Below are 1,153,433 nucleotides of genomic sequence, written 5' to 3' on the forward strand. Positions count from 1 at the left end.
ATATTCAAGCTAGAGTATCCACACTTTGAAAATTAAAGTTTCTTCTTTAATCTCCGAATTCGCAAGGCAATACCATCCTCACCATTTTGATGAAGCTTTTAGCTTACCAAGTCAAAACTGTGGCTTCGTTCAGTAAATTTCTAAGGACATAAGATTTTGTAGATATATAACCTGCAACGACGATAATTTTTAAATCAGGCATAACATGCCCAGCTTAACCTGAAACGATAATCGACAATTTAAACATGTAACAGAGCTTCTCTATCAATTTCAAGAACCTCTCTGACGATTTATCATATATCTCCTCTTACTCTTCTAACAACGAGGATACTTATTTGCGAGATTGGATACCTCGAGAACATTAGCATTATAGATACCTCTTTAAAACTAATCAAAATGCTCTCGCCACAGTTCATCTGCATCGGAAATTCAAACTGATTACAAGAGCAAATATTCGCACGGGCACCAAAAACGCATCCATATCCGCATGTCAACTCCCACAAACCAACAGAGCGCAGGGCCATAAATACCGAAACGACAAACCGCAATGTGACCACGTCACGCGCGCAGCGGACAACGCAGCAACAATAAAAAATTGTTGCTCTAAAAACTCAACAACAATTGCAGAAAAACAACAAAAACTTGCTAGCGCACACCGAAAACTAGCAAAAACAACAATGTGCGTCGGCTACAATGGAAAGAAGTCACAAAATGGATGGGAATAATGCCGCCAAGCTTGCCAAGCCGACAACAATGGCTGCGCTACGGAATAAATTTTTTGTATAGAGCAACGCAAAGCAGACCCTGTAGAGATATTGGAGCGCTGAATTTAAAAATGAACTGCACGACACTTTTTGTATAGAAAATTATTGAGAAACTGGTGAAAATTAAGAATTCTTTCGTTGTAACCAAGCTGCAGAGTTCCTTTGACTTTGATCACAGGCAAAACATATTTTTTTACACGAAGCTTTTCCTGCCGGGTGCAAACACTGACCACGTTGCAGCGAGCATGCAATTATTATTGCGGCACAAAAAATAAAGCATATAAATAGGCGCATAACTTCATACTATTGAGTTGCGTCGAGCTGAGAGAGACATTTTCAAGCTCTACACTTTTAAATCACGCACCAAATGGAATGGAATGAAATCAAAATTTGGCAGCGGGTAGGAGTGAAAATAACAAAGACATATTTGCTACATATTTAGTGTTGGCGATAGTGGTATCATAAAGCAATATAGCGCGCTTGGCAGGTTAGCTGGCAAGCTAACGTTCACCGTTACGGGCTTGGGGAGAAATTACGAGCGAAAAGAACTATTGTTGCTTCGGGCATTGTGTGGAAATAACGGCGTAAAATATGACAATAATAGAGGACAACAATAGCTGTTAAAACTATTAAAAAAGTTCATTGCATTGATCAGATATTAAATCGAATTTTTATAAACTAACCCATCCACGTAAATTAAGACACTAAAAAATCGAAAACTTCGCAGGAACCGCCGAAGCGAGCTTTTTTGGGTATTTTCTTTTTCCGCTAATCGATGAGAGTTTAATATGAAGTCAAATAGCCATCCATTTGAGCTTTCCGACGCAGAGCAGTCCATTTGAAAGTGCCAGCTACTTTCTGACCTAAGTATACCCGACATTGCAAGATGTTATGAAAAGTTGTACCCAAACCTCATGAAACTTTTGCAGAATCTATTTTCGAACGAAAATAGTCCAGACCGTTTCTGAAAAGAGCTCTCCGTCCAGCTTAGTTTTTGGCTACTGGGTCACTGCAGTGTCTTTAAGGCCGAAAGGGCTGGTATTAAGGCAGCAGTAGGTACATTGCCTTACAGTACAACCTCTTTCAGGAAAGTGAGCATTCACTTCGATATCAGAGCGGCAATATTAATACTGAGCATGCTAATGGTGCGCTCAACGTTAGTCAAGTAGTGTCTATTCTCACTAGAATTAGCCTCAAGCTGTCGGGAATGAGTTGGGTCTCTGTAGTCTTCTTTTTTCTCTTGCTTTCTAGCACTGAATATAAAGTTCTCGTGGGTGCTTAGCAGGCATAGGTCAATGGAGTAGAAGTCAGGAAATCTTTGCCCTTGGCAAAGTTCATATTGCGGCAATTGCAAGAGCTCGGAGTTTCCGACATTCATGCGGTAAGGCGAAAAATCAGACATCGTTTCTTCTTTTACTGGCGCCAATTCGAGATACCAAATGTAGTCAGGTCCTTCTCTATCACTAATCTTTCCAACGGAGTGGAGATCTTTCTCTTCCTATGCTTCCCCGACGGGTACTTCGTCGAATACTTTCAGACCTTGATTGTTTTCGTCCATTTCGGAAGACATGATATAGCCAGCGTAGTCGCTGTCTCTTAATTCGCTGAACTCTGTCTCTGTCGTCGTAGAAATCATAAAGCTCATCGTTCCATCGAAATGCGCTATTGCCGTGGCTATCGTGCAAAGGACCATAAATCTTCCGCAGAACATTCCTCTCGAAAACTCGTAACGTCGACTCAACAAATGTTGTCATCGTCCATGCCACTGCACCATATATAGCAGGACGGGACATAAGCGTGACTTATAGAGTTTTGTCTTTATCCGTCGAGAGAGGACTTTACTTCTCAATTGCCAATTCAGTCCGAGGTACCATGCGAGGCTGTTGTTTCCTTTCCGTTCCAAACCCAGCGCACAACCCTGTGGAAGGATGGTTCGCCTACTCACTTTAGCTCGCCATCAAACGGATGTATTTTGGCTACTCAGAGGTTACTTCTTCTAAGACCGGAAGTCGTGAGATACTTGAGCCACATGTAAAGGATCGTTTCTGGCAACTCCCAAGTGAATGGGGGCCATCTTGGCCGTCAAACCTTCGGCAAACCTGGAGATAAAGTCTTAATGTAAGCCTTATCGATTTCTGAATGTCTTCATAAACAAAATGTAGGCGTTTTTAGATATTACAAAGGAAGCTGTCCCAATGAGATCCCTTTAACCAGAGTTTTTTGCTGAGTTTCGTTCGAACTCACTAAGTGACTTCAAAGCTCTGGTACAACGCAGAGCATTCACTGCGCTACAGAATTTCCTTCTTCAGTGTGGTAGTGTTTTTTTTTAAATATTTTATCGGATTTTAAAGTTTTTTAAACTACAATCAAAATTGTTGCTATTATACCGTAAAAAAACGTTTCACAATTTAAAAATTGCCTTTCGTGAGACCATCTTTGGACAGATACAAATTCGGGTCTAATTGCCGTTGAGCTTTAAGGGCAAACCAAGATTATCTAGTAACAAACTGATGCTTAGTCTATGATAATTTCACAAAGTTCGAATCTCGAAGGAGCGACCGTCATCCAGTTCAGGCTTTGAAACTATAATGAGTCACCAGAGCAGCTATAAAAGATGTACGAGCTCCCTCCACACCATTCCATCCCATCAAGTAGTAGCCGGTGAACTGCCTGTCATACATGCATAATGTTTAGCTTTCAGCAGTTGAAACCCTTGCAAACGGAAAGCATTATCCTTCGAAGGGATGAGCAGCGCAGCGCACAAAGAAAGATAAAGAATCGAGCTACAGGGTAGAGTGGACGAACGAAACACAACAAAACAACAAGTAGTTAAAAGGGGAGAAAAAAACAAAAACACAAGCGACAGCTTAGCACAAGCCGCATAATAACATGGCATAGCCATAATGCCACTACCGGTGTGCCACATATCATGACCGGCACGGCGAAACAAGCGGACGCGCACTTTAGATCATCGCCACCAGACCGCAATGGATGCGAAACGACAGACAAATGTCAGTCAGGCGGATAAACACGGGACAAGCACAGCGAGATAGGGGGAAGGGTGGGAATGGCGAAACGAACGACCGGTAAATACAAACAGTTCCGACAGTTAAAGAGGGATAAGGTGCTGAGAAGCGAGGCGGGAGCTAGCGTGCGGTATTGAAAGGCAAAGCTGAGGAAGAAAGAGTGAAAAAGGAGTGAAAAATTTCGGTTTTCGTCGTGTTGAGTTTGGCTTAGGCGGGCTGTACAGGTTAAAAGTGCGACAACTTGACGAAAAGTCACGTCGAAAGACTTAGTACGTTTACAGTTTTCTTTTATATTTCTTATTTATATTTGTAATCGTGCCAAAATGGTTGCCATTAAATGTGTACATGTGTGTCTTATATAAAGACAGATATGTGAAAGTATACATACATATGTTTAGCAATATTTATTTTTGTATTTATAAAGCATGCGAGCGCCTTGAACCGCAATGGCAGCCATTTTTATGCACAAAGTTTGCCGACTGAATAAAACTGGCATAAATACATATATTTAGAGCTAGTACGCTTAGATTGTTAGGGTAAGGGGTTTGGATAAGGGAATAATTGCTGAAACACATGGGTTGCAGGTTCGACAGTTATTTAAACTTGAAAGGCGCTAAGCAGTTCTGCCATATAATGGACCACGCATGGTAGAAACACTGGGGAGAGACAGAGTCTCAGTCTATGTAAAATAGTTAAAAAACAACATGGAGAAGGGCATTCGATGTCTACATCTCTTACATTATTTCTGGGAAGTTTTAAGAATTACAGAATTCGATTTTTTCTGTTAAAGTAGAGGGAAACTACTCTACTAGTCACTAGAAGGAACTCAACTACTCTAGTAGAAGGAAGCAAAAGATAAGATATCGTACTAAAAAAATATTTTTGAACAGTTTTAACTCAGTATTGATACTAACAAAGAGAATATACGCTAAATCAATCTTCGTTAAAGACGAAAACGCATGGAGGCAGCTGTACATGTAAATAGTGACCTTGGTTTTAATACTATAACAGCCAATAAAATACATTTTCGGTTTCGTTGACTCCGTTCTGGTAACTGGTCCGTTACAGGTGACTTGCAGCAACTTCAAGCGAAAAGGGTCGTTCTCGAATCACGGACTTTCAGAATAAAGTAATCACCCAAAAGCAGACTGCTTTGGCCAGTAGGAAGACTAGTGCTATACCAGGCCACATACATCAACGCTGACTCGCCAGAAGTGCCCGGTGCTTAGATGGGGGATCTCATACAGGATTTGTCCGGAAAGTAATAGGACTGATTTTGTTTCGCCGCGACTGTACTTCGGAGCATGTGCGCACCGACTGGATTCGGTAGAATGCGTTCCTAGCTAACGAACGAGCGGCTGGTCAGTTGTTTCCGAACACCTAGAGAGTCAGGACAAACATTTTCGCGCTACGCGTTTCAGTGAGTGGAGCAAGCCGAAAACACAGCGTTCATTAGAGCAGAGGTACGCGATTAAATTTTGTGTGAAAGTCGGTAAATCTGTGACAGGGACGTTTGATATGAACAAGCAGGCTTAAACAGATGTTGCTTTTGCAAGAAGTGCTGTGTTTCGGTGGCACAAAGCCTTTTTGGAGGCCCAGGAAAAGGTCGCTAATGAATGAGCAAATCTAAAGTGAAAACGATGCTCAATATGCTTGATTTTTTGACATCAAAGGCATCGTTCTTCCTGGACAAACCGTCAACGCCAAGTTTTACGTGGAAGTCCTCCAGAAACTCAAACGAAGGGTCAATCGCGTCCGACAAGACATCGCAGCCGATTGGAAGTTGCACCACGACAACGCCCTGGCTCACACCGCCCTTCTTGTGAACAGCTACCTAACCAAGGCAGGCATCCCAACGTAGCCGCCCTATAGCTCAAATGTGCCCCCCTCGGACTTTTTTTGTTTCCATGCCTGAAAAGGCCGATGAAAGCCAATCATTTTGAGATGACAGAGGCGATCCAAGCAGCAGCACCTCGGCTCTCACGGTTATTCAAGTGAATGGCTTCCGTGATGCTTTCAATGCTTGGAAATAACGCTGGCAGCGCTGCATCGACGCAGAAGGAGCCTAAATGGCAAATCGGATCATTATAAATTGTTTTTACTAGGCTTATTGTATTAACTACCCTTAATTTTTATCATAACACGTAGTTTCTTTTCATCACTATATTCAGTTCTAATTGGTGAGACCAACTTTTTCTGAATCAATACCTACAAGAGTAACTTTTTATTCAAAACAATAACGATTTTCAACCGATTTTGACTTTTTTTGGCTATTTAAAGCAGGTTAGAGAGACAAATTAGATTTTTTGCTCCCAAGTCCAAAAAAAATTTTAACCTCATGAAACATGAGGAGTTTGCTTTTTATGGAAATATCGACATGTTTTGTTTTTCAAAGTTTTCTACTCTAAAGACACGACTATATCAAGTTTAAATACGTAAACTTATTGAAACCTTTGAAAACAAAAATCGTTATGAAAATAATAAGGAAGCTTTTAACAGACCACAGTAGCTGGATCCTGGATCAAAAAGTGCACTTAACTTTAACTTGATGTTTTAATGTTCCATTCACCTGAACTTATAATATTATATAAAATATTTATTTAGCAAGTTTGTTTCATATTTCTCACATCTTGTTCATTTTAAAATTCGCCGAGGCATTTGTGAAAATAAATGTCTATACCAAATTTCAGCTTTCTATCTCTTTAATTGTAGCTGTTACTTACCGTAAGTCAGGCGAATAGGTGGGCATCTAAGGCAAACAAAACGGATGTACATATATCTGCCTAAAAATTGTCGAGCTGATAAAAAAAACTGTTATTTGTGCAGTATACCTGATTTTCCTCCGATCTGGTTGATATTGAAATTCGTCGAGTCATATTCGAAAATAACTACATGTACCAAATTTCAGTTTTCTATCTGTTTAAATGTAGCTGTTACGTACTTTAAGTCAGGCAAATAGATGATTTTTAAAGCAACTCAAAGTGGATATAAGTATATCTGTCTAAAAATGGTCAATCTGAAAGAAAACCGTTATTTGAAAAGTAGTTGTGATTTTACTTCGATCTTGTTCATATTAAAATTCGTCGAAGCATTTTTAAAAACTAATATCTGAACCGAATTTCAGCTGGTTATCTCTTTAAATATGGCCGTTACGTACTATAAGTGAGGCAATTAGGACGGTTTTGTATGACAAAGTAAAACCGATTTACTGATATCTATCTAAGAATGGTAAAACAATAGTATTTCTCAAATATACTTCGTTATTGGAAAAATTTTACAATAACAAAAAGACTTTGGTAGACTGAGAGCGCTCTATTGGATTAAAAACGGTATTCTATCACTCTATTCATAGTTTTTGCAAGTTTAACTTCACTCTCTATCCTTCATTTAACATTTTTACCCACCAACTTCTTGGCATCATTCAAAACAGCAACAACAATACAATAAACAAGCGCCACAAAGAGTTATATGCAAAAAGTGAGGGAAGTTTGGGTTCAAATGTTGTTAGCAAAGCAGCAATCATAACAAGTAGCACTTGAATTGTGCGAAGTTTTTCGACTAACATCTTCCTACACTTTATTCTTATTAAAAGCAAAAAAAAGAGAAATATGCAAAATGCACTTTTTTACTCAATTTGCCTGCATGTGTGTGTGAGTGTCTAAGGTTGAGTGAGTGCACTCGTACAAACGAAAATCCATGCAATTTTCAAAGTCAATATTTATTTTCATTTTTCATATTGACACACCTACAAGCGCATATATGTGTGTGTGTGTATATGAGCACTTCAGCACGTGCGCCTGTGGTTGTGTGCCGAACGAAAGGATTTAGAAAGAGAAAATGGAAAACTTAGCGGCGCTTTATCATGGCCTAAGCCATATTTTGCCAGTTTGTGTGTGTCGTTATTGTTGTTGTAGCACTTTTTTCTTAGCAAAAAAACGTGCCAAGTTCAGCAGGTTATTGCTGCAAGTGTTTTTGCTGCCTGCTGAGGATTTGCTCACGCACGCACACAGTTGAAGACAATTTCTTTAATATTCTAAGAAAAATCTTGCCAAAAAAGTTTGAAAAAGTTGAAACAAATTCTCAGCTTAGATAGCGCCAATTATGCTATTTCTTATCAGTAATGATAAGCGAGAACAGCTGTGCTGCCACCCACACGCACACACACAAGCAACGGCAATTAGAGAAAAGAAGGCACGGAGAGTTTTGGAGGAGCTAGATAAGAGAAATATGTATGTATGTTTGTGTGTGTAGCTACAAATGTAATCGCACTGAAAAGTTTAGGGCTAAGCAAGAAGTGAATTGCTTAAATAATTATAGCAGAAGATTACGAAAAAATATTAAACAATTTAGAAATGACAAATTTGTTGGGGGTATACATACATATATGCGGGAATGTGCAAACTAATTGTTAACAACTTTCAAAAATTGCAACAAATGTATTTAATGGCTTCAAAACATAAAAATTAGGCATGAAAATATGAATTCAGGAGAGTTTTGGCATATGCGCCTTTGCATATGCAACAAAAAAAAATTATATTCCTTTCACATAATTTTGTTCTTTAGTTGCATATCTAAAGGCGCATATGCTGTAGAAATTTCCTGGGTATGTGTCACAGTGATGTATGTATGTATGTATGTATGTACATATGTATATGTATGTTGCGGCATAAAATCGTTATTATGCCAAAAAAGAAGCAATTTAAAAAGCAAAGATAAGTAAAAAGTCGGCCATTTTTAATATGTGACGACCTGTAATTGCTAGAGAATGTCTTCTTTTAAGATTTTAGAAAAAAAGCTTGAACAACAATATCTAGGGAGTCAGAGATACCGAAACTCATGGACAATAGAGACTATCACGTAGGCCTAAAGAGCAGGATGTGACGGTAGCCCAAACACCAGCTAAGCGGCAAGAGTCAGAAGAATATATTTATCTCGGCGTATGTTATCGTAGTAGGGCGGATGGTGCCATCTCCCGATAAGAATAAAAAAAGGTAGATTTAATATTTGTCTTCAAGGTGTCAGTGGGAACCCTGGGCCAATAGTTATAGAGAAAAGTCGATAAAAGAATCTGAAAATCAAGATTTATGAGGAGCTCAAAGTTGTTTGTGTTCGTTTCGCGTACTTTGCGATAACATTTCTAAGTCTTCCAAGCATTCATCATAGAACAAAATTCAACACGATTATGCTCATGCCAAAGTTTCTGCAGTCTAAAAACTCGATCTTGTTTAATCTATTGGAAAAAATATGTAAAATTAACCATCCATCTACGATCACAAAATGCTTGAATATTATCAATCAGCTTCATATGACTTCGGCACCGCAACTCATAAAAGTGAGCACTCATCCGCACTGGCTGACGCTGAAATCGTCTAAAATAAGTACGCTCTTCAAATTAAAAAAAAAACAACTACCAATGCAGAGCAATATATCCAACTATTTAATGACGCAGTTGAAAAGTACAAACCGGAAAAAATATAAACCGATGGAAATTAATATACGACAAACGACCAAAGTGTCACCATGACCGTCGGAAATTTGCAAACCATTATAAGGAGTACTATCAATGTGCTGCCAAAACAGCATCAAGATAATTTCTAAAATTATCCACACATAATATTGTAATATAAGACATGAAGGCCTCAGTAGCCAGCGCTTTAACTTAGTAAAATAATTATTTATAATTAGTTCTCTTGTAAATAATTAAAATTAAAATATTTTTTAACGACTATGCATACATACATTTGTATATAATAAGCTGCTGCACAAGTGTACTTAACATCAGCGAAGCAACGAATGACCTGTTGCATTAAAAGCGCTTGATATCATTTGCAGCAATATATTGTAAATGGTAAACTTAAATAGCAACGAAGGCAAAATACACAAATAAACATGACTTCATCGGTTCTGTAAACAAATCAAACAGTGCATACTCTGTTTTGTTGCTTGAAAGGCAATGCTATGTAAAACATTTCCTTTATTGGCCAGCTCAAAAGCAACGAGTAAATCATGCACTTACTGTTAAAAGCGCGTGCTGTATGTATTAAAAAAAAAATGTTAGAAAATCATTTTCCTACATTTCATAATCGAAGTGCACTAAAAACTTATTCTAAACTATAATATGTAATAATGGTGTAATTAAATTAGTCTTTATAATTTTATGAACAGCGGATGTAAATAATGTAACTTATATTATTAACATCCAAACATTTGTTTACTTTTTATTATACTTGTTTATTATTTATAGCTAATGTGCTAATGTGTAAAAAGGTTCTTACTATTGAATTTTTAATAAAGAGCCGAACTTAAATACACTCAGAAATCCAATAATTAATAACAACAATACGAACAAATTTATTACAGGAGTATAGAAAATGTTTTGTTGCACTCAATGATGTGATTTTCATTGCCTTTTTTGTCTTTTCCCTTATTGTCCTCTCCTGCAGTATTGTTTTTAAACAACAATGCTGGGAAAGAAAGTTGGCATGCATGTTATTACATGTGCTTACATGAATTGTATCGTTCGATGAGAAAAAAAAACAACATTGCAGTTTATGTTAAACGAACGAATGACTGCAAACACGCTGTAAATCGACTTGTGCAGCTCTTAAATATACTGTAAGGCAATGTAATGTTATTCGAGCATTCTCTCACACTTGCTCTTAGTTAAAAAAAATTATCCGTCGAACCAAATCTAGTTTTGGGAAAGGCCCAAAAATATGATAAAAAGGCTTATGCTAAATTATAAAGATTTTTGTAAAATTAAAAATATATTTGTTAAGAAACATGTGCAGATATGTACATGTACTCGTACATACATACATATGTATAATATACATACATATCATATACATACATATGTACCTTTATTTTAGAACATGTCAATGGAAATATCATTTTCCATTTACCTAAATGCTGTTCGATTACGGCTCTTCAATATGGCGTTCAAAAATTTTCAAAATTTAATATGCGTATACATATGTTATATAAAATCATATACATATATAGTTATGTACATACATAGGTATATACAAACAAATTCTTTGCGAAATGCTCTCTGCTACCAATCGTTGCACATCAACTTCAATTTCGTTTCCGTTTCAGCTCTAGTTTACTTGTAATTGTAACCGAGTGGCATAGACCATTCAGGACCACGTGAATTAGTCAAACAAACTTTCGCTCAAGACTGTTACAATTTGGTCGATTTTGTGTAAAATTTGGAATTTATGCTAGCTCATGGTAAGCTAGAAATATTTTGTAGTTAATAATCGTGTAAAATATTCTTTGAAATTTAACAAAATAGATATTTTTTGGTAAGCGAGTGGCAAAAGAACACTCAACTCTGTTAGAAGGTTGTAACTGCAATGTAATATATCAGTAATGAGAGGAAGAGAAGAGTATAATGTATAATAACTAATAGAATGGACTAATGGAAGATAGAGAGAGAGAGAAAAGTATAACATTTTTTTTTTACTTTTGTTTCGCTTTAGTTTTATGAAGTCTTTCAGTATTATTTTTAAACTTGCTTTTTTTAATATAATAAAACTCGCGGAACTCGGATATTAGTCGAGTAACAGTGATTTGTTTTCAGACATTTTGTTGTTTTAATGAGTGAGCCACTGATAATCTGAAAATGAACTGAACTGAAAAAATCTTATTTCTTTTGTGTTTTATTTATTTCGATTTTTTTTTATTTTAGCGTGTGTTCTTTTCATATTGGCTTTCAAAAAATAAATGTATTTGCCTTAATATAACCGTACACGTTATAAAAGAAGCCAAGAGACCTTAACATATTGCTTATTTTGCCGATAACAACCTTTTGAGTCGTATATTTTCCTTAGACTGCTGCGATTGGCGAAATTTTACTGGTTCGAGATAATAAGAAATATATAAAGAAGCTAAAAATAAACAATTCTGAGACTAAGATATATACAAACATTTGTTTTTTTTTGTAGGGTATATAATTTTTGTACCGTGGACAAGGCTCAAACACGTGCTTTATATGTATAAGTGTATGTTATCTTTATCCCCATTCAAGTTTGCAGTGCAATGGCTGTGCCGCTCATTCAATATGTACCCCAGTCAATTGCGTTTGGGATATGTTTGCACTCGTTCACACGCACACGAACATTCACATATACACACAAACATAGGCACTTGAACTTCCTCTGATTTCGTTTTGTAGTTTTTTTTTTCTTTGCTTCTGCCGCTTTGTTATTTTCATCCAGCTTATGCTTTGTAGCTTTCAACGACATTTAATGTGAGTTCTGTGCTTCCAGTCGGTTGAGCTTAGCCATCTTCTGCGTCATTCGCGTCATCTGCGCCGAGGTGCAATCCCAAGTGAGCGAAAAACATTTTTTGATTTCGTGATTTGCTGAAGGGGAATACCCAGCGCATGGCTTAAATATAACTGTATGTGCATGCAGATGAAAATGTGTTTCGAGGTGTTCGCGTAAATGCCAAGTGTTGTTACCTTTACACTTTTATTCTTCCACTTCACGTCTAAAGTTTAGCTAAAGCTTCTTTATTTTTCTTCACTTATCTTTTATTTTCGCTCTTGCTGCCACACTTGAACCCGTTGAACGTGCCGTTAGGTATTCCTTGTTGCAACAATCGCTCGTTAAATACATCAATGGATCCTTGCCGCAGGATAAAACATTTGCCGTAAGTGAGGAAATGTCAAAAGCGCAAACAAATTTAAATGCAAATTGAAAGTGAATCAATGATATTGGCTCCAAAATGCTTGCTAAATTTGGAGAAAGTAAATTTAGCAGCACTCTATGTAGTTGGGGTACCGTATTTCGTGAGCTTAAATTTGGTGTTGCTTTCTTTTTATGCCTCGCCTACGGTATAATACTGTGGGCAAAAAGCAGTAAGACTTTTAATTTAAATTTCGCGCGAAAACCCATTCGTAGGAAATATTTAACAACAAAGCGCCGGTCCTTTCCTTTTCTAATGTGGCAACTTGGAGATTCTTCTCCACCTGGTCTTTCCAACGGAGTGGACGTCTTCCTCTTTCTATGCTTGCCCCGGTGGGTCGAATACTTTCTCAGCTGGCGTGTTTTCGTCCATTCGGACGACATGACCTAGCCAGCGTAGCCTCTGCCTTTTAATTCGCTAAACTATGTCAATGTCGTCGTATATCTCATACAGCTCATCGTCCCACGAATGCGATATTCGCCGTGGAAGATTATTCCTTCTCTTTTAAGTTCTGCTGCTCGAATTATTTTCTCCAAACGTAGGTTGAAGAAGTCACACGAAAGGGAGTCGCCATGTCTGAAAACTTCCTCCTTCTATTGTAAACATAAATTTCTTGTTTTCTCTCTTTTACAGCAGGTATATTTATAATGCGGGGTTTAATGGTGTCAGTCGAATTCGAAAAATGTCACCGGAACGTAAATCTGGCTAATACCGTGACGGAACGAGCAATCTCGTTTCATGTTTAAACCGTCTTGCTAGAGTAGACGTCGCATTTTTGGTACGAGTGAAGCCTAGATCCTCGTCCAAGTCTATAAGACCTGTGTAAAATGTAATAAAGATCGGTTGAGTAGTTCTCGAGAACTTAGCCTAGCTAGCCTCGAGCGCATAAGTTCCCAATGCTGTATCTCTGAAACTATAGGGCGGGCCATCTAATGTATTGAATTATCTATATTTCGACATTGGAAACGTCAAATACCATTCGGAAAGTGACAGATATTCAGTAAAAAGTCTAAAATTTACGAAATGGGTCGCTATTCACTATTCTACAGTTCGCAGATTGGGCAGAAGATCGTTTGACCGAGGATGGTCAATTTTACCGAAAATCATCTTTTCGGACGAGGCTCATTTCCACCTCGATGGTTACGTTAACAAGCAGAATTGTCGCATTTGGGGCACAGAAAACCCGCACGTAATCGTCGAGAAGCCAATGCACCCAGCACGAATCACTGTATGGTGTGGATTTTGGTCTGGTGGAATCATCGGCCCATTTTTCTTCGAAAATGAGGAAGGAAGCGTAACCATCAATGGTGAGCGATGTCGCGCAATGTTAACCGAATTTTCTTCAAGCAAATTGAAGAGGAAGACTTGGACAGCATTTGGTTCCAGCAGGACGGCGCTACGTGCCATACAGCAAACGCTACACTCAATCTTTTACGCCTTATCTTCGAAATTTAAAATTTTATATGGCCCACCCTATATTACTCGAATCAACTTAAAGACCCTGTTCTAGAGGTATTGTAGAACTTAATAAGACAGTAAAACAATTCGACTTTTTGAAACCCATAAACCGATGTATCTTAACTTAAGATAGTTAGATCTAGTCAGCTAATTGATATAGATAATAAACCTAACCATTTTATCGTCGGTAGTTGAAGACTTCAAAGTGCAAACATAGCCTGCGCCGATCACATACCAGTAATAAGAAGTTATCCTTTTGCTCTGCGTTTGCTTGTACACATTGTAAATTGGAAATTGTACGCTCGAAACGATTTGTCTCGTCGCTCCGTAGCGATAAAGTTAAGAACGATATACTATGACATTTCTCGTATGAAAATTATTTTCGTCTTCCTTTTTGACACAAAATTTACATTTTCGTTTTCTATCCATAACCTGTTGCAGAAGTGTGTGGTACACTATCGCGTAATCCCTACATCTCCTGCCAATCCAAGTATCTACATACCTACATTACGGTACCATTAAATTATACTTGCAAAGTTATTGATTCGTGCGTTTTCGTCGAAAGCACGAAAACAAAAAACGCAAAGAATTAAAGAAGACATCATTGTTCCGGGATACGCTGGAATCGTTTTCAAATATGACGTTGATGCTGTAAGCTGCCATATCGTGATATGTAAATAAATGTACTTCGATATACGTGTACGCACTTTTCTGGGGGAACGGGAGTCGTACTTTAGTCGACTTGACGTTAACTTGGCCATTTGGAAAAACAATTCAGCACATTTCACTTTTCTCGTTACTACGTTTCAGCATTTCAACATTTTTTTTGTTTTTTATCTTTCGCTAAGAACTCACCCCCTTCTCAGTTATTGTGTGTGTGGATTCGTATTTTTGGCTTCCCCTTTAGAACGCATAGTTTTGGGTAAAAATTGGAAAAGGTTAAATGATGTGGCGTTTACTTGTCAGATTAGACTCATACGAAACTCAATCGCTTGATTTAGGGGCAAGAAAAGGGTAAGTCAAACATTTCTTCTATTTGCCGATACCGTTTGTTAGTTGGTAATGGAAAAGAAATGGCGATTGCTAAGCTTTATATGGAATACTTTATTCTTGCACGATTATGTAAAATAGCTAAATGAGGCAATAAACATGTGCATATACTTTATGTAATCAATTTTATACAATATTAAATGGCTTTAGTTTATAACCCGCAAAAAAATTTAGCAAACAATCTTAAAAGAAAGTACACCGAGACTACTCGATATACTGTAGAATTGGATATGAGTTGATCACCTACATATACCTTTAGGACTTTAGTCTCCAGAGAGGCATAAGTTCCACACTGATAACTTTAGGTACATTTAGAGCTTGAAAGTTATAAAATTATACAACTGATTTTAAAAATAAGGAAAACTATTAACTGGCACTGCACCGAAAATGTATCTAATACCCATCACAGGTACATTTCGTTATCCCAATTTCGATCGCTCAGTTTGAATGTCAGCTATATGCTATAGCGGTCCAATGTGAAGAATTTATTCAAAAGATCGCAGCATTGTCCATGCCAAGTCTAGTTATGTATCAGATGTATCCTATAGTGGTTCGATATCGGCGGTTCTGACGAATGAGCAGCTTCTTAGGAAACAAAGATTAGGTTGAGTAGGTTATGTAGGCCGATTCACGCCTTCACGCCATACATAGACTCAGTGTCCCTTAGTAATGCCAGGCGGCGGTTCAGTTTAATTTGAGCTGAAGTATTCATCAGTGAAAAGACGGCAACGCCAGTTGCGAACTTTAAGAACGACCTAATGTTTAATACTGATTTATTATGGGTTCACTGGAACTGCGAAGCTCATAGACAACTAAGACGAGTTCTAGATAATGCTGGTCAGAAGCATAGGAGGTATTCCAGCATGTCTCATGCCAACTTTCCTGTACACTCTGTATGTATCGTCGTTACTAATGACCATCCGGTTGGTATATGGTGCCAGTAAATTTTGACCTGTCAATAGGCCAACAAGCCTCCTAAAGTCCTTTCGTTAAAGTAGGAGTAAAAAAGTAAAAAGCTTAGGGTTTTTTCTTCGACACTTTGACACAAAATCTTGACGATCCTATACTTACCTATCGTTTTTGGTGACTTATATATTTCATATACTGGCTCCGTATCCAGAAGAATTGCACCTTTGAGATCTAGCTCCGAGCAATAGATTGGCTTGACTGCCGATGTGTAACACCAATGCATGGAGCCAGGAGAGAGCCCCATGTACCATAGATCCCAGTATCTTTTTACATGCATAGACGCCACCAATGCATTTTTTACTCTCTCTTCTACATTGGGTTTCCTCATCAGTGCGCCATCCAAAACTAATACCAGGTACTTGATATGCTGCTTAATTGTTAACTTAACCCCGCTGAGCTTCGGAGTTTTGATACCGGGATTTGGGACTTCCTTTTAAAGAGGAATCCATATCCTTATAGGCATTTACCTCTAGCTTAGCCGATATCGATATGTGATCCTTCGAGCGTTGTCCATCATGTTACTAATTGTGCTTAAGCACTTTCCCGTCGCTAGTATAGCTATGACGTCTGCATAAGTTATCATTTTCCAGTAGCTCATTAGCTACAAGGGATCACAGGACAAGTGATAGTAAACGACAAGATTACTGTTTATGTTAATGTGAATAAACTGGCTTCGCTCCATTCCACATTAATCTTCTTACAGTTCAGCGGGAAAGAACATGTGCATAATTTCGGATTGATATCTCCAAAAATGAGGACATTTGGTTCAGGGTATAATAATTCGGGTAGAAGAAGTGACTACACCGTAAGTCCTTTTGCCGTCTTTCGAGTATTTCATTATATAATTGGTCTCTTCACAAGACATGCTATAACAAAAGGGAACAATTCAATCCATATGAAAATATCAAAGGTGTCTTTACTCATCCCTATATAGGATACATCCCGTTCTCGGATTTATTTGTAGAGTAAAATTATTTCTGAATATGTACATAACTATGTCGGAATTGACTACACTTGTATATATTAGGATATTTCAAACATCCATCTGATATAAGATTTTAGTTTCAATGGAACAGTATTCAATTAGGACACCTATGATTGCGGAGACTAGAATCTTGGTAGGAGCTAACAGACCCTTTACTTTCCACACTGAGCTAAGTAACGTTCAAAACTCCACAGGTGCTAGTTTCTGAGTTCGCGCGATGCACATAGATCCTGTGGACTTTGGCCTTTTCTAGCAAGATCATCGACATTACAATTTCCGGACAAGTTTAATGAAGAAGTATCTTGATGCTATTGCTGGTGAGGTTATATACTCCTAAACTTCCTCACTATCAGTGAGGTCAAGGCTTATATAGCAGTTCTATTTCGCAGAACCGCATCTTCTGTTATCTTAATAGAGGCTTAGGTGTACGACTGATTCAATTGCATGTCTTCGATTAAAATATCCACTTAAATCTGAGTGATGGCTATACTATATCAATATAAAAGTTTTCGACTTTACGGTCTTTATAATTCCCTGAATCTCTCAAAATTAAGTAGTATCGACGTCCGATTAAGTACCATTTGATCAAAATTGACCCGGACTGACAAAAAACTACACTCCTACGTATTTTCATACAAATCTTTATTATCGCCTTCAAAATAAGCTCACGAACCAATACTAGTATGACGACGCGTTTTTAGAAAAGATTCAGGTCTTTTGGTATGATGTGTTGAATCGTTTCATATAAGACTATGTTGACAACATGATAATTTTCAAAAACTGTTTCTTTAACTTTTACGTGGGTATCGTCGTAACCTGGAATGGATGGATGGCTCGCATGATCATTGGATGCTTTCTGTCACTCTAATACTGGTATTCGTGATATAGTAGACTCTCCTGGGGAGGAATTGCTCGCCTTCTCACTTTAGCTCGACTTCAAACGGATGTTCTTTAGCTACTCAGAATAAATTTGGTCTAGGACCGGAAGTCGTGAGCTACATCCTCCACGCCAAATATACGTGGGCTGCTATATATGTATATTTCTGGCCTAATAATGAAAATAGCATATTTATCAACGAAAAATAGTTTTTTTTTTGCTTCGTTGGATTTGGCTCGTCTTGGAAGACCCACACGGTCGATTGCTGTTTTGTTTCGGGCTCATACGCATAGATCCATTATTCGTCATCTGTAACGATCTTATAAACGTCTTTTGAAGCACCGCGATCGTATTTTTTCAGCATTTCTTTACACCAATCCACACCAGCCTTTTTTGAGCGATTGTCAGATTGTGCGGGATCCAACGAGAACAAACTTTTTTTACGGCCAGGTGTTCATGCAATTTCGAATGTATTGCTGGTGAGAGAAATGCATAGGCATGCCTCTCTCTGAAGGTATGTTACATGACGGTCTTTGCATTATCAGTTTACGTACGGCATCGATGTTTTCTGGCACAACGGCTGTTTTTGGACGACCTTCACGAAATTCGTCTTTGAGCGAGCGTTCGACCACGATTGATTCGTTGTAGCAGTTTTTCACAGTGATTTAGGATGGTGCTTCATAGCCACACAAAGATTTTAGTTCAATCGATGCACTCTTATCGTGATAATCCAAGTCGAAAGTTGTGAAAAATGATCGCACGAAAATGTTCACGAGTTAATTCCATTTTTTGGCCGAGATGAATTTTTTAATTCCCTGTAAAAAAAACAATTCACGATTAAATGACAAAACGGTCTGAGTGATGGTGTGCTAAAAAATGTCAAAACTTTAAAATGGAAATGTCAGATTGCACCTGGCAACACTTAGTGTTGCCTAGTCCAGAAATATATATAGCAGCCTATGTAGCAACTATTAGATAGTGAGGACTAACTTGATTAATTCATGTCTTGAAATTGCTGATATTCAAACTATCAAGAAGTCATTGCAAAAATTAAATTTCGAAAATAGAGCTTGTGATATCTGCCATATACGACCACTCAATTCTCCGCATTATGCTATAAGCAAATAATCGTTTAAATTGGTTTAAAAGTTATTAAAATCTTAATTGCTTCAACATTTCTAAGGTCTTGTAATTATTAAATCCTGGCAAGACTCTCCAACTAGTCGTTAGTTAAGCTAAGAGAACACCAGTATTATGTATAATTTTGTTGATACTACCTACAGCTTAGAGCTAAAAGCAAGCAAAATGTCATTTCCAGTGGAATTGAGGCAACCTTCAAAAGGCACATGTGGTGTGTACTCTGAATATGTCTATTTTTCTGGGAAATTATGCTCCGGTTGACCTAAATTATTGCTATCTTTTGTAATATAAATATGTACGTATATATCAACTGGAGCATCATTTCCCAGAAATTTGTACACCATTTGGTCATAGTGTTATATAAAGCAATTATATATACAATACATAGTTACGAGTTTGAATATATCATACAGAAGAGCCACCTTGATTAAATCTATAAACTTACATATCTACGTAAGCTCATATTAACGGCGTTGTAAAAAATCTTCGACAACCCCCGTAAAACTATGAGTGTGTTCTCCTTTTACTGTTCACCAAGTACCGTTTTTTTATCTTTCGTGCGATATTGTTTTTTTTTGTTTTTGTTGCTTCATCCTTTCTTGTCAAAATTCCACATATTTTTTTGTGTGGCATTCCAAAAATTACGTTTCATCGCTTTTTATGCGCTTGCAGCACACCAGCTCGCTTGCACATACATACGTACACACGCGCACGGCACTATTCATCTCCCAAAGCTGCTGGTGTCACGAGCTGTCAGGCCGAGCAGGACACAGCTGTGTCAAATTCTGTTATGCTTTTTGTTGCTCTCACGTACACATAAGCACTCGTACTATATCCTTACAACCAAGCGGATATAATCCTGTTTTACTAGTGCGCTGGGAATTATGCGATTGTGTGCCCTGTTTACTTATTAAATTTATATAGAAATGTAGGTATGTAGTGGATATATTTATATGGGTTATACCATGTATATACAAATTATTGTTTTAATGTTGTGTGTTCTCCTTAATTTAGTAATAATGAGTACATGTGTGCAAGTATTGGATAAAATGTATATAAGCTGTCTTCGATTTGTCAAATCTTGGAGAGTAGTGAATCGACTTTCGCCAACCTATCGTTCTCCGAAGAGCTTGTCCTCGAACTTCCATTTTCTGGGGTAGCGGTCCTTTCCCCACCTTTATCGGTTTCCATCTTCAAATTGTCTCCTTTCTGTCATCCTTTTTTTGGTTGTTTTTAATATTTTGTCCATTTTGAATGGCTGCCCATTCAGAGCCCAATACCAGCTACGACATCTCGACGACTACACGGCAGGAATGTTCTCTAAGGCCAGTCAGAGTTTAAACGGGACGGACAGGACACGAGAGAGTTGCGAAATTAACCGTCAGCCAATTCTGTTTGATGTCATTTCATCATACTCAGATGGCGGAATGCCGAAACCACAAGCCCTGCGCTATAACAAAATCCTTACAAAACTTATACCACTCAAAAACTAATTTGAAGGATAAGGTCGAGTGGAAGAGTTAAATGCTGTGAGGGCTGCAACTAGAAGAAGATCTGTACTATATTCCTCTCGGCCAACTTAACAGGTCAATTGAAAGTACTCGGCCCAACACATAGATGGCTTTAATAGATCTAAATACAATATACATATATATATATAGTGAATTTAGTTAGCCCTAACCTTCAAAAGGCAGCTGTCGGATCATTAGATTGTGAACTATTTAATTTTGAGTTAAGCACCTTTCGCTATTGAAAAAAAAATGGATAGAAAGTTCCGTATGTTGATAAAATATTGCTCTTTGAAGAGGAAAAAATAAAGTTGAAGCACAAACTTGGCGTGTTGACGCGTTTTTGGACACTGTCACAGGAAAATCAACTGTCAAGGATTAGTATGCTAAGTTTAGATATGGTGAAACGAGCACCAAAGACGATGAAAATATCAAAAAAAGTCCTGAAAACAGTTTTGGATGACTATAAGATATCTAAAGATATCAACTAAACGTGTACATCATAGCATTCACAAAGATTTGGGTATGAAAAAGCTCTTTGCAAACTGTGTGGCGCGGGAACTGACTTCTAACCAAAAAGAACGACGAGTTGATGATTCGGTGCAGTGTTTGGAGATGTTCCAGCGTGATGAACCAGAGTTCTTCCGACGACATGTGACAATGGATGAAAAATGGCTCCATCATTTTAGTCCAAAGTCGAATCGACAGTCATCCGAGTGGACAGCATATGATGAACCCGCTCCAAAGCGTCGAAAAGCGCAACAGTCGTCTAGCAGGGCTGTGGCGTCTTTATTATTATAATTTATATTTATATTTTATTATTATAATTTTTATTGGCTACCTTGAAAAAAGACGGACCAACAATAGCGACGATTACATAGCGTTATTAGCGTTTCGAACGACGAATTCGCCGAAGAGCGGCCACATTTGAGGAAAAAAAAAGTGCTGTATAAAGAGCAAAGATAATGCACGGTGTCGCAAATCAGTGAAAACGATGGCAAGAAACCATGAATGGGGCGTCGAATTGCTTACGTATCCACCTTGTTCTCTAGATCTGGCCCATGTGACTATTTGCTGATCTCAGATCTCAAAAGAATGCTCCAGGAGAAGAAATTTTCTTTGATGGAAAAAGGTAATCGCTGAAACTGAGGCCTATTTTGAAGGGAAAAACAAATCGTACAACAAAAATGTTATCGAAAAGTTGGAGGATCGCTATAATCGGTGCCCCATCTTTGAAGAGAACTATGTTGAATAAGAACAACGAGTTTTGTCGAAAACATGTATTTTACTATTGAAGGCCGGGGACTCTTCAACTGACTTGTTGGATGTCAAACCATCCGGCTATCGTTGAACAAAGGAAGTTGTGTATACTTGAATCTAGGCGAAGTCCTCCCCGTAAATGCCGATGGACCGTAATCACCTGAGCAACATTTTAATTTATTAGACGCTTCCAACATCTGCTATGAAGCATGTTGCACGCATGTTTTCTTAAATTGAATTCTTAAGAGATATATGGACACATATAAAATCTGTCGTTAATTGTTCTTCGAGCCGGAGACGCTCTAAAAGTGATCGATGGACAGACAATTCATAACAACCACGATACATGCACTCAGTTATTCACTGCCCCATCTATTCTCTAGATTTTCCGCCGCACAACAATGCAACAACACACTTTCACTTGACGCGCAGCAGAGCGAGCGCCCTCAATGATTGAGTGTCATTTTCCTTTGAACAAACCAGTGTACCAGCCAGTGGAGACACTTCTGCCCTAAACAAATGTCCTTTTGAGCTCGGCAATAACTATGAGCCGACATACATACATACAACCACTTACAAGTATGACAGTGTCGTGCTTGACCTGCAATACATACACACCGGGCGATGCATTGTGCACAAAGAGATGGATGGGTGAAGGGGCTGCGCGGGTCACAGCTGATGGTTCAATGTGAACGACGGTTGTAGAAGTAATTGATTTCGTTGCCCAATGAGTGCTTGAGCGAAAGTACAATGGTGAGCACTTGGTGAGCCGATAAGGTAAATATACCTAGGAGGAGAGATATATGTATGTACAAGGGTTGGGACTTATATACACACACCTATGGTCGGCATATATATATACTTGTATGTATATAAACATACCTGTATGTATGTGTGCTGTCATTTGTATTTTTAGAGGCACTTCAAGTTGTTCGAAACTCGGGCAAGTCGCCAATGTTTTGCTAGTCCATTTGCCCATATAACACAAACCTATACACACACACACACCATACATTCAAACAGACTTGTATAGTTGATAGTTTATTGCAAGCTTTTGTTATCACAACACAGCACAGCCGAAGCTGCTGGCTTTTGTCTCAGTGTGTGTGTGTGTGTGTGAGCCGTTGAAAGAAGACACAATAACAAGTGCCATCGAGTCTCGAGGAGTGCATGTGCCAAGCGAACCGGTTGATTGATCTTATAGTGAATGTGAACAAACAAGGCGCTTACACATGTTCACACACACACACACACACACACACACACTGTGCGACATACATACATGCGAGTGCATCTGCTGTGAAGCACAGAGAAATAACTCTTACTTTCACTCGAGCCCCTCATACATTGTTTTAGTGCTGGCAGAAGTTTGTTTTATAAATATGCCGCATAAATATAGCTGTGTGTTTGTGTTTGTATGTAAATATGTGTGCGTAATTGAACTAGATTTGCTTGCTGCGTATCAGTAGTTTTCGTACTTATCAGTATTGCCTGAATGTCGCCCCCTTACAATTACTTGCCGACCCCCATCCCGACTATCCTTCATTAAAATATGTCAATCAAACACATACATATACCTATTTATCATAAGAAAGACGCACAGTGGTGTCTTCTAATGAGAATGGACCTAAAAAAGATTTTGCTGGGACAAACTTTGGGAAAAATTTTGTTCTTTTGGATATATTTCTGCAAAGTTTTGAAGTTCGGCGTAAGAATTTAACGAAAACACATTCAAAATCAGATGAGCTTTCAGGTAAACCGAACGATCTGTTACTCTAAAATACTTTTAAACCTCACTTTTCTGAAAAATTTCTTCTGCGAAAAATAAAGTCGGTGGTGTGACATTTCAGTCCGAATTTACTCACAAGATTGTATAACTAAAAGGTGATCCATTTCGTTCTCTAATTTTTGAAAGAAAAAACACAGACTCTTCAGCTTGAAGGAGGAATGTTTATTATCATTCGTAAGAACATTCTTTAGCATTTATTTTTGAAGAATATCTCTTTCAAATGTTGGTTGCGGCTACGTCTCCGATGGTCCATCCGTTGACTCCAATTTTCGATGACTCATTCAAGCTTTTCGATTGGTAACTGGCGAATGACACACAGTATGTTTTGCTCTAACTTTAGGCTTTACATATCTCCACAGGAAAAAGTTTAAGGGTGTGATATCACACGATATTGAGGCCAGTAGACCGACTAAAAACCTGAAATTATCTGCTCACCGAAGTGTTTTCTCAATAAATCCATAACTCATAATGGATTTGCCAAAACTCAACTCATTATCTAATTGATCCTGTTTTTCGTCATCACCAAAGACTTTGCTTCACATATCCCTAAAACGACACATTACCATGCTCAGAAACGATTGGCGCAACCAATAGAAAAAATCATGGAATAACGCCGCCTTTCTGCTCAACAAAACATTGTTGGGTCCCTAGTCAAGTCAGTTTATCTGATAATCCTTTCACTTTTACAGTATATGGCTGCATCACTATTTTAATAAAAATCCTTATTATCGCGTTCAAAATAGGTTCTTTTGCACTGGACGCTAAATCCAATACACTTGTTTTAAGCTCGGCTGGTATGGCCTTAAGAAAAATTTGTATTTTCGGTTTCGTTTCACTTTTGAAGCGCCATTCTCTAAATTATCGCACGGTTTCGATATAGCGTCATCAGTAATGTTACGTTTCATTAATGTAGGGTCCACAACGACGTTGTCAAACATTTCTTTAGCGATCTTTACTCGATGAAATTTTTGCAAAGTACTCAAGTTTTTTGGAGCGAGTCTGGCATGGAAGCGCTTTATACCCTCAACCAAAATGTGTTGACTCAATCCAAAAGAGATGTCGAGATCCCCTCTATCTTTCTGATGCCATCTCTCAAATGTCCCACGCTATAGTCGTTAAAAGAGGTGCATGGGCAACTCTTAAGAAGCAAGTTTTCGACTACATCACGACCTTCGCTGCATGTTTTTTGCCAGTCAAATACTTCGTGATAAAGAAGGCTCCCCAAAACACTTCCGCAAAATCGAGTCAATTTTGAATAGATGTTATGTAAGTAGTTTAGATTAGGTTAGATAAGGTTAAACTGGTAAATCAAAAAGCCACGCATAGGTCGGTTTTGGTCCTTTGCGATAGTGTTTTGTTCCTTAATTCCTCGGTCCAACAAAAGTAATCATCCTTTAGGATGTAGTTTAAACAAAGGATATCTCTAATTTTCTCCACTGTTCGCAACTATACTGCATTGTATTTTTTTGTATCGAATATTTCAGCTTGTATTGGAAGTTTAAAGTGAAATCAAACACTAATCAAACATAAAAAATCTATGTCAAGCTGTTAAGCAATAAAACCACATGTTTATGTATATATGTACATACTTGTATATGTATATGGATGTTTGGTATATAAGTACTTACCGCAAACTCTTAGCAGCGAGTTGTCACAGTTACAAGTGCATTGTCCCGGTATGAGCACGCTTTTGATGCGGTTGTCGGAACCAACTCGACATCTTTGATGAAAGTCAATTTCAGCGGAAACACCAACGCACTCACCAATATTTCAACATTAGGTCAGACTAGGTTGTAATTGGGGTCGACTGGTGCTTGAGTAAAAAATTTACTCAAGAAATTTGTGGTTTGCAGAAGGCTTTGAATATATTTAAGGCAGATCCTGCAGAATCATAAGTCGACAAGAATATTATATAGACATCAATGGTGGCATTACATGGACTATAAAAATGAAAACGACTCCCAACCAAAAAGAAAGGAATGGACCAAAGTCTTCGTGTACGATACAAAACATTTCGATTTCGAAGAATTAATCCACGATAGATTACCGCTTATTATAGTTAGTTAACAAATTTTAACAAGCAACTTCGTTTCTCCTCTCCTTTATTTTGCATTTACTATAAAAACACGGAGAGAGAGTGAGGTCCCCATTTCTTTTTCAGTCAAAATTACCAATTTAAAAGGGAGTTGCCACTTTACCTAAAATGAGAGAGATCCACATTTGCTTTTCTCCAAAAATTTTTTGAAATACCCAGATTAACATCTCATTTTATGAGAAAAAAGTTATATATTCCTTAAACAAGGTTGCCACCTGTTAAAAAAATTAATCAAATATATAGCTCAGTTTAGTATATAAAACGCAAAAAACGAGTAGCATGCTGAAGACGTCAATAAAACATATTTACGCTACCAGAGTTGCCACTTTACATAAAGAGAGAGAGTTCAACATTTCCTTTTCTCTCAAAATTTTTGAAATACTTGCAAATCATTGCATGAAATATAGTTTTTTATCCTTTGAATAAGGTTGCCAGCTGTTAAGAAAATTAATCAAATATGTACATATGTATTTCTGTTTGATATATAACACTCTAAAAAATATGGCAATTTTCCGAAAATTCCACACATGACTTATTTTCACTACCAATTTATAACAGAGTTGCCACCTTCCCTAAATTATACCATACATTTTAAAACAGAGTTGCCATATAATAACTAGAATAATAAGCAAAGCAAATATATTAATAAATTTTAGCAGCGTGGCCACATTTTCTACTAAATTTTCTCTCGCAAACACCATAAAAATTAATTCTAAAATTTCGAACCAGCTTAATAATTATTTTCGACATTTACCGCACATTTATGTATATATTTATACATATATACCATACTATGTACTTATGTATATATATCCGACAACTAGTGTGTTTGAAATCCACTTAGCTGGCATCTCAAAACTTCACTTCACTTGACTTGATGGCACTCAGTCAATTCAAGTCAAGTTTACTTGCCACACAAATCGCATGCCAACATGCCAACTGCCACGCGTGACACACTTCGGTAATTGGCCTAGCTGTATGTGGAGCGTAAGCGATTTTCTTTGATTTTTTCGCGATACAATTTCAAAATTTCCCCATTTCATTCGTGCGCATATCGAGTGTGTCGCTTGTTTATTGCATCGGAAACGGACGATCAGTAAACATTTCCGTTGATTAAAATATTTGCGGAATTCGGTGGAGAAGGTGCAATTACACCAACCGCAAGGTTGATGAGAAATTCCATGCCGATACTAAGTGGTTTAAAGATAGAAAGGAAGGCAGCTAAAGAACTTAGATATTTTAGAACAATTTAAGAACCCGCTTGAAAAAAACAATATTTGAGTTTTTTAATGTTTTGAAAATTTTGAAAAATAATAGAAATCTGGAATTAGATATCGCCTAATGAATGAATGAGGATCACCTGGCTGAATGGCTGTCGAGATATTTCAGCCCCAAACTAGCAAATATGGACAATGAGAAGAAACTGCTTGGTTGTTTCTATCTCACATTTTTCTCTACAACTGTGAAAACTTGATTCCGATAGGATACCGCATTGATACCTATTGGACATTATCTATGGAAAAATCCTACGATTACGGCAAGGTAAACCTTGCTGAGAGAAAATAGTCAGTGGATCTCCTGCGTTATATTCTAGGCCTGAAGGATCTCTCATTTGCACAGAAGCTGATCATCGACCAAAGTCTACTAAGCTCACGTGAAGATAGACAATGCTTGAGCGCACAGTAAACAGTGGACGAGCATAAATCTTAAATTGGTGCCCTAGTGTCGAGTTGAATGCTCACTTCCCTAAAAGAAACTGCACTTCGAAGCAACATATCTACAGATTGAAAGATACTGCAGAGATCCGTTAACTTAAAATTAAGCTCAGAGATCTCATTGCAGAAACTTCTCCTCGGAGCTTGGACCCAACCTTAACAAAGCTCACGATGCCTTTTCTCAAGCGACTTTTATGATTGTAGTGGCAGAAGTCTGCCGAGTTGACAGTCCTTGGCCAGATAAAAACTCCGGGTCCGCTCTGGTTACGTAGACCCGACTGTCGTGGGAACGATCTTCGGCGACTTTGTCCCACACGCATATCCCCGTATGTGATGCCAGAAAAAGCCATCAAAAGTAGGCTCTGCGACGCAGCGGTTGAAGTTTTCTAGGAGCAAGTTTCAGAAGGAGGGAATTTCAGCACGTCCATGTATAGATCCCTCCACGTATCCAACCTTCCTGAGTGTTAAAGCGACCTTCGCACCAATATCCACAGAGGCTTAGAATGGCAATGCGTGCCATAGTTGGTTTTGTCCGTGGTGCACGGCACATGCCCATGAGAGCCGGTCTTTGGACAAGTTTAAATTCTTACCGAGCGTTGCTTTATCAGGCGCCGTCCACCAGACGAGTGCTTCATAAAAGTTTATTGGCATAACTACGGTTTCGGTTAGCTACAACTTTTCTCACCTTGATCACGACATTTCAACATTATTAATCCTAACCGTAACGTAACCTAACCTAACTTTATTCTCCGTTTATGTTTAGCCTTAACTAGCAACACAGATTTCATAAATCACGCTGCAACAATAAAGTCATAATTGACGCGCGTATCCTTTATTTAATAGTACACTATCAACTTTTTATTTGCTTTTCTGCAGCTGCGTTTATGCTGGTGTATGTGTCTGCAAAGAAGCAGCAAAGACGCTCTCGACTTAACAACTTTTTTGTTATCCAATATCGATTATCGACTTAAGTAGATTTTTCTGAAATTTCATTTGGCGAATGATATGAGCATTTTGCAGCTGATATTACCCAGCTTTGGTGATGGGTATACACAGTATTCCGACATTGACGAGCAATGACGAACGGAAATCGCTGCTAATGCAAAGCTTTGAAAAGCAGCGATATCCGCTGCGCTCCAAACACGAACTGCCAAGCACTTGCCAATCACGCACCCACATTCAGGTCATGCAAATTGACGACTGGCAGCCGCCGGGTGGCTACAGACAGCGCCACAGCACTTCCATTGTTTCTTTCGGGTTCTTCACCGTTAGCTGATGATTATAAGCGCAAGGAGTTCGCCTTTAGCGGCATGCTGTACGCTTTGCTGGCTGCTGAGGCCAAAGGGGAGAACGAGAGGACACAAAGGATAATGTTGCTGCTGATGATATTGATGAGTCGTATTATCCGCATAATGTTGCCTGCGGTCCAGCCAATTGTCGAATCATCCATATTGATGGATTTACGCAATACCGCCGTCACGTTAGCCGCGCTCAAAGGCTACAGCTTTTTATTGGCGTTCGGCAAACGCTCAAAATGATTTTGCTTTGGCAATATAATTACCGCTAATAAATTTTGCTGACTTGCAGCAAAAAGCAATCGCGGGCGTCTCACTACTTATACGTGTACTTTTTCCAGCATCCTTTGACTACACTTTCCATGCAACTATGTAAGAGTATTCGCGCTCCCTCACACTCCCTGTGTCCGCTGTGTCTATTTGGTTGTGCGCTTCTATCACTCATTCACAAAACAGCTGATCCGCCGCCGACTTTGCCTCATCAGCTTAGCAGCGGCTATAAATTAGCGGTTTGAAGGATTTTGCGTAGCGTCCAATGAACAGTGACCGTGGCATTACTTACTTGTATTATGAAGCTGTGTTAGGGTGGTACTTAAGTAGAGAAAGAAGTTCAATAACGGTTTTTCTCAAACTCCGTGTTAAAAGTATGTATTATGGTCGAAGATTGTTAATACCTGGAAAGTTTTTATCTACATTAGGGTGGCACTTAAGTGGAGAAGGAACACTTTTACAACAGACCGTCTCAATCTGTCGAGAGTACTATATTTGAAAAGTATTATTTGATAAGAATTTGGGAATGTAAAAGTTAAGGTGGGTCCAACATACAGCTCACAAGCGAGAAGTGATACGAAAATCAATCAATCGCAACATAGTTTTCTTCTAGCTCGCCACAACTAATCCAGTGAATCTTCAAATCCATTAACATGGTTAAATATTAAGTTTTCTTCATGACTTGAGGTTAGTAACGGTATTCCCATCTTTCTCATTCTGGTTCAACGAAAGTTTTTGACCGGCGTCAAGAAAATACGGTGCTGGGGAAGTAGTTCGCGGTCTAATTCGACCATCTTGGCCGTGATGATGGCACAGCCCATGTATTTTCGTGGTGAAATAGCAGTTTATTCTTAAACAAATGAAGCCGTTTCGAATCAGCCTACTGAAACAAAACACACTGACCGTTTTAAGCTTCTCCAAATAAAGGCGATAGATCACATCTTTACAATTCCAAAAAGACCTAACCAACTCCTTTCCTATCAATAATAGAGTCTTCGTGTGCTGAAACTAAATACTTGTCGGAACGCCCTCGTTTATAATGTCCTACTCGAAATTCATCAATTCAGCCTCTAAGCCAGAAACAAATCATTAATTTGAGATTTTCGGCGATCCACCCTAGCCCACATAAAAACACTGGGTAGTGTCCTTGTCGCAATGGCGTTCGCGCTTTCATTCATTGTAGCTTACGCAACACGCCGCGCTGAGTAAATTGAAAACGTTTTAAAACTTTTATAAGCTGCTTAGCGAAATGGTCCGTCAACCAAATTACCGCTAAATGACTTTCCGATAACAAAGACGCACACACATACTCAACCGGAGATACAATTGGTGAGATATGTATGTGAGCATATTGAAGCGATATAATCAACATAATCGGCTCAAATCACTTTTCTCTGTTATTCTCCGTGTTATTGTTTGACGACTTAAATGATTGTGGTGTTAAGTAAATGCAGTAAATTCATGTTGCTAATTGAGATGCACTCAATGAGTTGAGAAATTTAATGTCACGATTGTGGTTTCGTATAATTTTGGTCTCTTTTTTTAAAGAAACCTCATACAGACCAAGATTAAGCCTGGAAACCTCTGCATTTTTAGTTTTTAACATGAAGATTTGTGTTACTGATGTTTTTCAAAGGTCAGAAAATATTTCACAAACCATTTTTTTGGAATCTTGCCAAATTGACAATCCTTATCCCAATAAAATATGTTTTCATTTCTCCATTCATTACATAAATATTTTCGATATTAGACAAATTTTATAGCTAGTCTTATCTCAAGTTGTCCAACAATGGAATATTCATTCAATATACCTTACTACTTGCTTTCACATTGCGAAAAGAGTTATGATCCACAGAATAAGTAGATTTTACGATATAGGAGAAGTTTGAGATTGATACGAATAGCTCAATTCGAAATTCGAACTTAATACATTAAATACCTTAAGATTGTTTTGAGATGTACTCCGGTTTCTATTTTTATACGTTCTAAGAAGGACTGAATACTCTTAAGAACTGATATAAATATTCGTTTGTAATCTTTCAATAATCCAGAGTTCTGAGTTAAATTGCCTTTGTGTCAACTTATTTAAGTTCAAACTATTGTAAAAATTATCTCTCTGTTCCGGACCCCATTTTAGCGTCGCTCAACAAATGGATATTTTTCTAAGATTTTTTTCTCAAGATCAGACTCACATAGGTATTTGTGGAAGTCCTATCCAGTCAGGAAACCACTCGTACCAACAAATAGTATGAGCAGAGACCTCGGGCTAGCATTAACCTATGGCCCGTTCAAGGTACTGAGCAAAGGCTGCCAATTCTTTCGTTTAAATATGAAAAGAGTAAGGGTTATCAAAAGTCAATAAAAATAGAGGATATCTTCTGAAGAAATAAATATCGCTCATAAAATATGTACTAAGTAAAAACTTGATAGACCTTTGAGGATCTGATCTTAAACCTGAATTCTATCATTAGTTCCAATTCGGGCTTAACTGACCTCACATAAACCCCCAAAAAAATAACTTAGTGGTATTAAATCGCACGATCTTGGAGGCAACTGCAAAGGAAACGACGCGAAATAATCCATTCACCAAAAGTTTCCTTCAACATATTGTTGGTTTAATTGGCTATAAGGCATGTAGTGTCGTCTTGTTGGAACCAAAGGTCGTCCATATCAATAATATTCAATTTAGACGCAACATTATGGCCAACCACATGTTAGCAGAAGTATGTCCATAGAGCACACCAAACTGTGACTTTTTGAGAACGTCTCCATAAAGACTTGTAATTAAACTCCAAAAGCGACAAATTTGTTCATTAATGTACCCATTCAACCAAAAGTGGGTTTCGTCGCTAAACAAATTTTTCTTGTGAAAAACGAACTCGATGACTATCTCGTTTTGAACCCATTCACCAAACGTGAGACGCGTTTGGTGGTCTTTCGGCTTCAGTTCTTAACCGAGTTGGATTTTGTAAGCCATCAAACCAAGATCCTTCCGAAAAACCTTGGAATAGGGTGGGCTCAGGTCCAGGTGCTCAGCGCGATGGCGGATGGACTCATTTGGATGATGTCTGTTTACATATACACTATTCGATTACTTTATCCACTAAATCAAATCGTATGTCATGAATAGCACATTTCATATTGATTTCTAAAGCTTGAAGAGAGTCTGGTTTATTGCTTAAGGCCAATCGCTTTAAATAACCCCACAAGAGAGTAGTCTAACGGTGTTAAATCACAACTTCTTGAAAGCCATTCAATGTCAAAAATTTTTTAAATAATCGCATCTCCAAACTCTTCTCGTAATTATTTGATTCTTGCACGTGCTGTGTGGCATGCTGCTCCGTCTTGTTGGAACCAGATATTTTCAAAAACAACTTCTTCCAATTGCGACTATTAACAGTTCACTTTCATCGATCTATACTCGCACTCTCCATTGACAGTAACGATGTCGCCAGCTTCATTTGCTTCAGAAATATGGACCGATGATCAGTCAATTAGGTGAATAAAATTTTTTTTTCATGAATAATTTGTGGAGTTTATTCGCATCAGAATTGACAGTTTTGTTTATTACCTCAACACTCAGATGAAACTGAGCATCATCGGAGAAGATGATTTTCTTAATAAAAATTTGTTATCGTTTTCAAGTAGTTCCAAGGCAAAATCAACGAACTCACGACGTTTTCGGTGATCCAATGGCCTCAGTTCTTCAGTGAGAACAATTTTATATGGATACAAGCCCAAATCATTTCTCAAAATCTGCCAGTTTGTGGTTGGAAATAGTCTCAATTCTTGAGAACAAATTGTGGTCTTCAGCAACACTGGCCTGAACGGCAGTATTTTCATTATTTCGGGTTCTTTGTCATATTGGCACTTTAACATTATTCGAACCCTATTGGAAAACGCAGTTGATACACAAAAATTGTATGAAGTAATCTCGTCCATTTCTTTGCTAAGCATTTTCACAGGTCAGAAGTTTGTGGTAATTTATTGTTTTACTTCTTCATTTCGAGATTTAATGCTGATGTTCTAGATGTCCGCATATAAGACGTTTTCTACAGGCCTTCATTTTCTTTGATCAAATCGTGCATGGTATCATATGAAAAAACTTTTCTCTGTAGATCTTCAAACAAAACATTTCTTTGAGAATAAAACCAGTAGCATTTATTCCAAAACAATATCCGGAGTTACATACCTAAAATAGGAATTTATCTTTTCAGGAGCTAAGTGAAATGAGAACTGTGAAGTCTTGAATCACAAAAAACTACGAAAAATGTTTCTCAAGCTGAACAAATGAACCCCTCTCCCTTTTACCCAAAACAAAACTGACAGTTGTAATCTTACATGCCACATATATAAATACATTTTACATCTCATTAACTTGACATGACTAACGGCAAAGGAATATACACACTGCTACAAGCTGAGTACCGTTATGTGGTACTAATAAACATTTTCAAATTGTATGTTTTCCATAATTTCACTTCATTTACATGCATCATTTAATTAATGCGTCTTTGAGGAAGACACAATGTAGACGCAACACAATACCTCTGAAATGGGACGACGTAAGAGAAATATATAATGTATAATATTTACATATGTATAAATATGTTTTTGTTTCAACGTAAATATTTATGGTAAGGTTCGCGTTGTCCTTTGTCAACATTTTATACGCTCGAAATGTGTTTGCATAAAAATTGGCGCAACAAAAGCTACCGACACATACTTCCAGGCGGCTTATGCTCGTGCCTAAACGCAGACAGACGGATCAAATGGCAGACATTTAACTTGTCATGTGTTAGAAGCGTTTCAAATACTATGAGTGAGTGAAAAAAATTTTATTTACCACCGATTGCGGTAGCGTCTCAGCCATAAAATGTCCGCGAATCGAACCCTAAAAGTAGGCAAAGACTTACAGAAGTGTTTATGTTTGTGTCAGTGCATATGTGTGCGACCACAATACGAAACAAAACGGAGGTAAAAGCATGAAAAGGAAATTGAAGCATATCAGTCTGACACACATACACATAAAGAGACGCACACACACAGCCTTACACACCCTCCCACATAAAACATGCCACATATTTGCCTCGTTTGCTTATTTGCATATGCCACTAGTGTATATTGATATTAATAAGCTGTCACAGCTGGCATTTATAAACGGAGTTGCGTGCTAAGATATGCGCCTAAAACGCGGCAACAAAAGCAAATCTAACCCAATTTGCCGCCAAGACCTTTAACCCTCAGCAAATTTGTTAACACAAATTGTGTGTGTGTGTATGTCTATGCATCGATTACAAATAAAATGCTAATGTGCGCTCGAGAAAAAATGGAAATTACAAGTCACAACAACAACAATGAAGCGCCATAAGCATACTCGGCGTGTACTCGTAAGTGTCATAATTTATTGCGTTGCATAATTAGAGGCGTTGCGACCCAATAACCGTTGGAGTTGTGTCAAGCAATGCTTTTAGCTTTTAGTTACCCATTTTTTAAAGGCGCTTCGCTTCAATTTGCTTCATTTTGCTACCCTTTACTTCGCACGGCCCTACCTTTTCCGGTTCTTCTTGTGTGCTTGGCGCTTGATATGAGTAATGTTTGCTTTTGTTTTTGCATGTTCAATGGTTAGCCTTTGACCAACGGTTCATTTGTCCGCTTTAAAAGGGCTTAGATTAATAGCTCTGTATGCATGTGTGTGCATTTCTACACTCTTGTACTAATGTATAAATGTATTGGTTGGCCTGCGGGCATTCGTCTCATCCGGTGCGGCTTAGTGCTTTGAAAGCTTGTGGCGCATTTCCTAATTAACCATATTCCGGTTGATGTTCAAACTCGAGCAGAAATGTTAACACTTGCTTTCGAGTGCTTAAACGTAATGGGGCGCTACTACATACATAAAAATATATCGAAATGTGTGTGCATGTGTTTGTATACATACATGAAAAGTAAGAAACCGACGCTACAATTAACTTTTATTAAATAAATAAATTTAAAATTTTACTTAATAAATAAACGAAAGAAGTTTTAGTTCACAACTTAAAACTTAAAACTTAGCACTTAAAATTTAAAACTCAAAATTTAAAACTTAAAACTTAAAACTTAAAACTCAAAACTTAAAACTTAAAACTTAGAACTTAGAACTTAAAATTTAGAACTTAAAACTTAGAACTTAAAACTTAAAACTTCAAACTTAAAACTTAAAACTTAAAACTTAAAACTTAAAACTTAAAACTTAAAACTTAAAACTTAAAACTTAAAACTTAAAACTTAAAACTTAAAACTTAAAACTTAAAACTTAAAACTTAAAACTTAAAACTTAAAACTTAAAACTTAAAACTTAAAACTTAAAACTTAAAACTTAAAACTTAAAACTTAAAACTTAAAACTTAAAACTTAAAACTTAAAACTTAAAACTTAAAACTTAAAACTTAAAACTTAAAACTTAAAACTTAAAACTTAAAACTTAAAACTTAAAACTTAAAACTTAAAACTTAAAACTTAAAACTTAAAACTTAAAACTTAAAACTTAAAACTTAAAACTTGAAACTACTTACTTATGTTTACATTAAAATTATACTTTAAACAAATTAATATTAAAATTTATAACTAAATGTAAATTAAACTTAAATTAAAATTAATATTTATATTAAAAATTTACAATTAATTAATATTCAAATTTAAATGCAAATTAAAATTAATACTAAAATAAAAATTAAACCTAAATGAAATTAAATTTGATAATAAATTAAAAAAAAATTAATAAATTAAAATCAAAACTAATTTGTTAACTTAAATTTAGACAAAATTTTAACTAACTTACATATGTACATAAAATATTCCGCTGCTTGTAGTCAAATTAGTATTGTACGTAATCTCTTACCTTTTATCTGCTTCCTTATGGCAGTCGTTTAATTATGATTGAGTTGATTTTATTTCAGCTTTGCCTTTACCTGCTGTTATATACTATCGTAGGGATACAGACACAGATTAAATGGGCATTTACAACAGTTTCATCCCTAATTCTACTTTATGGTAATCCTGTTAAGTTTTTCCCTGAAAGCCCACACCTTTCTTCTGTTCGCATATTTTTCAATTTTTTCTTCACACCACTTTCGTTCATTTACATTGTTATGAAAGCCGTTTTCTTCATTTTCCAACTAATAATTAAAGAAGTAAGGAAAGGCTATGTTCGGATGTAACCGCACATTTCATACTCTTGCAATTTTCCAAGACCAAAGCAGGGAAAAGACCAAATCTTGGAGAAGACCCGTGAAAGATCGACACACACCACTCTCGTCGATTTTAACTTGATAACACCGAAAAGCTAATACGGCGGTGTAAGCTAACGTTGAGCAGCACCAAAAGCTGCGCCAGGATCATGAGACTTCTTATCAGTTGAGTTCTTCAATCTATTGCTGGAGAAAATAATACGAAATGCTGAGCTTAATAGCGAAGGCACAATCTGCCATTAGTTCTCCATATTGAATAGAAGCGAAGCGTATGGGTCTGGTAGTGAACGAAGGCAGGACGAAATATCTCCTGTCATCAAACAAACAGGGGTCGCATTCGCGACTATGCTCTCACGTCACTGCTGAGCTTAAAACTACGAAGTCTCAGATAATTTCGTCTATCTTGGAATCATCAACACCAACAGCAATATCAGCTCTAAAATCCAATGCAAAATCACTCTTGCCAACAGGTGCTACTTTCGACTGAGTAGGCAATTAAAAAGTTTTTAGAAGTGCTCTCTCGACGAACAAAGACCAAACTCTACAAGTCACTAATTATTCTCGTCCAACTATATATCACCCTTTGCACATTGGCAACGGCGAATACCGCAGTCGATAGAAAGATGAGCTGTATGAAATAGTATACGATTACATTGACATAGCTCAGCGAATTAAAAGACAGCGGCTACGCTGGCTAGACCATGTTGTCCGGATGAATAAAAACGCTCTAGCTTAAAAAGTATTCGATTCAGTACCCGCCGGTGGAACTACGTTGGAGAAGAATCTGGCTAAACTTAGTATCTCTAGTTGATATCGAATAGCGAAAAGATGAAGCGACCCCGTAAGCGGTGTCTACGCCAGTAAAAAAGAAGAAGAAACCTGGTCTGTCCACCCTAAAAATTTAAGAGTCTGGATTTTGTTTTTGTTTTCTAATCTGGTATAAACCACTACAAGGGCAGAAATGTGGTTATAATAAAACATCTAACAATACCCTTTTATGCAGGTAATTTCCTTTATTAGAATTTGATAAGCAGTGTCACTGAATTTTGCCTTAAAAATGCTCCATAGATGTCGCCTGGCCTGAAAATATTGAGGTTATTTATTAAATGAGTTCTACAGAGAACAACGCAATTTCCCTAATGCCATTTCCAGCTCGAAAATTGAGAACTGTATATTCTCGGTGATATATACAGGGTTCGTCCGGAAAGAAATAGGACTGATTTTCTTCCGCCGCGACGGAGCGTGAGCACCCCGACTAGATTCGATAGAGTGCGTTCCTAGCTAACGAGCTGGTCAATTGTCTTTGAGTACCTGGAGAACCAGGACAAATATTTTTGAACTCTGCCCGTCGACTAAGTATTCACTTAATTACCCAGATGTTAAATTTATCAAAATCTGTGGTTCATGACATTATGACGGAGCACTTGAACATGTGCAAGATGTGCGCGAAGGTGGTCCCAAAAGTGCTCACTGATGAACAGAAATTGCGACGAGTGGAAGTGTGGCAAGAAAATTTGAACACGTGTGAAAGTGACCCCAATTTTTTTAAAACCGTAATCGCAGGGTAAGAGTCATGGATATTTCAGTGTGAGTCAAAAGCAAAGAGGCAATCTTCTGCAAGCATTTTGAGAAGAGAGAAGGCATCCAAGCAGCATGCACCTCGGCTCTCACGGCTTTCCGGAAAATGCCTTCCGTGACGCCTTCGATGCACAAAAATCGCGCTGGCAGCACTGCAACGACACAGAAGGGCCTATTTTGAAAGCTTTTGGAGAATTGTAACGATTGGTTCAATACATTTTTTTTTAAATCGAGTAAGGGCTACTAAAGCATACAGATGCCTTACAATTTAACGCTTTAACCTTCTTTTATGTTAATTTTTTAAATAAAATAATTTTCTGTCTGGTGATTAAAAATATACGGACAACACGCTAACTTTTTATGAAATAATATTGTTTTAAATCTAAAGTTTATCCATCTCCATATCTCGCCATTTTTAACACACACATTCACTATATACATCAGCTAAATCCCAACAAGCCACTCTCAAATAAAATTATTTATTTTTACTTTATCTTTTTTGTTGTTGGACGCCAACTCTTTTCCCATTCAAGTCAATGTCAAACGACAACAACAACAGCAAATTCTATCTACATAATTGGATTTTCATGCTAAAAGAAATATAATTATTGTCGTGGCTGTAGGTGTACCGTTGCTTTTATCGCAACTTTGTTTCTTTTTTCTTTAGAATAATCACACCAAACACACAGAGCTCCTTTGTCTTCCGCTTAAGCACATGTAGACAGTGTGGGTGTGCGCCTTTAATAAATGCATTTGTGTGCGAAATCCTTTTAGTGCGAATCTCATAAGAGAGTGACACCTTTTAATAGGAATTTCAGCTGCTGGCAGAATGTATAAAAAATTATAGTGGTGATTAAATACATATGCAGTTGGGAATAAGCAGAAATATACTTACACCATATACTAAGTATGCACTATGTATGTATATGTAAGTATGTGTACAATTGTCCATAGTATCCTTTGCATCAGAATGTGTTGCAATTATGCTCATACTCAGGGAGTTAGTAGCTGCCATTAAACTGATTCGCTTCCTCTTCCACACTAAGCTATCAAAACATACCGGCTAACCGCAGTCATTCACACAGACACACACATGCATACATATGTATGTATATAAATACACATTCCAGAAACACTCTTTTGTAGCTCGTCCTTACTGGCTCATTTTCAGTAAAGAGGTTCTGATTATGTTAATGAAGTTTTGTTGAAGGTGAGCCAGTATAAAGCACGAGTTAACATTCAGTTGATTGAAGAGACACACACGTACATATACATAGATATATACATGTATATATATATGTGTGACAGGAAAATGCTTGAGGAACTCTGCATAATTCATAAATATTAAATATACACATACGAATAAATTTGTGCACGTGTTTGGGGAGCTTTATATTAAGCTCTTTAGAAGGATGCTTTTATGTTCATATGTATATATGATTATATAGATAGTATGCTCGTATGCTGTAGCATGAATGTTCTGAACTAATATGTCAATGTCCGCTAGTAGATACCATATGTGACAGTTACTATAAGACTAGTCGCTTACTTTCCTCTACTCAGTTTAATCTTAAAGGTCTTAGCAGCACTCGAACGCCACTAGATCTGGACCTGAACTGTATGTCCTTGTAATCCATACCAGAATGATTATTTCTTTGACGATATTTTCGATACCGGCTGTTGGAATATACATATGTACGATTTCGTGGTGCCCATCAGATATCCTTCAACTGGTCTTTTTTACAGCAATAAGGTTCAGTCATGAACTCATGAAACACCTGACATTCGGAAGTTTTGACTACGCCAGTGTAGTTAGGGTAGCAATTATTGTAAGATTACAATTATTGTCACTGGTTTTTAAACACTGTAAAATTTTCAGTGATGGTTCGAAGCTCAATGGGAATTTGGTGGGTAAGTCTAGTTTTTAATCAAGTCTTGATTCTGCCAGACCACTGTGGGGTCTCTCAAGCCATCAAGTTAGCAGCAGTTGTACTACTCCATAGTATCTCTCAAGCACTAGTGGTAACCATCAAGTTAGCAGCAGTAGTACACTACGAAATGCAAGTACTTCCAGGAAGGTGTACATTTACTCTAATAATAGAGCCTCAATACAGACTCAGAGCTCGCCGTTACGAGTTAAAGAGTTACTTAATGCTATTACTAAGCTACTGCCATATTAGACTTGTTTGGGTGTATCGTCACAACGAAATTACAAACTCTGCAGCCGGTGATCTCGCAAGAAAAGGTCTCTTAACCCTAGTCCTACAAGGATGGGAACGAACTGGTTTTCTCTTCTCTTCATGCGTTCTGGCGCTGGAACTGTGGACCTGGCGGGAGTCTGTTCACAACGAAATTGGAAACTCTAAAGACGAAAGGGCGTCTTCAAGTGTTAGTTAAGACATGTGCGGTTGCAAAATCCATCTGGCTTATAATAGAACGAAAGAGGGTTATTGAATTACATACTCTTAACAATGCTCAATAAAGGAGTTCTAATCGAGCAGTGTCCTATTGGTACTTATGCGGGGAAACTAAAGATTAGGGCGGACGAAAATTGTGAAAATTCCATGGAGGAAGTCGAGGTGGAAACATCAAGTCGCTTTAACCTCCAATGCCCAGCTTTTGCAAGACTGAGGTCGAAACATCTCAGACTAATAGTTACCAAATTTGGACAGATGGTTGAAATTGATATTAACCGTCTTAACAAACTCAAAGCGCTTTGTCGATATGCTTTGGACTTTTTGATTCATACTTAGGATGTCTGGTAGTCACAACAGACCGACGTTTCTAAGCGCTCAGGTGGGATTATGATATATGATAGCTACACAAATATCAGCCTGGTTACTTCATCTAACCTAATCTAATTATTTAAAATAAAGGGCAGGGTTTTCAAGGAACGTATTATCTTCAAGAGCTGCCATTGTCTATCCTCCAAGGAAAATAGCTGGATTATTCTATCCAAATTTAAGCACTTACATACTCAGAGCTCCAATCTAGTACTTAAGGTCTCCTAACCCTATTGTCAGATTGCGTCGAAGCACTCTTTTTACAAGATGCACCATTGGATGATTGCAATATCACTTTTTTGGCTAAATTATTTCACAAACAGAGTGGAATTCTTTGGCAAAAGGACAGGAAGTTTTTAGTTTCTTCAAATATGAGGAAGGTTCACAAAAAAGACTAATAGTTCGTACGAGTATTACTTTTAATAAAATATCTATAGAGGGGAAAGGAACGAGACAATCTATTGTCTACAATTTATTGATTTTAGGTAGGTGTACAGAAAGACAACTTAATAGCTTGGAACTTGTTCGATCCCGTAGTGATTATGAACAAGGTTTGGAGATTGATGCTTCCTCAGGGTAGGGAAACAAAACTTTCTACTTTTGGGGAATTTTTAACTGGCATCATTCATTTGGTACATAATAAACTTTCAGTTTGTTTTTCTTAATAAAAATATCTGGGATAACTCAACGCACGCATTAGCTAAATACCTAAGTAAGGTTTTTGAACTTAGACTCACAATATAGCGTTCATTTATTCTGACCGCGAGACAACTTACAGTCATAAACGTCTAGTAAAATTTAAGTAGAGAGAATCCAGAAATCAGACAAATTAGCAAGTTTTTGTCGACAAAATATTTACACCTAAATATCCCTACTTTCTACTTCTTTTATCAGCAATATGTTGAAGAACTTCAGTTTGATGTGGATTTGGCTATATGTTCATTAACCGGTTAAATGCTAGGACTCGGCGATGAAGTCTCTCTCCCACCACGAATCCCTTACGGAATTTGCACTCCTTTATATGGTCACTGTAGTTAATGCCACAAGGACCTACTAGGCTCTGTCCTTGACCCGTCCATCGCACTTCTTGGACGGCGGTGATGTCAGCCTTTATTTTTACGAAGATATCGACCAGCTGGCAGGGGCACATTCCCAATTAAGGGACCGAACATTGCAGGTCCATGCCCTTAAATCGTAATCCTTAATGGATTTGGCAGGGTCGTCATCAATAGGTATGTCTCTCATCCGAGGCGAAAGTCGTGGGCTGCTTGAGGCATAGTTAAAAGATTGGTTCTCGCAACTCCCAAGTGAATGGCGCTCAAAGAACTTTCCTTACTTGCGTAAACTTACACACATGACTCCATCCTCTTTTTCTCTAGCAATCTCTAAGAGACCACACCCATTTCTTTTTCTAAGTAAACTATAAAACCTGACTGGCCAAACATCATGCCAAAGTATACCCTAGTCTTTTCCACCTTTAAGTTATTGAGAAAAATTATTCTAGTGATGAGCGAATCGATTTTATTGCTGGGCAAATGTGATATATGAGGATATGTGATGCATACATATGTACATATAAATTTCTACATACTTACAACTTTCCGAATATTTACTTAATGAAGTCCTTATGCTGCGTTTTGCTTTGATTTGATTTACGCTTACGCTCTTAAAATCCGTTTTACCCCTCAAGCTTTTGTCGCGATTCATTGGAATTATGTATTCACAAATATACAATTATATGTATATGTATATGGTAAATGCATTTATACTTATGTATTTGAAAGCATATTTCTGCATGTATTCGTACTTTATCACACGGTTTCCGGCGCAAATAACTTTTAGTCAAAACTTTCGCCAATTACGCTAATATGTATGGGGAGCTCTCATATACATACACATATATACAAATATATACTCGTATGCATACATTTGGCGCTTTTCTGCGCATAAAATGAATTTTATCCACAAAAAGTTTCAGCTAATATTTTCAAACTTGTTTAGCTCACGGGTAAAATCACTTCCTGGAATTATGCGCCGCAAATATGTACCAGGAAGGTGAGTGGTATGACAAAGCGATGAATCAAATGTACCAATGTGCAGTGATACAGTAATGACCGAAAGTAGAACTTCACAATTTATTCATACTTATTATACTACTGAAGTTTAGTGAATAGCGCAGAAGGCGGATTTGTAATAATAAGAAACTGAATAATGTTATATAAGTAATATAAAAGGACATGTTATATGAAATAATTTAGATGTTCGGAGATGGTTAAATTTGTGGAGCCCTCCGTGAACTCTTTTACAACATGTACCACTATGAGCAAACAATAGTAAGATTTTGTTCGTGATTTTAAAATTCCTAATTAATTCTTCAAATCTATGTTGTTTTACTCAAAGTAATCCTCCTTGGCCCCAATACACTTGTGCCAACGTTTTGGTCGGATGGAATTCGGAGTGCACCAAAACTCGATAACCTTAAGTTATACTTGCTTTGGTGTGATTTTTTCGGCTTCGGCTCACCTTTGCCATGAAATTCGGCCGGTGGATCGTCTATTTCCGGCTTGTAAGCATAGATTCGAGACACATCGACAGTACTAACACGTTCCATGACATCCTGGTAGTCGGAAAGTATTATTTTGCAGACGTTGACGCGACGTTGTTTTTCGAAAAAATTTTGTGATTTCGAAATTAATCATGCTTTCACTTTCGCTAGGCCCAAATGATCTTTCGAAATGGTTTTCACTGATCTTTTCGATATTTCAACGGTGCCTGTCCATCGTCGATTCTCAAGCACTAATTCTTTTAATTTATTGACAGTTGTTGTTGATGGGCGTTCTGGACGTGGTTCGATGCCAACACATTCTCAATCCTCTTTGAATAACTTGTATCAATCATAAAAACTTGCTCCCGACAATCTAGTCGAACTGAGGTTAATCAATAGGGAGGGAATGTAATTATTTTGCGATCTTAATCATGATTTTGATTGATCAGTCTGAGTTCGGAGATTGTAGCGGTGACTTTGACAGTAATACATGCCGAATATCTCGCCTAGAAATCCAATGCCGAATAACTCTTGCCACTTCGGACGTGAAGTCGAATACCGCAGTCGATGGAACGATGAGTTGTACGAGATATAGTACATGACGACATAGATATCGTTCCGCAAATTAAGAGACAGCGTCTACGCCGGCTAGGTCATATCGTCCACATCGATGAAAACGCTTCAGCTCTGAGAGTATTCGACGCAGTACCCGACGTGGGAAGCAGAGCAAGAGGAAGACCTCCACTTCGTTGGAAAGACCAAGTGGAGAACACTGCAATATATTTCAGCAATCAAAGCTTTAACCTCGTTTTGACTATAAATGTCTTAGAAAATGTGGCAGCTGTGGAGAGAATCGCCAGAAACAAGCGACTTCTCATCTACTGGGCTGCAAGTCACAAAAGCCTTGAGGACAATGAAGTATTTAATGTAAGAAATTACCAACAGTAATATATGACGATCACCTGAAACCATGATCAACACTAATAAGCCCTAGTCTTGGAGCATGCCAATGAAAATCTCGATAGAAAACGCGATGGAAGGAGCTACGCAAGTCATGTGTACAACCGTAGATCAGAAATATACAAAATTTCTACCGACACTTGTTAAAAGGGATTGTAATAACATGCCTGGAATACTGACTTGTCGCCGGTGGAACACCCCTGCTGAATGTGACTGACAGATCGAGACGATTGCAGAAAATGAAACTGTGGAAACAGCAGAGCATCTCTTGTGCACTTGTATCGCATTAGCAAGGCAAAGCTCTAAGCATTCTGAAGCCACACGATTTGAGACTCTATCTGGTATCGCAAAGGACCAAAACCTATAATCAAGACTTCCATCAAACGATTCAAAAGTAAATATTTAAATCTCTTAGCGTTCAGTAGTTTGATTCGATCGATTTTTCTACCGTTTTTAAAGGAGTATTTTAGTCTAGAGGCCCGGTTCTAGTTTCCTCGACCCTAAAATGACCCTAACTTTGAACATAATTTAAGTTTTGCAAAACATTTTATAATAACAAACTATCGAAATATTATATGAAAAAAAGTTCGACTCTTTCACATTTCTATACTAAAGTAAAGTAAAGAGGAAGCTCTTATTGTTATACTTATAGAAGTTTTTATATTACATTTATAAACCTCCAACTTCACATTCGATTTCCTTATCACCGGCGACCCGAACACACTCACACATGCCTACAATATTCAAGAGCATCGGTTGACAGCGCTTCAAGATGCACTCCAACTCCGACTCTAACTCCACAGTCTCGCCGCACAGGTATTTTAGTAATTTCCGTTTTCCGATTTGATTTTCTTTTTGGGGAATATAAGACGGATATGCTTGCATGATTTTCTAATTTACTCGCTTCGCCCGCCGGGCAAACGCTCGGATAAATGTATATTACTGCCATGTTAACAGAAATATGTATACCTACAGGTATATGTATGTACAGCTAATATACGGAACTATATAACCACATATACATATTTCTGTATATAAGCATATAGTTACTTATATACAATATTCAGCAGTAAATAAAATCATAAGGCACCGCAGTTGTCAGCGCATATGTACAAGTATGTATGTATGTCTGGTCTAGCGTACAGATCCCAGCCAAACCGAAATCCTTTCATTTTTTGCAATATCCCTCAAATGCCACATTTACACACGCACACACACATACTCACTTACAACTTCCCATGGATTCGCTTGGTTCTCCTCTCAACGCTGCTCTGCTGCTTCTCCTGCCGCCAGTTGTACATATTTGGCAATGCGCATTGACGCTTCACTGTTTCAGTTTTAGTTTCTGGTTTTCGGCTTTGCCATTGCCTCTGGATTTCGCATTGTTGTGCGAATTTCCGGCTTCCGGCACTCATGGGATTTAACTTTTCCGTACCGCATATCCGTTATTTCATCCTTGTTTTTGGCCTCATGATTTTCATGTGTGTGCCAGACGCTCGCTCGCTCGCCGATTCCCATTCGCAAAGGATGCGAAATGTTTTGCACAAATCTGCCATTGCTGGGTTTGCTCAGTTTAATCGTATTTTCGTAGCAGATTAGTTAGTTTTTGGCGCAAATGCGAAAACGTTGCCGTGCTCCTGAAAAATATGTATATTGGGTAGAAATTTCAATAATTTGCAGTTCCAATTCTCTGAAACCGAAAATCGACACAGTTAAAGACACTTAACTCCAGATAATAAAAGGGTAGAAAAGCATTTGATATGTGGATGTCAAATTTTGGTTTCAAAGATGGATTGCTAGTTCAAATTGCCTTAGAAAACTCCAAATTCAACCCTTTTAGAGTGGTATACCATCGGATCAAAAATGACCCGGACTGACAATAAAACTTTTACACCCATTTTAATATAAATTTTCATTATAGTCTTCACAGTTTGAGCCAAAACAAGCATACCAATGCTTAATTCAAATTTCCACACCCGTTTTATAAGCCTCGGCTGAGAAAGCCTTCAACGAAATTTGGTTTTTATGGTTTCCGCTCATTTTTGGAGTTCCATTCGCTGGTTTGTTAAACAGTTTCGACACACTTTTCAAAAATCCTCGTCCTGTTATCAGTAATGATACGTCTGATGAATGTAGGGTCTCATATACACTATCGAGAACTGTGTATTTTGGGACCTTTAACCAGCGGCGCTTTTGCAAAAGAGGCAGAAGAAAGAGCAGCCTGTTGGTGCGAGTTAACATTGACACAATTTAAATCCAAAACGAAAATATGTTGAATCAGATCTTAAGATCCTCTGCTATCTCTCTAATGTCAATACGACTATTTTCCAGCACTATTTTTGTACCCTGTAATTAAGTTTGCCAGGTATTTTCTAAACCCCAGAAGGAAACGTTGAAGACCCTTAAAAAAATATATACAAGTATATCAGCATGACGAACTAGGCCAATTTAACCATGTCCGTCTTTCCAACTGTTTGTACATATATTCTCGAAACTAGGAATCTACTCTTTTATCGGTTATTTATTTGACAAGATGTGTTCTCTAAATTTCGTTGGAATTATTATTTAAGATTACGATCTCCCAAAAAATTGTTCGGGACACTATAGCATATAGCTGAGATACAAACTTGCCGCTATTTCGAGAAAAAGGTCCGCATTGGCAACGGCGAATACCAAAATCGATGGAACGATGAGCTGTGTCAGTTATACGACGACATTGACGTAGTTCATCGAATGAAGAGACAGCGGTGACGTTGGCTAGGTCACATTGTTCGAATGGATGAAAACACTCCAGATCTGAGAGTATTCGGCGCAGTACCCACCGGAGGAAGTAGAAGAAGAGGAAGACCCCATTCCGTTGGGAAGACCAGGTGGAGAAGGATCTGGTTACACTTGGAAACTCCAATTGGCGCCAAACAACGAAAAGGAAGGCCGACTGGTGCGCCGTTGTAAACTCGGCTATAACCGCGTAAGCGATGACTACACCAATAACAAAAAAGAAGAAGGGTATCATCCTTCAGTGCAACGGAAGTTAACTCTTCTGCTTGACTTTGAGCTTTTTCGAGTCGGGGGGAAATTTACGCTCTAATACTATTATAAATAATAACGACTTTTGATTTCAATTCAAGAAAATTATTTAATTAAGAGACTCACTAACTTATCCAACAGTCCTTATTTACATATGCAGCAATCTGCTATCACGGTTCTCCTTTCTAGTTGATTCCAAAGCTTCCATTGTTTAATTCTTCATCTCATTTTTCATTTTTGGCACACATTTTTGCTTTTTCTTCTTCAATCAACTTTCATGTGTTTTTCTTCTTCTCTTTATTAGCATAATTTATGCTAATTTGCTTTTGATGTTAGCATTTTGAGTGGATGTCCTTTTGGAGCATTCACACTTGCAAGTTCATATAGTGAATGAATTTCATTGGCTGGTATTTAACTCTTCTACTTTATGGTAAGTCTTAAGTTATGTTTTTACTTTACCGTAAGCTTTTTCTGGCGACAGAAGCGTTTAAGTATAATATCCTCAGAAATGCAACGATCTAGGATGCGTTCAGAGAATATGGCTTATGTTTTTTTGGCCTTCTTATTCTTTAGTACTACCATCGCCGATCGGTCTGGCCGAGAACACAAAACTTAATCAGTTGGTTCTGTTCTTTGCGCTGTTATGAATTCCAAGTGTAGACAGGTCGATATGAATCTGCAAGTAATTCTTCATTTAGATATGCGCCTGTCATTGTTTCTGTTGCCCAGACATGGGTCTCGAACCGAATTCGCTGGCGCATTATTTTCCACCTAAACGAAATGGCCTAACCAGCTCATTGCTTGTATTTTTAAGCTTTTAACAAATCAATGTCTCCACATAGCTCTACCTGTTTGTGATTTCATCATTTTTCGATATTCATCGCTCACCCGGACTGCTCTAAAGACTGTGCGGAAAACAGTTCTTTCAAATGTTCCAAGTATTTTCTTATCTCGGCTCGTCATCGTCCATGTTTTTGCCCCTATAATAGGACGGGATTGATGAGATACTTATAGATGATTATGAGCGAGAGAAGGATCTGCTTCTCAATTGCTTACCTATCCCAAATTAGCAACTGTTGAAAAAGGGATTCTGAGCTGATTTCTACTCTTAGATTGCTGATGGAATGGAGGCTGGTCCTGAGATATAAAAAGTCCCTCACTTTTTCAAATTTGTAACTGTCCAAAGTGACGTAGTTCCCAAGAGTCAAGGATTCATCGCTTATCAAGTATTGATATGATCATTTTCTCCTATCTGGGTACCGAGGTACTCAATTACGGTTTACTGTTTCAAAAGGAATTAATACTAATTTCTCAGAGTCAAAGTGTTCCAGAAGTTCATAATGAAATCAAGAGTTGCCTGAGACTAAAGTCAGGTAGTGCTCGGCGATTGATATGAGATTGAAGATGTCAATGCGTTTAACAGCAGAGAGTATTTAGGAAAAATAGTAATATTTTCTGATCTCAATCCGGATTGTCTTTGCATAGAGCTATAGTTTGTTTCATATTCTTTTTTGTAGCAATAGTATGAAGAATATTGAAGTGAAGTCTTCATCAGATTATCAGTATTCAAATTGCGTATCATGCGTTCAGTAACACATTATGGGGTTTAAAGACCATTAGATTTATTGTTATCGGGAACAATGTCTAGTCTAACCCAGACGAATACAACAACGAGTATAATTTCCAAGTTTATTAATGGCTGAGTTCAGATAAAACTTTTTATAAGATTTATTATAGAGAAATATTTCTCCACGATCTTCACTGGACACTTTTAGATATGTGGATCCTCTTGGAAGGCCTGAAGAGGCTATTTGGCTATGTCTTTCTGTCTGTTCATCTGTCTATTTGTACGCGAACTAATCCCTTAGTGTTTCAGATATCGATCTGATATTTCACACACGCCCTTTTCTTCCGAAGAATACCATTAAACTCTAACATAACCTAAAAATCGACGTTTAGATATTTTGTTCTCTCACAACAACAGGAAATTATCTGTTTGCATTACGAATGTAGGAGGATCACATTATTCAACAGTCATTACAATAACGCAATTATTTTTAGAACATCAAATAAATGCATGCACGCACACATACACACACACACAGGCATACGCCGCATACATTTTAGCCATAATGGCAGTGGTTAGGAGAGCTTTCCACTATGCTTCAACGGCTCTGAAACTAATATTATCCGAGTGTATAAAAGTCAACAGCAGGCAGCAGGCAGCAGCATTCAACTTGCAGCGCCAACTCAATTTAATCCCGTTATAAAAATTTGTGTGCAACACGATGGTGCAACGTTGCCGTACCCACCCAGTAGCTGGCAACCCATAGCTATTTAGTGCCTTTGTTGTTGTTGTTTGTGTAAACCAAACGTTGTATCCACTATTACATTACCTTAACCGAACCACCAGCTGATAACGTTAACGGCGGTCTTGTTTGCAAGCGTGAATTTTCACAGGCGATATGCAGTGCGCCATGATAACGCACACACTTAAGTGTGAAGGAAATTCAAACTGCCCTGTGGGTAATCTTAACTTTTAAATGTGTAAAATATAATTTTCCACAATTGAACCTCAGAAAAAAATAAATCGTAATAAGTGGAAAACAGTGGTGACATCAGAGAGCAAATGCTAAACATTCTTAAGATTGCTCTCAGAGAAGGTCCAGATAGTTCGATAAACTACTGTACAGTCTTGGAATGATGTACTACCATAAAACAAGAGAGACATATTTAAAGAAGGCGTTCATTCCAAAATTTTGACCAAAAATCAAAAGCAACTATAAAAGCTACAGGTCTAGTAGAAGGTTATCAAAATAATATCTTTTATATCTACTCTCTTTCAATACAAGAGCAAACAAATTCACAAGTCTCCTTGAAACCGAAGTTGGCAGAATCTACTTCTTCTTCTACCAGTTAGTTTTGCATACGTCTTTTTCTCTCCAAAAAGTTGCTCATTTGTCAAAACTGCCGATATCAGACCACTATAGCATATGTATATGTTAGATCCCACTTGCAGTTCTTTATGAATATACTTTATAATAAGTTAGCAAAGTGGTCAATAAAAATTAGGTGGAAATGTTGGGCTCACAAGCCTTGATACCCCAAATATTAGGATGTTTCGACCTCGTCTTCTTCCAAACAGCTTCTGCATCTGGCTTCCATTAAGATTCCCAATCTTCCATCATGAACACCGATAGAGCAATGGCCTGTTAGAACCCCAAACATTAGGGAAAGCTAGCCTTAATAAGGCCAAAGAGTTCACTTGATCTCTTGCGACCGATCTTGGATAAAAACCATCTTGCGGCAGTTTATGAACCGATGGTAGCACAGCGCTGACCAAGTTCCCGTTAGACTAGCTATCTAGTAGCAGAATACATGAAGAGACAGGAGCACCGACCTCATCAACTTTTCAGTTACCTACGATTCCGCTGTGGCCTGCAACCCATGCTAGTCTTATTGTAAAGTGACCCGATGCAATTAAGATGCCGTGAACGCACATTTTGTGAGTTCAAGCTAGTATCGCCGCCCTGCTATCAGATTGGATAGTTCCTTCTCTGATGGAAGCTGCACTTCTGAGCAGTAAATCTACCGCTACCTTAATGGCACCAACTTCGACAACTTCCCTCGTAGGTATGTGGCCAGGTACAAAGCCAACAGAGTTCGGTTGGGCGACCCCATGATCCCAAAGAATCGGTAAAAAGTGAAAGCATGTGAGGATTTCCAAGTGTTCAGACTTGTCTTCATTTATGTACAAACCTAGAGTCTCTGAGTCTGATTGAAACTTTCGCGGCGAGTACACCTCACATGTTGATGAGCGCAGCTGGATGTACGCTCTCGAATTTGCTCGGAAGTATTTTACTTTCTAGAGCCCTCCAACACACAAAACTCTTTACAACATAATGGGCTTGACTATACTGTCGTAGAGCCAGAGAACCCCTTTCGGTGAGAGACCCCACCTATTGCCAATGGATCCCATGCAACAGTATATGACAATCTATGCCTTCTTTGCTCTCACTTCGATATTAGGCATCCATGAAAGCTATCTAGGAGGAGCCCTTAATTCTTCACTGTATCCGTAGTTCGCAGGCAGATGCTTCTTATTCGCAAAAGTGACGGCTTTGGGATCTTAATTTTTCTGGTAAATAAAACTGTCTCTGTTTTATTTGGGTTGATGACGAGGCCTCTTTCTGCCGCCCATGTAGTCACGACGATGAAATACCATTGATCGATGAAAATCTTTTTTAATTGAGAAAGTATGTCAAAGTGAGAACCGAACATATTACTTGGATCGGATATCTGTCATACAAACTGGATTGTTTTGGTCTCACCCAGAGTACATGGATTGCATTCAATGAATGGAGGTACGAATAAATAGTAATTTCCTACAGGGTAACACATCCACAACCACACACACACTTACACATCCATTTTTGCATTTATGTAAACACATTCCACAAACTGCCAGCTTGTCGTGGTGCATGCAACGTGCAAATGTGCCAACGCCCGCATCGTCGTTTGCATTAAATTCAATGATGTGCCACTTCGTGTGGCAGCCGCTACAGCCTATTTGCAGCCACCAACGCATATGCGCCACCTGGCGTCCCTCGGCCCTTTGCCGGTAAACTTATTTACTCAGCCCATTTGTTGGTAGGCGTGGCGAGTAGAGTGATTAAAACAATCCATACCCTCCCCACTGCCCATGCTTCCGCGCGCTTCGCCACAAATACATTTAAGCATAATGTGAGACGGAAGTGTGTAATGGGAGCTCTGTGCAACGCTGCAACACGCTGCATGCAATGCGCACCACGCAAATTATGATTAAACAAATGGGGAAACTGGAAACTGCTTTTGAAGGCGGCGCGCATAAAGCGGAATTTGATATTATGAATATTGAATGAAAATGAGTCGGTGAAATTTATACCAATATAAATAATCATAATAATAGTAACGGTAATATAATGCTTTCCATTTTATACGCTGCAGTTTAACTTCAATATGATACGGTGCTTTTTTTTAGATATTCTTTCGGTTGAAGGCGTAGTCTTTGCGTTATTAAATGATATAGACTTGTTTCTTTTAAGACCATCGCTTTTTAAGGCAGCCCTTACAGAATCACAATTATTCTTCTTTACTGGCGTAGACAGCGCTTACGCGGTTATAGTCGAGTTAACAACAGCGCGCCAATCGTTCCTTCTTTCAGTAATTTGACGCCAATTCGAGATACTGAGTGCAGCCAGTTCCTTCTCAACCTGATCTCTCTATCGGAGTAGAGATATTCCTCTTCCTCTGCTTCCCCCGGCGAGTACTGCATCGAAAACTTTCAGAGCTGGAGTGTTTCGTTCATTCGGACGACATGACCTAGCCATCGTAGCCCCTGTCTTTTCATTCGCAGAACTATGTCAATGTCGTCGTATATCTCATTCAGCACATCGTTCCATCGACAGTGGTACACGCTGTTGAAAATTCACAAGTGAAGATAAATCATCTGCAAAGCGTTTCTCTCGACCAACTCATCAGATGATGGCATCGTCCAAGCGTCTGCTCCATATAACAGGACAGAGATGATGATTGACTTGTAGACTTTGGTCTCTGTTCATCGGAAGAGGACTCATATTGACATATATTTTCCATATAGACATACATACATATGTACTCGTAAGTATATTTCCACGGTTGGAAATGGTTGTAAATGGATATGTGAATGATTTGTCATTATTTATTTAAGCTTACGCATTCGGTTATTTACAAATTCTTAAATGTTTTTTAAAGTGTTTACAATACCGTTATTTAATGTGAGATTCTGTTATTATGAATCAAAAATGATTTTTTTTTTATGGAAATATGATTATGAAAGGTAATATTCAACCATGCAGCAAAGGAAGTACTAAAGCGTGTGATTGTTGTTATTAAGGAAAGAAAAATATAACAGAAAATCGAGCTGAGCATTATTGTCTTTTTAAATTTAAAATACATTATTAACATGGATTATTTTTCGTTATGCATTCTTAATAATATTTTATATTTTTACAAAAACACATTTTCCGAACTCAAAACTGTTAAATTTCACTTTAGTTAGTCTGTTGTAAATAACCGTTAGGTAAAAAGTCACACATGGGGGGTAATGGGGTCTAGTCAAGCTTCTAGGTAAGCAGTTACAGTCATAGGGCTATACCTATTTCCTACTTAAGCTTTAAGGTTGTGTGGAGTCTCGAATCCCAGCTAAAATAGAGGAAGCTTCTGCGAAGTTTGAAAAACTGCCCGACAGAAGTAATGCTCGAAAATTGTACGAAAAAAGGCGGCGACCAAGAGAAGGACTCACGATCGGAGCATACTCTTGTTGGACCCAAAGAGGTGGTCCAGTAGCTGATGCTCAAAAAATACTAAAGTTAAAGAGGGAACACTTCTCTGGCCTGCAGAACGACAGTGAAAGTGTAAAATCTGGAGACGGTGAACCCGATTCCTCAATCAATGACGACAAAATTGGTGCTTTGCGATAAGGTTCGAATAGCAATTACCTGCTTGAAGAACAACAAAACGGCAAGGGCCGATGGCTTAACGGCCGAACTATTCAAATATTGTGACGAAGAACTGACAAGATGCATGCATCAGCATCTTTACAAGATATGGTTGAATAAAAGCGTGGAATGGAACCTAAGTATGATCTGCCCCATCCACCAAAAGGAAGACCCACAATCTGCGTTAATTACTGTGGGATAAACCTCCTTAATATCGTATATAAGATTTTACCGAGCGGGAAAAATCGACACACACTACCTTTTCGTTGACTTTAAAACCACCCTACACAGCACGAAAAGAAACTGCCTCTATGTCTGAACTTGTTATCTTCGCAAAGCTAATACGGCAGTGTAAGCTGATAATGAGCAACACCAAAAGCTCCGTCAAGATTGGGAAGGACCTCTCCGAGCCGTTCGATACCAAGCGAGGTTTCAGATAAGGAGAATCCCTATCGTGTGACTTCTTGAATCTATTGCTGGAGAAAATAATACGAGCTGCAGAGCTAAATAGGGAAGGTACAATCTTCTATAAGAGTGTACAGCTCCTGGCGTACGTCGATTTATTGATATGATTAGCCTCAACAACCAGGCCGTTAGTTCTGCTTTCTTCAAACTGAAAAAGGAAAACGAAGCGTATAGTTCTGGTTATGAACGAGGAAATATCTCCTGTCATCAAACAAACTGTCATCGCATCTTGGCTCGCACGTCACTGTTGACAGTCATAACTTCGAAGTCTTGGATAATTTCGTCTATATTGCTATCGACACCAACCAACAATATAAACCGTGAAATCCAGATTCACTCTTGCCAACAGGTGCTTCTTTGGGCTGAGTAGGAAATTGAAAAATACAGTCCTCTCTACGAACAAAGACCAAATTCTTTAACTCCCTCATCATCTTCGTCCTGCTATATGGTGCAGAGGCATGGACGATGGCAACATCTAATGAGTCGGCGTTACATGTTTTCAAAAAGACGTTTTACGGAAGATTTATGGCACCGGCAAACACCGCAGTCGATGGAACGTTGAGCTGTACGAGATAAATGACGACATTGACATAGTTCAGCGAATCAAGTGAGAGCAGCTACGGTGGGTAGGTCATGTTGTCCGGGTGGATAAAAACACTTTAAGGATAATAGTAAAAAAAATATAAAAAAAATTTCATTTAAATTTTTTTTTCTAAAGTATATACTTTTTTAAATTTTTTGTTTAATAGCATGTATGTACATATATTATTATTACATTATAGCATGTATACTTTTTTATGTTATCGATTTATTTCGTTTTTTTGTCCGTCTCACTTGTTTTCGCTACATGCGCGATTAAAAAGGAAAAAATGCTTATCCATGCATTTCCCTATGATTTGGGCAAATATTGTACTTTTTCAAATAAACGTAAATATGTATATGTGCATATACATACATATGTATTTGAGGCATTATACGCAATCAATCAAGGCGAAACCCTTACAATGTGCCGCATAATCAATCAAAGCTTCAATTGAAAAGGATTATACAACCCATACTGCGTATATTTGTAGTACATACAAATGTGTGTACATATATATATAACGGAACATTTTTAAAATATGTATATTGCATGCATATACATACATACTTTATAAGTATACATATGCATATGACATATTTCAACATTCTACGGTGTCACTAAGGCAACAGATGAGGCATGAAAAAGAAACATATTTAAATCAATCCGAACACACGTATAAAAATGCGTCCTGCGTCCTTTGATATCCTTACATACATACAATGTACATGTACACAGAGTGTTACGTACATTGGATTTTTTAAAGAATTTTTAATATTTATACAACACCACACGTTTAATAGAGTATTGTTACTTTATTTTCTCAACCGCCTACTTGTAATACTTATATGCAATCGTGTTTTGCAATCTCCGATTTTATATCACGAAAGGTTCTCGCAATCTCCATCTAATCAGAATGATTTGCATAAGATTTTTTTCAAGTTGCGCTCCTTAAAATGTTAAAATTAAAGCCCAATTGGTATCTCTGAGACAACTGATAACGGTATTAGCGAATGAATACGCAAAATATTGACATTGACGCAATCCTTAAAGATATATTCTAGAAGGTTCGTAACATAATTATTCTTTCAAGATTAACTAAAATTATATAGACTACTCTTTCAAGTTAGAAAAAAAATGCTCTCAGAGTTGCATTAAGATACCTCTACATATTGAACAATATATACTACATACATATATTACATGTAATATCTGAAAATCCAGAAAAAATCTAAAAAAAAAAAATTTGCCTCCGATTGTATCTATTTTAGGCACAAAGATACTACTACTACTCCTATACACAGTTGTGGGGAAAGAGGCACTCTCTGAATCTCATTAAGATAGAGTTTTACTTGTAGATCAGTAAATGCCTTGTAAAGTCATTGAAACTTCGAAAAATCTTCCAATAAGGTTTACGAAGCCTAAAAGCAGCATTGGCCCGATTCTACCCAATTAGGGCAGACAACCGCATCAAATCAAGAAAATAATCTCTCAATAATATATTATACAGATTGACCATCATTTTCGGTAAAAAGTTATCGCTTTACGGTCCACATATTCGGTATGTAGGGGTTTGAACAGTTATACTCCGATTTGAAAAATGTTTAGCCATGAGAAGGCAAACTTTATAGGCACAATATGTATGTATATAGTTTTGTCCTGATATATTCATTGTTGCTTGATTTGTATATTGGAAAGTGAAACAATCAGATGGAATTTATAATTGTATTAAATAGAAAGTACATTATCCGTTATCATATCGTAATATAGGAATGACAGGATAGCGTGATGTACCGAATTTGACCAAAATTGGTCGAGTATGACCGAGGATAAGGCATTTCACCTAAAGGTAGGCGGAGCCTCGCACATTGTCTTATTTCGTCACCAGTCCAGCGCTGTATGGAAGCTCAACTGAAAGCTACGTGATGTCACCGGAGACTTTATTCGGGTACCACGAGGAGCAGGAGCCCCTCCAGTTCGCTCCAACCTGGTCATACGAGCTTGCCGCTCGGGGAGTATCGCGGTGGTTGTGATTAAAGCCCGACTGCGGCAAGAACTGACATTTTCTCAGTTGAATGTGGAGTTGCATTACAATCGGGTGGCGGATTCAAAGTACGGCACAAGTTTAAGGTGAGCCTCGAACTCTATCAAGGTGGTTAGTATGTGCATTCCACATTGTCAATTGATACTGAAAAAGCGTGGCATTTTCGGGGCGCTGATCAACGCATTTATTTGATCCGTTGTGCTCTTGAAGACCATCGGGTAGTAGTCTATATAATTTTTTGAGCAGGTACCCACGTTAAACCCACCGGACGTTGTGCTATTTTGTCACTTCTCATATAATATAAGTATGTGTAGTTCAAAACTTTTGAGTTATTGCGCTTATAGTAGTCTTCAAAATAACCACTATCCGATTTCATCGTTTTGGAAGGGTTTGAGAGAAATTATCCTGAGCGAGTTATAGTGCCAAAGTATCACTTACTACCGTACGGACGGACGGATAGACAATCTTACGGATTTCAACTCGTCTCGTCATCCTGATGATTTATTGATTAGTTTTAGATGGTTATTTATATCTATTACGGGAACAAAACTATTATACTCTGTAGCTAGACCACAAGTGTCGTTAGCTTGGTTTCGTTATTCAAATTTTTTACAGAAAAATGAAAGACTCAGTTCATGTTCCGATTCTGCATTTTTTTTTTTACATTTACATATTTCAACTTTTACTACAAAAACCGTTAGTTGAACAATTTTATCTCTACATAAGAACCCAGCCATGGGTATAAAAATATCTGTAAATTTTGGTTTCAGAATCGCATTTCTTCACTTCAAATTGTTGATATCAAATCGAATTCTTGTTATGTAAGCATCTTATGCGTGAAGCCATTCAATGGCAAAGAGAAAATTTAAATTGAATCTTATGACAAATGCAAATAATCGAAAACTCATGAGCATGAACCCACACAAAGCGAGCTTCGGATTTCAGTCTGAGTCGGGTGATATTTATGGTAAATGTTTCTGTGATTGTTGCACAGAAATAGAAATATATGTATGTATATGTAAATGTGTAAGAATGAATGACTGGCGCGGTTTAAACTAAATAATTAGACCCCACAGATTGAGTTTACTTACGGTTCTAGGTCTAAGCTTATTTTTTAAAAGAAGAGATAGAGTTTTAAATTTATGGGGACTTAAACTGAGTATAATCATCAGCCTTCTTTTTCTATATTGAAGTAGACACCACTTACGCGATTATACTTACCCGCACCAGTTTTTCTTCCTTTCCTCCTCCTCTGCTTCCACCGGTGGGTACTGCGTCGAATACTTTCAGAGCTAGAGTGTTTTCGTTCATTCGGACGACATGACCCTCTTAATTCACTGAACTATGTCAATGACGACGTATATCTCGTACAGCTTATCGTTCCATCGAACGAAATAAATCTTCCGCAGAGCCTTTCTCTCAAAAACTCGTCGACTCCACAGATGTTGTCATCGTCCATACCTCTGCACCACATAGCAGGACGGAAATAATGAGGGACTTATAGAGTTTGGTCTTTGTTCATCGAGAGAGTACTTTACTTTTCAATTGCCTACTCAGTCCGCAGTAGCGCCTATTGGCAAGAGGTATTCTGCGTTGGATTTCGAGGGTGCCATTGTTGTTTTGTCGATCAGTTTAAATTGAAGCTGCACAAGTGAACAATTCCTTGGAGAGAGCAGTTCGTATACATAATTTCAGACCGATATCTCCAAAACTGAGGTTCGAGTGATTGACTCAGCTCATCACGCTGATCGTCGTCGTTTCCTTTAGAGTGTTGCAAACTTCGTGGTAAGCTTAATATACCCTATTCAGAGATTAATACGATGAAACTCACTTGAAGAACAAAACAGCTACTAAAAGTGAGAATAGTTTCTCCAGAATGTTCAAAATGTTCGCTCAAAGCAAAAATGAGAAGTGAAGTACTGATATTTTTGAACCAGTTGAGAGACTCGTTGATCTCTGGGAGACTTTACTAATCAACAAGGTCCAAAAATATATACGTTTATGCATACCTCTTCGAGAGATTCTTTAGTTCAAAATTTAGGAACCGAAATTAAAGAATCCTCATCTCTTATACATTACAGGCATTATTATACTTATACATTGCGCCAATAAAGACCTTTCTACATATTTGTCAGATTGATAGTAAACAAATATAAATCAAGCTCTGTTCCAATTATGTGGACACTTCTTTCGTAAGCTTGTCTAGAATAGCTATTCCCTAACCTTTAATATTTTCCAATTGAATTTTCGTCTTCCACTCACATTTGCACAAATACTAATATCAATCATATCCTGCTCGCAAATTCTTACCTCGTGAACTTCTTCCCAACCCACTTTATTTTATAGTAAAAAGTTTTTGTGCGATATTCACATGTCTCTTCGTCTACACAAATTCACATTAAAACATTTATGCTTGCAGACCACGCAGTGAACTTTTGCACTTACTCCCTTAGGTCTGTTATAGTTTGATTTACAGTTCCAGTAGGTGGTGTTGACTTCATTTCTTATTTTGCAAGAAATTCTTTATTGAAAAGTTTCATTTCACACTTTGCATTTCACATTTCGATTCGATTTGCAAGTTGGTGAAATTAAATTTCATAAGATTACCCTGAGGGCGTGTACAAAAAATACGAATCTATAGAATGTATGGACATAGTAGGTGTTTGTCCTATGGATAGTCAACAGTCATAATTCCTTAAGCCACCAATACACTGAAGTGAATTTGTTTGTGACATTAAAAATGTATTTGTTAACGCTATAACGGTATTGTGTGTGTCTATCTTGCGTATCGACATTTACTAAACTTTGTGTTTTTGTTAGAAAAGTTGTTCAGCCATTGAACCCAGTCAGCATAAGATTGTGAGTCATGTAGGTGTTGGAAGTTAGAAGTTGAAAAGAATTCCACTTAAGATCGGATATAAAGTATTGACAAAAAACTCACTGATACTCTGTACTACAGATTCCGGAACATGAATGATGACAAGCAAATTGTACTATTACAATATATAGCTCTCATCTAATCGATTCTTCAAATTGTCACAAGTGTTCAAGTAGTTGAAAAAAAAGTTATGAGAACCAATGCTAAGCTCAGGAAACTATTCGTTGAACCGAATTTAGTGTGGTGGAACTTAGTCTTAACAAGATCTAAATTATGATATTCAAAAGTAGAATGAATTCACCAGAATACTACACACTAAAGAGATAACAGGTTGAAGGAAGGGTATTAAATACTCTAAGACTAAAGATTACCATCTGAAGCTTATTCTATTTGATAAGTCATTTGAGAACAGAATTTGTGAGAGTGTTCATCAAGTCAATGACCCGAGAACAATGTCTTTTTTTATTTTATATTTCGAAACAATGAGGAAATATTTTCCAAATAGAGAGCACATTTCTTTAATAAGACAGCCGATCAACACCTCCCTCTTGCCTCTGAGTTCGAATACGAGCTTTGTGATTTTCAGTTTATTAGAAAAGTTAAGCCTGACAGTCGAACTTCTGAAGAGCAATTGTATATACATATTATCACCAATGAAAGGATTGATCCGATATATCAGTAAAGGTCTTATTAAGGACTTTGATTTAAAATTTTAGAAAAGACAGTTAATAAAAAACAGTAAGTTATCTTTAAAATAGTATGATATTAGTAAAGATTTTAGACTACTTTAAAGTCTTTTAAGTTCCTAACATGTTTGTATGAAACTAAGCTAACTTCAGATGAGGATAGAGCCATGTGTAAAAGTACACGCGAGTCAGGAAAGTTCTCTGAGCGAAATTTACTAGGGATTTGCCAGAAACGATTATTTTACATATGGCTCAAGCAGCTCACGTCTTTCGGTCTTATACCAATTATGCAAAGTGAGAAGGTGAATTAGCCCTTCCACGGGTTTTGTGCTTGGTTTGGGACCTGCTACGTAAAAAAAACCGCAATGAAAAGGACCAAACAGCCTCGGATAAGAGACCCCACTTTTTATGACTAACCTACAACCGCGTAAGCGAAGTCTACGCTAATGAATAAACTAAATCGAGCTTTAATGATAATTAAGTAATTTCTTTTCATATATTTTATTCCTTAGGAACCGGATTGAGTGGGGTCGAAGCTGTTTTGACTATGTTATGCATTCTTCAAAAGGTCATGAACCAGTAAGACTAAAGGTTACTATGACATTACAACATTGGTTTAAAAACTTCGCAAACCAAAAAATACTATCCTCTAACGTACTGAACTAGTTGTAACCTTATAACCACTACGAACAATAGTTCAACTAGTTAGTAATTAAGTAATGTAACTCGTATTTTGAGAGAGTGCAGTCATACTAATTCAAAGTAGACAAAATATATAAATTAAACTGAATCGTTCGTTAAGATACGAAGTAGGGCATAATAAGAATAAAATCCTAAGCACATGAGCACCAAATACGGGGTTTTTTCTCTTTAATTCGAAGCGGATTTTTTCAAATTGAATTTCTCTTTACGCAAGTTGTTAGGTCGAAGCTATAGTGGAATCAAACTGCAGTTTACGTTAGTAGAATTTTTAAAAACATTCTCCGAAAAATTTAAATTGATCCGGCAATGATTGTAATTTTTTATCTTAGTGTAACCAACTCCCAAAACTTTAAATGCTTTTTATCGAGCCGCTGTTTCAAGAGTTAATGAGGAAATTTTCTCCGGAACGGCTGAACCGATCAACTAGAAATTTTCACAATATCATTTTAGATATATCCGTCAAATAATGATTCAAGAATTGAGAGACAATTTTTAGTAAAAATTTTGTATTTTTAAGTCAATCTGAAGTGTAAATTTTTTCACAGAAATGGATTTTTTTTAGGAAACCGCCACTTTACCAAAAACCAACATTTGCTCGTATTCACCAACTATACTCGTATTCACCAACTATAGTAATACACAGATTTACTTTTGAATTAGAAATGATTTTAAGCACAAAAATCTCCCTCACCGCCAGATATGTTCTTCAGAGGTGCTCCTAGAGGTCGGGGTAGTCGAAAGTTTTTCATTATGAGTGACGAATCGATTTATTCACTATTTGTTGTTGATCTTTTTATATTAAAAATTCAAATTTTCAGTTTTTATTACTTCGTGTGGTAGAGAGATGTTCAAAGAGTATGGGTGCCATATTTCAAGAAAATTGCCTGATTAGAACTTGAGATATTGTAGCAACTTCATTGAAAAAAGTAGTTTCGAAATAATTTTTTCTAATTGTTTTAATTTCTACACCTAATACCGCCTTAAGGATCGACATTTCCTCAAAGCATAGAGACATATTTCATAAATTCTTTGAGCTAGTTGGGGTATAAGCTCCCCTTAGAATTTGATTCCAAAGAGCTTAAGGGATTAAAGAAAGCGGAAAACACAACGCCTCCAGCTTGACTTTTGTATTCACATACTTGAATGTGTGTATTTTCATCCTACACTTGCTAACAAGATTGTGGCACAGCTGAATATTTACGTAGATACATATGTATGTAGCCAAAGAGCTATATGATATGCGCAGTGATATTTTGGTACGGAAATAACCTTATAACTGTCAAAGTTGTCGAAAGTTTTATTTTCAACGTTTTTTCACACTTTGCTGGTTATTTGTTTCAACCATTCGCACTCGCACTCCCCCCACTCTCTTTCCAAAAACTCACGACGAGCAGTGTGAATGAAACTTTCAAGTGTCACATGAGCGCTTTTCGGCGCAACAACTTTGTATGTATGTATGTTTGTAACTATGTGTGGCAAGAAAGTATGCGACATTTCTAAAATACAGACGTGGTTGTCCATGTGTATATACATGTATGTGTAACTGTGTATGCGACGTGCCGGGACCAAAACCGAAATTCTATTCAAACCAACTCGAATACTTGGCAAGCGAAGCAGCAATTGCCAAAGAGAAAGAACATGGAATGGAGAAATAGGCGAAAAATAGCAGCAGTGGCAACATGTGGAATGTGGCATGGTAATATGATGCCGACGCTGCACCGGAACCGGCGATAAAACAATCAAATTCAATTGAAATTCAATAATTTTTCCAAATTTTCTCACTCTCTCGTTGCAGTTGACTCAATTTACTATCAACGCTGCTGTTGTTGTTATTGTTGCTATCCCCAGTCACCGGTGACGCTGCCACACATTGCTTCTATTTATGCCACAATCCATTGGCTTTACATTTGAGCAAGATATCGATTCACCTGTCGATTTGGTGGCATGTTGGAGTCGGGGAAGAGAAGGAGGCCTGCTGATTGCTATTCGACGGCTTCGTCGGCTACTGCCGGCTGCTGTGGCACAATAGCAAATGTTCCAACAGTCACTTAGTTGCAACTTGTTCACATTTGAGTGCCAGCAATTTTCGCAAATGTTGCTAACTGTTTGTTTGTATTTTGTCCAATGCAATGGCGAGTTCATAACAAAGTAAGTGGGAATGTAAAGGAGTTTATCGAAATTTCGGTGTTCTTAGAAAGCTTAGAATACCATCATAGTACGGATGAAGGTGCTAGGGTATTCATTTTCGAACTAACTGGGTTTACTAAACTTCATAAACGCTCTAGAGACTCTGATACCGTATAATACATAAATCCGAAGTATAAGGTCTAACAATGCTTAGAGTATGTGGAGATTAGTATGTTTAGGACATATGAAGAATATCCACCTAATTGGTTTGAAATGTTTACTCTAAAATACGAATCTATATTACAAAGGCGAATTCATCTCACTCGAAGATAATATTGTCAACAACGAAACTTTTACTGAGAGTTTGTATGGGTTCCCTCCTCGTATCAGTAAATGTTATATTCTATATGGACCACTCAAACTCATCGAGTTGTAATGAAATTAAGGCTTGTCGGGAACTCTGTGGATTTGGTAAAATACCTGCTTCCAACTGCTCAATGTCTCTTAAGTTGGAGCATTGGGAACCGGGGAATATATCCCGTCTCATCCGGCTGAGCATACGCAAAGATAATATTTCAGCATCTGATCATCCTCCGCGCATTTAATTGCTCTACATTTCATCGAATCCACTTTTCCAATTTTCTGAAGGTGAGACCTTAAAGGCAGGTGATGCCCCTTTTGCTTAATAGGAGCTTTTTGATCTGCCCACCATCAATTGTAACATTCTAGTATGCCCCGTGTGCAACATCTGAGGTGTTCCTCTGGGATTCATTGCTTCAAAGTACCCCTAAGTAACTGAATGGTCTGACCTGAAAACTGTGTTCCCAGCTGCCCCTAATCATGTCAACTCGTCTACTTCTTCATTTTTTTTCTATTCCTACCTGGCTGGATACCCAAATAATATTAACCGACTGAGGTCTAGTTATTGTCTCCTTGCATAATCTAATGCTGCAAAACTTAGTATTAGCGCTTCGGATACCCCTTAATGCCACTTGGCTGTCCCCAAGAAGGTTTTTGGGCTTGCTAGTTAGATCAGAAGCCCACTTGAAACCTTCTGTTATGCCAATAATTTTGAATTGAAAGGCATAATTTTAATAATTTAGCTTTAAGTTACAGAAGAAGCCGGCTCCTGTTTTTTTCACCCTTTGATCTGTCGGTTAATGTGTAAATTTCGCCGTTAAAACTGTGGATCACAGAATCATTGGTCCATTCTACTCCACGGAATTAATTCGTCATTGTTATCTTTTTCTTGGAAGCATTACAAATTAAGCTCGAATTCATAAACAAGTTCGAGCATGACACCTTTCACGTACTGACCGAATATGGATCGTTCATTCGTGCTTTACGTCCTTGTGTCATAGTTCCACCTCCTCCAAGGATTTAATGCGGCAATTGTTCGATAACACACTTGTATAGAGCCATTAAACCCATAAACCTCCTTTGACGCCATGGCTCTTTGCCATGAGTTTCATATGTGAAGGGCTATAGCGGACCCGCTCTTACTGTGTTTTCTTCAGCTCAGTTTTTGAGATAACTCGAAGATATTTGACAGAATCGAGAGTACAATACTTCTACCCCTTAAAGACAGGAACATTACCAATTAATATGACAAAAAATATATGGTTGCCACCTTTTTGAAAATAGTTTAGTGCAAAAAATATCACAATCTAAATAATAATATATGGTACATACATAGATACTGCAATTTTTGGTAACGAAAATATTTTTTGACAAAGGCTGCCACCTGATTTGAAATGGAAATTCAACAAAATTTATAGTTTAATCGAATTATGGAATATGAGTATGAAACCAAATAAGTAATAAGGGAGCATATTGTTGATTGTGTGTTTGTTGAAGGTTGCCACATGTAAAAAAATGCAAATAATTATAATCTAACACTTCTGAAACATATTGAATTTAGTGCACGATTTTTCAAGAAAATGTTTTTTGATAAAAGTTGCCACCTGATTTGAAAATGTCTCTCAATATAATTGATAAAATAAGCGATTTATGGAATATGATTATGAAACTAAATAAGTTTAAGATGCACATTGTTAATTTGATTTTTTTGAAGGTTGCCAGATCTTAAAAAAACATGTATCAAACATTATTTATCTTACATTCCTTAAACTTATGGAATTTAATGTCCAGCATATGGTTTGAGACGCAATTTTTCAAGAAGACTGCTATAAAAAATATATTTTCATAAATGTTGCCACCTGATTTAAAAAGGTGATTCAAAAAAAATTAGAAAATAAACGAACTATGGAATATGAGTTTGAAACTAGATAAGGTTAAAGAGCATATTTTTAATTTTGATGTTGTTGAGAGTTGCCAGATAATAAACAAAAATTAATTTCAAATAATTAAAGTCCAACACTTCTAAAACATATTTCGTATAGTTCCCAGCATATGGTTTATGGCACCAAAAAAAATTATTTTATTTTAGAACGCAATGTATATTTTCCTGCAGGGTCTCTTGAGCGCAAACACTTCTGCTATAAATGTTTATAAGTTCAAATGTCTGGGCATCCGCTGACATAGCTGTCGCTACACTTACACATGCACACGTGCACTTGTTTGCGCTTTGCAACTGCCATGACGTTCAGCTGTCGCAACTACAGTTGATAGCCTTATACTTTCAAATATTTCCTTCGTTACTATTTACATAGCTATGTGTAGATGTGTGTGTATTTGCATATCGCAAGCAATTGTCGAGCGTGTCGATTTTTACTGCTCAGTGCCACTTTACGCGTCTGCAAGTGGTGGCTGGTGCTTCAGCAACAACTTACCTTGGCACTTCTTGGCGCGGCGCGCTCTGCCGCCATGGCAGCCCTATCAGTTAACACCTTTCACATTTGCTGCTGCCATCAGCGCATTATGCCACATTCACTTTTCAGCGCATTTTTTACTTTTTTCTTATTTTTTCTTGCCGTTTGGTGCTATTTTGTGGCGCCAATAGAATTTGCATGAGTTCACAGGCGCATATGTTCACATCCATGTTCACAAGTATGTTTGTATGAATATATATGTGTGTAAGTATGTATGCGTTATCGAATATTGCTGTGAATGTTGCGTCTGATTATTGTCACATTGTCGTTATTTTCTTTGGCTGGAAATTGCAAATTTTCGCTTAGTTTTATTTCTATTGTTGTTGTTTTTGTTGTCAAAATGACAGGCAAACAAACTTTGTTGATTTTTATTGTAAATTTCTTTGTTGTTTGCTTTTGTTGACTTTTTATTTCATATCACAAGCAAATATGCCACATTTGAAATTGGCAGTAAACGAATTGCTGTCATGATGAGGCCGCTCTTCTATCTACACGCAATGTCACCTTCCACGTATCTACTTTGTTTACAGCATCGATTTCAATCAGATTATTATGAAAGGCATTTATGTTTAGACACTTATTATAAAAGTTTGTATGTATATACCCATGACAGTACGGCGGAGTGGAACGGAACCACGCTCGACCTGCTACTGAGGGGCGGCACTATCCAGTGGTATACTGACGGCTCGAAAACACCTTTAGACATTGGAGCACGCATTGCGGGACCTCATACATCTATCCATATCAATGGGATGTTTTCCGAGTATCTTTCAAGCAGAATTCTTTGCAATAAATCAATGTGCAGATATCAATCTCTACCACAACTATCGCAACCAGCGTATCGCGATAGTCAAGCGGCACCAAAAGCGATCTCAGCGTAGCCGAAGAGCTGGTCGACGAACCAAGTAGTTCGCTCTGCGGCAGCGTCCATGGAATAGAGGATGGAGGAGAACAGCATTGGCACCAGACAGCAGGCAGGAGGAATGCGCCATGCCAAGCTACTTCTGGTAGGGTACAACGTTGCAAGGTTTAAGGTAATGATCAACCTCCTCCGAGACAAATTCCGCCTTCTTGCCACGATCTATTCAAGTCACTGCAGGCTCAGGAAGCACTTGTCCAACATGAGCACAATCGCTGCTGAATCACAACAAAAGCATCTCAATTCTGAAGTGAACGCTTTGGATCATTTATGACAACATCCAGCGAAAACCTTCGTGGTCGTGTCATGGTGAGCTGGAACAAACGGTGGCAAAGCCAAGATTGACGGTCAGGACGGTTTTGCGATGTGTATGGTAGGATTGGTAAAGAATCGTATACAAATAATATACTCTACTCTATGTTTGAACTCTTAATTTGAACCTGTGCTGTCAACAATCGAACAATCTGGAGAGAGCCATCGCCAAAAAGTGTTTGCATGGGCTAAAATCGAGAAATTATGTTCCAACAGAGCGACGCTAAACCTCACGAATCGATATTGAATAGCCAGCTGCTTCGAGAACTGGGTGAGAAAGTTCTTATGAATCCATGTTTTAGCCGGGCGCCAAGTAATATATTGGTTATCTATCTATTGATATACTTAGATAGCGAATAAGTTTTCTGGTTTAAAATTCACCTCAAGAGCAGCTTTTGTAGCAATAAGACCTAATATTAAAAAAAACATGAATTTACTTTAAATTGCATCCGTACGCACTATATGGTAGTTTCTGGATCTGGCCACCACTGATTTTTTCTATCCTCAAGATTCAAAAAAATATTCGCTAGAAAAAAATACCAACAATAAAGTTGTATAATCCTCGAGAATGAGATTTGATGCAGTAAACCGAGTTAGGTCAAAACAAGTGAAGCCCTATTTTAATGGGGGGATTCCTTTATATAAACAGACATCCGTTTAAGTTTACTGAATAGACAGAAGTCACACGGAGCTAAATCAGGCGAATAAGTGTGGTGGTTACGCCACGATGTTAGTCGAAAATTTCCTTGTTAACAGTTTGGTCAGTCGGAAGGAATTCGGAGAGCACCACACCTCGATAATCGAAGAAAACTGTTAACATAACCTTAATTTTTGACTTGCGAAATTTAAATTAAAAAGTCTTAGTATTTTTTGCCCACAGTAGTATGTTGAAAAATTAGTGCAGAAAAATGCTAAAATTTGTCGCCAAAAAAAATGTTTAAATTTGCTGATTTTCAAGCAATTTTTAAAGATAGTTTTGGTTTTGAAAAAATTACATGAAGTTGGGAAAGGAATAACATATTTACTAAATCTAACTTTTTGGAACATTTTCTTATGCTTCACTTAAGCGTTATTTAAATAAAAGTTTTGCATAATAATTTAATTTAAGAGTTAAAAATATGTCAAGGAATATAAAATAAGCGCTTCCCTAAAAAATTACTCACTAACCCAAAAGCAATTGATATGCAAATCAGATATCCATACCTAAATTTCATTGACCCCTCTTTACCTCACGTACACCTACATATGCACACATCCATATAGCAAATTATTATATCCTGGTGAAATTCAAATATTTCATAAATTAAAATGTTCACGTTTCACGCGAAAAATTTTTGCTTTTAATGCAAAACTCCAAAAATAAATTGGACAACAAAAACAATTTTTTTTTGAATGCAAAATAAAAGTGGCAATGAATAAAACACCGAAAAGCACGCAGAAATAATACACAAGCATTGGAAATGTACATACGTTTGTAAGAAATGTGCATGTGTGTATGTGCATGTGGTGGTGTGATGAGCTTGTATCGCTTGAAAGTTCTAAAGCTCATAAAAGGAAGTAAACACACACTTTTGTTGACATGTGTGACTACATAAACACCAATATTAATATATGTATGCATGTATATAAACAAAAATATGTATGTCCAAATATATATGTACATATATGTATATTTATTTATGCATGAGTTATATGTGGTTGCCTGTATGTGTTTATCAAGTTATGCTTATATCTTCACCGTATTCACTATACAGGGTGCTTCATATGCCAATTACTTAACAATATTACCATATCTATTATACCTAATACATAATATCACAGCTTTTCGCCGAAAGACTCCGGCTATTATTTAGCCTTGCAGATTTCCAAGCAGATGAATTCTGAGAGGTTTTAAAAGTAGGTCAGACCAGTAGAGATCCTATAAAAATTTAATATGCGGCACTAACAAACTCTTAGAGTCCACTCAGCAAGACTTAGAGAGAACTTTGTTTATAACCAGCTTATAATGCAGAAGGAAAATATGAATAACGTTAAATAACTAGCTCATGTTCCAGTAATATACAAATCCTCAACAAAATATAATTTTAAATCCCTTGGATTTTTATAGCTCACAATTGGTAGCTCAATTATTAATAAACTTAAAAAAATACGCCATCCAAATATATTAGAACTTGGCATACATTTACTTTTCTTCACACCCATATTCCAAAAATTACGTTCTCCGTCCTGGGCTCGGATTGGTTTTATATCGTTCATACATTGTGGCAAAAAAGTATCCGAAAATTGCAAATAAAACGCAAAATATTTAACCTCGACCAGAACGAGGCATGTCATCAACCATCTCTCGACCGTCTTTGAAGACTTTGTACCACTCGTATGCTTGTGGTTTTGATAAATCTGCATAACCGTAAGCCTTTTCCAACATTCGCACCGATTCTCCTCACGAAGTTTCATTAGAAATATAAAATTTGAAACAAATTATTTCTCAGGTATTAGTTAGAATGATCCGTTCTATGTCAATTATGCACCATTTCATTGAATACCCTTCGCCATTTTAAAGATAATGGAACTTTTATAAAACCACTCGACCCAAGTTGGTAAAAAAAAAATTGAGACAATCAAAATCTACAACAAGCTGCTCTTGATGTGAAATTTTCACCAGCGAAAGTATTCACTATAGACAGAAATAAGTAGTAATCACTTGGTACCAGGTCTGGAGTTTAAGATGAATGTATTAGCCGTAGTGGAGCAGTTCATTGCAGATAATTCCCTGGTAGTAAGACAAATAGATGAGTATTGCACCGCGACCTAAGATCTGCTGTGTCCTCTCCTAAGTCACAACGACCAAACTAACCCCAGAATATTGATAAATTCCAATATATTTCCCTGGTAATCCTGTTATACATGTAGAAAAGCCTTCCTAATTGTCAGTTCTGCCTTGGCCACCATTAGCTCTGTCTCACCGCGATTCGACTATGCTTGACGTTGTCGTAAGTGAATTTCTCAAATTTATTATGGATTCGATACCAAAACTTATCAAAGTATATCGTTTTGTGTCTCTACACCCCAAACACAGAATATCAATATATTAATCTCGATAAAATTAGTTCAAAGAGAAGCGATGTCGTCCTTAATTGGAAGTTTGGATCCGAGAGCCTTTAATCAGCGTCTGCAGTCTGCTGTGCAGTTTATTAGCAGGTGTTCTGGTAGTTCAGGCTGCCTGTCGCAGAACTGGCAATTTACGCAAGGAGCTAGGCCCATGTCGTATAAGTGCTTTTTCAGCTTGTAGTGGCCAGAGTAGAATACGACAAGTAATCTGAATTTGTCCCCATATTTAAATCTACTGATGTTGCAACCCCCCATTAGCAACTGGGCATGGTGCATGCCTTGGAGCTATTGCCAATACCTCTTTCTGCCTACTCCTTCTTCCTTGCGTTGCAGCTCCTTTACGTTGTGGGGACCCATCGGCATGAAGGATTCAGTGGATGGAAGGATGTTAGTAGATGCTCTGGAACGAGTGAGCTTATCAGGCAGTTCATTCCCGACTATACCTTTGTGACCGGGCACTCAGATGAGGTGCACTTGGTTTCGATCTGATAGACTATTCAGTAGTTCTATACACCCTTGCACCAATATCGATATGATCTCGTACACAGAGATTGCTTTGAGTCGCAACCTTAGTCTATCAAATAATGGACTAAACAAGTAATTGCTAATTTAATTCCTTCGAACCAAAATGAAATGAGATTTCCACCCAATGTCATCTCAATCTTCTGATCACCTAGCAGGCATGTCCACAAATTTAATACTGTTAATATGCCTTCAATTAAAAATTCTAATGAACCGTTCAGTCGAACTTAATGCTTCTTCATTTACCATGCTATGCATCACCCTGTAACTACATACATAAACATTACCACATATCAAACCTTCATGCCTCGCCACAAATCCCAACCTTACGCTACCAAAACAAACGAAACAGCGCCAACAACAACTGCGCATGTCAGCGGATTTGCTGAAAACAGCAAAAATTATAAAAATATTACAAATATCCGAGGAGGCGAAGAGGCGAAAAATGCCAAACAAACGAAAATATTCGACACCACAAAAATCCTCACGAAATGGCGGAATAAATTAACGGCAAAGGCAAAACGGGTAAAGATTAGCATAGTGCGGAATTAAAATACACAAGAGACACGTTCTCCGTGTGTGTATGTGTGTGTGGTTGGGTATGTGCCCCTGGCTTGCAACGATAACTTTTATATCCGCGTCCGCAGTATGCGCAAAAAGTGCGCGGATCACGGCGCTGGAGGAAGACTTCAAAGCATTCTAATCGCTGTAATGTAGCTGCTTTCGCTGGCGGCTTGAACTCGTAACTAACTACCAACAACAACTTCCACTTATTTAATTCACTTGAATGGAGTAAAGGAGAAAAAGCAACAAAAGCAGCAAATATACTCCAAAAACATATTTACCCACTCGAAGTCAAATTTATACCGAAAATGCCAAGCTAAAATTGAGGTCTAAGCAAAAGTGAAGGAATGGAAGGAGCAGAGAAATGAGAGCAATAAAAACAAAAAATAAAAAATAAAAACAACAAAAAATTTGAAATTAAAACAACAAAGCAAAAACATACTACAACAACAATGAAAGCAAAAAAGAATAAAAACAATAACATGAAAACAAGAACAACAACACAAAACCAGTAAAAGCAGAAAACAACAAAAAAACGAAAAAACAACAAAAATAAACAGCCAGTAAAACCAGTCAACAACAAAATATCCGAAATCAACGAAAAAAAAACCAACAACAGAACCCATGTTGCCACTCTCGCACACAACATCAACAACAATAATAACAGCAAGAACAAAAAATAGCAGATGAAGAAAATAAAAATAAAAAAAAATTAAAAACAACAATAACATAGGCAGCAAAAGCAGAAAACAACAAAAAGAAAAAAACAACAACAACAAACGTATCCATGTTGCCACTTCAAACAAAACTTCAACAGCAATAACAAGCAGCACAACAAGAACAATAAGGAGTACAATAACAATAACAAACAATTCAATAACAAGCAGTACAACAACAATAACAAGCAATACAACAACAACGACAAGCAGTACAACAACAATAACAAGCAGTAAAACAACAATAACAAGGAGTACAACAGCAATAACAAAAAACAAAAACAAAAACAATAACAATAAAAATCAACACAGCAACAACAACATGTTAGATGTCTGCAATAACACAGCAACTTGAGCCACTAAAAACTGTGAACAACAACCGAGCAATTGAAATTGGTAAAAAGGAAGAACAAGAAGAAAATATTGAAAATTGAAACCAAAATAAATAAACAGAATTCGAACAGCGCCGCACACAAATCGACGACCAGGCAACCAGGCCGCTGCTGCTGTGCCCGGCAACCCACATGCCAAGCGCCCCACCGCTTTGTATGTGTGTGTGTGCGCGACTGTGGTGGACTGGTGTGCCGTGCCGTGTGCGGTGTGTGCTAAGTCCAGTCACCGACCCGTTTGACTGCTGCCGGTCGACCTGCCTGCTTGCCTGCCTATCGCTTTGACAGCCTAACAACCGTGCTTGCTATTATTGTTGTTGTTTGTGTGTGTATGAGCATTCTACTCCTTGGCAGACCTGTCCGCGACTGTCCACCGCAGTGGCATAACAACCACATGAGTTATAGTGGACATAAATACATACATACGTACGTACATTTATGTATATGAATATGTGTGAGCATACAACAGGCTGCAAGCGAAGTGCTAGTGGAAAGGTATGCGCTCACTCAACTCAGCGGAGCAAAAGCAACTTCAATGGAGCAGGAAAATACTACCATATGACGGTCATGCTGATTGCATGGACTGCCGTCGCTGGCACATATGAGTCGAAAAAACAACAATAACAAATGAGCACTGTCAATAATGTTTAACAACTTCACTCATGAATGCGAGGCAGCGAAGTGTGTTCTTATGCTTTTATATAACACATGTCTGTATGTACGCATACAAATACACATACATACATACATATGTACTTTTCTATACAAAGATACAGACAAACGATATGAAAGTCTATAACAAATCCTATATAGTAGTCCTATATAGTGCAGACCACTTATTTCTTCTAGTCATCTAGTTTTGATGAATTAGATACTGTTGATGTTGTTGTTATAACGTTTTAAGACAGACCTTGACGGGATATAAGTAAATCAGTGTCTGTTTCGGTCATGTGGACCTAACAGCGCTAGAAATGGTATGGACCGTAAATGACCTCCATGCTCAGCTCCACATAAGCAGCACCAAATTAGAAAATTATTTATTGCGGCCTGAAGATTTTAAGTCGGAATTGCCTCAATTATCGATTCAATTGACGGTATCAATTCAGTCAGATATCTGGGATTTGTTTTGTACACCTCTTACTTGAGATAATCCCACAAAAAATGTATGGTGCAGTTAGGTCAAGTGACTTTGGGGACCAGCGGAAAGTTTCTTGGTATTCATTTGTTTTCAAATTTTCGTTGGAGCTCCGAAATAATCGGTATGGCTACGTGTGAAGTTGCTCCATCTTGCTGGAACCAAACGCTATTGAAAAGGATATCTGTACGTCTTCGGCGCAGTTCTGGCTAAAAAAAACTCATTCAACCCATTACTGTAACACCGTCTTCTTCAAAGAATTATAGCCCGACAGTATACTTTGATGAAACTGCGCACCACACAGTGTCCCGTTGATTGTTCTGGATTTGATTCATTCCATATCCGAAAATTTTGATTGTTTGCATTTCCGTTTAGATCAACATCAGCCTCATCAGACATGCACAGGCAATTTATGAAGCTGTTGTCTTCTTCAATCGTTTCAATCATTTTTTGGCAAAATTTCAGACGAATAGGCAAATCTAGAGGGTTTAACCGGCTTGTTATTTGAATTTTTTACAGTAACAGCTTTAAGTCCATTACCGTTGTACAAGTAATAACCGTATGCTAAATCCGAATTGCGAGTTTTGGATTTGCCTGAATTAACAATGCAACAGGCGCAATTGTTTCATGAACTCCAACATACATATCTCGAGGGTACAGTCTTCTTGCAATACTTCCAGACTTTGAAAATATGTTTAAAAACCTCATAATGAGCCATCTACTCTGGGATTGCCGCCTAAATCCCATTCAAATTCACTTTGAGCGCTATGACGGACTGCCAAGCATTCATGTTTCAGAAACTTAAATAATATTCTCCCAAATAAAAAAAGAACAGTAAGTCGTTTACTCCCACATAAAAAAGTTATGACGATTTGTTTTTGTTAGTCAAAAGATTCTCTTGAGACAAATTTTTCTGCGTCAAAATCATTTGTCATTAACAGGAATAGGAAGTAAACATATGGCGTAGATCCAGATTATAAGCTTGATGCTTAAAAACCTCCCTGCCAAGCTACCGAAGCTTCTGATGGAACACATCCTCTCCTATTGATCCAAGCTGCCTTTTATGGGCGTTTGCTTCGTTCAGACGGTTCAATAGTTGATAGCACAGGTTCGAGTTGAAAGTTTGACCGTAGGGGACCAACTCATGGTAGGTAATTCCTTGCAAATCCCATCCAAACCGCATAGCAAAACCTTACTTACCGTGAATCCTTACCATCAATCCTGGCTTAGTCACTATTTAAGCCGTCTCGCCGCGATTTGATCACGACGATTTTCGCTTGTCGTAGCTGTTAAGCCATTAGTGCACCACTTTCCATCAACAGTAACAATCCACATCAGAAATGAATCGGTTTTCAGTTTTTTCGTTCACTCATGTGTCAGACATATATCGTGTTTCTTTTTGTGGCCAGCTTTATGTAAATGGTTCGAAACGATTTTTTGTGCAATCTTCAGCTTCTGGTCACCCGAAACAGTATTAGTCACAGACCAGTCTACTGGATGATGGAACCTTCTTCCAACAACAGCTAAAGGCTTCACCATAATTAGTTTTTGTTCCTTGAAAAAGTAACGATGATCTGACAGTAGAATAAAGTCTAAAGAATGTTTTTTTTATTAATTTAAGTTAGAACAGTTCTGTGTGATTCAAGTCACCTCGTTTCTGTGGAATTTTCCATTTTCCACTCCTTTAAGCTCCAATAAGAGCTATGGAAACCATTTGTGATATGTGTTTGAATTCATACCGTATGGTTTGGTTCACTACTACTTTAATCGCTGTGATCTTTTATAATTTTCTAAAGGAGCTTTAGACCGAAGGTACTACGAATTGTACGAAGCTTGATTAAGAAGTATGGTCGATAGCTCTCCTGCCCAGAGCTTTGCGCTATAAAATACTGATCAAGACCGTATTTCTCTGACAGAAGTAGTGATAAACAAAGCTATAGTGGTTTTACTGTCAGCAAAAGAAAACGAATTTATAAAATTTCCTGTCGAAAGAACTTAAGTTCTTCGCTGACCTGCAGTTAGAGATAAGAAATAATCTATAGGATACTAATATTATACTATATACTAATAATAATACTATATACTACAATAATACTACAACTTTTAATAATTTCAAAGTCTTCTGGATAAAATCATTGTGATCTTTTGTATGATGTATGAAGCATCCGAGTCTTTCAATTGGATATTCGGTCATTAGTAGGAAAGCAAAGAAGAAGAAGAAGTAGAAACTACGGAGAATTTTCGGGAGCTCAGAGTTGCCCAAAGTTATCAGTTTCGCTGTTTGCAACATAAAAGCACATATCAGAGTTTAAAGGAAAGGGATCCTCTATTCTTTGGTATAGAAAAAAGATAAATAGGACTCTCAATAATTATATTAAGCTTCTACAATGACATAAATTTATTGAAAATCGTTATTGGATCACTTTCATTTCTTTACATATAAGGAAAGAGTTATTTGTATGAACTCCCTTGGTATTAATAATAAGTTTCCAGAAAAAATTTGGCATGTACATATATAAAATCTCAATCTTTATCTAATAATCTATATATAATCTCACCAATTTCCTGCTGGGTGGGAGCATATGCATTATAGCACCTGTTACCAGCTTAGAAGAGAGCATGAGTGCCAATGATAACAGTGCACTGTTAATCTATCAGAACTTCATTATTATCAAAGCACTGATTAATTAGTAGGTACTACTGTAGGTGCATCACGCTTAATGAAGATGTACGTATTGGTGTTAGCAACAAGTAGTAGATACCTTATGAGAAATTGTGGGAAAGTTTTGGTTATATATGTAATTCATTTTCAACTTAATGAAAATATTTTTTCTTTCAATTTAAATAATTAATTACTATAAAAAAGTCAAACATTCGAGTGTATACAGAAATTTTAATGATATATAGGGAATACGATGTGAATATGGAAGAGAGTTTTCAAGCTGAATAAGCTATCTAAATTCGATAAACATCGAAATAAATTAATTGAATAAAATAGTGAACATAAAAAACATAATAATTTTTTATCTTGGAGTTTGAGCTAGAAACTCTTCAATATTCAATTTGATTCTACCATAAACTTAAACGAAACATTAGCATAGCCGGCATTACTTCGCTTGTGGTTGGCTAATAGTGCCATCATAGAAAGTGCCATCGCAGAAATCACTCTAAATATCCAAATTTCTTTAAGGTATATTTCTTGAGAAACCCTCATTCTTCCGTTCTTGAAAAACATGAATTCTCTTTGACTTTTTATTCAATCTTTTTCCATTGTCTAATTTATGTTTACTCAGAAATTAATTTCCAAACTTACGGTCAAGTTTAAACCTCCTACAGCGTTCAGAACATTTTTGTGAAAAGTTGTATTCTTGGACTCCGTTGGACATCATTTGTACATATGTGACCTAGGAAGGGTACACTCGTATCAAAATTGTCATGAAGTTTGTAACACGCTGAAGGAAAGGTCAGAGATCCTATAAGATATATAAATAGTAATTGATCGGCAAAATGAATTGAGTGATTTAACCACGCCATCTTCATATAAGACAAATACTTGTAGTCTCTTCTTTTCTCTCATACTTTTCTTCACAACAATTTAGCATTAAAATAGGTCCTTGTACGAAAAACTTTTTTATTTGAAAAGATATCTGCTAGAAATTTGGTAAAAATTATTGTCTAGGGCAACGGTAGAATCTCTAAAATCGAGTTAAAGATCATTTTGTATCGTTATATGATAAAATAAATACGTCTGTTATTGGTATTATTGCTTCGATTCGGCCAAAGTAAACTTTTTTCCTGTTTTCTCTTAACAAAAATAATTTATTTGTACCAAGATTGTAAAAGAATCGTAGGGTAAAATCTGACAACAAACTAGTTACAATGTTAACTCGTTCTCTCGGTCCCTCTTGTCCATTTTTTCGATATCGAGTATGATTGGACAAGGAAAAGTAATGATTGGCGGTATTTACTGAGGATTGTGGGTAAAAACTTAAGGATGCTTAGAGGCATACTTATATGAAAATTCTTCAATTTCCATGCGAATAAGAATTGTGGTCAGCAAGGTGACCACCAAAGAGAGTACTCAACAGGCGAGAACTTATAGTCGGCTGTAATAGATCGCTTTAGCGAAAATATGTTAATTATTTGTTTATGTAATGTATGCATTAGACCACCTACCATACATATATATGTACATAAGTATATATGTATGTATAAAAGTTCACTTGTTGGACAGCCGAAAGTTAAACTTTCATAAAAACTTCATGCGTCCGAAAAATGTAAATTAAATGCACAGATTCTTATCAAGATCAGCTGAATCACTTTAAGAAGAGGGCAAATGTCGATGATTCAACATTGTATGTACATACTTATGTATGTACTTACATATATGTATGTATATGCGAGCTACTTTATGTAATAGTATTTTAAGGTTATACATATATCACTAAAGCTCTTCCACACACAGCTGTCTATTTCAACGAATGTAAACATGTATGTATGTATGTGTGCGTGTGCTTTCAAGACGTTCAATGACCTCACAAAAAAGCAACTAAAGTAATCTCAAACATAAATTGCCCTACCTCAAACCATTAAGTGCGCAAACGCATTAACCAAATCTATGCCTGAATTAATATACATACACATACATATACATATGTATGTATATGAATGTATAACGTACGTAATATATGTATGTAAACGCAAAATATTAAAGAAGACATTAAAAATATAAATTAAAATAATTATATGTAAAACTATTTATCAACATACTTATGTAAGTAAGTATGGACGAATACACACATGGCCTATGAATACATGAGTATAACATCTCACACTACCTGGCATATTGACATAGGTATATAGCTATGCAGATATCTATGTATTACTAACTAGCTGATTTTAGAAAACACTATCCTGTTCACCAGCATTTCATATACACATATACATATAAACAAATATAGAGATAAATATTAGGGTGAGCCAAAAAAGTATATACATATTATTTTTTTCACTTTATATTCTGAAGAATTGTTTGGTAGATACTTAAAAACACGTTTCCTTTTTTTAAGAATTATAATGATAAAAATTTTTGTTAGCGAGTTCAAGCATAAAAATATATACATATGTCTTAAATTAACACTAACGGGTGATCCAAGTAGAGCTACATTTTTAATAGCTTTGCTTTTACAAATCACGCGTCAGTCGTCTTGTTAGTTTTGTTCAGTATTATTTAGCATTTCATCATGAAAATACTCTCGTCTGAACTACGTTTGCAAATAGTTCAGCCGTAGTTGAGAGTGTATATTCCATCCATAATTCTTCAAAAATGATTCCAGTGAGAACGTAACCGTCAATTTGATTTTAACAAGCCAGCGCCACTTCCCGCACATGGCATCAATCCTTGGATTTTTTGAGAGAACTCTTCGGTGAGCAGATAATTTCACGTTTTGGGCCGGTCGATTGACCACCAAGATCATGTGATATCACACCATTAGACTATTTCCTGTGGGGATATGTAAAGTCTAAAGTCTATACGGATAATCCCACTTTGATTCAGACCTTGAAGCAAAACATCACGCGTGTCATTCGCCAGTTACCAGTCGAAATGCTCGAACGAGTCATCGAAAATTGGACTCAACGGATGGACCATCTGAGACGTAGCCACGGCCAACATTTGAAAGAGATAATCTTCAAAAAATAAATGCCAAAGAATGTTCTTTCGAAAGTAAAATTAAATGGATCACTCTTTATATGCTTTTAAATAACACTGGTTTACAGTCGCTTTTTACTGTCCATTATGTTACCTAAAGCTCCTATATAATAATGTCAGTTTCTGCTTAATAGGTCCCCTGGTTCAACGGAGGTAAAACTGTCGAGATTTTTCAACCGCAGTATTGCAAAGACTGGACAATGAAGCACTTTCTCCTGCGATATTTCCACCTACCCTCCTCCATGTAAATTCGACAACCTGCGTCCGAAAAGACTTTAAGCACTACCACATGAATGCTTATTGGACAGTGTTCGGTAAGAACCCCTACAAATGCGACAATAAGAACTTTGCTCAGAACACATAGTTAAGAAGATCTCCTGCGTTCCACTTTAGTCCAAAAATAATTTGCATAATTTGTCATCGCTAGAACGCAAGACGCCAATGGAGAACCAATTAACTATTCTGCTTTGGATTTCAGAGCTGCCTTTGTTGTTGGTATTAATGCTGGTTCCAAGATAGACGAAATCATCTACGACTTCGTAGTTATGGCTGTCAACAGTGACGTGGGAGCCAAGTCGCGAGTGCGACCACTGTATGCTTGATGACAGAAGATATTTTCTTTTGCCCTCGTTCATCCATTTGTTTCGCTTCTCTGTCCAAGCTAGAGAACGCAACTAACGACGGGGTTGTTATGGCCAATGAGCAGTTTTACACTCTTGTAGAAGATTGTGCCTTCTCTATTTCGATTTGAGTTGCAGAATTATTTTCTCTACGAGGATTGAAGAAGTCCCATAATAGAGAATCACCTTTTCTGAAACCTCATTTAGTATCGAAATTTGCGCAGATTGTGGGGTCTCCGTTTTTGTGGATTGGTCAAAGGCCACTTTATTTCTAATCGCCGAGGATGCTTTCATCCGACCATATTCTACAAAGAAGCTGATGCATGCTCCTTATCAGTTCTTCGTTGCCATGCTTGAATAGTTCGGCCGGCAATCCATCGGCGCCCGCCACTTTGTTGTTCTTCAGGCGGGTAATTGCTATTCGAACTTCTTTATGGTGGGACAACGGAACGTCTGCTCTATCGACATCAATTAGCGAATCGGATTCGCCATCTCCAGATTATGTGAATGAAATTATGATTTTTTTTACACACCCTAATAAATATATATGTATGTACATACATACATATGTATGTATGTATATAGAGATCAATACAACGCCACACTTTTTCGCTCTAATTTCAACGCTTCAATTGCGGCATAACCTGCTTTGACAAGTTATCACTAACGAGAAATGTTTGTATGTATGTGCAATAAAATGTAGGTGTGTGTGTGTGAAAATTGAACATAACACAGTTATTCGGTAACTCTAGCGGTACAGTGTGGGTTTGGAATGGTATTTTGGTATCTCCCATTTTACCAATCATAAATTATACAACATACCCGTTGACAAATAAACACAAAAAAGAGACGCAAATCAATAACTACAACAACAGCAACAAAAACAAAGAATAAATAATTTTTATAAAAACAATTTGAGAAAACAAACGCTTATCAGTTGAGCATTGGGACTAAAAATAAATGCCACAGTTGATTAATAAAGGCACACATACACACACACAAGCAATGGAACACACACACATACACACACACTTTTAATGGAGCGCTGTGCAGTAAGCAAAACAGAAGCGAAATGCAAACAACCATCGAATGTAAACAGAGTCAACAAAATAGTAAGTAAACTGTGTGTAGAAGCAAAAACAACAAGTACATAAACAAAAATAAACAAACCATGAAAAAAGTGAAGTGAATTAAGCAAAGCGCGTTGCAGCAAAAACATAAAAATTCTCGACGAAAAAAAAATAAAAATCTCAACAACAAAAAGTCGGCGGCTATCAGCAAATGCGCCATTTGGACGCGCTTATCGCTCGTGGGAGAAGAAGAAGAAACAGAAGTCGCCAAGGCAACAGTGCAGCGCCGCTACTGGAGCGTGAAAATCATGAAGAAGAAGTCACTTTGCCGTGCAGCTTGCAGCCGGTCATCCATCTTGGCTCTGCAAATAAACATACACATAAGTTTACATACAGATAGACACGCTTACATACACAGGGATAACCATTTAAGAGGCCAGACGACACCAGCCACTGACATTCAAACACTCGACGGCCCACCGCCAGTAATAATCCCCGTGGAAACCAGGCATTCAATTTGTAGACGGTAATCAATCATCAAAGAACTTTATGAAAACAAGCAAATATCCTGGAGGATAAGCAAAAGTGGTGACTAAAAGGTTAGACGTAAGTCGAACGATACATAAAATAAGAAAAAATGTTAACTTCGCTTGCTCCGAAGCTATCATACCCTTCACAGGTGCATTGCTTTTTAGCATTAAAGGGTGACAAAAGATATTTTTCTTGATTTTGATGGATCAGTTTCTATGACAGCTATATAAATATATGGTAAAGCGGTCCGATTTGAAAAATTTCTTCATATAACGGGTGATCAAAGTAGAGATACTTTTTGGACAGTCGATTCGGCACCGTTCGCAGCAACTCGGACTGACGTATGGAGCGACTCGGAGCTTTTTACGTCGAGATATTAAATTGAAAACGTACACAATACAGCTTGTACTAGAACTGAAGCCGCTTGACCTCTCCAGGCGACATCGCTTCGCTATATAGGCTTTTGAAAAGTTCCAAGAAGATCAGACGTTTTCGAGCCAAATTTGTTTCACCGATGAGGCCCATTTCTGGCTCACTAGGTATGTAAACAAGAAAAATTAGCACCCTGAAGAGATTCAAGAGATGCAATTTTATCTAGAAAAAATAACGGTTTGGTGTGATTTGTGGGGCGGTGGAAACATCCGTCCTTATTTCTTCAGAAGTGATGCCGGTGTGAACATAACCGTCGATGGCGACCATTTTCACACCACGATAATCGACTATTTGATGCCTGAAATTCAAGCTCGTGATCTTGGCGACATTTGGTTTCAAGAAAACGGCGCCAATTCCCACACATCACATCAATCAATGGATTTTTTGAAAGAACACGCCAGCGAACAGATAACTTCTCGTTTTGAGCCGGTCGATTAACCATCAAGATCCTATGATATCAAACCATTAGACTATTATAAGTCTAAAGTCTATGCAGACAATCTCGCTTCTATTCAGGCCTCGGAGAAACACATCACCCGTCGAAATTTACCAGTCGAAATTTGCCATAAATTCATGCCTTGTCAACAGTATTAATGCCTTTGATAAATATAAGGTTCTCAGCAACGTTGTCAAGTATCTCAACTCCACTAAACTACAACTAAAGAATTTTAGTATCAGTCTGGCATTGACACATTTCATATCGAAGATATCAACCAAAATGTTTTAGTTGGATCTACATATGTATATACATAAGTATGTATAAGATGTTCTGATCTGCAAAACAAACTTTTCTCGTCATATAGTAACCATCAAACTAATTGACATTTGGAGATCAAATTTAACACGAACATAAAAATAAGTTGTACCGCCGTTCAGTAACTGTAAGTCTGTATATAATATATCTGGACATATTCAAAAAGTTCTTGCTTCTATTCCTACCTCATTTGGGTCATATCAGTTTAGTTACTTTGCAGTTTGTTATGGAATTCCATCTGTTAAGAGCTATTTGCTCAGAATGATTAACCTAATATAACCCATTCAAGTGACCTCGACAGGCCGCTTGGAAGATGATGCCTGAGTTTGGTTGATGGACAGAAAGAGAGATGTCAAAATACTTGAAATATATCCCCGCCCATACTCCGTAGTTTATTTTGAAGTCGTTGCTTTAGATGTTGCTTGTATTAAGTTTTTTTGGGATTGCTAGCATAAAGTTTGATCTATCATGTAGAAAACTTGGAAAATTATGAAATTTAGGATTCTTTTTGGATCCAAAGTCATATCTCGTAATCGTGTGGTTAGATATTTTAACTAGATCTTTATCAGGCTGCTCCACTCTTTTATTACATGCGACTTTATATTATCCATGCAAATGCGGAGTCTCAAGAAGTTTCTACAAGCCGACTCGAAACCTTTATAAAAAAGTTTCGTTATAGAAACGTGCTTGAAACTTTGATACTTCCTGGAGAGTTCTGATCGCTATTAGCGAAATTGTTTGGATATTAGACGGTTGGTGACTCTCTGGTTGGTTCAATAACCTGATTCAGTTTGTCTAATATTATTATGTCTTGTCTTTACAAGCAAATATGGCTACTAATATTGTATTTCAATATTTCACATAGAATCCGAGATTTTTTACGTCGATAATCAACAGGCAATATGTGAGTAGATTCGCAAAGTACATACATAGATATGTACATATATATATGTACGTATTATGCATGCTTTCATATAAAGTAGTTGCATTAAAGTACTAAGTGCTGATAAGAACCGCAACGAAATAAATATAGAAAAATAATGGACTATAAAAAGTTGTAAACAATTATATAATGGAAAATGCGTATTTATATGCATATTCCCCATAATCCATATATTATATATTGCTAGAATGGAGCACAAGAATCTAATCAAGTTATGTGGATATGTGTTTATATGTGTATGTGACTTGGCTACAAACTCCACATGTGTGGCAGTGCCACTAAAAAAGCGCTGACCCTAAGAAGCTCCCATTACCATTTGTCGTCAGTTCATGAGAACGAAGACAATCAAAACACAGAGCAAAGAACCTGTTTAAATTAAAACAAATAAAAAATAAATTATAAAATTCTCAGTAAACTAAGGGCACTCAAAGCGTTTAGGGGACTTGGACGCAATATTGAACTCAGTTGAAAGAGATTATTTTGAAGCGAGTGTGTTTTCCTGTTGGAGTGAAAATGACAGTCTTACAAGTACTGAGTGAATGGTCACTCAACAAAAATGTGCCGGTTAAAGTGCTTCGCTCAGTACTCATTTCGAAAGCACTCAGCGCTCCAGCTGGTAACCAGCAACAGAAAATAAACACACTCATATTAAATTAAATATTACTCTTCTTTCCACTCTCACTCACAAGTTAAACGCTTGACAGAGTATCTCATGAGCACTTTATCCACTCACTCATCCAATCATTTGCTGACACTCTCCCTCTCCCACTCACTCAATGGTGTCCAGTCAACAGTTCACCGCTTCACAGTGTATATCGTGAGCACATAATCCACTCACTTGCTCACTCACTCAATGGTGTCAACAACCAGTCTGCGCACATTGTCTGGCCAAGTAGTGAGCACATTTACCTCCATAACCATTGTCCGACGCTGGAATTGTACGCCACTTGAAATCAGTTTGACTTCAACGCGCTCAAACGATTGTAGTGATTCGTAATTACTTCGAAATAATTTAATATATTTTCGGTAAATTGATACAAAGAAGAAGCGATTTTTAATTGAAAATTTTAATGCAAGTAAAGTGAGTGTTTCAAACAACAACAATAAACAACAGAAGGAGCATTAATTGCGCTCAAACTCAGACACAGCATCTCTGCGCGAAAAGAGTCCTTGCTGAGCGCGACATATCCATATCCTTTCGGGAAAGCGTCTCATATCCTTTTCGGAGAGCGTCTTATAGCTGAATACCGTTATAATTGTGAGCCGCTGAGCCTAGTGAACCATTGAGTAAGCGCCTTTGTGTGGGCGTTGTTAGCCGTTCATTCGCTCACAAAAGGACTTAATAGCAATAACAACAACACTGTTCTATATCCTCCTTGAAGCTCGTGTTGAACTACTGCGTACGTAAGTGCTTATAACGGGAATTGTATGGCAAGTGCGCGCGCATAGTACTCACAAAACCTCAAATTTATTCACAGGAGAGTGCAGTGAACGCTTCATGCGCTGACAAAAAGCCAAAACTGCTCGCAAAAAAACAAAAAAAAACACGAATTAAACGCGAATAATTTCGAGAGTGACTTCGTCGTATTTGTTTATTCACCACAATTTGCATTTGTTCGCCGCTTATTCAACAAATAGGGCTTGAGTCAGCCAGCATCGCCAGCGGCATCCTTCAGCCACACAGCAAAGTAAGGGCAGCGGCAATAACAAAAACAACAAAGCAATTGGTTGCGTGCTGCGCAGTTTTCTTTCCGTTGCCATTTATTTATCGCCTCCGCTCACACACGCACACACACATCCACATAAGCAGGTAAGATAAAAAGTCGGCAAATCCGCTGTGATTATAAGTGGTATATCAGACACACACACACACGCATGCAATTCCACTTGAATGAGTCAATAAAATGTCTGTATGTATGTATCTGAAAAGGTAACAAAGCTTATCTGCATATTTTCATATGCTTAATAAAATGCAAACAACAATAACAAATGCGTAGGTGTCAAATCGATTTTTCCCTTCAGCACCCTTCATCACCCTTTGTTGGCTTTCAGCATTATCCTTTCAGGTAATTGTTAAAATAGTTGGCAACTCAAGCGTAAAAAAATAATTTTTCGAAGTCTTTTGTCGAAAATTGTAAAAAATATTGCGACCGAACTTTCTTGTTACCGCGTAATTGCCTCTTGAAGGGAGACTTAGTATTACATTACACTAATACTAAGTATGAATCGGTGCAGTTAAAATAATTTTGACCCAGTTAAAACACCACAGATCAAGCTAACGAATGCTCGAAACATCAATAGGAGTCGCTTTCTCAAAAATAATCAGCACACAACAGCTGGAACTAGAGGAGACTGGAGACTTAGAGCTATGGAAGCAGATTTCCTTCCAGAAATTTGACATCTGCTGGCAATTCAAGAGAGTTATGGAGAACTTAGAGTTTTAAAAGTTCCTGTTATACATAGTGGGTAGTCGAAAAAGTCTTTTCGTATTTCTAATCAAATTTCAACTTATTTTTTATATTGTTTATTTATAATTATAATGAACTTTAATGAATCAACTATGTGCCATTTCGGTCGACCACTTTTTGTCATATTTTCGCAAACGACATTATTCCATCATCATCATCTTTTCTGGTTTTTCGGCAAAAAACTGCGACAAGTAATTTTCACAGGCTTCTCTTGAAGCTAACTTTACTGCATTAAGGGAGTTCTGCATTGACCGAAACATGTGGTAGTCTGATGTTACAAGGGCAGGGCTATATGGTGGATGCATCAAAACTTCCCAGCCAAGCTCTCACCGCTTTTGCCGAATCATCAAACATGTGTGCGGTCTAGCGTTGTCTTGATGGAAGACGAAACTCTTACTGTGTATCAGTTCTGGTCATTTTTTTTTTTGATTGCTTGCTTTAATCTCATCACTTGTTGACACTAAAATGTAGAACCAATCGTTCGATCAGGCTGGAGCAGCTCATAGTGGTTGGGACTGGAACCAAACATTCAGCATAACCTTTCGAAGCGTCAATCCTGGCGCTGCGACCATTTCTGGAGTTTCACCACGCTTGGATCTTGATCCTTTTCGCACATTTTTGTAGTATTTGATCCACCTTTCAGTTCCTCTTACCATTCGCTTCAGAAATGGTTCGATTTCATTTCGTTTCAGCAAAGAATCGCAGATGTTAATTCGGTCCATTAAATTTTTCACAGACAATTCATGTGGTATTCAAACATCGAGCTTCTTTTTGTAGCCAGCCTTTTTTAAATGGTTCAAAACCGTTCGATGATGAATGCTAAGTTCCTTAGCGATGTCATGGCTGCTTATGTGACGATCCTGCTCAATATTTTCCATAATTTCGTCGACTTTTTCAAGGATAGATCAACTAGAGTGAGGGGCATCTTTAACTTCGAAATTTTTAGAACGGAAGCGAGCGAACCATTGTGCTACACGAACTGATGCAGCATCGTCTTCGTAAACTTCACAAATTTCATTGGTGGCTTGTATGGCATTGTTCGCTTTTTTATATTAAAATATAGCGAATTTCTTCATTATTTTCAATTATTTTTGAATAGCTGTAACTGTTTTTTCAACTTCCCCGAATTTAATTTTTTGGTTAAATGAAGCTTAAAATCTCACCTTTCCAACACTATATGGTATGACGCAATGTGATTGGTAGTACTGGAGCTAAACGACTGGAATGACATCTATTGACAAAATACGGAAAGACTTTTTCGACTACCCAATATATATAATTTTTAAGAATATATCAGATATAAATAAATTAAATCAGCATATGCATAAATATACATATGCCACTGACATGAAAACGCAAAGCAAATGGTGTGAACCAATTTTGAAATCTTCATCATCTTGCTAGTAACTGAAAGGCTTCAGTCTGAACAGTACTCTTGTACCTACCTAGCTATACATAAGTACGTATGTAAATACGTACATTTATACTTAAGGTGCTACACAATATAGTGAAATATAGTATATTCTGAAATAATTCAGAATTTTACATGAGCCACTGAACCGCTCTCCTCTATCTAACGACGTTAGGAAATCCAAATTACAGAGTTATTTTCTTAGTTTATAGGTTATAAATTAAGTCTAAATTTAGTTTACGATTGTAATATTATTTTGAGGGCATGTTTGAACAGAATTCCCTTAGGTTGATAGTTCCCTTTTCTAATTGTGAGAATATTCACCAAGAATAATAACAAACCAAGAAAACGTTTCATAAATATCAGAAGCTTAGTGAATCTAAGAGTCGCTCGAGAAACATAAGACACAGCTATAGCTAACTCCTCCATCTTTCTACAAGCAAACTTGACTACTAAAACCAAGCGTAAAAAACTCCAGGGATCCCTCATAACCAGTTCACAATAGAGGAACCTTTTTTGATATTTACCATAGATACCAAATTAAGGTGCCTCATATGAAGATCTCCTACAACTATATTAATTGCGCGATAGTCAAATTATCAGCAGAAATCTACGCAAAAAAAGAAGTACTGAGTCTCTAGGCATAAAATTCAAAGAGAGCTTTAATTTTGATTTACCAGCTCGAATAACCGCTTTATCACTGATTGAGGTGGTTGAATGCTCATGTGACTATAAGTAATTTTATGCGCGGAAGTTTGATAAACAATTATGGATTTTCATGAAAGGGATTGTTACTGGAGCGTTCAGATATATGAGCCATGCAAAAGCAATGCTTGAAATAAGTATACATATATGTTTGTGTGTGTGAGCTTGATTGCAACGCGAGCTGCAAAAATACACTGCACTTAGTGTTGTTGCCACTGCAGATAGTTCAAATTGCATTAAAAGGAAGTGATAGCACAGATGATTACATACTGCATATACATACATATGTATATATATGATAAACTGTATATATATGTATGCATTTATGTTTGTACATATATATGCCGTAAGTGCTTCTTTTATGCATAGCAAATGGCATAAATACAATTTGATGCATTGTAAACTCATTACACATACTTACGGTTATAAATATGTACATATGTATGTATGTATGGATGTCTCTTCGTAATGCATAAAAACAATTCTCATATTGCAGCGTTTAAAGATAGTCGTTAATTTCCGTGATATGCTGTCATTATGTGTGAACTATAATAACCCAATGACAGTGTGCTTAAACACACACATGCATATAGTATGTCTATACATGTATAAACACATATGAATATAGAAAACAAGAAAAAGCATTAACTTTGGCTGTAATGAAGCTGAAATACCCTACATACATAGGTGTATTTCTTAAAGCACAAAATTAAAAAAAAAAATGTTGATTCTAATTTTGATCGTACAGTTTGTATGGCAGCTATAAGATATAGTGATCCAATCTGAACAATTTCTTCGGAGATTATAATGTTGCCTTAGACAATAATTCTTGTTGAATTTTGTAAAGTTATCTTCTCAAATAAAAAAGTTTTCCTTATAAGGACTTGATTATGATCGATCACTTTATATGGCAGCTATATGCTATAATGATTCAATCTGTAGAATATATTAGCAGATTATAGCGCTGTTTTACATAATTGCTTATTCCGAATTTCGTAAAGATCTCTGCTCAAATAAAAAAATTTTCCATACAAAGACTTGATTATGGTGGGTCAGTTTGTATGGCAGCTACATACATATATGCTATAGTGCTCCGATACCAACGATTCCAACAAGTGAACCGCTGCTTGAGCAGAAAAGACCTTATGCAAAATTTCAGCTCGATAACTCAAAAACTGAGGTACTTTAGATACCCTATTTAGGGTATAAAATCATACAAATTCCAGCGCATAGAGTATATTTATAATGAGCAGACAATGCAACGACAGAGACATAATAAACTATATGAAAATCCTGGAAACAATGCAATTTGACAAGCGACAATAAAAGCCAATAATGCTCTTACACACCCTCCTTCATATGCCAGCGCATGAGTACTTACATCTAAGTGTGTGTTTGTATGTGTGTGTGTGTGCTTCATAAAAGCTGTAAATTGTGGGCGAGCAATCCGTGATACTGGTGACACCGACAATGACACTGCCAATCAAATGTGAAGCGAATTTACTATTGCTAAGTAGACGCACGCACATACAAGCATCCACATCGTAACCGTGGCGATAATCACATGGATAATGCCCGTACATACATATATTGTATGTATGTTTAAGTGTGAAAGTAGTCTCCGATTGCATTTAATACACAATCAACAGTCACAGTGTGCTGTGCATGTGTGCTCTTATTGGCCGCCATTGTAAGTCAGCGCTGATTAACACTAACGCTTCTACACACACACATGCAAACATAGATATGTATGTTTCAATACTCACGCAACTATTTAATATATTGAAATGTGTTAATTACGGTTGTGTATGCTGTTTAATAGAAATTATGACAGCTCTTGGATGTGTGGGGGTACACGTAAGCTGGAAACATAATTTGATTCACAAAGGTGAAAGTATTAATTTCATAGTTTAATCATATTCTAGACGAGAAAAAGAGCCTAAAATATTTTTATGCACTGAAGAGGGTATATTTCCTTTGAAGAAATCAATTACAGTCACAATCTCGACATAAAAGTCAAGTCATCCACTTTTGCATTGTTTTCGACCTTCTCCGTCGATAAAACCTAAAAGCAGTTGAATGAAAATATTGTCTATACAATGACCGTGGTGATAATCGTGTAAAGAGTATGCGGGGGTTCTGTTAGGAGCGTTGCTTTCCCTCTGTTAGACGATAAGGTCATTATTGATAAGGTCATCCGGGAGGGATATTTACCTCACAAGTCTGAAATTCTATAGTTGTTAATCTATTGCACTCCACTGATGAGATCAGAATGACCTCCTTCTTATCGGGACATCCGTCTCTTTCCAGTACTTAGAAAATTACATCCAGGACTCCATTTATTGAGCGTAACCCAGGTTGCATATTTTGTCTGTGACTAGGTTTCTTGCTTACTGAGCTTGAGTGCGTTTTTTCATCAGAAGCACCTAACTGATAGGCCGGGGTGTTATTCGGATAACTGAGTACACGTTATTAAGGAGTGGTCCATGTACTCACACATTAGGGATCTCGGGTTATGGAGATTAGCTCAACTAACGGACAATTGCATGTTAGCGATAGGATTTCCACTAGTCGGTATTTCAAACAGTTGGGATCGTATGTTATGCTTCCATTTGAATTGTTAATGCGGCAAAAGCGTTTAATTTAGAATTAGAGTTAGCTTTTTTTGTGAATGATCATCCTGAGTAGTTTCAGATACGAAGTATGACGGAGGACTTACTTCTGGTACAATGGGGAGCATGAGTCCTTGAAGTACACTTCAGCCTGCTCATACGGCATGGCCTTACGGGGACTATCGTGGTAGTCGTGGTTTAATAGGCCGTGGGGTAAGGCCATTGTAAAAAGCTATCCACACCGGAAGTTGTCCGTACAAAGGCTTATGGTTGAAAGAAACATAATTGACAAAAGTTAGATTAGGTTAAGTTCGTCTGGTAGTTCTAGACCAGTATGGTCCTTTGCGATTCCAGATGGAGTTCAGACACTAAATAATTGAAAAAACAACAACGTTTTTTTCAAAGAGTTAATTGGAAAGTCTCAGAAGCAATTTGAAGCCCAATTCATGGATTTTTGCCCTTCTTTTCACTGACTTGTATTACAGTGCACTTGATGAAACTGCACTTTCTTTTTTTTCAAATGTGGCCGTTTTTCCAGTAACGTTTTGTAATAGTTGCTGTCCTTCCTTTTTCAAGGAAAATTGTTTCATGCGCACCCCAAAATACAGACGCCATAACCCTGACTTTTGCGTTTTTCCATGCTCTGGAGCAAGTTCCTCGTGTGCAGTCCACTCAGATAACAGTCGATTGAATTTCAGAGGGAAATGATGGAGCCATGTTTCATCCAATGTCACACATTCGCAAAAACTCTGCTTTATTACGCTTGAACATCTCCAAACGCCAAACTTCCTTCATCAAACTTCGAATCATCAACTCGTCGTTGTTTTCGGTCAAAACTGAGCTCGCACGGCACCCATTTTGCAAAGAGCTTTTTCATACCCAAATATTCGTGAATGGTATGATTTATGGATTATATTGATATCTTTAGGGCGCTTGCCTCCTATCTCGAACAACTTCACTTTACAGTCATCCAAAATTATATTCTGGACTTTTCTGATGTTTTCGTCGGTAATAACCTCTTTAGGGCGTCCACTGTGTTCAACGTCTTCTGTGCTCATTTCACCACATTTAAACTAAGCATACCATTCCTTGATGGTTGATTTTCCTGAGACAGTGTCCGAAAACTCTTAATCAAGCCAAGTTTTCGCTACAATTGTATTTTTTTTCAAAATCAGTATTTTTTTGAACATGTGAAATTCCTTTTTATCCATTTTTTCACAATAACAAAAGTTACTTCACTCAAAATCATATAGTTTACAAACTAATGATCCGACAGCTGTCAAATTTATACAAGCGCCTTTTGAAGATTAGGGCTAACTAAACACAGTATGGTTTTTGTTCTAGTAAATCCATCCAAGTGTCAGGTCGGAGACCTCAATTGACCTGTTTACCCAAAATTTTAGTCATTTGGTTTACCAAAGTTTGATTTTTCAACAGATCGCTTCGCACGAAAACTTCGTAACTTTATTTTACGGATCGGTCATATTATACATATCCTTTAATTCACCTAGATGTCAAACCAAACTCATTGCAAATGTTGCAGAAACTTTATTACATTGAAAGCTTACGCTTAGAAGGTGAAATTCCTTGCTTATAGATTGTTTTAGTGATTATAATGTATAATTGCCTCTCAGTTGAAAGGTTTGTACTTCTCAACTGACTTATGAAATATGAAACTCATCGCAAGCCAAGCTTGCATGGCAATTAATTGCCTCGAGGCACAACTCCACACCATAAACATTTATATCCGCGTATAAATTAGCACCTGTGACATCTTGGCTGAAGTTGCAAGTTTCAGATTATGCAACATATGTACATATGTATGTATGTAAATATATGTTAGTGTCTTGTTATTGCATAATTTAGCCATTAGCTTAATTATTTTACGCAAATTAAACGCTTGTTAAATATAAATTATATGAAAAAAGTGCCAAATTATGTCGCCTAACATGACTTCCAGCTATGAGATTATGTAAGCAAGTTGAAAATGTCACTCACATGCAAGCGTGCGCTTATGCAATGACTGATGGACGCACAACAACAAAATGCATAATCATTCGCCTTTCAACAATTTCAACAGCATTGGCGTGTATGGGCGCTTAACCGTTATTGTGCATAATTACTGGTTGCACAAGCAAAAACGCTTAAATAAATATATTTATATATGTATGTGTGAGTACATAAATTTATTATTATTGTTATTATAGCTAAGCTTTATGGCATAACATTTTATTAATAATATTTATTTATGATTAGGCTGCTAAGTGATTCTAAGCCGATTTCATAACAAGAAATGCGGTAAATATGCCATGCTGTGTGTGTGTGGAGTTGCCACATGTACATAAAGCAATAATAAAATTAAAAATAACTGCCTGCTTTGCTGCATATATGCGTTTGTCACTCACTTTAAACGCTTGTCCGCCTTCATTTCGCGCGCTGACATTTTCAAAAGCAATTTATGCGCCCATAAATCATAAATCATGAATGCTCGGCACCCCAGCTTAACCATTTCTTTGCTACACTTTCGTGCCGGCTTTGAGTCGCCTTCCCGCTTTTGCTGCAAGCTTTTGCTTTCTTTCATTTTTAGTGGTCATTTGAATGAAAAAAATGCAATAGAAAGAAAAAATGAAGACAAAATTAAAAAAAATAAGAAAAAATACAAAAACAACATGTCACTTAAGGGGATTACCGTTAATCGTTGTCATTTCTTTGTTATTTTTTACCATTTTTATTGGATAATTCGAGTTGAGATTATGTAAATTATGAATGAAGAAATTGGAAACGCATATTGAGCAAGTTTTGTAGAGTGAGCGTGTGGGGAGTGACAACTCTGTCACATATTTCTGCATTTTTTGACAGCTGCACGCTGATTAGTAAATTAGACCACAAATGAGCTTTGTCTGAGCTTTTGAAAATGTCATTAGATATCTTCTTGTTTAATTAATAATAATTTATTTGTAGTGAATGGGCTTAGATTAGATCAAAGTGGAACATGAAGACCTTAATTATGTCACTAAACACTATAAGAGATAAAGAAAGAAAACAAATATATTGAAATTCGAGAAAACTGAAGGGGATCTTTTTGAACTTTTTCAAAGAAAAAACACAGAAACTTCAAATTTAATGGGCAAAGCTTATTATTATTCGAAAGAACATTCTGTGGCATTTGTTTTTTGAAGATTATCTCCTTCAAATGTTGAACGCGACTACGTCTCAGATGGTCCATCTATTGAGTCCAATTTTCGATGACTCGTTCGAGCATTTCGACTGGTAACTGTTGAATGACACGCGTGCAATTTCGCTCCAATACCTGAATCGAAGCAGGATTGTCCGTATAGATTTTAGACTTTACATATTCCCACAGGAAAAAGTGGCCAATCGACCGGCCCAAAACGGGAAATTATTTGCTCATCCAAGTGTTCTCTCAATAAATCCATTGATTGAAGCGATGTGTGGGAAGTGACGTCGTCTTGTTGAAACTAAATGTCGCCGAGGTCACGAGCTTCAATTTCAGAGCATCAAATAATCGGTTATCATAGGATCAATGATTCCACCGACGCACAAACCACACTAAAATGTTCTTTTTTCTGGATGAAATGGCAGCTCTTCAGATTGATCTACGTCCCAAATGCGGCATTTTTGCTTTCTTTAATTCCCATTGAGCCATAAATGGGCCTCGTCGCTGCCATAAAGCGAAGCGTTATTTCTTGGGACGATCGAGCGGCCTCGGTTCTTGCACAAGTTGTATTTTGTATGCTTTCAATTCAAGATATCCACGTAAAATACGACAAATCTTTCCAAACACCAATCCGAGTTTCTGTGAACGGAGCCAAATTGACTCTCCACGGTCTTCGTGTATACTCCCAGCTACGGCTTCTATATTTTGTTCACTGCGTGCTGGTCTATTCCGTCAAACATTATCCAATAATGATTTCTGGATCTCAGCATAGGTGATTGATTTCTTCGGAGATTGAACCGTGGTAATGGACAATAATTTTTTTCAAATTTGATCGTTCAGTTTGTATTGTAGCTATGTTTTATGGTGGTTCTATATCTGCAGTCCCGACTTCTTCTTGAGATCAATATCTCAAAAACTAAGGGGCTTTTTCGCATATATGCAGAGAAACGTAAATGACTAAATCGACTCAGCTCGTTATGCTGATCTTTATATATGTATATATTTTACAGGGTCTTCGACGCTTCGTTTTGGGTGTTATTAAAAAACGCTGCATTTATCGACAATTCGAACTCTGGTCTTGGGATCCTAAGCACTCACCTAGCCAATAGAGCAAAATTACGTGTTTAAGTAAGGGTATTTTTATATCTCTTACGAGGTAACGTGACATTTCAATTTCGAACTATTTAACTAAACCGATTTCAAGACCGCTTCCTGCTTCTATTACTATTATCGATTAACGTTCCTTCATATTTTCCTCGTATTCTCATTCCTTTCATGCCTCATTTGTAATACCATATGTGTCAGAGTAGCTTTGTTGTAGCTTATCTTATTTCTAAATGTGTAATACTACATATAATTCTCAGAAATGGAAAAATTATTTAAAATAAATAATAAACTTAGCAAAATTCTTTTGCCATGACCTAAACTTAGTTTACAGTGCCAAACCAATTCAAAATTATATTCAATAAGTGTAAAGATCTCAGTATATTGTATTTTCAACTTAATTTTTATCCAGTCGGTAGCAAAAACTCTAAGGTCTATTATGAGAACTTTAGATTAGGCTAGTTCAAAGTTAAGATAATTCGTAAGATTCATTAATGTAGTGACAAGACCGAATGCCGCATGAACAAACACGATTTGGATAATAGTGATGATAATTTTGTGCTGGAAGTCGCCATACAGACACTCTGAAACATTTTGTATGAACGGCCAATTGATGCATTCCCCAATCCACACAACTAAGGTTCCATCCCAATTCCAGACGAACATCGAAAAGTCTAACCGAACCTATGTATAGGCCGCCCATTGGCCGTCCGGCACAGGCTTAAAACTTCTAGGCTGCATATCACTACAAGAAGTACATACTTACTTAATCAATTGTCATAATATTCAAGTGCCAATAAGCCACGGAACCGAAGTAATGAAGATATTCCTGCAGTTCAGTCAAATGCTGCTGAAGACCGCATTTTCTCGATTCCGAAATTCTCTAAAATTGGGACTGTCTCAAACCAAAAACTGGGAGATTATGAAAGCGGATTTGTGCTTACATCCGTATAAAATTGTTCGCACTCAAGAACTGAAGCTAGTGTAATTGAATTTGCTAATTTTGCCTTGGAGCAACTTGAAAGCAATAATGATTTTTCAAGGAAAATCATCTCCTCCGATGTGGCTCACTTTCATCTGATTGAAGCGGTACATGAGCAAATCTCTTGATTTTGATGCAAAGAAATACACAAATTATTCATGAACAACATAATTATTCGTGAATTTACCTAAATTGACAGTTTGGTGTGGTTTTTGGTTTGGTGGAATCATCGGTCCATACTTCTTTCGAAATTAAGCTAATCACATCGTTACTGCCAATGGAAAGCGGTATAGATCGATGATAACCAATTTTTATGGCCGCAATTGGAAGAAGTTCGTCTTAAAAATATATGGTTCCAACAAGACAGGGCTACGTGCCACACAGCACGTGCAACAATCGAATTATAGCGAGAAATGTTTGGAGATTCGATTATTTGAAGAAAATTTGACATTGAATGGCCCCAAGAAGTTGTGATTTAACACCGTTAAACTACTTATTGTGGAGCTAGTTGAAGTGTTTGGTATGTAGCAATAAACCAGGCTCTCTTCAAACTTTAGAAGTCAATATCGAACGTGCTATTCATGACATACGACTTGATTTCGTTGAAAAAATACTCAAAAATTGGGTTCATCTGACTCGTTCGGGCAAAAGAAGTCCTGGTGGCCATTGCAATGTAAAATAAATATTTACATACAGAAATCATAAATCCGCCTTCCTCACTTTTCAAAAAGCTTTATGAGTTAAAGGCCATCAAGTAGATATTATGAAGTACATAAACTTGTTTTTCCAACTTATTTGTTTAAAAGTGTAAAAAATCTCATTAATTCGTCCTTTAAAGTAATGTATAAATGAATATAAAGCTGAGTTAGTTTCGGTAAACATTATTATAACAAAAAAAAAAATTGTGAAAGGGATAATAAAATTGTATAAAAATAAATACTTGTTAGCGAAATTCGATGAATTCAAATTAATTAAATCCGAATTTGCATGAATTTTAAAAATCAAAGTAAAAAAAAGTTTGCTTTATTTTTAGATGTGTAAAAATATAGAGTATTTATATATTAATGAAAGGATTTCTCCTATCAAAACTGATATCTACATTTGACTGTGTTCATAAAACAATAACATTAAAATTTATGTATTCATTAGGCTGATAATGTCAATTAATTTATGCGATTAGAAAAAATGAGTACGCGACAAAGCACCCAGCATATCTGTCTGTCTGCATATGCAAGTGTGTATATTTACAATATATAACTATTTTAATCCAGCTAATGAACATATGCATGCATAGGTATCTAACATACTATATAGTCTATAAAAAATTAATGCAAGCAATACTTTTTAAAACAAATTAAACAACAAACACATATGTAAATTGCATTTTAACATATAGTTCGGCATTAGCGAACAAAAACAAATATTAAGCAATGAAAATCGCTTTATTGTTTTTCAAAGATATTCTCCATTAAGATCCAAGTTACATGATACATATCGCTACCTAAAATGCAAAACAACCTATCAACAAAAAAATCGATATTGAGTTTTTTATTGCTTACGATTGACTATATCGTATTTCACATTATATTTTGCATAAAAATTTCAGCTTCCACTGGCAGATATAACCAATATATAACCATTTTATAACGAAAACTCAAGTTTGTTTCAATATGGTTGGTTTCTATTATATCGTTTTTTCTTCGCCTGTAAACTTATGAAAAGTGCATTATTTTGCATTTCTCAAAGCACTTTTGCCACTCTGATCGAGGTATCTCCAAAACACGCAATCCGAACGCATAAACTGACCTCTCAGTTTATTTTTTACGAACGGGAATAGAAAAAGTCATTCAAAGGCAGCCAAGTCAGAACTATGTTATGCGGTGACTTACTCATCCATTCGATGTTTTAAGTGTTCAAAAATGCAGTGGTTTTAGTCGATGTGTGAGAGCTCATACAGTGGTGATCCGTCATTGGTGGTTGGTTTTCCAGATTTCGTCCAAGACAACTGGCAAAAAAATGGTTACGCACCACTAATAATTTATCGTTCTGCGTTGTTCTAGTGGTATGCTTTGACAATTCCAGTTCTTCCAAACAAATGAGCAACCATTTGCTTGAAAGTGCTTCGGCTCACTTTTAAAAACCCAAACTGTCGACCGCTGCTTCCTTTCGAGCTCATACGTATAAATCCACGATTCAAAAACTGTCACGTTGTCATAGACGTACTTCGAAGCATCATTATCGCATTTTTTTAACATTTCTCTCGCTCAATCGACACGAACCTTTTTGTGAGCAATTAACATATTGTGGGATCAAACATGAACGTTTTTTAAGGTCAAATGTTAATGCAATTTTGAATCTATGCTGGTCGCACCAATGCCTAGCACAGCATCTTTAGTTTCCGGAACAACAAACTCATTTTGAACTGCAGGTCGAAATTCGTCTTGAAGTCGTCTACGTTCTGAATTGGATTCACCAAACCATCGACGAACACTGGTCATTGATGGAGCTTCTCGCCAAAAATATAATGAAATTCAATTTCTTTGGCCGAGAGGAATATTTAAAGTTACTGTAAGTGACACAAATAGCGGCCGTATGTCAAAACATTCTGCATTGATTCTTCGTGAATATTTTGCCAAGTTTTCAACCAATTTCGTGTCGCAACCACCGTAATCGCTTAATTTGGCTTCGTGTGACTTCTGACTATTTAGAAAACTCAAGCGACCGCTCCGGGGAAACCAATTTTAGTCCATTTAAGACATCTGAATCGCTACACTCATGGAAGGCTATTCGGAAAACTGACTTTAACAATTGTTTCGAGTATTGGAAAAAAAATTTACCAAAAAATTTTTAGGGTCAAGAGCGTTTACCTTGAGGGGGACGACATAGATTTTGAAAAATAAATTAAGAGTTTCAAAATAATGAACAAAATCTTAATATTTGTGCTCGTAGCAGTATATGTACATATATAAATGATCCACATTACGAACTGAGTCGATTTATTCGTGTAGTGCGTCCATGAGTTCTGTCTCTCTGTCCATATGTAAGTGAACTAGATCCTCAGTTTCTCAGGTATCGATTTAAAATTATAAAAAATTTTCGGAACCGACCTTAAGAAACCACTATGTCATATAGCTGACATATAAACTGAACGATGAAAATCAAGTTTTTCTATGAAAACTTTAATTTGCGAAGAATATTATAGCTTCGAAGAAACCGAAATTAATTTTATTTCTTGTTTCTTAACATTGGTATGATTTGATGTAAAAAATTATACTAAGCTAACGTCACTAACAAAAGTGTATAACTTTCTCTCTTTATAAGAAGCGCCATGCCAAAAGAACCAATAATAAGATCCATGAAGAATGAATCGAACAAGCCACTGGTATAAGTCAAATAGACCCATAAATGAAAAGAGATAGACAAAGGTTAAAGAAAATGTATGTATTTCTTATAAATAAGGCAACTGAACAACTTGTTGCTCTGACCTGTAAGTTTTTGGGCAAAAGAGCACAGTTCCAACATAGTGAACTAAGAAGTGACGAATCGAACATGTCATTAGATGGTGTATAATATTCAACAGGTTTTCATGAAATGAGCACATAAGAACTAAGTTGCTTTCTTAAATTAAACCAAAAGTATAATATTAGATATATATCTTCTTCTTTATTGGCGTAGTTAAGCACAGCTGCGAAAGAATTCCCATTATTTTGTGGCAAATTAGCAATATAAAATAATGACACAGTTGGAAGCAATAACAATGATAATGCGGCATTAATGTAATTAAATTATTTAATTAGTTTCACAAATTCAAAAATCAACGAATGATTCACAAACTGATTCTGTATCAAAAAAAATCGTCTAATAACGATTTTATCGCCACACTTGAACAGCGCTGGAAATTTCGCACAAATCATTGGACTTTTAATTACGAACAAATAAGCATATGGAAAGTCATATTTATATACACATATGTATATATGAAAACCTGCGAAAATTTGAAAATTTACTTTAAAAAGACACAAACAAATTCCACGAAGTCTCTAAAGACTACTTCGAGATTTGCTGGCATGGAGGTTGGCACAAAAACACATTGCCCTCGCAAGTAGAATTCATGCAAATGCTAAATAGCGCGCTATTAATCAAATCTGCAGATGAAACTGAAAAATTCACAAACGTAAAAGTTTACATTACCACAATTAAATGTTGAATTTTGTGGTGTTAAAGTGAAAAATTTATTTTTGGTTGGGTGTTTTGTAGTTTTGTTGATTAAGTTTGGGCGTTGTTATAAAGCATATGGTTGCCACATTATTCATGTGATGATAAGTACTTCTATGAATGATAAATAGATGTTATACAAACATTCTAAATGATAGATATGTATGCAGTTATAAATATGCATAAAAAATTATGAAAAATGAAAAAACTATAATTTGCTTTAAGGCGAATGCTTTCATAATATTTTCTTAGAAATATTTTTTTACCTTTGATTAATTTTTCTATTTATAAATTCGTTTGCATTTCAATCACATTACCTGTGTGATTATTGACAGATGTTTATATCGTAACATATATATATTTCTCTAGCGAAAATTAAATCGTATATATAAATTTATTTGTACTCGTCTATCTAATTGTCTGAAATCACATTAGCCATATGGCTGGCATCAAGGCTATCAAATGAGACCCACAAAACTGCCTGTTTGCAGATTAGTTGGCAACGTCAGGGGGGTAAAGGTGGGTCAGTATGCCGATAAATATTTACTTTGCAATTAAAATTAAAAATAAAATGTAAATATTGCTAAATGTCAAGATGTTTATGTTAAAGCAAACTTAATACAATCATTTCTATTTATAGGTGACAAAATGTGAAAATGGCTTAAATCGACTTAAGCTGAGATAGATATTATTACCACAAATAAGGATCACTATTAGATAAAATTATAAGAAAAATGCATAGTTTTATTAATACTTCAAAATTGTAAATCCTGAAAGATAATTATTCGAAATCGATCGCGGAACACGTATCTCATAAATTGATAGTTAAGTGTGATCAATTTCGCGGTTCTCTACTATTTTGAAGAATATCACAGAAAATTCAAATTTAATGGAAAGTGTTTGCTATCATTCGAAAGAACATTCTTTGGTATTTATTTTTTGAAATTGACTCTTTCAAATATTGGCCATGGCTACGTCTCAAATGGTTAATCCATTGAGTTCATTTTCCGATGACTCGCTCGAGCATTTCAATTGGTAACTGTCGACTGACACGCGTGATGTTTTGCTCAAAGCCTGAATCGAAGCGGAATTGTTCGCATAGACTTACATACCCTCGCAGAAAAAAGTCAAAGGTTTGATATCACACGGCTTGTCGAAATCAAACGTCACCAAGATTACGAGCTTCAAATATTGACCGATGATTCCAGCGTCTCACAAATCACAACAAACTGTTGCTTTTTCTGAATGAAATGGCAACTCTTGAATCTCTTCAGATTGCTCTTCGTCCCAAATTTTATTTGTTTTCATACACATTGAGCCAGAAAACAGAAATGTCGCTTGGGGAGGTCGAGCGGCTTCAGTTCTTGCACAAGCTGAGTTGCTACGAATGGCACTCTCCACCATCTTCGTGTACACTCTCAGATACGGCTGTCTAATCTAAAGCTAATTCTATTAGTTCGACCACAAACTAGACCGCATTCTTTGAAAAGCTCTGAAATACCACAAAGTGAGGTTATCCGCCTGGATGCAGGTCCCCAAATGACAAGTTTTGTTTCAGAAATCAAAATAATTATTTCCAAAGTGTTAAAAAAAATATTCTGCAGAGTATTTTCTTTTTCAGAAGATACCTTTGTATCAAACTGAGGCTCCTTCGCAATTTTTGTAGTACTACTCGAACTGTAACCATATAGAGTTTCATCCCTCGTTATGACATAGGTTTATCTAAACCCAAGTCTTATATTATATTACTATTTCTAAGAGAAATTTAAGGTTTGAAACTTGAAATGCTATAAGAATACATATATACGAATTTTGTATGAGTGCTTTCATAGAGAAAACTATTTCTATATTAAATATCAAATGGGTCAACATTATGTGTGAGAAGAGTTTCGATAAAAGAAAAAGCTCCCAAACATCTCTAAAATTATTTCTTAGAGTAAAATCATGTAATTATTATTGAATAGAGAATGTTAAAATAATCTCTTAGCAGACTGGCTGGTTTCGAAGTCCGTTTGTAAGACTATAGTTCGCATCAGCAGGTTTCTGAGTCTTAAAACCCAATCACAGGGTCAATATAAACCATTTTCCGTGTCGGTAAAATGCTAATAAATATTTTTGCATTCAATACGATCGGGAAATAACGAGTAGATGCATCTTCATACCAAAAAGTCACGGATAAGACTTTTTTTCATCTATATACATAAGTATAGCCTCTAACCAGCGAACCTTACCAGTCGGCTTCGCATCATTGAGTTCGAATACAGAGATCGACTTATCGAACTGCCATCGTAGATTTTGTACACCTGTGGATATGTGCGCTAGTAGATATGTATTTACTATATACATTTATATATATTTCAGTTTATTTCGTTTGCGCTGCGTGAGCTGCGAAAGCCACAAAGGCCAACTCGTGAAATGAAAATGCAGCGTTTACCACAACTTCGCAGCGGCGCGGTCGGACAAAAGAACCAAGGAAATGGAATAGCTGGAAAGCTGAAATGTTGAAATGTTGAAAAGCGGCCACAACCACATTCCTGTTGTCGATCATTTTTTCGCATATTTTTCTTGTTGATTAGTTTCCGGCTTAAGGCATACAGGTGGTGCTCGTCAAGCGGAAAACGCATGCAGTGGTTAAAGCAACAACACTAAATACATAGAAATAGCAACCACAAAGAATTAAATGTCAAGGAAGTATTAGATTTGTACACTAACAACAATAATAATAATTATAGCAACAACAACACATATATTACTTAGCATTGCATGCCACAGTCAAGACAGTCAAATAGTCGAACAGTCAGGCCACTAGCCAACCAGGAGGCAACCGTTTAACCAGTCAACGGCAGTGATTCTCGTTTTCCGCATCTTGCCACATGCGATTGCCACGCCAAAATCACACTGCGGCAGCGACAACAACAAGTTGCATGCCACATGCATACTTATAATTGTCGCTATGTCTGTCTGTATATATGTATGTATGTGGAAAGCTGTTTTCTTTGTACGTTTGTCCAGCATTTGCAACACCAAGCGGCGTGTGTATGCCACAGCTGCTGGAGCATAGCAATTTCACGTCTTGCACGCGCATACCACATGTGCATTTGCATCTGTGCGTGTGTGTGTGTCTTTGCAAGCATATCTTATCGCAATGCTGCAACGTGTTTCCCATACAACCAAGTACAATTAAAAATGTGGCATGCAACAAACGCAGATTTGTAATTGCTGTTGCACCGCCAAACTGTAGTCGACACAACACAACTTCGCTGACGACAACAACAACAGCAACAGCACGACTTCAAGCGACAGCGTGTGCACCTGTGTAAATAAACGCTTTCATACATACATACATATATATGCCGGTATGTGTGCATGTGCTTGCATAGTTGAGTGCATATGCAAAATGAAGTTGCATGCCTCGCATTGCTTGCCTTGCAGCAAACGAGCAGTGAATTGTTAAGGTAAATGCTGCATGTAATTGCGAAAACAGTACACCACAGTGTATGTATGTATGTTTGTATGGCTGGATGCAAGTGTGTGCAAAAGCGCTGAAATGCATCCACATTGGGCTGCAGTGAAATGGCAAGGCGGCTGCGCAATTGCTGACTTGGACACATTGTGTTGCAAGCACTCGTTTCTGATTGTTTGTACTCATTTGCTTGTATGTACGTATGTATATGCTCGTACATATGTATGTAAGTCTCTGCGCATTGTATATTGCAATTGTGCAACTTAACTTGCCTATTGTTTTTCTGCACGTCTTTCTCAGTGTCGGCTTCAACAGTACTTCATTTGGTTATGTCTTCAATTAACACAGAATTAAACATGTTGCAACAGCACAGCATGTAAGCAAGTAAATAAATTCCTCCATAGGTGAATATATGTATGTATACGGTTACTTCTTTCAGACCAGATCTCAGATTTTCTTAAATTTTTTTATACTACATCTTTTTCTTTATTTTTGATTATTTTCGACGGCAAGTCATCGTACAGCAATATCTTCTATAAACAGTAAAAAAAATGTACCCGGAAATTGTAAATAAAACGCAAAATATTTAATTATTCATCAATATCTGCCTACGAATTTTCCAGTCCTTGAAACACTGTTCATAAACACTTTGAGATGGCCTTCAGCTCCTTTAGAGAATTTCGTTTTATCACTTCAATCGACTAAAAACGGGTTCCATCCCGATTATTGTTGACTGTTGTTGACAGGCAGCCAATCTCATAAACCCATGTCTCATTGGTAGCCAAAAGAGACCTGTTTACGGTACTCTTTTTGAAAAATATTCGGCTTTATCGCGACGAGTCATGCAAAAACGCGTTTCATAGCCAAAATATCCACCAAAATTATTCGAACGGACTCTCGAGAGATGTCGAGCTCTCTTGTCATCTCTCTAAAACTTGCTTCACGATTTTCGAACACCATATCGTTCACTTTTATAATATTTTCATCAGTTGAAGAAGTCGAGGGTCGTCCAGAACGAGGCATATCTTCAACGATTTCTCGACCGTCTTCAAAGACTTTGTACTTTTAATAAAATGGATCACCGTACACCTTTTCCAACATTCGCAATGATTCCGCACACGAAATTTTGTTAGAAATACAAAATTTGAGGAAAATTCTTTGTTCGATATTTGTATCCATCGCAACGCCCCACTGAGGTGTGCCGCCTTAAGCAGCTGCTGTAAACAAAGATTGTCACAGTAGGTGTGCTCCTTAAGCTAGCACTGGTATCTCAAACATCCCATAAATTTCAAGTATATTTCAGAGGAATAAATTCCGATATCTATATGGATAGCAATTACTCATTTACTACAGACAAAGTTGGAAGCTGAGTATTATATTATTTGGTCATATGCCAAGCAACATGGATTTGCTACGATTTTCCGAAAAAAATAGATATAACACATTTTGACGTTCTTGATCAGATGACGGAGAAGCTTCCCTAAAATATTTTGTTCCTATCCGACCAAGAAATGTAAAAAGAAATTCCGAAATTCTACTAATTTTGAAGTTATTTCCAAGGATCATTCGAATACGGATGATCTATTTCACTTAAGTTGTAGGGGTAACGTAATCGTATCACATGAATCTGTACTTTTTGTTGTAGTGGCAGAAGAAAATTCATGGAGTAATTTGGAGCAATGCTGTCAACTTGACAATCCCTGGAGGAACAAAAAATCCGGATCCGTTCCGGTTACGTGGATCCGACTTTCATGAACGGATCACATGAATATCCTTGACTCTGATCAATATATCCGACATATGAAGTAGTAAACGCATTTAGTCTTCTGAAATGCTTCATAACTATAGCCTTGAAGGTTAATTAACTGTTTTATCGACCCTTTTGTATCTAGACTAACCCAAAAATACATTAAGATCCCCTACTTTCTTCTATTTATCATTTCCCAAATATCATCATATAACTACGTACATGTTGTGGCCTTCTAAGTACTGCTACGAACATTAGAATCAATAATTGGTAACTTCCGGTTTTATATGACAATTTTGTAGAGCTTTTATTCTGCAAGTACATAGTGGACCGCCCCAATAGATTATAGGCCAGATAATGTAAAGATCTGCACCCTTCAATGAAACGAAGATCCCGACACGGACACAGTTTATGATATTTACCTTGCCAAAAAGAGGATATATACTAAATCTGGATTGTTTCAAATATACTGAATATATAAAAAAGAAAATCATCTAGTATTACAGCCTCTAATTCAATGATATACCATATATACTTATATGATATACATACATATATATAATATTTTCTAATAGTTATTGGCATAACTTCCGTAAAACTTTTCTCTATAATACTTCTAAGCAGGACGGGAATGATGAGGGATCTGTAGAGTCTGGTCTTAGTTCGACGAGAGTGGACTTTATTTTTTAATTGCCTACTCAGTTCGAAGTAACAGTGATTCTGCGTTGGATTTCAAGGCTAATATTGTTGTTGGTGTTGATGCTGGTTCCAAGTTATACGAAATTATCTACGACTTAACTGCGAACAGTGATGCGCGAGCTAACTCGCGAGATATTTTATCTTGTCTTCGTTCGCAACCAGACCCATACGCTTCGCTTCCTTATCCAGTCTGAAAAAAGCATAACAAACGACAAGGCCAATTATATGAATATAACTGGCGTACGCCAGCAGCTATATACTCCATGAAAGATAGTGCCTTCTCGATTCAGCTATTCAACTCGTATGATTTTCTCCAGTAATAAATTAAAGCAATCACACGATTAGAAGTATTCTTGTCTGAAACCTGTTTTGGTATCGAAAGGCTTGAAGAGGTCCTTCGCAATCCTGACGGAGCTTTTGGTAAATACTAAATTCAGACATAGCGGCATAAAGGAGCTCCTTTCCGTGCTGTCAAAACCAGCTTTAAAATGGACTAAAAGGTGGTGTGTGTCGATCCTTTTTTCATGGGTCTTTTCAAAGATTTGAGGCATGTTGAATATCTGACCAGTCGTTGATGTTCCAGGCCTAAAGCCACACTGAAGAAGTGTTCCCTTTGTAACTTCAAAATGCTCTGAACATCAGCCACTAGATCACTACATTGGCTCCTACAAAGTATGCTTCGGTCTTGAAGGCTTCCGCTAATCGCCGCATCTTTTCGCAGAATTTTCTAGCATTACCCCTGTCGGCCAACTTCTCAAGCTCCGCTGAAGTTTCCTTGATTGAGGCAAGTTTTCGCTGACTTCACGACCTTGATTGAATATTTTGTGTAATTCAAATACTTATTTTCCATGGTAAAAATCGCCAAACAAGCCATTTGCTAAGGTTGAACAGTTGATGTAGCATTTTTTTCTTACAAAAAATTTCCATTAATTCTGCGCTATCCGAGGGCTGTCTGAGTTGCCTGTTCGTTTCTCACCGAAATTTTAGCTTCGTTTGCAAACAAATAACATAACGAAACCAGAAAAATTTCTTCGAACCGGCAACTCGATAATTATAGTAAAAATAAGTATTATGATACAACACAAAGTATGAAAGCTTTAATCACCAAAAACACCAAGGAAATACTATATACATATGTACATACATATGTATATACAATGTCGATTTATATATACATACATACATATGTGTATGTATCCCACAATGCCTTCTCTATTTTCATCAGCACTTGCCTGCTGCTACTTTGGCTGCCAATGATTCCCATTTGTGTCCGATTTCTAAGCAAACTTTTCTACAGAAATTATACAAATACCAATAGCAACAACAAGAACAAGCAAGGAACAAACTTGTCGACAAAAGCAACTACAGCATTAGTAATAACAACAATAATAACAACAACAGAGTAGACAAGTAAGAAACAAAGCACAATGTTGCCACAGAAACCAGCAGGCTGCCCCACCAGAAACACCACAAACACACGCACACATATGCAAGAACAACAGCGCTGCTAACAACACTAACAACACATAACAGAAACACAGAGGAAATGTGCTTGTGGAGTTATGTAGGCAGCAGGCAGCTCCAACTTCTAGTGGCAGTGGCAGTGGCAGTCATGGTCGCAGCAACCAGTTTGGCGCCGTCAGATTCTAAGATGCGCACTCAGATCTTTTGCTTCTTGGCGCTGACGTTGCTGCTCGGCGGTAGCTTGTTGCCAGCGCTGCATTTTTCCTCTATCTAAGTTTGTTTGCCACTTTTTCTACAATTTTTTTGTTGTGTTTTTCTCAACTTCAACTTTATACGCATTGGAATTCCCACATGTGGCACGAACGCCCGCCAAGCGGCTGCTGCGGCAAAGTCAGTTGGCTGGAAAGTGCTGTGTTGGAGTTTGCTTGGGAAATGTTTAACCAACATTCGCGCTTGTTGTTGTTGGTACATTTGTTATGTTTGTTGTTGGCGTTATTTTTGCATTTGTTGTGGTTGTTGTTGTCTTAGTTGCTGGCACGCATGTCATCCGAACATTTCGTTTCTCGCACGCAACATAGTTGTGATGCTAGTTGCCACAACAATTTGCTGTTGTTTTTGTTCTTGTTATTTATTGTTGTTGCTGTTACTTGTTTAGTTCTATCGCATGTGCATTGTTGTTGCGCCGCTAAGAGTACTCTGCAGGCAAAGCGCTGTCAACGCGCTGTTATCTTAAAAAGTTTCAACCAGCAACAACAACGATAACAACAACAATGACAAGAATGACTTAAAACGCAACACTTCTGCGCGCAAAACAAAAAAAAACTTAGCTGCCACCAAAGTTGCACGAAAATGTATAGAAAACATATATTTTTTCTGCGCACGTTGCACAAACGCCCATATTGCCGCATGCGCGCAGCTCCGCAAAGTGGCGAAATTTGTACACTGTCAGTCGCATTGCGAAACTAGGCGACCAAAAAACAAAAAAGAAGCGAAAAACTTTGAACAATAACTTCGCCGCGGCTGGGAAAAACTGAAGTTGCAACAAAATATATTATTTGTTGGTGTTGTTGTTGCGCTCTCATGTGCCAATGTATTTGGGTCTATTTTCAAACAAATAGTCAGCAATAATATGTTAATAAAAAGCAGTGTGTCGCAAAATCAGCAAGAATAGCAAACAATGTGCAACGTTGTGGCATGCAACATGCCTTAATATGCGCGCCAACGCAGCCAAAAAAAACAACGCAAAAGTTGTAAAAATTACGAAAGTTTCGCATAATTCATGCTGCTGGGAGATAAAGTGTGGCGTTGCCCTATCGCTTTGATGCAATATTTTCAATTAAATTTGCAGAGATTTTGCGCAAAATTATTGCAACACTTGCGTACACTCAAAAACGAGCACGAAGCTTGTAGAATTGATAATATTAAAAATTATGTAAACAACAAAATTGGAGCGCGTTTGAAAAAATTTGGCTATTAAATATTTTTACACACATAAAAATTCAATGGCAACCCTACCGAAATTTTTCAATCAAAATTCTGACGTTTCCTTGTAATTCCAAAACCTAAAATACCATATACTAAAATGTTTGTCTATAAAAATATTTAAACTTTTGTATTTCAAATCAGGTGGCAAGGTTGCCGAAAATATGTTTTCCTAATAATAATTTCAAATAAATATTTATAGAGATTTTTAATAAGTGTGGCAACTCCATTTCATCTTATAGTAAAACTTAATTTTTAGCATACATTTATGACTGCGTACAGACTATTAAGTTAATTTAGTTTGTCACCTAAAAATATTTTTCATTAAATTTAATTTTTATTAAAAAATGTGGCAGCTTTGCCTCATTATAAAACTATTATTATGTGTTTGTTTGTTCTTAATAAAATCTATTTAATGCAATTTCTTGTAACTTTATTTATAACTATATTTTTTTCATTTAATTTAATTTTTATTAAAGACATGTTGCCACATGTCCTCATAATTGCTTCATAATAATGATTTACTTATAACTATACACTTTTCTCGAAAAAAAAAACAATATGACAACTATATAAGTTTTTTTTCTCTTGTAACTTTATTTATAACTACATTTTTTTTTCGAAAAAAATTAGCTGACATCTCTATAATTTTTTGCTGTCATGCGAATATTTTTTTTTTTCAAAGTAAAGTACCAACAACTTCCCTAACATTGCCAAGTTTTTGCGCCCTCAAGGTAGTTATTACGGATATTTTTTAAATTATTATACCTTTGTTAAAATTTTATTTTAAACTTTTTTTGATCAGGTGGCAACTCTGTTGCAAAATATTTTCTAAAAGTTTGTTCCAATGCTATTACTTTGCGATTTTAAAGTTAGTTTCGCTTTCTTTAAAAAAAAGGGTTGCCACCTTTTTAATATATTTTTTGCATTTGTTTGATTTTTCAGTGAATTGAACTTTTTCACAACAACATTGTGATAAATAAAATAAAAAAAATTACAAAACTTCCAACAAAAATCCTTAACTGCCAAGATTATTGGTTGTTGGACGGGAAAATTTATATGAATAAACTTTACCAACTTCAATAACCTAATCCACTAAACCAAATAATGCATTTGAAATCTGAAATCAATTCCAATTCTTTAAATTGGTAGGCAAAACCCTTTTCTGAGCAAAATTAAAATTCTTGACAAAAGAGCATAGCTCAAACATATTAAGCAGAGAAGTGGTGAATCGAACACGACATTAGAAAAACAATGTTGATCAAACTTCCATTTTTACAACTTCTATTATCTTCCAACAATATATTACTTTTGAATGAACATTACAAAAAAAATGAATTTACATAGTGAACTAACATTGAATCAATTATAAAACAAATTTATTTCATTCCACAATCCAATCAAAATAATTAAATACTTCCACGAACCATGATATTTGTTTTGTAATTCACACTAATTCCTTTGTTTTGATTCTTTTGCAGGTGAGTTTACGGATTATACAGAAATTTATATACACACGACTCTGCTAAAGGTTGAGTACACAATTAACAAAAACAAGAGCTTTTGTGCAATTAAAGCACTTAAACTGTCGAATACTATGTAAATCCTCAACAGTGTGAGTATATTTAAATTTAAATGATATCATTTGTGAGTCTGATATTTGCCTTACTTTAAAGTCAGATTTACTAAATATTTGAACTCGTTTGAATGAGGAATTTCGCTCCTGTTTGATGTATGACCTATATTATCTTTAAAGTATAAAATTGAGCATCAAGCACAAAAAAGCGATTCTAAATTATCGGAGTCACAGCTTTTCTAATTAAAAACTGTGTATAGATTCTTGGTAAATGAAAAAAACATTAATTTCGGAGGCATAGCTTCGGTGACTATCCTTCAGATGTGCATTTTATATAGCAACTATATGAATACTTAACTAATTCTGAAACCCAATTTCTTCCCGGGACCCCTTGCCTGAAAGAAGCTTAGGTCGATTCTGAAATCAGAAAAAAATACTGTCATTAGAAATGCTCTTTTGAAGTGGTACAGTTGTGTGATTGTAGAATACATCCTGTCGTAGCGACGATGACTCTGTGATTTTTCTTTGCCGAAGTTTTAATATAAAATAATTTAACCAATAATAGCTTATTCAGATGGTGCACGAAAACCAAAGCAAGCTGAAAATGGTAACAGTTTAATCATGAAACCCCCCGAGGGTTTTTCTCGCACTAATGGCAGTTTATTCTGAACTTTTCAAAATAAAACATTCCATAAGCAGATGATGGTTCATATAAATAACCACTTCATAGGCTTGAGTGGACTCGTGCCCGCTAATAAAACCCGCTAACTGGAGAGCTGCGGTTTAGATAACTACGATTATTTCTGCGTTTGGAAAAATCTACGAATCTTAGGCATATTCCATTTCAGGGTAGCAGGGCGAGTGGTTATAATGATGGAAGAACAAAGTTCCGTATTTTTGATAAGGCTATTTCGAATTAGACGGCTTATTTTTTCTCCGATAAAGAGTCATAATTAAAAGTAAGAATTTTTACCGAAAAAATTGAAATACTGTATTTTTAATGACCACTATTTAGACTTGGAACGCGCTCTGTTGGTTAAGTCGCTTTTGAGCTTAGGCTTTTATTAAGAAATGGAACGAATCTGGGTTATGTATCTCGACAAATCACATGTCTGCTTTCGAACTTAATAAATCAAAGAAATAAAACAAAGATCGACTCGATACATTTTGGTTAAAATCTTAAGTACGAAGCGTGTCAATGCACTTTTTTCAAGTGCAGTTCTTTTACCCCAGAACCAGTTTAGCATAACCCACCTATAGCTAAAAAGTGTAGTAAAAGAATATCGAGTTGAGGGTCACAATGCAGCACCGCCTGCCAAACTGAAATGAAACCGTATGCCACCAAAAACCGGCCTGGTAACATTGACTTTAGCGTTCTACTGCTGCCAGACTCGTTGTCCAAGTAGTACAAGGTGCCTCATTATGCGCAACACTCAGAGATATGTTTTACCTACTCGTATGCACAAGTACAAGTGTTCGTTGTAAGCGCTAACAAGCACTCGGCTCAACTTACAACACTTGATATTTTGAACAAGGAAAACAAATTTCACAAAAATAAAACTGAATAAACTCTATTGTTTAATTAAATTTTTATGTGCAGCCACATCTTGTCGGTGGCTCATCATTCAAAGCACAAGCACACACATAAATTTAATACATACAGACATATACAGTTATACTCTAGCTGTCAGTGGCTGCTGCACAAAAATTATAAATTTTCACTTGCTGACTTCAAAGCATTTTATTATTTCCTCTTTTATTTTTATTTTTTTGATGGCTTAGTGCTTGTGGCAACCCTGCCAAAGGCAGCAGAAATATGGCAAAATAAATAAACAACAAATACTCATCATAATAATAACACTAAAAACCGCACTTATGGTAAAAGCTAAAAACAATCAATTATTACCCCGTAAAAGGCATTGTTGCTGTAATTTACTTAGTACTATATACATAAATACTCTTATAATATTTATGTATTTATACATTTTGCCGCTCAGCCTTTGTAAAAGTTCTCTGCATTTCTTAAGTGTTGGCAGCAAAGTTCACCTCAACGCTTGTTGTTGTAAAATGCATTCCATTTCCTCAGATTTTGTGCTAAAAATATGCATTTATTTATTTTTTGTTTTAAATTTAATTCTTTGTCTGGTTTTCACTGCACTTCACAGGCACAAAGCCTTCTTTAGTTATAGTTATTGTAAGTAGCTTACAAACGAACTTAACCTCAAAGTAGAATTAGTAGTATGTAAATATAAAAAAGCACTAACAGTATTAAATTTTCGTTTTTACTTTTAAGTTAGCAGTAGTTTCTTAAACAAAAGAACGAATATATTATTTCATCTACTTATTGAGCTTCAACGGTTTTTTTCTTAGTAAGTGGATCAAAAGAACACTCGATTAAGAGTTTTTATCCTCTCCCAAACCAGAAAAATGCGTTCTATTTGATAGTTAAATAATGAAAAAAAACTGTATATAAGCAGTGAATGATTTTCAAAAATTATGATCTTATGAACCTTGATCACGTAAGCGAACTCCAGTCGGACCTCCGAAAAAGGTGTCAAGCACGGAGTAAGATTTTTCCGCTTAAATTTAATTCAAATCCCAAATCCCCATAAAAATATTATTATAGATGAGTAGATGCACTGATCGAAAGACTAGTCAAAATTTTTATTTTTGATAAAATGGCGTTTTTGAAAAAAATGCGTTTTTGGTTAAAAATTTGCATTTAACTTTTAAAGTATACCAGGTGCTTCTAAAATAAGCGACTTCAGTAATTGTAATATTACAAGATAAAAATAATTTTACAATTTATATTTTTACGCTGCCAAATTTTCCGTCTCAGAAATGAATGAAAAAAGGTCGGACCTCCACTGCCTAGTTGCTGTTGCTTACTAAATGACTCTACCTCAAGTGGTCAACTACTTACTCGACCTAAAGCAGTCGCAAGATCCTTCTGGCTCTTGGTCTTGGAAGCTCTTTGTACGTAACAATGTTAACCTTTCCCTATATGTAGAGGTTCTAACTGCCCTACCGGTATCTACGCAATGAGGTCATAAATCTCAGCGAATGCCATTTGTAGCGTTTGCTTGGAGGAAAACGAAGAAGAATCATCTAAATACTTCTTTGGCTGTCCTCTCTTTGCAAGATCAATTCAAAATCGCCTCTCTTCTTTACTCGCACAGGTGAGTTAAAGCGAAAAGAAATATGACTCCCAAGTATATTTGTTGTGTTATATTGTTGGCTTTGGCTTAAATCTGGTGTACTAAAACTATCACGTTTTCGGCCTTCACAAAAGTCTGTCTACTTAATAATCCAAATGGGATCGAAATCAAAATTCACTTACTTTCTGAAAAATGCTCAAATAATGATCAAAGAATGTTGCACCAAGACATTGGTATTAAACATTACAAAAAGACCTTCACAAGAGGCAGTCTTTATAACCATCCAAATGAGATCAACCGCAGAAGCTAAGTAATATACGAGATCATTTCTTACGGCTGATTTTTTAGTAGAAAGTTTCACTAATTTAAAAAAAAAAAATGCTCAATTAAAGCATATTGCATAAAGGCTTTGACATTCAGCTTGTATATTCTTCTACAAATTTTGTTTCAAAAACAAATTTATGAAAGTTGAAGCCTATGAACGGCAATGCCCTGATTATCGAGGACCAAACTCAGCTTCGCGGAAATATAATATACAAGTATATCATATTTTGTGACAGAGAAAGACAGAGACTGGAGAGAAGAAGAGCGATAAAATCCAATAGATATTTTCATACCGCGATTCTGCATAGAATACATACACATATACTCCAAGAGTAATTCAGCGGTGTGTGGAAGCACATTGGAAAGATACCAATAGATCTGTAACCTCTAATGTAATCTCTAATTAACAACACCTTTTATTTTTTCGTTTCAAGTATCTAGAGTACACAGCAAAGGTTCAACCAGCTTAAATTGTAATCATCGGCCTTAAATAAGTATCCAATGTCAAAACCAATTTTTGGATTAGAAAAAACATTAACTTCGATTACACATAATTTTAGATCTCAATAACTGAGTGACTAGTTCGCCTATATACGGACAGACGGACGGATAGACAGATGGACATGGCTACTTCAACTCGGCTCGTGACGCTGATGATTTCTATATACTCGTATATACTTTATAGGATCTCTAACGGTTACATTTGGGTAGTTTAGGTTCAGGATAAAAAAGTAGTTATTTTTAAGAGTTTAAGCCAACAGCCGCCAAACACATGCTGATTGACATGTGGAAATCAACCATGACATAAAAGAGGAACAAAATTTAATCGATTCAGTATGCGCGATCACCTGAAATAGACCTGTCCATGTCAAATTGATGTCCATACGGGAAATTTTGTAATATCGAAAATTCAGATGTAAAATTTTTTAACGCAGATACTGCATATGCACATCCAATAGATTTTCAAAATTTTTTTGAATATAATTTTTAATTCTGAATTAAAATCATGCCAACAGTTGAATTTATAAAAATATAACCTTTGAAAAAACAAAGCTTAAGGGCAACCCTGCCATAAATATCAAATTTTCATGATTCACGAATAATTTTGAAAATTTTGAGAAATCGGGCAAAGTGTTCATAGATTATCACTACTCAATTTTCTTCCGAATTTTTTTACATCGCGTCAATAATAATCAAAGCACTTAACTAAATTCACAGTTACACGTACACCGTTACTCGCAGCAATTCTAATACACTTAAACAAAGTTCAAAGCATTTTCGTACGGATGCTACATGCAATAAATGTGGAAAAATATACAAAAATTTATGAACCTGCAGCCAGGCACACACACATAAACAAATACTGGAAGAAAGGTCTAGCTAAATACAATGAATGGAGGCTAAAATAAACTTTTGCACATGTGCCTCGAAGAAACTTTGCAATATTCCTTAGGCGCAAATCTCAAACAAAAAACAACGTGTTATAGTACACACACACGCACACACTCAAACACTAATTTGTGGCTCTGATGCTTTTCCTCACTTCATTGATGTGATTCTTGTTGTTCGGCGCAGCCTTTGGGGCATTTGTGGAAAACTCATTCAAATCGCTTTGCTTTCTGCTTTCAATTTGTGTATTTGCTTTTGTTTGTGTTTAGTGCTTGTACTTTTTGCTTGTGCTTGCTTCACTTTCCATGCAATCACGTACATATCCGTATATATCCATAGCGAGGTATGCACATAATTTACCTCTTTTAGTCCCGTTTATGCTCGCATAACTCGCATCTTGTAGCTCTCACCGTCTTCTTCTGCTGTGAAGCACATCACTTTGGCTGCTTGGCAGTTTCTGCTTCGTTTCTCAGCGCAGCGCAGCGCTACATTCGCACATTTGTGCCAGTGCCACGGGGCGTATGAGCAATCAAGCGTCGAATGCTTGGCGTCTGTTGCGGCGTTCGCCAGCAGTTTACGTATGAAATTGTTGCAGAGATTTGTGATTTTTGCGGTTTGTTTGCATATTTCTGTCAGTTTATGAAGGTTCGCCAGTTTTTGCAGGCAAATCTTTTGGACCGACGGTAATTTGAATATAATAATTTCGCTGGTTTTCGGTTTACTCACGTCAATTATTTATGTTTGGGTGCGTGTATTTCACATGCATAACGGGAAACTGAAACTGTTTTGATTAGTTATTTTTTGTTTTATGCGGTTGAATGGGTGTATATATTTTATCACCGGATGCAGGGGGTGTTCTTTAAAGGGAAGACTTTAATGCATTTTCAAGAGCTGAGTTAAGGAAGATGTTTATTTTCTCTGTATTGAGGTAAAAAATATTATTGTCAGCAGCTTGCTTGCCAAAAAAATGTATCTTATTTGATTTCTACCTTATATAAAAACTCTGTAACCTAATAATATTTCGATCACGTATACATTTCATTAATTTATTGAACATCAAAGCAAAAATTTAAGTCAAGGCGTCACAAGTTCGTTTCATTAACTTTGTTTTCACCACTAGCATATTTTTCGAAACTAAGCCAAATTATGTTTCTGCTTAATTTACATTCTACAAGGTACGCAAATGCAACAGCTTATTTTCCTACATGCCGAAAAAGCAATCTGCCTTCGTCTTTGCATAATATACTATATATATTACATATATACATATATATGCCTCGTATATTCATATAACCTCACGCCCTATGATGATGACAGCATATTCTCGAGAATGGCTACTGTCAATTTTAAGCTGAATCGGACTCCTAATTTTATTTCAACTGCATGTGGACCCTTCTACGGATTTTATAATATTAAAAAACAAAGATCGGTAATTCAATTCTTGTTTTTGGCAGAGAAATCGACTATTGAAATCAAAGATCAATTGTATGCTGCATACAGTGACCCTTCTCCTTCCATTGCGAGTTTCTACAGCGTACTGTGAACATCTATGAAACCTTGATCCCAGGGCAGGCGGGTCTATGTAATCAGAACGGACGCGGTTTTTTTAACCAGTCAAGGGCAGTGAACTCGGCGGAACTTTGCTGCTACAAAAACAACAACAATGAAATGCGGATCTACTGGTACAAAAAAGAGACCTAGGTACTCTTAAAACAGCGGACTTTACCCGGCGACACTTTTCCGAAAAAGATGAAGACTATTCCAACGATCAGAAAGGTAATAACCACCGTTTGCTGCGATTCATAATATGTGATCTACATGGACTATCTGTAGGAGGTCAACACGATTGAAAGAGCATCACTACGCTGAATTATTGGACCGATTCGACCCCGACCGGAAAACACAATCTCATTTAGCGAAGAAAAGGTCCTCTTCTACCAAAACAACGCATCGACTCACACTTCTATCCTTTTTACAGCGAAATTGATCGAATTCGCTTACGAACTGGCACTCCATTCTCCAGATTTAAACTCATAGAACTTCTTTTTATTTCCAAACTTGAAAAAGTCAGTCGCTGAGCAATAATTTGGGTCGAATCAGGAGAGTAGCAACTAAACCCTGCGGTGCTGACCTCCAGAAGACGTATTTTCGATTGGTAGAGCCAAATTCGAATTTTGTTTACAGCCGACCGTGAAAAAATACTATTTAAGTAGGTTAGGCTTCTTTCCAACAGTGTGTATTTTTCTTGTAATTTCTGCTCCTTCTCTAACTTCTCCTCTCCGCTGTTACGACCAAACTAATCGAATTAGGCTACGAACTGCTACCCAATCTACCGTATACTCCGAATTTGATGCATTGGACTTATTTAGGTTTCCAAGCTTGAAAAGGTCACCCGCCAGTTAAAAATTTGAGTTAAGACCTTATCCAAGTAGTTGCAATGCTGACCTCCAGAAAATGGTTTTTTTCAGGCTTAGCAGCCAAGCAGCTTGTTCACAGATTTGTTTTAAAAAGTTCTTTATAGGTTAGATTTTTTTCAAAAAATTATAATTTCTATACCCCGAACTGATAATGTTAAGATTGCCCCGACGCTTGTAACACCCAAAAAGAAAGGCCAGAGAGATAAAGAGATCGTATAAAGTAGACAAATGATCAGCTTGACGTGGTGAGTGGGCCATCTTCGTCTGTCTACAAATACGCGAACAAGTGTCTTTTTTTAATTTTGGAAATATTGACCTGAAGATTTGCACACATCATTTTCTTCTCTAAGAGCTGCTCATTCCTCAGAGTTGCCGATATCGACCAGTATAACATATAGCTGCGATACAAACTGAACGAACGTTGTCAAGATCTTGTAAAGAATCTTTTGTATTTGTGAAGTGTAAAATAGCTACGGTGCAACCGAAGTTACCGTTTTTTCTTGTTTCTTTACCTGCTGCTTCTACTCTAACTTTTATCTAAAAACGCTCAAACATATGTTGGTGTATAATGTGGGTTAACCCTTGCTCAAAAGCTTTAAAAGCACTATGCACTTTTCCTCACAACTTACGCAACTGCACTTTTATAAGATATACAAACACTCACACACACACCTACATTTTTTAGAGTTTTTCCCGCGCCAGCAGCATTTCAATGAGCATTTATCAATAGCTTTGCCGCAAAGCGTTATGACAGCTCAGCTTACTACGAATGCCTGTCAACGTTGCTGCAAGCTTTCCTGGCCATCAACTGAAGCCAGCACTCTATTGTTGTTGTTTACACTTATTTGTTCTTCGCACACATGCATTTTTCTGCACACTTTTGTAAACCTCAGTTATAATGTCAAGTGTATGTATTTATTATATATACATATATGTATGTATGCGTGCGTGTGTGTGTTAGTGTTATATGACTTCCAATCATTTTTCTAGCAGCAAAGTTATTGACTTTCATAGCTTCCTCTCAAATGCTGTCAATTCTCTTGTAACTCGCTAGCATTTTTCACACTTATGTCATTTTGCTATTACTTTTACTATTGCTGTTGTTATTGCTATTGTTGTTGTTGCATTTTTATCTACACTTTTAAAAGGGAATATGGCTCTAAGGCGTTGAAGTGCGCTTGACTTAATATTGGCCAACACTTTATGTCAATGTGCTTATGAAAATCGTGTTTGACACTTTAACGGTAAATATTGGCAAGAATATGTTGCAGAAGTTACACAATGGAAGTATGTGTCGAATAGCGGTAAATAAATACGAGTGTTTCGATTACTACTTACCTAAATCAAGTAGTGAAGCGTGAAGGTATTTTATTTTACGTCGTTTTTCTCCTATGTTTTGACCCTTGTCTTTGGCTTTGTAAGCGGATTCTTGAATTATGTTTGCATACCCAAGCGCCCAATCTGATATGGAGAGTTGACATATTTTAATATTCTGAAGAAAACAGACATGAGATTCTTAGATGATAAGAGTCTTATGAAATTGCTACCAAATTCTTATAAATATTTAATTAAGCGGTTATATCCACTTGTAATTTTCAAAGAATCGAAATATTTTTCTGACTCTGAAGTGGATAGCAGTAGCTTTCAATAATGAAGTTACTTGACTATCTTATATATAATACATATTACGTGTCGTCGTAGATCAGTTTCTAACTGTTTTCAAAATAGGCCTAACTTTCGGCGATCACCTCTTCAGGGCCGGGAAGAGCTCGTTGATGAAGATCGGAAGAATGAGCAAATCCAAAGTGAAAGCGATGCTCATTGTCTTTTTTGACATCAAAGGCGTCGTCCTCCAGGAATTTATTTCTCCTGAGCGAAACGCCAAGTTTTACGTGGAAGTCCTCAAGTGACTCAAACGAAGGGTCCATCGGATCCGACAAGACAACGCAGCCGATTGGAAGTTGCACCACAACAACGCCCCGGCTCACACCGCTTTCCTTGTGTACAGCTACCTAACCAAGGCCGGAATCCCAACGCTTATGCAGCCGCCCTACAGCCCAGATGTGGCCCCCATGGACTTTTCTATTTCTTTGCTTGAAAAGGTCGATGAAAGGCAAGCATTTTGAGATGACAGGGAGGATCCAAGCAGCATGCACTTCGGCTCTCAAGGCCATTCCAGAGAATGCCTTCCGTGACGCCGATCAAGTGTAGCCGATCCTTCTGCTCCTGGTCTTTCCAACGGAGTGGAGGTCTTCCTCTGCTTCCACCGGCGTCGAATACATATAGAGCTGGAGTGTTTTCGTCCATACGTATGACATTACCTAGTCAGCCGTTGCCGCTGTCTCTTAATTTGCTGAACTATATCAATGTCGTCGTATATCTCATAGAGTTCATCGTTCTATCCTTGAAAACTCGTAATGACGACACGTCAGATGTTTTTATCGTCCATCTCCATGCACCATATAGCAGGACTGTAATGATGGACTTGTAGAGTTTGGTCTTTATTCATCGAAGGACGATTTTACTTCTCAATTGCCTATTCGAGATTTGTTCTGCGCTCGATGTAGGGGCTGACGTTGTTGTTTGTGTTAATGCTGATTCCAAGACTGACGTAATTATCTACGACCTCGAAGTTATGATGTCAACAGTGACGTGGAAAGAACGTGTTTTACAAAAAAGATAAAAGCGAGTCAACTGCCATATTTTCCTGAAGTAAATTCTCGGACTTTAATACATGCAAGTTGCAAGAGCATAAAATTTTCGGTTACACCCAAACTTAGCGCTTCCTTACTTTTTAGTAATGCCATAGCCATTCATTAATTTAATAAATAATTTCAATGTTAGACTCCCTCGGAGATACTTCGAAAGTGTGCCTTTCACAAAGCTCTAAACATCGAACGACATTAATAATGACTCACTCTGGCAAATCTACATATTTTCGTAATTATTCGCAAAATAAAAATAAATTTAAAATTTCGTACATGAAGAGTGTGGCGAAATAGCCACTGAGATTTCGCTATCTCCGAGCAATAATTCTATCACAGAATTCGTTTTTTTTTTACTTGAATTTTGTACCAATTTTATGTTACAACACATTTACGGTTTCACACACTATGAACATACGGACTTATGCTAACTTATGTATGTAAGCATTTATATGGAAGTGTTACCACCTCCTCACCCCACACAGACCGCTTCATATTTTCCATTAATTACAGCATTCGCCAACGACGCTATCACATTGCGTCTGCTCCATTTCACGCCATTCACGGTATTCACGGCATTGTCTTACCAGCACTGCCACACAGTTCGACTGCCCTCTGCACCCCAACCGCCACCAATAAAAGCACCATCAATCCACCACACCTCCCGCTAACCATTCCATAGAAATTTGTGCAACGAAGAGTGAAGCGGGCGCTCGCGTGTGCCCCACGCACGCACACAACCATAAAAGGCTAATAAAGCGTTCAGAGCCAGTTCCCGCTGCCGGTTCAACAGCGACTGTCAACTGCAAACACAGACACACACGGACCCACAAATACACATAATATATGTATATAATAGACGTCTGCATATATTTGCGGTTGATTCATGTGGGTGGGAGCGGAGAAGCGGCTTGTATTGTCTCTCATCAAATACGCGCACAATATTCTGGTCGACGAATTTTTTTTCGGGCTCACGCTCCCCAATTTTATTCTTGCATTTATCACTTGTTCTGAAGTGTAAATCTGTGAAGTTGCCTGCGAAGCGCGACGACCGTCGAAGCAGCCGCGTGAGCTGCGTGAAGGAACGCGGCATACCATTAGTGGCAGGGGTTTCGGTGGCAATAGGTGTAGGGATGGGTGCGGTGCGAATGACGACTCGCGCACGCGAGATGTGTGCGTTGAGCTAACAGTAGGGGAGCTCCATTGAGGCGCACGCACACGCGTCAGCACGCAATCGATGCTGTTGAAATTTAAAGTTTATGTGAATTCAAATAACTGAACAACACTGGCGCTGCGGAAGTGGTCTGGTGGGTGGCGGAAGGCTGTCTGAGGATATTAACAGGGAAAATTTGACGGTATTTTATGAAGAGAGGATACAAAGGGGTTCTTGTCATTTAATTCTTTTTTTGTTGGTATAACCACAACTTTCTGACCGTCTCCATATGCACAACGATCCGATAATTTTACGTAGTAGCATCTTGTGACCATTTTTACCTTCTCCGGGTAGTTCATATAAATCTCAGAAAACGGTGATCATTACGTTTTCAGCAGATAGACAGTCTTCGCATTCTTTGAAGCAGATTCGTCAGGTGATGTCCTTTTTTTCGAGTGTTCCTTGCTCTCTGGCGTATAGCAGTGGATCCATGTTTCTCCTATGTTCTTTCGGCTTTATCGTTCGAACTGCGACGCTTATCGCGACGACGGCTGTCTCTATTTCAGAAAAGGAGGGACATCACCTTTCGGACAAATATGACAGTCTTCGTCTTCTTCAAGTTCAGGAACAAGTTCTTCAGATAAGTTCACTGTTTTGAATTTTGGAATCATATTTTTGTCTTTGTTGTTCGGATTGCCACAACGCTACAGCTTTCTCAAACCCAATATTTCAGAAGACGGTGAATATGACCTTTTCGGACAATAAGACAGTCTTCACCTTCATTGGAACAATTTTCTCAGGTGAAGTTCATAGTTTTGTGTACCATTGGATACACGTTTCGGTCTTTAATGGTTTAACTTGTTGTTTAAAGTGCTACACCGCAACAGCTGTCCCACGCACAATATTTCAGAAAACCATGGGCCTCCAATTTTCGGTAGGTAAGACAGTCTTCGTCTTCCTCGTACCAAGTTCCTTGGATGAAGTTCATTGTTTTGACTATTCCTTAGCCTCTGATGTGTACAATTCGATCAATGTTTTGGTGTTTGATAGTTCCTTCGATCTGGCTTAAACTTCGCTTCAATGCTTTCCTAAGGTTGAACTCCTTTTTTGGACTGCGACCGTCGACAGCTTTCTTACGCTCAATATTTCCTGGAGTTCCACCTAGTCTTCTGAGATATCTGTCTCATTTATTGCATGTATCTACAACCGCCTCTACAATACTAGATCGAGAACTTTTGCCGCGTTTTCCTTCATGTCATCCGGGATGTGACCGCGATGAAACCCACTAAATCAATTTTTTATTGTCATTATCGAAGTTACAGCACCCAGATCTCTTTGAGTGAGCTCTCTGTTCTAAAAATCAGAATGGTATCACGACCGATATTACTCTTTCTTCTCTCTGAAATCTGCGGACACCCCTGCTTCACATGCGTTCAAACCAAAACTAAGGGTCCGATTTGGCTAAGTTTTTCATACTAGACGTCGTCGGGTGGCATGGCTAAGTAGAAGAACCACTCTTACATATTCGATATTGTTGTGAAGCTGTACCATAAAACTGAAATACTTCTCAGGCAAAAAGGAACAATTCTTGGTAGCCTAGGAAATTTCCACAAACCCCACCTCAAGCACAGAGATAAATTTTGTAGCGGATTCGTCCTGAGAATGTTCGGAAAGGAACACTACTCTCGTTCCTGCTTAAGCCACCAGTTTGTCGTTAGCTAGCTTCTTTTTTCAGTGTATCATGAAAATATTGACAGAAATTCGGGATTACTATGGCACAGCTGATGGACCTAGTTGAGTGTTAAATTTTGATTTAACTGAAAAAAATACTCCTCCAATAACTCAGATAGACCCCAATTGAACCCATACCTGAAGTTTTAAACGAACCACTACCTGAAATATTTTTTCTCACCACCTCTCCGACTACGCCTCTGTTTATATTAATGGCAAGCCAGAGCACCGCTTCACTGTCACGCACTCACAATGCCTCTTTGCGCCAATTTACCTCTTCTCTAGGCGACTACACTCACGTCGCACGCCAGTGATTGCGATCGTTCACAAGTAAATAAAAGCGAAAAGACAGCCTAAAACAAAAGCAACTACAAAGTATGCGCATGTAAACAAGTGCAAATGTGATGGGGGGCAATCTAAAGCATGTGGATTCATATACCACCACACGGAAGTGAAATTGTGCGAAGCATATTTACGGGCGCAAAGGCCAACGCAACACAAAAGTCGTTGCTGCCGCCGCATGGTAAGCAGCCAACATAGCGGCTTTTGTAGTATCGCCCAAAATTTGGTTAGACAATGTGGCTTATTAAAATTCTAAGCTTGTCGTCACAACAAACGCCGGCAATGCCAAATACACGGCGTGCGGATGGAGTACACAAATATTTACACGTATCTAGTTAAAAATTCAAACTTTGGTGGTCTCTCATGAGTCGTGGCAGATCGCTGCCAAGTGATGCTGGTTGGTGGAATTATCACGTATGTGTGTTTGTAGGTGTGTGAGTTTGTAATTTATTTTCTGCGCGTCAGCTCACAATATTTTTGTTGTTGCTTATGAACTTTTATTATTTAAATTGTTTTTTTTTTTTTATCACACATGCACACAAACATGCGAAAAAATATAATTGCTTGTGTAATTTAGCGCTCGTGTGTTTTTCATATTTTTATAATATTTTCCAACAACAAAAAAAGATATGTAAATATTTAACTTTTCATTTAATTCATCAACGCAATACTCTTGTGTGGCACAAATTTAAATTAAATTCACCATAAAACCGAAATAAGTTAAAAATGAAAAGTTTCTTCTGGCGTGCCGAAAGTGTGGTTAGAATGAACTTGAATACTTGTGGGCTGGCGGCTGATTAAAATCACTTAACTTTGCCTAACTTTAAACAAAATACAACAAAACATTTGAAGCGCGCTTATGGAAGTGCTTTGAAGCTTTTTCCATTCCGCTTTAATGCGTCATTCGCAGCATGCAAGCCAAGTCCTGCTTTTGCTATTGAATCCTTGCTTGCTCCATGGCATTTATTTTCAAACAATGCTTGCTATATTTGTATGTCTATATATGCACACATTCACATACAAGTAAGTACAGTTTTTTATAGTATATTATAGATATTATATATATACAGTATACATGGTATAAATATATATATATATGTATATACATTCACCTTTTTATCAAATACTTTGTAATTAATTACTTTTTTCTGGCTTTTTCCTTTCTACATTTCTTTTATATCGCCTTTCTGCCTTTCCATCTGCATTCATTGTTGCATGCTTACAGGCGCACTAACAGTTATATTCACAATTTACCCGCTATCAACGACTCAATCGTTAGTAGACGTCTGCCTCGCTCTCTAAAATGCTCATATCCTTTCCAGTTACTTTATAGCATTCAGTCTTTTATGAACTGACCTTTCGTGCAGTCATTTATTATAGCATACCCTTAGGCTGCGTTAAGTACATTTAAAAATTAAAGCTCTTAAATTGCTGCTGTTGAACTGGTTTTCTAGGAAACCTATACATATGGAGACAAATATTTGAATTTTAAGTTGATTAATTTGCAACAGCAAAATCAGTTTAGTGTAAAATAAACATTATAGGCGCTCAAAAGTATGTAATGCGTTTTTAAATAGCCTGAAAAATAATATTTATTGCGTTTTTCTTTTATTTCCTTCTTTTTTAATATATTCTGTATCTAATTGCCTTCAATTAATTACATTCAAATATTTTCTCGTTCGGGGGCACAATTTTACTTCAATTTTTTTTTTATAAAATTGTTGTAAAAATTTATACATATTTGTAAATGAATTTTGATTAAAATAGAGAAGATCTGATTCAGCAGTATTCCATATGTTCGACACTAATTCAATTATGAGTATTCATAAAACTAGCGATAATACTTAGTAAGGTCATTCCCAAGTCAAATGGGTCTTCTTAAGTATAACACATTAAATTTGCTCCGTTCTAACCAAAAATACACTACATTTTTACTCCATTTACATTCACTTGTTATAAGCCACGGGTGGCATTGCCTTCACTGCCTTCAGCGAATTCAGGTTGTTTCGATTTTTGAAATATCATTCGCTAGATAGTTGGACAGCTTCGTTATAATATTTACAAGACCACTTCTCGCGCACTTTACGGTAATTATGTGTTTAATGAATGATCGGTTCTCAGCTACGTTGTCAATCATCTTTTGCGACCTCTACTCACGTCGTTTTTTCAAAATATAAAGATCATTTGGTACGAGTCTACCATAGATATACTTCATATCCGAAACATTAACCAAAATGTGTGAAGTCCATTCAAGAGTGATGTTGAGCTGCTTTGCTATCTCTACCTGTCATTAACCATCTATCTCGGTAGATGGACGAGTCGTATGGGGTCAGTTTTCGAAGACTTCACGAATTTCTTCACTGAATTCTTTGTGATACTGAAATACGTTTGTTCGAGAAAAAGTGGACTCCCCACAATATTTATGCAGCATTTTTAACAATTCCGTAGTCCTGATTCCATTGCAAACACAATATTTCAAGCAATCTCTTTTTCCATATTCAGATAAAATTTTCGCATAGTAAACAAACGTTGCCAAGCAAATCAAACTTAAGACGTACTTAAAAATATGTTGAGTCGATCAAGGAAAAATAATTCTGTCGATTCCATTTATACTCAAAGTTCTATCGAAAGACACTTAAAAAACATAAAATTCAATGGAAAAATCGTCATTTTCTTTGGCAACGAATAAAAATGAAGCATCAAAAATATCATAAAGAATATTATTTTTACTTTTTATCATAAAGATCTTGAATTCTGAAAAGACAATTTACGGAGTTTTCATCGCGATGATTCATTTTCACAATTCTTTTTAATTTAATTTAATTCTTTTAATCTTTTTAAGCGACCTTGTTTGCTTCATGCGACATTTTGCTGTATCTGAAATACAAATACTTTGATGCCTTAAAATTAATTCTCGAAACTGCAATAAAAATTAAGGTTCTTGACCGCAGTAAACGCTCTCATAATTAAGTTATAAGGTCCTTATTAAAGAAGTAATTTATATTTAGAATAATTCCGTATCCACAAATTTTATCAAATCATCGGAAGCTTAAAGTAGGTACAGAGGCTTGAAAAGCGTGAACACTTGAACATTGACGATAACGACAGGGCGATCCAAAAAGGATATTCAACTCATTCTGAATTAAACAAAGGAATAAATAGAATCCTCTTTTTTATAATTTTTCCTCATTAAAGAAAGAGAAATATTCATTTTAAGACGATTAGAGCATTATTGCACAGTTAATCAATGGTTTCTCCTTAAAAAGTTCTTTGCCGCTTTTGGAGTAACTTCCTGCCATAATTTGTATACTGAGTTATTTATTATAATTGTTGTTTTAATAACTCACATACACACATACTAACATAAGTACACTGGTTCATTATAATATGTTATTCAATCATCCATTATACTCAATTCTAAACCAATTATGTGAATACTACAGTTCACTTATATGTGCAATATTTGTATGTACATATTTTTATATGACTACTTTGTATGTATTTATGCAGGAAAACAATGAATACGTAAAATACTACAATATTTCTAAGCAATTATTATAATTATATAAATGCAAATATCGACAGCAGTCATCTAATTGAAATTCAACGATGCAGAAGCTTTTATACGCAATAATGCAAAGTCTAGGCAGGGACTCTCAAACTGTTTGAACGAATTGTTTAAATATTTAAAATCAATATAAAATATTTTTTTTAATTTAGTTGCAACTTTGCGTAGAAAATACAACTATAAATCTGCGATTATGTAATTTTTTTATAAGGTTTCAATTCGAGATTTTGGATACTTTCTTTCTCAATATTTGAATAAAATAAAAACAAATTTTTTTTTTCATAAAAAAAATATGAAATAATTAAAAGGTTTTATTAAATAAAGGTTATTTTTCGTTAGTTAAAAAAATTAATTTATAATTAAAAAATTAATTAAAATTGATTTAAAACTAAATTTTTAATTATTATTAAAAATAATAAAATAATATGATTAAAAAATTACAACAAATAAATAATTATCTCAATATGATAATACTGTAAGAATTAAAAAATTAATTAAAATTAATTTCAAATTAAGTTTTTAATAATAAAAAAAATAATATGTTTAAAAAACTTACAAAAAATAAATAATATTTTTGGTTACTCACAAAAATATTTGCTATACTTTAAGTTTTGGAAAAATCTATTTAACATTTTTAATTTTCATATATTTTTATTAAACAATTATTAGCTATTCTTAGATACGTTTTAATAATTACTTAAAATTTAAAAAGAAAAAAATAAATTCTTAAATTAAGTCAATCCTCAATTTTCAAAAATCCGCTTCACTTTTTTTATTCTTTTAGTCTTTTTATTAAAAAAAAATTATAAAAAAGGGTACTTAATTTTTTTCATTTCATTACATGCATGTAATTAATTAATTGGTAATTGGTAATTAATTAAATAAATATTTTTTTGTAAATCATTTTTTGTTTTCAATTTTTTGTATATTATTTTTACTGAAAAATAAATTAATTTTAATTTTTTGTTTTAAATATTCACAATATATACTTTTTGTAATTAATTATTGTTAATTATATTTTTATTATTAATAATTTTTTTCTTAAAATTATTTTTATTTTTTATTACAGTTTTCTTTAATTAAATTCTTATATTTAATATATTTTTTTTGAAAATGTCAATAATAAAATGAATAATATTATTTTTATTAATTTAAAATTCTTAATTAATTTTATTTTTTTAAAATATGTCTTTTTTATAAACTAATTATCTCTTAATTAAATTATTAAATTTTTAATTTTAGTCATTTTTCTGAAAATGTTCATTTTAGTACTTATTATTTTTAACTAATGATAAATTTAATTTAATTTTAATGTTATTAATTATTTAATTAATTTCATGTTATTATATATATTTTTTTATTTTAATTAATTATTTTTTAATTAAATTTTTGTTTTTATGAATTTTTTCTGAGGGTGTCAATTTAATATTTTTAAGCAAAGAAAAAATTAATTAATTTTAATTATTTTTTTTTTAATTATTAATTAATTTTTTCATTTTTTATTCAATTAAGTTTTTATTTTTACTCATATTTTTGAAATGTTAACAATAAAATGTGTTATATCATTATTTTTAATAAATGAAAAATTAAATAATTTTTAATTTAATTTAATATATATTTATTTATTTTAATTAAATTTAACTTTATTACCATTATTAAAAAAAAAATTTATTATTTTTAATTTTTTTAACATATACATATGTATGTATACATTTTTCTCAATTAATAATTTTAAATTAAATTTTTATTTTTAATAATTATATCTGGCAGTCTTAATTCTACAATTTTTTCACAATTTTTTAAAGTAATTGAAAATTTAATTCAATTTTTATGTTTACCTTTTCAATAATTTTAAATTAAAATAACAATAATATAAAGGAAAGTAAGAGCTAAAATTGATTATGAAAAAATCTACTGAAATACCCTTAAATATTTGTCTGAGAATTTGAAATAATTTTTTTCGAACTTCTTTTAATTTGTTTCTCGTAACCTCAAATAAATTTTCACACGAATCGGTGAACCCGTTTGTGCCAACCTGACCCAGCAGCATTGCTTATAAAGCCACTACAAGCTCGCATGCACACACACACATACGTGCCTAGCGCATTTCTATGCTGTAATTGCAAATAAGTTGAAATAATAGGATAACAGCAGCAGATAATGACTGGAAAACAAAAAACGAAAGCAGCAATTGTTACAACAACAATAGAAATATAGTGTAAACAAGTACTCATGGCAAATACAAAACTAAATTCATACATACAAAAAGTGATACTTAGCTACATATGTGTGTGTGCGCAAGTGTTTGTTGAGTTGTGAGGAAAAATCAACAAGAAAATTTCACTGTCAAGACACAAACTAAGTTGGTTTAATGATTGTCAGCGCGCTAGTATAAGTGCTGAATTATAAAGAATACCGTTAAGTGCATGCAACACAACAACGCTGCATAGCAACAACAAAATAACAAGCAATAGCTCTTTCAAAACAACACTTTTTGAAGGAGACAGAGTAGTGCTTCCGCCCTCCCTCCTTTTGAAAAGAAGGAAGAGAAGCTTTCAAATGCTTAGAGAGAGAGAGGGAGAGCGGTGGGGGTGCGCTTACTTGTAGACGCATATAAAATTATGGTGCATTATATAAGTATGCATATGTGTATGTATGCAGTGCCACACTTGCCACCTAAAACGACTGAATGTAACAGGAAACGGTTGGCTATGATGGTGTGAGCAACAGCAGTCGGCGGAGAAGAGAGCGGTGACAAATGGCGCTGAAGTAGATGAGACGACGGCAGATTGCCTTTGTAACAATGAAGTGTAGCAAATTGTCATGCAACATTATTAACAGGATACTGCAGCAGGCAGCGTGCAACGTGCGCGTGACGCCTGAGCCGAGCCGTCAATGTAGCAAAACTAGCAATTATATTGATGCACATCACAGACGAAAATAGAGCTTGAAGAGCTGATGTAAAGCCGTTGACGAGTAAGTAACCCAGACAACAGCTGCAGCCAACAACAGCAACATTGCATAGTGACAGCGCAACAAGACAACAGTGTGGCAAGCACAAAACCAACAACACATTTACATGAGGCTGCCTATATACTATACCTGTGATATGGAAGATTTGCCTTGTCTTACTTCTCAAATTGCCATTATATTTATGTAGGTTCCCATTGCTTCTGGCATCACCTTCTCCACTTGCGCTACTGTTGTTGCAACATTACTTTGCTGGCTTCAAATATATTCAATTACCTTTCGTCACGCGCACTTCTCTTTCATGCAACAACAAAAATAACCAGAGCAATTTTAATAGTAAGCGACAGTTGGTTAAATTATTATTGAAATTGCTTGTTGCCGCAGCACATAACTGTTTATGCAGCCGGCTATTATCATAATTAATAAAAGCCATTTGCATTCAGGACTTCAAAAGCTCACTTCGAAGGACTTAATCGGTAGTGTATGAGAAACAAAAGAAGAATGGGGTAAATCCGGGTACATGTACTGGTATACTGAGCACACCCAATCTGTGAAGAAACATACGGAACTTGAGCAACTTGTTTCACTTATATGTATCCCGTTTTTTTAAACAAAAATACTCCTTTATTCCGATTATACCACAGCCGCAAAGATATGTAAAACGAAGACGAAATACCTGACCACCGAACCGAGACTTCATTCTAAAATTATGGTAATGATGAGACAGTTGGTAAGGCACCTATAGTCTTTAGAGACCGATTCTGAGAAATTAGCAATATCTTGCGAAATGGAAAATGGCGTGTGAAAATTTCCAGATCGATTTCACACGGACTGAGGGACTTCTTCTTCTGCTTTATTGGCGTAGACACCGCTTACGCGGTTATAGCAGAGTTTACAACAGCGTGCCAGTCGCTCTTCCTTTTTTCTTGTTGGCGCCAATCCGGGATTCCAAATGTAGACACTTACTTTTCCACCTGGTCTTTCCAACGGAGGGAAGGTCTTCTTCTTCATCTGCTTCTCTCGGCGGGTACTGCGTCGAATACTTTCAGAGCTGGAGTGTTCTCGTCCATTCGTCGTAGCCGCTGTCTCCTAATTCGTTGAACTATGTCAATTTCGTCGTACGAGTATATCTCGCTCATCGTTTCATTGACTGCCAATGGACCGTGTGGTTCTTTGCTGTGGACCCCACATATTACCAGAGGAGTTACAGGAGAAGAAAAAGATTTCAAAAATTGTTACTGGAAGCAAATATCGGGGATGCATCAACCGAAGCCTTTTCTTGGAGAAGGTGTACAACCAACGAATTCTTCTCCCAAGGGAAAGATCTACTATGACCATGACGAAAACGCATTGTTCTTGATAAACCCGCAACCGCAAGAAGAAGGAATCAGAATATAGGGGCATTATATTTACTTAAAGCATCTTATCTGGTTTCGGGACGAAGCCGTTGGAAAAAGGGGCGGTAAGCTTTTTTACCGATTGAATAGAAGTTAGGGGGCAAGTTTGGGTAGCTTCAGACTAGCAGACCACTGTAGCGTCTTTCAAGCGTACGTGGCTGCCATTCAAGCAGCAGTAGATATACTCTGCAGCTTCCTTCAGAGAGGTGTTCATTCACTTGGACAGCCCATTGGCTATACTGGCTCTGAGCTCCAAACTAGTCAAGCAGTGCATGATCTCAGTAGTTTTGAAAAACATTAGTAGTATCGTATGGCTGCATGGTCACAGTGGAATCGCTGGAAAATGCAAAGCCGATGAGATGGCTGGGGCACCTTTTCCTCAAATTCATCCAGTTGGAGTCGAAACGGTACTCCAATGCCTGGTTGCACAAAAAAATTTTAAAACTAAATTTAAAAAAAAAATTTAAACAATAAATTTTGAAAAAAAAATTTTAAAAATGAAATTTTTGAAAAAGAAACTGAAAGATTTTTTTTTAATAAAATTTTTCGAAAAATAAAATTTTTGAAGAAAAAAGTTTTGAAAATTAAAAATTTTGAAAAATTAAGTTTCTAAAAAAAAATTTAATGAAATTATAATAAATTTTAGAAACATGTAAAAAAATTGCTAAAAGGTTATGTTATGCCAACTGGAATAATTTCAACAATTATTTTATTTTGCATTTCACGAATATCTCTTACCACAGAATAGATCTCTCACAAATGCTTTTTGTAACGTGGTTGTACAACAACTCCATGATCATTAAAAAGATATTTAGAATTTAAATAAGTACAGCGTATGGGAAACAGACAGATTTATTTCTATGGAGAGGAACATGCAACAGACACTGGAGCAGCAAACAAACACACCAACAACATGCATATGTGCCACAAATCTAGACGGTCTGACACAAAAACGAATAACAGGCAGACGCTGACACATCTATGGAGCGTAATTCAAGCGCCACGGCCATATATCAATTCACAGCAATTTTATTTTACAAGCGTGCAACACAAGATACAACATGCCTCCACATACACATGGAGGCATAAATGCAACAAGACAGACATATATTCATATATTTGTATACAAAACGTTTAATTAAATAAAAATAGAAGCTATACGTGTGTGTATGTGCGTATGTGTGTTTGTGGATGGAGCTCATGGAGCCGAAAGAACTGTTTAAAGTAAAGCATTATTAATAGCAGACGTTGCACGCGTAACACCCACTCCATTTTTCAAGTGTGCACACACACACATGCATTTGCATACCAATCCATGTGTGCGTGCGTCGTGTTAAAGCACCGTACGCGCTTGTAATGGGGGTTTGAGACGACAAAGTTAATAAAGCATTTAACGTGCCACATCTGGTGTGCAAATGTTGCGTTAAAGCAGCTACAGCCATAATGATCGCGCCACAGAACACATACATATATAGTACAAAGAGAAGAAAAATTAAAAAAGCATCATAAAAATGTTGAAAAGAAAGCAGTTACAAAAACAAATAAAAACGCAGCATTTGGCAGTGGCAATGAAGCAGCGCTGTTAATAATAAAATCTGTGCATCTGTGGCACAAATGTGTGGCACAGACGCGCTACATCAGCAGCTGCTGGAGATTTACTTCACATTTTTTATTATTTTTTTTCTGTTTGAATACAATAATTTTAGTGGCGGAATTTCATGCCACAAAGCATACTCACATATGCAACCATGCCACAACTGAGCGCTTTCATTATTCAATTAATATAAAGTGAATAAGCGGCGTAATAATAAAATGCATAAATTTGAAGGCAAAATGTGTGGAAATATTGATTTTATAGAGTCGAAGTTATACTGTGGGGTCAGCCGTATATAAAATTTGTACAAAACTTCTAAAGGTTTAGGTATTGATATCCGAGTCTTTTAAGTAGAAGCAGAGAAAGACGATTCCAAAAAATTGAAAAATTTTCTTCGAAAAAAGAAAGGAGAAGAAGAAAAGGAAAAAGCGTTCAGTTCTGCTGTATAACATTTCAATGGAAAAATCCATGGGCTATCATCGTAAAACCCATTTTTTGGCAAGATTTGTCTTTTTTTATTCAACTCAAAAACCCGTGATTTTCAATAAAAGCGCAATAAGAGTTTTTTAAATAAAACAAAAATGGTTTGGGATATCAATGAAATTCTTTATTCCTGTGAAAGTACATTCAATGCCATTATGTATGGAACTCGATTTGCAGAAGTCCAGACGCTGAACCCAATTTTCGAAGGTTCTCAAACATAAATCAGCCGATACTGTTGCGATACGATGTTCGTACGAAGTTCATCAATCGTCGCTGGCTTGTTAGTATAGACTATAGACTTGACGTAGCTCCACAGAAAATAGTCTAACGGCATCAAATCGCACGACCTAGGCGTCTCATTGAGTGGGCCATTTCGTGAGATAATACCTTCACCAAACTGAGTTTTCAATAAATCGATTGTGACCTTCGCTGCGTGGCTTTTGGCGGCGTCATGTTGGAACTACATATTGTCCAAGCTCATATCATGTAATTCAGGCGACAAATATTCGGTTATCATTGAGCGGTAGCGATTCCCATTCGCTGTAACGTGTCGGTCTTGATTATCACCCATACACTAATGTACTTGTAAACCGCACCAAACCGTAATTTTTTTCGGAACATAGCGGTGACTCTTGGAATACGTGTGGATTGCTTTTTGATGAAGCCATTCAGCTAGAAATGAGCCTCATCACTGAAGATGATTTCTCGATGAAAATGCGGATCATTTTCGAGTTGTTGCTCATGCTTCAGTTGTTGCGTCAATTTGATCTTGTAAGGATGTTGGCCAAGATCTTTTCGCAAAATTCGCCATAACGACGTCACAAAGATGCCCAACGCTTAAGAACGACCTGTGAGAGACTGATTTGAGTCATGCTCAATTGATGCGCTAGAGGCTGCAATATTCTCAACACTACGGGCACTTCTTTGTTCTTTCATTTCGTACTGTGCCTATGGACTCAAATTTCTTCATTAGATGCATAATTGTTGACCTGACAGGACGATTCTGACGACCATAAATTGGATGTAGCGCTCTTAAAGTTTAGGCCACAGAGTCTGAATTTCGGTAGTAAATTTCAACAATTTTGACTCATTGTTGGATGGTATATTTTTCCATGATGAATTGAACTGAACTTACTGTAGAGAACTGTCAAAACAGCGATAAAAAATATAGCGTCGTTTGCTGTCCCTATTGGTCTATATTTGTAGCGTCCCTATTGAAAAACCCATTACATTATCGAAATAAGGGAAAGAATAGATTATATCGTCATTTAAGAAATTTTGGATACTTAATGCTTCATTGCTGGAATTATACATACATTTTCTGATTTTATTTTCAAAATTACGCAAAGTTTTTCATTATTACAAAATACTGTAAATAAACTGGCTTTAAAAATATTAAAGGTACTTTTTTAGTATACTCTCTCAATTTGTAACGTTTTATTAAGGAGTCACAAATATTTTCGGATATCAATCTTAGTGAGATATCTCTTATACTGACATTTTGATTGCAATATACTATAAATACCAAGGGAAGCATATTCATTCTGAAAAACCTTAGGTTTGGCATACGTATGGAAGAGATTAATTCCATTTTCGGCGCTAGGCATAATGATCAGATGCAATTATGTATATAATATTTATCAATTATTGTTGAATATATGAAGATTTAGTAAATAAAATTATGCTAGATGCTGCGTATCCATTTTTGAATACAATTGCAGGGAGTAGGAAGAGTACTTAGTCTTAATGTACATATGTAAATTACACTCCTCTATCGAAATCTGATCATTAGGTGAACGACGCTTATATACCCTAATGGAAAATATTGTAAGGATGTAAAAGTAAACTTTAATAGGCGTGCTCTAAACTCATATATTGGTTGTCAAATATCTCCCTTCCGCCATTTTGACTTTTGAATTTCGCGGCTATGTATAAAGCGTTACAGAGCTCGTTTCTGGCAATACTATACATCTTTGAAAGGTCTTGACATAACCTACAAAACGACGTTGTGCATAAATAATTTGGATATTGCGTTCAACAGTTATAGACATAGAGTTCACTAACACCGAAATTCGCGTTTTTTAAGTTTTCCTTCATTAAAGGCAAATCCGCCAGAGAAACGTTCCGTGAGATGAATGGTGATTGAGTGATGGTACTCTATCACTTCGAACTGCGGAGAATTGTTTTCGACGATTCAGAGCGGGTGAAAACACGACACCATGGATAAGCCAGCCGGTGGAAGACCAGGAAAGAACTCGACCCATTTTTGAAGCGGTTAGTGACTGGCGACGAAAAATGGATCACATACGACAATATCAAGCGAAAACGCTTGTGGTCGACGGCCGGTGAATCGTCCCAAACAGTGAGCAAGCCGGGATTGACGGCCAGGAAGGTTTTGCTGTGTGTTTGGTGAGATTGGAAGGGAATCATCCACTATGAGCTGCTCCCATATGGCCAGACGCTTAATTCTACCATCTACTGCAAACATCTTGACCTCTTGAAGCAAGCGATCGACTAGAAGCGTCCAGAATTGGCCAACTGGAAGGGTGTCGTGTTCCACCAGGACAACGTCAGACCACATACTTCGTTGATGGCTCGTCAGAAGCTACGGGAGCTCGGATGGGAGGTTTTATCGCATGCACCATATAGCCCGGACATATCGCCAAGTGATTACCACCTGTTCCTGTCCATGGCGAACGCCCTTGTTGGTGTAAAGTTGAACTCAAAAGAGGCTTGTTTTAAAGTGGCTGTCCGAGTTCTTCGCAAATAAGGAGGGGGGCTTCTACGAGGGGGGTATTATGAAGTTGCTGTCTAGATGGAAACAGATTATCGAACGAAACGGCGCATATTTGAACTAAATCCGATCACTGTAACACTTTTTATAAAGCATTGAATAAAGAGCAAAAAAGCGGAAGAGAGATATTTGACAACCTTATATGTACATTGGTTTTACTTTGGTCTATCTATCCATCCCAGAGATTAAGTACAATAGTAACCCTCTTATCTACCTAAATAATAACACACGGGCCAGCTTAATAATAACTAGTTGGGCAGAAAAATAAAAAAACAAAGTTTAAAACCATATCTTAAAGGTACCTTTATTCAGCATTAAGCGTTTCTTTAATACTATTTCGATATAGTTATCTATCTGTCAAACCACCCTCGTCTATTTCGAAAGACTTTAAGCTGCTTATCGTAAGCAGATAGACACGCATAACAATGTGTCAATTAAGTTTCTTTTCTTTACAAAACGTTCCAATTTAAAACTTTGCCTAAAATTACAACAACAAAATTTGTGCAATGTCCACCTATGACCTTCGGAGAATTTGATTTGACGATTTTTTTGCTGCAAAGGGTTATTGTCCTTTAAGGATTTGTCACACGCCACTAAAAGCTCCCAAATATTGTCCAATTTTAAAAGAGAATATCTGCAAAAAGGTAAGCGCACAAAGTTTTTCTATTAGCATACAAGCTTGAGCTGGTTTGGTATTAAATTGTTAGGTAACTGGTTGGATTTCACAAATTTTCCGGATTTTGTCACTTTTTTCACTTTTCGTTTGTGTCCGATTTTTCCATACCATGCCAGCAATTTCGGTCAAACAACGCAAACAAATCAGTTGCAAATAACTGGACAAAGAAAGCAACTAAAAGTAAAAAGAAAGTAAAGTTTTTTTTCTACAACATACAACAAAAACAAAGACATTTTTGCATTGTGTTGAAAATAATAAATTTTACGTTATCAGGCAGGGCAAGTTTTTTTGTGCCACGACACTTTTTGCAACCAACGCAAACACTCACACACATGCAGTTGTTGTAAAGGCATTTTCATGCATAGATGTGTATGTGCATATGCATATATGTATGTGTGTATTTACAGTTGTATGTATATATGTGCTTGTATCTACAAATAGTTAAACAATCGGCAAATATAACAATGTGTACGCTCTTTATCCACACTTTGTTGGCATTTATTTGCATATTTGTTGCACAAAGTCTGCCAGCAGAAATAAATAGAATAATGTAATGCATTTGAATATAAATAAATTCAGTGAAAATGGTGGAAGAATTGGTAGACAGCAAAGAAAAAATGTGTAAAAATGTGAAATCACAATAGAATTGTACGGAAACACGAAGCCAAGGCAGAGAAAAATAAATGAAATTAGCATGAGAGTGTGGGAGTGTATGTAAATGCATGTTTGTGTGAATATATACATATTTACATATGTATGTGTTACAAGGTTCCTACACAAACACACTTCCTTGCACTCACACACATAAGAACACACAGAAACATACACATACATATACATTTGCATACTCCTAATATATTCCGTAACATTTCCGTTATCATCTCTCTCACTGTATTCTTCCCAGTTTCTTATTTGTGTACGCTCAACTGTTCGGCGCGCTCTGCTCTGCTGGTCATTTCTAAATTTAATTTTACATACATTTCATGCCGTTTTTATTGTAGCCATACACACTTCATTTCCTTTTTCCAGTTCGTCGCATTTTTCCTTTCGCCTGTTTTTACTTTTGTTGTTGCATGTAAAAATATTACCAGCATCACATTTGCTACTACCGAACTACCGTTACGCCCACAATTTGTGGATGTAACTCAGCGACATGCGCCAATGCATTTAAAGCACAAATACTAACTTTATATTGCCTACTTGTAGGCGCATTGCACTATTTGCTTTGCCGATTGTTCGCTTGCAACAGAATGCAGCATGAATGGCCATTTCCATTTACACTTGAATGGTTTTTAGTGCCAATACATGCGTTTATTTATATGTGTGCTAGCAAATAGCGAAATTAAAATACATATTTACATACATATGTGTATGTATTAGTAATAATATGCACATATGTACGCACACAATTACAGTTGTAGAATTCTGTTTTTACAATCGAGTATATAGTATAAAATTTAGTTGCCCACTTTGTTGCCTTGCTGCACTGCATTCAGAAAAGCGCGTATTTATTACTTTCTCAATAATGTAGACATGTAAAGCTAGTGTTCGGAGTCCCGAATTCTACGCGGCTTCAGATTTACAGGACTTTTGAGATTCACACACTTAATTTCAAATATGAATTCAATGAGGTACTAAAATTTCATATAACAAATATTCGGGATTGTAAAGAAATAATTTCGGGATCCCGGAATTTTAAAAATGTTAAATATGTATTTAATTTATTTAATTTAAATGTGAGTGCCGTAAGACACTAAATTAGATAAAAACAATTTTTGGTATGTAAATAATTTCGGGATCCCGAAGTTTTCAAATATATTAAAAGTTTATTTCTTTCACTTAATGCTCGTATGTTAGTCTACTGAGACTATAAACTTAATTTGAAAACTTTCGGGATTGTAAATGAATAATTTCGGGATCTCGAAGTTTTAAAAAATATTCCATTTACAAAATTTTAAGTAATATTCAGAAATGTAATAATAACATACAAAATTGAGTAGAGGCAAATTGTTATGGCAAGCGCCTGAAAGTAGACAAAGTGTTTACTTTAAAAAATCCCGAAAAATATCGGGATCCCGAAAAATTAATTTTTACATAAAAACGATATTTTATTTTTCACGAATTGAACCCTAATTTTTCAACCACAAGCATTTCCGTTGATAAAATTTTTTTAATAAATCCCGAATAATATCGGGATCCTGAAAAATATATTTTCCTCTTAAACCGAAACCAAAAGCTTTTTTGTTGATTTAAAAAAATATTAGCGAATTCCGAAAAATATCGGCATTCCGAAAAATACTGTTCTCATAACACCGAAAGACCGAAATCTTCTTATATACAAATTGTGCGCTAAATTTCCAACGGGATGCATTTACACTGAATTAATAAAAATATGTACATACATATGTATGTATATTAAAAAATAAATATAAAAAAATTCCCGAAAAATATCGGGATCCCGAAATATAAGTTTTCCCATAAAACCGAAATTTTCGTATACACTAAAATATTTCACATACCAACCCTCACCGCACACGTGCACTACTCTTCTTATTTTATGCATTGCCTACATGCCGGCGCACTACCATGAAATTCACCGACTTCACTAGCGTTCGCGTAGCAAGCCTTACATAACTGTTTATGGAAAATATTATTTTCTTGTTCTTTTTCCTGCACTGTTATATTTAGTATTTGCCTGCGTTGATCGCTCAACCATCCGACATGCGCTCTATTGATGTTGCCACATGTGCAACATCATCAATGTGAAGAGGTAATGGCTGCTGAACGGCAACGTAATGCATTTACAACTTACGGTGGGATGGTCAGCTGCACTAACATGTATACGAATTTGTTTTTTTTTTCTTTGGTTGTTGTAGGGAAATGAGTTTGTATATGTTCATGTGTGTGTATGTAAAGAAGCTGTATACCTGTATATGAATATGTATATGTTCGCATATACTTAAGTTGCTAATGGTGTTGTCCATCACTACCTTAACCTAAGCACTTCTCATCGGGCCACCTCACGCTTTTTCTCGTTCTCTGCATCTCCTCTGCCCAACTTGCTTACTCCCCACTTTGACGCTATAAATCACAGCTCGGCGACAGTTTGTTGACTGTTATTGCCTTCAAATGAAAATATGCACTAGTAATATAACCATTCTGCCGGCAACAATAACGCTGTAGTAACATCTTATAACAGCAACAACAACAAAAACGACAGCAGAAGCGTATATTGCAATTGCATTTAACAACTACTTTCCGAGCTGTTACATTGTGATGACAGCATGAAAAATGCATTTATTAAAGTGCAAAATACATGGAGTGCATGCCAGTATAGAGCGCAAGATGAATTCGCTTTCGGTTAAGCATTCGTTGCTTGCTGAAAGAATTTCCATGCCACCTTAACATTTTCGCAGAAATTGTGTAAAACTGAAAATATAATCGCATGTTAGTGGAAAGACCTTAGCTGTGGTTGCATGTGTGTAAGCGTTAAGTATTTTCGAAAGTAAGAAAAATAATTTCGGGATCGGGTTCAAGTTCGAGATTGGTTTCGGGATCGAATTGTTGCATTTGTATAAGCGTAAATTATTTTGGAAAGTAAGAAAAAAATATTCGGGATCGGGATCAAGTTCGAGATAGGCTTCGGGATCGAACGGTTGCATGTGTATAAGCATTAAATATTTTCGAAAGTTAGAAAAAAAATTCGGGATCGGGATCAAATTCGAGATTGGCTTCGGGATCGAATGGCTGCTTGTGTATAAGCGTTAAATATTTTCGAAAGTTGGAAAAAATTTTTGGGACCGGGATCAAGTTAAAGATTGGTTTCGGGATCGAAGAGTTGCATGTGTGTAAGCGTTAAGTATTTTCGTAAGGAAGAAACAAAAATTTCGGGATCGGGATGAAAGTTTAAAATTGGTTTCGGGATCGAATTCGGGACTGCTGACAAATAACGACAATAATATCAATAATTATAATTTAAACGATGTTTATTAGTTGATATAATTTTTTTGAATTATTTCCTGGCAAAGATCGCCTCATTTTCGTGATGAATAAGGAAATAAGAATAAAAATCGGATATTGAAGATACTGACAAATTGAAATTCAGTAATTCTCATAACTTTTATTGATCCAAGCAGATTTTTTCGAGAATAAAACTATCACGCGGAGCTTCTTCAAACTATCCAGTTTATTATATTTCAGAAAGAAAAAAGTTTTCTGAAGAGAAAAAGGAATTTTAATGCGTATAGATTTCCAGAAAGGATATCTAATATAAAGATATATCACCATCTTAGAACAGGTAGTTATCAGTCCAGACTATAAAGTTTATGCATAAGAAAATACAAACCAAGCTCCCGAAGTTTCTGAAGAGTGACTATTGATGTGTACGGCCTGGCGTGCTTCAGACTGAACATAATTCCTCTCCTAATGACTAAAGCTAGTCGTTTCTGAGCGACTATCTAATTGTTAACAGTACATGTCCGAATTAAGAGTGTGGACTTAGGGGAGTAGCTCATAGTAGATGATACCCTGCCAATCTCACCAAACACATACCAAAACCTTTCTGATCGTCAGTCCTGTCTTGTCTGAACGTCAGTGCTTTCTTGATCATTTCGTTGGCTCACGGCGACTGGACCATATTTATTCCCGTTTCGATTTACTTGTCATCACCAGTAACCAACCGCTTTCCAAATAAATCGATTTTGTTGCGATAATTTGTAGGAGAGAATTGCGGAATTTTGTTTGTTCAAATACCATTATACTGAATCAAGCAATCACAAAACCGTCTAAGGAACTCTTATCTCTTTAGCGTCATATAGAATAAGCCGATCGCTTGTACAAGGCGAGATAAAGATTACTAGAGCTATATATTGAAAAAATTATGGATATTATTATTCCCTTAAACCTACAGGCTGCTAAAGCTAAGAGGATTTTCAGCAATATTCTACCAGACGACAGTTCCACCTAACCTTATTTGCTTTACTTTTGTGCGACTGTTAGATGATGGAATATTTTTGCCTCATATCCTACCATTCTGATGCCAGACAAAGACTCAGAGAAACTTGCTAGACCACTTCTAGTACTAGTTTAGATACTTTAGTTACTTAGTCTTCACAATCTTAACGTTGGCTTACTTTGCACACGCGATCCGCTCAACTACAAAATGGTTATCAGAAAATTCAAGCTGACTAAATCACTCTTCAAACAATTTTCGTCACCATTACCCACCATTATTCATTCACATAAGAGCAAAATTCATATTTATGCACACTCTAATAGAGTCTTATTAAGACACCTTCAATTAAATTCCACTAATTAACCTTAATTTAAAGTTTGCGTGCAATTCCTGGAACTTCATTGCATATTTATAGGTAAATCGCTGGAATTTCCCCTTAACACAGCAACCATAAAGCGGCTGTCTCGAGCCACTCTCTAATGCATTTGACCCAAATTGAGATATTTGCTGAGATGTTGCACCGCAAGCAACAAATACCGGCGTTTCGGGGCAAATATTCACCTGCAACTCTCTACGAATGTGTGCCAACATAGTTGCACCTACGCAAACATGCCACACACACACTCAACCCACCCAATCACTCGCATCCTTAGTGCCAAATTCGCCTATAAGCTCGAAGCTATCTCCAAAGCCACCCACACCACTCGCCTCTGGGGCAACCAGAATCCACTGTATGGTACTTAAATGAGATAACTTGCCAATAAATTCTTAAACTTTGCACACAGGTCGAGCGAACAAGCAAACGAACGGACGTTTTTTGTTTATGCCACACTATGAGGCTTAAAGCCACCTATGCAACGTGGCATGCCGCATACCACAGCTGACGTGCATAGCCATGTTTTCATTGTATCCTTTGCATATTTTGGCAACGACATACATGAATACCGGCGCAGGTGTGTGCATGCATTTGTTTCTGTGGGTGTGTGTGTGTGTGCAATGCGGCAACACGACGCCATGATAAACTAACTATTAGAAAACTGTCATTATGCAAAATTTGATTACCACGAAAAGTTCATAAATGAGTTGAGCTGGTATATGAGCACATTTTACGACATGTATAAACGCCTTGTAGTGTCTGAATATGTAAATGTGAGGATTCTTTAAACTAGCAGAGATACCAGTTGAAAATACTTCTTGAGCTAGTGCCTTTTGTTCAGTGTACTGGTTCTAACTTCAACTGTATTCAGAAGTAACATTTTCATGCAGATAAAGTCCAATAATAGAGGTTGTATATAGTAGAGCACTTTCTGGTTAAGGCCAAATGGACAATTGGTTGTCCGGCACTTGTGGAAATCAAGGCAAATATTGTGAATCTAGATATAATTCCGCATATCCTCACCGGAAAAAGTATAACTGTTTGATATCTTACGATCTTGGTGGCCAATCAACTGGTCCGAATCGTCAAATTATCTGCCTACCGGAGTGTTCTTTCAATAAATCAATTGGTTGATGCGATGTGTGGGAAGTGGCGCCGTCTTGTTGAAACCAAATGTCGCCGAGATCACGAGTTTCAATTTCAGGTATCAAATAGGCGGTTATCATGGCACGATATCGGTCGGCATTGACGGTTACGTTCTCACCGGCATAATTTTGGAAGAAATATGGTGCGATGATTGAACCTGCCCACAAAACACACGAAACTGTTGTTGTTTTCTGAATGAAATGGCAGCTCTTGAATCTCTTCAGGTTACTCTTTGTCCCAAATGCGGCAAAAAATGCTTGTTTACATACACATTGGTCCAGAGATGGTGTTTCATCGCTGAACAAAATTTGGCTCGAAAAAGTTGGACCTTTTCAAGAGCTCATAGAGCGAAGCAATGTCGCTTGGAAAGGTCGAGCGGTTTCAGTTCTTGCACAAGTTACTCTTTCAATCTAATAGCTCAACGCAAAATGCGCGAAATCGTTCTATATGTAAAGCCGAGTTGCGGCAAACGGCGCCGAATCGACTCTTCACGGTCTTCGTAAACACTCTCAGCTACGGCTGCCATATTTCCTTCATTGCGTGCTGGATGTGGTCGGTGCTGGATCTCAAGATGAGCCGATTATGTTGACCATAAGTTGAGCGAAGAGCATGGATGGGCGGACCCCACCCCCTAATAAAATCGGATGATGGCCCCACCAACAAAACGGTTATGTTAAACACTACAAAATGTGCGATTAATCACTGACTAAATGCATCGCGACATAAAATTTTTCATCCAGGATGGCACAAGAATGTGCCCTCTTTTAAATAAAATCACATAACTCGGGATCTCCTCGATCCATTTGAACCGAATTCGCTATATAGCCTTCAGCTTTCTTATAATAACCCTATGCCACACTGTAAAAAATGGAGGCAATTGGATTACAACCATACCTACCTCCTATATAACACATTTGTCTAATTAATATGTCAGAATAAAACTTTTAGAAAAGAAATTTTCAAATTGAACCAAAACTGTTCAAGTCCCTAGGTACCTAGGTAAAACGTGGACCCTAGTATTTTTAGTTCATGTTTTAACGAAAATATCGGTCAATATACATACATATGAGATATATAACAGAAATTCAGAGGGAATCCTCTCCTGATGATAGTATGTCTGAATGTCAAAAATGTGCTGAATTCGCTCAACACTTCCCCCCTTATACCTAATATAAAGATTTTCGAACTCGGAATATCGGAATTTTCGAACATCCGGCTGTTTTGCTTCAAATAGATTTGAGATATTATGTGATGTAAAATAATGAAACACACGGATCATTTTATTAGTATGTGGCATGTTAATAGAATGTATTAATGGCATAAATAGATAAAATCGAGTGGCCCCTACCCCGTTATCCTATCTTTTACCAATAAATTTTGCCAGCACTTGAAGGAATTTCCCGGACTTTGATTCTTGCAAGTTTCAAGAGTATACAAGTATGTACTGTTGCACCCGAACTTAACTCTTCCTTACTTTCTTCTTTTAAATACCTAAAGTTCAAATTTAATTTACATACAATATTTCTTATACTTTTTACAATAAATCGAATCACCAATGTACTATGGTATACGCGAGTATGTTTCAACAAAATCAATTTCACGTCAATGGCATTTGAGAGGAAATCAAAATGTAAAATAGGAACTCATTTTGTATAAAATCCTTGCACTTGAAGTGTGAGCACCGTTATTATGGCGCTTGAATGGTGATATTCGCTGCGAATATGAAATCGAAAAATGTGTTGCACTGGCTGTTGTTGATGTTGTTGTAAAGTAGTTGCTACTGCCACATACATTTGTACTATACTGTGTGTTGCTACCGTCAGGCTTATTGCGAGTGATTTCTGCAATTTACAACTGCGTTGCATGCTGTTATTGTTGTTAGTGCGTCTACATAAATACATATGTAAGTGCATGCATATATATATGCATCTGTAAAAGTACATAAGTAAGCCGTTACATGTTTGAATGTAATACGATTGTGCGCTTTGCCGTCAGTTGCTGACAGTTTCATTGAAAAATTTTGACAGATGTGCAACAACAAAAGCAAGCGTGTCGAGTTATAGAGCAATTATGTATACAGTCTCTCTAAAATGCATTTCATAATGCTGTGAGCAGTAGTTATTAAAAATAAATATACTTCAGCATAAATTTTTTCGAAAATGGCATTTTAATAATTTTCTCTACGAAGACAGGCATGATATGTCAGTCAATCGAGTTTTATGTCAAAAAAGAATTTCCACTTTGTTTTGAATTTTTTTATGTTTCTAAGTCAATTTTGTGTCATTTTCATTGGGTGTGTTTTTTTAGGTGTCGAGTCCCAAATCCACTGCACAATATCTTTTTCATTTAAGCTCACCGCGTCTTAGGCTTAAAGGCCGCAGGTCTCATAATCGCCAACGTCAAATATAAATTGAGTACATTGTCATATGAAAAAGTTGATAATTTGTCTACTAATCTGTTGCTCTCGATAAAAATAATATATTCAACTCATTTGTCGGTTGCTTACTCTCCGCTACGGAATCAACGTAGCCATTCTGACCTTAATCAACTATACAAGTATTTCGTATTCACTTTCTGAGAATCAGTTATGACACATTTTATATGAGGAAATCTTTTTTTATAGTCGTTTGACAAAAATTCCAAAAGTTCCTTTTAGTTTTTTCACTAGCTTTTCGGAGCATAAACCATAAAACATTAAAATATTGCAATCTACAAACTGTTTCTATACCTTTCTCCACAATATGTCAATCTATATCTTCACGACTTATTTATTACATATTGATTTTAATGAAGAACAGTACATGAGTAGCTCATGTAATTTGTATCATATAATCTGCTTCTATTGCACAGGTATATGATTATGCCAGTATTTTTGATTTATACCAGTTGCATGTTCGATTCGCAGTATTGCAAACTTTTGACAGCTTGCAATTATATTTATAGTAATACTGAAAGCAAAATGTCAGTCTCAATTACTTATACCAGTTATTTGTTCGATTCACCACTTCCATGTTCTTCATATTTAGAACAAGAACGTTGTTACACTTTCAATTTTAATACATCAATGTACGTCTGTAGCCCATGAAATTTGTATAAGCTCCTTCTATTCCACCGCTCTAAGATTATACCAATATTTCTGATTTATGCCAGTTGCATGTTCGATTTGTCAATACGCAAATTTATTTTATTTTTTTTTTTTATCAAAGAAAGCATATTATTATATTATATTTTATATAGATATTTATTTAATATTAATTGACCAAATTTTATTTACAGTTATATATCTAAAATATTATTTTTTTTACTATTTTGCAGACAACGCTGATACTGTAGCGATAGCTGCTCGTTAACGGCGAGCATAAAACTGGGCATTCCAATTAAAAGCAAAATGTAAGTCAATTTCACAATTGTACCGTTAGTCAACAAATGGCGATTTCAAAGCAACTATCTGCTGTATGTCTCTGTGTATGTGTCAGTACTTGTACGTATTCCCTCGAAAACCGCACTAAAATGTAAGGGTTTTTAACAAGGAAATCAACAACAAAAATTCTAAAAATAAAAATTAAAAAATTCATAAAAAACATAAAATATTGCACACTAATGCGCATTCGCTGTAAGCATAGGCAGCGGGACGATCGACCATATTTTATTTAATTCTTATACCCTGAATAGGCTATGTCTATCCGTATATACGCGAACAAGTCCCTCATTTTTCGAGATATCGAACCAAAATTTTGCAGACAGCCTTTTCTCCAAAAACAACTGCTCATTTGGAAATACCGGCGATATCGAACCATTATAGCATATAGCTGCCATACAAACTGAACGTTCAAAGTCAAGTCTCCGTATGGAAAACTTTTTAATTTTATGAGATATATTCACAAAATTTGGCATAGCTGATTACTGAATACAACTCTATAATCTCCAAAGAAATTATTCATTTCGCATTACTATAGCATATAGCTGCCATACAAACTGAACGAACCGAATCAAGTGCTTGTACAGAAAACTTTTTCATTTGATGAGATATCTTCACGAAATTTGGCACAGCTTATTGCCTAAGACAGCGCTTCAATCTTCAAAGATAATGTTCAAATCGGATCACTATAACATATAGCTATCATACAAACTGACTCATCAAAACCAAGCTAAACACCTTCTGTATACCCTTTCAAACCATAAGAAATGTGCATATGAAGGGTATTACAGCTACCATGAAACCGCATTTTTCGAATTCTGATATTTTGCGCACTTAAAGGGACTGGAGTGCCGCTGAGGCGAATAGCAAACGCAAACTCCGCTGCCGCCAACTAAGCCGCTCTCAGTCAGCTGAAAAATAATTGCGTACTTCTAATAGCGTTCATGCATAAATTTTTGCGCATTTCATTTTTTTTTTACTTTTTTGGTGTTTTTGCTTTGAGCGCAACAATAATAATGGCGCTCAACATCAGACACTAGATAATTTGTGTCAAAAATGGTTTTTATGCGGTTTCTCAATGGCTTTTATACATAACCTATAAAATATGGCTTGCAAAAAATATATATAAAGTGCTAAAAATATCTACGCTATCTTATGTAACGTGGTAACAAGTAGGTGAGTCAGCAAGCGCGCGTTGCGACTTCTTAATTGCTCTTTATCCTGACTATTACCGAAGCTAGCCTGTCATCTTTTGTGCCACAAAATACGCAACAAGGCATGCTTTGGCATATATTTAACTTACCGCGCTTTTAATTATGTAAAAATGGGCTAAAAAAATTAAATTTGCCCAACTCATTTGCAGGCTGACAAAAACCGCCTTTGCAGCTTAAGCAACGCCCGCACACCTTCCTACCACAACGTCAACAAATTTGTTCTTATTTCAATAAATTCTTCAGAGGCTTTCGCGCTCAATACCCTCAACCAGCTTTTTTTGTTGTTTTACGCCTTTGTTGCTTATGCTTGCCGCCGTCTTATACAACATAATACAGCACTCCGCCACTTTTGTCTTCGTGACTTTTGCGGCGCTGCCGGTTTGGTGCTTGGCATGAAAAATGCGCGGCTTTGTCACTCATTATACAAACTAGGTACGGTTATATATATGTTTTTGTATGTGTGTATGTAAGTGCATGGCATCTCAATTAGTAGTTAACACTTCCGTCAGCCATGCCCACTTAGCCCGCCCTCTCGTGAACTGTTTGTGAGCGTTAGTTCATTTAAATTAATTCTTACCCATACTTTGTGTTTGAGCAGGCAACCACAATTACTTAAATTTTGTTTTTGTTGTTGTTGTATTGTTTTTTTTTCATTCTGCTTTCTTTGAACCAGCTTCTTGTGATTATATACGAGAAACTTGAATAAATGTACTGCAAAAACTACAACTACAAATATATGTATTCTAAATGTATGTATGTTGGCACTCAGCGTCACACACACACCCACGCACCTAAACACATATACACGCCAGCTTCGTCAGCTTCAAATTTTACGCCAACTGCCCTGCTTCTTGCGCTCCCTAACTGTTTGCTGTTCCTTTAAGACTCTTGAGTACTGCAGTATTTCATTATTTCTCGCACAACTACAACCCTTTTTGCAATAAGCACTCATTTATACTCACACAAACACACATACATATATTTATATAAGTGCTACTAAATTTTTTCAATTACTACTTTTGCGCTAAGTTGTTACTTTTTGCCATACCTTGCCACCTTCCTTTTTCATTTGCCACTTCCGCTCCGCCAGCATTTTTGCTTTGCCAAAAGAAATTTTCAACATTTCGCTTCTTCTTTTTGCCTTCTGTTTTTTACATTCACAAATTAATTTTTTCTGCTTTTCTTTTTTTCTCGTTTTCCTCACTTTTCCGTTTTTTCATTATGCCTTTTTAATTTTCTTTATTTTTTTGTACTTTTCTGCTTTTATTTTGGCACTCTCTTCGTATTTTTTAGTTATCACCAGCCATTAAAATAAGTATGTAATAACTAAAGTGCAAAAATCGTCTGTTTCGTTCAGTCATCCATCACTGGCACTCTATTTTTTCTACTAAAATTCAACTTAAGTCTTTTTTAAATATTTTTTAATCATTTTATGGTAGTTATTTTTATTTGAAAGGGTTTTTATTTTCAAGCATGACTTAAGAAAACGTTGGCTCAGCCAATAAATGGCTGAAAAGCTGAAGTAGGCATTATAATGTGCTCTAAGTGAAGTCCCTGGTACATGAGGGTAGTTGGAGCAGTCAGTGAACTTTTTGTATACTTCAGTTCGTCAAAAAGTATTTTGTTCCTCAGTGTTTCTTCCTCTTTAGCTTAGAGTATGTCTCGCACAAATGTATGTAATGTATAGTTTCCACTTTATTTACTTCCTTTGTATAAGGTATTCTGAATTCGTAGTATTATTACAGTACCGTTGTCATGTTGCCAGCATATATCTGTCGCCTTAATAAAGAGAGTATTCCGTCGCCTTCTCTGTATGAAATTTCTCTTTCCTCAATATGTACAATATCTCGGGTAATATTCTCTAGCAATTATTTTTCTAATTTCTAGAAAAAACATAGATTAAATGCGTAAAATCTTACCGAATAATAAATCGAAGAAACAACTGGCATAAACTGGTATAAGTAAGACTAGTAAGCAATTGTGTTATTAAAATGAGGTACCTTTATAAAGCCTTACATTTACCATACCTTATTGCAAACTACTAAGAACTTTCCACAGTTCTGACACTAAGCGAACAATCATTTTCTAGAAGTGATACCACATAGTATCATCGTCCGGCAATACTTGTCATCTTGACAATCAATTCACAGACCCACTTCGCTAGATTCTATTCTCCGCTCATGCAACTCTTTTTCAGTATTTGAGAAATGAATATTTAATGTTGTTTTCGTTAAAGGTACCCTTTACTTACACTTTCTAACATTTTCCAACTTTCCCTAACCTAACTTTTTCTGATATTTTGTTCTTAACAGACTAAGTGTATAAAACCATTTATGTGGGCTTTTTATCTACAATTGAAGGGATTATCTAAATAATAATGTATATTAAAACTGGAACAATCATAGCTTCATTTAGTGGGTATAAATTTCCTTCTGAATTAAATTTTAATTAGTTGAATAATTAAGTAAATTCAGATTCCTTAAGCTCAATACTTGTGTAGATGCCTCGCATTTAATTTTACAGCTGATCATTTTATTATTGTTAAATAAATTCTACATTTTCATGTATTTGTTTTCAACCTAGGCTAGTACGATCTGCAGTACCCTCACCGAATTTTGCATTTTTCAGTTTCGGCTCATTTTTTGAGCAAATTGCTGAACAGTTTCGACGTCTTATTCTCAAACCCAGGTCTTGGCACCAGTAGTGATGTGTTTGAGGAATGTAGGGTCCTTGGCTATGTTGTCAAAAATACCATACCTTTTGCCACCTCTTCTCGATGTCGTTTTTGGAAAAATATCACGGATTTTGATATTAGTTAATCTAACATTGCAACGTCTCATACTCAGTGGATTCATAAGATATGTTGTGTGTTTGATTCTAATAAGACAAGCATTGTCTTTACCTTTTAACGAGTCTATTCACAAAGACACTCATTGCTATTGATAGCGAGGTTAGGCACTATAAATGAGTTTAAGGCTAATATCGCCGCTTTACTATCCCCCCAAGCTTTGACCCATACGTAAAGAAGCTTACTGCCCCTCTCCTCCAACGGCTTCCTCCCACCCACAACTCCCTTGTCGGTATATGGGCGAAGAAGGAGCCGCCATGGTTCGGTTGGGCGACTCCATGATCCAAGTGATCCGGTATGAAGTAAAAGTGTGTGAGGATATCCGAGTGTTCAGATACGTGTTCTTTTAAAAATTCAGATTCTCTGAGTCTGATACCAACTTTCGCCGCCATACATAATGGGCTTGACTATGGTGTCGTAGAGCCAGAGGACCATTTTCGATGAGAGACTCCACCTTTTGTCAATGACTTCTCTACAGCAGCATAAGACAATCCATGCCTTTTTTGCTCTCTCTTCAATATTCGGCTTCCATGAAAGCTTCCTACCCAGGATGGGCCCTAGCTATTTCACTTTATCCGCCGGTTGTAGACGGATACTCCCATCGTTGTTGCTTTAAATTGAAAACATTTTTTAGGAAATTGCAGTACAACTACGAATCGAATGACATACTATATGTTTGCATTAAAAAAATTTATCTGAATATTTTTTCTTTGCAAAATGTTCCAGAAGCTACATTTCATATTTTTTCACCATATTATAAAACAAAAAACCGAAAAATTTCATATATCAAGTTTTTATTTTCAGGTATGTGAATCCGATTTGCAATGAAGCATTTTTTTTTACCTCCCTCACCTGTATCGTACCATAGCAAGGATAAATTTTCCAACACTTTCTCCAATATTTTCCGTTATGGCGCGTTGACTATTTTACTTCTCCCCCACAAGGTTTTTGACATTGTAATGCTGATACCTGGGTTTTTATTGCCTTTTTTAATATCCACGCAGGTAGTTATTGTACAATATAAATTCATTCATTCACACATATATACATACATACATACTTGCATACACAAACTGTGGCCAATTCAGACATTGTTTTTATTACTAGCTGCATACGATGTGGGAATTATTAGATTTTTTGTATCGGGTATTTCCTTCCCGTCCAAAAGTCCTTTATACATACATACATAAATGTGTAGTCTACAAATTCATATACATATATATATCTGCATACATGCGTGGTCACATTTGTGTGCGTATTGGAGACACCGAAAACTGTATTTCATTGCTTATTCGTTATTTTTTAATTAATAAATTGCTTTGCTGACAAATATTTCATGCCATTGTGGTATTGGTAAGGTGCAAAATATGGTATGCCATGAAAGGTAAAATAAAAATGTAACGAATTTATTGTTGCAGCAATGTTGGCTTGACAATTTGGCGTGTGGAAGCAATTGTTTGCATTGCCAACAAAACGAAAAACCAAGCAAAGATTTTATGATTAGAAGGTTTATGTGCATTTACATATATACATACATATGTACATACGATTACGGACGAAGGTATTGTTCAATAGTTTGATCAATCCCTGTACTGCACGTATTAAATGCAACACAGCATCTTTCTATAGCTAAATATAATTTTGATTTTTGAGCCTAGTATCCATAAAGATTAGGAGAAATTTTATATTTTTATGTATAAATTAATACACCAGCGATAAAAAATTAAAACTTTCGCTCATGATTAAACTTAAGAGTTGTTTAAGAGGCAACCTGAAGAGATTCAAGAACTGCTATTTCATATAGAAAGAATCATCCGTCAATGACGACCGTTATCGCGCCTTGATAACCGACTATTTGATGCCTGAAATTGAAACTCGTAATCTCAGCGACATTTGGTTTCAAAATGACGGTGCCACTTCCCACATATCGCATTAAACAATGGATTTAGCCCATCGATAGGCCATCAAGATTGCGCGATCTGACATCGTTAGACTTTTTCCTGTGGTGATATGTAAAGTCTGAAGTCTATGCGAACGATCCCGCTTCGATTCAGGCCTTAGAGCAAAACATCATGCCTGTCATTCCCCAATTACCAGTCGAAATGCTCGAACGAGTCATCGAAAATTGTACTCAACGGATGGACCATCTGAGACATAGCCGCGACAACATTTGAAAGAAACACTCTTCCAAAAATAAATGCCAAATAATGTTCTTTCGAATGATAATAAACATAAGTTTCATTAAAGTTTCTAAACTTTTTTATAAAAAAGAAGGGAACCTCGATAAAAAAATGACCCTTTATAAAAAATCTGATCCATAATAATCCATTTATCTCTGTAAAATTGTCAAAATATAAGTAACATCTATATCTTCCAGAAAGTAACAAAAATATTCTCTTATAGAAAACTCAAATTAAAAATTACTGGCAACTCTTGCAACAGTTCAATAAATGGCATGCAACAATTTTGCAATCAATATCGCACACTTATATGTATATATACATACTTGTTTATATGAACCCTCTAAGAGTAACTACATAAAAAGTATGGTTAGGTGAAATATGCCGTTTCACATCTACATAACTTTGTATTGGCAATATTTTCTCTTGAGAATCGTTGATTGGAAATTCCATATCAAACCACTTCTGAAGCGCTCATGTGCGTACAGATGAGAATTTGAATGATATTTTACACCATATCCAAAGGATATTGCTTCATGTGAGACGACGTACTTATGCCGTTATGAACTTATGATTGATTTTTATGCACATAGCATACCCAATGAACGTTTGAGAGGCACTGTGACTTCAAGAAGGTTAAATGTATGCGTTTTGTCTTTCATAAATTTAAAGATTAACTTTGTGACGAAGCGTTTGCATATATTAAATATCCTATGCAATATAGATTTTGACGATAAAGTCAAAGACATTAATTTTATTTCTTCAACATATAATAACCAGTTTTATATACCTGTAATTATAGGTATAAATTTAATAAAAAATACTATTTTTTAATATTCTTAACAATTATCCCTTTCGAAGGGATCGGCTTGATGTATATTTTGTGTGGAAGTCTTTCTAAAATTAACTTTAGTCGCTGGAGGGTTCAGTTACCTCGGGTTCTACTTCGACCAAATCCCATAAGAAAATCAGAGTAAAAAAATATATTAATGAAAAAACGGCACTGATTATTCAACTCCTCTAATGAAGCAGACGGCGATGTTTTTCTCCGACTAACATCGAAATATTTTTTCAGCTACGCAGAGTCAGCTATGAAGTAGTGGAGTTTTATCTTCGTCAAGGATAACATTGAGTAATATCTGAATCCGAATCAAAGTAAATTATTTTTACTTCTGAATATGGCTTTCAACCAATTTTTCAAAAAAAAATATATATATGTATATATCAATTAACTCGGAACAATTAAAAATTCTGAAAAACTCTTATCATAAAAACATCAAATTTTAACACATATGTTACATATGTACTTGTATATATATATATATACGTGGTACACACCCATTTCCATTTTTAATTTTAGAAATTAGAGATGACAATTTTATACTTTTAAATCGATAAATATACGTTATATCGAATAAAAAGACTTCAATAAATAATCCAAGTTTATGTCGAAAATATCAGTCAGCGACTTCTACGAGTATGGATAACAGCATGATCAAGACCCTAAAAATAAATATATTAGTAGTATTTTTAGATTTAAAAGTTAGGGTTGTCAATATTTTAATATGAAACCGATAAATGCATGTGATATCGAATAGTAAGATCTTAATGAATAACTCAAGTATATGCCGAAAATATCGGCGACTCATAATAGTGTGATCAGGTCCTAAAGATAGTTTCAACTTATAAAAATTGGAAATCTTCACTATTGACTAAAAACTTTGTACAGCAAAAGCAGTAAAAAACTGAGCTTTTATTTATAAGAAATTATTTATTTTTATTCCTACTTGAAAATCGGTATCATAAATTATTATCAAAATCGTACAACCGTAACTATCCAAAACTGAGTACAATAATCAATTGCTGAATTTGTACACCGATAACCATTAGCATCATGTCTTAGGCCAAATTCGATTAGTTTAGACCTCACAAATGGAACGTATTTGTTCAAAATTTGTCAATGTATGAGAAGAAACTCAATCTTACTTTCCGAAAAATATCGATTATTGGAAAAATTGAACTGTAATTATTTCGAAATATCCATAATTGAAACTAAGCCAAAATATTTCTTTCCCAAAATAAATCGATTCAAAATTTCGATCATAGAAAAAATCGATCCATAACTATACCGAAATAACGATTATTAAAATTAATCCAAAATATTTCTTTTCAAAAATTAATCGATTCCAAACTATCGATTATTAGAAAAATCGAAGTATAAATATTTTGGAATATCGATTATTTAAAAAAATATATACATTATTTCGAAATGTCGATTATTGAAACTAAGTCGAAATATTTCTATCCGAAAATTAATCGATTTCAAAATATCGATTATTGGAAAAATTTAATTATAATAATTTCGAAATATCGATTGTTGAAAAAACATATATGTAAATTATTTCGTAATATCAATTATTGAATCAAAGCCAAAATATTTGTTTCCGAAAACTTATCGATTCCAAAATAACGATTATTGGAAAATCGATAAATTATCATTTCGAAATCTCAATTATTGCAAGAAAATACATTTAAATTATTTCGAAATATCAATTATTGAAAAAAACCGATGACACACAATCATCCCTGAATGCTGTCGTAACAGAAAAATGCAACAACGCAAAGTACCAAATGAATAATCATCGAAAACTATTCAAAATGTAAAAACAACAATAAAAACTGTGATAAAGTCAGTTTGAAAAAGTGTCAGAAAATATTTTCAGCGAACAATCCGGCCAACTAAACTCGTTAGTGTTAGTAGAAAAGCGCATAAAAACAATTGTGCAGCAAAATGTGCGATAAATTTGCTAGTGCTTCTCATACATATACATATGTATATGTATATAAATTCAAATGTATGTAGAATAGTGTATGTGGTTGTATATCTCTCTATATTTCCGATTTAAGTGATTGTGCATAGACGGTCTATACCCAACGGCATTCATCATCCATAAATTGAGTTGTGTGTTTGTGACCAGTGGTTTCCTGCTAAACTGTCCAAAATATTTCAATATCTAGCAAATGCACTGCATGTCAATTAAGCACTTTTCCATGCATTGCTCCAAAGCTGCCAACTTCAAATTTTCTATGAAACGAAACTCGATACGATTCACATACACATATATATACATATAAATGTACAGAAATCCATTCTTTAATCTATATGCACACAAATACATACATACATCACAATTTGCATATGAAAAATGATTGACGAGGAGAGCGTAATAAATTGAAAATGGCTAATAAACAAATGACCATCGTTACGTCTCTTCTGTCTCTGACAGTTTTAAACTCTCCAATGAGTTGGAACACAAAATTGCGCTAATAAATAAAAACGTATGCAGTGATTTTTAAATTAAAATGCATTCAAATGGCAGTCAATCAAATAAAAAAACATTGTTTTTTGATTATTCGAATATCCATTCATTACGTTTTTGGTAGCAAAAGGGGTTAATGAACGCTGACTTGTAGTCATTTTTGCAGAGAAATCAGATCCGCCGGAAAGACATATCGTTAATATTTAAGCTCCGCACCAAAGTGGAGTTTATAATGGTGCTATAATGATTAAATCAAGCATAAAGGAACTTTCAGTTAATTCCACCAATCCAATATTTAAAGTTTAGGTGAGTTACAAATGAAATACCCTCTGATTAAATTAGTCTAAATCCATCTGTTTAAGCTCCTTACATAAAATAATTGGCCCAATTTTAAATTAGTTCATCCTCGCACAAATTTGAGTGAATTATGTTTAATTTTTTTTTAATAAAACGGTTTGGGATATTAATAAAATGGTTTATTCTTGTGAAAGTACATTTGCTGCCATTATGTATGGCACTCAATTTCTTTTACATGGCAACAACGGGCACGCTTGCAAAAGGCTAGACGCTGAACCCAATTTTCGACGGTTTTCAAGCATAAATTGGCCGATACGAAAATCATCAATCAGTCGCTGGCTTGTTGGCATAGACCACGGACTTGACGTAGCCCCGCAAAAAATTGTCTAAGGGTGCCAAATCGCACGACCGGCGGCAAATTGACTGACCCATTTCGTGAGATAACACGTTCATCAAACTTGGTTTTCAATAAAATAAATTGTGACATTCGCTGTTTGGCTTATGGCGTCGTCCTGTCGACATCATCCAATTCGATCTAAAATATACGGTTATCATTGAGCGGTAGCGATTTCCATTCACAGAAACGTGCCGGTCTTGATCATTGCGAAAGGAGTACAGCCCAATGATGGGATTGGGTCTCCCTCAATGGGCACTTCTTTGTCTCACTGGTACAGGAGTATTTTGAGCAGTGCCTGTGGATTCAAATTTTTCCACTAGACTATAAATTGGGCGAAGCGCTCTTAACGGCCACCGACTCCGCATTTCGGTAGTAAATTTCGAATAATTTCGACTGGTTGTTGGAACTAAAAATCGGTAATAAAAATCGATGTAAATTGATTTATGTTTGCTTTCTTCGATTTCCTAAGCATTACCGAGTAACGAATCGAACAAGGCAGTTTTTCTAGGAGACTGAATGAGAACCCCTCTCTTTGGAAGAAACACATTTTAGCAACTACTTGTTCGAGTTTTCTATAAACAATTATTATTTTTTTCAGTGTTTTAAGTTTTTAAAATAAATAAAAGTTAATTTTGAGAGTTTGAGTCAAGAAATAAAACTGGTCTAAAATTTAATCAAATTTTGATAGCTTTTATGTTTTATCGCAAACTATGTTGTTACTTTCACATGTAAAATTTTTGACAAAAGAACAGCGCTCAAGGATAGCGAGCAGAGAAATTGCGAATCGAAGATGGCTATTGTGGAGTACATTGTGGTGTTTTCGCAAGAATTGAGCCAAGAGCCTTGATTTCTATGCAAAAAATTTTAAGTAAAGATCGCTAAAAGACATTCTAACGCCTAACCAATTTATTCACCATATTTGCTTCGCTTTGAACATCTCATGAGTCTACAAGGAGCGGTCGAAACAAACAGGACTTTTTGAATCTTCATTGCATCGCATTTTGACCGAACATTTGGTCTTACGTAAGGTGTGTGCACGGTTTGTTCCGCACAAATTGACTGACGACCAAAAAATGCTCAGAATCCAACATTCGAAGGACGCTTGTGACCGATTATTTGATCAAAAATCACATTTTAACCATAAACCACTCCCCGTATTCACCTGATATAGCACAGTGCGACTTTTTATTTTCGGAAAAATGCATGTGCCCATGAAAGGAAAGCGTTATGCAGACGTAGAGGCTATTCAAAAGGATTGCACCAGCATGCTGGCGGTTATACCAGCCAACAAGCTAAAACATTCGTTCGTCAAGCTTTCGGACAGTGTAAAAAGATGTATTGAGACTATTTTGAATAAAATAAATTGATTTTGCCGAAAAACCCATTGTTCTGTTTTTTTTTTAAGTCCTGTTTACTTTGGAACGCACCCTGTATTACTCTTATATAAATAAAATTTATTAGTTAGCTTTGCTTCCTATTTATATTTGTTTGCTTAATCAACAATTCTTGAAGAGCTTACTCAATTTATTGTTTCTGCTTTTTTTTATCAAACTTTGGCTCTCTAAGTCGCATATTAACAGCTGACAATTGGAAGAATCGGGTTTGCAGTTAAGCTACTGAACGATATATGAAGGCAGAAATGACACTCGTTTATCAAAACGAACAAAAAGCACAAACTTCAATAGATGTCCACCCTAACTTGATAACGGGCATATGAGAAAACACTTAACCAAAAGTATATGTATGTATGCCAACGATGAATTTTTTTTTCACACGACCTTCTGAGGTATAATTGTCCGGTAATGATGGATATAATAAGATTTTGAATAATAATTTCGATGTTTTAAGCCACTCTTAAGTGTAAATTTTTTAAAAAAGAACAATTTTTTTTGAGAACCTTACATATATCAAAATTCTAATATTTGCTTAGCCCCTCGATCATTGCCAGTATTTATCTAAGAAAATACTAGCGCTTGCAAAGGTATATCAAAAATCGAGATCGAGCAGCGCTCGCGAGCACCTTAGTTTTTGGTATACCATATGATCAGAATTAACCCGGACTCTCAAAAAACTTTCACTTATTTTAATAAACATTTTCATTCTCGCCTCCAAAATAGGTCCAAATGGCATGTTTGTACAACACTAGGGCCGTAGCGGATTTTCCAGTTTAGAAAACAGGAAATAGTCACAGGAAGCCAAATCTGGCGAATACGGTAACTTAACGATCACTCACTTTTCGTGTTTAGCCAAAAAGTCTGTCACAATCATGCAAGAGAAAAAAATTTTTTTATTTTTGGTTTTAAATCATTTTAAGTCGAAAAATCTTCTTCGCCGCCAGACACCTTTTGCCGAAGGTGCTCCTAGAGATGTTCTCTAGAGTAAGGAATCTAAAACTTTTTAAAACTTATCACCGATTTTTATACACATTTTTTTTGGCTTGCATATGGACATAACCCCTTAACTGGTTAAGATATTTTCGAAAATAAGAATAAAACATAAAGCAGATTTTAATAAAGAGTAGATACGCAAATCAAATTAGTCTCAAAAACAGTGAAAACTTCTTATTTCACATAAAATTAAAGCAATAGCTATTTAATTTATTTCCTCCACAAACTTGCGCTCAAATGCTCACTTCAGCAAGTACGTTACGTATACGGCGCGTAGCACCGTGTGAAATACTCTAAACTTCATTGCAAATGTCAAAGTAGCAGCGCTATCTCGCTTTATTTCCACCAACTAATGCTACTAAAAATGAGAAAAGCCATTACTTGCAACAACCACTGACATAGAACCTTGTCTGCAGCGACTTTCACCGTTTATTCAGCGGCCGTTTTTATTGCAGCAAGAAAATGCGCGTTGCAACGCCTTGTTGTTGCACATGAAAATGTGCATTTTACGCAAATGTGTGCACATAATTTCGCTATAAAGTGTGGCAGGCTAGTGTAAATTGCAATTAAATGTAAATTGCAAGTGCAAATTTTTTTTTATTTTTATTTTATTTTTGCCACTCTTGAATTGGTAATTAATTAAGCGTTAATTGCCGACCACAATGAGAATGTAATTAAAGTTGTTATAAAAATTACTCACACATGCATGCACGGCATTGTTTGGTGGCTGAACGATGCTTTTGGTAAGGATGTTTGTTTGTATGTGTGTGTAAGTGATTTGTTTTTATAATTCGTAATAAAGTTCAAGAGCGACATAAATTATTTTTAAAAGTTTTCTTCACTCGTGAAACTTTAATATTTGTGAAGAGATACGGCCAATTTCATAGATTAATATTTTACTTTAAAGACAGCTAGCTCAACTCATTATGAAAGAAATATTAAAAAGCTTGCTGCCGTTAAATAAGTTAAACGGTAGCTTATACTAATGGCAGACGTAAAAAGAAAAAGAATCCATAAGCAGCAGTTTAGCCGCAGAAATAAAATGGATTTTTTAATGAGCCACCAGTTTTTGTAGAAAGCTCTCTCCATCTCCCGATTTTTAGTGCAGCAATAAAAAGCTTCGTAAAGTTCGCATTATTTTTAATAAGGTGGTTTCAACTGGTTTGAAGTGATTTGTACAGCTATGAATTTCACATGAGTAAGTTTGTACATATGTCAGTACAATTGCAATTCGCTCTTCTACAATCGAAACAGTTGTTTTTTAAGGCAGTTAAATTGGGTTTTTGTACCACAAACAAATCCAATTCGAAGCTTGAGCTTTCACTTAACCCTCCATTACTAACCTTAGGGTCGAATCGACCCAGGCACGCAAACTTTTTAAATTAAATAAATAAAGAATATTTTTTAACGCAAGATATATGTGTAATCTAAATTTGTACATATTTAAACGTTTATAAACAATAAGAATAAGAAACATGTAAAATATTATGCATAAAAAATTGTTTTAAAAAATAGCCTGGGCCGATAAGATTACATAATTGAAAAATTTTTGCATTAGTCATTCCAATTTTTCTTTTTAGCATTTTACTTTTATATTTCAGGTTTCAAATGCACTTTACTTGAAGTCAATATCTTTAAAACTTATCATTTTATGCGAAATCTGGCTGGATAACTTTTTTTCACTTTATTAGCTATGTTGTAATGAATACAAACTTAATTTCAATTTAAGTATATAAATTAATTTTTAAACACATCATTTTATAAATTTAACAATAAAATACTCCAATATACTAAAAGACGTATACGTTTTAGCAATTTATAAGTTTAAACGATTTTAATAGATAATACAAATGAGGGTCGATTAGACCCATGGTTAGTAACCATGCGACATGATTTGAGGTTAGTAATGCAGGTTAAAGTATTTACTTGCACGATATCAATGAAATGAACTAAAAAAGTTACGAAAAAAATTACCCTATATTGCCAAAAGTGTGCTCAATAATGCCAAAAAGGTCCGAATCAAATTACTCAATCCATATTTAAGAAATAAATTCGCAACAAAAGTATTTTTTCCTTATTTTGAAACCTTAACCCCTCCCTTTGCAAAACTAATCTATCACTGAATGACACTACTTTCGAAAAGGAAGTCCAAGAACTAGTGAAAAATACATAGACTTTTCTCTAAATTCAAATTCTAAAGTTAGAAAAGAAAATATTTTATCGTTACTTTTAATGTCATATTTATAAACCCTCGATACCAGCAGTGATATGTTTGATGAATGTTGGGTCCTCAGCTATGTTGTCAAGCATCTCTGTACGACCTCTACTCTATACCGTCATTGCAAAAGATTGAGGTGTTTTCAATGTATCGTCATTAACAGAAGGGGTGGACGAATCGCCTTAGGTAATTTTACAATGATCTCACGAACTTCACTGAATGTTTTCTGCCACCCAAATACGTGTGTGCGTAATAAAGGCTCCTCAAAACACTTGAGCAACATTATCATCGATTTCGTAGCCGTAAACAATTCTTAAACATTATTTAATCTAAAGATACTTATGTATGTTACTTATAAACTTTGAAGACCCGATCTTTCAAAACTAATAAATGATAAACCCAGAGCGTACTATTCGCAACTCCCTCCCCCATCTTGAAACCCAGCATTAATTATTGGATAATATTCGGCCTAATAGAACTCGCCCAGCACGCAGTGAAGAAAATGGAAAGTGTACACTAAGACCGTGGAGAGTCGAATCGGCGCCGTTCGCAGCAACTCATACTGATCTATGCAGCGTTTTACGTCGACATCTTAAATTTAAAACGCATAAAATACAGCTTGTGCAAGAACTGACGCCGCTCGACCTTCCCAACCGATATCGCTTCACTCTATGGGCTCTTGAAAAGTTCCAACTAGATTTTTTGGGCTTGTCGATTGGCAACCAATATCATGTGCTATCACACTGTTAAAAATTTTTGTGTGGGGATATGTAAAGTAAATTCCGCTTCGATTCAGGCCTTGGAGTAAAAAATCACACGTGTCATTCGCCAGTTAGCTGAGGCGTAGCTGCGGCCAACATTTGAAAGAGATAAATTAACTACCTAAAACCTAAGTAAAACTAATATCAACCAATTAAACCTAACCTAACTAAAGGTTAAAAAAGTTCTGAGGAAACTTAAGCCTACCTGTGTAATACACGATAAAGTGTTTCACTATATTGACTTACTTCAAGTTAATGCTGATACACTTTTAATCAATAAAAAACTAACCTTTTATTAAAGAAAGCGTAATTTTTTTCGAAATTATGTGTTAATTAGAGACTTTAAACTACAAGGGCACTTTTACGTGCTGTCATATACTTCAATTTTACTTAGTTAACCATAACTTAACGCAACTTAACTCCAACTTCAGCATAACCTACAATACCACATAAACTATAATCCAACATAACCTTTAACCCAAACTATCTTGCCAACTAACCGAAAACCCCTTTCACATGCATTCTTCACTATAACACTGCGTGGGAGAATGTACAAGACAACGATATCATTATTTCTGAAAATCGAATTTCACAGATAAATGAAGTTTTTGATTTGCTGCATCTTCGTGCATTTTCAAAAGAAAAAAAACGAAAGGAAGAGACTTGTTGGCAGTTGGCGCAAGTGGAAAAAACGACACACATGCTTCCGATCACGCCTTATTGATTTGTTGCGAAATGCGCGCTTGGAGAACGGCATACAACCACACACACATGCGGTAGTATATGCATATGTGTGCGTATGTGCTAAACTGCAACGAAGCAAATAAAGCAAGCGTTGCATTTCTGTGCCATCCAGGCAGCAGCTGGCGATGATGGAAAATTGGTTAGTAGCGGATTTCGTGCTATTTCACACTTTTCGTTTCCCTTTCTATGCCCCGTTCTTCGATGCTGCTGTTAACGTCGTTTTTGTTTCAGTTAAGTGTGCACTTTTTCCTTCACATTTGCTGCATTTCTTTTACTTACATATGTATATATACTTGTATGTGTAAATTATATGTTTGGAAATGTGAGCGGCTAATGTTGCGCTGTGCTTGTATTAATGAAGTTTTAAACGTTTTACTACTCGTGACTGCTGCTACACTGCATGACAAATTCCAAAACGATTTGCTTTTGCGGCCTATTCTCTTTCTTAACTTAGCTTGCACGAACAAATTTTTGTACCAAACACGACTTCATGCCAAAAACACATGAAGACTGGATAGATATAACACATCCCTAATTTCGAATTTTATGATTTTATGAGACTAAAGTGATGCCGAGTTTTTGAGACATTGTTCCTGAAATAGTTTAAATATACTACTATGAGCAAAAAATAATAAGATTTGGTCTTAATTCTAAAATTCTTAATTTATTCTTCAAAATCCATGTCACCGCCCTCAAAGTAATCCGCAAAACATTTGTGTCAACGTTTTCTCCATTCCTTGAAACAATTGTTAAAGTCAAATAATGGCTTCAATTTACTCGAAACGTTTTCCCCAGAGCGGTCATTTGAGACTGCTGAATAGCCAGAAGTCACACGGAGCTAAATTAGGTAAATTCGAATATTGGTCGGAAATTTGGCGAAAACTCCCGAAGAATCCATGCAGGATGCGATGGTACATTGTCGTGGTACAAAAACCAAGAGTTGTCGGCCTATCATTTCGACCACTTTTTACGAATATCCTTGTTGCTGATAGTTTGGCCGATCAGAAGGAATTTGAAGTGCACCACAACTCGTTAATCGAAGAAAACTCTCTCTTTGAAGTGGTTTTTACGGCTTCGGCTCACCTTTGCCACGATATTTGGCCGACTAATCGTCTGTTTCCGGGTCGTAATAGATCGATTCTCACCACCTGTAATAAAACTTTTCTTGACATCCCGGTAGTCGGAAAGCATTTTTTCACAACGTTAACGTAACGCTTTTTTTCTGAGTGATTTTGGAATCAATCATGCTTTCACTTTCTTAGACGCAAATGATATTTTGATTTTCATTAATCCTTCCGATATTCCAACGATGGCATAGATAGATCTCTGATCGTCGATTCTCAAGCACCAATTCTTCAATTTTACATGGAGGGTAGAGTATCGAACAAATTTTGCTGGCTGATTAAACAGACTGTCAGGATTTGCGATGCAACCTTCCGCTAACATGTCCTCAAAGGGTTTCGTTTCTCTCTTTGATGGAGTTATACTTATTTGCGCGTCAATTACATTTTAGTAACCTCTCAGTTTCGAGCCTTACCATTTCTATAAACAACTAAACCTCATTTCAGGTTTTAAGGCTTTAAAAAACCTTTTTCTATTTACCGCCTTACCTGAGGATCGCTACTGGCCAACAATCTAGCGAATGACGCTCCAAAAATGAGCCGAAACCAAAAGCACAAAATCCAAAAAAAGCACTGAAGGCATTGAAGGCACTGAAAGCCACCCCAGCCGAAACTTATAGCAAGTATATAGAAATTTGAATTAAGCGTTGGCATACTTGTATCGACTCAAAGAAGTCTATTTTCAAAACGAAAATAAAGATTTGTGTTAAAGTATATGAAAATTTTATTTAATGTCCGGGTCAAATTTTATCTGATGGTATACATAGATATCTAATGATTCTTTTTGTTTCCCACTCTCAGAAATTTCAAAGTAGTTATTCGGTTTCGATAGCATAGAATTTATTTCTGAATAAAGACTTCTTTATACCGACCTATAGCTTTGACCATCATTTGTCTTTTTACTATATGGCATGTAGTTTTTACCAGGTACTTTTAGGCCAAAATTTCAATGGTTTGAGTCTTTTTTATGAATCTATTGTTCTTTTTTAATCTTAACCAGGAACTGACATATACAGTTTTGGAACTCGCCAAAGCAATTTTTAGCCAATTCCACTCACAAAATATATGTTTCTTTGGTTTCCACTATTTATCTTGCACTTCAATAACTCTCCCATTTTTTTGCTCTCCTAACGTCATTACAGAGATTTCTTCTTGGCCAATAGTTCACCATCAAATCTGCACACCAACCGACAGCTACAACAACAGCAACGGCGTTGGACGACGAGAAAAACCAGCCGCAGTACACGCACTGCGATTCGGGCTAGCAACGCTGTCACCAGGGCTAGAAAAGCGACACCACTCGAGGCCGAGCAACAGCAACAGCAGCAACAAAAACAACAACACCAATCAAAGCGTCAACTCTTTGTTAAAATGAATCTTCTAATGGTCTGCGTACTCTTGCTGGTGGCATTTATCTGCCAGCCAACATTGATTTATGGTCTACGCGGCAGTCACAACTCCGCCGCCGCTGCTGTCCCCAACACCCACGGCGACCACGAGCTCGTCCACCATCAGCGTAGTATCAAAACATTTGGCGGCAAAGTGAAACGTTCACGCTCCCATTTACCACACGCTTCGGCCGCCGAACAGGCGAATGCCAAGCTTGTCATGGAGATGGAGTCGGGTGATGTATTGGTGCGGCGTGCAGCGCGTGGTGCCAATGTTGAGGGCGGCGATGACAGCGCAAGCAACGTTGATGCAGCTGCTGTTGGCGGTGGAAAGCGCAACAAGAATGGCAACAACAACAATAATAAAAAATTGAACAAGAGCTCGGATGCGTCGAACGGCGGTCGGAAACAGGACAAAAAGTTCTCAGCTGCAATTGGCGGTCAAGCACAACAACAGCATCACGGCAGTGGTAACGGTAATGCTAATGGCAACGGCAAGGGCAGACAACGCCAGCAACTGCGTTCGCAACAACATCAGGGACACGGCAAACGCGGCGGCAACGGCAATGGCAGTGGTTCGGGCGCCAAAGTACGCATGGAGAGCGTGGAGAAGACCTCAACTTCGGAAAAGTCACGTAAGTTGTGGACAAAAAACTAAATTAATCAGTTGTAGTTGGAAGATTATTAGATGTAAGTAGACAAAAATGTTGTTGGGTATACATCAATACATTTTCGAATCTCAGTTTTGGAAACCAAAAGTTCAGAGTTTACAAGAAGTAGCAGGGATGAAGACGGCGCTTTAAGATATTTTCTGTTTAGTCTACGATAGAAGTTTCAAAGCTTGCAATATATCAAATCGGAGCGGTCTTTCAGTAAGATCATGATAATTTCCTGCGAAGAACATTTGAATCTATGATTCACAGAGTTATATGTACAAAATATTAAAAGTGTTGCGTCACATTCCTTTATATCAGAACTTCCTAGTTAAGTCTATAAAATAAGATGCAGTTTAACTCAACATAAGACAAAGCCGGAAGGGGTCTTACCAGTAATATTTATAAGACTAAACTATAATACACTGGAAGAAAGAATATCAGTTTTGGCGGCTTCTGCATGTTAACGGTAAGGTCGGTGAGACATTCTGTGTGTGATCTCCATCAGCTCCCATTTCACACTTTCAGACCATTGTGGTATTGATCAAACCCTTCGGTTCGATCCGATTTCTTTGTTGGCACTGAGCTTAGTGATTATATGCTCCAAACTAAAGTGGTCCTCACTTTCGATTGCCCATATTTTCCGGTAGGTAAGGGATGTAATAATTACCATTCCATTTTCATTATTTCTAGACAATTTCAAATTTCCATATCACTAAGAAATAGTTTTTTTTCGTGCCTTTAATGTTACATGTCTTAATTTCCCATTTAGAATACATATTAACGCAAAATCACTTAACCTCAGGCAACAAAAATAGATTCAATGCCAATATTAATAGCAATACTTACAACGAAGAGTATACATGTTTATTAAAGAAAGCCGAAAGCAACGTCATAACATTAACTGGATTGCATACCCCGTAGGAAAGTACACTGCTTAAAATGGGTTGATCAAGAAGTTCTTTGCAATTACGACGATTCGCTGATCAGGATATTCTAAGTTTGCCACGGAGTTTGCAAACGCAGAAGGAAACGTCGGAGATATAATAAATTATATACTTATATAAATGTTACCTACTTTTTTAAAGAAGAAACACCTACACTTCAAACTTAATAGGGAATGTTTATGATCATTCGAGATAACATCCTTTGATTTTTATTTTTTGAAGATTATCTCTTTCAAATGTTGGACGTGGCTACGTATCAGATAGTCCATCGTGATAATTTCCTGCGATCCCTTCGATGAGTCGTTCCAGCATTTCGACTGGTAACTGGCGAAAGAAATGTTTGTTGTTCTGCTTCAAAGCTTGAATCGTTGCGGGAATAGGTTTAGACTTTATCCCACAGCAAAAAAACTAACGTTGTGATATCCCACGATCTTAGTGTCCAATTAACGGGCCCAATACGTGAAATTATCTGCTCACCGCCGCGTTCCCACAATCAATCTATTGAGTGATGCGATGTGTGGAAGTGGCGCCGTCTTGTTCCGTCGAGATCACGAGCTCCATTTCAGACAACACATAGTCGGTTATCACGGCAATAATGGTCACGATTGACTGTTACGTTTTCACCAGCATCACTTTTGAAGAAAATATGGACCGATGATTTCACCGGCCATAAACCACACCAAGCCGTTATTTTTTCCAGATGAAATGGCAAATCTTCAATCTCTTCAGGTTGCTCTTCGTCTTAAATTGTAATTACGGCTACTGAATCATTAAAATGTTGTCGGAAGTGCTTTGAGAAGACTGTTTTATCACGAAGTCAGGTATTCGAGTAAAACAAAAAATTCAAAGAAGGTCGTGAAGTCATCGAAAACTTGTCTCATATGCGAGTTGTCCATACACATTTATTAATGAAAATAAAATAGAAAAAGACGTCGGTTTATGAACATGATGTCGGCACTGTACAATAATTTAAAGAATGGGGCTCCAAAAATGAAGATAATATAAAAAATATGAAGTTAAATATTTTACAAAAGGGCAGCGAAACCAATGCTTATAAGAAGCGCATGGAAATTTACATTAAACATGGGCCTGCTTTTACTTGCTCAGGAGCCTTTTTTCAGGGGATAATAAGGACTTGTATTCAAATACCCGCAAACGTTTTTTTATTGACAGTCCAGTTTGAATTTCAACCGATCAGATATACTTATATATATACATATTTACTTTTGCTCAAAATTTTCCTGCTGACTCGCCTTGCAAGTGATATATACACATACATACCTATAATCCTTAAAGGGTGGAAACACGATATACTCAAATATTCTGTTACTGACCTCATTCGTTCAAGAAGCTGTGCATGTAAATATTTCTATTTGCGCTGGTATTGATGCCCAAGGGTGATGAGCTGCTGGAAAATTGCGCACAACCTTTTTTGCATACAAATTAGCCAATATAAGAGAAATGGTTGAGAGCATCGAGCAAGAAAATAACCAAAAGCAACTGAGCACTTTATTTTATAAATACATATATATGTAAATATACGTACATATATGTATATATACGTGCATTTGTATATTGTATATTTCTGCTCATCGATACGCGCCCTTCACCTACACACACTCAGCACTGGCCAAAGCAATTACCCATTTATTTATGAACTTAAGCAAGCAGGAAAGTAATAAGCGTAAAACACGATCCCGACGCCGCCAACTCACGCTTAAGACATGAATGTAGAAACAACAAGCCAAGCTAACTGTTTTTGCTTTAAGTTGGAGAATATTTCTATGTTGTTGTTATATTTTGGCTGAGGATTTTTGGCTGGGCGTTGTTAAGCGTTTCGTTTGTGGCTGACAGCAACAGTCAATGCGGGCAACGATTGATGAAGCTATTAAAGGCGTGTCTAAATGGAGACGTTAAATGGCCAGAGGTTCTCATAAGCAATACGCTTTGATTCGAGCCCAAATACAGACACACAGACACATAAGAATATAATAGCTTAAAAAGGGCTTACTCTTAACCCAATGAACTTGAAAGTTGCTGATAGAAACATTTTATTTGCTTGGGATTGAAAAGTGTTGAACGAAAGTAGTTGAAAATGGGAATAAAGTTTCTGGTCATTACAACTAACCTCCAGCAAATTTCACAATAAGTCATTTGGGTATGTTTGCCAAATTTTCAAAGTGCTTACTCCAATAAGGTGCATATGTGACTACTCAGAGACCTTTTGAAACAAAAAGGGCAGAAGTTTAGTACGGAAGTATCTCAATAAATCGTTGAACGCCATTAATGACTTTGCACAATTTCAAAACAATGATTCAAGGGTTTGACCAATGCTCATCGATCGAAAGTGACTCGCCAGAATCTCAAGAAACTTGGTTGGGAAGTTCTTAGCGACCAATTATTGCCTATAGCGATTGATTTTCAAAAGTCCTCAGTTTCAGTATTTTGCCAATGGGATCGAGAGTTTCTATGAGAAAGTACGCCAATCCGAGATACCAACTACAACCTGATCCTTCTCTACCTGATATGTGAAACGGAATGTCGCCGTATATCTCGTACATGTCATGGTTCCATCGACTGCGGTACTCGCCGTTACTAATGTCATAATTCCATAAATCTTCCGCAAAACTTTTCTCTCGAACACCTAAGGCCGACTCATCAGATGATGTCTTTGTAACCCCTGCGCCACATAGCAGGACGGGAATGATGAGGGACTTATACAGTTTGATATTTGTTCCTCGAAAGAGGACTTTACTTTCCAGTTGCCTACTCAGTCCAAAGTAGCACCTGTTGGCAAGAGTGATTCTGCGTTGGATTTCAAGGCTGGCTTAGATTCCCATTAAAGGAACAATGTGAACATGAGGGTTCAGGGGTTTTCAAACGTTGTGAGTCTTTGCTATCCCTCTTTCTGATCACGAAAACTATATAAAAATATTTTTCTCTTCAAAATTTTGCATTTCATCCGTTAAATTGTCTCCTAGAACTGTGAATCTCCCGCAAGACATCTTTTTCAGAGGTTCTGTAACCCCCGTAGTCAACCCAAAATTTTAAATACAAGTCGATATAACCCTTTAACACATCTTTTTTCTCTCTCTCTCTCTCTCTCTCTTTCTCTCTCTCCTCAAAAAGCAAAACAAAAAAGCTCCGAGTTCACTTGCTTATTTATACAAAATCTTGAGCCATGCACCACCGCGGTCTCCTGAAAAATGCTTTAAATCGATCCGATCCGAGTAATAGTTTCGGAGATACAGCCTTGAGAACTTGTGCGCTCGAGACTAGGTAGGCTAAGTGCGCCGTCTTTAAAAGCGTTTTTCTCAAAACTATGTTTTTGATGTCAGTTGATAAGATTTCTCGAAAACTACTCAACCGATTTTCATGAAATGTTATACTGATTGTCTAGCATTGATTCCGCAGAAATCGACTTTCTTGCTACACTCTATGAGAGGCAGGTGCTCAATGCTTTCAGTTGCAACTACACGAACTCTTTACTCTTTACGTGTATACCTTTCAAATCTTTGATACATTAACATAAATTGTTCAAATGTTCCATTTTTAATATAATTACCCTCATTACCAATACACATTCCACGTTGAATCCACTTTATCTACAGCAATAACAACGAATTTTTTCACGCAAAGTTTCGCGCCAAGAGCTTAGTGCTGGCCATTTTGTGTATTTGTGGGAAATTTTAAAATAGCAGTAAACGATTTGGCCATTATAAACATAGCCAGGGTTCATAATATTATCCGAATACGTACATATGTACGAGCGTATGAATTCCCAAGCGTACGTTTGGATAATCTCACGCGTGCATAACATAAATAAAGCGAAATCATGCACTGCATTTACGCATACGAATTTTACTACCGCAATTTATTGCCATGAGTATTCATAAATACACACATCCACACATACATACATATGTATGGACCTATGCTTGTATGTGGCATGAATGGGCGATTTTTGAGAGCTACCAGGTCAATGTGTGAATTTGGGATATTCCATTGAAAGTCTCTAAGGATACGCACAAAAATATGTTTATTGCCGTTATGTGCACTCGTATCTACATATGTATATAATAATGTATTTTCAGTATTATAACCATTTTCATACTCAACTAGAGTTATGATAAGCAGTTGAAAGCTATAAAGTGCAAAATCTTCGAGGATCGTAAAATAATGACAGATATTGGCGAACAGCATCAAATATGCACCTCCAAACATGGCAAATCAATTCTCATAAATAACTGTATAAAAAAGTACCAAGGTTTACCACTTCTAGCGTTTAACGGTATTCCCTTTCCATTTTTGCGTCAGGTTGACGTTTTTCACCTTTTTCTAAGGTATGCTCGTACAATAAAGGGAAATAAAAAGGTTATGCAAAGTATTTAAATATTTTCTGCGGTTATTGTGGAAGTGTTAATTTGCGAAGGCATTCGCCAGCCCATTTCTTATACCTATAGCTCGAGGCGGAAAGGACTGTTTTAAAGCCAAATATTTTTTTTTAACAAAATATGCGAAATTTAATGGGGGAATCGAAATTTCATGATGCAAAATTAAATAATCTCACATAACTTATATACCAGGTACGTGTATACCCTAGTAAGGCAAAGTATATATGAATGGTCGGCGCAACAAGCTTAGTCGATTAAATTCTGTCCGTTCTGTCAACATATTTTATTTTTCCATTGGAATGACGGCTACGGAATCGTTGAAAATGTTCCTGAAATTTTTTGAGGTGTTTTCATTATCATGAACATAAGTATCCAGTTCTGTTAATCTTGATATCCTCGAAAAATTTGAAGAAATAGTGCTTTAAAATCACCGTGTTGTCATCAGAAAGATACAGAGGGATCTCAAAATCTGTTGTGGATCGACTCATATGAAGCGTGTCAGTAGCACGAAACCCTACATTCATCCAAGGCAACACTACTAATGACGAGACGTACCTGTATTTATTTGCTATGTGAAATGCTCCTGTGAATGGTATTATCATCTCGGTTCAGCCGAACTAAATGGGTTATCTTGTTTTACATTACTTTAATAAGAACAAGTAAGGAAGAGCTTAGTTCGGGTGTCACCGAACATTTTATACTCTCGCATGATAAAGTGATAATCGAGATTTCATTATCCGTCATTTACATATATTGTATTATACAGAGAAGACATCAGATGGGGTTCAAAATAGCGTTATATTGGAAGATGGTATGGTTGTGAACCGATTACCCCCATATTTTGTACATATCATCAGGGTGTTAAGAAAGTATTATATACCAAGTTTCATTGAAATCGGTAGAGTAGTTCCTGAGATATGGTTTTTAGTCCATAAGTGGGCGACGCCAAGACCATTTTCAATTTTTAAAAAAAGCCTGGATGCAGCTTCTTTCTGCCATTTCTTCCGTAAAATTTAGTGTTTCTGACGTTTTTTGTTAGTCGGTTAACGCACTTTTAGTGATTTTCAACATAACCTTTGTATGGGAGGTGGGCGTGGTTATTATCCGATTTCTTCCATTTTTGAACTGTATATGGAAATGCCGGAAGGAAACGACTTTATAGAGTTTGGTTGACATAGCTATAGTAGTTTCCGAGATATGTACAAAAAACTTAATAGGGGGCGGGGCCACGCCCACTTTTCCAAAAAAATTACTTCCAAATATGCTCCTCCCTAATGTGATCCTTTGTGCCAAATTTCACTTTAATATCTTTATTTATGGCTTAGTTATGACACTTTATAGGTTTTCGGTTTCCGCCATTTTGTGGGCGTGGTAGTGGGCCGATTTTGCCCATCTTCGAACTTAACCTTCTTATGGAGCCAAGAAATACGTGTACCAAGTTTCATCATATCTCAATTTTTACTCAAGTTACAGCTTGCACGGACGGACGGACAGACGGACGGACGGACAGACAGACATCCGGATTTCAACTCTACTCGTCACCCTGATCACTTTGGTATATATAACCCTATATCTGACTCTTTTAGTTTTAGGACTTACAAACAACCGTTATGTGAACAAAACTATAATACTCTCTTTAGCAACTTTGTTGCGAGAGTATAAAAATTTCGGACGGTATTTGAATTTGTCCTGAATTATTACTTTAGACTTAGACAATATCGCTGCCATTTTACTATGGGTTAATATGAAGGAATCTAACTGTTTTACAGCGATTCTCCAACTTATTTCACAATTCTGGGAAATATTTTTTCCAAAGGTATGCAAAGTAGACCGCCGTGAATGTGATAATCTCCAAATTTCGAAGGATTTCTAACTATTCAATGTTTAGAAAAATAAAGAAGCTCTACGGAACCAAATCTTAAGAATATTCTGAATAGGAAAGTAGTTCATCCAATTTAGCAATTCCGATGCCGAAGGTGTGAGCCGATCCATAGTTTTTGGGGACCAGGTTTTCTGCAATACGACGTTGAATCAGCTAAATTCAGCAAAATTAATAGAGATCTGAGCACATTTTTTCCCTCTGCAGGCTGATTGCTGTAGATCAGACCTTGTCAATCTCGAAAAGAATGCTAATCACATTATTACATTATTACATATTATAGCTAGTTTTCGCCTTCTGTGGAACTAATTTGCCAAGTGAAGTTCACTATTTCGACTGTTATTTGATCTCATTTATGTAGCAGTTGATATATGTTTCGTCAATGGTGACGAAGCTCTCTCTTGCGCGTAAAAGGCGCGTCAAACACTGCTATGAAGTGGCCCCATCATTGCGCTTGTCGCCGCCGATGCAACGGTGGCATCCAACACGTCAACTGCTTTCTTATACCCAATATTTCATGTATGATATAATAAAGGGAGATCCATTTCTAAGTTTCCTACCTTTTTAAAGATAGTTGATGGGTAAAGACAGGTGTAAAAAAAAATGACGCATCTTGGTGACATTGATCCTGACTCTCCTGGAGGTCTGAAAAAAAATTAAAAAAAATTCTTAATCAGTAAGGATGCTGTTATAGTCCCTACCTCAGGGAACCCGAAACATTTTTTTGTTTCAAAAATGGCGACTGCCTGAAAATAAAAATCATTTTTTATGTTTTTTTTTGAAATTCCTGAATTTTTTTTTAAATATTAAAAACAAAGGATTAAGGATTATATAAAGATAAAGGATTATATAAAGAAGGTTCACACAAAGTTTCAAGTGAATCGCTTGTATAAAACTTGAGATAATATCGGTACCGTGTGGAAAAAAGTAGTTTTCAGAAAAACGCGTTTACAAAAGTGAGTCTACCTACCTACCGTGCTAGGTACTGCGTCACTAAAGTAACTGTAGCTCTTTAAATAATTTTAATTTTTAAAAATCTCTTGGAACTTTAAATATATGAAAAAAATTGAATTTTTCAAAATTCTAGAGTAGAATACCCCCTTAAGTCTGGTTTTGACCACTATTGATTTCTGCTTCCGTTACGCCTTCCTGCGATTGAAAATACCTCAGTGAATTTAGCTTTCAATTTCTTCTACTGTGGGTTTTATGAAAAATGTATAGGTCAGACAAAATCATATTACAATTAAAATGGTGAATTTATTAAAAACTTCTCAAAAACACTAACAGAAAAAAATTGAGTAGGGAAAGGCAAATAAGAAAACTGCCAGCGCTTTTTTGTCAGGGTTGCAATAGAAAATCATGAAAAAATTGTAATTAAGTGCAGAGTCGTACTAACCCGCATTTACTTCCACAAACTAGATGAAAGAAATTTGAAAAAATACCAATCGGACTCATGTCAGTAGCAGCTGAAGCTAAGGCTTAGCTGGTGTTTGCACTGTCAATTTTCTGTAGAATGACACGAATATGTATGCTAATGGCCGATGAATAATGATAATAGACCGTAATTGAAAGACTTTTATATATGTACATATGCACATATGTATACTGTCATGTAGATGTATTGACAATAATATGTATATGTGAATAAATATTCACGGTTATATAGTGTGCATATAACTTGCGCTTGTTCTTACTGACTCCAAACACAAATGCGCAGCATTCCCTACATTCCTTGCAAATTCTCTGTACAAAAGTAGAGACAACCGTTAAGTAGTTTCATGGTTGTGCGCGTATTTATATAGCAACCCGCACGAATCACTGTGCAAAACATACGAAAGGAAAATTATATTGTCCAGCTTCCTGCGGGAGTTCCATTCGAGAATAAAGTGGAAAAGATATGAAAACGAAAAACGTATGGATAATTGCTTTACGTGTGCATGCGGCAAGGTTTTTACGAATATGGGAATATATTGTGTCCTTGCGCTGACATACACAAATCCGTACTAAATATGTATATGTATGTATATATGTATATGTACATATTTTGGCGGAGAATAAATAAGCTTGAAAGCATTTGGGGCAGCTTTAATGTAACAGACAAACTACACATTTATGTTTTCCCGTTATGTACTCATTTATGGTAAAGTATTTGTATATGAATTTCAGAGTGCATTGGGTCTACACAAAAAGTTATGGCAAAGTTTTTATTTTTGAACCCTTATATCTGCAACCAAAGATATGTTCAGATAAGTAACGATGTGCAGAAATTTGAAAACAAGTATCTAACCAGGATATTTCTAAATCGAAAAATAATATCTTGTCTATTCCACACGATGAAACCTTGTTACTCCCATTAAGCGGCTACATGAGTTTTTTCGAGTAAGAAACCGCCTTTTTTCAACAATTTGCTTTTCATATAAAAAATTAAATAATTTATTAGAATTTTTTATTGTTACAAATATATGTACACTATTAACAAAGAAATTCTGAAATTTTTGGAACAAGTTTGCCATTGCGACGCCATTTCCGGTGACCCCTCGGAAAAAAGATGCGCCCGCGTCCGCAGAATAACTGCTTACAGGATCGTCCAAAGTGAAAAAATACGTGTTTTAGTTGGACGAAGAAAAAAGACTGAAAATTATATTTTTGGCAGACATTTTTACGAAATAATTAAAATTTCAGTGAAAATTTCGCAACATTTTTTTTTCAAATAGTTGTAATCCAAGTCTTTAAGAATTGCATCTTAAGACCTGTGTACAATTTCATAAAGATTGGTTAAGTAGTTCTCGAGAAATCTTGCCAACAGATTTCAAAAACACAGTTTCGAGAAAACGCGTTTAAAAACTTCGCACTTAGCCCAGCTAGCCTCGAACTCACAAGTTCTCACGGATGTATCTCCGAAACTATTAACGAATCAACTTGAAAATTTAGGAAAATATTCTAGAGGTGTTATAAAATTAATTATAATTCGATTTTTTGAAACCCGTAAACCCATTCAACCCTTAAAAACTCAAAGGCCGTGGGCCCTTTAAATTCTAAGTGGACTTCCATCGTATAAAGGAAGTGTATTAGCTTTCTTTCTTGTGAAGCGAAAATATTTCTTCTTCTTCTTAAATGGCTTGTCTTTTCATTCTTTTCTCACGGTAATTAGCATAGATTTTGGGGTCTCCTTTTTGTAGATTGGACAAAGGCCACTTATGTTCCAATCATTGGGCATGCTTTCGTCCGACCATATTCTCCAAAGAAGCTGATGTATTCTCCTTATCAGTGCTTCACCGACGTACTTGAATAGCTCGGCCGTCAATCTATCGACTCCCGCCCGCCCTTTTGTATTAGGTTATACAGACAAAATATAGCGAAAGGAAGAGGAACCGAAGAAGAGAATAGGCAGACAACTACTTGTATATCGGAAATAGATGATTTTTTTTACTTTAAGTATAATGATTAAGAAAATATGTTTATTAAAAGGCTAGGACCACAGAGTAACTAAAAACATTTCTTGAAATTTAAAAATTTTTTTTGCACTTAAAGTTGCCAATAAAATATATTTTCATTGATTTCCAACCTACCTAATGTACTCATAGTACATATCAGTTATTACGGCTATGTATACATACAATACTCTGATAAAATAGGAAAATACACACATTTATATATACACTAATACATATGTGTATGTGCGCTGCTGCGGCTGAAATTGCAATGACAAGAGTTGATGAATTTTGTGGGTTTTTGTGCGCAGTTAAAGCCAATTTGCAACTCATTTGCCGACATTGAATGGAAGTTTGGCACAAAAAAGTCGATGCTACAGCTTAGCTTAATGCCCAACAAATATACGTGCACATACGTACTCACATAGTTATATACACTTATTACTCGTACAGCAGCTGTATAGTTATTTGTGCAAATATTGCGTAGCTCTGTGTGCTTGTACGTAAGCTATGTAAGCATACTTGAGTGCAGTGAAGCGTAAAAGTTCGAAGGTCACGAATTTAAAGAAATACAGATGTCGACCATTTGTTCTCGCACAAAGGTTAGCCAAATAAATGTGCAGTCCATATAATGCTGCTTTAACTTGGAAAACTTTGAAAAGTATTTCAAATGTTAAATTCAATTTTAGGCGAATTGCCTGAAGCCATATTGCTGTAATAAAAATTCTTTGTATTCTTTGTCGAGCTTATAAAAAATGTGTAACATAAAGAGAAGAAATGTGAAAGTTTGTGGAAGTGCAAACACATGTTCGAGAAAACTGTATAAAGACACGTTTTGTACCACAATTTTACACTGAGAAATAAATGTGCGTGTAAAATAGAGATATTTTTTTATTATTCGTACTATTTGTTTGCTATTATAAACTGTTAAGTTTTAAGGAATAAGACAAATACTAATACAAACTAGAATGGATGAAGAACTTTTTATGCTTCAGAATGAAGCTGTATAGAATAATTTTTATAGCCATAACACTTAGAGAATATTCAAGCATCTCCCTCACTAAGATAAATAGATGAGGATTGCATCGCGACTTAAGATCTATTGTGTCCTGGGAATCTCCCTCACGTAGCAGTCATGAGAAAATATGGGTACAACATACTAGTATTAATATATTCTGAACGACTATATTAAGTTTACCATGATGTTTGCAACACTCAAAAAGTAACGTCAGATACCCGATAGATATAAATGATGCGCGGCGAGCTGCCATATCTACCCATCTCTATATACCATAAGCGAATTAGTCTCTCAGTGTTGGAGATATTGATATTGAAATTTTAGACACATATTTTTTTCAACAAGAAGCTGCTCATTTTTCGGAACCGCCGACATCGCACAACGTTTCATTAGACGATATGTTTTCAAGAAATTTGGCAGAGATTATTAGCCAAAACATCGCTCCGATTTCCAAACATTTTGTTCAGATCGGACTACTCTAGCTTATAGCTGTAATCCATTTACATTTTACATCTCCTTATGCCATAAAAAATGCATCTGTAAAGCGTATTGTAGCTTCGGTTAAGCCGAAGTTAATGTTTTTTTCTTGTTTCTAAGCACTTTTCCTTAGAAGAATACCTCCTTCTATTGAATTAGGTGCTACATGACCTTCAGTAGAAACTATGTCATTAACTCCATTCTTAACTTCCCTACTAAATACAGCATTTTACTTTCGTCAGCAGTTTAGATTATATGTATGATTGTTCTATGAATGGAACCAGCGTCTCAGGGGCACAGTTGGTGTTACAGCTTAAAAAAAATCGCTTTTTGGAAAAAAAAAAAAAATACTGTATCAATTGTTAAAATTTTCTAGGCATATTTATACATTATTATCAGTTTAATAAACTTTTTATGTCGCTTTTATGAAGCTTTTCAATGTATTATAGAAATAGAAAGATTTTCATTGATTATTTTATAGAAACTTGAATATATGTATTTTCATTTTAGGTAAGTTTTACTTCAGACAATTTATTATTTCCGTTCGGTTTTGTTACAAGTATTTTTCAGTTTTTATTTTATTTTTTGTTTATTTTTACTTTATCATTATTTATCTTATTTTCTTATTTTTTTACTTTATTTAAATATTATAGAATCCAGTTGTCGTTACGCGAAAGGCGCTTGGACCGATTGCGATCCCAAAACCAATGTGCGCACACGCACTTTGACGCTGAAAAAAGGCGAGGCGAATTGCTTGACCACCAGAACCATGCAAAAGAAATGCAAGAAGCGTAAGTACAAACATATCTGCGAGTAAATAACAGTACAGTTAAGAAAGCAAAATTGTTTAAAAGGGATAAATAAATACATAATCAACTGTTGGAGGCAGCATCAAATGTTGCACAGGGAGTTACAAGAAAACAAACTTCACAAACTTTAGACTCGATCTCTGAAATACATATATGTGGTTCTTATAAAGAATATTATATTAAGTTAAAACGGAGTTTTCGATATGTTATATAAAAATCACTCGCTTTACAAACCTTTGTGTTTGAAATATTTTGAGATATGTCCTGATTTCACATAAAATAAAAAGTATTTCAGGAGATTCTAAGAATCAAGAACCCAGCGATCTCTCACGAAACTTTAAGCTTGAGCATTTTTTTCCTTAAAATATAATGAAATCCAATATGTACTATAAGCAAAAGAAGCCAATTAAATCAAGCCTACTAAATGAAAAACCCTGTATATACCATATTACCGAATGGTAACAAAAATTTCATAGTGAGAATAAAATTGAGTGGAAAAGGAAATGAAAAATTTGCCGCACCAAGTTACATTCCGGAGAAAATGAGAAATTTGCAGGCAAAGAACAATGAAATATGCTGTATACAGTGTTACATAAATATTTTTATGTTAAAAGGCATGAAGTCAGTTAATTAGGCCTTTAATAGCTGATTAACCGCGCAGCTTGGATTGGAGTGAGTCAAGTTATGAAGCACAATTATGCAAAAAAATCATCGAAGGGTAGGAGAATACACATACTCCTCGATGGGAGATTCAGTAAATTATATGTTATCGAACTTGGGGTTACCTTGATGTAAATATTTGGTTAGGCTTTTAAAAAAGCTTGTTTCATAATTAAATTTGCCGACGAAATATTTGAGTCTGAAATTATTTCGAAGTTAAAAAAAATACCTCAATCCTATTAAACATTTTTTCAACTTTCCTCACAAAACCTTAATTTGTTAGTACAATTTTCATACATCCATCTTCACCAATAGAGATGAACGCAGAAAATTAAGTCAGAGATCGTTACTGACTGCAAAAGCAGACTGTGGGACCTTGCGATGGAACAACAGCGCATCTACCCCTTGATAGCCTTGCAATTACAAGAAGCAAGAATAAAATTATGTGGTAATAGGCAAGACCTTCTTCATCAATCGAAGCTGATTTTCTTGAAATATTTTTCACCAAAGCGGTGAAGCGGTCTATCTATATAACTATCTGTATATATGCGAACTAGTTACTCAGTTTTGAAATAGAAGTGAAGGTATTTCCTTTCTCGTTATAACAATAGTCCACGTACTTGTATGTTAGTCGAATCAAGAACAGGTTAACTTATATCAAGATTCTCACAGATAATTTTAAAATAACCACCTTCTCTCTTTCTTCAGGTGATAGTAATGATACGGTTTTGTCTATTTTTGCCAATACTGCATGCAGTTAAAATGCCACACTAAAAATGCTCCCTTGGTTTCAACAAGGTTCTCCACATACAATCACCAATCATATGAAGTAGGGTCCACCGGATGTTCAAATTTCTGATATTAGTTATATGGCAGCTAAGTCAAGCCCAATTTTATCTATTTTAGACACAAAGATACAAGGATATTATCTCACTTTCATTGAGATAACTCACACATTGGCCAATATGTGCGGCATAAAATCACCCCGAAGTTCGAAAATCTGTATATTAGGTATATGGGTGCTCAGTGAAGAATTAACCCGATTCAACCTATTTTTGATAAACAGAGATACTATTATCTGAAAAAGAGCCACTCTATATTTCAAGTGTATATCCCATACATTGACCTATATTTTCGGTCAAAAGTCGTCTATAGATACTGGGGTCCACATATTTGAAACATAGGAACTTGAACAATTTTGGTTGGATTTGAACAACTTTTGGTCATAAGGTGGCATACTTGGAAGACATTATTCGTGCAACGTTTTAACCCGGATTTCAACTCGTCTTGTCGTACGGATCATTTATACTTGGATAGTCTATCTCGATTAGTTTTAGAGCAACATGTTGCAAGAGTATAACATTTGCGAAAGACTGTATTATTAGAGCGATCTAGGTACCTTGGCAAAGCTCCATTAAGAATATGAACATGAACCATCCATACATAGACATATATATATTTATACATAAGCTTCTCTTGCTCTTTTCCAACTCCCAAAGCAATCAAGCCTGGAAACAATTTCCCTTTTTTTCAGTTTTTGCAATCGACAACATACTCGGACATACATATCCTCATGGATATTTTGTGTAGATTTCTCTCAATGTTCTTTTACACGTGCATACTCTACTTCCATATAATAAATGTTTATTTGTGTAATTATCCACGTGCCTGTCATTCAACGCAAGGTCAAAAAAATTGTATAGGAACACAAGTTATTACAAAGACTTCGCAGATGTCAAAAACACAAGTCATTAAGGCAGTATGTCATTTTATAAACATACATACGTGTATTAACATACATAAGTTCGCATATGTAATATTAGAGTATTACAATGATAAGCTAGGAATGCTTTGAAAGTTGTGTTCTCTTCACGAGAGATTCATTTTTGTATTTTCAAAATATTACCGTTACTTCGCTAATGAATTACTAACAAAAAAAAAATACTATTGACAGAAAATTAAAAATATTCAAACCTCTCCAATATATGATATATGTTTGTGGCTTAAAACCAACAAAGTATTATAACCTCAAATATATGCGCATGCATTGACAATAGCACTTTCTTATGGGAAACTATAAAGTCAACTTAGCTCTGCAAAGCGTATTTAATTATACCCTCAGGCCAAAAGTTATCTGTTTGTTTTTGATCCTTTGACGCAACCAGCACAGCCTCTTGACCCGCATGCTCCTTTTATATATCAAAGGCGTCTTTTTCATGTGTCCTTTTTATATTTGCAGGCGTACGGCAACAGAAAAATTTAAAGACACTCACACATATACATGCATACTAATGCAACGTACCCATCGATTTAAATTTGTTATGTGGCTCCCAAAAGTGGAGTACATGTAGCAAAATTAATTTCAGTAATCACATCAAAGTGGACGCTGTTCCACAAAACAGCGCAAAAATGCCCTACAAATTATGACGATTGTTATATTTTTATGTAAATATAGATAAGAAAATATTTACAAAGTATTTTAATCTCAAATATAATTAAAATAATTTCAAAATAATATTTAAATTAATGAAATCATTCAAAGTATAAACAGTTAATATTCTTGTTCCCGTTCATGCCATCCAAAGAAAAAGAAATCACTCATACGCCCCGTGGTCTTTCATTATTTAAATTCTCTCCAATACTAAAGCTGTCCTACTTCAGCTAAACTATTATCAATCACAGATTATAATTAACGTTAAATAATCCTTTTAGTTTTTGGAAAGCGGCCTTCTTTCTAAACGTAATTACAAGCGATTGGAGAAGTGTGTCCTCAGTTTTTGAGACATCGATCTAATATTTTGCATACGTCGTTTTCATTTTTCGGAATCGCCGAGTTCGGATAGAACGATTAAAATCAAGTCCTTGTATGGAATAAAAATTTATTTTTTATTTAGCTTGAAGTGCCGTCCCACAGTTCCCTTATACCGAGTTGCTGACGAGTGCTTGGGAGTGCAAGTCGACTAGAAACCCGTTCGGCTGTCTGTTGTGATTGCAGCTTCACAACGTCGAACCTTCCTTGTGTCTGGTTGGTGGCTTTCGATCCGGAGACAGCCAGTAGCTCGTTGAATTTTGCTATGCTGGAATCTAGAGCACATCAACCAGCTGGGTAGCGGCACCTTCCCTTTCAGATGCGTGCCCTTACATCGTAATGCTTAACGCGTTTGCCGTGGCCGTCATCAAAAGGCGTCTCTCATTCGAGGCTGTTGCTTCCTTTTCATTGGGGACGTCTTTTTCATGACAGATCCCAATCCAACACACAATCTTGGGGAGAGAGTTCGCTTCTCACTTTAGCCCGCCTCTTTGCCTAATTACTATTCACTGAAAGAAATATGGATAGATATTGATTCCCATAAATTCTTGAATGTGAAATCGGTTCGACTTACCATACTTGTTATATACCTCGACCTTTGATTTTTCCGATTTTGGCTCATTTTGGGAATGCTATTCGCTAGATCGTTGGACAGTTTCGAGTTTCGACGTCATATATAATATATAAACCCACGTCTGGTCACCACTGATGAGTGAATGTATGGTTTGCAGTTACGTTGTCAAGCAACTCTTTTTGCAACCTTTTCCCGAGATTAAAGTTTTTTTTGGTACGAGTCTAGCATTGACATTATTGACACAAAAAATTAACCAATACATTAACCAATATTAACCAATACATTAACGAATACATTAACCAAAACAGGTTGAATTATTCCATATGAAATGTTGGGATACTCTGCTAGCAGTCTGACATCGATCAGAAGACTCTCAAGCACTGTTTCTTTAACTTTTTCGATCGTTAATAACAAAGGTGGCTGCACCACTCTCTTGAGGCAAGTTTTCGATTATCTTCATTGAATGTTTTGCCGCTCTATTTACTCTTCTAACAAATACAAGCTAGTTACATCTGCTGAGTTTTTCGGACTATAGAAATTGTTCTCTACTATTTAATTAATTTCATCTTGCTATGTCTGTCTCTATTTGTAAGCGTTGTGTGATGCCATTTGAAGCCATTCTTATTCCCCAAATTCAGATTTGTTAACCAAAAGAACACGTAGTCACAAACTTATTTGGCAGATAATTAATTCGCTTAATTAAACGGCATTACGATTTATTTCAAAATTCCATATTTCCGCTTAATTAAAACTCAAACTACTGGTTTTCCAAATTGCTCACGTTTCGTCCTTGAAATTTTTCGAAAAAAAACAGCAAACTCATTGCATTTTTGCTCATTTTCTGTTCATGCAATGAACCACACCGCACCATTTGTGATTGCTTTAAATGTCAGCGCGTCCTCTTCAACCTTTTCGCTGCTCGCTGAAGAGCAAGAAAAACGTGGCCAAGTTGATGTGGCTTTGAATGGCGACGACGGCGCTGGGAAGCGGTGAGCAAATGCAGCAGCACATTTTCTTTTATCACGAAATTTCGTTTATTTTTTAGGAATTTTTCGCCCAATGCAGGCACATATATACACACATACCAACATACACACACAAAGCACTTTGCAATGCATTTCAAGTGCCACCAGCAACAAATGGGTTAGCACCTGGTGAAACAGACGCTTGACCTTCGTGTGCACTCATACTCACACAAACAGAAAAACCTGCAAATATCTTCAGTGAGTGCTAGCTTATATGTACATATGTAATTTGTGGATGTGTGTGCATGTGAAAGTAAATACAATCTTCATTCAAGTGTAACTGAAAGAAGAACGAAAGCGTGAGCGTTGGAAAAACTTGTGAAAGCAATTTATTGCATATGTAGTTGTAGACGTAATTCTATCTACCATATATATGTATATACATATATTTACCGTTATAAGCGAATGCAAGCGCATTTGGTACACGTTTGACACACTCTATTTATCACTCGCTCACTCTAACACTATCACGTTGCTATGAAAATGACTTGGAAAAAAATTTTGCTTAAAGGAAAGATTTCACTTCAATAGTTTTAAGTGTGAAATAGCACACTTGATGCGACGGCAGGGACACTAAATGCAACAACAGCACAGAGTGCATGGGAAAGTGTTGCACTTGCCACATTTTATCTGCCTTTTGTTATTCTTTGTACATAGAGTATATGCGGCGTTTTACAAGAAAGGCCAGTTAACCTGAAATTTTCACACTGACAGTTATCGCAGATCTAACCTCTATAGACCTCTACAGGGCAAATGCTTATGACTTGTACCACGTACATACGTGTATATAATTAAGACGATATATGTTTTTTTTTTGCTCTGAGAAAAACTGTTTGCAGCAAATAAGGCGCCATCTCGTCGAATTGACCGTACGTTCCTACAACGATTATCTTTATACTGGCTTATGCCAATAGTAAGGATTTCCAGGAGCGGATATTAAGATTTCTAAAATAGTAAAAAGTGATAAAAAGTAAAATTCATTGAAGAACATTTAATATACATACAATGAGCATGCGACTGAAAACGTGTGGACGCTGTTTACAGCAACTTTTCTCTTTCGATAACGATCGTCAAAATACCATTTAGGGACACAAGTTTCAACAAGATCGCAAGTCGATTTTTGTTGCAACAGTCTTAGGTGTTCCGAAAATGGTCACCACAGAGGACAAGAGTTCACGATTTGCATTACCCGATTGAGGCTGAGCGAGATAGCAGAACTGCAGGTGTCTCAACGGACTTCCGTAGTCAATTCCTACATGAAATATTGGGCAACAGAAAGCTGTCGTGACGATGGATGGCATGTTTGTTCACTCTAGAGGACAAGCTCAACCTTCAGACCACTTGATATCAAGTTAAACGCAATCCACGAATGCACACCAGAGACCAAGAAACAGTACAAACCGTAGATTAAGCCTGGCGAACCTGTTCCGAAGAAGAAGATGGTCCTACTGGTCAAAAAAATACGTATATCGTTTTTGCGACTATTTATAAACGAGCAAAACGATCTTGTTTACCAGCCCATTTTTCTAATTGCAGAAAAAACAGCCCTATTTAGCGGCCTCGAGGCTTCAGGCCGACATGGCAGACCTCCAGAAAAGTATTTTCAGACAGTTTAAGGAAGTTTGAGTAGTTGAAGTGTGTCGAGCTAAAGGGAGACTATGTCTCTTGCTCTTTTGTAGGCTAAGTATGTAAGTAGTCTTATCGTACCACACAACAGACCCTAGGTCGCGGTGCAATCCTCATTCATTTATCTATCGTACCGCCTTAGTGCTGCCATTATCAAATGAATTAAACAGTAGAAGCTGAATCAGATAATTTGTTTCAGTTTCAGATATTTAATTCTAAAATTCAGCACCACTTGAGGGAAAGAATTTAATTTTTAAACATTCCACGCAGCCTCCAATGAAATTGATGGGAATCCAACTGATTCCTTGTTAATTACGCTCGGGGTGTATGTGGTATAGTTTTGTGACTTCAGCCCAGCGACCACGTTAGCCGATGCAATCCATGGAACATCGTAGCCGCCCTTCTTTAAATTTAGAAGAAGCTCGACAGAGGCGGTCTTATTCTTGTGGAGGGGTTCACTTGGAATACCCCCAGCTCTTGGTTTTGGACCATCAGACCGCTGACTGGGTTATTTCTCCACCACCACCTCCGGTAGGACATGATCTCTTCTATGTCGAGATCATTTTCTACTTCACCCATCTCCTAAGTGTTTTTATTGCCGTCAGCGGAGTGCTGCTTCTTGAGGCGAAGAAACACGCTTCCCACGTAATTTTCCCGAACCGCGCGTACATAATATCCTCTGCCGCCTTATTGATCTGAAGGATGTAGTGGCTTTGGCCTCCATCTTCGTTGATCGATTTCGCCACGCTTAACATCCTCTAGTCGCTATTTGACACGTCCGGATTCTGGCTTTGTAGCAGTCTAACTTACCCTAACCTAACCTAACCTAACTTATCTTTGAACTTACGATCGTTGTAAAGAAAACATTTTATTAAACACTTTCAGTTGTTGTTGTAAGAACAACATTTTCCCAAAATCAAATAAATCGTTCTATTTCAATAAGACACTTTTATAGTTGTTGTTGAAATGTCAAAAGAAAGGAAAATCAAAAGAAGTAAAGAACAAACACTTGCTCGGAAGTCAAATATTTGAAAAAATGCAAAACAGGAAATGCTTGGCCAGAGCTTAAAAGACGCACACAAAACACAGCCATTGTTGCTGGCTAAGGTTACACACTTAAAAAATGCCTACATGCTTAGACCAGAAGAAATAACAGTGTCAGAAAGGAATTTCACACTTCACTATCGCTCCAACTAGCTTGCGGCAAAGTCCTAGCACCATACATACGTACATGTGTACATACAAGTATCAACTGTTTAGGTGAATATTGCATGCACTTGAGTGTTTCGGTGTGTTGCGTGCCACTTTTGTTGCATTTTATTAATGGTGGCACGTCTTCAGGCACAGCTTTTACGACACTGATTTTTTCCTACGTGTCACAACGCATGGCGAGGGAAACCTTTTCTAGTGTTTTTGCAACACTTTCCATTGGAGCAAGCACGTAACTGCATTTTTACATAAAGGAGTTGAAAGTTTTTTTTTTTTTTAAGTGCATGTTCCAAAGTGGAAATTGATAAACCAGTCATTTGACTCTAGTATATTTTTACTGGGTTTGCTAGGAGTAATTCTTTGAAGTTGAAGATACTAAATGCTGTACTATGCATAATTTTTCCAGATAACTGGAACTTTAAATTATAGTAAAGAAGGGCGAAGTTTGGGTGCATGCAAAAAAGTATACCCCTAACGACTGAGGTTAAGATTTCCTTCACATTCAACTAGCGAAACTTAATTACATAAAAATTTCGTGAATATTGACCAAAGAACTGGTCAATAAAGTCAATTTGAAAGTCTGAAATCAAAATATCAAGTCGGTATAGGGGATTAGATAGTCCCACATCATAAAAAAGGTCAACGGTCCTAAATCGCTTAATCTTGGAAGCCACGCCACAGGCAAACGACGCGATTCAAGGTGTGTTCCAAAGTAAACATGACTCTTTGAATCTATGGCCCCCTGGTGGCGCCATCTAAATGTCGACTGGTGCATTAGAATCTGCTATCTTTATCGATTGCCCAGTGAGAGTTTCATGACATTGGGCCAATCAAAATCCGTGATCACCGGAAATTCCATTGAAACTGTGAGTGAATTCATCAAAAATAAGCTGAAATCATCATTGAAATTCATGTAAATGGAATTGAACAACTCCAAAACATCGATTTATCGCATTTTGACCGAGAATTCACAAGCCACGAAAGTGTGTTCACGATTTGTTCCGCACAAATTGACTGACGACCAAAAATTGCTCAGAATCCAACATTCGATCGACGCTTGTGACCGATTATTTCACCAAAAATCACATTTTAACCCTTAACCACTCCCCGTATTCACCTGATATAGCATTTTGTGACTTCTTCCTTTTCGGAAGAATACACTTGCCCCTGAAAGGAAAGCATTATACAGACGTAGAGGCCATTCAAAAGGCTTGCACCGGCATACATACCGGACAACGAGCTAAAACACTCGTCCGACATGCTTTTGGACCGTGCAAAAAGCTGCATTGAAGCAGAAGAAGACTATTTTGAATAAAATAAATTGATTTTGCCGAAAACAATGTTCTGTTTTTTTTTAAGTCCTGTTTACTTTGGAACGTAATAAGTAATTAAGCACGAAAAAGCCTTCAACATGGCTCTATGGCGTTCTCCATTGACTGTAACATTATGGCCGATTTCAATTTTGAAGAAAGATGGACTAATGTTTATTAACGTATCCGTTTAACCAAAAGGAAGCTTCATCGCTGACTAATTTTCTTATAAAAATCGGGATCGGTGCCCATCTCGTTTGAATTTCACATTTTATGTATGTAACATCTGTCAAGAAGAAAAAATCTAAAAAAATTGTTGCCTCATTGATAAACAGGCGTCTAGAAAAGAGGATGTTGAAAAATACTTGTATTAGATACATAAGGACAAAGGGTACTATTGACCTGATTTTACCCCTTTTAATACATTTTTATCAGAAAAAGATTATCTCCTAATTTCAATAATATATATCCCACAGATTGATTGATAATTTCAGTATAATCAGACATAAACACTGGGGACCACATATTCGGTATATGGGGGCTTCAAAAGTTATGGTGCAATTTGACCAATTTTAGGTTGTGATATGGCATTTTGTACCGATATCTTCCTAAGTGCCTAACAACTTACGACTTTGACAATAATAATAAATTTGTTTGGCTTATAAAATTAAGATCAAGTGTAGAAATCTTGCTCACTTTTTCTCGGAAATCCTCCTGGAGATCGAAAAATCAAATATTTCTGAAAATTAATCACAGATTTTTTATATTATTTTTATTGATTTATTAAAAATACAATTCAAAAAAAATTACAAAAAAGTGCATTTTTTGCATTAACAAAGTACAGTTATTTTAAATTCTTTTCATCTTTCCTTAAACTATTTATCCACTTTTTCAAATGTTCATAGCACACAAGAGGTACATTACATCTTGCATAAAAGCTTTATTTCCAAAATTAAAAAAAATTGCACTTTTAAATAAAATTCATTAAAAGTTTCCCGAACTTCTTCGTAATTCAACTCACCAACCAAAGGAAACCGTCCATACACCAAAAGCTTATATGCATACACATTTTTTTTAAATATTATTAACTTTTGAAAGTACTAATCGCATTAGAGTTGCTCCGCTGAGCCACTGAAAGCAGGGTCTTTGGGGGCGTATGAGTAACAAAGAGCGCAGTGAGATACACGGCTGCTATGAGAGTTGACGTTTGCCATTTTAATACAACTATGAATGTGAAAAAAAATTAATAAATTAATACATTTTTTTGCGTAATTTCAATTTCGGCTTTTGCAAATGGCCCTTTCACATACCCTTTATTGCTTCGTAATGTGTTTGGGGTAAGCACACTGAAAAAAGTCACTCATACGCCATGGGGGTGCGCAGTATTTATGCCCGCTTTTTATTTGAAAATTCTAATTAAAATATTAAAATGCGCTTGAGTGGCACGCATGAATGTGAAAAACTGCACAATCACGAAGCGTTTTTACGTATGTGTGCGCATAAATGTAATGTGATTGCAGTTGACATTTTTAAGCCGACTGTCAGAGACCGCTGATTGCTGAATGTTGGCTGCCAAACAGTTTAAAGTCGTTTTTTTGCAGGATTTCCAGCGACTGTTTTGTGCGTTTTCACTCTCTTGAATTTTAATTATGCTTTGTGCTGTGCGCAGCTTATAACTGCATGCACGCAGGGTTGCATTTGACTTATGCGTATTCATCCCGTTGCATTTGTGCAGATATATATGCTGCGGGGGAATAAAGTAGTGCCGAACTAGTTGGGACTTTAGCCATTTTCGTGTAAAGTAATTGGTTTTTGAAAAATCGAAAAAAAATCTGGTTTAAGGTAAAAATGTGTCTGTCATACATGCTGCTGCTGGCCGACACAGGGTGCTCGAAAATTCTACGAAAAGATGCGGCGACAGAAGGTTTGAAGACTGGAGCATACTTTTGTAGAACCCCCAAAAGTGATCTAGTAACCGATGCCCAGAACATTTTAAAATTATGGAGGGAACACTTCTCCAGCCTGCTGAAAGGCACTGAAGGCATAACATCAGGATATGGCGAACCAGATTCCCCAATCGATGACGATGGAGCAGACCATGAAGAAGTCCGAATAGCATTACCCGTCTGAAGAACAACAAAGCGACTCCTTTTCGTGTGACTTCAATCTACTCTTAGAGAAGATAGTTCGAGCTGCAGAATTAAACAGAGAAGGTATAAGGCAGGAAGTAAGAAATATTGATATCATTGGCATTAACATTAGTTCTGCCTTCTCTAGAATGGATAAGGTAGCGAAGCAAATGGGTCTAGTAGTGAACAAGGGCAAGACAAAATATCTACTGTCATCAAACAAATAGTTGTCGCATTCACAACTAAGATTCCACGTCATTGTTGACAGTCATAATTCTAAGTCGTAGATATTTTCGACTTCCTTAGAACCACCATTTATACCAACAACAACATCAGCCTCGAAATTCGAAGCAGAATAACTTTCGCCAACAGGGTCTACTTTGGACTAAGTAGGCCATTGAAAAGTAAAGTCCCCTCTCGACGAACAAAAACAAAACTCTATTAGTCACTCATTATTCCCTGATCTGAATCGACGTTACAAGTTTTCGAGAGAAAGGATCTACGGAAGATTTATGGTTCTTTGCCCGTTGGCCACGGCGAGGGACTGTATGAGATATGCGACGACATTGACATAGTTCAGCGAATTAAAAGACAGCGACTTCTGGCTAGGTCATGTCGTCCGAATGGACGAAAACACCCCAGCGGTGAAAGTATTCGGCGCAGTACCCTCCGGAGGAAGAAGAGAAAGACCTTCACTATATTGGAAAGACCAGGTGGAGAAGGACCTGGAATCTCCAATTGAAGAAGAAACGACTAACGCGCTGTTGTTAACTCGGCTATAAGCACGTAAGCGGTTTCTACGCCAGTAAAGAAGAAGAATAGAAAGACTATACTAATCCGTTTAAATACTCAGTTCTCAAGTATAAAATGTTAATTTGTTTCTTTTGATGGGTTTCACAGACACTACTACAAAATTTCTCCAATAGTTTTTTGAGGTTATTATTTTTATTACACAGAGCTGAAAGAGCCATAAAAAATGAATTTTCGCGCTGATAAACTCGTAGAACTATGCCAGTGAACTGCAAAAGCCCGTTACACTGACAGGGATCCGAGTAACCGAGGTCTTCACGGCCATTTCAAAAACTATGTAGTTCCAAACTGGCTATATATGTAACCAGTTTGACTAGTTTCAGTTGCAGTGCGCATTTGTTGCAGCTCTTTCTCCGCACATTTAATATTTCTATGAATATGCAACGGTGTGTGTGAATATGTGTGTCTGCACGCGCGCTTGCTCTAATTAAATTGACTATGCTAACGGTTAGGAGCAGCCATGGCAGCGCATAGCCTCAATAGTTGTATGTGGAACCGCAGTAGCTCAATGCCTCACTGCACTTGCCACTTTACAGCTTTTGCTCACTTTACCGCGCACGGTGACACACTTATACGCTTAAAGCCTGCATGTAAGTGTGTGTATGTAAATTTGTATGTAAAGTACGCTGCGCTGCATATTAACGGTGACAAAAGTTTGCTGTATGTGTGCCATTTGTATGTGTGTGAGTGTGTGTGTGAGCGACTTTCACTTTTTGTGGCTACCCCCAATTAAAATTGTAAAATTGTATTTCATTTACTTTTTTTTAGAATTTTTTTCTGCTTTGCACAAAGGTATTCTCGCATTTTATGTAATTGCAGTAGACGCTTGACGCAGCGGAAGCTTAAGAAAACCAAATTTTTGCTCTTCATATTCGCGTTTTGTGGAATTGTGCGGCTGGTTGTGGAACTGCAGGCAGCGCACAGTTTATTTTCCTTTCAAATGTATGAAAATATGGCGCATTTCCGTTAGATTCTGTGCATTGTGGCCATTCTGCGAATGAAAAGTTTACTTTAAAGCGGATGTTGGGGAGTATAAAGCCCGCGTCTGATCAAAAATTATTTTGTTGTTTTAACTATGTAGTTATATGTATACATACTTACATATAAACGACGTAATCAAATCCTTTGTAAGGAACATTTTTTTATTTGACAAGATAACAAGTCAATTAAAAAGTCACCGGCCACCATTTTTTTTGCAAAATTTGTTTGTCTGTTCAACATAGTTCCCTTCAAGGGTGATATACTGTTTATAGTGACCCTCCAACTTATCGATACAATTTTTCTAAAGGATGATCCATTTCGAAGTTCCCTATATTTTTAAGGAAAACACACAGAAACTCCAAATTTCATGGGGAATGTTTATTATCACTCGAAAGAATATTCTTTGACATTTATTTTTTGAAGATCATTTCTTTCAAATGTTGGCTGCGACTACGTCTCAGATGGTCCATTCGTTGAGTCCAATTTTCAATGGCTCGTTCCAACATTTTGACTGGTAACTGACGAATGATACGCGTGATGTTTAACTCCAAGGCCTGAATCTATGCGGATTGTCCACATAGACTGTAGACTTTACATATCTAAACAGAGAAAAGTCTAACAGCGTGATATTGCACGATCTTGGTGGCCAACTGATCGGAACAAAACGTGAAATTATCAGCTAACCGAAGTTCTTTTAATAAATCTATTGATTGCGATGTATGGAAGTGGGGTCTTGTTAAAATCAAATGTCCCCGAGATCACAAGCTTCAATTTCAGTCATCAAATAATCGCTTATCATGGCGCGATAACAGTCGCCACTGATAGTGACGTACTCACCAGCATCATTTTTGAAAAACTATTGACCGATGATTCCACCGGCCCACAAACCACTCCACGCCGTTGCTTTTTCTTGATGAAATGACAGTTTTTGAATCTCTTAAGTCTTGCTCTTCGTCCCAAATGCGGCAATGGTGCTTGTTTTTATACCCATTGAGCCAGAGATGGGCTTCATCGCAGAACAAAATTTGGCTCGGGAACGTCAGATTTTCTTGAAACTCTTCAAGAGCCCAAAGAGTGAAGCGATGTCGCTTGGGAAGGTTGGGTGGCTACAGTTCTTGCACAAGCTGTATTTTGTACGCTTACAGTTTAAGATTTCGACGTAAAACGCACCATGTTGTTCCATGTGTCAGTCAGAGTTGCTACAAACGATGCCGAATGGACCATTCATGGTCTTTGTGTACACTCTCAGCCTCTTTTGAAATCTAAGAACAGGAAATAGTCGCTGGTTGACAGATCTCAATTCAATGGGCAATTCTAAACCCAATTCATGGATTTCTGCCATCGTTTTCGCTTACTTGTGACACGTTTCATTGTCTTGGTGGAACAGCACTTTCTTTTCCTTCAAAGGCGGCCGCGCGGCTCCCACTTTGCACAGAACTTTCTTATGCCCAAAAATACGTGAGTGATATGTGTACTCGTTTATATCTTTATAGTCCCTACTCTCTCGGATAACTTTTTGATGTTTACCTCGGAAACAACCTCTTTTTTGCGTTCACTGCCTTCACCGTACTCGATACTCATTTGGCCTCGTTCAAACTTAGCAATCTTGGTTATCTATACTGTTCAAAGCTGTCTAAGCAAGAATTTTCTTTTTTTAGGAAGACTATTTGTATTTTCAATCCATTTCCACATTTCTTTATTCCACTTTAACGATCCGTTACAACTTCCTTCTTCAACAGCTTGCCGTTATGAGAAGGGCGCCTGGTCGGAATGCACTAACGGTCAAATGACGAGACAGGATAAATTGAAATCGGCCATAACAACCAATCCGACCGTTGCAACTGACACCACTGATACCAACGCAGATTCGAGCTGTGAGCCAATGCGCAAGATCACCAAGAGATGTAATATCGGCGGCGCAAAGATGGCTAATAAGTCCAACAAGGAGCGAAAACATAAGGATAAAGGTAAATCTATAGAACATTTTTGTTATATAATAAAAAATGGGTGTACCTAACCGAAAGGGAATCGGTTTTAAATCCTGCCGCTATTGCGACATTTGTTCAGATATTGTTATTTGCTAGTTTATTAGGTTTTAGGTCGGGTTTTACGGTTGTTTACCCGTCTTTACTAAGCCATTCAGACATGTTCCCTGTTGCCTTAACTCAGGTCTACGTATTTGTAACAGACCGCGTTAAAATACGTCCAAGGATTGTCATCTCGAAGAAGATCCTTTGTAATGCCACAAAATTGCACTAAGTTCTTTACAAGTTGACTACCGGTAGTAAACCGGTAGCTAAGCGTCTTAAAGCCAATTGACCAAAGACTCAGTAAAAATCTGTAGAACTAGAAAAGTCCGTACCTAAACCGAAAGAAAGTAAGGGAAAACACTCACTCGCTTATCGTTTCAATAGATAGTGGGTTTAAGTAGGAATCACTGGTTTTGTATCATGGTCTTGTATCTTAGAACTAGCATTGCTACTACTAATTTTTTAAGGTTATGAATATCAATCCTAGACAGTTTAAGCGGTTTCCCGAAAATGTGACTACTGAGATGTTTCAATCCCAATCCGGCATAAGCTGGACAGTTACAATGAACGTTCCCAGTTGAATCTCCCTAAGGCTATAACTTGCTGATCTAAACGGAGTTAGGTCTCCGAAATAACAACCCTTTGCCGGATAAAAACTGGATCAATTACGGTGAGTAGAACCAGCTGTTGTGGGATTTGTTGAATCCCCCTCCCATACTTCTATACTGCTTTGGCTATTTGAGGTCGACAAGATATGTAGATATGAACCTATTTGACAGTGTCCAGTCAGAACGCCTACATTGATGGCGGCTAGTGCCTTGCTAAGAGCTGGTAATTGAGAGGACCTCTTGCGCTCCACTTTGGGCCAGAAGCGTATCACCGCATAAAATTTACCTTCCTAAGGAACTCATTGGCTTTGTAGTATCAGGCGAATCTGCTGTGATTAGGTCCTATATATGTCGAATAACAGCGTAGCTTAATGCTATTGATAAGGAGGTCAGACACTCCTGACTAGTCTTGAGCGAACACAAACCTGGTATTGCAACTTAGACACGCTAACGAAAAGAAACTGAATTTTGGAGCAGTACAACTACTGCTACCTCCACGTAAAAGATACCGTAGTTGCATCGTAACACTACAGTTGAAGGGGGAGTTCCCGTCTGAAAACTCCCACTCCCACCTACTCACTAAGATTTGATCAAATAGCGGATGATTTCAGAACGACCCTGCCTAGGAACCCTCAATATACACAGCTTGGCTGAGTCCTAAAGCAGTCTTCGCCTCAATCTCCCTACGAGCTACATAAATATATACATATTTGTACAGGTGTAATATCACCTACCTTAATCATGGAAGTCATTGCTGTTCCATCAATCTAAACCAGTTTAAATAGTAGTAACATATAATTTAGGTATAAGTATTTTTAACTTTAAACGCTTTGCAATACGCACATATTATATAATTATATGTATATAAATTATGGTACCTCAATTACATTATATGTACGTTTTTTCTTCTCATTGCAGGACAACGCCGAACACAACAGCAGGCTCAATGAGAAGAGATATAAAAGAGAAAAAAAATTATCAAAAATGTGCTAGATGGACAAGGGCACGCGGTTTTAAATTAAAATATCATAATTCTAACATTTATTTTTAAAAACACGAACTAGTGTATACTTAAAATACATACATATATACATACATTTTACATAATATAATAAAGTATTAAGTTCTAAATTTGTAGAGCAGAACACGCAGCGGAGGGACATGCATGTCTTTTACAAAGAAAAAACCTTAATATATTTACATACATACAACATTGTACATGTATTGCACAACAAATTAGAATAAAACAAACTTCTTTGAAATAAAAATAATAAAAATTTATTTTTCTTTCTTTTTTTTTTTGTTTTTGCTTCAGTATTTGCTGTTGTAGCTTTATTTCCATGCATTCATTTCAATTACAAATGTTTAGATGTAAAGTATTTAAAACGAAAATGTACATATTTATATATGTGCACTTCTTTCCTTTTTGCTGTATACAAAGCGATAACTCTTCTTTCTCCTCCATCTTCTTTCCCCAACGTAAATACCAAGGATTTGATGCATTAGTAAAATAGATATGCCGAAAATATGCCAAAAATTAGTAAATTCGGTTGCTGTCATCCAAAAGTGTTTAAATTCGAAAATAATTTCAGCTTACAATTGAGCTGTTGTAAACTTATGACTTGGTTTGGTGCAAATGAACATGCTGCCGTCGATTATTGCACCGCACATCAAGCACAAGTGATATGGATTTTCAACATGCGCGCTCATGCCAATTTCATACTTCTTCTTTGCTTTAAGAAACGTTGCGAAATTCGAAAATCGAAACGAAATTAATGCGATTTCATTTTATACCCTGTATATGCTTTGTATATATTAAACAAACCCAACTCTTGCAGTTGACAAGTTCTCTCCATTTTTACACAATTGTCTTTACACAGTTTGTTTGTTTTTAATGACGGGAATTGTAGCTACGCGATCTCGAACCGCCGCCAGATAAATTGCCATTCGAGTAACCACCACCTGCACTAGTACTACTATTGGCACTATAACCACCATTGCCGCTATGACTGCCAGTCATGGCAGCACCACGATAACCATTCCCGTAGCCAGTACCACCAGAACTAGAATGTCCGCTCATACCACCACCGGAGATGAATGCACTGTTATTGCCACCACCAACACCGCCACCTCGTCTGCTCGATGTCATATTACCACCACCGCCGCCACCACTATTGCCATTTCCACCACGACCGCCACGATTGCGCCCACCACCGGTACCCGAACTTCGTGCTATGTACTCCAATTCGGGATTAACATTTTGGTTAGCTTCGCGCAGTATATCGATTAAAGCACGCGCACATTTGGCGTTCTTGCGTGTGAAAAATGCATACGATGTACCTGTGGAATGTTTACGGCCGGTACGTCCGATTCGATGTATATAGTCTTCAGACGATTGTGGAAAGTCGAAATTGATGACATATTTGATGCCGTCCACATCTAAACCACGCGCCGCTACATCGGTGGCGACTAAAATATTCGAGCGTCCACTACGAAATTCGGCCAACACATTATCGCGATCAACTTGTGATTTGTCGCCATGTATTGAACCGACACGTACACCAAAACCATTGATAAAACGTGACAGCTCGTCCACTTTCTTCTTCGTTGCGACGAATATGATAATTTTACCCGGCGCATGTGACTGGTCGTAGATGTGTGAAAGTAAATCCTTTAGTTTTGTGCCCTTATCATGCTCATGGCAAACATCGACATATTGACGTATGTTGTGATTTGCGGATAACTCTAATGAACCAATATTGACCTGTAAAGTTATAAATGAAATTAAAACAAAATGGATGGTAGATTATAACTCAATGTATTTTCCACAGCAATGTGAAGTGGAAAATGCATACCTGTATGTACGAACCGAGAAAGTCCTCGGCCAGTTGTCGCACCTCTTTTGGCCAAGTGGCGCTCCACATTAAAATTTGTCTGTCAGGTCGTATTTGTCCGAGAAGTTTTCGTATTTGCGGCTCAAAACCCATATCAAGCATACGATCAGCTTCATCCAAAACTAAGTAAGTGCAGCGTCGCAAATTTGTAACGCCAGTTGCTAAGAAATCTAATAGTCGTCCCGGTGTGGCAATTACTATTTCTACGCCACGTTCCAAATCATTTGCTTGTTTACCCTTTGGTGCACCACCAAAAATGCATGTATTGCGCACGTAAACGCTCGACCCAAAATCATTTGCTACAGTTTGTATTTGTTGTGCCAGCTCACGCGTTGGCGCCAAAACAAGTGCAATGGGCCCGTCCCCGCGTTGCAATGGTGGTTGATTATTTATATGTACGATAGCGGGAAGAATGAAAGCAAGTGTTTTGCCAGAGCCGGTCTTAGCGATGCCGACGAGATTGCATCCGCTCATTGCGATTGGCCAGGATTGTGCTTGTATAGGTGTTGGCTCTGTATAACGCTGACGTCTGATCTCGTTGAGGCAATAATCGGGGAAGCAGGCTTCGTCGAAGTATTGTATTGGATTGGGTGCTGGACCACGAACCGTTATTTGATGAGCTGCGCGGTATCTTTCTACGTCTTGTGGTAGGCGATTTCGCGTTTTTGGATGTTCTTGGTAGAAGTTTTTCTGGAAAGGCGGCAGGCGTACGTCTGACCAGTTTATGGTGCGTAGTCCTAAAAAAAATAAAGATTATTAGAAGAATATTTCATAAGAATAATAAGTTTTGAAACCTACAAAAATTTAAATAGTCGATGCATTTTTATATTATTTTTTCACGGAAATTTAAAATTTGGATCTATTTTTTTGATTTTAAAAGCAAAACCTGGTTGTTACAAGAAAAAAAAGGAAAAACAGAAATCAAATTATTAATCTACTATAACTTTGGGTGAGCACTAAGTAACATAAAAAACTTTATATCGAAAACTTGATTAAAAATAACAGATCTTAAGATTTTTTAATGATAGATAACCAATAATACTAAAAAAACATTTTTTCAATCACTCGCTATAGCGTTTGTTGTGGTACACCCTGTAGATATGTACATATGGATATAAAATAGTTGTACAGTAAATTTACCGGCAAAGTCGTTGTTGTTACCGCCGCTATTACCTCCTCCACCACCCCGACGGCTACGATCATCATAGCGCTTCTCTACACGTCCAGAACGCACACCATCATCGCGTCCTCTACCACCTCCACCTCTGCCACGCCCACCATCGCGCATACCGCCACTTCCTCCACCACCACCTCCTCTGCTATTTTCTCGACGATTGCCAATTCGGCGTTGTGGCATTTCCTTTATATATTCTTTAATTTAATGGTTCGCACTTAGTTTTAACAACTTCTTTGTTTATTATGCACTCTTTATTAACAAAAAGATGAAATATTTATTGGGTTTCAACTAATTATTATTATTTTCCTAATTGCCCACAAATATCGCTAAAACGGCACAGAGAAAATATTTTGGCATTTTTTGGGAAATGTTTGGAAAGTACAAAGTATATTAGCAAAATTCGCGGTAGATGCATTCAAAAATAAAAATTAACTTAAACTGAAGCTAAAACTACAATACATGCGAAAATATATTCGCAAGCTTAAACGTGTGACATGCATTAATTTGCGTGAAATTTCCAAAACTTAATTGTAAGAATTTAAATGAGTTAAATTTTATGTTATAAAACAAAACGAACAATGTAATTATTTAAAGTAAATTATGTGTTGGTTGCATGACACGATAGCCCGATCCATTTCTACGGCAGTCGCGTCAAAGTAACCGAAACGAACCCGGTTCTTTATGCGGTCAAGAACTATTAACCATTGAATATATCTATATTTAAACTTTTAAGTCTAGATTTATACAATCTTTAATAAGCAAAATCGGATCTTCGTATTCGGAACAGATCCAATTTCAAGCGATTAGTACAGTAAACACGACAGCAAAAGTTTATGTAACAAAAATATGTGTATATTTAATTTTTAAATAATAACAATTATATAATTATTCTACTGTATTATATAAGTATGTTAAAACAATAATCTGAAAGACATAAATATGATTATGCAATTTTGTTATTCCAGAACGAATTCGCAATCATAGAAACCTACTATTGTGAATAATAAAATTATTACGTACCGGCCATTATACATTTTGCAAGTGTGTAAATTTGTAAATAAATATAGTGCACGTGCATAAACATTGCATTTTATAAATAATAGCAGTTACTTTAACTTACAACTTTGCATATGTACATATATAAAATCACATACTCATAAATTAATTTTATAAAATGTCTGTGGAAGAGCTAGAAGGATCTGAACTTGGTACCAAAAACTACTGGGATAACAGCTATGACCAAGAAATTGCTAATTATAAAAATCATGGAGACGTGGGTACAATTTGGTTTGACGAAGATTCTCAAATTCGTATCATAAATTGGATATTGAAGCAAGATACATTGAGTAATGATGTAAATATTGTGGATATGGGCTGTGGCAATGGTATGCTCTTAATAGAACTAGCTCGTGAAGGTTTTTCCAATTTACTTGGTGTGGACTACTCGGAAGGCGCTATTGAATTAGCTAAGCAAATAGCCAAAGATCAAGAGTTAAACATTCGTTATCAAGTTGTAGATTTGTTGAATACGGAACTCTGCCAGCAAGAACTCGGAACTTTCGGAATCGTTCATGACAAAGGCACCTATGATGCCGTCAGCTTATGTCCAGACAATCCAAAAGAAAAACGTGACACATATCTTAATACAGTTCATAGCATTATGGATGAGAACAGCTTATTTATTTTAACGTCTTGCAATTGGACGGAAGATGAGCTCTTAATTAGTTTAGGAGATAAGTTCCTTAAGAAATGTTCAATTCCGACACCTACTTTCAAATTCGGTGGCAAAATCGGTAGTGTAGTCACTTCCATAGTCTTTACAAAAAAGTAGATTTACATATACTTTTAAATAACGATATTTTAACATAATAATAAAAATAATTAAAAGTGAAAGTTTTTAAATTCTTTATTTATAACAAAAATTACACATGCTAAAACACACAAACGTTAACGCACATGTACATACATATACATATGTCAGTCTGTGTTCAGATGCGTCTTGTAACGCCCTTCGCATTCGTATAAACCTCAATTCGCCATAAAAATTTGACATTCCTCTTCATTTTGAAATTCTTAAAATTATTGCATTTGATTTCACAATAAAGCACTCCGATTTTCTTCAATTATCGTACATAAATTTATAGGAATTTTAGCCTTAAATAAAACGTGTTTATTTATTCATTGAAGACTTTCGGAATTCCTTTTTTTTTAAGGTAAATAAAATTTTTAAAATCATTTTTGAATTTTTACAGCTTAAAAATTTAAGAACTTTTGCGATATTTAATTTACAAATGTTAATATACTTGATTGAAAAATATTACACTAGCATTTGATAATTAAATATACAAAAATTATATTAATTTCTGTGATGAAAGCAACTCTATGGTGTATGACGTCACATGACACCTCTTCAATATTTGACGTTTGTTCGTATTCGTTGCACCTTCTGTCAAACCGAAGCAAAATTTCACGGGCGGTGGTGTGTTCGTACTCGTGCAAACGTGGAACGGACGAAGCAGAAGCAGATAGGTGGACATCGAGTTCAAGCAGAGGAATAATTTTTCCCCCGTTTTCAATTATATTTTAATTGCAGAAAGCAAGAAAAAAGTTTATTAAATAGCGCATTCGCTATAAATTATCAGTGCTAACACACCCGCTCTAAAAAGTGATTGAAAATTAAAGAAAATGAGTGGACCCGCATCGACAAGTCCAGCCACGGCGACAAATAAGGATGGTGATTCCGCGTCGTCGGCACCAAAACGTCGTGGTATTGTGAAACAGGTCAGTAAAATAATTTCAAAATCTTATTTTTTTTTACTTAATATATGAAAGGCAGGGAAATTTGAATTAAATTTAAAAGATATTGGTGTTTGAAGATTTTCATTTAAGGGACGGTAAGAAAAAGTGAATGAAATTGAGGCAGCGTGCTGACGACAAACGAATACGCCGACAGAGCTGCTTTTATGTATGTGTGAATGCGATATGTATATAGACATTAAAAAGTGAGTGAGCAGTACAAACAGCAATACATGAAATGAAAGTTTCATGGAGGTGCCAACTTGGCAGATTTTGAAATAGACTGTTGGTATTTTCATATATGTACGCGTATATACTGAATGACTTTAGCAAAGGATTCTGCGTCGAAGGCTTCAGAAACAATCATGCATTGTTAATTATTATCCATATGCACACAATACTTAATTTGCCGGTTGAATAATTGCATTATTTCTTACTTGTATTTACCAAACAAGCATATCATTGGCAGCGTCAGCTAGCGTCGCTGCCCCTAACATCGCCGCAGCAGCAAATTTTGATGTTTGCCTGCTCGCCGCTTTCAGAATTCATAGTTCGTTTATAACCTCAATTTCGATAAAAATGCTGCTACCACATACATATATCCAAGATTATAGGACTTTTCACAAGCATAACTTTTTTATGTACTTCAACCCAAACCAATTGTAGAATTTTGATGTTTCAATAGGTAACACATTAGCTATTTCAGAACCCGTTTGTCTATATACATTTTTTTAAGTTTCTATATTTAATGATCGCATTTTGTTATGCGGTTTCTACAGTTTACAAATTTACTTCACTTTTTATTCGAATAGATTGTTCGACAATGGTAGTATTTCAAAATAACACACTACAAAATTCATATTTATTTATTTATTTTGAATATAACATACAAATCCTCGGATCCCGGGCAAAGAGTAAAAACTACTGGTAATTGAAGCAGTGTTCTTAACAATAAGATATTTTATATAATTACAAATATCCATGACTTTAGTTCAACTCAAAACATTCATACAACACTAGATAAGATTAACGAAATTTTGCCTGCAATTAGAATAATGTTTGAAAGGACCAATTTAATTAATTTAAGGAAATTGTATGTAGTTTGATATTTAATAGAATTGTAAGTGTGAACTCTCGTATTTGTATTTTACTTCATGTGTCGAAGTGCAACACAACTACCGAATCATATAATTCGTTTTAGTGCTACGTAAACACTCTCCTGAACCTTTACCATTATTATTTATAATGGTTTACAATTAAGAAAAAAATGTACAATCCAAAAATTTAACACATTTTTTTCGTGCTCCTCTGTCAATCAAAAACCTCTGTCGATCTTCACTGCTTACACAGATTGAAATATAGATGGCGCAGAAAATACCTAAGCTGTTTCTTTTTTTTTGCAGCACACTTCACTCATTTCATGTTGAAACACATGTCTAATAAAGTTACAACATACGAGTGAGAAAGGCCTGTAATTTCAATATACCTGCAATTTGTATTTAATGTTCTTGTTATATGTGTATAAATAATAAATAATTTTTGTTATTAACAGGTACTTTCGGGAGACACTGTGGTTATTCGTGCATTAAAAGGCGCACCACCACCGGAAAAGCAAATTACATTCTCCTACGTTCTTGCGCCCAAGTTAGCACGTCGTCCCGGTGCAGGAGGCGATGAGACTAAGGATGAACCATGGGCCTGGGACTCACGTGAATTTCTAAGAAAGAAACTCATTGGTGAAGAAGTTTTGTTCTCGTTTGAAAAACCTGCCAATTCTAATAGAGAATATGGTTTCGTATGGCTGGGCAAGGATGCGGAATCTGGTGAAAATGTTGTTGAAACCATGGTGCGTGAGGGATATGTAACTGTACGTCGAGAGGGAAGACCTTCCAGCGAATTGCAACGACTTATCGAGTTGGAAGATCAAGCCAAAAGTGCAAATCGCGGTAAATGGTCACATGTGCCACCTGTTGAAAAAGTTCGCCATATTAAATGGACTCAGGAGAATCCCGCCCATATTGTTGAATTATATGGTGGTAAACCCGTCAAAGCGATTATCGAACACGTTCGAGATGGTTCGACGGTTCGTGCCTTCCTCCTGCCAGATTTCCAATACATAACTTTGATGATTTCGGGAATCCGTTGTCCAGGTGTGAAACTTGACGCCGATGGTAAACCAGACTTAAGCGTGAAAATTGCTTTTGCCGATGAAGCCCGTTTCTATGTAGAATCACGATTGCTACAACGCGAAGTAGAAATTCGTCTCGAGTCTGTAAACAACTCAAATTTCATTGGTACGATTCTGTTCCCAAAGGGCAACATTGCCGAATCATTGCTGCGCGAAGGTTTGGCCAAATGTGTTGACTGGTCTATGGCCGTAATGAAGAGCGGTAAGTTTTGATTGCATACATTTATTTGAAATTATGTTTATAGATAAATTTTCGCAAATTGTTAGCAACGCAAGCATCATTTTGTGTTACTAAAGCACTAATTTGTAATATCATTGAACTGCTTTTGTTTAACACAATGTGATGCTAAATTAAAGACGGACTTCCAAGATTTTGATGCTTTTAAATTTATAAGCAATAAAATCATTTCACCCCGTCGACATTCCAATTTCAACACAGATGTATGAATGAATAAGGTTTTATTATTTGTACATTTGTAAAATTACTATTACGATTTTATCTATGAATACAAGTTTACTATGTGTGTACGTAAAACATATATCATCCCATTTTAAATAGGAGCCGAGAAGTTGCGTGCTGCCGAACGAACTGCTAAAGAAAAGCGTCTACGTTTGTGGCATGATTATCAATCCAAGGCGCCTACTATTAATGCTAAGGAGAAGGATTTCACCGGCACAGTGGTAGAAGTTTTCAACGGGGATGCCGTTAGTGTACGCCTATCAAACGGACAAGTTAAGAAAGTGTTCTTCTCTTCGATACGCCCCCCACGTGACCAACGTTCAGTTGTCGGCGCTGAAGGTGAGGTTAGTGTACCTCTACGCGGTAAGAACTACCGTCCGCTTTATGAGATTCCATTCATGTTCGAAGCTCGCGAATTTTTGCGTAAAAAGTTAATCAACAAAAAAGTGCAATGTAACTTGGATTACATTTCGCCAGCACGCGATAATTTCCCAGAGAAATATTGTTATACCGTGAATATTGGCGGACAAAATGTTGCTGAAGCTATGGTTGCAAAGGGCTTAGCTACCTGCGTACGTCATCGTCAAGATGATGATCAACGTTCTTCAGTGTACGATCAGCTTTTAGCTGCCGAAAGTCAAGCTATTAAGGGTCAAAAGGGCATGTTTGGCAAAAAAGATAATGTGCCATTGCGTATCAATGATCTGACAGTTGACCATTCCCGTATCAAAGTACAGTATCTTCCTTCTTGGCAACGTGCCTTACGTACCGAAGCTATTGTTGAATTCGTCGCTAGTGGTTCACGTCTGCGTTTGTATGTGCCGAAAGATAGTTGTCTGGTAACATTCCTGTTGGCTGGCATTTCTTGTCCGCGTTCTTCACGCCCTGCTCTAAGCTCCCCACACGTCCCAGCTCAAGATGGCGAACCTTATGGTGAGGAGGCGTTAGCATTCACACGAGATCGCGTTCTTCAACGTGATGTATCAGTACATATTGATACCACTGATAAAGCCGGCTCTTCCGTTATCGGCTGGCTTTGGACGGACAATAATGTGAACTTGTCGGTTGCATTAGTTGAGGAAGGTCTTGCTGAGGTGCATTTCAGTGCCGAAAAGTCTGAATATTACCGTCAGCTTAAGAATGCCGAAGATCGTGCCAAGGCTGCCAAGAAGAACATCTGGGCCAATTACGTTGAGCAAGTAATTGAGGAGAAACCCGTCGTCGTCGAAGAGGAGAAGGACGAGAAAGTACCCGTGGAACGTAAAGTTCATTATGAAGATGTTATTGTAACTGAGATTACTGCCGATTTGACTTTCTTTGCACAAGCCGTGGAAAATGGTGCCAAATTGGAAGCGATGATGGCCAAATTGCACGCAGAATTCCAATCCAATCCACCAATCGTGGGTGCCTACACCCCAAAACGTGGAGATGTGTGCGCAGCGCAATTTTCTGCCGATAATCAGTGGTATCGTGCCAAGATCGAACGTTTGCAAGGCAACAACGCTACCGTGCTTTACATCGACTACGGCAACAAGGAGGTAAGCATTTCTAAAATTTATTAATACACGTTTCTTTTTTTTAATCTTTATATTCGCTGTCATTATTGCACGCTCCTTAGATCCGTTACCGTTTCAAAGCGTAACGTATGAGTCATAAGCTTGCTAGAGAAAATAGCGAGAAAATCGGGCAAGCCTTATCGGCATTGTTCACTGTCTAATCATTGCTTGTCGTGAGCATAAACCCTATCGTCAATATGACTGTAGCGTTATTCAATCGGATTGCTGGACGTGGTTGATGGTGTAGAAACAATATATTTTTGTTATGTAACGCCTTGACGCCACAGATAATGAAACGGTTGAACCGCCAACGGTAGATGTTAGGGGATTAGATTATGTGTACAGTCAAGCTCGGTTATCACGCAACAATTTCACTATAATATATAATATGTAGTGGCAATATATTATATTGAATACGATATCTTACGAGTTTCTACCATTTCCAGACTGTGCCTACAAGCCGTTTGGCCTCCCTACCAGCCGGCTTCTCCAGCGACAGGCCGTACGCAACCGAGTATGCACTGGCCTTGGTACAACTTCCCTCCGACAATGAAGACAAGGAAGAAGCCTTACGTATCTTTGCCGAGGATGTGCTCAATCGTACTGTTAAATTGAATGTCGAACTAAAACCTGCCACTGGGCCGGCATTGGCAACGGTGCATGATCCAGCCACCAATGTGGACATTGGTAAACAGTTGGTAGCCGATGGTTATGTGTTAGCCGAGAAGCGCCGCGAACGTAAACTCAAGGATTTGGTGGAGCAGTATAGAGCCGCTCAACAAGCTGCCTTGGCTGCTCATTTGGTCATCTGGAAGTATGGTGACATCACTCAAGACGATGCGCCTGAATTCAGCCGCTAAAACGGACGTGCGCGATAGCGTTTTTAATGTTTGTCTGCCACATACCCGCCCTACAAAAACAACAACAACATTCATAGCTACATACATACATACAAGAATATAATGGAAATGAAATTAAACTGAGGTATAGTAAGAATACAAAACAAAAAAATAAAAAAAAATACAATGAAAAGACGAGTATTGATTCAGAACATGCTCTCGAGTGGAGTAAAATCAAAAGAAAATGCGAGCAGAGATTCAGTAACTATATGTAGTAATTACATATAATAAAAAAAGCTCAGAATTTACATGTAAATTACAACACATGTACAAAAAATATAATCGATGTCGTTGTGCAAATAACAACAGGACGTTCACAGAATTTGTACACTGCGCAACAAACGTCGACAACAATTCCACTATATATACAGCTCGATATACGATCAATGTCTCATTATAGAAATGCTGAAGTAACCACACAATCTTCGCATATAAATATATATACTTCCATGGCCACGAAAATTGTAAAATAATTAATAAAATCCAAATTTTTTATGACAAAATGTTCTATTATATGCCTAAAAATATCCTTACGCTTCCCAATATATGGACGGTAATTAGAGACAATTAAAACAAGAAACAGTTTAAAGAAGCATGTGGAAGAGAAAATGAATTTCAAATACAACTTCAATGCTGCGCACTTACGTATATCATTGCTTATGTATGCTGTTACACTACAAAAAAACAAAACAAAACATACTATTAATGAAAGCATTTCAAATTTAACTACAAAATCAACTATTACAAACAAACAAAAATCCAACTTTTATGATTATAAATTTTTTTCTTTACTATGATTTTTTATTAAAACAATGAGAAAATGCTTTTTATGAATTAAATTCAGTGTTTTTCTAAATAATATACTACATATATACAGTCAAACGATAAATATATCACATTATAAAATGAAAAATATTAAAAAAAACAAATAAATAAGTACAAGGTTGAGGGATAATATGAAGATAAATGAGATTTTTTGGAACGCAACATGACAGCAAATCAATAACGTAATTTGTAAACTCAGTGGATATTCTTCAATTCCATTTGCATTGTTACCCGCAATTTCACCGCATTATATTAGTGCTGGTCACTTCATTCAACATATTTTGTAAATACCATCTGTTCTGACCCAGGTTGACAAAAAAAAACTGGACATTCTCATATTTTAATACAAATCTTTGTTATCGTCTTCAAACATACATTCATTTTTGCAGCACCTTTCGCTAGATTGTTTCACAATCTCACGTTCCAACTTGACATTTTTCAAGCAATGTTTCCTTATGTTTAACAGAGGTAGATTTACAACTCGCATGAGGCAAGTTTTCGATAACTATACAATCTTCACTGAATGTTTGTGTAAGTGATAAGGTAGTTATCCCATAAACTCTAACGAATTCGTAGCGGTTTACGTTACTTTACGACTCTCAACAAAGTCAGTTACCACAACGAGCTGGTTGGTGGTGAAGTGATTTATACTTAACAGTAGGCAAGTTCTAATATGTTATTTACGAATTTACACAATTATCACATTTCAACTTCGCGCCCAAAAACAGACTACGGCCGTTATAAGCTTCGGTCATTTTCTTCTGAACTACCTTAATTATGTCAAGGTAGGCCTTATGCCACACGCAATCACTGGGTGTACCACTACTCTTCTGTTGATTAATTAACCTTCAAAATGAAATAAATATTATATATATACATGTTATTAAATTATAAGCAATGGAAACGTACTTGCAGAGATAAATCAGCGGCGTGTATAGTGTATCAATTTCATCAGCACTGACCATTTCTTCGGCGTGTTTGGCAATCAAATTCACATCATATGCTTCTGGTTTGTCGGCGCTCTTTAACCAAGCTAAAATCATTTCATTACAATTCACTTGCATGAAAATATTGTCGGCAGATATTTGTATTTCCGGCCGCTGTTCGTCAGTATTAGCTGCGGTCTGTGTGCTAGATATTTTCTTAAGATCAGGTGACTTGCTTTTTCCCGGTAGCTGCGCATATTCCTTCTCAAGTTCCAAACGCAACTCTTGCGGCAACGCCGCTAAAAATTCCGGGTCAACATGCGGCACGTTTATCGAATTATGTTCGTATGGATGATTTTCTTGTTGCTTTTGTAATTTTTGCAGCTGTTTACGTTGTTTTCTATGTTCTGCTGCTTTGGACGTTGATGGTTGGAAATCACTTTCATTGAGAATGCTTAAATTCGAATTGTTTAGCGGTTGAACTGGCATAACGGGTTTCGTTGTTTGTTGTAAACTTTCATTATGGGCTTGTAAAATTTCGTTACGTATGTCGGCTGGTAGAGCCGCAAAAACATCTGGATCGATATCCTTCGGTATGGTATTGTTAATAGTCGCAGTGTAACTGGCTGATACAACTGGTTGCTTTTGTTTGGCCTTTTGCATCAAGTCCAATATATCATGTGTTTTTTTGGATTTCTTCTCCGAAGCGCCACTAGTGGCCTTACCCCGAGTGCGCTTTCCAATATCTTTATTGTTTTGTTCGTATTTGTGTTCATTTGATGCTGGCTTATTTATTATCGGCACATTGGCATTTATGGTAGCAGCATTATCGCTTGTGACAATACAGTCACCATTATTATCGGACGGTTCACTGATTTTGTCTGAGAAAGAGTTTGGCAAAATAATAATACGGTCTTAATGTAAAAAAAAAGTATTTCACCTTTTTTCTTTTCCGTCACTTTGCTAAACATATTCATTATTGCATTCTCCTTATGTGCTTTGCCCTCGTGAGGATCATTTAGTTTAGAAAGTTGAATGCCTATGCCACGCAATTCATTAGGTGGTATCGTTAATGCCTTCATTGTAGCAATTACGGTTCGTATGATTACTTCTACATCGCTTGTATAATCTGATAGTGAAACTGATTTTGTCACGTGATCACATACGCCATGACCCATAAACTTGGCTGCCTCAAGGGGCGCATCTTTGGCACGCACCATTACCTTTAGTGTAATGCATTTCGTGCGTCGTTTTATGTCGGTAAGGCGAGTGTGCACTTCAGTGCATAATTGTCGCAAAAATGTTTCCAATTCACTAAATTCTTTGAATCGTATACCATAATTTACTTCGGCCGAAACAGATTTGCGTATCTGAAATTATAAAGGAATGTGTACTTAATTTTTTTACGCAATTTAATTAATATATGTATATTTTCTTACTTGACCATAAGTAAGCTGTCGATTATCTATACCTCGGCAGAACTGATGAAGCGTCTCGCCAAATTTTTTGCCAACATGCATTTGTAATTTCAATAACGAAATCATTTGAAGATCTCCGCAAGTTACTAAATTATTATTTTTCAAAGTATAAGCCGTGCTACTTCCCACACCGGGTAACTCTTCGATTTTTATATTTGCCATATATTCTTCTGCAACTTCTGGTAGCAGCAAGTACTGACCGTCTGGCTTTGCTTGTTTTGTTGCCATACGTGCTTGCAATCTACAAAATAAAAAAAAAATCCAATTTATATCTCACTGGCGGACTATATTAGTACTTTGATACTCACTTATTTCCACCTACACCTGCGGAACATGGACATCCAGTTTTTGCTCGCACTTCCTCACGCACAGCACGCACAAAATCCATGGGTTCCACTTGCATCTCGTCTAATACCTCCGTTAAATCAACAAACATTTCATCGCAACTAACAGCCTCAATATTTAAGGTGTACTGTGCTATAGTATCATATAAGGTGTAAGCTACTTCACGGTAGCCTTCGAAATCATAAGGTATGGTCTTTAACTCAGGACATAAGTTCAAAGCTTTTCCGACAAACATGCCATTGCGTATACCTTTGGCGCGCGCCTCATAACTACAAGAAGCAATTTCCGAAAGTGACATTTTAGCTTCGAAACCTCCACGTACCTTCTCAGATAAAATATTGTTGTGTAAATGTTGCTCAAAACGCTTTGCAAACAATTCCATTTCAGTTTTGCGATCTGCGCTAGGGTGAACGGGCACTTCATTTGCGCTGGCTCCGCCTGTAAAAAGTTCGATATATAAAGAGTTTTTAATAACTGAAACCAAATTTATATGATGAAAACTAAAGAAACACTAAACCTTTTGAATGTGTGACAGCCACTGGTTGACCCTTTAATTCGGGGTATTTCCGCAGACCAACCGACACAAAGAAGCAATCCATATCGATATGCATTACATATTTTGTAGATGTTTTAGTGTTTACATTTCCACTAACATTTAGTTTTTCCTTTAGTTCCTTTCGTGCCGGAAAACCCTTTGTGCCATGTTGATCACGCAAATCGGAGACGTACTGCTTAAAACCAGCACCAAGTGATGCGATATGATGTAATCTCGAATTATTGTAAAATTCTGAAAGAAATTTCGGATCCACAGCAGTACGCGCCAAATCTTTACCAACATCTGTCAATGTACTTGTATCGGGCTGAACTATAGCGTTATTACATTGTGTGGCGTTGTAATTTTCTTTTTTCGATTGATCATTCTCACACACATTCTTTTTAACATTCTTAAAGACTAAGCTTGGTTGCGATACTTTTTGATTTGTATACAATAAATAACGGGTATAATCCAATATGCGCATTTCTTTTACCGAGTCGACCACCCATTGTGGGCTTATAATTTTACTGGTATTCATATTACGAACTTTTACATCTGGCAAATTAGATGCTATAATATATGTAGTATGTGAACGTTCATAATGATGGTAGGTCCCTCCATGAACCATCATGATTCGTTTTAACTCATCAGCTGAAGGATAAGTTAAACCGTTAACAAATATGGATATTCCAGAAAATAAATTAGATTTTCTGTAGGGATTGCTACCAGCGGAAAATTGTTCCTCGAGCTTTGTGATTTTTGCTTCCATATAGCCTCCCTAAATAATTCAAATTAAGTATTTAAATTTTTCTTTTGAAAGTATGCATTATATTAATGTTTACCCATTGTTCAAATCCATTTGCGTTCATACTGAAAGCAAAAATAAGAAAAACTTTGAATAATATTACACTTATTTAAAAATTTAAATAATGTGATTTCTAGAGATGGATGTTTACACATTTAGCACAAACAGTTATGATGAAATTGATAAAAATCGGCTTTTATTAAAAGTTTTACATTTATCGATAATTTATAGAAATCGATATAAAAGTGAATCTCGCAGAAGCAAATCCGTACGGTTTCGATACTACGCGCATTTTAAGTAGCCAACGCTCAGAAAAAAACTTAAGCAAGCATAACAAAAAATGGGAAAATCACTAGTTATATACTCAAGAGCGCTGTTAACGTTACTAAAACCTAAATTCAAATATTTAACTGAAACTCTTGCGCTCGTGTGATCGATCATCCCTATCTTACGCATGTTTTGGAGCTTTGCTTGTCGTGTCTTGCTGGGTACTTTCATGCACTTGAGTTTGTAAGCGCAACCAACCTCATGTTGTTTTGGTTTTTTTTATAAGAAACATTGAATTTTATTTTTTTATATCCATTTGTAGTTTGAATTCTTTCTCGAATGAAAAGTTTACAGTGCTGTAAAAAATCTGTAAAATATTATAACATTTTTTAAATTGGATTAAATAATAGGGAATAAACGATTCCAGCATTTGATTCTTCATACAGATTAATTTATTGTTTAATCGAGTATTCCCCGTGCCCGGTTTTTTGAAAACTTAGATTGCTTTTCAAACCCCGACATTTTTGAACCGTTTTTTATAAATTTGGAATAAGTAATGGAAACAATTACTTCTGAAGAAAGCTATTTGGTGTCGCAGGCACAAAAGCTCCGAAGCACTGATGCTGCATCAGCCAAGGCCTGGTTGATAACAGCAAAAACATTGCTTCCCACAAGCTTTGATATATTGGTAAGCGCAAAACAAATATGTGTACATATACATATGTATATTGTAATCAGATATAATTTATTTCTAATTTCAGTTTGAAGCATATAAACTAGAAAAAGAATCCAAAAACTTTGAAGAGGCTGCAAAATGCTTTAGCAATATGTAAGTAATATTACCGACATTTTAAAAAGCAAATTTTAATAGAATTATTTGTAGAGCGTTAAACTTTCAAAACCAAAATGCAGAATTGTGGAATGAAGTAAATGAGCTGACCAATGCTCTGCGAGCACCAGAAAATGAAATTACTCCAGCACAAGAATTCTACGTGAAAATGTTCCAGCATGTATCATATGACGTGCAGCATAAAATATTATTGCTTACAGTTAATAATGCCGAAAACAGTATCCACCAATGCAAATTATTGCTACTCATATTGAAACGCTTCCCACAAGCTGCCATCACACACTCAGTAAGCTTAGAAGTGACATACTTTGAATAATAACTAAATAATATTTGTATTGTAGCCAAGATTACTAGAGATGATAGCGGACGGCATGAAACAAAATCCTCAAAAATACCAGGAAATGCTTGTAGAAGAGGCATTACCACTGATTTATCACAAAACACCAGAGCTGCCTCCTGTACTCGTTTGCAGATTATTCACAATTTCATTAGAATATTATATACGTCAGATAATTGATGATGAGAATAAGTGTGATAACACTGAAATATGGAAAAAAATATTTCAAGTTTTGATGTTGTGTGGTAAAATTTTGCGTTGGGAAACATTTTTACCATTCAATAAAACTTGGGGCCAAAATGTTTATTGGGATAAACTTATAGAAATTGTATCAATTAGTCCTGCTGGCAGTACCCAAGTACTTTTTTATGCTACAACTTTATTTATATATTCACTACATTGTTATATCAAGAATTGTTATACACAATCAGAAGATGCTGGAATTAATCATGTTTTGGTGGAAGGCTTCACAGGTAAATTAAAAAAAAATTATAAGTTTTTTATAAACTAATATATATTCTGTCAATAAATTTCAGTTGACTGGAAAATGGAAGCACCAGATGTACAAAGTATGGAGCCTCCACAGATCTCACTAACTACACCAACAAGCAAAGATATTTCCAAAGCATTTGTGCATGCCGCACAATGTTGGCAACTTTTAAATACGGAGCAATTTCAACGTGATTTCAGCAAGTTACTACTCACCTTACCTTTGGCTGCATGGATATCGCGATTTCTCTTTGATTTGGCGATATACTTTGGCCATCAAGAAGAGGCCAAGAAATTAATGTCTGAGATGATAGTGACTAGTAGCTTGGTGCAGAATTTACAAATATTAAGCTTAAACCTATTACAAGGAAATTTGACGGTAAGTAGTTTAAACCTACATATACATTTTAATACAGTTATTTTAAAACTTAAATGCTATTTTTAAACAGCTACAGGGGTTCGAATGCATAGTCAAAATCATTGACGAATTGCCAGCAACCCCAGGACATATTTTGGAACATCTAACATTAAAGGTGCCCCGCCATATGATATTTATACCATTGACCCAGAAAGCATTAATACAGTACTGTACAAAAGCCATCATTAATACCCTTAGCGTGAGTTTTAAACACAAATCTACAACAGAAATATCATTAATTAAAATTTTTACAGCGAAAGCTTTACGAGCCTAACTGTCCTGATCAAATACTGGGTGACTTATTGGTATTATTACAACTTGAATATCCGCGTGAGACCCTAATGGCTGAGCAAATCTTTACGCTAATAACATCGCGAAGAGCTTTCGCTTATCGCTTATTTACTACGTACATAATAACAATTGATTTTATTGAAGAATTCTTGCATATTTGGCATGCACACAATGAAGACTTTGCGTTTGATTTGTCACCTGCGCAAACCGGCACAAGTGTTTGCCGCGTTGGTACCCGTGGTGCTGACAAAGGAGCCCGCGAAGATTTCCGAATTATCATAAAGCAGCAGATTTTAAGAGCAAATGAGGTACTTACAACATTAATGGCCAATTTTATTCAACAGGAACATATGCAGTTAGCGCGAAACATGTTCGGTGTTACAGTCACTGATGACGTAGGATTCTAATAGTTTGCGTACATATGTGTATTTTTTGCTAAATAATTATTGGTGCATAAATAAATATGTATAAGTTGAAAATAATATTTATAAACTATAAATATAAATAAAACACAACGCGGATTCTTCTTACAGCTACGAATAGCTATATTTTATAATAAATAAATATTTTTATTTCTAAAAATTAAATTAAAACTACATTGTTTTATAGTTATCCATATCATTAATCCTGAGCGTGATAAAGACATTCCACACCGTGAAATCGTGCTGGTGGAATAACCGTTTATTTGATATGAATATTTACAATAACAACAATGCCATTCCTACCATAAATATATTTGTGGTATAGCCTGTTACAATTTACTCAATTGCTTATTTAAAAAGAAAATTTTCTATTAGGTACGATATCACACGTATATTAAAGCAATACAGCAAAAAGTTCACATTAATAGTCATGTTTCATATATGAAAGAAATATATTATAAACTGCTGTGCATACGTTTACGAACATAACCCGATATTTGGTATCCAAATATCTAAAGTTTATATATTGTGCTGCTGGCCACATAGCCCAATCCATTAAATAAATAATTGGAAATTTGTCACACAACTCCTTATTTGTGTCTTGCACAGACCTTTGCTCGAGATAGCAAGCGGAATAAAAAAATATTAAAATGCAAGCTGGTGACATAAATATTTGGTCAATTAATATTTTCCAAAGAGTGTTTTTCACGTTACGCACTGGCATCGCATAATCCATCCACTTGTAAACATAATGGTGTAGTGGCCCTTGTAAACATCCCACTACAAACATACGAAAAACTCGCTTTGTGTCATAGCGTTCTTGCTTGATATCGAATTCATCCAACTCGTTGTGATGACGACGATATTCAATTTCTTGTGCAACCAAGTCTCCAATTACCATTAAAATACCCGAACTCAGAATATTTGTGGCTAACAAATATTTTCCGAAAATTTTGTTCCAAATATTTCGAGTTATGGTTGCATCCGTAGAAGATTCACTTCGTTTTTGATAGAATTGACGAAACTGGAATAGCGTCAGTCGTTGGCTGCTTAGTTGAGGTAACTTCTTTGTGTTTGGGCTTACATTAAGGAGACATCTTTGTGTTAACAACACCAACGACCGTCTGTATGCTATACGGGCAAACATCGCGCTTGTTCCCGTTGTTTGCGTAAGTCAGGAAGTAAAGTTAAAAACACTTCTATATCCAAACTATCACATTTTCGTCACAAGATTTTCCGAAATCCATTCATCTATTTACTTTTGGCTAAATTAACAGCTGATTAGCATGCGCAAGTAATCAGCTGATTGCAAAGACAGAGTGTTCTAGTAAATACTAAACAAAGCGATTGCTTTAAATCTAATTTTAGTTTTGGCTTTAACTTTAATCATAGTTACAAATTGCTTCGAAATTCATAAGCTAATTTTAAATAATAAATAGAAAGCGTATTATTTCAGGTGAAGTGTTCGCAATTTCGGATTATAAATCTACGAAAAACTCTTGCTGTACGGCTTACCACGGATTTTATTCCGTTTTTTGTATATATAGAACATCATTGAACACATTTGGAGGGGGTTTGTAAAGAAAATATATTTCTGATTGCTTGTTTCAGAAAAATATGCCCAAAGTTATCATTTTAAGCTATCGATAATAGCAGTGCGAGGCTAAATATGTTTATTCCGCCTTTATAAATTGGAAATGGCAACCACGTAACAACTATCGATGCTTCGTGTTCACATCGTTTGATTTCTTTTTATACAATTCCACCGTCGCGAAAAGAGCAACGTGTGAAATAAAGCTTTTGTGATTGGATCGCGTTTTTCAACAAAAGTATTTTGGAATTTTTAAGTTTGATTATAAATCTATAAAAACCAAATTCTAACGCTTAAATTGGAATTTGTTTTAATAGCAAATAAACGTAGCTTGCCTAACTGGAAAATAAAGTTTTAAACCTAGTTTTTCCATTAAGGGACTGAAGAGTTAAATTTCGTTGTCCATCCGCATTGAACGAGTAAAATGGCCGAAGTTGAGAAAGAGGTTCCAGAGAAAACCATTGCTGAAGATTTGGTGGTAACCAAATACAAATTGGCCGGTGAAATAGTCAACAGTGAGTATACATATATGAGAAATATGTGTTTGGTGCAAAATATATCATAAGAATATCAGTTTTTCTATTTTTGATTAACAATACAATTGTAAACTAAAGATATACATTATAAGTATAAAACTAAAGCGCTGACATGTACAATAAAGTGTGTAAGCAAGCCACGCGGCGCGTAATGCATTACCACTGAACATAACCTCTAAAAATTGTGAACATTACAGATTTAATGGTAAATCCATTATTAATTGTGGAAACAATATTTGTGATTATTTCTAACTTATTACTCCATTTTATATGACTAGTTTTTTAGTTTGCTTTTATTTAAATGTCAACGAAAAATAACCAAACTGGTTAAATAGAAAAAATGCCACGCATTTGTTTTCAAAACAGCCGTAAAGAGCACACGTTTTAAGTTTGTCTATTAATGAATTATAATATTTACACCTTAAACGTGAAATTTGAGCAATTTTCAATTTATATTATGTTGTTTTTTATAAAAATTTTAATTATTTCCTTGTATTTGCAGAAACACTTAAAGCTGTTATTGATCTCTGTGTGGTCGAAGCATCTGTTCGTGATATCTGCACTAAGGGAGACAATCTTATTGTCGATGAAACCAGCAAGGTAAGATTTTATTAATTTATACATATAACAGTTTTTTAATATTTACTGTTCCATGATTAAAAACAGCGCTTGAGAGCTAGATATGTCACTTGAATTAAAATAGCAGTAGTTCATTCGAGTTACTACCTCTGGTTATCGAAATTTCATATGGTAACTGGTTTGGCGCATTTTAAGGTTGAGTGATATTGATGCTCAAAGATAGTAAGATTATGAGATCTGAGAACAAAATATCTATAAGAAACATTAGTACAAAGGCAACGGCAGATACAAATACATTTTTAATTTATTTTAAGGTATACAAAAAGGAAAAGGACTTGAAAAAGGGAATTGCATTCCCAACATGTTTGTCCGTTAATAACTGCGTTTGTCACTTCTCTCCATCCAAAAATGATGCTGATTACATACTTAAGGAAGGAGATGTTGTTAAAATGTAGGTGCGATGTTAGAAAAAAAAATCAATAGTAAACTATATGTTAATTTGATTTTTTTATAAGAGGTATTTTAGATAATACAAATATGTCGAAATATTTCTAATTTGAGAGTTTCTAATCTTCCAATTGTACATTTTTACAGTGATCTTGGCGCACATATTGATGGTTTTATTGCCGTAGCAGCACACACAGTAGTTATTGGTGCATCAAAGGAGAAAAAAGTATCTGGACGCCAAGCTGATGTAGTTTTAGCAGCTTATTGGGCAGTGCAGGCTGCACTACGGTTACTGAAATCTGGAAATAGCGTGAGTGTTCAATCTTATATTAAGTAGTTTGGCCAATTTTTATTTTATATCTGAATGGAACGAAATTTTATATAATATGCAAACAAATCAAAAATATAGTTTCGCTTTTGTAGCAAAATCAGACAATTTGTTTGCAAAAGTAAATTTGTCGAGCCACAATGGTGCAATGCCCTTACCATGCATTTCTCCCTAATTATCGTCAAACATTATTAATCTTTAGTGAAACATATTTATGTACTTAAATATATCAAATTGCAAGCAAACGGATTAACTCTTGTATGCTCAATGGAAGAGTTCATCTCAACACTTGCATAAATAAATATTTACAGTCCACCATGAGAGGTTTGCGATACTGGAACCTCCCTTTTTTCGACTGTTGACACCAATAGCTTTTCGTAACATATTACAGTACAAAATATCCATATCAATATGTATTTTTATTAATTAACACTTTGCAAGCAAACGGATTAACTCTTGTATGCTCGATGGAAGAGTTCATCTCAACACTTGCATAAATAAATATTTACAGTCCATCATGAGAGGTTTGCGATACTGGAACTTCTCTTTTTTCGACTGCCAACATCAATAGTTTTTTGTAACATATTACAGTACAGATATATGCATATCAATATGTATTTTTATTAAATAACACTTTGCAAGCAAACGGATTGTCTCTTAGATGTTCGATGAAAGAGGTCGTCTCAACACTTGCATAAAAAAATATTTACAGTTATACCAAGAGAATTTTGTGCTACATATTACTGCCACTTCTCTTTTTTTCACTGCTAACATTTGTAACAATGCAGTAATTAATGTGTATGCTTTTAAAGATAATAATTGTTTTTTTAGGCTACAAGTATTTTTACAATTACTATTTTCCAAAAATTAAATAAAAAAAACTTATTTCTTTGCAGAATTATACGATCACCGACGCCGTGCAACAAGTCAGCGAATCATACAAATGCAAACCCATTGAAGGTATGCTTAGCCATGAGTTGAAACAATTTAAAATTGATGGTGAAAAAACTATCATACAAAATCCGAATGAAAGTCAGCGCAAGGAACACGAAAAATGTACTTTCGAGACACATGAAGTTTACGCCATCGACGTAATAGTGAGCACCGGCGAAGGCATTGTAAGTTTGAAAAATATTTATCACACATCTCTCATCTCACATATCCAATGATTAAAAAATAGCGCTTGAGAGTTTGAAGTCAGTCGATAAAGTTCATGTGAAAGTAATCGATTGAATTATCTCTTGATTATTTTCCAATTCATAAGCTGTTTTGCTCATTCGAATTGGCACACTTGTTCTGAATCGTAGACGGATGCTCAGAGATTGTAAGATTATGAGATCTGAGGACATCTATACAAAAACTAATTGGTTTTAAGCTTAAGAACTGTATTAAACAAATATTATTTTTTTCTATTAAAGGGTCGCGAAAAGGATACAAAGGTCTCAATATATAAGAAAACAGATGAAAATTATATGCTGAAGCTAAAGGCATCACGTGCGCTGCTGCAGGAGGTAAGAAACAATTAAGTTATGTATTAAATAGAAATATGTGTTTTGTAATTGTAAAATTTTGTTGCCTTTTTGATATTTCTTATAAAATATTAATATTTCGCCCAATTTCAGGTTAAAACAAAGTATGGAAATATGCCTTTCAATATCAGACATTTCGACGAAGAAACAAAAGCGCGTATGGGTGTTGTCGAATGCGTATCGCACAAGATGATTGAGCCTTTCCAAGTTCTATACGAAAAACCAGGTGAGTTTTTGCCGTAGCAGTTGAGTGATACCCATCTTCTGCAAGGATTAATTACGTAAATGAATTCAATTTCGTCTTACGATCAGACACCTTGCAAGATAAAATACAGTTATAAATTTTCTTAGAGCACTTATTGTTTGCTTTAAGCAAAATTTACTACTGCAATAATTTATTCAAAATTTTTATATACTTATTTTGCAAGAATTTGATTGCTACAATTGCTTCCTTAATTTATTGTAGTACAAACATTTTTGCATATATCAAATTGCGCTCTATTCGTGGATGGCATTATCTCTACATAGAAATGCCATCTTACAGAACGTATACAATTTGCTCCTCACTCTTTGATTGTTGTGCTTAAATGTGTATAGATTTTTTAAGCATTTTTATTATTTTTTTGTATTACAGCTGAATATGTTGCGCAATTCAAGCATACTGTGTTGCTTATGCCCAATGGTGTCAATTTGGTTACTGGTATCCCATTCACGGAGGAGTTGTATGTCAGTGAGCACAGCATAGCTCAGCCGGAACTGAAAGTAATTATTAAAAATATATTGGTGGATTAAAGTTTACTGAGTTTGTTTATTATTTTTTCAGGAACTTGTCGCCACACCTTTGCAACCCAGTAAGAAGGGTAAAGGTGGTGCTAAGAAGAAGGGTGGTGCCGCCGCCGCAGTCGGTGCGGATGCGGCTGCCGCGGCATCGAAGGTCGAAACCACTCCGGCAGTGGAAACTAAGGCCTGAAGTGTGGCTACCGTTACTGCCTTTTAAACAATATAAACACAACCTAACAGAGATGAAGTCAGCGAATCCAACAGCAGCAGTTACAACAATATATTAGAAGCAATAAGGTGTTAACTAAAATGGAGCAAAAGTAACAAACACAGCCATTTTCTATTAACCTCCGCTATATATATATTTTATAGGAGCGGATGTTTTAGGAATTAGTGTGCGTGTGTATTCTTGTCGATGCAGGAGCAACAATTGAAACCATCGATTAGATTTTGCACTGCAGTTAATTTCTATTTTAACTGAAAAAATAACATATTAAACTTATTATCAACAAGAACGAACTTATCGATATGCAAAGGACCTTTTTGAACAATGATAGTCGTAATTAAATATAAGAAGTTAATGATAACTACTTACAGAACGTACATATAAGGTTGCACCTTTAAAAAGAAAGTAAAGTAAAAAAATCTGCACGACTTTTATTTTATAAAATTATTAAGATTGTATATCGATAGCTAAGCAACTTAAGAACATCATATATGTGTGTATTAAAAAACAAACGCATTATATTATTATTTGCGAAGCGGTAAAAATGCAATTTGGAAACTGAAAACTAAACCTTAAATGGTAGCAGTTACACAATAAAATTAGTATTTTGTAAACATGGAATAAAATCGTTTATTATCCACCGAAACATTGCGAATCTAGCTATGCTATTCATTCGTTACATATTTGTTGTTGTTGTAGCGGGCTGCACATTTCTCCATTGGCGCTGTGGGGTCCTATAAGTTTAATGCGTTTCTAAATTAAATCGTTTAACGAGAAGATTCTTGGATAATTCTAATCTTTTCCAGCACTTAAAAGCGAGTCTTATAATGGGAGAATTTTCATTAGAACGTGGATTCGTTTGACGAGCTCGTAAATTATTTTGCGGGAAAACAAAAACCCAATACTTTCTGTTGTGAAGACTTCATTACTCACACGTTGTTGATTCAAGTCTTAATATTTGTTTAAATTAAGTGGTAATTCGTTTTGACATAATTTTATTTAATTTGCATTAGCTTTTATAAATAGAAATTGTAACATCGATTATTTTATACAAAAAAATAAAATTTTACTTTTCAGTACTAGGTGATGGGGGAGTAGCGAATTTTTCGAATTCCACTTTAGCTTTGTGCAATAATTGACCCGTATAACATGGCAACATTTCAATAAAGTGGAATGTGCTTTTAACTCCTTCGTTATAATAATGCTTAGCCAGGAAACGTACTTCTCCGGTTTCTGGTAACGCTGGAACTTCAAATGGTAATTTCTTTTCCAACTCTTTTGCGTGAGGGCGAACACTTTCTTTTAATTCATTGTATAGCTTTTCCGATTCTTCTGGGCTGCCCCATACTCCCAGTTTTTTCGAGTAATATGCAGCACCAACAACAATGCCGGCTCGTACAAGAAAGCTATAAATGTTCAGATAATTGCGATGGACATAAATGGTAAAAGGCATTACGTAAATATAGCACCTTGAAATAATTGAATTTTTAATACGTACCCGATCATTTTAAAGTAATATAACGGAATTAAGGCTGGTGCAGGAGATGTTTGTATTAGGATAGTTTTCCAAAATCCTACCAGTTCCTTTGGAATTCACGAGTTGCCCTATCCTTTCCAGCAATACTTTAAGAGAATTGCAATATAAAACAGCTGTAAATACAGTGTTGGTAAATAGACTTTCAAGCAAGAAAAACGTAAATGGAAATATACAAAAATCAAATTTTGTTGATCTCTCAAAAACATATTATATCATCGTATTTCCACAATTTTAGGGTATTTAAAAAAGTATTATTATTATATATTTTCCGTTTTGATAACAATAAAAATTTTAAATAATTAACTTAAGAAATCGGAGAATTAAAATAAAATACACAATATGGCATCTCTGAAAATTGGTTTATAAACAAATTAATTACAGCTGTTTAAGTATTTATTTTAATTGCATATCTATCAAATAAAGACCTTTTGATTAAAAATAAAAAGGAGAAAAACTAATAAAATGGAAACGCTTCATTATATTGAACTGTCCAAATGTCCGATACGATTCGACGCAGCCAGCCAATTAACAAATGTATTTTTTGATGACTCCAATTGCCAGGTATTAAAACATAACAAGTGTGTAAGAGAAATGATTCTAATTAATTTTTTTATTTAGATTTTTGCTGTGCGTAGTGGTGGCGCAACTGGTGTGATAGTTAAGGGTCCCACAGAAGATTCAGTTATATCATTCTGCATGAATGATCGTGGTACTATTCGTTCCATTAAATTTTCGCCAGACAATAAAATATTGGCAGTACAACGTCGAGAAAATGCTGTGGAATTCATTTGCTTTCAAGGAGAGCAGCCCTTACTACAAGAAAGTATTGTCCATCAAATTAAAGCACTGGTATATGGTTTCGTATGGGTTCATACGCGCGAGGTAGCAATAATTTCAAATAGTAGCATAGAGATCTTCACCGTGATACCAGAAAAGCGACAATTGCGTGCAGTAAAGTCTTTGAATATTGGCATCAAATGGTTTGCTTGGTGTACTGTATCTAATATTGCTCTGATTTGTTCAACAGACAACAATTCTTTGGTACCAATATTAATCAAACAAAAATCTATAACGAAGCTACCAAAGCTGGAAAGTGAGTATTATTCAATTCTTAAGTTAAGATTGTTATTATATATTTTTATATATAATTTACAGTGGGCAATACTAATAGTGAAGTTCAGGAGAGTAAAGTAACGCTGGGGCAAGTATATGGCACAATGGCGGTGTTCCTGCTACAAGCAAACACGGAGGGTATGATGGAAGTCGAAGTATATCTACTTAATGGACCCGGCTTAGCACCACGCAAATGTCATGTACTTAGACTTGGCCATGTTGGACGATTTGCAATCAATACAGTGGATAACTTAATAGTTGTACACCATCAGGCTTCAGCTACCTCACTTTTATTTGATATTGCTTTAAGTGGTGAGCAAGCAAATGGTGTTACATATCACACTCCCATTACGCCAGGACGATCGATTCGTCCGTTTGCGCTGAAATTACCAAGTTTATCGCCGGACGGACAAACAATGCAATGCGAATTGTGTAATGTGTTAAATAATTACATAAATAAGTATTTAATGCTACTAATAATTGGTTTTGTTTACAGATTCTATGCATTGGGTGCTATTCCAACCGAATATTGTAATTGATGCCAAGCTCGGTTGTATGTGGTATTTAAATCTTAATGTAGAACAACTTTGTACACTTATATCTGATCGCATACGGCTCACAGAGTTCTTGCTACAACGTACAAGTGGCAAACAGGCACTTTTAAAAATAGTTCACCAAATGGTAGACGAACAATACAACGGTACACTGTTGCCTGTGCTGGAGACCATTTTTAATAAAATCAATAAGGTTTATGCGTAAGTACCAATAATAAACTGGGTAATGGGTGTAATTATTAAAATTTTCTCATTAATATCTTGCTTAGCTCTTGGGTACAATTAGAACTCCAAACGCAAACTGCCCAACCATCAAATGTAAAAACAACTATAAAACTGCCACCTGCTCCGAAAGTGCTCATCGAACAGCAGGATATGTTCCAATACGTCTTCCAACCTATAAGTGAGCGCGCAAATACCGAGACGATATTAATTCTCTATTTATACTCTTTGAACAAACATAATATCGCTGCGCAAGAGGATCTTAGCAAGATGATTATAAGTGAACTTATACGCAATCGCAGCTTTGACACATTGCGGCATTTAGTCAGCTACTCACTGTTGTTGGAGTCAAAACCAATCGCGTGTTTTTTGCTTTCACATTCCGATGTTGATGCGGCTATTTCGCAAATCGCGCTCGACATGTTGAGTAAGATCGAAGCGCACGATGTAAGTACAAGTGTAATATAAACTATGCATTAGCTACACCCTAATAAATATACATATATTGTCTATACTTATATAGATAATAATCGAGGTGCTCTTGGGTCAAGGTAAAGTGGTGGATGCCCTACGATTGGCACGCAATTCGATGAACAATGATAGCATATCGGCACGCAAATTCCTGGAAGCAGCGCAAAAGGCTAAGGATGATCTAGTTTTCCATAGTGTTTTTAAATACTTCCAATTGCGTAATCTGCGCCAACGTGGCACGATGGACTTTTTGAAAAGTGAGTCAATTAAAAACGGATAATAATGTTATAAATAAATAATCTATTTTTTTTTATAGCGGAGCAATGTGCTGAATTTGTTCAATACTACAGTAATTTATATCCGAAAGAACTATCAGCGTAATGATCGTTGTTTCTTCGCATTTTAAAACACAAATAGTTAATTTTCTGTAAATATTTATATTTAACTACATTCGGTTTGTGTTTTAATTAATTATTTGTTAGTTAAGTTACAGTATTGTATATATAATTTCTCTTCAAATGCATTGCAAGCATTTTTCGAATAATTTCGATTATTATTATTATTATCGTACATACATACATATACATTAAAGCTTAAACAAAAACTTATTCGTAAGTTTGTGACTTAAACAACATATGATTTTCGCTATTTAGAAAATTGTAGTATGCAGTAAGTAAATTGCAAGGAATACTGTTGGCTTAATAATGCGCAAAAGAAAAACGAGTGCTGCGAATCAAGTGATCAACTGAATAACAAACTGTCATGATTGTGTTATCTAACTTGAAGGAACTCTTTTTGTTTTTTTTTTAATCAAATCGATTGCAAACACTGAATCACTTTCATTGAGTCTCGAAAATATATTATAAGCAGTTTAAATTGTGCATAAATTAACGTCCATGAAGTTAAATTGAAGAAAATAAGAGGAACAGAAAATCTACAAACGAGTATTAGATTTTTTATATTTTTTACTTGGTTTAATTTAAAGTACTTGCAATAGTTTACGAGTATTTCCATTTTTTAGCGAAATTTCCCGGCTGATTTTCAATAATTTATAGCATTGAAAGTGATTCAGTAATCATAGATGACGCATTTGTCTTTACAAAAACAAATAATAGCAAATGAAATACACAGTTATTTATGAGATGTTAAACGAAGGAATGCAAAATGCCATATTTAACTTGCATTATTCTTAGTTGCAAGTAAACTTTCGTGGTGGCGCTTTTAATTTCAATACACCCATTTGATTTACATTTTGTTGTTCTTGTTGTATATTAAAAGCCGCTTCACATAGCGCAGACACTGTACGCTTAGGTTCCGATAGTTTAATTATATTATTGTAAAAATTGTTTCTCATTTCCGCTGAGCAATGCGGACATGCTACATGAATACCGTTATATGCATCTTTCTCCGCTTGCGTCGTTTGCGAAATATCACCGTTATTCAGGCGCGATTGCACTGTTTCATTATATGTTGTTGCACATTTGTCATGGACAGCATGTCCACAGCCGCCAAGGACAAGTATATCACTTTGGTTATACAAACGTTGTTGACAAATGGCACAACGCATTGCCGACACTAGAAGACCGCGCTTAGCCTCGGAACGTTTACGTGCAAAAGCATTTGCTAGATCTTGACACTTGACTTGGAGCGTTTTCTCCATGGTATCTGTCTCGAGACGAGATTGCGACAGCATACTCATTAGTAAATCTTTAATATCACCGAAATTTCCCGAAACATTACGGGTGTTCATCACAAGTTGCACCAATTTTGGTAAGTCGACATACTGTGACGATAAATGTAACATATGCTTCGTGCTGGATTTGAGGTCATCACGTGGCAATATTTGCTGTAGGAGCGTAAACCAAAACTTTTCGCAATCCGCTTTTGGAAGCACATTTGTGGCACGTACACACAAGTCGCTTATTTCTTGGGCAAAAGTAGCCGCCGCTTCACCATGTAATGTAGCCAATAATTCTACGGACAACTCGAATGCATTGTGATAGTTGGCTTGCTTTTCATATAGGTATATTGCCGATTTGTTCAGTTTATACGCTAAAACTAAGCTTAGCGCCTCCTCTACACGATACTCGTCGCATTGACGCACAAATTCGTCGACTTCTTCTGGTTTAAACTTGCATAAAAGTGCTAGCAATTGTGCACTCTGCGTGGCAGTTAAAACAAATCGTCGCCTATGTAAATGCTCTAGAAAAGTTAATAATGATTGCTCATCTTCTTGCAACACTTCGAGTAATTTGTTAATTTTCGCACTGAAGTGGAAATCAACTAAGCGCGTTGTTTCCTTGGCGTTTATTTCCAGCATACGTTTAAAGTGTTTCTCAATTTGTTCGTAAATTTTACGTTCTGGTTGTTGAACATGCCGCTCCATATAACTGAACATGGTGTCATGACGCTGATCATTATTTAGATAACACTCAACAATATCATCGTAACGCTGCAGCTTCTCTAGTAGGTATTCTTCCACATAGTAGCAGTGTGCGCGTTTCGCCAGACGCAGCTGTTCCTCATCCGTACTAATTTCGTCTAGACAATTGTTGATGAGCAGTTCATGCCATGCACTTTCGCGTTCAGAATGTTGCCGTGTAGTTTCGTTAGTTATTTTTTCTTTCGCCAAGTGATTGAGCACTTTCTCCAGCAGCTGAGTGTCAGGTTTTAAACATTGTTGGGATATTTGCTGGGCGATGAAATTTAAAAGGCAACCGATCTCCGCCCACTATATATTGAAGAAAATATAAAAGAGTAGAAGTGCATATCAAAATATATTATATAATATTTATATTATATATTTAAAGACTAAGAAAAAAACATTAATTCCATATCCATACAAGAATTTGATTTTCATCGTTCAATTTCTATGACAAGTACTTATATACTATAGTAGTCCGATATCGGCGGTTCCGACAAATGCAATTTTTTTGGAATAAAACGTGTGAAACATTTTACATCGAGATCTCAAAACTGAGATACTAGTTCGCGTATTTTATAGTTTCTCCTGCGTTTCCTACTGGGTGTTACAAATTAGGTGGCAAACTTACCAGGGTATAAAAATATATATTATATTATTATCTTACCGTTGTGTTTTCAGGTGTCATTATCTCTAAAAGTATGTTTATTATGCGTTTGCGATGCGAGAAACCGAGTTCACCATTAAACTCCTTCTCCTGAAAAGCTAACGAAATCACATTTAAGGTTTCTCTTGTATCGAATTTGAGTAGCGCACGCAAGTACGGATATGGCAGTTCGTTCGGTACACTAGTATTTGAATGTAGCGAAGTTAAGCAGCGTAGGACCTCGTGTTTGACATTTTGTACCAAATCGTTGGGTATTTCCCCACTTGGATAACTACGTCCCGCCAGGCAACTTGATATGTACACGAGTAGCGCGTTCCCTAGACCCGATGGTTCTTGCGCTACTAAAGGTATCAATTCCGTAAGCGGACTGGAGTAGTCGTTAAGTGCATGTGTATTGAGGTAGATTTGTGCGCGATAAAGCTTATAACGTTTGGCTGCCTTCAGCACTTGGTTTAAATCGAGACAGGTCCAGTCAAGTTTAAGTATAATTTCTTCTAATTTTGTTGGTGATATTTCTAGCCAATGATCTACTAATGCTTGTGAAATTGTTGGGCTGACACGATGAATATTATCGTTTTCTATGTGCTCGGTGATATGTTGTAGATAAAGGCTTTTGTTTTGTAAGCGCTCCCACAATTGTGTCCATAGCAATTCCAGTTCACCTATTGTGATCAGACACTTTACAATAGGCCCCAGACAGTAGTCAGGCGCTCTAGCCGATGCAGCCAAATACTCTTTGAAAAGCATTATAATACGCTCTTTTGCTTGTGCTTTACGTCTGGGACGCTCCGCAGTGGCACGATAACCATCTAGCGCGAGATCACATGCTTCTTGCCATCTTTGATTTTTCACCTTTATATAAATAAGGAGAACTTTTAATAACTTAACTTAAAATAATTATAAATGTAATTTTCTTCTTACCAAGTAACTAATGCGCTCTGTCCATGTACGCACAGCAATCATATGCAAGGATCGTGCACCCAAAATGTACAATTGCGTGCCACGCGACATTAGGGAGTTGTAACAAGCATGTGTGCCGGCCAAAGCTAAAGCAGGTGACACATTACCGCCGGTCGCAAGTCCTTTGAATTGCGCTGAACCATATACTAATCCTGCATTAGCCATATCAATACATTCAAGTTCTTTGCTGGAACGTACATCTATTAGATGTAGTATTTCCGATATATCCATGCATGCGACACACTTTGGGCCCAACCAATGAACCGATAGTAAATTTGTCTGCATTTGCACATGCCGCAAGTACAGTAAAGAAATACGCCCATTTGCCATAAAAAGTTGATGGAAAAAAAGCTGATTGCCACGTCCTACTACAAGAACTGGATCAAAAGAACGTGTAGTATCTGCTGCTTGAATTAGAACCATTTGCCATGCCAGTACGGGTAAACAATCAGCTGGCCCCTGAAGTGCATGATACTTAATCACTTTAAGACGTGGACGTATGGTTACAATAAAGTATTTGGATAAAGTGGCGAGTGCAATAATGCAATATTGATCTAAGTCATGCGAACTATCTATCAATAATGGTTCCATGGTACAAACTTCTCCACGTGCTCCACTAAAAAGACAGCGTGATGAGCAACCACGAATGCCCAACTTTCTTGTGAAGCTCAAGGACCATACAGAACCTCCTGAATCGGAGCAGAGCGCAAGTGCCGGTCTAGAGGTCCATTTTAAATGCAGAACTCCAGTATTTGGAGTAATCGCGTCAAATAGGTTGCGTAAAACGTCGCCGGATTGTGTGTCAATCATTACAACTAGTCCACGTGCATAACCAGCTAATAGACGTGTACAGTCCGGATTGTAGGATAATGCAGACACAGCACCTTGTCCGTGCTTGTCCTGATGTGCCCAACGTAGTGTCTGTGTTATGTCAAAATTGAGAATGTGACCATGTGAGGTACCAATGCCGATTAAGGTTGACACAGCGCACGCAGTTGCAAAACCAGCATTTACCCGATCCTGAAGGTTCCATTAGTTAAAAAGATAAATAAATTAACACACTACATAAAATATTTCTAATACTTACAGCAGCTGACGCAATTTGTGCAGATACGCCATGCATCATGGCATAACGCATTATGGAACCGCCTCCGCCTGCGCCACCATTGCGCACTCCACCCTCTTCTGCTAATGAGGGCGTTGGTGTAGGTGCTGGTGCTGGTACGCCCAATTCCGAACCTATGTCCGAATCTGCTTCAAATTCACTTAATGCCGATTCTAAGGTCGGCAATTCACCACTTGGTGGAATTGAATATTCCACATCATCCAACTGAAAATTATGCAAAATATATAGCACATATGCGTATATAAATTATTAGCTATTTATTTACATCGTCCACATCAAGCAGCGATTCGGCAAGCAAACTGTCACTAGATCCACGATCCGACTCCAAGAGCGATTGGAGAGAAGGTGCTTTCAGTTCGTTCATGCTATTTCACTTTCAAACTAATATACACAAAATTTTGCTTCCACTTTTAAGTTAGTTAATGAAGTTAACTTTTCCTTTTTTCGTTATCAATTAAATTTGCACCCCCACATTCACTTATTTAATATAGTTTGTTGACTCCTCCTTCCGCTTGATCATCGTACACTTTGCTTTGTTGTGACACAATCAATTTGACAGCACAACAGCTGATTCCACAAAATATACTAACTTGCCACCTACTAACAAATAGCAAACATGTATGCGTTTGCAATTTTGGTTGAAGCTACTTGTTTAATGTATTCATGATTTTGCATAATTAATTTTTCTAGTGTGAGCAAGATTACTTTAAATTGTTAAAAATTGACACTTTCTTACAGAAAAAATTTCAATCAGTTGGTAGGTAAGCAAAATATTCGTAGTTAAATTTATCGTCCTGCGCACTGCGTGTAATTGTTATCATTTGTTATCATTTTAGAAATTTTTTTTAGACATATTCCACAGATGTTGCCTCAAAAACAACTAAATGCCAAAAAATACATCATTTTGCTGGGTCTCTGTGTGCTGGCACTTCTTCCATTTCTACGATTTATCATAACTGGTTCGTCGAATATGGGGCACTGTATATTTTGTGAGATTTCTGCGGGAAAGCAACCAAATACTGTGATTGATTTTGAAAATGAGGATTTTGTTATATTCAAAGACATAAAGCCATCATCAACTTATCATTACTTAGCTGTTCCAAAGCGGCACGTAGAGAGTTTGAAGTCACTGACAAATAATGATATAGGATTAGGTAAGATGAAATTTGCAGTACTTACTGTCTAACTTCGTTCATCCTCTAAAAATGTAAACATTTTGCATGTAATAATTTTCGGGATTATCCATAAGATTGGAAAGGCATAAGGAGACTATATTAATGATATGAATTTCTTGAACAGTATATTGTAGTCAAAATATAATTGCGAAAAAGTTTACAATAAATACATCACACCAACTTTTTGCGTTCAATTTCAGTGAACAGCATGGAACAAGGTCTAAAGTCGTTTTTTGAAAAGAATAATATCAGCACAACAGATGCTTTATTTGGGTTTCACCTACCGCCTTTCATTACCGTAAAACACCTGCATATGCATGGAATAGCTCCTCGATCCACGATGTCCTTTGTACATAGGATGATGTTCAAAACTGGATCCGCGTGGTTCAAAACGGTAAAATTCACATACATATTTGCACAATTGTTCAATAAATAAAATGCTTTATTTTAGGTTGAAGAGGCGCGACAATATTTACAAGAAAAAGCATAAATGCTGTCTGTATATACATATAAAATAAACAATGTGTATTATAAAATACAATATATATGTATGTTTGTATATATATTTTAGAAACCGGAGAGAGTTTTAAAATCAAAAAATACTTGAAGTATCAAGGAAGAATTTAATTAAGTCCAGAACACTAGGTTTAGGGTTTAATTTGACGGTTATTGCCAGTGATATATTATTTGAAACAATTATTATACATAATTATAAATAAAAATTTATTTTTTAAAGCTATGACACCAATTTTTTAATATTTGTCTATATTAAATTCTTGAAAGGTTATTCAGCCCTTATTAAATGACAGGCGCCGAATATTTACAAGTTTATTTGTATGTGTATATTTTTATACGCACAGTAAACGAATATGCAATGGAGTTGTCACGGATATTGGTCAATTTGATAATAACTGTAGTGAATTTTGGTGTGTCTACATCGAGTCTCTATGAAGAAAAAGGTGCTGGTGGTCAGACGTTGCCAAAGGCAGCAACATTTCACTTTCCTGAGTATGCTTACAAGGAGACTAGCAAAAATGTGTGAATATTGATTTTACAAATTTGACTTCTAATGTAAATTATCCAATTGGTTTTAATACTTTACATGTATAGGAAATTCTATATCACGAATTCGAGACAGCATGTGAACGGAATACTCTATGCGAAAACTTGGAAGCTGTTGTGAAGAAATCATGTGTGCGGCGATGTATTTCGTATACTTGCTATCAGGATATTTACGGATTCGATGAGGTACACAGATAATTATTGAAACTGTTACCAAATACCTTTATACGTCAAAATCATTGCTTTCAGCTTGAAGAGGGCGAGATTGACGTTCGTCTGAATTCTTTTAAGGGATGTGTAATTCAGCGCACTGGAAAAAACCACCGCCGTTATCCGAGCACACAGGGATTATTATTTAACCGCTTCGATTTAGGAGAGTTTTTCTTCAATGTGCAGTGGAAATTAACCAATTTTCTAAAAAATATGCTTTAGCAAATTTTTACATTAAATCTGGTGTTTTATATCAAAGAATAAAGGAGTAACTTATCAATTCTCATGAAAGATAAACATTGAAACCTTCATTTATCATCTGGTCTTGACTAATTGTGAACACTGTTGCTGTTGTTGTTGTTGTTTTAGCGGCAGAATTCCGAGTTGTCAGTCCTTGACCGGTTAAAAAATCCGGGTCCGTACTAGTTATGTAGACCCGACTGCTGTTTTAAATCATAATCAGCTATATAAGGGAAAAATACTGGACCACTTCACCTGCTAAAGCTCTCGGTACCGTTAAGCACGCAATTTAAAAACCTAAAACGATCATCGTTACATGAGTTACCAAAGCGAATCACGTATTACCCTAACGGTCAGCAATTTCACTTCGTTCGGTCGGTTCTATTTTAAGATTATTTTGTGGTTTAATATAATTTAACCCAAACTTTTTATATTTCCCTTAAAATCTACGAGAGTTCACTTTAACTACTGGACGTTGGAGTAACAACTCGAACTAAATATTTTTATCTATATTATAGGAGATGGAAACGTGATTGAAAGTATGTGGGGAATGGTCTAGTCTCCCTTTTATACCCCGAAAACTGTACTATATTATGTTTGTAACTCAGAAGAAAACGTGTAGAATAGATGTTATAGTTGTCCGTTATGGCCGATTCCCACAAATCATCAGTACAACATCAAAATGCGTCTATGTATCATATTTCATTCGGATATCTCAAAAACTGACAAAGATATTTTTAATAACCCCTAAAGCTAATCCTCGCCTTAAAAATCGCTGGCTCGTAATCGATTTTCGACCCGTATTTTCTTAAGCAAAGTTGTTTAGAATGATCCGTAGAAGATTTCCTCAAACTGAACCAACTGGCCAGATTCCGTAAAGCGCACAGTACTTGGCTTCATAAACGTCCATATAGCTCGTGGTCTTAACCAGAAACCTCCCTATGAGAGGGCTGTACTCGTAGCGTTGGACTTGTCATAAGGTTTTAATAATATGCTTGACAGTGTCGCCTTCTAAAAATATACCTTAATACGTCAACGAACTGGAAAAATATACCGTTCAAATTTCGGACGCGACGAATTTCTGACAGGCACTGAACGCTATTTACAGTGGGGCTATTAGTACTTTCATTGACACCCTGTCAGTGGATGGCGTATGCGGAGTCAAAGCTCCACCAGTTGCAGAACAAGAGCACGACTTGCCGCCTGAAACAAGAGCGCAACTTGTATTGAAAACTCCCTCTGGGTAGCAGGTATAACTCCTGACATACAAAATCTATGTTTTGCATACAGCTAGTCCATGCATGACACTAATAATCTTTTTGCCTGTCCTATGAAACCAACTTCACTCTACCTATGATCCGAATCCGTCGAAACAGCTCGATTCTTGGTTCTTGTATGTAAAACTTTTTTATTTGACGAGATACCTTTTCAAAATTTGACATGGATTACTATTCACAATCTCTTAGCAACTTATTCTACTATAGCATATAACTGCCTTTCAATCTGACCGATCAAATCAAAATAAATATATTTATACCCTGAACAGGGTACATTAACTTAGTCGATATGCTTGTAATACCCTGAGGGAAACGTCGGAAACTTTATAAAATGTATACCTAAATGTTTATCTTGACGAGCTGAGTCGGTTTAGCCATGCCCGTATGTCTGTCTGTCAATATATATGTACTCGAACTAGTCATTCAGTTCTTAAGATATTGATCTGATATCTTGCACATGTCCTTCTCTCCGCAAGAAGTTGCTCATTTTTCGGAACCGCTGATATCGGACCACTACAGCATATAGCTGCCATTCAAACCGAACGATCGGCATCAAGTTCTTGTAAGGAATTTTTTGTATCTGTTTAGGCTGTGACTTCGGTGCAACTGAAGTTAATATTTTTTTAGCTTTATCGGTAAACGGTGTCATGATTAAAGAATACAGACACAGTAAGTAGGAAAAAACAAAAAGTCAGTTATAAGTGATAATTTATTGCTTCGTCTTAAATTAGTTAAATTTACATAAAAACATATTTTTGACTTACTTTATAGTTACTACGTTAAATACGATGCAAATAAGTAAAATTAATATGTTTACTCACTAAATACATACATGTATGTATGTGTATGTGTAGTAGCTAAATTATTATGGCTGTCAGCGAAATCTTCGAGACTCATATCCAAAATAAACAAATTGAAAGGATAAAGGCGATTTAGGCAAATAAACATATCTCACTGGATGGATCTTCAAATATGTTATGTTTTTATACATAATTTGTTGCCCAAAGTGAAATTCAGAATCCAAATAACATAGGTGGAAAGCTAGGTTTTGAAGTAAATTCGAAAGTATCGAATAAAATATCAAATTAAAAGGTATTAAATTTTTCAAATTATAGGTTAAAATGTTTAAATTTATATACATTTGTGTACGCAAATAATATAATAAGTTTATTTACGCACATAACAAGTTGGGGTAAATATTAAAAAACTTATTGTTTTTGCATGTAAGTAATGAACAAATAGTGTGTAAATACATTAGGGTGTCTGTTATTTCTTAAGTTATTTTTTTTTTGCAAATGCCACCTGAAGTTTTAGTTATTTGCCTTAAAAGGCATCTAACGTATACATACATGTTCTTTATTTTCAATTTAAACCTAAAGTATTTAATTTTTCTATTTATTTTACATGAGATTTTTTGATCGTTTGCAATTAATCTGCTACATATCTCCAAAGAAAATATACCTTTAACATTGAACAAATATTATATGTATATAATGTAATATATAATAATATTAATATATACATATAATACTAAGACGTTTTTCCTCTCTTAAAAAAAAAAACAAATCTGTTAAAAGTTGTTTACACGCAGTTAAAACAAATGCCATACTCATAAATTCTGTGTTGCTCATACGACATGGTGTACTATGTATGTATAAGAATGCTCAGTTACCCAATTACTGAGCCTCAATATACTTGTTGTATTTATAACTGCCTATAACTTTTAAAAGAGTGGTTTTATGAAAAAATTATTTAGACCTTTTTTGTAGATCAGAAAATTTTATATAAGAAGAATCCAAAAAAATTTCGTAAATTTAATTGTTTAATGCAAAATATCAAAAAAAAAAATTGAATATCCATAGCAAAAAAGGTACGGTTTAAAATGAAAATAAAGGGCATTATTTTACATTACATTGAATAAGTGTTTTTAAAAACGAAAATTGAAACTTTAGGCGGCGTTTGCAAAAAAAAAATCAACTTTGGAAGTAACAGACACTCTAAAATATACATAAAATAAACGAATTTTACTTCGCCAATTCTTTAAATGATTTTCTTTTAACGTAATCACTGCTCGCTTGTTTCTTAAGAATATATGTCCGTATGTATGTATGTATCTCCTTCCTCCAACTATCTTACATACATACGTAGTGTAAATCCATCTCCTTACGCTCAATTGGGTTCGGGTTTCTCATGCAGCCATGGACGAAAGATAGGCAATGTTGACGGGTAATGTGTGTCCGGCTTTAGCACTGAATCCGGCCAAGTATTCGAGACATCATTGCCGTTATTGCGAAAAGGATATGTAGCTAACACTATGGGCAGCTGTAATTTGATTTCTTTCTCCAGAGATTTCGGCTCGATTACGAAAAACACATCGTAGGAGATTTTTATCAAATGGCAGCCATGCAGATTTGTTGGCGGCAACGGTGGTACATACAAACTATCGTTTTGCCACTCATCCTTACCGCCTGGACGAATTTTACCACGCGCCAAAGTGGCCAATGCGCGTTTCTCCGTTTGCACCACTTTCCCGCGTGCCAAGTATTCAATGGTCTGTGTGGAATAAGTTAAAATATTTAATTTAAAATATCTTGATAACAACTAAAATTTGTTTAATTCAATCGCACCTCGGTGAGTGAGGCCTTTGTTCGTTTAATCGTCACATTACTGTGATTCGAAATGTATGCGGTAATCAATATGCTCTCCCCCGGCACGTAGCCGCCACGATCGAGTGCCACTCGCGCAACAACTTTGCCGCCGCCCACACAGGCCACGCCAAGTTTGTGCTCGATCTCACACGTAAATGGTTGCTGAAATGAAAATATATAAAACACTAGTGTATTGAAATAATAAATTTATGCAATTGCATGACATACCGACAGAATCGGACGCTCCAAATTTAGATCGATCGGATTCATCACTATGAATACTTGATGATTTTTGTGTATCAGTCCGTTCGGTTCACGCAAGGCCGCCTTGCAGTAGTACTGTATCCAACCATAACGTCCTAAAAACGTGGACGGCAAACCCACGGGCAGACCCAACTTAAATGGAAAACTGTGTATGCCAGGCGAGAGCACTGAGGGTCCTTGATCCACATCGCCCAATAGTCGCATGCGGAAATCAATATAGTTCTCTTTGTCATAAGTACGCTCCTGACGTGCTGTACCGGCGCGTACTACACCTTCGCCAACAACGTGAAAGTGCAGACCCAACGCGGGTGTGTCATCTTGTAGTTCGATAAGTACGCGACCGGATAGAAATTGGCCAGGAAAATACAAGAGTGATGTATTATCGAAGATTATGAGGAATTTCAAGAGTTTTCGTGGCATTTTTTGTAAGTTACTGCTGCATTACTTTATGTTTCGAAAACTGTTATGGTGATTGGTGGCCAATACGGGAGTGCTATGAGTATTTAGGTAGTGTACTATATTATAGTCTGAAAAGAAAATATACAAAGTGTAAATTTTAACTATAATACTGATATATACATGCCTCTTAATTGATTAGGTTAGGTAATGGGATTGATCCTCGCTCACGAAGGATCCTACTTGAACAGCTGTGAAATCTGTTTCTCCAAGATTTTAATAATTACTAGATATAAATCAAAGAATCCTAATAATCCGAAGTACTTTGAACCCATCACAAAATTTCTTAAATAGCTACAAAATATCACTGCAACAGTGTACAAGTTTTGTCTACCGAGATGTTTCAACCTAGGTCTACCGAAAGCTGCATAGTAAAGGAGAAATGCATATTTCTAAAGAGAGCATCCACAAGATGTTTAGCCTCGCCACATGTATGTCGATTGCGGCGAAATAAACTAAAAGCAAGTAGTTTAGACAAAGATCTATTCTATCTGATCAAACTTGATCTGGACTGTCCAACTAGAATGAATACAACCTTTCTTATGTTTGACAGAAAAGTTTTCCTGGCGATTATTACGAAGAAAAAGTCGGAAGCTCTCTATCAACTAAAGTTTCCGACTTCCTGATCATTGCAGTGTCTTACAAGCCGAGGTTGCAGCTATTAAGGTAGCAATGAATCTGCTGCTCCGGAGTGCAGCCTCCTTTAGAGAAGTGATCATTCACTCAAGCAGAGCGTTGATACCAGCCTTGAACTCATTTACAGGGTTGGTCGATGAGTGCCTAACCTCCCTATCAATAGCTTCGAGTGACTTTGTGATAAGACTGGTATGGCTGCCAGACCGCGGAATCGTAGGAAATTGGAGAGGCACCCTAAAACCGTTATCGATAGAATGGGAGTGGGTCGGTGTTCCGGTATCCTCTTGGATTTTACTACTACGTAGCTGGGCTTCGCGGATATTTAGTCAGGGCTGGGTCACCTACGGTATTTGCGTTCTCCCGAAATCCTTTTGGCTAAAGATTGATCGCAGAGGATATAGTGATTTCTTTGCCCTCAGTAAGGCTAGCCTCTCCCTAATTGTGGGGCTTTTAACAGGCCATTTCCCTATGATCGTCCTCGCAGTAAGGCTGGGAATCCAACCAGACGCCATCTGCAGAAGCTGTCTGGAAGACAATGAGGTGGAAACAACTCAACACTTCCTTTTTGATTGTCCCGCGTTTGGGCGGTCAAGACTTAAGCACTTGGGTGTGCACACCTTCGGACATCCCATCGAGCTGGCGGGAGTGGAAATTAAACCCTGTGCAAGTTTGCATTGACTACTAAGCGTTTTGCCAATCTGTAAGTTCGAACACATGAGTTCTTCATTTTTATAGTTTCACAAAGAACTACACTTAGCAGTTCACGTGCGATCCCTGATTAGCCATCTAATCTAACCTAACCTACCTTGCTTCTTTTCAATGGAATAACGACAACAAAATCGTTGAAAACTCTTACACAACTATTTTAGAGGCCCGTGAAATCATTCAAAACTTGGCTCATGCGAGTCCACCTCTGTTAAAACGATAACATTAAAAAGATAAAGAAACAGTGCTAGAAAACCTTCGTGTTGACTTCAGAGAGATAGCAGATGATCTCGACACCTCTAATGGATCCACTCAACATATTATAGTTAATTTTTTGGATACGAAGTGTGTCAATGCTAGACTCCTACCAAAAGACCTAAATCTTTTACAAAAACGACGTCGAGTAGAGGGCGTAAAAAAACGACTTGACAACGTAGCTGAGGACCCCACATTCATCAAACGCGCCATCACTGCTGACGAGACGTGGATGCCGTCGAAACCAACCAACACTCTAGCGAATAAGCCGAAACCGATAAGCCAAAAATTCGCTGAAGACACTAAAGACCAGTCCAGCATTGGCTTATAAGAAGTATTTGGGAATGACATGCTTGTATTGGCTCAGGTATTTTGAAGACGATATTTAGTTTTTGTCAGCGGTTACATCAAAGTTACTGCTTTCTGCAAGCAACATATGCTTATCATTGAGAATCCACTAGTGTGCTTAAAGCAATCGAAAAGTCGGTTCATATGCGGCAAAATGGAGAATTTATGCTCGTGATTCCGTAGAACATTTTAGTACTTGACTTAGTCAATACATTCGAAACTAATTTTTTCAGAAATATTTTATGAAAATTCGAAAACTTCACTAGTGAGACCCACAAATAACTGCAATAGTTCCATTTCAAATATATATCTCTACAACTTGCGTCGGCTAACATCAAATATTTACTACAGTAAGAAGAATAAACTATTTCTGCTTCGTTGCCAGCTTCAAATAGCAAAGGTATTTGTGCGAAAAGTCAGCTCGTAATTAAATACATCCGCTGATATAATAGTTAGTGTGTTTGTTTACACGTGCGTAACGTTGTAGTCCGAGTGTTATGATGCCGTAAAACTTGTTAATTTGCCGTTTTCACTTTTATTTTACAACTATATGCATATAATAACTTTACACATACATTCTTATGTAAATATGTAGGCTTGTTTATAGACAAATGACATCAAATAGTGATGTATACCTTTGCACGCTTAATTACGAGCAATTATATATATTCTTCTAATTAACAAACCAATTTTGTAGATTTCTTTTACATATGTATGTATGTATATATGTAGGTACATGTGTACTAATGTAAGTATATTTGTTATACATACACCCAAATGTATTAGCGAAAAACTGTTTTAGTTGCTGAATCATTAAAATTAGATTTTCGTTTGGGGTATTTTAAGGGGGATTGCATTTTTGTTAAAATTGTTATATAAATTTTTACAAATTTTGGTTAACATTTTGAGAATTTAACAAAACCGAATATTATTTGAATATTTTTGTCAAAAAAAAACAACCTTCGAAAGTGGTTATATTAGTTCTAACGAGTGTTCCAAGTAGAGATATTTTTTTTTCACAGATCACGCATTAGTCATGTCACTTTTGATCAGTTTTGTTTGGCATTTCATGATGGAAAGACTTACACCTGAATAACGTTTACAAATTGTTCAACTTTATTATGAATATTGAAACTAATGGTCAACATAATTGGTACTATTTGCAACACCATCCTCCATCTTGAAAGCCAGCATTCATTATTGGATACTATTCTACCTAATAGACCACGTCCAGCACGCAGCTAGCTCAATGGGTATGTAAACAAGCAAAATTACCCCATTTGGGGCGACGAACAACCCGAAGAGATTCAAGAGCTGCCATTTCATCGACAGAAAACAACACAAAGCAGGCACACAACTTCCCTTGAAGTCAGCTTGTGACTTTCAAATCAAATCACATCGCGGCATGAGAATTACCTTAGCACCGGCCAGGCCCGATGGCTGCTTTATTTATATAGAGCCAACATGATGAGTGAGGTTACACTTATCAAATCATATCACATCGCGGCGTGAGAGTCACCTTAGCACTGGCCAGGCCCGATGGCTGCTTTATTTATATAGAGCCAGCAGGCAGCCAGCTTCCTCTGAAGTCACCTAAACACTGGCCAGGCACAGTGCCTGCTTGATTTATATAGAGAAGCACTCAGCTTTCCCTGAAGTGATATCATGCTTTTCAAATAACATCACATCGCCAAAGCACTGGTCAGGCAAGGTGCTCACTGCCAGCCAGATTTTCCTGAAGTCACTTTGTGACTTGTGTGGGTTTGTAGAATTATCGGTCCATATTTCTTCAAAACTGATGCCGGAGAGGACGTAACCGTCAATGGCGACCGTTATCGCGTCATGACAACCGACTATTTGATACCTGAAATTGATCTTTGCGACATTTGGTTTCAACAAGACGACGCCACTTCTTACAAATCGCATCAACTCATGGATTTATTGAAAGAAAAGAAACTCAGCTTAGATGGGAATTTTTAAATAAAAGTATTAAGGGGTTACATGGGTTTACGGGTCACAAAAAACTGTTTTTTTTATTAATTATTATTGTTATTATTTAAATTATACAACACCTCAAGAATATTTTCCTAAATTTTCAAGTTGATCCGAATAATAGTTTAGGAGATACAGCTTTGAGAACTTGTGCGCTCGAGACTAGCTATGTCGGCTAAGTGCGCCGTCTTTAAACGCATTTTTCTAGAAACTGTTTTTGAAGTCGGTTAGCAAGATTTCGTGAGAACTACTCAACCGATCTTCATATAATTTTACACAGGTCTTTGAGATACAATTTTAAAGACGTGGATGAAGGATTGTTTTTCGATTACAGTTATTTGAAAAAAAAATACCGAAATTTTAATTTTTTTTTGTAAAAATGTCTGCCAAAAATCCAATTTTCAGTTATTTTCCCTAGTCCAAGTTCTAAGTTATTGTTTTAACAAAAACACGTATTTTTCCCTTTAGATGATTCTGTTAAGAGTTGTCCTGCCAACGCAGGCGCAAAATTTTTCCGATAGTTCACCGGTAATGACGTCGCAATGACCGAGTTTAAAATATTTTTTTTTCAAAAATTTCAGATTTTTTTTGTTAATAGTGTACATATGTTTTTAACCATAAAAATTAATAATAAAATATTTTATTTTTTAATGAGAAAAATTGTTTGAAAAAATACAATAAAAAAATCTAATAAAGTATTTTATTTTTTAATAAGAAAAATTGTTTGAAAAAATACTGATTGATTCACTTGAGGAAACCCATGTAACCCCTTAAGCGAGCTTATTAATCATCCAAATATTTACATATGTATGTATATGTTTTAAATTCTAAATAGCAATTAAACTACCATATTTTAATATTAAAAGTTCAAAATCATTTTTTTTTTTTTATTTCGGAAAATCACAAATTAAAATAAACTAAAATCTCTCCCTACTAAAAGCCGCATTTTTGGCTTCGTCATGTATGTACTTACAGCACGCAAATAATTAATTGCTTTTCGTTTAAATAATTAACTAAATGCGAAAACTTGTAAGTATTATTCAACGAACAATCAGTACGCTGCCAAGCCCATCTCTACTGTCTTTTACGACCTTACAGCTGTTTCGCTTTTATAATATTACGGGTATTACGGGTACTCATACCAAATAAAAAGAACAATAGTAAATATGTGTACGGTATGTACATACATACATACATACGAAAATAGCTGAACACCTTTTTTGCACGTCACATACCAAACGCTCACGTAATTTATACGCGAAGATCAAATAGACATGCATACAAGCACACATATGTATATACATACATACATACATATTATATGTACGATTTTCCGATCGTGGTCGGCAATAACGATTACTGCTGCGCCGGCGTAGACTTAACTTATATCACTGCTTACAAACACAACTTTTTTGTGGTGCATATTCAAACAAATACTCGATTTAAATAAGCAAGAAAGAATAATTTCAATTTTTTATACAAAAAGTTGTCAATGTGTATGTATGTATGCATAAAATATGCCTAATAAGTAAACGCATATACGACATAAACATACATATTGTACATATATGTACACATATATTTAAATTTGTTGTTTGTGTAGCTGCATAAAAGTGCTTTAAAAGCATATTAATATACATATGTATGTATATTTGCATTTTTTAAGATCATTTTGATACATGAAATAACACCAACACAAGTACTTATTTGGTAGAATTATAAAACTGCTAGTATTTGATTTCTGATGTGGTGGGTGCAATTCACTTAAGCTCACGATCACATCACTTCTGACTTCACATATGTACATATTATGTATTTATGTAGACAAGTATTTGTACTCTACGTCACTTTAACAACTTGTCATTTACCTATTTGTCGTGAATAATTCGCAGAGAGTTTAACGCGGCTTCAAATTTTATTTTTATTATATATTTTATATATATATTCTTTGCATTTTTAACTCTGCTTAATTAATTAAATTTGTTTTTAAAGTATTATATCACATTTGAAACTTTATTCTAATTTTTAATATTTTTTTAAATTATATATATGTATATATATTGAAAATAAGTCGATCGTGCGTCTTTCCACATCCGTCGGTCATTTCAGAGTATAACAGCGCCCAACGTCGATCGTAACACAACTAACCAAGCACTATTCGGTTAACTTGGCTCAGATGTTGCCCACAGCCGTCGGTATATACTGGTGTATGTGTTTGTGTGCTTGCAATCGTACTCAACTGTGTCTCTTACTTTGGGCCAAGCTCAAAACACGTTTATATCAACTCATTTGGCCTATTGAGCGCTGAGAGGCCAACTGTTAGTCAAATCGAGCATTTTAAATCATCATATAACCACACTTATAACCATCTATGAGTGTGTGTATGTGCATAATGTTGATCGAATGTGGCGTACTGTGATTTAATTCAAGCAGAAACGTGATTAGAGCGTTTCTTAAAGCTTTGCTTGGTCTGAGATATACGTTTGTTGATAATAGTGCTGCTAATTAAAGTACTCTTTTATAAATATATTCTACGGACAGCTTATTCTTTTTTTCAGGTATAGCTGTTGATAAAAAAAAGCTCCAGAAAGTTTAAGCTCAGTTGAAACTAAATTTATAGGCACAGCTTAAAGCTTATGTAAAGCTAATTTTCGCATATAAAATTTCTATTTAGTGGAAATATAAGAATAAGAGCATCGTCGGAGACCCTATAAAGTATAAATATGAATCATCAGTGTGACCAGCGATTTAGACATGCCCGACGAACTAGTCCTCAGTTTTCTAGATATAGATCTGAAATTTCGTACAGACCTTTTTCTCTCCAAGAAGCAGCTCAATTGTCAAATTCGTCGATATCGGACCATTATTTTTTGATAAGATATCTTAACGAAATTTGACATAAATTATTGTCCAAGGCAATGGGTTAATAATCTCCGAACAAATTGCTAAGATCGGACCGCTATAGCAGCATATTTCTGCCGCTACAAGAACAACCAATCAATCCTTTATGTGAAAAAACTTTTGAATTTAACGATATCTTCACAAAGTTTGACCTTCATATTGTCAAAGGCAATGGTACATCCTCCGCTTATATTATATAGATCGAAGTACTATAATATATAGAATATGTAATATGGTTTGTTGCTTAAGTCTTTTGTTTGAACACTTTCCACTTTTGGATATAAGAAATTTATTATTCTTGCTATTTTTTCTTATTCGGTTCATGTTCGCTAGCTATTTTAACTCACCCTGTGTTTAAAAAAAATATAAAAAAAAATAATAATAAATTTTTAAAAAAGAAACAATTAATTTTTTCGTTTTTCTGATTCTTTATTAAAGTACATACATACATATGCACATTTATAACATTATTCACTTTAGTTTGTAGATAGTTAAATAGCACACTAATTTTTCTTATTTGCGCTTGTTTCTTTAAATTGCAATTAATTGTATGCAGCTTAATAAAAACTTTGTTTTTTTTCGCTGACAAATAGGATGCTATGTCTTGTTATTATTATTATATAAAATTTAATTGCATGCAGCTCACGTTTGAAATAAAAGTATTGAACTAGGCAAAAATATTTTGCACGATCGCTTAAGTAATGTAAGTGTAAAGTGCTATGTATATTCCTAACTCAGTGCATATTTAGTGTATTTACTTGTTCATGCAAGACATTAAGATAGTGCAGAGAAATAATGCTTACATTTTATATTATAAATATATTGGCCCGAGCCCGAGTATATTCTTTTTTGGTGGTAATATTTACTATTTTATGAATTTAGTTTGACTATTTATTATTGTGGCAACTGTGTTTAAGATCTCTTTGTTCATAATTTTCGCATTTTATTCTCGGCAGTTAGGTATGGAAATGTTTCAATGTACGTTTTTGTAATTTTGTTATTTTTTTTTATTTGCTTTAGTATTCGTATAATTAATATACTTTCAATCATCTTTAATTTATTTATCACCAAACAAACTGTCATATTCCACATTTAACTTTTTACTTAGTTGATCGCTTTAATATGTGCCTTCCCCTTAATATACATTTCGGTTGTTGAACGTTTCACTTATGCTGCTGCTTCCTAGCTTTTCATTAAATTCTAGGCTAACTCCAGACGTTTCATCTCTTTGTACAATTCCTTGCCCATTTGTGCTGGGCTTCTGGTTACAATAACACCAGCCTGTTCGAGAGCTTTAATTTTGTCACCAGCACCTCCCTTACCACCAGAGATAATGGCACCAGCGTGACCCATACGACGACCGGGTGGAGCGGACAGACCGGCAATAAATGATACGACCGGTTTCGCTTTAATGCCCTAAAAAGAAAAATATTTTGTTAGCAAAAGTTCGGAGTAAAAAAACATTGAAATCTCACCGTGTTATATTGTGTCAGGTATTCGGCAGCTTTTTCTTCAGCCACACCACCAATTTCACCGATTAGAATAATACCTTTAGTGTCTGGATCCTTCAAGAATATTTCCAGGCAATCGATGAAGTCGGTACCGTTGAACGGATCACCACCGATACCAACACACAATGTTTGTCCAAGGCCAACTTCAGTAGTCTGGTTCACGGCTTCATAAGTGAGTGTACCTGAGCGCGACACAACACCGATTTTACCACGCTTGTGGATGTGACCAGGCATAATGCCAATCTTGCACTATACAAAAAAAAAATAAAAACATTGTAATTCTTACATTTTACAGGTATTATCTACATAAAAGGTCATTTTTTATTAATAAAGCAAAATTCGGTTAAATAGCTGCATGTAGGTTAATTAGCGCGCTACCATTAATCTCTTGATTAATTAGCTTTCATTGTAGTAGATGTATACACCTAAAGTTTAATCTGAGCGCACTTTGAACCTTTGCTTTGTACACATATGTACATACGTATATGACAACAAGCCTTATCAAAGGAACTTTTGCTACATTAAGTAATTTCATAATTAATTGAATTATTATATGTGCATACATTCATAAATACACATAGCTTATTTTCGAAAAACCTTAATTACATCGAAGACTTACTCTTTCAGGTGCAATGATACCGGGGCAATTGGGCCCAACAAGACGTGATTTGTTTTGCCTCAATAGAGCGTGTTTTACGCGCACCATGTCATGCTGAGGAACTCCTTCGGTGATACAAACGATCAATGGAATTTCAGCTTCCAGAGCTTCCAAAATAGCAGCCGCTGCACCAGGTGGAGGCACATAAATGACAGTTGCGTGGGGATCGGTTGCCTTTTTCGCTTCAGCTACCTATAACAAATAAATTTTTAACATTATAGTCAACAGTGATATATAACATAATCCTATTAGTTACCGAAGCAAATACTGGCAGACCAAGATGTGTAGAGCCGCCTTTCTTGGGAGAGATTCCACCAACGAGTTTGGTACCATATTCCAAAGCTTGTTGGCTGTGGAAAGTACCTTGTTTACCGGTAAAGCCTTGGCATATAACTCGTGAATCTGCGGTTAATTGCAAGTTGCCACGCGTCTTGGCATATTCCGAACCAAAACGTACACCAACCGAGATACTATCTATTTGAAATTAATAAATTAAATCAATATTTTTATATTGTATATGCATGTAATAGCAGGTTATGAAATAAAAAATATTCAAAGAGTATGCCAACAGATGTTTTAGCACAAATTTATATACTCATGGGTATTACATGTGTGTATGTATGATTTTAATGCATAGTGCCGAATGATGGAAAAAATTTACTTTTCCTTTCTTTTATATATGGTCAATGCCACTTCATTGTCACATGTAAACATATTGCTCATTCGATTAGTAGAAGTATCATATAGCCTACCATGTTTCAGTATTTACTATAATAATTTTATATTTTTTATATAGTGGTAATTTTGATTATTATCAAACCACATCTGGGTCCAAGTATACTTATGTGGTGCACACAATTTGTTACTAGTTATATAATTTTCACTGTACCAATACCCATTTTAAAAGTAATTTTCTTACCTCGAAGCTTTAGTAGTGATCTAGCTGTCGCAGCCATTCCTAATTCGAATCTTTTATAAAGATGTTGACCCCTTCAAAACTGTAGAAAAGCAAAAATTAATCAGACTGTGCAAATTAATTTTTCTTTCGTTCGTTCGTATGTGATATCAGTGCCGACTTACAGCAGTAAAGTAAAATGCAGCCAGAGATGTTATTTTTCAGTAATTCAAGATACTAGGGAATATTTATTCCCTTGAATGGTATAAAATCGTGCTATAGCACTAAATGCGAAAATCAAAAAACGTAAATTACGATGGGTTCAAATTAAATTGAATAAATACAATTTAATTACGTGCATAATTCAAACAAATAAATATCAGCTATACTTCATTTTCAAAGTTTATTAAAGGTGAAGAATGATAAGTGTTACACCACTGAAATAAAAGATGCCGTAAGTAAGAAAAACAGAGGAAAATAATTATGAAATGACAGTTTGTCAGTTTACAATTCCGACCACATGATCAATGTCATAAAAATAAATTGTAATTGTGGAGTTTAAAATGACATATATTCAACTATATTTATAAAAGATCGTTAATCTTTGATTTCCTACTGAAAGTTATAGAATGCAGGTGTAGATCACCCATATCCACACTCCTTGTGCTACAGTTGTTTAAAAAACGGTTTCAGTCGTTAATGTGATCGATACTTTTTTCTGTATGTTGGAAATAAATTTACACAATTAATTAGTTTTTTTATAATGTAAAACTTTATTTAAAAATGTATTAATTCCTAGAATCTCTATTTGATTGTAAAATTTTCATAACTTAGTTTCCCAGTTTATGAATAACTTCTAGATTAATCTATTTTTTTTTAATATAAAAGACTTATGACAGTTCTGGACTTGCAAAAATGTACATACATTTATACACCGGTGGTTTAAACTTATTATTGTATAGACGTACTCATGCACACATCATTGACAAGATTTGTAAACATTTATAGCATCTGCATGTTTTCGTTTTTTTTTTTTGTTTTTTTTTAAGGTGATTGGTAATATATCCAAAGAAATAAATAAACACAAAATAAAACTTACAAATATATATACGTGTGTATATAAACATTTGAGCAAATCTGCTTTTTGCACTACTTAACTGATATATGAATGTTTCTTTGAGAAACAAAATTAATATCATCATTGAAATTTATTGTTATATTGCATCGATAGATATGCAAAAATTATGTTGGCACTAAGTGTACCGAACAATGAAGCACCCACGATTGCGTACTTCCACGTTGCACTTTTTAAAGTGTTTTTATAGTGTCGGCTGTTTAATTAAACATATTGTGTTGCTGCTTCAATTCTTCATCAGTGTTAACAGGTGTATCGTCTTTTACTTGCGATTTTTTCGGTACCTTGAAGTCATCTCTATTGAAGGTGTTTTCTTCTCCCGCGAGAAGGCGTTGATACACCAATATATTCTTACCTATGCGATTGCGTACATTTTTAAGTAATGATTGAATGTTTACGTCTTCGTCTTTCAGTACTCTTGACCATTCATCGAGTATATGTTGTGGCTGAATATTCTCATTCACCTCAGCGTTAAAGACACGATGTAAAATTTTGTAGTTAATTAAAAATTCATTTATGACCGGTGCTAGAGGTTCAAAGAGCACAATATGTGAGGGCATAGCAGTACGCGGATACGAAGGTATATGTGAGTTTAGCCAATGTACTGGTGAGCTATAAAATTTGTCAGCCTCATCGACGTAATTGGCTGTATTTTGTAAATTAGGCTCACAAGTTAGAAACCGCATGGTAATGTTTTCATGGACGTGACTGAAAAAATATTTAAAAACAATGCAATAAAAATAAATATTACAAAAAAGTATATTGAACAAACCTATAATATGGTGTAGAGTGACAAGGCATTAAAAAGAGTACGCTGGCACGATGTTCGTTTTCATCTCTGTAATCACGGGCAATTTGCTGCACATGTGTCATAACATCTATGGGTCCTTTCTGGTGTACAGTACTTAAGTACCATGCTGGGAGCGCATTGCCAACAACTATAACCAACGCAGCAAACCAAAGAACGCTCCTATAAAATAATTTAATAACTGTGAAATAAATATTAAAAAAATAAATAAATTTACCTGGAGGCATTATAACTCCATCGCGTTAATGTATCAGCAATTATGTAGAGACATAGAGGCAATAGAGACGCCACAAAACGGAACTCTTTATGCTCGATGGTACTTAATACGACTAATGACAGCAAAATGATAATAAGTAGCTGTTTACGTACAGGATAATTCCTCTTATGGCGTACGGTATCAATGACTCCGAATATAAATGGTATTGTATTAATGCCCAAAACAGTTGGTAAGCCAACGGTGAAGTACCAGTACCTTAAAAAATTGATAATATTATATTTAAGTTGAAATAACTATATACAAAAATATAATTTACCATGGATGTGAACCATAAAAACTGCCAATATTGTGAAGAATGTTATGTCTGAAGAACTCATATGGTGTAATGATAATCCTACCATGCCAGTAGGTATCTATTGCCACACAAACTGCACCAACTAACAATCTATTAAAAATTAAAGCGGTTAATATAACAAATTGATATTGTGTGTACTATTTCGGCCACTTACCCAATAACCAAAAAATGTTTGAAGATGAGTTCACTTGCTGACAAACGACTTTTACGCAAATGATAAATGCATAATGGTATCCAAATAATGGCTGAAGTAGGCCTTAAGAAGCAACAAATTGCCGCAAACCATAAATATGTGGTATTTTCCCCACTCCAAGGAAAGTAACTCAAAGCTATGGTGGTCAGTGATGTTTCTAGGGTATTTGATAAAGTTCGTGAACCGATATAGAACCAAAACCAGGGCACAAGAACTAAAAACAGGGCCCATTTCTTTTTACCCGACCACACAAAGAATCTATAGTCTGAATACGCCGACAATGTGGCCTGCAGTATGCGCGGTACAATTATCTATAAAATATGATTGCAGAATTAGTTTTATATAAGGATACATTAAAATAATAGCATACTTACCAATAACTGTACTGTATCTAAATTAAGTAAGGCTAATAATTTGTAAACACCTGCTATCAATAATGGGTACACATAGCTGCGTATTCCCTGCACCCATTCCCACGTTAGATATCCATATCTGTTTAAATTAGCATATATTGAGAAAATTTCAAATGTTACTAATTAGTTCTAAATTAAAACTAACTTACCCAAAAGTTAATTTATGGGCCACCTCCAAGCTCTGCCAATATTCATCCGGCACATAGGACGTTTGGACTACAAACACCGATGCAAGTCGTACTGCCAATATTAGCAGAAATACCAATAGCAAATTCATCTTATTCCTAATATGTAATTAATTTGTTATAAAAATTAATATTCTGAACAGTAATAAATATTTTGTATATCTAAAAACTAGAGTGTATAACTATTTACGTAAGCAATGTTAACACAATTTTTCTAAATAATGAATAAAACACATATTAAAGTATTAAAATAATAAATGGAATCACATACAAATTTTAGTTTAGTAGATCATTGGGTAATTATACAACTTTGAATGGTCTTAAACACACGCATAGAAAAAACAAACGCTAAGAAAAATATAAGAATTGCTTCATTGGTTCTCTGTGGGAGGCTTCTTCACATGAATTCTGTTTATATTGTTTGCAGAAATTGTGCGGTAATTATAAAATTTATTACAATTATAATTCAATTTTTCTAAATTCTAAAGTTTCATTGAGATGTCTAATTCCGCGCGACCATCAAACAACCATAACCTTAAAAAATTGATATACACGTCAACTGGTAGCAACTTTTACCTAGCTTATATTTATTTTCTTAAATGTAATAGCGAAACTGGTTCTGATAGCTCTTCACATATATTTATACGTTTGGCACAATTAAATTTTTTATAATTTAATAGAAATGGTCATAAAGACCTACCCGAGTTTTCACACATTCAATGGCAAAAGAATCTTTATTTTGCTCTGCTAATTCGCCGATCACAAAATGCCTAAAAATAACACAACAAAACCAGTCATGAACTCAGTACCAAAATAAAACCACTGGAAATGGTTGCTAAGTACGCCATGACGTCATCAATAAAAACGTTGACAACAGCTTACACTGGCGTTCATTAATTGTTCGCCATATGAAGTAATATTCTTCTAAATTTTTATTTTTTTATATCTAGGATATAACAAAAAAAATACTATACTTTTATATACTGAATTAATAAATTTATTTTATTGTCTATTTATATATAATTTAACTCACAGATTATTTATTTGAGTAAAAATATCTGGTTCTCAATTTCAATGTGACACAAATAAGTAGTGTAAGCACCTTGTTAATACAAAGTTGCATATAGTTTGAAACTGTAGGGTTTTCTGTAATACTAAAAAATGTGTACCCTATATAACAAAACACTTTATAATTTTAATTTACATTTTTTTTTATTTAAAAATCTTCAAATTATGTAAATAGTGTTTCTTTTAAAGCGATTGTTATTTATAAAATTCTCCTAACTCATGCGTTCACATATGAATTTGAGTAGTATCCAAATGTTGTCTAACTGAAATGAAAACAGAAACAGAATATGTTAAATTAATAACAGAAACATAATAGTTTACTACAGAAACATTCCGTATGAATAAAATACAATTGTATTTCTGTAAAAATTATTATATCCTTTATAAAGTTCACCTAACTTTTGAGTTGAAGTACGAATTTAAGTATTAACAAATTGAGGTATAACCGAAATGTAAACAGAAATGTAATACAATATATATATAACAGAAACATTTCGTTTACACTTAATACATGTACATATGTATGTTTATCGGTACGTATTGTATAAATTTCTTTAAAAATAAAGCAAATATTTATATCAAGAAAATTTTATTTTTCTTCAGAAAAGCTTGTTTTAGTTTCTGTTAGGCCATAATAAACCTTTTATGTATATCAAAAATTAAAACAGAAACATACTATTTTAAATCAGAAACATTTTATATACTCATTATACATGTATATATCGGTCATATTGAAAATTGCAAAAGCTATATAAATATATATGTGAAATATTAAATAATTAAAGAAAACAAATTTAATTTATTTTTATTACTATGAAACTAACTTTTATTATTGAAGAAAGTAATAAAATGTTTAACGGAACGCGGCTCGCAAGTTCACTTGTTCTTTATGACGTTTTAAATATTCATAGACAAAAGCACGGAAAATTTTATTAAAATTACGAATCGATGGCCAATGCAAATTTGCCGCATTATCGTTCGGTGTGTGCCACTGTGGTGGAAATGGTGTTGTTATGAGATGTAAAACCGGCACATCTGTAATAAAAACACAAAAATAGAAAACAAATAAAAGCCGTTACGTATATAAACAGAGTAAGTTCAAAGAATTTAGATTAAAAGATTTTAACTTACTTTGTTGTAAAAATGGCCTGTGATCGTCATCGATAAACCCGGTTGATGGACGTCTCATAAACATCAGATTCTTTCCTTCAAGTTTCCTGTCTGCTGACAAAGACAGTTCAATTTCCGACAAGCTATGATGCAAGCCATAAGTATTGGGATAAAAACTGTAGAATTTTGGATTGGCAGCGCCAATCAAGTCGAGCAGCACCAAGACTTCCTAGAGTACAAAAGTAAATCAATAAGTTCGACATTCAAGTGGAAGTAGTTTTCAATTACTCACAATTCGATCAATGCTGCGCCCTAGACCTCCTGAGGTACGTGTATTCGACAGTTTGGCTGCCAAGTGACGCGATCCATATATCGAATCGGTATCCGACCAATCCTTTATAGCTTCCTCACCATCGAAAAATATTAACTAAAAAGTGTTGGTATTTTTATTATAACTGTTAAACGTTAATATATCTTTAGATCACCATTAAACCAATATCACTACGATCTTTAAAATCGCCCAAAAGATACGATGATAATGTCTTAGCGGTATTCAGCATAGTGGCACAAGGCACTGCAGAATCTATAGCTGCCACGAAACCGGGATCATCTTGAAAATATTTGCTATCATAATGGCAAGCCAGTGCCAAAAAATCGCGGGCGTTGGGATTTAAGACGCCAATAATGTTCGTGAAAGTAACATTTCCGAGAATGGGGACCCTTTCGGAGAATTGGTCAACTTCCGTGCTAAAGCCGAGTGTGTTTAGTTCCCTATAGTAGTGCAATAAAAAAGTAATAAAATGACATGTAAGAAAGCTATTTGTTAGAATGGAACCGAAATAAGCCGAATAAATTGTAAGGTTCGAAAACATTCGTTATATAGAGTAATTTGTATCCGGTATAGGGTATATCATTTTTAATTTCTATTAAGCTTGCCAGCCAGAAGAAAACATCGGAGTTCCTATAAAGTATATGTATAAACGATCAGCGTCACGAACTGAATCGATTTAGTTATGTTCGCCTGTCTGTCGAACGAACTAGGTCATCAGTTTTTGAGATTAAAGTTCGCATTCGTCGTTTTCTTTCCAAGAAGTTGTTTATTTCTCGGAACTGTAGCTATTGGACCACTTTAGGATGTAGCTGACATATAAACTGATCAATCAAAATCAAGTCCTTGTATGGACACATTTTTTATTTCGCAATATATCTTCATCCAATATGGCATGGATTATTTCAATTTCTAAAGATATTGTTCAGATCCGTCCACTATAACATATAGCTGTTACAGAAACTGACCGATTAAAATAAAATTCGCTTTGGGTCAAACTAACTTTAAAAGTACCGCAGCTTCTTGCTGTGAGAGCATAAAAAACAAAATCATACAAATATATGTACGGCTTCATGATTCATAATATTTATCTTGAAAACATCATGCCGAATATTGACACTGAAAGTAATACACAGTTAAAATAAATGTAAAGGTAAGCGAACTAATCACCTTTTTATGAAATTCTCAACTTCTTTGTGGCCATTCGTACCCACCACTCTGGGTCGCATAATACCCGCCAATGTCCGGTTGAAATGCTGATTGTCATCTGGAAACTGCACAAACAAATATATGTACATACATATTAATTATAATATAATTATATGTATATTATACATATATACATATGTGTATATACATATGTAAATTGATATTTAACCGACTTGTGTGACATCCAGTGCGAAAACCGCCAAGACCAATAACTGAATGGTTAGACCAGAAACTAAAGCAGATCGCAGCATTTTGTCGTTAAAACTTATTACTTCGTAAATAAGCGATTTCTTATATTCCACCGTTAAATGGATTCACAAATATTCGCACATCACAAGATCCGAACGAAGTTTACGTGTTCACCAACATCAAAATACACCGACCAACTAAAAATCAGAGTGCCAAACTGTTGTTGATACAAGCGGAGCTTTCAAACAAAAAAATTACAACAACAAAAACTGGGAAATAACAAACTAAATTTAAACTAGCTTTTAGAGAGAAATAGCGCCCAGTTTTGGATGCAGTGCTCAAAGTGAGTCTCTCATATTTTGTAGTTCACGAGTTGTTTATATGTATATATTTACATATGAACATTAGGTTTGTAGATATACGCTGGGCATTAACTCAGTAAACTGAAGTATTTTCAACCACATTTAGTCATTGTGTTTTTTATTTTATCAAAGGTCTTGTCAAATCCGAAATTAATGGGTTATATACAGTTAGAACGCCGAAAAAAGCGAATTTTCCAAAATCTTTTTCTGAGAAAACTTTTAAATTTATTAATCCAAATATTTATACACATTTTATGGTATCTTTTAACTGTATTTTAAGACTTAGTATTAGTAGTTCCTTTGGATCAGTTGATCTCCGGCAGCTCCTCTCAAAAAGACGTTTTGCGATGACCACTATATCTCTGAACTGGATCCTTTAAAATTAAAAAACCAAACAGATTAATCGTTAAAGTAATGTTAAATCTAGTAAAGTAAATCAAAGATATAAGCAAAATAAAATTATTTGACAATATGGCGTTTCCAAAAAAAATCAAAAAAAAAAAATTGTTTGACCCAAAGTACGCGCTTAAATTGTTTATAAAAAATATTTCTCGGTGAAAAAAAATCTTCGTTTAATTACTAAAAATATATTTAAGAAGCTCGTGTTAAAATGTGATACTAATCGGTCTATCCATTTAAGAGTAATGTTGATCACCGACTTTAAGAAACTACACTGAGAAAAACGCGTTTAAAGTTTAGTCTTGTACTTTCGAACACTCTGAACGGCCTTTTCAAATTTGCGTGTAACTTCGAAAATTTTACCGGAACGATATGAAATTTTCTTAAATATAATATATTATATACATATATATTATGTACATTGAGAGAAACAATCGATTTTTTGAAAATTCTAACTGTGTATAACCCTTTAGTATCATCAAAAATGTTCATTATACAATATGTAGTGATTCTGGAAATATGAAACATTTCCTAATATTCTTCTTTATTGTTTTTGACATGATTTAAACGCTTATTCTTGTAACAAGGATTTTTTAAACTCCGTAAGTCATCTAAAGTCTAAAAAATTCAAGCTATGAAACTGGTTTGATCCACCCTCATGTGTAAATATTTATATAAGAAATTGCTCCTCAGCTAAATAAAATATTTGGAGTTATCTGCAAACAAATATAAATAGGTATTTCCCAAAATATGTAAAAAAAGTCGCGACATATTCAGAGAGAGCGCTCATATATGTACATACATATGTAGATAAACACATACGTCTGTATGCTCTCATATGTAATTTTTTGTTTACGCGTTTTGAAAACTTTTGTTTTTATTAGAAATACTTTTAACAAAGAACGTTGGTATTTAACTTTTTTACTTCCTTGTACAGAGTAAATCGAAACTGCTCATTCATGTAGATTTGTCTCATCGTATACAGGTAGAGACATACATATGTACATACATATATATGTACATATGCTTTTACTTTGAATTTCATTTGCGTGTTCTATGATAAATATGTTTATAAATTCTATTAACAGTTACGTGCATTGAATTGAAGTTTCTGCATCATAAAATATACGCATACATTTACATATGTATGTACATACATACAGTTGTGCTCATGAAAATAGTAGTGCAACAGTTTCTTATATTTAAATATCTTTACTAACATACATACTCTGACTTGCCAAGTCATCGAGCGTAATTCTTTTGGTAAAATAAACATTTCCAGTTATTGGAACTAAAAAATCTCGTTACTTTCGTTTCCACTGTCTTTTCTATAGGGCATTTTTTCTAAAAAAAAGGCTGTTTATTAGATAGTAATTGTTATTAAATTAAGAAAGTAATAGTATTAATACCCTTCACATGTACATTTTTTATATACTACAAGGGTATAAAAAGATCTTTATCTTGATTTTGATAGGCCAGTTTAAAAGAAAGCTGTATGCTATAGTAGTCTGATCCGAACTATATGTTAGGAGATAGGAGCCTTACCTTGGAAAAAAGTCTCTTCCAAATCTCATCGCTGAAGATGATTTTTCGATGAAAATCCGGATTATTTTCAAGTTGTTGCTCAGTTCAATTCACGAACATACGACGATTCTGGTAATCAAGCGGATTCAGTTTTTATGTCAATTTGGTCTTGTAAGGATGTAGGCCAAGATCTTTTAGCAAAATTCGCCACAACGACGTCACAGAAATGCCCAACGCTTGAGAAGGTCGTGTGAGAAACTAATTTGGATCTTCCTCATTTGATGCGCTAGCGGCAGCAATATTCTCGACACCTTGAGCATTTATTTGTCTCACTGGCACGGGAACATTCCATACTGTGCCGGTGCATTCAAATTTATCCACTAAACGCACAATTGTTAAACTCACAGTACGATTATGACAACCATAAGTCGGACGTAGCGCTCTTAAAGTTGAGGCCACTGTCTACGAATTTCGGTACTAAATTTTAATAATATCGACTTGTTGTTGGATTGTATATCTTTCCATAATGAAATGGCAAATCTTCCTGAAGAGAAATGTCAAAAAAGCGGGGAAAAATATGACGTCCTTTGCTGTCTCCATCGGTCTACTTTTGTAGCGTCCCTTTTGAAAAACCCATTACATGCACATTTATTGATGTAGATTGGTAATTAAATGCTTAGTTTATTTGTAACAATTAAGCTCTGTTCGTAATCCAACTAAGACTTGTTCTTGTTGTTGTATTTTAATAAAATTAATTATATTACTATTATATTAAAAGAAATTGTTAACAATTCATTTTATGCTTCAACAAATGTGTGTTCTTTTATCGCTTTTTGTAAACCTTCAGATACGCCTGTCTGTAACTTCAGTTGAGCTCAAGTCTAGCGCATCCACATTCTCCATACATTATCTCATTTTTTTCTTTTTACATTTATAATTCCTTCACATCCACTCGACGTTAGAAAATTACCATAACCACATAGCAGAAAGAAATCAAACAACCATAAATTATTTGTGTTTATTTGACAACAGTTGTCATATATTGTTCTTTAGTAGTGTTAAAAATGGTTTTTAAAAGTTATAATCAGGTACTTTAAGATTAAAGTAGCTGACCAAATAAAAAAAAACATCTTTCAAATATAACTACGTACGTACTCGCAGGCATTGGCCCTCAATCGTATAACAAACATATATACATACATACATTTGTATGTATGTGTATGTTATGATGGTTGCTCACATAAAATGTGTTCCTTCGTTAATTCTTTCAAATTCAAATTAAAACTAAATATAATATACAATTTGTGTAATATAATCTTAACGAATTTTAGCAACAATATTTCATGTAACTATAACTAAAACTTTGTTGTTGCTTAATAAATTATATGACTGTTAAAGAATTGTATATAAATTTGGTTTATGTTTCTGAGTTTTCGACTACACACTCGTTTGACTTGATTAGTAAAACTGAAATCTGCCTTAACAGCGAGACGCACTTACATACATAAATATAAAGTATACATATACATATAATTTTTTGTTTATAAAATTAAGTGTCAATTGTTGTTGCGCATTTCTCAACATTTAAAGGTGAAATTAGATGCGAAAATTACGTTGCAACTAAAATTAATTGGTCATGCTTAACAATTTTCTATTACACGCCTGAAATTTCTCATGTACACACATACCAACATATGTATGTATGTATGTACACTAAACTGAAATAAGAGATTAAATCTAAAATGAGGTATGTTACTTAACAATAATGTTGATTAAACAATTTTGTACATATGCATACATATGTATTCAATTATTTATCATGAATGCCCATGAAAGTGTATGCGTCAGTTTTTATCATTTCCATGAAACCACATTTGCCTGGAGCCAACAATTCAATATTGATATACAAATACAAATTTTTTTTGTAAGAACTAGAGCTTTGCTTGCAATTATTTCGCTGTTAATAATTGTTTAGGTAGTAAACTTTGCAAGGTCGAATGTGTTTTTTGTTTTCATAATTTAGTTATTCAACAATTGCGATCATTATAGTAAAAACTTTATTACCAATTGCAAATAAATCAATGTCAAACAATAGGTTCAAGGTACTTGTCGACTATTCAACAACAAATTTTTTGTTTACACTCAATTTGTAAGTTTGGTACTAGAGTTTTTTGTTCATAAAAAATATAAGTAAAATTTTTAACTAAATTTTTTTGTTCAATTGAAGTGCAGTGCTTGTAATAAATTATAGTTTGAATTAGATTTTTTTACTCAAAGAAAAAAATATAATAAATAATAGTTTGAATAAGATTTTTTACTCAAAGAAAAAAAATATAATAAAAAAATAATGTATTTTTAATTCCTATAAACAAAGCCAGCTTAAAAAGGTTTGGGAAATTACTTGTAAATAAATTAATATTCAAAACATAATTTTTTGGTTTTTCAAAGCTTCTTACATAATAAATATAAATTAAGCCGCATAAATTGACAAAATACATTAAATCAATCCGCTAAAAGCATTTTAAATAAAATAATAAGCAATACTTAAATCCAATCCAGTTTCGAAATATTTATAGTCACCTGCAGGGTTGGAAACATTCCATTTAAAAAATAAAATAACTAAAATTTGATTATATTTTTTTCATTTTGTAGACCGGAGAATGTTAATTAAGCGTAATTTTAAATTTTTAATCCCAAAAACCGGATTGACGCTATAAAAAATGTAATCTCAAGCTTATAATAAAGACAAATTGTTTTAGAATTCACATTTTTGCAAAGTGTGCGTATTTCGTATTCGTTATGTTTGGAAAAGTAAAGCCTATTTTTAATGAAATATCAACATAGTTTAGCTTTTGTTATGTTATTTGTACTAAATACACTTTAATTATAGTTTTCTGTAAAAAAATTGCAAAAAATTCTCTTTTCATACAAGTTTTAGTATGAAAAATAGTTTTTTTTTTATTTGTTCCTCAAATTTTTAAATTAAAAAATGTATTCTCATATTCACAATTCTTAATCCAAGATGTTCGGGATTAAAATTTAAAAATTACATTTTTTATTTTTTTTTCTTTGGAAATTTAATTTTCAAAATTTTAACTTTAAAAAAATTAAATTTTCAATTTTTAATTCAAGATATTTGAAATTACAAATTAAAATTTAATACAAAATATTTTTAAAAAATTCGCAATCTTGGTCATTCGAAATTAAACAAAACGATTCTTAAAAAAATTTTCAAAAAGCTATAAAAAAATCTTTGGAAATAAAATTTTATCAAATATTTATAAGAAAATTTGCAAACTGTAAAAACAAAAAAAAAATTATTTAAAAAAAATTATTAAAAAAAATTAAAAAAAATTATTTAAAAAAAATTAAAAAAAAAATATTAAAAAGAAATAAAAAAAATATTAAAAAAATTTACCAAACACTTAAAAAAAATTATTTAAAAAAAATAATTAAAAAAATAATTAAAAAAAAAATTATTAAAAAGAAAGATTAAGAAAAAAAAATCATTTAAAAAAATTTACCAAATGTTTTACATAAATATTGCAGTCGTTTGTTCTTGGCATGATTTTAACATTCACTAATGGATCAAAATTGGAAATTACACATATTGTCATTTAAACATTCAAAAATTTCAAATAAAAATTTTTGTTACTTTAAATTTTAACGTGGAAAAAAGTGTATGAACAAATTTTGCTTTATTTGTTGAATGCATAGCAATTATAGAAATATGTACATATGTATATATTAACAAAAGTTCGGTCAAATAAAACGGCGACGCAACTGACTTTGTTTGCACTCACAGTAATAATGCTTTTTTGCTGAAAACGGATATTGAAAAAAAAATATAAAAAAACAACGATTAAACCAGAGTTCATATGTATATATGTATGTACATATACATACAAGTAAGTAAATTATAAAGCCTAAAATAAAAATTTATATTGTATACTAAAGCTCCGCGGGGGAGTAAAGGGCCAATAAATATGTGTCTAGTTTAAGAACTCAAGTACATACATACATACATGTACATATGTTTATATTAATTGTTTAAGTTCACAATTCGATAACCAAATCATCACTATCACTGAATAAATGACAACATGGCACGCGGTTTTTAAATCAGGCCCCATAGGTGGTTTCCTAAAAATTTCTAAAAACAGCATTTTCTCTCTCTTGGAGCGGGTGTTCTGGAAATTGTGTGAGGCAGCAATTAACAAAAACCTGTTTATAAGTATGCATTTGACTATCTACGTTTGTCTATATGTTTTAGTTTTACTTTTGCATTTTTAAAACAGCTTACATTCAAAAAGTGAGTTGTTCATTTTAAAGATAAAATATGTGAAAAATATATATAAATATTTCCTTTGTACCAATGCTTGGTGCGTAAACAACGTATGTAGCACTAAGCTCACGCTCATTAAATACATACATACATATACCAAAAAAGATTCACAAAAAAGTGTACGCCATTGTACATTTCTACCATTTGCACTGACAAAATTCATCATGCATCATGCTCTGGTGCATTAAAATGGACTTTGTTGCACAGCAACTAGTCTTCTCTTCAAAATGACAAGCTGGTACAAATCTGGCTTCAAGTACATAACCTCTTTAGTTTTTTGCATTTGCAGCATTTTTTTCTTTCGTTTTTCGAATACAAATATTGATATCTTGCACTCCATGCAAATTCAATTTGCACTAGTGGGAGTTAAGATATTATGATTAACATTTTTTTTTTTCAATTAAAGGTGGGACTTAAAAGATGCACACCTTTGAACCAAAGTCAAAGGTTAACTTGGCCCACCTTACAAACAACAATTTTTTTTGGTCTCCTGCAGCCACTGCTGCTGGTTCAACAATAAATAGATTTCAAAGTATCTGCAGCACACTTAACGCTTTCAAATGGATTCCGTTTTGGAATAGAGTCGCGTGCTACTGCCACCACTACCGCTATTTCCACTCCTGCCGGAGGTACCTGAGTAAGATTTACTATTGCCATCGTTGCCGGATGAAGTGTTTGCCGCTTCATTGTTTTGCCGCTCGTGATACTCCTGAAAACATGGTACAATGCATAAATTCGTTTGGCATTCGGGACAGTGGTATTTGGTTTTGCGCCGCAAAATTCTACCATGTCCGTCTATAGTGTTCCAACAAAAATTACAGCCCAGTGCCGGACCGGGCCGTATAACTGGACAATGACTAGAACGAGGATTCTCCAAAGTGATGATCTCCCGAGAGGTCTGAAAAGAGGGATATACAATAAATGCAATTTAAAAGAAAGTTGGAAAGTCGGAAATCACTATATAGCGTAATTTGGGGGCAGAAAAAGATTTGGGATGATTGCAACAACTTTTGACATTGCTCAGTTATAGTTAAGGAAAGTGTTGGCCCCATTCAACCCATTTTTTACAGAAATGCCCGGTCCTTCTCCACCTTGTCCTTCCAACGGAGTGGAGGTCCTTCCCCCAGCGGGTACCGCCTCGAATACTTTCAGAGCTGGAGTGTTTTCGTCCATTCGGACGATATGACCTTGCCAGCGTAGCCTCTGTCTTTTAATTCGCTGAACTATCTCAATGTCGTCGTATATCTCATACAGCTCATCGCTCCGTCGAATGCGATATTCGCTGTTGCCAATCCGCAAACGACCATAAATTTTTCGCAGAACCTTTCTCTCGAAAACTCGTGATATATTCATTGCTGGAATGTGAAATATTGAGAATCGAATTTATAATTTAGTTGTCTGACTTCGTCAGGAGAATGTTATGTACCCAATCTTTGGTTGAAATTGGTCAAGCCGTTTTTGAGACATGAGATTTTACTTAAAGGTGGGTCGTCCAATTTTGACATCGATACCTATAAAGTCCTTTCGTATTTTCTTCACTGCTAAATTGTATGGTCCTGACGAGTTTATTGATTATTATCTACACCAAATTGCATTAAGAAATTCCAATTTTACGGACGGACACACAGACAGTACATGTTGTACTAATTGACTAACGTTAGTAGTAGCAATTAAAAGCACTTACTTGTGGAGAAGACACTGATCTTTGTAATTCCTCGCTCTTGACACGCAACGAAGGTAAGTGTTCAAATGAACTGCTGCCCATGGCTGCGGTTCCAGGATGCAAACTACTCATTCGTTCCGGTAACATAACACTAGATGTAGATTTCGAGCTACGAATCTTGCCTGTTGTTGCTGTTGGTGGTGGTGTATTCGACTCCGTTGAACGAACACGCTCCAATGGTGCTGAACTAATACTTGACGTATTAGTATGGACACCGCCCATGGATGAGGGAGTAGTGGGTGAATTGTTACGACCACGCGAGTCGCTGTCATCAATGTAAGTAGTGGTGAAGTGTGGTATGCTGAGCACTTTTGACGGACTGGCTGAAGAAGCACCGCTGCCTGGCTCGTTCGACGTACCACTACTACCGCTGGACACAATTTGCTGCGGCACAACATATTGCGACGAACCAACAGGTGGTGGTGAACCGCCGGACGTGTACATTGATTCAGGTAGTGATATGTGGTGTGGATGCTGTAGTGGAACGCTGGTGATATGACTAGTGCCGGCACTGTTGTTAGCGCTACTGGTTGTTGTACACGATAGTGGATGTGAATACTGACGATGCAACGGTGCGAAAGGATTTGTGCCACCAATACCACCACCACCACCAACGATTAATGCGCCAGCGCCACTAAGTGAATGTTGAGTGGGCAGTAATGGATCCGAATGCTGTTTCATCAGAAAAGGTGTACTCTGCGGTACAGAGAGCAAGTGGGGAGAGGATGGTGTTAAACTCGGAGCCGGTTCGGATGAGTGACGCTCGATACGCGGCGGCACTGTCAGCAGGTGATGGTGACTGGGATGTGTGTGCAATTGCAGTGCATGGGCTGCGATGTAGTTCGAATGTGAACTACCACCAGGCGAATTGCTAAATGGATCGAAATCTACACAAGATCCCTGATTGGGTTCGGGTGAAGCCTGAGCATTTGAAAGACTATCACTGTCGCGTTTAACACGCGGCTGACGTGTCAATACACGATTACGTTTCGTGCCCATTTGCTGTTGTTGCGAATGTTGATGTTGCAATTGCGCTGGCGAATGTTGTTGTTGAGAGAGTAGATTGCTAGGTGACGGTGACATCGCCATATTGACAGCGCGTGGTGAACATTCCGGCTGAGCGACAATTGTGGACATATTAGCGTTTGACGGCTGTGATAAATCTGTAAATAAATGAGTTTGAAAATTAGTTAACGAGAAGCGTTGAAGATAATTGAGCGATTACTAAATCGAAGATGCAGAACATGATTGCTAAGTGGATAAGTGAAATAGTCGATGAAAATGGAGCGAGTAACTACATAACGCCTGTAACTTTATCAACGCATATGGTTACAAATCTTCATATGAACATCGTATTTGAAGTTCGGCTTTAGTTTCAGGTTGCCGAAATAACACCCCGCATTCGGAATTGGGAATTGGAAAGATATACTTCGAGCCTACAGCTTAGTTGATGTTGAATATTCTTGAGTTGAGAGTCAATACGACAATGGTCTAACATACCACAACGAAAGTTGTGAAAGCTATTTCTATACATCATTTATGTGGAGTGTTTTTTGTTAACATTTTTGATTTTACAATAGCAAATTAACCGTTTTTCGCAAAAATTCGGGTACTTCCTTCAAAGTTTTCCCAAAGAGTGAAAATTTAGATTTTTACTTCAGATAATCTACTGGTAGATGGAAGTTATGAGGGGTGCCGCAATTAAATTTTTTTTCAGTGAATATCTCTCCATGAAATTTTCATAGAATATTCTTCGAATTTCATACTATAATGTACCATTAAAAACATATTTTAACTATTTCATTAAAAAGTAAAAAACATAAATATGGGTCTTGGGCACGAACTAACCCTACTACTCCTCAACCTAATACCAAACAGAATGGTCATTTTATAAAAAAAAAAAAATATATCAGTCCTTAGTGTTTAGGGCACTGCACTGCGAAAGATCTATAGTCACGGTGCAAAACTCAATTTAATTCTATCCTTAGTATTTAACACACATAGTAAAATTATACCAACTCATGTATATATTTTTTTATAAACTATTTATATTTATTTCTTTACACGTATATCGCACATTTATTAAATTTAAGGATATCATTTGTATTTATACTTTAATTCTTAATTTCGCTGGTTTGAAATATGCAATCTAGTTCTTATTTTTAGTTAAAAAAAACAAATTTTTTTCATTATAATAAATAGTTACGCAGTTAAGTCTATCAGAAGATGGCGCACTGCTTGGTGTGCTTTGTGTATGTATGTGTTTTTTATTTTCTTTTTAATTTTTTTTCACGGTCGCTTGCTTGTTCTTCTCTTTACTGTACAAAAAATTGTTTCCTAAAACTACAAAAAAATCGATCTCAAAAATTTTTCTTAAGGAACGCCTTTGTGGCATTGCTGCTTCTTGCTTGTTGAGATGTCGGTGTGTTTGTTAGAAGAATTTTAATTGCAATTTACATTTTGCACTACTGTAGTTCACGATTGCAAATAGTTATAACTACCAACACTAACTATGAATGATGATAGAACTTGTTGTTTATATAAGAAAAAATTAATTAATATACAAATTATAATAAAATGACAATTTAAAACTCAGTAATTTTTTTTCTTTGCTTGCGAACTTTACACATAACTTTAACATTATTTTAGTATATATATGTGTGTGTAATGCTTGTAAATGTATTATATATATATATTATTTTGCCAAGAATTTTTAAAAAATATTTACTTAATTAAGCTACATACGATCTTAGGGTATTTTATGAATTATTATTTTTTTCAAACAATTTCGAGTTTACGCTCTACGCGTGTGTATCTATTTCACTTTTGTTATCAATAATAGTTGTTACACATTAGTGTTTTTGCGGTGCACAGAAATGTGAAATTTTACGGCCACCTTTCCACATGGGCATCCCGATAAAATGGTATTAAAATAGGTACCACGACTTATGTATGTTATATGCCATGGCTCCGCGGGAAAGCAAACTGCCACAATTTATGTATATCGCAAAAACTCTTTGTATTATATGTGTTGTTGCTGCTTTTTCGATGAATTTGATTCAGTTGAATTATATTTCCTGTATTGCCATTTTCTGCCTATGACTATCTGTGGTTATTGGATGACCAATTTTGGTTTATTTCATTTAAGTTCATGTTATGAAGAGCGCTGTCCCAGCTGGTGCACCGCTATGAGCGAGCGCCAGTGGATGTGAGTGAGCCAATACCGTATGATTGCCACCACCACCACCACCACCAGCACCACCTACTACACCAGCCGCACCAGTCACACTAGCAATGCTATGATGTGTGGGATGTGTTGTTGTTTGTATTATGGCTGTTGTTATTGGATGTGTGTGTGTGGTGGCGGCTACTGCTACCGTTTGTTGTTGTTGTTGTTGCTGATGATGCTGTTGTGCTGCTAGGTGCATCGAAATCGTCGTCGCAGTGTTTGCACCCGAAACTGAATTCTATATTGAATTGAAGTTAATACTTTGTAAATTCATTGCAGCTGCCGGATTAACGTTGATTGTGCCCGTGCCGGTGCCCGGACCGACACCGGTCGCATCAATATATCGCTGCCTGGACACTGTATGCAGACCAGCCGCAGAGAAGTCCATATGTCGCGGATCTAAAAAGTTCATTACGCCCATTGCGGGATGTGCACCGCCGGCACCACTACCTGAGCCAGCATGGTGTGGGGTACACATCACCGATGGTGTGGGTGTGTCGGCTGGCGGCGGTATTTGCATATTCAATGCAGCTGATTGAGCAGCCGCAGCTACGGCGGCCGTTAGATGTTCATAATTTTCATTGGTCGTATCGTCGGTAGCGGTGTTCTGTGGTGGTGGTGATGGTGACATATTTGGTTCTTGTTTAACCACACGTGCTTTAATGCTGGGTCGCGATACCGGGTAACCGCGTTTTTTGTATTCCAACCATAACGTACGATTATTTACGCCGAAGAGGCGTGCAGCCTTACAGAAACCTATACCACCGGAACGTACTGCCTCTAAAGCGCGTATGAAATTTTCATCACCTTGAGGATTGACCGAACGTTTACGTTTACCACCTTGATTGCCACCACTGCCGCTAGTTGTATTTCCACCACCACTTGAGCTACTGCTGCCGCCAGCACCACCAGCGTTACCGGCACTACTACCAGCACCACCACCACTTGGCGTGGCGTTGGCGGTGGAAATGTTACTACCACCACTGCCAGAGGCATTGCCTGCCACATCGTTGGGATGTGCTGGTGATTGTATGGGCGTAGGACCTTGACTGTACACCGATTGCACCATGCTCGATTCATTGGGTGAAGTTGGTGATAGGTTTTGTGCCGCCGCACCGGCTCCACCATAATTGCTGACTAGGCTATTCACTGTGATAATCTGTGGCGAATATGTGGTTGCGGTATTTTGTTGCTGTTGCTGCTGTTGTTGTTGCTGCTGCTGTTGTTGTTGCTGATGTTGCTGTTGTTGTTGCTGCTGTTGTTGTTGTTGATAATGTAACTGTTGAAAATGCTGCTGTTGCTGTTGTTGCTGCTGTTGACCAGCAGCTGCCTGTTGAGCTGAGTCTTGCGCATGTTGTTGCCGTTGCTGTTGATCGTTATTTGCTGATGCGTTTGCTTGTTGTGCGCCAGCGCTGCCACCAGCATTTCCGCCGCCGTTGCCAATCAAATTTGGCTGACAAGTCGATAGCGAAAAGCGTGAATAGTTCGAGTCAACGACCGTCCATTGCAGACCTGGGAAGGGGAGAGAGAGTAAGAGAGTGTGAGAGGTTTGTATTTTCTTTTATTTTTTTTTTGTTTTGTTCACTAACACCACTATTAAGTGCAACTATTTTGGTGTATCGCAATACTTTATTTTCATTTTATTATATTTTCTTTTGTTTTCTGTTATTAATTTATTTTAACTAACTAGGTATTAACTACAATTACTTTATCACAAAATATACACCAACAAATTGGCTCGTCCATTGGATTGAGAGAGAAACAGAGACTTTGAAAGTAATGAAAAACAAGGAACGCTTATGCTCAAGAACTTTGTAGAAATTATTTCACAAGCTTTATATAAATATTTTTCAAACAAAAGCATTATACCAGTCCTATTTAAGTTTCGTTAATATATTATTTAGCAATGATCACACTTTGCTTGCTACAAATGAGGTAAATTACAAAATTTATAATTTTGATCAGACTCTGTGCATAGCTCTCTCCTGATCCCCAAGTACAGCAAGATAGGTCTCATAAAATATGATCAGCTTTAGGTATTCTTAAAGCTGCAGTTTTTTAATTTTATTTTTCTTACTATTATCTTAAATATATATAGTGTAAAATAAGTTATTATATTAATCATTTATTTAAATTTTACATTTTGCCGTTAGGTTACTCTCCGCCTATGCCCATTGTTATTGTTATTATTACTTTATGAATAAACCAATATTAATATTTTCAATTATTTTTTTACCCCTCCATATCAGTAAAAAAAAAATTAAAATTATTATATACATATATCTTACCGGTTTTATGAATAGAGAATGAATGATGCAACAAATCTAAATATAAGCTATGAATGTGTTATGATGCAAATTTTATATTTCAAATTAAAATGGGGTGTTGTTATTAAAGAAGAAATTGTAGAAAAAATATACCATCACATAAAAGAAAAAAAATGTGGTTGTTGTCTTTGTATCAGCAGAAATCATTTCTAAAGGAATTTTGAGGAATGGTGCCTGTCAACTCGGTCCATGACCGGGTCCGTTCCCGTTACTTAGACCCGACTGTCGTGGGAATGAATTTTGATCAATCAATTTGTATGGTAGCTACTTGCTGTAAAGGATCTGAACAATTTGTTGAGAGATTGTACAGTTGCATTGGTCAATAATCCATACATGGATTTGGCGAAGACATCTCGAGAAATAAAAAAAAAATATAGGGTCTCTGACGTTTAATTCTGTCTGTTACAAACTTCTGGGCATAAAAAATATTCTATAACAGAATTTGTAATTATAAATTTATTTACCCAAACTTAATCTGCATAGTGCAAAAACGACGTTCCATTCGTAAAAAAATGTATGCTACCACCAGCATTTATGCTTTCATACATATTTTTTCTGTAAGATTGTTTTTACCTCAATTAGTAACTACATTTTACTGACCATACCTACTTATGTATTTTCAGTTAACGTTATGTCATCCATGTTCAACTGAGTTTACTATTGATAGTTGAGGCTCTAGCGCTAAATGTTTTCAAACAAATTCTAAGCTATACAAAAGAAAATTTTCGAAGGAGATGGTATTTTTTTAAACCTGCAACACCCCACATTTGTAATTCTCGAAATTAATAACAAATAGAATGGTTAAAAAAAAGTGAGCAGCATACATTTTCAAGTGACCCAATCCTCAACAAACAGAACACTTATCAACAGTGTTAAAATATTCAGATACCTCACTTATAAATCTTTGTTTGAGTACCAACATATACGAATTGTATTCGAAGAAACTATCAAGCTAAATATTCTCACTCACTTGGCTTGAAAAAACGCGATACTAACAAGAAACACTAGAGGTAATTTGTTATGATACGCTTAAGTTTTTACCAATAATCATTTATTAAAAAAAAAAATAATTATACTAAAATTTATGAACACTATATCCTACGTCATGCAAGCTATGAAATCTAAATACAATAATTACTACTTACCAGAATGAGATGATTGAGAATTTGGTGCATCATGTTCCGAAGGTGTTGTAGCAGCAGAAATATCTAATGGCATCGATTGCTGAACGCTGCTCATGTCAACTTCAGGTTTCTATTTTAATGAAAAAAAGGTTATTTATTGAAGAAATCGATATAATGAGCCATAATTTAATTACAATTTGCATGTGGACGTGTCCATGACCATCGTCCAAGCTATCATCCTGTGGATGTGGTTCAACCTCGGTGCTAGATGATTCTTTTAACAATTTTGTTGCGTGTAGAGTGTGTGTTGGTATGCCACTGATGGAACCACCTGTGGTTCCAAACGACATTTGACTCATCTGTGTAAGACTTATGCCACCAGTATTGTTTCCGCTGTCCAAAGAAGTATTATGTTGCTCGTCCGAATTAGTGCGATCGCCAGATCCTGAAAAATTAAATTAAACATTATTATATTAACCATTAACAAACGATTTTTTCTATTAATTTAGACGTAGCAAAAGGAAAAGTATTTTATTGTTGTAACATACCGTTATTTGAAGATTTCCGAAGTCGTTTCCGTCTAGTTGCCGGTGAAGCCCCCGAACCTAATGGTGAGGGAGTGCGTCTTAATTGATGATGTTGTTGCTGCTGTTGTGATGTTTGAGTTTGGCTGTTTTGTTGTTGTTGATGGGGATGAGACTGAAACTGTGTTTCACCGTGTTGGCCATGGTGGTGCTGGGGCTACGATGACAAAAAAAAAGAAACAGATTACTTTTATATTTATCGCAATAACGAATTTTTATTTATAACTACTTTATACAAATAAATACATTTTTCGTGCGAATTGGAAATATGTACAATCTATGTACACCATTTACACATTTGGATGCACTTACCTCCCAGAGTGTCTCATTTATGCTACCACCAGCACTACTACCCATGCCACCGCTAGTAACACCACTGCTACTTTGGCCGTTACTGCCAGTACTACCGCTACCCACTAAATCGGTGGGTTCATTCGATGATTTACTTTCAGATTTAGTTAAATTGGCAGGATCGGTGGGCATTTCAGCAAGTCCTTTAATTTTAAGCATCTCAGCCGTTTTAAGAATGTGTGGTAACTGCTCTTGTGATACATTCACTTCCCCATAGTACATAAAATCAACCATAGTTTTGAGGTCATCATATTGGACATCTTTAAGTATTACAATTGGATGTTGACAGGGATTCGATGTAAATAATGTCTAAGGATAAAGGATTATGTTAGAATTCCATTAAATTTCTGATTAGTTTTTAAAACTTACTTGAAAATATGAGCTGCAAGCAGAGAGGACAATTTTGTGAGCTTGAAGTTGTCGTCCTTCTGCTGCTAAGGTAACGTCTACTAATGTTCCATTATGCAGTAACGAGGAACATACCGAAATGAAATTCGGTTGATGGTTATTCCAGCGCAAACAAAATTGTTGCACCGACATGATCAATACTTATTTGACCGACGTTGCCGGCAAAAAATCGTTGTAGTCGTCTATAAATGTTTATTTTTCTTTTATATTCACTAAAAATATTGAAGTATTTAAAAAATGTTTCTTTGTCTGTTCAGCGGTGTTTTCTAGAATTAGATTTTCCTTCAGTAGCGCATACGCATGCTGCTTCCACCACCGTACTAACGCGCAATGTTTGTTTTGATATTCGTAATTCGATATACCCGCTTTTCTTTACATCGTCTAGATAAAAAAAAGAAAACTGTAGTTATACATATATAAACTATTTTTTCGGATATTTTTTAGTATTTTGTCCAAGACATAAAACGGGAATTAATTTTAAAGCAATCCACATTTTTCGTCAATGTACAGACTTATCAAATATTTGCTCCCCGTTTTGTCATTTCTGCTGCGTATACACATTTGTTCTCAAGCAATACAATAACAATAACGACACGCCAGCTTTTATGCTATCGGTCAGCACAGCTTTCTTATTAGACGAAAAATAATAACAAATAAAGAACATCTACGTAACGAAATTTAATAGTTTTGCTAGTATGCGTTTGTGTTTTGTGGAAGACCTTGAATGACGTCATTTGCGCGTATTTTTCTTTACAATGAAAATTTTCCGACACTTAATTTTTTCCTTGCATTGGTCTTAATATATGAAATTTATTTTTATGTGTTTTTATAAATACGCATGTTATTACACATTTCCTAATTTTACGAACGTTTAGTTTTATCAGCAAATAAATTTGTATGTTATCTTAGTAACTATAGATTAATTATAGTGTTTTTTGTATAACCAATATGTAAATTGATAAATACTATCTCCTTTTGTAAGTTTTATAATGCTAATAACTAAACGAAGCGTGTTTTAACTATTATGGAAAAGTTTTTCTTCAACACTTCAGTCCTTGAACTTTGATGAATGAAAACTTAAGAATAATGGAATAACACTGTCGCACTGGCGGGTATGTACATGGAAAAGCGTACTGTATACATTATGAATTTTATAATTGTTCTCCATTTGGTTTGAGTTGTTGTTTATCACGCATATGCCAAGCTCTAACCAATATTTCTAACTATCACAAAATTATTTTTAAAATTTATACTTTTTAAAAGTTATAAGCCAACTTTAATTCTTCTATAATCCATTTTTATTTTTCTCATTCACTTTCGGCTTCATTCTACTAAATGCAACCGTGCGCAAGACGATTAAGAACACACGAAGCAGAAGGGGTGCTATGTTCGTCTTCGTCTTCATTTGCATACTTAGTCCAATGATTTTTTCATTCACACATATATTTTTTTATTTTTAAATACTTATTACATTAAGCGACTATTGCATAAACTTCATTAAACACTTTCTACCATTTACACAAATAAACACCACGTATAAATCCAGTGAAGTTTTTCCCCGACTTTACACGTTTCAGAATGTGTGGAATATGAAGAAACCAAATACAAAATGGCGCGTCCGCATAGAATTTTCGCTACATCGCAAACAGCACACCCTGGCCCGTCTTCGTATGTTTACTTTCTTTATATTGCATACCCAAAACACAATTTATTCACTTATTTCAAATGCACAACAACTGTATTTTATGAATTATTATATTTACAAATACAAAATATGCACTTTTTCAATTTGTTGCGAAGAAAACTGTATCTTACTTTGATTTTCAGAGGATAGCACAGCAAAAGAGAACTAACCAAGAGCTAACACCGAGGAACTGTTTCTTTATGTAATGAGCAGTTGCGCAGTGCTGCCTGATGTACGCAAATAACTGAATTTATAATTTTATTGTTTATTTAAAAAATTAGATAAATAAATACAATTAAATATAAACAGCATTAACTAACATTGAATCTCCTCTCCCCTTTATTATAAATTAGTAACGCTGCAACGCTGAATATTCTGATATTCACAAACGAAAATTAATTTTAAATCACGCAGTTTTTGAGCACTGAAAATATGCTTCTTCTTCCAAATATCTGCACTTTTTTAATGATCTGGCAGTATATTTTTGCACAAACGCGTCGGTTAACGGTTCGGTAAAGTGAATTAGAAAAAATTGTTTTATATTAAATATTTAAGTGGAATAATTGTGAAATGTGTAAAAAGGAAGCGCGAAACATGTTTATTCGTCCATAATTGGTGAAAAAGGTGAAATAGTGTGGTGCGATCTAAGTTATTTATGCAACTTGCAAAGTGCTTGCTCTGATGGGACGCCATTGTTTTAAGCGCGTTCATAGTTGTTGTTTTTAAATACATTTTCGTGAATACACTGTCATGGACCGCCATTGTTTTAAGTGCTCTAATATTTGTTGTTTTTAAAAATATTTTTGTGAATACGCAGTGACATACATGTAAGTATGAATGTGTCCGATACAGTTCCGGATATGAGGAAATGAATTTAAGCTCACGGTAGTAGATGAACGAAAAAATCTATCTTCCGCTCTAGACCTTGACTACAGGGTGTGCATTATAATTGAAATTAAAAGTGTTATTAGCTACGATTAGTACATATTTGAGAAAGAAATTGCAGGTAGTGAAAATTATTGTTTTGTTATTGTTGGACAAAATATTAAAATTTTTCATGTAAATAATATTATTTATAAAAGTTTTATGCTCTTATGAGAACACAATGAAATTACACTGCTTCCAATTAAATTTGTTTTGATAATATTTGTTATTGCGAATAACAGTTTGAGAGCTTTTGTAGTGTTGTGAAGAAGTATTGTGGTTATGAAAAAATGTTGCCTTAAACGCCGTTACTCCGTCGAGCGATTTAAAAAATAAAATTTAATATTTATTGTCGACGTATCTGATGTTCGCGTTCAAATATGTAAGTATGTACGATTTTTAATTATTATTATTTTTAAAGTTCCTTATGTTTTTGTTATACATTTTAAATTTTTTTTTATATAAATCTTATAAAATATAGTACTTGGCTCACAAGTTCATAGTGATTTGATTTCACAAAAAAATTATTGTTTTTAATTACTAAATTACATATTTATATAGCGACCGGTATCTGGGTGAGCAAACCGAATCGATAGGTATTTTTCACCGATATTGAGTACAACCTTTATTAACTTGTCAATTAGTGGAAAAGAATTGAACAACGTGTTTACTTGAACTTTTGCGTTTCCAATCACACTTACGGAATCGTAGAAAATGTTATTAAAGTGTTTGGTTGTCCACTTTCACTTCTGTTAATTACGATAACATCGAGCAGCCCCACTACAGTCGGGTCGGGTAGCGGATCGGACTCAGACTTTTGTATGGCTAAGGATGGTGTATTCGGCACCATTCCTCGAAATTACTTTAGGAATGTTCTCTGCCGCTACAACGACAACAACCACAACGATAACATCGAAAATGTAAAGGAAATAGTGTTTGAAAATCGTCGTCTAGCAGAAAAGAGATAGCATGTGTTCTCTTACTGAACGATTCAAAACATTTTGGTTAATGTTTTGGGTATGAATGCTAGAGAGTTTTATTGTATATTAAACTGAATGAAAATGTAGTTTTTTTTGTCAATTCGGTTCAAATTTGATCAGTTGCTATTTATATAACGACTCGCATTTACACTTATGTATATACTTCATCCAAATAAATCACATCCTTATTAAATTATTTTATCTTTATTTATGCATTCAGAACAATCATGTACATTTCGTAATATACAATAGTATACATACATAGTAACTATGCATGCACCAAAGCACAATTTCTTTGACGTACAAAAAGTAAATTTGAGAATACAGACATGAAGTGAAGTTGAAATTAAGTGAGTCCCTTTAAAAATGCTCGCACCTATATTTGCATTTGATGATGTCTCCCAAAAAGTGAACTCATAATTTCTCCTTCACTTTCAATAGGAATATACAATAAATAATAACTATTTCGCACCAATTATTATTTATTGTATTTACAATTTACATTTAGTTCACTTGTTCTCTTTTTACGTTTTCATAAATTTTGCGACATTTTTAATGTTTTCTTTGACATTTTGACATTTATCACAGATTTAATAAATAATAAACAAAACTAAAATTTATATAGTATATGATATCGAAATTAATTTTTTTTAAATATTTCAAAATTTTTTACGATTATTTTATGTCTTCTAAAATTGGTATTTATATACTTTACGTTAATATTTGCCTCCTTAATTAAAATTCTTCACAATTCATTGGTTGTAAAAATTCTCTTCGCTCGCATTTTTAAACCTCTGTGGAAAAATTTCAATTATCGGACGCAAATACATATTTATGATTTATGATTATTTTGCGTAACACATTTTCAATGAGATTACATAATCAACACATTACAATTAATTAAAATCGCTGAATGAATATAAAACATTTTCAAAAAACTATTACAATTACGTGCACATACATTCACACATAGGAAAGTATGCTGTATAAATATGAAAATTATCAGTAATTACATAAATTAAGTGATTTAGTAAAATTAGTAGTTTCGAAGCTTTCATAGCTTTGTTGTTTTCTTTATTATGATTTTTACAATTTTTTGCAAATTATGCAAATTAGCAATGCAATGCATCGCAGTTTTTTATAATTATTTTGAATTCTTCTTCTTTTTGCTCTTTGGCAACTTCGCCCAAATGCGGAAGAAGTATTCATCTCGGCGCAGCAGTTTACCGCGTGCATACGAATGTATATCCGCATCCATATTATGGTCACGTAGCCACGACGATGTGTTGCATGAACTCATTTCTGTGCGCGGTTCGTCAGGTAAACTCAAATGTCCTGCAAAGTGGATTAAAATAAATATAAAATATATTATTAAAAATATTATAGAAATATTATTTTTTATTTATTCTGACGAAAGAACAAGAAAAATCGACAAATTCGTCTGCACCGAAATATATAGTTAAAAATATGTTTATCTTGTTTTAATCGATCAGTTTATATGGGAGTTATACGCTATTGTGGTCCGATGCGAACCATATCTTCGATAGCGTTGCTTTGGACATTAAACTATGCCAGATTTCGAGAAGATATTTTGACAAATAAAAAAGTTTTTAGAACAAAATCTTCAATATGGTCGGTTAGTTTGTATGACAGCTATAAGCTATAGTGGTTCGATCTGAACAATATGCTCGGAGAATGTAACGTTGTCTTGGACAATAATCTATGTATACCAAATTTCAAGAATATATCTCGTCAAATAAAAAAGTTTTTCACATAAAAATTTGATTTTGATCGAGCAGTTTGTATGGCAGCTATAAGCTATAGGGGGCCGATATTTCGCGATTTCCACATTTGAGCAACTACTTGGGGCTAAAAGAACGTGTGTAAAATTTCAGATTAATATATTTAAAAAACTGAGTTACTAGCTCGCGTATATACAGATAGTGATTCCAGTCAGCTCGTCACGCTGATCTTTTATATATGGTACATACATATGCACATACTTTAAATGGTCTTCGAAATTACTAACTTCATGGCAAATTTAATATACTCTGTTCATAATTATATGTATACTTTTCTTACCTGCAGTGATAGCCACATATGGCTCCTCCGATTCGAGTGGTTCGCTCAAACCGATTTCATTCTTTGCAAATATACGTATCATATATTCATGATTCTCTTGTAAATCACGTATTTGGAATCTTTGCACACCGGCCGGTACACGACCCACTTCGATCCACATGGTCTTCTTCATGTCACGTATGGCAATGTGATAGCCGAGCAGTGGCGCACCACCATCTGACTCGGGTATACCCCATTCAAATACATGAGCATTGGCAGCCAATACACGCGCCTCCAATGGCGCAGTGGGCGGTGAGGGAACAGCTATACAATAAAAAAAGGATATAAATAAAAGAGTGCTATATTCAATGTCTTTTATTTGTACTCACTTGCATGTGTTTTGAGTGCGACGCTCTCGGTTACGGCTGGTGCACCTAATCCAACCGCATTTTCCGCCGACACTCTAAACCAGTATTCGCATTTTTCCTTCAAGTTATCCACTGTGTATTGGCGGCAGTGTGCGTCTAACGTGATTACCTTTGTCCATTTGGTTGATGTTGCCGAACGTTTCTCAATACAGTAGCCTTGTGTTGATGAAAGTCAAGTGAACGATAGGAAATTGATTAATTTTTATTTTGTATAAAAGTTACAAGGTAGCAAAATTCTGGCTTTTTAAGCGACTTAAATTCGATCTTTTCTGCATACTAATTGATTTCGTTTCGTAGGTTTTACAGAACCAAAGTATGAGTTCTGCAAGTTATATGGAAGTTGTTCTTTAAGCGAACTAACCTCTAAACTTCAATTGCACGGTTAAAGCGATTTTAGCAACCGGACATGTATTAAAAATGGTCTAAACTTTCTTGAAATAGTCTAATCTATCATTCGCTTAAACTTACCAGTTATTTCTGAGCCTCCGTTGTTCGCTGGAACTTCCCAGTCGAGGGTTACGCTGCGATTTGTTACATCCGGAATGCGCAAATTTTGCGGAGGCGATGGAGGAGCTGTACAATATTTGCGTACAAAAAATATTAATAATTATGAACATAAATAGCACAATAGACCTAAGGTCGCGCTGCAATCCTCGTCTATTAATCTTATGAACATAAATATGTGGTTATATATAGTAGGATTATTATAGAATAAAAATTTCGTTAGTTAGCACTTTTATAAAAGATCTAGGATTTCGAAATTTCGGTTGTTTAATACATATATATTTTGATGATACAATGATAGATTTAGATATTATACCACCTGATCAAATTTGACTCGGACTGGTCCATTAAAACATCGAAAAAATTTAAAAAAAAGAACTTTTCTTGAAAATTGTCGAATTATTAGGAAGCATCAAAAGATCTCAAGATATCTTATTCGTTACATTTAGTTTAATATTGGGGTATGAATTAATATTTAAGGCATGAATTGGTTAATATTTTGGGTATATGTTGGTTACAATTTTAGGTATGAATTGGTTAATATTTAGGGTTTGATGTTGAGTCGTACCAAAATATAAAACCGAAGGCCATCCCAGCCGAGGCTTATAACAAGTAGGTATATGGCAAATTAGATTAGGCGTTAGCACGGTTGTATTGACCAATAAGCCTATTTTGAAGGCGATAAAAAAAGATTTGTCTTAAACTACGTCTAAGTACGGTTTTCATTCGGAGTCCGGATCAAATTTGATCAGCTAGTATTGTTATATTTTACATGAAAAAGACTTATGTATGTTATTATGTTTGCATGCTCCACATGTATGTCATGTACATACCTATATTCTCCCAAGCACGTACTGAATTTAGTACAATTCATTTTAGTTAGTGGCATTATTTTAAGCGTGACAGCGTTTTGCGTGTAAGGAATTAAGCAAAGGTTTAGTTAGATAATAAATGGCAAATTTTTAGTGAAGTGATTATAAAAAAATAAATATTCTTAATAAGAGCATAATATAAGATATATTATCATAATAATGGAAGAACGTCGAAAATTTTTGATCTATTCGATTAGGTGGAATGCTTTCGAATCCCCCCAATTCCATTAATTTAGAGAGATACTACTTCAATATGATCAGTGGGTACTAAATTGTACTTCTAAAGAGTAAATTTTGGTAGGTTGAGGAATGTAAGATTTTTTAATTTTTATTATTTTCTTATTAAATTCTACAACATCTTTAGAATATTGTCCAAAATTTTCAAGTTAATCCGAGTAATAGTTTCGGAGATACAGCCTTGAAATCTTGTACGCTCAGGGCTAGCTTGGCTAGGTACTCAACCGATCTTAATGAAATTCTGATCAGATCTGTGAGATACGATTCTTAAAGATTTGGAGGAAGGATTTTGAAAAAAAATTCTAACAGAAATTTTGATTTTTTAGTAAAAATGTCTGCCAAAAATCCAATTTTCGGTTTTTTTCTTCGTCCGAGTTCTAAGTTAAGGTTTTAACTAAAACACGCTTTTTTCACTTTAGATGATCGGGCGTATCTTTTTTCAGAGAGGTACTGGTAATGACGTCGCAATGGCCAAGTTTAAAATATTTTTTTCACAAAAATTTCAAAATTTGTTTGTTAATAGTTTTTAAAAAATTCTAATAAAATAACGGGTGATTTTTTTGAGGTTAGGATTTTCATGCATTAGTATTTGACAGATCACGTGGGATTTCAGACATGGTGTCAAAGAGAAAGATGCTCAGTATGCTTTGACATTTCATCATGAATAGACTTACTAACGAGCAACGCTTGCAAATCATTGAATTTTATTACCAAAATCAGTGTTCGGTTCGAAATGTGTTTATCGACAAATTTTGTTCAGCGATGAGGCTCATTTCTGGTTGAATGGCTACGTAAATAAGCAAAATTGCCGCATTTGGGGTGAAGAGCAACCAGAAGCCGTTCAAGAACTGCCCATGCATCCCGAAAAATGCACTGTTTGGTGTGGTTTGTACGCTGGTGGAATCATTGGGCCGTATTTTTTCAAAGATGCTGTTGGACGCAACGTTACGGTGAATGGCGATCGCTATCGTTCGATGCTAACAAACTTTTTGTTGCCAAAAATGGAAGAACTGAACTTGGTTGACATGTGGTTTCAACAAGATGGCGCTACATGCCACACAGCTCGCGATTCTATGGCCATTTTGAGGGAAAACTTCGGACAACAATTCATCTCAAGAAATGGACCCGTAAGTTGGCCACCAAGATCATGCGATTTAACGCCTTTAGACTATTTTTTGTGGGGCTACGTCAAGTCTAAAGTCTACAGAAATAAGCCAGCAACTATTCCAGCTTTGGAAGACAACATTTCCGAAGAAATTCGGGCTATTCCGGCCGAAATGCTCGAAAAAGTTGCCCAAAATTGGACTTTCCGAATGGACCACCTAAGACGCAGCCGCGGTCAACATTTAAATGAAATTATCTTCAAAAAGTAAATGTCATGAACCAATCTAACGTTTCAAATAAAGAACCGATGAGATTTTGCAAATTTTATGCGTTTTTTTTTTTAAAAAAAGTTATCAAGCTCTTAAAAAATCACCCTATATTTAATTTTTTGACCCATTCGATTAGGCGACAAAAAAATTGTTGAAAAAAGGCTGTTTTTTACCCGAGGAAACCCATTGAACCCCTTAAAGCAAACGCAAAGATTAGATGAAACAGTTAGTTGAAGTTGCTGAATTTGAGAATGCCAAAGCAAGCAATTTTCAAGTTAAAGCCTATAATGTTCCTTAACTTGTCATAAAGATCCGTAAAATTAACGAATAAAAAATGAAAATCTGTTTTTATGTCTATATGTTTTAAAATACAGAATAATACAAATAGTCGTTGAGCGGCACTTACTTATTCTGCGGCCTACAACTATTTTGTCTTCAGTCTCTAGAGCTTCACTAATGCCAACTTCATTCTTTGCATAGATTTTGAATTGATATGCACGATCCTTTATCACTTCGCTTACGAGTATATTTGTAACGTTGCCGATCGTGCTGCCAAGCAGACGATATTCGGTTTCATGGAATTCTTTGATTTCGACAATATATTCGATAATCCTTGAGCCGCCATCGCTTTCCGATGGTTCCCATGAGAGCGTAAATGCTGTATCCGTCATGCCGAAGACGTCTGTAGGACCACGTGGCGCTGATGGTTTTTCTGTGACGTTATAAAAAAATATTACAATTTTATTGTAATTGTCTAACACAACTAAATTCTACAGATCTTGGTAAAAATGATATAATTACGTACCGAATTTCTTGGTAATTGTCACCGGGTCACTCTCAACTGGTTCAGATTCACCAACCGGGTTCGCTGCTACGACTCTGAACATATACTGAGAGTTCATGGAAAGTTTTTGTACAGCATAGGAGTGTATGTCTTTTTCCAAATCGGCCACCTTCATCCAGAGATTATTTTGCAAATCACATTTCTCCAACACATATTTGTTCAACTCCAGACCACCATCATCGATTGGTGGCGTCCATGCTAGTGTGATTGCGTCCTTCTTCATTTCCTTAATTTCCAGCGATTGTGGTCGACTTGGCTTATCAATAACTTGTATTGTACATTCCGTTGTCGCCGTACCCGAAGTGTTTGTCGCTGTGATCTTATAACGGCCGGAATCTTCACGTGTCACCTTCTCGAGTGTATATGTTGAGGTGGTTTCTGTGGTTTCGATTTGTACACGTTCCGTTGTGGTTGTTTGTTCGATGGTTTCTCTATACCAAGTGGTTTTCGGTTGTGGATAACCACGTACCGTGGCCGGAATGTTCAAAGTGGTGCCAGCACGTATTTTCTGTGCAAGATACTTCTCATCGATATCGATGGTCGGTTTCTCCTGCAGTATAACTCTACATGAGGTCTCCACGCTGCCCATTTCATTTTCAGCTACGCATGTGTACGTCGCTTCAGTCTCAATTGTTGTCTTCTCGATTGTGTACTTCGATACACGATTCTCATAGCGTATGCTCTTTGTGGTGATAATCTTACCATTCTTTTTCCACGTCACCTTAGGCTCTGGAATGCCACCGAATACGCAAGACAATGTAATCTCCTTGTTCAGCTCGGTTACGATGTCTTGTAGTGGTTCTTGTACTGTGGGTTTTTCCTTCTTCACCTCAGCCACAAGGCGTATGGGTGGTGAGAGTGGTGATGGCGGTGATGGTCCAACCTCATTTACAGCGATCGCACGGAATACATACTCCGTATCGATTTTCAGTTTGCTTATAGTGTATGTGGTGTCTTTGATTTTGCGTATTTCAATCCATCTGCAAATTTACGTAAAAAGAATTTAGTGTTTGTTTCCAATGAGCAACAAATTAGTTCTAAATTACCTCTCCTCTTTCACGTCTTGATATTCCAAAATGTATTCTGTGATTTCACATTTGCCATCATCTTCAGGCGCCTTCCAGAAGAGTGTAATAGAATCGTGTGTGACCTCTAATGGCTCCGGTGCACCAGGTGCCGTTGGTTTTCCTAAAAAATGTTTCGAATTTGTTATTGTTTAACCCATTTTAAAGATTACTAAAGATCGACTAAGTTCAGAAAAAGCATTAAAAAAGGAATCAGAATTGCTATGCTTCCAAAAAACTGGCTCGCATATGACACGAAGATTTAAATTAAAACTATTGGGCTCCATAATTTTAAACCGCTCTTCAACAACTAACGTATTTTCTGTATTTCTAAATTCAAGATTCTCGTGGTCCAAGCTTTTAGAAGTCAAATATTTTTCAATCTACTTTAAGTTCTAATACTTCAATTTATTGCAGGAACCGTAAAAGAAAAACTTGAAAGAAATTCTAATCTCAAATACTCACTCATTATGATCAAGTTAAGAGTGGCCTCCACTTCGCCAACTGGATTCTTCAGTCTTACGGTGTATATACCTTCGTCATCGTCCACCACCTTCTTGATGGTAAGCGATGCCGATTGTTCATCTAATGTGGGTATTAAATGCTTATTCTTGACAACAACATTCTTTGTTGTACTCCATTCGGCATCTGGTTTCGGTGTGCCAGTAAATTTGACTGTCATCGTAACATCATCATTTTCCTTAACCTTAATCGTTTGGTCCTTGTCAGTGGTGATGATGGGTAACGTTTGAATTTCCTCAACACACAATTTACTTGCTGTTGTTGCGTTAGCAGCGGTACAACTAATCTCACCGCTATCATCATCATCAGCATCGTGTATAACCAAACGTCTAACGGTACCCTCAACAAATACTTCATGCTTCTTGTTAGGTTTAATTGGTTTCGCCTTCTTATACCAAGTGACTTCGACATCAGGTTGCGACAATTCAACAGTGAATTCGGCATCTGTACCCTTCGTGGCGATAGTCACATCAGGCAATGGCAATACGAAGTTCACCAACGGTTCCTCGACGATTAGTTGTGCCTTTGAAGTTTGTGGACCCACTTGTATGGTATACTCTCCGGCATCCGATGGTTTGGCCTCAACGATTTTTAGCGTTTGTTTCTTACCATCGATCGTTAGTTGCATGTGTCCGTTGAGTGGCAGCTCTTTGCCATCCTTGAACCATTTAACTAAAGCATCACCCTTGCTCAATTCAATTTCGAAACCGGTGTTCTCGCCTTGTGTTACGGTAACATCCTTCAATGGTTTCACAATTTCGGGCGGCAATTCAATGACTGTGAGTTCAGCGCTGCATTCCTGTTCGTCTAACTTACAGGTATATTCGCCCTCATCGTGTATGGTGATTTCACGTATTATGAGTTTACGCACCTTACCCACGCTGATGAATTCTACATTCTTCTTTTCTGGTGTTATCTTTTCACCGTCCTTAAACCATACGACTTCAGCATTATCTGTGGATACTTCGACATCCAAAATTGCAGTCTCCTTTTCGGTTACTTCGTAGTCTTCGAGTATTTTAATGAATTCAGGTTTACGTGGCAAAACTTCAACTGTCGACTCGGTCTCCTTATTCTTAACTTTACAAACATAAGTACCGCTATCACGCAAATTGGTATTACGTATAACTAGTTTATGTATTTTGCCATCTTCGACGACTACACGATGATCCATACCGCTGAGTTCTTTGCCATTGAAGAACCATTTTGTTGTGACCACATGTGAGGTTTCACACTCCAACGTGAGTGATTGTATTTCTTCGATGGTTATGGTTTTCTTAAGTTTCTTGGTGAACGTGACCTCATCAACTTCGACTATAACACGCGCTCCATGTGATGTTTTACCAATCGGATTGCTGGCGATACACTTGTAATCACCGGAATCTGTGTCGGGGTTGGCGTCCTTGATAATGAGCTCAATATTCTCACCATCATACATTTGTTGTATACGTTGTGAGGGATAAAGTGGATTGTTATTGAAAAGCCATTGCACCTCAGGCACTGGATTACCGGTCACCTTAGCTGGCAAACGGATTATGCCCTTTTGCGGCACAGATTGTTCCTCGAAACGTTCGACGAACAACGGCGGTTCTGCATTGCCGGAGGAAGGTTCTGTTTGGACGTAGGAGTACAGAAATTTTGTTTAGTAAATGGTAAAGTAAACTTTTATATTTATTGAGGATTTAAGCTAAACATGAAACAATGAACAAAAATACTACCTTCAATAGTTAGGTTAGCCGTTGTTTCTACGCTGCCCAATGGATTCTCTGCCTTCACAGTATATTCACCACTTTCAGGCGCCTTCGGTGAGATCAATGTCAAAGTATGTGTATCTTTGTCGGATTTAGTATTCTTCGTGATGGGTTTGCCATCTTTGTACCAGGTCACCTTAGGACGTGGATTACCCACAATTTGTGTGGTCAAAACGACGCTTTCACCCTCACGCACAACAGTGTTACGTAGTGGTTCCAAGACTTGTGGTGGTTCTTTGTCACCGGTGCGTACTTTCAAAACAATTGGCAGTCGTGATTCGCCTTCCCGATTGGTGGCAATTACCTCATAGGTACCTTCTTGATATTTCTTTACTTTCTTAATGTGTACAACACTACAATACATATGCATATCAGATTCGGTAACAACGCGTATATTTTTGGATTCCTCAACATCGATTTCCTCGCCATTGAAGGTCCAAACAATATCGGGCTCGGGTACAGCCACCAAACGGCATTCCAATATAACATTCGTATCTTCATCAACATATTGTGCTTTCGGTTTGCGCGAGAAGGTCGGTGGTATGCCTTCGAGTATATCGGCTAGTGATGACTCACGTGACAGACTCTTACGCGATAAGCCCGTAGCATCGGAACCATGATCAGACAGCGGTGTTTCAACAATCAGTTCCGTTGTGGATGAAGTGAAACCGGCAGCATTTTTAGCCACACAAGTAAATTTACCAGCATCCTCTGGGAATACTTCGCGTATTATCAATGTAGCCACATTATCATCATCATAGTACATTTGGAAGTCTTGGGAAGGCTTTATTATGGCAGTCTCACGGAACCAAGCGATTTGTGGACGCGGTATACCCTCAACTTTGCATTCAAATTGTACGGTATAACCATCAGGCGTTTGAATGGGTTGTAATTTTTCAATGAAACGTGGCGCCAAAGGTTTCTCTTCAGGTCCGGGACCTTCAAACATTGATGTGTTATAGAAGAAACAATAGAACAGAACACGTTGTGTTAAACATAAAGTGAACAAGACACATTCTTACCAAATTTTACAAAAACAATGAACGATATTCACGTACGTTAAGAATTAGGAACATTAATGGCTGAACAGGGTGAGAAAAATTGGTGTTTCCGAACTTAATAAACCTTAAATGCGGTTAGCTTAGGAGTTTGGTAGTCAGAAAATAAGTTTATATTTTTAGGCTGGTCTTACAAATATATTATACATTTTTCTCACCCTGTATGCTTTATATTTTTAAACAATTATAGTTCTTTTTCCATTATACTTGTAATATATGTATGTATGTAATAGGAGAAACTTACGTTCAAACACTGGCAATTTGTCGATTTTCTCGTGTAGTTTCTTCTGGACATAATGTTGATATTCGACTGGTTCCATCAGATATTGCGCCGGTACCCAGCCCTCCTCCTCGGTTATGTTCTTCTTCACATACCACCATTCTGAGCTGTGCCGTCCGATCACATAAACCTTCTCACCCTCGACCAAATTGATTGCCTCGTCGTTGTCGGCGACATAATTACAAATGGAATACATGGCATTTTCGTCATCGGTTTCTGAAAGAAGGGCACACTCGTTAGTTATGAAGGCTTCTAAGTTATACTCCGTTTCAAAAACTTACCTTCAATATTCATTTCGCGTGTGATATTTAATGAAGCGCCCTCTGTTGGTGGGAAAAAGTAATAAAGAAAAGTTAAAATTAATGCCAAATGGAGAAGAGATTCATCATATTTGACAAGTGAAATGTTAATGGTGCAACAAATATTGATTATGAGTACATTGAGCATGGAGAGACACAGATGTATGCATTAAAAGCCGTTACCTCACATTACTAACGCTGTTATCATATAAGCCTGCTAAATTAAATTTACTCATTTGAAGATAAAGAATAATATAAAATATTTATTGCCAAGCAGTCAAATGATCAAATGCGATGTATATACTATAATTCAAGTGCTATCATATATCTCTTATAATAAAAGGTTTCATATTACTGACCTTCGTTGAAAATCTGTTGCACAACCTTTCGTTTCTTTTTGAATGTGAACGAGTCCTCATCGTACGTTACCGAATCGCTCTTCGGACGACGAATTCCAATCAAGAACTGCTCCTCTTCCTCATCTTGTATCGAATATCTGGGTTTAGCTGATTTTGGTTTAATCGTGAAATCGAAATCGTCAGGTGGCAATTCTTCCACTTGATATTCTTCGGGTTCTTCCACATCGTACATGGTATCTTCAATACTACTATCATCGCGTATCTCTTCAATAATTGGGCCTTCATCATCATCATAATCTTCAAAGACCTTGACTTTAACCTCATCAGCCGCTTCAGAGTATGTCTTAGTTATAGGTTTCTTCAACTTTACTTTGCCGGACATTGAGATCTCTTCCTCAGCATATTGGTCTAATGCAATATTGAATTCTTGATCGACATCTTCTTTAGTTTTTGTAGTTTTAGCACGGAATGTAACATTTTCGACATCGGTAAACTCGGGTATTTCCACACCCTTCTTGCGATGTTTCAATTTCTTAACCGTATATTCTTGTTCGTTTTCTTCGGTTATTTCCAATGGTTTTGGTTTAGGACCTCTTTCGACAATAAATTCTTCGATATCTTCACCTTCTTCGTATTCCTCTTCCCGTTTGATGGAGAGTTCTGCACCAGCTTCGTCGAATACCATTGGTCGTGAAGGACGTTTCTTCAAAACTGTTGCTTCTTCTGTCACACCTTCGTTTATGCGCCTAGGTTTCTTCAAAGACAAACTAAATTCTTGTTCATCATGTTCTTCAACTGTTGGTTCGAATGGTTTCTTTGGTTTTCTGCGCATAACGACCGCCTCTTCGACAATTTCTTCTTCCTCAATTTCAACTGGACGTTCTTCGATGACTTCTTTAGTTATTTTCAGCTCATCAGCCGCCTCTTCGACAACTGGCTTGGGCTTCTTCTTCTTTTTCAGTGCAACTGTTTCGTCCGTTGTTTCTTCTGTCGTCTTCTTTTGTTTAGGCAATTGGACGTCGACTGCGAACTCCTCAGTTTCAACTTGTTTAGGTTTCTTCGGCTTGAGCACAACGTCAACTTGCACATCATCTGGAATTTCTTCTGGCACAGGTTTCTTCAATTTCACTTCAACCTCTTCAGTTTCTTCTGCATCTTTAGGTTTTTTAGGCACAAATACCTCTTCGATTTCTTCTATTTCTTCAACAACAGGTTCGGGTACAACTTCTTCCTCAACTTGTACTGTAAACTCGGTTGCCGCTTCTTCCTTAGGTTTCTTTTGCTTCTTCTTTACAATCTTCAGTTCTTCCTCCACTTCTTCGACCTTCTTTTTAGGTTTCAATGTTACTTCCGCTTCAGGCTCTTCAACTACTTCCGGTTTAATTGGTTTCTTCTTTGGCAATGCAACTTCCTCTTCGGCAATTTGTTCGGGTTGTGGTTCAGTTTCTTTAATTTTGAACTCATATTCTTTTGGCTTCTCTTCAGGTTTTTCTTCCTTAGGCACTATCACTTCTTCTATTTCTTCCACCTCTTCCACTTGTACTAGTTCTTGTGGTACCTCCTCTTCAATTGTAACCTTCAGTTCAGCCGCAGCCTCTTCTGGTTTTGGTTCCTTTTTCGGTTTCTTTTTAATTTTAATTTCCTCCTGAACCTCCTCAATTGGTTTCTTTGTTGTCAATTTAACCTCGGTTTCCGGTTCTTCTGTGACTTGAGGAGTTGGTTTCTTTTTCTTCGGAAGTGTTATTTGCTCCTCAGAAACTTCTTCTTTTGGTTTTTCAGATTCAGTAACCTTGAACTCATATTCCTTTGGTTTCGGTTCTTCTGGCTTCGGTTCTTCAGGTTTCGTTTGGATTTCTTCCACCTCTTCAATTTCTTCAACCACTTCAGGAGCGGCAGGTACCTCTTCCACAACAGTCACCTTGAGCTCGGCTTGAGCTTCTTCAACTTTAGGTTCCTTTTTGGGTTTCTTCTTAATTTTGATTTCTTCCTGCACTTCCTCTGTTGGTTTCGTTGTTGTCAATGTAACCTCTGCCTCTGGTTCTTCAGTTACTTGAGGTGTGGGTTTCTTTTTCTTGGGAAGTGTTACTTGTTCTTCAGAAACTTCTTCCTTTGGTTTTTCAGTTTCTGTAACCTTAAATTCATATTCCTTTGGTTTCTCTTCCTCCGGTTTTTGTTGAATTTCTTCCACTTCCTCAATTTCTTCAACCACTTCAGGAGCAGCAGGTATCTCTTCCACAACGGTCACCTTGAGCTCGGCCTGAGCTTCTTCAACTTTAGGTTCCTTTTTGGGCTTCTTCTTAATTTTGATTTCTTCCTGCACTTCCTCTGTTGGTTTCGTTGTTGTCAATGTAACCTCTGCCTCTGGTTCTTCAGTTACTTGAGGTGTGGGTTTCTTTTTCTTCGGAAGTGTTACTTGTTCTTCAGAAACTTCTTCCTTTGGTTTTTCAGTTTCTGTAACCTTAAATTCATATTCCTTTGGTTTCTCTTCCTCCGGTTTTTGTTGAATTTCTTCCACTTCCTCAATTTCCTCAACCACTTCAGGTGCAGCAGGTACCTCTTCCACAACGGTCACCTTGAGCTCGGCCTGAGCTTCTTCAACTTTAGGTTCCTTTTTAGGTTTCTTCTTAATTTTGATTTCTTCCTGTACTTCCTCTGTTGGTTTTGTTGTTGTCAATGTAACCTCTGCCTCTGGTTCTTCAGTTACCTGAGGTGTCGGTTTCTTTTTCTTCGGAAGTGTTATTTGTTCTTCAGAAACTTCTTCCTTTGGTTTTTCAACTTTACTTTCCTTAATCTGAATTTCATATTCCTTTACTAATTCTTCTTCAATTACTTGAGGTGTGGGTTTAACTTCTTCTTCCTCCACAATTTGCTCTTCTACAGTAGGAGCAGCTGGCACCTCTTCAATAACACTGACCTTAAGTTCAACTTCTGCCACTTCTTCTGCTGGCTTCTTCTTTGGTTTCTTTTTGATTTTAATTTCTTCTTGAACTTCTTTAACAGGTTCTACTGTAGTCAGCTTAACTTCAACTTCAGGCTCTTCTTGAACTTGTGGAACGGGCTTCTTCTTCTTCTGTGGAAGAGTAACCTCTTCTGCAGTAACTTCTTCCTTTGGTTTTTCAGCCTCACTTTCTGTTACCTTAAACTCATATTCCTTTGGCTTTTCTTCTTCAACAATTTCAGTTACAGGTTGTACTTCTTCCACTACATCCACAACTTCTTCGATTTCCGGAACAACAGGTGTTTCTTCTACCACCGTTACCTTAAGTTCAGCTGCAACTTCTTCTTCGGCTGGCTTCTTCTTAGGTTTCTTTTTGATCTTAACCTCTTCTTGCACTTCTTCCACCGGTTTCGTTGTTGTCAATGTAACCTCTGCTTCTGGCTCTTCTGTAACTTTAGGCGTTAGTTTTTTCTTCTTTGGTATGGTAATTTGTTCCTCAATGGTTTCTTCTTTAGCTTCTGTTTCTGTAACTTGAATCTCAAATGCCTTCGGTTGTTCTTCTACTTGCTCGTCAATTTGGACTGGAGCGCTTATTTCTGGCTGCTCTTCTTCAACAGGTTTTGGTACTTCTTCAACTACATCGACCTTGAGCTCTTCTTTAGTTTCCTTAGGTTTTTTAACCTTTTTCTTAACCACAGATACCTCTTCAGTTATTTCCTCTTTCGGAGTAGTTGTAATAACTTTTACCTCTTGTAATGGCGCTTCTTCGACTGTTTCCTCTTGTTGTTGTGGGATTTCGGTTTCTTCAACAGGTACCGGTTCAGGTTTTTCTGGCATAGACTCCTTAACACCAATAACATATTCTTTGGGCTTTTCTTCGGTCACAATTTTTTCAGGAACGGTAACTATCTCTTTTACTTCCTCCACAACTGGCGTGGGTTCTTCTGGAGTTTCTTCTGTGACTTTTACTTTTAATTCAACTTCTTGTGTCTCTGCTGGCTTCTTTTTGGACTTTTTGGTCTTTATCTTAGCTTCCTCCACGACTTCTTCCACTGGTTTACTTTCTTTGACAACAAACTCAGCTTCAGGTTCTTCTCTTGGCTTCTCAACGATTTCTTCTTCCTTAACTGTGAATTCAGGCTGCGAAATTTCTTCTTCAACTTGAGATTCGACAATGCCAAATTGGTATTCTTTAGGCGCTTCCTCCTCAGCAGGCACTTCTGTGATAACTGTTACCTCTTCTATAGCTTGTTCCAAAATTTCTTCCTTTGGAATTTCCGTTTCAATAATCTTAATTTCATGAACGGCAGATGCTTCTTCTTTAGTCTTAGGTTTCTTTGGCTTCTTCTTTATTTCCACTTGTGTTTCTACTTCTTCCACAGGTTTTGGTTCGGTTAAAATTACGGAAGCTTCAAATTCTTCAGGCGCCTGTTTCTTTGGTTTCTTCTTGATTGAGAAGATTGCGCCATCTGGTTGGTCATCCTCTTCAACAACTGGTGCAGCTACTTCTTCCACTATTCCAACTTCATATTCCTTGGGCGTCTCTGCTACCTTCACCTTTTTAGGCTTTTTCTCTTTAACTTCGACTTCTTTAACTTCTTCTATAGGCTGTGGAATCTGAGCTTCTATATCTGTTGTAGTAATTTCGTATGTTGGGAAATCTTCTACAACTTCCTCCTCTACTGGTTTAGGTATTTCAATTTCTTCTTGTATTTCTTCAACCGGTTGCTCAGGCACTTCTTCAGCCTCCGTTTCAGTTATTTTAAATTTGTAGCTCTTTGGTTTCTTCTTCTTGATGACTTCTTCAACGACAACATCTTCAACCTTTTCTATTTCTGTTATTTCCTCCTTAACTTCCTCGATTTGAGGTACCTCTTCAACTTCAGTTACTTCCTCAGGTTTCTTAGCTGGTTTCTTCTTTTTCACAGTGACCTTCGCAACTGGTTCTTCAGGTATGTCAACTACTACCTTAACTTCCACCACCGCTTCTTCAATAATTTCTTCTTCTGGCTGCTCAGGCTGAGTTGCAATTACTTCCTCCACTGCTGGAACTTCCTCTACTTTGGGTTCCGTAACCGTGTGCTCATATTCTTCCGGCTTTTGTGGTTTTGGCTTCTTCTTGCGTGTAACCACCCTTTCTTCAACCACTTCTTCTACAGTAACCTCCTTTTGATCGTAATCAATAACACGTACTTTATGCTCTTCTGGCGCTTCCTCGGGCTCAATGACAGTGGTTGTAATTTTATACTCAACCGGTGTTTCTTCTATGGTTTCTTCTGCTGGAACTTCTTCAACTACTTGTACTTCAGCCACTGGTACCTCTTTAGGTTTCTTCTTTTTAATCTTGATTTCAGCAGGTTTCTCTTCAGCTGGTTGCTCTGGTACAATTACTTGTTCCTCGGTAACTGAGATTTCAAATTGTTCCTCCGGTTTCTCCTCAACAGTTTCTTCCTCCTTTTGCTGTGGTTTCTTTGCTTTCGGCTTCTTTTTCTTCTCAATTTTTTCCTCAGCTTCGATTGTAGGCACTTTTTCAACTTCCTCTTCGGTAGGAACTACCTTAGCCTCCTCTTCGGTTGCTGGTACTACCTTTTCCTTTTTAACTGGTTTTAGTTTGACTTCTTCCTTTGTTTCTTCAGGTGCTTTGCTCTCTGGAATGCGGAATTTAACCTCCTCTTCAGGTGCCTCTTCTTGTTCTTTAGGCACACCGGGCACGATTTGAGTTATATTTACTTCAGGCTCAGGTTTTGGTTTGGGTTTAGGCTTATGCTTTTGTTTGGGTTCCTTCTTGCTTGGTTTCGGTTCTTCTGGAAATTCGATGGGTTCTATTTCCTCCTTTTCGTATTCTGGATGTTCAAAGTCGGTTGGCTCAAATGGTTGCAATTCATAAGTGGGCTGTTCTGCAGTTTCTTCAACCACTGTAACTGTTGCCACTTCCTTCTTTTTGGTAACATCTTCTTCGACAACTTCAGCCTCTTTGGGTTTCTCAGGTGTCTTTTTCAATGTTACACTTTCAGGCTGTTTCTCAACAATTGGCTTCTTCTTACCTTTACCTATCTTTAGTTTAACTTCTTGTGGCTTTTCTTCTGGTTTTGGTGCCTTTTCAGGTTTCTGATAAGGTGTCGGTTCTTCTGCTTCCTCCTCACTGCTCACATATTTCTCATATGTCTCCAACTGTGGTCTTTCCAAATCATCTTTAATTGGCTTCAATTTCTTTACCTTACGTGGCTTGAACTTCAAAACCTCTTCAGCTTCCTCAATATTTCGCGTAAGCTCACCGCTTTCCCGTGTCGCACCGATTTCCGTTATTTTCGGTATCAATAATTCTGGCGGATATGTAACTACCTCCATACGACTCTTCAGCTTAAATTTAGGCAATTGCACGGTCTGTTCTTCGGCTACCTTTGGCTTGCGTTTAGTTGGCTTCAACTTAATAGATTGTGGCACCTCTGCTGCCTCCACAATAACCAATTTCGTTGGTTTCTGCTCTTTACGTATGATTTTCTGTGGCTCAATATTGGCAAATTCGGCCTTAACCTTTTCTGGCCTCTCAAACTCGAATTTCTCATATTTCTCAAGTTCGGTTTTTTCAATCTCCTGTTCCAATAGTTTTTGTATGATGAGATCATGCTCGTCGATTTTCTTCTTTACAGTCTTCTTCTTCTTTTTAGGTTTCTCCGGCTCACCCACAGTGGGCACTTCTACTTCCTCCTCCTCTGGCTGCTCCTCTTCTATCACTTCAATCGGATGGGAATCCGATACCTCGGGCACTTCTTCGATGATCCTCACCTGTAATGGACGTTCCTCTTCTTCTTCTTCTTCTTCGATTATCGTTGGTTCCTGCTCCACAATGCTGAATTCGTAATCCTTATGCACCACCGTTTCTTCTCCTAATATATAAAACATATTATATGAGTACAAAGACAGAAATAAAACAATATTTTTGGAAAAAAACGATTTTTCTTGTTTTTTTTTATCCTTGTGGATAGGCTTTTGACATATATACAGCAAAATATTATATTACTAATGTATAGTATTGGATATTTTCCATTTTTTAGCTAATGTATAACAAGGAAAACGAAGCTGGACGGACAAGAGAGGTACAAATGCAATACAGAAATGTGAAAAGTGGCTATTAATTTAGGGAGGCAAATAATATTGTTTTTGTTTTTATAAAACTTACATTTTCAACAATTAAGTATAATAGTATTAATAAGATAAAGGAACACATAAGTAGGCTTAAATCTAATTTCTTAAAGACAAACACAATTTTTTATAAAGGTTTTGAATTTTTTTAGGACACAACGAAAATAAGCGGACGAACACTATAATAAAAACGGGGAAAGAAAAAGTGCATTTGATAGTTGGTGCAGTTGGCAGAAAAGTGTTATAAGTAGATTCTGGTTTTAATATAATTGGAAAGTGATAATTTATAGATAAAGAAGAAATATATTTAGAGGTTAAGGCATAAATGTATTAGACATGGCGCATAGCTTTTTAGAAAAATATAATTTCAAAAATTCATACAAATTTCTAGTATTTTGGGTCTTTTATTTTTTATTAAATGGAATGTAATTTTAATTTCGATTTTTTTTTTGACTTTCTCAACCTTTTTTTGATTGTATAATATTATTCATGAATATTATGTATTAAAATATTTTTATTTATCCGAAATTTAAAGTATTTTGTTTAAAATTTATTATACTCATATGTATGAATTTTATAATTTTTTCTGATATTTATAATTTTTAAATTTTTTTTGTTTACTTTTCGAAATTTTTGTGATCTTTTTATGATCTTTTAATTTTTTTAAGATTTTTTTGTTATTATTTTTAAATATTATATTTTTTACACATATGTTTGTAACTATTTCATTTTACAATATTTGTGCATTCAAAATGAAAATACATATATATAGTTATTTTTTTTTGAATGTAATTTAAAAATGCAGAATGAGGTTTCTTCTTATGTAAATTTTATTAGATTAAAATTTATTATGTTTGGCATGTTTTTTTATTATTATTTATTTATTACTTTATTTTTATTTTTTAAACTTAAATGTAGCATGATTTCGGAATGTTTATCACACATCAATAATTAATTTAATAATAAAATTTATTACATGTTGTTTCAATTAAAAATTAATAATTTATTTAATAATTTTTTTAGTTTTAATAAATGTTTGATGTCTTTTTTGTTTACTTTTTATAATTAATATTAATGAAAAAACAACAAATAAGTCAAAAAATTAAATATTTAAAGTATTAAAAAAAATTAATATTATGCTAATTATTTGCAATAAAAAAATTTTCACCTATAAAATGTTTTTAAAATTGACATTTTTTTAATAAATATATTTTTTTATTTATGTTAAAAATGTGTTAAATTTTATATAAAATATTATTTTTACACTTATACGGTATATTTATAGCTTTATATTTTGTATTTGAGAAGTTAACAAAAAATCTTTTTTTTTTTTGAAAAATTATATTAAAATTTTATCAAAAATTTAATTTTTCCTAAATATTATAATTAATGAAAATAAGAATTAATGATTTTAATTGTATTGGTAAGATTTTATTTAGTATTTTTTTCATGTAATTTCCTTGATTTTATTATTTATATTTTTATTTTTTTTATAAGTGCTTACATTTAATTTCAAATTAAATTATATTCAGTTGACTTTTTTAAGTTTTTTATTTATTTATTTAGTTTTATATAATTTATTTTATTATTTTTTAATTGTAGTTTTTTATTATTTATTGTTTGCGTTATTAATTTTTTATTAAATTTTAAAATAAATTGTTTACAAGTTTTTTATATTAAATTATTTATATTTTTTAACTAATTTATTTTTTATCTCAAATTAATTTAAACTTTAATTTTTACTAATTTATTTTAGTTTTTATAATTTATTTAAGTGTTTAAATTGTTATATTAATTACTTATTATAACTCAAATAAAAATATTAACTAAAAATGTGAAAAAAAAAATTAAAAATTTTCGAATTAGTGCTCAATAACATACCATAGAGCTTCAAGCATTTATGCCTTAGCCCAGACAATTTTTAATACATACATTTTGCTTAAAAATTAATTTTATGTTTTTTATTCGCCTAAAAATATTGTGTTATGTTTAAATGTGTTGTAGGAGAAATGTTTAGTATTCAACATGTAGTATTTGGGAACTCAGTAGCAGAGAGAAAGGGGGGAATAGTAGGCACAGCAGATAGTTTTAAAATATAAAAGGCTCTTTGCTTTATGCAGTGGGGTTTTATGCGCTTTTTGTCGCAACAAATAGAAGGTACGAGTACATAAGTAGAAAGTAAATATGTGTAACGAAGGTTTTGAGCATGGCAACACTTGCTGTGGCGGCTGTGGCGGCAGCAACAAAAGTCGCAAATGCACTTACTTGTATCTTCAGTGATTTTTTGTTCTTTTGGCTTATGTTTTATTGTTTTTGGTTTTGTATCAGTGGTTTCCGATGTTGTGGTTGTTGGTTCTGTGTCCTCTAACTGTGTTTCTTGTGGCTGTTCTTGTTGTTGTTGTTGTTGTTTGGGCGGTTTACGTGTTTTGGGTTTAGTGATTTCTTCGACTACGGTAACTACCTCGTCTGTTGTGTCTGTAAGTGGTGTTTCTTCGACTTGTGTGGTCTCAGTGATTGTGGGTTTCTCAATTGGTTTCCTTGATTTTTTAGGTTTTTCTGGTTTTTCAATGTCTTCGAGTGTTTTTGGTTTTTCTACTACTTCAGTGTCTTGTGGTTTAGTGGTTTCTTTCTTTTCTTTTGGTTTCTTTACAATTGGCAAATCTGGTTTTTCGTATTGCTCAAGTTCTACTTTCGGTATTTCTTCTTCAATCAATTTCTGCACATATTCATCTAGTTCATCCTTTTTAATTTTCTTGATTGTCTTTTTAGGTTTCTTTGGTTTTTGTTCTGTGGTTTGTACAGTTTTTTCTGGTTGTTCTTCTTCGAGGATTGTGGGCGCTATTTCTGGCTCTTCACTTATAATGACAATAGCTTCGGGACTACTATCATCTTGTACAGTTATTATGTTTATTGTGGCATCTTTTTTGCCTTTTTCTTTCTTTTTGAGTACACGTTTGGTGGTGACTTGTTGAATTGGTTCTCCTTTCTGATCTGTTATCTCTTCGACTTTAATTTCAGCTGGTGTTTCCTCTGTAACAACAATTGGTTCTTCTGTTTCTATAACCTTAATTTGTGCTGTTGGTTCGTCGATATCGTCCGTTGGCTGTTCTACAATACGTACTTCGGCTAGTGGTTGTTCTTCAACGCTTTGTTGTGGTTTCTTAGGTTTAGGTTTTTTCTTCGCCTCTGGTTTCGTAGTTGGTTGTGGTGTTTCTTCCTCCACAGTGACATCGGCGATTTCTTCGCTTTCCTTTTTAATCTTTGGTGTAGTTTCAAATTCGATTTTTTCATACTTTTCCAATTCTGTTTTGGGTATTTCTTCCTCGATCAATTTTTGGATGTAATCATGCAAATCATCCTTTTTGACCTTCTTCACTTTCTTTTTCTGTGCTTTAGGTTTAGTGGTTTCTTCTTCCTTGACTGGTTGTGTTTCAATGATGGTTACCTCTGCCTCCGGTTGGTCAGCGGTTTGTACTTCTATTATTTCAATTACATCTTCTCTGGGTCCCTGTTGACGCTTTAATTTTCGTTTGGTTACTACTTGTTTTTGCACGTCACCTTTGTCATCGACAATTTCTTTAACTTCAGTTTTTGTTTCGATTTCTTCTACATGTACTGGTTCTTCAGAAATATCTTCAGGCTTAACCTCTTCTTCAACTTGTACCTTCTGCTTAGTGGGCTTCTTTTTTTTTGATTTTGTTTGTTCTTCTGTTACTGTCACTTCGAAATCTTCTACCTCTGTAATTGGTAGATCCTTAACTTCTTCCACAGTGTCTGCAACATCAACACTATCTGCAGGTGTTTCTTCAGGTTTCTCCTCTTCAATGACTTTAACCTTATGTTTGACAGTTTTCTTTTTCTTTGGTTTTTCTTGTTTTTCAGTTGATGATACTTCGAAGTCTTCAGTTTCGGACGTTGGTTGTTCTTCCACAATGTTTACTTCTTCCGATGGTATTTCCTCAACTGGTTTAGGTACTTCTTCATCAACTGTAACTATATCCGAAGGTTTATCCTCAGGTTTCTCCTCCTCAACCCTTTTAACTTTCTGTTTAGTTGGTTTCTTTTTCTTCGGTTTTTCTTGTTTTTCAGTTGATGATACTTCGAAGTCTTCAACTTCAGACGTTGGTTGTTCTTCCACAATGTTTACTTCCTCCGCTGGTATTTCCTCAACTGGTTTAGGTACTTCTTCATCAACTGTAACTATATCCGAAGGTTTATCCTCAGGTTTCTCCTCTTCAACCACTTTAACTTTCTGTTTAGTTGGTTTCTTTTTCTTCGGTTTTTCTTGTTTTTCAGTTGGTGATATTTCAAAGTCTTCAACTTCGGACGTTGGTTGTTCTTCCACAATGTTTACTTCTTCTGATGGTATTTCCTCAACTGGTTTAGGTACTTCTTCATGAACTGTAACTATATCCGAAGGTTTATCCTCAGGTTTCTCCTCTTCGACCACTTTAACTTTTTGTTTAGCTGGTTTCTTTTTCTTTGATTTTATTTGTTCTTCCTTTACAGTTATTTCGAAGTCTTTGGTTTCATCCTCAGGTTGTTCTTCGCTAATTGTTATTTCTTCAACGGTAGTTTCTTCATTCACATCCTCAGGCAGTGTATCTTGAACAGAAAGTTTTTCAGAAGGTACGTCCTCGGGCTTATCTTCCTCAACAACTTTAACCTTTTCTTTAGTCGGCTTCTTTTTCTTAGATTTTGTTGGTTTTTCAGTTGGTTTTATTTCGAACTCTTCACTATCAGAAGCAGGTTGATCCTCAACAATAGTTATGACCTCAGATGGTACATCCTCAATCTTATCCTCTTCAACATATTTAACCTTTTCTTTCGTTGGTTTCTTTTTCTTTGGTTTCTTATGCTCTTCTGTGGCTGTTACTTCAAAGTCTTCAGTTTCGGATGCAGGTTGTTCTTCCGTAATTTTTATCTCTTCTGATGGAGCTTCCTCACTGACGTCTTTTGGTAACGTTTCTTGAACTGCAATTGATTCAGACGGCACTTCGTCGGGCTTGTCCTCCTCAACAACTTTAATTTTCTGTTTAGACGGTTTCTTTTTCTTTATTGGTGTTTGTTCTTCCGTCACTGTTACTGAGAAGTCTTTAGTTTCAGGTACTGGTTGTTCTTCTGTTATCTTTATTTCTTCTTCCTGTGTAATTTCCTCAATGGTATCCTTTGGTACCGTCTCTAGCACAGTAACTGTATCAGAAGGTGTGTCTGTAATTTTATCCTCCTCAATTACCTTAACTTTTTGTTTGGTTGGCTTTTTCTTCTTAGGCTTAGATTCTTCTTCTGTAGTTGTTACCGTATATTCCTGTTCCTCAGGAGAGGTCTTATCAGCTTCAACAATTTTTATATTATCAGATGAATCCGGTACGGTTTCGATATTTTCAACTTCACTTTCCTTAACAGTTACTTCAGCCAGTTTCTCCTCTTCAGGTTTTCCTTCGTCCGTTATTTTTACTTTCGTTTTAGTGGGTTTCTTTTTCTTTGGTTTAGCCTCCTCTTCAACTGTTGTGATCTCATATTCAGTTACATCAGGCTGAACTGGTTCTTCCTCTACAACCATTGTAGTGAATTCATGTAAATTCTCCTCTTCTTTAACACCTTCATCCTCAGTTTGTTTTATCTTATGCTTTGGTTTTTTCTCTGGTTTTCTTGGAGTATCTTCAATTTCATCGTGTTTGTATTCCTCGAATATTTCTGCTGGAATTTCATCGACGATTTTGGCAATATACTCGGGCACATCTTTAGTCTTTAATTTCTTAGTTTTCTTTTGTTTAACTTTTACCTCTTGTGGTGTGTCTTTATCCTTGCTGGGCGTTGTAGCTATGACCGTGATTTCAGCTTCATCATTACTCTTATCATGTACTTCAATAATGTCGAGTACCACTTCTTCCGGTCCTTTTGTATGCTTAACTTTTTTCTTTTTAACAATTTTTTCTTTGACCTCGCCACTTTCGTCGATCGTCTTTTCCTTTTCGACAGTCTCCTCGATGATTTCTATTTTGTATTCTTCATCAATATCTTCCTGTGGTGCAGTTTCCGTAACAGAGACAGGTAATTTCTTGCTCTTCTTTGGTTTTTTAGGAATATCTTCTTCAATCAGCGTTACAGACATTTCCTCATCTGGTTGCGGTAATGATACATCCTCTTCCTTAACTACTACATCTTTGGATGGTTTCTTTCTTGGTTTCTTCGCCTTCACCTCTTCAACATCCGTAACGTCGATTTCAAAAGATTCAGGTTGCTCCTTTATAGGTTCTTCTTCTTTTACAGTGACTTTCTTTTCGGGCTTCTTCTTCTTTTTCAATTTTATTGGTTCCTCCAAGTCGACTCTCTCATATTTCTCCAATTCAGTTTTTGGTATATCTTCTTCAATTAGTTTATAGATATACTCCATAAGATCATCTTTTTTAACCGTCTTTGTTTTCTTTGGCTTCTTAACTTGTGGTTTATCTTCCTCCTTGGAATCGGGTACTGTTTCTACCTCTTGCACTATTACGGTAACCTCAGAAAGTGGTGAGTTGTCTAATTGTGTCTCAATTATTTCTATGATTTCTTCTTTCGGGCCAACGGTTTTCTTTATCTTACGTTTCTTCGTTGTCTGTTTTACTTTTTCACCACCTTCATCGACAATTTCCTGTACATCTTCTGTAGTTTCAATTTCTTCTACAACAATATTATAATCGTCCACAGGTTGTGTTTCTTCTGGCTGAGTTTCGGTTACTTGCCCCTCACGTACAATATTTTCGGGGGCTTCTTCAAACGATGAGACGCGTACCATAAAATCTGGTGATTCTTCATCTGGTTTTTGTATATCTGATTTCTGTTTCTTAATTTTCTTCGTAGTCTTTTTGGTGGGCTTTTCAGACACTGTCGACTCGGTAACACCAATTTGGTATTCGTCCGTCGTTTTATCAACTGTTTCAGTGTTTTCCTCTACCAAAGCAACTTGATCCTCAGGTACATCCTCAACTGGCTGTACATCTTCTTCTGTGACTTTGACTTTATGCTTTTTGGGTTTAGGAATACGTTTCTTGACGTCATCCGTTGGTGCTTCGACAATTTCTTCCTCATTTTCGGCGACTATTTCACGTTCTACGAATTCATCGATGACATTCACTAAATAGTTCTGTATATCTTCCTTTGGTACATGTTTTGGTTTCTTTACTATCCTTTTAATTGGCTTAGCTGGTTTTTCTTCATCAACAGTTACAGGAGTCTCGTCTACTTGCACAATTGTTATTTCGGCTATAGGTTGATCTGCTCCTTCACTTATTTCCGATATTTCGAATACAAACTCTTTGGGTCCTTGTTTACGTTTGACTTTACGTTTAGTAACTGTTTTTTCTTTGACTTCACCAGTTTCATCGGTCTCCTTGACCGTTGCAACGGTTTGTTCAATTTCTTCCAAAGTAACAGGAGCTTCTTCAATTACTGTAGTTTTGAGTTTCTTTGGTTTTTTAACTTTAGTGGGACGTTCTTCCGTTATTGTGTCATCGAATTTCATTGGCTCGACTTGTTCATCAGTCACACCAATTCTGTAATCTTGATAATCTTGCGGTGCTGGTTGCTCTTCTTCGATCACCACCTCAGCGATTGGTTCTTCAATTTCTTCCTCCTTTTCGCTGGGTATTTCTTCTACGTTGAATTCATGTATTGTAACAGCTGCTCCATCCACGACTTCAACTGTTTTCTTGTGATGTTTAGTTTTCTTTTTAGGTTTCTTTGGTGTTTTACCAAATTCGATTGGTGTAAATTCTTCCAATTCCGTTTTCGTTATTTCCTGTTCTATTAACTGCTGCAAGTACTCGTCGAAATTGTCTTTTGGCGATTTCTTCTTTTTCATCTTCTTAGTAACTTTAGTTTGTTCCACTGCAGGTTCCGTTAAATCAGTTGGTGTAACTTCTGTTGTTGAGACGGTAATTTCAACTTCCTCGGGCTTATTTTCTTCAAATGTTTCCACTACTTCAATGACATACTCTTTGGGACCTTCCTTCTTTTTGAGGCGGCGTTTTGTTGTTGTCTGTTTCGTAATCTCTCCCTGTTCGTCAACGATTTCTGTGGTCGTAACTTCGGGCAGCGATTCTTCAATTCTTACCACATATTCTTCGATCTTTTGCTCTTCTTTCGGTTTGACACGTTTCACTTTCTTTATCTTCCTTACATCCTTTTCTTGCACATCAATGGCATAGTCATCTATGATAGGAGCTTCCTTAATGTCGATTTCCTCTTCAGATTGTATTTCTATCTTTTGTGGTAATTCCTCTTGAGTGACTGGCTGTGTCTCCGTAATTTTGTATTGTTTTGGCTTCTTCGGTTTCTTCTTTTTCTCTTCGACACCTTCTTTAATAGGAGAAATATCGTCAGCTATTGGTTTTTCCGTTTCATCGCCTGTTTCTTCTACTATAGTAGTTCTGAAGAAAACATCTTCATCTACCGGTTTTTCAACTTGTTCCGGAATTTCTTCATATTCTTTAGGCTGCACTGCAAATTCTTCTGGCATTTCTTCTACAACCTTCATGACGTAATCCCTAAGTTCTTCCTTTTTGACTTTCTTAGTCGTTTTCTTAGGCACACGTTTTGGTGTTTCTGGCTGTGGTGTTGCTGTTTTCTCCACATCTTCTGTTGTTATTACAGTTACTTCGGCTTCAGGTTCATCCTTGGCCTGAGTTTCAATAACTTCTACAGTGTAGATCTTGCCACCCTTCTTCTTCTTAAATTTACGTTTTGTGACCGTTTCTTCTTTAATTTCACCACTTGGTTCTTCTTTTGTGACGACCTCAACATTTTCAGAGATTTCTACAATGCTTACCACATCATCTGTGGCCTTTTCTGGCACTGTTGGAAGTTCTTCTGCCGTTATGATTTCTCTCACAATATCCTCTTTTTCTGTTTTGCTGGGCATAGTGTCTTTAACCTCAACTGAAAATTCAGCCGCTGGCATCTCTGGCGTTTCTTCTGTCGGCTGTTCTTCCAAAGGCACTATTTTCTTTTTCGGTTTTTTCTGCTTTGGTGCTTCCTTTGGTGCAGACTCTACAACGTCAACTTCCAAAGTGTCCGGTATTTCAAGCATCGCTTTTTGTGGCACCTTCTTTGTTTTCTTTGGCTTTTTAGGTTTGCCGTCCACATCGATTTTCTCATACCTTTCCAGTTCAGTTTTGGTAATTTCGGCGTTTATTAGCTTTTGTATATATTCATCCAGTTCATCCTTTTTCAGCTTCTTCGATTTTTTCTTTTTCGGTTTTTCTGCTGTTGAATCAAAGGACGGCGCTTCTTCGGTATCCACAACGAGCACTTCGTAAACAGTTTCCTTTGAATCCGGCGTTGTTTCGGTCGTTTCGACAATTTCGATCACTTGTTCCTCGTCGCCCTTCTTATGTAGTAGCTTACGCTTTTTGCGTATTTCTGTTTTAGTTTTGCCATCATCCTTTACAATAGTTTCCTCAATGAATTCTGGCTGTAGTTCTTGTATTTTAATCTCGTAAAAGTCCACCGTATTGAAATCATAAAGCTTATCTTCTGGCGCTTCCGTCAAATCGGCGATAAAGTCATCGAGTTCATCCTCCTTCATTAGCTTGACACGTTTCTTTTTCAATGTTTTAGGCTTTACGCGCTTCTCAGTGGATTCACTGATATATGTTGTCGTTACCGTAACTTCATATGTTGGTTGATCTTCTTCATTCGCCGCTGGTATTTCAATGATTTCTATTATATTTTCCTCAGCAGGAGTTTCTTGTTTAATTTTACGTATCTTCTTTGTACGTTTCTTAACCACTATCGGCGCTTCCGGTGCCTCCGGCTGTTCAACGTCCTCTGGTGCGAATTCGAGTATTTCAATTTTATGGTATGGCTTCAGCTTAATACCTTCTTCCTCAACATCAGGTTTATCACCTTGTGATTTACGCAATTTCAATTCCTGTTGTGGAGCATCTTCCGTTTCTTTTGGTTGTTGCGGTTTGATAGGATATTTTATTGTCTCTGGTTGCGGCGTTGTCTTTTTCTTGCGTTTGTATCTAGGTTTATCTTGTGCTTGATCAGTTTCCGGTTGTGATGTATCCGTTCCCTCTGAAACCTGTTCTTCACCAAATTCCACTTCATCAAAATCTTGTGGTTCGAATTGTATGGAAGTATCACCAACACCCGGCTTACGACCTCTCTTCTTCCGCTTTGGTTTCTCTTCCGTTGGCTTTTCGGGTATTTCTTCTTCAATATCTTCGATTACATCCTTTGATATTGGTTTCAAAGTAATCTGCTCAATGTCATCCGCACTCTCGGGCACTTTTCCTTTGCCTATTTTTAGCTTCTTCGGCTCGTCAGCAGTTTGTTCCTTTGTCACCTTCTTTGGTCGTTTATATTTCTCCACCTTTTCAGGTTGTTTTTCCTCTTCCACTTTCGTGTCCTCATATGTTTCGAGATCCAATGTTTCCAATTCCTTTTCAGGTTTCTCGCTGTGTTTCACTTTAACGCGTCGCTTTTTAATAACACCCATTGCTTCTTCCATATTTCGCGATAATTCACCGCAGCCGCGTATCGGCTCCAACTCGGTTATAGTAGGCTTAAAGCAATACGGTGCAAATGGTATGAAATTGATCCAGCTTTTCAATTTGAAATTCTTAAAAGCTGCTGTTTCTTTCTTTGGCTTCTCTTCTTTAGGTTTCTGTTTCGGTTTCCTTAATTTCAACATTTGCGGAAATTCTGCTACTGATGTAATTTCAAGCCTCTCCGATTTTTTGACCTCAACACTTTCGATTTTCATTGGCACCAATTTTATGGGTTTCGGCGCAGGCGTTGTATCGCTACGCGCCTTCTGTGGCTGCTCCAATTCCGTACGCTTATATTCTTGTAGCACAGTTTTGGGTATTTCTTGTTCTATTAGGAATTGTATATATTCATCCAGATCATCCTTTTTCACCACCTTTTTCGGCTTACGTTTCTTCCTCATTGACGGCTTTTCATCAACCTTTGCCTGCGGTGTATCAACCAACTCTTCAACGATTTTAACTTGTTGTACTGTCGGTTGTATATCTTCCGGTTGCTCATCATCTTCCGAATGTACAACCACTGTACTCTCTTCTTCCTTACCTTCTTCTTGTTTAGTAACCACTTCAATAACCTGTTCACGACCGTCGATCTTCTTTTTAATCTTACGCTTTTTAACCACTGTTATTTTGGGTTCAACCACAATCGTTTCTTTTTCTTCGTCTTCGACCACAACCACTTCAACCGGTCGTTCCACTTCGTAGACCTCTTCAGGCATATACTCTATAATCACTTCTTCGGGTGCTTCGTCGATATTTTCAAATGGTTTATGTGTAGTTTTCTGTTGTTTCTTAATCTTATGTTTCGTTTTCTTATCTGTATCTGGTGTTTGTGTAATGCCTTCAAGGACATCATCTGGTTCTGTTATTGTGTACTCTTTGCTATCTTGGTCTATACAAGAGAAAATTTGGGTCTACGTTAGCTCTAAACAGTATCGGTAGCACTCATCTCTTCTTCATTCTCTATCAACTAATTAACTGTATATTTTCTATAACCTACTTAAATCTAATTAGACTTGTTGTGTAGTCACATTTATATAAATATTGTTTAATGTGCAACACAAACTGCCTGAATTTAAATACAAAGGAAAACGCGAAGACATTACTAGTCTTTTTATTTGTGGTTATGTTTTGTTTCTGCTTTAACTTTTCAAAAGCGCTCTTACGCAATAATACTTATTTTGAAATACTGATATGTCAATATGTACATACATTAAAAAAAAATGTTATGAAATTAAATAATATCTACAATGTTGAAACAACAAAAATGCCATCTTATGGCAATTTTTTTCAGTGTATAGTTTAAATTGTTTGTAAATATGTGTAGATAGGTACGTATGTAGTTTAATAATAGTATGTATAATAATTCACCTGTGTATCCGTCGACTTCTACAATTTCAACATTCTTTAAGGCAGTCTGATCATCATATATAACTGGCTCGGTATCGCTAAGAACTTCTTCGATGACGATGCCTTCCTCCTCAGTTATTTTCTTACTTTCTGTTTCAATAACTGTTTCGCCGTCTTCATTTTGTACCGATTTGAATGTAGTAACGAAAACTGGTTTTTCCGTTGTTAAGTGTTCGGGTGTGGGTTTTTCCTCTAATAAAGGTTTGTATATTGATGAAATGTTAATATCTATATATATATTTATGTTGTTCGTTTTTTTTTTTAGTTATATAAGTAAAAGTTTGCAACTGCCATTAAAAATGTTAGTTTATAAAATAATCGAGCTCATAGTGTACAAATACATTAAGAGATAGTGTAGTGCTGTAGTGTTGTATTGTGTAATCATCTTACCCTTGGTTTTGTGTAGTGTTTTGGTTTTCTTTTGTTTCGGTGTCTTTTCTTTTGGTGTCTTTTCATCGTCTAATTGACTAATATCGATTATATCAGCAATGCTATCATCACTAACGACACGTATAAGCGAATAGGGTTCTTTGCCTTCTTCCTCAATTGTTTGGATTTGATAAAATTCAGGTTCTGGCGATACTTCTTTCTTAAATGTTCTCGTTTTGGTTACTTTTTGTTTGGGTTTTCTATTTTTATCTATAATCTCCGAGACAATAATCTCCTCCGGCAACTCTTGCATTGGTGTCGGCGCAACAGTTTCACTTGTTGGCTGCTCCTCCGGGAAGGGCTCATCGTATTCTTGTACAGTCACTTTAGTTACAGGCATTTTTTCAAATTCTTCTATGGTTTCAACTTTTGTAATCTCCATTTTTGGTCCGTCAATTTTCTTAATAATTTTGGTTTTAATTACTTTTTTTGTCGGAGTGCCATCTTCCTTTTCTGACATGACAATCGTTTTTTGTTCTGGCATCTCTACGATAGATACTTCGTCGGTGGGTTTCTGCACACGAATTCTTTTCTTTAAACGTGCTTGTGATATTGTTTCGACAAACGGTTTTTCTTCAATACTGACAGTTGTTTCCGGTTGTTTATCCTCTTCTTCAACGGTTTCGATCTTGGTGATTTCCTCTTTATCACCCTTGACTTTTTTAATAACACGTGTGCGTATCTTCTTCTTCTTCGGTTTACCGTCTTCAGAGATGGTCTCAACCACACGCACCTCTTCGGGCATTTCTCGAACTTCCTCGGGTGTTTCCTCAACAGGAGTCTCTTCAACTGTGACTGTGGTTTCTGGTTGTTTGTCATCTTCTTCAACGGTTTCAATCTTTGTGACTTCTTGTTTACCACCCTTGACCTTCTTGATTACTCGTGTACGGATCTTCTTCTTCTTTGGTTTACCGTCTTCGGAGATGGTCTCTACCACACGCACCTCTTCGGGCATTTCTCTAACTTCTTCAGCTGCTTCCTCAACAGGAGTCTCTTCAATCGTGACGGTGGTTTCAGGTTGCTTATCATCTTCCTCAACGGTTTCGATCTTCGTGACTTCTTGTTTATCACCCTTGACCTTCTTAATCACACGAGTGCGTATCTTCTTCTTCTTTGGTTTACCGTCTTCAGAGATGGTCTCAACCACACGCACCTCTTCGGGCATTTCTCTAACTTCTTCAGGTGCTTCCTCAATAGGAGTCTCTTCAATCGTGACGGTGGTTTCCGGTTGCTTATCATCTTCCTCAACGGTTTCGATCTTAGTCACTTCGTGCTTATCACCCTTGACCTTCTTAATCACACGAGTGCGTATCTTCTTCTTCTTTGGTTTACCATCTTCGGAGATGGTCTCAACCACACGCACATCTTCGGGCATTTCTTCAACGGTCTCGAATGGAGTTTCTTCAACAATAATAGTGGTTTTAGGCTGCTTTTCATCTTCTTCAACAGTTTCGATCTTAGTGACTTCTTGCTTATCACCCTTAACCTTCTTAATAACACGAGTGCGTATCTTCTTCTTCTTCGGTTTACCGTCTTCGGAGATGGTCTCAACCACACGCACCTCTTCGGGCATTTCTCTAACTTCCTCGGGTGCTTCCTCAATAGGAGTCTCTTCAATCGTGACTGTGGTTTCAGGTTGCTTATCATCTTCCTCAACGGTTTCGATCTTAGTCACTTCTTGCTTATCACCCTTGACCTTCTTAATCACACGAGTGCGTATCTTTTTCTTCTTTGGTTTACCGTCTTCAGAGATGGTCTCGACCACACGCACCTCTTCGGGCATTTCTCTAACCTCTTCGGGTGCTTCTTCAACAGGTGTTTCTTCAACTGTGACTGTGGTTTCAGGTTGCTTATCATCTTCCTCAACGGTTTCGATCTTCGTGACTTCTTGTTTATCACCCTTGACTTTCTTAATTACACGAGTGCGGATCTTCCTCTTCTTTGGTTTACCGTCTTCGGAGATGGTCTCAACCACACGCACTTCTTCGGGCATTTCTCTAACTTCCTCGGGTGCTTCCTCAATAGGAGTCTCTTCAATCGTGACTGTGGTTTCAGGTTGCTTATCATCTTCCTCAACGGTTTCGATCTTCGTGACTTCTTGTTTATCACCCTTGACCTTCTTAATCACACGAGTGCGTATCTTCTTCTTCTTTGGTTTACCATCTTCGGAGATGGTCTCAACCACACGCACTTCTTCGGGCATTTCTCTAACTTCCTCGGGTGCTTCCTCAATAGGAGTCTCTTCAATCGTGACGGTGGTTTCAGGTTGCTTATCATCTTCTTCAACAGTTTCGATCTTAGTGACTTCTTGCTTATCACCCTTAACCTTCTTAATAACACGAGTGCGTATCTTCTTCTTCTTCGGTTTACCGTCTTCGGAGATGGTCTCAACCACACGCACCTCTTCGGGCATTTCTCTAACTTCCTCGGGTGCTTCCTCAATAGGAGTCTCTTCAATCGTGACTGTGGTTTCAGGTTGCTTATCATCTTCCTCAACGGTTTCGATCTTAGTCACTTCTTGCTTATCACCCTTGACCTTCTTAATCACACGAGTGCGTATCTTTTTCTTCTTTGGTTTACCGTCTTCAGAGATGGTCTCAACCACACGCACCTCTTCGGGCAGTTCTCTAACTTCCTCGGGTGCTTCCTCAATAGGAGTCTCTTCAATCGTGACGGTGGTTTCAGGTTGCTTATCATCTTCCTCAACGGTTTCGATCTTAGTCACTTCTTGCTTATCACCCTTAACCTTCTTAATCACACGAGTGCGTATCTTTTTCTTCTTTGGTTTACCGTCTTCAGAGATGGTCTCAACCACACGCACCTCTTCGGGCATTTCTCTAACTTCTTCAGGTGCTTCCTCAATAGGAGTCTCTTCAATCGTGACGGTGGTTTTAGGTTGCTTATCATCTTCCTCAACGGTTTCGATCTTAGTCACTTCTTGTTTATCACCCTTGACCTTCTTAATAACCCGAGTGCGAATCTTCTTCTTCTTTGGTTTACCGTCTTCGGAGATGGTCTCAACCACACGCACCTCTTCGGGCATTTCTCTAACTTCCTCGGGTGCTTCCTCAATAGGAGTCTCTTCAATCGTGACTGTGGTTTCAGGTTGCTTATCATCTTCCTCAACGGTTTCGATCTTAGTCACTTCTTGCTTATCACCCTTGACCTTCTTAATCACACGAGTGCGTATCTTTTTCTTCTTTGGTTTACCGTCTTCAGAGATGGTCTCAACCACACGCACCTCTTCGGGCATTTCTCTAACTTCTTCAGGTGCTTCCTCAACAGGAGTCTCTTCAATCGTGACTGTGGTTTCAGGTTGCTTATCATCTTCCTCAACGGTTTCGATCTTAGTCACTTCTTGTTTATCACCCTTGACCTTCTTAATAACCCGAGTGCGAATCTTCTTCTTCTTTGGTTTACCGTCTTCGGAGATGGTCTCAACCACACGCACTTCTTCGGGCATTTCTCTAACTTCCTCGGGTGCTTCCTCAATAGGAGTCTCTTCAATCGTGACGGTGGTTTCAGGTTGCTTATCATCTTCCTCAACGGTTTCGATCTTAGTCACTTCTTGCTTATCACCCTTAACCTTCTTAATAACACGAGTGCGTATCTTCTTCTTCTTCGGTTTACCGTCTTCGGAGATGGTCTCAACCACACGCACCTCTTCGGGCATTTCTCTAACTTCCTCGGGTGCTTCCTCAATAGGAGTCTCTTCAATCGTGACGGTGGTTTCAGGTTGCTTATCATCTTCCTCAACGGTTTCGATCTTCGTGACTTCTTGTTTATCACCCTTGACCTTCTTAATAACCCGAGTGCGAATCTTTTTCTTCTTTGGTTTACCGTCTTCGGAGATGGTCTCAACCACACGCACCTCTTCGGGCATTTCTCTAACTTCTTCGGGTGCTTCCTCAACAGGAGTCTCTTCAATCGTGACTGTGGTTTCAGGTTGCTTATCATCTTCCTCAACGGTTTCGATCTTCGTGACTTCTTGTTTATCACCCTTGACCTTCTTAATAACCCGAGTGCGAATCTTTTTCTTCTTTGGTTTACCGTCTTCGGAGATGGTCTCAACCACACGCACCTCTTCGGGCATTTCTCTAACTTCCTCGGGTGCTTCCTCAACAGGAGTCTCTTCAATCGTGACTGTGGTTTCAGGTTGCTTATCATCTTCCTCAACGGTTTCGATCTTAGTCACTTCTTGCTTATCACCCTTGACCTTCTTAATCACACGAGTGCGTATCTTTTTCTTCTTTGGTTTACCGTCTTCAGAGATGGTCTCAACCACACGCACCTCTTCGGGCAGTTCTCTAACTTCCTCGGGTGCTTCCTCAATAGGAGTCTCTTCAATCGTGACTGTGGTTTCAGGTTGCTTATCATCTTCCTCAACGGTTTCGATCTTAGTCACTTCTTGCTTATCACCCTTGACCTTCTTAATCACACGAGTGCGTATCTTTTTCTTCTTTGGTTTACCGTCTTCGGAGATGGTCTCAACCACACGCACCTCTTCGGGCATTTCTCGAACTTCCTCGGGTGCTTCCTCAATAGGAGTCTCTTCAATCGTGACTGTGGTTTCAGGTTGCTTATCATCTTCCTCAACGGTTTCGATCTTAGTCACTTCTTGCTTATCACCCTTAACCTTCTTAATAACACGAGTGCGTATCTTCTTCTTCTTCGGTTTACCGTCTTCGGAGATGGTCTCAACCACACGCACCTCTTCGGGCATTTCTCTAACTTCTTCAGGTGCTTCCTCAACAGGAGTCTCTTCAATCGTGACTGTGGTTTCAGGTTGCTTATCATCTTCCTCAACGGTTTCGATCTTAGTCACTTCTTGCTTATCACCCTTGACCTTCTTAATCACACGAGTGCGTATCTTCTTCTTCTTTGGTTTACCGTCTTCGGAGATGGTCTCAACCACACGCACCTCTTCGGGCATTTCTCTAACTTCTTCAGGTGCTTCCTCAACAGGAGTCTCTTCAATCGTGACTGTGGTTTCAGGTTGCTTATCATCTTCCTCAATGGTTTCGATCTTAGTGACTTCTTGTTTATCACCCTTGACCTTCTTAATCACACGAGTACGTATCTTCTTCTTCTTTGGTTTACCGTCTTCGGAGATGGTCTCAACCACACGCACCTCTTCGGGCAGTTCTCTAACTTCCTCGGGTGCTTCCTCAATAGGAGTCTCTTCAATCGTGACTGTGGTTTCAGGTTGCTTATCATCTTCCTCAACGGTTTCGATCTTAGTGACTTCTTGCATATCTCCCTTGACCTTCTTAATCACACGAGTGCGTATCTTTTTCTTCTTTGGTTTACCGTCTTCGGAGATGGTCTCAACCACACGCACCTCTTCGGGCAGTTCTCTAACTTCCTCGGGTGCTTCCTCAACAGGAGTCTCTTCAATCGTGACTGTGGTTTCAGGTTGCTTATCATCTTCCTCAACGGTTTCGATCTTAGTCACTTCTTGCTTATCACCCTTGACCTTCTTAATCACACGAGTGCGTATCTTCTTCTTCTTTGGTTTACCGTCTTCGGAGATGGTCTCAACCACACGCACCTCTTCGGGCATTTCTCTAACTTCTTCAGGTGCTTCCTCAACAGGAGTCTCTTCAATCGTGACTGTGGTTTCAGGTTGCTTATCATCTTCCTCAACGGTTTCGATCTTAGTCACTTCTTGTTTATCACCCTTGACCTTCTTAATCACACGAGTGCGTATCTTCTTCTTCTTTGGTTTACCGTCTTCGGAGATGGTCTCAACCACACGCACCTCTTCGGGCATTTCTCTAACTTCTTCAGGTGCTTCTTCAACAGCAGTTTCTTCAACTGTGGTTGTGGTTTCTGGTTGCTTATCATCTTCTTCAACGGTTTCGATCTTAGTGACTTCTTGTTTATCACCCTTGACCTTCTTGATTACTCGTGTGCGGATCTTCTTCTTCTTTGGTTTACCGTCTTCGGAGATGGTCTCAACCACACGCACCTCTTCGGGCATTTCTCTAACTTCTTCAGGTGCTTCTTCAACAGCAGTTTCTTCAACTGTGACTGTGGTTTCTGGCTGTTTGTCATCTTCTTCAACGGTTTCGATCTTAGTGACTTCTTGTTTACCACCCTTGACCTTCTTGATTACTCGTGTACGGATCTTCTTCTTCTTTGGTTTACCGTCTTCGGAGATGGTCTCAACCACACGCACCTCTTCGGGCATTTCTCTAACTTCTTCAGGTGCTTCTTCAACAGCAGTTTCTTCAACTGTGACTGTGGTTTCTGGCTGTTTGTCATCTTCTTCAACGGTTTCGATCTTAGTCACTTCTTGCTTATCACCCTTGACCTTCTTAATCACACGAGTGCGTATCTTTTTCTTCTTTGGTTTACCGTCTTCGGAGATGGTCTCAACCACACGCACCTCTTCGGGCATTTCTCTAACTTCTTCAGGTGCTTCTTCAACAGGAGTTTCTTCAACTGTTACAGTGGTTTCTGGTTGTTTGTCATCTTCTTCAACGGTTTCGATCTTAGTGACTTCTTGTTTACCACCCTTGACCTTCTTGATTACTCGTGTACGGATCTTCTTCTTCTTTGGTTTACCGTCTTCGGAGATGGTCTCAACCACACGCACCTCTTCGGGCATTTCTCTAACTTCTTCAGGTGCTTCTTCAACAGCAGTTTCTTCAACTGTGACCGTGGTTTCTGGCTGTTTGTCATCTTCTTCAACGGTTTCGATCTTAGTGACTTCTTGTTTACCACCCTTGACCTTCTTGATTACTCGTGTACGGATCTTCTTCTTCTTTGGTTTACCGTCTTCGGAGATGGTCTCAACCACACGCACCTCTTCGGGCATTTCTCTAACTTCTTCAGGTGCTTCTTCAACAGCAGTTTCTTCAACTGTGACCGTGGTTTCTGGCTGTTTGTCATCTTCTTCAACGGTTTCGATCTTAGTGACTTCTTGTTTGCCACCCTTGACCTTCTTGATTACTCGTGTGCGTATCTTCTTCTTCTTTGGTTTACCGTCTTCGGAGATGGTCTCAACCACACGCACCTCTTCGGGCATTTCTCTAACTTCTTCAGGTGCTTCTTCAACAGCAGTTTCTTCAACTGTGACTGTGGTTTCTGGCTGTTTGTCATCTTCTTCAACGGTTTCGATCTTAGTGACTTCTTGTTTGGCACCCTTGACCTTCTTGATTACTCGTGTGCGTATCTTCTTCTTCTTTGGTGCACCGTCTTCGGAGATGATCTCAACTACGCGCACCTCTTCGGGCATTTCTCTAACCTCCTCGGGTGCTTCTTCGACAGGTGTTTCTTCAACTGTGACTGTGGTTTCTGGCTGTTTGTCATCTTCTTCAACGGTTTCTATCTTAGTGACTTCTTGTTTGCCACCCTTGACCTTCTTGATTACTCGTGTGCGTATCTTCTTCCTCTTTGGTTTACCGTCTTCGGAGATGGTCTCAACCACGCGCACCTCTTCGGGCATTTCTCTAACCTCCTCGGGTACTACTTCAACAGGAGTTTCTTCAACTGCGACCGTGGTTTCTGGTTGTTTGTCGTCTTCCTCAACGGTTTCGATCTTCGTGACTTCTTGTTTATCACCCTTGACCTTCTTAATCACACGAGTACGTATCTTCTTCTTCTTTGGTTTACCGTCTTCGGAGATGGTCTCTACCACACGCACCTCTTCGGGCATTTCTCTAACTTCCTCAGGTGCTTCTTCAACAGGTGTTTCTTCAACTGTGACTGTGGTTTCTGGCTGTTTGTCATCTTCTTCAACGGTTTCGATCTTTGTGACTTCTTGTTTACCACCCTTGATCTTCTTGATTACTCGTGTACGGATCCTCCTCTTCTTTGGTTTACCGTCTTCTGAGATGGTCTCAACCACACGCACCTCTTCCGGCATTTCTCTAACTTCTTCAGGTGCTTCTTCAACAGGTGTTTCTTCAACTGTGACTGTGGTTTCTGGCTGTTTGTCATCTTCTTCAACGGTTTCGATCTTTGTGACTTCTTGTTTACCACCCTTGACCTTCTTGATTACTCGTGTACGGATCTTTTTCTTCTTTGGTTTACCGTCTTCGGAGATGGTCTCAACCACACGCACCTCTTCGGGCATTTCTCTAACCTCCTCCGGTGCTTCTTCAACAGGTGTTTCTTCAACTGTGACTGTGGTTTCTGGCTGTTTGTCATCTTCTTCAACGGTTTCGATCTTTGTGACTTCTTGTTTGCCACCCTTGACCTTCTTGATTACTCGTGTGCGTATCTTCTTTTTCTTTGGTTTACCGTCTTCGGAGATGGTCTCAACCACACGCACCTCTTCGGGCATTTCTCTTACTTCCTCCGGTGCTTCTTCAACAGGTGTTTCTTCAACTGTGACTGTGGTTTCTGGCTGTTTGTCATCTTCTTCAACGGTTTCGATCTTTGTGACTTCTTGTTTGCCACCCTTGACCTTCTTTATTACTCGTGTACGGATCTTCTTCTTCTTTGGTTTACCGTCTTCGGAGATGGTCTCAACCACACGCACCTCTTCGGGCATTTCTCTAACCTCCTCGGGTGCTTCTTCAACAGGTGTTTCTTCAACTGTGACTGTGGTTTCTGGCTGTTTGTCATCTTCTTCAACGGTTTCGATCTTTGTGACTTCTTGTTTGCCACCCTTGACCTTCTTTATTACTCGTGTACGGATCTTCTTCTTCTTTGGTTTACCGTCTTCGGAGATGGTCTCAACCACACGCACCTCTTCGGGCATTTCTCTAACCTCCTCCGGTGCTTCTTCAACAGGTGTTTCTTCAACTGTGACTGTGGTTTCTGGCTGTTTGTCATCTTCTTCAACGGTTTCGATCTTTGTGACTTCTTGTTTGCCACCCTTGACCTTCTTTATTACTCGTGTACGGATCTTCTTCTTCTTTGGTTTACCGTCTTCGGAGATGGTCTCAACCACACGCACCTCTTCGGGCATTTCTCTAACCTCCTCCGGTGCTTCTTCAACAGGTGTTTCTTCAACTGTGATTGTGGTTTCTGGTTGTTTGTCATCTTCTTCAACGGTTTCGATCTTTGTGACTTCTTGTTTACCGTCCTTGACCTTCTTGATTACTCGTGTACGGATCTTTTTCTTCTTCGGTTTACCATCTTCGGAGATGGTCTCAACCACACGCACCTCTTCGGGCATTTCTTTAACCTCCTCGGGTGCTTCTTCAACAGGTGTTTCTTCAACTGTGACTGTGGTTTCTGGCTGTTTGTCATCTTCTTCAACGGTTTCGATCTTTGTGACTTCTTGTTTGCCACCCTTGACCTTCTTGATTACTCGTGTGCGTATCTTCTTTTTCTTTGGTTTACCGTCTTCGGAGATGGTCTCAACCACACGCACCTCTTCGGGCATTTCTCTAACCTCCTCGGGTGCTTCTTCAACAGGTGTTTCTTCAACTGTGACTGTGGTTTCTGGCTGTTTGTCATCTTCTTCAACGGTTTCGATCTTTGTGACTTCTTGTTTACCACCCTTGACCTTCTTGATTACTCGTGTACGGATCTTCTTCTTCTTTGGTTTACCGTCTTCGGAGATGGTCTCAACCACACGCACCTCTTCGGGCATTTCTCTAACCTCCTCCGGTGCTTCTTCAACAGGTGTTTCTTCAACTGTGACTGTGGTTTCTGGCTGTTTGTCATCTTCTTCAACGGTTTCGATCTTTGTGACTTCTTGTTTGCCACCCTTGACCTTCTTGATTACTCGTGTGCGTATCTTCTTCTTCTTTGGTTTACCGTCTTCGGAGATGGTCTCAACCACACGCACCTCTTCGGGCATTTCTCTAACCTCCTCGGGTGCTTCTTCAACAGGTGTTTCTTCAACTGTGACTGTGGTTTCTGGTTGTTTGTCATCTTCTTCAACAGTTTCGATCTTCGTGACTTCTTGTTTGTCACCCTTGACCTTCTTGATTACTCGTGTACGGATCTTCTTCTTCTTTGGTTTACCGTCTTCGGAGATGGTCTCAACCACACGCACCTCTTCGGGCATTTCTCTTACTTCCTCAGGTGCTTCTTCAACAGGTGTTTCTTCAACTGTGACTGTGGTTTCTGGTTGTTTGTCGTCTTCTTCAACAGTTTCGATCTTTGTGACTTCTTGTTTATCACCCTTGACCTTCTTGATTACTCGTGTGCGGATCTTCTTCTTCTTTGGTTTACCGTCTTCAGAGATGGTCTCAACCACACGCACCTCTTCGGGCATTTCCCTAACCTCCTCGGGTGCTTCTTCGACAGGTGTTTCTTCAACTGTGACTGTGGTTTCTGGTTGTTTGTCATCTTCTTCAACAGTTTCGATCTTCGTGACTTCTTGTTTGCCACCTTTGACCTTCTTGATTACTCGTGTACGGATCTTCTTCTTCTTTGGCTTACCGTCTTCGGAGATGGTCTCTACCACACGCACCTCTTCGGGCATTTCTCTAACCTCCTCGGGTGCTTCTTCAACAGGTGTTTCTTCAACTGTGACTGTGGTTTCTGGCTGTTTGTCATCTTCTTCAACGGTTTCGATCTTAGTGACTTCTTGTTTGCCACCCTTGACCTTCTTGATTACTCGTGTACGGATCTTCTTCTTCTTTGGTTTACCGTCTTCGGAGATGGTCTCTACCACACGCACCTCTTCGGGCATTTCTCTAACCTCCTCGGGTGCTTCTTCAACAGGTGTTTCTTCAACTGTGACTGTGGTTTCTGGCTGTTTGTCATCTTCTTCAACGGTTTCGATCTTAGTGACTTCTTGTTTGCCACCCTTGACCTTCTTGATTACTCGTGTACGGATCTTCTTCTTCTTTGGTTTACCGTCTTCGGAGATGGTCTCTACCACACGCACCTCTTCGGGCATTTCTCTAACCTCCTCGGGTGCTTCTTCAACAGGTGTTTCTTCAACTGTGACTGTGGTTTCTGGCTGTTTGTCATCTTCTTCAACGGTTTCGATCTTAGTGACTTCTTGTTTGCCACCCTTGACCTTCTTGATTACTCGTGTGCGGATCTTTTTCTTCTTTGGTTTACCGTCTTCGGAGATGGTCTCTACCACGCGCACCTCTTCGGGCATTTCTCTAACCTCCTCGGGTACTACTTCAACAGGAGTTTCTTCAACTGTGACTGTGGTTTCTGGTTGTTTGTCGTCTTCCTCAACGGTTTCGATCTTCGTGACTTCTTGTTTATCACCCTTGACCTTCTTAATCACACGAGTACGTATCTTCTTCTTCTTTGGTTTACCGTCTTCGGAGATGGTCTCTACCACACGCACCTCTTCGGGCATTTCTCTAACCTCCTCGGCTGCTTCTTCAACAGGTGTTTCTTCAACTGTGACTCTGGTTTCTGGCTGTTTGTCATCTTCTTCAACGGTTTCGATCTTAGTGACTTCTTGTTTGCCACCCTTGACCTTCTTGATTACTCGTGTACGGATCTTTTTCTTCTTTGGTTTACCGTCTTCAGAGATGGTCTCTACCACACGCACCTCTTCGGGCATTTCTCTAACCTCCTCAGGTGCTTCTTCAACAGGTGTTTCTTCAACTGTGACTGTGGTTTCTGGCTGTTTGTCATCTTCTTCAACGGTTTCGATCTTTGTGACTTCTTGTTTACCACACTTGACCTTCTTTATTACTCGTGTACGGATCTTCTTCTTCTTTGGTTTACCTTCTTCGGAGATGATCTCAACCACACGCACCTCTTCGGGCATTTCTCTAACCTCCTCCGGTGCTTCTTCAACAGGTGTTTCTTCAACTGTGACTGTGGTTTCTGGCTGTTTGTCATCTTCTTCAACGGTTTCGATCTTTGTGACTTCTTGTTTGCCACCCTTGACCTTCTTTATTACTCGTGTACGGATCTTCTTCTTCTTTGGTTTACCGTCTTCGGAGATGGTCTCAACCACACGCACCTCTTCGGGCATTTCTCTAACCTCCTCAGGTGCTTCTTCAACAGGTGTTTCTTCAACTGTGACTGTGGTTTCTGGTTGTTTGTCATCTTCTTCAACGGTTTCGATCTTTGTGACTTCTTGTTTACCACCCTTGACCTTCTTGATTACTCGTGTACGGATCTTTTTCTTCTTTGGTTTACCGTCTTCGGAGATGGTCTCTACCACGCGCACCTCTTCGGGCATTTCTCTAACTTCCTCAGGTGCTTCTTCAACAGGTGTTTCTTCAACTGTGACTGTGGTTTCTGGTTGTTTGTCATCTTCTTCAACGGTTTCGATCTTTGTGACTTCTTGTTTACCACCCTTGACCTTCTTGATTACTCGTGTACGGATCTTTTTCTTCTTTGGTTTACCGTCTTCGGAGATGGTCTCTACCACACGCACCTCTTCGGGCATTTCTCTAACCTCCTCCGGTGCTTCTTCAACAGGTGTTTCTTCAACTGTGACTGTGGTTTCTGGCTGTTTGTCATCTTCTTCAACGGTTTCGATCTTTGTGACTTCTTGTTTACCACCCTTGACCTTCTTGATTACTCGTGTACGGATCTTTTTCTTCTTTGGTTTACCGTCTTCGGAGATGGTCTCTACCACACGCACCTCTTCGGGCATTTCTCTAACTTCCTCAGGTGCTTCTTCAACAGGTGTTTCTTCAACTGTGACTGTGGTTTCTGGCTGTTTGTCATCTTCTTCAACGGTTTCGATCTTAGTGACTTCTTGTTTGCCACCCTTGACCTTCTTGATTAGTCGTGTACGGATCTTCTTCTTCTTTGGTTGACCGTCTTCGGAGATGGTCTCTACCACACGTACCTCTTCGGGCATTTCTCTAACCTCCTCGGGTGCTTCTTCAACAGGTGTTTCTTCAACTGTGACTGTGGTTTCTGGTTGTTTGTCATCTTCTTCAACGGTTTCGATCTTTGTGACTTCTTGTTTACCACCCTTGACCTTCTTGATTACTCGTGTACGGATCTTCTTCTTCTTTGGTTTACCGTCTTCGGAGATGGTCTCTACCACACGCACCTCTTCGGGCATTTCTCTAACTTCCTCAGGTGCTTCTTCAACAGGTGTTTCTTCAACTGTGACTGTGGTTTCTGGTTGTTTGTCATCTTCTTCAACAGTTTCGATCTTCGTGACTTCTTGTTTATCACCCTTGACCTTCTTGATTACTCGTGTGCGTATCTTCTTTTTCTTTGGTTTACCGTCTTCGGAGATGGTCTCAACCACACGCACCTCTTCGGGCATTTCTCTAACCTCCTCGGGTGCTTCTTCAACAGGTGTTTCTTCAACTGTGACTGTGGTTTCTGGTTGTTTGTCATCTTCTTCAACGGTTTCGATCTTTGTGACTTCTTGTTTACCACCCTTGACCTTCTTGATTACTCGTGTGCGGATCTTTTTCTTCTTTGGTTTACCGTCTTCGGAGATGGTCTCTACCACGCGCACCTCTTCGGGCATTTCTCTAACCTCCTCGGGTGCTTCTTCAACAGGTGTTTCTTCAACTGTGACTGTGGTTTCTGGTTGTTTGTCATCTTCTTCAACAGTTTCGATCTTCGTGACTTCTTGTTTATCACCCTTGACCTTCTTGATTACTCGTGTACGTATCTTCTTCTTCTTTGGGTTACCGTTTTCGGAGATGGTCTCAACCACACGCACCTCTTCGGGCATTTCTCTAACCTCCTCGGGTGCTTCTTCAACAGGTGTTTCTTCAACTGTGACTGTGGTTTCTGGTTGTTTGTCATCTTCTTCAACGGTTTCGATCTTAGTGACTTCTTGTTTGCCACCCTTGACCTTCTTGATTACTCGTGTGCGTATCTTCTTTTTCTTTGGTTTACCGTCTTCGGAGATGGTCTCAACCACACGCACCTCTTCGGGCATTTCTTTAACTTCCTCAGGTGCTTCTTCGACAGGTGTTTCTTCAACTGTGACTGTGGTTTCTGGTTGTTTGTCATCTTCTTCAACAGTTTCGATCTTCGTGACTTCTTGTTTATCACCCTTGACCTTCTTGATTACTCGTGTGCGTATTTTCTTTTTCTTTGGTTTACCGTCTTCGGAGATGGTCTCTACCACACGCACCTCTTCGGGCATTTCTCTAACCTCCTCGGGTGCTTCTTCAACAGGTGTTTCTTCAACTGTGACTGTGGTTTCTGGCTGTTTGTCATCTTCTTCAACGGTTTCGATCTTAGTGACTTCTTGTTTGCCACCCTTGACCTTCTTGATTACTCGTGTACGGATCTTCTTCTTCTTTGGTTTACCGTCTTCGGAGATGGTCTCTACCACACGCACCTCTTCGGGCATTTCTCTAACCTCCTCGGGTGCTTCTTCAACAGGTGTTTCTTCAACTGTGACTGTGGTTTCTGGCTGTTTGTCATCTTCTTCAACGGTTTCGATCTTAGTGACTTCTTGTTTGCCACCCTTGACCTTCTTGATTACTCGTGTACGGATCTTCTTCTTCTTTGGTTTACCGTCTTCGGAGATGGTCTCTACCACACGCACCTCTTCGGGCATTTCTCTAACTTCCTCAGGTGCTTTTTCAACAGGTGTTTCTTCAACTGTGACTGTGGTTTCTGGTTGTTTGTCATCTTCTTCAACAGTTTCGATCTTTGTGACTTCTTGTTTATCACCCTTGACCTTCTTGATTACACGTGTACGGATCTTCTTCTTCTTTGGTTTACCGTCTTCGGAGATGGTCTCAACCACACGCACCTCTTCGGGCATTTCTCTAACCTCCTCGGGTGCTTCTTCAACAGGTGTTTCTTCAACTGTGACTGTGGTTTCTGGCTGTTTGTCATCTTCTTCAACGGTTTCGATCTTAGTGACTTCTTGTTTGCCACCCTTGACCTTCTTTATTACTCGTGTACGGATCTTCTTCTTCTTTGGTTTACCGTCTTCGGAGATGGTCTCTACCACACGCACCTCTTCGGGCATTTCTCTAACCTCCTCGGGTGCTTCTTCAACAGGTGTTTCTTCAACTGTGACTGTGGTTTCTGGTTGTTTGTCATCTTCTTCAACGGTTTCGATCTTTGTGACTTCTTGTTTACCACCCTTGACCTTCTTGATTACTCGTGTACGGATCTTCTTCTTCTTTGGTTTACCGTCTTCGGAGATGGTCTCTACCACACGCACCTCTTCGGGCATTTCTCTAACTTCCTCAGGTGCTTTTTCAACAGGTGTTTCTTCAACTGTGACTGTGGTTTCTGGTTGTTTGTCATCTTCTTCAACAGTTTCGATCTTTGTGACTTCTTGTTTACCACCCTTGACCTTCTTGATTACTCGTGTGCGTATTTTCTTTTTCTTTGGTTTACCGTCTTCGGAGATGGTCTCTACCACACGCACCTCTTCGGGCATTTCTCTAACCTCCTCGGGTGCTTCTTCAACAGGTGTTTCTTCAACTGTGACTGTGGTTTCTGGCTGTTTGTCATCTTCTTCAACGGTTTCGATCTTTGTGACTTCTTGTTTGCCACCCTTGACCTTCTTTATTACTCGTGTACGGATCTTCTTCTTCTTTGGTTTACCGTCTTCGGAGATGGTCTCAACCACACGCACCTCTTCGGGCATTTCTCTAACCTCCTCGGGTGCTTCTTCAACAGGTGTTTCTTCAACTGTGACTGTGGTTTCTGGCTGTTTGTCATCTTCTTCAACGGTTTCGATCTTAGTGACTTCTTGTTTGCCACCCTTGATCTTCTTTATTACTCGTGTACGGATCTTCTTCTTCTTTGGTTTACCGTCTTCGGAGATGGTCTCTACCACACGCACCTCTTCGGGCATTTCTCTAACTTCCTCAGGTGCTTTTTCAACAGGTGTTTCTTCAACTGTGACTGTGGTTTCTGGTTGTTTGTCATCTTCTTCAACAGTTTCGATCTTTGTGACTTCTTGTTTATCACCCTTGACCTTCTTGATTACTCGTGTGCGTATCTTCTTTTTCTTTGGTTTACCGTCTTCGGAGATGGTCTCTACCACACGCACCTCTTCGGGCATTTCTCTAACCTCCTCGGGTGCTTCTTCAACAGGTGTTTCTTCAACTGTGACTGTGGTTTCTGGCTGTTTGTCATCTTCTTCAACGGTTTCGATCTTAGTGACTTCTTGTTTGCCACCCTTGACCTTCTTGATTACTCGTGTACGGATCTTCTTCTTCTTTGGTTTACCGTCTTCGGAGATGGTCTCTACCACACGCACCTCTTCGGGCATTTCTCTAACCTCCTCGGGTGCTTCTTCAACAGGTGTTTCTTCAACTGTGACTGTGGTTTCTGGTTGTTTGTCATCTTCTTCAACGGTTTCAATCTTTGTGACTTCTTGTTTACCACCCTTGACCTTCTTGATTACTCGTGTACGGATCTTCTTCTTCTTTGGTTTACCGTCTTCGGAGATGGTCTCTACCACACGCACCTCTTCGGGCATTTCTCTAACCTCCTCAGGTGCTTCTTCAACAGGTGTTTCTTCAACTGTGACTGTGGTTTCTGGTTGTTTGTCATCTTCTTCAACAGTTTCGATCTTCGTGACTTCTTGTTTGCCACCCTTGACCTTCTTGATTACTCGTGTACGGATCTTCTTCTTCTTTGGTTTACCGTCTTCGGAGATGGTCTCTACCACACGCACCTCTTCGGGCATTTCTCTAACCTCCTCGGGTGCTTCTTCAACAGGTGTTTCTTCAACTGTGACTGTGGTTTCTGGCTGTTTGTCATCTTCTTCAACGGTTTCGATCTTAGTGACTTCTTGTTTGCCACCCTTGACCTTCTTGATTACTCGTGTACGGATCTTCTTCTTCTTTGGTTTACCGTCTTCGGAGATGGTCTCAACCACACGCACCTCTTCGGGCATTTCTTTAACTTCCTCAGGTGCTTCTTCGACAGGTGTTTCTTCAACTGTGACTGTGGTTTCTGGTTGTTTGTCATCTTCTTCAACAGTTTCGATCTTTGTGACTTCTTGTTTGCCACCTTTGATCCTTTTTATGACACGTGTGCGTATCGTCCTCTTTTTGGGTTTGCCTTCATCGGAGATTGTCTCAATGATGTGTACTGCTTCTGGCATTTCAGTGGTTTTTTCATCTTCGGTTATAAGTGTTTTTTGTTGTGTTTTGTGTTCTGTAGTGTGAGATGTTTTCGGTGTGTCTGTGTAAGAGAATGTACTTGGTTATTATGGTAATGTTGTTGGTTGTGATTTTTTGTTGTTCTAGTACTAAACTGGTGTGTAATATGTGTTTTGTTTAAATTTAGGGGCTCGATGGGGTCGGAATAAGTAATACGCCATATAGAAATTTCCCTAACATGGAATATTTTGTACTTACCAAAATCGGTTTTTACACTTAGTGTTTCTACTTTTTCTACTTTGTCTTTCATGGTTTCATGTATGTACTTAGGTTTTTCGTGTGCTACACTAATTGGTTGTATGTCATCGACATTATGATATGCCGGTACTACCTCAACAGTTATTCCCTCTACAAAATCACTAACACCGCTCGTTGTGATTGGTGTTTTTAAGGCTTTTGACGTTTTGTCTTCTGCCATTAATTCGGAGACACACTCATTTAACATTTCTTCACGTTCTGTTGGTAAAATATGATTTGGCTGTGCGCTTGTTGTTTGTAATTGTTGTGCGTTTTGTTGTAATGTTTTAAGTTGTGTTTCTTTTTCGTATTCAACCACAATTGATTGATCGAATGTGATGTGTGGCTGATAAGTGCTGATAGCTTGATCAGTTTTTGTTTTTGTATCTTCGTGTATATCCGAGTGTTCCGCTATAAATTGTGTTGTTTGCAGCGCTATTTTTCCTGTTGTTGGTGTTGTGGTGCTTTGTGGTGTTATTGTTGTTGTTGTTAGAACTATGGTTTGTGGAATCGTATGCTCGTATGTCTGCGCATCGCTACCAGCTAGCGCATACTGTGGCATAACTGTCATTTCGGCCGCAGCCGTTGTTGGTGTTGTGCTTGTGTTCAATGTGCTGAGATTATCCTGTATTTCGGTTTGTTCATGCAAATACGTACTATGTTGTGGTGTTATGCTAACATCGGCATGCTCATCGGTATGTCTAACATCCTGCAGCTTAGCGGCGTTCTCGTTAACAAGTGGTACATCGGTGATGGTTGTCTGTACGAGTGTGTCTGTCACACGCACTTGTGCCTTGCGCTCATCTACCGCCGGCTGACTTGTGATCACAGCAGCACTTTCATAGGCTACCTGCGCACTGACGCTTAAATTGTCGAACGCTGTAGTGTTGGTTGTTGCAGTTTCCTGTTGCGGCATACTAGCCGCCATGTGTTCGAGTGCCGGTTTCACGGTAACCTCATCGATGAGGGGCGCTTTGAGTTCGCGCACAACTACGCTGCTTTCTATGCCCTCGACGGTGTGTGGCCTGAAGTCGCCAACTTCTTCTTGTATACTTTCGTAAATATTTACTTCGGTTTTCTGCGCCGATTTGGTTTGTTCTGTCGGCACAGTGCTGCCGCTTGGCAATTGTGTTGCGCGCTCCTCTGTGGGCAATGTCGTCGTTTGCTCATACGATAGCGATTCTGTCACTGTTTTACTTTCATTTAGATCGGCGTGTGTGCTATGCGCTATTCGCTCCGGCTGTTGCTTCAAGTCATATGTGTCGGTTATTAGATTTAGACCGATCGTTTCCTCGGTCGTGTGCGCTATATTCTGCGCGTTGACTAAAATGGCGCTTTGCTGCTCAGGCTGTGCGCTTGTTAGGCGCTGTTCTTTGGTGAGAGTTTCCTGCAGTGTTGTGATTTGGCTGTGCGTCAATTTTGTTGTTAAGCTGGCGCTGGCATGTTGCGGTTTCGCGCCATCGCCGGTTTCGAACGGCAGCACGCCTTCGTAGGGCGTAAGCTCGGCGATGATTTTGTCATTTTGTATTGCGGCAGTTTGTGGCTTTGCCATGTACTTTGTTGGCTCGGCGTCGCTTGTTGGTGTTTCTTTTTCTAATAAGATTGGTGTGCAGATTGTTTGTGCTTGACGCAAGCTCTCCTCTACCAGTTGTTGACGTGCTGTTTTATCTGTTTTTTCCAGACCTGCTGGCAAATCGCTTAGTTGTTCTACAGCAGCCATCTCCGTGATGAGCGTTTCGTGTTGCGTGCCCTCTATATAAGGCTTGGCGCTTTCTGTTTTCACCTTAATTTCAAAGGTGTTCTCTTTGTCTAACACAACATTCAGTTGCTCGACCTGTAACTGTTGTTGTCCATCAATGGTCGGCTTGGCCGCCTTAGTTTCGAACTCTAGCTTATCTAAAACATCGGTTTTTTCAAACGCTGTCACATCACTTGTGATGGTCTCTGTGTACATACCCTCCACATAGGGTTTGGCATGCTGCTCATCGCTCTCGAAACGCTCTAAATCACCTTCTTTGGCGTAGACGGCGGTGAGGGTCTCGACCTGCGCTGGTCTTGGTATATTTTCTAAATTGACCACTGTTTGCGCGGTTGGCGCATTATCACGTGTTAATAATTCATCCGTTTCCTCGTAGGTTTGCACTTGCGTAGTCTGAACTTCGTGCTGTGCGCCGGTAAGCGTCGACTTTACTTCTGTTAAGCTTGGCACCTCCGTTGCTAGCAGGTTTGGCGCTTCCGCTGCATTAGTCTCACTGACTATTGGCAGTCCTAAAGTTTTGCTCAAGTCCGCTTCGTTCGCTTGTTGTGGCGCGACTTCTTTTGGCAACTTCAGTTTACCTTCCCGCTCGGCTATCTGTGGAGCTTGTATCGTAGGCAGTTGTTGTGTGGCGTGCCCAATGTTGGCATGTGCCGCAGGCTGTATCTCTTCATCCTGTACGGGCTTATATTGCTCGTAGATATTTTCTTCTCTAACAACATTTGTAGTGAGTAATGTTTGCTCCGTGCCCGGTTTTGCCATATCACCGAGCTCTGTGTGCGTTGGCAACGCTGTCGCGGCATCTAGTAAGCTCGTTTCTTGCAGCAAGGGTGCATGCATTTGTTGCTCGCTTGTTGCCTCGCGTGCGTGCTTTTCAGTAAATGTTGGTTTATCTTCGTAGAGCTGTGCATTCTCTATAACAATATTTTCGCTAGCGATTGCGGCATATTCGGAGAGTGTTAGCGCAGCTTCAAGCGGTTGTTCGACATGCTTTTGCAGTACCATTGCATCGGGTCGGGAGTCCTCATAAGCAATGATTTCCGAAATAATAGTTTCATTCAGGTTTTGATATTGCGAAATGGCCGAGCTTGTGGTAAGTTTCAGCTTGTCGATGGTGCCCACGCTCTCCAAGTCGTAAACATTTTCGTTTAACGGCAGTTTTAAATTCTCCGTTGGTGCTGCCGCTTGCGCGTTCGCCGCAATCGGTTGTACTTTATCGAATGTCTGCTCGCGCTCGTACAGTAAGTTCTGCTCTATTTGCTTAGCATCTTCGGTGTTGAACGTCACGGTTGCCGCAAATTCTTTACCTTTTTGATAAGGTTCAAGTGAGGTCTCTTTCTCATAGACACTTTCTTGTCGTATCGAGATTTCATAGCTGCTATCAGTCGTCGGCTTGCCTATGGTCTCCAAGGATTCCACACCTTTTAGCTCACCGGCACTCTCGTGCACGTAAGGCGCTTGTGTTATGGCGCTCTTTTGCGTCAACTCATTTATTTTCAACTCTGCTGGCCCCTTGGCGTGCGGCAGGTCAGCGCTGAGTGTTACTTCTTTCTCACTGAAGTTAGTTGTGCGTACTTCGAAGGCGTTCTTATGCGAGTCTAGCTCTACACTGGCGACGGCATCTGTGGGCACTTGCTTTCTTGTGTATTCTTGAGTACCCTCTAGCGTTACATTACTTGTCTGCACTGTCGATATGATTTCGGTGAAACCATAGTGCGCATGTTTTTTATCCAATTGTGTTTCGTCGAGCGACGTAAAAGCTTCCATGGGTTGCGTAATTTCTGTATCGGCTACTGGCAATGTGTCCGTGGTTATCGTTTGCACTTCCTTTGCGGCAGGCATGTCGGCTGGTGTTAACTTGGATTCCTTGTCGTGTATGGCTGTTGTAATGATCTCCAAGGGTTGTGACAACTCAATATCACTGCTGATTGTTTGCTTGACTGGCAATTCCTCCGTTACAAGCACATCTACGACATCCAATGTTGTTTGTTGCTGCACTTTTGTGCTACGCTGTGTTTGTAAGCCAAATTCTGCTTGAGCTGTTTGTGGTTTCATTTGCTCCTCGACTTTGTGTGTCGTATCTAAAGTCAAAATTTCGGTGCGCTCGAGCGGTGTATAAGTTTCAGGTGTAGTTTCGTGTAGAGCTTGCATGACTGGTTTTTCCGGTAAATTTAGTGCTTGATCCGTTTCCGTAGTTTGCACTTCGTAAACGGCTAATGGTTGCATTTCTCTGCCAGGCAGCGGCTGTACCGTTTTCTCCGCCGGCTGTTCCAGCTCTTTGAGTTCGGTATGTGTCTCTAGCACAGCCTGCATTTCGCTTAAACCACCATAGATGGTGTCGATTGTTTTTGTGGCGGCCACTTGTTTCGGTGTGTCTGTTTCTAATGACTCAGAGCTTGCCTGCAGTTGTACTTCGAGCACGTTCGGTGCGGTCAACTTAATTTCCGTTTGTTTGTGACTTGCGATTTGACTAATTGGTGGCAGCACAGCCTGCCAATCGCCTGCCGCTTCTAGCATTTGATCCGTTTTAATCGACAATGAGGTCTGCTCCATGTAACTGTACTTCGCTTCAGCTGTTTCGGGCTTTTGTGTCGGCAGTGTCACTTCCTTATCATGCGTTTCTACAGTGCCTATGTTAGCTACAGGAGCAGCGCCTTCATAGCCGAGTTTCGTGTGCTGCTCGCTGGGTTGTGTGCTCTCAATCAACGCAGTCGCATCACAAATTAAATCTTCGTTGCGTAACGCTACCGCATTGGCTGCGGTTAATGCAGTTTTAGTTAGCTTACCTGGTGTTGGCGTTACTTGTTCGAGTGACTCGGTGCGCTCTTCCGTTAATGTTTCACTTATCTGTCCCACAATTAGACTCTGTGTTTGTTCGCTTTCTGCCACCGCCAACTTGGGCTCTACGGTAGGTATTAAATCCGTTGGTCTCTCTTCGAGCGCAGTTACTTCCGCACCGACTATATGTATATTTTCGGTCAAATTACCCACGGCCGTTTGGGTTATCATATCTGTTTTAGGCACTTCTTCCAATGGGCTTTGCAGGTCTGGTTGTGTACCAATCAAGCTGCGTTGCACTATTAAATTTTCTAGCGCTTTGCTGGTGTCCGGCAACTTCTGTGCTTTGAGCTCTAGTACCGTTTCAGCCGTTTCGCTTTGTGTTACTTCCAATGGCACAGTTTCTGCAGTGACCTCCACGTCCGCCGTCGACTTGAGCGGTGATTTCGCTTTCTCAAATACATCCTCCTTGTCGACAGTTTTCTCTTCTTTCTCTACATATGCTAAATGTTCGACTAATGTCGGCACTGCACCCTCTTGCTTTGTATGTGGCGTGTCGTAGGTTGCCGTTGTATCCTGCGGCTGTACTTCTACCACTTCAACGCTTGTCTCAGCCATCACAACACCGATTGGTATTTGTTTCTCAGCAACTTTCTCTAGAATAATATTCTTTTCAGTAGTCTCGCTACTTACTAATTGCTCCACTATGACACTCTTATGTGGCACATAATCTGTTGTGGCATTTTCGGTCGGTTTTTCGCGCAGCACGTTCGCGGGCAAATCACCCACCGCATCGGCGGTTGTCAACTCCAATTGTTGTTGTGAAATATGTGGCACTACAGTGGGCATAGCATGTTCTTCTGGCACTTTGGCGCCTTGCAAATCTTCGACTGTGTCTTCTACTAGTGGCTTCTCCACCAATACAGTTTCGCTTTCGTCCACAGTCGGTTGGGCTTGCGCCGCTTTCGGTTTTCTTTCGCTTACGAGCTCAACTGCGTTTTGCTTCGTCTCCACTTCAGTTACTGCGGCGGCACGACGCGTGACTTCCGTTATGGTTTCGTGCAATTTTTCACTTGGTCGCCGACGTTGCGGCTTTAGACCTTCCTCCACTTCGAGCATACTCGATTCCTCTTGCATTGCCACAGTCTTGACGGGTGCGATATCGGCATGCGCCACTTTCGGCTCGGGCCGTTCAGTGGACACCTGTAAAACTTGTGTTAGCGCTGTTGTTTCGATAGTCTCTTGTGGTAGTGTTTGAATCTGTATGGTTTCGTATGGTATGTCTTCGGATTGTATGCTCGTAACTGTGTCGGTGGTGTAGAAATCTTCGAGCATCTGATGTGATTGTAAGTCTTTATGAATACGAGTTTCTTTTTGTTCTTCTTGCATTTCTACAATTTCTTGAGTTATTTGTTGTTGTTGTGATACTTTCTTTTTCTTCTTTTTAACTTTTTCGCTTTTAATAAGAATTTCTTCTTCCGCTTGTAGTTGTTGTTGTATGATAACTGTTTGTTCATGTTGTTCTTGTTGTACTAGTAGTTGTTGTTGTTGCACTTGTTGTTGTTGTTGTTGTATGATTTTCTCATCCACATGTGTGGCTATCAAAGGTGCTGTTGTTTCTGCGAATGCGAATGTAAGTAAGTAAAAAACTTGTCGTGCTCATGAGAGAATGATGGTTATGTTCATATGTACATATGTCAGTTGGTATGTAGTTGCTTTGTAAGTAGTGATGGCCCGCTATTCGCTGTGGCATTGGTTATGGTGTCAGTAGTTTGGTTTTAGAAAACTTGCAGATTTTGTTACGAGTTGTGTTCCAAAGTCTTCTTCGGTGTGTGGTTATGACATGACAGTATTAATATGTACATTTATTTTAGGAAAAAGAATGCAGACTCCTTAACGGCTAAATTGTCTGATATTTTAGTAAAATAAATTAAAGTTTATGGAAAATTCCGATTTCAGCTCTTAAGGTTTCGTAAAAAACACTGGTCTCTTATGTTTGTTTTGAAATCCAATCTTTTTTACAAAACTCTTTCCCTAAAGCTTTAAGATTTGTATTGAAAAATTTCGGTAAAGGCTTTTGGTATCTTGGGCGTTTTTGTTTACAGTTTAATTGGTCTCATTTATTGTACTTGAAACTTCGCAACTAAGATTTTTTTGGTCACTCTATGAAAACCTAACAATTATCGCTTACCAAAGAGAGTGTGAAATGGAGTTGAAAATCCTCCTGCGTGTAAGGATTCTGAATCTAAATTACTGAAATCAAGCTTCGAAAGTGGTTGGCTCTTTTTAGATCATATTGCTACTTAAGAAACTGATGGTGGCCTCCCTTAATTTCTAACAGATTAATCATATTTTATTACCTTTTTAAGGCGTTTTGAAATGACAAAAGACATAGTTCGATCTAGTTTGATATTATATTGCGATAGTTTGGTGTTTTCTTCAGTGAACCTCATATAAATTTTACTTATCAGGGAGCTTAGTTTAGTTGGCTCAAAGATTTTTTTTTTTATCTGAATACAGTAAATAGTCCTTGATTTTAGTCGGAACAAAAAAAAACTACTCCTTGTTTTATCCTCTGATGGGATGTAGAGCAGATTTGCCTCCGCGGATCTTGGGAAACGCCATGTGACTTACAGATTTTTCACCCTTTGCTCTACACGGGTCTAGCTTAGTTGGATTGGTTTGAAACCTGCTCCGATGGTCGAGGTATTCTGTAACCTAAGCTTGCATAGGTGACATCAGACTGAAATTTTGTGAATAGCAAGGCGGTCTCCGTCCCGTTGAAGCCCTAGCAGGCCTCAGAGTACGTTCTCCAGCCGTCACCATTAAGTTGGTATAGTAGGTGTAAGTTGAGATAACTTTCTCTTTTGCGCTGACCGGCTCTGAATGGACTGTCGCATTCGAAACTGAGATAACTTTGAGACCTTATAACTTATAAAGGGACTACTGTACCGCGAGGTGGAAAGCGACTCTCAGTGGGGAATCTTTTAACATAAAAAAGAATGACAATACAAAACTACAATACAAAAAAAAAAAATGGACAGTTTTTCAGATGGGACGCCATCACACACAGCCACGATACCGTCCACCGTAAAAGGTGATGGCAGCACCGAAAGATTGTGGCTTAGCACTACTTGAACGAAGCATGTGACGGCCAACAATTATTTGTGCGTGTCATACATATATGTATGTATATTATATAAGCTGTTCAGCGAAGGGAACGTGGAGGCGTATGAATTGATTTTTTCATCTTAAACTGATACTGATTGTAGTTTTGTTTTTTATTTAGACCAACCTAACCTCACTATTAACATGACAAAACCGAAATAGATTTTAACTAAAAAAAAATATTTGTTTCTAATAATATGCCAACATTGCCGCAAGGAGTCTTCATTTTTAACCACAACCTATAAATTTTCTTTGTTGTTACATACAATAAAAGCTGTGAGTTCTGCATAGATCTCGACTCATACATACATATACAATGTACTCTTGGGATACGACATACAATATAAATACAAATCGTATTTTAGGGTATAAATGAAAGTATACTTTTTTTGTTATCTTTCGTTTTTTTTTGAATTTTTACAGACAAACAATTTCGCTTACACATTTACATACACAACTACTACGCAGATTTAACCAAGTGCTTACCTTATTACTTACATACGTTTGCTTTGTTGTTGTTGTACGTGGTTTTGTGCTGTACTGTGTTCATAGCAAAGAAAATGAAGCTTAAGGATTATAAGCAAGTGCATAAAAGTGGCTTTAAAAGTACTAAATATGGAAAATTAATACTGGCAGTAAAATAGAAAAAATTAGTAAAAATTTTAAAAATAGTTTGAAAGCTTAAAATATGCTGTAGAAAAATATTATAAGCTAGAAAAAATGCTATAAAAATTGAAAATTATATGACAGCAGCGAAGCTTATATGATAACAGCGTGGCGGCGCAGGCGTGCAATGCGAGCGGAAAAGAGTAGAGCAAATGGCGTAGGGCGTACACACATTACGCTTACGGTTTGCCTGAGACGCAGCCTTCCAAAGCGAGTTTGTAGTTACTACACTTGTACACATGTGGCATAGTTGTTATTATTGTTTTCGTGTTTTTTGGTACTTAGATGCGTAGTAGGACAGTTGGTAGCAAAATTAGTAGTAATAGAGAATAGCAAGAGTAGTAAATATTTGGTATTAGCATTAGCACACTAGTTGTACGGCTGACGGACGGCAGTAGTAGTGGTGGTGGTGGTAAGTAGTGACTTCAGTGGGGAGAATTTTGTAAATATTTTAAAATTTTTCGAGAATTCACTGTGAAAAGATAACTTTCGAATTTGCGTTGATTAATATTATTGTTGTTTTTATTGTTAAAACAAATTTGTTATTAATAGTATTATTACGTTTTCTTCATATAAGTATGTATTAATGCTAAATTATTATATATGCAATTGACATAATTTTGGGTTGTTTTAACTATTATTATTTTTCTATTTTTACAATTATTTATTAAATTTGTTTTAAACATTAAATTTTAATCAGTATTTGGTTTTTGGTGGAGACATTGTTGGATTTTGGTGGCCTGCTTTGGTTACTACAGTTTTTTTTATTTATTTTTTAATTTAAATTTTTTTTATTAAATTTTTCTTTTTTTGGGCATTCTACAATTCTTCAATTTCTACAGTTTCTACAGTTTCTATATTCAAACCTTCTTCGACGACTACTGTGCGCTCCTCGACGAATGTTTCCTCTGTTAATTTGACATTTGGTTTTGGTGGCGGTTTGCATTTGGCATTTGGCATTGGTGCGACAAGCGGCAAGCAAGCGGTTTTTGGAAGCAAATTTCATTGCGCATACGTAATAAAAATATAAAAAAAACAACAAAGAAAATTTGCATTTCCATTAAAGCTCTTTACAAGTCTTAACTCTAAAGCAAATATTTTTTTTGCTTTTTAATGTTTTTTTTAGCTTTTCCTAGCACTCGCTTACCGTATTTTATATGCGTTATGGCCTCGTGACTCTCAATTATTTGCGACGTTTCAATTGTCCTCTAAATGTGCGTGTGCGAATGTGTTAGAAGTGTTAGGCGGAAAGAGAAGATTCACATATTTATATACATAAATATATACAGATAATGCATTTTTATATTATTAAGTAAATAGCAATAAGCATAAGTAATAATTTAAAGAAAAAAAAAATTATTTCCTTTCAATATCTTTAAAAGTTTGCACTCTAAAATCCTTAATTCTCTCTTTTCATTGCAGAGATTCTGAATGTCATACTCGTACCTTAAACTTTCGGTGAGTACTTAAAATTTCTATCTTTTCATACCTAACCTAACAATAATTTTACGATATAAGGAGTTATAAAATACATTAAAATTAAATCAAAAAAGCTTTATTTCGGTAACACCGCAGTTATAATAGCCTTCGTAGGTGAATCCTTATAACATAAAAGACTATAAAAAGCTCTTGATCTTGAGTTTGATTAAGCAGTTTGTATGGCAGTTATATGTTATAGTGGCCCGATTTGAACAATTTATTTGAAGATTATAGAGTTGCTCTGGAGAATAATTTGCGCCAAATTTCATGAAGATATCTTAACAAATAAAAAATTTTTTCATACAAGGACTTGAGTTTGATCAGGCAGTTTGTATGGCAGCTATACGCTATAGTGGTTCTATCTAAAAAATTTCTTCGGAGATTGTAGCGTTGTCATAGGCAATTATCTATGAGAAATTTCGTTAAGATAGCTTAACAAATAAAAAAGTTTTTCATACAAGAACTTGAGTTTGATCAGTCAGTTTGTATGGCAGCTATATGCAATAGTGGTCTGATCTGAAAAATTTCTTCGGAGATTGTAGCGTTGTCATAGGCAATTATCTATGAGAAATTTCGTTAAGATAGCTTAACAAATAAAAAAGTTTTTCATACAAGAACTTGAGTTTGATCGTTCAGTTTGTATGACAGCTACATGTTATAGTGGTCTGATCTGAACAATTTATTTGTAGATTGTAGCTGTGCTCTGGTGAATAATCTGTGCCAAATTTCATGGAGATATCTTGTAAAGTAAAAAAGTTTTTCAGACAATGACTTGAGTTTGATCGTTCAGTTTGTATGACAGCTATATGTTATAGTGCTTCGATCTGAACAATTTTTTGGGAGATTGTGGCGTTATCTAGTAAACTATTCTGTACCAATTTTCATGTATATATCTTTTGGTAAACACTATGAAACCCAACTAAAAATCTTGTTAGTCGAAGATCCTATGCAAAAGTAACTAACCTCTTAATTCCTAAATCTACATTCTATATTAAAACAAACAAAAAGCAACAAAGTCGAACAAAAACACATGCAAAGCGTGGCAAACCTCTTTTGCGGATATCGTCCAGTCTTGCGATATAAAGTCTTCCCTTACAAAGCGCCTAATCACTGTCTCAATTGTTATCTCACACGTCTCGATCATGCGTATGAATGCCTTGAAGCCCACGGTAGCGGCCAGCACGGTCTCATCCTCGGTCGTCGATTCACCCAGTATTTGTGTGATCAACTCTTCGTGACCCTCGCGTTCGACTACTTGCACTAGCGCCGCTTGCGATTCAGCCTTTTGCAAGGAAATGAAAATATTTTGCTCATACATATAGATAATCTCATAGGTTGTGCAACCGTAGCGCAACAACAGTCCAATACTGGCTAAATCACGTAACGCGGCCTCGCCGGTCGAACCAAAGGAGCTGGCATCGATAGTTTCGAGCAATTCATTGACCTCCTCGTGTTGCCGTATCACCAGCAGATCTTCAACTGTTATGATCTTCTGTGAGATCTTTTGACGTATCGTTTGTACGGTTTCGGTGATCTCAATTGTTTTGGTGGTCTTTGTTGTCGTTGTAGTGGTTGTTGTTATAGTTTTACTCTCTTGTTGTGTGGCCAACAATTCCGCGTCAGCGATTTTACGATCTTTCACTTCCATCACTTCGGAAACGCCACTCTCTTCGACCAATACCGAAACGGGTCGTTGCACCTTAACCACATTTACGGTAGTCTCCACGTCACTATCATCAGTGGGTACAATTGTTATTTCAGTTTTATGCAATTTTTGCTGTTGTTCACTGGACTTTTTGGCAGTTGATTTCTTCACAACCGTCTTCTTTTTACTCTTCACTTTCTGTTCGGTTTCGGTTTCGGTGATTGTTGTTGCCGCTGTGGCTAGATCGAATTTGCCACGCGACATGGTCATGCCGATCTCATTGATCAATTTGCATGTATAGAAGCCGATATCCTCGTACGTGACATTGAGTATTTCTAAAGAGGCTATGGTCTCTTCGACGCGCAAGCGATATTTGTTAGATTCTCTAAGCTGTACATTGTTAAAATACCATTGTATATCTAATGCAATTAGAAAAGGTAAATACATTTGTTAGTGCCACTAATACCAGCTGCCGGCATTCTATGTTATTTCCATATTTTCTATGCCCACTTATTGCATGTGGCAATACTGTACCTGGTTTGGGGTTTCCGGCAAATTGTATTTCGAATTTGGCAATTTCGCCGGTGGCTGCACGGCAATCACGCAATTCGTTTACTATCGATGGCGAGCATTTAGCGGCTACAAGCAAAGAGAATTGCAAGTTTCATAGTTTTTAGTTAAAGCTAAGCTAATATACAGCGTTCACTTACAACTAAAAGGAAAATTTGGAAGCGGAAGTGGTATACAGAAAGTGGAAAATAGGTGTCAAAGACAACAGGATGGGAGTCATAGTTGTTGTTGAGTATGTTGTTGCTTTATACTTGAATAGTTAAAACATTTTTGAAAGTGGTTTTTTGGAAAAATGCACACAAATCTATAAATATTAGTATTCTAAAGAATCCTAGAAACATGGTTGTTGTAACACAAAATGGGATTCTACACAAGTCTAGAAGGTTGCAAGGTTGTTGCAATTATTACCTTAGAAGTTAATTAATTATATATAATTAGGGGTAGAAAACAAACTTTGGGTGTTTCATTAGCTCATATATTCTTCTTGCTTCAAAAAGTTATTCTCATTCTTGAACTATGAGCAGCATTTTTTTTTTCAAGAAATCGACAAAATGCAATAAAGTGTGATGATAAATAACTTTATCGTATGTCAATATTCTTGAAATAATTTTCGAAATTTTTGTATAAAGTGTTTTCGAATACTGAAATACTCGTAGTTTATGACTTTTTGACGATCGGTTTTCTCACTTAAGTCACGTAAGGCTTAATGTTTGTTCATAAAGTATGAGAATTTTAGGATGCCAAGTATTCCTCGTCATAAATACCATAGCTCTCTTGGGACTACGTTTGTTATCCAATCAGTACTTTATCGACATAGGAAAATGAATTTTGAGGGTCTTTACTGAGTTACATATTATTCGGAAACGTATTTTTGAATAAAGCAAAACAATGTTTAACGTGAGGATCGATCCAATACAGTTATTTAAGATAAATCTAATTGGTGCAAAATCTGACAATTTTGTAATATTGGATTTCTTTTACAGTATTTGTTCTCAAAGACCATTCCAGGCTTTAGCAATCAAACGGAATGGTATCGAAATTGTCTTTATCTTTCTTGGAATTACGTTTTCTATCAAATAAGTATTTTATCTGCATAAGAAAATTAATTTTTAGTACCTTCATTGAGATACATATTATTCGAAGACATATTTCTTGAACAAAACAAGGCAATGTTTAATGTAAGGACCAAATCAAAACAGTTATATTAAACAAAGTTTCAAGTTTGTGCAAGATCTGACAATTTTGTAATATTGGATTAATTTTTAAAGCCTTCATTGAGTTACATATTATTCGAAAACGTTTTCCTTGAATAAATCAATACATTCTTTAACGTAAGGACCGAATCAATACAGTTGTTTTAGACAAAGTTTCAAGTTGATGTAAGATCTGAGAATTTTGTAATATTAGATTGCTTTCACTGTTCATACTAAAAGACCAAACTACGGCCTTAGCAGTGAAACTGCTGGAAAGGTAATGAAGTTTACCTTTATTTGGAAAGAATTATTGATTTGGGACTATATTAAAAATTTCGTTTACTCTACTGATACAGTAAGATTAGGGTATGTTCTCTTTAAGATCTAAGTTTAAGTAAGCCTGCCTAGTATTATGTATTTTTTATATAATTTATTTGACTAACTGTAAAGGTGTAAATCAGCAAAAGGTTTTCAAAATAAAGCTTTGCGTGCTGTGTTATTATATTATTTATCTCCTTTTTTGTAAAAAAATATTACAAAAAGTTGTTGGTTTTTAGTTTTTAAATATCCTTATGTTCGAGGGTACTTACATGTGACGTGTGGCAAGTCTTCAGTGTTCTGTAAGTTTCTTTATGACTAAAGTTTTATAAATATTGGAGAAAATGTTTGTCTGTTTTCAAAAAAAAAAAAATAGAATGGAGTTCACCTTTGTGTATGAGAATAAATTGTATTTGTATGTAATTATGTGAAGTGAAGCAAAATAGATGCTGAAAACATTAGTGACAATAACGAAACAATATGTATAACTGAAACACCGTAAAAGCTAGTGACTTATGTATGTAGTGTATTAGAGAGCGCTAAGTGATAAGTGGAGTTCAACAAATGTTTGGAATGGGATATATTCGGTTAAAAAGCAAAATTTTCAAAATACGACTATTTTTTTGTCTTCGCTTTTTATTTTGAATTAAAAATTAGTAATTTTTTAGTTAGGCAATTTATTTTGCTGAAATATTTTTTTCTTTGCAATTTTGATATTTTTCATTTTTTTATTTTAATTTCATTTAATTATTATTTTTTAATTTTTCATTTTAATTTCTAATTTTAATTTTTAATTCTTAATTTTTAAATTTAAATTTTGATTTAAACTTAAATTTTTTAGTAGGATTTTTATGTTTTTTTTAAGTTGTTAGTCAATACTACTTATTTAGTCTCGAATTCACGATGCCAATGTTGCTTTGATGAGCAGTGATTTAACTGTATGTATACTGTAAAAAAGATATGTAGGTATTTTCCAAAAATGTTTTGGTAATGCTAAAATGTAATCGAAAACTGTTTTATGGCGTATACTTTATTTTGTGGGGGGCTTGGGGTTTTTTTTGGCTAGTAAAGACATATAATTTTCACTGTTTAGGATGGGGCTTGGGGGTAAGCTTTTATGGCTTTATGGTGCTAGCTTTTACGTTACACACACATAAAAAGCTTTATTTATACAAAAGGAAATACATACATACGTTTATTAGTATGTACTTGTATGTATGTATATATTGTTTTAATTGAATTTTAACGGTACTTGTCGCATATAATTTTTTTCGAGTTAAGTACATATTTTTGTTGCTTGTTGTTTGGACTTGGACAAGACAGTACAGTGTAAAAAACAGATAGAAACACATAGAAAATAGCGACAGTGGGGAATTTTCAAATTTTTCGTATAATTTTTTTTTTCGAAACGGAGAAGTATTAGGGTATTTGTTGATTTTTTATTGCTAATTTGTTTGTTGAAGTAGATTAAAACACATATACACATATAGAGAGGATAACAAAACACAGACAATATTGAGAGAAATTTACAAATTTTATACCAATTCATATGAATTTGGCATAAATTTGTAGTGACTTAAGTGAATGGAGCTTACCTTTGAGCGCCTTCTGCATTTCTTCCATATGCGTTACCCATTCCGGTTTGCGGTAGTCCTTAGTTCCAACGATGCCTGAATATATTTTTGATTTTTTTTTATAGTAAAAAATAGTAAAGTAAAGAAGTTAATTAGTACGATTGCTAGCGAGTAGCTGTAAGAACCAGTGTGTGTGAATTTTCTGTGAAAAGAAGTGTCTTCTAAGCATATATAGGTATATGTATGTATAAATATAGCTTACGATAAATAATCTAAACTTAAAAATACTGTTCGGTGTAAAAATATATTATTTGATATAAAAATATATTGTCTGGTATAAAAAATACTCTTTCGTATAAAAATATATTGTTCGGCATAAAAATACTATCTGGTATAAAAATACTACTTGGTTTAAAAAAATACTGTATAATATGTATTTTTTGTAAAAAAAATACTTTTGAGGTTAGGAATTTATGTACAGTGGATTTTTGGGATAAGGATTTAATTTATAACGCTGCTAGCTGAAAATCAGAATTTTATATTAAACACACTTAATGCAATTGACATAATTGCTTCACCGATAATAAAATTTTCTACATAATACAAAAATGCTACGCCTTGCGTAAGTCCTACCTTCGACCGCAAAGAGCGCCGTTGTCACGGCTACACCCAATGGATTGTGCGCCTCAAAGCTAATGACGCCCACATCATCGGGATAGACGTGATTGATGACCAGCACTGAGGTGCCATCTTCGAAATTTTCGATTTGATATTCCTCGGAAGCGAATATCTCTTCGTCGTCGCGCAGCCATTTGACTTTGGGTTTTGGTTTACCAATAACTTTAACTTCCAATTTCGCTAGTTCACCCTCTTTGGGTTCGATTTTTTCAGGTAATTTCTTAATGATTTTCGGTGCTTGTTCGTCGATGGAAAGAGTCTGCAATGTGATTTAATAAAGAAATAGTGGTAAATAAAAATAACCTCAATCCCTAAACTTTTCTTTGCAATATACCTTATCCAGGAGATCCTCTTCGGAGCCAGTGAGTCCAGTGATTTCAGAATCGGGGATATATTCAAATGCTATAAAAAGAAATGCGTCGGTATTAGTTGGTTTTAAATATAGTTTATATTTGAGTTCAGTTTTAGGTGAAAAAACCGCTATTAGAGGTACTAAGTGAGAATCACATAATAAAACAAGGCATTCAAAAAAGAAAGTAGAAAAAGAGCAGCAAACAAAACAAGTATCTTTATTTATATTACAAACCACTCCACAACTCACAATAGTCTATAAATACGAGGTCTTATACATTTACTCAAGAAACTACTAAAACCCAGTTTTGAGTCTTCGTCGACATTCGGTTTTCCTTAAAAACTATTTATGTCCTTCTTTTATTTTAGTATTTTAATTTGGTCCCAATTCTCATAAGCTATTTAGGTCATCGATGACCTTGCTACACTAATTGTGTGCCCTCTATAACTATTTCATATAATACCAGACTCTATTGCATCAACTATGACCCATATTTTGAAATAGTTGTTACACGGATATTGTTTGTGTCACTGAATTATCGTCGTTTGGTGATCAAATCGAATCGGTAAACATTGTTTTCCTAGATTGGTACAATTTTTTTTGTTCGAGAGCAGTTTTGATCTCGATATGCCAATTACTGTGAGTTTGACAGAGGATAAGAAAGGTGTGTGTGGTAATTTTTACCATTGAAAAAAATTGAAGAAGGATTTGGCTTGAAATTTTGTATGTCCAATGGAATCGCGGCTAGGGAAGAACTTATCGCAAACATAAGTATTTGAGTAGCGCGAAGCATTCAGTAAAGGTTGTGAAGTCAGGAAAAATTTTCCTCATACCGCCTGCCTTTGTTCATGACGATCACATCGGAAAAGTTTAAAGAAAAAAAAAATGTTCTTGAAAATCGTAGTATATACTTGAGTCAGAAAGACTTCAGAGATCACAAAAGATATGCTCGACAAAGTAGCTTAGGACCTCACATTCATCAAACATATCATTTACTGATGGCGAGTCGTCGGTTTATGAATGTGACGTCGAAACTGTCCAACTATCTAGTAAATGGCGCTCCAGCAATGAGCTGAAACCAAAAAAACTAAAAGGCATTGAAGGCCGGCCACCTCAGCCGGAGCTCATAAGAAATGAATAAAAAAAGCAGTATATTTTGCAGGTGAGCCCCTTTTTTGACAGTTTTACTTCACTAATTGTTCTCAAAATCTCCGGATATTTTGCAGGTCAGTCTATTTTTTGTCAGTCCGGGTCAAATTTGATCAGTGGACAAAATAGTATATTTTACCTTCTACTTTAATTGTTCTTAAAGTCTCTGGGTGTTTTGCAGGGCCTATTTTTGGTCCAGGTCAAATTTGATCACAGGGTAAACAATATATTTTGCTTTCTACCTAACTTAAATTCATAGTTAAGACAAGAATCTAATTTTCATTGTAAATCCATCATTATAATGCCTCGCTGCTGTTGTGAGTTGTTTTCATAACTTCAAATACTAAATTCATGAATAATTGTAAGAAAAAGAATTAGTATGTAAAAAAAATATTAAGCTATTTGAAGAACTCTGAATTATTTATGTACACAGAAAGAGAGAAAAATAGAGTGAAATAAGGAGAGGGTTAAAGAAAATACAGTAGATAAACAGTTAGAGGAATGACAAAGTGGGCGTAATGGTTCACTTCCGGGAAGTGCATGCTTTTAACAAACAGACAATAGACAAAACAAAAATTACAAAAACAAAGTTGAATAACGCTGAACAAAGAGAAACAAACGTCAAAACTTCGAACTTAGAACAAGAACAAGCAGAAGTTATATACGAGTGGGACTGAAGGATACTTTGTGAAGGGGGTTGAGGTTTTGTTTTTTGTACTAAGTAGAATGCTTGTAATTTCTAATTGGTTTTAGTGTTGAATGAAGTGCTTTTGTGCATTTTGCTGCTCTACCTTGTATATTAACAAATGTCGTTGTTAGCGCTTCGCCAATTTTATTGCTGGCCACACACTTGTATTCGCCATCATTTTCGGGGAATACTTCGGTTATTTGCAACTGACACAAGCCATCGGCATCCTGCGATATTAATGTCTCTTTGGTCTCCACAATTTTCTCCTCATTATGATACCATTCGACGCGCGGCGTCGGCTTGCCAACCACTTTGCAGGTGAGCAATAATGCCTCACCGTCCATTACCGTAATCGGCTCTAACAATTCTTCAACGAATCGTGGCGATTCGAATTCTTCCACACTCTCTTGTGGACTATCTTCCAGTAATTTAACGGTTGCAGTCGATGTAACCGAACCGCCAACATTCTCCGCACGACACGTGTACGGACCAACGAATTTACGCTCGAATTTCTCGATCAGCAGTGTCGATTTGTTCGCCTGCGAAACTATACGACATTCGTTTGTACTCTTGATGGGTTCAACATTGACAAACCATTGGAATGACGAGAGTGGTTCGGATGTGACAACAGCCTCCAATATGGCAACTTCATTTTCACCAAAATACTTCGGTTGTAGCGGTTGAATGAAACGTGGTGGTATAATCTCTTTGTCGGGCGCTTGATCGGTAACCATTACCGAACCCGAAGATTTAGCTTCGCCAACTGGATTCTTGGCACATACTTCATATTTACCACTACGTTTGCGATTCATATTGATTATTTTGATTGTGGTCGTAGTCTCGGTGGTTTCTATTGTGACGTCTTCATTGATCTGTATTTCACGTCCGTTGCGCAGCCAAACGATTTCTGGCCGTGGCGTACCCTCATATTTGGCCTCGAACAACAAGGTACCACCGGTCGGTATAACTTGTGCATACAGCGGTGTTACCTTAGGTGGTTTCAATACCTCCAGTGGTGCCTCTTCGACGCGGCTAAGTATGTTGGCATTGCCAATGGCACGTCCGAAATCGTTTTGCGCTTGCACGGAGTATGTGATCGCTTCATTCGGTGTCGGATTAATGACCTCCAAAGCGACATCGCCCGTTTCTTCATTGTAGCATGTCTGTACAGTTTCGCTGGGTATGACCTCTTCGGTGCCGCGATACCATTTCACTTGTGGCATTGGCTTGCCGACGACTTGACAAGTAACAGTGACTCTCAACAATTCGGGTTCCTTCTCTTCGGTGAACTCGATCTTGAGCGGTTTTGTGAATTGTGGTGCAATGCCTTGTTCTTTTTCTAGAGTTTTGAATATTTCAAGAGCAGGTAAATTATGTTTTAATTACAAATATATTGAGTGTATTGTACATAGAGTACTGTAAAAGTGTTGTTGTGCGTATATAAATTATGGGGACACATACAATAGATAGATAGTATATTTGTACATAAGAACTATTAGATGGGCTTACAGTATAGAGTTACAATACATGTGTATATGGTAAAGAAAGAAAAAGTACTCAAAAGCCACTGCAAACAGTTACATATAATCCCATAAGTCATACGGAAAAATATCTCAAGCTCGTACCATTCCCTAAATTTGCACTTCCCCCACACGTAGACCCCGTACTCACCCAAAAAGATGTTGGCACGACTCGTTGCTACGCCGGCTTCGTTGCGCGCCTCGCAAGTGTATACGCCCACATCGCTGGGCGTGACTTTAGCGATCTTCAACTTGGCTACATCTTCCATTACCGTAATTTCGTATTTCTCCGAAGCGAATAAGAGCACATCGTTGAAATACCAGCTGATTTCTGGGAATGGTGTGCCCTCAATCTTACACTCCAGCTCTGTGGGCTCTTCGGGTGTGCACATAACCGGCCGTAACTTTTCGGTAATACGTGGCGGTTTGATTTCCTTCTTCTTTTTGCGCACCAATTTACGCTCTTGTCGTTGCACTTCGGATGTTGTGGTCTCTTCCTTTTGTGGCACGTTTTGATCTTCGATCAATTCTTCGTCGGGCAGCATATCGATACCCTCTTGTATGCGCTTTTGCGTGATTAGCTCAAGCTCGGGTAACGGTTGACTGTCGTCCAGGATGATACGTCGCGTTTCTTTCTTGACAATATTGGATGTAATTTTCATGTCGATACCGCGTCGCACATCATCAACATCGAGCTCGATCAATTGCTCTGTAGTTATGAATTGTGGTCGGTTGTCTTCAGTCTTTTTAAGTGTAATTGTCTTTTGTGAGACTTCTTGTGAAGTTTCTTGCGTTATGATCTCTTCAGCTTCAAGATCCACAATTTCGGCTTCAAGTAACTGTGGTTGATCTTCGAAAGATGCATCCTTTAGTCGCTTTGTGCGTTTCTTATGTGCCTTTTGTTTTGTGGTGATCACATCTTCGGTTGGCACGACCTCCTCTTCGGGTAAGACCTCTTCAGAGACGGCAACTTCTTTGATTTCGTCAATCGGTATTTCATCTACTTGATCTTCTTCGGTGATTGGTTCATTAAATGGTTCAGCGATTTCTTCAGTAATTTCATCAACTGATGGTGTTGCCTTTTGTAATTTCGGTTTCTTCTTCTTTTCTTTCTTTGGCTTCTCCTTTTGTGGCTTGGTCTCGTCTTCGACGGGTATGGGAGTGATTTCAAGTTCTTCCTCCTCCGGTTGTGGTCGTTCTTCGGGCGCCAATTTAGGTGCTGGTACTTCTTTAATTGGTTGCACTGGTTCTTCTTTCGGTTTTTGTGGTATTGGCTTGAGTTTGACTTCCTCTGGTTGTTCTTCGGCTAGCGGTCTTCTCTTACCTGTAGGCAATTGTTTTTCTTCAATAGGTTCTTCGACAGGCTTCTTCTTTTCGCCACGCTTCCAAGGCACTTGCGGTTGTGGTTCCTCCACAATAGGTTCCTTTTCAATATCATAATGCTCAGCTTCTTCAAGTTGTACTGGCTCTGCATCTGGTATTTCTGGTAATTCCTCTGCCTTTGGCTTCTTAACACGCTTTGTCTTTTTCTTTTCCTCAACTATGATTTCTTCTGCTTGTTTCTCGACATGCTGCAACACTACTTCTTCGAGCTGCTGCTCTTCTGGCACTTGTTGTGGACGTCTTACAGGCTTAAGTTTTACCTCCTCGATGGTTTGTTCTTCAGGTAAAGGCTTTTTAACTTTTCTTATTGGTTTCAGTGAAACTTCTTCCACCTTTTCTTCTACTGGTACTGGTTTAGGTTTCGGCTTGGGTTGTGGTACAACCTCTGCTGTTTCTACATCTTTTTCGATTGATTGCTCTTCAGTTTCTGGAGCAGGTTCTACAATTTCTTCTTCTTCTTCTTCTTCTACTTCTTCAGTGGGCTGTTCGACTTCCTCTTCCTCGTCTTGCTCAGCTGTCTTCTTCTTGGGCTTCTTCTTCTTGACACGTTTCTTCGTGACCTCTTCGATGACTTCTACGACGACTTTTTCAGGAACCTCTTCGTGAGTTTCTACCTCTGTGGGCTGCTGTAGATCTTCAGAAACTACATGTTTCTTAAATGGTTTGAGTGTGACTTCTTCTGGTTTTTCTTGCTCTGGTTTCGGTAACTGTTTGCGTGGTACCGGTTTAAGTGTCACCTTTTCGACTTGTTCAGGCTCTTGTGGTTTAATCTCTTTACGTTTAATCGGTACCTTTTCTTCTGGCACTGGTTCTTCTGGCTCTGGTTCTTCTGGCTGTATTTCTTCTTCTTCTTCTTCTTCAGGCTGAATTTCTTCAACATCGTCGGCAATTTTCTCCTTCTTATGTTTCTTCACCTTTTTGACTTTACGTTTCTTTTCTTCAACGGTTTCTTCTGCAATACTGACTTCTTCAACAACTTCTTCTGGAGTTTCCGTAACTTCAATTTCTTCTGGCTTCACTTTTGGTTTCTTGACTTTCTTAGTTTTGATTTTCTCCACAATTTCTGTTGTCTCCTCTATGGTTTTGTCTTCGTCAATTGTTGGTTGTGTCTCTTCGGGCACTTCTTCAATAACTTCTTCTTCTTCAACCGTTGGTGCTACGTCTTCAGTTTGTACTACCTCAGTCACGCTTGGGCGTTTCTTAATTTTCTTGACCTTCTTTTTCTCAACTACTTCTTGTTCTTGTACTTCTTCTTTCTGCGTTTCGACAATTTCAACTTCTTCAGCCTTTGGTTTTTTCTTACCACGTTCCCACAGTACAGGCTTCTCTTCTGGTTGCTCTGGTTTGGGCTCCTCGATTACATCAACTACTTCTTCTTGTGTTTGTGGTACGGGAATATCTTCTACCTTCTCTTCTGTAGGCTTAATAGGCTTCTTTTTCTTACCACGTTCCCACATAACAGGTTGCGGTTGTTCTTCAATTTGAGCTGCCTCTTCGGTTATTTCATCTACAGCTTCTTCGTATGCTTTCGTTGGTTCTTGTGGCTTTTCTTCAACGACTTGTGTTGGCTGTGGACGTCTAGTTGGCTTTAATTGTACTTCTTCCGCCTTTGGCGTTTCCTTGGGTTTCTGTCTTGGTGTAGGTTTGAGCACCACTTGTTCCATTTTTTCTGGCTCTTGTGGAATAATTTTACGCGCAGCCTTCTTTTTAGTTTCCTCAGCAATGGTCACTTCCTCTGAAATGTGTTCATCTACCTTTTGTTCAACCTCTTCCACCTTTTCCTCTACAGGTTTGATAGGTTTCTTCTTACCACGCTCCCATAAGACCGGTTGTTGCTCTGGTTGCTGTGGTTTTGGTTCTTCAGGAAGTTCATCAACTACTTCTTCGTATGTTTTCGTTGGTTGCTGTTGATCTTCTTCCGTGGCGTGTGTTGGTTGTGGTCGCTTGGCAGGTTTAAGTTGCACTTCCTCAGCTTTGGGTGCATCTCTTGGTTTTTGTCGCGGTGTTGGCTTAAGCACCACTTGTTCCATCTTTTCTTCTGGCTCTTTTGGTATAACCTTACGTGCAACTTTCTTAACCTCTTCCACCACCGTTTGTTGTTCAATAGTTTGCTCTTGTTGTTCAACTTGTTCTACCACAACTGGTTGCACGGTAGGCTTCTTCTTGCCGCGTTCCCACAATACAGGTTGAGGCTGTTCTGGGGTTTGTGATACAGGTTGCTCTGGAAGTTCATCCACAGCCTCTTCATAAGTTTTCACTGGTTGTTCAGCAATTACCTCCTCAACCTTAGTGGGCTTCTTCTTTCCACGTTCCCACAATACGGGTTCGGGTGCAATCGGCTGCTGCGGTACTACCTCTTCCTCAAGTGTATCCACAGCTTCCTCGTATGCTTTCGTCGGTTGTTCTTCCACAACATGTGTAGCTTGCGTGCGTTTCAAGGTCTGTGAGTGCACTTCTTCACTCCTTTGTGTTATCTTCGGACGCGGGCGTGGTGTGGGCTTGAGCACAACTTGCTCCATTTTTTGTTCAGGCTCACGTGGCGCAATTGCTTTACGTACGCTGGTCTTCTTTGTTTCTTCGACAAATTCTCTTTGTTCGATTACTTGTTGCTGCTCCACGAATTGTTGTTGTACTACTTCAGTGGCTTGTTGTATTTCAGTGATTTGCTGTTGTTGTGTTGTCGTTTTCTTTCTACCACGTTCCCACATAACTGGCGTTGGCTGTTCGGCTGGTTTTACTGGCACCGGCTCCTCAGGCAGCACATCCACTGCTTCCTCATAAGTCTTAGGCTGCTCTGGATATTGCTTAGTGGCTTGTGGTGCTTGAGATTGTGCCTGCTGAGGTTGTGGCTTCTTCCTACCACGATCCCACAGGGTCGGTTGCGGTTGTGCAAATTGTTGTTCCTCCGTATCTTGTCGTTGTTGTAATGACAATCTCGCGGAGTCCTCAGTTTGTTGGAATTCTTGCACTTGACGCTGTTGACGCCATTCTACAGCCTTCTCTTCTTGTGTACGCTTCATCATTTGCAGATGCTCGTACTCTTCGATGCTCATCATCTTCGAATCCTCAACGCTGGTGTATTTTTGTTGTTGCAAGCTTTGCTCGAACTTTTCCTGGGTCGTAACACCCGTCTTCAGTATTGAAGTATCCTCCATCGAGGTGAGTGGCTGCAATGCGGGTACTTTACGTCCTTGGCGCCAGTTTACAGCTTGCTGCTGTTGTATGATGCGTTGTGCTTCCAGTTTCTCACGTTCAGCAACACTCAGCAAGTTGATGTCTTCACTTATGATATACTGTTGTTTGTGTACCTCATTGACATCTTCATACTGTTGCAATTGCTCTTTGCGTACCACCTTCTGTATGGAGCCCTTAGAGCTCTCGTCGACCATCATTGAGACAGTGCTTTGTGTTGTCTCACTTATTTCCTGTGTAGTTGCGGTCTGTGTCGGCAGTGGGCGCAATTCTACTTCTTCTATTTTGAACTTCTCTATTTGATTAGTGACACGTTGTACACTCTTCAAATGTTGACGCATTTCCTTCCATGGTATGGCATCTTCCTTTTGATGTTTCGTTATCAACTTCTCGATTTGTTCCGTCATCTCGTTGATTTCAAAGCTCTCCATGCTACGCAGTCGCTGTATCTCTTTTGTACGTTCAATTTGTTCTTGTTGTTCTTGCGCCTGTTGTGGTACTTTCTGATCTGTTACTATTGGCTGTTCGAGTGGTCGCAGATACACTTCATCCAAATCGAATTTGTCCAATTGTTTTTGCACACTTTCGACATGTTTCAATTTATCACGCATTACGATCCATGGAATGGCTTCCTTTTCAGTCTTACCAGCGATAATTTGATCGAGCGTTGCGCCGATACCCATCAAACCCTGATTACGTTGTTCCTTAATGGATTTGAGTTCAACCTTAGCGGCTTCCATTTTCGGAATGACTTTCTTTTCGATTGGTGTCGGTTTCAGACTTATCGTTTCCTCTTTCCATGATTTAACTGGTTCCGGTTTGTAACCGGGGAAGAAGGGTTGCTTATCTAGCGAACGACCACGTCGTGGTCGCGATGATTTACGCCAGGGTACAATATTTGATTGTGGCTGCAATGATTTACTGCGTGGTTTCTTCGTACGTGGACGCCCCTGATGTGGTGCTTGCCCATTGATAGCCAAATATTGGCCATACTGTGGTGCGCCGGGCTGCTGGGTGTGTGGCGACTCAGGTGAGCTGTCTTCTTTGCCTGAGGATGAGGTCTCATCTTCCACGGAGTCTATTGGACGTAACTGGAAGGCCGAAATGCGTCGCTCTAAAAATTTTTCAATGGATTAATAAAGTGTGTTGCAAAATGGGTTCAATTTAAAATCATTTAAATAAGTTTGCGGTCGAAGCGTGGTCCATGTCTACCGTCTAAAAATTTCATTTTTTAAGCTGAGTTAAAAGCGTATGCAATGTAGAAAGCTGAATGCAAAGCGGTTGGTTTTCTAGTTCAGCAGGAAGTGAGTACATACCAGTTTTTGTGATTTCGTTCCATCTTGTTTTATATGTAAGGGTTTTTAGGTCTTCCTAATTTAAGATTTTGTACAAGTTTAGAATCTTAGAGTCGATATATAAAAAAAATTCCCATAAATCATTTAGAGATTTCAAGGTAAAAGAATTTTGTGACTTGATTACTATCTGTCGGCGCTAAGGTCCTTATTTCTTTCAAATATGACATTTGATGTGATTTTTAGAATTAAGATTTATATATGTTCGCTGTAGCTATAATGTCTGGAGACGGACCATCTAGAGAGAGAGATTAACGTACACCAATGACATCGATCTTCAGAAGCGGTCGCTATGAACCGTTTTTCGTTGGTTGAGTATACCAGCTATAAAAACATAAAACGATCATTCTAAACGCAAAGCTAACTGATCACTGTCTGGTGGCGACATACACTCGCAAGATGGAGCTGACAGATCGAGAAAACTGCAGGAAATGCCTGCAGCAGGGCACCAGGGAAACAGGGTGGAGCATCTCTTGTGCACTTGTTCCGGATTGGCAAGGCGACGCTGTAAGTATCAACGGTCCCCACGGTATGATACACTGGAGAAGGAATCGATAGTGAGGCCGCAGCTTCTGTTAAAATCGTGTCAAGCGCAGGCATTCTAAAGGATGACTACTTCTATTGGGGCTAGGAACTAAACTCCATCTGGTAACGCAAAGGACCAAAACTGGTCTATATATGGCTTATTGACTTACCAGATTAACCTAACCCAGCCTAACCTAAACGCAGAAAATATCAAAAAATACACTGTGGGCTGAGAATTTCTTATTCGTATTCATATGCAAACATGAAGTTCATAAAAATTGAATTGCTGAGAAGAGCATTGCTCTGTAGGACTCATAGCTATAGAACTAGCTTTACTATACATATTTACTTATATTTTATATTAATGGCATATTAATTAAAGCCACATTTTACATGCCTGTAAACAATTCCGCCACTTACACACGCTCTATTGAGTTCAGTGATCGTTTATTAAGTGGCGAAGGCTGTTTAGTGCCCTCTTAATATTAAAGCCACAAATTTCTTTAGAAATACATAAATATGTATAATTATATACCACAATATAAAAAATATAGTATATAAAAATGTATATATTCTACTTAAATCCCCCGCGTCATTTTATTGAATGGGCGTATTAAAGGTATTTTAAAAACTATAAATATTCATTCTGACAAGTTTTATCCAATTTATAGCCGCATTTATATTCGGAAGATTATTAATGGATATTTTGTTTTTAGTTGTTTTCCTCTCTTAAAATTGTTTTTATAGAGTATATGTATTTTTGGTCGGCAATTTACTTTCCATGACTAAACGCTTAAGAATGTATATTTGTTAGGTGTAAACAAAAATACTTAGAGTTCTCTACCTATAAGATATAAAAGCGGAACTTCAGTTAGGGAGTTTTGAATTAGTTATTGAGATAGACTATGTTAGTGTGTCTTTAATGGAAAAATGAAACCATGATTTTTTTCGTTGCTTTTAGACATTGTATTTAGCTGAATATTCAAAGTCCCAATATGATATGTGTTTTTCTGGGAATATTAGAAATTATTCATTTAAAGAATTTTAAGTGATATGTACTATATCTTTCACACTACTTTAAAATAAGACTTTATTCTCCAAACCTTTAGAAATTACTTCAAAAGTCACAGTTTCTAATTTATATTGAATTATACCAAAAATTTTAGCACAATGTGCTTAATGATGTCATAGGTGTGGCCACTTGTGGCCTACGCTCCTGGGTCTCACTTTTCTACCAAGCAACCAAAAACTTTTATCCGAATTGTAAAAATTTGAAAACTTTCACGATTCTTTTCGAAACTTTTATTTTCAACGAAGCGATATTTAATAAGTATGCTCTACTCCCAAGAGCACTCATATTATTATCACTGATGTAGTTATTTTTTTCTAGTTATATGCATATGTAGTACATATCTAACTCTTAATTTTGCGAGATTTGTGCACTAGCTTTTTATATTTCAAATTGAAAGTATTGTATAAATGTGTCCGGGAATCTATTTCATCTGTCATATCTATGAAACTACCAGTTAGACTGTGTCCAAAAGTTTTTCTAATTGGGCAATTAAGAAAATATCTGTACTTTAACAACTTATTCTCACTAATGTGCCATATATTGAAGTAGTTAACTAATTGAGTCAACTAAAAAATTGAATCAATTAACTAATTGAGTCAATTAATAAATTGAGTCACTTAACTAATTGAGTCAATTAATCAATTGAGTCACTTAACTAATTGAGTCTATAAACCAACGTTCCATTACATATGTCATTTACAATTTTTTTTATAAAATCGGAGACATCGGACGATTTTACAATGATCTTGGAACGAAACGACATTGTCGAAATTCCAAGAGTGTGTGTCAACAAAGGTTCCATATTATTTTAAAAGTTGCGCAAGTTGTCCTTTTCGTTCTAATGTATATGTAGACTGAAACAGTTCAATGTGTACCCTTGAAGGGGTATTCTAGTCTAGAGGCATAAATTTCAGATAATTTTTGAAGACTCCTAAAAAGGCAATTAATATTTTCAATATCCATTTTGGTCAGTTATTTATTGACAAGAATACAGAAAAAAGTCAAAAATGTTATAAATTAGCACTTTGATAATGCTGGGGGGTTTTAAAAATTGGCATCTTACCATACCCACGATTTCAACACTCCTAGCAAGCAAAATAGAATAATGTCTCAATGTCTGGAACTGCGGAAAAGTTTGACAATTTTCGAACCAGTTTGCTTGTCGACATACCTCTAAGTAATTAAATGTTGAAAATATGAAAAAAAAATCATTTTGTTTTCTAGTCTATAATTCAAGTTACAAAGAAAACCATTTGAAACATGTATTAAATATATTTTTTTCTCAAACCAAATTCAAACTGTTTTCAGAATGCTATCAAAACAATTTTTTTAAGCTTAATTGAGTACGTCGAGTCAATTAACAGTTTAATGGACATCAATTAACAGTTTAATGGACATTTGTTGACATTTGATGTTAAAGTTGTGGGCTTAATAGATGTCCAAACACTTTTTATCGGCAGATTCTATAAAGTCTGGTCAAAGTCGTGGTAATAAATTGAAAGATTTGGATTAGGAAGCCTTTTTTTCCTCCAAGCTTAAATATTTGCTCGTAGGGATTGGTAATATTCTACTAGAGTTTATAGATCAACAGCTCTTATGATTCAACACAAGATATTTTGGAGTTAATGAGCGTCAAACAATTTATTAATATAGAGCGCTCAAAACATGACCCGAAAACCTCAAAATTGACGGGCACTCAAGCCCATATCAGCCGAGGCTTTTAAAAGAAGTTGAGAAAGTTGCATTAAGCGTTGGCATGCTTATTTAGTCTCGGGAGCATATTTTGAAGGCAATAATAAAATTTACGTGAAAATGTAGTTGTTTTTGAAAGTCCGGTTCAAATTTGATCAGATGGTATATAACATTTTCCAAAAAAAAAATTAAAATATATTTAATTAAGCAAAGTTATTGCATTTTTGATCTCAACGAGCTGTGAATATTTATCAAAACTGTTAATCTACATATGCATGTGTGTATATACATATGTACAAGTATATTAGAAGTTCTATAGCATCATACGAAAATGTGAGAATTCAGCGACCATTTTTCGCATAGTTTAAGGTGAAAGCTTTTCAGCACTAATTAAATTAATAATTTCTAAAATTTTCTACTTTTAGCTGCCCACCTATTAAGTGTGTGCGTGTATGTTCGCATTGATTAACACATTTATATTTATATACGCTAGTATAAATGTATGTATAAATTTAACACTTAATTTGATTTAATTTTGTCTATTAATAATAATTGTCGAGAGAACTATGTGTATGTACATATGTACATATATTTTATGTATATATACATATGTATTCATATTTCTCCTGTATATTTGTATATATTTAGATATTAATATTTGCACACGCCTGTGACTTCATCATACAGCTCTGTTTGTTTGTAGAAAAATCTATATTGTCTGGCCGTAAGCAAGCATAAATTAAATTTATATATATGTAGTTTTATAAAATACATATATAAGGTACCTGCACGGGTGCAAAAATAGCAACGTGACTCTCATCATTTGCTTCCTTTTTGTTTTTTTTTTTTATCAAAAAGTAGCATTTCAAAAAACAGTTTTATGCAGATTTGTATATATGTATACATGTATATTAGGGTATCCGTTATTTTACAAGTTGATACAAAAAGGTTTTTGATATTTTTTTTTTGTAAAAATACTCCTTTAAAAGTTATACGCACTTTACGTACAAGTATTAAATGTGCTGTATTCCTACAGTACACCATGTCGTATGATTAACACAGAGTGTATAAATCACTTGCGTGAATACTCAGCACAATTGATGCCTAACTTTAACTGCGTATAATTTTTAAAGGAGTCGTTTTATGGTAAAAAATATAAGGAGCTTTTTTGTAGAGGAGAAAATTTTGTACTAAAATTTCATTTAATCAAGTTTGTAAGTTTACTTTTTTAAGGCGAATTATCACAAAATCTCATGTAAAGTATATACATGGAAAAGGAAATATATTTTAGGCACGATTTAAATTGAAAATAAAGAGCTTATTTACGCTGAATCTTTGTTTTTAAAACAAAAACTGAAAATTCGGTTGACACTTAGAAGAAAAAACAATCTGGAAGGTTATGAACATCCTAATGTGCGTATATAGTATATATATATTTATTGTATTTTGTACAGTCATCCCAGGTGAGACATTAGTACTTGTACTAAAATTAACTATGAGACATAATTATTGCTTTTTGCAGAGATATTTGTTGGTGCGTGTCATATTTAGCGATATATTTTATGTGTAGAATATATAATTTTTAATATATGCGCTCATAGTTGGTTATGTGTATATAGTATATGTATGTGTATGTATGTCTATAAATTTGTTTTTTTTTTTCATAGAAACTAAACACTCACCGTCACAGGTGGTCAATATAGCAAATGCATATGGGGTGATTTGAAATTATAATATAAAATATATATATATACATATGTACATACACATACATATATCTCTCTCAAGTTTTGCACGCTTATAATTATTTGTCTGATTTATAAACATATTTTTGCATTTTTCAAATATTTTTTAGAGTACAAATATATATATACTCCTATAAATTTATCCATAGATATATATTTTCATATACAGATATACGTATGTATATACATTTTTCTATGATTTGTTGGCAACAGCTAATTATTCCTAAGTGCATTGCATATTTCATCTTTCATGGCCCTTGATTGAGGACTTGTTGGCGAAAATTATGAATTTGGCATGCAATTTTTTCCTTTTTTCTGTGCAAAAATATGTAAACATTGATATGTTATTAAGCACATTTGCATTCAAGTTCACTTTGTTTGACAGTTGATCTTCACACTACTAAATTTTTGTATGAAGGCGAAGAAAATCTTAATAATGCTGCTTTCGAGCGCTTTTGAGGTGCAAAATTCATGGTCTAAAATTTAGCTGATTTAGCCTTAAACAATCTTTTTTAATTAGTTGAGTCAGGTGAGCAGGCATATATACATACAGACAGAGATTTTCAGATATAAATTTCTAGAGCGGATTTGTAGACACACGCCTTGATGGATGTATGTTCTTTTGTAGCTTTTCATCAACATGCGCTTGAGTATATAATTTTGTATACAGGCAGAAGAATATTAGATTGAAAATAGTGAAAATGACTGAATAATATGACTTTTTATATACTTGTATATAAATTTTTGAAATTTTTGCGTGATATAAATTTTATAATGTTTTATTAAATATAAATACATTTGATTTTTGTTTTTTTTTTTCTATAAATTTTAATATAAGATTTCGAAATTCCTTAGCAAAATTTTATAATAAAATTTTATAAAAATTTTGTTATTTTTTTGAATATAAATTTTATAAATTTTTTGTAATATACATTTTAAAATTCTTTTTTTTTAATACATTTTTTGAAATTTTTTTATAATTTAGATTTTATATATTTTTTTATAAATATAAATTAATTTTTTTTTTAATATAAATATGAATATAAAATTTCCAAATTCTTTTCCTAAATTTCGAAAAATAAATTAAAGAGGTTTTGTTTTCACGTTTTACATGAATATGCAGCTCTACCAGCAGCGTTTTCCGACCAGTTTTCGAAAAAGAAGGCTGTTAAGGTACCTATGCGCCAGTTGATAGATTTATTCAGAAACCGTTTTCATTTCAGCACTACGTTCAGGGATTGTTTAGTCATCGTGGTATTGTAGTAACCGACTTGCTACCCACTACTAAAAAAGCACTAACCGAATTTCTATCCACTTCTAAAAATATGCTGGCATCTTGAAAACATACAAACAGAACTCTCAAATTTTTACTTTTTAATATAATTTTTCATCTTCTTTCCCAATACCATATTTTTTCAATCCCACTGGGAGTGCTAACATAAAAATTTCTGCTCAGCTCATTTGCTGTAATTGTTCGGAACGCCTTAAAAATTCCTTACACCACAGAAATCTCTTCTGTAATGCAATTTCGTAGGCTACACAAACAGATGCTTACTTAATTCATCGCACGCCCCATGAAGAAATCACCCATCTTGGTGCAACATTGTTGCCATGTTGCGCTGTTGCACAGCTATGTGGTATGTGTTAATCTCTGCATTTTTAATCTACAAATCTCCCTAAACTTTGCTGATCGAAAGATATTTAGTTGAGAATTTCCTGCTCAAACTAGTAGCAGCGCAATGTTAACTTCATGGACTGCTGTTTCCTTGCCTAAATTTTAAAAATAATTCATTGACCCCATTTGCAGCTTGAAATATTGCCCGTTGCTACAGCATGCAATCGGGCATTAACATACTCACTAAGTACCATGTAGGCAAAAAAATAGTATTGAAATTTGTTCCCTTTAGGAAAATATTTTAAGCGAAAATTGTAACCTGTTGGAAAAATTTATGATGGGAATATTTGTAGTTTTGTGGTAAAATCGAAAGACTTAGAATTTTGATGAATTTTAATGTGAAAACTTAGAAGCAAGATTTCACTTTTTCTTTTTAGAAATTTTTGTACAATATTTTTAGTTATAAAACGATGAAAAATTTTAGTACAGTGTTCACCTGAAAATTGGATAGATAGATAGATAGTAAAATTGAGGTTTTGCACTGCGACCTACGGTCTATTGTGCCCTCCCCTATATCGCATATGTCATATATGATCACCAAGGTTCAGCATCCTGAACAATTACAAGAGCCTGCCGGGCGCGACTGAGGTGATCTGATGCCTGTGTACATAGATGGAGCGTAGGAATTTGAGCCTGCTTCTGCAAATTGCTGGGAAATCCAGAATAAGGTGTTCTGCGGTTTCATGATGTCGCAGAACCGAGAGTTTGCGCTAGAGACTATGACCATGTTGGACAAGTGCTTCCAGAGCCAGCAGTGCTCTGTATAGAGCGCGACAAGGAGACGGAATTTTTTTTGGGTGAGTTTGATCCTTTCTTTAAATCTTGTAAGGTTGTACCCTCCCAGAAGCAGCTTGGCATGGCGCATTTCTGCTGCCTTTAGTGCCGCTTGACTATCGCTTAGTATAGCGATATGCTGGTTGCGATAGTTGCGGTGGAAATTGAGTTCTACACACTGACTTATGCAAGGATTTCTGCTTGAAATATGCTCGGAAGCCTACCTGAGTGGTAACTAAATGTTTGACATTTTGCTTCTTTAACAAATTTTTCTAAAAATCCATCAACTTTTTAGAAACACCTGGAAAATATTGAGATTTCTTATTCTTTAAAACAGAACCTTTAAAAAAATTTTGCACAGGAAATGGGTTGAAAATTTCACAGGAAATACATATATATGTACTAAGAATAGTTTGCATATACATAAAATAATTTTTGTACGAAAGTTATATGAAGAGTAAACATCTAGACGTGAGCCAAACATTTTCCTGTCGACCCTTTCATACATAATTAATTACTTCAGTACATACATACATATATACATTTGTACATTTATACTCGTAAAACGCACGAAAGCTCATTTTATGTGCTCGTTTGCTCCAATTCTAACATAAACATTTCACACAAGTTTTGAAGTTTCTAAAAGCAGCATCCCAGATCCCACCATATTATTTATACCAATTTCATTTCCTCTTGTCGATTGTCTTGCTTACGAAATGTTGCGTTTTCCCTTCACTTCCCTTTGGGTAAAATAAAATCATTTAAAATACGTTGACCCCATTCGTTTTGAAATTGTTTTTGACACATTGACATGAGATTTTGTAGCTGGCAACATTTTGAAACATAGACAGACATACAGTATATATTCTAGTTGCTCGTAGACATATGTACATCTATATAGTAAAAATATGAGTAATTGGTCTGTTTTCACGGTCTAAAAATAATATTGTCCAGGTGCTCCATTTTTTGCCTCTGTTTTTTGAGTTGTGCGCGTATTTGAAGCTGTGCGATTTTTGTGCAAAATAGCACATATCCATTTTAGCATGTTGAGTTGCTGTTGTTGTAACTAAACAGTATACATTAGAACTAAACAAAAGATTTTGACAATTTTTGCATTTTTTTTTCGGCCATTCAAAACAAAAGTTTAGTTAATTTCCCAACTCAGAAAAGGATATAAAAACATTGGAAAACACTTGGCAACATTTCTCTTGTAATTTGTAAGTGAAGGGCTTTTAAATTTCTCAACTACCTTCTATACATGTGGACTAATTTAGCGCTAAAATTCGGTTTCTGCCGACTTTTAAGGTTCATTAGTCCAAGTGAGTTTTGGTTTCAGTCATAAATTCGAGTTCACTCGAACGAACGAAAGGAAAGCCAATATCCATCCACCTAGCTGAGCTCGAAGTACGAGAAAGGATTGGTTCGATTTAACTGAAATCTAATTTTTCCCTTTTTTCATTAAATAAATGCTTTTAAAATGAAACAATTTTGAAGCAAATAGCTCTGAAGTTCGAGAACTTTCGAGCGAACGAAAGGAATACCACCATCCATCCACCTAGCTGCTCTCGAAGTCAGAGAGGGGAAAAGAGAATAGTTCAATTTAACTGAAATCTAATTTTACTAAAAAGCTATAGTTTTTTCAATGTTTTGATCTATATTTTGAAGCCTTGTGCGAAACTTATCCCACCTAAATTCACTGTTCACCTCACTCTTCAAAATACCTGCCTATGTAAAATGGTTTATTTGATTAGAGTTAGCGGTTTTCTGAGCCAGAGGCTTTAGATCTTTGCAAAAAGGTGTCTACCTATCTCAGAAAACCACTCAGTCAAGTCCAGAACAAACCTAGATATAAGATCCAAAAAGCACTGCCAACTCTTTAGCATTTTCAAAAACTGCTGAGAAAGTGTTTTACGCCGTTCTAAGAACTATGACAGAAAATAAATGTAAATAGCTAGAAGAGTCGCTCGCTTTCTCAGCTCACAACGGAAACTCTCTTGAAAAATTTTGCGATTTAAATCATTGAAAATATCGCAGAAGTGTTTTGAGAAGTCTACTTTATCACGAACACAATTATTTTGAGTGGCAGAAAGTACTCGTATTCAGTGAAGATCGTGTGGTCTTCGAAAAATTACATCATGCTAGTCATCAAGTCATGCTTCCAGCCATGTTAATTTCAATAACATTGAAAGAATTAAAGAAGGATATAAGCAATTGTAGTATTGGCATCACAGAGATAGCAGAGGATCTCAACATCTATTAAGGATCGACACAACCATTTTAGTTATCTATTATGGATTGATCCAAGCATTTTGGTTAATGTTTTTCGTATGAAGTGTGTCAATGATTGACAGGGTAGCTAAGGCATCATTCGTGGCGACGAGATGTAGATTTATGATTATGATGTGCAAACTAACCAACAATCTACCGAATGGCGCTCGAAAAATATATCGAAACCAAAGAAAAAAAATCCGCTGCGGGTACTGAAGGTCATCCTCGTCGAGGCTTGTTATAAGTCGATGGCAAATGAGCTCAGGTGCCTATTTCGAAAAAAATTGCCTCCGGTGCCTGTTTTGAACACCTATTTGAACCCCATAATAAGGATCTGTATTAAAATACGTGAATTTTTTTTGTATTTTGTCAGTATGGGTGAAATTATGTACTCTATGCTTGAGGTTGGTTGCATTTGCTATGATTTCAGGTTTCTTCGATTTATGTAAATCTTAAAATTCAGTGAACTTCTCATTACCACAGTTATATTAGATTATTATGCGTTTGATGTCAGTTTTTTTGGGATCTATTTACATATTTATGCTAGTTTATTCATGTTATATCAAAAACATAAGTTTAGAGAGCACCTCATTTTCTATATCAAGCAGATTATAGCTGATATTAACTCCCCATAAATAAATAAAATTATAGAGGAAAATATTTTTAGATTAGCACCTCATCTCTAGATACTAATAAGCCCCCAACAATCAATTGGTATCAGAGTAAAAGTTGAATCATTTATGTATTTAGACTACAGTCTATATACTTGCTGATAGCAAAAATGCTTGCATCTCTTATTAAAAACCCAAAAACTTCGGGAAAATTGGCATATTTTTAAAACAACACCTCATCAATACGGTTATATAGATTACTAACCACATTCGAAAGCATACTAAAATAATTTTAATTAAATATAGTATGTACGTACGCTAAAAAAGGGTCAATAAAAACAAATGATGCATTCAAAGCCAATTTGGCCATTAGCAGTGAGTGCGTCACAGACTATATCGGAAGAACTGATCATCAGCTGCCACACAAGGCAGACACATGTACTATGTATTTATGCATATATTTGTACATACTATACATACATATGTACATATGCGCTCGTAGGTGAAAACAAAGCGAAAGGGAATTGATGCTCTATATGCGCATTTATCTGGTTGTTCTTCGAGATAACTCGGTGATGAGTTTTCATTGACGAAAATATATTATTCTGCATGTGAAGAACGTTAATTGAAATTGGCAGTGTACCATGTGTGCTTACTTGTTAACCACGAAAATAACACAAAAAAATCACCGAAAAAATATTTTTTTTTAATTTAAAAGGAAAAAATAGAAATTAGAAGAAAATTTATAGCAAATTGAAAGAAAAATAAATAGAAAGTTATTTAAATAAAAATAAAAGAAGGTAAAGCAATAAGAATAAACATTTTTTAGAAAAGAATTTAAAGAAAACAATTAAAAAAAAATTGAAATGAAATTGAAAACAATGACAACAATTGCTCTTGACTGCCTGATCGAGGAATTAAGAGATTGCATACGAAGATGGACAGTTCGAGATAAACGAGTGACATATGGCATTTTGGGGCACGTTGCGCTTATATGATAGGTAAGTGATTATAAGTATATGCAGTATATACATACATATATTTGTATTTCTTTATTTAAAATTTTTCTTCAAGAATTTTTAATGATGCTGACATTTGCCGAAGGACGAAGTCAATAAAGCACACGGCGGCGTTCATGGCAGGCACGTAAGCTATGCATACAGAGGTATGTATATAAATATATTTAAATATATATACATATAAATATATGTATATCTATATTTTTATAAATATATTGTATTACTGTATTTCTCATCACCTGGCATACATACATATGCAGAAGGTGTGTCGCCTTGCATACTGAAATGTTGCTAACACGCTTGTCTATATTTATACGTATGCGCAACATGTTGCCGAACATGTGTGTTGCCAGCCGATTGCAGTGATGTTGCTCACGAGCGCAAACGCTGCGCGAACAAAATCGACTAAGAAAAATTGAAATTTTCAGCGCAGTCTTCGACGACGCTTCGAAAGCGAAAGGTGTACTGTATTGAGTGTGTTTTTTTCGGCTCAGCAAATTAATTTAGTGACGCGTTCAGACGACGAAAACTTACAACTGAGGAAAGTACCAGCTTGGTTTTGAGTTTGAAATTCGTTTAATTTTAATTTTTTTCACTTACCTTGTTTGCTGTGTGCAGTGTAGCGTTAAAACATAACGGTAGTTGACCGGTTTTTTGTTTGTTAGCTGAAAAATGGCGTTTGACAGCAGCGTACAGCTTATTAAGTATAGGCTACGCAGGCACATAGTAAGCTAAAGGGTAATTTAAGGCATTTGCAAAGCTATGAAATGATAAAATTTTTATGTTTTATAATGAAAAAGTTGTTGCTAATTTTTTAGCCATGTTGTATTGTGTGATTTATTGCGTAAATTCAACGTAAATTTAAAAAAAAAAAATGAAGTTAAACAAAAATCATTAAAATAAATGTACATAAATGTTTGTATGTATGTAAAAATATATATAAGTGTGTGTATATAAACATAAACAACAATTAAAATAATATTAGTTATGCTTACAGAGGAGTAATACAAACAGCATATATGCAATATAAATATAAATTTAAATATATATATATATAAAAGTGTGATTAAATTAATTAAATAAAACACTTAACAACAAAAATTAACATCGAAGGCGCACTGAAGTCGCTTTTTTTCAAGTAAAACATAAAGAATATTTATAAATTTTTGTGCGTTTTACAAGAAAATCATACAATACAAATTAAATAGTTGAGTTGGCGTGGTTGACATTAAAGTAAACGCGCTTATAGCCTAGTCGCATGAGTGTTTTATGATTAATTTTTTAAGCCAAGCGCTTCTTATGCGTTAAAAAACAACAACACTTCAGTTTTCAATTGGAAAAAGCAATAAAGCGCTTTAAATAAACATATTTTGTAATATCTTTTGCAGAAAACAGCAAAACACGACATGAAATGTGCGTTGTGCAAACAAAATTTGTTTGGAAAAAATTAAAAAAAAAATTTAAATTAATTAAATTTAAATTAATTTTTTTTGAAAATTTTAACTTGAAATTTAAAAAATAATGTGCTCTTGAAAAAACACACGCAAAGAATAATAATTAAAAAAATTAAATAATTGAAAAAATTAGGGCTACATTTTGAAATGAAAAAATATTAAGAAAAAAAAATTTATTTGAAAACTTAAATTAAAAAAATTTAATTTTTAATTAATTTTTTTAAATTTAATTTAATTTTTAATTAATTTTTTTAAATTTAATTACACAAAAATTAAATGTTTTTCTTAATTATTGTTTTTTTTAAGTTTAACTAATTTTTTCAAAACTTTAATTATTTAATTTTTTTCCAAATTTTTAATAAATAAATTGCATTATAACAAGCAAAAAAATTTTGAAATCCAAACAAAAAATTAATTCAACGCACATTTGTAATGAAAAGTAGTATTAGTATGAAGCGTTTAGTTAAAAAAGTAATTATAAAAACTCATGCAACACTACTACAGTACAGTTATACAAAGAGAAATAGAAATTGTTTTTTCAAAACATTGTAGAAAACATTTAAGAATACACATACATATTTAGGTAGTATATAGGTAGATATGTATGTATGTATGTGATATGAGTTATACAGCGGCAAGATAATGCATAGTAATTAACATGTATAAATAAAGTAGACAGTCCAGTGTTGACAAATAGTCGTTAAAGGTTTGCATTTGACTTAACTACACTTTTAGATTTAAATTTTTTTCAAAAATTTCAAAAAAATTTTTCGATTTTTTTTTTCAAAATTTTTAAAAAATTTCGAAAACTTTTTTTTCGATTTTTTTTTAATTTATTTTGATTTTTGCCCTTCGAACTAGTCTAGCTGCGCAACATTTTGCTGCCTTAGTCAAAGTTTGAAACAATATTTTATTATATATTTTTTTTTATTCTTTTAGGTAATATACATTTTAATTATTTTTATATTTAATTTAAAACCATTAAATACTAATTCATCTCTTTCGTTTGTCAGCGCATAGCAACAACTATACAAGGCAGTGGAGCGCATAATCAACAACACATGATCACCTCGTCTATATCGTCTATGAGCTGAGCTGGCTCGAATGCGAAAACTTAAAAATAACAAATCTTATATACACGCCATATGAATCAACCGAGGAGCAACAGCAGCGTTTGTGCCGGTGACGAATATTGCTGACGATGACAAATGTAACGGCAAAGATTTAAACAACATTTGATTTGTTTTTGTATTTATTTGTTTAACATTTTTTCCTCGAATTAGCTATATGTATTAGGCTGTGTACCTAATATGTGCTTGAGCGCGACTAATGCCAACTAACCATTAGTAAGTTTAGTGTCTGTAAACTACACGCGGCTAATCATACAAATAATGATTCATTAGGGTAAGTGCCAAAAATGATTTGTTGTAACGATGAATTATGGCGCATATTGCAACATATGCTGCTGATCTAAGCCAAATTGCCGCTCGAAAACACCAGTGAAGACACGAGCAGGAAGCGCAAAGAAAAATATAAATTGCTCTTCCAACTATTTTTTTGGTGTTTTGTTGCCTCAAGTGTCGCTAAAATACATAAGGACGCTTGAAAAGTAACAATTTCCTACTTTTTTCACGGTTTCTACGGTTTTTTTGCCACACAGTGCATGCAAAAAATACTAACTTTGTTCTATTCCGCTTCATTTATTAACATATTATTTATTTTTAAAAAATTCAACAACAAATTGAAGTTGATGGAAAACAAATAAAGTGCTGTCAGCCGACAGCGAAACGATAAATAATGTCTTTTATTGTTTTATTTTTTCAAATTTCAACTTAAAATGCTGCGGCATTATTATTTTTTTTTTTGTTTTTTCCCCCATTTTTGTTTGGCAGTGTTTCAATGCACGGCGTATCGGGCAACAACAGGTGTTGTAGGCGGGTGGCGGCGGAGCGTATGGAACGCCGGCTAAAAATACAATACACTAATCGACATAATTTCAAAATAACCAAAAGGCTAATCTCCATAAGTAGGCAACCACTGTTGTGGATTATAAAGAAAAATTAAAAATAAATTTTCAAAAATTAAAATATTCAAATGTATACAAATTTGTGAAAAATTGGAAATTTTCAAAAATAAATTGAAAAATAATAAAAATAAAAACTCTCAAAAATGAAAATTTTTAAATATATACAAATCTATAAAAATTAGAAAATTTCAAAAATAAAAATTAGAAAATTTCAAAAATAAATTGAAAAATAATAAAAATAAAAACTCTCAAAATTAAAATTTTCAAATATATATAAATTTGTAAAAATTAGAAAATTTCAAAAAAAATTGAATTTTCGAAAATTGCTGAAATTTTGAAAAACACAATTCTTGAAAATTTTAAGATAAAAAAATTAAATTAAAAAAAGAAGAAATTTCAAAAAATAAAAGTTCTAAAAACTATAAAATTTACAAATATTTGTAAAAAATAATAATTATCAAAAAATAAAAAAATATGAAAACATAAAATTTCAAAACAAACTCATAAATAATAAACATTTTCGAAAAATAAATGCTTTTCAAAAATATCAATTTTCAAAAAATGTAAATGTTAAAAAATATAAATTATAAAAAACATAAAAATTTCAAAAAGAATTAGCAATTAAAAAATGAGAATTTTCAATAAATAGTAAACAAAATTCAATTCATAATTTTGAAGACAACTTTCAAAAACGTATGATTTTCAAAAAATAAAAGTTTTCAAAAAATTAAAAATTTTCAAAAAATTTAAATGTTAAAAACTATAAATTTTCAAAAACTAGTAATTTTCAAGAAAATTTTCAGAAACGTATGATTTTCAAAAAATAAAAGTTTTCAAAAAATTTACATGTTAAAAACTATAAATTTTCAAAAACTAGTAATTTTCAAGAAAATTTTCAGAAACGTATGATTTTCAAAATATAAATATTTTCAAAAAATTAAAAATTTTCAAAAAATAAAAATTTTCAAAATATAAAAATTTTCAAAATATATAAATTTTCCAAAAATTAAAAATTTTCAAAAAGTAAAAGTTTTCAAAAAATAAATGTAAAAAAAACAAAAATTTAAAACTTTCAAAAAATTAAACATTTTCAATATATAAAAATTTCCAAAAAATTTTAAATAATTGATTTGCCTTATAAACCGTTATAGCAAATCGAGCAATATTCAATTTCGCACGTACACTCAGCTACAAAGATACCTAAATACATCGTACATATGTATGTAGTATGTATCGACGACGACTTTCCTATCAGCAGCCGCACACACGGCAATATGGATGAGCTAAGAATAGCAGGCGGGCGAGCATTCATTTCATTTTTAATTTGACTGCGCGCGTTACGCTACTTCATGTCAAAATTTATGTTGTTTCCACAATATGAACGCATATTTTTATGCATGACTGTACATGGCTACATACAAAGCACACACGCGCACACTCACACACAGACATATATACCTGAACGTATGCAACTATGTGTATTTAATGCACACTTAGTGGTTTTGTGTGTTTTGAGCTGAAGCAGGAAGAGTGCAGGGGGGTGCCGCAACAACCTAAATTTTGCGCACGAAACAGTTGTTCCCCTTTTTCTGATTTTTTTTTACAATTTTGTTTGAGTGATGCACACCGTTAGTCAGGTGTGTCCAAAATCGTGTTATAATGCATATATGTATAAGTATATATGTATATTTATATGTATGTATATATACATATGTATATATGGCGTCTAGTCATTGTAATACTTAGTGCAACAATGCAATGGAATTTACAGTTATTGCCCAGACACTATACATTTGGCAATAATGTTCAATAATTGTCGGCAGTGTCATTAAAAATTATATGCCGTTATTATTATACACATATATACCTAGTTTATACATACATATCTACATATGTACAAGCATCCTGCTAATATTTCAACTTATTACCAATAAAGCGCACTGTGTGTATACATATGTGTGTAGCAAACGTGCTTATGTAGAAATGTGCGTCTCTTCGAAGTAGGTCTGTGTGTTCCTAAACATTGTAGATGACAGAAAAATGTTGTAGTCAGTCGCTTTGTATTTTTAATTTCTTTCATTATTATTATTGTTGTTGTTTTGGTTTGTTAAAATGAATGTGCGTTTTGCGCACGGCACTAAGTAAAAATTTTCGAATTTTTAAATTTCTGCTCGCTGCCCAATATTCTAATAAGCGCTTCACAATATCTCCACATTCATAAAGGAATTATGCGTGTGTGTGTGTGTATGCGCGCGCTAGAATTAGAATTTTTTACTTTTGAGTTTCAAAAGCGCGCAGTGGCCTGATATTTAGTATGTATATATGTAAGATTTTGATTTTTTGAGTAAAATTGTAAAATGTTGCTCATACGCCCTGTACTACACTACTTGAGCAAATTAATAATTCCACACCTTATGTGTGTATGCGTGTGTATATAAATAAAATTATGCTCATTCACTCGCCTGTTGTGTGTTTATGCCACATTTTAACGGAAAATACAATGTGGAATCTATTGTACACATACATTCCACAATTGAGCACTTGCTGTGGTCGCGTTTGTGGCACTCAACTTTTGTTTTCCACTAAATAAGTCAGCAATATTTCTTAAATATTTTACTTGAAAAAATTAAATTTAGTTTTTTCATTTCAATTTTCGTTATTTTTTTTATTTTTTTTTGTCAATTGCGCACTTTTTATTATTATTATTTTAATTAGTAATAAAAATGTTTTTTTTAATTTTTATAAAAATTTTTTTAAATTCGTTTTATGTTTTTTTTGTATAAATTTTACTTTTGCATAATAATAAAATATTAATATTTATATAGGTAAGTGGTTGCAGAAAAATTTTCTTAATATTGTTTCAAACTTTTTACGACTAGTAATTGCGGGTATTCTTTAAAATATGTCTCATACTACTTAAAGTGAACACTTTGTTTTGAAAGTTCTGTTTTTTGGGTTTGTTTTTTCTCTTTTCATCAACGTTTTCGGGTTTTGTTATTGTTGTTCTTATTTTGTAATTTGAGTATTTTTTTTTCTAGATTAGCTAAGAACTCCTTTCGGGTTTCGTTTTAGCCTACGTCCGTCAACGTTTTTTGCATATTCGTTCATTATAATATTTGCTTTTCGTTTGCTTGGTTTTTGTTTGTAAATTTCTTATTAATTCAATCCTTACTTTTAACAGTCAACTTAGCTGATGACTCGACCTGTCCAGTTGATGAGGTTACACGTACGGTGAATATGCCTGAGTCCTCCTCATAAGTGGTTCCAATAAGTAGTACGGCACTGTTTCCATCGAAGATCATCTGTAATTAAAATGTAAACAATATATAAATAAATAAATTTAAAAAATATCAAAAGAAAAAAAAATAATAATAATAAATACACTGGATCGTATTAAAAATATTTCTATGTATTTGATCTAATTAAAAAACTCTTCTTTTTGATACCCATATCACATTCCTGACATAAAAATTTTAAACTGGTGGCAACACTTATTAAAAATATTTTCGCTAAAAATTATTTCTAAATATAGCAACAGCTCATTTTATATAGTTTCGTTTATTTCATCAAATGAAAATTTTTCACCATAGTGGCAACATTTGTCAAAAATATTTTTGCAAAAATTATTCTTAAATATGCATATGTATTTAGTTTGTTGCCCATTCGGTACAATTTCATTTATTTATAAAATGAAAATTTATCATGCAGGTGGCAACACTTGTCAAATACATAATTTAAAAAGGTGACAACATTTGTCAAAAATATTTTTGCAAAAATTATTCCTAAATTTATTCAGTTTGTTGCTCATTTTAAACAATTTCATTTCTTTGATCCAATGAAAATTTGTAACGCAGGTGGCAACACTTAACAAAAATATTTTCGTCGAAAATTATTCATATATACATACCTATATTCAGTTTGTTGCTCATTTTATACAATTTCTTTTATTTATTTTATCATATGGAAAATTTTCACGCAGGTGGCAACGCTTGTCAAATAAATTTTCACAAAAATTTTCCTAAACATAAGCATGTATGTACATACTTTGTTGGTCATTTTGTACAACTTAATTTATTTTAATTTATATTCATTTAAACAGGTCTTATAAACATATTTTTAATAATTTTAGATTTCTTGCGTTTAACACCCTACAAAGTGAACCAATAAGAGTCCTTAATATTGTTATTGACTTAAAATTTGAAACAGGTGGCAACCCTATCACAAATGTTTTCCAATTTTTTCTTCTTACATCTGTTTGGTTTATTGTTCAAATTATACAATTTCTTTTATTTGATCAGTTGAGGATTTTCGTGAAAAATTGTAAATAGGTGGCAACTCCTTTTAAAAATAGTTTTAACATTCATAAATGTTGTTAGTTTGATAGGCAAATTGTAAAAATTTGTGTTTGCAACAATTTTGATTCGTTAAATTTTTAAACAAGTGGCAACCCCCTCCGAAATATTTTTAAATATATCATGTTTGAACTTGTTTAGTATGTATATTATCCACTGTATAATTTTATTTGTTCCACAGATGAAAGTTTTGGTAAGATTAGAAATTGTAAACAGGTGGCAATCCCTTATGAAGATGTGTTTAATTTCCCCAAAACTATCAGCTTTTATACCGATATTATATATAATATGTATATTGTTATAAATTTATTAAATTTCACAAACAGTTGGCAACCCTTTCAAAAAAATTGTTTTACCTGTTGAAATTAATGAATAATTGTTCAATTTAATTTATTTTTGTCAGATTAAAATTTTTTTTCGGGGAAATTGGTCATCGGTATTTGAGAATTCAAACTTTTAAACCACTCAGAAAAGGACGTTTCAAGGTCGTTATTATCATTAAATTGTTTGAGTTTTTATCCAAGGAAAGTATTTTCAGGAATTGCGAAAATGCTCTTAAGAACCTTTGGTATATGAGCTTGACATATTACTATGAGATTTCAATACCGAGTGAATCGGACAAAAAAATGGTATACAGATTTCCAAATTTTCAGAATTTTAAGTTGTTGAAAATATTAAAATATTCAGCAGAAGTATATACTTGTATAAGTTTCGGAGAATTCAGTCGGGTACACTAGTTTATAGAGTTTTTAATAAGAATTGTAGGATATAATTCCCGGAATTTCGGTAAGATATTTTAAATATGTTTTTTTTTATTAAATAAGGAGAACTGTCAGGAATACTTTTTTCTGTACTTAAATCCCTTAAGAGGCCTCTGGAACTTAGAACTTTATATCGTTATTCGATATTCCTCAATACTCAAAAAGAAGGATACCCCCTTAATATGTTTATCTAACTTTAATATACCTTCATATAGTCAATGATTTGCTTTTTATATGCATATTATCAAACTAAAACATAATAAAATACTCACTTGGAAGTCAGGAGTTTCTGGTATAAGTGAACCCTCACGGAACCATTGCACACTAGTCGCCTTCACTTTACCGGTAACGGTGGTCTTGAATTGTGCTGGCATACCCTCCGACACGGAGACATCCTTCAGTGCGGTAATGGTTGGTGGGGCGTCGAGATTCTCAATTGGACGCACCTTCAATTGAGCACTGGTCTGAATACTGCCCAGCTTATTCTCGGCGACACACTTGTAAGTGCCCTCATCCTCGGGGAAGGCTTCAGAAACCACCAGTTGATAGTATTCACCTTGACGTGTCATTTGGAAGTAACGCGATGGCTTCACAATATTCTCACCACGCAACCAACGTGCTGTCGGTGTGGGTTTACCCTCAATGCGACAACGGAAGATTACTTTACTACCTTCCTCCACCGATTGACTCTTCAATTTCTCTACAATATGTGGTGGTTTCTCGCTGCCCGGTGTTGTGGGCTTATCTGGCTTAGTCGGCGATTGAACAATGCAATCGGCATCGCAACGTGCTTCACCGGCTACATTAACGGCAACGCACTCATAACGGCCCGAATCTTCAGCAAATGGCTCGATAATGAGTAGTGTGTAGACATTGTCCTCTTCAAGCATTTTGAATTTAATGCTTGGCTGTACCTTTTGTCCATTCTTCAACCAATAGACATCCATTGGACGTGAGCCAGTTACCTTGGCGTCGAAACGTGCCAATTGTCCAGTGGCAACAGTGGTGCTTTGAATCACATTCACAAAGCTAGGTGGTGTTAGGCCACCTTTGCCGGCACGACGACGTTCCTCGACCACCAAATTGGCGCTGCACTTGGCAGTGCCTCCACGATTCTCTGCGATACATGAGAATACAGCCGAGTCCTCGACGAACACTTGGCGTATGATCAGTATGGATTTGCCGCTGAACGTGTGGATTTGCAAATCCGGTGAATTCTTGATGGGGAAGTTTTCACGGTACCACTTGACGGTGGGCATTGGTTCGCCATCGAATTCCACCTCAAATTTAGCCTGCTCGTTTTCGAACACACGGCATGGTTGTATTTTCTTGGTGAACACTGGTGGTTTCGAGGGTTGTACGGGTCCCTTGACAACGCGCTCTTGCACGGTGCCCTTATGCTCCATTTCCGTAGTTTCGGTAGCAGTAATCTTGCGTGTAATCTCCAAATCGCCAACAACTTCCTTCTGGGTTTGTTGTTGCTTATTCATAATGACTTCACGTCCATGCACCGAGGATTCAGCGGGTTCAACTGGTGGTTTCTTTACAACCTTCTTAGCAGCTGCTGTGGTTGTTGTTGTGGACTGCTCTTCCCTAAAAATTAAAATATATGGAAGCAAGATACTTAGTAACGCTTCATTGAAAGTGAAATTTATGTTTTGTAAACTTACAGATTCTCTTCGTAGGACTTGGCCATGCCCTTGGCAGCGGAACTCTGCACAACCTTCTCGCCGGGTATCGCATATTGATGTGTTTCCTTGCGCAAATTGGTCTCCTTCAGCAATTGCTCGGTTTCTAATTCTTGCAATTTACTATAGTAATCTTCACTGCGTTTGGCATTAACGGTTTGTTGCCATTCGGGTGTTTCGGTTTTGACTTGTTTGGGTTTCAAGTGTTCAACACCCTTTAGTGGTTTACCTTGATCGGCCAAATATTGTTTGCGCTCATCGAATATCTTCTCCAGCTCGGTTTCTTGACGTTCCTTTTGATAAGCAGTTAGCTCATAGTCATACCAAGCTGTAGGCAGGAAAATTAGTGGATACGGTGAATCAAGTAGTCGGTATATGTTTTTATGGGTATTTATAAATTACAATTATAAAGCAATACTTAGAATTACGCAAAAAGTAGTAGTAAAACTTTAAGCGAAATAAACTAAAATATACATTTTACTAATTTACGTTCAACGATCCGAGGTTGGTTCTAACAGGGCGGAGCTTACCTGGTTTAGAAACATTTGGCGTTTAAAAACTAATTTGGAACAAGCGTGCATACTTTTTAAAAATACTGTGAGCTTAAAGGCTCAAGTTGAGCTTTCAAGTTATATGTGAGAGCTTAAAATCTAGATTTGAGCTTTCAAGTTTTATGTGAGGTATCAGAAAATTGTTTTAGGTTATGGTTTTTGGATCGTGCATCATTTTTACTTTATAATCATATTAAAGTAACTTTCTTCGGATATGTATGGTTTCTTATAGCATTAAAGACTTTATGAAAGTTCTGCAAGCGACGCATTTTCTCAAACTTGAAAGCTCAACCGTTGAGATGAGATCAAAAAATAGAATAAAGCGGTTTGAATATTTTTTCGAAATAATATTAAGGATATAAATATATTTATTTTTCGGAATAATTTAGTATTTTTAAAAGTCTATGATAAGTTTAGGAGAGTGATCTGTTGATTCTAAGCATCACACGAACTTCTTAGATCGAATGTACTACTACTGTAGTAATTTCATATAGACATAGTTTAGGATATAATCTATCATATACTTTGAAAAGAACTATTTTTTTCTTGAAAAATATACCATTTGAATCTGACGACTACTCAGAACTCTCTCAGAAAGATCTGTTAATTGTTAAATACTGATATTTCTTTATCAGTTACTGTTCAACAGTTTGTGAGATAGTTCAGGCATCCCGGACCGTAGTATTTGCTGGTGTTTAGACTTTAGAAATCATCGACGTTTTCTTAAGCTTTCAAGTCGACCCTCTTACTGATAGTATTATGTAAATACTTTATATCAAGTTTGATTTGATAATGACAATATTTCTAAAGATCCTTGTTTATAATAAGGAATTAAAATCTAATTCAACACTTTTTTGATGACATCGACTTAATATTTTTATAAAACAGAGAATAGCCGTCTTCGATTCGCCATTTTTCTGCTGCTCGCTAATTTTGAGGCAATAGAATCAGAACTAAAATCAACTAAAAAGTCATTTGAGTAAAGTGTATGTGGATAATATAAAAAGCTTTACAGCTATGGTAGTCTATTGCTAGCTGCTTGTTCGTTTCGTCACTTTCCAAATGCTAGCGAATCGAAGCCGGTTAATAATAATGCTTAAATTTATCATAAACGAAGTCATGCAACAAACATGCGAATGCTTTCAAAAAATGGTTGAAACACGAGTTGTGATTTGGTGATTTATGGTTCAGAGAGAGCAAGCATTAAGCTTGAGGCTGATGTTATGATAAAGCGAGATCTTCGGGTGAACGGATGCCTTTTATAAATTTGTGAATTATAAATGCACGAAATTAAATTGAATAGTTTTGAAAATACCCAAAAATATTTAAAACATATAGAAAGGTATATCGTTCGACGGATAGTGAACGAGCACATAGTAAAGAGAGACGGCGATAGAGAGAGAAAGAGCGTTTGTGTAAAGCAAAGTGAAAGATAAAGACAGAGAGTGCATGAGCGAACTCTTGCAACATGCCTCAAAAAATTTTTGTGATTTTCAAAAATTACACAAAAAAGTAAACAACATTTTTATAAAAAAATCTCTACTGCAAAAAACTATGTTAAGCACAAAATACTCACTGATTATACACGAAACCAAACAATTATTACATAAACATTTACAAAAGTACTGCTTTTAATGACACACATATTATATAATTATAAACCTTAGCGTTGTATCGAAACTCCGCATTGAGTCAGCTATAGACGTTGCGCTCATCCAAAAGCGTCAGCAGGCTGGAGTGGTAGTACTTCGTGGATAGAAAGCAGCTTGGTCGTGTGATTTTTAGGGGATTTTCTCGGAGAAGGAATATCAGGATATATGGCATTTAGGAGGGGAGTAGGTATGGGAGAGTTTTCAGGTCTTATTGCGTGTTTGTGTGTGTTTATTTAAATAATATCTATGGTACTTAAAGGTATTGCGCTGTTTCGAGAATTGTCAGAATATTGCTTACACTCTGAGTTTTGATGTTCTTTTTTTTTTGTGGAGAGAGCGACAGTATAGTGCTACTCGTTGGTGATTATTTAGTTGTAGTTTTGAGTAGTCTTATATAATATTTGGGTATACATATTTTTTTGTATATATTATATATTCGTTTTTACGAAAATTTGTGTCGAGTTGTTGAAATTTTTTTTTTTAATTTTTATAAGGAATAAAATAAATGCGGTTCTGTCAGTACTCTGGAGTATTGTGGTTATCACAAATGCAATAATTGTTTGTGTAAATGGAAAGAGTCTTAAGCTTGTTGTTGCAAGTTTTTGAAATAATGCTGGTTTTGTGCCGTTAGCATTTTGAAAGTGCTTACATTTAGAGGTACCTATTGGTTACCTATTGCTTTGAGTATATTTGTGAGCGTTTATTTTGGTCAAATATAACAAAATATGCTTGCAGTGGTGGTTTTTTGGTTGTGGTCGTGGTGAAAATGTTTATGTATATATGTACAATGCTTAATGTATTTTTTTGTTATTGAAAAAGTAGTAAATTTGAATTTGTTTCAAAAGAGAACACCTATAAACTACATTCGTTTGTGAGTATCGAAAAATAAATGCGTATATATATAAGTAAAGTATATAAGTATGCGTATATATATATATAAGTCTTTTTGTTATTGTTTTTGGAGTGCATAACTGTCTATACTAGTGTTTAAAAATATTTTTATTTTTTACTTTTTTTTATAAACTAATTTCGTATTAGAAAAGCTAAGAGTAGTTGTGTTAATTTCTGTAGTGCTATGTAAGTAAATGTACATAAGGTATCCAGCGTGTACTTACGACGTGGTGAATTCTTCAATACACCGCGATAATCGTCTGAACGTTCGACCACATTCAGTTCGGTGGTGGCGATCGATTCGCCAACCGAATTTCTAGCGATCACTTCGACTTTGCCTGTGTCGTATTGTCGTGTTTTTGGAATATCCAAATGGAACATTCCATCGTTCGTTAGCTTGTAACGTGAGCCCTGTTTGTTGTGGGGAGAATATCCGTTAGTAACTGGTACTGATAATTATTAATCCTTTTTATTGTTGTATTGACTTACATGCACAACGGTGTGTCCGTTGATGAGCCACATAACTCTGGGACGTGGATGGCCAGTTACGCGTACACAGAAACGTGCGGGTTCGCCCTCCTCAACGGTTTGTGGTTCCAATTTGCTGACGAAAGTTGGTTTGGCTCGTGGTTTTGCATCGGGATCGACCTCCTCTGGTACACTGTCGAAATATTTTGATATCGAGATTGTATAAATTTAATTATGTTTGTGAAATTTCAAAAATTTTTTTCCATTAACTAGCAATAAGCTTGCTAAGCTGCTTCGAATGATTATAACTCAAAAAATTCTTAGGAAACTAGTTTTATGGAAATGAATTTTTCAAAATCTATCGAATAATCGAAATCTATTTTTTAATATGGCAATATTAAATTTAATTTCTATCAAAGAAAATATGCGGCAACACTGGTCTAATATCCCAAATTATATATAACCACGGCAACCCTTTCTTAAAATATATTTATATCTCCTTATTTTTTATTATACTATGTATTATTTTCTAAAAATTTGGTGTAAAAAATTAAGTTTGTCAATTTTTGTTTGAAAAAATATGGCAACTCTGCTAAAACAATTATTGTTATTGAAAATACTACATATTATTTTCTTAAAATTTGATTCAAAAAATGAAGTTTTAATTTTTATTTTTCAAGAAAATATGGCAACTCTGTTAAACGATTACTGATATTGAAAATATTTGCGAAAATTAGATATTTCTAATTAAGGGAATCAGTATTTTGTATAATTTGATATTATCAACTAATTATAGTTGAAATTTAAAAAAAGTGTTGCCAGACCGAACAATTTTTTTTAATTTTGTAATGAATTTTATTGGTAATGAAATTTAATGTCTTAATTACTAAAACAACCCATACTATAAATTTGTATTTAAAATATGGCAACACTGTTTGCTAGTTAAATGCTTTAATAATATAAATATTGATGTTGTAACTCAATATTTGTATATTGCGAAAATGTTTAATAAAGATAAATGTAAATCTGTATTAAAATAGTTAAAATGGCAACCCTAATCTTTTGGTTGATGAATTACAAAAATTTTTAAAAGATTTTTCAACATCAGTTATCAAAAAACCTCATTTTACAAATGACTGCTGCTAAAATATAAATCCGATAAATTTAAAAAAAGGTGGCAACGCCTAACATCCATACTGCTTATTAACTACCGTTTATTATAAAATTATTTATTGATTATAAAAAAAGTAAAGCAGTATACTTACACTTGCCAAGATGCTTCCATTTCGCGAATGCGCTGAATAGATGTCTCCTGCATATGAGCTGGCAACTGTGAGTCGTAGACAATGCCAGGCTTTCCAGAGACCTTAATGATTGCGCGAGTCTCATCCTTGCCATAGAGATTGGTGGCACGGCACACATATTCGCCGCTGTCCTCTGGATAGACCCAGCCGAAGTTCATGGCTACATAACCGAAATCGTAGATGGGTTGGAAGCGATTCTCTGCGAGATGCAACGTAAAATGTTAGCAAAAACGTATGGTTTTTGAATGCTTTCGAGAAAACTGATACTCACTGTATAACAAGGGCTTGCCGTTGAAGAACCATTCAACCTTCATGTTCGGATCACCAACTGGCGCCAATTGGCATTCAAATTTGGTTTTTGCCATCTCGGTAAGCGTGGTCTGTTCCTTGATTTGTGTAACGAAGCGTGGTGGTTGTTTGCGATCCGGATCGAAGAGATCATCCTCGGTCAAGTGCACCTCTGAAGTATATTTCTTAATGGTGGCCTCCATTTGAGTGAGTGTTTCATTGGGTTTCATGCCACGTGGCACTTGGTTTTGCAGCATAATTGTTGGTAGTTCTTTAAGCAGAAAATAAATGGTCAGTAACAAAAATTTGGGAATATTTTTCTAGCTTGTCTACTTACTCTTGCATGAAATTGTCGCCTTGGTGCGCGCCTCGCCATGTTTGTTCACCGCACGGCACACATATTCGCCAGAGTCTTCAGCGTAAACGTAAAGAATATCGAGTGACACATAGCCCATATCGAAAATGGTTCTGTAACGGTGACCGCTGGGCAACAACTTGCCATTGCGATACCATTCCACACGTAAATTGGGATCTGTCTTCGGTTCCACTTGGCACTCGAAGCGCATAGCTTCGGATTCCTCAGCGGTGACATTTTGAATTTCCGTAATGAATTCTGGTGGGCCGAAATCGGGTTCCTCAATCCTGGGTACATCGGGTATGCGACCACGTTCGAGTTCCTTCAACTTCTCGGCCGTCATGCCATCAGGCAATTGTGTATCGTACACAATGCTATGCTTACTCTTGCAAGTAACCTTGGCAGTGGTGGTAGCAGTGCCCCATTTGTTGGTGGCGCGACAAGTGTACTCACCAGCATCACGTATATAAATGTAATCGATATCCATAGCGATGAAGCCAAAATCGTTGAGCTGATGTACACGAGAGCCAGTGGGCATAGGACGTCCATTGTAGAACCAGTCAATGCGCATGGTGGGATCGCCAACAGGTTCAACACGACAATCGAAGTGTATTGGACCACCTTCGGGTACATCGAGGTTATCCTTAATTTCCTCAATGAATTTAGGTGGATTCGGTTGCTCCTCATCGATGACGATTTCTTCACGCTTATGCATGCTCTCCTCCAATTTCTGTAGGCTTTCGGTGCCTGTGCGGAAGTTCGAAGGCAATTGTGGTTCAACGATGATGCCTTGACGGCCCTTGACTTGCAATTTGCATGAAACTGTCGCCTCGCCATGTTTATTGGTGGCCTTGCAAGTGTACAAACCGGTATCACGTTGATAACAACCGGCAATTTCCAAAATGACAAAACCAAAATCATTGATTGTCTTGATGCGCGAACCAGCCCACAAAGCTTTGCCATTGTGGAACCAATCGACGCGCATGCTTGGATCATTAACTGGCTGCAAGCGGCATTCGAAGTGCGCCAGCGAATTTTCCGTGATGACCATATCGAATGGTGTTGTAATAAATTCTGGTGGCTTGCCACTATCATCTTCAGGCACGAATTCTGTGCTGCGTCCACCAAGACCCTCAAGTTCGGCAATACGATCAATAGTACCTTCCATACCCTTGGGCAGTTGAGATTCCATGATAATGCTGCGTTTGCCTTGTATTTTCATGGTGGCAGTGGTTACAGCCTCACCGTATTCATTGATAGCACGGCAAGAATATTCGCCAGAGTCCTCGGGATAAACAGGTGAGATCTCCAAAATAACAAAACCGAAGTCGCAGAATGTGCGGAAACGTGAGCCAGCTTTAAGTGGACGTCCATTCCAGAACCATTCAACGCGCAAGCGTGGATCGTCGGTCGGTGTGACGCGTGCCTCGAAGTGTGCATTCTCGCCTTCACGCATATTGTCGATATTCTCGAGTGGTACGGTGAAAACGGGTGCTTTGCCCTTAGTTTCCTCAACAGTTTCGTCGCGTGTACGTACCATGCTGTATTCTAGGTTAGCGATCTTCTCCAAACCGCCTTCCATGCCCTGTAAAGGTGAATAGTAATACAAGAGAAGGTTACTATTTTGTCCATTTTTAAGAAATTTATATTTGAAATACTTACGCGTGGCAGTTGTGAGTCCAGAATCAAGTTGGCCTTGGATGTGCACTTCAGCGTGGCGCGTGTCACATCTTCGCCGTACTTGTTGACGGCGCGGCATTCATATACACCTGAATTTTCCTCGTAACAGTACAAGATGTCCAAGATTACAATGCCGAAATCGTGGAAGGTGCGGAAACGATGACCATGTGGCAACTTCTTGCCATTGAAATACCATTCCACCTTAAGATCTGGATCGGTGACCGGTGTAAGACGTGCTTCAAAGTGCGCACTCTGTCCCTCAACCAGTTTTGTGATATCAGCAATTTGTGTAATAAATTTAGGTGGTTCGGTGACCACTGGTGCACCGGTATCGCCCTGTTGTCCTTGTGGGCATTCAAGTTCACGAATTCTTGGCAGTGAATCGGGTTGCAAACTGTCATAGAAGACGCCACCACGACCGCCGCAGTTGAGTGTAGCGCGTGTGAAATCTTCACCATACTTATTGTAGGCGCGGCACATGTACTCACCACTGTCGTGATCTTGCAAATAAGCAATATCCAAAACAACATAGCCGAAATCGGATACGGTCTTAATGCGGTTGGAGTGGCGTAACAGTTTTCCGTTGTGATACCACTCAACTTTAAGTTCGGGATCATTGACTGGGATGAGTGTGCACTCGAAATGAGCCGACTGTCCATCCTTGAGTCCCTCCAATGATTGAATGTGTGAGGTGAAACGTGGTTTCTGTCCACGTGGTTTTTCAACGCACTCAAGAACGCAGCTAATTTCAGCGCTGCCATATTTATTGGTGGCACGACAAGTGTAGGTGCCCGAGTCTTCGATCTTGGTGCCAAGAATTTCCAAAGCTACCATGCCGAAAGCGTAGATGGTGCGCACACGATGACTAGCCTCCAAAACTTTACTATTATAGAACCATTCAATGACCATACTTTGGTCACCAGTTGGCACAAGATTGGCTTCGTAGTGAGCAATCTCACCCTCACCAACATCCTTGATGTCAATGAATTCAGTGGTGAAGCGTGGTGCCATACCTTCTTCTGGTTTCTCTGGTTTTGTGCCATCCTTACGTAGTGATTCTTCCAAGTCTTGAATCTGTTCCAAACCTTCTGCACCCTTTGGATGTTGTGTCTTCTCGATTATGCTTTCCTTGCTAGTGCAGAAGATGGTGGTAGTGGTGAAGGCTTCGCCAGCCTTGTTGTATGCCTTGCATGTGTAAATACCTTGATCGCGTTCGTAGACCTCAGTTAAGTCCATGGTGACGAAACCGAATTCACTTGTCATCTTGAAACGTGAGCCATGTTGTAGAATCTTGCCGTTGAAGTACCATTCAATGAAGAGATTAGGATCTTCCTTAGGTTCAACATTACCTTCCAAATGCAAGGCTTGTGCCTCTGAGAGATGGAACTCAGCTTGCAATGGTTTGGTCCAAACTGGTGCTGGATATTGGGTTTCAGGTTTCGAAACTTGGCGCGAATAACGATTGGCCAATTCTTCTTCAGTTTCTTTAACAGCCTCCAAACCGGCTTCACCTTGTGGATGTTGGGTGTCCAAGTAGAAGGTCTTACCGCCTGTGCACTTGAGTGTGCCAGATGTAGTGGCTGAACCCTTGCTGTTAGTTGCTTTGAGCGTGTATACACCACTATTCTCTGGATAGGTGTTCGATAAGTCCAAAGCGCAGTAGCCGAAGTCATAAATTGACTTAAATTTAGCGGCAGCTTGTAGCGGCTGTCCATTGTAGGACCATTCAATTTGCATTGTTGGGTCACGAGAGGGCTCGACCATCGATTCGAAACGTACATTATCGCCCTCCTTACATTCGATATTATTCAAATGTGTAGTAAACACAGGCAGTTCGTAAACTGGTTCTGGTGCCTCTGGGCGTCCTGGTTTGGGTGCTTCCAATTCTCCAATGCGTGGCAAAGAGTCTGGATGTAGTGACTCACCTTGCAACCAATGACGATCTTCAATCTTGAGACTGCATGTCGATACAGCTTCACCAATTTGGTTGGTGGCCTTGCAAGTGTAAATGGCAGAGTCATCCGAACGCAATCCATTAACCGAGAGTGTAACCAAGCCAAAGTCGAAGGTACTGCGTATACGGGAGCCGGTGGTAAGTGAAATACCATTTTTGAACCATTCAATACGCAAGTTTGGATCAGCACGTGGCTCAACTTGAGCTTCGAGCAGTACATGTTGACCTTCTGAGAGCTTATCGTAGCTCTGTAGATGTGTAGTGAAGACTGGTGCCTGTTGTGGTGTTGTGTCTACAAACATTTCTGGTACACGGTTCATGGCAGCCTCCTTCAGGCGAATGGCTTCCCACGATTCGGGAATCAAAGGTTCGCCGGCAATGTTAGATTTGGTTTTAACTTTCATAGCGGTAGAGGAGACAGCTTCACCGGCAGCATTATAAGCGCGGCACATGTATACGCCAGCATCTTCAGGCACCACTGCGTTAATGTCGAGTGTAACGAAACCGAAATCGTGTGTGGTGCGTAGACGTGAGCCCATTTGCAGCTCAACACCGTTGATATACCATTCGAATTTCAGTGATGGATCACCAACTGGTACGACACGTGCCTCGAAGTGTGCATGTTGACCCTCCCATAACTCTGATGGGCCGGTGAGTAATTGCGTGAATATTGGCTTCTCGAAAGCACGTTCTGGTTCTTCAGCACGTGGTTGGGATGGGCGTTCAAGTTGATGGATACGGCTGATACTATCTGGATGTTGGGTATCCATTTGAATTGAGGCTTCAGAAACTACACGCATAGATGCGGTAGTAACTGCTTCACCCAACGGATTGACAGCGCGACACATGTAAACACCTTCATCTTCTTTGCGAATATGCGAAATATCCAGAGAGACAAAGCCGAAGTCATGTTGTTTGGTGATACGTGAGCTATCCTCAATGATCTTCTCATTGCGATACCATTCCACCTTTAGATTTGGATCGCCAACCGGTATAAGGCGGCACTCGAAGTGTGCAGTTTGATGTTCATTAATGCGATCGATATTTTGCAGTGGTTGAGTAAACACTGGACGTTGACGGGTGCCAGGTGTTTCTACTTCGGGACGTTGGAATGGAGCGTTCGATTCGAGTTTACGAATCTTCTCCAAACCCTCAGGATGTTGACTTTCCGAAATAATAGTACCACGTGCGTTGACCTTCAAGCTAGTTGAAGAAACGCATTGACCCAAATTGTTGATAGCACGGACGGAGTATTCACCAGCATCTTCTGGCACAGCGTGTGTAATATCCAAAGAAACATAACCGAAATCGAAAGTAATGTGGAAGCGTGAAGCCGATGGCAGTGGTTTGCCATTGTGATAGAACTCAATGCGCAAATTGGGATCATGAACGGGCGCAACCTGTGCCTCAAAGTGCGCAGTTTGACCCTCAAAGATCTCGGTGGTGCCGCGCAGTTCGACTGTGAAGTGTGGTGGGCCGATGGGCAAATCGCCAGGTTCGGTGCGTGCCGGTGCAGACTTGGATTCCAATTTTTGGATTTTCTCCAAAGCATCTGGATGTTGGGTGTCCAGAATCATACTGCGTCGGTTCAATATACGCACATTGCAGGTGTTGACAGCCTCACCAAGCAAATTGGTAGCTTTGCACATGTAGGTGCCAGTGTCTTCACCATAGACATACAAGATATCTAAAGCGACATAACCGAAATCGTGTGTAGTTCTAAAGCGGTGACCAGTTGGCAACTGTTTGCCATTGCAGAACCATTCAATCTTTAAGTTAGGGTCATTAATTGGTTCGACACGACACTCCAGATGAGCATGTTCGCCTTCCTTAAGATGTTCCAAATTGCTAAGCGGTGTTAAGAATATCGGTTTCTGACCCTTCTCCTCCACTACGGCTTTAGTGGGTGGTGCATAATTCTCAAGTTGGCGAATCTTCTCCAAACGCTGGGCATCCATAGTGTCGAAGTCCAATGTCTTATTTGCTGTAAATAAATTAGTTATTTAACAAATTATTTGATTGTGCCTGTGATCGACACTTACCTGTTACGTTTACAGCACAAGTCGTGACAGCTTCCCCTACGGCATTCTTAGCCTTGCACATGTAAGTGCCTGTATCTTCAGCATGTGTGTATAAAATATCTAAAGCGACGAAGCCGAAATCGTATGTGGTCTTGAAACGATGTCCAGTTTGAATTGGCGTGCCATTGCAATACCATTCCACCTTCATGGTTGGATCATTCACAGGTGTTAAGGTGGCTTCCAAATGTACGGGTGTGCCTTCATTCACATTAGCATTGCGCAATGGGCGTCCGAATTGTGGACGTTCGGCCAAGAATTGATCTTCTTCAACCTTACGTTGATAGCGCGACTCATCTTCCAAGTGCTGGATCTTTTGCAAAGCTTCTTCGTGTTGTGTTTCGCGGATGATGCCTGACCTCGACTGTACATTGAGGTTAATAGAGTTGACAGCTTCGCCCAAGTTGTTGGTAACACGGCAGGTATATTCGCCACTATCCTCAGCATAAACGGTAAGGATATCCAAAGCGGCGAAACCAAAGTCGTAAGTGGTGCGGAAACGATGACCTGTGCTCAACGCCTTGCCATTATGGAACCATTCTACTTTGAGGTTGGGATCAGGATATGGTTCAATGCGACATTCGTAGTGCGCGCTTTGGCCTTCAACCAAGTTGGTAGGGCCAATTAGTTTCGTGACAAAACGTGGTGGTTGGCTAACTACATATTCTTCTTCTTCACGGCGTTGGTACCGGGTGTGGTCTTCTAGTTGATGTATCTTATGCATAGCCGCCTCATGTTGAGTTTCCAGTTGAATCGAAGTCTTCGATTGAACAATGAGCGAAGCTGAGGTGACAGCCTGGCCGAGTTCGTTGACAGCACGGCAAGTGTAAGTACCTGAGTCTTCTGGATTCACATACTTCATATTGAATGCAACATAACCGAAATCGTGCATTGTGGTGGTGCGGTTTGAAGCCTCAATCGGTTGTCCATTACGCAACCATTCAACCTTCAGGTGTGGATCACCAACAGGTATCAAGCGTGCTTCAAAGTGTACGGCTTGACCTTCGGCGACGCGTACATCGCGCACAGGTAAAGTAAAAACTGGTGCCTGGTTGACAACCTCGTCTTGTACGCTGATGCGTTGACGTTTAGCGCCATCTTCCAAATGTTGTAGGCGTGGCAAAGCGCTCTCATGTTGCGATTCCAAGTAGATGGATTTTTTGGTGTGAACAATAGCAACAGCTGAGGTTATAGCTTCACCGACAGCATTGAAGGCACGGCAAGTGTAAGTGCCGGCATCCTCGGGCAAGCACGACATAATGTCCAAAGCTACGAAACCGAAGTTGTTAGTTTCAGTAAAGCGCGAGCCAGATTTTAATGGCAAGTTGTTGTGATACCATTCGACACGCATGGTTGGATCCGACACCGGAATCAAGCGGCATTCGAAATGTGCGCGTTGATTTTCCTTGATTTCGACATTCTTCAAAGAAGTGGTAAAGACTGGCGCTTGTTTCGTGGTTTCATCGATTTCTTCACGACGCGAATAGCGCGAACGATCCTCCAAATAATGGATCTGCTCGAGACCGGCTTCATTTTGTGTAACAGTAACAATTTGTTCACTGCTGCGGCATTGCAATTCTACACGCGTCTCATCGGAGCCAATCAGATTGACGGCGCGGCAAGTGTAAATACCAGAATCCTCAGAAATCAAATCAACAATGTCCAAAGCTACATAACCAAAGTCATGAATGGGACGGAAACGATGACCGACTGTGATGGGACGACCATTCTTAAACCACTCAACCTTCAGGTTAGGATCGGTAACAGGTTCGATTTTACATTCGAAATGAGCATGACCACCCTCGCGTGTGTTGGTCAGACTCTTGGGGTGTGTAAGGAAACGTGGACGCACATTAACTATCTCATCAACGAATTCGCTACGACGATAACGTGAGGAATCCTCCAAATAAGCAATCTTCTGCAGACCAGATTCGTTCTGCGTCTCCAAGATTAGATCGCTCTTAGCAATAATGCGTACGGAGCATGAGGTAACGGCTTCACCAAGCTGATTACGTGCCTGGCAGGTATACACACCTGAATCAACGGCGTAGCAGCCGAGCAAATCGAGCGCAACATAGTCAAATTCATATGCTGGACGGAAACGATGACCAGTCTTGACGGGTTTACCATTAACGAACCACTCAACGCGCATGCTGGGATCACCCACCGGCTGCAAGCGGCATTCCAAATGTACATTGGTGCCCTCAACAGTTTCGATATTATGTAGCGGACGTGTGAATTGTGGCGCCTGCATAACGGTTATGTCTTCTTCGACATGATGGCGACGACGTGTGGAGTCTTCCAGTTGGTGAATCTGCTCCAACGACATTTCGTTTTGTGTTTCGGTCACAACATCCGAACGATCAATAATACGTACACAGGAAGAGGTGTGTGCTGAGCCCAAATGATTTGTGGCGCGGCAGGTATACTCGCCTGAGTCGGCTGCAATGGCCTGTACAATATACAATGCAACGAAACCGAAGTCATAGTAGGTGCGGAAGCGTGAGCCTACGGTAATGGGGCGGCCATTGTGGAACCACTCTACACGCATGGTGGGATCACCCATTGGCTCCAGACGGCATTCCAAATGTATATTTTTGCCTTCGTGAATCGGTTTGTGATCGGAGAGTGGTTGCACGAAGATCGGCTTCGACTTGGAGATCTCTTCGATGTCATAATGAGGCTCAACAAATGGTTTGTTTTCTAAGTTTTGAGTCTTTTCGTAAAGACCGCGGTGCATGCTAGATGTATCTATGCTGGAACGAGCTGTAGAATAATGAAAAAAGTTATTAGATCTAATGCTTCAGAAATCTTTGGAGCAGAGTTTGAACTTACTTTCTACTACCATTGTTCCTTGCAACTGTGCTTCACCTAACTTATTTCTGGCTACAACAGTGTACACGCCCGCATCTTCGGCACGTACTTGTGAGATATCTAGAGCCACATAACCAAAGTCATGATAGGTTTGTATACGTGTGGCTGCGCTAATGGCACGTCCATTATGGTACCATTCAATTTGCAAGCTAAGATCGCTTTGTGGCTCGACACGTGCTTCGAAGTGAGCTCGCTGACCCTCCAAAATCTTGTTGGTGCCCTTCATTGGACCAAGGAAGCGTGGTATTTGTGTAACCTTGGTCTCTTCCTCCTCAGTGCGTCCGTAACGCGTTGAGTCCTCCAAGTGTTGTAGCTTCTCCAAACCACCGGGATGTTGAGAATCGGAGACGATATCCTTCTTTGAAAGAACGGTCAATTGTGCGGTGGTTGTATCTTGACCGATGGCATTGTAAGCGCGGCAAGTGTAAGTGCCGGCATCGTAAATTGTCAGTTGCTTAATGGTTAGTGCAACATAACCAAAGTTGAAGAAGGTTGTGCTGCGTGAGCTAGCTTCTAGCGGTTGGCCATCCTTCAGCCATTCGACACGCATAGTAGCATCACCGATGGGCTCAAGACGTGCCTCAAAGTGAGCGTGTGCGCCCTCACGTATGTCCAATTGATTTTGGATTGGACTTTTGAATTGTGGTGGTGCGATTGGTTCAGGCACCTCCTGTACATGACGACGTTGCTGGGATTTTCTGTAGTCCTCCAGCTCTTCAACCTTCTCAATATAACGTTGCTGTTCGGGTATGCCCAAGTCGGCGGTTACTTCGGAACGTATGTTCACACGGATGTTCGAAGTACTGGTGGCTTCGCCCACGCGATTGACTGCACGCACTGTATACGAACCAGCATCTTCAGCCCGTAGGTGCAAGATGTTTAGGGAGACGTAGCCGAAGTTGAAGATTGCAGTGATTCGCGAGCTAGCAGTTATCGGACGGCCATCCTTGTACCATTCGACACGCATGGTGGGATCATTAACCGGCGTAACTTGAGCTTCAAAGTGCACATTTTTACCCTCCTCGAAATCGCCCAAATCTCTTAATGGACGAATAAAGACTGGTGCTTGCTTCATAAGTTCCTCAGAGCTCTCCTGACGCTGATAGCGTGAGTAATCCTCCAATTGATTGATATATTGCAAACTATTCGGATTCTGAGAGCTTTGCTCGATAGAGGGACGTTGGATGACAGAGAGAATTGCACGGGATTCGGCAACACCGGCTGCATTGGTGACGCGACACATGTACTCACCGGAGTCGTGTGTCATAATGCTCAAAAGATCGAGCGCTATGAAACCAAACTTAAATACAGAGGTAGCGCGTGAGCCTAGATGAAACAGAGAGAGTTAAATTAGTATAAGAACCAATAAATTCTTGTTGTAAGCTGTTAACTTACTTGCTGCCAATGGTTGCCCGTTCAGATACCATTCTACGACCATAGTTGGATCACCAACTGGTTCGATACGTGCCTCCATGTGCACTCTGTTACCCTCGACCTGTTGCACATTTTGCAATGGTATAATAAATTGTGGTGGTGGGTAGACACGGTCTTCCTCACCAGGGCGCAAGTGTGGCTTTGCGCGTTCTACATGTCGTAGGTAAATTATCTCTGGACCAGGCACGGGCCTTTAGTGTTGAAAGAAGAAAGTAATAAAATTAAGATATTGCGAGATATATACTATACGTTGGAATTAGTTTACTCACTCTGGTTCGATGACTTTCGTTGGACGTGGCAAATTGAGACGTCTTTGCTCAGGCGTTGGTTGTTCTCTGGGTACTTCTACATAGAGTCTAGCACGATTCGCAGACGAACCGGCAATGTTTTGTGCTGTGCACTGATACCAGCCGGCATCGGTGGCTTTGACGCGTGGAATTTCCAAGCATGTAGCGCCACCATCAATACCAATATAACGTTCAGCAGTCGATGTAATCTGCACACCGTCCTTTTGCCATGTAATACGTGGCACGGGTGTGCCAATGGCGTTGGCGCTCATGGTGATGGGTTCACCTTCACGTACGGTCATTGTGCTGAAGCGTTGCACAAATTGTGGTGCGACAACTTGTTCCTTCTCCAACACATTCAATTGTGCCTCGATGGCAACGTCACCAGCCTTATTGCGCGCCAAGCACTGTACTGCGCCACTGTCCAAACGGCTAACACTGGTAATCATTAGCGAGTGACTACCAGATTCGTTGACAAGTATTTTATGCGACACATCGTCTTTAACAGGACGACCGTTGATCAGCCATATAACCTCCGGATAGGGATTACCAGTCACACGGCAATCGAAACGTGTCATGCGTCCCTCAGTGACTTCGCGATCGGTGTAACCCTTAACGAAGGCGGGTGGTAAGGCTTTACCAGCTTCCAATTGCTCAGCCGTCACATCGACCGGCTTCGGTTCGTGTGAGGTTTCGGCAGCTGGTTCGACAGCCAAAACGGCCGAAGAGACTACACAACCCTGTGTATTCTCGGCGAGCAATGTATAATGACCAGCATCCTGGTAGGTGGCATTCTTAACACGCAACGTTGCTATACCACTGGAATAAGTGGTCTCGTATTTTTGCGAAGCTACCAAACGTTGTCCATTATGGAACCAAGTTAGGCGTGGCTTGGGATTAGAGCCAACCTTAGCGCTGAAAACAGCATCAGAACCTTCAATAAGTTTCGAGTTGCGTGGTTTCTGACTAATTTGTGGCGCATGTGCTGGACCCATGGTACGATCCAATTCTTGCGTCAGATATTGGTCCAGCTCGTATGCCGAACGACGTGTAATAGCCTCACGATATTGCACTTCACGTAGCAAACGATACTCAAATGTATCGACACGGAACTCCTCCTCGACGGAAGAGTACGAATAGCCGTTGGTATACAATGACTTTTCGAATTTTTGCACAGGCTGCAGTACAGGCATTGGTGCGCCCTCTGGCTGAATGTAAACACTGCATATGGCCTCGCCATATTGATTGCGCGCCGTACATGTGTATTCACCTTCATCGCCGGGTCCGATTTGATTAATCAATAGCGACACTTCACCGGTGGCCTCATTGTAGCTCATGCGAAACTTTTGCGACTCGAGAAGTGGTGCGCCTTTTCGGGTCCAAGAAACGAATGGCTTTGGATTGCCACGAAGTTTACCCTCGAACAGGGCATTGCCGCCCTGAGCGAAACGGGCGTTCTTGAAAATTTGCTCAAAGATCGGTGGTGAAATATCGCCTTGACCGTAGATGTGAGTCAGTGCGGGCGGAGTGTAGGCACCGCCTGCGCCAACATGTTGTACTGTAAGAGAATAGAGAATTAAAGAAATCAATTAGTTTTATTTAGAAATCGTGAGTTTATGCTTACAAGAGAAGCAGCTAAAATATTTTCTTAAGAATTTGCGAATAAAATGCGCACCATTTTTCATGATGGAATCATTTAACGAGCTTTGGTCCTACACTGAGAATTTGGACAAGCTCTAAAAGCTTGTTTAAAATTTTCACTGAAAATTTTTGTTTACGTGCCGGCAAATGAATGTTTAGAATAGGGGAGAATTTTGAAAAAATAAATTTGAAAACTGTCTATAAATTAAAAACCAAAATAAGAAAATTGAAAAAAAAGTTGAAAGGAAGTAAAAAATTTCGTACTCAGAACAAGAGTTTCAAAATACAGGGTACTTAAATAAATTTGAGGGCATATGTTTCCATATATATATGATATGGGATATATGCCATACATACAAGTATGTAGTATATCCCATATAATTTACAAGTATGTATGAAAATAAGAGAGTAGGGGCTCTTGAAATCTTAAAATTTTGTTTTTTAAAGTTCGAGTGCCTCGAGGCGTGTTGCTCTCGATTGCCAATGTCAATATTTGGTATCGCCATTTCATCTTGTTCTCTGAGATTGCCAACGGACGCCTCCCAAATTTATGACTCACCGCTGAGTTATTTCTGTGTTTTTTAGATTGCCAAAAAGTTCATTACAATTCGGTTCACTTTTAATGTTATTATTTTTAATTTCGAAAATATCGTTCTTAAAAATAGCCACAAATTTGCGAGAAATAATAATAAGAGATTTCGAATTCGAAACAGCTGATCTGCAATTCTCTCTCGCATACTCGCACTGAAAGTAAGCATTGCGCAGGTGCTATCAGCTGTTTGTCGCCACATAAAAGAGTCAACTACACATTTGATTGAAAATGTTTGGGAAATTTTCTGCTTCAACTAAGCGTCCGTGTGTTAGAGCGAGTTGACTATATAACACATTAAAGCAATATATGTACATAGAGCATATTTACTCTTAGTCTCTCGGCATTTTTGAAAACGCCTATTTTTATTTTGTCTGCGTGTATTTAGTGCGTCCAAATATATTGACCCACTTTTCTGATTGATGGCTTTTTGGGTGTGAAGGGCCAGGCCAATAGTTGACAAGGTACTAAAAAGCGCCAGTGTGATGAGTTTATGTGTGTCAAGTGGTTGGAGGAAAGCGTGTCGACTTGTGGAATGTGATCTATTTTTAGATACTTTTCCATGGTAATTTTTCATAGACAATTTTCAAATTTTAATATGTGTAAAATATAATTTTGAAAGTAGGACATTTTTTTGAAGAACTTTTATAGGTTTTCTTACTTTTGTGCTATTGGTATTTGAAAAATTATCTAAACTAATAAAATTATAAAAATATTGAGAGGAAAAAAAAAGTATTTATATATTTTTCAAAATAAAACGGTTTGATTTGAGTCAACGTGGGGCCTCTTGACAAACAAATTGACTCAATTAGCAATTTATATGTACGTGTTCGATTCGCCACACCACCCTCTTGCATGAGCTAATCACATACTCGCTTGGGGTTAGCATCCAAAGTGATTCATTCTGACTTGATTTTATAACATAATACTTAATCTGTAGGTTAAGACAAATTTATTAAACTTTTGAAAGATAAGCATGCTTTAAGGATTGCCATTGTTTGCCGCGGGTCGGTCGTTGAGTCATTATTAAGTCTTCATAGATTCTGTAGGTTAAATGCAAAAAATTCTTATGAAATTAATAATTTTTTTAATTATATTAAATTATATAATTCGGAACTTCAATATAATTTGGAGGATATTTTCGCAGCTTTTCTAATTACCCATTCGAGGAATATTTTCAGTCAGGCAGTAAATTATCTGCTTGAAAGAGTTTTGGTTAATTGAATCTTGCGTTAATTTATTTATAACAATATATGTAGTTATCGAGCATATTCACTCTATTTTCTGATTCGAAAAGGTTCTCATAAAAATCTGGAGTCTAATTAGGTATAAATATCAATAATATTGAACTATTAGAAAAAAATTAATAAATTTGGTATATCTTGAAAAGGGTTCCATTAACATAGTTCCAAATTGAAAAAGAAATATTTTAAAAAAATGCACCTTTCGTTTACGAAAAATAGATCGGGAAAAATTAACGTATTTCTCAAAGGAAGGCATAGAAAAAATCGTAAATATTAGGAATTTTTTTAATGAAATACTTTTTTTCGTTTACGGAAATGTTTAAAGGTATTTTTTTCGAGTTTTGAAAATTCAAAGACCATATTTTTTTTTAAATTGCGTTCGATTTTTATACAAAAATCGCTATGATAATCTCTTAATTCAGGCTGTGGTTTTTATTATGAAAAGAAATTATACGTATTTATTAACTGTGGTTTATCTTGATGAAAATATAAATTTTTAGGCATTAATCTTCACCTTAAATGCAAAACAACGTATCATCGAAAATATCGAAATTCAGTTTTTTTTTATTATTTACGATTCACTGCATCATATTACATGTATGTATGTAGCATAAAATTTTCATCTTCCACCGTCAGATATAACCAATTTATAACCGATATATAACGACTTTATAACCAAAACTCAAATTCTCAAAATTTGGTAGCATAAAATTTTCACCTTCAGCTGTGAGATATAACCAATATATGTATAGCCGATATATAACCATTTCATAACCGAAACTTCAATTTTTTTTCAATTCAGTGGTTTCTATTGTATCGCTTTTCCTTTGCCTTTAAACTTATGAAAAGTGATGTTACATTATTTTACATTTTAGGTGACGATATGAATTCAAATTCCATTATGAACGATTTATGTATATATTTATTGTCCATTTAAATATTTATTTCGAAATTTAGAAGCAAAATAATATAATTTTGACTAAATCATAGTTTAATGACACTTTCTTAACCTTAAATTAAAATAAAATAATTTTGGCAATAAATAAGATTTCTTTGGGAACTAAATTTTTATTTTAAATTAAAGTTAAGTTTTATTTCAAAAACAAAATTTTTCCAATAAATATGAATGATATTAAACTTTTATTGCATAAATTTATGACAGTGCTGCGTCAATATGCGGATTCGTCACCAATTATCCTTAGGTGGGAGCCGTTTCTAATGGCTAATCAAACAATTCATCGCCGGTGCCAAGTGTGGTCAGCTTATGAGCGCTGGGCAAGTGCCAACTGATCACACTGCCAACGACGAACAGTCACCGGCAAAATGGCAAGAGCGACCTTGTAGCGCTGAGCAATGCAATATCCGAAAAAGCTCATTGACACCAATACATACATAGAGACATTTGAGAAAATTAAGTGGTGTGAGCCATAATATTTTTCTCAAACAAGCATATATACATATGTATGTATGTACACTAGTATATATGTAAACGGTAAATATTTATGTGCCAACACACCCATGTTCTAAATTGTACATAGTAGTATGTATGTACATATTATACATATGTACAGCTTATCATATATATGTAAGTGCTGAACATATGTATATGAATCTGCATTTTTGGCAAGCTGACAAATCGCTCGGTGATGAGTGGACACCATGACAATTCACCACAAAATAAATATGTATTATACATATGTATATGTTTAGCTGCAGAGCTTCTAAATTTTCCAACTGATTCATACCACAAATGACTGTGCTGATGCAAACAACGCATAAATGCTTTTAGAGTGTGATTTTTGAGTGGTTGTGGTGATTATTTTCTAATAAAATTTTATTTATGGATTATTTGCGAAAGGAAGTAATACATATAATCATTATTTATTTATTTTTTTTTTTAATTTTTGAGACAGAGAAAGTATGTTATCAAAAATGTATATCTGATTAATTTTTCGTATTTATAATAATATATACATATTTGTGTCGTAAAAATTTAATTTTAAATTAATTTTTATTCAATATTTGCCTGAATTTATGTTTAAAATATTAATTTTTTCTTTAAACCTTTCAAATACAACTAAAATTAAAATGTTACGCCATATCCTTCGGCGCATCCTCTATTGAATTTGCACTGCTCGCAAGAGTTTGGAAGCCACGGTAGTGCTTTTCAAACTGTTACAAGCAATAAGCCGATTTTATGTGTTATTCAAGTTGAAATAATATTTCTGTCTTAAAAAAAAAAAGCCGGATAAGGAAATTTTATAATATGAAAAAAAAAAAAAAATTAAATTAAAAATAAATTTTTCTTGTTTTTTTTACTAGTTATGGTCGTAAATCTTCTAAAACTAGTAATAATGCAGTTGAAATCGGTTTAAAAGTAATTGTATATTTCACTAGTTTTTTCGTATTGAAAATAAAAATCATTGAAATTTTATTTGGCCACTGAATTATGTATTCATATAAACTAAAATATAATCAATGCATTTATTGATAATTAAAAGGGGTAATAAAGACAGATATCCTACGGTAGACCATATTTAATTTATGAACTTTGGCTTTTAAATAATATTTTAATGATTTTTAACGAAATGTTTAAATTATCATTTCTTGCATATACCAAAAATGTTTGGATGATTTTGGTTTTAATAATGGAAAATATTTAAGACAGCAAATAATAAGTTCTTTTTGTATGAAAGAAAATTTTACTTATTGAATTAATTACAACAATATTTGTTTTTCTCTAAAAATGCAAAATAATGTATCATCAAAATATCGAAATTGAGTTTTATTGCTTACGATTCAGTACATTATACTACATACATACATACACATATGTATGTAGCATAAATTTTTCAGCTTCTGCTGTCAGACATAACCAATGTATAACCATTTTATAACCGAAACTTTAGTTTTTATTCAATTTGAGTGGTTTCTATTATTCGCCTTTAAACTTATGAAAAGTGTTGTTTAGGTGCTGATATATAACATATGTATATGCATATAGCATATTAAGCTGCTGATTCTAATTAATCAAAAATAATATAAATAAAAATAAAATAATAAAAAATTAATAAAAAAAATTCTATGGAAAGAATTTGTTCGGAAATGTAAAAAATTGACTAATTAAAATTTTACTTGATAAAATTTAAAAAAAGATAAAGAAAATTTTAGTTAAAATAAAAAAAATAACATATATAATGGTATGGACATTTTATTTTATATATTGCTTTTTACTGAAATAAGGTAAAAGCATAAAATAAAAAATAATATTAATTCAAATTTGAACGTTTTAAGATGCTTAAAAAAAATAATAATAAATATGTATTTGAAAAAAGGAAAAAAAATAATAAAATAAAATACCAAATAATATGGAATTGAAGAATTTATGAAAATAATATTAAATATTTATTAAAAAGAAATTAAAGTCATAAAAATTAAATATGATAAATAAAGGCACTTAAAGTCGGTTTTCATGGTAAAAAATGACTTTTTTTGCGAATTTATTTCTTAAATATGGATTGAGTAATTTTAATCGTACCTTTTGTGCATTCGGATGATGTACAATATGTTATTTGACAATATAAGGTAATCTTTTTCGTAATTTTTTTAGCTTATAAATTTTAGACGTGTTTTTCTCAGAACTACTTTTCCAAAGACTGCCATTTCAAAACTGCTTGACAGATTCCTTTCAAACTTTCTACATATTTTTGGCATATAAAATGGCGGAACTTTTTAGTGGAAAATACTTGTAGCACTTTAAATGGCCGCCAAATTTTTTTAAATGAAAATAAAAAGTTATCATAGACGATGGGCGGAAGATTTGATTATAATAATTAATAGCATACAAGTTTTCAAAAATTAGGCAAATGCATGAAACTTGTCCGTTTTGAAAATTTGCTCAAAAAAAGTTGGTTATAAAATGCTTAAACAACATTTTTAGCTGATGGAATTCGAATTTCTTATTTGAACTTCCAGAACTAGAACTTCTATTACTCGAAGTTCTCCATAACTCAAACTCTTAAATTGGCAATAAAGTCAAATTTCATACAAATTTCTTTCCATAACTCGAAATCTCACTAACTCGCTCTAAATCGAAGTTTTTTTGTCGATTCTAGGAAATATCAACTGTATATCATTTCAGAAATATTATAATTTGTCTTTCATATGAAAGGTTTTTTTCGGAAACCATTTCACTGTTCTGAAGTTATTAAAAGTATCCTAACAACGTATTGCTGGCGAGTTATAAAGATCTTGAAAAAATAAAGTTCTCGAAAAAACAGAAAAATAATTTAGCTTATAATTTTTAATAACTTTTGAATGATGGGTTTTCGAAAATGCATACTTTTTTTTAGAAAATTTACTATCCTAAAGATATAAGGGAAGAGACATATTTTCAAATATTAGATATGAATCTATTAATTATGAGATAGTATGCATTTTTCTTTCCAATTCTTGCTCTAAATGTTAAGAGCGCATTAGATTAAATAAATAAATGAGGATTGCAGAGGTTTAAGAGCCCATATCTGAAGAGCTATTTTTTGAGGTTTCCACCAACCGATTACTCTTAGTAGAAAGTGAAAAAATTAACGCATATTTTGAGCCATCATAAGGTGTAAGCATACAAAATACGTTTTAATGAAAAATAAAAGTTGATTATAGCATTTAAAAATAAAAAAGTTATACAAATTGAATGCAAAGAAAATATATAAATAAATTAAAATTAAAAAAATATAAAAAAATAAGATAAAATAAAATAAAATAGAAAAATAATAAAATAAGGTAAAATAATAAAAAAAACTTAAATTAAAAAAATGTAAAAATAATAAAAATGACTTCAAAAAAAGAAATTTTGGAAAATTTATGAAATAGAAGAAGTGCTTTAAATAAAATAAAATAAAGTGAAATCAAATAACATAAAATAAAAAAGATAAAAAAAAATTTACTTACAAAAACAAAAACAAAATTTAAAAATAATAAAATTGATTAAATAGAAGGAAATGCTTTAAAAAAATAAAAAAAAAATAAGGAATAAATACTTAAATAATAAAACAAAATAAGATAAAATAAAAGAAATAAAATAAAATAAAATAACTTAAATTATAAATATTAAGGTAAAATTTAAAAAAAATGAAAATGACTTCAATTTAAAAAAAAAATAAATGTTGAAAGTTGATTAAATAGAAGCAAGTGTTTATAGCAAACATCAAAAATATTTAAATTCATTAATTTCAAATTCAAAAAATTAATAAATATAGCTCAGCTTTCTAACTAATTTTTGAAACCAAAAATAGTCGTTAATTCGACTAATTTATGATAAAAAAATTTTAATGATAATTTAGTCATCACTTATAAAACTTCCTCATAACAGTAAACAGCTGGAAACCTTTTTAAAAGGGACTGAATGATTACTTATTAATATTTTATACGCCAATTTCGAAATCAGAAAGAAAAGCGCTTCCTTTACGCCTAATTTTATGCACTAAATTTAGTGCATATGCGACTAAACACGCATACAAACATAGCAAACATTTCGATCAAAGCAAATCATGGCAAAAATATTTCTGGCAAAGCACAAAGTTTAGCATTTTCGTGTTGCTCAACTGACCTCTTTGCTGAGTGACTTGCTGACTCTGGACGGTGCGCTGTTCGGTGCGGCTAATCCTTTGCTGCTGCTGCACGCTCGAGAATTGTTGTTGGCTCGAGTATTGTTGTGTTTCCTGATGCGATTGCATTTGCGTTTGCTGTTGTTGCTGCTGCTGCTGCAACTGTTGCTGGTACGGATTCGAATTTTCTCGTTGCATTTTCGTTATATAACACTATATTGCATTTAAAAATGATAACTGATTGATTTTGAGTGATCTGATCGCAGCTGTAACTGACTATATATATTCGTTTGTAGTAAACTCACTGGCTGTTACAATTAATCGGATAGATTGAGACTGGCTATTTATTGGTTGGCTTGCGGTGCGATGCAATCCAACAATAATATTACCACTTAATTGTATCTATCCGATTTTAAACACTATTCGAGTTGTGGATACGACGTTTGCGATATATATTTTCGAAACGCTGCTGCTGCTGCTGCTTTGTATTGACTGATTTTTCCACTATATATATATTTATATTTGACTTTTTCAAAATTTCACTTCAAACACGGATTTATCTTGCTTTCTGTAGGCGCTAAAGAAAAGAGGAAATAGAGATTATAGTAACTAAACACTATTGTTTTTCGGGGTCAAATATGCTGTATTGACACAGAAAATAAAATTTTTGAAATATATATATTTTTTCAATATTTTTGCACTGTTATTTTAGTTTCAGTTGCTAGCGTGCGTTCGTTTCGCACATTTTCGTGCGCTAGTTTTGGCTTTCACACACTTTTGCTTGCTAAAAATATCAAATTTTCTTTTTGGCGATCACTTTTCACTTTGCATTTTTATATATCTTTTTTTCACTTCGTTATGCTCTGAAGTTTGCTCACAATTTCCGACTCGCACAAACCACCGTGTTGAGTTCGTCGCAAACGTTCCGGCTGTGCGAAATTTCCGTGTGTAAGGCCACAGAGAAAGTAGTTTAGTGTATTTTATTGGATGAAAATTTCTATTTTCGAAATATAATTTCGGCGCAGGCCGTCCTTTTCGTATTCCTTGGCGGCTAGCTATACTCCATCTCATTTGTGTACGAAAATATACGAAAATATAACACCGAACACTTTTATGCCGCACCAACACAAACACAAACAAGTGCCGCTATGCGCTCAAACATGCAAACAAATACAGGCGCAAGTGTAGCGAGCAGCTAGTGGCTTCTTATTTTTCAGTGGCTATTTTTAAAAATTGACAAACTTTTGTTAAATTTAAATGAACTGAAAACTGCTTTAAAAAATTGAAATAATTTTTTTTTTGGAATAAATTTTTTTAAGAATTTTTTTTTTCAAAAGATATTTTTTATACAGATTTTTTTAAATTTTTTTTTAGAACACTTATTTTTCATACAGAATTTTTATTTATGAAAAAATATTTTTATACAGAAGTTTTGTTTCAAAAAATATTTTTTATTCATAATTTTTTTTTTACAAAATATCTTTTATTCAGAATTTTTTTGAAAATATTTTTTATAAAGAATTTTTTTTTCAAGAACACTTTTGATAAAGAAATTTTTTTGCAAAAATATTTTTTAAACAGAAATTTTGTTTTCGAAAAATATTTTGTATATGAATTTTTTTTTTATAATTGTTATACAGAGATTTTTTTTCTAAAAAATACATATTTTTTTTACACAATTTTTTTCTAAAATATTTTTTGTACAAAAATTTCTTTACAAAAAGTATTTTATAAGCCAATCTTTTTTAAATCACTTTTATAGAGTATTTCTTTCAAAAAAAAAATTTTAATGCAAAAATTTGTATTTTTCTTTATAAAAAATATTTAAAAGCGCCTAATTTTTTAAAATAACTTTTATAATTTTTTTTTTCAAAAAATATTTTTGTTCCGAATTTATTTAATATTCCTCGTTAAAAGTGTTGTTGTTCTAAGCAAAAAATATATATCCAAAACACTGTTATCCGTTAGTTGTTGAGCAACACTTATTGTTGTTGTTATCCTTGAGCTTTGAGTAGTACTTTTATTATTATTATTATCATAATATTATTATTTTTTGTTGTTGCTTTAATCCTTGGCAAGCACAGTCATAATTTTCTTTCCACATGCATATATAAATTAATCATAGTAATTAGTCAGCTTAACTAGCGTATATATACAACATAAATATATATAAATATACTATGTATGTATATATATTTGCACTGCGCGCGAGTGCAACAATTCGTGCGACGGATCCGGATCAGCCGATCAACCGATTTACCCACAAACCGAGCGACCGAGCAACCGCACGACCCACCGGCCACACGATAGCCCCTCGAGCGCAAAATTTGACCGAAAACAACAACAAAACCACAAGCAATCGGTCGTCAGTACGGTTCGTGTGTGGCACGATCACCCACCAGCACTAACACCACAACACCGCGCGTCCGTTCGCTGCTCCACACAAGTGTAACGAATCTTTTTTTAGATATTCAGCGCAGCGAAAAATATTTTCTTCATAAAAATTTGTTACGAAACCAAAAAATTTTTGAATATTTTTCACACTTTTCAAACAGTATTATATTTTAAGCAGATTTACATTTTCAATAATTTTCACTAATTTCATGCACTTGTTCAGCCTTTTTTTATATTTTCTTAAAGAAAATTCTTTCCAACTGCTTACTTTCGTTATCCTTTGCGGCGTTATAATGTGATTGGTAACTCGTTTAAATTATATTCAAATATATATTTTCCGTTAGAAATTAACTCTCTTTTTTCACCTCAGTTATTATAAAAAAAATTATACGAAAAACTCTATGTAAAATATATATTTTTCCCTTCAAATATATATGTATTTCTTTATATATATACTATATATGTATATTTTATTGGTGCGCGTATGAAAAACTTAAATTTCAGAAATTAAAAATCTTCTGGTTTAAGTCATAATCCCCGAGACTGAAACCAAGACGTCGATCGTTTTTGAGGTGCGAGCGAAGAATGATACAAGATCGTTCCGATTGCGTTCAAATAGCTCGATCGGCGTTGTTGCCTTGCATATGTATTTTACTCTATGTATATTTATATTGCTGAATGTACCACATATGCTGTGCGCCATATGAGTAAATCACAACGCGTGAGAGTACTTTCTTCGTTCGTGAAACACTTCGTCTTTGATTCGTGGTGTGCCATTGTTGTATGCGTTGTGTTTGTTGTGCTGTGTTTTTGTTGTGTTGTGGGAAAACTCATCGATTTTATTTTTGGGAAATTCGTCGACTGCACTGCCGTCGTGGTTGGAGGCCAAATTGATGGGGTTCATTTAATGCTGTGTGCATAAGTCTTCGATTTTTGAGCTCGTTTCTGCTTGCAGATGGTGTTTTGCAAGAAATTGATGGGGTTTGTAGAGTTGAAGCGGTAAAATGTTTATAATTTATATAAGGAAATATTGAATTTAATCGGCTTACCGACTTGAATGTGAAACTGAGACGATTTTTTGTGATATTTCTTAAGTCTCTTTAAGTCAGCATAAGTTTCTAACGTTAATCTACTACAACTGTTCGTGGTACATAATTAAAATCAGTACAATTTTATTTCAGTTTTAATTTTTAGTGTCTTTTCTTCTGCCAGAAAACTTGCAAACCACATCATAAAATATAACAAAAAACGTTGAGAGAAACTATCCACAGAATTTCAAGAATATTGCTATGAAGCAAGTAGAAGGAAAGTTGATCCCTTATAGAAATTAACATTCTACAACTAAGCTCTTCTTCCTATTTTTACGACTATATTTATGAAAAAATCCAAATTTTAATAACTCTAAGCAAATTTATTAAATATTGCTCCTAAATGTATGCATCAATTAGCTTTTAGTGAAGTCGCAAACCTTTTGTTGATATTAGAAAGCAATAAGAATTTGTCTATGTAAAAGTAATCTGAAGAAGTTAACGTAATACTGAAATGCTTTCTTGATATCCGACCAATGGAATGCGAATACGATTGGTAAATGAATTTTATGATATATATTTTATAGCAAAATTAAGCTTGAAGCAACGGCAAAGCCTGTCCTGATTAGGAAAAAAGTTAATTATTGGCAATAGCTGAAGTATTTTAATTTTTAAAACCGTTAAAGAATTTGGTAACTAAATTTTGAAAAATATATTATGTTGATTCTCAAAATCGACCCATCATTTTGTCTTTTCGATTTCCACAGAGCCTACACTGGTCAGTCTGAGAAGAGATCCTATGAGAAAATTCACGCTCTCGGCCGCAGTGTGCTACTCGCCATTACTCTTCGCCTTTCTTCTAGCATTTGTAGGTGTGTATGTGTATATGGACTGTAAGATTTTTCGGTATTGAGTTGAATTGCTAAAAATAATTATGTGATTTATTTTTGAAAAATATTTTTCAATATTTGCTGGGGTAAAATAAAATAATTTCTCTTCAGCTTTTCAATTTTTTTTAAATGAATCTAAACTTTTTCTGTACTATGTGGAAAGAAGAACAGTAAGTACTGGTGATAAAAGTCCGAAAAAATTAAATTTTATTTGAACATAGTATATACTTGTAGTGATAAAATGATTTTCGCTATGTTTTTATATTTATACTCTAGAGAGTGTCCACCACGAAGTTTGTAATACACAGTCATCAGTCGCACTATAATGAAAATAGTTCCTCAAATGTTGAGATATCTATCTGAATATTTGCATATGTTCTTTTCCTCTCATTAAGCTGTTTATACATAAGATCCGCCGTTATCGGACGACTATAAGGTATAGCTGCCATACAAACTGAACCATCAAAATTTAGTTCTTGTATGGAATTTTTTTATTTAGAGAGATATCGTCATGAAATTTGGCATAGATTGTTGTCCGAGATAATGCTATAACTTCCGGTTATATAGTTCAAATCGGATCACTTTAGCATATAGCTGTCATATGAACTTAACGATCAAAATTTAGTTTTTTATAGGGACAACTTTTTTATTTGGTGAGATATCTGTACGAAATTTGTAATGGATTATTTTCTAAGAAAACGTTATAATTTCCGAAAAAATTTTCAAGATCAGACCACTATAGCAAACAGCTGCCATACAAGCTGAACTATCAAAATAAATAAAAAGATTTTCTTATACATTTTTATGCTATAAGAAATGATAGATATAGATGAAAGATATTTTTCAGTATAAAATACTAAATGTTTTAATTAACTAGTGTTTACTGTAAAATTGAGAAAATGTCGCAAAATCGCTAGAACTGTCCAAACCATTGCTTGGTACTCGCCTATGCAATCGCATATACTTAATGTTCTTCTCGATCACTCATGACTATACTATATTTCTGTATTGTATAGACTATAAGCTAAATATATATGTACATATATATATAATTATATTTTACATATACATTTGCATGTCACCTACAACATTTAGTAAATAAAAATTTTTGAAAAAATATTCTTAAATTCCTAAATTAAGGAAAATTTGCTCGATTTATTACAATTTTATATAAAACCAGAAGAAATTTGCTGCCCGTTAAGTGCATAAATATTCGAAAATTCTATTCTGAAGCAAAAAAATAAATTTTGAAAAATTCTTGTATTTCAAAAAATTTGCGTTTTGACTCAAAAAAGTTGGCTGCCTTGCAGCGCAGGTGGACAAAGCTCATCATAGCTATTTATATACATAATTTCTAACCGCAAATATATACATATGCATGTATGTAAAATAAGTAGTGCAAGTTGGTAGCATGGAAGTGAAATATTATAACAACAAAAAGTACATTTTTTTCTGTGGCACACTGGCGCACTCTCACATTGTTGCCACCAATTTACCTGCTCATATGAATAATTAAGTTTATTTTCGCTTGCATGACTTATGCACAAGCGATCATAATTTTAAACGCACACGCATACACGTATACATATACATATGTATGTTTGTTTGCACATCTGCATAGCCAGCAAAAAAGCATTAATTTTTTAATTTAATTACTCGATATGTGCAAAGTGCTTGCAACAAGCATGCCACAATAGTCTGATTCTTGTTGCTCGCTCCTAAATGCATATGCTTAACATAAACTAAAAAATATATAGTAGATATATATAGATATATACACCCATACATACGCACATCTGTGAATTTGTTGCCAGTTTCATTTTTGGCATTATACTTAGTATTATTGTTATTTTTTTGTTTGTTTGTTGTTTTTATCTGTCAACCTGCCTGTCGATTTACCATAAATGTCAAATTTTCGAGAACAAGTTTATTGGTAATAAGTTTTTATGCGCTCATTTGCACCATTGGCAATTGGAGGACGTGCAAATCGGTTTATAGTCAATCACATGTGCCCTACATACATACAAACATATATATTTTGTGGAATAAAACACGTCAGTTGTGAGTGTTAATTAATTTTTGTATTTTCATATAAAAATTTATAGTTTGCTCTTAGCATGATAGATATAAAAATTGAGGACTATATGATCGCCTATTATAATTCGATATTTATTATTTTTTGCCACAAAAAATATTTGTTTTTGTCCATCTGGACAGATTTTCAAGCAAAGAGAGTAGAAATCAGTTGTTTATCCATGAAATCCTTTCTCTAAGAAATAATTTCTCTTGTGGGCTTTTGAGGAAGATATCTTTCTGAACGAAATATTTGGGTATACTGATATTTGTGTTCAAGTATTGGTCTTATATATGTTATTACAGTTTAAGTATATCTTTCACAAGCCCGATTTTATTAAAATCTATAACTAATTTATTTTATTCAATTTGTTTATACTTCAGAATTATAATAATATCTACTGAGTCGTTTCAAGCGGACTGATCTTCACCTCGCTTGAGTTTTGTTGTGGTATTGTTATTACAGTTAATTGTCATTCAGTTTCAATTTTTTGTGTTTAAAGGCTTTAAGATTCATAAAAGATTGGAAACGACTTATTGGAATCGAATTTTATATACTTGGTTGTTACCCAATATAATATCCGGGAATCAATATTGCGTATTGTGATGACTCTTGTGCCTATATAACTAACTTCCACTTCCACTTCGACTTCTTGGATATAGCTCATATAGTAGGAATAGTAATTGTATATTAATCCAAATATACTGGGCCCTATTCTGTGTCTCGATTCGTAAATGTATTATATTCGAAATTCGGATCTACTTTATATGCGAAACTTGTACCACCCTGTGCCAGAATAAATACGTACAATTCTCGTTTTTGCTTTCTATAACTCAGAAATTAACGAATATTTTGTTTGAAAATTGATAAATCGGTTCATATGTTCATCCAATTCTCACTCACCGAATATGTATATGGGATTTCGTCCTTCTAGTTGATTGTAGCTATTCATTGTAATTTCATAAATTTCTTGTGGAAAATAATTCGCTATTCCATCAGGGGATTATTTTATATTGAAGTATTCAAAAATATAAATTAACGAAATCGTGTAAGTTGTATCTTTAGTTCTGATTAAAAAATATTTTTTTAATTAGAAAAAATAGCGAAATTGGTTGAGTTGGCCTCAGTTCCCCTATGCTTACTCTCGGCCTATTTATTACTTCATATGTATATTTCAAAAATCGTCAATATGTGAGCTAGCTTAATCTAATTTGGCGAGAATATAATAAAATCACAATCGAATTGGGTTCGAAAAGTGTATAAATTTATCTTCTAGACCGTTCATACCGGATATAAATTTTAAAATAAATATTTTTATACCAAGCACTACACTTTATACTACTTCATCTAGGAAAAAAGTACATTAAATCTTTCACTTCGTTAAAATCATATACTAATTTCCTACCAAAAATATTCTGCAATTTATTTTTCCTTAAAATATTTAGTTATTACTTCTTGCAACAAAATCGCAATGTTGATATAACCCAGTTGCCTAGACAGATTTCATTATATATATGTATATATATTTTTTTTTGTATTACTAATTAAGCAAAATAATTCAAGCTGCTTCTCTCAACAGATTCCAAATCTTATTTTCTATTTATTTATTGCAGAGATTCACAAGTAAATTGCAGCTCAATTAATTTGCGAAAATCTCTTCATGCGCATTTGATTACCCAATCGAGTGGAACAGATGTGCAGAGGTGCAAAACTAAACAAACAAATAGAACTCAATTGACGCAGTCGAATGTGGCGGAAGTTAATTCTACAATGTAAATGGAATTAAGGTAGGTGAAATTATTGCAAAACAATATTTTAATTATTATTTATTTTTAGCATTTAATTTTTAGTATCAAATATAAACATATTTAGATATATGTTTGTTATATACATGTGTATGTACAAAATATGTACATATGTAGAAATAGTTAAATAATTTGAAGCATCACAGCGGCAGTACTTGTGATAGAAAGCCCTAACGGTGCTTAGATTCGTCAAAAGAAGTAGAAAACATGCTTGTAAGAATAAAAGCATTCGCAATTATCACGGCGCATGAGCAAGCCAAGTTAAATAAACCGTTTGTTGCGACATGTGAAGGTCTCATTAAATTACACAAAAAAAAAGAAAACCAAGTTAACGGGTATAATAGCCTTCACAGGTGCATTTTTTATAGCTTAAAAGGGTATAAAAAATATTTATTTTGATTTTGTTCAGTCAGTTTGTGTGGCAGCTATATGCTATAGTGGACCAATCTGAACATTATGTTTAGAGGTTGCAGCCTTGCTTTGGACCATAATCAATGTCAAATCTGGTGAAGATATCTTGTCAGATAAAAAATTTTTTCTTACAAGCACTTGATTTTGATCGATTATTTTGTATGGCAGCTACATGCTATAGTGGTCCGATCTGAACAATTTGTTCAGATGATGTAGTGCTACTTTTGATAATAATATTTGCCAAATATCTTGAAGATATATTGTGAAATGAAAAAGTTTTCCTTACAAGATCTTGATTTTGATCAATCAGTTTGTATGGCAGGTATAGCCTATAGCCTTCCGATATGAAAAATTTATTGGGAAATTGTAGTACAGCCTTGGATAATAATGTTGCAGAAGATTTCAGATTGCTAGCTCGAAAACTGAGCGGCTAGTTCGCGGATCTGTCTGTCTGGACATGAATAAATCGTCGCGCTGATCATTTATATATAAACTTATATGTAAGTATATATTTTTTTTGTAGTATTCCGACGTTTATTTTTGTATGTTATAATTTTTTTGGTTCGGGGTATATAAAAGCAATTGTTTCCAACAAATTGTTCAACAGCGCGTATTATGTTGCTGTAAACTGTATCTTACAAGCGGAAGATCAACAGCTATGGTTTTTATTGTTGTTCTATTATTATTTTACTTCTTTCTTAGCACACAATAAGAATATTTAGCGAAGCATTAAGCCTTTTACCCGCAACAATTTTGATGAATTTCCAACTTTTGTTGTTGTTTTATATATTTTTTTTTATATTTATTACACAATAAACACGCGCGAGTGCAGCGCCGCGGCGAGGATGCTGCACAAAGCGGCGAATTGCGGAATTATTTGTTGTAGTATGTCTGTCGGTGTGTGCGCAAGCGCTTTGTAGTTGCGGCGTTCGTATGCGCGGGCACTTCATAGCCACACAACGTTTAGTTTGTCACTGACAGCTGGCAACATTAAGTTGTAGCGTTTAAGCTGTTGCATGTACACTAATAAACACTTGCAACAACGCGAAAACAACAAAAAACCGATCAAAACAACAACCGGCAATCAACGCTTGATCATCAGCAGCAGCATCACACACTCGCATACATGTATTTGTTGCTGCAGAATGTTTATAAACATTTTCTCAATGTTGTAAGTAGTTGCTGCTGCGATCGCATGTCATGTTGCCACAGTTGTTGTTGCAGTTGTGCACTATAATTTGCAATAATTAATTTTAAACGCCACATGCACGCTGAAAGGCTGCTCTGCATGCTGTTGAGAAGTTCAGTACTTCACTTTTTCTACTCCATTATAGTCATGCCTGTATGTATGCGCTGCGTGTTGCAAGTTGTTTTCGTCGGCAACATGAACGCACAGGCATTGAGAGCTATTTAAAGCCCATCAAACAACTTCTGGTGTTTGACTTAATATTAGCATAGACTGATATTCATACATACATATGTGTACACATGTATATACATAGCAACATATGTATACTTTTATATACTGACATGATCGGCAACAGCTTCTACTCCGCCGTGTGATCGATTTGCGCTACGCATACCGAACTGATACCCGAGATTTGCCAGCATTCATTGTTTTTACTTGCCTTTCAGCACACTTCCACTCAACTCTATACACATATACATATGTACATATGTATGTATATGTATAAATGATCAGCAGCACGCACATATTCGTGCAATTAATTTTTTTTACCATTAATAAGTTGTTTAACTTATTTCTTTACGCTTTTGTGCTCGTCTTCCGCTTGGAGTGTGTTACCTGTTGCTTTTTCGTATTTTCCATTTTTTGTTTGTTTTTGTTGTTGCATGTAATTGGAGCACTCTCTGACGCACGTCAGACTGCCATAAACAGTGGCATCCTTCATGCAATGCAATGCCTGCATTGTTGGTTGTTTTTTGGTTGCTGACATTAAGGTGAGCCCAATAATAACTAATTGCGCCAGAGATATTAAATTTTACCTCCGAGATGGTATGAAAGGGCTTTACGAGAGGCGATATGAAAATTGGACGATTGGCGTGACATCGCCCACTTTTTGGTGAAATCCCATATCTCGGAACCCGACCCATTGATTTCGACTAAATTTAGTACGTGGCATTATTTTTGTATACCTACAAGTATGTCACAGGTGCGAAATTGGACCGAATTGGACCAAATCGGACCAAAACCACGCCTACTTCCCATATAACACAATTTTAAATTCCACTTGATTCTTCCACTTTCAAGTGTACAATTCAAGAAGCAATTAATGTAGCGGGATAAAACTTACACGAATAACGTTTACATCCAACAAAAACTGTTCAATCCCCTAGGTACCGAATATGTGGACCCCAGTATCTATAGTTGACTTTTGGATATTGGTCATTGTATGGGATATATAATTGAAATTCACAGAAAATCTTGATAATTATGTCTCTGTGTAATACTTCCCTGAGCCCCCACAGTTACGAAATTCTGGGTGACTTTATCTCCATAAAAATGAGAAAACACGTTTTACTCATAACATTGTATCTTTCTGCTCCAAAAAGATACAATTGCTGACTTTCCTCCATCTGATTGGTGTATGTATGGGAGGTACTTTATGAAACCCAGGGAAAATGTATTATTATGTGGCATGGTAATAGTACGTGGTATTGGCAAAAGAAGATAAAATCGGGTCGATATTACCTCAAATTTTCATATAATGATCTACCTTATGTCGAAAATGTCAGTGTATGCGTTATATCTATATATACAGGGTAGGCATTTAAAGTTGACCCATCTGGCAACGCTGTAACTTTTAACAGCGCTGACAAATCGGCTAATGTCATACCGCGTTAGAAGCGTCATTCGAAGACAATTTATACCATGGAACAGTACACTCCAAAAGAACGCGCTGAAATTGTTCAGCTTTATATTCAAAATAACTTTTCAATTGTGTTAACTCAACGTGCGTTTCGCAAAAAAAATAAAGTGAAAAGTGCTCCAGTTAAGAACACAATTAAGTCTTTATACGCAAAATTTTGTGAACACCGGTAATCTCAGTAATGCCAGTCATGCATCCAGACAACGCACAAGACGTTCTGATGAAAATATCGAAGCTGTACGAGCCAGTATTGAGGAGACTCCATCGACATCGAGTTATCGCCCGCTCTCAGGAATTAGACATCTCTCGCACCACTCTCCGACGCATAATTCATAAAGATTTGAAGATGTTTCCATATAAAATTCAATGGCACAAAAACTAAACCCAGCTGATTATCCGCGACGCCTTAATTTTGGCAAATGTTCCATCGAAATGGCTGAAAACGAAAAATGGTGATGTTGACTGGCCACCGAGATCACCAGATTTGACGCCACCAGACTTTTATTTGTGGGAATTTTGAAATCCAAGGTATACGCTAATAAGCCAAAGACCTTAGCTCAACTGAAAGCCAACATTCGACGTGAAACAGCCGCCATATCATCCGAACATTGGCCAAAGTCATGGAAAATGTCGAAAAAAGAATGCATTTAGCTGTCAAAGCTAAAGGTGCTCATTTACGCGATCTAATTTTTAATATTAGCTGAAACAAATCCCCTTGGACCAAAATAAATTATTTTTGAAATGAACAAAAAAAATTTGTTTTCTTTTGTTCTTTTTTTTAGAAACAAATGGGTCAACTTTAATGGCCTACCCTGTACATATGTTTAATATATATATAATTGTTCTTACATGTATCTGGAGAAGGTACTAAAATCGAGTTCATAGTATGAGTCGTTACAGATTGCCTAGTTCCAGTCGAAACCTTCTTCCAAACTTTGAATATCTCTGGGTTAGACTATTTGGAAAAATTTGCAACGCTTGCATCAGCGCCAGAAGGCTCGATACTATTTCAGAACTAAATTGTAAAGAGCTCAATATATTTTTGAAGGTTCAAAACTTTAATAAAACTGAATTCAGAATTTTAAATGTTTGCCTTTTAAAAGTACTGGCGGATGTACATACTTGTCCAGAATTATAAAATCAGTCTTCTGAAATCTTTAAGAGCCAGTTGTTTAAGAAATATTATGAAATAATGCCTAGTTCTTGATATATACAACCGATTTTTGCATATTTTAATTATCTGAATTCAACATTTGTCTATAGAACCTTCGCTGCGTGTTTAACTGAACATTTCTTTCCGATGTGGTTGAATTAGCCACCCTAATGCAATCAAATTCAAATCTTTCTTCTGGCCATCATTGAGTTATGTTGCTTTTAGTTATTCGCTTGTGTTCTTCTTTTGTTCTAAATAAGTAATTTAAGATGCTTTCTTTTTGTTACTTTTTATGCAGTATTTGCACCTGTGTGCATATCAGTATGGCCTGCGTGAATATATAGTATTTAAAGTAAAGAGAACGCCATTAGAATATAAGTGGGATTACTGTTATAGTGTCTACCGATTCGCTTGATGGAGTATTAGGTTCTACATGGTAGCAAAAACGGCACCAGTGTTATAAAGGTGCATGCTCTTCAGAATTAATAGTAATCCACTATACATTGTTCCTTGGAATAAAAATTATATAATATGAATCTTTAGCTGAATGATCAATTTAAATTCCATTAGCAAATTGCGCTATTTTCCTATAAAACGTATTCGGAAAATTAGAAGGGATATACATGGTTAGATAGTGTCTCTTTGTCATTTGTTTCGATATATGTAAGTATGTAGGTAGATAAGCCAACAATGTATTGATGAACTGAAATCATTATATCTCCAGCAAATACCATCCCTTGCAAGTCACATCTTTCAATAATGGCACATTTGGTTTTATACTCTCAATAACGATGTTATTAAGCAAGTACATAAGTATATACGCATGATATTAACGGGTGATCCAAGTAGAGGTACTTTTTTCAATGGTCTTTTTTTTGATAGAGCACTCGTAATTGTGTCAAGCTGTCATGTTATTTTTATTCAGTTTTTTTTTGGCATCTTATCATGGAAAGGTTTACGTCTGAACAACGTAACAACGTCTTTACAAATCGTTCAACTTTATTACGAAAAATTTAGTTTCTGTAAAGAATTTCTGTATGGTCAACATAATAGGCCTACAGAGCATACTATTCGCGACACCATCACCTATCTTGTGATCCAGAATTCATTATTGGATAATATTCGATTGATTAAACCACGTCCAGCACGCATTGAAGAAAATATATAAGCAGTAGCTGAGAGTGTACACGAAGACCATAGAGTGTCGATTCGGCGCCGTTCACAGCAACTTGAACTGACGTATGGAATTTACGTCGAGATCTTAAATTGAAAGTGTTCAAAATACAGCGTTGGAAAGAACTGAAGCTTTTGAAAATTTCCAAGAAGATCCGACGTTTTGAAGCCACATTTTTGTTCAACGATGAGGCCTATTTCTGGCTCAATGCGAAAGAGCGACGAAGAGCAACATGAGGGGATTCAAGAGGTGCAATTTCATCCAGAAAAAAACGGTTTGGTGTGGTTTGTGGGCATGTGTAATCATCAGTCTATATTTATTTAAAAATGATGCCGGATAAAACGGAACGAAAGCGACTATTATCTCGCCATGATAAACGAATACTTGGAAGAAGACGGCGTTACTTCTTACACATCACATTAATCAAAGGATTTAATGAGAGAATAATTTGGTGAGCAGATAATTTCTCTTTAGGGCTGGTCGATTTACCGCCAAGATCGTGTGATATCACAGTCATCCAAGTGGACTGTATACGATAAATTCGTTCCAAAGCATGGAAAATGCAAGGTTATGACGTCTGTATTTTGGAATGCCCATAGAAAAATTTTTATTGACTACATTGAAAAAGGAAGGATCACCATAAACAACTATTACAAAGTCTTATTAGACCGTTTCAATGACGAAATCGCTGAAAAAACGGTCACATTTGAGCAAAAAGTAAGTGCTGTTTCATCAAGATAATGCATCGTGTCATAAGTTAGTGAAAATTATTGCAAAAATCTATGAATTGGGTTATATATTGCTTCGGAATCCCCCGTACTCTTCAGAACTGGCCCCCGTGACTATTTCCTGTTCTCAGATCTCTTGAAAAAAATTTTCGTCGAATAAAGAGGAGATGTTCGAAATTGAGACCATTTTGAATCAAAGGACAAATTATAGTACAAAAATGGTATCGAAAAGTTGGAAGATCGCTATTCCCTTGATGGGAACTATGTTGAACAAAAACCAGAACGGATTTTGCCAAAAAAATGGGTTTTACTATGATAGGTCAAGGTTTCAAATGAGCTGTTATTTAGTCATTTTCTTTCAATCAATCTAAGTACTGATACAGCATGAGCAAAGTTTTTGACCAACAGATGACGCCGTAAAAAATCTCCAACCTACAAAGCTTAAATATTAAAGTCGTATGACATTTACTTACAATTTTCTCAAGTTATTGGTCTCAAATGAATATAGCAATGTCTGCTAGTTTTGGTTACGATGGAAAAAAGTGAATTTTCGAAACAAATCAGTTTTGCAATACTATCAGAATCAAAATAAATATTATATTATTTGGTTTCAATTGGTCAGGTGGAAGAGAGACCTTTTCAACCGTGGCCGGGTTTGAGGTCGTCCTAAAACCTCTGCCGATCTGTGGGTCCGGCACCCGACCGCAGTGCGACTCCACACTGAACTGAATTTTCAATTCTATCTGCATTTAGGTTTAAACCACAACCACCATGAATCTTCACAAAGAGCCAAACTCATGAATTACAGCACAAATTATGCCAATAAGTTAATAAGTAAATACTGGCGTTTATACAATAACTGTTTGACAAACTGCACGGGCTTCAAAACTGTTGTCAGCCAGTTAACAGGCAACTTTATTTCGATAAAGCAATTAAGGTAAATCAAAATAAAGTTATATTGGTATTATATGGATCATATACGACTGAGTTTATATATATTTTTATGATTTTTTATTTTTTATTTTATAACGGGTGATTTTTTTGAGGTTAGGATTTTCATGCATTAGTATTTGACAGATCACGTGGGATTTCAGACATGGTGTCAAAGAGAAAGATGCTCAGTATGCTTTGACATTTCATCATGAATAGACTTACTAACGAGCAACGCTTGCAAATCATTGAATTTTATTACCAAAATCAGTGTTCGGTTCGAAATGTTTTTTATCGACAAATTTTGTTCAGCGATGAGGCTCATTTCTGGTTGAATGGCTACGTAAATAAGCAAAATTGCCGCATTTGGGGTGAAGAGCAACCAGAAGCCGTTCAAGAACTGCCCATGCATCCCGAAAAATGCACTGTTTGGTGTGGTTTGTACGCTGGTGGAATCATTGGACCGTATTTTTTCAAAGATGCTGTTGGACGCAACGTTACGGTGAATGGCGATCGCTATCGTTCGATGCTAACAAACTTTTTGTTGCCAAAAATGGAAGAACTGAACTTGGTTGACATGTGGTTTCAACAAGATGGCGCTACATGCCACACAGCTCGCGATTCTATGGCCATTTTGAGGGAAAACTTTGGACAACAATTCATCTCAAGAAATGGACCCGTAAGTTGGCCACCAAGATCATGCGATTTAACGCCTTTAGACTATTTTTTGTGGGCTACGTCAAGTCTAAAGTCTACAGAAATAAGCCAGCAACTATTCCAGCTTTGGAAGACAACATTTCCGAAGAAATTCGGGCTATTCCGGCCGAAATGCTCGAAAAAGTTGCCCAAAATTGGACTTTCCGAATGGACCACCTAAGACGCAGCCGCGGTCAACATTTAAATGAAATTATCTTCAAAAAGTAAATGTCATGAACCAATCTAACGTTTCAAATAAAGAACCGATGAGATTTTGCAAATTTTATGCGTTTTTTTTTTTTAAAAGTTATCAAGCTCTTAAAAAATCACCCTATATCTTAACGATTTAAAAGTATAACAAGAAAACCTGCTTTCTGATGGACAAATTTATTACCGCGCGTCGTCAGTTCATATGGAACGCAACGTTTATCTGAGTTACATATAATAATTCATTGTGATTAAGGGATTTTCTTAAGCTATCATATACTTATATCATCTGTCAAATTTTGGCCACACATATTTTGTTGTTGTTGTTTTTTGGATATTATTTGTGAATTTTGCACAGTTTTCTGCGATTTGTTGCTGCTTTCTTTAAACTTTTGATCAAAACCAACTCAACTAAATATTTATTTTGCATATGTAGCACAGCTGTACATACATACATGTGCATGTGTATGTGCAAATTACGGTTAATATATTGTTTATATGCTTTAATTTGTCTTACATACTCAAAACTAATTTGCTTTGCATATTCAAAACTGTTGCACGGAGCCACACTTTCTTCAACATTTTGCTGTACTGCGTGTGTGTGTGTATTGACTTAAATTTATTTTTAAATTTTTTTAATATTTTCTGTATTAAATTTTTTTATATTTTTATAATTATAATTTTTTTTTTATTATTTTTAATTATTTTAATTTTTTTTTTTTAATTTTTTTTATTAAGTTTTTGTTTTTATTTTTTATTTTTTTGTATTTCTTTTCGACTTTCTATGTACCACCAGTGCGTTTGGCAGCAACAATAATTAATTTTCGCTAGTCAAGTGGCTGCTGCCAACCGCTAGTATACACTTCAAAACAAAAAAAAAACTTTTCTTAATCTGCTTTCTTGCCGGCGTTAATTGTACTGTTGGTGATTACTTTGTTTTTCGTACTGAAATGGAAATTAGGTGAAGAAGAGCACTTAACACACGGTGAGATGTGCATTATAATTACACACATAGAAGTAATCTTATCGGTTAGTCGCCGTTGGCTTTTACGAATGAGTGAATCTCTGAGGAAAACAGCTGGAATTATGATGGAGTGGAGCATTTTGTGTGAGGCTATGTGTAATACGAGTCAGCGAATGTTTACTCTTGAATCTATATATACATACAGACATATATATACAGATATATTTATAAATATATGCGAGTGTCTTAAACTATGCGCATAATTCATACCGAAAACTGCAGCAAAAGCGTGTGAACGCAACTAATTAATTCCAGCAGGCCGATAAAAAGTATATATTAATAATAATTAATGGTTTTTATATGAATTTAGATGTTTGGTTTTTATTATTTTATATAATTCTGATTTTTTAATATTTTTTATACTTTTTTGCTATTAATATTTTTAGTTGTGACTTTTTATTTTTTTTTTTATATTTTTTTTTATTGTTTTTGCTATCTATATATAACTTTTTTCGTTTTTATAAATATTTCTTTTATTATTTGTTATTTATTTATAATTTTTATTTTATTTTTTTACATTCCATTAACATTTGTTTGCCTTTTCCCGCTTTACATTACTTTTGCTTTAGACAGCTAACTCTCATATTTTTTCGCGTTGTTGTTTTAGCCTTTGCCCAAAGCAGATAAAATTCCTCACACTTTTCATTGAATTGTGTATTTGTTGCTTGTTGAAAGCTTTTTTATTTTTTTTATCCAAATAGCTTTGGGTTTTATCTCTTCGCTCCCGCCAGCAGCCGGGAATGCTTCTAAGAGTATATTTATGTATATATATTTTTTCAATTATTCCGTGTTCAATGTCGCACTAACTGTGCTTGTTTTTTGCTAGATATTTCTTTTTCTGTCTTTGCTCTGGTATTATCTCACACTTAGCGTTGTATTTTTGCAATGGCAAATATTCTTATCACGCGCTTTATGATACATTAGGGGAAAGGAAATATATTATTCTTCAAATGAAATTCCAACGCGTCAAATAAAGCAAAAGAAAGTGACAAGGTATTAGTTGTAGAAGTTCAAAGCAATTATTTTTCTTATGCATTTTGCGCGCATTAGTCATGTGGTTGTATAATTTTGCAAAAATTTCCCAATAGAAAAATATCTGAATACATTGCGGAAGCTAAAATGTCAAAAAGCAAATATAAGAAATAAAAAAAAACTGCAACTGTAGGTATCTTCGAACAATATATAATATTTCCAAATCTGATATTTTTTAAAAAAAAACGCATAAAATTTGCAAAATCTCATCGGTTCTTTATTTGAAACGTTAGATTGGTTCATGACATTTACTTTTTGAAGATAATTTCATTTAAATGTTGACCGCGGCTGCGTCTTAGGTGGTCCATTCGGAAAGTCCAATTTTGGGCAACTTTTTCGAGCATTTCGGCCGGAATAGCCCGAATTTCTTCGGAAATGTTGTCTTCCAAAGCTGGAATAGTTGCTGGCTTATTTCTGTAGACTTTAGACTTGACGTAGCCCCACAAAAAATAGTCTAAAGGCGTTAAATCGCATGATCTTGGTGGCCAACTTACGGGTCCATTTCTTGAGATGAATTGTTGTCCGAAGTTTTCCCTCAAAATGGCCATAGAATCGCGAGCTGTGTGGCATGTAGCGCCATCTTGTTGAAACCACATGTCAACCAAGTTCAGTTCTTCCATTTTTGGCAACAAAAAGTTTGTTAGCATCGAACGATAGCGATCGCCATTCACCGTAACGTTGCGTCCAACAGCATCTTTGAAAAAATACGGTCCAATGATTCCACCAGCGTACAAACCACACCAAACAGTGCATTTTTCGGGATGCATGGGCAGTTCTTGAACGGCTTCTGGTTGCTCTTCACCCCAAATGCGGCAATTTTGCTTATTTACGTAGCCATTCAACCAGAAATGAGCCTCATCGCTGAACAAAATTTGTCGGACGTAAAGCGCGAAACACATTTCGAACCGAACACTGATTTTGGTAATAAAATTCAATGATTTGCAAGCGTTGCTCGTTAGTAAGTCTATTCATGATGAAATGTCAAAGCATACTGAGCATCTTTCTCTTTGACACCATGTCTGAAATCCCACGTGATCTGTCAAATACTAATGCATGAAAATCCTAACCTCAAAAAAATCACCCGTTATTTTCAAATCTGATATTTCTTACTGCAAGCAGGAACAAAAATTTTTGGCTTCGCTTTACAAGTCTCTGTCATCATTTGTTTTTTCTCGCTCATTTGTCAGTTTAGTGGAAATTGATCGTAGTTTACATCAACAAGCTAAGCCAACCGATTGAGATAATATTTCTATGAACTAGTTTATATTATATCCGATAGTAAAATAAATAATTCGAAAGGGAGAATGAACTCCTCTATTTTATAAAGTTCATACTTTTGAGTACTTATTGAAAAACCCCACAGTTGAGGCCACTGACTCCGAATTTCGATAGTAAATTTTAATAATTTCGACTTGCTGTTAGATCGTATATCTGAAGAGAAATATCAAAAGAGCAGTTAAATAAAAATGGCGTCGTTTGTTATTCCTTTAGGTCTACTTTTCTAGTGATCTATTGGAAACCCCTTTATAAGGCCTTGTTTAAATAAAAGCATTATTTACCCAATAGATGGCTTTAGTAATCAAGCGCGACTGAGTTACGTACTATATGACGTTAGAAAGATACTTTTTTGAACCAAAGAAAACTCTTAGACAGGTTTGTGTTTACTTAGCTCTGTACTCTTTGAGAGCGCTGCAAAGCTGCAAAGAGAAATTAAGTCATATTTTACAGTTTTTCTTCGATAAAGGCGAAACGAAAGCCAGTCGATTGAAAATATCAATAGTGTTTATGGTTCTGTTACTAACATCAAATCATGCGCAATTTTCGTTTCGCTTCTCATTCTGGTAATTTTGTTGTCAAAGTTACACCATTCTCTAGAAGGCCAATTGTCGAAAATATCTATAAAATAATGAAATTCATTAAATCCGAGCGTCATGTGATCTCTATTTCGATTGCCCAGAAGCTAAACATTGCACAAAACACTCTTTGGAACCATTTCAAAAGATAATTGATGCCACACGAGTTAACGCAAAAAAGTACTCATGGATCGAATTTTCAACTCTGAATCCTGCTGAATCCTGCTGAATCACCGTATCCGTATCTGAAGCGGTTGCTTCCTGGTGATGAAAAGTGGGCTACTTAAACTAACGTTAAGTGAAAACGGTCTTTTCGGCTTCGGGTGAGTCGTTGCCAACCGTTGCCAAGCCAGGATTGACTGTCAAGGTTTTGCTATTTTTTTGATGGGATTGACAAGAAGTCATCTAGTATGAGCTGCTCTCTTGCTGTCAAAGTCTTAATCCTGATCTGTATTGTCAATGTCTGAAGTAAGCAATCGCCCAGAAGCTAACAGTTTTGGTCAATAACTGAGGAATTGTGTCCTATTAAGGCCACACACGTCAATAGTGCTTCACCAGAAACTCGCGAGGCTTGGTTGGTAGGTTTGTATGTGACCACCTTATACACCGACCTAGCACTAAATAATTACTACGGGTGTAAGGTGAATAACGCTTCCGAAAATCGACTGTCAAAACCTTTTGTGTCCATATGGATGGAGGTTTATAGTAGTTATAAAAAAAAGTGTATTTTTGACCAAAAAGAGATCATTCTAACTACAGGGTTTCATCCGGAAAGTAATAGGGCTGAGCCGTTAAACAAAATTTATTGAACCAATCGCAATTTTTAAAAAACTTTCAAAATAGGCTCTTTCTGCGTCGATGCAACGCTGCCAGCGCGATTTACAAACATTAAAGGCGTCACGGAAAGCATTCTCCGGAATAGCCTTGAGAGCCGAGGTGCATGCTGCTTGGATCCTCTTTCATCGGCATTTTCATGCAAGGAAACAGAAATAGTCCGGGGGGCACATCTGGGCTGTAGGGCGAATGCGGAAGCGTTGAGTTGCGCAAATGTTTGTCCTGACTTTCCATGTGCTCGGAGCTTCGTAAGCTAGGAAGGCACTCTACCAAATCCAGTCAGCGCGCGTATGCTCCGAAATACAATCGCGGCGGAAGGAAATCAGTTCTATTACTTGCCAGACTCTGTATGCAATTGTCTCCGTCAAACGACATAGGCACTTCATACTGGATCATCTGTTGCGGAAGACTTTTGAGTATACCACAAAAAGATTCTGTGAAATGAAATCTGAATGATGATAAAGAACAATTGTGATTTCATAAAGCCAGAAATCGTACAATTTACAGAGTATATATGCCTTAAGGTGATATACAGTCAAATTGAAGGGACGTGAACGTTATTGCCAATGTGCTCCTAACTTGGCTTAAATGTTGTCTATAGTTCATCAACTTTCTAGCTGTGTTACCAAACTTCATCATGGGTTTAGGGTTCTCGCTGGTTTTTACAAGGTTAAACATTAACCACGAGGTTCGCTGTTTTGGAACAGCACCAATTCCTTAAGACCGAAAAAAATATTTCCCTGATACAAATACTAATATAGTGAGGATACTACTACTAATCCAGTTATCGTATAGAAAGTTCTTAGGATATACCAATATGAAGTAAGATTATCGTATCAAGTTTTACTTTGTTGCATTTCTTGGCAGCTCATTTAAAAAAAAAGCCAATAACTCATATGTATATTTCAAAAATATATTTTCACAAAAATTCGAGATTCAATCTCATACAATATTTGGACATATGTATTCCTTAGTAAGTGTGTTAGTTCATAAACTTTCTCTTTTACTTAAAAAATATTGTTTAATAAATTAAGGTTCATAAATTTGGGAACCCACTGTATATTACAACTACAAATAATATTAGTTGTGTTCGTTAATATACCTTTTATTTTATTAAAAGTTAATTTATTAGTGTTCAATAAAACTGGGGACCATTCATTTACTGGGTTCAACGTCTCTGGGACTTATACAGAACTATTTTGATAGCACTTAGTTGTGTTGTTGTTGCTGTTGGTGTGGCTTTACAATTTACAAGGGTACGCAAATTAAATACCAAACATTGCATATAACGGTTTAATATTGTAATAACTGTTTGTTGCTTTGTAGGTGTTAGGTTGACGGGTTTCACTATCGTTTTAGTTTTGGGCGCTCAAACCGCTGTAAATGAGAAGAAGAAAAGAGTACGGGGTTGGTAAGTTGTGTTTGGTAAAGAACAAATCAACTACGTTTGTGCGTATATATGTATTTACATATGTATGTAAATGCATGCATGCAGGTGGGTTTATGTATAGTATGTGGAATGTGCGGAAATCTTTCAAAGTGGATAGAAACTTGTAGTGAAAGTTTGAGAAGTACTGTAGCGGTAAATTTGTAATCTAAAACATACATTATAGTACTAATTTAAGTGATTTTGCTGAAATTTAGTGCTAAATAACATGTTAATTGAGAATAGTTTGTATGAGTTCTTGAGTTTCTGATATGTACATGCTGTTACTTATATACAGTTTATTTGAATATAAACCATTTTTTCCATCGAAAAACCTTACACACTATTTTTTTTTTAATTTTGAAAAATATTCACCAGATATAAATTATTATAATGGTTTTTTTGGAAAAAATATAGAAATTATATAAGCGCTCGATGTCGAACCGTGGTATATATGGTATATATTAATGTAATATGTAGCTTTATAAAGGAGATAGTTTAACATATATCCAAGTATGGTGATTCTATCACTCAAGTCTAGACGAATGAGAATAAAACCGAATATATATAATACCCTTCACAGGTGCATTTCTTATAGCATAAAAGGGTAATATGAGATGGTTCTGAGAAATAAATAAATTCTTGTGAGATGTTTGCAAAATTACAGATCAATATCTCGAAATCTGAGAGCCTAGTAATGGGGTTTTCAATAAGAGCGCTACAAAAGTAAAAGAATATCAATGAAGTTCTTTATTCCAGTGAAAGTACATTCAATGCCATTATGTATGGAGCTCGATTTCTTTTGCATGGACACCACGGGCAGAAGTTCAGATGCTGAACCCAATTTTCCACGGTTTTCAAGCATAAATCGGCCGATATTCGTACGAAGTTCATCAATCGTCGCTGGCTTGTTGGCATAGACCATAGACTTGACGTAGCCCCACAGGAAATAGTTTAACGGCATTAAATCGCACGACCGAAGCGACCAGTTGACTGCTCCACTTCGTAAGATAACACATTCCCCAAATTTGGTTTTCAATACGTCGATTGTGACATTCGCTGTGCGGCTTGTGTCCTGTTGGAACCACATATCGTCCAAGTCCATATCATCCAATTCGAGCCAAAAATATTCGGTTACCATTAAGTAGTAGTGATTCCCATTCACAGTAACGTACCGGTCTTCATCATTACGGAAGAAGTACGGCCCTATGACACCGCCGCCGGCCCATAAACCGCGCCATACTGTAATTTTTTCGGGATGCAATGGTGACTCATGAAGTACGTGGTGTCAAGAGTAGTTCATGTGGCCAAGCCGCTTCAGTCTTGCGTCAATTTGGTCTTGTAAGGATGTAGGCTAAGATCTTTTCGCAAAATTCGCCACAACGACGTGACGCTTAAGATCGACCTGTGAGAGACTGATTTGGGTCTTCCTCAATTGATGCGATAGCATTAGCAATAATCTCGACTACAGGTATTTCTTTGTCTTACTGCCACGGGAACATATTGTACTGTGTTTGTGGATTCAAATTTTTCCATTAGACGCTCAATTGTTGATCTGACAGGACCATTATGACGACCATAAGTCGGACGTAGCTCTCTTAAATTTGAGGCCACTGACACTGAATTTCGGTAGGAAATTTTATTAATTTCGACTCGTTGTTGGATCAAATATTTTTCCATGATGAAATGGCAATCCTTAATGAAGAGAAATGTGAGAAAAGCATTCCTATCGGTCTACTTTTGTAGCGTCCCTTTGAAAACCCCCATTACTTGTTCATCGTGATTTTATACACGGATATTATCCACACAATGAAGAAAAGTTCTTATGTTGTATTAACGCCCTTTTCATATGTCAGTACATCCTTTAAACTAAAACCTTCTTATAAATAGTTTTGGGATAATGCTTATGGGTTGATAGTTCTTAAACTTATCCTGCCTTGTTCGTTTGACCGGCGAAGCTCTTTTCCTTTCTTTTCAAAGTTAAATTCGGCCGCAAAAGAAGTTCCGACCATGATAGTGATCATTGATAGATGTCGTCATAACACGGCAAACCTGATACTGCAACAAGGTTTTCGGTTTAAACGACTTCAAGAACGGCACATTACTCCATAATGTCACATACATTTTTGAAGACCAAAACACTCTCATATTTCTTATAATCGAATGGTGTTTTTTATGAACACAATCACGTGACGACCCTCTCGAGTGAATCAATCATTACAAATAGCCGAGGATTTAAATTTATATGCATAGCAATTGTTATATGTATTGAAGAAATTTATAAAAATACAAGTACATAATTACAAGTACAATATGTTGAGGTTATGACGAGAAAAGTGATAAGTGATATTCAGCAAGGCAGACCACAAGCAAAGCCGAGTGGCGTCTGCAAGCGCAACAGAAGAAGTACGACTTTTTATGAACAAAGGCACTTTCATGCTGTACGAGGGTGGTTGGATATATCTGTGGAATTTTTACTTGAAGAAAATTCCAAATTTCTGAACCTAAATTCAAACGTAATGCTGTTTTTAGCAAACTGCGAAAGTTTTAGAAACCCTGAGTAATGACTTGTGCAAAAATCGAAATTTAAATTGCAATACTCAGAGCAATTGATCACAAAGTCTTAGGAAAGATCCTTGAGAAAACTTGAGTTTAGTAAAGAATTTGTGCTTAGCTCCGGACACACCAATTTAAGTAAGAGTCGGAATAAAGATAGTAATGAACGAGCTTTGCTTCTACCATGCTTCTAGCACCAAGAATTTATTTCAAAAAATCCTATTAAAGTTTCTTTAGTCGCTCTTCTAAAGCTTTGTTAGAAGCCCCACAACTAGGGAGAGGCTAACCTTACTGAGGGCAAAGAGATCATTAGATCTCTTATGATCGTTCTTGGGTTAAAAAGCCTGCGACAGCACATGTACCGATGTTGGCCCGGCGCTTCCAAGCTTCCACTAAGCTTAGCTATCTAGTAGTATACTAAGTATCTAGATATAATTAAAATACTATTGAACTTCTGTAACTCGAAGTTTGAACTCTTGAATTGACAATAGAAGTAAAATTTCCATCACTAATTCGATATCTCTCTAACTCGAAGTTCGTTTGTGGATTACGGTGATTCGTGTTAGGAAAGTTCAAGTGTGTATAGAAAAAAATGCTGATGGATTGAAAAAAGTCGATATTAGGTTACAGATTTTTCGAACATTTCCTTATTTATAAACCCAACTTTTATACGGCGATGCCAACCAAGAGACCACGAGTGATTCACCAAAACGCACAAGCGACGTTCAGGTCATATAGTATCTACTTATTATTTTTACAAACATACACATGTATGTAATAAAATTGCAGCATAAGAAGTCGAAGAAGAAATTACCACAAAACCACATGGGGCACGATTCAGATGCAATAAGTCTGGAATAATATTACATACATACTTATGTTTGCTTGTGTTTGTGTATGTCTGTTTTTGAAGAAATGCATAATCCATTCACATGTATGTACATACATATGTACATTGTGAGCAAACATTAATGCATAATGATGTGTTTCAACTCGTATGATGTGATCGAGATGCCTTTCGCAATACAAAATTAATTTTATTTTTTTTTATTTTTTCATTTTTTTGTTCGTTACATTCGAAAGTGCTATCGAATTACATTTTACACACAATGAAATTAATTTGCAATTTTTACTGCTACATTAAACTCCAACATCGCTTACAAATAAACGCACACACTCTCACGCTATGTAACGCATAGCAACACATATGTGTGTATGTATGAATGTGTGTTTATTTGGTGTGAATGAGATTGGATATTTCAAGAAGTTGCCACAGTGCCCCACAGACAGACAAAAGCAGAGCGCCGACCGGCATTGTGCCCATATGGAGTAATGCACACACTTGTATACATAAATACATATATACATACATACATACAGATACATCATCTAGAAATACCGTTGCGACTTGACGATTACCGACTGATTACCCACACGTATTCGTGCGTGCGTGTGTGTATGTTCATGTTCATGCATATGTATGCGCTTAATTGTCGCGCCGAATGAAGTTCGGCCCCGGAGGCTGCGTATGCCTCCATGCACACTTGTGCGATCGTCTGTGCTGTGCGTGTGGTTCGAAAATACTTTATTGCAGGTTTCGGCAGTTTCTGATTTTCTTTGTTTTATTTTACGCTTTGGTTTGCTCTGGATCTGTCGCAAGAATTTTTGTGTTTTCTGTTTTGATCGTGACGGGAACTCTACTGCGAACTGCTGTATTTAGTGACTTTACATGGGTTTGTGGCATTGTGCGCGTTTGGTGGCCGTACAGCGCGTAATGTGGTATTTAGGGATGCTGTAAATGGCTTATGATACATCTATCTTATGTTGGTCATGTAGAACTTGTCAAAATAATTACATTACCTTTGGCAGTTCTCAAAAGTTTCGAACTTACATATACCATATTGCTTTTTATGTGCCGGATTATTGAATCTGGAGATGGAACTCAGTAATACGTTGTGAATTTTACAATGTATAAAAATATCGAACAAAGAATTCGTTTCAAATTTTGTTTTTCTAACCAAATTTCGTGTGCGGAATTGATGCGAATACTGGAAAAGGCGGTGATTCGCTTTTATCAAAAACACAAGCCTGCGATTGGTACAAAGCCTTCAAGGATAGTCGAGAGATCATTAAAGACATACCCGACCTTTTAAACTGATGAAGATATTAAAAAATGACGGATATGGTGCTTAAAAATCGTCTGGAATGTGTTAAAGAGATGGCAAGTGAACTCGAGATCTCTCGCGAGCACATTCGAATGATATTGGTAGATATTTTGGGTATTAAATGAAAAGGAGTACCATAAAAATAGCGCATTATAACTGCCAATGAGACATGGGTTTATGAAATTGATATGCAAACAAGTCAACAATAATCGAAATAGAAAGGAAAAACGAGCCGAAACCAAAAAAATCACGCCATAGTCGCTCAAAAATCAAAGTGATGCTCATTGTTTTTTCGATCTTCGTTGTTTGGTGCATCATCAATTAGTTCCGGAGGGACAAACGGTCAATAAGGAGTTCTACTTGGATGGATGAGACGTTTGCGTGAGAATATCAGTCGAAAACGGTCGGAATTGTGGTAGAACAGTTCATGGATTTTATTCGATGATAATGCACAATCGCATCTAGCCAAGATTGTGACCGAATTCAAAGCCAAAAACTCAATGAATACCATCGATCAACCATCGATTTAAACCAGATTTGGTTTTGTATGATTTTCTCTTGTTCCCCAAACTAAAATTGTCGCTGCGTGGAAAGCGTTTTCAGTCGATCGAAGAGATACAACAAAATTCGCTGAAGGAGCTGAAAGGCAATTCCAAAAAGTGCCTGTGAAAAGTGTTTTGAGGATTGGAAGGACCTTGAAGGCGACAAAATAAATATTAATGAGTAATTAAATCTTTTGCGTTTAATTTACTATTTGCGGGTAATTATTTGTCACAGTGTGTTGTAAAGGTAACTTGAGTACCTTTAAATTGCATTTTTCCCATAAATTTATGTTATTGGTAGACAAATAAATGCCTCAATACCGTGCGACCAACTAATTGTTTACTCAGATCAGGTACTCTTCTAACTTATTGTACAAATTTAGTGCACTGTCTAGTCTTCTTTGAGATTATTGCATATATTTTGGATGAAAATTCATGAAGAACTTCATCACAGAAGCTGTATCATAGAAGATGTTCATAGTGATTTTGCCTTTGGCTAGATCTTGAAACATTTTTAAAAGCAACTTCTTTCAAACAAACAGGAAATGTCAATGCAAAACTGAGAGCATTTTAAGATTCACTTTTCTAACCTTCATGGCTTTTTCAAAATAATCATGAAATACCCTTGTAATAAGTATTCATTTGAAGTTGCCTATGTCAGAAAATCTTGCTTGTACATTTTGTTGGTATAGTTATTTGTTCTCTGATTAATTTTACTTTATTCGATAAGCGGTAAAAGAACTCTTCATATTTAGCTCTCGGCAAAGCGCCTTGAACCCTTAACCAAGCTGCAACGAGATTATATTCTATTTCCGCTATTTGAAATGTCTGAATGTCTAAAAGTTTGAGATCCGAGAGCGGGGCGCTTACTAGATCTTCTGCGATTGAAACGGGGCAAGACGGACTTGGCGATTGCATAGTTGATAGTATTGCTCAGCGCTTGCTGAGCTCGCTTGAAACCCACCCGTTCAGTAGTGTACCGCAAGAATTCAGTGCAGTTCCTACACGTTTCCGTTCTGCAGCTAGTCACACAGCCCGTCGGCTTTGCAATTTTCTACATTTTTTCTACGGATGGGCATCCAAATCCATTTAATCGTAAATTAACTTCTCGAGAGACATTAACTCTATTTCAAAATTCAGTTAAAGATTCTCGAATGTTTTTAGAAAGCTTGTAATACAAGCTATTTCAACTTCTTCGGAAACTTTATTTTTAGATCTACGTAAAACTTTTTAAACGTCGTTTTTATAAATAATATCAAAATTTCTTAAGGGTCAACGAGAGGCTCTATACAATCTATGACCGAAAATGTACAAATATGTATATGACGAGCAATCACAATTAAAATGAAAAATAATCAGAAAACATAATATACAATAATGAATAAGTTTGAAAATTAGCGAACAAATAAGTTTATATACAAAAATACATTGATGACTGTCGAAAAATGTACGAATGATGCCTTAAACCTTCAAGTCACTTGTGAACACAGATGAAACACACAATGAATATAGAGATATTTACGAACGAATGCGGATATGAAATGGAATGCGAAGAGTAAATATGCAGATGTGCAACTAAGTACGCCACACAAGCACACAGAAATAATAAAAATTAAAGAAATGATGTTTCACACATGTAGAGGCGAGCATATACCGAGGACAATAATAAAGACCCACACACTGGATGCATGTGGACATGAGTAAATAAATATGATCCAGAAGCCAAGGAATCATTATTTACCTACCTGTCTGTTTGACTGACAGCGGCGAACCGTTAGAAAACGTATGCAGCTTTGATGTGGGCGAAGCTGCATGACCCAACAACCCCCCATTGCCATTGATGCGACTGCACGAAGTGTTGCTACTGCTGCTGCTGCTGCTGGTAGTCGTGGTGGCTTTGTAGGTGGTGCCCAAGCCACAACTGCTGCTATCGATGCCACTGCTCGTCGTGCTGGTGCTACTAAACATAGCTGCGTTGCTGGCTGACGGCGTGGCAGTGGTCGAAGTGGTATTCCTGGCCGCCGGTACCGGTCCCGGCACGGGTGTTGTGGTTGACGAACGCGATTGTGTCGTTTGTGAATTGACTGAAACCGAGTTGGATCTAGGCCTTTCCACATCCGAGCCATAATCGGAAATGGCTACCGTCTTACGCGACACATAACTGATGGACTCAACGGTACTTTCCCACTTTTGATAAGTGCTGATGGAGTCACTCTTGAGTGTACGCGCAGCTGGACGTATTGGCGAGTAGTGTAGCGATGTGGTGGAGGTGGCTGAGCCGAGCGGTGAGGAGCCGCCCAATGAGTTGCCGGAAGATGAGGAAAAAGAGGCGGATTTGTGAATTTTGTGTAGTATCTCACGTTGCGGTGACGGCGAGTGTTCGTTTGCGCTGCGAGCGCCATCTTCACTGCACTCGCTCTTGCCGCGCGCCTGCCTGTTTTGCTCGCGCTCGGTTGTCGTCTCCTCGGTAATTAGCAGCGTATCGGTTTGTGTGCCCTGATCTGCAAGTGCAAACATTGTAATACAAAGAAACGTTATTAATCCAATTGCAATTAGCGTTATTTAAATGAAAATATCTTGTGTTTTGGCATTTCCGCGTGCGAAATTCGCCAATTTGTCTAATTTAGTGCCTTCGCAAGTGCTTGCAGCCGTAGTCTGTATTATAGATTAATAAGCAAGTGGTCTGTTGCGAATTATACGCAAATTATTCGCAATTAAAATTTAATACATTATAAGTAAATCGCAAATCCAAACGCTAATTTAGTGTCTGCAAAGTATTTTTGGCGCGCGCAAAGGAGATTAACACATTGCTTTTGGTATTTAATGATTTCAGGAAGAATTTTAGTATTTTTCGGCGATTGCCTCAGATAATGAACATTTATTTCGAGTCTAAAATTTATTTTTCGCTTAAATTTATATAACTTTAAAGCGAAATATCGACGTGGGATTTTTAATTTTATTAATTTTTTTTTCAATTTGAGATGAGTATTATATTACAGTTCCTTAACTGTTTAGAGTCCAAAATTTTAAAAATAGATTAGCAGAAAAAACATAGGTTTTCGGATTTTCGTATTTTTCTCAAAATACTGGTATATAATCTTAGGGACGACTATAAAAAATAATAGTCTAATCAAATAAGTTGAGTAGACAGTACCCTCTCTTGTAGCTATAGTTCTAGTCTCTGGAAAGGCAAAAAGCTAATTTAAACTACTCAGATTTTAAGCAAACTAAATCTTCTAAGAAAAATCAGATATTTTCCTTTAGAGCTCCAATGAGAGGTCGTTAGATTAATCCGAGAAGATCTTGAAGGCATCGAATAGTTGACTTATGCGAGTTGTCCATCTACCACGATTAATAGTGGTGGTATTAGAGAGAAATGAGACGATCTCAACATCTGTTATGGATCGACACCGCATATTTTGATTAATGTTTTGTGTATGGAGCGTTTCCATGCGAGAGTCGTGACAAAAAGGACATTCAGTAGAGGTCACAAAAGAGATGATTGCCAACATAGCTGAGAAAGCTACATTTATGAAACATATAATAACTGGTGACGAGACAGGAATTCATGAAACTGTCCATCAACCCACGAATGGCGCTCGAAAAATGAGCAGAAACCGAAGATCGGAGCTTGTAAAAATTATATGGAAAATTTAATTTAGTGTTGACATGCTTTTATTGTCTTAGGTGCCTATCGTGAACGTGATAGTTTAGTTTTGTCAGTCCGGGTCAAATTTGATCAGATATTAATTTCACGACATCCTCCGCATTCGGCAGAGGCGATCGAAGTATATAAAAGAACTTGATAAAACGACGAGTTTTATTTTTATAGGCGGCACTTTATAATGCTCATAACGCTATTATTTTAAGTTGAGCTCAGTTTTTGGCTCAAAATTAAGTTAGTAGAGCAGCACTTGTAGTTTCGGCATAAGTTTTTATGCGGTTATCAAAATTTGGCAAGTCAACCCATGTACCTGGTAATGGGCTTTACGAGACCGTTAATCAGTATCTATCAAAATGCGAAACCGATAGGATGTTTCCAATCTACGTCGCTACCTTTTGAACTCCAGCCTACGGGCATAGCAGAGAGGGTATGGGTTTTTCAGAGGTGGTCACTCCACCTTACTTCGACTTAGCTCTATACCTGAACCTGCTTTTGAAAATTGTTGAAAACCAACCGTGATACACTGTACTGCTTATTGAGCCCTCAACTTTTTGTGAGCTAATGGCATTACTCAACCATATCTGATTCAATTTGTAAATTCGATGTATAACATAACCTAAGCAATTCTTAGGAAAAATATTGACTTTTAAAGAAACTGGAGTAAGCTACGCTTTAATCTTGTTTTATACTACTTTAGAAACCTAAAGATGTTCATATTTTAAAACAACTTTGTAAAACAACGAGCTCCTTACAAATCATTACAGTTTCTTACTATCGTCTAATATCCTATCTTAAACCAAAAAATATAATAAGGAAGTAATGATTTGATTGTGAAACGTCTAAATACCCTCTTTTTTTGTTATTTGTAGAAATATTTATATGCAACCATGTATATGGTTTGTAATATTCATTAATTAATTAATTATTTATTTTCGAAAATTTTACATATAATTCTATATCTTTCAAAAATTCAGTTCAGCTGTCATTAAACATTTTTGATCGCCTTACAGAAATGCGCTTTCATTAATTAAAATACTTTGGTTTATAGTTTATTATTGTATAGTATGTATGTATGTTCCATTGAACACTTCTTCGAAATAAATTCTCTTGAAATTCTTTCACTTTTAATTATGTATACAATCGACAGCCCGAAATAAAAAATAAAACAAATTCCAACTATTTATAAATTGTTTATGCCGAAACAACGTAAAGATTTTCGATTTTGCATGAAGCGATTTTGTTGAGAAAAAAGTGAAAAAAAATAAATAAAAGGTGCCAAGAAATCAATATTTCTGATCGGAAATATTTCAAAACCATATTTTCAAGTGTTTATGCATAGCATATTAAAATTACATAAACATATGTACATATATACGTATAAGTATATACATATTTTTCGAAGGAATTTTCATTTGGAGGTCTAAAAAAATTGTTGAGTTTGCTTTATTTTATTGAAGGTTTCGGTGGGTAAAGTGTTCGGGTCGAACGCTTGGCTTGAGTTCGTCAATAGTTTACATCGATGTTATTTTTTGAGTTCGCACTGAGAAATCAGGGAAGTTAAATCTTGCTATCAATGTCATTTCATTTTGATAAATATCTTACAAAATATCTCGCTAATCAATTCAACTACTATTTCCTGATCCAGAGTGGAGCCTCCTTCAGGAGAGTCACTATTCATCCTGGGGCCAGTGTGACGATGTTAGTCTTAAGCTCACTAACTCTGCGTTCAAGGCTAGTTAACGGAAACATAACCCCGATAACAACGGATCGAGTCACTTAGTGAATATTATTATTATTATTAAAGGCTCCGTAACCCCACAATCAGTAGAATGAGAATGGGTCGGTGCTCTGCACTTTTTGTACATTCTACTATTGAATAGATAAGCTTCGTGGGAGTTTTCCCTGAGCTGAGCTAAAATTAGTTCTTTGGTCTAATGTAGATCGCAAGAGAACTCTAGTTTTTCGCGTTTCTGAGCTTTTCAACTTAGGTAAGGCTAGCCTTTCTCTAGTTGTAGGTATTCCAAATGGTCATTGGCTTACTGGCTTCCACGCGGTAAGATGGAGGATCTTACCGGACACTAGTTATTGAAGCTGTTTGGAAGAAGACGAGTTAGAAGCATCTCTTTGCGTAATCAAGGCTTTAACACTTGGGTGCTCACACTTTCCGGCATTCTGTTGGGTTGATGGTATTGAAATGAAATGCCTCCGCAGATTTGTATTTTAATCAAGGCGCTTTGCCGATACTTAAATTGCTGGAATTCTATATTGTGGCTTCCCAAAGGTATATACTCCTTAAGTATAGCAGTTTTAGTCATATTCCCATTAGCCACCGAACCTAACCAGAGCTAAGCCGACATTTTCCAGCACATTTGCTTCGGCGTGAAGCTATTCATGTTTAGAATTGCATTGATCGCTTCTAAAATATTTCTAGTTAACTAAATTGCATTGTCTCTACGACGATCTAGACAGAAGCATGGTAAAGAAAATTAAAACCCGATAAAACGAGGTATCTGGGCGCAAAACTGCAAAAGTCATGTGCGAATCGGTAGATCGGAAGTACACAAAACACCTATTGGCAGTCGATAGAAAGAACTATAGGACTATGATCGGGATACTGCCACTGTCTGTCGGCGACACAAGCCTGCAGAATGAGACAACAGATCGAGAAGACTGCAGGAAATGTCTAGGGAAAAGCACCAGGGATGCAATGGGTCATCTGTTGTGCACTTGTCCCGCATAGGCAGCACTACGCTGTAAGCATCTGGGGTCCCCAGGGTATGATACACTGAAGGAAGTACTGAGATTGAGATTGTCAACCGAAGACATCTTAAAGGTTGAGTACTTCTCATGGACCTAGTAACTGAACTCCATTTGGTATCGCTAAGGACCACAACTGGTCTATGCGTCATTGGCCTACCAGACTAACCTAACCTAACCTTTGGTTGATAAAAATAAGTTCAGTTCTTAACGCTATATATTTATTTGAATATTTTAAAAATCTACTTTGTTAACTATTTATAAAATGTTTCGGATTATTAAAAGAATTCCCTTATATAAATTTCGATGTTTTGGTATCATTAAAAATATATATTTTTTTTAGCACAGAATGTTATCATAAAAAAATTTTTTATAGCTTCATACCATACTATACCACTCGACAATTATTTGCGAAAATCTTTTACTCTGCTTATCTTATTAAAGTGGCAAAGATCAAAATTAATTGGCTTGTTTATTTTGTGTTTAATGTATCCTGCCTATCTGGCACAATCAACCCTGTGTCTTACGCAAATATTTAGCAAATCGCTTGAAAGTGTGAAACGAAAAATTAAATTGCCTGTTTGTGCAGAACATGAAAGCACCACGGTACTTTTTAAATAATGAAATACATTTTAAATTGTTTATTTAATTTTAAAAGCGCCAGCATAACGGTACATCTACGTATATATAATTGCACAAGAGCGTAATTAAAAGCATTTTTTGTTAACAAGTGTGTAAAACTGACATTTTGACACTGAAATTTCGAAATAAAGACTAAAATATATTTTTTAAACCGAATTCTATTGTTATTCATAAATAAATACGTGTAAATAAAAACAAAAAATGTTTGGCTAAGTGCTTTCTTTGCGTACCGCGATCTTGTAGCTGCGGCATATCGGGCGTTCTAAAATAAAAATTGTCATTAAAGAAATGTATTTTATTGTGCGAGCAATTTGTGTACGCAGCAAGTAACTACTTAGTACGATTTGGTGTCGTGAAACCCGTGTTGTCGGGATTTCAGTGGGACAATGCTGAGAAATCTGGTTCCTTCGTCGCTGAGAGGAATTTAACTTAAATTTTTGATATTGTTGAATCAACTCAGTACAATTATATACTCGCACTAAGTGGGGTATGTTAAGATGGGTGGGAACGGAAATTTGAAACCCTCGAAAATTCAGAGAAAAATCTATAGCTCCATAGTACAAATACAATTTAATTCAAGTGGTTTAAGAAATAACTCTATTTGTTTTAACCAATTATTACTTAGAAAGCGAAGATAATGAGGGAAAGACAAGGATTTCTCACTACCTTCGCTATAAATGCATTGTTAAATAATGCCTAAGGGCTAATAGCAACCAAGTATAAGTACTAGGGAAGCCACGACAGGATGCCGCTTGTGGTCTTCCATCGAACACCTGCATAGTGAAGCCATACACTCTCAGTTAACGAGCATAATTAACTTCTCTTCTCTCTGTAGTCACTTGCTTGGAGCGGAACCGCCTCCCAGGAGCATCAAGAGGTTATTCTTCAACTACGTTGACGATATCAAACAAAACCTCCATCAAGCAATTACCGACTCCCTCTCAGTGAATGACGTACTTGAGTTGGCGCTAGAAACTAGAGTTACCCTTGCACAGCTTCGTTATGGATACTGAGCAGGTTAAACTTCTACTTATCTAGAATATACCCTATGACAATAGCCATCTCTTTGCATGCCCTACTCATCCTGACACCCTTCTTCCTTTGGCCCGACCCCGTCGAAACAGTACCTTTCCTGGTATACCGTTGAATGGCGTCGACGACAAATTATCTAATCCTTACCATCCTAACAAGGATTATGTATCTTTTACAACAATCTTTTATCAATATCATCTGAATAAATTTGACTCGATTTGGTCCATTTAAAAACTGTCAAACCAAATTCAAAAATGATGAATGATTCAGACCGAATCATAGAAATCATAGAAAAGTCTTGAACGTAAGCTATGGTATTGGGAGGGATGTAAAATCTAAAATCCATGAATTAAAGTTCGAATTGTTGGAGCATCCACCGTACATACCAGATATGGCCCCCAAGCGACTTCCATTTGTTTTCAGAACTCAAAAAATTTATGCGTGGTAAGCGTTTTCCATCAAATGAAGAGGTCATTGAAGCGAGAGGTCTGTTGAAGCGTATTTTGCATGGGATCCGCAGATTGGAAGATCGTTGGAGCAAGTGTATTAATGTTCAAGGAGATTATACCGAATATTAGAGTGTTTTTTGAATCATAAAATTGTGTTTTTCTTATCAAACGACAAAACTTATTGAACAACATAGTAATTATGAGGGATCTCTTCATTTCTAAATCAAAACCCTGGAATCGCTATTTCGAATTTTTTATTTATAAGTTAATTGAAAGGTTATGCTTAATAGTAAAGAAAATTGAGAAGGCATCTCTGGTGTATTGGAGACACAACTTTTATGGTCTCTTTTTTGCCAATATCTTCAATATTTCAGGATTACCTATTGAAGAGTAAAATCATAATAAGTTCTCATAGGGTTCCTACAAAACATATTCGACTCTCATCAGGTTATTGGAACACTATCAGATTGTACGAGTATACAATCATTTATGATCTAGGTAAATGGACCATTCACGAATTACTACACTGTTTATTTCAAACCAATATTTAAGCAAATAAAATGTGTTTTTACATTCAAAAAGCACTGAGAAGAAGAATTTCAAAAATGTGGCTCAAATCAAGTAGCGCGTGAAGGTATTGAAAAATCTGCGTCATTTGAGAAAATCCTGCCGTTTTCGCAATGAAATGTACGCGCAAAAGTTCATACATATAGACACATAGCTACTAAGTGTGCAAATATAATACATACATATGTAGGTATAAATATTTATCGAAATTTTTATGTTATTTGTGGCAAGGTTGTTATTGTGATAAATCGTTTTCACTGCCAAGCACCCGCAAAGGCGCACCGCTGCGTACCAACGGGTGGCTTATGGCATACTTATATTGTACTAATACATAGACCCACATACAATGTGGCGTATATAAATATTTATGGATGTCAAAGCAGTTTTTGCACACTTTCAAAAGTGATTATAAAAGAAATTCGAAAAATATTGCAAACAATTTGCTTTTTTCACTTAACAATTTCGATTTCACAACTTTTTGGGGCGTAATTTTTGTCAGCCTACTTTTAACGCCGATATACGCTTCAAGATCGCCATTTCCTCTTACAAATCTGTGGGTTGAAATTTAAAATCTGTTGGGCATAATTTTAATTTAATATGCCATTAAATAAGTGTAAAGTGAAGGATAATAAAAGTAAATTAAAATTATTAACGAACACATGGCAAATTTTAGTTTTTGTAATATGAAAGAGCGCAAAAATTCAGCGTCTGGCTGGCGACAAATATTACAGTTATAATATAAATATTTTTAATAATTGAAATTTAAAATTTTTTTTTTTCATAAATAGTATATAAAATACCATTAATAAGAAAATTTTATATTTTTGGTGTTGCCACCTGTCTGAAAAAGTCGTAATTTGTAACTAAAAGTGCAGTTATTATGTTGCAGTTATTTTAGGAATATATTTGTATGTACATACATATTATTATAAAATATAAATGCATATCCAAAAATTTTCAAAATAGAGTTGCCACCTTCGTAGAAAATATATTTAAATTATTAAGTTGCTTTTCAGGATCAAATATAACAACATTAAGGTGTGTATCAAAGTTTAGGCTCGAGAAATTTTTTAACAGAGTTGCCACCTTCGGATAATGTTAATTTAAAAACTATTAAAATTCAATATAAAGGGTATTTATGAAAAATTTCTACTGCAAAAATTTTGAATAGAGCTCGAGTAAGTTTTTAACGAGTTGTCATGAAAATAGAGTTGCCACCTTCGTGGAAAATAAATTTAATTTATGAAGTTCCTTTTCCAGATCAGATCAAATGCAATAACATTAAGGTGTTTATTTAAGTTTAGACCCGAGAAATTGTTTAGCAGAGTTGCCATCTAACCAAAATGTTAAACCAAAAATCATTAATTTCAAATCAATATCCAACATGGAGATGCAGTTATGAAAATTTTCTACTCCAAAAATTTTCAATTGGGCCCGAGAAATTTTTTAACAGAGTTGCCATCTTCTAATATGTTAAATGAAAATGTATTCGCTTCAAATCAAAATTCCACATAGAGAGACATTTCTGAATGAATTTTCTGCTGAAAAAATTTTTAATCGGATTTTATTATAAATGAAACATAGTTGCCATCTTTGAAAAAACTAAAATTCTTTTGTGAAGGAGTTTTTTTAAAATCAAGTTCCAGATTATGAAGGCTTTAATGAAAATTTTCGGCTATATTAGGTGCATTTTCATCATTAAAGAAGTAGGTGCGTTTTGATATTATGTTGATCAACGCCGGTATCAGTCAGATAGGACAGCTATATCACACAACTCCCACACAACCGGTTACTCAGATTCTCTAAACTTCGCCTCAAAAATCGGTGGCTCGAAGCCTAGTTTAGACTCATAGCCACTTAAGCAAAGTTGCTTAGGATAAACCGGAGGATACTTCGCGCATACTCGACTTTATAGAAGAAAAAATCGACCCGCCTCTAATGTATATACCCACAAAATTTACAGAACAATTTTTGGACATAAAATTTGGAATTTTATACACACTCATTGCCACTTACTTTTGGGGTGGATCGACATACATAAAAAAAAGTTCTAAAATGTTGTATATTCTATGCTGTTTATGTCTTTATCCATCTCAGTTGGTGAAAACCCATAAAAAATACATGTCAATGTTCATATATTATATATATAGACAGACAACATACATATATCGCTGTTCGACTTGGCAAAACAAAACATTAGCATTCGAGAACGAAGGAGGCTACAGCAAACTGTGTCTCATCTATTTGACACCCACCAATTGTTAGACACACATATACATATATTTGTATACATACAAATATATATATCTGCCTCTATGGTATGTTTCTAGGTTTCTTGAAGTGTTTTCTATTGTGTCCATTAAAAATATACATTTTTGAGTAAAACAACATATGCATATAAGTATCTAGTTATATACATACATACATACATTTGTACATATATAAATGTACATCGAGAAATACATACATATGTATATTCACTTTAGTGGTGAAATCGAAACAAAAAAATTTCATGGTTTGTAGCATTTGGACTCGATGACTCTGAAGTGGGCACCAATTGGCTGCCACTCAAATGAGTTCATTCGATAATTTTAGCATTTGGCTAATTAATTTAGATAAAATCACAACAACAATGTTAGAAAAAATAATTTTAATTTGCATTTGTTGCTTTACTTTTACCTCACCGCGCTTAGGTGAGTCAATCTCTACTAAAGTATTTAGTGAACATCAGTATTTACAAATATACAAAATATATGTTTTTGACAATCTTACTTTGAGTGGTGGCATTTCTAGAATATTATTGAAGTGTTTTAGAATACGGTACAGTAAACAGGTGAATCCATTACATGTTGCGCTTGATGACGAATCTTTTGTTTTTAAGATTGTATTGTGAACAAGAACAACGCAAGAACGGCGTCTAAATTTTGATTCTCTTGTAACCGCTTCAGCGAATTTAAGTCCATCGCTTCGAAGATCCCGAGCGATTTTTTTACTGATAGTACTCGGTCCAAAAAAGTAATACCTTATCGTATGATTATTTTTATTTCAAACCCAACAGCGCATACAAAAGATATTTTGGTTCTAACATAGACGCAAGTGACTTCTTGAATAACGAATGTGGTGTAGGAGCCTTTCGGCGAAAATTGTTTTACTTTACTCTTGTTCGTAGTTCTTTTCTCTCAATAACTTTCCACGCCAGCACGACGTTACCAGTCGCACGTGTTCATTTTACGTGAAGCACTCAAATCCAATAGCTTTAGGTGCCACGAAAAAATGATCCGAATCGATAAGCGAATGGTCGCCACACCTAAAACGCTGAGTTTACTTCCAATGATCGATTTTTATACTCCCGCAACATGTTGCTAGAGAGTAAATGAGTCACTGAATAAATGCGCCACAAGCGTTAAATATCACAACCAGAATGGTAGGGATAGGCTTTGTAGGAGCAGGTTTAAAATTGGACAATGAGCGTTGTCGGTTGAGGCTTCCTTTGTGTGAAATCATTAATCTTAGGAATTAGCAGATCAGTTTGTAACCAAATTTAGTATGTAAGGTTGCCCAAGTATTTCTGGCACACACGGTGAATACCTCATATTTTATTTTACGCAAATTTCCGGCTGACTTTATACCGTATATATCGGTCAATATGAAAGGATTCTTAGCAAAAATTAGTGAGAATTAATGTTGGAAATTGATCTACAAATTACTCCAACTTCCATATACTATTGGCAGCAGGCAGCTGGAATGCGCCATGTATTATATATACCGAGCTATCTCTGGGAGGATACAATAATCAACCTCCCCCGAGACAAATTTCGCCTTATTGACGCACTTTAAACAGAGCACTGCAGGCTCAGGAAGCACTTTTCCAATATGGGCATGGTTTCTTGCGCAAACTGCCGGTTCTGCGACATGAAACAGGAAGCTCAAGAACACCTGATTCTGGATTGCCCAGAAACATGCAGAAGCAAGCTCAAGGTCCTAGGTTTCATCTACGTGGACAGGGATCACATCACGTCAGTCGCGCCCAGCAGGCTCCTGGAATTGTTTAGGATGCTGGAGCTTTGTGCCCTCATGTCATACAGGGGAGAAAACAAGAGACTGTAGGTCGCTGTGTAGAGCATCAATTTTGCTATCTAGATAGATATCTAGTCCTATGTACATACGAGTATAATGAATTTTAATGACGGTTTTCGCTGATTCCTGTCGGAGTCCTAATCTGAAACCATGTAAAGCTGTTTAGATGCTGTCATAAGACCATATCTATTCCTTTTCTTTTTCATCCATCACATCTCTCGGAACACATTGTGTTTGAAGGTCATTATTCAGTCAAGTTGCCATGCTAGAGAATTTTGAAGGCGTGAAAATGTAGTTTTTTCTTGTGTCAGTCCGGTTCAAATTTGATCAAATGCCCAAATCATAGTAAAGGGTGATTTTTTAAGAGCTTGATAATTTTTTTAAAAAAAAAAACGCATAAAATTTGCAAAATCTCATCGGTTCTTTATTTGAAACGTTAGATTGGTTCATGACATTTACTTTTTGAAGATAATTTCATTAAATGTTGACCGCGGCTGCGTCTTAGGTGGTCCATTCGGAAAGTCCAATTTTAGGCAACTTTTTCGAGCATTTCGGCCGGAATAGCCCGAATTTCTTCGGAAATGTTGTCTTCCAAAGCTGGAATAGTTGCTGGCTTATTTCTGTAGACTTTAGACTTGACGTAGCCCCACAAAAAATAGTCTAAAGGCGTTAAATCGCATGATCTTGGTGGCCAACTTACGGGTCCATTTCTTGAGATGAATTGTTGTCCGAAGTTTTCCCTCAAAATGGCCATAGAATCGCGAGCTGTGTGGCATGTAGCGCATCTTGTTGAAACCACATGTCAACCAAGTTCAGTTCTTCCATTTTTGGCAACAAAAAGTTTGTTAGCATGAGAACGATAGCGATCGCCATTCACCGTAACGTTGCGTCCAACAGCATCTTTGAAAAAATACGGTCCAATGATTCCACCAGCGTACAAACCACACCAAAACAGTGCATTTTTCGGGATGTGGCAGTTCTTGAACGGCTTCTGGTTGCTCTTCACCCCAAATGCGGCAATTTGCTTATTTACGTAGCCATTCAACCAGTGAGCCTCATCGCTGAACAAAATTTGTCGATAAAAAAGCGGATTTTCACATTTCGAACGAACATGATTTTGGTAATAAAATTCAATGATTTGCAAGCGTTGCTCGTTAGTAAGTCTATTCATGATGAAATGTCAAAGCATACTGAGCATCTTTCTCTTTGACACCATGTCTGAAATCCCACGTGATCTGTCAAATACTAATGCATGAAAATCCTAACCTCAAAAAAATCAATAAAAATTACAAATTTCTTGCTGCAGTGATTCCTAATATTTACATATAAATATAATATTATTCCTATAAATAATACACATGTACATTCATATGAATAGATACATATATAGTATGTAAGTTTAGTGACACACCCATAAATATGTACATACATATGTGCTATACACAACAAGGTCATCTTAAGACATAGTTTTAGTTAGTTTATTTTTTTAATATTCAACATTTCCACTTAATTTCTGTGTGCACATATGACTTATGTTAAAGTGTAGTTTTTAATATTTCAAATAATTATTAAACAAATAAATATATTAAGAAAGTAAACATCTCCATATGCCAGCTCTGGGATCGATGGAGCGCTGCATACAATTTGTTGAAGAATCACAGGAACATTGGAAGAAATGTTGCGAATAAAATTTTTAATTCAATGGCATATATGTATATATGTACAAATGTACATTTATTATGTATATTAATCTTTTTCTGAAATTATTTTTGTGAAATTATGTGTGACGCGACTTGTTGATGAGTGTGTATGAATTTCCTTTTGAAAGTTCTCAGGTGTACCGAAAATTTTCTTGTTTGCAAAGAAATTTTGAATTTTGCATTTGTTCTACTTCATTCCATGTTTATTTCAGATTGAACAGACCGTAAAAAAATAAAATGTCGAAGTTAAGTATTTTATTATGAATTTTTTTTTTATTTAAGGAATAACTAATAACATAGAGAAACACCATCTTCATTTTTAAGGCATAGTGAAATGATTTCTGAAACATATATTCTTAATCCCCACACCGCCCACTTGACAGTATTTTTATCTACGTTCGACTTAAAACGGGTTCCATTCCGATGATTCTGGTCTTGTTTCCATGTCAAACTCATAAACCCATGTCTCATCGGTAGTTATAATGCTCTCCATGAAGGTCGACCCCACATTTGCACGATTAAGTATGTAAGTCCAAAGAGACCTGTTTTCGTATTTTTTTTTTTCAATACCCAAAACATCCACCAAAATCATTCGATCAGACTGGCGAGATATGTTAAGCTCTCTGGTCAGACAATTTTCAAGCACCATATCTTTCATTTTTTAATATGTTCATTGAGGAGGTCGATCTCTGTACCGTCTTTGAAGGCTTTGTACCTTTGTTTTGAGGCTTTTTCATACTTTTCTCTAAGAAAAAATAACAATACGCTGTCAAAAATTAATTAAAAAACCGAATACTATTTCAATTCTGAAAACTCAAATCCTTATAGTATTTGTAATATACTTATGCTATAATAAATAACATAAGAGAAATGCGGTTTGGGTTATAATCTTGTGTTAGAAATGGGACGCATTATTCCAATTTCCTTTCCATCTGCAACAGCCACTGATCATGATATTTGTGTAAGAGTTATTTGTATCAGAATCAGAGGAGAACCACCCACTTCAATATCCGATAGTTGTTAGGTAAAACTCGCCTTCGGAAGGACTACGCATAATCTTCTATAGTTTCATGTCAATAAGGTCTTTGACTGTTGAAAGTCGATTGAAAATCATCAAGTACCTATTCATGTATTTTTTTGACGTGATGATTACCAGTTGATGTGGATGGCCGCCCTGGACGTGATTCGTCCATCGCGTTGTCGATCGTCTTTGAATATTTTTTATCAAACAAAAACACTTGCTTGCGACATAAAATTACCACGGAAAGCCATTTTTAACATTCTGCACGTGTAGACACCTGAAATTTTATTCTTCACAAAAAATTTAATGGAACTTCTTTTTGATCCGGTGTTCAACTTACTAGTAATAATTCGTAAGGATCATCTGTGCTATGAATGGTAGCGAAAATTAAAATATGTTTTTTGAAATGTTTAGAATAATAAAAAAAATTTTTATTTTCAATATTTATACCCTGAACAGTGTATATTAGCTTTCGGTGACCCTATAAAGTATATATGTATGTATGTATGTATAAAAATGAACAGCGAGACGAGCTAACTCGATTTAGCCGTATTCGTTTGTATATTAGCGAACTAGTCCTATAGTCACTATATCATTTAGCTACTCATACACATAAACTGATCGATCAAACTGAAGAAAAAGATCTTTTTATACCCTTCTGTGCTTTAAAAAATGCTCCTGTTGAAGGTATTTTAGTAGTTTCGGTACAGTTAAAGTTAACGCACTTTCCTTAATTTAAGTTAATGTGGGTAATTTTGAAAGATTTTTTTTGTAATTGGTTTTTTCCGAACCTAAGTGTTGTATGAGGTTATATACCACATCGAATCTCGAGTGTAGTCTTTAAGTTACGCGTTTTAAAAATTTGTGGGGAATCGAACAATCAACTGGCATAAATGCAATTGACTGGTATAAAAAAATTATGACAAAATAGCAGACCTTATTGCCACTTCTCCATACGATTTTATATCGAAATCGAATTTTGTTACAGCTGCCACATGTAAATTTGTTGACAAGAAGTACCCAAAAATTAGCGAGTAAATAAGTGGCGATTCGAACACTGCAAGCAATTCTTGCGAAAATATCGCTGCTTCCCTGAAATGCACCGAGCGCATATGTTTGCTGAAATGAGTTATCGCACGAAGCACTTGTCACATTACATTTGTTTAAAGAATATGTAAAAAGAAAAACGAAAACAAAAACAAAAATAAATCAATTTAATTTAGGCTGCCCATTTCAGTTTCAAATGTAATGCGAAGTGAATTTTCTTGTTTACTGCTCGATGGCATAGGTTCAACGCGGCGCTGCTAAATTTAAAAAAAAGTGTGTCAGCAATGAAGACCAGTGTCTCACGCAGGCAGCGCGAACACGAAAATTTCCTGTAGATAAAATTCGGATAAACAATTCGACTTTATATCTTTTGCCTGAGACTGAGGCGCTGCGAAATTTCGTTGTAGCTGAAATGTCTAAAATTACACTGTGCGCAAATAAACAAATGCATTCGCAACTTTCTATGTATGTGAGTGTGTGTGTTTTTGCCTGCTGTCTGCAGTGCAACGCAAAATATCTAAACAACCTCCGACAAAAAGGAAAATATCAAAATAAACCGCAAAGTGGAATGACATCCGTCGATGGTCAGCAATGTCAAGGATTTCAACTAAGCGTACGTGATGATGAGCGAATGCGCCCGTTCGCCGATTCTGGCCGATTGCTCATGCCGTTGTTGTAGTGACTACTAGATTGTCGTTTGTGCATATTCATATTTAGTTAGACCTACAATAAGCATTTGTAGACAAGTGCATTGGATCTTTTGGCTAACGACAAACGCGTTAATCATGTCGAGTTATTGGCTAACGGTAATTATTTTCGATTTGTAAAATAAGATTTTTCAGATGTCAGTGCAAATTGTTAATTATTGCAAAATGAAGGCGATAGATGTTGGCGTTAGAGTAGAACGAGTCAAGGCTGATTAAAAATCACCGAAAATTTTGATTTGAATGGCATATTTTTTATTGGATTTTAAAAGAGCGGTGAAAATTAGTTCGAGTATTTAAAGAAAGGCTAAGTTTGGTTGGGGCCAAATACAGATTTAGTTAAGGGAAATTCATTATTTTTGCGTAAAGTTGAAGGTTTTATTAAGCATAGTTCTAATGACCCGATTTAGGTTAAATATGTACCGTTTTCTTCGATAACCTGTTTCAGTATCTCCTAATGTCACTCCTTTTTGGCAAACAACTTGGACCGTCCTTTATCGTAAGCTTCTATTGAGGCGAATCTTTCTCCAGCAAAAACATACTCCGTAGACAGGAATAAGTAGGAATCACTTAGTGCAAGATCCGCACTGAATGTTTAAGAATCTCCTAACTAAACTCCCAGAACTTCGGATGAGGCACTGTCAGTTTGTGAAGTCTGGCGATGTCCTGATGGACACAATTCTCTGCTAATGGCCCAAGCTGATCGCTTCTGGCGGTTTTCATCTTTCAGACGGTCCAATTGTTGACAGCGTAGGTTATTTTGAAGAGTTTGATCGTAAGGGAGCAGCGCATAGTAGTTGAGTCTCTACCAATTCCCAAAAAAATTGGACCAAGATATTCCTGACCATCAATTATCGCTTAGCCACCGTTTGCGCTGAGTTACCGCTATTCGGCTACAACCTTTTTCGCTTGACTTTCTCATAAGAGATCCACTCTTCATCATCAGTAATCCAATTATGAAATGGATCGAGTTTCGTATCTAACCCTATTTAAATTACTCCAAATGTTCTTTGTGTTTATGTTAACTTTGGTTGGCTAAACCGGGTGATCTTTTTAGGGATCTCACTTGGACAGCTTAGAACGCCGGCCTTCTGTGTTACCTAAGACTCTAAGGAATAGGATCTTTGCAAATCAGTAAAGCGCTTTGAACATATCACACATTTGTTGAAACGGCTAATGTCAGTTTCGACAATATCTCGTGAACTGCTGAGATGTTCCATTCCCAACCTTGCAAAAGCTGCACATTGGAGGAGAAAGTGTTCGAATGTTTCCCCCTCACCCTCCTCCATAAAACTTTGGAAATTTGCGTACAGCAAAGATGTTTAGCCTTATCGCTTGAATGCCTGTTGAAGAAGGTCCAAAATAAGAACCCTACTATTACAGTGAGATGAACTTCGCTAAGAGCAAGCAGTTCTGAAGATTTTCTGCCCTCTTTATTTGGCCAGTATGATCTTGCAGTCGCACAGGAGAGTGTAGTCGATCAGCGTCTGCTAAGCACCTGCAAAAACTATTGGTTCAGTGCCAGAACGTAATGGAGATTGAACTCTGTCGCATTTCGTTGTGTGCGGGTCAAAGCTGCGTCCACTGGCTAGATCATCGGTTTTCAGTTGCCAGTGCTTCTGCTATGACCAGGCACCGTCTGGTGATGAAGTAACTTGATACTATTTCCAATGAGTTCATACACTGCTTGACTAGTCTTGAGCGCATAGTTAGCGAGTTCGCCGCAAGTATAGTCGCTCTCCTGTCGAAGTGAATGTTTACCTCTCTGAAAGAGGCTGCACTTCGCAGCAATATCGTCTATCGCCACCTTAATTGTAGTCACTTCTGCCTGAAAGACTCTACAGTGGTCTGGCAGTCTAAAATTAAGTCTGAGAAAGTGCTGCTTACAGAAAACTCCCCCTCATAGCTTCGCTCCATCTGTGAAACTCTCACTGCGCCTCTCCAGCGGTCTCTTCACATCCACATATTGCTCTTCGGTATGTGAGCAAAGAAAAATCCGCCACGAGTAGACTGTGCAACGTAATGATACATGTTTTTAGGATTGCATTTGCAGAATAGGATGTCGCACCCATCCCTCAAAGCTCAAAAAGCATTTTAAAAATGTTTAATATATCACAACATCCAAAAATCTTACGAAGAGTGAGCCTTTTTATTATAATTATTTTCTTAGTATCTTTTTTTCAGAAAAAGTCCACACTAAACATAAGTTAGGAAAACCGACGTCAAAGCGCCTAAAACCACACAGACAATACTTTTGAAGTGGTTTGAAAACAAATAATCCTATGTATATGGCCACACATACTCGCATAAACAGTATATACATACAGTAAGAGGTGTTAAGAACCCAGATTTCTGTGGAATTTACTTTCGTAGTTTCGTAATGATAAATGGGTTGCCACTAAATACCCGTTGACAATTGATTTTTCACGGCACGTGTCGCGAAGTGGACGTATATCTCTTTTTGTGCCAATTGAAAAACGCGTATGAAAACGTTTCCGGCGCAAGTTGCTCGCCTGGCCTGCAAGTATGTGGTAAATCGAGAGTTCAACTTGTCAAAATAATAAAATAATAGTTTCGCAAGATTTTGCCAAGTATTCGGTGGCAAAGTGCCAGCGGCAAACAAAGCGTACACAAATATACATTTCGTGGGCGTCTAAATGAATTTCGAACGACGGCGCTCTATGTAGGCAAATGAGGTGTTTATGAATTTCCCCTGCGTGTAAAAGCTTTCGAAAATTAACGAATCCGAAAAACACCTGCGAGAATATGTGTATTATTTTATACATTGTTGTTGTTTTGCTAGTTAGAAAATTCTCATTTTATGCACTGTGGCGGCATCTGTGAGAGCTTACGCGTTGAAAGCTCTTCTGGAAAGATCATAATTAATATTAAAGACAGATGGCGCTGGGGAGGTGGGCAAACTTAACAAATGTGGGACGTCAGCTTTTTCAAAAATATTTTTAAAGCTTTAAAGCTCCTTTGGGATCGTTTTTTGGAGCTTTTCGTCACTGAATGAAATTTTAAATATATGTGCTTTATGACAAGGAGGAGTAGTCTTATCTTAAACAATTTTGATCGAAACAGAAGTCTATCTATATATTTGCTTCCACTAGGAGAAAAATATCTGCAATATTTCTAAAGTTTTTTCAAATAATACTGTGATACCGGTTAACGTAGCCTATTAACCTGATATTGCCGTGTTGTTGCGAATTTTTTATACTCTTGTTAATGATAACTTGAAGTTAGACTTGATTAATATCGTTTAATTTGTATATTTTGTTTCATCGCGGCTTAAAATAAATAAAGCAAAGCGACTTGTGCTATGACTCTTGGCCTACTGGAAAGTGACGTAAAATATATTCCAGAATATTTTTTACTCATTGTACTTGGCATAAGTTTCAGTGTCTTGGAAATTTTTTTGTCCACATGTTGGACATTTCCCACATTTCGTGTTTTTTAAGGAAAAATAATCTCTATACGATTATTTATCAAGAAAACCGTCACCCTAAAGCCGGTTTGTTACATTACTTATTTGGGGAAACTTCGAAAAATATATTATTCCAGCTCAGACAGCTTAACGTTTCTAAAGTTCATAAAAAACATATATTCATGTTGAAAAGACATGTAAAGCTCATAAGCTCAAGCTTTTTTGATTATGTTATGGTGAAGCTGAAGCTAATTGTCGGCTTCAAAGAAAAAAATTCAAGATCGAAACACCTATTGTGTAAAAGTAACTAGAATGTGAGCTTGACATTTTCCTTCTAAAATATATCTCTTGGCAACTATTCCTGTTTTCGTAATTCTTATTTTTTATTGTTTTCTCACGGTCTGGCCTTTGGGCTCTTAGAATATTTCGTTTCCATTTTTCGAACTTTTGAGAATGAAGAATGTAGCACAGGAAATTTTACTGCTGTTAGTAAGTCATGTTGTTGCCATAGAAAAAGGCGCTAGCAGTTTTTAAGCCTTCAGTAGTAAAGAAGAAAAATGTATTCAAGGGAAAACGGGAATCGAGACGTGCTGTGGCGATTTAGCCTGCTCATTTATATAAAAGGAACTAGTCTCGCAGTTTTTGAGAAAAAAATCTGAAAATTTCTCCTTTTCTCCCTAAGAAGCTGCCCTATAGCGTCTAGTAATAGGAATAACGTGACATATGTACGTGAATAACGCAGCTCGCGGCAGTCATATTTGTTCACGTATTTGTCTCAAATTTTCAGAGTTTCAGTAAGGTTTGACATTTCAACATATCCGGTTGACTTTCGTACAAGGTTTGGAAATGGTGCAAGATTATTACACAAACTCAAGCTCTTCGAAAAATTCCCAAATTCACATCCATCGAAAGATTATCTTCTCAGATGAGGCTCAATGCTGACTTAATGACTTCGCCAATAACCAGTTTTGTCAATATTGGGGTGAGTCAAATCCTTGTGATTTCGGGAAACGCAATTGTTCCCAAGAGTTGTGCGCTTGGTGCGTACTATGTTGAGACGGCATCATCGGATCTTAATTCATTCGAAATGAGAGCAAATGAGCATTTTTACACTATGTTACCCTTATTTGTTTCTCAATCTCTATTTCCAACCAGACCTTGCGCCACCTCATGCTTAACGTCAAAAAATGTACATATTGCGTGTAAAGTTGGCCCTAAAAGTTCCTAAAAACTTACGCGAAAATTGCCTCCAAAATCATGCAATTTAACCCCTCTAGATTACCAACACAATTTTCACCTGTTTTCGAGCCAAAAATATTCGTTTATTATTTAGCGGTAGCGACTCTCATTCATAGTAAAGTGCCGATCTTGATCTTTACGGAAGAAATACGGCCCAATGACGCCGTCGGCTCCTAAACCGCACCAAATCGTAATTCTTTCGAGATGCAAAGGTGACTCATGAGGTACGTTTGGATTGCTGCCTGACCAAAAACGCATATTTTGCTTATTGACGAATCCATACAGCCAGAAATGAGTCTCATTACTGAAGATGATTTTTCGATGAAAATTCTTCATACGACGACTCTGGTGATCAAGCGGCTTCAGTTCCTGCATCAATTTGATCTTGTAAAGATATAGGTCAAGATCTTTTCACAAAATTCGCCACAAAGACATCACAGAGATAACAAACGCTTGACAACGACGTTTGAGAAACTGATTTGGGTCTTCCTCAATTGATGCGCTAGCGCCAACAATATACTCGACACTACGGGCACTCCTTTGTCTCACTGGCACGGGAACATTTTCTACTGTGCCTGTGAATTAAAATTTTTCTATTATTAGATGCTTAATTGTTGATCTGAAGGGACGACTATGACGATTATAAATTGGACGTAGCGCTCTTAAAGTTGAGGCCGCTGACTCCGAATTTCGGTACTAAATTTTAATAATTTCGACCTCTTGTTGGATTTTATATCTTTTCATGATGAAATGGCAAATCTTACTAAGGAGAAATGTCAAAAGAGCGCTAAAAATATGGCACCATTTGTTGTCCATATCGTTCTACTTTTGTAGCCTTCCTATGAAAAAAACCCATTATTTTAGCTGGTCAAACTGATCCATAAAAATCTTGTTTAAAAATATGTTTCCGATCCTTTTTGCTATAAGTAATGTATCTGAGTATGATAGCTTCGCTGCAACCGAAGTTTTGCTTTATTCAAATATTTTATTCCCATTTGGTAATCGTTATTTTCAGAATCCGGTTTGGAAACACTGGTTCAGAAAATATACACATCAAGTGTTGTAGTCTGCAGAAAGTTTTCCTTGCTTCGAATAAATGGCAAATGTAATTTTTTTTCTGTTTAAACTCAAAATCGGTGTTTCATAGAGTCATATAAATATATTATCCTCTTCTTGCTTCCAGACTCCGAGTTATACTAAAGTCACATAAAAAATTGTTTTCTCAAAACAAAGTTCCACGAATAATTTATTCAAATAATAGTAATAATAATAATCATAAAAACACATGTAATACTATTGTTATATAAGCATAAATAATGACAAATTCGGCACATAAACATAAATTTATATCAATTTCAAATCGGCTTAATAGCTGCGTAATACAATAGCTTCTCTGCTCGTATATGTATGTATGTATAGGTATATAGCTTGAGTATTTTTTTCATTGCAAATAAATTCGAAATTTTCCATTTGACACTAAAGAAAGAGAAATTAAACACACACATATACCTTTTCAGCAACTTATAAGGCTGTGTCTGTGCGCATGCGTCTGCGTTGAGCATGAATTTGAAGCACAATTAATACATTAACACATTTTTTTTCACTAACTGCTTAAAATATTACGAAAAGTCTGCAAAACTTTAGTATATTCCGTATTAATTATATTTAAAGATAGTTGCCACACATTTTCCAATGTGTACTTGGTCGAATTTTTCTCATTTTACTGCCTTGGATCGAATTTATAAACGCTTGGCTTGCACGAGTAGCTGTCCGGAAGTGGTGGCTGTGCCCAAAGGATTCGTGGCGGTGCAGGCGTAGACACCGGCATCATCTGTTGTGAGGGTTGGAGAGGCGGGAGATTTAATATATTTATTTCAAGAGTGTGTATGTATGTATATGTATTACCTGGATATGCCTGTGGTATGGTCAGACGACAGACACCGTTACGGTACTCAATAACATACTTGGCGCTGTTCTGCAAGGCGACGCCATTGCGACTCCATGTCACATTCGCTGTTGGATGCGATTGCACGATGCACTCGAAGCGTGCGATTTGACCCAACATAACGGCGTATTCTTTCAGTGGCTGGGGGCAAGTTAAAAAGCATATAATTTATTTCGTTTTCTATTGCAATGAAAATAATTTGAAATTAGTTCGCTTTGGCTACACTTACCGTTATGAATTGTGGCGCGCGCTTCGGGTAATCGTCGCGATTGAGGTGTGCGTTAACGGGTACATCCGATGGCAGTTCTGTTGCTGTGATTTTTGTGAGATATTTGTTTGAAAATTATAGTTATTTTTGTTTGTTTGTGATTTTTTGATGCAAGTTATTAGTTTGACACTCACGACATGAACTTTAGTATATACTTTTTTAAAAGCATTCACTGATTGTAACACAGATTAGCAGGCACGAGCAATAACAAAAAGTTTTCGTTTTTGTAATTATCGAAAATAAACAGTACAACATCCAAGCATAAACGCAAGCTGCATGCAGGCGGGGAAGCGCACCGTAGAGCAACGGTTTGGTATATGCATAGCAAAAGTTAGAAAAAATCTCTGTTTTAAAAATAGCATATGATTTTGCAGCAAATTTTAAGCGAGCACATTAAAAAATAAGTAGGTAAAATTGTACCGTTTTTCGGTACATTTTCTTTCAGAAATTTTAAAACGTAAGCGATCATTTTAAAAAATTAGTAGGCGAAATTGTACCGTTTTTCGGTACATTTTGTTGAAAAATTTTAAAATTAAGTTAGCACATCAAAAAATAAGTAGATTAAATTGTACCGTTTTTCGGTACATTTTCTTTTACAAATTGCAAAATTTTGACCGCGATTATGAAAAATAAGCAGGTACAATTGTACCGTTTCTCGGTACATTTTCATTCGCAAATTGTAAAGTTTTAAGCAAGCATATGAAAAAATAAGAAGATAGAATTGTACCGTTTTCGGTATATTTTCATTCAGAAGGCAATTTATAGGCACAACAAAAATTATTGGTACATGTTCACCTAATTTGCCACAGAAATTTTACATTAGTTTTTCGTGATCAAGAAATTTATTAACATTTATCAACAGCATTTATTAATATTTGTCGGTACCTACTTTTACTATACGCTATTCAATTTTAACCATATTTTTAAGATAGGCGATACAGCAGTTCGATAAAAACTTTAATCTTAGCTAAACATCTATTAGTTATAGAAATAATGTATACAGGTAGGTACATAAACCTGAATTCATGTGTACCGTTTATCGGTATTTGTTACCTAAATGCGTTTTAAAGTCAAACCTTCGCTAAATAATGTACTCATATACAGGTAGGTGTTTACATCCTCCTGTGACCTGTTTTTTGCATACCCACTTAAGTATTTATATTTTCCTGTCAATTTCAAAGTTTCAGGTATAAAGTGGTATTTCTAGTTAGTTAGGAAAACGTCTCCCAACGATTGAACTGATTGAAATATCATACGACTTTCATAAATATATTTGTCAGCTAATGATAGAAGGAATCATGAAGCCAAACGCAAAAACCTATTTTTTGGGTAGCCGCAATTTTATCGAGAACCAAAATTTTTACTAGTTTTTTGGTCACAGTATTTTATTTTTTCGCTTTTTTTTTTTTGAATATAGAAAATTTTTATACATGAAATTCGCGGCGTAAAAAACACTTTTCGGAGGTCTCCCTAGAGATCGGCTACGGGAACAAAAAATCCAATTTTTTCAAAATTTCTTACCGATTGTTAAAATATTGTTTTTGTAAATGCTTCTTCTGACTTGCTAATGGATATAACTCCTTAAGGGGTTTCATTGGTTTACGGGTTTTAAAAATTCGATTTTTTTTATTATCTTATAAAATTCTACAACATCTCTACAATATTGTCCTAATTTTGCAAGGAGATCCGAGTAATAGTTTCAAAGATACTATGGCTAAGTACGCCGTTTTTAAAAACGTTCTTCTCGAAATTGTGTTTTTGAAGTCGGTTGGCAAGATTTCTCGAGAACTTCTCAACCTATCTTCATGAAATTTTACACAGATCTTTGAGATACAGTTCTTAAAGACTCGAATTTTTTTTACTCGATTAAAACTATTTGACAAAAAAATGTCCTGAAATTTTAATTTTTTGGTAAAAATGTCTGCCAAAAATCCAATTTTCAGTTTTTTTCCTTCGTCTAAGTTCCAAGTTAAAGTTTTAACTTAACTTTAAACAGGTACTTTTTCAATTTAGGCAATCCTGTAAGGAGTTAACCTCCCAACGCGGGCGCATCCTTTTTTCCAGAAATTTCTTTTTAATTATGTATATTTGTAAAAATTAAAAATTATAATAAAATATTTAATTTTTTATTTGGGAAAAGATTGTTGAAAATACATTTGTGAGGTAATGATCGAAGGAATTTCTTAAGCCACTCTTAAGTGTAATTTTTCAGCGTCGCTATTTTGATACAAATCAAAATTTTTACTAGTCTTTTGACTAGTTTGGTTTTTGGATTTGAAAAAGGTTTAAACATGAAAATCATCAAAAATCACATTTGGGAGGTCTTCTTGGAGGTCGGCTACTTGAACAAAGAAATCCAATTTTTTTATAAATATAATGCCTCTTAAAAAAATCAAGACTTTTTACTGACTTGCATGTGTATATAACTGCCTAAGTTTAGAAACACACATCTTATAGGAAAATTTATTTTTTCTGAGACTAAAACTCTGGGACATGACCTAAAATAATCAAAAAATAGTGGCAACATGATAAAAATCAGCAGTCATTGAAACATCGAAATTAAAACAAACATTCAAAGCATGCAGGCAAACACAACAACATAGCACAAATTTATGTAAGCGAGCTGCAAAAGAACACGCAACTCGTTCAAAAATGTGTTCTTTTGCTCCACACTTGCTAGAATTTAATATAAATTCCATATATTAATTATGTCTGTGGTTTCTTTTCTTTTCAGGTAAGACAACAACTATTTTTACAGCATCAATTTGGGTAAAATTCTTAGCGGATCTATAATGGGGCTTGAGGATTTGATTTACCAAGGTGGAATGGGATTTGTCATATTACAACTAAAACTAGCGACGACCAATTATCATACGATGCTTATGTGATTATGGACAACTATAAAGCGTAGGTAGTTCTTTGACTAACTAATCTACGGCATCATATAACGGAAAAGTATACTAATTTTTTATCCAGTTATAACAACGATAGTTTTTTCTAGCATTGAAGCAAGTACTTTAGAGTAGTAATCATCGGAACTGAGCAGAGAACGCGACGGCTTTTGTTGTTAATTATTATAAAGTAGCGACAGAGAATGAATATTATAATGATGTGGAGTATAATACAATGATAACGGTGTATTTGCGCAGAATTCACGGCAAGGAAATAATGAAATGAAATATTTCTTTGAGTATATACAAATTTGTATATATGAAAGTAGTAGATGTGGGTGTATGAGTTCACTTAGTGCAAGCTTGGCTTGAGAGAAGAAGTGTTACGCTTGATTACTTTTAGCCGTCACTGTAATTGCTTGGTTTGTGCAAATTGCTGACTGCTAAAAAGTGCGACATTCCATATTAACCGCCATTTCATAAAACGGCGCGAATGCATAAGTCATTACAACAACAATTGGTTAATACAACATCCATTTTTGTGATTTTCTAATACGCGTAGCTGAGAGAGAGTATGATGATCGAATGAGATAGCTAGCTAGTAGTGTGAGGCATTCACGTTCGAGTGCAATCAATACCTGTATTTAAATACGATAGACGATTCAACGGTTCATTATCGTGTAGACGATCGATATTTATATGGATAACTTGTGTGTTGGGTAGGCTATAACGTTTCTTGAGTCTATGCACACCACTTGCAGCACCACCGCCGACACTGCGCACACCCGGCGGCGCTGGACTACGACGACTCGCGCTGCCGGTGTCCGAGTAATAACCGCTCTGAGCTGATGCTGGACGCGCATACGGTACACTGAGTCGCGTTGGGGTGAATGCGCGTGTCGGTGTGGCTGCGGTGGTGCGTTCATGTTGCACCGGTATGACGAGCTCATCAACGCCACCACTTAAGGGGTATGGTGATTTGCGACCACTTTGTAACAACTGTTGCGTTGGTGTAGCGGAGGCGTGACGGGGTGGCAGTGCTGACGACGAGCTATTCCATTGGTTGCTGACGAATTTGTGACCCTCGCCCGGGAAGAGTATACCGAATTCATAGCCAAAATCATATTTAAAGTAAATTAGACCGGTATTGGGATCGACACATTTTGTACCTTTTTTGTGTGGAGACAAACGTAGTTAGACACGTAGATTTTTGGATGGGGCAGTTGGTTGGTTGGTTGTGGATACAAAGTGAGAGAGAGGCAGCATGTTTTTGTTGTAAATAAATAAATATAATATAAATAATATTATCATATTTAAAATATATTCGAAAATAATTATTATATGTAAAATGGGAACAAAACGAAGCATTCCAGTTTTGAACATCGGTAAATATAAATATTTGTATATATGTATGTGTTTGTGTTAGTCGGGGGAAAATCTTAAAACTCGCAAGCTAATTTCGAATTTTGAAAACTGTAAAAAAACTGTAAAATTCAGAAACCAATTTGTTATAGTACGTACTCCAATAGACAAAAGTATTCGTCACTTAGCAATTAAAATAAAAAAACAAGAAACTTTTATGACTATTTTTGAATTAATAGCATAATATTTGTAGTCACTAGCGCTTAAAAGGGAAAAACTTATACATATTATATATATTATATATATGAAAAGGAGTCGTAATTTTCAACCGATCGCAACAATTTTTCTACACAGTAATACTAAAGGAAAAATATTCGACAGTTTCGAATTTGAACTCGGTAGCTTTACAGTTAGCTGAGAAAACCGTTATATACGAAATGGTCTCGGTATTCTACCCACCATGCGGTTTTCTTGTAGTCATGTTATTGTTTTGAATTTATCGTGATATCTTTACTGTTGCTCATACAAGCTCTGAGTGAGAAACCCGTGATATACAAAATGCTCGCGATTTTCTAACGAGAATGCTATTTTCTAGAAATAGTCGCATTACAAGGTGTATTACACTAAACTGAGTTTCAGCCAAGCCAATTACTTTTGTCTACCGATGTATATACTCATAAACATTTGCAATAGAACGCCCATTATTGTGGGCTTATATGCAAAACTCTACAACTACGGAAGCTCTCATTTTCGTTACTTACCGTATTGCGAAACGCGCGATTCGTCGCGATAGGCTTGCGGCTTGTTGTCACCCTCGCTGGGCGCACGCTTGAAACCCGGTCGGAAGGAGTGCGTAATCACTTTCGGTTCAGCACTGCCATTATATATTTTCGTGGTCTTACTACTCTTCTGCTGCAGATCATTGGTGATGTCACTGATGAACTGATGTGACTTTTGCAAGAAGGTCGAACTCATCTGCTTGCCTTGTTGATCGATTTGCGACTGTATGTAACCGTATTTAGGTGGAGAACCGACTTTCAAGTTCATATCGTCACGTGGAAAGCGTTTCTCGACAACCGTAGCATCAGGCTGTAAGGTCTGATAACGCTGCTGATAGCTGGAGCTAGTGCTGCTCTTCAGGGACGAGTGACGATTTAGCGACTGAGTACGCTGACTGGTCGCGCTGAGACTACTACCGCGTTGTGAACGCAATTCGTTAGGGTCGACTTTTATTTTCGCGGGCATTTCGGGACCGCGATCGAATTCCATGGGTGAGAGCACACGTTCGTAAGCGCGTGGCACGCTGCATGCGCGACCCATTTGTGGCGGTTCGACATGTCTGAAGCGTAGCGGACCGTTTTCGCCATGTGGCGTCCATAGCGGACGTATTTTAGCATTCTCTATTTCGCTATCATAATCGCTTTCACGGAATTCGCCCGGTACGAACTTAGTCGGTGTGGGTGGGGGTGGTACACGCGTCTGTTGTGTTGGCGTGTAGCGACTCGGCGATGGGCTGTAGGGGAACGGCTCGAGTGGTGTGCTTACTTGACGTTCCTGTTGCTCTTTCTGGCTATCGAAGTGTATGACACGCTTGGTTTGCTGCATATTGACCACGCGCTGGCAAGTTTCAGATGATTCTTTCATGTGCATAACATTTTTCGTTTCGGTCGCCATTTTCGCCGTATGAAGCGGTGTGCCGGCAATTGCGTTGTAGTAAAGCGCCGGTTGTGGGCGTGGCTCATATCTCGGCTGTTGCTGCTGCTGCTGTTGTTGCTGTTGTGTGGCAGCAATGAACTTGGCAGCGACTGGTTTCGGTTTGTACACCTGTTGTTGTTGCTGTTGCGTTTTCTGTTGCTGGAAGTATTGTTTCTGCTCCTTGGACTCGGTCTTGATTTCATGTCGTACTTCCTTCTTGATCGGCTCGAACTTCTGTCGCGGATAAGTGCTCACCGCTGGCGGTGTAGGCTCGAAATCCATGGGCGATGGTGTCACCACCACTGCCGGCGATTTATGTCCATTAGTTAGATGCGATTTTGGTGTTGGCGTTGGTGGGAAGACGACACGGTAGCCCTTGATCTCGTTGTCCGATTCTTGTGTGCGTGAGACGGAGCGGAAACGTTCCTCCACTTCACTGCTGTAGTCGCTGAATTCGGCAGGTGTCTTACGCTGTGCCGGTACGGGTGTGACGGTCGGTGTTGGTATCTTCAAAGGCACTGACTGGTATTTGGGTGCGCTAATGTTGCTGATATTGCTTATATTGGAGGCATTATAGTAGCTGCTGCTCATGCTCGATACGCTCTTATAGTTCTGTGAAATGATTTGAGAGAAATAAAGGTTAGCCATCAGCGATACGCTAAGTTTTGTTGTAAGTTGAGCTTTTAAAACGGCGAAAAGTAACAAACACCAATCAAAATGGAAATAAAAATAATAATTATTGCAAGTGTAAAAAGCGTGTTATGAGATTCCCTTTTTATTGAATACTTGCGCTGTGCTAATAAAAAATTTTCTCCTGAAACATGCAGAAGACGAAAAAGGGTCAAAATTTAATCGCTGATAACCTCATACTGAAACCTCAGTAACTGAATCTCTGAGACTATTCACATACTCCTCGAAAGCAATGTTCAAAACTGAAAGCTCAATTTTTCACACTGCGACTTGTGGTCTATTGTGCCCTCTTCTCTAGCACATATGGTTACAAAGGTCCAACATTCTGAACAATTCCAGGAGCCAGATGTAGATGGAATCTAGGGCATTGAGCCGGTTTCTACAAATTTCTGTGCAATCCAGAATCAGGTATCCAGAGTTTCGTGGATAAAAGTAACTATTAAATGAGCAACCTCTCTCTCTACTAGCTACTTTAAACCTCCAAAGTAATTCTTGACAAGAAAAAGCATGGGATGTTACCTAGAGACTAGGTTAAATTCTCAAGAAAAATATAAGCGATAAATAATTTAGTTCAAATTATTCGGCATTTACATACATATGGTAAATATGGTGGGTAAAAAAACGAATCGCTCCAAGCATGAGCTCTTCATGTATGCTCTATCAAAAGGACTCTTACTATTTTTGACCCACATAGGGGTTAAAATCTTCTAATCATACAAAACCACTTAAAAAAGGCTTCAACACAAGACAGGATTATAAAAAGTCTTAATGATTTCGAAAGTCTTGACATGGATGAAATAGGGAATTCGATTTAAAAAAAACTAGAAGCACTCAGTCGACATACGAAGTGTTTTTACTAAATCATTCCAGAGCATTTCAGTTGGCGAAACCTTTAAGTGGTACTTTCTAGTTAAACTAATTTGGAGAATATTACGGCTAGGAAGTTGATGAGAATAGTGACTATCCACCTGTTGCCGGTCTAAACTTTAAAATCGTGAAGTACATACTTTTAGTCATACAATCGAACTAGCTGAGATCACTTCAATAGTTTTCTGATGGGTTCAAAGTTTTCAGCCGAGATTTCTGTTGGGTTCAAGACTTTTAATCGGGACTTCTGATGAGTTCAAAGCTTATGTGTGCAATTTCGTATTATAACTTTTTGATACCTCAGAGAACTAATCTATAAAAGTTCAGGCGATCTTTGATCAGCCATCTAGCCTATCAATTGGTTACTTGATTTTAAAGTTAAATAAATTATTTTGCTCGCAGCTTACTTAAGCAAGTTTACTATAATAAATGATAAAAATATAAATCAAATAATATAAGTAACTATTTTCGTGATGAAATCTATTTTTACATATGATGAACTTTAAAAAAATATACGGTAACGTGCATGACATGACTTTTTGACATTCCCAACCATGCGATTTTATTTATAATTTAATGAATTACTACTTTTATATATTTATATAGATATGTATATTATATATATATTTATTAGTGCTTAATAAATGACTTTAATGAATGCGCGAATGAGTCCAATTGCTTAAAGCGGCATATTTATAGGCGTGCAGCTGCTTGCTGTAGCATACTTTTGCGCGTAACCATAAACTATTCATAATCAAATTATACTTGTTTAATGCAATGCGTGTATGATGATGCTATTGCTTGACTACTTAATATACTATATAGTAATTATGATATTTGCGGCGATTTATTGTTTTTAGTGCTTCATTTTGCGCTGTTTTCTACAATGGTTGCTATAAATGCAGTATTGATGATAATGATTGCGGATATTACGAGGCAGCACAGAACACTAAACGCCTGAAAGCAAATACAGCGAAGCTTATACATAATTTTTTTTCTAATAAAAAATAATTTAAATCAAAATTCAAAAGAAATTATAATTTACAAAAGTAAAAAATTAAATATAAACAAAAGTTTTGCTAATGATAGCTTCTCTAATGTTAATGCACTAACTAAATGCAAATAAAACTATACAAATTTACTAGTTACAAGAACAAAAAAATTAAAAATAATAACAGTTACATATTATTTAAAACGTAAATGATTCTGAAGCTGAATTTATTTAATTTTCATTTACTTTCTAATTGATTTTGCAGTTTTTAATTTTAAATGATATTTTATTATCAAAAAAAACTTGGAGCTAATTTTCATACTCCTTTGAAACATAAAAATAATTTCATATTTAATGTCATTTTAAAAATTTTTCAGTATTCTCATACAAATGAAATAAAATCAGTTTCAAAACCATATTCAGATTGGTGTACATCTTTAATACATACATACAAATTCATAAATAGTAGCACTAGTTACAATTGGCAATTCATTTTTTGTTGGCACTGAATGAACCCAGTAGAGTATTGAGAAGGTCCTACCTATAAATCACTGACTTATAAACGAAATACCATGTTACATGGATTAATGGTTTTCCAAAAATGTGCCTTGAGAACTTGTGCATTCGAAGCTAGCTAGTCTAAGTGAATTACTCAACCGATCTTAATGAAAATAAAATGTCACGAAATTATAATTTTTTGTAAAAATGTCTGCCGAAAATCAATTTGTTTTTCCATCGTCCAGTTCTAAGTTAAGCTTTTAACTAAAACACATATTTTTCACTTAAAATGATCCTGTAAGGAGTTATCCTGCCAAAGGGGGCTCTTCTTTTTTCCGAGGAGTCACCTGAATTCGCGTTTCATTGGCCGAGTTTAAAATATTTTTTTCCAAAAATTGTAGAATTTGATTGAGTTATAGTCCAAACTCGACAAAGTGTTTTAACTGTCGGTGAAAAAAAAAAATCTCTGAACCGGTCAACTTCAAATTTTCATACAACCTTCTTATTTGATTTTTAGGAATAATTTTGAATTTTTAAGCCCATCTTTTCACAAAAAAATGCTTTTTTGGGAAGCCGCAATTACCTGTACATTATCTTACTTGTATATCTCTAAGCTCTAATATCTAAGCAACAAAACCAAACTTTCATATTTATTTGCATAGTTTCTGCATTTGAGATAATTTAAAGCAGAAAAATGTTCCTTCCTGTCACATACCTATTTTCGGAGGACCAATATTATACAATTTGAAATGACTTTTTCAAAATTTTGACAAAGCTCATGGTGTGTGACTTTGATAAATATTTATGAAGTTGCCTAAATGTAGACCTTATATTGTCGAATGATAAATACATGGAAATGTGCGTTAGTTTCTGAGTTCTACGTGACTTACTTAAGAAAATAAGCGTCTAAACTGCTTTGGAGTTCGGTAATCTAAATTTCACTCTATTCCTAAAAAGTTTGAGAAAGTTCACTAACTAAGAGGTGGGTACTTAATATATGATATTGGTTGTCAAAAAAGTCTTGCGGTATTTTCGCTAGTTGGTGCTGAAAGCGCGTGGTTCTAGTTTTAGTCGTCGCATCGGCTCATGTTATACCTTTTTGGAAAGCTCATTTCACGCGCTAACACGTGTTTGATTGATTGTCGTTTCTTTTAAGTCGTTCGTGAGTTATAGCGCCGCAAACATGGAGCAAAATAAAGAGAAAATACGGCATATTTTACAGTACTACTACGATAAAGGCAAAAATGCATCTCAAGCCGCCAATAAAATTTGTGCAGTTTATGGACCCGATACAGTTTCCATTTCCACCGCACAACGATGGTTTCAACGTTTTCGTTCTGGTGTAGAGGTGGTCGAAGATGCGCCACGCTCCGGAAGGCCTGTCGTCGAAAATTGCTGAATTGGTCGAAAGAGAGGAGTCATCAAACCGTTATAAACCATTTGAAGAAGCTTGGAGTCACTAAGAAGCTCGATTTGACAACTTAATATTATAATGAAAAAGTTGGAATTGAAGTATTTTTCAGGGTTTTGAAGTTTTGAGATCTACTATATATTCATGCTCGTTTAGGTACTAACCGGAAGCTGATTCTAATGCATAACATATTAGCTAGTTAACTGTAACTTGACATAATATATTTTGAAAAACACTGTGATTTCAACACAACTATTTTTTAAAAGCTATGGGTTTCAACAAATAAATTAATAAATCCTAGTTTTGATGCACCTATGAAATTACACTCAAGACACCTCACACTTCTCCGATGAATTAATCAGTGCCAAATACCAAAATATACAAATAATAATATAAATTTAATGCGATAAACCATACACTAAGTTAAAATAAATATTAAAAAAAAATCAAAAGTTGCACGTTAGAAACAAATTGGTGGTAGCAACAGAACAACATCAATAACAACAACGATAACTAGCGAACCTTCTCCTCACGCCTGTACTCATTCTTGTCCGAGTACTCCTGCTTCTCGTGACCGCCCTCTTCCTTGCTGGTATAATAAATCGGAGCTGGCGGTTGCTTTTCCAAATGCGGTTGTTGGTAGAAAGTTTGCGCGGCCGCCGGTGCTGCTGCTGGTGCAAATTGTGGCGTGTATTGTTGTTGCTGTGGTGGCGTTTTAAACACTGATGTCATGGGCGCTTGCGGCAGCTGCTGTGTTGATTTCGAACTGGAAGTTGATTCGTAAAATGAACGACTCTCCTGATGGGTCGATTCCATTTTACGGTAACTAGAAATCTCCTCAGTATCGGCTGCATAACCGCTTGTCTTGAATGTATGATGAGTTGTGGGTACACTTGGTGCACCAACCAAACCTTCTGGTACACTCTTGCCAACCGGTCGGAATGAGGCTTCATCCGATTCACTGCCACTATACTTCCAACGGTCGCTTTCGTAATCACTCTCATAGGGTTGACCGACTGTCAGTTTGGTTGGTATTACTGGCGGTGGTGGCTTATAGGTGGAGGTTGTTTTAGGTGCGTGTGGCGCTGTTGTTGGTGTGAGTGTAGGCACCGACATTGGCAACACCTTTGTGGGGCCTTGTTGCAGATTTTTCTCTAAAGTTTTCTCCATTGTCTCGACCAAAGATTGACGACGCACCTCTGGTTTGGGTGCAAAACAAATCTCTGGCGGTGAGCCGGGCACCAAATGTATATCATCTAACGGTGTCTTCTCCCGCTGCGGTGTTGTGGGTATATGAATTGCTTTACTGATCTCTTTCACCAGATACGGTGCACTCAAATCGGGCGCTGGTGTTGGCACTTTCTGTACCCTAATCTCACGGTGCTCCACTTTCGTATCGCTCTCCGCTTCTGCTTTATACCTTTGTTCCAACTCACTTGTAGCACTCTCGTAACCACTTAAATTACTAGGTGTCCACAACTTTGACATGGCTACGCCCTCCGCGGAGGGTTTAGGCGACGGTGAACGTGTGAATTGCTGTGGTGCTGGCAGTGTAGCCGCCGGCCTTATGATCGGTTGCCCATACTCCACTTTGACCTCCTTTGACATTGTGGACTCATGTTTAAATGTCTGTGAGACGGGCAATAATGGTAGTGTGCGTATACCGCCAGTCGGTGGCTCTTTCGGTGATTGCTGTGATGCTTCTAATATTTTAATACGATCATTAATCATTTGTGGCTTGGCGCTTGCGGTGTCCAACTTCGGTATAAAGCATATTTCAGGTGGAGAACCCGGTATTAAATTCAAATTTTTGAGATCGTCTTCAAGCGTTGCTGACTGCGCAGTTGCACCGCTCGGTCTTGAGATCGTCAATGGCGTCGTGCGTTTGTTGATCACATTAACCTCTTGTTTCTGATATCTTTCGCCAGGTGGCGCTGGCTGCGTGCCACCTTGACTCTCAATTTTCTTAAAGAAATCGAAAGATGAGGATTTCTTCTCACTCGTTGTGCTCTCGTACTTGGAAGTTGATGTCGTCGTGGTGGCTGACGTCAGCAATGGCGTCTCCCCTACACCTTTGTAGCCGCCGTCGAGTTCTGTGCTTAGCGTGGATTGGAATTGTGATTGCTGGATTGTTGGGGTGGGGGCAATGTTATTAGCTGTCGTATAGGGTTTAGGTGGTACTTGCGGCGGTGTTTGTGTGGAGCCGGTTTTCGAGCGTGTGCTATCGGTGTTAGTCGATACCGATTTCAGGTGCTGCCAATCGGGTAGTTCAGTGTTGGTGCTGATGTTGGTCGCGGCGGTTGGCGTCTTGGGGCGTTCACTCAACGCGGGCAGATCTAAGTACGCTTGTTTGTGTTCTAGACGCATTGTTGCCTCGGTGGTGCAACGATGCTCAGTTACTATTTTCGACTCAGATAAGCCATGCAGATCGGATGCGTTGGAAATTTCGGTTTGTGTCGTTTCAAAGGACGGTGGCTCTTTAGCGAAGGTCTAAAGGTGGTTGGATGGTGATTGGTCAGCGACGGATATTTGGATATTCAGTGATGTTGTTACATTTTTAGTTCATGTATTGTCGGTTGGTTGAACACGTGGGTTTTCAGTTTATTGAGATTTGGTGTTAAATGGATGCATGTGAAATGGTTTTTGATGCAGAAATTCATATGTTGATGGTTTATGTTTTTGTTTTTTTGATTTTTGATTTCAACATAAAACCCCATAAAGCAATGAGAGAAGCAGTTGGATATAGACAGACATTTTTTTAAGCGAAAATGCGAGTCGAAAATCGAACAATTGAATTTTATTGGTAACGTTGGCGAAAAAACAATGAGAGAAAAAGGTTTACAATAAATTTAAAATTTAATTATATATGCGTATGTATTATAGTTATGTAATATTAAATATCAATCGATATTATTTATAAATCCAATTATTATATGTATTGGTCAATATTTCTATGCATACAAATGCAAAGGGTGACATGTTTTCTGTTTTATTAATTTAAAGTAATAAATAATAATTTAAAAAATATGAAATAAATTCAATATGAAATTCTTGTGTGAATTCCTTGTCATTTAATTATTTAGACTTTGTGAAAGTGTGTACATGCAGACTTACTTCGGTTTTCAGTTCAGCTGGCGTTTCGTAGACAATAGTCTTAACGACCTCCTGCAGACGTTCTGGCGATGGTTCCAATATCGCACAATCGGCAATGCTTTTGGCCTCGCCGCCGGCATTAGTAGCCTTCACCATATATTTGCCCGAGTCACTGGATTGTCCTAAATTGTTATATGCGAAAAGTTTAAATCAACAAAGTAGCTAGAATGCTTTTAAGAGAAGCGTCAGTAAGATATTTAAAAGATAGATCGATAGATAGATAGGCAAATAGATAGATAGATAGATAGTAGATAATTTGATTGAAATTTTAAGAAAATAATACTATTGCCAAATTAAGTCTTATGATGAAACAATTTCACTTCGATTTCATGAAAATATCAAAATAATTGAATTTAATATGAGTTTTTCGAAATTTCTACAAAGCTCATGGTGTGTGACTTTGATAATTATTTATAAAGTTGCCTAAATGTAGGCAATATTCCTCATAACTAAAAACCAGAAAAAACATTTGCTTCGGTTACATTAAATACTGTGCACGAATACCATAATACTGTCCAAAAATACCAAAAATTCCTCGGAAGAACTTTGATCGGCAACAGCTATGTGTATACATGGTGATTCCATTTAAATAATTTTTTCGGAGATTGCATAATTGTCTAGGTCAATAATACATGCTAAATTTGGTGGAGTTGGTAGTCAAATGAAAATGTTTTTCAGACAAGGTCAAATGATGCATTATATTTCGATCATTATGTTTGTATAAAAGCTATATACTAGAGTGTTTGATAAGTGAGCAACTTCTTGGTGAGAAAATGCCGGTTGTAAAATTACAGATCGATAGCTCAAAAACTGATATACAGACGGAGCGACAGAGAGACGAACATAGCTAATTCGAGTTAGCTCGTCGCACTGAACATTTACATATATACTCGTATTGTATAAGGTCTCCGACGTTCTTTTGAGAGTCTGCCACGATCTTTGTAGGCAAACTTCGGAGTGTAATTAAAGGTTCGTGACTGCGATAAATTATTTACAAAATAGCCTAAATGTAGGCAACAATCTTTATATACATTATAATCTTCTCTATTTCACATCTAAATCGACCAGCTTCGCTTCAAGTCAGTGAAATCGATCCCAATATAAACACTTAAGCCCTCTATTCACTCACCTTTCTCGATAATCAGCTTGTAGGAGTTGCCTTGCGATAACAGACGATGCTGTGACACGCCCGCTTCTTGTATGGGTTTATCGTCTTTCATCCAGGTTACCGTTGGTTCCGGTAAACCGGTTACTTCTACTTCCATTATGATCTTTTCTCCGCGTTTAACAACTTGCGCCTGCAGACGTCGCCCAAAGACAGGCGGGAAAATGGTTTCTAATAAAATAAATGGAAAAAAATATTATTGATTTCATGACATTTCAACTAGAAAAAAATCACTTGGTACTAAGATTTTGAAATATCAGAATTTTAAATACAAATAATTATATTTTCATATAATAGACCTAACAAAAATACTAAGATCTCGAATGAATTCGTGATATTTTAGACTTTACCTCGAAGTTTGCTTTTTTTGATATAAAAACTATTATCGAATGAAAAGTATTTGCATTTAAATAAAAGGTTTCCATCTGGCTTGTTAGGATTTGAAAAAAATATGAATATAATTTTGAATTTCACAATCAGGTGGCAACACCACAAAATTTTTTTTCGGAGTTATACTAACTTATAGTATACTAACTTCTTGCGTATTTGTTAACGTTTTGAATTTGCGAATAAATTTCGAAATTTCTAGAAAAGTGTTTGATAATAGTGGCAACGTTTTCTCAACTCTTACTTAAATTCAAGTTTTTGAAATGTTGATGATTAGTATACACACTAGACTTAACATCTCCAGCTTGTAGCTTTGTTTTAAATTTTAATTAAGTGGCAACATTGTAACATATTTTTTTTTCAATAAGACTGTTTACACAATATTAAATAATAAGGTATATTTATTTGGTTGGATTGTTTGCAAAGTTTTATTTTATAACATGTGGCAACCCTATTTTTTGTGTCAATAAAAATTGTGAAATTTTGCGTAATAATAGTAATAAAAGTTTCGTTTAAAATATAAACAAAATTTGCAGCTTATTTTCAATTCACCAGATATTTTTATTTTATTAGGTGGCAACTCTGTAAAATTATATATTTTTTAAATGTTGCTTAAAAAGCTCATCTAATACAAAATTTAACAATTATAATTATTTTTATAATTTTAATTAGGTGGCAACACTGTAAAATAATATTTTTTAATAAAGCCTGTTAAAACAATTTTAACTAACAATATACATTCATTTGATTGTATTGTCTGCAGTTTTATTTAAAAACAGGTGCCAGCTCTATTTTTTGTGTCAATAAAAATCATGAAATTTCGTTGTATAAAATGTTTTTGTTTAAAATAAAAATCAAATTTGCTGCTTATTTTTAATTTTGCAAAATTATTAGGTGGCAACTCCATAAAATTATATTTTTTTAATCTTGCTGAAATAGTTGGCCTACAACAAAATTTTACAAATTTTTAGATTTTGCGCAATTTTTCAATTAAAAACAAGTGGCAGCTCTTCTATTTTCCTGCTTACTTGTGCCAATAAAAATTATGAAATTTCGGTAAAATAATATTCTCGTTTAAAATACAAATAAAATATTTTGTAATGCTAAATATATTATTTGGTAACCGCGCGAACCAACCGGCGCATAACATAAACGGCTCAAAAAGACAAAAGAAAATAAATAATTTTCAATGGTGACTGATTCTGTAGAACATTGTATACTGTTTACCTCATCATCATTGCCAACAATTGCTGCACCGCCGTCACTCACTCAAACACAAATCATTCTTTTGCTTTATGAATTTTTGTTGTTATTTTTTTTGCCTTCATATATTTCTATTTAGCGTTTCTTTTTTGTTATTCACCTACATTTTGTCTTAAAATGCCAAAAATCATTAAATTCAATATGAAACGCTGAAAATGCTGCATTGCAGACTGTTATTCAGAGAATTTCAAGTTTGTTACGCTTTGCTATTTCTCTAAATTTAATAAACGCACATGTACATACATATATACAAACACGCATGCATGCATACATACATATATGCATTTGTTTGTGCTCGCTGTGCCTATTTCAAACGGCGAAATCATAGCCGTACATCGAGTGACGAAGGAAAAATGTTGGATTTTTGGCAAATCGCCTCATAAAATAAACATTTTTTTTGAAAACTAAGTGAAGAAGGAGATGATGATCATCATGATGACACTATGATATATGTACATATGTATATGCACCACCCATGTGTGTGGTCGTTATTGCCGAGCATTGATTTCATTTCTAGCTCAATGCTCGAAGTTCTAACGCTGCATGTTTTTTTGCTCAGCTGGCTGATTGTGCAAAATTTGATGCGTGTGGCCCTGAACTGTTTTCCCGCCACCCACAATCTGGCTTCCGACAAACATTCACTTGCGGAAAAGAAGCCATTAGTGCTGCTCCATATTTCCAGCAGTGCTGTTGAAATGTTTATCGATGGATTCTTGAGAAGCTCTCTCTCTAAGCAGCAAATTTCTATATTCGTACACTATGTGGCGAAAGTATTCATACTACGGATTTTCCTCACTTAGACAAAATTAATGGTAGCAGTACCAATATAATGCAATTAGATTATGAAGCTGAAAGCGGAAACTAAAATTCATTTTTCGATGTAGAACATATTCATTATTCTTCTCAACCACATTAAACAATCATTTACAGTTTCTCACTACTTTTTAGTCTCCCATAACAGAAGCTCAAACTTTGTCTCGACTTTGTCAAAGATTTAATAATGATTACTAATTCATCTTTGAGGTCTTTCACTTCCTGAAAATTCATAAAATCATTACTAAAGTGGAAAACCTACCTCTGAATCTAATTAAACCCCTCTCATAACCTTTTAACTACATTTTATAAGTTAATTAACCTTCTACATCTTACTGAAGTTGACATTAAGCCGTAACGACAGTACATTTGGAAAAATTCCATGAACTCATATCGGCTCGCTTAAATTTAATGAGTTGTTTTTAGTAGCTTTCCTGATTAAGGGTTTTACTAGGATTTAGAATACATAGAGCACGCCGCTCTGATCCCTCCAAATACGGTCTATTACCTTTGCGTCTTGGATACATATGTGACTTTGCCCTTGATTAATCTGATTGACTATTTATCCGGCTGCTTTTAAAGATTTTGAAATGGTTCTGTGAGTGACTCCAAAAGATTCTGCGATTTCTTGTGTTTGGCAACAAGGTTAAGTTAAACTGGTAGGCCAATAACGCTCGCATAGACCAGTTTTGGCCCTTTGCGATACAAAATAGAGTTTAGTTTCAAGATCCATGAGTAGTTATTTTATGGAACTCTGTGGTCTCACTTTCGATACCTCTTCCGTGGGAACCTCAGACGCTTACAATATAGTCTTGCTCATGGTGGACAAGTGCACAAGGGATGCTCTATTCTTTCCTTGGTGCCTTGCTCTAGATATTTTCTGCAGTCTTCTCGATCTGTCAGCCCAATTCAGCGGGCGTGTGTCGCCACTAGACAGTGACCAGTTAGTACTCCGATCATGCCCCCACAGTCTCTTTTGCCGAGTGCCAATAGGAATTTTGTATACTTCCAATCTACCGTTTAGCACACGACTTATGCGATACGAGGTCTATGTAAATGTTGATTCTGGAATTGCCTGCAGGTGCATTAGAGGTAAGTTTTACGGATTTCGCAATAGCAAAGACCTCAGCTTAAAATATACTGAAGTTTTCCGGCAACTTAAACTGCTACTTTATGCCTAACTCTGCACAGTATATTCCCCCACCAACTCCATGGTCTATTTTCGAGAAATCCGTATATATAGTATGTGTGTTTAAAGTGTTCCGCGTAGCTAATATACCTTTACGTCAGCCATCTTTTCTATCTTTATTCAACTTTCTTTCCCAGATGAAAGGTGGGATCATGTAGTCAGTGTTTGCCCAACCGCTATTATCCACCAAGCTATGGCCGAAGGTCTATAAGTAAATTCTCCTGCAGCCATAATCGTCCCACCGCATTTTTTAGTTATTCCAAAATATAGTACTTATGAAAGTCGAGCCCTACTCTTCGGCTATTTTAGATCCTTTTTTTTACGGAGTAACCCTTGAGCGAAGTTTGTTTTACACCTCTTCTTCTTTAGCGGATTATTTTACTAAAATTTATTTGTCCGTGTTTATGAAAAGTCTTTATTCATAGCAAAGCTCAAAAATTCAAAAACTCCTTAGCTTTATTTGTTGACAGTGACAAATCTCTGACTCCATTAAAGTCAGAATAGCATTTCCAGTGCAATACTTTTGACAAAATGGCTACAAGTAATCTTAAAAAAGTGAAAATCTTCTCTACTAATACTACTAAATTTTCAGCTTTGAATCTAACTAACCTAAAATTCGGTCTAAATATATAACTTTCGTCACCGACGTCGGTAATATTTGAATTAATCCCAATGAGCTCCCAAATTGTTTTCATTTTATTGTCACTTCAGAAACAAGTGAAGAAGAAGAATAAACAAAAGGCTGCATACTTTTCAGCACAAGTGTACTCGTACATGAGTTTGTCGGCATTTTTTGCTTTATTTTGCTTGTTTTTTGCCAAATTCTAATTAATTGCTTCCCCATTAGTGTTTTTCCATTCTATAAAGATTTTGTTTTTTAATTTTTTTAACTTTCGTTCAATTTGCTCTAATTTTGCTTTGTTTTCTACTTTTTTGAATATTTGTTTGGCGTTTAATGGTACTTACTCTTCACAACTAGATCGGCAGTGCTCGTTGATTGTCCCATTGTATTTGTGGCGGTGACTGCATAGCGTCCCGCATCTGCCACACCCACCTGCTTCAGCTCGATGCTGACGCGATTGCAGCGATTTTCGATCTTCAAACGTTGATTCTCGAACAGTTGTTCGCCATTCTTCTCCACTTTGATTTCGGGTGAGGGGAAACCATCGTAGATCGCCTCCATTGCCACATCTGTGCCCTGATCGACAATCTTACCCGTCAGCGGTGTGGTGAAACGTGGCGCTATTTGCTTGCGTAGGCGCGTCGGTGATTCAGGCACCGCCACACCAGCTGTGCCGGTTATAGCTGGCTGCTGACTCGGTCCATTGCCAGCCGATTGCACCAATGTAAATAATTTCTGTTGCACATTTGGCGTTGACATGTCTTTGCTTTTGTGCAGCTCCTGGTAGTGATGTGTCTCAATGACTTCGGGTTGTTGTGCACCCAGCTGTTTTAGCGACTGATCAATGTGCGCCGAGGAATGATGGATCTCGGTTTGCGGCATATTACCTTCGAATGAACTGATTTGTGACGTGGAGGTGGTGGTGAAGGTCTGCTTCTTGATGGTGACACGCGACGACTCGGTATTATGTTCCTGTGTAGAGGTTTGCAGATCACTAGTGGCGGGCAGCAACTGCATGCCTGGGCCGAGTAAATTCAAATAAGCCGCACAGGTGGCTTTGCCAATCTCATTCTCGGCAATGCAGCTTATTTTACCCACAGTATCAATGCTGGCCTTCTGTATGGTCAGCACTTGCCTGTCGCCACTGGTCGATACGAGGAAGTTGTGCCCATGTACCGGTTGTTCGTTGAAGCACCAATGCACTTTGGGCGTCGGTTTGCCCTTCACAATACACTCGAACTTCACCATATCGTCGGCGTAAGCTTGTTTGTCCGAGAAGAGTTCTTTGAATTCGGGACAAGTCAATTTCTCAACGGGTTCCACTTGTTGACTGCGTTGATTTTCAGGCGCATTCACACTCTTCACATTCAATTGCGAGAAGCATTTCGCATCGCCCGCATTATTCGACACTTTCACCGTATACACGCCGCGGTCGTCAGAAACAACATTTTTTAAGATTAATTTGAAACCGCCGACCGCCGGATTTGCGCTCATCGAAAGCCGTTCACTTTCGCTCAACTCCTTATTGGCCAGATACCATTTCGCGGTAAGTGGTTGATCACCACTAACACTCACCTCCATCTCGACGGTTTCGCCTTCGTCCGCCAGCACATCGGTTAGGAACTTATCGAATTTCGGCAGTGTCTCCTTCGGCACGGACTGACGCTCGGTTTGTGCGCGTGTCGCAGGCTCGGCAATATTTAGTGGCGTCACTTTAAGCTCACAACTGCTTGAGGCTTCACCAGCCGAATTGATGGCCACCACTTTATAGTTACCCGCATCCTCTTGATACACTTCTTGTATGATCAACGAGCAGCGGTCACCTTGGAAAAGCAACTGTACATCGGCTGATTCTTTGACTGGTCGCTCATTGTGATACCAAATGACTTCGGGTTCCGGTTGACCGACAATCACACAATCCAAACGCACTGGTTTACCCTCGAATATTGACACATCTTTGAGTGGCAATTGTACCGAGGGCTTAATCGGTTCCATATCGGAGGCCAACTCTGAGTCGGATGTCTCGTTCGGCAGGCGTCCTTTGACGACGACGTTACACGAACTATATGCTTCGCCTGCTAGATTTTTCGCTGTTAACACATACACTCCGGCGTCGTTGGGATAAGCTTGGGGGATTATGAGCGTTGCGCGGCCGTACTCGTACTGAAATGAAAAACGTTGCGAAAATATTGAAAACCATTAGTGAACAATCGCTAGTGTGTAAATATATATTGTCTATGCATGTATGTGTGTCTGTGTTTGTGTAAATATGTAAGCACTTGTTCATTTGAAAATAATGTGGCAAATGAAAGTCGAAAACTCGCTGTGCCGTGGTGAATATTTCGCAAAATACTTGCCACCTCGTGCGCGTGTGTGTGTGTGCTGTTGGCTGTGTGGTGGGTTGTGTAGAAAAATTTGTATTCAATTACTGTTAGTGGTATTTTAATTTATTTTTGCTTGTTCCCCTGTTTTGTGTAATTAAAATTTTATTTACACAATTTTCGACTTTATGTTTTGATTGAACAGAGGTTGCATCCGGCGGACTAAACGGGCAGCCATTTTTTATGCACTCACATTTTATTGTATAGACTTGGGTTGGCGTTAGGTGTGTGGGCGGAAAAATATGGCACGAATGTGTTGTTTTATTTGACATTGATATATGTATGTATGTTAACGTTTGCTAAATAATATTTTTGGAGGTTAAACCATTCCCTATAAATAATATTTTTTAGCTTTTTCTAACACAAAACAAGTGTCATTTAAGGAGGAGACCTAGAGTGAAAGTAAAAAAACTTGTTTTTTTAATTTTGATGGGTGCTCAACTGTTAGTTGCAAAAGCGATAAGGTTTGGCCGGAGTCTTTAATCTGGTACCATGGTGAGCAGTTAACCTTGAGAGTTCGTTTCAATTTGCTCATTGGCTTTGGCCCTTTGGGGAGATTCGTGGTGGTCGTGGCTTAAGCCTAAAGGCAGATAGAATTGAAAATTCAGTTCAGTGTGGAGTCGCACCGCGACTGGATGCCGAACACACAGCACGACAGAAATTTTAGGGCGAGCTCGAACTCGACCAAGGTAAAAAAGGTGTCCTTTCCACCTGACCAATTAGAGCCAAAAAATACTTGCAAAATTCATATATTTTTTGTGTCGCTGATTAGCGCATTGTTTTGATCTATGTGCTGTTTAGCACCGTGAGGTTAGGATGTCAATGGCAGGTACTGAAGTAAAACGCAACGACTGCTGTAAGTCATTGTATCGACAATATCTTCTAGGAGAGAACTTTTTTCATCTACGAAGAAGGCAGTATACCCTGCAGCAGTGGTCCCTCCCGTCAGAGAACGCGGATAATTCCAAAAATATTTATCTTTTTCTTCAAAAATGTCTGTATATTTTTAAAATATATATAAATACACTCTTAAAATTTTAAGACAATGGATATAAGAGCGATTAAATCTCCAATAATCGCTTTTGTAGACTTTCACACTCTTTTATAATCTGAACTCAAAACAAACCATAAATCCTGTTCTTTTTATGCACGTCACATCAGCAATCGACCGTTTAGACTTGTTCGCTAGCTTTGTACTTTAATCGAATAATATTATTATTTTTTCAATACTCTTGCAGTTGAAAAAATTTACAAAAATTAAAATTTTCCAAATATTTCCAGTTATCAATCCCTGTCATCCCGGTTTTATCATCTTTGGTTGTTATGCCTTTTCTGAACTACGACTTTAAAACTTTATTAATTCTGCTGAAAAATCAAGATTTTTGGGAAGCTCTGAGGTATCAAAGTCTAGAATGATTTCTATCATCTTTACTTCCTATTCTGCTTCTGAACCAGCCTTCATTGGAGGAGAAATCTTTAGAAAACTATTTTACTTCTGCTAAGATCTGCTCTAGAGAACTGCGAAAAAAATAATCCAAAAATCTATGAGTTCAGCTGCTTCGAGATACCAAAGCCATCCCAGTTCTATCAGCTTGACTTGATATTCTTCTTCTGAACTACGAGTTCATATGTATATTCGAAATTACCTCCCTTGAGTTGCAATTTTACCTAAGGAGATATTAATTCTGTTGAAAACTTTTTCTTTTAACAATATACTATCTTCACAAACTTTGGTATGGTATATTATCCAAGGCTATCAACGATCAAAATCAACTTCTTGAAGTGGATATATTTGTCTGAGACTCATATTCTTAAAAACAAATATCAATTAAAGGATCTTTTCATTTTGCCGATTTTTGGCAAATGATCTTGTGTTGAAAGAATTTATTTCAAAAAAGTAACGTTCCTTAGAGAGCAATAACCTCCAATTATCATTATTTTCACCTTTTATTTTTTAAATATTATAATTCTGCACCCCCAACCTTATATAAATTTCCTTTCCACATGGGTGGTATTATACATTGAGAAATATGTACTGTGGGCAAAAAATGGTAATACCTTTTCATATGAATTTTGAAAACCCATTCGTCGAAATATTTTTTTTAGTTGGTATGACTGTCTGAATGTTATCTATGTCAACTGTTACATCAAAATAACCATTAGTGTTTAGTATACGCTTGTCTTTCATAAAGTTGTTTGGTGATAATTGTTTGTCGCGAGCAAGTGTTTTTGATTGGTACAAATTAGTGAAAGAGGGTCGAGACACATTGACGACGAACCGCGGACAGGACAGCCATCAACATCAACTAATGACCAACACGTCAATAAAATAAAGAAATTGGTGCTTGAGAATCGTTAATTAACAGTCAGAGATCTAAGTAGCATCGTTGGTATATCGGAAGGATTAGTGAAGACCATTTTGAAAGATCATATGGACCTAAAAAGTGATAGAACCATTGGTTCTAAAATCACCAGGATGTCATGAAACGTATTATTACTGGCGACAAGGCTTGGAACTATCCCTATGACCCGGAAGCAGACGATCAATTTTGTTTTCTTCGATTATCAAGGTGTGGTGCACTTCGAATTCCTTCCGACAGACTAAACTGTCAACATGGAATACTATTTGCGTGTTATTCGTCGTTTGCGCGAAGCTATTCGTAAAAAGAGGTTGGCATTATGGGAGGACAACTCTTGGTTATTGCACCACGATAATACACCGACGCCTACTGAATTGTTTCTTCGTTAGTTCTTCGGCAAATTTTCAACCAGTATCGTGCCGCAACCATCGATTTGATTTGAGTTAGTTCCATGTGACTCTGGCTATTCAACAAACTCAAACGACCGCTCCGAGGTAAATCATTTTGAATCTAAAGAGGACATTAAACTTGATTCGCTATGCGTATTTCGGAAATTGACTTTAATAACTGTTTTGCATATTGAAAAATCGTTGACACAATTGTATTGGTGCCAAGGAGAATTACTTAAGAAAGCAACATAGATTTTGAAGAATAAATTTAATTCTGAAGAATTTTAAAATTATGAACAAAGCCTTACGATTTTTCGCCCACAGTGGTAAATGTAGTAGATTTGTACAAATACTGAGCTGTCTTATGTTCATGAATATCATTAGAAATTTGTTTACTGGAGGCTATGTTTAGAACGTCTAAATGTAAACAAACCTGTGGGTTATGAAAGTGCGAGTGTATACATTATGGCACAAATACTTTTTATTTATTTAGACCCTTTAGGAAAAATTAAATGTTTATGATTTTCATTTATTATTTTAAGTTTTTTCAATAACATTTCATTGAGTCCCCTTTTAAGTATATCATTACATCAGAGATAAATATGTATATAACTTAAGTATCAAAGAATTTATATTCACTTGTTCGCAACGGGAAGCAAATAGACATTCGTATATATGTATTTCAAGCACATGTGGTGGATATTGCATATTTCTCTTGATTCATTTTGTGGCTACAATAGGATAAACGAATATCTAAATGTACTGTACAAAAAATATATTATTTTGAGTTTGCAAAATATGCAAAAATAATATATGTTTACATACACATACATATATCTGTGTGTGTGGCTAAATGTTATTCGAGAAATAAAATCTTTTATTACAGAATCATTTACCGAACATTTTGCAGCGAAAGTGAATAAGAAAACAAATGAATGCACACTTGCACTGGCTGTCAAATCTTGTGCAGTGGCGAATGGAACACGCAACTGGTATAAATCTGGTATACTAGTATAATCAAAATGAGAAATAGAATAGCAAAGATAATGCCACTTTATTGCCAAAATAGAAAATCGCTGTTCTACTGGCTGAACTCGAGCGAGGCCCGGAAGAATCCCCTGTCATCGTTCTTTCGGCTTCTTGATGGAATTCGAATAGTAGATAATTTTTTATCTAATTGATATTACCCAAAGGGGATAATGAACAATGCAAGATAGCCTCACGTGTGAGTCGTGTCAAGCTGCCATGCTGTTTTTGCTCAGTAATAATTGGCATTTTCTCTTGGAAAGACTTAAGCCTGAACAACAAACTGTTCAAGTTTACTACAAAATCTTAAGTTCTATAAATAATGTGTTTCGCCCGTTTCGCTCAACTTATAGTTAACATAATCGGTCTAGCGTACTATTCGCAACACCATTACCAATCTTGAAACCCAGCATTCATTATTGAATAATATTCGACCGAATAGACCACGTCCAGAACGCAGTGAAGAAATTCGGTGCCGTTCGCAGCAACTCGGACTGACGTATGGAACAACTTGGCGCATTTTACGTCGAGGTCTTAAATTGAAAGAGTAAAAAATACAACTTGTGCATGAACTGAAGCCGACGCTTCGCTACGTTCTATGGGCTCCTGGAAAGTTCCAAGAAGATCGGACGTTTTCGAGTCAAATTTTGTTTAGGGATGAGGCCCATTTCTGGGATTGTAAACAAATAAGCAAGATAGCCGCATTGGGGACGAAGAGTAACATGAAGAGATTCAAGAGCTGACATTTCATCCAGAAAAGCAACGGTTTGATGTGATTTGTGGGCCGGTGGAATCATTGGGTCATATTTCTTCAAAAAGAATGACGGTGAGGACGTAAAAGGCATTGTCTAACAGTCAACATAATAACTGACTATTTGGTGTCTGAAATTGAACCTTTTGATCTCGGCGACATCCCACACATCGCATCAATCAATGAATTTATTGAGAGAACACTTCGGTGTGCACATAATTTCACATTTTGGGCCGGTCGATTAGCCACCAGGATCGTGTAATAATACAGGCCTTGGAGCAAAACATCACGCGTGTCATTCGCAAGTTACTAATCAAAATGCTTGAACGAATCATCGAAAATTGGGGTCAACGGATGGACCAGCTGAGATGTAGCCGCGGCAACATTTGAATGAGATAATCTACAAAAAATAAATGCTAAAAAATGATCTTTCGGAAGATTATATGCATTCCTCATTAAGCTTGAAGTTTCTGTGTTTTTTCGTTAAAAAAGAAGAAAACCTCGAAATGGATCACCCTTTAAAAAAGTATTGTAGTTGTTGGAATTTTAGAATGTGCAATATGTATATATTTGGAAATTAAATCTTTTCAGTGATCATGTAAAGAAAGATACCTATATATTGTTTCCTCTCTTGAACTTATTGTTATACCAGAGTATACTTGGTCTAAGACCGGAAGTCATAAGCTGCTTCAGCCATATGTAAAATAATCGTTTCTTACCACTCCCAAGTAAATGGCGCTCTCAGAACTTTCCTCACTTGCGTGCACTTCGACACATGGCTCCATCTTCCTGATCCCTTGTAGATCACCTACCGAATCTAAAATGTTGTATAGCTGTGGTGTTCAAGATTTTTATATCTGTGCACATCTCTCTATATCCTTCTTTTACTTCGTTTAGTATCTACAGCATTTGAAATCGAAGCTAAAGGTGACCTTTATAATAGCATTTTTTTTTTAATAAGGACCTATTGATTTTACGTTTAGAATATAACAAAAATTATTTCAAATATTCCAGTCTTATTTCTGATAAACTATTATCCCTTCTTCTTTCAGAACAACCCATGATTTTAACATCAGAATCTTCAAGTGAACGAAATTTGTGATAGTTCAAGTGAAAAGCAGAGCGGAAAAGAATACTTTCATTGTAATGGATCATCTCATGAAAGGCGTAATTTTTTTAATTTTAATAAATATGCGAAACTTGTTACCAAGATCAACTTAGCTACCAAGAAAAAGTGTTGGTAAGTTAAATTTTTATCTCATTCATATAATATTTTTTGTTTTACCTTTCATCGTTTTATTCCTTTAGTTAAAAAATGCTTATTCTCAAAAAATATTTTGATATTTGTTTTTGCACACAAGTGCCTCATAATATCTTTCTTCACTCAATTTTATAAAGGCAGCTAATTTTTCGTGCCAAAAGTCAAATTGCTTTCGACCAAACCCACAATTTATTTATGCAGCCTGCGATAGTTTGCTATAAAAATTTAATTCTGATATTTTTCGACTGACAAATTGCCGCTAAACAGTTGCAATGCTGAGAGGGAGATATGTGAATTTGTAAATGAATGTAAATATGTGAAAATGTAAGTAAACATTAGGGTTATACTTTATACTGCGGATTTCGCCGAAATACATTTTTATTTATTTATTTTCTCAAACTGTGAAATTTAAACGTGCTGAGAGGAGTAGGTAGGAGTGCAGACCTATCGGGCTCAATTAGCACTTGATGTGCCATTTTGATAGCTGATAGCAGTAGTAGTGAAATAGTTGAGCTGATGCATCTTCTTAATAAGTTGGAAAATTAAGCATTGTCAACTCAAATTTTTTCAATAGGAGCGTTACAAAAGTAGACCGATAAGGACATCAAAAGACGCCATATTTTTCCCGCTCTTTTGACATTACTCTTCATTAAGGTTTGCCATTTCAACATGAAAAGATATACCATTAAACAACGAGTCGAAATTATTAAAATTTACTTCCGAAATTCAGAGTCAGTGTCCTCAACTTTAAGAGCGCTATGTTCAATTTATGGCCGTCATAATCGTCAGAATAAGATCAATCACGTTTCTTCAATAACTTAACGTTTTTCCAAGCATAAACGTTTTTGAGGTATTTTGTAATTCTAAAAACAAAATAATGCATTTTCGTCCTTTAAGAAATATTATTCTTTTTTTCAAAACACTTTGGTCCACCCTAATATTTATTTATTACAAATTTACTAAATACTGCTGCTGGCACCGAATAGAAGCAATATTTCTTCCCCTAATTAATTATTCTAATATTTTTTAAATACTTTATTGAAAAGCGTGTTTGCCTTAAATAATTAAAATAATAATCAATTTTCAAAAATTACCACAAAAGCTGTCAACAGCAACGCCCACTATTCATTCGCAAGTGTATACATACATATGTATGTATCTATGTGCTGTCAACAATTTCCGTTTCAAGCACAATGCCCGTTTTAAGTCATTAATAATATTGCTAAAATATCACGAAGCAAACTTTCAGCTCGCCTTGACCCGCTCAACAACCGCCGCCATCGCCACCGCCACAGAAATTGTCATAACATAATTATGTCTGCAATGCGCCAGCGTTACACTTTCGCTCCTATAAATTTCATACAATTTCAATAAATATGAATATTAAGAATCTTTATCGTCGGCGGCTACGTCGAAATTCATTCAGGCCACAACAGCTACACACACACACAGTCGATCGTATTGCCACGCACTATCCTCACTGGTTTTATTTTTGGCAATCGTCTAAGTAATATCGCACCGCCTGCTCGCCATTTCGCCAACTGCCCACGCTAATGCCGCAGTGGCCCCAAAAACATATTAATGCAATTAGCTAAATTTTTTATTGCATTAAAGTGATTCTTTAATGCACAGTGAGCTATATATAGCACGATTATTTGGAATAATCGGCCGTAGTGGATATATGTAAGTAGTTAGTGCTTTTGTCTTTTTTGTTGAACGTAATTCGTTGGCGATTATATTTGTGGGTGGCATCTCGGCATAAGTTCGTGAGTTTGATACGCTTACGTACGAAGCTTCGATAATATGGTACTATATAATTCGGCTCGAAATCAGAATATTATTAGGAGAATCAAAATGAAAAACAAGAGATATAACTAGTTATTAGCCCATGAAACCAAAAGCAGTTCTGAAATAGCCTCTGCCGACAGGCTATATATGAAAAAAATAAACATTGGCCCTCTAGATCTAGATTCTGATCTCTGTATGACCATAGTCAGCTTTTCGAAATAAAAAAGCGTTCTCAGAGTCAAAACTCTCAATAACACATTGACGGCTCTTCCAATGGATCTTTACTTTAGTTTAAAAACGGTCCAAAAGTCTTTTCTTTACAAAAATTCTATATTTTTTTAATACCTAATAGAAATCATGTAGATGGTAGTAGTAGAGTAATAGTATTATCTATGAATGTGCCAGTAAAGCGTGGACGGGTCCTCAGCCGCACTTTTCTTGGAATTAAAAAAGAAAAGCAAAATTTCCCGCAAATGTCGAGAATTCGGCTCAAAAAGTGACATTTTCAGTTGAGAATAAGTTTGGGATGCAAACAGATCTCTACAAATATTTTGTTGGGTTAATGTTGATACAAATGTCCAAGATCGATATAAAACGATTTAATTTGATTTAATCAACCAGTGCTTGACATCTATTGGAAAACGGCGGAAGCAAAGTTTTAGACCTAATACTAAGTAATTATATTTGTCAACAAAAGAAGAACTTTGCCAAAGGAATGACATTTCTTGTCACATGAAAAATATCAGTGTAGAGGACAATTAGAAGTCTTCCATAATTTGTTTGCATTGTCGATGCTATTATATTAAGCAAAATTTAATTTTCTGTCTCTAAAGATAATCCATTGATCTTCTGGTTTATTTTGAGTATATTTCAAGGCTTCCTCCAATCTTCTTACAGTTTCATATTACACAAAATATTATATTTACCTTTTGAAGACTTCAGGCTTTAACTCTAAGTGTGTCGAATCGACTATCAATCATCGTGATTTGTAAAATACCGAACCCCGTTCAGGGTTAAGAACTTATGTCTTTAATTTATTGGGATTCGTATAGTATACTCACTTTGCTATCTCGTGGTACATAAGGCTTGCCATTGTGCATCCAGAAAATATCCGGTCTTGGTATACCGCCGATAAGAGCTTCAAGCTTAATTTTTTGTCCAACTCGCGCCATGGCATTGGAGAGCGGAATTTTGAAGTGTGGTACTTCTGTTGGTTCGAGAGCTGAAATTAAATTAAAAATATTATTAAAAAATATTTTTTAAGGACAAGAAAATTGATTCCAATTAGTGTCAAAATTTAGATTTAATATTTGGAATGTCGGCTTTAATAAAATTAAAAAAATGTTGCCTACATTTCAGCAAACAAATATAAATTCAGAGTTAATATTTGAAAGCCGTTTTGAACAAATTTAAAAATAATGTTGCCTACATTTCAGCGCAAAGAAATATTGTTCCCCCAAAATAGGGTATAGCATCGAATGTACATAATGTCTCACAACACAAAATTATTCTTTCAGTTTTGTGGGGGATCTCTGAGAGATAAATGGAAGCCAGATATAACATAATATTGCCTTTTTTAATTCTGTGGAGTAATTTATCTGAGATATGAACATGATCTTTCGAAAGGAAAGAATTAGCATGGAAACTCTTTTATTATATTTAAATATTGCTAAATATGATCAAAACGAAATGAACGAAAGCTTATTCTTAACTAAAAGTGGTATTCGTCGCTAGAATGACGTGAGTCAACCAGCTGGGTTATCAAAAGGGCCCCTATAGAGATCGCTTATAGGCGAACAGTGTTGATATATAAATGTTAGGGTTATGTACTCCAGGAATAAATTACTTACGTTCCACAATTAAACTCGCCGAACAGTGTTCAATGCCGGCTGGATTTGAGGCACTGCACGTGTAGACAGCGTCATCTTCCAAGAAAACCTCTTCGAAGCGCAGCGTGGCCTCACCGTTATTGTAATTGATGACGTAATCCGGTGAATCATCAATACATTTATCGTTTTTATACCATTGCACCGTGGGTAGAGGATTACCACTGACAACGCATAAGAATTCAAAAGTGCTGCCCTCTGTTGCCTTGCCACTCTCCAGGAAACGTACAATTCTAGGTGGCACCATTTGCATTTCAATGGCATTCTCGCGCACCGACAAGTTGGCGCTAGTCTCGTTGCTACCCACCAAGTTCGAGGCGCGACAGCTGAAACGCGCTGAATCGGCAGTGAAAGTCTCTTCAATCACCAAACGACAAATGCCACGTTCGTATGTGGTTTTGTAATCGGGATTATTCTGTATGGATATGCCATCTTTGAACCACTCCACGGCTGGTTCAGGGTTACCGACCACCTCACATTCGAAGGTGAATTTGTCACCCTCACGTGTGATTGCATCCTTCAGTTGACGATTGAAGCGTGGCGATGCATATTTGATTTCTGTGAAGATTTCATTCACTTGTATGTCTTTACGTATATTTTCCGTTACAATGCGCTGATGATCGATTTGATCGCGTACGCTTTGCAAGCGCGCAAACTCGTCGCGTTTCGTTTGCTCGCGTAGCGCTTGCAAACGCGCCTCCTCTTCGCGTGTGGCTTGTTCACGTAGCGCCAGCAAACGGTTTTCTTCTTCGCGTCTAGCCTGCTCGCGCAAAGCTTGGAGACGCGCTTCTTCCTCGCGCACAGTTTGTTCACGTAATGCTTGCAGGCGCGCTTCTTCTTCACGCTTTGTCTGCTCGCGCAGCGCTTGCAAACGCGCCTCTTCTTTACGCAAAGTCTCCAGTCGCGCCTCTTCTTCACGTCTAGCTTGCTCACGTAGCGCCTGCAAGCGCGCTTCTTCTTCGCGCGCAGCTTGTTCGCGTAGCGCTTGCAGTCGCGCCTCCTCTTCGCGCTTTGTTTGCTCGCGCAGCACTTGTAAGCGTGCCTCTTCCTGACGTAATGCTTCTAGTCTTGTCTCTTCCTCACGTCTCGCCTGCTCACGTAGCGCCTGAAGACGCGCTTCTTCATCGCGTTGTGCTTGTTCGCGCAGCGCTTGCAGTCGCGCTTCTTCTTCGCGTGCCGCTTGCTCACGCGCGGCTTGTTCACGCGCCGCCTGCTCACGTATGACCAACAAACGCGCTTCCTCGTCACGCAGCGCTTGCTCGCGTGCAGCTAATTCACGTGCTACGCGTTCACGTTCCGCTGATTCACGCGCAGCGCGCTCTTTAGCTTCGGCCTCGCGTGCAGCGCGTTCACGTTCTTCCTGCTCGCGCGCTTCCTTTTCGCGTTGTTCACGCAGGCGTTCCTCATTCTTGAGACGCTCCTGTACCACACTAATATCAGAGCGTAGTTTCATAAATGCCTGAAATATACCGCGTACATCGTTGTACAGCGTCGAAACTTTATTCAAATCGTGTGCGCATTGTGCGGCTTGTTCGAGTTTATCGAGCAACGGGCCTTCGCGTGTCACTACGTACTTTTCAATATCATTGACTAGATTCGATGCCTCGACAGGATCGCGTAAATATGTGATCTTATTCGAAACGCTGTTGTAGAAGTAGCTGATTTCTCGGTATTCGGCATCAATCTGTTGAGATAAACATGTAAATAATTTGCAATTGTGAAGTTTTTATTTTCTGGAGACTACTTACTTTCTCCACCTTTTCGAAGAACTCTGTTGCCTGATCGAGCGATTTGCGCTTGTTCTTCACTTGGTCCTTAAAGTGCCGCCATTTTTCGTTGAGTTTTTGTAGTTCCTCGCGCACATATGTTTGACTTTCGGGATTCGTAATCAACAGCTGTTCCGAGGTCGTCTCGGTAAACTTATCAATGCGCTTCTCAAGCAGCTGAAATGAATATGAAAGAAAGTTTAGTATTTTGTTAGAGCATGTAAGAGAAAAGGTATTTAAAAACAGCGCGTTTTGAGCTGTAGAATGTGGGGCTGTCCGAAGACTGTGTTATAAAGAGCGTTATTTGCTTTTACTGAAGTGTAGCTTAAGTATTCTTAATATTTTTTTTTTCACTTTTTGTATAAAAATTTATATGACAAAATGTTAAAAGTATAGATTTCGTATTCTTCTTAAATTCTCTTTCTTCTTAACTAGGTTTTCTTATGAGATTTTAAGTGACATGTTGTGCAAAAAGTATGCTAAGAAGAAACGGTCGTAATCGAATGAGAGTTTCGTCTATCTATGAGAGAAAAGTGAGATATCAAAGTGGAATTTTCTCTTAAAGCCTCTCCTGTATAAAGATACTGGCATACCGATTAAAATTGAGTCTTATTCCTAACACAATATAGTAGCTGTTTTTCTATGTAAACATCATGCAAAATTGGGTATCAGTATTACAGTTTTACTAAACTTTTTAATGTTCAGGATGTTGCCTTATGTGTCTTAAAAAATATTTCATTGAACTTCGTCATAATGCTCTGCTGGTTGCTTAAGTTTGTTTGTAGTATATACTCGTATTGAGACATCAAGTATATGATACCAAGTACAAAAAATATGTCTGTCCCTCAGTTAACGGTAAATATTAGAGATTTGTCTTAGTCAGGTTCCAAGTAATATCTGAAATTTTAGGGTTGTGCCCCATTTGCGCTGTTGCCAATTTTCCTCTTTTAGCTATTATCATAAAATCCTAAAAGTTATTTAAAAATTTATAAGTTGAAAAATAAATGTGGTCTTGCAAAAAATACTATAATAATAACACAGCCTCATTGACATTTCCTTGGAGCCAGACATTTACATTTCGGGTATTAAAAGTATTTGGTAAATTTATTATTAATTTACGTTTTCAGACAAACTTCATAAATTATTGGAAACATAAAGTAACCTCATCACCTCATATATCCTAGGTAGCTATGGTAAAAAATTAATCTACGACTACTTGTGCTGAGCGGGTTCCAAATCAGATATGTAGTTGAAATTTTATGACTATGCTGCATTTGCGGTGTTGCCAAATTTCCCCTTTTAGCTATTATAATAAAATCCTAATAGTTCTTTAAAATTTTTTGTGTAAATGTAATAGTGATATTTAAAACTTTATGTTTTACAAAATAAATGTGGTCTTGTAAAAACTACTATAATAAGAATACAGCATAATTAACGTGTCTTTGCAGCCAGACATTAGTATTTAGTGTACTGAAATTATTTTGTAATTTAGTGTTAATTTATGTTTTCTGACAAACTTCATAAATTATTTAAAACATGATATAACCACACCCACATAGATACCCTCAGCGGCTGTAACCGCGTAAGTGGTGTTTACGCCAGTAAATAAGAAGATTTATTTTTAAAAATGTATCTGCAATTTCTTGCTTCTTCAACTTCTTCAACTTCTACAATTTTATTTTTTTTCTAAAAATATTTGAGTTTTCGTAATTTATTTGCCTATTACTTCTACCCATAAATCTCTCGAGCATAATTCATGTATCCACAAATTGTCTACAAAATGTGCAAGTGATTTCTGGAAATTTCCTACATAAACACGCAACCAAAAATCGCCATCGCTTGGCAAATAGTCTGTGTGCGTACTTGCCACTCTATATTCGCTCGAGCATCAATCAGTCCAAAACAATTAGTGGCGCATCAAGCGATGTTGTCTCTAATTAAAAATGGCCAACAGCTGCGCTGGCTATATGTCTGTCAGTCTGTCCATCAGCGGAGCATAGCATACGATTCGCAGAATTCTAGACCGGCATAAAGTGTTGCAGTTGCAACAGATACTCGACCGGTGCAACTTGAGATATTTGGAAGATGCGCGAAATTCACCACAAAATGCATAAAAATAAAGTGTATAAGTATATGTACATATGTATGTATGTGACTGGTTGTATGTTGCCGAAACTGAAAAAAAGTGTTTTTTAAAAAATAAACGTTCCTTGTTGTTGCAAGAACACTGTTGCACATGCTACATGCATTTATTCGCTTCTATCTATGTAAGCATGCCTATGACGGCCCATACAAACCAGCCCAGTCTCGTAAATGTTTTATGTATTTGCTTGTGTTTTTGTTTTATGTCCGTATTTTGTTTCTCTTCATTTTTTTATGGCTTTACTTGCCCGAAAATATAATCAAAACATATCAACGCATGTTTTTGCGATTTTTTTCCAACATTTTGTTTATTAATTGTAGATATGGTTGTTGCTGTACAGACTTTCCACCGAAATTCATAGTCTTGGCCGCAAGACACATTAAGAAACCGTGCGCTTGTGTGTTTTTTGGGCAGCAATAAATTTCGAATTATTTTCAAAAATTCTGCATTGCACTTTTTTAGCAGACTCATATTCGAATTGCTCATAAATTAAAATGCTTTCAGCATAATTGTGTAAAAGAATATTTATTGCTAAGGTTTTATACTTGATAGACGCAGCCAAAAATAGCTCGCACGAGAGTTTTTTTTTTTAAAGAAAATTGAGGACTTCTTAATTTCGCAATAAAAAAGAACACACTGAATTTTTTTTAAGAAAAAAAGTTTATTTAAATCAGCGGATTTTCAATGCTATGTACACTTCTTCTATTTGATGTTGTTATGACTTGAAGTTTCCTCGTCCATAAAACCTTTTCCTATTAAAGATTTTTAGAAGAGATTACCGCAGTTAGTTCTGCCTTTGAACCAAAAATATTCAAACCAACTACGAAACATTGAAGATTGTTTAAACGTATCACGAAATAATTTTACTTTTCGGATAGTTTTAATGTCACAAAGCTATGGTCGATCCTGTAATATAATTTTAAGACCTCCTTACTGAGTCGTTCAAAAAGTAATTTCGTTTGATAACAACAGCTAATCTTATTTTTTCACAGCCATTTTCACACTTAACCGTGTGTTATATGAGCCGATGTAGTAAGGCTTGTTTGAAAGCCGTTAGTCACCAAAAAAACAAGTTATGTTGTCTGTTTAGTGAAATTTCAAAGGTATCGTTTATTTCCGTTTATGTCCGAATATCACGATTAGTTCTGAAGTGCACTATGTTCAACTGGACATATTGAGTAGTGCTCTCAAACAGAAGAGGCCAAAATTGATTACTAGAAAAGGTGTGGTGTTCCACCAGAATAATGCGGGCCCACGTCCAAGTTTAATGACTCGCCAAAAGCTCTTGCAGCTTGATTGGGCTGTGCTAGTACACCATCCATATTATCCAGACTTGGCACCTTCAGAGTTTTACTTGTTTCGGTATCTCCAACATTTTTTTTAGATGGGAGAAAATTCATCTCAAATCAGGACGTCAAAAAGAAGTTTTCAAATATTATTCTTTTGTTGTCACTGTTAATTTATTAAAATAATGTCCCCTAATTTTTTAATCTAATGTTCTAACACGGTGGCAACTTTCCATAAAAATTTCTTCGATAATAATATTATCTATTTGAGGTATTGTATACGTCACTTGCTTTATCAATTTATTTTAATTAAAAATATTAATAGGTGGCAACGCTTCCCAATAATTTATTTTGTAATGCAAGCCTTCCTTGTTGCTAGTTTCATACCTAAATTATACTTTATGATACTAATTTATTACTTTTATTGAACTAAAATTATTAAACAGGTGGCAACGCTTAAATAAATTATTAATGGTGAATTTTCTTGCGCTCTTCAGTTTCTTTCTTTCATCTTTTTATGTTTTTATAAAACTTTTTTTTATAAGTGTGGCAACCTTCTCACTTTCTGTTTTAAATAATATGATTATTATAGAGCCATAATATACAGATGTGTGTAAAAAATATTCAAATCGATTTAGTTATGATAACGCAACAGAAATTTTTTACAGGCTTTAGATTTTAGTGACATCAGAGTGAAATCAAAAAAAAAATAAATAAAGTAAAAATAAATTGAAAAAAAATTAAAAAAAAAATTTCAATATATAATGTCTATCACTTTAAAAACATTTTGCTTTATTTTATTTACTTATTTTTTTTAAGAAAAAATATACTATAATTCAGTTTATTAAATACCGTCAGCGTGCGTTTAACAATGTTACCGTGTGCATTTACAGTACGGGGCGTATGAGTAACATTTTGCCTGAGGCACGATTTTTGCTTTTAATTTTATGATCGGCTTATGGTAGTCTAAGTATATAAAATATTTAAAATAAATAAATAAATTTACAAAATTTGTTTAATATTATAGATATGTAATGATTTAGAAAAATTCTTAATTCGTTGATGTTCTGATCACTAATTTGCGGCACAAATGTTAAAAACCCCAATTTGAATATTTGGAAAATATTTAAAAAAAATACATATTTATTTATACATTCTCACATATTTTAGCACTTTAATAATTTTCATATTCAATAATAAATAAATAGGCTTGACTCTCTTAACGGGAAAGGTTGTATATATTACAGCCTTACCTCAAAATATAAACATTGCTGATTTCTGCCAAACGTATAGGCATCAATTGCTCTTTAAAGTTTACATTATTGATATAATTTTCTATTATATTGAAAATATTAAATTTTACAAAAATTTTTCATTATGCTACAGTATTAAATATTATAAACAGTAAATTCCCTTTTTTTGAACCAAAAGTTCATCGAAGATCTAGCAAAGATCATCAATCTTGCTCACAATTTGCCCTAAAATATCAAAAATCAATTTTTAAATTCTCCCTTTATTTATTTAATTGCAGTGTTGCATTTAAAAATAAACGCGCTTTTACTAAACTATACAAATACCGCTATACAACGGCATTGTACATCCGGATTATTTAGACAAATCTCCTCCATCGCCTGACAGCCAATTTCGAAATGTAATTTATTGAAAAGTTTTCGCACAAAATGTTTGGCTTAAACAAATGAAATGTATGTGGCATTTTGGTAGACAGTTTTTCATAGCAAATTTTCGCGAATATTTATAATGGCAAAGTGCCACAGCGCAACAACGCCCAGTTGCCTTTTGTGTGATTTTATTTTATGTGAAAAGAAGATCATTCGCAGTTGTGACGTTTGCGCTTGTATATACAATATATAGTATATATTTGTGTACATATATATTTATGTATGTATATATATTGTATAAATATGTACATATGTATATGTGTGTCAATTTGTTGTTGTTCTCATGTATACTAGACAACGCGTGGCATTTTCTTCTTTGTGTTCAGCAAATACAAACAGGAAGATTTGCGTCATGCTTATTGTTGTAACATTTAAACGCCGAGCAACGCATAAATAAAATGGAAAAACCAAAAATAAAATAATAACAACAATAAATACAAGTCGAGCAAATAATGAACTTGTCTTGTATGCGTTGACATTTACCGGCTGCTTTGGCGCCGTCACCCAACTGATGGATCGATGAACCGCAAATGATATAGAAGTGATCATTTGTATATATGTATAAAAAGAGCGCATATATGTATTGGTGTTTACATATGTAGCTGCTTAAAAGCTCTGTAATTAATTTTATTGAGTCTGGGGAAATTTAAATTGCATAATTGCCATTTATTGAATGGATAGTCATAGTAGAAAAGAAAGCACACAAACATTCAGAACGATCATTTGTTGTGGTGTTGTTGTTGAAAAAAGTCAAATTTAATGGCTGATAGTCAAATGAAAAGTATTGTTTCAGCAAAACAAAATTAGTGTATAATCTATTTGTGCATTAAATAGAAGCTAATTAATATTTAAATACCTTCAGCGGTTTGCTATTATGACCCCAACGTAGCTGATGCTTAACGGGCACCAAAAATGTTGGCATTGAGTTCTGAAAGATTTGTTTATATACAGTTTCATATGCAGCTCATTACAATAAATAGCGGTTATGTCATAAAATGCTTGTTTATAAATTTCTGAAATTATTTATTTTTCATAAAAATAAACAGTTCAAAAATCATGCGAAATTACACAGACATAAGTTAAAATATGGTAGAATATTATTTAAATTGGAGATATGATTTGTTGTTTGCATATGCGAATTTTGAAAAATATTGAAAAAAATGGTTATAAAATGCTAAAATTTTTCTTATTATTTTTATATTCTTCTCAATGAATTTCTTATTATAAAAGTCTTTTTTTATTTCGAAATTTGGCATGATTTATTGTCTAAATCAAAAATATAATATCTAAAGAAATGTTCCAGATCGCACCACTATAGCTGCCATAAAAACTAATCTCTCAAAAACAAGTTCTTTTAAGGAAAACTTCAACCTGTGCACAGCAAGGCTATGTATAGCTTCCTTGTGGCCGACGTTAACATTTTTCTTGTTTTAATATTATTTACATAAATTATTTTCAGAAGTAAACTATTAATCTTTTGAAATAATGTCCCCAGATTTCTTAATTTACTGTTCTAACTAGGTGGCAACTCTTCTTAAAAATTTTTGCGACAATAATATGGTCAATGTAAGATTTGATAAGTTATTATATGTTACTTTTTTATCAATTTATTCTAATTGCAAATATAAACAGGTGGCAACGCTTCTCAATAATTTATTTTCTAATGTTAGCCTTCTTCCTTGTTAGTTTCATACCCAAAGTGTAACTTCATAATCTAAATTATTACTTTTATTGAACTAAAATTATTAAAAAGGTGGCAACGCTCAGTATAAGTTCTTAATCGTGCATTTTATTGCGCTCTTCGGTTTATGTATTTCATCATCTTATGTTTTTTACCATACTTTTTTTCAACCTTCCCATTTTTTGTTTTAATTAATATGATTATGATTATTATCACGGCTGTGCTGTTGTCGAACATATTTTGGGTTCTACATGTCTTAAATCGATTCCGTGAGGCTAATGACTAACGTATGAGAAGGTTTTTCTTGTTCGACTTCTGCTCGGGTGCTTGAGATTGCTTGTCTAACCCAAGTTGTATGTCTTCCGGTGCGAAGTGTGGCTATGGTGACTAAATTATTTTGTTTTATTTCTTGGTCGGTATCGAGATCTTGTCTAGATACTACACAGTGCTAGTGTTTATCTCTAAACATCATACTACCGCAGTTCCTTTCTAATTATTTCCGAAAAATATTCTACGTAAAATATTTATTTGGGTTGTTGTTGTTATATCGTCAGAATTCTGCCGAGTTGACCCGACTGTCTTGGGACGGGATTTATTTGGGTCTCTGCATATGATGAACAGCCTCTACTCTAACTTATCGTTTCAGTAGATTGTTAGCAAAAACCTCAATTTTCAAACCATGTAAAACGAAAAAGAGATATGGCGGATTTCTTTAGAACACTTTCTTATTAAAGTCAAACGTATTTGCCTCTTTTTTTAAGAAAAAATATGGCTTAATTACGTTTCATTAAAATCTAAGTTTTAAAATGAAAATTCGGCGGCTGTCCAGTAAAATGTTTCTCAGAAGAATACCTTTACTACGCTTTATATTTGCGAAAAGGAATAGAATTTGCTTTCTAAAATTAAATAAAAATTACAAATTAAAGCCGATTCGAATCCAAAATAATAAAAAACTCTTGGAACATGAAATTCCAGCCTAATTTTTCGGCTACTTTGAAGGTGGTCAGTATATTACTAGGAAGTCGCAGTTATTTTGTTCGCTAAAATAAGCCTTGATTTTCATATTTAAGGAGTAAAATAACTTCCAGTTTCTGGTTAAATGCTGACCACCTTCAAAATAATAACTATTCCGATAATTTGATCTTTTGATCTTTGATCTTGAAGGCACTTTGAAATAAATACTATAAATCACTATGTTAAACGATGATAATTTCTTACCTATTGTATGTAGTTGTTGGTTGAAGATCATTTGGACAATGTTTTTTTGAGCAATTAAAACTTTATTTTGGTTTAGCTCTTTCAGCAATTTTCATCTATCATGTAAAATAACGTCTAATATTTGAAATAGAAAAGGTCACACATAAGGTCACGCTATGTCTGGCGTATATGAAGGCTGTAACATTGTTACAGTATCGTTTTTGACAAAAGGTTATCGCGTCTAACCTGAGCGGCTGCTAAGAGGCATGGCCTAAAAAATGATGGAGTAATCTAGCTGTGGTATGTAAAATGTTTAGGCTTCTACATCTCATTCCCAAAAGTCGCTAATATTTTTTTATTTATACACAAAAGCAGTATTTAATGATAAAATTGTTGCTTTTTCTCTACTAGCCCTCTTTATTCATCAATAATACAATATTTATTTTTCTATAGGACATACTTTTATTCTTCCATATAATTTTTTACCCCGAAATCTAAGATTGATTTTGTTTTATAATTTTTCACTTTTTTGGTTCGTTTTTACAGTTATGTTCCAAGATGAGTACTAAAGGGTTACATGAGCTTACAGGTTTTAAATTTAAGTTTATTAAATTAAATTTTTTTTATTGTTTCATTAAATTCTACAACACCTCTTGAATATTGTCCTAAATTTTCAAGTTGATACGAGTAAAAGTTTCGGAGATACAGCCTTGAGAACTTGTGCGCTTAAAGCACCATCTTTGAAAGCGTTTTTCTCGAAACTGTGTTTTTGAAGGCGAAGCACCTTTTTTCCGAGGAGTCACCAGAAATGGTGTCACATTGACCGAGTTTTAAATTTTTTTTCCAAAAATTTCAGAATTTTTTTGTTAATAGTGTATGTTTGTAACAATAAAAAGTTCTAATAAAATATTTCATTTCTTATATGAGAAATAGGCTGTTTTTACTCGAGGTAGCTCATGTCAACCCTTATCAAATATAATTTTATTATTTTTTAAAATCTTTTGTAGAAAACATGTTTTTAAATCTGAAAGCATACTTTTTTAATTGAAAATCCAATAATTTAAAATCAAAGAAAAAAATTCAACTTCCAATTATCTAGAAATTCGCGCAATATTTTGAAGACCACACTTATAAAAATATTGAAATTATTTTTAGTACCGACTAACACACCATTAACGACAATCCCACGTCAATCGAATCTACTCTCAATTCGAAAAATTGAAATCACTAATTTTTTATGGTGCAGATCTTATTAATTATTTTTTTATTATTTTGATATTTATTGTTGTAATTTGTTCTATTTTTTATTTTAAAATACAGTTAAGAATAAATATATAGCGAATATCTTAAGGCCTCACTGTTTAGGATGATTAGAAGTTTTGATTTAGGCTACTTTCTTGATTTCCTGTTTTCAATATTTCTCAATATTTTCATTCAAAATATTTCTTTAATTTTTTTTATGAAATTTAAATTTTTTTTCACAACATTTTATTTCATTTCGCAGATTTCTTGCTTAAACAAACAGTTTTCTAAATAGCTGGCGCACAACACCTTGTTCATTGTTCATTGAACCCATAACAAAAGTGTGTCCTACACAAAACAAAAAAAAATAAAAATAATTAAAATCCGAAAACAAAACATCTGGCTCGCGCACCTGCCACAATTCGTTACACACCCATTTTCACACACATCTAGGAAAATATACACTAGTAGATGCCAACATTTGCAAACTATAATGATTTTACCGTTCGCTTCAATACACTTGTCTTTGAAATTGTCCATTATACACAACACCGGCAGTTTTACAGCTCACGTGCCACCCTCCCAAACACACACACACACCCCCACAAAAACTCACCTCAATGGTGCGCTCAAAATACTCGAACGCCAACGATGTTGTCTTTGCCGCCGCCAAGCTATCAACACTTTGTTCATTGATCTCATGCAATTGCTTGCTAACACTATCCAGACTGCGATTAATATCGCACAGATCCGTTTTGAATTGTTCCAGCTTGCCGAGTCGCTCCAGACGCGACATTCTCTCACTATTGCCCGCCTCGAAATGAAGACGCAAATTCTCCAGCAATTTCAGTATGCGATCGGTGTCGATTTCGCGTGCGCCCGGCGGTTCCAGTGCACGCACGCGATCGATCAGCAATTCGGATTGTGTGATTAACGATCTAAATTTATCCATACAAGTATCGCGGAATTTCTCATGCTCGGTAATGGTGCGCTCAATATCGGCCACGTCACCACCGCTACCGCCCAACTGGCTCTGTTGTTGCTGTTGTTTGGCGAAAAAGTCATCGATGTTGCGTTGCAGTTCGGTGATCTCGGCCAAGAATTTCAGTATATTCTCCAGCAGCGTTTTGTAGTCGTAGCGTATGCCCTCCAATTTGGATTTCAGCGCACGCAAATTGCTAATGACCTGTTCGATTTTTTGCAATGATTCGGGATTTTTCGTTTGTATGCCGAGCGTGGTGTGTATGCGATGCTGGAGCTCATCCTGCGCCTTGTCGATGTCCTGCAGCACATGTGTGAGCTTATCGCTGGTGATCGTGTGCAATTGACGCGCGTCCAGGGAGGATGAAGTGAAAACTGGATACAGTTGTGTATCCACTTGGGTTGTCTTTGTGGCCGTCTGCAGTTAGGTTTTGTGCGTGAAATGAAAAATATGATTTTTTTTAGTGAAAATACACAATTGGCGTGAGAAGTGATTTGTTAAATGTTTATGTGAAATTTTTTTGTACGACGAATTTGTTTGTTTACTTTTGATTTGTTTAAAAAAATTGTTTTTGTTTATATTTTGTTATGTTATGGGTTTGCTTACTTGCAGTTTGTGATTTTTATTTTTATTAATAAATTTTCTTAATATTTTTCACTTTTTATTTTTGTTTTTATAACAAGATTTTAGTTTTATTTTTCAAATATTGTTGTTTTTGCGTTTGCATTTTCTTTAAAGAATTTAGTTTTAAGTTTTCTATGGATTTTTTATTTATTTATAATTTTTAAATTTTATTGTCTTTCTTTTTTTAATTTTTTCTATATATTTATTTTTTTATTTTATTTCATACTTTTTATTTATTTTTAATTTTTTATCATTTTTTGTGGAATTTTATAATTTTTGTTATTTATTATTTATTTAAAATTATTTATTTGATTATTTTTTATTATTATTTTTTTTAAATTTTATATATTTTTCCATGTATTTATTATCTTTTAATTAGATTTTTTTATACATTATTTATTTAGCTTTTTTATTTTTATATTTATTAATTTTTATTCTATAATTTAATAATAATAAATAATTTAATTAAAATAATAATTTAAATTTGTTTAATTTAATTTTTTTATTTCAATTTTTATTTTTTTATATTTCGTTTAAAATGTTTTATTTATTTTTTATTTTTAAATATTTTTCTATTAATTTTTCATTTAATATTGTTTAGATTTGTTTATTTAAACGTTTGTTTAATGTCATTTAAATTTTTTATCGAATTTTTATTTTTTGTTTATTTTTCTATATATTTATTTTTATTCATTTACTTTAATCTGAATTTATTTATCTCATTTTTTTATAAATTTAATATTATTTATTCAATATCTCTGTAGTAATTTTTATTTTATTTATTATTTGTTATTTAATATTAATTTTTTCTATATACTCATTGTCATTTTTATTTTATTTAGAATTTTTTATTTTTTTTTAATTTTTCTATATTTTTTATTTATTTATTTTTATTTTTATTTTTCTACAAATTTAAATTTAATTATTCTATATATTTGTTGCTATTTGTATTTTATTTATTATTATTATTATTCTTTTATTTTTGGCAATTTTTTCAATTTTTTAATTTTTTATTTATTATTATTTATATTTTTTAATTTTTTTTATTAATTTTTCTTTTTATTTACTTTATTTATTCATTTATTATTATTTAACTTTGTTTAAAATTATTTTTTCTATATATTTATTATTATTTCCATTTTTTCTACTATTACTTTTTTTTTCTTTTTGAATACATCTTCATTTATTTTTATATATTTTTTTTTATATTATATTAATTTTATTTATTTTGCTAAAACATTCAAACAATTCATATACCGCTCCCACCACTCACCTCCTCATTGTCACTCATGATTTTCTCCAGTATGATTTCGACTTCACGCTTCTCCGCTATTTGCGTTGTCCAATTGTCTAGACTGGTTGTTACATCGACTTGACGCTTACTGAAACCGTTGAGGATATCTTCGACTGCCGTCACTGAGGATTTCGTTTCGAGATATGGATCCACGATCTGTACGACAGCACAGCGCCAAATGCGTTAGTGTGTGTGAGCACAGTAGTTTATGCGTGTGCGCCCAGCGCCATACATATTTTGTTGTTGTGGTTGTTGTTGGTTTTTGAAATGACAGAAATAGCAGAAATGTTGCCGTTATAGATTTTCTCTTATTTTCCATTAATACTTCTATTTATACATATATATGTACAGACATACATACATACAAAGATTTATATAGACATTTTGTTACTAATTTTGTGTTTATTTTTCTCCGAACCGCAAGCATATGTATATAAGCTTATACATAAGTATATATAATATTTATATATATTGTGTTAAATGCTCAGTATTTGTTGTTGTGCTTTCAAGTGTTGTATAGCGGCATGCGCGCTGCCGAAAGCGCTTCGAAAACGCGTGCCGCTTTCAAAAAATCTCAAAATCAAAGCGAAAGGGACGGAAGTTGCACTATTTAGTGCCGCTCAGCTGGGAGTTGTATGCAGCCAGGCGCATTTAAGTGGTTTATATATGTAAATATTTAAGTAGATACAGTTGTAGCTTTTTGATATAAATATGTTCATATCTACATATACATATGTAAGTTTGTATAGGAATATATATATATTTGGTTTGCAAGTGTATAATTTAATTAATGGCAATGCTGAAAGCGTTTATCCGCTATATTTATATACTCAATTAGTTTGTTATTTACTAGCGGAGGTTGTTTTTTGCTTGTTTTTTTCGATTTATTTGTTGTTTATTTTTTGGTGTTGTTTTTTGTTTGCTGCATCGTCTTTTTTTGTTATAGTTCCTATTGAAATCTCCTCAAAGCTAACCTAATTATTAGTTCTTTAGATAATATTATAATATTATTTTATAGATAAAAAATTTTTTTCAAGCGTGTTTCTTAGCTTGTAATTATGTTCTTAATGGCGTGTTCGAGTGCACTTATGTTTGAGCAGTTCATATTGTAAAGATATTCTACCACTTAAGACTCTTATCACGCACTCTTCAATTTATTATTAAGGGCCACATAAAAAGGAAAACAAATACAAAAATTACAGTTCTTGAAAAAAAAATGAATTCTCGCTCAAAAAAAAACGTTATATGTTGTTTCCGAAAACATGGATTTCTCGTTGAAGATCGACGATTATTTTGTCACTATATCGATTTTTTGCACTGTACTTTAGCTGAAAACATTTCCTTTTAATTTTTTGGTAACAATTTAACATAACAGAACATATTCATAGAGTACACATATTTTCATACTCATTATATATGCATTAGGGTGGATAAAAGTATACGATTTTTTCTCTTTGTACATAAAAAATCTATCTGATAATATGAAGAAATGGAAAGCTGTGAAGCGGTGCACCTTTGTGCTACAATTAAGAGCCGCTTAATTGGAGAAACTATCTCAGATAAATCTAAGAATCTATTCTTCAGAGTACTTCGTATTACAAAAAAAGTTTAACGCAAATTGTTATCAAAACTTTTCGAATTAGCCATAGAGAGTTAGCTGCCAGTTATCCCCTAGTTAGACATATATTTGCCTAAAGGTCTAAGTTTTTGTTAAGAATAACACTGAAAATATCTCACAAAAGAGCTGCTTGCCAACAAAACTTAAATTTGTTAAATTTGAAAGACATAATGCTTAAATACGAAATTTCATAAAAATTATGGAAATATCGTGGATTTGGAGAGCCTAAATGTTTAAAGCGTGTTTTCTTTTTAATATGTTGATATATAAAGCCTTGACTTCACTTGACAGCTGAACTCATTGCTTACTTTGTAGCAGCCGGTAAGGTTTGGCGTGTTTTTTATGAGCTTGGCGATTTTCATAAAAAATTTAACAAATTCTTAGTTTGTGAATTTTTGGTTAAAAACAATACTGTATCGATCCCCAGCTTACTACATTCGCCGAATATGGTTTCATAAGACTTTTTTCTATGTACAAAAAAGGTCGTTTTACAATCAGAATGTACATTAAAAGCACATCGCTGAAATAGGTTATTTTGGATTAATCTGATAGGTTAATAAGCCGCACATAGACCAATTTCGATCCTTTGCAATACCAGATAAAGTTCAGTTACTAAGTTCATGAGAAGTAGTCATCCTTTAGGATACCTTTCTTGACGCGAATTTCAACAGACTCTGCTGCCTGGCTATCGATATCTTAAAGCATAGTCTTGCCAATGCGGATTAAGCACAAGAAATACTTCATGGTTGCCCTGATGCCTTGCTCTTAACATTTTTTGATGTCTTTTCGATCTGTCAGCTCCTTTCTGCAGACGTGTGTCGCCACCAGATCTGTTAGTATTCCGATCATGTTCCAAAAAAACGATAATTCTCGTTATTTTTTGAACACGTGGCGTACTTTCATATAGTTCATAAAAAGGCCCAGTTACTAATTTGAAAATATTTTCGGGGTTTTATGTTTATTATTAAGAACTTTTTGGAAATAATGAAACCGGAGCAATAGAATCGTTACATTTTCCAACTTCCCAATTTTTTAAATTTCCAAAATAAATATTTTTGTGAAAAATGTTTTTTTGCAATTTTTTTTCGAATTGAAATAAGCTTTAATATACATACCAACATTTTTAGAACCCTAATACGTTCTTCCTTTCTACTCAGCAATTTGACTATGATAAAACACATTTTTATGTGCTTGCCATGTCTTTTTCGATTATTTTGATCAGCTTATGGAGAAAACTCCTGCTTGTTGCAAGCAATTTTCGCTGTCACGCATACATACAAAGCGTGTGTATATTTGTTTAAGAGTCGAACAGTACGGTATATATGTACTACTTGTGCCTTTTCAATGTGAGATAGAGCACAGATGCCTGTGCAGCTGCTCCCTTTTAATAATTTTCGAAAAATCACTCAATCACTTTCTACACAGTAAATAAATGAATATTTAAAATATATTGTTAATTTCGTACATTATATACAAACAATATATGTATGCATGCTCTTGTACTTGCAGAACACACAGTTAGTAGTTTAAAAGATTGAAATATTTTGCAAAGTTCGCCAAGCAAAACAAATCGTGCAGTTTAACTCACATGTGTTTCACTTAATCACGTACTTACTCGCACTTTTAAGTAGGTGTGTGGGGTATATACATTTTTTTTCTACTTAGATAGTAATGAAATAGTTTCTTCATTAGCTCTTTATGCTTTATTTGTCAAATGTCGAAACGGTAAAAATGAAAGCACGAGTTTTTTAAAAATTTGAAGAGCGCTTTTAGGCGTTTTTTTTTTAATTTTTATCTTTTTTATCATTTTTATGAGCTTATGTAATTTTTAAACTATTATATTATATTTAAACTAATACTGAGACATAAAAGATGATGGAGCATGTTTTCGCTTTAGATTTGTTTTGCTTTTGGGTCTGTCTCATCTAAATTCAGCCTAAATGTAGGCAACATTTATTTTTTGGGCAAGTGTAGATAAAATATTGACTTTGGAAGTAATTTACAACTGTTGAAAATAATCAAAAAATTGGATAAATGTGAAAAATAATCGAAAATGTAATGGAAAATGGAAAATAAAAAAAAAATCACTCAGAACTGATCTAATTAAAAAAAAAATGGAACATTAGAATAAGTAATGTATATATTTCAGTTTGTTCTCTGTTTTAGACCTATTATAGACGGTAAAGCTTCAGCTGAATACAAATTTTCTAGCAAAATTACGATTTTAATATAAAATGTTGCCTACAATTGGGCGTATATGACTTAGCCATATAATTATGTTTTTTTTTGAAATATTATATTATACTACAACTAATACTGAGATATAAAAATTGTTAAAGCATGTTTTTGCTTTTGATTTGCATTGCTTAGGCAAATCAAGCCTAAATGTAGGCAACATTTATTTATTTTTTGGATAATTTAAAAAAAGTATTGACTTTGGAAGTAGCTTAAGGATAATTAAAAAATTCAAAAGTGCTTAAATGTGAAAAATAATAACAAATGTATTGGTTATAATAAAAAAACTAAAAAAAAATTAAATTTAAAAAAAAAAAATTAAAAAAAAATTATTCATAAAAAATTTACATGGAATATCATTTTTTCAATATCAATCAATTTTTGTGTGATTTTTTTGTAAATATTTTTTAAACTTTTTTGTTTAATTTTTTTTTATTTATTTATTTATTTTTTATTATAATCTTTATATTTCCTATTATTTTTCGCTCGTTTATAGAGCTTAAAACATCCGCCGTATACTAATCTTCTGGCAAAATTAAGATTTTAATATAAAATGTTGCCTACAATTAGGCGTAGACGTCTAAACTTAATCAGATCAGTCCATCTAAAAATATGTGACATATTTTGTTATTAAAAAAATGCTTGACAAAAACTTCATAAATCACTCTCTTGCAGTTTAGTTAGTAAATTTACTTGCCTTGCCACCGTTTCAAATACTCGCTGAGTTCATTAAACATTCTGCAGCCAGAAGTATATGATTACCTACACACTGTATATAGTATGTAATGTAATGCAATGTAAACTTCTACAATGTAAATTCAAATTTGATTAGTTTCGCCAGCAATTCCTCACATTTCAACACATTCGTCCAGACGTCTGTGGCATAACATGAAGTTTTAGCGGCTACTCTCATGGATCTAGCCTATTTTTAGCAAGTGTTTATTGCCTTGCAAGTCTACTGCAAGTAAAATTTCACTTCATTACTTCTGTTTGTTTGCCTTCGCGTTTGCCTAAAAATACAATATCTGCTTGCAAATATTCGCCAAGTAGATTTTTGTAGGTTTTCTATGCTGCAACTTAGTGGAAACTCTTTTAATAGCTTCATTTGCTTGCAACACACTGCAATTATACAGTTCTCTAGCAGCAATGTTTACTTTTACACGCAGCTATGCGAAAGTACGTCTATGTAAAGGGATATTTAAGTGCGTGTATTCACATAATTTCTACGAATTCTGATTTCACTTGAAATCTTCTATTTTTGTAGAGTGTGAAGTGGAGCAGTCATTAAATAAATTTTTTGTTTTGGATATGATTTTCACTTAAACAGGGAAAAACGAGATTTTTTGGGAGTATATATACACTGGTGCGAGCAGTTGTTTGTATGTATGTAAGTGGGTATAAAACCAGCTGATTAGTTTTGAAAGGGTTAAAAATTGTACAAGTTTAAATACTAGTTCTAAAATGGTTACTTCAGTACTAGTTTCTCAAATTTTTTAAACCAAAATTTAGGAAATTGCTTTAAAATTAGAAAAAAATCTATTCTTCAAATTTATATTTTTTTTTTAGTTACGGTTATCTGAGTACTAATTTCTGTAAATTTTTTGAATCAAAATTAGAAAAAATCTCTTTTACACATTTATATTTTTTTATTAAAAATTTTTGTTTCGGCTTTCTTTTACTCTTCAGTGCCAAACTCAACTAACTTCTTTCTCTCTTCTCTTTTATTTCATTTTTATTTCGCTAAATTGAAGAGCAATTGCTCACACATTTGGCCCCAAACAACTTCCACAGTCCTTACTGCAAAACTACTCCTTCATTCGCACATCTTCTATGTTCTTCTCACCACCACAGAGAAATATTTAAATCAGCAGCACATTTGTGCGTCGTCAAAAATATATCTCATGTTTGGTTAACATGTCAGAAATGGGCACTAAAAAAAATTAATTTTTGCTGTCATAATGAAATTAATTGCAAATGAGTTGAATGTAGCAAGTGCTTGTGCTGACTGCGTGACCAACCGCTCCTCAAGCATAAAGAGCTTGTTAGGTCACCTGAAAAAAAATTTGTTGTCAAGAATTTGTTTGTCATCACAACAGCACAGTTAATGTTTTATTTTTACTCAAAGGATTGAAAAATTACTTTCGGTGTTCTTTAATAAGTTATAATTAGATAAGATTTTGGAGTTTTGTCAGTGAGTGTCTTTGACTATTATATGGTCCTGAATAGCATTTTTTTCGAGTACCTACAAATTTGCATGTTTGGTCTTTGTCCAAAATACTTGTTTTGAAAAGTTTTTTTTCATCTTGGAAATATATATTGGGTAGTCCTGGTAAAAGTATTGTTCGTACTTTTTCAATAGATGGTCGTAAGGTCGATTCGTATATCTTCCAGTGCTACCCCGTACATTGGTGGTTATGCCATATAGTGTTGGACAGGTGATTATAGCCTTTCATTTAACAAAAAAAAACATTTAATGTCGGTAAGTTGAAAAAAGTTGGCAGCTGTTCAAAAATTGTGAAAATAATGAAGAAATTCCTATATTTTGGAATATTGTTGTATAAACAAGAAAAGAATGCCACGCAGGCCACCAATGAAATTTTGTGAATTTTTTACGAGACGATGCTGTATCAGCTCTGTAGCACAACAATTGGTTCGCTCGCTTTCCGTTCTGAAATTTCGATTTACACTATGAAAGTTTTAACACTGGTAGAATAATGTTCTAGCGGAAAAATCGCAAAAAGTGGTCGCCCCTAAAATGGTACATATTTGTTTGTTTTATTTATTATAAATATAAAAAAAAAACTAAGTGAAGTTAATTAGAAATACGAAATAGGACTTTTTGACTACCCATATTTGATCTGTAACTAACGGGTGATTTTTTTGAGTTAGGATTTTCATGCATTATGTATTTGGACGATCACGTTTGGGATTGTCTAGACATGGGTCAAAGAGATAAAGATGTCCTCAGTATGCGTTGCCATTTCATCATGATAGACTTACTAACACGATCAACGGCTTGCAATCATTGAATTGTTATTACCAAAATCAGTGTCGGTTCGAATGTCGAAATGTTCGAAACATCCGCTTTTTTATCGACAATTTTGTTCGCCGATGAGGCTTTTTTTTTTTTTCCCCCAAAAAATTTTTTTCTGGTTGAATGGCTAGCGTAAATAAACAAAATGGCCGCATTGTGGGTGAAGAGGCAACCAGAAGCCCTGTTCAAGAACTGCACATGCATCCCGAAAAATGCACTGGTTTGGGTGTGGGGTGTACGCTGGTGGAATCAATGGACGCGTATTTTTTCAAAGATGCTGTTGACGCAAAGTTTACGGTGAATGGCGATCGCTATCGTTCGATGCTAAAACAAACTTTTTTGTTGCCCTTAAAAATGGAAGAACTGACGTGGTTACATGTGGTTTCAACAAGATGGAGCTACATGCCACACAGCTCGCGAGTCTATGGCCATTTTGAGGGAAACTTCGGACAACACTTCATCTCAAGAAAATTGACCCGTAAGTTTGCCACCAAGATCATGCGATTTAACGCCTTTAGACTATTTTTTGTGGGGCTACGTCAAGTCTAAAGTTACAGGACATAGCCCAGCAACTATTCCAGCTTTGGAAGACAACATTTCCGAAGTAAATTTCGGGCTATTCCCGCCGAAATGGCTCGGAAAAAGTTGCCCAAAATTGGACTTTCCGAATGACAACCTAAGACCAGCGCGTCACATTTAAAATAAGATTATCTTCAAAAAGTAAATTTCATGAACTCAAGTCTAACGTTTCAAAATAAAGAACCGATAGATGTTTGCAAATTTTATGCGTTTTTTGTTGTTAAAAAAAGAGTTATCAAGCTCTTAAAAAATCACCTTTTAATAGCAGTCGTAATTTCTTTCAAAATTTGAACATCTGAAGTTTATAACATTTTTTCCAACTTTCCGTCAGTTTATGGACTCACATCTCACAAAACTGCGTCGGCTTGGGCGTCCAGAAAGATTCGAACGCCATGTTTTGATACCCTGTTTTTGATGTAACCGTATTTGGGTGAGGAAGCTCTACATCGAATGTATGCAAATGGTAGTCAGAATAGGAGCGGGCTGGGGAACAAACTTCCTCACCCGGTCTTTATAAATAATTTTTTACTGTTTTTTTTTTTGCAACATGAAGGCCGATGCGCGTCATGAAAATTGTTGAAATAAATTATTCCCATTCAAAAAACGTTTTAATTATAAAATTGTTTGATATTCCAATAATATTTTTTTCGTCGTTTCGACGTATTGTTATCTTCCAGTGGTATAAATAGCTTTATATTTCTAAAGTTAATGGTTTGCCAGTTTTAGGCAGTCCATAATACAGCCCTTGATTTTTGCTAGTGGTTTTGGATTCTACACCTGTTTTTCTGGGTTTATGGTTATCGCAATGGGATCCATTTATTATCACAATCGCTTTGTCGCGTTTCAAGCAAGCGTTTTTTGGATATTCTAAATTGTCCTTTCAGAACGTCTCCGTTGGCTGCATATCATATAGCACCCTACTTTTTGCTTCCTTTCGATATATTTTGTTGCTTTCAGACATTTGAAATGCCTCCTTAAAGTGCCCCTCAGAGATTCTGTGAGATCTTATTATGTTGGACAATGTTTTCATAAAATATAGCGTCCAGTTTTTAATCTTTAAATTTCGACACCGAGCACGTTTTTCCGTCATGGAAAGCCCAGCATAGCCCTTTAAAATCGTACAAAATTGTCACGCTAGTTCCGCTAGGTTATGTTCACCATCATCGTCACCAAAATAAATGGCTTGTCCGGGCTGAGTTTTTTTTTCATTTAATATAAAGATGACAAAGACTTATCACAGAACATTGTTCGACATATTATAATGAAAGAAAATTATGGATGTTTACGCTTCCAAATTTAATGACATATACTGAAAATAACGAGAGAAGGCACAACTTTTCACACAGGTTTGGAATATTAAAACAATGGATTAATAACAAAGTTACTTTAGTTCTTGAATAAAGATCTAATCTGTTTTTCAAACTCATTCCTATAATTTGATTTTGGGGGGGGGGGGGGGAAAAAAATTGCCCTTTGGAATCTAAATATACTTTGCTTGAGAAGAATAAGCAGTTTGTGGAACTAAACTTTGGTTCTTTTTTTTAATAAAAATTCCGATTTTATATAAAAATTGCAAGAAGTCTTGTTGTGCATGTTTTTTTACTGTATAATTGATGCAATGCAAGTGCTAACGCTCAAACACATGTGCAAGACTTCTAAAATCGAACAGAATGGTTATGCGATTCAAAACAATCGATCTGAAATAAAACTGAATAAATATATGAAGTCAGAAATTCGTGATCGTAAATTTAAGAGTTTGTTGGCATTTGGGTTTTAATTTTTCGAGGTCCGTTATGAAAAAAGAATTTGTCTGAGGCAAAATCGACCAAACAATTATAGTTTTTTAAAGTCAGTTCACTTTGACTAAATTTGAATTTGATTAGCTTGGAAGTCTTTTTCCCAGGTTATTTATTTTTTGTTAATATAGACATTGTTTTTAATTTTTGGTGTAGTTATAGTTGTGTTGTTTTTAAATGTGGGACAAATGAGATGCTCCCATATACATTATGAGTCAAAAATGTCTCCGGAAATTGTAATTAATAAATGTATATTTTCAAAAAAGAAAAATGGGAGGGATTAACGTTGGTAGGACTGTAGTACTTTGCCAAATAATGACCGCGACTGTCAACCAGAACAACATTTCCAATGAACGTGTTTCAGGACTGGAAAAAATATATATATTTAATCGACATAAAAGTACTTGCTCATGTCAGATATCAAAATAGTTAACTATTTTTAAGTTAACTTCGTTTAATATGGTCCCTTCATTTGATTTGAATAAATATTCAAGTCATGTGGTTTACTTGAAAATTAATAAATATTTCGCTACGAAAATTTATAGAAGCCGAGAACTGACCCTCCGAATATTGTGTCTAACTCTCCTTGCCTTATCTATAGTGTTGGATCTTTGCCTCGATTGTTGGACTACTTAAAGCTATAAAATATATAAGCATGTGTATCAACATTTTCTTAAAAAGTATTTAAGTATCAACTATCGTTAGTACTCGTGGTTTAACCAAGAATTGTAAAGCTGATAATTGTGAGAAAATAGGTTAGAAAGCGTATTGCAACAACAAATTTGCGTACTTAAGCATTTCCGGTGTGAGTAACGATAACTTTCAGTTATTTCGGTAATTAAAGCGAATGCATATGCCGAACTAATAGTATTTAAAAAAAAAAATATTATTAGATATAGCTAAAAGCCGGAGAATCACCACTACTACCTAAAATACCACTCCATAAATGTTTAGTTTTGTAAATATTATATAAAATAGAAGTACACACTTTCAAATTGATAAAACGTGTTCCCAAACTCTTCAAATCTGCATAATCGGCGCGTATGTGCTTCCAGTTCTCTTGCAAAAACTGTAGCTTTTGCTCATCGGCCGTTTGTTTTAGCTGTTTATCCAGATTATCTAGCTGACTAGCCAACTCATTAGCTTTCTCGAAGAACTCAATAAGCAAGGAAACACAATCGACGCGTTTCAGCACCAAATCCTTCAGTTCAATCCAATGCTTGTGCAGCGCCTCAGCTTTAGAATCGACATCGTACCGTTGTTGTGGACTTAACGATTCTAGATGCGCTTTAATTGACTCAAGCAGCAAATTTATGAGCTCGCCTTTGATCTGTAAGACAGAAGTTTGTAATTAGTTGCAGCAAATTTGCTTAAAAATCTTCAAAACAACCTCTAAATCCTGCATTAGTTCGTGGTGTTGCAATAGGAACTGTTTACTCTGTTCCAATGTGCTGCCCATATCGACGTGCTGCTGCAAATACAATTGTCCCGAAGACATCAGCCAGTTGAGCAAATCATTGTACTGCGCCAAAAAATCCGAGAGCGCCTTCTGTACGCGCTGATGGTCTTCATTGCTGGTCGAACAAATACTCTCGATGTACGTCTTACGATTCTCAATTTCGTCGAGCACACGCTTTACACCCTGCGTCTCGGGTTGTGTGCGACCGACCTCGTCTAATATGCTATAGCCGAGACGTAGGGGCTCCTCCGTAAAACTGCGTACATCACGCGTCACTTTCGCGTACATGGTGAAGCTCTCGGGCGTATTGGGCGGCAGACGCACATTCGCCAACTCCACTTCAAGTTTCTCGAGCACGCTCAACGTGTTTTCGGCCTTGGCGAAGAAGTCACGTGACTGCTGCAGCCAGTGTTCACGTTGATCCACCAGGTCCAGGTGTTCCGTACAGGCGCTCAGCACATTATAAGCGCGCGCACAAGCCTCATCGCCAGTAAAGGTGCCGGAGGCCTGTAGTTTTTCCTTGGCGCGTGTGATTTTCAGCGCACGATCACGCAGCAGCAAAGCTTGCTGTTTCCATTCACGATAGTTGTGCAGTGCGTTATTTGCTGTGTGTTCGCACTCGCCCAAACTGAAGAGACTGTCGACTTCGCTGCGTTGCTGCCGTAAGGCCGCCTCCACTTCGTCCAACTCGCGTCCGAGCAGCGCTAATGTGAGACAGTGTTCCAATTGTACTTTACGCGTTTGCCACGCTGTCTCCAAAGCATTACGACGATCGTGTGGCGCCTCCAACCACAACTGGACTTGGTGCACGGCGCGTGCGGCATCACGCTTGATATGCTCGGGTCGTGTGTCTAATGTTTCCAGATTGACAAGTTCCTTTAGCTGTGCGAGCAGCTCATTGCCATCTTTTAGCGCCGCCATTACCGCCGTGAGCATATCGATGCGTAACTGTTTGAACTTGTTGAGGAACTCTTGCACGGCCGCCACTTCTATCGGCAGCATTGTGTCGATGCAAGCGACCTCCAGTTGGTCCATGCGTCGCTGACACTGTGCCATCTTCTCTTGCAACTGTGTGGCGAGGTGGAGTATGTGTTGGCGGTCTTGCAGTAAATGCAAAATATCTTGCCAAATGATGTTCAGCGTATCGGCCATGGCGTTGACTAGTTCGGAACTGATACGCTTGCTGGCGAGTAATTTGTCTGCCTTCTGTACGAATTCGTCCATCGGGCCGGGTAGATTCTAGTTACGGAAGAATGAGAGCAAAATGTTATTACTTGTTAAACTTGCATAAGAATTGTACTAACCTGTATATTCCTAAGAGTCTCATCGTGATCCCTCTGCAAGCGTATGGACTCATCGAGATTCGTGCCTAATGTTGTGATCTTTGGCTCTAATTCAACAACCTTAATATATAATTTGTCCGGGCTCTGTAAGAAAAATCGTGTGTAAGGTTTATCCTTGTCGGTAAGCATTCATTTGAAAGTGTTTTATTGTCGTGTAGATACGTGTTCGGATACTTGGTCAGGACAGGAACTGGACGGAATATGCATTGTGTTAGTGCTGTAGAAGTGGTTTGAGTGAAAGGAAGTGTGTGGTTGAGGTAAGAAGTTATAAGGAAAGGGTAGCAGCAGAAACGAATGGTAGACCAAATCATAGCTTTGAAGAAGTTTATTAAAATATGATATTATATACAGTAATAAAACTTGCAGTACTTTTAAATAGAGTCTACCAAGTATTCTCTAGTAAAATTAAATATATTGAGGCATCAGATGGCATTGCTTTTACAGTTAAGATCCAAACATTCTTAAGAGAATATGAAAACTGGAAAGGAAAGTACCTTGTCGACCAAATATCGGAAACCCAGAGGACAAATTTTATGTTCAGTCGATCAAAACTTTGGAGGATGCCGAAAAAAAACTATTCTGAAATATTGTTGTTTTAAAACACCTCTAAGAAAGGGAAAAGAGCATAACGTTTGTCGTCTGGAAGGGCAAAATGAGTGGCACTCATATTTTCCGAAACAAAACTTTGAGGCAATCGTAGGTACCGTCTGGAGAGCTCCTCTCAATACAAGACCTTTTCCAACTTTACTACCAACATGGTAACTGTCAGAGGGATATCAATTGGTCTTTCATGTCGGTATTTTTATCGAAAAGTATCCAATTCAAGAACATTCATGTTGATATTTCGGTTAAACAACTGTAAAAATGTCCGAAGATTCTTCAGCTATTCTTTCCTTTTTGAATAGAAATCTGGAACTTCAATTACTAACTCGAGATAAGCTGAGCTTTACGTTAGCCGAATTTGTGATGCGTACAGTGCGCTGACGTAGCTTATCAAGAACCGTATCAGAAAAATCAGTATATGTATGTAAGAAACAGTATATTAACCCATTGAGAAGTACAGTTTTTCGTTCTTGATTAAAGAAATTAAAAATATAAGAAATTAAAAATAGAAATCGTTGAATATTGCTCTATATTTTTAACACACGAATATCACAGCAAGGGGACCCGGAGGACAAAAATTTCGGGATGAGATTTAGTAGAATTTTTTGGAAAATTATGGGAACAGTTATTTAGAACGAACCATTAACTAATTATCCTCGAAGATTCCTGCATTTTTATCATTTCTTTAGTAAACATTCTCAAGCTAAGCTTTCTGACGACCAAAGACAAACTATAAAATTACTTAAAACTATTTGTGAAACTTATCCTTGAACAACTAATTTAAAAATGTAAAATTGTATACCAAAGAGCTTGCTATAAATTTTTATAGCAACTTTTAGGCATCCTCATGTCGTTAAACAACAAGTTTTCTCCTTCCTTTTTAACACCTCAAACAGCATAAGACAGCATAGCGTAGCACAGAAACTTCATAACAACTAACCAAATCTGTAGGAGAATCGGAATGCTCTAAGAGGAATCGTAAACAAAGTAACGGATGCGAACGCGCCATAATTGGACAACGATGACCTTCATTGCGGACAATAAGGAAAACATATACATACACGCTCACTACTACTTCCATACATACATATGCGAGTATATGACGAGCAAATAGGAATTCCTGTTGTGAGAGAGCAACACACGCTAAATAACTTCCATGCAACTAGACATAACCACACAATAACAACAAAAGCAAAACGATCAAGCAAATGACTAACCGAACAACTGCAATAACAATGACGTATGCAGAGAAATGGCCGGTTAGACGAAGGAGCTCAATTGCGAAGCGGTACTTCACAAGTTCGCCAGTTCGTAGTGTTCGCTGTCAGTGCCACTGCCATGACCACTGTCAGTGCCATATTTGAGGCAAGCCTCGGAGACTTGACGCAAAGTTATGCAGTCGTCTTGTCATTTATGGCGGCAGTTTTGCCGGTGGTCAGCCGCGGCGCGTTGTCTGCGGCAGCTGAAGTGATGGCCGGCCACTTGGTTGCTACTTTTGAGATTTGTTACGTTTTCATTATCGATTTGCGGCTGTTTTCCATTTTGCTGTTACTTTTAACTTTACTATTCTTCTGCAGTCATATTTTATCTACTTTTACTTGTAAATATTGATTGTTGTTGGCTTTTCATTGAGATGTTTTGCTATTTGAGTGTATGTTATGAATTTGCTCTGAAAAATATTTTATAGTAAATGTGGTACACTATGACAGAGATTCTATTCTAAACAAACTCAACCTAAATTGTGTCCCTCAATTTATGCTGAATCAATATCTTTCAACATTATGACCAGTGACTGAGCTCTGTGGAGGAGAGTATAGTCGTCGAATTGTCAAACTTTTAGTATTCTATAAAATCCGAAAAAAGTTTTTCGAGCTTTTGCATACTAAAAGAATTTCTGGCTTTGAGATTTTGTGATACAGATGAAAAATGGGTACCTGAGTGTAAATGAAAGCCAAGAAGTACTTGTTATCTATAAATAGATTCTGCATTGGAACCAGTATTACGAAGTTACATGGGTTTACGGGTTTAAAAATCGAATTATTAAATTCTATAACACCTCTAGACATTATCCTAAATTTTCAAGTTAATCCGAGTAATAATTTCGGAGATACAGCCTTGAGAACTTGTGCGCTCGGCGCCACCAGGGCTAATTGCGCCGTCTTTCAACGCGTTTTTCGTCGGCATGATTTCTCGAGAGCTTCTCAACTGATCTTCATGAAATTTTTACAAATCTTTGAGATACAATTCATAAAAACTTGAACGAAAAATGTTTTTTTTTCGATTACAACTATTTGAAAAAAAAAAAATGTCGCGAAATTTTCGAAATGGCCGATTTTAAAATATTTTTTCCAAGAATTTCAGAATTTCTTTGTTAATAGTGTGTGTTTGTAACAATAAAAAATTTTAATAAAATATTTCATTTTTTATATAAGGAAATTGTTGAATATAAACATGGAACCCCTTAATATATGTAGAGAATTCGTTTCAGAACCAATTTTGCTACTAAATTTTCTGACATAAGTCGGCAATATCATAGTAATGATTTCTCTCCCTCTCTCTCTTTTTCTATGTGCGTAAGTGCTTCCGAGAGAGCGTAGAGAACCGAGAACGTTAAGCATTTACATATTTGCTATCTCTTCATAAATCAAAACCAGAAAGGAATACTTTAGTTTTCGAAAAAGTGAGAAATAGTTGAAAACGAGTGTTCTTGAATCCGATAAGGAATATTTACAGTTAAAAACGTAAGTTATACCATCGTGATCTGAATTGCAAGCTAAAGTAATGGCCGCACCTCTAATAATGTTCTATTAAATTCTTGGACCTTATATGTAGATTTTTAATAAATGTTTTTAAGGTAAAAATTATACGCGTTGCCTGCAATAATAAAAAAATAAACAAATTGTTTTCTGGTTTTTAGGATTTTGTGTTTGTTGACATTTTTATTGCTGTATTATTATCTTCGCTCTGTGAACTGTTATGGAACACAGAGAAAAGTGAGAAGCTAGCTTAAGAATCAAACCCTATTTAATATATATTTCATAAACCGAATATTTTTCCCTAAATACCGAAGCTACAAAATACGATCTCATTGTGAATTAACATCTAAAAAATAACTGTAATTCACATAACCTTTGATGTCATACATTCTATTTACATTCAAGCATTGGTTTTCATTCATAATTTTATAGGACTTCATTCGTGTATTTTCATGTCATCGAATTTATTATTGAACATTTATAAAATTAACGAAATATTTTTGTCTACATTTTAAACAACAAAAACAATTTAACTGGTTTATTATTGGTGAACCCTAACTTTCAATTAATATAATTCCATGATCTTAACCTAAAAACGTGAAACAACTTAAAATGGCTGATACCGCACAACAGTTCCAGGCCATGTGAGTCTAATTTTCTTGAGTTCCTTATCTAAAAAACCAAAGTAACAATTCTTCATCTATCACCAAAGTGACCAGAAAATTTTGGAGGAGCCCATGCTTTCCGTGCCAAAGGGTATACCGCCGACCGGCATCGACAAATTCATTTATCCAATCAAATTAAATTTAATTGGCGCTCAAATGTTGCATATTCAGGTGGGCAGCAGACAATTTTTTGATAAAACCATAAAATTTGATATTTTTATATAAATTTACATAATTTTTTGTGTTCTGCAGGGCCGGCGTCTTATGATGGTACGCCTACTGTCAGATGATGAAAATAAGTATATGCAAGAATTGGAGAAAGTTGGTCTTACGCTTTGGAGATAATAAACACATTATAAACTACTTTTCGGTTTTACGGATTTTATTCAATATTTTGCCCTTTCGGTATATATTTCAACTACTCAAAAGCTAAACTCATTAAGTACGTATATGTACCGTTGATTAGAACAAAATTTATATACATTTCTCTGTATGCAAAAAAAATATTTGATAAATTATGCATTTATATATATATTTTATAAATTGAAAAATTATTATCTATATGGCGGTTTTTGTGTATTAGTCGAAGTCGATTTTACGAGGGAAGTCGATTTTACGAGGGAAATCGTAAAGTCAATTAAATATATTGGCAGTAGAAAGCCGCAGATGCTATCCCTTAGAAAAGCATAGTATGTTTCACTAAAGTTGAATTCAGGTTTCTAATTCCCATAAGATAAATAGATGAGGATTGCACCGCGACCATAGATCTATTGCGCCTTCTTCTAAGTCACAACGACCCATCTAGCCCCAGCATATTGAAAGATTCATATATATAGTACTTGTACTACTAGGTGCTAGTGAGGCGATGTGTTCCCTATTCACGATGAAGGGTTCAGGTCTTATTATATTACTGGATGTTGTAGAGCGGCAAGCTCATCTGCTAGTTTATTCCCAGCTATAACTTTGTAACCGGACACCCAGGTGAGGTGCACTTGGATACGTTTCGCTGGACTATTCCGCCGTTCTCTGCTTATGGCAAACATTTCTGCTTGATAAATGCTCGGAAAATGGAGAGTGGTTAGTAAGCTATTATAGATATCGATGATGTTGATATCATTGGCTTCAACATCTGCGCCATTGGTTCTGCTTTCTCCAGACTGGATAAGCAAGTGAAGCAAATGGGTCTGGTGATGAACGAGGGCAAGGCGAAATATCTCTTGTCATCAAGCAAACAGTTGTCGCACTCGCGACTTGGCTTCAACGTCACTGTTGATAGTCATAACTTCGAAGTCGTAAATAAATTCTGGGAACCAGTATTAAAACCAACAAAAACGTCAGTCCCGAAATCCAACGCACAATAACTCCTCTAAACAGGTGCTACTTCATACTGAGTAGGCAATGGAAAAGTAAAGTCCTCTCTCCACGAACAAAGACCAAACTCTTTAATTCACTCATTATACCCATCCTGCTATATGGTATATAGGATGGACGATGACAACACCTGATGGATCTACTTTACGAGTTTTCCCTTTGCGCATCGGCAACGGCATCGCATTCGATGGAACGACGAGCTGTATATCTCATATGATGACATAGCCATAGTTCAACGAATCAAGAGACAGCGGTTACATTGGCTAGGTCGTGTCGTCCGAATGGATGAAAACACTCCAGGAGGAAGTCTTCCACTCCGTTGGAAATACCAAGTGGCGAAGGACCTAGCTACACTTGAAATGTACGAACAGCGAAAAGGAAGAACAACTGGCTCGCTTTCTGTAAACTCGGCTATAATCGCAGAAGCGGTGTCTACACCCATAATGAAGAAGAAGAGGAGCTTAGTATAGCTTTAAAGCAGTCGAAGTTAACGTTTTTCTTGTTTTTACCTCATTTTTAAAAGAAGCGTATGATGACATTAATGTCCTCATTAATCATAAGATAAATTGGCTACTTCCTATAATAGAAGTAAATGTGTGCTTACTTAAGTAACTATATATTTCCTAGCACTTTTTCGCTTAATATGCAAATATGTGCGTATGTGCATCATCACACCACCTAAAAAGCATCGACTCAGCCCAAATTGGTTGTGATGTGGTGAAAGCAATTTTCTCGCTTCAAAGAATTCAGACTTTTTTGCTACTTTTGTTCCTTTTTTGTTCTTTTTCTATAGCTTTTGGTGTTGTTGTTGCGTTTTTGCATATTTTTGTGCCAAAAAAAGTTAAATTTCTCGAACGAAAATTGCTGGAACACTAAAGACTTGTAGCAATGGCCATTGATTATGCACAGCCGGTCAATAAGTACAGCAACAAAAGCGAAGTAACAACAAAAAGCCGGCGCTTATGAGTAGACAAGGCAACTAACAGCATAACAACCGTCGCTTAGAGTAAAATGCTGCGGAGTCAATGAAGTCAGCAACAGCAACTACAACAACAACAGCGCCAATAACAATTGCTGTTCAGAAGCAACGCAGACTTTATGTTGCCTTGATAAGCGATAGGTGAGCAGTAAGCGTTTACACCGCCGGTAACCGATACGGAGCCGATGTGGCGATGCGACGCAGTGATCTGCATGCAAACCGGGGTCGACAGCGACAGGCATGTGTGTATATGTATGTACCATATACTAAAAGTAATATAGATTGCGGCAGACATGCATGGCCGCGAATGTGGTACCCCGCCCGCCGCCGCTGCTGCCCACACCGAAGCGCTGTGCATGCGAGCATATTTTACCGGCTGATTGCATCGCTTTTGCTCGTTGCAGTCATCTGAGATCGCGCGGTGTGCGTGTGTGCTTGTGAAAATTGCTTGGGCTAATAAGCCGCGCATGCGCGAGCACGCATGTCGGGCGACTCGCAAAACGCGCACACATGCGCACTAACATGCATATCCATTATAGGTGCTTTACGCTTTTATGTTTCGGGTTTGTTGTTGTTGGTTTGTTGTGTTCTTGTCCGCCTGACTACTTTTACATCGGTATGCACGTGACGATTGTCAAAAGATAAATGTGCTGGCGAAAGATCTCAGGTGAAAAGGTTAAACAATTATTTACGAAAGCGCAACAATCCATGTTGTTACACGTTCACCATTGAGCTTATGTGGTTACAAACACATATACATACATATATACATATGTATGCATGAAGTCCATGTACGCCTTCAAAAAATTTATGGATATATAGGTATATAGCAGGCATAACTTTCCAAGTATGTACTTTGTGCGATTTGGAATTACAGAGCTTTACTTAGACGATTTATATACTTACTTACAAATATAAAGGCGATGCGATTAATGCTTAGCCTGTAAAAATAAAAAAAAATCAAACTTTTAAAAAAGCGGCATCGATTCGCCTTATAGGCTCTTGAAAAGTTCCAAGAAGATACGATCTTTTTGGGCCAAATTTTGCTCAGCGACGAGGCCCATTTCAGGCTCCATGGGTATCTAAACAAGCGAAATTTCCGCATTTGGGACTGAAGCAACCTAAAGAGATTCAAGGACTACCATTTTATCCAGAAAAACGAAGGTTTGTTGTGGTTTGTGGGCGATGGATTCATCGGTCCATATTTCTTGAAAAAATTATGCCGGCGAGAACGTAACTGTCAACTGCCACCGTTATCGCCCCATGATAACCGATTATTTTATGCCTGAAATTGAAGCTCGTGATTTGGCGATATTTGGTTTCAACGAGACGGCGCCGTTTTCCACATATCTCATCAATCAATGAATTTATTGACAGAACACTGTGATGAGCAGATAACTTCACATTTTGGGCCGGTAGATTGGCTACCAAGATCGTGTTATATCACACCGTTTGAACTTTTCCTGCAGAGATATGTAAATTCTAAAGTATATGTGGAAAATCCCGCTTCGATTCAGGCCTTGGAGCAGAACATCACGTGTGTCATTCTCTAGTTACCAGTCGAAATGCTCGAACGAATCATAAAAAATTGGACTCAACAATTGGACCATCTGAGACTTAGGCGCGAAAGAAATATCATTCGAGAGAGATAATATTCAAAAAATAAATGCCAAAGAAAGTTCGTTCAAGTTAAGTAGTTGACGTATATTATCCAAACTTGTGAATCCCATAAAACAGTAGCCGCCATCATTTGCTCGGCTTATGGAAACGTTCTCTCCTTCACAGATTCGCTGGGTGAAGTCCCCTGTTTCACATGTTGCTTGATTTCTGGATTTTACCATGGCCAGCCAATATGAGATAGTGGTATACATAATATGTAGTATGCCATATTATCCTCCTCGTTAAATGTTTTCAGAACACCTGGACGGTGACTGTTGATATGAGAGTCTATGCCATAAAATCTTTTTAACCATTTAAATATCATTCGAAGATAAATTTAATGAAACTACCATGCACTAAATACCACGGGGTATATGAAGCTTTGTGGAGAGGTAACTCTCTGCTAGGGTGTCATTAAAGTGCTCTCAATTACGCAGGACTTACGGAAATTAAAAAAAATTTTTCAAAAAAATTTCAAATTAAAAAAAAAAGGTTTTAAACCGTTTAAACACAAATGAAAAAAGAGCTTTAAGTCCCTAAACTCATGCATTAAAACATTCATTCGCTCCTCCAGCAAGAGCACCTTGAGCCGATACATCCAATTTTTGTTGTTTTTTACTCAGCAGCATATCAACATAAGATATTCTTCGAAAATGCAACAAGTTCTACACATTGTCAGACGCATCATTAATCGTAATAATACATTGTTGCAATGTTGTTGCTTTAACAACAAGTGATGCGCATATGTATGGACAGCGGAACATCGAAAAAATTATGGGGAGAACATATGGCCCGCAGCATACACGCCGGTAATTGAAGTTTTCATATTATGCACATATATTTATGTATATGTAAATATGTTTGTCTGAAAAACATATATTGTGTGTATGTATATGGACTATTAATACTGACGCTTAATGTTGGGAAAATATTTTCGGCGTTCAGTTTCACCAGACGCACTGACCGAAATGAAAAGGAGTATAAACGTTTATAAAAATCAAAAATTGTGTTGAATGCCATCTCTTGCCATAGATTGTTTAATTACATTTTATTATTTAGAAATATTTAAATTTTTTAGAAAAATAAAACAAAAAAAATATTGTCGATATTGAAGGCGAATTTTTGGCCAATCATTGGGGAAGATGAAGGTTTGGAATGGAGGATAGAGCCATGTGTAGAAGTTTACGTAAGTGAAGAAAGCTCTCTGAGTGCTATTTACTTGGGAGTGGCCAGAAACGATTCTTTTATATATAGCTGAATTCCGGTTTTAGATCAAGTATCTTTGGGGTAACCGAAAAAACATCCCTTGGAAAAAGATAAGTCAAACCATTCTTCCCCAGAACTTACCAAATGAAAATATCCAAAGAGCCTCGGATGGGAGACCCCCCTTTTTGATTTGGCTATAACCCTGTAAGCGGTATCTGCACCAGTAAAGAAGAAGACGGTTCGAAACGGAACATTTCTAAATTACGATGCAACTGCACAAAGAAAATGAATACATTTAGTTACAGTGGAACAAATTTTATTATTTACAAAAATATTAATTTACGACGTTGCCACCTGATTTCAGTTATAGCATACTTAATATACTATATTATTTGTACTATTTGATTTGATAATGTTAATTAAATATTTTAAACAAATTAAATATTTTTATTTGTAATGGCGTTGCCACATATTTTAATTTTCTAAATTGATTTTGGCTCCAAATTTAAGAAACACATTATTTTGATTAGAATGCGATATTTAGATCGGATTTTTTTCCTGAATTGTTCTCATGAATATATTTTAGTGTGGTGTTGCCACTAAATTCTATGTAAAAAGTACTTTGAAATCTGCTATTCGCTGAATATTTTCAATACTGTGTTGTTGCACATTTTTAACGAGTCTACAGGCTAGTAATTAGATTTAAATTTGTACAGAGTTGCCACACATTTTAATTCTCTAAATTGGTTTTAGCTCACAATTTGAAGAACAACTCGTGTTGATTGGAATGCGGTATTAAGAAAAGGGGTTTAAATTAATCTGAAATGTTGTTATGAAAATATTAGAGTATAGTGTTGCCACATAATTATATGTAAAAAGTATATTGAAATATATTAATAACTGAAAGTTGTCTTTACTGTGTGGCTAAACATTTTTAATGGCTTTAAGCTAGTAAAGAGATTTAAGTTAGTATAGAGTTGCCACACATTTAAATTTTCAAATTTGATTTTATCTTTAAATTTAAGGAACAAATCATTTTGATTTGAATGGGATATTTAGTAAATCGGTTTTAAAAAATTTTTAAATTTTTCAATGAATATATTATAGTGTGGCGTTGCCACATAATTTTATGTAAAAAGAACTTTGTGATATAATATTAGCTAAAAATTTTCAATACTGTCTTGCTAAACATTTTTAATGGCTCTACACGCTAGTAATTAGATCTAAGTTAGTACAGAGTTGCCATACTTTTTTTAATTTATTTTATTCTTGCATTGAAAAAATTTGAATATTGCTGCGCTAATTGTTTTTAAATTTTTAGAAGGACTTGAATTTAAGAGTTAGCCAATACAGTGTTGCCATATTTATTTCATATCTAAATTATTATAATTCTAAATCTTAAAATAATCATGAGATGATAAATTTTGAAAAAATATATACATATATTTATTGTTGCCAACTGTTTCGTAAAAACATGGCAACCTTTGATTGCATTAAAAAAATATTTGAAACTGTGCAAGATCTATGACATAATATGTTGTTGTTTTTATAGCGTCAAAAACATTCCAGAAATGATTTCGACGAATTGACAGCTGTCGTGGAAACGGCATTTTTGCATATTACTAACTGAAATTATTTAAATTATGTACATATATTTTATATTAATAGCGATTACCAGCTATAAAATTGTACTTCCAGACGCTTATTAAAAGCACATCATCGTGAATCTAGAACCCTAATGGTGCCATAGCTACATATATCTAAATGTTTATGAGCGTATAAAAAATAAAACTGCAAAAACATTATGATATCTCTCTTAACATTTGTGTCCATACATACACAAACACATATACACTCACCTGCATAAATACTCGTACATTGCCTTGAATATATAGACATTATACAAATGACAGTTCTATCTAAATGACGGCAATTAGCCACGCATAGACGAAATTTATTTGGCTTCAACTAAAAGCACTTTCCCGATATACAAACATTCTTCGATGTAATTTCGAAAGCACGCTAATGCATCGTGGTGATAATAAGGCGTGGTAAATATGTGAAAAGAGTCATGCAAGCAGATTAAACCGCATTTACTTAAGCACACTTTGGCGATTTTGCTATTTAAACGTCATAAAATGCATTTAGCGCATTTAGATCAGGTTACCAGCGTTCCAGCGCTACAGTCTTTTCGCGCATGCGCACCCTCGGTCACAGCGCAGACTGCAAGCACATACACTAAGTGCCGACGCGTGTTGTCTGGCTGACTGTCTAACTATCTAGCAGCGCTGCCAGCTGCTAAGAGCAGCACAAAAGTTATTTGCTTTGATTGCTGGCTTTCTTTCCCCGATTTTCCCCGACGACGACGAGTGATCGCCAACAGCTATTTGCTGATGGCCGGTTTAGTGTTGCTAAGTGCGCAAACCGTTTTGTTGCAAACGAGCGCAAATGTTCTGTAAACGCTCGAGCATGAATGCTTGCTTGCTTGTATATAAAAAAAAAACAGAAAATCAATAGCTTATTTATGTTTACTCGTGGGTGTTGTGGGTAATTTAATTTCGTAGCGGCAGTTATGCGCAATTTAGTTGTCACTGTTTCGCTGTTCTTCGTATTCTTATCTTGCTTTATAGCATCTATTTCAATTTGTTCTTTTAACCACTTGACTTTGTAGCGTTTGCCCTTCTTTGTGGGTATACTTAAGTCCTTAAATGACAGTAACTCAGAATCTACGCCTACTTTTAATGGAATATTGGTTTAAATTAATTTTCATTAACCCCAATAAAACACACAAAAAATAATTAAATTTCTAAGGCCATATTAATCTCTAAAGTAATTATAGCTAATTTTTAAGCTAACCGCCCTTCGAGCCCATACGAAATCAACGCCAACAGTCACTGTCAACTTATTGAAGGCATAGCGACTCCATTGTATGCCAAAGAAGATGGCGTACACAATGCTGACTGACGTAATAACCCCGAAATATACACTTTTTTACTGCTTCGGTCATTGAAAAGTCACATCGAGCTGTCCCTTGAACATCATTCTATACAAAGAGCTCTCTAAATTATCGCTGGCAATGAGAAAAGTTTACATAATTTCAAGCCATTCTTGCTAAAATATTTTGAACACACCATCCAAGGGCACTAAGAGGCCGACCGACATCTCCCAAAAAACGCATACAATGCAGTGTTTCATAAACAGAAACTCGAGTCATTTACTAAGCGACAGTTATAACCTAATAATTTTATTCTTTTTATACAAACGGAGCCCCTCAAGTATAACTACTAACTCTCTTCCTAAAGTTGGACTCTTTTGACTAATTTGCTGAACTTTAGACTCGTTACAACCGCTGCAAACAAACACCAAAGAGCATATATTCTGGTTAGCGATTGTCTCGGGACTCGAATGCTGGGATGAGTGTGAACGGGTTTAAATTTTTAGTCTCACCCTCATAACTTTTTGAGAGCTTTACGATGAGCTCATTAGATCAATATCTACATTAATAACTCTCTCTACTGATTCTTCCAATATTCAGCTAGATATTATTATATTTTCTAGGTACAGGTCGATATCTCACTGGTTCTATATCGGTTATTAAATTTTTTGGTTTCAAAGCTTCAGAAGAGGAATATATTACGTTTACGTGCCCGTGGGGTCAAGCATAGGCTAATTTTATAAGGTTTTGTAATTTGCAACCCTTTCAAAACTATTTAGTAAGTTGATGTCAAGACATGGAGGACATGGACATGGAGACTGGAGTGCTTTCATCCAATCGGACGACATGACCTAGCCATCGTAGCCGCTGTCTCTTAATTTGCGGAACTAAGTCCAATGTCGTCGTGTTCCATCGGCTGCGATATTCCTTGTTGCTCAATGTGTGCGTACACTACAAAACTGACCTCATACATTTATACAAAAGTAAGAAATTTAACACCTTTACCCACCCAAGACTGTACATACAACTTTTTGGGTGCGGACGACGCTTGTCGGAAATGTTTTCTAGCTTTAAGCACACACTCTTTTCTGAGCCACGCGCACACAGCCTAACGAGATAATCCTCCCGCTCGTTATCTATGCGATTTAATTGTGTACCGACAAGCGAGGGGGCGTTTCACTAAGCGGGATTATTGGAATTTACGCGCAACTGCAACGGCAACCAGTTACAGAGGATGGCTGCTGCCGGCCGGTCAAGACGAGCGGCTCAAAAGCTTGGCGTTAGACCACTGCAATTTGAGACATAGATATATATGTATGTATGTATATAGGTATGTGCATGTCCAGGTGTGGTAATTTGAGCGGAGGTGGTGGCTCAGCTTGTTTTCTTTTCAACTACATAAAGCGAAATTAGTTGCTGCAGACGAAATGCTTGTATTTTCTCCTTCGACAGGCTGCCACTTTGGTGGTCATATTTTAGAGATTTCAATTATAAATGTTGAGAATTTTGTGAGAAGAAAAGGAAAAGTCGAAAACTTGAAACTTGAGATGTTTTCGGTAATTGGCGGACAGCTGTAGGATATGTCTTTGGTAGTGTGTAATGTTAAGACGACTATAGAGAAAGGAATGACCTATGTCTAAAATCTTTGGCACATTTTTACCTTGTTAAAAGGTTAAATCACCTAAAATCCAAAACTGCGTATCATCATAAAAAAATCAAAAGTCGCTGTCATAAATAATAACCAATATATAACCACTTTATAACCTAAGTACGGGTGTGCGATAACTAATATATAACTATTTTATAACCTAAATACGGGTATGTGATAACCAGTATATAACCATTTTATACAAAAATTTTCAAATGTCAATTTTAGTGATTTCTATTATATTCCTTCGCCTGTAAACGTATGTGAAGTGATGTTACGTTATTTTAGGTGGCGATATGTAAACAGTTATGTCCTGGAATATTTTTTGTGGTTCAAAATAATGTTTACTGAACTTAAGTTCTGTTGAAGCCTTGAGACAAACTCTCTTAAGCTATGGGGCACAACTCGTCGATCAGCCCATCTGATTCGATTGCTGTCCTGCTGGGCAATGTCCTGGACAATATTAGACCCCATTTCCAGAAAAAAATTATTCAAAATGAAATCAGTAAAAATTTAGCGCTTCCGAGAGAAATTTTTCAGTGTTGAGGCATTCGCCGAGAAACTTCATAAACAAATTTCTTTAGACTAAATGAGCATATGACTCTCACTTCCTCTATCTAAGGGGTTAGTCTTGCCTGATAGCAAACCTGTTCCTTGAAACTGCTCAGAGAAAGACCGAAATCTGTAGAAATGTTGAGACAAACTCTCATTAACAACCCCTCTAACTCGAAGGAAAGTAATTGCAGTCCAGCTGCATACTACGTGGTCAATTTTCAGTAGAAAATTATTCAAAAAAAAATCAGTAGAAACGTTTCAGTATTGAGGCATTCGCCAAGAAGCTTCATTAATGAACTTCCTTATGCCCCTATAGCTTACACGATCGGCAAAAAGGGCAAATGACTCCCACTTTCCGCTATCTAAGTGGTTAGTCTTGACTGGTAGCAAACTGCTCAGAGAAAGGCTGAAATTTAAACCACATTCGACAGCAAAATAATTCACATTTTCTAACAAACAAATTTTCCTGCAGAGTCCTCCATCATTATCGTTCAACTATCTCCATATACAGAATATACATGTATAAATATTATATAATTCAAGTAAGTATATTTAAGTGACCCTGCTCGAATCGTGAAATCGTCGTTCATGTAAATTTTGTAAGCTTTTTTATATTTTTTATTAGCGCTTGTGCAAACTTGATTGAGCTTTATGAGCAATTTACCTCATACAAATGCATATTCATATATGCTTATTCAAAAGTATGGCAAAATATATGCAAATTTATTATTTACTGGTTTCCACTAAGGACATTGTAATTGTAAATGATGACTAATTAAATTCTAAAATGGCTCGCACATTGAATTCAAAATTATGGTTTACTTGGCAAGAAAAATTCGCAAGCGAGTAAATCTTTAAAAATATACGCTCGCTTATGTCATACTTGCTACATGAAATGTCAATAAAAATTAAGTAGATTTTGATTAATGACGTTGCCACATAAACAGAGTAAACAAAAAATGATATGGCGCCTATAATTCGCTTGACTTAAGCCGGTTTATTTGTTTAGTTTACGTCACTATTCTTTGTTTTTTTTTTTATTTTAAAACTAAGAGAATGATCGATGTATAGTGTACTTAAATTTTAAATTTTGGGAAGCTAAGAGAGCAACAATTTGTCTTATGCTGATGTCTTTTGTAGAAGACCGATCTACTTAAGAACCACTTTTAAAAGGGTTTAGTACTAACGTGTTACAGAACCTTTGAAATTAAGGTTATGAATGGCTAATAACTACTTTTATGAGAGGACGTAGACGTATTTTTCAAAATGTTAAGACAGACGAGACAAAACTGGATTTGGACGGAACTGGTCCTTCTGTATGTTCACATAACGGCGGTATTCAAAAATGTTCACCATAAAGGCTATAACTCTGTAACTGGTAAGGTTATAAACCTCAAATTAAGTCTGGGGACTCACAGCAGTACCATAAGCACATGTGTGGTTTGATGCCCATAGGTTCTGGACTTACCAACATCAGTTTCTACGTATCTTATGGACTAATGGAACTAGCCCAAGCTTGTTCTGTAGCAAGAACGGTAGAAACAAGATTGCGACATCGTGTCGTCATACATTATAGTGGGGGCAACATAGAAATAAAAGCACTTCCTTTTAGCGTATTTTGTTTTCGTAATACTAGGTGACCAACCTAGGTAGCATAGACCGAAAACAGTTACGAAAAAAACTTAGCGTAATCTCTATTTTTAACATTCTTGGTTCAGTGGAAACATTCTATAAGGTAATCCATTTTAAGGTTCCCTACTGTTTTAAAGAAAAAGTACAGAAATTTCAAATTTAATGGGTGAATGTTAATTATCAATTGAAAGAACATTCTTTGGAATGAGAGGCTTTGCTACAAGAGAAAGTCTAACTGAGTGATATCACACGATCTTGCGATCTGTGGAAAGTGGCGCCATCTTGTTGAAACCAAATGTCGTAGAGATTACGAGCTTCAATTTGAGGCATTAAATAATCGTTTATCATAGCGCAGTAACGATGAGGGAATTTTGCTTGTACGTAAGTACCCGTTGAGCCAAAAATGGACTTTAGCTGAAGAAAATTTGGTTCAAAAACGTCGGATCCTCTTGGAACTTTTCAAAAGCCCATAGAGCGAAGCGAGATCGCTTGGAAACGTGTACAAAATTTAAATTGATATCTCGAAAATTTAGCAAGAATGTATGCAACTGACTAAAATCAGTCCATACCAAGTACAAGACCCCCCACATTTGCAAAATACTTTGTTTCAACCAGAACCAGTTCTTTATTTCAATACCTTCTGTCATGACAACCGGGTTGTATATACAACAGAACAGATCAGTGATCGCTTACACTCAATTGTATGTATCGGTGTTTGAGTCTCGCGCACGCTCGAATGCCGGTTTGTCTGTGCACGTTTCGAAAACCAAAACAAGCTCAAGTGGCGAGACCGCACACAGGTTTTAAGCGCACTAAATCAGTACTTATGTATATATGAAGTATGCAAAAACAACGAAAAACGAAAACAAAAACAAATCGAGCAATATTTATAATTTCAACTGACGAGGCTTATAACTGAAATATGAACCATTTACGGGCGGCGGCGGCACCGTATGACATCACGGCAAAAAATATTACTCAGTATGAAAGTACACAGGGCATATACATATGTATAGAGTATATACTGTATGTTTTTATATGAATATATTCATATCTGTAAAGTCACATTTGCCTCTCTGTTACCGCAGTTTTTTTCACCGTTTCCTCATTTCGCATATTCTTTTTTATTTTATTGTATTTTTTTTTTTTTTTTTATTTTTTTGTTCTTGTCTTTTACTACAATTCAGAAAAAGTGATTTGCTGGTAATTAATAAAAATGCAAATGATGATATGCAAATGAGGTTGTACCAAGCCAAGTTTTATTCACTTTTATTTTACGCTTATTTCCCCCTCTCCGCTTTATTTATGCGTCGCTTTGATTGCAGAGTCGATTGTGAGTGTTTCGGTTATATTTCGATTTTTTTTTCGAATTCAACGAAAATATTACTAAAACGAGTTTTAATCTTAATTCGCTTATTTTTGAATTATTTATTATTTATTTTGATGTTTTTAATATTTTTTTCGCATTTTCTCATTCGACTTTTATCAGCGTTTTCATATTTATTGCGATTATAAAGTAATTACCGAGTAACAAATATGGCACGACAACGCGACCGATTTGCACGTAAATGCTCGCCATTACATCTGTACACTCTTGAACATATGTATTTTCGCACTGACATCATGTCAACAACAAATATAAGCCGCTTATGGGATTTTTACTCACAATTAAATCAACGAATTTTTGAGTCGTGCATGTTTTTTACAATAAAATATTTTTTTTTACAAATAAAGAAAAATAGTCAATCAGCAAATAGCCAAGAAACAAAATAAATTCCCACCAAAGCGTCAAATGAATAATGCCAGTACAATGTCAGCATGCTTCTCAGAATGTCTTAGTGCTAATTTTTAATGTCTATTAATATTTTTGTATTATTAGCTAGCTTCAATAAGTCGCTTCTTTATCCAATTTAGTTTATTAAAACAAAGAATGTGAATAACTACTTATTAAAGTGGTATAAAGCTTGATTTTTATTGTGCTTTGATATTGCTTGTTTATTGCATTTATAACAGTTGCTTGTTCGATTCGCCCCTCTTCAAGGTATGTCGAATAGACGGCAGCTGTTATTGCTAGCACTGCTTAAAAATCTTTTAGTCTTTTATATTATGTTTAATGAGAATTTTGTTTAATTTCAATTTCTTTCAAACATCTCAGAAATTTCACTCCGAATTCCTTCCGACCGGCCAAACTGTCATAAGGAAAAACACTAATTGAGTGTTGTGTGTCGTTTGCGCGAAGCTATTCGTAAAAATAAGACGAAATTATCGGCCGATAACTCTTGGGTTTTGTACCATGATAATGCACCGTCACAAACTGCATTGATTCTTTGTAAGTTTTTGGCTAAATTTTCATCCCGTTTTGAGTGAACTGAAGATATTGAATTGCTACGTGTTTTGAAGGCTTTTCCGGAAATTGACTTTACTTACTTCGTCTTACTATTACCAGTATAAAATCTCTAAAACTTGAATCCATTTTATGTCTTTATTAATTTTTCTGTCAAAAAGTGCCAGTTTATTTGACATTGTGATAAATTTTCGGCTCTGATAAAGTTTTGATTTAAGAAGATTTATTCAAAGCATTCACCGGATCACTCACTCGCTCATTAATCCCATTAATATTTTTATTAAAATTATTAAGATTTTAGGCATTTTTTTCTACTGAGGTCAGTTAAGACTTTGAGTTAGTTTACAGAACTTTGTTCATAGTTCAGTCCGCCGATATCGATGTATAACTTGCACTATTTGTGTGTTATGCGCGATGGTATTCGTAAAAAGAGGTCGGAAATATGGGTCGACAACTCTTGCATCGTTGTATACTCCTTTGATTCTTTGTGAGCTTTCGCCAAATTTTCATACCGTTCTGAGTGAACTGAAGCCATTAAAAGCATTACTAAGGTCAGTTAAGTCTTTGAGTTAGTTAACAGAATTTTATTCATTTAGAGATCCATATGTTACTAAAATACTTTTTACATCTTTGTTTAGACGTATATTGGAATTTGGCTCTGTTGTATGGAACCCTAGTTACCAAATCCATTGTGACAAGTTAGAGTCGGTTCAAAACAATTCCGATGGGATTCTAGTTTAAGTCTTTCTCCATACGCTAGTCGTTTAAAACTTATTAATCTACCTACACTTATGAAAGGGAGTGAAATGCTTGGTATTATATTCTTAATCATGAATGGAACAATTAGCAGTTCTTTTCTCAGTAAGTACTTTCTAGTATACTCTTTCATGATTAGCATATAGTATTTTTCAAACTTCAAAGCTTGGAAAGACGCAATATTTCATTTTCATATAAAATATACATTTTTAAGCTGCATTACTCGATCTCCCCTAAACCCCAAAAAAATTATAAATTTCGCATGGACCATTTCTTTAACAGCTGCTTTGGCGGGCATCGCCAAGTTTCGGTCTTCGTGTAGATGCTATGTAACTATTACATATGTAGTAGCAAGTTTGAAACCGTCGCTGATCGCAAGGATTTTATGAGCAGACTTTTGACATCAAATATGCTGACAGAGTTTATTGTTATCACCAAAACTTATAAACCTATTGCTTTGAATGCTTATCACTTCACTTCATTGCCTTTTCCTTGGACCACACAACCTCTGGCCAATCAATTAAATAAAATTTATATTTAAATTAATAAATTTAGCTTTAGGCGACAGCGACATCCATACATATGTACATGTACGTGGGTGGCATTGGCTTCGGCGCTTGTTGACAAAGAAATATTTTCAATATTTTGCGAATGGCTTTGATGTTTCGCTTTTTATTTACTTTTCATTAACAACAATTAAGATTTTTTTGTTTATTAGATTTATTTTACTTTTTATTGTTGGTTTTGTTATTATTTGGTTTCATTCTACAGTTTCCAGCCGACGGCTTTTTATGTTTTTTGTATAGAAGCTGTTTTGTTTTCGAAAAATATTGATGATGCCATTTGTTTATGAACGATTGTTGCTGGCAAAATAAAGTGTGTGGCGGATTAACTTCAAATGTGCCAAGTGGACACATTTAAATTGTGGCTTTAACAAACATACAAATACATAAGTGAATAAGTATCGTGTATACTTTACATATTTTTGTTTACCAAACACTGGTTTCTGGTTTACGGATTACAATTACATACACTATATACATACATATGTATATGCATTATTACTCAACTTTTGGCCAAGTCGCCGCAGAGCGTGCAATGAACAAAGGAGCAATGCTGAGTGTTTTGTAATCTGCTTTACCATAATTCATCACTCAGTCTTTTGCCTTGTCTGTTGTAGCTTTGGCTTTAGTTTTTGCATTTTTTTAGGATTTATTTTTGTCTCAATGAAAGTGTGACACAGCAGGTGCCCATCATTTGTGTGGATTACATTGTATTTATTAGTGTGTTCTAAGGGTCTTTAGTAAACAAACTGAATGAGTTTTGTTGTATATATGTATATGTATGTACATATAGTATTTCTGTTCAAAATTTTTACTCAATGAATTAGCTGAAATAAGTGCTTCGAATAAAAAATATGGCATTTGTATTTTCCGAAATCATAAATCAACCCTTTGGCCTCGCAGATTATCTAGGCTAAGCTTTTTATCTCTAGGCCAACAATTCATGAAAGAGTTTTTTGTGATTGCTATAAGATAATAGATATTACTCTTTCAATAGTTTTATATCCGGTGTAACGAAAGCACCTGTTCAGATATAAATAAGGATCCGTTCTATGTATGTGTTTTAATAGGACTCTCTTCGTATATATGCCTGCAGTCGGGATGAGACTAGATCATGGAATTCATCATAAGGTCTCTTTACATATAGTATGTATGGATGTATGTAAATAGGTAGGTTATTTTTGTATCTTATTTATGTTATGTTATAAAATAAAAGGTTATAATTTTAACACATTTCTCAATCATTTTATGATACTCATTAGCCTAAATTCAATTCCCATGTGGACATATGCAAAGTTGTGTGGCAGGTAAAAGCAGGAAGAGCAGTTTGGAATGCGTGCGGCCAACAGGTGCCGGTGTCTTCAACTCATTAATTGGTGTTTCTACAAGCAAAAAATGTAAGTGATGATGCAGCCTTTTCTGCATATCTCACTCTCTCGCAAACAGAGCACGTACGGCCCACAAAACTGCATTAAATTTCGCCAAGCGCACAATCGAGTAAAAAAAATGATATTGTCTGAGATAAGTGACAGCTCACGTTCTTCATACATTTTTCTTCTTTTCTTTAAGATTTTCTCTTATAATTATTATACATATGTATGTATATACTTCAATGCATATATTTGTATGGTTTCACGTATTTGTATACATATATTTTCACTGCTTTTTCGGCCACTTTTAATTTGATTGCGAAATGTTTGCAATTAGTTATGCTTGTGCTGTGGTGTCCTCGATGTGCTACACTTTTTATTGATCATTCGCTCGATTTGCGTTTTATACTCTTGCAACATTTTGCTACAGAGTATAATAGATTTTTTCACCTAAAGAATAATATATCAAATCCACCAAAGACCAAATATTTGGACCTAAGTACCTATAGTTGATTTTTTACGACAAATATCGGTCAGTGTGTGAGATATATAATTGATATTCAGGGATAATCTTTTCCTGTATAAAATTGCTCGGGTTCCCATCCTCTGGTTGACATTCTACACCTTAAGGCATTTTCCTTGCTTTAATTACTTCAAGTTACAAGAGCATAACATTTTCCGTAGCATCCGAACTTAACCCTTCCTTACTTGTTATTATTTTATTTTTGGTCTTTACTTTTGGTTTTATTTATAAATATTCTGCGTTGATGTCATACTTTCAATAAAAACATACCCGCACACATTTTGTTGATTTGTTTTCTGAAAACAATTTGTATGTTTACTTTTAATGGCGACAGCTGTTAGGCATATATGTACGTATGTATGTATATGAATTAGTGTGGAATATATACTATAATTTATTTATCTAGTATAATTTATGTGTGGAAAATTCGTATTCTTATACAATATTTAATTACATATTATTTTTTTAAACTAATAAAAAATATAAACTCTTGTGACCCAGCCTTCTAGAATATGCTTTTAAGCCATGTAATTTTATATGGTCTAACTCAGGAACAACCTTCTCATATTATTGATATAGAATATTACAAAGATTTTATGTACTCGAAAAAAGTAGCAAGTTTAAAAAAGTATCCCTGAAATAATGATTTTATAACCGATCTACTGTATGTCCTTTGGTTATAGCTCGTTCAAAGCTTTTAGGCTTTTGTTAACTTATCAGACTCTCGATTTATAGAAGTTTCGAAATTTATGAATTAATGTTGCTTGTAAATAATTGACACTTGAGTACATCTATTTCAACAACTTTTGAGGTTTTAGCTATTTTTCACCGAAGGAATTTCAATCACCCCATCCACGAAATACTTATAACGTGCTTAAAGTTGGTTAGGATTTTCGCTCGGGTCCAATATAATTGTACTATTTACAAGTTTAGAAGGAAAATAGGTCTTGAAATGAACCCACGTCTTAAAACAAAGTTTTGCTCTAGGGATCGCGAATCTACTTCGAGAATATTGGTTACATAACCCAACTTGTTCTCCCCAAGTTTGTATAATTTAGATAAAAATATTTATGAATCCTGATTTTCTTGATCTTAGAAGGAAATTGAGATCCTTTCAAGACCTCATGACACGAAAAAAGATTTTTCAATGAGACCAAACAACAGATTTCGGCATTACGTCTCAATTCGTCAGTTGAAGTCTTCTCATAACTTGAAAATAACTCCATTACTTACAAGGTTAATAGGGAAATTGGTCTTGAAAGGAAGTCAGGTCCTAAAACGAAGTTTTGGTCTAGAGATCCCGAACCTACTTCCCAAAGATCTAGTGCAGGAATAAAATTGTACTGTTCTCTTTAAGTTTGATTAGTCTAAATGAAAATATTAATGAATTCTGATTTTCTAGATCTTAGAAGGAAATTGAGATCCTCATTGCATGAAAAAGTGACTAGAAATTTTGAATTCCTTCGGTACCGTAGCTGATCTTCACTAGAATCTCCGAAAAAAGGTGTCCAGTGAGGAGAAAGATATTTCTGTTTAATATAAACCCAGAACCAAAAACCAAACAAAATTATTATTAGTAAAGATGAGCACAGTTACTTAAGGAATCGAAGTATTAGTCAATATTTTGATTTTTGACTAGATGACGGCTTTCTGAAAAAGTTCGAGTGTTTTTTTTTTATTTAATTTACACATCAGAGTGGCTTAAAATCGCAATTAACATCAAAATGATTATTCTTTCAATTATTAACTGACGTCTAATGTATAAGAAGATCATATGAAACTTATTAGAGAATTTAGGTTTAGATTTCAGGTTTTTCGAAGTAGTTTTGCTCACCGGCTTTCGCCTGTTGAGAAAATTTGGAGATTATTATCATCATATGTACATATACGAGTATGAGAAACGAAAAATCGATTTTGAAAATTTTACACAATCATTTAAATTTACTCTCTACCTCACACATCCCCCTTTCATGCGGTATTATGCAATCTTATTGCACTTTTTCTAAATGTTTATTTTATTCACACAGATAATAAAGTCTGCAACCAAATGAATATTTTGTTGATAAAATGCAGATATTTTCGAAAATTGAAAAATCGTAATAATAATTGTTTTATTAATTTTTCCTTTCTAAAATCAGAAATTGCATAATTCTCAAATATTAATTATATGTAATGTTGAATGTCTACATTATTTACAAAAATATGTAAATATTTTGTAACTTTACGATTATAAATTTTTCAAAACAAATGTTTTCTTCGAAATCTCATCATGCTGCAACCTGCCACGAAACACTTAAAAGCTTCACTCACCCCAACCCACCCCGCTCAAGGCACACATGCAATTAATAATTTGGTTTCCGCTAAAAATAGCCAAAAATATGCCGTCGCCTATGGCCGCTAATGCAACCGTAAAAGCAGCTATTTTCGAAACATTCGCCACTGCATTTGCATTCGAAAAGGCTTGTAGCAACAAGTTGAGCGAAATAATGATGGAAGAAGACGCAGCCGAACACATTTAATTTTGCAAAGCGAAGATGCAAGGCAAAAACAAAACACAAAATATTTTGACACAAATAGCTTTTTGTCAGACAATTGTGTAAAATGCATCAACCCATACATATTTAAAAGCGAATTTTGAAACTAAACGCGCGCCACAGACGCTGTCCGTGAGCAGGCAAATTGGCAAGGGATATCCATCCGTTCGGCTATTGTGAAGTGAAAAATTAAAGAAAATAAAAAAATCGTAGCTGTTATATTATATACATATACATATATTGAGGTATAGGGTTAATCATTACAAAGGTCATTTAAATCACTGTAAACACTTTAGTTGAAAATTGGCGTAACCTGCGGTAGGCATTGCAGTTTACTCATCTCCAACGAACTCTCAGTGTCTTATGTTCTTTCCGGTTGTGCTTCGAAGAGTGTTTTGTAGAGACAAAAGCTATGCTTTTATTAGCACTATTCGACCATTCATCATGAGTATAGCCTTCAGGCGATATTTTCTTATCTATCGCTTAAAGTTGCTCATAACCGGACAACCACCTGTTTTGTCCGGTTAAGGAACATGTTCATATATGGGGACGTACCAAAAACGTGTGTTGAAGAAAACGGGAACTATAAATTGTTCCGAATTTTATGAAATCTTAACCGTTTACCAGAGATAATTTGAACGAATATCACCCGAATAGTGCCCGGTCCGTAGTCAAATGTCTAGGACTTGGTTTTGTATGAAAATAGTCATGAAAACGTTGTTATCGTTAAATTTGTCCAGTTATGGAAGATCTCCGGATATGAGGACTGTCCGTAATGGGGTATTCTACTCAATATGTACAGTATGCTAAATTTCGGGGCCAACAATGGCAGCTAAATGTCATAGTGGTTCGATATCGGCGGTTCCGAAAAATGAGCAGCTTCTTGGGTAGAAAAGTACTGTGCAAATTTTAGATCGATGTCTTAAAAACTGAGTACTTCTTCGCGTATATACAGACGGACAAACAAAAAAATTTCTGGCGATCAATCTTGGACCATGAGGATCTTGTGACAGCGCATGAACTGATAGTCCAGGCACACAAGAGTAGAACATAAAAGAGAGACCCGTTCCCATTCATTTAGCGAAGGAATAAGGTGCTTAAGATTCGATTCATCCCCAAAGATTTTAAGGGCTTTAACCACCGCCTCCGGCTGTAAATTGCTGAAGGCCCTCGATGTCACTTTCACTTCACAAACCCAGTAGTGGGTTGGGAGTGTATACCGACCTGTCTTTGATGGTCTCTCCAACGTTTTTAGCAGCCTTTTGCATAAACGCCACCTTATCTAGTCTCCGGGACTACGGAACATGACCTAATATAACACAGTTCGCGAGACTGAGAGACTAGTTCGGATATATGCAGATGGAAGGACAGAAAGACATGGCTTAATCGGCTCAGTTCGTCATGTTGATCGTTTATATACATATATATTATATAGTGCCTCCGATGTTTCCTTCTGAGTGTTACAAACTTCGTGGCAAACTTTATATAGCCTGATCCCAAATATTTGAAAAAATTATTGCCCGAGCAAATACAGTAAGCTGTTCTTGTACCCGAGTTTTGCTTGTGGATAACAGTTAAATTCTTAGACCGCTGAGAGATGCCAGATGACTGCCAGTTGAGAAAATTCGTTCAGAGCAACTTTGTCGAGTAAGTTGCCCAAAGAAATATTTGGTTGAGAAGAAAATGACCGAATATCTACCAATATAAATCCATTGATGCTCCGAACTTGAACTATAATTAATGTTTCGGGTAGCCATTTATTGCCTGCTCTCTTAAAAAAACTCCGACTACCAAAAAGCACACCCTTTATGCTTATGGTAGATAAAACACCTTATGATTTCTTGGGCATCGTCGTCACACCGCAATTAAAATAATGCAAATTGGTTGATTTCAAATGTCAACTAGTCTGAGACCCACTGAGCTTGTATAGACTAGTCTTCTAAATCATGAACACAAACAACAAACAAACAAACAGCAGTTTAAGAATTATACACCAGAACATAAACACACAACTGGATTATAAAAAAGCATAGCAAAATCGGTTCATTAAAGGTGGTTAGACTTGCTTGGCTTGTCGCATTCATTAATTTGCATGTTTCGCATTTTGGCGCTGGGGACCCGATTAAAAATAGGCAAAAAACACGAAAATTAAAAAAATTTTCTAATTCAAATGTGCGTTGCATGAAGACACATCATAAAGTATTGCATACATGTAATCTTAATTTAATTTTTTCTCTCATTGTGTTACACACATGTAATCAGAGCGCCCAGGTTCATGTGTACCTCGACGTCGGTAGGTACTCTCGAACATTTTTTTTAATTTCTTCTCTCATTATTATGTACATAAGTATATTGGTTGTATTTGTGAAACGGTGACCATGAATCAAAAAATTGTACGAAAAGCACATCTCGTCAATTTAGAATGAACTCATTCTCACTCTTTGGCGTCTAAGCGACCGAAGGGTGTATACTTTTCCACTGCTCTTTCGCTGCGGTGTGTAGTTTCGTGATATTTTATTACCGCTCGCTAGTAGTGTGCTTGACGGAATTTGTCACTTTGTTGTTTTCTTTTTTGTTTCTAATAGTATTATTTAGTGTTTTCATTTGTTGATTTTTAATTTTGCCGTAGCGGGTGCGGCAAAGGTGTTGATGTTGTGTGATGTCATTCATCGAGGGTACTTCTGCGCCATTTAGCGCTTTACTTATTTTGTTGTCATTTATATTGTTCGGTTCTTTATTCTTTGTTTTATTACACGTTTTTTAAATTTCTGAGTGTTAATTGATAGAATTGAGTTTACGACCTTAGAGAGTTGAAAGCTCACACAAATAGATTTTCATTTCAAAAAGTGCCGAAAATTATTAAATGGAATGACAGTTTAAAAAGTCGGCATGTGTTGATCTATTATATTTGAATGCAACACTGCTTCAGTTTATTACTACAGTGATCTTGTGCTAGATTTCTAGCAAGTTTTGATATACATGATTTGGTCTATGCTTTATGATCTTACCCTAACATTACCCGAGCCATAAGTTCATGTTTATACGCCAAGAATGAGAAGTTCAGATGAACTCTTACATTCTACGCCGTGCTGGAATGATCTCACACCCACATAAGTTCTAATTGTTCAACAGCGCTTGTCAAGCTTATGGGAGGTCCATACATCTGGTGCTTTGTGCAAGAAGACAGCAGAGATCAAACTCGCGCCATTTATAGCAAACTCTTCGGATTTCCAATATCCAGTAAATCCGCTGTGACCAGGCACCCTAACAAGTCGGATATTAAAGTAACTGGATGCCACTAAGAGATCAAACACTCATTGACTAGTCTTGAGCTAGTCTACCAGCTCAAAAGTTTTGCCTCTCTGAAGCTGCACTACGCAGTGATACATCTACTGCTACCTTCATGGCAGGCACCGTCGCTCGAAAGACATTGCAGTAGTCTGCTACCTTGTAGCTAGATTTGAGCTCCCGCAGGATGATTCTTTCGGGAAAAACTTTGCAAAATCACATATCCCTCCAAGGTAAGGTTCAGCGATCCAATGTTCCAAATTCTCATGAATGCAATAGAAGTGGAGGAGGAATTCAGAATGAAGGTGTACCTCATGCGCACAGCTTTCCTGAGTCCAATAGCCTAGGCCGCGAAAGCTAACATAAAACTATTCCTAAAATCTGTTAACCGACTTAAGAGATGGTAGAAAGATAGATAGTAAGAACTGAAGTTTTGCAATATGGTCACCAAAGTCCAGCATCCTGAATAATTCCAAAAGACTTCTGGGCGCGACTGAGGTGTCCACATAAATGGAACCTAGGTTCTTTAGCTTGCTTCCACAAATTGCGTTGTAATCCAGAATCAGGTGTTCTCATGTTTCATGTCGCAGAACCAGCTGTTTGCGCAAGAGACTATGCCCATGTTGGACAAGTGCTTCCCGAGCCTGCAGTGCCCTGTATAGAGCGCGGTAAGGAGGCGGAATTTGTCTCGGGGGATGTTGATCATTTCCTTAAACCTTGCATAGTTTTACCCTCGCAGAAGTAGCTTGGCATAGCGCATTCCTGCTGCCTGCCGCCAATGCGGTGATCACTCCACTCTCTCCTCCATGCGGAGCAGCTCCTTAAAAGTGTGAAACCACACTGCAATGCATGGTTCTGGCCCCATCATCCTGAACGCTGGCGGAGAGCGGGCAATTCGAGATGGTATGATCCATTTCTATGAAAAACACGGCACTCCTAAAAGCAAGCCAACCGAACTGTGGTATAATGATTGAGAGTTCTAATCGAGAATTATTTTATTTTTAATATTTTTTTTTTTTCAAAAACATAATCTTTTGGTCCAATAAAAATACAAAAATTACCATATTTAATTTCAATATAAGAGCACTATTCCCAGGCGCCGCTTTTTACTTTCATTGCAGGTCAATCTTAATTTTTTTATATCGAACTCTTACAATGAGAGTTTTTACTTTTCACTTGAATTGTCATTGAAACTTTTCACCTTGTATTGACAGTGAATAAATATTGATTGCCTTCAGCAACATATCCAAACGACCAAATGACAACTTATTGAGTTAATAGACTACATACAACATACAAACATTCATATGTATATATGTGTCTTTAATAGCCTGTTGTAGCGTAGTAGTGTCCACAAGCATAATGTTCAATGACCGCACTAATAAATAAAGCCGAGCGTATTCTCATATCAATGGATCTGCACGCTCGCTACATTTGTACATATGTATAGATATATATGTATGTACTCTACTATGTGCACATGTTTCATTTGTAGACACAATTGTATACTCCCATACTATATACATATGTAAATATGTATTTGTATGTAAGACACTTTCAAAAGCCCAAGTACTTATTTATATTGCTAAATATTTATTTTCGTCACGTTCCATTGTCCCCGGGCGCTGTCAAACCAAGGCACCGCCAGCTCTTTGTCGTAGCGCCCAAGTCTTTGGGAGTCTTTGGTTTGTCACTTGACGCGTAGTCATTATTGCATTCATTCTTTACTTCAATTTGCGTTCGCTTCATTTAACGAAACCACAAAAGTGAGCATTATTCATTGCTACATACTATACATACATACATGCATAGGTCATACATACCTCAACAATAAATACTTTCGAATATATGTACGTGTATATATGTTTGTTGTTTGTTAAATTTGCATTTGTACTCGTCAAAGCGATGACGCCAAGCGTACCTTTGTGCGTCCATATATATATACATACGTATGTATGTATATTCATGGATAGGTTTGTGTCTATATATGCTCTTAGATTAACTTTCAACGCTGTGGCGACACTTAAGGCAGCATTATGCAATTTTTTTCCGCCAACCAGCAATATCTCATGCATTTTATGGTGTTGCAGATAATTGATAATTCAAAGAAATTACTAATAAAATATTATGAAAGGAAATACTTTAGTCAATTGAAGTATGTAGATACTACATGCATACATATATATATATTAAAATGTTCTCAATTTGTCTAAATTGTTTTTGTAAGTTGATGAAAGCTGCCTTTGTATCACATGGTGTCAAAGAGAAAGATGCTCAGTATGCTTTGACATTTCATCATGAATAGACTTACTAACGAGCAACGCTTGCAAATCATTGAATTTTATTACCAAAATCAGTGTTCGGTTCGAAATGTGTTTCGCGCGCGTGTTTGTTCAGCGATGAGGCTCATTTCTGGTTGAATGGCTACGTAAATAAGCAAAATTGCCGCATTTGGGGTGAAGAGCAACCAGAAGCCGTTCAAGAACTGCCCATGCATCCCGAAAAATGCACTGTTTGGTGTGGTTTGTACGCTGGTGGAATCATTGGACCGTATTTTTTCAAAGATGATGTTGGACGCAACGTTACGGTGAATGGCGATCGCTATCGTTCGATGCTAACAAACTTTTTGTTGCCAAAAATGGAAGAACTGAACTTGGTTGACATGTGGTTTCAACAAGATGGCGCTACATGCCACACAGCTCGCGATTCTATGGCCATTTTGAGGGAAAACTTCGGACAACAATTCATCTCAAGAAATGGACCCGTAAGTTGGCCACCAAGATCATGCGATTTAACGCCTTTAGACTATTTTTTGTGGGGCTACGTCAAGTCTAAAGTCTACAGAAATAAGCCAGCAACTATTCCAGCTTTGGAAGACAACATTTCCGAAGAAATTCGGGCTATTCCGGCCGAAATGCTCGAAAAAGTTGCCCAAAATTGGACTTTCCGAATGGACCACCTAAGACGCAGCCGCGGTCAACATTTAAATGAAATTATCTTCAAAAAGTAAATGTCATGAACCAATCTAACGTTTCAAATAAAGAACCGATGAGATTTTGCAAATTTTATGCGTTTTTTTTTAAAAAAAAGTTATCAAGCTCTTAAAAAATCACCCTTTATATACATATAAATCCATTAGAAAGTGAACTTCGGAACATACATCTGCTATGAGCTAAAAATAGTAAGACTTTCCTTCCATTAAATTTTGTATGCGAAATCGAATTTCTGCTACCGATACGTCCAGGACGGCCATCAACATCAACTGATGATCAACACATCTACAAGATAGAGGAATTGGTGCTTGAGAATCGACGATTAAGAGTCAGAGATCTTACTGACATCGTTGGGATATCGGAAGGATCAGTGAAAACCACTTTGAAAGATCATTTGGGCCTAAGAAAAGTGAAAGCATGATTATTTCCAAAATCACACTATTTTTTTCGAAAAACAGCGTAACGTTAATGTATGTGAAACAATGCTTTCCGACTGCCAGGATGTTGTGAAATGTGTTATTACTGGGTCTTGGAACTATGCTTACTATCCTGAAACAGATCATCAATCGACCGAATATCTTGGCAAAGATAAGCCGAAGCCGTAAAGATCCCTACAAAGGAGGTTAAAAATCAAGATAATGTTGACAGTTTTCTTCAATTATGGAAATGTGGTGCACTCCGAATTCCTTCCGACCGGCCAAACTGTCAACAAGGAAAACTATTTGAGTGTTATGCGTCGTTTGCGCGAAGCCATTCGTAAAAGGAGGCCGGAATTATGGACCGACAACTCTTGGTTTTTGCACCGCGATAATGCACCGTCATATACTACATTGTTTCTTCGTGAGTTTTTGTTTGGCATAATTGTATTGGGGACAAGGGGTATTACTTTAAGAGGAACGACATAGATTTTAAAGAATAAATTTTAGAAATATGTTTGGTATAACAATCTTAGTAAAACTAATTTCTAGTGAATTGATCACTTTGTAATCCGCAGCTCAGACCCTTGCTTCTAACATCATGTAGGGTTTTGAAGTATCAATAATACTACGTCCAGGAGAGGTTAATACTGATCCCCGAATAGGGGAAACTATACTTTCGCAATATCATCTTTACTTCCGAGAATTCAATAGATAGAAAATAGATTGAACCGTAGTATATCATTGTTGCGCTTTGGGCACATCACCAACCAGCTAAGGATATGGATTTCAAATTTAGTTAGTCCACCCAGTTGACTAAAAGAATGACAGCTGTTGGTCTAGTTCTACAAAGCAAGACAGCCAAAGGAATGTCAAGTTGAATTTAGGTCGGCAGCAAACAACTTCGGTAGTTAGTATTCGGCAATACTTTTAGCCTTACCACCTGTTTATTGATCGGACAATGAGCATTCAGAATCTCTACTACCAAGGGAGGACAAACTTTTATGAATAAAATAAACTCACTAGACTTCTTGTACTCTATATCGATACAAACGAATCTGAGCCTGCTCAAGTTCTTGCGATAGACTATCTCACAGAACGCTGCCCAGAAAACGAAAATTCGAACAGTTCTCTTCTAATAATAATGAGATGAAAGTATTTTTCTTGCTGTCTAGTCAACACTGAAGTTCAAACAGAAAGGATCTATATTTTTATTGCTGTCAAGATCGTTATCTTCTCTTCTCAGTTGTTTGGTTCACTGAGGGCCATAATTCTCAGGAAAGGTATTGAGAATTATATTAGGATACGTTCATCAGTAAAATTTGCTTACAAACAACACGTAGTTATCTCAAAGCTATCGGAGTGTACAGCTACGAAATCGACTTAAAATAAATTTAGTTTAAAAAGACATGGTCCTACGTCTCTCCTTAAAATGTTGAAACACAGACCGTATTCGAAAACTACTTTCCCACAAACTGAAATCAAAACTTTTGCTTTCAACTCTTGCTGTAACAATTCTTTTGTTAACAGCTGACTTTCTATAAAAAATATACAAATTATATACTACTAACATATGCACTTAAATAAACATTCACATTCATTACAATTTCAAATTAATGATAGACATTCAACAATGAATTAAAGTGATTGCGATTGCGTTTGCGATGTGCAATCACTTTCCACACGATCAGCAATCGAATTAAAGAAATGCTTTGACATTAAATGTGACGATCATGATTCATGAGGATTTTCCAATTTCACTGGCGCTGCCGTCGCCGTCAAGTAAAAGCTAACATTAAAAGCATTTCTGATAAATGCGTATACACACACATACATTAAGGTGTAACTACAGCGTGCACTTGTATTTATAATAATAGCAAATTATTGGTAGAGATTGCTGGCTGGCGGGTTTAGGCCGAATAAGAAAACACTATGTAAGGTTTGGGTTATATTTTTATCTTAAATGATGAGAGCTTTTGAACAAAAATGTTGGAATGCAAAAGTTGAATAGAAAAAAAGTTTTTAATCGACTTTAAATCTTCTTCCACCTTTATTGATAACAAAAACAAAAGTAGTCGTTATATGGCCGCTTACCAAGCGTCTTTCCAGGTTCAAATACTATACTTCTTCTAAGCCTACACAAATAAGACTTCAGTCGAATATAAAAACTGTCAAACAAGTCGAAACTGTATTCTTTTCTAATCATACGAGTATATCTTCATTTTATGTTCAGGAACTCAGGCAAATAATAAGAGGCCACAATTTTAGCTTCCCTGAGGGCAATGATGCCTATGTAACATTAGAGCATAAATATCATATGATCAGTTTTCTAACATACGTACATATATCAAGAAATTCAATGTTTTAGCTGCCAGATTTCACATCTACCATGAACTCTTTAATTTTTCATAACTCAAAAACAAACATATTCAGAATTTCAGTCAAACATCCCTAAGAACTCTCTGTGAACAATTGCGTCTCTTCTGGCAATTCATTGTGAACATTAATGAAATTTGAAAACGGTTGGTGTAAAAAGTAGGGTCCTAGAAAACCGGAGCTTAGTAGAGATACAGAATGCGAGCTCTCTGATTCATCAATTATTGGAGATAAAACTATGAAACACATGCGCCGCTCTGAGAATTCCGGCTCCGAATTTTCCTCGATCTACATACTTCTTCTCTAGATCACTGATATAGAGTTATGTTCTCGACTACCAAGAAGGGAAAAATTCAGATTTATAAATTTTAAAATTACGTTGCATAAAAATCTAAAATAGTCATTTTAGTAGAAGCTTAAAGCACCGATGCAATCAAAAGCTATCAAAAATGAGGGGCAATTTCGGATAAAAATACTCTTAAACTTAAAAGAAAGAGCAACTGATATAAAATTAAGCTTTTAAGTGAAATATTTAATTTATAAAAAAAATCTGGTGGCAACACTGGCAATTTAAAAAAGATGGTAGCACTGTTAATTCAAACAAATATCAACTGACATAAAATTAAGTTTTTAAGTGAAATATTTAATTTATAAAAAATCAGGTGGCAACACTGTCAATTTAAAAAGGATGGCAGCACTGTTTATTATACCAAATATTAACTCAAATAAAATTAAGTTTTTAAGTGAAATATTTAATTTATAAAAAAATCAGGTGGCAACACTGGTAATTTTAAACAGATGGCAATACTGTAAATTGAAACAAATATCAACTGGTATAAAGTTAATCTGCTAAGTGAAATATTTAATTTATAAAAAGTCAGTTGGCAACACTGGCAAGTTAAGAAATATGGCAACACTGCTAACTCAACGAAATATTATTTAAGTAACTTTCAAAATGAGCATCGGTCGAACTTAAGCCTTTTGCCATAAGCGGCAGCTTGCCACGCACAAACGCCAATTGGTGGCCACTGTCATACTTTGTATGTATTTCTGGATGACAAATTAATGTAGAGAGTTATTTGGCGATGCCAAGATTTCGAAAAATTGCTAACATTCGGTATTTTATTATGCGAATAATAAACGCAAAACTATTTACGAGTACAATGGCAAAAAGATTAAATTTAATTTTCTTGCCACAGCTGGTAAAAGCGGCACATGCTGCACATATATACCAAAACAACAGATATACCGAAACATTGGAAAAATGAAGAAAAGTCAACAACTTAATCAAAATTCGAAAAAAAAAGACAAATAACGTTGTAGTGCCAAAGACAAACATATACAAGTTGCAACAGCAACTGCGGCTATGCTTGCAACATGACGCAAAAATGCTTTGCCAACATTGTAATGTATATCTGTAACTTCGTTGTTTGTGTAGTTTGTGTGCGTGTGACTTACAAGAAGTCATAATATAATATTAATAAGAGACAGGAGAGTTGCAACACCGATTTGATGAGGTTATTGTGGCACGAAATACGATTCGCACATTCGAATGTCAATCAGTGCAGCTGTGTGCACAAATCTAACTGTCACTTTTCGAGTGCCATCAACCTACGTGGCCCTTTTTTCATTCCCATTCAACCGCATAAATGACACGCTGTTGCTGTCACATCATAGCCGCCACAAAGTTGTCTAGCGCATGCGCAACAGCATTTCTCTGCGCATACTATTGCATGCCTTAGAGATATGTGAACCCTTTGCGAAATGCATTTGGGCACTGACGCTTGGCAAGAATTCTGAAGCGCACTCCTTCTTGCATGCGGTCGCCTTTCGCTCGCTTCAGCGCCGACTGACGGGTCTCGAGTGGATATGTCACACATGCTAGTAGTTAATCTTTGCTAGTATTCCGACTCACTGCCTCGTTCGTTATCTCGTCGCGCACTCTTTTATTTCATTGCCACAATATTTATTTATGTGTGTGTTTACATGTCACGGCAATTTCCCCGAGATTCGACTAGTCGTCGGCCGTAAGCTCAACAACAATCCACTACTTCAGCGCGTACAACTAAGCATTTCTATCAGCGCGCCACCGCCGCCCTCCTTGCCGGCTTTCGCAGCACCATCTGCAGCTTAGCGTCTGCACCCCCGCCCGCTTGTCGGCCCATTTTCCGATTTGACATGAGTCAAAACAACACACGACATGAATAGGATTTCAATTTTTAGTTTATGTTGCTGTCCGTCCGGCTGTGCGTCGTCCGCGTCGTCCGCGTCGTCGAGTTCAAGTTGAAGCAGTAAAATCGCTGAAGTTCGTTCCAATGCCGTCGTCGCGCTGCTTTAGCCGAAGTGTGTCTGCGAAATAGCTAGGAAATGCTTCAAATACAATGCAGTCTTGTCTGTTCTTCGTTATGTTTCTGTTATGTTGGCCATATGTCGACGCAAATTTATGTTCACTTGCAATGCATAAATATTTTAACTTCCTCTGTTGTGAACTCCCTCTCCTTCGTACTATATGGGAGTATTTCATGTGAGACAATACGCTTTGTGATACGTCATGCATTGAATTGTACTTTCTATTGCATTTTTAATTCGAAACTAACCCATTTTCTGTCGATATAAGAAGATATCAAAATTTATGCGTGCCCTATTAACCTTTTGCGTAGGCTCAAGAGGCATATACAGATATAATATGGGTTTAGTCTCATCTGTATTGTAATAGATTCTGTGACATGGAGTCTGAAACTCTGGATTTGTCTCTAGAATGCGTAGCTACTATGAACGCAGGACCTTGGCTTTCACGTATCTGGTCTTTCCAACGACGCAGAGGTCTTCCTCTGCTTCCCTCGGTGGATGCTGTCGAATACTTTCAGAGGTGGGGTGCTTTCGCCCATTCGGACCACAGAACCAAGCCAGCATAGCCGCTGTCTTTAAATTCGCTGAACTATGTCAATGTCTTCGTATATCTCATGCAGCTCAACACTCTATCCATTGCGATATTCGCCGTGGCCAACGCGCAAAGGACCGTAAATCTTTCGCAGAACCTTTCTCTCGAAAACTCGCAGAGTCGACTCATCAGATGTTGTCATAGTCCATGTCTTTGCATCATATAGCAGGACGGGAATAATGAGTGACTTATAGAGTTTTGTTTTTGTTCGTCGAGAGAGGACTTTACTTCTCAATTGTCTACTTATTCCGAAGTAGCAATTGTTGGCAAGAGTTATTTAGCGTTGAATTTCGTGGCTGATTATGTTGTTGGTGTTCATGCTGGTTCCAAGATAGACGAAATTATATACCACTTCTATGTTATGACTGCCAACAATGACATGAGAGCCCAGTCGCGAGTGTGACGGCTGTTTGTTTGATGACAGGAAATATTTTGTCTTGCCCTCGTTCACTACCAGTCCCATTGCCTTGCTTCTTTGTCCAACCTGGAGAAAGCCGAACTAACGGCGCGGTTATTGAGGCCAATGATTTCGATGTCATTGGCGTACGCCAGCAGTTGTACACTCTTGAAGAAGATTCTCTATTCAGATCTGAAAATTCGAATTATTTTCTCCAGGAGTAGACTGAAGAAACACGACAGGGACTCGCCTTGTCTGAAACTTCGTTTGGTATCGACACTTTGTTACTGACCCAAAAATCATGGGGAACTAAGTAACTCTTCGAAGGAGAATAAAGTTCAGAAACATCGGCATACAGACCTTTAAAAAAAATGAATTTGGTGAAGTCAAAAGTGATACCCAGTATCTCTAGATACTATTTATTATTTAACTGTATTTATAGTATATATTCACTCCTAGAATTTTCAACATTTTTAAGATGGCAATAGAAAAGATGATTTAAAATGAGAATTGCCTTGAAAAATTGAGTAGAAACGCATTGACCATAAAAATTCCTTTCAGCTCAATACAGTTTCGTAATAACTATCCGCATTCCAGTGTACCGTTAACTCTACTCACTTAATAACATGGCTAACGGCAGTCAAGTCTATCATGTTCATTAACGGTAAAGAGATAGTAATAAAAATTACTAGGCGGTTGCCAATTTTATTAGACGAAAACGACTTGCCGACATTAAGTAGGAGGCCCCCAGCAGCGGGAGAGACAGAGAAAGAGATAGAGAAAATTATTAGATTATAGCCATCAGCAGTCAAGTGCTGCAAATTAACGGCATATGAGTGCATTTTATGTGTGCGAAATGTTGCATGCAACGCATGCGAGCAAATGACCGTGAAAAAGTGGGCCAAATGAGCTGAAATGTAGCATACACATCTGCACACGCATAGAAAACAAGTACATAGTGTAATTAGTGATTCATTTGTCTGGCAAGCGTAGACATTACACACGCATTCATACATAATTATGCCAAGTTTACCTGCCAATTATGAAATTTTCGACGAGCTTTTTCAATTTAATAATTTTCTAATGAACAATTAACACGCACACATGCAAACATGAAAAGAGAATTTCTTTATTTGTGCACTTATGTATGTATGTATATATATTTACGTACATACTAACACAAGCCTCATTCATTAAATTTCACCGTATTTCAAAGCAATTTCAAAACGCTATTCAGCAGGGATGTTGCAACATGCAACCGCGAAAACGCCGCCGCACGCAAGTACACAACACTACACGCACACCTACAGCCATTGGACCACTTCATTTAGATTTCTTGACTTCTTTATCACTTCAGCGGAAATCAAGTACACAATAGCACATAAACAAATCGGAGCAAAACGTTGAGGTTTGCGGTTTTTTCGGCTCAACGAAAATTTCAATCCAAATTTTTAGCCCCACATTCACAGTTTCATACATACATGTATGTGTGTTTACGAAAAATCTAGCCAAGTGCGCAAAAGATATATATTACGCCAAGTAAACGGTAACAAAACTTTGATTGCGCCAATTTAGGTCACATCAACCATCAACCATCAGCCTAGTACCAGTGGCGTCAGCGTCTTTACTAACACGTGTAATATCAGCGATGCATACGCATACAGTGTCACCCAGTAACCATTAGGATCCAAAAACATTTGAGGTCGAGTTCTCGAGTAGCTTTTGAATTTTACATAAGTAAGACCTCAGAACTTATGTATGCAGAATTCAAAGGCTACTCAAGAAGTAAATCTCAAGATTTAGTGAAATGTTTTTGTATCATTTATTGAGAATGTAATTATCAGTTCAGTTTTGAGTTTATATATCTTTCTGTCTTTTCGATTATTAATGAGAATAATGTCTGAGGGTTTAATCTTCGCAAGAATTCAACAATTTTCTCAACATGTTGTAGATTTATGAACTTTTGAAACATGACCAGGGACCAGTAAGTAAGACTGCTAAAAATGGAAAGCATCAACCTCTATAATTCAATGTCCCGATATAATAATTTATTTCTTTTTCAAAAATTCATACAAACCATTTATATCCTAATACTGAAATCAAACGATTTTTTACTCTTCTCTGAAGCATAGGGTCTTTACTTTGTTGATCCTTTCGAAGTCCCAGTTGATTCTGAAATCGACTAATTCGCGCAGTATCGACCTTGGACATGCTAAAATTGAGTCAGATAACAGCCAATAAATACTGTCTTGAGTCTTCTTCAAAGCGCCATTATCTGCGGCTTATTTGCTTTAGTAAGAGTTCCATCATAGCGCTTGATAGTGTATATATTTATAAGCATTGTCTGTATTCTTTGCTCAGAATATTCTATGGATGACTGGTAGCTGGTAGTTTCCAAGTGTTGGGTTCGAGACCAGAAACATTTCGCTTTCGTAGGTAGAATTAACTTCATGCATTACTAGCTGTGAGCTTATGGAGATAACCAAGCCGTTCAAACGTCATTCTTACCATATTCATCCAATGGTTGGCATTCGTATCTGCACCTCACACAGTTGTTATAATGCTTATGAGGTTGCAAAAGCTATCAACAAATTTTATATACTCATTCGCCTGAATAGCCTAGCAGAACGTTACAAATGCATCTCATTTGGGTGCCCGGTCACAAAGACATAGCCGGGAATGAACTGGCTGATAAGCTTGCTCGCTTCGCAGCATCCACTAACATGGTATAACCTGAACACTCTTTACGTTGGGACCTCATACCATATAAGAGATGCTCAGCAAGGAAGAAGGAAAATCACCTCAGATCAACTGTGACAAAATATTAATGTTTCCTCTTCTTAACATTCAGAAGCAGTCATTTCGATATCTTTTCTATAACCAATTTTGTCAAAAGAGATCAAGAGAGAGGTTGGGTGTTTTCACGTTGATTTATTAAGGTCATGAGCATGAGTGTAGTTACTCTGATTCACAAACCAATAGAAAATTTTAAGCAATAACATGAAAAATATACAATCGTACAATTGTTTCGAAGTAATCTCTTTATCATTCTGGAATTATCCAAATATCATATGTATCTCATCTTGAAACAGGCCAATAATCCACGCATATACCAGCATTGGTTCTTTGTGATCTCGGTGGAGATCGGTTGCTAGGTCCTAAGGATGCCTGCTATGTTCTAGACATGGCAGCTTGTTATTGACATTTCCTACAGTCATCTCGATCTGTCAACCCCATTCTACGAGCGTGTGTCCCCACTGGACAGTGACCATATAGAAATAAGAAGTAAAAACCATTTCGGGTCGGTCTAGAGAATTGGAAATACTAACTATGGCATACTAAACAATGATCTTACTGTATTAGTACTTTCTGGTTTTGCAGAAACTTTTGGTTAGGAATCAGTATTCGATTGAACTGATGGGCAAAAGAAATCTTAAACTTCTCAAAATGATTGACAGAAATGAACTGGAGTAGAGAACAATACTGACAAAAAATCGGAGCGATTCATATGAGGTCATGTTGTTGTTGTGGCAGAAAACATTCCTGAAGTAATTTCGAAGCATGGTGCCGAGTTGAAAATCCTTCGGCGGATAAAAATCCGGGTAGGTTCTGATTGCTAAGACCCGACTGTCGTGGGAACGGCAAATGAGGTTCTCTAAGCCTTTAGTTAGTAAAAAAATATTACACCAGACCAGACAGAAATTCGAAGTTTTAAAGAATATATTTGAAAATAATTTTTGCTCATTGGGTTGTGTCTGGCAAAATGTCTCGCAATTTCCTTCAATTAGCCGCAGCCGCAGATAGTTTCGCGCCTTGCGGTTTATCTTCATTTTCGGTGCATAATATTGAAAATATCTTTAAATGCATACTGTATATAAGTACATACATACATACAAGTAAAAAATTCAATGCATATGAATAAGTGCATGCCACCGTTTGAGGCAACTTCCGTGCAGCGCCTAATTTTCTATATGAAAGCACACAAAAGTCGGCGAACACGAACGCCCCGAAGGTGTTTATTATTGTTCGCATGTTAGTATGTATGTATGTATGTATATGTATAGAAAGGTGTTTGCTTTTCTTCTGAAAAATCAGCAGCAAACGAAACAAACACGCAAAGCATACGCCTCCCTGTCGCCCTCGCCTGATTTCGTTCTACACTCTACTTATAAATAAGCTGTAAGCGCTGGAGTGCGGAATCGAGAAAAAATCGCCGCTTTATTTACGCCAGCGCACGCCACGGTCCAGTTAGAGCATTTCTTTTGGCGTGAATTTTGTGCAATATTGTTTTTTCTCCGACTTTTTGTTGTTATTTGCCAGCACAGATTTCGTTCCAGCATGCGATTAGGTGTGCTTTACTTTGATTTTGTTAATTTTGTTTTTTTTTTTATTGTTTTTTGTTTTTTTGTAGACTTCAATTGTAGCTAATGAATTTATGTTGCTCTTGCACAGCACTCAATAAACAGTTTTGAAAAGCATGAAAATCAATTGAACAGCACAACAACAAAGAGTTTGTAATGAAGTAGTATAATGAAGTGACATATTTTATGCTATTTTGTAAGCTGTTGGAGGTATATACATACTTAAATGGAGACAGTTTAATAACTTTCTGAAATTCACTACTGGATTAGATACATACAGTTTTAGCAAATATGTATGTATGTATATTAAAACTGGCTTCAGCTCAAGGTTCAACTGAGAAGTAAAATCCTCTCTCGACGAATAAAGACTAAACTCTATTAGTCACTCATTGCTACCGTCCTTCTATATGGATCTGCGGAAGATTTATAGTCCTTCGATGGGCTGTACGAGATATACGACATTGACATATTTCAGCGAATTAAAAGACACTGACGACGTTGGCTAGGACATGTTGTACAAATGAATGAAAACACTCCAGCTCTGAAAGTATTCGACGGAGTACCCGCCGGGGTAAGCAGAAGAAGAGGAAGACCTCTACTCCGTTGGAAAGACCAGGTGGGTAAGAACTTAACTCCGCTTGAAATCTCCAAACCGGAAATCAGTCTCATGCGAGTGAAGCTCTGAAAGAAATTGAGCGATAATGATCGCAGCCTAATGTAAATGTCAGTTTAACTACTTAGTAGTCTTTCATCGAAGTGATTAAGTGCTTCCAATTTCATCTGCTTTTGGTGGTCCGCAAAAATACGCCTTTGGGTATAAATAACGCTTATTAACCCGACAAAATATTAGTTAGACCACTAATGGTGCATTTGAATTGTATTTATGCTTCAACCTCCAGCAATCACTAACGTTTTCGCTGACATACTTTCAAATAGTTGCAATGATCAGTTGGTGATTGAGACATTTTGTTTTTATACTCAGTTTGGTTGATATTAATTTTTGTTGTATGGACGTTTATTAACGGTGAACTTATTGAGTTGAATCGGCAACTAAAAATATGACATATGTATAAGTTGTTGTAGAATATTCACATGTGTTTCTTTTAGCCTATTTTCCTATATTCTGAAATTTGCTATTGTTGTTATTGCATTTCAAAATTATTTTCCTTCTGCCTTTGAAATGTGAAAAATGCTCAACTTTTTCCATTTACTATAGAGATTTCTTAACAAATCAATCATTTTATCGCTTGCGACATAAGATTTTTTGGCATAATACATATCGGACAATTTTCAAAAAGTTTCAAAATATTTAAAAACTTTTCGAAAAGTTTCAAAACTTTTAAACATTAAAAAAAAATTTTTGATTTGACCAGTTCAACGTTTTTGCAGAGTTTCAAAAGTTTGCAAATGCTTTCAACATTTTTTACAATTTTTCAAAAGACTGAATTTTTGTTACATTTTTTAACATTTTCAAAATTTTTTAAGGTTTTGAAAATTTTTCGAAAGTCTTTAAATTTTTTCGGCATTTTTCATACCTTTTCAAACATATATATAAATTTCAAAAAATGTCGAAATTTTTCGAAAAGTTTCAACATTTTTGAACATTTTCAAATTTTTCAAGATTTTCTAAATTTTTGACCAGTTTCAACATTTTGAAGAGTTTCAGAAGTTATCAAAATTTTTTACGGTTTTTCAGAATACTACAGTTTATTTTTACATTTTGGAACATTTTCAAAATGTTTTAAAAGTTTGAAAATTTTTCGAAAATCTTATAATTTTTTTGATATTTGCTTTATCACACATAAAAAATTCAAAAAATGTCGAAATATTTCAAAATTTTCGAAGTTTCAAAATTTTGGAACATATTCAAATTTAATAAGTTTTTTAACGAGTTTCAAAATTTTGCCAGAATTTTAGAAATTTTCAATTTTTTTACGATTTCTCAAAACACTTAAGTTAATTTTACATTTGGTAACATATTAAAATTTTTCAAGAGTTTTAAAAATTTTCGAAAATCTTAAAATTTTTCGAGTTTATTTTTATATTTATCATACATCTGCGATAGCACATACATTTTAAGTTACTTTGTCTACAATTTAATTTAAATAAACAAAAACTTCCTCTAAACCATTTGGAATACCAAAATACAAGCATCTACATAAATATGCTTCAGAATTTCTTCAAAGCAAAATTTTGCAATGTAAATAAATGGTATTTTCAATTAAGCGCCCAAAACAGATTTATACACATGTACATAAGTATGTATGTATGTACTAGAGCACACATAAATATTTAATTCAGACATCAACAGTCTGTCAGCGAAACGTCTCCGTTCCACATTGCCACACAGCATGACATGCCGCCATGCCATCATGCCACAACAGCGCCAGCTTGCCAACTGAAGCATGGAACATTACTATACACATCTATGCATACATAGATTATTTATCTGGCATCTAATTGATTTGTAAATTCAATTGTCCAATTTCATCACCAAAATAATGCGCAAATGCTACGTTTGTAGCTTCTGCCATGTGCTGGTAGATAATGTATGTAAATTATTCTTGCTTTGGGGGCATATGGTAAACGGTACGCTATAGATATACAAGTATGTACATACTCGTTCTCCGATGATGTCATGCAGGTGTCATATGAAATGTCAAAATATAAATTAAAAATAATTATGGGTTTATTATACACTTCGGTGGTTTGTTAGCGGTTTTATCGTGCTTTGATCTCACTAAATATTTCCGCATCTTTTTTAATTATAAAATGTGTTTTGATCACATATTTACTATAAAGTTCTGTTAGTGAAACCATTTAGTTTTGTGTAAATTATATATAAGTGATCTGGAATGTTCTAAAATACATATTTACTATAAAGTTTAGTATTTAGAGGGCAAGAGTCGGTTTTTTAATATATAAATTATTTCAGAGAAAAAAAAATTGCTAAAAATTATCGATTTGATTTTCAATAATGCTCTAGATATTAAAAATACTCGGCAATGAAATCCTTCAACCTCAAGCCTGTAATTTCATTCCCATAAATTACAAAGGAAGAGAAAAAAAGTTACTCATACGACACGTATCACCGGCATGAATTCATTTGTTGTGTACGACATTATCTTGTACAATTGTAAAGTGACAGCTACCTAAAAAACGTTTGGTTTTCCACTGAATCGAATGTTTTTAAATCAATAGAATAGAAAATCCAGGAAAAAGAGAAGAATAACTTGATAGTTATTCAGTACTTCAAAAGCTGATATTTATTTCTCATTGCAGAGTTGCTACGAACAGTCGGTTTTTCTTTAATTCTCGTTTGATAAGAGTTCACTAAAAAAGGCACAGAGAAGCTGTATCTCTCATTGCGTACACCGAGTATCATATTATCGCAAATTTCCAATAAACCCATTAGCTTTAACCTTACCGAGGATGGATTGTCAATTGAGTTTCAATTAAACAATTAGTTAATTGCCTCACTCTTTGGTAAATTGAGTACAATTAATGATTCATGATCGACTTTATGTTAATTGCGCAGCCAGATGTGTAGGAGGGTAGTCCATTTCTGAAGTGGGTGGTTAGTAAGGATAAAAACCTGGTCACTTCGAACAACGTCGAGACAAGAAACGCAGAATCGCTATGAACCGTCGCAAACGATAACCAAACCAGGCTTTATAATTAAAAAGGTGTGTTCGTTGGGATTGGCACAGAATATTTTAATATGGGCTGCTTCCCTTTGGCCAAGCTCTTAATTTGGATCCGTACTGTCAACTATTGAAACATCAGAAGGAAGCAATCGCTCAGAAGTGCCCAGCTTTTACCATTAGGAGAGGAATTGTGATCCATCTGGATAACGCCGTGCCACAGAAATGTGATGGGTGGGAACTTTTTGTATCCAACTTATAGCTCGCGCCTGGAATCATGCGATTATGTCTAGTTATTCTCAATGGCGAATGAGTTTTTTAGGGAAAAATTCGCCTTAAATGATAAAAAAAAACCAAATTTTAATTGGAACTTGAAACTCTTTATACAAAAGCTCCTAAGCATCTGACCTACATATTTTCCAAAAACTAATTTATTTTAGTACTTAAAGACTATTCTAAAATTGATGCTGCGAGTAAATGCGTCAGTTTTTTTTATTCACAAAGGAATTCAACCATTAACAACATCCAACTCCACCAATATAGAGTTTAACTGTAATTACAAAGTATTTTCCCATTACACCTTTTCACGTAATTTTACTTTTACGAGCACATAAACAGTAAAACTGTGATTATTTTTTATTGCAAATGTTACAACAACATTGCACAACAAGTAATTATGACGTAATTTTTCATTAAACAAAAAGTAAAACGATACTTGTGTGAGACTCCAGCAAATGCAATGAAGGTGTAAATAAATGCCGGGAAGTATTGTGCCCCATTTTTCGTAAAATAAAACAAAATATATGAAAAACAGAAAGAAAAAACAATAACAACATGTGTAAGAGTATTTATTACAGTGTTTGAATTTCTGTCGGGGTGGCAAGTGTGGACGCACTGTATGGAGTTTTAGTATCGCTTTCAGCACTTCATATATATTTTTTATTTGTAGACCCTTGTGTATATGTGTGTTTGTATTTTTGTATACAATGCCTTGGGTGATACGACAATATAAGTCATTTGGTTATTTTTAACTCGAATAAGAAAAATTTTAGAAAAATGAAAAATGCGTCTGCGAATGTGTGAAGTCTGGCAACGTTTTTTCAACAGATTTCTAGCTCCAATTTCAATTGCACACACATAAGCACCAATTATAAAAATGCGTTGAAGCCTGCAGTGAATTGGAAAATACTTTTTTTTTTAATTTTTACACACATACATACATATTTATTTGTGGTATGTAGTCACATGCACACATACACTCATCATTTTTGTGCTATTAATATTTTTTTGAACTTTTTTGTTAATTTTTTTGAGTGCTTGATCACTCTGTTTGGAGTTGTAAACAATAGTAAACAAGTAAATACACAAACGTTTACATCTATGCATACATACATGCATCTATACATACATACCTATATATAAATGCACATAAGTAAACAAACAATAATTTTTCTCGCTTCTATTTTGAAGTAAACACCTTGAGTTACAGGTGTATAACGCGTACTACAAGTATTTAGATACATATACATATACATATACATATACATATACAATACATGTAGGTATGTAATTGATATTATTGTTCTCAATCTTTAATTGCCTGTTGCTTGTTGTGCGCGCAATTAATCAATTTCAGCGGACACACAAAGTTCGCGCCTCACAAGTGGAACGATTGGAGTAGCCAATATCAGACATATGCAGACAATAACATACACCCTTGGTCAGATATGTATATCTATATATATGTATGTACATAACTTACTTGTGTATAAGTATGTGCAAGTGTACACATATACATACTTTTAGTGACCACTCAAATTGTTGCCATTGAAAACGTGGAAAAGTAGCGGGTGTTTTGTGTTACATTCACCGCCTGCCGCTGATTGGCATAGCAGAGCACCATAGTTCTATTTTTTGATATTTTCTACAAAGCTTGCATTTATTTATTTGTTCACTTGATCGTCTTACATCTTGATGGGTTGATGTATTTTCTGGTGCCAAAGCGAATTGGGAATTTAAGAGCCTCATATATTTCTGCGTACAAGTGGAAAATATGAGCGTCTATAAGTTAGCTGGATGTATTTTGGGGTGTTTTGATAAATACAGCGATTTATAGGTATGTAAGTTTGTACTTAAGTACTAGTGTGGACAGATTTTTTGATTTTAAATATAAGATTTCAATACACTAATGACGCCACTTTAATTTGCGTCAAAAAAGTAATAAATTTCAAACATTTGGACTCAAACTACCTAAAACTATAATTGTAATTAAATTTCCCGGGTAAATTATATTTCAAATTTTGCTAAGTTGGTAAGACTGTCCTTAGCTACTATGACAAATATGAGTCAACCAGTTTGTTTATAGCAGCTGCTTAAATCGGTACATCTCAGTAGTACGTTGCGATTTTTTCAATGGAAAACATATCGAACAAAGAACTTATCTCAAGATTTATATTTCTAACAAAATTTCGTTTTCGAAATCGTTGTGAGTGTTGGAAAAGGCTTACGGTGATACAGTTTTATCACAACCACAAGCCTACGAGTGGCACAAAGTCTTCAAAGACGGTCGTGAGATCGTTGAAGATATGCCTCGTTCTGGACGACCTTCGACGCCTTCAACTGATGAAATTATTAAAATAATGAAGAATATGGTGCTACAAAATCGTCAAGCAAATGTTACAGAGATGACAAAACAGATCGACATCTCTCGCAAGTCCGTTCGATTGATTTTAGTAGATATTTTGGGTATGAAACACGTTCTTGCTCGCCTCATTCCGATAAAGCTGCATTTTTTTTCCAAAAGAGTACCGCAAACAGGTCGTATTCCGATCCCACATTCAGGAAGATAATGCTCCGCCAATGAGGCATGGGTGCTGCCGACATAGGTTCATGAGAATGACATTCAAACAAGTCAACAATCATCGGAATGGAAACCGCTTTCAGTCGACTGATGATATAAAAAAAATTCGCTGAAGGAGCTAAAAGCCATCCCAACCAGTTCAAAAAACATAGTTTTGAGAAAAACGCATTTAAAGTTTCACACTAGCGCTTTGAAGTGGCCGAGCTCTCTTTGTTATTTGTCGAATAACTCAAATACTAACTATGGGATCCACGGGAAATTTTCAGAGAATATTTTTAAGATATTACACTTAACGAAAATACAAAAAAAGTAATTTTTATGAAAATTCTGACTAACTACCCCTAACCCCTTAAGGGAAGAGAAAAAATGAAGATCGGTTGAATACTTCTGAAGAAATCATGCCAGACGACTTCAAAATCTCAGTTTCGGGAAAAACGCTTTTAAAGACGACGCTTAGCTAGATTCAAGCGCACAAGTTCTCAAGACTGTATCTCCGAAACTATTTGACGGATCAACTAGAAAATTTAGGACAATATTCTAGAGGTGTTGTAGAATTTAATAAAACAATAAAACATCATTTTTATGAAACTCGTAACACCATGTAACCCCGGTAAGTCGGTATCTTTCTTTCTCTTTATTGAAATCCCAACTTTTTGATAGTATTAACAGTATATTCTTTACTATATAAAGATTTTTCTTAGAAAATGCAATACGAGGCCCCACCAAACTAAAGAATATTAAACATGTAGTGAAATCATTTCAAATTAAGAGATTATTAGACATATATTTTGAGGAATTTCATTTTCAAATAATTTAATTTAAACCCGAAAAAAATTTATTATTTTTTTAAAATTGTTTTTCCTTTTTTTTAATTTTTCTTTTTAAATTTCCAATAATTTTTAATTTTTTATTTATTATTTATTTAATATTTGAAATATTTTCTTGCTTAATAGTAAAAACGTATTAATGTAATGTCTTTAAGGACATATCGCTCATTTGCTGCAAGACCGGCATAAGTCAAAAAAATCCTTACACGGTGACTCCAACCCTACACCTCTTCTCAAGCGGAGCATATAAGAGGTATTCATATGAATTTTTCACTCAACATGAAGTATGATCGAACAATTCTGCAGCATTAACTCCAAAATCACGTTTTTTGAATTATGCCGGTCTTGCAGCAAATGAGCGATATATCAAAAATATTTCAATTCAAATAAGTCTCCTCTGTAAAAAAAAAATTTTTAAAAAATCTATTCCTAAAGTTGCAAAAAAGTTATTTTTACAAAAATTAAAAATATGATATTTTTTACAAAAATTAAAAATATGACATTTTTTACGTGAGTTCATTATAAAATTAAATATAGCTGAAAATATGTTTTATATAAAATTCGCTTACAATAAAATTAACAGTTTTTATTAAAACTGCTACAAGTTATAAATACTTAAAAATATTGTGCAAATATTTTTTTTTCTAAAATAAGTGTACTTAAACATTTTTTACAAAACATCTTTTTTATTTAAAAGTAAATATTTTTGCACGATAAGACACTTCGCTTTGTAAGACCATAGTATACTTAAATAATGTAGTCCTAAAAATTTTTAAAAAATAAACTTGTGAAATCAGTATTCTGAAATTTTCAAATTTGTAAACCAATTTCCGCGATTTGGTTGTTTTCCATCAATTACTATTATATTTAGTTGATACAACAACAGGAAATAGTTTCTTCTCGCCTCAGGCACACTCCCCAATTTTCTAACTTTCTTCGTCTAGCGCTGAACTCGTTACTTACTACCACTATTGGTCCATTGAAATGTATGTACATTGATGTAATAAATTGAAGCTACTTTTGCAGTAAGATTAGCCAAAAGTTCACTGAACATTTAAAGATTTTACATAAAACTTTTCTTATATAAATTTTCATTTCAAAACATTTTATGCTACATCCCGTTTGAATTGAAAAAATATTATTGTATAAGTGTGCTATGCTCACTTCAATCTATTGCAAAAGCATTTAATATTTATTCAATACTTTTGCACACATTTCTCTTCACACATCCGTTCGAATTTCCCATAAATTTGGCAATGTGCTGAAATATGTTTCCAACTTTTTTTTCGTTTCTGCCAAATTCCAGCAATTCGTTGCATAATATCCATCGCTATGTACTACATAAGTACAAACATATTACGCATGAATTTTTGAAATAAATTCAATTCTTGCTCATACAAATATTTTTAGTTTAATTGCAAACATATGGAGCAAAAAATGTATGTACGTGAAAGCTCGCTTGTTGAATCATTTTCTGATTTTCCCCAATTCCATTTGCCTTTGCATGTAGCCAGTTGCCACATGTGTGTATTTGAGTAACTTCAAGAACTTGAAAATGTATAAATATTTTAGCACCTAACGATGTAATTGCTATTTTTGGAAAATTTTTGAATTACTTCAGTTTTTTTGAAGGTTTTTTCAGTAAAAATAAGAATTTTGAGATTTCTTGATTGCATTAGGATGAGAAAAATTTATTTTAATAATATTTAAATTTTTATATTTTATGTTTCGCACTTTTTATATATTTTTACTTCCAGTTATTAGAAAAAATATTTGATAGTTAAAAATTTATTATTATTTTTTTTATTATCACTTATTTTTGTTTTAATTTTAATGTATTTTTCAAAATAATTTATTTTTTTAATTGTAATTTTTTTGATTATTTTAATTTTCTACATTTTTCTTTAATATTTCTATATTTTTTAATTTTTTATATTTTTTTTCGAATATTCGCAACAGAAAAAAACCATCTTTCAAACTTATCTGTTTTTATCATCGATATTCGCTTTCCTAACATAATTTCGAAAATTGGCAACCTTTTTTTATAAATCATAAGCAATAACCATCTCAAATAAATTATAATTTATCTAAAAAAAAGTTTGATTATCAAATTCAAATTTACTACCCGAAAATATCACTACCATCACCTCCATCAAATTAAACCAGTTTTCTTCATGTTTCATTTTTCCAGCGAACCATCAACGCAGCGCCAAACCGCCACTTAAGTGTTACAATAAATCAAATTATTCCCTGGCACACCACAAACTATATTCAGCAGTTAAGCGCTTTTGAGCATTTCACCGTCTCCAAGCTGGTAAGTAGCACCGTTTCTTAACTCTTATTTTCAAGTAGCAACGTTAGACAGCCAATAAATTTCCCATAATTCATGCTTACACACATAAACTCGTAACCCGCAGCACACTTTCATTTATAAGTGCCGCAGAGAGCCTACACAAATTTTTACGTGCCTACATGCAGATTTTCCAAATTACTTTTCACTCATAAAAACTTCAATCAATTTGTTAGTGATTAGTTTGATTCGTTACAGTTACGCTGCGGTTGTTCGAAAAGAGCTTAAAGTCGCGCCGCACTTCTTTGCGCTGAGCCATACTCTTGAGACATTGCAGCTTCGGGTTGCATGACCCATTTAATAAAGTATAATAATTTTCACCAAACTGAAATTTGTAGAATATATAAAAAGCTGCAGGTGTCGCTTTTTGTCGTTTATTGAAATTTCAGAACTTTTAAGTCGGGTTATCTAAGACAAGAGCGGAGCAAGCATCTTGCTCAAAAAAAGTGAAACCCAAACTCTCTGGTTATTTTTAGGTCAAAACAGTAAATTTTTCTGAAGATATTCACTTTTTGTTTCCTTCGGAAATTTTTCGAAAGTTGAAGGGACCTAACCAAATTCATTAATAGTCCGATTAATTGATTATAAAATCACTACTCTCTAGTTCTCATTCGAAAAGAAAGTGTTTAGAAGATTTTTTCTCATCCTCTTCCAATCCCGATCAGGCAGTGTATAGTTAGAGCTCATATAACTGTACAAAGCTGAACTTCGCTGAAGGCGAGGAGTTCACTAAACCTCTTAAAATTTACGCTGGGCCAGAAAGATCTTGCGATAGCGCAGTTGCTTAATCAGCACTTGTCTAGCTCGCTTGAGGCCCAACATCCATTTGTGAATCGCAAGAAGTCATTACTATTCTGACATTAGTAACACAGTAGTACCTAACCTAGTAAACTCATCAGGTAAGTCCAGTTTCTTGCAATTCCGCTATGATTTGGCTCCCAAACCAATCTAATCATGAGGTAACTTGATACCAGAGCTAACAAGTCGAAACATTCCTTCATTAATCTCGAGCTTACAATCAGTGAACTGAAGGTTGGTTTTGCCGCCCTGCTATCAGATAGTCACCATTCTGAAAGGCTTCCAGAGGCTTCGCTCTGGAAGATGTTGCAGAAAGCCTAAATGTGGAGTTGATAGGTAGTTCTTCACAGTATATTCCTTTACGAACCCTCCCGGAAAGCTGTGATACATCGGTAAATAACCTGCGCCCTCTTTGCCAATGAGAAAAATGAGTTTTTGGAAAATTCAGTTTACTTCTTTATAATATCATTAGAGGTCTTCCTTTTCATCTGCTTCTCCCGGCGGGTACTACATCGAATACTTTCAGAGCTGCAGTGTTTTCATTAATTCGGACGACATAACCAAGCCAGCGCAGCCCCTCTCTCTTAATTCGCTGAACTACGTCGCCTTATAACTCGTACAGCTAGTCGTTCCATCGAATACGATATTCGCCATTGACAAAGCGCAGAACATATCAAAATCGAGGTACACATTTCCTTAAGAAACTACATGATCTTCTCGCTCTGCCATTTTTCAGGCATTTTATGTTTACATTTCTTCTCCAATATAATACTTTTTCAACGAAGAACAAGCTGTCTATTACATAGTATCCAGCTTCACCTTTAACAACTACATCGTACTATATAAGCCCTAATACACCCCTACGTACATACTTCAAATTCTTGTCATTTTTTTGTTTTTGTACTTCGTAAGGTTCGCTCCACATTTAACAGAGTTATTTTGCTGCTTCGTTTACCTCCTAACCCATAATCGCGTCACATCAACGACCTTGAACTCTCCTGTCGCTGCTAACTTTTAATGATTCTCGAGCCGCGACGCGCTTCAGTGCTATGTACAGTGTTGGCAAATAACTTTTGCCTTTTGCTTCTCATACATACAAGTGTACATATATACTAAGTGAATATACAAGTATATATTCGCCAACAACACACCTTTATTATATATCTTTGTAGGTATTTCTTGAATATTTAGTTTAATTAAAAGTCAAAGTGACGTTTCAATAAAAATGCTGTTTTTTGGTGGATATATACTTAAGTATATGCATATATATTTTTTATATAAACATAAGTATATAATTACTGGTAGATATGTCTATTACTGCCTCGCCAACCATGTCTCGCCAGCAAGGTTCGCCTGTTAACCGCAACTCGCCCGCAATCGCCATTTGACTTGGCTCACTTTTGCGGTCTTAAGCGATCGTTTTTGGCTCGCTGTCGATTCTTTACGGCACATTCGATTTTTGCGTTTTGTTCTAAAACACGTTTTAACTATTGTGGTTCTTCAAAGTGTGCTCCGCTTGACTTATGTGTGTTCTGCACAAACAAACGTAAATATAAACAAACATATATACCCATGTATATATGTACCTTGGTATAATAAATACATACTTTAGATAGCTTCCTTGTTTCGTGATTTGGAAACTGGTTTGCTTAGGTTAGTCTCGCATTTTTTGTTTGCTGTTTGACTTTGTTACGCTTCATGTTCATTTAAATACGCTCGACATTTCGTTAGTTTTGAGGCACACTTAATTACTTAATTTTGAGCAAATAAATTACGGATTTTTTGTCTTTAAGTATCGAAATTCAGTACTAGTACAGATAAATATAGTATCTTAAACAACTTTGCCGAGACACTTAAACATTTTTTAATTTCGATTTAAAACTTTAACTCTAACAGAGACCTTAAGCACTCTTAAATATTTTTGATAGTTATGAAATCATTTTCGCCAGCAAGAACTATGTATATAAAATACAGAAAAGACGAAGAGCTCCGTATTTATAAAGTTGGACTTTAAGCGAGATCAGCCTAGTTCTAACACGTAACGAAATATTCGGACTGAAATATATAAACTGTACCCACTAATGCCAAAGTCTTCATTTTTTCACTAGTATTATATTTTATACTCGTTATATTCGACAAAATTTGTCCAAGTCTTGAGTATTTCTTTGCCTGAATTACTTTATGTAAGGTTCCTACCTTCGCCAGACTAAGCTAAAAGCATCTCAGTTGTCACACTTTTTACGAGCTCAGCAAATTGGCTGGAATGGATGTTATGTTAGATTAGGTTAATAGGCTGATCTATAGAGATCGCACGTGGACCACTATATGTAACCCTTTGTGAAGCCATCGAAAAGAAGAACTTCTGTGTTCGAACTTATAAATTAGCAGCACGCTTAGTAGCCAATACAAATTTGCTCAGGTGTTTAATTTCCATTCCAGCCAGTTCGGTGGGATGACTGAAGATATGCGCTTCCAAGTGTCTTGACATTTCAAACGCGGGCCAATAAAGAAAGAAGTGTTGAGTTGTTTCCACCTCATCTTCTTTCATACAGCTTCTCACTCCTACAGCGTGAACGCCAAGGGAGCAGTGGCCTGTTAAAAGCTACACAACTAGCAAGAAGGTAGCCTTATTTAGAGGAAAGAGATCGATCTTGGGCCAAACGGCTTTTCTGACAGCGCATTATCGATAGTCGCCCAGCGCTGACCAAGCTTCCGCGAAGCCCAGTTATCTAGGAGTAGAACACAAAAGGATACGGAAGCACCGACCCGCTCCCGTTCTACCAATAGCGGTGCTAGGATGCATTTCCTTTCTAGCTCATCGGCTTTACAATTTCCTGCGATTCCGCTGTGGCCTGCCACCCATACCAGTCTTATTGAAAGATGCTATTCATAGCGAGGTTAGGCAGTCCTTGACCAGCGCTGAACGCACTGTTAGTGAGTTGAAAGGATCCATGCACCTTGATTATTAACAGTATTTAAAAACTTTTCAAACTCAACCATCCTATAATGAGCCGTTATAGGTGAAACATGAATTGAATATAACATAACGCCATCTGACTAGATTTATTCCGAACTAACATAAAATATATTTCTTCCATAAGCTTGTTATAAGCCTCGGATGGCCTTTAGTACCTTCAGAGAATTTTGTGTTTTTCGGTTTCGCCTCATTTCTGGAGCGCTTTTCGCTAGATTGTTGGACAATTTCGGCGCAATATTCAAAAATCTATGTTATCAAGCAACTTTTTTGGGTTGAGTCTCTCTGACGGCGCCACCAAAATTTTCAAGCACTGTTCTTTAATTTTTTCAATGTTATCGTCCTTAGGGGTGTAAGGACGACTCACATGAGTCAAATTTTGGATTGCTTTCCGAACCCCACTGTACTAACATAACTAACAGCAATGAACGAAAATCATGTATTGGAAAGTAGCATATCCATGAAAGATCATGTTCCACCAACAAGCTTTTGAAAATGTTCCTAAATTTCTACTAATACTACCAACAAAAATGCACAAATGCCATGAAAAGGTGCACTTTGAAACCCAGCGATGAGGATTAGACAGCAGAAACATTTTCGAAACTATAACTATGTACACCAACATATATACTCATATATAAGTAAACTTATTGCTGTAAACACGGATCTCTTCGCACTCAAAGACACTTCTCGTCATTTATCATTTATTTGTAATTACTTGTTACTTTTACCACTTAATTTCACTTAACACATTTGCCGTAAAATGTCAAAACAAAGTAAATTAACAGAAAACAAACAGAATACCCTACGAAACGGAACTCAGTCATATTTTACGAAACTTACAATGCCTGTGATGTCCGAAAGATAAACAAACAAATACGAAGAAAACAAATAAATCAGAAAATTCATAAGCGTGACCATGACTGTGTCGGTCTTTAAGCCTGCAGAGCTCCATAATAACGGGTAATGCCTTGACACTGTGCCGCCGTGGCTCCACTTGAGGCATTCGAAGTTCATGCGTGGGCAAGAAGAAAGACACTTGAGTGACAGTTTAGCGGATGCCGGAAAGTTAACATTATTTCACTTTTCTTGTAAATAGTGATGTCTGTGGATACAAATCTACATGTTGTTGTACAAGTTTTGTATATTTCTGCATACTCAAGTACAGTAAACGAAACTCTTAAATGCCCATTGACATTTTGTCACTTCCTGAATGTAAGCACTTCACCATTAAATGGTTGACATGTGTCAAAGTTAAAGAGAGGGAGAGAGAAGTTATAAGGCAAAAAGTTAGCTGAAGAAGCAAAAAAACTTTCGCAATGAGTTCTTAACTTAATCCAATAATTTCCAATATTAGCTAGATTGGCTGGAAAAAATTAGTTCGTTGCTGTTGACAAAGTTAAGTGGAAGAGACAGAAACAACTGATCGGATTAATGGGGTAGATTTTCTGTAGTATACTAACTAAATACTGTTCTAACCGTTGGTTTAAATACTTTCCGATGGAAGAAGTTTACTAAAATGTCTCCAATTTCAACCGACCACAATCAGTTTTTTTTTTTAAGGAAGATGAAGAAGTACTATATATATATAGTATATGTTGGCGGAACCAAAAGTAGTCTACGTAGAAATATAAAGTTCACGAGCTGTTGGTTTGCAGTGAGAAGTTCTTTTCAGGATTCTGAAGTAGTATTTTTTCATGGGGACACTGGAAACCAATAGGGACAGCAAACGACGCCATACTTTTTGCGGAAATTCGGAGTCAATGGCCTTAACTTTCAGAGCGCTACGTCCAATTTATTTCCATGGAATTGATCCTGTCAAGTCAACAATTGAGCGTCTAGTGGAAAAATTTGAATCCACAGGCACAGTACAAAATGTTTCCGTGCCAGTGAAACAAAAGAATGCCCGTAGTGTCGAGATTATACTGCCGCTATCGCATCAATTGAGCAAGATTCAAATCAGTTCCTCACAAGTCGTACTTAAGCGTCGGGCATCTCTATGACGTCTTTGTGGTGTTTGCGATAAGATCTTGGCCTACATCTTTACAAGATCAAATTGCCGCAAGAACTGAAGCATCTCTAGCGATGATACTCATTTCTTGCTGAATGGCTTCATCAGTAAGCATTATTGGTCAGGCAGCAATCCACACGTACTCCGTGAATCCCCATTGCATCTCATAAAAATTACGGGTTCGAAATTTCCTCTAAACGTAAGAAGTCGTCTATATGGCTCTATATATACTTGTAGTTACAAATAATCTTCCAAAAGGGTCTTCAGTTACATACTTGGGGGTCCAAAGTGGCCTGGAGACCAGAAAAAAGAGTGATGATCAAAGTGAGTCAAATTTAATGGAGATTTTAAATCAAAGAATTTTTACTATTGATATTTCCTAGCTCTGAAATCTAATCAAAAGCTTTTCCAAGCACGAAAGCTAAAGGTCACATAGCTTATGGGTCCATTTCAAAAGGAACACAGGAACAAAGGGTCATGGGAAATATTCAAGACCCACAAGAACAAGCGCTACAATACACAATATATTAGGAAAGTCAGGATTTTGGGGTTCTTGTTGGTTTCTACTGAAATGGTTTGAAAAAAGTTTAAAGTAAAACAACTCTTACTTGTAATAGCGCAATCACCAACTGTATCGGTCCGCAACGCACCACCACCGTACCAATTGTAGTGGCACGCAAGCCACCACCACCACCGCCTTCACCGCTGCACAAACTCAGTTCGGAGGCATGTCGAGCTGTGGCATTTGTCGAATTACTACCGCCGGCCGTGGCTAAAGCATTGGTGCTAGATGCGCCGGTCAGTAAGCCAACACCGCTAATGCCGGCAGTGCCGCCAGCGCTGGGTGTCGGCGAGGTGGACGACGAGAGCGTCGGATAATTGTAGTTGTCGTGCTGTTGCCGTTGTGCGGAGGGTGTATTCGAGACATTCGAGCCGGAATAAAGCGATGACATCGATGAGTCCAATGTGCGATGACGTTCCATTTTTATTTATTTATTTATTTATGTTTTTAGTTTTTGCTTTTTTTGCGTTGCCTTTGATTTGTGCGCTGCAGTGCGGTTGGCGTGCTGTTGCAGTGGCCAAGAGGGTGTTGCTTAGTGCCTTGTTGTTGTGTGCTAATAAAATAATCGCGCTTGTTTGTTTGTGTATGAGTGTGTGCGTTGCTTATTCGTTGTTCTTGTTGTTGCAATTAGTTTTCCTTGCTGTGTATTTGCGACGGCTTTTGCTTGCTCTAGGCTTTTCGCGTTGCTATAATTATTGTGCGGCCTGTTGCTGTTGTTGTTTTGTTTAATATTCTGATTTTATGGAGTTGTTTTTGTAATTTTGTGTTCATTTGGGCTTTATTTTTCGAATTTTTTCTCGTTGATAATTTTTTTTGCAATATTTTATATTAAATATATTTTATATCTCCGTGCTAATTTGGAAAATCTCATTTTGTTCCTCGGTTTATTGCCTATAATTCGTCGTTTTTTGGTTATTTATGCTTGATTAAGAAAGAGTTTTAATAATTTATAGATTTTTTTTTTAGTTAGCAATATGTATTCGCTTAGTTTTTATATTACATGTTAATGTGTTTTTTGTTGTTGTCTATAAAAATAAAATCTTAATTTTAGAAATTAGTAAAAAGATTTCAGTAGTTTTTTAGTTTTTATTATTATTTTTTATTTTAAAAAATGTTTAACAATTTTTTTTTATAAATTAATTTGTGAAAACCTTTTTTTATTATTAATTAATATTATATATTAATGTTTTTATATTTCTCTTTATAAGATTAAAGTTTTCATTTTCGAAATTAAAAACAAATATTTCACTAGTTTTTTTACTTTTACTTTATTTAAAAAAATTTTTTTTAATTATTTTTATTATAATATTTTATTTGATTAAAAAATTTTTGTTTTCAGAAATTAAAAATTTCATTTTAAAATTTAAAAAAAAATTATATTTCACTAGTTTTTTTTATTACATTTTTTAATATAATTTTTTTTTATTCTTTTAATATGTAAATAATTTTTTATTATAAGATAGTATTTTTAATTTTTAATTTTTTTTATTATATTATATTCTAAGTTATTTTGTTTAATTTTAAAAAACTTATAAATATTTTTTTTTTTGTTTTATATAATTTTATTTTATTTTATTTTATTTCACTTTTTGTCTTTAAATTTTTTTTAAATAAATTTTATTCATTTTTAATTTTTGCATATTCTATATATGTATGTTTTTTCATTCATTTCACTTTTTTATTTATTTTATTTTATTTATATTTTTTTTCGTTTTCAATTAATTTTTTTTCTTTATATAATTTCTTTTACTTTCACAAAAAATATTTTCGTATTTTTCTACTATTTTTCTTAAAAAACATTTGAAGTAGTACTCGTAATTAAATTTTTCGTTCGCGTTTTATAATCTCTATTTGCTTGTTTGTGAGACACAAATTAAATTCGTTAAATATTCGTATAAAATTGTTTATTAGCTAAATTTGTCGTTGCCGTTCTATTGCTTTTGCTTTTCGAAACTTTTTCGCACTACATTTCAAATGTTCGCGCTTTCGCCGCTCTCGTACGTCTGCCTGATATTCAGCGAAACTACGAAGCTGCCTGCTGTCTGCCGGCACTACCGCTAGTTCGGCGCAAAGCTCACACACCAAAACAATCGAAAAAAGCAAAGAAAGAAAATTAACTCAAAATAAAATGCCATTAACACAAAACCGTTCGCATGACTTCATGCTTCTTAAAAAAAAAAAACAAATAATAGAAACAAAAAAATCGGAAAAAATGTTGAACTAAAATACACTCACTTTTCGGCTTCGCTCAGCGCGCATTCTACACACGATTTGTACCTTACAATTATTTTAGCACGCTCAGTAAATACAGACATACATACATATGTACACAAATAAACGTGTGCCTTCACACACACACACACATGCAAGAATATACGAGCCGCTCATAGCAGCGATCGTCAACACCGCATCTGGCCAACACCATTGAGCTCATCTCACCACACATATGGGAACGCCAGTTCACACATACACACACACTCATACAAGTTTGTAAGCTCTTAGACGGCAACGTTCTAATATGGCGTGAGATCCACTCACTCACTGAAGCTCCCTACCCAAACAGCTCCCAGCTGCCAGCTTCTCAAGAGCATGCGGCTACTGTTGCCTTTATATCTTTCAGCGCTTTGCTCTTGCCTCATCGCATGCTACGTGCATTTTTATGTCTGTATGTACAATGTCTACATATAGTACATGTATGTATGTAGTTGTGTGTGCATTTTGTTCTAGCCACTGTTTATACTTACGACGAGGCGCTATTTGTTGTTTTTGCTTACGCGCCGCAGTTTAGTCTATTTTTACTCCAAATTTGTATGTATATACATATGTATGTATGTATGTATAGTACACCTATGCTACGAGTATAATGATCGGCGTATGGCGTACTTTCTTGCCAACAACAAAACAAACATATGGCAGTTGCGCGAATTTCGTTTGAGTTTTGTTCCATTAATATGACTTGTATGCCTTATTTTCCCGAAACATTGCCGAATTGTTGGTTTTTATAGGCGGTTTTGCAATTTGCATACTTTCAGAATCTTGGAGTCTATGTCAATACCATACACGTACTCATATATGTATGTATGTACATGGATGCAAATATTTACAGCATATGCTCGTAAAACTAGCAAGTGGTCTAGAGAAATGTAGGTAAAATTGGATCAATACGAAGCCAAAAGTATGTCTGTTGCAGATTATGGGAAATATAGTATACCGTTAGTTATTATAGTGGATACACTTTTCTTGGATAAAATAGTTTAATTTTGGCGCAAAAAATTCCGTCGCTTTGATATATTGGTCCAAAAAATATAGAGACAGACTAACTATAGCAGGAAGCTATAAGCTCAACGTCAACTGTTCACAAAAATGTACAACGTTTGTATAAAGGAAGAGGTGTGTCCTGACACGTTGAAAATACCGAGTCTGGTTCTCCTCCCGAACCCGAAAAACCACCTGAGAAACCTTCCTTGTACCGGCCTCTATGTATGCTGGACACAATGATGAACTCCGCTTGGAGTTAGCAATCCAGGAAGCCCGCGGATAATCAGAGAGACAAATCGGCTTTTTGACGCTCTACGAGTCGTCGATACTGCGAAATGTGCAGTAAGTGCCAGTAGATGGAAAAGTGGCAAAAGAAAGGTCCGTGCGCTGATTACTCTAGATGTCAAGAAAGGGCTCAACACGGAATAACGGGAACACAGAATCAAAGCTCTGTAGGAAATACGCACCCCTGATAACACAAAACTTTATAACGAAATATTTTAATAATAGAAGGCTGATTTTTTATACGGACAAAGACATCCAGAGCGACTCCATCTCTATTATGGAACCTCATGTATGACGGAGTGCTAAAAAGACAACAACCAACCGACGTGAAACTAAAAGTATATACGGACAATCTCATGACGATAGCAGTGGATAAACAATTAGTCGACCTAAGAAATAAATGCAATGAGAGCTTAAATGGTCTACGCCAATGGTTCTCTTCTGTGATCCTGGAACTGGCTGAGCACAAAACAGAAATGTTGTTCGTAAGTACCAGGAAGGTGAAAGAACTCACCATAGAAGAAGTGAAATTACTTCACAGCTACAGCTGTAGTATCTGGGAGAAACATTGGAGTCCAATTTAAAATTTAAGGAACAAACTTTATAAAGCTCTTTCGAGAATGATGACCAGTGGAGGTTGCAAAAGTAATGAGTTGCGTAATATTCTATACAGCACTAATATGGATACAGGCGCTGGACATAAAGTCATATACAAGACTAATTGAAGCTCTACGGAGGCTTTCTGCAACCCGAAGGAGATCAAGCGATGCTGCTAAGGTATTAGCCAGTATGCCGCCCATTGACATCGAGCGATAATATTAGCTATCAGCGCCTAAAACAGTATCGGCAAAGACGGAAGAAAGGAACAAGAGCACCAATCCTTATTCAAAAGACGCTGTATCCACAGACTTATACCGGAAAGCTATTTGTGGACAGTCAGACGACATGAGGACCTGGATTTCTATCTGACTCAAACACTTATTGGGAATGGGTGCTTTAGAAGCTACCTTTAGAACTGTCCGACATGTACAGAGTATTTAGAAGACTCTGAATATGAATTATTCCTTGTATTTGAAAAAACTAAAAATCGCAGTCGGTGGTAGTTTTAACAGTATGTCAGTCGACTGAGAAATGAAAAGCTGTTAGCGAAACGTCAGCTTTAATAATGACAAAACTGAGACTCTTCTAACAGATAAGGCGTTTGTCAGTGCGCACAATAGAGCAGACTTAAATGTCATGACCCTCCCTCGAAGTAACCAGCGGTTCCGTGGGGCAGTCTTGAGTTGGCGGTAGGTTCGGTTTAGCGGATTAAAGTTCCGCACTCCGGCTTTCGATACCAGAAAACAATTTATTAAGTTTGATAGCTAGATATATTAAAAATATTAGTAGATTACTAAATCAGTATAATTTCAAGTCTAAGTTTGAAAGGTCTAATGATATCTGAACCGCCTTGGAATAGCAAAAGTAGCTGGGTTGAGACTTAAGAATTTCATTGACTATGGTCTTCACCACTTCACTTCAGTCTACTCAAGCAAACTCTCTTCCGCAATGATATTATTTTTGTATATACTCGTACATACTTTTGTACACAATATATAATCCAAAATCTCAAAAATCAAGATCTATTTTTTGCTAAAATCTCTTTCCTCTCCCGCGTTTCGCAAATTTTGGTCACAATTTACTCTTCTCACATAAGTATTTCAAGACAAATATATGTACATATGTGAGCATTAAATAAAAACAGGCAAATTTGTGAAATTCATGTATCGGCCATTTCCTTTGGTCATTAATTCGCATTAGCTAAAATCGACTAAAGCAATTTCAGCATCATCCCTCTAAACTAAAAAAAAAAATTGAAAACTGTCTAATGTTTTAGCGTTTCGTTCTGCTGTCTTACGTTATTTCGCTTTTTGTTTATATGTTTCAAGTATTTAGGTTTTTGTGTGATTTCTTAGTCATGTTCTACAGATTATTTGTAATAGAAATTGGGCAATCGTAAGATCAGCCAGACACAGCGCCGACATCTAAGTGGCAAACGTTTAGAGAATATGGATCAGTGGAATGTCGCAAATTTTTCATACATAGTAACATGTAGCACTAAGGGATTAGGAAATTTTCTTTTGCTTTAAAATTGAAATGAAAATTATTAAAATTACGAGAAGAACAAATTTGGTCCTTCAAGTGCCCATTTGTTCTTTAAATTACTCGAAAGAAATGAAACCCATTTTATAAATTTCGTACTACCCAATGATTTTTCAAGCACTGATTCGAGTATTTTCTGAGTTATGCTTCAGTGAGTACGATTTAGAAATCGGTATTAGTAACCGTAAGATTTTGGTTCCTTTAACGAAAGCCTTTAGTCTCCGTATAGTTTTAGAAAATGTGAGCTCTGTTACCTCAACGGGCCGAATGATTACTAAGGGCAAAGGGAAGCAGGTTTTAATCTTTTTCAGGGTTTGATTATCTCATGAGCCTTGCCTATATTAAAACGCTACTGCTCCTCAATATCTACCACAAGCCAATGAGTGGTACAAAGCCTTTAAAGACAATCGAGAGATCATTGAAGACATGCCTCGTTCTGGACGACCTTCGATCCTTTCAACTGATGAATATTTATAAAAAGTGAAGGATATGGTACTTAAAAATCGGCAGCCAAGAGAGCTCGACATCTCTCGTGAGTCCGTTCGTTGATTTTGGTAGATATTTTGAGTATGAAAAGCATTCTTGCTCAACGCTGTAAAGTCTCTTTAGACTTGGTTGATCGTGCGAATTCAGATTCCACATTCATGAAGAGCATTAAAACTGCCGATGAAACATGGTTTGTTAGTTTGACATGCAAACAAGTCAACAATCATCGGAATGGAGTGAATAAACGAGCCGAAACCATAAAAACCACTCCAAAGCCGATCAAAATCAATGTGATGTTCATTTTTTCGATATTCTGGGCTTGGTTCATCATGAATTTGTTCCGGAGGAACAAACAGTCCATACGGAGTTCTATTTGGCCGCATTGAGGCGTTTGTGTGAGAATATCTATCAAAATTAGCAGGAATTGGGGAAAAGCAATTCGTGGGTTTTACACGATGATAATGCACCATCGCATCGAGCCACTATTGTGACCGAATGTGAAGCCAAACACGCAAAGAATATCATCGATCAACCACCGTATTCACCAGACTTAGCTGCGCGCGATTTTTTCTTGTTTCCCAATCTTAAATTGCCATTCCGTGAGACCCGTTTTGAGTCGATCGAAGAGGTAAAACAAAATTCGCTGAAGGAGCTGAAGGCCATCCCAAAAAGTATTTCGGGGCTGGAAAACTCATTGGTATAAAATCTAAGATGCATGAAAGTTTGTATTTCCTCACGATGGTTGCCGAAGACATCACTTTAACTTTTCTTTTAGTGCGCAACTCAGGAAGCCAAGGAGAGATGTTTTTGATAGAATTGCATTTCATTTTTTATTGTTTTTTAGAAAAGTCGGAGCACTTAAGCTTCCAAATTTACTAGTTTCGCTTATATTCCGAACCAGCACGTTCCACTGAAGGGAAAATTGTAAGTAAATACTATGTTTACCTAAACAAATATAATTTCCTTAACACTTGAGCATCGGCCAGCGCTTGCCTCGATTAATCAGCATGCAAATCTGTTGCTCGTGGATAAGTATGTACACAGATTTAACGTATATATATAGATGTATATGTATGTATATGTCGGTATGTATTTAGGTTTGATTTTGTAAGTTTTCGTAGCACTTGGGCACGTTCGCGCACTGATCAGTGATCAACGCCGGCGGCGCTAGTTAGATGCCGCGCTTTCGACAATTGACCAATTGTGTACATACATACATTTTACATATTAATGGATGTATGTAAATATGTATGTACATAGATAAGCTCACTGAAGTCTTCAGCCCACTTGAGGCCCATGTAGTTGACTTGCTTGCTTCAGTTCAATTCGTTTATTTTTCGGGTCAATTAGATTATTTTTTCTTGTTTATTGCTTGCTGTGGTTTTTGTTGTTGTTTGCTGCGTAATCTGCGCAAATACGCAATTTTTTGTTATTTTCGATTTTATTTTCTAATTGGTGCGTTTATTTTTACCAAACGCAATATGAGTTCAGTGTGCCAATGTGCAGATCAATCGATTCATTGTTTTCCTTTTCATGATTTGGTTTCTTTTTTCGTTGCTTTGAAGCACAGATTTCTCTTAGGACTTTATAAAAGCAAACTGCATGCATACACGTATACAAAAGTATGACTGATCGCTGTCTGTATAGCTATGAAAGTGCGGTTATGTTCTTATATTTGTGTGCCATAAATTTCTTTTAAGCAGAAAAATACAAAATTTGACAATTTTAGGCGTTAATTTGTTGTTTTTGGCTCGGTTGTGCAAATGTTCTGCAACGAAATTTATGTCGTTACTCAAATGTTTGTATATTTACAAATGAATTTCGGTTATACTCTGCTTATTTGGCTTAGTTTTGGTCAGTTGCATCGCTGTTTCTTCAAATTCATACACTCATGCACTCATACTAATGTATTTAGCATACATTCATACATACATATATATTCATAATTTCATACACACATCCCTATATTTATCTACGGAAAATATTGTTGTTAATCGTTTTTACATAAATTTCTGATTTATAGTTTTGTCTTGTCGCTTGTCGGAATTAATTGCTTTATTTCATTACAATTTCAGTTTTCACCATAAAAGTCGCTTGATTTTACCTAATTTGCTTAATTATTAATTTTGCTGTTGTGACAGAAGATATTTGTTTGATTTATACATTCCCATAGCAATCTCTATAAGGCAGCTGTCTCATTAAATTGAATGGCAGGTAAATACCTGTATATTTATTATGTCTAATGGAACGGCTAGTAAATATTGCATCATGTTAGGAAATGAGTTGAGAATATTTCTGTAGCAGAAATATGCTCAGAAATTTAGTTCTTATAGAAACACTATGCATGGTACATATGATCAAATTACTTGGGTTTACGAGCTAAAAAACCGATTTTTTTCTTATTGTTTTATTAAACTCCACAACATCTCTAGAATATTGTCCAAATTTTTCAAGTTGATCCGAGTAATAGTTTCGGAGATACAGTCTAGAGAACTTGAGCGCTCGAGGCTAGCTAGGCTAAGTGCGCCGTCTTTAAACGCGTTTTTCTCGGTTGAAGTCGTTTGTCAAGATTTCTCGAGAACTACTGAACCGATCTTCATGAAAGACGGAGGGAGATTAGAGCAGTGGATCTCAAGATCTTTTATGGATGAACTCAACATATTTTGGTTAATATGCTTTATGCCAAATAAGATTGCAATGTTTGACTGGTTCGTATGCTAGTCTCATAACAAGAAGTTTTAAAATATATCCGAGTAAGGCTTGTGATTAAACCTGAAGGAAATATAAGTTTATCGATCCATCTACATATATACAATATGTGACAGATATGCAATGGTTCAGATGGTCAACATGAAAACTTTCGCATATACATAACTATATCACCTCCGTGCCCTCAAACATATTAGAAATTGTAAATTAATTTCCAAATATAAGAAACTCAGCATCACCCAAAATAGAATTATACCTAAAGATTAGGTTAGTCTGATAAGTCAATGCGCCGCGCATAGACCAGTTCTGGTCCTTTACGATATCAAATGGAGTTCAGTTACTAGATCCATGAGGAGTAGTAGTCATTTTTTAGAATGCCAGCGCTTGACGCGAATTTCAACAGACTATGTCAGACTCACTATCGATACCTCTTTCAGTGTATCATACATTTGGGACCCCAGATGCTTACAGCGTAGTCTTGCCAATGCGGGACAAGTGCACAAGAAATGCTCCATTGATTCCTGGTGTCTTGCGCTAGACATTTCCTGCAGTCCTCTCGATCTGACTAACAATAAAAGTTTATAAAATTTATTAAATGCTTTCTTAATAAAGAAGAAAGGCTTCTAAAGACAGTTAACCCATTCCAAGCTCACATTTTTCTCTCCTCTTCTGCTTTTAGGTGAGAATTTGACAAAAAGCTAGAGCGATTAGCCATTGAAAAAAGTTCAAAAGAGCTGATGAGTTGTTAACTCTAATGTGCTTCAGGAATTTACAAATAAATACAATTTTTCTACGGCTCGTTAAACCTTAAAAAGTGACGAATCGAACAAGCAATTTATATGTATAAATCAGATAAACTTAATCAAATGGTTATACAATATTAATGAGGGCTCTATATCCCATGTATACTATCTTATATTGTATACAATTTGATGACTTTGATGTTGTTTTCACTTTTAACGTATTTTGATGAGAATGGAGCTCAAATCAAACAGTTAGCTAGCATTGAAGGAAAAAGTGAAGTTAACTACAATGCTGTGGCCTTACAGCCCGATGCACAAAGTCTTACTATTTTTTGCCCTCAATAGTGTAATAAGCTCATATAAAAACTTACAAATCCTCTCGAGACACAAAAATCACAATAAAAATGACAACATGCTTCTCAATTTAGCAGACTTGAATGCCAACACGAGGGAAGATGTCTCAATTTTATTGTATTCCTCATTATATTGTGATTTTTTTTTGTTGTTTTTTTTTTTGTAATTTTTCATCGCAATTTTGCATATGCTCATTAATCACTTCATAGTTCATTTAAAGAACTGTCAGTTCTGCAACAGCCCACGCGTATACCGTTAAGTGCATACATACATACAACCACAAACATACATACTCGTAGATCCGCAATGATTACCTTGTGCATCCCAGTGAGTAAGAACACACGACAAGTGGAAAACCAACAACAAACTACTCAAGCACACACTTCAACTACAACAAAGCTGAATAACACAATAACATTTTAACACCAACAACAATGCGATGTGCAAATATTACACCAAACAACTCGCAATTGTTGCGTGTAAAACGATTTGGAATTATTATAAGCCTGACATTGAAAATATTATTTCAATAGCAATCAGTTGCTAATTGAGCGGCAAGATCGACTTGGCAGCCAGTTCGAAAAGATTCTATTAAGCGATCGTACAAACGTGTACTCGTATGTAATACTCGTAAACAAAAAACATAAAAAGCAACAAAGTTTTTAGACGTGTATGTACGTGTGTGTGTTTAGGCGCAGATATGTAAATTTGATAGCTCAGAAACACAATTAACTGTTCGTCTACGAGTCGATTTTGCCGCTGAGCCGCTGAGCCGCTGCTTTAAGGGGAGCGTGCGTGAGTTCGGCTCTGTGTTTATGTGTGTTTGTGTGTCTGGTGCGAATTTCATTAGTCGCCTTTGCACTTCGATATTGGACTTGAAGTAAATATTTGCATTTAAAGTGCGAACAGTTGAAATATTTTGTCTTTTTGGATATAGACATTGTTATTTTAAATGTTTATATATATTAAAAGGTTTATTTTTATATTTTTTATTATTTTCAGGGAACAATATTGATTTATATTTATTTTTTATTTTCAATTTTGAATAAAAAAATATTTAAAATCATATATACATATTGTCTGAACAAAAGCTTTTTCAATATACTTTTTTTATAAAAATTAATTCTTAAGAAAATATTTAATTTTTATAATTTATTAACAATAGTAAATTTTTTTTATTTTTATGGCAAGAATTAATTTTTATCAAAATATATTTTTAATAATACCAACATAAAAAAAGTATATGTAAATGTAGTATAATTTTTTTTATTTATAAAATTTTTATAATTTATTAACAATAATAAAATTAAATAATTTTTTGATTTATTAAGCTTTTTTAATTTATTATTATTATTACTTATTTATATATTTTTTTAATAGTTTCTTAAAAAATAAATTTTTTATAGTTTGCTAACAATAAAAATTTTTTGTAAACCTTTTAAGCAGGTATTAATTTTATAAAAATATTTTTTTTTAATAGAATATATTTTTTATTAATTAACTCTTTTTTATATATTGCCAATAATTTTGCCAAAAATATATATTTTTATAATTTATTACCAATAAAAATTTTTTAGTAGGAATTATTTTTTATAAAAATATATATGCACATATATTTTTTAAATATAAATTAATTTTTTATTTGGTAATTGATTAATTAAATTTAATTAATTTATTACTAAAAAAATATTAAATTTAATTAATTTAAAATTTAAAAACTATTAAATTCAAATTAATTTTTCTTTAACTGCTTTATAAATAATTTAATTAATTTAATAATTAATAAGTAAATTTATTTTTTTGATTTATTATTTGTTAAAATTAATTTAGTTATTTACTTTTACGGTTTTTTGTTATAAAGTTTCAAAACACAATTTTTAAATACGAATTAATTGCTGTTAAAAGTTGCTAAAAAAAAAGCTCGACCATTTTTTAATATTAAAAAATTTGTTTGCTTAAATTTTTTAACTCAAAAAACTATTCGTACTTAAAAAAATTAATTTAAAATATTAATAATGCCAATAAATTGAAAATGTAAAAAATAGTAGATTAATTAAATTTAATTTATTAACTAACAGTTTAATTATTAATTAAATGTAATTAATTTAAATTAAAAAAAAATATATTTAGTTTATTCTTTTTTTAGCTGCCTAATATATAATTAAATTAAATTAAATTCAATAATTAAATATTTTAATTTATTAAAATTAATTAATAAATTTACTTTTAAGATTTTTTGCTAGTAGTAAAATTTTCAAAACACAATTTTTAAATAAAAATAAATTTTTGGTCAAAAATTTAAGTAAACATATATTTTTTAACATCCAAAAGTTTTTAAAAATTATTTTTTCTGTAGAATTTAAAAAAAATCAAATATAAGGAATTCATATATATAATTTATTTTTTGATTTTAACGAATTGTCAATATATTTTTATGCTTAATATTGTAATATTAATATATTTTTATAAATACTTAATATTTTTATTTTCAAATTTTTTAAATTTGCTTATTTAAATTAATATGAAACGTTTTGTTAAAATTGTTTTATTCGCGATTTATATGCTTAATGTCAGTTATTTATGATTTCTATTAAATTTATCATTATTATTTTGCTTTTTTTGCACTGCGAGTTTTGATGAAAAATCATTTTCTCGTTGAAATATTTTTTTGCACATTATTCTTTCTCCCAGTTTTTCCCATTTTCTTCATAAAATATATTTTTTCATATTATTTTAGCACGATCGATCCATAAATCAAATAGGAAAATTTACCGCATTCATAAAAAATTAAACAAAAATATAAATTCACTGTTTACACATATGTATGTTCTAACTAATTGTGTTAGCGCAAAACAAAAACACTGTTATTCGTTAGCCGGCGCACGAAAGCACACTCGCGTACTGCACACACGCGCTTCACTGACGAGACTGATGTGCGTTACGTCGCGGCACGATCACTGAACCAACCCACCAACCAGTTCGCAGCGCCAAACATACATACGTACACGCTTAGCCCCCCAACGAAACTCGATGGATCTGTCCAAGTCAACTGCGGTAGCTGCGGCGCGTTGACTTCAGCAGCGAAAAGCTCAAAAGGCAAAACCACTTTTGTTGACTTTGGCACGACGCGCCGCGCCGATCGCGTTGATCAGTGATCGCTGTTAATCGCAGCGCGCACCACCCAACGCACTTTGCAAAACAATTTGCTCCACTGTGGCCGGCAGCTGACATACCTGTGTTGGTGCCGCTGCCTCATGCAGATCGCCGTCGTTGACTTTGACGTCGGCGTTCATTGATCAAATTATATGTTTGCGATCTTTTCATTGCTGGCTCTCTCTCGCTTGCTATTGTGCTCCGCTAATTGCAGGCGCTCACTTTTATAGTATTTGTTGTTGTATTTTTCTTTGCATATTTTGTTTTTGCATTTGCTTTTGAAAAGTAACAAGTGATCGTTGTGTTGTTGCTTTGATTTGTTACTGTTTACATCGATGGCGTTCAGTTTGATTGCGCTTTGGGTGTTGTTGTTTGCAGTAATGTTTTTGTACTCAAAAGCCGGTGCATTTTCAGCCGGTATTTGCATTTTCTATTTAATTTTTCAAAATCAATCAAATGCCGAGCGAATATAATGATCAGTATGGTAAGGATATGACAAGTATGGATTTTTATAGACATGATTTCTAGATGATTTTTTCACTCAACTTACTTTTCACAAATTTTGATCGTAAGTAAGAAAAATAATGGATTCTAAACATTTTCAATAATTTTGGATGTTTTTGTATAAAAACTGTACTAAATATTAGTCGAATTCGGGTTCCTCATATTCAAAATTCACCAATTCGAATTTTCGGAGCAATTCGGAAATTGTCCAGTTTGGCTTAAAAAGGAATCTAATATTAACCCATAAGTCGCCAAACCTCGAAAATTTGCTCTTGCCTCTGAATACCTCACACTGAAACTTAATTTAATATGAGGCTATGTTTAAAAAACTATTAAGTTTTCATGCAAAAATCAGTTATTAATCTATCTACATAGGTTGCCTTTTATATTTTGGAATTAGACAACCCTAGAGTTGCAATCTGGCAACTTACAACTTTATTTTAAAGTTTGCCTCAGAATATTTTGGAAAACGGCCGCTATTTGTCCTGCCTACAGTAACTTAAAATATACATCTAAATCGCGAATATTTTAAAGCGATTATTTTTAATAACTTTCGACGTGAATCAACTCAGCAACAGACCGTCGAGAACTTAATTGAGGGTTTGGCGATAAAGACAAAACAAATCAGGAGCCAGTGTTCAGCGATGGTATGGTAAATTCTTCCAAACGGTTTTCGTGAAGGTCGTTCAAAATTAGTTATTGTTCCGGAAACTTTTGAAGTTGATTATCATGTGGTCTATCGTGGGATAGAGGCAACCATAGACATTAGTGGCACCAGTATATATTCAATATGGCTTGGAGCTTTGACTGTAACAAATATTTTCACGTTGAATCCCACACAATTTGTCGATTGCTTCAAAAAAGCTGGTGTCGATTGGTGGAGAGAAGTGTTAAAAAAAACAATAGCGGTGCTTCGAAACACGTCTATGAAATGAGAGATGATGAAACGTGGATTTACGCATATGCGCCCGAATGTAAAGATCATTCGACTGCATTGTTGTTTCAAGGTGAGCCGAATCCAACAAAAATTGTTTTGCAGGAAGCACTCCCAAGTAAATAGTTGCATTTTTTTGGAATTACTAGATCTAACGCAACCATATCTCTAAAACAATGCAGAACAGTAAAATCTGAGTGATATACAACCATCTGTTTGCCAGTTGTCTTTTAAGAAATCAGGAAAACCAAGCGCCAAAAATGGAGCACCCTTCACTAAGACTATGCAAACTGTCACACTACGACTGAAACCACTGCATTTTTGAGTACACAAAATATCGATATAATGAGTTATCCTCAGAGTAGTTGTTGGCTCCGAATGACCGTCTTTTTAATCCCGTGCGTTGAAGAAACTAATAGGTCAAGGTTTTCGACACTTGGAGCGGGGATTGGTAGGTTCAGAACACATGCTTTGAAGATACCTCAATCAAAAAGCAAAAAGCTTCGACAATGGTATATATAGTAGATCTTAACGGAGGACATTTTGAAAAACAATAAAGCGACTTTCGATGATTAAAATTTGTTTTTGTTCTCTAATCCCGAAATATAAAAGGTAACCTATGTATTTATGATAATTTTCTAGAAGATCTGCTATAGAAAATGTTTGCTTATGAAAATCGTTCTTGACTCAAAGTCGACTAATGTATGCTGCATAATGCAGCCTGCATATCTAATCGGACCTAATGTTTGCTGACTTTACTGACGTCATCTTAGCGAAATTTTGAAATGAATTGTCAAACTAGTGTCTGTATCTGTGTTAGCTTCTTCTTCCCGATTTAACTCAAAATTTGCTGTCACTCTACACAATCTTGACTTTCATCATTATTTCTCATATGTTATTATTGCTTTCATAATATTTATGTCTCTGTAAATATGTGATGAAGCCTAGAAGCTTGGAGAATTTGTGTTCGGCTAAACCAAAAATTTTAAAGTGACTAGTTTATAAAAAACGAGTCACTCACGATTTTTGCAAGACCTATACATATGCATTCATTTATCCATACATATATATATGTATATATACTTAAGTAGCGAAATAATGTTCTTGCATGCATTCACACCTAAGGACACATGTAGACAATATTAAGCGGAAAAGGAAAACAACAACAGCAAAAGACACGTTTGCTGCTGTTCATCACTTGACCCATCACTCAAGTGCCACTCATATGAGCCTTCTCTTTGTATGCAAATTTCCAGCGCTTAGACCTGTTCTTCACACCACGGCTGCCCCTCTAAATGATAAGCACGCGCACACCGCTCCCAAGCGTTAACAAAACGTGCAGTTAACAGAATTTCTAAGCCTTTAATGATCGGCTGATTTTTGTTGTTACCGCGTCTGACGACGCGTGGTGCATGGTTAGGCCATTGGTGGACTCGTGAGGTGATATTTTTGCATGCCTTCTTAGCCTTCTAGTTGTGACTTTTAAGCGATTCTTTGTACTTATTAATATGTCTGTTAAAGCAGCATAGGTAGTATATAGTAGTATATATGTAAAGAGGTATGTATATACATATGTGTGCATAATGCACTCAAATTATCCTCTCTTTACCCGCTGCACCGCTATTTTGGCCAACAATGACGGTCGTCATCACTCCTTGGGATTTTATGCTTTTATGCTTCGATCCAACAGTCACGATGTGTTGCAACGCGGCAGCACAACAAAAACAACAATAAATATGTAGAATAATATGAGGCGCATGGCGCTCGAATATGCCGCAGCTTTGAGGTTTTATAACAACAGTAACCGTATTGAAAGCGATCATTGTGCAGCAACATTGACGCGTCATTTGTAATATGAAGTACAGTGGAGGCGTGTATATTAAGAAAGGTTGACTTGAAATTGTGTTAAAATAAAACTAAGAAAGACGGCAATGTTAAAGTACCGAAGCATGGGATTAAAATCGGAAAAAAATTATTGACTGCAACGAAATTTTGTAACGAAACGAATTTCCGTCACGTCGTCAGTACATGGTGCCGCCATTGTTAATGTTAAACTGATTTCAGTATTTTTTTTATGAAATGTTATATATATTTCATATAACGCTCGGCTAATGTAAACAAAAAAGTTAAACGTTGCCACCTGTGAGTAAATATCAAGTAAAAGAAGTCATAATTAAAACTCTGCATAATATGAGCTTCAATGCAAACAGGTCTAAGAAAGCTCAGAGTTAAACATATTTTTTTGAAGAGCTGCAAGAGTTGCCACTTATTTAATTTATTTTTTTTTTAATTATCGAAAAAAATTAACAATAAGATATATATGTACATACATAAAAGTTAAATGTTGCCACCTGTTACTTTTTTTCCATCCATTTGATTATCATAGTACTAGAATAAAATATCAATCTAAACATTTTTAAGAAAATTTCACGTCTGAGCCTTTTCGACAAGTGTTGCCACTGTTTTCGGAAAAAATTAAATAAATGATATACTTTTGCTGATATACTTTGAAATTTTTTGGTATGAAATAGAAAGTATTCGAAAAATGCATATTAAAGATAATTTCAGAAGGATTGAGACCAAACTAGTAAATCAAAACTAGGGTCAGAAGATTTATAGCTAATTTCATAATCCTTCGTCCATGTCTTTAAGAATTGTATCATCAATTTGAAAATTTAAGACGATATTCTCAAGGTGTTGTAGATTTTAACAAGACAGTAAAAAAACGATTTTTTGAAACCCGTAAACCCATGTAACCCCTTAATTAATTGTCACCATCGAAGAATAAACTCTTAACTGATAATTCTAGTAAAATTTTTTTAGTTAGGTAATATAAAAGTATTATATTTATGTAGTCGTAGAACAGATCTTTGAAGCGTCAACGAAAGATGAGAAAAGGGTGACTAAAAGAAGGCTTCGCAGGTAGTTCAGTAATAATTTTGAGACAAAGGCTGTAAATTAAAGACTATTAAACTGAATTTTTCAAGGCTGTGTGATCTCTTTTTAGCTTTAAATCATTGCATTGACGGGTAACACAGTATGTAAGGCAATAAAATGAATTTCATATATCGAAGTTTCATTTAAATACCCGCGTATTTAGTATATGTTTTCAACAGTTTTTTTCTCTAAACGTAAAATAAAGGACTTCATTCACAAAACGACCTGACTAACCTTACTAAAATTTATATGCACCTGTGAACGTACATATAACACCGAAGATTAGTATTTGTGCGTTCATCCCAAAAGCGATCGAAACATGGAAAAACATCGTCAGTCTCACTTTAGTAAACGCCTAAAGGTATGCAAGCAAAAAAGTGATCGTGGTAACTTGCAGCTTCAACTCATGCACACATTAAGCGCAGATACACAGTAAAAAGTGTTTAACTAAAATAGCAAGAGGTTGTATGAAACATAAAATCTTAAGAGCCATTTTCTCAATGTCTAGCTAGCAGTCAGAATTCAGTTAAGTTCTGGTTAATTTAACAAAAACTCCTTTTTTCGGTAAATAACCTTTTTTTAAGCATAACTTAACTGACAAATGACTGCTAACCAGACATTGAGAAAACGGCGCTAAGTGAAGTAAATTTTGGGTTATTAATAAAAAAACCAGACGCTTTAGATGCTGCATATTAACGTTGAGCAGGAATATTAGTTATTCTAAACCTATTTGGGTCGATACTTTTATAAAGTGTTAAAATTAACTTATGTAAGTCATAAAAACCTTTAGGACCATCTGATTTGGTGCCTTAAGTTTCTAATTGAAATCGCTTGCCACGAGTTGAAGATTCTCCAAGTTTTATGACACTTTCCTGTAGAATATAGAATTTTCCGATACATTTTTTACATAACCACCCTGATTTCGGTTAGCAAAATATTACTAAATATTGAATTAAATTCAACAAGTTCTAAGTCAACAACTACCCTAGTGACGCCTTCTAGTGAACAGTGGTATCTAGCTTGTCAAGTTTAAGCATTTTACTATTGCTGCTTGGACCATTTTCCAATTAAGTTCTAGTATCAAATATCTTTGGTACAAAAAGTTTATAAAAAATTCTTTTCATAAAAATTCCATATCAACTAAAATATGTTTTTCATATGAAATTGATTAGCTTTGAAAGCATCAGAGAAAACTGAATTTCATTTTAGACCATTGTCTTCCAGTGCCTTTAGAAAAGTTGCACGGCATATATAGTGCTGTTAGACATGAAATAATTACTTTCAAGTACGATAAACTTGATACATCGATAGACAAAATATCGAAAGTTATCGATTTTTCGTTTTCAAATAACTTTTTTTTTTAAATTTGATTCTATAATTTTAAATACCGTCATTAAATTTCGTCTTAAATTATCGACATAATCGAAAATTATAGAATTCGGGATAAATTCAATTTGAAACATGTTATCGAAAATGCAGAACTTGCCCATATATTTTTCAACTATTGCCTTTCATTAAAAAAATGATAATAATAATCAATATTAACAAAATATCGAAAGTTATTGATCTTCCTTTTTCAAATAATGTACTTTTTTAATGTAATCTATTATTTCAGACGTCGTCATTAGAATATTTCTAACATCAATTTAAAAAATTATCGAAAATAATCGATTGGATTTTCGCTTACTGCTCTAAGATCTTTCAAATGTTGATATATTATGTTAAATGCACAATTTTAAAAATGATAACAGAATATTTCCAATATCGATATGATGGAATGATCGAAAATAATCGATTACATGTTCTATTAACCGACAAAAATCTTCAAAATGTTAATTTACTGCGTTAAATGCACAGCTTTAAAAATTATGTCAGAATATTTCCGATATCACATTAAGAAATTATCGAAAATAATCGATTTCATATTCTATTAATCGTCTAAAATATTCTAAAAGTTGATACTTCAAATTAAATACATATAAAATTTTAATTGTCGTCAATGAAATATTTTTATAGCGACAGTAGAAAATTATCGAATTAATATTCGATTAATCGATTAAAATATTCCAAATGTTGATAATTTGTTATTACATTTTAACTGCTGAAATGTTGTTATTTCGTCACCTTAAAATTGCACACAGCAAAAACAGACACTATACGGTTATAAAGCAGTCCAAACGCTTATGTGCTGAAATTGCTTAGAGATGTGTTAAATAAAATTATAATTGTAAATGCGGCAAAAGTATAGGTAGTAAATTTTTAAAATTTTCATATTTTCTCAATTTATTTAGTATAATTTTGTATTTGTTTCATGCATAATTAAAAGTGTTTATTTCAATTATTTTATTTTTATTATTATATAACAATATGTATGTTGTTGTGTAAGCATATTTCTTAAATAAAAATTGACTAAGTTTTATCAAATAAATTTTTATATAAATATGTGTAGTTGTAGTTGTCATAATTTTAAGTAATTATAATTAATTAATATAATAATTAGTTAATATAATAAATTAAAATAGCAGTAATTATTTTAGAAGTATTGTTATATAAATAATTATCACTAGATTATGTAACGTCAAAACATTTATACATATTTGTTGTTTTTGCTAAATTAAATTTTGTAATTCTCCGGCATTAATGTATAGATAAGGAATCAAAAGGTTAATTTAGTAAATGTGAAATTCGAAATTCGAAGTAATCAGCAAATTAAACTGTAAAGTAATCAGCAGAAATTAGTTGCATTAAAATTGCATTCGCAGGCATTTCTTGGTCATAAGCGTTTGTAGGTATTTTTTGATTATTTTTTGTATTTTTTTTTGTTTTTGTTCTTATTTATATACATATATTTTGTTTGTGTGCATGGGCTGACCACTTTTGGCAAAAAATAGTAAGACTTTGTTCATAATTTTAAAATTCTTAATTTATTCTTCAAAATCTACATATATCATTCCACTTAAAGTAATCCTTTTTAATCCTAATACACTTGTGTTAACGTTTTTCCAATTCTCGAAACAGTTCTTAAAGTTAATTTCCGGAATAATAGCCAGAAGTCAAACGGAGCTCAAGTCTTACTATTTTTTGCCCACAGTACAGTTGCTATATGGCGCTTTGCTCCTACCAAATGACGCCAAAAGCCAACCAAACACGTATTTGGCACTTGAAATCTGCAGTGTATTTGCTTAAAATTTCCAAAATAAATAAATTATGAATTTTCTACAAACATACTTATATATTTTATGCACATAAACAAAAATATTTATGTAAATTTCTTCAATGATTTTGCCGCAGTCATTTTCGAAAATTTATGATTAAGCTACTTTTCAAAAAAAAGTAAAAAAAATTATACAAAAACAAAAAACAAAAAATACCTACATATGTATATACAAACAACAGCTTATTTACTCAGTAGTCATTTCCGACTGCTCGAGCGCGCCAAGGCAACAATAAAGTGCGGTTAAGTTCATGGTTAGTTGCTGCCTATCAGCAAATAAATAGCAAACTAATTTAGCCAAAGCAAATAAATTTTCGAAATTATGCTCGGATATTGTGGTCAAACATTTCGACATACATACACACATGTAATATGCATATTTGTGTAGGTGTGTGTGCAAGCAAAGCGTTGTTGTAGTATTTTGTGGGCAGCTGGCGTTGGTGTTGGTGTTGGCATTGTCGCTTTGCGGACGCCACCAACGCCCCCGCACGCACTCACGCATTTCACCTATAGAAAGCCCTTGATGGTTTGCTTGGTTATGTTCTCATAATATTTGCTGCGACGCCAGGCCGCATTCGGTTTTTGATTGTTACTCGTATTGCTAGTGTTGTTGTTGTTGTTAGTATTGCTATTATTGTTATTGTTATAATTGGTTTGCGGTTGCTGCTGTAGCTGTAGCTGTTGCTTTTGCTTTTGCATTTGCTGTGGCTCAGTACTTGAACACGTGCTCACCTCCGGCGTCACCGATGTGACCGGCACCTCCTCCGTTAGCACCTGCAGCGATGGCGAATCTGCTATACAACTTGACTCCAAGTCGGATTCCGACTCGATGGGTATACTTTGGTAGTTATAGTGCTCTACATCGCCGTCACCCGGTGTCGGTGTCACACTTTGGCTGTGCAGCTCCTCAATGTCGGCGATGCTGCTGCCGTCGCCGTCGTCGCCACCATCACTTGGTGAATCATTTGTGTTTTGTTGTTGGTGTAGCTCTTGTTGTTGCGGTGAGGGTGTGGAGTCTTGCTGTTGTGCGGATACAAAACTATGTTCGGTACCGTCGTAGGACATATTAATGTCCGCGGGTATTTCAAATGTCGATGCGAAGGTGGAGTCATCGGCTTCGCTCACATCAAATGAGCTTTTATCGCAACTAATGAACGAGGAAGTGCGTCCGGACGCCGTTTGGTATGACGACGAGTGCGAGTGTGGCGTGAAATTGCCCTCGGATGCGGTAACGAAGGAGTCATCTTCGGTGGAGCGTGAGTGCCAATCCTGGTGAAAGATAGGATAATTTTTATTATTTTTGTTGACTTTTGGAAAATGCTTTTCGGATCATTGTTTTATATTAAATAGTTTATAATTTGGGAAACGACGTGTGATTGTTTTTAGAGACCCACATAATTTAAACCAAAGGTTTTATATATATTTATCCATAACTTCCCTCATTAATGAACTTATTTGATTAGTTACTATCGAAATCTCCTATGTAGGAAGGCTTAGTATATAACATTAAATCTTACATAGTATGTCATCTGATCAAATTTGACCTGGATCCCTTTGACCCTTTATAAACTGCTCGCACAAAACGAATCGATAAAAACTTTTTCCTTACATTGACAAGTACTCTCTTTTTTATGTTCGCGTGAAGTTTGATCTCTCATAGGTCAATTAGTGTCAAAAGGCCGAAATCTTCTGCAAAAACGACGCAAAGTAAAGATTGCAAAAGCAATACTTGACAACGGGCTGAGAACCCTATATGAACATTCATCATACTACAATCTAGCGAATGGCGCTCTAACGCTGAGCCGAAACTGAAAAAACCAAAATTCGCTGAGGGCACTGAAGGTTATTTAGCCGTACGGTATAGCCAGTAAGAAAGGAATAATAAAAGTTTGTGTTAAAATATGAAAATATTTTCTTCTGTCTGTCCAGGTCAAATTTGATCGTATGGTATAAAAACATATATATTTTCTCGCATAATATTTTATCCTGAATGGTGTGTTCTAAGTCAATTTTAATTGAAAATTCTATTGAAATATGTGAAAATATATATTTTTTTGTCAGTCCGGGTCAAATTTGATCAGATGGTATGAGATATGATTGTTTTCTCGCTTAATATTTCATCCTGAATACTATATTCAGTTTTAATTATTATTTTTAAATATTTTTCTGGGCTTCACTTGACTTCATTTGTTTTAAATTTTTATGCATGGCATGATTTTGGCAATCTTTAGAGAACTTTGTCTTTTTTTGGATAAACGCATTGCTTGAACAAGGATTTTGGGATAATGACAAATTAGGTTATTTCGAAAAACCTTGCTTCGTATTTACCATATTCTCCATCATCAGACCCCCAGCGACCATTTCTTGTTCTAGATCTCAAAAAAATGATCGCCGAAACTGAGGCTTATTTTGAAGCAAAGCACAAATCGTACTACCAAAATAGTATCGAAAAGTTGGAGAGTCACTATAAACTTCGTTAAAGGGAACTTTGTTGAAAAAATAATAATTTGCCAAAAAAATGTGTTTTACTGTAGTAGGACGGGGACCTGTTATTCTCTTGTTTATTTGCACTTTTGATCCCTATTTGCTTATCCAAACTCCAGCATTGCCGTATTTGTGCTTGAAGCGACCTAAAGTAGAGAAAATATGTCACCGGTTTTCGGGTTATTGAAGCACCTTCAAATGTTATTCCCCGATTAATATGATAGATAGAAAACTGTCAAGCTTGGGCCTCGAATAAGCATTTCACAAAATTTGAATGTTAGCGGATCAATACGGCCAAGGACCGTTTTTTCGACAATCTAATTCTGATCAGATAGATGATTAGTTGTATTCTCGTATAATAGTCTTCTAAAACTCATGTTTCGGTGAATCCGACTTAAAAACAGAGTGTGTCGGGGGTTAAGGTCGCATCAAACTTCACTGTAATAGTTACTTATTAAATATAATGGGATCAAATATCCATAAGAAAGAATGGTAACGGCGAAAATAACCTCCAAATAGTGGTACTATACCGATTTTCACAGAAGTGTCGGTGAAAAACTTCTTCAAATACATACATCGATCCCGTATTATTTCTAAAATTTTTTTAAATTCTACTTTTTTCAACTTAATATTATTAAATATGAACTACATTCAACTCACCTCACTACTGTAACTCCGCATAGCCTCGCGCTTCTTCTCAGCACTGCTTGTCGCATTCACCTCCAACGCTTCCGCATCCTGTTGCACGTCGCGTATTGCAGCATCCAGCGATTCGGCTACCTCAGCGATCTCCTGCAACTTATGCGAGATCGCTGCACAAGCAATATCATTATTCCCCGTCGGCTTTATAACGATAGTATTGGAATCAACGGTGCTGGCGCTATCGACAGTGCCAACTGGACTGGACGACGACTGTGTTTGCGTATCGCCGGCCGAACTGGAGGCATCCGTTGCAAGTTCATCAACTGTAATGCTAGAAGCAATTTCAACATTTTCATTAGCAACCACATTAGACGTGTTCAAAGTTGGTTCTACTAAAGTTTCGACTAAAATATCTCCATTTGCTATAACAGTTGGTGCTTCAAACCCATTCTTTTCGCTTTCATTAGCGTTAATTAGTGAAGTATCATCTGGCACCTGCCCTAACTCATTAGTCTCCTCTGAAACTGTGCTAATTTCCCCCACCTTCAGCACATTTACACTCGCATCAGCTGCAGTTGCAGTCTCATTTGGCTTTTCGACAACTTCAGCTGATTGAGTGTTGACCTCAATTTGCTGCTTGTCAACGCTGTCAAATGCGTCTACCCCATTCCCGTCTTTATTTGTGTTATCCTCTACTCTTTCGTCCCTATCGTTTGCGTTCATTACTTCATCGGCGCTCGTTTCATCATCTGCCACTGTCTTTTCACTTCCAGTCGTATTTATAGATTCTCCCGCTTCATTTTTGTTGTCACACGCGTGCAAAGTGTCTTCCGTTGCCGTTGTGGAGCTATTTTCAAGTGTTACGGTACTTAATTCGTGTACCACGTTGCCATTACTGTGAAGCCCATTTGGCTGGGTAGATTGCGCGAACTCTACTTTTTCGTCCAACGCGCCTGTTTGCTCGACCGCTGCAACTTGCTCGATCACAGGAGCTTGCTCTTCGGTCTCGGATTTGGAAATTTTTTCGCCCACGCTAACGGTATTTTCTGCATTTTCAGGTTTGTCTTCAAAATTGTTTTCAGTTTTCGTTTGTTCGGCACCGCCGTTCGCCTGCGCGATTGCGTTTTCCGTAGTTACCGTTTCCGTTTCCGGTTCGGGCGAATCTTCGCTTTTTGCTTTCGCAAATAAATTACGAAATCGCGAGAACATTTTCGATTATAATATTTATTTTTTTTTTTGTTTTAAACTTTTTTATATATTTTTCAGTTATTTTTTTTCGTTCCAAAAGTCGTTTCGGTTAGCGCGTTTCGTAAGTGTGCTCCAAGCGTTCTTAGCTCGTCTTCCGTTATTCGCTTGTGTTATTCGTTAATATTTTACTTGCCAAATGTGCTTTCCTTAACTGACAATTGTGCGAAATATTTTGAAGAGCATTAAAACGTTTCTATTTTTAACTAAATATTCGGAAGATTTATTATTTTGCATGCGTTTTCAGCGCCACTGCTCTCAAGCTCTTTGAGGTATTTTATTTTTTAATTTTTCGAAACACAAATTTTCACCGGCAGCTCCTTTCTTTTGAAAGAAAGCAATGCAGTTATATGAAACCCGCACTCTTTAAAGCTTAACCTCGCCACGCTCGCGTTCCCGCTCGTTTTCCTATAACCTTCTTACGGCCTGGTTATACGCCGTACGCCACGACACAACGGTAAATATTTATTCCCGTACGTAATTACGAATTGAAGAACCACGCTGGATCGCGCACTAAAATATACTAACTTGCCTATTGTGTCTGTCTGTCAGACTGCTCCTCGGCGAGCTCTAAATTTTTCAAAAATATTTATTATTAAACGCGTATTCCTGGCTGGTAGTGAATGCGGTGGCATTTTTGTTGCTATTTTATTTGAGTTTTGTGTTTTTTTTTCCGCTGGTTCGTGAGTAGATGCGACGCGTGGATGGCTAAAATTATGTGACGTTTCTTCTGCGTTTCTTTTTATATTTTTTTAGTATATTATTTTTTTTATTTTTGTGTGTTTGTTTTTGTATTTTAGTAAAAGCGAATTTTGGGTGAAAGCAATTTTCCTGTGCGTTTTTTCCGGCGCTTTCCTTTAGTTGCATATACATATATTTATATATTATATATATTTATGTATTTACTTAGCATCGCTCAAAGCCAAAATCGTTTTAAGTTTATATTTATTGTTGTTGTTCTTTGGTGGGCTCTGCCAACAGCTGCACTAAACTTTAGCCAAGTGAGATCAACCAAGAATATCGCTACTGACGCACTAAAACTATAGTATTTATCTAAGTCTATATATGTATATGTATATATCTGTGTATGTGTTCATGTTTGCATAATGTTATCTAATTGCGGTTTCCACCAATATTATATATGACTTGATCATTAATATATATAATATTTCTGAGTACACGTGCCATACATACAAACATATTGCAATAAAATGACCCACTAGGAAACAAATACATATGTATATTACAAAGACTTTGGATTTTTTAATGCGATAAATTTTAATCAAAATTCAAAAAAAAAATAAAATTTAAGTGGTTTAAGAAGGATCACAGAAGAAAAAGTGTAGTGTTGCCACCTGATTTTTACTATGTTAAATTAATACTCATAAGTGTGTGAGCTTCATTTGAAAAATAAAATAAAATTTAAGGTGTTTAAGAAGGTTTACAGAAAAGAAATTTGAGCAGGGTTGCCACCTGATTTTTACCAAATTAAATTAATACCATAAGTGTGTGATCTTCATTCGAAAAAATATAAAATTTAACTTGCTTAAGAAGGATTACGGAAGAAAAATTTTAAGTGGAGTTGGCACCTGATTTTCACTATGTTAAAGACATAAATATACATAAGTTTGTGAGCTATTGTAATATGGTTTACAAATTTAACAGATCGTATGTAAATTAATGCTGAAGTTTTTTCGAGGTTGCCACCTGTTTAAAAATATTAATTCAAGCAAATTGACAGTTACATTAAATATTGCTATGTTGCTATTAAATATACGGCAACTCATATAAAAGTTTCTTCTATAGAAACTTTGATTTTAAGTAATTTAAGTAGGGCTGCCATCTGTTTTTTTTTTATTATATTAAAATAAATGTAATTGATCTCATCGATATTGCAATATGGACTTAAAAGCAAACAAATTGGCTGCTGAAGATACTTTTTGAAAATATTAATTCAAGAAACTTTAAATGATGTCTGAGCTATTGCAATATGCTCTTCAAATTAAACAGATCATAAGAAAATTAATGCTAAAGTTTATTTTCAGGGTTACCACATATTTATTTTCTGGCTACTTTATAACCCGAATTGTATATTTCATTATTAAATGAAAAGTATCTCATAAAAATCAGACCTTTTCATTCTAAATACATCACTTTCTAAAAGAGCAGACATAGTCTTTGCCTGATGAAGTAATTTCCAACTTTACATATTGAGGCACTACGTATGACCCTACCTGGTTTGAATGACCTCTAGTGCTCAGTACAACAAACCAGATTTATTTTTATCAGTCATAGAAAGTATTACTTGCAAGGCTTGTCCCTCTCCCCTGTAGCGGTTTCAAACATTCCAAGTTACTTATGCGAACACGTCGCCGTCATATAATAATGATGAAATCAGTTAGACCACAGTATACCATATCCAAAAACCATCCAAAACCTTCGATATATATGTATAACAAAAACCTTGGCTTGAAAAACACTCAATATTGAGAATTTTATATGCCGAAATTTCTATTATACTTTCTAAGTACCTCAGTGTCCAACGACACCGCCTATATTAAAAAATATCTACGGATGTTTTAGTCTCCTTAAATTCCAAATATATATATATATCTATAATGGCTGTGCCCTAAAACCATTTATAGTAGATAAAGATCTCTAAGTAGAGTGAATTTGCATAATCGATGTTCTTGCAGGGATTCTGTTAATTTTTTTTTGGGAATTACATATGTAGATATCTATATATATATGGGTATTTCACTTCGTTCATTCATTAGCGAAGTACAGTTCTTGTCCCTTTTTGACTGTACGAGGTTTGCACAAAAAGTTTTGCGAATATTGAAATTTCCCGGGCTCCCAGCTGTTTTGCTTGGACGCGTCTTCGACTGTTGTTTATTCCGAAAAATGGATTAAAGAGTCTGAATAAAATTTTGAGGACTTACTATGAATTTTGATTTTAGAATATGATGAAGCTACCTTGAACAAAAGCAACGTTTATCGATGGTGTAAAATGTTCTCAGAGGCTCGATGAATATATGAACAGCAAGCAGGACGCCCGATCAATTCAAGAAAAGACGGCAACATTAATGAAGTGTACTGACCTATTATCGAAACGCTATTGGAGAAATTGCGGAGGAACTAAACATATCGCTTGGCTCCTGCCTTTCGTGTTGACATTGCTTAGGAGATGTTAGACTAAGTCTGCGATGACCAGAGGATCATAACTGCTAACGAATCAGGCTTTATGGTTATGACGTAGAAACCAAAGCTCAATCGTTTCAAAGGAAGCTACTGCAATAGCCAAGACTGAAAAAAAGTGCGGCAAGTTAAGACAAATGTGAAAGTTTTGTTAACAGTTTCCTTTGATTTCAGGGACGTCGTGCATTATGAGTTCTTTAGTGTTGAGTTGTTTAGTCGAAGAGACCGAAACCCATGCCGTCGTCTTCTTCGGTCAATACAAAATAATACCTTCAAGTTAAGTCCGTCAGAAACGCCGAGATTTGTGGAAGAACACAAATTGGCTGTAGCACGAGCTCACGCATCGTTTCTTGTTCGCGAACATTTATTTAAAAACAACACATTAATGGTGCTGCAGCCACCGTATTCCTCAGACGATGCAAGGATGATGGTACGCTACAACTGAGGAGATAAAAATACATCGAATGACTTCTCAGTCAAATGGAATGTTTAAAAATATTTCAGGAGATCGTTTTGATGACCTAACATGACTTCTAGAAAATTCTGTCGAAAATCAATCAAGATAGCACCATCAAAATAGAATTTTTTTCTCGTTGCGAACTGCTTTTCCTCATTTTAACATTTTTGTTATGTTTGTTTTTGCTTACAAACTCATCGCCAGCAGAGTGACATTCTCATTTCCAAGCAACTCATATGGGACTTTCCCAACTGTTACTCGCCCAGCCTTGTCCCACCCATAATTATACCCAACACATTACTGTTTATTAATTGCTCATAAATATTAAATTTAGAACCATTGTCACACTCAATCAAAAGATAGCTTCGAATCACGTAACTCTATTTAATTACATTTACAGTACACGTAGCATAATTTCGCTATAATCAACAGTTTGGCGTCTGAAAGGTAGTCAATAACCTCAGCCTACAGACAGACTGGCTACTGTTCTATCACAATGTTATATGTTTGTAGTAGCGCTCATTTGCAATAGTGTTTATTTACATTCTGGTGGTGTTGGTGGAAACTCATCGTAAAAGTGCAATAAACGCAAATTAATGCTTAAAGTGTTGTATGCATAGTTTACTAATGCGCAAAAACAACAACAATATTCATAAGAGACAACATAAGCGAAGGTTTAGTAGGAAATATGCTTTGTCCAACTGTCAACTTTCTGTACTGGTAAGAAAAATAGTCACTTTAATCACTTTTATGTCAGAAAGTCTTCCTGAATTACTCATTGGGAAGGAAATTTAAATTCACAACTTTATTTTTTTCAGAGTCGAAGAATATGGAAAATAGTAAGACTTTGTTCATTTAAGCCCGTATAAGAGAGTATACCACCACATACCTCGAACACATCATTGAAGAGGTATAGTCGCTGTATTCAGTGCTACTAAGTTTTCTTTTGCATATTATAGGTTAGTTTCACCATTATGATGGTTCTAAGGGTACGCCAGTTGTATTTCTTTAAGACTTTTGACTTGATTTTGATCGGTCAGTTTGTATGGTAACTATGTGCTATTGTTGTTCGATTTGAAAAATTGTTTGAGCAAGTACTACAGATTGCGGAAAGATATCTCGTCAAAAAAAAAGATTTTCCATACAAGAACTTGATTTTGATCGATTTGTTTATCTGGCAATTGTATGGCTGATATCAGCGGTTCCGAAAAATAAGAATATTTTTTTGAAGAGGAAAGAACGTATGCAATTTTTCAAACTGCCATCTTAAAAGCTGAGGGACTAGTTCGCGTTTATTGGGTAGTCGAAAAAGTTTTTTCGTATTTCTAATAAAACTTCAACTTCCTTTTTTTGTATTTATAATGAAATTGAATGCACCAAACATGTACTATTTTAGTCGACCACTTTTTGCCATTTCTTCGCTAGAGACATTACTCTGTCAGTGTAAAACTTAGTCTCTGGTTTCTCGGCGAAAACTGCGTCAAGTAATTTTCACAAGCTTCTCTTGAAGCCAACTTTGCTCTATTAAGGGAGTTTTGCATTGACCGAAACAAATGGTAGTCCGATGGTTCAAGGTCAGGGTTATATGGTGGATGCATCAAAATTTCCCAGTCAAGCTCTCCCAGCTTTTGTCGAGTCATCAAAGATGTGTGTAGTCTAGCGTTGTACTGATGGAAGACGAAGCCCATTCTGTTGATCAGTTCGGGCCGTAATTTTTTCGATTGCTTGCTTCAATCTCATGAGTTGTTGACAGTAAAATGTAAAATTAATCGTTTGACCGGGCTGGAGCAGCTCATAGTGGATGATTCCTTTCCAATCCCAAAAAACATTCAGCATAACCTTTCGAGACGCCAATCCTGGCTTTGCGACCATTTGTTGAGCTCCACCACCATGATCTTTTTCGCACATTATTGTCGTATTTGATTCCCTTTTTGTTTCTAGTTACTATTCGCTTCAGAAGTGGTTCGATTTCCTTTCGTTTCAGCAAAGAATAGCAGATTTTAATTAAATCCATTATATTTTTCACAGGCAAATCATGTAGCATACAAGTATCGAACTTCTTTTTATAGCCAGCCTTTTTTAAATGGTTCAAAACCATTTGATAATGAACTGACTAACCAATAGATAGGTGAACAGACAGATGGTAATGGTTAAATTTAGTTCGCTCACTTGGCGATCATTTACCCATATATATTGGGTGGGCCAACTAACGTTTTAAATTTGAATTATTTATATTTCGACATTCGGAAAGTGGCAGATATTCAGTAAAAAGTCTAAAATTTACGCTGTTCACTATTCTAAAGTTCGCAGATTGGTGTTGGATTGACGTTCGTTTGACCGAGGATGGTCAATTTTACCGAAAAATCATCTTTTCGCACGAGGCTCATTTCCACCTCGATGGTTACGATAACAAGCAGAATTGTCGCATTTGGGGCACAGAAAATCCGTACGTAATCGTCGAGAAGCCAATGCAGCACGAATCACTGTATGGTGCGGATTTTGGTCTGGTGGAATCATCGACCCATTTTTCTTCGAAAATGAAGAATGAACCGTGGTGAGCGACATCGCGCAATGTTAACCGAATTTTTCTTCAAGCAAATTGAAGAGGAACACTTGGACAACATTTAGTTCCAGCAGGACGGCGCTACGTGCCATACAGCAAACGCTACACTCAATCTTTTACGCCCTATCTTCGAAATTTAAAATTTTATATGGCTCACGCTATATAGGAATATAATTCGTATGGTCTCCGACTTTTCCTTTGGCTGTTATAGACTTCCTGACATACTACCCAGTTCATGGTATTAAAATAACAAAAAAATCACTTAAACACAGTATTTAACTTAAAAAAAAATAAATTGCATGCCGATTCATCAATTTCCTACAAGGCATGATGTTATTTATGTTTTTTCTTATTAGTCCCTTCACATGGTTCTACAAAAATTATGCAATATCTTCATAATTAATTCATTTGCGTGTGGCGACGAACAATAATTTTTACTTAGGTTCTGGAAGAGAGGAACCGAATTCAATGTGTGAAGGAAGTAAAAGAAAGAAAACGTGTAAATATGTAAATGATGCACACGCGTGTGGGAAGCCTATGCGGAAGCAGACATGTTGTAGACACTCATTGAGCGCATTCTCTCATAAATACTTATGTATGTATGCATGTAAATTTAGGTCTGTATGTGTGTGTATAAATAAAGTTAAATGTGGCCCTAAAAATGTCACTTTGGTGGATAGGCCACCGACAAAGGTGACTAAAGCGATAATAATCGAAATCGAATTGGTGTTTTGAACGCATTTAATTTGTCTTTCAGAAGAATGGAATGTACGACAAACAATTGACCGTGTGTGGTCTTTACAATTTGCGTTAAAGACGGCAATGAGATGATGAGGGTTAAAGCATAATTTTTGTGGGGCAATAGTAATATTTATTACAAACATTTTTTTTGTTTATAGTTACTGGGATGACGCTTGAAAATATGAAGATTGCTATCATTTTTTTCTTTTCTATAGTGAATATAATAAGGAAATATCTTAGTTTATTGGGTAAACTAACCGACCAACATTTTACATCCAACAGAATGAAAATACTTCAAATCGAATTCAAATTAGTTAATAAGGAACTAAAGGCCTTTACGAAGATTTTTATCCAGGCTTTTATCGATCAATTTGCATAACAGCTACATTGGAGTGTTTTTTTTTTTTTTTTAGAACTATTAATTTTTTTCAATCCCGTCATTTGAAATTTCCTTGGAAATACCCTAAAAAAATTCCCTGAAAATTTGAGCCCTTAATATTAACATTAAGAACTGGACCAAGGCAAGTAAAAATTTTCCGTAGAAAATACACTACAATCGTGATTTTTATCTTTAAATTCCTACAATCAGAAGTATTTTATGCCATCGCTTTGACTTTAGACGCATTTTTCTCAGAACTGTTCACTCTGCAAAATTGTACTATGCAACAAAGTCGTAACTCACAGCGGCGAAGTAGCACAGGTCTCTAAACCTGATTTATCCATGAAATTCGCATTTTTTTGGGGTTATCTCGTAAATGACAAAAGCTACAGAAAAAATGTTCAGGATAAACTTGTAGGAAATTTTATTTGCTACAAAAAAGGTTTAAGATCGAAATCGCTATCATTAATACTTCTCGAGATATTCGGCTTTTTAAGTAAGGATTTATAGAATTTTCATAGAGGGTGTGTAATAAAAAAGCTATGAAAATTCCATACAGCCTTATAGCTCACAGATTCTCTCCTCGAATGGCTTATTCTCGAACAAAACTCCCTTGTCGGTATAAGGGCAGAAAAGGAGCCGATAGAGTTCGGTTTGGCGAATTAAATTCAATTCAAATTATTACCTTTATCACCAAAATAGCGATTCGGTTCGCGCGACGCATCGTCCGGCAGAGTTCCTAACCATGGATCGGCTTCGCACCACGTTTACTATAGTGTATGTTACGCATCCTAAGAATTGCCCAAATGAGTGCATACGATTTCGCGGGCAACAATTGGAGCTGTATCCATCCACTTTATGGAAGATTTTGCAGCATGATCTTGGTTTGTGGATTAAAGAAGTCCAAATCGTTCAAGCGTGTAGAACGTTCAGTAAATGTTTCCAAAGCGAGCTGGCCACCGATCCCGTTTTTCACACAAAAAATTTTGTTCATCAAGTCATTGTTTGGTGCGTTCTATGAGTCATTGATCCATATTTATTCAAAAATGAATCCGGTACCTGAATCAAAGGATGGTTATGTGGTCGACCTTTGCTTCGAAAAAGACGCTACATAGGTGCCTTTTTTGTGGGGTTATTTGAAGTCACGCTTGTCTACGCAGATAAGCTCGAAACTATTGACATCTTTTAAGCATATTTGTTGCGTTATTGCGGACATATGGCTCCAATTGCTGCAAGAAGTGTTCGAAAATTAGGCCTCTCGGCTGGAATTCATTCGAACTCATTTCATTCCCAATAGTACTTATTGGAGATGTACTCTATTTGAAGATTATTCGAACTCTTTTTTTTTGCAGGGCAGAGTTCAGAAAAGTTTTTCATGCCTGAAAATTTCACTGCTTGGATGTATTAGTGTCAGAATAAAAAGATTAAAGAGTGAATTTTTGTTAAAGACTGTAAAGAGGTTGTCGATTTTAATCACAAAGTAAAAATATAGAAATTTATTCTTGGCATTTAAGATGCATTCTGCGACTCTTAAGCATATATTTTCCTGTTTTTCTGATAATAGCTTTCGTTCTACATTGCAAACGAAGTTAATTAATAGCATATTTGAAAACCAGTTGCTCAATTATAAAAATATTGAGAGGCAGGTACAGTTACTTGCTAGATACCTCTCTTTGTATAGCCCAGGAAACTGAAATGATGATTAATTTTAAAGAATGACACGCCCAACGTCAGTGAGTTACATGCGGACGGTAGCGATTTGAGCACGCGTCAAAAACAACAAACGAAGTAGTTAACTTAGCCGACGGTCAGTTGTCTTTAGCACGCGCCGTGGGTGGCACAAACATGCGGCAACACTATGACTACTCACTCACGACTGTTTAACCACTTTTAATAGCTTTACCCTACGTACGGGATGTATGTATGTATGTACGAGGTACTAGTTCAAACCGGTTGTCATAACAAGAATAAAAACCGCGCGTTGAAATGCTATAAAAAACTCTTGTAGAATTTTGGTTAACTTGAGTGCTAAGAAATGAGGCGTGAAATTAGTTCCTATACTAAGTAATCGCCCTTGCGATAAACAGCGCATAAAACGGTTTTTATGCGCTTTACCTTCATAAAAGCTCAGCATCTCCGAAATATGTTTGTACCAAGAAGGCAGTGTAATAAAAAGTGTCACAATTCACACTCGAACCCGTTAAAACTTGTAGAAACGCCGCGCTAACCCGATCAGCAACAGCTGTTTCAACATTACAACTAAAACTTAACGCACCAACGAGCTTCCCTGAAGCTGAAGCTACCAACCAACATAGCAACAAATATACTATACATGGAGATATTTGAAGATAAAATTAAACTCTTTTTTCATACGCACCTCATCCCCGTAACGGCATCCAAGACGAATGGTTCTTTCAAACGGGTTTTCAACAGTCGGCCCAACCGCACCATGCGACCCACTTCGAGCAGCAGCTGTTCGCGTACCACCAAATGTTTACGCAGCTGATCACGCAGCAGCGCCGCGGCACCGCTTGCGCCCCCCTTCGTCGTCGTCGTGACACTCGTCGTAGTCGACTTGTCCGCATAGCCACCTATGCTGTGTGTGGTTCCCTCTTCTTCTGCGCCATCGCGGCTGCTTCTTTCTACCGCCTCGTCTACTGTCTCCCTACCGCCGATGATGATTGGCGGCGATGCGCGTGTGTCCGATTCGCTGCTGATGCCGCTGCTGCTGTTCGGCGTCTGCTTCAGATTGCGCACCGATAAGCGCAACTCCTGCAGCTGTTGGCAGTACTCCTCGACGCTGCGATGGAAGACGGCCGAGACGCGCAAGCGTGTCATATGTTCCTGACTTATGGCCTGCAATCGGTGCCAAGTGTGCTGCAATTGCTGTGACATGCGTTGTGGTATTGCTTCGGCATCGAGGCGACAGGAAATGCGCAGCGCCTGTGAAGCTTCCAGCAGTTGACAACCATAGTTGTAGATGCTCTGCAATGTGGAATGCATGTATGTGTGTTTATTGGGGTGATAAATAGTTAGGGGATATGTAAATTGTATATTTGTATGTATGAATATAGAGGAGAACATATGTATAGTATACTCGTATGTATACATCTATATAAATCTATGTATATAAGTAGATAGACTTCCTTAACATAAATTCTTGCACACGCAGTAGAACAGGTGATTTCAAGAAAGAGAAGGCGAAGCTTGCGAACAAATGAGTCGACTCAATGGCAGGTGGAACAGTTTCTTCTTATCAGACAGTAATGGGAATGAGGAACTAAATTAAGAACAAGAAATATAATTAATGAACAACTGTGTAAGAGTAATTCATAAATGCAAGCACTCACTGATCATTCACATAAAACTCTTTCTAACCTCATTTTTGAATACAGCATAATATTTCCCAATAAGACTAATAAGAGTGTCTTGACTTAACTATTAGAAACTATAAATTATATTTACTTTCAAAGAAGAACAGCCCAGTGTCATTTATTAACCGAAGAATGTGAAGAGTTATTGTCTTTTTGGCTTTTCTTTGAGCTTTGACAATATTTTGCACTTCGGAACACATATCACATATCTTTATCTAGAACTAGGGCTTCTAAGCACTCTCTGCTTGATTGACATCCGTGCAATAAGGTTAAACAGTTTTCTTTTTTTCTGTAGTTTTGGAAGTTTTCTGGAAAAGCACATTAACTTTCACCTCCTCAACTAATCTTAATCCTTAGCAGTTTTGTAACGAGTTTGGGATATTTCATTGATACATAAGTTTCTTTCGTTTCAGGCATTATCTTCACAAATGGCATGGTGGAAACGATCTAAGTGAGAACTCCGATTGCGGCTCAGTTATTGAGTCACCAGTTGGTCGTAGAACTAGAGGTTCCTATCATTCTGGTAAGATGACATATTGACAATCTTTATAAATTTTTATCGGTGCTTATAAAATCGGTATAGATTTTCGCAAAACAGTAGGGTTATTCTGCCTTGCTTAAATTTCGGACAACAAATAGCTACGTTTTGGCCGGTTGGTTGAAAAGGAGACGCTGAAGCGATAGAACTCAAGCAGCCACATTGAAACCATCATTTGACCAATTTTGCTTCAAGGAGGTAACCAAATTAATCTTTGTCCACTATCTCACTATGTTTGATAAAAAAAAAACTGATTTTCCCCTCTCCCTATTGCCCAAATGTTCCTTAGTTGGTTCATAGGGAGCTGTGGTACATATCTCGCCACTTCTGGCTGAATGCTGGGCTCTCGCAAAGATAATGTTTCAGCGTCTTGTCATCCTCCACGCAGGCTCTACAGTCCACCGCTTCCACTTTTCCAATTTTCTCAAGGTAGGTTCTTAAGGATAGGAGCGCTGTAATGTTCCCCAAATAGCTAACAAAGTTACTTTGTGGTATAGTATGCCCCGTGTTGTTGTGTTTCAGGACTTGAGGTTGGTTCAAACCAGTTTTGAAGGAACTGATTGGTCTGGAGAAGCTTAAGGTAATTGTTTACCCAGATGGTATTAACCGATTTACCGATTGCGAGTATATTTGTTGCCAATGGGCATAACCTAACGTACATAACCTTAATTGCCGCTTGGGTGTCCACTAGAAGGTTTATGGATTTGTTGGTTAGAGCAGAAAACCACTTGGAATGAAAGACTGAATTATAGTATTTTAGTTTGAAACAGAAAAAGTCCGCTCCTGTTCCTATTTCATGTGTTCGCCGTTGAAACTGTCGATCATAGAACCACTTATCCCCTCTTCTTTGATTGTTAATTTACTGCGAGTTCATTAACAAGATCGCTATTGACACCAAGTCGAACTTCAATGGCCTAAAATCTTGAGCTGGCGGCCGCATCATACTTCTAGATATTCTGGATATCGAGAATAACCTCCAGAGCCTTTGTTGGTGAAGGACCCAGTATATACTTACATACATATTCTGGTTAATGCACTACAAAAATAGACCTGTCCCTATCGGACCTGTCCAATGGGCACCATATTTTTTCCCGCTCTTTTGACATTTCTCTATTGTAAGGTTTGGTATTTCATCATGGAAAGATATACGATCCAACAACAATTCGAAATTATTAAAATTTTCTACCGAAATTCTGAGTCAGTGGCCTCAACTTTAGTAGGGATAACCGAATATTTTTGGGCCGAATTGGATGATATGGGCTTGAACCATAATTCATTAATTTTCATACACACTTAATATCCTAAAAGGCTTTCATAGCAAATATTAAGAATCATATTGAGTCTTTCTCCCAATATAACAGATTAATCAGGCAAATCTAAAATTTACTTCCGCTCAAGTAATTCACCTTGTGGTCACAGTACATATTATACCCTTTACTAATCATCTCATGATCACCGCACTGTCTCACGTTTCTGAGAACAGCTAACCTCACTTCCGAGATCACTAACACCTAAATTGTTAAATTTCCATTAAATCAAAAGACGAAATTATTTAGAATTTTCCTCTTTAGATTATACACATTGTTAAATCAACTGTAACAGGTGTGCGGTTGCGGTTAACAAACAAGTAACGGTACTCTCCTAAGCTAGTTATGCCACCTACCCCTGTCACAACATAGCGGCCTCATCGCGCTGTTTCCCTGCATCAAATTGGCGACAGCAAAACGCGAAAACGGCAAATTATTTTGTTGCGCTAAATTACACCATTCACCATATCAATGCGGTGCATGTAGAACCAGAATTACGTCGAACAGGTTCTGCATAATAAGAGGGACACAAATGCAAAAAAAATATAACAACAACAACAAATATGAGCAAGGAAAAAAGGCAGAGGAGAAACCGGTGATGAACGGAAATTGGACCGCTTTAACTCACTGACCATAACAATAACAAACCCACAATAATAACAAGAGCAACAACAACAACAACAACAATTATAACAAAAACAAAAACAAAGCAATGCCAACAACTCAGGATGCAAAACATGATTACAAACTGTGATAAATCGCTTGCATACGGCTGACCATTAACAACACCTAGTTGCATGTCGGCAACAACAACCATAGCGACAACAACCACAATTTTTTTCGAAAAAGCGCCAGAGCGAAACAAAATCAGCGGTAGTAGCGCACGGTGACTCCCAACTCCAACGGCAACTTGCCACACAGCTTGCCCACAGGCGGCTTGCGGGCCCCACACACACACACCTATACATAAATGCACCTACATATATACAGTCATATGTATATATGCATATATACAAATGCATAGCTACCTTCCCTCAATGAGCAACTGGACTGAATGGCCTTTTGTATTCACTGTGCTTATCACACACACACATACCCATATACATATGCATACAAATACATATATGTAAGCGTAGTTGTCTGACTTACCTTTCCAGTTTCTTGAAATGTCTGCAATTCATCCTTCTGCACCTGTATCTCGTGTATATTACAGCCGACGTGCGAATGGCACTTGATCATGACATTGTACAAATCCTCCATCCATTTAATGGCCATACGGCCATCCGCTTCGTATGTGTAAATGTGTGTCACTTGTTCCAAGGTGAGTTTCTGCAGTTCAACGCTGTCGCCGAAGATGTTGCGTCGCGCCAACGTCGTGTCCAAAATATCGCGCACATTGCCGATATCTTCGCTGTAGTCGATGTGTAGGTCACGGCCAAGCGCATCTTTCACCGGCATCGCCAGCATATCGCTGAGCTTTTCGCCCTCCTTAACGAGTTCGCGTTCCAGGTTGCCTGCCAGCCGATTTGTTTGTGCCGATTTTGTGAATTACGTTTTTTGTGTGTTCAACACAATTGGCCGATTAATTGGATTCCGGTGAAATGTTGTGTTGAAAATTTTTACGGTTGAAGGGCAGAAGAAAATGAAAGAAAAAAGCAAGTAACATGCATATTTTTAGTGAAATTTCTGGGCAAAAAAATACTTAAGAAAGTTATGTACAACTTATGCTTATCGGCACATTAAGAGTTTTGTTTCAAGTAACGGTTTTTAGGGAGAAAATTTTACAACTTGGCCTTATTTCACGAATTGTGAGAAAACTGTTGAAATCACTTAATGCTCAAGTGTGTGCTGTAATTAAACCACAGAAGGCGGATAGCTTAGTCTTTCGAGCTCATCTTTCCAATATATTTCACGTAGTAAAGAAGTTTTGATTGAAAAATTAAATTTAATAAGAATATGGTATAAACATTGAAAGCATATCTAGTGTGAAATAAAAACAGAATCCGTTTTTTTTTCCATATTTTGGTAACTTAAAGCCTTAAAAATAGAATACTAAAATTTTGAATGAATGCTTTAGGTAGTTTTTATGTTAGAACGGCTTTTACTGCCGCTCAGTTTAGTCAGCTCTTTAAGTTTACTTGCATCCTGCCCGCCGTCCGGCAAATGCACATGCGAGATGCATCGGGCAATTGCTTCCCAAGGGCAGAATATCAAAGATTTCGTATCCAAAAAATTTGCAGATGATGTTTAAATATTTATATACCCTAGAAATTTCGCTTTAATCAATTATTTTTTCGCTCCCAAAAAAATCCTAAAAATAATAGATTTTTGAAGCCTCTAAAGCAGGCTCCCCTTAAACACGTTTTTCTCAAAACATAATAAATGATCTCGTCCCTACCAACTATTTCTGCATGTTCTATATACATTTTTGGAAAAAAGTACTCGGAAATTGTAAATAAAACTAATTAATTATTCATTAATATTTATTTTGTCGCTTTTAAAATAATTCCCACCACATGTAGTTCCCTTATGCTAAAGATTTTTCCAGCCCTCGAGACATTTTTCGTAAGCACCTTTTGGGATGGGCTTCAACTTCTTCAGCGAATTTGGTTTTATCCCTTCGATCGACTGAAAACGGCCTCCACAGAACGGCAGTTTCAGTTTGGGGAAAAAGAAAAAACATACGGAGCCAAATCTGGTGAATACTTTTGTTGATCGATGGTATTAATTGCATTCTTTGCATTAATCCGGTCATAATCATGACTAGATACGAGGGTTCATGGATTCCGGCCGGATTCATACCTAAAATATCCACCAAAGCCTTTCAAACGGACTCAAGAGAGATGTCGAGCTCGTATGCCATTTCTCAAACACTTGCCTGACGGTTTTTAAGGACCAAAAATTTCACTTTTTAATATTTTCAATAGTTGAAAAGGTCGAAGGTCGTCCAGAACGAAGCATGTATATTGACCGTCTTTGAAGGCTTTGTACCTCTCGTCGGCCTCTTGTGTTTTTGATAAAAATGAATCACCATAAGCCTTTTCCAACATTTGCATTTCCGCACACAAAATTTGTAAAAAAATATCATTTGGAGACAAATTCTTTGTTCGATTTTTTATCCATCTTAAAAATTCCACTGAGGTGTACCGACTTAATCAGCCGCTGTAAACAAACTGGTTGACAGATCGCGCTCAGATTTGGCATAGTATTTATAAGGACAGTCCTCCCAACTTTGCTAAATACATATGAAATCTGAATTTTATTACAATTTCCGGGTGCATTTTTGTCACAATGTATAGTTGTCCTTACAATGACCTACCAATTGTTTAAATCTGATCCCTTTTAGATAGATCTTTTATGAGATTTTTTGTTCTACAAGAATTTTATACTGAACGTTTCAAAAGCTATGATATTCTTAATGAAAATATATTTTTAATAATATATGGGGTCTTTGACCCCAGTTAAAATTAAGCTAAAATCTTTTTCCTATGCCTATTCTATTTAACCCATAAATTCGATAGACTCATTTTTAGCTCACCCTTATACAAGTATATACTTCTTGCCAGCTGAATATATTATATGTAACCATTTATCGTGAAATATAGGGAGAAGATCAGTAACAATTTCTCCCGGGCGCCGAATGCATAGCAGACCGGGTTCTCTGCCACTTTTTTGCAAATATTTTCTTCAAAAATTCTACACAATCATTCCCTAGCCTCGGTTTTCTGTGTAGGGCCCTTTCTTTTTCATGGCTTCATATTTTCACCATTTCCTCTTCTGTGGCTTTTTTGTTGTAGTTCTAAGAAAAATCTCTACATCAGTAATTCTTACCAGTACAATATGCTCAAATATGGTAGTTAGTTTCAGTTTAATTGAAATTGTTATAGAAGAGTGAGCGCAGTTATTTTTTAGAGCAGGATGGGTTGTTTTACTACTAAACTTTTCATTTCGGGACGTTTTATTACTATTCGAACCCTTATTCCATGTAATTTTGAGAGAATTAAGACTTCTACTTCGATATGAAAAAATAAGCTGAAGTAAAAAACACCAAAAGTTCAGAGAAAATCTGTTCCCCAAGTCTGAAAGAAATTTCAAAATAGGAATGAGTTTCTAATTTAAGGTCTATCTATCCTTCAGCTATCAATCATCAGGTATGATTACAAACATACTACATACTATGAATACATTTTCATGGCTTTTATAGCAGAGCGAATATGTTGAGATCTATATTTTCGATTCGCTCCAATAACCCGGCTTATATTTCTTTCAGCAGTAATTGAGAAGAATGTCGAAACTGGCAAATAAATACATTGAATCGTTAATCTAACAAATTTGATTGCTTTGAGGCCATAAAATAATGTGTGATAATAATTTTTACATAACGGTTCAGTGGAATTTTATGAATAATTTTGTTTCCTTGTATGAAAAAAGCATTCAATCATGCCTTCGGCAAGACCTAAATATGCTTTATAACTATATCAAATTTCCTCAATGTCATTTCCCGCACAAACCACAAACTAAAAGCATGCACCTGTATGCTCTATAATATGTGCATAAATATCTGCTCAACATAATTTCAAACCTCCACGCTACACGATCAACCTACACTCCCTTAGCACCTCTCGCACCCTTCGCAATTACACTCACCCAAGCTCAGCTGACTCTCCTTCAGTTGCTGCAAAGTCTCCGCCGCCGTCACAAAATTCTCCTCGGCTATTTTATTACCCATGACTAGTGTTTCGAAAACCGCAGTGGTTCGATCGAAATATTCGCTGACGAGTCGAAAAAACCGCAACGATGTGATCAACACATTCCGACGCCGCTCCAGTCTTGTGGCGAATGAGCGACACACAAATTGCATAAAATCACATTGTGACATCAGATCCTTATATGCATGCGAGTCCTTCACCCCAGCGAACGCGTCGATTTTATACAACAATTCCGCATAGAAGCCATACGTTTCGCGGCATTCCAGTTCGAGTACATCGTGTGCGGCGCGCAGCGTCTCACAGCTGTGCACATCGCCGCCAATGCTATACTGTCGGCTGAGCATCTGTTCGGCAGTCTGTAGTATCCAGTTCGTGACGAAGGCGACACCCTCTTCCAGATGTGTGAGTTCGCGTGCCTCGCGTATGCTCTGCAAGAGTTCCAGCCACGCGGTGCGTATTTCCGTTTGTTTGCGTTCGATTTGGTTGAGCAGCAGTTCGATGCGTGCGCGTGCGTATTGCAGATCCGGCGGCAGTGGCAAGCGTGTGGCGGGTGTGTTGGCTGTGGTGCAGTTGAAATTCGTTTGTGTTTGTACGCTGTTGTTGTTGTTATGGGATTCATGGCAGGGTATTGTTGCTGTGTTGTTGATAGCGGGTGTTAAGACGTTGGTTGTGGCAGATATTTGCGGCGTTGGTGCCGCTATGGGCGGCGCATAAGCTTCCGATAGCCGATTCAACACGCGATTACCTGGAAAGGAGGGAAAAAAAAGACTTTTAAATATTGTAAAGCTTAAGTTATTTTTTCATTTTCATTTTCTCAGCCTAAGTGCCCACTTCATTTTCTACGTGTTCACTTCGGTCTCGCAACCACTTCAAATCGGCAGTCACTTTCTTCAATTCAATCTCTATCTCTTTTCAAACGCGTTAATGTCTATTCAGCATTGAACGCTTTCTTTTCAGCTTCAATTGCAGGTGAAAGGTGAATTGCGGTAGCAAATTGAGTGCTGCAATCAAGTGAATCGAAATCTTTTCGGTTTTAGGTTATGTAAAAGCTTTCTTGTACATAAGTAGCGGTGATTAGTAAAGTGATTTCAATTGTTTTTCAATCCAAAACATTTTTCTCTACAGCTATTTCATGCAAATTTAATAATTTTTTGGATAATATTTTAATTTTTCAATAACGTTGGACTATTTAAAATGATCATTATTAAGTTTGAGTTATTATTTGGTTATGTAATTAAAAATAATTAAAGATAAGTACAATTTCGTTGGCATATCGTTCGAAGTTCATATATGAATTAAGAAAAAACCAAGAAACCAGTTTGTTTACAGCAACTGCTTATGGTAATTTTAGATCGTGGTAGATCTAGAATTGATCATGCAAATTCCGATACTTGGAGAGCATTCTTACTGCCGATGAGACATGGATTTATGAATTTGACATGGAAACAAGTCAACAATCTAAGAAATGGAGAGAAAAACCTAGTCGAAACCGAAAAAATCACGCCACAACCGCTCAAAAATCAAAGTGATCCTCATTGTTTTTTTCGATATTTGTGGTTTGGTGTATCATACATTCATTCAGGAGGTACAAGACGGTCAGTAAGGAACACTATTTGGTTGTATTGAGGCGTTTGTGAGGAACAATACGTTATACGATGGTAATGCATCATCGCATCGAGCCACAATTTTGACCGATTTTAAAGCCAAAATCTCAATGAATCCATCGATCAACCACAGGATTCACCAGATTTGACTTCGCTTAATTTTTGAAATTGACGCTCCGCTATTTTGTCAGTTTTTGGTTTTGTTTTTCGACCGTAACTAATTGTACGGACAATATCTTTTGTTAGAGAATTTTTTTTAGATTTCCTTCATCGAAAATGCCAGAATCACTACAACAATGGAGGACCCTGTTTTTAGCGCTGTTGGAGTAGCGCGCGTAACTCGAAATATACTTAATTTAATATTTTATTTCTTTTTCCAAAAAAATGAATAAATAACATACACTTAAAATTTTAAAGCAATCGATATAGCAGTAAATTCCAAAAAAGCCGGTTTTTGGGGCGATCTTCTTAAACTATTTCTACCTTCTGCTGAACCTCACTTTCAATTGAATCGAGTTGTTTCAAATCTTTCATATGAAAGTGATGAAAACTATAATTTTTATAATAAAGGTCATCCTTGCTTGATTATTAATAGACTAGAAGCCGATGGCGATTCCATAGTCAATTAGGAGTAATAGACTAGTCACCGACCGGTTGTATTCATGCGATAATGCTAAAAAAAATTGTCGGTTCGGACCAGGGCAATCTTCCGTTGGGTACAGGCTTGTACTCGCTCGGAGGCGATATTAGTAAGCCTTCTTGCCTTCAGTAAAATTCATCTCAATCTCAATCATAATATTAAGGGTTCTGACTAGTCACCGGCTGGTTGGTACACATACGACAAGGCTAACAGTTCTGTCAGAAAGTTAATATCGAACTTTTTTTGGCAGATAATGAAGGGAAATCATGTAAGGACTGCTTTATTGAAAGAAACAGATTTTGCGAGAACAGGATATTGACAATCATTGTACAATTTAAGATTACTAGGTGGTGATGGAAGTAATTGCCTTAGCAGATTTCATTTTAACCCCGGAGGTACAGTGCTAAGTTTTGAGCAAGTTGATTGAATTGTATGCAATGGAAAAATTATAATTACGCCAATTAATATATATCATAGAAAATCTAAAGATCTTCATATTTTCAATCAAAACAAAATTTTTCTTTAAAATTACATCTTTCAAAAAAAATTGTTCATGAAAATCACCACAGAAAGCTATTTAAAGTACAAATGAATGGAAATACTTTCAATTTCTTTCAATGCTTACTTATTTTGCATACTTAGCACTTAATACTTTCAATGCGTAACAACTCATTGTTAACACAGGCGTGTGTGTCATACAAATCGAGTGTTAATTGGCAATGAGCGAATAACAAGCATTTAATTTCAGTGGCGGTATTCAAGGTGGATAGAAAAAAGATACAGTATATATAGATGTAGTATAATATACTTGTGCATAGTTTGAATGCAACAAATTAGCGACTACTACTAGTGATTACTGTGGGCAAAAAATAGTAAGACTTCTTCATTTAAATTTACTGTTTGAAAACCTATTCGTCGGCATAATATTTTTTCTAGGTGGGATTTCTATGAGGGAACCGCCATAGATTTGAAAAATAAATTAAGATTTTCAAAATTAACAAAGTCTTACTATTTTTGCTCATAGTAGTATGTATGTATACGAACTTCAAAGACCCACCCCATCAATTCACTAATTTATTGCATCATTATGCAAAAGTTTCCATAAATTTGGCAAAAATATTCATTTACATATCTTTATGGCAATCTCTTCTCCTTCTAAACCGCGTGTTATTATGATTTCAAAGTCGAAATTTCAAGTTTTTCCTCGCACAATTTTTCATTCATAAAGCTGCAGTTACTTCTAAAGCTTAGATAAAAAAAAGATTAAATTGACTATTAATATTTTTACATTAATTAATAAATATCAACCACAAACTAAAAACAGCATTTGTTGCAAAACATTTGCGCTTTTGCTTGGCGAAACGAAAGACTTAAGCGGCAAACTTGTACACAGTGGACCTTCAAGTAGCCAGTGTTTATGCGTTAGCAGTTGATTTTCTTATTTGTTTTATTTATCTTTTTTATTTATTTTTCGTCGCTTTGTTTTTCTTTTTTATTTATTTTTCTTTTCTTTGTTTTGAATTTTTAATTGCCGCATAATCACTTATCTCACATTTTTACTCACGCACAGGCATACCCACCTGAGTAAAGCATGTGTTTTATGTTAAATTACATTATGTGCGGCGTAGTTGATGTCTTAATTTAAGCGCTTTACTCGCTCGTAAATACATAAAAAGCAAAAATTAAGCGTTCGTCTTATTTTTTGAGCTTATAGCCCATTACTAAAGCCCCTTCTTATCAGCTTACCCAACTCGATGACCACTTCGATTTGTTGTTGTACGCTCGTATGCAGCTGTGCACACTTCTTCAACTCAACATCCGCTTCCGTTGGCCGCAATGATTTATTATTCAGCAGCACCACGTGCAGATTCTCCATGCTGCTCAGCGTCGAATCGAAAGTCTTTTGGAACTCATCAATGGCCTGCGTGAGAAAATAAGTAAAAAGAAAATCAGTTATTCATTTTTACATACGAGTAAATAGCTGGGAATATGGCTAAATTTGATGCCGTTAATTTACAATCATATATTCTAGTTAACAAATTATCGCAATTTTCTGAATAATTTTACAATATATAAAAATTATAGACTTTTTGTAAGAAGTATTCCTAATGATATCGTGCCTATCATTTATAAAGGGTTTTTCAATAAGAGCGCTACAAAAGCAAGAGCGCTGTAAAAGTTATGTGTGGAACTCAATTTCAGAACTTCAAGAACGCTGCAATTTAACGTTCGATATTCGTACGAAGTTTATCAATCGTCGCTGACTTGTTGGTCTATGACATTACATAGCCCCACAGGAAATAGTCTAACGGCGTCAATTTGCACGACCGAGGTGGCCAATTGACTGAGCCATTTCGTGAGATAACACGTTCACCAAACTTGATTTTCATCGATTGTAACATTCGTTGTGTGGCTTTTGGCGCCGTATTATTGGAACCACTTATTGTCCAAGTCCAAATAATCCAAATTGGGTCAAAAATCCATATCGTCAAATAGCAATATTCTTGGCACTACGGGTGCTTCTTTGTCTTACTGGCACGAGAACATTTTGTACTGTGATCGTGGATTCAGATTTTTCCACTAGACGCTTGACTGTTGGTCTGACAGGACGATTAGGTCGACCATAAATTGGAAGCAACGCTCTTGACGTCGAATTTCGGTAGTAAATTTTTATAATTCCGACTCGTTGTTTGTTAGTATATCTTTCCCTGATAAAATGGCAAACGTTACAGAAGAGAAACGTTAAAAAAGCGGGAAAAATTTGGCGTCGTTTGCTGTGCCTATTGGCCTACTTTTGCATCGTCCCAATTGAAAACCCCGTTATAGAACGAAGGCCATAAAGCAAAAAAAAAGTTTTTTAATTAAATTTTGTTACTAAAATTTACAATAGTTTTTGTTGTTGAATCAGGTTATAATTTCAGAGTTGCCATATATTATTAAATTTTTTTTCTGTCAAAACTATTTTTAATTTTCTTTCCAAAAAATGGGTGCATCCCTAATGTATAATGTATGTACTAGTTTCAGAGTTGCCATATGATATAAAATGTATTTTTCTCTCTCAAAACAATTAGATTGACATTTAAAATTTTTTTTATGTCCAAAAATATTATGCACCCTAATGTATACAGTTCCATAATATAAAGCAATTAAAGTTGAAATCATTTATCATTCCATTTACATACTACACAAATAGGGTTGCCCTCATAAATTTTAAATTTAAATTTCGTAACTAAAAAATTCAGTAAATTATTGCCACAAAAAATATAAAAAATAAATTTAAAGCACATAAATTAATATTAAATTAATTTCTACCGACGCACCATAATTCCAGTCGTACCTTTCTTTGTTGCAGCCATAAATCATAGTTAAATGACAAAGTGCCGCCCAGCTCTTCTGGCAACTGTGACAGGTCGAAGTATTTTATCAAACGCGCCTTCGAGAGCACAATGGGCTGGAAATGTGGAAAATGTGTGAAACAGAAAACACAAATTACATTAAAATCTCATAATAAAAATTTACATAATATTAATTATGCAATTAAAAGCCTTGTAGACACATAATTTTATTAAAGCTTGGGAAGCTAAACGCATTAGAATTATTCAAACATTTTATTGGCGCTTTAAGCTACTTTCTCCAATTGTTAAAACGCTTTTCATTCTCACACTAAATCATTAGCGCTCACCTCGCCCTTCGCCTGCGACTTGCTCGTGCAGGTGTCCACATGCTTCTCCCAGAAGCCCTCCGCTCTGACTAGAAATAAATTGACTGTGATCTCATCGAAGAGCGCGTAAATGATGCGCGCATGCGTGCGTGTGATGCGCGTCGTGCTCTTCTGTGCGTCCACGATGACGGTGACGCCGCGCTGCAAAGTGGCGGCGCTGCAAGAAAAAGCAAGTCGAAAGTGTTCATTTAGTATTGAAGACAAGTATGAGGTGCTTAATTTTTAGTTTCTTTTTTTATCGAAATTCACTACTGTTTAGTGTTACTTTACTGGCGGTTTAATTACAGTCTTCTGGTTGTCAATTTACTTATTGAAAGTTAAGAAAACCAACAATAATTGCGTAAAGTGGAAAACAAAAAACATTTATCATAATTAGTTTCTACAACAACATGTACAAATTGATAATGAAAATTAGTTAGGTTTGAAATTTGTATGTTTTTAAACCGTTAAATTGTAGCGAGTTTTGCAATTATCGTCGATTTTATTTCTAAAGCTGTTCTCGAGTTTGACAGTCAAGCACAAACAATACTTTAACGCTTTAATGCGAAAAATTCGTTTGTATGTTGGGAAAATCAATCAATTAGAATCAGCAAGATTCATAACAATTCTTCGAATTGATTAATCATCGTTACATATACATATTAGAGCGGGTTGACTAACAGCGAACACAAAAAACGAAAGAATGGCTTATGCGGGAAATGTTCTAAAAATCATTCTGAACAACTTTGACTGTTAGACAATGGGTCTAAAAACATTCAGCGAAGCGCTCGAAACACATCCTTTACAGAACGTGAATTTCCGTAATAAAGTTGAACGATTTGTAAACGTTGGCCCAAATTTTTCCATAAAGAAATGCCAAACAGTACTGAAAAAATATAACATGACATCTTGGCCCGACTCAAGCGTAATCTGTCAAGAAAAGAAAATTGAAAAAAGTATATCTACTTGGATCACCCCTTAGTATGTCTAAATGTCAAAAATTAGTTGGATCGGACCAACATTTCCCTACCTCTTGACTTTATACCAATTTGTAAGTTATCTCAATAACAATGAGTAAATATCTTTGTATCTAAAATGGATAAAATCGGGTGAAAATCAGAATTTTCGAACATTCAGTTGACTTTACTCTATATGGATTGCTGTTGGTATGTGTGGCAGATTAACAAAACCCAGAAAACGTTTTATTAGTATGTGGTATGTTAATCTAGGTCAATACTATTCCCAAATATTTACTATATATAATCACTGACTGAGTTATGTATTTAAAAACTGCTTGAAAATATGTTCTCAAGTATACCTAGGCAATGTTCAATTTAATCTACACAATCGGCCCCTCTCTCCCCTCAATATAACCCATATAATGAATTCAGTCTTTCCATCTGTATTGAAACCATCCATTCTAGTCAAAATGCTTGATATCGTAATGAAACTAAATGGTCAAATTTTCTTAAAAATTATGTGACTTAGCGCTGAATTAGTAAGGAATTGGTCTTCTAAACTTCAGATCCCTAGTATAATGAATTCCGATCCTCTGGTTGACGTTTTCCACATCAACTCAATATAGTATATTAAATTTAGCCTATTCGGTCAAGTTTATATTACATACATATAAATCAAGAAGATACTAAAATTTATTCTTATTTTTTCGCGATCTCATCGAGCAATGAATGCTTATTTCTTTCGCAACATTTTCTAATCTAAAGTTTTGCCAGTACCTAAAGAACTTTCGTCAGCTTTTATTCCTGCAAGATTATAAAATTCGGTTCGGTTACCCTCGAACTTAGCACTTTTTACTTGTTTTCTGTTATTTTTCGAGATATTTTTCTTAACAATAATAATAACACAATAAGGCTATCAAATGCTTTCACTTCGATTAAAGACCGCTTGATTGAACAAAAATTTAATATTCTCGGATTAGAAAAGAGCTGAAGCCATATACTGATAATAATTTTTTTTAGATAAACGAAATCTCTCAAAACAATATGTCCACCAACTGAATAAGCTTAAAAAGCAAAACTTTCTTTTTTCACTTTTTTCGAGAGAGAAACTTTTAAACAAACACTTCAAGAGTTTCACAATTATCAAGTATTATCACAACTTAAAACTCGTGTCTACTATTTTGTATATGAATGTGCTTATACATATAATATAAATGTATACACAAACTAAATTGATATGGGAACATTTTTCAACTGAAAAAATTAAGAAGAAGACGCAAATCACTCACCTCAACGCACTTTTCAAGTAGGCAATCGATAGCTCCAAACAACGGCGATTCCACAATTGTAAATCATTGATGATGTTAACAACGACGATAATTTTGCCGGCGCGATCGTAGCCGCCGGCCAAGTAGGCCGTGCGCGTCTGCAGCGCATTTAAGACATCCTCCTCCATCGTGGCGAAGGCGGTTGTGTTGATGTGGGGGAGGCGCGACGACGCACTTAACTGCTGATTTTACAATTCGATTTCCAAACATACAAGTTTACAATTTGTTTTTTATTTCTCCGTTATTTGTTGTTATAGCTTGCTGCTTTGCTTTATTTTCATGCGTCTTGCGTAGCTTATGGCTGTGACTTTGGTTCCGGGCAGCATAGCGCACTTAACGCTGGTTCCCAGGCTGGCTAAAAGACACGCTCTCAGCCACGTCTACCAGCAGCTGACGTTACACATATGTATGTTTATGTGTGTGTGTGCTGGCGTTTGCTTGCAGTGCTGCCATTAAATGTTGCGCACGTCAATGATGTTGACGTTGATTTTCCGGTCAATGGCGAATGCGCGCCACGCACCTTAACTGCCGCACTGCAGAAAAGTCACTGCCACAACAACAACAAACGCAAGAGCAACAGCTGCTGACGCAAACGGCTAGCATTCCAATGCTAAATGCGTGGCAACTTGCGGCTATATCGGGGTTGGCAGTGCACTCTAGTGTGTTGTTGTTGCTTTTTATTTTATCTTTTTTTCTTTGCTGCACAGTTCGCTTAATTTGGTAGTTGCTGCAAATTCCAGCGTACAAATTTATTGCTCTTTTTTTCAATGTCTGCCGTTGTCGCGGTAATTTATGCGTGCATTTTTATTCCAGATTCCACATTCTGCAGCAATTGCAACAATATGTGGCATCGTTAAATTTTTTCCAGCGCAGCCATGTGCTGCATGCTGTTCTTGGTCTTATTGCTGTTATTGTTGTTGTGTTTATTAATTTTCTGCTGCAATGTCACAAGTGTTTGTTTGTGTGTGTGTGTAAGTTACTTCATATGACCGCGTCCAGCCAGCGTTGCCCACTTTGAACAGTTGAGCTAGAAAATTCAAGTAATACAAATGGTGTGATGAGAAAAATGGGAATCATTAAAAAAAACGAATAGAAATGCATATTGCATATCCGCATGTAAATATATTTACAAACATACGACAACTATAAAATACCCTTCACAAATAATACAATTTTCATGCAAGAACTTGATTTTGAACGGTCAGTTTGTATGGCGGCCATACATATCCTATAGTAATTCGATCTGAAAAAATTTATCAGAGATGATCGTTAAGATCTCTCGTCAAATTAATAACTTTAACATACAAGAGCTCGATTTTGATATGTCAGTTTCTATGGAAGCTATATGCAAAGAACAGAAAGGAGGTTAGGAGAAAGCCCAGAAACACAATCTGGGATCTCTAGAGGCAATTGCTATTAGGCAAGAGACTTAGACCTTGTGTGTATAACTCTCATGAAAAGCTTGAAGAGGAACTGTATTTACAAATGACCTTAATACAGCTCTTCACTTCGCATGCTCTACGCTGCGACTCAACCACAAAACGAGGCCGCCTTGGTGGAACAAGGAGTTTGGGTCTTGCAGATGCAGGGTACGATAATGTTTCTACTGGGCCAAGCTAGCAGAAAGTGAGGACTGTTGGAACGGATATAAAGAACTTCTAAGGGCCTACAAAAAGTTGATGCATCGGACAAAGCGAGATCCTGCAAAAACTTTTGTAGTGCTTTGAAAAGAACAACGAGGTGACGAGACTCATGGAGAGTGGACGCACAACTGACAGGACTCATTAGAAGTCCTATTCAGTGTGCACTTTCCAGGCTGTAAGGACGCGGTAAGTCCTACTTTTGAAGGGAGTAGTGCGGTCAACTTTTCTGAACACATCTTTAGGAAGAATAAAATAGAATAGACAATCCACTCATTCGACCGATAAAAATCTCCCCGGTATGGACGGAATCATTCCAGCGTGCCGTGGATAAAGGCGATTTTTAGGTGATGCATGAATCTCAGTTATGAGCCACACTTATTTTCATACCGAAGGCAGGTAGAAACAACCCAAACAACTCGTAAGAGTTTTTGCCTATAACCTTAACTTCCTTCTTGCTGACAATGTTAGAGAAAATCTTGGAAGTGCACATAAGGCCCCAGTGCCTCCTAGAAGCTTGCAGATCGGTAGAGACTGCACTCCATACACGAAGCATTTCAACAACGTTTCTACGTGAGCTCTTCTACATAGTATCCAGTCAATAGGTGTTGATCCTGTTATACAACGTTGGATCAGAAGCCTCTTGACCTTTAAAAGCATAAGGGTAGAGTCGAACGACGTTGGGAAGAAAAATTAAGTCTGTAGCGGCACTCCGCAAGACGAAATGCTAACTCCGCTTTTATGGACATTAGTAGTGGATAAGCTACTAAGCAACTTAGACGGCAAATCCCTTAAGATAGTGGTATATGTAGACGACATTGCCATCTTAATAACAGGCAGGTGTCTACAGACCATTAGCAGTATTATGACCAGTGTACAAACCACTGTATAATGGCTCATTGCGCTGTGAATAACGAGAGCTTTAAGAACAACTCCAACAGCGGCTTTTGAACTCGTGCTAAACCTGCCACTTATGAACAGACCTCTTCGCTGAAAACTGTGCAACAAATCGATGGACGACTATTATTTATATAGAAGCTTCGGGCATAGCTTGGTGGTTAATGGCAATTGACAAGCGCCGACTACATGTTTCCACTGAGGGCTTTGCTATTATCTGCGTAGAGTGTTACCGGAAGCAAACAACTTCTGGGTGCCAGGTCACAAAGGTATCGATGGCAATGAGATAGTGAACTAAATTGCCAAGTATGCTGTACGGCTAATATCCGAAAACGTGTTAAACATTGGGAGACCCATGCAATGTCTATACGATGATCTGGACAGAATCATGGTAAGGAAAATCAGAACAGGATAGAACGAGATACCTGGGTGCAAAACTGCAAAAGTGTAAGACGATAGATCGGAAGTACACAAAATTCCTACTGTCACTCGATAGAAGGAACTGTAGGAACATGATCGGTATACTAACTGGTCACTGACTTGTGGCGACACACGCCTGTAGAATGGGGCTGGCAGATCGAGAAGAAAATTTGCGTCAAGCGCAGCCCTCCTAAAGGGTAGTTACTTCTCATGGATCTCGTAACTGAACTCCATCTGGTATAACAAAGTGCTAAAACTGGTCTTTGCGTGGATCATTAGCTTACCAGAACAGCCTAAATGCTTTATCTCGCCAAATAAAAAGTCTTCAAAACCAAAACTTCATTTTGATTGGTTAGTTTGTATGAAAGCTACATCCTACAGTGGTGCGAATTAGAAGGTTTTGACAAATATGCAGCAAAAAAATTGCAAAATTTCAGAGTGAAATCCCAAAGACTAAGTTACTAGTTTGCATTTATAAAGACAGGTAGATTTTGACTCAGCTCGTCATGTGGATCATTTATATACGAGTATATAATTTTTAAGATCTCCAACATTTCTTTTTGGAAAACTTGATACACCCTGTTCAGGGTATAAAAATAATTAATAAGAAAAGAGTCTAGAAACCAGCGATCAAAGCGACAAAAGTATTATGAAAGCACATTAACATATTTATGTATATTATACAGACCTATTTTCAATACTCTCACACACACAAAGTTATACACACGCACATAGTATTTGTCAATACGCAAGTCACCCGACTACCATACACAGTTATATACGCAGGCGCGCCACACTTTGCCGCTGTCAATTGCATTCGCACCATCTCCGTTGCAATCGCGCGGCACTTTTTTCTTATCATATTGTTGTATTGCTTTTGTTGTAATCGCTTGTGTTGACATGAAACTCGTCGGACAAGTTCACTGCGCGTCTGTGGCTGCATTGAAGAAATGCGCTCGAGCGCGCGTCTGATTTTCATTTACAACTTTTTCCACTTGTTGCCTTGCCGCTTGCATTTCCAGCTTTCTATTTAATGACCTAACAGCTGCACATGTTGTTATTGTTTTCCTTCTTTTGTGTTTTTGGGAGCGTATGCAAATTGCATTTGACACATATATTTGGTTAATTCTCTATTTTATTGCATTTTTTCCTGTTTATCGGCGCGATAGTTGATCAGCGAAAATAGAGTTGCCAAGTGGTATGAAAATTGGAATATTTTTACAATAGTTGGGACAATTGATTGTTTATTATTGATTATTCGATTAGCTCTCGATTATTCGGGAGTTGAATCTACATATTTATGTGAATATATAAGACCTTCTATTGGCATATCTACCCCTTAAAGAACTGAAAGCTAATCTTCTAACGTTTTTGGCGCTCTCTGGAATTCATTTTAGTGAACCTTAATACAGCAATTATCATGATAAACTGTCATTCGTTCAGGCCAACTTTTTGTTTGTTAGGAAGGACTTTGGCTCGCCTTTCCCCTCTTCAAAAGGCTCTAACTGATACCGTGAAAGCTCCTAATAATTGTTAAACCATTTTAAGCTACTTATCAGCGGAAGGCCCAAGAAACGTGGTGTATCGACGGGGTCAGATCAAAGAGAGAGGGGTGTTAAATGAGTGGGGTTGGTGGGGTTTGCAAAGAAGTGGCCAGTGTTATGCGGAGACTTATTGCACGTAGGACATATATTGAATATGTCGGGGTCTATTCTAGATAAATATGAGTTTAACCTGGTAGAGTATGAAGAACCAAGCTGCGCAAATGTCACTCTCGTTTCCATTAAAAGCTGCCTGTAAATGTGTAAATAGATTCCCATTGCTATATTTACCAGATATTGCACCGTCCGATTCTTATTTGTTCCGTTCAATGACACATGGTCTAGCTCAGAAGCAGTTCCTGACGAAAAATGGCTTGATTTTTGGATTACAAGATGGACAGTTTTACCATAATGATTTTCGATCTTTGCCTGAAAGATGGGAAATATCGTCATCAGTGATGTGAAATACTTCGAATAATTCGTTTGTAACCACTTCTTTACAATAAAATGCCATTTTCATAAAAACAAAAGAGCGAGAAGTTATTTGTGCACCTACTATATAAACACGAAGTGGTAATTTGAGCCTTTAATATTTTCTCGACTAAGTAACATTATCAAATTGAGGGATATGTTTGATACTCCAATTGGAATCGAGAATCGGAGGTCAAGAGAATTTTTACACCAAGAATTTTTGCTTTGGTGCTCTTCATCTCATGTCACCGTCCGATGTGAATTCCTTTGGCGGCTAAAATTTAAATATAGTATAATATTTACGAGGCTGTGGTTTAAGTAGTTCAGATCAAAATGCAATAGGTTTACCTTTGCCTTATTTTTTGTTTCTTAAAAAATTTATTAAACGTAATATTTTTTTTTCAGATCGGCTTGAATGCAAAGTCAATATTCGACGAGTACGTCAGAATCATCTCAACTATACTTCTATGAAAGCATCCACCGGAAGCTCTTAAGGGGTAATTGAAATATTATTCCAAATATAAGTTTTAGAAGAAATTGTTATTTTAAGGATGTGAATTTTTTTTACTCTCTCTACATGCTGCGTACAGTATAATTGTTTTGTTAACCTAACTTTTGCATGTACCATCAAAAACTAATCAAAATTCACCGTAGTATTCCACATATCTAAATATCTGTCCGAGTAGACACTTGTTACCCCTTTTGATTGGTAGTCTGAGATTGCTACTGTAGTCAAGTTGTCAAGAAAGTCAGTTTTTTTTAATTTGAGAAGTAGTCGTGACATATTAGATTGTCAAATATCTCCCTTCCGCTATTTTGCTCTTTATTCAATGCTTTATAAAAAGTGTTACAGTGATCGGATTTAGTTCAAATTTGTGCCGTTTCGTTCGCTAATATGTTTCCATCTAGACGGCAACTTCAGAATACCCCCCTCGTAGAAGCCCCCCTATATCCTCCTTATTTGCGAAGAACTGAGACAGCCACTTTTCACAAGCCTCTTTTGAGTTCGACTTTACACCAACAAGGGCGTTCGCCATGGACAAAAACAGGTGGTAATCACTTGGCGCTATATCCGGGCTATATGGTGGATGCGATAAAACCTCCCATCCGAGTTCCCGTAACTTCTGACGAGCCATCAACGAAGTGTGGCGTTGTCCTGGTAAAACACTACACTATTCCTGTTGGCCAATTCTGGACGCTTCTGGTCAATCGCTTGCTTCAATCGGTCCAGTTGTTCACAGTAGACGGTAGAATCAAGCGTCTGGCCGTATGGGAGCAGCTCATAGTTGATTATTCCCTTCCAATCCCACCAAACACACAGCAAAACCTTTCTGGCCGTCAATCCCGGCTAGGCCATTGTTTGGGACGATTCACCCGCCTTCAACCAAGACCATTTTTGCTTGATATTGTCGTATGTGATCCATTTTTCGTCGCCAGTCACCATCCGCTTCAAAAATGGGTCGAGTTCGCTCCGTTTCAACAACATATCGCAGGGGTTGATTTGGTTCAGAAGTGTTTTTTGCGTCAAAACCCCAACCATAAACCTTTTTTGTATATCCAGCCTTCTCCAGATGGTTTAAAATGGTTTGGTGACTAACTTCCATCTCCTGGGCGATGTAACGAGAAGCCACATGCCGGTCTAACACGACCGTTTCCATGATTTGAACGGTATTCGTCGTCACAGGTCTTCCGCCGGGTGGCACCCGCTGTGAATCGTCGAAACCATTCCCTCCACAGTTCGAAGTGATAGGGTACCATCTCCCAAAACAGCATCTCACAGAATCTCAAGGAACATTTCTCTAGCGGATTTGCTTTTAACGAAGGAAAACTTTAAAATAGCGCGAACCACCTTTAATAACAATAACCACCTGCAGTCCTTAAGTTACCCGAGCTCTTCCAATATAGCAATTTCACACTTCCGGCTGAGTTAAAATATGCACCATTTTATGCAATAAATTGTTGGCAATTTGAAGGAAGAATTAATGATACTAATCTCAAAGAATCCTTGTCACTATTGCCGAAAAGCTGGGAGAGTCGATTTCCAGCAAGTCATAATACCTTGATTCCAGATCCCAGCTATTAGCTCGAAGGTAAAAAAACATCCCAAACATGCTCCCGGAACTTCTATTGTTCAAAGCTGACTGGTTCTGAGCGTTTGTTTCTTCAGACCATCCAATTGTTGAAAGCACAATCTCGGATTAAGAGTTTGCCGTAGGGCATCAGCTCTTTGTAGATGATTTTCTACCAAATTCACACTGACAATCATTACTGGTTTCCCCACTGTTTGCGCCAGCTTACCTCGATTCGACCACGACCGTTTCCGCTTCCGTTATTGTTAGTGATCAACTTTCTATCAGCAGTAACCATGCGTTTCAGAAATGTATCAATTTTGCTGCTGTTCAACAGCGATTCAGCAGCGTTTCGCAGATGGAAATTCTATTATGAGATTTTTTTGTGCTAACTCGTGTGGTATCCATATATTGAACTTATTTTTGTACTCAAGCTTATTTAAAAATTTGTGCAATGTTTAGCTTCTGTATGCAATATTCGCATTCAGCCAAATGCCACATGGAAACGTTTTATAATCCTTTGGATATAAATGAATCAACAATGAAAACATTTGCCAAGGATCAATAGTTTTTCAAAGGTGGACAGCATTTCTAGTCTCTTGATTACCTTGATAGCGGCAAGAGTCGACACATTCCCATGAAAAAGCTTTATTCTCAATTTTCATACAAAATATGCATTCTGTGCTTATGGAACCCAAAAACCCCGCCAAAGCCGCTTAAAAATCAAGGTGATGCTCGATATTCGTGATTTGGTGCATCACAAATTTGTTCCAGAGATACAGACGGTCAATAACGAGTTAAGGTTTTTTTCTTATTTTCGATGTAAAAATACTTTTAGGCAACGGTAATTATTTTGTATATATAATAATTAATTTAAACCGCTTCTCCTTTCCTTTTTAGTTACTTTAACGCTGAAGTTCTGAACACAAAAACTCAAGGTCTCATTAGTACATTCATATGTAGGCTCTATAAATACATATGTATTAAATTTTTCACACTCTAAAAAAATTCGAAAATTGTTTACTAAAATGTTTCGCACATTATCACAGTGTTTATTAATCTGTAAGCAAATTAGCACCAAAAAGTCATTCTTTGTTTGTTTTCTACTTAAAGCATTATTAACTTATTTCTAACGTCAAAGTGACTGACAGCCGGACCCCTTTGACTACGCACCTAGAATACCGAAAAATTTCATATAAAGCATTACGAGAAAATCCATTCCAACATTGGAGAAAGGCAAATGAGCTAACAAAGCTTTTAATTATTCGGGGCATAATGCAGGCAGGCACACATACACACACACATACACAGATAACTGTATAACTATTTATATCACAACGTTGCATAGTTCTACATATTCCTCGATGTGTTGCAAGTCGAAATTAAAAATAGTACATTTTTACAAATACAAATCACGTAGTAAAATAGAACAGCTCTGGGCAGTCAAGCTGGAACTCGCCGCCATTTGAGCTACAAAGTGCCACAATCCATCTACACGTTGCAAGTCTACCTATCGAATGTTTGTACTCGTATATGTGTACTTGCAACGTCAGGCAACCCATCACTGGTCGGTCGGAGGATTGTACGTTTGGTCGGTGGCCGGTCGGTCGGTGGCCATCGGTCAGGGTATTTAAGTGGGCCGCTTTGACTTCAATTAAAATGCAGTTGTCGGTAGTCGCTGCTGTTTGTTGTTGTTGTTACTTTTATGTTTTGGTTTAAGATTATGGGCTGTCAGTTTAGCATGTTATTTTGCTGTTTGTTTATTTGTGCGCCGACTCGTTCGTTGGCGCGGTCAGCCCATTCGGCTTGAAAGCCGTTAAGCGCTCCTGCAGCTACTGCAACAACGTTGCTTAAACAATTTCCTTCTGCCACACTTTTGAGTGTCGTAGACATACATACATACTTGTTTGCTCGCCAAACCAACGATTTGTTGTTTTCGGTGCTAAGCACTTGTAAAATGTTTGTCAGTTGCTTAGTTTGCACTTAAGTACGTATAACTGTAAGTCAAGTCAAGTCTCAGCGGCAAGCGTGTGCTATTTAGAATTATGGTGGGCATATTCATACGTTTTTTTGTATGTGTAAAACGCGGTAAATTGAAAAAAAAATGAGTGAAAATAAAAAAGTGAAAAAATAAACTTGAGTTAGCAGTAAACTGGAATTTGACTGCACTCGACGAAAAACAAACGCTGGAACTTAAACTGGTCGCGTGTCAAATGTTGCGAAAAACAAACATTAAAATATTTATACCTTTCATAACAATGTATTTTTTAATATTATGTGTGGTAAATATAAATTACCTTCAAAATATGTTACAAGTTATTGAACAAAACGTTGTTTCTTTGAACTAAATCGGTACATTCCGAAGGTGCTTAGACCTTGTGGTGTGTTCGAAAAATAATGGGAATTTTTAAATTTTGAATTTTGCGGCTTTGGAGAATTATGTTCTAATTATATTGATATTCATACATGCCTCAAAAGTAGAATAAAATTTTCACTCACACTTCGTTGCTTATTCGTGAATTCTTGTCAAAAAATAATACTGTAAAGATGCTCCAGCCTTCATATTCGCCAGACACGGCTCCTTGTGCCTTTTTCCTAGTTGCAAAATAGATAAAACCTTAAAGGGCAGTCGTTCGAGTCGAGTTAGCAACAGCACGCCAGTCGTGTCTTCTTTTCGCAAGGTGGCGATAATTGGAGATTCCAAGCGAAGCTAGGTCCTGCTCCACCTGGTCCCTGCAACGGAGGTGGAGGTCTTCCTCCTCCTCTGCTTCCCCTGGCGGGTACTGCGTCGAATACTTTCAGAGCTGCATTGTTTTCGCCCATTCGGACCACATGATCCAGCCAGCGTAGCCGCTGTCTTTTATTTCGCTGAACTATGTCCATGTCGTCGTATATCTCATACAGCTCATCGAATGCGATATTCGCCGTGACCAACGCGCAAAGAACCATACATCTTTCGCAGAACCTTTCTCTCGAAAATTCGTAACGTCGACTCATCAGATGTTGGCATCGTTCACGCCTCTGCGCCATATAGCAGGACGGGAATAATGAGTGACTTATAGAGTTTTGTTTTTGTTCGTCGAGAGTGATTTTACTTCTTAATTGCCCACTCAGTCCGAAGTAGCACCTGTTGGCAAGAGCTATCCTGCGTTGGATTTCCAGGCTGACATTGTTCTTTGAGATATTTCATGGCCCTCGTTCACCATCAGACCCATTTGCTCACTGCTTATCCATTCTGGAGAAAGCAGAACTAACGGCCAATGCCAATGATAACAATATCATCGGCGTACGCCAGCATCTGTACACTCGTATAGAAGAGTGTACCTTTCTGTTTAGTTCTGCCGAGAGTCGCCTTGTCTGAAACCTCGTTTGGTATCAAACGGCTCGGAGGGCCTCTCGATGCTGACGGAGCTTTTGGTGTTGCTCCACGTCAGTTTACACAGCCGTATTAGTTTTGCGGTGATACCAAATTCAGACATCGAGGCATAAAGGCAGCTTTTCATGCTGTCAAAAGCGACTTTGAAAACGACGAATGTGTCGATTCTCTTTTCACGGGTCTTTTCCAAGATTTGACGCATAGTGAACATCTGGTCAGTTGTTGATTCGCCAGGCCTAAAGCCACACTGATAAGACCCAATCTGTTTATTGACGGTAGGCTTTAATCCCTCACACAATACGCTCGGTAGAACCTTGTACGCGATGTTGAGGAGGCTTATCCCACGGTAGTTGGCGCAGATTGTGAGGTCCCCCTTTTTGTGGATTGGGCACAGCCTACTTTAATTTCATTCGAAAAAATTCGTCTCGCTGCGCTCTACAACTGTCGGTATCTATTCCATCCCGCACGTGTTTTGGTCGATTATAACGTTGCGAGGAAGGCAGTATGTTTTGTCACCACTACGTTACGGCACTCCTCATCTGACCAGCCGTTATTTTGCATTTTCCGAAAACCAATGGTTTCAGTTACAGCTGTACTTAAGGAGCTTGAAATGCCGTCCCACAGTTCACTTATATCGAGTTGCTGTGGTTAATCGATCGGCTGTCTGTTGTGATTGCAGCGGCGGGCGCGTTTCTTGAAAGCAACAAGTTTGTAGTCCGTGTCGATGACTTCGATTATCATAACTTGATTGATCTGGTTGGTGGCTTTTCGATCCGGAGACAACCAGGCAGCTTGATGAATTTTCCTATGCTGGAATCTAGTAGTACAGATAATCATATTTTGGACACCGGTCGATCAGTCTCAACCCATTTGAGAATTCTGTCCTTTAGCCAACTAATTTATTACCAAAATTCCGACTTATGGAACTTATAAGGTGTGAGAAATCGGTTTATCAGAAATAAAGGCACATAAAATCCACCCTAATGCGCAAAAGTGCATGCCAATAGATGCAGTTACTACATTTATGGAATTACGTATCAGACAGCTAACAACAAAAACGGCACACCAGCGCGCGCATATGGACAGACTTTGATGAATTGTGGTGGCTGCAAAAACCGTAAATGATAAGAAAGAAATTCAGTGAGCAAAGTGGTTAAAGGCAAAGTGATTGGAATGTGCCAAGCAAGTAGGTAATGTGGCAGCACGGCGTATAAAAGAGGGCAACAGCGAGTCAGCTGCCATAGCGACAACAACACATACATATACGGAGTACTAGCTGCAGTAGCGACTAAAAGCTCGTCCAAGTGCATGGCTACTGCAAAAGCATACAAAAAGCAAGCTGCCCCGGTGCATGGCAGCCAGTGCGGCAAGTTGACCGAGCAGATCGAACCATGAAAAACATGTAATAATTGTCAATTGACTATAAAAGCCGCGTAGCGATGACTCGAGTTTTTTGCGCTGGAGACGGGATGAAGCGGGGCCAACGTACGCGGGTACTGCACTGGCTAAGCAAGCTGTTGTTGTTTTTCTTGGTATTTTTTTCAATATTACCATTTTTTCCACACACACACACATGCACTCACACACTCCAGTTGGCATTGCCAGCGAACCACAGCTTCGGCATTGTCCAGCTGTGCGCACTCGGCTTGTCAGTTTAATGGACAAATAGCAGGCAAAACGAGTTGACGGTTAGCGGTTTTGGCTTGCAACGGGCCTACTGCATACCAGTGCGGCCGGCAGTCTAGTATGTTTGAAGGTACATATGTATGTGTGTCTATTAGAGCGAAGTGTGCGTATACGCGTGCGCACATATCCATTGCTTCCGTATTGGATTACAATTATGCATTTCACTTGCAGCTATACATGTTCCCCGATCAGTGTGTGCATGTGGTGGGTATATTATTGCCACGAAGTATTGCTGGAGACAAGTAATTCGTTGCGGTTGACATTCTTCCTTCATTCCTTTGAAACCAGACGACGATCTTCTAGGTTATCTAAAAAGCAAACTCACTTGACTGTCGGATTGCACTCAGTGTTGTCTGCGCCAGTTATGGCCACTAAAATACTAAGGTGAAGATTTAAAGTCAATATTTTGTTGAAGAAAGCATATACAATATTTCTAAGTGCATTTCATAGGGTCTATTTCATCTCCATTTCAGACGCGGTTATATGCGAGCCATTGCAGCGCGCCAGTCGTTTTTCCTTTGCGCTGTTTGGCATCAATTGGAGGTTCATAGTCTAGCCAGGTCCTTCTCCACCAGGTCTTTCCAACGGAGGTCTTCCTCTTCCTCTACTTTCCCCGGCGGGCACTATGTCAAATACTCTCAGAGCTGGTGTGTTTTCACTCATTCGGACGACATGATCTAGCCGGCGTAGTCGCTGTCACTTAATTCGCTGAACTATGTCAATGTCGTCGTATATCTCGTACAGCTCATCATTCCATCGCATGCGGTATTCACCGTTGCCAATGTGTAAAGGACCATAAATCTTCCGCAGAACCTTTCTCTCGAAAACTCGTAACGTCGACTCATCAGATGCTGTCATCATCTATGTCTCTGCACCATATAGACGGACGGATCAGTCGCTCGTCATACATGTAGAATTTGGCCTTCTCAGTCCGAAGTAGCAACTGTTGGCAAGAATTATTCTACGTTAGATTTCGAGACTACCGTTGTTGTTGGTGTTAATGCTGTTCGAAGATAGACGAAATTATCTACAACTCTAAGGTTATGACTGTCAATAGTGACGTGGGAGCCAAGTCGCCAATGCGACGACTGTTTGTTTGATGCCAGGAGAGTTTTCGTCTTGCCCTCGTAGACTTCGTAAGTTTTAGAAATGTGTGTGTGTGTTCTGTGCTTTCAAGAGTCGTATTTAAAAATGTTTTCGAAATTGATATTCACGTTAGGTTAGGTTAAAATACCGTTCCTGTTACAATTGCCAACAGGGATCTCAATTGGGTAGTCTATAAGGTCGGTCCGTTATGATACCTAAACCCTAAAATTTTTTGAGGTAGCAAATATCAGTTTCGGGTAGCTCTCCTGATTTGCCGAAAGTATGACTGCCGAGATGTTTCCACCTCAGTCCTGCAAAAAGTGGACACTGGAGAAGAAAGTGCTTGAGTATTTCTGCCTCACCTTTCTCCATACAATTTTTGGCAATTCGGGCTGTCAGATCAGACCTGGTGACATTTGTCACTTGAGCTTCAAATGTCTTTTGATTACTATTATAGCACTATTTCTAACAAAACTTTGCTTTCGAGGCTAGCTAAAAAACAGACATAGTGCATATTGGATCTTAGTCGCCTCTTATGGCAGGCTTACCTTACCGCGGGCAAATTCTGGGGGATTGATATTGCTCAGTAAGAACTGTGACGATTGCAACTTTGCTAACAGCTCAGTAGCTTTCCTGTATTCTACTCCAGGCGAGACGGATCTCGCACTCGCACAGTAACCGGTCATCGTCCAACGCCTGATAAGCTCACGCGAGGTTCGTAGGTTCAGCGCTAGAATTCCGTCTACATTGATAGTACTTAAAATAAATTTAGTTAGGATAATTCATACAATCTGTGGTAGTAGTTTGCTAGCAGTAACTAATAGCAGCAAAGTTACTTTTATAAGCGGCAAATTCAAACAAATATACGTGGAAGAGGAAATAAAATAGGAAATTTATGTCGTCATGGTCTAAATACTAGAATAAGCAATTTAATCTCCCACTTCCCTTATATACATATTTCTTTTGAAATATAATATATATTTATGTCTTGAGCATACGCACCACTTATATATTTTATGTGTATGTACATATGTATGTATACATTTTCATATACATATGTCTCAACTAAGTCACCTTTTGACCTGCCGTACAATCCATAACTGTAAGTGCCGGCATTAAAGTGCCCGCCACCAACACATTTCCTGATGTCATTTGTCATGATCAACCAAAGTCGTTTCCTGTTCAATTGTTTGCCATTTCACGCGACCATCACTTCACCGCTGGGCACAGCAAAGTTAAGTCTGTCACTGAAATGCTCAAGAAACTGTTTCCGATATGCAGACGCAGACGGGAACGTTAAATGATGAAGTATTAATTAGGCATGAAAAATGGTTGCCTTATGTAATTGCTTACCAATGCATAAAAATACTTAAATACTTATACGCACATATATATGTATATATATGTACATATATACATAAGTATATACTATACATTTAAAAAATGTGAAATTAAATTATAAATGATGATATTCTCAAATCAGCGTCTAACAGGAGTGTTTGTTGCCACACTTTCTGTTTTGATTTATGACTATTTAATAAGGTTCGGTTATTCGTATAATCTGTTGTCATTGCTGGTAATTATACGGAAAGCTGCGCCTGCGCACTGCTGCAATTTACTTGAAAGTCATCATGGCAGCAAAGAAAACAATGCAGGGTATTAAATGTGAAGAGCTTCAGGTTATTTGCCTGGCAGCTAAAAAATTTTGTATGCAGGAGTTCGCTTATGACTTTCGCAAAATTATTTTTAATAAGACCCTTTAATCACTAATTTTGCAATGAAACATAATTGTAGCACTAAGTTAAACGAGTTTTCACTCTCAAAAACTCCACAGCGCTTCCCGTTGCTCTTTCCGAAAAAACTCCAAGTGCACCACACCTCAATAATCGAAGAAAACTGTCAACATAACTTTAATTTTTGACCTACTTTGGCTTCGGTTCACCTGTGCCACGATATTCGGCCGATCGATTATCTGTTTCCAGGTCGTAAAAAACGTTTCGTGACATCCTGGTAGTCGCAAAGCATTGTTTCACAGACGTTTACGAGACACTGGTTTTGGAAAAAATTTAGTGATTTTGGAACTAGTCGTGCTTTCACTTCTCTTTGGCCCAAATGAGCTTGCAAACTGATTTTCACTGATCCTTCGAATATTCCAACTATGCCAGTAAGATCTCTAATTGTTTATCGTCGATCCTCAAGCACCAATTCCTTGATAGCCGTTTTGGACATGGTTCTCTTTGAATAATTTGTACCAATCAAATCAATTATCACCGGAGGCATTTTCCAATATTCTGATTGTTCCGGCACCAGAAATTTGATTCCGCACACAAAATTCAATAGAACTTCTTTGTTGAGTAAATTCACTAATTTTTTTGATGTGACATTTGGCGCAGATGTCATTGACAATCATACCAAATTTATATTAAATGTCTTACAATTTTGTGCCCACAGTGGTATGTACATATATCATATTCTTGTCTTACTGCACTTAGATTTGATCAGTTGTAGCCCCGTCCTTTTTATACCAAAAACTCTTAAAAATTGATTAAAAGTCTCCTATTTAGATAAAGCCTCTTTGAGTTTATTTAATCTATCACAACTCTATCGAGGTGACTTATTTCGCTTCCAGCAAGTTTTGCAAAAACTGATCTGAGATCTGGAAACTGCAAAGTCGGAAAACTAACTATAGGAGCACCCTTACTCATACAGGAGTGGGAACGAGTTGCATTTCCTTGGTCATCTGGGGACCTCGGGTGAGCTTAATAGTCGTTGGTCGGTGGCCGACTCTTTGACGGCTGCGAGTTCTTTCTGACATATAGTGGAACGCAAGAGAACAGAAACTTACATTAGTCGTCTAAACAAATTTGTGAGCGTTTTGTCTTTATAATAAATTTTATATCAGTTTTAGGTACCGCAACGGACCGGAGCTCTAAGCTATACAAGTAAGTACCTTGTTAAATCACCATCTAATCAAATCTAAATTCAAAATTATAAAAGTATTGCCTCGATAAATCTTCATTTGATTGAATTCACTACCCAACATTGGCACTCAGACATCAGTTAATCTAAGAACTGACTAGATGATCGCTTTATAAACTTTAAAAAACATCTTCTCAGATTGTCTTAAAAACCCTAGATTTCTTTCAAAGTGATAACCTCGTAATGCGCATTTAATGTTGTTCTTGTTTGTGCAAATGATATACCCAATGCAAAGTTCCAAACCTTAACCCTTTTCCAGCACTAAAAACTGCCGCCACAAAAAAATTTAATCTCATTTAATCGCAAATTTATGAAGATATTTGAAATTTATTTGTTGATTTCCACTTAAACTGCCTGCGGCCTGCTTTTGGCGCACACCCATCTATTTTTACTGCCTTTTCACTCACACATTTTTATTGGATTTCGCATCTCGCTAACACATATGCCCTTCTCGCAAACAAATATGATCGTCTGGAAAACATACATAGGTATATAATAAAACCGTTGACGGGATCTTTTTTCAGTTTGTCAGAAAAAAGCTGCGCTGTGCTGATACTTCAACTACCTACACGCAAATAAATTAAATGGTCGGAAAAAAGGTGAATAAGAAACAACAAGAACCGAAGAATTGCGCGCATGCTCAATTAGTTAAATGTCACTACGTTGAAGCCGTTGAACTGACAGAACATAATACAATCGCGAATGAATGTGCCGATATGTTGATGCCTGCATACATAAACATACATATGAATGTATATGTAAATATGTATGTATTTTTTTTATGTGTGTGTAGGTTGACTTTCATTAAAAGTGGGTTTTATGGCAAACTTCGTTGTTTGTGTTTAGAGGTTTGATGGCTTTTATTGCGATTCGGCTTGTTTGCATATCAGCGAGCTCCGCTGTATGCATGTACATATGTATGTGTGTACTTACTCGGTTGACGTGTTTGGTGCGGCACTAAAATATTGAAAATATGCAGTTTGTGGTTATTCATTGTTGTTTTTGTTGTTGGAGTTTGTGTTGTTGTGGTTCAGTAACTCCTATTTCTAGCACACGCCTAACCTAATTTCCACTGACTATAAAAAATTACAACTCTTTGCCTGTATGTATGTACATACGTACAGTGCATATGTTTGTATTTGTGGATATGTGCGTAGAGCTATAAGGAATGTTTTCTGAAACAAAATTGCCGATCGTAGATTTTTACTGTTTTCAGGTAAGAAACATGCCTCGAGCCAAAATAAAAACTGCACGCGCTAGCTACATACATACTTATGTATATTTATAGGTGTAGAATTCCGCAGAATTTTCGTACATCGTCCGTCTTTGTGGCGTACGTGTTTTTTGACCAATTTCACACGTTTTACACCAAAAAATTCCAATCGGTTGTTAGGACGGTGCAGTAACTTCCAACTTAAGCTTAATTTCGTGATTATCACAGAATCACGTTTCACTATTTGTTTCGGTCCATTTAGCGCAGCAAGACGTTAATACTTATTTGAGCCATATTCAATCTTAAAATTTCATTTTCGTGTATTTCTAGTGAAACAATTTATTTTTAGGTAGCATTTAGGTTATTTAGGCCAAAATTTTTCTTCTTCCTTAGAAAACGCAAGGCTGAAATTTAATTATAAAACTTCAATAACTTTCGTTAGCTGGTAGATTTGCATTCAAAAAGTATTGAAATGTCTCAGAAGCAATATATAATGGGTGTTCCAAGTATGTGTACTTCTTTCAATAACCCTTTTCTGAAAGATAACGATCACGCGTGAGTCGTGTCAAGCTGTCATGTAATTCTTGTTTAGTATTCTTTGACTCATGGAAAGACTTACTACGCCTGAACAACATTCACAAATCGTTCAACTTTATTACAAAAATTCACGTTCTGTGAAGCGTTTTGCGCGCTTCGAAAGAACTTATGGTAAACATAATCGGCCTACCGAGCGAACTATTCGCAACACCATCAACTATATTTATTTAGACCCAGCATTCAAGTAAGGAAGCAGTTCGACCTTTCCAAGCGATATCACTTCGCTCTATAGGCACTTGGAAAATTCCAAAAGGATCCTCCGTTTTCGATAAAAATTGTGTTCACCGATGAGGTCTATTTCGGTATGTAAATCGAAGAGCAACCTGAAGAGAGTCAAGAACTGTCATTTCATCCAGAGAAAACAACGGTTTGGTGTGGTTTGTGGGCTGGAGGAATCATTGGTCCTGTGAGAACGTAACCGTAAAAGCCTTGTACCAAAACATCACGTCGCCAGTTACCAGTTGAAATGATCGAAAGAGTCATCAAAAATTGGACTCAACGGATGGACCATCAAAGTACGTGGATGTATTTTGTTGTTTTGAAGGGTGTATCTGTCATATAGATACGATAATCTGGATATTATATCTTCATACAATTTAGAAGCGGACCTAAGCATCAAACTGACGGTGAAGAAAAGAAAGAATTTCAAGAACCACACATACGAGTATCAGTATCGAGTTTTACTAAGTCGTATGGTTTTCACTGAGACAATATGCGTTATTCTGGCACAGAGCCCCTCGGCTGTAATTTATTCAAGCCAGTGCCGATCATTATCTGAAAAATAAAGCTAAATGCTTGATCAATGCATTCAAATATTGTTTGATTGTTATTTCTTTTTAAAACCTCATGCCTTAAAGCAACCTATACTATAACCGTCCTGAAATCAACAAATGCACAAGCATTAGGGAGTAGTATCTGCGGGTAATTTAAACTTCGCTTGAAAAAATTTAACTCATTGAGGTGTGATCTTCACAAAGTTATTTCTAAAAATTTGTTTTTAAAGTATTTTTGGTTGTTGTCTCTGACACACACCAGCTTAAACATATGTTTTAAGAAAGGGTTTATTTTTTCACTTGCAGCTGGTTTCATTTACAACTTTATAGGTGTATTTACATGCTGCATATACATATGTATGTATGCTGTATGAGTATAGTGTAAGCATATGTTTTTATAATCGCTTTTAATTGAAATATTTACGCGAAACCAGCTGTACATTCACTTTAGAATTAAAAATCAAAATCTTTTTTTCTGAAAAAAAATTTTGTGGTATTGACTAATTTTTAACCCTAAAAAATTCAACCACGAACCTCTCCTTGCTCTTCGCCACCACAGATCACTCGTAAATTATTTTTCCTTTAATGTTTGTTATTTTATCTTTGGTTTCCAATAATTACTTTTTTTTTAATTTATTTAATTTATCTAACTAGATATAAAAATCTGATAAAGTTTTATCCGACTTGCCTATTCGAAGTGTTGTCGTTTTCAGTATGGAATAATTACGATAGTTCTCTAAGGAGAGCTTTTATTTTTCAACATTGTTCAGAGTTCACCGCTGTTAATAATGATAGCCGACCCCGTCGAAACAGCAACGGCAACTTAGCTGAACCTTACCACGCCAACGGGAACTGGGTAACGTTTACAACAACAACAGCACGATAGCATAGAAATTGAAGGAAATTGTATCAAAAATCATCATGTCAGCAACAGAAATATAGCAGAGGTCTCAACAGTCCTTAGAGATTCATTCAACATACTTCAGATGATTTGTCTCAATTTATGTAAAGAAAAGACATCGAGTGGATGTATCAGGTATATAATAAGTATGCCAACCAAATTCTAGCAGACAATTTGTTTACATTAATCGGTTCACTGTGGGCTTTTGCTGTTTCCAAAACTGGAAAAGCTGTTCCCTAGATAGCCTATATTAAATGTCTGGAAAGGAAGTTCGGAAAGAACCTAAAAAACCTGAAAGCAGCATTAGTTATAACCTGAACAGGGTATATTAAGTTTGCCACGAAGTTTGTAGCATCCAGAACGAAATATCGGCGACCCTTTAAAAAATATATAATATAGTATGTAAATGATTAGCGTAACGAGTTGAGGTAATTTAGACAAGTTCGTCTGTATGTCTGTATATATGAGATCCTAGTCCCTCAGTTTTCGAGATATCCATCTGAAATTTTGCACACGTTCTTTCCTCTCCAGGAAGCTGCGTATTTGAGAGAACTGACGATATCGGAACACTATAGCATATAGCTGCCATACAAACTGAATGATTGGAATCAAACGTTTGTATGGGAAACTTCCTCATTTGACGATATATCTTCACGAAATTTGGTATAAGTTATTGTTCATAGAAATAATGTAATATCGGGAGAAATTGTTCAGATCGGCTCACTATAGCATATAGCTGCCATAGCAACCGAACGATCGGAATGAAGTTCTTGTATGGAAAACTTTTTTATTTAAGGCGATATGTTCACGAAATTTAACAATTTAAATCTGCTAAGAAATTTTTGAGATCATATCACTATAGCAAATAGCTATAAAAATGCAGCCGAAGTTAACATTTTTTGCTGTTTTATCAGTCCATTTAAAATTTTTAGAAATTGTTGATAATTTGAGATATGAGCTTGATCGGTTTCCGAAAAATAAATTTCAAATATTTTCCAATATATCAGCACAGCCACTGAGTATTATTTTTTTCTTATACTTGAAATATTTCAAAGTTCACTATGCACTTGTTAGCACTTAAATCATTCAAGAGCTAAAATCTTACACACAATATCAAAGTTTTAATATTTTTCAACAAAATAACGGGTTTTTGAACCTTGAGCTTGTTTTCTACAACAACAACATACCTGCAATAATATAGGTTCGTACAGCATACGAATGTTTTTCTATATTTTTGTTTAATTAAAAAAATTATAAAAACACGCACGTTCACTTAGCGATACTTTATTTATTTTCATTCACCATAATTATCTTATTACATAATAATTAACTCTATTTTTTATGATTTTTTTTAATTAACAAATTATGTAATTTAGAATGCTTAATGGGCAGAAATTACGCATAATTTTGCATATGCAAATCGCAGAGCGTTAATTAAGTCACAAACAGCGAAAAATCATAACGCGGCTTGAATTGATAAAATAGTGGAAGCAATCGCAACAAAAAACAATAAAATAAGGCACCGAATTTGCCTACGCACACACACACACGCACACAACTTCAAATGATTCTCGCTTTTATTTGCTGGCATTTGGCAATGCTTCGTTAACCAGTTGTAAGATTAAAAATAATTTTAATTTTTTTTATTTTTACTATTTTTTTTTTTGTTTTACCTTTCGTTTATTGATTTTTATATGCTTTGTATTTTTGTTATTTATTTTTTTATTTTAATTGATTTTTAAACTTTTTTTTGATATTCTTGTTTGACACTCGTAACAAGTTTTCGGCGCACACTTCAGCCTCTTTTAATTCTTTGCTAAATATTTTTTGTTTTTATTGCTTTTTTTGAGCAACAGCAAACACTTGAAATTTTTTTCTGAAATCACACACACACGCGCGTGTCCAACGAAGAGCAGCAGAGCACGTCAAAGCCGCAGCGAGTCTCAAACACGACTGAGCGATCGCCGCCAGTTGGCCATGCGCCAAGCCATGTTTGACAGCCCAACAGCGCCAACATAGCACATATACATATGTATGTGTTGCTGTGTGTGCATGCTCCAATGGTTCGAAGTTGCATGCAACCAAAACACCGCTGCACTTCGTCGAACATTTGTTGCTGGTAGCCGCTTTGGTCGCTTAAAAGTTGCTCGCTGAGGCTTTGTCATCGAAAATTTTTGCTGTTGCATTGTCTGTTACTTGTTGCTTTTACTTGCATACATACATACATACATACATGTGGAGCATAAAAGTGTGCGCTTTTGTTGTTGGCATTGCAGGCAACATTCCAGAGCTAGCAAACAATGCACGTGCTTTATTTGCAATACATATTCACCTTTATGGTGTGTCCACATATGGCTAAGCTATGCGCTGACATAGGCATTATGGTGACGACAGCGTTGCTATAATCACGTCGCTACACACACTTATGCACAAACATGCTTTGATTTTTTACATTTCCACTGAAATTACACTCGAGCTATTTGTTTTGAGCAGCTTTTTTCACAGATTTCTGCCTTCTCGCAGCGTGTGTCGCCTTCGCATATGCAATACGGGTTTCAGTACGCGCTTGTAGCTACATATATTATGTGTGTATGTGCATATACATATACAAATGTAAATATATTTATGAAGGTTTACTAGCGTGTTTTGTTATTGCTTTCAGCTATACTTACAGTAATTTGGCGCACTTTTCGCATACCATAGCCGCGTCTAGTTGAGCCCGCGCCAACAAATACAAACATTCGTTATAAATAAATACATAAATATGTACCCAGATCCATGCATACATATATACCTAGCTTCATACATACGTACATATACCTTCATACGCCTACTCACTCACCTCATATGCGCATGCGCCACCAACCTACTGTGCCTCTCGCTCGCTTGGAGCATGCCATGGCCAATTTTATTATTCAAATCTCAATTGTCGCAAAGCGCACCGTCGATTTTGATATACTGGCTCAGTAATTGTAGTGACATTATTTGCTTAATAATTACGTAGAATGCGTGTTATCCATAATTTTTTGCACATTCGTGTATTTGCCTTTCTTTTAAGACCGGTTTTTAAATATTTTTTATTTAATTTTACGATCAAGTATCAATTAGCGCCATCAGTGAGTAATGTATATATTGGAGGCTTAAGAAGTAGAGTAATAAAACTACAAAGATAGCAAAACTGAAAATATTTTTTATTACACCCCTATTATCGGGTCTCTAACTCACCTAGCCTTTAAAATTCCGTAAGTGAAGTTTTCCAACATACATAGATATACAGTAAAATTCCGCAAAAACGGACACTCACTGTCGCAGAGAAGCTGTCCACATATAGGGGAGTGGCAAAAACAAGCATTTAAAAGGTATCCTTGGAGTAGAAAGCTGCAACTATATTTCTATTGAACCAACAAATCCGAATAAATCTGTCTGTGATCAGTTTTGAAAACAACACAATTTTTTAAACCCGTTTTCAATCTCAAAATTTCGATTACTTTCACGTCTAACATAAATTGCCATTCAATACGATTTTTCGTACAGACCGCTCATTGCGATATGAGCAAAGCCAACAGGTTCAACTAGATCTACCAGAAATCTTTACTAACGGAGCCTCTTTAGACTTTTCTTTTTGAATAATAAGTGTAAGAAGCCAGAGAGAGTCAAATCTGCAAACTGTGTGACTTTTTACTTTTTTGCAAGCTTTTTTTTAAGGATTCTAAGTCCAATAAGCTGTATGAAAGAAGGCGAGGTAAACATCTCAGCATTTCCTTCTTAAATGTCCTGCATTTTCGAGATCAAGGCTTAAAGACTTGGGAGCTCACATTTTCAAATACTCCACCGTATTGCTGGGAATATAAATTAAAGACCTGAGCAAATTTTTATTAACTACAAAGTGCTTTAGTGCGATCTCTAGATCAGCCATCAAACTTAATCTAATCGTAAGTCCGATACGATATTAAGTCATATCGTCATATGGGTTATAGGTCCGAGTCTCCGACAGCTTGAGCCAGTTCATTCAAGCATATTGGCTTTCTCTGATAAACATCTTCTATACACCTTAAAGTCATAAAACAAATATCTTAAGCATTCATCTAATAATAGTGAACCCAAGGGCATTTAATATTTATGTATCCCATGATAGTATAAAAATTAATTGCAGCACCTGCGGTGAAACCTTACTACTGTAAGTGTGAACGAACCACACCCACTTTCTATAAAACAAACAACAAGTGAAACGAATAGCCCAAAAACAGTGAGAACAAACAAATCCAAAGATACCGGTCCGACTTTTCAATAAACAAAACCGAAAAGCCTACTTTTCACGACTCTTATGTTAAACATAAAAGCAAAAAAAAGCTTAAATAATAAAAAAAAGCCAAACAAACAAAACCAGAATTGATTTCACTGCGCGACGCTGCCTGCCATGCCACAATACAATCGCGATTAGCCGCCTAACCAAGCCGCAGACGCGCAACAGCTCGCGCCAAGCAAGCCTGAGACCAGACAAATTCTTGCGTGCACTTGTTGCTGCCAACGGCTTTGGCTCTCATTCAATAGCGCGGCGATTCATCTGCGCTTAGCGAACGGGCGGCCGGGCAAGTGGATGCCCTTGGTGTGACCCAAATCAGCGGCATTGTTTTGTTCCTTTTCGTTTTTGTATGTATGTGTGTGTGCTTTATGTTTCGATTTCTTCAAAAGCCGTTCCACAGCCACTCTTTCTTCGTTTTATTTATTTTTTTATGCAAAACGCTTAATCTTCCGAAACGCTTTTCTTTTTCATTTGCCAACGGATTTTCACTTGGATTTGTGTTTTTTAGTTTATTTATAAATTTATGTGTTCTTCTGTAAAAAAAATCGTTTGATGGCGCACTGCCGCTTTTATTGAGATGGCAATAAAATTGAGTAGCCGGCTTACAAAGCTCTTGCGTGAGCTTAAATTGGAAATACCCGTTAGAATGATTATGAAAATTAGCATAATTATTGAATTGACTGCGACGGTTAATTGAAAGAATTCTTTCTGTAATCAATATTTACACCTTCCCTATGCTTTATATGTATACATATGTATGTATGTTAATAATAAGGTTATTTGAGGTTAAAATTGGTAATTAATTTTTGTATCAATTATTAGATATATGCATGTAAAGGGTTATCCATTTCGAGGTTCCCTACTTTTATAAAGAAAAAACGCAGAAACTTCAAAATTAATGGGAAACGTTTATTATGATTCGAAGGAACATTCTTTGACAATAATTTTTTGAAGATTATCTCTTTCAAATGTTGTCCGCGGCTACGTCTCAGCTGGTTCATCCGTTGAGTCCAATTTTCGAAGACTCGTACATTATCTCCTTCGAATCTTTCTATCGGTTTATTTAATTAATGTCTTCTTCAGTTTGAAAAGCTTAATTCTCTTTAAACTTTCAACATTTCCATAACTAATACGCTTGTCGTTAGGCATTCATTGTAAAAACCTAGAACCATAAACTTGTGTATACATAATGATTAGCAAGACGAGCTGTATTTATCTGTCTTTTGCTCCACTATAGGCTGGTCATTTGATGGAACCGCCGATATCGGATCACTACAGCAGATAGCTTCCATACATGTTGACCGGTCCAAATCAAGTCTATGTATGGAAAACTTTTTTATTTGCTAAGACATCTTCCTGAACATCAGTTTTTAATTCTACTGGTTTTCTACACTTTCTGCCAACAAAGTACAAATATAATTTTAAATTTCGAAGATAGGGCGTAAAAGATTGAATATAGCGTTTGCTGTATGGCACGTAGCGCCCTCCTGCTAGAACCAAATGTTGTCCAAGCCTCCCTCTTCAATTTGCTTGAAGAATCCTCTTCATTTTCGAAGAAAAATGGGCCGATGATTCCACCAGACCAAAATCCGCACCATACAGTGATTCGTGCTGGGTGCATTGGCTTCTCGACGATTACGTGCGGGTTTTCTGTGCCCCAAATGCGACAATTCTGCTTGTTAACGTCACCTTCGAGGTGGAAATGAGCCTCGTCCAAAAATAAGATTTTTCGGTAAAATTGACCATCCTCAGACAAACGATCTTCTGCCCAATCTGCGAACTGTAGAATAGTGAATAGCGACCCATTTCGTAAAGTTTAGACTTTTTACTGAATACTGTCACTTTTCGAATGGTATTTGACGTTTTCAATGTCGAAATATAAATAATTCAAATTTAAAACACCCACCCGTTAGCTTACAAACCTTCTGCTCCTGAAGTTACTTCGCTGGCGTTGTTGGTTAACACCTGAACTAAGCCCTTTCTTACTTGTCCTTGTGTTTTTCTGCATTAGTATTTTGCGTAAAATCATTAATTTTCTTACCGGGATAAATAGTCCCAAGTTTGTATGGTGGTGTAATATCTCTATAATCCCTAGACTATCAAAATGTCTCTAAACTGTAGTGTCCCCTTGGTTTTTAAAGAGATCATGTAATGCTTTACATGGAAATTTCCCCCGCTTGAGACAAAATTTAAATCACTGGAAATATTTTTATCTTCACAAAGATTTAAGCTAAGATTGTTATCTTCTCAAATGAAAGACGAAAAACCGTGCATACTACTAATGAGCAAAAATTAGTAAAACTTTCTTCATGATTTTAAAATTCTCAATTCGACGGACTTGTGCCACAGTTTTTTTATTCAATCCAGTTGTTAAAGTCAATTTCCGGAATAGACTTCAAAGCGCATAGCGTTTCACGTTTAATGACTTCAATTGACTTAAACAGTTAACACCCAAGTAGTGCCAGACCTCGCCACACCTCGTTAATCGAAGAAAACTGTCAACATACCTTGATGTTTTATTGATCGTCTGTTTCCGGGTCGTAAGCATAGATCCAAGACTTATTGCCAGTAATAATAATTTTAGAACCATTTTCACTTTCCTTAGCCCAAATGATTTTTCAAAATTGTTTTCACTGATCCTTCCGGTATTCCAACGATGCCAATAAGATAAGATCTCTTAGTGTTAATCTTCGATTCTCAAGCACCAATTCCTGTACTCTATTAACGCGTTGATCATCAGGTGTTGTTGTTGGCCGTCCTGGAAGTGGTCAACGCGTTCTCGACCCTTTTTCAAAAATGTTTACCAATCAAAGACACTTGCTCGCGGCAAGCTATTGTGGTCGAAGACCTTTTTCAACATTCTAAATGTTTCGTTTACCAACCTAAAAAGTCTTACTATTTTTTGCCCACAGAAGTACATTACTTTATATCATATTTAAGCGGTCCACACCAAGATGGTTATCAATGTTCTTTTGGTGACTTTCGGACTTAATATTAGAATTAATTAGACTAGTACGTTAAGTACTTTACAATCCATAGTATTTTTGATTCTCTCAGCTCTTTTGCATAAGTATCTCTGTCTAGAAGTGATTGATGACTGTTTATTTTAAAATATTTTCGATTTACAGAACATTTTCTTAAAATCTATATTTGTTGTATAAACAAAAATATATAATACTTATATAAATACTACGGCTACAATATAAATAACACATATGTATTTATGTATTATGTACATGCACCTAAACTTTCTACAATATGTCTCGAATTTACACACAGTATGTATACTTATAATACTTTTGAATGTTTTCCCTCTTCAATTTCATTCATTCATTTTAGAATTCACACTTTATGCTTTCCGCTCTCACGTGATACAAAAGTATGTGCTCTCGCATTTTAAATAGCGGCTTTTCAAACATTATCAACTTCTTCTGCTCATTTCTCCTAAAAAACCTTACCGATCTTTATTACAAATTCTCTGTTTTGCTCAACATTTATTCGCGTCTTCCTCATTACAAGCATTTTTATTGCATTTCCTTACATTTTTTCCTTGTAAACGTTTATATGTATATACTAAATATAACGGTTTACCACCCACCGTCGCCGCCGCGTGCACGAACCACCCTAATCTGCACCCACCTAGCTGAAAATAGCTTTCTGACCGAGTAGACGCAACGAATTAGTATTTGAAATGAGTACATGCTAAGCAAATGAGAGCCAAAACTGAGCGTAAGTGAGAGAATGCGTACTCTTGTTATGTTCGTGTGAGGTGTTTGCGGAGATTCGTGGGCTGTTGTAGGCGATCGTGTTGATATTCGTGTCACGAACGTGTTGAACAAGGGAGAAAATTTGAAAAATTACTTTCAAAAATTGTTCGTCGCATTTGAAAATTTTCATACACTTCGACTCGGAAGCTTATCCCGGACAGCAGATACTACAATTACGAATTATGTACGCGTTGTCCGCTCGACGGGATTATTTAACGTTGAAAATGGACTGCGCCGTTAGTCCAGTGTATAATATGCTTTAAGAATTATTTTTTTAAATTAACCACAAAAAATACCGTTAAAAACTCTAGTGCAAGTGCAAGTGTTGCGAAATCATTACAAAAGTTGAAGTGCGTGAAAATTGGTGTTTCTGAAAAGCAGAAAATCAAATTCCAATCGATGTGGCTCAACTAGCCGTTCTCTAACGTTTCGGTGTTGGTGTCGGTGGCATAGTTGTTGGTGTTGCAAAATTGACGCTGATGCGTTGGCAATTTCCGTGAATTCGTCGTCATCGTCAAATCGTTGCGAAAATAAATCAGTATATCCACGCAAGATATAACGGCATTTAGTGTTACGAGGCGTGTTGCTGGCGTGGAAATCCACGAAATTGTCAAGTAAAGTCGGAAAAGTCAAAAAATGGGCAATCAACAGGGAAAATTACAAAATCAAAATCAAAGCGGAAGACCAAAAAAAGTCGTAACTTGGAAATCAGCAGGTGAGTGAACGTTTAATTAACAATAAGTGAATATTTTAATATTTTCAAAAAAATATTTCGATGTAGAAAATAGCCTAGCACAGAGTCCACATAACATAGCAAAAGAAATTTGTGCACAGCAGTCGGTTTGTCTTGGGTCAAACGGTGGGAGCGCTAGAATTGAGGTTATTTTTAGAAATTTCATTCTCAAGTGGTTGGCTGGCTGGTTGCTTGCTGCCTGTCAGCCTGCTTTCTTTCGGCTAATTCCTTTATTCGTCGGCCTGTAACGCATGTATGTTTGATTGTGTTGACATCGTTGTTGGGTGTTTATGAATGCGCTTTATTGCTTTGTGGCGCTCTTCCACAGCCGACATATTGTGTATAAAGCGTACAAACACAAAAAGGTGCCACAGAATATTTTTCGAAAATAAAGGAATTCTATTGTTTGAAGGCGCTTAAGAGTGTGATAATACAAAGTAAGCAACCGATGCTTGACACGAGTGGACACGAGTTTCAAAAGTAACGAGACAGTGTCGGATGTGCAACAAGTTGCACGCGCATTTCGCAAAAGTAACGGCAATGAGTGCAATGGGTTCATTTAAGTGCTGCAAATTGTTTCGATGTATGTTTGTATCAACATATTGCTGAGATTTCAAGGAAAAATATTTTTGATCATTAAGAATTGCATATTGGATGAGGAGGACTTATACCTTTTTATAGTCTATTAACTTAATGGGGAATGTTGGCATTTATTTTTTGAATATTATTTTTTTCAAATGCTACGTCTCAGATGGTACATCCGTTGAGTCCAATTTTCGATGAATCGTTCGAGCATTTCGACTGGTAACTGGCGAACGACAAGCATGATGTTTTGCTCCAAGGCCTGAATCGAAGCGGGATTATCCGTATAGACTTTAGACTTTACATATCCCCACAGGAAAAAGGATAACGGTGTTATATCAGACTATCTTGATGGCCAATCGGACGGTCCCAAATTATCTGCTCACCAAAGTATTCGCCCAATAAATCCATTGATTGATGTGATGTGTGGGAAGGGATGCCGTCTTGTTGAAAGCAAATGTCGCCGAGATCACGAGCTTCAATTTCAGACATCAAATATTTGGATAGCATGGCGAGGTAATGAGCGCCATTGACAGTTACGTTCTCACCGGCATCATTTTTGAAGAAACCACATCAAACAGTTTTTTTTTTCTAGTTGAAATACCGGCTCTTCAGTCTCTTCAGTTTGCTATTTGTCCCAAACGCGACAATTTTGCTTGTTTACACACCTATTGAGCGTGAAATGGGCCTCATCGCTGAACAAATTTTGGCTCGAAAACTTCGGATCTTTTGGGAACTTTTCAAGAGGCCAGTTCTTCAGCTTCAGTTTTTGCACAAGCTGTAGTTTATATGCTTTCAATTTAAGATATCAACGTATAATGCGCCATGGCCGATTATATTGACCATAAGTTGATCGAAGCTCACGAAGCACATTCTTTAGAAAACGTGAAGCATGTCAACTCTCGACTATTGAAAAAAGTACTTTTACTTGGATCACTCGTTATTATTGAAAGCATTCCTCATCTGAATCTATAACATTTTCCCATCTTTCTGGCAATTTGTGGATTCCAAACATGAATCAATCCAATTATTATACCCTGTTCTAGTGAGAACCGTATTTAAGTGAGGATGTTCTGCATCCGGAGCAAATAGTAATCAGAAGGGAAAAGAATCTGGGTTATAAGGCGGGTTAGGCCACTGTTTTCCGAATAGTATTTAAGCGGTTTGGCAACATGACGCCGAGCGTTGTCATGATGGAAATTATTGTCTCGTGCCTAGGCGAAAATTTTAGACGCTGTTTTGACAGTCGTTCCCTAGAATTTTGGTGAGTGTCAATGGTTTCTCTTGGATTTAGAAGTTCATAATACAGCAAGCCCTTTTGACTGCACCAAATGCCGTGTAGTACCGTGGCGACATAAATATTCGGCTATGCTGTTGATTTGGCTCTTTGGTTAGGTTTCTCATATGATTTTTCACCACCAGTCACAATTCGATGCAAACGAATTCTTTTTCTAGCGCTCAAGGTGCATTTCTGACATGCAAAATCGTCTTTCAATGTCTCTTGGCTTCAATTCATATTATACCAAATTCCCTTTCTTTTTTAGACATCCAGCTGCTTTTAAAAATTTCGAAATGGCTACTTGATAATCCAAATATTCTTCGGGTAATACTTCCAGGTCCTCATCTTCAACCTTTCTTTTTCATCTTAAGTTAAGAGAAGGGCGTACACACTAAAATTTTCCACGACTGGAAAAGTTGTAAAAGAGCGCTGTGCCTTCCCATTTATATGAAGAAGTTGCTAAAGCACTTACCATAAATGCAAAAGGTCCTATCAAAGCCGATTAGGTACACAAAAAATTCCTCATACGTAAGTGCTGTTAATAGGACTGAAATTGATCCTAATTTTGGTGACCTATACCCCAACGGTGGCAGTGCGATCTGATTTGTCTATAATTTTATCACAGTTACCACATAGATCCACCATTGAAGTAAATTATATTCAGTTGTACTTCCTTCAAAGCGTTTAACCTAATTATAGCCATTTTTATAAACACTGGAGTTTCTTCACATCTGCCAGATAGAAGTATCAACGTAATCACAAGAAACATCACCTTTAGTTTGCTTCAAATGATATATACCTTTCTTTATTCACCTAGCAAATTTTCATAAGCGAGACATTTTCTGGAGGTTATATACGTTTTTATCTCTCCTCATTTATCAACTTATTTTCCAACAATTAAAGACTTCACTTTCTAGTTCGAAAGCACTCAGATCTTCGTACTTAAATCTGTGCTAGTTGTACATCCTTCCCTGACACCATAAAACATTATATTATATAAACTAATACAACACTTTATTCCAGAACGACCCTCTCCACCTGGACGTCCCGTGCTAATACCACTTTCCGAACAGCAACCGGATGTCGTCAACTTGCGCTGGGAGCGTCCGAAACTGGATGGCGGTTCTCCTATTACAGGCTACGTTGTCGAACATCGTCGTATGGGTTCACCACATTGGGTACGCGCCACACCTGTAGCAGTGCCACAGTGCGAGGTATCCATTAGCGGTTTGGAGCCTGGTTGGCGTTACCAATTTCGCGTATTTGCCGAGAACATTGTGGGTCGCTCAGATCCCAGTGATTTGTCAGATGCACTTACTGTCACACTTCAGCGCACCGCCATCTGTGTACCGAGTTTTATTGAGGAACTGCAGGATCGCCAGGCCGTCGAAGACGAACGCATTGAATTTCGTGTGCGTGTAGTTGGACAACCAGCACCCGAAATCAATTGGTTCAAAGACGGTTACGAGATATTTAGTAGTCGACGAACGAAAATTTTAAACGACAACGACGTCAGTGTCTTGATTATTCACCAGGTGGCGCTCACCGATGAGGGTGAAATCAAGTGCACGGCGACAAATCGAGCAGGCCACGTGGCCACTAAGTCCCAACTAATGGTGCAAGCACCACCGAAAATACGCCTACCACGCACCTATGAAGATGGTTTAATCGTTGAGTCGGGTGAGGTATTGCGTTTGAAGGTTGGTGTGGCTGGGCAACCACCACCGGCTGTTACATGGCTGCATGAAGGCGAGGTAGTACCTAATAGTGGACGCTTTGAAATTTCAAACACCGACCGTAATTCATTGCTTAAAATCGACAGTATACAGCGCGATGATCGTGGTGAGTACAGTGTGCGCGCATGGAATCGGCTGGGTGAAGACGTGACCTCATTTCTGGTCACAGTTACCGCCCGCCCGAATCCGCCGGGCAAAGTACAACTCAACATGTCGTTTGGCAAGTCGGCGACACTGTCGTGGACATCGCCACTCGACGATGGTGGGTGTAAAATCGGCTATTATATTGTCGAATATTTTCGTGTTGGTTGGAACGTTTGGCTTAAAGCGGCCACCACCAGGTCCCTCAGCACCACATTACATGACTTAATCGAAGGTTCGGAGTATAAATTTCGCGTGAAAGCGGAAAATCCGTATGGCGTTAGCGATCCCAGTGAGGAATCCGAAGTACTTTTCATACCTGACCCGAAACGTGGCATTACGAAACCAAAGTCTGACTCTAAATTAACGGAAGAGAAAAACAAGCCAGCACCGCCACGTCGAAAAGCATTATCTCCGCCGCGTCCACATGCAGATGCGGCGACGGAAATATCACCTGGTGCTTTACGTAAACCAAAACCGCAATTGATCGATACAGAAGACCTACATCGAGAAATGTCCTATGGTGCTGCCGATAAAGCGCTAAAGCTGGACATACGTCGTAGTCCGTCGAACCCTAGCACACAACAAAAATCTGCGCCAAGCTCACCAAGCCCTAAAGCTTTGACAATGAGCACAAAACCGTCACTAACGCCGTCTCCAACATCGCCAACTGGAAAATCACCACAACGCTCTCCGCTGACTGAGAAGAAATCTATGCCACAATTCTTGCAACAATTACTACCGTCTAAGGATAAGTCACCATCACCATCGACTCAAAAGATGAGGCCAACATTAGCAACCCCAGAACCAGAACTTACGCCCGAAAAATCTTCCACCCCGGAAATATCTCGTTCCTCATTAAATCGCAGGCATAGCCTAAGTCCACTACGCAAGAGTCCCACTCCACCAGAAGTGATTAACAAGACACCGGCTTTGCAGCGTAGTGCCGAACCCGTACAATTGGGCGTGAATCAGCAAGTACGACGGCTTTCAGGTCACAGTCTCAGTCCGGCGAAAAATGCACCAACCTTAGCTGTAGCCATAGCGACAGGAGCGCTTGGCACAGTGAGCATGCAAGCCCAGAAGTCACCCGAAGTAAAAAAGAGAGAGCGTAAGCAGGTAACCGAGCGAAAGGAACAGACGGAAATAAGTGAAAATAGAAAGCGCATAGACCAAAAATATCAGGACGTTCAAAAGGATCAACACGAGGATTTCATAAAAGCAGAGAGAAGTGAACGTAGTGAGCGTTTCGATTCGCGAAAGGCACAACTAGAAGCGCTTGAAAGCGAACAACAATTGAAACGGAAGGAACAAAAAGAGAGGCTTGAACAAACACAGAGAGACAAGCATGCCGAGTGGATTGAATGGGTCGAAAAGGCGAACGGCAACAATGCGGCACTGCAGCATAAAAGTCAAAATAATAACAACAACAATCATAAAAAGCAAAACGTTTCAACACTCACGAACCCAACCATACAGATAAGCGCACCGCCACCAACAAAAGAGCCCATCTCACCATCACCGCCCAACAGTCCGCTTTCTCTAGCGGAGAAACATGATGATGTACATACCAGCAATGAATTTATGTTAGTCGTCTTCGATAAACATAGTAAAGTTAAGGATAAAAATAGTGAGTACTCAAGTATTGTATTATGTAACTGTCTAAAATTCCCTTTCCTTTTCATGAGTAACAGAGCAAGACTCCTTTGAATTGGATCTAGAAGATGCACTACAACCACCACCGATTTCAATCTCTTCACCCGATCTCGCATCACTCGAATTTACGAATCTGCACACCTTCCCGCTTCGGCGTTCGGTTAGCTCAACGGAGCTTTTGTACGAACGAGCTATGGCACGCTTCTACGAAGCCGTCGAGTTGGAGGAAGCTGAAAAGGCGCGCAAGTTGAAAAGTAAACAGGATAGAGAAAAGCAGCGAGATACTGAGAAGGGCTGGGAAAAGGATATGGAGATACCAATTGCTGGCGGAGGCTTGCAACCACCATTCGTGCGCAAGCGTCTTGGCTCTATGACTGAGGCAGAGCGGCTTTCTTTCGAACGTCGCAGTGAGTTACGTCGCCAATCCGAGAGTTTTGTACAAGATCTTAAGACAGCCGTTGCACGATGGGGTTCACGTGAAAATTTAACTGGCACAAAACAGCTTTCACGCACGACGGGCATGTTACTAAACAAAGACGAAAGTCGTGACGAGGATGAGCGAGAAGAAGAAGAAGATTACGATGCTGAGGACTATGACGATTTGTTAGAAGGCGACACTGCTAGCGGCTATCAAGCTAGAGCCGAGCCGACAAAACAAGCAAGTTTCGAAATTGAATCTGATTACACTGAGAGCACTGCAAGCTCAGAAGACGATTCAATTGAAAAATTCAAAATGGAATTGAGGGCACGCACGAAAACACCTAGTCCACCGCGTGCTAGTCCACCTAGGGACCATATGGAAACTTATCATCCTCGTAATATGTCGGCCGGCGTGTTTACGCCATATCGTGCGGCTTTACCGGATAATGCGGCAGTCGTGCTTACGCGACCAGCGCCGCTCACTGATCCGGACTTTATTCCGAAGCCGATTTTGAAGCGACCGTCCAATGAGAACGTGCAGCCGTTAGCCGAGGCGGAACCACCTAACAATAACAATAATAGTAACAATAATAATGTAAGGAAGCATAGTTTGGAGAACATAGAAACGATTAGCGACAACAATAAAAATCAAGCCGCCAGGAAGAATAGTTTGGAGAGCATAGAACGCATTAGCGACAACAATAAAAATCAAACCGCCAACAACACTGCCAACCAGGAGAAGTCTGGTTTTGCCGAAAGTTTCATGTCATTCTTCAAGCGTGATACGCGTACGAACACCGAGAAAGGTAACGAGGAAAATGCCAGTACCAGCGGTCTTACAGGTAAACCGATACCTTTAAGTCCCACTGTTGTCGCCGCAGAATTGGAAGCCCAGCGCAAGGCTAAAGAAGAGGAGAATGCGAAGCGACAGGAGACCGAACGTGTCATGCGTGAAGAAGCTTACGCCGTTGTAGATCACTACAGCGATATTGTAAGTCAGGTTAGTACCACACGCAAGTATCACACACCAATCTATCTCGACAAGAATGAACTGAAGAAGGCGGGCGATAATAGAGATTATGACGAAGAAATGCGCATGCGTCGCTCCCAATCACCAGATGTTGGTCTTATACCACCAATTAGTAATAAACCGCGTCTCTCAATATCCGAGCGCGGCCAATTGGTACACGTACGTGAAACCGGCAGTGGCATGGCATACACCGAACAACCTAAGGAAACAGTGCCAGACACACCAACGCCGAGTGAGAGTAGCTCACAAGCGTTCACCATGCCAGCAGTGAAAGAAAGCAAACCACTAGCGGTGAAAGAAAGCAAACCACCAACCACTAGCAACAAAATAAACCCCCAACCTATAGCACCTACAACCTCAACAATAATGTCAGAACTGCTGGCGAACGATGATAGCACCACCGCAGAGGTAATCAGCGAAACAACCTACGAGCGTCCAGATTCACGCGGACGCACACGCATCGTCAAGGTGAAGCGTATCATTAAGAAGCGCGTGCCATCGCGTTCTAGAGACGCTTCACTTAACCGACCACCATCCAGCGCTGCATCGCAACAAGACATAGATTTTGATATTCCCGTCGAAGCGCAAGCGCCGGTCAGGAGACGTGTGCTCTCACGTACGCGCACCTCTACCGGCCAATCAAAGTCTCCGGGACCCTATGGCAGACGTCCATTACCAACAACGGCCACCAGTACTGGTATACTGCCGCCACCACCCGAAGTGCTACTCTCCATGGTCGCTAAGGAGAAGTCGGAGTTGGAAACGAAGAGCGTCGAGCAGCTGGAGGAGGAGGCGCATGAAAAAGTCCGTTCAGCGCTCAGTTATTCCACCGATTTGGTTCTCTTTATGGTGGCATGCTATGTTTATCTCTTCAAAGATGCTTGGCTAGTTTTGCCCATATTATCTTTGATGATCTACAGACAATTAGGAGATTTCATTAACGATTGCATACCAAAATGGATGAAACGAAAAAAGAATTGATAAAGAGCAAGTATAGAAGCATTGAAAATCGTGTGGCTCAACAAAGACAAAACATCACTGGACATACTACAGAGAATATGAGAAATTTCATAACAGAACACATAACGAATGCATGGCAATTGTTGTTGGAGAGCAGAAACGCTTTCACGCGAAGAGCAGCAGAAAGCAGACGAAGTGTTTGCCCGGTCCTTAGCGATTTTTTTCGAATTGTTGGGGGTAAGAAAAAGTGAATTAAGAAAATTATTTAATATAATTATTAAAAATATAACGGAAAATAGAAAGCGAAGAATATTATAATTTTAAATAATAATAATTATTAAAAAATAAAATACGATTATTTAAAAATTAAAAAAAAAATCAAAATTAAATATAACTTGAATAAAAATTAATAATATATTTTACATTGCTTAACGTTTTTAAAATTTCAAAAATTATTATTTTTTAATTAAAAAAAAAAAATATTTTTTTTTAATTTTGTATTTTTTTTTAATTTTGTATTTTTTTTAATTTTTCAAACACTTTACACAACATGTCTCCTGAACTCGAGAAATTATCGCCAAGGACCGGGCCAGTCTTCCTAATTTCTGCTAAAAAATAACAACTTTACAACAAAAAGTGCTAAAGTTCGCAATAAACACATTGCTCTACACATACTTGCATATACACCTACACACGCACACATGCATACTACATTTACGAACACTCAAAAAAACTATATACTTTAATATCTAAGTTTATACTATAATATTAATAATGTATCTGTATGTACAGAAGATAAGCAAAGAAGAACGGTATCGACTTTTAATAGATTGGGGTATAAAAGTGCATGACGAAATAAATCAACTAAATAATTGAAAGTAAAAATCTTATGTACATTACCTAGTGCATACATTTAATTATATATAATATTCATAAAAATGATCATTAATGTTACTTTTCTTTGTTAAATGCATTGTAGTATCACAAAAGAGAATTACTCAATAAAATTTATAAGAGGAACATAAGAAACAAATATCTTCAATTTATGCAATTTAATACTTTAACGATTAAGACAATCGCGCTGCCGATTATGTAAAAATCCACTTCGAGGTTCTCTAATTTTTAGAAGAAAAAACCCAAAAGTTTCAAATTTAATGTAGAATGTTTATTTTCTTTCGAAAGAACATTCTTTGGCATTTATATTGTGAAGGTTATCCCTTCCAAAGTTGGGTACGTGTCTATTGGTTCATCCGTGGAGTCAATTTTCGATGACTCGTTCGAGCATTCGACTGGTAACTGGCAAAGACACGCGTGATGCTTTGCCCCAGGGCCTGGATCGAAACGGGATTGTCCGCATATACTTTAAATTCTCCACATCTTCAAAAAGCAAAAAGTCTAAGGGTGTGATATCACACGTTATTGGTGGCCAATCGACCGACCCAAAACGTGAAATTTTCTGTGCACCGAAATGTTCACTCAATAAACCCATTGATTGATGGGATGTGTAGGAAGTGGCGCTGTCTTGTTGAAACTAAATGTCGCCCAGATCATGAGCTTCAATTTCAGGTATAACATATTCGGTTATCATGTCGCTATAATGGTCACCATTGACGGCTACGTTCTCACCGACATGATTTTTGAAGAAATATAAACCGATGATTTCACCACAAACCACACCAAAATGTTGTTTTTCTGTATGAAATGGCAGCTCTTGAATCTCTTCAGGTTGTTCTTCGTCCCGAATGTATCAATTTAGCTTGCATTGAGCCAGAAATGGGCATCATAGCTGAACAAAATTTGGTTCGAAAATATCGTATCTTACCGTATCGCTTCAGAAAGTCGGCTCCAGTTCTTGCATAAGCTGCATTTTGTACGCTTTCAATTTAAGATTCGGACGCAAAATTCGTTCTATACGTCTGTCCGAGTTCAACTACCATCCTCCTCAGACTTTTAGGGAACACCTGATGAACGGGTAGACATCTGGAACTCTTCTCATTATTCTGATCTAAGTATTTGATATAATATACTCGTAAAAATTCTCGATTAGCTTTAGATGTTACAAAGGACCAGTTAGTTAGCATTCTATTTGCCATCCTAATCCACTCAATAACATTTTCTCTCAAAACTTAAACTCAAGACCGTTTTACGAACACGGATTTCGTGCGCAAACGTAAAGATATAATCAACCATTAAGCCTCCAAATCAATATCCCCACATTAAAGCTTCGTCGGTCTAAAATAAGGCTGATTTATTGTACTTCCTCAGTAGGGAAAAATCGGTAAAGCAGGGAACAATTATTTCTTCGGAAAGATTGGTATTTCGACAGGCTAAAAAAACAGGCAAAACAGCTATTTTAGATCCCCAAAGCTTCTTAAGATCGGCGCGAGGTAAATTAATTAGGAATTATAATTAGTTGACGACTGGTCTACTCATCTCCATCCCAACTTCTACCGGTTAAACTTAGTATACGGAAATATCCGTTTTCGTATGCAAATGCTATCAACAAAATCGACGAAGAATATCACATTCGATGGAAGGATGAGCTGTGCGAGATATACGACGGCATTGGCAAAGTTCAGCGATTTAAAAGACAGCGGCTACGCTGGCTAGGTCATGTCATCCGAAACACACCAGCTCTGAAAGTATTCGACGCAGTACCCACCGGGTCACCTGACGGAGGAAGCAGAGGAAGAGGAATACCTCCACTCCGTTGAAAAGACCAGGTGGAGAAGGAGCTGGCTTTGCTCGACTGTTTTTTAACTCTGCTAAAGAACTAACTCTTAACTCTGTTAAAGAAGAAAAAGTATTCAAACGTATAGGAGTCCAATCTTATATAAAACACATTATTTGTGAGTACTTATTTATTAATTAGAGTAAAACAATTGAAATACTCGTACAAGAATATTCGTTATGTTATTTACATACATAAACCGTTAACATCATACGTTAATGAAATAAGTCGGTATAAATGATATAGTTTTGCTTTGGCGATTATTCGATTATGATCAGCTGCTTGCACTTCGTCGACCCTTATTAAACCACAACAGCATTGGGAGCCGCTGGAATGGCTGGTGCGGGAGCAGCGGCATCGACAGCGGGACCTGTGGCATTCACGATAACTGGATACCAATCAAACAAGGAGCGAATAAATTGATCCACTTGACCGAAGTTCACGCCATTCTGTTCGAGTTGTGCAACGATGCGCTTCGACTCGGGGAATGCCAACACACGTTCATAGACCGGTGCCAAAGCCTTCAATCTAGCCCAAAACTGTGCGAGACTGCCACCCATTGCCACCTTAGCATCGATTTGAGCGCGTAACATCTCATGTGGGAAATATGCGAGGAATTCATTGAAGAAGCCTTGCCAACCGTAGACGGACCAATAGGGTGTGGGTCTAAAGAGACTCAATATTTCCTCGGACTCCTCGAATTCCAACGAACCGCCGCCAGACAACAGCAATTGTGAGCGTACCCACGACTGGAATTGTATGATTTCCGGTTGAGCGTAGAGGCGCATACGCACCATGTAGGCATCGTGCGAATTGATGATACGTATGGCGGCCTGGAATTGAGCATCGTTGAGCAGATAACGTATGACCAATTTGTTAATCGGCTTCGATGGTATGAGACGATACAACTCCTCAATATCTTGTGTGAGCGTGGCTGGTGGTGGTGGTGCTACACCAGCAGCTGGTGCGGGTCGTAGAGCCCAACCGGAGCTCAGGCTGCACAACAGAGCCAATGTGATGATGAAGCGTTGCATCCTGTAATTTCGCTGATGGATCGTTTTTGATGGTAGTTTTCGTTTGGAAATCTTTTCGTTTACTGTATGAGTTCGCTACAGTGGCTCCAGCTTTTATATGTTCATATGATGTAAGCAGAGCAAACTTGGCGATAAAGCGAAGACCTTACATTCACACTTAGATTCTAGACGCTGCCGTTTGTTGCCGCAAAACAAAATTCCACTATGTTGTTAACATTTTGCTTACGACCGAGCGTCTGATGGCCACTTGACAGTGCGGTAAACATTTGCACGGCATAGGCGGTAAACAGATAAGCTAAAGTTAGCCCATTTGAATCATCACTAACCGGTGTGTAGTATATATCTGATCACACAGTGTAACTACTTCCATGGTGGCACGTAGAGTTTTGTTAATATTTCCTCTGATTAGTCATTATTATTACACTTTGAGTAACTGAAAGAAATCATAGAAGAAGGTCTCACATTTCGAGAGTCCGTACCTATCTTCATTTGGTTAGTTGGGTGACGTATCCATGATCATTTGTATGCACCATTTGTGGATGATGCCACCCTGTGACCCCAAGTTTCATCTTCTTTGCATATAAATAGTTTTTCCCCAGTTGAAGAAGCAGAGGTTTTTGACAGTTAACGAAAATACCGTTGTTGATCAAAAGTAGACACGTGAGCTTGTCAGCCGACTGCACCAATCGAGGCACTTGATGAAAGTTTTTACTTCATTAGCATAGTCCACATATTGTTTATGCGCAAAATTCAAATCTTTAACTAATTCTTGTCTGTGGTCATGAGTCTCTCTATTTATTTGCTTTTTCAACTAGCGCAAAAACTTTTCTAAGAAAAGATAAGACGTACAATTGGACTCTTGTGGTTCCACTTTTACTCGACCAAATTCAAAAAAATATCTTATGCAACAACTTAATGTGTGTATTTGACTTTCCCTTTCAAGCTCGCATCGTCTCAACGGATGCTATGCAAGTTTTGTTAGATGTATCCCCTCTTGACCTGATTGTCATACAGCATTCAGGTCAAGAAGGGGGTTGGGTGTATCTTTGCTGCGGAATGACTTAATTTCCGATGATGATATGGAGAGGGAGGGATATCTAGGGATCTGGAGGCTTTTAAAGGATAGGGTCAATTCTAGGTGGCAAAACCGTTTGGACAATAGTCCTAATAGTCGAGTTCCTTATGACTACATTCGTGACGTTAGGTTTGTTGAGCGTAACCCAGACTTCAGATCCTGTCTGAGCCTGGGTTTTCTGCTTACGGGGCATTGGCCTCTGAATGCTTTCTTGCATCAAAGTCGCCTATCTGATAGGTCGGGGTGTTTTTGTGGTATGGCGATTAGCTGAACCGATGAACTGTTAGATGTTGGCGGTGTGATCTCTACTAGTCGGAATGCCGAACAGTTAGGGTCATTTGCGTGTGTGCGTGTAATGTGCGTATGGGATCCAACTTCTGGCCACCAGTCCAGAGCGATATGAAAGCTCAACTGGTAGTAGTTTCGGCTGCAAGGTCTGACCGGAGACTTAATTCTGGTGCCACGGGAAGTAAGAGCCCTTGGAGTTCGCTCCAACCTGCTCCTGTGGATTGGCTCTTTGGGGAGTATTGTCCATTACCTAAAAATAGTATTTCTGAAATTCAGACGACAGAAACTGCTACATCGTATTTCAAGTCCTTTAAAATGGTGGGACAGAAGTAGCGATCGTGATCGTCTATAACCATTTATTCATCTACTTCCAGTGAGTTTTATCCTAAAGTAATCCTCACCTGCTACTACAACAAAAATTCTTCGTATTTTTCTCTCCAGGCATTTCTTGATGAGGGCCGTAGACAATACCAACCCAACTTCTCCCCAAAGAAAATAATTATCATTCCATAAAAGTCCGTGGAGGGATTCAGCAACCACGGATTGGTTTGTAGCACTTATAAATTGTGTCAATTGAATGAAGTAGGAAGTACTATGGTCACTCTGTTGTTGTTGTTGTAGCGGAAGAATTCTACCGAGTCGACAGTCCTCGTCCGGATTAAAAATCCGTGACGGTTCCGATTACGTAGACCCGACTGTCATGAGAACGGACATTCTAGATTCGTGTGGCAACTTGATTTTTTTTACCTGCCATGGGCGGTAGACATCATTCACGGACAGGGAATCAGTAAAGGTGTTAATAGCTTCACTGTGAATGGCATTAATGCATGCGTGAAGTTAGTTACGTCCGTAATCTGGTCTGTAAATTGTGCTATACCAAGTAATGAAGGTCCGGTCTCATGACGCTTATAGAAAGCAGTTCCACTAAAATCAGATGACTGAAAGGATGATTTATGCCTCGTATTCAAGCATTTAGGTTTTGTGTTCCTTAACCGGAAGCATGCAGGCCTCACTGTGCCGGAGAAGCGAGAAAAAACGGTCAAATATTCGTTAGCTTTTGAACGCATGCTCTCTATTCCTTTGCTCAACCTCAATATCAACTGGTTTTCAAAATTCACTCTGATGGTTGAGGAAGTTTCGAATATAGGAGTTAAACAGTAGCAGAGAGTAGAAACATCCCTTCGGAACCATCTGTTTAATTCTTCTTAACTTAGACTTTGACCTCGAAATGGTACGAATGATGGCCGACTGCTCAGGGTTAATACTGGTACCGTAGAACTGACTATCGTAGGATTCGAGTTTTTCGCGGGTGTTCGAGGTGCGTGTAGGTGGTGGTTGTTGCAGCTGTAGAATCCTCAGGGGCGATTGTCCCACTGTGATTTTGTTTGACGACGCCACTGTTTGGTGTTGCTGGGGCAGACACCTACAGCAAAGTGACAACCAGTGCAAGAACTGCATTTGACTGATGTATAGTTCCGACGTATGACGATTTGATACACGGAACAGACTATAAGAGGAAGCAGTAGTTGCTGAGTGGTTCTCGCACGAGGATTGGAGCGAGATGAAGTCCATTGCATGTATAACACCTTTCCAAGGTGGAGTTTGCATGAAGCCTTTTAGCGCAGACGCAGCAGAAAAATTTCTCCGCACCCGGATTGGATTCAATACCAGCACGAGTCAGGAGGATACTGAGCAACCCTACTGCAAGGCATTGTTCCAGTGATGACAAACTTAATCTAAAACTGACCGATCCAAACCAGGTTAAATCTCCAAAAGTACAGCCCTTGGCAGGATAAAATCCGAGTCAACTCCGGTAATGTAGAATCGGCTGTTGTGGAAATTTCCTCCATTCATAATGGAGTCATAAACACCTTCCCCGACCCCCTTACATCGAATGACGTACTTGTAGTCAAACCGCCACCCATTGCAGACGACAAGCTTAACTTGCGTCGTTCTGGATATTTTAGCAAGTTAAACTCCTATCTATCCAGAGTCGAACCCGACATATCAAATATATGTCCAGCACGCAACGAGTCCCCGCATAACACTAACAACCTCTTTGCATGCCCAGTTAACCCTACACATCTGACACCCCTCTCCCAATGGTCCAACCCCGTCGAAACAGCACGTTTCCTGTAGCTACAGTTGGATGACCTCGTTGACAACTTATATGAATCTTACTACCATAACGGGACTAGATAACCATTACAACAACAACAACTGGTTGTCGTGATTATCATGCCCACTGACTATCATGCTTTTAGGATTATTCAACATCCACTTCTTAGCGCTTATAAACAAAAATAAAACACTTAATTATTTGAGGGGCTTTATGTCATATATGTATGTATTATAATACACGTATGTTTTATTGTGAATTAATTATGTATGTGTGTGTTAATGTTTCAGCATTTGTACTTATTTAAACACGCGTGTTAATTCGAATTTCCATAAAATATGCTAGATCTTATCCAACAAAACTCACTAAATACTTATAATATATAAGTACATATATCTATAGATTCATACTAAAACATGGAAATAAAATGCTCTGGTGAATGAAACATCAACAACTAATTGCCTAAATGTCGCGACACTTCAATCAGCCGAGTATTTCTCGTTTTGATATGGATTAACGCTTTTTAAAATTTCAAATTGTCTAATTTTTGGGACACATTATTCGTATTGGCTGGTGCCTTCTTATTTTTCTTAATCGATGCATTATTGGTTGTGGCTTTTGGTTTCTTCACGACCATATCCTTATGCAACTCCTTCAAGTTTGCATCGATTTTCTCCTGCTTATTCTTGACCACCTCCTTAATCTGCAAGTACGGGAATTCATTAGTAAGACATTTTTGTTAATAAGTGTTCATTCATTTACCTTTTTCAATTTTCCTTGCACTTCCTTTGGTTTCTTCTTATTTTTGGCATCGTTAACTTTAAATATATTTTTATCCTTCTTGGACTTGTTAATGGCAGCCTTAGCTGGAGCAGCAGCACCTTTTTTACCAGCAGCGGTCTTTGATTTGCGTCCCATTTTTAATTCACTGTAATTTTATTAAGAAAATACAGTTTTTTATCAAAAAAAAAACAAACTGCCTCACAGTAGAAATGAAAGTCTTGTCACTTAAATTAAATTTATACAAAAATTTATTCATTTTGTACTTAAAATCAAGTAACTTTCAGTTGCATTTTACTTTGTTGGCAATATTTGAATCTTCTTCTAATTCGGAGGCCGCACGCTTTCGCTGTATTTCTTCAGCAGTCTTTTTGGCAATCGGCGTAGTCAAAATTTCATTCGTGAGACGAAATGACACTCGGTACATGTCCTTATTGGGCGCCACATTGCGCACGAAATTTATGTCTTCTAAATTGTCCGTTAGCGATAAACCCAAATTATCTTCCACCAAAGCACGCGCCAATGTTTTCGTATCCTCGCCTTTTGCGAAGCAATAAACGTGCACAGTTGGATAATTTAATTGCTGATTCAAAAAGTCCTTCGCTTCCTCCTCGTTTAGGAAACCACGAAAAGCGTCAAGAAATTCCACCGCCATCGCAGGTAGATTCATTGTTATATGAATGCTATAATCTGCAGTTGTTTTTTCCTTCCACCTTTTCAATAAATCAGGCTTCACATCTTCCAGCAAAAACTGGCGTCCGTCTTTATTGAAAGTTTTCATGTGCGTCAGACATTTGTTGCGTTTACCGTTGTGCTGTAACCACTTGAAACTCTCTGGGTTCAAGTCATTTGCTAGTACCCAGCATTTTTTACGTGCAGCCGGCACACTAAATGGACCAACACCCGCGAAAACATCGTAGAGTACATCATTGGCGTTAAGCATTTTTGTGATTCTTTCATGCTCTGTGGATAAGCGTGGATTCCAGTATACTCGGGAAAAGTCAAACTCAAACAGCACACCGTTTTCTTTGGTCTCCACTTGATATTGCGCTTCACCACAAATCAGTTCCAATTGAAAGTTGCGATAAGTATTATCAATTGTTGCTGCCTTATTTACGACTGTGCGACAACCGGGCACTTTGTCTAATAAGACTTGACCAATTAGGGTTTTGTAAGGCAATAAGTGATCTCTTAGATTTAAATGTACTATGTGTCCAATACGCGAATAAGATGTAAGACCCTCATCACCTGCCGGTAACACGCTCTTGAAAATTTCATCCGCCCGCCAATTATCATAGTTAAGTACCAATTCGTTGTAATAGAAATTACTGGGTTCGACTTTTAGTTTTAAAAGTTCTGTAGTTGGTAGACAATCCCATGATTTCACTGCTAATGGATGCAGTAAAATTTCGCGCATCGGCGCTACATCCCCATCTTCGTTACTTTTCTCTAACACCCGCACGGGTCGTAATCTCTCCATCTTCAGCAGTAACTTTTTAACCAGTGGTAATACTTTATTTGAGTCCGTTTCTGGCACTCGTAAACGTGGTAATTGTACAGGCTTTTTGAATGCATCACGCTGCAATTCAAGCATGCCGCGCACGCTCGCTGGTGGTTCTAATAGTGAAGAATCCATATTTCTCCAATAGTGGCGCTGACGTTTGAATTGCTGCAATAAATCGTGAGCCCACGTGAGACGTCGTAGCACAACCATTAATTCAATACGAACTTAAACCGAATGCCATGTAGATATTCAGTAAAAATTAATCAATGTTAACTTTTTATAATAGTTATTAATATATTATACTTAATTTAATTTAGCATAAAAACACGAAGTTTATTAATTAATTTACCTCTCTTCAGCGCTGCGTACTGTCAAAAACAAATGGTTCAGCTACTTCTTCTTACATTCGTGGAATTCACAATGACAGAACGGAATTTAATACATGAGAGAAATACTGAGAACAGTTTGCTGGAAATGTGTACTAAAATCTGTTGTAAGTAAAATAATTATAGAATTGTGTATGCACGTGTATTTAATTTACTCCAATTGTAAATATCTAATATAAAAAAAATTATTGTACTGTAGAAAAAAGAAACAATTTATATAAACTAGGTTTAGAAATATTTCTATTTGTAACATTTTTCAACGATCAAAGTGTCTCACACACACTTTCAGTCTCGTATACTTTTTTCAAATTCCCACAATAAGTAAACAACGGCCAAAAATTCTTGATGTTTAATATTTATTTCACTTTTAATTGTAAATTAATGGTTTTACACAACAACAAATCCAAGTAGTTTTAGTACATATTGTGGAACGCAATAGAAGAGTGCAAAATAAATGCATTTTTGTGTGCTTAGTTTTAACCTGAATTCGAGTCGTTACAAATGCAAAAATAACAAAATTTAAAACTAAAATAATCAAAAAACAACACAACTTAAATATAAGAACAAAAAATGTACAAATGTGTGTGGAAAGTAGATTATTAAATACTGCGCTCAATTCAGTAACGCCGTGCGGTGGTTGGACGTGGTACTCCCGAGGTGCGTGGACGCGCCGACTTTGCACGTACAGGATTTGTGACGCCATCGGTATTGTAACTGAGATAAACATGCGAGAGATCTATAAACTCCTGCTTGTTGGTTGCCTCTTGCGGCTCGGCGATGTGCTTACGCATATTGTTACCGGTGTAAGCAACACATTTGAGCTGCCACTCACCAATGTCCTCGTTCCAGTGAGTATATTGATTGATCATTGACTGATATTCCTTAGGTATGTAGGAATTGAGTACTAATTCACACAGTGCCAACTCGCGTGATAAGCTTCTTATATTCTCGTATATACCCTCCTTTTCACGTTGGTGTTCTTGCTGTTGGTCAGCCAATTCGGATTTAACACTCATTAACATCTGCATGACTCGATGAATTTTCTTGGTACTGCCGGTACTTGCTTCCTGTAGTGAGGAGTAACGTTCTTCAATATCTATGCGTTCAGTTTCTTTTTGTTGTAATGTCTGCTGTAATGCCTTCTCCGCTTGTTCACGCTCTTCTAATTCAGCGAGTGATTGCTCTAGTAGTTTCTCCTGCGTTTGCGCCTTTTCTAACAAATTCTCACCTCCAACCAAAATCTTGCCTTCCAGTGACATTAACTTGCAGCGCAATTGTTCTTGCTCAGATTTAGCATGTTCAATTTCTTGTTGGTGTTCCCGCGCTCGTCGTTCTTTTTCCTCTTTTTCAGCATCGCTTTTTTCGCGCTTCTTCGATTTCTTGCCATTTACAACAGGAGTCTCCTCGATTTCTATTTCAATATCGGCTTCATCGTCATCGATGTCTTCATCCTCCTCTTCTGAAATTTGATCCTCATGACTATTTTCCTCCAGCTGTTTACGCAAACGTGCAATCTCCTCCTGGAAATGACGCAATAGTGCATCTTTGGGTTCTTCATTAACGCGCATACGATTCTGTATATTCTTGGCACGACTAGCATACCGTAAAGTGGATATAGTTTCCATGTAATTAATATCTGAGGGACTTATGGTGGCGCACATCACTGTCTTTGAATTGCCACCTAACGAATCTTGCAGCAGACGTGTTAGTTTTGAGTTGCGGTAGGGTATATGTGTACTTTTACCGTCAACCAGTGCACTTATAACATTACCCAACACAGATAATGATAAATTAATTTTTGTTGCCTCCTTTAAGCGTTGTCCACTCGCCTGTGTTCTGCTCTGTCGCTCGGAACCAGCCAAATCAACCAGCTGCAGTTTGCCCATTTTAACATTCGTCATGTCGCCCTGACTCAATTCACTACTTTCAACCGTAATCGAGAATATGGCATGCGATCGTGACGACTCCTGATTCATTTTTGTTGCACCCACTACGCGATTTTTATTACCCAAACGCATTATGTTCTCTAAATCATCGGCATTATGTACTACATAACCGCTTAGATCTTTAACAAACACCCCGATATCTGGACGTTCTTTCACCTCAAGACTCTTGCTGACGTCCTTTCCCAATAAATCGCGCACTTCTTCATTGTATATTTCCATATAGCTAACACGTACCAAAAATTTCTGATTCTCTCTAGCTTTAGCTATGTGACCGAAAATGTGTGCAAAAGCATTCGGTATGATGCCCTTAGTTTGCGGTGAATCGGGATTACCCGACATGGTGTAGGTTTTACCCGTGCCCGTTTGTCCATAAGCAAAGATAGTGCCATTATAACCCTCCAATACCTTCTCAACTATTGGACGTGCCGTGTCCACATACAAATCGAGTTGATTTGAGTCACTACTGAAAACATTGTCGAAGTAGTAAGTTTTGGGCGGCTCATTGGGGGCGTTTGGCTTCACCGCTGTGATTGCCCGATTGATTTTGTCCACTTGTATAACATTAGTTGCACCTGAATTCAATTCGGACTTCTCCATTGGTCGCACACGCACGACAACGCGTACATTTTCAATTTCATCTCCCTCCAAATCAGTTGTAGTTATTGGTGGCTCTTGCGGCATTTTTCTTTAAGAATTTTTAGATTGACCGTAAAAAAGAATTTAAGAATAATTTTGCACCTGTTAAAATTGCAAAGTTTCGACTTTTCACTTTTTCGTTGCCATGGAGTGTTTATTGATTTTTTTAGCAGCTGACTAATGTTTTGCAGTTTGTTTTCTTTTACGCGATGTCCGTTCCCAAAACTGCATGGTTGCATTTTAAGGTGAATAGATAATTTTATATAAATTATAGTCAATTTTAAAAAGTGATAGTTACTCACTATTATGTGTTTTAAATATTTAAGAAATTGGAATAAATATTAGGTAAAATTAATTTTTAACTCAAATACGAAACCAAAAATTGGTCATTTAAATAATAATTAATTGAGAAGAGGAATATTGAGAAAAACATGAGGGGTATTCTCTTGCTCTTGCAAACCCCGGTGCACGGTGCAAGCATTGCAGATTTACAACGGCACAACAACAAACACACGCAGAAAAATATTTGCAAGGGCTGTGAAATATGTCAGACCAAAACCCATGTATATTAGCGTGCAATGTCACGCAAAAATAAAATTGCAACCCTGTTGTAGTTGCCATTTTACATAAAGTCATATTTTGACGTTAAATTGTTGAGTAAGGTAAGTTTTAAATAGATTTTATAATTTTTATTTAAATTACAAAGATTTGTTACAGTTTTTTTTGTTAAAAGTGTATGCAGAAGGTGCGCCAATTCACAATAGCCATGCACAATAGTCATTTACAATAAATTGACTGAATCAGTCGCTCATATATCACTAGATTCTGCAATGGGTGCTCTCGTGCCCTTGTATATTTCGGTGTAGTATTTTTGCAATCTGCAATCTTGCAAGAGCAAGAGAATACCCCTATGTTAATATTTTTTTAATCTCTTTGGCTTAAAATATTTTAACATTTCTGCTTTATTATCTCTTTACAGAATTCTAATGACTTGAACAACATGGATAAAGCAATATCTCTAAAACAAAGTGTATTTTAACTAAAGTAATATTATTAATATTTTAATTTATATTTGTTTTTTTGGTTGTTTATTAATAAGAACAAAACTGTAATTTAGTATAAAATTAAAAATAAATTCAATATAATTTTTACAAAAATGTTTATTTGTTAATCCATCAATAATACAAGGCTTGTGGTAGAAGTACGAAAATTGCATGACAAGCACCAATATGACTTGCTGAAAAGCAACCACCAACTTTGTATGCGAAACAAGAACAAGTACTGCTAGCGATAGAGTTTTCTTTCACTCATACAAGTGGTCTTCCAATTCTCAGCAATGTTAACGATGTGTTTATTGAAAAGGTTGGTTGTTAGCGAAGCAAAGCATACTTACCTGGCGTAGAGGTTACCGTGATCATGAAGGCGGTTCCTCCGGAGCGAGGCTTGGCCATTGCACTTTCGGTTGAGTTGACCTCCGCGATTATTCCTAATGCGAATAACTCGTGCGTGTAATTTTTGGTAGCCGGGAATGGCGTTCGCGCCGTCCCGACATTATTGAATACATAAATCATGGTTAAAATGAGGAATGGGAGAATAAAAATACTTAACGTTTGAAGTGCTAATCGAAAAAGTTCAGTCCCCAGAGCTATTTTTTTTGTTTAAATCGATTTTATTTGAAAATTAATTTGATTTCTTTCGCCCGTAATTAAATTTTTTTTTAGTTTCCCCCATGCCTTATCACTTTCAAATTTAATTTCTGTCAGACAATATTAAAGTTTTTTTCTACAAAAAAAACTGCAAATTGCTGCCGGAGGGGGAGATTATTATTATAAATATAATTGTCAATTTCGGAGGTCTGTTTTGCATGGCAGAAGTTTTCAAGAATAAATCGGCCGATACTGCTGTATTTCACATTCGATATTCGCGTACGAAATTCATCAGTTGTCGCTGGCTTGTTGGCATAGTTCAGCTCATATGAAATAGTTTACGGCGCCAAATCGCACGACCGAGGCGGCCAATGATTGGGCTTCACCAAACTTAGTTTTCAATAAATCGATTGTCTTTCGCTGTGTAGCGTGTGGCGACGACTGGCCGGCATGTATACAAGACAACACGCTCTCCATTTTGCATGTACACATTCTTTGCACTTCAATGAAATTTTAATATTTTGGTGAAATTTAAATTATTAATTAATTTTATACAAATGGATGTAAAGAGCTATTATATATATAGCATATTTGCTTTTATTTGTGTCAAGTTTGTTAGAGCTGTGATTATTTTAAATTTTACAAAATAAAATAATAGAACACCAGACGGTGTTGAACACCAGAACGAAAACGTTGAACAGCATCGTGCGAATGGAAACTGTATCGGTTTCATAAACTGCACAAATTTTATTGGCGGCTTGGGATGCATTTTTGCCTTTATCGTAGTAGTACTGTAAAATATGCCCTATTTTCTCTTTATTTTGCTCCATGTTTGCGACGCTATAACTCACGAACGACTTAAAAGAAACACTTGTTAGCGCGTGAAATGAGCTTTCCAAAAGCATAGGCATGACCAGCCTATAAAACTAGAGCGCTTTCAGCACCAACTAGCGAAAATACCGCAAGACTTTTTTAATATTAGTCACTAATAATTAGTGGCACACCACTCCACCTCATCTCTCTTCAACTCTACTACCGTCGCGTGTAATCGTGCAGCTGTCAAAATAACTGTGTCGTGACGTGTGTATTTTAATATTTGACAGATGTTCTGTCGCGGCCATTGTGTTCAGCACATGAGCAAGCAAATTTTTGACAAAATAACGAAAAAAAATAAATTTTGTATATTTTCAATTTTCTGTCATAATGTCAGACCGCCAGAACGAAATTTAAATTCCTTTTCCTTTCCAAAAACTTATATTAGAATTGTATGTATTTATAATTTGGGCCGAAATCCCGGTGGTACTGCAATACCGGGCCAACCCGCGACAGAGGTGGAGCAAGCCCCTAGAACACTCCGTCCGTTTCCAAAAATCAGTTTAACATTTGTTGTCCTCCGATGGAGGATCTATCAGATGTTAAGCTGATAAGAACAGATACTACACTTTGATCTTAGCCATAAGGCCGAGAAGCGATAACTTCACCATACACAATTTAAATTATTTAGCCTCAAAATTCTATAAGCTAGACGAGAATTATTGCGGATTGCGTGTAGCGAATGAAAAATATATGCAAGGTAGACACTCAACTACCCCAAAAGCAATATGTTCGTAAGTGCCGTGTAGTTAAATACATACATATGGAGGAATATGTGCATAAGTTATGCTACTGTGTATGTACATACTGTATACTATGTGGACGCATTTTTATCAGAGTACAAAACATATTTTCGTTTTATTTTTAGGGAAATTACATGAAATGCGTGAATTGAGATTATGTTAATATGAATAAAACAATTTTAGATTCCCAATATAATTTATTTACTTAGAAAAAGTATTTATATAGTTTATTTTTTAATATTTTAATATAATAATGCATCTGAATACGTATACATACATATGTATGTTTAAATATTTATATTAGCAAATATTATATTTGACTAAATAAAATTAAGAAAATGAATGTCAAATGATGATCGTAAATATGTATATTGAAAAAAAAATAAAAAAAAATGAATTTCCAAAATAAATTAAAAATTATTAAAAATGAAAAAAAATTCGCACATGGTTCCATCCAGGGTCGAACTGGAGACCTTCTGCGTGTAAAGCAGACGTGATAACCGCTACACTATGGAACCAGTTGGCATTTCTTTGACAAAGTTATGATATAAACGTAAGGCAAACAGCAAATGTATATGCGAATGCTATGAAAATGGGGTGGAACACGAAGAGAACTGTTAATGTTAAAATACCTTGGATATTATGCATTTGCAGTTGCATTTGACCACATGTTAAGAAAGGTAATACAAAGAATAAATAATATTCGATTTCAGTTAAAATAGTTTCATATTTGATATAGCATATTCAAGAAATTAATAATTGAATCTTTTGAAGCGATAATACAGAAATTTTTCTGACTTCTTCTGAATAGGATGACATCGTAATTCATACTAGGATTAATTTTCCGATTACAACTAATTTCCTCAAGCAATTTCTGGTAAAATTTTAACCTAAAATCATGCTGCTTTGTTTGCTACTTTACCAAAGTTTTTACAGCCTTCAATTAATCACGACTTATGCTCATCTAATCAGCGATGGAATTTGATTTAGATGAATTCTTCGTTTGTTATGCTGACCACCGCGAGGAGACGTTTTTGTAATGTGCCTCCGGAAACCACTGTATTTCCCAAAAAATGTTATGAAAAGTGCACACAAATCTTCTGTTGCTCTTTGATATGCGCAAAAGTTGTTATAAATTAATTCATTTGCAGTAGATTCGCGCAAAAGTTAACTGCGAGATATGTAACGGGTGATTTTTTTGAGGTTAGGATTTTCATGCATTAGTATTTGACAGATCACGTGGGATTTCAGACATGGTGTCAAAGAGAAAGATGCTCAGTATGCTTTGACATTTCATCATGAATAGACTTACTAACGAGCAACGCTTGCAAATCATTGAATTTTATTACCAAAATCAGTGTTCGGTTCGAAATGTGTTTCGCGCTTTAATTTTGTTCAGCGATGAGGCTCATTTCTGGTTGAATGGCTACGTAAATAAGCAAAATTGCCGCATTTGGGGTGAAGAGCAACCAGAAGCCGTTCAAGAACTGCCCATGCATCCCGAAAATTGCACTGTTTGGTGTGGTTTGTACGCTGGTGGAATCATTGGACCGTATTTTTTCAAAGATGCTGTTGGACGCAACGTTACGGTGAATGGCGATCGCTATCGTTCGATGCTAACAAACTTTTTGTTGCCAAAAATGGAAGAACTGAACTTGGTTGACATGTGGTTTCAACAAGATGGCGCTACATGCCACACAGCTCGCGATTCTATGGCCATTTTGAGGGAAAACTTCGGACAACAATTCATCTCAAGAAATGGACCCGTAAGTTGGCCACCAAGATCATGCGATTTAACGCCTTTAGACTATTTTTTGTGGGGCTACGTCAAGTCTAAAGTCTACAGAAATAAGCCAGCAACTATTCCAGCTTTGGAAGACAACATTTCCGAAGAAATTCGGGCTATTCCGGCCGAAATGCTCGAAAAAGTTGCCCAAAATTGGACTTTCCGAATGGACCACCTAAGACGCAGCCGTGGTCAACATTTAAATGAAATTATCTTCAAAAAGTAAATGTCATGAACCAATCTAAACGTTTCAAATAAAGAACCGATGAGATTTTGCAAATTATGCGTTTTTTTTTTTTTAAAAAAAAAAGTTATCAAGCTCTTAAAAAATCACCCTTTAGTTAAACCTTCGGCTTGGAAAAACGTTGTATTTTACTACCAAGCCATTTACATATTATATGTATCTATGTATTAAAATCCCTTTTTTACTTTGTTTTAACACGAGTTTTAAGATCCAACGCTGCTTGTGGAAGGCTTCTTGATTCCACGATTCGTGAGCCAGCCTGTACATTCTAAACAGAGATTCTTATTTTTAGAATAAATTGTCAAAGTTAAGTTGAGGGTTCTTGACGGGCCTTACTTAATATATATCGTGTTTTAGTACAACGATAACGCAAATTTGTTTTCTTTAACACGTGTGTATGCACAAAATATTTTTTACATAAGAACGTAGATAATTACTAAAAAATTGCATATATATAATTGGTGAATCATACATACATACGTACTTACACAAATATACACAATAATACGTAATTCACAGAAAAGGGCAACAAAAGCCTTATTTGTAAATTACAACTACATGATTTCACAAAGTGGTGATAATAGCAAATGTTTTAACAATTCCTTACAATTGAATTGCGAAAATTCTCCTCAATAGAAATGTTAGGTGTAGTTAAAAAACAAAAACAAAAAAAAAAAGACGTTAACTTCCGCTGCCTCGAAGTTACAATACCCTTCATAGGTGCATTGCATAGAGAAAGTAATTATATTTGAAAATGAAACCGGAAATAGGTTTGCAAAGACAAGACTTAATTTGGATGGGCTAGTTTGTATGCCCGCTATATGCTGTAGTGGTCTGATAACGACGGATTCGACAAATTAGTAGCTGGTTGGGAAGAATGAACGTGTGCAAACTTTAACAACGATATCTCATAAGCTGAGGGGCTAGTTCAGACCGTCGGTCATAGTTTAATCAACCGAACTGTTCAGGTTGTTCACTACATACTGTGGGCAAAAAGTAGTAAGACTTTTTATATCTCGCAACAAAGTTGCTAAAGAGAGTATTATAGTTTTGTTCACATAACGGTTGTTTGTAAGTCCTAAAACTAAAAGAGTCAGATATAGGGTTATATATACCAAAGTGATCAGGGTGACGAGTAGAGTTGAAATCCGAATGTCTGTCTGTCCGTCCGTCCGTCCGTCCGTCTGTCCGTCCGTCCGTCTGTCCGTCCGTCCGTCTGTCCGTCCGTCCGTCCGTCCGTGCAAGCTGTAACTTGAGTAAAAATTGAGATATCATGATGAAACTTGGTACACGTATTTCTTGGCTCCATAAGAAGGTTAAGTTCGAAGATGGGCAAAATCGGCCTACTGCCACGCCCACAAAATGGCGGAAACCGAAATCCTATAAAGTGTCATAACTAAGCCATAAATAAAGATATTAAAGTGAAATTTGGCACAAAGGATCGCATTAGGGAGGGGCATATTTGGACGTAACTTTTTTGGAAAAGTGGGCGTGGCCCCGCCCCCTACTAAGTTTTTGTACATATCTCGGAAACTACTATAGCTATGTCAACCAAACTCTATAGAGTCGTTTCCTTCAGACATTTCCATATACAGTTCAAAAATTGAAGAAATCGGATAATAACCACGCCCACCTCCCATACAAAGGTTATGTTGAAAATCACTAAAAGTGCGTTAACCGACTAACAAAAAACGTCAGAAACACAAAATTTTACGGAAGAAATGGCAGAAGGAAGCTGCACTCAGGCTTTTAATAAAAATTGAAAATGGGCGTGGCGTCGCCCACTTATGGACCAAAAACCATATCTCAGGAACTACTCGACCGATTTCAATGAAATTTGGTATATAATATTTTCTTAGCACCCTGATGACATGTACGGAATATGGGTGAAATCGGTTCACAACCACGCCTTCTTCCAATATAACGCTATTTTGAATTCCATCTGATGCCTTCTCTGTATAATATATACATTAGGAACCAATGATGATAGCGGAATAAAACTTTACACAAATACGGTATTTGAGCTGAGGTATCACGTTTAAAAAAATATGTAAATGACGGATAATGAAATCTTGATTATCACTTTATCATGCGAGAGTATAAAATGTTCGGTGACACCCGAACTTAGCCCTTCCTTACTTGTTAATTTAAATCTCACGCGAAAACCAATTCGTCGAAATTTTTTTTCTAGGTTGGTCTGACTGTTAATGATATTTGCACTAAATGTCACATTAAAATAATCATTAGTGTTTAGTATACGCTTGTCTTTCTGAAGTACATAAAGTGCATTCAGCGATTTTTACGATAAGTGAAATTATTCAACAAAGAAGTTCCATTAAATTTTGTGTGCGGAATCAAATTTCTATTGTTGAAACATTCAGAATGTTCGAAAAGGCCTTCGGTCATAACTGTTTGCCGTCGCAAGTTATTTAAGGCGGATCGAGAACGCGTTGACGACGAACCACATCCAGGACGGCAATCAACGTCAAATGATGATCAACACGTAAAAAATAAAAGCATTGGTGCTTGAGAATCAACGATAAACAGACAGAGATCTTACTGGCTTCGTTGGAATATCGGAAGGATCAGTGAAAACCATTTTGAAAGATCAATTGGGCCTAAGAAAAGTGAAAGCCCGATTGGTTCCAAAATCCCTAATTTTTTTCGAAAAATAGCCTCGCATTAACATCTGTGAAACAATGCTTTCCTACAACAGGATGTCATGAAAAGTATTATTACTGGTGATGAGCCTTGGATGTATGCTTTCAACCCGGAAGCGGACGATTAATCCGCCGAAAATTGTGGCAAAGGTGAACCGAAGCCGAAAAAACACCTCAAAGCAGGTCAAAAAATTAGGGTTATGTTGACAGTTTTCTTCGATTATCGACATGTGGTGCACTCCGAATTCCTTCCGACCGGCCAAAATGTCAACAAGTGTTATGAGTCGTTTACGCGAAGCTATTCGTTAAAAGAAGTCGGAACCATTGCGTTTTGCACCGTCGCATACTGCATCCATTCTACGTGAGTTTTTCGTCAAATTTTGAAGCAATATCGTGCCGCAACCAATTCGTCACGAAAAGACTTTTTCGACTACCCAATATATTCCATTTAGGGTATACTAATCAGAAAAAACTGCATGCAAATCAACTAAATATGCAAATTTAAAAATAGCATCCAACTGACATGCATTATCCGCAACAATCGGCGAGAAGCGAGATCATGAATGAGTTGATGACAATACGCTGAAGTCATCAATAAGCACCTGTGTATATGTAAATATGGTTATAAATCAATGAAACGTACATATTTATGCATTTATTTTGCCTCGCACTAATTGAAAGCCCGTGGATATTTTTGTTTGCAAAATAAAAATCCAAAAAAATGTGCGGTTTGCAGGTGCCAAATTGTGGAGGCACGAAACCCGTAATGGTGTTACTAAATACCTGCAGTGATAAATGCGTGCTGATTAATTGAAATTCATAATCACACACATAAATATGTACCTTCAACTGTCTATACGAGTATGTGCTGTGGTATATATAAAAGTTTGTAACACGCCTTATCAATATGCAGCCAACACACCCCCAGTTATGTTATTCTTGGCAACAGTATAATGTACGTTTCCGATTTGATTTTTGTTCGTTTTGGGGAAACCCTCAAGCATTTGTCTTTATCACTTGACACGCCGGAACCAGTTTTGAGCTTCTAACACTTTGTGTTGTCATCCTCCACTCTTTGCACTTCTCGTAATAAGCTTTAGCACAACTGTACATGCTTTAATGAGTGCGCTCTCGTGTATGGTAACAGGCATATATGGCATATGTACATATATATTCATTTAGACATAAATACATATGTAGATACATATGTAAACTTTTGTCACACTACATATAAATACAATATATAAATCACATATTTACTTCTGTGCTCTATTTAGTTAACCTTATTTACTCGAACCCATACTATATACATTGTATGGTATATGTATGTGAATATCAGAAAAGGTCAATCATATCAATCGATTTGAATGTTGTGATCATTTATCAATAGTACTGTACATACAAACATACATACATATACAAATAGAGTTACGTATGGCACAGTAGTAGCTTGTAGAACATTCAGTCAGATCGTTGTAGCTTTAAACAGCTGTTTCTTGACGCCAGCAAATTGCTTGCCGAAGTCAGCGCGATAAAAAAAATAATTGGAGAATGCCGCCCATAAACTGCTTGCTGTAATTATATACATGCATACTTATATAATCTAAAGTGAATCACAGTGTGGTCATGATAATGACGGAGGAAATCGTCGAACGGTTCAAAGATCAAATTTTCATTTATTTACTTTGTATATATTCATATTCATACTCGGATAATTATTTAACAAGGTATGCACAAAGGCGCTAAGCCACATAACTTTGTTTTCTTATCCGAGGCTGTTCTGTAATTGGGAGTGCTTTTTTACGTCACGGGTCCCAAACTCAGCGCACAACTCTTCTCATATTAGCTCGCCTTCAAATAGATGGTTTTTGCCTACCCAAAGGAAACTTGGTCTAAGACCGGAAGTCGTGAGTTGCTTGACCCATATGCAAAAGAATCATATTTGGATATTCTCAAGTGAATGGCGCTCAGAGAATTTGTTTTACTTGCGTGAACTTCTATACCTGGCTCTATCCTCCATTCTTTCTTTATAGTTAATGGAAAAGTTAGGGGTCCCGGAGCTTTATTTTGGTTTTATATTTTTCTAACGGAATCTAGGGTGACTATTACTTATTTCATGCTTAAACAATTTCCTAGTATAAAAATGTTACATCCTTTTGGGTCTATAGAAGTTTATAGAAGATTTATCAGCCTCAATATTTTAGGGTAACTTTTGCTATTAATAAGTTTCTGATGAGATCGGTCGAAGAGTTTTTAAAAAAGTTCAAGAATATACATATACCTCGTTTAAGTCTTACATGTTTAGACTCAGTTCGAACTGTGATACTTCTGTTATGGTAAAATAGCTAAGAAGACACTCTTCGGTAGTATAATAATGGATCCATATCTTATCCGTAAGATGGAGTCGTGGAGTTCGAGATACACTCACAATTTTAAGCAGTAAACACTATTCAGCCTGTAGTAATAGTAGCTGAATAAAGCGCTTCAAAAGATGTGATATTGTTACTAAGTTTATTATGGTTTTCAGCGCTTATTCAGCTGAAAGAATGGTGGCTGAATAATATTCCAAACACATAAAAACCCTGCAAACACTGTGGTGGCCCAATACACTTTTTTTTAGGTTTTCAATACAATTCAGCTTAATAGAATGGTAGCTGAATAAAGTACTAAATAAAAAAGAGCCTTGCATGAAGTACCAGGTTTAGGATAAGTTCCGTGATGAGCTTATTTCGGTTTTCAGCGCTTATTCAGCTTAATATAATGGTAGCTGAATAAAATTCCAGACCATAAAAATCTGAAAACTTCAATGTCGTATAGCACACTTATTCAGCACAATTCAGCTTAATGAAATGTTAGCTGAATAAGATGCTGAATATAAAAGAGACTGAAAAGCCTTGCCAGTGGAGTTCTAGTTTTATGATAAATCTGTATTTGAGTCGGTTTTCAGATTGCTGCGTAGATAATGCTATAAAAATTGGTTGTTTGACCAAACACTGTTCGAAAACGCTGACAGTTGGAATTTCGTTTTAGGAGGAATATTGAGTTTAAATGCTTGCTTGGGAAACCGTGTGCTCTCCACACTCTATTTAAACAAAAATACTTGAAAATAAAGATTAATAAGCCGTAAATGTTAATAAATATTATTTTTTAATCCTTAAATAAAATTTATTTCGAAAACTTCGTGTTAAGTCAGACTCTTGAAAACTCGCATAATACACGACGATAACTTCTGAAAAATCTTGTGTATATGTCAATTAAATTTATCATGACTTCTCTCTCCATTTTCAGTGACCATCCGCAATGAAATTTTCTACACGGCTCTACTATCGGCTCAGAGCGCTGAGACTATTTCCCACCACCATAATCAGTGGTGATACGACAACAATGCATTATTACAAAAAGTATCTACATATCTGTCTGGCTGTCTAGCTGGCAGTATATAAAGGGTGATTTTTTAAGAGCTTGATAACTTTAAAAAAAAAAAAAACGCATAAAATTTGCAAAATCTCATCGGTTCTTTATTTGAAACGTTAGATTGGTTCATGACATTTACTTTTTGAAGATAATTTCATTTAAATGTTGACCGCGGCTGCGTCTTAGGTGGTCCATTCGGAAAGTCCAATTTTGGGCAACTTTTTCGAGCATTTCGGCCGGAATAGCCCGAATTTCTTCGGAAATGTTGTCTTCCAAAGCTGGAATAGTTGCTGGCTTATTTCTGTAGACTTTAGACTTGACGTAGCCCCACAAAAAATAGTCTAAAGGCGTTAAATCGCATGATCTTGGTGGCCAACTTACGGGTCCATTTCTTGAGATGAATTGTTGTCCGAAGTTTTCCCTCAAAATGGCCATAGAATCGCGAGCTGTGTGGCATGTAGCGCCATCTTGTTGAAACCACATGTCAACAAGTTCAGTTCTTCCATTTTTGGCAACAAAAAGTTTGTTAGCATCGAACGATAGCGATCGCCATTCACGTAACGTTGCGTCCAACAGCATCTTTGAAAAAAATACGGTCCAATGATTCCACCAGCGTACAAACCACACCCAAACAGTGCATTTTTCGGGATGCATGGGCAGTTCTTGAACGGCTTCTGGTTGCTCTTCACCCAAATGCGGCAATTTTGCTTATTTACGTAGCCATTCAACCAGAAATGAGCCTCATCGCTGAACAAAATTTGTCGATAAAACACATTTCGAACCGAACACTGATTTTGGTAATAAAATTCAATGATTTGCAAGCGTTGCTCGTTAGTAAGTCTATTCATGATGAAATGTCAAAGCATACTGAGCATCTTTCTCTCCACCATGTCTGAAATCAGTGGTGATACGACAACAATGCATTATTACAAAAAGTATCTACATATCTGTCTGGCTGTCTAGCTGGCAGCATATACTTGTATATACAAATATACACATATGTATGTATCTATGTACATACTTATATATGGTATTAAACATATATACAAACAAGCGTACACGCGTATCTACGAACATGAGAGAGACTTTACGGAGTATCTGATGCTAGCAGCTTGAAAACTTCTCAACACGCTATATTCTAGCACATAAAATGCCACGATCGACGAGTAGCAGCGGGTAATAATCATTTCGAAGCAATGGTAAACGACATGCCGAACCGAATGAGCTGGGGACAACAGTCTAATCATTAGCGTTGATCATTCAACAACGTACAGTGGAACGCGTGTTCAACAAGGCAAACGCAAATCAAGCAAGCAAAAAGCTATAATATATAGGAAAACGTGTATATGAAAAGTCGAGTGAAAAATTAGCGTGAAAATTCGCATTTCTTTGTACAAAAAGTGCTAAAAATAAATTGCTACCTACACAGTGACAACCTGCGGGAGCAAACAACTAAGGACAGTGGTGAAAAAAAAGATTTTTTTTTTATATACTAAACAAATATATGTACAGTGATACATATATAATATAAATTGAGATTTTAAAACGGAATTAAATTATCTGTGCATTTTTTAGTACTTGCGTGTTTTACTGATTTCTGGTGAAATACACAGACTAGCAGCTAACAACAACAGCAAATATAAGTGTTAATAAAAAAAAAAAAAAATTAAAAGAAAAACTTGAAATCGAAATAAAACTTTAAATCACAAAAAAATTCTGAAATAAAAAATTTTGAAATCGGAGTTTTTCAACTAAATAAATCATAAAAAAGGCATATAATATATAAAAAAAACGCACACAGATACACATACATATTTAACTGTGTAAAAGTCAAAAAGTGCATTCCCAAAAGTCTTAACTGGAACGCAGCGCCGCAATTTCAATAAAAATCTTCGCATTTTCCAATGTAGCCGTTTGGGGAAAATTAACACGAGCGTGGTTGTTTCGTGTTAAATATCGAACAGATTGTATTCCCAACAATAATTGAATGCATTTCATTGTCACTGCTCACTTTGCTTTCGTAGCCGCTTTGAAAAAGTGAAATTATTCGCATTATTATATTTATATATACGTGTGTGCATTTCCGTATTTAAAATATTCAAATAATTTCTAACACAAGTGTACAAAAAATCAAAAAAAAAAAAAAACCACAACTAAAACACAAACAGCACGTCACGAGAGTTTAGATTATTTCGGTAAGTCGAATTTTGATTTGGTGGTATATATTGTACATATGTATATACTATATGTACATATGTATGTACATAATATAAATCTATATATCGCCACCTGAAATGCAAAACAACGTATCATCAAAAAAAAATTAAAAATCATTTTCAGATATAATAACCGATATATAACCATTTTATAACCGAAACTAAAATTTGGCTTCAATAGTATATGATAACCAATATATAACCATTTTATAACCAAAACTCCAATTTTGCTTCAATATTAGTGGTTTCTATTTATATCGTTTTTCCTTCGCTTGTAAACGTATGAAAAGTGTGGTTAAGTTATTATGATGACGATATAGTAGAAGCAACAAAATAAATGCATTCCGAGTCCACTTGAAGATATCGGTAAACATGAAAGGAAGCCGGAAAATCATGCTTGGAAATAAAATCAATTTTTTGGAGGTAATATTCTTCAAAGAGAGAAAAGTGTTATGGGTTTGAAAGAAAGGCAGATAATAAACGTCTAACCACTATAGCATCTTTGGATCGGCAGCTCATGTGAATGCAGAAAGGCAGTATGTATCTAGAAAAAAAAAATAAAAAAATGCCGATTTTTTTTCTCAACACTGTACTCACTTCGTTTGACATACTAGATTGAACGCTATAACAATTTCTTTAGTCCGTCTGAAAAATACATTTCCTACACGTCTGTTAAGAAGAATTCTGTGACAGTTATAACCTCCTTTTTCGACTCAAATTTTAGATTCATGATTGGAATGGGCTCAACCCTTGAGACTGTGGTATGATGGCAGCAGTTCGTAGACAAATTCGTGCAACTTGGTTGTATTGATGGTGGAGCCGATACGTTGTCTTTTGAAAGAGCTGGCTTCCTTTTATGTCTTGCTCAAGTGGAGACGTCGTTGTAGAATTTGTTCAATAATTGACCTTAGAAGAGCTCTGTAACCTTTTGATCCTTTTCATCCAGTCAATGTAGATGATACCTTGAGAACCTCTGTAAACGGTGGTCATCACTTTTCTAGCTGAAAAGGCAGTCTTTGTTTTCTTTGCTTTGAAGCAGGTTTGCCAGTTGAAGTCCACTGTTTCGACTATTCCTTGGTGTCTGATGATGTGTTCACTGGTATATACAGAATTTGTCAACGGTCACGAAACGATGCAGAAACTTTCTTGGACAGTCTTAAATAGCGTTAAATACTGTTGCGTAGTGGTTCGTCCACGTTTTAATGATTCATATAGTATATGACTTAGGCGTTTATTTTGAGATGCGAACTGTCTGAGCTACCTCGAGCACGTTCAATCGACGGTCCAATATCTGTCTGTTATACTCCGTGATAGTTTTCAGGGCAACTGGGTATGTCTCATCAAAGATCTTCGTGCGGTCACTTCGAAATTCGTTAAATAATTTTAACAATCGATCTTTAAAGATAATAGAGTAGAGTAGAGTTATGTGTAGAAGTTCACGCAAGTAAGGAAAGTTCTCTGAACACAATTCACTTGGGAGTGGCCAGAAACGATACTTTTACATGTGCCACCTCACGCCTTCCGATCTTAGGACAATTATCCTCTGGGTAGCCAAAAAACCACCTACTGAAGGCGAGTTAAAGTGAGAAGACGAGGCATCCCCAGATTATGCGCTGGGTTTGAGACCCGCCACGTAAAAAACACCCCCAATGAAAAGAAGAAAATGCCCTGCTGTTATAAACTTGGTTATAACCGCGTGAGCATTGTCTACGCCAGTAAAGAAGAAGAAGGAATATTAAAAGGATTATAGAAAGGATGTGTTATCCAATTCATTGGATCCGTCGAGTTTTAGTTGTTTACATATTTAATTCTTTTTGAGCAAATGCAAATAAATTTCATTACATTTCTTTTTGAAGTAGTTTCTCCTTCTTCTTCGTCTTTGGCAGTACTACAGTGAGTCGTTCTGCCGAGAATAGAAAACTTTGACAGTTCCCTCTATTCTTTGCAAGGTCAAGCGCTTTGTACATTCTTAGTGCAGACATATCCCTATGCACTTGGTCCTTCCATTGGATACGTGGGCGCCTTTGCTTCGCGGGTTTCGAATAATAGGAGCTTTTCGTTGGAGCACCGTCATCCATTCGTACGATATGTCCTAATCAGCGCATTTGTTGGTTTTTTATGCCCTTAGCTACATATATCCTGTCGCTCTAGAACACATGCTGCTCATGATTCCATCTTCTTCGGTACTCATCGCTCACGTAGACGGCTCCTAAAACCCTGCGAAAAACCGTTCTCGCGAATGCTGAAAAAAAAAAATTTAGCTTTCAATAAAATTTAGTAGCTCAAACGTTCCAGTTAGTGACTTACTGACGGTTGTGTTGAGTATATATAGATCCTCTATTTAATAATAGGAGTACATTAACAAGTTTGACACTTAAACGAAGTCCCTCAAATATAAAAACATGTAAACAACCACACCAATAACATTTTACAAATTACATAAAATACAACAATAAAATATCTCTTTTGATCTTAAGTGCATAAATTAACAGTTTCACACTTAAATACCTTAAGTATGCGGGCGGCGTAGTATTTGTGCAGTTAAAAAGCCAGATTACTCGCTTTATTATTATTAATAATGGATAAGAATGTAAGTACTTATGGTTACAAAATGCACTCGAGTGGTCGTTGACAGTTCGCTGGCGAACACTATTATCTGCTGGAGAACGCAGACTTTCTCCCATTAACTTCAATTGTTAGTGCAATATTGCATTAAATCCCCACTCTATTGCATCTTACTCCTCATAAGCAATGTACACATATGCATAAGTATTCATCTCTTATTATTTGATCGGCTTTAATGTCCAAATCGCATGTGATCGCTGTGACTCAGTCGGAGTTAACACCCTTATAAAATACAGACGCTTTAATTTGTTAAATTGGTCGCTTAATTGAGTATGCCAATACGCTGGAGTGGAGCATGTACACATATTTACACATATTTACAGTCATAAATACTGACGTAAAAGCTCCACTTAAGCTTATTCAGTTCATTTGTTTATTTTTCTTTTTGCCAAACTGTTTTCATATTTATGTCGACTTGCTTTTACACGATTTCTTCCGAAATCTGCTATTTACCAAGATTAATATTATGCTTAAGTGACACCCTAAATGTAAGTCTGCATAACTGTAAATAAATATATTTTTGAATAATCCAAACTTTGGGAATCCCCGAAAAGTTGTAGAAATGGTGGGGTGTTGCCACTATAGTACTAAATATTATTATTTTTTGTTTCACTGTAGCACTGTAGCAACAGTACAAGAGAGAGGGAGAAATGCCCCAGGTTGTGCCGAGCATCTACCTACACTCATATAAAGCATTGCTGGCTTTTCTCACTCTTTCTTCCACGTTGTGCTTCCACAGCAGTTTGTTGTCCTAGACTACCCCAAGGTACTTGGCGCGGTGTTTAAGAGAGAGAGTTGTGCCCCATATAAAGAAGGAAACCTCCATAGAAGAATTTTGTGCTTTTTTATGATCCGCTTTCTCCGGGTACAACCTTAGACTCTGGTCTGTAGACACCTACCCGTTATTAAGATGGCAATTTTGTCCGCATGTACCATTATCTTAGGGGCTTTGCCTTCCAAGTTTCTTAGCACTCCACTTATGTCTATGGAAGCGGAGATAGCACTCCAGCTTGGGGATTACCTCTACAGACTTCCTTTAATTTTAGCAATGTTCCAATCTGCTTTTATCTGTCTAGAGGTCTATAGACTTCTGATTCAGCGTATTGACTGAATTCTGTACAAAATAGATTCCGTAGAGACGTTGGTGAACGCTCCAGAAATGTCCAGGAATGCTTTAAGAGTTTATTCCTTATATACAAGAGCCCTTTCGATATTAAATACCAGTGTATGGCAGGCAGTCTGTACTGATCAGCCTTTCTTATATGCGTACTGCGCCCTGGACAAGATTCTAAAAGGGGCTGCGGCCTCTTATAACGGTGTATATTTGTGCTTAGAATGAATAAATCGGGTGAAAACTCGCCTTAGACTCTTTGACGAAAAGCAATATGACGATAGATGATCGCTAACTATTCTTTGAAGACCGTCTAGTATGGCAATATCTGCATATTCAAATGGGATACAAATTAGAGGATATATACTATGTATATTCCCGAAAGGCTCAACTGCTTAGTTAAGTTTACTAACTGTGCTCCGTATTTTATGAGAGCTACTGCTTGATTTCTGTCATTATTATCTTGGATCCAAAGCTGAAATGTATCTTTCGGAACATTTTGTTTTCCAATATCAAATATATCAATAAGATTAACAAATATCTCGCATGATATACTTTTTATGCAGTACAAAATAATGACAGCAAAAATTCGCTTACTTATTTATCACAAAACACCTTGAAAATATTTTAATTTTCTCGCACTAAAATCACTAGTTACCAACTCTTACATTTTAGCCATCATGCCATGGAAATATCAGTAAAGCTCTCAGACAGACACTTGAAAGGTATTAAGCACAACAAGTGTGATTACTTTTTCCACGGGTTACCAGTAGTTCATTGAGATCCACACGCTGATAATATACATAAGTTTTAAGAACTGATAAGATAGCAAATGTGAAGCTACTTGATTGAGGTGTCTTGAAGAATGTTGAAGTAGTTGTTACAACCAAGTTATATATAAATAAACTAAGATTAAAATTGAAAGCGGTAGGAGACGTAACTATTACTTCACACTACACTCTATTCTGACATACCAGATATTGTATAAGTATGTAAATGCTTCTCTGTGTGCTTTTTATTTCATTAGTTCTCTTTTAGTAATCAAATTTTGAGTCGTTTGAGCCTTTTCTCTTCAGTTTCTTTCAATAAAAATTCTTTCAGCTCTTGACCCTCATTGAAAATCCTTGGAAAATAGGAAAGTTCTATAATTTTAATATTTTTTTCATATAAACCAGGCTCTAAACATTTTATAAAAGCTATACATTGAGTGCAGGGACCGGAAATAAGAGTTATTTTACAATTTTTAATAAAAAAAATCATACATAAAGGAACATCGTAGAAAAGTTTTGATTACACCATCATGATTTTTAGGTGAACTATATGCGAAATATTGTATGATTTTTAAATTTTGATTTTTATATATTTAGATCAAAAATAAAAGTTATTTTTGATTTTTATTTTTTTAGATCAAAAATAAAAGTTATTTTTGATTTTTATTTTTTTAGATCAAAAAATAAGGATTATTTTTGATTTTTATATTTTTAAATCAATAATAAAAATCAATTCAAAATTTGTGACATAATATGTTTCTTAATCTCTGTTAAGCTTTAAAGTAAAACTAAGGTGTACGGTTATAATAACAGCAAAAAATAAATAAATAAAAATTTTGAATTGATTTTTATTACTGATAAAAAAAAATAAAAATCAAAAATAACTCTTATTTTTTGATATAAAAAATAAAAATCAAATATAACTTTTATTTTTGATCTAAATATATAAAAATCAAAAATAACTCTTATTTTTGATCTAAATATATAAAAATCAAAAATAACTCTTATTTTTTGATTTTTTCGATAAAAGTCATAAGAGTTACGGTCCCTGATTGAGTGATAATTTAACTATTCTGCTGTAATTTTTAGGTGTCAAAAAGTACAGACCTCTCTATAAAACTTCCTTTCTATTTTTTTTATCTGTCCAAATTCATTCTAAACTCGGGTTCATTATTACTAAACTCTCTTCTTTTGTAACAAAATCTCATATCTGAAGATTATTCTTCTTCCTCTTTATTGACGTAGACACCGCTTACGCGGTTATAGCCCACTTGTGGTGATGATTATTTAGACATCGAAAATTCAGGTGGCCGTAGAATATGGGACAGAAATGAAATTCCGTCTTTAGTTGTACAATCTGTTCGTCACTGTCTGCCGATCCACTTGAATATAAACAAATATGTATCATACAAACAAATCGCAAATTAACACAGATTATGATTATAATTTCTTATCAGCATTTGCTTAAATCATGTACAAACACTGTGGAAAAAGTACCCGGAAATTAAAAATAAAACGCAAAATATTTAATTATTCATCCATATTTACTTTGTCGCCCTCAAAGTAATCCCCATCAGATGAAATACATTTATGTCAACGATGTTCAACAATTTTTGGGATGGTCTTCAGCTCCATCAGCGAATTTTGTTCTATTTTTTTCGATCGACTAAAAACGGGTTCCACGGCAGTTTCAGTTTCGGGAATAAGAAAAAATCGCACTTAGCCAAATCTGGTGAATACGGTGGTTGATCGATGGTACTCATTGCCCTTATGGTTCTAAATTCGGTCACAATCGTGGCTCGATGTGATGGTGCAATATCATTGTGTGAAATCCATGAATTGTTCTTCCACAATTCCGGCCGTTTTCAACGAATGTTCTCACGTAAACGCCTCAATACAGCCAAATAGAAGTCCTTGTTGACTCTCTGTCCCTCCGGAACAAGTTCATGATGCACCAAACTACGAATATTGAAGAAAAAAAAAAAACAATAAGCATCACCTTGATTTCAGGGCAACTTTGGCGTGGTTTTTTCTCTTCATTGCGATGGCTGTTGGCTTGTTTGCATGTCAAAGTCCATGTCTTATCGGCCGTTATAATGCTCTCCATGAATGTGGGCTCAGAATTCGCACAATGAAGCATGCCCAAAGAGGCCCGTTCATGGTACTCCTTTTGAAATTTATTTAGCTCTATAGGGATGAGTCGAACAAGAACGCGTTTCTTACCCAAAATATCCACCAAAATCATTCGAACGGACTCGGGAGAGGTGTCGAGCTCTCTTACTCCACCTGCTGATCTCTTTACTTTCGCCTGACTATTTTCAAACACCATATCTTTCACTTTTTTAACATTTTCGTCAGTTGAAGAGATCGAAGGATGTTCAGAACGTAATACATTTTCATCGAGAGAATCACGTACGCCTTTTCCAACATTCGCAATGATTCCATACACCGAATTTGGTTAGAAATACAAAATTTGAGACAAATTCTTTGTTCGACTACCGAGGTGTAACAGCTGCTGTAAACAAACTGTTGACAGATAGCGTTCATTTTGGCATAGTAATTAAGGACAGTCCTACCACCTTAGTAAAATACAATTGTTTGGAATATCATTTAGACGGGGAATTTAATTACAATTTCCGAGTGCTTTTTTGACACAATGTATATATGTATTTATTTATTAGGGTCAGCATTTTTTGCAAAAATTTTTAGTAAGTCTAATTAATGTAAGTCTCCTGACGCAGATTTGACGTTCCTTTACTATATAATGGAGTTATATAATTCCTATATAGTTTTTCTTTTTACAGATGAATAATTAGACAAATAAAGTCAGTACCTATTACAATAAAATTTGCTATATGCATCAAATATTTTTTTTTTATTAATTTCTTTAGTTAACCCTAATATCTAGCACTTCTGCTATATACTTTGTTTGATGAATATATGATGGTTATGAAGATCATAATGATAGTGAATCTCTTGTTTGTTATTTAGAATGCTAATATTTTTCTTTTAAAATACGCAAGAGATCAGAAAATTATCAAAATAAAAATCTTGGCTAACGGTGCTTACGCAGATGATATCTGATTATCTGCTGATAATATTCTAAGAATTTGCAGAAAAAAAGATACTAAGAAGAAAACCGAGATGATCGTGATGCTGATCGGTCGGTTAAAGATCTTTTAGTATAAATTCAGCGTGAGGACTGAGAGAAAGAAAGTCGGAAAAAGGCGATTTTTGATTTTCAAATGCGTAAAATAATCGATTACCGTTAAGAATCTTATATTCTATTTAATAAATCTGAAATTTGATAATGTAATTAATTAAATGGAAGCTTAAAATTAAAGAAATTAGTAAAAGAAAAAAGTAATTGAAAGTGAATTAGAGTATTAAATTTTTGATACAAAATCTCGAAAAAAATTGCAGAAGGATTAGTGATCCTCAGTTACGATTTTTGTGAAAGTGTTTAAGAAACTAGACTAATGCTGGACTTTCTGATAATTTGTGACATTGTGAGAACCCAAAGCACTTTCCTTTTGTCTAAATACAAATGTTTTAAAAAGTTTTTAACTCGTGAAAGCCCTATTCCTTGTTCAGTTAGCATTTAGAGATACCAGTTATCATATATCCAGATTTTTGAGGTAAATGAATTTATATCTGAAATTATTGCGAATAAAATTTCTCATCACTAACCGTATTGACACATATTCCAACAATCAAAACTATAAAAAATGCGAGTACCTGTGCTGCGATCGTTAAATGTCTGTGAGTTGTCTGCGAATCGCTGTTGTCAAGCGTCTGCAAGACCAAGTACAACGCATTCCACTACAGGTACAGACGAAGAAGCAGCAAAGTAAAAAGATATTTCCGATCTCTGCACATGTCTAGTGGTTGAAACTATAAAAAGAACAAATCCAAGGTAGAAAGAAAAAAAATTAAAAAAGAACAGGCACAGCAGTACAATGCTCCCAAAGAGGGGAGACAAACCAAAAGAGACAAAAGGTCATTGTAGAGTAGAACGAATAACAAGTATTTTTGAGGTCAATATCCTGGCGGTAATTGTCCTTCTATAAGCGCTTGCAGAGTCCATGTAGTGGGGGAAAAAATTGTGTACGTATCTACAAACATATGTATGTATGTATGTATGTGTTAGCTAAATGGTTTTTGATCGTGGCATACCTTTATTTAGAAGTTCTTGGGAAGAGAGAGAGTGGATTAAAATTTTTTTCTATACCGTCAACAATTGTGGGAATAAGAAATTACTACAAAAAAAGTCCAATTTTGGGCAACTTTTTCGAGCATTTCGGCCGGAATAGCCCGAATTTCTTCGGAAATGTTGTCTTCCAAAGCTGGAATAGTTGCTGGCTTATTTCTGTAGACTTTAGACTTGACGTAGCCCCACAAAAAATAGTCTAAAGGCGTTAAATCGCATGATCTTGGTGGCCAACTTACGGGTCCATTTCTTGAGATGAATTGTTGTCCGAAGTTTTCCCTCAAAATGGTCATAGAATCGCGAGCTGTGTGGCATGTAGCGCCATCTTGTTGAAACCACATGTCAACCAAGTTCAGTTCTTCCATTTTTGGCAACAAAAAGTTTGTTAGCATCGAACGATAGCGATCGCCATTCACCGTAACGTTGCGTCCAACAGCATCTTTGAAAAAATACGGTCCAATGATTCCACCAGCGTACAAACCACACCAAACAGTGCATTTTTCGGGATGCATGGGCAGTTCTTGAACGGCTTCTGGTTGCTCTTCACCCCAAATGCGGCAATTTTGCTTATTTACGTAGCCATTCAACCAGAAATGAGCCTCATCGCTGAACAAAATTAAAGCGCGAAACACATTTCGAACCGAACACTGATTTTGGTAATAAAATTCAATGATTTGCAAGCGTTGCTCGTTAGTAAGTCTATTCATGATGAAATGTCAAAGCATACTGAGCATCTTTCTCTTTGACACCATGTCTGAAATCCCACGTGATCTGTCAAATACTAATGCATGAAAGTCCTAACCTCAAAAAATCACCCGTTATATAAGTATGTGTTAGCTACATAAATGGATTTTGATCGTGGCATACCTTTATTTAGAAGTTCTTGGGAAGAGAGAGAGTGGATTAAAAAATTGTTCTTTACCGCCGATTTTAGACATTTGTGAGAATAAGAAACTACTACAAAGAAAGAACAGTGTTCGATAGAAATAATGGAACACAATAGGGAGTTAAGGAAAACGTACAAATCGTGTTGAAATCAGAAATATAATAATCAACAAATTAATTCTAGGATTGGTCTGGCATGTATAGAATATGGGCCGCAAAAGTAATGACAAAAGAAATCTAGTAAGGATGCTAACAAACCATTGTCATATTGGGAGATTGAGAATATTACAGAAAGACTATTGTAAGGGCTGTAAGGCGATAGAAGAAGAAGAGACTTTAGAATATCTCCTATGTGAATGCAAGACTTTGTATGGGAAAAGAATCGTATCGGTCGAGATTTTCTTGTGGGTGTCTCGGAAGTTCCATATATAAAACTTTTGTATTGATCAACTTCATCAGGAGCACGTTCTGGTTTAGAAAGGGCATAATATAGTGCAGGGATTTTAGTCCCGGTGTTTTCATAATGAGCCTCCCAAAGGAATAGATACGTCATCAGACATCCATCTTTCTACCGATCTACCTAGGCCTAGTTACATAATTGAAGAAAAAAACTTTTCAACCTTTTCAAAGTGTTTTGGAGACCTTCAAAAAATTAAATCCGAGTTCTGAGGCTTCTCTGGAAAAAAGTCTGCTAAAATTGGAAGTAAAATTTAGATAAGATTCGACAATAACATTATCTTGAAAGATACAGATCAAAAAGGGATTTGGAACCTGATAAAGAACAATAATTTTGTGTTATAATGAGTCTGCTGAAAAATTTGCACAATCGTAAGGCCATAATGACCCTACTTGTAAACTAAAAACTAAGTCAACAAAGCAGTTCAGCGATTAATTTATATATTTTCTAGTTCAAAATCAATAAAGCACCGCTCCTATTAATGAAATTATTACCTAACGGGCTAGTTAGAAGTTATGCCATATCTCCATGTAACACAAATAGGTCCAAATGTGGTAGTTTAAGCTTCACCTGCCTAAGAGGTAGGTCTTGCGGAAGGTATGGGGGAAAATTATACAAAATATCACTTAACGATCTCATGTTTTATGATTTTAGAGTGTGGCATATGGGTTCATTTTTCAAAACTATCAGCTATACCCATAGGTTTTTGTGCACAGGACCATCAGCCAAAATTTCCTCTATAAAAGAAGTCGATTCTCATCATTAAGACGCAATTTATCAACAAATCAAAGCAACATCATTCGTTTTGTTGTTAATTTCGTTTAAATGGCTGTGGGAATGACTTGTAGTTTCTATGAACTTTATTTTTATTGGCAGTTTTGTTTCAAATTGTACAAGTAGTGTTACCGTTTTGTTTATAATATTTGCTATCAAATGTACACATGTATGTCTATATTGTAAATTTGTTTGCTACAAAGGCATCACGAGCGCTTTGTTTCTGTTTTTCTTTGACTCTCTGTGTAAACAATTCAATTTACCCATCAAGCTGTCAATAGACTGTACAAGTGTATATCGGTTAGTATATAGTACGTATAATACCGAAATATGAAATGGAAAGTTTTTGTAAATAATTTCGGGTTTATGAAATGCCCCAAAGACCGCAAACAGGTGATTTTATTTGGAGACAGCTGAAGTATTTGGTAGATCCCCGTTTTAATTTGTGGTCTTCGCGGTTAATTTCTGTCATGATGTCTTCTACTTTTATCGTTTGCACGGTATCACTTAAGATATCTGCAAAATATAAAATATTGAGGGCTAATATAAAGACACTCGCTAGCTGTCTTTAAAATGATAAACCTTGAGGAGTAGCGCATCGACAAACAACTGGTAAACAGTGTGATCAAATTTGACTCGGACTGAAACTGAATCAACAAAAATTTGTTCCTAGATGCTCTCAACCTTTATTATATGTATTTATTAGTGTGAGTTCTTTCAACTTTTTACAGAAAGTTCCTGGAAGTTGTCTCAATTAATAATACTTGATTACGATGTTCGGGATCGGGACTCAATTTAATATTTTTGTATCACTACTCAAATCTTTTTTTGGATAGCTGCATATACATAACGCCTCAATATATTGTAGATATGTACATATAAATATATGTACAAATACATATGTAGATAAACACATATTGATTGAATTGTTTACACATTTGTACTACCGCTTTACTTATGCAAACATAAATAATACAAATTAAATGAAATAAAAAGTACGAATATGAGTTATTGAAGCAAGAAATTGCGGCGGAAGTAATCTAAGACCCATGACCCTATTTTATGAGGTGAAAATATACAAGTACAATGTATGTATGTGAAAAAATAGTTATGCGATATTAACCGATGTTTAATTATCGTTTTCAAAGCGGAACATCACCCACAGAATTCTAGTATTTTTTCTCTTTCGACGTTGCTCTTCAGTAAGGTTGAGTATTTCATCAAGAAAAGATATACGATCCAACAACGAGTCGAAATGCGAAATGACATGTCAATGGCCTCAACTTTAAGACCGCTACGTCCAATTTATGGTCATCTTAATCGTCCTATCAGAACAATTAAGCATCTAGTGGAAAAATTGGAATCCACAGGCATGGTACAAAATATTCCCGTGTCATTGAGACAAAGAATTGTCCGTAGTGTCGAGAAGATTGCTGCCGCTAGCGCATCAATTGGGGAATATCCAAATCAGTCTCTCACACGTCGTTCTCAAGCGTTAAGAATCCCGGTGATGTCGTTGTGGCGAATTTTGCGAAAAGAACTTGGCCTACATTCTTACAAGATCAAATTGACGTAAGAACTGAAGTCCCTTGACCACCAGAATCGTCGTATAAATCAATCGAAAAATTTTCGTCAGCGAAGAGGCTCATTTCTGTCTTAATGGCTTCGTTGATAAGCAAAATATGCGTGATTGGTCAGGCAGCAATTCACACATACTCCATGTGTCACCACTGCTTCCTGAAAATCACAAGCCACACAGCGAATGTCACAATCAATTTATTGAAAACCAAGTTTGGTGAACATGTTATATCACGAAATGGCCGAAGCCGCTCGACTTTCCCAAGCGACATCGCTTCGCTCAAAGTTTAAAGAAGATCCGACGTTTCCAAGCTAAATTTTATTCAGCAATGATGTCCATCTCTCTATGAATATGTAAACAAGCAAAATTGCCGCATTTGGAACGAAGAGCAACCTGAAGAGATTCAAATCTGCTTTTCAGCCAGAAAAAACAATGGTTTTGTGTGATTTGTGGGCCGGTGGAATCATCGATCCATATTTCTTCAAAAATTAAGCCGGTGAGAAGGTAACCGTTAATGGCTATCGTTATCACGCCATGATAACCGACTATTTGATGCCTGAAAGTGAAGCTCGTGGTCTCATCGCATCAATCAGTGGATTTATTGAGAGAACGCTTCGGTGAGCAGATAATTTCACGTTTTTGGGCGGTCGATTGAGGTCCACCAAATCATGTTATAGCGCACCGTTAAAAAAGTTTTTGCTATGGGTTGTCTTGTAAATATGTTCAAAACATTGCGCGTGTCTTTCGCCATTTACCAGTCGAAATGCTCGAAAGAGTAATCGAAAGTTGAACCCAAGAGATGAATCATCTGAGACCTATCGGCGACCAACTTTTGAAAGAGATAATCTTCAAAAATTATATGCCAATGAATGTTTTTTCAAATGATAATAAAGATTTTTAATAAAATTTTAATTTTCTGTGTTATTTTCTTTAAAAAAGTAAGGAAATGGATCACGCTTTATATAATAAACCAAAACAAAAAAAAAAACACTTTCATTTTCATTGAGTTCTGCTTTCATTGCTATCCATCAAAGATCAAGCAATCCGCTTGTAACGAAATCAATCAGCAGCCAACGTCACGTCAGTTCATTAAGTAAATAACTGTGGTTCTGCTGCTTGCGCTCACGTTGGAATATTCCAATTTAAAAATATACACACGATTTTATAAGATTTTTAATTACCTACATTGTGGGTTTTCTGTTTATATTGTTATACCCCGAACATGTGATATTAAGTTTGCCACGAAGCGAACCAGTCCCTCAATTTTTGCGATATCGATCTGAAATTTTGCGGACGTCCTTTACTTCTCAAGAAGCTGCTTATTTGTCGCTATAGCATATGGCTGCGCTACAAAGTATAGATCAAAATCAACATTTTTTTGTTTGACAGGATATCTTCACAAAATTGTCCATGGTTTATTGTCCAAGGCAACCCTTCATTCGTCGAACATAAGTATACTAGGTCAGATCAGGTCAATAAAGCATATGTATGTATTGCTGTCATACAAACTGGCCTATCAAAATCATGAAGATCTTTTTATACCCTTTTATGCTATAAGAAATGCACCTGTGAAGGGTATAATATTATTGCTTGGGTGCAGTCGAATTTCACTTTTTTCTTATTTGATTTTTATTTTGCTCATATTCATATACATACATTTTCGTATGTATATATTTATTGCTCATAAAATATTTTATATTACTTATTTCATTCATGTGAACTGCTTACATTTAATTTAAATACACCAATTGACATCATGTCATATAAATTTGCCATATGTGGTTACATATCTACACATGTGCACATACACATACACAGCCATATGCATTCATTTAATTGCCACATTTCTTAGAAGCACCTAAGTGTGCACAATGCAGCAAAAACTACTATTCAAAAGCACTTGAACGTCAGTATAAGAATTTTCAAATATTCGCCAGATCCTCAGATAGTTTTTGAAAAAAATTTGCTACTACTTACTAATCACTTTGGCACAATTCCTCACCTACCTGACGTGTGCACCTATGCATCATAGTTCACTTCACGTGCGGAATTAGGTGGAATCACCATCAATCATATTTTTATGAGCTCATATAACGGTTTAATGTGCTTTGGACATAATGCTATTGTAGCAATTAGATTTAAGGAAATATTTCTCGTAGTCAATCTAATCGAACAGGTGGTTTATTTCAGCGCGAAATTGATTGATGTGTGACTCAAAGTAAGACTGAAGTTGATGTATGCCTAACAATTTGCCTAAATTTATTGATGTGTATTAGCAATTTGTATTTCTTGAAGAATTAGCTAGATAAACGAATTTCCGCCACACGATCTTGCTTGTATCTAAATCAAGTAGCGGTGAGTAAGATTGCGAAATTAAGGCTAAGCGCATTAGTGGAAATAGATAGTAAGGATATTGCTTTATCCATATAACCTATACATTTAAGTTGTTAACTGATATTAGTCTCAAGATTAATAAATTTTTATTTGGCAGAAAAACGAGTCAAAATTTCATTATTCATGTTATTTGAAAAATCGAGGAAATAACCAAACCGACCGGATGCAGTTATTATAACTACTATCCAACGAAAAATATCTGAAACTTCTCTCTTTTGATTAAATATTATAAACTGTTCGACCAATTTTAGAGTTATATCCTAAAAATGACCGAAATCAGACGAAAGTCAAGCCTACTTTAATTTTCTTTTGATTAGTGAAAATCAGACTGTCCCTAATTACTATGTATGACAAATATGAGCGCGATCTGTTAACCAATTCGCTTACAGCAGTTGCTTAAGTCGGTACACCCCAGTAGTTACGTGTGTGGAATCGTGGCGAATGTTGGAAAAGGCTTACGGTGACTCATTTTTATCGAAATAAAGACGATCGAGAGATCGTTGAAGACTTGCCTCGTTCTGGACGACCATCGAACTCTTTAACTGACGAAAATATTAAAAAAGTGAAGGACATGGTGTTGGAAAATCGACAGGCAAGTGTTAGAGAGATGGTTAGAGAGCTCGATATTTCTCGCGAGTCCATTTGAATAATTTTGAAAACGTAAACAGTGTTCATGGATCTCATAATGTAACATCCAATCTTATGGGTCAGCTAATTTATTTGTTAAATCCTATATGCACTGTTAACAGAGGTTCAATATTGCACCAAAATCCATTTGAAGCCGTTTAAATGAGGCTGGATACAGAACTAAGCTCGATATATAGAACAGTTAACGCAAAAATCCTTAAAGCTATATTTTTCATCTTCGAATTTCTGCTGAATCGCAACAAGTGTCAATCGGCCAAATGTGGGTCACTATATAAAGGGTGATTTTTTAAGAGCTTGATAACTTTTTTAAAAAAAAAAACGCATAAAATTTGCAAAATCTCATCGGTTCTTTATTTGAAACGTTAGGTTGGTTCATGACATTTACTTTTTGAAGATAATTTCATTTAAATGTTGACCGCGGCTGCGTCTTAGGTGGTCCATTCGGAAAGTCCAATTTTGGGCAACTTTTTCGAGCATTTCGGCCGGAATAGCCCGAATTTCTTCGGAAATGTTGTCTTCCAAAGCTGGAATAGTTGCTGGCTTATTTCTGTAGACTTTAGACTTGACGTAGCCCCACAAAAAATAGTCTAAAGGCGTTAAATCGCATGATCTTGGTGGCCAACTTACGGGTCCATTTCTTGAGATGAATTGTTGTCCGAAGTTTTCCCTCAAAATGGCCATAGAATCGCGAGCTGTGTGGCATGTAGCGCCATCTTGTTGAAACCACATGTCAACCAAGTTCAGTTCTTCCATTTTTGGCAACAAAAAGTTTGTTAGCATCGAACGATAGCGATCGCCATTCACCGTAACGTTGCGTCCAACAGCATCTTTGAAAAAATACGGTCCAATGATTCCACCAGCGTACAAACCACACCAAACAGTGCATTTTTCGGGATGCATGGGCAGTTCTTGAACGGCTTCTGGTTGCTCTTCACCCCAAATGCGGCAATTTTGCTTATTTACGTAGCCATTCAACCAGAAATGAGCCTCATCGCTGAACAAAACACGCGCGCGAAACACATTTCGAACCGAACACTGATTTTGGTAATAAAATTCAATGATTTGCAAGCGTTGCTCGTTAGTAAGTCTATTCATGATGAAATGTCAAAGCATACTGAGCATCTTTCTCTTTGACACCATGTCTGAAATCCCACGTGATCTGTCAAATACTAATGCATGAAAATCCTAACCTCAAAAAAATCACCCGTTATAACAAGGTTAAGTGAAGGTGAGTCGGCTAAAACGGTGGCCAAACCTGAAATGACGGTCAGGACGGTTATGCTATGTGTTTGATCGGATCGGTAGAGACTTATTTGCTATGAGCTGCTTCTCTATGGCCTTTCTGGTGAAAAATATAGAAGCTGAGAACCTTGCGCGATCGTCACAGGAAGCTGCAATTATGTCAGAACACTGCCCTCCGGACTGCAGTGACAGAATGCTTCTTGATGTCTCCCATCGAACACCTGCATAGTGAGGCCCGTATGCTCCCAGTTAAGGAGCATAATGAACTCCTCTCTAAGCAGTTTTTACTGGGGTGCTTTCGCAGAAATCATCCCTGCAGTCACCTGCTTGGAGCGGAACCGCCTCCTAGGAGCATCAGGAGGTCATATCTCAACTATGTCGACGACATAAGACAATACGTCAACTAGACTTCGAACGCAACTCACTTCAGACAAGCAATGGGCGCCATTTACAGTGATTCAACAACATCAACCAAAGAGTTCATGGCGAGAATATCTATAGTTACTCTATCTTAAAGATTTTTTTCTTGATGATATGAAAGATGTCCACTTAATCTTTTCCTGCTAATAGGTGTTCTGGGGCCGTTCATGCTTTACATATTTCACTTCAAAACTCTTTGATTTGAACTTTATACCGAATATTACAATTATTTTAATAAAATGACGTGTAAATATTTTGTGAGGCGATTTTAGTTCGGTGAGAAAAGCACGCTTTATTTTGTCTCAGAAATCAATAAATTTGTCTGTATTATAATAAAAATAAATATGAACGCATTCAGGAAAATAATTCCAAATAAAGCGAAAAGTATTAAAAATAGATAATGATTACATTAAAATATTGAAAACTTTAAAATATTTGAAAAACAAACGAAAGATTTTTCAAATGCCAAGTCTATTTGGTTTACAAGAGATCAATGCCTCCATTATTTACAGACAATTTTCAATTAATAACGAAGCTTATAAATGTTCAAATTTGTTCCGAAATTCCGCTAGTTTATTTAAATATAGCAAAAACTTAAGAAAACGTAAAAGTTTTATCATAAACGTGCCAATCAAAAACGAAAATCATAATGCACGAGAAATTAGTGAAATTAATAAATGCCACAAGTGCGCCGATTTCCGCCAGAAGCTCATTTAGACAGATACATACATATGTATGTATGTATGTACACGCATATATACATAGCCATAAATATATGAACTTATATGGAATAAAATAAAATTCATACGTAACAGTTTGCATTTTAAGTTTTCGCGGGCGCCGACCGAGAAATTTTTATTTACTCACCAAGAATTAATAACAGAAAAAAAATGTTTATATATGTATATAAAAATGTTTGTATGTATGTGAGTGCACTTGGCGGCCGATAATGCTCTTCGCTTTGTCGGCCAAGTTCAAAACTGAAAGTGTATGTACCGCTACTATCTGTCTATGCGAATGAGATCGCCGACAAGTGTGTTGGCCCAAAATTGGCAACCAAAAATTATGCTCATGAGTGTAGTTACGGAAGCGCTTATAAACAAGCATATAGTATATTCGTACTTTCGTGTAATTTTATTTTAACTTAATTCTTAATATTGTTGATTTTTTTTTTGTTTTTGCTCTGCTTGCTTCTCGGTTTTATTTGGGTGCTCTATCTTTTTGAGTGCTTGATCGATTGGATAAAGGAACCGCACAGTCTTTTGTGGCGCACAGTCCTGACCGATTAGCTGCACCGATCGGTTCGTGGTCGTGCCAAAAGAAAATTCCGAAACGCAAAGGCATTAAATAAATCGTAAATAAATATCGAATATTTGTGTTTGAGACGCGGGCGTTTGAAACTCAGCAAAGTAACGGCGGAAAAGTGCGAGAAAAAAATATATAAATAATTAAAAAAAAAATTAGATAAAAAATTTGAAAAAATTTTCAATAAATTTAAAGTGAATTTTCATGCAAAAATCGACATAACTAAAAAGTGGTATAAAAATAATATTTTCGAAAACAAAAAAAAAATCAAATATTTAATTGAAATTTATTATTTCGATTTATTAAAAAATAAAAAATCATTTCATTATTACTGCTTTTTTCGAAAAGGTATTTAAATGCTCTTCCACTTAATCACAATTTATTTGTTCAGCATTATCTATGCAGTGCATGCAGTTATTTGCCATTTTAGTGCTTGTTGACAGCTAATAATCTGTCACTACTAATTACGGTGCAGACTATTTTGTTTAGTAGTTGTGTGAACACATTGTCACTTGCATTTGTTTATTCGTAGCTGTACATATGTACGTATATTATTTTACAGTGATTAATTCTAATTATCAGTGACAATGGGATTTTTAAATTCTCAGCTTTTATATAATATTTCAGCGATAATTATTGCGAAAGTGCAGCGCATCGCATGAACACAGTGAAAAAACGAAATCATTAAAGTGAAATCATTATTTAATTGCGATTTTTTTTTAATTACTCAAATACCACCGTTGATTATGGTGACTATTTATAGCAAACGATTAATAAATGGAATGCTAGATAGAGGCTAGCTTTATGGATATTTTTCGGTGTTGTGATTTAGAATTGTAAGCTATTGATTTTTAAGTACGCAAATACTGGTATACAGTAATTGAAAACGGTAGTTTCGCTTTCGTAAAATTCCCTAAACATTATTTTTTATTATGCTTTTAAAAAATACGCATTCACATTTTCATCTAATACAGTCAGGATCAAATTTGACGCGGACAGGTTCATAAAAACTTCATGCGCAAACAGAATCGATAAGAATTTTTTCCTAGATTGCTTCAACCTTTTTTTAAGTTCGTGTTAAGTTCCATCTTCATATTTCAACTACTTTGTGTTTGGCTGTCGTTCATTAAACGCGAAAAGTTTGTTTGGCGATTTACATATATATTGGGTCAATCCTAGCTATAACACGTTTCTCCAAGCGGATTTTTCAGTCTCGAAAACAGAAAAACGTCACAGAGAGCTATTTCTGACGAATGTGGTGGTTGAGCTGACTCTCGTTTCGTGTTTTGCAAAAGGTCACTCACAGTCAGGTTAGAATGTGACAGTCCATTGTTGTAGTGAATACGGTTGTTTACGATGAATTGCTTTACATAGAAGCCTCAAAACGGCAAAATACTACCTGTTGTTGTTGTAGCGTCAGAAATCTGAAGAGTTGACAGTCTTTGACCGGATAAAAATCCGGCTCCATTCCGGTTACGTAGACCCGACTGTTGAAGGGACGGTTGGCGAAGCAGTATTCTTTAGTGCCACCAACTGGAAATAACCACTTTGATTTTAACCGACTTTGACGTGGTTTTTCCGGTTTCATCCCATTTTTAGAGAGCCATTGCTAAATAGTTGGTCAGATTCAACGTCATATTCATACATTCATGTCTTGCCAATAAAAATGATGCGTTTGATGACTGCAGGCTTTTCAGCTTTGCTGTCTAATGTCGCTTTTGAGACCTCTACTCAGCGTCGTTTTAAATAAATTTATTTTGTCAATACACTTGGACATACAGCGTCTGGCAATAGGAATGATGTGAGTTTGACAGCTCATGGCGGCCATTTTTGTTTACGGATTTGTGTCAAATTTTATAAGTGTGTGCAGTCAGGTTTTTCAGTACACCATGTCACGATTCACTTTGGTACGACGCTTGAAAACGGTCCCAAAATTCACAAAATCACATTCAGCGAAAAATCATCTTTTCAGATGGGGAACATTTCAATTTCAATTGTCGCTATTAGGGTGAGTTGAATCCTCGTGTGGTTCAGTAGACGCAATTACATTCCGAACAAAGGTTGGCGAATCGTAAATTTCGAGAATTGATTCAATCAAATGACCGCCAAGACCTTGCGTTTTAACGCCTCTATAACACTTTCCCTGGGGGTATGTTAAATCAAAGTTCTCCGCCAATCAACTAGCAACGCTCGAGGAGTTTGAAGACAACATTCAGCGGCCTATAGTTGAGATTCCAGCCGAAATGCTGCACCGGGTTATCGAAAATTGACCTGAACGTGTGGAGTTATGCAAACGGAGGCGTAGCTCTTGTTGTTGGACCCTAAATTTCTAGTGATTCTTTACGTCCGTCCCTAAACACTACCTTAAATTTCCAACACTGAAATTTAAAACTAGCCGAATAATATACAAAATACATCCAATTATAGCAATCTTTAGAAAATGTGGCTTAGAAAGATAACATAGCCTCTTGCGGATTTGCATTTTCTGAAAAAAAAAACAGTAAAAAAACTCAATTAAAACTGCTCCTGAGCATATAAATTGAACTAGATACTTAGAATCAGCTTTGGAGTAATAAAAAGCTGTTCATTTCTGCTCAAAAATTCTTTCTATTGGACATCACATTATAGAACCTTTGCATCGAATTTTCGGAAGACCGTTATAAGAAATTTTGTAATTAAGATTGTTTCGAATAATAAAACCATATTTTCATGCAGAAAACATTTTATTTCTTGTTAAGCTAACGACTATTCAGCTAATGTAGTCTAAGTGAAACTAGTAACTCTGATAAGGACTATAAATTAGAACGTAGGTACTTAAAATAAACAGCTAACTTAGTCAACCGTTATTTATAAAGCTTATATTTACATAGGCATATATAACCAACTGTTTATAAATCTTTCCATATAGCATTTGACTATACAGTTATGTACATATATATGTATAGGAACTACTTTATATTAGGCTGTTGACTTCTAAATCGGTGCACTCACCACACATACTCGTACACCTACCGCATATTTGCATTGTACGTTAAAGAATTTCAACAAATATTTGCTCACTGCAAGTACAGTTAAGTGATAGCCGCATTCGGTGGCGCGATATCAACACGCGCTTGCATAACTATCACATTGTTGTAGTTGTTGCATATTTACTTGCATTTACTAGCGCACTTTCGCATATTCGACCAAACGCTGGAGTTGGAACACTGCAGTGTTGTTGGTAGCAGCTTTTGACACGTGTAAATAAAGTGGAACTTTTGCTGCAGTGGGAAGTAATTATTGCGCTGCTCTATGAAGATGTTGGCGTCTTAATTGTTCGTGGGTCGTATTTAAATTAACTGCAGAGAAAAATTGTTATGAATGATTTTATAACTAGTGTGAACAGGGGCGCAACTAGTCAGCGATCACCTTTTTCCACCAAGCAACTGGAATTTTTTTTTTACTTTTTTAGGTGCCACGAGCTGTCAATTGTCAACATTTGTTCAGAAGCTGTTTGGTTTAGTGCTAGTTAAGAATTGATAGAATTGTATCTAATCAATTTATAAGCTAGATTCATTTTTAAATTAAATTTTCTTCAAATCTTCCATATTTTCATTAAAAAAAGTAGAGATTAACTGAACCGACCAAAATGGCATCCGTTTGTTTCTTTATTCACTAGTTCGTTTTTAGTTAGGAGAGTCAGTTCCAAACTAGTATTTTTCTTAACTAGTTTGCGCTTTCACTGCAGGGTTACTAAGTTCGCGTTTATTTGTGTGAACGTAAATTTTTCGTAGTAGCAATAAATCGCAGACTGAGTACTCTTTCATAAGCGTTACTCAATGAGGCGTGCAAATATTTGAATTTAAATGCAATGCAATAAAAGTGACAGCACTTAAATGATGTCAATGGAGCGGTTGGGTAATTAAGTGACTAAATTAAATATAATAAATTCATAATCTTATGAGTTGCAGTAGTTTCTTACTTAAAGCAGAAATGATTTAAAGTCGAAACTATTTTGTCATAACATTCTTTTTAAATGAAGCTGCTTTATTCACATAAAATTTATATACAGTTGAACTTCCGAAACTCGAACCTTCTATCACTCGAATTTATCCATAAGTCGAAGTTTTCTATAACTCGAAATTCTCCATTACTCGAACTCTTGAATTGTCAACAGAAGTTAAGTTTCATACAAATTTCCTTTCATAACTCGAAGTCTCTCTAACTCGAAGTTTTTTTTTGTGGTTTATGGTGATACGAGTTGGGAAAGTTCAACTGTATATAAAAATGAATCACTACAGCAGAATTATATAAGCTTCTTTTAAGTATTTTTATTGATTATGGTGATAGCTGTTGTCAATCAAACAAACATCGAAATTTTTAATAAAAACTGATATATTAATAATACTTATAAAGGGTGATTTTTTAAGAGCTTGATAACTTTTTTAAAAAAAAAAACGCATAAAATTTTATTAAATTAAATTTTAAATCTCATCGGTTCTTTATTTGAAACGTTAGATTGGTTCATGACATTTACTTTTTGAAGATAATTTCATTTAAATGTTGACCGCGGCTGCGTCTTAGGTGGTCCATTCGGAAAGTCCAATTTTGGGCAACTTTTTCGAGCATTTCGGCCGGAATAGCCCGAATTTCTTCGGAAATGTTGTCTTCCAAAGCTGGAATAGTTGCTGGCTTATTTCTGTAGACTTTAGACTTGACGTAGCCCCACAAAAAATAGTCTAAAGGCGTTAAATCGCATGATCTTGGTGGCCAACTTACGGGTCCATTTCTTGAGATGAATTGTTGTCCGAAGTTTTCCCTCAAAATGGCCATAGAATCGCGAGCTGTGTGGCATGTAGCGCCATCTTGTTGAAACCACATGTCAACCAAGTTCAGTTCTTCCATTTTTGGCAACAAAAAGTTTGTTAGCATCGAACGATAGCGATCGCCATTCACCGTAACGTTGCGTCCAACAGCCTCCTTGGAAAAAAGACGGTCCAATGATTCCACCAGCGTACAAACCACACCAAACAGTGCATTTTTCGGGATGCATGGGCAGTTCTTGAACGGCTTCTGGTTGCTCTTCACCCCAAATGCGGCAATTTTGCTTATTTACGTAGCCATTCAACCAGAAATGAGCCTCATCGCTGAACAAAATTTGTCGATAAAAAATTTCGAACCGAACACTGATTTTTGGTAATAAAATTCAATGATTTGCAAGCGTTGCTCGTTAGTAAGTCTATTCATGATGAAATGTCAAAAGCATACTGAGCATCTTTCTCTTTGACACCATGTCTGAAATCCCACGTGATCTGTCAAATACTAATGCATGAAAATCCTAACCTCAAAAAAATCACCCGTTAGTAAGCATATGATCTAATTCTGTTCTTATCATCTGAGTGTATGTGCGTCTACAAAGTGGTAAGTGCCAAAATAATTAGAAAAGTCGAAATTAATTTTACATTGATCGGTTGTTTACTTTCCAGAACATGCTTATCATAAAAGTCCCTGTTATGATGAAGCAAACATTTTTACTTATTAATTATAATCAAGATGTGCTGATTGACCGCGAACTAACCCTATATATCATAACAAATTTGTCCTGAACTGAAAAAAAATGTCCATAACTTTGTTAAAAGTCTCTTCTGGCAGGATCTTTAGCGCCTTCAGCGAATTTTGGTTTCGGCTCAATTTTATAGCGCCTTTCGCTAGATCGTTGAACAGTTTCGATTCCATATCCATAAACCCACATATCGTCCACAATAATGATATGTTCGAGAAATGCAGGGTCTTTATCTACGTTGTCAAGTATTTCTTGTTCGACCTTGACTTTGATTCTGCAGAAAATTCATGTTTTTAATATTCCCATGCTTCATACCCAAAACATTAATCAAAGTATGTTGAGTCGATCCATAAGAGATGTTGAGATCTTAAGCTATCCCTCTGATGTCAATCGACGAGTTCTGTTTTCTTAACTTTTTGATGCATGTATGGGTTAAAATTGATCACAATATATCAATTTCTCATGAAAAAATATTGTTCAACCAATAGATCTTAAGGGTACGGGCTTACAAAAAATCGATTTTTTTTATTGTTGTATTAATTTTTACAAACCTTCAGAATATTGTCCTAAATTTTCAAGTTTATCCGAGAAATAGTTTCGGAGATGCAGCCTTGAGAACTTGTGCGACGTCTTTAAACGCATTTTTCTCGAAACTGTGTTTCTAAAGATCAGAAATAACCAAAGTTTTTTAATAAAAAACTCTGCTTTGATTTTCTTTTGTTTATATAAAATATGATTTTGTGAGCCCGTTGAAGACAAATTAACCTTAAAAAAATGCTTCAAGACTCGTCTGTCCTACTTATACTGAGAATCTTTCGTTCATTCTTGCGACAGTGGAGTTTATATTACTGGTTGGATATGACTTTATAACCGGTAAAGAGCGATTAACTCAGTAGCGTTTCTCAGAATTATAAGGGTATATGTTCTGCCTCTGGAACAACAACAAGTATAAAAAAAACTTTCGTTGACAATCGGTTTAATCTGCATCTCAAAGCTGGAATGGTTAGTCATGCATTTTGCTTAAGTTGTCAGCAGTGACAATCTACTTTAAACTGGATTGAAAGCTATAATCATAAATATCAACATTAATGTATGTATGTCTGTCTGAAAATAATTTCAATTTTACTCTAATTAAAATTGATTGCCGCTTACGCTTTTCCTCGTAGCCATAATTTATGCCAACATGCAAATAATTACGCGAATGAACAAAAAAAATGCCTTTAATTAATCAATATGTAGATATGTAAGCGCGCAAGCCTTTAAATCAACACACACACACCCTCACTCACCCACATAGTGGCGCGGTAAACTGATAACTGGGCAGAATTTTTTAACTTGTGAGTGCGTACTTGCACTTTTTTGCATGCTTGTACGTGTGTATACGTACATGTCTGTATGTGCATAATAATGCAAAATCAGCAGGCGCGCGAACAGCTGACAGCCGGCACAAAACTCGTACTTGTCAACCTTCAATGAGCGGCGCGCTGCAAATATCGACGTCACGATCAAGTTTTCAAATAACCACACACATGTATACGCACGCAAGTGCATATGCCGCTACATACATACATACATACAACTTAGCGACAAATCGCCCGCACAGCCACGAGCCATTGACTTGGTTACGTAGCGTAGAACATTTCGAAAAAAAATCGAAAAAAAATCAGCACACCTCGCGAATCAATTGCAAATCGAATATAAGAACTAAGCAACATTTTGTATGCTTTTTACACCTTCGCATTCGCTCTTTGAGTTCATTTTCCGCATATGCGCTCACACGCCGCTCGTGGTTCGCTCTGTGCGCACGCTCTTTTTACAACAACTCAGCACAACAGTTGAGCGCCTGCTTGGTTGCTCGCGCGCCATTTCACCACCTCCTCCCCACCATCAGCGCCACCATCCATCCACGCCAGCCCCAGCGCATCTCCACTGATCGTGCTCGCCTAATCCATCGCTTGCGCGTCGCTCTTGCGGTAGTTCTGTACGTACACTCACTCCGCGCTAACGTATGTGACGCTCGTTGCTGTGAATATCGCAGTTCAACAACATTGAAAATATCTTTTATCGAAGGTACACGCCGACAAATATACATATTTACATAGTACTTATATGTGAAACAGTGATTCACTTGTGTTTTTTTGGTGAAATAGTTGCATTTTAATAAAAAATATTTTAGTGATTAGTTAATTTTTTGTTATGGGGCGTGATTCATTTCTAATTTCGTGAAATTTCCGGCTTATCGCTGCATGCTCTGCTATATGGATTTCTTTATCTGACGCTTAGCAAGGCATGGCTAGGCATAGTGTTTTGTTTACACGTGTATCACTGGCTGAGCACGTGGCCGCGTGTCAACCGCGCCAGGCCAACCAACTGCGCCTATTTGACGCTTGCAGCCTTGGTGAAATGTGGCGCTCTATGAAAAGCACAGCCCTCGTTGGACTACTGTGGTCTAGTGTGACCTAGTAACTCAAGTGTTATTCTAAATATATTCATAAAATGTGGCGGCTGTCATATTAGTTTTCCCATTTGTTTGGCTGTATATGTTTGTGGTGTTGCCAAGCGCTTGCCGCGTTTCAATATTATAGCTTATGATTATGATTTACAACTTCTCGCTTTTACTTTTTTTATTTTACTCATATTTACTACATTTTTTGTGAACTTTAGTGTGGGCGTTTTAATTGTTGACACACTTACACATGTACGCACATATGTATACACACAGTGTATTTATAAAACGTTAATTAGCACAATGTATAAAAAAGAATTAAAAAAAAGTCGGCAACGCAACACTTTCGTGCTAATTATGGAAGATTTGTGTGACTGTGTGTGTGTTGTAAACGAGTTTTATTAAAATATTTAAGGAAGCTGAAAATGCCTGCTGTGGAATGTTTTGCGCGTAATTTCTCTTTAACTATTACCTTTGTTAACTTAAAATTCAATCGCAGTACTTATAACGCGAGTGCTTAAACAGGGTGGTTCAAAAGTGATTTTTTTTTACTTAAAAAAATTAAATTAGGAAAAAAATATTAAAAAAATATATGTTTTTAAAATGATTTCTGCTTAATATAAGTATATACATACTTTCTACTTTCAATAGGAGAGCGTATACAGGGTGTTTAAAAAAAATTAAAAAATTAGAAAAAATGCTAACTCCGACTGCACCGAATCTATAATATATATCTCGAATCTATAATATATATCTCGAATCTATAATATTAATAAGATTCTTATCTCGTCAAACAAAAAAATTTTCTATACAAAGACTTCATCGTTCAGTTTTTAAAAAACAGCCTTTTTTCAACAATGTTTTCAGTGAAAATTTCGCAAATTTTGTTTTCAAATAGTTGTAATCGGAAAAAAATCTTCGTCCAAGTCTTTAAGAATTGTATCTCAAAGAACTGTGCAAAATTTCAAGAAGATCGGTTGAGTAGTTCTCGAGAAATCTGCGCACTTAGCCTAGCTACTTGAGCAAATAGTGTTTCTTTCGCCCAAAATAGTTAAAATGGAATCGTCTTCCGAAAAATGGGTTAAACGTTCGAAGTATATTATTGAGCTTCAGATAGAATCTTCCCCGGTTAACAGTGTGCCTTTGATTAAAAATTGCGTAAATGAATAAAATATTTACATTAGCCCCAACATACCTAATACACAGATTTTCGAACTTTCGGTTGACCTTATAACGGCCAAAATTGAGAAAAAGTCCCATTTGTTGTCAGCGCGGTGATCTAGAAATCAAAAAATATATCTTAAAACGACCATTAATTTTTAATTATGATTATACTCGTAGATGCCAATTGGACAGCAGTGTCGCAAATTGTAACTTTCAATACAAAATTTGAAAACTTCTCAAATGAACCCATAAGTTTTCTATACACTATACACACCCAAACTAACTTCCATTTGTTGTTTTAAGTTAGTTGTGGATATATATACAAGTATGTTGATCAGAGATGTCATATGCATCAATTTCCATGACTTATTTGCGCGTGCGCATAAACCGTAGTACAAATAAATATTCGTTTACTTAGCTTTGCGCGCGATCAATTGCTGCTAGGAATACAATCAATACGCTGGACACAAAAAAGTAAGGCATGATAGCAATAATAAAGTGTTAATTACAAGTCCCAGGAGCTCGAGTATTATGCCATAATATATACAGCAAATAGGAAACTAATATTGATGATGTTATTATTGCTGGGCGAACGCCGTAAGCGCCTTTATTTGTTTAGCTGTCTGGTATTATTCAAAACTCGGATAACTTGCTTCAACGGGCGCGATCGGAGTAGTGGAATCGTATTTATAACTGACAAATGAATCGAAAGTTGGAAGCAAGCAATGCAAATTTACTTAGATATTTGTATATATTCATATATGTACATATATGAACTACATATTTACGAATTTTATTACAGCATATCTTCAATCTAATTATACAATAGATAGTACAAATATTTGACTTTGCTTATATACATCGTTATTATTACGCCTTTAATATCTGTTTCTATAATGAAAACACTATCTGCCTTCCTTTTATTTCAGTATTTCAATGGGGTGACTTGTGGAACAGTGCTCTCCTGAACCCGGGACCAAAAGGTAAATGATGAAAATATTTCGAAATTTCATAATTTTGTAACGTTTTTGTAGACACTTGTTGTGTGGTATAGTAAAGTCGATTATTCAAATGCGAAAGTGTAGATATATGCAGAAGAAAAAAGGAAGTAATACCGTGACTGCTTTATTATTAGAATAAAAAAAAACCTTTTTAGCTCGTATTGTTATACTAATTTGAGTTTCAGTAATTATGAAAATGTTCAAAATAAATACAACAACCTTTACACATAGCATACTGGGGGTATACCAACAAGAACCTTCTTCTTCTTTACTGGCGTAAAACCGCTTAGGCGGATATAGCCGACTTGACAACAGCGCGCCAGTCGTTTCTTCTTTCCGCGATGTGGCGCCAATTGGTGATTCCAAGCGAAACCAGGTCCTTTTCCACCAGGTCTTTCCAATGGTGTGGGGGTCTTCCTCTTCCTCTGCTTCCCCCGGCGGGTACAGCGTCGAATACTTTCAGAGCTGGTGTGTTTTCGTCGATTCGGATGACATGGTCTAGCCAGCGTAGCCGCTGTCTCTTAATTCGCTGAACTATCTCAATGTTGTGGTATATCTCGCACAGTTCGTCGTTCTATCGAATGCGATATTTGCTGTGGCCAACGCTCACAGGACCATAAATCTTTAGCAGAACCTTTCTCTCGAGAATTCGTTACGTCAACTCATCACTTGTTGTAACGTCCATGCCTCTGCGCCATGTAGGAGAACGGGGATCATGAGTGACTTGTAGAATTTTGTTTTTGTTCGTCGAGAGAGATTTTACTTCTCAATTGCCTACTTAGCCCGAAGTAGCACCGGTTGGCAAGAGTTATTCTCCGTTGGATTTCGAGGCTGACATTATTGTTTCTGTTAATACTGGTTCCAAGATGGACGAAATTATCTACAACTTCAAAGTTATGACTGTCAACAGTGAAGTGGGAGCCCAACGTCAGTTCATACAGCCGTATTATTTTTACTGGGATACAAAATTCAGACATCGCAGCATAAAGGCAGCTCTATTCGTGCTGTCAAAGCAGCTTTAAAATCGATGAAGAGACGGTGTGTGTCGATCCTCTTTTCACGTATCTTATCCAAGACCTGGTGTATGGTGAATATCTGATCAGTTGTTGATTTTCCAGGCCTAAAACCATACTGATAAAGTCCAATCAGCTTGCTGATGGTGGATTTTAATATTTCACACAATGCGCTCGATAGAACCTTATATGCGATGTTAAGGAGGCTTATCCTTCGGTTGTTGGCGCAGATTGTGGGAAAACTTAACTTGTAGTGTTTTTCTTTAGACTGGTGACTTCAAATTGGTCAAAAGTCCAACGTATGATGTTCTTTTAGAAAAATCTTATTTTGTAATAAAACGTGGAATTTTTTTAATAATTGTGGGCAAATATATTCCAGTTTCTATAGTTTTTTCAGAACATTTTTTGATTGTTTATTCATAAATAATTGTATACACATGGACATATGTACACATGATTCTTTTTGTATGACAGCGATCATTAATGATTATCGCCATAATAAAATTAAGCAAATAGAACACTGGAACAATGAAATAACTGTAATATTCATATGCAGGCATTCATTTAACTCCACACGCTAAATAATTTTTGGAAAAAAGTTTACATTTTCAAAAACACCCACATTAACAATTAATGCTTCCCTCCTAAGCACATTTCGACTAATTACCCCAAATACTCGCACAACAGTAATTAAACATGTTGAACTACAGACATTTTGATTATTGTGCAGATCGAAGCTAATAAATTAAATGCCACTGTGTTTCAAAAATATTTTCGCATCATAAAAACAACAGGCATAAATAAGTACCAATGGGTATGCATATTTTAAAAAATGAATTAAGGAAATGCTCACAGAATATAATGCCATTAATTTTTCCTTTCACTTCTAATGCTAAGCTTACTCGTCTGAATATGTATTCCCATACAATCGCTGTAAAAATTTCCACAAATCACCTGTATATTATATAAGTAAGGCGCGTCTGCCTTTGAAATTTTCATAGTTTACATTACTTTCGTTAAAAAATCATATTTTCCGCGTCGAAATGTAATTATTTTTCGCATTCGCTTTGATTGTGCGAATACAAGGCTTTGTGGAGCTAGTATGCCAGTCTATTAATCTTTCACTTTTCGCATTTCCATAAAGACTTTGTATACATTAGATGGAATTTACATTGCGTTTACATTTTAATATTACAGAAATTTGCAATTAATGTCAAAAAAGAGTTTATGTGGTTAGAGCAGACGTACATTCCTTGTTCGCTAATAAAGCTATAGATATGTAAGTATCTAACGTTACCATAGCCGTCTTCGATTCGCCATTTCGCTGCTTGCTAGCTTTGTGTGCTGCTCGCTTGTCAGCAAAATTACACGTGAAAGCAGCAACAAAGTTACCGAGTTGAGTTCGACACAAAAAAGGCTAAGTTTATGAAGACTTATTACAGTGATACAGACTTGTAAAATTGAAAAATAGTAATTTTAAATAAGATATAATTTTATATATAAACATTTTTAGTACTAGTTTTTTTGGATGAGCTTCTTTTGCTCTGGAAGCAGAAGTTTCAACTCACTTTCCTTTATAGTTGGAATAGAATAGAATTTTATTCAGGTTTGCACCGCGATCTAAGCTCTATTATGCTCTGCTCTATCACATGCCTTCACAAACGCCTAGCACTCTAATGAATTTCAGGCACCAGTAAGCTATTGAGGTGACGTGATCTCTGTTCAGAGATATGCACCCAAGCACCTGAAACTACAGATTTCTATGCAATCTAGAATCGGATGCTCAGGAGTTTCCGGTTATATGTCGCAAAGCCGGCAGTTTGCAGAAGAGATCACGCCCATGTTGGACTGGTGTTTCTCAAACGTACAGTGTAGAGTGCGACCAGTTGACGGAAACTGTCTCTGGAGAGATTATTCTTTACTATTATATTTTTTTTTCTGATCTCAGAACATTCTAACAATTTTTTTTCTCTGCTTTTATGCGTTAAAGTTTCCGTTTTCGTTGGTTTTACGTAATTTTTCGTATCAGAATTGAGCTTAGAGCTTCTTGGCTTAATCGTTCCTTATGTCAGGTTCAGATCGTTAAATTTGAAGACATTAGATAACTAGTCAGATCTTTCAAGAGTTGGGACATGAAGAGTTTGATATTTTTAACGCTCGCTTTGACAGTCATTATAGTGGACTACTCTACTTAAACAATCGAACTGGGCTAGAATTTCTTCGATCCCATGTACTGTTAAGATCAGCATTTCTTAAAGAGTTACATAGCTTTCCTCGCCTAAAAAACAATATTTTTTTTAACAATTTTTTTTTCGTATAAAAAATGGAATATTTTATTAGATTTTTTACCGTTGCAAGCAGACACTATTAAAAAAAAAAATCTGAAATTTTTCGTAAATAATATTTTAAACTCCGCCATTGCGACGCCATTTCCGGTAAAAAGATGCGACTGGATTTACGTTACTTCGACGAAAGAAAGAAAAAACCTAAAATTGGAATTTTGAAGATCAGGTCGAGATTGACCTCATAATAATTTTTATTTTTAACTTCAAAATATTGAATATTTTCTCCACCAAAAATGAAATCTTTTTCCCTCTTCAACAACATACTTTTTTATATACATAACAATGACGTATGCAAATTCTTAAAGATTATAAAATGAAAATGATGAATTTCAATCAGCGCAAGACACCACTCTCTTACTACAGAATGCCAGCAGCAAATTTTTGAAATAAAAAATATATTTTACTTCATTAAACGTCAGCATTGAATCAACAATAAAAAATCTGAAGAATATATGGCTTTTACGTCTTCATACGAAGGACAATAAAAACATGCACTCGGAGGTCTACATTAAAAACAAAAAAAAAACTTTGAAAAGCTAAATACAATATTGGATCACTCGCCTACAACATTTATATACAAGATTTACAAAACCATTATTACCACTTCTCCCCGAGATTTCGATTTCCGAAACATTGAAAAGTCATGTGGCGTCAATAAATGGCCGAAGTGGCAGGAAAGCTGCTGAAAAGCACATTTAGCCACACACGCTCAGCCACTACATTCTGTGTGTAAGAGAAGAAAACATAGAGATAACCTTTAAAAGCGCACAATTGCCGCATTAAAATATCTTTTAGTATAAACAATTGGTGGCGGTGAGGGCAAATCGTCGAAATCGATTAAAAAAAAATTAACCATTACGCATTCCTTTGAGTTGTAGTGGATAATTATTGCAAATGAAAGCACGCGCGCGCTGAGTTTAATGTTTATGCATACAGCGGTGGGCATTGAAATGGAAACGCAGCTGTATTAAAATATACATTGTAGAGAGTTAAGAATTTATGAATCTATTTTTTATTGTTTTTGATCTTAATGATCTCTAGCCGAAAAGTACAAGCTAACATCTTGAACTTTTTTTGTTTTCACAATTATAATAAATTTTTCCAAATTATACTCAAACTCCTCAAAAACGGTCTCTGATCGTAAAATATATCCAACTATATCAGATGCTGTTCTTAAATATTTTGAAATTGTTCAATGTTTCATGCGAAGACGACCCTATGAACTGCGCCAACTACCGAAACATTGAGTACAAGATCATCGATCAGCAAGATCATCGACAACAATATCCAGTTAAGCAAATTGTGTGAAAGACTGAAGCCAGCAAACTATCCTGGTCGTTCAACCATTGATCAAATATTTAAACTGGTTTATTCGAATCTGGTAAAAGATCAGAGAAAAAGAAAACGGCACTCGCCATTTGTTCGTCGCTTTTAAGGCAGCTTTTGATAGCCCGATAAGGGTTCGTTTGTATGCCAAATTATCTGAGCTTAGTATACCGGAAAAATTAATATGCCTTTGCAGATTAACGTTGACCAACCCCTGCAGTGCCTTCAAAATAGAACCGGATCTCTCCGAACCGTTGGTTCTTTCAGAATATGTGATCCTTTATCATGTGACTTCTTTAACTTCATAATGGATTTTACGCAGAGCAGATCAATATCTGGCTGGGCTGAGCAAGCGGGATGTCTCCTGTTTCCTGAACGGAACCTAACACTCTCCCCATCTAAATTCACAGCGACCATATTAAAACCCTGACTGTCAATAACCCTATTATTTAAACCACGATTATTGTCAATGTACAGGGCCGCAACAAAATCCTCAAGTCGCTAGCCGGTAGCACTTGGGGAAAAGACAATGAGACGTTGTGGGCAACGTGCCAAATACAACATACGAATAAGCTACAGAACACATGACATCGGATTACAACGGGAGAGCTGTTGATGTTGCCCATTGAACATTCGCACAGTAAGGCCCGTATGCTCCCAGTTAAGGAGGTTAATGAACCCCTTTCCAAGAAGTTTCTGCTGAGGTGTTTTCGAGAAAATCATCTCTGCAGTCACCTGCTTGTAGCGGAACCGCCTTCTAGGATCATCAAGAGTCCGTTCCTATGACAGTCGGGTTTACGTAACCGGAACGCACCCGGATATTTATCCGGCCAAGGACTGTTAACTAGGCAGAATTCTATCCCTACAACAACGACAGCATCACCTAGAGGTCCTTCCTCAACTACGACGACGACATAAAACCATACACCGATCAGGCCTCGGACGCAACAAACTTCAGACATTCACAGTGGAGCCATAAATACTTTCACCGACTCTCTCTCAATGAATGGCGTACTAGGAGTCAAACCACCACTTATTACAGACGAAGAGCTCGAGTTTTCACGTGAATCGCAAGTGACCCTTGCGCAGCTTGGATATTGTAGCAGGTTAAACTCGTACTTATCCAGAATCGACCACGATATATCAAATATATGTCCAGTGTGCAACGAGTCCTTGCATGACACTAACCACCTCTTTGCATGTCCAGCTAACCTTACACACCCCTCACCCATCTCCCTATGGTCCGACTCCATCGAAACAGCACATTTTCTAGACCTACCGTTGGAAAAAAACACCTTATCATCCTTACGGGGACTATATAACCGTTACAATAACAACAACAATCATCTAAATGGGATCTTTTGGTAGATGAGGGTAGGACTGAATACATGCTGGCTACCAGGAGGAAGGCGAATAAGCTAACAGCTGGCAACTATATTTTCAAAGCAGTCAAATATTTCTAAAAATCTTTTCGATTCGAGAGTTGGTGGCAAAAGCCCTAGTGATACCTAATTAAGTAGAAGAAGCAGTGATGAGGCTTGGTGTGCGACTGAAACGAATGTTTCCATTTGATGGCCCATCACTGTACCCTACACAGTAAAAAAAATGCATTATTCAACTATATACATTAAAAAAGTGATTTGATTTGTATACACTTATACTCTACATTTTAGAACAACCACCATAAGTATATACGCCCATGCTCAGTTTTTTAATTGCACTTATATTGAACTTGGCATCACACCTCCAGTAAGGACGCTGCGGCGCACACGCCTCGATGTCTGTTCTAAACTTTTAATAACCCAGAAAGATATTTATTTTAACTATTGTTTATCAACCAAGCGATTTAGATTTTTTTTAAATTGTATTTATTTTTTACTGATTTGTTTTTATCACTTTTGGTCTACAAAATACTTAAACAAAAAGTGTTTTTTTATTTGGAAAAAAACGTGTATTCCAATGGAATTTAGCGAATTTCTTTTATTTTCCGGCAGCTTTTCTGTAAATTTTGCTAATATGTTGTATGCTGCTTGTATATACTTAAGCTCTTCTAGCTTTTTGTTTACAAGCCACTTTCGTATTTAATGATTTCTGAAATTTCTGTTTATATTTCGCCATAAACCGCAATTGCGGCCATAAATCGGATTTATTGGTTAAATACAAACGATTGCAATGTTTTCAAATATTTAGATTACCAACAAGTATAAAAAGAGAACTATACTATTTATATTTATGTATGTATACAATGACCTGTGTGTAAATTATTAACTTTATTACAATTTTGAAAATCAGAAACCACTTTTAGTTATATTAGCTTCGGTGGTTGCCAAGCGAACGGCAAAGGAACACTCGCTCGGCTAAAATATATTTCACCGATGGATCAACGATTTTTTATGCTTTTCTCTCTGTAGAAGTCCTCCAAAAACCACAAGAAAGAAATTGGTGTGTAAGATTTTTTATCTGAGAATTTTATGAAATATCTTCATAGATATTTTTTTTTAATTGAGTGTTCTTTTGTCATTTGAAAAACTATGCTTACACAGGTTGCCTTTTATGTTTCTGGATTTGAGAACAAAAACAAATTTTAAACATCGGAAAAACCTTTACACTTTTGTATGCCTTTGAACCAATTGTTGAAGCACTTTTGCCACTCTGATTGAGGTATCTCCAAAACAGGCCTTTTGAACGCCTCTTGTGGTGCCGAAAAACGTTGACCTATTAGTTTATTTAAAAAAAAGGCATACGGTACCAAGTCAGGACTGTACGGAGGACATTAAACTGATGTTTTGAGTGCTCAAAAATGCATGTGCTTCAGTCGATATGTGAGAGCTCGCATTGTCGTGGTAAAAAATGATCAGTCTTCTAGTGGTATGCTTGCGAAATGTTCAGTTTTTCCAAAAAAAAAAACTGGCAACCATTTTGCTTGGAAATGCTTCGTTCGCGAAATACTTTGGTTGAATTCGACTGATCATGAAACACCCAAACGAACGACTGCTGATTACTTTCGGGTTGTCAGAAACTCAGGATAAGTCACATGACGATCTTGCAGTTTGCGCACAGCATTTGTTTCCGAAACAAAAACTGATTTTGGACGACTTTTCCGAAATCCTATTTGCAGTGATCTACGATCTCGATAGAATTCACCATAGCATCGATCAACACTGGTTTTTGATGGAGCTTCCTCGCCAAAAATCGAATCAAGTTGATCTATGCACTCTTGATGAGTTAAACCAGATCGAAAGTTGTAAAAAAAAAATGTTCTCGAATTAATTCTATATTTTGGTCGAGAAGAATATTTTAAGTTACTGTCACCCAACACTAAAGCTTTCGTATGTCAAAAACTCTTAGTATGTATACTATCAAAAATGTCATACTTTAATAACACAATAAAATTGTGAGTAGCCAGATTGCAACACTAGTGATGCTAAATCTAGAAAGATGAAAGGAAATCTACGTGGAACAGATTAGCAACAAAAAGATCGTGAATAATTAAAGGACTACATGAGTTTTCTTGGGTAAAATACAGCCTTTTTTCAAAAAATTTTTTATATAAAAAAATTTAAATATTTTACTCGAATTTTTATTTTTACAAACACACAATTAACAAAGAAATTCTGAAATTGTTTGTTCTTTTTTAGAAATTTGTTTACAAACTATGAATGGCTTTCCGGTTAATTGTAATACTAAGCCTTTGGTGATATTTCCAAATTGAACTGTTTTTATATTTGAATAGTTGGTTTCTTTTCTGATATTAAAAAGTCCAGGTGGACTTTTTTTAGGAAATTTTAAAATTTGTAATTTATCTGTGATGCCCAGTCTTGCCTTTAGAAAACCCTTGGTCCATTGAGTAAACCTACAGATAACCAATCTTAAATATCATAAATTGTTGCCCCCAAATATTGTACTACTAAAGTAATACTTGTTACGGCTAAATATTTGCTACATATTTTAAAATTTTTCGATTATTTAAATTCCTAAACACTAATTTTACATAGTTCTGTCTAAAATATTTTCAGATGTTTCGAGTCTAATTCGAAATGTTTATAGAATTTTACCTAATCTTTTATATTTAATTCTGTTTTTGTTTATATTAATAAAAGTAGTTTGTTTTAACATGTCTTGTTAATGAATACAATTGAATTGTAACTCATTTTTATATATTTATTTTAGTTTTTGTTTAAAATACTTCTTGTTGATTGTTCTGACTGAGATTGTTTAGGAATCAATATATTCCTGAAGTGTAGCTGTTTTTATATATTAATTTTCGTCTGTTTATATATGTTTATTGTTGCAAGTAGATTGATTTAGAACTGTGTAAATTATATGGGTGAAAATAGGCCTCCTAGGAAACCGAACATCGAAAAACGCCTGGTAACGCCTCTGCATTGCAGCCTCAGAGGTAGTGAGCAGAAACAATAAATATGCACTAAACTTTCGTTTCGAAAATATTCTTGAAAGCTTTTAACCTTTCCCATTACAAATACTTTTTCACAAAAAAAAAATAATATTTACATCTCTGTGCTTAAAAAAAGTAGATTTCGATCAAGTGACCTCAGCTGTGTACAATTTTTGGAAAGCGGCTGATTCTTTTGATACTTATAGGTTTATACAATGCCTTGACTTTTTATTTTTCGAACCATTTTGAAAGCAATGCTTTACTATAAATGATAAGCTTGGATTGGCCAAATTTTGTTCAAGGGTATACGTAGGCTTCCCCGGCTAAAAAACAGCCTTTTTTCAATAATTTTTTTCCATATAAAAATATAACAGTTTATTAGAATTTTTTATGGTTCCAAACATACATATTTAAATAGTTGTAATCGAAAACAGTCCTTCCGTCAAGTCTTTAAGAATTGTATTTCAAAGACTTGTGTAAAATTCTATGAAGATCGGTTATGGAGTTGTCGCAAAATCTTGCCAACCGACTTCAAAACACTCAGTTTCGAGAAAAACGCGTTTAAAAACGGCGCACTTAGCGTAGCTCGTCTCGAGCGCATAAGTCTCAAAGCTGTATCTCCGAAACTATTACTCTGATCAACTTGAAAATTTAGGGTAATATTCTAGAGAAGTTGTAGAAATAAGACCATAAAAAATATCGGTTTTTGAAACCCCTAAATCAAGGTAAGCCATTAAGAAAAACATTTTAAAACATAAACCGATGGAGCTGATTGTACTGAGCGGCTGCATTTAAAAAGGCTATAAATTAAAAAATATGTGAGATAACGATTTCAAACTGTACTATGTTATACTCAAAGGTATAATGTATCAAAATATGGGAAAATTTTTTTTTTTTTAATTTTACACCAGTTGTGCCGCTTAGTTTTCTTGAGAGCTTCGCAAAAATATAGAATATGACATTTTATTTTCTTCAGCGCTTTCTATACCCTAAACAGCGATCCATATTTTTCCCAAGGCTATAAAACAGAAAAGATATAGTGTGAGTTCTCATATAAACTCATTTATATCACATAACTCATTATTTTGTGTAATAGAAAGAGAATGAGAGAGTCGCGCAGACATTTCGTGTGTTGCTTCGGAACGATAAACCGACTATCAATTTTAAGATCATAACGCACTACAAGAAATCGTGGGAGCAAAGGTGGGAGCTGCTCTCTAAATCAATTAATAAAATTAATAATTATTAAAATATTGAAAAGTAAATCAAAATTTCAAAATAAATATGAATTTTCTACATACCAGATAATTTTGCACGTCTTTGTTTATCTGCTGTTGCTGGAAAATATCGATTTATTGGAATAATATTTGTATAACAGCGATTATTTATTTGCTTAATTTGCATAGGATCTAATTTTCTACAATCTACAGCGTAGTACCCACGCCTGTCTGCCAGTAAATATTCGAAAATTATTTATCTACTAAATGTACTTTTCAACAAATCGACTTTTCACTTTTGGTAAATATTTTATGATTTCCATTTTTCCACAAATATTTAATAAGCTCTATACTCTGGGTCATATGGTATAACGGTAAATGGCGCAAATACATTAAAATTTTCCACAAGCTGCCAAAATTCGCATAAATAAATATTTACTTGATGAAGATTTTCGGCAATAAATTTTTGAATTTCAATTAGATGATTTTATAAACATTATTAGGGATTTTTTACGCAACCGAAATTGGCTTCATTCATCGATTAAGTGCCATTAATTTGAAGCGATGGCATCATAATACAAGCAAGTGAGGTAAGGTGGGTGTGTTATTGGAATTTGATTTTGCACGCGAAACTTTTGAGATTTAGGATAATTAGTTTTTGGTATTCTTTAATGAGTTTTGACGTACCGGAAATGCCAGTTTAGTATTGAGGAGTCAATATTTTATAATTTTTTTAATGTAGATTTTGATTGTTTATCTAGATTTACTCTTTCGAAAATGGTGCTCAGAGTATGACACTTATGAACTTTCATGGGATCTTTACTGTTCTCTGCTTTGCTTTATTAAGTACTCACTCTTTCAGCTAAGTTCTTTTGGTATAAATATTGAGGTCCTTACCTTTAGTTAACATTATGTTGCTTGAGTTCGACTGTGATACACGAAACGGTAGTTCACTGTTGATGGTGCTAGAAATATAAAAAGTAAAATATATTGATTTATTTTTTATAAAAAAAAATTATTGAATCATTATTTAATTTAAAAATTAAAAAAATAATAATCAATATTTTTAACAAAAAAAAATTTAATAAAAAAATATTGCTTATTTTTTTTAGTATAAAAAATAATAACTAGTAAATATAATAAAAAAAATATTTTTTAAAATTTTCTCTCGCCTTATTAAATTTATATATTCTATATTTCTTCTTCCAGGGACTTCATTGACCAAAACTCAAACTAACTCCAGCCTATTTTACAAATTTTACAAATCAAATATATAATCAAACAACAACGAAAATTTTGGCATTCAAAAATCTACAACAAAAACGAATGTTTTCAAAGTGCTTCCAACACAACCGATTCTAAAAAGAAGATACCAAATTTTAGGGCATTCACCGCCGCACTAAAAACACAAAACCAGCGATTTGCATTTATAGATCACAAAACAAGAAAAAAAATATTAAGGAAGTGGCAATCAGACAACACAGAACTTAGTTTCTTTCCCATAAGCCAAACAGCTAGCGTCCTGAACGCCTCCTCCGATGAGCAACACGGTCGTTTTGCCAGTCAAAGTGGCCACAGAAACCCTATACCTCGGTGCTAACCACCTCGCTTGTGCCAACGTTACACACACAGTTGTTGTTGTAGCAGCCAACAACATCGGCACACACCGCCGCAGTTTTGGACATTCGTACGCGGCACGCGCTGACCACAATTATAGCCGCGTGTAAGACCCTAGTCACAGCATATTTGTGCCGTTACCAGCTAAATATCACTTGTGAAATCAAATCTAATTAAAAATAATCTGTATTATAAAAGAATAAGAGGCTCTTATCTTAGCAAATACAATATTTTCAAATACACAAGCAAAGGAAAGTAGGAATTTTAAGCAGCGTTTTAGGCGCTTAAACGTATTTCTTTCGCTTTTGTAACCAGTAAGCTTCAAGACGGCCGGAACAATGCTTAAAGTTGTCGGAGCATCTTGGCAAAAAACTCGGATAGGGACTTACATCCTTATCGGTGCTGGCTTACTTGTGATCGGAGCTTTCTTCATTAGCTATATGGAACGTCCGAAATATAATGGTACCTACTGTGCTACTGCATTTTGGTCGAAACATACGGGATTTCACATTGAATACTGGAAACAGCAAAATGATCTTCTTAACATTCCAAAGGGTGCTGCTAGAGTCTGTTATAAGGATTCCATCTATGAAAATGGGTAAGTGGTATAATAAAAAATTTTGTCTTTGATGATTTAAGAGGTCTGGAAAGATGAAAGGTTTTCTTATATAAAGTGAAAGGTAGTAGAAACTCTCATAACTCCAAAAAACTCTATGTAAAGAAGGTTTTCGAGCTTGAGATCTGGGAAAGTAGAAACACTGGCAGTGGTGTTTTAAGTTTCTAAAGCAACTCTGTTTTCAAGTAATTTGAGTCGCTCTAGTTATCTTGATATGTTGTGGTATAGGCTTTTCCACAGAGAAGACTTTATGAATCTTGTCAGCTCGATCTGTTGTGGTTGAGACTCCTCCACAGAGAAGACTTTATGAATCCTTGGGGTGATAGGTAGTCATTGCCATTGAGGTTAGGATCTTTCTTGCATCAGTACACAATAAAGAACCTCATAATTTCATTTTTTAATTTCGCTTTTATCTTATTTTATAGTTGGGCGCAAATAGAGGTGGAAACACAACGAACCTACCCCGACTGGGTACAGGCTTTCGGTGCTGGCATACTTGAGGGCTCTTTGACATGGAACAACATCTATAATCAATGGAAGAAGTAAGCCAAACTCTATTTACTACTCCTGAGAGCATTTTATAAATCTTTCTTTCGTCCAACACAGCACCATCGAATCCTCCTGCAATCGTGATGAGAGTTCACAGAATTTCTGCACTTGGCTGCGCGAGCTACTCGATGAAAATTATATGAGTATCAAGGAGACGGCTTTACAACGTGGCGAACATGATCACTACTGGCATCAGATCAGTCTTTACTTTAGACAACTTGAGGGTCTAGAGACAGGGTACATACGCGGCGCGTCACGTGCACGTTCCGATCTCGAAGAAGAAATACCATTCTCCGATTTTCTACTCTTGAATGCAGCGGCAGATATACAAGATCTTAAAATATACTTCGAGAATTTCGTATTGAAGACAGACAATCAAACAGCTGACGCTGCGCAGACAAAGCATACTGCAGTTGAAGTTGAAGACAGGCCAGCTGATGCCATTGCGGCGGCAGCGGAAACCGGACCAAAGAACTTCTTTCTACCGAGCGCTACAATGCTAACGAAAATCTTTCAAACTGGCGATTCGCCAACATGGCGTTTACTCTTCGGCCATAGCACCGCCGCTAGTTATGCCTCAATGTTGCGCATACAGAAACGTTACAAGTTTCACTATCACTTCTCGCCGAATCAACGCTCGAATACGGTGCCCGGCGTAGACATCACATTCACTGGTTATCCCGGCATACTCGGCTCGACCGATGACTTTTACATTGTTAAGGGACGTCAGGTGCAATCGATTGTCGGCGGTGTTGGCATTAAGAATGAGAATCTCGACTTGTGGAAGACGGTAAATGTTACACAAGCGCTGCCGTTGGCGGCACGCGTCATGGCCGCAAATCGTATTGCGCAGAATCGACGCACCTGGGCGAAGGCAATGTCACGTCACCCATTCACTGGTTGTAAACAGTGGATAACGGTGGACTTGAATAAATTGCGACCACAAGATAATTTATATATGACGCTGGCGGAGGATGAAAAACACGATGACGCGGCATTGCCTTTGAATGCCGCCGATGAAGCGGCCATTAGTGAGCGTCACAATCGCAATAAGGGTTTGGTGTGGATCGTTGAACAGTTGCCCGGACGTATGCATCTTAAGGATGTATCCGAGAATTTCCTTACCGGTGAAAATTCCACATGGATAGCCAATGGTGTGCCGTACTTCGAGGAAATGCTGCAAGCTAGCGGCTTAACGGCTGACAACACGTATGACGATATGAAAGCCAAACTCGAAGATGAGCTCACCAATCTGGAGGCAGTCGATCAGTTTATGCGCAAGCACGGTTTCCGCGGTGATCTGCTGGGCGAAGAGTCCGTGGCCTATGGCAATATTGACATTAAATTGTTCTCGTATAATGCGCAAATCGGTATTAGTGATTATCATGCCTTCGCCGGTCCCATATTCATACGGCTGCAGCATGTACAAACGCGCGAGTCGGTGGCAAGTGTGGCCAGTGAGTCCACAGACATTGCCTCCAATTTGAAGGACGATCGTTTGAGCGTGAGCATCGATGATGCGGCGCAGCTGGCCGAGTTGGAGCGCATCACCGATCGTCGTTCGGTGCGCAATGACATGCAAGCGATCGCAATGCGCGAGGCGTCGAGTGGTCCATTCAAGTGGTCGGAGGTAGCGAATCATATGTCGGATGTTGAGCATCAAGGTCACCCAGATGAATTTAATTTTGGCAAAGTTTCACCGAAGTGGGCGTGGTGAGCGGTGGTTATGCCAATCAAGTAGCAGTTTTTTTTGTATTTAATTTTACAGTCAGCCATACATACACACATACTCCTCCATTTGTATATACATAAATACATACACACTTGCACGTGTGTGTTTTCATTCTAATTTGCCGTGTGGAATTTCGAACCATTTTTACATTACATTTTAACTTATTCGTTGGTGTGCTACCAAACTCCGTGTAAAAACAAAAACAAATTTTTATTTAGTAAATTTTATGATTTCTAAAGAATTCGTAGCGATTGCTTCTAAACAATTTTTAGTGATTTTAGTCGTTTGTGAAAACTTGTTCGATTTTATTTTTATAAAAAAATAATAAATTGATAAAAAATATTTAACTTTTGTGCGTCCATAGTCTAAAAAATATAAAATTTTGTATTGTAAAGAAAGTAAATATTAGTCTTCCATAGTGTTGTCCATTTTAGGATGTTTTTTTGTAAAAATAAAATAAGATTGTATTGCCAGTTGTGTGTACAACATCGGTTTAAGATTTCTAACTTTTATACAGAGCAATTGTGAGAATAAAAAATACATAAAAATAGAAAATAATATAAAACAAAAAAAAATATATGGTTTTATTTTGAAGGATGATCTACATTAGGAAGCACTGTCTACTTATATATATATCGTAAGATAGTGGCATGAGCGAACGACATTGCCATCTTAATAGCGGGTAGGTGTCTGCAGACCATTAGCAGTACGAGTATTATGAGCACCACTCTCAATACAGACCAAAATTCGGCATCGCAAGCGGATCTGGTGTTAAACACAAGAAAGCACAAGATTCCTCTATGAAGAGTCCCTTCGTTAAATGGTTAAACTCTCATCAATAACTGCACCAAGTACCTTGGGATAGTCTTGGCCAGCAAACTGTGTGAAAGCACAACGTGAAGGAAAGAGTGAGAAAAGCTAGCAAAAAATATGCCTGTAGGCAGATGCTCGGTACAACCTGGGCGCTCTCTCCCTCTCACATACTCTGATGCTACACAGCTATCTTAAGATAAATTCTTCTCCACGGTGCAGAAGTATGGTGGACAGGCGTACGAAAATCCACCTACCGGAAGCCAATAGAAGGGGTACTCGCTATTCACTGAAAATTGCGCAGCAAATTTTACATATAGAACCTTCGGGTATAGCTCGGCAGTTGGGCAAGTACAGACTATATTATCCCACTTTTTAACTGGGAAAGGATGTTCAAAGGAAACGTTGAAAATGAAGGAGGGAGTTGTTGCGGGAATATACTGTCCAGAGTGAGGCACAAGGCAGCCTTTTAAGTTGCCGGGCCACTCCGAGGTCTTTGGTATTGCAACTGGAGCTGGGCTCTAATGCACATGAAGGCAATTCCAGAGTCAACATCTACGTAGGCAGCTAAGCAGCAATCAAGATCGTATTGCATATCGGCCTGAAGCCTCTTGGAAAGCAGGGTAGCAGTGGCAATTGTTGCTAGAAGTAAGCAACTTCGCTTATACTGGGTGCTATGTATATTATGGAAGATAGCAGGCGAGATTGCCAAAAATGATGTGCGACTAACATCCGAAAATGCGATGTTAATCGTGAAATATGATGTTAGATCCTGTCTCTGCTTGGATCTGGAAGTCGGAAGGCGTTTCTGAAATATAGTTTTTCTGAAAAGACAGCACCTCCCACTTAACTATCTAGTTGGTACCAAACTGTATAGAAGCTTCGCCATATGTTCATTGCTCATTTTACTCTGGAAGAAAGGGCAATATTGCGGACCGAATTTTAGTTAAATATACATGTTATAAGGATTTCGAAAAAACTGGAAACTGGAAACCGGAACTAAGTAACTAAAGTATTTTGCCACTTATCGCAGTTTTAGAGCTCATTTCACGGCCAGTTGCTAACAGAAAAAGTCTGTGGGCAGTAAATGTAAAATTAAAGGTAATGTGCCTGACTTGGCGCTGTTCTAAGAGCTCCACTGTTGCATATACTTGCTCTTTGTATGCTTTCCACTGCCTTTCCGCGTATTTCTTTGCCATTATTACCGATGTCATAATTGGCCTTAAAACTGCTATATAAAGTCTATGAATTATGCGGGACTGCAGTAACCATTTGGGATCAAGAAGTATGATCAACATGGTTGTTTGTCTACTTCTTCGCAGTGCCGCGGTTTCGCTAATAGTATCGCTTTTCTCAAAATTCTTTAATAAGTCTTTAGCAGAAGACTAACAAACCCAGTAATACTCAAATTTATAACCTTTATTTTATTTTATAATACTTTTCTGATAAAAATATGAAGACCGGTATAAGGAAATATATTGTTTTTCCAATAGTTGGCTAAACATGCAGCAAAAAATCGTTCGGAACTATTTAAATAAGTCTGAATATAAAAATAAGCTCAATTCGAGAGCTTCGAATTTCCATCCGCAAATCGCTGCTGAAACGCATTAAAACCGTTCCGTTTCTGAAGCGAATAGTTATTGATGATACAAAGTTGGTCATTTACGACGAATTGGCGGTTAGAAAGGTTTTTCTATGTGTTTAATCGGCGTAGTAGAGAATCAAATTTTTTGAGCTGCTTGTCTACGGCCAAACTATTCATTCCTGTACTGTCAACAAGCAATAGCCCAAACGAGGCATGCTTTGATCAATAGGAGAAGAATCAGTTTCAGTCAGGTCAACTTAAAAGCACACTCAACAATAACAAATCGCTAGAAGATTGCGAACTTGGTTGGGAAGTTCTTATGCATCACCCAATAGTCCCGCCTGGTCCAAGGGATAATTACCTCCACCTGTCTATGGCGAGTAATTTTGTTGATAGCAAATTCGCTTAAGAGAAGCTTGTGAAAATCGACTGTCCCCGTTTTTTGTTTGTATGAGAATGACATTATGAAATTACCTTCAAAACGACAAGTTATCGGACATATGATGAGTATTGGAATTGGAACATTATAAATAAAACCTTCAATTTATTACAAAAATAATGGATTTCTTTCTACTAAATGTTATTTAATGTTTGCACTTTGATAACTTACTAAGTAGATTGACAAATGAGGAATGCACTGCGACCTTTGGTCTATTGTGCCCTAAAACTTACTCTGTAACTCCATCTTTCTTGGCCACCTCCCATGTACAGCCGCTAGTCAAACTGTTTTCTTCATTTCAAGTCAGCAATGTTTATATGTATAAGTTTCGCTTTATCATTTAACACAACACACAACACTCACTTTCCTTTCGAATTAAAAAATGTAAAAATAAATATTTATAACTTCCGGAACGATTGTACGCATTTTGACAAAACTAATAATTAAGAGAGAAATGCGAAATGACGTGCATACCGTCAAATAACTACCGTTACTTTAGCGGACATCTATCGGGTAATAGTAACAGGTGACATGCAGCATTGCCAGCATACGAAGTCAATCTCACCTTTTCTTATCACTATTCTATTTGTTTACATGACAGAGAGAGAGAGAGAAAGTAATCTCTCTCGCCGTTTACTCTCTATATATCAAGTTGCCGCTCTCAGCTGCATTTGCTTTTTGACTTCTTCTCACTTTTTCGGGTTCGTTGTTTTGTGTTACCATTCGCTTTTTTCTTATCATTGCCGTTGCGGCGCCGACGTCGACAGCGAAGCCGTGTTGCGTTGTTTTGGTTTTTGCATGTTGCCCAAATGGACCAACTGGCTACGATTTTGTAGTAATAAAGCAAGTGGGCTAATAAGAATATTTGCTTATGTTTTCAGCATTATTATTTTATTGAATTTTATAAAATTTTTAATGTATGCAAAGTAACAGAGTAAATATTTCGCACAAGTACAAAACATTCTCATTATATTGCTCTCGTTTGCAACCCTGACCATTCGCAGTTTTGTCTTCTCATTGTGTTCTTAGCACGTCTCTCCCACAGTTCGATGCTTTTTTAATTAATTGCAAAATACAAAGCAGAAGCAAAAACAAATTTTTGCGAAATCAACCGCATTTATTTCAGACATTTTGTGCAAATTGTTGTGTTTTTGGTACGAAAGTGCATAATTTATTGTGTAAGCAACGAGTAAATTCTTTTTGTGGTTGGAAAATCAGTCGCGAAAACACGCAAATGTTGAAAATTCACAAAAATCAAACCGAAATTGTATAACAAAGCAGAAGTTGTAGAAAGCAAAATTTGCGGTATGAAAATTCTAGTACATCGGAGTGCATATAGTGGCCATAGCAAACAAGTGTAGTATCGGAAAAAACAGTGTTTTTCATTGGAAATTGTGAAGGACTCTTGTAGACTTGATATTGATAGCCAAATCCGAAATCGAAATTTATGGGCATCGGGGGCTCCAGTCAAAGGCGACCGCGGCGTAGGGCGAATAGCAAAGTCTAATTGGGAAAATTGCTACTATATAGCACGTACACTTCTGTATGTGTGTGTGTGTGTAGGTGTAGAAGTAGTGCAAGCGGAAGCAGATAGCAGGTGCAAGCAGACGCGTAAACAAGGAAGTGAATGAGATTTCATTAGCGCAAATTTCTTGCGTTCCTAATTCGCAGTTCATTGAAGAATAGTATTGTTGTTATTGTTAAAATGCAGTGCGGTATTTAAATTCCTGTGCGTTTGTTTGAGTTTGCCGCAAGGTGTTGAGTAAGGAGTTGCTGCAAAAAACAGTAGAAAAAAGCCGGGGTGGACGCGCTGACTAACCGGTTGTTAACTTTGTCGCCATAAGCAACAAAAATAAATTAAACACATGCAATATACATACCTATGTATGTATGTTCTTATTATGTATTCGCAAGCATAAAAGAAAATTTATTGAGAACAAATTTCTTCAATTGTGTTGCATTTCTCCTGCATTTGCTGCATATTTTTACGACGTTTCTAAACGTTTAACCATAACCTAACTTAAATAACTACTAAAGTGTTTAGTTTGTGTAAAAATTTTAAAGGTTTGTTCGTGCTGCGTTGTAGGGCTGTGCCTGCACTGGTCACTTAATTAAAAAGTTGCATATTCACGTCTACGCAACGAGAAAAACATATGCACACTTACATATATAAATACATGTGTATTACATATGTATACTTGTAAGTTGGCTGAGGCTATTTTAAGCCTACACACGGGCACAAAGAGGTGCACAAATGAAGCGACGCCGGCGTTGTCTGCCATATCAACGTTGCACAAAACGCAGGCTGGTGGAGTCTGCTCGATTTTTTACACTTTATGTGCTACTGCAATTGCTAACTATACGTTTGTTGTATTTTTATACCCTGAACGGGCTATATTAGGTTTGCTATGAAGTTTGTAGCGCACAGAAGGATACATTGGGGACACCAGAAAAAAATGAATGAAAGTCGATTTGGTGATATAAGTCTGTGTGTCCATCTCTATATTTTGCACATATTCTTTTCTCTGCAAGAAGCTGCTCATTTGTCGGAACTGATGATAACGGACCACTATAGCGTATAGTTGTCATATAAACTGAACGATCAGGATCAAGTGCTTGTATGGAAAACTTTTTTCTTTGACAAGTTATCTTCATGAAATTTAGCATTTATTATTGCCTACGATAAGGCTACCATCTCTGAATATTTTTTACAAATCAGACCATGTTTGTATATAGCTGTCATACAAGCTGATCGGTCAAAATCAAGTTCCTGTATGGAAAACTTTTTTATTTTACGAGTTATCTTCATGTAATTTGACATGGATTATTATCCAAGGAAATAATACAATCTGCAAAAAAAATGTTCGGATCAGAGTGCTATAGCATGTAGCTGCCATACAAAATGAACGATCAAAACTGTAAACAAATTGTTCAGATTGGGCCACTTTAGCTTGTAGCTGTTTTACAAACCGATCCCTCAAAAAATGAGTTATTTTCATGAAATTTGGCGTGGGATTTTGTGAAGGATCAAAAAATGTTCTTGTTGACCCTTTTTTTATTTGTGAAGGGTATTATAGCTTCGGTGCAGCCTAAGTGAATTTTTTTTTTGTCGTATATACGTATGTATAATACATATACATATGTATTTAATATGTTTTGGTTGGAGAACGAAGTTGGCCATAATGCAATGGTGGTCACTCGTAGGAAATTAGTGTGCTATTGTGTCGCTGCTGCTACTATTGAAATTACAAATTTATTTAATTTTTCCTCTTTTTTTATTTACAGTTCGCAAGTATTTTTGTAATGAAAATTTTCACCAACATTGCGTGAAGGCTGCAATAGTTTGAAAGGTCGAGAAAAAAACAAAAAAAAAAATATTAAAAGAAACAATAACAATTATATGTGCTCAAAATACCGTAATTACATAGTATTTTTAACATGCAGGTAATGTTTTAAAACTACGAAATCTACAATAAATAAATACAGCAATGCAGTAGCATAAGCGCTAATAGTGTACTAAGAATTAATGGGCGTAAAAACCGGAACCGCAGACTGTTTCGTGTGCCTTTCGTAAGTGGATTGAGTGAAATTTTCCAATAAAACACAAAAAAATAAAAATAAAATAAACAAAGTTGCATACAACTAAAAGTGAAACTAAGAAAGTAAAGCAAAAAACATAAATAGTACGAGAAAATATTATAAAAAAACAGTTATAATACTTGAAAAACATATATAATGTATAAAAAAGTATATAATATTTAAAAACCATACATAATACAATACAAAAAAGTCTATATACTAACTGTAAACGTGTATTAACTCAGCTGCAATTTATTTACCAAGCGCACTTCACATCTTTTTGTAGTCTACGCCGACGATTTTTTGTGTAATTGGCTATATTTAGCATATCGATGTGCCGCAAGTGCATTAAGGCTTCCTTGTAGTTAACAAATATAATACATACATACCTACATACATACATATGTAGCATAACGATATATTTCGAAAGCAATAAACGCTAATCCGTGTACGGGTAAAAAACTCTTATTAACAAAATTGAATTTCTTAATGAAAAAAAAATTAATTTCAAAACAATTTTCAAACAAAACTGAATTTGTTGACGAAATAAAAAATTTCACTGCAATTTTCAAATAAAACTGAATTTGTTGACGAAAAAAATTTATTTCAATATAATAAAATTTTCAAACAAAACGGAATTTGTTGACGAAATAAAAAATTAATTTCACTAAAAAGTGTTTCGGCAAAATCTAAAGTAGTTGCGTCACTTCCGCTCACTTCAACTGCAACGTTGTCTATTCGAACAATCAAACTGTCGCTTCCAACTGTTCTAAATACAAACAAAAAATAAAATAAAAAACAAAAACAAATAAAAACTTATGCATATTGTGTAAAATATACATATATACTTATATCATATTGCTAACTGCATAATCAACGCCAATATACATACATACGTACACTCAAATATATTTGATAAGTATTTAATGTAGCAAGTGTGTTGGAATTCGGAATTTACAGCAAACATCGCTTCAGTGCAAAGCGTTATCAACAACAAAAAAATATATACATATAAACAAACAAACAAAAAACACCTGTAAATTGCTCAGCAGTGTCTTCCATAGACCACATACACACTCTTGCTTTATTTACGCAGCCACTTTTCTGCAGAGGAAAATATTAATACAACAGCTGTGTCATACAAAAAACAACAACATAAAAATATAAACATTAATTTATTGAGGAAAAATTCTAATAAAATACCTGTGTCTATTTGCAATTCGCTCGCAGCCGCGAAGTGTCAGCAAAGTAAAGTGCCAAGTGAAGATTGTGGAAAAAAACAAAAGTGCTAAAAAGTGTAAGACGTAAAGAAGGTGAACGAATATTGATAAGAGAATTGTAGTGTATAGAGTGTGCCAGAAAGCAACAAGCTAAAGGTGACAGCAAAACAAAACAGGCAAATAAAAACAAAACGAAAAACGACAAAGACACAGTCAAAACAACAAAAAAGCAAAAATATATATGCGCTGAGAAGCTGAGGTGCATGACAAAATTTGCAAAAATTAATACACAAAACTTGTGAATGATTTTGTGGGCGTGCGTTGTGTGAATAACATTAATAACAACAACAAAAAGCAATAACATTATAACATATTGATAAAAAAATTTTATATGCGGAAGTATAGAAGAGATATAGACAAAAATGTGGAATGAGTAAATAAAAAGAAAAAACGGTGCAAAAGTGTGCTGGAATAAAAATTTAAAACGAATAAAAGATAAAAAATAAAACTTTAAAAGAGTTTGAGAGTTTTCTCCAAAACAGTTGATTAAACATAGTAAAAAGTAAAAAAAAAATTCAGTAAATTTTTTTCAAAAAATCATTTAAACAAAGCGAATATAAAATTAAAAATAAAAATTTGAGTGAGCCTTCTCCAAAACAAATGATTAAACACAATAAAAAGTAAAAAAAATAAAAGAAATTTCTTAAAAAAAATTAATTACACCGAAAAAAATTATAAAAAAAAATTAAGTGAGCTTTCTCCAAAACAGTTTAATAAACAAAAACTAAAAAAATATATAAGTGATATTTTTACGAAAAACTAATAAATGTAAACACAAACCATTTCGGTGTCTAAATCAGTGACTAATAAAAATTTAAAAAATTGTGTTAATAAAATTTATAACTAACGCAAATAAATGGCAAGTGAATTGAATTTTCTAAAGCAAAATAACTGTGTTGAAATATCATTTTGTATCAAAAATATACAAACTAAAATAATGCAACAGTGAAGTGCTTATAAGGCAACAAAAGAAAACTGCGGTTATCCACCAATATTTCCATAAAAATATTCCTACAGAAGTAATTCCAATAAAAAAAACTATATCGAAACAGCGTGAATTTTTAGAAAATTATTTGCTAAAGAAAAAAGCGACATCCAATAATTATAATAAAATAATAAAACAGCAACTACAGTGCATAAACCAAAAAAAGCAAACGAAAGTGAGTGCATAAAGAGTTAAAGCCAACAACATAAAATAATAATACGAAGTTTTTAATTGTATTATGTGCAGTGGAAAATATTTTTAACTAAAAAAAATTTTGGCGAAACAAATCACGACTTTTGACTTCGTACAGCCTCCAATAATTTTAGTTTTAATATCCAAGTGAAATTTCATCGAGTGTGAGTGCCACGCCTTTCTAATTTTGGTAAGTCAATATATAAACAAATTATATAAATAAAAATTTATTGATATGTATTTTAATTTATTGAGAATGTTATTATTTGTATAAAAAATAGTAAAAATTATCTAAACAAATAAGGACAAATGAACTGATCAAAATTAACCCGGACTAACAAATAATTACTTCTTTACGTATTGGCAAGACTACGCTGTTAGCATCTGGGGTCTGCACAGTATGATACACTGGAAGAGCTATCGTTAGTGAAGCCACAGAGGCTATTGAAATTCGCGTCAAGCCCAGATATCCTAAAGGATGATTACTCTTCATGGACCTAGTAACTGGACTCTGGCACCGCAAAGGACCAAACTGGTCTATGCGTGGCTCATTGGTCTGCTAGACTAACCTAACCTTTTCACATATTTTAAAACAAATATATTTATTATAGTTTTAAAAATAGTCTTCTGAGCTTACAAGTTGCCAATGATCACTATATACTTACTTGCCTAGGCTGGTATAGCTACCGTGCCTTCGATTTTTAACTTTTTCTGATTTAGTTAATTTTTAGAGCGTCATTTGCTACTTTGTTCGACAGTTTCGACTTTAAATTCATAAACCCACGTCTCGTCATCAACAATGATCCCTAGGATCCTCAGCTATGTTGCAGACTTTAGTGGAAGCTTGCGCACCATTCGGCTGCCATTCTCAAGAGACTATGCATATAACTTAGAACTTTACAGTGTTTTCGTTCATTCTGCTGAAAACAGAGATCGCCCTTGATTGTAATTTTATTTTCAGGCAACGAATCTTTTTGGTTTAATAACTCTAACATCAAAGATGACATAAAATTGTTATCAGTGGAGAATTCAGTATAAAAATAGGGGAAATATGCCATCGCTTAAAAGTCCGCATAAAATTATCATTCTCAACATCTAAGCAATCAAAGCAATACCAATCCAAGAGGTCAAATTAAATGGGCAACAAATTAATAATGATCATCTGGGTCTTTTACTATTTGGCAGCTAAAAAGATTTTCGATTTATTCCGAAAATATCACCTTTTTTAATGGAAAAAAATAATTTTTGGTACAGGTTACAGAAGCTACCCTGATTGGTATTGAATAATTTGACCTCTTACTGCATCAAGCTCCATGACTGTGCCGATAAATGTGAATAATAAAGAAAGAATGAGATATTGGATTCACAAATACGTTTATCATAAAGCCTTTTATAACTTCTACAGATAACTGATGAAGTGGCGCTAGTGCAGATCACATTAAAAAATGGTTTTGAGTCGTTTTAAAAGCTGGATCGTTACTTTCCACCTCTGGAACTAAAACTTTTTATTTTTGCTTGGGTGATAGACCTTTCTAATACCACAAATAAATGAAAAAAAAATATTCAACCATCGCTGTAATACATTCCCATATGGATATATTTGTTTAACTTTGTTTAACTGTATTTTAAAATTTTTTCATGATATTACCCTCCACTTTTTCGATTCCTCCATAATTGCTCAAGTTCAAATATTTTAAAATTCTACTGATTAGTTTTAATAATTTCATAATTTTTATTTACTTTATTTTTAGAACTAAAAAGTTTAGCAAACTCAGCAAAAAAAAAAACTCCAGTGAACGAAATGCATCAACCACGCTATAGTCCAGCACCTCCTCCACAACAACTGGGAATGCGGCCACCGACGCAGTTGCCGCCACCGCGTCCTCAAACTTTTGCAAACGTGAGTATTAATCATTTCTGAACTTGGGGCATTTTTTGTTTAGGTATTTAATTAAAACAAACAACAGACAACAACCAATTGAACAAATAAGATACCATGCGTAATATAATTATTAAAATTGCAACGAAACCGAAATTCTTGTTTGGTTTGCTTGAAATAAAATGTGATTCATTTCAAGATTCCCTTCTTTTTTAAAACACAGTCATTTCCAATTTAATTGGGAATGTTGATTATCATTCGAAAGAACATTCTTTGGCATTTACTCTTTGAAGATTATCTCTTTCACATGTTGGCCTTGGCTACATCTCAGATGGTCTATCCGTTGAGTCCAGTTTTCGATGACGAATTAAATAAGTGCTGTTTTGCTCCAAGGCCTGAATTGAAGCGGAATTGTCCGCATAGACTTTAGACTTTACATATCCCCTCAGGAAATAATCTAACGGTATGATATCACACGATCTTAAGATCAAGTAGTCGATTATCATAGCGCGATAGCGGTCGGTATTGACAGTTACGTTCTCTCCGGCATTACTTTTTAAAGAAATGTTGACCGATTATTCCACAAACCATACCAAACCGTTATTTTTATATAAGAAATGAGACAGCTATACAATCTCTTCATGTTTCTCTTCGTCCCAAATACCGCAATTTTGCTTGTTTATATATCCATTGAGTCAGAAATGGGTTTCATCCAGGAACAAAATTTGGCTCGAAAACGTGGGATCTTCTTGGAACTTTTCAAGAGCTCTTAGATCGAACAGATATCGCTTGGTAAGGTTGAGCGGCCAACGTTCTTGAACAAGCTGTATTTTGTACGCTTCAAGATCTCGACGTAAAATAAGCCAAGTTCCATACTACGAATGGCGCCGAATCGGCTCTACACGGTTTTCGTATACACTCTCAGCTACGGCTGCTTTATTTTCTTCACTGCGTACTGAACGTGGTCTATTTGGTCGAATATTATGAAATAATGAATGCTGGATCTCAAGATGAGTGATGGTGTTGCGAATAGTATGCTCAGTAGGCCGGTTGTTGACCATAAGTTGAGCGAAGCGCGAAACACGTTCTTTATAGAAAGTGAATTTTCGTTGTTGAACGATTTGTAAAGGTTCTTCAGGCGTACGTCTTTCTTATCTTAGTTCTAGTACAAATTGATCCTTGTGGCAATCACTTCTTTCTTCCAGACTTTCAGAGTCTAGCCTCAGGTGCTTTGGCTTCCACAGCTTTACTGCTTTAATGTATTTTTGAGATATTATTATTTATTTCTTTAATTTTCCATTTTTTTTTAATTTTTATAGTGTGTCCATTCAACGCTAAGAAACCCCTAACTTGGGGTTTCAACTAAATCTTCCGTGTTTTTCTCTAGTTGAGATAGCTTCGAACTACTTTTTCATAATTTACATACTTGCTTTAACTAACGGTGTATAAAATACGCTTGTCTGCATACATGCTTAGGTCGAATATACCGAATTTGGTCAACAATTTTCAAGTTTTAGTTGTTCCTTTGTGAAAATTTAATTATTTGCATAATTTAATTTTCATTGAAGAGAAATGCAAAGCCCACTACTTGCTCTGCAAAGGCCTCTGTCTTTTGGCAGAGTATATTTGTAATCTAAAACCGCCTACAAACCTTGACAAACAGGTGGACAAATAAAGCGGAGAACACAAATACACACCAACACCCACATGCTCAGCAACTTTTTGCATAGTACAGTTAGTTTATGCATTTCACCATTTTGAATATCCTTTAAAAAGTTTGGCCCCACACAAAATGGAATCTATTCATAGCAACAACACAAACAAACACACAAACGAAAATTTGGGAGCAGGTGAGCAGCATTTCCAAACTCGGCCGTCTTACTAAAGCACTCGGCGGCACACTAGGGTTTGAAAATTTGTCGCTTCTCCATTAATTCGGCCGAGTGGGAATGGCAGGTAGGCGTCCAAGTCTGCATTTTTGCCTGTTTGCTGCCGAAACTTTGCTTAGCATAAATTTTCCTATTGTTTAGCATTTAATCCTATTGTGTCCTGTATTGTTGGTCCTGTCGATTTGCAAGTGGGGTGCACACATCTTGGTTAATATGCGACTACACACGAACATATGTCGTAATATATTTGGAATCAAAGCTATTTTCGTCTGTTTGCATGAATTATAAGGTTTTTGTTTGTCCGTCTGCTGTTCATTTGCCTTCCGTCTGACAGTATTTTATGCCTCAGGCTTGAGTTTGCCATTTGATGGCCGTAACAATTTATGTTAGTTGTCGTTGAAGTTTTAAATCTCCCATTTTCGTTTAAAGCCTCTTGTTTGTTAAGGAAACTGTGTTGTTGTTTGTGTGATTATGAGTTTATATATATTTGAGGCATCAAATTAACTTGATTGCTTTTATTTGATTGCCTCATTTGGTAATTAATTGCTGTACAGTAATACTTATATTACTTAGCACCTGTTTCTATGCCTTAAATTGAAGTCCCTTATGTTTAGTTTAATCTGCAATGAAATTAAGTTCCAGTGCTCATGTCCTATTTCTGAAGTCCTTAATATGAGTGTATATCTATTGGTTTCGATCCGTTATTCTATGTTGATCAACTAAGATTTATAAACTAACTGCTGACTCCAAGTAATTTATTCCTTTTACTAACAGGTTGTACGATTTACTTCTTATAAGACTATTGATAAAGTGATTCTCATCATGTTACTTAAACCACTTGAACCAGAAACGAAAGAAGTAAAGGGTGATCCTTTTTAAAGGAAAAATCCAGACATTTTAAATTGAATGTGGTATAGAATCGAAGCGAGATTGCCCGCATATACTGTAGACCTTACATATCCCCACAGGAAAAAGCCTAACGGTGTGATATCACACGATCTTGGTGGCCAATCGATCGCCTCAAAACCAAACGTATTTACATTATTTATACTTACACCGTTTTATTCGATAACTTTTTGTCACTTTGAAGGTAATTTCTTATCACTGTTTTTATAGAAACCCTTGACAATTTCACCAAAAAACATGTTAAAATAATGGACAAAAAATTGAAATTTTTCCATCTGCAAAAGGCATACTTTCACGGTTGTGGACCAAGTGCCCCTTAAGCAGTTGATTGAATATGTTCAGTCTTATTTGATTCAAGCGGGTTGGCAGAAGATAACCAGTTGTCCTACTGTAGGTTGGAGATAATCTCGAATAAAAGTGGGCTTTGATCTGCTCTGTATACCCTTTTAGTGAATTTATCCTCATTGTATGTATTGTAAACTTTGTAACATAATTTATGGTATTACTACGAGTACGAGTTTATGGATCTGAATTTCAAATCTTTTTCCAAATTTAAATGCTCTTTTTAGAGGCGTATGTCTTTTATGTGTCCAAGAGATCCTAGGGAATCCATAAAATTATACTTTTTGCTTATAATCATCGAAACTTTCATTCCCAAGGCGAAAAAAAAACTTCTTAATAAGGAAAATTGATAAAAGTGATATTCGCTTCCAACTACTCAGATCATATAAGCCGTACGGTTGGTTGAAAAGGGAGACGCATAGGCGGGATCTTAAGGGTAGATCCCCTGTGATTATGCAGTTACCATCTTATTTAAGGGGTCAGTAGGATATTCTGGCCTGTTTTTTGACATTTTTTTCATAGAAATTTTTATTCTACAATAGAACTCCTTTCACATATCATGAGGTATATCGCGCGTCGAGTGGAATTATTATTTTTGGGCCTTTTCCGAAACCTTCCAATGGTAAAGTGGGTTTCTACATAAATTTTAAGGGTATAAGGGAACAGAAAATGCAAAAAAAAGAAAATTTTTAAAAAAGATTACCCTACTGACCCCTTAAAATTTTCCTTTCTTCAAGTTAACCGCTATTCAAACATGGATTTATGTGAAAACTTAGCGGCTCTCACAAACATGTACATACATACATACACAAATAACAAATCGTCACCTAAAATGCAAAACAGCGTATTATAAAAAAACAAATCGAAAATCGCTGTCAGATATAATAACCAATATATAACCATTTTATAACCAAAACTCAAATTTTGTTTCAATATGAGTGTATGATAACCCATATATAACCATTTTATAACCAAAACGCAATTTTTTTTCAATATGAGTGGTTTTAATTATAAAGTTTTCCCTTTGCCTGTAAACTTATGAAAAGTGAAGTTACGTTATTGTGTATTTTAGGTGCCGATATATTACTTGTGTTGTCATATTTATATTTTCTCACTGCCCTTCAAAAGCATTGATTGACAGCAATCATTAATGTTGAATATTTATTATTTCATAAAGATTAATTTATGACAGGAGCTTAATAAAAGCCACAAATGAGAATACAATGTTCTCGATGAAACAACTTCTTACACGCGTTATTACCGTTATTATGGTCAAGACTATGCGCCACATTATATGTAGCATATTTATAGGCGTTTTAAATGCCCTTCGCGCAGCAACAAAGTATAAAAAGTTGACCTTCCTCTTTTCTTTCTTCCCCGTTTGGTACAAAAACCAAGGCAAGTGTAATGTTCGATTGCAACAAAAACGATATAAATACCAAATATCCACTCACATGTTTTTGATTAAAATATATTGCGAAGAGCTTGCGTGTGTCATAAATCGGTTTAACATACAGATTTACTATGTGCCACAAAGTAACAAAGTAACGGATACTGCGGCTTCTTCAGTGTACTATATAGTCATGTACATACATATTTGTAAGTGTATGAGCTTACGTATATTATAGACGTGTAAATGTGCAGTTATATATACTATAATATAAGTAGTAAGGTGCTCAATGCTTGATTTTAATCAGTGAGTTTTTATGACATTGTCAGCTTATGGGCGAAAGTGAAGATTCTTTCATAAATATTAATGGATGTGTGTACCTTTATATAGTTTGTGGATTTTTTTTATACCCTGAACGTAGAAGAAAACTTTGAACACCCTATAAAGTATATATATAAGTATAAATGTTCAGTGTGATTGGCTGAGTCGATTTCGTCATGTTCGTTTATGAAATTCCACACACGGTTTTTCCCCATAAAGAGCTTCACACATGTCGAAAATGTCGATATTGAGCCACTACATGATACATATAGCTTGTAAGATATAAGATAAGATCATTAAAATTAGCAAAAATATTTTCCGTTGTATGCAAACTCTTGGTCGAATACATTTTCAGATTCAGTTATGACATGTCAATTGAAAAATTTATCATAAAAATCTTTTTTTGTATGCAACATAATTCTCTTCAGAGGTAACTCGAAGTTTCTTTTACTCTAAGCTTTTTTGTGGCTTATGGTCATTCGAGTTAGGGAAGTTCAGCTGTATTTATTCCTTAACGTATTCCTTTGACTTTGATTGTTGTAAGAGTATAAATTGTTCGGTTGCACCCAAATTTACCTCTTTATTACTTGTTTTAGTACAATTTGTCCTTTGCCTCAAAATAGTCCTCAGTTTCGGCGAACACTCTTCATTCGCCGGAAATTTCTTTCCAGCGAGCATTCGTTTGGGATCTGAGAACAGAAAATAGGCGCAGGCGGCTAGATCTAAAGAATACACTTAATGTGGAACCAGTTCGAAGCCCAATTCGTAGATGTTTTCGTGAAACAGCACCTACTTCCATGCGGATCCTAAATTACATACGACATAATCTTGACAGCCGACTGTTGGGTCACCGTCTTCGATCCTCATTTCCACGTCTAAACTGAGTATACGAATTTATGTTATATGGTTGATTTTCCTGCCGCAGTGTCCAAAATCAATCCACCAAGTCAAGTTTCTGATTCTACCATATTTTTTCTCTACAAAAAGAAATATTTTATCAACACGCGAAATCACTTTTTGACCATTTTTTCCAATAACAAAAGTTGCTTCACTCAAACTCACAAACTAATGTTCCGACAGCTGTTAGATTTATGGACGCGCCTTTTGATGGTTAGGTTTGACGAAAAATCATATGGATCTATTTCTAGTAGCGTTATCTGTGTGTCCGGCTGAGGACCTTTTACATATGGTTACTAGAAAAAATGCTCCTGTTGAGGGTATTATGACTGCGGTGTATGCGAAGTTAACGTTCTTTCTCTGTTATATTTACTTAAAGATTCAAGTCACGTCTTCGACATGAATGTCGTACTTTCACGCTTCAATCTTTATTTATACTTTCTTTTGTTGTTGTTTTTACCATGTATTATATATGTATATGTGTATGCATAGTACATGACGGTATAATATTTTACTAATAACTAAATTTGTATATACATACATAGGTATTTGAACATCAGGGTACGAATTCAACCATATCTATAATTGAAATATAGAGTACCCTTGGCGATCTGGCCTTTGCTAAAATTTACTTAATCGCCTGCCTGTAAAGGATGAAAAATTTCTTTGAAAAAATTTATGTTAAGGAATATTTTCTACACCTATTCTCACTAATCCGTCAACCTAAATACTATATTAGGTACCTCTTAAGGCTTTTCGTAAAGTTCTCCAATTTTTAAGCATTTTTATATTTTACCTCGAGATTTGGGTATTTTTCAAAATTTGTAAAATGTTTTTGAAAAAAAAATAATATATTTTACCTTGCCCTCGTTCACTACCTGACCCATTTGCTTCGCTTCATTGTTCAACAGTTGTACACTCTTATAGAAGAATGTACCCTCACTATTCCGATCTGCAGCTCGAATTATTTTCTCCAGGAGTAGATTGATATAGGTAGTCACCTTGGCGGAAACCAAGTTTGGTATCGAACGACTCGGGGAGGTCTTTCCCGATCCTGGCGAAGCTTTTGGTATTGTCCAATGTCATTTCCACAATATTTTCTGAAATATGTGTTATTTACTTGGAAAAGTTTTCTGCTTGATCTTTCAGTATCCATTTCCCCAACAGTTGAGTCTACTTAGTCGGAACAGACCCGCGATTCCTAAAACTCTCCACTCACCAGCTGCTACAGGAGCAACAGAAGCATTGAAAATCAGTAGTAAGGACTTTCACTGGACCAAGAGATCTGCAAGTGATCTCAAGGGCATGAGTTATAAGCTATGTTCTCCTCAAGGGCTAGAAGTGTAATTTCTCAACTTTTAATTTGGTAATTCCAAAGGTAACATACTTATATAAGAGGTATATTTTGAAAGTTTTTACCGACAGTTGAGTATTACTCTTTATTACAAAGGTTCTACGAAGAATGCTAAGTGACAGCTTTCGTTGCTGAGTGAGCTGTTAAGCACTCACTCCAGGGCATGGAGTGATTTAGGTACATATAATATTTCAAGCTTTTACTCGGTACCCAAAAATTCCGATAACCAAACATTACGTCTACTAAACAGTGTCTATCCAGACACCTATCTAGAAGTATGCACACTATATGAATATTTTAGAATTTGATACGGAGCCCAGTATTTACGTAAATTTAGATTTGAAAGTAGGAATGCCGTTATTGCGGTTCGGAACTGACCACTCATCGCTTACTCCACTCTATTTAGGCATTTAATGTCGGCGCCGCGTTCCAATCACAGTTAACTGAAATACCAGCACCTATAGCGGGAGGAGGAAGAGGAATGCACAATATCTCTATGCCCCACGGTTGTTTGGTTGTACACCACACTGTTGCTTTTTGCAGCCCCTATCAGTGGCATACTTGAGCAATTTGATTGCAATGTCGAGGGCATTCGTATAGCGACTGCTCAGCTCAACAGCGTAGGGGCTCTAGGCGCACTCGACTCAGAAGAAATGCAATTGTTTGTCGTTACTCGAAACTTACTTAGTAGTAGCAAGTTTGTTGCTTGGTCGCCTCTTGTTACTTGCTTTTTTACTTTTCCTTTTGACTTGTCGCAAATGCTGCTGTCTGATCTGCTGTTCGATAGGGTTCCACTGGCTCGTTGCAAAAGCTCGATAGTCGCCTCTATCATATTGAGGAGAACGTAGCAATCACAGTTACAATATAACGTTTCCTGTTGTACTTGTTCGCTTTTAAGTACGGTAGTCTTATGTTTGGGTATGTATGTATGTATGAATTTCTTTTGGAGTAAACCCTGCAGGAAAATTCGAAAATCACAAAGCTTGTAACAGGCAGAAAAGGAGCTCGGAAAAACAATCTGCAGTTAGTTGCGACGATTTAGCCCTGTCTGTATGTATAGACGTAAACTAGTCCCTTTCTCTAAGAAGAACCGTCAATAGCGGACCGCTATAGGATAGTAGGGTGTGACAGCTATAAACAATCTGATCAAAATCAGGTTCTTCAGAGAAACTTTTTTCAAAAGTTGATCAGAACATAATAGAACACGTATCTAAGCAATGGGATATTCTCGCACACTTTGACTTCATACCGGATCACTTGGATTATGGAGTCGCCAAACCACATATCGACGAGGGAGTTTTGGTTGGAAAGAGACCATTAGAAGAGAGGAGAAGTGAGCTTCTTTACGGATGGGTCAAAGATTAGCGGGAAGGTTGGTGGAGGGTGTACTCTCAGGAGCTCTCTATCAACTGCAACTTCAGACTTCCAGACTATTGCAGTGTCTTTCAAGCTGAGGTTGTGGCCGTAAGGGTAGCAGTAGATCTACTGCTGCGGAGGGCAACCTCCATCAGAGAAGTGACCATTCACTCAGATAGCAGAGCGACGATACTAGCCTTGAACTCGCGCGTTCAGGGTTGATCGAGGAGTGCCTAACCTCGCTATCAATAACAACGAGTGCCTTTGTGATAAGGCTGATATAGGTGCCAAGCCGTAGTAGAAACGCAGGAAATTGCAAGACTGATGAGAAAGCAAGGAAAGGTACCCTGTAACAGTTGTTGGTAGGATGGGAGCGGATCGGTGCTTCCGTACCCTCTTGTGTTCTACAACTAAATAGCTAGGCTTCGCGGAAGCTTGGCCGGCGCTGGGCCACCATCGGTAGATGCGCTGTCGAAAAGCTTTTCGGCTCAAGATCGGTCGCAAGATATCTAGTGATCTCTTTGCCCACAGTAGGGCTGGCCTCTCGTAGTTGTGGGACTTTTAACAGGCCATTGCCTTCTTGGCGTTCATGCAGTAAGGTTGGGAACCTTATCAAACGCCATCTGTAGAAGCTGTATGGATGAAAATGACGTGGAAACAACTCAACACTTTCTTCTTGACTGTACCGCTTTTGGGAGGTCAAGATTTAAACACTTGTTAGCGCATTCCTTCAGACATACCTAATTCATAGGTTCGAACGCAGGTGTTCTTCTTTGCTACTTCACAATGGTCTACATATAGCAGTCTTCGTGCAATAAGTAAGAATAAAGTCGAAACCGCCGAATGTCTTTAGGTCACTTCAGGATTAGCCATACTTGAAAAAACCGAAGATGACGATTTTCCGATAAAAACCAGAGAAATCCATAGCTCTTAAAATACACCCTGTATGAGTTAAAAACTGAGGCTTTTGTTCACTTTCTTACCAATTTCCAACCAGTTACACGTTTTGTTCAAAAAAATGCATTATCAGAGCAACACATTCCTGCAGGGTTCCCTGCGGCAGCAGCGCTGTTTAACTGCCTGTAAGTGAGTGTGCCTGCGTGTGCGAAAGTGCTTTAGCATGAAATTTCACAAAAACTTTCGTCTACAGTTTACTTGATTGTTTTGGTAGCGCGGTTGCGCGGTTGAGTGCTTCCGTTGGTCGGTCAGCAGATGACTGCCTGGGCTGCTATTACTACTGCAACTACAGCAACAACAGCATGTACGCCTGTACTGTTTGCTGCCGCCGCAGTGCTTCTGCACTGCCACTGAATACTTTATGCCGTTAAGTTGCATCGAATTCGGTTTGTTTTAATACTTTTTGCATTGCTACTTACTATTTATTATTACTATTTTTGTTGTTTGTGTTTTTTGTTTTGTTTTTGCTTTTGTTGTAGTTTTCCTTTCTTTCTTTCACTGGCGTGGAGTAGCTGCTGCGGGTACTTACCGCTCGTACATTCACTTATAATTACTAATTGTCTGACCATAAAGCAAAGACTGCCTCAAACAGATAGCATTGGCCACAAATTCACGAGTAACGAGCAAGAAAATAAATAGGATTGTTGCTATAAATCGACGCACATATTTATATACATGCTCTTGCATCTATTTCCGTACTTGCAAAGTGCCACTGCAATGCTCTCAGCCACACACAGACACATATACACATACACTCACTGCTATACAAATGTTTACAATAAATATTTTTGTGTACTGTTATTTATTTGCGAATTAAATATTTGATTTTTTAGCACTCGATAGTCCCAAGTTTCCTTTTCTGGTCGAGTTGTTGCCTCCGGGGCATATCTTGGCATTATGGTACTTTTGTGTGCGCCACAAGTTGTAGCGTCCGCCCGCCCGCTATCCTCTTTGTCGTTGCCTAAGTAAATGTGTAACTTGCTTTTACCATTATTGCTCAATATATTGCACTTCAGTGCCTTAAAGCGGTTTTTGACTTTACCTTGCCATATTTTGCATTAGTTAAGATACACATCCACACACCCACACATACAAACACGCATTCCCATATTCCCGTGTAAATAGCACAGCACGTTCATAGATATCATCGCGTGTGACCACATTTTAATAAAGCTAATTGATTGATGCCATGTTGCCCAAAGGTAACTGAGCACATCTACATATGTGTTTATAGGTAAGTGTGTTTGCATGTATGTTTTTAGGAAATAAAGAAAACAATCAAAAACAGATTTTTAGTGTAAAAATAAGCAACTGATTTCGAGCCAGTACTAAAAATAGTGCACACTGGGAGAAATAATGTTACATCAGTCTTGTTTGGAGAGTTGTAGGCGATACTTATATCAAGTTATCAGAAAACTAGCTAGCTAGATTAGAGATCCTTGGACATATGTGAATAACATAACTGCATCACTTTAGGATTCTTCTTGTAGCGGCAGTTCAAGAGGCATAAGATGTAGTTAAGCTAGGTTTAGGAAACTCTGTTGAGTTTAAAGACCTTTGTCACATTTTCGGTTCCGTTCTCAATATATTTGGTTATTGGAAGTAACCGAAATCAAAATCATCTTCTAGATGTGCATGTACCGTCTGATGAATTTTGGCCAAGCCTGACAAAATTTTTATTACCATTAGGTTGGTCTCAGTATTCATTATTGGATAATTTTCGACCAAATAGACCACGTCCAGCACACAGTGAAAAAAATATAACAGCCATAGCTGAGAGTGTACATGAATACCATGGAAACTCGTACTTGGCGCATTTTTCGTCGAGATCTTAAATTGAAAGCGTACAGCTTGTGCAAGAACTGAAGCCGCTCGACCTTCCCAAGCGACATCGCTTCGCTCTGTGAGTTCATCAAAAGTCCCAACCCGAGCCAAATTTTGTTCAGCGATTGAGGCATTTTCTGGTTCATTGGGTATGTAAACAAGTAAAATTGCCGCATTTGCTACGATTCAGGCCTTAGAGGCAGTTACCAGTCGAAATGCTCAATAGAGTTATTGAAAATTAGATTCAATGGATGGACCATCTGAGACTTAGCTGCGGCCGTTATTTAAAAGAGATAATCGTCAAAAAATAAATGCCAAGAATGCCTTTCGAATGATAATAAACGTTCTCCATTAAACTTGAAGTTTACATATGTGTTTTTTGTAGAAAAAAGGAGTGAACCTTGAAATGGATCACCTTTTACACGTATCCAATACTTAGTATAATTTTCCATACATTTGTTATAAATAATCCACGTCTGGGATGACATTCAGTGGCTTCAGCGAATTTTAGTTTCAGCTCATTTTTGGTGTAGCTTTCAGGCCATTTTCATAAAGCAGGTCTCAGCACCAGTACGAGTCTAGCGCAGACACGCTTCTTACTCTCAAAATTAACCAAAATGAGTTGAGTCGATCCACAAGAAATGTTGAGATCCTCTGCTATCTCTCTGATGCGTACACGAAGATTTTGAGGCTTTTACTTTTTCGGTGTTATCATCGGAGGTGGATGGATGATTTGCATGAGATAAGGTTTCGGTGACTTCATACCTTCACTGTGTGCTTTGAACCCCTCAAATACTTATGTTCGTGATCAATTAGAATCCTCAAAATACTTCTGAACCCTTTCAAAGATTAAGTAGTTGTCATTGCTTTAGAAGCAAAAAAATTTGCAGGAAACAAATGTTTCCCTTTATTGTTGAAAATCGCCAGACAAATCTTTCGTCTCGTAAACAAACAGAGACTAAACCTTCTACGAATATAAAAAAAATCCAGGGAAAATATGTTATATCAAGGGAGTTTAGGAGAAAAGGGAGAGTCATCAATCGGCACCTTTTCATCAACTCTAGTTTCAAGCTACTAGACAACTGAAGTGTCTTAGAAGCAGAGTTGGCTGCCATCAAGTTAGCAATAGACTTACTGCACCCAAGTGCAGCATGTTTCAGGGAGGTATGCATAAACTACCATACGATAGCAGATCGTCGGTATTGGCCTTGAACTCGCCGACAGTGCACTCAAGACTAGTCATGAAGTGTTCGACTTTGTCGTCCGACTTGTTTGGGTGCTTGGTCATAGCGGTATCATTTAAAACGGCAAAGCTGATCATTATTATGATCACATAAGCAGTGAGTCGATTCGCTGTACTCTTACATTCTAGTTTTGGATCTATGGAGTGTAAGGCAAGAGCTTCTATGAACTACTCGCTCTTAAGTTCATAGTGGCGGAATGGTAGAGTGTTCTGAAGGGGCATTGTATAATAATGTCCAGCTTACACCAGACTGAGGTTGAAACATCTCGGTGGACGCGTCTTCGGCACACTTGACAAAGTTGTTGGAGTTCGTATTATCCGTCTTAATAAATTTGTGGTAAGCCCAAAACTCTTCAACGATCTATAAGGATCTGGTGGAGTTTTGGTAATCACAAATAACCAGCGTTCACAGCTGCCAAAGTTGGTTGTTAAACTCCGGCTCGAACGCTTCCATTTTATCCAAATATTCTTCTTCTTCTTTATTGACAGAGCCACCGCATTCGCGGTTATAGTCGAGTTTACAACAGCGCGCCAAGCGTTCTTTCTTTCCGCTTTTTAGTGCCAATTGGAGATTTCAAGTGTAGCCAGGTCCATCTTCACCTGTTCTTTCCAACGGATTGGAGGTATTCCTCTTTCTCTGCTTCCCTTGGCGAGTAATGCATTGATTACTTTCAGAGCTCGACCATTTTCTTCTAATCGGATGACATGACCTAGCCAGCCAGCTGTTGTCTCTATATTCACTGAACTATATCAATATCGTCGTATGTCTCCTACAGCTCATCGTTAAATCGACTGTAGTACTCGCTGTTGCCAATTCGCAAAGGACCATAAATCTTCCTCAAACTCTTTTTTCGAACTCTCCTAAGGCCAATTCATCAGATGATATCATTGTTCATGCCTCCGGACCATATAGGAGGACGGGAATAATGAGTGACTTCTGGAGTTTGGTCTTTGTTCAACGAGTGAGGACTTTATATCTCAATTGCCTACATATTTCGAAGCACCTGTTGCCAAAAGTTATTCTGCTTTGAATTTCTAGATCTAAATTATCTACGACTTCCACGTTATGACTGTAAAAAGTGACGTGGGAGCTAAGTCGTGTATGCGATGACTGCTCCTCGTTTTGTACAAACAGCTGACTGAAAACGACGAGACTATTTTGATGAAAAATATTTTCATTACGACTATTTGGAGTGCGAATGTTAGTCTCAGACTCGAAAAAGCAGTGAAATTAATTAGAAAATTGTGCGTGAAATCCACTTCCCCATTCCCCATCTCACATAATTAAATCCCAGTAGTAATTACAAATATGTTTAAAGTTATATAAATATGTCCAATATAAGTAATAGACTTTGAAAAATCATCCAATCGGTTCTGAACAAGTTCAAAAAATTCCATAAGGTCTTAAAAGTTTACATGGTCCAAAGTGTATGCCACTTTTCCAGAATTCTTTGGGATCCAGCAAAACTTTTTTCTGGATGCCAAATTTTTTGTAGTGTGCTCTCTGATTTACACAATGTTCTTATTTATAAGCTCAACTAAAAATTTAAGAGCTAAAAGCTCGCTGAACAAAGCTTTCATTTAACCACAACTAAGAGAAGTGCATGCTATTCATGACGATAGTATTGTATTCGTGTGTAAAAAATATACTCTCGCACAGTGCATTTCATTATAGCGAAATTCACCACACTCTCTGAGTTGGCTGCAACCAATCGGCAAAAGTCGAGAGCATTCGGTAAGAATGCGTTTGTATTTTTGCAGACATGATGAGCATGGCGTACGCATGTGGGCATCAGCTGCTTAGATTAAAAATATATAACTATTATATGCATATGTATATAAATATGCATTTATGTGGCAACAGCCAAGCACTGGCAAAAATGCATTCAATTTTTGAATAACAAACAGTATTTCCGGCTTGAAAGAACGCAAGCGCGTTGCTCAAAAATAAAAAAAGGAGTGAAATATTTGTACCTATGTATATTATATATTCAAATATGTGTATATATGTATGTAGATATAATAAATATGGATATAACTATGTCTACAAAAGATGATGTGGGTGTTAGGTGTGCGCGTACATGAGTAAAAGTGGAAGTATGGATGTGAAGAGAAGCTGGCAAAATGGCGCTAAACGTGAATTGTTTATATATTTAACTAAACGTTGCATATATAAGCTTATATAAAAGCACTTCTACAATATATAAAAAAATATGGAACAAGATATAGACTTCTAAGGCTTGTATGCACTGCTAAAGCTGTCTTCCAAAGCCGTATGGCAATATCTTCCGATAAAATTGAGCGCAAAATTTTATTTTCTATGCATGTATGTAGTATATACTTTTGCTTATATACAGAAATTTACTTATATACATACATACATATTGTACATATGAACCTCTGTCAATATTTCATTGCTAACGCCGTATTTACTCACTGAGCACTCGCCGCGCATACTCTCTGCGCAACTTTCTGTTATTACAACTAGACACACATACATACATACACACATCCATACTGAAATGCTCAACCATAAAATCCCAAGTGTGTAATAAAAGAAAAGTCGATAAAGTTGCTGTGAAGCGTCGTCGGCAAGTGAAATGATGTTGCATGCTTGCAATGTTTGTTGTATAAATGCGTTTGTTGTTGTTGTTTTTGTTGCGCATGTCTATAGTAACTTCGGCTTGTGCAGAATATGCCGGCAAATACACGAAATTACGATGCTATTACAAGGCGGCAGAGGCGTCGGCTGCAAGCTGCACGACACGGCAGCGAAACAACAAAAGCAACATAAATGTGGTAGGAAAATGAGTGGGCGATTTGGTGGGTGGTAGGGACATGCTTACTCTATGTGTTGTTGTTTGTGACGCTGCAAACTTTATAACTGTTGAGTTTGGGCATTTTTGGCGCTGCAAAGCCGAGCGTCACGAATACAGATTTAAGCACAATGCATAAACGCTCGTATATATGTATATATGTATATATGTATATATATATATATATATATATTTATGTATGTTTGCTGTTTGTGTTGCTATATAAATCTAATTGTATGTGTTCACAACAGCCCTCAGCCGACGTTGCTGAAATACCGACCGACTAACCGAGCGACCGAAGCGACGAACTGCCTCCACTAACCGTACTCTGTTTTCTGTCTAAAGAGTTTTGTTGGCGTAACGGCCGTGTCCAACCTTGCACAATGCGAAACTCAGAAAGCGTTCGGCGTTCGGCTACAGAGTGGTTAGCTGAGCGACGAAGGCGCACAAAAACGAGCGAGTTGTTGATATGTAAATATGTATTGAGCGGCTTTTGAGCACTCGTACGTAAAGTAGCGAGTAGACAAACGGAAATGAAACGCCATTTTTGCAGGAACGAAATGACAGACAGACACACACGTACGTATAAACGAATAATACACAGCGTCCACAGACACATACATGTATACACACATACATACATGTACATATACATATATAGGAGTACTGTCATGTATATATATAGACATATTTATATATTTAAGGCATTCTTTTGTCTGCCATTTCACTTCGTTTCAACGAGTGAATTTCGCGTAAACGATTCCTTGCTCTGTTATAAACGCTACAATAACAATAAATACAACAACAACAACAACAGCACCGCCTAACGACTTCTACGAGCTTAGCCGTTTGGTGCGCACGAAGCCGAGTGCAGCAGCCGCCGTCGTCCATATTCAAAGGCCGCCGCCACATTTAGAAGTTCAATTGTGCCGGCCAACGCCAGTCGAAGTTAGCAGTCAGCAGTTAGCGGCAGCAATCAGCATCCAGTTAACCAGCAGCAGCTCTACCAAACGCCGTTAGCAGTCAGCATCAGCTGTAAAGCGTTTACCAAGTGCGCGTCAAGCTAAATTCAAGCGAAAAATTTGCGTTAAAAAAAATATAAAATAACGGTAAAATTATTAGTTCGAAAAATAAGCGAAAATAAATAAAAGAAAAGGGAAAACAAGGAAAGTAACTAAAAGAAAAGCAAAGAAATAAAAGAAAAAATAAATAAATATTCGAAAAACAAAGTTACCGCCGTCACAGCAACGCCAAAGTGAGCAGCAAGCTGGAGCTTGAGCAGCCAACACAAAACGAAAGCAATCGAATCGTATTATAACTGGAGTGTTTTGCACAAAAACAAGCGAAAAAGTACAGAAAATCGCAATCGCAGACAAGTGCTTTGTATTGAGCGTCGCTGAAGACGTAGTTAAAGCGTTTGCTAACCGTACTGCATTGTATGGCAAAGAAAATAGGTGCGAAAAGCACTAAAAGCAAGTTAAATACAGCAGGCACTCGTAGCCACGGCAAACGCGCGCGTTCTACACACTGAATATATATATAACTATATTATATACAAAAACAACTCAAAATATTCAAAAATACATACAAACATATTTACATATACACACCAACACGCCAAGTGAATCTTTGTAATTTCCTAAAAAACACTACACGCTGATTACGCCGTGTTTCAGCGTCCATATTGTACGCGCTTGCTTCGCTAACGGCCGTCTACGCCGTTATACGTGTGTGTCCAAACACCGCCGGTAGTCGAACTGTGTGTATATGTGTGTGTGCATAAAAGAAAATTTATTGCTACAAAAGCGCACGCCAGCCCAGTGATAGTCAGTGGCAGCGCACCAGTCAGTCAGACATTCAGCTAAGCAACCAAGCAGGCAGCGAACCAAGCAATAAAACAACAACACGCCAACGCATCAGTGCGCGATTGACTGGAAACGTTTATAAAACATATAAAGTGTTTACCTGTGCTTGTGTGTGTGTGTGTGAGCGCGAAGTTTTTCCCAATAACATATGTTAGTTGCGGCATAGACATTTAGTGCAGCGTAGCAGCGCCGCGAGGTTACGTATACGCCTCAGTGCACCGCCAGTAGTGAGCCACCAGCGGATATCCGTGTCTGCGTTTGAATAACTTACAAAAAAGTGAAAGAAAACGCTTGAAATTTAGTGTACGTTGTTCCTGCGGCAAGCGGTCAGTGTGAATTAATTGTCCATTTATGTGCAACAACTAAGATTGTGAAGAAAGTAATAGATAAAAAATAAAAATTGAGGTGCAAAATAATTAAAATAAAAAGAAGAAGAAGTTACATAAATTTTTTGAGATTTAAAATAAAACGTTTAAAAAATTTAAATAATTAAAAAAATTAAGTAAAATTAAAATAATTACGAATAATTAATAAAATTAAAAATAATTATAGAATTGGGAAAAATTAAAAATAACTACGCATAATTAAAAAATTAAAGAAAATTAATATTCATAATTTTTAATAATTGTAAAATTAAAAATAATTATAAAGTTACGAAAAATTAAAAATAATTGCGAGTAATAAAAAATTAAGGAAATTACGAATAACTAAAATTTAATGGCGAATAATTAAAAAAAAATCTGAATAACTAAAAAATTAAGGAAAATTAAAAAATTCGATTAATTTAAAAATTAAGGAATATTAAAATATTATGAATAATTAAAAAATTAAGAAAAATTAAAAAAACTACGAATAATTAAAAAATAAGGAAAATTAAAAAACTACGAATAATTAAAAAATTAAGGAAAATTAAAAATTAATTGCGAATAATTAAAAATTAAAAATAAGAACGAAGAATTAAATTAAATTAGAATTAATTAAAATTAAATTAAAAAAATTTTAATTAGCAAAACTAAAGTTATTAAGTACTTAGCCATATTAATTCCGTCGTACAGCTGTTTATTGTACTCATTTATTCGTGTTTTTATGTAATTGTGGTGCTGCTGAAGAGTGTAAGCTTAGCTTTGCTTAGTGTTGTTGTTGTTGTAGCTCTATAAGTATTAGTAAAAATAAGTGTTTTGAGCAAGCGTGTTTTAAGCAAATGAACAGTATTATTTATTGAAAACTTTAAACTGAACAAAATATTAAAAAAAAAATTTTACCCAAAGCAACTAACGAAGTGGAGAAATTTCGAAATATTTAAAAAACTTAAGCTGGTAGTTTTTTCTTGGAATAAAACGAGTCTTAAGTCATAAGTGGAGCAGCTCATATTTAGCTGGCTAATAATAAGTAATAAAAAAATTTAAGTAACTAAATTAATTAAGCTGAGAAAAAGCCAAAGAATTGCTCAATACAAAATAAGAATTTCGAAAAATATACCACATACTTGGAATGATTTAAAAAGGTCAAAGAAGTTGGTGAAGTTTTGCTCCAGACTTGTTTTAAATCGTAAATAAAGAAAGAAAAGTTTATCGAAAGCAATATGATATAAAGAAAACTCGAAAAAAGCAACCAAATAGCCGTTTTCGGGTCTAAACTATTTTCGAAATAAATTAAAAATATCGAAAAATTTTAAAAACTCGTTTGAAAAATAGATTATGGTTGACAGTTACTGGTAAAAGTGAAAACAATATTGAGATTTCATAAGAAACCTAGTTTCGAAAACTCAGAGTATTTAAAAATATACAGAATTATAAAAACAACAGTAAAAATTTACTAAATTACCAAAAGCGATTTTGAAACTTACACCAAATAACAGAAAAAGTGGCAAAGTTATTTAAAAGCAACAAAATTTCAATATTTTGATGTAAGTGTAAGAATGATTGCGAAAAGTACTTAAATTAAAAGAAATATTTGAAAAAGAAAATCTAAAAAATCTAGTTTTGAAATATTTACACCAACAATACAACGAAAACACGATTTGCGGAAAGTTGAAACCTTTTAAAAAGTGGATTAAAGTTTGGTGAGATTTTGAATAACGATTTGGATTTTGAAAATTCAAAAATTTAGTCTAACGAAAAAAGTAACGTTGTTAAACGAATGTATTGATTACTAACAAAAATTAGCGGTAAAATATACAGAATTGAGAGCTGCTAGGAAATATTGTGCAACAAATTAAACTAAAATATTCCGAAATATTCCTAAATACGCCGAAAATTTAACATATTAAAGCGATTTCAAAAAAACAAATTTCGAATAAAGTTCGAATACTTCGAAAAAAGTGCCAATAACACTCTGAATATTTCGAATAAAATCCGAAAATTACTCCGAACACTTCGTAATAAGTTCGAGTATACTCCGAAAAATCCGAAAACTACTCCGAATACTGAGTACAACCGTTATCCAAAAAAACATCGGAAAAATATACTAAAACTGACGTACAAAAATTATATATCGAAATATACGAATATTTTGGCGTTTATAAGTGTCTAATTCATTAAAAGTTGTGAAGAAATTAAATTGTTGTTTGCAGTTTGCTAAATTACAGTTTCGTAAATTTGTGAAATCCAGTCAGAAATTAGGTTTCAGAACAAATCCGAAAGCACTTCGAATCTACTCCGAAAACACTCCGAATGTATTCCGAAATAATTCTGAAACTTTGCCGAATATAAAATTACACACATTTGTGACGACCAATAAATAGACGCACTGAATTAAGCAATTTCTGTGAACGAATTGCTCAATATAAAATAAGTTGCTCGATTCGTATAATCTAAAAAAATTTATGATACAAAGTTTCATAGCGAAATTATTAACAACAAACCCATACCTTGCCAACGCATACCAAACCCAATCAAAAATTTGTTGAGCAAATAACCGCTAGCACTTACCAACAACAATTCCAGCTAAAGTGAAAAGTTAATAATATAACAAGAATTCCGAAATTCCGAACGAAAACAAAAGCAATATACTCAAAAAGCAATAAAATTGCATAAAAAGCGAATTGAAAATCGCCAAACACAATAAAATAACAATTGTAAATCCGACACAACCTAACGGCAGTCACAATTAATAGCACATCTGGCAAAAACAACAACAAGGCGCACAATCCCCCGCACTACCAGCCCACAACCGTAGCCATCTTTGCCGCCAACGTGCCATCAATAAGCACTAAAATTGCGTCAATAAAAAGGAAACCCTCTCCAGTCCCCATTCCACATAAGCAGCTCATTCTAGCGACAGCGGCAGCAGCAGACGGCGCAGCAGAGGCCTCGACAGCGGTAGCAACAGCAGTTACACCAACAGCAGCAGCGGCAGCAGGAGCAGCGGCAGCGGCGGCAGCAGCAGCAACAGCAACACCAATAACAACAACAAATAGCCATTTAACGGCATACACGGAACCGTCATCTGTGGCAGTGGCAACAACACACGCGACAACAACAGCAACAGCCACAACCAACGAAGCAGACACCAGTCACGCTAATAGTTTTGCTGACATCACAGCAGCAACACCTAACGCATTAGAGTCAATAACGACAACAGCAGCAACAACAACAACAATCGGTACACCACCCGTACTCGATTATTTGAGTCAACAACAACAGCAGGTGCAGCAAACACAAGCGGTGTCACAGCGCTCCACCGCCGTTTCTGCTGCTGCTTCTGCTAATTTGATTTCACGTCAAACGTCGCAACAACAACACCAACTGTCGCAATCACAGCCACAGCAGCAGCCGCTGCTGTACACGTGCTCCTCCGCATCGCTGGCGGCTTCATCGTCATCGATATTGGCTCAGCCGCCGCCAACGAAGATTTTTAAGACGGATCATTTGTGTGTGAACGCTTACGGTTTGCCCACTGTTGCCGCTGCTGCTGCTGCTGGGCATCCTTGCGTCTACTGTGTCATACCAGTTGTGGTGAGTGTCGTGTGTATTTCTCTTTCAGTTTCAGTTTCAGTTTCCAGATTCTTTTTTGACTGGTGCAAAGTGCTTGTTGTTTTGAATGCTTGTATTTTTTATGGAAAAAAATGAAAAAAATCCCGGTAAAAAGGCTATGAAAGCCCCTAAAAATTTCCAAAAAAAAAAACGAAAAATTGCGTTTCTGACCTGCCCTTTACTGCTTGTATCCTGCGTATTTCAGTGTCCTTGTCATTTTATGCACGAATTATTCATAATATTAAGTGAGGAAGAGGCGCTGCCACATTATCATTTCATTGCTTTGCATTGTTCATTGTTCAGTGGCATGTGAAAAAGGGTTAACGGCAAGTCCTTAACAAGGAAAAAGGCTAAAATTTTATTTCTTATTTTATTTACTTCGAATAATACAGTTATATGCCTCGAAGGCAGCATAGAGACTGAGTAAATTCATTCGGTAGATTGAAGAAAATCAAGGATATGTTTATACCCATACATATACGTGTGTATATAGTACATTTTTTTATATTATTCGTGCATAATTCGTTTTATTCTTTGTCAGACTTTTTGCTCAAATTAACTTTGGCTTATCAATTTTTTATTATTATGAGCAATCAACGAAAAAATGGAATAAAAAAGGAGTCATAATAAAACACAAACAAAAGTTATTTTCATATAAAATATTGCAGTCGCTTTACATTTAACAATGTTAAATTAAGATAAGTTTCTTTTCAACATGACGTCTTTGTTTTTGACCTGAATTGTCAAGAAAAAAAAAACATTTCACATATTTTAATAGGAATTCTTATTATCGTTTTAAAAATAAGCTCAATTGAAGTCAATAAGAGCATACTAATGCTTAATCTAATCTTCTATATACTTGTTATAAACCTCTGCTGGAATAGCCTTTAAGTCTTCAGCTATTTTTAATAGATTCGTTTGTGGCGCTAAATTGTGGAACAGTTTTGAAGTCATATTCATACATCCACGTCTCGTCACCAGTAATGATGCATCTCCCTTCCGACCTCTAGGAATTAGATGAAGTTTGCACTACGGCCGATTGTCTTTTTTGCTTTTGTGACCTCTAATGGACGAGTCTAGCATTAACACGCTTCATACCCAATATGTACACTAACCAAAATGTATTGAGTCGATCCATAAGATCTTAAGATCTTCATACCCAAAACATTAACTAAAATGTGTTGAATCGATCTATAAGATCATGAGATCCTCTCTTATCTCTCTGTTTCTAACGATTTTCGAGCGCTTTTTTTTACTCTTTCCGAATTATCGTCATTAACAGAGGTGGATGGACAACTTTGAATACTTTACGACTTCACTGAAGGCTTTGTGAAATAATTGTGTTCGTGATAACCTAGACTCCCCAAAGTACTTTTAAGCCAAGATTGAATTGGAAATATGTGTAAAATTTCAAAGAAATCCCTTCTTCAATTCTTTTTACATGCTAAAAAGTGCATTGGAAAAAATCTTTTGCCACATACACACAAATGGACAAATGGAGAAACTTCACGCTAACATAAAAGGTTTACCAATCTAGGGCAAAAAATATATACATATATATGGAATAGTCCGGGTCATATTGGATCACAGCAGTAAAAAATCATTGTATCATTACACCGGCAAAGATTTCCAAAGATATATCTTAAAATTATAGATCTCAAAATGTATAGTCACATACAAAAAGTAATTTTTGAGAACAATCTACTCGGAACTTGCTCTACGATCATGGATATAAGCGTTAGTCTGCCTCATGTCGACCATAATAGTAATCAACTTTTTACTGTTGTTGTCGTAACAGCACAAGCATCCTTCGAAAATTACTTAGATACTCGTATTTTCGCTATTTTGCTAACTGTGTCTGGCTAAGTCACCGAAAGTAAATGCATTATAGCGTCTCTTTGTAGTATTTTGATGACTAATCGAATCCTTTTTAAGATGTGATAACCTTTATTGAGACCTCAAAAGCAAGATCTTCTAATGCTAGTTAATACAAATATTTGCAAAATCTCATCGCGTTCTTTATTGAAAATCGTTCCATACAAACAAATGTACGAATTACCAACATTTTGGGACCGCGCTGACTTTTCAGCTCCATCAGTGAATTTTGGGCAACTTTTTCGATCTCTTCGATCGACTCGGAAAAGTGTCTTCACGGAGTAGTTGAAGATTTCTGTAGTTTTAGACGACGGAAAAAAATACAAAAACTTAAATCTGGTGAATCTTGGTTGGCCAAACTTACGGGCATTTTTTGGTTTTAATATTATTCGGTCACAAGTTTTCTCAAAATGGCCATAGAATCGCGAGCTGTGTGGCATGTAGGCATCGTGTAAAACCATGTCAACAAGTTGTTCTTCCCATTTTTGACTTTGATGTTCTCTCGAAACGATAGCGATCGCCATTCACCGTAACTGCGCCAACAGCTTGGAAAAAACGTGAATTGATTCCACACGTACAAGACACCAAACAGTTTCATTTTCGGGATGCAGGGCAGTTCTTGAACGGATTTTTTGGTTTCACCTTTGCTTCCATTCTGATGTTTATTTGTAGCATGTCATAACCAGATAATGAGCCTCATCGGCTTCTCTCAATGAAACACATTTTCTATCCACTTGTTTACGTACTCTGATTTTGGTAATCGAGAATGTCAGCGTTGTCGTTAGTAAGTCTATTCATGATGAAAGTATCCACAGAGCATACTGAGCATCTTTCTCTTTAACACCATAGTCTGAATAGCGTGAATGTCAGAATAGGCTAATGCATGATTTCCTCGATCACGTTTTACGTTTGATGCTCGTGCATAGGATTGTTTTGAGTTTCAGTGACAAAAATCAGCTATCAACCATTTTCAACACAATAGCAGTGCAAATTCGGGTAGAAATAATACTCTTCTTCATTAAAAAAGGCTACAATCTGTTCCGAGTAGGTAGTTGTTTCCAGTCCTCCAACAAATTACGGACTTGTGATGTATTCAGTGAATTTTGAAGTTCCTTTTTTCGATCGACTGAAAGACATGTTTCACGGAGTTCTTCTGTTTGAACAAAGAAATTACAAAAAAAAAATCATACGAATATGTTAAATTATCATTGTCCTCTTTGGTTTTAATTCGGTACAATCGTAGCTCTGCAAGGTAAATATCATCTGTTAATTTAGTTGTTCTTCACAATTCCGGCCGTTTTCATGGATGTTGCAACGCCTCGATACGGACTAACCAATTACACTACTTATAGCACATATGTATGCTTAGATAATTTGTTGTGAAATTAGAAAAAAAATCATCAAAGTAATTTTCATAAATGGCGACTTTTCACTTTGTATGCATTAGTTGAATAGGTCGATGTCACATAAGACCTTATGCCGTTCAACTGATTTCTTGATCATTTTTGTAGGCTATTGTCATTGTCGAAGGCGTTGTTGCTAGCTGCCTTTTTCAAAAGCTTTGATATATGATTCTAGTTGAATTTCCTTTTCTTCAGGAAATAGGATATCTGCTTCTTGTCAATAGTGTCGAAAGTAAAAATTACGTTTAATAATATTTTCGATTACCCCACAAAAAAAAAAAAATGGAAAAATGCAACGGAGTAGAGAAAAAAGTTAGCCTCAAACTGCCATTCGAGGTAGCGTTGCCGGCGACAAAGACAAACTGTTAGTGGCAGGCAGCTTGGTTTGCCGGAAATTCTAAGACGTTGTCAAATACAAAAATTCGCTTCATCACTCTCACGTATGACAAGCGCTGTACACGTACCCTTCACTCCCACATACTTGTGAGATATAATTATAATTGGCAAAAAATGGCATTAACGGAAATCATCAAAGTAATTAGCTGAAAAGCGGCATGCTTGTATACAAATGGCGGGCGCGGGGTAGAGAACGCGTGAACGAGTGCTGTAGACATAGAAACAAGGAGTTCTCTGTTGAGGCAGGAAATAATAGCGTCACAGGCGGTATAGCTGACTTCGCGCTGCTGGTAAACGGTAAATGAAGTAGTAGTGTGCAGTGAATGCATTTTTGTCGGAGCCGAGAATGGCAGCGCAAAATGAAAGAAAAGCTAAAAAGTAAAGAGTTTTACATGAGGCAGCAAATGGGCCCGTTTGTCAACTCCATTGCTACGTGTATTACCCATTGCTTCCTAAACACTCGCGCCGCCCATTAGCCATTATGAATAGTTGTATGCGCCACGTTCGTTTTTATTTGACAGCCGGGAGGCTTGTATTCTTGGTTTGCCGGAAATTCTAAGACGTTGTCAAATACAAAAATATGAGCTCTATAAAGGCACGTAGAAGAGGTTTCTCTAATATCTATAGTGAGCGCTAGGCTGATTGTTCTTCTCTTCTATTCGAATAGGTTCTCTGAAAAGTCTTCTTCTTTCCATACCATTATGGCGCGCGCGGAGAAGAAAGCGCTGTAAAATCAGGTCCATCTCCACCTGGAGTTTCTAAGGGAGTGGAGGTCTTCCTCTGTTTACCCCTGCCGATACTGCGAAATAATATCTCAGAACTGGCGGTTTCCTCCATTCGGACTACATGAACCTAGCCAGTGTGCACGCTGTCTCTTTTCGCTGAACTATGTCAATGTGAGTCGCAAAATACAGCTCCTATTCCAGTAAACGAGTTTTATCTCGTTGCCAAGCAAATGGGCCCGTTGTCAACCTTCAACTACGTGTATTATTGTCCTAAACACTCGCGCCGACTCCAGTTAGCCATTATGAAGTTGTTGCGCCACGTCGTTTTTATTTGACAGACGGAGAGGCTTGATAGAGTTTGGGCTTTGTTTGTGAGGGAAGGATTATGATAGTTTTGATCATAGCTGTAAGGCACGTAGAGAGGTTTCTTTCGTAAGTATCTGAAACAGTTAGCGAATGTTTTTCTTATTTTGTGAAGCATGATAATTTAACTCCACTTAGTTTGAATAGCCGAGTTTACAACAAACGCCCAGCCTTTCTTCTTTTGACGCTGTTTCGTCAAACTTTGATATTCCAGAGTAAGAAGTGTTTCTTCATCAATATTTCTTGACCAACGTGGATGTCTTCTCAGGCGGGTAATGCGTCAGAAACTCTCAGAATGGGGTGTTATTCATCTATACGGGACCAATATGCTAGCCAGCAGACTCGTTCTCAAATTCGCTGAACTTTGTCTAAAGGTGGATATGTCTGTACTATCAGTTTTTTCATCGATTGCGGATTCGCAGTTATACTCAAAGGGCACCATATAATCTTTGACAGAATTTTTATCTCGAAAACCTCGTAAGTTACCGACTCATTATTTACCCTTATCGTTCATATTCCACCGTAAAATTAGAACTTCTGATGAGCGAACTTATAGAGTTTTCCCTTTGTTTCGTGAGGTAGGATTTTAGAAAATATAGTATTAGATCATAGCGCCAGCTTAAAAAATGATGCTTTCGTTAAACTTATTTAAATAGAGTTTGAAGATTTTAGGTTTTAGAGGAAGCATAGTGGCCATTAATACCCTTAGTGCCTATTGAATTGTTAGAAACTTAACACCAACCTCGCAGTGATAAGTTCTAGTCCGTTTGAAGAAAAGATGCTTTTCACTTTCGTAAAACGAACTTTCCCGTTTTGAAGCTTTGATTGTGCTTCAAAGTAGACAGAAGTGTTTCGGCGATCTATTTCTTCGGAACGTTGTCTTCTTTAAATTTAGGTTAAGCGAAAGATTCTATGAGATCTATATAACAAGCAGGAACGTTCTTTTTTTTTTTTTACAAATGTTCGGACTCTGGTCTGTTATAGGTAAACGCTGTTGGAATTCATAGAAAATTGTTACGCGCTGACGGAACAGTTGGGCTCTCTCGACTATAGACCAGATAGAAACATTTATACCATAAACATCTTGTTCTAACAGTTTGTGGGATATCGAACTGAAATTCTGCACACGTTCTTCTCTCCTCAAGAAGCTGCTTAGTTGTAAAGGTAACGCTATAAGCTCCAAATATTTTGATCAGATCGGACTATTTTAGGATATGGATGGCTGTCATACTAACCGAGCGACCAAAATTAAAATCCTGTATAAAAAAACTTTTTTTTACAAGATATCTTTAGAAAGCTTGACTTGGATCATTGTCCAAGGCAGTTGCAGGACCTCCGTGCTGCCCTACATACTAACCGATCAAAATAAAATTCTTATAAGGAATCTTTTGTATATGTGACGTCTATTATAGCTTTGGTGCAGAAGAAGTTAACGCTTTTACTTTACTTTTTTCTTTTTTTAGTTTTGATATATTTTCATATATCATTGTGTTGGCAACCCTAAATCCACACCGCATACATTCAACTTACAACTGTTCTCAGTGCATCGTTTTTGTTAACTACATGAATCTTTACAATTTGTTCGTCCTTGTTGTCGCCGCTGCCGTTGCCGTTGCTCTTCTTTTCTTCTTCTGCCCGTCGTTTTACTTTCCTGGTAGATGTATTGTTGTGCTTGTTGTTGTTGTTGGCGATTTTTCCGTTTGTTTGTTTGCTTGTTGGTTTTGCAGCTTAAAATTTTATGTTGTTGAGTGGTTTATGACATTAAATTCCATTATTAATATTTCTGGCGTTTGTTTATACGCACACTCACCGCTCCACTGTACATTATGTACTTGAGTGTGTATGTGTTGCTTGTAGTGCTGTTTGTCCAGAAGAACAGTTATTTTCGCAGGCTGATTGTCCTTGTTGTGCCATGCTGCTGGCTGCTGATGAGATTTTGTTTTATTTCCTTCTCGGTATTACTCGCTCTTCGTTAATTAGAAAGCAGTAAATTGCTGTCGTCTTTTTCGCTCACCGCGCTTTTTCTCGTAATGCAGTAACGCATTATTATTTTTATTTTTTGCATTTTTTTTAAAGCACATGAAATTAATAATTCAAGTTTAATTGAAAAATGTTCACTTTTATGTCAACTATGTAGTTTACGACTGAGTATAATTACGCTGTATTATATTTTGCTATCTTTGAAAGTGAAAGATTGCTACAGTTAGTAGGGAATTTAGATTTTTTGCTTCAGTTTTCTATATGTTACTTAAAATTAGTTGCCATGGAATTTGAAGATTAGCGAATAGAATAAATACATTGGTATAAGTCAATATACTTCTATTACAAATTAACAAGTACTACTTTCTTTTGAAAAAGTGCTACGTTTTATAGTCAATTAGAACATGCAATAGAGTGACACCTCAACAGAAACTTTGACAAAATCCTATCTATTTAGACAATAATTATTTACTATCAACATTATTCTTTTGTCGCCTTCAAAGTAGTCCCACCAGATGAATTTCCAAGCTTGAAACCTAGATCCTGTCGTTGAAAACTTTTCATAAGCTTTGGAGTGGAAGTCTCCACCTTCGAAGCTCCCCCGTGGGTTTATCTCTTCGATTGACGAAAACGTGCCACGGAACGAAACAAAAAAGTCAGTTTGGGAAACAAGAAACACAGAGCCTTGATCGTTGTAGGTGACAGCCCATCTTTATGATCGTTTTGCGTATTCATGCGTTTTTTTACGCAATTCGGAGCAATTCGTAGCTCCATGGTACTGTGTATTATCAAATCGTAATGCCGACCTTCCATCAATCTTTTCCATAAGTCCGGCCATGTCTATGCACGCAAACGCCTCAATAAGGAAAATAGAACTCTTATTGACCGTTTTACATGTTCTCCGAGAGACAAATTCATGATGTATTAAACCACGAATTATTGACTCAAAAAGTAGCATCATGTTGGCATCAGAGTTATTCGGCTTAGCGGTCTCTGGCTTGTTTTTTTTTTTTTTCGCCTGACATTCGTGTTGATTTTTTCCAAGCTATCCGATGGTGGGATTTCGAGGCCTCTGCATCTCTCTATTCTTGCCTGCAGCAGCAGGTCATCCATGTACTTCACTTTTTTTAACATTTACATCATTGGCATCGAATGGCTCGTCCAAAACAAGGCACATCTTCAACGACGGACCATTTTTTTGAAGACTTTGTACGACTCGCGTATTAGCTTTTGAATAATAAAATTTTAAACTTCGCTTTTCCAAAAGTCACAACGATTCGTGCTGATCAAAAGATCCTTTGCACGATATGTTTTCCAAATCTTTTCATCTTTTCAAGACCTGTGAAGACAAAACTGATCCCAGTCGCTGTTGTCTAAAAAAATTTTGATAAGGGTCCAATCAATTTGCTGATGGTGGATAATCTTTCACACAATTACGCTCGATAGTAAAGTTAAGTCAATGTGAGAAGCTTCATGTAGTAGTTGGCGAGATCAGGTCTTCACTTAGACTGTTCTGGCTTTCTATAATGGCGAATCTTTTCTTTCACTAATAAGAGAAAAAAACATCTTTTTATAAAGCCCGCTTGACCCTAATGCACTTCTCCATAGTATGAAATAAATCAAAAGCAAGTTCCAGAACATGGATGATCATCATACTTTCGATTTGAATAGAATGGCAGTCCGGGAACAGCTCGTCGAAAAAAGTCCACTGTATGAACACATTTGTATTTTAGAAGATTTCATCTGCACATCAGAATCTGATATAAATACTCTTATACTTGCTAACTTCCATATTTAGGTAAATATGTTCCACCATACTTTTGGTCACTAGAATAATCTTCGTTTTCTTCGGAACAGTCTCGTCGTTATAGGATTCACGTTTCATCGACAATCAAACATGGTCTACGTGATCTTTTAACGACCCCCTCTTACGAGTACCATTTGTCGTACCATTTTTGTAGTAAGATTTGCCTTTTGTTTAAAAATATGACTCAGTTTCATCGATTCCCTCTTCATGCGACGAAAATTTCTACCCAGCGAGATTTCTTTTGAAATTTAACATAGTTCGGCCAGATGAGAATGAGTGCGGAAGCGACCCAATTCAAACTTATACCATCACGGATTTTAATCTGAGTGATAATTATTCTTCAAATGCGGACGTATTTCGGTGATTTATTCTTTCAAACAATATACTAACGCTTGGTAAGTGACGCTGTTTATGATGATATCTTTTTCAAGGTAATCAATAAAATTTATTCCACTCGCATTCCAAAATACAGACGCCATAATCTTGCCAGCCGACTGTATCGTTTTTCCACACTTTGTAGCGGATTCATTGTGTGTAGTCGATTTGGACGACTGTTGTTTGGACTTAGAAGTCAAACGGTGGAGCTATGTTCCATCCATTATCTTATATAGATGCAGAAGCTCGGGTTTATTACGCTTGAACATCTCCAAACAGTGCTCCGAAGCATTAACTCGTCGTTGTTTTTGGTCAAAAGTGAGCTCACGTGGCTCCCACTTTGCACAGAGTTTTCTCATACCCAAATAATCATGAATGATGTGATGTAAATGTTCATTTTTGAAGTGCCTGTGCCTGCTATCTCGAACAGCGGTCATCCAAAATAATTTTTTGGACCTTTTTGATCTTTTCTTCGGTAAGAACCTGTTATGGGAATCCACTGCCTTCATCCTCGGTGCTCATTTCATCACGTATAAACTTAGCTTATCATTCACACAGCCGCTCAAATAAATCGGCTCGCATACCGAGTATATCCACCAATGCTGTAACCAAAACCGCTCTCAGTCGTTGCCACCAACCTTTTTAGCATGCCAACCAACGCTCTAGTTTCTAAAAACAAAAAAACAAAAACACAAATTCCAAATATATTTTGTTAATTTCAGCTTCATTTGATTTGCGTCTGCAAACATTCCAATAAAACCGCTAAACAAAACCGTTGATCTGCTAATTAATGTACTAGCCAACCAAGCATCCAATCTTCTGCCGCACTTTCATTCCTTCATTCACTCAACTCAACAGCACTCGACTAATTATTCTAAATTCCTGTACACTTACTTACATATTTGTTTGCTGGTTTTGGTTGTTTGCCAATTCATTACCATTTTTACCAATGAAGACGAATAGGAATCAAGTATAAATGCCAGCAAAGTGGGAGCGGGGGCGCCAAGAGACGAAACGACCAGCTACAAGTTGGCCAACTCGGCTTGAGGTACTGAATTGTGCTTGTGTGTGTAGGGGTGTGTGCTTTTACAGTACTTAAAATTGAAAATACAACAGATACCAACAACAAATGTTGTAATAACAAACTAACAATAAGTCGGTTGTAGTGTTGTATGTGTATTTGTGGGTGTATAGGTGTACTTATTTCAGTGTGCGTGTTTTTTTTTTCTTCAAAAGGAATGAAAATTGCAAATTAACACACAATAACAACAATAATAATAATAATAAAAATGAAGTGGAAATCATTTTCACTCTTCTTTCATCATTGGTTGAGTGAAAAATTGCCGGATGCACACACACATACACACACATTTATATACTTTTTATATGGATACAACGCATGGATTGATATGCTCGCACAATGGGGGAAGCACCTAGATAAGACGCAATACAGCGCTGTGTAGGTGTAAGCCGAACGCAGCGTAATTGTTAAAATACAATAGAAATCAGAAATAAAAAAAATAAGCAAAAATGAAAAAAAAAAAATAAAAAAATGGCAAAACCTTCACCGCCTTCAATATTAATTAAAAAATGATTGCTCCATTTTACTGGCTCACATCAGCAGCGCATGAGTGTTTGTATATACATATATATGTATGCTTATATGTATGTGCCTTTGTGTTTGTGTACATATAGTTGCCCGCTAAGCTGGGTGGAGCTCCAATTTCTAGCAAGAACAGCAAGAATATACAGCGGCATTGCTGGATTTCTGCTTATCGCCGGTTGTAACAATGATTTTTCATCTACCACAGCTTGAATGCCGGTTTGTGGAGCGAAGTAGCGCAGATCAGGAAGCATATCTTGCTGGGTTTCAGACAACTAGAGTTAGAGAGGACATATATAGAGAGATATCTTGACAGTGGAATTAATTGAAAATGAGTTTTTGGCAGGTTTCTCAGCTTTATGTACAGCCCTCACTGTTCTAAGCTACTTTAATAATTCTCAAGACGCGTCCGTTGAAATAATGCGGTTCATGCGGACTCAAAAACCATGGAATTTTCAAAACATTATACTTAATATGTCGAGAAACTCATCGGAACTTCACACACTTTCACTTTTTTTCATGATTTCGCTCGTGAAACATTGATGGTCTAGTTTTCTTCGGAAGTTCATGCGGATCCCACAACAATTTGTCAGCTTTTTGTTTCGATGCCTTCGACTCAGTTTACAGCCTGCCATCCACTCGGTTAATTGTTGATTGGTTTCAGGAGTGAAATGCTGGAGACACCTTCCATCCCGGACCACACTTAAACTATACCTTTCTGTTCGATGTTTTGCGAACCGCCAGGTTCAAGAACCTGTTAAATTCTTTTATTTCTATTTATCTTATTTCAGGTGGAGATCCTAGGTGTTTTTGCTTTGATCTGGAAAAATGTTGAGATGATTTTACAGCCTGTGGTTCAATCGGATAATTGTTGATTGTACTCTGGAGTAAAATGCTGGAGACACGTTCCATCCCATATCGATGAAAATAAAATCGGGTTCATTATATGGGAAGAGTCGCAAAATTGCCCAAAATCATTACTTCGTTATTTTTTTTGTCGATCGTGAACTCGAGAGGCAGCCGTTATATCAGCGCTTCCGCTTACCTAAACTTTCATGTAGGGTCTGCTGTTAAGTCAGTCACGAATATTTACCGTGTTACAGCTCCTGAAGGTGATATCCTTTTTATACGCACAGCTAAGTTAAGTTATTCATCGGTAATAGAATAAAAAACCCTTGAAAATGATCCATTCACGTTCGGTCGGTCGTTATGATCCACGAAATGAAATTGTTGATGCCCTGATCTCGGCTAGGTTAGGTGAGGTCATAAAGTTAAATCTATCGATTAAAATCACTTAACTGCTGAGACCATTGGTTTAAACAAAACCGCCTAAAAATGCATTACAATATCCTCTTAAGACGACGAAGCATTTTGAGTTTACCAGCCATTTTGCTAGGTTCGCTGAAGATGTGTCTGCCGATATATTTCAATCTCAGCCTGACAAGGTTCTGCGTAAGATTTATGGTCTTTTGCGGATTGGCCATGGCGAATTCGATAGAACCATGAGCTGTACGAGATATACGATGACATTGCCATAGTTCAGCGAATTAAGAGATAGCAGTTACGCTGGCTAGGTCACCTCGTCAGAATGGATGAAAATGCCCTAGCTCCTAGAGTATTCAACGCAGTACCCGTCGGGAGACACAGGAAGAGCAAGACTTCCACTCCGTTGGAAAGACCAGGTGGAAAAGGACCTGGATACACTTGGAATCTCCGATTCAGCAACAAAAGCAGTGAAAAGAGAGCAAAAAAGCCGGTGAAAGCACTCAGTATTTGCTTAAGAGCGATCGCTTAGTTTTACATTTAAAAAAAAATTTAAATTCCATCTGAATTTGGCCTCTCGAATTATATCCCGTCTTCTAAAAAGTCGACATCAGTGAACCATAAAACAAGCGCACATCAATTTGACCATAATACAAGTATAAGTGCATATGTATGAATACCCTCACTCGCATGCTACATTTTTTCCCTTTTCGCCTCATTGACCTCAAAACGAAACACCGTGCACAATTGCAATGCTACCATTTACTGCTTCATACATGCCCGTGTGTGTGTTATGACCAAAGCAGCTGCTCGTCATCTACAATCTATCCAAGTAACTGTCTGTGTGTGTATCTAGTATGTATCTATCTGTCTATATAACTATCTATCTAGCCATCCATCTAGTCATCTGCGCGCCTTCGCTGCGCTACTGTTGGTTGGTCGGGTTGCTGCGGTGGCCAGGATGAATGCTTGATTGCTGATGTATGCTTCTTTTATATGCGCTGTTGTTGTTGTGTTTGTTTCCAGTTGTGGTTGTTCCTCTCCTTTATTACTGCGCCATTGTTGTGTTGTTTCTAAAACGGAAAGCGTTGCAGTAATATTCTGCTCAGCCGGCAGCAGACTCATCGTAATGACGCACGAGAAATGGTGATTTTACTGCTGCTACTCATTTCCGTTTTTCATAACTGTGGGTGTCTCCCTGTTTTGTTGTTTTTTATGCTACTATTTATTTTCACTTTTTTCATGGCATTGTTTTGTTTGCAATTTTTTTCTTTTTCTTTTTTTAATTTTAATTTTTATATTTTTTAATCTGAGTTTTTGTTGTGTCTTGTTGTTGCTATTATAGTTGTGAATATTTTTTCTTAATATTTTAATATTTCACGGTACTTTTTTCCATTAATATTCCGTCTGGGAGCAAGTGTGCTGACGCATGCAATTTTCGCTTGTATTTGTGTTTATATATACATATATTTATAATATATACATATTTATGTATGCATTGGTCTGTAGAAATATAGTATATGGTTATTTTATTCTTCATTTGATCATAATCTACAGTTACCAGCCATCAACCAGCAGTAAAATCCAAGAGCTCTGTCCTTGCTTATGGTTATTGTCATGTTTTTTTTTTTTAATTTTATCGTTGTTTTTGCTTTTAATATTTGCCTTAATTTCTATAAGCATAGCATTGACTTTTCATTTGCTTTTTAATTTTTTTTTGTATTTTTTTTTTTTAATTTTTTTCATAAAATTTTACAACATTGTACTTCCTCCACCGTCATCAAGAACTCCGCTTCATTAACAACTCGCTCTCATTGCAAAATACCAGCAATAGCCAACAACTCAACAGTTACTTGTTACTTGACATCAGCAACAACAACTCAATTCTTATTTGCTACAGCATATCAACAACAACTACTCAACTTCTATTTGCTACAGAACATCGAGCACATCCACAACAACTACATAACAGTTATTTGTGCTCTGGCATCCATCAACTCATCTTCACTTTTCTTTCAAACAACTCCATTTTCTATTTTTCATAAACAACAATTTTCGTTTCTCACTCACTTCATCGTCAGCTGCAGTTGGCCACTGCATCAGCTGATTGCTTTCGTTCGCATTTCCTTCAATGCATATTTCTTCATCTATATTCGTTCCCGCTTACTTCCCTCCAGTGCTAGTTTCTCATCTCCAGCCATTCATAGAGACAATATTATTTTAGTGTAAGTGTCGTATGCAATTTTTGCTTTGCTGCGTTCTCTGAGTGCAATTATCATTACCAAAAAATGTGGATGAAATTGAGAGGATGACTTCTCTTATTGACGCACTCATCTTCGCCTTTATTTTGAAGTTGATTATATTTTTTCATATTATTTTGACTTTCTAATACGAATGGGGAGACGATAATAAAACTTGATTAAAATCGATGGAAAGTGTGATTTTCGATTGATATTTAGAACAGATGTTTTCAATTTACCAAACTTAGGAAAGTGGCGAATCGAACAAATAATAACATTCCAGGTGTAAGTTCTAAAATATGGATAATTTAGATAGAAGTTATTAGTTCTGAGTCTTCGGTTTTATACTCATCAGTAAATTCCTATTGTTCTTCTTTAGCTGCTTGTGGAGCATATGGTTGCATCAAAATGTCTCTACTGATGACGATTTTTTGATAAGGCTTTCAGTATGCCGTAAGTTTTTCCTATTATCTCAAGTTCTTTGTCATGCGTGCGTTTCCTGGTATGCTTGGGCCTCTCATTGTTCCTGCTGCTTTGTGGGTTTCACTTTACCGTTTGCATATAGATCTCAACCGGCTGCTTCCGCAAAGTATACCCGACCCAACCTCATTTATGCCTGCCTGTCCAGATTGAAATTGATGCTTCTGTATTCCTAGCTAATGATGCTCTGTCGGCCGATGCCAGGCGGCGTAACCTTCACCGTGCAAGGGAAATTCTGCTGCATCATAAGCCTCACCTTTACTTGTAGAGCCGTTCAGCCCCAATCCTTGACTTGTATCCTTTGGATGGGGCTCACTACATTCAAAAAAATGAATACAAAGCCAATAAAATATATGTCTCTAAGTAGCTTGTGAACCCTTTCGCGGAGTCCATCTGTCTAGATGGCAAGCACTAGAGATTTTAAATTCGCGTTCAAAAATGATCACTGTATGCATCTCGTCAGCTTCTCCGGTTTAATTTTTATTGAGGGCTTTAGTTCGCTTTCAAACGGATGCTCTTTGGCTATCCAGAGAATACTTGGTCTAAGACCGGAAGTTTTGAGTTGCTTGAGTAATATGTAAAATAACCGTTTCTGGCCACTCCCAAGTGAATGGCGAACAGAGAACTTTCCTCACTTGTGTGAACTTCTATACATGACACCATTGTCCTGCTATGGTGCAGAGACATGGGCGATGACAACATCTGATGAGTCGACGTTACGAGTTTTCGCGAGAAAGATTTTGCGGAAGATTTATTGTTCTTAGCGCATTTGCAACGGCGAATACCGCAGTCGATGGAACGATGAGCTGTACGGAATATGGGGCGACATTGACATAATGCAACGAAATAAGAGACAGCGGCTACGATGGCTAGGTCATGTCTTCCGAATGGGCAAAAACACTACAGTTCTGAAAGTATTCGACGCAAAACCCGCCGGGGGAAGTAGAGGAAAAGAAAGGGTTTCCACTCCGTTGGAAAGACCAGGTGGAGATAGACCTGGTTTCGCTTGGGATCTCCAATTGGCGCCAAGCAGCTAAAGGGAAAATCTACTGGCGCGCTAACAGAGCTGTAGATTTTGTGCTTTAAGTTTCCTTCTATGGAGGAGTGGAGTTGCCGAGTAGAGTGATTTCTTCACATTTAGTTTCATCGATGAATATATAAATATTATTAACCGCCGATGTTCGCTTCTTAGGTCAGTTATTCTCCTCCTTAAAGCGAGGTCAGGTTTTCGAGAACTAATAGATATTACAGATTATCCTTTTAAAAAAATATGATAATTTTACTTTCAATTTTGAAAGCATACATTCCGATATTCTGAATCCTTCTTCCTTTTTGTCACTAAAGCGGGCTTTTGCACGCATACAATTCGCTGACATGACAGTGATTTTGATGATTATGCTTGCGTCTCATCACTCGAAATTCGTTTGTGTTGCAATTGTAATCAAATTTGGACGTTTCCATTTCTGTAAAAGCTTTATTTATTGTTGTTTTTTTTTCTTCTACTCTTCTTTGTCTGCTGCGCATAGCTCGTTCTTATCCTGATTATTCCGTTTGTTCTGTTTTCTCCGTCGCAGCTGTTGCTGTGTCCTTAGCCGATGCAAATGCGCTCATTCAGTTGTGAAAATGTTGTTTTATCAATTCTGAATAGATTCAATCTCGCTGCACTCGCACTCAATGTGCGCGAAATAGCGAAATAGTGAGTGAATCGTCGTGATATTCTCCTATAGAGTGCGCTTAAATAAATTTAGTTACTGCATGTAAGCTTTGCTTGCAGTATAAGAAATATGACGGACTTCAGGCTTTTAATTGTTTTAATTGTAGTGAAATAATCATGAAAATATTTGGATTGAGTGATGTGATTTTTGTATTATTTTATGTACTGTTATTTGTATAGAATTGTTCTAAAATATATATTTTCTTCTTTCTTTCAGGTAAGTGTAAACATTTTTTCGATAAAAGTATGCCAATGAGTAGGCGAAGTGGTAAGTTTTCAGATATATTTGTAAAACTATAAAAGGTGAAGAAGTTTGTTGTGTTTCTAAGAGATAATCTCAAAATTAAGTTTTGTGATTTGGGTAAAGGATTTCAATAGTCAAGTAACTAATAAGACTAGATTATTAGTTAAGCAGACAGAGTTGACGAAGTTCCCAAGGAACTTTAAATTTATTACAATTATTTCCGACATCCAACAAAAATATTCTGTAACATAGTTATATTCAACTTTTCGATACCATTTTTTAGTACGATTTGTCTTTTGCTTCAAAAGAGGCCATATTTTCGGCAATAGTCTCTTCATTTGAGGAAAATTTCTTCTCAGCAAGAATTATTTGAGATCTGAGAAGAGAAAATAGTCGCTGAGGCCAGATCTGGGGAATACGGTGAATGCAGAAGAAATTCGAAGCCGGATTCCAAAGCGATTTCGTGCTTCAATAACGCTATATAATAGTCGCTGTTGATAGTTCGTCCTCTTTCAAGGTAGTCCACAACTATTCCAAGCGCATCCTAAAATACATAAGCCATAACCTTGCCAGCCGACTGTTGCGCTTCTTCCCGCTTTGGAGCGCGTTCATCAATCCAGTCGCTAGAATGTCGATTGGATTTAGTAGTAAAATCATGGAGCCATGTTTCAGTCATTGTCACATATCGACGGGAAATCTCGGGTTTATTATGTTTGAACATCTCCAAAAATTGCTCTGAATCATCAACTCGTTGTTGATTTTGGTCAAAAGTGAGCACTTGCCGGAGCCACTTTTCAAACAGCTTTCTCATACTCAAAAATTCGTGAATGATATGATGTACACGTTCAGTTGATATCTTTAGAGTGCCTGCTATCTCGAACAACTTCTTTTTCTTCTTCTTTACGGGCGTAGACACCGCGATTATAACCGAGTCACAAACAGCGCGGCAGTCGTTTCTTCTCTTCGCTTCGTGACGTCAATTGGATATTTCAAGCGAAGCCAGGTCCCTCTCCACCTGGTCCTTCCAACGGAGTGGAGGTCTTCTCTTCCTCTGCTTCCCGCGACGGGTACTGCATCGAATACTTTCAGAGCTGGAGTGTTTTCATTCATCCGGAGAACATGACCTAGCCAGCGTACCCGCTGTCTCTTACTTCGTTGCACTTTGTCAATGTCGCCCCATATTTCGTACAGCTCATCGTTCCGTCGAATGCAGTGTTCGCCGTGGCCAATGTGTAAAGGACTATAAATCCTTCATAGAACCTTACTCTACAAAACTCGTAACGTTCACTCATCAGATGTTGTCTTCGTCCATGCCTCTGCACCAAATAGCAGGACGGGAATTATGAGTGACTTATAGAGTTTGGTTTTTTACTGTTAGTGTGATCTTTAGTATTCGACAAATTGTGAAACCTACGACCTACGTATATATCTCTTCTAGAGCACATGTTACTGTACATTTAACTATTCCTCTCCGTAGTCAATTATAGTTACAAAATTTAATTAATTTTATGCTATTTGATATGTATATGTACATAGGTATCGAAACCCCGCCCTGCACATGACAATACCCACCCTCAACAACTACATCACGATAGCCGCCTGCATCATATTAGTTTGCATATTTTTTCAAATTATTATTTATGTAAATATATATTCATATTATTTCTGCTCTTGACCCCGACTCTATTGTCAGTTTTTGTTTGCTTTTACCAATTCAGGAAGTCAAATAAATTACACAGCCGAAGTGCTTATCTATTTATGACAGTTGTTCCGCCGCTCATTTTTAATTCGGTTGTTTGGCTCATTTATCTACATCGCTTTGGTTCGTCAGTTTGGCGTATAATTAAATGCAAATACCGTAATAAATTATTTGTAAAAAGTTCGCAATGAACGGCATGTGCGCGGAGAACTAACTAAGGTTCGTTTTGTAAAAGAAAATAGTGAAATAGATATTCTTTTATAGCTCCAAAAATATTTTGAATAATAGATACTTGAGACATTGTTTAAAATTGTGTGTGTTATGTTTAATATACTACTATGAGCAGAAAATAGTAAGATTTAATAACTTTAAAATTCGAAATTTATTGTTTAAAATCTATTTCATCTCCCTCAGAGTAATCAACCTTGGACCCAATACACTTGTACCAACGTTTTTTCCGTTCCTCGAAACAATTGTTGAGGTCCTCCATGCGCGTAGCACTTCATATTTAATGTCTTCAGTGGACTCAAAACAGTTTCCCTGGAGCCTCATCGCTGAAGATGATTTTTCAATGAAAATCCGGATCATTTTCAAGTTGTTGCTCATCCCAATTCACGAACTTACGACGATTCGGGCGGTCATACGGCCCCAGTTCTTGCACCAATTTGATTTTTTATGAATAGAGTCCAAAATCATTTCGCAATATTCGCCACAACGACATCACAGAGATGCCCAATGCTTGATAATGACGTGTGAGAGACTGAATAGGGTCTTTCTCAATTGAGTGGGAGCAATATTCTCGACACTACAGGCACTTCTTTATCTCAAGGGCACGGAAACATTTTGTACTGTGTCTGTGAATTCAAGACGCCCAGTTCTTGATCTGACAGGAGGATTGTATAAATTGGATGTAGGGCACCTAAAGTTTAGACCACTGACTCCGAATTTCGGTAGTAAAATTTAATAATTTCGAATCAATGCTGGATCGTGTATCTTTGAAACTTTACTGAAGAGAAATGTCAAAAGAGTGGAAAAAAATATGCTGTCGGTTTACTTTTCTAGCGGCCCTATTGAAAACCCCGATATATGTACATATATATGAATATATGGGGTTTCTCTTCAGATCCTTAGGCAATTATGTAATTTAATTCTCATCCAGTTCTTCTCAGCTCTCTCGCACACCCATGTACACGCAACGTCACATAAAAGCTGCTCTCACGTTTTTAGCTCAATCAGCGGTATTATGTGATTTTCAATGTTGCCAACCAAGCGAACTTTTGTTAATCCCCTTTGTTTGTCGAAAAAACCGCGCTGAATGCACAGCCAAAAAGCGAAATGTATAACGGCACTCTGCTGCTGTGTTTGTCTATCGAATTCTGCTTAATGTTTCATTGCAAGTATTATTTACATTTCTATTGTGTTGCAGTAGTGGCGCGCATTGGCAACGTTGATAAGCAAAATACGCAATAAATAAATATTTGACTATTACAATTTTTTATTCTTACCCATTTATGTCTATGCAGCGAGCAGCGGAAGCGAATGCATTTGTGTATTTCGTTTTAGGCGAAATTTGAAATTGTTATTGCGTTGAAAGTGTGGTTATTTTTAAATATTTACTGAACGCGCACAAAGCTGCAGCTGTGGCAGTGGAGCTTGCAGCGAAAAAAAAACGTCAGCCAGGCAGTGTTTTGCTGCGATAACTGTGCAACATGCAACACGAGTGGCAAAAGCATACAGCCGATGGGGCGCTGAGGGTGTGCGCTGCGGTCTTTAGCTGCTATCGATCTTGCCACACAAGCACACACACACACAAATACATGCATCGCCACTGCCTGCAGCGCGTATTACTACTGCTGTGGCATTGTTAAATATTTGCGAAATATTTTATCATACTTTGTGCTATATTACACTTTGGTTAAAATATTTTAAGTAAACAATTTCGGCGTTGCTGCCGCTGCCGCTGGTGCTGCAACCAGCAACCAGCATCGATGCGGTTTTGTAAGCCAATTGTGCGCGCACTCGCTTGTTTGCCCATGTTGTTGTTGTTGCAACAACGTCTGCCATATGCAACTAATAAATTGTTGAGCGTTCGCACACATTCTCCTACTGCGTGCCGCTCAAGGCTGCGCGTGGCTTGTAAATGCGATCAGCACCTTTGTCGTTGTCATTCCTTGGCATTTGTGGCAAGGAAGCGCCTGAAAGAGTGTGTTGCTGCCAAGTTTAGCTGCTATGTTGCGGCAACGGCAACATGAAGCACCGAAATATGTTGCGTGTAAAGTAAAAAAAATACACACAAGCAAATATTAAAATGTCATACTTAAGTGGCAAGTTGCGATCACCCGGCAGTTGCTTCTTACTGTTTAACCTTATTCATAAGGGAAACGTAAATTTTGTGGTTAACCATCAGTTTGTTAAAAATAAATCAATGAAAAATTGTAGGATGTAGTGTTCGACTGTGTTTACACGAGTATGCTTTTGTCGGACGCCTTTTTGTACGGTAGGTTACGTTGAAGACTAGTTTTGTTTAGGCTCTGCAGCGCTTACGTGAAGCAAACATGAATTGGGGAATCTGATGTGAAATGAAATGCAGTTCCAAAGAAATTTCGGAGTTTATGTTATTACTTTAAGCAGTAATCCATGCCACGTCAAATGCGAAAGTTTTCCATACAAGCCCTTGATTCCGATTGTTCGGTTTTTATGGCAACTATATGCTAGAGTCAGCCGATCTGAACAATTTCTTCGGAGTTTACATGGTTGTCTTAGAAAATAATCTATACCAAAATTCGTGAATATATCTTGTCAAATGCAAAAGTTTTCCGTACCAACATTTGTTTCCTATCGTTACGTTTGTATAGCAGCTATATGCTATAGTAAGCCGGTCTGAAAAATTTTTTCGGAGATTACACTATTTCTATGAGCAATAATTCACACCAAATTTCGTGAAGATATATTGTCAAATGTGAAAGTCTTCCATACAAGAACTTGATTCCGATCGTTCAGTTGTATGGCAGCTATATGATAGTGGTCCGATATCGGCAGTTCCGACAAATGAGCAGCTTCTTATGACGTTGCAAAATATCGATATCTTCTGAGGGACTAGTTCACATGGACTCAGCTCAACATACTGATCATTTATATATATTCTTCATAGGGTCTCCGACACCTCCTTCTGGGTGTTACAAACTTAATATACCCTGTTCAGGGTTTAAATATAAAGAAGCTTACAGCCTGAATCGAAGCGAGATTGTACGCATAAACTTTAGACTTTACATATCTTCTCAGGAAAAAATCTAACGATGTGATATCACAAGATCTTGGTGGCCCATCGACTCAAAATGTAAAATTATCTGCTCACCGAAGTATTCTCTCAATAAATCCAGTGATTAATGCGATCTGTGAGAAGTGGAGCCGTTTTATTCAAATCAAATGTCGGCGAGTTCACGAGCTACAATTACAGACATCAAATATTTGGTTAGTAATTTCGAGTTACGTTCTCACCGGCTTCGTTTTTGAAGGAATATTGACCGATGATTCCACTGACCCACAAGCCACACCAAACCGTTATTTTTCTGGATAAAATGGCAGCTTTTGAATCCCTTTAGGTTGCTCTTCGTACCAAATAGTGCAATTTTGCTTGTTTACAGACCCATGGCCGGAAATGGGCCTAATCGCTGATCAAAATTTGGCTCGAAAACGTTGAACCTTTTTGGAACTTTTCAAGAGCCCATAGAGCGAAGCGATGTCGCTTGGGAAGTTTGAGCGGCTTCAGTTCTTACATAAGCCATATTTTTTACGCTTTCAATTTAAGATCTCCACGTAAAATGCACTAAGTCGTTCCATACGTCATTCCGAGTTGCCTAACGGCCCCGAATCGACTCTCCACGGTCTACGTGTACACTTTCAGCTAGGGCTGCTGTATTTTTTTCACTGCGTGCTGGACGTGGTCTATTCGGTCGAATATTGTCCAATAATTAATGGTAGGTCTCGAGATAGGTGATATGAGATGGTGTTGCGATGTTAACCACAAGTTGAGCGAAGCGCGCGAAACCCATTCTTTATAGAACGTGAATGTTCGTAATAATTTTAAACGATTTGTAAATGTAAGATAAGATTCAACAAATTTTTACTGTTCGTGCTGGCTTGGAACATATTTTTGCTCGAAAAAAGTATTTATTTTTATTTTTGTTGTATGAAAAGTTTCGTGCCAATCAAAATGGTGGCATTACTTCACAGTTTTAATCTGTGGAGAGTCCTTGTGACTCGAAATTTTAATTTATAGTTCAACACTTGAAGCTCTTCTGCCCTTTTTCTACCATTTAGGATTGTAATTCACAAGAAAACAATCATTGTGAGCTCTTAGGTGATGGTTGCTAGCACTGTTAGACCTTTGACAAATAAAATTATTGAATATTGTTGAAACGAAAACATTTCTGGCATCTGTGGACTAAAATTTATTTATGCGTGAAGTGTTTCTGTATATTTTTTCCACTGCCTTTATGTCCAATGGTTCTTTTTTCTGAGTCACCCTACATGTAGGCAAAATTTTTTTCTATATAAAAGGCTGTAAAATAATAAAAATAAGCTTTTGCCTATAATTAGGACTTTTAGTTAAATAAGACATATAAATTAGAGAACAAAGTCAAGTTATCTAAAGTGGTCTGCATTATTAAACTTTCACTTTTCAACTTTGTTAGCCTAAATGTAGGCAACATTATTTTGCTAATCCCGTAAAAAAATTAAACGTTGCCTGCAATTAGGCGTTTTAGATACATAAGAAAAATTAAAAAATTGTGTATTGAAAAGCAGTTTTTAAATTATTAAAATTTTGACTCAAAAAATACAAAAAAACATTTTTTGTTTAATGTTTGAGGCAAAAAATGTCTCGAAATTTTTTCTTTTAATGTTAAATAAATGGCGTGCCAGCTGGTTAGACTTTGCTATCTTAAATAATAAAATCCTGATATTTATTTTTTTTTTACTATTTTTCATACTTTTTGGTGTTTTTGTATAAATTGTACTTATTTTCGAGGGAACTGCAGTTTATTGCCAACTATCTAGTACCACCCACATACATACGTCTGTATATGTTTATTGCCTTCGTGCGAAATTTGTTGCAAACCGTCGGTTGCCTGCTGTTGTTGTTGCAACTTATGATGCTATTTTTTTGGGTTAAGTGCGGGCGTCACTCACAACTTGTACGACGTCATAAAATGCCACAGTATGCAAATTTCCAAATCGAATTGTACATAAACAAGTGGATTTTCACGCGGCGCCTTCTGTCACACACACACACACACAAAGACACACTGGCATATTACTTCCTGCAATGCTGCCGCGCCACCCACGCACTGTCGACAGCGGAGAACGGCTCATAAAATGGCATGTTTGCGACATTAAAAAATCGTAAAATTACAAAGAACAAAAGTCTGAAGTTTTCGTTTGCAACGAAAACGAAAAAATTGTGAAGAAAATACTAAAAATAAAATCAAAGTAAAAGCAGGCCACGGAAGGGATGCGCGAAGACGGCGAATGAAATGAGAAATCAAATCAATGCGACTCTTTCGCGAGCAAAATATGCAAAGATGTTGCTGCAGCAAACAGTTTAGCGACAATAGAAAAGCGCAACATCAACAACTTTTGCCGGCGCATTCGTAACGCAACGCGCGCTAGCAGCTAGCTGAAATCCGTAGAACAAACAACTTTTCGCCGCATTATCGTGCGGCGCTCGCGCGCACTCAAGCGTCCAAAGCCGCAATGCAAAATTATACGAAACTTGCCAGTTGTTGTTGTTGGTGTTGTAGCGCGCTGTTTTATTGCTGCTCAATGAGCGATGAAGTGCAGCGATTTAACAGCGCGCGATTGTTGTTGGTTTTGTTGTTGCTTTTGCATTTTTTGTTGTTGTCAACAGTTTTATTGCATTTTGCTGTTGTTGTAATTTTAGTTGTTTTTGTTGTTGTACAATTTCGTGTTGTTGTAAAATTTCATGTTGTTGTACATTTTCTTGTTGTTATCAATTTTCTTGTTGTTGTAAATTTCCTTGTTTTTGTAACATTTCTTGTTGTTGTACATTTTTTGTTGTTGTAAATGCTCTTGTTGTAAATTTTCTTGTTTTTGTACATTTTTTGTTGTTGTAAAATTTTTGTTGTTGTAAGTTTCCTTGTTGTTGTTGTTATTACTATTCTCATTGTTGTTGTGGCGCACTGCAGTCATTGCAGCTGCCATTGCTGCAACTATGCCACAGCAATGAACGTTTTGCGGAAATTGTGAAACTGTGGCAACACCAATATCACCAGCACCGCAGACGCAAATCTCATTTCGGCGCTGCGAAATAAACAAACCCATCAACTTGGATTCAGTAACAGATTTGGTTCAACAATTTCGAGACATCGGCGAAATGGGAATTTTCATGCTGCTTAAATATTTCCCTCAGCCGCAGCGGCGATTCTTACTCGCTACTTGAGCGCTGTTTTGTTTTTGTCGCGCCAGCAAGCGCAGAAAAAGTGCCGCGAAAAGGCAAAACTGTGGAGCAAGAAGAAGAAGAACTCTTCGCGCTCGCCGCTCAAGTGTTGTGAAAATGAACAGCGCGAAGTAGAAAAATAAGTTTTTCAAAGTAGTAAAGTTTTTGAGTTATTCTTCTAGGAAATGTCTTAGTACTTTAAGAAATCTTTGAAGCTGGTAGTTTTTATGCGAGGCTTTGAGGAACATAATGTGACAAGCAATATGACTTATGTTGTCTCGCTTGAGTGGTACGCGGTGACATTTAAAATTTGTGAAAGAGAATTAGGTTAGTTTTTTAAGCAAATTTCAATGAATAATTAAGGAGGAGAATTCGTTTACGGTTTACTTTGCATCGCTAAAAAAGTTAGGTTAGGTTTCATAAGTTTTCAAGTAGATGCTATATTTTTTAAGAAAATATGCCTTGTTTAACAGCTCAAACAGAGTAGTTTTAACGATAGTTACAGTACTAAATAACTAGTAAACTCAAATTTTATTCCCTCAGATTCAAAATGATTTTTGAAAACCTTTTACTCAAGAACAGTGACTCGGAAATATAGATTTTTCTGTTCTTGAGTCTTTTGTTAGGAGTTCTCTATCACTCCCGCTTTAGATTACCAGATCACTTTGGTCGGGTTCGCGACCGATCACACTCAATTGAATTTTAAATTCTACCTGCCGTTGGGTTTAAACGAATCTCCCCAAAGGGATAAAGCCAATGAGCAGATTGGAGCGAAATTCAAGGTCTAACTGGTCTTCGTGGTACCATATTTAAGTCTTCGGTCAGACTTTGTAACATTTGCTACTACCAGTAGAGCACCCATCAAACTCAATAAGTGGCGACATTTTTCGCTTGAACTTCAAATGTTGTTTTCAGTAGATGGAATCAGATTCAAAGTCTATAATATCAGTGCAAGCTGACATAGTGCAAATTAGATTTTAGTCAAATTCTACCCCTTGCTCGTTAGGAGAACTATATAGACTAGTCAAAGAATGTCTGACCTCCTTATAAATAAAATTTAGCTAATTTGTTATCCGACTGGTTTGGATGCATGGTCATAGGGCAATCGCCAGAAATTGCAAATTCCAGAGAACACTCTTACCACAATTAGATGGATCTCACGAATGAGATCTCAGAATCAGCTCTGAATGCGCTGCTGAACAATTAAAACTTGTGCGACTGGGTTAGCATTCTAGAGCAGAGCGCAACTTATGAGATGTTCTGAACTCCTTGTTCCTAGCAAGGTTCATCTCGACGGTATTTTAGGTATTCTGATTGAATATTTTTTAACCAGATGTATTTTGCCAAAGTTGTAAGGATAGGCGAGATCGAATCGACTAGGAACTTTCTTCTCTACTACCCTGCTAGGCAAAAAGGTCTTAGTAGATACACTTCCGGCGAACGTAGTGAAGGCGACAAGTCTTAAAAGTTTGTGGCAAGCTCATATTGCTTTGTTTCGGTTCTTCAAAGTATCAGCGCTCATAGTTGTCCAAGTGGAAATCTGTGTTACCTCTGGTGTGATGATCAGTCCTAAGACCTAATCCAAATAAACCAGAGTTTTTTGGGTTCACTCTTTTATTCACACTTCGTCCATCAAGACGATTTTGATTTTTTTTGAGTTTTTTTGCAAACCTGGTTTTGGTTTCCAATACATCGAATTTGAGCAACTCTGCTCATATTTTATCAAAGGTAGGTTACTGATATCAGTCACACTATTTAGAGCCCTACTTAAGCGAATATATCGGTATAAGGGAAAATGAAGGATTTGATTGTGTTCGAAATCTGTTAATTTCTATCATAAAGAATAGAAAATTACAATTCAAAAACTTCGAGTTTACATAGTTACGAGTAAAGAACTGTGTATACTTTCATAGTCTTGTGCTCGGAAACTGTAAACCTTGTTAAAAACATCTGCTCGTGGTGAGAGCAAGACCTATATTCTTTCTATAAACAACCCATAACTTTCAGCTTTGATCTGATCATATTTATTTTATACGTACTAACATAATATTGGATCCATTAGCTTTTTCTAACGAAACACTACAGTACCTCCTCCGTACTGGAACCTTATGAAAAACTTTATAATTATCTCTCTGTGTTTTTATCGAGGGACATTGACTTAGTTCAAGAAATTAAGAGACAGCGGTAATGCTAGCTAGGTCATGACCTCCGTATGGATAGAAACACTCTAGTTCTGAAAGTATTCGACGCGATACTCGCCGAGGAAAGCAGTGTAAGAGGCAGACCTCTACTTCGTTGCAAAGACCAGGTGAAGAAAGACCTGTCAATACTTGGAATCGCCAAATGGCGCGCTGTTGAAACCGCGGCTATAAGTCCGTAAGTGGTGTTTACTCCAATAAAGAAGAAGAATAATAGAAATTCTATATATACCCTCAGCTTATTCTTCATTTCCTGATTTGTATACGAGTATTGTAATATCCAGAATATTGTATTATCCAGAAGACATACATAAAAGATCAGTATTGTAGGCTGAGTCGGCATAGTCTTGCCCGTCTGTATATACTCGAACTAGTCCCTCAATTTTTGAGATATTGATATGAAGTTTTGTACACGGCTTTTTCTCCCCCAAGAAGTTGTTCACTTGTCGAAACAGACGGTATCGAATAATCCAAACTAGTCAGTATCCATTTATGGGACGCTTGTATATTGGCAAGTGATCTTCACAAAGTTTAGCATAGATTATTATCAAAGGCATCGCTACAATCTACCAGGAAATTGTTCAAATCGGACCTCCATAGCTTATAGCTGACTTTAAAAATGACGGATCAAAATCAGAATAAAGACCTAGATGTATATGTAAACTTTTATGCTATATAAAACACACCTGCAAAGGGAAGGAGCTTCAGTTAACATTTTTTCTTGCTATACTATTCATTCTAATCGCTTCCTCTGGGTGTATGTATAAATCTGCTCAAAAATTAAAAGCCACCTTGATTCTAGTTCAAACTGAACTAGCACTAAGCCTACATCAAATCAAGGCCACTTCAGAGATAACTGCAAATAAAATAAATAAATAAACAAGCAATTGTCTTTTAATTGCACTTAGCATAAGAATTTGTGACTATTTAGTTAACTAATTCATGAATGCCTCTATATATTGTATAATACGTGTGAATATGTATACCATAAATTCAATTAGAATAAATATTCATTTCGTAATCTTCGTTTGCGCTGCTCACAATTAATGTTATTAGAGAATTTTCGAAAATCTCATAAAATTAATTTAAAAGCGTTAAATGTGGATAAGAAACCATAAAAGCGGATAAGAATGCGTGTTTGCCACACATTCAAACACATACATAAACACATGTGCATATGTATGTCTATGCCACCGGCAAGTCTTGTGAAGCCAAATTGCTCGCAGGAAGTAATTCCAGAAACGTGCCACTTGAAAGCAGACGCATTAACATTCATATTTAATAAAGTTATGCCTGTATGTGTGCACACATGTATGTACTTTCATTTCAAACACACACACACGTAAGCCAATGGCAGTACTTATGCAAATACCCAACAGGTAATTTGTAAACAAATGAGTTTATTTTGCAAAATCAGAGTTTTGCTTTGTATTCTAAGTTCAGCTAGGAAATCTTAAGTCAAGGATAATAATTTTGAAATTTGCAAAATATATTTGTTTACGAGTGTTGCTTAAATATGCAAACGGGAGCACAAACCACTTTTCCGATCGCCAAAGAAAACGCTTGATCTAGCGCACAGGATCGATGTACCACGAAGTAAATAACTGGTGACTGGTGTCGACGTGACTCAACGTGGAAATATCAAAAACGAAAGTTGAATGCCAATGCAGGATTGATCCGATTTAATGTGCGAGAGTTTATTGCAGCGCGTGAACGTATGTTGATATGCGAACTGTACGTAGATATCGTATCGAATTGATTGGAGGTGCTGGCGAAAGGTGTCGACGCGGCGCTGTGTGTAAACGAATGTGGTCTCCTCTCCTGTTGTCTGTCCTTTTTGTCTAGTGGGTAGGAGCACAGGTGTGGTGAGTTGCGTTGAAGTGTCATCAGCTGTGGTGAATTACGCGGTCGTATTAGAGTGCGCCAGTTTTTCCCAGGTTGAGTGAGGTGATGCTTAACCCATTTAAACAATATTTTTTGAGTATTTCAATTGAAATATATCACTAAGGCACTTTCTGCTAATAATATAATTTAAAAAGTAAGGAAGGGCTAAGTTCGGGTGTCACCGAACATTTTATACTCTCGCACGATAAAGTGATAATCGAGATTTCATTATCCGTCATTTACATATTTTTTTATTTTGCTGTAAAATTAATTAGAATTAAATTCTGAGAGATTTACCGATATTTTCGGTGAAAAATTAGGTTAGGTTAGGTTGGGCACTGAGTTCTTCGTGTTCGATATCAGGGACCTTGAAAAGTTATAGTCCGATCACAACAATTTTTCCACAAGGGATACCTCAGCTCACATACCGTATTTGAGTAAAGTTTTATTCCGCTATGATCATCGGTTTCTAATGTATATATTATACAGAGAAGGCATCAGATGGAATTCAAAATAGCGTTATATTGGAAGAAGGCGTGGTTGAGAACCGATTTCGCCCATATTTAGTATATGTCATCAGGGTGTTAAAAAAATATTATATACCGAATTTCATTGAAATCGGTCAAGTAGTTCCTAAGTTATGGTTTTTGGTCCATAAGTGGGCGACGCCACGCCCATTTTTAATTTTTAAAAAAAGCCTGGGTGCAGCTTCCTTCTGCCATTTTTCCGTAAAATTTTGTGTTTCTGACGTTTTTTGTTAGTCGGTTAACGCACTTTTAGTGATTTTCAACATAACCTTTGTATGGGAGGTGGGCGTGGTTATTATCCGATTTCTTCCACATATGAACTGTATAATGCCTGAAAGAAACGACTCTATAGAGTTTGGTTGACATAGCTATAGTAGTTTCCGAGATATGTACAAAAAACTTAGTAGGGGGCGGGACCACGCCCACTTTTCCAAAAAAATTACTTCCAAATATGCTCCTCCCTAATGCGATCCTTTGTGCCAAATTTCACTTTAATATCTTCATTTATGGCTTAGTTATGACACTTTATAGGTTTTCGGTTTCCGCCATTTTGTGGGCGTGGCAGTGGACCGATTTTGCCCATCTTCGAACTTGACCTTCTTATGGAGCCAAGAAATACGTGTACCAAGTTTCATCATGATATCTCAATTTTTACTCAAGTTACAGCTTGCACAGACGGACGGACAGACGGACGGACGGACAGACAGACATCCGGATTTCACCTCTACTCGTACTCTATATCTGACTCTTTTAGTTTTAGGACTTACAAACAACCGTTATGTGAACAAAACTATAATACTCTCTTTAGCAACTTTGTTGCGAGAGTAGAAAATTATTCTATGATATACATACATATAGTTCGTCTCATCTTCATGCTTTTTTCCGATCGTTATCAATGACTCGAAGTAAATTTATGGGAGCATATAAGAAAGAAGAGCAGAAGTTACCTCACAGCATATATTTAAGGTTCCAGCATTCATTTTCTTTCTATAATCGAAGCTTGAAGTTCTTGAATTTCAAAACATAACAGTTGCTTAATGACTTACTAACAGTATCCCAATTTTCATACAATAGTTTCTTCAAACAGAATTTCCGTAAGGCTTGCTTTTCGCCTTACAAATAGTTCCTGGATTTTAAAATTCTCACTAAGAGTGTATCCTCAGTTTTATATTTAAGTTTTCCGAATTCTCATACAGTTATGTCCATTACTACAGATCATCAAAACTTTATTGCAGTCAGTGTACTCCCTTTCAATTAAAAGGCATTTGGAAACCATTTCAGAGTTAAAGATGGAGCTCAGAGATGAAAAGTTCGGCGTGTATGCGAAATTTATACTCAAGTTACCATAATTTTGCCACGAAGTTTGTAACACCTCAGGTTGAGCCGAGCATCTGCCTACTTACACATACTCGTACTCGTATAAAGCACTGCTAGATTTTCTCGCTCTGTCTTCCACGTTGTGCTTCCACACCAGTTTGCTGTCCAAGACTACCTCAAGGTACTTGGTGCTGTCCTTGTGAGAGGTTGTATCTCATTTATCGAAAGGAAGCTACAAAAATGAATTTTGGGCTTTCTTGTAAAAACAAGCAGAACCGTTTTCTCCGAGTTTAATTCCAGACCCGCTTGTCGCTGTATGTCTCATATGTCACTATCTTGGGCGTGTTGCCGTCCAAGTTTCTTAGCAGTTTATTCACCACTAATGCCCATAGAAACGGAGATAGCATCCACCTTTTGCGGAGTACCTCTACAGAGTTTTTAAATCATTATAGCGTCGTTCCATACTCCTTTTTTTTAGAAGTCAAAAGTCTTCTGATCCAGTGTTGACTGAATACTATTCGGAATAGTTTCCGTAGATAAATTGTTGAACGCTCCAGAAATGCCCAGGAATGCTACAAGAGCGTCTTCCTTATATTCAAGAGCAATTTCGATATAATATACCAGTGCATGGAGTGTAGTCCCTACTGATCTGCCTTTCGTACATGCGTGCTGCCTCGGGCAAGCTTCTAGGAGGCGCTCCGGTCCTAATGTGTACGTTCAACATTTTCTCTAGCGTTTTCCGCAGGAAGGAAGTTAAGCTTATAGGTTTAAATTATTTCGAGTAGGTTGTGTTGTTTGTACCTGCCTTCGGTAGGGAAACTATTCTAATCTCTATCCATGAGTGTGGCACAAAGTTGAACCTCATACATCCCCTAAAATTCGTCTTTAGTCAAGGCATGGATAGACAAACTCATCCTGTGGCATTGCTGGAATGATTCCGTCCGTACCGAGAGCTTTGTATCACTCGATCGGGCGGACAGCCCATCTTATTTTATTATCCGTAAAGATGTGTTCGGTAAAATTTATCGGATTACTTTCTTCATAGCTCTACCGTGTTCTTAAAGTCTGGAAAGTGTACACTGAATAGGTTTCCGAATGAGTTCTGGCAGTAGTTTCCTAAGTCTCGCACCTCATGGGTCTTTTCTAAGCTGCTGCAAAAGTTCTTTCAAGATTCTCGCTATGTGCTATTTTTTTTAGTCCCTTAGAAGATCTTAATATTCGTTCCCACAGTCTTCGAAATATTTATTAACGCAAAAATATATCGAAAAACATTAATATATATATAATATTATGAAAGAGAGAGAGAGAGATAAAGATTGAGATTGAGATGGGTAGATGTAGAGATGAACTTAATAAGAAAGCAAATATGATTTAATGGTTTGAATTCAAACTCCACAGAAAGAGAGTAGTGCTGGCTACCCGTTATCCTACTGGGTGTCACTCTACCAAAAAGTCAGTGGATCTGTGTGTGTATGAAGGTATTTACGTAATGCGTTTGTGGTTATGTGCATGCGTTAATAAATAATACTGTAAATAAACAAATAACCTTAAGAACACTCAAGTCATGAGAAAGCCAGCACATCCACACAAAAACGCGGCTGCCAGAACACAAAACGCTCGAACTTTAGTGTGTGGCAGACTTTTAGAAAGTTCAGCAGTCAAAATACTTGCCGAAGGAGGTGATAAGACTTTTCGAGATATGCGTGCAACGCTTGAAATGCGAGTGAAACGAAACGGAAACAAAAATTAATTAAAGCAAACCACAAAATTACAGCAACAACAACAGCAGCAAGGGGTATATGGGTGCGGCGCGGCAACAATGATGGCGGCATGCAAATGCAACACTGTGTTGCGGTAATGCCGAACGACGACGAGTCGAGGCAGTGGCAGCGGCAACGGCAGGAACTGTGGTTGAGCCAAAAAGCCGGAAATGGAAATAAAGATAGGAATGAAAGGAAATAAAATAAAATGTAATTTGTGAATTTCGCCGAGTTTTTGAATATTTCTGCACGTGTGTGTGAGTGTGCGTGGGTGTGTGTGTGCAAGCGTGAAATCATATAATAAGCGTAATAGAATTAAAGAGCTAAAGGGTAAATGCGACAGCACAACCGCCAACTCCAACAACAACAACTACAAATATAGCAGTCGCATGGCAGTAATAGCTATAATAACAACAAACACAAACAACTAGCGTACACCATTTAAATTGCGCGCTGACGTCGCCAGATAAACAACAGCGGGGGGTGCGGGAGCCAGGGCAGGCACCAAGCGCCGTCAAAAAAGTTGTATGCAAATGATTTACGCGTGACGCGAGCGGGGCGTGAAGGGCACCATTGGTAGGTGAGCTGGTTGTTTGATTGGTTTGGTTGGTAGCGTTGTTTGAGGTGCGGTGGAGTGGGGATGTTTGGGCCATGCAAACACCACCCGACAAGTGACGGCAGTTTGACAGTAAATGCGCACTTGCCCACATTTCGTGAGCGTCTATGTGTGTGCCTGAGTGTGTGCGAGTGCTTTTGTGTATATATTTGTTGTTGTTGGCCCGTATTGTTGGCTGGTAGCGGCTGTGGGATTTAACGGTGCGACTTCGAATTGAAATGCTCGTCGTCGGCGTGTTGATGCGTGTTGTGGCGACCATAAAGCCCGCCAGCCAGCTAGGATAGCCCGGCCCTTGCCATGACAACAGTGTTGTTGCGGTGGCGCACTTTGTTGTTTGTTTGTTGTTTTTGTTGTTGTTGATTTCGTTGCAATTTCATTGCCATACACAAATACATTTGCATACCTCTAAAATGTTTGTTTTTCGATTTTGTGTGTGTTTTTTTCTGTTTCTGTTACAGTTTCTGTTTCTGTTTGTGTCAAACTCGGCACTCTTTCGCTAGAGTTGCTATTTGGTAAAAGCGAAGCATTGTCGAGTGAATTTGCAAGTTTTCAATTAAAATACCACCAAAAGCGCGCCATTGAAATAACTACATACAGTTACAATAATGTTGCAAACGAAATTTTCGAAACGAAACTTTGCAATGCTTACGACTTCTGACGTTTGATTTGGCAACTATGTGTGTGTGTACATTTTTGAATACTGACATTTGGCGAGCGCAGGTTTTTGTTTTTGTATTTTGGTTATGTACCATGTACAACATATGTGTGCATTTATACATGTATTTATATACTTTTGTGTCACACTGTGTGTCGTGGTGACAGGCGTAATTAAATTTCTGGTATGCTTTAAAACTTGTATTAGATTCACTAGAAAATAAATTGAAATATTTTCAAAATATGCAACTGAAATTTATAAATATTTGTGTAAAATATATTAACTTTTGAAGAAAAAAATTTCATAAAAGAGGAGTTGAGTTGAAACTGGGTATTATTCACACTTGACAATTGAACAAGTTACACCAGCTGGCTGTCACGCGATACTTAGACCTACAGGTCTTTTGTAATGCCAGATGGAGGTTCATCGTCAAGGCTTTTGGCGAAGTTTGATAGAGACTTGATATCTAATTCTAACACTTTTTCCAGTCCATTGAACTACTTCACGATATCTAAGCTGAGTTCTAGAGAAGGCCGCCAATAAGTATAGGAATCTCTCTGCGTCTCTGTTATACCTATTTTCCTGCACTTTCTACATGTGTCATTGTTAATGATGCCTATATGGTTCGCATGTGTTGCCAGTAAGTTATGACCTGTGACTAGGCCAGCAGCCGTCGTGTAGTCTCTTCGAGATAGTGTGAGAAGAAAACTTACAAGTTTGGCTCCCTTGCTTATATTCTTGGTGATCTTGCATGCCCGTAAAGCATTCCATCTTACTCTGATCCGTATGTCAGCCCTCTCGGAAACTTCATTGTGCATCGTATTTAGCGAATGGCACTGCTGGCAATCTCATCAGCAATTTCATTTTCCGTAGCGCCCTTGGTATCTGGAATCCCGTATGTATCCAGCAGCTACTATATCCACTGCCTCCCTTCTTCTAATCAAATTTTCTGACGCAATGCGATGTGAGATTATTGCTTTAATATTGGCTTGGCTGTAGACAAATATACTAATTTCGCTGCCGGGGTTTACACTGTATTGTCAATTGATGGCAGGTGGCACCCGTCAAGTGCCGCTAATGGAGTGGTTCTTACAGCTCCCCATATACAGAGAACAGTGAGCTAGCGCTTCAACGATTTCGTGCAAAATATTTTACTGGCAGTGGTCCACCACACCAAAGCACTGTAAGTCAGATTGGATTTTCTACCGCTGTGTAACACGATTGCATAAGAAAAGTCCAATTGTTGACCCTACCATCTCCCCTTTAAATCTTATGAGTATCTATGACGGGATCTTGTATCTCCTTACCATACTCGTCTTATCGGCATTTACCTCTAGGTTAGCCGATATTTCCCATTCGAGTAGAACTTTTAGAGCGCTATTCTAGACTGTCAATTTGAGGGCTTATCCTTCTAATGTTTCCAGAAGCTCATTTGTCTTTTTTAACTAAATTATGATGGCCACCTTTAGCCCGGCTGCTCCGAGACTATTAACTATTGCGCCATTGCAGGTACATTAAATGCTCCGTTTATGTTAAAAACGGCACTCCGAGCATATTGAATATGCTTTAGAGCTCTCTCTCTATTTAAGGTTAACGATGATGCACAGTCTCAGTGGATTTACCCACCGCTGGATCTAATGGCGCCCACACTCATATCATCATATCATCATTAGGCACATCATGCTCCCGAGTACTAATAAATTAAGTCTTATCCAGCAACTCAGTCCACTTCGTAACATATCTGAATTTTTCTACACCAGTTCTCCACTGTCTTCTATTTTGAAACATTAGAAGCCATGGAAGATATCCCGTTTCAATCAACTGAAGGCTGGGTGTTATAGTGTTTGACTGCCTCATCGTCCTCCGCGCTTGTTATTTATTCCGGCATATTCACTTTACCAATTTTAGGTGCCCTGTGCTGACCACTATAATACTTCAAAGTTCCCTCTTATCAAAAAGTAGAAACTTTTCGGTCTGTTCATCATCAAGACTACCCCAAAGTGTGGTACCTTTGTGATATACCCTGTGATGCTAGTGTTCCAAGTACTGCGGTATTCCCCTAGGGTTCGTTGCTTCAAGCAAATCCTGAAATGAATTGTCAGGGGAGTTATAGAACTCGTCTGCCATTTGGTATCCGTCTAATTTCATATTTTCGTAAGACCTATCATTTTTTTCATTTAGAAGCTTCGTCTTATTTGCTTAGCTTGCGGTTTAAGTAGAGTTGAAGTAACCGCGATGTAGAAAGGCTTGAAAAGGAAAAAAATACACTAAGGTTTCGTTAAGTCTGAGATATGAAATAGATGGATGAGTTTGCCTTAAGGCCGAATTAGTATTGCAAAGAAGGAATAGCATCCATATGCCACTAAAAATCTATGCTCTAGCCGGCGACATATGGAATCTAATACGAAACATCTGCGTAGCAACACCCTCGTGTTTCGAAAATCTTGAAAAAAACGTGGTGGCAACCTATATTTAGCGACCTTGTATACCAGTCAAAATCCACCAATCATAAATCACTTTCATCGGGGGTGCTGGTTCCTGATATATGTAAGTCAGATTTTTTTATGTCCCATTGCTTAATATAAGTTGCTTGTTCTGGGAAATTGGCTCGAATACTCTCTTTCTAATGGTTATGCTACTAGTTATAAAACTCTACAACCGTTAAAAAAATAAAAGTTAATTACAAGCGATGTACTCTGAAACCAAATGAAAAATTTGCAGTCACTGTACTCGGTTAATGGCGAAAACGTTTAATTTGCAAGCGATAAACTAACCCAAATGAACTTTTTAATGAATTTGTCTACAAAGCAGAGTCCACTTGAGAGTATTTTCCTTAAATATGCCGGATACACACACACGCTTGCACTACATAAAAATAAGCAAAAAAGAGTTGCGTTGCAAGAATGCGGAAGAAACGAATATTGCCAAGTTGCCACAGACAATTTGTCACGCTCACATGCCACACCTACTAGAGTTGCGCTCCGGCTCTAACAACTGAAACACTAATTTGTTCTCTAAATTTGCATTCCTCGCCTCAAATGCACATACACATTCAGACAAATGTCTGTATGCAAAGGGTGCTCTCTCCTTAACTGTCATATCATTTTTAATTGTCAGCCTCATATAAAAATAAATATCTAACAGCAAGAGCAAAGTAAGTAACGGTTTGTTTTAGCACTTTCACGGTGTTGGGTACGTGCTTTTTTGCGAAATTTTACTAAACCGTTAGTTGGAAAGTGCAAATTAGTTTTTATTATAGTCAACATTTTATGACACGGCTGACAGCGGCTGTTTTAGTATGTTTTAAGTGGAAGCAGCTTTAGAGGTCGTGACTTGGAGCTACATTGAATAGAGCTTCTTGGAAAGACGAAAATGTAAGAAATTCGCTAATAGATTATAAAGCTTCTCGTAGAAATTCCTTTTTAGCAGGGAGAAATAGAGAATTTATTCTAAAATGTCTGAAATGTATTATAACGAAGGCAGACTAGATATAATTATCAGTCTTACTATGGTCAAAGCTTTGTAATATTTTGTGTACAATATTTAACACTTTTGCTACCCAGATTCATTGGTGGTTTTCGGAGTTTCGTCTTCTGAAAAATTTTTTCGTTTTAAAAAACCCAAAGGTGCTCTATCAGCTTGATTATGGAGACTGTGGAGTCCAGTCAACGAGTATAATGACGTTACATGGAAACCTTTCGTTTGTTATTTTTCCCAGCATATTTCAGGTCATTGTTTCGCATGAATAATCACTTTGCCATGCTCCAGTTCAAATATGTGAAGACTTCGAAGATATGAGTAATGAAGGGTGGTATTAGAGTCTCTTACCTGTAAAATACCATCAGTGCTTCAAAGTACACTTAGCTTACTGCCTCAAAAAATTGTATTGTTAGACATAAAAGGTCATTGAAAAATCCACGGCCTACAAAAGTCAAACAAACTGTTTGCCAAAATTGTTTTTTTTTTATTCAACATAGTTCCAATCAAGGGTGATATACTGACCGTCCAATTTTTTGATACCAATTTTGTATTACGATTTTCTCTTCATTCTGAGATCTGAGAACAGGAAACAGTCGCTGGGAGATCTGGAGAATAAGTGAGATGCAACTTCGTTGTACGGTCATCCAAATAGTTTGGTGACTTTCTTGATGTTTTCGGCGCCAATAACCTCTTAAGGGCGTCCACTGCCTTCGTCGTCCATTTTTCTACGGTTGATTTCCCTGGTACTTAATCAAATTAATTCTGATCAATCTAAACGTTTTTTCATCACGCGAAATTCCTTTTTGTCCATTTTTTCACAATAACAAAAGTTTCTTCACTAAAAATGATATAATTCACAAACTAAAGGTTCGACAGCGCCTTCTGAAGGTTTGTGCTAACTAAAAACCATATGAATTTAAATCTAATAACGTCTCCTATGTTTCAGCCTGGTACTTTTCAAATGATCCATTATGTTGTGATTCTGAACACCACATTTCAAATCGATCCTCATCTCTTTAACCCTTTGCGATTAGCGCTTAATTATTGTTTTAACTTGATCATTGGTTCATTTTAATTTTTCAAGAATTTTAAATGAGCCTTACGGTGTTTTAAAATGGGCTGAGACGGCGGTGTTTTAAGGATCTTGGAAATGTCTTGAGACAGATATTAACTTCATGAGTTGTTTGAGCTTCTAAAATGTTTAATCGCCTGGCTGTTCTTACGGAGATAATTTATTTGGATCCTTTGGGTGACTATTCTTCTTTGTATTTTCCTGCAATTTTTCTTTAAAAAACGCCATTCTTTATTTTTTATTTGTTTAAACTCGGTCTTCATTACGGAAGAATTTATGCCATATGGCTTGTTGCTCGTACAAACTCAATTTAGTCTCCACAATTAACATATTTTGAATTCGAAAATGCCATGAAAAATCATTTAACATTTTCCTACAATTTTTACTGATAGTTTATGATAGTATCTTTCATAATTAAATATGTAACTATTAGAGTGAGAGGTTACATTCAATTACTAAGCTAATTTAATGAACAATAATAATAATAGTCAATTTACAAATTAAATGCCTTAGCTAATTGATTTATGTTCTCTTCATATTTTTCATAGAATGATTAGACAAGAAAAATTTCATGAAAACATTTTCCTAATTGAGTATAATTGACAAGTAATTAACTGACTAATTGACAATTTAATTCCTCTTAATTGAATTGAAGTGCAGACGATCTTCAATGTGATATGTTATAATTACTTGTATTGAGTTTATGACTAGAGTTAGGCAAGAAATGCATGGAGAGTGATATGTGAATGAATAAATGGTGTTACTAGCCTTCATTTTGTTCACTTTATTGAATTTCTTAATGATTGTAATTTATAAATTTTTATTTTTTTCTCAAAAACTATTTAAAAAATGGTCGTTAATTCCATTACCTAAAGAACTTTTTTTACCTTTAGTTTTATTTCCAGCAGTTTCTATAGTCGAAAGACAAGAAGGTGCAAAAATTAGAGGGATGCCAGTTGCCTTTTCACTCATTAGTATACTACTGGAACTATTGTTCCGAGGTGACTATTTGGTTTTCAATATATTTTTTCTTTACTTGAGTAATTGTTTTTATGTCTCTAGACTTCTCATTGGCCTAGTAACTGAACTCCATCTGGTATCGCAAAGGACCAAAACTGATCTATGCGTGGCTCATTAACCTACCAGACTAACCTAACCTAACCTGTCTCTAGATATTTGTACATGGGTATCGTTTGTGTAATTATTTTTTTTGACAGCTTCTTGGCATTCCTTTAATTAAGAAGCCAGGTAAAGGATTGTGTCTCATAGAATTTCATTAACGCCTACTTTTGCCACGGTCTGAGCCTAAATCTCAATTTGTATGTTTGACAGTTATGTACTTTGGGTAGCTTTCTGTTAGCTTCATAATACGGGCCAACTAATTGCTAACCAACCAAAAATTGTGTTTGCGTCACTGCAATTTGCTTTAATGGTTGACAACCAACACAGACACACACAGTGAAATTAAAACACCTGTGAAAAAGCAACAAATTTACGATAAATGGAATGTTGCATTTTTCAAGGAGCTACGGCGAGTGACAAAGAGAGTAAGAGAGTGCGAAAACAAATGACTATGGCATTGCATGCGACGTCTAATGGCTGCTTAATTAGCTTAAAATTAAACGTTATTTATAACGTGAGAGCGTGAAAGTGAGTTCATCAATGCGCCGCATACAAACACAATCATTTGGATGAATAGGTGCGAGTGTGAGAAAATTTGTTTACACTCACGTGAGGGTAGACAACAGACGTTGCTGCGCTGGTTCCTTCGACTTAATTAATATTCTTGCATCAATCTGATTCAGATTGGTTGGTAAAGCTTTGTTAAGATTAAGGTGTAAAATTCTTTTCGGGTAGAATTGAATACTGATAAGTTACACGAAATCACCGAGAAAACACGTATATTTTCTTCGGACTTATTTTGGATAGCGGCGGCTACACATTAAGTTAAGTTATGCTAAGATAGTTTACGTTATGTTATGTTTTACTTAATGTCTGTTAAGTTATGATTAGTGAAATTAAGTTAAGTTATGTTTCGCTAAGTCATTTCATGTTAAGTTAAGTTATGTTACTTAAGTTTATATTAACTAAAGTTGTAAAGTTATTTTAATTTAATTTATATTAAGTTAAGTAAAGTTGTGCTTAGTTATGTTTCGTTACGTTACTTTTTGTTAAGTTAAGTTATGGTAACTAATTTTTTGAATTGCATTTTTGGTTAAGTTAAGTTACGCTAAGTTAAGTTATGTTATGTTATGTCATGTTTTATTTAATGTATGTTAAGTTATTTTTAGTTAAATTAAGTTAAGTTGTGCTAAGTTATGTTTCACTACGTTATGTTAGGTTAAGTTAAGTTTTGTTACTTTAGTTTATGCTAACTAAAGTTGTGCTAACTAATATTTTACTTCGTAAAGTTATATTAACTGGACTTATGTTAAGTTAAGTTATATTAAATTAAGTTATACTGAGTTATGTTACCTAAGGCCACAATATGTCAAGTGCTTTTCAATGCCTGTTAAGTTATGGTTAGTTATAGCTACGTTTAGCTAAGTTATGTTATGCTAAGTTACGTTACGTTATGCTATACGCTATTCAAAATGTGGTAAGTTAAGTTATGCGAAGCTATATTGCGTTATGTTAGATTATGTTTTGTGCTAAATAATGTCTGCTAAGTTAAGTTACGTCACGTTACGTTACGGCATGTGCTATTCAAAATCTGGTAAGTTAAGTTATGTTAGATTATGTTATGTGCTACATAATGTCTGCTAAGTTAAGTTATGCTAAGTTAAGTTACGTCGCGTTACGTTACGGCATGTGATATTCAATACAGTTTAATAATTTCGGTCGCGTTGCTGTATACTATACTATTTTTCCCTTAAGTCGTATTAGGTTTAACTGTTTTAGCGGACTAAGTTATGTTATGGTAAACTAGTACGTAATTATTTAAGTTAATGAAAAAAGTAATGACTGAAAGAGCTCTTTCAAATTTGCTATCTAAAAAACATTGATGATATTAAAGTCGTTTCGAAAGGAACATACCAAATTGACACAACAGTCTCTTCAAAGTGTGCGCACGTCATATAAGACTAACATAACGGTAATAATAAAAGTAATAGTAAAATGGCACGTTTTTTGCGCTACGCCATTATCTGGCAGACGAAAATATTGCGGTAGTCCGCATAAAGTGAAATGTATTTATTTGCTAAAAGACTGGTCTGGGGATAAGCAGCTGCGACGCGCGCATAGCATGGCGCACGTACCGCTAGTTACCAGAAGCCACTTCACTTATTCAGGATTTCAACTGCAATTTGGAAGGAAGACAACGCTGTGCGGTATGTGCATATTCATACAACTACATATGTGTGTATGTGTGTTTGTGTGAATGTATGTGTATGTGCGCAGCTGGCAGTGAAGTTGGCGCAGGACTGTGGCAGTTGGATGCGTTGCAAGTTATTCATGACACTGACGCTGAATTACGACTGCAATAACAATGCGTCTTGGCGTTCAGTTTTTTATGAATTAACCGTTTCCACTCGCTTTTTTGCTCCTTTCTTTGCTAGCCACTCGGCTTTAGAGCCATAAATATGTGCTGTGAGTCTGTAAATACATAAATATGTATGGATGTACATATACACATGTACATATATATAGTATATGTATATACTCGTATATATTTATGCATGTCTGCTTGTTTTGCGATTTAGTTCTTCTGCTATCTGCATAAAGAAGCTACAATCTAACGAATTTTCGGAAATTCGCTGACAAATTCATTTAGACAAATTATTTCACTTTTTATTCAGCAGCGGAACGCGGAAATTCGCAAATGCAAAAGCAGTAAAATGCCTTTGTAAATGTCATGGAGAATAGAAAAATTATGAATTTGATATTTATTAAGAGCTTAGAAGCTCTAGCTATGAAATTCATTACATTTCCGTTGTATTCTTTTGCTGCTTCCATTGAAATTCTCTCAGCACGAACGGACTTTTGTGTTAAGATATTGAATTATGTATTTCAGTTAATGCAATAAAAATATAAGTAATGGGTTTATCGCTTATCAGCATAGATGCGTTAATTCTTGTAGAAAAAGGCGGTTCAATGGTGGCTTTGCATGTTAAGAAGCCACATTTTTGTTCAAAAGAGAGCAGAGAGCCTCTCACAATTGAGCTTAATAGTTTTTGTGTCTTTTAAAAAATTTTACAATAAAAGTTATTCTTATTTAAAATAGCTAACTAACGGTTCTTTTGTAATTATTTTTTGGGGCTGCCACCTGTTTAAAATTTTTTTGAAATATTTCAAAAACATAGAACGCAAATAAAATCCCGAATGAATATAAAAAATGTTCATACTTATAAAAATTGTTCACACAGTTTTTTGGATTTGCCATCTGTTTACATATTTTTTGAAATGTTTAAAAAATAAAAAAAAAACAATATTATTTTGAATGAATAAACAAAGTTTTCACACTATTTTTTTGGAGTTGCCACCTGTTTCAAATTTTTTGAAATATTTCAAAAACCTAGAAAGCAAATAAAATCCTGAATGAATATAAAAAATTTTCACATTTTTCACATTTTTTTGGAGTTGCCATTTGTTTGCATTTTTTTTTAATATTTAAAAAATAAAAAAGCAAATTACATACTGAATAAATAAAAAATAATTTTAGAATTTTGTAAGTTTTTTGGAGTTGCCACCTGTTTTAATATTTTTTTGAAATATTTACAAAATACCAAAAAAACAATAATATGAAAAATAAATAAAAAAGTTTGCGCACTCTTTTAAATTTTTTTTGGAGTTGCCACCTGCTTACACTTTTTTAAGATATTTAAAAAATAATATATAAAATAACAAATATCTCCATAAAAACATAAAATAATACAAAAATGTCGGTTTTCGAATTTAGAGAAGTATTTTTTCTTCTTCCAACTCGAATATCATATACATATGTACCTCATGGTAGACGGATTACAGACATATAGAGTTCACTAGTCAGTAGAGCTGCACTCCAAGTGATATTGATCGATTCCACGTGTAAATCTTTCGTCCTAACTCTCTTTGCTTATTCTCAAAATTTTATTGATTACTTTGTTCTTTGCAATAAAGAAGATCTGACTGTCAGCAGTATCATATCCTTCCACAAGACTTAAACGCGTATTTAACTCATGTATTGTCTATGCGATGATCTTGACAGAACCATGGTAAAGGAAATCAAAACTCAATGGAACGAGCTATCTGAATGCAAAACTGTAAAAGTCACGTGCAAAACGGGTGATGGGAAGTACACAAAATACCTATTAGCACTAGATAGAAGATACTGTAGGAACATGATGGGAATACTAACCGGTCACTATCTGGTGGCGATACACGCATGTAGGTTTGGGCTGATTGATCGATAAGACTGCAGGAAATGTGTAGAGTAGGGCACCAGGGGAACAATGGAGCATCTTTGTACACTTGTCCCCCATTGGCAAGTGTACGCTGTAAGCATCTGGGTATATGATGCACTGGAGGAGGTATCGATAATGAGACCACTGAGTCTGTTAAAATTCGCGTTAAGCTCAGGCATCCTAAAGGATGACTACTCCTCTTGGACCTAGAAACTGAACTCCATTTGGTATCGCAAAGAACTAAAACTGATCTATTCGTGCTTATCGGTCTACCAGATTAACCTTACCTAACCCAAATGGATAATTTCTTCCTGATATAAACAATAAAATATTATTGACTAAATCTACCTTACATAACTAAGTTCTGTCTAAATACATACATAACCTTGTTAGCTTTCTCAAACATATAGAACATGTTTGATGCTTTTTCGTTTTCCACAAAAAATGCTAACATTCTTCGACAACCGTATGCTAAAATAACTCAAGTCCATTTAGAAGTGAAATTTATTTCATTAAAATTCTCCTTTGAACTTTCGATTAACCCTCCGTTGCTGCAAGTCTTACATTTGCTCTCATATAGAAATAAAAAAGAAAAGCAAAGCAGAAAACAACACAAAATTCCTTTTATTCACTCTTCGGAAATAAAATTTCATTTATTGTCACCCAAATGACCATTCAACTCTCTTAGCTAGTCAGCTGGGCGTATCGACCATGCTGTCTCAATGCGACTGTGACCATTGCGCTGCTGCATACTTATTATTAGTCGTTGCCAAAAACTTCTTAATTGTCAGTGACTTTCGTTAGCTGCAGGAAGGGGGAAAAGTGAAAAGTTGAAAGGATGCAGAGAAAGCTGCAAAACGGATATAAAAATAAATAAAGCAACGTTGAGTAGACAGTTGGCGGAGATGTGTTAAGTGTCCGCTTGGAGCATAGAATAGCCTCTCAGGCATGATTGGAGCAGTCGCTTTGCCAGCGCTGAATGACTTTCCTTCTGTCGTTCGCGCAAAAATAGCAAGTTTGCAGAAAAGCCAACAAAAACAATGTTTGTCAGCGCAAAAACGAAAATGTGCACAGACAAGCACGGCACATTTGGCCATTCGGTTGTCAGCAAAGGGAAACAATGGCAAGCAGCAAACGAGTAATCAACTCGTGCTAGGGACAGGAAAGGTAGGAAGGTCCTTAGAATGAACTGTGAGTCTTAGTATATTTGTTTCCGAGAATTTTGTTATTATTTATTGCCGCGAATATAAAATCGACTAAAAATTATTGATTATAAATCAAGGTTGTCTGTGAAATACTTAAGCGCAGGACAAGAGGTGGCATGATTAAGAGGTTGACATTGAGAAGACAAAGTAAGGCTTTAGGTACTTTATTATTTCATAAATGTTTTAGTTTATAACAATTAGACTGACCTTTGTCATCCATTAATGTGGTACTTTTGTTTCTGAATCTTCGTTTTTGTTCTCTCCCATCGATCATTTTTATAACAATTAACGGACTCTCGTATCTATGAAAAGGGGATCTAAATTGGAGAGTATAAATATCAATCCCTTCTAATGGAAAAATTTCTGTTTAAGGTTCAAGAGACCTGCATGTACCGGCTTAGCGTTTCGTTGTTAAGGCGGAGAGGTCAACCGAGCTCTAACTCGTCTCAAATCCGATAATATTGAGGGGAGAGTGTCTTTCGTAGCGAGATCAATGTTAATTATGCCAGTTTGCAATCGAAGTAAATACTCTTCTCCTTTAAATAAGCTACCCTTCATGCAGAAAAAGGAACTAAAGAGCTCTGTGAGTAACCAAGGTGTTCGGAATCCCTCACAAATCGACAAAGGGCTTTGAGCTCATCACGTTAAAGCGGCTAATTGTAGTTTCGGCTATGATTCCTGATTTGCCGAAGACAAGACTGCCGAGTTGTTTCAACCTCTGTGTTGCAAAGGCTGGATAAAGAAGGGGAAAATGTTGGATGTTTCCTCGTCAGTTTCCTCCATTCAACTCTGACAACTTATGTCCGACAAGCTTTTTAGCTTTACCGCTAGTATGCCCATATATTCGACAATATCGACTGTGGTAGGATGAACTTTACTAAAGGTAGGAAGTTCAGTGCATCTCCTTCGTTCTATCCTAGACCAAAAGGATGTCAAAGGCGTACAGAAGAGGAGAGAACTTCAGTTTTTGATTGATCCTTTTCATACACCCAGCTTCCCTGAGTCTTAAATCCACTTCACAGCAATGCACATAAACCACGGAAAAATCCGAAGCCTTTGTTTTCAGTTTTTTTTTTGTGTGCTCTGTAATTGAACTTGAAGTTTCGTTATAATGGAGAGAATAGGTAGGTGGAGTGGTTTCCTGACGACGCATCTGGGCTTTTCCGGATGTGATACCACCGGCACTACAGTTGCCTCAATCTATTGTCTCCTCTCTGAACTAAGCGGTGCTTCTAATGAAGTTCCTCAGTACAAAAAGTTGAATTTATGCAACCTCGGAGACGTCGCCAAGAAACTCTCTACCATTAGTTGCAATTTCATTTTATACAGAGCCTTAGGACATCCGCTGTACATTTACCAGAAATATCAGTATGTCCTGGAACCTATTGCAGGTTAATCATAAAATAGGATCCACCAAGAGATCAAAGTATTTCTTCACTAACCTTGACGAAACCCTAAGAGACTAAAGTGATCTCAAAGCCACCTGGCTGTTTGTATATATAATATTATTGCTTGTTGCGAGCACACTTTTTGTCAGAACTACAAGACTTCCTTTGGTTGCTGTGATCTGCGCTTGGAAGACACTACAGTGGACTGATAATCAGAGGGCGATTTTGGTATCTAATTTTGCTTAAAGGTCGCCACCTCTCACTCGTTTTTATAGTTTTGACTCATCCATTCTGCATTCTAGTCGACCTCGACTTTTTCGGACTGTTCTCTGAAAGGGAAGACAATATGGAGGGCCGAATTTAATTTCAATGCTTTAGAAAACTTACTTTGTACCATAGATTGCTCTTTATGACAGGCGCAATTGGGAGGATTCCGTTAGTCTAAGAGCAGATTCGCTACTAGCTGCGAACAGAACAAGTCCGTCGGCAGTAAATGTAAAATAACGTTTTGTGTCTGACTTGACGTTGTTCTAAGAGTTCCACTGAGGCATATGTCTTACCTTATTTATTTTCCATTATTGACCACCATACCAATATACCACTTGACATAATCGGTCTAACGACTACTGTGCAGAGTCAATGACTTACGCGAGCCGTTAGTCCCCATTTGGGCTCCATCAATCTTGGACTGCTTTCTTCACCCTAGCTTCTAAGTTTGGTTTTCGTGAGAACTTTCTGTCTAAAATTAGTCCTATTAAACTTGCTGGATGTTGTTGAGAGCGCTTTCCATATCTAAGAAGGCAACTAGAACGCGTTCTCTAAGTCTAAGAAGGCGCTAGGGTGTACGAGTATTCATGCAATCTGTGAAACAGTCATCATTGTATTAGGCTCTCCAACGAGAGAGTGTAAGTAAAACGGATGCGAGTAAAAGAGGACGTGGTATCATTTCGTAACCAGATAATATTTCAAGTCATTCTGCAATGGAACTTTCGATCATACTAAGAAGAAGACGAATTATCTTCCATAATTTCGATCTTCACTCAGAATGACAGCGTTTTCTTATGCAACCCAAAAATAGCCCTTTGATTGTTTCGTAACTTGATAAGTGTTTAAAATTAACGCGCTCTCAGCTTTTATCGTCAGCTGCTGCTCTCCTAATGCAAGAAATTATGCGATTAAATTGCAAACACTTAAGTGGCTGTAAATTCCAAAGCGTTGAATGAAGAAAAACGCTCACCAAATACAAATACACTGGTGAAAGTGTCAAGGTGACATACCAAAGAGCAAATCATAACAATTTTCTAACAAAAGTTTGCAAGGGGAGAACTGGAAAACTGAAAACTTTGCCAAAAGCCATAACCGAATTTTTTTCACAACAAAAATTTCAAGCTAATTTCAACCAATTTAACACAACAAATCCGTAATGCCGAACGAATGCCATGCGTCGTTGGAGCACTTCAAACAAAAACTATGTAAGTGTATGTGTGTGTATGCGTGGTTGCGTGTGTGGGTGGAGAAGAGAGGAGTTTGGATACATTGAAATTTATGCAACAATAGCTAAAACGATCTAAGCGTTAGGCGGTGAAGTGGGGTGTGGCGTGTGTGGGTGGAGCGCTCTGAAGTGGCCCGTGGCATGGCGAAGGCGTTGAGTTAGGAAAATTTACATGCGAGTCAAAAGTTGAAAAACAAATTTTTGACAAAATTTCACTAATGCAAAAGTACGTCGGAAAAGTGGGTGAGTGGCGTGTGAAGAGTGCGTAACGGTAACTGCAGTTAGCAAAACTATAAACGTGGCAAATTGAGTAGAACAAATTTTATTTTCCAAAAAAAACCAAAAAAAAACAACCAAACTTTTTTGGGTTACACAAAATGAGCAACAACAACAACAATAAAAGGATATAATAAAATTGAATTACAAAAATAAACGCAGATTTCCAAAATAAATGTGTAGCACAAGTCTGTGCGCCCTAAAGTATGCTTCAAAATTTTCAAAAACCTGCGAAAACTCGTTAATACACTAAATTATTAAGTTCGAATAAGTGGCAAGTGCTGAAATTTAGCAAAGTTAATGTATATGGCTGTTAAAAACACACTCACACATACATAAAATATGTTTATTTGCACCGAAAACTCACGCTGACACAGTTCAAATATTAAAAATTCACAAAAATAGCCACTTTCAACATGCCACAAAATGCGTATTTTCGCCACTTGCCACCGCTCTCGGCCTAAGCGCGCCGTAACAAACTCGCACCCAATTCGGAGAGTGTCTAATGCCAGTGAATTGCTTTCGAGTAGCATATGGTGCGTACATAAAACTAACAGCGTGTTGTTGTATGCGTTCGTTGACTGCTCAGTTAGGCTGCTCAGCTGTTGTGGTAAACATCATGAGCTACTTACGGCTTTGGTGGCAACAGCGGTGACATCGCCTACGATGATATACGAAGTTTTTTTGTCGTATGTCAAAATGTTGTGCCAGCGACAAGCCACAGGCGTTGGCTCGAAATTGACCAGTGCTTGGAAGGTGATGGTAAAATGAAAAAAATCGTCTTTATTTTCGGTTCTTAAAATTATTGGTTCTATTTTGAAAGTGTTATTGATGACAGTGTCTTTCTCATGCTGTTGTTGTTGTGATAATGTGTTTTAAATCTAGTAATATGAAGTAAACATAAGGATGTTCAGGTTATTGAAATCTCCTGAACAAAATAGATGAGCAAGTGGAGGTTCTATTAGGTGCGTTCTTTTCCAGGTCGTAGGTGCGGGTACCTCAAGCACAAGAGGGAGGTATAAAAATAACGCAAAAAATTTGTTCGTCTTAACCGAAGCCGACCATAATCTTATGAGAAGATGAGCTAATTGCAAGATTGTACAGAATCTATAAAATTTTTAAGTCCGCGTTGGATACTAAATCATGTCAATAGCTTTCATGGCGACAGTACCAGGTTAACTTCCTGAGCCGACTCTCTGCACTTTATTCATTATATGTCATGGCAGTTAAGTGGCGATCCCAAATGGAAATTTTAGTGTAAACTCACCAGTAAGGAAACTCATCTGTTATTTAGTATCTATGTATCTTGAGAGTTCTAATAGAAGTGCATTATTCAGAAAATACTAGTAGTGTAGTATAGTAAGTAACCCAAAAACCAGAGTGAGTTAAATCTGGAAACATTTGTCGTCGTGATAATCAAGCTGCCTTCACGATCTTAAACCGTAAAAGTAATTTTAGTAATCGCAGCAGCGTTTCGTTTTTTTTAGGTTTAAAATCTATACTGATCCTGGTATATCATCATGAAAAGTCATGATGTCTTCATAGAGTTTTTCTGAGGTTTTTTTAAAGTCTTTTCTTAACCCGTTCTTCTCTAACGTAAACTTCTCTGGTGACCAACCCGACTAATCAGTTTCATACACACATGACTAAAATCCAAAAGTTAAGGTTTCTTTATCGAGATCTCTGCTTTGGTAGTGTAGAAAATCATACTACTTGTAGGCGTATCGTCTCCAAACCCAAACATTTTAACGGAAAACTTTTCGGTTATTAGCAAAATAACGATATAACGTCACTGTGGAAGATTTCATATCGGCGCATTATAAATTCCTCATATAACTAGAAATATTTATCTTATAGTTTCTGATATATTATTGGTCATCGAATTTTCTACAGACCTAATATCAAACCTCCGGAGTCCGCTGCTCGACTGCTACATGCGAATTTTGGGTGACCCAGCTTTGAGGATGGTATCATTCAAGATTTTTTCTTTGTCTCAGAAAGAGCCCTTCTTCGATACATAGTCTTTGCAGTGGTTCCTGATAATCGGAGGAATGAATTCGATTTCGTGGCGTTCGGAGACCGAATAAACTGTGTGCTTCGTTTGCTTTATTCAGAGTTTATCTTTCTGACTGAAGTGTTGTTGTTTAATGTTCTCTTCGTTCTCCGTATATTGTAACTTTACTGCGGAAAAGCGGAAATGCTGTGTTCGGGTTTTCCCATTTTGTGAATAATTTCTTTGTGAGGTAGGGATAGGTTATACTTCTATTAACGTTTAGAACCACCGGTCTTGAGAAGAGATTTTTGTATTTTAAAAACGATTCAATAAACTCTTTGAGCAGCTATATCTAACTTTCCGCTTTAACAAGGAATGGTTGGATTATTAGCTTCCTCTTAGCCTAAAATAGAAATTCTGTAACCGGACAAGAAAGATTGGGTATTATAACATTAATGTTTATGGCGACTATTCTCAGTCGAATAGCATTAGGCATGGAAACTTTGTTCTTGTTAGAGTTATCCAGACCCTGATTGGGTGCACGGCGTAGGCTGATTGTTAATAAAATCTTCTAACAGTAGGCTCAGTAGGAAACGTGCTGTCTCGTTGCAGTCGTACCGTAGAAGAAAGGGTTTTAGATGTGCAGGTTTTTAAGGGCATACAAAAAGGTATTTAGAGTCAGGCGGGGACTCATTGCTTGTTGTACATAGATTAGGTATATGGTGGTAGATTTTAGCTAAGCGGAAGTTTAACCTGTTGCAATATATAGAAGAATGATGGGCCAGGGTTACCGTATATTTGAATGGAAACTCTAAGCATACCTTTGATGCTCCAATAAAGCGGCTCCGCTCCAAGTGGATGCTTTCTGTGAAAATAACCTAGCAAAAACTGGTTGGAGAGGAGTGCCTTAACCGCGCTGCGAAGTTAATGATCGGGCGATCAGTTGTCTAGTAAGTTGTCAACTACATTTTTTTGTCTTTTCCACTGCTGCTGTCGGCTAGTGCCTTGAGTGAAAGAAAGTCAAAAGTAATGCCAAAGATTTGAAGGTTGTTAACAGTTGAAATTTTAATACCTATTGACTATAGGCGACTGAGTAGCCAACCGCCATTTTGGGAAATGTGAACATTACTAAAATCAATTTGTTGAAAGTAATCATTACCAGTATACTGAGATTAAAAGCCATAGGTAATGCAACATCTTTTTCAAGTAGTCGGGGCTGGTAGACCAGCAACTATAACTAGTAGCCTTACATAAAAGGGGTGTTAGTCCTGTTTTTGCCTAACCTAGTGAATCTTCAAACTATTAAAGCCTCTCGGTGGAAATGTTTTCTTTTTTTAATTGAAGAAATGCCAGTGATTATTTTTTCCGAAAATTATTTTTGGAAATGTGTCTCGTTTTTATATGAACATGCTGGTCGCCAAGCATGCATGAAGACCGAATGTTAATGATTTTTTGTAAATAATAATAAACAATGTTGTTAATATGTAAACATGTTTTTATAGTTGTTTGTGTTAAGCCCCCACTTTCTTCGTGACAGTATTACATTCTTGCATTAAAACCGTTACACTTTATGTTCGTTGAATTTTTAATTGCGGTTACTTGCAACGGAGAGCGAAGGCGCTGGTCAGCTCATACACATAATTGTCCCCAAAAATGGCTTGCTGCTTTAAAAAAACAAAAAAACAAATTAAGTGCAAGCATTTTAAATAAAATATCCTCTCATAAACATACATAACTGTACTTACACACACACACACACTCAAGCCAACAATTATTTTTCGCACAAATGACGGATGACTTGCGTTGAGGGTGCCGCACAGGTCGCATCCAAATCCTTATACTCGTACATATTTGCGTATGTATATACATATATGTATATGTGTCTGTGTGTGCGTTTGTAACTCAAGTGAGTTGAGAAAGAGTTGGCACTTGTCTTCATAGCTGACTGGGTTAAGTGGTATCCTGAAATGTAAGCTGCAAGTGTGTTTCTATGTATGCGCGTGTGTGTGCTTAAGTACTTCACAAACAGCATTGTGCCTAAAAGTATACTTCTTTATACGGCATATGCATGTGGCTGTGTGTGTTTGGAGATCCTTTTGTACAGTTTTTTGCTTGCTTGTGACAAGCTGTGCTTGGCTTTCTGCAGTTTTGATTTATTCGTGCCTTTTCGGCGCGCCAGCATGTGTCTGTGAGTGTCTTTATATGTGTGTGTATACATATATACACACGCTTTCACATATGAATACATCTTGATTTTTGCATTGTGTAAAAGTGTTTTTCTTTGTTTCTTCAGCTTCCACTTTGCATACTTATATCATTCCGCTTCCTTTTGCATCCTTACCGCTATTGTTTCGCTTAGTTTATTTCTCAAATATATTTTTAATTTGGTTTTTATAGCCCGAACAGTCTAAATGCGAATTGGTCACACAGTTTTTGAGTCATCGATCTGAAATTTTGCACATATACTTTTCTCTTCAAGACGATTTTCATTCGCTGATATCGGACGACTGTAGCTTATAGCTGACATATAAACTGACCGTTCAGAAACAAGTTCTTGTACGGAGAATTTTCTTATTTACGGGAGTATCTTTCCGAAATTTGGCATAGATTATTGTCTAGGCCAAGGCTGCAATCTCTCAATATATTGTTCAGATCGGCCCAGTTTAGCATATAGCTGCCATATAAACTGAACAATAAAAATAAAGTTCTTGTATGTAAAACTTTTTTGTTTGACAAGATATCTTCAGAAAAATCGGCTCGGATTTTTGCTGAAAGCAACGGTACAATCCCTCAATATATTGTTCAGATCGGGCCAGTTTAGCATATAGCTGTCATACAAATTCACCGATACAAATCAAATTTTGGTATGAAAAACTTCTATATTTGACAAGATATCTTCAAGGAATTTGGCTCAGATTATTCCCGAAAGTAAAGGTAAAATCCCCTAAAATATTGTTCAAATCGGCCCACTATAGCATATAGCTGTCGGACAAACTAATCTCCACAAACAAGATAAATTTCTTTTTATACACTTTAACGCTATAAAAAATACACCTGTGTAGGGTATTATTGTTTTGGTAAAGCCGTTATTTCTTGCTTTAAGCTTGCTTTTTTTCATTTTGTTTTGTTGTGGTGGTAATATTTTCTTCTTTTTGAGATTTTCACAATTCTGCCATGCAAATGCGGCATAAATTTCGGTAAAGTGTGTGTGGCGAGCATACTCACACATACACACAAACACATACATATGCATATATGTATGTACGCATGGATCTTTCTTGTGCATGTGTATGTTTGTGTCGCCGCCACTCTTTTCGCATTATTTTAATAGCGGCTTTTCGAGCACCACATTAACATTTACAGTTATTTCGCATTCGTTTGCTTGATTTCTTTTGCAGTTTTTTTTACCTTCTTTCACATAAGTATTTCCTTTTTGGTAGTATTTTAAATGTCACAGTTATTTTTCTCATTTCTCTCATCATCCATCTGATTTTCCACGACACACAGCAATGCTGGCGCATTTACATATGTCTATGTGTGTGTGTGGGTATGTAGCGAAAGCGCTCTTCCACTTATGCAAACTTTTTCATTGCTAAAATCGCATACTTGAGATTTTCCAAAGGCGCCCAGCACATTTTGCTTATTTAAATGTCATTTCTATAAATAAACATTAAGTTGAGTTAAGTTCTGTCTTACTTTGTGCAATGCAAAGGTGCTGAAGTATTATGTGTAAGTATGTGTGTGAGTATGTGTGTTAGTATGTGTGTTAGTATGTGTATGAGTAAGTGTGTGAGTATATGTATGAGTGTGCCAGCACTTGTGTGTGTTGCTTTTAAATGACAGTTATGTGGCTTGAAAAGTATACTTAAGATGCAGCGCTCACTTCATGAAGTAGATTTGAGGTCGAAATTCAAAGAAGAAAGAAAAAAGAAAAATAATGAAATTTACATACATTGGATCAAAAGCGGTTGATATTCTTATACACACAATATTATGTTATTTAAAAATTTATGTATTAATTTTGTTGCTCGCAAAGTAATTCAAATTCAGTTCAAATATGAGTAATGTACCCAAATTAATGCTTCTGAATGCTTCTGGGATATCTTTGAACTTGTCCCTATTCAAAAATATTAACACTGTTGTAATTATGTAATCAACATAGCTTGGAAACTCAAGCGAAAGTGGGTCCATGTGGCCTATGACAGCTCTTTTTACGTAATTATCGTTTCAAGTCCTCAATTTTCTACTATCTCATCAAAACCCATAGGGGAGTTTTAATGTATCAAAATTCGATTTTTAATATAAATCTCTATTATCGCCTTAAAAATAAACTCGTTGTCAATTTTATACACACCTTTTTATAAACATCGGCAGAAAAATAATTTAGGTCTTGAGTTTTTTTTTGGTAGAAGTCTAGTTTTGTCACCATTCTTACCCAAAATAATAATCGAAATGTGTTAAGTGGATCCTTGAAAGATTTTGAGATCTTTTTCTGTCTCTTTGATGCCAACACAATAATTTTTAAGCTTTGGTTTATTGAAATTGTTCGATGTTATCGGCATTAACAGTGGTGGATGGACAAGTAGCGTGAGGCAAGTTTTCGATGACTTCACGACCTTCATACCAAGCTTTGGACCACTCAAATATATGTTCGTGTTAAATTAGGCTCCCCGAAATACCTGTGCAAAATTTTCAACGCTTAATCTAGGTTTTTTCGGTGTCGGATTATTTATGGAGCGCCATTCGCTAGATTCTTTCAACGTCATATTCATAAACCCACGTCCCGTCACAGAAAATGATGCGTTTAATGAATGTAGGGTCCTCAACTATTTTTTTAAGCATCTCTTTTGCGACCTCTATATCATTTTTTCATAGTAAAAACAATTTGGAGGAATTATAGGTTCTGAAAACGGTAATAATAGGGAAACAAGGGATTGCACTGCTTCCTAATAGCCGACGTTAAACATAATGAATGACTTCGGTAGTGCATAAGCTGCAAGCCCTTTTCATATTCGTGGAATGCGGTTCAATTTTCGATGCAATTACACACGCGATCTGTACCTTCTTCTGTGTTCCACTCACCCATGACAGATGTTCAGTTGATTACGATCCCTCCACTGTTAGGCTTTTATTTCGTTACCTTCGCTTAAGGGCTTATATCCACTCGTAAATTTAAAAATGATAACTTTATAAATACATTGTAACAAAAGAGTTCCCTGAAATTGTAAATAAAACGCTAAATATTTAATTATTCATTAAAATTTATTTTATCGCCTTCACTTATGCCAACGATTTTTCCAGTCTTCGAAACACTTTTCATTAGCACTTTTTATGATAGCCTTCAGCCTCATCGGCGAATTTTGTTTTACTTGTATCTTTTCGATCGATTGAAAACGGGTTCCTCGGAGCGAACAAAAAAGTCTGTTTGAGGAATTAGAAAAAATCACACAGAGCCAAATATGGTGAATACGGTTGTTGATCGATGGTATTCATTGCGTTTTTGGTGATGGTAGTAAAATCCATTGATTATTTTTCCATAATTCCAAAGTACAGCCGAATATAACTCCTTATTGATAGTCGATCCCTGCGGAACAAATTCATGATGCACCAAACCACGAATTTCGATCAAAACAACGAGCATACCTTGATTTTTAATCGGCTTTGGTGTGTTTTGTTTTGGTTTCGGCTCGTTTTTTCCCTCTAGTTTGACGATTGTTAACTTGTTTGCATGTCAAACTCATAATGCTCTTCATGGAATCGGAATTCGCACGATCAAGCATGTTCAAAGAGACTCTTTTTGAAAAATAGCAAGAACGCGTTTCATACCCAAAATATCCATGAAAATCATCCGAACGGATTCGCGAGAGATGGCAAGCTCTCTCTTCAATCTTTCAAGCACCATGTTCTTTGCTTTTTTAATATTTTCATCAGTTAAAAAGATCGAAGGTCGTCTGCACGAGGCATGTCTTCAACGATCTCTTGACCGTCTTCGAAGTCTTTATACCACTCGTAGGCTCCTTGTGTTTTTGATAAAACTGAATCACCTTAGTGGCTTATTTTTATGTATCTTTCGGCCGGTTTAACTTCATTAAGAAAATTAGCTATGAACATCAACGTAAATGAAAATTTAATTAATACTTTAAAAGAAAGGTAATTTGGATAGTATGAGAATATGTAAATTGTAATGTATTTTTTCCAAGGTTTTTAGTCAAACACTTGAGAGCTATATATAGGCATATGTGTGTATCGGTTATGTATATTGTTCTTGTATATATTTCGAACTTAATTTCTTGGCTATTTTTTTAATTATTTATATTGTAATTTTCTCTTTTCAGGTAAGTGATCTGGTTTCTACACCCTAACGGTTTCATATTAGATATATATTTTTGTATGTCTTGTAAGAGTATGTGGTAAGTTATTTACAATATACATTTAGCTGTATTTATAATTTGAACGTTTAAAACCTCTCCGAAAAAGTACGGTTCATCAGCTATATTGTCATAATCCTGTTTTTTAATAAAAGTCAAAAAAGATGGCCTGCAAAGAGCGGCTTTTGTTTAGACAAGGGTTGCAAGAAAAAATAAATCTCATACTGTTTAAAGTTATGGCCTAAAATTTAACTTTTTTATAGAGACAAGGGTTAACCATTATTTCGGGCAAATGACAATCCCGGCTGACTTAAATAAAAATAGTCGAGAAATCTGATTTCCCATTGCTTTTTGTTACAATTAGGGCCGTATGTCAACACAATCGTGTCGGTTTGATAAGCGCCTTCTTATAATCCTACTACGCAGGCTCGGGATGCAAGATAATGCGCTCACCAAAAGTTTCTTTTAATTATTTTTTTGTCTTGTGGAAACCAAAGGTCGTCTACATTAGAATTTTACAAATCAGGCTCGAAAAAGTTATTAGTAATGGCTCTATGGCATGCGCCATGTAAATTTTGTTCGGTTTCATTTTTGAAGAAATATGGACCAATGTTTACCTCTGCCCACTAAACAGTGACTTTTTGTGGATGGAACAGCGTTTCAAAAATGTCTTGCGGATTATCATCACTCATAGCGCAACAACTTTTCTTCTTCTTCTTCTCTATTGGCTTACGAGGTTATAGCCGAGTCGAAAACCTTCAAAGCTGGAGTGTTCACTTCCTTCCGGACAATATGCACTATCCAGCGCAGTCACTATCTTTACTTTTCAATTGCCTTCTCAGTCCAAAGTAGCATCTGTTGGTAAAAGTGATTATATTATAGGGTCCCCCTTTTTGAGGATTGGGCAGAGCACACTTTCAATTATCAGGCGTGCTTTCATCCGACCATATCTTTCTAAGAAGCTGATGCACGTACCTTGTTAGTTCTTCGCCACCGTATTTTATTAGCTCGGCCCCTGCCGCTTTATTGTTCTTCAAGCGGGTAACTGCTAATTGAACTATATCATAGTCGGGCAATGGAATATCTATTCCATCGTCATTATTTTTTGTTAAACGTACATATTCAGCCAAAGTGAGGTTCATTTCGGAACAAAATTGTCTTGTGAGAATCGGTTGCCTTTTCGTTTTTGACCCGCATTCGGGTCTTCTTCGTACTCAGCAATTTTATTCACTAAAATTTAATTTTGTAGGGACCTAAAATGGTTTTATAGGAGTTCTGGTTTTCTTTCCAACTTTACGAATGCTTTGATAGAAGTCGAAAAATAACAGTTAGTGAAAAGATGACACAAAACATGGGGTTTCTAAAGTATTTCCTATGGAAAATTCATAAAAATTATTGTCAATTAAATACTAATAGAGCTACTAGCTAATTAAACAATTAATGAATTTTGAATTGGACAATTAGTTAATTGTTTACAATTTATTGCCTTAGCATTCATTTTTCAATGACTCAAATGGTCGGGGTTACTTTTTCTTCTGATAAGGTTTTGATTAAAGTCGAAGACTAACAGTTAAAGATGAAGCTAACCTAACGAGGGGTTTCTGAAAATATCGCAAATTGGAAGTTCGTAAAAATATATTCTCAATTGACTGCTAATAGGCCTATTAGCTAATTGAACAATTAATGAGTTTTGAATTCGACAAATAGTTAATTGTTTAATTTTTAAGGGTTTAAATTCAATTTCTGATGGCCTACAATTATTTTTTGAAAGTCACTTAGAAACTTTACTGAGGATTTGTTAAGTTTTTGACACACTATTCTAATTTGCGGAAAGTTCTTCTCAACTCATCACGAACTTAAAAGTCGTCAGCTAAGGTTTTCCAAGAGGGATGCTATTTGCTATTGTTATAATTACAGGTGAAATACCGTTGCAACTGCACGTACAGAAATATATATTTGCAAGTGGATCCGCAATTCCACAGCCGAGCAGACAATTACAAGTTCCTTAATATCCTCAACTTTGCGCCTTCTCTAATTAGCATACAAAATACACACATGTAAGTGTACATATGTATTTAAATTTGTATATACAGTGTTGTGCAAAACAAAAGCAACAAATTTAGTTTAATAATAATTTTTGTTATACTTTTTTCAAAATATATTTTAACAAAAATTTTATAACAGAAAATAAAATACTTGTAACAAGTGTAACTAAAACATTTTCCAATTAATTGCTCTTAGTAAATATTGCTGAGAAAAATAACAAAATATACTTCACAGTCAATTAGTAATTGTGCAAAACTAAAGCAACACATTAATATTTTGTATATGAACCCTTAGCTTTTATAACCTCAGCACATCTTCGGGGCATTGATGCTATCAAATTATCAATTGTGGTTTGTGGGATGTTTATCCACTCCATTTTTAACGTGTCAAAGAGTTCTTTTCGGTTGCCAAAACGCCGACCAGAAACTGCTCGCTTTAAAATGCCAAACAGGTTCTCGATTGGATTCAAGTCCGGGGATTGAGCAGGCCAATCAAGAACCTGAACACCACTGACCCTAAGATAGTCTTTTACGAGCTTAGATGTGTGTTTCGGGTCGTTGTCGTGTTGAAAGACCCAAGAAAGTGGCATATCCCACTCAACATATGGTAGCATATTGGTTTCCAAAATACTTTTGTACAAAAACCTGTCCGTTATTCCATCTATTTTTTTAAAAGGACCAACCCCGCTGCCGGAAAAACACGTCCACACCATAATGCTACCGCCACCATGCTTGAAACTCATCCTACAGTTCCTTGCACTACGGCGTTTACCTTTATGCCGGCGGACTGTACTCATTCCATCCGAATTAATCATATTAAACTTTGATTCGTCGCTAAATAAAACGGTTTTCCATTTAGCAACGGACCAATTACAATGTGCATTGGCGAAATTCAATCTAGAAAAACAAATTTGGTTGAATAGTCATCAAAATATAGAAGCCTATGATGTTAGGTGTCAATATAACTTTTTTGCAAGTGTTTTTTTGTAAGCATTGGTTTCTTCGCTGGTCTGTAACTTCGCAAGTTGTTTTCGATTGCTCGTCTACGAACTGTACTTGCATGAATATTTAAATTAAGAGTTTTTACAACTTCATTTGAAGTGGCAAATGGATTTTTCTTGAAAACTCTACACATTTGCATATCAGTTCGAGGGTCGGTTTTACGCGGTCGTCCGCCTAAATGCACTGTCGTAACACTTTTGGTCAAATAATACTTTTTAATTAGTCTACAAATGATAGATCTATTGATATTATATTTTTTAGCTATTTTACTTTTAGCATCTCCGTTACGATAATCAGTTATAATGCTCATTTTCAAACATATGGCAATACTTTTCTCGCGCCATTTCAAACGTCTGTTTGCTCCCAATATATAAAACGAACTACTTTTTATTTTGCTCTAAATAGTTATATGCATTAGTAAAACAACACCTGCATAACTGTAAATCCGCTATTTTCCAAAACCTTCGTCGCCTATTACCTTAAAGTAAATTGTTGCTTTTGTTTTGCACAACTCGAATTCAAATATAATTATTTTTTGTTATTTTTGCATTTATTTAATACCGCTTAATGAAGTGTACCGGTGCTTAAATTGCTTCTTACCCATAAGTAAACATACACTTGAGTGAAATTTTTTTTTAGCTCTGTTTCTTTTGTTGAAAATGTCAATGGAAACCTTATAGCCGTTTTGTTGCTTTTGTTTTGCACAGCACTGTATATAATTATACTTACTTATACAGTGCATGTGTGTGCTTATTAAAAAATACGAGTTGGAAAGATCCAACTAAATGCTTGCGCCACAAGGCCCTGCTCCGGCAGCTGGCAGCAGTTTGCAAACTTTTTGTGTCATCCAACATCCGCAGCAGCGCCGCAGCGTCACGGCGGCAGATGAAGGGAAAGTAAACACCACTAACACATATGTACATAGTATATGCATGTTTATGTAGTTGTAATTGAAAAACGAGAAAACAGGCTAGTTGGCGCTTTTTAAATATTCCGTTTGGCTGAATTTAATGGCCACCAAAGCGGCTTGCCCATTGGATGCCTCACTTCACCTCATGCCACCGACGTGCCAAACGACGACGATGAACCGGTGCCGGTGCCACAGCTGTTGGCAGTTCTTTAACCAGTCAGTTTTTAGTACTTAGTTAAGGTGCTACTAGCGCTGCTTGATGACTATGCGGAATTATATAAGTTCTACCCTCCCTCTAACGAACTAGCGCCTACCCGCGCTCGCGCAGCAGTGACTCAGCTCAACTACATAGCTCATATGTCCACGTATGCCTGATATGAAGCATATGTAAGTATGTGTGTGTGTTGTGTTTGCCACTAATGTTGCTGATGAGGCTGGTTTTCTGCTGGTGCACTCATGCGTTTTTATGCTGGTTGTTTGCACAAATTTCTGAATATGACAGCAGCCCGGCGGGGGTGGCTGCTGGTGGATGCTGGTGCATGGGTGTTAGTGATGGTGGTGTGTAGTTATTCTCTTTTTCTCCATTCACGCATTCTTTGTTTGGCACGTTCTTTCAGTGTGTTCTTTTTGTCTAATATTTTTAATTATCATTATCTGCGCAAATGTGCGTTGCAAATGTTTGTGTGAGTGTGTGTGTAGTGTTACATGCAACTACATGTGTAAATAGATAGATATATGCGTAAAAGATTGCTGTAATTATCCACACACGTCATTTCAATGATTAACCCTTACTTGACTGATAAAAATCGGTTAAAATGCTGAAATAACATTAAAATTATTATACGTTGTGACAAAAAAGTACCCAGAAATTATAAATAAAACGCTAAATATTTATTTTGTTGCCTTTAAAGTAATTCCCACGAGATGTAACACACTTACGCCAATGACTTTTCCAGTCCTCGTAACACTTTTTGGGATGACCTTCCTCTCCTTCAGCGAATTTTGTCTTCTCTCTTTGAGCGACTGAAAATGGGTCCCACGGAGTGCCAATTTCAGTTTGGGGAACAAGAAATAATCACACGGAACCAAATCTGGTGAAAACGGTGGTTGATCGATGTTATTCATTGAGTTTGTGGCTTTTAATTCGGTTATAATCGTATTCTTTACAAAAAAAATTTACTCTATCTGAACGAGACGAGCAAGAACATGTTTCGTACCCAAAATATCTGAAAAAAATCATTCGAACGGACTCTCGAGCGATGTCGAGCTCTCTTGCCGTCTCTGAAACACTTGTCTGACGATTTTCAAGCACCACATCCTTCGCTTTTTCAATATTTTCTTCAGTTGAAAAGGTCGAAGGTCATCCGGAAAGGCGCATGTCTTCAACGATCTCTCGACCGTCTTGGTAAGCTTTGTACCAGTCGTAGGCTTTTGTTTTTGATAAAACTGAATCAGGGTAAATCAACCAAAAAAGTCACCCTGTGAAATAAAAAAGGACTTAATTTTTATCGGCTGATTTGAAGGACAGCTGAATACTATAGTGATCTGATATCGTCAATTCCGACAAATGAGTGGTGAGAAAGATCGATATCTCAAAAACTGAAAGACTAGTTTTCGTATATACAGACAGATGAACATAGCTAGACAAGCTGATGTTTTAGATATATTTTATAGCGTCTCCGACGTCTTCTTCTGGATGTAACCACTTTCGTGGCAAATTAAAATATCCCCATTGCAAAAGGTGACTCACATTTTGATACTGTATGCCGTAAAAATCTTTATGTTTGCAATAGGGGAAGATGTCCACACTTTTCTGTCTGCTAGCAGAGCGTTGGTCCCTGACGTGAGAAGAAATTACTACCTTTACTTCGGAATGGAGAGTTTTAGAGAGAGTTTAGAGTTTCCTTCTATGATTTATATACATTAGTTTTATCTTGAACGTTTCGCGCCCAGTTTGCAGAAGTTATAGAACATTGGGAATAAAAATTAAGACCTCTGTTGCAGGAAGTTGCGATCTGATCTTCCGCTCGCGTACAGCAAGGATTTGATCCTGTCCGACGGTGCGATTGATAAGCTTGTCGTGGGTTTTGGGTCTATGTGAAACGCTACCTTTGAAAGCTGCTGACCTCTGAAAACTCAGAAAGGTAAAGGGAAACCCACTTGGTGAACATTGGAGCTAACCAAATTCAGATCTTCGAACGGAAGACCCTTCAACGAAGCGCTCTAAGGATATATACAGAAAGTCAGCAGAGCCTTCTGGGGCAGTGTTGAAGGTTGTCATAAGTCAACACAGCTTAAGCGAATTCTAGCGAATAATCCTACGGCTCTGGGGTATCTAAGAAACGCTGATAGTGGTTGGTCTCTGTGCGGCGAGGATCTTGGATCTTCAGTTTTCGTTAAATCATTTCGCTAAAGAAGTGCTACTGGAGAAGTTTCAAGATTCCTTCTTAGACTTTTTGAAAGAACGAACCGTTAAATCCGTTAAAGCTTCCTCTTTTTTAGCCGTGAGCCCAGACACCACCCGTTTTGGCTACCGCATCAAGGGATACTCACTTTTCCACCAGGGTGCGCGGTAAGAACGCGAGAGTAGGAATTGGGTATAGCGCTATGATTGTAACTACTTACCCCGAAGCATAAATGTACTCCATTATACCCATGATTACTGTAGTTAATAACCCTCTAGATTTCCGTCTACTTGAGTTTAATTTCCCATCTCACTTACAAAGGTATTTCAGGTATTTCAAAGTTAATGACGTAAGCAAATTTGCCAGTTAAAATCAACATTTATATATATAGGTATATATACTATATATACATATGTAAATGTATAACATATATGTATACGTGGTGTAAATATGTACAGAGCTAATATTTACACGCGCTTTAACCTGTAATTATGCTGCTATATTGACACATGAGTTGTAATTTATAGATGTACAAGCTCCCGCACAAATCAAAAAATAACCCTTGGGCTCACACACACATACATACGTATATACGCTTAATACCAGCTCATATTTTATTTAAATTCAGGCGTTGAATTGCTGGTTTTGGTTTGATTGCAAAACTGGAACATAAGTCAGTGCAAACAAACACACTTTTAAAGTGCAAACACTAACACACATAGACGCATGTATTTGCTTATGTGTAGGTGCTTTCATGGTATTTATGAAGCTGTGTGCCAGAAAATTCCGTAGGCAGCGTGAATACAAAAAAATGTTAGCAATTTTTTCTGCATTCATGTAAACACGGTTATTAATTCAGTGTAATGGTGTTAATTAAAACTTAAATCCGCTGCCGCCGAGGTCATTGTGCGTGGGTTTGCTGCGCTCGAAAGTCCGACGGGAGTTTAGGAAGGCAAGTTTTACTAAAAAAAAATATTTCAATGAAAGTTGATTAAGTTTTGGCTAAAAATAGCAAAATTAACTTTAAACGAAAAAACTGAAATATTTGCTATTACTAACATTAGACAATAAGAATTTAATATTGTTTAATATCTTTGATATATGCAGATAGCAATTTTGTGTCTCAGCAGTACGAACCTCTTGTGAATCTAGCAGGCGGTGCTCGTTGACCAGCAGGCCAGATATTTCTGGGTTAATACAGAGCACAGGAAAATCCAATGAACTAAAGAGTAATCCATTTCGGGTTCCTTACATTTTTTTAAGAAAAACTACAGAAACTTCAAATTTAATGGCAATGTTTTATATCATCCAAAAACATCATCCTTTGACATTTATTTTTTGAAAGTTATCTCTTTCGAATGTTGGCCATGGCTACGCCTTAAATGGTTCATCCGTTGAGTTCAATTTTCGATGACTCGTTCAAGCATTTCGACTGGTAGCTAGCGAGTGGCACGCGCATAGACTTTCGAGTTTACATATCCATGCAAGCAGAAGCTTAACAGTGTGATGTCACACGATCTTGGAGGCCAATTGACCGACCCAAAACGTGAAATTATCTGCTCCCGGAAGTGTTCTTTCAATAAATACATTGATTGATGTGATCTGTAGGAAGTGGCACTGTCTTGTTGAAACCAAATCTCGCCGAGATCACAAGCTTCACTTTTAGGCATCAAATAGTCGGTTATCATGACGCGATAACGGTCCCATTGGACGCTTACGTTCTCACTGCCATCATTTTTGAAGAAATATGATCCGATGATTTCACCAGCCCAGAAACTTATAGAATAAAGGTGTGCTGATTTGAAAGGTTAAATGTAAAAAAGGTTTATCTCTGGTTTTTCACTTTCTCTTTGAATATTTAGATCCATTTTACTGACTTAAAAAGCTTGAGAAAATATTTTTTCCAAACAACCTGCAAAAAACCTGTGATTAATATTTTTTTTTTCATGAAAATTTAACAAAAGTCTGCCAGCAGAGTTGCATTTGTGCTTGAATAAAGAATGAGTGCTCTTGTAACGGAATAACATTCGAAAAAACACAAAGGAAAATCAAAGAAAGAACAACAAAATATAAAGAAGAAGAAGTAGAAGCACAGAAAAAAAGCAAAAACAAAAAAATAAAATGAAAATTACATGAAAAATTAGGGAAAATCAATTGTCATTACAGTTAGCAAAGTTGCTGCTATTAATAGTCGTGTATTTACCAAATAAAAAAATAAAACAAAAAAGCAACAAAAACAAGCTATAACTACACTTGCGCTGCAGTTCGCCTGCCTTTTTGCATTCGTTATTTGCTCGCATTTGCTTTAGTTTTTGAGGCCATGTTATTGTGTACGCTAATAATAAGATTCGCTCTTGTTGTTGTTGTTTTTGCAGTTCGATTGTTTGTACTGCAAACAAATCAAGGCAAGCCGAAGCCAAGTCAGCCCGCCTAGACCAAGTTGAGCAGTCGGTAGCACGACCAAGCGACAGCAAACTTTGTTATTTATTCATTTGTATTGTTGTTGTTGTTGTTATTTTTGTTTCGATATTGGAATCATGTCACAAAATTAATCAGTGAATCAATTTGTTGCAAAAAACTAACAAGCAGTTAGTAGTCCTGGCCCAACATTGTGGAAAAACTAACAACAATTACAACCAAACGAAAAAAACGAAAGAATCGAGCAAGACGAAGGCACGAAGCACGAACGTTAATGAAATATGTAGAGCCAAACCTACATACATGCAAAGAAACAAGTTGTTGAATCAAATTTGTTTTCGAAATATTTTTTTTTATTGCAGGAAAACACAGACATACATACACACACACGCTCACGCAAATGAATTCGTTGCAAAACTGTTTGTGTTGCCCGAACCGAAACCGAGGAGAAATTAAATGACAAAAACTTTTACAAAACTTAACAAATTGTAAGCCATTAGCTCTCGAGTCGCTCATACTTCCTGCACTGCTGCTGCTCCCACGCCAGTGCTGCCATTGTTGCTGTTCTCACCCTCATTGTCCTTGCTGCCCTTGCCGCTTCGGTTCGCTTCGGTCTGTTGGCAAGGATGAACTGTGTCATTTCGTTTCGAAAGGACTCGCTAAATTACACAGAATTGAATTTGGAAATTTTTGCTATCATTTTATCTTAACTAAAAATATACCGTTATGTGTGTTTGTGTGTGTCGTTTAATTATTTGCAAGCCTCAGTTTGCTTTATGTATTGTGCGGCAGCAAGTTTCTCTGTGTTGTCTTTTGGAGCGGGCGCGTTTGAAGGCGTTAAATCTAGCGTGAAATTTACTTTGCACTCCCATAAACTAAAAGTTGACGAAATAAATAAATATTATGCTAAAATTATACAAATAATTTTGGTTTGGAGTAAAAGTTGCTTTTAAAGGGTTTAAAATTTGAGTTCTTTTATGGCTCAACTTTTGCTTGTTAAATGAAGTTTAGTGAAAATCATGCAAATTATGAATGTATTTTAATCTCCACAAAAAAAAAACTACAAAATTTTAGAAGGAAATCCCTTCGACTTTCTTTAATGTATATAAACTGACCACTGATACAAGCCTTTCACTATACTCGTGGAAAATTTACTGTGTTGCCTGGTGGTACTGTGTGTTTCATAGATAATTTGGCATAATTGGTAATACTAGCTGCTTTCAAGTCGATGGTTCAGTCCAACAGTTCTATAAATGAGATTCATGGACCTTGTTGGTAATATGCATTCACTATGAAGTACCTCCGACTGAAGGTTATGATATTATTCAAAGTAGGACTAAAGGTTACTGCTTTCAAAAATAAAATTCAAGGTTAGGTTAGGTTCTGTGGTCTCCACGGTATAATACACTAAAGGAGGTATTGATTGTGAGGCCGCAGAGTCTGTTAAAAATCGCGTCAAGCGTAGGCTGTGAACAAATGAAGCTATAACATCCATACACGTACAGCACAAATAATATAAGAACCTGTACCAACAGGTTGATAACCCCGCCCACTCCGCATATAATGGTACTGTTCAAAACTACTAAAAGCGCAATAAATCAGTAACTAATTAGGACAGAGACATTAAATTTTATTTCCAAGATGATACGAGTATAAGAGGACTTTATGGGACTCGGTATGAAAATTTGACGATGCGCGTGGCACCGCCAACTTTTTGGTGAAGCCCTATATAATCCTATTATCCTATGACACAGTGCGAAAATGGGCGAAATCAGACTACAACCACGCCATTCCTCAGATAGCAGAAATTTTAATTCAATCTGGCTCTTTCCTTTCCAGTGTACAAATTAAGAAGCAATTACAAGGAGCGTTCCTAAGTAAACAGGACTTAAAAAAAGCAGAACAAATGGTATTGTCGGCAAAATCAGTTTACTTTATTAAAAATAGTCTCCTTCTGCTTCAATACATTTTTTTGCAAGATCCAAAAGCATGTCGCACCATTGTTATGGCTCGTTGGCCGGTATTGTTATCAGTATGCCGGTGCAAGCCTTTTGAATGGCCTCTACGTCTGCATAACGCTTTCCTTTCATGGGCAAATGCATTTTTCCGAAAAGGAAGAAGTCGTACGGTGCTATATCAGCTGAATACGGGAGTGGTTAATGGTTAAAATGTGATTTTTGGTCAAATAATCGTCCTTCGAATATTGGATTCTGAGCAATTTTTGGTCGTCAGTCAATTTGTGCGGAACAAACCGTGCACACACCTTTTGTAAGACCAAATGTTCGGTTTTGGAGGTGTTTAATTCCATTTCTATGAATATTGATGATGATTTTGGCTGATTTTTGATGAATTGACGCACAGTTTCGATGGAATTTTCGGTGCGATAAATCGATGTTTTGGAGGTGTTTAATTCCATTTCTATGAATATTGATGATGATTTTGGCTGATTTTTGATGAATTGACGCACAGTTTCGATGGAATTTTCGGTGATGACGGATTTTTATTGGCCCACATGGTGATCATCACCACCACTTTAAAAACGTTTAAACCACTGGTGTACTCTGCTACGGGATAGGCAATCATCTCCATAAACTTGTTTCATCAATTAAAACATTTTGGTAAAAGTCTTACCAATTTTAAAACAAAATTTAATGTTATCTCTTTGTTCGAAGTTCATTTTCGCACCGATAACACAAACATACTGACACTTAAAACGCAGTAACTTCACTTCCAATCACTGAAATGTCATAGATAGATAGCAGATTATAACGCATTATAGATGGCGCCACCAGGGGGCGCAGTTTGTATCTAAAGCAGTCCCTCAATTTTCGAGACATCGACTTGAATTTTTGAACACATCATTTTTTTCTTCAAACAGCTGATAATTTTTCTGAGCCGTCGATATCGGAAGCTGCCTGACTTAAGATTTTTGCTCGCTTTATTTAAACTTTTTGTAGTTATTCGCCTTTTGAGCTCTTCACAACACTGAAATTGGTCTAAAGTCAATAATATAACTTGATAGCATTGAAGAAAGCATTACAATTTCAGATAGGAGGTAGACAGAATTTTAGTTGTCAACATTTTAGACTATGCAACTAAAATATTATGTCACAAACTCAAAAACTTAATTGTAGTTTACGTCAAGTTTTCCAGGTGGTATATTAGTTCAAAAAACTTTCATCTATAGCACTGTCACGTTCATAATAGTCATATTTTATTCTTACTCTCCTCAACTAACGTTTATGACATAAGACTTGCCGCTCTCTTATCTGCTCGTGAGACCGAAACAAATTGTGTAATATCTAATACTTGTATATACATATATATTTTCTACGGTAAATATACAGTTAGTGACAGTTTAGGCTATTAAAAGAAATTTTCTGCTTTTCAATTACACTCATTATTCGTTATAATTTTATGAAGCCTTCAAAACTTGTTAAATGATGAAATATAACAAGTGCCACTGAAGGCGAATGCATGCAAATGCAAGCATACAAACAGGCGCTTAAACACAGCCACATACACACACAATACACGACAGCTGTGCACGCGCTCGGCGATATCGCATGCAGCCAGCGAATATGCTGCAAATGAAGTTTGAGAATGTAAATTACCAGCTCATCGCATATTTCACTAAATTGTCATAAATTAGGAGCTAACGGAAGCAGCAGCTGAAGTAGTGGCGGTGGCACTGGAGATGGCCACCGAAGAACTTGTGAGAAAGTTGTAATTTTATGTGGCACGGAGCGTTGTTGCAACACCAAAAGCCGCGAAATTGAATATATTTATGGGTCGAGCAAAAGTTAGAGTTGCATTTTGAGGTATGTGTTGTGAATTTCACCGATAGCGCCAGCGGAACCACGCTGCCACGGCAAGTACATAAACGCTTTAAGTAAATTTATGCATTCTACATATTTCAGCAGCTGAGCAAATTATAACAGCGCCGGCAGCTGGCCGACAATGCGCGTTGCATTTTCTTTTTTTCTGCGCTACTTTTCTCTGTTTGTGCGCGCTTAATTAAAACTGTAACTTGCAGCAACACTTAACCTTGTAAATTTATAAATATTTATACAGTTTGCTCTAATGTGTAGAGAGAGAGAGAGTAAAGCGCTTGCAGCAGTATTGTGATTTATGCGGTGAAGTGGTTTAGTTTGTAGTTGATAGTGATGAGAATAAACGGTATTCTTGAAGAAGCTGGTTTTGCAGTACCTTAGTGATTTAAATTTCCAAAAGTTTGGTGTTAGTTTTTGATTCTAACGCATACACCACCCCATCGAGAGCGCGGCAAAGGGAATGGATGTGCCAAAAGATCGTTCGAAAAACGTCGGTATTCAGCAGAGGATATGACATTCATGTCGATGAGGCCGCTTGAACCACAATTACCAACTGAAAAAAAAATTTCCGAGTCCCATATGCTATACGACATTTTGCCATCTAGTGAAACTAAAATTTTTACCTTCTTGAAGAAAAGTAGGCAACTTGAGAGCTTTAAAATTCTAAGTACCACACTTTATATTCTATAAGGCCTTTTCAACTTCTTGTGACACCTGAGATCCTTATAGCGAAGGGGTTGGTCAAAGTTCTGGCACCTGCGAAGCTTTGGATCACTTGATGTGAAATCTCTTTGCCATATTTTTACCATATTGTCAAGCTGAGTGGTGGCTATATGTTCCGGGACGCAGGTGAGAGCCTGAAATGACTCACTTTGAGTCCACATTTTTTTAAAATATTTTAAATAATACATGGCTACAAAATCCGCTAATATCTCCTTAATAAAAAATAGGACAGCCTTAACTTATTGACATCAAACATTGTCCGAGTGCATCCAAGCGTTTTCTTAAGACACTTAAATTTAATTCTTCGTCGTCGAGTTATCGAAAATGTAGTTTCCCGGCTGTCGAATTAACTTAGGCACGCTTCTTGGCAATCTGAAGCTAATCTGTATCTGCAATATTATTCGCTTATGTGTCTGCTTCACGGTTAGTCTTATCGGTTCGATACTTCAGGCAGAGTTAATCTATATTCTCGCTGTTGTTTGATTCCTTCCAAATTTTGGACTCTTCGGACAGTGTTTCCACTGATCATGTAATTTATTGGCTCTTGCAAACATCTACAACTTGTTGTTGAGTTAAGTAAATATTCCTTGTACAAGCTATTGGCAACCAGAGTTCAATCAGCCGAGACTTCAGGTTGAGTATATCGATTTTTATCTTATTTCGAAAGTTTTCGGGTTCTTTCTGAGTTCTTTTACTTTTGCTCTTACATTCTAAAAAAAAAAGTGAGACTATGTTATTTCTGAGAAGACCACCTAACTGCCACCTCTAATAGTCGATATTTTTAATCGATAAATGTAGTTTATAATCGAAAATCGAAAGTCGATAATTTTTGTTATCGATTTTTATCAAACGTTTAAAAGACCATAATTTTTGCTATCGAAAATTTTTATTTTGAAATTGATAGGGGTTTAATGTACAATATTTTTAATCGATAAATTTATTTTATAATCGATAATAGAAAGTCGATTACTTTTGCGATCAAAACTTTTATTTTCAAAGCGATTGACGTTTAATCATTTATATTTTTAATCGATAAATTTTGCTTATAATCGATACTCGAATGTGAATAATTTTTGTTATCGAAATTTTTGTTTTCAAATCATTTGATGTTTAATAATCGATATTTTTAATCGATATATTTATTTTATAATCGATACTCGATAAATTATGCTATCAAAATTGGTTTTGAAAGCGATCGCAATCCATTATGTAGTGGCTGCATGATATTTTTTTCCAAAAATATATACCGATAGAGAACATTGACGAAATATCTCGAGGGTAGAAAGATCCTATTCTGATTTTACTTCGAAAATAACTCGCGTTTCATTTGATTATCGCTCTCAAAGTTATCTTTCTTCAAAGTTATATCTTAATCTGGATTGAAGATGATTTTATAGAGAATCGCTTCTCCAAAAAAATAAAAAAAGGAATGGTCTAGTCAATGAACAAGGGTTTCTACAGTTCTGGATTATTCATTTTTCTCAGTTTTGCAGGGAAAAAAGAGATGTTTTAGATGATGATAGTAAAATTTTGTATAGTAATTTGTCTTTTGAGCCCTTCAAAATACCGAAACTGGTTTAAGTCTATAACATTGAAGCATAGCATTGAAGCAATCATTCCATTTTAACCAGATAGGAGGTACACAGGTTTTTAGTAGTCACGATTTTGGACTCTAGATGATTATTGTAGAAACTATATGCCTTCTGTTTCACTTAAGCGTAAGTTGTCCCCAGCTACCTTTGTCAAACTACATTTCACAAAATTTTTCCTACAGGGCATCTAAATTAATAGGTGAACTATTTCTAAGAGCATTCATATCAACTACACGTACACATATAGCCATAATTTTGCCTGTTTGGCTGCAAGCTTTCACCGAACCGGCTCGCTGCACTGCTTGTGGCATAAGCAAAACCAGCAAAACTTTTCCCATACATAATTATTAAAAGTGCAACTTATCAACGAGAAAATTACGTGATGTCTGGCAAAACCCTTGCAAAACTTTACACACCAACTATGCGCAGATACCTGCAAGTAAACATGCGTGTATGTGTATATGTGTGTGCTTGCACGCTTTGACGGCATATCGCGTAAATTAGCATCGCAGCAGCTAAGACAGCGGCAACAACTTCTTACGGCATGGCAGTACTGCTGTACATGTTGGCGCTGCTGTTGTTGTTGCTTTTGCTGCAGCGCCTGCACGTTGTTGGCCATTGCACTACTTATGTTTCATTAAGTATCTGCAAAGTGGCGTAGTGGTGTGCGTGCTGCTGTTGCATTTACTGACAACAAAAACAACAACGACAACAGCAACGGTAAAAATCGTTGACACTTGCATACTTTGCATTTGCGGCACATCGCGTACAGCGCAACCTGCGGCTTATTGCCTGCGCTAGAGCGACTGTGGCGAGTTTCGAGTATTCGCACTTGATAATATGTTGTTTGCGGTGCTATCTAAGTTCGTTTGCACTTGTTTACTTCTTAAGAACTTGGCAAATACTTTAACTCGAACTGAACTTTTCGCACCTAATAATCAGAAATTGGTTTTTAACTTCTTTTACGAAAACTTCATAATATGTAAATGCTGTGATGGCGGTGTGCTCGTTGTTGATCAAGGTGATAGGATTACATAAAGACTTTGCTAGAATTTATGATTTTCAGACTTCTTTGTGTTGTGTGTATAAGTTTTGGTTGAAAAATTGAGGGACTAGTTCGCGTGTACCATATACAGGCAGATCAACAGACAGGCGACAGAAGGACTGGATAAATCGACTCAGCTTATCAGACATCAGATATTTGTTATTAGTCATCGGTTACACTGGACTCAACTTATTTTCTCTTTAACGAGCATACTATAACTTCACTCGCTGTGAACTCAAGCTTAGCTTTCCTAAAATACTATAGTTGCTTCCACTGAAAGCCTATTCTATGTGACTGTTAAACCATGGTAATTTCAAAGCAATATTCAAGTTATATAAATATTTGTTGTACCTAACTCTAGACTTTTTTTATTTTCTTTGCTTAATTTCGAACTTCGAAGGCAAATATTTCGAGTTCGTAGGCTAACTTCGAAAAACGGATAATAACTTTTTTACTTACGACTTTGATCTTAGATAAACATTTTTTCGGTCAATACTCAGCAGAGTCTTTTTCAGTGCTTTTGTTAAAATGTGCTAAATATTGGTTCCGGAAATCATTAGGCCGATAAAGGTTGGGGTCTATTACTAATTTTGGTGAAGGGGTCTCAGTCTAAAACCAATTAAGTATTTCTTAAAGTCGTCGAAATGCCGACAAAGATGCCATCGCCGAGGTTCTGTTTTTACAATGCTGACAAATGCGTCGATTTTATTAGCCACTCTCGTAGTTTTATGATCCAATAGAATTACCTTATCTCGTTTCGTCCACCACTGTTTCCAAATTTCCGTGATGACATGATGATACTTTACTTAGGGAAGTAATACTTGATCTAGTCGCAATGTTATCCTAACTCGACCATTAATTCCTCCAAAGATAGACTTTATTTAAAGCTTAAGTAGTTGGTCCATCATCAGGTTGATTATCTCGGGTAATGCTTATTCAGATCCAAAAATAATACATTGTTATAGCTCTTGCATGAAATAGACAGTTTCAAATTGAAAATCTTGGTGATTCTGGTACAACCTGAAGCTCTTCTGAAGTTGAATGGTGAAAGCCAACAAAATTTGGACGCAATTCCTCAGTTGCAATACTCTGTAATCCGTTAGACGTAAGCCATTTGTCAGACGAAATGTACAAGAGTGATGGCTCTCTGAGGCACTGACCGTTAGAGCAGTCTGTATCACAGTTTCATTTGGTTGCTTTGTCGGAAACGTTTTTCTTAGATGGAATCCAAAGCCATTCCATGATGTCGGTCAGTTCTAGAATTTCACTAACTCGAAGGGCTATAAATTCAGTTGTAAAGTTAACCCTACCGCCATACGAGTATCGAAGGTAACACATTGCTGCGTAGCTGGTTTCACTGGCGTCAACGATTATTCAATCAATTTTTTCTTGAGCTTTCTATTTTCGGAATTGGTTCGACCCATATTAGCCATCTGTGATTCTAATATCCTAATCATATTCAACTCTCCATATGTCTGGTAAGTTAGCCTTGACATATACAATATTACGAATAAACTGATGAGTCCAAGCGGATCGTAAATAGTTATGACCTAACTCAAAACCCCGCGCTTAGTAGGCCGCCGTTGAGAAATATGTCAGAATCTCTATACTTAACGGACATGCGAAATGGTCCTGGACGTAATCTATCACATGCTTAAAACCTTCTCAGTATGTAGTTTATGTTCAAGATCGAGAGTTAGCACAACAAGCGGATCCTCATTGAAGGCAGGTATTGGGACTTCAGTCGGGTATTGGGACTCGAAGATGAAGTCCGCATGATACCGTCTTCTCTGGTAAAAATCACTGTGGCTATTTGTTGTTCATTTACAGATAAATATAAGTTTGGGTAATATTGAAAAAGTGAGAATTTGTGCCCACAACTTTTAAGAAACCTCTGAGTGGTTGTGGAAATTTAAGAGAAGTTACATCGTGACAAAAGGATGCTTCGCGTTGTGTTGTCGTCTGTCGAGTGTAGACCGTAATTAACAAATAAACTTTTATAGATCGGTGACAGGAATTGAACTACTTCTTCCATATAATCTCCAAAAATACACTGAATATCGAGCTGTTCGAAGAATTCTTTCCTTTGTATGCCGTTGAGATTGGGCCAAGTGCCGCGTTATGCATTCCCATTAGGTAACAGCTCGAATGCTTTGTTCATAAACCGTTAGGCGCAGACTCCATCCACCGCACGCTGACGCTATTAAAAGCAACCACCTCCCCCTCACAGCACTTAAATTTGGGCCTCCTCCCTTTAAAGTGGCATCTCATGTTGATGTCACAGCAGTGACATAAATAGCAGATGTGAAAGTTGCAACTGCAATGCATTTTTGTTATTGTTGTTGTTTCTTTTTCGTTTTGTTTTACGGCGTGTGTACTCAACGCTTGCCTTATCTTGAGTGCGAATTTATTTATAGCGCCACCACAATTCCTCAGTTGTGACAATACTTGAAAGCTCACACTTTGCAATTTCTAGTTTCGGCTGTTGAAGCACTTAGGCAGCGCCACCTACAGCTGGCACCAACGCTAGGCACCAAGAACAGAAAAAACAGAAAACAGCAGCAAGTGGGAAAAAAGCTGACAGGGTGGCAGCACCGTACAACGCCCTGGTGGCGGTAGGCGCACTTGAGAAGCGCAGAAAACTCTCGAGCACCAGGTGCAATGGGTCGTGTAAGCTTTAAACGAAGGCACTGAAATGGCGAAAATGCAAAAAAAAGGAGAAGAAACTAAAAAAAGAAGCATATCAAGAGTGATGACAAGCCTGCGTTGAATACGCACACACACGCACACATGAGTCAAGTGAAACAAAAGCGCTGTGTGTGGCTGTATGTGTACGTACTTAGTAGATGTCGGCTTTCGACTTGAGAAAGATGACATTTGAAAGTATTTCGTACGTTCTGAGTGAAAATTATTGTCACAAGTGTTGCTGCGTATGTATTTTTATACATAGACATATACATATATACTTGTATAATACATATTTACATTAATGTATGTACATGGGTTTATATAAGAATGTGACTTAAGTTGAAAACATTTTTTCAACATTCTTGTCACTCGTTACAAACGCTTCCGCGCCTTTTTGAGTATGGGTGAATATACATAAGTATATACCCTATAGGAAAATTATCGCAGTAGTCATAGATAAAAAACAAGAAACAAGAAAGCTAGAATACATTTCAGCGTTAAAAAAATTTTACACAAGAACTCGATTTTTGTTCAGTCGGTTTGTAGGGCTATGCGCTATAATCGTTCGTTCTGCAATAATTTAGTCGAATATTATAGTATTGGTTATTGTCCTACAAGGATTTGATTACGATCCTCCAGCAGCTATAGGCTATAGTGGTTCCATCTGAAAAATTTTTTGAGCTGTGGTGCCGTTTCGTTTCGTTTTTCTTCTGACAAGGAAACATCGAACACTTGAAGCCCATCTCAGTGTGGAACTTTAATCCCAACTTAACCTCCTACCGTCACGTACTGATTCCCTCGGGACTACTGTCAAATATCACGTCGGGTGGATACCTAAGCAATGCTCATTCGGTTGTAATAGTCTGAATGCATTCAGTTACATCTGGTATTTTCTTGACCCCACTATGTGATTAGTCGGAACGTCTAACGTCCCAATATCTTTATCAAGTCTTCACCCATATGGTAGAGTTTCTCGTTCATCCAATATAAGGTATCGTAATGTATCCTGCTGGGTATGTATTATAGGAATTATCGTCTCCGTTGATTCGTTTGTTAATACTTAAACGTGATATATATTAACCAATGGAAATCAATAAAGACATGCCTGCTTGAATAAAGTGCGTTTTTTCACCTTTTGTTATAACTTCCCAACATGGATCTTTCAGAGCTCTCTTCAAACATATGTTTCTTAACTAACTGTCGCTGATTCAGATCTTCGTCCGAAGTATCATCTGTTGTAAAGAGTTATTCTGCGTTGGATTTCGACTCTGACAATGTTCTTAATACTGGTTCCAAGATAGAAGAAATTATCTACGACTTCGAAGTTATGACTATCAACAGTGACGTGGGAGTCAAGTCGCGAGTGCAACGAGTGTTTGGTTGATGACAGGAGATATTTCGTCTTGCTCTCGTTCACTACCAGACACATTTCTTTCGCTTCTACATCCAGTCTGGAGAAATCAGAACTAACGGTACGGTTGTTGATGGCAATGATATCAATATCATCGGCGTACACCGGATTGTACCTTCTTTTCTCAGATCTGCAGCTCGAATTATTTTCTCCAGCAGAAGATTCAAGCAGTCGCTCGGTTCGATACCTGGTTTGGTATCGAACGGCTCGGAGAGATCCTTCCCAATCCTGATTAAGCTTGTGGTATTGCTCAACGCCAGTTTACACAGCCGTATTAGTTTTGCGGGGATACCAAGTTCAGACATAGCGGCATCTCCTTTTTGTGCTGTCAAAAACAGCTTTAAAATCGAGGAAGAGGTGGTGCGTGTCACGGGTCCTTTCCAAGACTTGGCGCATGGTGAGCATTTGATCAGTTGTTGATTTTCCAGGCCTAAAGCCACACTGATAAGGTCCAATGAGTTTATTGACGGTACGCTCGATAACACCTTATATGCGATGCTTAGGAGGATTATCTCACAATAGTTGGCGCAGATTGTGGGATCTATCTTTTTACTGATTGGTCAGAGCACAATTAAATTTCAATCGTCGGGCATGCTTTTTTCCGACCATATTCTATAATGAGCTGATGCATGCTCCTTATCAGTCCTTCGCCGACGTGTTTGAATAGTTCGACGGGAAATCTGTCGGCTCTCGCCGCTTTGTTGTTCTTCAGACGGGTAATTGACTTCATATTTCGACACCATTGGCTTTTGGTATAGCTTCTTCAGAAATGTGTGCTGATACTACAGCGTCAACAAAAATAACAACATACATATATGTTTTGCTTCCTCTTATATTTTTTCTAGCATATAAAAACTCCCTCATACACTCTCCCTTGTAAAATCAATTTTACTTTTGAGCACTTTAAAAATAGTACAGTTCTGGGAAAAAGATATTTAATGACTGTCATTATTGCACTATTTGACTCCTCACTATTTTTAACTTTTTAACATTTTTTTGTCAATTGCATATATTAATAATTGCTAATTGCAGGCTCATTAAATAATTTAACCTCTCAATGCGACGGGTTTCAATAGAAATTAATCTGCTAATTAATGCAGCATGAAAGTATGCATTTTCACATTTGTCATGATTGATTAATATTCACTGGCTCGACAACAATAGCACACATATACACATATAAGAGAATACGAGAATGTATGCGTCACCGTGACGTGACGTTTGTGTAGCCGTCATTCAAAATTCATTCACTTTCCCGAGCGCAGCAAATTGTGACGACAGCTGTTAATACAGAAATTATAAAAACATTTTCAAAAAGTTTGCACTTTCCATAGGCGCCACCTCCTCTGCCTCACCACTATCGCCTACGCCACCGAGGCCGCAGCAGCAGTGGCAGCCACTCGCAGTGGAGACGCAGCGCGGCGCAGCTCTTTCAAATTCATCTTCCATGAATGCATAGAATTCAAAACTTAGCACATGAATAAACATGAAAACGTCAAAAAGTGAAGCGTCAAAAGTCACAATGACGGAAACAAATATTAAAATGAGTGGGTGCAACATGGCTGGCTGAGAGGGAGCGATGGTGCTGCGGAGAGCGCGTGAGGGACAAGCGGTAGGCGCTGCTGCAAACGCTTGACTAAATGTTAAACTTCAATTCATGGCGGACGACATGAAAAAATTACAAAAACAAAAAATACATACAAAAACAAAAAGAATCACTATGCATATACAAGCATGTTTGTATAAGTGTGAACAGAAAGTTTGCCATCCATTTTTTTTTTGTTGCAAAGTCAACAATTTTCGCTCTTCGGAAAAAAGGTATGACGGATGAATGAACGAATCAACGAGTTGAATGCCGTCGCGTAACCCGATGAAGTAGGGCGACAGCGGTGGAACGGTTGCAAATACAAGTATATTTGTGGGTGCATTAGGGTGCTCATCAAGTTAACAAAGAACAAAAAACTTGAACCGAAGCTAAAACACCCTTAACAAATACAAAAGTTTCTTTCAAGAACCTGATACTGATGCGATCTGGAAAATGTTTTCAGAGATTGCCCAATTGTCTTGAAAATCCATGACAACTTTCCTGACGACATCTGCTCCAATTAAAAATTTTTCTCTGCTAACACATGGTTACATTAGAGGTAAGTTCACGAACACTCTCAGCGACGTAACACAAAAGGTTTTAAACCTGGCTAAAGGATAGTGCAGTGGAGTTGAGCTGAATATCAACCGCTCGAAGATGACCATCGTCCCGTTTACGAGACGTAGATCTCTGCCTAGCCTCAGGAACCTAACCCTTGGAGGTAGAGATGACTAATATGGTCAAATATCTTGGTTTGACGCTTGATTTCACTATGCGGTGGAAGCAGCATGTTGATTGACAGTGATGATCAAAGCTACTAAAGCATTAATGGTGTGCAATCGATTAGCTGGTAAATCCTGGGGCTGCAAGTCAAGGAATGTCAGGTGATTGTAAAACATGGTCGTGCGACCGATTATCACGTATGTTGCGGTGGCTTGGGCCTCAAAAGCGGGTGAAGGATTTAAGTGGTGTAATACCATTGGCTCCTCTCCCAAGGAACGGCATTACCGAAAGGGTAAACTACACCACGAAGTTCAAGGCTACCCTCAGAGGTAAGGCTGAATGAAATTCCCCTCTCCAGCTACTATTTAAGGATAGTACAATCAAGTGGCTCGAAAATGTTTTAGGGAATTATTGCAGTAGTCGTTTTCAAGCATATTTTCAGCAGAAGTCTATGCCATATGTCGGTGTGTTGATACGAGTAAACTTCCAAAGCAAACTATCGCAACGATCGTATAACTATATTTAGCGACAGACAAGCGGCACTTAAAGCAATCACTGCCTACGAGACCAAATTGATTCTGGCGCAGGAGTGGAGGATCGGATGAACACTCGATCGGAACCGTATCTGGGTGTCCGGTCACAAAGGTATAGACGGGAACTAATTGGCTGATGAGCTCACCCGCTCCACAGCATTCAGTAACATGATAAGAGCCTTCATCGCTGTGGGTCTAGCTTCTTGTGCAAATTGCCTGTTCTGCGGTAGGGAGCCTGAAACTCTAGAACACCTGCTAATTGACTGTTTATCAGACTGCAGACGAAATATAAAGGCCCTTGGATCCATGTTTCCATATAGGGATCACATCACCTCACTAGCACTTAGCAGTGCTTTGGAATTTATCAATATGTTGGGGATAAGTGGGTCGTTGTGACTTAGGAGAGGACACAATATACTTTAGGTCGCTGTACAATGCTCATCTATGTATTTATCTTTTTTTATATTTCCGAACCGTGTAAAAAAAACCTCAAGAATATCAATACCAATTAAAAATTGAAAGATCACTAAAAATTGCTCGAGGGTCTTTTTGAGCAACACCCTAATAGACATTTTTATATGTTATAAAGGAAATTTGAGAAAAATAGAAATATTGAAGAATAATTAGAGAAAAAACTTTTGAAATGTAAAACTAAGGCAAATAGACGTCGTTAGAGGTCCGTAACGGTGCTGACAAAGGTGCGCGCCTATTGAAAAGCACACACCGCGCGCCCTGTTGCCGCCTATCCCAGTGTAGTACCAATAACACGAAATGGATTGGTGATTATGGAGTGTTGAAAATCAGCGAAACTTTTCGAACAAAGCAAAACAGCGGGTGGGGGGAAATTGTCAACAGTTTTTCTCTTTCTTTTTATTTCATATTTTTTATTCTTTCCTATTTCCCATTTCACCTTTTTTTTGTATTCGCTGTCATTAGACAATAAAGTGCGACAAGAGTTTCTAATCGCATCGCTTGGAAACTGTTGCATAGTGGTGTATGGTGGGTGGGTTGCTGGTGCGACGCGTGTTGGAATAGCGAAAAAATCACAATCGAAAAGTAATTATGAAATGACACGTTGTGGAAAATGTTGAGGCGCGGGTGGGTTTAGCGGGACGTGCAGCCAGCGTGACGCTAATGCAATTCAAATAGAACTTTTCTCATTAACGAAAATTGCACATTAACACGATAAGATATACGCTATTAGTATATAGTGGTGGTATTGGTGAGAGGATTGAATGTTATGTGACTGTGTATGAACACATATACATTATTTTTTATGTGTGTGAGTATCGATGCAATCTTTTTATTTGCATATAATTATGCTTTAGCAGATTTTCAAACTTGAAACTAAAAATGGGTTTTAATAATATTTAAATATTTTCTATGAGTGCTTTGTATATTTTTAATATAAAATTATTATATTAACACTCAAAACTTTTTATGCTTCAAATTAGAATATTTTTTCGTATTTGCCTATGTTATGTCTATTATATTTTATTTTAAATAAAGGTGAATATCAAAACTAAATAAAGAAAAAAATATAATTTCATTAGGTTTTTAAAAACAAACTTTATTAGGGGCAATTTTAGTCAAAGATGGCCTTCAAAAACCCATATTGCCTACCCAGGCCAATATAAATTATTATAATTAAAATTTTCATAATCTTTGATATATTTATTGAAGATGGCAACTCTACATTGGAAAATCTCATTTAGAGATCTGCTGCCTAAAATCGTTGGTAGTAAATAGAGCCACGTCGTTGAAATTCAAACAGCGTCGATACGATTTGAGGCCGCTTTTTTATTATCTTAAGGGGCTACGTGGGTTTCCTCTGGTTAAAAACAGCCTTTTTTCAACTTTTTTTTATATAAAATAAATTAAATATTTTGTTAGAATTTTTATTGTTACAATCATACACTATTAAAAAAGAAATTTTGAATTAAAAAAAAAAAATACTTTAAACTCGGCCATGGTGACGCCATTTCCGATGACCACACGGAAAATGATGCGCCCGCGTTTGTTGACTTCCTAAAATCATCTAAAGTGAAAAATACGTATCTTAGTTTCAAATCTTAATATAGAACTAGGACGACGGAAAAAAAATAAAAATTGGATTTTTGGCAGAAATTTTTACAAAAAAAAAAGTTTGTGAAAATTTCGCAGAATTTTTTTTGGCAAATAGTTGTAATCGAAAAAGAAATCCCTCCTCCATGCTTTAAGAATTGTATCTGAAAGACCTGTGCAAAATTTTATGAAGATCGGTTCGAGTAGTTCTGGAGAAATCTTGCCAACCGACTTCAAAAACACAGTTTCGGGAATAACACGCTTAAAAATGGCACACTTAGTCTAGCTAGCCTGGAGCGCACAAGTCTTCAAGGCTGTTTCACCGAAACTATTACTTAGATTAACTTGAAAATACTCAAGAGATGTTGTAGAATTGATTAAGACAATGAAAAAATCGATTTTTTGAAACCCCTAAATCCATGCAACCCCTTAAATAAGCCGTTCGAATTTGAAGGAAATAAAAGTGCTATTGCACAAAGCCAATGCACCGTGTCAGAAGTTAGTAAAAACAATGGCAAAAATCCGTTACTTGGGCTTCACATTGCTTTCGCATTTACCGTATTCTCCAAATCCTGTCTCAGATCTCAGACCTCAACAAATGCTCTCTAGGAAGAAAGGGGTTATCACCAAAACTGAGGCTTGCTTCGAAGCAAAGGACAAATCCTACTTCAATGAGTAAGACAGGGTTATCTGCGGGTGTAACCGAGAATCGTATAAAAACCAATATGGACATACAGACTTACTACTATCAGTATAAGATTTCCTTTAGGGACTATAGATACTGCGATCCGCATATGCGGTACCTAGGAAAGCTGCTATGCACATTGTCCAATTTTTACCCCGCCTCTCATAAAACTTTCTGAGACCACCTCGTTGGTAAAATTTAATGTCTCTTAACTTCGTGGTTATTGATTTATCGCGCTTTTAATACTTTTTAAGAGTCCCTTATATGGGGCGTGAGCGGGGTTATAGTCGGATTTAATTTATTTTTATGCTGTCCGTAGAAATTCTTAATGGACTTTTCTTAAGCGAATTCGGTTATTTTGGCAGGAGGGGTTTGAGAGATATGTACATTAAACTTATTAGGGATCGGTGCCAAGCCCACTTTTTAAAATTTTTTAGTCCATTACGTTTGTGGCAAAATAGTTCGGTGTGTGAAATATGTTATCATATATATGATATATAATTCTAATTTCGTCAACATATTTTGCGCTTCCTTTTTTAATATTTTTAGCTTTAAAATTCATTTTCCCATCTCAAACATCTAAATACAAGCATAACTGTACTTATCCGTTAGTTTTTCTTCCTCATAAATCTGTATATCTGATTGTGTTGCACGGTGTAATCAAACAGTGATGGATTTTGTAAGAAAAGCGAAAGCCGGAGTCGACGAAAACTTTCCAGACTTTTCATTTTACTTTATTTAACTTTCTTTGGGTAGACAACTGAATATATGAGTATATGTTATTATACATTTGACTTATGTATATGTAAACATATGTATGTATGTTTGGAGATATAGGTAAATAAAGGAAACTTCATCTGGTTTAATTGTCAGTTGCCATGGGAAGAGCTCTGGTGAAAAGGATTAAGGAGATATTACTTTAGTCTTTTGAATTTCGTGAACAATGAAATAATCATTTGTTGAATATGAGCTTACCAAAAGTATATAATTTAAGTTATAAAAGTGATTTGATGTTGAGACCTTAATGTTTTGTAAGTGTTCTTTTCGTTGTTGAATTTGAATTGCCATTATTTCTCTGGCATAATTGAAATATTCGGATCTAGATAAAATAGACACCGGTTTGTTCGATAAGATGTTGCCATTTTGATGCTAATTTCATAATAAATTTCATAAGGTTTCTTAGGAAACCTCGTTCCTATTTGTAAAAAGTTAAGACTGTCGAAATCGATTCCAAAAGTTATTCTTTAAAGATAGGAAATATAGGATAGGAACAATAATATGTTGTAAGGCGCGTACTATAAGTTTTAGCCAAGATCCTGGAATTTTTTGGCTAGTCACTATCGATATATGTTTCTTGGTGTTGTCCCACAATTATTCTCCTTTTGACCAAAACAGACTGCTTTTGGGCGATTTTTTCCCTCAGATGATCGAATTGAGGGTGATAAGGGAACCGAATTCAGAGATGGGATGTCCGGAAGAAGACTCTCTACCAAAACCAAAAAATGGTTTGAAAAATGCTTAGTTTGCATATTGATGATACAAATCTGTGGCTAAAAGATATTTCAGTAGGTTGATTACCGAAGGATGCCTAAGGGTATTTTAGAGTTTTTTCAGCACTTTTTGAAATATTTAAGATTTTTAGCTACTTCCTCAAAAGTCTAGGATCCCAAATTTATGTATAATTCAAGGCACTGGCAGCATAGCTACTCCGTTTACACTTGCTTTCAGCGCTTGCAACAATGGTGCTATATTCACTCCTAAACGTGTAGATATCCAAGTCAAAAAATATTTTTGAAAATTCTTTAATAGAATTTCGGTTTTGGTTTCCACTTTTTTCGGTTTTTATTTTCTGTTTTGGCTGCTTTGCTAAACTTTTACGAAAACATGCCAACATATTTGCTCGAGAAATGCCACAAGCAGCGGCAGCAGCAGCCGTGTCACAACACATGAAACATGCAGCAACAACAAACAGTGTTCATATAATTGTGCAACAACAATTTGACAACAGTGTGAATTGTGTTACAAAAGTAGCTGCCGCTCCATCAATGCCTGCAACAGCAGCATGCAACCGAAAGCTGTGGCAAGTGGCAGGTTAGCTCTAAAGTCACAAATATACACACATACATACATAAACATACAAGTATATGTGCACACAAACGCCGGCAATCACAAAAACATTGACGCAATTTTCTTCAATGTAATTTTTACTACACTTGCTGCTGTTGTTGTTGTTGTTGTAGTTAGCTTCGTAGCCATGCTAATTTTATAAATTGGAAGTGACAACATTGTCACAGCGTTAAACTTAATATGCTTCTGGAGTTGTTGTAATTGTTGTTGTTGTTGCTGATGATATTGTTGTTGTTTGTTGTTGCTGCTACTGATATTGTTGTTATATGTTGTTTCTGTTGCTGCCGTCGAAGTGTTTCGTTGTTGTTGGCATAGTTGGCTGCTTAGCGTGCCAGTGCAGCTGAGATGCCCCAAAAAGGGCCAACTAATTTCTGGAGTCAATAGAGGAAGACTGACAAAATTAGTTTCCCAAAAAGCTGGCTGCTGCTACACTTGCTTGTGTGCAGGTATGTGGATGTATGTGTGTGTATTGATTGTGCATTTTCCTTGCTCTTTCTCTATGGTAGCCCTGCCTTTTGGTTGTTTCTTTATTTTATTTTGTTAAATTTAATGCTCTGTTGGTTATGCAACACCATGCATGTGGTTCGACTATGACAACAACAACAACTGCAAAAGCTATAGTAGATAAGCAGATTATCGCACGTTTTTTTGTTGCAGTTTTTTTAGCAGCGTAAGTCTGTTTGTTTTACCGTTTTATTTTGAACGTGTGTGGGAGATAATAAAATTTTGAAAGCAAAATCGAGTCAATCAAAAAATTTTAGTCAAAGATCGGATAAATTCAAAAAAATATTGAGGGTCATACCTCATTAATTGATATAATTTTAACCTCTTTTTTCCTAAAAATTTCGTTTGTTAGACTCCACTGTAGGAACGACTCTTGAAAATGTATATTCTGCTCCTACTGAGTCTTGTATTGTATTTCTCTTGTCCTTTAGTGAGTTTTAATTACTGTGGAGTTTTCCTTAATTAACCATAAATCATACATATGTTAGGGTGTTCCATAGATTCCTGGAACTTCCTAGAATGACAGTTGGTAAAATAGTTTTCAAAATTACAATTCTTCATTCCCTCTTCAAGATATCAATATAGAGACAGAGGCTGCAGAAATCTTTAGAAGTCGAAGGAACTTATTTGCAAAAATTGGATACTGTGCGACCTTTATCCAGGGTCTAGTGCTGAAACCAGGGCCATAATTCCGATCTCTTTTTACAAATAGCTCCGGGCAAACGACGCATAAAACCCAAATAATATCTCTTGTTGACATTTTTGCCAGTCGAATGGAATTCGGAGTGCATCACATCTCGATAATCTAAGAAAATCGTCAACATAACCTTGATTCCCGACCTGCTTTGACGCGGTTTTATCGGCTTTCATTCATCGGCTCATTTCTGTCACGATATTCAGCGGATTGTTTTTTTTTTTCGTGTCGTAAGCATACATCCAAGACTGATCGCCAGTAATAATACTATAATTTCATGACATCATGGTAGTCGGCAAGCATTGCTTCACAGACGTTGAGGCGACGCTATTGTTCAAAAAAACTTAGTGATTTTAGAACCAATCGTGCTTTCACTTTTCTTAGGTCCATATGATCTTTCAAAATGGTTTTTGTTGATATTTCCGATATCAAAAGATGCCAGTAAAATCTCTGACTATTAACTGACGAAGCTCAAACATTGACGTGTTGATCATCAGTTGATGTTGTTGGCTGTTCTGTGGTTCGCCGTCAACGCGTTCTCGGCCTTCTTTGAATAATTTATACCTAACAAAACCACGTTTTTAGCATTCTGAACGTTTCGGCAAAAAAAATTAATGGAACTTCTTTGCTGAATAATTTCACTCATCCTGAAAAATGCCGAATGCACTTTATGTACTTCAGAAAGACAAGCGTGTACTAAACACTAATGATTGTTTTGATGTGATATTTGGCACAGCTGTCACTGACAGTCATACCAAGCTAGAAAAAAAATATTTCGATTAATGGGTTTCGTGCAAATTTTATTTCTTATTATTTTTTCACACAATGCGGTACTTTGAAGTAAGCGACGTTTGTCTTTGAGTGTTGAAAAAATTTCGAAAAATGGGTTTTCGCCTACAGTAGTCTGGAGGATGGGGTCATGTGGGAGGATGGGGTCATGTGTAGAAGTTCACGCAAGTGAGGAAAGTTCTCTGATCGCCATTTACTTGGGAGTCGCCAGAAATGATTCTTTTACATATGGCTAAGCAGCTCACGACTTCCGGTCTTTGGCCAAGTAAATATCTTCTGGGTAGCCTAAGAACATCCGTTTTAAGGCGAGCTAAAGTGAGTAGGCGAAACATCCCCTACATAGGGTTGTGCGCTAGGTTTGGGACCCGCTACGTAAAAAAAACACCCAATGAAAACTTCGGCTATAATCGCGTCAGCGGTGTCTACGCCAATTAAGAAGAAGAAGTCTGTAGATATTAACAAATATTTCTGTAATATTTAGTATTTTTTAACTCCGAATATTTAAAGTAAATAACTGATTTCTTTCCTTTGTATCTTTTCAGGTGAGTGCAATTCTTAACCATTTTCCTTACTTGATCTCTACTAACAGGTAACATTATTTTATTTGTGCCTTAAACTGTCAGTGGCTTAAAGGTATGCGTATCTTTAAATAGTTGTGAAGAGGCTGAATTACTTGAATGAAAGTTGAAACTCACAAAGTATCGAAACTTTTCATAAGTACTGTGATTTACAGATAATTATTTTTGATAATACGTTTCCAGTTTAGGAAAAAAAGTGCTAGACATGTGGTGTCAAAAAGAGCAGACGTTGACAAATCAACCATATCTCAAACTTTGACAACTTTAAGCTGATTTCTTTTTCAATTAAAAAGCTTGTGGTTTTCGAAATAGTAAGGGACTACGCAGCAAAAAAGAGTGTATTTTGCTATTGGCAGTAAAGGCTCAACTTTGATTCATTTAATTCAAAGTTTGGTTATGATAAAATTAGAATAAAAGTGAAACATCTTACTGACGTTCAAGAAAGGATTTCCTTGTCATTCGGTATGAATCAGCATTGAAAAAAGGCTTACTGAGACTGCAACTACGATTATTTTCCACGATTTACTCTACTTCTGATAGCCGAGAACCCAAAAACTAGCTGGTATGAATCGTTTAGACTGGCATTATGACATCAGTATAGGCTAGGGAGTGGTTAGATCTGTTTAGTAATACGTTCACATACATACATTGTGACAAAAGGACCCGTAAATTGTAAATAAAACGAAAAAATCGCCTTTAAAATAATCCTACCTGATACAATTATGCCAACGATTTTTCCAGTTCTTGAAACACTTTTCATAAGCAGCTTTTGGGATGGTCTTCAGCTCCATCACAGAATGTTTTTTATCCTTTATCTTTTTTATTGACTAAAAGCCACGGGTCCAACAAGGAAAAGTCCACGGAGCCAAATCTGGTGAATACGCTGGTGGATCTCTGGTATTCATTGTGTTTTTGGCTATAAATTCGGTCCCAATCGTGGTTCGAAGGTGCATTATCATCGTGTAAAATACACGAGATGTTCTTTCACAATTCCGGTCGTTTTCGATGGATGTTCTCAAGCAAACGCCTCACTTGGGCCGAATCGAACTCCTTATTGACCGTCTGTTCCTCCAGAGCAAATTCATGATGCACCAAATCACTAATATCGAACAAAAAAATGGGCATTACCTAGAATTTTAAGTGGCCTTGGAGTTCTTACTTTGGTTTCAGGTCGTTTTTTCCCTCCATTCCGATGATTCTTGACTTATATGCATGTGAAACTCATAAATTCATGTCTCTTCAGAGTTATAATGCTCTCCATGAATGTGGGATTATAACTCGTGATCAAGCATGTCCAAAGAAATCTGTGTACGGTACTCTTTCAGCTTTATCGGTAAGAGTCGAGCAAGAACGCGTTTCATACCCAAAATATCTACCTAAATCGTTCGGGGGCGGACTCACGAGATATGGCAAGCTCTCTTGTTGTCTCTCAAACACTTACCTGTCAATTTTCAAGCACCATATTCTTAACCTTTTTTCTATTTTCATCAATTGAAGAGATCGAAAGTCGTCCAGAACGCGGTGTGTCTTCTAGACCATCTTTGAAGTCTTTTCACCACTTGAAGGCTTGTGTTTTTGATAAAACTTAATTACCATAAGTTTTATCCAGCTTTCGCAACTACTCCGCACACAAAATATGGTTAGGGATGCAAAATTTGAGACAAATTCTTGGTTAGATATTTTTATTCTTTGTAAAAATCGCGACGCGCTACTGAGGTGTACCGACTTAAGCAGCTGCTATAAACCAACTGGTTGGCAGATTGCGCTCGTATTTGACACAGTAATTAAGGATAGTTCTACCAAATTAGCAGAATAAATTTTTTTTTTAACTTAACAGCTGATGCCTTAAAAGTGGTAATTTTAGGAGAACAATTTTATAAATTTTTTTGAAATATTAAGGAAATATAAATTTGTACTGAAGGTGCAATTAAAAACGTTTTGCAGCAAAATTTTGTAAAGGATGATACACTTTATATTATAAAATAAATGTCGAATCATTAATATCTAAAATAACATAGAAATATCCTTGCTAAAGTGTCCGCTTCAGACGTTTATGCAGCAGGTGTTTGGTGAAACAGGCGAATGGCACTACAAACTGCCGGTACCCACACACACACATACATATTTGCAGGGCTTCAGTGGTTAATGGTGGCGGCAGACATACTTGTGCCTGCACTTTGCAATAACTGTGCAATTTTGTATACAAATGCGATGATTTTCTAACCGCTAGTGCAGCACGCTCCGTGCCGTGCGCCATTAGTTGTAGTTAAAATTCTGGTGAATTCATCGCAGTGCTGATTTAGAGCATACTTTCCGGCTTGTTAAGCGCAATGTAGTCAAGTAGACGAATTCTAAACACACACACACACATGTATATAAACATGCGCACATAATAGACTGGCATGATGAAGCAAACAGAGCTATGCGTTGAAACATTCTAAGCGGAAATAGAAATATTGCACGGTAAGGGCATGCCGGCATTCAGGAGAGGCATTTAAGGTTGTTTTATAATGAAACTTTGGAGTGGTGAATTTGTTGGTCGTTTTGCATGCGCAACGCTTGTTTCAAAACTGTGGCAACATACTGCCACACAAATATCACTCGCAACACACCAACCGCCTCGCCTCAACCACCGCCACCATTCCAACAACTCTAACGGACATTGTATGGTTATGGTATTGTCTTTGGTTGCTGCTGCAGCAGCTAGTTGCTGACTGCGTTGTCTAAAACGCCCCGAAACGCTTGAGTATATGAAACGTGCCTCGCATAACTTTCTTCGGCAATAAAACGCACGCGCATCTTCATTGTTTCGCTTTTGCTGCAATCATACCGTTGGGGCTTATAACACAAGCGGCGCACTGCACGGTGGCATCACACCCATGTCATTACGGTACATACGTATAGCGTTGCTAAAATGCTACTGTTATGCTTTGTAGTGTCAAGGGAGGCGAGTTGGCGGTGGTGAGGGTGCCGGTGGCGGCGGCAAATAAACATGGTTTCACATCACGTTTTATACCTTAAAATTACGGCAAATGGGAAAACATCGACTGAAGGCATTGTACGCTGTTTGGTTAACGGTACTGTGTACTGCACTCCATCCATCCCATCGCAATGTCTTTGTTGTCTTTTTTCCAATCTGGGCAACCGCCGGTCATTGGTCAAGTTGCTTTTAAGCATTTCTCTCTGCTTGCCACTGAATGTTTTAACGAGCTCAACGTACTCGTTGCTTCGTCTGCCGTATTTATCGTGTGTCGTTGCTGTTGTTGTTGTTGCCGTACGGGGATTTAACCTTAAATGGTATTTTTTACGGAGTGCAATAAAGTGAAATGCAGAAGCGAAACGAAATAAAATTAAACAAAAGCAATTATCTTTCGTTTGGGGGAAAAAATAAAAAATTATTTGTATAAGAAGTTTAATAAAAAGAGATCAAAACGAGAAAAAAACATTAACTTTGGCTCTACTGAAGTTATAATACCCTACACAGCTGCAGTTTTAGAAGAGTTTTCGATTGATTTTTGTAGCAATTGAGGCGGTGTGTCGGCTATAACGCGTAGAGTATCGTCTCGAGATGGTCATGCGCGTCAGTCATATCTTCGTAGACAAGCGATTTCATATAACCCCACAAAAATTTTCCGATCTTGGAAGCCATACCACAAGTCGACGACGCATGTTAATGAACTCACCAAAAGTTTCCTTCAATAAACTAATTGTTTCGTTGGTCGTAAGCTCTAGCGCCGTCCGGTTAAAAGCAAAGGTCGTCCACATCAACGTATTATAATACAGGCACGGAAAGGTCATTACTGATCTATAGGATTCTTCGATGATTGTAACGGTTTGAACGACTTCATTATTCAAGAAATATGGACCAGCGGTTTCCTCTGTCCATAAAGTACACCAAACAGTGACGAGATGTAACGGCGTCTCAACTATGCCATGTGGCTTGTCATCACTCTAAATGTAACAATTTGGTTCATTCACTATATTCTTTCAACTAAAAGTGAGCTTCATCGCTGAACCAAATTTTCTTGTGAAAATAGAGTTCAGTGGTGAACTCGTTTTGGACTCTTTCTCCCAACGAGCGACGTGCTTTAATTCTTGAATGAGTAGGATTTTGTCATTTCCGAAACCAAGATTTTTCGGCAAAATCTTTCGCTAAGTGGTTAGGCAGAGCTCTAATTGTTGCGCGTAATGGCGATTGGACTCAGTTATGGTGCGAGATCGAGCCATGATTGCTCGAATTGTCGACTTTGCTAGGTGATTATGTCGAAATTTGAACACAGCCATTATTTTGTAAATAAATTTGCATGATTTGTAAACAACGGTTCCGTATTAAGTCTATTCATTAGATATACAATCCAAACCGAATGTAAGCCAAGTAAAAGCTGGCAGAAAGATCAATTCCGGAAATTGTATGGCTTCATCGCAAAACACACGTCCAAAAAACCGTTATTGTTACCAGAAAACAGCTCTATGAGCTTCATTAAGAGAACTCTCATATAGACTGATATATATTAATGAATGGTATGAAGTCAACTAGAACTTTTAAAATTTCTATTATATATATTACAGGTTTTGTCCGGAAAGTAATAGGACTGAGTCGAAAAAAATGATTGAATCAATAGTTACAATTCTTTTAAACTTTCAAAATAGGCTCCTTTAGCGTCTATGCAGCGCTGCCAGCGTGATTTCCAAGCATTGAAAGCGTCGCAGAAGACATTTTCCGGAATAGCTTTGAGAGCCGAGGTGCATGCTGCTTGGATCACCTTTCATCGGCCTTTTCAAGTAAGGAAACAAAAAAGTGCGGGTGGCAACATCTGGAGTGTAGGGCGGCTGCGGATGGGATGCCGGCTTTGGTTAGGTAGCTGTTCACAAGAAAGGCGGTGTGAGCCGGGGCGTTGTCGTTGTCCAATCGGCTGCGATGTCTCCCCGGACTCGATCGACCCTTCGTTTGAGTCGCTTGGGGACTTCCACGTAAAACTTGATGTAGACGGTTTGTCCTGGAGGAACAAATTCAAGGCAAAAGATGCCTTTGATGTCAAAAAAGACAATTTACATTTTCACTTTGGATTTGCTCACTCTTCCGGCCTTCGTTAGCGACCTCTTCCCGGTCCTCCAGAAAGACTTGGTGCCACCGAAATACACTATTTACATATACCATATATAAATACCTCTACAACATCTTGATTACCTTGTCATTCATTTTCACATGATATTTCAGTTTCTTTGTACTTATTTTCAATATTTCAACAATTTTCAAGTTTTTGATTGGCCATGCTAAACAAAATCATTATATTTTGTATAGATATTTCATAAATTGAGATGGCAAACAAACATTTCCAAAATAATGTTTTAAAAGTGTATGTGTACTATACGTTTATCTAGACTTGATAATAACTCATCCATAACTTTATATATTTTTAGCTTTGCTATTACACAAAATAACACCTGTTGCTATTACTAAATATAATAAATCAATAAAATTTTGGTAATTTCCGCTATAATTGACTTTATGGTAGCACATGCTAACCACATACGTATTATATGTATATACATACGATTACGCTTCAGCACCGATACCTTTAGTCATTATCACAACATAACAACACATTAGCCATAAATACAACATTAAATCCCCACACAATCGCGCTTTAATCACAATACCCTCCTTATATTACGCACAATGTACGCCATGGCGTATGCGTATTTTTATTATGTTCTCTAATATCTATTGTTATTTTGATGATATGGCCAATTGTATGCCATTATTATATGAGCGCTCAATGTGAGAAAGTCACAGCTGTTTTCTCTTCACCAAAAAAGTGAATACCAATTGCCGTTATAAATATATGAATATGTTTTTCGTGGTATATTAGCAGAAGCAACGACTTTGTCAAACTATTTAGGCGCTTTTTTATTAGGTGCTTAGCATTGTAGCGGGTAAATTATTTGACTATTAGTTAATGTGATTTTAATGTAGAGTCTTGTGTACCGAAATTTATATTTGTATTGTAGTGTTGGATATCGCATTTAAAAGTAATTATCTTGAGGTTGGAATTTATGAGTTTTATCGAGGATTAAGTGAACCTCTCTATAACAGGTTAAGTTTCGAGACGGTTTTGGCGACAGAGATCAACTGTTACACTTTTATAGTTGGAACATCGATTCTTTCATGATACTAAAATCTTGTATCCGTGTATACATAAAGCACTTTGGATCAGCTGTAGCTAAGACCGCATACATTGAAAAAAAAAATCGTGTTGATGACGGAAATCATAAAACCCGAGATGTTTCAGCTTCAGTCTGGTAAAACTGGATAGTCGAGAGGAAATTGTTGCCACCTTGCTATCTTCTAGACACCTCTGAACCACCACTGTTATTTTATTTATTTTTTTTGGAAATTGTCAGGAGTTGAAACTGTGGAAGCGTTGCATCTTTCCTCTTCCGTTAGTCTGAATTTCGCCCATTGCATATCATGCCGAAAACGCACTACACGTGCGCACAATATGCTTATCATATATGTATATCGTATATACTATATTTCCACGTTCCAAACTTGTCCTTTTGATTATTTTCCATGGCTTAGTGTCGAATTAGGTCATCCGATTAAGTAGATTAACATTTCCTGTTGTGGATTTGCTTTTGTGTTCACTACAGTTCATAATTGAAACGAAATTCACATTTTCGATTGCGCTCGTTTTACAGAAGCGCTCACATACACACACTCACACACACAGCTAGCCATACAAACAAACAATTGCGATTTTATCAGTAAATTGAATATGATGGATGATCAGCGATAATTATACAACAATTGTAAATCAATTGCGAATGTTTTGGTTAGCCGGGCACTGGACTGTCACCGAACGTTCGTTCGACAAATAATAATAAAGAAAATAATAATAAAAGCAATAATGGCAACGAAATTAGTTGTCATGAAAGCGCACCGTGAACTATGGCATTTAGTTTAACGGTATATTGGAAATTTTTATTGCCAGAGTTGTATAAATATTGCATTGAATTGTTCGCGAAAGCTGAAATGTCAAGAATTTGGTGGCAGTTTTTATGTAAATGCATTTTTTTAATAAAATATTTTAAGCGAATTCGTGCGTGCGCGTTATTGATTTCCATTTTAAATAATTGAAATTTAGAAAAATATGTTTGCCATTAAGTAAGTCGGTTAAATAATAAAATATTGCAAGCTGTGAAAAATCCTTGACCTAACAATAAAAAAAAAAAAAAACGTTTCACAAGCTAAATGAGTCGGAGCGGTGGCTAGGTGATAGGGCAATACGGCTTCTATCGGGCGAGAACAAACTAGTACTTGATCATAGAATATGATGAAGCAGATTTGCATCAATTAAAATACGAAAATTACCTTTTTTCTTAAAGAAATACAACTGTAGCATCGCACAGAAATCAATTATTTGAGAACGATTCTTGATGACTGTATTCTTGTTAAGGTATTTTGGGCAAACTGCCGGTTCTACGACATGGAACAGGAAACTTCATTACTAATTATGGATTTCCCAGCAATTTGCAGAAGTAGGCTCCAGGACCTAGGTTTCATCTACGTGGACAGTGGTCACATCACCTCAGTCGCTCCCAGCAGGCTCCTGGAATTGCTAAGGAGGCTGGACCTTTGTGACCATATGTGATTTAGGGGAAGGAACAATAGACCATAGGTCGCACTGCGAAGTCTCAATTTACTATCTATCTAACCTTGTACATATTCCGTTTCCGCAATTCTTCAACCAGAGTTATTATCGAAAAAATGTTCTATCGATGAGATGATTCCAACATTTGCGAGCAAACATTTCAAGAAAATCTTCAAAATTTGATATTTTCCGCCTAAAGGATTTTTCAACGGAGATTTGAAGCCACTGCATGGAACTTGGTAGATAGTAGTCTTTTTAAAAATTACATCTTCAAATATAGTACCGTCATTAGTCGGTTGCTGAATGTGATAGCTTATACTCGTACAATACGACACATGCGGGAAAGAAGTATTGATATATTTAAATTGGACTTGAAAGTAAAAATTAACGATGGGAGGCAATACTATTTTCGGAGTTGGTATTTTTGACAGTTGTTACTTGATTTATTCTCAGCTTGGTTTGACATTTCATAATGAACAGAATTACCCTGAAACCTGCAAATTTATTATCGCCCAGTAGAGTCGGTAACTCGAGTAACCACGGAACGAATTTGCATCAAAAGAGTAAGATAATGCGAATTCTCAGAGCCGCCGTACATTGCGTACCGAAAACGCTATGGTTGCTATAGCAGCAAAGTACCGAAGACCAGAAAAAATCCGTCCGATAACGCGGACAAGGATTTGAGCTATTTGTGCGTCGCATGTTCAGAGAATGGGCTCAAAGCGAGATGTTCAGCGATTCCCGATTTTCATTAGAAAATAGTGTTCAGCGATGAATACCTTTTTAGGTTAGGTTGCCGTTAATAATCAAATTTGTCGCATTTGGAGTGATGATAATTCACAAGCCATTGTACAGCCTCAAATACTCAATGTTTGGTGTGCTCTATTGGTAGAAGGAAACCACATGTCTGAACAAATACCCTTTATGATATGAATTTGTACATTTTATCCTCATCTACGTTTTTGTTAATTAATTTTTTTTACAAAATTTGCTACATTTTTGGACTCTGTGTGTGCTCAGTCCTTGCTAATTTTTCTCTCAGTACGTTCGTTTTCTGCTAGGCATTGTGAATGCCTCGGGCATTTTCTGCTGTAAGGAATCCAGAAATTTCAACGGGTAGGGCTGCCATATTTTAAAACATTTGATTTTTTTGGCATCACTTAATTTAGTTTTTTTTTTAGAGAGTTGCCAGATATTTATAATTAAACGTATTGTTAATGCAAAAATTTCAAATGTGTAGGGTTGCCAAATTGTAAATTATTTGATTTTTTATGTGTTTGCATTAAGGTTTAATTTTTTTGGGTTGCCAACTGTCGCCATATTTAAAGTATTTGAATTTGTTTTGGAAGCATTAAAGTAATTGAATTTTTCTTATAGGGCTGCTAGCTTTAAAAGTTTAATATTTTGTTGGGAATGCAAAAGCTCCACTGGCTGTGGCATTAAATTATTTAGGTTTTTCTTTTAGAGTTGCCAGATGTTCATGTATCGTATTTTTAATACAAGAATTTCAGTGGATATAGTTACCATATTTTAAAAAACTTGATTTTGCTTTGGTATCACTAAAGTTATTCGTTTTTTTTCTTAAAGGGTTGCCAGATGATAAGACATAAATATGTTTTTAATCGCAAAATTTCAAAGGGTACGGTTATCATATTTTAAATTATTTGATTTTGTTTTGTTTGCATTCAAATATAAAATTTTTTTAGGGTTGCCATTTGTTCAAATTTAAATATTTTGCCGTTAATGTGAAAATTATCACCCGGGTTGTCATATTTAAAGTATTTGCTATTGTTTTTGTAGCATAAAATTATTTAGGTTTTTTTAGAGTTGCCAGATGTTCATAATTTATGTCGTATTGTTGGTAAAAATATTTCATTGGATAGAGTTACCACATTTTAAAGTATTTGAATATGTTTTTGTAGCATTTAATTATTTGGGGTTTCCTTTTAGAGTTGCCAGATTTTAATATGTCAATGTCGTGTTTTTAATACAAGTGTTTCAGCGCATAGGTATGCCATATTTTGAAGTTTTTGATATATTTTTTTTTGGTATTAAAACATTAGTTTTGTCTTTTAAGGTTGCCAGATGTTCAATTTCCGATATAGCAACATTAAGTTTATAAAGAAAATAAAAAAATTGTTTCCTGTATTAAAAAAACAAATTTTTTTTGTGTTTCAAAAAATACTAGTTTTCACTCTTTTCCAATTACGTAACGATTTCGAAATAATTTTTGTTAAAGGAAGAATCTAATAAGGAATTGCAACATTTTTTCGATTTTCTTTTTATACTTTTCATTTGCCTTCTCTCGTTACTGAAAACTCAGAAAGTAATTTTCGACTGCTTTCTGCATTTCTTCTTTCTTTTTCCTTTAAATTTTCATCGCTGAATGAAGTAATTTTTCCATGATTTTTGCTCAGCAGCCAGCCTGCTTCTATCGACTACAATTGCCAGCAATAGAGTTCGGCACGAAATTTACAGGTGAATTTTTCGTTGCAAAAAGTTCGCAAATACACCTGGGAAATTGTGTAACTCTCCAACGTTGCCACCTGTAAATGCTAGGAAGAACTACATTTTTTTTTCCTGTAATTTTTAGAAGAAATTCTGCAGCACAAATCTGCTGCTGCACTTCAGCTGCTGCTTATATGCAGTTCTTTGGGTAGCAGAAGTGAGTCGTGCCAGACTGATGAGCGTGTTGAGGAGCAGCGTGCGCCAGTTGCTTTGCCAGCAACGCATATTTCATTCGCAGTTCAATGGAGATTTCCCAACTTGAACTTCTTCCGCTCGAATAAAATTTATGAAAGCAAGCAAAAGCCCAAAAGAATAGCACACAATTACAACAAAAAAAAAAGCGAAATAATAAAAATAAATTCGTAAAATAAATGCAGAAATTTTGAACTGCGAAAAAATTGCGTAAATTGCACAGATAAAAGAGCAATGCGTTGCAACGAAGTGTGGAGAGAAAGAGAAAACTGTGTATGTGCCTCTCGTGAATCGCGCGCCTTTTCGCCTACTTTTGCCAGCCAAATCTAACGGGGCTCTAACGAGCGTCTCAGCGCCAGTTTTGTATGCAAAAAGTTTTGCTGCCAAAATTGTTGTTGTTGTAGCACGGCAGCGGTACGGAAACTGCTGAAGAGTTACAAATGTGACAAGACTGCAGGAAAGAAGGGCCATTTGTGCTTTTTCGCTACTTTGGAATATATTTTTTCCCCTTAAATTTCGGTATTAAATTTTTTGTTATTTTTGTAATTTTTTTTTGTTTTTGGTGAATGGCAAAATGCAAACCAGGCATAAAAATGGAAATTGCGTTATTTGTAATAGTAGCCGAGAATTGAAAATGCAGCACCAGCTGGCAGCAGTGGCAACGGCGACGACGCCATGCGAGAGTAAGCAATTTATTTCACAAATCTCGCGTCTCTTAGAAAATCCATTTGGCGCAAACAATGCAAATAGCGGGGCAAAAATAGTGAAAAGAATATAAATGCCTTGCAGAAAGAATCTGCAGTATAACACAGAGTCTTGTAGACTTGTAAAAACAATCAAATAATAAATTGCGTATGTGGCGGGGATAAGAAAAGATTGACTTACAGCCGCATGCATGCGTATAAATGCGGCGTACTATACATATGTATATACAAAGGGACATGTGCTTCTTAAAGCTAAGCTCAATGGGAGAAAATTATTCTGAATTTGGGTATATAAGAGTCTAAGCAAGAAGTTCGTTTATTAATGTTGCACATGGTAGAAATTGTTGAGTTTTTCTTTTATTAATGGTTGCAAAAATTTATTAAAATTGCATTTTAATATTTCAAAAAAAAAAAAAAAATTTAATTTCATAATTTTTCCACTTTGCTTTCATTACAAGCTATATTGCTTTATATTTACCATCAAGATGTGCAAATTTTCCACCGAACCGTTTAATTTTCAATCACATTTAAGCGAGGCCTTTGTCTTCATTTACTTTCACAACCATTCGCCTTGTTTTATTACCCAACTGACAGCCAACGGAACAAACCAAATTATTGTTTAGTTATCGAAGTCATCACAAAAAATTGTACGGTTTATGAAGATTATATTTCGGACTACTAAAAGTTGTTCTCAAAAATTCGAGGAATCGTCTCAATGTGAAATTTTTGTGAACCAATTGTCGAAGCTTTTTTTGCCACACTGATAGAGGTATCTCTAAAAGCGCCTCATTCTGTGCCATGTATACAATGGATGACTCATCGAACCGATGTTTTGAGTGCTCAAAAATGCAGTTGTTTGGTTTTCCCGAATACTTGAAAGACAAATGAGTATCTACCACTCAGAATTTACTGTTCTACGTTGTTCTAGGGGTATTGTAACGATATATCTAGTTATTTCAAACGACAGCCAATCATTTGCTTGAAAGTGCTTCGTAGTTCGACCGCTTAGCTTAGATTCGGTACATTTTGAAACACACATACAGTCGGGCTCGTTCGTATAAATCCATAATTCCTCACGTTGTCATAGACATGCTTCGAAGCACAGTTATCGTATTTTTTTAACTTTTCCTTCGAACAATCGACACGAACCTTTTTGGAGTGATTGTCAAGTTGTGTGGGGTCCATCATAAACAATTTTTTTTCAAATGTCCATGCAATATTGAATGTATGTATGTTGGTGCTACTAATTCCCATATATAGTTGTCTCCATCTCACGGTGGGTCACTTGAAGATCTTGCAATACGCACAGCATCAGTAATATCTGGAACAAGAACTGATTGTGGGTGACATTCCCGAAATTCGTCTGGGAGTTATTTCCGGCCTCGATTTGATTCACCACACCATCGATAAGTACCTGTCCTTGATGGAGCTTCATCGCTAAAAGTTGAATTATGTTCATCGATGTACAGTTGCTGAGTTAATCCACGTCAGAGTCGTCAAAAATAATCGCGCGAATATGTTCGCAATAGAATCCCAATTTCTGACCTTGATGAATATTTAAAGTTACAGTAAAAAACACAAAAGGCGTTCGTACGAGTATGTCAAAACTTTATGATGAAGTTGTGAGTACCGAAATAGAAAAGGCAACTCTAGGTATTAGCGCTGGGCTGCACTTCACGTGATGCCTGTTTGTTTGAAAATCTGGTATGATTTGTTTAATTCGCTGGCGAGTAACGTTGGTGATTCGAATACGATTATACATATAATCTTTGGACTGTAGAGTGTAACTTTGAAGTCGTTGAGCTGAAAAGTGATGATTGGTGTTTGTCTCTTATCTTTTTCCTAAACCTGTCCCATTTTAAATATTTACTCCAATAAAGACTTCAACTTATTAAAGCCATATAAGAAATTCAAATTATTATGATGGAAACTATTTACTCTACATTCAATGTAGAAGTTTCTCCTGTATAAATCAAATATGTTCAAAACTCAGTATGTTAAAAACATTCCAGGCAAGCTCCCGGAGCTTCTGGCGAGTCACCCATCAAGCTCCAAGCAAGTCGTGGCACCCATAAATCGAGCTTATTTTTGTATCCAGCCTTATTTAGTTGATACAAAACGATACAGAACACGCGTAGTTCCTGGACAATCGAAACTGATCTTACACCGTTAGTTGATCGCAACGATTTCTATTGTTTTATCGATATTTTCGACAATTGGCCTCCAGGGCGCCTCTGACATCAAAATTAACATATCGGAATGGACGAAAACGAAGTTCCGCCAGATTTCTTCTACTCTGCGGTTTGGGGACCGTAAACTCGTCAGATATGTAGGGTTAGCTGGGCAATCAAAGAGGTGGTCAGAGTCATGCGGAGACTCGTTGTATTATGGACATGTATTTGACATGTCGGGGTCGATTCCGGATAGGTAGGAGTTTAATCTGCGTTAAATCCAGTTTCTTTGGGATAAAACTGCTCAAGGGTTGATTCTCGCGCCAACTCGAACTCGTAGTCTGGAATGAGTGGTTTTTTGACTCCAAGTACGCCATTCAATGAGAAGGATTCGATGAATGTGTTTATGGCTCCACTGCGAATGGCAGTCAGTTAGAAGTTAGTTGCGTCTGAAGTCTGGTCGGCGTGTTGTCTTATGTCGTCGACGTAGTTAAGAAAATACTTCTTGTTCCAAAGAGGCGGTTTCGCTTCAAGAAGGGGACTGCAGGGATGGTCTCTAGCAAAACACCCCAGCAGAAACTGCTTGGAGAAAAATTCATTTTACCCCTTAAATGTGAGCATACGGGCATCACTGTGTAGATATTCGATCGGAGACATCTAGAGGCATCCCATTTCAGTCCGGAGTGCAGTATTTTGGCATGTCTGAAGCTTCGTTTGCATCAAGGCGACCATATTGGTGTTGTGTAGTTAAGGACGTAGTTTTATTTCTCTTAATTTTTGTCGATTCTTCCCAAACTTTATTAAAAGGATTTCCTCAGGGCTCCAAGGATTCATTATTGACCTTTTGTACTCTCTGTTTTGCAAGAGTTTGTGTAGAAAACGATTATTATATAAATATGGATGGATTTCCTTGATCTGTCAAGAAGGTACTTCGACCTACATTTTTGTTGGTTGGTAGTCGAATCTCAATCTTATATGGTTGTGAGATATTAAGAGTCTGATGTCATATAATGAGAAATCCAAGAGATGGACTGTTTTGATAAGGACGTATCATAGATATGGGTTTTAAATGAATAGCTTTGAGTGGACATTCAATGAGCTGAATAGTAGTATTCGAGAACCCATTGGTTATAGGTAGATTATCTGATGTGACGTAAGGGAGATCTTGTGCGTCAACACAAGCTCTTGGTTGGCAAATATATAACTAGGCGTCAATCAAGAGAAGACATACATATTTTAGTTAAAGCATATTTAATATCAGCACATATTGAACCACCCTGTGCCCAGTTGTAGTCTACAATGCCATTATACAAACACAAGCATACACAAACGCACATTCAAACAATGCAAACATGCTAGTCACTCAACTGAATGTGTTCGCCAGTTGCTTGGCTGACATTACATTTTCTAACTCTAACTCTACATCAAGTGCCTCCCGCACCTCACCAAACCATTGTACACAACGGGAACGAGCCTCAGCACATCCTCGGCATTTGGCAGTATGTTACAACTGACCAAAGCACTGAGCCAATCGTCTCTTTGTTCGCTGGTGACTAAGATTTATTTGCATTTCATTGCTGGAGGAGCAGAAAAATTGCATTATTTGTAGCTGACAGAGAGTGTGCAGTGTGGCAGCGTGTGCAGCGACGCAGAAAGAGCGATGGCGTAAAGGTCATTTCACATTACTGGCACAGCCATGGCGAAAGAATAAACATTTTAGAATAAGCGCAAACACCACCAGTGCCAACAAAAACAGCAACTGCAACAACACAGACTTCACAGCACAGTTCCCCCTCCACTTGCCGCTTGCCACACAACGGCTTTGTACTATTTGCGTTGGCAATGTTGCAGCGGCACAGCATCAGCGGCGTTGGCGTTGGTGACAGCGCCCCCACCAAATATCCTTTCTGCTGCATTATCGCTCGATTTCTTCCGAAGAATGCTACTTGTAATGCCATTTGATATTGCTGTCTTCCCTCCTATCTCTCGGCGCTTTGCATATCTCGCTGCCAAAGCTTTTCTTCACTTTTTGTTGTTGTTTCTTGCTTGTTATGCATTCGATATGCTCGCTTCGCAATCGACAGCCAATCGAATGTTGGGGGGGAAAGCCATGCGGAAGTAATATGCTAATGCTTTCCACACATCGAGCTGTGTATGCGTGTGTGTTTGTGCTTTTCTGCATTTGCAGTCGTGTAGGAGTGTGAGTATGTGCGTCGTGTCTTGTCACAAAATGCGCTTCGCAATCTCCCACGCGACAGCTGACCAGCTTCTTGTGCTTGGCGAAGCAGCAGCAGCAGCTTTGAGATAAAACTCTTTTTTCGTCTTTTATTCTAACTAAAATATTATTTTTGTTGTTGTCAGCAAGCTGTTTCGTATTTCTTCTATTTTACTGTAAAACCAAATTCTATGTGGTTTTTGTAATTCAATACTTTCTGCTGTTTATTTATGACTCTTTTTCTTCCGAAAAATGGCATTATCTGGCAACCTCAATGCTCTCATATTTGACATTTTACACTTGCCACATTATCGCTTTGTGTCTGTTTGGCCGAAAGCAGCGTTGCTACTCACTAACTATATTTTTTGTTATTATTGTTATGCATATATTCAGTTTAAATTATTATTATTTGTTTTTTTGTGATTTCTTTTGTGTGGACTATGAGATGACTTAAACTATTTTTATACTTTAAATAATAAATAATAAAATAATTTTGTTCACATAACGGTTGTACGTATCACCTAAAACTAAGCGCGATAGATATAGGGTTATATATATAAATGATAAAAATCATGAAATCCAGGTGACTATCTGTCTGTCCATCCGTCCGTGCAAGCTGTAACTTGAGTAAAAATTGAGATATTTTGACGAAATTTGGTATGCGCGTTCCTTAGTGAAAAAGTAAAAGTTCGAAGATGGGCTAAATTCAGACGTATTCTCGCCAACAACTCTGTCTCCCCGGGTTATCTTAAGGATGCAAATGGGAAGTGGGCTCTGAGCAGTGTGGATAAACGTCGGTTGCTCCTTGGTGCTCTCTTCCCGTGCAACATGTCCGTTAAGGGGATATCGCTCGAAGTGCTGCAAGACGATTGCACGGCCTTTGTCGATAGAAGATACATAAACCCGCAAATGGAAGACATCCGTCTGCAACCAGCGGATATAGTGAAATATCTATGCCTCATCCAGCTTTCATGGAAGCCAAATATCGAAGAGAGAGCAAAAAACCCGTCGATTGTGTTGGACTGCTGTAGAAGAGCCATTGGTAAAAGGTGGGGTCTCTCACCGAAAATGGTCCTCATGCTCTACGACACCATACTCAAACCTATTATGTTCTATGAATTCTTTATGCGGTAGAGGGTTCTATAAAAGACCACCCTTGTGATGCATTGAGGTCCACTCCAACCAAGGAAATTAATGCCATCTTGCGCATACTGCCCGTGGACATGGCCGGAAGGTGTACGGCTGCGAATGTTGCCATCAGACTTAGAAAGTCTGTGTTTTTAAAAGAACAGTCGGAAATATTCACTTTAATTTCATACTGAATCAATTGGATCATGGATTCCGAACTCTGGCGAATCTCTGCCTCGATACTACCCTAATTCCCATATATACATATGTATAATGTTTTTCGTTTTTCTAACAATACTTTTGTCGATATATATAAGTTATCTTTTTTATCGCCTTCAAAGTAGGCTACGCAGGCCAACATTGAATTAAAATTGCCATACATTCATTGTACGCCTTGGCTGGGTTGACTTTGGTGTCTTCAGCTAATTTTGGTATTTTCAGTTTCGGCTCATTTTGGCAGCGCTGTTCGCTAAATGGTGGACAGTTTCGACGTCAAACTCGAGCATTGACACGCTTTATACCCACAACAATCACATTTTGTTGAGTCGTTCCATAAGAGATTTTTATATTCTCTGCTATCTTTCTGAGACCAACATGACGATTTTTAAGCACTGTTTCTTTAATTTTTTTGAAGTCATTAAAATCGGTAGACAACTCGCATGAGGCAGGTTTTCGATGATTACACGACCTTCATTGAATGCTTGGTGTCACTATCGGCAACATTTTTAACGATTTCGCAGCTTTGATTCTAGAATGTGAAGGAAACTCTTTAAATTTTTTTTAGAAAACTTTCTTTCGATTCGGTTCGCTCGCGCAGTTTTATAGACCAGTCCGGGTCAAATTTGAACCTTTAGTAACTGTCTTCAAGCAACTGTTTTCTTTCTCAGATCTTAAGAAAATCGATAAGAGTGAGAGTGATGGGGAGAGCGAAAAAGGAGATAAAAGAGAGCGAGAAAAGAAAGTGTTAGAGAGGGATGGAAAGGAAGATAGAGTTTGAGAGATAAAGATTGTACCGTTAAACTGACTCCACTGTCTAGCTCTTTTTTTTTACCGATCAGATATTTTCAGGAATTATTCACCTAAGTTTATATACCAATGTTTCCGTTACGGTGCTTAAATTAATATAGCGTCACAACGAGACGACTCAGAGATTTCCTGGATTATTAATTTTGACAATGTTTTAAAATTATACCAAACATACATACCGAATGCCAGCATAAGTTATGAACATGCAGAAAAGGGATAAAAAGTGATGAATTCACCCAAAGCAAACACCAAATGCTGCAACATTATATATTTAACGTACACATTTTTATTAAAAATTCAGAGTGAAATATCTCAATTTTTGCTGCTGCTAGCTGTCATATAAGAGCAGGCAACTGCTATCTTTGTATGGTGCATGCAACATGCATAAACACGTACTCATCTGTGTATACTCGTATATACGCATCTTACTGCCCGTCATCTGCTGCCAAGCAGCTGAGTTGTATGCTAGAGCTGCACATCCTTTTTATGCGCCTTCAGATATGCTACACACGAGCTGTGGCTATTACTATATCATAGTTGAGACTGAATAGTAGGGTGGTACGAAAGGTATTAGAGCATAGTAGAGAGGTTACAATGTTTTTGACATAAATTAAACAAAATTTTTTTATTAAATTTTTTTTTAGAAAAAAAGTTTAGAAAAAATATTTACAAATTTGCTAAAAAAAAAGTTGAGGAAAAAAATAAAAAAAAAAAAAATTCCCAAAAAAAAATATTTATTTATAAATAGTAGAGAGGTTACAATATTTTTGACATGAATTAAACAAAAAAAAATTTTAATAAAATAAAATAAAATTTTTAATAAAAAAAAAATGTAGAAAAAAGTAAAGAAAAAATATTTATTTGAAAAAACAATTTTAACAAATTTAAAAAAAAAAATAGACTTGTTGGCATTAGTGTAAGCGAATTATACAGAGCAAAATATTTAATTTTGAAATTTTATTTCATTACTTTTTGAACCGCCCTCGTATCAATCAATAGCTGCTAGTTTGAGTGGCAGCTCGGCAGTATTGCATGCCGTTATGCATAAACTGTATACAGAGATGGATGGTTAGTAGTAGTAATGTTGCAAGTACATATACTACTTATATACATACACACTCATATAATCATATATAAACATTTTAAATGGTCATTCAAGCTCGAACCTTAAAATAAGTGGCAGCTTGTATGCTCGTATGAGTATGAGCAGTTCATGGGCACCATATACAATCTAAATGATATTTATCTGTATATTTATGTGTGCATGTGTGTGTGAGTTTATGTGCGCAGCAGCTTGTGTAGTACACGCGTACGGTATTAATAATTTTAAGAATTCCATTGGGGAAAATAAACATTACATATTGCTTGCAATACCATTTATGCAACTACTTGGAAAATTTTGTAATTGCTTGGCTTGAATACATATTATACATATGTATGTGTGTGTATATATGAGTAGTGTGAAATGTGCAATTGCGCTGGTGATAAATTAATTTCGGTTTCCGTTTATAAAAATAGTGCATATAACTGTTACATAAATATCATTCTGAGTTCTGGACATTACTATTTAATTAAATTGTAATATTTTTACTGCTGACATCCGCATTCGGATTGAGCAAGGTGTAGTTTTGCTGCTCATTTGCAAAGTTGTATCAAAAATATTTGCTTTAAAACAGCTGCGTTGATGGTGCTGTCCAACAGAGCGCGTGCCTTTGATATTTCTAACTTTGGCAACCCAGTGGAAGGCATGCAGTTGTATAGTAGGAGTCTCTTTATATGAGAAATATTGTCGGCAAAACTTAATCGAAAGTCTGTCCATTTGACGAACAGTTATATGCAAACCCCGGTTATTTTAAGCACGATTCAAAAGCTATTATTGATTGGTTTCTATTGTTTGGTAGAAAACGTCGCATACTTTGAAATAATTCACAATTCATTTCGAGATTCCCTGCTTTTAAAAGAAAAAAAAAACACATAAACTTCAAAAATAAGAGTAATTTATTTTTTGAAGATTATCTCTTTCAAGTGTTGGTCGCGGTGTCATCTCAGCTGGTTCATCCCTTGAGTACAATTTTCGAGCATATCAACAGGTAACTGGCGAACGACACGCGTAATGTTTTTCTCCAAGGCCTGAATCGAAGCGGAATTGTACACATAGACTTATTATTTTACACATCCCCACAGGTAAAAGTTTAGCTTCAATTTCAGGCATCAAATAGTCGGTTATTATGGGGCGATAACGGTCACCATTGACGGTTACGTTCTCACCGGCATCATTTTTGAAGAAATATGGGCCGATGATACCACCGGCACACCAAACCGTTATTTTTTCTGCATGAAATGGATCTCTTGAATCTTTTCAGATTAGTCTTCGTCACAGAGGGAGCAATTTACATACCCATTGAGCCAGAAAAACACCTCATCAGTGAACAAAATTTGGCTCGAAAACATGGTATCTCTTTGATCTTTTCAAGATCTCATAGAACAGAGCGATGTTGCTTGGGAAGACCTAGCGGTTTCAGTGCACAAGCGGTATTATTTATGCTTTACATTTAAGATCTCGGCGTATAATAAATAAATAAAATGTACCAAGGTCTTCCATACGTCAGTCCAGTAGCTGCGAACGGTGCTGAATCGACTCTCCACAGGCTTCGTGTGCACTCTCAGCTACGGCTGCTATATTATACGTGGCCTATTCGGTCCAATATTATCCAATAATGAATGCAGGGTCTCCAGATGGGTGATGGTGTTGGGAATAGCCGGAATAGTACGCTCAGTAGATCGATTATGTCAGTTGATAAAAGTACATCTACTTGGATTGCCCGTAAGATACTTTGTTAGCAGTCCTTGGCTTTGATGGCAAATGGGGTATCACAGAAGTGTTTTAGATTGTAACTTTATTCTAGAGGATGCATGAAATCTGTATCAATAAACCTTAAACCCACTTAATCTCTAAAAAATAAGGGATGATCATGCACTTATTTTTATACTATATGGTGCGAGATCAGGTTTGGTTAGTTTTGCCTGATCAGCTAATGAGCTACGCATGGACCAGTTTCAGTTCTTAGCGATGCCAGTTGGAGTGCCTTTAGGTAGTTCATGTCAAGTAGTCATCCTTGAAGAGGCCAGCGCTTGACACGAATTTCAGTAACCTTTGTGGCTTCACAAGCGATAATTCTTCCAGTGTCTCATACTGTAGTGATCCTCAAATGCTTGAAGCATTGCCTTGCTAATGTGGCACAAATGCAAAAGAGTTGTTCCACTGTTTCACTGGTGCCTCGCTTGTGACACAATTTGCAGTTTCTTCGATCTGTCATTGCAACACGTTTTGACCTTCGTTGCTATGCTCCTGTCCAGATCGCCGTAAGAACAATGCATGGGTAAATCGATGTCGGTCATGTTTTTGGATGACAGTAGCACACCGCTCTTAACAATCTCGTCCACTATGTTCAACATAGCTAGCTCCGCTCTCTGCTGCTCATATTATTTCTACGACATTTCTGGTTGATATGCGAAATTAGGTAATGACATTGATTTCTGTTTAGCTGCCTACGTAGATATTAAATCTAAGGTTGCTGGCTGTTGCATTAGAGGCAAGCTCCGCGGGTTTTCCGATACCATAAGCCTCTGCTTGATATATACTGCAATGATCTGGCTTATATCTCTTTTAAGGCTGTTTTATGTCTAGTTCTGGTCATTAAATTTCCATTCCAGCTCGGTTCTCCATTTTTGAACCATCCGTGTGCGAAGTGAAAAAGAGGGTAGACGTAGTCGGCGCCTACTATACCGCCGTTACCCACAGATTTACTATATATATATATGTCCAAAATTTTTTTTATCCTAATTTTTCTACCGCCAGTAGTTCTTCCATTGATTTGCCGCGCAGGTTTCAGCGAAGAGTTCTATAGGCAGATTTGGTGCGAGTTTAAATACGGTATTGCTAAAAATATTATTAAAAAGATTTGAGACAGCAACATTTCTGAACAGCAAGTATTGTTTTCAACTGTGTATGTGACAAATAAGCTCCAATCAAACAAGACTTAAGTCAACATCTTCCCGTCTTAATGAGAACGTCAGATAAATTCGGACTACGTACGCTGATCCTTCAAGATAATTGGAGGGATTCATTTATACTTCTATGTGCATTCCTTTGTGGAGCCAGACTTCTGTCTCTCCTCTAGTTAGATATCTGCTAGTTAGTTATATATCAGCTATCACCAAAGCGCCTTAAACATATCAGAAATCCACTATACGGCCTGGATGTCTCATAGTATGAGATCCGAGCTATTTTAGCTTTGAACAGGCAACAACGGTACAATGACGCATTGAAATGATTCTAACACATCTTCTACTTTCTTGCAGCTATTCAACCTTACCACATGAATTCCGATCGGACACCGCTCAGTTAGAACTCCTAAAACCATTGAAAGTTGTAGTTTGCTGAGAGCAGTAGATCTCATACGGTTTACTTTGGCTCAAAAAGACTTGGCGTCTGCACAGTTGGAAGTAGTTGAGAAAGGCAAATCTAATGTGTAAATTTGTGCGAAACCTTCTAACCGATGCTGAAAGCTTTTGCTTAAAGTGAAACTGTCTTAAAGATGTGGTGGAATTCCTTAAAAAGGCTCTTACATATATTAAGTTTTCGACGCAGACTGTTGTGTATTCTCTCGAACTTTAAAGTGGGTGTGGGCTTAGATGAAAGAAGAAAATATTATTATGTTTTAAAAGACATCATCAGAATAGCCTTGAAAGAAGTATTAACCCAGCGTTTCGAGTTAAGTTGTTTAAATCACGTGTTTATGTATGTCTGCCTGTATATACGCGAACTAGTCCCTCAGTGGTTGAAAGATCGAACTGAAATTCAGCATACGTCGTTTTCTGTTCAAGACGCTGCTCACTTGTCGGATATACTTATAACGGACCACTATAGAATAGAGCTGTCAAACGAACTGATGGCTCAAAATCAAGGCCTTGTATGAAAACTTGCTTATTTGATAAGACAAATTCACGAAGTTTGGCTTGAATAATGATATTTTAATTGAAAATGCCTTTCATTGGACTTATCTTCATAAAAAATTACTTCTAAACATGATCATTTGGAGATCCTTTCTTATAATATATAAGCATATACCTCAGCTTATGGTCTCCTCTTTCTTAACCAAGCTTTGCTCCGCTTAAAAAAATGTACCAGTGCCCACTGAGCAACGATAGCAACTGTATGTATCAACCCCTATGCAAGCTGAGTGCAAATTTTCTACTGCATTTTTTCATTGATTGCTTAAGCCTTTATCAAACAAGCCGGTAGCTGGAGAGCAAGAAAGTGAGCGTGAAAAAAATGTGTCGCTCATTATGTCTGTCTGACAGTCGCGTTAAGCTACTGCTCGTTTATACACAGGCTAGCGGTACCGTCAATGTATTGATATATATTTACCTGCACATAGGCATACATGCATATACGAGTATATATTATACATGTGTGTATGTATGTATGTATGTCTGCACCCCATTTCTTGAGTTTGCTACTGCAGTGCGACATTGTCGCTGTTGCCATTTCATGTCACCGTCTAACGAACTGGACGAAGATTTTTCCCTACATGCCGTTGTAGTTGTTGTTGTTGCAGCAGCAATAATTTCGCAGCGCTGGTGCTTGCTACGTCTTTGAAAGTGGCACATCGTGGCAGTGGCAGGGAAAATAATCTTTTAGCACTTACTTCCTTTTCGGAACATTAACTTCTGTCTGCTTGTGTAATTTTCAGCAGCAATACAATACCTAGAAGTGGGGAAATACACAGACACAGCAGCACAGCCGCATACTTTATCTCGATCTAACAAAAAAAAAAAAAAAAATCACTCATACGCTCTGTCGCACGTACAATATCGGACACTGCAAGCAACCGCAGCTGATTGTGGTAATACTTTTCCACTTAAAAATACTTGCACACACCTACAAAGCAATACATACAAAGTATGTGTGCACGCCAATTCCCCCCGCCCGCCTGTCACCGCCACTAGCGCCTACCCATACATCAGCAATTGCTCTAAGCACACATTTCATTTATTCATTCAGTGATTCCTTCTTTATTCATGCATTTATTTATTTATTTAGTTGTAGCACATGCACGTGTCTCTGTGTCTGTATCTGTGTGTGTGTGTGTATTTGTGCGCCCTCTGGCACACACGTGCCGGTAAATTTATGTCGCCAACGCCGGAGTAATAAAAAATGAATAATGTTGAAAATTATTTCTACACTTGCCTTGCCTTGCCAAAGGTACTGTATATTTATGTGCCGTAATCTCAGTCTGAATGAGTGAAGCGCAAAGTTGAAGGTCACTTGTTGTAGTTGCTTTCGTGCTTATTGCTCTTTATTTTGTATTTGTAGTTGCTGCTTTGGATTTGTCGCATTCTGCCTACAATGTGGCTACACTTGTGATTATAAATATTTCATATGCTGCTTAGGGGACTCTTTAAGAAAAGTAAATAATTGATTATTTGTTGTTGATTGTGCTTTTGTCGAGGAAGATTTTTTTCCTCTAAGAATTTTTGGTAACTCAAATGGTTTTTGGTATTATTGTTGGTTGGATATTTATTTCGGTATTTATTTATTTAGTTTTTGATGTTGAAATTGATATTGGTAATGGTATTGGTAATGAAGAGCAGACGTTTTGGATATTGATCAATATTGATATCAGTATTGATATGAGATTGGTGTTGGTGATGTTATTTACATTGTTATTGATGATGGTAATGTTATTGGTAATCGGGTTATTTTGTACTGCAATTATTATTGATATTGATATTGGTCTTAGTATTTATGTTGGTATTGGAATTGGTATTAGTATTGGTATTGACATTGGTATTGGAATTGGTATTGGTATTGGTATTAGTGTTGGTGTTGTTATTGATATTGGTATGGGTATTAGTATTGGTATTGGTATTGGTTTTGGTATTAGTATTGGTATTGGTGTTGGAATTGGTATTAGTATTGATATTGGTGTTGGTTTTGGTATTGATATGGATATTAGTATTGGTATTGGTATTGGAATTGGTATTGGTATTGATATTGGTATTGGTATTGGTATTGGTATTGGTATTGGTATTGATATTGGTATTGGTATTGGTATTGGTATTGGTATTGGTATTGGTATTGGTATTGGTATTGGTATGGGTATTGGTATTGGTATTGGTATTGATAATAGTATTGGTGTTGGTACTGGTATGGGTATTAGTATTGGTATTGGTATTGATATTGGTATTGGTGTTGGTACTGGTATGGGTATTAGTATTGGTATTGGTATTGGAATTGGTATTGGTATTGGTGTTGGTATTGGTATTAGTATTAATATTAGTATTGGTATTGATATGAGATTGGTGGTGCTGGTACTACTATTGTTACTGACTTTGGTTATTGTAAATGATCTTGATATTGGTACTGGTATTTATATTGATATTGATATTAATTTTGAGATTGATATTGGCAGTTATTGGTGTTGAAATTTATATAGAAGTGAGATTTAGTATAAGTAATTGCAATCGGTTTTGGTATTAGTTTCAGCTCGAAAAAGGTTCATGATTTTGCTACCGTAATATCAGATTAGTATTAAAGACATGTCTTTTCATGATATATCCTTTATGGCAAATTGGGTTTCGGTGTAATCTATGTTCTGACTTCGTTTTCTTAATACGCCACAAGCCCATAGTAATGAAATAAGTATGGAAAAGCTTTAATAGTAATTAGTTTATCGCAGCCAGCTTTGCAGACCCGACTATGCTTGTAGTGTTCGTCACATAAAGAAAATATGCTTCAAATTGCGATATCACTCCGATTTAATAAAGAATTACTCACAAGCACTCCAGAAACAATTCCAGTTGAGTGCCTCTAAATTAAAGAAAACACACCACAAAGCAAAAGTTATATTAGAACCTGAGCTTGCAGCCCGTCTCTGCCAAAATCACAGCAAAACTTCAAATACGTTTGCATTTTATGTAATTCCAAACTAATAAATGAAAGCCAATTACTTGGTGTCTGGAGTCAACAGTACAAAAACAACAAAGCGACACTGCTATTGTAAACGAAGTAAGCAGCTTGTTGTAAAACGTAAAATGGCCTAAACGTATGAACAATGCAATTTAATTGAAACAATGCAACCAGCATTTAGAGACAATGTGCGTTTGTCTGTGCCCACACACACACACACAAACATACGCTCACACAGGCGTATAGCAATGTAAACATGCAAACAAAAAGCAGCCACAACAAATGCTAATAACAAAATGCGTCGCAACGGAGTTTTGTGCTTGTAGCCCCGGACGATTTGCAGTTAAACCCATACCTTGGACAAGGGCAAAACATTTTCGGTGCTCAAAGGATATGGCAACGGCTGTGTGGCTAGTTTTGAAAATCGCTCAGACATTGTAGCCAGCAAACTCGTGAGGCAATAGTAAGATACCACATATATACATATGCATATATGCGCGTGTATATGTGTGTAAAGCCAGTTAAGCTGTTACATGTTTTGTAAGTGTATAATTTCGGTTAGCCGACAAAAGGAATGCAAAAGCTCTAGTTGCAGCTTTTTGATATTTAATTGCTTATATTTATGCCTTTGTGTGTGTGTATGTATGTTTATAACTGTGCGAGTAAGATATTATGCCACTCATGTCGTTTCCCACTGCAAGCAGTTATATTACGAATGCAAATGCACAAAAGGACATATGGGATATGCATATTTGAATAATTTCTTAAATGAAAGGTTACACATAACCCCAAAACACAGAAGGTTAGGTCGTCGAAATTTATACTTGTGCAGGCGTGTGCACAGTTAATTTCAAGTTGGTCGTTAGAATGTTTGGAAATTTGCTTTCGAGAAATAATTTAATTTCATTAGTTTTAAAAATGTTAAGTTCGGTTCGCAGGTTAGCTTGGTTTAGTTACTCTTTTGAAAGGTTGTTAGGGGCTAAAGAGTACATTTGAGTAACTAAGGTGCACTTATGGCTGCTTGGGTCGGAGGTTTTGAATATATTTGTATTTAAAAGTGTAAATTAGGTGATCGCATTTTTAGCGCACAAAATTAGTAGAGTTGAGTAGAAAGGTAGGTTTGTAGTAATGTTGAGTTAATGGTAACTTACTTTAAAGGCTATTCAAATATCTTTATCTCGGTTGTGGTGGTGTGATCAGAACAAAATTTTTCAAGATTGTAGTCTCAAATTTTGTTAGGATAATTTATCTTAGGTTATAATCTAAACGACATTTCAAAAATTTGTCAAATAAAAATGTTTCTCATACAAGAACTTGATGCCGTTCCCTCAGTTTGTATAGCAGCTAAAGGGTGATCTAATCCGAGGTTCTCTCCTTTTTTTAAGAAAAACACAGCAACTTCAAATCGAAAACTGAAAATACACATTATCATTCGAAAGAACATTCTTTGGCATATATTTTTTTTCAAATGTTGCCGCGGCTACCCGCAGGATTGCCGGCATAGTCTTTAGACTTTACATATCCCATAGCAAAAAGTATAATGTTGTGATATCACAAGATCTTGGTGGCCGAACGAACGGCCTAAAACGTGAAATTATCCGTCCACCATAGTGTTCTCTCAATTAATCCATTGATTAATACAATGTGTGGAAGTGGCGGCGACCTGTTGAAACCAAATACCGCCGAGATCACGAGTTTATATTTCAGGCATAAAATTGTCCGTTATCATGGCGCGATGACGGTTGCCATTAACGGCTACGTTCTTACCGGCATCATTTTGGAAGGATTATGGACCGATGATACCATCGGCACACCAAACCGTTATTTTTTCTGAATGAAGTGTCAACTCTTGAATATCTCCAGGTCGGTCTTCGTCCAAAAAGCGGCTTGTTTACATACCCATTGAGCCAGAAATGGGCCTGTGCGCTAAACAAAATTTGGATCGAGAACGTCGAACCTTCTTTAAACTTTTCGAGAGCTTTCGGTTACTTTCATGAGGAACAGAATTTTTGTAGTAAAATTTCAAAATATCTTTTCTTATCTTGCTTTTCGGCTATACATGAAGGCACTATCATTTATATAAATCTCAGTATTTTTAACTTATTTTCTACCTTCGCCGAACCCACTTCATGTACTTCAAAAAGCCAAGCGTATGCTAAACATTAATAGTTATTTTGATGTGACATTTGGCACAGACGTCACTGGCAGTCACATCAACCTGAAAAAAAATACTTTGATGAATAGGTTCTAGCGCCAATTTAAAAATTATTATTAGTTTTTGCTCACAATAGTATAGATTACTTTTGAAATTTGGTATCGCTTTAATAAAGACCGCCCCTCTTTCTGCACAGGTATACTATTTCTCTTGCCTATACTTCTCAACTCTCTCCTCGAATGTCGCAGCTACTATAACACTGTCTGTCAAAACGCTTTTAAGTGTATTCAGTTTCGCCAGGAGCAAAAAGGTCAACCACAATACTGATTATAAATTCTTGAACATGCGGTGTAGATGAGAAATATGTATGTATACATATAAACAAGTATGAAAATGTGGCAAGTACAGGTTGTACAAGCGAATACATTTCAGACATGTAAATGCTAATATTAAAGCAATAAAAGGGTTAAAATCTTGCTTATACAAGTAATATACATAATTTAGCAGCTAAAATTACTCATACGCAGAGGTGTGCGAAACATAATAGAAATGGTTGAGTGCACACATAAAACAGTGGGTGTATGGAAACACACCCTGCGCAATCATACATTTATACGTACATATTACTGTTGCGGTCAAGAATACACACATCTCCATACATTCAAATATTTATGCGCCTTTGCACAAACAATACATACGCTCATGTAAGGCGTGATATATGTAGCTACCGACATAAGAGCTAGTTACTTATAGCTAGCAAAGCACTGTTGAGTTTGAGTTGGTAAACCGAAATCCAATTCCCAAATAACCCATAACATTTTGGGTTCTTCGTTGGCTCAACGGTATATTCCATTACTTGGGGGTTGCTTGACCGTCAGCAGACCGGCAGTGCCTTGCTTTGCCAACATACTCAGGTATTGCATTGATTAGTTTCATACTGTTTCAATGCTTTAGCATTATTAAGCTCACCTCCGCGACAGCCCATCTGTTTGTTTGGTATTTTTGGTTGTTCACTCCTTGTGATTGAGCGCACAGGTATGTGGCGTAACGCGGTTGATGTGGTTCCGGTAAACCCTCTTTAACCCACTGCAAAGAACTTGTGCGTGCAAAATTTGTATATTAGTTTCAGTTTGGATAAATGAAACTTATACTTTTCTAACTTTTGTTATTGATTTTTGGTTCTGAAATTTAAATTTTGATTTTAAAGCTAGAAGAATAATTTTTTTGGTGGAAGCGGAAATTATTAATCCTGATTTGAAATAATGTTAGACAATGGATTTAATGGAATTAAATGCAATTGAATTGTTTTGGCTGATAACACGAGTAATATCAATAACAATTAAAAATATCAATACCATTATCAATACCAATACCATTACCATTACAATTACTAACATTAATGTTTTTTAAATATCACAAAACACTAATTCCAATAACAATACCAATACCAATACCAAAACCAATACCAATACCAATATCATTACCATTAAAATTACTAATATCAATACTTTTTAACACTACTTACTAATAGCATTACTAATATAATAAATACTAATGCCAACACCAATATCATAACCAATACCATTACTAATATCAACACCAATAGCATTACCATTATCATTACTAATACCATTACCATTACAATTTTTAATATCAATATTTTTTAATAGCATTACCGATATAATAATGATTATTAGCATCACCAATATCATTACCAGTACCATTACTAATAACAATATCAATACTAGGACCAATATCAAATATAAAAAATAATAGTTCTCAATACTAATGCCATTATGAGTACCAATACTAATATAAATATACCAGTACCATTACCCTTACTTATATAAATAACATCACCATTATCAATACCAATACCATTACCATCACCAATATCAAAAACAATATTTTTGAAAATGAGCGAAAATATACATACCAATAACAACAGCACCTTCAGAATTTAAGTAAAATTATTTTAAATAAAATTTTCAAATAGAAAAAAGCCTTGCAGTACGAGTAATCTAGTAGGCGCGTATTTTTAGACATACCACTACCGCTTTACGTGCAACATATGCATAAAATTAGTGAATACTATAATACAGTTATCAACTGCGCTATTAGCAGCTAATAACTTGTAATCCGCGAATGAAAAAAATGACGTTTGCATGTCTGTGTTGCCACTTTGTATTTATGTTTTATGTGAATTGTTGCAAATGTTGCACTCATAATGACATTGAAGTGCCCTTTTGTGGTTGCGACTGCGGTTTCATTTCGTCGATAATATGTGGTGTTGACAACCACAAATTTGGCTGGCAAATAGCTGCCATTGCACGAGTTTGCATTTTTAGTAGTCGATTTCCATTGTTAACTTACTTACTGTACTTACTTAAATGTAGCAACAAAACTTTCGTTGATTAGGCAATTTTTTCAGTGAATTCGAGATTAGTTTGCATGACTGCAGTAATAATGGGGCACACATATTTATCATAATACTTGCGGGGCCACATAGCGAAGCGTTTGTGGTTTGTGAACAAAAGTTCGGAAGGAAAAATTTTTTGAGTACGAGGGAGGTTTGGATGTTTAAGGGTCTTTGAAAAGTCAGCAACTTGAATTAAATAAAATAAAATTGTTTAATTCAATTGGTACCCACAATATTTTTCTATCTCATAAAATATTTTGAATTGAAAAAATTAAATAGGTGGCAACCCCTCTATTTTTTTTTTTAAATTTTCACTGTTCTGTGACACATTCCATTTGATAGCCACAATATTTCCTTATATTATATTATAAAGTATCTTAAAAGTGGTTTTCGAACTGGTGGCAACCATTTTAAAAAGTATTCGACGTGTAAATTTTGAAACGCTTTTAAATTAGAGCGATTTTGAGTATTTCTGTCACATATAAATTTATTAAATAATTTTTTTTTAACAGGTGGCAACTCCTTGAAAAATTATATGCATTGTGTATGTATGTATATTTGTATCACTTTCATTATGTGTTGAATCAGCCTCAATTTTTTTTACAAATTAAAATTTTAAACAAGTGGCAACCTTTCTAAAAATATGTAAATTTTCAGTATTCCTAAACATCTTCAAGCTAAACGTTTTATGTTAACATTTTGCAAACTCATAAATTTACTAAAAATTAAAAATTGAAACAGGTGGCAACTCCTCAAAAAGGATTTTAATTACATTTCCAAAAATTTCATGATATCCACATGCCAGCATTACATTTTCTTAAAAATTGGATATAAATAAAACTTCTAAGAGGTGGCAACTCTTTTTTATGCCTATTTTATTTAGAATCGAATTCGAACAACTAACCAAAATTACTATTTTCTAGAACGACTAAAAATAAAATTCAAAATAAGTGGCAACTATTCCATTTTTTTAATTGTAAGTATTCTTTATTACTGTCAGTGTGATGGCCGTATTATATGTACTTATGTACATACACAGCATTAACTTATCTTATAAATAATATTTTAAAATAGATTTTTAAACAAGTGACAACTCTGCTAAAAAATTATTTGAATTATAAGTTTTATTTACAATTTGCTTTTAATTGCAAGACATATTTGTCGTATTTCTCTAACCTCTTTTTAGTATATAGAGATATCTAAATGGGTGGCAGCTCCTTCAAATGTTATTTTATTTTTTTTATACCTTGAATTTGATAGCTGTACTTATATACAATAATAAGGCTATGAAATTTATTTTATTGTTATATTTACTTTTACATTGTAAACTATTTCAAAATAAAATTTGAAACAGCTGGCAACCTTGACATTTCTAAATTGTCTGCAATCTTAAAAATTTTTAAGTTCAAAGCTTTACTTTAGTATAACTTAAACTTAAAAATTTACTAAAAATAAATATTTAAGCAGCTGGCAGCTCTTCAAAAAGTTATTTTAATTGCACTTCCAAAAATTGCACGATGCTTTTAAGCCAGTATTAAATTTTCTTAAAATTTTAATATACATAAATGAAACTTCGAACCGGTGGCAACTCTTATTTTTTAAACCGATTTTTCTTAGATCGTTCGAAAAACTAACCAAAACCACTATTTTCTAACAAAATGTTTTACAAAATTAGTCTAAATTATTATTATAACTATAGTGATCACAGCGCCAGCTAGCGAGTGCCAGTCACACAGGTATATACTTGTAGGTACATACATACATATATGTAAATGCTGGTATATATGTACGTACTATATTTTAGAGTTGAAATTAATAAATTATTTCCTCTTCCGTTTTGCATGTTTTCTCCGCTGACGTTTTATTCAATTTATTCATAATAAAAAAAATAAATAGTAAGCACCTTCGCACTCCCACTCCTTCATTGAAAACTTGCGTAACGCTTTCGGTAAATTTACTCTTCGGCTTATTACGAGGTAATAAAAACGGATTTATTAGCTTTTCCTGTTAATGTATGTAAATAAGAAAAAACTAAAGCAGTAAAAGTATCATTCCTCAAAGTTCAAATCAAATAAAAATAAATTACAAGCAACCCTCTAACACAAACACACATACATATGTATGCTTGTATAGACAGTTATTTATAAATACCAATGGCAAAGGAAACTTGTTGGCTTAAAAGACCGAGCTAAGCATTGAAATGCTAGTAAACTTATGCAAAAAGCATTAAAAGCGCCGGTGGAGACCTTGTATTTCAGCTTATGGCCCACTTACATACATACATACATACATACACACTGGTACCTTAACCGAAGTACGCACATAAGTGTGGCGTGCAACATGAACATGTTGATTGCCAACGCGCACCGTTTAATCGTCAAGGTAGTCTGGCGCAGCACACACACAAACACCGCTACCTTTCTATATATATTTATTCGTATATATGTATATGCAAGTATGTATATATATTCGATTTATCGCTCACCCACGCACACTTGCAAAATATACAATTTGTGTTTTTTGTTGTTGCCAGCCTATAGCCTGAAAGAAATACCTTACCTTTTCTTTGGAATTTTCTTAAGTGGTAGTTTTGTAGTCAAGTGTGTTGTTGTATTAGCATAGCTAAAGGGAGTAAACAGTGTACAGTTAGTTAGTTGGTTATACTCAAATATTTGTTGTTATTTGTGTTCTTGTTGTTGTTGCCCAAGTAGGCAAGCGCCGTTGAGCAGGCAAGTAAGCATGTGTAAATGCCGTAATGCCGTAATGCCCAGATTGTTGCATGGTTAACGGCACAAGTGAGCCTATTTGAATGCTTTTGGGGTCGCCGTCATGCTCTTGGACTAATATGTACTTAATACTTAGTAAATGCGGTTGTTGTGCAAACACCACCGAACACAGTGAGAGTTTGTGGGGGTGGAAATATACCTCATTTTGTAATAGTTTGAAATATATTAGAATATACCGCTACAGATCACATTCGAAACACTTTTGAACATCCGGTTATGTAACTGTAGCTAGGTTAAATTCTAATTTAAAAGTAATTTCGTCACTTTTCGAGAAAAAAAAATTTAACAAAATCGACTCGCTCCCATTCTGTCGATAGCAGTTCTAGGGTGCCTTACCTTTCTAGCTCATCAGCTTTGCAATTTCCTGCGATCCCGCACCCATACCACAAAGACACTCGATGCTATTGATACCGCGGTTAGGCACTCCTTGAACAACCGTGAATGCATTACTTCTCTGAAGGAGGCTACACTCCACAGCAGTAAGTCTACTGCTTCCTTAATGGCTACAATGACGGCTTGGAAAACACTGCAATAGTCAGGAATTCTGAAGCTATAGTTGATATAGAGAGAGAGAGAGATACCTGACAGTAAATCCCTTCACCAACCTTTCCCAAAGCTTTGACCCATCCGTGAAGAAGCTCACTGCCCCTCTCCTCCAATGACTTCTTCCCACCCACAACTCCCTTGCCGGTATATAGGCAGAGAAGGAGACGCCAGAGTTCGGTTTGGCGGCTCCATGATCCAAGTGATTTGGTAGGAAATCAAAGAGTGTAAGGATATCCGAATTCAAATGTTTCAGGAATTCCGAGTTCAAATTTATTTACTTTGATATTTAAAAGCTCTCTTTCACTTCTTATTTCGTTGCCCGAAATCTGCCTTTATGTAAGCATTAATTTGCAAAAGAACATCACAAATTTTCGCTCAGTGTAGCAAAGTCCACACTAATCCAACTCGCAGCTTCGTGATAGTATTGCGTGAGCAAATCCCTTTATGCGCTGACTTGTTTGCGTTCAACTACCACAAACTTTTACATCTAGCTTTACCGTTAGCATGCTAACACACCCATGCATGCGCACGCTTTCTTCACCTGCTTTCACTTTCTTCCGCACATTCACGCATTCTGCTGATTCTTTTGCAAACTAACTCGAGTTACTTGGCTTTCGGCTATAAAAAGTACCACATTTTCTTTTAATACACCAGCCAAATAACCAGCAAACATTTGATGAGCACATTTGCATACGCATATACGAATACATACTTACATAAGGGTGTTCGTTGTTTAATGATAAATATTAAAAAATGCTTTGTAAAGATTAGGTAAAAGGTCGATCCTGACGGGTATCTTACTTGAATAGTTTATAGGCGAATGTCACTCTCGTCGGTATGTGAGCTGAGAAACGGCCACTAAGAGTAGCTTCTGCGATGTAGTCATCCAAGTTCTCAGGGATTTAGGGATCAGGGAAGAGAAAATTTCAACGCAAACCGTCTACGATTCCTTCATACACCTAGCTTCTCTGAGTTGTAGAGTGACCTTTGAAGCAATCGCAGAATAATCAGAGGCTATATGCTGTTGGTGTCTCTGTGAACAGCAGATGTTGATGAGAGCTGTTCGTTGGACACTTTTCATCTTTTTATCAAGTGTAGCCTTTTCAAACACCATCCATCAGACGAATACACTATAGACATCATTGAGAGTCAAAACACAGCCTATGATGCGAATCTGCACCTTTTCCCTATAACTCCTCTAAAACAGTATAAGGCAGTCTATTCCTCCTTCATCCTCTCCTCAATATTTGGCCGCCATGAAAGGTTTCTATCAAAAATAAATCCAGATATTTTACCTTAGCAACAATTTGAAGGCCTGAGCCTCCGAATAGGGGGAGAGTGACGTCCGGAAAATTATACATATATCTTGGTAAATAAAATTATTTCAGTTTTATTAGAATTGACGGCTAAGCCGTTTCTATTCGCATAGTCGGATACTCCTCTGAGGTACCCTTGGGATAGCTAGCGGACGTTAGTTAAAAATCATCATTTAACCATAAGAAGTGTAGATTGTCACCCGACAGCCTCGTTTCTTAAGTTCTTTAAGCAGCTTGTTAACCATCAAGATTCACCCAGCGAGGTGCCCTTGCTAATCACTCCTTCCCTCCGACCGTTCTTTTACAAAGAGGACTATATGCATGAGGCTCTTGAGGTTCGATCCCATCTCAAACTTTTCGAGGGCTTGAACCATAGCCTCCAGCCGCACATTGCTTAAGGCCTCCTCGGTGTCGAGAAAGATGCCTACAGAAATTTCCTTTTGCATCAAGACTCTCTTCAGCCATGACACCTGGACCCATATGGGCTATGCAGGAATCTGGTACTACAGATAAGCATATTTCGGGTCCCGGCAAGGTCGATCAGCCTCAACCAATTTGGGGATGTTTTATCATGGGGGCTGAATTTACCAACCGTTGACTTTGACATCGCGGTGAGGGCAGCCTTCATAGGTGCGCTCCAAGTGCTCTCTTCTATCAGGTCGTTGGCGCAAATCAGCGGCATGTAAAGGAACTTCGCTTTGATGCGGGTTGTGGCTAGACGTTCATCCACTGCAGTGTATGTCAGGACTCGGTTACGGAGTCTCTTTCACACCACGAATCCCACACCGAATTCGCACACATTAATAGGGCCACTGTAGCAAATGTCACAAGGACCTACTCGTCTTAGTCCTTGTCTCGTCCTTCGAACTTCTTGGACAGCGGTAATGTCAACCTTTACTCTTACGAGGACATTAACCAGCTGGGAAGCGGCACCTTCCCAACTAAGGAACCGGATATTCCAAGTGCATGCCCTTAAATCGTAATCCTCAATCCTTCTGAAAGGTAGAAGATAGGCTATGGAGCCAGAAATTCTTGGGATCAACATGGGAGCTCCTTCCATCCTTCGGTATAAACGCCACTGTAACCAGTCTCCAAGTCTTCTAACGGGTTCGTGTAGGTGAAAGGTTTGAATAATAAGTTGATGTTTCTCCATAGAAAAAAACAAACATAATTTAGACGAGGTTTAAGTGGAAAATAAGTAGCCTGTTTATGTTATGTAATTTTTGTAGGGCCAAAATTGAAACTTAAAGGAGTGTTTGCAAAAAAAAATTCAACATGGGAAATAATGGACACCCTAATGTATATACCTAAATATATATATGCGCTGTAAATGATTTTTAGTGAATTCAACTGGGTCCTTTGAATGTCGGAACTCGCAAATATGATTGTGAAAGCAAATCCGCTGCATGTGTGAGGGTATGTGTGTGTGCATATGTATCTATATAATGTGTGTGACTGTGTTTTCGTGTCCGTGCTGACGTGCAAATATGTGCGTTCTGCAGTGAAAGCGCACAGCATTCAACCTTTTTCTACGACCTTCTCTTGCCTACAATCAACGAAATTAGCAAAATCTATGTTGTCGGCTGTGCAACCAAAAACAAACAACCAAACACAAAAGCAAAAACAAAAAGTATGCGAAACGATGAAAAACGAAAGAAATGAAAGCATGCTTTGAGGCGATCAAGCAGGTACAGCTGCCAAATAGCTAGCAATTCACGTAGCCACTCTTAAGTAAGTCAGCTTGTCAGTCAGCCACTCAGTCAATGGTACACTTGGGCAACCGCCACTCTGAATATTGAGCGCGTAATTCCCCGTTGGCTACTTTGGTAAGTGCCCTCCCAAGCCTTTTATATTTCTTTCGTCGGCTGCTTGGCTGCTTGTTTGTTTGCCGTGCTGCTCTTGTTTCGGCGCGCAACACTTTTGTGCGTCTATTGAAGCGCACAATGCCACTAACATTTGCATATACATGATTTACGCATGCACACATCAACACATACATATCTACATACTCACACAAATTCACAGCGGGTGAAAATGTACCCAAAATAGCTGGCTGAATGAAATCTCTTGCCTTTGTTGGCGCTGAAATAGCGCAGATTTTGAAAGAAATGTAATCTTGAAAGCCAGTAATGCCACCTACACACATACTCATACATTCATACACATACAAATAAACACACATCTTTTGTATTGCCGAGCTTTGCTCTTGCTGCTGCTTGTGCCACTACTAAGCGTTAACAACAACAATAATAATGGCGGGCCTTAAGTGTCGATATAATTTAAGCATCACTCACAGCGTTGCCAGCCTTTTGCATTTACCTATAGTTCTTACACATTTGCATACATTAGCGTCGTCTTTATCTGCACGCGTTCAAAGTAAGTTTTGTTAACCATCAAATAGTATGCATATATGCCAAAATATTGTTCATTAGGGTTGCCAAATGTTTTTTTTAACGAGCGATATAAGAATATTTGGTTTTTACTATTTTTTTTACTAACCGATTGAAATAGGGTTAACTCTAAGAAATTACAGCTTTCGTCCTAATAGCTTACGGGTCAGCCCAGCTGATGTGGGAATTGAATATTTTATGTTCAACTTTCATAGTTTGGAAGAATGCAGAAATGATAAGATGACACATTTAATGTGAAGAGTTTCTTTTAAACAGAAGATCATTTTGTTTTTTGAAGAAAATAGAGAGAAATCGCTTAGTATTTTAAATAAAAAAGTAACCCTTTTCACATCTGTTATAATACTTTTCCCCCTAACTAGCTTAAATTGTCCATTACTTCGCCCTTAAAAACTGCAGAATGCGAACGGGCAGACACCCCGTTGGCTTCTTGTGGTTAACAAATCGACTGTTAGGTCTCAGATCAGCTCAGCTCAGAAAGCTCTGATCAACTACTAACAGCTGTGCAGTCGCAAACCGAGGTTTAGGAACTCTTTGAACTCAGCAAAGTTTATTTTTCAACGGTTGTAGCAATCTCATCTGGTCAATATGCGATCTTTACTCTAACCGCCTATATTGAACGTTTTACCACATTCCACAGCATCAGCTGTTTGGAAGAAGAGGAAATAACATTATCTTAAGACTTCCTCCTCGAATGTCCCGCCTTTGTACACTTCGAGTCTCATACTTTTGGACATCTAACTGTTATAGCGAAAATATAAAAGGAATATAAGCAGATTACCAATAGATTTAGGGCACTTTGCCGATCGTTTAAGCGAATTTCAGTAGTTTTTCATCTGACTTAACAAAGGGCAGTACATACAAGTTTTAGTGTGATCCCTGCGCTATGTGGAAGGATCAGCCATCTAACCTAATCTAATCTAATTAAATTAAAATAGTTCACAATACTTTAGAAGGTTTCTAAGGTAGGTGCCTGAAACCCAAAATTTTATGAAGGTTTTGATCATTTTATTGCCATTGCCACTAATATTTTTTTAAGATATATATTTTTTAAAGATAAAACCATAATACTATATGGCAAAAATCAGGCTTAGTTCCATATTTTATATAATTAATCACAAATTTGAACCTAATGTAAGTAATAATACGTGCACAAGGCCTATTTCTGATTTCGAGTTCATTAATAAGCTGAGCTGTCTCCGGGTAATACCATAACCTCATGCTACTAAGCTGAGCTTTTTGTATCTTAAAGAAGGAAAAATAGATCAAACTCTTTTGAAAACTGCGGAAAACCCATAACAAGATGGAAAAATATACTTGTATGTTTCCATGTATACGAAGATTGTAATTCTACCATTTTTAAACCAGCACAAAAGGAAGGATTGCTGGAAGTAAATACTTCGTAGTAAAAAAGTTAGAATTCTATTGAACCATAATTTTTAGTCTTATAAAATTATATCAAATTTTGCTCGCACAACAGTAATAGACCTTTCTAGATAGTATATCGAACATAACTTCCAAAAATTATGTTTTTATATGTGAGCTCTTAACTCCAACATTTCTAAACCATAAAAAATATAGTAGTGAAAGAATCAACATTCTGGCAGCAATCCATTAGTCCAGTCATCTAAGCTTAAATTAGGTAAGAATCTCGGAATTCGATATACCCATTTATATGTCTGTAAATACTTGTATATTGACACCCTAAAGTTGTCTCAAAACCTACATATGGTAGGGTATTTACAGACATATAAATGGGTATATCGAATTCCGAGGTGAACTTACTATAATGACTGAACTAATGCTGAATACGAACTATCCAGCAGTTGTTTCATAGTCATAGTGCCATGAAAGTCTTCTAAGTAAGGGATCAAACATTATTTGCAAAAATTATAATGTTACATTGGGTTTAAATGTAGTATAAATCTTTAAATTTGTATAATTAGTTAAATATAAAATAATTAAAGAAACTAACGATTTTTCTTCTTTTTATATTTTCAGGTAAGTGCCGGCAATAATAACAGATCATTTATAGTTTTAAATAAAACAAGTATGTACTCGGATATATAAATCATTTTAATATTATCTTATTATTTTTTATAGAAACTGAAATAATTTAAATTATATTTATTTTATTAGATTCTACATATATTTTGAGAATGAACTTATTTGCTTAAACTTTTCTTAAGCTACGTTATATTGGGAAATACCCAAACTCTTTACAGAAGTACTCTCCAGAGTTAGTTCTTCTGATATTACTTTATAAACAGCCATTAGTTTGACCTTTTGATGGACACTATACCATTTGCTCAGGTTAGATTCGGACTGACAAAAACAATATTTTCATTTATTTTAATACAACTCGTTATTATGGCCTTCAAAGTAGGCTTCTTGTGGGCCAATACAAGTATACTAATGCTTTATCCATTTATTTGGAATAGCCTCTAAGGCCTTCACCGAATATTTGTTTTTTTCGGCTTTGACGCAGTTTTAGAGCCGTTTTCTCGATATTAATGAATAGTCGCGACGTCATGTTCATAAACACACGTCTCGATTCCAGTACTGATGCGTTTAATGACTGTTAAGTCTAAGTAATCGGTAGGGACGCGGAGTTTTAACTGGAAGGAACCAAGGATTGTCAAGTCGTCACCATTCTTCGAAATTACTGAAGGCATGTTTTCTGCAGCTACAACAACAATTATCGTTTAATGAATGGAGGACTTCAGTTATTTTCTCAAGCTTCTATTTTGCGATATTTACTTGACGTCGTCTTCAAACCTAAAACATTAAGCAAAATCTGTTGAGTCGATCTATAAGAGATGCTAAGATCCTCTGCCATCTCTCTGATGCCAACACGACGAGCGTTGCTTTTAACTTTCTCCGTGTTATAATGATTAACAGAGGAGGATAGATGACTGATTTTCGAACGCTTTGTGCCACTCAAAAGTTGTGTCCGTGATAAAGTAGACTTCCCAAAACACTTTTCTAAGATATTCATTGACTTATCAATCTAGGAATAAACGATTGGGGTTGAGGACTAGTCCGAGATATATTTATCAGATGTTTTACAGTAATTTCTTCGGAAAAGCGGTTTTGAATCATGCTTTACTCGAGAACTGAAGTTAAAGTACCTTTTGTTGTTGATCATATTGCATTTGTAGAAAACTTTTACGAATTTTCCCAAAAAAATTTAGAGCAAAATTGATGATTCTATCTACGCCAAACTTCAAGTTAAGTCATTGATAGCGGATATTTGCGTGGAGTGTTTGAGGGGAATTCGAGGAACAATGAAAATAGAAACTAATTTAAACAGAAGTGTGACATAACACCTTACAATTAGACGCTCTTTAACAGCTAAAAATACATAAATCCAATTAGCATAGAATCGCTAATCTCCAGTATTTATCTTGTATTTGCATTTAGTCAGTTCTGCTAGTTAGCAGTTCCAATCAAAATTTATTTCCCTTACCAACACTGTTCGCCATTTTCACTGCCTGGCAGTACCTTTCATATATTTTAAGAGGCGGAGGGCGGTGGAGAAATATAATATCTAATTTCACTTTAAACTGACGCACATTAACGCTTTTGTTTGCGCTGAGCAGTCAGTCAGTCAGTCATTAAGGGTGCCACGTGAGGGATGTTGTCCGTGCGGGAGACTAACTAATAGAAATTTGCACCTGCGTCTGGGTATTGTTTGTCTAACAATGCGTACATTAAATGGTGCATAAAAGGATTTCTATGTACTATACCCGAGTTCTTTGAATGGATAACAGTGTGTGAGAGTATGTGTGCGTAAGTAATTGTCACACGCGAGTAATTTCCACTAAATTACACGAAATATCTGCGGAATAAATTACATGCGCTATGAAGGACCGTGGGTGGGGAAATAATTGTCTTTAGTTTCAAGAGATTTCGCAGATTATGTAAGATAGGGTTGTTCCATTATAAGCCCGACAGATTTGGGGAATTTTTGAAATCCTTTAATTGTGCTCTTTTGATATCGTAGAACTCTTAACAAGCGACTAAGCTGTTACATCTACTTCTGTAATTCATTAAATGTGAAGTTCCTGTGTTTTTTTCTTTAAGAAAGTAAGGAATCTCAAACTAGATCACCCTTTACATTAATTTTGAGTTTCAGCAGTCTATTAGCCTCAAAGCTTTGCTTTTAAGACTCTTGAAATTTAGAAAAAAAAAGTATATGTTCTAGAAACCGGTTCTTATTTTGTCTTAGCTATCTTAACATAGAGTATGTTTTACTAAAAATCAGTATAATTTGTCCATTCCATCCACTAGTTACAATATAAATGAAATATTTCTGTCCATCTCTCTAACTCCCTGTTTTAGTTATTTATTTTTGTTTAATCATTCGTTTAAAGTCTCCTTAATTTTTATTAAAGAATACTTTTGCTTGTTTTTTCGCCCATTTTAAATTCTAGCAAAATACAAGCCAACAACATTTTTCTTGTTTAATTATAGTCAAGACGGTAATTAACAGAGAAACATTTAGTGTAAGCAAATTCTTGGGAAAAAGTTCAAATAAAGTAGTAAATAAGCGAGAAAGTTGCTGTGAGCTAAGTAAAATAGCTTTGCGAAATACTTGCTGGAATTAAGTGAAAATTAACAGAAACTGTAATAACAGTAAATTTAAATAAAGCACCAATAAAAGAAAGCAGAAATAGTTGGAAGGAAAAAAGTGAGAGATTTCTGGCGAAGATAGTAGAGTGTGAGTGGTGAAAAGCTTCATGCCGCTTTTAAAACATTTCACTTTTATTAAGAGAACATTTTCAGTGAAATATCAGAATTTGAGTTAAAGAAGGCAGCTTTTTTGTACTTATAAAATGTAAATAAATTTTTAAATTATAATAATAAATATAAGTTGAGTGTTATATACAACTATGAGCAGAAAATAGTAAAACCTTGGTTCATAATTATAAAATTTTTAATTTATTCTTCAAAATCTATGCCCTCCCAATGTGCCAACGTTATTTCCAATGATCGACGCAGTATGCGATGGTGCATTATCGTAGTAAAAAAAACCAAGACTTGTCGATCAAAATTCCGGCCTTTCTTTACTTACGTCGCGCAAACGACGTATAACACGCAGATAGTATTTCTTATTGACAGTTTGGCCGGTCAAAAGGAATTCGGGGTGCAACATGCCTCGATAATCGAAGAAAACTGTGATAACCTTTTTCTTGACCTGCCTTGACGTTTTTTTTTTTCGGTTTGGTATCACTTTTTCCACGATATTCGACCGATTGATGGTCTGCTTTTGGGTCCTAAAAGATAGATCCAAGACTCATTGCAAAAAACAAGACGTTTCATGACAACCTGGTAGTCAGAAAGCATTGTATCACAGACGTTAACACGACACTGTTTTCGAAAAAAGTTTGTGATTTTGGAACTATTTCTGCTTTTAATTTTCTTAGGTCCAGGTGATCATTCACAAACGATTTCACTGATCCTTTTGAAATTCCAACAATGCCAGTAAGATCTCGAACTGTAAGTTGAGGATTCTCAAGCACCACTGCTTTATTTTATTGACGTGTTGATCATCAGTTGATGTTATCATCGACGAACTTTTCCAACATTCTGAATGTTTCGGCACTTCTTTGTTGAATACTTTCACCCATCGTAAAAGTCGCCAAATGCACTTTATGTAATTCAGAAAGAGAAGTTATCGTTGATAATTTTGCCAACCTCGAAAAAAAATATTCTGAGAGGTTTTCGCGCGACATTTAAATTACCTATTTTTTGCTCAAAGTAGTATATACCACTTAAATTCTTGGCAACAGCAAAAACCACTTTCATTTAAATTAAGCAATATTGTTAGTTCAGGTAAACGGTCGATAGTTGTGACAGGTCCCAGATTTTTGATTTAATAAGAACTTTCTAAACCGACGAAGTGCCTTGAGCCTGTCAAAACAGATATCACATCCGACAAATTCGCCTGGCTCATCGAAGGAATGTTTCCACCTCAATATAGAAAACAATAGTCTATGGTGAAGAAAAGTTTCATCTCGCCATCTTCCATACAACTTTGACAGTGTGCGTGCGGCATGAATTTCTGTCTGACCGAACGGATACCTATAGAACAGTAAGAACGAAAAAATTGTACATTGCTACTTTTATGACGGCTACTTGTGCTTAAAAGAAACTGCAGTGGTCCAGCAGCTGGGGGATCGACTTTGTGTACTGGTGTTATGTGTTGAACGTCTATAAGTGCCATCGTTTGTGTTTTACGTTGCCCATCACGTATGTCTAAGAAAGCCGTGCGCGGAACAGAGTCTATATGCATAGCAAATGTGACTTTTCCGAACGCCATCTACCAGGCAATTACACCACAAAACATTAATGTTAAAACACCGTTCCGTAAAGCCAAATATTCTGTTTCGGTGAAACGCGTTCAACGCGTCCCTATAGTTTCTATACACCTCTAAGTGCCTTCCTAACTTCCACCCCATTATTGGCTCTCCGCGACTGTTTAGTATCAAGGTTATGCCATAAATAAAGCAATCGACGGCCCTCCAATGGAAAGTAGCTTTATTTTTTTATTTTAAGTAGGGGAAGCATCAAAAGCCGGAGTGCCTAACTTTAATCCGCCAGCCTAACCTTACATAATATATGCGATTTTGTACCTCCCAGTAAATAAAACTAGTTCAGTTTTATGTGGATTAAAAGCTAAGCCGCTCCTTTTAAACTAGTGATTGACATAAAATACGGTTTTAATCACTTTTCGCTCACATTTCAATTTCATCCTATGTCTGATTTGAGAAAATCATTTCAAGTTTCGTGCCAAGAAACCAACATCTCCGTAAAGAGGTTATATTAGCTCTGAGCCATGAGAAGGTCCTGTTAACCTTTTTATCTCCTGAACGGGATACATTAAGTTTATCAAGAAGTTTTTAGCACACGGAAGAAAAAGTCGGTGAATCTATAGTTAACATATTCACATAAATGAACAGTGTGACGAGCTGAGTCGGTTCAGTCATATCCGCTTCTCCATCTGGCTGTATAAACGCCAACCAGTTCCTCAGTTTTTGTGATATTGACCTTAAATTTTGCATACGTTCTTTTTGCTCTAAGGGCTTCTCATTTGTTGGAGACGCCGAAATCGAAATACGATATTATAGCATTTACAGAGTGATCCATTTCGAAGTTCCTAACTTTTTAAAGAAAAAACATATAAACTTCAAATTTAATGGGGAATATTTATTATCCTTCGAAAGAACATTCTTTGTTATTCATTTTCTGAAGGTTATCTTTCAAATGTTGGTCGCAGTCACGTCTCAGATGGTTCATACGATGAGTCCAATTTTCAGTGACTCGTTCGAGCATTTCGACTGGTAACTGGCGAATGTCACGTGATATTTTACTCTAAGGTCTGAAGCGTGATTGTCCGCATAGACTTTAGACTTTACAGGAAAGTGTCTATCGATGTGATATCGTTTTGGTAGTCAATCGACCGCTCCAAAACGTGAAATATTCTGCTCACCGAAGTTTTCTCTCAACAAATCCATTGATTGTGGCGATTTGTGGGAAGTGGCGCCATATTGTTGATACCAAATGTCGCCGAGATAACGAGCTTAAATTTTTGGCATCAAATAGTCGGTTATCAAACGCGATAACGACCGCCATTGACGGTTACGTTCTCACCGGCATCATTTCTAAAAAAAACCTGATCCGAAAGTTTTCGCTCAATGCATAACAATCTGAATACAGTACCTTCAAAAGCATACGCGTTATTCGAAAAGCCAATTTATGAACTCGCTGAACCTGCAGCGCGCTTCACCAGCTCTCCTCACCTGCTTTGTGCGCCGTGCGTTTTGGTGGCATTAAGCCGCTTAGACTGAGTGCGGTTGCATTGATGTTTATAGTTTGGAAATTCATTTGCAAATTTTATGAGTAAACGGCAACAACAACACCAAAGCCAGCGCAGTAATGAGTTTTTGTTGTAGTTGAGCAGCCACAAGCTACAACAACGTGCGTCCGACGAGTTCAATGAACGCTTTTAGGTGGCGCTGGCTTAACAGCAAACAACAACAAATTATATAAATGCGAAGCGTAAAACAAAATAAAAGCGAAAAACACGTTTGCATAATAAAAAGTAAAACAACAAAAAAAAATATAAAAAAAAACAACTTTTTAACTAAAATAATAATAAAGGCGAATTTTTCATTTCGCTTTAAACGCCAAAGTACTCAGCATCAATTTTTTATTATAACTGCACTTTGGCGTTGTTCATTTACAAAACAAAAACAACAACATCAACAACAACAACAACAACAACAACTATAAATAAAGCATTCTCCATACTTATTTCGACCGTTTTTTGTTGGGCGTATTTTGCGAGCGTTTTTTGCTTGTTTGCCTTCAAACTACTTTGATATTTGGCATATTAAGCTTGCGCTTTTGCTCGCATTTACCGCAATTTTTCCGCAGATTTTCGCCCGCACGCAGACAGCTGCTCCGATTGTAAATAGCTCGCAACAAAAACAAAAAGTAATCGTCTATGTTGACCCGCCCACCATCACCAACACCCAAAGCCTCCTGACTGACGCCTGTGTGTGTGTGTGTGTGTTTTGCCATTGTAAACTGCGAAAAAGTTTATAAATAATCAGCGCCGAGTTTTAGGGTTCACAAAATACAGTTATATCAACGAGAGCGCGCTAAATTGATGAGCGCTTATGTCCGCCCACAAAGTCGTGCATTTTCAGTTTGAGTTCACTTGAAAGTTCAACACGCTGTTCGGACTTTTCAAAGTAATCTTCTATGCCTTTTCAGACGCTTAGCTTTAAACTTTTGCGCTGTTCGGTTTGCGGTTTCGCCAAAGCGCTGAACGCTGTTTTGAAGTTGCTTTTATGTATAGTGAATCTTCTCTGCGCACGATGTGACTTTTCGTAAAATGCAAAAATTCCATAAAATTGCATCAACTTTAATGGTTAGGTATTTGCGGTTAGTTTATTCATAAATGGCAGACTCTTCGCGGTGTTGTGCAAGTAATTTTCTATCGCAAGCGCTCGCAAAGGTAACAGATGTGCGTTGGATGAGCTTTTGAAAAAAAGCTTTTACCACAAAAAGTTTTATTTAATAGAAGGAATTTAGTTTTTATAATCAAAGAAGGGAAGAGCAAATTAAAAATTAATTTTGATGCCAGAAATTAAAAGTAGAAAAGGTTGGTATTCGCATAAGAAAACTATTGAAAAATTCTACAAAAAAAAAGGTTAATAAATAATAATAAGAGCGCTACAGAAGTTTTCTTTTAAATAAAACAAACATGATTTGGGATATCAATGAAATCCCTCATTCCTGCGGATGTATGTACATTCGATGCCATTATGTATGGAACTCGATCTCGTTTACGTGGCCACCACGAGCATGCTTGCAGAAGTTCAGATGTATAATAGAACCCAATTTTTGGCGGTTCTCAAGCATAAATCGGCCGATACTGCTGCATTTTCACCTTCGATATTCGAACGAAGTTCATCAATTGACGCTGGCTTGTTGGAAATAGTCTAACGGCATCAAGTCGCATGACCGAGGCGGCCAATTGACTGGCCCATTTCGTGAGCTAACTCGTTCACCAAACTTTGTGTTCAATAAATCGATTGTGACATTCGCTGTGTGGCTTGTGGCGCCGTTCTGTTGGAACTACGTATTATCCAATTCGGACCAAAAATATGCGGTTATCATTGAGCGTTAATGATTCCCATTCACAGTAAAGTGCTGGTCTTGATCATCACGGAAAAAGTACGGCCCAATGACCGGCCCATAAGCCGCACCAAACCGTAATTTTTTCGGGATGCAATGGTGACTCATGGAGTACGTGTGGATAGCTGCCTGATCAATAACGCATATTTTGCTTATTGAGAAAGCCATTCAGCCAGAAATGAGCCTCATAGCTGAAGATGATTTTTCGGCGAAAATCCAAATCAATATCAATTTGTTGCTCAGCGCAATTTACGTTCTTCTAAGGAAGTAGGCTAAGATCTTTTCACAAAATACGCCATCACAGTGATACATACTTAACGCTTGAGAAAGATGTGTGAGAGACTGATTTAGGTCTTCCTCAATTGATGCGCTAGTGGCAGCAATATTTTCGGCACTACGGACACTTTTTTGTCTCACTGGCACGGGAACATTTTGTACTGTGCCTTTGGATTAAAATTTTCCTAGATGCTCAATTGTTGATCTGACAGGGCGATTATGACGACCATAAATTGGACGTAGCGCTCTTAAAGTTGAGGCCACTGACTACGAATTCCAGTAGTATATTTTAATAATTTCGACTAGTTATTGGTTCATATATTATTCCATGATAAAATGGCAGACCTCACTGAAGAGAAATGTCGAAACAGCGGGGAAAATATGGTTGTCGCTGATAATATCAAAAATTTTTCGTGCTTAGTTTCAATATTCTTATCAAACTAGTTCAAGGCGCCCTATGTAACTAGATACCAAAACTATTACATACAAGTACTACTAATTGCTGCCATAATTTCTGTTACAATTTTAGGCTATTAGAGAAAAGAAACTATAATATATTTGTAAGAATGTAAATTTTATTTAAAAATGCATGTGTTATATGAGCGATATATAACATTTTATTTTATATGGTCACCTATTGCTTTTACGCAAGCCATCTTATGGTGGATGAAATGATGATCAATTCGTCCATTGATAAATAACAGCAGACACAACTTCTATTGGTGTTGACGACGCTGCTTAGACCAAAGATTTTCTGATACCTCCTTCTCTTTGACTGTACGGCCATGTTCTCCAACTTTACTTACAAATTGTAGTTCAATGGTTTCAAATCTGGACTTTTAGACGGCCAATCATCTGCAGCTATGAAACCAGAAATATTGCTTTTAAGCCGCTGCTGGATGGTTTTTGTGTTGTGTGCTGGAGCAGAATCTTGCTGGAAGACCCAATGCTCTATATTAAAGACAGTTTTAACTGTTTTACTACGTTTTCTTTATTGCCGTAGGCATGTCGTTTCCTTTTCATTGAGGGCATTTTTTTACGTGGCGGGTCCCAAACCCAGCGCACAACCATGGAGAGAGATGGTTTGCCTTCTAACTTTAGCTTAGTGTTCTACTACGACTGCTAAAATATCCTGCTGGTACACTTCTGTCACAGCTTTACTCCTTTTTACCGAAGTTTACAGGAGACTCCACACCAGACCATTACAGCAGCTGGACGTTGAAACTTTGGAATGATATTTTATGTATCTTTGGAAGTTTGCGTAGGTTAGTAAAAATTTCTTTAATAGCGAACATTTTTTCATCACAAAAAGAATAATTTCCTGGCCGTTGACTGGGGGCCACATCCAAACAGTAAAGCAATGCATCTGTTGAGCTACAAGCTCGATGTTAGAATTTGACCAGTTGACAGACAGTTGGCTGTCTTATGGATATCATCTTGAATAAGTATTGACATTGATCTCATCAGTGTATTCATTTCTCTTCATTCTCTTTTCCAAAGGGATTTCTGCGAATGCGTATGTGAAAAGTTTTATTTGCCTGAATTGGTAAAAAAAAAATTACGGTTTGATGGCGGTTATAGACTTGGACAATATGTTTGGACGCTATGTGCCTCCAACAGGAGGCCACTACAGGCCACACAGCGAATGTTACAATCGATTTATTGAAAACCAAGCTTGGTGACTTGATTATTGCCCTGACCTGAATGTATTTTTTCAAATGTTATGTGTTAAAGTTTTTATGTTCAGTAATGATATATTTTGTTTTGTTATGTTATGTTATATTATATCTCCGGCTTGTCAACAGCAATTTGTTCAAATTCTTACCATTTGTATGATATGTTATTATAGATATGTTATTTTGTCTTATGTTAACTTACGTTATGCTAAGTTTATTAAACTTAAGTTAAGTTAGGTTAAGTTAAGTTAAGTTAAGTTAAGTTAAGTTAAGTTAAGTTAAGTTAAGTTAAGTTAAGTTAAGTTAAGTTAAGTTAAGTTAGGTTATGTTAAGTTAAGTTAAGTTAAGTTAAGTTAAGTTAAGTTAAGTTAAGTGAAGTTAAGTTATGATAAGTTTATTTAAGTTAAGTTAAGCTAAGATATGTTTATCTAAGTTAAGTTAAATTAAGTCAAGTTAGGTTAAATTGAGAATGCACAAAAGAAAATGTTAGCTATTAATTTCTAACTACAATTACAATTACAACTCTTCAAGCTCTCTTTATATATAATGTATAGTACACTGGCTCCTTAGTACCACCCAAACCTAGCAATACCCAATTCTATTGAATCACAAATTCTACTAAATAAATTAAATGTAAAGTCCAAGAAAATACATTTCAATTACCTGCCAACAGCAACTAATTACTTGATCAACATTTCAGTACGAAAATTATAGTTTTCTATTTGCTTTAGCCGCGCCCACACCCAACTTGCCAACGTGCAGCAATCACGCGATGATTTAGTGGCTCATAAATTACGCATTTCAAACGAAATCCGATATTATGAGAGCACTGAGCACTGAGCAGCGCAAATCATTGGCAAACGTTTATCGAGCGTTACGGAAGGCACTTTAGAGGCACAATCGCGTAATAAAAAGCGAGTAAATAATTCACTGGCACTGACTGGCCAACAATCAATGCGACTGGCGGCGACGGCTACAACGGCAACAACGGCGGCAGCGAAGACTAATGGCAGATCTGCTGTGCATTTGACGACGCTGGTCGTTAATACCTGAATTTATTGCGAACGCTCTAGTACAAGTATAATAACCCGAAATTTCATTCCATATCAATAAACAGCAGCGGCGCAGCGGCGGTCACCAAGAGGGTCGCTCAACTGGAGTTGTGCGCATATACTTTTGTATGTGTGTGTGCGTGTATGTGTGGTGTGGTTAAAGTGTGCCAAAGTGGAAATTGAATATTACAATGCGCTACTAGCGGTCATTCGATTAGGAGCGAAAATATGAAAAGAGAAACTAACGAGTGAAAGAAAATTTATTATAGTAATTGCGGAAATGCAAGCGCATGTGTGTGTGTGAATGCACATTTATATGTATTTTGGAAGCGAGTGCTATAACAAATTAAATAAATAAGTGCAATAGGTGCTGAATTGCAAAGAATATGTACATATTCTCCGACAACTGTGTACATGGCGTATACGTAACTTTTAAATACTAAGTAGAACCAAGAATGTTGCAAATATTGCTGTTGTGGTCATAATCCAGCACGCGTGAATGTTTAACAAATATATCAATAATATTGAAGAGACTTAGAGATTATACATTAATAAGATTTTGATGTCGAAGTACGAGTTGCTCTGTTTATGGTGCTTTACCTTACCTTAAGTTGTCCATATCTCTCAGTTAGTGTCCTGAAAGTATGATACCCAACTCCCAGACTCGAAATTCGGTGCACAGTTTTTACAGAACTCTTTTTAAAATTTGACATCTGTTTGAGCTGGATATGTTAAATATGGATAGATCATCCGATTCCCAAAATCTCAGTTATAGATCATCAGACCCTTATAAATGAATGTAGCACTTTGAGCCTAGCACAAAATTGTTGGGTTAGTTTAGGTTAATCTGGTAGGTCAATAATCCACGCATAGATCACTTTGGTCCTTTGCGATACCAGATGAAGTTCAGTTGCTAAGTTCAAGAGGGCTTGCGCTTGACGCGAATTTTAACAGACTCTGCGGCCTCATTGTCGATACCTCCTGAAGTGTATCATACTGTGAGGGTCCCAGATGCTTACAGCTTAGTCTTATCGATCCTGAATAGTGCACAAGAGATGCCCATTGCCTATGCAGTTTTCTTGATCTATTAGCCCCAACTTGCGGGCGTGTGTCTCCACCAGTCAGTGTTCAGTTAGTATTCCCATCATATTTGTACAGTGGAAATAAGAATTTTGTGTACTTCCAATCTACCGTTTTGCACATGACTTTTGCAGTTTTGCACCCAAGTCGCTCATTCCATCGGGTTTTGATTTTCTTCACCATGCTTCTGTCGAGATCGTCGTAAAGACAATGCAAGGCAATGTTGATCACATTTTCGGATGTTAGCCGTACACCATTCTTGACAATCTCGTCCACTATTTCATTGTCCCCGATGCCTTGATGGCCTAGCATTCATTATACTGAAGTTGCTTACTTCTGGCAACACTTTCCACTGCTGCCCTGCTTTCCAAGACACTTCTGGCCGATGTACGGTGCAAGGTTACTACCTTGATTGAACTCCAACTATGATGGGGAGATGAACCTTGCTGAGAGCAAGTATGTAGTTTGGAAAATCTCTTGCGTGACACTTTGGGTCAGAAAGATCTCGCATCCGCAAAATTTTTGGTTTCTACTATATTTCTGTATTCACTGAAAGTAGATTTGTGTAGCAGAAAAAAACTGGATTTTTAGACGTGAGGAATTCTGAATAACCCAAAATTATTTGAACAGACGCTTCGAAAATAGCTAAGTGGTTAATTGAATCCTTATGGCCTAAGTTTTCAGGTTAGAGATTATTGATCGAAAATATATTTCCCCCAGGGACAGTTCTGACTTGTTGATTCTTATTCTCTTTCACCTTTCCGAATATGAAAATATTATATGTATTATGCCGGTTAATACTGTTTGCGTTTTTCGATACTTCTTTCGAAAATATGATAAGCAATTTCTAGCAGAAGCTTTTTACAACCGGATCTCAAGTCCGGCGTTAAGCATAACTTTAGGTGCTCATTTATATTAAAATATCTGCTTAATGCAAGTCGGGTGTCTGAGCTCTTGAATCTGAGGCGTAATTACATATATCATTTAGGAATTCGAAATTGGAACGGTTTGCAATATATCATCGAAATTATTCGAACAACTTTGAAAAACCATATCATTTTTGGAGATGCTTCTTCATCATGAAGGCGGCATTAAAAGCTTTAATTTTATAAATCTTTCTTTAAAAATTATTCAATTGAAAAGCTTCGTGGGAATTCTCATTTGATATTTCAGTCAATCAATTGTGATCATAAGCTTAAAGCTTTGTAAAGCTCTTTTCAAAAGCTTTATTTTCTCCAAAGATGTTTACCGAGGCCTCTAAATTCAGATGACTTGGAAATAGATATTTCAGTATAATTGTGGTCACAAGCTTAAAGCTCTCAAAAGCTCCCTTCGAAAGCTCTTTTTCTCCAAAGTTATATATCAAGCACTCTAAACTCCGATTACTTAGGAATCGAGCGCATTCGCACTGAAAGAAAACCTGAAGAACTAAAAGCAGAACTATCTAATAACCGCCACGTGCAAGCAAAAGCTCCCAACTGCTCAGAATGCAATCTTTGCGCAAATTAAATTTGAAATTCATCAACATTTTATTATTTGCAAGAAAACTCAAACCCTTCGCGTCATCGTGAGCACCATCAACAGCGCCATCATTGTCACCGTCACCGTGTCAGCGTCAATCGCAGTCGACCCACCGCTGGCAGCTGGAGCACCTGATCGCACGCTAATATCTGCCTTAGCTATTATTTCGCTTGTCATCTCGTTGCTGCAACTTATCAGTGGTGTTCTGCCGTTTGTACTTGTTGGCTGATTGCTGCCACTAACGCTACTAAACTAATACCAGCACGCGCTACAATGCATGTGAGTGCCGCAACCGGTGCCGAGACACAGCTGCAATTGTCAGCGACAGTTGTCGGGCGCGCAATGAAAACCGCACAAACGCAACACAGCTGCCGCTGCCACCGTGCCTGTAATGGCAAAATAATAACAACAACAACAATAGTAGTTAACAACAACTGTTGCAGCCACATGACAAGCATTTCGCAGTGTGGGCAAGCCGGCGGCTTTGAAAGAGGCGTGGGTGGGTGGAGCCGAGTCAGTTTGCCACGTGAGCCTTGCCACTGCTGAGGAAGCTAAGGCAGTAGCTGTGCTAGCAGTTAGCATAGTTGTAGTAAGACTTATAGTAAGTTTTGTAGTAAGAATTGTGGCAGAATAGTGGTAGAATGCTGGTGGGTGAGCGCTGGAAGTATAGCGGTGGTGTTGGTGGTGTCAGACGCTCGCAACGATTATTCCTTTAACAACGTCGGCGTAACTCGTGCATAGCTTTTATCGCGTTGCATTAAAATTGAAATTTTAAGTGTTCCTCTTGTTTCTGCCATTACCATTGCTTGGTCTTGCTGCCTTTTCCATGTAATTTTTAATGTAATCGTTTTGTTTTTTGCCATGACTATTTTAAAAGCATTTAGCATGAGCGTAGCTTTTGGTGATTCAATACCGAAAGCTGCTTGGGTAGGTCTTACAGATTTCGGGATTCGATTTTAAGTTCTCGCGGAGCAGAAGTGTGAAAGTCTGATCTTCAAAAACTAATAGAAGGGTTATCTGCTTTGCCTTTTTCTTATTTTTTTTCCATGACAGCGGGTTCTACACTACTGAAACGAACCCAGATTTCTGTATTGGCGAGAGCCGTCAACTTGGCCAACTAAGCATATTTGAGGAAGGTTTCAAGTTGCTACTACTACTACGATATCATCGAATTCATCATCTGACGAATCAGCATGCCAACCTAAAGAAAATTGTTGGCGCAGAGCACACTTAAATTCCAATCGTCAGGCATGCGTTCGTCCGACCATATTTTACAAAGAAGCAGATGCATGCTCATTTCTTCACCGCCGTATTTTAATAGCTCGGCCGGCAATCCGCCGCTTTATTGTTCTTCAGACGGATACTTGCTATTCGAACCTCTTCTTGGTCGAGCAATGGAACGTTGGCTCCATCGTCATCGATTGGGGAATCCATTCAACATCTCCAGGTGTTATGCTTTCAGCAGTCATCGAACTCATCATCTGACGAATCAGCATGTCAATCCTAAGCAAATTGTCTCTAAAGTCCAAGCTGTGTAACTTTTATCGTTCTGGTCTACTTTCTGCTTGATCGTGGGACCAGAAATTATAGACCATATCGCGTTATGGTAGCTGTAAGTCTTTATATACTTCTACTGGACAGAATTAATAAGTCCTTGGTTCTTGTCTTGCTATAGTTTGGCCATATCTGCTTCGCTATTTTGCATTTGGTTACAGATTTCCAACTGTTCTGAGCTATAATCGTGTATAGAGCTCCCTAGCGCGAATGGTTGTTGTTGTTGTTATAGCGGCAGCAATCAGCCGAGTTTGCAGTGCTTGACTGGATAAAAATCCGGTTCAGTTCCGGTTACGTAGACCCGACTGTCGTGGGAACGGTAGCCTGAACGGTATTATTTCTTAGTCGCACCGCATGTGTACCAATTGAACAGTGGCAAGTCAGAACACCTACAGTTGCGACGAGATTGACTTTGCTAAGGGCAAATTGTTCAGCAGACGTCTTACGGTTCACTTTAGGTCAGAAGAATCTCGCAGTCGCACAGATTCCGATTGTTTACCAGCGCATGTCAAACTTAGTGGAGGTCCATAGGTTTAGTGCTGAAACGTAAGAAGACTTCGAAACCCAGCTCGCTTCGAATCCGATGAAATTGTGTTCAGAATGCTCTCCCTAGCAAGTTTATCGGTTTTGCAATTCTCGGTGATACCTCTGTGACTGGGCAACCAAATAAATCTGATATAGAGAAAGATTGAAACTGTTGCTAATAAGGTCATGCAGTCCTTGACTAGCTTTGAGTGCACAGGTAGCAAGCTCGAGCCAGTTTAGTCTGACTTGGCAAATTTTCCTTTTTGGTTAACGAAAATTTCTTGTGACGTTTTCTCTCTTCAATCATCCACTCATTGGTAGGGTTGTTTACTTGTCCCGACCTCTGGGCAGAACCCTGAGGAGGGATGGTTCGCCTTCTGGCTTCAGCTCGCCTTCAAACGGATTTTTTGGCTACCCAGAGGATAGTTGGTCTAAAATCGGAAGTCATGAGCTGCTTCAGACATATGTAAAAGCATCGCTTCTGGCCATTCCCAAGTGAATGGCGCTCAGAACTTTGCTCACTTGCGTGAATTTTTATCCAAGGTTTTACTGACCGGTAACACAAAATCTGATCATCTAGGCTAGAAATTTGGCTATAACCGCGTAAAAACAGGCTAGAAATGCCGTCGGTCTATTTGTGCATTTTCTTTCTGAATCCTACCGTACTTATTCAAAAGATTCCCACTTGGAAAGTATTAGCTGAGTTAGGTAGATGGATGGAGATAGATATTAAGATCGTCGTTGTATGCCCTCCACCTTTCTTAGCAATCAATTTTGAACCAATTGGTAAAGATTGGGATAGTATCCTCCTAACTTTGAGCAATACCACAAAATTTAAGGAATTTCTTAGCCCGAAACTGGGTATAAACACTGGATTAGTCGTTAGATGCCAATATAATGAAATTTTGTGAATGTAGGCACTGACTGCTAACATTTATTCCTTAAGAAAGCTGCTGAAGACATTCATAAGTTTTTAATTTTTGCCTTATTGTGTTAAGTATGTTTAACATCTGAGGGTCTGCACATCTTATAGTCGAATCTGTCCTCATCTGCCATCAATTTAAACTGACTTTCTCCAGACTAAAACTTAGATAATACAGAGTTATCTCCTGACATGCGGGATTTTTCGGGATTGCATTCCTCAATAGCCTCACAAACACCAGCCAACACTTCGTTGGAGTTGAAGTTCTCTGTTATATTTATTTTTAGCACTTAAGTAGAATTCGAATTGCCTGCGCGCATTCTCGACTCACATATTTTTTCTGCAAAATATAATATATTTGTGCGTATGTGTGTGCCGAATCGTTTTCTTTCAGCTTGTTTTGTGTGTTCCCTTCTAATTTCTATGTTGTTGGCTACGTTTTTTATTTCTCACTCACATCCTTAGCAGGAGTTCTTTTATTTTGCCGCCACTACTGCTACTAGCATTACTACTTTTTGCCGCCACTGTAGCGTAAGCCAAAGATAAATTGGCATTGTATGGGCTGTCAAAAGCAGCCGTAAGTACGCGTTCCGTTAGCGCTCCTTCGTTTGCCTTTGATTCACCGACGCCGATGCCGCCGTTGCCTTGCTTGTGCTTAAACTTTACGATTCCTTTTTTCACTCTATTAAAGAAATATGTAGTTGAACTCAAATACTAACCACTACTTAAAAATGTAATTGAAATTTCTTCGCGATTCTATTTTACTCACTTCTACATGTAGTTAATGTACCTACGAGTATATATAGTTTTATTACTCGCATTCTACATGCCTACATATCTGTTACTGTATTCTTATTGCTTTAAGGATGTTTTTATGTTCTTTTATTTTGTTTACTGCTTTGCCAGCTTTATGTTTACAGTTAAAGCTTTGCAGGAGATTTGAAGCACTGTTTTTTTTTTATTTGCCTAAAGGTAGTTTTGGAAAAAATGCTACTTCAATTTCGTGAAGTAAAAATATTTCGTAAAAATTTATCTTCTCTTCCTGTAAATTTTATGTTTAACAGAACTATGCACATTTATCATATAAGTGTTATATTGGGTAATCGAAAAAGTCTTTTCGTATTTCTAATCAAACTTCAACTTATTTTCTTTTATTTATAATGAGGTTTAATGAAATATCCAAATATGTACCATTGTGGCCTCCTTTTTTGCCATTTTTCCGCCAGAGACATTATTCCATCAGTGTAAAACTTTTCTGGTTTCTCGGCGAAAAACTGCGACAAGTAATTTTCACAGGCTTCTCTTGAAGTCAACTTTACTTCATTGAGCGAGTACTGCATTGACCGAAACCAATGGTAGTCCGATGATTCAAGGTCAGGGCTATAAGGTGGATGCATCAAAACTTTCCAGCCAAGCGCTCCCAGTTTTTGCCAAGTCATCGAAAATGTGTGTGGTTTAGCTTTGTCTGGATGGAAGACGAATCCCTTTCTGTTGATCAGTTTTGGCCGTTTTGGTTTTGATTGCTTTCTTCAATCATCAGTTGTTGACAGGAAAATGTAGAATAAATCGTTCAACTAGGCTAGAGCAGCTCATAGTGGATGATTCCTTTGCAATCCCATCCAGCACTCAGCATAACCTTTCGAGACGTCAATCCTGGCTTTGCGACCATTTGTTGAGCTTCACCACGCTTGGGCCAAAATCTTTGTCGCACATTATTGTCTTATTTGATCCATTCTTCATCTCCTGTTACCATTCGCTTCAGAAATGGTTCGATTTCATATCTCAAAGACTTTCTTAGAGCAAAGTTTTATCCCGATGTATGAATTCATTCTTGATTTTTACACTAAAAAGTAAAAGTTTCAAAACAAGTTTAAAATATTTTTATATGGGAGGCGTGGCCGTAATCTGATTTTGCCCATTTTCACACAGTAACATAAAAATATCAGAGATATGTCAAATACCAAATTAAGTTCAAATCGGTTGGGCGGGTCTCGACATATGTTTTTTCACCGAAAAGTGGGCGGTGCCATGCCCATCCGCCAATTTGGTTACGACTCCATTAAAGCCCTGTCATATCATCTCGGGAGTCAAATTTAATGTCTTTGGTGTTTGTAGTTACTGATTTATTGCGGTTTTAGAAGTATTTAAGATTACCGTTATGTGCAAAGTGAGCGGAATTATCATCTTATTTCATCCATATTCACACAATCAGTATGATTTCCTATAATATTTGTCGTAGCTTTTGCGAGTTAGGAGATATGTACATTAAACTTATAACAGTGCAGGGCCACGCCCACTTTTTAAAAAATGTTTGCCCATACGTGACCCTTGCTAAGTAGTAACTATATAATATATAACTACTTGAAAAAGTCAGTTAAAGTTAGACATCAAGATACTGCATATTCATACAAGTGATTTGTATTTTCGGAGTTGCTCATACCACATGGTGCACTACATGTTGTACATTTGATTCATAAGTTTAACTGCGTATAACTTGTAAATAAATGGTTTTGTGAAAAAAATGATTAAGACCTTTTTTATGGAGTATAATATTTGGTATTAGAATATCACACTTTCAAGGTTGTAGATTTATTTGTTTTGGGGCTGAGAAATATATATTGAAAAGATCAATAAAAACCTATGTAAAATATTTGGCGAAAATTAAATGATTTATAATAAAAATAAATAACTTGTTTGAGACAAACACTGAAACTTCAGGGACCATTTGAAAAAAAAAAGTTGGAAAATAATGCACACCCTAATATATGTATATACATTATCATCATAAGTATATCGCATACTTTTCCTTAGTACTTTTTCATACAGTGACGCAATAACTTCCCTCGATATGTAACCCCCATTCATAACACACACACACACACACACACACAAATAAACTTTTATACTCAGAAAGTCAGGTCTCATTTTTCTACGTACCTACATTCTGGCCGCATTCTTTTTATTGCTAAAAACTCTATGGAACATTTCACTCGTAGTTCGTTTGCATATTTCATATTCAGTGGTGGCAGCACCGAGAACAAAAGCTATCTCTAACAAGCTGTGATAACGACCACAAAACAAGCTTGTAAATGGCAAGCTAGAGCTCAGCGCTAACGATCCAGCAGCACTCACTATTTTCATACACAACAACAACAGAAAAAACAACAATAATAATAATAACGGCACTAGCTTAACTGCCAGCGTGTGTACTTTGTGCTGCCTGCAGCATCAATGACAGCAGCGGTAGCGGCGACAGCAACAGCAACTGCAACGGCAACGGTAATGGCAGTTTGCGGCAGCAACAATAGCAACAGCAACAGCGCGCTGTCAGTGTTGATTGTTGTACAATTTGTGATGCAATCAATTTTCAATGCAGATAATTGATTTTTCCGCCTGCCTCCTGCCTCAAGCGCTGGCATTTGACGTGGCTGCCACAGCCATTGCAGCAGCGCGTCTCTCTATGTTTTGGTATGTGTTCTTGTGTGTGTGTGATAACTTCCATTGTTTTCTGTGCGCGTGTGTGCTGCGAACGCTTTAACTCTAATTGCATTATCTAAGTTTGCTTGTAGCGTTTCAGCGCTCGCCATGCAAATATTCATAAAATAAACAAGTATGTGTATATACATACTATATATGCATGTGTATGCATGTGTATGTGTGTGGTGTTGGCCATATCAATAACGTGCTGCTATTTGCCTGCGCGTGTATTTGTTCAATGGCATACTATTATTCTTTCCTTGAAATATGCACAATTTTTTGTTTGCCCTATGTGAGAGTCTGCAATAAATCAGATTAGCGTTGTGTTGGCTCTGCAATCCGCAGCGCTTTTGTTTTCTCTCCAGTAGAGTGCAGTTTCGTTCCCGGAATTGAGCGGAATATGCAAATGGCTGTAGTTTGTTATTTTTCGTTGATGAGAATCTAATTTATTATTGATACGAAATTTGATTTTGCTGGCGAAAAAATAAGAAAATGCATTAATTTGGGAAAATAGCTCAATTTCTGGTTAACTTGGTTAGTGCGCTTCCAACAATATAAGATTTATAAAATGAAAATTCCAAACAGAAAGTGAGATTAAATATAGAAGAGAAGGCGATAAGTTTTTTCTCTCACTGAAAGAGAAATCGACGTGTTTCATACACGCACGAGTTTTGTAAAAGATAAGCCGTGTGAAATATTTCAAAAAAATCCAACAAATTTTATAACTAAGGAACGAAGCTATAAAACCCTTCACAAATATAGAAAATTCCTTACAAGAACTTGAGACTGATTGTTTAGTATATTGATAGCTTTATGTCAAATTTATCCGATCTGAACAATTGCTTCGAAGATTAAATACTTTCCTTGGAAAAAACTCATTCTAAATTTCTTGAATATACATACAATATTTTGTAAAATGAAAAAGGAGAAAAAGAAGGGGAAGAAAAGAACGTATGAAAAATTTCTAAGTGATATTGTAGAAACTAAAAGACTAGTTCGCGTAAATGCGGACGGACAGACAGACAGTAAGACATGTCTAAATTGACTCAGCTCAGCTGGTAGGCCAATAAGCCACGCATATATGAGTTTTGGTCTTTTGCGATAACTCCTCCATTGTATCATGCCGTGGGAACACCAGATGCTCACAGCGTAGTCTTGCCAATGTGGAACAAGTGTACAAGAGATGCTCTATTGTTGCCCTGATGCCTTGCTCTAGACATTTCCTGCAGTCTTCTCGATCTGTCAGCCAGCTGTTTTGCCAGATAGTGATCAGTTAGTATTCCGATCATGTTCCTATATTGGTGTTAATTTGACCAATCATTTAATTCCCTGACTTTCTTTATCATAACTTGGGTGACTCATATCGGTCGTAAGTTTTTTTGAAATATGAAACTTATCTTTAAAGTTGGCGTTGCTATAATAATTTCTCAAATTTTATACAAACCTGCAAGCAGATATTTGAAACATTTAACCTTAGACACTTCGCTCTTTTAGAACTTTCGAACGGGACACGTCGAAGCAGTGGTTATCATCCGATCTACACTGCAATGAAGAAATATACTCCCCCACATCTGCTTACCGCACAGTTAAAAGCTGTTTTTATTTAGTATTTTAGTCATAGCAGAATAAATTTTTTGAATAACGCAGAATTGTGAGCATGGGATGGACGGAATCGTTTGATGTCTACAATTTCAGCTTCCTTAGAGTGTCAAGGAACGGCAAGTTCTTTGAGGTTTCCCCACAGCGCCTGGCTTGAGGGAAGATTTTTTGTTTGTGAATATTTCCCGAAGTCTCCAATAATCGGTTCAGTCGTTTGTGAGTAATTTTTCTCCTCTACAAAGAGTAATAGCTTACAACAGTACTAAACCTATAATTACATATGGTATGCACCGCTCGATTAAACACATTGTACAGTTATACGTACGCTAATTAAGTGGTGAACTTGATGTGTTGTAAATTCCATTAGCAACAAATAGTTACAAGTACGTTAACGCAAAACACAGAGGAGTTGCACGGAATGGGCATTTTGTTGTTACACAAATTAAGGGAACGAAGCCACAACTACAAACGAATAGTGGATAACATTGCAAAGCTAATGAAGCAAGTGATGTTAGTAATACTTATTAATTGCAATTTTAGTAGCTTCACATTAAATCGAAGAAAGCCAAAGAATTTTAGCTATTTACTCATACCACTACTGCGTTTTCATTCGTATCTCATATTCGTACATCCGAAACTATTTGTTAGGTATTGTTTCAATGACCTTCTCGTTACAATTAAGAGCTCATACTTGCAGAGATTTTGTTAGAGGTGCCTAAGAACCTATGTTCGTTTTTACTATACTTTTCTTGTACTCAAGGCGATTAGAGCAACAACAACATATATTTCATGTATTTTGTATCATAAGATCAGTACTAAGTCACGATATCTAAAATTTTAATTGCCTTCGGACCTACACCTCTTTAACAGGCTCTATCTTAGTCGGTTAGAAATTCGGTTTGAATCGGTATGAATATCCAATTGACTTGAGATACTTAATTTGACTCAAAACATTGAAATTAGTCGGAAAATTCTTCCTAGCTGTTTCTTTCGCGCGGATGTCGATTAGGCAATGGGTGTCGCTTCTTATAATGTCATGATTTTTGATTGGATGCGCACATTAGGGCCGCAGTGCCTCCTAGAAGCTTGTCCAAGTTGCAGTACGCATATACGAAGAGCAAATTAGGAGAGACTGCACTCCATACCCTGATATTTGATATCGAAAGGGCTCTTGAATATAAAGAATACACTATTGGAGCATTCCTGGACATTTCTGGAGTGTTCAATAACGTCTCTACGGAACTTATTTTGGATAGTATCCAGTCAATAGGTGTGGATCCTGCTATGCAACGCTGGATCAGAAGACTTTTGACCTCTAGACGTATAAGCATTCTGCTCTTAGAACGACGCTTAAATGGCCAAGGAAGTCTGCAGAGGTACTGATCTCCGCTTCTATGGACATTAGTGGTGAATAAACTGGTAATGAACTTGGGCGGGCAAAATCCCTAAGATAGTAGCATATTGCCATCTTAATAACGGGTAGGTGTCTACCGACTATTAGCAGTATTATGACCACCACTTTCAGTACAGTCCAGAATTGGGTATCGCAAGTGGGTCTGGAAGACTACAATCTGCGAAAATATTGTTCAGATTGGACCACTATGTCGTGTAGATGTCATACAAAACCTACATATCAGAAAGTTTTCAACCAAAAATAAGTCAAAACGAGGCGATTCCAACTCTTGAAGAACTGTGTTTATACAATTTTAAAGACGTTTTTCACTGAGGTTTATTCTTAAAGAGAAGCTTTGCATACTTTTACATAAAAAATTGCTTTGAGTATAGTTAAGTTAACCGCAATTATCTCCACACTCATTCGCATTTTCTGTAGCAATTATGCTTGCTTTTAACCCTCCATCCGAGAGCGCGGGAAAGTAGTAATGATTGTGACCGCAATCTGGAAAGCGAGGATTAGACATTCATATGCATAAACGCTTTCACTGCAAACTGTTTAGTCGCACTTCACAAAGCTACAACAACAACAAAAACAACTAATGAAAGAGAAAATACCTGGCAGCAAGGTCAAACAATATGCGGAGAATATTTAACGATAAAAAGCGGCCAGGAAAAAAAGGCATGATAACCACTTGGAGCGCACAATGAGGCTGTTCGTCGAGCTGATTGAGGCCAAGACACTACACATTGCATGGCGAAATTGCGTTGTTATCGTTTTATGTTGCATGTTGACAATAGCCAAGAGCCATCAGCCAACAACCGACTGGCTGACATATTGTGCGTCAGTAATGACATGTCCGAGCGACCTCTGAACTGCACAACAAGCTTTTTAATGCGCATTTAAGCGCCGTTAAGTCTTTACCAAACACCATTAAAGCAATTTGGCTGGCGCTCCACAAATGTTACTTACTTACATATGTGCAACAACAACAACGGCAACAGCAACAAAAGTCAACACAATACACAATATTACGTTGCCGAGCGCAACAATGAAAGCGTGCGCAACAACAATAATAACAATAGAAAACCGAAGCAATAACGACATAAAATTTCGCTCTTTGCTTTCGCTCATCGCCTATATGACTTCCGTTACTCCCACCTAGAGGCTGTTGGCAACGCTTGCTGCGACATTGAATGTTCTACCCTGTGAGGAGTTGCTTTGGTGCTGCCTTAGATGGCTTCGAATACCGTTATTAGTGAGCTTTCAAGATATTTTCTGTATAATGAAGTGATAAAATGATTTGTTGTTCCTTTTGTGAAGAACACACTTGAATAGAAGGTCTTAATCTAACTAATGAATCTGGGTTAATTAGGTCCCTTATTGTTGTTGTAGTAGTTGAAAACATTTTGGAATTTTGAGGAATGTAGCTGAGGTGAAAGTCCTTGTCCAGATCATAACCCGAGCCTGTTAAGGTTACTTAGTTCCGATAGTCGTTGGAACGGTCCCTTTTCAAAACCCCCCTTTCGTAAGTAATAAGGATCTTTAGAAAGTCTGAAGTTTATCAATTAATAGATCAATTTGAGATGAGTCTTTCGGACCCTCAAGATCGAAAGGAGCAGCAGTGCTACATATTATGGTAGTTTTGTTCCCTTAACGGTTGTTTATAATGCCGAAAATTAAACGAGATCCGCACGAGTTGAATTTCGGAAGCCCAGATCAAATCTGGTACACGTATTTCGTGGCATTCGGGAAAGTTTGATATTCCAGCTGGATGAAATTGAGAATTGCCATGCCCATAAAATACCGTTAAAAGAAAAAATGACAGAGGTTACACGGGTCGGGTTACCGACATGTAGTTTCGGGATGTGAGCGTATTTGTAAAAACTGTTTTCGTCTTCCAAATCCTTTAACTCCACAGCTTTAAAAGTGTTTCGACGTCGATTAGAAAAATTACTCCGAACTAGGCCCTTTTTGTGGCGCCGTTTTTCCTACAGGGTTCATACCTATATTCAACGATATGGCTATATGTGTGTGCCCACCGATTGATGTTCAGTCTATTTTCCCTTGTATCTCCTTGTTGCTTGCTTTTTGGCCATTTTACGCCGTCGGCCAGCATAACAATGGCCGCTAACGGATGTTTTGTGTCGCTCGTGGTTTGTTGCAAGTGTTATTTTATAGACCTGCGGTGGTACGAAGCGTTTGGAATATAGTTGTTGGTATACATATGACTGTATATACACATTACGTACATATATATACATTGACATCTAGAATACATAAGTACATATGCATATATAGACAACTGATCTATTGAAGCACTCATTAAGGCATTTTCCATGTCCTTTTTAAAGTCAGCTACAACAACAACAAGCACAACAGCTCGAAGCTAACGACATCATTGCAGTCATCGCTGATGATAATGGTGATAATTCAACCACTGTCTCTTTCGCTGACTCCGCCAACGCTGAACTGTGCTGTGCTGTGCGCACAAATTGCTGGTGTGAGTTAAAAGCTGCAATTTAATGATGGCATCTTCTGCTGACGACAACATTCGACATGCTGCACCATTACACTTACAACAACAACACCACCTACAACACTCATACATACGTAAGCACTGTGTAGGCGATAGCTAGCAATCACTTTGGGTATTAATCAACGAGCGGGAGAATTCAAAAAAAGAAAGCGAAAAGGAGTCGTCCTGTCCGCATAGTTTCCAGAGCAACCAACAGCGCCTTGTAATCACCATCGAACATCGTTATCGTTAGCACGGCATCTCTATGTATGTGTATCACCAATACGGAGAAAGTAAAATAAAAGAGTTTGAAAGAGAAATCAATGACACCTTGACAAACATCATCATTTGTCCTCTGGTCCACCCATCCATATTCACTTGTGATGAGCTGTCTATGAAAAGTACACACAATTATCGTTGCAAATTGCAATTTACTCTCTGAACGCCTACATATTGGCGAGACACAAGCACCTGTACATTCAGACACGCACGACAGAGTACTGACCGGCAGAAATATCGCACAAAATAGAAGAGAGAAGTATCGTACAAAATATGGAAGGTTATATATGTATATGAGTACATATATCCTCAGAATTTATATCCATGTTGCTGATTGTATACCAGCAATTTGCATTGAAATATTATTAATGCTTGCCTGTGAGTGGGGCAATTTTATGTGCAATTTTCATCTAAAGTTCTTTGACTTTCTGAGAATTGCAATAAAAATTGAACGAGGCTTTGGAGAGAGAGAGTAAAGAAATGATTCACCAGAAGTAATTGTTTGCAAAATCGTAAAATATGTTGTACTTAGCTAAATTGAAGCATAAATTAGTCTGTTTTGCAGAAAAGTACAACAGTGTAGAGAAAACGTTGCCTACAATTAGGCTCATATACATATTTTAGCAGAGACGCACACCAAATTATGATTTCAGCAGAAAATGTTTGGCTCTTAAAAATTGCTAAAATTAAATGATTTTTAATAACTACGGTTTCTTTTTGGTTTCAAAAGAATTTGAAAGGGAGACGCATTGTATTTGTGAAAAAAAATAAAATCAAATTATTTCACAAATAAAAAAATAGGTCGCCATTAAGAATTATTCTTAAAGTAGAAGGTTAGATACACATATATTTTTTTCAAAACATTCAAATGCGGTAATTTCAATTTTCCAGAGAATATGAAATTTCCTTTTGTGAAGAACAAACTGACTCGAAGGTCTAAAGTTTATAATCTCCCTCATCAAATTGAGTTAAATAGGCCCCTTGTTGTTATTGTAGTGGCAGAAAATATTCCTGAAGTAATTTCGAGGAATTTTGCTGAGTTCAAAGTACTTTTCCAGATAATAATCCAGGTCCATTAGGGTTATTTAGATCTGACAGTTGTTGAAACGGCCCTTTTAAGAACTCTCCTTTCGTAAGTAACCTGCTTTCGTTGAGAGTCTGAAGTTTGTCAACTAATATATCAATCTGAGAAGAACAAGTCTCTATACGGACCATAAAAGTCTGGAGAAATCTGTTAGATTAACAATCGATTAATTTCCTGGAAGTTATTTATAAGATAATCAGAAATTAATTCTCATATACTCTTAAATTTCTATTTTATCTGGGAATTTCATGTTGCAAGCAGCGATATATTGGGTAGTCGAAAAAGTCTTTTCGTATATGTTTTAAAGAACGTTGACCACTTAGAGGAGAAAGGGTAGATAGGCGATAGCTTACATATTGCCAAGGATAATAAGGCTTCTTTAAAAAAAGGATATATAAACAGAACAACTATCGCGCGTGAGCAACTATGACTTCCTAAATAGGCTTCGGTAACATTAGACGAATGAGGACCTATTAACAGCCACTTTTTGTTTTCTTTATATTCTTACTGTATCTTCTCATCTGTCACGAGTACTCTAACAATATTCAGCCTAGTACTCTTTCAACATCTGCTGAAATGTTTATTAGAGGTCTGAACTTTTCTTTGCCAAAAGAACATAGTTTTAAAAGATGGTCAATTTAAGGTTCCCTTCTGTTTTTAAGAAAAAACATAGATGGTCCATCCGTTGAGTCCAATTTTCGATGACTCGTTCAGCCATTTCGACTGACAACTGGTGAATGACAAGAGTGATATTTTGCTCCAACGCCTGAATCGAAGTGGGATTGTCCGCTTAGACTTTACACTTTACATATCTCCACAGAAAAATGGTTAACGGTGTGATATCACACAATCTGTCCGGCTCAAAACATGAAATTATCTACTCACCGAAATATTCTCTTAATAAAGAAATTGATTTGTGATGTGTGTGAAGTGGTACCGTCTTGTTGAAACCAAATGTCGCCGAGATCACGAGCTTCAATTTCATACATCATGGCGCAATAACAGTCGTCTACGTTCGCACGGGAATAATTTTTGAAGAAATATGGACCGATGATTCCACCGGCCCATAGATCTTACCAAACTTATTTTTTTTTTAATGAAATGCCAGCTCATAAATTTCTTCAGGTTGCTCTTCGTGCCAGGTATGACCCTTTTTCTTGTTCATTAAGCTAGAAATGGGTCTCATCGCTGATCAAAATTTGGCTCGAAAATGTCGGATCATCTCGTAACTTTTCGAGAGTCCATAGAGCGAAGCATTGTCGCTTGGGAAGGTTAGCTCGCAACTCGTCAGTGCGCTCCTTTACTCAGCCATCGAGGCTTCTGAGTGTAAAAAATGTTGCTTTGATAGAGACTTTAAGAGTATCATAAAAAGAGCCAGAAGTCAAGTTGAAGACAATCTCATCTTCCATGCTTTTTTAAAACGTGGAAGAAGTATAAGAAGAGAGAAAGGAAAGAAGAAATAAACGTTTAAAAGTGTAATTTATTTTATGAAAAGTGGTGCGTTGTTCCTCGAATGTTTGGCCTTTGAGTCTGAAGAACAATTTGCTTTGTGGATTTGGTAAAGACATAGTGAAAGTGGGAGACTGGATTCATATTCATATTAACCGTCAGCTTCTGACTTTGTTAGAGTTCTTGACTTTTACAAAGCGCTTGCGAAAACCACCTCAAAAGGTGGCTTAAACGTTGGTATATGGTGAGGTTTTTAATGGAGATATATTAAAACCAATGTATCTTAAAGAGAACAGAATAAGCGCATCGTTAGTGATACATATTTTAGTTTACAAGAAACTTGGAAGACGAAGTGTTCCAAAGCCAATTTGAATGAAGTGACAGCGAGTTGATTCTTACCAAAATTATTACCACTCTTCGCCTCCTTCATCTAAGTTCTTGTAAAATTTAACAAGCCATATTCTCATTGTTTAACCTTGCACTTTTTGTCACCGCAACTGAATATTTATAGCGAAAATGGAAAACATTTTCAATTAACAAGTTTACTTTGTTGCCTCAGCAAATTTTTCCATGCATCAGCACTGTGTAGTAAAAGTCCATCCAAAACTGTTGCCTGCCTTAATTAGAACTCAACCCTAAATGATGCAAAAACTGCATTGCACTTACTGTGCTGCTGCTGCTCTGCTTGTTGTTGCTGGTTTTAAGTTATGTCGACAACACGCCCAAAATATGTTGTAGAAAATGTTGCATAGAATTTTTGTCTGCAACGCGATTTACATGCGACTCAGCAAACAAAGTTGTGCAAAGAAATTGTGAATTATCCAGCGTAGGCGCAGGGAGGAAGGAGAGAGGGAAAGCGATTGCAGCGGCAGAATTATAACTGTCAGGAGGAGGATAACATGCAAAAAAACTTAAAGGATAAGGCCACAGATGAGTGTGGAAAAGAACAAAATAAAGTCAGTAAGAGCGCTTTGAATGCGAGTGGTACCGACTAATATATAATGTCGGGAGCAAAGTTTTGGAAATACTGGGGCGTATGAAGTGGAGATGATCTAATATAAGATCAGAGTTTAGTAAAAAGAATCAACTATTATTAAGTTGCCTATTAATGTCTTTGAATATCTAAAGTTAGTAAGGGTGTTGGGATACAGTTTCGTGGGTATTTATGTCTCAATATTTAGTTTCAGTTTGATTATGATTAGTTAAGATGGTGCCGTCATTTATGAAGCCAAACATAAAGCCTCCTAAATTTGAATTTCAGCAATCGGCAAAGTATCTTGAACCTATCACAATCACAATCACAAAAGTTGGTCCTTGCTGAGAGGGAGAGTTACCTGTACCTCTACAATTTTCCGTGGGTTAGAAAGACCTTGCTACTGCATAGCTACTGTGAGTGTACCAACGCTAGCTGAACTGGTCTGAGACCCAGCAGTATGATAGTGAGCTACAAGAAGCCAATGGAGCTCCTACACGTTCCCATTCTATAGTTACTGAGGCTCAAGAACTTGTCATGACAAGCTCATTAGCATTACAGTTTCTTGCAATACCGCTGTAGTCAGGTTCCCCACCTATCATACCCTAAGTTAGTTTCAGTACCATTCCGTAATACATTTAGATCAACCGGAACAAATGTTAGTCAGAAGCGGCAAGGTCTAGGTTTTAACGCGGTTGAGTCAAAATGATTCATGATGAAAACTTGTTGCTCGTGTCTAGTCGCGAATTCCGGTCGCTTTATCGCTAGTTCAATTTGATGCGTTCTAATTGTTGTTGTTGTAGCGGATACATAATCCGTACATTAGGATGAGATAAGTTGTCGTCGACGTCAACCGACAATAGACCCCGGAAACGTGCTGTTTCGGTAGTTTTGGGTGGGCTCGTACCAAAGAGAGAAGGATGTCAGATGAGTAGGATGGAATAGATAAGTTGTTATCGACGTCATCCAACGATAAGCCCAGGAAACGTGCAGTTTTGATGGGGTCGGACAAAAAGTGAAAGGTCTCAGATGAGTGGTTAGCAGGACCTGTAAAAAGATGACTAGTGTCATGCGGAAACTCATTCCACGTATGTTTGATGTGTCAGGGTCTATTCTGGATAGGTAGGTGTTTAACCTGCTACAGTTGTCGTCGTTAACGTTCCCGATTATTGGATATATCCAGCTTTAGGGGTCCATAGACTAGGATATGTCCATCTTTCGAAATTTGGTTCCGTCCTATGTCTTTAAAGAAGATGAGTTTTCCGGAGTCTTAATTCCGAAAAGCACCGCTATATTGGATGTGGGCGCGCTTTTCGAAATCTGTGAAAATCCATTAAGATCAAGGTCTGATTTTCAAATCCCTCGAGAAACTTCTTCTGGCTTTTACGTCTTTTACGAGTATAATGCATTTAAACTCTTAAGAGAACTTTAGTCGAGACACTTTCTTCCTTATCGTTTCAAAGCTGCCTTCTTCGGCAGAGTTTCTCCACTCTTCTTTCAGTGCCAAATCAACCAGTTCTGGTTAAAAATAACCTACTCTGCTTGCACCAACAGCAAAAACTAGCCACACAATTTCACCTATTGAACTTATAAGAGTCGTGTATAAAAATCATGTATTTTAGAGTGTAAGAATCCCCATAGTCATTTCTCTGACCGCCACGCAGCAAGCAACTATAACAACAATAAAATATAAGCAAATATGTAAGCTTATCCAATACAATATCAGTAAAGTCTCATAACCAGCTAGACTGGCGTGAATGTCAGAAGAACGGATGCGTGTAGCTTGCCATTTGCTGAGGACTTGCAGCAGTCTATAGAATATAACGGTAGTGGCCGCCTGATGATCCGATAGCGCTTTCGTCGGTTTAGTATGCCCGCTGTTGTGGCCGCTTGGCGGCGATAACGAGTGAAAGAGAGAAAGAAAGCAAGAAAGAGACTGAGGGAGCGAGTGCAAGGGGTGTAAAGCAAAGAAATCACATTACAGCATTTTAGCATTTTAGCTTTTTGGCTTTTATCTTAATTGCTTGTCGTCATCATCAACATTGTCAGCGTCAAAAATGTATGCGCCCTCCAACAATTTACCGTTTTTGCTGCCACATGCTATTCCACATTCCGTTTTGTTTTTGTTGTTTTTTTTCGTTTTATGCTGAGATCAGTAGCGCACAGGCGAGCTCCGGTTGCTGGCCTTAGCCTGTCTCCTTGCTACCAACTCATCTTCATCTTCCGGAGTGGCAGCGTATTTTCGCTGCGCTTTTCAAGTTTTTTGTTTACCACTTCAACCTTTTGCCATCCCGCTGCCGCTCTCCCACCGCTCTCATTTGGTCTGCATCTACATTAGATATGTGAAATGTGTTTGTGAGCAGACATAGGCGTTCGGGTTGCAAAGTGGGGTCGCATGCCGGCGAACACAGCTTGCATGCGAACCGGATGCAACTTAACATATCCGGCCATGTGTTGCCCTTCAAATTGTCGCTTTCGACCAAATCGGCAACAGTGAGTGGAGCGCAATGGTGCGGAAGGCAAAATTGGACGGTTGAGCGGACGCACTGCGGAAGCCGAAGTGACGACACCCATCATTTGGGGTCCACACAACTACAATAACATCACATCACACACAAGCACACATATTTCTGAGTACATGTGTGTTTGTGCGGCCGTAAAAGCTTTGAGGCAGTTTAGTATGGCTTAGCCTTTCAGTACCTCCGCTAGCCGGGCAACTACTGCCTGCTCCATGCGAAAAAAGTCAACGATTGCTGGCGTATTTCCTGTGACTGCAATGCAAAATGCAGAGCAAAAAAATATCATTTAGTCGTGTGTTAACCAAGTGGTGAGAGTGAAGAGAAATCGAGCGCATGATGCTTTTTGCAATTTGCGCCAGCAAAAAAGTGGCTCGGAAGCAATATTTGACTAGGCTGGCTGAGCCTTAGTTGGGTCGGGCAGCCGTTGGGATGTAACTGAGCATAAACCGAAAATGTGAAAAATTAAATTGACATCAAATGCTGCGGATATATACATACATATATACACACACATATGGCGGAAATAAGGGCAGGATGTGCCCATATGTTTGTGTGTGTGTATGTGTTTTCGACCATCAAGCAAACTACGAATATGCCAACTATGCAAATGGCGTAATTAGAAGAAGCGAAAGCAGTCAGTCGGTTCCGCCAATGAGCGTCGTCTGTTAGGCAGGATAATCACGGCTTTCGGCTTTCGACTTGCGATTGAGTGACGGCAATGTGATATCCGCCCTAAGCAACTGTTGATTGGAGTGTGGCCAAATAAAGCTTGAAAATTTCTTCGTAGAACACTTGCAGTTTGATGCTGGAAAATAATTGGTATGGAAACTGGTTGAAGTACTAGATACCAGTTAAGCTGAACGAAGTTGATTGGCTTCTAAATACATTAAACAAGAGCGTATTTTTTTAATAAATTTTACTTAATAAGTAAGTATGCGCTGAATCTTCAAGACTTGGAATAATTTGTTAGGCTTTGATTTAAAGTATTAGTGTCATAAGACCAGAACTAGAAGCGTAGATAAATTGTGGAAGGTAAATCGACTCTCGAACTGTTGTGATGAACATTTGAAATGAAAGAAAATTGCTCCCAAATGGAAGAGGTTTTCATCTTTTCGCAAGGCGCGACGAAAACTATTTCAGACGATTCCTAAGATAAGCCAAGTTACGCTTCGTAAGATAACTAAGGCCGGACAGTACCAGGAACGGTATTTCAGCGTCTCTCTCATGCATACCCGCCTACTGTATGTGTCATCGTTAATCATGTCCATGTGGGCCTCATGAGATGCCAGTAAATTGTGACCTGTACTAGTCAACAACCGTCCTGTAGGAAGTAAAGAGTAGAGATCTGGCTTGTTTTTCCTCTGCATGACCCTAAGCCATTCCAGCTCACTCTCATCCCTCTGTCTTCTTCTCGAAAACTCCATTATGTATCGTTATAGCGTCTTGCGTATTTCTTGAACTGGTTATCCTGCCAAGTGGATGACACTTCAGAAATCTAGTTTTTCGTTTCACGTTTTCTCCTCTCGGGTCTATAACCCAGTAGTGTTTTCCAACAGCCACTATATCCACTGCCTCCCTGCTTCTAAGGACATTCTATTACGCATTGAAATCTCCTCTAGAAAATATGGTGAGAGAATGTGGCATATTTTATCCACCGACCAATCCACCTGTTAGAGTATTGTTCATATTTCAGCCACCTGACTTGCGTTCTCCAGTTTATTCTTTGATGGCGGCCATTTTTAACGAATGTTCAAACAACAGTGAGTTGAGCAGTCACTAAACTGTCTGAGGAAATTCATAACTTTATTTTAAAAAGCTTCAATTACTTTTAAATTTGAATTCGTTGCATTGTCTCAGATTTGAATGCCATACGTCTAGATCGGCCCAAGTGTTACGAGACGGGATCGGCATAGCTATTTTGCGCATGTGTTTGTTGATAACAACGGATCATATACAGCCACTTGAGGGCAATTTTTGTGCTTGAGGGTATATAGTACTTGTACATATTTATATGTTTGTCTAGTGATGGAGGTTTCTGTTTTTGTAAAGATTTTCTGGATCCTTCTGCGTGCACTTAAAATAGAGGCAGCATTAGTGGGGTCAGTCTAGAGTTTTCTTACAGTTATGGAGACAACTTATATCCATTTTAGGACTGCTTACGAGTATACCGTCAGACAGGGCTTTCAGTATCCTGATCAATTGACATGAAGTGAGGTCCACTATCTGTCATTTATATTGCCGTAAATTTGTATTCCTCACTAGTAAGAACATTTGTCTTAATTTAGACCAGAATAATAGGTACAAATGTACCAATATTTTTAGTCAGTTGTTTTTTTTATTTCAATGCTATTATTATATATGTACGTATGTCATTTCATATTTTTTCGTCTCTTTGTCGTCAAGCAAAATATAATTTAAAAGCTAGAAAATGGAAAATTTCACTGTTTTATATTTCAATATTTCCACTTGTCAGTTAAAATCTATAGACAAATGCATATACATAGTACATGTGCCGTGAAGGTTCGTATGACTATATAGTGGGCACAGTCATACCCTGTAGGAAAAAATAATGAAGTAAAGGCATATATCCATTTGCGCGGCAGAAAAAAAAACCTTTTTTTTAGGTGTTTTTTGTTTGAAGATATAATTTATTTAGTAAATTACATATTTAGGGTAAGTAATGAGCCTTATTAATCGGGGATTCTTTATGAAAAAATTTGGATTCCTATGCTCCAGTAACCGATTTCCAGGACTTCCGAAAAAGATGGCTGGTGGTGAAGAAGATTTTGCTGATTAAAAGCATCTCAGAAAAAAACCCAAAAATGTACTCTTACAATAGATGAGAATAGGTAATGATCGTAAGACTGGTCATAATTTTGATGCTTGACAAATTGGTGGCTTCCTAAAAAGTTGTTTTCTAAAGACTTAAATTTCTGAGTAGTTTAAAAAATCAAAGTCGTATGAAAAATTCAAGCAGATCGATCGAAATGGAGAAACTTTCCTCACTACCTCTGAAAAGAGTGTTTCGAGAAATACTCCTCTAAAGTTTTAAGATCTTATATCTCTCTAGCCATTTTCCGTTTAATCAACAACACAAGCTTTCTGAGAACATTTCAAACTTTCACTTAATAGTTTCAAATATATGTGTATTCAGTGTATATGCCAAAATCTCTCTTTCTTCGTTGTTTTTCAATAAAAGAAAAAAATTAAAATATTCACCTCAACCGACTTTTTCCTACAGGGTAGAATGCCCACATGATTTCATGTGATACCAAGCATAACGAAGTTTTGTCTGAGCAAACAATGTGACAGAGTGTACTCAAATATCCCAATCTAAATTTATATAAACAGCGAAGTAATATCACTACATATTCATTCATACACATATATACATATATCAATGTCCACACATACACACAATTAAGCAAATATTTGCCCATTCACGTGGCAGACAAATATTAAGAAATTGATGAATTATTTTCTGCAAATAAATCACGAAACGACTTGATGTGGTGGTATGAGTGTGAGCTATTTTATCATATTCCACCACACCGCGCTTCGAGTGCATCAACTTGAGCTGGAAAACTTATTTTTAGATTTATTGGCTGAGGTAATTTTGAAAATTTCAGGAATTATTTGTTGTGGCGGATTACTAATATTGCTAATGAAAAGTTCATAAATTCGAGCCTGTGTCTACAGTTTGTTATAGAAAAGTTTTAAGCTTAATAGGCTTAGGATTAATGCATAGCATAATGAAAAGATAAGCTAATTGTAGCTCGTTGTCCACAACTATGTTGTTGTTAGAAATTTTCACACCGACATATTGAAAGAAATAATTAAAAGTTTTGAAAAGCTTTTTGCCGGTAATAATTTACGACCTTTTACAATACTACTGTGGGCAAAAAATAGTAAGACGTTTTAATTTAAATTTCGCATGAAAATCCATTAGTCGAAATATTATTTTCTAGATTGGAGTGACTGTCAGTGACATCCGCGCCAAATGTCACATCAAAATATGCATTAGTGTTTAATATACGCTGCTTTTTGTGAAGTACGTAAAGTGCATTCAGCGATTTTTACGATGAGTGAAGTTATTCAACAACGAAGTTCCTTTAAATTTTGTGTGTGGAATCAAATTTCTTTTGTCGGAACGTTCGGAACGTTATAAAAGTCCTTCGGTGATAATTATTTGCCGCGAGCAATTTTTGTTGATTGGTACCAATTATTCAAAGAGAGTCGAGAACGCGTTAAGGATGAACCACGTCCAGAACGGCCATCCACATTAACTGATGATCACCACGTCAATAAAATAAAGGAATTGGTGTTTGAGAAGGCGGAGATCTTACTGGCTGGCACCATTGGAATATAGGAAGGATCAGTGAAAACCATTTTGAAAGATCATTTGTGCCTAAGAAAAGTGAAAGCATGATTGGTCCCAAAATCACCAAATTTTTTCGAAAAACAGCGTCGCATTAACGTTTTGGAAATAATGATTTCTGTCCACCCGTTGAACGTATTATTACTGGCGATGAGTCTTTGGTCTGGGGACCCAGAAACAGACAATAAATCGGCCGAATATCGTGGCAAAGGTGAACCGTTGCCGAAGAAAGCATGTCAAAACAGATCAAAAATCAAGGTTATATTGGTGGAGGTGTGGTATACTCCGAATTTCTTCTGATCGGCCAAACCTTCAACAAGGAAAGAATTGAAGACCATTCCGGAAATTGGATTTCACAACTGTTTTGAGGATCAGAAAACACGTTGAGATAAGTATATTGGAGTCAAGATGGATTACTTTGAGGGGGGCGACATAGAATTTGAAGAATCAATTAAGAATTTTAAAATTATGAACAATGTCTTACTATTCCTTACTGTTCCTTGAAATAAGTGGCAACTTCATTTTCTAAATAAAATTACAAAGACTGTTTTTCAATTAATTTATGGTAATCCTATTTTCTTACTTTAATAAAAATTGTTTCTTCCAAATAGGTGGCAACGCTATTTTTCAATTAAATTACAAACATTAACTGCAAAAAGTGGTAACCCAATTTTGTTTATAAAAATAATAATTTTTTTTTTCAAATATGTGGCAACTCTATTTTCAAATTAAACTAAAAAGTATTCCGCTTTATTTTTTAACTACAATTACAAATATTAATTTTCAACAAATGGTACCCCTGTTTTCTTATTTAATAAAAAATTATTTCTTTCAAATAGGTGGCAACTCCTTTTTCATATTGAATTACAAATATTAATTTCAAAAAAGTGTTAATACGATTTTGTTTACAAAAAATTGTTTTTTCCCAAAATGGTGGCAGCTCAGTTTTTAAATTGTACTAAAAAAAATAATCAGCTTGATTTTTTAATAAAATTACAAATACTTTTTTCAACCCTATTTTCTTACTGAAATGGAAATTATTTCTTCCAAATGGGTGGCAACTCTATTTTCAAATTAAACTAAAACGTATTCCACTTTATTTTTTAAATATAATTACAAATATTATTTTTCAACAAGTGGTAACCCTATTTACTTATTTAATTAAAAAGTATTTCTTCCAAGTAGGTGGCAACTCCTTTTTCATATTGAATCACAAATATTAATTTCAAAAAAGTGTTAAAACAATTTTGTTTAAATATAAAAATTAATTTTTTTTCAAAATTGTGGCAACTCTATTTTCTAATTAAATAACTAATATTAACTTCAAGAATGTGTTAAACCAATTTTGTTTATAAAAATTATTGTTTTTTTTTTTAAGAAGTGGCAGCTCTGTTTTAAAATGAAATCAAAAAATATTCAGCTTTATTTAGGAACTTCATATTCTTCCTCAAATCTCAAGGATTAATATTCGCATGAAATTAAGACTCTGTGAACAGAAAAATCGAATCGACTTACATAGGTACTCAGCCAAACAAAATACCACACTGCTTGATATTATGTCACTTGTCAGTTTTATGGCAACTAAGCCGCTGCACGAGTTTCTACTTATATCATAAAATCGACTAAGAAGAATAGCAACAAAAAACCACATAGTTAAGAGATTACTAACCCAGCATTTGGTTTCGCTCTTTTCGCTCTCAAATTAAACTTGACCGACAAATGATGTCTTCGATTGCAGCTTGATTGCTAGGTAGCTAAGAATATGCCTGCGACCTCACACACTTCACGTGAATGTTGAAAAATCTGTGAGGCCAGTGGCATGCTCCCAACGCATCATACGAGTGTGCCGTCGTCAGTGCTTAGCATTTCGAAGCAAAAAAAAAAACATTCAGTGTTCAATTAAGGAAATGCTTACTAAGCTGTATCACGACTAGCTTGGAATTGATGCTTATTTATAGCCCTCACCACATGTGTATGTGCGGCGCTTGATGACCACTGAGTATGCCCGTCACGCTCGTCACTTAAGCGCTTAATGCCGCTGCTGACGCGCTTAGCTATTTGCGAGCGCCTGCCAAACTGACGCCAGGAATTTCGAATTGTTGTTCCTTTTCTCACACTTTAGAAAATGTTCCGGCTCTCGAAGTATGTATTTGAGGACAGCACTTTTCAGAGTATTGCTCAATAAACTCACTCACCTAGAAATGCTCGGCCTTGAAGTGGTTCAGTTTTATTTACACACTTCAATCGAAACTATTCCGGCAATGTCAGCTGCTATCATTCAAGCATATTGAATCATTAAATAGCGCCAAAGTATTTTTGTGTGTGTGTTTGTGGATGCTTTGTAGAAGAATTTTCAAATTTAGCATACTTTATCTTTCTATTATTTCCAATTTTTTTTTTTTATTTATTTATTTGAATTTTTTGCGTGACTGAACTCAACACGACGCCAAGCATACAAAGTGGCAGCGCTGCTGTGAGCTGCTTGTGTTTATGTAAATTTTGCTTGTATGAGCGCATACATATACATATGTATGTGTGTTGGAGTGTGTGCGCATAAATTTTATGAAAATTTATCTGCATGCCACGGGGCGTATAAGCGACCGTTATCAGTGTACAGCGTAAAGGTCACGTACGAACAGCTGATTTCATCGCAATGGCTGTCAAAGTGCTTAATACACAGGCACAATACACACACATATTTATAGATACTCATATACTTACACTCACACAAACATGAAAACTTACTCACTCCTCATAAATCCTCATATTTCACGCGCACATCTAACATACACCCACACACACACACTCATAAACATGCCTTCAAAGACTGTCGCCTACGGTCGGGTCGTACCCGGCGTATGAGTAATATTAATGCATATTGATCGACATGTCACGCTCAAGTATGCAAAGTTGATGGCAGCAATGCTTGAAGCAAAGAAGAAAAAACAAAAAAAAACAAAAAACAGAAAAAAATATGTAAAAACTGGCAGATCTACAAGCAAAGCATCGAAAAAGTGGAAAAGTTTCGTGACTCTTCGACATTTTTGGTATTTGGCGTAGCTTTAACCAACGCCGCCACCACACACGCCACGCAGACATCACACCTCACGGCAGTTTTCGCACATGACTACTTCCGTTCGCCGGCAACTCAGCCTACAGTCACATGTACATTGCTGTTCTACGCTTGTTGCCAAGCGTCTTCGACGCACACACACACGCGCATATATAATTTGACCTCAACTCGCTTGTTTCCGCATAAAAGTTGCTTCACTTCGCATACACTTCACTTCGCCTCGCTAACGGAAGGGGGGTCAAATGAAAGATGTCGCCGTCGAAATTCTGGGCGCCATCGTAGCCATAAAAATCTTATGCGTACACATGCAACACCCTGCCACCGCGCTTACAAGCCGCATCCACACGCTCCCACTTCGCCGCCGCGCTCTGCTTCCCTCCACTGTCACTTTGTGTGACCGCACAGCTCAAGTTTTGCTCGCATTCCAAATCGTTCAAAGTACCCTGAAATACTTGATTACTGAAGTTATAGCTTTTCGCAGCATTGTGCAAGTATGTGCGTGTATGTGTGTGTTTTTGTACGGCCATTACTTATGTGTGTGCGTTGGCGTTATTCTAGATCTGCCGGCCGCCATTGACTTAGGAAATTATTGCCGCAGCGCAATAACACATGTAAACACGTACATTCAAAAGGCACACACACACACACATGCGCGCTTATTGCCAAACACATATGTGTATGTGTGTGTGCGCCGCAGGCGTCTATAAACTAGAACATTGTTATTATTTGTTTGAATTATGGCAGCAATTGCTAGCGAATACTAAATATCGTTTATAATGTTTGCTTTATTGATATAAGTTCTAGCATTTTCTTAGCCTCTCTCACTCACGCTTTCTCACGCTCTAGCACGTATGGCATATGTGTTTGTGAGTGAGGTTCTTGTGCCAAATAATTTTGCTGCCCACTGGCAGACTTAACTATTCAATTTGCGCTAGTTTCAGCTACTAAATCTCGCATATAAATATAAATTATATATATTCTTTAACGTTATATATTGCTATATACTATAGTTAAATATATAGTTATATGTATATATAAATAAACTGAGCTACAAACATTTATGCTTTTTGCCAAGGCAACTCTAATAAAGACATTTTCCACTCAGCACCCATAAATCCATGTACATTTAAGTTTCATTTTCGTCTACTCCCCACATTTATCGACATTACTTTAATTAATGCTCATTATAAGTTATATGTCTGTTTATTGCTCATAATATTGTACTAATGTAAAGTTTTCTTTTTCTCTTTGCAGGTAAGTGCTCGCGTATTTTTAACTGCCTCATTCATGCAGTCGTAATGGAAAAGTTATATCATAACTAAGTACTAATGATACTACTACTAATGGTGGTTGCCATTTTATTGGCGAAAAATTATAAAATAAAGAAAAGAGATAACTTTGGCTGAAGATATAATACCCCTCACAGGTGCATTTCATGTTGTATAAATAGGGTATAAAAAGATACTTATCTTGAATTTTGTCGACTAGATTCCTTGATAGCTATTTGCTCTAATAATCCGATTCGAACAATTTGTTCGAAGACCTTGCTTAAGCCAAAAATCCGAGACAAATTTGGTAAAAATAATTTTTCAAATAAAACGGTTTTCCTTACAAGCACATAATTTTGAACGAAAGTCTGTATGGCAGCTATATGATATAGTGATTGGAATATTTTCTTAGAATATTGTAAGTAGTATTGCTTTGGAAAATTAGCCATATCAAATTATGTGAAAACACCCCGTCAAAAGAAAAACTTTCCATGCAAGGAATTGATTTCTGTGATTCCGTTTTATAACAGCTATACGCTACAGTACTCCGATCTATACAAATTCTTTGTACTTATATTGTACAGTGTCTTTGGAGAATAAACTGTACCAAATTTTGTCAGGATATCTCTTTAAATGAAACAGTTTTCCATACAACTATCGTTAAATTTGAAATCTGATATCGGCGGTTTCGAAAATTGAGTAGCTTTTTATGGACAAAAGGTCGTGTTAAAAGTTTCAAACGGTATCCTTAGTCTGCCGGCTCGTCATACACATTTTTTAGTCCTGTAAATATTGGGTAGTCGGTATTTTGTCAATAGCTGTGGTAGCAGTCGTATGTCTCCAGTGCTACCAATCACATTGTGCCATACCATATAGTTGTGGAATTTAAGCTTCATTCAGATTTTAAGCTTCATATAGCCAAAAAAATAAATTCAGGGAAGTTGAAAAATAAGTTACAGCTGTTCAAAAATTAGTGAAAATAATGAAGAAATTCGCTATATTTTGAAATTTTTGTATAAAAACGGGAAGAATGTCATGCAAGCCAATGAAATTGGTGAAGTTTACGGTGAGGATGCTATATCAGTTCGTGTAGCACAACAATGGTTCGCTCGCTTCCGTTCTGGAATTTTCGATGTGAAGTATGCAACTCGCTCTGGCCAACGTATCTTTGAAAGAAACGATAAAATTATGGAAAAGATTGACCAGGACCATCACATAAGCAGCCATGACATCGCTAAAAAACTAAACATTCATCATCAAATGGTTTTGAATGATTTAAAAAAGGCTGGTTACAAAAAGAAGCTTGATGTTTGGGTACCACATGAATTGTCTGTGAAAAGTTTAATGGACCGAATTAACATCTGCGATTATTTACTGAAACGAAATGACATCGAACCACTTCTGAAGCGAATGGTAACAGGAGATGAAGAATGGATAAAATACGACAATAATGTGTGAGAAAGATTATGGTTCAAGCGTGCTGAAGCTCAACAAATGGTCGCTAAGCCAGGATTGACGCATTGAAAGGTTATGCTGAGGGTTTGGTGGTATTGGAAAGGAATCATCCACTATAAACTGCTCCAGCCTGGTCAAACGATTGATTACATTACATTTTACTGTCAAAAACTGTTGAGATTGAAGCAAGCAATCGAAAAAAACGGACAGAACTGATCAACAGAAAGGGCTTCATCTTCCATCCGGACAACGCTAAACCACACCAATTTTCGATGATTCGTCACAAACTGAGAGATCTCGGTTGGGAAGTTTTGATGCATTCACCATATAGTCTTGACCTTGCACCATCGAAGTACCATTTGTTTCGGTCAATGCAGAACTCTCTTAATGGATTAAAGTTGACTTCAAGAGAAGCCTGTGAAAATTACTTGTCGCAATTTTTCGCTGAGAAACCAGAAAATATTTACCCTGATGGTACAAATACCTATATGTTTCCAGCTGCCGCTGTCATATGTAACCAATATAGTACCATTTTATTTGCTGTGAGAATTGGGACACTAAGTACCTATTTGTTTGCCCAGTGAAACAAAGTTACTTAACACTTCTCTATCTATGGTCCGATTTGCTGTCGAAGCAATAACTGGACGTTTTCAATCACAAACTTTGAATGCCTCCTTAAGTTTAGCATTTGACGTTCAAGTGGTTGAAAGAAGAACACTTAATTAAATTAAGGTTAGGTTTTGTATACAAGCTGATGTTGGTGAGCCCTTCAACCTTAGTGTGGTGAAAGCTGCTAAAAAAGAGTCGAAAGTGCTTATAGGTTCACCTCAACTTCTTCTAAAATCATTAGTCTGAAAACCACAAGAACGGTGTCCAGTTAGAGTACCTTGCATTGCGGCAATATTAATCTTGCTAAGAGCAAGTAGGTCAATAGACCTCGTAAACCGTGCATGACGCAAGAGAACATAAAAATACCGACTCTTTCACATCCCGAAAGGATTTGATGGGGCCATGCACTCCTTGACTAGCTTTGTGCTCACTGCCTGTCTTTGAGGCCGGTATAGCGGCTCTGCCCTGATTGGGTTTTCTATTGGCGTGGTTGCAGTATATCCGCGAGATTTTTTTCAACAATAGCTTGAATGTCGTCTAGTGTTTTAGATCTTGCATTAGACTTTATATTTGCTTTGCAGTGAATATGGTCAACAAAATTATTATGAAAATTCTTAGGAAGGCGGTTGAGGCATACTCAAAGAACACTTCCGTTTCTACAAACTCGATCAGTAATTTGAAGTTTTGGACTGTTATTTAAGAGATTTTGGTATTATGGTACAATGGGTTTAGAGATCTATTAATGGCTTTGGTGATGCGTTCAGGAGCTCCTGTAACTAATAATACAACTGCTAATACTACAGACTTGATGAACAGTATGAAATTCCTAAAGATGGTCGTCAACGTATCCCATAAATCTATAAAAATATACTCAAGGGCTTAGGTATCACGCACAGAAACCCAACCAACTCACAGCGCGTAATAAAATCCGTAACTTCAAGCTCACGGCAAAGCAGAATATTCAATGAATTTCACTTCGCAAATTATAAAATCACTTAACAGCAATTTGGGGAAGCAAGCAAACAAAGTGAGGGCTGTCAACACCCGCCACACAATATAGTATATTTTGTGGGCGCAATTTAGCTGATATTTTTGGCATATAGTTAGCAATCAGACAAGATTAAGGCCACCACCGACTGTGAGTGGCAGCGCCTTTAATCGCAACAACAAGAGCGGCGAAACAGGCGAAAAGTTAACCAAATAGGTGAGCAGGTGAGCAGCGCAGTTGAGTGGCAGGTGGCAGAGCAACCGCACAGTCAGGCGTCCATCAACGTGAGCCACCAATCAAGCGCACCACCAAATAACCTTACAAAATAACTGCCAAAGTGGAAAATCGAAAAAGCGCCGCAAGCAAATTTAAAGTGTGCACCACACTGCCATCACCTTGCGGCGGCTGTGGCGACTGCGGCGGCGCGTTAACGCTGCATATTCACCGGAATTGGCTTTGCATATTTCAAATTTAATTTACATAAACGCCTGGACGTTGGAGCGGCGCCTTGCGCCCCACTGTGTACCTGCCACACTTTGTGGTTTATGTTTTTGCGCGGCGGACGGTTGCAGCGGGTGAGCTGCCGCGTACCTTTTTGTGTCTGTATGTAAGCTTATGAAGCTTGCGGCGCTGAGTCGTCGTGACGTTTGACGGCGAACGCCAAAAAATTACACGGAATTCGCACAAGCCGATCAGGCGTAACTACGTGTACTTGAGCTGCTTAAATCTATAGCAACCCCTTGCACGTGCAATGCTCCCGCCCCCGCCACGCTTTGTTATGTGGCAATTGTGTGTTGCGTCTGTTTTTGGTGGCGCAAAATGAGTTGCCAAATGCCAAAACCCCCCGTCAGTTGCTGGCTCCACTATTTTTGTTTTTGCTTTTAGTCGCAGCATTTGTTGTGCTATTATTGCATTTGTTGTTGTTGAAGTTTTTTCCGAAGTTTTGCAATTTTCTTCTAGTTGTTTGCACTTTGGAACTTATCACGCTCAATCGCTCGAATCGCGCTGCGTGGCGCTGAAACTTTTAAAATTACTCCTACTTTGTTTTTGTTGTTGCCTCGAAATTTCTAATATCATAGTACCGTTAAATGAGCCGGAAGGAAAACACTACGACACAGGTGTGCGCATTTAATCAGCTTTAATCAATCTAATGCGGATTTTATTTGTTCACCATACTGCTGATGGCGGTGGCTCTATATATTATAGAATAACTTAGTGCAGGAGCATAACTTGGGTGCTGAATTGGCTTAACAGCATAAATATGCGCAAATACATACCTACAAATAATTTGATTATGGGAGAACCCAATCAATGAACCTCACCAATATTGGAGCACTTTTTGAAACGTCCAGTAGAAATTGACTTTTATATGTCCGCTAGATGGCGCAAAGGTCGAGTTATCGAAGAAATCTGCTAAATTTAGGAGACAATTTGACAAATATTAACCGTTAAGCACCAAATGGGTGGAGAGATTTAAAAAATCGATACTTAAGATCGATTTCAAACAAATTTGTAGTGTAGCTTGTTCATCAGAAACTAAACATTCTAGCTAAAAGTGGGTCTATTGGTTGTTGCTATTTTCGAGTTACTAGAAATTCCGAAACCGAGGTTAAATTATAGAGTAGTGCTGCTAATAGTATAAAATTTATTTACATATATCTAACAGTAGACCCCATTTAGCATCAGATCAAATTTGACCCGGACAGTAAAAAACCCTAAGCTCAGATAAACTTCAGTGCCTTCAGCGAATGACTTTTAATGGCTTCCATGTACAGTTGTCGCTTTCCACGAAGAGACTTTTTTCAAATTCAAAAACACTAAAAAGTTACATGAAGCCAAATCTGTTAAAGATGATAGCTGAGCGTTGACTCTCGTTCCGTATTTGGCCAAAAAGTCAGTCAAGATCAAACTACAATGTGACTGCGCATTATCTTGGATTAAAATGTCTGAACTTCATAACCACAAATCCGGTCGTTTACTCTAAATTACTTCACGTATACGCTTCAAAATGGCTTCATAGTGTTCTTAATTGACCACTTGACTCTGTAGAACGATGTATTCGGAAACCACATGACGGTAATCAAAGACGGTAATCTCTTTGACAAACTTTCATCTAATCTTCTCTGTTGTTATACCGAAATAATCAAATCATATACTAGTTTTTCCATAGTACTAGAAGACGAAATTGTTGTTTATTCTAAAACAATAGACTACACTTATGATAGCTATGATAATTGATTTTATGAATAAGATCTACCAATTCTAGTGCGGTCATAGAAAAATAAGAGAAGTTTTAACTCTGCCGATGAAGTCTCGACAGTGTGGAACCACATATTTAACATAATGAAATTAGATATTATATTCTTTTGAAATACGAGAATACATAGCTGGAAAATGCACGGAAAAATTGTGGATACGAAGAATATGTTAAATTTTTATTGAGTACAAGATTCTCTCTCCAGCTTGTTTTGAAACCAAGCTAAATATATGTGTTTCTAAAAGTGTTGCCTACCTTCAGGCAAAATTTAGCGAAGTCACACACCACAATATATTTTTTATACTCTGAAAAGTTATAGTCTTGAAGTTTATGCATAGTATTCAGTTGGAAACATCGGAGACCCTACAACGTACCGCGTTTTCCATTACTGATAAAATGATTTCTAAGTATCGTTTTGGACATTTTTAGTATATAATGTAATTATTTTCAATTGTGGATGTATGCTAGAACAACATTTACAAAAATAAACAATTTGACTATCAAAATAATCATTATCCAATTGCAACTTTTCGTGCGTTTTTGACATTTCGTAATAATCATCCACCTGTGCTCGTTATTCGTAGAATTGTTGAAATTTTCGAGCGTTCATTTTCTTTGCATAATGTTCAAGCGCCAAGAAGACAAAGAATCTCTCGAAGTAATAAAAATATTGCTGGCGTTTAGGAAAGTGATGCTAAAGACCGAAATTCGTCGATTACAGGACGTTCTCAAGAATTAAGGCTGTCCCAAACCACAATCTGGCGGATTTTGAGAAAGTATTTGGACTTGCATCCATATAAAATTTTACTCGATCAAGAACTGGGTCCATTGAACCACCTTAGACGACGTGAATTTACTGATTATGCCTTGGAACAACTTCAAAACGATAGCGATTTGTTTTAAGAAAGTCATCTTCTCCGACGAGGCTCACTTTCAACTGAGTGGATTTCTTTGACTGAATCCTTTAGATTCTGGTGCGAAAAAAATTCACAAATTATTCATGATCCACGATAACATTCACCTAAATTGACAGTTTGGTTTAGCCTTTGGTCTGGTTTAATCATTGGTTCGTACTTCTTTCGAAATGAAGCTGGTGACACCGTGACAGCCAATGGAGAGCGGTATAGATCGACGATCAGCTATTTTCTATGGCCACAAATGGAAGAAGTTGATCTTGACCTCATTTGGTTCCAACAAGACGGCGCTAGGTGCCATTTAGCTTGTGCAACAACCGCATTATTGCGAGAAGGGTTTGGAGATTCGATTATTTCAAGAAACTGTGACATTGAATGAGCTCCAAGAAGTTGTGGCTTAAAACAATTATACCACTTCTTGTGGGGTTATGTAAAGTTATTGGTAGAAATAAACCAAACTCTATTTAAGGCTTAGAAGTCAATATTGATGTATTATTCATGACATTTAACTTGATTTAGCGGAAAAAGTACTAAAAAATTTGTTTTTCATTAAATTCGTTTCTGCAAAAGAAATCGTGAAGACCATTTGAGTGATGTTATATTCGGAACCTATTCGATAAAGTTAACGAATTATGACATTATAATTAAGAGCTGAATTTTCAGCTTTAACCTAACTTTGGTTGACCAAGCCACGGTGTGTTCTTTAATTACAATTTTCTAAAACAGCACAAAATTCACTTAAATATCCACAGAAACTCAAATGCCAAGTTTAATAATTCAGCAATTAAATAAATTATTCCGCTACCAATCCAAGCCAATCGGCTGGTTAAGACCGCTAACAATGGAAAAACCACACAAATGGCAAATTTAATTAGGGTTTCAACTTTAATTTCATTACATCATTTGCAAACCACAAATTGATAGACTAATTGCAATATCAGCACTTGCGAAATAAATAAATATTACAATACTAACAAAAACACAGCCATTGAATACAATTAAATGTGGGAAACACACACACACACATATGTGCGCCATTAATTTGAGGGAATTGAAAATTTATGCGCTACCTGTCACACTCATCACCAACAGGAGACAAAGGAACGCCCATTCTTCAACACGCACACACACTTGCACACCTTTATATATGCGTGTGTGTGCGTCTCCATATGGGTGCGGTTTATCATTTCCACACCACGCACCCTGTACGGCCGTCAGCGGCACGAGCGAAAACAGACGTCAAGTCAAAGGACTAAATCAGTCAAAACGACAGCCGAGTGACCAGCCGACCGACCGCCAAGTCGCCCGCAGAACAGATCATCTATCAATTGTCAAACGCAAGCACGCAGCGCCGTCATTCACACACACACGAATTACATACACATATCCATATAACACATATGGTATACAAATGTTCATATGCGGTATGTGCCACGAATAATTGTTTTCTTCGATTTGCATGCGTGGATGTGTGTGCGTGCTGCGTTTTGTTGGCGAATTAGGCAATTTGCGTCCGAAACGGTGTCTTGCGACCATTAGCCCTTTGTACTATGAGGACCTGCATTGAACATACATACATATGTATATATGTACATCAATTACCTGTACGGCTGGCGTACGCGCATTGTTTCTCTCATTCCAAGTGATATTGTTCGAAAATCCTCTAGTCAACCACAATTACATATATGACACATAAACAAACACGCACATATACATATGTATATATAGGGGGTTTAAGGTTTTGTACGACTGTTTTATACTCCGTTTGCAAAAGCTCGCTATACTCGTTCAGGTATTAGCCTTTTTTGCTTGTTTTTATTGTCTCATTCTACTCAGTCTCAGCTTTTCGTGGCAACACTAATTGCCTGTCTTTTTACGGGATTACTATGAAAATTCGCTAGCAATTTGAACCGCTCATAATTTTCCAAGAATAAAGCGGAAGTTCAGAAACTCTGTATATGTATTGCGATATGCCCCAAAATCATAGAAGATTATGTTTTTTTCCTCAGAGACGATTTTTTATTCGGTCAGTGAATATTTTTGGTCATCTAAGAAGGTGCAACAATGATACAACTAAGTCTTTATGAGACCTATTGTGATAGTCCCGGCACTCACCCTCACTCTATTGGCTCTTCACTAAACCGTCCCGTGGTTCTGATAAGGTTCATCGGTATGAAAAGTTTTATCTGTGCAATCTCGGATACGTCGTCAAGAAATCCTCGACCGATACTTGTGATTATTTTCCTATATAGAGCCTTGCATTCGTATAAAAGATATGTTGTAGCCTCCTTTTCTTCTTACTCCTGAGAGCTTCAATAATAAGTTATATGGTGTTCTTAGTCTACTGGCATGCCTGCCTATCAGACAGTGGCCTTTTAGCACTCCCACTGGATTTCATATATCATTACTTTTAAATTAAAGTAGTCTGCATGCGCGGCCTATATGCAAGTAGCCAGAGGCGAATTTATATGCCCTTTTCCGGGGTCTAATACATAGTAGTGTGTTACCCTTTCTGGCTAGTTCATCTGTTTCTTGGTTCCCAGGCATATCACTATTTTCTGAAAACCATTGCATGTTTACCGTGAAATAGGATGCTAGATTCAGTAAGATCCACTCTTTAATATAACTAAACCCTAAGGAACTTTAGTGCCGCCCTTATATCTGTATATATAAACACATTCTTTATTTTGAGGACAGTCCTTGTCAGAACTTTTTTCTTACTTTCTTCAATTGCTATGATATTCGCTTGGAAGACACCTCAGTGGTCAGCTTGACGGAAAGCGATTTTGCGATCTAGTTTAGCATAGAAGGCATAAAGCATTGCCGAAAACGAAATAGCTGATGAGTATACCAATAGTGCCAACCGCTGGACTACCGAATGAATTCAAGGAATACGCTAGACGTATTGTAACGTATTTAACACAACGAAATTTGAGAAAGAACGGATAGACGAATCAGAGTGAGATGGAGTGCTTTGGGGGCATGCAGGGTCATCGAGATCATGTGCAAGGGGGTGAAAGGAAAACACGCAATATTGCTACCCATAGCGTCTCGAAAAGACTGCAGGACAGTTGTTCCCAATATGGGCATAATTAACGATGGGAGATGGAGAAAGTGCAGGGAAATAGGCATAAAAGCGCCGCAGGAACTCCTCCTCTATTTACACCTAGAACTCGGCTTAGTTTTATAGGTACTCGAGGCATCAAAGGATTGGATGACGTCTCGGAATTAGATATCAAGTCTCTATTAAACTACGCAAAAAGAGTTGATGTTCTCCGCGACATAAACTTCAGTTCGTATTAATAATGAAGCTCCATCTGGCATTACACAGGAGCTGTAGATCTATGTATGTATGGCATGACAGCCAGTCAGTAGACAGGGCTGATGAATTAATAACTCTTTATGGAATAATAATCTGTTTAGTTTGAGTTATGTGGACTTTCTTTAGAGAGGATTTCATGCACGCTTCTGTAAATTCGTAAAAAAATTCAACCAGAGTTCACAAAACACAAGCTTGGCATGAGGTTCGCTAGAACAAAATGTAAGTAGGGGTTACTTAAAAAACAGTCAGGTTCTCCTCGCAAATATAAATCTTACTTTAAATTTTAAAGAAATATCTGAAATATGTATTCCTTAACCGCCCGAACTAAACCCTTTTAATTGGCTGCCTTATAAAGCATAAGCGTCTTAGTAGCCGTGGAACGTTTGCATACAGAGTTAAAATTAAACTCTCAAACTCCTGAGATCTGAGTCAAAAGTAGACAAATAAAGCAAAATATCGACAAATTGCTGACAACGCCTAATATCCGCTTATTGAGCATGCAAGCTGTTGTCCGTCGATGGCAATCCTGACATGTTATGGCAGTCGAGCCACTACAACCTACGCACTTATACACTTACCCTCAATCAAAATTATCCCACTGCTGTCAGTACACTAGTGATTTCATGTAGGCAAAAAAGCATAGAAAAAAGTTTAAGAACAAAAACTACATAAAACACACATCGAACGCCAGCCTTTCCAAATCAAATTGTGCCTTTCGCCCACGCACTCGCAACTACCCAACTCAGACCCTGTCATTTCGCTGCAGCCATTGGCTGCCAGCCGACGCCATTATTTTAGCGTCACACTGCATGGCATCGAGAGTTGATAGGCGATTTGCGTTGACAGATGAGTTTTAGAATTTATGTTATGCACATTTATTCGCATTTTTTCATTTCATTTTACTATTTCCTCTCCCACCACTTACGCGTGTACTCGTGCGTATGAACTCCTGCTGCATTCTGCGCACTTTTGCTCTACTTTGATTTTTATTCTTCGCCTGGAATTGGAATTTAAACAATTTAGCTGGCAGCACAAGAAATTTACATTGGATTGAAAATAGTTTTCATGCGTAGGTTCGACTGACGCACGAAGCGAAGAGGAAATAACCCTGCGGGAAAAGTGTAAATCTAACTCAACTATTTCAAACTAAGGGATCATTTTGGAAAGAACAGAACTGAAAAAATTGCTATCAAATTGAAAGCTTTCATATAAAGTTAGTGAAGGTAAATATGTAAAATCAAACGAGGTCGCAATATGCAATGCTCTTACCCTTCTTATAAGAGGCGATATGACTTCAATAATTCTTAATAATGTCTAATAGACATTACTGCGGTAAATCTTAAAATGTAACCAGACGTCTGTCAAGGTTATATGTAGAAGAATGAGGTGGAAATATTCAGGTTCCTTCACTGTCCGGCCTTTGCAAGACTGAGACTGGAACATCTCGATAATCTTACCTTCGGGGAATCAGCAGACATAGTCAAAGCTGATATTAACCATCGCAACAAATTTTAAAGCGGCGATTTGTCGATATGCAAGGGTCCTTTGAACAAGTATTTAGGAGTTTTTAGGTACCACAACGTACCGGCGTTCTTAACTGTCCAGGTGAGATCCCTCTTAGGACCTTTTAATCTAACGTATCTTTTCTCCCCAAGAAGCTGGTTATTTATAGGACCCTCCGATATCAGATCACTCTACCATAGTACGAGTATATAACTGCCATAGACACTGAATCGGAATCAAGTGCTTGTGTAGAAAGCTTTCACCTCTTCACGTGTCGGAAAATGTCAGGATGTCTCTGTTGTTTCAGTCGATGAATAAGAGCTCGCATTGTCGTGGTAAAGGGTCTTCGGTGGTTGGTTGTCCTGATATCTTGCAAGACAACCGGCCACCATTTGATATTGCTTAGAGTGCTTCGTGGGCTAATACCTTTTTTTGGATTCGTCTTATCTTAAAACACTCTTGCAGTCGACTCATCTTTACTTTCGGGCTTCATGTTGCCATAGACATGTTTCTAAGTACCGCCATGAATTTTTTCGAATTTTCTCTCGAATAAGCGACACGAGCCCACTTTAAACGATTGACAAATTGTGTGGAATCACAAGATAGATCACATGCCTCTTTTGCAACATCAGCTTGCGAACAGCATCAATAGTTTCCGCAATAACAATTGATTTTGAACAATCCTTACGAAATCCGCCATGGAGTAATCTACGACATCGATAGAATTCACCATGTCTTCGATGAACACTACTCCTTGAAAGAGCTTTATCGTCAGATATTGAATTAAGTTCAGCGATGCACTGTTACTAAATTAATCCACGTTCTAAAAAATAATAGATCCGCGATTTTCCTTTTTTTTTTGTCGGAGATGAATATTTAAAGTGACTGTAAACAACACAAATAGCGGTCGTGTGTCAAAATGTTCTGAGAATGTATAACGTCAAATTTTACGGCATAGTGAGTTGCCAGATTACAACACTGGGGCTGCCAAAAACTTGAAATATAATCTTTTGATTTTCGAAATTGAAAAGAGTCTCCGCCAATGCCTAAATCTCTGCTAAATTCCTCAATGGAAATATATCACTGTTATACAAGTGAATACTTTTTAATTAATGCACCTAAAGTAAACACTCTCGTGAAGTATGAGAAAACCACTTACACCCATTTAGCCACATTTTTCACATACATAATTTATAAATATGTACATATACATAAGAGTTCATGTTAATTTTGTTCCACATAGTTCTACCGAAAGCACAAGGTTGACGAAAATTTATGCCAAAATGATATACAGAGATAAAGTAAGCATATAATAAAAGAAGAAGCTGCTGCACACGTGTCGGATGTGAGCGCATATGAAGCCAATGAGATAGTTCAGCGTGCAATAGTCACACGTGTACACTTTGTAGTCGTGTATATATGCTCTCACTATAATTTTTTTAGTACCAGATTTCGCAGACTCCAGCTGCAACTGACTAAGTCGGTCTTATGCCTCGTTTTTTGCAACAACCTTAAGCTTTTTGTTGCTGCCTGTAGACTACTCTAGAGTACCGTGCTGCGCCACCGAAGTATGTGTGTAGTTTTTTGCCACCTCATTGCTGTCAACCGCATGCCACATGCCACATGCCACACACCTGCATTGTCAATTATGCTCGAGCTTCCTTGCCGCTGCACACTTCCAGCGTGACTTTACCAGATACTGTTGCTCGACACATACTACTCGCTTACCCTGTCTTGCTTTGTATAAATTACACACACACACACTTGCCCACCTTGCCACCTGCCGCTTTTTGTGTACCCATTCTTGGCCTGTGCGAGCTGGAAACTCTAAAATTTTCCAACGGAGTTTTCAATGAATTTTTCATGGCTCTAAAAATAATAAAATAAGTAGCGCCGATTCCGGAACACCTGTATGGGATTAAAGTTTTACGACAAAAGGAGCAATTGAGTGCAAAATTGTGGAGGCGACAAAAACAAAAGCGTGCATAAAATGGAATAAAAACACGGCGCAGCGAAAGCAGATAAGTAGGATAAGGTACAATGCTAAATAGTTTCGCGTTAAGCTGAGTGCGTCTGCTGAGCACTCTTGCCACTCCCACTCCTCTTTTTCTAGCACTAAATTTGCAATGCTCTCATTTGTATTTAAATACCTTGCTCTTTCTGAGTTTTTCGCTTTAAAAGCGTTCACTTATTTATTTCTCCAGCTGTTTTGCACGCCTAGTTGACATGTGTTTAATCAGCTGGTTATGTTTTATTCAAGGTGCAGGCCGGAAATACACATGCAGTTTCCAGAGATTAAAAGTAGTTTCTGCGGTGTTTTAAGTCAATATACTCTCCAGCTGGCAACTCTCAGGCTTTGCGGATTCTCTTTTGAATTTAATGTGTGTATTTTTATGAAGACATTAAAAATATATATGGTGTTATGTGTTTTATTAGGAGTCAAAGTGGAAGTGGGATGGTATGTATTCTAAAGCCTGCCTAACAATTTTAATACATTTTTCAAAATTTATATAGTGTTTGGAATTTTATTTTTGACATCTTCAAGATTGTTGTTCTGTTTCAGTGTCTTCTTAGACTCAAAAAAGGGGAGAAATCTCTGGTACCAAATTTCTTTCAATAATTCTTTGCTTGTTGTGCATCAGTACATTCTCTCTTGTAGTCATCTGAATGCAAAAATAACTGATATTCAATTGATTCCAATACCAAATACCCTTCAACTAGTATATTCTTCTGTTATTCTTACCTAATATTTTGGCTCAGTGAAATATTCTGTGATATATCCGTTTGGTGGAGGTAAAACGAAAGATTTACGGCCCTTTTCACGTTGGCCACGGCGAATACCGCATTCGATGGAACGATGAGCTGTATGAGATATACGTCGACGTTGACATAGTTCAGGAAATTAAAAGACAACGGCTACGCTGGCTAAGTCATGTCAAGCTCTGAAAGTATTCGACGCAGTACCCGCCGGGGGAAGCAGAGGAAGAGGAAGACCTCCACTCCGTTGGAAAAACCAGGTGGAGAAGGACCTGGCTACGCTCGGAATATCCAATTGGCGCCACGTAGCGAAAAGAAGAAACGACTGGCGCGCTGTTTTTAACTCGGCTATAATCGCGTAAGCAGTGTCTACGCCAATTAAAAAGAAGAAGGAGGTAAAACCTAATAAGAAGCTATGCTCTCGATGGCTTGTACGGCTGCGAAATGAGTTCTAAGGATCAGGGAAGCTGGGCATATGAAGAAGCCCGCAAAAACAAGACGAAATTCTCTTTTCCTGCAACCGCATTCCTGAAAACTTGATCACTGGGTCGCAGAGGCTATTCGTGTTGACTTTTTTTCTGCTCACATATGCTCACACTCGATATGTGGATGGAAAGGAGTCGCTGGAAAAAAGGCGTAGAGAGCACGGATGGGTCGAAGCTAGGAGAAAGAGGGAGAGTTTTATGTAAGCAGCTCTTCGTCAATCGTGATTCTAGGCTACCGTGTCACCTAACATGGTGTTTTTAAAGAAAAAGTGACTGCTATTAAGGTAGCGTTGGACGTATTGCTACGAAGTGCAGCGTCTTTCGGGCACTCAGATCGAAATGACACAGACTTGGATCTTCATTGGCATCTCACTTTCCAGCCTTGGACCAAATGCGATAAGGAGGAACTGAGCAACGACCCGCCCCAGTACGATTATAAGATCTTTTAATCCAGAAAACGCACAAGATCTTCTGAATTATTTGCCATTAGCGGAGTTCCTCTTGTCGCAATGGTAGGGCTTCTGCCTGGATATTGTTCAATAAGCTTTGACGAAGAGAATCTAAGAATTTTGACGGACGCAGGTTATCAAAGTGAATGGAGGAGGTTGTGGTCGAAACGTCGACATACTGTTTCTTCATTCTTCAGCCTTTTCGAGACTGATGATGAAAAATCTCGACAGTTCAAGTTCGGAAACCAGCCGACATAGCCGAAACTGACGTTAATCGCCTCTATAAATTTGCAATAGGCTCAAAGCGCTTTGTTGGATTCCGTAAAGGTTCAGTTGTATGAAGAAGCTTTAAGGCCTTCCAAAGAACGAGGGATTAAGAAATATTAGGAATGCGCCAAAACAAAATAAATTCAAAACACCGAACAACGTCATCATTATTTTCGTTTTAACAAAAATACTCCAACCACTTTTAGCTACGTTATTAGCACTCAAATATAAATCTTTGCAACAGTGTTTCAGATGCAGTGATTTAAGTAGCTCTATTGTGCTGTTGTTTCATCAGCACCTTGACTGTTATGTCGCCACACTTGTTGTTGTCTTATACACAGACTTCCAGTGGTACTGCTCCGACGGTTACTTGCCTTTGGTTTCAGCTTTACCTCAACCAGATGACAAATCACTTTGGGGCATGCAACAAGAGCAGCAGCGTTGGTAGGTGCATTTGCTAGGTGTCCTTTCTTTCTTATACCCCCACAAAATGCCACAATTTATACACTCACACATGCGATCTGGTATCTAGATGTTTGTTGGTAGGTTACCGAGAACGGTAGAGCTCGTCTTCCTTTGCAGGTATTTAGCTCTGCAGTAAAGCTTTAAATACTCGTTGCTGCCACAAGACAACCTGATGGTTGCAGAGCTTGTTGTGGCGCTATATCAAAGCCAAATATCTTCAAGTCCAATCAAACGTGTGAACGGAGTGTATGTGGGTTAAAGATAATTGGAAGTGTTGTGTACCACGAGGAAGCAAAGTGGCTTAAGGAAAATTTCAAGGGAAAGAGTGGTGTACGTCACTTTGCATAAATACGTTCTCAATCCGGTTGCAACTATTTTCATCTTTTGCTTGGATTTTAATAGAGATTTTGTTTCACATACTTGCTTCTTTCTTCATATTAAGCTAATTGCCGCCGAATGAAGTATTGCCGCCGATTGAAGTATAGAGTCAATAAAACATTTTCTAATAATATGTTCTCAATTTTTTCATTTTATTTCATATTACCTCTCTGTTTAGTTTGTATTTTTATACAAATTTTGTTCGACTCTGTTCATTCATGGACCTTCCATTCTCCTCTCCTTATACATGTTCAAAATTAGCTAGTGCAGTTATCATATGAGATCGATTTCTGCTAAGATCCTATATAAGAGATGTGCAAATTCTACTCTTACTTTTGCTCTCTAAACTGTTCTTATCAGACTCCAATGTAGTTAGTAGAAATCCCTTCTTTGCCTTTTTGTAATTCAATATTCTGAATCTAGCGAAGATCAGTCAAAAATAACTGCATATAATTGCGGATCAGCGAAATGAAATGGTTGTTGTTGTTGTTGTAGCGGCAGAATTCTGCCGAGTTGACAGTCCTTGGCCGGATAAAAATCCGGGTCCGTTCCGGTTACGTTGACCCGACTGTCGTGGGAACTTTCCCTTCGCTTATGTCAAAGAAAATGCTTCTGAAATGAATTTCAATCAGATTCAAATCAATCAGAAAATTCAAATCCACAGGCACAGTACACAATGTTTCCGTGCCAGGAAGGCAAAAAAGTGTCCGCAGTGTTGAGGATATTGCTGTCGCTAGCGCATCAACTGAGAAAGAGTCAATACACGTCGTTCTCAAGCGCTGGACATCTCTGTAACGTCGTTGTGGCGAATTTTGCTAAAAGATCTTGGTCTACATGCTTACAAGATCAAATTGACGTAAGAACTGAACCCGCTTGACCACCAGAGTCTTCGTATGTTCATGAATTGGGATGAGCAACAACATGAAATTGATCCGGATATTCATCGAAAAATCATCTTCGGCGATGAGGCTCATTTCTGGCTGAATGGCTTCGTCAATAAGCAAACTGATCAGGTAGCAATCCACAAATGTTCTATGAGTCACCATTGCATTCCGAAAAAATTACGGTTTGGTGTGGTTTATAGGCTGGCGGCGTCATTGGACTATACTTCTTCCGCGATGATCTAGACCGGCATGTTACTGTGAATGGGAACCGCTACTGTTCAATGATAACTGAATATTTTTGGCCCGAATTGGATGATATGGGCTTGGACAATATGTGGAGGGCGCTACAAACCACACAGCGAAACACACAATCGATTTATTGAAAACCAAGTCTGGTGAACGGAAAACTGTGAAGAGGTAAGAGAGCAAGCTTGGGTGTAACCAAAACTGACGTCTTTGTTTGGTTGCTTGGTTGCACTCTTCGGTGAGCCTCATAATTACCCCTGCCAAATATCGCTCGTGTCCACCATTTCCATTTTTATTGCCATAGCTTTATGCACCTCAATCTTACATAGTATGAGCACAAGCGCTTATGGAAAACGCTAGCACTTAATTGATTTTTTTTACTGCTTATCGATTTCACTGCCACACACAATCACACCAAGGATTTCACCAAAGCATAAAAAATGTTAAGTTGTAATTTTTGTAGTTTTTATTGTTGTACGCAGTTCGTCAAGTGGAACCGAGCCAACTATGGTCTAAGCATGACATTTAAATGGTTTCAAAATTGCAGCTCCTGCTGCATCATTAAATCCCTGGCAAAGTCTGCATTCACGCACACATACAACTGCCGACCATTTACGATTGCGCACGTATGTTAGTGTGTGTGTGTGAGCGCGCATTAGTTAATTGTGCTTGCATGTGTAAGGCTCGTGCTTGTGAAGGTTGGAGGCCGGCGTCTGCTTGCGTTAGTGTATGCTTGGTGTTTTGTATGTGTTTGTGTGCAGTATTTCTATATGTGTGTGTGTGATTGTATATACTTGCTGGCACTGCTTGCTTTGGCATTTTACAAAGCAGCACAGCAATCACGTTCAAAAGTAGCCCGGAGGGTGGCAAACAAACTCGAAGAGCATTCACGGTCGAACGACTCAGCAAGGTGAGTACGAAGATGGAGCGTGTTTCGGGGACGGGGTGGAACGGTGGCAACTGTGAGCGACACGTGGCAGTGGCAGTGCAGCAGTTGCCCGCCAGCCAGCCAGTCAGCTAGCCAGCATGCCAACCACTCAGCAAGCTTTCTTGCCAGGATAATTTATCACTCGTGCTGGCAGCCAAGGCAGATAATCAACCTGTGCTACTGCCGCTTCGCCTGCCGCCGCCTGCTGTTTGCTGCCTCTTTCTTCTCTGCTCTTCAAGCCTCGATCCGCTCGCTGCCACGGTGCAGCTGAAGTCACAGCTTGTGTGTGCCAACTTTGCGACACGGCACCGTGACGCAGCGGCGGACATTTCGGGTGTCAGCAGCCACACCTGGATGTCTGTTTATGCCCGCTGGTGCGACCTGTGTTTGCACATGTGTCTGGATGTGTGTGTCGCTTATTTTCGGCTGTGTTGTGGTCTGAATTTTGCTAAGCGCTGTAAATACGTCGCTCTCCTCAACGGCAGCTTGTCGCCTTTAGCTCGCCGTCGTGTGACCATATACCACTATTTTTGGTGAAAGTTGATAAAAATCAGCCAACTAACTACCGCAACGACGGCAAGGTGAAACATGGCTGCCATTTTGGCCGGGCTAGCCGGCTTAGCTTGGCGGAAGAGCAATGTTCCTTACACATATTAGCATTGCCGGGCAAATGTGCCGGCTTCATTCGAGCAAATTTGGTAACCTGTGTGTTTAGTGTTCATTATTATTTGATGAAATCGTAGCGGCAGTCTACAGTAGTCTCACCAATGAGTTTCATCAAATTGGTAGTCACTTGCGGGTTAATAGTCTTTGCTTGGTAGCTGCCAAAAGGTGGACTCTTTGTTTAGCTCACCGTGTTTTGCTTGGCTTCGCACTGATTGCGAAATTCCCTTGATTGTCTGCGAAGTGTTTTATTACGGCGAGTGCTTTGAGAGGCCCATTCGGCTGACAAGTGCATTCGTTAAACATGCACTTCATGAACATATGGGTAAATATATGAGGGCGGCTCGGACTAGGTAGCTGTTTGAAGAACGTTTTTTAGGGTTAAAGTAGCTTGAGTTCGAATAACAAATGAAGTCGTGCCAAATTTCGTGGCGATATCAGGATATCTTGTCAAATAAAAAGTTTTTTTGAAAGGTCATGAAATGATCTCACTGGACAAACGATAAAGATAGCAGATTCTAACGCACCAGTCGACATACAGATGACGCCACCAGGGGGCGCTAGGTGCAAAAAGTCCTGTTTACTTTGAACCTTGTACCTATTTTTCTTTCCGAGGGCGATCGTAACCAACAATCATGCCTGAAAATTTTATAATAGGGTTGGTTACTTTAGGTAAATAATACGCTAATTTTTGCGAGACCAGAGCAAGAGGTCCTTTGGGATGCCCAGAGCTTCTAGGTATGGCTCAAAGAGACCAACGCCAGGGCATCCACAAAGCTATTGATGCGGTTAATATGGTATCTATTTCAGCCAGTTTGTAGGGTACGTAGAAAATATGGCAATCCAGAAGCTTCAACTTTATTCTGGCAAAGCTCGACTGGAGAGCAGAAAGTATACCTGCCATTTATAAAAGTTGCTTCCTCCAAAATCATTAGCCTCACCGAATTACAACAAATGACGAATGAAATGTCTAGTTAGGAAAACCATCACTGCGGCTATGTGAACTTTGCTAAGAGTTACTACTTCAGTGAACCTTTCACAATCCAGTCTGGGCCAAAAGATTTTCTCAAACACTCAAGTTCTGGTTTGCTGGTCAACGAGATCGGGCGAGACTTATCGCTACTTCTAGTGAGGTCATGCCCTCTTTGACTATATTTGAACTCACTCTCAGTTAGGTCCAGGCCTGTATTGCAGATTTTTTATCAGAGTGGATGCATACCTCCGTTAGAGAAACCATCCTTTGGATAAATAATACTGCTCGTAACTTGTTGGTTGTCACTTTTGACTGAAAGCCAATAAAGTGGTCTATTAGTGTGAAACGAGAGTTAAGTGAGGACTCCAGACAGAGGAGTTGATCCTGACTAGCGCTCCACGAAATCATGTTAGATGCGATAGTTCAGTACAAGATCGCAACAGAACTTCAACTGGTTGATAGTATAGTGATAGTAAGCCGAAAGTGATCTTTCCTGCCTGTATCTATTCAAGACTCATGTAACTTGATGCCGTGGCTACGTCTCAGATGGTTCACTCGTTGAGTCCAATTTTCGAAGACTCGTTCGAGCATTCCCACTGTGAATTGAGGAATGACAGGCGTGATGTTTTGCTTCAAGGCCTGAATCGAACCGGGATTTTCCGCATAAACTTTAGATTCTCCACATCCCCAGAGGAAAAAGTCTAAAGGTGTAATATCACACCATCTTGGTGGTTAACCGACCGGCCCAAAACGTGAAATTATCTGATCACCAAAGTGTTCTCTCAATAAATCCATTGATTGATGCGATATGTGGGAAGTGGTATCGTCTTGTTGAAACCAAATTTCGCCGAGATTACGAGCTTCAATTTCAGGCATCAAATAGTCAGTTATTATGCCACGATAACGATCGCCATGGACGTAAAATACGTAAAGTACGTCGTTCCACACGTCAGTCCGAGTTGCTGCGAACGGCGCCAAGTCGACTTTCCACAATCTTTGAGTAAACTCTCAGCTCCGGCTGATATATTTTCTGTATTGAACAATATTTTGACAAACTTGATGAGAGGCGTATGAAGTGTGATATTTTTGTTTTCCTCTAAATTCGTTTCTCTGTTATCCTCATTTTCATGAAAAGGCATGTAAATTATAAGAATGGTAACCGAAATGGTTACAACTTTTTGGACCATAATTGTTCTGCCCTGCAATTACTCCTCGAATTTCGACTTCGTTTAAAGAAAGTTCGGCGAATTTGATACCGATCAGGGCCATTGAACAGGTGAAAAAAGCCTAACGGCTTAAAACTGTAATACGGAACTTTTTGGTGTTGAAAAAGTTCTTTTCTACTTCTCAATTTAATATTTAGGCAGTTTTCTAACTTCCTTTGCTAACTTTACAAGTAATCTAAAAAACTAAAGTTTTACCTCCTTGTCTATTTAAGGCTAAGTAAATTGGACATTGGAGGGCATAAAAAAGCCTTCAAGCTGCTGCATTGCAAATACTATCTCAAATAAGTGTGACTGGCCTGCGAGTAATCCTCAACGCTTGACTTTCAAACTTCTAAGCAACTCAAAGCCTAAATGTCTACAATTTACCAAAGAGCCAAGAAGAAAAAACGGCATACAGACAGACAAAAAAACTGAGTACACACAACCAGATGCAGATCGAATTGCTTAATCTAACGGTCGATTTGGCTTTTTTCCACATCAACGCCGGCCAGTTGGCATACCCAAGGGTGCTGCTGTCATTTCAATTACAACACTGCTTGCAAGCCAACGCAGCAGCACCTGGACCGGCTGGTCACCTGGCAATTTCCTGCAAAACTTGTGCAACAAACCACAAATTTAAACAGTTGAGCAACTAGCGGCGCTCTGCGTCGACTATGCGAGTGAGTTGCAAGTTGCCCGCCGCCGGCGTTCTAACACATTGTCAGTGGGAATATTGCAAGTGCGTATGCATGGATGTATGTCGGCATGTTTTTTAGAGCAAACCGAAAGCCCAGAGGTCATACCCAGATTGTTGCTCGAATGTTTTCTGTGTTTCTGTGTGTTTTTGTCTTTTGCACAAAATGTTGCAAGTTATTTGTTTGTTGTCGACCTGCAATGATATGGCAATCGAAACGGAGCCGGGTTTGTGGGTGAGCGCGTTGAAAGGGGAGAACGTATGTATACCAAGTATACATATATTCTAAACCATTGTAAGTCGTCTTAAGTTGTTTTCCGAAAAAATACTTTTATCTTAAACTCTGGTACACACACACACACACAGTTACTTACACATGCGTGTAGTTAAAAAGTTTACTTGTCCTGTGTGGCTTACAACGTTTAGACATCCATTAAGCCTGCGGCTGTGTGTGTGGTTAGACCGAAAGTAAAGCGAAATAACGGAAAGTATGAAAGTTGGCTGGCACCTTCGCTTTTGCTCTCCGATTGCTGCTGCTCTGAGCTCAAGTTTTTCACCGCACAATCCAACAGCGCCAAGTGGTAAACATGTTTCGACAATTACTGCCTAAAGTCTACGCAGAAGAAGAAGAAGAAGCAGGAATTGCATAGAATTCGTGCAACTAGTCTATTGTTTCAACATTTCTTTCTTCAAAGTTAAAAATTGATTTGTCCTTTTGCGTGGCTAATAACGGCTCGCCATGCCCTTTAGTTCCGGAGGTTGTTAGTTGCAGTTTGGTGTCTGTAATTTGCAACTGACATTTCATGGTAACGACGACGAATAGTAAAAGCCATGCGAGTAAATTAAGGAGGTCACTTGTTCTTAGAAGACTAACATTTGTTGCGTTCTTGTAGATTGCAAAGTAGCCTTCGTAGAGTATAACATAGAAAAGTCATTTAAGACTTCAAATTGGCACACTGCTCTGTCAATGGTTCGAGCTTAAGCGTTACATTTCGATGTTGCAAGTTCGAAAATATATATGATGTGAAAGGTTTCGCGTCTCGGAGGGCTTTTAAAATTAAAAAAAAATAACAGATCTTCCTCTCCCTCTGCTTCTTCCTGCGGGTACTGCCTGGAATACTCTCAGAGCTGGAGTGTTTTCCTCCATTCAGACGACATGACCTAGCCAGCGTAGCCGCTGTCTTTTAATTCGCTGAACTATGTCAATATCGTCGTCAGCTCATCGTTCCAACGACTTCTGCAGAACCTTTCACTCGGAAACTCATAACGCCGATTCCATCCAAGATTTGCCGGATGGTGAATATCGGCTCGGTTGTTGACTTTTTTCATATGCGACGTTGAGGAGGTTTATCCCACGGTAGTTGGTACATATTGTAGGGTCTCTCTTTTTGTGGATTCATCTTCTTATTGGAGGAAAATGATGTTCTGGAGCTATGGAACCCCTACGAGTTAAGTTACTTATTGTCTTAATGAAATCTTAATCAATCTTAACTCTTGCTTCCATGTTCTTCGACAAGTAATCCTTGTACAAGACGCTCTGAATGTGGTTCTTGATCATTGGCGGAAGAGGACCTTTAGAGGAGTCTGACATGTTCAAGCGTTAACTGACCTTCTGCTAACACAAATGTATTACCAGCAGTCTTCTGTCTGTCTGTCACTATTTTACCGTTTAAAATATAAAAGATAAAGAACGACGTTTTTGTGGCACAGAGTTTTGTTCTACATTTTGGATCCTACCACAAAAACGCATGACAGCATCTAAAAATGAAATATTTTTTCACCGTACATCTGAATTGATAGAGTTCTTAAAAGAAATAGCTCGATTGATTAATACCCTTTGAGAACATACACCAATCCCACTGATACTAAAGATGCATTCTGAAGGCAATAGTGGAATTATGATTTTTCTGTCTGATATCTGGTACTGAGACCAAGTAACAGAATTTAAATCTGATTTAATAATTTTGTTGAACGAAAGGTTCTGTCGCCACACACTCTCCCCACCACCGAGTGAAAGTGAGATTCTTCAACAAGAAGTCGAAAGATAAGAATGTTTCTACTTTTCTACGAGTGCTTCGAACTCATTTGAGAACGTTACGATATCATTCAATAAAAATCTTATTTGAGAACCTTTAAATCCAGTTGTGACTTTAAAGTTTAGTATTTTAAAAATGGAAGTAGAGTTGAAGGTATTGTAAGTTCGAATGTAGTTCGAATATCAGTAAATATGTTTTGGCGATGAAGTTTTTTGGCAATGGAGTTCATCGGATGCATGTTATATATAATACAGAGGTCAAACCTGGTCCTCAAGTAAGGCTTTTTTTAATTTCTTGAAACAAAAAACATGCCAGACTCGAAGAGATTTGACGCTGTTTTTTTGAGTACTTACCTTGTAGTTCTCGGTCAAAAATATATTTCTGACGAGTTTAAAACATTTTTTATTAATGAACTAACTACTGCAGTACTAGTTATTTTTGAGTACTAATAACTGCAAGATATACTAGTCTTTACTTAGTGATTGTTGTTTTAGTTCAAACTTGCACTTGAAATTTGATATACGCATGAACACACCCAAATGACCTGTCAGAAAGTTCCGAAAACGCATTCTGCTGAAGGTTCTTTTGAAGTTTCTGTCATTGCCGCGCCTTTGCAACTTTTTTGCATTTCCACAGTAAATAACTTCTTTTGTGTATTTTCGTTTATATATATATATATATATTACATATAGAGCAATGCGGCACTTTGTTTAAATAATTACATACTTACACATATCCACACACGCATACGTACTCTACTCCGCCCAACAGCTGCATATGCGCTGCTAAGTATTCTCGAGCCTCGTTTTTTTGTGGAAAATGCGCCTCACTATTTAGTACATATGTATGTATTTATTTATGTATGTGCCTATATATAATACATAGGTTTATTTACATTTGCCAGCTGTCTATCTGCTTTAAAGTTTAGCATAAACTTAATTTCCATGACTTCCTTCTCTTCACACTATCCAACTGTGCATTCGCAGTCGTCGCAAAAAAGTTAAAAACTGTTTTGAGCACAAACACACACACACACATAGCAGCCATACATACAAACATACGTTTATAGCCATGGTGATAGCGCTTGCTTTGACTTTTCTTGCGTTCCTTGCTTAAGTGCAAACCGCTTGAATAATTTATTTTGTCTTTGCGGCCAAAAGCTGTCGAAGTGTCGCCGGCAAGTTGGCGGCAAAGCCAAAGTGACAGAAAAGCATAAAAATATGAGAAAATTTCATGCATACTGGGATGTCGGAAATGTTCCGTAAGGAATTTAGGTATACAGTTTTTTTCATAAAGACACGTAATTGACACTTTGATTGACTGTTTATTATGAATTTGCGGATTAAAAACATATTTTACATTTCTTCAACGGCGGTATAATTGTGCATAGTTTTGGCAGCTTAAGAAGAGAAAGGAGTAGAGAAGATTTAGGAATTACTTTGAATCTACTGAGTGAAAAAAACCTTTTCTTTCAATCAGATCTTAAAGACGACCGAACTGTGTCTTCGAACCTAAAACCTATGTCTAAAATAAGTAAAGGTTGTGAAGAACTCATTTAATGCTATTGAATAGATATAGCTTTGAGTGCGTGTGTTCTCCAGACCTAATGTGTTGAATGCTATTTCTCTGAATAGATAAAAATAAAAAAAATATTCTTCCTTAAAACACTTTGACAGAAATATATTGCTCGACGGATTGTTTATAATTTTTTAGTTTGGTTATTGCTTAGACTCTTTCGTTTTTTCGTTCTATCTCGGTCTTTGCGATAGAATCAGAACGGACGAAAGAAATTTTTCTTACTTCTATAGAGTCTTTCTTTAAGGTAACAGCTTCTAGAGAGTGCCTCTTTTTAATTCACTGTGGTATTAAATATATTAGCTTTTACAAGTTATCATTTTAGTTTTATATTTTTTTAGCATCATTAGATTATGGCTCTAAGCTATGTTTAAACGTATACGATGACTTGAATAATGAAAACTACTGAGACTACTGAAACTGATATTGAGCTCTGCCAATATGTACCAAAGGTTGAAGCGTTCTCTTGATTTGATTTTGTCCGACAACCGAAAGTCCTAAGTAACCTCTCCCTCTGAATGAGGTTGCAGAGTAATCCACTGTTGGCTCTTTTTGAAATTCTGTTAATAAATATTGAGTTTAAGAAAAAACGTGTTAATGAAAGTAAATATGTATATTAAGGGTTTTAGAAAATACGAGTTCATGAAAAAAGGGATTAAAAAAATACGAAAGAAAAGAGTTTTAAAAAAATACGAGTTTACGAAAAAAGGATTGAAAAATAAGAGTTTAATAAATAAGGGGTTTAAGAAAAAACGAGAGTACAACAATAAGGAGTTTAAGAAAAAAGGGCTTTATGAAAATACGAGTTTTTGAAAATAAAGGGTTAAAGAAAAAACGAGTTTACGACAATAAGGAGTTAAAAAAAAGAGGTTTAAGAAAATATGAGTTTATTAAATTATGAATTTTAAGGGTTTAAGAAAATAAAGGGCTTAAAAACATTAGTAAATGAGAATAAAAATTTTGGAAAATATGAATTTAAGCAAACTCGCATTAAATACAGAGTTTAAGGCAACATGGGTTTAAGAAATAACAAGTGTTTAAAAATATACGAGTTTATGAAAATTTCAGTTCAAGAAAACAAGAACTTATGAAATGATAATGTGTATGAAAATATAACTTTAATAAAATACTCAAAAAGTACGAGTTTATGAAAATATATTTAAGCTAATATGAGTTTATGCATTAGGAGTTTAAGAAATTATGATTTTAGAAAATATGAGCTTTATAAATTCGAATTTATGAAAATATTAGCTGAAGGAAAGATAATTTAATCTAATATGAGTTAAATGTGAGTTTAAAAAGGTTCAAGTGTAAGACAATAAGCCTCTATGAAGGTTCAAGTTTAAGAAAATTGGATGTTTAGAAGATACGTGCTTGTTTAAGAAAATACGGATTTAAAAAGTGCGGGTTAACGAAAACACGAGTTCAAGAAGATAAGATTTTACAAAAATAAGAGTTTATGAAAACGGGTTTCAGAAAGTACTAGTTTATTAAAAAACAAGTTAAATAAAACTCGTGTTTAAGAAGATATGAGCTTAAGTAAATAAAGGTTAAGAAAATTAGTTGAAAAAAAAAACACTTTAAGAAAACAGAGGTTTGTGAAAAGACAAAAATAACAGTTCAAGAAAAGATGAGTCCTTTGAAAAATTTAGTATTTTTAATTTTGGTATTTATGGTGACAAGAAGTCTCAACCCTAACGAGAAATATATTTTGTCATACATATGCTAAGTGCAAGAAATAGTAACAGAAGCTTTGAGTCGCCAGAATCGCCAACGAACATATATGTATATAGTGTCTGTCACTAACTCCAAGAATGTGCAACATTTTCAGAGATCTTGTTGAACTCTTCAAGTTGACGACCGCCGTGGTAAGCCGCTGACTGCTGCTCGCACATGACCGATCGCACCTCACGCCACTTTATTCCGTTTGAATGCCGCGCATGTTGCCGCAACATGTTGAAATTTAATATCAGCTCACGCGTCAATGCTGTAAGAAACTATGCACAGGCGCTCATACACACATACATACATATGTGTCTCAAATCTATGCGATATTAGTAACGCTGACACGTTGCACTATATTTCTTCCAACATTGTCGGCAGCTCATAAAGCGAAGATTTCGCAATATTTCGCTATCGACGCATCAATGATTCCAGTGCAGTGGCAAGTTTCGTAAGACAAAAGCAACAAAGCCATTCGGAGCAAATTCTTTTTATGCGATAAATATATAGAGGAAGAAACGCATGCACGTCCGATATATGACTTTGCAAGCGCGCGCGTGTGTGTGTGTGTCAGCTAGCCTGTTTTTCCGGTTGGCGTTCTTTCGATTTTTCTTGCAACTATTATACGAAATTTATTGCATTGCCAGCAAAACTGTCACTTCAGACGCTTCGGCATTTGGCGCTTTGAAATAATACTTTGTGGCGTTTGGTAATTGCCATGCTTCAATAATTTCAGTTACTTTGTAGGCGATTTTTTTGTTCACTTAACTGCGCAGATCGAAAGGAAAGGCAGATATTAGTGCAAAAATAAAAAAATTAAGAAGCTTATGTAACATATACATATATATTATGTCGAGCAGGCGAGATAAAGCGTCCGGTTATTTATCAATTGCTTTACATTATTCTTTTATCTTAAAGCATATAATAGATTTCTTCCGAAGAACTTATTACAATAGCAAATTATTTAATATCTTTCTTTCTTCTTTTTAGGTAAGTACGAGTCTCTATTTATCTGTTTGGCTTTGGTGAGTCTTTAAATATTCTTTTATTAAAAAAGTTTGTACTGGTTTAAAAGCCTAGGCTAACTGTCGAATGTCAGGTCATCTACTAAATTTAATTATTTACACACAGACTCTGTTTGGCTGAGCTAAACTTATGTCATCGTAAACAGTTAGATCCGATTTTCCAACCATCTCTCTCATAGTTGGACAAATTTAAAGTTTTTTATGATGGGATTATATAATGTTAGGTTAGGTTAAGTCATGAAGTTGATCCAAAGTCGATAATCTCATGAAATTCGTTCTTTTTATTACCGCAAAGCTGCTTAAAGATAGATCATCAGATCCTCATCGATTAATCTCCCGGCATTGTAATTAATGCCAGGTATCTTCTGGGCGCTATTGAGACGATGGGATCACTGTTCGGCTATATAACTTCAAGGGTCTCAAAACTGCGTCTACAGGCTTTCAGTTTTCTCAAGCGGCTATACACACGTTTTGTACCAGCAATGCGCAGTGTAAACTGCATCTGAACGTCGAAATTTTCCTTAGTGAGGTTGTAACTCTCCATTATCATCTATGCATGTCTACCAATATCTTTTCCTGCCTTCGCCCACCGCCTTAGGGAACAACTTCTTTATGGTATGGGGACCCACCACGATGCACAGTTCTGTGCGTAGGGTTCTAGCTCCCACCATCCTAGAAGCTCTTGCAATAGTCTTGTTCACCTAACGGATGTTTGTATCACAATCTCATAAACTCGCCTACAGACACTGTAAAAATAGTTGAAATTGGAAGATAACCCCATTCACTCAACATATAACGGTACTATTTAAAACTACTAGCGAGACATCCATAACTATATATGCCAGAGACATTAAATTTTACACCAGCGATGGTATGAGAGGGCTTTACAAGAGTCAGGGTAAAAGCTGGAGCATGATAGTGGCCCCGCTCAATTTTAGGAGAAATCATATATTCCGACACTCGGGCAATCGATTTCGACCAAATTGTGGATTTCATCTGATTATTTTCTTTCCATTATACAAATCAAGAGTCAGCTCATATAACGGGATAAAACTTTGATTAAACCACCTTATGACCAAAAATTTTCCAAGCGACTAGGTACCGGATATTTTGACCCCGGTACCTATAGTTGACTTTTGATCGAAAATATCGATCAATGTGTGATATATATAATTTAAATTAAGGGTGATTAAAGTGAGTTATCCCAATGAAAAGAAGAGAGCGTGTTTTACTCATAACAGTTTGTCTAAAATAAATAAATTTGAATCAAAAATTGGTCTAGGTCGTTTATTATATCAGGATTTTCGAACCTCCGGTTGACTTTACTCTATATGGTGAGCTTTTGCACCTTAAAGTATTTCCCTGGCTTTGATTCCTGCAAGTTGCAAGAGTACAAAATGTTCGGTCGCATCTGAACTTAGTTCTTCTTTACTTGTTTTCACTCCATATTTTCGAGTAGAGAACCTTCCGGATGTACATACATATAATTATTCTATAAAAAATCCAGTTTACATAAATTAAACTATATCCTATTATACAATTCCAAATTCAGTGCAATCAATTCTATTTCATCACTTTCCAACCCTATCTACCTTAAAGTGACTTAAAGAGTAACCTTCAAGCAAAACCAACGACACGCACCCAGCGTATTTCCCCCAACGCGGCTCGTGGTGTTCGCGTACACTCTCTAATCTCACTGAAATGTTCGTTTTTCGTGCGTCTTTTGTCTGCACAGCAAAGGCAAACGATTGCAAAAAGCCCACGTAACAAGAATGCCTATTGCATGTCCAAAACAACGCATGGCCTTATCCTATTGAATCTATTTTTAACGGCATTGCGCCTTTTAGCTTGTCAGCAAATACCAACCGAGACTAAAACTGTCAACTAGATAATACTCGGGCTATTGTGGAATACCTTCGTAAAGTAATCAACTCCATGGTGTATGTGGGATACGCAGACGACTGTTGTGTGTTCTCTCATTTTTTTTTATAGAACTGTTGTTGTTGCCATGTTACGCGATTGAACCGGTTGTACAATTCATGCAACTGCGGAGGAGTGCCAGTGTGTGCACGCCAACAATCGCCTCCAAATTGTATGAGTTTGGTTGAGTCAAAGAATTTACATAGACTTGCGGCGCACCAACACAATGGATTCGACCATTTCTTACAACCAGACAGAAAAGGGGTGACAATAAGAGTTCGTTAAATTTGTATATTGAGTGGAGATGAGATCTTTGATAATAAAAAGGTATTTTTCATAGAAAAGTTAGATAAGAACCTCGTGCCTTGAATTTCGGAGAATAAAGACAAACCACTTTAAGTTGGGAATACATCTGATGAGTGCTTTGTGGTTTTGTTGTTAAGATTATTAGACTTGATTATTAAATATAATTATTACTAAACATCCGTTTCCTTTTTCATTTGTCTCAAAACCCAATTAATTCATCAAGCTGAAAATGTATAAAAGAACATCTTTAATGTGCAGATGTAAGATTCGAAAATCTATTTCTTCTTTTTCTCATTCTTCTTCTTCTTTATTCAGTATAAAACAGCGCGATAGTTGTTCTTTCTTTTCGCTGTTTGGCGTCAATTGGAGATTCCAAATATTTATATCACCATCTGGTCTTTCCATCGAAGTGGAGATATTCCTATTCCTTTGTTTCCCCCAAAGGGTACTGTGTCAAATACTCTTAGACCTGGAGTATTTCCATACATTCGGACGACATGACCTAGCTAGCTTAGCCGCTGTCTTAATTCGCTGAACTTTGTTATTGTCGTCAGCTCATCTTTCCATCGACTGCGGTATTCAACGTTGATAATATGGAAAGGACCATAAATCTTCCGCAGAAACTTTCTCTCGAAAATTAGTAACAATGACTCATCAGCTGTTGTCATCGTCCATGCCTCTGTACTTGTAGAGTTTGGTCTTTGTTCGTCGAGAGAGGACTTTGCTTATCAGTTGCCTACTCAGTCCGAAGTAACAATCCGAAAGTTTACATTGTGTAGTATTGACTTTGGCATACTTGGCTTGAGCTCTACAGTGTCCGATGATCCGATCCAATGGTCCGAACTAGGTTCCTAATATTTGAGATATTGATCTGAAATTTTGAATACGTACGTCTCTTTTCAAGAAAAAGGGCTAAAAGACTATTTCGATCTGAAGCAAGGCCCTTAAACTCTTTAACGATATTAATAGATACAATTTCTGTTACCGCCTAGAACTAGTCGGATGTTTTTGTGCATTATATGGCCCCTTTGATAACGTATTCTGGTTTTGAGATCTACTCCTTCATTGAATGTAACCTCAAAGGTAATTTATAAGTACTTCTTACTCATAACAATAATTTCTAAAATAAATCACAGTTTTCGAAACTTAAAAATCTTAAGCTTATCGAACTTTCATTGATTCCCCTACATGTGCAGGGTTGCTTTGCATATTAAGCTTATAACGGGTGATTTTTTTGAGGTTAGGATTTTCATGCATTAGTATTTGACAGATCACGTGGGATTTCAGACATGGTGTCAAAGAGAAAGATGCTCAGTATGCTTTGACATTTCATCATGAATAGACTTACTAACGAGCAACGCTTGCAAATCATTGAATTTTATTACCAAAATCAGTGTTCGGTTCGAAATGTGTTTATCGACAAATTTTGTTCAGCGATGAGGCTCATTTCTGGTTGAATGGCTACGTAAATAAGCAAAATTGCCGCATTTGGGGTGAAGAGCAACCAGAAGCCGTTCAAGAACTGCCCATGCATCCCGAAAAATGCACTGTTTGGTGTGGTTTGTACGCTGGTGGAATCATTGGACCGTATTTTTTCAAAGATGCTGTTGGACGCAACGTTACGGTGAATGGCGATCGCTATCGTTCGATGCTAACAAACTTTTTGTTGCCAAAAATGGAATGGAATGGAATGAACTTGGTTGACATGTGGTTTCAACAAGATGGCGCTACATGCCACACAGCTCGCGATTCTATGGCCATTTTGAGGGAAAACTTCGGACAACAATTCATCTCAAGAAATGGACCCGTAAGTTGGCCACCAAGATCATGCGATTTAACGCCTTTAGACTATTTTTTGTGGGGCTACGTCAAGTCTAAAGTCTACAGAAATAAGCCAGCAACTATTCCAGCTTTGGAAGACAACATTTCCGAAGAAATTCGGGCTATTCCGGCCGAAATGCTCGAAAAAGTTGCCCAAAATTGGACTTTCCGAATGGACCACCTAAGACGCAGCCGCGGTCAACATTTAAATGAAATTATCTTCAAAAAGTAAATGTCATGAACCAATCTAACGTTTCAAATAAAGAACCGATGAGATTTTGCAAATTTTATGCGTTTTTTTTTTTAAAAAAGTTATCAAGCTCTTAAAAAATCACCCTTTATATACCAATCTACTTGTTTACACAGATAATGTCTCGCTTGTCGCTTCGTTTGGTTGGCTGGCTGTTCGCTCGCAAATCCATTGGCACCAACAAAGTGTGCGTGTTGTTGTGTCGTTGCCTCGGCGTGTAGCTGCGGCCTCTGAACGGCCTTCGCTGGCATTTGGTTGCTTTCTGCGCTTTTCACCGTCCGCTGTTCCAGCTCTCCATTTATAGTTTCTTCTTTTTTGCGGAATTTCTGGTGATATTTTTGTGCTCTGTATTGTCTTGTTATCCTTTATTGTTTCCCCTAGGCCCACACACGCTTGTGCGAGACCCAAATACTGACCGCGTTCTCTCATGTTTCTTGATGTCTCGTATTCTTTTATTTTCTTCTTCTTTTTTTTCTTATTTTTGTTTAGTTCCAGCTCGTTTGTGTCTGCTGCTTCTTTTTGTTGGAGATAAAGTTAGTCAGAGCCTTGCTGTCTCTGCAATTGCACCGGCACGAGCTTCCACACCCGGTCGCTGATACGGTCTTCTTTTTAGCTCGCTCGCCTCCTTTGTTTGCTTGTTATTTGCGACTTTGTTTACGATTTTGTTTTCACCTACTCGTGCGCTCATCGTGGTTAGCCTTTAATTTTCCAAAATAAGTTTTAACCGTCTTTTTGTTTTTGTTTTTTTTTTTTGTTCTTGTTTCCTTCCACATTTTTCACTTTCTTTTGTGTCTCCTCACGTGCGAAAATCTTTTGCCTCGCTGACAGTTCAGTCGTTTCGTAAATCATGTAGTCAGTGGCATTGAGTTTACCTTGTGATTCCGTTCTTTGTTGTTTATCGTGTATATATCCCGATACACATACAATATATACCATATAGACTTTTGTTTTCTCTTCCAACTTGCAATTTTCTATCTTTTGTTGTTGTTGTGGTGGTTGAGTAATTATTTTTTAGGGTGCAAGAAACCATGCTTTGGTTGAAGAGTAGGAGTGGATAGTTGATTATTCAGCGCATGGAAAGTTTTGCATATCAACATAGACACCTTCTGAACACTTTCATAGTGCAGCGGATTGAAGCGAGTTTTCTCTGATGATTCAAAATGGCAAATTAATTTATTATCATGTTCTCTCTGGTATTTATCGCCAATTTATTAATTATTAATCGACTTCCAATATACTTGTATAGTACGTACATGGTATTAGTAAAGAAAAAGAGGATCTCCTTAGAAAATAAAAAGGATAGCCAACTTACATCATTTCACCACATTTTTCACCGTCTTGTTTCAAGTTTTTCCGGAAAATTGGCTTCAATGTGAAGTTAGCTGTGGTTCCAATCGGTTGAATACCAATATATATGATATATTATCAGGAGATGGTAGAAACATTTGTAAGTTCTGCCTCTTAATATACATTCTGTAAAGTAAAAGCGTGGTCGTGTTAATTTATAAAAATAATTAATTTATAAACTTTCATATTTATAAATACATTGTACACATTACAAACAATGATGCAATTTGGTCAATAATGTGTCCAGTCATCACCGGCGTCGCCAGGCAATTAGCATCTCCAAGGCATGTTTTCTACTAATTTGACGGCGTATTCTAGTGGCAAGGATCTCCAGATCCGACGAATTTCGTGAGACAACTGCTTCAAAGCGTATGTGCGTATTCCACGAAGCTTCTGTTTAATATATAAAGAGTGATTTTTTAAGAGCTTGATAACTTTTTTTAAAAAAAAAACGCATAAAATTTGCAAAATCTCATCGGTTCTTTATTTGAAACGTTAGATTGGTTCATGACATTTACTTTTTGAAGATAATTTCATTTAAATGTTGACCGCGGCTGCGTCTTAGGTGGTCCATTCGGAAAGTCCAATTTTGGGCAACTTTTTCGAGCATTTCGGCCGGAATAGCCCGAATTTCTTCGGAAATGTTGTCTTCCAAAGCTGGAATAGTTGCTGGCTTATTTCTGTAGACTTTAGACTTGACGTAGCCCCACAAAAAATAGTCTAAAGGCGTTAAATCGCATGATCTTGGTCGGCCAACTTACGGGTCCATTTCTTGAGATGAATTGTTGTCCGAAGTTTTCCCTCAAAATGGCCATAGAATCGCGAGCTGTGTGGCATGTAGCGCCATCTTGTTGAAACCACATGTCAACCAAGTTCAGTTCTTCCATTTTTTTGGCAACAAAAAGTTTGTTAGCATCGAACGATAGCGATCGCCATTCACCGTAACGTTGCGTCCAACAGCATCTTTGAAAAAATACGGTCCAATGATTCCACCAGCGTACAAACCACACCAAACAGTGCATTTTTCGGGATGCATGGGCAGTTCTTGAACGGCTTCTGGTTGCTCTTCACCCCAAATGCGGCAATTTTGCTTATTTACGTAGCCATTCAACCAGAAATGAGCCTCATCGCTGAACAAAATTTGTCGATAAACACATTTCGAACCGAACACTGATTTTGGTAATAAAATTCAATGATTTGCAAGCGTTGCTCGTTAGTAAGTCTATTCATGATGAAATGTCAAAGCATACTGAGCATCTTTCTCTTTGACACCATGTCTGAAATCCCACGTGATCTGTCAAATACTAATGCATGAAAATCCTAACCTCAAAAAAATCACCCGTTATATGCCCACACATTTTCAATAGGGTTTGCATCGGACGACTGCGACGGCCAATACAATGTAACGACGCCAGATTGAGTTTTCCACTGAGTACAGAACTTGCTGCGGTGTTTAGGATCGTTGTCCTCCTGCAGAATCCAATCTTCATTTTTCCTGATGAACCATCGTTTGGCAAATAGCAGTAAAGCCTTTTTGCAGATTTTTATAATTTTTTCGGCATTTAGGTTGGTTAGGTTAAAGAGGTACAAAGAGCCGAATCCCTTCTTTGAAAAGCAGCCGCAAAGATGCACCTTTATTCCATGTTTTATGGTCCGCTGAAAACGCCTATTGGTGGAAGTTGACCAGGCTCGCGTGAGGACAGAACGTGCCCATATAGAACATTACAAATAACATTTTCAAAATCTCTGTCAATATTCTCATGCCACTAAGCGAGTTGCTTTGTCACAAGTTTTTCAGTCAACAGAAGCTTCTTCATTGTGTTGCGCCATTTCAGATCATGAATATGAAGAACCACTTTCTGGTAAATCATCGACATTTTTAGCCACTTTATATCGCTGTATCCTTCTTTACAAATGGCTTCGACTTTCTCACATATTAGCAGCCGCTGATTGCGACATTTTGGGACCTTTTAGGTGGATGCAAAGAAACACAGCTTCATGGCGCGACGCGTACTTAGCACTCATGCCGTATAACGCGATTCTCTTTCAAAAGATCAACGACAACTGAACCTTTGTTGACAATGCATCAGGACAAAGCTTCTCTGCCTCTTAATACAATATAATTAATAGAGCCTGATAGCCAGTCCAACAGTACTTCAGTGAAACAAGTAAACTGATTTTTAGACCGAAATGCAAATTATTTTCCTTTAATCGGCTTTAAAATTTTGAATACTTAAATGAATCTTAATTTCATCACAAACATAAAAATTTAAGGGGGATGTTTATTATCATTCGAAAGAACATTCTTTGGAATTTACTTTTTGAAGATTGCCTCTTTCAAAAGTTGGCCGCGGCTACGTCTCTGATGGTGGTAACTGGCGACTGAGACGCGTGATGGTTTGCTCCAAGACCTGAATCGAAGCGGAATTGTCCGCATAGACTTTAGACTTTACACATCCCCACAGAAATAGTCAAGCGGTGTGATATCACACTATCTTGGTGGCCAATCGAAACGCAAAACGTGAAACTATTTGCTCACCGAAGTGTTCTCACAATAAATCCATTGATTGGTGCTATGTGGGGGAAGTGGTGCTGTGTTGTTGAAACCAAATTTCGGCGAGATCATGATCTTCAATTTCAGGCATCAAATAGACTGACGGTCTAGTCCCACTGACGTTTGCGTTCTCACTGGTATCATTTTTGAAGAAATATGGAAAGATGATTCCACCGGCCAACAACCTACTTCATGCCGTTGGTTTTTCTGGGTGAAATGGCAGCACTTGAATCTCTTCCGGTTGCTCTTCGCCCCGAATGCGACAATTGGGCCTCGTTGCTGAACAGAATTTTTCTCGAAAACGTCGGATTTTCTTGGAACTGTTTTTACTCATAGAACAAAGATAGAGCGAAGCCATGTCGCTTGGGAAGATTGAGCGGCTTTAGTACTTGCACAAGCTATATTTTGTGCACTTTCAATTTAAGAAAATGCACAAAGTACCAACTTTGGTTAAAAATTTTGGATAAATTTCTAAAATTAATAATAAGATCTCTTATCTTTTCGATTTATTCATTAATTTTGATATTTTAATTAAACCCCTTTTAAGTCAATCAATTTAATTCTTCGAACCTCTTCTTGCATACAAAACATATTAGAAATATACAGTTATATTTGTTTGTGGAAAATATATATGCAACCAAATCCATACTTGTCCACACTGTGCTTGACTGCAGCGAACTAACCAAATATGCGCCAACCAACCGAGGCAGCCCACCGTCTCAGCTGCGCGCACAGTGCCCCAGACAAACAGACATGCCAACGACCAATTTGACGGCGGCGTGCATATGCCGCATGACAGCCAACAGCCTTTGCCTAACGGATAGCCACAACCTGGCGAAGACAAAGGGGCAGCAGATAGGAGGGAGGCGTGTTGGTGTATGCATTGGTTTTGTTTGGTTTGTTTGTTGGTCGGGTTGTTGTTTACTTTCATGCTTACTTGATTTGTTGTAGAGGTAGGAACGGCAGCCAGACGCTGAGCAAGCAACTAATGACGAATGGTGGCTTTGTTATTAGTGCACACACACACAGAGAGACATATGTTTGTATTTGCAATTGTTGTAGTAAAAATATAGTGATTATTTGTGTGCCCGTTGTTGTTGTACTATTGGTGGTAGCTAAACCAAAAGTTGGCCAAAAAGACTTGACAATTAATATACAAGCTGTTGTAAGTGCATGAGTTTGTGTGTGTGTTTGCCACAAATGCATCGACATTGGTTGATTTTTATTTTTGTAATTGTATATATGTGTGTGTGTGTGTGTTTACATTGCGCTTTTTAATGCTTTCATAGTGCATTTTTGCTAATATTTGCCTTATAACGGTATGTTTAGTTCTTCGTTTTTGTTGTTTTTTTATATTTTTTGCCATTCTACTTTGCTGAGCATTTTCCCATGCTCATTCATTTGTGTGTGTGTGTGTGTGAGTGTCACTGCTGAAACTTTGGTTATTACTTTTTGTTGACTATATTGCTGCCTTGTGCTGCCGCTCGCTTTTGTAGTGCTTAAAAGCATTGTTACTGTTTGCCAAATGTCAGGAACCAACAACACAAACACACACGCACACACATACACACAGTCAGCCGTAGTCGAAGTTGCAGCGTTGCACGGCGCCTTTTTGTTGATTTTCGTTTGGTTAGATCCGGATTTGAGGTGAAGAGAGTGGCAGAATTCATGTTGTTATAATCGTTGTTGTTGTTGTTGTTGTGATTACTATTATTATTGTTGTTGTTGCATTTATTATTATTTTCTTATGCCTGTTGTTATTGTTACTTTTGTTGTTGTTATTATTATTTTAGTTGTTGTTGCACTAGCGTTTGTTGTTGTTGCTGATTGTTGTACTTTGTAACAGTAAAAACCGCATGCAACGCTCACTGCTGAGTGGCAGCCAAACAACAACTGCAACATTATTGCAACAAATAGCAACAACAACAACAACCACAAACAAGCCATCATGCAACCATGCCACCATGCCACCAGCCATGCAACGAAACCACCGCTGCTGCTATTCGCTCGCCTAACGCAAAGTTAGTGGATTTCTGCTTTGGCAGAAATCAGTTGGATTGCGCTTGTCGTGTTGACTGGAAGACTGCAAAAGCAATTCGCGAATATTTGCGAAACCGCTCAGCCAAACGCCGTTAGTGCCGTCAGTGGAACCACCAGCGCTCGCTCGCCGTTGCCCCATTGTCAGTCAGTGGGAAAGTGTGTTTCGCGTCCGTTCGTTACTCTGTTGTGCCGCGTTTTTATTTTCTTTTCATTTTGTGTTTTTTCGCTTGCCGTCGGTCGTCGCAGTGTGTCTCGGTCGTTGGTTGGTTCGTTCTTCTCGTCGATTTCGTTTTTCCGCAGGCTCGCCTTCATTGTGGAGCCGGTTTTGCGCAAAACGCCTTCGGTCAATTCACGCTTTCGCCTTTCGGTGACTTTTGTGTGGTGTACAGCTACTTTTTTCCCATAATCGTGCATACTCGCGCAACAACAACGACTACAAAAACAAGTGCAACAAACTTTTCCTTTAAAAGTAATATGCAGTTTTTGGTTTTATAGTGTTAAGTGCTACCTAGATTTCGTATAACGGCAAAACTCAAACGGGTCTTCACGGATGTAAGCGCCCGCTTACTTGACTAACCCATTTTAAGAGCGTCGCATGCAACATTGTATGTACTCGTATGTATGTAGTTCGGAATGTTCGTGCTTTTGGGTCTGCGCGCAAGCCCATAAGCTGTTGCAGAGACTTAGTGTGTGAGAAGCAGATTGAATAATAATTATTTATTGCTAACAAGTGGGCGCAGCTCAAATTTTACATATTTAACGAAGCAAAAACGATTGTTGTTGTTATTATATGAAAACAGATATTACAAAAATAAATAATTTTTATATTAATCTTTCCACGAATTGAACATTTTTGTGAATAATACAGGGAAAATATTATAAATACAACAACTTCATTGAATATGGATAAGAAACAAAATTTAGACATATGTATATGTATATAGTATGCCCGACATTTAATTTGGTCGTGTTAGTAGCACTTATCATTTATACGAAACTCTACCTGCCTTCCACATACTACAATAGATTTTTTGAGAAGCTTTTTTATCAGAAAATCTCAATATTGATAACTGAGAAATGCTTAAAAATAAGAATGGTCTGCAAGCTATCAACATACTCTAAAGGATTTTCCCAGAAAACTTTCTTTCCCCAGAAATTGCCACGAGTTTTTAATTTGAGACCTTTGCCAAGAAAAAATGATTTTAGGAATAATTTTACATAAACCGCTATATACCACATTTTTTGATAAAATTCTTCTACGTTTTTTTTTTTTTTTGGCAAAAAATCGTACGCAGTTTTGTTTATGGCTGCCGAATGAATAAGAATATTTTACTGAAAACGTTTTTGTCAGTGATATCCACAATAAGCTCAACGAAAGTCAGTCGTATTTTACAACAGGCATGTTTTCTGATATCGTTATAGCCTGCAACGCAATTTATTAATTCCTCATGAAATTACTGAGACTCTTTCCATTAGCTAAGCTATTAATTTGTATATTGAAGCGGTCACATTTCTCTTGTTGTCCCTGCATTCCACCAGTCTAATCAGTTTCGGTTATAGAACCCACTATAATTCCATTCAGAGACCATTTATATTTAATCGAAACATTCTTAAAGTCCATGAGTAGAGTTATTATAATCTTCGGCTAAAATAAAGCTTATAGTTCCAAAAAAAAAACCTCCTAATCCACTCAACGAACACTTGTTCTTCGTGTTTCTTCGACGTACTTTTTGTTATACATATTTGTCGAAGTGTTATTTAAGTCCATCTATTACAATTTTCTTTGGAGAACGGTGATGAAGAACTTTCTGTGAAAGTAGAATAGTAACTAGATAACGGCATATTTAAAAATTTCTGAAAAAGAATTTTTAATTCCAAATCTCTTGAATGAGGACATTTAGAATTTTTTATTATGAATCGGTTTTGATTGCTTAGCTAGCAAATGAAGTTAGAAGATTAGGTTATACTAGCCGACTGACCTTTTTTTTTCTTTTAAAGTTTAATCTGAGCTAGAGTATTCGTCATACAAAACGACAACGCTGTTTGCGAACTTCAAGAGCCACTTGATATATAAGTTTAATACTTCATCTAGTCCTTTTAACTGCAAAGCGCCTAGATATCTAAGACAAGTTATATGCACTTTCTGCATTTATCGTGTTACTTATGTCCACCTGGCTCTCATATAATGCCAATAAGTTGTTAGGCCTACAATTGTCTTGCAGCCCTTTCGTGTGAATAAAAAGTATGCATGTTTTCCTTCTGCTTCTGCAAATGATTTTAGTGATCCTGTATGTCCATAAAACATTACATATTGCTCTGCTCTGTCTGTCAGCCCTTTTGAAAATTCCATTATATATCGTTTTTAGCGACTTCGTATTTCATGTACTGGTCTGGTGGTTAGACGGATGGCATTTTTGGCAGTCTCATCAGTTATTTCGTTTCCAGAAACTTCTTTGTGCCCAGAAACCCAGTATATATGCCTCCTTCCGGCAGCCGCTACATCTACTGTCTCCTTTCTGAGCACATTCTCTGACGTAATGCGATGTGAGATTATTGCCTTAATTCACGTCTGGCTAACGTAGTATCTTTCCTGCGCTGTTAGCTATCTTAGAGGCCTTCCTGACCGCCAAGACTTCTGTCTGGAAGATATAAGTATTTCGAAAACTCGAAGCGTCATCTGAGATCTTTCTCCAAAGTTTACGGATCTCATTCCCTCTGCACTCTCTCTGTATATGCGTGAACTAGGCTAGCAGTTTTTGAGATATCGATCTGAAATTTTGCATACAGTGTTTGTCTGGAAAGTAATAGGACTGAATTTCTTCTACCGCGACTGTATTTAGGCTGATCAGTTGTCTCCGAGCATCTGGAGAGTCAGGACGAACATTTTCGCGCGACGTGTTTCTATGAGTGGTGCAAGCCGAAAATGTAGCGTTCATTAGAGCAAAGGTGCGCGATTAAATTCTGTGTGAAACTCGGCAAATCTGCGACACAGCTGGCTTACCCAGATATTGCTTTAGCAAGAAGTGGTGTGTTTCGGTGACACCTGGCCTTTTTGGACGGCCAGGAAAAGGTCACTCATTAAGACCGTGCAAAAAAGGAAAAAATGAACAAATCCAAAGTGAGAACGATCCTCATTGCCTTTTTTGACATCAAAGGCATGAAAAGGTCAATGAAAGGCAAGCATTTTGAGACGACAGACGGGATCCAAGCAGCATGCACCTCGGCTCTCAAGGCTATTCCAAATGCCTTCCGTGATGCAGAAGAAGCTTATTTTGAAAATTTTTAAAGAGCTGTAACGATTGGTTCCATAATTTTAATTGGAATCGATTTAGTCCTATACTTTCTCGACCAACCCTATATATTCCTAGTTGTCTCCCATAATCGTATCAGAAATGGAACTTCGTACAATCAACAACACATAAACATTGGTCTACCACATTAACATACATACATGTATGTACTCTATAGACGTGTACAACTAATTTGAATATCAATAGTGGCAACACTGTAGTCCACTCTCTCTCAGCAGTCTTCCATACAAATAATTCATAAATATTAAAATGGCGACAAAACCCAGCATGCTACCAGCTAAACCATACTCAAATACATACATACACATATATATAATATTTCTATATATTATATATGGTGTACACGATTACATCCGCCATAACATTCCAAAATTTGCTAAAGTGAATGCTAATGCATTTACATGAGTACTACAAATTCTCCAAACACAGCGTTACCAACTGCAATAACAGCACAATAGAAAAAAAATCGCCAACTGCAGCACAGAGCCGAGACACCAAACAAACTAACGGCGTACAACGGCTTTGACAAAACTATCGACCAGCTAAGTTGTATAGCCAACAATGGAGCATGCTTCGACTGGTGGGGTGCGGTTCATGTTGCATAAATTTGTTGCTGTTGCCAACTGCCAATTTCGCTTATAACAAAATAGTTGCTGATGAATGGGTAGTATTATATATATAAATATATGTATATATGTGTATATATGTATGTATACATATATAACTGTAAAAGTCAGTTTGGGGTATATTTTCAATCATTACATACTCTGTGTAATCAGACGTAAACACGAAACATTTGTACAATATATACTTGTGTGGTATTTGTGTCGTTGACTTTTTGACTTTTGCTCTTTGCCATTAATCATTATCGTTGAATTGTACATGTATGCTCATTAATTTGTTTTATAGTAATTAATTAATATTTCTAAAGCTCTCCGAAAGATTTATTGGCATTTTGTTATCTTGTGAGAGTTGCGAACGTTAAGAAATGCGGTCCAGTCGTACGCCTAGGTGTCCTAACTACATATATCCGTAGTCGTTTGCATACTTGTTTCGAAGGGTATGTGTTTATTTGTTACCAGTAGTAGCTCTGTTTTTTCCGTAACAAGCTGGAGATTGTGTGAGTCGAGCCTTGTTTACGTCCTGATTAAGGTTTCTACGCGCTTCTTCTGAGTCTCTTGCTGCAATGCCGTCCGCGTAGACAATTTGACATGAATCGTCTGACATTTAGAATTTTAATATGTGTCGTAGTTGATGTTCCACAAGTCTGAGCCTAGAATGTATCCTTGTGTTGCTCCGGACGTGACTGCTATTTGTTGAAATCCCTCACTATTTTGGTACAGCATTCTTCTTCGTACCACAGCTATGAGGTAGTCGCGGATTTTGCAACTTTTTTCGATATCGTCAATCATATCCACCCATCTAGCGCTGTTGAAGGCGTTTCAGACATCTACGAGTAAAGTCGCCAGCAACACTATTCTTTTGTATTTATGCCACCGACGCTGCGCGGCTTCTACGCTTTCAATGACTCATTTTATAGCTCTTTGAGTTGATCTGCCGGGTCTAAAGCCGCGTTGTCTAGCCGAAAACCCCCCAGCTTCGTTGATAGCCGCTTCGAGTCTGGGTTTAAGTTGTCTTTTAAAGAGCTTTGCCGCTGCATCAAGCATCCATAGTGGACGATATGCTGATGGCAAGATGGGATCTCTTTTTTTCCCCTTACTGATTTACTGATTAGCACCAGTCTTTGCTTTTTGGATTAGACCATTATTATCTAAAAGCATACATAAGCTTCTATATATTCTTGCGTTTTTTCTGTAAATTTCAACGTTTACTTAACAGAAAATTGCACAGTTGCTCAAGATATTGCCTCTCTCTCTGGCAATTTGTGCATTCCATTCCAAAATAACTGTCAGGCTTGACGACCAAAAATAAATGTAGTCAATTTTTCATACCCTGTTTTGTTGTAGACCGTATACTATTTAAGACGTTCTGTCGTTTAGAATCTCAAAGTGTCATATGTCTTTCTGATCCTAACAAACACAGATCATCACCTTGGCGTCATGTTTATCCAGCATTGATCTTGATTTCATCTGGTTTTAGATTATTATTATTATTTTTTTTTGAAAATAATGAAGCTGCGGCTTTTCTTGCACGAACATACGTCTACTATCTTCCTTCTAATCCCTTCTAAGAACATTCTCAGGCATAATGCGATGAGAGATAATTGCCTTAATTGGCGTCTGGCTATCGACGTATATTTGGATCATCTTTATGTTGTTTCTTGCGTCGTTATCTTTTCAGCCGCTTTTCTGGCCGTAAAGACTTTGGTCTGGAAGACTCTTCGGAAGCTTGAAGGGCCGCCTGAGATCCTCCTCCAAAAAATAGATTTCGGCTCCCATTCTATTAGCCATTATTGATCTGTAGTTAACCATTTTTGTAACAAGAACAATATAGGTTTTATTTATTGAAGAATCTCTAGGGGAAATTTGAAGCTCTTGCTTATTTCCCACGAAAATAGTTATATAGTTATCTTTTACACCCTGTTCTCATGCTAATTGCCCCCAAAAGGTGACACTAGGAAGTTTATTTTAGTCAATAGCTAGACTCCTGTTTTTGCTGGGCGGGTGATTGATAGTGCTAATGGAAGAGTATGGCCAGATGTCGCAAAAGGGAGAAAAACTATATTTGAGCATTGGAAATAAAACCATACAGGCTTGTCAAGATCTAAAATATAGTGAAAAAGTTATCTGCTTTATGTAAACCGTTAAGTATTTCACGATATTTGCACCTTTTTGTTGAAAAGTAAAATCATAAGCTAGTCACTAGTTACCTTATCGCTTCCTAATAAAATTTATTTTCGCTTACTTGCCACAAAAACACAACTGTAACTGGCTTTTAATTAACTAATAAAACGAAAATTTATTATAATTGTACAAAATCGCCGCATAAATCAATTTGTGCAAAATTTATGAGGATTTTAAAAAGTTTACAAGCAAGTCAACAAGTTGCAAATGTGTTATTAACCAGTTAGTGATTGTTTTTTTTTTTAATATTAGTGATTGCAAAATTATACAAAAAAGAAATAATACAAAAATAGCCAGCCAGCATAATTAACAGTAACGACAGTTAAACTGCAGCTTATGGTGCAATTACAAGTGGCGTTGCAGTGGCAAAGCGCGCACGACTCGCCAAACTCGTTTCGCTTTGGACGATTGTGTCTGCTGCAGCACCAAATGGCATAGCGACAAGAAGGGAAAATAAAAATAAAAAGATTTAAAAAAATATTTTCAGCGAAGAATTTAGTGCCACTGCTGCGTCCGTTAACGTTGCCACTTGAGTAGCTGCCACTCCCATCTCAATATTTCAGTTTTGCCCACATATTTCCTCCATGCTCCCTTCCAATTGCCTTTACTTTATTTTTTATATGTATAGTTTTAGTGTACCACATTCGCCGTAACGCCAACTTGTTGCAACAACGCATACAACATTGATAAGCAGTTGCAAGTACGTACAACAACATTTATACACATACATACTTGTATAATGATTGCTAGTGAGAAAAATCTGAAGAAAAAGTGAAAATTAGCGCATGAATAAATATCTGCATATCTGTGTTGCAAGAAGCAAATACAAAAAAAAGTGAAAAATTTATAAAACCACGAAAAGGTTAATCACAGTGTGTGCTTTAATTATTGTCAGTCGCGGTTGCATAACCATTAAATACGACCTGTGAAATCCGAGGCTCAAGTGATAACCACGACAACCATAACAGCAACCGCTAACGCGCATTTATCGGACAGCAGGCAACCTGCAAAAAACAAAAATAACGTCTATAAATTTTTTCGTAAAAATATTACATAATATTTGCCGGAATACGAAACAAACGCTCGCTAACGCTTTACAGAGATTATTGATTCCAACACGAAGGTATGTAAAAGTAATCAATTTGCACAATTAAACATATACGTGAAGTTGTTGTTGGCCAACTTATCGCTATTTATATGAATAAATAAACACAAATTCTTGGCAGTGGCTCTTAACTAAAGTGGTTGACAATGTAATGTTAATAATTGCATTAAAAAGTTTACGCTCGATCAGGCTTTTCAATGTTTCTTTAATGAAATTATTACTACCTCGATGGTACAAAATTAATAAAAGTGTCGAATCGAACGAACGCGTTAATTAACTACGCTGAAAAAGTTATCTGATTGTAAAATAAATATATATAGAGTGATTAATTTCGAGATTCTTTACTTTGTTGAAGAAAAATCACACAGAAAGTTCAAATTCAATGTGGAATGTTTATTACCATTCAAAAGAACATTCCTTTGGCATTTATTTTTTTGAAGATTATCTCTGACGGTTCATCAGTTGGTTTCAATGTTCGATGATTCGTTCGAGTATTACATCTAGTTACTGGCGAATGACATGTGTGATGTTTTTCTCCAATCCCTGAATTGAAGCGTGATTGTCCACATAGACTTTACACTTTACATATCACCCCAGAAAAAAGTCTACGGATGTGATATTACACAAACTTGATGGCTAATCTACCTGTCCAAAGCGTTAAATTATCTGCTTAGCAAAAAGTTCTCTCAATGCATCCATTGATTGCTGGAAATGTGGGAGGTGGCGTCGCCATTGACGGTTATGTTCTCACCGGCATCATTTTTGAAGAAATATGGGCTGATGAATCCACCGGGTTGCAAACCGCCCCAAACCGTTATTTTCTCTAGATAAAATGACTGCTCTCGAACGTTGCTCTTCGTCCCAAATGCGGAAATTTTGATTCTTTACTGAGATTTAAAGAAATGGGCTTCATCGCTGAACAAAATTTGCCTGGTAAACGTCCGATCTTCTTGGAACTTTTCAAGAGCCCGTAGAGCGAAGCGATATCGAGTGAGAGGATCGAGCGGCTTCAGTTCTTGCACAAACTGTATTTTGTACGCTTTCCATTTAAGATCTAAAATGTAAATTACGCCAAGTCTTTCCATATTTCAATCCGAGTTGCTGCGAACTGTGCTTAATGGACTCGCCAAGGTCTTCGAAACACCTTCTTTACAGATCATGAATTTTTGTGACAAAGAGGAACGGTTTGTGAACGGTGTTCAGCCGTAAGTCTTTCTATGATAAAAGGCCTGATAAAACTGAACAAAAATAACATGACAGCTTGACACGACGCATGCGTGATCTGTCAAAAAAGGCTATTGAAAAAAGTACATTTACATGAATATTACCAGACAAGTTGGAATCCAGATAACTGTTTTTCTAAGCGTTTATCCATACAAGCGATAACTTGAGTAAAGATTATGAGAGCCAAGTGCGACGACTGTTTGTTTGAAGATAGAATATACTTCGTCTGGCTCTCACTCTCTACCAGATCCATTTACTTTCCTTGCTTATCCAGTCTGGAGAAAGCAGAACTAACGGCGGGGCTGTTATGGCCAATGATATGGATGTCACCGGCATACGCTGGGAGCAATAGACTTTTACAGAAGATTGTGCCTTATTTATTCAGATTTGCAGCTCTCGAAGTCGCCTTGTCTGATACCTCCTTTGGTATCGAACGGCTTGGAAAGGTCCTTCCCGATACTGATGGAGCTTTTGGTTTTGTTCAACGTCAGTTTACACAGCCATATTATTTTTGCGGGTATACTAAATCAGCTTTGAAATCGACGATGAGATGGTGTGTTTCGATCCTCTTTTCATGTATCTCGTCTAGCTCAGCATAGTGTTGCTTAGGAGCCCTTAATTCCTTGGTTCATGCAAATTATAATAAACGAACTAGCCTCTCAGTTAAGATCAGAGATATTGATCTGAAACTTTCCACACGCCCTTTTCTCAGCAAAAAGCGGCTTATTTTGTCGGAACAGCCAATATCGGGACACTATAGCATACAGATGCCGTACAAACTGATCGAACAAAATTATGTTCTTGTATAGACAACTTTTTCCTTTGACAGGCTAGATTCACAACAATGTTCACAGATTATTGTCAAAGGCAATAATACCATCTTCGAAGAAATCGAACAGACCGAACCAGTACAGCATATAGCTGCCAAACAAACTGATTAATCACAATCTATTTTTCCTATGCAGTGTATTCCAGTTTCAATACAACTAAAGTTAACATTTTCCATGATATTTTTAATTTTTATTTGATTTGATTTTATTAAATTTCCTTCAGTTGAATAAAATAATTTTTCCATTTTCTAATCGTTTATAATAAAAAGAACCAAAATATGCCGAAAGCATTGAAAATTGCTTTTAATTACCTGCAACTGCTGCAGTGCAATAATTCTTCGCTGGCAACAGCGAAGACAGATTTCAGTTTGCTGCCAATATCATAACCTTCCACACCGCAGCAGAAGGGAGTGAAAAACATGCGCTAGTTCTTGCCCAAATGGTGCTTGTCGCGCTGCAATTTCGGTTCGACACAGAAAGACATTTGCTGGCATTTGTGTCAAATGCAGTACTTTTTCACTTTCCACTTAGACTTCAAAAAAAATTTTGCTTTTTCTGTGGCTTTGCTGGCAATTAAAATTGCATTTGTCTTTTGTCATGGCTAATGTTGGCAAAAGGCAGCACACACACACACACACAAACCGAAAACCTTCGAATGTGTGCGTGTTGAGAATTTTATTTCGGTCTCTTTCGCTCTCTCCCTCTCTCTCACCCGCCTCCTGTGTGACGTTGATAATTGGTTGCATGTTTTCTTGTGTGGCAGTTGCAAGCGCGCCAGCTGCTGCACAGTTAGGAAATAACATTTGTTACCAACACGAATTCAATGGTCGTTTAGTGCATTCAGCGGCAATTGTCGTACACACACGCACACACATATAGATATATATATATATGTATATATATGTGCTTAGAATTACGACCACATACGCATTTGGGGAGCACTTGCAATTTAATGCTTAAGCTTTTAAGCTTAATCTTAATTTTTTTTGTGTGAGCGGTTTTCGTGCGCTCCGCCCACCATTCGAGTATTCGTGCTTTACAGTGGTGACCTTTCAACCGCAAGCTTCTTCTTCCATTAAGTGGCTTTTTGCTGCTTCTCGAATGCGTTTTAGTAGCTCATTGATATCCATTCTTTTCTCCTTTTTTGTTTGTGGCGTGTGAGTCTTGCTTTTATTTGCGGCATTCTTGCTCTCTGCACTCACTGACTTCGAAATATTTACAACTCGCAGGCATGTTTTCTTTCACAATGGATTTAGTACAATTATTTCCTAATTTATTTTTTTTCATTCTTTTATTTTTGGTTTTTGTTTATTGTTGTGTTTCCTTTTCGAATATACTTCATATGCTCTATTGAGATTTTTAAAGCAGTTTTCATTTCGTTTTTTAATTGTTGTGGTTTCAATAATACAAGTACTCATTTATGATCAAGTAGATCCAGTAGTAGAGAAAGGGTTCCTTACCGTTACCCTTTTTCAAAAAGTGACTGTTCTCAAAAGTCTCTATGTACTTAATAATATTGTATTCCCATGAAAAGAGAGTTCTCAATGTTTATTACAACTTTTATTATTTTCATAGACTCAATCAGCTATCGATATTAAAACGGAGGAATTACGTATCTGAGCTTAGATCGTCATATATGTATATATTTTTTCTCCCATCTGCCATTGAAATCACTTAGCGGTGGGTTCAGGAGACGGCCTGTTTCGACGGGGTAGTAATAGGAAAGGGGTGTTAGTTGAGTGAAGTTGGCACCGCCAACAATGCAAAGATGTGTTTTTTGTCAGGATCTATTCTTTTTAGATAAACGGGAGTTTTACTTTGCTACGGTATTCAGAAAGAAGTTGTGCGTGGCTCATTCTATTTGTATGTGGTTGGATAGTAGTTGGAACTAGGAGGGAGTCATTGAGCGTGTAAATTTACTTTAAATGTGGTTCCATTTATTGTTATAGATCGTCGACGTATTGTAGCAACGTTCTCTTGATGTTCCAAGAAGGCGGTTCCGCTCCAACTAGATGACTACGAGAAAGATTTCTGTGTAAACATTGTAACAGAATCTGCTTGGAGAAGAGTACATTAACCTTAAGCACGCAGGCCTCACTCTGAAGGCGTGACACGGACAACATCAAAGACATGCTGCGATGGTCCGAAATGCGCTGTTCATGGCTCTATCTTGCTCAATTGCATTCTGCTGTAATCCAAGGCCTACGTAATTTATGATCTGCCAGCTGATTGCCCGCAAAGTTTAGTTAGCGACTTGCGAATCTTCTTGCGGCTCAGTGCTTTGAACATCGTGTGCGGTCGTGTGTGAATTACAGACTAAAAAACGTAATACCCAAAATATTTGGGTTGTTTGCGTTAGTGAAAAAGTGGTTAAGGTCTGGCCTGTATTCCAGTTGTAAATGTAGTCGCAGTTTATTTAGTAGGGAAGTGTTATAGACCCCTTGAGGTTGAGAAGCGAAAAATGTCAAGAAGATATTAGGTGTTGGAAATTCCATCAGATAGAGCAGGAAGCTTCGAGATCTAGAAGTTAAATAGTGGTTTAATTCCTCAATTTTTACGTCAAAATATTATATATGTTGCCGATCGCTTGAATTTATTTGCCTATAATATTTAAACCGCTTCCAATGATTTTGGAAACTAAGAGCTCGACGACTCTTACTACGGTCATAAATGGCTTGCGATATAGATCATTAAAATGCAAGTACTCAAGGAATTAGTTTGCAGCAAAACGAAATAAATCGAGTTTAAAAACATATGTTAGGATCTTCAAAGGTAGAATAGGAAGAAAAATGAAAATTATATTAACTATAAGGATTACTTTCGATGTTCAACGCCTTAATTATGAGGTTAGGTTCGGTTGTGTGGTTGATCCTAATCGATGGACCTCACTTGGACAGCTGATAATGTTAGTCGTTCATGTTACACAAAAACCTCTTTATTTTATCACCAGATTCTCATGTTAAGGCGATTAATGTCAATTCTGGTCCCTTTACATTCACCGAAGGTATGTCTGCCATGATATCTCAGTCTCAGCCTGGAAAAAACTGACCAGTAGAGAAGAAAGTGTTTAGATGATTCCAATCCGCCGCCCTCCAAATAACTGATCGACAATAAATTGTATTTGCAACGCGTTTGAGTCTATTCGGACAGTACCCAGCCAGAACCCTTACATTTACGCCGAAATTGTCTTTGCTAAGTACAAGTAGTTCAGAGGACCTCCTCACTCTGTGTAAGAAAAATCTTGCAGTCCCATAAGCTTTGGTTGTAGACCAGCGCTCGCTGAGTTTATGGTATGTTCATAGGTCCAGCTCTCGTTCAAGTTATAATATTCATGCTTAAGTAGACCCTTCTGCAGCAATTTCAAAGATTCTGTAGTTATGATTTTAATGAAAGCAAAATTTTCAACAAATTTCAAGCAAACTCATTTTTTCATGTGTTTCCAAGGAAAATATCCCCAGTGCTGTTTAAATAGATCAGTCCGGGTCAAATTTGATATGTGGCTACGGAGTTGCTAGTAGTGACGCTTGCAGCTCATAACTAGAAGAGCTTATTTCTCAATGTTTTATAAACTTTATCGTATGTACAATATATGTATATACATATGTAATTTATAAATAATGATTATCTAACAATCGTAGAAAAAAACAGAAAATCATTTTCTATTAACTTAAAACCCGATTACAAATTATGCAAGCAAAATTCAAACGTTCATTTATTATACATTCCTGCACGCTTTAAGACAATTAAACTAGCAAAATTAATTAGCCTCGTTAATATCGCATTTTATGAGGTTAATAGCATTTATTAATATTTTCACACTTATTGCTGTGCTTTTGCAAAATGCCTGCAATAGTGAGCACGCACACACACGCACACGCAAATCGCTGTCGGCTTGAACCTCAAGTGTCCTTATTACAACCCAACTTTGCCTCCATTAACCAGCTTGATTAGCTGGCTGACACCAGTGGAAAATGTTTGGCGTTTATGTGGTTGTTGCCAGCAGTTAAGTCACTCACTCAATTAAATACTTACTTGCCCAGCCACCCGTTCGTCAAGTCGGCTGCTGCCTGCCTGCCTGCTGCGTGCTAGTTCACACACCACTACAGTTGCACCTTTTGTGTTTGTGTATGCCATCGAGTGCGTGTGTGTGTGTGTGGTATATTGTTGCCTGCTGCTGATTGCAAGCTTTGTTTTGTTGTTGTACTAACTTGATACGCAAATTCAATTAATGTGTCCGCATTCAATTTGAAAATTTTGCAATCAATCAAGTGGCTTGATTAGGCTTCATTCATTTGAAAATCATAGAAGAAAGAGAAGAAGCGCAAAAGAGAGAGAGGCATAACAAAAGGGGCAATACAGGTGTACTCTAGCCTGGGTAAAGGTGTCTAGTTTCAGTGTTAAAAGAAAATAAATCGCATTATTTAAAGTGAAAGGATTACTTAGAGAAATTGAGAATAGAAGTTTGAACGCATTTATTTATTTTAGTTTCAGTTCATTTCGTAAAAACTTCTTAAATTCAAAATATAGAACATTTTGTATACAAAATCTGCTCTTAGTACGTCAAAAAACATCTCCGAAGTAGTTTGAAGAAAAGCTGTCGAGTTGACGATTCTTAGCCGCCCAAAAATCATGGTCCGTACCAGTTTCGTAGACTCGACTGTTGTGTGAACGGCGTTAAAAGGTCTCGCTCCATGTAGTTCTGGTTAGAAAGTCGTCTATGGATTACCAAAATGGATACATGACTTTCAGTAGCTGATCAAAAATTCTTATGCTCGAATCTTACTGTACAGATAAGTTTCTTTTTTGCTAAACTTCCCTTGGTCTTTCCAACGGAGTGAAGGTCTTCCTTATCCTTTGCTTTCCCTGGCGAATTCTACGTCGTGTTCTCTCAGATCTGGAGTGTTTTCATCCATTCGGATGATAGGATCTAGCCAGCGTTGCCACTGTCTCTTAATTCGCTGAACTATGTCAACGTCGTCGTATACCTCTTACAGCTCATCCTTCCATCGACTGCGGTATTCGCCGTTGCCAATGCGCAAAGGACCATAAATCTCCCGCAGAATCTTTCTCTCGAAAACTCGTTACGACAACTCATCATATGTCGTCATCATCCATGGCTTTGCACCATATAGCAGGACGTGGATGATTAATGACTTGTAAAATTTGGTCTTTGTTCGTAGAGCGACTTTACTCTCAATTTCCTATTCCATCTGAAGTAGCACCTGCTGGCAAGAATTATTCTTCGTAGGATTTTGAGCCTGACGTTGTTGTTTGTGTTAATGCTGGTTCCAAGACAGACTTTTCATGGGATTTTCCAAGAATTAACGCATGGGGGATATTTAGTCTGTTCTTGACTTTCACTAGATCACCTCTGGGAGTTCTACAAGAGTAAATCTCAATTTGCTCTTATAAAAAACGTTTTCGTGTTGTAGTGTTATTTCTCCGAAAGATCGATGCTCAGAGAGTATTTCTATTATCACACATTCGTTCGGTTTAGAAATCGTAAGACCATCTACAATTGAAAGTTTTTGAAAATTTTAAAGAAACGACTTTCCAAAATTATAAAAAGAGAAAACGTCAATGAATACTTTGCACGTGGAAGTTTTAAATCTTTTTTCTGTTTTTTTTTTTCGTTAATAAATTGTATTAAAACGATTTTAAATAAAAAATTTTGGTAAAAAAATTCAAGCCCTATTTACTTAATATTTTCCTATACCACTTTCTCTATTTTGAACCTCAAACGCGCTCTCTTTGGACCATTGTCAGTCGCTAAGCTATATCTTTCACTACAAACGTTGAGCCAAAGGGATCATCTTTCACTGCGCATTTGTACAAAGCTCATTTGCAAATTAAGTATAAAAATTTAATTACACCGTTATCTTGCTCTAAATCACACAAATATATACACATTTAACCTACATCTGTATATTTGAATGCGCCCATTTTAAAATAATATATTTAAATGTAAATATTTTTTCAAGCTCCGTACGCCTTAGTTTGCCTGGCACAGCCTGGCCTGGTCTGGCCTATTTGCACATCCATCCATCCAACCATCCCGCTATCCTAGCTGACTAGTGCACTTCAAACGCTGCTAGAGCTCCTTATGTCCCGTTAAAAACTGAAAAACGAAAAAAAAAATCAGCCAAAGCCTAAAGCTTGTTGCTCTAAATAAAGAATTCAGGCTGTCTTTATGCATGGCGCTGGTTGGTCGGGTGCGTGTTGCGTTACTGGCACCGCTGTCACAACGTTGGCTGTCTCTCTGTCAGTCTGGCGGCGGTGAGGCAGCATTGCAAGTGCGTCGTTGAAGTTTTTCGCTTATCGCTTTGAAGCACAAAATGCACTTGACTCGTTTTCCGTTCTCTTTTCGCTTTGGCAAGGCATTTTGTGGCGCAGCGTTTACCATTTGCTTTAATTTCGGATTTGATAATATTTTTGGTCGCAATGGTAAAGTGTGTATGTCAGTTTGTGTGTTGTAGTAGGAACTTTCTAATTTAAATTTGTTTGTATTTTTTTAATTTGGTGGCAATTTTGTGGTGGTGAAAAAGCTCTTTCCGCTGCTTAAAGGCAATCTCTAAGTCTTGAAATTTAAATTTGTTAAAGGGTTAGGCGAGCATGAGGGCCCAAAAAAGTCCAACTAAAGTCTAAATTGTATGATACGTCTAAGTCTTGATGATTTATTATAAAAATAAGGAAAAATCAATAATATTTCTTAAAAAATGCCTTAAGCTTATTCTAGTGGTTCTTGAGAGACAACTGTAATTCTAGGAGCTCTATCTATCTGAAACAAAATATAAATCAACAACTTAAAGAATATAAGACTAGTGAATATGCTTCTACCTTCAGATAATTACTTACTATGTTTACTAAGTTTGCCATGAAACCACTGAAAGGATACGACGGCTATAAATGGTGGGTGTGACAAGCTGAGTCGATTCAGCCATGGTATATACACGACTACTCACGCTGTTTTAGAGCTATTGTTCTGAAATTTTGCAGACGTCCTTTCCCCCATAAGAAAGTACTTGCCTGATGGACTCGACTATATTGCACCGCTATAGCATATAGCTGCCATACAAACTGACCGAACAAAATCAAGTTCATGTATGAAAAAATTTTTAGTTGACAAGATATCTTCACGAAATTTGAAAAGGATTATTTTGCAAAGCAGTTCCACAATCTCTGAGAAAATTATTCAGATCCGACGACTATAACATATAGCTGCCATACAAACTGGTTGATCAAACTCAAGTCCTTGTATGGAAAACTTTTTCATTTGACAAGATATTGTCACAAAATTCAGCAAGGTTTATTTTCCAGAGCAATGCTACACATTTTCAAATAAATTATTCAGATCGAACATCTATAGCATATAGCTGCCGTACAAACTGACCGAACAAAATCAAGTCCTTCTATGAAAAATATGTTTAGTTGACAAGATAATTTCACAAAATTTTAAAGGGATTATTTTCCAAAACAATTCCATAATATCCGAACAAATTGTTTAGATAGAACATCTAAAAAGATGCTGCGTATCTTTCAAGAAAAAATCGTTTAAAGTTTTAAGTACTTCAGCTGACTAACTCGAACACTGCGACACTACGTTGGCTTGATTGCACAGTGAAACAATGCTTTTCACCATTCTATCAATTGAATAATATTTTTAGGATTCTAAAGTCTACTTTAAGCCCAAAAAATCGAATTTTTAGAAAACTTAGATTGACCTAACCGCTTCAACCGAATAGAGCGTATGTCGGTAAGAAAATTCGAAACTTATAACAAATCCAATAAATGTGGGGAAATTAAAAAAAAAAAATATTTTTGTTGCTAATATAGCTAAAAAAAAATATTTCAACTTCAGTTAAACGCGAAAGCTACTTACATATTGTATATTCACCTATAAAAGCTCGCCTGCTTGTGAATTCCATTGAATAACCGTTACTTGCTCGCAGCCGATTACACTCTGCTGTCTTGTGTGTACTTCACATGCTTGTATGTGTGTGTGTGCTTTGGGCAAAACGCTAATAAAATTAAATCGACTGTATGGAGAGGCAAACAAACAGACAGACAGTTAGACAGCGCCAACTGAGCAACAAACCGCACTATTTGTATAACGGTAAAAAGCATACGAACCACGAAGCAGTAATTGACGGAGACGGACATATACATACATAAATATGTTATATAAACTTACATATATAAACATATATAGATATGTACATATTTAGCGTAGATATGTATGCATATATGTTGCAAATAGCCACACACCTTTGGACCAGCAAATGCTCCCCAATAAAAGCAAAAACAACAAAGCTGCACATTTCATACCAAAAACTTAAAACTTAGCAGAATTGTATTAATCTGTCTGCATGTGCACCCATACATGCATATACATATACAAACCACACACCTTACATGCCGCCATATGTGGCACAGTGCGCGCTTGTGTGGCAAGGTGTGGTGTCTTGCATTCCTTTACCATTACCGTCATTTGTTTTTGGCTTTGCTTTAACTTCGTGCAACGAATGCATTTTCTTGCTGCTCGCCTCCTCTTTTGCCTTCCTCTCATTCCTCTTCTTCTTTCCGTGATACCCTTCCAGCTCGTTGTCCGCGTGCTCGCAAGCACTTTGAGCGCTTTACAGTCTGTTTGGCTTCTATTTGCGTTTGCTTTGCCTTAGGTACTGATATAACAGTTAGTATTCAGTTCTTTTACAGTATGCAGCAGCGAAATTTTAATTGGAATGGGTATTAAATTGAGCTTGCAACTGACATTAGATGCTGGTGGAATATGCAGAGAGGATTTTCGCCGTACAAATTTTGACAAAATAGTTATTGTTTATAGTTTTTGTCTAGCATATATATTTATATTGTGTTTCAGAAAATGTTATAATGTAGCATAGCATAACATAGACCATCATAGCAGCATAGGTAGCTTCTAAAGCATCCATGTCCACTAAGTATTTGGGTCAGATAGAAATCCCCGTATCGTCTGTCTATCCACGATTGGATGTCCTTTGGGTCCAGCGCCCTTGAGATGAGGAATTCCATCGCTCCTATCACATTTTAGTGCTATTATTCCTCTCCTCTGTCTTTGCCGATACTGTTTTAGGCGCTGATAGCTGATATAATCGCTCGAGTTCATACCCCTGGATGTCAATGGGCAGCATACTGGCTAATACTTCAGCAGGGTCGCTTATTACTCGAATTGGAGAAAGCCCATGCACTGCAATTATTTGTTTAGCATACGCTCTTATATTCATTGCCTTTATCTGTACTGGTGCTGCATACAAAATTACGGAATCATTGCTTTCGTTATTAAGAATCGCCAGCTGGAACGCACACAGCCTCTATTGGTTGTTTTACCTGAAGAATACACCTGGTGTCCCTTAAATTTTAATTTTGGATTCCAATATTACTCCCAGATGCTTCAGCTGCGGTTGTGAAGTAATCTCGCTCAACGTTATGGTGAGCACTATTTATTCTTCTACCTTCCTGATGCTTATGAGCAAAACTTTTGTTTTGTGCTTCGCCAGTTCCAGACACACAGAAGAGAATCATTGGTGTAGACCATTTAAGCATTAATTGCATTTATGTCTTAGATCGACTAAGAACTGCTACCACCATGAGATCGTCCGCCTACTCTATTAGTTTCACGTCCGTTGCTTGCTGTCTTCTTAGCACCCCGTCATATATGAGGTTCCATAATAAAGGGCTTAACACTGAGTCTTAGGGTACTCCACTCAAGATAGAGTAACTATTTGTACCTTCGTCCGTATCAAACATCAGCCTTCTGTTTCGAGTGATTATATCTCGCTATTGTAATGTTTATGAGATATTCAATGGCGCGTATTTCATCCAGGGCTTTGATTAAACCGAAATGTCGCCAAGATCACGAGCTTCAATTTCAGGCATCAAATAGTGGGTTATGAAGGTGCGAGAACGGCCGTCATTGGCAATGCTTACACCGGCCCACAAACCATACCAAACTATTGGTTTTCCTGGATAAAATGGCAGCTTTGAATCTCATCAGGTTATTCCTCGTCCCAACTGCGCCAATTTTGTTTGTTTACATACCCATTGAGCCAGAAATGGGCCTCATCGCCACCTGTTGGCTACAGTTATTCTTCGTTGGATTTCGAGGCTGATGTTGTTGTTGGTGTAAAGGCTGGTTCCAAGATAGTCGCGAGTGTGACGATTTTATGTTTGATGACAGGAGATAGTTCGTCTTGCCCACATTCACTATCCTATCTAATTGCTTCGAGGTTTTTTTGTATTTTCCAAGTCTTTTTCTTGAAAATGAATCACCACTAAAGTTAAAAATGTTCTAGTTTCAAGGACTTAAGGGGCAACTAAAATTTACTAAATTTACTTTACTTTCTGCCGAATTGCTGAAATATATCAAAAAGCCGGATTCAAGACCTTTCCGACATAAAGCTGAAGAAGTTCGTGCTTTTCTGCCATTTTTTGGTCAAGGTTCTTTTTGGTTAAAGAGCATTTTTCTCACGAAAGAATGTGAAATTCATTAATTTAATAACTTTTTAATATTAAAAAAGAAAATTTTAAACAATTAAGCTCTGCTTCCTCCAAAACTAAAATTTTTGTTATTCCAGATTTTATTTGCCACAATTTTTCTTATTTCTAATTGCTTTTCGTGCCACTGTGCAGCTGCATTTGTCCGTCCACCTGCATGGTGTGCGACCGTTTTGCTGCCATTTATGGCACATTCATTTGTTGATTCTAAATTATTTTCAGCAAACTACATGCCTGCCTTCACACACACACACACACAATCAAACTTGCACACATGATATTTACCTGCAGTCCATAGCTTAGTCCATGCTCTCCTCTAGCTAAGGTGGTGGCCAGCTACTAGTCCGAGCCATGCGACGCCGCAATTGGCATGTCTGCATAATTTAACTGTCTGCTGAACTTTTTATATGTAAATACAAGAAAAAAAAGAGTTGCCAACAATAATATATGTATAACGTAGACTACACAATGTTGGTAGCACAAAAACAACAAACAACAATGACATTCACTCTCCACTCAATTACTTCATTTATTTGCTAGTAATTTCGTTTGCTTGATTCCCTACGAAGTGATTGTCTGCATGTCTCTTTATTTGTATTTTTCCTTCCTCACTTCCCCTTTGAGTCTCTTCTCTTTCTCTTTTTTCAACGTATGTGTATATGTGTGTGCTTATCGGTGGTGCCGTTGAAGGATCCAATGCAAATTTTATGAATATGAAATTGAATTTTTGTCACAACAGCTGCAGGCCAGCAACTTGCAAAAATAAGCGCCGTTTACTGTGTCTATATTTTCATATTTGTTTGCCATTATGGAAAACCGTTTGCACCAAAAGAAATTGGTTGTACTTGTTTTCATAAATTTCGCTAGAATTTTGTTATTACTTTCCCATTATATTGCAATTAGTTTTGCTTTATTGGAACCAGAGGAAAAATATTGTGGTTACAATTGTTGGTTCGGAACACTACTGCTGAGATGAAATTGAACAAAAAAAGTGACTGATTTTAGGTTAGAACTTCAGTGTTTAAAACCCAATGAGTTGGTTTGCAAACGGTGTTGGGGTCCAGATCTTGTAATCAGTAATGTTTCTCCAATATTTTCCAATATGTTGTATATACATTGAAGGTTAGTCAAGAAAACACATTTCACTCCGGTTACATTGCAGCTGAAGGGTATTATCCACAGGTGAAGATCTTATAACTTAGGTCATCTAAGGTTAAAATGTTGATCCTAACAGGGATCTCGCTTGTACAGCTTAGAAGGCTGGTCCTTTGCGGTGATCGAAGTTTTCAGAATGTAGTTCTAGAAAGAAAGCATTTCGGCGTGTCCTGGTACGGACCTCCTCCATATATCCAGCTTCACTGAACCTTAGATCACACTTTGCATCAATATACCTGCCGCCAAATTCTCGGTTGCTATTTATTTTGATTTTGATCGGTCAGTACGAACAAGGCAACTTTGTGGTTGAACAATTTGGTGGTAGTTTATAGCGTGAAGATAACTTGTGAAAAAGTTTTCCAAACAATGTCTTGAACTTGATCAGTAAGTTTGTATGACAGCTCAGTTACACGAGTATTCTTAGCTTTTCGATGTCAGATATTGCTGAACAATCTATTGAGAGATTATAGCGTTACCTTAGATAATAATTTCGTTAAGATATCTTGTGTCATAAAAAAGTTTTCCCAATAAGAACTCGTTTTTGATCGATCAGTTTGTATATCAGCTATATCCTATAATGTTTCGATATAGGCGTTTCCGACAAATGGACAGTTTTTTGCGGAAAAAAGGACTTGTGCATAATTTCATGTCGATATCTGAGGGCTAAGGGCGCACAGACGAACATAAGTAAAGAGATTCATTATGATCGCTGTAATATATACATATATTTTATAGACAGGGTCTACAGTGTTTATTTCAAGTTGTTACAAACTTCCTGGAAACTTATTATACTCTCATGGGTTCATTTATAACATTTAGTACATTTCATAAGTTTATTTTCATCTCCTTTCCCCGCTTAAAGCCGCTTCCAATTAAGAGCATTATTAAGACAAAACCGCATCCACACATATGCGCATACTGTGACTATATGGTACATATATACCTATAGTCTATAATACCGATCAATGAGTTAAATTGTATAATGAGCTCGACAATACTCACAAATTAATAGTTTGTGTGTCATTAATAGTGATTTAATTGCACATTTGCATATTGGCGATTAGAATGTGTGTTGAGGCAAATTGTGCAATTGAAAGTGAAGGTGAAATAACAATAAGTACACCTGGGAATATTAATATTATGATTTCATAGGAGCTAAATGAGGCGAACAAATTAAAAAGTGCAAAGAAATTTGTCTGATTAGAAACCGAGGAATTGAATTTTAATTAGTGACGTAATGCCTAGAAGATTGTCGAGAAAGGCGAAGAAACAAATAAAATTTGCTTGAAACATGAAGAGTATTATAATAAATTATATATATATAGTAGTCTTTATACAGTTAAATATCATTGTGGAAAAATTTCATATCGGCCTTCTAATATCAAATCCTACTAAATTGAAAAAAACATATTTTCGAGAACTTCTCCTGCGGCGACTTCAATGTCATGAAGCGTGTGCCGCAACGCCAGGGCGATTAATCTATCTTGAAGATCTATCGTCCTCAGCCACGTTTTTATGCGGCGTAAAATAGCGTGCAGAGCTCGCATTTATCACAGGAAGTTTGCAGAATATGCGAATAAAACTATGAATTATGGGGTATAGGTCTACATCGCAGTTCTTCAACGTTTCCAATACAGTAGTCGGTAACTTGTTGTCTGTTGACTTTTGCTTCTGCCCGCAATGGCACTGTCAGTGATCAAATTCACCTTTGAGCTTCTAACGTCGCACGACATTGTCATTATGCAACAGGCTTTAGAATCTGTCTATCAAAGAGTCAATAGATGTTCCATTTAATACAATATAAATGGAATGAAAATGTTTTTCAGCTTTTTGTCTTCGATTTTGGAACATTACAAATAGCATCTATCATATTTGATGCCTTTGCCAGATCGATCGATTCTTTCCGAAGAATTCTGCTGAGTGAATGAGTTAGGGATAGAATATCAAATATCAGTTATTTTATATTTTTTTAGATTAGTAAAATTACATATAAGCCCTTTAGCCATTAGGGGAGGGGAAATTTCCCCCCTTCCCGACTGAATCCGACACTGCAAAGTGGTAGTATAATATATATATTATTTTGCTCTATAATAAAAAGTTTTGATGACTTTTTTGTACACCTTGAGTTACATTATTGACATTTCAGTTAGGATCCTTTACCGTTTTGAAAACAACATAGCATCTGTTTAACGAATTGAGTGTAGCTTCCGAAAGGTGAAAGAGTTTTTCAAATCTGCCAAATATTTTTCAGTTTCAGAGTCCATTGAATTCAAACAAACGAACATTCAAATCTTTCCTATTTACAATATTACTGTAGACTACTCAGGTGCTCTGTAGTTAGATAAATATGTGTCGACTTTTTGAAAGCTTAGGTAGAGATTCATTCTATAACCGTTGTTCCAGAGTTAAAAAGAAGCTTAGTATTGAATTAGAAGAGGCTCCATGCTAAGAGTCGAGACACCAAATACTCCTCTCTGTGAAGTACATGAAGTTTGTTAGCATTAAGTGTGCGCTTAACAGTGTAGAATATACTGCTATGTACATAAATGTAAATTTTTTAATATTTTTAATTCTTCTCTATTTTTATATGCTTCCTATCCAGCATTCAACCTAAGTATTTCCGTACATTATTTATTTTTATTTCCTCCTTTAATTAACACTAACTAATCTGCTCACATCACATAATCTCGTCTTGTCATAATACCGAGTTAACAAGTTCAGCAAAAATAACAACAAAGCGCATAGAAAAGTTCAAGCATAGCTGCGGGTGATACAAATGCTGCTAACTGCTGCTTCGAGACTGGCAAATATGTTTGTATTTAAGTATGTATAGTATGTATGTATGCACTAGTGCGTGGAGTACGCAAGTGTAGCATCAAGCTGTGAGCTGTCAGTTGCAGTGATAAACAGGCGCACATAAATAGACGTGTTTACCACACATGCCACAACATCAGGTGATGGTCGTCTGTCAGTTAAGCAGACAAGCTTTTGTCGTGTCTCGAGTGTTTGTGGGTGCTCAGGTGGAAAGGTGTTGAAAGTGTTCGAACACATGGAGTTCAAATCGTTCAAATCGTAGGTGATTTGTGAAAATACAAACAAACGTAAAGTTTTTACACAGATATATGCAATGCAGAAATTATTTAGAGATATTAAAAAGTATGTGCCCTGTCAATTTTTATCGATATTTAAGGCGATATTACTACCATTTTACACACTGGCATTTATTTGATCTGTGAACATAAGTTGATCGTTAAAAATAAATTAAGAGGAAGTGTTTCTTATGCTCTCAAAACAGTAATTTCGGCTTGAAAATTTGATATCGATATAAGACTTGTATCGGTTGCACATTGTTTAGTTTACGGTTTCCAGAAAAGCTGCGTAAAAGTATAAAATTTCATCATTTTCTCTCTATAGATTTGCATCGCAAGTAGATCTGAGTCTACTAGAGTTCCATTGCTTTACACAATGTTGGTGAATTTTTCAAGACTTAGATGAGAAGGAGAGGAATGCTCAAATTAGCCATAAGATCTTCATATAAATAATATAATTTTATGTACAAGTATGAAGTATATTTTTCCCCTTCGTCCCAGAAAGATATTCTATATAAACCACTGTTCTGAAAGAGAAATCGCAAAACTCTGTACATTTACCAAACGGGCTTTCAAAATTTGTATAGTTCCAAAACTCGTTTGTAGTCAGACATACTTTTACTTTTACCTGCAAGATAGGAGCTACTCTTTAGTGCTTGGATGGTAATATACTTCATTATTCAGAATGATTTTTGTTGCAAACTAAAGTAATCAGCGGATAAACATGAAGAACCCTTCCCCAAACCACCCTCTTTTTAAGTAGTACACAGTAGTGATCTCCTTGGATATAGCAGTAAACGAGTTTTATACCATTTGGAACTTGTAATCGGTTGATATTTAACAACGAGTTTCACCTATCGAGGTAGCGTGAAATAACACAGAGATTAGGTTAGATTAAAGGCTCCTGCTTTGGAACATATTATTTAAATATTAATATAGGTACATAATCAACATGTGACAGTGACTATAAAAGACATGCAAAGCTTATTTTTCGCCTTAAACATCAGAACAAATTTAAAAGTTTAACCAAGTATAGACATATTTTAATAGAGTTAATATTACTAAGATCAGAAAAAAGATATATGGGACATTTTTGGTTTTGCCGAAGGAAGTAGAGTAGGACGTACATATACTATATACTCATAAAATTTATTAAGTTGCTTATCGGAAAGTATATGTCAACGGAACTGACAGTAGGGGCGATAAAATTGGGAACATCAAAGTTCGTTTGGTAAATGTTGTGGACCTTACATATAATCTTATGAAAATCTCTAGATTGCTATTATTAATGGAAGATCCGCCGTTTTCTTGCCATGATAACAGACTATTTGAAGCCTGGAATTGAAGCTCGTGATCTCGGCGACTTTTGGCTTCAAAAAACTGGCGCCACTTCCCACATATCGAATCAATCCATGGATTTATTGAGAGAACTCTTCAGAGAGCAGATAATTTCACATTTTGGGCCCGTCGATTGGCTACCGTTAAACTTTTTCCTGTGGGATATTTAAAGTCTAAAGTCTATGCGGATAATCCCGCTTAGATTCAGGCCTTGGAGCAAAATATCACCCGTGTCATTCGTCAGTTACCAGTCGAAATGCTCCAAGATCAAAGATTGTATTCAACGGATGGATCATCTGAGACATAACCCATTCTTTGGAATGATAATAAGTATTTACAATTAAATCTGAAGTTATTCGTGTACGGAATCTCGAAATGGATCGCACTTTAAAAGTAAACGAAGTTAATTTAAAGCTTTCAAAAAAGCTTCGTCTTGACAATTTGTTCTGAGCTTAAGGAATTTCATTCCATTTTTTGAATTGTGAAATGTTATTAGGACCCAACAATGAAAATTGAGCTGCTAAGAGCTGGATTTTTTTGAAAATCCTAGAGCTCAAAACTTTAAGCAGACTTAAATGTCTTAAAATATCAAAAGTTGATAAATCAAAGTAATCCATGCGTATACAACTACATATATTTATAGTATAAGTATAAGTACATACTATAAGGAAAGAGTCTGTTTTATTCATATACATACATATCTGTATGCATATTTATCCACGTGTGCTCACCCAGGCACATATTTGATGATGAATAACTGCAAATATGCAACAACATTTCCACTTTGTTGCATTGTGTTCTGTATGTGTGCTGTGTATGTATGTTGCCGGTGTTGTATGCAGCTCGGTTTAATTATTCGCTATGCTATGTTATGCACACGAGTATAACGGGTATTTGTTCGTTACCGCCATGCTGGCTTACACTTGAATTCCTATGCTTACGAAGATCTACAGGCACACATATGTACGTACATTCAAATGTACGACATGTGACGTTTAAGGGTATTAGTTTGCAGGATTTATTCATATGCTATTGGAATATGCAGGAAGGTGTAGGAAATTGTTATTTAAAACTAGTGATGTCACTCTGGAAACCCAACAGTTTTTTACTTTTACATATAAATTAATATTTCTGTGGGCGAAATAAAAACTGAAATTAATGATTAAGCGATTTCGAAGATCGGTGATTATAAAGATGAGTTTTGATGAAAAATAACCAAAAAATATATGAAATTCATTTATCAGGCTATTTAAAGCAGAAGAATTGCGGTTTGAACTATAAACGAGAAAAAAATCACACCGTTATACCCTCCACAAATATAAAAGATTCGAATCGTGAAGGTTGTAAGCCAGCTAAACGCTAAAGTGGTCCGGGAATCGTTTGCAAAAAATATTAATCTGAAAATACTGAACACTCCACATACATATACGCTCATACATATACACTCCCATCTAAAGTACAACAATAACTGCAAACGGATTTGTAGCAGGTAAGCGCATGTGGAACTAAGTAAATAAAAAGAAAAGCGAAAATGTAAAAATATATTGTTTTCGCGCTTCACACAAATTATATACATAGCACATACATACGCACATACTAGTATGCAAATAAAGCTATATGTTAGGGAAATGCGGTAAAAAATCAAATTCAAGTCGTAAAAAGAACCAAAATAAACACCGTTATATTCCTTTGTGGAAAATGCTGAAAACGTTGTTTGGGATTTTGTAGTTCTTGCCGTTTAATCCAAACCCCAAACTTTCGCTAAAACCAACTTTTCTCTATGTTTTGCATTTAAATTGGTTTGACTTTTTACTTTGCTTTCATTTAAATTTTGCTTGCGGCTGCGTTTGGAGATTTTTCGGTATTCATTTTAAATTTGGGCAACTTTTTGCATTGAATAGTAATTTTTCGGCAATGTTGTGCTTAAGCGAAAATAGTTTTGCTGGTTATTCTGTAGACTTTAATTGCTGACCAAAAAAAATAGTCTAGGCTTAAAATGATCTTGGGCCAAACTTACGGGTCCATTTTTGCAAGTTGTTGTCGAAGTTTTCCCTCAAAATGGCCATAGAATCGCGAGCTGTTGGAAGCGCCATTTTTGAACATAAAGTTCATATAATAAAATAAATAACGATACGATCGCCATTCAGAACGTGCGTCCACAGCATCTTTGAAAAAATACGGCAATGATTATCAAACAGTGCATTTCGGGAATGTGGGCAGTGTCTTGAACGGCTTCTGGTTGCTACATAAATGCGGCAATTTTGCACGTAGCCATTCAACCAGAAATGATTCGCTGAAAAAACACTGTTTGAAACACATGGGAACCGAACACTATTTTTTCAAAATTCAATGATTTGCAAGCGATTGCTATCGTTAGTAACTATTCATGATGCCAAATGTCAAGCATACTGAGCATCTTTCTCTTTGCATGTCTGAAATACAGCTGATCTGTCAAATACTATGCGAAAAATACCCGTAGTTCGTTTAATAAGTCATCAAATTTAGATTCCCGAAATGTATTGCTTGGACCATTTTTGATAATTGCTCCAAAAAGTAATATATTGCCTTTCAAATAAAGATGATTTTAACTTTTTTTGAAAAAGTTATCAAGCTCTTAAAAAATTTTTGAAAATTTTTTTGTATAATACGATTGAACTTTTATTAGAGGTATTTAGAGCAATATATAGAATTAATCTTATCGCGCATTCAGTTGAAATAAAGAATATCAGCATGACTAATCACCTAATCTTACCGAAGTTGTAAATAAAACCTAACGTATCTAATTATTCATCAATATTTATTTTGTCTTCTTCAAAGTAATCACCACCAGATGTTAAACACAAAGAACATCATTTTGATTTTTGAGCGGCTTTAGCGTGGTTTTTTGGGTTTCGGCTCATTTTTTTTCCTTCATTCTGATGATTGTTGACTTGACTGTATGTCAAATTCATAAATCCATGTCTCATTATATAATGCTTTCTATGAACGTGGAATTCGAATTCGACGATAAAGCAGGTCCAAAAAGACCTGTTTACGGTACTCTTTAAAAAAAAAAAAAGCTTTGTCAGAACGAGTCGAGCAAGAACCCGTTTTATACCCAAAATAGCCACCAAAATCATTCGAACGTACTCGTGAGGGACGTCATACTCCTTTGCTATCTCTCTAACATTTGCCTGACGATTTTTAAGCAGCATATTCTTCACGATTCCAATATTTTAATGAGTCGAAAAGGTCGGTGGTCGTCCAGAACGAGGCACGTCTTCAACGATCTTTCAACTGTCCTTGAAGGCCTTGTACCACTCGTCCGTCTGTACAAGCGACAACTTCAGTAAAGGATAGATATCTTGATGAACCTTAGGCAAAAAAGAGGGGACAAATTTTATGGGTGAATTCGTAGAGGTCTGGTCTGGTAGTGGCCGGCAAAATTCAATTAATCGAAAACCCATAAAATGGCATAACTAAGCATACAAATAAGATATGAAGCTGTTCCTTCATTTTATAGTAAACCAATTAAGCACCAATGAAGGGTGCCAGTTCATGACCAAAAATTATTCAATACGAATCAACACTGTTCAAGCCCCTTAGGTATAGTAAATGGACCCCAGTCGCTATCACAAACTTTTCTTTTGTAAAGATCGGTCAATATATGCTAAAGTACTTTAAAGATAATCCTTAATGATAATGTTATGCTGCTGCTCCAAAAATTGGGCTGATTCGGATCAATAACTCCCTCAGTCCCAATATACCTAATAAAACAGTTTTCAACTTGGCTGATTTTATGGTGAAAATATCGGCTTATATGTTAGTTATCTCAATGAAAATGAGTATTTTCTTACTGACAATGTACCTTTGGGTCTAAAGTGAATAAAATTGGATGAAAACTTGACCTGGCCCTTATACAAGTAATGTATGTATATGTAACTAATATCAGGATTTTCGAACATTTTGCTGACCCTACTTCATTGAGATTAGTGATTATTTGTTTACTGATTGAAAGCAAGTGCATATTCTTTTTGTTGATAGTATTTAGTAATGTCAAGAATAAATAAGATCGAATCTATAATACCCTTATCTCCCATATACCTAGTAAAATTTTAAAACTGCAGTTTGGGTTTATACCGTCCAAATCGGTTAATATGTAAAATATCTTGATAAAATTAACTGTACATATAATAATTCGCATACTATAGTTTAATCTGATAATATCTGAATACATTTTCCATTACATCTCATACATTACACCCAAACTAAGTCCTTCCTTACTTCTTTTAATTTCAATTGTTGCGAATTATATTTTATAACAACTGTAGTAATTAATCTTTCAATTCTCTCCATTTATATTTGTTTGCCAACCTACGATAGTTTCGCTTGTTTTTACAGATCAGGTTTGCGACTTTGTTAATAAGGGTTGCCGACTTTGCTAACATACAAATTATTTATTGATATTGCGCCAAAATGTAGGCAACGTTCTAGTCTTATTAAAGCGAAGATTAATGTCAATGTAAGATGATGAAAGTTTAATGCGTTTATGAAGATTATCTATCATCTGAACTGATCGAAGTCGAATTGAAACTAACTGAAAATTAAAAAAACCTTAAAAAGGCTTTCAAATATTAAAAATTTCTATTGCATCCGTTAATGTAGTAAACCTTTATGAAAAAATCAGCATTTTTATTCAAGAGCTCTTTTATTTAGACACTTTGATTTTCTTATCTGCTTCATTTCGCAATCAACAAGCCATTAACAGGCTCTGCAGCTAACACTATAGTACATATGCGTGTTATTACCTAATAAGGCCGCTGTGCCATGTTTCAGTTTTTTATATTTCCAGAGTGTTCCCGCTCGTGCCATACCCATACACTCTTCTAGCGACAACTAATCAGGCAGGCTTGCTGCCTTCACTCAGCGCCCAGCACTTAGCGTGTTTAGCCGTAAATCCTTTTGACTCCACATTTTGTTCTGCTTCTTGCTATTACAAGCAACTAATTAGCCTAACATTTTACAATTTACATTTTTTGCACTTCTCACATTCTTTCACGTGCAAAGGTGAAATAAAAATTCATTCCAATTACTCCGCCGGCAAATTGCAGTGACAAACTGTCATTACAGTTGGATTTACAGCCGAGTGGCGACAAGTGGCAGCGAAGTGCTTGGTCATTACATACATATGTATATGTATTTGCATAATTTTTTTTTTTTATGGAAATGTATGTGTGTGTGTTTGTGCATTTAAATAGCGTGTGAAAAATGGTTATTTAAATGGAACTTAACGAAATTTGTTTTTAAGTGTGATAAAATACCAACCAACCAACAGACGGACAATGGTAATTTGCGAGCAACACGCAATTGCTGTGCCAACAGTATGTGTGTGTGTGTGCGAGAATGTATGTGTTCTGGCGGCTCATCAGAATCCGAAAAGGCTAAACGGATCAACTTGAAATTTTCACATGATTTCTTAGATATATTTGACAAAAATTTGATCGGAAGATTAAGGTTTTTGACAACAATTTTGATTTTTATTGTACAATAAATAAAATACATTTAAAAAATCATACAAAAACACACAAAATGTTGTATGGTTATCTAGATACTCCTTTAGATAAAAGCTAATATATACTATGCATATACATATATGTAATTATGTGTGTATTGTTATGTATGCACATATACCTAGTATGCATATGAAACTCTGTACTGCAATCATATTTTCTCTACATGCATTTCTCACTATCTCACCTGCCATGGCACTACTAGCGCATATTCATAAATCACTTCATCATTCATTAATTAATGGGCCACACCGGCAATGGATTGCCAGACACTGAAAATTGTTTGTTTTGGCAAACTGCTGCTGACATGCCATGGTTACATAAGCCGATATATACATATACCATATACACATTCACAGAGTATACATATCTAGTACATATAATATGGTTCCACATAGCACCAGTATACTCTCTTTTCTACTTCAACAAATGACCACCATGATTGCCCAGCTAACAGGATAACAAAATATGAAGGGCTAAGGGTCAGCGCAGGCAGCAGCAATTCCGCTGTCGAGTATAGAAAGCTTTGCATATACAAACACACGCTCAAAATCGCAACGAATATACTCAATAACTGTTTTTTGTATGCACCCATTGAGCTTACTACTCAGTCTGCCACTGCGTATGAGTAATTATGACAATTGCATTGCTTTGGCAGCAGCGTTGATGGCTCAACAATTTGTTAATAAATTAACGGAAATTGTTCTACATCCGTTGATAGATTGATGTAGTGATAATTTTGAAACTAAAATTATAAAAAAAAGTTTTATTTTCTGAGCATAAATGCGAAATTATGATTTTTGCATTGAAAAGTTGATTTTTTCCTTGAACTCTCATTGTGTGCCTATAATTATTAGACAATTATGTAATTTTGATGTCGATTTGTGATTTATTTCAATTATTTAATTATGTAATTGATCTGCCAACTGCTTGAAAACTTAAAATAGTAAAATGAGCCGCAAAAAGTGACGGAAGTCCGGGTTGAGTTCGCGATTTGTCGCAAGGGCGTATATAATTGATGGCACTTTCGATCTTTTTATATTGAAAGCATACAGAAAGTAATCCAGGCGTTGTTTCTTTTAGGATTATTTCCATAATTTTAAACAGTGTGGGTTCATCAAGACGCGTTGTAATGAATATAGAACTTTTAAGGGGTTACATGGGTTTCCTCGAGTAAAAAACAACCTTTTTTCAACCTTTTTTTCACACAAAAAATTAAATATTTTATTAGAATTTTGTATTATTACAAACAGAAACTTTTAACAAAGAAATTCCGAAATTTTTAAAAAATTTGTACGCCATTTCCGGTGACCCCTCGAAAAAAATATCCGCCCTCATTAGCAGGATAACTTCTTACAATCGTCTCAAGTGAAATATAAAAGAAATAAATGCAAATTTCGTCACAGTTTTTTTCAAATTTTTTGTTATTGAAAAAAAGTCCTTCGTTCAAGCCTTTGAGAATTATATCTCAAAGACCTGTGTCAAATTTTTTGAAGATCGGTTGAATAGCTCTGAAGAAATATTGCCAACCGACTTCAAAATCACAGTTTCGTGAAAAACGCGTTTAGAGACGACGCACTTAGTCTAGCTAGCCTCGAGCGCACAAGTTTTCAAGGTTGTATCTCCGAAACTATTACTCGAATCAACTATAAAACTCAGGACAATATTCCAGAGGTGTTGTAGAAATTAATAAGATAATAAAACAAATAAATTTTTTGAAACCCGTAAACCCAGGTAAGCCCTTAGTTAGATCTTGTAAACTAGCTTTCAGAACCTTTATTATCATTAAATAAGGTTATTAGAATATTTTAAACAAATAAATTTTCGAAGAAGCGTCGACGATGAAGTTAGACCCGCAGTGTATTGAACGGAATAAAACCTGAGAAATGTTCGGGACAATTTTTAATAAAGCATTCAAGAAATTGTAAAGGCTGACCGATTTCTACTAGCTCCTGATTTTATGAAGAGAGAGATACAACCAGCTTGGTGAAAAAATACTTATTATTGCCATAAATTCTGTTTCAAAGCAAAATAGCAAAGAAAAAATAACTAAGACGCAAGAAATGTTATTCAAAGGACAAATAACTTGTAACAGAACTTATGGCAAGATTAAGTATGGTGGGTCTAACAACCGAAAATGGGTATCGTAGAATACATTATGGTACTATTAAGTCCCTTTCGACGCTTCAAATGAACAGAGCTAACACATTATCCAAGGTTTCTTCTTAACAATCACTTTTACGAAAAAAAAAATTATTGATATCTCATTAATACTTCTTATGTTTTCTACTTTTATATATTGATAACTCGAGTAAATGTTTTTCCAAATATTTATGTATTACTTGAAATTCCTTTTGGTTACAGAAACTGTATATAAATAAATGTATTACATTTCTAAATATGTGAATATATTTCACTTTAAGTATTAAAATTTACTTTTCTAAACTGAAATTTATTTTTCTCTTTTCTTTCAGGTAAGTAAATTCGCACCATCATCAGCATAGTATCTCTATCAGTCTATATATATATGTATGTGCATATAAACAAAAACAAAAGCGAAGCTGGAAACGCTCTAATCTATCGACAATTGGTCACGTTCATGTAAGTTGCAATAAGTGTCAGGTAATGACGGTCATATCTGCAGTTTTATCTGCGCTTAGAAAGCGTGACAATCGCTGTGAGCATTTACCGCACATTTCAAGCGATTTCAATGCAATTTTCTCACGTCAGAAAAGACAAGAAAAAAAGGAAAATTTCGTGGCTCTAGTAGTGATTTTACTTAATTTTAGGAGATAAAAGAGGTATTGAAAATTTTTTGAATATTTTTTGTGTTCTACGATTTATTGGATCTAAATATACAAAAAATATATTCTACTGAGCATTACCAAAAAATAAAATCTTATCTCTAGGCTACCGGATCCCTGCTATCAAGGTAGAAATAGATGTACTGCTACGAAGTGCACCAGCCTCTTTCAGGGATGTGAGTATTCACTCCGACAGCACAGCGGCAATACTAGCGCTGCGATCACTGTGCCCTGAAAGCGGGTTAAGTAGTGTCTGTCTTCACTAAAAATAACATCAAAGTACTTCATCATCAAACTCGTTTGGTTGTATGATCACAGCGGAATCGCTGGCAACTGCAAAAAAGATAAGCTTGCCAGAGTTAACACCCTTGATCCGTTCACATCGGAGGGGGGGCCAAGTTGAATATCGGTTGTTGTCTTGCATTCTGGACGCGTGCGCTTGCTGACGCTGATCGACAACCAACTTCTTGCAACTGCTGGATTATTTTGTTCTAGAGTAGAACGCAGGAGATCTACTGAACTAGTTGCGCTTAGCAAAGTTTATTTTGTTGCGTTCGCAGGGCTTCTTACTGGACACTATACAATAGGCATTCATGCGTTAAGAACATAAATCTTGACGGACGCGATTCTTCGAATTTTTATGGGAGCGGGTGAGATGGAATATGCAGGGGTTCTGAACATCGTAGTGGTTCAAACTGAACACTATCCAATCGGCATTCAAGCATTAAGGCTAAAGATCTTGATACAAGCGGGTTCTCAAAAGTGTATAGAAGAAGGTGAGGTGGCACATCCAGGCACTTCATCCTCGGTTGCCTAGCATTAGTCTTACCTTGCGGAACGGAAGACACAGCCGAAACTGACCAATTTAAAATTAGAAATTCCTACTACATATTTTTTACAAACTTCATATTTAAAAATAAGCTTTCAAGATCGGAACTTAATGAACCAAGTTGGGGCTAAAATCATATTTTTTTAATTCTTTTATAAACTGAATTTTTATTAATCTGATTAATTTTTTTTATCTTGATACCTGATTTGAGAAACAAATACTCATCTTATATACTTATAACTAATTTTAGTTTCTTTATCACTTATGACTATTCGATCTGTTCTTCTTCTATAAATAATATTTTTTTGTTACGACTTTCTCACAATATGTTATGAAGATTCTTACCAATGTTTGGTAGATTCCAAAAAATGTTCGAGTATAGTGCTTTGCAGTCGTATCATAACATTTTAGCAGCTTGTCTGTACACTAGCGAATAGAACGCGCACTCGCTTAATACCGTTATATAAACTCAAACCAAGGTCACAGACAGCTGAAGACTCACACTGTTGAAGACCTGCGCTTGTCAACTCATCAACTTATTCAATCCACATACAAAAGTCTCACACGTTTTGCGACTGCTTGACTCTTTAACGGTAAAAAATCACGCCAACAAAAATGCCGTAGACAGTAATCAGTTACCGAAAGAGCGCAGAAGAGTCACAACTACAACTGACAGCCAGCCGCTGGCGGCATTTGACATTTGACACTAGACAACTGCTTTTGCCATCATTGTTCGAGAACGTGTCTGCGACTCTGGCTTTCGTTTGATTTTATTCCGCGCCGCCGGCAAGCAGGTGCAATCACTGCTAATACATTGGCCTAAAATATGCAAGCGCGAATTTCTTTTCTTTTTTACGACAATTTGACAGTACGAAATTAATGGAAAAGCGCTGGTGTTTTTCCAAAATCAAAATCAACCAAAAAGAGAAAATAGTAAGATATGCGCGCCGCGCACGAACTTTGGTGACGTGACGGCAGCGGAGCGTTATGGGTTGAATTAAAAAAACAAAAATCTGTAAAAATAGCATTACAACTTGCCACCAGCAGCCTTTATGCAGCGGTGCTGGTGCAACCAATCGATAGCAGTTAGTGCCCCGAACGCGTACCGCTGCTGACAGACCAGACCGACAGAGCGACATAGCGACAGCGCTGACGGCAGCAGCGCGTTCGACAGCTTTGCAGCGCAACAGAACTTGATTTGTGAATTTGTGACGTGTGTCTTTTTTCGCTGTTTTTTTCTACTTCTTCTTCGCATGCAGCATAACGAGATTGCATTCCGAACGTTGTTGCCACAGGTCAGCCACTACTTGGGCAATCGCGCATGCAGCTATCGCAGGTACCGTTCGTTCAGCTGTCCATAAACCAGTTACTTAGTTAGTTGGCGCATTTCGATATCAACTTGCAAATCTGTTGGTTAACACAAAAAGTACCTGAATGTACATAATTCCATATTGAGGTTAGAGCGAAAAAGTTGCGGATATCTGTACGTAATCTGAGTACTCGCGTCATGCAGGTATTTCATTTATAAGACAAACGATTTATTTCGCTTGACAAACTTTTTCATAAGCGCATACACAACTCAAGGTTTGGCTATCAAGAAAGCAGTGATTTGGTAGAGTTTCTTAATGAAGGGTGTTTTTTTTTTGAGATTTGACTTTTCGAATAAGTTTATAACGACACCTCAACAATGGCTCCAAACTAGGTTCGCCGTTCATTTACTTCGATATTTCAGTCTCTATCTATCAAAATCTGAGTTGTATAGAAGAACGTGCCTAGAGCTTTGGCGAAAAGCTGACTAACAATAATTGATCCGCGTCGTACTTGAGTCTATTGTTCAGTGTCCAGTAAGAAAACCGACAATTGCGACGCTTTGGACCTTTTCTAAAAGCAAGTAGTTCTGATGACATCTTACAGTTCATTCGGAGAAATACAAGTATTAGTCTCATATCCGGACAAATTCTAATTGTTGGCCAGCACATGCGAAACTCATGTGAGTTAAAAAGACCTAGCGCCAAAGTACCGAGTCTATAACCTTGCACGTTGATGATTTCACGATATTAACGTCGGGCAATGGAATCGATGGCATATGTTCAAAGCAAAACGGCTATCTCTCTGACCTTTTCCGCTTCTTCATTGCATGGAACTTAACACTTCTCCTCAGTAAATCCACAGCGACCATATTTACAAACTGGACGAAGGTACGAGTACAGACTTGACCTAAAATTTTAGGTGTGACTTTTCACAGTCTGTGCTTCTTCACTTCTCATACGACCGCGATTATCGCCAAAGTACAGAGCCGCAACAAAATCCTCAAGTCGCTAGCCGGAAGCACATGAGGAAAGGACAAAGAAACGTCTTTGGCAACTTACAAGGCTATCGGCCGGTCGGTCCTTAACTACGCCGCACAAATATGGTCGCCTGGATGCAGTGAATCGCCGACAAGGAAGCTCCAGACTTGTCAGAATACGGCACTCCGGACTATGACAGGATGCCTTTTGATATCTCTTATCCAACACCTACATAGTGAGGCCCGTATGCTCACGGTTAAGGAGCATAATGAACTCCTCTCCAATTATTCCCCTCTTGGTGCTTTCACAGAAATCATCCCTGCAGTGACCTGCTTGGAGCGGAAGCGCCTCCTGTGAGAGTCAAGAGGTCATTCCTCAACTAAGTCGACAACATCAAACAATATGCCGAGCAGACTTCGGACGCTACTAACTTCCGAGAAGCACTGACCGCCATTCACAATGGAGCCATATGTCAATGGTCAATATGTCAATATGTCAACACCTTCACCACCACTCGTTATAGACAAAGAGCTCGAATTGACACGAGAAACGAGAATGACCCTTGCGCAGCTTTGATTTGGATGCTGTAGCAGGTTAAACTCCAACTTATCCAGAATGAGCGTGCAATGAGTCTCTGCATGACACTGGCATACCTTTGCACCCTTATCCCTTTGGTCCGACCCCGACGAAACAGCTCATTTCTTGGGGCTACCGTTGGATGAAGTCGACGACAACTTAGCTAATCCTTGCCATCCTAATGGGGATTAGGTACCCGTTAAAACAACATGAAGTACCGATTCGTTTCTAAGCGGTTGAAATTGGGGTAAGTCCTTGTAGTCGGCTTTGTAGTTTTCAGTATATCGACCTTGCAGCTTTCGGCGGTTCCATTGTGCCTCTGGTTTAATACAGAAAAAGCCTGATATTGTTGCTACTGAGATCATGCCGTCTTTGACTAGTCTTGAACGAACAGTTAGTAAACTCAAACTTAGCATAGTGGCTCATCTATCGCAGTGAATGCATACCTCTCTGAAAGAAGCTGCTTTTCGGAGAAGTACATCTACTGCCACCTTGATGACAACCCCTCCTGTTCGAAAGAGATTTTAGTGGTCTGGTAGACTGAAGCTAGACTCGATGACGAGATTTTAATGGAATACTCTCTAGTAGCTTCGTTTCATTCGTGATAAATCTGACTGCACCTCTTCTCTAGCCGCTTCACACCGTCCACGAATCCCTTGCTAGTATATGAGGAGAGAAGGCTTGAGCAGCCGAAGGTTTCGTGATATCAGCAGTGCAACCGAAGTAGTGTAGACTCAACATATGTAAATTCCATAAAGTTGTTAAGAACTGGAACCATCCGCCATGCAAACGAACGAAAAAATGCTCACCATATGTCTCACCTCACCAAACTGGCTTTGAAAGCAGCTCTCTTAGCTCTCCAATGTTTACATTACGAATTTCTTGCATTTGCAGCTTGAATTGAATTGCAGACAGACTGAAATTGTCTCGAACAGTTGCTAATTTTCCCATAGCTTAAAAGCTGCGCTGTAAAGCAATGTGTATATATACGTGTGTGTGAGTATGTAGTGGTGTTACATGTCAACTAACTCTCTTGGATATCGCATACTACATATTATATTGCACATTTCATCTTAATGCAATGTTTACATGCAAAAATGGCAAACACAATAAAATTTGCATTTATAAATTAATTTGCCAGCATTGCAAAGCACTGCATGCAACAACAACAACAGCAGCAACAACAGCTTAGCAAGGCATTGGCATAAGCCAAAATGCATTTGATGCAGATGCCAACACACAAGCAAAGCCAGAGCTTTACATTTAGCTTTAACTATGACTAAATGTAACTGTATGTACTAAATGTGTATGTGACTGCATGCAGCTAAGCCAGTTGGCAACGCAGTTGTTACATTAGCATACAATGCACTTACCGCCTCTCCTTTATTTTTTGCTTTTACTAAGCTCTCCATTTAATATGGATGCAATGATTTTGCTTATTCGCATTTGCAAGGGATTAGGTGGAGGGATGCAAGATAATAGCAACAACAACAAGAACAATAGAAATTGCTAGCTTGCATTTATGTTTTGCATTATTCGTCGATTTCAATAATGTCACTGCAGCCGTGAATATATCAATGTGGTAGTAATGGGGAGGCTACACAAACTTGTCTGTAATTTCCATGTACTATAAACGTTTTTAGTAATACGCTAAAAGCGATGTTAGCCTTGGAATTCCAACTTGATTTGTTCTAGAAATTTGAGTAGTAAAGACCATGCTCAATTAAAATAACCCTTTACTTTTCTCTCATCTGTCTCAATACACATAAGATGATAAAATCTTTTGAGCCCCTCTCCAGATTATCGAGAAAACGATTTTGTCTATGATTTGAGAAACTTTGCGCTTAACTTTAGCTTAATTCAGCGCGTTTGTGTTAAGCCTCCACCAGAACTAGGCCACTGTCATCTCTTTATAGATGCACGGCAGTCTAGAACAGCAGACACGTTGTGGGATACGAGCCTCCCAGAAATTGATTACATATTTCATAATACATATTAATCTAAAACTTATTGAGTTAATGAGTTTGAAGAAACCCCTACCTAGGCGCATAGAATAAAAGAATAACCAAAAACATGCTCTCTGATCTTCTCTTGGTGTAGATAGGTCAGATGGTATGGCAGCTACTTGTATATTCAATAGTGACTGGTTTTGAGGCTTAAACTCACGGTGCTTAAAAGCACATAGATCAAAACAAAGCGTTGACCAGTGCCTTAAGTATTTTTGCAAGCTTTATTTGGTTCCAATTGGTCAAGTGGAAGAGACATCTTTTTCACCTTGGTCGAGTTCAAGGCCGACTTAAAACCTCTGCCATGCTGTGGGTTCGGCACCCGGCCGTAGAGCGACTCCACACTGAACTGAATTTGCAAATGTACCTGCCTTTAGGTTTAAACCACAGCCACCACGTATCTCCCCAAAGAGCTGAATCCAATATGCTGATTAGAATGAGCTTCAATGGCTAAATGCTCGCCGTGGTACCAGACTTAAGTCTCCAGTCAGGCTTTATAGACCTCGCTAATACCAGTTTTACAGCTTCAAATGTCTTTTCATTAGAATGAATCTCATTAAAAGTCTATAATAACAGTTCAAGCTGAGTATTATAGCACTATTTCTGAACAGACTATGCTGACATTTCGAGACAAGCCCAATAAAAGATTTGGATTTTGGTCGTTTTTTACGACAGGCATACCTTAAAGCAGGCAAATTCTACCCCTTTCCCGCTGCGACTATACATACAGCCGATTCAGCTCGTAATTTCTATATACATTTGTGATTTATAAGGTCTTCACCGTTTTCTTTTGAGTGTGACCAACTTAGTGGCAAACTAGCATACGCTGTTCGGGTTAGAAATATGAATACATAAAGAAATAGTCAAGATTTAGCCTCTAACTGTCTTCTATGAAAAGTAAATTTTCTTCGGTAAGCTTAATGTAATTTGACCTTTGTTTTGGATTTAGATCAGTAAGTACTCTACCTAGGAATTATATATCACCTCAGAGACGATAACAAGAGGTTCCAAAATATTTCAGAAATAATAACTGGTTTTCCAAGTTACTTACTTTCGGAAGCCTCACATTTTATCGGATAACCATAGATCGAAAACAGCTTCCGAGATTCTTTTAAAACTAAGTTAGTATTCTAGAATTTCTAAAGTGTTAACACAGTGTTGAAAGATAAAAACCAGGTTACCCGGCAGCCGCTTATCAATTTTATGCATTAGATGACATTAAATCGTAGAAGAGGAAGGTGTCAACTTGTCACTTCTCCATACCTCGAACAGTAACGTTATAGAACCAGTCTATACGCTCAATTAAATAATGTAGCCAATCTCTCACTGTAAACACTTTCCTAAAGCAGAAAGGTTCCCAGAACTGTGCATCTGACGACATATTTTACAAATTGCTACTAAGAGTATTTTTCTCAGTGGTAGTCAACAGCGTCATTAACCATTTTCAAAGCTCTTTTCTTGAATCTTTCACTTTAGCGAGTGACTCATTACCTCAATGATTCAACTCAGTTACTTCTTACTGATATTTGTTACTTTGGAAAACCAGTCATGGGCTCAGGTCGATTCAGAAATAGTTACGACTTCATTTAGAACATTATTGAAACTTTCTATATGAGAACTGTGAAAAATAGTATCCTTGGTATTCTACCTAAATACATATGAAACTGAAAACCAAATAAATTTCTTATATTTTTTATTTTGCGTCGGATTTCAACTCTTAATAAATTATTCTAACATATGTACATATATGTTTAAATATATATATACATATTTCCAATTCGGCATTTTATGCTTCGACGAACACATTCAAAACTTGATTTATTTGCATTGATTTCCAGTCTGGTGATAGTTGAAAAGAGTTTTATATTCACGAGCCATCACTGCCATCATCTATTTTTCACAGTTCTATCCATAAACGAATACACTTTTATTATTGTTTCGGGATGTGTTGCTTTAGCCGTTTCCAACCATTTTATTGCGCTTTATTGCTATTCTAGTTATTGTATTCGTTGTAGGATGGAGTATTATCGGCCGACAACCCAAGTGTTTAACGCCTTGCAAAAGTATTTCATTTCGTTTAGCGCATACGTTCGTGAATAACGGCTGTTATATGCGCGCTAGTGTGGGACAAAGTTCCCTGTAGGAAAATGATAAGGTTTTGCACTCATTCAGAGCTACAGATTTTAGCACTAGTTTTTGTTTGACCTTATTTTGTATAAACGTAAAAGTAAAAAGTTATCCATTTTGAGGTTCCTACTTTTTTTTTTAAGAAAAAACACAGAAACTTAAGATTTAATGGAGATTATTTATTACCATTCGAAAGAATATTGTTTAGCATTTATTTTTTGAATATTATCTCTTTCAAATATTGGTCGTGGCTACGACTCAGATGGCTCATCTGTTGAGTCCAATTTTCGATGACTCGTTCGAGCATTTCGCTTGGTAACTGGCGAACGACGAATTTCTTCGAAGCCTGATTCGAAGCGGGATTATCCGCATAGACTTTAGATTTAGCATATGCTCACAGAAAAAAGTCTAATGGTGTGATATCTTACGATCATGGTGTCCAATCGATCGGCCCAAAATGTGAAATTATCTGCTCACCGAAGTGTTCTCTCAATAAATTAATTGATTGATGCGATTGTTGAAACCAAATGTTTCCGAGATCACAAACTTCAATTTCAGGCATCAAATTGCATTTATTATGGAACAAAATCGAGCGTCATTGATTACGGTTGCGTTCTCATCGGCATCATTTTTGAAGAAATATGGACCGATGATTCCGTCACACCAAACCAATTATTTTTAAGATAAAATGGTGGTTCTTGAATCTCTTCAGGTTGCTCTTTGTCTTAAATGTGGCAATTTTGCTTGTTTACATACATTGAGTCAGAAATGGGCCTCCATCGTTGAACAAAATTTGCCTCGAAAACGTTGGATTTTCTTGGAAATTTTCAATAGCTCATAGATCGAAGCGATGTCGCTTTTAATTTAAGATCTCGATGTAAAATGCGCCAGCCGATCCATAAGTCAGTTCGAGTTGCTGCTAACGGCGCCGAATCGACTCTCCACGGTTTTCAAGCATGTTCTCGGGTGCTATATTTTCTTCACTGTATGCTGGACGTGGTCTATTAGTCGAATATTATCCAATAATGAATGGTGGGTTTCAGGATAGGTGATGGTGTTGCGAATCGTACTCACAGTAGGCCGTTCAAGTTGAGCGAAGCGCACGAAACCCATTCCTTACAGAATGTAAGTTTTCGTAATAAAGTTGAACGACTTTTAAACGATGTTCAGGCGAAAGTCTTTCCTTGATGAAATGCCAGACAATACTTAGTAAAAATACAATGACAGCTTGACACGACTCACGCGTGATCTGTCACAAAAGGGCTATGGAAAAAAGTACCTTCACTTAGATCACCCGTTACTTCTTTTGTTACCTTTAGGGAACTACATAAAAAATGTGCTCCAAGAAAAAAAGTTTGTTTAAAAAAAAAGGAGCAAACGATTTTTAGTCAGAAGTTGCTGTGCGACCGATCGCAGACTCTGAGTCCTGTCCTTGTCATATTTTTTTGAGGATATGTACATGTATTAATTTAATTGTGTCCATCGTCACCGACTGCCGTCACTGTCACACAGCCTTGATCTTTGTATTTGTAATGATTACGTTACACAGTTCTGCATAGTCATGGTCCGAAAAACCTCCGCCATTAACTTTCATATCAGCTGCCTTCGCAATCGTTCCAACTCAATTTCGCTTATCCTTTTTATCGTTATTGCATTTTATGTCTTGCTCGCATATTCGTTTTACTCACTTGCTAACCATTATTGTTTCACATTATTTCCTCTTTATTTTTGCTACTTTCCTTAACTTTTTTCTTTCTGTAGTTTGTTATACTTATTTTTTTGTTTTATTTGTTTTAATTTTCCTCTTTTGTTTTTGGTGTATTCTCTAGTCGTATTGTACTGCAATTTTCCATAACATCCAATAAACGGTTAGTCGTGATTTCTCGTATATTTTCACATTCACATTTTAGTTTATAATTTTTTTGTCCGTCCGCATTTTTCTCTTTGCCACTGTATGTTATTGACCAACTTGTCTTTGCACTTCCCCTCTCAGTCTTATCGCTTCATATTTACTTTAGTTCGTTGTCTGCTTCGGCCATTATTTCACACCCTGTCTCTGTGGCAGATTTGCACATTGTCTTCACTGCAGCGCTCTCCCGCCTCTCACTCCCCGCTCCTACTGCTCTTAGTCAGAGACATTTGTGTGCACATGCTTTTCTCAAGCATTGTGTTCATTACCACTTTGTTCATGTGCTTGTTTGTGTGTTGGTGTATTTGCTTCAATTCTTTCGGGCATGTGATTTCTAATGCCGTTATATCCCCTCAGCTGCCATTAACACATTCGCTTTTTGTGACATTCGACTTTGAGTTTTCAAGTAAAGTCCTCTTTATTTGTCTTCGCATCTTTCGGCTTTTGTCTGATCCGTAATCATTTTATCAATCGTTGAAGTGCACACATGTGTGTGCGTGTTCGTATGTTGGTGTATGTGGGTGTGTGTAACACACCATTAGGTTTCGACAGCCACACATTGGCAATTTTCTTTTTACGACTCTGGCGTCCATTCATTTGTGTGCGAAATAATTGGCTTAAATTTTGTTGCGAAATTCACTTAAAGCGTTTTGGGATATTGTTCGCATAAGCTTCTTAGCAGCGTGTGTGTTGTTTCGTTAAACCTTGTTTTAGTACGGCACATATAGTATATGCATATCAATGCAAGGTGTGTATGTGTGTGTGAATGTGCGAAAAAGTTCATATGTGCAGAGAAGTGTCCAGCTACTTTTCTTATGGTGAGTTTATGTGTCATATATATTCTTCTTTCAACAACAAAAACACAGTCGTGACCCTTTTCGTGCATTATTTTAAATACTCATTTAGTTTCGAAAAGTTTTTCGGGCAGTATTATATGTACATACTTGCAAAGCGTAAAAAAAGTTCTTTTAATCAAAAAAGACTTATTATAAAAACTGAGGAAAACAATTCAGTTTCTAAACTCTTGAATTTCCTGAAAATCGAAATTTTCATCAAAGATCTTCATTACCCGACAAATACACCGAAAAAGGTGTTATGAAATTTTAAAATCAATCGGTTTAGTCGTTTCGAAGAAAAATTTCTCAGTGTCAATGAAATCAGAGTATTGAGAAAAAAACTTTAAAGCTTTGTGAGCCGATTACTTCATCTTTATTGGCGTAGACACCGCTTACGCGATTATAACTTCGTTAACAACAGTTCATCACCTGTTTCTTTTCTCCGTTATTTGACAACAATTAGATATACCAAGAGCAGTCGGGTTCTTCTTCCGCTAAACTCTCCAACAGAGTGGAAGTCTTCCTCTGCTTACACCGTCGGGTACTGAAACTCATCGGTACGGACAACATGATGTAGCCTGCGTAGTCGCTTCTTCTTGATTCGTTGAACAAAATCAATTTCGCGGTATTTCTCGTACAGCTTATTGTTCCACCGACTTCTCCGGCACTCGCCATTGCCAATGCGCAAACTATAAATCTTACGCAAAGCTTTTATCTGGTACACTCTTAAAGCCGACTCATCCACATGTTGTGATTTTCCATGCCTCTGCACTATGTACATAGCAGGACTTATGGAGTTTTCTCTTTGTTTGTCGAGAGAGAGAGAACTTTACTTCTTAATTGTCTACTCAGTTCGAAGTAGCAACTGTTGGCAAGGGTGGTTCGATTTCGAGGCTGATATTGTTATTGGTGTTAATGCCCGTTCAAAGATAGACGAAATTATCTATTACTTCAAAGCTATAACTGAAGCTTATAACTACGACGACTTTATCTTATGAAGACCATTTTGCCAGTGCATCGTGATACCACTTCTTCGAACATAGCCGGCCTTACGGGTCCGTCGTTGCTTATTTATAATAAGAATATCTAAGAGATCTTCAATCATGGAATCTAAATGGCTAACAAATACCAAAACGTCAATCTTTGGCATAATTCGGTCATCACGACTTCGTTCCAATTAAACAATGATTTTGAATTGAATTGTTGTACTATACATAACTAACTGGAGTCATTATTTCCCTCGAAGATAGAAAAGACAAAGAGCCAAGGAGAAACGAATAATTGAGTTTTTGCTTGTAGCGTTTTCAGTTACGTTTGTTTCATACTCAAGTATTCATAAATAGCGGTGAATATTGTGGTTCAGTCTCTGTATCAATTTTAAAACATTATTACCTTTAATTGTGCAAGGAATTTTGTACAAAACTTTTGCCTTAAACTTCAAGTAAAGACAATTTTTAAATAGCATCGGATCGATCCCTTCCGTAAGTTATGACAGTAATACGCGGGGCTAGAATTAGTCAGAAAATTAATTAACTTAATCTCCTCTTTTCTCGATACATTTAATCTAGCTATGCTTCAACTCCTTCAACATGTATAGAAGATACGATTTGCGGAGGTCTTAAGAAAATCAGTCACAGCATTTGGTTTAAGGTTTAGAACCAGAAAAGATCGCAGTTCGTAGTCTAAATGGTCGAAACTGGTTCTAGCGACCGCAGAGGTGTGTTTCGGTGCCCTCTTTTACTAGAAAAACATTTTTTTTTATCAAATGGGCCCGATTAGTAGAGCTCTGTGATCGTTTTGTTTTCCTCCAGGAAGATGATCTGTACCACACCTTAGGAAGCGGTTTCCATCACCTTTCCGAACGGTATAACAGCCTCCTATTCTTGGAAGCAGTTCCACTAAATCAGTTCACTACTTTGGTTCCTTCTTAGTCTTTGGTGTATATCAGTAGATTCATGTTTCATCAACGATCATGAACGAAGAAGATACTCTCTCGGTTTATGCTCAAACGATTTGAAATACCGCTGTGAAGTGGTCCCATTCTTTTTCTTGTTATTCGGAGTGAACAAACGCAGCACCCATCGCGCCGACAGCTTCCTCATGCTTAATATTTTATCAAGGAATAACCCAACCGGTCTTTTTTATGCTTAGGTATCTTCAATTGGCGGTTTATGAAAATGGTGTGTGGATTGTGGTAACGCATTCTTACTTGGTAGCCGTTTTTGAGGCACTTCATATGCGCTCAACTAAACCAACGTTCAATAACCTTGATAGGACTTTTTTGCGGTCGCCATTGTAAGATAAGGCTAGCTGTCTATGATCTGATATCGTTCACTGATATTGAGATTTGAGTTCCTTCCATGAACAGCAATTGTATCACCGACCGATATTGCTCTTTCCTCAATTTTCTAAAATCTGCGAACACGCTTGATTCTTCAAGCATTATATGTATATGGTTTGCACAATTTAAAAATGTTCATGGAAATTTAAATGACGATCAAAGGCGGTCAGGTCTTCTAGAATCCTGTAATCGTGCTGAATTGTTGGAAAGAGTCCGTGAAGTTATTGGTATCGATGTATTTTTTATTACCAGAATGTTGGATGACGAATGAAAAGCGAGTAAAGCACTATTTTAGATCTGTGCTCGTCTTGTTCCACATGAATTAGAAGAAGACCAAAAAAGTTAACAAGTTCTTGGTGACAAAACGTAATCCATACTATTTGACTATTTTCTATTTCCAAAACGGAATACCAACACGAAAAAAGATTTTTATAATGAGATCTCAGGCATTCATGGATGTGATATCACACCATCTTGGTGGCCAATCGACTACCACAAATCATAAAATTATCTGCACACCGAAGTGTTCTTTCAATAAAACCATTGATTGATGCGATGTAATGGAAGTGGCTCCGGTTTGTTGTAATCAAATGTCGCCGAGATCACGAGCTTCAATTTCAGACATCAAATAGTTATCATGGCGCGATAACGATCGCAATTGATAGTTACTTACTCACCGCCATCATTTTTGAAGAAATATGGACCGATGATTCCACCGACCTACAAACCACACCAAACCGTTGCTTTTTCTGCATGAAATTGCAGCTTTTGAATCTCTCTAGGTTTATGGCAATTTCGCTTGAGCCAAAATAAGCCTTATCGCTTAACAAAACATGGCTCGAAAGCGTCGGATCCTCTAGGTTATTGAAAAAGTACCTCTTCTTGGATCACCCTTTATAAGCTTCGCATAACAAATATCAGTTTTGCTCCACTTATTCTCTCTAACTCTTTTAATATTTTTAATAAAACACTCAATAACGGTATACAACATAAATGAAACTAATCAAATAGCAAATAACAACGACTGAACAATACTAAAATCAAATGCTCAGCAACAATCTAAACTGATTTCGCCTTATTTTCGCATAAAGCAATGGCTACCAGAAAGCGGCAGCTTTGAAAAAATCTCACAATTTCCGAAAATTATTTCGACTTCCTGCTTTGCCAATCAACCGTTAAGACTTCCTACAGTCGCTGCGTATTTGCGTAATGATTTCCACTGCGAATTGCCTGCATATCCCAAAGCTCATTTAGCCGCTGCCAACACTAAAGTGCTAAGGACCAACCACGGCAGTCACTGATAAGGATGGTGGGGAGAGAAAAGGGTAAAAATCTAAGGGTAAAGCATAAAAAATTCCATTGTGGCGAGCAATTTAATGTGGAGTATAGCGAAATATATTTGATCATCGACAACAGACCGCAACAGCAGCTCATGCAGCAGCCAATTTCAGTGGGTTATGTTAGCTACTGGCGAGCATTAAAAGCCACCGCAGCTATTTACATACACGCTCGCATACTTTTAGTAGAATTTCTTCATTTTTTATGACGCTGAAATGCCCTCGACCGCACATTTGTACGTCTTGGTCTTCTGAGCGCTACTTGAGTGCCAGTGCCGCCACAACAACATTGTAACCGTTCGCTCTTAAGCATGTGTGCGGCATCGTGCGTGTGTGTGTGTGTGTGCGTTGCACTAGGCGGTGTATTCAAATAGCTTGCTTTAATAGCTGTTTGTATGTATATGCTTGTGTGTGTGTGGTTGCTTTTAGCTTTCGTTTCGTTCGTTTCATGGCAGCGGCGCTTCTTTTCTCAATTGGTGCCCGGTGGCGTATACGTAACGAGTGTTTTGCAACGGAATTTACGACCCTGATCGGCAAGTGCAGGCACATACAATGTATATAATATAGGCACATACATACATACATATATCTACGTATGGACTTAACAAGCGGCCACAAATTTTCAGAAGAAGTTTGCACGCGCATAAACCGGCATAAACGCTTATACATATCTACATATACACACACATGGTTGCATTTCGTCGCTTTTCGCGTTCATACTTCCATTTGCTTTTCATGTACGCCCATCTGAACCCGTACGAGTTATGTTGTTGTTGTGTTTCTCTGTATATCTCTAGATGCAAGTGTGTGTGTGTGTGTGTAGCGGTCGTTTCCGTGTTTTACTTTTACGTCAGCTGAGCGTATTTCCTTTAATGCCTCTGCGTTGAGCCGCAAATTTCACTTCAGGCGTCTTTTTGATGGACTGCAAACGCTGAGAGTTGTTGTTGTTCCCCTTCAACGTGTGTATATGTCTATATTTGTGTGTGCGCCACCGCATGGTTAACGGAAATATCGGCCGTAACTTTAACTTTACTGTGCAAGTTCTGGGGAATTGCCTGATTGACTGCGCTTACTTGCTCACACTCGTTACTTCATCTTGCTCTCTTGTGTTTCCATTTTGCGATTTTTTCTTTGTTTGTCTTCCAATACAAAAGCAAAGACGAATTACTCCCTCAAGTGCAAGAGGATATTGGGCCACAGGCTAAATTATCATAAATCTACTTAGTTTCTTAGCAATGTTAGGCGTTTAAAGACGGTCCCTGAAATCAGTGGAAGGTTGCAGGTCGCTTATTTAAAAGAATTTAGAGTTATCGGCGCTCTTTATGTCTACAATGAAAAGTGAATACACTATAAATATATTTTTGTACAATATTTTGTGCGAAGAAGTTAAGAAAATGACTAAAGGAAATCCACTTCGTAAAAAGGAATAATAAAATTATATATTTTATAAGCTGAGAAAGTTAAGAATACCATCTGATCAACACCAATCGTGTTCCTAAAGTTTTTCTCCCAGATTGATACAAATTTTCTATTGTTGGAACTCCTACTTGAATCACGACTCGCGAAAACCGTCCAGCCACACCTTTGAGGATCGTCATGTTTGCACCGCAGAGATCCGAGAGCTTCTCAGCATCTCTTATGGATAAACTCAACGCATTTTGGTTAATGTTCTGGATATGAAGCGTGTCAAAGCCAGACTCGTATGGAAAGATCTTAATCTTTTGAAAAAAAACGGCATCGAATTAAGGTCTCAACAAAATGGTAGCAAAGGACTTCACATTCATCATCAATCCTAAAACATAACACGTTCAAAACAAGAGTCAGTGACCTATAGTGTAGCCAACGAACGTATATCTTGGAATAATAATTCGATTCTGAGCTATCGCTTGCCTAAAATTGCACAAAACTCCGCTTGGTCTCCAAAACACTGCTGAATCGCAACAACATCGATTCAGTTTTAAGCGGAATGTTATTTGTGATGAAAAGTGGATCACTTCCGACAACGTTAAGTGAAATCAGTTGTGGTATAATCACGGTGAGCCAACGCAATTGGCGATCCAGCCACAATTGACAGTCAAGAAGGTTTCGTACTGTCAACAATGGAACCGTCTGAATGAGGCAATCACGACGTCTGTTTCAGCCAATAAGAGAGGATCTTTGTTGTATCAGGAAAACGGATCTTGAACCATGGGACTAATACCTGCTCCAGCTATTTGTCAATAGCGAAAATTTTTTCTATGAGAGTGACACCATGAAATTAGACGGGAAATATCAAAAAAGTTATGGAACCTTTTCTATTGAGCAATTCTGGCGATTTCTGCTTGATTGCATCACTTAATGTGTCAAACTGATCACAGCACACTGCAGAATGAATCGTAATATTGACGAACAAAAGCTCAAAATAAATAATCTCTTTGAAATTCCACCAAACAGACACCATACCCTATTTTAAATAACTGTCGACCTTGGAAGTGTTATAAGCAGGTCCTTTTAGACCGCTATTCTTGTAAACAACCCACTTTTCAAAGGCAGTAACAATACGCTTCAAAATGTACTTCCTTGACGTTTGATAGGCATAACATAGACGTTAATGTGAAGAAGCAAAATTTTGTTCTGTAAACTTATATCTCAAGCTTTGAAACTAACCCTTGACGTTTCATGTGCTTGTGGACGGTCGCGTTAGACAAATTTGGTCTTTCAGCAAACTGACGCTTTTAAATGTACCAATGACTCTATTTTATACACATTTCCTTCAAAATCTCCCAGGACGTAGTGCACCATTAAGAACGAAACTTTGCGAGCCACTCTGACATTGCTCAACACATTTTTTTTTTCATTGAAGAAGATCAAGCGAATATCGCGGTTGCGGAACGATTTGTTCTGTGTCATTAGCAAACACATCGGATGGAACCGATGCAGTCTAACATGGTGCATTATCATGATAAAGAAATCAAGTGCTGTTCGCCCATAACTCCGGCCTTTTCAGACGGGTAGCTTTACACATAATGCTGAAATATTATTCTTTATTAACTGTTTGGGCCGACGGAAGAAATTCATAATGCTCAGCGCCACGATAATCACTCCACCTTATTTTTTATCACAGTAATAGACATTTTATAGTTTTCATAGTTGGAATTTACTAACCATTTCAAAGTGTTTAAGTTGAGTGGGTATATAGATCGCCAGATTTGAATACCATTGCCTTCTATATGTGAGGTTTGACAAAAACGGAAGTCTGCGCCAGCAATCCCCGGACTAGTTATGAGCTCAAAGCAAAAACCAATCATCGTTATACCGTCCAATATTCGTGAAACACTAAAAAAATTCCATTATTTGATAAGTTTATTTAGAAACTTTTAGTGCATGCTCAGCGCCACAATATAAAATTTTCAGTACCAAATAATAAAATTCCAAACTAACATCAGGTAAACGCAAAATAAAAGGAGTAAAAGCCATAATATTTCTTATTTAATGTATTTCATGTAAAAACCACGCACCTTCAGCTTTGCTGTGCGGCATTTCCAGGGGCGAAGAGCCACAAAAAATTTACAACTGTGCTGATATGAAATGCACAACACTGGCAGCGCGCTGGCCTTTGGGCGGGAAAACACCAAATTTATGGTGTGCCACTTGCGGAAGTTGCGGCAGCCGGCAGTTATTTTTACCTGCACTCCAACACACACACACACGCACACACTTAACAATCGGTTTGGCTTTGTATGTGTGCTTGTGTGGCATGCAATTTCACGGCCCTTCGTGTATTAGAGCATTTGCGGTTCTCAGACAAAACAAGAAAAAAGAATCACGCGGCCCACTAAAATCACTTTTATTTGCCATAACCAATTGTTAAATGGGTCAAATTTATGAGCGCTACGGGCACCGGCGTGGTCTTACTTTTATTTCTTTTCTTACTTTAACGCCCACTGCCACCACACATTTATATTTATAGTGTATGCGTGCGTGAGTGTGTGTGTGTGTTTGTTTGGCTTTCATTTGCGCCTTTGATTGCCTGCGGCCACTTGGGCGGCTGAAGGGCGCCCTTTGACAGCGGCCGCGCTTTATTTTGATTGTATGCACTTAACACTTAAATGATGTGCGCATGCGCGCACTTTAAGTGGGTGTTTGCACAAGTGATAGTATAAAATTAAACGCCATTACGCGCTCGCACTTTGTGTCGAGTTTTTTCGCCGCTTAGGTTCTAAATTTTCTGCGAATAAAGAATAATTGCATTTTTATTGCTGCAATTAACAGGAAAAGGCATTCAGAATTTCGGTTATGATTTAGTGAGCTCAGTTATGTTCGTTGGCTTGGAATTTTTTTGCACCCTTTTTCCATTTTTTTGGTTAGAAGTTTACAGAGTTTTTTGTGGAACCTTCTAAACTGAAAGGTATTCTACTAATAGAGCGCATCTCTTTCAATGTCTGGTAAAAATAAATTGATTATTCTTTCATTCTTCGAATCATTTATTAAGCATAGCTTGAATGATCCGATTTAGACCCAATATGAACGGTTTTGTTGAAAAACTTGTTGTCATTTTTAGTATAATTCTATGAAGACAATCTTACCGAAACCTTTATTCCGATTAGCAGTTGTTTTTCAAAACTTTCTTGAGGTGAATTTTTCATCAGCAAAGTTTTTCGTCAGAGAACAGGAATACTATATAGACATGGTGCTGCCAAGTCCAGACTATAAGTTGGCTGCATAAGAAGTTCCCAGTCAAGCTCCTATAGCTCCTGATGAGTCGCTTACGATGCGTGTGGCTTGGCGTTGTCCTCATAGAATATACCTCCTCTCCAACAGATCAAACCTAACCGCTACAAGGCGATTGCTTTCTTCTGACGGTCAAATTATTGAACAGTCTTAGTAGATGATTCCTTGTCAATAAGTGCGACCTGGTCATTGTATTAAGTGGGCCACTTTTCACCACCAGTAACCATCCTCTTCGGAAATGGCTCGATTTTGTTGCGATTCAGCAGTGATCTGGTTCCTGCAGTTTTTCTTACATTAACTCCTCTTACACTAAAACATCGAGTTCCAAAATTATTTAAATGGCTGGAAAAGGGTCCTTTGTTCGATGTTTAGTCCTGGGTGCTGTTTAGTTCTGTGAAATCTAAACAATGCATTCCCTAAAAGCTTCATTTTACTAACTAGCTTGCGATTTATCCTTTACCAAAGAATAACTTTCAAAATATAGCAAATTTCTGTTTCCCTTGTGTTTCTTTCCGACGTTTTCTCCGATGAAGCAAACAAATAATAAAAAATTGTCTGAAAAGTTGTTATAAACCAAATTTTTTCTTTCTAATGTCATTCTAACCCTATCCCACTTATAGAACGCGACATACAAATTTCTAAAGCCAACAAATTGAAAAAATACAGATTTATTTTATTATATATATCTTATATTACTAAATCGCTTTGGCCACCGAAACTTTCTCAGTAGAAAATATAAATGATTTGCAAATATTTTCGGTTTTTCTGTCTCTAGGTCCATCACACATGACTTGACACGCAGTAACGTTCTTGAAAAAGCATTGCTCCTCATACTAGGATTGGATCCAGTATCACACGCATAAAAAAATTGATTTCTTGAATTCTTAAAGGTGTACAACTCTGTAGCCAACTAAGTTATCAGTCGCATATTCGACTCACAACTACACAGAACAGAATAGTTGACTTAAATTGCTTGAAAATACTTTCTTGGTTACCACACCTAAATTTGAAGGAAATATTGAATTGAAGTCAAGTTGGCATGTATTAACTACATAAGCAGCTTTGATACCAAATATCAGTGCATAATTTATTCTCATTAATTTTACAGAATATCAAAACTTTCTTTAATTCCCACAATTTATCAGATTGCTAATGCTTCACTAACAAAATTATGCTTTTAATGGTCTAATGGTTCTTGAAAAGTCATTAATAGGTTGTAGAATGAAATAATTAGGAATGCTTTCTTAAATTTTTTAATGAAGAGGGGTTAAGAATTGTGAATTTCTTGAGAGCTCATCCTAAAAAACAATAAAAACAAGAAAAACCTTTAACTTAAACTGCACTGCAGTTCGAAAACCCTTCACAAATAAAACAAAAATTCCCCTCAAAGTAAGTTGGCCCCAATACACTTGTTTTTCAAGTTGGAAGGAATTCGGAGTGCACCACACCTCGATAATCGAAGAAAACTGTCAACATAACCTTGATTTTTGACCTGCTTTGACGTGGTTTTTCGAAATTAAAATTTAAAAAGTCTTACTATTTTATGCCCACAGTATTCTTATGTATACAATGTATGCTATATATACATTTATTTACACATTATATGTATACATATACATATTCTTCTGCTTTTCATGTTCAACCTACCGAAGGTGTTTCCCTTTTGTTATGCTCTTCCTGTCGTTAATGTTGTTTTTGCTGTTACTCTGCTACCGCCTGCTGTCAATACAGATTTCACCCGTTGACATGTGTACATCGTTAAAAATGTCGGCATGTTGTCATAAATCATTTGATATTGAAAACAAAACACAGCGTTGAAAGGATGACGACGTAAAACGGCAAAAAAGCAACAACAGTAACATAAAAGAAGAAGTACATATATAAAGAGAATATATCCATATACTTATGTACTAATTTATACTAGATGTATCACTGAAGTTAGTGTATTACAAGTCGTTTGACTACCGTGTTGTTTGCCACCTAAATATTGATCTCTAAATATGTAAGTAAATATCTACATAAATAAATTATCATTTGAAGAACCTCTGTTTCTAAGTGTACTAAATATTGGAACATATACGAGTTTGCTTTGTTTTGACATTTTAAATGTTTAATACGGATTGATGAGTGTCTCTCTCTATTCAGATTTAAGTGAATTATCTTCTACATCACAGCTATCTGTCTCGACTTGCGGCCTAACTACTGCAGCGGAAGTGGTGATATTTTTATTTATGACATCTAAATGATTTACAGACTTTGACAGTCAATTAGTTTAATTTCGATTTGGAAAGTCAAACAAGGTGAAAGATTCTGCAATTTTTATGAATACAGGTTCTAGTTCCATAGGCTTCATAGATGATCTGTTCATATGTATATAAGAAGCTTTCCAAGGGCATTTTGAGGTTATGTCTATATGTAGAAGTCGTGGATGAGATTTGAAGGCAAATATCGTAAGTTTTCATCTCAACAGAAGATAATAAATATTTGAAATTTCAAAACCACACATTGAAGAAAAATCTGTCTAATGTATTAAACGGGAAAACTCTTTAAGGAGTTATATCCATTTCTGAATTTCAAAAAATCGATTTTTTTGTTTTTGTCTGTTTCGAATAGACATATATTAGATAATATTCTCCGAAATTTGATCCTGCAAATAGTTTTGGAGATATGAACGTGTTTGTAAACATTTTTTAATTTATAGTAATCAGTTCCCAAAATTTTAAACGCATTTTCTCGAAACGCTGTTTTCCGAGTAAGGGAGGAACTTTTCCCCGAAACGGCGTGACCGATGCCCCTGCAATTTTCACGCAAATTTCTTTATTATGAGTAGCTTATCTTTTTCAGGCGTCGAAAAACGTTGACCTCTTCATTTATATTCATTTATTTTTTTCGCAAGGGAATAAAAAGAAGTCAATCGGCGCCCAATCAGGACTTTATGGTGGATTATTCATCAAATCGAACTTTTAAGTGCTAATACCATGTTCAGACCGAAAATTTAAAAGATTAGATTACATTTAATCATTTCATAACCCAACAGTGTTCTCACTGCCGTTAGAAAGATCAAAAAACAGCTGTTATTGTCATTCATGAAGTCACATCGCTTAATATTTATCAAAAGAAAAGATTGTCATATAGTAGTTTGAAATAAAAGCCGTCTTTTTTCAATTGTTTTCAATAAAGTAGAAATAGTGAATGCATTTTTTCATTCGTTAAGTCGATTTTCAGGTGAAATTAGATTCATTGCTATAAAATAAATTTGCTTGTTTACATTTCTTTTCCCTTTGCAGTGTCTAAATCAGCTGTGATAATGTAACAGTTTACCAGTGCTGACTAGTATTTATCCAGTGCTGACAAGTAGATTGCGCAAAATCAGAGTCGCACGGACAGATTTAGCGTGGATCAGTTTCAAATCATTTCAATGAAGTGATTTGGAACTGTCATTTTTGTATGGCGAAATCTTGATAAATTTTTAAGATTAGTGGGATAATCCATTCAACGGCCGAAATCGTGTGATTAAGTGTCGGTCTGAACATAGTATTAGAAATACATTGACTGAACAATGTATGAGAGCTCGCATTGTCGTGCTGAAGAATGATAGGTCTTAGGCGGTTGGTTTTCGTATTGCTTGAAAGACCATTGGCAAATAGATGGTTAGGTATCACTAATAATTTATTGGTCTGTGTTGTATCAGTGGTACGGTTGCGACTTGTGTTTCGTAGCGAATACCGTTTGTTGGATTCGTCTCATCTGAAACACCCTGATCTTTACTTTCGGCCGCGTACGCGAAAATTTATGTTTCATAATCTCTCACGATTTCATAAACGTGTTTCGAACCACTGCTGTCATATTTATTAACATTTCTCCCGACCAAACGACACCAGCCTTTGTGTTGAGCTATCGACAGATTGTATGGGATGCATCGTGAAATGTTTTTTTTACAGTCAAATAGTTTGGTCTTTGATGAAGCTTCATCGTCAGATATTTAATTAGGTTCATCGATCTACTGTTGCTGAGTTAATCTACGTTGAAAACTGCAAAAACTAATCGCTCGAAAATGTTCGCAATTCATTTTCATTTCTTGGTCGAGATTAATACTGAATACTTTAAGTTACTGTAAGCAAAGAAAATAGAGGTCGTATGTCAAAAAGTTCTTAGAATGCATATCCTCAAAAATGTCAAAGTTTGCAGTAAAATTGTGAGTTGCAACACTAGGGTTGCCAATCCCGAAATATAAATAACCTACGTATTTGTCAAATAATCGTGGAAGGAATAATTCTTTTGATAATCATTTCAAATTTTTAAGCAACTCTAAGGTGTAAACTTTTTCACAAAAAGACTGTGTGTTTTGAGAAGCCACCAAAAAATGTCTTTAGTCCATAGATCATTACCTGAACTCATATTAAGTAATATTTTTTGGGTTTGGGATAATTTTATGTAGAAAAATCATCCCCACCGCGAAACATCGGTTTTTTGGAGGCCATCTTAGAGTTAGACTACGAGATCAAGGGAGGCCAAATTCTTCAAAATGCTTCAACGATTATCAAAGCATATTAATTTCTGAAAAATTTGCATTACTTTCATTAATTCGTTGAAAAAATGCATTTTCAAAAAAATCACAAAAAATACTTGATTTTTCTAAATGAAATTGAGTATGTGTAACTACTCACATAGGATAAGTTAAGGAAACATGGGGAAGGCCTCTTTAATAATTTTCCACCACATATCAGTTTTCCTTAACACCTATTCCAAATTCATTTCAACTTCATGAAATAACACGGTTCCCCAAATAGCAGGAAACTTTTATAATAACCGTTGTTCTGTTGCTCCAAATAAAAATACATATTTTTAAAATTATTATTTTTTTCTTGTTGTGCAATTTCCCATCTATTCTATTTCAAATGCACGCTTGTCTGCACACGATGCATTTTCAGGCACTAGACCAAACTGACAGGCAGACAGAGCGACAGACAGACAGATAGATAGACAGTCCAATAAACAAATAGACTAGCCAAAGTGGCACACAAACGGCAATGTACGAGTATGTGCGGCAGATAAATCCAAAGGAAATATTTTAATACAGACATGGCAGAGTGAAGTATTTATTCATTTTGTTTCGTGACTACAAAACATACAGTTATATTGCTTGTGTGTTTGTTTGAGCGCAAACACAAAGACAGCAACAAATTAGGAGTTGTCACCTAAAATAACATGCCAGCAACAGCGGTAAATTGTTCGACGAAGACACACGTACCACCAACGTGGTGATTGTGTTGCCACTGCAATTGTTTCTTTTTAACAAATATATGTTTATGGTGTACATATGTATTGGAAATACAAATTGGTGCTTGAGAAAACATTATTGAAAATATTAATTTGCGGATTTGTTTCACAATTTTTTAAGGCATTTGGGTTGTATGTTGGAAAAGTGGTGAGTTCTATTTAAGATTGAAACTATAGATGATGACAGCCCTGCTCTAAAAAAATATTTATCTTTCTTGATGTTAAAGGCTGTTTCTAGCCAATATTGGGTTGCTTAAGCCAAAAATGTTGGTAAAACTTCCCTAACACGTAGGATTTTTGTGTTGTAGTCAACGGGTGTAGATTGATAAAAATAGCTGCACGTGAAGGAGCATTTTTGAGCTCAAATTCGTAATCATTACACCTCAAATACCCCAGAGACCTCTTAGCTAAACCATTGGCAAATTTTTCCTTCAGATTTGTTGAGGTGTGTTTTTTCTTGGCATATTTTAAAAATTAATAATAATATTTCGCCCACACTTTTTGCAGAGAAATAAATTTTATATAACTTGAAATGAAAATATATTAATAATAATATATGTATATATTAATGAAAATATTTTTCTTTTTTTACTTTCAGGTAAGTGAAATGCACTTTAAAAACTAAAAAGCTTATTTTAAGTTGCTAGGTAAGTCAAAAAGACTTATGAAAGCATCAGACCACAAAAATCTGAGGAAAAGTAAAATTGTTTTTATTTGAGTTAAAGCCCGTCTACCTCGAATGGTTGACCTATCACAACCTATAACTGATATTACATACTAACCTTTTGCTGGGGCTAGACCAAGATCCTTCATTGAGTTTTTAATGATGTACGTCACAAACTCCCATATAGACTAAGAAGTCAAAAGACAAGACCAGAAGATCACACGAAACAAAAAGTATGTAATGGATATATAAATACCCAAGTCTTATCCTCAGTCTACTTCATAGTTGTGATCCGGTTAAAATCGTCGGAAACGCCCGAAAGCACAACAAGCTGTTTAAACCTTAGCAATTTTTTGGAATCTATATAGAATAATTTTCTTAATTGATTACTTTGTGGCCAAATTTTTAGGTTAAAATCTTTTCAGCACAATTAATATATCAATTTCGACAACAAAGCGCAAGTAATGAAACTGCTTCAATCTTAAAGGCATGTTCTAAGGCAGAATTGCTTCCAGTAAAATCAAATCTTGATTATAAAAATCAATAATCGATAGAAGACGTTTATATTTTACCTGATTTAGAGGGTATAATTCTGTAATATTTTGGTAGTCGCATCTTTCTTGAGTGTTTGTCTCAGTTTTTCTGGCTATATTCGGCCTCAACCTTGATAATTTTCGACAAATGGAGAATTCTGAAAACTTTAAGACTTTTAAACTTGATAAATTTTTAACAAAGTTTCTTACATACCAGAGCTAACATGTAAGCAACTCTTTGATAAAGACTTTGGAGGGATAACTAATATAAAAAACAGTGTATAAAGTGTAAACATTGTGTAAAGCTAGATCTTTTCCGATCTAGCCTGTCTCAACTTATCATAAAACCTCTCTTGTTGTACTTCTATCGAAAATTCATTGACCCCTTTTTACCCATATATCAGCTAGGATGAAACGTTGAATTTTTCTTATCCATACAATATTTGGAGTACAAATTGTCTTTAGCATTAAAATAGCCATACATCTTACTAACTTGCGCAACTCTTTGAGAGGGACGTTGTAGGGGTCACGTATATAAGAAACAGTTTGCGAAATATCGACGGGATTTTCGATAACCTTTTCGGTCGATGATAGTCTCATACAGTTCATCGCTCCATCGTATGCGGTGTTCGGCGTTGCCAATGTGCAAACAACCATGAATCTTCCCCACAACCTTTTTTTTGCCTCTGTATCACGTAGCAGGACGGGAATAATGAGAGACTAGTAGAGTTTGCTCTTTGTTGTTCGAGAAGGGATTTTACTTTCCAGTTAGCCAGTCAGTTCAAACACCTGTTGGCAAGATTTATTCTTCGTTGGATTTCATGTCTTGGTTTTTGATGTTGATGCTGGTTAAAAAAAAAGAAAGTATCCACGACTTCAAAGTTATGACTGTCAATCGTGACGTGAGAGGCTAGTCGCAAATGTGATGACTTTTTTTTTGTTATTGGTTACATATATATAAATGATCAGGGTGATGAGACGAGCTTTAAATCCGAGTGACTGTGTGTCTGTCAGTTCATCCATGCTTCCGAGCAAGCTGTAAATTGAGTAAGAATTAAGATATCTTAATGAAACATGGCAGATGCCTTCTTTGTCAAAAAAGGATCGCAGTAGCAAGAGGCGTAGCTCCACCATCTAAGTGGTTTAATGCACATATCTCCTAAACCACGAAACGTACAATATCCGAATTCGTTCAGGACAAAACTCTGAAGCAACCCTATCTACACTGTAAAAATGGAAGAAATTGGGTGATAACCCCGTCCACTCTCCATGTAACGGTTCCATTAAAAACTACTTACTTGCGATAACTCATTGACTAAATGCATAAGAAATGCACCTGTGAAGGGTATTATAGTTTACGTGAAGCTGAGGTTAACATTCTCTCTTATTTTCGAAGTATTTCATTAAAATATAATATTATTTTTGAACTCTCATCTATGAAACAGCTGAAAGATTCAATTATAGTAGCGTGCTTTCATAGAACTTTCAACCTGTCCCATGGCTTTAAGCGCCTTAAATTTTTTTCATGATAAAATAAATTCATTACAGTTTTCACATCTTCACAAACCTATTATTCTGACACTTAGAATGAAAACAATGAACCACACTTATATTTATTTGGCCTATTTTTAGAATGATTTCTCTCCACAAATTAAAATCGCATTTCATTTAACTAAATATTTCGTGAGAATTTGCAAGCCTTTTTCACTTCGAAAGCTTTAGACTTCTTAATTGCTTAAATAAAATGTAGGCAGACCAAGCATGTAAGCTCGTAGATTTATACGAATAACTGTAAACACTTTTCATTTCGAAGCGTTACATTGTTTTACATGTCAGTTACAGTTAGCTTGGGTAATTCACCACAAAACAACACACACATACACATGCACACATAAAAATATTTGAAAGCTGAAGTGGAAAACATTTGGTAGACGCAATGTAAATAATATTAAATAAACGAAAAATTTATGTTCGCACACAATTCAATAAAGGATTTATGCATAAAATGTCAAAATCTCCATAAATTACTTAACACACACATACAGACACCAACACACATACTTTTATAAATATTTACATTTAATTCTCTGTGAAAATGTTGTCGACCGAGTGGAATATCGAATTCTTTTGACCCCTTGCGCCTGCAGCTTCGGCTCAAGTGGCCTCAAGTAGCCTCAGGTGGCCAATGGCCAGTGCAGCATAGGCGATAGTATGGACGAAGGCTCGACGGGACTTGGACAAATTATGATGGACACCCAACTGGGAATGTGTGAGCAGTGTTTATTTGCATAAATTGAAATGTGACAATTACCTGCCAACACTCTGAGTGGCAGGCAGCCCAGTGGCCAACTACGTAGGCGGTGAGTTGTTGTTTGTGGCTTGTGTTGCTTGAGATCGTGTGGTTGTTGTGGTTTGTGCAAGTGAAGTGTGAGGAAAAGGTGATTGGGTTGCAAAAAGCTTGAGGAATGCACAATTTCATACAAATTCCAGAATGTATTTGCCTAATGGGACTTTAAATATTTAGTTTTACCATTTAATATGTATTGTTTTGAAATATTGATGTGTGAAGAATTTCTAATAAAGCATAATGCGTGTATGAATTGAGTTAGGTTGAAATAGTTGGGTTGAAAAATACAGTCTCACCTTCGGAGTTCACTTAGGTGCTTTCAAATAGTAATTGCAGTGTTGCATTCGGAAAAAGTAAAATTTTAACAATACTTCGGAGGACTGGTCCAAACTTGCCGGGTCTAGTGACATATTTGTTAAAGAAACCTGAGTACTCAATTTGTAAAGATACAAATTTTCAGAAGAACAGTGACAGTTTTGTATCATATTCAACCTCAAAACATTTTGTCATTATTTTCCCACACAAACAATTTAAATCTATGTAAACATACATACATATATATCGTTATATGCAGACATTTCTATGGCAATACAAAAGCGCACTAAACGGCCTCTAAACAAACATTTGGTTACTCATACGCCATGTTGTGCTGGGCGTTACTAAATACTCGTACACCTATGAATTAGCGTGTTTATTCTTTTAATTTGTAATTGCTTTGTCTACAAGCGTTATTCCAACTCTAAACAATAATCGTCACCACACATGCGAGGGTAAACTTTGAGCGTTTGTGTTTCGCATCAATCTCGGTGTGCGTGCTAATAGCCGAGTGTGCTGATAAGGGGCGTGTAATTGCAAATTAACTTCTTCCGCAACGCCGCGACATGTGTGAACATTTGAACGTGATATTTAAATAACAAATACAGTATTTAATAGTTATTTTATTGTGGTTTAATTAAATGTTTCAAACTAGTGCATTGAGCAGTGCTTGAATCAGGCAAGTTGTCGCTTGAAGCTGATGATATGTAAAGTCAACTAAAACCAGGTGTAGTTTAACAACAAATGTGTATGAATCAAAATTGGCACTTAGTAATATTTTTAAATCGCATCAGAGTCAGTTAATATATATTAATTTATAAAATGTAGTCTAACAGAGTCAAATGACGGGACAAACACGTTAGGTTGAAAGGTTAATCTTCGAACAAAGGGTAACGCAGAGTGCCGTGCGAACATCTGTGAACGCTGATCCAGTAAAATTCATGAAACACCAAGAATATGAAGCTTGATGACAGTGCTAACTATTTACTTAAAAAATGTCTGATCTCTTTATCATCAGCATCAAGCGACTTATCCGACTTATTTGGATGTCTGGTCCGAAGCGTCGGAAACTACTCTGACGATGATGTCGCCAGCGTAAGCACCCTTAAACAAATTTCATGAGACACTTTCTTCTCGACTGTCCAGCTTTTGCAATGTGAAGTTGAAACATCTCGGTAGATAAACTTTTAGAGAGCCTTGTGAAGTGGCTGGGATTGATATTAGTCGTCTTAACTTTGTGGTATATAAAATTTTGTTTAGTTGATTATATCAATCGAGGGAAAGTTGTTCATCGCTTCTGACTACTGAAGAAGCCTTTAAAAATTATAAAAAAACAAGAAATTCGTAATAGATTGAAATCTATCGGAAACAAAGGATAAGGTAACAAACATTAAGGGTAAAATAAGTTACGGGGGATCTGAGGTTCGGAAAAGGAAGGGAGGGCGTGACTGAATTGTGAAGGATTAGAAATGTATCTCGATTTCCGGCGAAACTACGAGCTCTATAGCAAAAAATGATATGGTTATTATGCTCACGCATTTAAAAAGACCAGTCCGGGTCAAATTTGATCAAAAGTTATAACTTTTTCTGTGGATGATTTTAAATGCTCATGTTCAGTAAATTCCCAACTGCAAAAGTTAATATATTTTTATTAGGGAAAAATTCGAAACCAGTCCGGGTCAAATTTGATCAGATGTTATAAATAACGATAACGTTCTTTGAGAACGAATTTTAAATGCTCAAGCTCAGTGAATTCCCAACTGCAAAAGTTAATATATTTTTATTAGAGCAAAATTTTAGACCAGTCCGGGTCAAATTTGATCAGATGTTATAAGGTGCTCTAAGAAAGATTTTAAGCGTGCTCAGTGAATTCCCAACTACAAAAGTAAACATATTTCATATCAGGAAAATACCGAAATCAGTCCGGGTCAAATTTGATCAGATGTTATAACGTACTTAGCGAACGATTTTTAAATGCTCAAACTCAGTGAATCCCCATTTATAAAAGTAAAAATATTTTTATTAGCGAAAATCGAAAAAAATTAGTAGGTGAGGTAAAATTCTTACAATTTGATTAAGTTGCTCACGCTACAAAGATGCAGCAATGCTTCAATAAAGTTCTGCTAACAATTTACGTTATCCACTTACTTTTATGACCTTACATATGTAAATATTAAGCCGATAACATCAAGGCATACAACAAAGATAGGACAGCAAGGCAATGTCCTGCAGTTGAACCAACTTAATTTTAAGCGAATGCGCGATATATTTTCCGCTATCTGTAACAAAGTTTAAAAATAAATTCTGCGCCGAACTGCGGTCTGCATAATAGCCGAAAGAAAACTCGCCTTAAACGAACGAAAAACCGCAAATATCACGCCAAATGAAAAAAAAAAGAAAAAATCTGTTGCACTTGTCACGCTTAATTAGACTCGTCCTTATCGGCTGCGAACCAGCAAAAAAAACTACGAGAGATTGCAAAAGTTTCGCAGCGCTCGTCCAAGTCCACGTATTAGTCACTGGCTGCCAGACAGTTCGATTCGCACGCAGCAGCTGCGCTACGCTTCTTAATAGCCCTGGCCCATGGCATAATTGCCAACAAATGTTGTCATTGTTGGTGTTGTTTTTGCGTTTTTACTTAGTACACAAGTGCACGTGTGTGCCTGTGTCTGTGCGCTTGGCTAGTATGTGTGATAATTATATTCACTAACTTGATAACAATATTACAGAAATTCCATTTATAGGGTAATTAAGGTCAGATAATTACTTTTGGAGTATGCAATGCGCCAAGCCAATGTAATGGGCGGTTGGGGGGCGTAAATTCTAAGGGTGACAACGCAACGGCTGCTCTTGCCGCAGTTGCAAATAAAGCGCTGTGTGTGTGTGTGGGCAAAGTAAGTTGACTGTCGCAAGGCGGTAACCCTGGCAGCCATAAAACAGCCACAGAACAACACTTCAAAATGTTTTTGCCACGAGTGTTCGTATGTATGAGTTAGTATATGTGTTCTTGCGTGTGTGTGTTAGTTGCGACAAGTGCGGATTACGCAGTTAGCATTTGTAGTCAATGTCACTTGGTGGTATTTGTGGTGGCGTAGCCCCCTCTTTTGGAGGACACAGTCTGACTCTCAAGTGATAAACTTGCCACTAAACCAATTTGTTAAGCTAAATATCATACGTTCTTACCGCAAAACGAATATAAATTGCAAAATTCCGATATGAGCATTAAATTATAGGGACTACGTTCCGGGTATATCTACGTCTACTCCCTGCCGTACAGCCTAGCATCAGGTGCTTGAAAGATTCCGGCTCCATGTCGCGAAATCGACACTTTTCATAAGAGGCTATACCCTAGCGCCTAGTGTAAAAAGTAGCCGTGACTAGTCTCTCAGCAGGTTGATTACACTTTTCAATTCATTTCCGGCTTTACCCTTGTGATCTGACACCCATAGGAAGTGCACATAACACATTTCCCCGGTCATGGATATGTTTCTACCTTTACTTACACTTTTACTGTCATTTCTGTTCCAATATAATATATTTTTTTAATGTTTTCCATACCCATACCCATTTCTATCCTTAACTTATTTCTACTAGAAATCCTATATTTAAGCCATTTACGTCTCTTACTCTCCATTTGCAAATTTAAACCTGGATGCCCTATTTTTAGGCATAAAAATATTACCACTGTTTCTAAATATTTTCAACTCCTATATCTTTACCGACTCTCTTAACACCACATATAACTCAAAAATTATCAACAATTATGAAAGTTTACTCACGCTTCCCTCGAGCCAGCTATAAATAACTTGCGACTACGAAGGCAGCACCCCTCTTGCTCTCTCTATCTCAATTACACTCAGCTGTAGCCATTATTGCTTTGATAACTTCTGCCATAGCGACTAAATTAGCAGCTTCAAATGGAAGTGGCAAAGCGAAGTTTTGTAGTGGCCTACAGCACTGGCTGCAACTAAGAAGGATCATTAGTTTAATTAAATCGAGACGCATATTGTTAGATGAAACCTTGGTCACACTACAGCCATATGCATTCAATAGTACAGTAGTGGGTGTGAAAGTAGCAGCTTAAATTAATGTTATTGTGGAATTTTGTTGAAAATAAGAGAAAAGTGTATGAGATTGGTATGGAAAAGGGCTTGGAACACCACTTGACTCTTTAAATAGTAATTTTTTATAGTTACAGAAAGCTTATTTTATATTTTTTAAAGAAAGACTGTAAGATTATGATTTCGATTATTCGTTCTTTAAGTTCATTGCGGGTAATATAATGTACTATACTTAAGCTACTTATAATTATTACTTAAACTTTACCAAATAGTCAGTCGCTAGAGACCTACTAAAGTTGAGACCTAGAACTATGATCTTCGTTTCCCAGCTCATTGTTCGGATCCCATGTGTACTAAAGAATTACTTACCCTTACCCAACGTATACTAATGAAATTCAGTTTCCATTTGTCTAGTAGTAGTAATGATAAAAATCCTTTTAGAATATTCAGGTGCAACCGAATAGGGACGCTACAAAAGTAGACCGATAGGGATAGCAAAAGACGCCATATCTGTTCTCGCCCTTTCGACATTTTTCTTCAGTAAGGTTTGGCTTTTCATCATGGAACCAACAACAAGACGAAATTATTAAAATCAATTTCGGAGAGTCGGAGTCAGTAGCCTCAACTTTATCGGCGATACATCCAATTGAGAAGACACAGTACAAAATGTTCCTGTGCCAGTGAGACAAAGAAGTTCCCGTAGTACTGAGAATATTGCTACCGCTAGCGCAACAATTAAGGAAGACCCAAATCAGTCTCTTAAACGTTGTCTCTCTGTGACGTCGTTGTGGCGAATTTCGCTTAAAAAAATCTTGGCCTACATCCTTACGAGATCAAATTGATGCAAGAACTGAAACCGCTTGACCACCAGAATCGTCGTATGTTCGTAAATTGTACTAAGCAGCAACTTGAAAATGATCCGGATTTTCATCGAAAAATCATCGTCGGCGATGAGGCTCATTTCTGGTTGAATGGCTTCGTCAATAAGCAGAATATGCGTTATTGGTCAGGGAGTAATCCACACGTACTCCATGAAACATCATTGTGATTTATTCTTGAAAATCCCGAAAAAATGACTGCTTGGTGCGGTTTATGAGCCGGTAGTGTTATTGGGTCGTACTTCTTTCGTGATGATCAAGGCCAGCATGTTGTGAATGAGAATCGCCACCGCTCAATGATAAGCGAATAAATTTTACCCACATAGAATGATATGGGCTATGCAATATACGGTTCTAACAGGAAGGGGCCACAAGCAACACAGCGAATCTCACAATCGATTTATTGAAAACCATGTTTGGTGAATTGGTTTGGTGTTATCTCACGAAATGGCCCGGCCAATTGGCCACCTCGGTTGTGCGATTTGACACCGTTAGACTATTTCCTGTGGGGCTAGCAACGATTGATGAACTTTCGTTCGAATGTCCAAAGAGATTTGCAGCTGTTTCGGCCGATTTATGCTTGAAAACCGTCGAAAATTGGATTAAGCGTCTGGACTATTGCAAGCATATCCGTGGAGACCTTTATAGCGCTTATTGAAAAACCTGTTACCAAAGACAATTTCAATTTGATATTCAGTGATATCAAGGGAACATGAATCAAAAGGAAAGTTTCTTGTGTTCACTTCTTGTTTCACATATTTTTGGTACGCAAAAACAGCAAAAGCCACGAAAACAAAAATTAAGTCGTATACAAACGGCTTCGTTAGAATTTAGACCAAAACAGGTATTGGAAGAGTATTTGGGCGAAACAACTGACCTTTCGAAACTATTACGGAGAGGAGGATAATATCAATATATAATATTATGAAAAAAAATAGCAATTTCAACAACAAAAGCAACGCTTTCTTCAAATCAGAATCATCACTAATAAACTGCCAATTTATTTCCCAACACTGTACTTGTATATAAATATACATATACATACACATAAGTAGTTGACAAATTGTTTTATATCCCACACCCTTGGGTCACGCACATATTTTACCAAATACAGACGCATATACTGCTATATGCTAACTGAGAGTGTAATTAGTGAGGACAGACAAATGGAAAGTTCAGCTGAGATTCTTGTAGAAATCAAAAATGACTTAATTGCTGCTGTCAGTGTTGGTTAATTGCTAGCATTGTCACTGTCACTGCGTATGCCCGTTGCTCCGTTTGGTCACCATGATTACGTAACAAGCTGCTCGTGCTATCTGCATATGCGCAGCATTACAACAACTCAGCTTACTGGAAGTAGAAGGAATTCTGATTTAATTACCCGCATCTGAGTGGTTTAGTGTAACATTGGGGATATATATTTCATGTTTATTGAATTAGCGTAACCAGCAATTTGGCTTGTTTTGGTGCTATTTTTCTTTGACGGAATATAATTTGTTTACTCGCAAGCTAATAAATCTCGAAAATGTCGATGGACAAGCACTTTTCTTCTTCTGGTCGTTGAATTTTTGTGTTTAAAGAAAAAAGCTGGCTGTGCTGGCTGTGAAAGTGGAAAGGAGAATTTACTTATCGTAGAGATGTTCCCAACTCAATCTTGCAAAAGGTGGATAAATTAGGAAAAAATTCTTGGATTCCGACAACATTTTTGGTCTCACTGGCTACCTTTTGAACAATGTCAGTACGAACATATACGAATCTGGAAAAATGTCCATTGCTGGCAGCAAGTAGATCAGTGATTCTCCTGCATTCTATTCTAGACCAACGTATGGTGTGTTTAATGTGGGTACCTGCTAGCGACAGCCTCACCCGGCGCCCAAAAGCATAGCGGATCAAATTAATGCGTTGATCAGCACCTTGAAAATACCAAGCAATTAACTGTTTGGCATTCCGACTAGTTAAGATCACACCGACAACATTTTAACGGCCTTGAGTTCAGCTAATCCCCATACCACTCAAATCCCTAATGCCCGAGTACTCAGACAGACGCTGAAGTTTGGGCTACCCTCAACAAACCCAACGTCCAGAATGTACTCACAAGTCACTCGACCGTTAGGACTATTGCCTCAATTGTCTTGTCACCTACACCCAGCTCTATCATCTAGAATTCTCCAGCTCCGTAGATATCCCTTCCTCTCCAAATCAACATCGGAAATCCTGTCATTCCACAGCAATACCTCTTCTTAACCTGAGTGCAACAGCAAGCTGTATGACAATCAAGTCAAGAGCATTTGCCAAATGTGACTTCAAATACATTCTGGGCTTATATGGAACCCTACGGATAGCCACGAACCACTCCCATCTCCACACTCTCATTCATGACACTTAAAGAGACCATTCTGTCCGAAAAATAACTCCGCCAAAGAGTAATTTCCAAGTTCCTCCAGTCGTTACCCCACTCGATCCCAGCTTATATAGTTAAAGACATATTTGTTGAGGTACTCACTAACAGCATTTTGAACATAGAACCAATATACATACTATACTCAATACTGCGTCCTTTTCTGAACCCATACTCTACTCTAGACGAGAAGGATTTTGACATTGGACAGGAACTGGTCATCGGTCATCATCTGTTAAGCTCATGCGAGGTACATAGGTTCAATCCCAGAAGTCAAGTGGACAACGAGGGTCCCTCTCGGTTCTAATCCAATATAAGTGACACTAGGGTGGCGCATATTGTGAGCTCATCTTCCTTATTGTACGACACCCAAATGACTTCTTGACTAACTTAGAAAACTTATCTACAATCAGATGTTCACATATAGTTTTCAAATTTTGGCTGACTGTGATTCTTATTAAGCACTCATTAGCAAAGCTCTCGCAAAAAGTCTGACATACTTGTGATAACAGCTATTCAATATCCCAAATTACCTTTAATGAACCAAAGTCGTCTCGCAGTCTCCCAAAAAGTAAATTAAATCAAAGTATAGAATTATGAAAAAATAAAAATAAAAGACACCGGTTGGCAAGGGTAAAATAATCTTGGTTCATTAAAATACCACAACAACTTGTTATTGTTATTACTTGAAGTGATTTTCTGCTGACGACCAAAAAATATCGAAAGCCAAAAAAAATCAAAATTCTTGAAATCACGTCAGCAAAATCGCGAAAGAGAGGCAGTGAGATATCACGCAACTAAGAAAGATGTAAACCGAAAATGAACATGTTGGAAAGTTTCCATACACAGCAAAAAAGTTAAATGACCAAAAACAATAGAAGGGTAGAGTCTGCATAATTTTATGGCATTTCTGCAGAATATCACATACGCCCCTTCCCCCCCGCCTATTTTTCGTCATATTTTCATAAGGCAGAGAACAAACCGCAAAACGAATTTCTAATATAACAAAATGAATTTTCATATTCAAGACAAAGAGTCAGCCAAAGACGGGCGAAATTTCGAGGAAAAGTACTAATAATGTCGCACGCGCACGAAAGTATGCCTCAAATGTGCCACCACATTCGTTATATCTGTGTACATGCATAGTAACGTTGAAGTGGGTAACCAAGTAAGCAAAATATTTGTGATGCGGATATTTATGTTAAAAAATTTATTTTTTTTTTTTCATAAAAATAACATAAGTATTATAAAAAAAAGTATAAAAAAAACGAATCTTGCGAAAAAATATTCACAATTTTTTTTTGTAAATTTCAACAAAAATACTTATTTAATAAAAATTAAAGAATAAGTTTTGAAAAAAAAATTAGAATATTTGGAAAATTTAAAACTCAAATTTTTTCACTATAAAAATTAAAAAAAAAAACAAATATATATACATATATGAAATAAAAAACTTTGGACATAAAATAATTTTTGGGAAAAAATATGTAGCATTCTTAGATGAAAATTTACTTCAAGATACTACTGAATCGATATTAAAAAAAAATGGAAAAATAATAATTTTCTCACTGAAAAAATTAAAAAAAAAAAAATATTAAATTAAGAAAAAATAATAATTTAACAAAAATTTTGTATACAAATATTTAGCATATTTAGATGACAATTTTCATAAAGATACTATTATGTTCGATATTTAAAAAATTTAAAAAAAATTACTATAAATATTGATAAAAAAATATTTAATTAAAAAATAAAAACAAAATTTGGTCAAAAAAAATTTACTGGAAAAAATACTACTATTAAGTTCGATTTATAAAAAATTTATAAAACATTTTTTTTTGGAAGAAATATTTAGTTGATAATAAAAAAAATGGAAATAATTAATTTTATTCACGGTTCTTTGAGCCAAGATACTACTAGTTTCGATATATTAACTTTCTGAACAATGAACCAACTTTCTTAAGACGTTTATCATGATAAAATTTTTTTTTCAACTAACTGACACTCACTCAATGCACACTCCTTTGCTTTTTGCTCGCTGGGTAACGTTTCCTCCAATGTACATAGTTTCCGTCTGCCTGCTGGTGTCGTAATTCATGCATGTCGAGATGTTTGCAAGAGATATTCTAATTTATAAAGTATTTTTCTTTTCATTATTTCTTGCCTTGCTTGCTTGTTGTTGTTGGTTGCTTTGCCGCTGGCTTTTTTCGGTAGTGCTACATTTAATGGGGAATAACGAAAACGCAATTACATAGTCACATGGCAAACACCAGCAGGAATTCCTCGGCGGACCTTAGGCAAAAGTAAGAAAAGCGAGAAAACTTATTTTGTATGAATGTTATGTCATGTTATGCTGTGCTATGTTGTGTTGTTAGTTATGCTGCCATATAGTTTTGGGCCTGCTATTGTTTTTGTGTTGGCCTTCTACTAGAGTTGGTTGTGCAACATCCGGTGAATTATTCTTTGTGGAGGCAATACAGTCGTGTATAAACATATGTAGATTATAATAGTGGGGCAGACAGTAAAAAAATAGTATTTTGAATTTCCGAGGGCTGACTTTATGTTTTCTTACAGGAAAATGGATATTTAAGTGATCGAAATCAATAGTTTAAATAGTAGAGTGCCATGCATAGACAAGTTTGGGTCCTCAACGCTGTCTGATGGAGTGTCGTTACGTAGTTCTAAAGACTTTTCAGAATGCCTGCACCCGAGCTCTTCCAGTGTCTCATACTGTGCAGCCCTCAAAAGTTTGAAATGTTTTCCTGCTAGTGCAGGATAAGTGCACAAGAGGTGCTTCAATATTTCCCTGCGGCCATGTTCTTGACTTTTCTCTCTGTCATCTTGATTCAGCTCCACGGTTTTCAAAATAGCAAAGATAGCAACTTAAAAGCCAGTATAGCTTTGCACCAACTTCGTCCTCCATTTTCGAACTATCCTAAAGAATTTTTCTATGCTGAGATCTACAAATAATCGTATTTCTGGCCCCGGACATGTCGATCAGCCTCAATCCGACAGTGGCAGGGCAGCTCTCATAGGTTTGCTCCAAGCCCTCATAGAAAGCATCTTTGGTAATATTGTTCTTTTCTTTCGTCGGGGTGTGGGAGAGAATTTGCATTATGTATAAGAACTTCGCTTTGATACGGATTGTAGTTGGATGTTCATCAACCAGGGTGAACACCAGGACTCAGCGACAGAGTCTCTCTCCCAAAACGAATCTCACACCGAATTTCACATTCCCAACACGTTTGCTGTTTTCATTGGGGATATTTTTCTCCGTGGCGGATCCCAAACCCAGCTCACAACCCTGGCTAGGCATGTTTCGCCTTCTCACCTTAGATCGCCTTCAAACCAATGTTTTTTGGCTTCCCAGAAGGTACTTGGTCGAAGACCGGAAATCGTGAGCTGCTTGAGCCATATGTAATCGTGAATAGTGCTTAGAGAGCTTTCCTAACTTGCGTGAACTTCTATACATGGCTCCATCATCCAAACTTACACCGGTGTAAGATTTTATCGTTAATTTACTTTCCACACACACTGTATAGCAATACATATACAAGCGTATATGAAACAGAAAGGCAACTTTTTGCTCCGGCCAGCGAACTGAAAATTCAATTTAGGATTTTCTTGCTCACACCGCCAAAAGTTAACCAAACATTTTGTTACATTTATGAATATGTATTTCTACTATATACCCGTTTACACATATATGTATACATTCATATACATGTTGTATGCATGAATGTGTGTGTTTAATCGCTGTTGGTTTGCCGCTGCCCTATTTGTATGTGGCTTTCCATTTAAGCATGAAATATCGAAAAACAAATAAAAAGTTGTAACAAACAAAGCGAGAAAGGGCGAAAAAATCACAAACTCAAAACACTAAAATAAATTTTCGAATTACTCGCAGTTTGAACGCAACTTTTCGCGCTTCAAATGAACTTGCCAACTATTTTGTTTGGCGAAATTTTAACTTTTACGTATTTTTACGTTTGCAAATTTGTGTATTTGTAATGAAACTTATTTTTCGTACCCATTTGATGGCCTTCAAATTTATGTTATTTTATGTTTTGGTAAAAAAAGTGAATTTGCTGTTTTCCCGTCCATTTGCTATACAATTTTCACTAAAGTTTTATAGTTTTAGCAAGCATTCACAAAAATTTTGCAGATTGGTTGCTTTGCCATAAACTTAGCTGATAGATTTTGTGGACTGATTTGTTTTCTTGCCAAACTAGTTCCAGTATTGAATTTTAAATTGATTATAAGCCAAAATCTGTAAGTATTTTGAAGATAATATGTTTCTTCTTCTTCGAAAAAAATCTCCATCAAATCATCTGATACAATTCATTTGATTTACAAAGATTTTTACTTTTATTTTGATACATTTATACTTTTGGCCTGCATAAGGCGAGTCATAAACGGTATCGATGTTTACTCTTACACTGTTATACAAGTATTGTTCTCTAATACGCAGTGGTCGATGATTATTCCATATGAACACAAAATAATGCTGGCTAAAATCTGGCTAGCCTATTTTTGATATACAAATACATGTTTCATCTATGTTAAAAATCGGTTGATGCTTATTTTGAGCACAGCCGTAGCTCTATCTTAAGAGAGATGAAAAAATTTACAATTATTTGGTCATCAATCAATCATGAAAAGATTGAAAGTAGTTCTGATCTGATCTATTCATTTTAAACCTTGAACAGGGTATAAAAAATTATTCATAAAACTTGTAGCATCCAAAAAAAACTATAGTACACCCTATAAAATACATATACTACTGTGCCCAAAAAATAATTTGAATTTAAACTGCGCGCGTCGAAGGATTTGGAGAATTATTTTTTTTAGGTTGGTAGTACTGTCAGTCACATTTATGTCAAATTTCATGTCAAAATATTCATTAGTGTTTGAGATACGTGTCGTTTTGTGAGCTGCTAAAAGTGAGTTTTTCGTTTTTTGCGATGTCGAAATTTGTTGAGCAAAGAATTTGCATTAAATTTTGTTTACGGAATCAATTTTCTGCTGCGGATACGTTGAGGATGGTGCAGAAAGCCTTTGGTGATGAGGCTATGTCTAAAAAAAATGTTTACAAGTGGTATAGTGAGTTCCAAGCCGGCCGTGAACGTGTCGATGACGAAGCGCGTCCATGGCGACCATCAACCTCAACCGACGAAGCTCACGTTCAACAACTCAAAGATTTGGTGTTGAAAAACCATCGATTAACATTTCGAGACCTTGTTGATGAAGTTGGCATATCGAAAGGCTCAGCCAATACCATTTTGAAGGATGTTTTGGGCGTCAAATCTCGACTGGTACCGAAAACATTGAATTTTTTGGAAAAAAGGCGTCGCATTGACGCGATGCTTTCCGACTACCAGGGTGTCATGAAATGCATTATAACTGGCGATGAGACTTGGATCTATGCTCACGACCCCAAATACCGCTCCGGGGACACCGCTTTTATACGATAGAGGAGATTCAAGCCACAGCGAAGACGGAACTGAAGGCCATCCCGGAAAGTGACTACGACCAGTGTTTCGAAGATTGGAAAATCCGTTGGCATAAGTGCATTGCATCGGGAGGGGATTACTTTGAAGGGATGAACTTGATTTGGAAGAATAAATAAAGAATTTTCAAAATAAATACAATGTCACCTTATTTTTTGGGCTCAGGCACCATTAATCCGCGTGACATGCTGAGTTGAATTGGCCATTTCCCTCAAAAAATTTTGAAATAGTCAAAAAGTGTTACCCAACATGTTTGTTCTTGAAAAAATTTTCAAAACCGCCACTTCATCAATTTTTTAAATTTTTAGTTTTTTTATTTTATGATTTTTTGTTAGATAGTAAAAATATTGATTGCAATTTTGTATGACACTTCAGGCTCTGGCTGAAATTGATGTCTCTAGACTAGAAGGCTCCTTAAACACATTTTGCTTTATAATACGCCATTGTAAGTTCTTTATAGTACATGTAACTGGTGTATTCTATAAAGGGAGAATTAAATTCGTAAATTCAGAACTTGACTCGGAATATTTATAAATATATATTATAAGTATACATTCGGCCGCAGGGTTCATTCAACACCCATGGAACTCATTTGGACAGATATTCGTTCTTTATATGTTAATATAATATATAATATTTTTAAAAATTAGCTTAATTAAAGACGTACAATAATATTACTAAGAATCTGAATACATTATTGCATGCCGCAAATACTTTTTTCCCAAACCATTACATACTTACTTACATTGATTAGAATCGCTAACATTTTCTGCTTACAAGCTGATTAGCATTAGAAAGCTATTTATTTCAAATGCGCAATATTCTACACACACACACATACTCATACACCACATGCATGTACATGGAATTGCCAACTCTTTTATCTGTTCGAAATCAGCCTTTGTCTAACTAGATATGTATCTAATCAATTTCAACTCAGCAGGTAGCAGAAGGCAGCAAAGCGACAGCAATAAATTCACTATCAATAAAATTAAATCCTTTATTGCATTTGGCGAATCAAATCAAATGCTAAAATGCTAGTTAACATTGCGCAAATGTGGAAAAAATAAAGAGCGGATGCATATAAATATAGATCCGAAGTGCATATACTCTTACAACTCTACACACACATATACACGAGCCTGTGTGTGTTGGCACTTTAGGGCATTGCTTGTTTCCTCCTTTGTTTTTCCAACGACCACATGTCGCCCATTTTGAAAATTAAAGAATAGCAGTAAAAAAAAGGAAAAACAACTAATGCACATATTAGCCGAAGGAAGCATATTACATTCTACTTACCAGCCGGCGCGGCTTTCTAAGCACAGCAGGGCGGCAGTTGGTTCGGAATCTGAAAAAGATTGCAGCAAGGAATTCACATTTAGCAAATTACAATTCGATGATGTTACTGCTTTTCGCCATGATTCTCCATAAAGGGTTAAGCAGTTTGTTACCCCGACTGTGGTCTCTTTGCCTCTCTGACTGTTCTTTGCACTACCGTGACGGATTTCGCATCCTTAAATGTAGACATGGGTTATGTAGACGCTGCGAAATGTCTTCTTATGTTTAGCTTGTGTGTACCGTATTGGCTACGCCTTGCGCCATACGTGTAACTGTTGTTATTTATGTGCCGCAAACATGACTTGAAGGTTTGTTTCAAGACAAAAACAAGTGTATGTGCCAATGTGTGTTGAAAAATGCTTCCCTGCTGGGAAATTTATTCCCTTGACACTGGCAAGCTTTAAAATGATTTTCAAACTCTAAATTATGACATGGCACTGGGTTATAAGAGATGAAGAAAGGAAATAATATTATTATATATTATTTCAAATGCACTTTATGGCAAAAGCGACCTTTTCACTGGATATCGAGACCAATTCATTGTATTTTTGAGAGTATGATTCATATACAAGTATGTATAAAAGTAACATATCTATTCTTCGCAGTGAGCGTTTGAAATCAAAACTTTTATCTTCGGGGTTAAGATCAAATCCTCGAAAAATAACATTAATATATTTAAACAAGTATGTAAGCTCCAAGTTCAGGTGCCACCGAAAATAGTATACTCTTGCAAATTGCAGGGATCAAAACCAGGCCATTTTCTATATAAAGGGTGATTTTTTAAGAGCTTGATAACTTTTTTTAAAAAAAACGCATAAAATTTGCAAAATCTCATCGGTTCTTTATTTGAAACGTTAGATTGGTTCATGACATTTACTTTTTGAAGATAATTTCATTTAAATGTTGACCGCGGCTGCGTCTTAGGTGGTCCATTCGGAAAGTCCAATTTTGGGCAACTTTTTCGAGCATTTCGGCCGGAATAGCCCGAATTTCTTCGGAAATGTTGTCTTCCAAAGCTGGAATAGTTGCTGGCTTATTTCTGTAGACTTTAGACTTGACGTAGCCCCACAAAAAATAGTCTAAAGGCGTTAAATCGCATGATCTTGGTGGCCAACTTACGGGTCCATTTCTTGAGATGAATTGTTGTCCGAAGTTTTCCCTCAAAATGGCCATAGAATCGCGAGCTGTGTGGCATGTAGCGCCATCTTGTTGAAACCACATGTCAACCAAGTTCAGTTCTTCCATTTTTGGCAACAAAAAGTTTGTTAGCATCGAACGATAGCGATCGCCATTCACCGTAACGTTGCGTCCAACAGCATCTTTGAAAAAATACGGTCCAATGATTCCACCAGCGTACAAACCACACCAAACAGTGCATTTTTCGGGATGCATGGGCAGTTCTTGAACGGCTTCTGGTTGCTCTTCACCCCAAATGCGGCAATTTTGCTTATTTACGTAGCCATTCAACCAGAAATGAGCCTCATCGCTGAACAAAATTTGTCGATAAAAAAGAAAAGAACCGAACACTGATTTTGGTAATAAAATTCAATGATTTGCAAGCGTTGCTCGTTAGTAAGTCTATTCATGATGAAATGTCAAAGCATACTGAGCATCTTTCTCTTTGACACCATGTCTGAAATCCCACGTGATCTGTCAAATACTAATGCATGAAAATCCTAACCTCAAAAAAATCACCCGTTACTATGACTCATACCATAACCGACATAGTCGACATAAGGTTTATTAGAAAAACGAAAATCATTATACAAGTACATACGAGTATTTAGTATATGAGAGTTGTCGACCAGATTTTAATTATTTTTCCTCAGAACCACATACTATTAACATGTCACATACTAAAAAAATGTTCCCTGGGTTTTATTAAGGTATGTACTTCACATACAAACACCAATCATATAAAATAAAAGCAGCCAGATGTTCGAAAACCCTGATACTCGTATTAGTTATAATGGAGACGAGATAAAGCAATCGCTCAAATGTATATAAGTATTAAAGGCACAAAGAGTTATGAGTAAAACATGTTCCGTAATTTTCGTTGAGATAACTCATATATTGACCGATTTTTAACATACACACATACCATTGTCACATATATCAATTATATATATCACACATTGGCCGATATTTTCGATCAAAAGTTAAATACAGGTACTAGGATCTACATATGTACATAGTTGATATCTAGGGCATGAATAGTTTTAGTAGAATTTGGGAAATTTTTGGTCATACTTTAAAGGAATTATTAGTGCTAAATTGTATCCCGTTATATTTGTTTGTTTACTAGAAAGTGAAAGAATCAAGTTGGATTTAAAATTGTGCTGTATTGGAAGTAGGCGTGGTTGCAGTACGATTTTCCTACCGTGACATAGAAATATGAGAAAAATTAAACGTAATAAATTTAGTCGATATCGGTCTGTCGGCTCCCGAGATGGGCGATTGCACCAAAAAGTGGCCGGTGCCACGCCCGTCGACAATTTTCACACCGGCTCCATGAAAGTCCTCTCATACCATTTAAATACCGTAATTTCTCTCGAATATACAACTGGAATGCAGGAAATACATAGGTTCTGCCCTTATGTACACTTTTTTAAGAACTTATATAATATAATTAATAATGATTTTACTACAATTTCGAAATTCGGTTGCAAAAATTTCGATTATGAAGTCGAAAAACGAAAAATTTACTTTTTTAAGTCTCGAAAAAACTCAATAACTTCGAAAAATGCAGATATTACTTTTTCCTTAAGCTCAATTTCTCGAAAAAATTTGGTTAAGTCTAATTCCCAGTCGAGTGTTATGGGTGATTTGGTTTAATTTTCTGGAGAGCTCTACAAACATTTTACTCCGTCTCAGTTTGTATTACCAACCAAAGTTACGCTGTTCTACGAAAATTTTTACTGACTAGCTACGATGGAACCGCCCTCGCTTGCTACTACCAGTTGATGCCGGTCTTACTACCGCTGTTTTTGAAAACATAGGAACCGATCTTGAGATCAGCGACACGAACTTTCATGTGCCGGCAATCAATTCTAAATATTTTGAATATTGTATGGTTTAGTCCAAGAACGTATCAATTGCCTAGTCAATGTAAAAAGTGTATTATTATTGTTCATTAAAAATTAACGCTTATTTCACGCAAGATCTAAAAATTATGAATCACCGAAATCGAAATCAAATTTGTACAATACAATAATAATAGTCATATCCACACCTTGAGGGTGTTGGGTTAGTTCGTGAATTTTTTGGATTTGTTTTTTTCAGAAGATTTTAATTCGTATAGCTTATCTCAATTTCTGTCTTAGTCGTCAAATAGTCCAATGTGATTCTATGAAATGTCATATCCCCTCTGATAAGCATTATACTTCGAAAACCTAAGTGAAGCTTTTAGAGAACTCACAGTTTGAATAATTAATTGAAATTTTATATATAAATCGAGTGTTATATATAAAGTACAGAAACTTACCAACTTGGTAATAGAAGACTACAACTTGGTAATAGAAGACTGCGATATACACTGTTGTGACTTGAGTATGTGTTCTAATCAGCTCGGTTCTAGCTTATGACATAGATCCTGCTCTTTATGCCAAACAAAAACAAGAAGCTTCAATAAACAATTGTCAAAAAGGTTTTATTTATTATCTATATTCATTTTAATTTAAAAAAATCTATTTCTACAAGGTGTTTTGTCTTAAAATATACTATAGCAATTACACATATACAATACTCGGCGGACGGCAGCCTGTTGGCAACGCGCGCGACAACTTTCATTTACTCATTTGTGCATAGATCTTCATGCCCGAAACGTCAGGTCGGTCGTCGCAGTTGGACGCGTGGCAAGCGAAAGCGAGCGTACAGTACGAGTATATACAGTACATTCCAAAAAAAAAAGAAAAGAAAAAAGGCTTTGGCAGCAATATGGCGCGCGATAATGGCCTGAAAGTACTCCGTGTCGCTCTAGACTTGAATGCCTTTGCAAATTTCATTTAAATTGTAGTTTTCTCGTTGTTTTTTTATTTTTTATATTTATACCCTGAAGAGTTCGTTACAGCGGGAAGGAGACGTCGGAGGTCTTATAAAGTATATATATAAATGAGCAGCCTGACGAGCTGTGTCGATTTAGCCAAGCCTGTCTGTACCTCTGCCTGTATATACGCGAACTAGTCCCTCAGTTTTTGAGATATCGATCTGAAATCTTACTTACGTTCTTTTCTTTCCAAGGAGCAGATAATTTGTCGAAACCGATAATATTGGACCAATATAGGATATAGCTGGCATACAAACTGATAGATCCAAATCAATTGCTTGTATGGAAAACTTTGTTACTTGACAAGATATCTTAACGAAACTTGGCAGTAATTATTATTTTAAGCAATGTTGCATTCTCAGTAGAAATCGTGCAGAGCGCACTACTATAGCATATAGCTGCCATACAAACTGGCCCATCAAAATCCAGATAAATATTTTTTATGCCCTTTTATGCTGCAAAAATGCAACTGTGAAGGGTATTATAGCTTCGTTGCAGTCGAAGTTAAGGTTGCTTCTTTTTATTTTTTTAATTTTTTGTTTTTGTTTTGGAGCATTTAAAATACTGCCTAAATTGTGCTTTCCAAAGTGCACATTTAGCGTTTGTATTTTTAAGGAATTTGCAATTGTGTACTAGCAAGCACACACACACATATACACAGACACGTTCCAGCATACATTTTGCACCGCTTTAAATGCTGATTTGGCAGCAAGCAAACCGGCAGGTCCTCTGCCCTGCAATGTGCGCTCTCATGCCGGCTTGCAAATGCCATTTCATTTCATTTACTTTGACGCAAGAGGCAGATTGCTCGCTGTAAGTGTGCATATGTATGTGTGTGTGTGTGTTGGCCATCCACTAACGCTAACGTTATTTAAATGCAAAATTTTCCATGCTTGTATATAATAGACTAGCAGACCCGACCACGCGTTGCTGTGGCTGAGTGATTCAAGAAGGATTTGAAAGACAAAATTTAACACAAATTAAAATAACATTTTTAAAACATATTTAATAAATACTTTCAATATTTTTATTTGATATATGTATATACCCTAAATGTCTTTAATCGTAATAAATCACAGTTAATGTTCAATGAAGCGCCAATCGATGTACAATATTGTTGGTCAATCGGTCATTTGTTAATACAAATAAACTTGATGGTCTTCCTACTCGTGAACACGCCACGTATAATTGCCCATGGGAAAAACATGGATTTTCCAAGTCTAATCCGCAAATAGACATTGTTTGGCCTTGAGATTTATTTATAGTCATCGCGAAAGCTAAACGAATGGGAAACTGTAGCCTTTTAAATGGTATGGGAGAATCGGATGGTATCATCGGAATACGTGGTAACAAAACAATTTCTCCTTTAAACTTTCCTGTCAAAATAGTTGCTTCAAGAACGTTTCCAGTAATTCTTTTGATCACCAAACGTGTGCCGTTGCATAGTTTAGGAGGGTTTAAATTACGCAGTAGAATAATCGGTGATCCAATTTTCAATCGTATATTGTGTGGTGGCATTCCTGATATGTCTAAAGAATTTAAAAATTCAATTGGGAAATTCACTGCCTCGTTTTCTTCTACAGTAGCATCGATAGACTTAAATGACATTAAATCACCTGGTAATAATTGTTGTATCTGGTAGTTAATCAGATCAACATCAACATTTTTCGCTGCTAAAATTACACGATTACTAAACCAGTCATGATTTAAATAGTTATTTAGTATATCTGGGAAGACACTCTCAATCAGTTCATTTTTAGTTTGAACAACAGTACAGAAATCATCTGGCAATCTAATATGTTGAGTATCTTGATGAAATTCTATTTCACCGTTTCCAAGATCCAGTAATTGTTTAGAAAATTCTTGTGCTGTTGGATCATTTTGGAGTTGTACTCGCATGTTTTTTGTCAGTCTGAGTGTTTCAACATTTCTCTATAAAATTTATTGTTTTAGACATGCATTAACTTCATCTGCAAAAGTAGAGCGAGGAATAACTGGCAACGTTTGCCGAAAATCACCAGAGAGTAATAAAATAGTACCACCGAAAAGTCTGTCACTATTGTTTAAATTCTGCATAGTCCTATTTAATGCTTCCAGTGAATGTTTATGAGCCATAGTACACTCATCCCAAATTATGATCGAAGTCTTCCGTAACACTGCTGCCATTCCGCTCCTTTTTTTGATATTACACATTGCATTTGGATTGTTATGAATATCTAATGGTAGCTTGAAAGCGGAATGTGCTGTCCGCCCACCATCCAACAAAGTAGCAGCTATGCCTGATGATGCAACTGCTAATGCAATTTTATGTTGTGACCGTAGTTTCGCAAGAATGAAAGATAACAAATATGTTTTACCGGTCGCACCTGGTGCATCTAAATAGAAAAAACCGCCTTGTTTGGCATTAACAGCCAACATAATTCGATTGCATATACTCTTCTGCTCTTCAGTTAATAATGGTTCATTGTTAGTAACAAATGTATTTAAATCACGATTATTAAATTGTTCTTCTCGCTGTAAATCACTATTTACTAAGTCTGTAGCTGGGCGATCAGGAGATGGAATATCATAATTACTAAGTGGTAAACTTGAGATCATAATACATAAATCTTTAATCATTAATAATGCTTCGTTATACATATCTTGTGTGAAGTCAAAGTTTGTAGAGTGGTTCATATGTTTATGTCGGTAGAGTATATCTTCAGTCATGTAGTTTTTATATTTTCCCCACAATGTAGATGGCTGTGTTGGAAAACATGTCGTTAAAATAATGGCAAATAGTTGACGAATATTAATCGGCGAGGACGTTAAAGCAGCATCAGCAAGTGTCAGATCCCAATGGCTGTCATCTTCTGAAAGTTGCAACGCGTGACATGCATCTTTATATGTACTGAACACTTGGCTATTAACTGTTCGTAAAAATTGAAAAGAGATTGGTCCAGGAACATTTACCAACAATAAACGCAGAAAAAGCATTCTCGTTGTTTTGGATGTACAGTATAAAGTCGTCCCAGTGTCTTAGCTTTAAATATGCTTGCAATTGAAGGATGTCGTTCTCCCTTTTTACGTGGTTCCCATTTTTTAGCTGACGTGTTCCATGTAAAATAGCATGGAATATCAGTGTATAATAGTGTTTTTGCGAATTGACCATACATATCAGTTTTTTGACAAAGAGTGAAAAATTCGGTTAGTGTCGTTTTTGGTGGTTCACATGCTCTTTGCAGAATATTTTCTTCGGTGAAATACACACGCTGTCCATTTTCAAGATGCACTGCAAGATGTTGGATTACCACTGGTGGAAGGAAATGAAGCGACCTTCACTGAGCTAAGAATTATTTCATTCTGTTTTTATTTTTAAATTTGGAAGCCTTATATACTATTTTTCAAAATATCCTATATACCTAAATATATGTGTATGTATGTTGACTATTGTTTTAACCTATGTTGTGTGACCTTGGGTTTGTTTTAATGTGCGTACATTTACAAACAGTTGCTAAAGTGTATTCTAAGAATTTAATTAAACTTATTTGTGCTGGTAACCCTTCTCTTTATTTGCTTATACGCTTTGCATAACACTTTTCGAATTGGAAAATAACCGTAGGTTCATGTCGTTGCTAAATTTTACATGTTGAGAAAGCAGAATATTTAAAAATTGTAGCTTATGTAAAGCGTTTGTATTTTTAACATAGCGCCATCTGTTAGAATCTTTTTGTACTAACAAATAATACAAATAATTTGCAATAATATAATATTGCGAGTATAAATTGAGATGTAAGCTATCCTATCATCTAAGTTGGACCAAATTACATGTATATGCCAAATTTCATGAATATCAGTTGACTTGTTTTTGAGTTTATTCCAGACATACACACGGACACTGGATTTTTATATATTAAGATTTTAATGTCGCACTGCCTCAGCTCAGCGTATTGGCAATGGACCCATTTTGGCCGTTGCAGCAATTGCCAAAAAATTGTCGCCACCGCTGCCACTGCCATTGCCACGACTGCTGCTGTACCGTGTTGTTGCTGCAGCCAGCCGTTGCAGCAATTTCGGCGCTGCCATTGCCGTTGCTGTTGCAAACAACGCGGAACGCTCGGCGTGCAACTGAGCATGCAAATAATTGTAGCCACGTCAGCTGTTCGCTTCTAGTGCAATTGCGCGCATAATGAGCAACAGCAACAACAAAAACAACAGTGCATACAGTAACAAAGTCGGTAGCGGCAATAAATTGAATTTGCAAAAATTTCTGTTCGTGTTGCAGTCGAGCAATTTGCGCCTAGGCATTCGCTCGCTAATATTATATTTTACATTATTGTTTGCTGTCGCAGCAACACTTGCTTACATGTGTACAATTTAACGGCATTATTTCGGAATATTCGTTTGCCATTTTACGAGCTGTCATGGCAGTCGGTCATTTGAATGGAATTTACGGTAGTCATTTCTACTTTCCGCTTGCCACGAATCACTAACTGGACATAATGTCATGAAATAATGGCGAAAATTAGTGCTTTTCCGTGCATATTTTCGTTTTTTTGAAAGTGGAAATGTTTAGCAATCATTTCTAAATGCTTTACCCAGTTTTAGAACATAACCAACTACTATCATTATGACGTGTCCGCTGTTTTATAAAATATGAAGTCAACGAAATTTTATCATCTGATCAAAATTGACCCGGACTGGGGTACTCAAATTCTCTGACGGATCGATTCAAGGCATTTCGGTTAATACTTTTGCAAAAACGAAGTCGAGTATGTAAAAAGACACGCTTGGCAACGTGATTAAAGGCCTTTTAGTCATCAAACTTTCTGGTGAAGGAGACATAGGTTTATGAATATGACTCCAAAACTGTCCAACGATTGAAGATTTCAAGTGTAGCCAGGTCTTTCGCCATCTGACTTTTCCAACGAAGTGAAGATCTTTCTCATCCTATGCTCCTCACGGTGCGTACTGCATCGAATACTCTCAAAGTTGGGGTATTTTTATCCATTCGGTTGACACGACTAAGTCCTGATTAGGTTTACTGACTACTACATATGTATTATTACGTAACTTAACCGCAAGCGCGACATTTTTAAGTATTCTACTCATCACATCGCTCAACACGATTTTTGCATGTTAAATTTCAGTTTTTTTCCCAAAATAAGAATTTGAGCATGAAAACAGAAATCAAAAAAATTTATTGACTAATGTTAATTATGGCTCGGATGGGATTCCTTTCAAAAATCCCTTAGAGAAGTAACTTCTGCCAACAAACTATGCACAATTTTTCACTCGCTAGTACCGGGCTTTCTAAGCTGGATTATATACATATGATTTTCAAGTGTCCTTTCAGCCATTTTTAATATATAATGATCTGAAATTTTTTTTCATTGTATTCAGTAATGTTCACAGTTCTTCTTTGAAACACATACCCAGGAACAACGTTTACAAACAATTCAGTTTTATTTTCAAAATAGTCGTTCTCCAATTGTAACTTTTCGTACGTTTTGCTATTTTATGATCGTAATAATTTGTCGAATTGTTAAACATTTCAGGCGCACATTTTCTTTACATAATGTTCAAGTGTCAGTAAGAGAAAGAACCGCTCGAAGTAATGAAAATATTGCTGCCGTTCAGGCAAGTATTGCTGAAGACCGCGATTTGTCGACTCCAAGATGTTCTCAAGAATTGAGACTGTCTGACACCACAACATGGTGGATTTTGAGAAAGGACTTGGGCTTGCTTACGTATAAAATTGTTCTCACTAAAGAACTTAAGCCATTGGACCAGCGTAAACTTCATAAATTAGCAGATTTTGTCTTGGAACGACATGAAAACGATAACGAGTTTTTTTTATTATCTTTTCCGACAAGGCTTACTTTCATCTGATTGATGCTGTAAATAAACAAAACCGACGATTTTGATGCGAAGAAATTACTCAAGAGCAACCATTACATTCACCTAAATTGACAGTTTGGTGGCGCTTTTGGTCTGGTGGAATCATCTGCCCGCACTTCTTTCGAAATGAGCTGGGTGGTTCGATTATTTCAAGAAATTCTGACATTGAATGGCCTGCAAGAAGTTGTGATTTAACACCGCTAGACTACTTTTCGTAGAGTTATTTGAAGTCATTGGTCTTTGGCAATAAACGAAACTCTCTTCAAGCTTTAGAAGTCAATATTGAACATGCTATTCATGACATACGCCTTCATTTAGTGGAAAAAGTACTTGAAAATTGGATGCATTGAATTTGTTCCATACCAAAGAAGAAATGGTGGTCATTTCAATGATGTTACATATATTCAGAATATAGTTGTATCGATTGTATTTCACAAAAAATGAAAAAGATTTCAATTTCCTTAACAATTAGTGTGTGTGTTTTTTTTAAGAAATCATATCATATCACTCTTATTGGAATGGTAAGAAGATTCTAAAATTGTATTGAAGCCAGCTTACCATAAAAAATCCGTAGAATTTCAATTAAACAGGCTGTCCTGAATTATCTTTCAAGTACTTAGATTGCTATTGTATTGACATCGACATTTATAGTTTACAAGAAGATTTCAATTTTCGAATGTCATAAAAGTAGTTAGCATAAAGAAACTTTGGTGTTCAAGTGAAAAAATTTGAAGAGTGTTGGAGAAAACTTACTGTAAATTTTCTTAAAAACGATTGCCACATTTCAAATTATTTTATTTTAAAGAAAATTTGGAGCCCAATATACTCGTATCAATGAAATGTGTGCATCAAACTAAGATGGTTAACTACAAGTTAGCTTATGTAGTATGAAATATTTTGATTAAGTTATTTAAATAACACAATATCTATACCATTATATACAAGTTAACACAATATTTTATTCCCACATTATATGCTAGAAACATATAAACCGTTTGCATACTTTGGAGTCCTATTACAACCAAAAGTGCAATTGCGCTAAACGCGCATCAGCTAAATTCTTAAGTGAGCGAAACACGCGCAACCATGTCTTCTCCCCCAAAACCAAATAGCTGCAGGTGAGCGCTACACGCGCAAACCCTTTTAGCTGACCAAGCATCTTTGGTCACGTAGGCCGGCTCAAGCATAGGTTAGATTATAAGCTTTAAAGTTAAGTGTAGTCAGTTTTATAATAAAGCTCAAGAGAAGCACATAGTGCTGATTAATAAACGCATTGTTTTATTTTTTATGTGGCGCCCGAGCAGGGACCGTGAGGAAAAAATAATAATATTTTTTATACTCGCGGACTAAACCTAAATAACATTTCGTACTCGGCCCCTTAGTACCTTTCGGAAAAAGGACGGGCAGTATCAACCCAGCCGAACGAAAAGCATAAGCTAAATACAAATACATTGAACAAAAGTGCGTGACGCGGAAATTTAGAATAAATTAAACAAGTGTAAAATAATACAACTATAAAAGGAAAAATTTAAATTAATTAATCAAATACAACCAATACAACAAATACAACTCTTAGAGGAAAGATTTAAGTTAATTCATCAAATACAACCAATACAACAAATACAACCCTAGAGGAAAGATTTAAGTTAATTCATCAAATACAACCAATACAACAAATACAATTACAAGAGGAGAGATTTAAGTTAATTCATCAAATACAACAAATACAACTACAAGAGGAAAGATTTAAGTTAATTCATCAAATATAACCAATACAACAAATACTACTAGAGGAAAGATTTAAACTAATCCAGCAAATACAACAAATACAACTACAAGAGGAGAAATCTAAATTAATCACACAAAGGAGGAAACACTATCAACACATTAAAATGAAAATGATTTTTATGTAATTTTTATTTTAATATTATTTGTAATTAAGGTTATGTGAAAGGAAATAATTATTGTTATAACAAAGAAAAGTTAACACTGTAAAAAAAAAAAAAAAAAAAAAATTTTTTATTTAAATAATCAGAAACAAGTGAACAAAATGAGTCAGGAAGAACAAATAGCATCGACATTGTCGAGATTAAATCTGCACTCATCCAGCACTAACGTTTCCCCTCCTAACATCCCTTCCACTTTCACTCCTAATCAAAAAAGAGAACTCGTTTCGTTAATATCGGAAACAGTTTCGACCATATTACACCCACAAATCGAAGAAGAAGTTGAACATCCTGTAGATTTTAGCATTAACGTGGACGCATCCGAAAGAGTTCCGGATGTGGTAAAATGTTTAAGGGAATTTTCGGGTAAAAACGGAGAATTCAGTTCATGGCGGAAATCGGTAGATAGAATATTATTAATGTACGGACAGAATAAGAACACCCCAAAATATTTTGCTATCCTGCATACAATAAGACACAAGATAGTTGGCGAAGCTGACACGGCCCTTGAGTCTTACCGCACCCCATTAAATTGGGGCAAGATAAAAAAATGTCTGATGTTACATTACTCAGACAAGAGAGACGTTAGCACGTTGGAATATCAAATGACAACACTTGCACAACGGGGTAGCACTGTTGAAGAATTTTATCAACAAGTCTATCAATATCTCTCGCTTATCCTAGACAAAATCGATTGCCTGGAGTTAGGAGAAGAAGCTTTGTATGCCATGACAACGACATATAGAGAAAAGGCCCTCGACACATTTATAAGAGGTCTGAACGGTAACTTACCCAGTCTGTTAAGTGTAAAGGAACCAACCAGTTTACCACAGGCTCTCAATATGTGTCTCAAATTAGGCAACATGAATTACAGGACGAACCATACAAATAGTATCAGTCGCTTGCCGACCAATACTAAACCTATTAGCCACAATCAACCCATTAGCCACAATCAACCAAGGTCATACTCATTCAAACCCCAAGTAAGACCCTTTTACCCAGAACTTACAAATGTTCACAACCAATCCCTTAGACCAAATTCGTATCAACAGTACGGACAAAACCGACACTACGTCACAGTGCAACCAAACTTTAGACCACCTCTTCCTCCAAAACCTCCTACACCAATGGAAGTTGATCGATCTGTTCAAACGAAGCAAATAAATTATCAGAATAGGCCTCAGTATCAACAAAATCAAACATTTTATAATAGGCAGCAAACATTCAGTAACAAACCACAAGCATTTAGTAATGGACCAGCGCAGGCTAATAATAATCAAGCTAGTAAGAGACCACCATCACAGATAATACAGACTCCTAACAAAATGCAACGGATCTACAATACTGAAGTTACAGAAACTGACCCAATAGAATACAATAATGAAATATTAGAATATCCTGAAGGGTACTACGAGTCTTCACAGGACTACCAACCCGAATACAACGAAGAACAAGAAGAGATCGAAGCAACCCCTAGTGACAATATCAATTTTTTAGACTAAACTCCTCATTGCCATACTATCGTTTCAAAATGAAAAATGGCAATGAACTAAAATTTTTATTAGATACCGGATCGAACAAAAATTATATTAGTCCAACTTATATTAGGAACCCCATTCCGAACAAACCCTTCATTGCAAATTCTGTTGGTGGACCCGTCAAAATTACTCATCATGCTAATATCAGTGTTTTCGGTGATGAAATAGGTAAATTAAAATTTCACATTTTGCCCAAGTTAAGAACCTTTGATGCCATAATAGGTAACGATACAATGAAAAGTTTAAACGCAGTAATTTTTACTAAGGAGAACTATTTTACATTACTCAATAAATATGAATACCCCATCCACCAGTTAGCAATTAACTCTATTGCACACACTACATTAAGGCTAAATCATTTGAGTCCCGAAGATAACGAAAGATTAAAACAACTCTTTAACTCTTGCCCAACATTATTTGCTGAACCAGATAAAAAATTAACATATGTCACGAACGTTAAAGCCGAAATTAGGACTAAAAGCGATAGACCAATATATTCCAAAACTTACCCCTATCCAATGCCTTTAAAAAAAGAAATAGACAAACAAATTGAGGAATTACTTAAAGATGGCATTATTCGACCATCGAAATCTCCCTACAATTCTCCGGTATGGGTCGTACCGAAGAAAGAAGACGCCTCAGGATTAAAAAAATTTCGTATGGTTATCGACTATCGTAAATTGAACGAGGATACCATACCAGATAAATATCCCATTCCAGATATTACCACTATTCTAACTAATCTAGGATCAAATAAGTATTTTTCTACAATTGACCTTAAGAGTGGATTCCATCAGATTGCTCTCAACGAAGCAGATATTGAGAAGACCGCCTTCTCTATTGCCAATGGGAAATTCGAATTTACTCGACTTCCATTCGGCTTAAGAAATGCGCCTGCCATTTTCCAACGCACTTTGGATGATGTGCTACGGAAACACATCGGCGTTCGGTGCTACGTTTATGTTGACGACATAATTATCTTTAGCAAAAGTAAAGAAGACCATTTTAGAAATCTTGCAATTATATTTGACACTCTCGAAAAAGCGCATTTAAAGGTACAGTTCGATAAATGTGAATTTATCAAAAGGGAAATCGAGTTCCTCGGTATAATAGTTGGCCAAAATGGAATTCGCACTACACAAAAAAAGATAGAAGCTATAATAAATTTTCCACGGCCCAAAACTGTCCATGATTTACGCTCCTTTTTAGGAATGACCGGACATTATCGCAGATTTATCAAGGCGTACGCACAAATTGCAAAACCCCTGACTGAAATACTGAGAGGAGAGCTTGGAAGAGTTTCCAAGAATCAGTCTAAAAGGACACTTTTAAATCTAACAGCACAACAAGTAGAAGCTTTTAAAGACCTGAAAAATTGCCTGACGTCAGACGATGTTATACTTCACTATCCAGATTTCGAAAAAGCTTTTGAGCTTACCACGGATGCTTCAAATTACGCTCTAGGAGCCGTACTCTCCCAAGACGGTAGGCCAATATCCTTTCTGTCAAGAACTCTAAGCAGAGCAGAGGAAACTTTTGCCGCCAATGAAAAAGAAATGTTGGCAATAATTTGGGCACTACAGTCCCTGAAATGCTTCCTATACGGATCAAAAAAGGTTAAGATTTACACTGATCACCAACCATTGACCTTTGCTCTCAGCAACAAAAATACTAATGCAAAAATGAAGAGATGGAAGGCACAATTGGAAGAATATAACCACGAAATCATTTATAAACCAGGCAACACAAACATCGTCGCAGACCTACTCTCACGACCACCAATCGCTAACTTAAATTCAATGACTGTCCACAGTAGTGACAGCTCTTCCGAAAATTTAATTTCTTCAGTAGAAATACCCATTAACGTTTTCAAAAACCAAATTTTCATATCAGAAGATTCCAAAAATTCATACAAATTCGAAATAGTTTTCCCTACGTACCATAGGCACTTAATAACTGAGACAACCTACAATGAAGAATCGCTAAAATCGCTTTTAAAGAAATATCTTAATCCATCGGTAATCAATGGTATAAAAACCACAGAGCCCATTATGCTAAAAATCCAATCAATCTACCCTCTACATTTCGCAAATTACAAAATTCGTTTCACACAAATAGTAGTTGAAGATATTACTCAGACCGAGGCCCAAGATAAAATAATAATCGAGGAACATAATCGTGCTCACAGAAACGAAAAAGAAAATAAGCTACAGATTTTGGAAAAATATTATTTCCCCGCTATGTCGAAAAAAATAAAAAAAATAACAAAATTATGCAAAGTTTGTAAAGAAAATAAGTATGATCGCCACCCAAACAATGTAAAATTAGGAGCTACACCCTTACCAGAATATTCAGGTCATACTATTCACATAGACATTTTCTCAACAGACAAACATAAAGTACTGACTTCTATTGACAAGTTTTCCAAATTAGCCATTATAAAGAAAATAGACGGGAAAAGTATAGACAGTATAAAAAAACCCTTAAGAGAGATAATATTTTATTTTGGAATTCCGAAGGCTATAGTTTTCGATAACGAAAGGACATTTAATTCTCAACCAATAAAATTCATGTTAGAAAACGAATTCAATATAAAAATATTCACTGCACCACCCTATAAAAGCGAGGTGAATGGACAAATAGAACGGTTCCATTCAACAATATCAGAAATTATGAGATGCTTAAAACAGGAACACTCTGATAAAAATTTCGACGAATTAATGGAATGGTCTGTAAACGAATACAACCATTCTGTTCATTCTGTTACAGGAAAAAAACCCGTTGACATATTCTTCGGTAGACCTACCTCAAATGCTACTAACAGAGAAGAAACTATGAAAAAGGTTCTAGAAAAATTAAAAGAGAAACAGGAAAAGGACCTGCAATCTCATAACAAAGATAGAAAGGAAACTATTGACTATAGAACAGGAGACAAAAATTTTGTTAAACAGAATAAAAGATTAGGAACAAAACTTTCAAAAAGGTACAAAGAGGAAATAGTTAAGGAAAACAGACATTCCACGGTAAAAACAGAATCAGGCAAAATAGTTCACAAGGACCGCATACGAAACTAACTCAGAACATTTTTATTATTTTTAGATCTCTCTTTTTCCTGAACTTTATTTTAAGCGATGGTTCGGTTGAGGTGTTAGATTACACTCAGTCAGAAATCGTAATGATGGAGGAAGGAATTGGCAAAATTCAAACAGGAACATACCGGATTATCCACATGACAAACATAACAGAATACTCTACAATATTACGGGAACTGAACAGAAACTTCATACGAAACATTCCAGCTAACAACCCTCTTTACCCATTTATAACAGACGAAATCAGTAATATCAACATAACAATTAATAACATTTTACCTAAATACAAAAATAAAAGATCACTAGACTACATAGGATCAGCCTGGAAATGGATAGCTGGCAACCCTGACCATGACGATTTAATAGCCATCAACAGCAAATTTAAAGAAGTAATCGAGAATAACAACCAACAATTAATAATCAACAAAAACATTTTAGAAAGAATAAACAATATAACAGAAATTAGCAACTCAATAATAAAGTCTCTAGGAAGTAGTAACGAATTTCAAACCGCCCTAATACTTCAATATAAATTTAAAATTGACATAATCAAAGATGAGTTAGAAAATATTAAAAGAGCAATTCATTTAACTAAAGCGAACATTATTAACTCAGTTATTATTAACAATCAAGAAGCTCATAGAATAAATAAAATTTTTATCGAAGAGAATCTGCAATTTGGTTCGTTAGAAGAATCTCTAAATTTTGCAGACGTTCAAATTGCTGTAAAACAAAACTTACTAATTTATATGATAAAAATACCGAAAACCGGTAAAGAAATTTGCAAATCTATTATAATTAAGCCTCTAAGTAAAAACGAAACTATTTTAAAGATAAATTTTGAAAAAATACTGAAATGTAATGAAGAATATTATGGTATAGAAAAAGATTGTAAAATAATAAATGAAATACAAATTTGCAAACAAACCCAAATTGTTAATTTGGAAAACGAAAATTGTATAAAAAATTTAATGAGGAATAAACCATATAAGTGCACCGTAACAAATACGGAACATGTTAAAAATATTGTAGAAATAAATAATGGATTAATACTTTTAAATAATTTCGAAGGAAATATTACTACAAATAATAATACTAGAAAATTAAGAGGATCATATTTGATAAGAATCTTTAATGAAACTATAAGAATAAATAACATGAATTTTACAACTTTAGAACAACATAGCTTGAGACCACTGCCTGCTTTAATCCAACATTCAAACTCAAATTCAGAGTTCGAGGAAGTTTTATCCTTAAAACTTATGAAAGAGCTTAATATAAAAAACATTAAAAAAATAAGTTCTCTGAATCTTTTAGTGAAATCCAGTTTATTCACTAATTTTGGGCTATTAGCCCTAGTACTTACCATAATTGCAATTTTCAGATGCAAAAAGCGCGTAAAGCCTGAAATAATTATTAGCAAACCGGAATCATTTCAAATGCCAGTAATTAAAAGGACGCAGCATAGAAGTCTTAACGACATCCCATTTTTTTAATTAATCAAGCGGGGACGCTTGATATTTCGGAGGGAGGAGTTAACACAATATTTTATTCCCACATTATATGCTAGAAACATATAAACCGTTTGCATACTTTGGAGTCCTATTACAACCAAAAGTGCAATTGCTCTAAACGCGCATCAGCTAAATTCTTAAGTGAGCGAAACACGCGCAACCATGTCTTCTCCCCCAAAACCAAATAGCTGCAGGTGAGCGCTACACGCGCAAACCCTTTTAGCTGACCAAGCATCTTTGGTCACGTAGGCCGGCTCAAGCATAGGTTAGATTATAAGCTTCAAAGTTAAGTGTAGTCAGTTTTATAATAAAGCTCAAGAGAAGCACATAGTGCTGTTTAATAAACGCATTGTTTTATTTTTTATGTTACATATCTGTTTTAAAATTTTCTAAAAACTTTATTTCTTTTTCAGGTAAGTGAATGATTCTAACTTTTGAAACAGACCACAGGGGTAAGCCAAATGCCAAATATGATTTAATGAATAGAAATCCTATAATGTAAGTGAGGTATATCGAGCTTACCTTTTCCATGGAAGTAGATTTATTAAAAGCTTCACAATAAATAGAGATATACAAACGAATGTCTAAAATTTTCTCACTTTCACCCGATTCTATTATTTCAATGCCCAAATGTGCACCGTTGTAAGAAAAGAAATTTTATTAAGATAACTCACATATTGACCGATATATGCGGTATAAAGTCACCCGAATTTCAACTCGTCTCTTCATCTTGATCATTTATACTATATATACATATAACCATATATCATAAGCGGTCTCTACGCCAGTAAAGAAGAAGAACCATATATCTATCTGTATTAGTTTTAAGTGATATCGTCTGCCTGTCCGTCCGTCTATCTGTCTGTGCCAACTGTAACTTGAATAAAAATTGAGATATCTCGATGAAACTGGGTATAAATCAGTAAAGTTACAACACCCAAACTCACCTAACGAAAATATTATAAGAACTCCTACCTACAGTGTGAAAATGAATGAAATCGAATGATAACCCTGATCACTTCCCATATAACTTTAGTTTTAAAAACTACTAAAAATCAATCAATATAAATATCAATATCTAAATCCGACAGAGACATTCAATTTTAGCCTCGAGATGGTATGGAAGGCTTTGTTGGCACCACCAATTTTTAGGTAAAACCGCATGTTTACGCACAGTGCGTAAATGGAATCGAAATCGGACTGCAACCACAACTATTTTTCATACTTCACAATCTTAAACTTCATTAGATTTTTTCACCTTCCGGTATAAAAATCAAGAAGATATCAATACAAGGAGTTAAAACTCTGTACTTACTCGTATAATTCCTTTAAAGTATCCCACCTTATGACCAAAAATTGTGCAAATCCTACAAAAACTGCTTAAGCCCCTAGGTCCTAAATAAATGGACCCCAGGATCTATAGTTCACTTTTTACCTAAAATATCGTTGAATGTGTGAGATATATAATAATCCTTCTCTGACAATGGTATGTTTGTATTTAAAAAATGGGTTGAATCGGACAAGACTTCTCTGAGCCCTCATATACCTAATATATGTAAAGATTTTCGAACTTCCGTGTGACTTTCGAACAACGGCTGACTTTCCTCCTTACTTACTTACTTACACCTTATTAAATTATATAATATTAATTACTTGTATGTGAAACACTTAAATCCACTAATTTCATTGAATGACCTAACACATTTTATAATCGGCAAGTAATTTTCATTAAAATTTTTGCGACATTTGCAATTTGAATTTTATGTGCGTCTAATTGATTGATTGCGTAATTTCCAGTGCAATCTTTTTTAATTTCCACCGACACTTTTAACTCGCATGCTATAAATTTATAGTTGCATAACTACACACACGTATGCCAAAGCGATTGTACGAGTATGTGTGCATTTTCTCACCCTCACACATGCCGCAGTTCATTCAGAAGGCGGCTGTAATTAAATATTTTGAAGAAACTTAAGTATATAATTATCTGCTTGCGCAATTCAATTAAGACTAATTTACGGCATGACATTCGGTGGTGGCTACCAATTTATCACACTGCATGACGCCAAAGCCTGCCTGCCCGTCTGCCCGTCTGCCTATCTGCCACTCAGGCTTAATGTGGCGGATGAGTGTGCTTTGAAGGAGATATATGCACATAGCGGTACACATAAGTTTACTATAATTTTACGTATGTGTTTGGCTATAATTTTTAATTGCCACGTGGTAAGGCGTGCACATCACACGAACACACACCGCGCCAGCTACTTGTGTGTATAATTTTATAAGAGAAGCTGTCGCCCGAAATTCCCAGAAGGTTTAAGCCACACTTTCACATGCAACACACACACTCACCTAAACATATACACACATATTTTCGTCAACGCTTGCATTTCAGCGGCAGCTGCCTCTTCATAGCTGCTTTGCCGACAACGTTTTTCTTCGGCTTTGACGTTACCTGCTCTCCAGCCTAGTGGCAAGCATTTTTTAGACACCTCCTACCGTTGGCGCCCGCAAATTTTCGTCAACATGTTCACATTCAATTAAATTTTCAGTCAGCACGAGACCACAATGAGCCACCGCCGCACACACGCACACACACATGCAGCGCGTTGGTAAAGTACTCATAAATATCTGCACATACGCATGCAACCGCAGTCGTCTTGATTTACAGTTAGGCAATGTTAGGCAACGCAGTTGGTATTTGCCATAATAATTTTTTGACGCCTCTTCTCGTCGCCTTTGTTATTCAGCTTTGGTGCAAGCTTTCGGCTTAGAAGTTGTTGGTTGGTTTGCTTGGTTTCTTGGCTGCGAACGCGCTGTGAGCGCTGTGAGGCACTTCAAAGGCCTGCATACCTCGTAAGTTTGGAAATTTATTAGTTTGCGGTTCGGTTCAAGCATTTATCTGCAGGATTGCACCAATTCGCCAAACCACAGCATTCTCTTGGCATGTACTTACATGAAGTGTGGCGTTCTTGTTGTTGTTGTTGTTGTTGCTGCTTTATGTGTGTACAATAACGGCTGTTTTATGTCTTCATCTTTTCTTTACGATTTTAGCGCATTAAACACCCAAGTTTTGGAAACTATTGCAAAGTTTTGCTTTTGGTTGGCGGCAACTAAAGTTGCTGCGCTTACTTTCTTTCATTAGAAAAAGTGAATGCGGAGCGTCTTCAGTGAAGCAAACATTTTTATTATTTTCAGCTAGTAAAAGTTGCTTTAAGCGACCGTTGTATACTCTTTCTGTTTACTTATGGTCATAATCAATCAATAGGAACTCTTATGGCAAGAATTCGCAGAAATTCTTCACAAAAACAATATTTTATTCCTTCGATTCTACTTATTTCATTTTCGAAATTCCTGAACCTCCTCTTCTTCTTTATTGACGTACACACCGGTTACGCGGCCAATTTCTACCTCTTTAGTTTAGTTCCTAGTTAGATCTTTCCAATTCTCTTAAGTTTTTGGGCTTAAAACCCTTTCTTATCATTCATATAACGAAAACAGAAATTATGGCAACTGACTTTTATTTCGGAAAATTAACCAAATTTTGACGTGAAGGACTAAAAAAACTAACATTTCCAAGTATTTTGATACAAATTATTATTATCGGCTTGAAAATTGGCTCCTTTTGAGCTAATACATGCAAGCCAATGTTTAAAGCAATTTCCCACACACTTGCACTGAGGCAGAGCTGGCCCTCAGTACCTTCACCGAATTTTTGTTTGTTTGGTTTGGCCCATTTTTGAAGCGTCATTTGCTAGATTGTTGAACTAATTCATCGCAATTTTATAAATTCACGTATCAGTATCTATAATGATGCGTTCCATGAATGTAAGGTCCTGTGTTTCTTTGCCAAGCATCTCTCAGTTCTACGTAACATACTTCACGTAATCACGTTTTCGAGCCTGACATACCCAAAACATTAATCAAATTGTGTTGAGCCAATCCCTAAAAAAAAATCTTGAGTTACTCTATTATCTCTCTGATGTCAACACGACAAGTTTCTGATACTGTTTTTTAACCTTTCCGATCTTATCATCATTAACAGAGAGGATTGGACGATTCACATGAGGCAAATTTTCGATGACTTCACGACTTTTATTGAATGCTTTGGGCCCCTTAAGTACATGTGCACGTGATACGGAAAAGAGACTCTCCAAAACACTTTTGAAATACTTTCAACGATTTTATTGAAAACACAAAATTTCCAGCTAACTGCTTTCATAGTAAAAATAACCACATTTCAAAATGTTATTACGAGTATGTTTTGTGTGGCTCTCAACAACAATCATTATGCCAATTTACAGAAAGGGAGACGTTCTCTAACACCGAAAATCACAGGTCTATTTTTATAACCCATCCTCGTTTTATTTCGGTCTTATTCGGGGACAGCTTTTTCAATCTTCGCATCTGACTTCAGAAGGTACATGTTTTCATCACCAGGGATAGATAGATAGAAAATAATTGAGCCGTTGATCTATGGTCCATCGTGCACTCTACTATATCACGGAATTTGTTTCGGGAGAAGTTGATCATATCTCTAAAGCTAGCTTGGTATGCGGTCCCGCAATGTCTGCTCCAATGCCTTCAGGTGTTTTGTACCATCAGTGTACCACTGGATAGTGCTGCCCCTCAGTAGTAGGTCGACCATGGAATTACTCAACTCCAAAGTAACTCCTAACTTATTTATAAAGTTCACCCTCTTCATGATTTGGTGGCTCTGGACAGTGTTTTTTTCACCTGCCTATTCCACCGTAAGTTTGAGCTTAATGTGAGGCAAATAAATTTGACCTCTTTAGACACCTTCAGGACGCCCGGAAGAGATCTTTGCTTTGTATCTTAAGCTGCTTTGAACTATGTCGCAGATAATATTCTCAAATTTACAGCGTGTCATTATGACAATGTCATCGGCGTACCTCTGGCACCGAATACCTTGTTTGGGAGCAACTCAAGGAGCTCATCTACTACTAGACTCCATAGTAAGGAGGATAGAAATCCACCCTGTGGGCAGCCCCTTGTTGTACCAACACGAATCTTACCCTCCCCCACAGTCATGTCATCTATCCTAGTACGCAGTACAGTTTCTTCCCATCTGCATACCGAAGCTGCCACATTTCTTTTTTCCAGTGCCTTGATGACGCTCGCATGTTCCCAATACCCACCTTCATGTCAAGAAAGGCGCATATCGCAATCTCGCCATATTCCAGCGAACTCTGAAGTTCTGCCGTGAGTTGTTGAAGAGCAGTGTTAGTAGATCTGCCTAACCTATACGCGTACTGACCGGCTTGTAAGGGTGCAGTTTTTTGCGCCTTCGATCTGATATAGTTGTCTACAGACCTTTCTATCCCTTTAAGCATGAAGTAAGTAAGACTAATTGGCCTGAACGATTTTCCCAGCGAGTAGTGGTTTCCTCCTACGACGAATATTACATTCGCTGTTCTCCACGGTTCTGAGATATACGCCATCACAAGGCTGTCCCTCATCAGCCGCATAAGATGTGGCAAGATATCTTGCACACCTTGTTACAAAAATACCCGAAAGATGACCCGTTACCTCTCACTCCAACAACCACTTTATATTAACTATAAGATTTGACTTTACTACGAGACATACAATTCGCTGGAATGTAATGTACCGGGAGGTAATGCATGTGTAGTACTCTGAATTCATAATATTTTTTTTTTAGAATTTTTAGAAAGAATTTAATCGATCAGGCTCTTTAGTTTTGAAGTTTGTAAATTCTTCCTCAACAACATTTTTTATTGAAAGAGTTAGATCCTGTTTCATTAAAAATTTATTTTGAGACGCCAGCACATTTAACGATTTAAGGTTCTAACTTGGTAAGATATGTAGTGGTACTTCTCCGAAATGCAGCCTCTTTCTTTAGATTTGACATCAAGTTTCTCATTACAAGAGTCTTTTGGTTGCCTGGTAATAGAGGAATCGTTGGTATCTGAAAATCCGATGAGCTAGAAAGTTGGGTTTACACCGCTCAACCGAAGTGGGAACAAGTTGTATCTCCGTGGTCAACTTCGGTTTTAGCACTTTACTTAGGGACATTGCTGCACAGGGCGTACGGACGTTCACGGCTAGCTTCTGTGCGACTGCGAACTACTTCTGACCTAGAATAGATCACATAACGTCTACTGAAGTAACATACTTTCACGTAACAAAATTCTTCTTGCCGCAATCATAGCAGTTTTTACTGGACATTATTCATGCACTATGGCTAAATACTGCATCAGGCAAAGTTGTATGGAATAAACTGATGTGGAAACATCTAGACATTTTCTCCCCCTTTGTCCAGCTTTTACAAGGTAAAGGTTGAAAAATCAGTAGATATAGCCGAAGCTTACAGTACACTTAAAAATTTAATAGATACCTTCAATTCTATTCATTATCCAATAACTTTATCTATTTCATCTATTAACATCAAATTCGGAGTTACGACAATTAAAGTTTTCTAATCATGAATTTCTAATAAATATCTCGTTTTATTTTCAAAAGATGCTCAACTATAATGTTCATCGAAATATTCACACACAGTAGCGCTTAACAGAAGCACCTCCATCCCAAGTGCTCATCGTCGTGTGTCTTCCCGCACCTTCTGCATTTCATTAATTCAAATGAAAATCTTATTTGAAAACTCATTATACTCAAATATAAAGCTCCTTCGACACAGCCGTGCACAGCATCGTCAGGCAATAATGCCTTCTACGCACAAGCTCACATATACCTATACACACACATAGACTTAGCGAAGTTCTCAACCACCAGCCGACGGTGTCGCAGGCGTATAAGTAACACCGAAGTTAGAGCGCAACTGGCCATTCATTTTTATGGTCACCGCAGCTGGTTTGTTGGATGGCTGATGGCTCGGTAGGCCTGTAAGCTGCTGGCCTGTCACATCACGCTCCCTGGCATTGTGATGTGTCGTCTTTTGTGCGCCGCAGCGACCGGCAGTATAAGTTCTCCTAGACTGTAGACTGGCTGTATAGATGGCAGTTGGTGGTAGGCAAGGCAAGCCGCAAAAAAGGACAAATTCCTTGCGACAACTAAACGAAGGGACAAAAATTTAATTATCGCACATACCAGTGTCGATTGTCGCCTATGAAAAAGACAGCAGCAGCAAGGCAACAACAACAACAGCGATGGTGGCAAAAAATGAGGACATCACTTGTTGGGGGCGAAATGTATATGCTTTATCTCTTCGGCAGCAGCTGCCGCGCTGCCACTTATCCGCCTGCGCCGCTTGCCACATGCCACAAGCATTCCCAAGTGTTCGTAGCGGCACACACACACACACCGGCTCAAACGTGCATTATTCTTGTGTCTGTGTGGTTGCTTTGAGAATTTTCTTTTTGCGGTTTTCCTCAAGATTCTTGGCCGCATTCCTTAATTTTCGCTCGCTGCAGCATGCCTGCGCCTTAGCAACGGCAGTGGCTGCTTTAATAAGATGTCTTGACAGCATTGAGGTTAGCGCACAAACACACACAGACGCACCCATACATGCGTAGAGTAGATAAAGCGTCGCTTACTTTTATATCTTAGGTACTCGTATAATTGTTCTTTTGCAGTTTTCGCAGCAGTACGTCTCGATTATTGCCCAACTTTGGTGCGGAAACTTTGCGGGCACCGGCTGTACTTCATTTCCACTTTAGAGTTTGCTGCGTTTTGAGTAGCTTAATCGCAGCGCCTTCACCTTGGTGTGCGTTTGCGTGTGTCCTATGTGAGCTTTCGTCGCCAGTGTTAGATTGTCGGTAATTTTATTAAAGCCAATTTTAGTCGTATAAAGTTTTGGGTTCCAGCTTCATTAAGGGGACATCTTCTTTTTTTGCTTCTTGCTTCAATAATATGCAAATTGCAGCAACAAAGAAGCGACTTCTTTTTTCCCTGAAGAGAATATATTAAATTTTCCACGAACTGTGTTTGTAATATCCAGAAGAAACCCTTAAAAATGTATGTATGTATGTATAATTGATCATTGTGACGAGCTGGGTCGATTTAACCATTTGCGTCTTTCTGAATGCATATACACGAACTAGTTTCTCAGTTGTTGAAATAAAATAAGTTTTTGAAATAAAATAACGTTCTTTTTCCTCCAAAATACTACACATTTATCGAAACCGCCGTTATAAGACCACTATATCATATAGCTTCCAAACAAATCTAGTATTTGAAAAATTGCCTATACTATGTTTACATGCTTTCTGTGTTTCAAGAAAACTGTTCGAACTCCTAGAATGCTCTCCAGTGCATCTAATCAGCAGATGCTCCGGGGTTTCAGGCTCCATGTCGCAGAAACGGCAATTGGCGCAAGCTGATAGGTTCATGCTATGCAGATGCCTGTTAAGCTTGCAGTGACCAGTGTACCATGCGACTAGCAGCCTGAATTTGTTCCTGGGGAGGTTTTTTTTACAATTTTGAACCTTTTCAAATGGTATCCTCCCATTAGCCGCTTGGCATGTCTCATACCATGAGCTTGTAGCCAATACTCCTCCCTGCCTACTCTTTCCTCTTTACGGATCAGCTCCTTTATGGTGTGGGGACCCATCCCCGTAAAGGGTTCGGGTCCTACCATCTTGGTGGAGGCCGCGGAGTGGGCGAGCTCGTCCGCCAGTTCGTTGCCGGCTATGCCTTTGTGTCCTAGCACCTAGATCAGGTGTACCCGGTTTCTTTCCGTAAGGCTATTCAGCCTATCCCTACACTCCTGCACTAGAAGATTTGATCCTGTAAGAGGAGATCGCTTTTAGCGCCGCTTGACTATCGCTGAGGATGACTATTCGCTCATTGCGATAGTTGCGATGGAGGTTTATTTCTATACACCGGCTTATGGCATAAACTTCTGCCTGGAAAATGCTCGGGAACTCACCCAAGGGTATGGACGATACTACACATTTATCGAAACCGCCGTTATAAGACCACTATATCATATAGCTCCCAAGCAAATCTAGTCTTTGAAAATCCTTTCAAATGCCGATACTATGATTTCATGCTTTCTATGTTTCAAGAAAACTGTTGGAACTCGTAGAATGATCTCTCCAGCTCAATCTAATCCTCAAAACACTATCGAGGCTTTGCTTCAGTAATACAGACTAAGGCGATATATTGTATTTCCCTCAAATCTTTGGGTTCAATCCGAGAAAATGGAATACAAATATTACTGGAGTCAACATACGCACTGTTTGTTTGTTTATGGGAGATAGCTAAAGGAAAAACCAATATATCTTTTGGAAGCCATTAAATGTTTTCGTGTGACTAATTACAATAACGAAGGACTAGCTAAGTGTTATATGGTACATATAGATTGAAATAATCGAGACTTCTTCATCGATGATTCAAATATGTTCAGATCTTGTTGCAATAATTTTGGCAAAGCCACGAATGTTTTGGCGTTTCTGAGATAGTTGCATAGACCCGGCAAGAGGTTTAGATTTATGGACACCAGAAGAAGGTTTGACCCGTTCTTACTCAACTATTTCATTATTCACATACATTTCAATACTGGATCATATAGATTAACCGCAACGCAGGAAACAACAAAAAAAAGATAATACGAGTATATACGGCGATAACAAGGCAGCAATCAAGGCAATAATCTCATATTGCATTACGTCAAATAATGTTCTTAGAAACAGTTAAAAGAAAACTGTTAATGAAATCGACAAAAGTCCCATCCGTCTGGCTGCTAAATGAGTACAGGACTACGGAAGTCATTAAAAATGATATACAACAAAGTTTCCTAAGGGCTGACAGGCGGAGCAGGTCGAGATGGAATGTCTTAAGCACATGCAGGATCGCCAAAATCATGTGCAAGAGCGCCTTCGGAAAACTCGCTTGCTTCTAACATACATGGTCTCTAAAAGACTGCCAGACGGCTGTTGATAGATCACAACTAAGTGGCATCACATGCGAGCAGTATAAGCAAAAGAGTTGACGATGCCTGTAGAAACTGCGGTGAAGTTGTTATGAGAGAGACGCTGGAACACCTCCTATACCTGTGTCCAGCACTAGCTAGAACTCGTCTTAAATATCTAGGAGCTTCGCAGTTCAAGGGACTAGATCGAAGTATCAAATTTAGATATGAAGTGGCTCTTAGGGTTCGCAAAAAGCGTTGGCGTTCTGTATGACAAATACTTAACCTGAAATTAAGTTGAACCTCTATCTGGTATTACTAATAACCTTCCAGAGCAAATAACCCCTAAAAATTCTTCAATATAATGAATGAAAATAAATAATTTTTGATAACTTTTTTCACTTTAATGCAAAATATCCATTATTTTTTCTCCAAATAAAAAAGAATTACTTTGCTACCAATTTCACCGTAACCATATGTATAGACATACTATATGTACATATATGTGCGTGTTTGCGTCGTTTATTCGGTACAGCAACCGCTGCGGTTCGTTGTCACTTCGGCTGACATGTTGCAGCTTTGAAAGTGACAGTTATGTAATTGTATTAGGTAAACCATGTGGGCCAACCGACATTACAGACACACATGCGCTCGCACGCATACATACACAGGTAGCTTGGTGTGTGCGTGCTTGCAAATTATGTATGCTAATTCAGCAGTGTTACAGTTCTGCAAGCTCACGGATGAGTGAAAGGGTCTCACATTGTACATCGCTGCAAATATAATATTTATGCAGTCTGTCTGTGTGTATGTGTGTACATTTTTGCATGTGTGCAATGTCAGTTTTTTTTTTAACAAAACCAATGTCGGTATGTTGTAGGTAACGGCGCTTTTTTGCTCATTTTTAATTAGTCTGGTTAACGCCATTCGAAATGCTGGTGGTCCTGACAACCAACAGCATTTACAACACGAACAACAAGAACAAAGTGGCAGTGGTGCCGTGACAGCAGTGTCGTAGGAAAAGCCAACAATGTCATCGCAATAAAACCTCAGAAATTGTAATGTGTTGGCATAGTTACCAGCACTTCCATGCGACAGTGAGTTTATAAATCCATACAAATGTATGTACGTATATGAGTGTCGGTGTATCTACGCATGTAAATGAACAAGTAACGGTTATCATTCCATTTTATTTTATAAATAATGTTTAAAAAACAAACCGACGGTGCTTTTTTAATTAAAAAGACAAAATTTATAATTGCCAGAGTTCGATTAAGTGTCGCATTGAAAGCGAAGTGGCTGGGAGCTAGTATAGGTTTAACCTTCTTCTTCGGTTTCTCAAGGTTTGTTTACCATTTTGAAAGCATTTTTAAAATGCCACTGTCATAGAAATCATCGTTCTGATTGACTAAAACTGAGACAGTCGATTTTCAAAAGCTTCTCTTGAGACGCATTTTTCACTAGCAAAATTATTCGTCACATACAATATCAGATAGTAATCACTTGGTACGGACTATAAGATAGATGCATAAGTACCTTAAAACAGAGTTTCTGGCACTTCTAATAAGTACATATTGATGTATGTGCTCTAACGTTGCTAAAATTGCTTCACTTTGGGCTAAAGCTGGCTGTTTTTGAGAAACTGCTTTCCTCAGATGGTCGAATTTTTGACAGTACAAGACCGAAATATGAGTTTGGACATAGAGGACGATAGACAGAGGAGAGGATAAACTGTCCATGTTTTACGGCCCGCTGAACAAGCCTATTGGTGGAAGTTGACCAGGCTCTCGTGAGGACAGAATGTGCCCATATAGAACATTCATCAGTAAAAATGACATTTTCAAAATCTCTATCAATATTCCCACGCGCCCAAGCGAGTCGCTTTGTCACAAGTTTTTTAGCCAACAGAGGCTTCTTCATTGTTTTGCACCATTTCAGATCATGAGTATGAAGAAGGGTTCATATAGTTTCGTAGGATATATGTAAAGCTTTTGCCATTAATTTTGCTTGTCCTTGCTGCAGTGTTAAAGCAGGATTCCGCGAAAACAGATTCACTATTCTTTTTTCATCTTTTTTTGTTCACTTTTTCTTTCGAACCACTTTCTGGTAAATCATCGACATTTTTAGCCACTATATATCGCTGTATTTACTTCTATACAAGTGCCTTCGACTTTCTCACATAATTAGCAGCCGCTGATTGCGACATTTTGGGACCTTTCGGGTGGACGCAAAGGAACACAGCTTCATAGCGCGACGCGTACTTAGCACTCATGGCGTCTAACGTGATTCTCTTTCAAAAGATCAACGACAACTGAACCTTCGTTGACAATGCAGCAAGGACAAAGCTTCCCTCCATCGGCTCGCGAAAGAATTAGAGAGAAATCTTTCATTAACTGTCGGTAAAGTCGACCACGATTTTACTTGACGGACTGTATATAGAAATTTTACAACTGAATTCAATGTTATTGTGTAGATATATAACTTTGATGCACAGAAACTTATAGTTCCTTTATCTCAAACGAATATCTTCAGAACCAATTAAGATCCTGACAGAACGTACTTTCAAAATTGATGACAAATATGTTTTGCGACTAGGTATTAGAGCTGGTGGCACATCATTCAAAGAAAATATATCTGAATATCAGAATATCTTACTTTATTTGTGGTATACAGTAGTTAGTATTTTTGGTTTAGGGTACGGGATCGCGATAGAGATGACGAAGGGTTACACTTTGGCGGCTAGAAAATGTGGTCTATTTCTTGAGATGAATTGTTGTCCGAACTTTTCCCTCAAAATGACCAAAAAATATTGAATATTGCAGAGCTGTGTGGCATATAGATCTTGTTGAATACCACATGTCAACCATGAACTATATATTCAGTGTTAAAGTCAATTGCACACAGTATCTTTCATTAAACCTTTGTAGGAACAGAATTTATAAGACCAATATGCAAATTCCACCAGAACCACACCAAACATTCTGATTTTTCCAGTTGATGCGAGCAGAACGCTTCTCTTCACCCCAATATGGCGATCTATTTTGAGGTTTCCTACTTTTTTAAAGAAAAATCGCAGAAATTTCAAGTTTAATGGGGAATGTTTGCTATCATTCGAAAGCATATTTTTTGGCATTTATTTTTTGAATATTATCTCTTTCAAATGTTGGCCGCGGCTATGTTTCAAACGATCCATCCGTTGAGTCCAATTTTCAATGACTCATTCGAGTATTTCAACTAGTAATGACACGCGTTAGTTTTTATCTCAAAAGAATATCTTCATAACCAATTAGATCCTCATATAACGTACTTTCAAAATTGACAACAAATATGTTTTGCGACTAAGTATTAGAGCTGGTGGCACATCATTCAAAGAAAATATATCTGAATATCAGAATATCTTGCTTTATTTGTGGTATCTGTATTTAGTACTGTTGATTTAGCGTGATCGGGACAGAGATGACGAAGGGTTACACTTTGACAGCTAGAAAATGTCGCCGCGATCGCCAAGATTTGAGCTCTGTTTAAATTAGAAGATATTTGCTAAATACTAGCCATTGAATATATGAACTATATATTCAGTGTTAAAGTCTCATCGACACAATATTTTTGAAAAAATATAAACCCATGATTCCATCGTCTTACGAACGATCTCTTCAGATTGCTCTTCGTACCAAATGCTGCAATTTTGCCTTTTTACCCATTGAGCCAGAAATAGTCCTAATCATTGAACTAAATTCGACTCTTGAAACTTTTTAAGAGCCCATACAGTGAAGCGATGTCGCTGAGGAAGGTCGACCGGCTTTAATTCTTTTAGATCTCGATGTGAAATGAGGCAAGTCGTTCTATACGTCAGTCGGAGTTGCTGAAAACTAATGGAACGTAGGAGTCTACCAAATAAAATACCAATTATATGAAAACTGTGTATTTTCTAAGCATTGACGGACATGAGTAACATCGTATATTTAAAAAAAAAAGAGAATATTGAACGGTCAAAATCAGGAAATAATATACTATTTCAAACACACAATACATTTTGTATTACTTATATAAAATAGTGTTCTATTAAAGAAAAAGTAACAACAAAAAATTCGATTTCAACTAACCGTCCTTGCAACTGACCCGCAAAACTACACTATCACAGTAGAATCTACTAGAGAAAGAAAAAGAAGAACAGCATCGTCATCTTGATGCGGCTTCCTTCAATATTTACAGCATTTTCAATTTATTTCCTCCTTCTGCTGGAATACATTTTCCACTTACAGCTGCTGACGAATGATTGCGTTGTCTCGCTGAAGTACTAGCGCGCCAGTGTTTATGCTTCGTGTGTTCCGCCGAGTGAAGTGTCATTGTTGACGAACAACACTTGTACGTTTTCACTTAAAAGTGCGTCTTTTTTCCTGCTGCTGCCACAACGCAACACATTCCGTTTCCGTTGCCCACCAATACCGACACTTGTTTGCCAGCATGGCGGCATGTGTGTATATGTGTGGGTGTTTATGTTTGTTTATGTGTGCGTGGGTGTTCATGTTTGGTTCAACCTTCTGGCAACAATGCGCTGACCAACGCTGCCATATCCGTTGCGTAGATACATACATATATGCATCTATGTGTGTAAACATGTACATGTAACTACATAACGGTATATGCACTGCGCCAACAATGCAATAAACAAACAAATAATGACAAAAAATAGCTGATGGACATTTGAAAGCTACAACTGCGCACACAAAAACGCTTGAACATCACGAGTATCCAGTATGAGTGTGCGTGTATGTGTGTGTGTGAGTGTATTGGTATGCCGCAGTGTTGGAAAACGTAGTGAATAAGTGAATAACAACAATATGGGCGTAAACAGAAACGACTTAATTTCCTGCTATTCCCAGCACGTCCCAGCAGCATTACAATAAGGAACCCCTTGAATCCTGCAAGTACTTGCCCTTCCAGCCACGCGTACTGAAGAAAGCTGCTGCTGTTGCTGTTGTTGATTTGGACCGGTCCGTGCTGCTGTAGCGGCATCTTGCTTTTGTCAGCTGGTGGCATTGTGGTGGCTGATGGACACAATTCATTGCAAAAATAAATATGCTTCACCACCGTCTTTGTACAGCTGCGCAATTCTCTCACTTATTTATTTGTTTTATTTACTGCTGTTTTTATTTCATTTCTTTTTTTTGGTTTTTTCGCCTTCTCTACTATTTTTATCTTTCTTAAGTAAACTTTAAAACGCATTTCAGCATGTCAAATAAGTTTTTTGCTGCGGAACTGCCACGCTACTGTAATTCCACAAGTGGTTGTCGAGCAGCAACCGAAATGCGTCCACTCCACACCCTTCCGCCCGCCCACTTCAAGGGTCACATTCAATTTTCTTTAATTAAGCGTCTCCGACGTGGGTTGCTGTTGCGCCGGATGCCGGTATGTGTGTCGGGCTGAAAAATGTAAATAATGACCATTAAATGTGACACATCACGTTCTTACAGCGTGTCTCAATTTGCCACCAATTCTCAACCTGGTCATGATAAAAGTTAATTATACACCGTTGAGTCTGAACGAGTTATTTGGGCGCTAATTTTAATGTGAGAAGGTCAGTGAACTTTAAAGTTCGTGTGACTAGATCTATCAGCATTGGGACATCGTATATTCTTCCAAGAAATTTAGAGAATTTTCTAATCCAGCTCAGAGTAAGTGTCAATAAATCGGACGTGTATATTCTCCCAAAGTGGGATTTCAATAGTTACTTCCAGGTGAGAATCCAGACGGGAATGGAGAAGGGGCATAATAGGGGAGGAAAATACCATCGCAGTCTATATCGACGGGTCCAAACTGGACTACGAATTAGACACGGGAGTATATTCCAATGATCTGGACATTTCTCTTTCTATTCGTCTACCAAACTCGGCTAGCTTCTTCCAAGCGGAAGTACTGGGCATAGAGAAGGCTTGCGAAGCTCTGTTGAATAACTACAAGAGGATACATAGAGCAACAATATACAAGGATATCCAGGTGGCTGCTCTCATACCTACCTTTTACGAGTTTAGCAACAGGAGGTTATCAATGATACTCAGAGGCAATAGGTTTGGTTTTATTGCTGATCATCACGACTGTTTACAGATTTTATATTTGATTAGTGGAAAAATGATATTTTGTATTACCAGAAAACTGCCAAAAGTCGACCTCTTATATAAACAGTTTATTCTAAATCCATTGAGACAGCTAATTTTGTCGTCTGAAAAATTAGACCGAACGCCTGAAGTTACAGCATTCAAGATATTTCAACCTTAGCCTTGGACTATACAGTCCCGAAGAAAGTGCCGATATGTTTCTTTTGGGCATCTTTTAGGTCCACTTTGACGTATACAATATCCCAAAACTGTTAGCCACACCAACTGGTTACCTCTATGCAATGGCTGTTTAAATTCATGTAACTAGAGCAAGATCAGTGATGTTTACAGCAAGTAGTTCAAGGATCTCTTATAATCAGGGACAGAATTATATTATAACTATTGCCACCCCTTAGAGTTCACGCAAAGCTTAGCCGTCAAGTACTCAATCGAACGAGGACATTTAAACTCCAATCCATTCTGAATGTGATGATATAGGACCCTGAGCGCGCTACTTGCAAACTTAATACCTCCCCAGTTTCCACTGATTCTGCTTTGGCTTAGCATCCATACCAGTTCTACTACGAAGTAGCTCGGTTCAAGTGATAAAGAGGTCTAGCACTCGTTAACTAATCTTGAATGCCCAGCCACTCAACTCTCGGAGTGAGAGCTACCTCTGTTAAAAAGGGGATATTTGGTAGTTATGTCTCAAAGTAATGATACCTTAGGGGTATTTGCGAAAACTATGTTTGAAAGTCAAGTGAACTCATTGTATCCTCTTTTATGAACAAGTGGAACGGTGCATTTAAGATGTAAATAGATACTTTCATAATATTTTTAGCTAGAATAAAGGCTGTGTGCTGGCACATGGGCGTGCTGAATTCGTGCATCGATGGAAATTCGTAAAATTTGGAGAAAGTCGGCATCACATATCTACTTGACGTCAGACCACTATTTATGTATAATTTATAATATTATATCATGTAAAGCATATCAAGATTCAGAATTACTTGTATATAATCTAGACAATCGAAATAAAATCTAAGTCCGAAGTAAAGTGTGAAAAGGAAGTATTGCTCCTGGATCAATGCCGAAAATAGATTCCAAATAGATACAAACGTTTTCATGGGCCAATGAAAGTTCAAACGGAAATGTCAGCTGACATGCTGTGGAATCAGAACCATTGAGAGAAAGCAGTCAAGTACGAGAATAAAATGAGAAAAGAGAGCAAGCAAAAGTAGGAAAGATCAGAGTCCGACTGCGTTCAGCCTTCTTGATCTATCGAGTATTGAATATATTTTTTTATCTTCGAAGATATAAAAACTGAGAAGATATGTAAACTGATTTTTCTAACCCATTCTTATTAGGCTATAAATAAAGAAAACAGACCTTTTGACATGATACGTTGTATGTATATCCCGAAAATACGCCAAAATCATAAAACCCTGGTATGAAATCGAACGATCTATTGGCAAATCTGGAAAAATCCGCTTAATTTGCAACTTCAGGTATCTTTCTAGGAACGTCAGTAAGTCAAGTACAGTCCAAAAGCACCAAATGAGGATGTGGGTAAAAACTCATATTCACTTATTTTATCAACATTTCGCTATTTTCTAACTTTTGTATTACTTACATTTCCAATTGCTTACATTTATTGAGTTTATCCTGTAATAATACTTTTTACAAAAATATTTATCCGAAATAAAAGCTTACCAGCAACAACAATAACTGCGAAATATACCCGTTGGTTTTAAATTGCACGCAGAGCTGGGGTTAACTGGTTTAGGTGAAGCTATTATACTAGTATAGATTATATGGTTAGTGTATTATTTGGCGTTTCCGTTGTTATTATTTTGTAAATATAAGCACATTCATCTGTTCGCTTGCCAATTTGAGCTCTAGACAACATCTATAAATGCACACAGCACGCCGATCAAATTACAAGCCACCGAGGACATCTCTAATTTCATTTGTGTGTCTACATTAGAAATTTGTTATGCTTACTGAACACTGAATAAAATGTGAAAAGTAAATAAATAGAGAAAGCTTTAAAATATATAAATTTAATTTTAAAGAAAAACTGAAAAAATTATTTCTGTTAAGTCCAGACCATACTTATACAGTGAACTAATACCTAATAGCTATTTCTCTATGTAAAAGTAGCCAGAAATAAATAACAGATATAGTACATGCTTTCAACAGAGATGTGTATAAAACATTTCTTTTGCTGTGAATTAACTTTTTTGTATAAGGAGAGTGTTTGTTCCCTCAGAAATCGGGTTTTCGTTCATTGAAAGTATACCGAGTTAAAATCAAGCCATGGACTGCCGGTCTCAACTAAAATATAATATTTTACCGATGTGCTAGAAAGCTCGAGATGATGCTTGTTAAAAAGTAATAATGTCTTGCGAACTTTCCTTCTCTCCCTCTCTCTCTCTTTCTCGGTTATTCCTAACATTCTGATCTAGACCTAGATGATATCCAACTGAGTTGTAAGTATTAACGTAGACAGTCGTTCTTCCTTTTCTCTGTTTAGCGCCAACTGGAGATTCCAAGTGTAGCCAGGTCCTTCTTCACATGGTCTTTCCTCCAATGGAGGTATTCTTCTTCCTCTGCTTCCCCCGGCGGCCACTGCTCGAATACTTTCAGAGTTGGAGTGTTTTCACGCTTTCGGGCGACATCCCCATGCCAGCACAGCCGCTGTCTTTTAATTCTCTGAACTATGTCAATGTCATCGTAAATCTCGTACAGCTCATCGTTCCATTGACGGTGGAATTCGTCGTTGCCAATGCGCAAAGGACTATAAAAGCCAACTCATCTGATATTGTCAACGTCCATACCTCTGCATCATATAACAGCACGGAAATGATGAGGGACTTGTAGACTTTGTTTTTTTTTCATCGGCAGAGAACTTTACTTCTCAATTTTCTCAGTCCGAAGCAGGACCTGTTGGCAAGAATTCCTCTGCATTGTAAATATTTCGAGGCTAAGGTTGTTGTTGGTATTATAACGGGAGATATTTCCAGAACAATTTTTCTCGCTTCCTTATCCAGTCTGGAGAAAGCAGCGCTAACGACGCAGTTGTTGAGGCCAATGATATCAATATCATAGGCGTACGCTAGCAGCTGTAGTTCGAAAGGGGAGTCTCTCTACCGAGGCAGTTTTCTTGAGGGATGGTTCGTTTCTCACTTTAGCTCGCCTTCAAACGGATGTTATCCTCGCTAACCAGAGGATACTTGGTCTAAGACCGGAAGTCGTGAGCTGCTTGGACTATATGTAAAATAACCGTTTCTGGTCACCACCAAGTGAATGGTGCTCAGAGAACTTCTACACATGGCTCCATTCTTTTTTTTTTGTCTGTAGTAAGGTATTCCGGATAATAATTGTTAAAAATATTTTCTGAAAAAAATTCAGTTTTACATGGTTTTACATCTGGCCGAAGTCATTAAGAGCCAATAATTTATTAGCCTTTTCGCCTTAATATTTCGAAATTACTGTGACGAACTTTTGGTGATATCAATCAGCCTCTTAGTTCTTTGCTGATAAATCAGGTACAGCTGATCGGTTGCAAATCTATTTAATCCAGCCATAAGTTCTGTTACACATGAACTCACACGACTGAGCATTGACCATTGGCATTGATGCATATTTTTATTGATATTGATGACGTTGCTCGAACCAAAGGTACTCCAAGTTTATGTGGTGTATTTGACAGGCCATGTTCTGCAGCCCCGATCACTGTAATCCAATGAATACAAATCTGGATCATCAGACGGCCAATCCGAAAACCAAGAGCACTACTTTCGTGCCACTGCTGAATGCTTTTCAATATTTTGAGTTCTGCTAGCATTTGCTCTGCTTTGGCTCATAATTTGCAAGTGAGTGCATTCTATGGAAAATTTCCCTTCGTTTGTTAAAAGAAAATTAATTTACTCCCGAAAGTAGTTCCATGTAGTTTTCGCTTCATTTTATTTGCTTTACTTTTATTAATTTTCTGTTTAGTGTAAATGCCACAAGCAGAAAGAGGAGCGAAACTTTTGGTGCACCAACTATTAGTTTTTGTATTCCAAGTTTCGTACAGATAGCGTTTCACATATACAAATACGGCAGCGTTCGTTTTTCTCTCGTGCATTTGCCGCGCACTAACAGCAACAACAAAAGCGCGCGTGTGTGAGTCCATATATTTTAATGGCTGTGCAAAATTCAAAGCAAATTTTATGCGGTGAATTAAATTTTGCATTATCCTCGCATTAAAATGCATTTTAGTTTTATTTGCATTTCTTCTTCTTGTTTCTTTTTTTTTTTTGGTTTGTTTCAGTGTTTGTTTCTTCCCCTCTTACGCCCACAACAATAGCTGGGAGAACAACAACTGCTAATGGCTGTGTTGACTGCTTTGTTCCGCGACTCCAGTGCCACTGGCGGTTGGTAGTGTATTAAATTTATGCATCCTTTGTTTTGCCCGTAGTTTGCCGTCGCTCGTCCCGCGCGCTAGCTTTTCTTTCGCTTTCGAGTTTTCTTATTGTATGCGCTTTCCGCTTCAACACTGGGGACAAAATTTTTCAAACAATAGCGGTAACTTAGCCGCTGCATAAAGCAAAACAATGCAATATTTTTTATGCCTTTCGGAAAAATAAAGAAATTGAAGAAATTCAAAATGAAAACGTGAGTGCAAAGAGAAATACACAAAAGTAAAATTTTGTAAAAATTATTGAAAAAGAAGAAAAGCAGTTAAGGTGGACTGTAACGTAACTAAATACCCTTCACGGATAAAAAGTGTTTATATATAATAAGAACTTGGTTTTGTTCATTTCGTTTGTATGGCAGCTATAGGCTATGTTGGTCCGATCTTAATAATTTCTTCGGATATGGTGCCGTTATTTTGGGCAATAATTCATACAAAATTTCGCAAAGATATCTTATCAAATGGAAAAGTTTTCCATATAAAGGCTTGATTTTGATCGGTCAGTTTGTTTGGTGACTATATTATATAGTGGTCCGATCCAAACAAAATATTCGGAGATTGTAACATTATCTTGTATAACAATCTGTACCGAATTTTGTGAAAATATCTTTTCAATTGAAAAAGTTTTTCATACAAGCACTTGGTTCCGATCGTTCAGTTTGTATGGCAGCTATAAGCTATAGTGATTCGATATTGGCAGTTTCGACAAATTAGCAACTTCTGAAGGAGACAAGGACACACGCAATAATTCGGTTCGATATCTCCACAACTGAAGAACTATATTGCGTATTTACAAACGGCCAGACAAAATACGAAAAGACTTTTTCGACTACCCATTAAAGGGACTCAGGACGTCACGCTGATCATTTATACCATAGTAAATATACTTCATAGCCTCCGCTGCTTCCTTTCGGGTGTTACAAACTTCGTAGGAAACTTAATATATGGTATCTTGTTCAAGGTATACATCTAACGGGTGATTTTTTTGAGGTTAGGATTTCATGCATTAGTATTATTGACAGATCACGTGGGATTTCAGACATGGTGTCAAAGAGAAAGATGCTCAGTATGCTTTGGACACTATATTCATCATGAATAGACTTACTAACGAGCAACGCTTGCAAATCATTGAATTTTATTACCAAATCAGTGTTCGGTTCGAAATGTGTTTCGCGCGCGTGTTTTGTTCAGCGATGAGGCTCATTTCTGGTTGAATGGCTACGTAAATAAGCAAAATTGCCGCATTTTGGGGTGAAGAGCAACCAGAAGCCGTTCAAGAACTGCCCATGCATCCCGAAAAATGCACTGTTTGGTGTGTGGTTTGTACGCTGGTGGAATCATTGACCGTATTTTTTTCAAAGATGCTGTTGGACGCAACGTTACGGTGAATGGCGATCGCTATCGTTCGATGCTAACAAACTTTTTGTTGCCAAAAATGGAAGAACTGAACTTGGTTGACATTTGGTTTCAACAAGATGGCGCTACATGCCACACAGCTCGCGATTCTATGGCCATTTTTGAGGGAAAAACTTCGGACAACAATTCATCTCAAGAATGGACCCGTAAGTTGGCCACCAAGATCATGCGTATTTAACGCCTTTAGACTATTTTTTGTGGGGCTACGTCAAGTCTAAAGTCTACAGAATAAAGCCAGCAACTATCCAGCTTTGGAAGACAACATTTCCGAAGAAATTCGGGCTATTCCGGCCGAAATGCTCGAAAAAGTTGCCCAAAATTGGACTTTCCGAATGGACCACCTAAGACGCAGCCGCGGTCAACATTTAAATGAAATTATCTTCAAAAAGTAAATGTCATGAAACAATCTAACCGTTCAAATAAAGAACCGATGAGATTTTGCAAATTTATGCGTTTTTTTTTTTTTTTTAAAGTTATCAAGCTCTTAAAAAAATCACCCTATATAAAGGGAAGCCCATAATGTACTCTCTTATATGTATACATATATGTACATATTTATACACACTTATATATATATATTTATATATCCACTCACTGCAAAAAAATGAGCGCAAACTTTAGTTACAAATATTCTCTGTGCATGTGTGTGTGTGTACGCCCACTCATACATGTATGTGTCGGTACGCTATTGCTTGGCAATCCATTACGCGCCAACTTTACTTCCGTCGCATGCGCGCCTACGCACCCGCCGCTGGCAGCACTAAATGTGTGGGCACGAATAAACTCAGATGAGCTAAATGTGTGCATTATGGCGTTATGCCGTTAATAAATTTAGTTCAGCTAATAATGAATTTTTAAATGTATTATGAATGAAATATTTGCTGGGGCGCTTTTAATTTGAACGCGCTGAGCAACAAGTAGCGAGAATAACTAACGATTCTTTATAACATATGCAAACCCTCGGAGTGGACATAAACGATGATGCTGGCTTTAGATTAAGTCTATATTTCTTACGAACCAGTTGTGGGATATATCGCTCATTTGCTGCAAGACCGGCATAAGTCAAAAAAATCGATTCGCCAGAAAACGCGTTTAAAGTTTTCAACTTACTACAACCTTACACGGTGTTTCCAACCTTACACCTCTTCTCAAGCGGAGCATATAAGAGGTATTCATATGAATTTTTCACTCAACATGAAATATGATATAACGAACAATTCTGCAGCATTAACTCCAAAATCACGTTTTTTGAATTATGCCGGTCTTGCAGCAAATGAGCGATATGAAGAACGTCCTTTCTATCCAAATTTGGTGTAGTGGTGGTCATTAGCGAAATATCCTCCTATGACATGCCGTTTTTTAAATACTTTATTCGTAAAATAAGCGTGATTTTTATTCGATTTTGTACTTTTTAAGACATAGAGACCTTTCTAAAATCGAATTATGACTTCTCCAAAAGCTATTCCATTTCGCCAGCTGTGGCACACAACATTTAACACAGTTTGAAAATTAGCAGGCTGCAGACACACCTTTATTCCATAAGAAGTTTGGCTTTACTCAAGCGACTGGAAAAGGTATTTCAATTTTTGATATTGCTCTCTGTAAAATGGAGTAGAACGATCTTCTGATAAAGATAAAGGCTTGCTATTGGGTTTTAAAGTGATTTCGGGTAAGATAAAATAAATTCTAGCCGAGATAACTTCACATAATCACATGATCTTGGATGCTAAGACACAGCCCCCGACGCGAGATAAGGCACTCATCGAAAGTTTCCTTCAATAAACTGATTGTTTCGTTGGCTGTATAACTCTCGCGTCGTCCGTTTAGAACCAAAAATCGTCCACATCGACTTCCTCCAATTCATGAAAGAGTCAATAGTGATGGATCTGTAAGTATAGCGTTTCATATCGACTGTAACATTATGAGCGATCTCACTTTTGAAGAAACATAAATCATTGATTCCCTCTGCCCACAGGGCACACCAAACAGTGGATGTAATGCAAGGCATGGATTATCTTCATCACTAAACAGAACTATATTGTGAAAATCGAGATCGCTGGCCAGCTCGTTTTGGGTCCATTCACGAACATGCGACGGACCTGTAGGTCGTTCGGCTTCAATTCTTACACTAGCTCGAATTTATAAACCGATAATCCAAGATCCTTTCACAAACTCTTCCAGGAAGAAGATGGACAAAGCTCCCATTGTTGCACGAGATGCCGGATGTACTTACTACTCAAGTCTTCTTCGATAATTTTCTCCAGAGCAGTAAGCACCTTCCCTCATTTAAAGTAGCGAATTGAACTGGAGTAATATCGATGGGCTAGAATTTCGCCAGGAGAAACATTATGGAACATTTGATCACTACCGATCTAAAGGTTGACTTTGCTATGGGTTTGCAAGGTCCGAAAATAAACAAGGAGCCTCTGAGCGTGCTGATTATGGAAATCTTAGTTGGCATACAAGTACTATTATTATTACTGGTGAATATTCCTTTAAAAACTGGTTTCTAGATACATTCAACTTCCTTGTCCACTTAACGCTTCTCCACAACGTTATTAAGCAGTCAAATCACATATCTGTAGACTACTTTCTGATGCCAAAGTCAAGGGCAAAAACAATATTTATCTACCTTTCGAAATCGCACATTGCTTTTCAACGATTATAGAAAGTATAGAGGTTGTTGTTGCGAGGATGCTGAAAGAAACTGAGGGCTGACTCCCTAATAACAGGTAGCGGTACAGAAAATTTTTGAGGAGTTCTGCCACGAATTTAAGCCCGGGTAAATTTAAAATTTTCGAAATGCAAATTTCACTCTTTTCTCAAAGTCTTATTCCTCTAATATTTCTTTAAAGGCCTCTTAAGACAATTTCTTTAGAAATTGCAAGCGTAAATTAGACAAATTCCTCTAACTGACCTTCGTTTAGTATCGAAAAACTTTAACCCTTTATTGCAACATTGCAAACTCATATGATCACCCAAAATTGCACTGTATTCTTTTCATATTTCCACATTTCTGTAATGTCCTCTTGCCACAACGCGTGGAAATGCGAATAGCTGAAAGGAAGGTGTTAGTCGTTTCGTATCAGTTCTTCAAAAACAATGTCTCTTTTTGCATTTTTTATGCACCGGCTCTTGCCGCCACGTACTGTGGCTGACACACTCTCGCATTGCCACTCATAACTTTTTGGCCTGTTTGTTGTTGCTGCTCTTTTCGTTTTTATTTTTTGCAAGCGTTATTTATGAAAAACTACAGCTGGCGCATGGCACAGTGCCAGTAAGCCATAACAAAACAATTTATTAAATCTGAAATGAAAAATAAACTAAGAAATCTGCATTTTTTATGATACGCCGTTGCAAAAATGAAAATGCAAAAATGGCTTGCGGTAGGCACTTGCTGCCCTGCCCGGCTGGACGCACCGCAGTCAGGACGAGCGCGCGAAAAAGTGGTGCATATAAAAATGTTCAAGAGTTTGTGACATAAAATATAGTATGCAGAACAATATGGAGACCGTGAAGAGGTCAACATTTCAAGCGATAACAATAAATTGTAACACTTGGTGCTCGTCGGATATCCGAATATATTCGTACTACACATGCGTCAAAATATATTCGACAATGTTTTAAATAGAAAAAATTTGTGCAAATTTGGAAAATATCTATATCTACTATTTTAGAATAATTATTAGTGGGCGTGATTTTAAGGGGGGTGGGGGGATTAAGGTATTTTCGTTTTTTTTTTTGCATTTTTTTTATTAATGTACAATGTCTTCAGATTATTCTGTTAAAATTGAAAAGCAATTAAAGCAAAATTAACGGAGATATACACTTGTAAGTCTCCGTCCTCCGATTTGGTTGTGAGCGTCTGTGAAACTTAAACGTGTTTTCCCACAACTTCACGTTTTCAAAGTCGGTGCCCCTCATAACTTCAAAATACTGTACCGATTCTTTTGAAATTTTAAACACTATTTCTGTACATATTTTACGAGGTTTTTAGTCAGTCACATTACTAGAGTATGGACTCTCAGATTGAATAGAAAATTATCAATGTACATACTTATTACTTTCCACATGCAAATCACTTAATTTAAGTTTTATTCTCCAATAGATTTCCATCGTTTAAATTACCAAAACCATTAACCGTCCTCAAACAATTTTTTATATGGCAAACCTAATACACCGTGGTCAAGATGTAAACAGTAATTCTCCTAGTGTTTAATTTGTAGTAGAAGGTAACTCTATTTCAAGTTGGCATCTACGAAACGTCACCTACAAGTTTTCGGATCCTTGTAGATGCCAATACAGAACAGCTCTGCAAACCTCATCAATACTTTTGAGTGGTATATCTCCTAACCAGCCAAATCGTCTACGTCCTGTTGGTAGTTTTTTGGGTTTTTCCAGTAAATCTTGAAGGGAGATCACATTCTTTAGATTTTTTGTAAATATGTTTTGGGAAAAGACTGCAGTTTGTGTATCTACGATTTTGTTAAGGGCTAGAATTCGCAATTGTATTCGCGTATTGATCTTGTACGCTGGTGTTTAAAGTAGAAGGTCTTTGGTACTGACTAAGATAGATTAAGAGTCTAAGTAACGTTTATCTGTGCAAACTAACCATGCGTTTGATATTGTCTCCTTTATTATTAAGGGTATCATTTTCGATGACATTATTGCAAGATATGAATATTGGGTTTTATGCTCTTTATTGTTGTTTATAATAGGTTGTATACGAGCTATATGCTGTAGTGGCCAGTTATCGTAGTTCCGAAATATATGCAAAAAAAAAGAACTACTTCGCGTATATGCAAATGGACGGACAAATGTACATGGCTACATCGGTTCAGCTCGCCACTATGATAATTTATATACTTCGTAAAGTCTCCGCCGTTTGTTTTTGGGTATTCTTAACTTCGTGGCAAATTTAATATACCAAATTAAGGTAGCAATGGATTTACTGCTTCGGTGTGCAGTTTCCTTCAGAAAAGTGACTATCAGATAGCAGACAGGCGAAATTAGCTTTGAAATCATTAACAGTGCGTTCAGGGTTGATCAAGGATTTTCTAACCTCGCTATCAATATCATCGAGTATCTTTGTGATAAGTCTGGCATAAGTGCCAGCCCACAGCGGAATCGCAAGAAAGTGTAAAGCTGATGACCTAGCAAGGAAAGACAACCTAGAACTGCTATCGGTAGAATGTGAGCGGGTCGGTGGTTCTGTATCCTCTTGTGTATACAACTAGATAGCTGAGCTTCACGGAAGCTTGACCAACGCTGAGTAAGGCTAGTCTCTCCCTAGTAGTTGGGCTTTTAAAAAACCATTACCATATTGGCGGCCATGCCGTAGGGCTGAGAATCTTAACAGACGCCATCTGCAGAAGCTGTATGGCTGAAGACAAGATGAAAACAACACTTCCTTCTTGACTCCCTCGTGATTGGGAGATCAAAACTTAAACACTTGGGAGCGCATACCTTCAGACATCCCATCAAACTGGCGAGAATTAAACCCCTGTACAAATCTGTGTTGTCTGCTAAGTGTTTTGCAAATTTATAAGTTTGAACACAAGGGTTCTTCTTTTCTATGGCTTCCCAAAGGACTATGCAATTTTTCTATATCAGTCATCTAACCTAACCTAACCATAAATTGAAAACAAGAAAAAAGTGCTAAGTTCGGGTCCCTGCCACTTTGTTGTTCTTCAAGCGGGTAATTGTTATTCGAACTCAATCAAATTCGGGCAATGAAACATGTATTCCATTGTCATCGATTGGGGAATCGGACTCGTCATCTTCTGAAGTTACACTTGCACTGCTGTTCAGCATACTGGAGAAGTATTCGCTATATAACTTCAGTACGCATTGAATATCAGCCACTAGATCACCACTTTGGGACATACAAGAGTACGCTCCGACCTTGAAATCTTCTGTTAGTTGCGGCTTTAGGTCTAGGTACCTAATATAGTGACTTTCAGAAATCCCTATTACTCTATTGCCAATGGTTTCCATACTTAAACCGTTTTTTTCTTTATTTAATACGCCATCACATGCCATGAATAGAATAACGAAGAGTCAGTCATCCAGAAATCAATTATTCTTCACGTCCTACTCAACTTGAAATAAATGTCTCTATATCTAACCCGATTAGCTTTAGTTGCTACAACTAGCAGCTAGCTAAACAAAACTATCTTACTTTATGGCAATATGTTGCGTGAAAATGGAAATTGAAACTTTTCAGCAAAAAACAAAAGATTTTCAAAACTTCTCGCAACACATTTTGTCTCTTTAACGGCAAGTTGGCAAACCATCAATTTCACTTAGTCAAATATTTTACGCTGTGGCAACAAACTTTCCGACAGCAAGGGAGCCAGATTGATTGAATATGAAATCCTTGCTTGTGTGCGTCGCACCGCATGTCTATATGTGTGTGGGTGCGAGTGTGTATTGCACAAATATTTGCACGCTGTATGCAAAAGTGATTATCGCTATATAACGGGTGATTTTTTTGAGGTTAGGATTTTCATGCATTAGTATTTGACAGATCACGTGGGATTTCAGACATTGTCAAAGAGAAAGATGCTCAGTATGCTTTGACATTTCATCATGAATAGAACTTACTAACGAGCAACGCTTGCAAATCATTGAATTTTATTACCAAATCAGTGTTCGTTCGAAATGTGTTTCGCGCTTTTTATCGACAAATTTTGTTCAGCGATGAGGCTCATTTCTGGTTGAATGGCTACGTAAATAAGCAAAATTGCCGCATTTGGGGTGAAGAGCAACCAGAAGCCGTTCAAGAACTGCCCATGCATCCCGAAAAATGCACTGTTTGGTGTGGTTTGTACGCTGGTGGAATCATTGGACCGTATTTTTTCAAAGATGCTGTTGGACGCAACGTTACGGTGAATGGCGATCGCTATCGTTCGATGCTAACAAACTTTTTGTTCATGCGATTTAACGCCTTTAGACTATTTTTTGTGGGGCTACGTCAAGTCTAAAGTCTACAGAAATAAGCCAGCAACTATTCCAGCTTTGGAAGACAACATTTCCGAAGAAATTCGGGCTATTCCGGCCGAAATGCTCGAAAAAGTTGCCCAAAATTGGACTTTCCGAATGGACCACTAAGGACGCAACCGCGGTCAACATTTAAATGAAATTATCTTCAAAAAAGTAAATGTCATGAAACCAATCTAACGTTTCAAATAAAGAACCGATGAGATTTTGCAAATTTTATGCGTTTTTTTTTTAAAAAAAAGTTATCAAGCTCTTAAAAAAATCACCCTATACAACTATATATGTAGATATATGTATATGTATGAGTGCAGCCTGGTGTATCGCATGCTAAAAGTCTGCGCCACAACGTCACAGCAAGCACACAAGCAAACACACATATGCACTGCATATAAAAATAAAAATCTGCGAAAGCTTCCTCGCGTAGGAAGCTCCACTTGGTCGTCGGATGTGGAGTACTCGTACTGGCATAGACGACGGGATTACTCAATAATTTATTACATTTTTAAGCAACGCCAATTAATCACACCTACCTGCATATTTAGCAGCTGGCTACACAGGCGAGTGTATGAATATGTGTGTGTTTTTGATGAAGGGAATGTGTTCGTGTGCGAGCTTGTGAGCAATGTTGGCTTGAGTTGGGCATAGGCGAGTGCTAAGCACGTCAAAGCACGGTAGTCAGTCGCCACGGTGAATGTGTGGCAGCAGACAACGTTGATGGAAATGATGTTTGAGCGTTGAGCAGCACGTGTGTGGCAGTGAGGGTGTTGTGTGTGGGTTTCGAAGCGTGTATTTGCATTTTGTTTCAAGTGTGAATTAGTTTATTATTAATAAGTGCGAGGACAGTAAAAAAACAGCAACAACAACGAAATTGACATTTTAGAAAATCTGATAAGGGCGCCGCGAAGTTGACAGCCGCTTAGCAATTTGTTGCATGCAACTTGTATTTGCATTTGTTTTTGTATTTTTAACACCAGCGTTGGCAATTAAGCGAGCATTAAAAATGATGATTTGCCCCGATTGCTGTACAGTTTATGTATTTATTATGCATTATGGCTGTGTGGCAAGACTGTTGCGGGCAGCAGCTACAGGCGAAACCGGCAACTGGCAACTGGCGGTTGCCAACTGATGGCTGAGCACGACAACAGGCTGGCTCGTCAGTGGACGACGACGACGAGTCAAGCAATCGATGGCATTACATACTTACATACAACAACAAATATATAGTATTGTTGTAAATATATGTATATGTATATCGAACACAGAGGCACAGCGTGCACTGAGTGAGTACTTGATTTGACTTGACTGTTTGACGTCAGTGCATTTGCACGACTTGCTATGCATGCCACACGTTGACTTGTCACAGTGACGTAGCAGCGTTGCAATTGTGACACCTTCACTAACTACTCACCTCATTATGGTGGTGTTGTTGTTGTCGAAGTTCCATTTCACACTTGCTGAGAGTAAAGTCATTAGTATTCAAACGTTTAGCCTACTTTCTACACCGTCTCCAATGTGCTTTGCGTCAAAGCGGCGCTGCGCAGTGGCACAAGCACACCTACAGGCTTACATACAAATATATAAACACATATACACATATATTTTCACATATACAAAGAACAAAGATATATATATATATATATACATACATACAACAACTGTAATATACACTGCAGTTATTTGGTAAGACGTTTTTGCCTAATGAGCCTAATGATGTTGCAACACGCCAAAGACGTTGGCGTCATCAACGCTGTCGACGTCGCCACCGCCGCCGCTTTCATGTGCAACACCAGCTCGCGCTCCAAATAGTATGCGCGTGATAGGCTGTGAAGAGTTTGTTGCAACTGACTGACAGTCGCTTAGCCTGATTAAACTGGCGCAACACACGCACACATACATACAGACATATGAAAATGCGCCGGCGTTTTTAATCACCTTTGCATGTCAAACGAAGTCAACGGCTTCGGGATTTTAGCACTTAGACTCTTCATCACTTCATCTACTTAAAGTGCAAATGTGCATATGGAGTACAGTTATGAATGCTCAACGCTTTCAAGGCGTCTGCGAGTTCTAATAGAAGCTATTATGTGATAATTAAAGCCTTAACCGCTTTGTTGGTGCATAATTTAATGTCTGCACGAAGTTTTTAATTTTCGAAAAATATATATCACATCGATATGTATGTATAATGTATGCTCCAAGAAAATCAAACATGCACGGTTTGAACATTTTATAAACTCTTTTTGCTTCCTGCTTACCCACATCAAGTGGCCTGCAAATCCGTTAAAGTAAATCCATTTTCAAATCACCGATTATGATAAAACTCATTCCTATATATTTGGTAGCTTCCTTACTCCTTCGTTCATTTTCGTAAAAACTTCCGAAGGCGATTCGTCCATCTTAGAAGATCCATTTGGCGGCCTATTGTGAAACCATATAAGCTAAAAAGCCTCCCACTCTATTAGCACATGTTCTTTCTGAACCCTCTTATGCCCCCAATGAAGTTAATCAATACGACAAATTTTATCGGTGTAAGCCGTCACCGTCAAGAAACCCTCGGTCGATACTTGCGATTATATTTCCTTGCACTTTCTTCCTTGGCTTCTGTTTCTGTCATAGTCATTATATGGTATACTTGTACCCAGTCTGCAGGCATCCATATCTACCAATTTGACAATGACCTGTTAGCATGCCTAATAGTTGGCATGTGCGACTCATATTCATTTCGTGTCACGTTTTCTGCTTGTTGAGCAAGTTAGGAATTAACTCCACCGAGATTCAACTATATTTATGTTAATTTTAATGAAAAAATATATTAAATAGTCTGAGGCATTTAAATTCCCACTTTTCCGTAGTCAAATTGTAAAGTGGTGCCTGCTCCTGCTGGTTCATCTATTTCAGGATTCGAGGAATATAACTATGTCCTGGACCCCATTGCAGATTTATCGTGAAATAGAATGTTACAATCACTAAGAGAGCAAGCCATTCGCTCACTTTCATTGATGATCCCCTTAGAGACTTCAGTGATTTCCAAGCCGCACACATCCAGACACACTTTTTGTCAGATTTATTTGATTACTACGATCTCCGCAAGGAAGAAAGTGCAGAAGTCTAGTAGACGGAAGGCGACTCTGGTATCAAATTTTACTGACCATTAACTGTGTCCCTCTCCAGCTCACTCCTTTCCCACTATGCTCTGAAAGGGAAGGCGATTTTCGGCAACAAATTGAAGTTTAAATATATAGTATTTCGAAAGTTCGTGGTATTGGGCAGAAACGGGAACTTACTACGTATCTTAGAAGCCAATTCACTGCAGACAATTAATAAGGAGGATATCTAAGAGCTGACTTGGCGCTGTTCAAAAAGCAACACTGATATATAATATACTAGCTGCTCTTATATGCTTTCCATACGCCTTTTTGGGAATATATTATATTATATATCATAATCGGCCTCCCAACTCTTGTGTAGAACCAATAAGTTTTACAAATTCAATACACAATCGCACTCCAATACACTTATTTTAGCAACCTGTCAACTTTTCGATACTATTTTTAAAGTACGGTTTCTCCTTTGCTTCAAAATAGGCCTCAGTTTCGGCGATCACCCCTTACATTTTGAGATTTGAGAACAGAAAATAGTCGCTGGGGGCGAGATCTGGAGCATACAGTGGATGCGGCAGCAATTGGAAGCCCAATTCAAGGATTTTTGTCATCGCTTTCAGTGACTTGTGCCACAATGCGTTGGTTTTTCGGCGATTTCGTCCTTTAAATGGTCGCTATTGATGGTCCTTATTTTTTAAGATAGTCAGCAAAAATTATTCTATGCGCATCCCAAAATACGGGCGCCATATACTTGCAAACCGACAGTTGCAGTTTTCTACTAGGTTCATCGTGTGCATTGGACTTCGGAGTGAAATGATGGCGCCATGTTTCATCCATTATCACGTATCGTCGCAAAAACTGGGGTTTAGCTTGAACGTCTCCAAATACTGTTCCGAATCTTCGACTCTTCGTTGTTCTTGGCCAAAAGTGAACTCGCGCGGCACCTACTATGAAGAAAGTCTTTTCATACCGAAATATTCATGAATGGCATGTTGTACATGTTCGGTTGATATTTTTAGAGTGCCTGCTAACTCGAACAAATTCATTTTACGGTCTTTCGAAATTATTTTGTGGGCTTCTCTGATGTTCTCGTCGGTAACAACCTCATTTGGGCTTCCCTTGTGTTCACCGTCTTCGGTGCTCAGTTCATCACGTCTAAACTTAGCATACCAATCTTTGATGCTTGATTTTCATGAGACAGTGTTTGGAAACCCGTTATCAAGCCAAGTTTTCGCTCAACTCTTTTTTTTTAACTACAAAAAGCAATATTTTATCAACAAGCGAAATTAATTTTTATCCATTATTTGTGCAATAACAAAAGTAGCTTCACTCAATAAGATATAACTCCTAAACTAATAATCCGACAGCTGAAAAATTTATACACCCGACTTTTAAAGGTCAGGACTAACTAAAACTTCCATCTGTGTCAGGGACAATTGACCCGTTGAAAGCAAATAATTATTAGTACGGCTAATCTTCCTTTGCATAAAGTCTTCAGTTTTACCAGACTCCATCATTTCCATTTAAATCCGTAAAATTTTACTATTCACTTTTTGGTGTTTATTTTTTAAATACATGTTTTCCCATTTTTGCTGTCTCTTAGTCTTTCAGGCAACATGTTATATAATAGTGTGATCACACACTAAAACCGCAAAGGAAAGATGTTTCCTCATTGTCTATCCCATGCCATCGATACATATCATACTTATCTCCACATTTACGGAAAGCTATACTTTTACAATGGATAATAGAGTTCATATATAGGAGTCATATGCGAAGAAGTTCCAAGAATCGAAAAAATTTTTCGTAAATGATAAAATAAATTTCGCTTAAATTTCTACACAATATTTTTTAGGTTATGTCACTATTTTTCCCACAAAGTTTCACTTACAGCCCCATCACTTCCAGCAATGCATTGTTTCAAATCACTAAATCTCCACCAGTTGATTACCGCTTCCATCACTCTGGAGAATTTATCTACCGCAGCGCAGTTGTCACACCTGACGAAGAAGTATGTACCTGCAAAGACATGATATAGCTATATACCAAGGTAGAAGCGACTTCATTTTTCAAAAAGTATTTGCGCGTACAAATATTTTAAACCCTTCAACGGTGATAAATTAATAAATGAGACTTCATACCAAACAAAACACAATACAAACAAAGTGTCAAAGAATGTACGATATTTTTAAGGTAGTCACTCACTCATACAGACATACATATGTACATACATTTCAAATCTTAGTTCTAGTTCTTCTCGCCAATTGAAGATGTCCTGCGCGTACAAATGTCTCCAACTCTTTCACTGCCAGCGCGAACAGCTGCGCTCAAAGCAGCAACAACAATAGTAACAAAGAAATCACAACAACTATCACGAGAGTACCGCATACACAACTGCCGACAACAACAAGCATGTGCGTCACACCGTAAATTCCACTCAAACCCGCTGCTGTCAAGCTGCGCTGCTATTCATCCATTAACGGCTCTGGGGAGCGATTGTGGAATTTTCTGGTTTAAAAATTATGATAATAAATTATGACTCCGTGTGACAGGTAAACATAAAAGATAAGCCACAACTCGTGACAGCAGCGCCACTACCCGCCTGGCCCAGGCCACGGCCCTTTGAAGCAACGCTTTGCGCTTAGTTGATTCATTATTATGTGTAACGCCCACCCCCGCCTGTCGCTCTTGGCAGCTTCCTTTTGCCTCCCACAACCACTTCTAGGAAGTGAGCAGAGCAGAGCATCAGCTTCTGCATTTAAATTTTAATATTTATAGGCTGTTCACGCAAAAGTTTGGCGCTCGCTTGTCAGTAGTAAGGATGTGTGCGCGGTTCAAAAAAGTTTTCGTTGCTTCCTCGCAAAAATTTTAACACAATTGATAAACTACTTGTAGGTAAAACCCATATATGTATGCATGTATGTTTGTAAATAACGGTATGTGCAATGATCTCATCATTAATTTACTAAGTGTTGGCAGGTGAAAGTGCTGATGGGTAAATGTGCATATAATTTGGAATTTATTAGAAGTCTGTTGTCAGCAAAATTAGATCTGAAAAGTAATTATAATGCGCAGAGATAAAGTACAGTGGGCTGTAATCACCGCCGAAGTAAAATTTCGGAGTTATACAAAATGTGTTTTTAATAGCAAAAGCTCTACGGCAGGCAACTCCAAATATTTTTGGCTTTCATATGAAATATGTCTTCATACAAGCTGGGTTACTCCATAAGTCCGTAGTCCATCCTAATTAGTGTGAGAAACTTGTCCAATCATATACTGAAGTCGTAAGGGCTTACTAATATTATTTATAACAGAGATTACCAATATACTACCCACAAATCTTTGGCTTCGAAAAAAATATTAACTTCAAGCTTAAGCGCCACTTAATACTCATCTCTTAAAACACAGCGTGCTCTCGATACCCTTATACATTATTTGAGCCGATGTTTGATCTCCCTAAAGAATCTGAATTTTTTCTGAAAATATTTTGCTCTTCAATACAAAACTTAACTGAATTTAATGCGACATGCGGTTAGTGAGTGGCTTCCAAGCAGCCATAACCATAAAAACCTAGACTTCACTCGGTTTGCTTACTTTCAATAATAACGGGTGATTTTTTTGAGGTTAGGATTTTCATGCATTAGTATTTGACAGATCACGTGGGATTTCAGACATGGTGTCAAAGAGAAAGATGCTCAGTATGCTTTGACATTTCATCATGAATAGACTTACTAACGAGCAACGCTTGCAAATCATTGAATTTTATTACCAAAATCAGTGTTCGGTTCGAAATGTGTTTCGCGCGCGCGTGTTTTGTTCAGCGATGAGGCTCATTTCTGGTTGAATGGCTACGTAAATAAGCAAAATTGCCGCATTTGGGGTGAAGAGCAACCAGAAGCCGTTCAAGAACTGCCCATGCATCCCGAAAATGCACTGTTTGGTGTGGTTTGTACGCTGGTGGAATCATTGGACCGTATTTTTTCAAAGATGCTGTTGGACGCAACGTTACGGTGAATGGCGATCGCTATCGTTCGATGCTAACAAAACTTTTTGTTGCCAAAAAATGGAAGAACTGAACTTGGTTGACATGTGGTTTCAACAAGATGGCGCTACATGCCACACAGCTCGCGATTCTATGGCCATTTTGAGGGAAAACTTCGGACAACAATTCATCTCAAGAAATGGACCCGTAAGTTGGCCACCAAGATCATGCGATTTAACGCCTTTAGACTATTTTTTGTGGGGCTACGTCAAGTCTAAAGTCTACAGAAATAAGCCAGCAACTATTCCAGCTTTGGAAGACAACATTTCCGAAGAAATTCGGGCTATTCCGGCCGAAATGCTCGAAAAAGTTGCCCAAAATTGGACTTTCCGAATGGACCACCTAAGACGCAGCCGCGGTCAACATTTAAATGAAATTATCTTCAAAAAGTAAATGTCATGAACCAATCTAACGTTTCAAATAAAGAACCGATGAGATTTTGCAAATTTTATGCGTTTTTTTTTTTTAAAAAAGTTATCAAGCTCTTAAAAAATCACCCTTTATAAGTATATTCCCTATATACCTTCATTTTAACACAAATGTATTTCCAGCAGAAAAATTGCTTATTTCTTTCAATAATGCGATAGGATCGTCTTTTCGGTGATTTCATGTACATATGATGCTGAAACTCGAAATTCATACAAGAAGAAATCCATAAATTTAATTGAAAAAGTAAAGCGAGATTAGCATCACATATGACCTTCATCTCTTATGTAGTTCATAATGGCATATTCTTTAGTCAAAAAACTAGCAGGTCAATTGAAAATTCCCCGAATTGACAAAGAATGGCACTATTTGAATTAAATCTATATGATTTTTATTTAGTTTTGACTTCCAAAGGCGCGTGCATAACTTCGACAGGTGTCGGATCATTAGTAATTGAATTATATCACTTTGATTGAAGCAACTTTTGTTAAAAATTCCCGTGTTAATAAAATATTGCTTTTTAAAGGATTAGTTGAAGCAAAATCTTAGCTTGATGACGAGTTTCAGAACACTGTTTCAGTAAAATAAATCTTAAAGGATTGCTACGCTAGGTTTAGACATGGTGTAATGAGCACCGAAGATGGTGAACCAACGGGACGCCCAAATGAGCTTATTACTGACGAAATCATCAGAAAATTGCACAAAATAATTTTGGATGGCCGTAAACTGAAGTTGTTCGAGATAGCAGGCACTCTTAAAATATCAACTGAACGTGTACATCATAAGATCCACGAATATTTGGGTATGAAAATGCTCTGTGAAAAGTAAGTGCCATACGAGCTCACTTTTGACCAAGAACAACGACGAGTTGATGATTCACAGCAGTATTTCGAGATGTTGAAGCCTGATTTTTAACAGCAATATGTTACAATAGATGAAACATGGCTCCATTATTTCACTCGGAAGTAACATCGTAATCATCGTCATCGGAGTGGACTGCTCACGATTAATCCAAAGCGGGGAAAAACGTAGCAGTCGACTCGCAAGGTTATGGCGTCTGTATTTTGGGATGCACATGGATTAGTTTTTATTGACTACCTTTATAAAGGAAGGACTATCAACAACAACTATTACATAGAGTTTTTGGACCGTTTAAAAGATGAAGTCTCCGAAAAACGGTCATATTTAAATAAAGGGAAAAGGCTGTTTACCACGGCAATGCACCGCGTCACAAGTCAGTGAAAACTATAGCAAAAATCCATCAAGTAGGCTTCGTATTGCTTTAGAATCCACCGCATTCTGCCAATATGATCCCCAGCGACTACTTCCTATACTCAGATATCAAAAAAATACTCAATAACTAAACAAAAACTTCACTGCTTTTCCAGCGAAAGCTGAAGCGTTGTTCCAGACATCAGAAAATTGTATGCTCGTACAAACAAGAAGGATTTCTTCGCCAAAAAATTTTTTGATTTCTGTGCTGTTATTTGGGTAGCCGTTCTATTCTAGATTCTTGTGGCCCGACCGAGGAATTTATTGCCAAGAGTGCTAACCTCCAATAAAATACTTAAAAATATGTACTTTAAAATTCAATCCATGTCAAGTAATTTGCCTTCAAGGCTGAACTAATGGATTCATCATTAAATGCCCATACAATGGGCAAGCTAGTTTTGATTGGTTGGTGTGCGATGGAAAATGCTTAAAGGATTTTTGGGTGAATGAAATATTACTGAGCGTTTAGATAGCGAACTCAAAGTTAGACCAAATTGTTCACCAAAGCCTTTTCAGCAGTATACTATTTGAAAATTAAAAAAAAAAAATCCAAAGCATATTATTTAAACGTTTTTATTTCATCGTTTTGCCTCAGTTTGATCAATATTATTATTTTTTTTTAATATTTTCTTTCTAAGCGCTTTTTATTCCAAGCCCAGGGATACCATATGGAATAACCCTAGTCTGGTTTTTATTCCTTGAACAGGTAATAGTCGGAGACCCTATAAAGTATACAAATACATATATGATGTCATACTGTGTCTTTCTGAATTTACGTGATTTAGACCCTTCAGTTCTCAGAATAATACTCTAAAATTTGGTCTCCTTTGTCTCCAAGGAGCTGCTCATTTGTCAGAACCGTCGATATCGAACCATCATAACATATAGCTGCCATACAAACTATTCGATTAAAATCAAGTCCTGGCATGGAAAACAATTTTTTATGACATATCTTCACAAAATTTGGTATGGAGTATTAACTAAGGCAATGCTAGAATCTCTGTAAAATATTTTCAGTTCAGAAAACTATAGTGCATACAACTGACCGATCATTCTCCAGACCTGGTATGAAAAACTTTTTCCTTTCACAAGATACCTTCACCAAATTTTTCATAAAAAGCCATTCAATCTTCGTACAAATTATTCAGATCGAAAATATATATCCTATAGCTGTATTGTAAACTGAATGATGAAAATAAAGTTCTCGTGTTATTGTAGTTGCTTTAAAATATATAACTATTAAGGGTACTGTAGCTTCGGTGAAGGCAAAGTTAACGTTTTTTTTTTTGCTTTTATTTAATGTAGACTCGGCAAGGTATCTGTTGACCTACTTTACTACCTGTTCTGGCCTAATAACATTCGCGGTTCTACCTCTAAGTTATCAAATCAAATTTGCAACTCAGCACTTGCTCTCTCATATTCTCCTACCGTTCTCCCAACTCATCAGTTTATATATAAAAATATATTTATATGTATAAATAATTAGCGAACCCTTTGCCAGAATGGTTGCGGTTACAACCGATGCAATCATACACTTAGCGCTGCCGGTGGTTTCACATTTGTCTTGGCAGCTGTTGCCGAAACCACGCGACACCGCGAAATGGAACACGGCCAAAAATTTATGCCAGCAAAACTTGTAAGGACATGTGATAAGCAGCAGCAGCAGCAGCAGAGGCACACTTAAGGTCATACAAATGCCGCTGGATGCATATGTGTGCGTATATATAGTATATACTTTTTAGTATATATGAGCTGCTCGCTAAATTTATTCGGGCATTAAGCGCAGCCGCACGGGTGCAACGCCGCAGCGCCTAAGCGATATCTTCGGTTGCACGCTTAGCAATTGCCAGCGGCAATTTGTGGATCGCATTGCTTTCAGCATTTCTTTTCGCTTGCATTTCGAACGCACATACTTAAGGAATGCTGTAACGGAGCGGCAACAGAGGAAGCTGCTTAGTAGCAGAAGTCAAGACGCCCAGTAGGCCTTGCTGCCGTCAACGGTACACCAGCCAATAACGGTTACTGCTTTGGCCAAAGTTTCGAGGAAGCACACATTGCACACAGGCGCAACGCCAGCGGCAACAAATTACCCAAAAGTTTTCGATTTCAACTGCAATGCTGAATTTATGTTCCTTGTTTGTTGGCAGTGTCGGCAACAGCAATAACAACAACAACATTCAGCAACTTGTGCGATGAACTTTGAACCGACTACCCACTGGGGTGCAGAGGGAGGCCGGCTGGGTATTACAATATTTCCGTTTTGCTTGCTGCACGGCAAACTTGCAACATGCACACACACACACATATATATATGTATGTTTGTATACATCTATATAGTCGCATGAAATGGCTAACGGCATGGCACTCTGCTAGTCGATGGCAAATGAAAAATTCAGAAACAAAAAATATTTGCACACACACAACGGCACACAAACTAGTAGCAATGGCTGCAAACATTAAATTTACAATACCAACAATAACAACAACGGCAACGTTAGTAGTTGCTGCAAGTGCAATCAGCATCAGTGGCTGCCTACTTCAAATATCGAACAGCATTTGGGCGGCCGTTATTTGTAACAAATGGTCAACAACTAGCTGCTGCAACTGCAACACCAGCAACAACAACGACAGCAACCAAAGTTGCAGCAGTTAGTGGCAGCAGCAACAGCAAATCCATACATGTTAAAAGTTTGCCAAAACAAGTAACAAATAACAAATAACAAGTTTCTATGCCGTTATAGCTGCAGTTGTTTATTCGTTTGTTAGCCCTTTAGTGGCATCCTCTGACACACACAAACACACGCACACACATATGAATATGGCTATAAACATTTGAATTTGCCCGCACAGCGCGGCCGCTTGCAGCTTGTGCCTGCTAGCTGAAATTAACAAGCGATAACTTGAAATTGAAACTTCTGGCTGCAAGCGGAAATATCGGAAGAAGCGTGCGGAGAGTTGCTTCTAACATACATTCACACATATACATACAATATACACAAATGCCATGGTCTATGCATTTCAGTGATTTTGAATTCTTGGCCAGTTATTTGTGGGTTGTTACATTTGTAAAGTTAGGTTAGGTTCGCCAAGGTTAGCTTAGCTCAAGAAGAAGGCGTAGCCTGCTTGTAACTTTTCGTTACATTGTACACATAAACTTCGAATGATTTCGTTACAACTCGACAGTATTAAAATTACTTGATAATGTAATCTTTCTTTGAATATAAAGTGGTCTTGTATTCCAAATCTAAATTGACTCTTAATAGAGCTATTAAGTAATTTTCATTTTCACATTTCATTTGGCGGAGCGCTGCTAAGTTGACAGTCCTCCCGCGAAAAAAATTCGAGTTCGATACGATTACGTAGGCCCTGCTGTGGTGGAAACGAACTCTTTGTCTACCTTTCTCTAACTTGACGGATAATATACTTCTCATTCTTCTTTATTGGCGGAGACACCACTTACGCGGTTAAGCCGAGTTAACAACACCGCGCTAGACGCTTCTCCTTTTTGCTATGTGGCGGCAATTGAATATTTCAAGTGTAGCCCGATCCTTCTCCAACTGGTCTTTCCAATGGAATGGAGGACTTCTTTTTCCTCTGTTTTCCCCGACGGTTATTCGGAGACGAATGGTCTCAGATCTAGAGTATTTTTATCCATCCCGACGAAATGACCTAGGCAGCGTAGTCGCTGAACCTTTTTCTCGAAACCTCGCAACGTCGACTCATCAGATGTTGTCATCGTCCATGCCTCAGCAGCATAGAGCAGGACGACGATGACGAGGGACATGTTTGGTCTTTGTTCGTCGAGAGAGGACTTTACTTCTCAACTGCCACCTCAGTTCGAGGTAGAAACCTATTGGCAAGACTTATTCAGCGTTGATTTTCAAGTCTGATGTTATTGCTGGTTCCAAAATAGATAAAATTATATATGAGCCAAGTCGCTAGTGTGACGACTGTTTGTTTAATGACAGGAGACTTTTCGTCTAGTCCTCGTTCACAATCAGACTCATACGCTTCGCTTCCTTATCCAGTCTGGAGAAAACAGAACTAATGGAGACGTTGTTATGACCTATGATATCGATGTCATCGATGTACGTCAGCAATTGTACACTGTTGTAGAAGATTGTACCTGATCAATTAAGCTCTGCAGCTCGTGTTATTTTCTCCAGCAATGATTGAAGTATTCACATGATAGGGAGTCTCCTTGTCTGAAACCTAGCTTGGCATCGAACGGCTCGAAGATGACCTTCCAGCTCCTGACTGAGCTTTTGGTATTCATTCTGAACTTTGTAAGTTTATAACTGAGGTCTCTAGACTACTCCAATAAACCCAATTCAAACAGAATTTCATTTTTATGTTTTTAAGCCAGAATTTTAAACTTTTATTTGACATATATAAATTGATTGACAATTAATAATTTAAGTTATTGGAAATTAGGTCGCAAATTGATTGGTTGTTTAGTAATAAATTAAGTGGCATTCAAGTACTAAATTGAATGACAATTATATATTAAAGCAATTGCGAATGAAATACTAAATTGATTGGTAATTTTGTGATGGACAATTAAGTGCTAAATTAATTGAAAATTTAATATTAATTTCATTGGCAATTTATTATTACAACGACCGGCAGTTATTTACTAATATGTTACATTTATAGTCAATTAATAATGTCAACCTTGGTGACAGCGAAAATTACATTTCTTTAATTATCAATTAAAGGATACAACTTTGATTGATTGAAAAGTGAGGCCTATGAACGCCAAAACGCAGGCGGCCGCAACTAGACCACATTATACAATGAATTTAGTCAAAAACCTGATTTATTCTAGCCCAGCTGCGGAACTTCTCTGAAGTTGGAACATTGAGACCTGTGGAATATATACATACATATCTTCTCATCCCGCTGGACTTACACAAAAGATAATGTTCCAGCGTCCCATCATTCGACGCGCATGCTCTGCATTTATCCCTTTTCTGAAGGTGGGATCTTAAGGATGGGTGCCCTACGATGACCCCTACTAACCTTTTATCTAGAACTAGGAGTTTTTTTTTGTATGCAAACCATCTACACTACCCCAAAGGTAACTTTGCGCTATGCACTGTTTTGCTTATATTCCAAGGCCTATACCATTCCTCTAGGTTTCTTTGCTTAATTTCCACCGAGCGGCTTAGCTCAGCTCATCTGGTTTTTTTCATTTTCTTCCACTCCAATATGATCGAGTATTCAGAAGATATTAACTGAGTTACCCGCTGAGAGTACAGTTTTTGCATAAATCTTGTATAAACTAACGCCATAAGACCTAGTATTGACGCTGCCGATAGCCTTAATTGCGGCTTGGCTATCTACTAGAATATTCAAGCACTTGCTGGTTGGAGTAGAAGCTCACTTGGCACCTTCTGTTATGCTCACAGTTTCGGTCCGAACGACTGAATTGTAGTAATTTAATTTGAAGCTACCTTCTATGTATGGATTACTGCAGAAAACGTTCATTTGTTTTGCTATTTCATCATGTGAGGTCATGAACCGCACTTTGATGCAATGGCTCTTCTGGAAGATTCGAAGGGCTTTCAAGCCCTGCTCTTTATGCGTTTCTCCAGTTTAGTTTCTATCTGGATAACTTCGAGATCAGACTGAATTTTCCTGATGTTATAAAATAGTATGATATTCCAAGTAATAAATTTGTCCATGGAGTCTTAAATTCAAATCGATATCTTCTTCTACTTTATAGGCGGTTCTATCAGGCTTATTCGATGCTTGACACTAAATGGAGATTCCAAGTGTAGCCAGGTCCATCTCCACCTGGTCTTTCCAGCAGAGTAGAGGTCTGCCTTTTCCAAATCGATATCACAGTAAAAAAATCCTGAAGTTATACAGCTTTTACCTGTTACCTGAGTTACAATTGTCGTATCGTGGAACATTTTTCATGTTTACTTTAATCCTGTAACGCACACTCTCATGCACCTTTTTGAACTTGCTGCTGAAAAACGTTTTGAATGAGTACTAGAAATATATACATTCTTCAGAGAATTTCGCACCTCCAATTCTCCTCACCTGTCGCTATATTCCAGATTTTTAAGCGTGACAAAGTGATTTTGTTTGCTGGGTTGCCTGGGTTGTCGATTTTGTGTGGGTGCACACGTGTCTACACCTTGGCCTTTGCCAGCGCATGCACTTCTACCTTCGCATTGCGGTAGCAAGTTGGCGAACGAGGGACGAGGAAAATCATAAAATATATCGACCGGATGTAGTGGTGCACAATAGTCAAGATATAATGCGCATTACATTGCCAGCTGTGTGGCTGTACACTACAGTGGTTGGTATTTATGTATTTATATGTAAATGTGTGAGTGTGTGGTGCTTGTATGCGAGCGTGTGGCTTACAAGTGCAATTCGGTTTGAACTTGATAGCTCGAAATTGGCCAGTTTAGTTACGAAAGTTGCACATTTTGTGCAGAAACCGGAAATTACAAGCCAACAAGCTGACATACAGAACTGCAGGTGTGTGTCTGTTTGTATACAAGTACATACATATGTACCAAGAGATAAAAGCAGCGTGTAATGCTATACCTTTAAATTCTGTAAACTATGTTGACAAGCTTGTACAGTTGGTTTGAAGTTTTTGCTTGCATTACTATTTTTATGTATGTGTGTGTGTGTGAGCTCGTGGCATCCGTGTCTTTATTTGTATTAACTCGCATGACACACACATATGTATGTGGTTGTAATTGTTACTTGTGCGCCTGCAAAGGTCAACACTAAATGGGCGTTTTTAGCAAATGGCAGCAGCAGCGACAGCAGAAGCCCACATTTAGGCGCTGGAAAATTATGTTGATTAAAAGCATTTCCAGAATCATTGAAATTTATGCACACCAACACATATTTGCTTACGAGCGCATATGTGTGTGTGTGTGTGGCGATTAGTTACATATGGCTGAGTGCATATATTCACGTGTGTGTGTGTGTTGGCTGTTTGTTCACCGCTCACGTATGTCCCCATTTTCTCATTATACAGTTATATGTGTATGTGTGTGTGCCATATGGCCGCCAGCTACAGCGCATACTGTTCAACGATTGGACTCGCGCGGCAGCACTGCAATCGACATGGAAAATAAGGTCGCCGGAATGCTAACCAAACACATCGATGCCTGCCACAAGGACATAGAAAAGTATAGCAAATAAAAATTGCGCGAAAAAACATGATCGCAATAACCAGTAAAAATGTTATAATGAAATCGCGGCACATGCGATTCGCATAAATTTGCCGCGCCGTAAGCGTTTGCCAGCAAATGAGTTTGAAAATTTTCAATTAATTTTCGTTTTTTGTTTTTCCGCATTTTCCACATTTTCGCCATTTTATATTGTTGTTGCCGTTGTTGTGCTCTATTAAAATCGTAAAACGTCAAAATTTATTATAAGCACGTGGATGGTAAATTTATTAGAGCGTCATTAATGCCCTTTTGGATGTGTGTGAGTGGGTGTGAGTGTGCGTGCGTGTGTGTGTAAGCGTGTATTAGATAATAAATACGCTCGAAATTAAGCGCGAATTTGGCAGTTGGCTGAGTGGCCCTTGGTGGTTATTAAAAACCTGTAGGTCGCAATTTATTGTTATTGTTGGCAGCAGACGTGGCTAAATAAAAAATACTGTTTAATAAAGTTCAAAATGGCGAATAATTAGAAAATCTTTTTTTAAGGTTTTTGTTAAAAAATAATGAATTTTATTATAAATTTTTTAACATCTTATTTTCAATTTCCAATCATGCTTCTTGGTTTACTGCGTTCAAAAATCTTTTTCATAACTAAATAAATTTCAAAGTGCCCAGTGGGTTTTGGTAAGCAGAACTGGCGCTGTGGGATGAACCAAACGTAATGTTACGGTGCCTAAGTATTAGGTTGAAATTCGTACATTACAAAATCCAGAAAAAATTGTTAATTTCGGCTGTAATACCCTTCACAAGTGCATTTTTATAGCATAAAAGGGTATAAAAACTTCTGTATTCTTATTTTCATCGGCCAGTTTGTATGACAGCTATAAGATATAATCATCCGATCTGAATGGTTTCTTCTAAGATTGCAGTATTGCCTTAGATAATAATTCGTAACAAGTTTCGTTAAGATATCTTGTCAAATAAAAGAGTTTTCCATACAAGGATTTCAGTTCGATCGATTAGTTTGTATGGCAGCTATAAGCTATAGTTGTCCGATCTGAACAATATGTTCGGAAATTGTGGCAATTCTTTGAATAATAATCTCTGTCAAATTTCGTGATAATACCTTAACAAATAAGAGAGTTTTTCATACAAGGACTTGAATTTGATCGGTCAGTTTGTATGGCAGCTATAAGATGTTGTTGTCCGATCTTAAAAATATCTTTGGAAATTATAGCTTTGTCATTAGTAATAATACATGCAAAATTTCGTGACGATAGTTTGTCAAATGAAAAAGTTTTCTATACAAGGACTTGATATCGTTCAGTTTGTATGAAAACTGAGCTATAGTTGTCCGATATAAGCGGTTCCGGCAAAGAAGGAGCTCATTGGTGAAAAAATAAAGAGTACCAAATTCCAGATCGATAACTCGATTTTTATTGCATTAAAAATAATTTTAAACTTTTGTGCAGCTGGCAACACTATAAAAAATTTTTAAAATAAAAGTCTCAAAATGCTGTTTTCGAGTGGTGTACTCAATAGATTTATTTAGAAAGTCCTCTAACTTTATTTTAATTATAATATATGGCAACTCTAATCAATTTTACATATATTACATAATATTAAACCCGTAAAATATTTTTTATTGTAATAGTATATTAAATAGTATTATTATTATTATTATTATTATTATTATTATTATTATTATTATTATTATTATTTTTGCGACACAAGTGTGGTAACTCTGCATAAGTTACATGTTGGTATTAAAGATTCCAAGAAAACTATTTGCCACCAATTTTTGGATACCAATATGACAACATTTCTCCAAATATTATTTGGTAACACACTTTTGTGTAAAAAGGTGGCAACTCTGCTTTAATATATATTTATACTTAAAAATGGTTAAAAATATGTTTTAATTATTTTCTAAAATTATGGCACTTATGAATATTTAAAATTTCGAATTTGCCTTTCTTCTTTGTGCCTTCTTCCAAACAACAATTCCTGTTTCACCCATTCTTAAAGTCTTTACTAAAGGAAAGTTCAGATAATTTGAATAAGTTTTGCTTTCTTAAATAAATTAGACTAATTTCGACCTTACTTATAGCCTAGCAATACATATTTCACTTTCTAAACAAAAACGAATAGAAAACGATTGCTGGATTAGAGTAAAAACGCACACAATTTGGAATAAGAGGATGCTGTCTTAAAGCTTGGCAATGCTTTTCACAAAGCAATCAGTGAAGCCCATGAAGTCATCGAAAACTTAACGGATGAAAGTCATCCATTTACCTCTGTTAATGAAAAAGTTAAAGAAAAAGAGCTTGCAAATATTCGTTTTGGCATCAGAGAGGCGTAGAGGATTTCAACGTCTCTTATGGATCGACTCAACACATTTTGGTTAAGGATTTGGGTAGGAAACCTGTATGTACTATGCTCGTATCAAAAGACCTGAAACCTTTGCTTAAGTAACGTCGAGTGAAATTCGCAAAAGAAATGCTTGACAACATAGCTGAGGACCCCACATTCATCAAACACCTCATCACTGATAACGTGACGGGTTTATGAATATAATGTCGAAATATTTATAATAGCTCAACAATCTAACAAATGGCGCTCTGAAAATGAGTCGAAACCGAAAACAACAAAATTCGCTGAAGCTTAGTGCCTTCACAGACAAATTTATCGAAAATTGGCTTAGGAGTCTCAGGATATATTGTATTTAAGTGTCTCTAACATAGAAATAGTGGTCGCCATGCAGACATAAATAAATCTTCCAAAATATTTGTAATACCTCAGAAAAATTAGAAGTTTTCTATGAAATATAGTTTATTGAAAACAAAAACTTCTACAGTATACGTATTAACAGTTTTACAGAATTTTTATATTTTCTTAATAGACTTTTATTTTATTTCGACAATTTTCATTAATTCTCTGAGTATTATTTCGTTTACTTACAGGGAAGCTCTTCCACAGTACCGCCACCGCGTACAGCCTTCCCTGGTGCACCACCACCAACTTCAGCAGTCGCATTAAAAGGGGCCCCCAGGCCAGCTATGACTAGTCCAGCAGCAGCAGGCGGCTTAGCAGGTGCTCCGTATCGCGGTGCCAGTTGGACACCACAGGGTTACGCTCCAGCTGCCGCTGCAGCGGCTGCTGCCGTCGCTCAGCAAGCCTATAGATATACAGCTCCATTGCCGCAACCAGCTTACGCGGCCTATACACCACATACAGCAACAACACCAGCAACAACTACGGTAAGTGAATTCTTAACAAATTTGTGTAATTTTCCTTTAGAGTCTCAGGGTGATTTGGCGGAAAAATTATTGAATTTTTTTTTGATATTTTTTATTTTTGAAAAATTAAAAAATTGGTTTTAGAAAATTTAAGCTTACAGCAAAAACAAATATATTTATATATATTTATATTTATATATTTGTTTTTTATTATATACTCGTATATATACATATACCTTATCTGATTTTTTCTTCTTCTCTGCGCCTTAATGGGTTAAGAGGCACTTGAAAATTCATAAGCGGTCTTATTAAAATTTGCTCCACCGAATTATTGCAACAAAAGAAAACTATTTTAATTCCGCGAGCACACATACATACATATTTACATATTAAAAGTTGAATTGAATGCTTTCTTTCGCTCTCTGCATTCGGCTCACATAAATATTAATTCTCATTCAGACTTCTATATGCAAGTATATATGTGTATAAGTGTAAGTATATATGAATATATGTATATGTATTAATAAATATATATGGCAACGTATGTGTGGCCACTGTGGTTCGCTGCAATTTCGCATAAATATTAAAAATCATTTGACCGAAAAAATCCATATGCTAACAAACCACCAACAAATTTGTAGCAATAACTCCTTGCATACACAAGCACATACATACAAACACGCATACATATGCACTCGTATATATTACCCATATAAATGAACAATATTCAGTTTGGAAAAGTTATACTATGGCGCTATTTGTTGCCATTCTGACGTTGCCAGCTGACGGTGACCGAAAAACAAGCCACGGCTGAGTATACAATATATTAAAAAAGTTTTTGCGGAACACCCACGCACACATAGTGAAAGCAATTTCTCAAGCTCAGCGCCAGCAGCGGCGTAATTGTGGGCGGCGGCATTTAAGGAAAAATATTTGTAAATTTATTTACTACTTTGCCGAACAATGCCTAGTGGTTGGCAAGGCGGATCGGAGGGAAATTGAATTACAGACTGTTGCGATATCACAAATGACGGGGTAACTTTATTGGATATATTTTTTCGGAGAAAAATTAAAAATGGTGTAGGTACAAGCTCAACTTCAACCTTCTTTAATGTCTACGCCATTAACCAGTTACGCGGTTATAGCCGAGTTAACAACAGCGTGCCAATCGTTTCTTCTTTTCGAAAGGTGGCGCCATTTGAAGATTCCAAGCAAAGCCAGAAGGACCTGGTCACTCCAACGGAGTGGAGGTCTTCCTCTACCTCTACTTCCCCCGGTGGGTACTGCTGGAGTGTTTTCATCCATTCGGACGACATATGCCTCTGAATTCGCTAACTATGACAATGTCGTCATATATCTCGTACAGGTCATCGTTCCACCGACGGCGGTATTGCGCAAAGGACCATAAATCTTCCGCAGAACCTTTTCTCGAGAAATCGTAACGCCGCACTATGGTTCCTAGGACCACATTTTCTGGCCAAAATCGATTTTTAAAAGTTCCGATTTTTCGTCTGTTTTTTTTACCATCACTAAGCTGATACTTCGCATGAGTTAATTGCATATTTTGTTTTCTCTTTAATCGGTTTACCGTTATGTGGTCAGCAGTTAAATTGTTACTTTGCCTATTTGCTTATACAAGTGGTGAAATGTGGCTGAAACTCAAAACTGAATATTTTATAAACAAATTAAAATTAACTAAAAGAAAAAATGGAAACTAACAATAAAGGTAATTATATTTTGTTTCTCGAATATTAATACATTCAACTGTTGTTAAGTTTGAAAAAAATTTATTTAAATATTAATTTTGGCTTAAGTAATATTTTTCAACTTTACGTAGACCTTAAAAAAATTGGTAGCAGTTGGTAGTCTTGGTACTTTGTGATTGTATAAATAACTCAATTTGGAGTTTGTGTGCAAAAATTATTTTGCTCTTTTTTGCAATTTTTGAATAATTCACATTTTTCTTAGACCACTACTCCGTGCGATTTGCTGTTTTATTTGAAGTATGGAAGGAGGACGCAAACACGTGCCTTAGACAGACAGCAGTTTTTGATTTTTTGTTAGAAAACGTTATTGCAATTGACGTTTCCGATGAATACACTGTCTATTTAAAGGAAAAAAATAGAATTATATGTAAATATATTAATGACAGATGGGGAAAAAGTCATCGGCGTGTAGATGTATTTTTGAAACAAAATGCAAACTGGCTTTTAACTAAAACCGAAATTGCTTTATTAAGCTCTGCGGATGGTGACGCTGATACATTTTCTGCAAACGACGTTGATGAAAATGATGAGAACGACGAAGGTAATTTGGGCCTTAACTGTGGATACGAAGAGCTATTAAACAATTTAGAATTAGAAAATGATTCAATTTAATATTTATGTACTACTATTTTATGTATTTATGTTACTACGCTGGTGTTAGCTTCTTATACGTTAACTAAAAAATATTTTATTATTTACTACTAACGGTAATAAGTTTAAACATACATACAAATATTATAAAAATATCACCCAATAAAAATCAGAAAATATTTAAATTTCAAACCTATGTATTTTGTAAAATTTTCCACAGTTTTAGAGAATATTTTTCGTATAACGAAAATTGTTTTTGTAGTTGAAAGTTTCCAAGAGAATATACGATAATTATTACAAATCAACGAAAATTTAAAAAAATTTATACGTTATACGAAAAAAGTTTTAAAAAATATTGTTAAAATCATTGCGCAGTCTGAGCCGACGAAAACGTGTACTTCATTACACCAAAATTCATTGGGCTGCGTACTCGCAATTTGTTTTAAAGCTCTAAATACAAGGTTCAAAATTTTGGGAAAACTCATCGAATTTTTTGAAATTTTGTGCAGAATGTTTAACGTTGATTTGCGCTATTTGTGTTGAATTATATTTCAATAAAAACTTAAAAAAAATTCGAAAGGAAAGTATTCTTGCTATGGCAAAATATTCCCCACGGGGTCATTTGTTTGAGTCACTGTATATTAGATAGATGCGCGTGGCGGCTTTTTAAACACTCCCATTCTTTCTATAAACCCTATTTACTATATATATGCAAAATTTCAAAACTATATTACAGTTATTTGAATTTTGGCCAGAAAATGTGGTCCTAGGAACCATAGTGCGCCGACTCGTCAAATGTTGTCATCGTACATGCTTCTGCACCATATTGCAAGACAGGGATCATGAGTGACTTGTATAGTTCAATATTTGTTCGTGGAGAGAGTTATTTGCTTCTTAATTGCCTACCGTTAAAGTTAAATTTTTTCAATAAAGAGTACGGTAAACAGGTCTCTTTGGACATGTTTGACCGTTCGAATTCCGATCCCACATTCATGGAGGACTTTATAGTTGCCGATGAGACATGGACTTATGCGGCCAAAGCCGCTCAAAAATCAGGGTGATGTTCATTAATTTTTTCGATATTCGTGGTTTTGTCCATAATGATTTCTTTCCAGAAGAGAAACGGTCAATATGGACCGTATTTGGCCTATCAAGGCATTTGCTTGAGAACATCCGTTGGAAATGGTCGGAATTGTGTTCTTCCATGGTTCACAGTCGCATCGAGCCACGATTGTGATCGAATTTGAAGCCAAAAACGCAATAAATATCATCGTCAACCATCATATTCACCAAATTTAGCACCGCGTAATTTTTTTTTGCACCCCAAACTGAAACTGCCGCTGCATGGAATTCGCAAAAGGAACTGAACGCCATCCCCAAAAAAATGCTTATGAAAAGTGTTTCGAGGGCTGGAAAATCCAGGAATAAGTGTGTTACATCTGATGGGGATTACCTCGAAGGCGACAAAGTAAACATTGATATTGACTATGTAGATATAAATATATAAATATGTATAGAAAAGCACATAGATAGAGTAGGAAGTAAGGCCCCAGGTTTCAATACAAATAAATTTATTTTTGCTGTATTGAATTTTTCCAAAAATATAATATTAGTTGCCAATTTTTATTTCAAATTTTTTTATTTTCGTTTACCGTGATTTAATGATTAATTAACCGAAAACTTTGATTCTTCGCATGATTAAACCGTCCTTGTTAGGAAAAATAGCTTGAATTAAAATGAAAAAATAATAATTCTCATAATTTATTACACTAAAATTAATTTGCAATTTAAATTATTAATATACAGCAATAAGTAAAAATTCCGAATTATTCAGCAAATTTAATTCAGCCACTCGACGGCGTCTTAGTATGGGAATAAATTTTAGACACTTAAAAACAAGGTCACAGCCAAAATTAGGGCAGCTTAACTTTAATTGAGCATCTGGCCGCTGCTTCCGGCTGACGGATGTATTCCCCCGTAATTTCTTAAGCTTGGTAATCCATATACCATGACATACATACGCACACAGGCTTATGTGTCTGGTGTGTGCATGTATGCGTGTGTGTCTGCGCTTGCGTTTAATTTCACGCAAAAATTAAATAAAGTGTCCATGCCGCACGCATAAGTACAACAAATGAATACAAATTAGGAATAATTAATCTCGAGCCTCGGCAAACTGCGTCGTCTGCGGAAACATAAGAAAAGAGAAGTTGTTTGAAGAGGGTGGTGGCAAAGTGATGAAGTTAATTTGTGTTAAGAGCGCCAGACACCCACATTAAATATGCTTAACCTCAAAATATAGTGGGAAATACGGTCAACGATCGGTCGGGCATCGATGGTAGTTGTAGCCACTGAAGTGTCTTGGTTTTTTGCAGTGTGGTTCTTTATTTGCGGTGTTGTTTGTGTGAGGAGTTAATGCTTACTATACTTGAGGGAGACCATGTACGGGTGCGGTAAGGGAGTTCTTACGGCTTTCTGAGATACGAGTAATTGACAGGGGTGGCAAGAATGCAGGTGTCACTCAGTGAATTGTGTGCTATGCCTTCTCATAGTCCACCATTAGTTTTTTCTTTGCTTTTTGTATTATTCTCATTCTTTGGAATATTTCTGTAAATATTCATCATTCATTTTATTTCCGTAGCTGAAGTTTTACATCATATATACGGTTTCTTTATCCCGATACCTTACTGAGACAGTAGAGTGACATTTTAAACAGATCGCAAGTGACAGAGATTTGTTCTAGTCAAATTTCGATAAGAAGGCGCAAAATGGCTGCGGTAAATATGGCCTCTAAAAGCAGCCTTTGAGAATAAAAACTTAATGGCAGCTATAGTTAAAGTTATGTTAGGTTAAGTTAGATCTTAAGATTGATTCCAACCGATAGATTACACTTGGACAGATATTCGTCATTTGCGCTACTCATAAACCCCTAAAGTGCATCACCAGGTTCGCTAAAGGTGTGTCTACCGATATATTTCAATCTCGGTCTAGCAAGAGCCGCATAGTAGAAGAAAAAGTGGCAAGACGATTCCACTTCGCTTACAGCTTCGGCAAAGAGCATCCGACGAAATATTTTGCCGCATGGCATCCTACAATTGCGGCGAGATTGATAGAGATATTTATTAGGAGCAAGGAGCTTGATGGACCTCCCAAGATTCACTCTGAGCCAGAAGGATCACACAGTCGCACAAGTTCTGGTTGCTGGCCACCGCAAGTCGAGCTCTCTGGAGGTCCATAGCTCTCACGCTAGAGCGTAAGAGGACATCGAAAAACCGACTCCACTATGTTGAAGTAGGTTTTGTTAAGTAGGTTGTTAAGTAGGTAGTAAGGTTCGTCAGCTCTGCCAACAAAGGAATAGCATCTAGCAGAGAAAAGGACCTATGCAAAATTTTAGATATATATCTCAAAAACTAGTCTACTTTTCGCTGTTTGGCAGCAATTGGAGATTCCAAGTGTAGCCGGGTCCTTCTCCACCTGGTCTTTCCAACGGAGGTGAGGTCTGAGGTCCGTGGCCTACGCGCAAAGCACCATAAATCTTCCGCAGAACCTTTCTTTCGAAAACTCCTAAAGCCGCCTCATTAGACGCCGTCATCGTCCATGCCTTTGCACCATACAGCAGGACGGGGATGATGAACGACTTGTAGAATTGGGTCTTTGTTCGTTGAGCGAGGACTTTACTTCTCAATTTCCTACTCCATCTAAAGTAGCACCAGTTGGCAAGAGTTATTCTCCGTTGAATTTCAAGACTTACATATTTGTTGGTGTTAATACTGGTTTCAAGTTAGATGAAATAGTCTATGACTTCGAAGTGACGTGAGAACCAAGCCGTGAGTGCAACGAAGCAGAGATGGCGTCATTTCAAAATAAAGAACTTGAGAAAATTTGAATGAAATGACATGTAATTTGACAATATTCTATATTAAAGTTAGAAACTTAAGGCAAATTCAGAGATTTTTAACTGTAGCGCCGTCAGTCAGTACAAAGACTGTTCAGCCCGTGTCTTTGATGTCTCAAAGTAAAATACTAGCCTTATATTAGTATGCTATCTCACTAAATGCCTTCGCCTCCTTGTGCCAAACTTTTATTTCGTTTGGCCTCCACTGTGTGAAACAAATTTTCAGAATCGTTTAGCAACACCGTTAGTAATAGTTGTTCAATAGCTCAACTACATCTCTAGCAAATAGCATCACTTAATATGTCATATACTATATAAACTATAATATTACAACAAAGCTGCTTACAAATTAACCAAATAGCTCCTGGCACCAAAAACGCTTACGAAAATATTTATTTTTTTATCGCCGCTAAACAGCCACAAGCGTCTAGCAAAACGGACAAAATGGCCACTAAAATGTGTTCAGCACACACACACAATGACAAACGAAGAAAACTTTCTGTATGACAATTTACTTCGCCACACTGCAGCATTTTGATAAGTGACTACCACTCAGCGGACACAATAAAATCGCATTTCGCCAAGCGATGAGCAGTAACCACAAAAGCTTTGACTACGTCATCGCAACCACACACCGACAATGCGACAATGTGTGGCAAATGGGTATTTTTATTTGTTACTATGTGTGCGACAATAAATTCGTGCGAGCGGAGAAATGGCAAGCAGCAACAATACAGCTCAATAAAATAGCCACAGGCGGTGAGGAAAAGTAATTCCAGCAGGCAGCCAGTCAGTCTGGGCGCAGCTACAACTTGAGTTCACACAAAATAGAAGCGAAGAGGAAAACTACACGAGCATATTAGTACACGCAGGCATACAAATCTACACAAACTTAAAGAAAATATTCAATAAAGCGTATTGCCGCAATCATATTATATATAAATATACAATATATATATATATACCATAATAATATGTATATAAACTATTTGGCTTTGATTACCACTTAGTTGAATGCACCCAAACTGAAGACAGCGTTTTGCGCCATAAATGTATTCACAGTATATTTTTGCTACTATAACGTTGTAACGGTATTACTGTTATCAGCCTAGCGCCGCCATTGCCGCACGAGTTCACACATTTATAAGCCGATACATACACATACATACTAAATATTTACTGTTCAGTCAGTGCACAGTTGCCGCCATTGTTGTTTAGCTAATTTTTTACCTTTCCTCCTTAGCTCGAGTTTTGGTTATAAGTTATTTAAGATATGAGCGCTTGGTTGGGCACCAAGTGTGCCGAAATGGTTAAAGTAAATTAGCAAATAAATAACTGAGCGCCTCAACACACAGCGCAGTGGCGAACTTTCTCTGTACATGCTTATATGTATATGTATGTATGTAAAGATGCTTTTATTTACTTTGTGGATCCGAAATAAATATAAACTATATTTATAAGTCGGTGAAGATGTGTATGTAAGGTGAACTAATAAATTTTTTGATCAAATTTAGTGTAATAAGGAAAGTATTGGGTGGTCGAAAAATTCTTTTCGTATTTCTACTTAATTTTTTATATTTATAAAAGAAAATAAATAAACATATATATGTCATTTTGGTCGACCACTTTTTACCATTTTTCCGCTAGAGACATTATTCCAGTGTAAAACTTTCTTCAGCGTAAATCGAAATTTTCAGAACGGAAGCGAGCCAACCATTGTTGTGCTACACGCACTGATACAGCATCGTCTCCGTAAAATTCACAAATTTCATTGGTGGCTTGCATGACATTCTTCTCTTTCAAAATATCGCGTATTTCTTCAATATTTTAACTCATCTCCTAATACTTCCTCTCATGCTTCCTAATACCGGCATCACTCATTATAACTTCTGTTCGCTACAGCTAAACAGCTTTTAGTTATATTCTAGTCGTCTTCGATTCGCCATTTCTCTACCCACCAACTTTGAGAGTTAAAGTATTCCCGTCACATGTAATACACTTGTGCCAACGATTTTTCCAGTCCTCGAAAATGTTTTCATTAGCACTTCCAGAGATGACCACCAAATTTTGTTTTATCTCTTCGATCGACTGTTTGGGGAGCAAGATAAAATCAGAAGGATACGATGGTATTCATTGTGTTTTTGGCTTTAAATTCGGTCACAATCGTACTTTTTTGGAAAAAGCTCACCTTTATGGGAATGAGTCAAGCAGGAACGCATTTCATATCTAAAAATATCTATTGCTAAATCATACGCACAGACTCGCGAGAGATGTCGAGCTCTCTTGCGATCTCCACAACACTTGCCTGACTTGATTTCCAAGCACCATATCCTTCACTTTTTTAATATTTTCATCAGTTTCAGAGGTCGAAAGTCGTCCACAACGAGGCATGTCTTCAACGATCTTTCGACCGTTTTTGAAGGCTTTGTACTACCCGCTGGCTTACGTTTTTGAATCACCGAGTCGAAATTTTGTGAAAATCGCCACACACCAATGAGGTGTACCTATTTAAACAAGCTGGTTGTCAAATCGCGCTCATATTTGGCATAGAAATTTAGGACTATTCTGTCAGTTTTGAAGATATCGATCTAAAATTGACATGCGTTTTTTTTATCTCTTCGAACGACTGAAAACGGATTCCACGGGTCAGCAATTTCAGTTTGGGGAGCAAGATAAAATCAGAATGAGACCGATGGTTCGGTCACAATCGTACTTTTTTTGGAAAAAGCTCAGCTTTATGGGAATGAGTCAAGCAAGAACGCATTTCATAGCAACCGAAGTTGGCATTCATTATTACTAATATTTTTTTATTTAAAAAAAAATAAACTTTGTTTAAGTTTAAAATAATTTTTTGAAACCCCTTCGCTACAATTGAATGTCATCAAAATATCAAACAAAAAAAAACAAAAAAAAATATTCTCAATTTCTGTAGCTTTATTTCTTTTTCACTTTACTAATTTTTCTCAATAACTTTTGTGGCAAACTTCATATTTGCTTAAAATGTTTTTGGCATTTATTAAATTGCTTGTGATTTATAAATGTCGATGAACTCAGCGGTATATTGTATAAATATGACACACAGCCCCACATATACTAATGCATACACACATAGATATGATTTGAGTATTTACACACACACCGCCTTAAGTTGATAAATATTTGACGCTTCGCAGCAGATTTCTTTATCACCTGACGTCACGTCGATACACACATTCATATGTATGTGCATACATGTATAAATATATATATAAATACATTTATAGTACATAGGTATGTACATATATTGCCTTTGCTTAAAGTGCTTCTATTTTTCATTTATGCGTTAAATTTTTTATTTTGCTTGTCATTTATTTGCTTCATTTCCAATCTTGTCTAAATGTCCTCAAGTCACATTGAAATACCCAAAGGAGCGATTTAAAATATCTACTGATGCTTGACACTAAAATCTAAAGCACGCGCCATTCACAACGAAATTGTACTCTAGGTAGGTGGGTTGGGGAGGGAAACGACCGTCGTCTGTATATATGTACATACATATGTATTATGGTATGCATAAGTAATACAGACATACTATATACATATATAACATTCACGTGACCTGTATTAGGGTGGAATCTTATTTGAAGATACTCTTTCAGATTCAATTAATGTCTTTTCAGCTGGTCTGCAGGGTTGTCATATTGGAGCGATTCTGTTCTTCTTATTTATTAATGAGATCTATTCTGTAACAGAATGTTCAAAAATTCTATTTTATGCCAAAGACAAGTCGGACAAGACAAATTTCTGCTTGCCAAAGCTCATTTTCAGCTAATAGTAACTAATTTGGGTTGTTTTTTAATCTCGCAATGCGATATGCTTCTACAACATCTGTGGTCTGTAATTCTTAACCTAATTATTTGCTTTAATGTTCAATGATTTTCTTCTTTCCACATGATTCTAGAGATCATACAAATGAAAACTAGCTCATTTGGTTTCTCATAACTTCATACCATCTGAACAAACTTGACCCGGACTTACAAAATAAACACTTTTTCATTATTCCAATGCAAAATTTTATTATCACCTTCTGAGCCAATACAAGCACACCAACGCTTAATTCAATTTTCCATACACTTGTCAAAAGTCTCAGCTGGGAGGCCTTCAGTGCCATTGGCTACATTGTTGGACAGTTTCGGCGTCATTTTCCCCACAGCAAGGTTGTCGACGGACATCTTTTTTGTAAAAGGTTGAGTTTTTTTGGTACAACAACGACACGTTTCATACCCGAAACAATAACCAAAATATGTTAGGCCGATTCATTAGAGATATTGATGTCCTCTGTCATTTCTCTGATGCCAACAAAATGATTTTCCAGCACGGTTTCTTAAACTTTCTTGGACATTATTCATTAACAGATGTGGATAAGCGAGTCGTTGGAAGGTTTTTGATGGCTTCACAAACTTCATTTAATGCTTTCTACCACTGAAACAGTATAGAATACTCCCAAAACACTTCTGCAACATTTTCAATGATTCTTTAGCCGTGATTCCATTGGAAACACAAAAGTTCATGCAAAGTCGTTTTCCAAATTTTATTTCGTGCAAAATGAGCCTTCCTAGGGAACACGCAAATATTTAAATAGGCACTTTGTTATTTGCATACATTGTGTAGACATAATCGATATATATGTATATATATAAAGTATATTCACAATATATCTGAGCACGACACACATGACTTCAGATTGCTACACAAGCACACGCATACAAACAACAAATCGCTGAATGTTCGACGATCGATAACAACCTGTCAAATTTTGCACCTGACATTCTGAGATACTTAAATGCTCATAACTTTTCCAAGGATAATATTTTTATTTTCACGCCTGCAGGGAATGCTCCACAGCTACCTTTAAAGGACATGACACTAAGTGGATGGAGTGCACTAGAACTTTGGGAGGTGATTGAGGGTTGGAGTAAGCGTCATGTCTTAGACATACAAAATAGCGATTCCTTAAATAAAGTTAAATGCTCAGCAACATAAAGTTAAATAAATAAGCACTCATATACACACAAACACAGAGGCAGTTGTGTGTTGTAATATATGGTGATGTTTATTTTGGATTTTTCGGTAATAACATTTTTTTCTTTCACCATTAAGGGTATAATGGAGGGTTGTTTACCTATTGCGCATTTTCGCATTGAGTAGGCAATAAATGTAACAAAAAAAACAAAAATACATTAAACGCATGAAGATACAAGGGCAACTTAAAGTTGCGTTGTTGTTGTTGCAATGCTAAAAAAATTACCTTAATACGGGAACATAAATAAGCAGGCATAAAGGTACGCTCATTTATGGAAGAGCGCTAACTTAGACGATTGCTTGCCATAAAAATAAAATAGCAGTGAGTTGAAAGTTGGGGTATTTTAAGGCACAGACAGTAAAATTTGAAGAAAGACATGTAATTTTTATTCAACTTTTTTTTAATATTGCAATTTAATGCCAGCAAGTTTATTTTTGTAGTATTCTTAATATAAATGTTTCTTTATAAAGCACGAGTGGTTGATTTATGGACCAGTAATTGATATATTAGTTATTTCGACCGGGCATAAATATTAGAAACAGATTGATCGATTCGTCATTTCTCTGCTCGCTACCTTTGAATGTAGCTATCTTACTAAGAGATTTAGACGGAAAACCAAAAAAGGTTTCGAATTGAATTCGATATAAGAGAATATTCGTTACCTCATTACATAAGATGGTATTACTCACCTCTTTCTTCCGCTCTACCAAGTTTCGTTTCACAGATCTACCATCAAAAATGAAAACGTACATTTTTTTCATAAGTTTTGAAAAATTAAGACTTGTAATGAAATAGTATGTACATAGTGTATAGAAAATCATCGTGATCTACCAGAAGACTTGTTAGCCAAAGATTGCACCACGAATGCTGTTAGTCAGCAGGTATAGGTGGTTCGAATCACTGCTAACTAACCCCGGACGAAAGCTAATATGAAATATTTTTGTATCTGAGCACGACTTTATAATTTTTTTAAAATACGATGCCACTACTCAAAACTCTTTACTTTACTGAGAACGAAGTGCTCACTATAGCCCTTATGATTTACCCTGGACCTTGCGGGTATCTGTTTAGCTCGTGCAGAGCACAGCTGAGCCCCAACCATCCAGTAATGAACCACAAGAAACCAGTGGAGCTGCCACTAGTGAGACGGAAGTATAAAATCTAGCAAGATCTTCAGCTTTGCAATATCCTTCACTTTTGCTATGGATAGGCGCTTAAACCAGTCTAATCATAAATTAACTTAATGTCATAAATAAAGAATCGAGACATCACTTCACTAGTCTCGAGCGTATGTTCAGCAATATAATATTGATTAAAAAACAGTTTTTTCTATAATCTGTTATCTCTAATATTTATAAAATTCGTATATTTGGAGAAAAACTTAAAAGTAAACGGCACAAGTAAAGCAAAGAAACTTGGATGTCACCTAGAAAAGGCAAAAGGTGTTCCATTTCGGAGTTCACATCAACAGATGGTCCATCCGTTGAATTAAATTTTGAAAACTCGTTCGACTGGTAAGTGGCGCGTAATGTTTTGCTCGTAGGCCTGATTCGAAGCGGGCTTGTCCGCATAGATCGTAGACATTAAATATCCCACAACAAAAAGTCCAACGGTGTGATATCACATGAACTAGGAGGCCAATCGACCGGCCCAAAACATGAAATTATCTACCCATCGAAGAGTTCACTGAAAATCTATTGATTGATTTGACATGTGGTCGTCTTGTTGAAATTAAATGTCGTTGAAATCACGAGCTTCAATTTCAGGCATTAAATAGTTTTCATGGCGCGATAATCGACTCCATTGACGGTCATTTTCTCACCGGCATTATTTTTAAAGAAATATGGACGAACCACATTTTTTTTATAAATGGGCCTCATCGCTGAACAAAATTTGGCTCGAAAACGTCGGATCGGAGCGAAGCGATGTCCTTTGGGAAGGTCGAGCGATATCAATTTTTGCACAGCTGTATTTTGTACGCTTTCATTCAATTTAAGATGTCGACGTAAAATGCGCCAAGTCGGTCGTTCCAAACGTCAATCCGAGATGTTGAGAACGACGCCAAATCGACTCTTCACTGTCTTCGTGTACGCCCTCAGCTACGACTGCTATATTTTCTTCTCTGCATGCTTAACATAATCTATTCGGTCGAATATTATCCAGTAATGAATAGTGGGTTTCAAGATGAGGGATAGACGGACTATGTTGACCATAAGTTGAGCGAAGCGCACTAAACACATTCTTTAATTAACGTGAACTTTCGTAATAAAGTTGAACGATTTGTAAATACCATACTATACAGTTATTCGTTCCAATAAATTTATGGGAAAAACATTGCATGATTTTAAGTACCGCTCAGATGAAACCCTTAGCAATTGAAAATATTAATATTGATAAAGAGAATTGAAAAGCCCTTAAGTATATCCACTAAACGCTGACCATTATCCGCTACATTTGCGATATATTCTATTTGAAAAATATCAAAATTTCAGCGTTCAGCCAAGGTACATCAGACTATAAAATATAAGACCGCACATTAACGCTCGCTACACTCAGAAGGGAACTTTTCCGATATCACCATTTCGTTGTACCGAGCGAATTTAATGGGATCAATACTGGAAGTCTCAACAGCTCGTTCTAAGTGTCTTGTCGATGGATCAGAGTCCTGATCCACACTTAGGAGTTTTGGTTTCACTAAGGGCCGTATTTCTACTGTTAAAATGGAATCACCAAGAATTTCGTCTAACTGGAAAATAAGCTTTTCTAAGCAACTTTGAAATTATTGGAAGTCTTACCCATACTCGCAACCCATGTTACGTGTTCGGAAATGCTTAAATTATTTTATTTAAAGTTTTTGGAAAAAAATCTTTGCTATCTTCGTCATATTTTTTGTTTTTTGTTATGAAAGATATAATACACCATAAAAGCAAAATTATATGAAACACAAGTCCTCAGGATAACAGAGGCACTGAAATCTCCCTAACAGGTCTCGCAGAGGCTTTTAAATACCCAAAAATCTGTACTACCCTTCACTTATGTAAGAAACCACTTTTAGTCAAAATGCAAGTTCCATAATTTTCTCGATCGAAGAGCCTATTTGGAAACTTAATTAGTAAATACATATTATTTTGAGCCGCTGGCTAGGAGAGATTCAAACAAGCCGCTCTGAAAAATAACTGAAAGCAGTTCTCATACGTCCACAACAATTTACTTCCAACACGTGTTCGAACAATACAGATTTTTGCTTAAAATACATTTATTTTTATTATATTATATTTATTTAATGTCGCAGTTGGTGGACAATGTACAACACACACACAACAAAATTATTATGAAATATAATATCAGCATTTTTATAGGAGAACATTTCCAGAATTAGATTACTTCCATTACAACAATTTGAAATTAATGAATTCACCGCGTTTATTGACGAACAGCAGCACCAATAGACCCATCAGCAGCATTGGTGGCGACATAGCAACAACGGTAACACCAGATGACTCTGCCGCACTTGGACTTTCTTCTCCACCTTCCTCAGAGTCCGATACCGATCTTAACACTTGTGGTGGTGGTAAGGGTTCTGAGGATTCTAAGGGCATGTCAGTTGAAATTGATGTTGGACTCTCTTCTTCAGCCATGACTGCCATGGCCACCACTAGCACCGTGAAAACAACGTAGAAAAATTTTATCATTGCACTATTTCTATTTATTTTTAATTAGTCGACAAATTGAGCTAAATTTTTTATTCATCGACGCGCTTGAAAAGATTGCGACTAAAATGAGTATTGAAAAACTTTTGATTAAAATGTCCTTGTTTGCAAAGTATACTAAACAAGGAAGTTAGAAAATCAGATTAACAAGTTGATTAACTCTTCAAGTGGGAAATACTTTTATAAATACTCGGATCTATATAAAACATACGCATGAATGTCAGAGAACATTATATGGCCTGCAGTTTAATGACCCTTTCAGTATTGCCTCTAGTTATAAAATATTATGAGCTTCCAATATGCCAACAAAATAATAAAGAGACTCATCGCTACGTTTACTCCAAATGTTTTAGTACTTCTTCCAGTACACCCGCGGCATGAGAGGTTTGTTACCGCGATAGTCATGCCCAAAAAAATGCGCGAGCTATTTTAGTAGGCAGTTTAGACTGCATCTTTAAACCGAAAGACCAAAAAAACTGTTAACCTGATTCTACGCAAATCGCCATTTACTTTCCGGTGAGGTACTTCAGAGTATCATCAGCAAGGCGAAATCGTCTAAATCCTAAATCAAAAACCACCCTGTGAAAGGTCGATCCAGATATAGTTGAACTTGTCAAAAGAAAGAAACACAATGTTACAAATCACTACCCTGCAAGAGAATATTCAACAATCTACGGTCTTTCCAGTGCTGCAGAGGTGGACCATGAACTAATTGAGTGGCCGGCTACCATCCATACTGAATTAAACAGGGGGTTCCACATTTTGGAGTCCCCTCCTCGCTTCTGTTTAACTTATATTATATATTTCGAAACTCGTCAACAACCAAAGATAATTTCCATCACCTCATATTCAGATAATTACACTATATTGACGTCAGATATTGGAATCAATAACATATGTTCCAAACTAAACAGCTAGCTCTCCGATGTTTCTTACTTGTTTAATGCAAATAGCCTGGCACTCTCCCCCACCAAACGACCATATTCGCTAACTGAGCGAAGGAGTATAGACTGGATCTCAATACCAACATTGATGGCGTTAAAATTCCGAATGTCAACAACCCTAAGATTACAAGCGTTACACTTGACAGCCTTTGCTCTTACATAGCACATACGTCCGTAATTATTGTCAAAGTACAGCGAAGCAAGAAAACCTTAAATCAAAAAGAGGCTTCAGATGTGTCAGAATATCGTTTTTCCTATCATTACAGGGTGCCGTTTGGCGTCTTTTTTCGAACACCTACATAGTGAGACCGCTTACTTGCTTAGGCTTTCGGTTAAATAACACGTTACTCTTCTCCAAAAAGTTTCTGCTGAAATATTTCCTGCAGTTGTCTGCTTGAAGCGTAGCCGCCTCCTAGGAGCATCAAGAGGTTTATCTTTGATTACGTCGACATCGAATATTATGCCGACCAAACTACACACGCAACAAACATCAGACACGCACTAACCGCCATTTACACTCAAACCATCAACCTCCTCACTGACACTTAGAGTTAACCCACCACCCATAGCAGACGAAAAACTCGAGTTTTCAATGCAAATATTTCTTCTCTACATCATGCGTTCATATAACTTTTTGCCCACAAAAAAGGCGAATTTTTTCACGTAGACGCCTCAAAACGACAATAGTATTCCTTCCTCACTTTTTCCCCCTGCGGAATGAATTCATGGGGAACTACACCATGGTAATCAAAGAAAACAATGAGCATCACATTGATTATTGACCCACTTTGACATGGGATTTTCTCCATCGCCTTATTTTTGAGGGCCATTCGTTGGGCAGTTTCAACATCACATTCATAAACCCACGTCTCGTCCAAAGCAATGGTACTTTTGCTGAATGTGGAGTCTACAAATACTTTGTCAAGCGACTTCTAAGATTTATTGTTCAAAATGTGTTGAATCGATCCATAAAGATATTGAAATCCTCCGATGTATCTCTGATCCCAACACGACGATTTTCAAGCCTGTTTCTTTAATTGTTTGGACTTTTGAATATTTCCGTTTCCGTGAGCGTGATTCCATTAGAAACACAAACATTTTAACCAAACCAGTTACCAAATTTTTTTCCTGGTAAAAATCGTCAGACCAACTGATCGTGTTGTAAATAAATTGTTAACAAACACACACCTATTTACATATTTCGATCAACGATCTTGTAGGAAAAAAATCATCGATTTGGTTTGCGCAGTGCAAATGAACCAGTGCGGGTCATATATGGTCGGATGGTATAAAAGCTCACATCTTCTTTTGGGTATTGTACAGGACAGCTTCAAATCAGAAGATATTCCGCCGCTTATTTTCTTTATAGTTATCAGTTCTAGGCGGAGAGTTCGAGCATACCTCTCTTTCTTAGATTTTGACGGCAATGTTGCTCTCCGAAATCTATCATCTTCGTTTTGGAGTTCATAACTCTCATTATTTTCTGTTTCTCTAGGCATTCGAAATTTAACAAATAAATATCCTTACCTATCAACCAATGCTCGATTTTATTAGTAATAGTCCTGACTATTCTAAAGCTCTTAATTTACTAGCCTTCATCAGCACTATTAAGAGCATATATTTGAAATTCTGTCGCAACATAAACCAGACATATTTATTAACCACAAAATTCTTTTAACAATAATTTAACAGTTAACAATAATTTAACAGCTACATTAAACAATACCCCAGAGCTTCGAATGTATATATATCATATTGTTTCACAGATTACAATGAGTAGCGGCACTCAAACACGAATTGCCCAATTAAAACTAAATAAGACCATACAGAGCCAGCCAGTACACCCGCTTACATCACCTTATAGATGCACAGCAACACCGGCAAGCTCATCATCAGCATTGATGGCATAACAACAGCAACATCTGAAGAATCGTTCACTGCCCTGTAGGATCTAGTATTGATTCAGAGCTAATGCTATGGCCACCAGTAGCACCATGAAAACGACGTGAAACAGTTTTAGCATTTCACTGTTTGTATTTATTTGGAATTTGTTTAGAAAATTTAAGTAAATTATTTTAATTATCGATGTTTGAAGATATTTCGACTAAAATGAGTTTTAATGAAAAGCAATTGATTAAAATATTCCAGTTTGCAAAGTATACTAAATATGGCAGGCATTTCACCAGTTTAAGAATTCGATTTATTTTTCAAATGGCAGACACTTTTTCGAATACCCTTAACTATAGTACAAAGCCAAACGTATAATTATCTGATATATTGTATAAATTTCCACTAACCACTGTTTAAAAACTGTTTTGGAACAGTAGCCCAGGGTTTGAGTTGTGTATTTATCATATTGTTTCACAGATTGCAACGCAACATCTCGACAAAAATCGCCAAATCAGTGCTAAGCAAACTCTTACACACAAACATTTAGCTTCTGCTTCTGCGCAATTTCAGCCTGTCCGTATGCTAATTATGTAAATCGTAGTATACCCTCAGGCGCCTGAAAGCATATGCAAACGTATTTTACAACTGCTATCTCGTTGCTAAACCCTTGAGACTTATTTATCATATTACGCAGGCATATTTTATGGAACATAATATATAATCACAAAAATATATAACAACAATACACGCACATATCCATGTACAGGCAACGATTTAATCTACAATATCGTTGTGCATTAAAGCCAACAGCACTTAATTTGTATTTAAATTTTTAAACAAATTTAATGCATTCATCGACCGATTCAGTGATATTAGTGGCCGGCCATATTTAAAATACTCAAGGAAAGTTTTTTTTGAAAGTCCTCTGCCGACAAATATAGTTTTTTTCAGAGCTTTAGATATCGTGTTACTGGTGTTCCTAACTTTTTCCTCAAAATTTCGAATGAAAAAATTGGTTCATTCATAATTTTTGACTACTTCTTTTATCTTGTATAGAGTGTTACCTAAGTAGGTAATGCTTAAAAACTAATGTTCTCATGACCTTCATTCTTCACATCCGTCGTCACATTGGAGGAACTTCGCTCATTCCCTTTCTTTATACTAGTATATATAGTATACCTCTTTCATAATTTTTCCTTCTACTTATATTTGCTATCCTTGTCTGTATTTTCTGACATATTGTATCTGTATATTTTTTATACAATCAGAAAGTAGTTATTTCAACGGGTATAAGGCCTATTAACTTTTGGAAAAATCTGATGTTTTGACTTGAGATTTTTTCATTGAAAATTAAAATTTTTTTCAGTATTAGGTTTATACAAGAAGAGCGATCGAGTGTAGATTATTTTCCCTTTTAATATTTCTTACTTCCTCCCTTATTTCCGATGGCTTTCACCCTACTGTTTTTTTTTATCATTTTCAGAGGCTTCTGCATTAGTCTTTAAGTATGTATGAAAATGCTATATATAAAAAAACTAAAATGTTAAACCTGATAGCTCAAAATAAACAAAAAATTCATTGACAGTTTGAAGCAAAGTGTCTGTAATTTACTTCTGAATAAAATTTTACACTGTATTTTTCGTATATTAAAACACCTCCAAAAAACATTTATAGTATTTGGATTAACAAAATTTAAAATTCATACATATGTTTACAATATCTTTTTTTTTACTTTTCGTTTTAGGTAAGTGCCAAATTTTTACTCACACCTCTGAAGTGACTAATGGTAAGCTCAAATAATATTAATTATCGTTTATACATTGTAATTACTAAATTGGCAATATAAACAAATAAGGAAGGGCTAAGTTCGGGTGTCACCGAACATTTTATACTCTCGCATGATAAAGTGATAATTGAGATTTCATTTTCCGTCATTTACATATTTTTTTTTTATTTTGCTGTAAAATTAATTAGGTTAGTAGTTCCTGAGATATGGTTTTTGGTCCATAAGTGGCGACGCCACGCCCATTTTCAATTTTTAATAATAAAAAAACCTGGGTGCAGCCTCCTTCTGCCATTTCTTCCGTAAAATTTAGTGTTTCTGACGCTTTTTTGTTAGTCGGTGAACGCACTTTTAGTGATTTTCAACATAACCTTTGTATGGGAGGTGGGCGTGGTTATTATCCGATTTCTTCCATTTTTGAACTGTATATGGAAAAACCTGAAAGAAACGACTCTATAGAGTTTGGTTGACATAGCTATAGTAGTTTCCGTTCAGTTCCGATATGTACAAAAAACTTAGTAGGGGGCGGGGCCACGCCCCCTTTCCAAAAAAAATACGTCCAAATATGCCCCTCCCTAATGCGATCCTTTGTGCCAAATTTCACTTTAATATCTTTATTTATGGCTTAGTTATGACACTTTGTAGGTTTTCGGTTTTCGTCATTTTTTGGGCGTGGCAGTGGGCCGATTTTGCCCATCTTCGAACTTAACCTTCTTATGGAGCCAAGTATCCAAGTTTTACGAGTATAATGATATCTCAATTTTTACTCAAGTTACAAGCTTGCACGGACGGACGGACAGACAGACATCCGGATTTCAACCTTCTCATCACCCTGATCACTTTGGTATATATAACCCTATATCTGACTCTTTAGTTTTAGGACTTACAAACAACCGTTATGTGAACGGAACTATAATACTCTCCTTAGCAACTTTGTTGCGAGAGTATAAAAATTATGAATCTAGTAGGGACGATAGCCAGGCGTTTTGTAAACATTTTAAAAGTTAAGCAAATCGGTTGAGTAGGTCGACCAGAATCATGACCGCCAGTTTAAAAAGTGTGTTATGAGAAAAACGCGTTTAAAGTTTGAGGTGTGCACCCAGAGCGCTCCGAACGTCGAGCGGTATTAATATTTTTGGGCCTTTTTCGAAACGTTCCACTGGTAAAGTGGGTTTCTACATTAATTCTAAGGGTATAAGGGAACAGAAAATGCAAAAAAAAAAAAAAAATGAAAAAACATTACCCTACTGACCCCTTCAGATCATCTAGTCGCCTGTGCATAATTTTTTATGGCAAAACCGATCTTATCTCGGCGCTAACATACCGATTTTTGGTAAATCGCTGATGAAACGTAACTATGTAGTTCATCAACTGAATTTCTTGACTTGACCTAACCTCGGCAAAATTAAAATAACGGTATCAGAACTCACAACGTAAGTGATAGTGAAAATTGAAAACGGAGATTTGGAAATAAATGTATTTTGCAATATTATAGTATACTGAAGGTAAATGTCGAACTCATACGTTCATTTTGACAGCTAACTTGATAAATGTCCCTCTAGGAACGTTTTTGCATCAAAAAAACTATATTTTAAAAATAATTTCAGTTATAGTTTCAATGACCAATAATGTAAATGTGACGGCATAGAGAGAAAAGTACATAAATTTATTTTTATGAGCTTAAAATCTGATTCCACTTGAACTTATCTGCTCCTTACTTGTTTAAAATAACTTGACCAAGCATTTAACCCGCTGACATTAATTCGCAAATGTTCGTAACTCATACGCCCCGTGTGACCATTTCATATTGTAAGCAGCAATGCATATTTATGCAGGAAAATGAGCTATTTGTGAGAAAAAATAACGTTTTACATTGCAAATTGCATTTTTCGCTATGAATTTTACTTAAAAATTGCGCTATTTTTTATATAATGCAACTATGTAATTATTATTTATTATTACAAAATTTATATTATTTTGCATTTTTTATATTATTTCGCGTTTTTTGCATTCTTTACAATTGTGTTGTAAAATTAAACCAAAAAACTGTTTTAAATTATTGATTGACTTATTTTTATCAAATTATCTTTATGCCGCGCATGCCATGAAATGAGCAAATACTAATGCACGCGGTGTTAATGCAAATTTAATTTTAATATTAAACCAAATAACGGCATATGCGCGCAAAGAAAAAATTCAAAATTAATGTGATTATGCAGCAAATGTAAACTGTAATTTATTTATGCAACATTTATGTGTTTAAATTAATTTTATTTATTTTATCGCCAGCAAGCGCTTTTTTTTTCGTCACCCTCCAGACACGCATTAAACTGATAGTTATTTATTAATTTCATTAAAATGATGCCGATTATAACTTTTAATTGCTGTGCATGTATTTCACTACTTTTCTGGTGATAATGTAATATTTTAATGAAACCGATTTTTTCACCATTTTTTTCACTTTTTGCTGCCTGTGAATTTGTAATAAAAATAGTACATTAGTGAAAATAATTTCAAACGAGCAACATTTCGCTTGATTACAATGCACATTATGCTAGTTTGACCACGCACACACACACAGGCGCACACACAAACGCAGTGGTGCACACAAAGTGACGGTTGTTCTAAGTGCTGGCGCATTTACTGCTAACCAAATATGCTGTTCGCGCGCCACAACGATTACAATTTGCAAAATTCGTGATTATTTAGTAATTTGGCAAATTATGTATGCGCGCACTCTAACCCACGCCTCGACTGCCATCCCTCGCACACCCGCATACTAATACCGTTACGCCATGGCAAACCATTTAAAATGGTCCATCATCATAAACTGACAACGTGAAACACATTCATACATACAAATACATACGCATATACCGCTCAGTGTTCGGGATGTGAGACAAATGTCCGTCTACTTACTCCCTCCTATACAGTATGCAACACAAATAATATGAATGTGGGTGTGCTGCATTTTTCTGCCGGCAAGTGATAATAGCTGAACTAGATTTTGGGAATTTTTGAAATAGCAAACATTTTAGGGACACACTTTCAGGTTAGAAACACGTTTCACAAGTTCAGTTATTAAAATTTAACACACTTTATATTAACCTTTCATATAAAAAACAACAAAGTACTGATATCGGTTATGCCAAGGGAAAAAGTGGTTTGTCGTAAACGCATTGACAACTCCTTTCGCAGTTTTACTTTGCTAAAAAGTATTTATCTATTTATTATATATATACATATATATATATATATATATATTTATAATTATCTATTTCCACAAAAGTTCACCTCATTATTTTTTAGTTCGTATTTGTATACGAAGTTAATCATATGCTCTCGTTTCACACGTTATTTTACTCCCATTACATAGAACAAAATATTGAGCAAAAAATATTAAGACAATTAATTAAAAATTTCTCGTGAATGCCCTTTTGTGGAAACATTTTTTAAAAATATTTAGTGTTTAGTATACACTTGTGTTGTCTTTCTTCTCTCTGGAGCACATAAAGTGCATTCGCCGATTTTTATGAAGTGTGAAATTATTCAACAAAGAATTAAATTTTGTCTAGAATCAAACTTCCGGAGCTGAAATGTTCAGATTATTGGAAAAAATCGTCAGTGATAATTGTTTGTCGCAAGCAAGTGTTATTGACTGGTACATATTATTCAAAAAGTGCCTAGAACGCGATGACGACGAACTACGTCCAGCATGGCCATCCACATCAACTGCTGATCAATACGTCAATAAAATAAAGGAATTGGTGCTTAAGAATAGACGATTAACCGTCAGAGATTTTACTGGCATCGTTGTAATATCGGAAGGATCAGTAAAACCCATTTTGAAGGATCAATTGGACTTAAGAAAAGTGAAAGCACGATTGGTTTCAAAATCATGAAACTTTTCCAAAACCAGCGTCCCGCAAACGTCTGTTAAACAATGCTTTCCGACTACCAGGATGTCATGAAACCTACTATTACTTTCGATGAGTCATGGATCTATGCCTACAAACCGAAAACAGACGATCAATCAAATGAATATCGTGGCAAAGGTGAACCGAACTGGGAACAACAACGTCAAAGCAGATCAAAATCAAGGTTATGCTGACAGTTTTCTTCGATTATACAGGCGACAAGCCAAACTATGAATATTAATTTTGAGTGTTTTGCGTCGTTTGCGCGAAACTATTCATTAAAAGAGGCCGGAATTATGGGTCGACAACTTTTGGATTTTGCACCTCCATAATACACCGTCTTGAGGTTTTCGCAAAATTTTCGACCAATATCGTACTGCAACCAGCGTATTCGCGATTTAGCTTCGTGTATTTTGACTATTCGGCAAACCCAAAGGATCGCTTGGACCGCCCGGGACACGGTTTGAAGCAATTGAAGACATTAAACGGAAGAATCGCAACACGCATTGAAGGCTATTGTTGTGCCAAAGACACCTTCTTTAGCCATCCTGGCCTTAAAGTCGCACGATTTAACATTATGTCGAGGACTGCTCTCATAGGCGTTCTAGAAGACAACTTGGGTAACATGGCCCTTCTCTTCCGTTGGAGAGTGGGCGCAAATCGACGATATTTTGAAGAGCTTCGCTTTAATGCGGATCGTGACTAGACGTTCATCCACCGGAGTGAATGCCGGGACTCGGCGACACAGTCTCTCTCCCACCACGAATCCCACACCGAATTTGCGCCCCTTTATATCACCACTGTAGTGAATCCTACAAGGATCTACTTATCTAAATCTTTGTCCCGTTCATCGTGCTTTTTGGACGGCGCTGATGTCAGCCTTTACTTTTGCGAGAACATCAACCAGCTGGGCAGCGTCACCTTCCCACTAATTAAAAGAGCTGACAATCCAGGTGAATGCCATTAAATCGTTATCCTTAATGGGTTTGCCATGATCGTCACCAAATAAGGGGTCTCTCATCCGAGGGTGTTGTGTCCTTTTCATTACGAGTGTTTTTTACGTGGCGTGTACCAAACCCCGCCCACATTACGTGAAGGGATAATTTGCCTTCTCACTTTAACTCGCCTTCAAACGTATATTTTTTGGCTACTCGGGGGAAACTTGGTCTAAGACCGGAGGTCATGAGCTGCTTGAGTCAAATGTAAAATAATCGTTTGTGGCCACTTCTATGTAAACCCTCGCTTGGGTAAACTTCTAGACATGACACGTTCCTTCTCTCTGTAGCTTTTTTTTTTTGCGTAGCAGACGCAGGTGCTTCGAAGTTATTATGATCCACAGTGTAGCGAATTTTACCACAGATCGTCACTTATCATCATCCGCCAGGTCAACCACGGTTTTACATATATTTATCTTGTACAATTCAGATGATTATCCCCAAGAATTATCTTCTCAATTATCGAATATAATAAAAAATATTTTCTTTGAAATTTTCTTTGAAATATTTTTTGTTAGAAATCAGTTGAGTTATGATCCGACAGAAACTTTCAAACAGCAGGATGCTTCACCTTTTCGATTACAGCGATCATATGCGATTATAAAAGTAGACAATTGCGCTGAAAGAAAAATTCCATTATATACCGTTACACATGTCTAGATGAATTTACAGCCAAAGTAACTGTTAACAATAATTATTTTTTGCGCATTATTTATGCTTCCATCTTTATGGCTTCGGCAAACTGAAAATATGTATGTACCGAACGCATTTTAAATTGCTGTAATTGAGCGGAGCAATTAAAAGAAAAATTACAAAATATGTTGCTCACTGCCACAATGTGTGCTCGGCAATATTGTTACAGCTTTAATAGCCGAAGTTTTTTCCACAAAAATGCCTGCTTTTATCCTTTGCGCTTTGCACACTTTATTTTATATTTTTATTTATTTACTTATTTGCTGTCGTTGTTGTTGTTATTGTTGCTGTTGCTGCGGGCAGACCGTGAAAGCACACATACATTTTGTTGCTGTTAACAATTGCAATTCACCAACAATGCTGCAGCCGACGAAGCGCGAATATACACATAACGGTATAGTTGACATGTGTATGTATGTCTGTGCATGCGATTGTGTGCGTTCTGTGGCTGTTTCGCCATAAATTCGCCGGCAAAAGTGCCGAAGTGAGGCGCGTCGACGACGACAAGCGACCGCCAAACAAACTGAGCAACAACGAAGGGCAACTGTGTAACAACAACAGCCATTTTTGGCCACCGCCATCACAATTATTTATGTCAATATTAATTTTGTAAAAATTCGCTACCAAAAAATAAAATCTATAGTTGCTTTTATGAGCGTTGTTTGCCATTTTTGTTTGCTCTCTTATGTACGAATTGTTAGGTACATAACTGTATTTGTATTTATATCTACAAGTATATAAATGTGTTTCCGTTGCCATTTTGCTTTATTTTATTTTAACATTATTATTTACGCTTTGCGATAACCTTTTTATGTATATAAATACATATGTATATATATACTATACATGTACATAAGTATATGTGTATATATGCCTTTGTATTTATGTATAAAGTATATGTATGCAGTTATCTGTAAATATTTATTAATAAATCTGGTCGAACGCGTAGAAATTTACTCGCCACTGAGGTTATAGTAAACTGTACTCTTCCACACACCCTGTTGACATAGATATAAATATGTAAATTAATTTTATGCTCCATTTAAGTTTGTCAAACAATTTAAAATGGAATCAATTCATTATGGTGTAAAAACATGGGTATTACCCGCTTCTCATTTTGCTCTTTGTGGCCAGTCAAGTGCGCAATTTATAATTGGCTATCGCAAGCCGCTAACCGAGGTTGTTTGTGTAATTGTAAGCTGAAATGCGGAAGGCAAATGTATATATTTGTATGTATATATTTACTGATTTTTGATTTTGAAAGCTCAAACTTAACTTAGCCTAATCCTAATCTGGTGTAGTGATAACAACGGACTCACGAGAGGTTTCGAGCTTTCTTGCCAGCTCTCTAACACTTTCACTTTTTTAAAAATTTTCAACAGTTGAAGAAGTCGAGGGTCGAACTTTGTGACTTCGTTTTATACAGCTTCTGACTAGCCGAGCCCCAGGGTAGCGGTTAGTTGGAGAACTCTGCCAAATAACAATGGACGGCAAGGTGAAAAATGTCAGATACAAGGTGCTTTCCAAAGTAAACAGGACTTTTTGTCCCTTTTCCGACTAGTGTGTTAGAATCTGCTATCTCTATCGATTGTCCAGTGAGAATTTCAGGAGAGTTATTGCGTTTTAAGTGTCAGTATGTTTGGGTTATTGGTGCGAAAATGAGCTTCGAACAAAGAGTCAACGTTTTCAAAGTGGTCGTGAGGACATAAACGACGATCACCATGTGGGCCAATCAAAATCCGTGATCACCGGAAATCCCATCGAAACTGTGCGTGAATTCATCAAAAATCAGCCGAAATCATAATTGAAATTCATGGAAATCGAATTGAACATCTCCAAAAGATCGATTTATCGTATTTTGACCGAAAATTTGGGCTTACGAAGGTGTGTGCACGTTTTGTTCCGCACAAATTGACTAACGACGCTTCGACGCTTGTGACCGATTATTTCACCAAAAATCACATTTTAAACATTAACCACTCCCCGTATTCACCTGATATTGCACTGTGCGACTTTTCGGAAAAATGCATTTGCCTATGAAAGGCAATCGTTATGCAGACAAAGAGGCCATTCAAAAGGCTTGCACCGGCATACTGGCGGCCATATCGGCCAACGAGCTAAAACACTCGTTCGACATGCTTTTGGACCGTGCAAAAAGATGTATTGAAGCAGAAGGAGACTATTTTAAATAAAATAAATTGATTTTGTAGAGAAAACCACTTTTTCTGGTTTTTTTAAGTCCTATTTACTTTGGAACACACCTTGTAGATTCTATAGTAAACTTCATAATCCTACTAAAAACCAATACCAACAATATTTCATATTGTATCTTGAAAAAATTTACTACTTAGACAATCCAAAGTGCTTTAGAATGAATAAGTAATGTAAATCGTTTGTTAAAAAATACAAGAAGCTTGTTACTTGAATGTCCTTACTTGTCCTTAAGACACTATAACTGCAATGGACTCAATCAACTGACGGGCACGAAACTTTCTGGATCATAAACCAGTAAAGAAAATGTATGAAAGTTGATTAGCACCTTTTAACAGGGTATTCTAGTGTCGAGACCCGAATTTCGAGCATTCCTAGACAATCGATCTTCTACACTAAATTGTTTACCATTTTGTTTCTTCATATTTCAAGATAAAATCTTTATAAAATTCTTCGTTCTTGAAGTAATAGAAAAAAGACCGTCTTCCTCGTCACAATTTCTATCCTTATATTATCCAAAAAAAAAAAAATTATAAATATTTATTCTTGATTTAATAAGGTATCATTTCTAGTTCAGGGATTACTTTCAGATATCAAATTGACTATATCGGCTTTTACTTTCTTCATTCACTTCTCGCTTATTAAAAACTAAATTAGTAGTATATTTACTACCAGCAAAAATATTCCACGCTCTTCTCGCAATTCAAAATTTAGTTGACCTTAATTAGCATTAAAAATATTTTTTTTTTTACTCTTTAGTTGATGAGGCTAATTAAAGTCGCCGTTTGGTCAATGAAAAGAAATCACTCCCAAATTAGGTTATGGTGTTATGCTTTAAGTCATTTTCCTACCAAAATCTGCGCCACTACCAAAAAAAAAAGATAATAATTTTCACCTTTTTCTTTCAATTTCATTTCGTGTTGTAAGCCAATTCAACACTTTCCGCTCTCCCAACATTTCACGCTTTTCATTAATTCGCACTTACACCAATTAAACGATGATTTCTGCTCTTCTTTAGCTTTCACAATTTTAATATTTTTTGCTTCGAGACAAAAAAGCTCTGAATATAAGAGCAAATAATTTTGAATGCAATTCATCTGCTGTCAATCCAATTCAACGGTAATGCATTCACACTTACGCACACACACACACACATACCTTCAACTGCGGCTATGTGCGCCTGTGTTGGTTGCGATGTGCGGCGTAAGGATTCTCACTGCTTTTAGTGCTTCTGCCGAGAGTCTGGCGTAAATCCCGCTTTGCTGTGCGTACCTCGGCCGCCTGATGGAAAGTTGGCAATGAAGAGATAGACAACAGCAGACAGACAAACGAATCCTGCGAGCTGCCAAAATGCAATTCGAATGCAATTGAAAGCAGAATAATTTGTACGGCGACTTTTCGTGGATATAACTCGGTTTTTATTACACACACGCAGCCGTAAATATATAAAATATATTATATATTTAATGCGAGAATATATGCAGTTGTATATGCCCGTGTAAAGCCCTTCATTGTGTGCGTGCGAAATGAGGCTCTCAACGCCGCTTTCATAATTCGTAAATTCGATAATAAATGAATAAATTTTGTATGCTTCATACATACAAATTACATATATAATAAATGGCTGGCTTGGCTGGTTTGACTGGCTGAAGAGGCTGTGGATGTTACACCACATTCCGCTTGTTTTTACCACTATAATATGAAAGAAGCGCGTGGCGTGGACTTATGAATCCAACGCACAAAAGCTCGTGAAATATAATTTGTAAGAGAGATTAACAGCGAAAGAAAAAAACAACACATGTAAAAGCTGCGAAGATTTTTCATTTAATACTCTTATTAAAATTATACGCAAATTAATTCAGCATTGTATTCAGCTGCAGCTGCACGAACAAAAAAACACAATATTCAGCAGGAACGCGTAATATTCGAAAATGAGAAATGTGTTAACTTCAGTTTCACCGAAGGCTTAATACCCTTCACAAATACAAAAGATGCCTTGCAAGAACCTTATTTTGATTGCTCAATTTGTATGGCAGCTATATTCTATAGCTTCTTGGGAAGAAATTGACTCAGCTTGTCTCTCTGCACGTATAGTCACATCACTTTCTATATGACCTATCAAGATTCTTGGTTCATTCACTGGTTTTTAGAACCTGAGCAATAGTGAATGGATCCATAGGTATAAATATTTATAAATTGAGATCTCTGAACAAAACTTCTTTCAGAAGACATTCAATTTTAAAATCCAAGATACGGAAGGGCTTCACAAGGACCTGAAAAGTGGACAATAGGCGTAGCAAAGCTTACCTTTCGGTGAAATTCTATACCCCAAGAACTACTTGACGAATATCAACAAAATTGTGGGTAGAGGGTGACTTTTTAGACTTGAGATTTTCAACAAGAAATAAAGCGCATATATGTATATTAATTTAATGTTACCAAGAATTCAGAAGACTTGCCATTTGTCTTCAAAATGAAGCGGCAGCAGGTGCGAATGAACTCTTGCCGGTATGCCCGATTCACGGTCACTTTTTTTGGCAATTGGAGCCGCATTTCAGCAACAACGTGTCGAATATTCACTTTCTAGGCTTCAGTTTACTCAAGCTTATTCACGTAGACAAGTGACTTCATATAAACTGCATCTTGGAGGCCATGCCATAGGCTAAGGAAAATTTTCTTCAATAATTGATTTTTTTCGTAGGCTTTTTGGTCTGTAGCGCCGCCTTATTGAAAGTAAAGGTCGTCCACATCAGAATTCACCAATTCAGGCACAAAAACTCATTAAGTATGGCTATATAGCGTTTCCCATTAACTGTAATATTGTGGCCGGCTTAATCTTTTAAGAAACATAGACCAATGATACCCTCTACCCATAGAGCACAGCAAACAGCGACTTTTTTACTGTGGATATTATCACTCTAAATATTGTATGACAATTCTGCTAACTAACGTATTCATTCGACCAAAAGTGAGCTCCATTATTGAGCAAAATTTTCTTGTGCAAATCGATACCGTTAATCACCTCGTTTTGGGTTCATTTACCGAACATAGGACAAATTGGATTTTGAAACCCCACAAAATCTTCCATAAAGTAGATGAGCACAGCTTCAATTGTTGCGCGCCATCGCCGATGGACTTATTCCGGTCCTGTTCCTAGTCATCTTTCATGCCCCAGGGTTATCTCAGTGATCAAGTCAAACTCGGGTTGGAGGCATGCCCTTATGAGGTAGTGTTTTCAGAGCCGACCAACGCAAAGAGGGAGTCGTTCAATCTGCACCCATCACATCAACTTAATGATGACGGGAGGGGAACACACCTTGAGGATTGCAAGGGTTTAATGGCACGAAGGCAGCGGTGACATGAACCCACCAGCCATTTGTATAGAGTGTCACCCCTACATACTAAGGCATCAAAATACCACCACTACCAGCGCAACCAAATCCAAAAACTAATACGAATCATCTTAAAAATAGTCCATGTCGGTCATACTTTGATGGTCCGTAGCGAGTCGGTGAAGGCCACAGGTCGTTTAGCGTTACCCAATGCGCGAGGAAGCCGATACATAGCCGATAGTGGGAAAATTAATCGAAACCGGAATCGGACCACCACAAATAAAAACGAATGGTTGAAAAAAAATTATTCTACAATTCACAATTACTATAAAATCACTAGCGATCTCAACGTTGAATCAGGGGACACGTGGGAAAGTGCTTCTGTGGCATATATATTATTTCTTCGCATACTACAATTTTTTTTTGTTGCATAAATTCTACATACAGCGTATATACACACTTATATTGTACAAACAAAAAAAATAAGTAAAACACTGACTAAAGTAGCCGTTAAGCTTAACAAAAACCAAAATGGCACTTAAATTGCCACACAAAATGGCCACAAGTGAGCGAAGTGGCTTAAAGTAATGCCACCACAACAAAAAATAAAAATATAAAAACGGAAAATAAATAAGTTTGCAACGGCCAACACAAGCATAACAGTATTTACTGTCCATCCATCCACATTGTTGTTGCTAATATTACGGACTAGTGCCACACATTCGCACCTTCAAAGTAGCGACAGTTCATTTCGGTCGAGTTGAGCTTAAATGGCTGCATGTTTGTATGCGTGAATGTATGCGTGTGTGTTGGTTAGTTAAAAAGTCCTTAATTGCATGCAAACTCACGCACATTCAATTTTCAATTCACCTACAGGTGGACCAAAGTGACAACAATAATAAATACTGGCAAGATAAATATGAACTGCTGTTTTACAAGGTGATGTGTGGTATTTCTGGAACGTTGTTATAATGTATGTATTAAAAATAAATATATTATATATTATATTTACAAAAACCGTATATAAGTAAGTCCACTTCTACTCTATTTGAGTCCAATATTTAACTAATCGAGAAACTTTCACAATACAACTTAGAAATTCTTAAAACTACTGGGCCTAAAGTACTTCATTTAGAGATGAAAAAGTGCCAAAAGCTTAATTATTTTTTCCTCCTTGCAAAACCTGACCTTTCTATATACTCTTCAAAGCTTCTAGAATTTCTGAAACATAGATGAGAGTACATTCAACAATAAGTTACTTCATCTATTCGATTTTTAACTGAATTGCACTAATCTGATTAAAAACATGCCACCTGAAAATGAAAAAATTCTTAAGCCCTTCTTTTACACAATGATATGGTCTAAACTTCTATAAATCGCAGGATAGACTATAGGTTGGACAATCATATGAGTTCATTCTCAAATTTTGCAACCTTTTCGTAATATAAATTAATAATTTATTAAATTACAGGGTCCGGCACTCGAAGCACTATAGCTAATTAAAAAAGCCATAAATTCGGTTTGGAAAATTATTTTTATTTATTTTAAAGTACAAAATGTGTGAAAATAATCATAAATTCAGGACCAATTCACTTTTGCTCGATATGACCACCTTTTGCCTTAACTATGGCCTTGAGACGGTCAAAAAACGAATCGCAAGCTGCCCGAATGTGACTTGCCGGTATTTTGGCCCACTCACGGACAATGGCTTTCTTCAGCATCTCGAGACTGGTGTATTTTTTACTTCGGACCTTGCTCTCCAAAATGGCCCAGAGAGAATAATCCATTGGATTCGCATCTGGTGAATTCGAGAGCCATTGTGTGGTCGTAATGAAGTTCGGAACGTTGTTTTTCAGCCATTCTTGGTTCACTCGCGCTTTGTGAGACGGTGCTGAGTCTTGTTGAAACGTCCATGGTTTGCGACCGAAATGTTTGTTTGCCCACGGCTTCAAAGCAGCCTCCAGAACACTTTCCCGATAATATGTCGCATTTACTTTGACGCCAGGCTCGATGAAAACAATTGGAGAGCGCCCATCTGCGGTGACAGCGGCTCAAACCATTATTTGTGGAGGGTGCTGCCCCCTGGTGGCCAACCGATGACATAGATTCTCGTATAAACGGTCGGTCAAGTAAACCCTATCATTTTGAGAGTTTACGAATTGCTCAATTGGAAAAATTTTTCCGTCAGAAAACACAATACTCCGAACTGTCATTCAGCAAATTTATAAACAGCTGATTCCAGTACGATGGCTGCGCGAACGGTCTGAAGTTGGTTACACTTCGAGTGCCAGACCCTGTATATACTTGTAAAAAAGGCAAAATCTGACCTCAGCCTCGTCCACAAAGTATTAACCCGACAAATATTCCTAAGAAAGTCATGTCAAAATTCAAAAATTTCAGGTCCATTTGTTGTTGGTTGAAAATTTGGCGAAAAACTCGGGATGAATCAATGCAATATACGATGGTGTGAAAACCAAGAGTTGTCGGTCCGTAATTCCAGCCTCTTTTTACGTATACCTTCGTAAAAATGACGCATAACACTCGAATAGTATTCCCTGGCCGATCGGAAGGAATACTGAGTGCACCACACCTCGGTAATCAAAGAAAACTGTCAACAAAAGCTTGATTTTGACTTGCTTTGACGTTGTTTTTTTGGCTTCGGCTCACTGTTGCCACGATATTCCGATTTAAGATTCATTGCCAGTAATAATACGATTCATGACATCCTGATAGTCGAAAAGTATTTTTTCACAGACATTAACACGACACTTTTTTTTAGAAAAAAATTTAATTGACCAATCGTGCTTTCACTTTTCTTAAGCCCAAATGATATTTAAAATGATTTTCACTGATGCTTCCAATATTCCAGCTATGACAGTAAGATCTCTGACCGCTACTCTTCGATTCTCAATAATTTCTTTATTTTATTGACGGGTTAATCATCAGTTGATGTTGATGGCCGTCCTGGACGTGATTCGTCGTCATAGCAATCTGGACCGTCTTTGAATAATTTGAACCAATCAAAAGTACTTTCTCGCGACAAACAATTTTCATCAAAGACCTTTTCCAATAATCCGAACGTTTCGGCCACAGAAATTTGATTCCCCACACAAAATTTCCTACGTATGTATAAGCAGTGGTTCTCAAAAGGAAGGCTATGAACTACCCATTCGTAGCAACAATATCTCTAGATGGCTTGCATTGGAACAGTTAAACAAGAGCTAAATTCTTAAAATGCACAACTTATATTATACTATAGAAATATTGTTTATATTATACCGTTATTTGGTATGTATTATATACATATTTATAAACAAAAAACTTGACAGTAACCTCATATATCAAATAATGCTATTAATATCGTCTGTTATGAGGAAATTACCACTTACAGCTAAATTAATTATAATTATAACGATTACACATTAGTATTTTATGTTGAATTTTGTCAATAATAAGATTAGCGCAATTAAACAAATTGATTCTAGTATTTCCACTAAAAATGTTAATAATTAAATACATAGGCATTTATGTACTTACATATATTATAGTAAATACATAAGTCACCAAAGCGATTTGCATAGCAAAAACAAACGACAAAACATGGAATTATACAACAAAAATTTGCCAAAAATATGACTAAGCTGCCTTGAGGACCTCAGTATACCACACATATACACATACTTGCCACGTAGCTGTAATTTTGTTTGTGTATGTTTGTCTATAACAACATTTGCTCATTATCGATGGACAAATTATAATGTCGATTTATCAAAAGGGAAATAAATGTGCGCCCAAAGCCACAAGCTGTTGCCATATACCTGTACTTAATTATGTAGATATGTACATACTTAAATGCATATTTATATATATACATACATACTTGCTTACAAATATTTGTGAATATATACAAACAATATTAATGAAATATGGTTTTATAAATGATACATTTTCAGTCATAATTATATATTTATGTCCAAAGTTATGCGACAAATTGCCAATGTTGAAAAATTAATGAGGGCAATATTTATATATTTTGTATATGTTGACTACCCTGTGTTCTTGCATTCCATACTATGGTGCGAGAAAATCAGAAAATGTTCTTAATTATTCACACGTGAGCAATTTGTAATTTGACACTTCTAGCCATTTATCGTTTCTTCTTTTTGGTATTTGATGAAGCCCATTTGAACCACCCACAAAATAGTCAGAATTCCAATAATGAAAATTATATATGCTATTTTACAATTTGGAATGATTTTACAGGATAATTTTGTAGAACAATCTGTGTTTGCGATTTTCAGAGCAAACACTTAAGTCCGAGCTCAAAGTTTCTATCCCAGCTTATGGTAATCAAACCTATTGAAAACAGAATCCTTATAATACTTCCACTATGTTAATTCGGTTCGTCACACATCATTCTTTTTTTTGACTTAGTAAGTAGTCGAAATTGTAAAGCAGGTCTTCATGACGGCGATTCCTCTTCGCTCAACTCAAATTTCTACCCGATGGCATCTATTCTGTAACTTTTACTCGTTTGTAAATAAAAAGAAGTCGCAAAGGGTAAATCTAGAGAATATGTATGTTGGATGGATGGTAGCCTATTGCAACCGGTTTTAGTACAATATGGCGTCGAATCAGCTCGATTACCCCTCTCCAGCTAGTCGATACCAACCTTGTCAATCCCAGAACTCATCATAATTTCCCGTCGATACAGCAGTCCTCGCCTTCTTCAGAGCAAATTCGCTAAGTGAAACCTTCTGTTTCGCATGTTTCTTAATCTCTGGTAAAACATATGATTCGTGGAGAGTCCCGTTGTCCCAGTTGTTTTTCGAAGTTATCAAATACAGCACTCATCGCACCAACAGCTTATGTTAAGTTAGGTTAGGTTACGTGGCTGATCTCTCAACATAGCACGGGATCACTCATAAAATGTTATATACAGTGCTTTGTGAAGCTGAAAGAAAACGTCCTGCAGTTGGATATCAACTGGCGGCAAAACGGCCTGAACCTACCACCAATCTTCTTAAGTGCTTTGTTTCTTTTTCCTCTGTTTTACATGCATGTCCTAAAGTACTTAAAGTATGAAAACTGAGGTGTTTCTGCCTCAATCTATCAAAGATGGAACATTCGAGGAACTGCTGTTGAGATGATTGTAGCTCATCGTTTTTCAAGCATCTAATGCAGCTGGTTTCCGGTCAAATTTTCAGTCGCGCTGCATGAATCCAGACTGAATAGTATCCAATTAGAACTCCTATAACCATTGAGAGATGGACTTTGTTGAGGTTAACTAGACCTTCTACAATTTACCTTGAGATCTTGAGAAAGATCTTGCAACTGCACAGCTGCTGATAGTATCCAACGTTTGCTGAGCTGATCTGAAGCTTCACAGTGCAGTAGTAATAGAGAGCATAGAACATAGAAAGTTACCCTACGTTCTCTGGTAGTGAGCTACAGTTTCCCTGCAATGACAGCTTTCCCTTATGCAATATTTCATGATGGATATAAACGAGGCAGTTTGACTTTCATCCATCTGACGTGGCCTCGAAAAGTAAGAAAAGTCACGGGGTAAAGCATTCAAAAGCTTTTTTGATTTCATAGCGTAAAATTCTCTTGTAAAATTAAGAATTGATTAATTACAAGTATTTTTCATTTTTCTTAAATTCACCGACAAATCTTCACTCAAAGGCACCGTTCTTAAAGCTTTAAGAAGAAAGACTTTTTCGGAAGCAAAAATAAAATTTTTCAATTCTTCAATAGCAAGCAAGCGCTCCAAGTAAGTATATCTACGGTCCTGCTCAACACCCATACTTTTTCTGACCAAAAGCAATTTCCTTTACACTCTTCGCACTCCCCAAAACACAACACAACATGTGCTCCCCGGAGTTTACTCGTTTGCTCCGTTTTTTCACAAAATTAATTATGAAAATCAAATTATAGTCGTAAAACTGAAATTAATTCAAATAAATGAAATGTAATGTCTGTTCGAATAATTTGCATAAAAAGGAGTTCATTTTGCACAGCAACAATAACAGCTATTTGTTTACAAGTTCAGCGCAACCAATTGCACGAGTTTCACATGCATTCCAAGCGAGCTGCATGTGTGTATGACAAGTTGTACAATAAATTTATAAAACCAAACCAAATGCATTCCACATGCCAGTAATTCAATTTGCCTTGTTCAGTGCAACACAACAACAATGCTGCTGTGCACTACAATAAAATAATCCAGCGGCTCACTTTCTGCCATTTATTGTGCAACAAAATACCATGAAGATACAAAAAGAATCCATAAGTAGACACGAGCTGGCAAATTGTGAAAATTTTTATTACGCGGCGTTACTCACTAGTGACGGGAGGCCATTGAGGAGGTTATTTATGTGTATAAGGGTTTTAGAGGTATGACAGTGCACAGAGATTTAACTGTCAAACCAACTATCAAAGTAAACAAATTCGTTCGATACTATGTACTATGCGATATGCTGTAGTAAATGGGTGAGCAAAAGACCGCCGTATTTTTTCGTAACCAAAATTCCTAAATTTCTGCTTCAGACTGATCTCTAGAGTGTACCAGTGGACCCATTACTTATCGAAGGAGGCAAAACTATACAGAAACTGGTTCTAATTACTCTTAAGCAGCGTCAGACACTACGGTCACTCTTGTAATCCAGTATGAACATGAGCGATACCCATGTTGTTGTAGCAACATAAGACATTTTTGAATAATTTCGAAGAAAAATGTTGAGTGTACTGTCCTTGGTGGGATAAAAATCCGGGTCCGTTTCGCTTACATAGACCCAATGTCCTGGGAAAAATAAAACTACGACTCCGTTCGGGTTGAAAATTATATATAATACGATACGATAATGTACTTCACGATAGTAAACTTCTCTTGGGATAGCGACACTGTCTGTTGGTAGGTCTAAGCCATTATCGAATCGCCCTCGCCAAGTCAGTTGTATCTAAGGATTGTTAGCATATGTTATCAAAATTGTATTCCCTTGAACTAAAACCTTAAGCCGACAAGGTCTAGATCAAATAAAATGACCTCTTAATATTTAAAACCTTTACTGGTCGAATGTTTTCATCATTTAGCTTAAAGGCTAAATGTTTCTAATTCACGATCGGTGATATATTCACTACTGCAAGGAACACTGATGATGACCCAAGGAAAGTGAACTGCAAAGGGACTATGGAAATTAATACTGTGGTTTGAGTTAGATTGTACGACCGACCGACAACTCGTGTGTGCAAAGTTTTGAACTGGGACCGTCGTTTGGTTCCGCTGTAGTTCATGACATTGTGACGGAGCACTTGAACATGCCCAAGGTGTGTGTGAAGATGGTCCCAAAAATGCAGTCATAGATCTTTGAGTATGCTCCCGAGACAAAGTGGCATTTTGAGACAGTTGAGCGGATCCAAGCAGCATGCATCACGGCTCTCAAGGCTATTCCGGAGAATGAATTTCGTGACGCCTTCAAAGAAGAAACCTATTTTGAAAATTTAAAAAAAAATTGTAACGATTGGTTCAATAAATTTGTTTAAATCGACTCAGTCCTATTACTTTCTGGACAAGCCCTGTATATTGGTTTCTGCGTTGTTAGGTTTCTTAGCAGCTTTCCTAACCGCAAAGTCTTCCACCTGAAATATAGTGCATTATTATGAAAACTTGAAGTTGTGATCTATATACGGGAAATAAATTCCGGTGTCCACTCCATCAACCATTTTTGGTCCGTCTGTGTAGATTTTTCAAATTACGATCGCCGATCATATGTTCCTGAGCCATCCGTCCTATTCCGATGTGACTTTACGTCTTCTCTACGAGATAAAGCTCAAGATTTATGTGGTATATGTTCGAAGGATCTTATGGTAAATTTTTCTAACGCCGTCAATCTTGCATCTGATGTCCCTGCAGAGCTTTCCGCTGCAATGTCAATTGGTGGAAGGTTGAGTAGAGGCAGTTTAATACACCATATGAATAAATGAACTATTCTAAGCTTGGAAGCTTGTTATAATGGAAATTTTTATTGAATACTCTGAACAAAGATATCAGTTCTCCACCACAAAGAGGATTAATGGATTAATCTCTCATTATCTTGAACAAATTAATATTAATAACAAAACTCTTTCCCCTCTGCAAGTGTTCAGTATACAAATACTTCCTGCTCCTAATGACTCTTAGACATATATATAGATTTAACATTTCCTATATAAAAGCATTTATTATAATTCCAGTGATTCGAAGCTTTTACTAAATTTATTGATTTTCATAGAATTAATTAATTGAAATATTTTGGCAGACATTATTCCATGAATGAAAGCTTTAAGCTGTTTATTTCAATCATTTTAATGTATGTAACAACGAGTATATTAAAAGCAATAATTGCCAAAATATACAACCGATTTTCTACGAACTTCATTGCCAAGTTTATAAATAGACAAATAATTCTCGGCTTGCAGGCGCTAAATACTATATTTTATGCTTACTTATAGTCATTTGTTGCTTTTTGTTGTAGTGTGTGGGTAATATGTGTAACGTGTTCTATCGAAATCACAAAATTCTGTGTCTTTATATGTAGGTTTTCCAAATTAGCTATTGATGGCATGATTTTGTACAACAATAGATTGGCTTTATTATGGAAATATTTTTAGTAGGGCAAGTCTCACAATGAATACCAAATTATCGAAATTGAGCGATAGTTGAATTAAGCCCAAGAGATGGATACCATAAATAAATACAGACTAGTTCAAATCAATGTGAACCCTGTGAAATAAAACAAATGAGCAAAACTAATAAACAAGATATCATAACTTTAACTACTCATTTCGTATTTTTAATTATCTTTGAACTGTATCTACATAAATTTTCTGCAGTCGAAAGTCTCTAACATCCGCTATGAAATGAGCTCTTTTTGTGCAACTGAAATATTAATTTTTGAGTAAGAACGTAAAAACAAAAATTATTCAAAGTATTCACCATTGCTTTTTACACATTTTGTCTATCTTTCTGGCAATTTGTGGATACCATGCCAATAGAAACGTTCTTTTGAATCATACCAATCAGATTTTCATCTACTACGTAGGAATCGAAATGCTGCTCAGCCAATTCATGTCCCAAAGACATCAGACAGCAAAACAAATGGTAATCGGAAGGGTTCCAAGCCTGGTAAAATACGACAGCACCAGATTAATCCATGATTTTCTCCATTTAGGATAGTTAAGACTTATAAATTTTTCATCGCCATTTAAAATTCGATGCAAAACTAATTTTCTTTCGTGCTTTTGTAGCAAAATTTCACAAGGGTCTTATCGGTTTTTCATTTGCCTTTCATTCAATCCATGTGGCATTTGATCTTTCCCATCGCTTTCTGAATTTGTTAGTTGTGCAACATTTAGCATGGTTTGCATTTTTTTACTCAAATTATCATCATCACTGAATATTGCTTGCAGTTCGGCGTCTTCAAACTTTTTGGTGGTCTTCCACGTTCTTAAGTTCTCACATCAAAATCATTATCACGGAACCATTGAAACCATGTTTTGCATGTCGTTTCTGATAGAGCTTGATCACCATATGACTCGACAAACCTTTTTTGCCTACCTTTGGCGAATTGACATAAATTATTTGCTGGTCTTTATGAGAACTTACACTACAGTATATTTCAAATTGAGGTCTTTGCTATTGCGAAAGCTGCTGAGTTGGCCTCTAATGCACCTGAAGGCAACTCCAGAGTCAACATTTACGTAGACAGCCTCGTATCTCATATCGGCCGGAAGTGTGTTGGAGAAGTGGAAGTCATATGCAAAACGGTGGATCGGAAGTACACAAAATCCCTATTGGCATTCTATAGAGGAGACTGTAGGAACATGATCGGACTACCATCTGCCCACTATCTGGTGGCAACATACGCCCACAGAATTGGGCTGAGAGGACTGCAGGAAATATCTAGAGCGTGGCATCAGAAAAACAATGGAGCATCTCTTGTACACTAATCCACGCTGTAAGCATCTGGGGCTCCCACGGTATGATACACAGGAGGAACCATGAATAGTGAGGCCTCAGAGTCTGTTAAAATTCGCATCAAGCGCAGGCTTTCTAAAGGATGACTACTCCTCATGGACCTAGTAACTGAACTAAGACCGAATCGCAAAGAACCAAAACTGGTCTTGCGTGGCTCATTGGCCTACCAAATTAACCTAACCAAACCCAACATATCAGAGGTTAAATCTTGAAATATAACAGCAATCTAAATTTACTAAGTTTCAAAAATCGATACTCGAGATGAAAGAAAAATTAACACAAATATAAGTTGCTTTGTTATTTAGAAATATTTTCAATGACAAGCATCTTCACTTTTGATCCACCCTGTATCATTGCTTTTAATACTCTTCCATCTGCGATATTGAATTTTGAACACAGCTCCATACGTACATTCCTTTGCATTTATCAGTCAACAAATTTAACCGAACTAACAAAAGACGAGAACAACCAATAGAACTGTCATTCATGCAAGCGATCAACTCGGCAAACAAACAAGTGCACATACCACAGAAATATATGTATGTGCTTAAGTACATATATTATATTTGTATTTGCTTCTTTGTTTGTTTGTCTGCATATATGCATAATTGCCTCACTGCCAGGCGGTTTCTTCCCGATAATCACTCGCATGCGTCTACGGGAATTTACGCATCCGCATATCTTGTTGTACATATATGTAGCCACATATGTGTGAATGTTTGCAATTGTATGTGCAATGCAATTTGCATTGCCTTAAATGTGTAAATCCTTGAACTCATTTTATGGCTTATTTCAAAAATTTACTTTGATTAATTGCGACCATTTTGCACTTTATGACCATAACAACATATTAAGCCCCATAAATTGTCGCAAATGAAATGCCTAAACAGCATGCAACCACACATGCAAACAAACAAAGCTACACACAGGCAATAATACACATACTTAAATGCATACATACATATACAGAATAATTGTGCATACATACATGCATTGAAATGTGAATGGCTTCGGTTGTGAATTCTTAAGCTAAATAATAATAATACGAAATGTTTATGTTGTATCGTAAATATAATTATTTGTGAATTACCGTTACAAGCATAGTAAACATAAGTGTCTGTGCAAGCAATTATAAATTAAATCCAAATTAAATTTTATTTTTTTCTTCTTCATGTCTCTTTGCAGGTAAGTCGCTTTTGGAATCATATTGCACATACAAGGTATTTTGAGAATCTTGTGAAATGTTATTAGTGCAAGTAAGTTACATACCATATATGGAACATATATAAGCAAGTATTACATAGACTGACGAGTATTTCGCCTAACAATAGAAACAAAGTTTCCATGAATGACAATATGACTCTACATATGCATCGACATAATCTCCATTTAAGGTGATGGAATTGGGTTAACGATCGTTTTTTCATATTTCTTCAATATTTCGATACTTCGATACCATTTCGTTAATATGAAGCTTCGAGGCTTAAGACAGCTGTTTGTTTTCATCTTGAATTGCTCTGTCAGTGTTGTTTTTTGACTCTGGGAAAGTGAAAATAGTCGCCGATGGCCAAATCAGGTTAGAACATTGTATAAGGAATGAACCCATGTTTATAGCTTACTTTCGTCGATTTATCAGTCAAATCACAAGTTGAATGAGGCAGATTGTTGTCTTTGTGAAAGAGAATTTTTTCAGCATGTAAGGTCGCTTTGCTTTTATTACAACGTCGAATAGATTCAGAAACAGAAAACAAATTTATTTATTGTTTTACCCGTTATCGCTAGAACTTCATATGAATTCCAAAAAATATTTTTTACCATATATACTTCTCTGTGTTTCGTTCGTTTTGCAAAAGTTCTCCGAGTGCCAATTGGGCTCAGGTATATAATGATCTATCCAAGTTTCCCCCATTGTCACAAAGTTGTATAGAAACTTGTTCTTTTGAGGTAAAAGGTCGCCCAGATTAAGGCATGACTTCAATGATCTCTCGACCGCATTTGAAAGCTTTGTATCACTCGTAGGCTTGTGATTTTGATAAAACTGAATCACCGTATGCCTTTTCCAACATTCGCAAGGATTCGGTTAGAAATACAAACTTTGAGACAAATTCTTTTTTCGATATTTTTATCCATTGTAAAAATCGCAACGCTGTACTGAGGTGTACTGATTTAACCAGCTGCTGTAAACAAACTGGCTGACAGATCACGCTCATATTTGGCACAGTAATTAAGGTCAAATTGGGGAAGAGACAGATACATATATTCTCCATATACTTCCCCAATTTTTTCATATATCTTTTCCAAATTTTTTTTAATGATTTGCCTGTATACTTCTCCAAGTTTTCAAACATATTTTCTATAGATATGAATCAAAATACTATCAGAAGCCAGACATTATATTTCTAGCGATATGTCATGTTGTGTAGCACCGAATTTTGGTGTACCTAGAAGCCCTTAATGAGACGCATTTGCTTGGACAATTTGAAGTGGAGATAAGTTTTTCAAAATTGCTCCTGACTTGATGTGACAAACTTTATGTACTTTTTTATTGTAACAAAACATTATTTGATAACAAAGATAATTTTTCCAGTTTTTAATGTTTCAATATTGAAATTTAATCAAATTTCATTTAGTCTCAAATATTAAGGGGGTATTCTAGTCTAGAAGCATGAATTTCAGGTAATTTTAAAAGTGACGTAAAAAAAGGCAATTAATACTTTGATTATCCATTTTTTCACTAGTTATTTGTTAATTTTAGAAGAGTAGAGAAAAAAATTAAAAACTAAAAAAAGTAAAAAATTTCAAAAGTTATGAGCTGACGAAGTGCGGGGTCTCTAAAAATTTCCACGTGACCATACCCATGATTTCAACCCTCCTAGTTATCTGAAACCAAAAAGAAAACAAGATTATTAATCTGGAATAATGTCGCAATGTAATGAACTACGGAAAAGGGGGAAAAAGGGGGAAAAAAATTTTCACAAAATGGCGACTGCCTAAAACAATTTTTCAAAAATAATAACAATAAAAATTTTGGGATGGGGCTAGTTCCAACCATAGACAAGCCTATAAAGAAGAATCTATAAAAATTTCAAGTAAATCGGTCCAGTAGAACTTGAGAAATCGTGGGTATGGTTCCGAAAAAGTCAGTTTTGAGAAAAACGCGTTTAAAGTTTCGCGTTCTGGCCGAACCAGTTTGGATGCCGGGTCGGAAAAATGCCTATATCTCCGAAAATAATTTGAATTTTGAAAAATCCTCTTGTACACATATTCTTGAATAGTTAAACGTTGAAAATAAAAAAAATGGATTTTTTTAAATTTCTAGACTAGAATACCCCCTTAATTTTATTCATATAATAAACTATTCGATATAGTGAAAATTTTAGTTATGAATAAAAGCGAAAACGTTTTTGTCGGTATAAGGAATCCAAGGGATTGGACTTGAGGTTTAATTTTGAATATGTTCATACAATATTTCTTTGGAAAAAATAACGAATTTAAAGCTGCTTTCTCAATGCCTATCTATCCACTTATCCAGTTGTCCGCTTAATAGAGCGTTCATTTAATTTTTTCACTGTATTTTCTACTTATGAATAGATTTTACTATCCTATCTTCTAAATTGGTTGGTACAGGACTCACACTGTGTGTAAATTTTACTAAGATCGGTTCACTAGTTTAGGAGTCCATGGCGCACAAACACGTACTTTTTATATATAAAGATCTAAAGAAAAGTCGAAGTGAGCTTTTAATATAATTAAATACAAAAATTAACGAAAACGATGTTGCAATTAAGAAATAGAAAGTGCCATTCCAAGCTTTTTATTTAAAAATTTGTCGCTTTTAGCAAACTATCAACATCACAAAGGACTACTTATATCAGTCTAAGTGGAATCTTTGGACCAGCGCTCATACTTAATCTAACCAAAACAAATTATTGCCTTACACAGTCGAATAACCCAACTTTCTAACAATTTCCTTTTAAATTTATTATATTAAAAATCAGCAATAAATTATCAATATTCAGTAATACTTTTCAAGACAATATGTTCGTAAAGCGAATCAGCTTGTTGTGCATTATTTTTAGTTTAAGCTTAATTTTCTTGTTTCTTTATTGGACCCCTGCAGTCTAGCCTTACGCTTTGTATATGCTTGCTAACACTTTGCTAGCAACGCTTGCAGCGCATACTGTTACATCATTGGACACAGCGTTGTGACCAGCAGCATTGACAATGTCAGTTTATGTCCCCAAAGGGATTTGACTTTGTCTTTTGCCTTGAATTCTACTCGTGTATACACAAAGTTTTTCTTGTTATCCCTCATTACTAACCATGTTGTCAACACGTAATCTTTCTCCGTTTCTTTTTTCGATTTTTCTCTTTGTTTTGCATTATCTCCAATGCTTAACTTGAACTGCAGTCACGGCGTTTGACCGCTTGCCTTAGCTAATAACTGTCTTTGGTTGTCGCGTAATTTTATTTTCTATCCTTTACTCACCGTTTGACTTTGGCCAATAATGATTGGTTTAGTTTGATAAATTGAAATGTCACCAGCATTGACCGTGCCCACATACATGTATGTATGAAACTTGTTTACACTTTATCGCTTTATTGGCGCATTTGTCACATTTTGCAGTTGGTCATGCGTGTTTTTTCTACTCTGTAGAGAGTAAATATTAAAGATGGAAAGTTTTCTCAAAGCAATTGAACTCTGCAATGATTAGCTAATGCCTTTATATATGCATATATATATCACTGGCATCATTTTTGAAGAAATATGAATCCATGATTCCACCGGTCTTCAAACCACACCTAACCGTAGGTTTTTCTAGTTGAAATGGCAGCTCTTGAATCTCTTCATGTTGCTCTTCGCCCCAAATGCAGCAATTTTAATTATTTCCATACCCATAAGTCGTTCCATACGTCAGTCCGAGGTGCTACGAACGGCGCCGTATCGACTCTCCACGGCCTTAGTGTACACTCAAGGTCGGTAATGGTGTTGCGAATAGTAGTAATACGCTCAGTTTGGGTCGTAATATTGTAAAGTCCAGATATAGATAATAACTGGAAAAATTCATCAAAATTATAGAAGAGGTCTGAAAATTACCCCAAATCGATAGAGAAAAAATTAAAATTTCCTTACCTTTATTGACAAATCTGTTTGATAACAACACAGCAAAAAAAAGATCCTTATATTATGTGCCACTATTCATCTATGAAGGTTTGAAATCATCTCTTTATTTTAACAGTTTTCAGATAATTTCAAAGATAAGTTTGATATCCCCAAAAATCGAAAAAAAGTTACCGGCAGCATCTGCACAAATTTATTTTAGATGCTTGAAGATCTAGGCTAACTTATAATTATATGTGACTTCCGATTCCATGCGGATTATTCATTAATGGCATATTAGTTAATATTCCGTTCCTACAACAATCGGGTCTACGAATCCGCAACGAACCCGGAAGTCTATCCGGCTAAAGACTTTCAATTCGGCAGAATTCTGCCGCTTCAACCACAACAACAGCAGTTACTATTGTTGGTCAATCACTACAAAAAATATACATAAATTATGGGAGCCAGGCAAGAAGAGTTTACTAGAGTGTTCCCACAGCATATGGATAAATCTCCGCCATAAAACAAGTTTAAATAATAATTTCATTAATTTTAAATTGAAGCTGAAATTATAGGGCATCGATTGAAATGATTTAAAAATTAACTAAATTTTTTTTTGCATTTTTTTGGACTCAATATAAAAATAAGCATGCAGAAGTTTCAGATATATTCAGTTTTAAAAAAATGCAGTGTTATTTTTGAAACGTTTTTAGGGTGGAAAGTAATTCACTCATATAAGACTATGTATATAAGAAAATTCTCCACGGCTAATAATAATTTTTGACTTGGTCTTACCCATTTATGCCATCTGAAACAACTTGAGTGCCAAACCCTTAGAATATAAGTCTGATCGTTTTATACGAAAATTCTGTTATTAAACTATATTTTAAATTTGGTATTAACTTATCGAAATATTTCCAAAATTTTCGAAGGCCTCATATTTCGAATGATCCAAATTTGAGCAAAGAAAAAATAAATATTATAGACAAATATTTTCGAACAATAGTATGTAATAAAATTTCATTGGAGACTTTCAATTTTGAGTTAATAAATAAAAGTTTCGAAAAAATAGAAATAAGTGGCAAATAAATTTTAAAAGAATTTCAAATAAAATTTTAAATATAAATAATCGATAAAAAGCATATTGAACTTCAAAAATTGCTAACAATCCAATAATGATCAATGCATGAAAAATTATAAATGAATATTATCACAATAAGTATCAATTTATGAATATTGCCGCATCTTTGTATTAACATTCACACATATGCATTTCGTTTACCGTTGTTTGTGTAAAAACCAGCCACATAAACTCCTATGAACCGCAGCCTCTAATGCAGTCGCTATAAACTCACATTATTATTGCCTATAAATAGGCGCTAAAGTCAATGACTATTAGAGCATTCACTCAATTCGGTACAAACGCACACACACATATATACTCATGCATGTATTTCATAATCAGCTATGTTTTGCTGTCTTTGCTGCCATAATGACAAGACATTTTCTGTTTATTTACTTATTCATTTTCTTGCGAAGGCTTTTCCGCGAACATATAAATAAATAAATATTTTTTAATATTCTTTAACACGCTGCATATTGCCTCATATTAGCTGGTAAATTAGCGACTTCATGTCATTCATAGCTCAAAAAGCGGCAACAAAAAAATGCTTGTTTGCTGCGACTTCTCACTTTTCCTTCGTTCATTCGTTTTCCGCTTGTTTATTTGCCGGCACTTTAACCTCGAATTCTCAGCGCATAAACAAAATTTGCTGAGTAGAGTGTACTCAATGCGCGCTCTGACAAGAACATCTAGAGAGCGAGAGAAATTATAGGTATATAATTATGTATTTACGTATGGCTATCTACAGAACTGTAGCATATGTTCTTGACTAGTATATAATGCTAGAAACAAAAAACTCTATAATTAACTTTATGTGCTCAAAAAAGCCTATAACCGGCATTAAGCAACTAAAACTACAATAAACACATATTTTGGTGTGCTTTTTAAGACTTCTTCTGACTCAAAATCAGTACTAAGAAACTGGAAACAGCTAAATTTTGAACTTTTAAAGCAGCTGTATTTACTAAATACACTTCGCTCTCAACAAAAAGAATTTTAACGACAAATTTATTAAAAATATTGCATCAAAAGATAACCACACTTATTGGGCTTCCAAATGAAACGACGCAATTTTAATTCACCACACGCGCTGCTCACCAACAAATACATATACACACATGCATTTAGACTCTCGAACTCAAATCACACGCATGCACTCACTCATACATATAAACCTCCAACAGCTAAGAGCTCAACGTGCAATATTTGTGGGTACGCTGGGGCGTATACGTAATGCGCATGCGTTGTGCAGAAGCAGCTTGCCGCTCAAGCAAATTTCATTACGCTGCAAGGCACAGTAGTGTGAGCATAAAAGTAACATATGTCTACGTTTATATTACAGTCTCTGAAAATTATCTCTCATTTGCCGCCTGGGCGTTTTATTTTAGCTTACTTGTTTGCCGCTCTTCTTGTGCATTTGTAGTAGTGTGCCTGCATTTTTCCGCCAACAAATTTAATTGCCAAAACATGGTTGCAAATAAGCGCCGAAACGGCAAAGCAGATAGCGTTTATATTTAGCATATCGACATGAAGTTGCTGCTGGCTTTGTTGGGTATAATCTTCAATTAAGCTGTTGCATTACGGTAGTTCTTTGTTTTTGAATTCATAAATAACTATTTTTGTAATATGGATGGAATAAATGACAATGTTGAAATTTTTCATAATTGAACCTTTAATGGTTTTGTTTTTGTTTTGATTTTTTGTATTTTTATGTATTTCTGGCAATATTTTCCACTGAACGTAATTGCTTGGTTAGTTTGAGAAGGGCGAGAGGACTCAAACGAAACACTATATAAGTAGACGATTTTATATAACAAAAGTATCAGAGAGGGTACAGATGAGTCAAGTTTTCGCCATCTATTTCGCTTTTGAGAGCGACAGATTATGTGACTATCAAGAGATTCTGCCAACATTTGTCGAAACCTTGGAGATGTTGTTATTGTACAGAAGAAGATTAAGACTTTTGTGTACGCCAATGTTTTTAATTGCGCTAGGCTTTAGCATACCAAAAAAAGCTCAGAATACTAGACAAATGTATTTGCGTTTATACAATACTACAGCCACCACGATAATCGCCGATGGCCCGTGCCGCTTGCGCAGGTTGAAGGGATCTTTAAAGGCTCCTGATCTTTATGGTATCCAAATTAAATCTTCAGTCAGACCTCGTAGTCGGAACTACTAGCAATCGAGCTTTGTCACTGCTCTGCACTGAGGCCTTTGGCTTGAATTTCATACGCGTATTACTCGCAACACATATCAAACAACCCTAACGTTCCGACTAGTGGAAATCTCACCGCTGAAACCTAATTGTTCGTCAGTCCAGCTAATCCCCATACACTGGGGATTCCTCATGTCCGAGTACATCAGGCACTCCACGATCACATGCACGTAATCCTCAACACGCACCACACACTTACACACCGAGCTTCAGATAGGTGCCTTTGTTGCTAGTAACAACAAACGTAACGGAGCTGTCCTTGTACAGTCATATATTTGAAATATTAAGTAACGTAGAAGAATTAATATTTTTAGTTGACAGTTTGGTCGGTCGAAAGGAATTTGGAGGCTCCACATACCGATTATCGAAGAAAACTGTTAACATAACCTCGTTTTTTGACCTTTTTTGACGTGGTTTTTTCGGCTTCGTCTCATGATATACGGCTGATTGATCGACTGTTTCCGGATTGTAAGCGTAGATTTAAGACTCATCGCCTGTAATAATACGTTTCATTACATCGTGGTAGCCGAAAAGCCTTGTTAAAAGCGTTAAAGCGACGCTGTTTTTCGAAAAAATTTCTTGATTTTGGAACCAATCGTACTTTCACTCAATTCTCGTTCAATTAAAAACACTTGCCCGCGACAACAATTATCACCGAAGGCCTTTTCCAACATTCGGAACGTTTCGACAACAGAAATTTGATTCCGCACACTAAATTTATTGGAACAAATTCGTTGAAAAATTTCACTTATCATAAAAATCTACGAATGCATTTTTTGTAGTTCAGAAAGACAAGCGCATACTAAACGCTTATGATTTTTTTTATGTAACACTTGTCACAAATGTCACTGACAGCCATACCAACTTAGAAAATTTACTTCAAAGAATGGGGTTTTCGCGCAAAATTTAAATTAAAAGTCTTGCTATTTTTTGCCCACAGTAAATTTTGCACCCTTGAGTGCTGATTACTAATTATTATGAATTTCAAAATACGTATTCTGAGAAAACAAAATTGAGTTGCATATTTTTGACAAAAAACAACTAAACCCTTTTTGTCATCATTATAATTTCATACTAAAATGCTTTATTTTTCTTTTTCAACCTTTCGCGTTATTCATAATACTTTGTGCACCCATTTAGTATATCCACATTTATAAGCATATTTATAACTATATTGAAATGTATATATATCAACTGTAAATGCAGTTATTTTGCTGTATTTTCTAGCCGCAAGCGAAAAGACAAAATTATCAGCATTGCCACATGACAAAGAATTCACTTGAATTTCTCAAATAAAATGCAAAGTGAATTTTTCATAGAATTTCGCACAAAGAATTTTAATTCCATTTAAAAATGCAAATTAAGAGAGAGAGAGAGAGTGAGCGAAAACGAAATGCTGATCGAAGAATGCGATACCACACAAGAGTTTGTGCACAGCTACAGGCATATACTAACTACTTATATACCTGTATACACATACAATCATGCAGATGCATACTTTTGTACGGATGTGAGTTTGTGTGTGTTGCATAAATTTGTGCTTTGATGTACTACATTAACACTTCGTTCGGAGTAACCACCCATTTCGGTTTTGTAGCATTACCTTTTAACTACACAAAATGGAGTACAAAGTATTTACATACTTAAGAAGGTAGTTTTACAGGCGGTGGAGAAGAAGAACCTTGCCACATAACTAAACACTGTATATCCGGCACGAAATTTTTCAAACTTTTAATAAATTATTGTTATCGATTGTTGGTATCGATTATTGTTTTCGATTGCTCGTATCGATTTTTATCGATTATTGTTATCGATTGTTGTTGATGATTAATGCAATATCTACCAAACTTTTTTTAATGGATAAAAACAAATTCCTATCATTAGAGCGACGTTTTCCTCACAAAATTAATCACTAGAGACATCGCTCCGTTTAAAAATTATTAAAGAAGATTTAAAAATACATTAAAAAATTTTAATATTCTATTTAAAAATGTACCATAAGTATTTGAGAGAGTTAAAATTTAAATTTTCCCATGCTCTGGAACTGATTCAAAAATAAAATCCAAAAACATCAATTCTGAAAGTTCGATAAATCGACTGGAAATGCTTCGATTAATCGATATTGAAGTAACATCTCTATAACGATATTTTTTAGTGCCCCAAATACCATTATCACTAGAAATTTAGTATTAATGTAATAAATACTTTGATAATACTTTTAAAACTAAGATACCAAGGACTAAGATTCAACGAAGTGCTTTCGATTTTCTTCGAATATTGCCGACAATTTTTACGATGAAAAATTCCATAATATTTCTATAGACCTAGTATGTATAAACAGAATGAAATATTACCAAATTACTGTCAAAACTCACATTGTATATGAAAATTAGTAACAATCAATAATCCTTATAAAACATGACCGACCCTAATGTTATAATACGAACAGCTTTTTGGTCCAATCAAAGGCAATATTTTCACTTTAAATTTTTTTTCTTTGCATACAAAAATTTTATTAGAATGGTAGTTTTGGTATTCTTATGCGCAAAATATTATATTTTAACTGAAAACGTTGCCTACATTTAGGAACGAAATTAATTATAACCAAGTCGTACACCTAATATTGCGTTAACAGGGCTATGAAGGGTGTTATTAGCTATTTATAAGATTATTTAATTTAAGAAAACTAGAAAAAATTCTTTACAATATTTTTTTTTAACTTTTTTGCTTTAAGTAACATTTTTTTTCTCATCCTCCAACCTCACTGAAACTTTAACTTATGGCCAATGGAGAATTATAGCAGTTTTTTCTTTTGTAGATAGTTAGATAAATAAGGAAAGAGACATTAGTTTTAATAATATCTTTAATTATAGAAAAAGAAAAGATATTCGAATATACTTTAGGGGAAAGATATATTTGTATACCCTAAACAGCGAGTATTAAGGTGACAAGAGGCTAGTGAGTGCTAGAAGGAAACATCAGAGAGAGCTTAGTCGATATGTCCAAATTCGTCGGTCTGTATATATGCGAACTAGTCTCGATATCGACCTCATATATTGCAAATGTCTTTTTCTCACCAAGAAGCTGCTCATTTAAGAGAACCGCCGTTATCGAACCACTACAAAATCCGCTCCACGACAGTCGGCTCTACGTAACCGAAACGGACCTTGTATGGAAAATTTGTTATTTTAACGAGAAAATGTGTTTCTTTAACGAGATAACTTCACGAAATTCTACGTGGGTTGTTTTCTATGGCAATGTTGCAATCCTCGAAAAAATTGTTTAGATCGACTCAACCAATAAAACCAAGTTGTAGATTTTATTTTATCCTTGTAGTATATAAGAAATGTGCTTGTGTAGGGTATAATAGCTGCTGAAACCTTAGAAGAGAAAAGCTCTCAACCTAATTTAATATTAGTTACGAGTAGTAACAAATGTAGTCAGTCTTACACTAGTTACTATTGAACAAGTTTGACATCAGTATTGTAACTAGTATATGGTTACACTTGTGCAGTTACCTTTTCTCAGTCAAACCCTTGAATTTTTTTCTGTCTATTCTCCACTTAATTCAGGTGACGAAATTTCTTTCCTTCCTTTCACCCCCATGCAAACCAACCGACTACCCATGCACTACCCACATTAGCGTTATGTATGTGTATTTCAAAGTGTATTCGTGGATGTTGCACGAGTTGGAATTTCATTTTAGTTAGCATAAATTCATCTCGTTTTGCTCCGCCTTTTCATTTCGCGTCAATATCAACATGTCAGCAAGTTGCAAATTCCAAAGTAGATGCCAATAAAAATGAAACTGCTTGCACTGCGGGCGTTCGCAGGGGTGGCTGATGTTGCTGTTGGTGTAGGTGTAGGTGTTGTTTGGTACAACGCCAAGAGTTGGAAGTTACATTCCTCACCTATTCGGTTTTCAGTTGCGAATAAAGCGCATACTTAAATCGACATTATCGGCAAAGGGGTCGTCAGCTGGTTGGTTGCCTGCCTGCACGGCGTTACTGCTGCAGGATAAACAGCAAGTCAGCATCAGCAATTTTCATTTCATTTGTGTGGGTGTGTGTGTGTCTATTTTATTTTTTACTTTTTCTTATGTATCACCTGTGCTGCGCGGCAAATCAATTGAATGAAAAGTGTAATGTGTGCAAAAAATTAGGAAAATAAAAAAAAACTGGCTGAAGGATGTGTCAGGAAGTGCAAAAAGGTGGGTGCGGATAGATAATGGGTGGTTGTAGCCGTAGTAAACATGAAATACAAAGTCACAACACGTTCGTTGCAAATTCCTACATCACACACACACACACATGCGTAGTATCATAGATTTGTACGACTAACTTATGCAAAGCAAATAATTTAATTTTAGACGGCAACGCTGACAAACATTTATACAATAGGCTATCGATTCAAGTGGCGTGGGTATGCGGTGTTATGACAAAAATTTCTGCTGATTGATGAATTTTGCAGGCAAAAGCAAATTTTGTATTTTTCACACGCACCGCCCTTTTTTTGTTGGGGGTATTGACATGGATATCAGCCTATAAACCTATTTTTGTGCACATGAGGGATTACATGAATTTTCATACCCAAAACATAAAGATGTGAGTTGAAAGCATTCAACATTGTAGCCTTTCTCATTCTCTTTAACTACGTTAACTTTAATTTGATTTTCGAATCGCACATTAGACATGAAATGTCGCACGTGTGTCCTAAGAAGGACTAAGGCGCATATGTGCGCAATTATTGCGGACCTTTCTTTCGTTGTAAGTAAATAGATTTGTCATATTCTCTTTATTCCATAGCTTTGTGTATTGTACTTAAATTCCTTCAGCTCTTAAATGTGACCATTTATGAAGATACTGCTTCTTATCATTGCGTTGAAATATTTCGTTATGGGTCAGCTGATTCCAAATGTATTGTAAGTGCCTCGTCCTCAAAGCCATTAGACCAGAAAACAGTCTCTTCTTTATTTCAGTAATCTCATCAGCAACATTTTCAACAAAAGTTGTAGGTGACTTCATATACCTTTCTTTCAAACAAATTCTTCAGTACAGTATGCCATTAATTTGAAGCGCAACATTTTTGCCACTCAAATATGTCAACTTACACTTTTCTTAAACCTCAGCAAAAAGTCATCGTATTTGAGTAGAAATTTATGGTGAAAATGATCTTGCTGGGCGAATGTGCCGAAAACAGGATTGTCCGGTTTAAAAGTGGTGATTTTAGCTTGGAATACGAAGAACGTTTGGATTAACCAAATGTCTGAAGATGAGAAACTGGAAGCATTGGACGTTGAAGATTGTTGCCAGACACTGAAAGAGTCCGCAAACTCTTTAAGCGTCACTCACACGGTCATTTCGATACGTTCAAAAGCATTTACGACAATCCTTAACGCAAAATATCAACTCTGAAAGCAGCCAAATCAGCGGAAAAGATGAATATATTGGGTACTCGAAGAAGTCTTTCCGTATTTTTTCAATATACATATGTCGTTGCAGTCCTATATCTCCACTGCTACTAATCACATTGTGTCATACCATATAGTGTTGGAAAGGTGAAATGTTAAGCTTCAATCAACCAAAAAATAAAAATAAATTGGAGGAAGTTGAAAAAGAGTTACAGCTATTCAAAAATGAGTTAAAATAATTAAGAAGCTCAACAAATGAAAGCCTTGAAAGGTTATGCCACGTGTTTGATGGGATTGGAAAGGAATCAGAAGAAAAGCTCCAGCCTGGTTGAACGATTGATTCTACATACATTTTACTGTCAACAACTTATGAGATTGAAGCAAGCAATCGAAAAGAAGCGGTCATTAGGACAACGCTAGACCACACACATCTTTGATGACTCGACAAAAACTGGGAGAGCTTGGCTCAGAATTTTCGATGCATCCCTCACCTTGCGCTATCGGACTACCATTTGTTTCGGTCAATGCACAACTCTCTTAAAGGAGTGAAGTTGGCTTCAAGAATGGCCTGTGAAAATACTTGTCGCAGGTTTTCGTCGAGAAACCAGAAAGTTTTACACTGGGGGAATGATGTATCTAGCGGAAAAATTGTAAGAAGTCGTCGACCACAATGGTACATACTTGGTTCATTAAAGTTCATTATAAATATTAAAAAAAATAAGTTGAAATTTGATTATAAATACGAAAAAACTTTTTCGACTAACCAAGGCGTGATATCAAAATAATGAACCATATTTGGTGGTATTAAAAGGGCATGCCATTAAAAGCTTCTAACACCTCGTGAAAATATGAATAGAGAACGCTATCGACAACAACTCATTAAAATTAATTTAACAAATGTTGAAAAAAATGAGAAATTTTCAAGGAGATATGAGACGATATTTTTCGAGATTTTGCCCGTTCTGACTACAATTTAATCCAATTGATGCAAGGTGTCATCACTAGAATACGGATAACATGAAAACAAGGGTACCAAAAATTGGAAAGAATGGAAAATTATCACAAACGGAGATATCCAGAGAGGTAGCTTTTATAAAATATTGTAAATAACACTTGAGTGACACTAATGCCGGAAAAAAATCAGTTTAGATAATTTTAAAATCTGCAAAGTTAAAGGCAACTGGCGAAGTATTGTGTTCATGCTCGGCTGTAGTGCCAAAGAAAAAGAGAAAAGCTGAAAAACAGCAATAATTGATGAAAAACATGTTCATTATTACACTCAACCGAGTAAGAGACTATTATGACTATTGAATTGATATTGTTATGAATATTATTATTATTTTGATAATTCGCTCTAGATATACACAGAGTAGAACCACATAAAAATTTATATAAATTAAGATTAAAATTAAATGTCATCTCTATTGCATGGAAATTTTTGCAAAATATTCAGGTATTTTCATACCCGAAACTTAACCAAAATACGTTGAGTCGATCCAAGACAGGTATTGAAAGCCGCTGCTGTTTCTTTCTTGCCAACATAATGATTTTCAAGCACAGCTTTTCAAATTTTTTTGATGTTTTCATCATTAACAGAGGTGATGGACGACTCGCAACCAACGTTCCTAAGAGTATAATGACGTTTGCTTAACACAGTTCCATTCTCTATAGTTTTTTTTAATAAAAATGAGTACCACCAAGGTTTCTCGACTCATATTCTCTATTTTGCTCAACAGCTGAATTCTTTATAATACAATATGTACTTATATTCATCAAAACAGTTCATAAGAGTACTGATTCCATTCGCTTTGGGCTAATCTTTACTATAGCATTGGAAAAAAATTTTGAAATATCTCGACAATCCTCCAATATAATCGCTGAATGCCAACTAGATGTTTGAAAAGTGCTTTTCTTTAAATATTTCATCTGATTTAAATAATGGTCTGAAATTAAATATGTCGCTTTGTTATTTTCACACTCAATTCTAATACATTTCTTCCTGCGTTTATTTGAAATGTGATTTTACTTGTGGTCAATATACAAGGCTCTCGTTTACTTTCACTTTTCTTCGTTTTGTTTATTTAAAGGCATTGGCTTAACATCCATCACAAAGCCACAAGATACTAGCGACACTTAGTATATACATTACAGACATTGTTTTTATATATAGATACGTTAAAAAATATACTAATGTTATGTGAAGACATATACATACAGTTGTATGTCTGTATATACGAGTTTATAGTCAAGGAGAACTTTTGAATAGAATTAACGCAAAGAAAATTTAATTAAAGCAAATACAATGCTCTTTCGAGATAAAGATAAAATATTCGTATTTAGACTCACATTAAACAAGAAAAATGGAACAGCTGCAATGAAGCTGTAATACCCTTCACGGGTGCATTTTTATAGACAGAAAACAGTATAAAAAATCTGTTTCGTGATTAGAATCGATCATTTTGTATGACAGCTATATGCTATAGTGGTCCGATCCGCAAAATTTCTTCGGATATTACATAATTACCTCAGAAAATAGTCCAAACCAAATTTCGTGAAGATATCTTGTAAAATGAGAAAGTTTCAGTGGTCTGTAAGTATAGACATAGCCTATAGTGATCCGATATCGGTGGTTCCAACAAACACCATCACCCATCTTGAGACCCAGCATTCATTATTAGATAATATTCGACCGTGGTCTATTCCTCCAGCGTGAAATGAAGAAAATATAGCAGGCATAGCTGAGAGTGTACACGAAGACCATGAAGGGTCGATCCGGGGTAACTCACAGCAACTTGGACTAACGTATGGAACAACTTGGCACATTTTAGGCCGACATCTTAAATAAAAAGGGTACATAATATAACTTGTGCAAGAACTGAAGCTGCTCGACCTTCCTCAGCGTCATTGCTTCGCTCTATGGCCTCTTGAAAAGTTCCCAGACAACTTCACGCTTTTGTGTTCAGCGAATAGACGCATTTCTGTCTCA

At 36.5% G+C, this 1,153,433-nt stretch overlaps 27 protein-coding genes, 2 long non-coding RNA genes and 3 other non-coding genes across 71 annotated transcripts in view; 14 read left to right on the top strand and 18 right to left on the bottom strand.

Moving 5' to 3' along the window:
* The first annotated feature begins 81,379 nt into the window (after positions 1-81,379).
* LOC105230098 (putative uncharacterized protein DDB_G0274405) lies at positions 81,380-196,812 on the top strand. 2 transcript variants are annotated; one of them, XM_049458066.1, is made up of 6 exons: positions 81,380-81,515; positions 147,175-147,249; positions 165,907-166,787; positions 179,605-179,742; positions 194,633-194,860; positions 196,450-196,812. In XM_049458066.1, exons 3-6 carry the CDS (start codon positions 166,136-166,138, stop codon positions 196,479-196,481), a joined length of 1,050 nt encoding a protein of 349 aa, XP_049314023.1. In that variant the 5' UTR covers positions 81,380-81,515; positions 147,175-147,249; positions 165,907-166,135; the 3' UTR covers positions 196,482-196,812. The 2 variants fall into 2 exon arrangements, with proteins under 2 accessions (XP_049314023.1, XP_049314022.1); XM_049458065.1 differs by lacking the exon at positions 81,380-81,515 and adding an exon at positions 84,536-85,386.
* LOC105230099 (ATP-dependent RNA helicase p62) lies at positions 196,794-199,986 on the bottom strand. 2 transcript variants are annotated; one of them, XM_029551884.2, is made up of 3 exons: positions 199,599-199,986; positions 198,387-199,162; positions 196,794-198,295 (listed from the first exon to the last, which is right to left on the bottom strand). In XM_029551884.2, exons 1-3 carry the CDS (start codon positions 199,780-199,782, stop codon positions 197,423-197,425), a joined length of 1,833 nt encoding a protein of 610 aa, XP_029407744.2. In that variant the 5' UTR covers positions 199,783-199,986; the 3' UTR covers positions 196,794-197,422. The 2 variants fall into 2 exon arrangements, with proteins under 2 accessions (XP_029407744.2, XP_011208998.2); XM_011210696.4 differs by having other exon boundaries at positions 199,566-199,985.
* A 617-nt stretch (positions 199,987-200,603) lies between these two features.
* Positions 200,604-201,495, top strand: LOC105230100 (EEF1A lysine methyltransferase 2). Its single transcript, XM_011210697.4, has one exon. It carries the CDS (start codon positions 200,777-200,779, stop codon positions 201,431-201,433), a length of 657 nt encoding a protein of 218 aa, XP_011208999.1. The 5' UTR covers positions 200,604-200,776; the 3' UTR covers positions 201,434-201,495.
* A 546-nt stretch (positions 201,496-202,041) lies between these two features.
* On the top strand, positions 202,042-208,340 carry LOC105230103 (staphylococcal nuclease domain-containing protein 1). The gene is made up of 4 exons (XM_011210699.3): positions 202,042-202,383; positions 203,951-204,788; positions 205,146-206,584; positions 207,049-208,340. The coding sequence occupies exons 1-4, from the start codon at positions 202,288-202,290 to the stop codon at positions 207,460-207,462; spliced, it is 2,787 nt and encodes a 928-aa protein (XP_011209001.1). The 5' UTR covers positions 202,042-202,287; the 3' UTR covers positions 207,463-208,340.
* LOC105230101 (DNA repair protein Rev1) lies at positions 208,180-212,690 on the bottom strand. The gene is made up of 7 exons (XM_011210698.4): positions 212,453-212,690; positions 211,593-212,388; positions 211,039-211,513; positions 210,692-210,971; positions 210,193-210,622; positions 209,236-210,133; positions 208,180-209,172 (listed from the first exon to the last, which is right to left on the bottom strand). The coding sequence occupies exons 1-7, from the start codon at positions 212,477-212,479 to the stop codon at positions 209,007-209,009; spliced, it is 3,072 nt and encodes a 1,023-aa protein (XP_011209000.2). The 5' UTR covers positions 212,480-212,690; the 3' UTR covers positions 208,180-209,006.
* A 230-nt stretch (positions 212,691-212,920) lies between these two features.
* LOC105230104 (integrator complex subunit 10) lies at positions 212,921-215,549 on the top strand. Its single transcript, XM_011210700.4, has 7 exons — positions 212,921-213,370; positions 213,444-213,511; positions 213,566-213,818; positions 213,874-214,342; positions 214,406-214,737; positions 214,808-214,975; positions 215,031-215,549. Exons 1-7 carry the CDS (start codon positions 213,239-213,241, stop codon positions 215,472-215,474), a joined length of 1,866 nt encoding a protein of 621 aa, XP_011209002.2. The 5' UTR covers positions 212,921-213,238; the 3' UTR covers positions 215,475-215,549.
* Positions 215,550-215,588: 39 nt separating this feature from the next.
* LOC105230105 (mpv17-like protein 2) lies at positions 215,589-216,765 on the bottom strand. The gene has a single exon (XM_011210701.4). The coding sequence runs from the start codon at positions 216,634-216,636 to the stop codon at positions 215,911-215,913; it is 726 nt and encodes a 241-aa protein (XP_011209003.2). The 5' UTR covers positions 216,637-216,765; the 3' UTR covers positions 215,589-215,910.
* A 411-nt stretch (positions 216,766-217,176) lies between these two features.
* On the top strand, positions 217,177-222,131 carry LOC105230106 (proliferation-associated protein 2G4). Of its 3 annotated transcripts, none has more exons than XM_011210704.4 (10): positions 217,177-217,318; positions 217,458-217,595; positions 218,119-218,216; positions 218,510-218,646; positions 218,790-218,952; positions 219,867-220,088; positions 220,389-220,481; positions 220,593-220,725; positions 221,134-221,261; positions 221,323-222,131. In XM_011210704.4, the coding sequence occupies exons 2-10, from the start codon at positions 217,505-217,507 to the stop codon at positions 221,467-221,469; spliced, it is 1,212 nt and encodes a 403-aa protein (XP_011209006.1). In that variant the 5' UTR covers positions 217,177-217,318; positions 217,458-217,504; the 3' UTR covers positions 221,470-222,131. The 3 variants fall into 3 exon arrangements, 2 of the variants coding, with proteins under 2 accessions (XP_011209006.1, XP_011209005.1); XR_852742.4 differs by having other exon boundaries at positions 217,240-217,595; positions 221,323-221,599; positions 221,652-222,131; XM_011210703.4 differs by having other exon boundaries at positions 217,240-217,595.
* A 352-nt stretch (positions 222,132-222,483) lies between these two features.
* LOC105230107 (MICOS complex subunit MIC13 homolog QIL1) lies at positions 222,484-223,155 on the bottom strand. Its single transcript, XM_011210705.4, has 2 exons — positions 223,004-223,155; positions 222,484-222,911 (listed from the first exon to the last, which is right to left on the bottom strand). The coding sequence occupies exons 1-2, from the start codon at positions 223,009-223,011 to the stop codon at positions 222,572-222,574; spliced, it is 348 nt and encodes a 115-aa protein (XP_011209007.1). The 5' UTR covers positions 223,012-223,155; the 3' UTR covers positions 222,484-222,571.
* Positions 223,156-223,304: 149 nt separating this feature from the next.
* LOC105230108 (regulator of MON1-CCZ1 complex) lies at positions 223,305-226,010 on the top strand. Its single transcript, XM_011210706.4, has 7 exons — positions 223,305-223,603; positions 223,661-224,135; positions 224,198-224,587; positions 224,652-224,910; positions 224,979-225,378; positions 225,455-225,659; positions 225,719-226,010. Exons 1-7 carry the CDS (start codon positions 223,505-223,507, stop codon positions 225,781-225,783), a joined length of 1,893 nt encoding a protein of 630 aa, XP_011209008.2. The 5' UTR covers positions 223,305-223,504; the 3' UTR covers positions 225,784-226,010.
* Positions 226,011-226,229: 219 nt separating this feature from the next.
* LOC105230109 (vacuolar protein sorting-associated protein 8 homolog) lies at positions 226,230-231,112 on the bottom strand. The gene is made up of 5 exons (XM_011210707.4): positions 230,843-231,112; positions 230,539-230,781; positions 229,413-230,471; positions 228,492-229,343; positions 226,230-228,133 (listed from the first exon to the last, which is right to left on the bottom strand). The coding sequence occupies exons 1-5, from the start codon at positions 230,939-230,941 to the stop codon at positions 226,592-226,594; spliced, it is 3,795 nt and encodes a 1,264-aa protein (XP_011209009.2). The 5' UTR covers positions 230,942-231,112; the 3' UTR covers positions 226,230-226,591.
* An 83-nt stretch (positions 231,113-231,195) lies between these two features.
* LOC105230110 (adenosine 5'-monophosphoramidase HINT3) lies at positions 231,196-232,491 on the top strand. 4 transcript variants are annotated; one of them, XM_011210712.4, is made up of 4 exons: positions 231,196-231,334; positions 231,427-231,731; positions 231,953-232,146; positions 232,204-232,491. In XM_011210712.4, the coding sequence occupies exons 2-4, from the start codon at positions 231,440-231,442 to the stop codon at positions 232,240-232,242; spliced, it is 525 nt and encodes a 174-aa protein (XP_011209014.2). In that variant the 5' UTR covers positions 231,196-231,334; positions 231,427-231,439; the 3' UTR covers positions 232,243-232,491. The 4 variants fall into 4 exon arrangements, with proteins under 4 accessions (XP_011209014.2, XP_011209013.2, XP_011209011.2 ...); XM_011210711.4 differs by having other exon boundaries at positions 231,198-231,338; XM_011210709.4 differs by having other exon boundaries at positions 231,201-231,334; positions 231,414-231,731.
* Positions 232,492-232,554: 63 nt separating this feature from the next.
* LOC105230112 (uncharacterized) lies at positions 232,555-233,319 on the top strand. The gene is made up of 3 exons (XM_011210713.4): positions 232,555-232,788; positions 232,863-233,000; positions 233,064-233,319. The coding sequence occupies exons 1-3, from the start codon at positions 232,555-232,557 to the stop codon at positions 233,244-233,246; spliced, it is 555 nt and encodes a 184-aa protein (XP_011209015.3). The 3' UTR covers positions 233,247-233,319.
* Positions 233,320-235,232: 1,913 nt separating this feature from the next.
* On the bottom strand, positions 235,233-244,003 carry LOC105230113 (arrestin domain-containing protein 17). Its single transcript, XM_049457555.1, has 4 exons — positions 243,714-244,003; positions 237,418-237,980; positions 237,169-237,351; positions 235,233-237,094 (listed from the first exon to the last, which is right to left on the bottom strand). Exons 2-4 carry the CDS (start codon positions 237,871-237,873, stop codon positions 236,711-236,713), a joined length of 1,023 nt encoding a protein of 340 aa, XP_049313512.1. The 5' UTR covers positions 237,874-237,980; positions 243,714-244,003; the 3' UTR covers positions 235,233-236,710.
* Positions 244,004-245,729: 1,726 nt separating this feature from the next.
* On the bottom strand, positions 245,730-248,003 carry LOC105230114 (succinate--CoA ligase [ADP/GDP-forming] subunit alpha, mitochondrial). The gene is made up of 5 exons (XM_011210716.3): positions 247,835-248,003; positions 247,172-247,389; positions 246,877-247,107; positions 246,222-246,506; positions 245,730-246,162 (listed from the first exon to the last, which is right to left on the bottom strand). The coding sequence occupies exons 1-5, from the start codon at positions 247,869-247,871 to the stop codon at positions 245,947-245,949; spliced, it is 987 nt and encodes a 328-aa protein (XP_011209018.1). The 5' UTR covers positions 247,872-248,003; the 3' UTR covers positions 245,730-245,946.
* A 560-nt stretch (positions 248,004-248,563) lies between these two features.
* On the bottom strand, positions 248,564-251,975 carry LOC105230115 (GPI mannosyltransferase 3). 3 transcript variants are annotated; one of them, XM_011210717.4, is made up of 8 exons: positions 251,817-251,975; positions 251,081-251,215; positions 250,893-251,010; positions 250,480-250,829; positions 250,287-250,415; positions 249,971-250,225; positions 249,718-249,915; positions 248,564-249,653 (listed from the first exon to the last, which is right to left on the bottom strand). In XM_011210717.4, the coding sequence occupies exons 2-8, from the start codon at positions 251,206-251,208 to the stop codon at positions 249,146-249,148; spliced, it is 1,686 nt and encodes a 561-aa protein (XP_011209019.2). In that variant the 5' UTR covers positions 251,209-251,215; positions 251,817-251,975; the 3' UTR covers positions 248,564-249,145. The 3 variants fall into 3 exon arrangements, with proteins under 3 accessions (XP_011209019.2, XP_049313347.1, XP_049313348.1); XM_049457390.1 differs by having other exon boundaries at positions 251,693-251,832; XM_049457391.1 differs by lacking the exon at positions 251,817-251,975 and adding an exon at positions 251,388-251,639.
* A 1,003-nt stretch (positions 251,976-252,978) lies between these two features.
* LOC125778649 (glutaminyl-peptide cyclotransferase-like) lies at positions 252,979-255,232 on the bottom strand. The gene is made up of 6 exons (XM_049457392.1): positions 255,005-255,232; positions 254,793-254,896; positions 253,780-254,065; positions 253,587-253,721; positions 253,316-253,523; positions 252,979-253,219 (listed from the first exon to the last, which is right to left on the bottom strand). The coding sequence occupies exons 1-6, from the start codon at positions 255,080-255,082 to the stop codon at positions 253,038-253,040; spliced, it is 993 nt and encodes a 330-aa protein (XP_049313349.1). The 5' UTR covers positions 255,083-255,232; the 3' UTR covers positions 252,979-253,037.
* A 5,738-nt stretch (positions 255,233-260,970) lies between these two features.
* LOC105230116 (longitudinals lacking protein, isoforms N/O/W/X/Y) lies at positions 260,971-273,310 on the bottom strand. 5 transcript variants are annotated; one of them, XM_019991689.3, is made up of 8 exons: positions 273,212-273,310; positions 271,358-271,777; positions 270,950-271,297; positions 270,602-270,794; positions 270,248-270,498; positions 270,075-270,183; positions 263,335-264,536; positions 260,971-262,548 (listed from the first exon to the last, which is right to left on the bottom strand). In XM_019991689.3, the coding sequence occupies exons 2-8, from the start codon at positions 271,526-271,528 to the stop codon at positions 262,207-262,209; spliced, it is 2,616 nt and encodes an 871-aa protein (XP_019847248.2). In that variant the 5' UTR covers positions 271,529-271,777; positions 273,212-273,310; the 3' UTR covers positions 260,971-262,206. The 5 variants fall into 5 exon arrangements, with proteins under 5 accessions (XP_019847248.2, XP_029407740.2, XP_011209020.3 ...); XM_029551880.2 differs by having other exon boundaries at positions 273,093-273,271; XM_011210718.4 differs by lacking the exons at positions 260,971-262,548; positions 263,335-264,536 and adding an exon at positions 265,402-268,114.
* Positions 273,311-275,169: 1,859 nt separating this feature from the next.
* On the bottom strand, positions 275,170-633,528 carry LOC105226995 (titin). Of its 15 annotated transcripts, XM_049458988.1 has the most exons (77): positions 633,261-633,528; positions 611,900-612,965; positions 609,634-609,829; positions 609,289-609,402; positions 607,698-607,872; positions 603,646-604,452; positions 600,148-600,512; positions 596,157-596,764; positions 585,215-585,527; positions 582,803-583,339; positions 504,416-504,538; positions 503,043-504,350; positions 502,641-502,982; positions 492,370-492,546; positions 490,107-490,889; positions 486,227-486,298; positions 480,245-480,439; positions 478,461-480,180; positions 477,672-477,832; positions 466,999-468,817; positions 462,345-462,551; positions 461,177-461,337; positions 458,585-460,552; positions 452,672-454,217; positions 424,864-425,619; positions 386,214-387,789; positions 385,906-386,135; positions 384,472-385,836; positions 381,601-384,402; positions 377,587-381,542; positions 375,907-377,509; positions 375,553-375,840; positions 375,243-375,480; positions 373,999-374,170; positions 373,734-373,920; positions 370,398-370,743; positions 369,000-370,320; positions 366,787-366,916; positions 342,978-348,515; positions 341,410-342,645; positions 339,452-339,519; positions 339,073-339,376; positions 338,461-338,535; positions 323,254-329,445; positions 322,071-323,077; positions 321,231-321,860; positions 320,676-321,020; positions 320,391-320,465; positions 319,761-319,970; positions 318,921-319,550; positions 317,946-318,710; positions 317,106-317,315; positions 315,981-316,685; positions 315,636-315,770; positions 315,006-315,425; positions 313,461-314,375; positions 313,041-313,250; positions 312,066-312,200; positions 310,806-311,855; positions 308,211-310,595; positions 307,383-307,790; positions 306,056-307,172; positions 305,627-305,857; positions 295,983-305,147; positions 286,637-293,461; positions 286,260-286,301; positions 285,943-286,194; positions 284,608-285,579; positions 282,833-284,500; positions 282,350-282,491; positions 281,265-282,283; positions 280,866-281,171; positions 278,811-278,831; positions 277,942-278,046; positions 277,435-277,629; positions 277,067-277,369; positions 275,170-276,319 (listed from the first exon to the last, which is right to left on the bottom strand). In XM_049458988.1, the coding sequence occupies exons 2-77, from the start codon at positions 612,064-612,066 to the stop codon at positions 276,129-276,131; spliced, it is 75,036 nt and encodes a 25,011-aa protein (XP_049314945.1). In that variant the 5' UTR covers positions 612,067-612,965; positions 633,261-633,528; the 3' UTR covers positions 275,170-276,128. The 15 variants fall into 15 exon arrangements, with proteins under 15 accessions (XP_049314945.1, XP_049314946.1, XP_049314947.1 ...); XM_049458989.1 differs by lacking the exons at positions 275,170-276,319; positions 277,067-277,369; positions 277,435-277,629; ... (29 more) ...; positions 322,071-323,077; positions 323,254-329,445 and adding exons at positions 332,116-332,568; positions 332,808-332,868; positions 334,188-335,203; positions 335,319-335,423 and having other exon boundaries at positions 633,261-633,520; XM_049458990.1 differs by lacking the exons at positions 275,170-276,319; positions 277,067-277,369; positions 277,435-277,629; ... (30 more) ...; positions 323,254-329,445; positions 341,410-342,645 and adding exons at positions 332,116-332,568; positions 332,808-332,868; positions 334,188-335,203; positions 335,319-335,423 and having other exon boundaries at positions 633,261-633,520.
* On the top strand, positions 359,747-363,386 carry LOC105226993 (uncharacterized). Its single transcript, XR_007423067.1, has 2 exons — positions 359,747-360,280; positions 362,602-363,386. It is a non-coding gene; the product is annotated as an uncharacterized LOC105226993 (long non-coding RNA).
* LOC125778975 (uncharacterized) lies at positions 554,585-661,774 on the top strand. Its single transcript, XR_007423068.1, has 4 exons — positions 554,585-554,970; positions 617,313-617,404; positions 658,085-658,218; positions 661,673-661,774. It is a non-coding gene; the product is annotated as an uncharacterized LOC125778975 (long non-coding RNA).
* LOC105227000 (muscle M-line assembly protein unc-89) lies at positions 639,775-649,236 on the top strand. The gene is made up of 3 exons (XM_011206146.4): positions 639,775-640,372; positions 643,275-645,758; positions 645,823-649,236. Exons 1-3 carry the CDS (start codon positions 640,294-640,296, stop codon positions 648,213-648,215), a joined length of 4,956 nt encoding a protein of 1,651 aa, XP_011204448.3. The 5' UTR covers positions 639,775-640,293; the 3' UTR covers positions 648,216-649,236.
* LOC105226999 (uncharacterized) lies at positions 651,073-652,034 on the bottom strand. The gene has a single exon (XM_011206145.4). It carries the CDS (start codon positions 651,957-651,959, stop codon positions 651,228-651,230), a length of 732 nt encoding a protein of 243 aa, XP_011204447.3. The 5' UTR covers positions 651,960-652,034; the 3' UTR covers positions 651,073-651,227.
* LOC105226998 (tRNA (guanine(37)-N1)-methyltransferase) lies at positions 655,661-656,360 on the bottom strand. The gene is made up of 2 exons (XM_011206144.4): positions 656,204-656,360; positions 655,661-656,144 (listed from the first exon to the last, which is right to left on the bottom strand). Exons 1-2 carry the CDS (start codon positions 656,357-656,359, stop codon positions 655,965-655,967), a joined length of 336 nt encoding a protein of 111 aa, XP_011204446.1. The 5' UTR covers position 656,360; the 3' UTR covers positions 655,661-655,964.
* Positions 656,232-658,116, bottom strand: LOC105226997 (tRNA (guanine(37)-N1)-methyltransferase). Of its 2 annotated transcripts, XM_049459003.1 has the most exons (3): positions 658,075-658,116; positions 656,520-657,890; positions 656,232-656,369 (listed from the first exon to the last, which is right to left on the bottom strand). In XM_049459003.1, exons 2-3 carry the CDS (start codon positions 657,855-657,857, stop codon positions 656,367-656,369), a joined length of 1,341 nt encoding a protein of 446 aa, XP_049314960.1. In that variant the 5' UTR covers positions 657,858-657,890; positions 658,075-658,116; the 3' UTR covers positions 656,232-656,366. The 2 variants fall into 2 exon arrangements, with proteins under 2 accessions (XP_049314960.1, XP_019846134.3); XM_019990575.3 differs by lacking the exon at positions 658,075-658,116 and having other exon boundaries at positions 656,520-658,068.
* LOC105227001 (kinesin-like protein KIF3A) lies at positions 658,451-660,878 on the bottom strand. Its single transcript, XM_011206147.4, has one exon. It carries the CDS (start codon positions 660,736-660,738, stop codon positions 658,729-658,731), a length of 2,010 nt encoding a protein of 669 aa, XP_011204449.3. The 5' UTR covers positions 660,739-660,878; the 3' UTR covers positions 658,451-658,728.
* A 304-nt stretch (positions 661,775-662,078) lies between the features above and the next one.
* On the top strand, positions 662,079-662,243 carry LOC115066216 (U1 spliceosomal RNA). Its single transcript, XR_003845841.2, has one exon. It is a non-coding gene; the product is annotated as a U1 spliceosomal RNA (small nuclear RNA).
* A 1,371-nt stretch (positions 662,244-663,614) lies between these two features.
* On the bottom strand, positions 663,615-663,812 carry LOC115066217 (U2 spliceosomal RNA). Its single transcript, XR_003845842.2, has one exon. It is a non-coding gene; the product is annotated as a U2 spliceosomal RNA (small nuclear RNA).
* Positions 663,813-664,400: 588 nt separating this feature from the next.
* On the bottom strand, positions 664,401-664,473 carry Trnav-uac (transfer RNA valine (anticodon UAC)). Its single transcript has one exon. It is a non-coding gene; the product is annotated as a tRNA-Val (tRNA).
* An 8,777-nt stretch (positions 664,474-673,250) lies between these two features.
* On the top strand, positions 673,251-717,842 carry LOC105227002 (putative phospholipase B-like lamina ancestor). Of its 3 annotated transcripts, none has more exons than XM_049459512.1 (5): positions 673,251-674,254; positions 702,777-702,830; positions 714,355-715,360; positions 715,804-715,920; positions 715,985-717,842. In XM_049459512.1, the coding sequence occupies exons 3-5, from the start codon at positions 715,101-715,103 to the stop codon at positions 717,642-717,644; spliced, it is 2,037 nt and encodes a 678-aa protein (XP_049315469.1). In that variant the 5' UTR covers positions 673,251-674,254; positions 702,777-702,830; positions 714,355-715,100; the 3' UTR covers positions 717,645-717,842. The 3 variants fall into 3 exon arrangements, with proteins under 3 accessions (XP_049315469.1, XP_049315471.1, XP_049315470.1); XM_049459514.1 differs by lacking the exon at positions 673,251-674,254 and adding an exon at positions 681,968-682,419; XM_049459513.1 differs by lacking the exon at positions 673,251-674,254 and adding an exon at positions 700,204-700,307.
* A 3,673-nt stretch (positions 717,843-721,515) lies between these two features.
* Positions 721,516-1,153,433, top strand: part of LOC105223964 (protein alan shepard) — a 591,866-nt gene continuing 159,948 nt past the window's right edge. For 6 of the 10 annotated variants that reach the window (XM_049458176.1, XM_049458179.1, XM_049458182.1 and 3 more), the window contains exons 1-2: positions 748,654-749,524; positions 1,095,513-1,095,809. In XM_049458176.1, coding sequence (XP_049314133.1) covers positions 1,095,609-1,095,809 — 201 coding nt within the window. In that variant the 5' untranslated portion in view covers positions 748,654-749,524; positions 1,095,513-1,095,608. Of the gene's footprint in view, positions 721,799-723,778; positions 726,720-728,280; positions 728,430-748,653; positions 749,525-1,095,512; positions 1,095,810-1,153,433 lie in introns of those variants that run through there. The other 4 variants (XM_049458185.1, XM_049458184.1, XM_049458183.1 and 1 more) reach the window with 4 other exon arrangements.
* On the bottom strand, positions 860,541-865,585 carry LOC125779009 (tetra-peptide repeat homeobox protein 1-like). Its single transcript, XM_049459279.1, has 3 exons — positions 865,387-865,585; positions 860,889-860,995; positions 860,541-860,648 (listed from the first exon to the last, which is right to left on the bottom strand). Exons 1-3 carry the CDS (start codon positions 865,583-865,585, stop codon positions 860,541-860,543), a joined length of 414 nt encoding a protein of 137 aa, XP_049315236.1.

Source organism: Bactrocera dorsalis, chromosome 5 (genome assembly GCF_023373825.1).
Source record: "Bactrocera dorsalis isolate Fly_Bdor chromosome 5, ASM2337382v1, whole genome shotgun sequence".
Lineage (NCBI taxonomy): Eukaryota > Metazoa > Arthropoda > Insecta > Diptera > Tephritidae > Bactrocera > Bactrocera dorsalis.

What these genes read in the sequence shown, in the direction of transcription:
- LOC105230098 (XM_049458066.1), top strand. Translation starts at nt 166,136, where the DNA reads ATGAATCTTCTAATGGTCTGCGTACTCTTGCTGGTGGCATTTATCTGC. An exon ending in GCAAAAGAAATGCAAGAAGC is followed by an intron (nt 179,743 to 194,632) that starts GTAAGTACAAAC and finishes CTTCTTCAACAG; the next exon opens with CTTGCCGTTATGAGAAGGGC. An exon ending in GCGAAAACATAAGGATAAAG is followed by an intron (nt 194,861 to 196,449) that starts GTAAATCTATAG and finishes TTCTCATTGCAG; the next exon opens with GACAACGCCGAACACAACAG.
- LOC105226995 (XM_049458988.1), bottom strand. Translation starts at nt 612,066, where the DNA reads ATGGAGGAGGATGTCTTAAATGCGCTGCAGACGCGCACGGCCTACTTG. An exon ending in ATGTACCACGAGATAGCAAA is followed by an intron (nt 468,818 to 477,671) that starts GTGAGTATACTA and finishes TTTTCATTTCAG; the next exon opens with TACGAGTACGGCCGCGCAAC. An exon ending in AAGTGTAAAAACCGATTTTG is followed by an intron (nt 323,078 to 323,253) that starts GTAAGTACAAAA and finishes TCTCTTACACAG; the next exon opens with ACACACCGAAAACATCTCAC.
- LOC105230110 (XM_011210712.4), top strand. Translation starts at nt 231,440, where the DNA reads ATGTTGCCTCAAAAACAACTAAATGCCAAAAAATACATCATTTTGCTG. An exon ending in AAATAATGATATAGGATTAG is followed by an intron (nt 231,732 to 231,952) that starts GTAAGATGAAAT and finishes GTTCAATTTCAG; the next exon opens with TGAACAGCATGGAACAAGGT. An exon ending in GATCCGCGTGGTTCAAAACG is followed by an intron (nt 232,147 to 232,203) that starts GTAAAATTCACA and finishes GCTTTATTTTAG; the next exon opens with GTTGAAGAGGCGCGACAATA.
- LOC105227001 (XM_011206147.4), bottom strand. Translation starts at nt 660,738, where the DNA reads ATGCCGCAAGAGCCACCAATAACTACAACTGATTTGGAGGGAGATGAA.
- LOC125778649 (XM_049457392.1), bottom strand. Translation starts at nt 255,082, where the DNA reads ATGCTGCGATCTGCTTTAGTTTCTGGTCTAACCATTCAGTTATTGGTC. An exon ending in TCGCACTGGATGTCACACAA is followed by an intron (nt 254,897 to 255,004) that starts GTCGGTTAAATA and finishes TTGTTTGTGCAG; the next exon opens with TTTCCAGATGACAATCAGCA. An exon ending in GTAGTGATATTGGTTTAATG is followed by an intron (nt 253,722 to 253,779) that starts GTGATCTAAAGA and finishes AACACTTTTTAG; the next exon opens with TTAATATTTTTCGATGGTGA.
- LOC105230099 (XM_011210696.4), bottom strand. Translation starts at nt 199,782, where the DNA reads ATGCCACAACGCCGAATTGGCAATCGTCGAGAAAATAGCAGAGGAGGT. An exon ending in TAACAACAACGACTTTGCCG is followed by an intron (nt 199,163 to 199,565) that starts GTAAATTTACTG and finishes TATTTTTTTTAG; the next exon opens with GACTACGCACCATAAACTGG. An exon ending in TTCTCGGTTCGTACATACAG is followed by an intron (nt 198,296 to 198,386) that starts GTATGCATTTTC and finishes ATAACTTTACAG; the next exon opens with GTCAATATTGGTTCATTAGA.
- LOC105230105 (XM_011210701.4), bottom strand. Translation starts at nt 216,636, where the DNA reads ATGTTTGCCCGTATAGCATACAGACGGTCGTTGGTGTTGTTAACACAA.
- LOC125779009 (XM_049459279.1), bottom strand. Translation starts at nt 865,585, where the DNA reads ATGGTACTGGTAATGATATTGGTGATGCTAATAATCATTATTATATCG. An exon ending in TTATATTAGTAATGCTATTA is followed by an intron (nt 860,996 to 865,386) that starts GTAAGTAGTGTT and finishes TACCCATACCAG; the next exon opens with TACCAACACCAATACCAATA. An exon ending in CAATACCAATACCCATACCA is followed by an intron (nt 860,649 to 860,888) that starts ATACCAATACCA and finishes ATACCAATACTA; the next exon opens with ATACCCATACCAATATCAAT.
- LOC105227002 (XM_049459512.1), top strand. Translation starts at nt 715,101, where the DNA reads ATGCTTAAAGTTGTCGGAGCATCTTGGCAAAAAACTCGGATAGGGACT. An exon ending in GATTCCATCTATGAAAATGG is followed by an intron (nt 715,361 to 715,803) that starts GTAAGTGGTATA and finishes CTTATTTTATAG; the next exon opens with TTGGGCGCAAATAGAGGTGG. An exon ending in ATCTATAATCAATGGAAGAA is followed by an intron (nt 715,921 to 715,984) that starts GTAAGCCAAACT and finishes CGTCCAACACAG; the next exon opens with CACCATCGAATCCTCCTGCA.
- LOC105230109 (XM_011210707.4), bottom strand. Translation starts at nt 230,941, where the DNA reads ATGAACGAACTGAAAGCACCTTCTCTCCAATCGCTCTTGGAGTCGGAT. An exon ending in CAGAGCGCATTAGTTACTTG is followed by an intron (nt 229,344 to 229,412) that starts GTAAGAAGAAAA and finishes ATTTATATAAAG; the next exon opens with GTGAAAAATCAAAGATGGCA. An exon ending in TGACACCTGAAAACACAACG is followed by an intron (nt 228,134 to 228,491) that starts GTAAGATAATAA and finishes TTCAATATATAG; the next exon opens with TGGGCGGAGATCGGTTGCCT.
- LOC105227000 (XM_011206146.4), top strand. Translation starts at nt 640,294, where the DNA reads ATGGGCAATCAACAGGGAAAATTACAAAATCAAAATCAAAGCGGAAGA. An exon ending in CGTAACTTGGAAATCAGCAG is followed by an intron (nt 640,373 to 643,274) that starts GTGAGTGAACGT and finishes ACTTTATTCCAG; the next exon opens with AACGACCCTCTCCACCTGGA. An exon ending in TAAAGTTAAGGATAAAAATA is followed by an intron (nt 645,759 to 645,822) that starts GTGAGTACTCAA and finishes CATGAGTAACAG; the next exon opens with AGCAAGACTCCTTTGAATTG.
- LOC105226998 (XM_011206144.4), bottom strand. Translation starts at nt 656,359, where the DNA reads ATGGGACGCAAATCAAAGACCGCTGCTGGTAAAAAAGGTGCTGCTGCT. An exon ending in TGCAAGGAAAATTGAAAAAG is followed by an intron (nt 656,145 to 656,203) that starts GTAAATGAATGA and finishes CCGTACTTGCAG; the next exon opens with ATTAAGGAGGTGGTCAAGAA.
- LOC105230116 (XM_019991689.3), bottom strand. Translation starts at nt 271,528, where the DNA reads ATGTCGGTGCAACAATTTTGTTTGCGCTGGAATAACCATCAACCGAAT. An exon ending in CTTGCAGCTCATATTTTCAA is followed by an intron (nt 271,298 to 271,357) that starts GTAAGTTTTAAA and finishes CTTTATCCTTAG; the next exon opens with ACATTATTTACATCGAATCC. An exon ending in TAAATGAGACACTCTGGGAG is followed by an intron (nt 270,795 to 270,949) that starts GTAAGTGCATCC and finishes TTGTCATCGTAG; the next exon opens with CCCCAGCACCACCATGGCCA.
- LOC105230112 (XM_011210713.4), top strand. Translation starts at nt 232,555, where the DNA reads ATGACAGGCGCCGAATATTTACAAGTTTATTTGTATGTGTATATTTTT. An exon ending in ACAAGGAGACTAGCAAAAAT is followed by an intron (nt 232,789 to 232,862) that starts GTGTGAATATTG and finishes TTACATGTATAG; the next exon opens with GAAATTCTATATCACGAATT. An exon ending in ATATTTACGGATTCGATGAG is followed by an intron (nt 233,001 to 233,063) that starts GTACACAGATAA and finishes CATTGCTTTCAG; the next exon opens with CTTGAAGAGGGCGAGATTGA.
- LOC105230100 (XM_011210697.4), top strand. Translation starts at nt 200,777, where the DNA reads ATGTCTGTGGAAGAGCTAGAAGGATCTGAACTTGGTACCAAAAACTAC.
- LOC105230114 (XM_011210716.3), bottom strand. Translation starts at nt 247,871, where the DNA reads ATGGCTGCGACAGCTAGATCACTACTAAAGCTTCGAG. An exon ending in GTCTGCCAGTATTTGCTTCG is followed by an intron (nt 247,108 to 247,171) that starts GTAACTAATAGG and finishes TATTTGTTATAG; the next exon opens with GTAGCTGAAGCGAAAAAGGC. An exon ending in GTATCATTGCACCTGAAAGA is followed by an intron (nt 246,507 to 246,876) that starts GTAAGTCTTCGA and finishes TTTTTTGTATAG; the next exon opens with TGCAAGATTGGCATTATGCC.
- LOC105230106 (XM_011210704.4), top strand. Translation starts at nt 217,505, where the DNA reads ATGGCCGAAGTTGAGAAAGAGGTTCCAGAGAAAACCATTGCTGAAGAT. An exon ending in TTGTCGATGAAACCAGCAAG is followed by an intron (nt 218,217 to 218,509) that starts GTAAGATTTTAT and finishes ATTTATTTTAAG; the next exon opens with GTATACAAAAAGGAAAAGGA. An exon ending in TGAGCACCGGCGAAGGCATT is followed by an intron (nt 220,089 to 220,388) that starts GTAAGTTTGAAA and finishes TTTCTATTAAAG; the next exon opens with GGTCGCGAAAAGGATACAAA.
- LOC105230101 (XM_011210698.4), bottom strand. Translation starts at nt 212,479, where the DNA reads ATGAACGCAAATGGATTTGAACAATGG. An exon ending in CAAATGGATTTGAACAATGG is followed by an intron (nt 212,389 to 212,452) that starts GTAAACATTAAT and finishes TGAATTATTTAG; the next exon opens with GGAGGCTATATGGAAGCAAA. An exon ending in GGCTGTCACACATTCAAAAG is followed by an intron (nt 211,514 to 211,592) that starts GTTTAGTGTTTC and finishes AACTTTTTACAG; the next exon opens with GCGGAGCCAGCGCAAATGAA.
- LOC105230115 (XM_011210717.4), bottom strand. Translation starts at nt 251,208, where the DNA reads ATGAATTTGCTATTGGTATTTCTGCTAATATTGGCAGTACGACTTGCA. An exon ending in TGGAGTTATAATGCCTCCAG is followed by an intron (nt 249,916 to 249,970) that starts GTAAATTTATTT and finishes ATTATTTTATAG; the next exon opens with GAGCGTTCTTTGGTTTGCTG. An exon ending in CACTCTACACCATATTATAG is followed by an intron (nt 249,654 to 249,717) that starts GTTTGTTCAATA and finishes ATATTTTTTCAG; the next exon opens with TCACGTCCATGAAAACATTA.
- LOC105226997 (XM_019990575.3), bottom strand. Translation starts at nt 657,935, where the DNA reads ATGGTTGTGCTACGACGTCTCACGTGGGCTCACGATTTATTGCAGCAA.
- LOC105230113 (XM_049457555.1), bottom strand. Translation starts at nt 237,873, where the DNA reads ATGCCACGAAAACTCTTGAAATTCCTCATAATCTTCGATAATACATCA. An exon ending in TGGAGCGTCCGATTCTGTCG is followed by an intron (nt 237,352 to 237,417) that starts GTATGTCATGCA and finishes TTTTCATTTCAG; the next exon opens with CAACCATTTACGTGTGAGAT. An exon ending in CAAAGGCCTCACTCACCGAG is followed by an intron (nt 237,095 to 237,168) that starts GTGCGATTGAAT and finishes TATTCCACACAG; the next exon opens with ACCATTGAATACTTGGCACG.
- LOC105226999 (XM_011206145.4), bottom strand. Translation starts at nt 651,959, where the DNA reads ATGCAACGCTTCATCATCACATTGGCTCTGTTGTGCAGCCTGAGCTCC.
- LOC105230103 (XM_011210699.3), top strand. Translation starts at nt 202,288, where the DNA reads ATGAGTGGACCCGCATCGACAAGTCCAGCCACGGCGACAAATAAGGAT. An exon ending in GTCGTGGTATTGTGAAACAG is followed by an intron (nt 202,384 to 203,950) that starts GTCAGTAAAATA and finishes TGTTATTAACAG; the next exon opens with GTACTTTCGGGAGACACTGT. An exon ending in TATGGCCGTAATGAAGAGCG is followed by an intron (nt 204,789 to 205,145) that starts GTAAGTTTTGAT and finishes CATTTTAAATAG; the next exon opens with GAGCCGAGAAGTTGCGTGCT.
- LOC105230108 (XM_011210706.4), top strand. Translation starts at nt 223,505, where the DNA reads ATGGAAACGCTTCATTATATTGAACTGTCCAAATGTCCGATACGATTC. An exon ending in GAAGCTACCAAAGCTGGAAA is followed by an intron (nt 224,136 to 224,197) that starts GTGAGTATTATT and finishes TATAATTTACAG; the next exon opens with TGGGCAATACTAATAGTGAA. An exon ending in AAAATCAATAAGGTTTATGC is followed by an intron (nt 224,911 to 224,978) that starts GTAAGTACCAAT and finishes TATCTTGCTTAG; the next exon opens with CTCTTGGGTACAATTAGAAC.
- LOC105230104 (XM_011210700.4), top strand. Translation starts at nt 213,239, where the DNA reads ATGGAAACAATTACTTCTGAAGAAAGCTATTTGGTGTCGCAGGCACAA. An exon ending in CCACAAGCTTTGATATATTG is followed by an intron (nt 213,371 to 213,443) that starts GTAAGCGCAAAA and finishes TTCTAATTTCAG; the next exon opens with TTTGAAGCATATAAACTAGA. An exon ending in GCAAAATGCTTTAGCAATAT is followed by an intron (nt 213,512 to 213,565) that starts GTAAGTAATATT and finishes AATTATTTGTAG; the next exon opens with AGCGTTAAACTTTCAAAACC.